At 41.6% G+C, this 1,153,433-nt stretch overlaps 3 protein-coding genes across 5 annotated transcripts; all 3 read left to right on the forward strand.

Annotated features, from left to right (window-relative positions):
• Positions 1-98,207: 98,207 nt before the first annotated feature.
• TBXT (T-box transcription factor T) lies at positions 98,208-106,612 on the forward strand (the record flags this gene model as incomplete). 3 transcript variants are annotated; one of them, XM_082855324.1, is made up of 8 exons in its annotated part: positions 98,208-98,413; positions 98,897-99,161; positions 99,920-100,054; positions 100,882-100,943; positions 101,059-101,120; positions 103,118-103,294; positions 104,332-104,461; positions 106,339-106,612. In XM_082855324.1, the coding sequence occupies 8 exons, from the start codon at positions 98,208-98,210 to the stop codon at positions 106,610-106,612; spliced, it is 1,311 nt and encodes a 436-aa protein (XP_082711450.1). The 3 variants fall into 3 exon arrangements, with proteins under 3 accessions (XP_082711450.1, XP_082711451.1, XP_082711452.1); XM_082855325.1 differs by having other exon boundaries at positions 103,121-103,294; XM_082855326.1 differs by lacking the exon at positions 103,118-103,294.
• Positions 106,613-208,253: 101,641 nt separating this feature from the next.
• On the forward strand, positions 208,254-786,024 carry PDE10A (phosphodiesterase 10A; the record flags this gene model as incomplete). The annotated part of the gene is made up of 23 exons (XM_082855961.1): positions 208,254-208,350; positions 448,596-448,730; positions 612,066-612,194; positions 676,420-676,448; positions 695,882-696,002; positions 696,491-696,540; positions 707,060-707,200; positions 709,202-709,357; positions 710,706-710,756; positions 711,562-711,620; positions 713,574-713,625; positions 721,352-721,494; positions 723,918-724,010; positions 725,367-725,553; positions 737,028-737,170; positions 739,816-739,899; positions 741,455-741,605; positions 745,032-745,187; positions 752,699-752,871; positions 777,570-777,681; positions 780,755-780,835; positions 783,290-783,378; positions 785,608-786,024. The coding sequence occupies 23 exons, from the start codon at positions 208,254-208,256 to the stop codon at positions 785,723-785,725; spliced, it is 2,550 nt and encodes an 849-aa protein (XP_082712087.1). The 3' UTR covers positions 785,726-786,024.
• A 19,279-nt stretch (positions 786,025-805,303) lies between these two features.
• Positions 805,304-828,452, forward strand: LOC309971965 (uncharacterized protein C6orf118; the record flags this gene model as incomplete). The annotated part of the gene is made up of 10 exons (XM_082855399.1): positions 805,304-805,328; positions 812,660-813,333; positions 814,445-814,567; positions 815,641-815,700; positions 818,078-818,202; positions 821,034-821,092; positions 823,983-824,164; positions 826,385-826,438; positions 826,984-827,045; positions 828,395-828,452. The coding sequence occupies 10 exons, from the start codon at positions 805,304-805,306 to the stop codon at positions 828,450-828,452; spliced, it is 1,422 nt and encodes a 473-aa protein (XP_082711525.1).
• Positions 828,453-1,153,433: the final 324,981 nt, after the last annotated feature.

Here is a 1,153,433-nt window from a genome sequence, read left to right on the forward strand (position 1 = left end):
TCTCCTCCGGCACGAGACAGGGTGTCAGTTTGCTCACAACGACACGCTTTGGGGGCGGGTGTGACACTGCACAGCTGCACGCGTGTGGTGCACGCAGAGCTGGGGAGCCCAGAGCCTTGAGCACGTCAGGGAGGCCAGTCCGCCAGGACGGAGAGGACAACGAAGGCTTCCCTGAGGAAGAGGGAGTCGAGCAGGAGAAGCCCGGTGATCTTTCCTCCCGAGCACAGAGAAGGGCGGTTGAAAACACAGAGATAAGAGAGGGCTGCGCATGGCGGGGCGGGATGGGAGCTGCTAAATGATTAGGGACCACATTAGGTCACACTAAAGCATTTGGGAGCAGCAGGCCACGGGATATTTTTTAAATGGGGCGCTGATGTGATGCGGCCATCGTCCTGGAGACATTGCTCTGAGGCCAGGCGTGGGCACTGGTTTGGAGACCAAGGGCCGGAAGTCCAGGTGGCAGGATTTGCCCAGGTGAGCAAGGCCTGAACTGAGGTGGTGTCGAGGGGATGCAGAGGGGATAACGGGTCTCAGAGGGTCCAGACGCAGAAGTGACAGAGCTGAACTGGTTGAGGGCCAAGGAGGGAGGGGCCGAGCACGGTCACCAGGCTCCCGGCTCTGATACCGCATCACCAGGGGCTGTGCGCCCGGCAGGAGCACGCCGGGGACGGTGTGTGCCTGTGAGTCAGTTTGGGCCGTGTTGCCTTCCAGATGTGTCTGAGATGTCCAACTATTTCCACCCAGTGACTGTTACATATTGAAGAGAGAGAAGGTGAGACAGTGTCTGGAGGGCGGGGTGTCTGGAGAATTCCAGTGACAGCGACAGGACAGAGGAGGGCTCTGGGGGGCTGGGGGTTCCAGGTGGGGGGCAGGGGCCGGTGTGAGGATGGAGTGAGACAGAAGTCACTGGGTGAGAGTTGGGTGTTTGGGTAACAGCATCAGATGTGAGATAGGGACCAAGAAGCGTCCACAGATGTAACTACATGCAGATCACCAGTGTCCTTGCAAGAGCCATGTCCGTGCACTGCGGGAAGGAAGACGAGACTGGGGAGGGTGGACAGATGGACAAGAGACGTGCGGCTGGAAGCAGCTGCGGGGCAGCGCTCTCAGCTTCCACTCTGCAGGGAAGGGAGCAGCTGCCGGGGTCACGGTGCGGTGTATGCCGGCTTTCTTTTCTTTTTCTTTTTTTTTAACATGGAAGAGGTTTGAGCATGTTTAAATCATGATGAAGAGAAACGCAGACAGAGAGAGGCTTACGGCGGGAGAAGACAGAGGGAGGCCCCGGGGAGGTGGGAAGCTGGGGGCACGCCCGTGAGGAGGGGGAATAACGGGAGGGAAGAGGACGCTGGAGGAGGGGCCGGGTCAAGGCGGGCGCGGCGATGGGACGGGGAGTGGAGGGCTCTGCGGGGGGCAGGCTTCTCCCTGTGAAGTAGAAACTGAGGTCGCATCATGGGGGGGGGGCGGTGCGCAGCCAGCAGTGCAGGGAGGAGAGAGGCCGCAGGAAGTGGACTTGGGAGCTGGAGACCTCGCTGGGCGGTGGGATCACGAGCCGCCGCGGCGCGGGACCCCTGCTGCGCTGCAGGCTGGCCGCGGGGAAGGTGGTCGGCGGGGTCCGCGCGCAGATGCGAGCGAGAGGACGGCGGCGGGCTGCGTCAGGGGCTCGGCCTGGCCACCGAAGGTGCGGACAGCGGCCCTGGCGCGGGCGAGCGTGGAGGGCAAAGGGCCGAAGGGCCGAGGACGGAGGCAAAGCAGGGTGCGCACGCGGCGTGGCCCGGAGCGCTGCTTCTGATGGAGGCTCTCCAGGTGACAGCGGAGGAGGGGGAGGCGGGCAAGGTGCAGGGGGACAGGGCGGGCTTTGCCGAGGCAGACGCGGACGGACGTCACCCAGATCCCCATGTGGGACGGGCTGGCCAGGAGGCCAGCAGGTGACGAGCCCGCCTGCACCGCTCACACTGAACCGCTGGCCTCTCTCTGCCTCGCTGACCAACGATGGTGCGAAGCGGGGCCCAGGGACACCAGCCGTCCACGTGCTTCTGGGGGATGTCACCCACGATGGACTCTCTTTTTTTCAGTCAACTCGTTAATTTATTTTGAGACAGTAATAAAGCCATTGCGCGTCAACATAAATTTTTTTACGGAAAAAAACCGCTATATTTTCCAAACCAAAGAAAAATGGCGTTGTTTTATGTTTCTGCAGATTTCTTTAAATGTCTGGCTTAATAGAAAACAGCCAGATTCTCATACCTGCTTCTTCGTTTGATCTGTTAGAAAATCATTTGTCATAAAGCCCCTGGAAAACTCTAATGTACACTCACGACGGGATGAGAGTGAAAGAAAGAAGAATTTCTGACCATGGAGAAAATTGGTTTGCTCTCCTGGACTACTCGGAAGGGTCTTGGGGATTCTGGCGACACTGGACCACATCCTGAGGGCTGCTGGTTCACAGTCCACTACTCTCCGTGCACTGGACTCTCTTAACAACTGAAATGCGGGGAGAGGAGACAGGTGCAGCCTCTAGAGCTAAGGGGATCCTCAAAGGAGAGGCAAGTTGAAGATAAAAATGGATTGGGGGGCTTCCCTGGTGGCGCAGTGGTTGAGAGTCCGCCTGCCGATGCAGGGGACACAGGTCTGTGCCCCGGTCCGGGAGGATCCCACATGCCGCGGAGCTGCTGGGCCCGTGAGCCATGGCCGCTGAGCCTGCGCGTCCGGAGCCTGTGCTCCGCAAAAGGAGGTCCACAGCAGTGAGAGGCCCGCGTACCGCAAAATAAATAAACAAATAAATAAATATTGGATTGGGAACTGCTTTACCCAGCAAGTGGTGAACTTCCACATCTTATCCCAAGACTCGCAGGCCACAAACAAACGACAAACAAAACAAACAGAAGCCTTAAGAAGTATTTATTAATTTAACAGGAGACGAATCTGTGATAGACTAACATCTCAGAGACATTCCTGACGTCCTTGGTTGGACTGTTAGAGGACGTCCCTGTGCCCCTCTTCACGGTCCCTCTGAGCCACGGCCAGGGCTGCACTTGTGCACTGGACGGATGCAGGATGGGGACCCTTTTGTTCTGAGCCCGTGGCCGCCCCTCTAGAAGAAGAGCCGGCCAGGGTCTCGAGGACATTCTGTGAGGCAGGGGTGGCTTTCCCAGAAGCAGCCTCCATGTGTCTCTGGCCCTTCAGGTCTCCTGTCTCCAAGGTGGCAGTGCGGCCACACAAATGGAATTGCAGTTTCCTTGATTTGGGACCTCAGTACTACTCATTTTTTTTCTCAGAGTTTAACAGTTCAGGTTTCTCCTTCCTTAAATTAGTGGCATTCATAGCACCGACCCTCAGGTCAAAATCTGACACAGAATATTCTGTGATTTTAAAAATAGCTTCCCCCAGCCAACTAGACAAAGATACCTGAATTTCAGATATGGGTACTATATTAGTTTGCTGTAACAAAGTGACACAAATTGGGTGTCTTCAACAGCAGAACTTTATCGTCTCATAATCCTGGAGAGCGAGGTGTGGGCAGGGCTGGGTCCCGCTGAGGCTGTGAAAGAGAATCTGCTCCAGGCCTCGCCCCGGCCCCGGCGATCTTCAGGGACCCTGAGCTGTAGCTGCATCTCCCCAAGTCCACCTTCACGTTCACGGCGCTCTCCCGCGTGGGTGTGTCTGTGGCCAAGTTTCTGCTGTTTATAAGGACCCCAGTCATATGTGATCAGGGCCCATCCTGCTCCAGTATGGCCTCATCCTACCTACTTACATCTCAGCCACCCTATTCCAAGTGAGGTCACCTTCTAGGTTCTGGGGGTTAAGACGTCAACATCGGAATTTTCAGTGAAGGCAAGTCAACTCGTCAGAGTTGCAGTCCAATTACTGTTGCCATCTTTCCTTTATGAACTGTAGCTTGTTTTTAGTGTAATGTGTACCCGGACCTCAGATTTTCAGAGGTTAATTCTGTCATCAGCAGCGGGCTCTGTGAGAGTTACGAAGTTAAAAAATAGATTTCAGAATGCCTTGGTCATGCTGGCTTTAGTCCTGTTTTGACCAGACCACCGTGTTCTGATGCAACACTAGGAAAGAAACGTTTGGGTTTAATGTGATGATGATTTCTTTTCGTAAACCTCTGTGACATCATTTGGAACCTTGCTGCTTGTGAAATAGAAGGTCTGGGTATATTTGTACTTTAATTATGTGTGACATTTCCCACCTGTTGTATCTTAAGAGTTTTCTTCCTCTGAAGCCCTCCCATTTCTGTTACCAGGGCGAAGCCCAACACTTGTCAGGAAGAAGTTTATGGAGATCTCAAGGACTTTAAATAATTACTTTAAAAGCACAGATTCAAGTTTGACATGAAAAGATTTCAATTATATTATGGTATTTCACGATCAAAGTTTACATACATTCCTTTAAGGTGATCAGAGTCACTGGGTTACTTGAACTTGAAGCTACTGCCTCTCATTTTCTCCTCTGACGGGATTAGGATCATCACGAGAGTGACCAGGGTTTTCATCAGCTTGTTGGGTTTTCTTTCTTCCTCTGAGCAGTGTAACACACGTTCAGCTCAAGGAACACCATGGTGCCCCTTCTGTGGGCCAGGCTGTGTTCTGGTGGTAGAGACGTAACAGGTGAACAAAACGCAAATCCCAGGTCTGGTGGGCATTGATTCTGGCAGAGGGAGACGGCCAGGAAGTCAGAAAAGTAAAACATTTATGACACTACATAAAATCTCACACAAGTAAATTATATATATAAAAATAGTTTGCTAAGATGTAATAAGCAGTATGGAGGAAAACGAAGTAGGGATGCAGATAAGGACCAGGGGTGGGGAAGGCCCAGAAAGGCGCATGCTGGGAAGGGGGCTGGAGGGGCCCACGGAGCAGACGCCACAGCATGGGCAGTGGGCGGCCGGGCTCCGTGGCCTGAGCCTGAGCTGGGGGGGTGTAGGGGCGCAGGTCACAGGGGCAGAGGAACTTCCATGGCAGCAAGCCTCAGGGAGTAAAGGGGCGACAGAGATGTGTTCTGGAAGGGCAGCGAGAGGGGCAGCCCGGGGACCATCACGGTGGGAGTGGGCTCTCAGAGCCTCTCTGGAAGAGCCCATCCCAGAAGCTCGCAGTGTTTGTCAAGCACCAGCTGAGTTTGCAACCTTGTGTGGGGAGGATGGTCCAGGGAACCGACAAAGTCACTCTGAGCAGGAGATGATCTCTTCCCATGGGAGGAGGACACACATGTACATGTCTGTGCGTGCACACACACACACACCCCACGCGCACACACACGTGCGCACACGCACACTTAGACAAGGTCAACACTGCCAACCTGGATGAGCTACAAAACCATCATGAAAGATTCGATAATGGGCCTCACGACCATTGATTATGTTTCTGATGTTTGTGAAAACATTGGAAAGGGAGGCACAGAGAAGGAAACTATGTTACGTTCCCCATTCTCGACCCAAAAGAACGCCGTAACCACAACCAGCTGTCTCACTAACTAGAGTGGCCTAATAAAAGAGACAGACGGTAACAAGCCTTAGTGACGATATGGAGAAATCGGAGCCCTTGCACGTCGCCGGTGGGAATGTAAAACGCTGCAGCCGCTTTGGAAAGCAGTTGACAGTTGCTTAAAAAGTTAAACATCAAATCACCGTGTGATCCAGAAATTCCACTTCTAAGTATTTACCCAAGATAATTGAAAATATATGTTCACGCAAAAACTCGTACATGCTTTTCGTAACAGCATTATTCTTAATAGTCAAACAGTGAACACAACCCAAATGTCCATCTAGTGATAAATGGATAATCAAAATGTGGTCTATCCCTACGATGGAATACTAGTTAGCCATAAAAAGGAATTAAGTTCTTATATATCTGCTACAACACGGATGAACCTTGGAAAAGTTTCACCTTTTGCTAAGTGAAAAACTACATCTGATTCTATTTGTATGCAATGATTCCGTTCGTATGAAGCATCCACAACAGGAAAGGCTGTTTTATTAGTCCGCTGGGGATGTGCTAACAAAAGACCAGACGGGGGCGCTGAGACACTTATTTTCTCACAGGTCTGGAGGCTGGCACTCCAGGATCAAGGTGTCAGCAGGTTTGGCTTCTCCTGAGGCTTCTCTCCTTGCTTGCAGACGGCCGTCTCCCCGCTGTGTCCTCGCATGGACTCTTCTCTGTTCACCTGCATCCTTGGGTCTCTCTGTGTCCGAATCTCTTCTTCTTAGAAGGGCAGCAGTCAGATTGGATTAGCGCCCACTCTAAGGGCCTCATTTCAACGATCCTCTCTTTAAAGGCCCATCTCCAGATACACTCACATTCCGAGGTCCTGAGGTTAGGACCCCAACATGTGAATTTGGCAGGAAGGAGGAGGGCACAGTTCAGCCCCTAACATCTTCAGAGACAGGAGAGTCTTAGTGGGTGCCAGGGGCGAGGGGGGAGGGGCAACAGGAGTGACTGCTAATGGGGAGGGGCTTCTTTTGGGGGCAATGAACATGGTCTAAAACTGGTCCTGGTGACTGTCGCACAGCCTTGTGAATTTAAAAGGGTGAGTTTTATGACATGTGGATTATATTTCTCAATTAAAAAAACAATATTCTGCTAACCTCCAGAAGAGGTTAATATAGGTGCCAGTGGGAGAAAAACAAGAGAAATAAGGACAAGATTACAAAGAAAGTGTTTCCTGTAGCTCTCCTGGGCCTCCTGCCTGTTTCCCGGTGCCTTTGCTGAGCCACCTGCTAAGGACTCCATGCTGTTGCCAGGCTCCGAATTCCAGGAAGGAAAAAAGCCAAGAAATAGAACAAAGGTTCCATGGTGGCTGAGCTCCCCGGGCCCAGCCCTGGTGACGGCTTCTGCGGGCAGAGCGGGTCTGGACTGCGGGCTGCTGTGCTTGGGAAGACATTCCCTCTGCAGCATCCCATACGCCTGGGTCTCCGCTCCTCTCCTTGTCCACAGCCTTCTTCTTTTGTAAAGATCATCATTCCTGTCCTGAGCCCATTCTGTGCCCCAGACGAGCCCGGAAGGGGGTGGTTTGCGGAGCCCTCTTCTGCTTGATAGATTCCCTGGGCCTTGGGGCAGGAGGGCCTCCCACTGGCGCTGGCGGCTGCCTCTGTCATCTGCCCGCTCATCCTTCTGGCTGTGAGTTTGCACAGACTGAACATCCCAACATTGTAGGGACCACACTTTTTAAGTGTGGGGAAAAACACAACGTGAGCCATGTCTTAGAATAGAAATTATCCTGATCCAACATTTGATACATTTTTTTAAATGTGTGACTTAATACGTCACGAATCTTGAAAGATCTAAAACAGCGAAGGGAAAGAATGTCAGCAAGAGACATTTTCATGCTGCTGAAGACAAAGAAAATACAACAGGTCCTGCCGGAGCAGGTGGTAGCCATTTGTGTCACAAGTTGAACTTGTGGTCTTTAATATTTGTCTATTTAATGTCCTCGGTCCATATGTGACAACACGGCCATGATTAGTGGCAGAAAATATCCCTGTACCTTTACACTAAAAGCCGATAATTCTGGCAAAATTAAAACTTTCTTTGAGAATATAAATTTGCACCTTCTAACCTTTCAGTAAAAGGTCACTTTACATGAATGCATGTGAAAAATTCACACAACTCTTGGTCATCCACAGTCACAAAAGAGAACATGAGTTGCAGTCAACCAATAATGTGGAAAATCCAAAGACGTCGCGTATTTTAAATTCTTTCCCTTGCTGTGTCAAGATTTGCGCTAAGTAGCAGAGGGAGCGGCGGCTCCTTGGTCCATGGCGCCCTCTGGAGGAGGAAAGGGGAAGCGACGCGAGGCGGGCGGGACGTCGAGGTGCAGCAGATGTGAGCAGGTGCGCTCCTGGGAAAGCCAGCTGTGTCCGCAGGCAGGATCTCAGGCTATACAACCGCTCGGGGGTCCTCTCAATTTCAAGTTGAGAAACTCGCATCCAGAGAAGAGGCTGTGTCCACCCTGGCTCTTTGAGGCCAGGACCCTGGAGGGGGGAGACCCTAGTCACTCCCCCCCTAACCACCGGCGCTCTAGCGGGACTTTAGGGCGCGGCAGGCAGGTCCCAGGATTGGATGGAGTGAGCCTGAGGTCATCCCGGAGCTTTCTGTGTTCTTTTTTTTTTTTTTTTTTCTTGCGGTACGCGGGCCTCTCACTGCTGTGGCCTCTCCTGTTGCGGATCACAGGCGCCGGACGCGCAGGCCCAGCGGCCATGGCTCACGGGCCCAGTCGCTCAGCGGCATGTGGGATCCTCCCGGACCAGGGCTCGAACCCGTGTCCCCTGCATCGGCAGGCAGACTCTCAACCACTGCGCCACCAGGGAAGCCCGCTTTCTGTGTTCTTTATGAGGGAGCGCCAGGGTTTGCAGCCCACGTGTGTGGGTAGTTTGGGAACCCTGGAAGATGTTCCAGAACACTGCACAGAGTGAGCCAGCAAAGGCCAGAGCGGGGCCCGGCTGAGGCTGGGGGGTGTGACTGGACGGCAGAGGTTGGAAGCTTGTTGGAGCAGGTGGTACCTGTGTTCGTGTTAACAAATTGAATTTGTGGCCTTTAATATTTCTCTAGTTGATTTCCCGGCTCACATTCTGCCCTGTGTGGCTCGGGCAGCGTTGCTTAACCCCTCTGTGCTGAAGTGTGTATGACTGGAAGTTAGGCTACTACCCACACCTATTACACATTTTGGGTTGCCCTGAGGGTTTAACGGGTTAATTTGTATAAAACACTTGGAACTGTGCCTGCGCTCGGCACACGGCTACCACGAGGAAGCTAAGGTCCGTGAAGGTGGTGATGATGAGAGTGTTTGAGCCAGTCTAGCGAGGGTTCTGGGGGCACAAAGGCGATCTTGTCACACACCGCGGAGTTCAGTAAGGACCTCCACCTCCGTCCTCACTCGGGGCCGCAGAAACGAAACCTGGGTAAAGCTGCTAGCTCCTTTGCCGTGTCTTTACCTCCAGTTGGCTAGATTAAGCAACATAAATAACTTTGCCCCTTATTATGTTGGTAGATTAAAAGATACGAACGGGAGACCCACAAATTTCGAAAAAAAGTTAAAAACGCAAAGTATCAATACTGAAAAAAGCATAGGCCCTTTCACCCTAAAGCACCACCTCCCGTGCCTGAAATTAATGAACTTACAAATGCACACGAACAGGGGCATATACACACAGACACATATGTGAGCATACGAGAGCATACACACAGACCCACACAGAGACACACACACATGAGCATACACACACAGACACACACACACAGACACACTTGAAGAATAAGAAGACAGTGAAAACAAATGACCAGACACAGAAAAGACTCAAAGGTGTAGGACAGGGGAATCATTTTGAGGTTTCAGAGTAATTAGTATCATACAAAACAAATTTACTTTTTAATACAGGGGAAAAAAACTAAAAGCCTCATCCTGTTTGAGACATTATTTCATCTAACAGAGGTGAGATCAGCAAAGATTGCTTTCAGATTAAAAACACGATTTCATTTTTAAAAGCAATACAAACAAAAGAACAGCTGCACTTACCCTTCAACCTGGCAAGCCCACTTCTGGTAATCTATCACGAAGGTATACCTGCACAAGGACAAAGTTACCAATTGCAGAGTTAGTTGTGCTAGTACAAGGCTGGAAACAACCGAAATACCCATGAATAAAGGGCTGGATTTGAAGCTACACAAGAAACAGGAAGGTCTCTGTGTACTGAAACATTAAGACCTCCAGGGTCTTGTATCAGGCGAACAAAAGCAAGAGTCAGAACAGAATAAACAGAACCTACCTCTTGTGCACTGTGGGTGGGAGATAGGATACAGGTATGTACACATATACCCAAAGAGAAACAGATGAACCACAAGCTCGCGGTTCCATGGTTACCTATGGGGACAATTCAGGGAGAACAACGATGGAATGAGAGTGAGACTTCAATCATTAATTTTCGAATCCTCCTTGATTTTAGAATCCTGTAAATGTGTCATGTAATTAACCGAAAAAAGCAAACCCTAAAATTGAAAGCCATAACTAGTGAGGCTGATTGTAAATATGTCAAATTGGTAACGTAACCACATAGAGGAAGCAATCATTTCATGGGTCCGTAAAGCATAAGATTTTTATGATTTATATTTCTGTGCATGTTTAGAGGAATACAGTCAAAGTACAAAGGGAGTTACAAAGAAATCTTAAACATCATATAGTCATTTTGTTCTTAGTCATAATATTATTATTTTGAAACTATCTTATAACTGTTATTTAAAAGAACTAACATGTTAACATAGTGGATTAAATAGATTGATTTTAGAATACCAAGCAGTCTTATATACCTGAAATAAAACTTAGCTGGTTGTGGTGCATTTTAAAAAATGTATTTGCTAAATTTTATTTGCTAATATTTTGTTACAGATTTTTGTGTCTACAGTTGACCCTTGGACAACATGGCTTTGAACTGTGTAGGTCCTTCAATGGGTGAATAGTTAAACAACCATACTGGAATATTATTCAGCAGTAAAATGGAATGAACTACGGAGACACTCAGTAATTTGGGTGAATCTCCAGAGAGTTATGCCGAGTGTGAAAAACGAGCCCCCAAATGTTACATACTCTATGATTCCATTTCTATAACTTTCTTCAAATGACAAAATTATAGAAATGGAGAACAGATTTGTGGTGGCCAGGGGTTATGGCGGGAGTGGTGGCAGGGAGGGACATAAATGTGGCTACAAAAGGGAAACACGAGTGATCATTGTGGGAATGGAAACCTTCTGTATCTTGAGTATATCGATGTCAGTATCCTGGTTGTGATAGTGAACCATAGCTTTGAAAGGCGCTATCATTGGGTGAAATTGTGACGCTATCACTGAAAGACGCTATCATTGGGTGAAATTGTGACGCTATCACTGAAAGGCTCTATCGTTGGGTGAAATTGTGACGCTATCACAGATCTTGCATCATGTGACTCTACAAATAGCTCAAAATGGAAAGTTTAATTAGAAAACAAATTATATATGTACAAATGTATCAAATATATATAAATTATGTAAGATATATATTTACATAGGAAATACTTTAAAACACTCCTGAAATACACACAATTAGATCTGAACAAATTGGAAGACATACAATATTCTTGTATAGGAAGACTCAGCAATATAAAGTTGTCAATTCTCCCAAGTTTCAAAATATTATGTAATTCCAAATAAAAACCAAAATTTTTTCCCCTGAAGGTAGATAAATTGATTATAAAGTCTACATGAAAAATAAACAAGTAAGAATAAAGAGGAAAACCTTGAAAAAGAAGAATTTAGTTTGGGGGACAGGGCTAGCCCTTCCAGACATTAAAATACACTATAAAGTCTCTATAAATAGAGCAAGGTAGGATTAGCGCATCACCGGAACAGAAGAGAAAATCAAGACGTTGACCCCTGTGCATATGGAAATTTAGGTGATACATGCATCATCTTAGATGTTAGTGGGAGAAAAGATGGGCTTTTACTAAATGATGTTCAGACACATGGATAGCCTTTGGAAAAATGTAAATTACATCCATATTATCCCTTACTGTACTCAGGATAGATTCCAGTGCTTCAGAGATTTGAATGTCAAAAGTGAAACCACTAGTACCTGAAGAAGTGATTGGTGGTATGTCATGTTATCCTAGACCTACACGTGTGTAGTGCTAAATTTTGAGGCCGATCCTACCACGGAACCTGTGTGACATTCCCATCGCTAAGAGCTGTGGATTTGACAGTCGGTTATGTGTCAACTGCATGAACTCAGCACATTTCCGTTCGCTGGTGCCCAGGCAATGAGCGTTCTCACTGTGGTTCATGGCACTGGGTATCCAACATCCTAACTCTTCAAAGAAGAAGAGACTTCACTGAGGCGAACTTCCTCAAAAGTGAAAGGATTAAGAAGGACAAAAGCAACAAGAAGTTAAGGTGCAGTTACACCTTTGATTTAAATAACATTGCTACCCCCCAACTCTGAAAGAGATAAAAAAGGTCTTGATCTGAGACAGAGTACCGCTTTTCTGGGTTGGAGTGTTCCCGAGCGTGGTGGATGACAGCCCGCCGACCACCAGGAAAAAGTGTGTCTCAGTTTTGGAGAGTGAACGTTTCTTCAAGTCCTTCCTCCTATGTTTCCCTGAGTGAGGCTAGAGAGCGATCTGGGAGGTCTTTGCTCCCTCCTGCTTTCTTTCTATCTTCCTGGGCCCAAACGTGTCATTTTTTAAGGTTAAGTCAAAGGGATAAATGTAATTCTCAAAGACGACTGTAAATTACCCACGGCAATAGATCGTGTCCTATATTATATTCTTTTTTTGACTATTTGATTATAAAATAATAAGGCTGATGTTCATGCCAGCTTAAGGGTATTAACCTTATTTCTTTATAATTAAAGCTTGTTTATATAGAACTTATCTTACCAGAAGAATCATCTATGATGTAAACTAAGATGGTAGAGACCAATTTTATTTTATTTTTTAAAAAAATCATATAATTAATCGACCTTATTGAGGTGTAATTTACACACAACAAAAATTCACCCATCTTAAGTGTACCAATGGATGACTTTTGACAACTGTATATCTCTGTGGACCTTCACCCTAATCAGGATATAGAATACCCTAACCCTAGTAAGTCCCCTGTGCTGTGGGCATTGTTTTAATGATTAATTCCTAATTCCGGAACATTTCTTTTAGCACGACCTTGAGTGCCGCAAGGACAAGCACAGACTCAGAAACGCTCTGTGTGTGAAGACGCTCCATGAGAAAATGAAGAAGCAACGGGTGCAGATGAAAACGCCTGACCTTGAATTGCAACAGGACCTTGAGAATCAGAAGAGAAAGGGATTCTGTTGCCTGTCGTGCTTTCAGGCTGGATTTGTCTGCTGCCTTTAACGTGCTTTGGGAAGCGACTTTCAGGCTTTCCATCCTTAGCACGTGCCTGGTTACATTTCATCTATTTTGTTAACATGCAAGCCCTTCCAGTTGGGTTTTATTTAGACCCATTTCCCAGATGAGAACTTGGCTGGGACAGGTTAGAGAATCGACCAGGGGCGCAGCTGGCCGGTGGCAGAGCCAGGGTTTGCTCCAGGCCCGTGACTATTCCTCACTGCCTTTGGCAGAACGAGGTCTCAACGGCTGCCGTCCACCCCGCCTACTCCCTCGTCGTCCAGGCCCGGCATCCCTGTGCCCATTCAGAGTCGAGTCCGTCTCTGAATCCCTTCTCTGTCTGAGTTTCCTTCTCAAGGCTCCCCAGACAGGTTGCCCGAACATCTCAAACACGTTCAAGCCCTAATATTTATTCCTCCGTAACGCAAGGTTCTTCTCAGCAGACTGTGTGCCCGACGGCGGGAGGCCTGGGCCTATCCGCCATCCCTCCGGTTCAAGGTGCTTTCGTCTACTTCCGGCAGCACCGCGCACACGGAACCGCTTGTGAAATTTGCCGGCCTTGGGCCTCTTGCCCATCACCAGCCCCCAAGCCCCCAAGTTCCGAGCACGTGGGGGCCTTCTCTAGAGGACGTGACGAATGCACTTTGAGCTCCATGGAGTTTACTTGGTGCAGATGAGGGACAAACCATGTAAAAATTTAAAGCAAAGATAAAAAATAAATTGGACAGTATGATGGGAGAGGATACATGCTATGAAAAAATACAGGGCAAGTTAAAGGATATTTGGGGTGCTGGGAGGGGCTGGCCAGGAGCAGCTCCTTCCCGTGTCCCCTGTGGGTATCTGGGTCCGACCACCCCAGGAGAGGAGCGGCGGGTGCGAAGGCCCTGGGGTATGTGTGGTGTGCAGGGAACAGTGAGGACACCAAAGCGTTTGGAGAGTAGAGACGCCACGGTCAGGGGACGGAGCACGGATCACGTGCCTCCAGGGCCCAGAAGGGACTCTGGCTTTGTTCCGGGTCAGACGAGGCACCACTGCAGGGTTTCTGCAGAGAGTGGTGCAGACCATTAACGAGCTCACAGTTTATTCCCGAGTTTCAGAATCCAGTCTGATGCTTCCAAGTGTTTTTGCCTCTTGCTGTCTGGGTGTCCTCAGGTGTATTTATCTGTGCTGTGTTTCCTTTGAATGCAGCACACTGAGGGCTGGAGTGTGTCTGGAACGCGCCCGTCTCCTAAGATGTGATAGCACCTTTCTTTTTTCTGCTGCGCCTCGAGGCTTCTGGGATCTTAGTTCCCCAACCAGGGATCCACCCTGGGTCCTCGGCAGTGAAAGTACCAAGTCCTAACCGCTGGACCGCCAGGGGAAGTCCCTGGCCGTGCACCTTTGTGAGGTTGTGGGGAGACATCACGTCTCAAGAGAATCCAGTGCGCGTCCCAGGCCACAAAATCCACATTTATTAACTGTGCTGGGCAGGTGGCTCTTGGGATCTGGACCCCACCCAGGGCAGTTGACAGGCCTTGGCAAACGGTGGAGGGAGAAGAGGGGCCCACAAAGAAACAAGTGGGTCATGAATGCGCTCTCTGTCATAGGCTGTATTGGGTCTCCTCAAAGAAAGGTGCTGAAGGCTTACACCCAGTAACCCAGATATAGGGTCAGGGAAGGTGTGATTAGTTAGATGAGGTCGTCCGGGAGGGGGACCCTTATCCAGTGTGATTGGCATCCCAATAAAAGGGGAAATCTGGACACAGGCCTGTGAGGACAGAGGCAGAGAGGGGAGGTACCTCCAGGGCCTGGGGTCCCTGCTGAAGACTGTCTGCACCACGGAAAGCTGGAGGGGCCAGAAGCATCCTCCTCTAGGGCCTTGGTTTCACACTTCTGGTCTCCAGGACCACGAGAGGAGCCGTTTCTGTGGTTCTAAGCCCCCGTCTCTACTGCTTTGTCAGGGTGCGCTCAGAAACCACTGCTCTCTTGAGTGGAGGGTGGATGGCCTCCTCGGGCACGTGTGTGTTTGCTGGGAAATCACACAAAACCTCGGACCTGCCCGGCAACCCCTTCTCTCTCTCTGTATCCAAACCTCATGGCTCTTCCCCGTATGCGGAGTCCCTGGGGTCACCTACCCACGGCCCCGGTCCAGGCCACGTCCCCCAGACGACGGTAGCACCTCATTACCGGCCCTGTTTCACCTCGTGCCACTGCGGTCCCATCTCTGTCGGGTAGCCACACTCTGTCTGGTCCGGGCCGCTCACCGTTCTGGCGTCCTTGCTACCTCCTGGGTCCACAGGTGGATCCCAGGGTCGGAACTTTGCCCAGACAGCCGGCTTCCTTCCCCCTCACCTTCTCATCTTTGTTCCCCTTGCTATGCCTGCGCAGCTGTCCTCCCCACGCCCCGTTCCTCTGCTTCTCCTTCTGCCCCGTAGCACCGGCCACCCTCCCAGGCCGCGTAACTGACTTAGTATGTTCCTCACTGGTTGCCCCACCTAAACTCCACTGGGGAGGAAAGGGTTTATCTGTTCGATCTGTCTTGTTCCTCAGTGCTTCCCGAAAGCCCGCAACAGTGCCTGCCACAGAGGAGGCATTTAAGAAATGTCTGTGAAGCAACGAACAGCTGCATGAATAAAACGCAGTTAGTGTTTCTCCTGTGTCTATAGCTTATAGCTCAATGTAACCTGTAGTTAAATGGCTTTTATATCCCTACCAGGGAGCAGTTCTGTACAAAGACAACTGCAAAAAAAAAAAAAAAAACCAAAAAAAAAACACAAGTGCACGACCTGAAAGCGTGGGTTTCCCTCACCTCCTCACCCACGACCTGACCCACAGGCCTCACCCTGTGGAGCTGGCTAGGCTTCCTACTGGCACCGATGAGCATAACTCCCTCATCCCGTGTGTAGTGCAAACTCCAGTTTTCTTCCCCCTTTTTAGGAACAGTGCGAGCTTGCGGGGGGCGGGGGCGGGGGCGGGGGGCGGTTTGAGAATCTAACGGATGCTGAGAGCCGTGGGTCTCCGAGTTTGGTCCCTGGACCAGCGGCCTGGGCGTCGGTGGGAAACGCCCGCCCTGACCTGCAGAATCAGAGCCTGGGGGCGAGGCGGGGACGGCAAAGGGTGGGCGGAAGCTCCAGGCGATTCTGGTGAGGCGCCGGGTTCAGAGCCCTGCTCTCGGCGAGCGAGCGGAGTGGGGCTAAACAAACACCGGCACCTGGGGACTCTGAAGGAATGCTCACACCTTCAGAAACCTCCTTGATGTGGAGGTCATACTGCAAAGCTCTTTGCTCGCCACCCAACTGGAAGGCAAACCCGGAATTCGTTCCCAGGAGCCCCCAATACCGCCCCCACCCCCACCCCCCTGACAGGCACCTTGATGGGATTTAAAAAATACACCCAAACCTTTCTGTTGACAATACTTCGTGTCAAATACCGCTGTCCTTTCGGGAGGCTCATTTGCATTCTATTAATATGTGCATAAAACGTTGTCTGGTCTCAGCCCAAATACACAGCCTGGGAAATCAAAGGGAACCTCTTCCCACCTTTTGCTGGCTTCCTCCTGAACAGTGATTTGTTCTAAAACAACTTCCTCAGGGAATTTCCTTCCCAAAGAAACTCCTCTCCATTTTAAAGGAAAATGACCCCTTATTCCCGGCTCCTTAACCAATTTCTGACAGGGAGCCCTAATGAGAGCGGGAGTTTGCAACTGGCGTTTTTCCTGCCCTCCTTTTTAAAGCCGTAGGTGAGACCCTTTAGAAAATATTCTGAGGAAATTTAGTGACTACAAAGGACTTGCATTTTGTGTGGAATTTATACGAACACCTAACTAATGCTTTTATTTTGGGGCGGGGCAAACAATTACTGAAATGCGGTAGACTTTGAACCATGTTCCTATGAGGAAGTTATAAAAAGATCTCTAACCAAATACTTATGGACATTAAAGAATAGATTTCCTACTCAGAATAACACGCCATGGTTAAAGGAGATTAAAAATGGTTCCAGAGAGTAAAAATAGAAAAAAAATCAACTTTTAATGCAAAGGCTTAAAGTGTTTAATAATGTTCAGCAAATATTGTCGGTAAAATTTCGATGCTTCCAAGAAGTTAAAATGGGGGGGGGGGGTTGGACAAAATCTTCCTGTCTCTGAGACTGATTTATTGAAGATCCTAAAGACGTTAGTGGACTTGTTTAGTTATGTCATCTTTCTCATGACCGAGGATGTGAAACTCTTAAAATTTGTACAATTGCAGAGTTAGATGGAGCTTAGAAATCATTTGGTCCAGCACTTAATTTTCCCAGTAGGAGAGTGCGGAGGGGGGTCCCTCCCAAAGTTCTTTCCACGCTCAGCCCTCTGTCTGATCCAGATGCTTCAGAAATAATTCCTTTTTTGTTACAATGTCTAACAAGTTTTTAATCACTGAAGGAATCATTTTCTTACTGGTTGGAAGTGAATGGGATGCACATTTACTGTATCAATATCTGCAATTCACCAGGATTTGGGAGAAGTGATGCTGCCCTGCTTTGCATCAATTTCATTAAGGCTCAACCCCATGAAAAGTGCCTGCACTTACTTGTAAAACCATCCCTTGGACTCTAAAGTCTGTGTTAACTGGACTCTGGAGAGGGGATCTGAATTGCAGTATCCCAAGTTCTGGGCTTTCCGCCCCGGTTTCCTGCTCTGTAAAGCGGGATATGACTGGGGGGCAGGCCTCAAGGGCTGCATCAGATGATGTCTGGGCTCCTTTGCTCCACTTTCTGAGATTCTCTTCCTATACTAAACCTTCTTGTAGCACGACTTTCCTTTGGGCACATTGTCCTTACCTGATTTTCATGGAATTTCCTCAGGCACAAAAGCTCTGTTTCAAAACACATTTTTGTAATTGACTTTTGAGGGACTGGACAGATTTAACACCAAGAAACATAATTAGAGTGAGTTTCCAACTTGGAAAATGACTCCCCGTTGTTGCCTTGTTTGTGTATTTAAGATATGATTTACATCGTACCTCGAATTTCCAGACTATATGTCTTTGGTACAATGAGTCATGTCTACAATACAAACCTATTTGAGAGGGATGTGGTGTCATTTGGCAAAAGGCAAAACAACTGCTTTTGTTTTATTTTCTATAGATAAGCTAAATATCTTGGGCTGAAATACAAAAAGGTATACTTCGTAGCACAGTGAGGTCCACAGTCATTTTCATCATCACCGCACACATAGCGCCTTATTGATGCTGGAGGAATGAACAGAAAGATGAGCGGGGGAAGGTAATGGGCTGGTACATAGGGCTTTGGAAGGAAGGAGGAAAGAGGAGGACCTTTTCAATCAGCTCAGGGAAGGACTTGTATTTTCCAGTGAGAAGCGCCAACACCCAGAGCCTGGAGTAACTTGCTCGGGACCATCTTGTCTCCCCGCCAGGGGCTCGCAGACTCACTGGGGAGTTAGTACATGGCACACGGGCAACAACAGCAAGCCATGCCTTTATTTCATTATCTACTTAATTACACTTACACCATGAATATATTCTAAGTTTTTAATGAATGTATGTTGGTTTGAATTAGTTAACATTAAAAATGGGTAATTTCCTCCATAGTATATTTTATTGATTTCTTCTTTCAGCATTTCCATTTTGAAGTTCTTCTGCCTAATTTCATTAGGATGTAATGATACCTTTTAAGGACATGTGATTTGGAGTTTTATTGTGTCACATTTGCTAAATGGCTAAATTTGAATTTGTTTTTACTCTTCGATGGTTTTGATTTTTTCCTTCATTGGAAAGATCTAGACTTCCACATTTAACCAAATCAATAGATATTAACATCAAGCAGACTGTTGAAATAGAATTAGTGGGAACTAGGGCCACACCTCACTACCCACGGCCTCTCCCACCCTCCGCCAGCCCCTCACATGTAGATTCTCTTACCATGTGTTTCAAGAGGGGCCCACGGAGGGGCTTCCTGGACGCCACCATCTTTGCTGGGAAAATTCAGCGCCCATTCTTTTTCTTTTCAAGTAGCTGTGAGCATGTATGCCACTTATTTGTCTCAAGCATAGCGTAGCGGTGGTGGCATTTGTTGTTAGGAGGATTAAGTTTCTAGAGGAGAGAGCTGGACCAATGCAAAGCAATATATTTTGGGGAGAGTTGGCGACAGGCATCAGCCCGTCGATTCTCCAGGGACTGTGATGCCAGGGCTCTTTTCAATGAGCTGGACAGTCATTCCATACACACGGCCACTGCTTTTTTTTTTTTTTAATTTTAAGCAGCTATGCTTAAATTAATTAAAATTTAATTTAAATTAATTTTAATTTTACTTTTTTAAGCAGCTATGCTGCTTGTAGCTTGAGGGATCTTAGTTCCCCAACCAGGGATCGAACCCATGCCCCCTGCAATGGAATCATGGAGCCCTAAATACTGGACCGCCAGGGAATTCCCATGGCCAGTGCTTTGAATGAAAGATACCAGCCCCGCCCTAACCCAGTCCATAGAAGAGGAGGTTTCCCAACCTCCACTCCCAGAAAAGAAGAACCTGATATAAGCTTGTCCTCTCAGAGAGTCAGTAATTCCCAAGATGAAATTGATAACTTAAAGCATATTAATATAATAAATGTGAATAATTTAGTAGGAACTGAGGCTTATGGGAAAGTGCTAGCATTTGGCAGACTTTGATAGGTTAGAAATAGCATAGCATTCATTGTTTTCAGCAAACATTTTTCAGGTGGGCATTGTTCTAGTAATAATTGTACTTGAAGACATATCAAATAGATAATAAAAATATATGTATCAGTAATGGAAAAAAGGATTATAATTAAATTATTTCTGGTACCAGAAATAATTGAATGGTTTTCAAAATAATAGAAAATTCTATTTCTTTTGCTACTTTGCATACATTAGGTGAACAACAAGTATTTGTTTTATGGGCTTTGCTTACAAAACACTGAAAAAATTGATTTTTTTTTAATCGAAACAGTGCTTTGTGTCAGGGAATCTACAATTTCCTGTGGTCTTGAACTCAGTGGAGAAGACTATGCCATGAAAAACTACATTGTAACCCAAAAAGAAAGTAATCAGACTTAAATCGAGACAATCCATTTCAATACAGTAGCATTATTATTTTCATTGCTCTCAGGAGAGTGCTTTTTGCTAGTCATGATGACATTAAATCTACCTTTATTATTTTGCACAAATGAATGCCTGAGATGTGTGCATATATATATGTTTGTGTGTCAATATATGTGTGTAACTTTTTTTTTTTTTTTTTGCGGTACGCGGGCCTCTCACTGTTGCGGCCTCTTCCGTTGTGGAGCACAGGCTCTGGACGCGCAGGCTCAGCAGCCACGGCTCACGGGCCCAGCCGCTCCGCGGCACGTGGGATCTTCCCGGACCGGGGCACAAACCCGTGTCTCCTGGATCGGCAGGCGGACTCTCAACCACTGCGCCACCAGGGAAGCCCCCCCCACATGTGTATAACTTTTAAAATCGTACTGCAAAGACAGAACAAGATCAACCCTCTCTATCACATCGTTAATCCACCCCTGAAGCATCTGTGATCTCTCTCCCACACAGGATTAACTATCCAGCACCCTGAGCCCTTCTGAACTTTACTGATTATAGGAAATAAGCTCAACGACCTTAAATAAACAAAACAGATGTCATAGAGTCCATGTACTGTATATAAATTGATATTGATAAAATTGAAAAAAATATAGTAACAACAAGCACTTCTACAGGTCAGACCACCTCTAAGTGCTTTTATGTATCAACTAACTTGGCTCTTACGAAAACCATGTCAGCTAGACACTGTTATTTTCAACTCCATTTTACAGATGAGGAAAATCGAGGTACCATGAAGTGAAGTAACTTGTTAAAGTGATGTAGCTTGTAAATGGCAGAGCTGGGATTTGAACCCAGGCAGGAGCTCTAGATTTTAAGCTCCTAAACACTATTTTAGTTGACCTTCCAGCCTTTCAAATGGCCTTTTGTATAAAGGCATTCATGTAAGCTCATGCACTTTCCTGGTAGGCAGGATAAATATTCATCAGGACTTTATGGAGACGTTTTATTTTCTGTGCAGTTGGCCAACCAAGTATCTGATTTTGTTGCTGTTGTTTATAAATATGGTCATGATACTCATAGGCTTTTAAAAATTCTTATTTCTATCCAATTCTAACAGATATGTATCTGTTTTCCAAGCCCATGACAGATTAGAAGTAGAGAATTAACATGGTAAGAGGATGCAATAAAACAGTAAGAATGACAGTCTCAGGGCAAAAAAACCAAGAGAGAAAAAGGCAGCCAGGATGGTTTGCGTAGCTCCTGAGATTGTCAGCACAGTAACGCACAGAAGAGTTATTTGTGGACCTAGGCACGTGGCTGAGTTGTGAGAAATGTTTCTCCCTGTTTGAAATCTAGCAAGGCCCTGGGCAGGCCTGGCCTGGGCCCTCACGCGCCTCACAGGCCTTTGAGGTGATGAGGAGGCAGGGACCTGAGACTCTGGGGCCCACAGGACCGCAGGGGCACCTCAAGACGAACCCTAGACTTGAAGGATTGAGCCGCCGAATGATAGACAGCAGGAAAGAACAATCGGATGTTTAAGTCATTAAAGTACCTTCCACCTTCCCTTCTCGGAACTTAGGACCGGAGCTGCCCCTTAGTTGGAGACGGCAGAGCTGTGAGCGCGTATAGGGGCAACCCTGCCCCTCCCCCTCAACCCAGTGGGGACGAGGCTTGGGGAGGGACACAATGGGCGGCACAGGGAGGGCAGCGGCCCCAGACGGGGCCAGACGGGGCAGCCGGGGGGACAAAGAGTGGCACCTCTGTCCCCAGAGCAGGAAAATAGGCCTCTGGGGACCTGGCTGGCCGTGGCAAACCAGCCACCGGAGGGGGGCGGGGTGGCAGCACACACACAGCGGGCAGGGCTTCGGGGCCGCCACGGGGACAGGCTCGTGGCTTCGGAGAAAGTGGAGAGGGTCCAGCGCCCGAGCGTCTGCGTGTCCTTGAGTGGCTCCCACTCCCTGCCTTCTCCACTCTCTGGACCAGGTTAGAAGGTGAACCTTCTACTCCCCAGTGAAGTCACGAGAGGGAAACGGCCATTATACAGTGCTAATTATCCGTATGGAATTGTGAAACAGGCCGCAGGAATCAACCGCAGAAAGAAATCCAAAGTTACATAGGCCGAATCTGTAACAAACTGGAATAATAAACCAGAGGAGGAGGGAAGGGCTACAGAATAAATGCCTTACCTTAGGTTTACTCTTCACACACCCCAGTTTCAAGCCAGGTGAACAGTACATTTTTTTTTTTTTTTTTTTAGTGGATCAATTTGTTCATCTCGATGGAGAAGTTAATTTTTGCCTATTGGATATAAATAATAGAGTCAGAGACACAGCTGTTAGATTTAACCCAATAACATTATAAAAACCTTTATACACAATGAAAAGAAACTTTATATAATAAGAAAGACACTGAAATCTAAAAATAATAAATGTGAAAACAGGATAAAAGTTTACATCCAAAATGTGTATGGATTGATACTGATAAACATATAACACACTTGGCTAATCAGATATTCAAAGAATATTAACAGTTCCACATCGACAGCAACAACGTGTGTTTACAGATTATATGAAGCCTCATGACCCCACAGTGAGGGACAGAGGGCACATGGCAGAACCAGGACTAGAACTTGGACGTGAGGGAATAGAAATAACGGACTTCTACATAAAAAAGTTCAACTCGGGCTTCTCTGGTGGCGCAGTGGTTGAGAGTCCGCCTGCCGATGCAAGGGACGCGGGTTCATGCCCCGGTCCGGGAAGATCCCACATGCCGCGGAGCGGCTGGGCCCGTGAGCCATGGCCGCTGAGCCTGCGCGTCCGGAGCCTTTGCTCCACAACCGGAGAGGCCACGACAGTGAGAGGCCCGTGTACCGCAAAAAAAAAAAAAAAAAAAAAAAAGTTCAACTCAACTGGTAAACTTAAATTAGAGTCACTTGAGTTATAACCATTTTACTATCAAAGTAGCCAGAGTAAAAATCCCCACCCTGGGCAGGCCACAGGGGACCAAGTAAGCAGAGTCCTCATTCTGGGGAGCAGTCTGGTCGTCAGATTGTGCTGGGCAACTGTCCCCACCCTCTGATGCAGCAGTCCCACCTGTGAAATGATCATCTGGGGTAGACAGAAAATATTTGTAATAGCGGCATTGGTAACAGCCGAGATAGCACTAACTCTATGTCTAATCATTGGTAAACACACGTATCACATTGCATTACATTTAGTTTTTCACATGTTTGTCTCCTGGCTAGATAAAAGTTTGAGGGTAGGGACCCTATATTGATTACTTTTGTGTCCCCAGCATTTAGCAGGAGCCAACACATAAGTAATCAAAAAATATTTATTGACTGGAAATTAGCCAAATCCAGGTAGCTAATGGGATGTAATAATGTTGCCATAATAATTATATAAAACCTACATTACTTGGAAATGCGCACACAATATAAGTAAAAAATCAAAACACCAAACTGTGCACACCAGCTCCACTCTGTAAACTACAGGTGTCGATGCCCATCACAAGAGGACGCATGGGGCAACCCAGTCAGACCAGCCTGCATTGGGGTCACCGAGAGACCTGGTTCTAGGTCAGTTTTCCCACCTATGAAACAAAATTCCATCTTGCAAGGTTGCTGTGGGTTCATATTGAGTTCAATAGATCCAGAGCACAGAACAGGGTTTGGCTTATAATATGTTCAATACACAGTTGTCGAATTAGGTAATGAAAGCAGAACCCAGCAGACTGCAGGGGACTTGGAAGGTGCTCAAAAGTGGAAATCACTTGGATTATTTTTTAGAAACATAATGTGAAGGGTTGATGATTTAGTCTTATATGTTTCTTTTTTGTAAAATTCACTATAATAATACACAGCGAAAAAGAAAAAGCCAGGGAAGGAGCTGACGCATTTTTGAAAAGAACAAATGAAAAATGAATGTAATGTTTTAAACTTTATTCAAAATCCTGTTATCTGGGTACCCTGACAATCCAGCTTATCTCAGTCCTTTAAGCCTCTGAATGGCTGAAGTTTTACTTCTTAGATTTCTGGAGTAGAAAAGGGCCTGATGAATTGTTTTTAATTTATACTATTGCCTGAAGGAATCTGATGTGGCTTATGGTAAAGACACACAAACACATATAATGATACCTTTAAAAAAATACCAAAACGAATTGAATGTTTAGGACATTATATTAAATCATCGCTCATTCCACAAATGTTTGCGTCCTCAGCCCAAGAAGTTATGACACACGTGCACGACAGCAAGCCCCCCACTGCCCTCTCCAGGGAGGTGCTCTTGCAACACTTTACATGTATCAGTTCAGCTGTCTTCACAACTGTATGGAGTGGGTTCTGCTATTCCCCTTCCCCTTCTGCAGATGAGAAAAATGGAGCACGCAGAGGTCAGGTATGTCCCGGAAACCCGGCTAGAAAGCGCGGAGCTGGGAGTTGGGCTCAGGCAGTCTGGTGAGGGAGGCCACATTCCAAAACTCAGGAGATTTCTCAGGAATTCAGCCCAGGAGGGGACAGAGGCACACTGGCAGGCGACGTGTAAAGTAGACATATGCAAATGACCTTTGCGTGGAAGTGAAGATGACCTCACAAGACCACCAGCTGATGTTACTCCGGGTACACTGCTCGCTCGTTTAAAAAGCAGCTGCATCTGTTCTTTAGTTCAGCACATTAGTCCCCTAGGGCTGCAGAACACGTGGCCGCACACTGGGCGGTTGATACAAAAGTTTAGTCCCTCACAATTCTGGCGTCCGGAAGTCTGAAATCGAGGTGTCAACCTCTCCAGATGCGGTAAAACGTATTAAAATTAAGACATTATGTTTGGGAGGAGAAGCCAAGGACGCGACTGTACAAAGTTCTGATGAGGCCTCAGAAGGACACCAAGGTCGGGGAGTCCAATCACACCAGGACCTTTTCAAGGGGTTAAGGGGGAGCCTCAGAGCCTATCAACCAATCCTGGGGCCTCTAAGGAGCTTCAGGGCATCGACCCGGGGTCATCTCAGCAGGATCCAGACAAAAAGGGGTCTTCTCAAAAAGATCTATGAGCGAGGTCTTAGTTTCATGGAGTGAGTCCCATGGGAGACACACAACGTTTCTGAGAAAATTACTTCTGCAAAAACGCTGGCAGCTTGGGCATAAAGGAATGAGGAGAGTACAAACCCCCCGAATTCCACTGTCAGGAAGCAGGCTGAGAAGGCCACTCAGCTGCACACATGTGCTACCTTTCATTTCAAAACAAAGGAAAGACTCAGAAGGTGGAACGAAGAACCCAGATGGTGAAGCCGTGAGAATTATCCTCAGGCCTTGAGGCTTAATCAAGGAACTTCCAAGCTCACCCATCTGGCTTCAGAACTGCTATAGAGCAGAGACTCCCCTTTACCTTCCTTTTTCTCCTCTTCCGAACTGAACTGCCAATAGTCCTCATCTGCTGCCTGTACATGGTACATTGGGTGAGTTGAGGACATGACTTTTCAGTTTCACAGGTCCATAGATGGGCAGAAATTGAACTTAAAGATTATTCCCAAGAGGCTTCTCTGACCTTTGACCTGATTTAAATGAGGAGATTTGGGACTCTGAGTTGATGCTATAAGAGGTAAGAATCTTGGGAACCCTGGCAGGGGCTGAATGTATTTTGCATATGACAGGGACATGAATAATAAAGACAAGAGGGTGGATGGTGGCAGACAGACTCTGAGGTGGCCCCCTGATTCTTGCCTCCTGGTACTTAATGCCTCCCCTGAGTCACAGAACAGGACCTGTGACTTGCTTCTAATCAATAGCTCACAGCAAAGGCGATGGATATCGCTCTGGTGACCATGGTACAATCTACAAGATTCCATCTTGCTAGTAAACTCACTTTCTCTCCCTTTGTGGATTCTGAAGATGTTGGTGACCATAGTCCCATAACTAAAGGAAACTGGATACTGTCAACATCTTCATGAGCAGTGGTATGCATGCTTCCCCAGTCAGACCTCCAGATGAGAACACAGCCTGGCCAACACCTTGTGAGACCAAGCAGAAGACCCCACTAATCCATCCCTGGACTTCTGACTCACAGAAACTGGGAGCTCATAAACGTGTATTGTTTGAAGCTGTTACAGCTGTGGTAATTTGTTACACAGCAACACATAATTAGTGCATGCAATTTATTCCTTTAACACAAGTAAAGGGTGTGATGCCAATAAATGGTAAAAATGTCAATGGCTCTATGATCATTAGTTTGCATCATTATTTTTATTAATCTGAGTATATCTTTAGAATATTTATAGCCCAGTTAATTTATGAAATAGATAAACGTTAAGATTTTAAGACAATCTTGCACCTAGTAGTAGTTTTTCTGTAGTTTTTGGCCCTCCAGTTTTAGTTGATAGTTTACTAGATCAAACGTAGACTCATGGGGTGTAAAAGGGTTACTTATTGTGCTTTGATCGCCTACTGTTTACCAGATAGTTCCAGGCACTTTCCAGACATGATCTTATCCTCAAAACAATCCTGGGAGAAAGATATTATTACTAAGTCTAGTTTAAAGCTGAAAAAACGGAGGGTAGGAGATGTTAAGTAACTTGCCCACAAGGGCAGAGCTTGGATTTGAGCCCAAGTTAGGTGTACCCCCAAAACTTATGTCCTTTACATACATTATGCTGTTTATTTTTTAAAATTTTAAATGTTAGAGAGGTAGAAGATTCTTTTCCCTCAGTTTTATTCATCTATTAACTTTTACCAATACATTTTTTAAAAGGAGGATCTTTAAATAGTTTTAAATTTTCATAATTGTGTTGAACACATGAGTAGTGGAAAGGCAAACACTTTCCTTTATTGTTTCAGCAACTTTTCCAAGTTCATTTTATGAAGCCAGCGTTATTTTGATACCAAAGCCAGACAAGGATGCCACAGAAAGAAAATTACAGGTCAGCATACGTGCAAAAATCCTCAACAAAATGCTAGCAAGGCAGGAGTTCCTTGGTGGCCTAGTGGTTAAGATTCTGGGCTTTCACTGCCATGGCCCAGCTTCAGTCTCTGGTCGGGGAACTGAGATCTTGCAAGACACGTGGTGAGGTCCCCCCCACCAAAAAAAAAAAAAAAACGAGCAAAGGAGAGAATATTTGCAAATCATATATCTGATAAGGGACTAATATCCAAAATATATAAAGAACTCATACAATTCAATAGTAAAACCCCCAAACAATCCAATTAAAAAATGAGCAGAAGATCTGAATGGACATTTTTCCAAAGAAGACATACACATGGCAACAGGTACAGGAAAGAATGCTCAGCATTATTAATCATGAGGGCAATGTAAATCAAAACCACAATGAGATATCGCTTTACACCTGTTAGAATGGTTATTATAAAAAAGACAAGAAATAACAAATGTTGGTAAGGATGTGGAGAAAAGGGAACCCTTGTGCACTCATGGTGGGAATGTATACTGGTGCAGTCACTATGGAAAACAGTACGAAGCTTCCTCAAAAAAATTAAAAATAAAACTATCATAGGATCCTGCAATTCCACTTCCAGGTATTTATCCAAAGAAAACAAAAACACTAACTCAAAAAGGTATCTGCACCCCCATGTCCATGCAGCGTTATTTACAATAGCCAAGACATGGAAACAACCTCAGTGTTTGTTGATGGGTGAATGGATAAAATAGATGTAGTACACATATACAATGGAGTATTATTTAGCTATCAAAAAGAATGAAAATTTACCATTTGTGACAACGTGGATGGACCTCAAGGGCATTATACTAAGTGAAATAAATTAAATGTAGAAAGATACTATATGATCTCTCTTATATGTGGAATCTAAAAAATACCCCCCCGCCCCCAATCAAGCCCATAGATACAGAGAACAGATTGGTGGGGAGTTGGAAGGTGGGAGAAATGGGTGAACTGATTTTTTTTTTTTTAGTAAAAAAAAAAAAAATGTAGCAAAGATTTAATTCAACTAATTAGTTAATAAGGGGATAAGATGTTAAGACCGATTCAAAAGAGAATCTCACATACGAAGATTTATGTAGTGGCTGGTAAACAGTGAGTTCTCATTGAGGAAGACAAACCTACAGGAACATAAAGGCACAAAAACCCAGAAGACAGTAGAATCGCCTTAGTGGGGAAATAACCACGCTGCACTGCAATTCCTTTTAGGATTATTTAGTTAGAGTGGTATGTGGTTTTAAAATAAAAAGTGATTTGTGGCTATCTCTCCTTAAACTTTACCAATGTTCATATCTTCATATGTATCTATAGATTTATGATTAAGTATCTTTTCTTCTTCCTACAAAGGGAACTTATCACATATAAAGAAACCATGAAGAATAATTCTCAAGTCTTAGGTGATGCCTAGTGAATCCTTGCTTGCGGGAGCATCTAATGCAGATTTTTCTGAAATTTACCGTAAGCACTTTCTCACTTTCTTAAAAAAATGTTTAAGGTAAACAGGCTTAAAAGGCAGGTTCTGTTGGAAGCTCCTTTGCATAGCTCTCTAGGTTTCTAAGCCCATCTCCGTGTGTGGTCTGGTGCTGAACCCGGGGAGGGAAGACCCTGTGGGTTCCCAGGGCCCAAGTACCTGGGGGCCGAGGCGGACGCGGCAGGGGTTTGACTGGGACGCCCGGGCTGACCGCGAGGTGTCGCTGCAGCAAAGACCTGGCCCATCGCCGAGGCCCGGGCTGGGCCCCACGGAGGACGCACCGGGACCGCGGGTGCCGCGCCACCTGCCCCGGCGCATCCGCCCGAGTCCGGGGAAAGAACCATCGCTCCGCAAATCAAAGCGAGCTCTAAGGCATCTTAAATAGTTCAGACGGCAGAGTTAAAGTGAGGCCGTCAATCCTTGCTTGACAAACCCCTGCTACTTGAAACAAAGTTTTAAAGAATGGTTTAAAATTTAAGGGCGCACAAAGGAACATTTGGTTATTCAAAAGGGCTGATTTTTACGAGAAACCGTTTCAAAAGACTCTCTGCAACGTGCGCTGGTACTCACATCTCCGAGTCCCTTTACCTGGGAGCTGGTGGAGGCCCCTCCCCCTCCCCGCCCCCTCCGCTGAGGTTTCCACTCGCCGCCCGGCCAGGCGTGCGAACGTGCGAGATCAAGGCATCCCAATTTTCTTTTCTTTGTCCCCCCGGGGTCCTCTTATTGGGGACGACAGTAATTGCGGCTTCTAATGGCTCGACTTGAAGGGGACAGAAGAGAGCGGCAGGTTTACGGCCGCCAGCGGGGCTCCGGGAGGATTGGGGGCCGCGGCCGCTTCCTCGACGGGCGGGGCGCGCGGCGGGCGGCGGGTCCCCGCTGCGCGCTCATTAGCGCCCACTCTGCTTAATGGCTTCCTGTGGCTGGATGTTTACTTGTCATTTGTTTTCGCCTTTGTTTCCCAGCTACTGCACCTCAGACTGACCGCGACTTCTCTTTCCTTCTCTACAGCGCGCTGCTGGAGCTGGACGGGCGCCCCAGCGCACAGCCTCCGCGCGCACAGCCGGGCGCCCCGCGGGTACACCGCGTTCCGACGCCTACCTGGTAGGACACGGGCCGGGGCTGGGCGCAAGGCTGAGAACCCCGGGACAGGCATTCACGCTCCGCAGTATTGTGTGTCCGGCCTCAAATGCGCTTCATCGTCAGAGTGACTCAGGAATTGGGGGTCCCGGGCCCCCTCAACCCTTCTGGGGCAAGGCTTTGCTCTTGGAGCCCCTCTGCCCGGGTGTTAGGTGCGAGCAACGCCGGCCCTCATCAGCCCCTCGGGGTCACGTGAAATGCTGGGAGCTGGACACTAGGAGAGACCCGACCACCACGGCCCCCAAACCCTTTACGCTCTTGGGGAGCTGTCCGTGCCAAAGCGCGGACTGGTGATGAATCTCATTCCAGACCGACACTTCATTTCGAGCAGAGTCCTGAGAACAGCCCCGGTGAAGGAGAAAGCTCTTCCCTGTAAGGGACCTACCTGGAGGGGCCACTGCCCTGAGTATCTGAGGAAGTCCAAGTTGTCCGCATAAAACAACCTCATGTATTAATAAATGAGGAATTGCTCTAGACATTAGACTGAAAAAAATTGTCTGATCGGTGCTGATGTAAGCGACACTGGCTGCCTCCAAAACTTATCCCCCAACTTGACTTGAATGGAAAATTCCACCCTCAAGTTATAAATCCTTGGGTAAATTAGAGGGTTCTTCTGGGGAGGTACTATTTTAAAGAAGTTATTTCATAAATCTAGTTATACCTCCTAAAACAGGCCTTATCAGTTTGATGTGTCCCCCAATTTCTAAGAGATGAAATGATATTTAAAAGAGGTGAGACTCCTGGTGCCTGTTTTCTATGAACTTGGCAAATACGTCATTTATCACAAGCAGCATATTCCTATGGGACAATTGGTTTACAGTGTATGGTAATTCTAGCGTCTCCGTGTCAAAGGGAGATAAAGCTAGAAATTGAATTTTAAGGGAAGGATACCTTTATCTACTTCCTCTCATTGCCCTCAAACCTACCCACCCCTTTCTCCCTTCCTTTCCTAAAGCCCTCCTCTCCCCTGTCATCCTCTCCAAAGAATTCCCCTTATATTAACTCCTAGTTACCACTACCTAGGATTAAAGAAAGAAAGGAAAACAGTTTACTATCCCTCAAATTGTTTCCTTTAGTTTTTAAATATAAATACCCCCTAGAATTAAGGGACAGAGACTTTCAAAGACGTTATTTTTTTTGGTGTCAGTTACTGTTGAAAATAACCCTTTCCTAACTAGATAGCTGCAAGTTATCCAGATGTTATCCTTTGGTGCTTAGAAATGGGATTTTACATTTCTAATTACCCACTGACATAATTTGCCATTAAAAATGTCACTTTGCTATATATATGTATCAGTATACATACATACTGTTCTTTTTGAAAATAAGATTGTAGGGTTGCAAAATGAACTGACCGCATGTGGAATCTTGAAGAACATGAACGCCAATGAGAAGTTTTGGAAGCTGATTCAGGAGGAAACTTGTGGAACAGAAACCAAACAAAAACTCCAGAATATAAAATTAAAAAGTTTGTATTTATCCTTTTTTCTTCTGAATTTGAATAATGTTTTTCACTTTTTAGCAGTTAATTCTGGGAAATAGTGCTATAATCTGCCTTCCAATTAGGTTAATATTACAGGAGAACCACTTTTTAAATACTTTAAAACTATATTTTTAAAACGATATTGATTTTTAATATAATTTCTTAAATAAGCCCTGTAATATAGTGCTTATGTGTTCGAAGTTTTGTTTAGTGTACTGACATCAGTGATAGCAATAATCATCAAAAACTGCAGTTCAGAGGGAGGACAAAACTACACGTTCTTTCCCTCAGTACATGACTTGGGCTGCTTCTCTCACCAAAGAAGAAAAATCCATTTCGCTAAAAGTGGAGCACGCGTTTCTTGCTCAGAACTGCGCACAGATGCAAATTGCCTGAGTGATGAGAAACCAGGGTTCCCAAAGCCTGCTTGAAGCTTGAGAACATGAGGTTTTCAGTAAGGCTGCAAGGAAATATGTAAGCTGACTCTTCTTTATTGAGTCATATAACGCTAGTAACATCCCACAGCATCACTTATGCTAATGGAAGCATACCTTTTCAGCAAGTACGAGGTTGCAATCATTTGGAAGTAAGTGAAACTTACTCCGGCACCTCTGGGTGGCTTGTGGCTCGTTTGGATAAACTGGTTGTTCAAATGACCTTCATGAGAACCTCACAGAGTTTGGTGGTTGAGTGCCACCTTCCCTCAGGTCTGCAGCATTCTGTGATGAAACCCTCTGGATTCTTGCATAAATATTTATTAACTGCTCACTGCGCCAGGACTGGTTTAGGCAATGTAGATACATGGGGAACACGAAAGGCTGATAGTCACTGATAGTTTTTCTATGGACAAAATGCTGAGGCAAAGTACTTTGAGGTGCGCATCACCCTTTATTAACTATGCATTCACGTTAATGTCCTGCATGAATATTCTAGTCTCTCTTCTCTAACCTACTGATAAATGGACTATTTCCTGCCATATCAGTAAACAAAGGATGTAGCTCTCTCAGGGTTACTTGACATGCTTCCTCCCAGGCTTGAAGTTCTAAAAATTCCCGCTGAATAAAACATAACTCAAGTTTTAGGCTGTGAATATTTTTTTTAATTTTATTTTTTGGTTGTGAATATTTTTTAAGTTGACACTACGTTCCGGGTTTTACAGGCAGTATTATCTTTCACATTACCCCATATATGGTTGTGTGCTGTTTCCATAAAAATGTCTAAAGAAATTTTGCTCAAACTTGCATATTTCTTAAGTAATTTGTGCATTTAATCCATTTAACATGAAATTTCCAGAGAAGATTTCAACACCGTCAGTTAGAGTGACTTTGTTTTTAGAATGGAAAAATCAAGTGCAAATTTTGGAGTGGTGTGTTGAACTCGCAGCCCTCCTGAAGGGAGGGGATGGCGTGCCAGCTTCTGGGGCAGCTCCTCTGAATAGACAGTTATGGAAAGGAGCCAGCGGTTTGATCCCGGTCAGGAAGCAAGGAGTGCGGGACCCAGCCTGGAGCTGGTCACTGTTGAATGCAGGCTTATGCGTGTTCACGCTGACCTGCCCATTTCTCTCTGTAAGCAGGACGTAGTCCTGGTAACTCAGGGTGTACCTTTTTGAGTGGACACAGAAAGCTGGGCTACCTGAACAAGGGTTTTAAATTAGAGATAGAAAGTCAAACGAAAACACCTTCCTCACTACTGAGACCGTGTATGTGTGAAGGTGAAAGATGCAAGTTGTTTTGTGTTGTGTAACAGACCAGTGTGATGAAGGGGTCCTCATTACCGCTGGGAATCTCAGTCATCGTTGGCAATCAAAGATGTCACAGTTGGGAGCTGAGGCTTAGGTGTCCACCATGAGGGAATCTGAGCACCAGGTTGGCAGCCTGTTCATAGACACTCACAAAAGAAAAATTGTACGTTTTCTAGAAAGTACAGGACTTTGATCTAAATAGGTGTCTACAAACGTTGTTTACTAAATTTTGGAATTAAAAAATAATTTATTGAAGTATACTTGATTTACAATGTCCTGTTAGTTTCAGGTGTGCAGCAAAGTGATTCAATTATACATATATGTATATATCTATTATTTTTTAGATTCTTTGCCCTTCTAGCTTATTAAAAAATATTGAGTATAGTTCCCTATGCTATACAGTAGGTCCTTAGTGTTGGAATATTTAAATAGTGTATATAAAATGTGGTGGTTTTTTTTTGTCTCTACCAAGATACGTTTCGTTTCTCTCAGAATTTTAAGAATTAAAACGCATTGATATATTTTTTGACTTTTATACAATGATAAATTTAAAAATCTACCAGCAGTTATGTTTATAAATAATAATATTAAATACTGAAATACCAGAGTAAATCTTGAATAGTTGAAAGGGCAGTAAATTTCCAGTTTTGTGCCAAAAGGAAGAACTTATTGTTCAAATGTTAAACTTGGTCTTAAATATTAAGCAGTATATGTCAATGTGAATTCATATTCTTTTCTGTTTATAAGGTAATGAAAATGTATCATATGAAATGCTACAATACACTACTACATGAGCAAATAGGGCCTTGATAATGAAATGTTCTCTTTCCAGTGTCTTCTCCTAGGAGAAGAGGAACTGGGCTATTGGTCAATGCTGACCAGAGGAAAGAGGTGAGATTTCTCTTATTGATGAAAAGTGTGTTTTCTAATACTATATTTTAATTTTCATTTGGGAATAGTTCTTTGCATGTCTACTATGTTCCAAGCTTTTTAATTGCTTAGAATTAACATATTCATTTCGGAGAAGTGGTTAGTGTAATAAGCGTTTTAAAATTCTTACTGTATGCAGAATAATGTTTTGCATCACCCAAATAGTTTCATTTGATTGATGTAAAAGAAGGAAGTCATGGTCCCTGACTCCAAAGAGACTGTAGTATGTCTGGGAGAAAAAACATACACTAAACGTGACTCAAGGAGAATGATGAAATCACCAAATAGAAACGCGTTTACAGAAAAAATAAATTATTCTCATCCTTTATTATATAAAGTCAGGGCGAAAACAAACTAAGGAGGTTTCCTATAGATAATAGGTTTCAGCACAGTCTTAAAGGATTTGCTTTTCTAGAAAGGAGAGGGCTCGTCCCGTGTGTCTCTGGTGAGTTTAGGTAGTATGGTCTCTAAGTTCCCAGCTCCACTACTACCGGACCTGAGAATGGGTTTCTTCTGATAGGATGTGTGTTTTCCATCCTTCTGCCTTTGCTGTTCTGTGCATCGCCATTCCCTCCCGAGTGGCATTTTAACTGCTATTCCAGAGCTCAGATAACATCTTCAGCAAGAAGCTAGCGTGGCCCGACTTAGAAACTGAAAGACAGGAGAATCTAGGATAGAATGTGAAATATCATGAGCTGTATTTTCATACCTGTACTTCACCGGTTGGGTTTCAAAATGAGATAATCTTTTTGAGTTGGTTCATAGTGTTGGATTTTTATTTGCATACTCAGACATAGCAGCAAGGATAGAGGGACCCCTCAGGTTTGGAGTAAGACAGTCTGGGTCTGACTCCTTGCGTTGCTCCTTTACAGGCATTCTGAGCAGGTCCTCAGACCCCTGAGTGCATCTAGGAAGTGGTGATGATCATGCCTATTTCATGAGGTTACCATGAGAAGAACCTTAGGGGCAAGTGCCCGGCACAAATTCGTTTAAAGACAAAAGTGAAGAGTGTATGCTGTTTCAAACGGATTTTACTTTGTCGTGTATGGTTTTTATCAAATTCTTTTTCTGAACAACTCGTTATGCTGTGTCCTGAACCTTTTCTTCACCAGAAAATTGTGTGGGTGTCTGTGGTACCCAAAGCCGTTGGTGGAGGGCAGGTGTTTCGGTTTGTCTCTTGTCCCTGCGGTGCGCTGGTGGGCCAGCGCACCGGTCTCTGGGCCCTCCTAGAGGAGCCCGGTAGGCCGGGCCTTCGCACCTGGGTGTCAGGAGCACAGCCTTCTCCATTGCTAGACAGGGCAGGATTTGGGGGCCGCTCTGCAGACGGTTGGAGACGGCTGAAAGTTTAATTTGCAGCCAACATTCATCTTCTGCCCTGCATTTTCTGGAAAGAAGACAAGATGCTTTCATGACTGCAGACTCAGAGCTTCCATTTAACACTTTTCAATCAAGATAAACCTTACATATTAGACTAGGAAGGGTGGTTTTCTCAAATAATGTTAGAAATGTGGAGCTTTTGAAAAAATATCATGATCCACCTGAAAGTAAGGCTTTATTGTCTCTGCAGAAATGAAGAAATTAAAAATGTTTTTGATGTTAATGATTTCTGGTCACCCCTCTGCATTCAAAGAAGAAATGAATGCAGTTTCTTTGTCCACATGTACATGCATGTGTATAGAAGTATTTATGCTGGCAACAGTGGGAAAGGTTTTGTAGGCAACTTATAAGATTTCATGGAAGTTTCAAGACAAGGATGGAAATGCCCTTTAAAAAATCCCCCCAGAAAAAAGAAAACTGGGCTGGATGGTAAGGCTCTAGAAACTTCCACACAGGAAAGACTCAAACAGGTGACCTGAGCCTGGGAAGACATGTTTAAGGAAGCATAAGTGGCCTCATACACTTGGGGTTCTCATGCAGATTTCATATTTAATTCATATTCCAATGAGCATATTTCATATGTATTTCATATTTATCTTAAGTAGCTTCAGAGACCATACTAGGACCAGTGGGAAGTAATTACAAAGAAGTAAATTCCAGTTCAATATAAGAGGAATTTTTTTAATGACTAAAGGTGTATCCTTGGTCCAGGCTGACCTTTGGTAACTTGGAAGTGTGGAAGCCTGAAGCGGACACTACCATCCCCTTTTCTCCCTAACTAACCCCCTTCACCCTGCCCACCCTGGAATTTCAGGTTTGAGATGGAGTTTCACCTAAGTGGATGCTAGGTGAATCCACCTCAGTGGATGTTTCTTCTAATTCAAAGTGTATAATCATCTAAATACAGAGAAAAAACAACTAGAAAAATAAAAACACACAATGTGGAAAACAAACACACTAAACAGAAAACCCCTGTACAGAAGACTGCATATATACACTAGTTCATAAACCAGAAACCATGATACACATGTAAGTGCTTGTTAATGTGTGATCCTACAATTAGAGTTTTCCATTTTATAGCTTTCTAGGAGATGGTAAGACTTTACATATATATATTAAAAAATAGCTGAATTTAAATAAGACTTACAGGCTTCAATCTGTGATATTTACAGTGCTATGGGAAAAGGCTTTAGAGAATGAACTAAAAATAAAAAGTATCCTACATATAATAGTATAATAAGGAGCAAAATGGTTCTTATGTTTTTTAATTAATTAATTTTAAAAATTTAATTTTTTTTATACAGCAGGTACTCATTAGTTATCTATTTTATACATATTAGTGTACATATGTCAATCCCAATCTCCCAATTTTCATCACACCACCACCACCCCCTTTCCCCCCTTGGTGACCATACGTTTGTTCTCTACATCTGTGTCTCTATTTCTGCCTTGCAAACTGGTTCTCCTGTACCATTTTTCTAGATTCCACATATATGTGTTAATATATGATATTTGTTTTTCTCTTTCTGACTTACTTCACTCTGTATGACAGTCTCTAGATGCATCCATGTCTCTACAAATGACCCAGTTTCGTTCCTTTTTATGGCTGAGTAATATTCCACTGTATATATGTACCACATCTTTTTTATCCATTCATCTGTCAATGGGCATTTAGCTTGCTTCCATGACCTGGCTATTGTAAATAGTGCTGCAATGAACAATGGGGTGCATGTGTATTTTTGAATTATGTTTTTCTCTGGGTGTATCTCCAGTAGTGGGATTGCTGGGTCATATGGTAACTCTAGTTTTACTTTTCTAAGGAACCTCCATACTGTTCTCCATAGTGGCTGTATCAATTTACATTCCCACCAACAGTGCAAGAGGGTTCTCTTTTCTCCACACCCTCTCCAGTATTTGTTGTTTGTAGATTTTCTGATGATGCCCATTCTAACTGGTGTGAGGTGATATCTCATTGTAGTTTTGATTTGCATTTCTCTAATAATTAGTGATGTTGAGCATCTTTTCATGTGCCTCTTGGCCATCTGTATGTCTTCTTTGGAGAGATATCTATTTAGGTCTTCTGCCCATTTTTGGATTGGGTTGTTGTTTTTTTAATATTGAGCTGCATGAACTGTTTATATATTTTGGAGATTAATACTTTGTCCGTTGATTCGTTTGCAAATATTTTCTCCCATCCTGAGGGTTGTCTTTTCATCTTGTTTGTAGTTTCCTTTGCTGTGCAAAAGCTTTTAAGTTTCATTAGGTCCCATTTGTTTATTTTTGTTTTTATTTCCATTATTCTAGGATGTGGCTCAAAAAAGATCTTGCTGTGATTTATGTCAAAGAGTGTTCTTCCTATGTTTTCCTCTAAGAGTTTTATAGTGTCTGGTCTTACATTTAGTCTTTAATCCATTGTGAGTTTATTTTTGTATATGGTGTTAGGGAGTGTTCTAATAAAATAAATAAAATAAAATAAAAAAATTTTATTTATAATAAATAAATAAAATAAAATAATAAAATAAATAAAATAAATAAAATAATAAAAAAAATAAAATAAATAAAATAAAACTGTCCAGTTTTCCCAGCACCACTTATTGAAGAGACTGTCTTTTCTCCATTGTATATCCTTGCCTCCTTTGTCATAGATTAGTTGACCATAGATGCATGGGTTTATCTTTGGGCTTTCTATCCTGTTCCATTGATCTATAGTTCTGTTTTTGTGCCAGTACCACACTGTCTTGATTGCTGTAGCTTTGTAGTATAGTCTAAAGTCAGCAAGTCTGTTTCCTCCAGCTCCTTTTTTTCCCCTCAAGATTACTTTGGCTATTCGGGGTCTTTTGTATCTCCATACAAATTTTAAGATTTTTTTGTTCTAGTTTGTAAAAAATGCCATTGGTAATTTGATAGGGATTGCATTGAATCTATAGATTGCTTTGGGTAGTATAGTCATTTTCACAATATTGATTCTTCCAATCCAAGAACATGGTATGTCTCTCCATCTGTTTGTGTCTTCTTTGATTTCTTCCATCAGCGTCTTATAGCTTTCTGAGTACAGGTCTTTTACCACCTTATGCAGGTTTATTCCTAGGTATTTTATTCTTTTTGTTGCAATGGTGAATGGGATTATTTCCTTAATTTCTCATTCTCTTGTTGTTAGTGTATAGGAATGCAAGAGATTTCTGTGCATTAATTTTGTATCCTGCAACTTTACCAAATTCACTGATTAGCTGTAGTCATTTTCTGGTGGCATCTTTAGGATTCTCTATGTATAGTATCATGTCATCTGCAAACAGTGACAGTTTTACTTCTTCTTTTCCAGTTTGTGTTCCTTTTATTTCTTTTTCTTCTCTGATTGCCGTGGTTAAGACCTCCAAATCTATGTTGAATAATAGTGGTAAGAGTGGACATCCTTGTCTTGTTCCTGACCTTAGAGGAAATGCTTTCAGTTTTTCACCATTGAGAATGATGTTTGCTGTGGGTTTGTCATATATGGCCTTTATTATGTTGAGGTAGGTTCCATCTATGCCCACTTTCTGGAGAGTTTTTTATCATAAATGGGTGTTGAATTTTGTCAGAAGCTTTTTCTGCATCTATTGAGACGATCATATGGGTTTTTGTTTTGTTTGTTTTATTTTGTTTTTTTGATCATATGGTTTTTATTCTTAATTTGTTAATATGGTGTATCACACTGATTGATTTGCATATATTGAAGAATCCTTGCCTTCCTGGGATAAATCCCACTTGATCATGATGTGTGATCCTTTTAATGTGTTGTTGGATTCTGTTTGCTAGTATTTTGTTGAGGATTTTTGCATCTATATTCATCAGTGATATTGGTCATTAATTTTCTTTTTTTTGTAGTATCTTTGTCTAGTTTTGGTATCAGGGTGATGGTGACCTCATAGAATGAGTTTGGGAGTGTTCCTTCCTCTGCAACTTTTTGGAAGAGTTTGAGAAGGATGGGTGTTAGCTCTTCTCTAAATGTTTGATAGAATTCACCTGTGAAGCCACATGGTCCTGGACTTTTGTTTGTTGGAAGATTTTTAATCATAGTTTCAATTTCATTACTTGTGATTGGTCTGTTCATATTTTCTATTTCTTCCTGGTTCAGTGTTAGAAGGTTATACCTTTCTAAGAATTTGTCCATTTCTTCCAGGTTGTCCATTTTATTGGCATAGAGTTGCTTGTAGTAGTCTCTAATGATGCTTTGTATTTCTGTGATGTCTTGTAATTTCTCCTTTTTTATTTCTAATTTTATTGATTTGGGTCTTCTCCTTTTTCTAGATGAGGCTGGCTAAAGGTTTATTAGTTTTGTTTATCTTCTCAAAGAACCAGCTTTTAGTTTTATTGATCTTTGCTATTGTTTTCTTTGTTTCTATTTCATTTATTTCTGCTCTGATCTTTATGATTTCTTTCCTTCTACTAACTTTGGGTTTTGTTTGTTCTTCTTTCTATAATTCCTTTAGGTGTAAGGTTAGATTTTTTATTTTGAGATTTTTCTTGTTTCTTGATGTAGGATTGTATTGCTATAAACTTCCCTCTTAGAACTGTTCTTGCTGCATCCATAGGTTTTGGATCATCGTGTTTTTGTTGTCATTTGTCTCTAGGTATTTTCTGATTTCCTCAGTGATCTCTTGGTTATTTAGTAATGTATTGTTTAGCCTCCATGTGTTTGTATTTTTTACAGATTTTTTACTGTAATTGATACCTAGTCTCATAGCTAGGTTGTGGTCGGAAAAGATGCTTGATATGATTTCAATTTTCTTAAATTTACTGAGGCTTGATTTGTGACCCAAGATGTGATCTCTCTTGGAGAGTGGTCCATATGCACTTGAGAAGAAAGTGTAATCTGCTGTTTTTGGATGGAATGTCTTATAAATGTCAATTAACTTATCTAGTCTATTGAGTCATTTAAATCTTGTGTATCCTTAGTAATTTTCTGTCTAGATGATCTGTCCATTGGTGTAAGTGAGGTGTTAAAGTTCCCCACTATTATTGTGTTACCATTGATTCCCTCTTTTATAGCTGTTAGCATTTGCTTATGTATTGAGGTACTCCTATGTTGGGTGCATATATGTTTATAATTGTTATATCTTCTTCTTGGATTGATCCCTTGATGATTATGTAGTGTCCTTCCTTGTCTCTTGTAACATTCATTTCTTTTTTTTCTTATGTATTTTTTTTTTTGGCTGCATTGGGTCTTTGTTGCTGCATGCGGGCTTTTCTCTAGTTGTGGTGACTGGGGGCCACTCTTTGTTGCAGTGTGCGTGCTTCTCATTGCGGTGGCTTCTGTTGGTGTGGAGCACGGGTTCTAGTCGTGTGGGCTTCAGTAGTTGTGGCTTGAGGGCTCTAGAGCGCAGGCTCAGTAGTTGTGGCACACGGGCTTAGCTGCTCCGCGGCATGTGGGATCCTCCTGGACCAGGGCTCAAACCCATGTCCCCTGCATTGACAGGTGGATTCTTAACCACTGTGCCACCAGGGAAGCCCCACTTTCTTTATTTTATTTATTTTTTTTTTTGTGGTATGCGGGCCTCTCACTGTTGGGGCCCCTCCCATTGTGGAGCACAGGCTCAATACACGCAGGCTCAGCGGCCATGGCTCACAGGCCCAGCTGCTCCGCGGCATGTGGGATCTTCCCAGACCGGGGCACGAACCTGTGTCCCCTGCACCAGCAGGCGGACTCTCAACCACTGCACCACCAGGGAAGCCCACATTCTTTATTTTAAAGTCTACTTTATCCGATATGAGTGTTGCTACTTCAGCTTTCTTTTGATTTCCATTTGCATGGAATATCTTTTTCCATCCCCTCACTTTCAATCTGTATGGGTCCGTGGGTCTCTTGTAGACAGCATATGCATGGGTCTTGTTTTTGTATCCATTCAGCGAGCCTGTGTCTTTTGGTTGGAGCATTTAATCCTTTCACATTTAAGGTAATTATCAATATGTACGTTCCTATTACCATTTTCTTAATTTTTTTGTGTTTGTTTTTGTAGGTCATTTTCTTCTCTTGTGTTTCCCACTTAGAGAAGTTCCTTTAGCATTTGTTGTAGAGCTGGTTCGGTGGTGCTGAATTCTCTTAGCTTTTGTTTGTCTGTAAAGCTTTTGATTTCTCTGTTGAATCTGAATGAGATCCTTGCTGGGTAGAGTAATCTTGGCTGTAGGTTCTTCCCTTTCATCACTTTAAATATATTGTGCCACTCCCTTCTGGCTTGTAGAGTTTCTGCTGAGAAATCAGCTGTTAACCTCATGGGAGTTCCCTTGTATGTTATTTGTCATTTTTCCCTTGTTGCTTTTAATAATTTTTCTTTGTCTTTAATTTTTGTCAGTTTGATTACTATGTGTCTCAACATGTTTTTCATTGGGTTTATCCTGCCTGGGACTCTCTGTGCTTCCTGGACTTGGGTGGCTATTTCCTTTCCCATGTTAGGGAAGTTTTTGACTATAATCTCTTCAAATATTTTCTCAGTTCCTTTCTCTCTCTTTTCTCCTTCTGGGACCCCTATAATGTGAATGTTGTTGTGTTTAATGTTGTCCCAGAGGTCTCTTAGGCTGTTTTCATTTCTTTTCGTTCTTTTTTCTTTATTCTGTTCCATGGCAGTGAATTCCACCATTCTGTCTTCCAGGTCACTTATCCGTTCTTCTGCCTCAGTTATTCTGCTATTGATTCCTTCCAGTGTATTTTTCGTTTCAGTTATTGTATTGTTCATCTCTGTTTGTTTGTTTTCTTTAATTCTTCTGTGTCTTTGTTAAACATTTCTTGCATCTTCTTGATCTTTGCCTCCATTCTTTTTTCGAGGTCTTGGATCATCTTCACTATCATTATTCTGAATTCTTTTTCCGGAAGGTTGCCTATCTCCACTTCATTTAGTTGTTTTTCTGGGGTTTTATCTTGTTCCTTCATCTGGTACATAGTCCTCTGCTTCTTCATTTTGTCTGTCTTTCTGTGAATGTGGTTTTTGTTCCACAGGCTGCAAAATTGTGGTTCTTCTTGCTTCTGCTGTCTGCCCTCTGGCGGATAAGTCTATCTAAGAGGCTTGTCAGTTCTTATCTTATGTTAAAGCAATAAGATATGGTCTAGGAAAATGACTACAGTAATAACACTACATATTTATTAATGTGATATTTCAAGCATTGTGCATGGATTATCCCAGTTAGACCTGCACAAATCCTGTGAAATGGTATACCTACTATTTTTTAGGAAACCCATTTTGCAGATGAGGAAATGGAAACTTAGGACAATTGATAACTCACTTGCCCAGGATAACCAGTTAGCACAGCATGGACCCTGTGTCCATGGACCCAAATCTAGCCTGTCTCCAAAGCCCATAGATGTAGCCACACAGTTGTATCACTGTTGTACTGTTCTAGGATAGAACACGAAATTACCCAATGATGTACAACAAATGCACAGAGAAGGAGCTTATGACCAATGAGCATTAGTCCACCGACTTCATTATTAACGTTAGTTAATAAAATGTATAAAGTACATTACAAGAAAAGACAGCTACAGACCAATATCTCTCATGACATAGATGCAAAAATTCTCAACATATTAGCAAATCAAATCCAAAAAAGTATAAAAAGAATTGTACACTTTGACCAAGTGGGATTTATCCCAAGTAGGCAAGGCTGGTTCAACATTTGAAAATCAACGCATGTAATTCATTAGATCAACAGACTAAAAAGAAAAATCACATGATCATGTGATCAGTATCCTGCAATTTTGTACCCTACAATTTTGCAATTTTGCTATATCCTGATTTTCCAGGATCAGTAGATGCAAAAAAAGCATTTGACAAAATCCTATGCCCATTCATGATAAAAACTCTCAGTAAACTAGAATTAGAAGAGAATTTCCTGAACTTAATAAAGACTGTCTACAAAAATCTACAGCTAAGATCATAGTTACTGGTGAAAAATCAAAACTTTCCCTGTGAGATCAGGTACAAGGCAAGGATGTCCTCTCCCACAACTGCATTTCAACATCATACTAGAAGTTTGTTTATGCAATTAGACAAGAAAAAGGAAATAAAAGGTATACAGATTGATAAGGAAGACATAACTCTGTCTTTGTTCACAGATGACATGATTGTCTATTTAGAAAATCTGAAAGAATGGGCAAACGAACAAACAAAACACCTGGAACTAATCAGCAGTTATAGCAAAACTGCAGGATACAAGGTTAATATACAAGTCAGTTGCCTTACTATATACCAGCAATGAACATGTGGTATTCGAAATTAAAAACACTGTAGCATTTACATTTGCACCACGCAAAATGAAATACTTAGGTATAACTTTAACACAATAGGGACAAGATCTATATGAGGAAAAGTACAAAGTTCTCATGAACAAAATCAAAGAACAATAAATGGAGAGACATTTCATGTTCACGGGTAGTAAGACTCAGTATTGTCAAGGTATCAGTTCTTCCCAACTTGATCTATAGATTTAGTGCAATCCCAATCAAAACCTCAGCAAGTTGTTTTGTTGATATCAACAAACTGGTTCTAAAGTTTATATAGAAAGTAAAAGACCAGAATAGTCAATACAATATTGAAGTAGAAGAACACAGTTGGAGGTTTGACACTACCCTATGAAGCTACACTAGTCAAGGCGGTGTGGTATTGGTGGAAGAATAGACAAATAGATGAATGGAATGGAATAGAGAGCCCAGAGACAGACACATAAATCTAGCTAACTGCTCTTCAGCAAAGGGATAAAGGCAATGCAGATAAGCAAAGATAGCCTTTTCAATGTTCATGCTATAACAATTGCAACATGCAACAAAGTGAACTTGGACATAGGCATTACACTTTTCACAAAAATTAACTTAAAATGGATCAGAGACCTAAATGTAAAAGGCAAAACTGTAAAACTCCTAGAAGATAACATAGGAGAAAACCTAGGTGACCTTGGTATGGTGATGACTTTTTAGATGCAACATCAAAGGCACAATCCAGGAAATAACTAATTAATAAGCTTGGCTTCACTAAAATTGAAAACTTCTGCTCTGTGAAAGGCAATGTCAAGAGAACGAGAGGGCAAGCCACAAGACTAGGAGAATATATTCGCAAAAGACAACATCTACTAAAGGAGTGTTCTACAAAAACATATAAAGAACTCTTAAAGCTCAACAATGAGAAAACAAACAACTGCATTTTAAAAACGGGCTAAAGACTGTAGTAGACTCCTCACCAAAGAAGATATACAGGTGGGAAATAAACATGTGAAGAGATGCTCCACGTCATATATCGTCAAGGAATTGCAAATTAAAACAATAATGAGATATCACTACACACCTATTAGAATAGCCAAAATCTGGAACGCTGATAACACCAAATGCCGGTGAGGATGCAGAGCAACAGGAACTCTCATTCATCACTGGTGGGAACGCAAATTGTACAGCTACTTTGGAAGACAGTTTGGTGGGTTCTTACAAAACTATACATGATCTTACCATATGACCCAGCAATCACAATCCTTGTTATTTATCCAAAGGAGTTGAAAACTATGTCCACACAAAACTCTGCACATGGATGTTTACAGCAGCTTTATTCATAATTGCCAAAACTTGGAAGCATGTCCATCAGTAGGTGACGGATAAACAAACTGTGGTACCTGCAGGCAAAGGAATATTATTCAACACCAAAAAAATAGAGCTGTCAAGCCATGAAAAGACATAGAGGAAACTTAAATGCATATTACTAAGTGAAAGAAGCCAATCTGTAAGTGTACATACTGTATGATTCCAACTGTATGACATTGTGGAAAAGGCAAAACTAGGGAGACAGTGAAAAGATCAGTGGTTGCCAGGGGTTAGGGGTCGGGAGAGATGGGTAGGCGGAGCACAGAGGATTTTTAAGGCAGTGAAAATACTCCGTATGATATTATAATGTTGAATGTATGTCATTATACATTTGTTCAAACCCATAAACCGCCAAGAGTGAACCCTAATGTAAACTACAGACTTTGCGTTGAAGTAGGTTCATCCTTGGTAACAAATATAGGTCCCTGGTGAGTGATGTTGATAAACACGAGGCTGTACCACATCTGTACCTTCCCCTCAATCACGTTGTGAACCTAAACCCACTCTAAAAAATAAAGCCTTCATTAGAAACAAAACAAAGCTATAAACCGTAGAACACAACATTTATTTGTATGCTGAAAATAAGAAGGCTTCTTCCTACATTTCCCAATTTAGAAAAATGATAGAAAGTGACTCTCAAGCCCGAAAGTCCATTTCTGATCACTGCTTTTGGCAACGTGTAAGTATTTTCCCCTGGAGCCTTTCTGCACAAGGACCCTTCAGGTGAATTTGAAGCCTGGTGGGTGCAGCTCGCACGGAGCTGTGAGAAAGCCTCCCAGCCTTTCATCTGGCCCGTGGGTCTCTGCCGGCCTCGAGCTCCTGTTTGGTTTGCCTGCACCCCGGCAAATATATCTCCGACTCAATATTGTTGCTCCAGAGCTGACCTAAGGAGGAGACTGTTCACAGAAAGGCGAGAAAAAAGCAAAGCTGAAATGAGGCAAGACCCCTCTTAACATGAAAAGGAGAAGCGCCACTTGAAATTAAATTCAAAATGAGTTTAAGGTGGTCCCTCTAGCAGTTTGTCAACAGAGAGGATAAATGAGTGTGAACAAGCCAGGCTTTAGAAGAACGACAGGGAGGAAATTAAAGAAACAGAAAATAAGAGTGGGACGTGGCCAGCCCGCGTAATTCATGCTCATATCTGTGGCCTGCAGTGTGGGCAGTTGTACCATTTTTGCCTGCGTAGTTTCATGTTTTCTTTCTAAGACCACATTGCACTGGGTTGTGGTTTCTATGGGCGAAGTGATCCAAGCGGACCTGTGAGCACGGTCGCCGGTATGAGGGGCCGGGCGATGTTTAACCAGTAAGCCTCACAGAAATCCCCGAAGGGATGCCCTTGAGATGCTGAAACCAGGTTACGTGGGTGGCAAGCAGCTTGGCCCACGTGGCCATAGGTCTCCTTTGAGAGGCCTTGTGTCACCTCCCGGAAACCCAGACACCAAGCAGCCTTGCTTTTCATAGACACGACAATTGTACTTTCTGCTGCTTGGGGGCAGCTCGGAAGGCCTGGGATGAGGCCGTCTGTCATGTTGGTGAAGTTGGGCCCCTCCGCCAGCTGCTCAGTGCCTGCATTCTGACACCTAGCCCTTGACCACGTGGGTGGACTGGCTTGGCTGGGAGTGATGTAATGTGCTTGTGTGCGCAGATGTGGGAGTATTAGCAAATCTGCTCCTTTTTATATTTGTTGGGATGGATCCTGCACCCCCATCAGAAAGCAGCAGGACCGACCCCACACCTACACGGCATCAGTAGTTTCCAAGAGCGGTCCTGACCAGAGCAACCCCAGCGGACTTTTAGAAATGCAGATTCTCAGGCGCAGAGCACACTCACTGAATTGGAAACTCTGGGCTGGGGCCAGCAGTCTGCTTTAACAAGCCCCCTCTGGTGATTCTGATGTAGGCTCGAGTGTGAGAACCAGGGCCCCGGCCAGCACGCTGCTCGGGGTGTTAACTGTCCCACCTGATTGTAGGAACGGGGTCCACTTCTGGATTTGCCAGTGGGCGCCTGCTTGCCTTTAGGCGATGCGCACCAGGGCTTGCCTCTGAAGGTGGGTCTTTTCCATTTTGCCCGCCAGCCCCAGGGGTGGGGGGGCTCTCGCTGCTGCCCCCGCCCCATGCCTTTGCTGTAGGACACCTGCACTCCAATCAGCCGTCAGGTGGCCGGGCTCTGAGGTGTTTCCTTACTGGTGGCAGCGGACTTGGCCTGTCCAGTTACCCGGCGACCAGTGGCGCGCATCGTGAGAAATTCATTGCTGGTTAAGCTGTTGCCCGCTGTGCTAACTCCGCCGACCCTGATTCATTAGCACGAGTCTGAGCCCTGGGGGCTGCAGGGGTGAGCCTGCGAGGTGCTCTCCTGCCGTGAGGAGCAGGGAGAGGAGGAGACTTCCCTGGGAGGTGAACAAGTGTGTGTGGGAATCCCGGCTCCGCACTCCCTAGAATACAGGTCCCGGGCCCTCCCAGCACAGGGCGGTGACCAAAACTGGTTCCCGGAGGAGTTTGCGTGTGCTTCCAGATCACATGAATTGCACACACCCTGAATCCTCTGCAGGCCTTCGACTTTAGTCTCACACCCTGTTATTACTGATAACAGCTGCCGACAGCCCTCCCACGTTCTACCCAGGATTCCACGCGCTTTTAGGGTACCCGCTGGGCTTTCAGCTCTTCCTCTGCTCAGTTAAGTGAGATCCGTCGTTTTGTCTCCACAGCACGAGACGCAGAACTGGCACCGGCCAGGCTCTGTGTAAACGCTGTCCCGGAGAAGAGAGGAGAATTAGCTGGAGAGAAAGCATGGGGAGGGAAGGAGAGGGGAGAGTAGAGAACGTACCACCAGATGCAGAGCAACGTGGCAGCGTTTCAGCCGTCTCTGCTGTGCGACAAAGTGCCCCCAAGCCCAGTGGCTTCAAACAACACTGGACTGTTTCCAAGCGCTGTTTGGGGCTCAAGTGGAGGGTTCTTTCATCGGTCTCCCCGAGGCTCAATCACGTGGCTGCCTCTAGCTGGGAGCTGGGTTGACTCTATTACATCTGAGATGGCTTTAGGCTTCTTTCTCTCTGTCTCTGTCTCTCTTTTTGTGCCTTTCTCTCTCTCTCTGTTATTTTCTCTCTCTGCCTCTCTCTCCCTCTGTCTTTCTCTGCCCACCCCCTTTCTCTCTCTCTCTGTTATTTTCTCTCTCTCTGTTTCTGTCTCTGCCTCTCTCTCCCTCTGTCTTTCTCTGCCCACCCCCTTTCTCTCTCTCTCTCTCTCTCTCTCTGGCAGGGCATCCATGTTTCCTAAATGGTGCCTGTCTTCTAAGAAAGAGGCAGCTGAAACTGGCTGTGCTCTTCAGGCCTGGGTTTGGAAGTCTCAGAATTTCACTCTGTCATGTTCTGTGAATCAGGAAGTCACAGGGCTGCCCAGGTGCAGAGGAGGGAAATCCATCCAACCTCTTGATGGAAGCAGCCACATGTCTGTGCAACGATGGAGAAGTTGGGGCTGCCTTCGGAGACCAGCTCCCAGGGCTGCCAGCCTGCTCCTGTGAACTCCCGGCCGAAACCCTCCCATGGCTTCACGTGTCGTAAAAGCCGAGGTCCTGCCTCGTCTGCAAGCTGACTTGTTTATTTGCTTCTTGTCTGCTGTCTGTCTTTCTTCACCTGGATACAGGTTCCTTGTGGGCAGGCATTTCTATCCATCTGTTGCCTGCTGTCCTTAATGCCCAGCGTGGTGCCGGGCACGTAGGAAGAATTCAACAAATGTTTGTTGAATGAGTAAAAAAAAGTGCACATTCGAGTAAATCCAGACAAATGTTTTTATCTAATTGCCAGATTGTATTTTTTTTTCTTGTGAGTGGCAATACTTTATTTTGGTGTAAAGACAGGAAGCTGGAAAATACACTGTATTTAAAGCTTTCTTGGGTCCCCTTCACACTGTGGAAACCCCTCCCCCCAGAGCTAATCTGTCCAAACTCAAATACTTAAAAATTACAGCAGCAAAACAAAAGCGTAGAAAACATAAAACCAGATGGAGAAGGTAGCCGGGCCAGTAGTGTCACTTGGTGTGGACGACTGAGGTGCTGAACAGGAGCTTCTGTTTTTTTCTTTTCTTTCCTCCTTTCTCTGCAGAGAGGGCATCTGAAGTGGCTGGCGCATCCAGTCGACAGTGTCATAGGTACCGCTCTCACTTCTGCGAGATGCTGCGAGTTCAGCATCTGTGAACTGGCTCTGCAGCCTTCTCTGGTCTCTAAGGAAACCCTAGAGATATTCTCAGGTGACATTGAGAGCAGATTGTATTTTATAAGCATGCCCTGAAGGATGCTGTATAAGACAATACCCCGTGGGACTTCCCTGGTGGTCCAGTGGTTAGGACTCCGCGCTTCCCCTGCAGGGGGCACAGGTTCTATCCCCGGTCAGGGAACTAAGATTGCACATGCCGCTCAAAAAAAAAGACAAGGCCCTTAACTTCTGGTTGTTGTGACATATGTGAGACAGAAAATATCATCCTGAGTCTGGCTGGGTTGAGGTTTTGAAGAAAACGTGTAACTGAGCTGAGAGCCCAGCATGACTGGAGGGGGGTCCCATGTACCCTGGCTACCGCAGTGCGCAGAACTCAGCCTGCACGGGACAGTGGGGCATCGCCTGTGCCGTCATCCACAGCGAGCAATGACACAACACCCAGGCCCGTGGGTGCTGGAAGGCAGCACCGCGTGGGACCAGACTGGGCCTGTTGCCTCCCAGGATTTATCAGAGAAGCTTCTCTTCCTGTTAAACTAGTGCTCAACCTTAGAATGATGGCTCTCGCCTTCCCTGGTATCTTGTTAATTTGTGAATTCTTATCAAGGGAATCTTTTTTTCTCCTTTTTCTGGTTGGTAAACAAAAACGTGCCAGTTTTAAGATGAAAATATGTTAATATCATATAGGAATAAAGTAGCTTTAGCTCTTCAGGGGATCTCCAGAGCTGAGTTCTTTCCTTCCGTTGCCTTTGTTTTGGGGGGAGTGGTAGTTAAGCCGCTCAGCTGAGAACCTGAGTTGAGTCTATTCACAGAGTACGATAAATGGCAAACACCAGGTTCTAATTCTCGAAGCTTCGTCCGTGACATTTTGTTCAACATTAGGGCCCTTACATTTGGGAGGACCCTTAGTTTTTACACTACAGGGAAGATACCTGCTGATGTTTTCAGACAGGATGGAGGTAACAACAAGTGATAGTAATAGTGTGTCTAGGATGATAGTAATAAGGAATTCTTTATGCTTCTAAAACACCAAGGATGTCAGAAACACGTGATAGATTCTTTTAGAAGACCTTTATCTGGCCATTCTCTACTTCTTTTTTTTTTTCACTTCTTTTAAATTGTCATTTTTACCTGTCTTTCACAATTTTGAAGCCTTTATAGTTTAGTGGTGAAGTTTTGTCAATCCACTCGGTTAGAGCACACACTCGCTCTTAGTGGATAATGTTGAAATCTGCATTTTCCTTAAATGTAAATGGAAAAAAATATTTGTTGTTGATTTATCAGGAATAATAAAACTTCTCTAACTTCAAAAATGAAAAGACAAAATGATTACCATTATGTTAAATATAGTCTAATTTGATTTGACCCAGTTTTAATGAATCTGAAATTGCAAAGTATATTAGTTCAACTTTTCTAATGATAAGTTATTTTTCTTGACAGTCTGTCCGTCCATCCTTATTTTGACCAGAGGGCTGTGCCGAAAGCATATCTAGATATTCTTAGAAGCAGTAAAATAATACGGCTTTTGGATACTTAGTTCTATGTTTTACAAATATTGTTCATCGCTAATATTCACATAAAAGAACTTCAAGAACCAGAGATAATTTTCCTCTAAAAATGGCGCGAAATAACAGTACATTTGGGGCATCTTAGTATGTGCAGGCGTTTGTTACATGTGGAGAAACCAGACAGATATAAAGACTACATTTATTTGAGAGGGGGAAAAGTTATGTCAACTACCAAATACCAAATAGACATGCGACAATATGTTTTTAACTCCAGAAATATTGAAATACATGACAATATCTCCAAATAAGAAGTGTTTTATTTTTGTGAAATGCTTTTGTGCAATGAGGTGTCTCTTCTTCAGAGCTCACCGGCTGTTGGAATTGAGGATTTATTGTTCTTTACAGACCCTGATGTCTCCCCCAGCGTCAGCACGGGAGGTATCTCAGCAGCCCCCTCCCTGGGTAAGTGACAGAAGACGCCTCAGTGCGGCCTGGAAATCTTAAGGTTATTTATCCACTTGATAACCAAACCAGGACTGAGTGTGGTGAAAAGCGGTCTTCCTCCCCAAGACGTTCACTGCACAATCTCTAAGTTTGTGGATTTGATAATTACGCTGTCCTTGTGACGGCCTTTTCTCTGTGGAGATGAAGCTGGCTGTGTATTACTGCTGTCTGTGTGCTTTGTCCTTCATTTGATCAGCATCCTTCATCTGTACTTTAATACTCACCCTAAACGGTTCTTCATTAAACGTGGAAGGAACACTTTAGAATGATTTTTGCAGATGCTGCTAAGAGGTAAAAATACAGAGCCCTTTCTGCAGCTCCTGTAATTGGACTTGTAAAGAATCTTGGAGTTCCAGGGTCCCCCAGGGTTTGGACAACCCCCTAGAATAGACAGAAGGGGGGTGTGATAGGGTTTTTTCCCCCCGTTTTTCTTGCAATTTCAGCAGGCAAATCACCCGCTGCAAAGAGTTTCCTCCTTTTTCACGTTGTAAAATAAAAGACTCTGACTGGCTTTTACAAGATAGAGGTGGTGTTGGCGTGAAAAATAAAGTTCCCTAAGAAGAGGCTGCACGCTGTCCCTTCTAGGACGAGGTGTGGACGCTGTGAGCCGCTTCCCGGTGCCTGAGCCCGAGGGGCTGAGTCGTGGGTGCTCAGGCCATAAACAGCCTTCAGGGCACTTAAAGCATCTGCATTTTGTGGGCGTCGCAGAACGCACTGGCTTTCTCACCGCCGTCTGTGCTTTGTGTCTGAGTCTCCCTTTGAACATTTGCCTTGGCTTGTAAACACTGCCATTTATTCACTTCCGGTTTCAAGTCGATGCCATTTTGCCAAATGCGCTTGCGGTCTGTCCGTTCCTAAAAAAAACCTTCATTTTTGTTCACCAGACTCGGCTTTTCTTGCTGGTTTTAGGGCCCCCCTGAGAGCGGGCACTTCCGCTGATGACGAGGGCGAGGATGGAGGCCCCTTGAGACCTCACATTCAACCCCAAAGCCCCAAGTTAGAGTGCTCTCCAACCAGCCTCAAACGCAGTTTTCTTCGTTGTTGACTCATCAGGGCTGAAGCAGGGCAGAGGAGGTAGACCCGGTGTCCCCGCCCGTCATTTACAGGGCATCTGAGAAAACGCATTGTTTCAGGGTTTGTTCCTGAGAGAAACCCACCTCCCTGCATGGGCTGCTTCCTGGAGGATTCCTCCTTCTTCTGTAGTTCGTGCTTCATCGATTTCTTCATTGTGTGAGGTGAGCAGAAATAGGTCTAAAGATGATCCTGAGCTGCAGTAGGAAGCTGCCTCTGCTTCATGTCACCCCGTTGGCTGTCTGCTCCTGGCTCTTTCTGCCTGGCCACACGGGTCTCCTGTTCTCTCAGCACAGCAGATGTCCTCTTACCCCAGGGCCTTTGCACTGAAGTTCCCTTTTCCAGGAATGACTTCCCGCAGACTTCCCCACGATACTCCCTCACTTCCTTCTGGTCTTTACTCAAAAGGCCGCACCGAAGAAACCATGTGATGTTTCCTCACTGCTTCCACGCCCTGCCCGTATTTAAATCACCTTCGCCTGCCTTGGTTTCCCTTCTCAGCACTTAACCACCATCCAACATAATACACGTTTCATTTATTTATTTTCCTTAGTGTTTTTCTCTACCGTCTACCCTCGAGCATCTTTCTCACTCTGTTACACAGTGTCTTCTGTAATCCCCAGTGTCTTAGAAAAGTGCCTGGCATTCAAGAAATACTTGATGAATAAATGAAAAGAGTCGGGAATTTTCTAAAAACTGTTATTTTCCTTGGCAATACTTTTCATTTTCTTTCATTACACGCAGTCTCTGAACCATGAACCTGGACACATGAAGACATTTAGCTGTGGACGTGGTAACTGGGCTTCCCGGCATTGGCCACGCGGCCCCTCTGTCCCTTCCACCCATCCCCCATGCTGTCCTTCTCCACCTGTCCAGACGTTTCCCTTGGCCAAGCTCGCGCCTCGCCGCAAACCCTCCCCCATGTATCCCGCTGATGACGTGCGCCCCCCTCTCCAGTTTAGCCCGCACGAGAGGCTGTGGATGCCTGGATGGGGTGGGCCGCTTCTTCTGCTCCAGCTCCTGCCCAGGGCTGCCAGGACTCCTCTGCCGGGAAGCACCCGCGGTGGGAGTCCTCATGGCTGGCCCTGTGAGCGCACAGCTCGTCTGCTTAGTCCGCGGGGTTTTAACCTCAGCCTCTCATCCCCAGGAGAGCACTCAGCATGGCACCTCGGACAAGTGTGATTGTGATGGTGCCTCGCGCTCAAAGACGGTCTACAAAAGTCACCTTCCTTTTCTAAGAACTTGTCTTTTGGTCCAAAATTCCATTTTAGGAAATCTCTTCTTCCTTTGCAATGAAGAACATGCCATGGCTTGAGAGAAGTGATCAGCCTTTATACTCTTTCATAAGCAATATTAGACCCTCTGTGAGACCTAAATGTGGGCCTTTAGAATGGAAGGAATAAGGGCTAATATATAATGAAGAAAAAATAAGGGGTGATAATCATCTCGCCAGTGCTGGCATCTGTTTCTAAAGTGTCTCACTCTCCTTTGGGAATGCACTAATTATTATTCGGCTCTGTGGATTCAATGTGGAGTGTTTTCACTCATCTTGTTTTCTTATTTAATCCGTGTATGAGACTGTGAAAGTTTTTAGGCCTGAACTAGATCTTTTTGTTTTTATCTTTATGTATCTACGTTCTAGCACAGCTGCAGGTACAGAATTAGTAGGACACAATAAATATTCAAGTATGAGGAACGAGTGAATGAATGTGTGAATGAATGAATGAGGCCTAACCCACCATACTGGGTTACGAGGATGATCTACGATAACACGTGTGGCAACATCTTACAAGTTGTCACCAGCGTCAATGACATCATGGGGCCCTTCACTGGGACCTGTAGATTCGTGGCTTCATTTCAGGGCAAGGTCAGCAACTTTTGAGACACAATCCGTACCGCTGAGAAGGTTAAAATTCTTTCTACTCAATCAGGATGCCAAGAGAGAGGTAGGAAAAATCTTCTTTTAAAGCTTACTTACTGGGCTTCCCTGGTGGCGCAGTGGTTGAGAGTCTGCCTGCCGGTGCAGGGGACACGGGTTCGTGCCCCGGTCCTGGAAGATCCCACATGCCGCGGAGCGGCTAGGCCCATGAGCCATGGCCACTGAGCCTGCACGTCCGGAGCCTGTGCTCCGCAACGGGAGAGGCCACAACAGTGAGAGGCCCGCATACTGGGAAAAAAAAAAAAAAAAGGTTACTTACTGCCTACATATAGGATTTTCTCAATTATGCCTAAGAGCACTTCACTTTTTTAGCTTTGTTGGAAAAGTTTTTAAACTGCAAAGTGCAATATTGTTGAATTATTCTGAGTCAGCCAGTCGTGGGCGCTTTTTGTTTCCGTTTTTTTTTTGCGGTACGCGGGCCTCTAGCTGTTGTGACCTCTCCCGTTGCGGAGCACAGGCTCCGGATGTGCAGGCTCAGCGGCCATGGTTCACGGGCCCAGCCGCTCTGCGGCATGTGGGATCTTCCCGGACCGGGGCACGAACCCGTGTCCCCTGCATCGGCAGGCAGACTCCCCACCACTGCGCCACCAGGGAAGCCCCAGTCGTGGGCTTTGAGCCTGGTTCTTCCAGTTGCCTGTTGCAGACCCTGGGTAAGTCCCTTCTGTCTGCTGCATCTCAGTTTTCATATCTGTAAAATGGGAGCAGTAATTCCTACCCCATTTGGTTATTAAAGAGTTCAATTAAACAAATTAAATCATACGAAGTTCTGCTCACAGACTTACCGCCCATTGACTGTGTTTGCTTCTTTTTTTATTTCTCCAACTGAGTTCAATTAAAAAAATAACAGCCCTGATAGGAGTGTGAAGTAAAGAATTGAAAACAGTGGAAAGAGAGCATTACACTGTACTGTACCTCTGCTTGTAAGTTTGTCGTCAGAATAAACTCAGTATTCAGGTGATGCTACAGCCACTTTCTCTAATTGTTTCATAAATGCAAGAAATGGTCCCACATCACATCGATCCAACGCACACTTTTATTCTTTTACAGGTAGAGCTGGGATGGGAAGGTTTAGCCGATGGGCAATAGATGGGTGCTGACAATCAAAGGTGAGGCCGGCTTTCAGTGTTTCCATATGCTTTCCTACACCAGGCTCTCCTTGCCTGAAGGGGCGCCTGGTTTCCTGCCGAGGGGAGTTAGCTGCTTGCCGGTCAAATACAGACGGCATTCTGCTCACTTCGGCGGTTTTGCTGAATAAGAAGAGTCACGTTCATGCTCCTCAAGATTTCTTTTCCTCAAATTTCTTTGGAGCATTTAAGAAAGTCGGCAAGCCTCTTTTGTCCTCAGGATTTACTCCAATAATTTTTAAATAATGACTTGTGTCTATTTTGTAGCGTTTCTCCCCTGAACTTCCAAGTTGGCAGAATCCTCTGGGCCACAAAGAAATGTGTCTCATTATATTCTATGCAAAGGGATTGAACGATAAACCCTGGGAAAGTGTGTAGCTGTAGCTGACAGGATGGCTTGCCTTTATGCAGATTTGAAAACAACATTTTTTGTCCTTAGTTTATAGCTTCAGTTGGGAATTTTACATGCAGTTGCCTAATTGTGGCAGGCAACGTGTACTTAATCAGACCCTGCTCGTCCCGCAGGTAAGTTGTCATCTATAACTCAGTGCCTGTCCCTGTTGGGTCCGGCCGGCTGTGAAATGTGGCTGCAGCCCTGGGTAGTACAAATGGCATTAATTACCTCAAACAGGCATAAGCCAAATGGAGTCATTGGTTTTAGGAACTAACCATATCCTCCACTTAGATCAAGGATCAAACTTTTATTCTGCCTACTTCCAGGAAAACACGTTTTGTTATGTTTATATTGAGCAAACATGTCATCAGTAAAACGAGGAAAGTCCCAAATAAACTTTCTTCTAATTTGATTTGCTTTCTATGCAGATGCTCTGCATATGCATAAAGAAATCCAGGCTGATGTTTTTTGCCTTAATATGGCAAAATGTATAAATTCCTCTTCACTCCCAAGTATATAAATATTAAAGTATGCTTAAAAGTAATAGAAAATGCGTAAAGCAGAAATTCTAAAAATTCCAACTTTACCATATGAGTAGTTTACCAACTGAAAAAGAGTGATGAAAAGGACAGCGTGTAAATTTATCCGTGGAAATCTAAACTGAATCTAAACTGAAAAAGAGTGATGAAAAGGACAGCATGTAAATTTATCCGTGGAAATCTAAATGGCCTCACTGTTTACTCCTGGTAGAAATCAACAATGTCTGAGATCTTGCTTAAGCCATGTAGTTTATTAGGGAGCACAGACATAATTTAGTGATTAAATAAAGACTTGGCTTCAATTATATCTGAAAAGTAGTTTTGTCCCCAGATGAAACAATCTTTGTGGTTTAACTGCGATTAGATATCATGGCTCTTAAAAATGTATATTATTCAATATATGTATTTATTTTAAGCAGGTAAAATGTCTGGGTTATAAGAGGTAGCATGGTGGAGTGGCCAGAAAGATCTTTCAGAAATCAACAGCATTTGAATACTGTTAAAATGTTTAATGTACTGATGCCTTCATTAAGAAAAATGTGACATAATCAATGGTAAACCAGGAATTCAGATAAATTTAAAATGAACCTATATTAGCACTCAAATATCTGAAACCCTGAGAACTCTAGGAACAGGAAGATGATAAGCTGGAGAAGCGTGGCCTTTCTTCTAGATGTTCTTCTAATCGAGGCCAACATTTTCTGGAAAGGACAGATGGCAGTCATCTTAGATTTTGCAGGCCACGCTCGTCTCTGTGGCGCCTTTCTTTCTCTCTTTCCTTCTCTCTTTCTTTCTCTCTTTCTCTTTCCTTCTCTCTTTCTTTCTCTCTTTCTTTTTCTTTCTTTCTTCCTTCCTTCCTTCCTTCCTTCTTTCTTTCTTTCTTTCTTTCTTTCTTTCTTTCTTTCTTTCTTTCTTTCTTTCTTTCTTTCTTTCTTTCTTTCTTTCTTTCTTTCTTTCTTTCTTTCTTTCTTTCTTTCTTTCTCTCTCTCTCTCTCTTTTCTTTCTTTCAAAAGCTCTTTAACAATCTAAAAACCACAAACTTGGCCCACAGGCTATAGCTGGCAGACTTCTGATCTAGTATGTTAACTTGGCGATTCTCCTTTCTGGGCTTAAATTATAGAACAATGAATTGAAGTATGTCTTACATCTTTTGGAATCTATAAGTACCAAAGCCACCTTCTTTATGATCTTGCATTCTTCTGTCTACTACAGGCTCTATTATGTTTCTCCTTATATGCTAGGATCCTAACCCAGTGCCTGATACATGGTAGGCTTTCAGAAAATCCTTGCCGTATGATAGCATTTCTTATTTTCATCTCATCCTACAGCATTGAAGGGTGACTTCAATTCTGAGAGATGGGTTTTTATAATCAGCCTTAATAGAAATATTTTCTTGGGCAACCCCATCCCAGCCCTACCAGCTTTCTGTAAAATTTAAGGTATGGACCCCAACAGATACAATTTATCAAAACTGTTTATCACCTCTATGAGCAATAGTTATGTATAGAGCAAACACATTAGAGAGTGAAAATCATTTAAAGGTGTAAGATAAATTCTTAGCCGCTGATTTTTAAAATGTGTTTAAGTCCATATCGTGTTTATTTGTTGGGTATCTCTGATTAAAAATAGTGTCTCTGAGGGCAAAACCAGGACTCTTTCTTTCTCTTATTTCTTTCATGCTTCTTTTTTCCTTCATTCCTCCCCTCAAAGTGGCAAAGCACTCACTACTCAGCACACAGGGGGGGCTTAATAAACGCTGCAGACCCCTTGCGCTGGCCTTCTAGACTCTCTCCAAGATGGTTCTTCTTCTTTCCATTCTCCTTTCTTTTTTTGCAAAAATGCTGCAACCACTTCTCCATTTCTTTAAAAAAGTATGTATTTCTCAATCTGTCAAATAAACACTATATGAACAATTTAAGATTGCTTTAAATAAATTTATTTTCTGTTTTTCTCCCTTTCTTAAAAAAAATATTGGCACTAAGCCATGAGGCATAATGAGCTAGGGGTTTGCAAAGTCTGATTACAATTGACTGACACGTAGTGTATAATTATTTTCTTCTATCACTAAAAGAAAAGGAAGAGGGCAAAATGTATTACATTCTTACTATTTAAAAAAAAATTTAAGTCTAGTTGACTTACAATGTGTTAATTTCTGCTGTACAGCAAAGTGATTCAGTTATACATATATATACATTCTATTTTTACATTCTTACCATTAAATACCAGCAGAGATCTGCCATCTTTGAAAACACATATGATATTTATTCATCTCTCCCAATTTAAGGAAGTAAAAGAACCTGGTCTTGTAGCTCTTAGAAGCATTTTGTTATGGTACTTGATGCTGTTTAAGACATTTTTTAAACTTGGGTTATAAATGTCAGAGTTAATTTGGCTTCCGTCCACTTCCCTCCTTCTATGGCCTGAGTTTTGGTGGACGTGAGTCCCACTAGAGCTTTCTGCTGGGAAGCCACGCAGAAGTAAGGGTCTGAGGGGGTCATGAGACTCTGGCTCCCCCCATGCCCCGGCACATGGAGCACGGAAACTTTGGGAATCATTTCAGGAGCTAAAAGCCTTGCTGGGGAGCTGAGCTGAGCTGGCATGGCTCCCAGGCAGGGAAGCTCCGTCCTCCCCAGCTCCTCTCCCGTTTCTCAGCATGGGGTGTCAGGGGAATCATTAAGGGGCATCCTGGCCTCGGCCTCCCACACCTGCCGGTCCTGGTTCCCTGCTGTAATTTTATGGGCCGTGAGGAGGCAGGTTTGACGCCACGGAACACAGTCTCTGCCAACAGCTGCAGACAAGTCAGCTCACCAGACAGTAAAATGTAAAGAGGGGGAGGGAGAGATAACCTTTGAAGTTTACAAAAAAGCATGACTTTGACCACTTCCTTTTTCCTTTTTAAATTGGTGTCCCAGGTATGTTGAGAGCAGCTATCGGCTAACTTTACAAGGAAAGAGCCACTTCCTCCCAACACTTCGGGGCTTCGTGGTTCTCAGCATTTTAACTCCAGAGCTGAGCGGCCTTCATTTCAGAGACAACGTCTGTGAGAAGCAGATGAGAAGTGTGGCGTTTTGACTGAGGTGTATATTAAAGGATGATGCACTGAAAATACACACCCACACGTATACAGAGAGCTCTCTGGATTCAAGTTTAAGGTTAAAGGGTACAAGCCATCACTGAGCCCCCTCATCTTTCCCACGTGTTTACTCTGCATTGGGCCTTCAGGCTTTTGTCCTTTAAAGGAAAAACGCTAAGAAAGGGAATTGAAACTCTGGCGCTATGTTTTCCTCTTTTCTCACATCGCAATTTTAATTTCCCTTTAATGCTTTTCCTTTCTACTTTTCTTTCAGTATTTCTCTCTCTTTGTTTAAAAAAGGAGTCTGGGATTTTCGTTGTTCTGTCACTTTTATACAGTTTAGCGTGGAATGTCCCGGAGGGTGTTTGTGTGTGTGAATCCCAGAGCACTGATCTTGGGAAGACCCTGCTGGATTGTGGGATTTGAGTCCCCAGTTTGAACCATGCACATGAGAAAAGCATAAGAGATTCCTTGCAAATTACATAACATACCTTATATTTGGCAGCACTGTGATTTCCAGACGCCACTTCATGCATTTTAACGATGCTCTTAACTTTCTGTTTAATGAAATGTAGGCAGAAGGGATCAAATTTAGACTCTTTGATGTTCAGTTCTAAAATAAGAATTAGGGTCATTATAAAAGGCTGTTTCCAGGCCAGCATAATGTTTAGAGAGAACCAAAAAAACCTCACAGTTCTCTTACGTTTTCTTCAAAACTATTAAAAGGAACATAAATGCTTGCATCCTTCTTTGTAGGGTGGGAATTAACTTAGAGACCAATCCGTGGGTCCTCACAATTCCATCACTGAAGTGCTCAGTGATGAGCACTTACAACGTAGTTGTTAGACTTCAAACCAATCCCTAACTCCCTGGGACTCCGAAAAAGTAAGGCAAGTGGTCTCGACCTCTTCTGTCTGATACCGTAGCCACTCGTCACGGGTGACAGTTTAAATTTAATGCAGTTAAGTAACATTAAAAATTTGGTCCCACAGTCGACCGGCCACATCTCAAGTGCCCAACAGCCCTGAGTGGCCAGTGGCTATTGTACCAGGCAGAGTGGGGAGGGAAAGTTCTGTGGGACAGGGCTGGCTGGTAAATGTGTGACACCGTACAACCCGAGAAACAGCACCCAGGGCAGTGCAGGCGGCTGGGCTCCAATCACAACCTTCTTACCCTCCCCTTGTCGTTGAAAGCTTGTTGAATCACTATTATGTTATTTATCACAACAGTTCTGCAGAGTCATTGATTCCTTAAACATGTGATGAGCACTTGCTGTGATCCAGGAATTGTGCCCTAGGCTGGGGACATAAGGACAAAAAGCGTCACGCTAGTGTGCTAGGTGCCTACTGCCTGCAAAAGAAGACCAGCAAATGGACAATTCCCAAATGGAGAAGCAACTCGGACGCTGTACGGAGGGAGCAGGGCGTCGTGCAGGGGATGCTTCCCAAAGGAAGCTAAGCCTCAGTGGGGGACAAAAGTTTGTGCACAAATTATTACATGAGAGCGCCATGAGGCGAAGGTTCGGAAGTGGTGTTGCTGAGTTAAGGTGCGTGATGTGTCTACAAGAACTGGTGCCTCAATTGTCTTGTTTGACAATAGAAGAGCATCAGTCTTCACACTTTGGCCAACACTGAGGCGTTTCGATATTGCAGATAAAAAATGGCTAGTTTTGCATTTCTTTTATTACCAGTGAGATAGAACACACTTGCATTATTTCACTGATACACGTTCATAGGTCACTTTCATCATCATCAGTTGGGGCGGTGTACACATATGAGTGTATTGATGGTCTGATTTCTTTTTGATTTCTACGATCTCTTCCTTGGAATATTAACCTTGTGCCTGCCGTAGAGTTGCAAAATTCGAGTTTGTCAATTCCCTTTTAATGCTTCTATGTTTTAAATTTATGGAAGCAACAGATAGTTTTAATTCTTAGGTAATTTAACAGTTTCCTTTATGCTGTATATCTCCCCAAAGCAAATATTATATAAACACTGACCTATATCGTGGTTCTGCACGTTGACGGCGGCGGGGATTCCTCTGAGGAGCTTGAAGAAACATGGATACCTGGGGCCCACCCAGCTACCCAGGGAATTCCACCTTGCAGCCACGCGTGAAAGCCATGATTCACATTTTTTTTTAATTTTTAAAATTTTTATTTATTTTCTTTTTTGGCTGCGTTGATTCTTTGCTGCTGCGTGTGGTCTTTCTCTAGTTGCGATCAGGGGCTACTCTTCGTTGCGGTGCAAGGGCTTCTCTTGCTGCAGAGCACGGGGTCTAGACTACTGACTTGTGGCACATGGGCTTAAGTTGCTCCGCGCGGCATGTGAGATCTTCTCGGACCAGGGCTCGAACCCGTGTCCCCGGCATTGGTAGGCGGATTCTCAACCTGTGCACCACCAGGGAAGCCCCATGATTCATATTTTGTAGTAGTTTTATAATTCCATATTCTACGTTTATTTGATGTGACATTATATTTTCAAAATATTTAGCCCTTTGTCTTAAAACCATTTGTTTAATAATCCAATCTTTCCCAACTTCTTTGGAATGCTATCTTTACCACAGACGACACTTTCAAAGACATTTGGGCTTTGTCTATACTTTCTATTCTGTCTGATTCCTGTGAGAGCACCTTACAGTATCCCATAGAATGAATCCTCCCTGGTTACTTTTATGGATGTGGAACTCATGTTTTAAATTTATTTATTTTATTTTTGGCTGTGTTGGGTCTTCGTTTCTGTGTGAGGGCTTTCTCCAGTTGCGGAGAGCGGGGGCCACTCTTCATCGTGGTGCGCAGGCCTCTCACTGTCACGGCCTCTCCCATTGCAGAGCACAGGCTCCAGACGCGCAGGCTCAGTAGTTGTGGCTCACGGGCTTAGTTGCTCCGCGGCATGTGGGATCTTCCCAGACCAGGGCTCAAACCCGTGTCCCCTGCATTGGCAGGCAGATTCTCAACCACTGCGCCACCAGGGAAGCCCCAGAACTCATGTTTTAAATAGCACTCATCAAGTTGGGTTGATTAAGTAGAGGGGACCTAGAAAGTCATGGTCTGAATATAATAATCGATAGAGCCATCTGGATTGGTTGGTAGTGAGTTAATATTAAAAGTTGGTTTATTCTTGGCTCATTCAATGCAAATATGTCTAAAGCTACATATGCGTAGTTCATTAACAACTTCTGACGGGGCTGAGGGCTTTTCCTTTGAGGTTGGTTCTGCTGATGAGTTTCCTGTGAATTTTCTCGCATCACCAGCAACTTCAATGCATTGTCCACGTTTTAGATTTCTGGTTATGTGATTACCTAAACACCCCTGGCATCCAACCTGACTGCAGAATCCTTTTCAGACTCTGATACAGTTTTCTCGATTGACCCAGTCCGTTGGGGTCTTCTACTGTTATCATGTCTTCTCAAAGCAGTCAGCACGGCGGTTCTTTTTGTTTAGAAATAATTCCCTCTCACAGTCATAGTTTTCCAGATTATGTAAATAGTTCACTAAATTATAAAACTCTGATTATAACTACACTTGGCTTCAGTACGAAACAAATACAGATGACTCCTGATAACTGTCACCTTGATGGTGGATAGAGCCACGTGGTCACACACGGAGGTCCTGCCACTTGGCTCAGGTGGCCCTGGTGCCTGTTAGTATATTTCAAAGGGCGCTGTGGGCTAATCTGGTTGGGGTTTCAGGGAATTTCGGGGCGCTCGTGAAGTGGGTGTAGCACGGCGTTGGGAAGCCGCGGGGGAACCCAGTGCCCCAGGGGCTGGGAGCATGGATGTTACTTCCCTCCCCCCCCCCCGCCCCCGGTCCTGTGCCCACAGGGTGAACTGCTGGGTCCTCCTGAGGGTTCAGTGTGGTAACACCAAGGGACTGTTATGGAACCAGAGCCCTGGGGACTGCCCCTCGCCTCACTCTCTCCCCGCCTCCATACCTAGTCCACCCGCAGACTTGTGTTTTATACCCCAGACTTCAATGTTGCTGAGGTCCAAGCCTTCTCTCCGTCTCCGCATCCCACGCTGGGCCTGGCCGTTGTCATCTGCACCCAGACCAATGGCCTCTGCATCCACTCTTGTCCTTGTGATGTGGATTTTCATTAGGATCGTGGCTTCGAAACGCCCAGGATCATGTCAGCCTCCTCTTCAAATATTTCAGTGCTGTCCTGGTGCTCCTAAGATAAAGACGAAAACCCTGATCTTGGTGGGCCCCATACCCTCAGTTCCCATCTCACTGGCCTTTGGGCCCTGAGCTGGATGGAGCAGCTCTTCACGGGGAGCCTTGCGCACACTTTTCCCTTCTGCTCCCTCCTCCTCCGTCTGCCTCCTTAGAAAACGCTCATCCTTCGCAGGTGGACCTCGTTCCTGGAGGAGCCCTTCCTCTGCCCATCGTCCCCCTGCTATTCCAGGTTCTCCGGTGGGGTCCCCATTCTGCTCACCCAGCTGCAGCTGCGGGTGTATTTCTGTTTGGTTAATAACATCTGAGGAGCTCCGGGCTCCTTGGGGACAGGAATCCTGGTGCTCACCAGTGGGCCCACCACGGCTGGCACAGGTCTCAGCAAACGCTCAATAAATCGTTGATGGAATATTCAGCAGAGTGGACGAGAAATGTAATAACGCCTGTAACAGAGTCTGACATGTAAGACGCACTTTTACACATATATTTCCTTTTTCCTGTCCTTTTCGTCAGTCACACAGGATCATGTTACCTATTAAACGACATATGCAGCTTTGGGCCAACTGCCTTTGATGTGGAGGGAAATGAAATGGCATCTACCTTCAAAATGATTTCTAGATCATTCGATATAAGCGAACCTGAGAAAATGTCTTAGCAGATACAAAGACAGTGCATTTTCTACAGAAAAGTGGCAGGAGGATCCTACGTTAGTACTGAGTCAACTGCTCTCCATAAACCTTCATCCTCAGTAGCAAAGCGTCACGGTTGCAGACGGTACCAAATTGCAGCTTATTTTTAATTATATTAGACTTTTTTCTCCCCTGTGGAGAGCGCGGGGAAGCCAGGCTCCCTTTGATCCCGGGTAGGTATGTTAATGTTAGAACAACAGGAAGCCCCGCCAGACCGGATTGCGTCCCACCCCCATGGCCACCTTCACCCCGCCTGCTGCCACGCCATTCATCTACTCCGCCTGATTAAGGAAACCAGCTCCAAAGGGCCCAGGTCCTCGGTCGTATGGTATCTACGTCAGCTGTATCCTTTCGCAGGAAGAAAATACTTTAAGGGAGAAAAGTTTAAGTGATTCATTGGTTAATTTGAGTCAACAGTTAGTCTAAGATGTGGAACTTTTAGTTTCTCTTTTGCAGGGTCTGCAAACCTTTCTGTAAAGGGCCGGGGCGGGGATGGGGCACGTCTCACTCTGCTGCTGGGAAGCTCTCAGCCCTGCCTCGGGCCCTCCCCGGGGGGGCGCCGCTGGAACCACACCCCGCCTCGATCCTCCACAGGCCTTCCCCAGGCCGCACACCCATCCTCCCAACTGGAAGATTCCACTGGCGGGCCACCACTCCCAGTCCCGCCCAGCTGCCTGCTGGGCTAAGTCGGATCCCGGGAGGGGTGTTGGCGACCACCCTCTTGTCTCACTGGCCCGAACTTTGTCTCACCCTCCGCCCTCTGACTTTGGCATTTACATTCCAGGCTTTAAGGGTTTTCCCACCACTTAAGTCTTCTTTTTTCTCCGTCACCTGTTCAAAGCATTCCGGTCAAAGACCACCCGATGCCACACTCTCTCCACTGTTTCCCACCTTCCCTTTCCCCCAACAGTCCAGCTGCCCGCTGAGAACACGCATGTCCCTTTGTCGGGTCCACCTGGCCTTCTCCTCACCTTGTCTTCTCCTCCTAGCTGCTTGCAAACCCCGACAGCGCAGAACACTTGTATTCCTTTTGCATCTTCCCCAGAGATGGCAGGTTCGTTAAACACTGAATGAGCGGAATAAATCACTGTTCGTGACTTCATGTGCAGGGTTTGCGGATTTGCATCCCCTGCGGTGGCCCAGGGAGGCCTGGTCACCAGCCGCCGTGGTTGCCTTTTAGGTAAGAACTACCCCGGCAGACGGAAGCATCATTCAGAAACGTAAGCCTGGGAGTCAGTGCCCTCCAAAATAGGCTGCTCAAAATTTCCCATTTAGGGGAGGGAGAAAACGTCTATCCATAATTTTTTTCTAAAAATAAAAAAGGAATTAAAGGTAACCCATTTAATATACAGGCTGACCCCGAGTTCACTGTCCCGTGTGTCAGTGGGTCACACAGCGCCAGGGCCGGGCCAGGAATTGCGGGACCTGGAGTTTATACAGTTCTGGGGACAAAAGTGGGATTTGAGGAACTCTTTACCAAAAAGAATTCATACCGGTAAGTGAAGTACCCTGAGGCCACCCAGTGCCTGGACGGTCCGTCTGAATGTACTGGTGGGCTATTGGAGGTGACACCACGTCGAAATACTTCTCTGCAGGTTGGTGAACAGCCTCTGCTCCCAGGAAATATTTCCCACGTCCCCCATTCAGGCCACAGTCCAGCAGCTGAACCCCAGGGACAGCCAGCTTCTGGTCGAACTCTTAGGTATCTGTGCAGTACCGTTTTTAAACACTTTGAATATCACCCATGGGTGTATACAATAAAGATATATTCTTAAGAGTAAATGACTTCTTAATTTAAAAATTATGGAAAATCAGTGAAAATGCAATTGCTGATGTAGTGACAGCTTTGACAGGAATTACAGAGAATGAGTCTGGGGCAAGGTTATAGATGCAGCATCATACGTGAAATTAATTCATTGCATCATTCCTAGGTAAGCTCACGCAGAACGAGTGGAATCCAGAAATGGGCAAAGAAAAGTAGGATAGCATTAATATGATTATAAAAATAAAACATAAAATAGGTCAGGATTGTTATAATGGCATGTGTCACGGCATGGGCCCTGACCGTGGCACTCTCGTACCTCACAGAGGTGGTTACTGGTTCCTTCTGAATGGAGCACTTGGAAGATTTCAATGTTTGATGAATTATATACCTTTCTCCTACACAGGGAAAGTGTTAGAAATTTGCTGACCTTTTCTGTGATAACAAATGACCGCTAGGTTGCTACCTTTTAGAGTTAAAAAGAAAAGTCTAACTAAGATCCTTCAAAGCAAAGATAAAATTATCACATTTTATTATTATTATCATTATTTTTGAAGTACGCGGGCCTCTCACTGTTGAGACCTCTCCCGTTGCGGAGCACAGGCTCCAGACGCTCAGGCTCAGCGGCCATGGCTCACGGGCCCAGCCGCTCTGCAGCACGTGGGATCTTCCCGGACCGGGGCACGATCCCGCGTCCCCTGCATCGGCAGGCGGACTCTCAACCACTGCGCCACCAGGGAAGCCCACATTTTATTATTTTTAACTGAAGTCCATAGTTTGCATCGGGGTTCACTCTTGGTGATGTATATTCTATGAGTCTTGACAAATGTGTAATGTCCTGTATCTACCACTTGAGTGTCATGCAGAGTATTTTCACTGCCCTAAAAATCCCCTGTGCTCTGCCTATTCATCCCTCCCACTGCTCAGCCCCTGGCAACTAATAATCATTTTACTGTCTCCGTTGTTTTTCCTTTTTCCTCCTGTCTTATAGTTGAAATCATACAGTGTGTAGCCTTTTCAGATTGGCTTCTTTCACTTCGTAATATGCATTTAAGGTTCCTTCATGTCTTTTCAAGGCTTGATAGCTCATTTCTTTCAGTGCTGAATCATATTCCATTGTCTGGATGGACCACACTTTATTTATCCATTCACCTACTGAAGGGCATCTTCGTTGCGTCCGAGTTTTGGCTGCTATAAACATCTGTGTGCAGGTCTTTGTGTGGACATATGTTTTCAAATCTTTTGAGTAAATACCAAGGAATATGGTTGCTAAATCATATGGTAAGAGTATGTTCAGGTTCATAAGAAGCTGAAACTGTCTTCCAAAGTGGCTGTACCATTCTGCACTCCCATCAGCAGTGAAAGGATCCTGGTCAGCATCTGGAATTGTCAGTGTTCCAGACACTGGCCATTCTCACAGATGTGTAGTGGTATCTCATTGTTGTTTTACTTTGCATTTCCCTGATGACATATGATGTGGAACATCCTTTCATATGCTTATCTGCCACCTGTATATCTTCCTTGGTGAGTTGTCTTTTAAGATCTTTGGCCCATTTTTTAATTGTATTGTTTTCTTATTGTTGAGTTTCAAGTGTTCTTCATATATTTGCAATACAAACGCTCAGATATGTTTTTGCAAGTATGTCTTCCCAGCCTCTGACTTGTCTGTTCAGTCTCGTAACAGTGTCTTTCACAGAGCAGCAGTTTTAAATTTTAATGAAGTCCAGCTTATCAATTTTTTCTTTCATGGTTTGTGCTGCTTTGAGTGTAGTATCTCAAAAACTCATTGCCAAAGCAAGGTCACCTAGATTTTCTCCTACGTTCTCTTCTGGAAGTTTTATAGTTTTGCCTTTCACTTTTAGGTCTCTGATCCATTTTGAGTTGAATTTTTGTGAAAGGTTTGAGGTCTGAATCTACATTTTTCTCCCCACATGGATGTTCAGTTGTTCCAGCATGATTTCTTTCTTTTTTTTAAAAAAACTAATTAATTTATTTTATTTTTGGCTGTGTTGGGTCTTGGTTGCTACACACGGGCTTTCTCTAGTTGCAGCAAGCGGGGGCTACTCTTCGTTGCAGTGCACGGGCTTCTCATTGCGGTGGCTTCTCTTGTTGCAGAGCACAGGCTCTAGGAGCGTGGGCTTCAGTAGTTGCAGCACGTGGGCTCAATAGCTGTGGCTCACGGGCTCTAGAGCACAGGCTCAGTAGTTGTGGCGTGCGGGCTTAGTTGCTCCGCTGCATGTGGGATCTTCCTGGACCAGGGTTCAAAGCCGTGTCCCCTGCATTGGCAGGCAGATACTTAACCACTGCGCCACCAAGGAAGCCCTAGCATGATTTCTTGAAAAGGCTGTTCTTTATCTGTTGAACAGCCTTTGCTCCTTTGTCAATGATCAGTTGCGTGGGTCTGAGTGTGTCTGTGTCCTGGCTCTTTACTCTAGTTCATTGATCCATTTGTCTGTTCATTCACCAATACCCCATTGTCTTCACTTTTGTAGCTTTACAGTAAATCTGGAAGTCGAGTAGGGTCAGCCCTCTGACTTTCTTTTTCTCCTTCACTATTGTGTTGGCTACTCTGGGTCCTTTGCCTTTTCATATAGACTTTAGAATCAGTTTGTTGATAATCACAAAATAGCTGGGTAGGGTTTTGATTGGGATTTTGTATTGAATCTATAGATCAAGTTGGGAAGAACTGATGTGTTAATGGTATTGAGTCTTCCTATCCATGAATGTGAAATATCTCTCCATTTATTTAAATCTTCAATTTCTCAGTTTTGTAGTTTCCCTCATATAGATCTTGTACATATTTTGTTAGATTTATCCCTAAGTACTTTTTTCAGTGCTAATGTATTGTGTTTTTAACTTTAAATTCCATTTGTTCACTGCTGGTATATCAGAAAGCTGACTTTTATATATTAACCTTGTATCCTATAGCTATGGTATAAATCACCTAATTCGAGGCATTTTTGGGGCTCAATTCTTGGGATTTTTTTACATAGACAGTCAGTTATGCATGAACAAAGACATTTATTTCTTCCTTCTCAACCTATATACCTTTTCTTTCCTTAATGCATTAGCTAGAATACAGTGTTCCAATACAGTGTTGGCTAGGAGTGGTGAGAGGGGAAATGCTTGCCTTTTTCCCGTTCTTAGGGGAAAAGTATCTAGTTTCTCACCATTAAGCATGAAGTTAGCTGTATGTTTTTTTTTTTTTTTTTTTGCGGTACACGGGCCTCTCACTGCTGTGGCCTCTCCCGTTGCGGAGCACAGGCTCCGGACGCGCAGGCCCAGCGGCCATGGCTCACGGGCCCAGCCGCTCCGCGGCATGTGGGATCTTCCCGGACCGGGGCACGAACCGGTGTCCCGTGCATCGGCAGGCGGACTCTCAACCACTGCGCCACCAGGGAAGGCCAGCTGTAGGGTTTTTGATGTTCTTTATGGATGAGGATGTTCCCTTCTATTCTCAGTTTGCTGAGACTCTTTAGCATGATGGCATCTATCTCATCTATTGATGTGACGTATTCATTGATTTTTGAATGATGAACCAGCCTTGCCTACTTGGGATAAATCACACTTGATCATGGGTGTATACTTTTTAAGTACACTGTTGGATTTGATTTGTTAATATTTTCTTGAGAAAGGTTTATTTTATTTTATTTTGCCTACAGTTATTAGTTTGCTCCAGCACTATTTGTGGAAAAGGCTATTCCTCCTCTATTGAATTGCTTCTGCACCTCTGTCAATTTGATAATTTCATTCTCTAGTCTGTTTCATTCATCTGTGTGTCTAACCCTTACCAATATCATACCAATATCAAATCAATCATAGTCTTGATAATTGTAGCTGTAGAGTAAGCCCTAATATTGGGAAGAGGGATTCCTCCCATTTTCTTCTTCTTTTTCATTTTTGGGCGACTGTTCTAGGGTCTCTCCCTTTCTGTATAAATCTTAGAATAAACTTGTGTAAGTTTACAGAAATTTTGCTGGACTTTTGATAGAGATTCCATTAAACCTATGGATCATTTTGTGGAGAATTGACTTCTAATACATGAGCATGACAAGTCTCTCCAACTATTTACGTCTTCTTTGATTTCTTATATCAACATTTTGTTGATTTCTATATTTGACTTCTGTTTCACTTGTCCATTTTTAAGATATATAGATATAATTAATCTTGTGTGTTTACCTTGTGTCCTGTAATCTTACTAAGCTCATTTATTAGCTCTGGGAAGTTTTTTGGTGGATTGCGCGAGATGTTCTACACAGACAACCACGGATCATCTACAATACAGACGGCTTTATTTCTTCCCCACAAATGTGTATGGCTTTATATCTTTTTATTTTTCCCTCTTATTGCACTAGAACATTCAGTGCCAGATTGAACAAGAGGGGTGAGCACAGGCATCCTTGCCTCATTTCCAGTCTTAAAGGAAAATAATTCAGTCTTTAACCTTTAATTGTGATATTGGCTGTGGGCTTTTTGTAGATACTCTGTATGAGGCTGAGGAAGTTCCCCTCTATTCCCAGTTTGCTGAGAGATTTTATATCACTGGGTATAGAATTTGTTCAAATCCTGTGTCTGTATCAATTGATTTCTTAGCCTGTTGATATAGTGGTTTACGTTGACTGATTTTTGAACATTGAACCAGCTTTGCATGTCTGGAAATTTTACTTTTTCATGGTATATTAATTTTTTTATACATTGCTAGATTGGATTTGCTAATATTTTGTCGAGAATTTTTGAGTCGATGTTCATGAGAGAGATTGCTCTGTACATGTTTTTGGAGGGAGGCTGTCTTTCTCTGCTTTTGCTGTCAGGGTAATATTAACCTCATAAAATGAGTTGGCAAACATTCCTTCCTCATCTATTTTCTGGAAGAGATCGTATAAAATTTTGTGTTAATTCTCACTTAAATGTTAGATAAAATTATCTTGTGACACTATGTGGGTCTGGGGATTTATAAATTCGCTTTCTTTAACGGTTTTGAGACTTCTAAGGCTACTAAGGTTATCTTTCTCATCTTGCCTGAGTTTTGGTACTTTGTGGGTTTTGAGAAATGATCCGTTTCTTCTACGTTGTCAAATTTATGCGTATAAATTTTACGGTATTCCCTTACTATCGTTTTGATGGCTGAAGGATCTGTGGTGATATTTCCTGTTTCATTCCTGATGCAGTGATTTATGTCTTTTTATTTTTGTCAGTATTGCTAGAGGTTTACAGATTTTATTGAGTTTTCTTAAAGAGCTACCTTTTGTTTCATTGATTTTTTTTCTATTGTTTTCCTATTTTCAATTTTATTGAGTTACACTATTATCTTCATTATTGCCTTCCTTCTGCTTGCTTTGGGTTTCTTTTGCTTTTCTTTTTCTAGTTCTGTGAGGTAAGAACTTAGAACATCATTTTGAGATTTTTCCTTTCTATGTATGCATTTAGTGTTATAAATTTCCCTCTTCGCTGCATCTCACAAATTTTGATATGTTGTGCTTTCATTTTCATTCAGTTCAATTTATTTTAAAATTTCCTTTGAGACTTCCTCTTGGACCCATGGATTATTTAGGAGTGTTGGCTACTCTCCATGTTTGAAGATTTTCCTTTTGTCTTTCTGTCATCAATTTCTAGCACGACTCCATCTGTCATTGATTTCTACTATGACTCCATTATGATCAGAGAACAAACTCTGTATGATTTCAGTTTTTTTTTTTAATTTGCTAAATTAAAAAAAAATTATCCAGGATATGGTCTGTCTTGGTGAGTGTTCCATGGGTGCTTAAAAGGAATGTGCATTCTGCTGTTCTTGGGTGATGTTGTTTTATGCCATTGCTCAGTTCTTCTGTATTCTTGCTGGTTTTCTGTTTAGAGGTTCTATCAATTGCTAACAGAGGGGTCATGAAGCCCCTAACTGTAAATGTGGATTTCTCCTTTTCTTCTTTAAGTCCTTTCAGTGTTTTCTTCGTGTTTTTGAAGTTCTGTTGTTTGGTGCATACATATTTAGGATTGCTATACCTTTTTGGTGAATTGATTCTTTACTCACTGTGCAATGTCTCTCTGTCCCTAGTGATTTCTTCGCTCTGAAGTCTACTTAATCTGATATAATATAGACATTCCTTTTTTGATTTTGCAATTATATATCTTTTTTCATCCTTTTACTTTCAAACTACTTCTGTACTTAAATTTGAAGTGAGTTTTGTGAAGACAGTGTATATTTGGGTTGTGTGTTTCTATCCATTCTGCCACCCTCTGTTGTCTAATTGGTGTATTTAGACCCTTTACATTTAGAGCAATTATTGAAACTTAGGGCTTATGTCTGGCATTTCAATTTTTGTTTTGTTTCTTCTGTTTCTCATTCCTCTGTTTCTCTTTTCTTGCTTTCTTGTGGATTACCTCAGCATATTTTAGAATAGCACTTTTATTTATTTATAATGTTTTTGATCATATCATTCTATATAGCTTCCTTAGTGGTTGTTCTAGATATTACAACATATATAAGTAACTCATCACAGCCTCCTTATATCAACATCTTACTACTTTGAGTGAAGTATTGAATGTTTACTCCCACTTGGGTACCTTTAACCCTTTTCTACTTTTTAAATAAAATTGTCTTAAGTATTTCCTCTATACACATGGAGCACTACATCCGGTAGTGTTAAGTGTTATAATGTTTGCTTCAACCATCAAATCTAATTTAAGAATCTCATGAGAAGGATAGTCTATGATTTTTACCTCTATTTTTACCCAGTGAATTAAACTGCTAGAGTTGCCACAGCAAAATTCCACAGATGGGGTAGCTTAAACCACAGAAGTTTATGTCTCACAGTTCTGGAGGCTGGAAGTCCAAGGTCAAAGTGCCAGCATGGTTGGGTTCCTGGTGAGAGATCTCTTCCTGTCCTACAAAGGGCTTCCCTCTCCCTGGGTCCTCACATGGTCCTTCCTTTGTGTGAGAGCACCCCTGGTGTCTCTTCCTCCTCCTATTGGTCCTATTGGGTTAGGGCCCCACCCTGGTCCTATTGGGTTAGGGCCCCACCCTTACGTAACCTTACTTACTATTTTAAAAGCTCTATCTCCAAATATATTACATTGAGGGTTAAGGCTTCAACATAAGGACTTGGGGGGAACATAATTCAGTCCATAACACTCAACCATTTCTTTCCCTTTCTGAAAAAAATATTGAACATCTCAAGAATTTGTGTGTCATCTTGTGCAGGGGCCATGCTAATCTTCTCTGCATTGTTTCGTTTTAGTATATGTATTGCCAAAGTGATCCTTCCAATAGTTTTTTGAATACTTAAATAATTCTTGTTAATTGAGTCTGTTTCTCACCATAGAATCTGTTTCTCACATAGATGTTTTTATCTTTATAATATATTGAATAGATTCATTTTCAAAAGCAAGTTAACATCCGCTTGTCTTTGTTGACTAAATTTCTACATGTCCTTAAAACATTATAACTTTACCAGTGTATTGGAGCAACTGGTGAAATTTAGGATGTAAATTAGATAATAGCGTTATAGCAATATTCAGTTCTTAAATTTGGTCATTTTACTGAGGTTATATAAGAGAATGACGTTTTTATTGGGAAATATATGATGAAATATTTAGGAGTAAATGGTCATTATGTCTGTAACTTTCTCTTAAATGGTGAACTAATAATAATAATAGTATAATTATATGTATATGTACATACATGTATACATATAAAAACATATGTAAAGAGAGAGAAAGGGAGACATAAAACATGCATTTTATGTGACACAAAATGAAGTATGTTTACAATTGATACATCTAGCTGAAGGACTTATGGGAGTTCATTGTATGATTCTTGTACCCTTGTATAAGTTTGAAATTTTTTCAAATTAAACAGTTAGAAAAACCTTAGCGTTAAAAAGATAATTCCCTCTCAACTTTACCTGGGGATATCATAGATTCCAAGATAAAAATAGCCTTAGTTCTATTTTTCTTCAGTATATTAGCATTACTAGTAAAGATAGAATGAAAACAAAACGACAGTGCTAACTGCAAGTATAATCAATAGTCAGTATGTGTTTCCAAGCACAGAAAATAGTTCAACAGAATTTGGCATTTTTGATTCCCTTGGACGGTCCAGTGATATTGTTTAAGATGTGCAGAACCTGTGGGAAACCATCCTCTTCATAAGCCAGTTGACAAGCTTGTTCTGAATTAGAAATCATTTGAGACAGAAACCGTAGGCAAATGAGTTCTCTGCAGCTGAAGACTGGAAGAAATCCAACTAAGCTCTTATACGGATATGGCAGCAGATTGGATGGTACTCTGATTAAAGTGGGTAAGCCCATGAAACATTTGTGAACAAGAGCAAGTTTCTGGAAATGGAGGTGACTGATTTGATCCCTTCAGTGCAGGCAAAATTTCAAAATGGGTTGAGAAAATGAATACAGGTCATAAAGGGGAAGCACGTTAAGTGACCTAAGATCTAGACTGCAATATCTAGACATATTTGAGAATGTTTATAAACTCTGAGATACAAAAAATTCTAGACTAAAACAAGGAAATAAAATATTTGAAAACCTTTACTTTTCTTTTGCCTGGAGGACTGGAAGGATAGGCCTACTGGGGTGGGAGAGACTAGATGCTTTCTGGCAAATACACTGATCCCGAGGCTAGACAGAGCATACATTTGGCTCCAGGAATTTGGGCCAGTTTGAGAGGGAAGGGACTGAGCAAAACCAGACAGGCTGACCTGGTCCTGGGTCCCAGGTGCAGCGGGTTAGCACAAGAGGATCTCAACTAACCAGTTTCCCTGAGCATCTCCTGTACTATGAAGTTTTCTTCATCTGGGTACCTTGTACCCCAGAGCAATACCAGGGTACTCTTAGTAAGGAAGAAAATGGGTGACAGGTGTTGGGTGGGCAGCCAGCAGTGAGGCCACCAAGCGAGAGTCCTGGCCACCCGCCGGGCCCGGCAGTGACTCCACACTGACACCGGGCAGATGGCCGTGAGGCGCCTGCACCTGGTGCTCGGAATGCTTGTAGAACCAGCAATGAGAGGAACCAAAACCAATAAGCAGGAAATCGTCAATACTGTTATAGATCTGATACACTGCATTCATACTTAGCCAGCAAGCAAGAGACCAAACACAGCCGCTGTCGTTCTGCAGAAGACGCAGTGACACCATCATAATTCAGAGAGATAGGTTCCGGCATCATGAAACCAGAGAGAAGATGCACACATCTTAAAACCGGGGATGAGAAGTTATTACTGAAATTTGGGTCTTGGCCACCCTGGGCTGCATTTGGAATCTTAGCCTTAAATTACAGGGGACCTTGCCCCTTGGCCTGGTACAAAACGGTGAGGCAAGTTTCCCACTTTGTACATTGTGGTGGAAATTGGAGGGACACAGCTCAGCTGACAGTGTTAATAAACTGCGGCATTGAAGGTTATTTGTAAAAAGATAATCTCACATTTCCCTCTAGGGGCTTCCTTCTCGGAGCGGAGGGAAAAGTGTGAACAGCGAGAAACTGCAGACAAGTGACCCCGAGGCCCAGAGAAGGTGAGTTGTGTGCGTGTGTGTCCTTCACTCTCTGCTGGACCCCTCCACACTCCCCGCCCACCCCCTGCCCCGCCGCCCTCCCTCCCATCCGCCTCCTTCCACACTGGGCCCCATGTGGATTCAGCTGCTTCAGCCTGAGAGGAGGCCTGAGGTGGTAGTGGAGAAGAAGAAAAGGAAGGTCACAGGCAAATGCTTTTCTTTATCATGAGAGTACCCACAAAGCCTGGCTGAGGGCTGAGCAAAGGTTCCCGTCCTATAGGTGTTCCTAGGGGACTATCTCTACTGATCTGGAGCCTCAGACTCAAAGCCAGACACATTGGCTCAGTTTCCCAAAAGCATGTTGAGGTCACGTTAGGATAACCCGAGCCATATTTGAGCTTCTTAGCGAGCATGTGAATTCTTGAAACTTGTGGAATTTAATGAACAAACTTTCTTCCAAAGGCTTACTGTCATGGATTATGAAAGCTAGCATTGGACTCTGTTTAATTCATTTACAGGCTATAGGTTAAGGGTGTAGCCTCCAGAATTCCCCTAAACTCAGAAAAGGGTCAAAGACCCCACACCTATAATATGCACTGTTATATGCACAGATGTGCAAACTTACAAGCACACAGGTGCGTCTCTTGTCTGTCCAATGAGGGAGTTTGAGAAGATGATCTTCATAGAGACTCATTCAGACTGTAAAATGCCATGATATACATGTCTAGAAATCTAGGGACCAGATACCACCACCCCAGTGGGACAAGTAAACTGGAAACACACACACACACTTACTAATGCCTTTCATGTGTAAAACGAATCTTGTCCTATCGCTAGTATAGTCTAGCTTTACATCTGATTCTTTAAGCAAAGACTATAATGGTGGGTCGTAGGCACATGCTCTGGGGCTGTCTGAAAGATGGACCCATCTCTTTCCTTATTTCCGGTTTCTCTTCCTGAGTCATCCTTGGCTGAACGAGTGTCCCCCAAATGTGCTGGACCCCAGTGGTCACTGGGGGCCCCTGGTAGAACGTGCAGTTCTAGGCCTTTGCCTGAAGACTCTGATTTAGTTGGTCTGTGTTGGGACCCAGGAATCTATATTGTTATCAAGCTTCTCAGTGAATTCCTGTGACGATTAGACAAACTTGAGAAATCCTGAATCAATGCACCTGGCTGTGACCACTGGTGCTGATTCGATCCGGCAGACGTGAAATTAATGGATGTTTCATGATCACAGAGCTCCTTCCTTGGAGCATTGAATGAGAATGAGTTCTGAGTTATCCATGAAGTTTCCTCACCAAGGTCTTAGGGTTTGAAAATGCAACACTATGCCATTGATTTCTGAGTCCTTACATTCTTCTGCCTTGCTGGTCCTACTTGTTTCTTGGTTTATTTTCATCTGTTTGGAATTTTCTCTAACCTGAAATTCTATCCCATGGGACTACTCTAGCTTTCCAGCTATTTCTATGTTGTTTTTAAATACTGCACTTGATACCACCCTTAATTATGCTATGCTAAATAATATCTTTTTGTGTGTACCAATCTTAGCCTGGGGATCTAGATGTCTGTCAGATGTTTTTGCTGTCCAATGGCATCAGTGTTATCTTGCCAACTAATTTATACTGGAAGGCCAAGGCAGAGAAGTCTAAGTATTCATAGCATACCGAGAATATTTTGACGTGCGTCCAAAAGCATTATAAATGTAAAGTATGGAGAATAACTACTGGGTTCACTCATCATAAGAAACAACGTTACCGAGTCCAAGCTGTACTGCTCTGCACGACAGGCCAATAAATTGAGAGGCGAGTTGTTGGGACAAGGAACAGCGACTTTATTCAGGAAGCCAGCAGACGGAGAAGGTGGTGGACTCGTGTCCCAAAGAACCATGTTACCTGAGTTAGAATTCCGGCTTCTTTTATACTAAAAGGGGAGGGAGTAAAGTCAAATACTTCCTGGTTCTGGTCCACCTCAGGAGGGAATGTGTTGATTTCTTCCTTCCTGCAGTCATTCACAGATGGGCCTGGTCATAATGTTTCCTGTGAGCTAAACAAGGTATTTTAGCTTAATGCTCATGACCTGCAAGGCAGGGCTCCCAAAGATGGGCCATTATGTATAATTTAAGCTTATTGGCAACATCGCTTTAGTGATTAACTTGTAATAGAAGACAAGGGTCCTTCCCTATCGCAACAATGCAGGGCACACTGACTGTGTGTAATACGTGAATCTTTGCATTAGAAATATAAAGAGGGGGATAAGTGCCCTTTTAGACAGTCTTAAAGTCTAGCCTTGGAGGTAAGACATGAACATAAAAAATAAAACATTTCTTTCAGAACAAGACTATGTGTAAATCAGATGAGAAGGATTCTCGAAGTAAAAGGTATCTTGATCACTTACATCAAATGTATTCTACTTCCCTTGCTAACATGCAGTTCTCCAGGAGGTAGGTCCCTTTCTAACACATGCATGAATGCCTATTCTGAATACCTTTTGCACAGTCATATTCATGGTGTTTTCACAGGTATATGAAAGAACTGTCACTCCACAATATGGTTTCAGTACTATTTCCCAGTAAAAGAAGCGTCATAAATAATCCATAAGAAAGTAACCAGCATAGTGTAAATCTGAAAAGTAAACAGAAGTAACCCCTGTCCTTTGAGGTTGCCGGGACTGTAGCGGGGGAGGGTAGAGAGGAGAGAAAGGGATGGCTATCTTGGAGGATCATGTAACAGCTCCCTTGGGACTGCAAATTGTTAAAGCCTCTTAACTCATGCAGATCTAAAATCAGCGTTGCTCCCACCAAACACGCAAGATTCCAGAATAGAGCCGAGTCCAGCCAATGCACCAGGGGCTCAAGGGTGTAGCCCTCGGCGAGCAAGGCGCCCCAGCTGGGCACGGGGTGGGTGCAAAGTCTACATGTGCACGACTGCGTGATTGGTGGGTAAGGTGAAAAAGCAAACGTCGAAAAGACACATACTGTGATAATGGCAGCGAGGCATAGAGACTGAGAAGTTTTGAAAACCTCTGTGTCATCCCCCCGATGCCTCGCCTGCCGGGTCCCCGAGTCCCCCAGCGCAGGCGCCCACACGTGGCGCGGCGTCTGGTGTCGCAGGAGCAGCTGTGACGTGGAAGGGCACTCGGGCGGGAGCGCTAGCCCACCTGGTCAGGGCCGGGCAGTCAGTCTGGCCCGGGTCCCCATGCGTGTGTGTGCACAGCCCCTCACCTGAGTGGCGCTGGTCCCCCTCTGCCCTAAGACCGCACTCCTGAGGACGCAGCGTGCAAGGGGCACACAGGGCAGAGCCTGGTCACGGCCCGAGCGAGCGGCAGGGCTGGAACCTGGATCATCGGCCGAAGCCTGGCTGTCTCCAGCTACCCCCGCAAGCAAGCAGAGCACTGGGCTGCCTGGTGGGAGGGCCTGGGGGGATGCGGCCGCAGCAGCTGAGGAGACACCTCCTTTTCTCCTTAAAGCCAATGGGATCGAGGCCACCTCGGAATCAGGATGAATTAGGATGATGGCAGCCAACCCTCAAACTGCCGCCTTTTCCAACAAAGAATTCCAAAGCTGCTTCAGAGGTGTTCACCTCTTCCTGGATGTGCAACAGGGAGAAGGGGCGTTTCCGCAGAGATCCCGTTCCTTGGGTCAGAGCTTTGCTCAAATTGAAGGTCCTCTTCCCTTCCCCAGAAGCTGCACCCTAAGCAGGCTGCAGCCCGAGACCACCTCCAGGAGGTTTCCCATGAAGCAATTTCACAGACGTCCAGCTGGAAGGATCCTGCAGATTCTTGGGCAATGGAGTGACTTTCTGGTCATTTGCAGAGAAAAGTGTCTCCCTCTTTTAGTGGCCAATTCAGACCCCCGCTATTAGCATTTGAATCAGGCAGCCGTGCTGTTTTGATTGAAAAGAGAAACCCAGCCTTTGTTGTTGCAATTCAGGGGCGTAAGTAATTTTCTACCCTCCTTTAATCAGGGCAAATAGTTGGGGAAATGGCAATATATGGGAAAAGTGTGGTCTGGCCTCGGAAATGCAAACGCAGCTCCTGTCCCTCCCGCAAGTGACAGCTCCCAGGAGATCAGAGCCTCCCTTGGCCGGCTGTCCTGCCCATAAGAATTTGGCTGAATGTCTTCAGAATATTCTCTTTCTTTGGGTTAAACCAACTCCAATAATTACAGAAACGCAGCAAGACATGATTGAATCATGGGCGGTCAAGGTCTCCTCTTCAGTCCGCTGATCCATTTCCTGCACACAAGGAGAGAAGCGGGGAGCTCCATGGCGGGTACCAATGTGACACCAACGCTCTCTTAGAAGCCAAGGCCCCAGCTCCTGGGAGCACTTTGTAATATTTAATCTGTGCACTTGGGAGACACCCTGTTCACTTTTCTAACGAATAAGAACTGCAAAATTTCAAATTTAAAAAGATTGCAAGACCAGGTTTTCAAAACCTTCATATGCCTCATTGTTCCTTTATTTTGCTCACATATTCCCATATTGTGTACATGGAAATGTGAAGATTTCAGATTCTTAGAAGCGCAGACGACTAAGGACAGCCCATCTGGGGAAAAAAAGGTCCTTGCAAAGTTGATGAGTTTGCAGCCAAACTCAGAGCCAAGGTTAGCAGGACTCCTTACTTCTGCACCCAGATACTGCAGCAAAGGCCACCACCCTTGTAGGAAGCTCCTGGCGGCCCTCGGGGCCTGCAGCTCCTGGGCTGCACGCATGACAGGCTTGGCCATAGCCCCACTGAGCATCCGGCAAAGTTGCCTGTAAAACACCAGAGGTCGTGTGGCCTGAGGCCCAGCCCAAGGGAGGGGCCCAGGACCCCTGGCCTGGGCTCCAGTTGGGGGGACCAACACAGGCAGCGATTCCGAAGCTGCCCGGCTCCGCTCTGCGTGGCTCCGCTCTGCGTGTTCGGAGACGCAAGGAGATGCTTCTCCCCTCCTCTACCCAAGACCCGGCTCGCAATTAGGAGAAACTGCTCCCGGCATCACAGTGGGCCTTCAGAGGGTATCCGTGCAAACCAAAGCACGTTTTGTCGACTCTTCTAGCTAAAACATTTGCTAGCTTCCTTTACTGCTCCACCTGCCTTTGGATGCAGGCGAAGTCCCTCGTCTGAGACTGGGTTGACTCACTGCCTTTACCTCCCCTTCTTGCCCACAAATCCATCACCCCTTCCAGGAAGCCTTCCAGGATGCATTCCCTCCACTCATTAGCTCCTCCTAAGCTGGGGCTGAAATTGCCCTTCTTCCACTTACATTCTTTAGCTGTTTGAGCTCTGTAAGAGCCTCAAAGGCAGGTACCGCGTCTTCTAATTATTGTGTGTCCTCCCATAAGCCTGAGTACTTTCCCAAGGAAAGCAATTTGTCAAACAGCTGTTCCCCAGGAGGGATAAAAGGCTGTGTTTGTTTCTGCCTTGGTGTTTGCTGTATCGTGTGTACAGAGGCAGACGGCAGGCAGGGCGTTCAGGCATCTGTCTCATTCCAGTGTGAGGGGCACCCGTGCCGAGGGAGCCTGACTTGCCCCCCACTGCTGGCGCCCCCCAAGCCTTGCCGTGCGCCCACCTCGCCAGAGCTCGCCCGCGGGGCAGGCGGTCGCCCTGTACTTTGCTTCAGCTGTTCTGGCCTCACCAGGAGAAGCAACGCAGAAAGAGAGGATGAAGCCCCGGGGCCTAGCCTAGGGCCACCACTGGGAGCTGTGACACTGGGCACTTGTCTCACCAGCTCTAGGGTCTGTGTCCTCACAAATCAACCGGTGACGACAACCGTTACACCGCGTTCTCTAGAGCTGCTGTGAGCACGAGGTGAGAGCGTGTGGGGCCTGCAGCTGCCACTGCGGAGGGACATGTCCTTGTCACCATCCCTGTGGGGTCCGAAACTGTGGCCCCAAGGGTAACCCTTGGGTCCTGGCCTCCTGAAGGGGCTTCCCCATGAGACCGCGGCCTCCTGGCCTCTGTCCCCATCTTCCCAATCCTCCCAGGATGCAGGCAAGGGAGGGAAGGCACAGCCTGGTGACAAATATTGCATCTGTTATTAGCATTGAGAGGGAGGCGGCAGCTAGTGAGGCCGATGGTGTTACAGGCACCGGGCAAGCACCTCTTGTACGTGTGTCCCTTTGTCCCTCTCTGAGTCACTGGTGTTGCAGACCAGGAAGCAGGCTCAGGGGCTCGTGAGTGCTCTCGTGTCCACAGCAGTGAGCAGCCCGCCCAGGCGGGGGGACAGGCGGGAGAACTGAATCCTCACCCCCTTCCGGGAGGCACCCCTCCAGCCATGCGCTCTCCTTCAGCCCCAGACTTCCCGGGTTTAGGCCCAGTTTGTGCCAGGCGTGATTACTGATGCTCTAGAGGAATAAGAGGAAAGCGCAGTTTCTTGGGCTATAATAATGGGTGGATTCAATATGCTTCACACAGAATCCATATAACTGTCCACACGTGAATGCACACTGCATGGGGTCGGGAAATGCTTTCTTCCCCCCCAACCCCGTCGTTTGCTGTTGCTTCTTTCAGGATGGGTATGAGCCAGCGGCTTCCAGCGAGGAAAAATATTGAGGCATCCTAATAACAGCACTGTGTGTTCAAGGCGTGCTGAGCCTGACAGCTTGCTTCTGTGTTTGCTTTTCTCTGTTTGGTGCTACCTTGAGCAGACTGCTGGAGAGGAGCGGCCAGTTTGCAGATGTGGACCCAGAGGGCAGAGCTGGCGGTGTGGTCAGTGTTGTCTTGGTCTGGAAGCTGCACAGTGAGGCTCTGTCTTAGATCTGGGGTGGGGGGCGTGGGAAGGGGCGGCCACAGCACAGTACCCTCCTGGCTGCGTGTCAGCAGACTGTGTGGTGAAAGTCCTGACACATCCAGGGGGGCTGCCTGGAAGCAGTGGCCACCATTTATAACTAAGCATGAAAGCACGTCCATGTGTACTGAACTGTGTTTTCATTCTGGGTCTTGATGTGGTGACCAGAGGACAGAGACATTAGTTTGGTCTTAGAGACATAAAAATCTAATCTTGAGTCTAATTTACAAACAAAATGAAACCAAGCAGTGCCCGCCTTTCTGTGGTCTGATTTTCCTACCACTTTTCTCCATGGACTTGTACAGCCCAGCGAAGCTGCCCCTCGGTAGGCGATCACAGACGGGATGAACCCTGACTTGAATGGTGTTTCTTAGCAATAAGGTCCTATCTTCTAAAATATCAGGTAGTATACAATGAAAATTTGAAATATGAATAAATACACATTTTAGTGATTGTTGTTAGTCCAACTTTACCAAATTCTGTTTTAAAAATTATTTCTCACATTTTGAATGTAATGAAAACAATAACCACAGAAATCATGTTTGCTTCCGATAGCCGGGTCCCGTGTCCCCCAGGGCACACAGGCAGAGTGGGGTGCGGCCCCCAGGGAGGTGGCCAGAGGGCTCCCGTCGGGCTGGTCACCAGCCCAAAGCACAGCCTCCCCTCAACTTCCTGGGCTTCCCACAGCCCAGCCAGTGGGAAAAAGGATTCCAATCAGAAAACAAGAAGACACCAAGCGGCCCTGGGTGGCATGTGAGTAGTCTAGAAAAACACCAGAAATGAGAAATATTTGAAAAAAAACAAAAAAAAGAACAAAAAAGCCCTGCTGTTTTTGAGAAGAATTTGGTGGAGAGAGGGGAAGGGAACTGAGGGGTTCTGGTTTAATGTGGCTCCTCCTTAATGTTATTTTATTTTTAATTTTGGCTGTGCCACACGGCCTGCAGGATCTTAGTTCCCCCACCAGGCATCAAGCCCGGGCCCACAGCAGTAAAAGCCTGGAGTCCTAAGCACTGGACCGCCGGGGACGTCCCTGTGTGGCTCCTGCTTTCGATCTCAACCCAAATATCACTTCCTCCAGGAAGCCTTCCGGGATGCCGTAGGGCAGCAGGGGACACGCACTGCCCTCCCGTGGCCCTCACCCTTCCCATCTGGTGTTTTCCTCCTCTCATCACCGTGGAGGGATGGATGCTGGCTTGTCCATCTGCTCCCCTCCTTTCTCCCTCCCCCCCCCCACACCATGTTGGCAACCCAGCGAGGCGGCAAGGGCTGTCTTGGTCCCTGCAGGGTCTCCTGCTTCTGGAACAGTAACTGGCCCACAGAGGAAATCAATTAATTTTTCCTAAATGAGTGAGTAAATGAGCTCCTTCTGGCTCAGTTATCCATCTATAAAATCTGTGTAATGCCCACCCCCCCACTTCTCGCTCGGAGGCAGGATGGCGCCGCAGGCCGGCAGGACACGCCTGGTTCAGCTCCTGCCTGACCCTTTCTACCCATGTGACCTTAGTGAGGCCCGGCCTTGGTGTCCTGGTTTCGTGCGGTGGGTACAAGGATACCTACTCCAGGGTTGCTGTGAGGATGAACTCAGCAAGGTAGTTAAGGTGCTTACATAACGCCCGGTTCATGGTACAAGCTCTTTGACTGTCCAGTACGTTGTACAAGATGGGTTGCATCTATTCAGGTGGTGGTGGTGGTGATGTTTCTAGTGTACGATGGTGCACGTCCTCCATGCCAGGTACAGCCTTTCCCAACAACCTCGTAAATAACCGGAAGGGGAGGCTTGGGCTGCCCGCTGGGGCCCCATGGGTGAGCCGGCCTCCGACTAGAAGCCCAATTGCAGCCTGGTCGCTGATGGTGGCCGATCGCATCTGTGAGTCCAGATCGACGTTAGTCCCGTTTGACGTGGCAGGCACGGGAAAGCCTTCAAGACAAGACCCTGGGATTCAGTCTCTTACTACTTTGCTCTCTGGTCAACTCCCCTTGTCTTTTGGGGTCCTTATCAGACGGAGTGAAATGAACAGAGTTCAAATTTTAATTAAGGGACCTTGCACTGTAAAGAGCCCCCATCAGTCAGAGGCCGAGGCCTTGCAGAGAGGTCGGGAAAGCCAGGATTCTGGGCGCGCCTGAGAAAGCCGGCCCGCTGCTGGTGAGGTGTTGGAAGCTCCCCTCCAGTCCAGGCCGAGCCTGCCTCTGCCCTCCGAAAACGTCAAGGATGCCTTGCTTCTGGGCATGCAGGTGCAGACCCATCACTGAAGACAGGACAGGGTCATCTGCTACCAATTGTCCTGTAGGCTCTGTCTCCTGGGGAAGCCTTCAAATTCTATCCGTTTATAGGTGTTTTACAGATACTGACTTCCAGTCAGCACATAACAGCAGATTTGGATTCATCAGTCATTAGTTTGTTTGGATTTTCATGCAAGTTGCGGCAGAGATGATTTTTTTTCCTACACACACAGATACACATACACACGTACACATACACACCCTTATTAGTAACTATTTGTTTTTATTTCTCTGATAACTGATTTTGGTGAAGATTGATTAATTCGTCTTGCTAGAAACAGATGCTGTTTTATCTATTTAGCCAGTACCTGTGGTTCTCAAATCATCTTCCCAGGCAGGGTTGTTGAGTATGAAATGCTAATCCAAATTTTATATGCTTTTCCCCCAAAATTTTGGAGAACGTTTCCATAATTTCCCCAGTGGTCAAAATTTCCAATTTGAGATATAAGAGCTTTGTGAATTTACATGATCAGGAAAGAAAGTAGGAATATTGGCAAGGGTGGATAGATACACAATGAGAAAATTTACAGGTAAAACAGTCTTGAGAGAACCACTGAATTGGTGAATCTATTGTCAAACTTAGAGTAGACCAGGGTGCTTAACATAAAATTCAGAAACTTTGGGGGTGTAACCCCCTTAAAATATGTTGTATATGATTATGTACATATGATTTTCTTGGAGACAGGATTCATAGTGTGTGTGTGTTTTAAATTAAGTTTTTAAGGAGGTCTGTGATCCAAAAAAAGTTAAATGTCATGAAGTTTTATCCAACCAAGTGGATAAAACCTTTTATTTGCAGAAAAAATTGTACATTGGTATAGTAACCATTGTTAATACTGGTACTGCCACCATTTAAAGAGTTTATGTATAGAAAAAATGATTTAAATACAATTTCTTTTCCAGTTTTGTTGAGAAATAATTGACATGCATCACTGTATAGGTTTAAGGTGTACAGAATGATGGTTTGATTTATGTATATTGTGAAATGTTTACCACAGTAGGTTTAGTTAACATTCATCATCTGATATAAATACAATAAAAAGAAAAGAAAAAAAATCTCTTGTTACGAGAACTCTTAAGATCTACTCTCTTAACAATTTTCCTAAGTATCACTACAACTTTCTTATATACCACACACAGCAGTGTTAGCTATAGTCATCATGTTATACATTACATTCCTAGTGCTTATTTATCTTATAACTGGGAGTTTGTAACTTTTGATCAATTTCTTCTAATTCTCCCTTTCCCGAAGTCTTGCCTCTGGTTCCACATATAAGTGAGATCACACAGTATCTGTCTCTCTGTCGGACTGACTTCACGTAGCATCATGCCTTCGAGGTGCATCCATGTTAAGATTTTTTTCTACGTTTTTTACTAGGAGTTTCATGGTTTCAGATCTTACATGTAAGTCTTTAATCCATTTCAATTTGATATTTGTGAGTGATGTAAGAGAGATATCAAGTTTTACTCTTTAAATATGAATATCCAATTTTTCCCAGCACCCTTTATTGAAGAGACTGTTTTTCCATTGAGTATTCTCAGCTTCATTGTCAAATATTAGTTGTCCGTATATGCTTGGGTTTATTTCTGGATTCTTGGTTCTGTTCCATTGGTCTATTTATCTGTTTTTAATGTCAGTACCATACTGTTTTCATCACTATAGCTTTACAGTATAGCTTGAAACCAGCAAGTTTTATGCCTCTTTCTTTGTTCTTCTTTGTTCTTCTTTCTCAGAATTTCTTTGGCTATCTTGGGTCTTTTGTGTTTCCGTATAAATTTTATGAGTTTTTTTCTACTTCTGCAAAAAATGTCACTGGAATCTTGATAGGGATTGTGTTGAATCTATAGATGACCTTTGGTAATATTAACATTTTAACAATATTAATTCTTTCAGTCCATGAACATGGGATACCTTTGCATTTATTTGTGCCTTCTAAGTTTTCTTTCATTAACGTCTTATAGTTTTCAGAGTAGATATCTTTCATCTTCTTGGTTAAATTTATTCCTAAGTACTTAATTGTTTTTGATGTTATTGTAAATGGGATTGATTTCTTTTCTTTTCTTTTTTTTTTTGTGGTACACGGGCCTCTCACTGCTGTGGCCTCTCCTGTTGCGGAGCACAGTCTCCGTATGCGCAGGCTCAGTGGCCATGGCTCATGGGCCCAGCCACTCCGCGGCATGTGGGATCCTCCCGGACCAGGGCACGAACCCGTGTCCCCTGCATCGGCAGGCAGACTTTCAACCACTGCGCCACCAGGGAAGCCCTGATTTCTTTTTCAGAAGATTCATTGTTAGTAAATACAATCTTTAAGAGAAGGCTCTGTCTCTTTCCTTTAGGATTAACCTCCCAGAACATGTGAGGGGTGAGCCTACTTCTCCGGGGATGACCACAGTACCCAGGACCACAGTACCCTTGACCCTGGAACAAGCAATTCAGATACACCATGTTGTGGTTGGCTCCTGTCTTTTCTCTGCCCAGAGACTTAGAGGATGTAGTTCCCCAGGAGATCAAAGAACAAGTCAGAGAGGGATTAAAAGCAGGAGATGCCAGAGGATGAGAGACTGTGGTTGGAGCAGGACACTGAGCTTAAGATTTGAGTCAGCGCAGCACTGGACAATGCCCAAGGGCAAGAGTGTGAGCTCCTGCCCTTGGCGGAGTGGGGGTGAAGATCACTGAGATTTCAGGGATGCTGAATTAGATGGCTCAGCAGCCTGAAGAGATGGAAAACCCAGGATAATGGCAGGGGGAAAGTGAAGGGGCATGAATTGTTTCCCAGTTCCTTAGTGAATAAGAGCCAACAGCCAAGAACTGCAGTGGGGGTGGCACATCTCCAAGGCACTTTGCCTTCAGAGTTCGTACATGTAGTTTTTTCCCTTTTTTGCTTCTAGGAGGCTAAGACAGCAAGTCAATACTGGATTAAGTATGCAGATTGAGAATGAGACTGTAGTATCCTACCTAGAAGAAAAGGATGAAGACATGCTGAAACTCCCAAAGAAATAATTAAATGGCAGATTTCCTTTTCTTTAATTCAAAGTTATGAAAACAATGATGGTACCATCAAGTAAATAATAATATATTTATTATGAATGTGACATTTCCACGGAGAAACCCAGAACCATGAATAAGAACCAGTAAAAATAAGAATCAGCAGAATTAGATTCACACAAATAAATCAAGATAATGGAAGTTATCAGATGTGGAAACTAGAATAAGTGTGATTGATACAGTTAAATAACTTTCACAAACAAATTTAAATTATGAGTAAAGAGTAGGAGACTATGAAAATGAATCAAATTTGTTTGAAAAAGGAAGAAATAGAATTTTTAGGGTGGAAACAATAATAAATAAAAATATGTAACAAGTGGGTTAAAGAGTAGATTAGACATATATATGAAGATAGAATTAATGAATTATGTAGATCAACAGAAATTATCCAAAATACAGCACAGAGAAACAAAATGGCAGTAGAACATATAACAGAGGGTTAAGGGACATACAGGCCAGAGTAAGAAAGTCCAACATACGTTTCATCACAGTTCCGGTGGAAGTAATCAAGAAGATGGGGAAGAAGCAACATCTGAAGAAAAAAGTCTAAAATTCCAGAATTGACGAAAGACACCAATCCTTAGATTTATGGATTCCAAAGAACCACAAGAGCACTAGATAAAAAAACAACAGGGCTTCCGAAGTGGTGGCGCAGTGGTTGAGGGTCCGCCTGCCAATGCAGGGGACACGGGCTCATGCCCCAGTCCGGGAAGATCCCACATGCCGCGGAGCGGCTGGGCCCGTGAGCCATGGCCGCTGAGCCTGCGCGTCCGGAGCCTGTGCTCCGCAACGGGAGAGGCCACAACAGTGAGAGGCCCGCGTACCGCAAACAACAACAACAACAACAACAACAAAGACCACCAAATGTAAAGTGAAGTTCTTTAAAGAAGCCAGAGAGAAAGGACAGATCACTCACAAAGAAATAACAATTAGAAATACAGAGGACATCTCAATAGCAACAGTGGACAAATCATTTTAGTAAGAAGAAATAGAAAAATCCAAATAGTCCTACAATTATTAAATAAATTGAATCCATAATTTGAAAACCCTCCCACAAAGAAAATAAGAAAATTCTAGGCCCATATGGTTTCACTAGTGAATTTCATCCAAATATTTAGGGGAAAAATAATGTCACCTTTTCTAAGTAAACTCCCCAGAAAATGGAAAAAGAGGGCGCGTCGTCCATTTCTTTTTGCGATACCTGCATAGCCTAGAGGGAAAAAAACAGGCTAATCTCACTCAAGAATGTAGTTGCAAAAATTTTAAACAAAATATTAACAAATTGAGCCCAGTAATATATTGTTTATTTCAGTAATTTCTGCTCATAATGAAAGTGACAGCAAATTATAAATAAGAGGGAAATTCCTTAATCTGTTAGTATATTTTAAAAAAAATTGTAAATAAATAATGTACTTAATGGTGAAATGTTGAAACTGTTCCTTTTGAATTTGGGAACGACAGAAAGATGCCTGTTTATTCCTATTTCTCTTCAAGCTTGGACTGGAAGTTTGACCAGTATAATAAGAAAGAAAGAAAAAGAAAAGCCATAAAGTTCATAAAAGATATAAAACTGTATTTTTTAATAGAAAAACACCAACAGAGAAAAGCAAGAAAGTAATTATTATAATTTTCCGGAAAATGTTTAACTTTAAAGGGGAGGTTGGGGCCTGTGATTGGGAAGCGAACCCTCTGGGGTGCTGCGAATGGGCTCTTTCTTGATCTGGGTGGGGATTACTAAGTGTTTGTATTATAATGAGGTGTTATATGAGATTTTGTAATAAGATGAAAGTGTTTACATAAATATTATTTAAAATGTGTAATTTTATAAAATAATTTGTAAAATATTCCATTTACAATAGCAGTAAAAATTAATTATCTAAGATTAAAATTGGGGAAAAAAATGTGTAAACCCTTTATGAAAAAAATTATAAAACATTACTGCGAGACACTTAAAAAGACCTAAATAAAAGGAGTGTCATGCTCATGGAGAGAAATACTATATATTTCAAAGATGTCAGTTCTCCCCAATCGGATCTTTAGAGTTAATGCAATTTCAATAATTTTTCATGTGATTTGACAAGCTAATTCTTACGTTATGTAGAAGAGCAGCCAGTTGTAACAGACAAGACACACTGGAAACAGAAAATAGTAAGGGCTGGGGCTTGTCCTACATGTCAGGCCCTAACTTAAAGCCATAGAACAATTAAAGTAGTGCTTCATTGGCACCAGCATAGATAAAACCATCCATCAATGAATTAGAATAGGGAGCCCATAATCCGAGGGCCCAGAACCAGATGCAGAACAGAAACTATTTATGGCAGACTTATTGCCGATCTTTAGTGAAACAATGGATGATTTAATAAGCGGTGCTCAGACAATTGATTTTCCACATTGAAAGGGGATCTCTATCTCATCTTATGCACAGAAGTCAATTCTGAGTGGTTTAAAGTCCTCAACTAAAAAGGCAGGGCTATACAGCTTTCCAAATATGAGAGACTATCTTGGGAGTTGGAATGGCTCTCTTAAACAAAGGCACAAAAACCATAGAGTGGAAAGGAAAAGTGTGACACTTTGACCATATTAAAACTGAGAATTCCTGTTGGCAAAAGGGTATCATCAAGGACATGAAAGACTCGTCATTAAGGGAGAGAATGTTTTACTATTTATAAAATAGCCAAATGATTAGTATTAGCGTTACAAAAAAACCCTCCTGTAATTGAATTAAAAAAAATTCAATGGACAAATTCCATACGCTATCACGTATATGCTATCTAAAATATGACACAAATGAACTTATTTACAAAACGGAAACAGACTGACAGATAAAGAAAACAAACTTACGGTTACCAAAGGGGAAAGGGGGTGGGGGAGGGGTAAATTAGGAGTTTGGGATTAACAAATACAAACTACTATATATGAAACAGATAAACAACAAGGACTTACTCTATAGCACAGGGAACTGTGTTCAATATCCTATAATAAACCACAATGGGAAAGAATATGAAAAAGTTATATATATGTATATATACATATATATACATATATTATATATACATATATTATATACATATATACATATATTATATATATGTATAACTGAATCACAGAAACGAGCTCAACATTGAAAATCACCTATAGTTCAATTAAAAGAAAAGAAAAAGATTCAAGAAGATGCTCAAAATCCTTAGAAATCTGGGAAGTGCCTTTTGAAACCATGACATTCTTTTTTATACCCTTCAGATTGGAAAAATTGTAAAATTCGACAATATCAAGTGTTGGCCAGGATGCAAAGAAAGAAGAACCTTACTCACTGCAGGTGGCGTATAAAACTGGTGCAACATCTTTTGGAAAACAATTCAGCAAATTCTATAAATACAGAAGGTGGACCTTACCCAGAAATTCCCTTTCTAGGGTTACAGCTCATCTATGGGAACTCTTACTCACGGGCATCACAAGATGTATAAATTTATAGCTGTATTCAAACCTCAGCAGATAACACTGTACAAGTTCCCACAACGTTCCAGGTTTTTCTTTCCGTGCCTTTATTTATTTATTTGGCTGCGCGGCATGTGGGATCTTAGTTCCCTGACCAGGGATCGAACCCCAGACCCCTGCATTCGAGACATGAAGTCTTAACCACTGGACCGGCGGGGAAGTCCCTTTCTCAGTGCCTTTAACCTCATCAATTCCTCTAGCACCCAAAGGAAGTAGCTACAATAGTAGAGTGGTCTTTTTTTTAAAAGCCAGCCTCTGAGGTTAATGATGATCTTGAAAGTTATACAAGTTGACAAAAAGTGAATCAGGCAAAGTCCAAGAACACAATTTGAGTCTTCCTACTTACTTCTCTTCTGGAATTACTGTAGTCCACTAGTATAGCTTGGAGTTACAGTTCCACATGAACTCTGTGACCCTGGGGAGACTTCTTCACCTCTCTGATCTACATTTTATTTTATTATGAAAATTTTTAAAAGAAGGAGGATAATAATTCTGTCTTGCATAAGGTGCTTCGGAAGCACGATTAGGATGATGTATTCAGGCTTAAGCACTATTTAGCCTTTGCTTTTCTCTCTAATTACCAGCATCTCCGGCTGGATTGTGAGTTGTTTAAGGATGAGATGTTTTCCTCCTCCAGTTCCTATTATATTGTCATCCTTCGTATTATGAAACTGTTTTTTCAGATTTTTCAAAGTATTTAAGCCAACCAGTTCCCCTCCCCAAACCACACACACACACACACACGCACACACGCACACGCACGCACACGCACGCACACGCACGCACACTCACACACACACGCACACACACGCCACATTCCATTTATAAATAGTTTTTTGAATGTGGTGGGTAGAAGAGAGATAAACACATTTGTTTCCACTTGCCATACATTTAACCTAGTTTGGTGGAAACAAGATGAGTTTAAAGTAAGAAAAACCAGAAGTCCAGCTGCTCTCCATTTTTCCCTCTCTCTGGAGCCTTAGTTTCCTGAATATAAAAGAGGACCTCTCACCACCTTGCAAAGCTGATGTCTGGCTGATAACATATGCGGGACTCCTCGCATATAATAGACCCGCGGTGAATGTTACTTCCTCCTGCCTGTGTTCTCGGGCTGGGACACTTGGACCCTGGAAGCTGTGTGAGTTGAGGTTGTAGAACGTGCTAATCCTAATTTCCAAATGGGTTTTCCCCCTCAGCGGCTTCTTTTCAGCTGGCAAGGTCCCCGTGGTGGGAACCATTGACTGGGGCCCTTTTCTCACCGACATGCCAAGCCCTCCCCTTTGTCCCGTTTTTTTACTATCAGTCTGGTACTTGATATGGAGGGAGGATGCATCTTAGCTCCCCCTTCTTGTCGTACCAGCCCCCAGCTCTCCCTCGGGGCGCCCCCCATGGACACCCTCCGGCTCTCTGTTCTCACCCCAGCTGCGGCCGCCTGCCCCTCCAAACGCTCTTGCAGAGTTCTGCTCAGGGCTCCGTCTGTCTTCCCGTCTTTCCCCCTCCTCCAGATAGGCCTTCCCCAAATATCCTTACAACATCTCTCCTTCTCCCTTGTTTTCGTCTTGGTCTATGGTATTTATGGGAATTTCTACAAGAAGTCTCTAAAAGTGCCCCCAGAGTTTCTAGGATACAGTGCAGACCTTTCTAGAGTTCTTCCTATCTAGTCCATGAAGATCCCAGAATCCCACCGTCTCAAAAGCCTGCCCAGTGCCCCACCCCCATACCTGCCTGCTGACCTCTGCCCTCCGGCGTCCTCTTCCCAAACCACAGGGCACCTAGCACACCGGCCTCACCTTAAGCTTTCCCGCCAGACTTGGCCCTCCTGTCTTAACGTCCCCTTTGTTCTTATTAAATAGGTGATTGGGTCTTTGGAGTCTCCACTGTCATTAAAAGACCAGTCTCTCTTAGTTGACCTCAGCTTTGCTCCAGAATCAAGGCACTAAAACCCCACTGCATGCAGCCTCCCTCAGGTCTCTGCTCCAATTCAACATCTGGCCCCACTGCATACTGCTTTTTCCATAGAAAGAGCAGTCTCCCTCCCACTCCTGGGCCTGGGACCTTGCCCTCTCCCTGCTGCTTCCTCTAGGAAGGCTCAGGCTCCTGAATCTCTGGGCTCAGAGCCTGCTGTACCAGGCCCTCTCACAGCAGCGATCACAGCCTGGCCTCATTTGGGACATAATGTCGGCCTTTCCTGTTGCATAGTTGCACTGGGAACCTCAGAGCTGGTCCAGCACAAGTAGTGTACACCACTCATTCCCAAATCCGTTCGTGTCCAGCATTCTTTCCTATAAGAGAATTGGTTTGGGACTTCAGATTTAATTCAGTGCCAAAGGAGGATTTTCTAAAATACGGTATAGAGAAAGGAGAAATGCCATTTTATAAGGTCACCGATTAAATGATTGGGTAATGATTTCTTGAGTAACTTTTTACCCGAAAGGATGTTCCTACTGCTTCACCCTCATGGCTGCCCTTGGAAGAGCTGATTTCTTTTCATTCTTGGGTCTCGTTTTGTACACGACTCCGCAGGGGACCCTGCTTTACCGTCTTCAGGACGCTGGGCGATTCAAGTCAGTGAGTAGTGACTCAAGAAAGGCCGCTCTGGATCCCGTGGCTCTTGCATTTTCCTGAATGTTAAGGGTTCATGTGTCGCCCACGTGTTGTTAAAATGCCCCCTAGCAGGTCTCCAGGGAGGCTTGAGAGTGGCTGGGCCCGTGAGCCATGGCCGCTGAGCCTGCGCGTCCGGAGCCTGTGCTCTGCAACGGGAGAGGCCACAGCAGTGAGAGGCCCGCGTACCACACAAAAAAAAATAAAATAAAATAAACAACAACAAAAAGCCCATGCTGGCAGCATCCCAATTTTGCCAGTCTAGGCACTCAACAGCAGGAGTCCAGTGCTGGTTCGAGTGAGTAAGACAGACCCTACCCTGCACCTCGCCTGCCCCACAGTGTGGCTGAGGGGTCCCTGGGGCAGCCGGCAGGCTGGGGCACCCCGTCCCAACGGAGGAGAAAGAAAAGAGCAGGGAGCCAAGTGTGAAGGGTGAGGGGCAGTGGGGTTATTCCTAGAACTCAGAGGAGAAGCAGCCTCTGGAAATAATGAATGGCAGGAAGCAAAAGATGAATTCAGAAAACTGTTTGGCCTTTTCCGTGAGACACAAAAGCATGGCTTCTAAGAAACAGCGCCTCAAGGAGCGAGGAGACTGTGATGCAAGGCAGAGGCGAGGGACTTGGGGGATCAGGACTGTCAGAAAACCGAGGCGACATCAGAAAAAGAAACTGTTCATTGGAGGCAGTAAAAACCAAAAGTGACGGAGAAAAGCAAACTGACAGAGTGGTGTGGGAAAAACATTTCACAAGCCGCTTAATACATGCAGAAGAGGCTAAGGGATGAAACAGTGGAGAAGCCGAGAACAGGCAAGAAATCTGATTTGGAAACACAGATAAGGTGGAAACAGAGGGACTGAAATTGTTACCACAACGCAGGCCAGAGCTGAAGAGATGGCTGAAAGGGCTTTCCCGGCCTTCCTGGAAAAACGGGAGAAAGACATTCCACCCTGAAGACAAACTATGAACTACGAGGCCTGAGAAACTCAAGAACCCAGGAGAACAAGCTACCCGCCACAGAAGGGACCATAGTCCAGCCACCTACAGATTTCTCTTCTGCTGCCTGGGATTCCAGGACGGAGGCAACTGCGCTGGAGTTTTACGGAGAAAAGTCACAATCCCAGGCGTTCAGCCTCACCAGGCTTGTTTGTTTGTTTTTGGTGTGTGAACGCCCATCAGGAAACCGTACACTGTCATCTGTGACAAAGCTTTGTGGCAGAGAAAGTATAGCCAGGATGGATTTGGTCTGGAAGCACTTCCTCGGGCTAATAATCCAACTCCACACCTGCCAGGGCCACACCCTCCAGTGCACTTCCGGAGAGAGGTCTGGAAGCTCAAAATGAGAGCCCCACTGCCCTCTTCCTGGGGCTGCAGTGACGGGTCAGCCAGGTCCAGGGCTGGGACACTACTGGGAAAGGCTTTGAGAAACAAGTCTTTGCTCTCTTCCACAAACCAGAGATGCCCCAGACAACCCAGTGGCCTTTGAAAACTTTCAATGCTATGGAGTCTAAAGAATTATACTGTGCAACTTTAAAAACCATAACAAAATTCATCGGGTTTCTTTCAGTGGGATAGACAGAAAACCCACTAGTGACAGAAAAGATTTGCTATCAAGCGCCCTTTATATGTTGTCTTAAATTTAGGACGCAAATGCTTTTGTTAAGTCCGCTTAACCAGGATGGAAGAAGGGCTCACCAGAAGAACAGAATGAAAAAAAGAAGTTGAGGAAAACACACCCACACATGCAGTGATCAGCGCTTGAGGTTTGCATTTTCGCACGCGCGCGCACACGCACACACACACGAGCACACACACATCATGTATGTACAGATATGTACATTCATCATGTGTACAGTATATTCTACAGGGAGCACAAATTATCTAATCAAAAATCAATTTATTTTTTAAGGAAGAAGAAAAAATAAAAGAAGGAGACTGGAGGGCATGGCGGGGGCCCCACAGCGCTGTCCCTGCCCTGACTGCCCTTGAGCCTGTTACAGCACCATTGATACCCGCTCCCACAAGACAAATGGTTTTGTTGCTTGAGAGGAGGGTGGGTCTGGGGAAAACCGCCTCTCTGGGAAATGAGGGGTGTGTGTGTGTGTGTGTGTATGTGCTTTTTTGTAAAATGTTTCCTAAGTTATTGGTGGAGCCTAAGACCTTCACTTATTTTTCTGGACCGGCTGGCTAGACTTCCCAACGGGAAAAAGACCTTGGGAAAGAAACATCTGGGGAGCCCTGGCCCCTCCTCCCCCCAAGGAAGCACCTTGTTATTAACCGGGAATTCTTTATAGCTGGGCGGGAGGAAGTTTTTGGCTGTAAACTGTCATGCACGGCAGCCTTCATTGAAAGGACCCGGAGAGCGAAGACGCTGATCCTGAGAACCAAGAAACAAAGATGCAGAAAATCAGGCACAGAGGAGAAAGGAAAAATACTAGGCGGTGACAGTCCGGAGACCTCCGCAGCTACGGCGCAGCCCCTAAGCCCCCGCGTCTCGCCCAGCTGCGCGCTGAGCTTCCCGCGCGCCGCTCTGGAACCCTGGACCTTCCTTCTGGAGGGAAGAAATGTCGCTGCTCACGTTTGAGAGCTAACATTCTTTTCTGCCGGGGCTTTATTCTTATTTGTCCGTGCCCCCTCCCGTTTGTGGAGCCGAATTGAAATCGGAACCACAGTTACCGGAGCGACCTGGTAAACCCGCGGGTCCTCACCCGCGCTTCCAGACTTTGGGAAAATCGACCCCGAAGCATCAGCGCCAGGAGAGCTCCCGCCTCAGGGGTCAAGGAGTGTCCTAAGCTTCGCTCCCGGCCGGGGGTTTTAGAGACCCTCAACTGCCTGGTACCCACGCTTCTTCCCCCTCCACCTCACACCCACCCCCCTTTATTCTAAGTGCGCAGGCTCGGGAGGTCTCAACCGCACAGATGACCTTTAGACATCTTTAATTTCTCCGGAAAGCCCCCCAAAGCCTATGGGCCGAAGAGCCTGGTGGAAGGCGACTCAGCAGGGTCCGGGTGCCGGGAGCAAATGAGGTCCTTTTGCTGCCTCTTTCCAGAAGGAAACTTTCCCCCTCGGGTCAGCTCCCTGGGCATTTCCTTGCATCCTAGACAACAACAACAAAAAAACTGAGAAATGCGACAGTGGCGGGATGCGCCGGGCCTCGCGACTCCGCAGGCCCCATCTGGAGAGGGGCGGAAAGGTAGCCGGGGGAGCGCGCTCACCCCTCCCCAGGGGGCTGCGGGCGCGCGGTCCCCCGGCATTCTCGACCCCGGAGAGAGCCCGGCCCCGCGCGGGGCAGGGTTAGCGCGGGGCGCAGATTCCACGACCTCCCCGCAGAGCCAGCCCCCTTGCTAAGGCGCAGGGTTGTTCGGAATGGGTGCCCCGCCGATGCGTGGCTTTTCCCAGAGGGCGTGAGGTGGGGTGAGCGCCGAGCAGACGCGGGGAACCGAGGCTGGGACCACGCGCCCTCTTTACCGAGGCGCGCAGACCGCGTCCCGACGCTGAGCATCTGCTGCCGTCCCCCTTCCTGGGCTCCCGTTTTAGGAGGAATGTTATTGTCTGAAGAGACCCTATTGAACTATTTCCTGCTCTTTGTCACCTTTCCTTCGCTCTCCTTGCGGAGGTTCTCCCCGAAAGGTGATAAACCACTCGAGCCGCGCATGGCCGGGCGCTGCGGCCGGCCGGGTGGGGAGACGCCCCTGGAACCCGGCTCGCCAGGAACGCCTGGCCCGCCCCCTCCTACTCTCACCTTCCGCAAAAGCAGAGACCAGAACCCACAGAAGTGGAGCCACCTCTCGGGTTACACTCAGTGCGCGCACAGACCTCGTCCTCAAAGTCCTGCTTGGATAAGGGGGGAGCGAGGAAACATCCCCCAAGGGGTCGTTTGGTTGATTTCGGCCTATCATCTCCCTCTCGGGGCGCTGGATGGGCCCGTGGGCAGAGACTCCGATCGTGGGCCCTCCCTTTCCAGACAGGCGAGGGCTGCGGAGAACAGGAGACGCCGGGTGGGCTGATCCATGGTCGTGGGTGTTAGCGGAGTCACCTGAAGCGCCGCGGGCCGAGGGACGTGTCGGGACGGGACCGGGCTCGGTGGCGGGCTGAGCCTTCGGAGGAGCGGAGACCAGCCCGACCCGGGCTAGGCACAGGGCGCGCCCTTAAGCGTGGCTGTGCGCGATGGTCACCGGCGAGGGACGGACACAGGCTCGGGCGCAGGTGAGAGCCGCGGTGCGACTCCAGGCTGGCACACCTGCGGGGTCCCGGGTGCGCTGAGAGAGAGAGAGAGAGAGAGGGAGAGGGAGAGGGAGAGAGAAATTGGAGGGCCCCGCGCGCGAGAGCTGGGGAGCTTCGCGGGCAGCCGGGCAACTCCTCGGCGAGGTGCGTGCGGGGCGAGCTCGGGAGCCCTGCCCGTCCATCCCCACCCCGTCCGTCCCCCATCCCCAGCCGGCCTTCGGGGCCAGCCCGGCCGCTTTGATGGAGGTGCAAACATTTGGAGGAGGGCGGAGGTGTAGGCGCTGGGCCGGGGTTCGCGGGGCCTGGCTCCGGATTTACAGAAGGCAGGCGCGGGAGCCCATTGTTGGCCCCCCGCCTCCGCGGCGCGCCCGGCTGAGTCTGATATGGCCGCTCGCGGCCAATGGGCAGCGGCCCTGGCACTTCAAAGGGCGCGCGGCCCAATCCGCCGCGCCCCCTCGGCGGCTCCCGAGGCTCTATTTATGCCGAGGGGCGATTTTCTCTCCCCGGAGACCTCCTCTAGTAGCTCCTTGCGGGAGTTCAAGTGGAATAACCTTCCCCCCACCCCTTTCCCCCGCCCCTCCCCCCCGGATCTCTATCCTCGCCCTCCTCCCAGGTCTGTGCTGGCACCCGGGCGCCTCGCAGGTCTTGGCCCGAGCGGCCCCTCTTCCTGGAAGAGCGGCCGCCTACTGGGGCGAAGGTGGCTCTCGGGTAGCAAGTCGGGGCTTCGGGGGGCGGTGGGGAGGGGCAGGCGGGAGGATGAGCTCCCCCGGCACCGACGGCGCGGGGAAGAGCCTGCAGTACCGAGTGGACCACCTGCTGAGCGCCGTGGAGAGCGAGCTGCAGGCGGGCAGCGAGAAGGGCGACCCCACGGAACGCGAGCTGCGCGTGGGCCTGGAGGAGAGCGAGCTGTGGCTGCGCTTCAAGGAGCTCACCAACGAGATGATCGTGACCAAGAACGGCAGGTAGGCGCGCACCAACCCGGCGTGTGCCACGCGCTCGGGCGGGCCGGGCAGCCGGGCTGCAAAGTTCCTTACCTTCCAACACTTTCTCCCGGTCTTTTTGCTCATTTCCGCTCAGACTGGGGAACAGACCCTTGTGGCCCTTAATTGTCCCTCTGGGACTTCTTCGCGTAATCCTCACTTCTGGGCACGAGGGTCTCCCGGGGGGCTCCCTCGAGCCGCGCCTCGCCCACGCTTGCCCCGCGGGCTGGACCCGGCTGCTGCAACCCTCTGCCAGGTCCCCTCCAGCCCTGCCTCTGGAGGCCGGGTGGGGGGTAGTGAGGAGGGTTCCTGTGGATCTAGGAGAGTCCTGGGAAGGGGGCGCTCGGGCGTCCCCTTTGTTAGTTCCCAAGGGGGCTCCTCTTTGCTCCAAATGCAGATGCCCCTGGCTTCTTCGTTCTAACGGGTCAGATCCGGGGTCCTCCAGCTGCGCTCCTTCCTTTCCAGGAGGATGTTCCCGGTGCTGAAGGTGAACGTGTCTGGCCTGGACCCCAACGCCATGTACTCCTTCCTGCTGGACTTCGTGGCGGCCGACAACCACCGCTGGAAGTACGTGAACGGGGAGTGGGTGCCAGGGGGCAAGCCTGAGCCGCAGGCGCCCAGCTGCGTCTACATCCATCCCGACTCGCCCAACTTCGGGGCGCACTGGATGAAGGCGCCGGTCTCCTTCAGCAAAGTCAAGCTCACCAACAAGCTCAATGGAGGGGGCCAGGTAGGTGTGATGGGGTGCGGGGACGGGGCGGCGGACGACGCGAGGAGGGGCCCCCGAGACTCTGCACCTTGTCCCCGGGGAGCCTTGGAAGGGCGCTGCGCGCACGGAGGTGACATCTGCCTTCCTCGGTTCAGCCTGCAGTGTTGTTTATAGTAAACTGACGACGGTAACACCAAGGCCTGGAGAGCGGGGAGAGGGCGCAAAGTCTCCCCTTTGAACACTCAGGCAGATCTCAAGTTTGGGGGAAATTTTGCGTCCTAGCCCTCAACTTTCCTAGGGGTAGAGAAAATACCAGTCTTGATGGTAAACGGTCGCTTTAGCGCTGAATACGTCCACATATTTACTGCGTGGAGTCTGAACAAACTTGTAAATCTGTCCTTTTCTACAGAACGTCTTTACTTGGGGATTGTTACTGGGAGACCCGGTGTTCCCGTAAGCTGTGATCTCGCTCAGGCATTTAAAGCTGTCTGCAGCTGCCCTGGAAGCCTTAGAACTTTCTACCAGGTCAAAGCATTTCGTGATGGGCATTCATTGCCTTTAATGGTGTGCAGCATCTCACATTCCTTTTCCAAACTAGTGGTGAGAGCAGCACCTAATGGGAAACCTACCAACTTCAACAGGAAAGACGTTTTCCTGCGAGCTGCAGGGTTCTCTGCATCTTGGATGTATTTTTCTCCTCCTCAGCAGGACACATGGATGTTTTCTCGTCTTAACGGTAGGACTTTGATGATCACCATTCCCGTGTTTATGTCTCTCAGATCATGTTGAACTCCTTACATAAGTATGAGCCTCGAATCCACATCGTGAGAGTCGGGGGTCCGCAGCGCATGATCACCAGTCACTGCTTCCCGGAGACGCAGTTCATAGCGGTGACCGCTTATCAGAACGAAGAGGTGAGAGGGGCGCGGGCAGCCATCGGTCTGGCGAAGGCTCTGCTGGAGGTTCCCGGGAATGCCAGGAGCCTGTGTGATGATTGTACTTTTAGACTGATAATTAGTGCCCTTTCAAGTAATTTACCGTAACTATAAAATTGGAACAGCGGGAGAAAAGTTTTAAAATAAGTACTCATTCAAGCACGTTCCCCTTTAGTTTTCCATAAAAGTGTCCACTACTAAAGGCTCAAAATGAAAAGATGAATAAAACATTTAGGTTAAAGGACTGTAAGAATTTAAGGACAGGACTTCAGAGAAAGGGGCGGGGGGCCTCTCCTTACTCTGGGAATCTTCCTAAAAGGGTTGGGGGCATCCCTCCAAATCTGTGGTGTGAGGAGTCACCTAGATACAGAATACAGTTTAGTGCCTGTAAATTCATATCTAAGTCTGACCCCAAAGTGCAGGCGGTTTGTGATTAGCTGGTCAAGGTGTCGGTGGGTGTTGACTGCCAGCTAGAACCAGTCACTATTCCCAAGCAGACCCGGGTTATGTTCTGAGCCCTGTTTGTCTGGTTGATACACACAGCATATTGTCAAAAGGAGGTTAAACGTATTGTGAATTCCACTCGGAAAGTCAGCCTCTAAAAGCTTTCCATGACTGTGCTCTTCTTTATAAAATATGCTGATTCCTCGGCTACTTCAGATCCAAATAGAAAGCTATACCAGGAAATAATCTGATTGCATTTGAATGTTTAGCGGGGGCGCTGGGGGTCCCTGATTTCTTGGGGCCCAATTAAATCCTCTGGCGAATGAGCAACCTACTAGTAAACGCAACTTCTTGTTTTTCAGATCACAGCTCTTAAAATTAAATACAATCCATTTGCAAAAGCTTTCCTTGATGCAAAGGAAAGGTGAGAGAATTCTAAGTATACCCTTTGAGCAAAGAAGTGTGCAGAAAGCTGAACTATTGCTGCAAATACTGTGTCTGAATGTCCTCCTTGACAATTCGCTGCACTTCTTTGGCAGAAGCCATCACAAGGACGTGATGGAAGACCCCGGAGACAGCCAGCAGTCTGGGCACTCCCCATGTACGGTTTGTTGCGCTCTGGCCAGATGTGCCTTGTTTCGGGGGCTAGCCTGCTGGGAGCTGGGGGCTGGGGATGGAGCAGACAGGGCTTCTGGGTGCGCTTGGGGAGTACATTGCCCTTTGCTGTGCGAGGCACCTGGCCCTGTGTGTTGATGCTGTTACGACTGGTCCTCAACCTACTGGCCCTCAGCCTCTGCTCCATCTGGGCTTGCGGATGCTCCCCCAGCCCACAGGACTCCTGACAGAGAAGCCTGGGGAGAAGTTACTGGGGTTCTTCTGCTGTGCTTCAAGGCAGCTCCAACCATGGCCTCGATGGGTGTTTACACCCTGCTGTGTTGGGCAAGAGGAGAGCCCGGCTCGTATCCGCTTTGAGATGGCTTCTCTTTTTGTTAATGACTGAAAACTGGAGGACCGTGTTTGGGACGATGCTTGTGATCACGTGTGGTTTTCCCCTTAGCCTGCTTCGGTTCTGGGAATGGCCCATCAGCTCATGCTGGAAGCAGTGGAGCGTAGGATGGGAAAGTCTGCTTTAAGTCTAGCTTCCTTTAGGAGTTCCATGAGCCAGCGAAGTGACGCAGGTCTGCAGCAGAGTCCGTTAGGAGGAAGGGCTGTGTCTAGCCCTCCTCTCCACGCAGGGAGGGGACCCTGAGAGAGGAAAGTTAGTGTTTGCTGCCCACTTCAGGAGTCTGGACAAACCAGCGTGGCACCCTCCTCAAACTGTGTGTGTTTCTTTCTTTTTCTATTTCTTTTTCTTTCTTCCTTCCTCCCTGTCTCCCTGTCTCCCTGTCTCCCTCCTCCCTCCCTCCCTCCCTGTCTCCCTCCCCCCTCCCTCCCCCTCCCTCCCTCCCTCCCTGTCTCCCTCCCTCCCTTCCTCCCTCCCTCCCTCCCTCCCTCCCTGTCTCACTGTCTCCCTGTCTCCCTCCCTCCCTGTCTCCCTCCCTCCCTCCCTCCCTCCCTCCCTCTCTGTCTCCCTCCCTCTCTGTCTCCCTCCCTCCCTTCCTCCCTCCCTCCCTTCCTCCCTCCCTCCCTCCCTCCCTCCCTTCTTGTCATCTTATGGACTAATTTAGCAAACAGCTCTCCTAAGTGGCTCATGGGCTGCCGAGTCATAGAGCAGAATATGAACAATGGCTTTGGCAAGTGATGGAGCCCAAACTTTGTGGCCACATCTGGACCTTCCCGTCATTTGAATGTTGTCTTGGGAATTGGAGCCAGAGTTGTCGTCCTCCTAGTGGTTGTTTTTCTGATTTCTTTTTTAAAGTTAAAAAGGAAATGGAGAAGAAATTGGCGTTTTAAAGGAGGGCAGGGCAATGTTGGAACAATTTTCTGATTGATGTGTAAGGCGGGGAGAGTGTGGGCCTAAAGCAGAAGAAAGGTGAGCGGAACATGGGTGCCCCTCCAGCCAGGACAGTAGCCCCTCTGTGCTACGGTGTGGGGTGGGACGAGGGGGACGAGGGCCTCCACTGCACGGCTCGCCCTGTGTGTCCTGAATGCGCCTGGCTCTGAGTCTGGATTCTGTCTTTTTTTACATTATATTCAAGCTCAGAAGGTAGGCCCTGAAAGCTAACCTGCCTGGGGGAACGGAACATCCCGTAAGAGGCCGGGAGGATTCTGGGGGTGTTTAGGAGGCTTCAGGCTTGGCTGAGGTCGGGGTCAGTCTCCCAGGGTTTCGGCTGTCCTGTGGGTTTAGAAGCCTTGGCCAGCCTGAGGCACCTGAAGACTCCGCTGGGTCCTCGGTGTTCCCGAATCCTGAGCAAAAGATCTGCCACTTCCTGGCCTCTGCCCTCCCGTCTTTTGGTAGTTTTTGTTTGTTTGTGTGTTTTGGGGTTTTGGGGGGCCATGCCGCTCAGCCTGTGGGATCTTAGTTCCCTGACCAGGGTGAACCTGGTCCTGGGCGGTGAGTTCGGAGCCCTCACCGCTGGACCTCTGGGGGCTTCCCCTCCTGTCCTTTAAATAATGGAAGTGGTGAAAAGTCAGGCACTCAGCATTCTTCTCTCACAGCAGGGGGGTGGTTGATCCCTGGAGCCAGCACCCTGTGTCCACCTGCCACCCCTCACCCTCAGTTCGGAGGCCCCGTCTCTCTTCCCTCCACGCACGGCTGTGAGAGGTACCCGGCCCTGAGGAACCGCCGCCCAGCCCCCTACCCCAGCCCTTACGCGCATCGGAACAATTCTCCAAGTAAGTCCTGAGCGGAAGCAGGCCGGGCTTTGGGGGTGGCCGGAAGGCCCTGGAAAGGGAAAGGCAGTCCGCAGGGCTCCAGAGGGGCCTTCTTTTCATGTCCGTGTCGCCGCTGGCTCGGCCCCAGAGGCGCCCAGTCCGGGGGCCTTCGGGGCCGAGTGTGGCCGTTGTTGCACCAGCGCTTACTCCAGGACCGTGGGCCCATGTCTGGGCGCCCAGGCTTGGATAGTTCATGAACCCTTCGAAAGTGATGATGTCGGGCCAGCCACGCACTCGAGTTACTAGCTTGACTGACACACGTGTTTCTCCACGTATGGTACCCGGGTCAGCAGCCCCAGTATCATCTGAAAAGCCCCCAGGTTCACAGAATCAGAAGCTCTGGGGGCGGGCCCAGCACTTTGTGGTTTAACAAGCCCCTAGGCGACCCTGGTGCAGGCTTGAGTCCTGTGATCCGCGGGCCAGACCGTGAAGATCCTTGGACCTAATTCTCTCGAACACCATGGATACCCAGACTTCATTTTGTCTGGCTCCAAAAGGAGGGAAGAAGTGAATGAACACCATAAAACAATGAAGCAATTAAAGCTGATTTGAAATGAAAGGAGCTTATTTGGGAAGGAAATAGTTGTCCAGCCAGAGGCTAGAAGATCATATTTTAAATTTTGCCTGGTTTCTAAAGTCCTTTTAATTCTTAAGAAATAATCCTTTGGGGAAAAGGCAGGTTAAAATTGCATTGATTTTATGTTTAAAGGTAATTAATCCTCAATCATGTGATTGTAGGATTCCATTTCTACAGGGCAGCTGTTGAGCTAATGATAAAGAAAAAGCCTGGGGACTGGAATATATTCAAATATATACATTGGACAATAAGTGTTAGCCTCTGATGACCAATTTAGCAGGCTAGCGGACTGTTTTCTCTACTTAATATCGCACACATTTTGTTTTCAACGTTGGGTAGCTCCAGCTATTGGGAGTATTTCAATGCACTTTGTCACTCTTGGAAGATCCCATCAGTAATGACACTTTCTTACGTCCCGTAGCGTATTCTGACAGTTCATCTGCGTGTTTGTCCATGCTCCCATCCCACGACAATTGGTCCAGCCTCGGAATGCCTGCCCACACCAGCATGCTCCCCATGAGTCCGAATGCTGGTTCTCCTACGGGCTCCAGGTAACGTATGTCTGGGGAATGATGCAAACTGTCCTGGGAGTGCCTGTGACTTCATGCCGTCTCATTCACTGGCCTCTCTTCTGCCCTTCACTTATGGGTGTTGGGTTTTTGTTTATAACTTCACCGTTTAGCCAGGTGTGTCCGGGGACTCCAGATTACATGAATGCTGTGAGTTCCTGCTTCAGCCTGTCCTCTGGGAAGACCAGTTGCTCCCTCAGGCTGGATGGGAGCTGGGCTGTGACGCAAGGGAACCAGGACCCCTATCCTGGCTTTGCTGTTTACTAGTTCTTGTGATGGACAAGTCTCCTGAGCCTTGTTTCTTCAAGAAAAGGGCACTAGATAACCCCAGCCTCAGCCTGTCTTTACAGGGTTATTGGGGTCAGTAGGTGAATTTTGCAGAAATGTTTCCAGAACCTTTTTTGACAGGCGGATTTAAATTAAGGAAGTAACTTTGTTGGATTTCTGTGGATATAGAATCAATGTTCTTAACGTATGTGCTGGGTAACTTGTAAAGAATGATGACTATTTTCTTAACTCGAAAATTATATAGAGGGAGACTGGCTTAAAGAAATCGAGCTGGTCGGTAAATGTACTGCGTTTCTTCATAGGATTATTACAATAGAGAACTAAAATAACAAAACTAGAGGTCAGTCCACATTTTCTAATGAGGAAATGGACTCAAAGATATTAAATGATTGGACAAGTTGGCTTACAGCAGACGGAGTCTGTAGACAAGGCATCTTGACCTCAAAAGCAGAACAGTTTCTGTGTATAGATTATCGCTATTTGCCTAAGATCTTAATTCTTTATTTTTAGGAAACAATTCCTTTAAAATAAGAATCTAATTGTCTACTGTTAAAAGTAAAGCAAGCAATACCTAATCCGCGGGCTCTTCCAAGGCTCTGAAGGCATCTAGAAAACTGCTGGATGATCTGTAGGTTACAAAGGCCCCCCCCCCCCAGCCCCGAGGATGTTAGAGGTTGTCAATGTATCTCGGAGCCTTGTTTCTCTGCATCTGTAAAATGGGGATGGTAACCTACCTCACTTAACTCGGGCCTGTTTGCACGTTCAAATGCATCTGAAGTGCAGGACATGGCTTGGTGAACTGTATAGCCCACGACAGCGTATAGTCTCATTATTCATTTATAAAAGGATTCTACTATAAGAGAGAGACATTTTCCTGAAACAAAATTGTAGCCTAGTGTCATGCTACTCAAGCCTGTGGTCCCAGACTGGGGGGTTTAATACCCATTTCCAATTCCTTCTTTCAGAGATGGGGAAACAGAGCCTCAGAGGTGGTCGCAGAACAAGGCTAACGTGATAAAGCTATTTAATTGGGGTTTGCTTCCGGGTCTCACTGCTGGTGCACTTCCTGCCGTGGGTCAGGCTAACTAACGCGTGCTGAGATGTGCTGCCCATACGGCAGCCACTGGCTTCTCACCCCCCCCACTCGGTGTTAGAGAAGCCTGTCGTCCCCCTCGAAGGAATCCCTGCAGGGTGGGGGGCGTGCTAGTTAACGGATACTTAGACACATCCTCTGAAACATCTGATTCAGTATATCTGAGAATTTTGGATTCTGAACATGAGCAAAGCTGGAGTGTTTTGCTCTGCCAGGAGTTATGTCTACGTCAGCAGCCTTTTTAACTATTGATTTTGTCCTAATGATTTTGTTCATTGTTAATACGTGAGACAGTAACTTCTATGCACGTCAGAGCGTGGTTTAGTAACACAGAGGAAGGGGCCCATTTGAAAGAAAGCTGTCATGTAACCCACTTATCAGGAGTGGGATTTGGGTGGCTTGTTTTCCCCTCCTGCAGCTGACCTGGAGCCCCTTCCCAGGTCTCTGACTTGTCTGTTTTTCCATTCTTCCATTTCAGTCAGTACCCCAGCCTGTGGTCGGTGAGCGGCGGCACCATCACCCCCGGTGCCCAGGCGGCAGGGATATCCAACGGGCTGGGAGCCCAGTTCTTTCGAGGTTCTTCTGCTCACTCTGCCTCTCTCGCCCATCCAGTCTCCGCTCCCTCCTCCTCGGGATCCCCACTGTACGAAGGGGCCTCCTCGGCCACAGATATTGCCGACAGCCAGTACGATGCCTCCGCCCAGGCCCGCCTCCTAGCCTCATGGACGCCCGTGTCGCCTCCGTCCATGTGAGCTGGAGCCTGTGTCTTAAAGATGCAAGGACTTTCTCGTGGCAGCAAGTCTTGGTTTGATTGGTAGGCTCATGGGGAGGGGGAGGGGATAAGGCCTTAAAATACATAAGAGGAGAACACACGTTCGTTCGAGAGCCGCACTGGCACCACCTTTGCTCATCCTCGGTGGCGGCAGTGCCGTCCTGGGTCCTTGTGTGCTGCAGGTGAATTCAAGCGTGCAAGCAATGCAGCTGGCCTAACTCGCCGTGATTCACAGTAAAAATGACTTGCTAGCATGCGGAAACTTTGTTTCTCGTAGGGCACGTAGGTGACTGGCACATCCATATGTAAGCTCCACTGGTCCTACTCTAGTGAGATAAAAAGCACACTTTTAATTCTCTTCCTTGTTGCTTTCAAGTAGCCTTCAGGTCCCCCTTGCGGCAGGGGTCGCAGTTGGAGCTGAGCTGTGAAAGACAGAATTAAATCATAGTTGAGGACGGCAGATTGTAGTTAAAGTGGAAATGTCCAGCTCTGCCCGCTAGCATGTGTTTATTCTATGCATATGTAGCTAATCTCTTGTACTGTTAAACCTACCACTGTTTATATTTTTCTCCTGATAATGTAGCCAAAGACAATCAGCAGAAGGCATTTTCTGCAAAATAAAGGCGATGTGCAAATTTGGTTGGTCTAGTTATTGTTCAAACTTCTCCTCTTTCGGAATGAGATTTTGCTGTTCGTTATAGCTGGTGGTTAAGACTGTCCTGGAGAAGTGCTTTCAATCTGTTCCAGACTTTAATATTTGACCTAATCAGTTGCAGGACTGGAAGTGAAATTTGCATGTATTTATTTACTCAAGGCTAATTGCCACAAAATGCAAACAATGTTAAAAGATTTTCCAGAGAGTTAAATAGTCAGCACTGAATCATGAATATGGTAATGGCAGAATGTAGGACATACAGATGCCATAAAGATTAATATGGGATGTCTACCCCATTCAAGCAAAAATACATAAAATGAATTGACAAAATGTTACAGTTTATAAATGTAAGGTGTAGTTGCCGCAGTCATTTAAACAATATGACCCTTGTAAATATCTTTCCTGCAGGTAAGATTTCCCAGCAGGGAGCCAGAACCGCTTGTGCTAGACTGGGGCAATTTCTCCATCTAGTGGCAGAATCCTTCCTTTAATCCTACTGGTTAAAGCTTGATATTCTGAACCTCTGCTTTCTAACTTAGAATGTAAGTGTAAAGGGCTGTATTTTTACTGTGTGTGTGCCTGCTTTCCAAGTGGGACGTGCTTCTTGTAAACTGTTTGCCGCTTAAAGTTTTTCTGGGTTTTATTCCTACTAGGTTTTATTGCAACTCATGTAGAAATACCCCAGATCAGAAGACTTATTAATATAAAAGTATTGGAAGAATATTTTTAAAAAAACCAGTGCCCAAGTAGGACTGGGAAGTAAACTGGCCTCAGTGGTCTGGCCCCAGGCGTAAAGTCTACTGGAGAAGGGTGAGGGGCCTTAGGGAAGGAGGTGAGGGGTGGATGGTACACAATGCGATCCCGGGATCCTGCAGTGCAGGTGTTCCCCAGGAAGCTTGTCTGTCTCCTCCATCACCCTGACTGCTCTCTGAAGGCTGGGACTATATTCCAAGGACCTTCCCCAACCCCTGTCCCTTCCCGGGCCTTACAGAGCACTAATGAGCAATGACTGACCTGTAGACCAAGAGGAGCCTGGGTCCACTGAGACTCGGACGCTGCGCCTTCTTGAGGAGCTGTTCCCAGGAGCACCGCCGGGGGACGTGGCCCTGCCCCACACTGGGGGCTGCGGGGAGACGGAGTCACACAGTCCTGACCCCAGGGACCTTCTACTTAGGGCTTTGACATGGTTGAGTTTCTAAAGGTGACCCAGAGTTCAAATTCAAGGAGTTCCTATTTTAATATACCAAATAGCATCTTTTCAGCTACGCAGTGGGGCAGTGGCACCCGCATAGCACCAGGAGCCTGCAACTTGGTACAAAAGGCCTGGATATGAGTGTCCATTTGCCTCCCTTGCTGTGGGACCCCAGGAAAGTTAGTTACCACTCCAGAATTTCAAGTTCCTTATCTGTCAAGGTGGAGAAAGAAAAAACTGGGTGGTGTTAAAATGGATCTGTTTTATCCTGAGCACACATCAGGGCCTCAGTTTGTCCCATCGGCCAATTGAAAAATGCTGTGAAATCGATACAAGAAGAGACTTAACCTATAAGATACCAGGAATTTTCATCAACAGCATACAAAGGAAAAGGATTGTGTCACACAAGAGGAGGGAAAGAGGCCACCAGGGAAAGGAGAAGTAGAAGTTATTGGAATGACAGCATCTGAAGAGGATTTCACGTTGTTGGGAGGGGTGCTGCATCTGAGCCTGGGTGACAGCAGAGACAGCAGATGGCCACAAATAGATAGAGGACAGCTTACCCCCCTTTTATCCTTCCCTGCATTTTAACCTGTAATTACTGTCTACCACGGACGGACAGAAGACCTGTGTTAGCAAACATTATTCTTAAAATAAAATTTGGCTTTAAAAACAAGAAAGGGGACTTCCCTTGTGGCGCGGTGGTTAAGAATCCGCCTGCCAATGCAGGGGACACGGGTTCGATCCCTGCTCGGGGAAGATCCCACATGCCGCAGAGCGACCAAGCCCATGCGCCATAACTACTGAGCCTGCGCTCTAGAGCCCGCAAGCCACAGCTGAGCTGGTGTGCCACAACTACCGAAGCCCATGCGCTTACAGCCCGTGCTCCGCAACGAAGAGTAGCCCCCCGCTCACTGCAACTAGAGAAAGCCTGCGTGCAGCGACAAAGACCCAGTGCAGCCCAAAATAAATAAAATATTTATTAAAAAAATAAACATAAAAACAAGAAAGCACTGTAATTACAAAGACATTTATTAATGCGAATAGCAAAATCCCTTAGAAAACCAAAAATACAAATAAAGCAAAACAAAACCTACAGCTGGACACTTCCATGTGAGAAGGTGCGATGTCCCATGTGTGAATGCACGGGAAGGGGCCCTGTAAGACGTCCGATCCATGGTATAAGGGCTGCAAAGGAGCACCCACACCTGTTTCCTCTGCAGCGCGTCTTTCTCTGGTGAATGTTTGTATGGACACATTTCCCCAGATCCTCAATCCTATATTTCCTCTTTCCTAAAGCTGGTCTGCTTGAGAAGGGCCTTGAGGTGGAGGGTCCCCCTTCCCAACCTTTCACTACTGCCCTTTTTCCACTTAGAAGAAAGGTTTACGGCCCACTCACCAGGATCTTCATTGACTCAGGTGTAAAAACCTCCGGACATCAAACGAAAAGACAGTTGTTCAATTCTAAGTCCTCATAAAGGTTCCCAAACTCCCTTCCCCAGTAGATCCCACTAACGATCCACATGGTAGAGGGTGCTCGCTTCCCGCACCCAAACGCACATCACTTCTGGCTCCCAGCTTTAAAGTCCCGGGAGAGGATAACAGCTGTCATTTTGGTGCTTATTATGTGCCTACCCCTGTTCTAAGTGCATTGCTTGTGTCACTTTGACCTCCTAAGAAACCTCTCCTCCTTTCACAGAAGAGCAGGTGGAGGTACAGAGAAGTATAATGTCTTGTCCAGGGTCAGGTCGTACAGCCAACGAGCGGAGGGTGAGAGACGCTCCCGGGAAACCTGAGCGTGGAGCCCCTGCGTGCTCCCCGTGTGCTTGGCCCAGCAACGGGAGTCAGGCGCGCTTCCCTGGTCTGATCACGTGGGACCACGGAGGGTCGAGGGGGTGCACGGAGGTGCCTGCCACAGTACTAGGAGAAAGGTCTGGTGAGCTGCTAGGATCCCAAGAGGCATCTGATACCTTGATGACGGCGTGCAACGGAGACGTGGCTTACCCTGCCTTACAAGGACCTGAGACTGGATGAGCTGTAGGTGGGGCTAGGGCGCAGCGACCGAGATGCCGAGGTGTGAATGGACCGTGAAAGAGTAAGAGCTGCCCGTGGGCCTGCAGAGCATCCACAGCGAGTTAGTGGGTCACCCGAACCTCCACGCGCTGCTGTTGCCCAGCCCACCCCCGGCCCTCCCTCCCTCCCTTCACAAGTCTGTGCTGAACACACCTTATGTGCCAGGCCTGGGCATGGCTGTCGGAGGTGGTGAGGGAGTTTGTTACTTTACCCAAAATTGTGAAGATATCCTCCAAGTTTTCTAGAATTTGTGTGGTTCTTAGTTTTGTACTTAGGTTTGCTCTGTACCACACATTTTTTTTTTCTGAGTGTGGAATGAGGTAGGGGGTTACTTTTCATTTTTTTTCCATGGAGATGTCTAGTTGTTCCACCTACGGTTGTTAAAAAAAAATGTTCCCTTCTACATTGGTTAACGAGTAACTGGCCATACAGGTATGGGTCTATGCTTGACTTTCTATCCTGTTCCAGTGATCTGTTTTCCTATCTTTATACCAGTGTTTCACTGTCTCGCTTTTTAATTAATTAATTAATTAATTATTTTTTGGCTGCGTTGGGTCTTTGTTGCTGCGCATGGGTTTTCTCTAGTTGCGGCAAGCGGGGGCTACTCTTTGCTGTGGTGCGCGGCCTTCTTATTGCGGTGACTTCGTTTGTTGCAGAGCACGGGCTCTAGGCGTGGGGGCTTCAGTAGTTGTGGTACGTGGGCTCAGTAGTTGTGGCTCGCGGGCTCTAGAGCGCAGGCTCAGTAGTTGTGGCGCACGGGCATAGTTGCTCCGCGGCATGTGGGATCTTCCCGGACCAGGGCTTGAGCCCATGTCCTCTGCAATGGCAGGCGGATTCTCAACCACTGCGCCACCAGGGAAGCCCCTCACCACCTTGTTTTATAATAATTCTTGAATTTAAAGAGTGTAAGCTCTCCAACTTTATTCTTCTTTATCACTTTATAATATATATATATACACATACATATATATATCTCTTACAAATGGTTATTATTTTTGGTTTAAACCATCAATGTATGATGTAATATTTACCCCTTCTGGTAATCTTCACCTTTTCCTTCAGATCTGGAGTTCCATCTGGGAAATTTCTATTAGCATTTCTCATAGGATGGGTTTGCTGGAAAGGAATCCTTTCAGTTTTGGTCAGTGACTACCTTTAGTTCACTTTCAATTTGAATAATATTTTTACCAGGTATAGAATTCTAGTTTGTTTGTTTATATACTGTGGGTGTTCTTTGGTCATTCCCTTGTCTTCTGGCCTCCACTTTTTCTGGTGAGAAGCTGGACGTCATTCACATCACTATTATATATTGTGCTATACCTATACCTTTTTTCTCTGATGCTTTTAAGGTCTGTTATTTATCTTTTGTTTTCAGCAGTTTTACTATGATGTTCCTAAGTTTATTTTTCTATGCATTAATCCTGCTTAGGGTTTGCTGAGGATTTTGTATCTACGAGTTAGTGTTTTTCACCAATTTTGGAAAGTTCTTAGCTATTGTCCCTTGATAGGTTTCCTCTGTTGCATTATCTCCTCTTCCTCTGGGACTCCAATTATTTGCATGTTTGATGTTGTCCCACAAATATTGTTTGCTCCTGCCTGATTTTCCTCTACTTTTTTCTCTTTTTATTCAGTTAGGATGCTTTTCATTGACCTGTCTTCGATTCACTGATTCTTTCTTTTGCAGCATCCAATCTACTATTAAACTTATCTAATGAATTCTCTATTATTAATTGTTTTGTTTCTAACATCTAGCATTCTAGATACTGGTTCTAATTTCTAGTGTTCATGTGTCTGCTGAGTTTAGCTGTCTCTTATACATGCTATCTTTTTCCACTGGATTCCTTAGCATTTTTAACATAACCATTTAAAAGTCTCTGAAAAAAAAATAAATAAAAGTCTCTGACTCTTAAAAACTCTCTAAAACTTCTGAGATTATTGACAATTTCCTTTTTTAAAAAACATGGGTCTCTTTTCCTTACTTTTTCACGTGTCTTGTAATTTTCCATTTTCTGCTGGATATTTTTGTAGAAAAGAATAGTAGAGACTAAAGTAAATAATATTTACCTCCAGACAGAGGCAAGATCTTATTTGGTCAGGCTGAAGTGAGGGGATAAGCCAGTCTGATCTGTCATTCAGTGCAGTGTGGGTTTTGTTGCCGTCTCACTTTGATTCAGTTCACTGCTGGCTTACGTATTTTGATGGACGGGTCAGCAGAGCCTGGGATTTGAACACTGGCGTGGTTCCAGGGGCTGTCTCAGCTGTTTCACATCTGAGCTGTGGCCCTGCAGTCTTGAAAGTCTCAGGACACCTAAGAAGGGACGCTCGCAGCTCTCTTGTGCACCTCTGGCCTTCTGAAAGGGATTCCCTGTAGCTAGGTGAGACCCACCTGACTGGACTCACTCTCAGCTCTCATTCCCTGGTCAGCTTTTGCTCTCAGCACCCAGTGAAGTGCTCAGTGGAGGCCTATGGAGAACGGCTGGCAGTTGGGAGCAGAATTGATTCAAGACTCCGGCTACTCAGGATTCTACGTAGCCCATCCAGCTCACGTGCAGATGTAAAAAATTTGACTATTTCTTCTTACCTTCAGCCATGGTAGATTCATCCTAGTGTTGCCATTCTGTCACGGATGCGAGCATTCTTGGGTGTCTTCCCTTCTGTGAATGGCTTGTCACTTTCTAGACTTTAGTTCATTTGCATATCTTTGTGTCCTCAGAAATCTGAACAAATTTTGTGATTTTGTTGCTTATCTCCTTTTTCTTATTAAGTTAAAATCAGTGGTCTCAGGCAACTTGTTTTTTATTCAAAACAGAAGCAAAAACTCCTCTGATGTGTCAATGTGTTATTCCCCTATCAAATGCTTTCCTTTTCCTTTCCTCTGACTTTTTTTTTTTTTTTTTAGATTTAAATGTCTAGGTATTGAGCTGGTTACATTTTCATTGCTCATCTTTACATAAAATGAGATTTTTTTCCTGGCCAGCTATTGAAAGGAAAGTATAAGACCATGCTTTACACTAGCAGGAATTTCCCTTGTTCCCCAGATGTGTGTGTGTACACGTGTGTGTGTGTGTGCATGTGTGTGTATGAGCATGCATGTCTCTAATGGAGATAGGTGAAAAAATGTACTGTGCTTATGACGTGGTGTCACTCTTCTGTCTCTATGACACACTTATTCCTTCCGATATAACCTGTCTCTGGATATCCTCACTTCCAATTTAACTTCTTGATTTTTAAAGTCCTAATGATCATAATTTAAGTCTGAAGTTCTTGAGCACTTCTTTTTGAAGCATATAATTTAGCATGTAATTAAATGTATAGTAATTTGTATCGCAGTCTGACTTTCATGGGTTACGTTAACCATGTTATCTGAGTTTCTGGGGCTTCATCCGAGTAATAACCCAGCTACTATTGACTCTCATTCTCAGGCGCTGAGGTAGTGTTCTGGATTCCTTAAGATTTCCCTCTCATAATTTTGCAAGGCCTTGGGGCAGTGCTGTTTCTCCACTGAACGGTGTCGCCAGAGCTGGCTTTAGCCCATATGGAATCCTTGTCACATCAGAGTGAAGACCTGCTCTGGACTGATGCAGCCATGTTGGGTGGGCAGCATGGGGTGCAAGCTGGCTTTCGGCCACAACTCTTCTCTCCCTGGTGCACTCAGACAGACACATCCTGCACTGTTATATACAGTACCTGCCTCACCTGGAGACTCCTGTAGTTTTAAAAATCTGAATGTGCGGCCAGATTATTACATCAAATATTATTACATCAAATATTATTACATCAAATATTACATTATTACATCAAATATTACATCTCTGGCTGAACACCGAAGGCTTTCACTGAAGCTGTCCTTGCCTGGAGGCCGCCAGATTTGCCTTGGAACCCTTGCGGTGCCAAAGGTAAAAGATGACTGGCATATGTGGGGAAAGCGTGCCCCTCTCACTTTTGTATTTCACTCTGTAACAGGAGCTCCAAATTTTTTTTTTGTTTGTCCCTTAGGGATTAATAGAATTTTTAGTGAAATGTTTTCCTTTTTTCTAATTCGAAAAACCCTTACAACTGTCTTCTGCCTAAAGAGACATTCACTACAGCACACAAAATGACAGTTAACACCTTGTTCCTGGGTCAAGCCCATCACACCGGGCTCTTCGGCCGTCGTAGAAATCAGCTTCTACCAGATCTTTGGCTAAACAGGTGCAGGTATGTGTGCATGCAGTTAGGTACAACTTAGTGCCCCAACACTGGGCCGTGCAGCAGTATCGCTCCAAAATCCGCTGAAAACAGGTTGCATGTAGGGGGCCCATACCTACGTGCCTTTCACTCCTGATCCTTCCTTGCAGCCCACCAGAATTCTAAGTCCACGTGGCTCAACGAATATTTTTACTTGATTTAATGTGTATGGGATCTGAGGCTCTGATTAGAATTTATTTATACCCAAGAGGGGTATGAGTTTTGCAAAAACCACATGGCCCCAAATAGTCCTGGGTCAAGTTGGGCCTTCTTTTTGCATCACATAATGAGAAACTGGCGAGGGGTAGTCCAGGATTTACGATAAGGCTTCATGTTGCTGACAGGAGCCCAGATTCTTTTCTCTGCTCCGCAGTCTTTGCCACGTTGAATTTAACCCTTATGTTTTTGCCTTGTTCGGGGGGCTGCTACATTTCCAGGCTTCCAGTGCGGGAGGCTGAGAAAAGCTCTACAGACAGCTTTTATAATCTCTGTGGTAACAACAAAGAAAGTAAGAGGGCTGAGTAAGCTAAGAAGATGTGCAGATTCCTGAAGCTTCTCTAGGAGATGGAGCTTCCAATATGACACGGGTGTTGAAATGTTGACAAGTGATGGCGGTGGCCAAGGGAGTATCTTTCGGGTCCTTCACGAATGATACCACCATCTATATAACCTTTTGTCCAGCTCCTTCTCAGATGGTACTACATATTGTAGCTTCATCCTCGTCCCTTTTCATTGCTTTGAATTTATGCCTAATTTTCTAGAAGCAAGAATTCTGCCTTATTTTCTACTTAGTAATGTTGCTTAATAATATACTAGAAGACAGACCAAAAATGGTTTGAAAAATTACAAGAAGTGTAGAACAGATTTCTTTCATGACCTTGCTCTTCAAATAATCTCCTCCCGCCCAGATAGGGCTTCCAGAGTACTTCTGACTATATCACGTTCTTTTAGGCAACTTCCCTCAGAACGTGGACATACCATTTCTACGGCAATACTTGGACATGCTATTTTCCTGTCAAAGACCAAGATTTTGTTAAAATCACTTTTGTTGATTCATTTTACAGAGACAAGAAAGCACTCCCCCGACACAGAGCTACGACGTCTCTCTGGTAGGAATCGGGGCTGCCCTGAGGCCAGCACACGCGGGGACAGGGGGTGCGTAGCTCCGATCTCCCACTGCAGGCTGCATCTCCGTCCAAGTTTTGTGTGTGTGCTCTGCTCTTAGAGGCCCAGTGTGTAAATGAATGCCATTCCTCACCTATGTAGGAGAATTTTCTCATCAGGAAAAACACATAGTTCAGACAGCGTTGAGGAAAATTCCTTGGGTTTGAGTGATTGATGGAAGGTGGGCTGAAAACCAGGAGGTGGTGCGTATTCCAGTTAAATGGTACATGTTTTTGAAGAAAGTGGCACAACTTCAGAGTGTCTAAAGGGCTCGTTTTTGACACAGATAACTAGCTATAGTTGAACCATGACTTATATCTGACTTTTTAAATAAAGTGTCTCATAAAAACAATTGGCATTCGTGTGACTTGTTTTTAACACGTATTTTCATATTAGGGGAAATGAATACCCTGAGGAACATACCCAGAGAACAGTATTTCGTGAACTAAGAGTGTTTCTGAGATGCTTTACATTGTTATTCGATATATTGAGATGAGATTAAAGAAAGAGCACGCAAATTATTTTAGAATTAGAAATAACCTAGTTTTGCTGTTTTCAAAAGAATGCTACTATGTTGAGAGTATTCAAAAGCAAGAAGGGACTGCATTTTTAAGAATCTTGTATTAGAAACATTGTAAGCACTCATGAAATATGAATTATTTGTTTGCAAGTTTTAGTTTACTGTACTACCAGAAATAAACTGTTTTGTTTTGCTACTTAATTCTGGGCTTCAATTTTTGGTTTTGAAAATGTGTCCACTATATCTGTGTAAGTTTTGCAAGGAATAGATGAGCATAATGGCCTTAGTCTTAATGAATAGTTTCGTGTATCTTGTTTCATTCCTGCATGAAGACTGTTATGGAGAAGAACACTGAGTACAGTAAGATAAATTCTATTTTCGAATGGTTATTCCCCTCATGTCTTCTACCTTGGTCGGAATTAGCTGCTTTCCATAACATGGATGGTTTTTCCCTCTGTTCTTCCCTTACTAACTTCTCACCTTCTGCTCCTTTCATAGCATCTCTTCCATAGTTTAATTTTCCGTTTCTATTACAGACATTGACCTTTCAAAAAGTCAGACAGAACCTTGAAAAAGCATGGTCATCATAGCTCACAGACTCACTCACTCTGTAGACTCACTTACTCTGTGCAGGAATTATACCTAATAATGTGTTCTTATTTTCTCTCCACACTAACCCGTTGGGGCAAGCGCCGTTCTGCAGTTTATACGGCAGAGCCCTGGGACCTCAGAGTACAGCACATTCCCAAATTCAGATGTGAACTACAGAAAACCAGAGGAGGACAAAGGGAAAGCAACATGTCAGTCTTATGCTGGACAGTGAAATGCCCTGCCATAGCTATCTGTCACCACAACAACTTTGATGGGGTAGGGCTTACATAACTACTTTTATAACCTTACCGCATCTTGGAGTTTTCAGACGCTAGGCCAAGCTTACTTACTTAACGGGTCGCTGAAAGTGAAACCCAGGTCTGTGTCTGTCTCTAAAGCCCGTGAACTTTCCACTACTTCTTGCCCAGGATGCTTGCAGGGACAAGATAGTTACCATGGGACGTGGTCCCTCTCACCTAATGTAACTAAGTTAAACTTAGATTGTTGGATTAGTCATTTTAAAAGTCATTCTACATAACTCTTTTTTTTTTTGTTTTAAAGACTCATCATCCTTTTTTATTTTATTTTATTTTATTTATTTATCTATTTATGGCTGTGTTGGGTCTTCGTTTCTGTGCGAGGGCTTTCTCCAGCTGTGGCAAGCGGGGGCCACTCTTCATCGCGGTGCGCGGGTCTCTCACTATCGCGGCCTCTCTTGCTGCGGAGCACAGGCTCCAGACGCGCAGGCTCAGTAATTGTGGCTCCCGGGCCCAGCCGCTCCGCGGCATGTGGGATCCTCCCAGACCAGGGCCCGAACCTCTGTACCCTGCATCGGCAGGCAGACTTCCAACCACTGCACCACCAGGGAAGCCTCCTACATAACTCTTTAAAGTATAACAGTGTATGCTTCAAACGGGATGACACTTGGCTCAATTGTTCAAAATTTCTTACCGTCTAAGTTTAAAGTATTATTGTGAAATCTGTTTAGTTCTTTTCTTTATCGTGGTAAATTAATGCCATGGGTAATGCATTTGAAAACAAGTTCCAGTGAATAACATTGAACGTCACAGAAAAGATTTAAAAAATCCTGAAGATGTGATGGAAACATATTTACTGAGATGGTTTTCTAGCTTCCTGTAGGTATAAAGCCACAGGGATTTTTACCCCTGGTGTCCATGTGTTCTTGGGCGAGGTGATCAGCACAGGAAAGTGACTGCACGAGCCAGAGTGGTGGCTGAGTTACCTTCTGTGGATGACGAGGTGGCCAGGGTGCCTAATTGTTGCTTTCTGTCCCGCTAACTGAAAGTTGGGGGTGGGCATAAGATTCTCCCAGGGCGCATCTGGCACTGGTGTGGATATTTTCTTCATGTCATGGCGACGACTCATGAAAAAGTTTCTGATGCAATTTTTAGGAAGAGAACATGTTGAGTTGGAATTCTTTTTTTTTAAATTTTTTAAATTTTATTTTTTTATACAGCAGGTTCTCGTTAGTTACCTATTTGAGTTAGAATTCTTTAAGATGGATTTCTCATTTGTTTCCAAAACACCTTTTAGGCCCTATAACTTTTAATTAGATGTGGCTGGCAGTGTAGAGTCGTCCTTCTGCGTGTGGGTGGGGTGGCAGTGGATCAAAAACGTCAAGGGGAGGAGGGTGATATACGACTCTGCCTATTGCAGTCCTGACTGTGAGAATATTCCCTCCAGACGAGGCAGACAGAGCCCATGTGTGTTCTTGAACACATGGTTACTCAGGAGGGTAAACAGCTCTGACTGCAGGGCTCCTCGGGCTGGTTGAGTGACTTGCAGAGGTAACTGTGCGCAAGTTAATAGTGGGCCCTTGTTCTGGAGGCTTTACTAGGTTGAAGGAAAGTCTTACAGTTCTGAATCCAAGGACAGTGGGGGCAGAGGCGCAGTGGGAGGGAGATGAGCTGGGGCCTGGGGCATGGAGAGAGAAGGACCGCCAGCACCCGGGGCTGAGACCTGGCCTTTGCCTGACTTTCGGTCCTAAGGGTAAACGTTGCGACATGCAGCATTGCCCTCAACATTTCACATATCTTACCGTACTTGGCCGAAGCCAAATAGCATAGCTGTTGTGAATGTGGGTAGTAATTGGTGGGGATTGAATCCACGCTCGTCCAGCTCCACAGCTGGTGATTTTCTGTGACTCTAGGTGGTCTCTCTGTCAAGTGCAAAGCACGGGGCAGATAGGAAGTAATAATATGAAGCTCACAGTGCCATGGGACAGACATGAATTGAACTTCAGTGACTACATGCTGAGCCGCTCTGCTCACCCTCCGCACAGCCCACCACTGCTACCGCCTGACCTGCTCCTTCTTGGTCCTGCTGGCTCTCCCACAAGCCCCTCACAGACTGACCCCTTCAGAACTCTCTCCCGCCCCCCGTCACTCCAACAGTAATTTGACTTCCTTACTTTACCTCTTATGTAAAGACTTTTTTTTCCTTTGAGTAAAACTACCAGGATCAGAGACTCTTGTCCTGTGTGTCTGACCTGCAGAAACATTTCGTTTGGTCACCTAGTTTTAAAAATAATTTGAATTTAAATGCCTTTTCCAGGTAGGTCCCATCAATGCCTGTTATTCTGTTCTGCTTTTTTACTTAATTAGCTGTATCTTCCCGGTTCTTGCAAACACTGAATTGAGACTTTTATATACAGTGTCATCTGTGGAAAAGAAAAAGTCATTGTCTCACTTCAGACGGTGGTCCCATTTCTCAGGCGAGACCATTACCAGCTTCTCGCTCAGTTGTACTTCATTTTCGGTGGTTTTTTTATTCTTTTCAGTATTGCATATGTTAGGTTTTGCCCTTTGATTCGATTTGAGAGTCTATATTTTACAAATGAGATTAATCAAATGAAACTAATCTCATTTTATCCTCATTGTTATGGAGGATGTTTTTAGTATTTTGTCATGATTTTTACGTTACATTTACTATTTTTATTGCTTATTTAAAACATGTTTTCCTCTAAATCGATCTGTGTTTGTTTTTGTGGTTGTTTTGTTTTACTTGTGTACTACTAGTAAGCTGGACATTTGTATTTTGTTCTAGCAGTTACTTTTTTTTTTCTTTTTTGGTACGTGGGCCTCTCACTGTTGTGGTCTCTCCCGTTGCGGAGCACAGGCTCCGGACGCGCAGGCTCAGCGGCCATGGCTCACGGGCCCAGCCGCTCCGCGGCATGTGGGATCTTCCCGGACCGGGGCACGAACCCGTGTCCCCTGCATCGGCAGGTGGACTCTCAACCACTGTGCCACCAGGGAAGCCCTAGCAGTTACTTTTATTACTATCCATTTATACTTCCTGTTCTATCCTTTTATATTTAAGTGACAATTTGGCTTGGTAGAAAATTTATCGGTCACATTCTTTCTTAGAAAACCTGCAGATAGTTTTCCCCAGATGGATGGAACGTTTCTCGGAATTACTCTGGAGCCAGTCTGATACTTTCCTCTGACAGGTGACTTAGTCTTTTTTGTCTGGATGTTTAAAGGTTTCTTCTTTACGTTGCTTTTCAGTCACTTGTGAAATGTTCGGTGTCTGTTTTTCAGTGGCTGCTGTGGACTTTTCAACCTAAAGAATATATTTTAAAAATTTCTTCTAACTTGTCGTGTATTTCTGTATAATTTATAGCTTGATACTTGTCCTGTTCTTTTGGTTCCCTGTTTTGGGGCTATGTGTTATACATTTGTCAGGCATTATATGCATGTCATTTGCACTCATCACTTTTACCTTGACTTCTTTGAATCGTTATTCATTCCCACTCTATTCCGCTTGCTTCTGAATTGTGTCCTAAACCTCACTCCTGTGTCTTAAGCAGTTTTCCGTCCGCTGCCATCCCCATCTGAATTTCTGTGTGTATTACAGACACACTGACTGTAGTTCCAGCAGTCTCTTTGACCTTAGATGGGAGCCTTGTGACAACAATGATAGAGAAGAAATCTAGAAGGACCTGGGCCTCTAAGACATCATGGACCTTCAGTACAAGCCTTGAATTGCCTCCCTCAAGATTTATACGTTAGAGAAAATTAAACTTCAATCTTTTCAATCTACTGTAATTTGAGTTTTCTATTTTATCTAGTAAAACTTGTCTCTTACCTGATATGACATGGATGCATTACAAATTACCTAATTATGGACATTTATCTTATCTGTAATATCTTGCTGCAAAACATTGCTGAGAAAAATAAAAGAAGATCTAGGTAAATGGAGAGATACACTATGTTAACGGCTTAGATTAGAAGCCGATATTGTTAAGATGCTGGTTCTCCTTAATTTGATCTATAGATTCAAGGCAAAATTTCAATTAAATCCCAGCAGGCCTTTTTTGTTAGGTGTTGAAAAGCTAATTGTAAATTTTAAGTGGAAATGAAAATGACCTAATATAGTCAAAGTAACATTGAAAAAGGACAAAATCCTAAATGATTTCAAGACATATCATAAAACTACATTAATCAAAGCTGTGTGTTACTGGCATAAAGATAAAAAAGATAAATTAAATAAAAACTACAAAAATAGATCCACATATCTATAATCAGTTGACAAATGTGCAACCGCAATTCAAGGATAATCTATCTCCTCAACAAATGGTCCTGGGGCAATTGGTGGCCATATAAAAACAAAAACAAAAGTGTAAACACCTACTTCTCACCATTTAAAGCATCAACTTGAAATAGGCCCCAGGCCCAAATGCAACAGATAAAACCATAAAACTTGTAGAAGAAAACAGAGGAGACAAGCTTAGTGACCTTGAGTTTGGCAAAAATTTGAAGAAATTTAAACCCCAATGCCACAAATTGTAAAAGACAAAAAAATCAATAAGTTTGACTTCCTCAAAGTGAAAATGTTTTCTGTTTAAAATACCAATACATTGTTATGAAAATGAAAAAGCAAGTCACAGCCTGGGAGAAAATATATATCCAGCAAAGGACTTGTACATATACAGACCTCTTACTGCTAAATTATATGAAAACAAACAACTCATTTATAATGGACAGAAGATTTGGACGGACACTTCACAAAATAAGATATATAGATAAAAAATAAAAATGAAAATACACTGTATATAATTATTATGGAAATGCAAATTGAAACTACAATGAGAAACCACCACACACCTGCTATCATGGCTAAAATTTAAAAGACTGACTGTAATAAGTATTGACAAAGATTTGGGAACTCTCACACACTGGTGGTAGCAATGTAAAAGTGTACACCTACTCTGGAAAATGTTTGGTAGTTTCTTTAAAAATTAAAGACATATCTATATGTGGTCCAGCTTTTCCACTCCTAGATATTTGTCCAAGAGAAATGGAAATTTTGTTCCACAGAAATACTGGTGTACAATGTTTACAGAAGCTTTATTTGTACTACCTAGCAACTGAAAACAGCCCCAATGTCCATCAACAGGTGAATGGATAAGCATATTTTGGGTGTATCCACACAATGGAATACTACTCAGTAATAGCAAAGAATAAACTATCTATACATGAAATAACACCGAAGAATCTAAGTATAATTATGTTGCATAAAAGCAGACAGACAACAAAAAGGACAAAGTATATTTTTCCATTTATATAAAATTATATAAAATACAGTTACAGAGAACACATCTGTGGTTGCTGCAGGGTGGAAGTTGGGAGGGAGAGATGGCTCACAAAGAGGAAATGGTTGGGTGTAATGGACATGCTCATGACCTTGATCGTGGTGATGACCTCACAGGAGCACACACACGTCACAGCTCATCAAACTGCACAAATTGAACACGTACAGCTTATTATATGTTACTTATATACCAGTAAAGCTGTACAAATTTGAAACGAAAAGAGCTTTCAGATGTGCAGTGGAAGGGTTTGGGAGTGCACAGAGCAGAGGAGAGGGTCTGGGTGAGGACGATCTGGGTGACAGAGTGACTTGGTGTGACAATCTCTTGGAGGAGTCAGCTCAAGCTGGACGGTCCTGGGGATACTGGCCACACCTTTGTCCTGCAGAGGCTGGTGTGGCCCCCCCCAGGATGCAGGAGGGCAAAGCCTCCGCAGGGCACTGCTCTCAGGCAGGAAGGGGGCTCTGGGACCTGGGGTGGTGTGGGTGCAGGCAGGCGGCTTGGCCTACCTGGGGCAGCGGTCAAGGAGGTGATCATGTGATGGTCACTTTACATACCACATACATAGTCATATACATATATACATGCTCATTTAGGCATACACACATATCCATGCACATAGGTACATATTCATATAGGCTCACATGCACACATATATTCATATAATGTACATATACTTATCTTATACATATACATAATGTACATGTTAATACACACATTCATAAACATATATACATACCCACACACACATATATTTTAATTTTTATTTTGTTTTACTTTTTCCCAACCAAAAGCTTTATTTCGGCAAGGGTGAAATTAAAAGGAAAATAGCGATAAAGGTGCTTTAACTGTGAATAGTGTATACAAGTGCACAAAGAATAACACAAAGAATAAAATGTTTCTTGCTATTTTAAAAGTTCATCTGTCAGGAAAACCCAGTTAGGAAAAACTTAATCATTGCATTTTTAATCTTTATTACAATTAATGGAGTGGTTCTCTCCTCATTCTGCCATTCTGAGCAAGATACATTTCGGAGATAGGAGGGAATTTGCACAGTAAAATTCATAATTAATACTACGTAATTAATGATGAACACACGCAGCCCTGATCGCTCCCTTGCCCGAGTCTAGAAGGGGGAGGGACTTCCTCGGCAGCAGTCCTGTGAGCCTGGCGCCGTGCCCTTGATCCTCGACCTTGTATGGCCGGCCTGGCTCGGCCGAGCTGATGAGGCTCACTGCCCACAAAGGACCCTCCTTAGCCGGCTGCGGGCTGAGCCTTCCCCATGCTCCCGGCACTCCCGTTGTCCCCACGCCTCCAGACGGCCCGTCCCCTCCACTGCAGACCTGGCATCTGTCACGTACACCGTCCTCCGAGCCGTGACTCAGCTTCTGTACGTGCCCCACGGTGCCCCTTGGAATTCGGGGGTGACACCTTGCCAGGGTATCCCACGCGCTCTCACTGCGGCGCTGCTCAGATGGACGGGACAAGAAGCTTATGTGTCTGAGAAGCAGGTTGGCTTCATGGAGACGTGCACAAACAAACTGTTATGTGTTGTTTCTAAGTTGTTTGCCCTCCTCCAGGCCTACGAGACCTTGGGGTGATGGGAGGGGAAGTCGGCTGTTTCGGGAACTTGCTGATTTTCACACAGCTGTCATACTCTGGGAACAGTTTTTACCTGGGGGAGGGGGCAGAAAGTTGATCCCAGTAACTGGAAAAATGACGCATCACTCTCTCGCAGGCTTCCCAGTTGCAGCCTCGCAGCAGCAGGGACAGAGCTGTGCTCGGTGGGTGACACTCCCAAGTCTCCCACCTGCTGCAGGAATCCTGGCTCCCCTGCTCCCATATTCCCTCACCTCCAAGGAAGCACTGTGGAGGGAAGTCTCAGCCCAGCGTGCCCCCGGCCCCGGCCCCGGGCAGTCATCACCTGTCACTGCTCTGGCCCCGGGACCGAGTACTGTCACCACCATCACCACGCCCTGTCCTCCATAAAGTGATGCTGGTGGAAACGCAGCCACCCGAGAACTCTGTGTGGTGTCAGAAGGGATGTTGCCTCCCCTGCTGCCCCAAGGCACTTGCACTCCAGCCCCAAGAGGGAGATTTCCCTGGAAGAGTGAACAAGATTCGATGCAGCTGAGGCGCCAGGGGCAGGGCGACGGCGGGGCGAGGGGGTAAGCGTGTTGCTCAGCTAGGTCAGTTTGCCCCACATGCAGCAAAGCCAACACTGAGATGCAGAGGTTTGCTGCAGAAAAAGTGTTGAAACTCGAGGCAACCATACGAGGAGATGGGAGAACAAATCTCAATTCACTTTCCCCCAAGCTCCCCGGGCCTCAGACCACCCTTTTTCTTTTTCCCATAAGTATCCGGAGCCCTTTGCCTTCAGGAGGAATACTTGAGATTTGCCCAGATGCAACCGCGCTACAGACTTCTTCATGGGTTGCGTGCTCAGAAAATGGCAGCGTTAACCAGCTCTGAGGGTGGATTTTCTGGCTCTCTGACATCAAATGGTCACCTGTCAGACACTCGCATGTGCCCAGTTGGAGGGTCGATGGGTCCCAACCAGTCTTAACCAGCTTGAACTGGAACTGGACACAGCTGACTCCAAGTTCCAGAAAAATAACTCAAGCAAACATCTTAACGTTTAGGCTACATGCCTCTTGGAGGACATGCAAGTTTTTGTGAAAACACAGAGAGCTCAATCAGTGAAGGCAGGTTCATTATTTATTAAACCAATTACAGTTTAATGGATCTAACTGATGACTACCCTGACTTTCAAGAGTGACACCCAGGTCAGTTACGAGGGAGAAGGGAAATGATGGCAGGATTAGGGGAGGTAGTGAACACTGGGGGAGAGCACATCAGGTGGGAAACAGACAAGTGAAGACATATCGTTTGATGCAGCTGTGAGGTTTACACATGGATTTGTCAAATACCATTTTAGGAAGTCTGAGCTGGGTATATAAATCTGGGAGTTGCTGTGCACGGGTGGATCATGAAGTCAAAGAATGGATGAGTTTCTTAGCAGACTTTGAGGTGAGGCACAGAAGAGGGTTCTGCATGGAAATCGGAGGGACTTTTTTTTTTTTTTGACCAAATCGTGTGGCTTGCCGGATCTTAGTTCCCTGACCAGGGATTGAACCCTGGCCACGGCAGTGAGAGAACGCCGTGGAGTCCTAACCACTGAACCGCCAGGGAATTCCCCAAGGAGGGACTGTCATTTACAGATCAGAAAGGACAAGGCGCTGGCAAAGACCACAGGATGGTGACATGGAAGGACTAAAACAGCACTGATGGACTGACAGATGAGGGAAGAGAACTTCAACGGGGACTTAAGCCCTGCCCGGTATGATGAGGACTAAAATGTGGAAGCAAATCCTAAGAACCAGGTTTAAAAGAAGAATTGCTAGAAAAACAGCTCAATTTTCCTCCTGTTTATTCTTATCCGTCTGCAAATCTGCCGTGGCTATTCACCTTGCTCTCTGCAGTGTTTTATTGGATGCTCGATAGCAGTACCCAGGATCAGGATGCCATATGAACCTTGTGTGTCTGGTCCAGGGTCCATCCCGCCCCGGAGGCCAAGAAGCAGTTAGTAAAAGCCAAGAGGAAGCTGAGATGACTCCTCGTAGCTGTCCCTCAGGGTTGAAAAAAATACGAAGGCAGTCTGGCGGTTTGAGGGATTTGGGTTCACTACTGTTTCTTTCCTCTCGTTTTGGCTCAATTCACATCTACTCCTGCCGGTAAGAAAGCATAAAAGCTGGGAAGATTTTGCTTGTGTCACACAAAGATTAAAGCAAGAAGCAAATAATGGTCTCCATAGGAATCTAGAGAAGTAGGAAACGTCTGGGGGAAAAATGGTGCACGGTTGCTAGGGACTGGCTACTGTTCTCTGTCGAAGCTGTGAGTTATCAATTCCGACAAAAATAGCTCACAGGAGCCTGCTGAGCCTGGGCAGAGAAGCTCACTGCACCCTCCTGGATGGGCAGATGGCATCTCTCTGTGAACCAAGACAGCTCTAGGCACGGAAATCATGGTTTTTGAAGGATTTTCCCTCCTCCATCTGATTCCCCTTTCTTGCATCGCAGGGACACAGGGCATCCCACAGAAACACTCTTTTCCTTGGAGACAACCTGCAGTGGAGAAAAAAGTACCACCGCGAAGCAAAGGTATTTGCTGACCCTGTCAAGTTTTTCAAACCGGAAGCTTGAATCCTGGATCCTGTGGGAAGTTCCCAGGACATTCGTGGACTCATGACGTTGATTGCAACCATTTTTGTATTGTCCTTTTTCTGTGCACTTTCTTTTTCTTTTTAAAATTTTTATCGGAGTACAATTGCTTTACAATGTTGTATTAGTTTCTACTGTACAGCAAAGTGAATCAGCTATACGTATACATATATCCCCTCTTTTTTGGATTTTCTTCCCATTTAAGTCACCACAGAACATTGAGTTCCCTGTGCTATACAGCAGGTTCTCATTTGTTGTCTATTTTATACATAGTATCAATAGTGTATATATGTCAATCCCCATTTCCCAATTCATCCCACCCCACCCCTTTCCCCCTTGGTATCCATATGTTTGTTCTCTGCATCTATCTCTATTCCTGCTTTGTAAGTAAGGTCATCTATACCAATTTTTGTGCACTTTCCTTTTAATAATTTGTTATAAAAACATATACAAAAATTTCAAAGAATAATGCAATTAGCACCTAATATCTATCATGCAAAATAAAGTCACCTCTCTAAACATCTTTCTGATCGTATTCTCCACAATCCTGACTGCAGGGAACTGTTCTGAATTGGGTTCATTTCCAAACAAACACCTATTTTTTGGCTATTATGAATAATGCTACTATAAACATTTATATATGTTTTGTGTAGACATATGTTTTCATTTCTCTTGAGTATATTCCTAGGAGTAGTATTGCTGGGCCATACGGTCACACTATATTTAATGTTTATTTAATTGAAATATAGTTGATGTTATAAGTGTACTACATATTGCTTTGACATTTGCATACATTAAGAAATGATTACCAAGTCTAGTAACCATCTGTCCCCAACCAAGTTATTACAATATTATTGACCATCTTCCTTATGCTGTATATTACATTCCCACGGCTTATTTATTTTAGTTTGTTATTATTTTAATTTTTATTTATTTTGGCTGTGTTGGGTCTTCATTGCTGCGCGTGGATTTTCTCTAGTTGCGGTTAGCGCGGGCTGCTCTTTGTTGCGGTGTGCGGGCCTCTCATTGCGGTGGCTTCTCTTGTTGCAGAGCACGGGCTCTAGGCGCATGGGCTCAGTAGTTGTGGTGCACGGACTTAGTTGCTCCATGGCATGTGGGATGTTCCCGGACCAGGGCTCGAACCTGTGTCCCCTACATTGGCAGGCTGATAATTAACCACTGCGCCACCAGGGAAGCCCTGGCTTATTTATTTTAAAGCTGGAGGTTTGAACGTCTGAATCTCCTTTACCTATTTTGCCCAACACCACCCCCGCTCCCAGCACCCACTGTTTGTCTTCTATTTCTAGTCATCTGTTTTCATTTCATTTGCTTGCTTTGGTTTTTGACTTCCACATATAAGCGAGGTCGTGTGGTATTTTCTAGAACATATGGCAGTTTGTTATTTGTTGTCTTTCTGTTGATAATCATTCTGACAGGTGTGACGTGGTATCTCATTGTGGTTTTGATTTGCGTTCCCCTGATGATTATTGACGTTGAGTACCTTTTCATGTGTCTGTTGGCCATCTGTATGTCTTTTTTGGAACAATGTCTATTTAGGTCCTCCACCCATTTTTAATTTTTTTTTTTTGATGTGCAGTAGTAAGAATTCTTTGTATATTTTAGAAATTAACCCTTATTAGATATATCATTTGCAAATATCTTCTCCCATTCAGTAGGCTGTCTTTTTGTTTTGTTGCTACTTTCCTTCACTGTGTAAAAGATTTTTAGTTTGATGTAGTCCCATTTGTTTATTTTTGCTTTTGTTCCTCTTGCCTGAGGAGGCAAACGCAAAATATATTACTAAGACCAATGTGACAGAGTATACTGCTTATGTTTTCCTTTAGAAGTTTTATGGTTTCATGTAAGTCTTTAATGGTCTTACATTTAAGTCTTTAATCCATTTTGACTTTATTTTAGTATATGGTGTGAGAAAGTAGTCCAGTTTGATTCTTTCGCATGTAGCTGTCCAGTTTCCCAGCACTGTACTGAAGAAGCTGTCATTCTCCATTGTATATTCTTATCTCCTTTGTCATAAATTAATTGACCATTTAAGTGTGGGTTTATTTCTGGGCTCCATATTCTTTTCCATGGATCTGTGTGTGTGTTTTTGTGCCGGTACCATACTGTTTTGATTATTGTACCTTTGTAGTATAGTCTGAAGTCAGGGAGTGTGATTCCTCCAACTCTGTTTGTCTCTCTCAAGATTGTTTTGGCTATTCAGGGTATTCTGTGTTTCTATACAAATTTAAAAATTATATGTTTTAGTTCTGAGAAAAATGTCATTGGTGTTTTGATAGCAATTGCATTGAATCTGTGGATTGCCCTGGGTAGTATGGTAATTTGAGCAATATTAATTCTTTCAACTCATGAGCATGGTATATCTTCCCATTTGTTTGTATCATCTTGAATTTCATTCATCCATCAGTGTCTTATAGTTTTCTGAGTACAAGTTTTTTACTTCCTTGGTTAGATTTATTCTTAGGTATTTTATTGTTTTTGATGAAACTGTAAGTGGGAATCTTTTCTTTTATTTTCTTTTTTTCTCTTTGGCCATGCTGTGTGGCTTGTGGGATCTTTAGTTCCCTGACCAGGGATTGAACCCAGGCCCTCAGCAGTGAAAATGCAGAGTCCCAACCACTGGACCACCAGGGAATTCCAAGTGGGATTGTTTTCTTAATTTCTCTTTCTTATAGTTCATTGTGAGTGCATAGATATGCAACAGATTTCTGTGTATTAATTTTGTATATTGTAACTTTGCTGATTCATTTATTAGTTCTAATAGTTTTCTGGTGACATCTTTAGGATTTTCTCTATATAGAATCATGTCATCTGCAAACAGTGACAGTTTTACTTCTTCCTTTCCAATTTAGATTTCTTTTATTTCTTTTTCTTCTCTGATTGCTGTGGTTAGGGCTTCCAATACTACGTTGAATAAAAGTGGTAAGAGTGGACATCTTTGTCTTATTCCTGATCTTAGAGGAAATGCTTTCAGCTTTTTACCATTGAGTATGTTGTTAGCTGTGTGTCTGTTATATATGGCTTTTATTGATGTATGCTCCCTATATACCTACATTCTTGAGAGTTTTTATCATAAATAAATGTTGAGTTTTGTCAAAATCTTTTTCTGCATCTACTGGGATGATCATATAATTTTTATTCTTCAATTTGTTACTGTGTTGTATCATGTCGATGGATTTGTGGATATTGAATCATCCTTGGGATAAATCCCATTTGATCACGGTGTATGATCCTTTTAATGTATAGTCGGATTCAGCTTGCTAATATTTTGCTGTGGAATTTTGTACCTATGCTCATCAGTGATATTGGCCTGTAATATTTTTTGTACTGTCTTTTTCTGGTTTTGGTATCAGGATGATGCTGGTCTGAAAGAATGAGTTTGGAAATGTTCCTTTGCAACTTTTTGGAATAGTTCATGAAGGATATACTAACTCTTATTTAAATATTTGGTATAATTCACGTTTGAAGCCATCTGCTCCTGGACTTTTGTTTGTTAGTAATTTTTAAAATTACTGATTCAATTTTGTTACTGGTAATTTGTCTGTTCATATTTTCTATTCTTCCTGATTCAGTCTTGTGAGATTGTATATTTCTAAGAAATTATCCATTTCTTCTAGGTTGTCCATTTAATTGACATATAATTTTTCATGGTAATCTTTTATGATTTTTTGGATTTCAGTTGTGTTGGCTGTAATTTCTCCTCTTTCATTTCTGATTTTATTTATTTGAGACCTCTTTTTTTCTTGATGAGTCTGGCTAAAGGTTTATCAATTTTGTTTATCTTTTTAAAAAAAGTTCTTAGCTTTGTTGATCTTTTCTACTGTTTTTCTACTCTTTATTTCATTTATTTCTGCTCTGATACTTTTTATTTTAGGCTTAGTTTGTTCTTCTTTTTCTAGTTTTTTTTTTAGATGTAAGGTTACATTGTTTATTTAAGATTGTTCTTGTTTCCTGTGGCAGACTTGTATCGCTAAACTTTCCTTTTAGAACTGCTTTTGCTGTGTCCCACAGATTTTGGATCATTGTGTTTCCATTTTCATTTGTCCCCAAGTATTTTTTGATTTCCTCTTAGATTTCTTCAGTGACCCATTTGTTGTTTAGTAGCGTATTCTTTAGCTTCCATGTGTCTGTGGGTTTTTTTCTTGTAGTTAACTTCTATTCTCATACTGTTGTGGTCAGAAAAATGCTTGATATTATTTCAATTTTCTTAAATGTACTGAGGCTTGTTTTGTGGCCTAGCATGTGATCTATCCTGGAGAATGTTCCATGTGCACTTGAAAAGAATGTGTATTCTGCTGCTTTTGGATGGAATGCTCCATATGTTTCTATTAACTCCATCTGGTCTAATGTGTCTACTGTTTCTTCATGGATATCCTGTCTGGATGATTTGTCCATTGATGTAAGTGAGGTGTTAAAGCCCCCTACTATTATTGTGTTACTGTCAATTTCTCTCTAATGTCTGTTAATATTTGCTTTATGTATTTAGGTGCTCCTATGTTGAGTGCATATGTTTACAATTGTTATATCTTCTTCTTGGATTGATCTCTTGATCATTATGTAATGTCTTTCTTGTCTCTTGTAACAGTCTTTATTTTAAAGTCAATTTTGTCTGATATAAGTATTGCTACGCCAGCTTTCTTCTGATTTCCATTTGCATGGAATACCTTTTTCCATCCCCTCACTTTCAGTCTGTATGTGTTTTTAGATCCGAAGTGAATCTCTTTTAGGCAGCATACAGATGGATTTTGTTTTTAAATCCATTCAACCACGCTCTATATATTTTTTCCTTTTTAACATATTTATTGGAGTATAATTGCTTTACAATGTTGTATGAGTTTCTGCTGTATAACAAAGTGAATCAACTATATGTATATATATATCCCCATATCCCCTCCCTCTTGCGTTTCCCTCCCACCCTCCCTATCCCACCCCTCTAAGTGATCACAAAGCACCGAGTTGATCTCCCTGTGCTATGCAGCTGCTTCCCACTAGCTATCTATTTTACCTTTTGTAGTGTATATATGTCCATGCCACTCTCTCACTTCGTCCCAGCTTACCCTTCCCCCTCCCCACGTCCTCAAGTCCATTCTCTATGTCTGCATCTTTATTCCTGTCCTGACCCTAGGTTCTTCAGAACCTTTTTTTTTTTAGATTCCATATATATATTTGTTAGCATATGGTATTTGTTTTTCTCTTTCTGACTTACTTCACTTTGTATGGCAGACTCTAGGTCCATTCACCTCACTACAAATAACTCAATTTCAGTTCTTTTTACGGCTGAGTAATATTCCATTGTATATATGTACCACATCTTCTTTATCCATTCATCTGTCAATGGACACTTAGGTTGCTTCCATGTCCTGGCTATTGTAAATAGAGCTACAGTGAGCATTTTGGTACATGACTCTTTTTGAATTATGGTTTTCTCAGGGTATATGTCCAGTAGTGGGATTGCTGGGTCATATGGTAGTTCTGTTTTTAGTTTTTTAAGGAACCTCCATACTGTTCTCCATAGTGGCTGTATCAATTTACGTTCCCACCAATGGTGCAAGAGGGTTCCCTTTTCTCCACATCCTCTCCAGCATTTATTGTTTGTAGGTTTTTTGTTGATGGCCATTCTGACTGGTGTGAGGTGATACCTCATTGTAGTTTTGATTTGCGTTTCTCTAATGATTAGTGATGTTGAGCATCCTTTCATGTGTTTGTTGGTAATCTATACATCTTCTTTGGAGAAATGTCTATTTAGATCTTCTGCCCATGTTTGGATTGGGTTATTTGTTTTTTTGATATTGAGCTGCATGAACATTTCTTGTAAAGGCAGTTTAGTGGTGCTGAACTCTTTTAGCTTTTGCTTGTCTGTAACTCGTTATCTCTCCTTCAAATCTGAATGATAGCTTTGCAGGATGGAGGTATAGAGGGTGCAATAGGTCTTCAAGTCTGTGGGACAATATAACTCTAGGTCAAATGCGAAAAGTTAGGTATGTATATTTTAATCCATAGAACAGCCACTATAAACACAAGGAATATAGCTGAAAAGACCATAGATAAATTAAAATAAAATAGAAAAAAAATCATATTTTCCAAAAGAAAGGAGAATCAGAGGAACAAAACAAGAAAATAATAATAAAATGGAAGACAAAGACCCCACTATTTCAATGCTTACATTAAATGTTGATGGTCTAAACATGGTAATTAAAAGCCAGAGATTGTCAGAGCAAACTATATGCTGGCGACAAGAGACATACTTTAAATATAAAGACAAAGATAGCTTGAAAGAAATGGAACAAAAAGCATACACCACGAGCAAGAATAAGTACGATATAAGAAAGCTTGAGTGGTTGTTGTAATAGCAGAGTATTACCAGAGACATTTTATTATCATAATAATAAAAAGTAACCATTCGTCAGGAAGACTTAGCAATTAAATATGTATATATGCTTAACAACAGAGCGTCAGACACATAAAGCAAAAATGGACAGAACTGGGACATATAGACAATTCTGCAATTATGGCTAAGAGTTATTATGCTTCTTTCTGCAACTGGTAGAACAGACTGACAAAAAATTAGTAAAGACACAGATGATTGAACAATACTATCTACCACCTTTATCTAATTGATATCTAGAGAATACTGCATTGAATAAGTGCAGAATACAAATTCTTTACCAGTGCACATAATACATTCACTAAGATAGGCAATATGTTGGCACATAAAGCAAGTCTCAATAAATTGAAAAAGATCAAAATCTTGCAAAATGTATTTCTGAACACAATGGAATTTGGTTATAAATCACTAACAATAGGGCTTCCCCAGTGGCGCAGTGGTTAAGAGTCCGCCTGCCGATGCAGGGGACACGGGTTCGTGCCCTGGTCTGGGAAGATCCCACATGCTGCGGAGTGGCTGGGCCCGTGAGCCATGGCCGCTGAGCCTGCGCCTCCGGAGCCTGTGCTCCGCAACGGGAGAGGCCACAGCAGTGAGAGGCCCGCGTACCGCAAAAAAAAAAAAAAAATCACTAACAATAAAATATCTAGAAAACACCCCCCACAAATATCTAAACAATACAGTTCTAAATAATTCATGGGCCAAAGACAAAATCAAGGGGAAATTAGAAACCATTTTGAAGTGCATGACAACAAAAGAAAGAAGCTTATATCTGTGAATGCTTAAATGAGGAGTCTGAGCTTGGGGTGTCTGAGGTCAATGGGTGAGATATGGAATTAGCGGCCATTAGCATGCAGGTGTAATGGGCCAACACACACTTCCCAAGGAGAAAGGCAGAGGCCTCACATGGACCTTAGCGAACACTGACTCTAAGGGATGTGCACAGACACAGACAGAAAGGGAGGTAAGAGAGAAGCAGGTGAGCATAGGAGATCTGATTAGCTTCTGACCTAGTTCCACCAGCCCATGGGCCAGCACAACAAGAATTATCCTCATCTGGAAAACAGCTGTGAAAATGCAGTTCGGCTGTGTCTTCCGCTGCAATAGCCTAAAAGGCCACACGATGGCGGAACAACATCGGCAGTGCTTCCCAGGGCCCAGTGTCATAAAATGCTTGTGTGTTAGCGCACCCTCTTCTGTTGTGTGACCACACACTCAACCACTTACTACGTCGCTTATTGTTCTGACAAGTATTTATGGAGTTGTTGCTATGTGTTAGGTACAAGCCCTACTACTGAGAGCAAGACAGTTTACTCCCCACGTGTGGGATTGGGGTGCAGACAAAAAACCGTAAGCCAAACAGGATAATTTCAGAGAGCAGTAGATGTCTGAGAATAATAGAAATCCACCTTCTGGACAGCAAGTAGTGCTGGTGGAGAAGCAGAGCTGTAGGTGAGACTTGGCTATCACTGTATGGTCAGGACCTGCCGGTCACACACTGACGCACAAATGTCCGGGACAAGCAACACACACACATCTGACCATCGAGGCTCATACTCACCTTTACTGCTCTTGTCACCCTTCAACACTGAGATAAACAGCTTTTATTTTGCCTAGCTGTGGTTTGACTTTCCTTCTGATGTACGGATCCAGTTTACCTGTCTGTCTATCTATCTATCTACCTACCTATCATCTATCCATCTTCTATCCATCTGTCTGTTCCCGTCTGCCCATCCATCCATCCCTCCATCCATCCATTTAGGGCCCCATTCCACTATCGACCCCCCCCCGACCACACACACTTTAGATGCCACTTACATCTTCTTGGGGAGCGTCCCTCTATGTGCTGCACAGATCCTCTCAGGCAAGCAAAATTCAGAGTTTAAATCTACATAAATTGGGACAGGCTCAGTGACAGGAGAGTGGAGAATAAGAAATCATATCTTGGGTTGCAGTTGAAGAAACTTGGGCTGTTATCTAGAGAAAAGAAATCTCAGAGTTTCGGGGCAAAGTCAGGGCAAGGTGAGAGCCTTCCAGACCTGGAGTGATTGTGTGAAGGGCAGGGATGGGGTTTGCCCTTGGTGACCTCAAGCGCAGAAGTGAAAACGGCTGTCAGAAGCCGGTTTTGATGGGATACGTGGTAGATCTCTCCACAGTGTTCGGTAGGCAGGGTGCACTGCCCTGCATGCGGACATTTAGAGAGGGATATGGGGGGCGGGAGAGGTTAAACAGTGGATGGCAGTTCAACCAGGTAACTTTTGAGATGTCTTATCATCCTGAAATTATCTGATTTTTAAGAGAAAATAAACAAGTCAGGAGTCACTAGAAAGAGGAGTCAGGAAAAGCAGTCAGACAAGATGACAAAGTTGGAGAAAAGCAAGAAGGTACAAGACGGGGTCAGGAAGCCAAGGGGAGGGGCTTACACATATGTACTAGTAGCCAGATTGCAAGGGGCCAAAGAGAGGGGCCGACGCAGGGGCTAAAGAGCAGACAACATCTTATAAACGTGTGCCCTGCGGGGACACGTTAGGCCTGGAGCTGGAGGGAAGGCAGGAAGGAGAAAGGGGTTTTTGTCTCTTGGTCTGTTTGTTTAAGGATTTTGTGAGCGGAGGGGATTTACCAGCAGAGAAGATGGACAGGGAACCGCTGAAGACAAGTGATCATGGAAATACTCAGTTTATCAAGGAAGAGACCTGTTGGTGTTATGGGGTATTCTTGGCAAAGGTCAGTGCTGTCTGTGAGGTCACCACGGTAAGACAGTGTGAGAAAGGCGGCCAGGAAGCACGGCAAGAGGAAGGACTAGGGATTGAAAACAGAAACGAACCTGGATTTGAACCCTAGCTCAACCTCTTCAAATGTTGGGATCTTGGGCGAGTCATGTAACTAGAGCAATCTTGGGTTCCCATCAGGTAATATTCAAACGATTGCTATGATTTATTGAATGTTTATTGAGACCCAGCCCTATGCCAAGTGAGCGCTCCCCACGTGTCAGCTCACGGAATTCTTAACACTGCGCGTCTGGTAAAATGATTTCCCGAGGTCGCAAAGCTGACCCCAAGCACTATGGGATATGGGGCCTCCCTAGCTGTCTGCCTCACAGTTGTTCTAAGGGTTAAAAAAATCTTTAATATTCAGAGTAGTTGTGATTATTGTGGTGGGATAAATATGTTTTATTTTATATTACTTATTGTTTCTTATATTACTATATAGCCCAGTGTTTTCTTTTTTTTGCGGTACGCGGGCCTCTCACTGCTGTGGCCTCTCCCGTTGCGGAGCACAGGCTCCGGACGCGCAGGCTCAGCGGCCATGGCTCACGGGCCCAGCCACTCCGCGGCATGTGGGATCCTCCCAGACCGGGGCACGAACCCGTGTCCCCTGCATCGGCAGGCGGACTCTCAACCACTGCGCCACCAGGGAGGCCCTGTTACATCTTTTTGAAGGCCCTTGAAAAGATCCTGCTGCTTGTTAACAGTTTACCAGCTGGAACCACACTGACTTGGTCCACACACAAGCATCGTGCAAAGTGCCGGGGAAACACGGGGTCTCAAGCTCCCCAATCCAGGGCTCTGCCTGTTTACCTTTTCTCACAGTGAAACATACTCTTATGGTTCCGGTGTTTCCTCCAGTGCTGTCTTAGAGGGATGGCAATAGCTAGGTATCTGTCAAGAAAATAAATAGTGAGTAGTTTATTGCTTTAAAATATGCAACCAAAGCAAAGAGTATAAAATGCAATCTTAAGATGAGTAGGTAACTTAAGATGTGTTTCACAACCTGATAAGTGCTATAGTTATTAAAAAATGTTATGCTACAGTGCTTTTATGCACTTTTTCAAACATATTTTTTGAGCCCATAATGTGTGTCAGTGGCCTTGCTACATGACAAGGGTAGAATGATGAGCAGATAAAATGGTGTATGTCTTCACGAAGCTTGAAGTCCAGTGGGGCAGGCCATATTGGTCACATAATCAATCAACACAGTGTCACACTTTAACGGTGACAAGTGACATGGAGAAGAATGCCCAGGTCAGTGATGGCTTCAGAGTGAGGTGTGACCTCATCCAGGAGACCAAGCACTCAGGGAACCAGTAAGTGAACTAAAATCTGTTGGATGAGCACAGCTGATTCTTTTAGAAGCTCTGAACCTCATTTTAGGGCTGATTTCGCTCGTTTATTCCCCACTGGTCTTTTGCAGATTACGATTTGCGATCTTGAAGGAAGGGGAGTAAAAACCAGAATTCATCCAGGTCGTTGAATTTCCCTAAAATTGCCAACCTTCCCTCCAGTTTCCCATAGAACTTGCCCTTCCTCCACATGTTTAGAGAGTGCTTTATAAAAATCGTACTGTCTTTTTAACGCAATGTAAACAACTATATTGCCAATTATATAGATAGCACATCTATATGAAGAAAATTCAAATGAAACAGAAAATTAAAAAGAATAAATTAAAAATCATTTAAAAACTCGTAGCCACTAAGATTTCAGTAAACTTTCTTTCCAGATCTGTCTCTGTACAAGAACAGACATGCTATATTTTTAAACTTTATTGAAGAAAACTGACAGACACAATTTTATACATGTAGTGTACAATATGATGATTTGATATACATACACAATGTAGAATGCGTACCTAGATCAATGCGTACCTAGACAATTCACACATACATCACCTCACATAGTCAGCTGTGTGTGTGTGTGTGTGTGTGAATGCTTAAGATCTACTCCCAGCCGCTGTCAAATCTGTAATACAGAATTATTAACCATAGTCACTAGGCTGTACATTGGATCCTCAGAACTTATTCTTGTAACTGAACAATTATATCCTTTGAGCTACATCACCCAATTTCCCCTCCCCCAGCCCCTGCTAACCACCATTCTATTCTGTTTCTATGAAATTTTATTTTTTTAGTTTCCACATATAACTGATACCACCCAGTATTTGCCTTTCCCTGTCTGGCTTATTTCACTGAGCGTAATGTCCTTGTTGTTGTTGGAAATGGCAGAATTTCCTTTTTTTTTTTAAATTCCAGTGTGTGTGTGTGTGTGTGTGTGTGTGTGTGTGTGTGTAAATATATTAAATTTTCTTTATCCAGTCATCCATTGAAAGACATTTAGATTGTTTCTGTGTCTTGCCTATTGTGAATAATGCTGCAGTAAACATGGGATTCCAGATGTATCTTTGAGATCCTGATTTCACTTCTTTCAGATTTATACCCAGAAGTGGAACTGCTGGATCCTATGATAATTCTAGTTTTTATTTTTTGAGGGCCTCCATACTGTTTTCCATAGTGGCTGCGCCAATGTACATTCCCACCAGTAGTGCACAAGAGCGTTCCCTTTTCCAGCACTTGTTATCACCAGCACTTGTTATCTCTTGTCTTTTCGATGATGGCCATTTCAACAGGTGTGAGGTGATACCTCACTGTGTTCTGATTTGCATTTCCCTGGTGGTTAGTGGGGTTATGCACCTTCTCATGTACTTGCCGGCCGTCTGCATGTCTTCTTTGGAAATGTAGGTATGGACGTGTTGATATCAATTGTGGCTCCGTGCTGGGCAGCCTTCTTTGTGGTACAACACGCCAGGTCGGTGTTACAGATGGGTGTCACTCTCTCCATGGCTGTGTCGTGGTCACGGGCAGGGAGGCAGTCCCACACTGAGGACATGAATTCACTGACCCTTTGCCGCATACGAGGGCTGCATTTCTCAAGATGCCTTCTCACCCTCCGGGAGGTTAAAAATCTGGTGCCCTGGGACCTTCTTATTCCTGGTAACTCATTTTTCTCATCCCTTCTCTCTCTAAGGTACTGCAGATAAAGAATTTCACTGAGAGGAATCATGGGAGAAAAAGAGGAGACTTGGGTGAGGACACCCCAGCAGGATGAGGACGGCGCTGGTAGGAATCCTGCAGGCTGGCCGGCTTCCCTCATTGGAGCGCACAGCAGCCCTGGGGCTCCAGGTAGAACACGAAAGCCCACACTATCGCTGCCTTTCGCTGCAACATAGACTTGGTAAGTTGTATCTTTCCATTGCAGTAAAATGATTGGTTTTGTAGAAAGGCGTTGCACGGGTAATTCGGTTTTAAGAGAAAGTGGGTGAAGACGGACGGGGTTTGCTGGCTTGTACTCTGTTAGCCTGCGGGACGTGCCTTCACGTGTGAGAAATCACATTCCCTTTGCTTTAGGAGGAAGCTTTTAGCCAGGGTTTTTTTAACAGGATCCCATCCAGGTTCCAGTGCTAACTCTGCAGCACACTTGGTCAGAATAAAATGGGGTATTTCCCTCCCACTCACGTGTTACTAGTTAAGAGCAGTCCTATAGATGTCATTAGTTTTGTTTCTTTTTTAAAAATTTTTGTGTTATATTGGAGTATAGTTGATTCACAATGCTGTGTTAGTTTCAGGTGTACAGCAAAGTGGTTCAGTCATATATATACATGTATCTATTATTTTTCAGATTCTTTTTCCATGTAGGTTATTACAGAGTATTGAGTCTAGATCCCTGTGCTATACATTCGGTCCTTGTTGATTATCTATCGTATATAGTAGTGTGTATATGTTAATCCCAACCTCTTAATTTATCCCTGCCCCCCCTTCCCCTTTGGTAACCATAAATTTGTTTTCTAAGTCTGTGAGTCTTTCTGTCTTGTAACAAAGGTCACTTGTACCATTTTTCTAGATTCCACATATAAGTGATATCATATGATATTTGTCTTTCTCTGTCTGACTTACTTCACTTAGATAAGTTTGGTTTCTGATTTATAGAAAACTTCCCTTCTGGGGAGTGCAAATGTGTTTTCTGTTTATCCTCTTAAACTCTCCTGAGAGAGGTTTGGTGATTTCCGACGCAGGGAGGTGAGCTCAGAGCCCAAGGTCCCAGTGACGCACGGCACCCTCTGTGGCATCCCTTGAAGTTGGTTGATAATAGGAGTCACGTAAAGCCTCCCAGGTTTGGAACTCTTTGGTCTTTTTTTTAAACTTTTATTTTATTAAAAATTTTGCACAAGGTAAAATTCACCTGTTTTTTTTGGGGGGTACTGTCCTATGGGTTTTCACACATAATGATGCCTGTCACCACGACACAGACAGGATACAGAGCAATTCTCACACCCATGAATTCTCTCCCACTGCCCCTAATCGCTGGCAATCCCTGACTTGTTCTCTGACCCTAGGGTTTTGCCTTTTCCCAAGAGTCGTATGAATGGAACGGTGGGGTGTGTGTGACACGGCTCCTCCTGTTCTCAGCAGAATACTCTTGAGGCAGGACTGTGCCATTCTCTGTATCAACAGCTCATTCATTTTTACCACTGAGTGGTGTCCTTGGCGTGGCCGGACCACAGTGTGTTCACCCATTCATCCACTGAAGGCCATTTGTGTTGCTTCCAGTTTCTGGTGATTATGAATAGTAGTGCTATAATTATTCATGTATAAATTTTAGGTTTTTGATAAGGTTTTTGTTTCTCCAGGAGAGATACCTAAGACAGTATACGTGGGCAGAGTTCATAGGTTGTGCTAAGTATAGATAAGTAGTTAGTAGCATGAGAGTGTTAAATAGCAAATAGACAGCTAATATTCATGAGTAGCCTGGGTACTGAATATTCATAATACATCAAACATACAAAGGTCTTAAATATTCATAATATCCTGAACCATTATATGCAGAATATGCGTGATGCTGAATGCCTATGTCACTAAATACTTAACACTAAATGTACATGAGCACTTAATATTAATGAGCCCACGTATCAGTGATTCCATGTGCTCTCTTCCCAAGAAGCACAATTAAACCCATAGCTGTTCCTTAGGCTAACTGGTAAATCACAGCCAGGCATACTGGCCCCGAACTTACCTAATGGCCTGAGGCACCTTCTTAGTGTGGGCTCCCTTGCTCAAAATTCAACTCTGGTCCTTATAATGGCATCATTGGTGGGAAAATCTGACGCAGCAGAGTGGGCGGAAGGGGGAGAGAGAGAGATGTACAGAAATACAGATGATAGACAGATAGATAGACAGATAAACGGGACGGAGGGAGAGAGAGAGAGATAGACAAAGAGACGTATAGCTATAGAGATGATAGATAAACGGGATGGGGGGAGAGAGAGAGAGATAGACAGAGAGACGTATAGTTATACAGATGATGGATAAACGGGACGGAGGGAGAGAGAGAGAGATAGAGAGACGTACAGTTATACAGATGATGGATAAACGGGATGGGGGGAGAGAGACAGACAGAGAGACAAACAGGAGAGAGACAGAGAGCACCGCGTGCCCAGGTTTCAGGCGGTGCGACCCGCCTGCTTGCACCTCATCCTAACTAATGCTAACTCTCCCCATCTCTTTCCATTTACTTCGTGCCCTGTGTTTGTAACTGATGTTAGTAACCTGTGTGACTTGAGCATTTTATTCTGCCCGTGACCTCCGGTATAGCTTACCCAGTAGTGTGCCTGGAGGCTGCCATTGCATCCAGGTGATTTCCTACATGACCTGCTCTCTGGGGGTGGGGTGGTCAGCTGTCTTCCCCTCTGTTGCATCCCTAGCAGAGTTGTAAGAGTCATTGTGGTTGAATCCCCAGCAAATAGCCATTCTCCCCCCAAATACTGAGCATGAGCTGGTGGTGGCAGTCTCGTGCTCTTTAGGGATGGGCTGTCGCCCCAAGGAGACGGGAGTCTGCTCGATTGCTTTGGGAAAGGTATCTCTGTTCTCAGGAAAGACACGCGCTCCTTCGCTTTCCAGGGTTGCCGTGGCGAGATCTGACCCGTGGAACTGCCTTGGTCATTTTGTGACCAAGCTAAGAAGAAAGCCAATAGCAAGGTGTAATAGAAAAATTTTGCACCGGACACTTGTGAAAAACAGCAAGACAGATTTTATTTGAGCTCCTGACTTTAGTACAGAACTGAGCTCAGCTCTGAATGCAGCAAAGACAACTGGGGACTGATAGCCTAAGAGCAGAGTGAGGGGCTCCGTGGATGGGAATTTACTAAGAGGAGCTTGACTAGACATCAAGGTGGGGATTCTCAATAAACTGACTTAGCAGGAGTCTTTGATAAAATTGGGTTCAGCAGGCCAAGGGCAGGCAGGCCATAGACAAGGCTGGTCAAGACGAGAGCTCAGAGGAGACTGACCGCAACTGGTCGAGGAGAGGGTCTTTGTCAAAGGACAGCAGAGTGGAAAGATCTTTCCATCTGGGACCTTGGGTCTCAGACGACATCCCTAAGAGATTGTGGGCTAATCCCAGTGTACAATTAACCTCTGGTGTTCTTGTCATATGAGATTATAAATTCCTTATATTTTAAGTCACCTTGAGTCATGTTATTGTTATTATTATTTTGGTTGTAGTTTTGTTTGTTACTTGTAGCCAGAAACATCCTAACTGATAAAACGCGGCTTGCCACAGAGTAGGTTGTTAAATATAATTTGGGGTGAATAAAAGAATTCTCCCACATAAATGGCGTGGGTACTTAAAATTAATTTGCTGAAGAGAATTTTTAAAAATCAGCATGTGTATTCTTGTAAAACATTTCAGTGACTTTCATTATTATGGGATTAGACATCTTATATATTAAAATTTTACCAGTATATAGGCATAGAAGGTGAAGACCTAATATACTTACTGAAATTGTTTTACAAAGTATTTTCCAATAACATGGTTTAATTTGATTTGCCTGCTCCTGAAGTATGCAGCATGAGTTTTATTATTAAAAATAATGATTTTCACTCACTCTTCAAATATTTATTAAGTGCTTGCTGTACATGCACGTGTTGTGCTGGGTGCTGGGATGGAAGGTTGAATTGGACAGTCTGACCCAATGCTCATGGCATGTGCTCTAGAGCAAACTGACATGGTTCTCATAATGGTATGTGTGGGCGGGGGTCATGGAATAACTTCACGTGGTGTGATATTTCATTAAGACATAAAGCATGAGAATATGACTAGTCACACAAATAGTTTAGTTGCAAGGATTCCAGAGAGAGGAAACACAGTGCAAAGAGCCCTTGAGGAAAAATACAATTTGGCGTATTCTAGGAAGTGATGAAATTCCACGTGAGTGAGCGAGAGAGAGAGCAAATCAGGGAGAGGGTGGAGAGATGGGTCAGGGCTTATCCAATAGGCAGGGTCTTAAAGGCCATGATAAACAATTTAGGGGAAAGAGATGGGCTGGTGGGGGAGGGGAGCACAGTGAACTCAGAGGACATGTTAGGGGCGGGCAGCCCTCCGTGTGAAAGATGAAAGCCCAGGTTGTAGGGCCTGGAGAGGGATGAGAGGTGGACCGGCATTCATTCTGGGAGTTGGTGTGCCTGGGTTTGCTGGGAATTGGGTGTGAACACGAAGAGAAAGGGGCGGGGAACTGAGCTGTTTCTGTCTGTTTCTGTCTTGAGTAACTGGATGAACAAAGACCCTACTGACTGAGCTGGGGGGACTGGGTGTTGGGTGCATATTTTAGGGGAGAAATCCAAAGAGTTTCCTTTCAGACACCTGAGTTTGAGATGCCTGTGATTCCTATTGGGTAATCAAGTTTGAAGCTTAGAAGAAAGTGTGGACTAGAGATGAACGTTTAGAGTCTCCAGCATGCAAATGGTAATTGAATTTCTGGGACAGATGAGAAGAAGGCTTAGAATCAGGCAACATTTAGGGTTCAGGAAGGGGAGCAGAAGCCCGCCAAGGAGAGAGCGATGGAGCTGCTGTGCAGGTGGGGCATCCCAGGGGAGAGCCAGAGGGAAGAGGTCAAGGGAGGAGGGGTTTCCAGCTGGTGTCAGCTGGGAAGATGCTCCTCCAGGTAAGATCAGGACAAAAACATAACAAGATGGAAGGTGTGGTGAAGACTGCGAGAACCAGGTCCGGGCATGTTGGGCATGGAAGCTAGACCCAAGAGAGACCAAGGGTACATGGCCCAGAGTGTGCAGACAGAGTGTAGACAGAGTGTGTAGACAAACCCATGGAAAGATTGTCCATGAGGAAAGCAGGAGTGGGCTGTCAAATGAAGCAACAGCGTTTAGAATGTGCTGTCCTGGAGAATGACTGTGTCCTGATGGGAATCGTCCAGTGGAAACAGAGAAACTGCTAATGTGGGACGTCCCTGGGATATGCCTGTGCCGGGGCCCAGGCCACGGATGCGATGTGCTGGGTCCCTGTTGACAGCCAGCATGATAAGTCTCAAAGCCATGCTGATCGGCCCCTGATAATCCCACTTGCAGGTGAAGAAAACAAACTCGCAAAGAGATTAGTGAATCTACCCCAAGTTATGCAGTAGCGGGACTCAGAACTGGTTTGCTCAGCCTGGTCTTGGTCTCTCCGCTCGTGGTTCCTGCAGTGACAAGTTTACTTATGAACAGTCAGCCACAGAGCTTCCCTTGAACCTTCTCAGGTGAGAAACCTTCTCTGCCTGGGCCTGGGCCCTGCTCCCCCCGAGCCACAGGCAGACGCGCTGGGTGGGGACACTGCTGTCATCGTGCGAGGCCATCGGGAAGGGGGCAGACCACGTAAGGAGGTCCCACCCAGACCTCACCTTGGTCACACTGTCCTCCGGACTGTGGAATGAAGGAGGTCTGCATATTCTGGGGGGGATCCTGAGGGGAGCTGGAAGATCCTGAACGCGAACCTTTGGCAGACTGAAAGTAGTCTTCGTTATTTGAGATCAGAATGCGTGGAATATTCAACTGGAATAAATGAACAAATAATAAATGGAATCCATTTATTCAACTGGAATAGCTTCAAAATATGACCAACGATCAAAGTGAATGCCTTGAAAACTCCGCTGGTAATACTTTTCCAAGCCCACAGCTACTCTGATTTAATTCTAAGGTACTTAAAAGTAAATCCATGATTAGCCTTGTGTGTGTGTGATTTTTGGGGTGGCCTTTGGAAAACAAATCTGGACTCAAGATTCCTTCCTCCCTCCCTGCCCCCTTCCTCCCTCCATCCCTCCCTTCCTCCGTCCCTCCCTCTTTCCCTCCTTTCCTTTCCTCCATTCCTCCCTCCCTTCCGTCCTTCCCATCCCCATTTCTCTGGGAAGCTAAAGAGCTACTTGGGAAACTGGACCTTGGAAAGCTGACTCTATAATTTATCTTTTCCATCTCTACCCCTCTCTTGGTCCATCACATTTTTTCTGAGTCTGTGTTTGTCATGATAAGACATTCAAATGAAAAAGGATGATTCCAGATCGTTGTCAAATAAAAATCGTCAAATTCACACTAAGTCTTATTCTGTGTTCCCTCTCAGTGTTTGGAGACGGTGAGGAGGGGTCCCCGAGGCTGGCACTCCTGTGGGTGACAGAGGAGCAAAGCTCCAGGTGGAGGCTTTTGGCTGCCAAGTCCTGTCTGTTGTATGTCCGTCTGGATCAAACCATTTACTAAAATTTTTGGATGTTACCTGAGATTTTCCAAAAGGCAGTTGACTTTGCTCATGTTATGAATTAAATTTCCAAAGTGGGAATGTGTGTCTCCTGCCATTGGCTCAGTTCTTTCAAACTCAAAGAACTAGAATCATTGTTAGTCTGCCCATGTAAATTTTTTTTAAATATTTATTTATTGCCCATGTAACTTTTTATAGCAGGGCTTTTATTTCACACACAACCACGCGGGCTGAAAACATGATTAGAATCAGTTTCAATTTAAAACGGAAGTGAGAAATGAAGGCCTCTCATCTCAGATGGGGGGCTGGCCTGAGGTCTAGGTGAGGTCACAGACAGTCATTTTTCACTCAAATTTAAACCGGAAATTGTGTCATCTAAGTCGGCATCTGTAGGACGCATTTGCACTAAACTATGAAAAACACACTTTGGTGTTGTCAACAAATGTTTCCACGTGGCTAGGTTTTCTGCGTTCAGAGTTTGAAAAATAATTGGGCAGAAACCTTGGTGATCTGAATACGCCGAGTCTAACACGTACATTAACTATGACCAGCCTCTTCTGTCCTTCCTGGACACACGTGCACACTCACACATGCACACACACACACGCCCCTGGGGCAGTCCAGTTAGGCTTGTTTAACAATTACTTCCACGTCCTGAGGAGCAATGCCCTGTATGTTTGGCCCTGGGGTAGAATAGACCTTTGGAATCCTGGCTCCCCCTCTTGGCGAGAAACTTCCAGATCCTTCCTGATTCTTCATGTGTTTAACTACAAGCTGGGGATCGTATCTCCTCCCCCTAGACTATTGTGAAGGCTGTTTGATAGGCACCAGGCCCTTCTTCCCCACTGAACCTCCTCTGAGTTTTGGGGGTGCCCCACTGCAGGGATGGACTTGGCCACGGTTCCTCAAATATCCACCTCCCCGGGTCCGAGGGGTGGCGCGGGCACATCCCAGAACTCTTCAGATCTCAACCCTGCTACGCAGTTAGGATCCACTCCTCCAAGCCCAGTACATTTGTCTTCATTCAGACCGATAGGATGGCTAAAAGTCAACTAGGTGGTACCTCGGAGATAACACTCTGTGTTTCCTTTCCTCCTGGTCACACTGCTGGACCAGGGTCGCTGAGTTAAGGAGCCACGTGCCTGAGTTCTCCCCGATGGGTGGGGTGACGTCCACACTCCAGCCTGGTCCCCACTCTGCCAGCCCCCCGCTCTTGCCCATCTGTCACCTGAAGGCAGAGGACCCAGGGCCCCTGGGGTTCCAGGGGAGGGAGGAGCCGTGAGCCACCAGACGGAAGACCCTGGGCCCTGGAGGGACCACGTGCAGCCCCCAGTGCCTCGCCAACCAGGGCTGGATGTGACGCGGCAGTGACACGGGTCAGACTACCGGGGCCGTTATTTTCTGAATCAAAGGCGAGGATTTACAATCTCACTGAAACGTGTGCTAAAAGGAGCAATGAGGTAAAGCTTTGAAATTAGGACTCTTCTGGGAAATCCGGGAATATGAATAACGTTCCTTTTCTCAGCCCTAACTAACTGAACGTCAGCCAGAGGCATGAACTGGATGGTGCACTGAGAAACTTCCACGGCTCCTCCTTGCCGTCCCATCTTATCTCTAATAAAAGAATTTGCTGCGGTTTGACTCTTGAGAGTCATTTTGGCACTTGCATATTTCACTTTAAAATATATTCACTGTTCTTTCTTCCCATCTGGGAATGGCCGTTGCTGCCCCATCACCCTGCTGTTCACCGGGTGGGCCCCAGATGAAGAGAATCAGCATCTCCCGGGGGCCGGTGGGAAATTCCGAATCTCTGTTCTCACCCCAGACATGCCAGATCAGATCCTGCATTTTAACAAGATACTCAGGTGATTTACATGCACATTAAATTTAATGTTTTTTCCTCTCTCTCACAACACTCCATAATGTGGTATCTGGTCACCCGTTTTGTGAACTAAGAAATTGAAGCACTTAGAAAATGTATTTCTTCCCAAGAACCTTATTCCTAGAATCAGAGTAGTTTTTTTTTTTTTAATTAAGAAAACACGGAAGCTGTTTTATTAGACTGTAAGGTCGACATAGATTTAAACCAACCCTCACCGTACATTCAAGTATGAGAGTGATGGACGGACACTATATAAGGCTGACATACAAGCCCAAGAGTTGTAGGCACCAAAGGCCTTTGCTTTTTATTCCGAGCCTTACCATCACCTCGCTGTCTTTTCTCTGACTCACTGTAGCTCCGACCTACCTGGAGCCCAGAATAAGTTGATTTGTGCTTCTTTCCATGAGAGCGCAGAACAGTCTGGAAACTGCAAAGCTGGCCACTGATGACCTGAAATGTGGCCACTGTCACAGCCCCTGCCTTGCACGCTCCCTGTCCAGTGGGTGCTGGTGCCCATACTTCCCAAGAGCTTGGCCCCAGAGCAGGTTACCCCTTCCCACCCATGCTGGGGACAGAAATGGCTTTTCTCTGCCTCAACTCTCCTGGAAAGAAAAGGTGATCAAGTGATTCAAACCATAGCAGATGTCCACCTCTATGCTGGCCCTGAAAAGGGATTTGGAGGCTTGCAAAATGACCAGTCATGTGCCATGACTGATTTGAGGGAAGTTGGGTTGTTTATTTTGCCAAGTGGAGGTTCTACCCACGTTTCTGGAAAAATCTAATAGCTGTGTCTCTTAAAACATAGGGCCTCCTGCTTCTACACAAAAGGGGTGAGTCAGCACTTTACCAACCGTCATAGCTATGGGCAACCTTTCAAAGCTTTGGAGAGGCAGTCGATTTGTAATATTGATTCCAAAACTCAGATTTTTTATTCCTAAGCTGTTTCAAGAGTCAACAAAATTGGCCAGAGGAGGCTGCTAGCTGCAATATGCTTAAAGATATTTAAGGGTTTCATCTTCTGTTAAGAAAATCAGACACCAAAGAGAGAAAAAGGGAAAGATAGAAGGTTGGCAAAGACATGTCATTTGAGGTCCTTAATTTTATAAGAGCATGTAAGAGGAGACCTTGGGTAATAGAAGTTCCATAACAAACATGATATCACTTATATTTTTACCTCTTTCCAGAACTAACATTTATAATAATACTCTGTGTGTGTGTGTATATCCCCTAAAAATGCAGAAATTGATCTCTCATTTTAAAGTAATTCTGCAAGTTTGCCTGTCTAATCGGTAAGCAGTAAATCCTGGATAAGTACTTGTTGTTTTAAAGGTGTATGGTTTTGATAATTCAAAAAGACACATGTATCCCAATGTTCATTGCAGCACTATTTACAATAGCCAGTTCATGGAAACAACCTAAATGTCCAGCAACAGATGAATGGATAAAGAAGATGTGGTACATATATACAATGGAATATTACTCAGTCATAAAAAGGAACGAAATTGGGTCATTTGTAGAGAGGTGGATGGACCTAGAGTCTGTCATACAGGGTGAAGTAAGTCAGAAAGAGAAAAACAAATATTGTGTATTAACATATACATGTGGAATCTAGAAAAATGGTACGGATGAACCTATTTTCAGGGCAGGAATAGAGATGTAGACATAGAGAACGGACATGTGGACACAGCGATGGGGAGGATGAATTGGGAGATTGGGATTGACATATACACACTATCATAAAACAGGTAGCTAGTGGGAACCTGCTATATAGCGCAGGGAGCTCAGCTCAGCGTGCTGTGGTGACCTAGATGATTGGGATGGGGGGTGGGTGGGAGGGATGTCCAAGACGGAGGGGATATATGTATACATATAGCTGATTCACTTCATTGTACAGCAGAAACTAACACAACATTGAAAGTAATTATACTCCAATAAAAAAAAGTATATGATTTTGAAAGATCTAACGCTCTCCCCAGTAGCTCAAAAAATATAAATGCTTATTAACACTTAGATTTTTAAATGCTTGATATAGATAAAAACTACCCCTTACTTAAAAAAGAAGAAGTCAGATGGGTGTGTTACTCTATTGCTACTCAGCAGTTTTAAATCTAATTTTCCGTTTCATTAAAGAGAATATGCTACAATTCAAAATAAAATTTTTTATTGATGTTGAAATCTGAGGGTAAATTTTTAGTAGAAACAGCAACTCAAGCACTTTTGTATTGATGCAAACAGAAGGGATCTTTGCCATGTTAAAGCTACCAGAATTTAAAATCCTTAGATTAATCTTTATTATTTTGGAGACTAACTTATTCACAATTAAAATGCAATTGCCTGCAGGAGATATAGCTACTTGGTAAAGAACTCCACACATAAGGAACTTGTCTGGTATATTTGTCAAGGCTTCACCTTTTAGCTGGTGCCTTGAAATCTGCACTGCCCATCACTCTAAATATGTTTGTAAAAGTTTCAGCCAACAGCAGGGCATGGGCGTTCACTCATGGGCTGTTTAAAAACCAACAATCCACACAAAGAACTCCACTCCCGACAACGGGGTATGATGTTTCCCAAGGGAATTACGTTCAAATACGACTTCTGTGCATTTCAGGACTCAAAATTAACTTTTCTCCTTTTCATGTCTTTACATATTTTTCTCTACTCTTTTCTTGGTGTGTTTTTCTATTTAAACATTTTGATCCTTTTAGGTAACAGGTGTCAGTCCCTGTGAAACCGGCCCTGCCATAATTTGGAGGGTTGTGTTTTAAATGTGTTGTTAGGATTCCAAATTATAAAACAGTAATAAAAAACACCCATTAAAAAAGTTTACACGCTCTTTTAAAAAAGTATAAAACCACATTGATGAGTAACATTAATTCATTTACGAATTTGAAATATTTTGCATCTTACCACATGCCAGGAGCTGTTCTAGGGGGGATTGGCCTAAGGACAAATACCCAGTTTACCCTTAAAGATGTCACATATCCAGAAACGGTAAACACTAAAACCACCAGATAGCAAAAGAGTCATTAAGAAGAGTTTACTGTGCACGTAAGCACAGTTTGCAAACTAGGAGCTTTCAAACCCCAGACTGATGGGACACTCAGAGGCATGACAGCACAGGGCGGCTTATGAAGAGAAAAGGTGGAAGTTGTTTACCCTTTACAGTGACTGGTTACTACAATGGGCAGGGGATTCGTTAAAAGTGATTACCTTATACCACTTTAAGAAGATAACCTAAGTTTCTTTTATGAGTATCAGAGACACTCATAAGAAATAACCTAAGTTTAGTTTTGCTTACGTTCATGAAACAAGTTAGGTTTAGCTTTGCTTACCTGGCCTGCTTGGTTGTCTGCTTGGGAGGGTTTTAAGCCTGGGCTCCCTTTTATTTTATTTTAATGGGGTTTATGCTCTATTGGAGAGACGGGCTTGTGAATAAAGTTGATGTCTGTGAACAGCGCTGTGCTGGGGGTGTGGACCTGGTCATTCTGCTTAGAGCTGACTTGCTTCTTGGGGGAAGAAGACGAAATAGCAAATGCATGGGTGTTTCCCACACATTTTGTCTTTGCACTGTGCCAGGCACTTGAACTTTTACAATCTGATTTTAGTTTGAACAATCTTGGGAGGTGGATACTATTTTCATCGCTATTTACAGATATGGGCAAAGATGGTACTGAAGGGACACAACATCATTTAACTAGTAGATGCTAAGTGCCAAGTCCTGACCTGAATGCCAAAGTCAAAATTATTTTAAAAAATGTTTAAGGCGTATTCATTTCTTTTTTCTTTTTGCGTATTCATTTCTCTTATAGAAGCAAAGATGTTCATGAAAAGATTCAGAAAAGCATAAGGAAGAAAAAAAATAATCTAAGTTTCCACCAAACTATTTTCTTGCGTAACTTTAATGTTTATATGTTTTATATACATAACTTTTTAATTCTGACAGCCACGTGGTCCACTTGCATTCAAAGAAGCACAGTCTAGCAATGAGTACAGTAATTTGAAAGGAAATCCATTCTTTAAAAGTCTTCCTTGAAGCCCGTGTAGAGAGGTCATGGCAACACCGGCCCCTCCCACAAGACCTCTTTCATTGTCAATTCTTGTTAAATGCTGTTGAGGTGCACGTGTGTGTTCTATAAAGGCAAGTAAAATAGTCAAACTTTATTGTGTGTGACCTTGGGGAGGTCTCAGAACTTGTCTACTTGTCAGTTTCCTCATCTGGAGGGGGTCTACTGACGATTAACGAGACAAGTTATGAATAATGCCTGACACAGGGTGGAGATTCAATGTATATTGTTCTATTCCTGGTTTCCCTTCACTCTTTCTTTCCAATGGTTTTTCATGCTGGATTATTGCACAGTACATGGATGAAAAATAGTGTAGGTCACAATCCCTCCACAACACTCTAGTTAGGGAGAAAACATATATACAAGAGTTAAGAAGTAATACGTAACTATCTATGATTACAAAAGAAGTATAATGACCATTTCTCCATTCATAGAAGGTCCTGACATGCTCATCCCTTTTGCAGTAATTCACTTAATTCCTGCTCTGATGGGGCAATTGCGTGCTCTAAGAATCCAAGAATCTTAATTGGAATTGAAGGTTGTACTGGGTTGAAAAGTGTCCTGAATTATGAATGCCTAGAACCTCAGAATGGGAACTTATCTGAAATAGGGTCTTCACAGATGTAATTAGTCAAGCGAAGGTGAGGTCATGCTGAAATAGGATGAGCCCTAATCCAACGATGTCCTTATATGAAGAGGTATATTCGCACATAGATACACAGAGAGGGGAAGACCGCGTGAAGACACAGAAACACACAGGGACGACACGTGACAACGGATGTAGAGATTGGAGTTATGTCCTCACGGGCCATGGAACGCCCAGGATTGCTGGCACCTGCTGGAAGAAGCTGGAAGAAGCTGGAAGGATCTATCCCTAGAGCCTTCAGAGAGAGCAGGGTCATGCCGACATCTTGATTTTGGACTTGCAGCCTCCAGAACCATGAAAGAACAGGTAACTGTGGTTCTAAGTCACCCGGGCTGTGGCACTTTGTTGGGGCGGCCCTGGGAAACAGGTGCTGAGGGCCTCCAGCCGGTTCCCGCCCGTCTGCAGCTCCCTCACCCCGTCCTCCTCTTCGCCTTGTGGCCGAGCTTTTCTCCATCTGGATGGAGTTTCTCTTCCTACGCTCTCTTCCATCCACATCTCTAGCTCTTCTATGTATTTAGAGGCTCTTCACTAAACCCGCTAAATGCAAGGGCTTTAGAGCAGCTATTTCAAAATCAAGTCCCTAATTTTGGGCAGATACGTGTCTTTTGTGAGGGTTGTTTTACACAGTTCTTTACTGAAAGGACTTCCTGGCTCTGTAACCACAAATAACTGTGTTGTCCTTCAGCATGTCACTAGTGTCCAGGCAACAGCCTACACAGCCCTTTGATTTATTGAGTCAATCAGGAAGTAACAAGGCTTAACAGTAGATGGTTGATTGCTTTTTTGGATTTGGGGAGGAGGTGGTCTTCGTGGGTATTTGGATATACGTGCTTTACATTTTCCCCAGTGTGGAGCTCTTTTAGTAATCTAATGCCATTTGGCAAACTAGCCCAAAACTCAGCGGCTGAAACCAGTAACCGATGGTTTGCATAGGACCCTTCAATCTGGACTGGGCTCAGCTCAGCTGTTCTTCTGCTCATCCTACTTGGTATCATTCGTGTGGCTGCAGGATGACTCCACTCACATAGCTGGTGCTTCTGCTGGAACGGCGGTTTCAGCTGGCAGCTGGCCCAGCCTCTTTCTCTCTGTGCGTGGTCTCTCCAGCAGGGTAGCCATCCTTCTTTCCATGGTGTCAGACTTTGGTTACATCTCAGTGAGCAACTGATAAGGGTCACGTGGTTGTACCCCTGGCTACTCTGTATCCTTCGCAGTGCTTGTTTGCTCTTCTGGTCGTAAGACAAACTGCATAGAAGCCTTGAACAAAGTCTTCATTACAACCAGTTCTTGAACCCAGCCTAGACTTTGTGGGATGGTCTCATTTAAGCTGAAATCGCCTTGGCCATTCTCTGTGTTGTAATCAACCCACAATTGCTTTCTGAGGAAAACTTTGAATCCATCTTTAGATACTGCTTCAGAGCTCCTCCCTATGAGGGGGAGTTGGTCCTCATAGGACCAACTGAATGGTCCAGGGATGGTACCCATCCTGCATATTGACTAGAGGGTACGCAGTCCATCAATTTCCCCTGCCAGACCTTCAGAGAGCTGTGGGCTTGGGTTGCATTATTTTGACCCCCAAAAGAATGTCTTTTACCCAGTTATGCTTTGGTTGCTGTGCCTTAAGTCTACATTAGGGAGAGCTGTTTTCCTTTCAAGCTTTTCTTAATGTACAGAAGTTGTCAAGGATACTGTTCAGTACATCACAAAGAATCATCCCATGTTGGGGCTCAGTTAGGTTAACTTGTGTTTCTCTGGAACAACTAATTTTTAAAAATTTTGTTTGTGCTGTCAGTTAGGCAATTGATTGTATTTTCCTCTTTTCATTGGTTGATTGGAAGTATGGAACCAAATTTTCAAGTGTTCAGCAACTTATGATACCTTTTTTGTGTACTGACCCTGCTTCCACCTTTATTTTGTTTTCTCTCCTATTGTCTCATGTCCCCAAATTCTTATTATTTATTTCCAATTATATAGATATTGTTCTTTATCTTTTTATTCTCATGACTTCTGGTACGGTTTCTTGGGCATGGTAAGTACTTTATGATACATTTTCATTGCCTGTCTTCTGCCAGGCATACTCTCCTCTTACTTAGCTGCCTAGAAAATCTCGAATTACTTTCCATGTTTTAGTTCAACAATGGTAGATAAGCTTTGTGAAGTTTTCACAACTCTTTCAGGAAGAGTTAGGTACTCATTTTCCTATGTAACATGTATTTCATCCCTCACCTCCCAGCCCGGAGGTCTGACCAGAGTGTTATTGCATCACAAATACATACATATATATATATATATATATATATATATATATATTATTTTTTTTTTTTTTTCTTGGCGTGGGGGCACTCGGGATCTTAGTTCCCTGACCAGGGATTGAACCCGGGCCCTCAGCAATGAAAGCGTGGAGTCCTAACCACTGGACAGCCAGGGAAATCCTGCATCACAAATATTGTTGGGAATTCCCTGGTGGTCCAGTGGTTAGGACACCACGCTTCTAACGCAGGGGGCACAGGTTCAATCCCTGGTCAAGGAACTAAGATCCCGCATGCCATGCAGTGTTGCCAAAACAACAACAACAACAAAAAACAACAGGGGCTTCCCTGGTGGTGCAGTGGTTGAGAGTCCATCTGCCGATGCAGGGGACACGGGTTCGTGCCCCTGTCCGGGAAGATCCCACATGCCGCGGAGCGGCTGGGCCCGTGAGCCATGGCCGCTGAGCCTGCGCGTCCGGAGCCTGTGCTCCGCAACGGGAGAGGCCACAGCAGTGAGAGGCCCGCGTACCCCCCCAAAAAACCCCCCAATATTGTTGAATGATTGATGGAGCGATCATAGTTTTTGCTGGGTGTAGCTCAGACGTGATCTACTTCTCACATAACTGAGGAGTGCAGGGGTTCTTTTTTCAGTGATGACAGCTGTTAACCCTCCCCTTCTATCCCCACCAACAGCCCCCAGCAGCCCCACCAAGACGGTACCAGAGAAATTCCTATGTCCACATCTGTATTAACACACATCAAACGGAAGCCTCAAGAAGCCAGTTATGGCTCAGTGCTATTTGCTTTGTACCCCTAAAACTTTGAGCTAAACTAAAAGTGTATCCATTATAATAGGAAGTAATGACTATTATAATGTAACTTTTGGTAAAATGTGCTTAGATTTCCGGTTCGATAAGTTGCTCTCGGCTGTGTGCAGGCTTTCAGTGCAGTAATAATTTGATAGCCATGAGTTCCCTGAGAGCTTCAACAGTTGGTTCTTTATCCCTTCTCATGTGTAATGCCGAAATTGTAGAATGCATGATATTTTTAAACTAGTTATTTCTACATGGTACTGAAATATATCATAGCCAGGCTACAGGCTGTGAGCTGAGACCATTCACACCTCCCACATTTAGCATTTTCTTGTGTTCCCATAAAGAACTGGTTTTCAAATATAGGAGGAAAAGAAATCCATGAAATCGGAAATATTTACAAAATTCGGAGGTACATATGATTCTGGTTATTTTAACTACAGAAGTTTTGTTCAGGAGAAATCTGTGGAAAAAAATGTTTGATGGTTGAAATCTTTAGCATTCACATATTTATGCATTCATGATTTTAAGAAATACCCTCAGTTTCACAATACTTAATAGTGCCAGATGGATGCTTATTAGAAATTGTTTAAGAATATATGGTCTGAGATAATTTTCTATAAAAAGGGGGAAAAACCCAAAGAAATGGCTTATTTTTTGAATAGTAGCAATTGTTGGAATGTTTAGTTTGTGTCGAGATGCTGAAAATTTTGTGTTTTCTATAGCTCTAGAAGAGTATATAAAATAGCCATGTAGGTAGCCACTATTTTATCATCAATAATGTGGGGAAATTGCAAAGGAGTTTTATTATGTGGTAGAAAGAGGACTGGGTGGGCAGTTGGGGACATGGGTTTAACCCGACGTTGACCACTGCCCTTTGAGATGTGACAAAATGGGCTCCAGACACTCCCTTCTCTGATGATCCGTTGATTCCATCAGCGGAGGTGACTCCCTGAGTTCATTTTTAATTTAGAGATTTGAGTGGGCATTTCCTCAGCTTTAGGTGCTGGTACCAATGGTTCTTGCTTAACAAAGAAAGGTGCAAATCGAGGAGGGACAGCCCATGGGTCTGTGGGCATCGCCACCTGCAGCCCTGGCCACTCAGGCCCTTCAGTCAAGGGGTCACAGAGACGTGCCCCTAGAGCGATGTTCCAGGACCTGGTGACCTTGCGTCTGTTAGAGCCGCCCATCAGAGACCAGCTTGACAAGCCAATTCTCACCTGAATGAAAGGAAACTGCACCAGTGTGTGCTGAAACGTGTTCTGGGTTTAAAGTGCCACCTGGACGACAGCAGACATCTCTCAATTTCTAGACCAAGATAGGGAAAAAGCAGAAAACTCAAAAGACCTCTGACTGGAAGATTTTTGGTCAAATTCTTTTCCGGGGACTTATGAACCCTGTAATTGATGGCTTTGCTTCCCTTTCTTGAGGGAATAAAATGGAATTTAAAAACTATATCCATTAAGGCAGTTAGACCACGATCTGAGTGTTCTCCCTGAGACAATAACTTATACGCAATGCAACAAGGGAAGAAAACGTGTACTCTTGGCAAAATTCTGGTGAGAAGCCTGCTGTTGTCCAGAAAGTCGGCTTGCTTGCCGACTGTGTTTCAGCTGGATGGGGCGGGGGTGGGGGCGGGGGGGCGGCGGGAGCTCCCCTCAGTGCCTGACCGTCACCCCAGCCCACTGCTTCTGCCCCAGGGGGCACAGAGCCCAGCCCTCTGAACAGTTACTTGATGGTCTCCCGAGGTGCTGGCTGTGTACAGGAGCCACTGCCCAGTTTTCTGCCCCCTGGAGCGGATTCTGTGGGTGCTGCTACATGTGGGGTGCTGCTTCGGTGAAGTTGCCCCTGGAGAGATTCCTGATCAGTGGGGCTGAGTCTAACCCTAAAGACAGAAGGCAGCTGGAAAACAATGATGGTACCGACCTGAAGGTGGTGGGCGAGATGGTCAGATGGTGCAATTGACTATAAAGGGCCCCGTGCACGAAGCGAACCCGTGAAAGCCTGAAGGAGATCAACAAAGAGCAAATGCCAGCTGGATCAGACCAGCCAAGCAAAGAAAAATAGAGGACGCACTGCGTTTCACACCAGACAAAGGTATCTAGTCAATAAACTAACTAACAAGAAGCCCCCCAAGCCCAGACAAACAGAAACCTTGTTATTTTATCCAGAGCTGGGAAAGCCCGGACCATAGTATATGGCCTACTGGGACACCACAAGTTGTTGTACCATCTTCTCACTGTGACAGTTTTTCCTAGTCTTTGATTGTCTCCAACACCTACCCCATGATTTGACTCGACATAAAATAATTGGTGTGTATGTCCTCAAGTATAAAGCTCTCTTTTTATCCCTTAAATTGTCAACTGTATGTTTTGATCAACAGCACCTATAAATGAGGTGAGGGGAAAAATTGGTTCTCCGAAAATACGCTCTTTTCTTCAATAGTGACATGCTTATTCAAATTTTTAATGTTTTTATGTCAGCAAGTTATTTTCATCTCAGTGTTTAATGATAAACACAAATAAAAACGCTTTATACATTCCTTGCTGGATTTTGCTTTTAATTTTTTAATATATTCCTGTCAATTGTAGGGCATTCTCTGTCTTTGAATAGGACTAAATTATCCTAACAAAGCTGAGACTGAATAAATTCTCCTTCAAGTCAAGCATCTTGTTGAAAAATTGTACAGGCCACACATTCTTTAAAAAATCAAGTTCATGAAAGACAAAGAAAATCAAGGAGATGTTCCAGGTTAAAGGAGGCTAAATAGACGAGACAAGCAGACGTGGCACGGGATCCGGGACTGGAGTCCAAACCAGCACTTTGTCTCCTTGTTTGTTTCTCCATCAGCAGCATTAGTGGGACACTTGGAAAAATTTGGAAAAGGTCTGGAGATTAGATGTTAGTCTGTACCAAGTTTACCTCCTGATTTTAATCATTGCACTCTGATTAGATAGAGCAAGCACTGGTTTCCAAGAAATGCACACTGGGGCTTCCCTGGTGGCGCAGGGGTTGAGAGTCCACCTCCCGACGCAGGGGACGCAGGTTCGTGCCCCGGCCCGGGAAGATCCCACATGCCGCAGAGCGGCTGGGCCCGTGAGCCATGGCCACTGAGCCTGCGCATCCGGAGCCTGTGCTCCGCAACGGGAGAGGCCACAGCAGTGAGAGGCCCGTGTAGCGCAAAAAAAAAAAAAAAAAGAAAAAAGAAAAAAAAAAGAAATGCACACTGGAGTATTCATGGGTAAAGGTGGCATTATGTCTGTGGCAGTGTGTTTGTGATGGTGGCAGGTGGAGTTCTAAAGATAAGGACCACCAAGAAAATAAGAGAAAAGATGCAAATGCGTGATGTTAAGACTGAGGGTTGCTATGCAATCATACGTAAAGAAGAGATCAAGAACATTATAAACATGTACTCTGCACAATTCTATAATGATAAACTGGAAAATTTAGTCAGAATATCAAGTCAAATTCTCAAGAATCAGAAATTGCACTCATGGACTTCCCTGGTGGCTCAGTGGTTCAGAATCTGCCTGCCAATGCAGGGGACATGGGTTCGAGCCCTGGTCGGGGAAGATCCCACATGCCGCGGAGCAACTAAGCCCGTGCGCCACCACTACCGAGCCTGCGCTCTAAAGCCCACGAGCCACAACTACTGAGCCCACGTGCCACAACTACTTAGGCCCACGCGCCTAGAGCCTGTGCTCCGCAACAAGAGAAGCCACCGCAATGAGAAGCCCGCGCACCGCAACGAAGAGTAGACCCCGCTCACCGCAACTAGAGAAAGCCGGCGTGCAGCAACGAAGACCCAACGCAGCCAAAAATAAATAAATAAAATAAATAAATTTAAGAAAAGTAATTGCACTCATTATTAAGCTTTACTAGTGATTCAAAATGTACAGGTGACCATGAGACACCGGTGAGTCTCTAAGTGGCAATTTGCTTAGAATGAGGGAAGGCAGGTAGATTTCACTAGGGCTTTTGGCTAGAAAAGAGGCAATCCACGACAGCTGCCTAAATCTGATCAGTTCAGTTCAAGCTCTGCACCAGGCAGTGTGACTCATAGAGGAACATAAAGAAGAGGGTGGTATGTGGGGGGAGAGGGATAGAACCCTACAGACAGATTATACAAGAGATAAGTGGTCCACTGAATCCCTTGACCAGGGCCTCTGAAATTGTTTTAATCATACTTTCAGCTGGCACCCAATTCACACACATAAATATAACACTTAAAAAAATCTCCCTCCTCACCAAAACGCTAAATCCCAGATGGCTTTATTGATAAGTTCTCTAAACCTTCAATGAACAATTAATTCCTACTTTATAATGTTATTTCCTGCCAAAGTTAAACTGACAAAAAATTGCACTTTTCATTCTATAGCTAGAAAAGGACAATTCAAGAGAAGAAAATTATAAGTCTAGTTTATTTTGAACACAGTTGTAGATATCTTAAACAAGATACAGCTAAGAAAATTCAACAGCATATTAAAAAAGACACAATAATTAAATGACATTTTCACGAATGCAAGATGGTTCACCATCAGGGAACATGTCAGTGGAACTCACCACACTAACTAAGACTCAAGTGTAAAACACATGATTATCTGAGTTGATGTAGAAAACGTTCTTGGTAAATTTGACACACATTTGTAGTGAAAACTGTTAACAAACTAGAAATAGAAAGAGATTTCTTCAACATGTTAAAGTTATATACCTTGAAAGTTATAGCATACTTTAAACTTATGAAGGTCATTTTAATATTTCCTCCAAAATTGTGAGCAAGAAAAAGACGTCCATCACTACCCCTATTATTTAACATTTTTACTTAAGCTCCTGACCAACGTTATAAGGAAAGAAAAAGAAATAAGGATTGGAAGGAAGAGATAAAGCTGTTGTTATTTGAAGATGATATAATCATTTATCCCCCCCAAATCCAACTATTAAAACTAGGAAAATAATTCACCAACATTTTCAGATACAAGACTTGTGAAATCTTAGCATCTCTCTACAATGACAATACTAACTGAAAAATATAATAAAAATACTATTCCAAATAGTAGTCAGAACTCTAGAGTACATAGGAATGAATCATTAATGCATAGAAATGTTATGGAAAAAATATTAAATGTTAATGAATGACATAACATGCAATGGAGAAATGGGGAGACAATCCGTACTCTTGGACAAGACCTATTAATGTTATAAAGATGCTAGTTTTCCCCAAGTTAAAGTACGAATCCAAGACAATTCCACCAAAAAGTTCCACTCAAATTTTTTCAAGGGATGCAAAAACATTACTGTGAAATTTGTATGAAAGAATAAAGGTCCATAAAGGTAAGTAAAACTTGAAAAAAAAGTACAAATAGGGGAGACCTGCCTCACCATATATTAAGACATACTACAGTGTTAAGATCCTAAAAAATATGGGACTTCCCTGGTAGTCCAGTAGTAAAGAATCCGCCTTCCAATGCAGGGGACACGGATTGGATCAGGCAGCTAAGATCCCACATGCCGCAGGGCAACTAAGCCCGTGCGCCACAACTACTGAGCCTGTGCGCCTCAACAAGAGAGCCCGCATGCTGCAAACTACAGATCAAAGTCTACTCTTCTTACTGCGTTGAAATCTTTAATAATTTGAGGACAGCTATGATTTCTTTTTAAGCTGAACGTTACCAGTTACTTGAGCCTTGCCCAGTCAACAACGATTCTGTTATTCCCTGCCCTCACCCCAGGACTCGGGCTGCTCATAATGGAGTTTATGCAAGTTTGCCAACATCCCCTGAGAAAGGTGCCCGCAGACCCCACTGCAGATCTGGGTGGAACAGCCACAGCAGGATTAACATCTCCTTTCCTTCTGGAAATACTTTTAATGTAGCCCAAGAGCACAGTCAAACTTGGGTTTTTGGTCAGTGGATTATGCCAAAGTTGCCCCTGGAATTCTAGAGTTTCTTAATCCCCAAATTTCTTAATTATAAACTGATGTTAAGTTGTGCTGTCCTGGTGCAGAATTCAAACGCAAGACTTGATATGGTGCTTATTAAGTTTCATTTTTTGGGATTTAGACCAATATGTCAGACTGCCAAGGTTTCTACTTTTTGTTTTATTTGGTTTTGAAGCCAACCTACACATTTTACTATCCATGAGAGCTTTCCATATTGAATAAATGCTACACGCAGCTCATTTTATTCCAAGACTGGTTTCTAAGACTGTAGACCGTATTAAAAGCTTTGTGGCGTTCCACTGGAAACCTCCTTCCATATGGCGCTATTCCATTAACCAGTGCACCAAACTTGCTATGTATCCACCAATCTGTACGGTCGTCCAACCTTTATAGAGATGGTTTCCATTAATGAACGAGGACAATGCATTCAAAAGTACCAAATGTACTGGGAAGTGAATTTCATGATTGTTAATGTGATTTTTATTATACCTGAAAGTAATTTTCTTTCTGTAGGAGAGTATGTCTGAAATTATAATGGAAATTAATGAGAAATGTGACTCAGTGTATAAGCTTTCACTGACACTTTCTGGAAAAGCCATGTAAAGATGTACAGACGAGATGTGGATGAGTAGAGGAGCTGCTAGACACCGTAGAGCTGTTTCTTCAAAAAGATTTCAATGGAAGTCAGATTCAAAGAGCCCGAGAATGAACAGAAGGATCTAGAAAGAGGAGTTATCCATACATTCAGGCAGGTCTGAAGTGAGTAACAGGGAAGCTGGTTTACTACTCCTAACCTGTTCAGCCTGATAAACATTGTTCAAATTAATGCTCTACTTTATTTAAAGGAACAACAGGAGGAAAAAGAAGGCTGATTAAAGTCACAGATTTTAAAGGAACAAAGGTTTGGGGTGACAGTCCTCAGAAGTTGGGAACAAAATGGGCTGAAATCTTAGAAGAGGTGAGACTAAGGGTGAGCTCATAATTAAACAGGGATGAGACGGAGACAGAGAAAACCAGGGAAGATAGCAATTGTACTGTCCGTCTTAAAAACTGATCAGGACATGCCTGGAAGTTTCCCAGAATAGGGTGAGTGGGGGGAGGGAGGAACACGGAGGGAGAGAATGCACGCTGTGGAACTGTCCCTGAGAATATGGGCGAGAGAATTCCCAGGGACAATGGCGCCATGTTGCCTGCTATGCAGCAGCAACGCTGAGGACTCAGGGACCCTGGGCTCGCCGGTCAGCCAGGTAGCTGTCCATAGGACTCCTTCACTCTTCCTCTTCCTGTTTCTGTTTTTGGATCTTAGGCACTCATGGCCCCTAATTAAACTAGACAGCCAACGTAGCGGGGGAAATGTCAGATTAAAGCAAATGCTAGAATAAATGAGATTCTTTAAGGAAACATTTCCTATTTATATCATGAACTGTGTTAGTTTGGGGTCCCCCCACTCAATTATACACTAAACTCTCATGCGTTTTGTTGTGTGATTTTTCTATTTGATTTATTTGCACACTATAGCGACAAAGAGGTATACTGTTCAACAAGCCTAACCAAGGAGACTATTGGTCTTCACACACAAAGTGAGAAAAATACATTCGTAGACCCTAGCAAGCGAGTGACGAGAACTGGAACATCAGTTGCCATAATCCTCCGCTTTGCACTGCTCGACAGCTCTTCTCTGCAAAACTCTTCATCCTCCTTTCAGATAGAAAACCTAAAACCTTTAAAGGACGGGTTCGGGTATTCTTTAAAAATGACCATTAATACCTTGAGAAATAATATGGCCAACTAAAAGTGTCATGAATTGTTACTATTCACACTTAATTCCCATCTTTTTCACTGACCTATTCACAGGTTGAGAGTAAGACTGAAGGGTCTAGAAAGGTCACAGATCTCCTTGTTGAGGAAATTGTAGGAGATGAATTTGAACACCGAGAAGCAAAAGTTAGCTGATAGGACTGGGCAGAAAGAGAAGCGCATGGGAGGAGGTGGAGTGGGGGCTTCTTCCAGGCTGGGCTCTGCCAATGACGTCAGCAGCCGTGAGCTTCCCCAGCTCGACCAGCTGGGCCGCCCAACTGTGCAGGCCGTGGGGTTGGCGTTAAAATATTTGGATACGGCCGAGGAGTGTGAACAGACTCTTAGAATCACAGACTGTTTTTAGCAGAAGCCCTGGAGATGCAATTCCTAGGAGAAAGGATGTTGTCCTGAATTCATTTTTGTCAGTTATATAAATCAAACGATTCTTAATTTCCAATCAGATTTGAATTTAGGAGTGAGGTCTAGGAGTTAAAACCTTTTTTTTTTTAATATTTATTTATTTATCTTTGACTGCATTGGGTCTTCATTGCTGTGCGTGGGCTTTCTCTAGTTGCAGCGAGCAGTGGCTTCTCTTGTTGTGGAGCACGGGCTCTAGAGCGCAGGCTCAGTCGTTGTGGTGCACGGATTAGTTGCTCCGCGGCTTGTGGGATCTTCCCAGACCAGGGCTCGAACCCGTGTTCCCTGCATTGGCAGGCGGATTCTTAACCACGGTGCCACCAGGGAAGCCCCTAGGAGTTAAAACCTTTTGAAAACAAATCATTTTGGAAGTTCTTGTTTCAGGGCTCAACTATGTGACCTTCCATTACGTGCATGAGAATGTTTTTAAAAATGTGGGTAGCATTTGGAGAGAAAGCTAGTCAAGCTCAGTGAGCCCGGGTCTCCATGTCAGCGGCTGACGGAGCGAACAGTTACTGAGCGCCGCCTGTGTTGAAGGCACCCAGCGTATATCCGTGAACAGCAAGCAGAACTCCTGCGCCCCCTGGGATGGAGAGCCCTAGTGGAGGGAAAGAATAACAGAAAAGAATAACATGAATAGGTGAACTGCTTCGTATGCTGTAAGGTGGAAATACTACGAACGACAGAGCCGAGTCAGGGGGTTTGGAAGAGGTGCTGGTGAGGGCTGGGATTAGAACGATAGAGTGTGGGCCTCACTGCTGGACAGTTATTTGGGCAGCAGTTTGGAGAGGGTGACAGAGTGAACCACGCAGGTGTCTGGGGAAGGTGTTCCAGGTAAAGGCCCCCGGGTCGGACCACACGCAGTAGCACTGGGAGATGTGTCCACGGAGGGGTCGGGGGACCTAAGGGGCTTCGCCATTGTAAAGTCTCAGCCTTTGACTCAATGGAATGGAGCTCCGCAGAGGGTTTTGAGCCGAAGAGTGATATTATCTCATTTACATTGTTGAAGCATCACTTTGGTGGAAGTCTGCCGCACACCAAAGCAGCAGCAGTGAAAGGGGAAGAAGAGTCCAGGTTCCGGATACACTGCATTTTGGAGGGGGAGCAAACCGGAAGAGGTGGAGGGATGGGTGTGGGAAGCGAGAGGGAAAGATGAGTCAAGACTAGCTCAACGTGTTCGGCCTCGGCTCCTGGAGAGAAGGCGTTTCCATCAGCAGAGCTGGCGCTGCAGTGCGATTCTGTCACCCGCTCTGCATCAAGCATGGTGCCACATGCCAGCTGAAGCAGGAGCTACGTCAGTATTTTTCCATCTCAGGACATGACCAATTACAACTCAGCGATTCTCAACTAGAATTTTAAAACTTCAGATCGAATGCTGTGGTGGGTACTCAGATGCCCCATGACGTGCCTGGGAGTGCCCTCAGCTCAGAGCTGCCTTCCTCACCGGGTGATACCTGTGACCACAGGGACCACCTTGCTTAAGGAGGAGCACGTGGCCAGGGCCTGGCTGATGGGGGCACGGAGTCTGAGCTCTTGACTTCACCTGGGTAAGCAGGAAGGATCCACCTAGTGCCAGGGCTCCCTGCGGGATCGGCCGAGGCCCCGGGGGAGAAGAGCTCCATCTTCTATTCTGGGAACTAGACGGATATCAAGGGTCAAAGCCTAGTGAAGTCCAACTGAGGATACGCTGGGCTCGCCAGGAGCATAGAGGGGGTGTAGGTGGATGGGGAGGGGCGCTAGGATCTGAAGATCTCTGCTGGCAAGGTCCTGGGGCATAGGCAGAGCAGGGAGAGGTCTGGAACACCAAGGAGGCTCTCTGGGGCTTTCCTTTCCACAGGACATACAAGATGATGACCCAGGGCAGTAGCTGAGGTCTCCAGGTAAAGTGTAGGTCACCTCACACAGCAGGGCATGTCGTAGGCTATGAAACATCCCCATTTTATGCCCAGAGGATTGTATTGCCTATGTGACATTTTCCAGCGAACTATGGGCCATAAACCCACAGATTTTAGGCTTGTTTACCACAGGTTTACATTCAGCTAAAAACATTCAACAGTTAATGACTCCTCTAGAAAATGCCATTTGTCATGAGGTCCAGTTATCAGCGTGTTCAAAAAGAGATCAGACTGGGTCACCTAACTTTTTCCTTTTCTTTTAGTGTCTCCCTGCTAATTGCCTGCTGTACCTGGAGCGCTTTGCAGTGACATAAGGTGTAACACCCTGGCAAGGACCCCAGAGGAGAGTGGAAACATACAGCTAGACTGACCTGGAATTTTGGAAAAGTGATGGATTTTTCTATTAAGTGAAGCAGGAATGCCAGAACTGCCATGGTAGATGATGGAGGGAGGGATCTTAGAAAAATGGTCACGAGTGGCTATCCAACCGAAGTCCAGAGCGCCCACAAGCTGCCTATGTTTTGTGCAATGTCCAGAGGACACCCATTCACTATGTAAACACAGGAAGTGCTGGGAACTTCCAATTCTAACTCAGATGGAGTAATAGGAATTGGACTTACCTTCTCAACTAAAACAACTATAAAACCAGACAAAGTGTAAAACAGGGTTTACAGATATTGGACAGTAGGCAGCGCAGGAGTGAGAGCCCCGGGGAAAGGAGACAAATGAGGCTCCAGCGGGAATTGACTTCCTTGCTCTTTCCGTCTTCTAAAGCCACATTCTTTGCATTACTTGACTCATGACCCCTCCCTACATCTACAGGACCAGCAGTGTATCACCTTCAAATCAACCTCTGCCTCCCGGTCACAGGGTTCTTGTGATTACGTTTTAGACCCATCAAGATAATCCAGGATAAGATCCTTAACTTAATCCCATATGCAAAGTTCCTATCACCATATAAGGTAACATTCACAGATTGCAGGACTTGGATTTCTTTGGGGGCCATTATTCAGCTTACAACGACCATCCAGATTGAGAGCATTGACCTTTGTAGTAGACTCTGTCCAACAACAGCAGTTTTTCAAGTACAAATAAAACATTTATCAAAAAAGACTATATTCTGGGCCATAAAGCAAGTTTAAATAGATTTAAGAGAACTGAGAGCACAAAAGCATATTCTCCTTTCACAACAGCAAAATACCAGAAATTAATAACAAATTATATTGAAAATATCCAAATATTTGGAGACAGAACAACACATTCTAAATAACCTTGGATAAAAGAAGAAATCACAAAGAAAGTTTGAAAATACTTTAAATTGTATAAAAATGAAAGTACAACATGCCAACGTTTGTGGCATTCACATAAAACTGTGCTTACAGAGTAATTTTTTAGCATTAAATGCTTATATTAGCAAAGAAGAAAGGTCTTAAATCAATCCTAAGCTTCAACTCTAAGAAATTAGGAAAGAAGACAAGTTAAACCTAAGCAAGAAGAATGAAGAAAATGTTAAAGAGAATAGATCAGTGAAATAGAAAACCAGTAAAGAAAACCAGTGAAGCCAGAACTGTGTTATTTGAAAAGGTTGATGAAATTACTAAACTACAGTATAATCAGACTGATTAGAATAAAGTAAAGAAGACAAAGTTGACCAAAATCAGATATGAGAGAAGGTCATCACTACAGAGCCTACAGGCATTGAGGGCATAATAAGGGAAGTACTTTATTTCATAGGAACTAATATGTCAACTTACATGAAATAGATTCCTTACAGACAGGAGCTACGAAAGTCACTCAAGAAGAAATTGATAACCTGAATAGCTCTATAACTATAAAGTAATTAAATTCTAGTTAAAAATATTCCCACAAAAACACCCCAAACAAGCAAAACCCTCCAGGCTCAGGTAGCTTCACTGGTGAATTCTATGATACTCTTAAGGAAGAAATAGTACCAGTTGTACACAAATTCTTCCCGAACATGGTAGGAGTTGAGACACTTCCTAACTCCACTTAGGAGGCCAATATGACCCTGACACTGAAAGCAGATCAATATACCTCATGATCAGAGACCTTAACCAAATGAATGCTGCCTGTTAAAAATATAATACATCATAAATGGGTGGGTATGATTTCATGAAAGTAAGGTTGATTTAACGTTTGAGAACTAATTAATATAATTCACCGTATCAAAGGACTAAAAAAACCCACCATATGATCATCTTAATAAATTCAAAAAAGATGTTTACAAAATTTAATATTCATTTTTAGTAAATAAAATTCTTGGAAAACTAGGCCTATACATTAATTTTATCACATGATAAAGCACAGCGATAAAAAACCTACAGTAGCCAACATTGTACGTGATGGTGAAAGACTGAATGCTTTCCCCCTAAGATCTGAAACAAGGCAAGAAGACTCACTCTAGCCACTTCTATTCGACATGATTTTCGAGGTCCTACACAGGCAAGGAAAAGAAAAAAAGAAGCATATAGATTGGAGAGGAAAAATTAAAGCTGGCTTTCTTCACAGACTACACGATTGTCTACAGAGAAAAATCCCCAAGAAACTATGACAAAGCTACTAGAACTAATTATTTTAGTAAGGCTGCAGGTTACATGAGCAATACACAGAAATTAACTATATTTCTGTATGCTAGAAATGACTGATTGGAAATTAGAATTTAAGTGTGAGCCTTTACATGAGCATCAAAAGGTGAAATACTTAGGGATAAATTTAACAAAATGTGTCCAAAACCTCTATACTGTAAACTAAAAAAAAAAAAAGTTGAAAAAAATTAAAGACCAAACAAGTGTAGAGAGATTCCATATTCACGGAACAGAGGAATCAATGTTGCTACGATGCTTCCTTTCCCAAAACTGACCTATGCTTTCAATGCAATCCCAGTCAAAACCCAGCAGGTGTTTTGGTAGAAATCAACAAGCTGATGCTAGACTTTATTGACAAATGCAAAGGACCTGGAAAATCCAAGATAGTTTTTAAAAATTATGACAAAGTTGGAGGACTTACGTTGCTGATTTCAGGGTTATTACAAACACATTGTGGTATACGTATGTAGTAGAATTCTATCAGGCAGGATAAAGGAGCAAATCACTCCACCCGAACATGGCTGAACCCCCAAATCATGAAATTAAGCCAAGGAAACCAACCATGAAAGGCCATATACTGTTTGAGTCATCTCTATGAAATTCTAGAAAAAGCTGAACTGTGGTGACAGAGACCACATTGGTGGTCTGGGGGAGTTGGCATAGGGGTATGGGAACTATTTGAGGTAGTAAAAAATGCTAATCATGATAAAAATCCATGAATTCTACACTTGAAACTGTTGAATTTCATTGTGTGTAAGTTACACCCCAATGGAGTTGATTTAAAAAATAAGGAATGCCCTCGTAAGAGGAGCACCAGTGCTACTGCAAGTCTCTACCCTAATCAGTGACCCCTAAGTGGTGCTATGTCCCCAGCAGCTATGCTCTCTGGGGCTGGGGACAGGGCAGGAAGGACAGTGGTCCCACCACCATCTTGAATGATCCCAATCTCTCAGTGGAACGTGTTTGCGACGTTCTACAAGTCCTGGTTCCCAGAGGGCAGACATTTCTGAATTCCCATCTGGGGACACTATGAGAGTCCTATGAAAATTCAAGCTGTGACTGTCACCCAGGTGTTTCAGGGTCCTGGTACCAAGAAAGCAGCAGGCAAGGAAAGAGGAGCTGAGCTGGCCTCTGGGAATTGACGGATCTTCGGGAAGAACGAGGCTGTGGCTTCACATGGGGAGGGAAAGAGTGTATTTGTCGTTCAGAGGAGCCACTCGTGCTCCTATGCTCAGCTTTTAAATTGAAAAAGATTAATCTCAAACTTACAAAAAAGTTGCAATTCAGAAAATACACAGGATGGTTTTTTACCTGCATCTATTGAGAGTAATTTGCCAAATTGATGCCCTGTTACCCCCTAATACTTTAGTGTGTATTTCCTAAATATAAGGGTATTTTCCCACATACCCACAATACAGCCATTTAAAAAAATTAAAGTATAGTTGATTTATAACATTGTGCTAGTTTCTGGTGCGCAGCAAAGTGATTCAGTTATACATACCTACATATATTCTTTTTCATATTCTTTTACATTGTAGTTTATTACAAGATATTGAGTAGAGTTCCCTGTGCTAGACAGTAAGTCCTTATTGTTTATCTATCAATATTTTACATATAGTAGTTTGTATCTGCTAATTCCAAACCCCTAATTTATCCTGCCCCCCTTCCCCTTTGGTAACCATAAGTTTGTTTTCTACGTCTGTGAGTCTGTTTTCTATTTCGTAAATAAAAACAGTGACACACGCCTTCTACCCGATCTGCAGACTTCAGTCAAGTTCCACCAGGGCAAGCTTATTGGTGACAGTTGCAGCCCTCGTGAGGTGGCATTTTAGTGGCAGATTCAGAGCCAACGATGCAGCTGTGGTGCAGGCTTGGGGACCACAGCTGAGGGCTGTTAGCTCCCTGACCCTCGGATCAATCACTTCATTTTTGATCTTCCTTCCCTCTCCTCCCTTTCCCTCTCTCAGCATTTCCAGCGCTGTGGAACGAAATTCCTCTAAGCTTGAAATACCTACAGCAGCTTCTGTTGTCTCGAACGGATCCTGGCTGATACGCAGATTTAAAGGATAAAAGAAAAAAGGTTTGGCTGCAAACCTTGGTGATACTCACGAGACCCTACAAAGTCCAGGGCTCCGTGGATCCTTTCATCTGTCCCCGTGGTTTTCATTAGGTTTACCCGTGAAGATCTCAGTTCTCTTCCGCTCCCAGCCACTTTCCCACCCACTTTGAACTTAGCAGTGACCATGTCACTTGCTTTGACAAGAGCCATGTGCCACTTCAAGGAAGAAGCCTGAAGAGTCACTGCAGATCCTCCACGGCCCTTTTCCTCGCCCGGCTACGGTGCAAGCACATGCTAAGTTCGGTCCCCGCTGAGCTAGTTCCTAAGTGACCACAGTGAGTAAAGACCTGCCACCTACACACAGTGAACAAGAAGCATGAGCAGGAAATACATATTGCTGTTCCAAGCCACTTCGAAACAGGAGCTGTTTATCACTGCAGCATAACCAAGACCACTGACGCACACAGTCAGGCTGCCCCTGACCTTTCCCGAGGGCTGCTCCTGACGAGAGCACTAATGTTTGGACTGGGCTGCAGAAATCGGCGCAGGGTTTGGTGAGGTATCCTTGATTGAAGAGTGGAATTCCCACCTCCTAGAGGTTTGTCTCCCTCTCTACATTTCTGGCCTCCACACTGGCATAAGGAAACTGTACCATCGAGGACGCCTTCTCGGGGTAATGGATTTCCCTGAGGCCAGAGAGGCCTCCCCTTGGCACATGGCAGGCTTGCTTCTTTGTTGTTGTTTGACTTTTGTTTTTTACCACAGAAGAGCTTTTGTTACTTATTTTGAGTGATTTTAAATTTTAAATAAAGAATTCAACATTCAGGAATGCATCATGACATAAAATAATCAATGACCGATCATTCAAGTCTCCTCCTTAATGACTATACATGTTTACTCTGGCCTCATAAAGATGATGAGTTTGACGGACTCTAGTTAAGATCATCTTTGAGGAGACAGAGGGGCGTGTGTCCTGTTGGTTACAACAAGCTCTTTCCAATCCCAGGGGTCTGTGGATCCTGAAATCCCTGTGACACTGCTTCCCCCATTCTTCCTGCCACTAACCCCTACTCAGATAAAACCTTCTGTCTTAGACAACTTAAATAAGCCCGCATTCACTTTAAGTTCTCCTATGGTATTTTTTCTTCTTAATCTCAACAAACTGGCCATTGTTTATTTCCCTTCACGGTGACGTGTTTAATGTCTATATCCACACTAGATTGTAAAGACCAAGAAGAGAGGGACCAGGACAGCAGAAAATAGTTCACCATGGTGTCTTCATCACCGAGAGCACTCCCTGGCACACAGTAATTGCTCAACCTGTATTTTGTTGAATAATTTAGCTGATTAATGAAAAGGCAGGACATACTCATTCCCTTGTGCCTCTGTTCATCACTTAGCATTGCAATACAACTTAGCGGCTGTGTGGCTTTGGATGAGTTATATAACCTCTCTGAGCCTAGGTTTCCTCCTCTGTAAGATGGGAATAATAATAATACCTACCTCTAATTGGCTTTTTTTTTCCTGCCCAGCATATGAACACACATCCTTTTGGATAGTAATGGCTTATATTATGAGTCTCGGTGGAGGCAACCCGCCTCCCCCCAGAAAAGCCCTCAACCCTGGCAGCAAAGACAAGAGCACATAACCTAAGCCCACCAATCAGATGCTCTCGGCCAAGCTGCTGAATCCCGAGGGAGGGTCACAAAGACGGAAGGTGGGTCAGGATGGACAGCAGAAGGGGGTCTTAAGCGGACCTACTTCTTGGAGGTGACATTGGCCCCATCCCCGGACCTCGACTGGTTTCTGCTCATTGAGCCTTTTTTCCCAGTCTTCTCATAGCTTTTATGAAATACACAATATGCATCCGAAGTATTCCCTTTCTGTACGTTAGGCACTTGATTTTCATGAGTAACGGCCAGGACCCCTGACCATGTGAGACTTGTGAGGGTTCCATTACACGATCATGCCAGGAGCACCGTAACTTGGTGTCTGATAAATGCTCGGTACATGTTAGCTTCTGTGTTATCCACCGGCTGCTCTGCCTAGAAATCCCTCCCAGACACCCAGTGAACAAAGAGGAAAGCCCTGCATGTACTGTCTCACTTTTAATTATACAAATGGGACAAAATGGCACGGCTGAGGGTGTTTACCTGCAGAGCCACAGTAAACATTCCATTTTCCACGTGTCTATTTACGCAATCAATACAGTCATTCAGTAAGTATTTACAGATGTCTTCTATGTGTGATGCCCCATGCTACTAGTCAATGGGAAGCAAAGCAAACAAGAAAGAATAAAAAGAAGAAAAGGAAAGAAAGACAAAGAACTGCTGGGGATGGTGACCCGTGACACATCTGGGAGAGGTCTGTAGCACCTGAATGGATTCTGGTGACGTCCACCCCGGGCAGCAGCCTCATTAGCTGATGACATCTGGTCTGGGAAACAAAGCTCTCGGCCCAGAATCACCTCTGGAGGAGGCTGGCGTCCACACGAGCACAGGGTGCTGCTTCCTTACTTTGCACAGCTGGAGAACGCAGTCATGCAGCCCACTTCCTCCTGGAGATGTAGCGAAGAAAAATACGATCATAAACAGGTAGTTGCTCAAAAGTTCTCAGAGGAGAGTTATTCTAGGTTGCATATGATTATCATTGTTACTAATATTAAAAATAACGATGTACAGTTATGATATAAAGATAGACATTTTTGTCCTAACTTCAAATTACTCATTCCTAATTCTCTGGCTAATGATGAAGAAAACGTTTCTTTCCTCTCTAAACAAAATTCAGTGGACACACACACACAAAATGCCTTGCCATTTTATGGTAAATCTTTAAAAGATAGTTTTATTTAAAGCCCTTTGCTTTTGGGAAACTGAGGAGGAAGTATGTTATAGGTTATTTTCTCTCCTGAGAAAAATAAGATCTTCAAAGGTAGTTTCCAGTTTACATTTCAGCATTTAACTGAATTCCAACAGAAATACAGCTAATATCACTCCAGGTGTCACCGGCCAGGACTCTGCCCAGCGTCTGAGACCTGATTCCCAGGACAAAGCCACGGTTTTACTTTATCTAAGTCGAGGAAGAAATACAATCTTAAAGGAGGGAAGAACTTTAAATATGATCTGGCCCAGCTGCTTCACTTTACAGGTGGTGAACACAACGCCCAAAGATAGGAAGCAACCCCCCCGACCAGTCCCCAAGTAACAGCCGAGGCCGCTCTCCGCTCCTCCTCCGCTCGTGCTCCGTCACCTCCTGGTTCCGACTTCTGTTCCTTCTCGTTCACATCTCCTTCCCCTCAGGTGGGGCCGGTTGCACCAGAGGAACTTCCTGTGGAAAACGTGCACGGGTTGGGGGTTTATTCCGTGTCCTCTTCTCAGCAGCTGGCGTTAGCCTTGTTGCTAACGCAGTGTCCTAAACCAGTCTCCTCATTTATCAGATTAGCTTCCCTAGTCTTTTTTTCTCAATGCACCAAAGCAAGTGACAGGGCTTTGATTCCCTGGCTAGTCCCTGGTTTGCCTCCTCTGAGGAACGCCACTGACCTAAGTGGGTGGAAAATTGCTACCCCGTTGTCCATCACGCATTAGACAAAGATCATGACACCTGGAACCATTGCTTAATTTCCACTTATTGATACTTCTAAGACAACACAAGGGTCCCTCACGTGTTTAGCTGCTTTAGGAAGACGACCTGTACAGTCATCAGTCTTCCTGAAGTAGTCTGATCGGAAACAATTTGAAAGGGACTACCTCCACTTCGGCCGTTTCACCAGAGGTGGAAATTCCAGGACCACCCTTACACGGCGCTCAGAAAAAAAATTCTCTGCACCTTTCACCAAAAAGTCCTCTGCTACACGTTTACTGTCAGCAGGTTTTCCAGGATGCTCTCTGCCTTTGATGCTAAGCTCCCCTGGCTGAAGAGCCAGCTCCATAAACTCACTGGGGAACGTGTCCTCCGCGTACACCAGAAACCAAGCATCCCTAAACGTGGGAGTGAAGGAAGGAGGAAAATAAGTTGGATTAGTTTCTGGTAAGGATATTATTCCTGGGGACAGAATATATGCGAACATCCAAATCATGAGTTTGCTTTTATCTGTGACAGCTGTGTGTGCTATAATACACAATAAACATTTGATCTTCTGGTCCCCGGCACACAGCTCCAATAAGCCTTCGGATTCCCCGAGTGCTGAGTGCCTCATGTGTGCTAGGGAGATGTGCCTCGGCCCTTAGATAGCTTCAGGATGGAGCTGGTTGCCAGAAAGACCACAATTAGAGGGCTGGAACCTTCAGACCCACACCCCCCTCACCTCCAGGGAGGGGAGAGCGGCTGGAGATTGAGTTAATCACCAACGGAGAGTGATTTAATGAACCACACCTACATAGTGAAACCTCCACTAAAAAAACCCTAAACAACGGGGTTTGGAGAGATTCTGAGCATATTCTTGTGCTGGGAGGGCGGTGCTTGCAGCTCCACCAAAGCTCCTGTGTTGGGGCCCTTCTGCACCTTGTCCTATGTAGCTCTTCATCTGGTCATTCCTCTGTATCCCTTATAACAAACCAATGGTAGTAAGTAACCGTCTTCTTGAGTTCTGTGAGCCATTCCAGTAAATAACCGAACCTGAGGAGGGAGCAATGGGAACCTCCTGATTTATGGCCTGATGGTCAGAAGGGGGACCAGTCTTGTGGGGCCGAGCCAGTAACTTAGGAGCTCTGCAGGAACGCCAGGTGGTTAGTGCCAGAACTGATGTGACTTGTAGGACACCCAGTTAGTGTGCAGAGAGAATTTGTTGGTATAAAAAAGAAACCTATACATTTGGGGTCAGAGGGTTGTGAGTGAACACAGCTCACGCCATATGCAGCATGTAGCCTAGATATTCCACGCTTAGATGTCTGCTCTAGAGGTAACTTCCGTGCAGGATATAGAACGCTGCTGAGGTCAACCTCATCTTATTAATAAGAGAAAACTAGATAATCTACAAATCATAACTGTTCGTCACGCTGAGTTTGCAAGGCAACCACATCACCTGAATTCCACAGACAAACACTTCCAAGGAACGATGGGCACATGGACGGCTTTGCTTTAGGAGAGCAGGGGAGAAAGATGGTTTCGAGACAAGGGGGAGGAGAAATCACCTAGATGTCGCCAAAGTGCTAAAAGCCAAGGGTAGCCAGTGGGCAGCGTGGAACAGCTGGGAGTTTCCAGGCGCAAAGGTGCCTGTGCTCACTGAGCAACCCTTTGGCTGGGCCTCCCCTTCTGCCCGGCAGGCAGGGGAAGAGCAGCCGGTGCTGAGGGAGAGGCGCACAGCTCTGCCCACTTCCCGGATCCTTTTCTCTCAAAAACAAAAGTCTCAAGTCGCAGGAAGAGAAGCGGAAAACTCTGTCAGCTCCAGGACACAAGCGAAGATCTGTGACAGCCAGGGAAGGGAGAAGAGACGTTTTCTACTCCTGGATAAGGGGCAACCCTAGGAAACGAATGCATGTGGCAAAGTGTCAGGCACCTAGTAGATCTGCAATAAACTAGGTAAATAGCTGGTGTTCTCCCACGTTCAGAGGCGATTTCTGAAGCCTGTGCCACAGGGAATCTTTGACGTAAAGTTCTTACGTTGTACAGGCAATTCCATATGACTTTCAAATGTAAGCGTGAGATGTTTTTGTCTCCTGAGGATGCCGTGGTGCTTTTCAGTTTTCTAGTACTACTTTTTGATCTAATTGTTAGTGAATATGTTCCTTTCTCTCAGACTATAAAGAGCTGAAAAAGAGGGAGGAATGAGTGTAATGTCTATTTCAGTCAAGGACAGAAATATACACAGCAATAGCTCTGCTGGTGTATTTGATTGACTCATATAACAACCTTAGGGAACTCAAGACAATTCTCTAGAAAGAGGACTTTGAAATACTGAAACCAGAATGTCCACAGGTCCTGGATCGAGCAGTGAAGCCAGGACCCCACATGCCAAGCAGACCCCCGTAGCCAGCACCCACGCTCCACACCACACGGCCGCTGCACCCTCTGTTTCTCTCGGGCCTTATTCTGCAATAGCTGGTTCTTAAAAACTGGTCTAAACACTGAATATAAAAGAACCCACTAATCTAAAGAAATAGAAGGAAACTGTGTCAATCAGAGCAAATCCTTAAGATTCTAAATTCTCCAAGGACCCTAAAACATCCCCAGAAGGGACAGTGTCACGAAGCCAAGAAACTCGGACTGAACAGACCTTCCTTTGAGCAAAACTTATCCAGTGGATGCAGTTTGTTTGTTTCCTTCTCATCTCTTCTTACAAAATTGAATGTGTATATTTGCACACTTCTGTGAAGGAGAATAGGAATATAAAATACGACTTCCTTTGTTTTCAAAAAGATTGATGATTTCCTGCTCTGAATATTTTTTTCTAGGTCGAGTAGGAAAACCAAGAGGTTTTGGAAGTCAAGAGTTGCTAAATTTCATAAAGTTTAAATTCTTAAAATTCTGTTTTCAACCAAAAATGTAAAGCATTTTGAGATACATTTATTAATTCTAACTTTATTCTTAATAAACCATTGTTTCATATTTAATGAATCATTTGATTAAAAATCAAGAAGGGTCTGTATCTACCTGTTATCTTTCAGAGGACTGAACTGTGAAAATGAGTTATTGATCTGGAAAACAATAATATTCGATCCATACCTCACACCATAAACAAAAATCTAATCCAGATGGATTAAGAACTTAAACGTCAAAAGCAAAACTTTAAAACTGTCCCTGTCATTTGCCTGCTTTTTCTCAGGTCAATTCCCTCCTCCTTCCAAGTTCCTCTTTTTTGTTCCTCGAGGCCGAGGGATGTTTGCGAACGTTTGATGCGGTTGGTCTCTGGGCTGTCTTATGCTCCTAAATATCTTTTCAACTCTTTCGCCATCTTTGTAAGGAGTTCCCCATTTAACATGCCCTCTCTTGAGCTACCTGACAGGCACTCCTTTATACTGACTCCACCTGGCTGACTGACACAAGCTCTAAAAAGAAAAAATAAGAGACTATCATTATTCTATGATGTTGAAACAGGACTTTTGTTTACCAAATGAGACCTTAAAGAAGGTGAAAGTGAGCTAAAAACTGGGAGAATATATTTGTAAAGTGTAACCAACAGAGAACTGATATAAAGAGTATTTAATAACTCATACTAATCAATAAAAAAATGCAAAACCCAACAGGTAAATGGGTAAAAATACAGAAGCAGACACACAGAGGCTAACAGTCATGTGAAGAGCTGCTCCGTGTCACTATCATCAGGGAAATGCAAATCAAGGTCATAGTAAGAGATCTTTTTATATCCACGTGATTGACAGCATCAATCAGATGATCAGTTCAATAGACACTTATATCTTGCTCATGAGAGTGTGCATTTGGAAAACAGTTTGCCTACCCCAGCGATTTCACACATGTTCTCTAATTGCCAGGAATTTCTTGTTTCATTTTCCCCTGGGATAAATCTGGCATGTGCACTGAAAACTTCCTGAAGTTTAGATCTCTAATTTGGTATAATTTAGAAAACATATACCTTCTGGGCTTTCGGCTGTCTGATTTCCTGTGGAACATTCAGAATAATGATATTAACAAACTTGAAGTAAGATTCAAAATTGTGTGACACTTGGAGAAAAGCAAATTCCTACTGCAAGGTGTTATTGTTGTTACTTTAGTTGTTATCGTTATGTTTTCTGACGTGTTGTAAGTTTTGTCCTTTGGGAATCTTGCAAAGTTTCAAATCCTTTTGGAATGATCTTAAAGATCTAAGTATGACAAAAGTGCTTTGGTTGCTTGAAGAGAAGGAAGACAGATATTTTTAGATATTGATGGAGAATTTGGAAAGTATGTCTTGAGAAGTCTTCCCAAACATCATGAAAGAGACCTTGTCACTAGACAAGGAGGTCGGTGGACAGGTGGTCCACACGCCTCCTAGCCTAGTAAGCCGGAGTCCATGCACTTGAACTGGAGAGCAATGGATCCCAAGCAGACAATGGGCTTTCCCAAATAAGGCAACCTCTTGGGCTGTAGCCAATCAATGGTTTCCTTGCTTTGCTTCTGCAACTTCTCTCTAAAAACCTCCCCCCTGGCTCCTGTCAGTAGAGGCTCCTGACCACTTTCTGTTTGGTGCTGCCCATGTGGATTGATGTTTGCTCAAATAAACCCTTAAAACTTGAACGTAACTCAATTTGCCTTTTTACAGGCCTTTCTTTGTCACGTTTGAGAGATGTTAGAAAACTTTAAAACGCTTTTCATCATTGTGGCTGTGTGGCTGTTGCTTCTTGGAGTGAGTCCTGCACCAAGGTGGCTGCAGGCAGGGTAAGCCTGAGCTACGGATCCACACGAGAGAGAATCAGAGCTGACCCAGCACTGGGGACCTGCTGCCAACGGATGGAATCGAGTGTGGTCAGATGTTGAACTTAGCAGACAGGCCTTCGAAGCAACACTGTAAATAAATATGTTCAAAGTACTCAAGGGGAAGTTTATACTATTAACAGGAATTTGACAAACTAAAGTATAATGAATGGTTGAACACCAGCTGTGGATTCTGATGTTTCCTTCTTGAAGGTACTATTGCTGGGGTCTTTATTGTAGCTTGTCTAGACTAACTCTGTGGAATCCGTTTTCCCCATGGTGTCTTGGCTGAGTTTTTTATTCTTGTTTTCGTTTTTAAGTGTGGTGCCCCAGGGGTCATCAACGTGGAGCTCAGTGGTCAGCCGATGACCACTGAGCTCCGACAGCCGAGCCAGTAGGGCTTCCACTATCTGCCAGTAGATGGGAGTGTGATGTGGAAAGCACATTCAGGTCTGTCCTGGCTCTAACCTTCAGTGGGCGCCTTTGCGTCTCCTCTGTGTGTCTGTGTAGGGTCACGGTCAGCTGCTAGCTAGCTTGGGTCTCTCCAGGCTCCCCCATGGAACTCATTTCCTGGATCACCCTGCTAATTTCCTGGCTAGTCTGCTTGTCTGTTGCTTGTCCCTGTCAGGACTACAGCCTCAGGCTAGCTGACCAATGCTCCTCCCAATGTGTTTGCCACTAAGATCTCCACTGTTACTGACAATACCACTGGGGGTAGGGTTGTTGTTTGCTTGTGTTTTGCACTCCACCCCAAATCAAGTGAGTCTCCTTTAGCAGCAAAGATGCTGGCTTCCATGGCCTGCCCCAAATTGGTACAACTGCCTCACTGATACAGTGGAGAGGGATGGGGTCAACCACAGGCACAGACCCTTCGGTCTCCCACTGCTATTATCTGAGCTTCTCTAGGCTTTCACGAATTACCACTTCTCAATTTGTTATATGTTTTTGGTCAATTTTTAGAACCATGAAGTTGTTTTCTTTGTTGTTGTTGTTTGTTTGTTTGTTTTTTGCGGTACACGGGCCTCTCACTGTTGTGGCCTCTCCCATTGCGGAGCACAGGCTCTGGACGCGCAGGCTCAGTGGCCATGGCTCACGGGCCCAGCCGCTCCGCGGCATGTGGGATCCTCCCGGACCGGGGCACGAACCCGTGTCCCCTGCATCGGCAGGCGGACTCTCAACCACTGCGCCACCAGGGAAGCCCTGAAGTTGTTTTTTAACATAATTGTGTCCAGTGTTATTTTTAATTTGTGGGGAGAGAATTTACCAAGCTCTTCACTCTACCATATTAGAAGTCCTGTCCCTTTACTACTTTCCTTAAGCTGGAAGTTAGATCATTGATTTGAAACACTTCTTTCTTAATATAAGCATTTGATGCTATAAACTTTCCTTTAAGCACTGCTTTGCCTGCATCCCACAAATTTTGATAGACTGTTTTTTATTTTTATCCAAATCAAAATATTTTCTAATTTCTCTTTTGATTTCTTCTTTGAAACATTGCATATTTAGAAGAGTGTTGTTCAATTTCCAATATTTGGGGATTTGCCACATATATTTCTGTCATTGACTTCTAATTTAATTTTATTTTTTTCAGAGAATATACTTTGTATGATTTCAATCCTTTTATTATGGATACTTATTTTTTGGCCTGAATGTGGTCTGTCTCGGTAAATGTTCCACATTCACCTGAAATGAATGTGCATTTTGCAGTTTTCTGCAGATGTCAGTTGAGACAAGTTGATGTTAGTGCTTGTTAAGACTCCTATGTCTTTGTTAATCTTCTGTCTCCTTGTTTTTTCAGTTATTGAGAGAAGGAGATTGCAAGCTCCAATGATAATTACAGATTTGTCCATTTTTCCTTTCAGTTTAATTTTACTTTAAATATTTTGAGGATATGTTATTAAGTGCAAACCAATTTAGCACTATGTCCTCATGATGAATTGACCCTCTTGTCATTACAAAATGTCCTTCTTTATCCTTGGTAATATTCTTGGTTCTGAAATCTACTTTGCCTACTGTTAATCTTGCCACTTCAGCATTCTTTTGATTGGTGTTCTAATAATATATGTTTTTCCAATATTTTACTATTAGCCTCTCAGTGTCTTTATATATATATATCTTTACCTTTTAATTGAACTGTTTAGACCAGATGACGTGAACTGTGACCCCTGTCCCAAACCCCACCACCTGGATTTGTAAATAAATATTGTTGGATCACAGCCACACCCATTCATTTGTGGAAAGTCGCTGATTTCTTGTTGCAAGAGCAGAGTTATGTATTTGCAGCAGAGATCATATTGCGGGCACAAGTGTCAAATGTTTACCATCTGGCCCTTGGCAGAAATCCCTGGTTTAGACCATTTACATGTACTGTGATTGTCAATATGTTTAAATCTATTATCTTGCTTTTGTTTTTGATTTGTTCCATCTATTATTTGTCTATCTTCCTCTTTTCCTGTTTTCTTTTGTATTGACAGTTTTTACAATTCAATTGTATTGCCCTAATCGGTTTATTAGTTGTTATTTCTTTTGTGTGTATACGGTTGTCCTGGAGTCTCCTGTTTATCTTAAATTGATCAAATCTACCTTCAGGTAACATTTATACTACTTACTGTATAATATCGTGCATATTGGAAGGAACTTATGATTGCTTACTTCCTTTTCCCAATCCTTGTCCCCTTTGCTTCTGTTCTGATACATTTTACTTCTTCATGAGTTATAAACCCTAGAATATATTTTTATTCTTTTTACGTTAAGCAATTAATACCTTTTAAGTTAATTTTTAAAATGGGAATTATGTTTTGTTTAACTTTTTAGACTTCTGGGTTGAAAAGTAATCTCATCTCATTTTCCTGCTGTGATCTTTGACAAATCTTGATGACATTTCAAATTCAAAATCCACAAATGAAAATTGAGTGTCAGTAATATTCAGTCGCTTTCTGGGTGTTTCCACATGTGATGTCTCACTCAATCCTCCTGTGAGGATCATACCATTATTCATATTTTATAAATGAGGAGATGAAGGATCAAAGAATTAAGCAACTTATAACATCAATCTCAGAAAGGCACAGATATTTGAAAACTTATCAGGAAGAAGAAACCTACTAATCATTATCACTGTCAATTTTAGTGATTCTTAGAGGTAATGCTTTGAAAATTCAACCTTCAGTTGCGAAATGTGGGTTCTGAGTTTTTCCCTACTTACAAGCTAACATGTCAGCCTGCCCAGACCATGGGCGTTGGTCAACGCGAAGGTGGTTTCTCACTCTCAGCTTTAGCTACAGACCCCCAAACCCCACCCCCATTAGGCAAAACCCAAAGAGGACATTTTAATGTGCAGTCGCTTGTAGTCCAGGAGAAGAACCCTGACTTAGGAAATGTAAAGCGTATGTAATGGGCAAGGGTGCCATTCGCCGGGAAGGGGACATTATCTTTTTTACACTGGATGCTAAGCATGTCTGCTCTTTGCCGGGGATGAAGATTCTAGCTTTGTTTCCCAAGGCTGTTCACACACAAACATCCTTGAAAAGCTGTCCAAAACAAACGCAGTCAGTGCCTCCTGTGCAAGACATTCAGAGACACAAAAGACCCACAGGGAACTGTCTATCAACATTCAGCTCTTAAAAAATTTAAGGGATCTCAGGCATTAATGTTTTTCATTATTCTAGCTTCAGGGCCATTCTCTATGTGTACATGCTGGATCATTTACATCTTGTAGGCATCCATCTTATGGTCTGAACGGTTAAGGAAAGCATCCATATGGGTTGGGTGTTATGTTTTATTTCTAGATTTGTTACAGTTACTTGCTTCTGTAAAACTCTGTCCTTCTGAGTTGAAATTGATTTTGAATTAGCCTTCAGTAAGTTACATTTTCAAGACAAGAATGCCATGGCATTTTAGAAAGTGGACTCACAGTTGGCCTGGACCTAAACTTCAACAATGATGTGATTACATGGGACACCCAGCGGTGAGTGATAGAGGTGAGATGAAACTCCAGGCCACTCAAGTCAGCCCACAGCTCTTATTGTTGCACTCCCCTGCCAATCTCAGGCGTGTCAACAGAAGATAATTTGTTGCTATTTGATAGTAACAGTCACTGGGCTTATTATCTTCACCAAAGTGGGGTACAGTGTTAGTAATCATCAGATATCAGATGAGTAAAGACAGCTAAAGTATAAATTCTAGATTTTTCTAACCTTAAATATACAACTTGATGTCGACATCAATGAGATTAATATGATAAGAGGTGAACCTTCGCGTTTCATCTTGTTACTCAGGCATGCTTGTGTTATCTGTAAAAAACAGACCTGCATTTTGAGTTACTATATATGAAATAATCAGCATTGAATACAACCCTAGCATTTTACTATAATTTGGAAAATGCATGAGACCAATACCCTCTTTGCTTTTCTTGGTCTTTCTCTGAGAGTGTCTGGAGAAACCACATGTAGCCTACAATATATTCAGTAGTTTGATACACAAATAATTCCTATCACACAAGACTGTTCATTTTAGGTGATAACTGTATACTAAAATGTCTTAACTGTTCATCTACTAAGGTTTTCATCTACTATGATTTTTGTAGCTAATGGAACAGGCTAAATATAAAAGAAAATGTTTACAAGATCTATTATTTTTCCCCTCACACGTGGAAAAATTTAGAACCAGGTCATTCATGAAACTTGACTCATATATACCTCCATGCAGACGTCAATAAAGGCCTAACACCCACCCTTTCTCAACTTAGCCCTTGTGATTAGAGACGATCTCTGTCACGTGCTCACCGTCTGCCCTGTAGGCAATCTGACAGGTGCAGACGTGTGTAAAGTGAAAAGGACACACACACACATCACACACACGATCTTCTTACCCCAAAGCACCCACAATTAACACTGGATGTGTTAGACGAATTGTTCTTTCTGGTGAAAAGCATAAGAGGGAGAAAGAGGAGGGGACCTAATCATGTCACCTCCCGAACCAGAGCAAGGAATCCAATCGAATGGGCTTTCTTTTCATTTTTTTACTTTTCTTTTTATTTATTTATCTTGGCTGCGTTGCTGTGCGTGGACTTTCTCTGGAGCGGGGGCTACTCTTCCTTGCGGTGTGCGCTTCTCATTGTGGTGGTTTCTCTTGTTGCGGAGCACGGGCTCTAGGTGTGCGGGCTCAGTAGTTGTGGCTTGCGGGTTCGGTAGTTGTGGCGGACGGGCTTAGTTGCTCTGCGGCACGTGGGATCTTCCCAGACCAGGCCTCGAACCCCTGTCTGCTGCATTGGCAGGAGGATTCCCTGCGCCATCAGGGAAGTCCTCGGACTTTCTCATTGTTGGCTTGAGTAGCTGCCTCTGTCTGAGGAACCGACCCGAAGGCTGCCAGGACTTCACTTGCAGGAGAGATTGAGGAGTCTCCCCAGAGAGGCGGCCTTGGTCCTTAGTCCTTACCAGCCATAGGAGGTGTGGGAACAGGGGAGATCCTGAGAGCATTGTCACTTGGATAAATGCGGCCCATTTCCCCCACCACCAGGATGTCATCTGCCAATAGGCTGGGGATGACGGAAAAACCAGAACAGATATTTCACAAAAACTCTGCGTGACCGCTGTGGCAAAGAGCCCCGCTTTGCAAAGTTTGTGATGGAAGGAAAGCGTGTCTCTGCAGGCCAGGCTCTGCAGCTGTGGTTTCCAGTGTGAGCGGCCCTGAGCACCAGTGCTGGGTGGGTGGGTGCGTAAGTGAGTGGGGAAAACACCCCGAGATCCTTGAGCCCAGAGGATGCGAGGAAGGGTCCGCAGATGCTTGTTGCTGCGTGACAGTTAGAGCCAATGACACTTCAGTTAAAATTCAGTGTGTCCCAGTCTTGGCCGCAACTGGAGTCCCTGGGAAGTTTCTGGAAATGACCTCTGTCTGGGGGGTGGATCCTGGAAATCCGTGGTGGTGGGAAGATCCCTGTTGCTGACGCGCTGGGAACCAGAGCTCTGCGCGCAGTGTGGTCCCGAGGCCGGCAGCAAGGAGAGCAGGAGCTGGGGGCATCCCAGCCCGCCCTCCGGGGCTCTGCCGCTATGAAAGTCCACTGAGAGTGGCTGGAAGCTGCCCCCTCGGGAGAACTGCCCTGCGAGGTTGGGGAGCTCTCTGCCTCCAGAGCCCCAGAGCCCCCTGGGCTCCGGTGGAAGCTGGCCTCCCCCTGAGAGCACAGCTTGGTTTCACTCTTCCCGGCCCTCTCCTCCTTTCCTCCTCCTGACAGCTGCTCTGGGAACTCAATCGCTACTGAGACAGGAGCCCAGCGTAAGACAAGAGGCGACACCCGGAGCTGGTGAGAGAGGCAGAAGCTGCGGGCCAGCCCAGACCTGCCCGGCAGACTCCACACACGAGCAGGATGGATGCCCAACGTGACTGGCCTGCTGCATCCTGGAGGGGCAGGTGACAAACTCACCTGCCCTGCCCATGCACCCAGTTCTCTGGTGAGCTCTCCTTAATGGAAGCGGAAACTTTAAAGAAAAGAATAGTCTAAACAGACAGCCAGAAGCCGGTATGTGAAGGGAAAGACCATTTTATGTTAGGCGTGGTGGGCGCAGAGGCCCTACTGTACTAGGGTTTTTGAAATTTTTAAGAACTACAGAGGGAAAAATATTGTCTGCAATTTGTGGTGGGAAAAACACAGAAAATTTGAACTAAATGTTTAACTAAATGTCCACAGAATATAACATTACACCAGCTGGTCTCCTGCAATGTAGCTAAACCCATATATATTTAATGTTGGATGTGAAGTTTTCATCTGTTTGCTCTGTAGTGGCTTGGGACCCCTGCAATGAAGGATGCCCGAAGGTATAAAAGGTATAAAAAAAACCATAAAAAATGACTCTGAAAAGAGGAGCCCCTGGTAGCTTTCCCTGGAGGGGTGGCGGGCTGACTCAGCTCTCCCCAAACACACCCGTGGGCCGCCCTCCTCCCACTGCCTCTGGGCTCAGATTCCAGGACTTGGAGGCTGAGCGGAGGCAGGGCCAGAAAGAGGCCCCACGTGGAGGTGGGCGCTGGGCCATTCAGTGCCTCCTACTTGCCTCCTGACCTCCAGAGCCCAGTGTAAGGTGGAGAACCAGGATAAGGGTGGGGATGAGGGCCAGGGTTCTCTGTGTCTGGTTTCTGGCTTTTTCTGTCGATTTGAGCACACTGCCCACAGACCAGCACCTACCTTCTCTTCCATTAAACAGGAATTTTAATGTAATCTGAGTTTGGGATGGTTTCTGCCCAGCTCCCACCATCCCCGCCAGCACTCCCTGGCTGGGGGAAGGACCGTTATGGCCACGGGGGAACAACTTGTCACTTGGCAAGACTTTTAGAGCTTGGTGTCTTGAGCGTCACATTTCTTCTTTTTTAGGAATCGGTTTATTAAGTGGACTTTAACTTTGTTAAAGTATAATTTGCACACACTGAAACACACCCCATTTAAGTGTGCAGTTTGATTAGTTCTGACAAATGTATACAACAGTATAACTGCCACCATAATCTAGTTATAGAATATTTCCATTACCCCCAAAAGTTCTCTCTGCAATAAATCAGTCCTCCACTTCCAGGCAAGCCCTGATCTGCCTGCGGTAGTTGGACTTCTCCTCTCTAAAATTTCAGATAAACGGACAAAAGTCTCTATTTATCAGATAAATATGTAATGTATTAAAATAACATGATGACTGTAGATAACATTGCTGCATGTTATATAGGAGAATTGTTAAGAGAGTAGGTCCTAAGAGTTTCATCACAATGAAAAAAGCATTTTCCCTCCTGTTTTTGTATTTATAAGAGATGATGGATATTAACTAAACTTACTTTGGTAATCAGTTCAAAATATATGTAAGTTGAGTCATTATGTCACACGCCTTAAACTTTTACAGTGATGTGTGTCAATGATGTCTCAGCAAACCTGGAAGAAAACAAACGGACAAAAGTCAATTCCAAGACCATGTGGAAACAATGATGAGAGGCGACATCTTTGCCTTATTTCTAATCTTAGTAGGAGAGCTTCAAGTTTCTCACGAATAAGTATGATTTTAGCCGTACATTTAAAAAAAATCAACCGTGGACTGTACTTTGTTCTTCGGAAGGTTCTTGTTTTGTTTGTTTGTTGATAATTAGCTAACCTGGAACTGTACTGAAATGCCGTTTTTGCCCTGTGCATCCGCTGATATCTCAGATAAATTCTTTTTTAATCTGGCACTTGGAGCACTTACTATATGTGATAAGGTTCATCTATTGACTGTAACCAAAAAGTTTATAAAAATCTAAAAATAAGCTTTTATTTTCTCTTATAACTTTTATTTTTAGAATCACTTTAATTCTTAAACTTAATTTTAAAATTTACAGTTTGACATTATTATCTAAATTAGAGAAGTAAATTTATCCCTGCAGTGTTCCTTAGGGTACCTCTTCCCAGCTCTAGGATTCTGTGGAAGACAGCTAGAAATCACTGGCCTGGCTGGACTTCACCTGTGAGTTATTTCTATAGACTAACACACAACGTAGTCGCACATGAGTCTTTACACGACATGGCACACATCAGGATGAAATAAAAGATCCAGCCACTCATCTGGTTAATTTGTGCTCAGCACACAGATGGTCATTCCTGCTTCCCCAGATCTCGCCAACTGGAGAAGGACTGGAGGGGCAAGGGCGGAGACGGGTTAAGCTGTGGGCGCTGAGCCTGCACCCAGAGTCACTAGGGCCCAAAGACCCACAGGTCCCCTCTCTTCCTCTCTTCCCCTGGCGTGGGCTCTGCTGTGCCCAAGTCCTCCCGGGTGTCTGAGAAGCCAGCCTCACTGTCGGCGGGTCTGCCCCTTCATGGCCCCATCAGTACCCGCCCCAGGATCAGGTATCCCTGTAGCTGCAAGCTGGTTTTTGTTGAGGCTGCTAATGCCATCAGGCTTGAAGCACTGTAACCCAGACTGTGTGAGAACTCCCGACTTAGTCCCTCTGTTTCTCTTAGTTTCGTCTTTTGAGAAACTCAGGACTAGTTCCTCATGGACTGAGTTAGTTGCCATCCAAATGGTGCAACCCCCAAACATCAGTTGTGTGTTGAATCATGGCCTCTGAAAAGTTATGCTGAAGCCCTAACCCCCGTACTTGTGACTGCGACCTTATATGGAAATAGTGTCTTTGCAGCCGTAATCAAGTTAAGATGAAGTCTCTTGGGTGAGTCCCAATCCAATATGACTGGTGTCCTTATAAGAAGAGCAGAGGACGCACAGAGAGCAGGCCATGTGACCACAGAGGCAGGGATTAGAAGCTGGAAGAGGCCAGCAAGCATCTACCCAATCTCAGAGGGAACACGGCCCTGCCCACACCTTGATCTCGAACTTCCAGCCTCCAGAACTGTGAGACCATACACTTGTTTCCTCCCAAGTGTGGCCCTCTCTTACAGCAGCCCTGGGAAGCTGATCAATGCTCATTTGCTGTCATCTGTTAATGGTTCCCAAGATAGACACCAAACACCTTGGCTTTCCTTCTGCACAATGATTTCCCCACCTTCCTGTCTCCACCTCTGGAAACTTCCTCAAGGTTCCAGGAAACATCTGCTGCCCCTACTTATTCAAGAGCATTAACCCTGTAATTAATCCACGCATACCCAGGACCAATGACCAGTTCTCAGAGTAGTCGCTGTGATCCTTCCAGAAAGTCCCCCGTGTGCCCGCATAGACAGCGTTCCCACTGCTGTTACCTTACAACCTGTAAGAGCTACGCAAATATTAATTATGGTTCATCTGTGACCATTTGTGCTCAGTTCATATCTCCCATTACCTTTACACAATGAAATACATTAGAAAGCAAATGTAATCACACTTAAGTGGTGAAGCCCCTCAAAAATAATTGAGAAGAATAACACGTAAGGATTGACAACACATCAAAAAATTTTTTCCACATAGTTTTAAACACTGATATACAAAGAAAAGAGAAACAGTACCACCAAGAGATTTCTTTCTTCTCGGGAAGAAGTACTGACACAATTCCACAGAACTCAATTTGACACTCCATTTAACAAGAACATTTTCAGGCGTGAAATCTCTCTCTAATCTTACCGTGTCAATCTTTCACACAGGAAAAAGCATTTTTAAAACACAATCCTAAAGTCCCTTAATATTTCCTTTTCTCCCCCTCCTCCTTTCAACTAATAAAATTAAAATATACCAAGAGTACGTAGCTAAAGCCACGGTAAGGTGGAGGATTTCGTAGCCAGCGGCGCATGTGTATTGCTGCAGTGGCTGGGACCTGCAGTCACTTTGATGGCAGCGGAACAAAGCACGAGGTGCAGACGTCAGCGGAGCTACAGCCCACTTCTAACGCGCAGATTACATATCTTGCTCCTGTGTTCCCTCCCTCCACACACCGCGGAGTGTGATAAAAATGAAGATGTAGAGTGTGTACTGAAATATCTAAAGGATACGTATGCACTGAAAAATAAATTATAGGCAGTACACGTTTTCTATACAGGACTACTGTTTGCTTTTGTGAGTGTGTATGCGCAAAGGATGCGCTTACAAACGCGTGCGCACACACACACGCAGACACTGTACAGTCCTCCAGAAGGGACAGGATGGGAGATGGCGCATTTAACATCTCGCTGTAGAACGTACATAGCACAGTCCTCATTTTGGCTTTCCCTCCCCTAAGGGCAGTGCTGCAAACGATGTCTGTTTACTGTGCGTCCCCCGGGTGCCGTGGCGCAAACCGCACCAAGGCGCCCTGCTCGCTCGCCCTCCATTTCTTAGTCTCCGCTACAGCGTGAGGAGGCCTTGCAGCTCGGCGCCGATTCGGTGGGTCTCTCCACCCGGTGGCCGCTTCTGCCCGGCCCCTTAGAGCAGGGTGTGTCCGAGTCTCCAGGGCTGGGATTCTAGCTGCGCACGGGACGCTCTCGGGAACCGCATGGGCGGAGCCAGCCGCTAGCAGGCACCTCCCATCCCATCCGCTCCTTGGTGGATGTCAGTGGCAGGACCCGCTCCTCCGCCCTTACCAGGCGGATTTCCTCCCCTCAAAACAGATCCTACTCCTCTTTCTCCTCTCTGGCAACCATTTACGTCTGTATCTTCACGTATTTGCAGAATGTATCATTTCTCTCCTTTGGATGCAAAAAGTAAGCGAATAATTTTCTGGTGGCATTCGTTATGTCTGCTGCTCGAATTGTGTATCTAAATCGTTTTGCAGTAGGACCAAATTTAACTTATTTTGTGCAGTATGCAAGCTGCCTATTGGTATCTTCCATTGAAGTCCATCAATCCACAAGTTAAGATAGGTTTTATATTTATTGCACCTAACCTACTTTTGCAGTGCATAGATATTATTCACATCAGAATATGGGCTTAAACACTGAAATGATGGAGGTTATATTTGAAAGTGTCCTAAGGCTACAATGTCTTCATGGCAATTTCTTCTTTTGTTGTGCACCCCAAATTTCTGGGTACCACATTCAATGCAAAATATGTCATCCTGGGGGGCTTCCCTGGTGGCTCAGTGGTTGAGAGTCCGCCTGCCAATGCAGGGGACACGGGTTCGTGCCCCAGTCCGGGAAGATCCCACATGCCGCGGAGCGGCTGGGCCCGTGAGCCATGGCCGCTGAGTCTCCGCGTCCGGAGCCTGTGCTCCGCAGGGGGAGAGGCCACAACTGTGAGAGGCCCGCGTAGCGCAAAAAAAAAAAAAACAGATGTCATCCTGGGCATCTGTGGGTTACATCCGAATGACGCAAACGAAGCTGTAAGTACTCCTTTTTCTTTTCCTGGTGTCCTTCCTTCAGCTGCTCCTGAGTCCTCTGTAGGTGGCTCTCTCCTCAGTGTTTTTGTTTCCCTCTCTGCTGGCTGCAGTGAAACACTGTGGGGAATCAAGGAGTTGCTGTGATCCCTCTTTCAAAACCCGCCTCCCTTAGCTGGCAAGAGTTGACTTATTAACTCCTATGAAGGAAGTTCACACACATGCAGAGAGCTGGTCCTGCTGTAAAAATGCAAGGAGAAAGAGAAGGCATCCACCTGGGCTGAAGTGAAGTCTGAAGCCATCCACCTGGGCACAGCAGTGACCAGAGGCAAGCAGACAAGCCTCTCCCTTGTTGCAGTCTCCGGCTGGGACCGCTGCAGTTTTAAGATGAGAAACGTCTGGAATTGGAAAGAACAGACACAACCACTCTGCTCCTGGTTGTTATTTATGGCCATTGAAGGAATTTGGAGGAATGGAGGCCACAGGTTGAGGGAAAGAGAGTTAAAATTATTATGAATTTACAACAAATCAGGCCACACTCTTTATAGCTATTTTATTCCAAGGCCGCTGCGCTCTGATGCTCACTTTTAGTTGAAGGCAGTTTGCTCTTCATTCTGAGCGGGTAGATGTGGCCCAGGGAAGACCCAGGAGACAGAGCGGTTCTATCAGGGAAGCTCCTGGAGACCTGCTTAAGGAGTGCCCAGATCACCTGCTTGCAGAGGCTCTTGGGTTCTTTGTGGATGACAGGCCTGAATAGATGGAGATTCTCCTAAGGGTGGCTTCCAGAGGTGGAGCTCAGTTCTGCATCTGGTCCACGTCTGAAAGCCAGCCGGGATATCCCCCCTGAGGGTCCCTTCCCCCACTAGCTTGGTCCCTGGGCCTGCCTGTGAAGTTGCTGGGCTTCTACCTGTGGTCGACCCTACAATGGAAATACCAAAGGGGCTCCTGGGACTATCCCCCTGGGGATTAACCTGGCCTCCCACCTTCCAGCGCTCACAGGGGCTCCCCAACTGTCTTGTTTGCCTCCAGGCCTTGATCAGATACATCAGTGCCTATTTATCTATTAGAAATCTGCGTGCACCGGGCATTAGCATGCAGCAGCATGCAGGATTCCTGCCGCTCCAGACTGCTGCTGCTGCTGACGTCTTTGCTCCCTGATTTGCATTCATAGCTGGTGTTCTGTTTTGTGTCAATAACACACCCACACAAAAGAAGCCGGGTAGGAGAAGCTACCGACTCTGCACCAACAGCTCCCACCGACACGACGTTTAGCAGCGGTTTGGACTAGTGGTCGGTGGGTCTGAGCCCCCCATTTGCCTGCAAATCCTGTTTTTACTCTGTTCTTGTGTGTGTGGTACACGCAGGACCCACAGCCCTGCAAAGGCTCTTCCACTGATGGCGAGGGCCGGCTCCACCGCGGTCCCCGGCACCCCAGCCGTGCTGGGTGCAGAGCTGCGGTCCTCACCACGCACAGATGAAATATTTAAAGCTTTTTCTATAAAGGAGGAAAGGCAGCTCCGCCCCTCTTTGCGCGGGGGGGCGGAGGAGGGGCGCTAAGCACGTGCCAGGCGTGATGGTCCCAGCGGTTTGATTTATGAGTCTGATAATAAAAATCCCATTAGGCTCCTCTCATTGAGAAAAAGGAGCAGGAGAAAAAAAAGCTGTGTGTGTCACCAAGCGGCATTGACGCAGGCAGCTTTGACGGCAGCAGCCGCGAGCGGGGGACGCGGGGATGGGGGCTCAGGGGGCCCGCGAGGGGCGCGCGAGGGCCGGCTTCCTGGGCGCCGCGGCCCGGCTGCCCCGGGTCCGCGGCCGACCCCCCCTGGCGCTCCCCCGTGCGCCGCTGCTCCCCCTCTGTCGCCCCCGCGTCCCCTGCAGCACGCCCCCGCCTTCTCTGCTGCGCCTCCCCTTCTGTAGACCTGCATCTCCTGCGGGCCCTTCCCCTCTGTGCCCCCCGCGCCCGCCTCTGCCGCACCACCCCGAGATCTGCCAACCGCCCCATATCCACACCTGCTCTGCAGCCCCCCAAGCCACGCTGCCGACCCCCGAGCGTCCCCAGCGCCGTTCCCCCTTGCCTGGGAGAGTGCTGGATGGAGAGGGAGGGGTACGGGCCTGGAGGCCGCAGGTCGCAGCCCTCAGGGGAAGGGAGCTAAGGTTGGAGACAGGGAGGCACCGCATTTCCCATGTGATCCAACGGGATGCCTAAGCCCGGGGGTTCCTGCCGCCGGAAGCCCCTGCAGACCCGCACACCCCCAGACATCGCCTCCAGCCCCTCTCCGGCAAGCCCACTGGGCATGGCCTGAAACCTACTGGGGTCAGGGTTATTTATTTTTTTTAACCTCTTTATTGGAGTATAATTGCTTTACAGTGGTGTGTTAATTTCTACTGTATAACAAAGTGAATCAGCTATACATATACATATATTCCCATATCCCCTCCCTCTTGTGTCTCCCTCCTACCCTCCCTATCCCACCCCTCTAGATGGACACAAAGCACTGAGCTGATCTCCCTGTGCTATGAGTCAGGGTTATTTTTATGTTAAAAAAAATTCTTCAGGATAAGAAAAAAGATGAGTGATGCTGTGCTCTGAGTGTGCCTGTTGGATCCAGGGCCCTGCTATCATCCAGGCGTGTTTCTCGTGCAAAGCTCTGGAGCTGAGCCTCCTCTGCTGGGGCCACGTGGGGACAGCCCAGAAGAAGGGTGTTGGTGGGGGAGGGTCAGATGCAGCTGTTGTGGCCTGCAGGTAAACGCCTCTCTATTACAAGGGGCAAAGTTCTGACTGAAGGGAAACATCTGAATTTCCAAATCAATGGGTTTCCGTACACTCTCCACAACAGAATGGCTGGCCAGGTTTATTTACCCTTCTCACAGTGTGCTAGAAAGTCCATCATCTACGACTGACCTCGGCAGCTACAAGTTAGCCTCAGCCGTAAATTCTGACATCTCTACTCTCATATCCACTTGGTGTGGTAGATATATTACTCGTGATGTCCTCGTGGCATGGAACTTTCCAACTCAGCTGTAGCAGGCAGCAGCCTCGCTGGTGGAGAGAGATTCTGAGAAGCCCTCTTGTTAGAATTCCCTTCTCATCCCCAGCAAATCCTAAGTATACCTTAGAATTCAATACACGAAAGTCTGATACTTGTACACCAATATTCAAAGCAGTGTTATACACAACAGCCAAAGGGTGGAAACAACCCAAATGTTCATCTGTTGATGAAGTGAAAAACAAAATGTGGCCTATCCGTGCCGTGGAATGTCATTCAGCCATAAAAAGGAACAAATTTCCAACACGTGCTACAACATGGATGAACTTGAGGACAATATGGTTAAGTGAAGTAAGCCAGGCATAAAAGGACAAATACTGTATACGTCCACTTATATGAGGTCCCTAGAGTAGGCGGATTCATGGAGACAGAAAGTAGAAGGGTGGGTGCCAAGGGCTGGGGAGCGGGGGATGGGGACTTATTGTCTAATGGGGACAGAGCCGCTGCTTGGGAGGATGAAAAAGTTGGGATGATGGGGACAGTTGCACAACATTGTGAAAGTGACCAACGTCACTCAACTGTGCACTCACAGACTGCTATGTTATGTACATATTTCACCATAATAAACAAACGAGCAAACACCAGCGTCTTCTAGAGATGCTACTTCCCCCGGGTTTCCTCCTCAAACTGTCGATTCTAAGGACGGCACCCCTCAGGCAGGGCACCCGAGTTGCAAACACCAGCTTTAAATGTACCTTCTGTTGCCTTAGAACCCACATGAGGTAAGATACTAAAAGTCACTAAGGGCTTTCTAGGCCTTTTATGTCGATTTGAGAATGTTCCAGAGTGGACTAAATCCTTACACCCTCTGGATCTTCCCTGTGATAGTGCCCCGCCCCCAAGGCTACTGCAGACATCCATTAACGGAATGGATCCGGGGGAAGAAAAGTAATTTCCACTTTTTTGGTTACTGCTAACCTAAGTGCACTAGTGTCTTACGGCTACGGTAAGATGGACTCAAATCTGGTGGCTTAAGGCAACATAAATTGGCCATCTTCCGATACTGGAGCCAGAGATCCAGCCCCGGTCTCACTGGGCTAAATTCAAGGTGTGGGCAGGGCTGCGTTCTTCCTGGGGCTTCCAGGGCAGAGTCCGGTCCTTGCCTCCCCCGCATTCCTCTGCTCCTGGCCCCTTGCACTGTCTTCACTGGCAGCCACGCTCCATTTGCTCCATCCCCTTCTGCCCACGGCTGGGAAAGGTGATGAAATTGAGCTGGGACCACGTGGGTGATCTCAAGGTCCACGCCCCAATCACACAGCAGAGTCTTCTTTGCCATGTCAGGTGCCACAGTCCCAGGTTCTGGGGTCTAGGGTATGGACGTCTTTGGGGCCGTGGTTCTGCCCGACACACCAAGGCTCCTGTGAGGGCTCCTGACTCTATATTAAGGAATATTGCCCTAGGTGAACTCAGCGGCACCCAGCAGTTTGCTCACAGCTCAACACTCAGGAGAGAAATTAAGTGACGCTCTCCTGTGCGCTTGATATTTCAGTGGCTTTGTCCCTGCTTTAGAGCCCTGGGAGTCCTCCTGGCGCAATTGTGGTGCCCTGGAATGAGTGGTGGGTGTTGACTGGGAGCTCATCTTTGCAGCTGAGACCCCAGGCGCCAGTCACCCACCCTGTGTTCAGCTTCCTGGGGGGTTGGGCAACACAGGTCCCCAGGCGTGGACTCCGTGGAGAGGGAAGGTGGATGCAGGGCACCACCGGTGACTTGTCTCAAGTCACCGAGGGTCTTGCGTCGGTGGGGCTCAGGCTTGTTTATTACTGGCCTGTCACCTTCTTAAAACTCTTAGTGTTTTTGAACAAGAATCCCCGCATCTTCGTTTGCGTGGGGCCCAGCAAATTGTGTAGCCAGCAGTGGGTGGCTGGGACACGCTGCCCGCCGGGGGTCCCACGGCCGGTCCTTCCAGCTGAGCCCCGCTCGTCACCCTGAGCACTGCGCTGCCCTTGCTGCCCTGAGCGCAGGCGTGCCTGGATATTGACGAGGCTGGCTGTCCGGTTCCTGCCGTGGGTGCCGCATGGGGTCCAGGATGGGGCAGGCCTGCTGCCCTTCGGCACTTAGTAGTCAGAGAGAAGCGCTCTGCTGCTGTAACGGGTGACCTGACCATGAAGCCACTCGAGGCTAAGACGAGGGTCACGGTCCTGAGGCTGGCAGCTACTCTTTGTTTCGGTGCGCGGGCTTCTCATTGCAGTGGCTTCTCTTGTTGCAGAGCACGGGCTATAGGTGAGCAGGCTTCAGTAATTATGGTGTGGGCTCAGTAGTTGTGGCTCATGGGCTCTAGAGCACAGGCTCAGTAGTTGTGGCACACGGACTTAGTTGCTCCACAGCAAGTGGGATCTTCCCGGACCAGGGCTTGAACCTGCGTGTCCCCTGCATTGGCAGGCGGATTCTTTCTTTCTTTCTTTTTTTTTTTACAGTCTTTCTTTGCTAGCCAACTAAGCTCAAAATAATTATCCTAGACCTTAGGGAAAGACAAAGGATAAGAACCTAAGTACTTTCCACTGGACCAAAGGTGGCTGGTCCTGCACTTTCTGGTAGAAAAATGATCTTAGACCTTCAGGAACTGTATCGGCCTCTTTGTTAAAAGTTCCATTTTCAAATAACTTATTTCTTGGTGAAGACCTTTAAAGAGGGGGCGTGGCATTCTTCTCAAGTCTCTGAGTCCTCTCACTGCTGGCTTAACACAGCCTCCTTGAGGAATCTGCATGCTTTGGGACCGGAAAGAATATTACAGGCGAAGAGGTCAACCCTTTTATTGTATAAAGATGGAAGATATGGTCCAGACAGATGGAATAGCATTTCTAGATTCAAACGGTGTGTTAACTGTAGTGGGGATGAAAATGAACAAAAAATGCAAATTTCTTAAATTTCAGTTAAATGTTCTTTCCCCTCATTCTCTTAGAAGTGAGATGTTTCAAAGACTGTGGACGTATAGAAACGATAGATAGATAAACAGATGGCACTTTGTCATTTATGTCTATAAATGACACACACATTTGATCCTTAAACCAAACTAGTATGTAGTCGGGGAACATATTGTTTTATCCCCATTTTACAGATAAGGAAATAGAGTCTTAGTGACATCAAGTGACTTCCCCAAATTCACAGAGCAAGAACTTGACAGAATTGAGAACACAAATCATGCCTGTTTCCAAGTGATTTTTTCCAGTATATTTATTACATAATATAGAGGGACACAAGGTTCAAAATATATGTGCTCCTAACAATGAAATATCAGAAAGAGAAATTAAGGAAACAATCCCATTTACCATTGCACTGAAAAGAATAAAATGCCTAGGAATAAACCTACCTAGGGCAGCAGAAGACTTGTACTCCAAAAACTATAAGACACTGATGAAAAAAATTGAAGATGACACAAACAGATGGAAAACTATACCATGTTCTTGGATTGGAAGAATCAATATTGTTAAAATGACCGTATTACCCAAGGAAGTCTACACATTCAAGGCAATCCCTATCAAATTACCAATAGCAGTTTTCACAGAACTAGAACAAAAAATTTTTAAATTTGCATGGAAACACAAAAGACCTGGAATAGCCAGAACAATTTTGAGAAAGAAGAATGGAGCTGGGGGAATCATGCTCCCTAACTTCAGACTATGCCACAAAGCTATAGTAATCAAAACAGTGTGGTACTGGCACAAAAACAGAAATATATATCAATAGAACAGGAGAGAAATACCAGAAATAAACCCACACACTATAGTCAATTAATCTATGACAAAGGAGGAAAGAACATACAATGGAGAAAAGGCAGTCTCTTCAATAAGTTGTGCTAGGAAAACTGGACAGCTACATGTAAAAGAATGAAATTAGAACATTCTCTAACACCATATACAAAAATTAACTCAAAATGGATTAAAGACCTAAGTGTAAGACAGGATACTATAAAGCTCCTAGAGGAAAACATAGGCAGAATACTTTTTTTTTTTTTCAGTACGCAGGCCTCTCACTGTTGTGTCCTCTCCCATTGCGGAGCACAGGCTCCTGACGCGCAGGCTCAGCGGCCATGGCTCACGGGCTCAGCCGCTCCGTGGCATGTGGGATCTTCCCGGACCGGGGCACGAACCTGTGTCCCCTGCATCGGCAGGTGGACTCTCAACCACTGCGCCACCAGAGAAGCCCAGCAGAATACTTTTTGACATACATCGCAGCAATATTTTTTGGATCCATCTCCTAGAATAATAGAAATAAAAACAAAAAATAAACAAATAGAACCTAATCAAACTTAAAAGTTTTTGCACAGCAAAGGAAAACCATAAACAAAACAAAAATACAACTTATGGAATGGGAGAAAATATTTGCAATTGATGGTACTGACAAGGGATTAATTTCCAAAATATACAAACAGCTCATACAGCTTAAAAAACAAACAAAAAACCACAACTCAATCAAAAAATGGGCAGAAGACCTAAATAGACATTTCTCCAAAGAAGACATACAGAGTGTCAGCAAGCACACGAAAAGACGCCCAACATGGCTAATTATTAGAGAAACGCAAATCAGAAATACCATGATGTATCACCTCACACCAGTCAGAATGGCCATCATTAAGAAGTCTATAAATAATAAATGCTAGAGAGGGTGTGGAGAAAAGGGAACCCTCCTGCACTGTTGGTGGGAATGTAAATTGGTGCAGCCACTATGGAGAACACTATGGATGTTCCTTAAAAACATAAAAATAGAGTTACCATATGATCCATCACTCCCACTCCTGGGCATATATCCATAGAAAACTCTAATTCAAAAAGATACATGAGACCCAATATTCATAGCAGCACTATATACAATAGCCAAGACATGGAAGCAACCGAAATGTCCATCAACAGGTGAATAGATAAAGATGTGGTACATATATTCAATGGAATATTACTCAGCCATAAGAAAGAATGAAATAATGCCATTTGCAGCAACATGGAAGGACCTAGAGATTATCATACTAAGTGAAGTAAGTCAGTTAGAGAAAGACAAATGTCACATATCACTAATATGTGGAATCTAAAAAAATGATACAAAAGAACTTATTTACAAAACAGAAATAGATTCACAGACATAGAAAACAAACTTATGGTTACCAATGGGGAAAGCAGGGGGTGGTGGAGACAAATTAGGAGTTTGGGATTAACATATACACACTACTATATATAAAGTAGATAAACGACAAAGACCTCCTGTATAACTCAGGGAACTCAATATCTTGTAATAATCTATATGGGAAAAGAATCTGAAAAAGAATATATATATGTGTATAACTGAATCACTCTGCTGTACACCTGAAACTAATACAACATTGTAAATTAACTATACTTCAATTTAAAAAATGGTTAAAAATGTATGTGCTCAGTTTAGTAGACGAGTCATAGAAAAATATGTTTATATTATATCCTGATAAGTTCATCACACCCCAAGTTGCCTGAGGATAAAGCAGTCCCTAGACCCTAATCTTTCCAGTTCAGTGAAAAAAATTACTTCCTTAAAACATTTTTTTTCATTAATATAGATCTGTTTACACTTGGGAAATTTTATTTGTTTTTCTTTTAAAAAGAAAATGACTGGTGGATTGTAAACTGATGTAAACCCTTTGAAGAGAGTTCGACAATATCTAACAAGACTATGTATTTCTTTTTCTTTAATTAATTAATTTTATTTTTGGCTGCGTTGGGTCTTCGTTGCTGCGCATGGGTTTTCTCTAGTTGCAGCGAGTTGGGGCTACTCTTCTTTGCGGTGCATGGGCTTCTCATTGCAGTGGTTTCTCTTGTTGCAGAGCAAAGGCTCTAGGCGTGCAGGCTTCAGTAGTTGTGGCACGTGGGCTCAGTAGTTGTGGCTCATGAGCTCTAGAGCGCAAGCTCAGTAGTTGCAGCACACGGGCTTAGCTGCTCCGCAGCACGTGGGCTCTTCCTGGACCAGGGCTCAAACTCACGTCCCCTGCATTGGCAGGCAGATTCTTAACCACTGCGCCACCAGGGAAGCCCCTAACAAGCCTACGTTTAAATTTACTTTGCAGCCCAGCAATCCACTTCAAGGAATTTACCCTGAAGTTATACCTTCCATAGTATGAAAATGTAAAAACAGAAAGTAAGTTATTGCACTTACTTGTAATTGTAAAGTATTGGAGATTGCCTAATTGTCCAAGCATAGGACATGCACACAGTAGAGCTGCTGTTAAAAACTGAGGAAGATACTGAAAAACAGTAGGGAGTGATTTCCAGGAGATGTTACTAATCCCAAACAGGAAATTGCAAAAGAGCATATAGAGTATAAGTTTTGTGGAGAAAATAAGAAAACAAACACATCTGCCACCTTTACAAAAGGAAACAGTTGAGACAAACCAGAAAACAGTGAAATTGGTTTCTAGCCAGGCCTGGGGGTGGTGAGGGGAGATGGAATGGAAGGAATTTAGAAGGAGGGGCCCTCTCTCTGTGCATTTAAAGTAGAGTTTTGACTTTCAGAAGCATATTCAAAACTACATGCTCAGAGAATAAAATTAAATCGATAAGAACAGGAAGGGGAAACCCCTGAACCTGAAAGGGCAACGCAACAAAGGAATCCTGTCATCCTTCAAAGGAAAGGAAACGGAAAGTAAATGCAGAAGACAGAACAAACTGAGAACTTCTGAGCAAAGTGTAGTTTGTAGATCACCTGGATTTTGTACGGTACGATGTGGTGAGAGGTGCTGGGGTGAGAATGCAAAACTAATCTTGACCTCCTTTAGTTGTTTCTGTTGCAGGGGTGAGGGCAAAGCAATTATGAAACTTTCAGACACACTATGGCATTGAGCAAGTAATGAAATACGTTGATGTGGTTCGAGTGGGGTCAGGAGGGCTCTCACTGTGCTAAAGGGACATACACAGATGCCATGAGAAGGCAAGAAAGACCCCTGAAATAGGTAAATGCATGTATATGTGCACACATGTTTGCCTATGTATGTGTGCATGTGCCTATATTTGTGTGTGTGTGTGTGCGCTCACTAATTGCCTAGATCTGTCTGCTGCAAGGGTCAAGAAGAAAGGACACCCCACTAGCAGTGAGCAACCTTGGTACCCAGATCTTGGTCTCTAATACCACTACAAGGACCAGCGTTCCTTGGAGGAATGGCTGATTCCAGGCTGGGGCAAGGAAGGTACAAGATGGGTCTGTAACATTTTACTGTGCCAAAAGCAGGGAAAAGCTCAGAAAATGACAGGGCATTTCGTGTGGGGAGGAGCCAGCTTACGGGGCTCTCACTGGTCCTTTTTTTTTTTTTGCGGTACGCGGGCCTCTCACTGTTGTGGCCTCTCCCGTTGCAGAGCACAGGCTCTGGACACGCAGGCTCAGCGGCCACGGCTCACGGGCCCAGCCGCTCCGCAGCACGTAGGATCCTCCCGGACCGGGGCACGAACCCATGTCCCCTGCATCGACAGGCGGACTCTCAACCACTGCGCCACCAGGGAAGCCCTCACTGGTCCTTTTATGGACCAAATATGAGGAAACTAAGTGCATGCAAAGATGAATTATAAATCATCAGGCCTAGGACTCTGTGTCCTGAACACTTTAATACTTGCAACATCACTAATACGCAGATACATAAAGTAGTGAATGAGGGAAGAGGGAGGGTTCTTTCCCACACCACCGCTGATGAGTGAAAGTGGAGGGTGTGCTGGGTTCCAACGCTAAAGAAGCAGGAGTGGACCAAGTTGGAACCCTCAGCTGAAGCCGATTTGGGGCGGAATATTAGCCAGATCTTCACGTGTCTCTGCACAGACTACTTATTAGTTGCAAGTGAAACAGAAAGAGTGATTACACAGTGGAGACATCAAACAAGAACCTCATCAGGATTCAGACACCCAGTGAGAACTGGGTGGACGTCAGAGCCTCCAACATGCTATTCTGAAAAAGACACAGCCTCCTCTCTGTAGTGTTCCAGCTGAGAACGCATAACCTGAATCCAGTCCTGATGAAACATCTAACTAACTCACACTGAGAAATGGCTTATTCAGAAATGGGGGGAGGGGATATCTATAGTCTTCCAAAATGTCTGTGTCATAAAAGACAAAGAACGGTTCAGGAAAGTTCCAGATTGAGAGCATCTGAGAATAGAGCAATTAAATGAAATCCTTGCCCCTAGACTGCATTCTGCTCTGAAGGGGAGGACGTGTCTAAAAGACATTGGATCAATGGAAAAAACTGGAATATGGATGGAGATGAGATAAAAGTACTTTATCAGTAATGTTCATTGACTGAAGTTGACTACAGTGCTGTGTTTATATAAGAAAATATTCTTATTTTTAGGAAATACACACTGAAGTATTTGGGTGGTAATGGACCAAGAGGTACAACTCACTCTTAACAGATTAGAAAAGTAGAGAGCGTGCAAGTGACAAGGAACATGGAGGTAAGAGTTCACAGGAGGAGAGTCTGAGTAACAGGTGCATGGAGGTGCCTTGTACCATTTTTATTCTCGCACGTTTTCTGTAAATTTGAAGTTATTTCCAAGTAAAAGTCTAAAAAACGTGAATGATGAAATTTAAATAGATGAAATATTTAGGATAATTAAGTCACGCTACTTATGGAACAGATATGACGTAACTAAAATTTCTGCATTTATATGCTCGGTTTCAAAATCTGAACACAATCTGTAGCTATACTGTCCTTCCTTTAAAAAAAAGAGCCTACTCAGAGCTCCACTACTGTCTGGCTGTGTTACATTATTTACCCTCATTTTCCTCATTTACAGCACAGCATGTTGGGGCTAGGGGATTAGTCTCATTAGTTAATTGAATGTTCCTTCCAGCTCTGCAAATCAGTGATTAGACTCTATTTAACCCATTCACAGTGTTAAATAAGCTACTTTCAGACTTTCCACATCTGCAATACCCGTTTGAAAATCATTTCCAACAACTTAGAAATTCTTCCAGGCACAGAGATGCTTGTGCTCAGCTGGTTGCACCAGAGATCCCACCCGTGTTCGCCAAGCAGGCCACTTTGTCAGGAAGCCTACCCTGATTTTGCTTGTCTTCCCCAGACTGTCCTTGGAGGTGGTGAGAAATAACGCTCCATTATCCAAAGATCTCACTTCTTCTCAGAATGAGAAGAACCTGGAAATGCTCTTCCAAGAACCAGGGGAATGGAAAGTCTCCGTGGGACGCAGCTCCACTTGCAAGCTGAGCCTCCCAGGGGTCAGGAGAAGCCCCAGGCTCCCTCAGAGCCTTTTATTCTCATGGCTCTCCTCAGGGTGTCCGGAGGAGAACAGTCATTTTGGAAGCAGAAATGTGGAGGGCGCCCCGAGGAAGCCAGGTCACCGTTGGGACGTCCTGACGGCAGTCTCGACGGGAGTCCCCCTCAGAGCCCATTAGCTGGCCGGCACCACCGGTTCATCACCCCTTTCCACAGCTTGGACGAAGTGGCCTTGAAGCCCATAGAGTGTCCTGTAATCTGATGTGTTCGTGGGAAGGGGTGGCCGGGATAAAGGAAGAGGGAAGCCCAGCCCTCACAGACTCACCTCCCTGGGATGAACGAGGCGGCCTGGCTTATACACCCGTGTCCCGTGAGTCTTCACCCGAGAGCCTCCAACCCCCATCTGCTCCGACTGGCAGGTAACGTGGGGTTTCCAGGTGTGCAAGGTGGGTGACAGATCTTAAAGGGAACTTATCTGTAGCATCCAGCGGAGCCAACCTGTCGGCCCCTTGCCGTCAATCTCCCTGGACTCTCAGCACAGTTGGGGTGAATTTTCAGATCCTACTTCAGAAGATGGGCCACCACGTATGCATCCTAGAACCACTTCCGTCTTCCTCACCTCCTACATCCTCTCACGCACGCTGCCAGCTCTGCCCACTCCTTCAACTCCGGATCTGTGAAACAGCCTCTCAGCTGCTCTCCCTGTCTCTGGTCCCAGCCCCTCTCCACCGCTCCTCAGTTGTCTTCCTGACATAAATAGGACTTTATTTCATTCCTTTCTGAAAACCCATCCAGGCCTTCAGAATACACCTCCAGCTCCTCAGCGGGGCCTGAGCCTGGGGCACTGGGCCTTCCGAACCACCGCTGGCTCCTGCCTCTGGCCCCGGCCGGCCTCCTGGGTGGGGCTCCGCCTGCAAGGGCACCTCCTGCACAGCACACAGCCCGGGGCCCCTTCTGTGCCCCTTCCCCTCCCCCATCAGAGAGCCTGCGGGGAGATCTGGGCCTTCAAGCTTTGGCCCCTAGAGCTCAGTGGCTGCTGAATGAATATGATGTTTGGCACATAGAGTGGATGTCCTACAGTTTCAGGATATTTACTTGCTGGGTGAGAAGGGGTGTGAACACTAAAACAGGGCTGAAGGGGCTTCCCTGGTGGCGCAGTGGTTGAGAGTCCGCCTGCCGATGCAGGGGACACGGTTTCATGCCCCGGTCCGGGAAGATCCCACATGCCGCGGAGCGGCTGGGCCCGTGAGCCATGGCCGCTGAGCCTGCGCGTCCGGAGCCTGTGCTCCGCAATGGGAGAGGCCACAACAGTGAGGGGCCCGCGTACCGCAAACAAACAAAAAACAACAACAAAAAAACAGGGCTGAAGGGAAGGATTGTGGTCTCTGAGGACCCAGGGCAGCTCAGCTCCCCTTTACCTCCTTGTGGCCCATGGCAGGCTTAAGGCTTGGACAGGAAAGAAAAGGCCAACAGGGAGAAAAGAAAAGAGAAGGAAGCAATGGAATAAGAAAGTGAGTGGGGAGAGAATGGAGCCACCCAGAGGCCTAACAGTGGCCTCGGGCGGGGCTCCCACACTCTCAGATGGGGAGTTTACTTGGGGACCACTGTGGTGGAGAAATGCCCCCGGACAGTCTCTACACTCACCTGCTTCTATTTGTCACCAAACAAATCCAGCATCTCCTGAATGTGTGGTGAGGCGAGGAACTTCGTGAGTCTAATGCAATTCTAAGCCAAAGCAAAACTCCGTGTCCTCGTGAAGCTAGCATTTCAGTGGGGAGATAGAATAAACAAGGCAAACGAGTAAGCCAGAAGGAACACCAAGAGGAAAGTGAAGCAAGGATGGGGGACAGGAAGAGAGTTGAAGTTTTAAGTGAGGTGTCCTCTGGAGGCTTCTCCGAGGAGGCCCCAGAGTAAGTGTGAGAAAGAGGAAGAGAGCTAGTCCTGTGTATCTTTAGCAGAAGAAGGTCTGGAGAGGATCCGCGGACGCAGAGTTCTGAACGGGTTCTGTAAACGGCCAGTGGGGCTGGGGACCAGGGAGTGGGGCTGAAATGTCTGTTGACGGAGGTGGGGAACACTGTGGGCAGAGCAGGTTTGGGGTGAGGGCAATATCAAGAGCCCACTTTGCCCCCCTAAGTTTCGGATGCCTTCTAGACACCCAGGCGGAGGTGCTAGCGAGACATGAGTCTAACATTTGGGGGGGAGGTCTGAGCTGAATATATAAATGCAAAGTCTTCAGCGCTGAGACAGGACTTAAAACCAGGAGGCGGAGTGAGACCACCAAGGGGGCAGGTGGTGAGAGAAGGTAAGGGGGCCGTGGGCCACTCCAACGTCAAGAAGTTGGGGGGATGCAGATTCATCAAAGGTAACCCAGAGGGAATGGCCAGAAAGGTAGGATGGAAACCAGGGAGTGTGCTGTCTTGAAAGCCAAGTGAAGGGTGTGTCCATTGGAGGAGGGAACCGTAGACTCTGACCCACTCGGCCGGGAAGTCAGGCGAGGGGAAGGCTAAGAACTGACCTTTGCACTGAGCGGCCGGGGGTGGCCGCTGACCTGGGGGAGAGCGGGCTTTTGCTGAGTCGCTGAGCTAGAACATCTTAAGACGGTCTTGTAGGCCTAGGTTCAAGAGCCAATGAGACGAGAGAAACCAGAGACAAGAGTCTAGGGCAACTGCTGGGAGCTGTTTGTTGTAAAGGGGAGAGAAAGCGGTGGGAAGAGCAGAGAAGATGTGGTCACCTCTAGCAGCGAGAGGGGCTGCGGCCAGGGCCCAGGTGGAGGGATGGCCTTTACGGGGGTGGGGAGCAGGCGCACGGGGAGAAGGCCCCCTGAGCGGCAGCTTCTCAAACAGCCTGGGCCAAACCGGGCTCTGAAGAGCTCTGCGGGTCGGTCTCCACGCTCCTGGGCTTCTGCTGTCACCCAGACCGCGCGCGCGGGTCCTGGGGTAGCAAAGGCGCTCTCGGATTCCCTCGGCCACACTGTGCTCTGGGTCCCATGGAAGCTTTCGTGCGCGTCCATCAAGCTCCAGCGGGGAGCAGGGCGCCTCAGAACTCCATCCTGCGGGATCCTGAGAGAGAAACGGGGGCAGCGCCCAAACGGGGGCGCCGCGTCCCGCTCCGGGCCGGCGCGGGCCTCGCCATCCCTCAGCTCCCAGCAGCAGCACGCGGGAGACGCGCGCCCACGACCCCTGCGAGCGGGGCTCTGGTGGGGCACCCGCCCTGCGATCCTCCGCAACCCCACGCCGCGCCATGGGGTTCGGGAGCGGAGAGCGCGCCGGCTTGTGCAGCCAAGGGTGCGCACAGCGAGGTGACACCCTCGGCCCCAGCCACTGCCCTGCGCCACATGGCCGCTCCCCGGGACCGCCGCCGCGTGGCCCAGGCTGCGTCCGCGTCCCGGCTCTCCATGGTGCTGGGGCCGAGCTCAGCTCGATTCTGCGGTTTGCGTTCCAGCAGGGGCAGAAAAGAACTCCGGGGCTGGAGGAGCCAGAGGGGGCAGGCCCTGGGTCTCTTAAGGATGGTCGTTTGGGGTCCTCCCACCCGCCCCTAGGCGAGGGAGCAAGTTCCCGCGTGGGAGGAGCGCCTCCCGCGAGGGCGACACCCTGCCCACCCAGTGGTCCCCGCGCGCGGTCGTCCATCCATTCACTGCGGCTCCTGGAGCCGAGCGGCGGCCCCAAGACTCAAACCGAATCTATGAATGGGAAGAGGGAAGAGAAGCAACGTCCGTTTCCACTCCCTGCTTCCCCGCCCCCTCCGCGCCTCCCTCCCGGCCGAGCGAGTCCAGCGCGAAGTGACAGGGGCAGGGGCGGGGGCACCGCGGGGGCTGCAGCGGAGGGGTCGAGTCTGGCTGGAGACAGCGCTATTTATAAACTCTGGAGCTCCAGGATAAAGAGGGCAGAGCGGAGTCCCCTCCTCCTCGAGCCCCGGAGCCTCGCCGGGCCCCTCCCCAGCGACTTTGATTTCATTACTCCCCCTCCTCCCCCCGCGGGCGGGCTGGCAGGTGCGGGGGTGGGAGCCGTCTCCGCCCGAGCAGCTTTGCCAAAGGTCCGGCTGCTGACGTCGGAGCGCCCGCTCCTGTCAATGAACGGCAGCGGCAGCCTGGGGACTGTCTGGCAACGAGGCTACAGACGTCATCGCCTCCTGTTGGACGCGGGTGGGGGGGGGGGAGGGGGGGTGTCCGAGCAGCAGCTCCGGCTTAAAGGAAAACTCTCCAAGTTCCAGGCAGCCAGGGAGAGTCGTTCCCGAGAGCACATGCGCCCCAAAGCCCGGTGCGCGCGGGCAGACAGGCTGGCACACTCACGCGCACACACTCAAACACACACGCACACTCGCACTTAGGTTCTCTGTAGGTGTGTGGGTCCAAAGTTGCGGCCGCGGGAGGATGAGCTGAAATGGACCGGTCTTACTTGGCGCCTAGAGCGCTCAGCGCGGCTTTCCCGGAGACCCCCAGATGGACAAGAGGGATAGAGGAATGCCACACACCGCTTAGAGTTGTCTGCTCCTTTTCAGGGGAGATCAGCGCGAAAGGCAGACTGCCCCACGCCTCTGGAATATGCCTGCCGAGTGGAGCAGAAGCGAGTGTTCTTGGAGAGGTCATGAACTTGGGCCACCTGGGCTCACTGGCAACTTGTTGTGCGCAGTTCTCAATGGAGCCCTGGACCCACGGGCCTCCGGGCCCGCCCGCTTTTTTTTTTTTCCTCTTTGCTTTTTCTCTCTTTTTCCAGTGTGTGAACTTGAAGCGGAAAGCAGACAGGCGCTTCGCATACTTCGGCGGTGAGTGGACTGTTCCTTGTACCTGTTATTTAACCCTTGAGAGTCCAGAAAGACTCCAATCCAACCATTTAAAAAGTTACCATCGTTTCCCTCCATCCTTTTCGGCAATAAGAAAGTGTGTGTGTGTGTGTGTGTGTGTGTGTGTGTGTGTGTGTGTGTGTGTGTTGTTTGGGGACATGACTGTTTTGGAAGAGGGGTGATGAGTGGAGGTGAGAAAAAAGAGACCTGAGTGGATAAAACCAGAAGACTCAGGGGTGGCAGAGGAGGTGAGAGGGAGGGCAGCCGAGCCCAGCGCCTGAGCGATTGCCTCCGGCTACTGCTTCTTGGACCGAGTTTCCAGCTCCAAGTTCCCTGCAAGGCTGCCCTCCAGCTGCAAACGGCCGCCTCCGCAAGGCTAGACCCAAGGGGGCCTTGGGAGGAGGCCCCCACCCTCCTGCCTCCTTTCTGGGCCTCCTTCCTCAGTTCTGAATGGGGACAAGACCCCTCCCCCTCCCCTTTCTGCCTCGGGCCTCTGTTGCCTCTCTCCTTGGTCCTCCCTGCACCTCCCCCAACCCCTTTTGCAAAAGCTCAAATGATGTCACAGAGGAGGAGGGGGTCCTGTGCCCCTAGCACCTGAAGGCATCACTATATTGCATCCTGCAGCATTTTGTTTTCTTCATTCTACCCAATTTTCCTTGTAATCCACTGAAAATATTCCCTTCCAAACACCACTAACACCCTCCCCCCTCCCAACACCTCCCTGCCTAGGACACCAGTCCTTTACAGACAGGGCTAGAAGTCCCCATACCCAGCACCCACGCCATCCCCCTCCTAAATTAGAAAGGAATCAGCTGAGCACCCAAAGAGCCTCTCCTCCCTGGTGTTTTGGTCTCTTTTTCCCTCTGGGCTTACCCTTCTAGTGGAAGGAAAAAGAAGAAGGAGGAAGGAGAGAGGGAGAGAGGGAGAGGGAGAGAGAGGGAGAGAGAGAGAGCAGAGAGCCCCCTAGACGGAGGACTGCTGCTGAACTGATTGTAGGCTCTCTGCGCCGCCTGCCCGCCTGGTTCCTGCTTCCCCAAAGTGCCTTCCCTCCTTCAGCAGCAATTCCTCTCCAGCCATCTCCCTCCCCGGCCTCTCCTCCCCACCTCTTTCGCCCGTCTCTCTCCCCTCCACCTAACCCCACCTTCACTCTCCTCTCCGAGGGGGGAGGCTGGGGGTGCGGAAAGAACACCCCAAAGCCCCAGCCCCGGCAGAGATGTCGAAGAAACGCAAAGCCCTGGAGGGTGGAGGACAGTCGGGGCTCCCAGAGGAGGAGCCCACTGCCTGCTTTGAGGGCGGCAGCCAGGAGGAAGGTAGGGAGAGCCGGGCTGGAGGAAAGGAAAGGAGCCTGCAGGGAAGGTCTGGGAGTTGAGATGCTCTGCAGGAATGCTCCAGCCGGTGCTCGGCAGCTCCCTGTGTCAAGGCAACTTGAGTAGACTTTTCTCCCCACAAATGGGATTTTACATGTGCCTCCAGGAAATGGGGGGCGGGGGAGTGGGAATGTGCTGATTAGGCTGACATTGAAGACCCAAATTTGGGTGAACTTGAAACTCTGTGTGGAGAAGGGGAGGGTGGGGTGGAGTGGGAGAGGAGGCTGGAAGAGGCTGGGTATGGATTGGGGATGGCTGGCAATTTCCCATCCTCTGCCTTGCTGTCACATACATGGGGGTGTCCTGTGGTTCTGTGGCCTGTACTGACGTCTGTGCAGGACACCTGGGTCTGCAGAGTGGGTGCTGGTGCTGTCCCCTCATGTGTGTTGCTGGCAAGGGGCGTCAGGAGGGCTGCTGCTTCTCCCAGGCTTCTCCAGTCCAGGGATGCTCAGGGTTGCGTCATGTTGAATCCCCATCTGCTCAGGCGGCCCTTTGCATCCTCCCGAAGTTGGAGGTGAGGCTTGAGGCAGATCTAATGGTGGACTGATCTCGAGGGGAGATGCTGTGCTGCAAGCATCTGGGGACTCCTTTCCCTAGAATCAAACCAACGAAAAAGTGAGGATGGGAAATTTCCTATGGAAGCAAAAGTAATTCTTGGATATCTGATTGCCACATAAGAGCAACCCAGTCAGACACCTTTTATTTCACTTACAGTATTCTGAATTTGGTTGAAAGTAGGCCCCAATGAACCAGTCAAGTTCTTTTCTGGACTGTAGTTTAAACACAAAGGAAATATGAACCAGATGCAAATGTTTTGTTATCGGTTAAGCTGTGGAAGGGGAGGTGAAAGGGCCTGTGGGGGAAAGGTCTGAACCCAGGCAGGGAGAGGAGCTGTGTTTTGGGGTCGCTCTTCTTTTCGGAGGGGAGCCCTGTGGCCTGGTCGGTGGCAGGGGCTGGTCGGAGCACCAGGGGACTGGGCGTGTACCTCCAAAATGGAGTCCATGGCTTTTCTCCTTTGACGTCATAAGAAATACGACGTCACCAAAGTCCTTCCTGCTCGTGAGACATGAATCTCTGTGTCCCCTTGCAACCCTTTGCATGGCTTGCGTGCGTTTTAAAGCAAAGGGTGTGGTTCTGGCCCTCCCTGGCCAGTGGGATTTAATAGAAGCAGGTGAGGGCGAGGCCTCCCACTCGCCGCAGGAGCGGTTGCATCTCCGTGTCTGCCCATGTTTTGACTTTCTTTGCTCAGTTGTGATCTTAGAGCAAAAGTTAGTGCAGCTTTTCAATTAATTTTACTGAAAAAAATGGCGTTTGGTAGGACATTCAAATATGGCAATGATTCTATCTGAATGGCATTTTGGTGTTTTTCCATCTTTGGGGAGAACAATTCGGTATCACCAGGGGTGTCTGACAAATTCATCGGCTCTATACTCAGCATTCAGTTTTGACCCGAGGTTACTCTCAAAGGTGCCTACTATCTATGTTCCTTTGGTTAAGCAGCTAGTGAAGTCTATGGGAACTGACATGATTATCCTGGTATATAACAACCTTGGATACATTTTATGCCATTTTCTAATAATTAGTGAATGCATGGCTGGCATGTATAAAAGCAATAAGAATTGTATTTTAACAAACATTTATCGTCCTTTTGGTGGAAACGTGTGGTATTAGAATTCAAAAAGCTGTGTTCTGGAGGTCCTGTACTAACAGTAGTAGCAAAATTCGCACATTCCCTAGTGTGATAGGACCCGGCCGAGAATATTTTGTAAGTCGTAACAGGCAATATTAAGTATTTGTATCTATGTTATTCAGAGATTATCATAATTTTGAAGTGACTTATGGTACAGATTGGTTTTGTTAGAGCTTAAAAATGTCTACTGATTTTACTGTATCCTTTGCATTTGGCAAATAAAAATGCTACTAGATAATTGCCTATGAATATGTAACTGTAGAAACCATTAAGTGTGTGAATACTCAAGTACCATAGGATTGTGAATGCATTTCCTTGAGAAATGGTAGTCATGGCACTCACCGAACGTGATGGAAACACATCTCTACATATGTGGGAGGGTGTATGGCTGTGGGTACTTTGACCATGGAAGATGGGGAGGCCAGGTGTAAACTAGTGTTTGAGTGACGGGTGGTGATGCACCTGCAACAAAATATACAAGGACACTTACACGTGGTCAAGGACCTGGATCTTATCACGTCTCCAACTCAAGGCTGTGTCTTTCCTTTGAGTCTCTCAGCCAAACTTTACAATATGCACACACTGAACAGGAGAGAAAAGCATTTACATCAGTCTCGCTGACCTTGTATATCAGAAGGGGTTTCTTTTGAGCTCCAGCAACTTGGAAGGCCAACGTGTTTGTTCATTTCAACCACTGAAAGCACATTATAGCATCTATTAGATCAAGGCAATTGGAAATTAAGTTTCATTGGGAGTCATTGATTTTAAGACCGTCTGTCTGTCAGCAGGTTGGCTTGGTCTGAAGTTTTAAACAGCCAGTAAGCATGCAGGCTGCCTGGAGGGAGTGGAGTGGGAACTTTGAACAGAAGAACGGAAACCATTGCCCCTATTCATGCCCTCACCTGCCACCAATCTGTGCCCCAGTCACGAGGGTAGGTGTCCACTCAGGCCCTAGGTGGCTATTTCCTGAAGCGGCTCCTGTCCTGTTAATCATTTCTCTTTAAGAGATTCCTTATGAGATGAAGGTAAGATGGTGAACGGGTTGTTGTGAACACACACGGATGGTTTCCTTTTTCTCCCTGACTTATTTGCTCAGCTGCGGCAAAGGGACAGTGAAGTGTCCTGTCCTAGTTTGGCTGCACGTTTATTTGGAAGGTCCGCTGAAGTTATCTGACGTGTGTGCGTATGTGTAAAGTCACGATCGGGACCAGGATATGGTCCTCTTGTGGGCCCCAGCTGGCTCTGTGTCCACCGTGTGTTCAGACTCTACTGATGGGAGATATTTGCATAACATGTTAAACATACGAAGATTTTGTCTTTACAACTTAGAGAGATCTGGTGTGCAAACGGACAATGCCGGCCACAATTTTCGCTTTGCTTTGCATCTACTGTCTTTCATGGCTTTGAACTTAGACATGAGAGTGTGTTACAGCATTCATCTGGCTGTGAAGGTGATGGGTATGTATGTCGAAGACCATGTGGGAAGAGGCTCTGATGGAAACACTGAATAATTATAATTATTGATCTTATCCCATAGGAAGATACTTCTATTTTTTCATTCTCTTCACATTCCCTTCATATTGGTCCCTTTTCAAGGAATTGTTATCTACTTAGATACTTTGGTCTAATCACATGATGTTGCATTAGTTACTCTACACTGAAATATAACATTAAAGCCTATTTTCCAACACTCACCCTCTAGTTAGAAACCTGTTCTCTCAGCCCCTGTGGGCTCTTCCTAGGCTCTCGGAAACCCATTTCTGTTCTCCCCCTTCCCCACCCACGCCCTAACAGTTCTGCATTGTTTTGTCTTCTGACTTTAATTCTCATTTCTTTTAAGATGATTTTTGGATATAAAATGATGTCAAATGTTTATTATTACATTCAGTTAATCTCATGAGTGTTTTAAAAGTAAGTATTTTCTATCTTTGATGAGCTTGGTTAAGATCCTATCCAGCCCAGTCTTCTGGTTTCCTGTCACTCTGGGGTGTAAAGTCACCCGAAGGGGGCCTCTGCAGTGAAGGAGGTCAGGGGAGGTTTGAACAGAACCCATGACCTGCTCATGTTTTATACTCCTCAGGTTTCTTGAGCCACAGTGAGACTGTCTATGGGTAGCTATTCCTTCATCTGACGAGGTAATGTCTGAAGTAAACATTGGTTTCTTAAAATTGTGTTCCTGTTTGACGTCACACTGGCTTTTGGGTTTTGTGGCTTCCCTGTATTATCCACAGGCCACTGGCTTTGGGGGCATCCGGAAACAGGGGCAGGGGAAGTCTTAGCAACTCCGTACCTCTAAAACCAGTTAAAGCTGAACATCTAGATTGTTGACTGCCCTACGTCTACATGACCCCCTAAAACCAGTTGAAATGATTTTTTCCAAACAGATTAATTGTTTTAGAATAGTTGATCAGATTTTTAATTATTACAAGAAAAATCTCTTAAAGGGTTATTTATAATCATTCATATGAAAGAGTGGGCTTGACCCCGGAAGAAAATCTTGACCCCTGAAGAAAATCTCACAAGCACACATTCCACAGAAGCTTGATGGCGAAGAGCGTTACAGTTCAGATGTTCTTCAGTTCTCACCTTAGTTTCTCTGGCTCCCACCAGAAGGGCCATTTTGCCCTCCAGTGTGCCCAAGATGGTTGGCGGGGAGAGGGGAGTTTGGGGGAAAAGAAGGACAAGAATACAGAGTAGCATCCGGGGGTGAGTCCTCACACGTGGACCAGAAAGGAAGTCCCATTAGTCTAAAGACATGCCTGTTGCCGGGTTCCTCATCTGTAACATCAGAAGGTTGAATCCGATGACCTGGATGGTGACATTTTTAAGACTTTGAATAGGATTGTGTGAAGAAGCAGGTAAACCATAACCGACTCCAAACGAAATGGTAACTCGCAAAGGAAGTAGATAAGCAGCAGTTCTTGCTGATGTGAAAGGCTGGGGAAGTCACTTAACATCCGCACAATTTGGACAGGCTGGTGGCTGGGGCAATGCTTTCTCTCCATTCTTTCCAGAACTACCAGACACTCTGAGCATGGTGGGGTGTTCACTGAGGGTACCTTCTGATCTATGGTTTAGAAGCAACTCTTTAGATTGAAAGCAGTTTTGTTTATACTCTGATTTGCTAGCCCCTTCCCTGCCCCCCACAAACACCCACCTTCCCCCTTCCCACCAGTGCAGAAACAGGATTGCAAATAAACAGAGGTAAGAGCTCTGTGGAGATGTTTCCTTCAAGTGCTTCCGTGACGGGACTTAACCGTGCAAATGGAATCTTGTCTTCTTAGGTAAGCTGAAGTTATCTTCACTTTCTTGGCTGGAGGAGCAGCATTGTTTAGTATAAGAACTGCTCAACTGGGATATGAGATTCTTGTTAAAAGCTCTTTAACTTTCTGTCCTCTTCCTTGATGAATACAATGTGGCAATCACAATGATCAACATCATCATATTATATATATACACACACACATATATTATACACATACACGCACATATACACACATGCACATGGTAAAAAGTGTAAATATCACGGCAGGACTTACAGAAAAGATGCAAAATATGTCCCCCTCCAACCCCATTCACCTTTCCCAAAGGTCACCCACGTTACAAGGTTCTTATGACACCAACCAGAAATGTTCTGTGTGTATACAGTCGTCCCTCAAAATCCTCAAGGGATTGGTTCCAGGACCCACTGTTGGATACAAAAACCCAAGGATTCTCAAGTCCCATGGTCAGCCCTCCCTATCTTTGGTTCTGCATATGCAGATTCACCCAACTGTGGATCGTGTAGCACTATATGTATTTATTGGAAAAAAATCTGTGTAGAAGTGAACTTGTGCGGTCGCTCAAGGGTCAGCTGTGCAGGAGTGCATACGTGATATCCCTTTCTTACATAAACACGAGCATCCTCCACCTACTTTTCTGCTGTACCTTTCTTTATTCACTTACTTATGTATTGGAAATTTACCAGCATATATAGATCTACTTGATTTTTATTGTCTGTATAGTATTCCACGGCACAATGTAACATAACTGATAATTCTTATGGAATTAATCTTTTTATACATAATGCTATAATAAGCAACCACGCAGTATTTTTTTGAGCACGTGTATCAATCTATCTGTTGGTGAATTTCCAGATAGAGAAGTTGAATCAAAAAAGATGACGACAATTGAAACTCCACCAAGGGCCTATTTGCCCACACCTGCCCCAATTTTCTTTTGCAGTGATCTACTAGCACTATGGACACTACACTTTGGGGACCTAAAAATGGAGTGATTAGCAAATGTAAGCAAACTTCTCAAATCAGTGGGATAGAATATTTGAAGTCTCAGAAGTACTAGATGTAGGGCAACCGTAGCACCATGCACTTTAGGATTTATGGGACAGTTTTTCTTCTCCAACTCTCTGCTTAGAGCAGATGTGGATACGATATTGCGTTCTGTCCACGTCAGTTACTATAAATAGGCACAGGTTTGTGACTTTGCTATAAATTTATGTAATAACAGAGAAAGAATTATGTTATTTAACATATGTATTATTATTAAATAGGATACGAATACACCTTCTGGGGAGCCCATGAAAATTATGATTGGTATAAGTATGACTCTTAAATTCTCACGTAACTGTAATGGTATGTCTGGGTTTTCTGACTTTTATACATTTTGTATACTTAGATTCTTAAATATTGACAGAATGTAAACTCACAAAGGGCAGAGGGGAATGTCTTAACTGGTGTGTTAAGACACTGAGCTTCATCTAGAACTGATAATTCCTGTCTTAGTCTGTTTTATCCCTGTTTTATCTGTTTTATCCCTGCCCCTAATACAATGCCTGTACATATTCTGCGCTCAATAATTTCTTCTTGAGTGAAATGACCAATGTTTCTGTAACTAAGACATCTTAAAGTATTGAGTATTCCATTTAATAGTGACCATAATAATTATACTTGTAAATGGATAGAGATAAGAAGGAATATTTATATTGAGCCGTAAAAATCTTTCATTTGTGAAAGAACACTGGCTTTGAGATTAAGCATGCACAGATGATTAAGACATAGCATCACGTATTTACAAAAATTGTTTTCCTTAGGACTAAATTGATTTTAAGGTATTAGTGCCTGGTACTCATGTGAGAGGACAGTAGGCTCATCTTCCCTCCTCCCACTTTTTATTTTGAAAAGTATTCCATCTACAGAAAAGCTACAGGATGTGTACAGTGCGTGCTGAGGTCCTCTTCACCTAAATCACCAATGTGACAATGTGATACAGAATCTGACTCCATTTCTGATGGTTGGCTGCTGACAGCTTTCAGATCCCACCACCCAGCTTCCTGTCTGCTCCAAACCTGGGCAGGCTGATGCAACAGCCCACGTGGTCCTTCCATTGGTGCCAGTGGGAACTCAGTCCACGTGAGCCCTGACTCCTACGTGAGAATCTCCCAGAACCGCCTGTAACCACAGTGAAACCTGCACCTGTTGGCTCTCAAGCCATTTCCAGACATGCTTGGGAGTCTGCACTTCTCCCCTAGCAAAGCCTCGTTATGAAGCAATAAACTTTCCCACACCCTCTTGGTGCATGTGTGGGACCACCAGTCTCGACATTCGAACCAAATTTTGGGTTGAGGTGGGTCCATCTCACACCAAGTGATGGGGACAAACGTTTGGCTACGTTTTCTCCTCTTCCTCCCCCTCCTCCTCCTCTTCTTTCTCTCACAACGATTATTATTTTTGGCTGAACCACTTGAGAGTTATCTGTAGACATTATGATGATCTAGAGAGTTCAGATTTATTTTCTAAGAGCAAGACGTTCTCCTAAAGGACCACAGTCCAGCAACCACACCAAGAACACTTAATGTTGATATAATATTATCTAGTGGGAGCACATGTTCACATTTCCCCAGTAATAGCCCGTTTTTTCCCCCTCAATCTAGGATCCAATCAAGAACCACACATGGCATTTAGTTGTCACATTTCCTTTAATCTAGAAATGCTCCCTGATGTTGACATGTTTGAAGGGTCCAGGTCAATAATCTTTTAGAAATTCCCTGTTTGGATTCATCTGATGTTCCCGAATGATCAGATTCAGGTTAAACATTTTGGACAAGGATACTATCCAGGTGACATCGGGTCACATCAGAGGACACATGATGTCATTAGCGATGTTAAGCTTCATCACTTGGTTAAGGTTGTGTCTGCCAGACTTCTTGCTCTATTGCAAAGACAGGTAGAAACATATTCTGATAATTTACTACTTATGCCATGACAAAAAGCTCTTTCTGAAAGTATAAAATGTTGAACACTCAAATCTGCAGTACAAGTCAATTCATAACTATATAAATTTGGATTTTGCTTACATACCTATATATATATATTAAATGAATTATAACATTTTCAGAAAGTTCACTTTCTTAGGTGAACAGCTTAATTAATGTTAACATATATCCATACCCAGATGAAGATGCAGGACATTTCCTGCATTCTAGAAAGCTCCTTGTGCTCTGTCCCAATAAAACCCCTACTCACTATTCTGAACTCTATTGCCATTAATTGGTTTTCCTTGCTTTGGGACTCACATATGTGGAATCAAACAGCACACAGCCTTGTGTCTGGGTTCTTTTCTTCAACATTATGTCTGTGGGATTCACCTACGTTGTTACAGTTGTTTGTTCTTTTTGAGTGCTAAGTAATATGGTATTAATAGTCTACAATCTACTTGTCCTTTGTCCTACTGATGGGTATTTGGGTTATTTCAATTTAGGGGTCATCACAAATAAAACTGACATGAAACAACTTGTGTGCATGCCTTTTGGTGGACATAATAAAACTCATTTGTTTTAAATATATATCCTACACACTCATTTTTGTAATAATTTGTGGAATGTTCTTTAGCAGTCATTGGAGCCCATCAATGAAGATGTATGGTTTTCTATAAACATGTCTGAATATTATAAACCTTATATTCATGAGAAAAATCCCTGATGCATTCCAAGCCCTTTAACATGGCAACATTTGCAATCCAGATGTAGGATCTTGATAAATGAACTTGTTCTTAATAGTAAAAGTCTATACATAATTTTGATTCACAAATATTTGTTATTCTTCTCTACCATGGATGTTGACTTTGATTCTTATTCATTTTTAAATATATTTTAAAATATTTATTTATTTATTTATCTTTGGTTGCGTTGGGTCTTCGTTGCTGCGTGCGGTCTTTCTCTAGTTGTGGCGAGCGGGGGCTACTCTTTGTTGTGGTGCGCAGGCTTCTCATGGCGGTGGCTTCTCTTGTTGCAGAGCATGGGCTCCAGGCACGCAAGCTCAGTAGTTGCGGCACGCGGCCTTCAGCAGTTGTGGCTCGCGGGCTCTAGAGCACAGGCTCAGTAGTTGTGGCACACGGGCTTAGTTGCTCCACGGCATGTGGGATCTTCCTGGACCGGGGCTCAAACCTGTGTCCCCTGCATAGGCAGGCGGATTCTTAACCACTGTACCACCAGAGACGCCCTGATTCTTGTTCATTTAAGAAGTATATTGTGCTTGCTTTGCTGGCTCTGAAGGAGGAGGTATTGAGAAGGAAGATGAAATATCCACCAGGTATAGAATCTTGAGGTGAAGTTGCTCATAAGGAAGATCTTTTACTTCTGTTTGGGAAAAGCTTACCCAACTTAGGAATCTCTGCCTAGGAAGGTCCATAACTTCGTTTCAAGAAGGGAAGTATAATCAGGAGGCTTAGTTTTCTTTTCTGGACCACCCTTGAGTGCTGCCATGATGTTGGTTTTTGCCTCTTTCCATTTTTCTACATCAAGACAGTCACTTGCCTGTCTTATCTGGGGCTTCCCTGGGCTAACTGTGAAGGAGAAGGAAAAAGGGACAGATGTGACTTTATGCCACCCCCTGACCTGCAATAATAGAACCCATGTTTACATAACAGGTGCTGTAGCTGGTGGAGGACTTGCAGTCATCCTAACATTTAGCTCCAGAGTATCTCTCAGGAAGGGAACGATCTTGGTTTGGAAAAATGCTTTGGTGCACACCAACTGTAGAAGGTGAGACCCTGGGGCCTCAGGGGCAAGGGCTTTGGTTGCTCCCGCAAAAGGGAGAGTCCCTGAGTGTAAAGAAAAAGAGAATGTGAGAGAGAACAGAAAGGAGGAGCTGTGGGGGCCAACTCAGAGGAGGACCCCTACTAGTGGTGCGGTTGACAGGGAATCAGAGCCCAGGAGTGACGGATGGTGACTGCATGTTAATTTGGTAGGTGGTGCAGGCTGTGCTCCTCTGTGTGTCCTGAATTCTTTGATAAGCCTACCAACTTCTTCAACATCTCATTTGTAAATGGAAACCAGTGCAGGGCCTGAGTCTCATGTCTGGGTTGACGTGGAGCAGACCTGAGTGTGTGGAAGTAGCAGCAGCCAGACACAGGTGAGCCCATGGGGTCTTAAGTCCTAGAATATTTTTAGGGCTGTTGGTAGGGCTTTGAGTATCTCCAGGCTATAATACGCTATTCAGGGCAAATCTCTCAATCCCAAGCCCTGACTTTGAGCTGTATTTGGCCACATGTTCCCTCTAACTTGAAGTTAATTGGAACATTTTGGTTGTTGTTACAGCTTAGTCTCCTGTTCTTAATACAGTATCACCTCTGGCTTGACATCCAGCAAAAGATTGCACGGCATTGTTAAAACCCTGGTTTCACTTAGACCCAGTGGATTTTGATGACCCAGTTTAAAATCACTGGGATTGGATAAAAACCAGCTGCCTATTATAAGTGATTAAAGGGATAACTAACACATACAAATAACAATAACTTGTAGAGCAGTAGGAGTTTCATTTAACTTCGTTATGAATGTCCAAAGTAAATATAGGGAAAAATAATTTGTTGTAACATACAAGAAAAATCCATTATCAACTGATAGCATGTTAATTTAATCCATCCCTCTCTCTACCTAATATTAAGCTCTTTTCCTGCCCATTCCCTTTAGTTTTTGTTGTTCAGCCTCTCTGATTGTCAGATTTGAGGTCATTGTCATTTGACGGTCTCAAGTGCAAAAGAATTGCAAAGTGGAACTGAAATGTTGCAGTGACAGGATTTCATGAAATCCGTGAGAGTGGTGTTGGGAACAGCTCCATTTCTGTGCTAAGTCATTGAACATGAGTTAGACTTTCATCTGAAGAAAGAAAACCAGCAAGGATTACTCAGTGTCCCCACTACAATATATTTCTATCCCATTCTGTTTTCTTTTGTCAAACATCTTCTGGGTAAGCGCTTGACCTGTGCTCTCTGCTGGCCACACAGGGTCCTGGAAGCTTGGGTCACTGTGGGGTTGTGATGTTTCACTCGTAGGACAAAAATGCTATCTGAGATTTTCTTATTGTGCTTACTTTTTTTATAGTCTGCCTCTCCCTGTGAGAATGTGTTCTCCGTAAAGACAGAAACCTCTTTGGCCATTTTTTCCAGTTAGAGTAAAGCCTGGCAAATATTAAGTGCTCTGTAAATATCGTTGAATAAATGTATGAATGAACAATGGAATTCCCTTTTTAGTAGAACTTTTCTGTAGACTTAGGATGCCCAGAAGGTAGTGTAGAAAAGGGCTAAGGGGGACTTTTAGAAGAGCCCCCTAGAGGGACTCTCTGCCCCCAGCTCTCCTGCTTCAGCCCATCTGTGCCGAGGTCCCTGTCAGTTACAAGTGGCAAAATCCAAAGGGAACAAATCTCAGTGGAAGCCGGTTTTCAGGGAGTCCCTGGGGGAGAGTCAAAGATGGAGCAGTGGGACCTCCAGGGCTCCTTTGCCTGCATGCCCACCCCCAAGGTAACAAGGCAAATGGCAGCTCCAGGTCAGACCTTAGGACCCCAGAGCAGAGAGGAAAGAAAACCTTGACCCTGCTGGCCTGGCCCAAGTATCCCAAAGACAGAATTTCTCGTTCTGACAGACGGGGCAGAGGCCACTTCTCAAAGAAAGTACGTGCATCAGACACAGCAACGCTACCCCTCCAACAAGTGCAGGCAGCCTGTTGCTGGCCCTTCTCCTACAGGGAAGTCTCCAGCTCTCCTTTTATTCTCTTATAAAGTACTAACGCTCTCCTTGGGCGTAAGGGTCTGTCGCACTGTAGTCCTGAAGAGATGGCACTGAGATAATGGATGTGCCAATGCGTGGTCAACTAAAAGTAGCCACACAAAGGGAAAGCCCTAACATCTTGTGTGCTTCTCCCACCCCTCCCCTTACAGGACCCTCCCGTTCAGCTAAACTGATACTTTCTTTCTAGGAGCGCTTATGAAGTTTCCTCTTCCCAGGACTCTGCTCATCACTCAGTCTCTCTTCGTAGAACCTTTCCACATCCTTGGAGGCCCCTTGGAACGTCTACCCTCTCCATGAGGCCGCGGTCATCTCCACGAGAAGGATGGGGGTGTCTTTCCTCCTGGGTCTGGGGCTCTGGGTGGCCTTAGGCGCTCACCACATTCTGTGTGGCATGAGGGTCATTTCCATAGTTCTGGGATCCCCGTTGGCCTGAAAGATTCTAGAGAAAAGGGGCTGTTTCATATGCATTCGTGTAGTCATTCCAATAAAAGTTATCACTCCATGCATAAAAGTAGAGGGAAGAGATGAAGAAAGAAAACCGCATATATTTGCCTTGATAAGCTCTGCATTAATTACTAGTGATAGTCTGTATATGGTGTGGGAAAGCAATTTTTAAATTACTACAAACTTTTTTTTAACATCTTTATTGGAGTATAATTGCTTTACAATGGTGTGTTAGTTTCTGCTTTATAACAAAGTGAATCAGCTATACGTGCACATATATCCCCATATCTCCTCCCTCTTGCATTTCCTTCCCACCCTCCCTATCCCACCCCTCTAGGTGGTCACAAAGCACTGAGCTGATCTCCCTGTGCTATGCAGCTGCTTCCCACTAGCTATCTATTTTACGATTGGTAGTGTATATATGTCCATACCACTCTCTCACTTTGTGCCGGCTTACCCTTCCCCCTCCCCGTGTCCTCAAGTCCATTCTCTATGTCTGCATCTTTATTCCTGTCCTGCCCCTAGGTTCTTCAGAACCATTTATTTTAGATTCCATATATATGTGTTAGCATATGGTATTTGTTTTTCTCTTTCTGACTTACTTCACTCTGTATGACAGACATGCACATATAGTCACCTTATCTTTGATAAAGGAGGCAAGAATATACAGTGGAGAAAAGACAGCCTCTTCAGTAAGTGGTGCTGGGAAAACTGGACAGCTACATGTAAAAGAATGAAATTAGAACACTTCCTTACATCATACACAAAAATAAACTCAAAATGGATTAAAGACCTAAATGTAAGGCCAGACACTATTAAACTCTTAGAGCAAAACATAGGCAGGACACTCCATGACATAAATCACAGCAAGATCCTTTCTGACCCACCTCCTAGAGAAATGGAAATAAAAACAAAAATAAACAAATGGGAGGTAATGAAACTTCAAAGCTTTTGCACAGCAAAGGAAACCATAAACAAGACGAAAAGACAACCCTCAGAATGGGAGAATATATTTGCCAATGAAGCAACTGGCAGGATTAATCTCCAAAGTATACAAGCAGCTCATGCAGCTCAATATCAAAATAACAAACAACCCAATCCAAAAATGGGCAGAAGACCTAAATAGACATTTCTCCAAAGAAGATACAAAATTACTACAAACTTTTGTAGCATTATTCAGTAATGTAGTGGACTGATTCAAGTGGTATTTTTCAGACAGTAGAAAGTATAAGGGTAAAACTTCTTTGCTCCAATGACTGGTTACAGGGTGGCTAATTTCATAAGCAAAAATGCTTAAGTTTTGACAAGAAATTCTGTCATGTTATTGAAGAAGGAAATTGCCCAGATATCCAAGAAGCTGAATTGTGATAAAGAAAAATAAAAAGAAACTTACCTGGAGAACGGTTACTCTATTTATAAATTAAGACTCGTAATGCCCAGTCATTCCACATTTATTTCGATATTTTTGTAAAGGTCCTGCCTTCACCCATCCTTGGATGGTGGTCTCGACAAGCTAACGATGTTGTTAGTCCATGTTTATCTTCCAGGGGCACCTCACTGTACCACGTACATCTTTATTTTTTTATTTATTTATTTTTTATGAGGTACGCGGGCCTCTCACTGTTGTGGCCCCTCCCGCCGCGGAGCACAGGCTCCGGACGCGCAGGCCCAACGGCCATGGCTCACGGCCCAGCCGCTCCGCGGCATGTGGGATCCTCCCGGACCGGGGCACGAACCCGTGTCCCCTGCATCGGCAGGCGGACTCTCAACCACTGCGCCACCAGGGAAGCCCCCACGTACATCTTTAGACTGCCAAGGACTGTTGAAGGTTTCTTCAGTACGTTTGTTTTTTAAAAAGACTTCAAGTTTTTGTTAACATAATGCCCTTCTTAGTCAACTTCAACTAACCTCAATAAACCCTCCTCGTTATCTTTCACTCACAAACCATCCGCGGGGATCCTCAGAGCCCTCGATTCCATAACATTTTGGAATGGTCTCAACCAGTGCTTTTTGGATTGTGGGTAGCAACCTCTTTGTGAGTCATGAAATCTATTTTTAGTAAACCCAAATTGTATTTCTAAAAACTGAATAGAATGGGGGAAAGGGGGAAGGGGATGGGAGGAGGGCGGAGGGGAAAGGATGGGGGAAGAGAGGGGAGGAAAAGGGAGGGGGGAGGGAAGGGGATAAGGGGGAAGACAAGGGGTGGAGAGCGTGAGGGTGAGTCCCACAAGCGGCAATTATTATTTAGTGACTTGTGTGTGTGCTCATTTGGTCCTATTGTAAAAATAAATTTCATATTGTGAGTTGAAAAAGTAACAAAACCCTGGTCTAGACCACATTTTACAGACATCTTCATGACAACGGACAGCCCACAACACCAGAATTTTTATGGCCCCTTGGTGAAAAATAATAAATAAATAATTTAAATGAATTCATGCAAATTTCTTTGGATTCAGGACCATCTGAAGAGGGCTCTGAACTGCCTGTGTTAACTGGAAGTGAAACCCATTAACATAGTGGCACCTACGGGGCCTCAGTCCCAGGTGGTTTATCACATCCCTGCTCTGGTAGCTGCAGTCCTGTCTCTGCTTTACTGTCAGCTAACACTCCTGTGTGAGCCTTGCCTCCTCAGCTAGATTGGAGACATTGTCAAGTCATGATCAAGTCTTCATTCCAGTTATTCTTCCAGTAATGAGCACGGAGTAGCTGTTCAACAAATGATTTTATGTTAATGAATGAGAACCTGCAACACACCTGAGAAGTGTGTCCCCAAGAAGAGGCGGAAGGTGAGGGGGAAGGAGAACAGGAGGACAGGGGAGAAGGTCCATATTTGGGTGCTCCTGTTGGGGCAGATAAGAAGGCAGTGCAGGGAGCCTGGGACCAGCTTGGAGGAAACAATGCAAACCCCTCCGGGTCTTTGCTTTGCCGGGTAGCAATCCCCGCCAGTAACTCGAATCCTTGTTTCCCAGTGACTCCACCTAGTGGGTAGAACAAAATGTGCTCCACCTTCCACCATAGAATGAAAGGCACACTTTCCTTTCTAAAATCATTTTCCCGTTCTTGAAAACTTTTCATGCCTAATCCGCCATCTTTATGTGCTTGGGGAGTAGTTATCTGCCTGTGCTTTTTAAAGTTACGTTCTTCTAGGCTTGTTTGATAGAACGTACCTTTCCACTTCACGCCCTCACAGGGGGTGGACTTAGCCTCTGTTATTTATGCCTTGATTGCTACTTTGTCTAGTCTCACTTGTTATTTTATACTTTAAAATGTTTAAATTTACATCAGAGTCAACGTGATGGGTACATATACTTCTTTAGTTTTCTTCTTTCAGTGTGAAATCTTTCTACTCTAGATTTGATAGGTAAAGAGGTAAAATAATGAGATAAATAAATAAAAGCTCTGTGGCTGCCTACATGCCAATTTGCAAAAAATAATGCCAAATTATCTCTGGAAACGTCTGGAGCAGCTGTGGTTGTCAGTATTGCTTCGCCCCCCAGGTCTGATGATTTAAACTTTCCATTTCTCTTTGTAAAAATTAGAGAAAATAACTGACTATAGTTTTACTCCCCTTCCTCCCATCATCAGTAAAATATATGTAAAACTTGGTTCTTAGTTGGTGAAACACCATTTACAGTTTGGGTCTGAGTTGGGGTCAAGGGAGAAAGAAAAGAAAAGGAAAACTTCACAGTCACACAATCACATGTTTACTGTGTGCAAAGCAGCGGAGAATTGCAATGAGTGATGGGCCAGAGTTTATTTTCTCAGCCCCAAGGAATTTTCAATCTTTATGGAAGACAAGCCCGTGTTACAAGAGCCATTAAGTGAGCGACTTCATGGAAGTCATTCAAAGGGTTACAGAGGTTTCTGAGAGGGGCTGATCCATTTCTCCCAGCCTTGGGCAAGTTGAATCGTGGACGGCCTTGATGTGCTCATTGGGTAGTGATGAACCATTCCTCGTGTTTAAGCACATCGGATCTTCCAACCAGAGTCTATGTCTGTGCAATTTCTTTCTTTATTTAAAAGCGATTTCTTTTTTAACAACTTTCAGTAGATTCAGTGAGGGGTCAATGCATGTTTTCCTCAATGCATTGTCTTTGCTGTAAATTTCATTCACTTATTCTTGAATAAAAACAAATGCATTGGTAAAAATTCAAAAGGTACAAAAGCCATATAATGAAAAATGTCTTTTCTGTGTTACTTAGTCCTGCTTCAAAGTTTTCTTCATATAGACATTGCCAATTCCTCTAAGTTCATTCTTAGGTATGTTTATCCTTTGTTCTGAATTGCCCTTATAAATGTAATCATTTCTTGCACTAAATATTTTGGAGTAGTTCCTTATATATGGTGAATGCTATGGATATTTTTATAAACTGATTTTTAAATTTTGAAATAATCTCAAACTTACAGAAAAGTTTGAAGCCCAATAGGAAGATATTTTATTCCCTGAACCATTACCCTGTGCAAGTTCTACAAACTAGGACATTCTCTTACATGAACACTGATACATCTCTACCTTCTAATCTTCCACTCCTTCATGTTTTGTCAGTTGTTCTAATAACGTCCTTAATTATGAAAGGATCGGGTCCAGAGCCACACATGGCATTTGTCACTTTGGTCTCCTTCAGTCTGGAGAAATTTCTCAGTCTTTCATGGAGTTTCATGACCTTTGTGGTTTTGAAAATTATGAGCAAGTTATTTCGTAGCAAGTATCTTGGGGGGGGGGAGAAGAATGTCTTAGAAATGATGCTGTGCTCTTCTTATGCACCTTAACAGGTGGCCCACGAATTGAATTTGTCCCATTAGTGAAGATGTCCACTTCGACCACTCAATCAACTGATTATGGGAGTGTCCTCCAATTTTCTCCATTGTAAGTTACATTTTCCCCCCTCGTGAGTTAGTAAGGAATTTGTGGGAAGGTACTTTGATCCATGTAAATGTCCTTTTCCTTTTCAAACTTTCAGTTATTAATTTGCTGATTTACATAAGTTTGTTTTTTTACTAATAAGTTGTATGAGCTGTTTGTGTATTTTGGAAATTAAGCCCTTGTCAGTCGCATCATTTGCAAATATTTTCTCACAGTCCGTAGGTTGTCTTTTCGTTTTGTTGATGGTTTCCTTTGCTGTGCAAAAGCTTATAAGTTTGATTAGGTCCCATTTGTTTATTTTTGCTTTTATTTCTATTCCCTTGGGAGGCTGACCTAAGAAAACAGGTACAATTTGTGGATTTACATGAGTTTGGACCCTTGCTTTCCTGTTTTATTCAGCGGGTTACAATACATTACTACCACTGTTCATTTTGAAGCTCAAGTAGTCCCAGATTTGGCTGGTGGAAGCCCCTTCAAGGTGGCTTCTGTATCTTTTGACATATTTATCTCTACCTCAGTCTTGATCTCTATATCTATCTATGCTGAGAGACCAAGGGATGCACACATATATAAACGCACTTACATCTGTACTTTTTCTGTACTTGTCTATATTCAAAATATGGAGTTCTTGCCAACATCTTCATTCCAATCCACTGTCACAAGGTTCATTCTAAGTGCTCCTTTTCCAAATTTGCATCTTTCTTCTCTGATAAAGGGAAGGAACCTGGCTATATCTGCACCTGTAGCCAGTGCCCCATAACTGCGCTGCCCCTCCCCTGCGTGGCGCTCCCCTCATCCATCCAGCCCTGACTCCCAGATCTTGGCGCCACAACTTCTCCCCACCCTTGGCTTTGGCGAGGCTGCTTGTCTTGTTGGCCCCTGTCTCATAGCTTTGGGACTGAATTGTTCAGGAAAGTATAGGGTAGAGGAAGCAGAAGAGAAAGAGGAGGAGGGGTGAAGGACATTTGAATGCTGTCTTTGTACTCATCTACTTTACTGACCCTTACGTCCTTTATATTTGTCCTTCAGATTAGTTTTCCAAGTACCTCAGGTGGTCAGTTACAAGAAATGGTAATTTTACTTCCCCTTTCCAAACTGTGTACCTCCTTCTTCTCATCTGATTGTACGGCTTAACACTTCCAGGAAGTCATTAACATGAACGATGATAAAGACGCTATGGGAATGCTTCTTTCATTTCCCCACTTATCATATTACTTACTGGCTTTTGGGTAGAGACAGTTAAATCCATCAGGGTGATCTTTCTTAAATGCAAACCTGATCACATCACACCCCTGTATCAAACCTTTAGACACATTGACAGATGAATAAAGAAGATGTGGTACATATATACAATGGAATGTTACTGAGCCATAAAGAGAATGAAATAATGCTATTTGCAGCAATATGGATGGACCTGGACATTATACTAAGTGAAATAAGTCAGACAGAGAAAGAAAAATGTCATATGATATCACTTGTATGTGGAATCTAAAAAACAAATGATACAAATGAACTTATTTACAAAGCAGAAATAGACTCAAAGATGTAGAAAACAAGCTTATGGTTACCAAACGGGAAGGGGGAGGGATAAATTAGGAGTTTGGGATTAACATATACATTCTAATGTATATAAAATAGATAAACAACAAGGTCCTACTGTATAGCACAGGGAACTATACTCAATATCTTGTAATAACCTATAAGGGAAAAGAACCTGAAAAAGAATATATATATATGAATCATTTTGATGTACATCTGAAACTAACACAACATTGTTATTCAACTATATTTCAATAAAAATTTTAAAAAACAAACAAAAAACTATTTAGACAGATTCCCATTGATCTTAAAACTCCCAATGAGGTCAGATGCGCTGCGTCTCCAGCCTTGCCTCTGGTCTTTTATTTTTATGTTAAGATATTTATTTATTTATTTATTTTTGGCTGTGTCGGGTCTTACTTGTTGCATGCGGGATCTTTTGTTGTGGTGCGCGGGTTCCCGACCAGGGATCAAACTCGTGTTCCCTGCATTGGAAGGTGGATTCTTAACCACTGGACCACTAGGGAAATCCCCCGTCTTTTATCAATAGCTTTCTTTTTAGTAACTTTCTTTTTAAAAGAGTGGACATTGAATATAGAATTTTTTTATCAAACTACTTTCTAGCTCCTATAGGTATAATCATATGATTTTTCACTTTTGATCTATTAATTATTTTCAGAACATTTTAAACTCCTCATTCACAAAAAGCTCCCGATTAGATACAACTGAGGTTTCCCATGTCATTTGGTCAGGATAGGTGACAAAGAATGCCATGGGACTGAGTCTATTTCCTTCTCCTCCCTTCTCTCTCTCTGTCTCTCTCTGTCTCTCTCTCAGTTGTGACAACTCACCATGGTTAACATCTTAGAGGTGCATGCCCGATTCTGCTCCTTCTTGACTGAAACATAATCAATGTCTTATGTCTTTGGCCCATTTTCTAGAAATGCATTTGGGTACGGGACTCCCATGGTGACAGTGGGTCACTGTGATGGGCCTTACTGAGCAGTTTGGCATGTTGCTAAGGCTTTCTGCTTGTGCTTCACCACTGTGTTTGACCCCACACCGCACAGCCCAATAGGCTTGGATCCGGGTGCCGTACAAAATACAACCATGGCTGTGCATTTGTTGTATTGAAGCCTGACTTTATGCAGGTGCACCCTGTACCCCCCACTAATATCGAGCTTCTTGGCGAGTCATCTTCGCTCGCCTGCTTCTCCAATACCTTCCTCAGAGCTGATACCCACTGTCCCTCCTCCATCGTTTCCACTGGGACAAGGACATTGCTGCAGATCAACTCCCTTGATTTCAACCTTTTGTGTCACTTTCCTATAATTTTTGAATGACTATCAACATCTTTTACCTGCATTGTCTCCTAATCTTGGATTTCTCTATTGGATGCTGTAGCTGATATCCGCCTGCACCGGGATTCCTGTATGTGTATTTAATATTGACATCTACATTCCGTGTTTGAGAAAGGTTAGCAAGAGTATAATTTTGAGGAACGCTGTTGTGAAACCTAGGAGGAGACGGAGTTTGTGGGGAAAACAGCTACCCACCTACTCACACATTTAATGAAGCAGGGGAATCACACCATCTCTGTACAAATGCATAAAAAAAGATTAGAGCCTGGGAAGATAATACCTGAGCAATCGCTGGGCTGTCTCTCAGGCAAAGTTGGAATTCAGTCCGAGAATTAAAGATAGACATGTAGGGGACTTCTCTGGTGGCGCAGTGGTTAAGAACTTGCCTGCCAATGCAGGGGACATGGGTTCGAGCCCTGGTCCGGGAAGATCCCACATGCCGCGGAGCAACTAAGCCCATGCTCCACAACTACTGAGCCTGCGCTCCAGAGCCCGCAAGCCACAACTCCTGAAGCCCACGCGCCACAACTACTGAGCCCGTGCGCCTAGAGCCCGTGCTCCGCAACAAGAGAAGCCACCGCAATGAGAAGCCCGTGCAGCGCAACAAAGAGTAACCCCTGCTCGCCGCCACTAGAGAAAGCCCCGTGCGCAGCAGTGAAGACCCAACACAGCCCAAAATAAGTAAATTAAATTAATTAATTAAAAAAAAAAAAGATAGACATGTTACATCCAGGAAAATGCCCCGGACATTTCTTTCTCATGTACAGATGTCATTTCTTAATTTAAATGACCTTTTTCCTCATATTTGTTTTAAACTGTTTTTCAATCATTCAGGAAAGAAGATTAGTAGTGATGGAGTTCAAAACTTATGGCAGCAAAATAATTTCTTTTTGTTTGTTTGAGTCAACACTCCTTTTCTCTCCATCCTGCAGCTTGTGACACAGCCATCGGAGGGAGATTCGAAGTCCAGAGCATCTCTGAGCCTCAGCCAGGCCCTCGGTGATTAGTGAGCACTTTATGATCCTGACTGTGTCCCTCTTGCTCGTTCAGTTCTAGAAACCATGGGGCCCATTTCTTATCTCCTCTGAAGACTATAGAGGGTTTTACGGCGACTCTAGTGCACGGGCCTCACCGCCTTTCTCTTCTCCTTCCTCCTCATTCTCCGCCGTTCCGTCTTTCTCATCTATTTATTTTATTTTCTTTTGCTCTGGTGGTTGGGTGTATATTTGTAAGCTGTGTGAAATCCCTTTTGGCATAAAATCAGGAGAACGTGAGTAACTATAATGAAACAAATAGATACATTATTATGTAGCACCTGGCACACACTTTACCTAATTCCTGCACCGTGAGGCCAGGGACATGACTGTTATCCTCCCATCTTCCCCTGGCTACAATGCCTTGCGAAATCGTACCAAAGACTTAATAAATGTCTGGTAAGTTGTAGAGAATTGTTTCTGAGTCCATGTGGCAAAGCAGGGGACTTTCTGCCGGCTGACGGCAGAAAAAGTGAGTGGGATTCCAATACCAGTTACGTTTGAGCATCTTCGGTGTGCTGGCCTGTGTGTGCGTGTGGTGGGGGGGCAGTGTGCCAGCCCCCGGGGGCCCAAAGCCCCGTGGTGTCCCAGACATAGGGAAGTATGCAGACGGCAACGGGAAACACAGCGAGGGCACAAAATGCAAGGGAGAGGATGGCCAGGGCGGGTGATGTTAACTCCCACGGGTCTCCCGCCTCTGTCTGAATGCCGTCTCCGTGAAAAACACAGGAAACCAGGGTCCACAGCCGAGTGAAAATAACCCACAGCGACGCCGACTTTCTCAAGCCTCCATGTTGCAGCACACGGAAGAGGGAACTCTTCGGCTCTTCCTGCAGATGGTGTAATTCCCCATCCCCTACCTCTTCCCCACCGGACGCACATCTGGTTCTGAGAAGTGAGGTGTCATAGAAGTTCAAATGTCTTAGATCTCTTGGAAGATAAAGACCCATCTTTGTAGCTCTCTGGTCTGATGGACTAAGCCGTGATGTCGGTGTTCAACCATGTTTTCTGAGGACCTCTATCTCCCTAAACTCATATATCCGATGGCATGAAGCAGGGTTGGTGAGTCGTAACAGATAATATGGTTTCCTGAACATTTGGTGTAGTTAAGGCCAAACCCCAGGGACTCAGGGGCCACGGCCGCATCCTCTTCCTCGGCCCGTCCTGAGCGGCTAAGGCGGCTGCTCGGCCCCGACACTGACCCCACCGCCTTCCGACGGAGCCCCAGCTGCACGCTGGGCTGTGGACCACATCACAGAGTCAGCCCGGGGCTCCAGATTAGAGTCCAAGGCCAAGCTCAGACTGGCCCTGGCCCAGACACTTCTCCGTGGAGACGCACACCTGGGAGTCAAGAGCACAAACACCAGTCCGCACCAGGTTCTATTTTCTAAGCAGCATGACGTGCAGCCGTGTGTTAAGTGACGGAGAAATAGGCAGGTGAGGCCTTGCTAGCGAAGTCCTGGGTGGGAGCGCAGTGTCCCGGTGGTCACACCCCAGGGAAAGGTTAGGGTCTAGACTGCAAAACCCTCCTGTCCTTTTCGGACAGGGCTGTGGGTTCTGCCTCCAGAGCTCCTCGCGCCCCATAGTCCCAAGTTCAATGCCATGCTGCGTCTATACCTGGGTTTACACTCCAGACTCAGGCGAAGTCTGGTTTATCTTGTGTGTGCTCAGATCAGCTTTTCCTACCGAGCTCTCCACGAGGGCACGGCCACACCCTTCACCGTGTCACCCACCAAAAACCTGGGTCGTCCCTTTCCTTGACAGTTGTGTGGGCCCTGCCCCTGTATCATCTCTCTCCTCTGGGTGCTGACATCTTCCCCGTGCCCAGGCCCCAGCTCGGTCCCTCACCGTGTCACTCGAGCTCAGGCTCACGTGCTTCCCATACCATCTCTGCGCTTCTGCTAGAGAGCTTTCTAAAATAGAACACGTCCACAGGATGCCCTGCTAAACACCAGTGGGGGGTCTTCAGGGTCAAGTTTGGCAAAGGGGTCCTTCATTTGTGCTCCCCCCACTCCACCCTCTTGGGCCCACTTGTGCTTCCCACCTCTGGGCCCTGGTACCACCCTCCTCTGCACTTTCCGTCTCCTCATCTGCGCGGTGAGCTTCTCTCCTTAGTAACCACGGTGGCTTCTCCTCGTGAAGTGCTCCTTGATTTTCTCGCAGAGGTGCCTCACCCTTTTCGCCATCATCACTATACCTGACACTCTTCTAATGATTGCCTGCGTTCACCTGTGTGCCCGGAACAAAGTGTTTGTTTAAGAAGTACTTTGGCTGTTACTGCGTTCACACATCTGCCTAGTAATTACTTGTTTCCATGGCTGTGTCCCCTTCAAGTCTGGGCACTGCTCGGTAACAGGGGCTGGGCTTATAAAGTTGGATATCCCGTGGGCCTTGTGCCGCAGCTGGCGTGTCGCCAGGGCTCTGTACATCTTTGATGACGACGGGAGAGGAATCACTAGTCTCGTGGTAAGTTCCATTAGCGTCACTCAACTGAAATTGGTTGGGTGTTTTTAAAAACTACGAATATTTCAGAGGTATTATGTCCAGATCTTCTCTCTGCCTTTCAAAAAGGAAAGTGGTAAACTGGTAACGGTATAAAAAGAATAGATAAGCCAGTGATCAGAGGACAGAGAATTTTGGTCCCACGAGAAGAGAAAGAAGTAGCTCAGCTGTGTGTTCCTTGCCCTCCTGGGTTATACCTCTTTCCTCTCTGAAACAAGGAGTTGTGTGCTGTCGGGGCCACTCCCAGGTCGGAGGGACCCTGATTCTAAGCGCAGCCGGCGGCTTCCAGAGGACAGGACACAGGAGTTTCTGTGGGTGAACTTGGACAGGTTGTTCCCTGTCGCTGCAGGTCTGATAATGAGGAAGTGGGTTACATTTACAGGGAGGGTTTATAGATAAAAGGAAGCATTTCTTGGCAATAACAGAGAGAAAATAATGAGGTAGCTTTGCCCGTAGATTTCAAAGAGGTGACTGCCTTGAATTGCTTGGGGTTTCACCTGCTGGGAATCCAGGTAACTACGGTGTGGCCGACACCTTGGCTGTCCCTGCTCTGCCTTCCTTCCAACTCGGTGACCTGCTGTGACCCAGCGGTTCGAATCCAGAGTTAAACGCACAGCACCTGCCCTCAGAGTGCAGCCTGTGAGGTGCCCGCACGGCCCTTGCTGAGAGAGGGCAGAGGGGCTTTACTGTGGCCCCGGTGGGCGAGGAGGTGATGTCTGGACTGGGTGAAGAAGTGCAGGGCAGTCACCATGTTTGGAAAATGAGGAGGGGATATCTAGACCGAGAGGGAAGCCTGGAAGCAGGAGAGCAGGTTGGACGCGCCTTCCAGCGAGGCCGAGGGACATCTCTGCGCTTGTCACCCAGGGCTCTGGCTCCATCACTGATGCTCCCTGGGCCGCTTTCTTTCTCGGTAAAACCACTAGTCCGTTTTCACGCTGGATGCTTTCAATGAAACGTTCACCACGGTCGCTGGGGCTGGCTTTATCCTCCCATTTTAGACGAGGAAATTGTGACCCAGAGATGTTAGGTCACTAGTGAGAGGTCACACAGCAAGGAGGACGTAGAGCCGGGCTTTGAACCCGGAACCGTTTGGCTCTTGCTATTTTTTAAAGCACCGACTCGTCCTCCGTGAACATGATGACCATACACACTAGGCCTGCGTGTGTACCAAGGAGAGGATGTCTGGGGAAGTACCTGGAAACCTGTGAGGTACTTTTCAAATGTAAGGTCTTAGGAACGGAGGCAGATTTACTTTACAGCCAGAGATTTTGTGCTGCCCTGGACTCTAGTATTAAGAATACTTTCCCTCTTTCCTTGTGTGAGTGTGTATGTCAGCATGTGTGTGAGTTCGTGTGTGTGTGTGTGTGTGTGTGTGTGTGTGTGTGTGTGAGAGAGAGAGGAGGGGGAGTAGGAAACCACGCAAATCTTGATCAATTACTTCAGAACGTTCATTTAAAGGGCGGAAAGGTTGGTTGCATTCTTGTCAACAGCTGAAAAATTTCCATTCCTGGTGCTTCTCTGTATTTGTCAGATCGGGTGGCTAGAGCAGCAATCACAGCTTGGTTGTATGTGTGTGTGTATGTGCGTGCACGGGGCCACATGTGCTTATTTTATATTTTAACTCGCGAAATAATCAGGTTCAATGTACAGAACCAGCAATGCTACGGGGCACAGTGGACAGCTATTGCTGGTCACATACGTGCCTCTGGTACATGTGCAAAGGCTTGTCCACAAGCAGATGGACTTTGTTCCCCTAGGGAGGGTGACTGTGGTGCCGATAGTCAGTGACTGGGGCATCTTGCTCTAGTCTCATGACCCTGAATTCATACAGATGATAATGAAGACAGTTGATCTTTTGCCTTTATTGGCTAGTGTAGGACTAGTTGTGATAGCATCCACTGCCCGTCTGGGAGCCCCCGCTCTGACCGTTGTCTTCCAGACACTTTACAAACCACTTGCGGCTGACATCCTGTAGCAGGTGGCCAGAGTCTGGAACAACTTGGACCTCATCACATCTTGCTTTAGGGCCCAATGGAAAACATCTTTCTTCATGATGTTGTCGGACTGTTCCTTCCCACCTGAATTGTATGGCGCAGCAAAGCTGAACGTAGCCAAGCAATGAAGAGTGAGTCAGGGGTGGGCGTCCACGCTCCCGCCTGCGGATGTGACAAGCGGGAACGCAGCCCGGATGCCCGGGAGCCTCTCGCCTGTTGGTGGCCCCTGTCCGAGCAGACGCCCAGCTGGCCAGTGGTGTGGCTCCTGACATCTTTCATCGCAGGTTAAAGGTCTTCCCCAAGGGATACACCAACTCCTGATCAGTTTTCCTTGTGATGGTTGGCGTTGGCACAGGTGGTCTTGCCCAGTGGACAGGCTGGGGGCGAATGAACTGGGTTCAAATCTCCAGTGCCTCCCATCCACTATGAAACCTCGGGCAACATAAGTTCTAAGCCTCGGTTTCCTCATGTTTCTGTATCTCCAGGGCTGTTGTGGGAACGATCCTGGAGCACGGGGTCATTGTAAGGATTTGCAATCACATGTGTGAAATGCCTCGGGTAGGGCTTGGTAGCGGCAGTCAGATGACATAAAGTGACAGTACGGTAATGTCCAAGGGTCCAGGCATGAATGTTGGCTGACATCTTGGGCCAACGTCCTTCCTTCACTGCCCACAAACGACCTGTTCACCACAGATAGAGAAGGTGCAGGGGGATTTCTGGAAAGGGCTTCGTGGGGCTCTGTGCTCTGCAGGAGGGCACGTCTTGCTTGAGGACCTGCTGAAACCTTGGGTCTGGTGCAACCTGAGCCCAAGCCTTGCCATCCGGGCCAAGGAGCCTGTGCAGAGCCCGGGAAGCCCACTGGAGCGAGGGCTCTGGTGGACAGACCGCCTTCTAGCGGCTCCCAGGCAGGTCCAGGGGCCTCTCCAACCAGACCCGGGGGAGTGGAGGGCTGTTGACCAGGCCCTGGCATCCGCCCAGCCCGCAGGTAAGGCTCTGATACCGTGGGAAGGCAGCCACGTCCTGCCCGCCTTGCCCCGTTTGTTCGTTGTGATGAGGTGCCCCCTCATGTTCGTGTAGCCCGTTGGGGTGTGCACAGCTTTCTCCTGACTCTGCAAGGTGGGCCTCGCTCCTTGTCAACCAGGGCGGGAGCCCATCTTACAAAGAAGGAAGGCAGCAGGCCGGCCTGCAGTCACCCGGCTTGTGACCTGGTGCTCAGGACCCAGGGCGGGGCCGCCTCCACGCCCAGCTTAGCGCTCTCTCTGGGCACTCACGTTCCGTGGGTGTCAATGTTTGAATGAGAACTTTTTTTTTTTTTTTGGCCGAGCTGCAAGGCTTGTAGGATCTTAGTTCCCCAATCAGGGATCGAACCCGGGCCCTCAGCAGTGAAAGCGTGGAGTCCTAACCACAGGACTGCCAGGGAATTCCCAGTGATAACTTTTAGATGAGTAAACTTTGGTGGCTCTCAGCAAATGCATCCACATGGATCTCCGCTGCCCCTAGCCTGGACCACACGCCCCGTCTGCAGACACTGGCCCCCGGCTGGCCCTGGCTCTGACCCAGCCCAGCTCTTCCGTTGCCACCCCCTGGCAGTGCCTCTTCTGTCTTCCTCCTTCTACCCCACAGACACATTGAAAGCAAGGGGGCAAATTCCAAAGACTCATACCTCATGCCCGCCCGTCTTCACGCTGAGCCTTCCCCTCCTGGGGCATCAGACATGAGCTTCTGTCTCGTCTTCTGCTGTCACTGTGTCCTCCTCCTTCCCTCCCTGCCTGGACTCCACCTGTCCTCTGCACACACCTCTGCCTTCCCAGCATCCAGGGGCCACTGGTTGCTCCTTTTCACTCAGATCTTCATTTTCACCTCATCTGCTGACTCGCTCCCCCTCGTGTAGAAATCTGCTGGATCGTCACCTTGTTCTGAACAGCCTCACTGGATTTCCAGCTGCTCCCCACCTCTCCTTTCATGACAACTAGCTTCTCTTGGTCCTTAATGTTCTGGAATTGAGTGACGGCATGTCTCGGTGTGGGCTTAACATTTGATCCAGGATGGAATTCAGTGGAAAATAACCTTCGCATTCGAGGGCTTTCCTTTCTCAGCTCTAGACGGTGTATCGCTATTTGTTTGCACGCTGTGTCTCTCCCATTCTCTGTTTTCTCCTCCTAGAACTCCTTCCTGCTGGTCCTCTGCATCCCTCACGTGTATTTATACTTTCCATTTCTTTATGGTGTGTTTTTGGAACACATTGCACTTTGCTCTGGGAGAGCTGCTTTGCAATAATTCCCATCACATTATTTTGGGCTTTGTATGCTATTAAGCCCTTATTAAATTTTTTCATTTGAAGAATTCTATTTTCCTTTCCCGTAGTCTTCGTGGATTCTTGTTTCTTTCACCTGTTCTCGTTCGATTACCCCTTTTCGTGGCTTTGGAGATGCGGTCCTTGCCGTCTAAGCATTCAGACTTACAGAGCAGCCCGGTTTTAACTTTGGGTGGTGTTCACTCTACCCTGTGTGTTGGGCTCGTTGCCGCTCTCTCATCTCAAGGGCTGTGCTTTCTTGCTAGACTGTCCCTTGCTTCTGTACATGGCAGGCTGACTGCTGGGGAGTGGGCTGAGGTAGCAGGAGTGACCTCACGAGCGTATATCCTTGCTGATTTTAGGAGCTCTGCTGCCTTGTAGGGAACCTTGGCTGCCAAACTTTTGGGATCACTGCTTCCGGTTGTCCCCTTGGTTGTCCATCCCTGGGCCTGGCCTGTCTGCCAGGAGGCCGACAGCTGGGGAGGGAGGGAGCTGGGGAGAAGGGGCCCCCCGAGCAGCACGAATTACTTCCAGGGAGTCCTCTTCTCTCACAGCTTTCATTACCCTCTTCGTGTTCTTTTCTCTAAAAAATAGAGGATCTGGATGAAATATTACCCAGGGAATCAATTTTCTAGGCTGATTGCCACAAATCTTCCAAAGATAGCCAGTCTCTCAATGTGAATGAGGAAACTAGACATAAATTATCGTGTTTCTTTCTAGAATGGTATGTAATATGTTTCGTAGGGACGGCAGTGGATAAATGGCTCATTATATTTTTATGGCAAAACACTGTTTTTTCTTCACAAAATTATTAGAGACAGAGGGCAAAGCCAAGCACTTTGCAATGGCCCCTCTCCCATCCTCCCACCCGCACTCCTCCCCGCTCGAGGGAAGACTGTTTCTTGCTCGGCAATACGGAAACCATTGGTTGGAGGAACATTTTTTAGGAATGTCCTCACCTTGGCTTCCCACTCCACGAAGCATACTGCAAATTTACACTCTGTTCTCCACGGGCCATGCCTGCCAAGAGCAGCCTGCTAGAGGTGTTGGGCCTGAAGCTCTGCGATGCTTCCAGAAGTAACTCTGACACGTCACCACTCCACATGTGGCCCGACCCGGCTGCCGGTCTAACTTGCGGAGCCTGGCCCAAGAGTGCCTGTGGCTGAAGACTGCGTTTCTACCTTTTCCTTTCAGCCCTCCCGTGAAGGCTATCACCTCTCATTTCTCCAGAAAAAGTGACGAGAGAGGCATCAGGAAACAAAGCCCTATTCATATGTGTAGGGAGCTGAAACTTTTTCAATCATAGGCCAAAGGGATAATTATCGGTCAATACTTCTTTCCGCAGAACAAAAGTTTCTTCTGGCTTTTCCCGTTCACTCTGGGCCACTGTGTCCTTCGCTTGTGTGCACGTGAATGTCCAGCCCTTCCGCTCTGGGCAGGTCCTGCTGTCTTTGGTGACGTGAGGCCGAGGGATACGATGCTGGGAGATCCTGGCTTGAAGACGCACATGCAGCCTATGGTCCTGGAGGGGCCGGGTCTCTGTTCATTAAACCAGCGAATCCTCCTTTTTGCTTCTTTTGCAAGTGAGAAACTCTCCATGTGAGTTCTGATCTGGGAAGGGTCAGAAATACAAGTTTCAATGCTTTTCTACTGAGCTGCCCCAAAGCTAGGCTAACGTGAGCTGAGTCGGGCCTGTGGTGTCAGACTTGGACTCCGGTCCCCTGCCTGGCCCTGAGCACTGCAGTGTCTCCAGGGTGATGTGGGCCTGGACTCCTTCAAACAAAACTATTTCAAACCAAGATAGAACCAATCTGTTTAAAAGACAGTTCCTGCTTCTGTGTTATTATCTGTCTCTGAACATGTTTTCCTCCTTCAAAAGCCTTTAAGCTCTGGGCTGGGGGCTGTATCTTGCGCAGGTTCCTCATTTTATCCTCCCAAAGCCCAAGCACAGCGCCCTGGGCACCGGAAGCCCTTAACTAATAGGGGGTCCTAGAGCCCACTGGGCTCTGGAGTCCAATTGCCTGAACGTCATTCATGTGAAGAGCTTGGCACAGTGACGGCCAGAGGGGGCACCCGGAAAATGTTAGTTTCCATTATTAGTAGGGATGGATGTTCCTTGAATGAGTCCTTAAGCAGTTTTTCAGGGAAAGGTGTTAGAGAGAACGCTCCCACCCCCGACATCTGACAGCGTCCTGAGTGCATCCTGCCCACTGCACGATGTCTGCACCTCGAGCTGTTTTGGCAAATGCCCCCCTCCCGCACGGCAGGGCTGGGCAGCTGTGGGACTTGCTCCCGGTCCAGCCGCATGGCTGACGGTGACTTATCATCAAACTCCGGGCCGCCCATCACTCCATCAAATGCTCCGCGAGGGCAGAGGTTGAATCATGACGCATGCAGTTAATCCCTCTTGAGGAAAAGATACATTTGAAAACGCACCACCCTATGTCTACGGCAGAATCTTAAGATCCTTCTCACCCTTTGATTCGATGACACGGTTGAATTCTGAACCACAGCAGACATGACTTCTCCTGTGCTCAGTGGACAGAGAACGATGTAAAGAGAAAATCCTATAATTCACTGCTTTCTTGGACGAACAGTTATGTTTTGAAAATCAAGCGAGAACCGCAAGAAGATGTGGAATCTGGTGAGCTGGGCCACAGTTTAAATAGAAAGTTTTAAAATATTCCTCACACGTGGATGAAGGGTTAGTTTCTCCACTCACAGAAACAAAAAGGATCCTGCAAGTGAGCATCATAGGATTTGCAGTTCTGCACGTGCTGACACTCCACAAAAATTGCTTTTCTTGTACGACTTTCATCATTCTTGTTAGGTTTGTAGAGACATCAGTAAAATTTGGAGCTGGGTAGAACCACTTGACAGAATTAAATCACAGGAAACCACAGAATTAAGTCACCCAAGCAGAGGTTTTAGAAAAGGACTAAGTGAAATGGAGAGAAGCTGCCAGGGGTATTGAGTCCTTCTCTTGACTCTTAAAAACAAATGTGGAGAGGGCTTCCCTGGTGGCGCAGTGGTTGGGAGTCCGCCTGCCGATGCAGGGGACGTGGGTTCGTGCCCCGGTCCGGGAAGATCCCACATGCTGCGGAGCGGCTGGGCCCGTGAGCCATGGCCGCTGAGCCTGCGCGTCCGGAGCCTGTGCTCCGCAACGGGAGAGGCCACAACAGGGAGAGGCCCACGTACCGCAAAAAAAAAAAAAAAAAAAAAAAAAAAACGTGGAGAAACAATAGCAATTTAGGTATTTCTCATGCTAATGCAGTATTGCTCCCTCCAGCCTAGATTTGCCTGTGTATTAGTCCTGTGCTTACACAAGTTAAGGAGAGATTGCTGGAAATAAGAGGCTACTATTATGAAACAATTAAATAAATACCTAATAGTATTGGACATTTTAAAGCTGGAAAGACCTCCGACAATTTTTTTAGTCTCTCTCCCTATCTTCTGTTCAGTTTATGAATATGCCCATTTTATAAATGTGACAGTTGAGGCCCAAAAGATTAAGGAATATGCTCAGAAATCGTAACAAAGGAGTATAAACAATACGCACTTCTCTATGTAGCTTTAGAATTTTTCATATGAATGAAAGCGTATACTGTTATGTAAGCTACCAACATACAGCTCAGGGATTGGCAGCTTCCATTTTTATTTGTTGTCGTACCTTGTTTGCACTACACGTTATTACTCTACCAGGTTATTGAGGTTTTTTTAGGATACAGAGTCTTTAAATTCTCTGGTCTTCTGTAGTTATTTTTCCTTGTCCATATTTTAAAAACACGTCTATACTGAGAAATGACTCTTGAACTCACATTTAAAATGCTTTAATATGTGTCTTATATTAGAGTTTTCTAATGTGGATTAGTGTTTGGTTTTCTATGCTTTGTGCATTGAAATCCTGGATTTTTATGAGAAGAAGAACACAGTACAGGCAGAGGGAACAGCATGAGTGGAGGCTCAGGGGCAGGGCGCGTAGCCAGACTGGGGATGGAGAGATGGAGACAGATTGTAAAGATGCTGGACGTCAGGCCAGGGCATCAGGACTGCACCTGGCAGGCGGTGGGGAGGCAGCAAAGGTGTGTGAGCAGGTGAGGGACCGATTTGTTTTGTGTTTCAGGAAAGCTCTGCTCGAAACCCTGGGAGAAATGAATTGAATGTGGGGGGACTGGCAGAGGGAGACAATTCTGAAGTCATCACAAAGATCTAAGGGAGGGATAATGACGCCTAAATCAAAGCAATGGAAGTGGCAAATAAATGAGAAATGCCATGAAAGTGAACTTTTTGCCTCTTCTATGCTCTCTGTGCTTCCAGCCCTACGTTCAGAGACTGATCTTCAACATCAGAAGGTGGGAAACTTGGGTCTTGTACACGCCATGCGACTAGTCAAACAGGAGGTTGGTTTGTCCTGGCATGTTCAGTGCACGTATTGCTGAGCAGTGATGGAAAACGGGACTGTGGTAGCCACCAGGAGATGTCATGGAGCACGGCAGCCCGTCTGAGCATCTCTTTCCAACCAGGTCTCCCCACGAGCAGCAGGGAGATCCTTGGGGGCTGCGAGGTGCTTAGACGGAGCCCAGCTGGAGCTGTGTTGAGCGTGTTTGCAGCTGTTGTTGGCTATTTATTCACCTGTGGGGTGAGCCAGTCTGATAACCAGTCCCCTTGTCCTTCCCCCTGATCTCCTCTACCACAGAGCTGTGAAGAACTGAATGCTTGCCTCGGAGCCTCCCCTGGGTCCAAACGTGGCCATGGGATGCTGCCTGGCCAGTGAGATGCAAACCAAAGAAACCCACGTAGAAGCTGCAGGGACACCGGGTGCTTCCTTGTAAAGGCCATGCTGGCGCCGCCCCTTCCTGTCTGTCCGGCTCGAATGCTGCCGCACCCACCCGGCAACCATGAGCTGACAGGGACGAAGGTGGCAGAGATGGTGTCAACACTGACGGTGGGAGGGAGGACATGGGGAGACCAGGGATCTGAGGACGGCACCGGCGGCTGCCGCCCTCCCCTCCTCTTATCTCAGAGAAACAAAGCCCGGTTGTGCAGGCTCTGAGAGCTGGGTTTTCTGTTGCTTCAGAGTGTGCTCCTACCTGACGCACAGTGGCTTTTCTCCTTCCTTGGGAGCCAAAGGCTTCCTAACGGGTAGATGTTAAGCCCTGAATATCTAGAAGCAAATCAAGCGTCCCTGTGGATGTGGACGTTCTATAAAATATGCTTCAACTGTTAAATTACCACTGCTTTTGGCTCCAGGTTTGCTAACACAATCTTAATAACATCAGTAATCACAATAGTAGTAATGTCGGACGTGGCATCTGCTGTAATACTTTTATTTTTAAAAATTGAACTCAAAAATTTCCTTCTCTCCATACAAAAACCTGCACATGGGTGTTTTTAGTGGTTTTATTTACAACAGCCAGAAACACTACAGAAGCAACCGGGATGTCCTTCAGTAGGTGATAGATAAATAAACTGTGGTGCTTCCAGACAGTAGAATATTATTCAGCACTAAAAATAAATGAGCCCTCAAGTCAGGAGAAGACATGGAGGAACCTTAAATGCATATGACTCAGTGAAAGAAGCCAAGACGAAAAGACTACATACTGTATGCCATCAACCGTATGACACTGCGGAAAAGGCAAAACTGTGGACGCAGCACAAAGATCAGTGGTTGCCAGGGGTTAAGAGGGAGGGAGGGACGGACAGAGGGAACATAGGATTTTGAGGGCAGTAAAACCACTCTGTATGTGGTTTTACTATATACGATACTGTAATGGTGGATACGTGACATACGCATTGGATAAAGCCCATAGAATGTTCAACGCCAAGAGTGACCCCCAATGGACCTAAGTTAATAATAATGTATTAATATTGGTTCAGCAACTGTAACACATGTGCCACATCAATGCCAAGTGTTAATAATAGGGAACCCAAGTCCAGGGCAGGAGGGGATGTATGGGAACTCTCTGCACTTCCTGCCCAATTTTCTGTAAACCTAAAACTGCTCCAAAAAAAGTGTATTAATTTAAGAAAATAATAAACTGCTAACAAAGAAACAAATTTCCCTTTCCTACCTCTTGAAGAAGTATTCTGGAAATTAATATTTCATCATTGAATGTTGTAAGGGATAAGTTGGGAGAGCTATGAAGTAAGTGGTTTAAAAGCACTTCTGTGAGAACAGAGAGAAGAAAGGCTCAAAGTCGCAGAGCAAAGCCATGGAGTCAAGCCTAGCATGTAAAGTTCAGTTAGACGGCTTCCCTGGTGGCACAGTGGTTGGGAGTCTGCCTGCCGATGCAGGAGACGCGGGTTCGTGCCCCGGTCCGGGAGGATCCCGCGTACCGCGGAGCGGCTTGGCCCGTGAGCCATGGCCACTGAGCCTGCGCGTCTGGAGCCTGTGCTCCGCAACGGGAGAGGCCACAACAATGAGAGGCCGGCGTACCGCAAAAAAAAAAAAAAAAAAAAGTTCAGTTAGAAAGTTTCAGTGAACGCCAAAATGGTAGCTCAGCAGCAACTTCAAAAAGATAGATTTTTCATTTTTCGGGTCTCTCTGTTTCGGTTCATAATTTCCCCTAATGCTGGATTTGAAATATAATATTGAGGCGGCCAGGAGAGAGGCTGCTCGGCTGTTTCAAAGTTAGGAGAGGTGTTGGGAAACACACAACTCTGGGTTAGGAATGTGCTGTGGCCACTTTTTGCTCTTATAAAAATAAGTGGCCAAGGAAACACACAGAAAAGTTTTCCTTAGCGAAGTGAGTGGAGCCGCGTTTTTGGGCCTCGTGGCCTTGGGGGACCCGGGCGAGATCGTTCAAGGCAGCCGCAGACCCAAGTCCACACCGGGCTGTCCTGCTGGGGTGGGGTTAGATGGGTGTGGCTTCCTGCCGCTCCCAAAGCCCTTAGGCTTCTGGTGACTTTTCCCTATTTCCTCAAGAAGACAGAATGAAAATCTAAGGCAAAAATGTCGCAGGTTTTATTGTCATAATAATATTGAAGGACAAGCTCGATAGAGGTGGCAAGTTTCAGGGGAGGTGGGAAGTGTAGGTAAAACTGAGGAGCTGTATGATTTCCCAGTGTTTTCCCCACATACTATAAGACATAAGCAGTTCATGTCACACACTCATTACCGTGATTCCAACATGGAATTCCGGCAAAATCTCATCATGATTGGGTGAACCCGGCTGCCCCAGATGCTGTGCTGTTGTGCTCATTGAGAGACACGGAATTTATTAAAGTTGGGGAGACAGGATATGCACAAGTGAAACACTAAAAATGGTGCCAGGAAGCCCATGGCAGGGGCAGTGATGGCCAAGTGGGGAGACCAAGCGGGATAGTGGCTGAGAGGGGGGTTCTGGAGCCGGAAAGCCAACTGTGAATCCCGGCTGGGAAAATCATTCAATTTCTCTGTGCCTCACTGCTTCGTCTAAGAAATGGAGGATACCAGTCCTCACTTCAGAAGGTTACTGGGAAAAGGAAATAATACACGTCGGGAAGTACTTGACACACTGCTGGGAGCAGTACATTGCTGATGAAGGTTAACTCTTTATTATAAATTATTAGCGCAAGTGTGTGATAAAATGCCAATTGAGGAGTTTTGACTCTCTGGCTAGAACAGTGCCTGGCACATTGTAGCTCTGCGCTAAAAGTTTGTTGAATGAGTAAATGGATCAAGCATCCTTTATTAAAGGAAAGCAAGGTCCCCACTTGCATGGAGAAGGCAATGGCTTGATCTGGATCTGAAAGACTCAGAGTTGTGGAGAGTTGGAAATTAAACCAGAAGAAACAGCAGGTGGAGGACACTGCTGAAGGGGGTGATCAGACCTCTGTAAATGGAAGAAGTGGTGTTGGGAGGAGACCAAACCAAAAAGGAGGATCGGAGCCATTGAAGAGGACCTTGAACCTGAGGGTGAGGAGTTGGAATTTCACATCATTCACATATGGGTGAGGTTCCAGGAAGAGTAATCTAGCATCGCTCATGGAACCAACTGGAAGGGCAGCCAACTGCTGGTGGGAACCAAGCAAGCAGAGGTACTTCAGCGGTGAGATACCGAAGATGTGAACCAGGGCGGCAGCCAATAGCTCAGAGAGTGTCCCGAGGAGGGGGTCTCAGTCTGGACAGGACCAAGTTTGATCTAGCTATTCATCCTAAATTGAAGTTCTGCGAAGCCTCAAAGGGAAAAAGAGTACAAAGGTAATACCCTACTAGAAGACATAAAATAAATTCAGAAACAGAGTCAGCATATTGACGTTTGTTCCGTTGCTTGTGATCTAATTTGTTACTTTACAGAGCTGGTGAGTCTAGTATGATTCTGTGTCAGTTCAGAAGTGGTTTTTCAGACCCTTCGCCAGCTGATGGGACACCACGAAACAGTGAGTGTCGCTTATGTCGGTCTTGAGAAAGGCCTGTAGGGCTTTGGTCCCTCCTCTAAACTGACCTTTAGAACTTGAAGGCATATACAATGATGTGACATGTTCGAGCCAGAGATAACCCACATCTTACATCATTCGAACTTATATGAGCAAATAATGTACAAAGAAATCAGTAACTTTCCAAAAAGGACACAAATACTTTCTCAAATCTGGATAAGAGACCAGATCTCCCAACTTGTACTCCAGTTTTACATTATTTCATTGAATTTTTGCCATTGGTTTCGTTTACTGTGTGGTCTGCTTCACGTCCGAGGATTTAACTAGATCAGGCTGTGAATCACCCTTTAATATGGATTTCCCGTTTTGCAGTGCTTTGGACTTCCCAGGTTCAGCTGAAGACTGGTACGGTTTAAATTTGTTCTCATGACCACTTCCAGGCTGGCTGCCGTCTTCCTGACTCAAAAGGCCCCTTTTTGCATTCCAGATGGATCTGCTCTTCCTAGGTACTGGGAGTCTTCATGAATGCCCACTTGCAGAAAGATCTCTCTCTGCGTGCAAAAAAAGAAGGCGCTAAGCGGAAGGAACCACCCGTGGGAAGGCTTTGAAGAACCACAGCTTTTGCCAGGATGTCCTTTCCAGGGCAGTAACAAATGCAAAACAGGTAGGCGATGCTCCCACCTTAAGACAAAATTGCCAGAAAGCAAGCTCATTTCTCATCCTCTCGACAGAAAGCATAAGATAAAGGCTGCAGAAGCGCTCGGTGTGCAAACTGAAAATGGTAAAAAGACTATAAACCACGTGACTGTGAGTGAATCATGTTGGATTAAAAACTTAACATCAAACCACATAAGCCTGTTAAAACAGTTAGCGAAGATTGGACTTTTGTGTATGTAAGGATAACTGTTGAAGCATTCTCTGGGCTCTCCTACTCAGATCATAGAGCACGTTTTAAATTCTGGAAATTGGCCATATTTTATAAGTCAGTCTAACTTCACTTTTTAGGGGAGATAATATAACAATAAGGAAGTCCAGCTTAACAGCGATAAAGGAAAAACAAGAGATTGGACTAGATTCGTGCAAAATAATATTTTTTAAAGAAATCTCTTACACCAACATTCTTATTCTTCCTCATATTTTAGCCCTTATTATTATTCTATGATTATATAATATTTTTATTTTCCCATTTTTTTCCCCTAAGTCATTTTTACTTCCTATCAACAACAAAATAACAGCCAGAATGGTGTTGGAACTCAACAGATAACTACAAAAAAGAGAAATTTTATAACATCCGACTTTCTCAGCATTCATATAGGGTTATTTTGGTAAAAATAGTTTTTTTATCAATTTTCTTAAGGACTGGACTGTTCATCATACTTTGATATTCAAATCATGTTGTTTGAGGACCCTACCCCATCGCCATCCTTGTTGATTCTCTCTTCCCCCATCTGGTCTGACTGTCAGCTTCCACCCTGTCCATGGAGCGTATGGTTAGGGCACATCTCTCACATGACTCACAGGCTTCCTGAAATCTTCCAGCTCTTGAAAGAATTGCAGTTTCGTTTTGCAATCCATTGGCATTGAATTCTGTCTTAACGTATCCATTAGCAAAAGTAGCAAAGACTGACAAGCAAAGGTATTGATGAGATGGTCTGGGATACACGTTCCTGTGGAGTGGGGAAGGCTTGAGTGAGGACTCCATTCCTTAGGGATTCAATTCCTTCGGGAAAATGTGTTACAAGGACTTCTGCTTTCCTACCCAACCTTGTAACTAGGGGATCAGATACCAATTTATTTTCACAACAATACTTCAAGCAAGGTATTATTATCCCCACTCTACAGATGAAAAAACTTGAAGCTGGGAAAGTTCATTGATCTGCACGAGGTCCCGCAGCTCATAAGCTGGTAGCCTGTGGAGCGTGGATGTGGATCCAAACGGGGATGACTCCAAGGCCAGCTCGCCAAGGCCAGGGAGAAGGGGAGGAGCACTGCTCCCTATCCAGAAGCAGAGGAGTGCAGCCCAGTCTTCCCAGGCGGTGAATCCATCAGTGTAGACACCACAGATGGGGCTTCCACTGGGCCTTCCTCAATTCCTCTCACCCTGTGAGGGTAGAAGGAGGGCAGGGGCGGTGTGGCTCCCAGCTCCCGCAAAGGAGAGGCACAGGGGGGTCTGACCCTCAGGCAGTGGTCCTCGAAGTCTGCCCCAGCAGCATCAGTGTCGCCTGGGAATGATAGAGATGTAAATTCTGAGTCCCACGGCGCAAACACACTCCCACTGGTGGGTTTCAGTTACCACTGGGACGTCACTAATGCAGAGTTGGGGAGAGATATACACACACAACCAGCTCTTCCAAGGGGAGTGGGCAGTTACTTCTGCTATCACGTGATGTCTGCATTCCTCAGATTCAACCCATTGGCAAAATTGTGCATTAAAAACCACGGGACTCAGAGTAAAATGCAGTCAGGGCCACAACACTCAAGAATTTGTAGTGACACTTAATAGAAAGATAGTAACTCAATAAAAATGGCAGCACAGTTTGTCCATGCTGACTGGTTAAGAAATGTGTGGAGGCTGTGACAAATGTGTCACTTCGGAAAGGTCACCTTGATAAAGTCTGAAGTTTGCTTGTGGAAGTGAGTGCTTACAGTGCTGGGGCCCCGCCATGCCCAGCACCCTGTCTGCAAGGGGAAGAGAAAAAGAGAGGGGGAGAGAGAAAAAAGATCCCAAGAGCAAAAGAACAGGAAACAGAGGGAAAAATACAAAATAGGGGAGAGTACAGGGGAAATTGAGAACAGGGAGGACCGAGGGGGAAGGAGTGCAGCTGATGTTACACAGAAGTAACATCAGGAGGGTCTTCTGAAACCAGACAGAAAGGGTCCCACCAGCTGCGGTGGGTGTGGCTCGTCGTCCTGGTGACCCGAGCGCGTGTGCCATTTGTGTGCTCCTGCTTCTGTCACCTGGGTTCTCAGGGATGAAACGCACGTGAGCAAACTGAAATTCACGTTTCGCTCAAGTTGTTTCCTAATGTATATCCATCATGCTGGGACAAATCCTCAAGCGTCAGAGCAAGCATCCGAGCAGAACTGGCTGCATTTACACCCTGGAAATGGGCAAACCCTTCAAGTCAGGGCTGCCCCCGCGCCCGCCCCGCCCCGTGCACCTGTTAAATCCTTACCAACACACTGCTGGTTGTAAAACACTGAATGGAATAGTTGGTATGTACTAAGTGCCTAATAAGTGCCTAAGAATGAATGTACTTTTCCCCAGGCGGAAGGCAAGTGGGATTCACAAAACAAACTGAAACTAGAAAGTAGACCAGGCAAAGCAGGTGCCCCAGAACTGGAGCAGAGTAGCCAGCACAGATGTGTGGGGTCCCGCTGCAGACAGAGAGGAAAATAGTAACTTCCAGATCACATCTGCTCTACCATCCCCTGCAGATGCAAAGAGACACTAAAGAAAATGTGTCACAAATTTTTAGCATCTTTTGTAATTATTTTCAAGGTGGAAACAAAACAGGGAATGATAATAAGCTCCAGTGAGACTTTAATTATTTTGTGAAGATATTTTTTTTATCATAAATTGGCATTTTAAACTCTCCTGCCAACTCCCAGTGCATACATGGTTTACTACGCTTGCTTGTTGGCAAGCCCAAATGGGATATTTAATAAATGACTCAGCAGTATACATTTATCGAACAAGATTTTATGAGGAAAAACAAAATGTACGTGTTTTTAGGGTGCTTGCCATCAAGCATGAGCAGTAACATCTAACTCATAAATCATCGTGCAAACAGCATGGCAAGATGAATGCTACATGGATGCAGAAGAGAACAAAGACCACGTGAGTTGGAAGAGAATCCCTCTGCCTGGCGTCTCCAAGAAGTCATCACATATGGTGCGGTATTTGAGTCTGGCCTCGAGAAGAGGGGAAATTGCAGGTGGAAGACAGACTCTGGGTGGAAGGGCAGCAAAGCCTGGAGCATTTTCAAAGGACTGGAATAAGTTTGGTTTGGGTAGACAGTTTATGAAGGGGTATCTCTGTACCTCTTGCAAGACAGTACCTTCATGGCTGTAGAAATGGGGAGACTTCTGTTGGTTTCAGGCAGACTTGTCACACTTTCCTTATTACAGGTTTACTGTTAATGAATTATTAATAGCTCTCATTTACCGATCATCATTCTGAGTGATCATTTTCTCACTCAATCTTTACAACAACCCTATGAAGTCGGTAATATAACTATCCCTCTTTTAGATGAGGAAACTGAGGCAGGAAGAGTTTAAGTAACTTGCCAGAAATCACACAGCTACTGAGTTTCAGATTTGGGTGCAAATCCCAGTCGGGGCTCCTAACCTTCCCACTCTACTGCCTGCAGGCAGTCCTCAAGTTGATGGTGGATGAGGTTTCTTGAAAAGACACTATGAAGATGAAGCAATTTAAGTTCTGTGTTTTTCATAGAACACATGTTTTCATAGAAAAAAATGAGCTATTATTGCATCAAAATTTGGAGAAAATTAGCTTTATTCCTTTATTTCATCAATGACAAAGGTTATGGAATTGTGCACATCGTTAGCTCATTCCCAGTAACTAATCACGTTTCACTTCATTCAAGACCTTTTAAAAAATGGAAGCTACGGGCTGAGGGTGGAATGGCTCAGAGCTCTAGGGAGAACCCGCAGGGAGGCACAGGCCAGACAAGGGTCCTCAAGAAAGAGGATCAGAGCCTGGAAAGGATTGCTCTGTGGGCCATGTCTGCAGAAAGTGACGAAGTGAATCCTGGAACCATACACCCAAATGTATCAGTGCCGTAAGTGAGAGTGGGACCACCAGTCCTGCAGATTCATCACGATGGAAAACCGCACCAGAGCCTCACATGAACTTTCCAAGAGCAAATGTATAAGAGGCAGGGCTGCTCTTTCCAGTTGGTTCCACCTTCCAATAGGAAATGGATTTGGTCACTTTTCCCTGATTATGCTTTCTCCTTGGCCTGGTTGTAGGCAAGCAGCTGCCAGTACGTCTGTGTGCTCCCTGGATTAGCTTCCACTGCATGTGTTTTAATACAGTCTTCCTTTTTCCACATTGATTCAGGCCAACCCTGTCTGCAAAGACTCAGTCTAATAAAAGCTTGAGTCTGGGTGCTACAGACAGGAAATGTGCTAAAGATGCCACAATATATGGCTGAAAGAGCCTTTATTCTGAATGTGAAGGAGACACCTGGTAAATCCTCTTGAATAAAAAAACAGCTGGCGCCCATGTGCTCAGCTTCAGGTGTCTCCAGCTTAAAGGTGGGTTGTCATCGCTGTGAGGTTTACCAGTTGCCTCCACTGTGCAGATGTGGGATTGTTGAGAGCTGAGGATCCTATGACCTCCTCACTCCCAGGGCCTCAGTCCCAGGGCCCAAGAACTGGAGGTGGTTGGTACTTGGAGTAATCAACATATTCAGTGGCAAAGGATGCTTCCATTGTTGGAGCTGATTCTGTCTGGTTCTCCATGGAGGTCTTATGGCTCCTGTGAGGAGTAAAGAGGGTTTTGGAGCTAGGCAGACTTGGGCTACCATCTGGTCCTGAGTTATGTGAGCTTAAGCAAGTGACTTAACTTCAAGGAGGACCATTTTTCCCACCTAGTCTCCCTCTGAAGATTATTATGAAGACAAGATAATACGTGTAATATTTCAAACATTATCTACACAAAGTATAGATAGAATTTATTTTACAGGAATGAAAATACCAGAAGAAAACAAATGATAAAATGTAAACAATTCATCTGTTTCATTTCTTCTTTTTAAAAATTGAATATAGAAATTTATTATATGTATTTACACAGATATTTTTATACATGCAAAAATATGGGATCTCGGGCTTCCCTAGTGGCGCAGTGATTCAGAGTCCGCCTGCCGATGCAGGGGAAACGGGTTCGTGCCCTGGTCCAGGAAGATCCCACATGCTTGGGTACCGCAAAAAAAAAAAAAAAAAAAAAAAAGGGATCTCATAATGCTGTTTGTTGATTTATAGATGTAAATATATACACATATACATGTACAGGTATCCTTCACTATATGAAATCTCATTATCTGACTTGTTATCTGAACTCAAGAAGAGGATTTGGAAAGAAAGGGATATTGGTATACAGTACACACAGCTTTTAGGTTATACATGTTTTGTATGCCTTGGCTCAAGTGACAGTACTTCCTAGAAATATCACTAAGTAAACTGATATACTCTAATTAATTCTTCATACTGGCTGCATAATATTCTGTAGATGTACTATATTCTAGTCATTTTCCTATCAATGGTCATTTACTTTGCTTCCAGTTATCTGAGGCTGTATACAATGCTGCAATTAATATTCTTGTATATACATCCAATGTGCTGAAGATTTTACTTCTCCAAATAAAATTTCATTTCCAATCTCTAAACAGAATTTTCTCTCCCATTTTATCCAGTGTGCCCTTCCACACACATGCAGATCAGTTAACCTGTTATTGTTATACCCTGATTACTTCCAGACTTTATTTCTTGAGTACGTGCTTTCAAGAGATTCAGAGACAAGTGTTTTGGAAAACATCAGGGCTCCCCACCCTGAAGAAAGGCCCCGGCAGGTTCCCTGAACTGAAATAGTAGCCCAGGGAGGAGGGCTCCATCATCCAATGAGCACTAGGGCCCAGGGTGTCCTCACCTCAAACTCTTCCAAGCTTAGTAACATTTTAGCCTAAAGTCATCTTTCTGGCGTGGTTTCATTCAAAAATATATAGCATTTCAATAAAATAGGTAAATTATATACAGAATAGCTATTTTAATGAAAACAGAATAGCTATTTTAATGAAAACAGCAAGAGATATGGGTTGATGTCCTCTCTATTGGAGTTGAAGACTTAACCATATTTCTACAATTTATTCAGGGGTGCCCATAACTACCAATACATTCTATACCATAGTTTTATGAAACCGTGTTAGCTTTTGATGACCAGCTGTTCTGGTTATGTCATCAGGTTGTTCTGATTTTGAGCTGGTTTCATCTGGGTGTTTTACCTCGAGTTACCGACGTGTTCATGGTTGTGCTTCAAGGGTGCCAAAGCTCTTGACTCAGTTTGCAAATCTTCTTGACTTACTGGGGAGGCGAGAATGCAGTATATTTAGACTTTTGATATTTATAGACCAGTGTTTGACTTCTAAAGTCTTTATGGAGAGAGACTAAGAGGGAAAGAATGACTTATGATCCATCTATGGCATAGGATCTGTGCATATGTCTGGATTTTTAAACATTTATTATCTGACTTCATACAGCAGAAGCTGGTTTACAGTGTCCTGAATTTAAGACTTGAGAGGTAAGAATCTCTGAAATTGTCAAGACTATTGTTATTAGCACTTATGAAAAGGCCAGTTTGGCTTAGTGCAAGTAAATTATTAGTTATATCCTGTTTAGACAACTTGGGTAATTTTATTTTTAAATTGTGAATTGCTGCTCTTGACGACAAGCTTTGTGTAACTGACAGCAGCTTATTCTCAGCTGGTTTTTACCTGTTTGTCAAAATGACTATTCACTATTCTTTCATTGAATAATTACTGTTGACTCTCCGTTCATTCAACAAATATTTATCGAATCCTACTGTGTGCCAAGCACTGTAGAACCTGTAACAACGTCTTAACATATACTCTTCCAATACATAAACTCTTCCAATAGATAAATAAATAAATTCCAATAGGTATTTCTTTCATAAGTTGTAAAGAATTGTTCAAAACTAAATGTATTACCTTCTCTTCCCAATTCCTCCTCTTCACTCCCTGCCCCATCTGCTTTTTTTTTCTTCTTAAAATTATTACCATCCTCCAAAATTTATGAGCTGAAAACCTCGAATCTTTCCTGATTTCTTTCTCTCACTACCTATATCCAAATAATTACCAGACCCTCTATTTTTCCGCCTTAGAAAGATCTCTCAAAAATATCCCCTATAGTAAAAATTTTAAAATCTTCCTAAAAATTAAAAAAAATATATCCCTTCTCCTCAAGTTCCATGATCCTTGCCTTAGTTTAGACCAGAATCATATCCTGCCTGGGCTTTCTTGCCAACAATCTCCTCCCTTAGAAGTCCATCTCCTCTTGGGACTTCCCTGGTGGTCCAGTGATAAAGAATCTGCTTTCCAATGCAGGGAACACGGGTTTGATCCCTGGTAGGGGAACTAAGATCCTACATGCCGCAGAGCAACTAAGCCTGCGTGGCACAACTACAGAGCCCACGTGTCCTGGAGCCTGCGTGTCACAACTAGAGAGAGAAAACCCGCACACCACAACTAGAGAGAAGCCCAAGTGCTGCAACGAAGAGACTGCGTGCCATAACGAAAGATCCCTGTGCCACAACTAAGAACCGACACAGCCAAAAAAATAAGGAAAATAAGTAAATATTAAAAAAAAAAGAAGTTCATCTCCTCTCTACTGTCAAAATAGTTCCAAATTCAAATTTGATCCTGTCTTTCTCCTGGTTAAAACCAACAGTGGCTGCCCATTGGCTGTAAGATAAAGTCAGATCTCCTCTGGGTGCACGCGATGGCCTTTGTCGCCTAGCCCCGCTTTTCCAGAAACCTTCTACATCCTTCACACGCACACATACCTTCAGTGCTTTGGTGTCTCTGGAACTTTGCCCACACTTCTTCTTCCTTTGGAACCACTTCCTCCCATCCTTCCCCTCTTCCCTGCTCTACCTATAATCTTCTCATTCTTCAAGGAAGCAACCCAAACGTGGCCTCACTGGCCAAGTCTTCCCTGCCCTCTCTTGCTGGTGGTGGGCTTCTCCTTTCTGGAGCGACCACCTTCACATCTCTGGGGCCCTTTTCACGTGTTGGTTTACACCTCTGCACCCACCACCAGATCGTGTACTTCTTCAGGGAAGGAGCGACATCTTATCCATGTTTGTAGCTTCGTGGAAGCAGTGTCTCACACATAGGAATCTTTCTGGGCCCTGAATTTGCCACCTTCTTGCATGCTTTACGTTGAGGAAGTCACTTGGTTACATGTTTTCCCCTTTAATGTAATGGAGGTATACTGCCTGTTATAGATCACATGGGGTTATATGAAACGTGATGAATGCAATAATTTGTATAAAAGTGTTGCTCAAACTGAATTTTTTATCCAAAAGTAAGGTATTATTATTATTATTGCTGTTGTTGGCGTTTTATCCTATTTACGGTTTTGTTACTGAAAGTCGGGTCCAGCTGCTGGCCACTCGAAAACCAATACTTGAGAGGTAAGATTGGTGGAAAGGGAAGTTTGCTTTATTCCGGAGGCTGGCAACTGGGGCAGAGGGTGGACTCGTGTCCAAAGTCTGACTCCCCACTGACCATCAGTGGGCAAGAGCTTTTAAAGGGAAATTTGAGGGGTGTATAGGAGGGGGGAGGGGGCCCCATGCAGAAACAGCACAGTCAGCTCTGACAGTCATTTTGAAATTGTCATGCTCATCTTGATTGTATTAAGTACAGTTAGTCTTCAGTTCCAGGGTTGGTTTTTTCCCATTTCTTTGAGGCCGGTTCTCAGAATTGTGGCAGTTTTTGTCGTGGCTACCATCTGCTCATCATGTAGTTAACTTCTTCCACCTGGTGGGGGTTTCAGTATCTATAAGACAGCTCACAGGATGGGGCTCAGTATATTATCTATAGCCCTCGAGGAGGAGCTCAAGGTCCTTGACTTTGCTTAATGACTCAACTATTATTATTTTGTGTTCTTTGACTGCTTTACTTTGCTTCTGTATTTTCTCACTTCTCTGATTAAACTTATTCTTTGACTAGAGTTTTTCTACAGACAAAAGGCGGGCGGAGGACATGGGGGGAGAAGTACCATAAGGTTCTGCTCCTTTCAATATTTTTTCATGATTTTCTTTAAAAAATTTTCTATTTTTTTTATTGAAGTATAGTTTATTTACAATGTGTTAATTTCTGCTGTACAGCAAAGTGATTCAGTTATATATATATTCTTTTTTCATATTTTTTTCCATTATGGTTTATCCCAGGATATTGAATATAGTTCCCTGTGCTGTACAGTAGGACCTTGTTGTTTATCCATCATGATTTTCTAATAGCAAACTCAAGGCATGCGCCCACCTCCCTGCTTACAGGAGGGCTGCTACATTGAGGGCGTGTCAAGGTCACTCCTATTGGAATGCTTCTGATGGTACCTCACAGGAATGTCCTCACAGGAATGTTCCACAAGAAATGTGGAACTTATCCCGAATACCAGGGCAAGTGCAACAGTATTCGCTGGATAAATACCAACTCTGCCCTTCCCAGAAACAAGCAAACGTGAGGTGGGAGGAGGCATTTGCCCCATCCTTCATCCTTCCTGGTTTCCACGCACTTTCCAGCCACCATGCAATCTAATCTACAGATGAGGAAGCTTTACAAACGTCTCATTTTCTTTCATTTTGTTCCCTACACCAATCCCTACACTAATAGTCAGTTATTGGATGCCTACAAACAGCAAGGCTGTGGCTGGAATTAATTTCTTGGTGAGCAACTACTGTGTGCATGGACTTAAGGCACAGGGTTTAAGGCCGTCCTCCCAACAGCCCTAAGGAGGGAGGGATTATTTCCCTGGTAGGCAAGAAATCAGGAGCTCAAAGAGGCAGTCCCTTGCGGAAGGACACAGCTTCTCATGGGAGAAGTCTGGCAGCACGTAGAGCTCTGTGGCTTCCCGTGCCCTCTCCCCACTGTTTAATTCCTCTTCTGTCATCGCAGCAGACAGGAGGGAAGCTTCTCAGTCACAAGGTCCAAAGCTCTCACTTTTCCAACCCCCAATACCGCTTTTGGGCGTTCGGTGTTCAGCGTCTGAGTAATTGCTTATCCCTCTTTTTTTAAAAAAAACAAAATTCAAGTGTAGTTGATTTACAATGTCACATTAGTTTCAGGTGTACAGCACAGTGATTCAGTTATATGTGTATATATATATATATATTTTCAAATTATTTTCCCTTTTAGGTTATTACAAAACATTGGCTCTAGTTCTCTGTGCTGTATAGTAAATAGGTCATTGTTGGTTAGAAAACAAAGTTATGGTTCCCAAAGGGGAAAGGGGGGTGGGTGGGATAAATCAGGATGTTGGGATTAACATATACACACATACGCATTCCTCTTTGAGGTCACAGCATCTACCATAGTCCCTAACACTTAGAAGAAGGTGCCCGACAAATGTCTGTTACTGCGAATGTAGGGGAGCCAGCGACACCGGGACCTCGAGGCCAACCCTGGGTGCCGGCACCACTAGCTTTCAAAGATGAAGACAGCTCGCCTCCTTTCCCTGCAGAGTGAGTGCCCAGCAAGAGATTTCCCCCTTGGCTCCGTCATTGTCACTCTTAAGACACTTCTTTCCTTTAGTTCTAGCAAGGCTTAAGGGCCCCTCTAGATCAAGAGTGAGGGGTTGAGCAGTTCACAGCCCTGTGCTCTGCAGTTAGATGGAGGGTGTCCGAGCACTTGCTGGCCTGACTGCTCGCTAATTCTGCAGAGGCTTCCAGAAGGTTCTGTGGCAACCACATACAAGCCCACTCTTCTCTTGGGCTCTGTTTTGTTCCTCAAACCCTATTTTAGTCTCATCCTTCAGTAAATCTGCTCATAGGGTAAATAAAAATGATTCTCCTGCAGAGAACTTTGAGATCTCATTTCTGACTCAGATGAAGACCCTTGAACACGTGTCTGTGAGATACCCACAAATGTCCAGTGCTTTTCCCCTTTTCTACCTAAGTCTGAGCCTTAATATACTTACTTTTGATATATAATGTATACAATATATATAATTATGTATTAATATTATATATAAATATTAACTATATAGCGTACCTTTTAAATATTACATATAATTTGTGTATATATGTATTTATTACTTAAAATACAATTAATTTATATTGTTCTCCTTAATAATATGAATGAAAGAAAAGTGAGAAAATACAGACATAACTAAAAGAAGATGCAAGGCCTCTTGAATTCCACCCACAGACCAACACATAGAATAACTGTGTACGTTCTTCAAACTTTCTGCATATAGTCATTTACACATTTATATTTTTTCCAAAAATAATGTTTTATTGTGGTTACTATTTATAAACTGCCTTTAAAAAACTTACTGTATTATAATTATCTTTCCATATCACTAACATATTTTTATGTTATCATTTTAATATATACATGTGAATAATTTAACCAATCTTCCGTTGTTGGCTTTTAGGCCATTTGTAACAATAATTGTTATAGCCCAATCTTTAACTGCATCCTTAAGTACTTTCTTTGGCTGAATTACTGGTAGTTTAAGAGCTGGCCTAAACTTTTTGAAGGATCTTAGTATCCTTCCAATAAGTTTGTTCTATAGCTATAGTAGCTGGAGGAAAATCCAGCAACCTTTCTCCCTCCCTGAGCAGGCCCTGGTGTGCAACTGCAAAATCTGTAGAAGTGCAACCTATTTCTATTAGAAAATTAAATCCTTTTTGACATGAAGTAGAATATGCTTATTGGGAAAACAATGATTTGCAGTAGCTCTGAGGTTTAAAGAGTTTGCAGTGACCTGTGAAGTCATCTGAGGATAAGGACAGCCGAGTCTGCCCGAGGGTCCTGGAGGTTTGGCGCTAGGTGGGCTGACGTGTAATGTCTGATCCTCCTCGGGTGGGACGCTGTGCTCTAATGATCCAGGGCTGGAAGTCTGGCTTGTTTTGTCTCTCCTGTTGTCCAGTGCAGGGACCTGCAGGGGGAGTGTGAACACAGGTGTGTCCAATCTCACAATCAGGATTGCTCAGTTAACTGCAAACTGGGATTTTTAAACGTCAACTGAATGTTTTTGACTTTTCCATTTAAACTGGAACATTTGCGTTGGAGAAGAATTTAGACATTGATACAAACACTATGAAAGAAATCAAAATAGCAGTGCTTTCTCAATACTAAAGGACACAAGCGCATTTAATTCTAGGTGAATGTGGTTAAAGGGTGTCTTTTGCTAGATTAGAAGGGATGGATTTAGTGCCAAGCAAGAGCTACATGACTTCTAAGCACAACTGGCTCTGTCAAAACCTCTGGTCTTGTCTTGCCCTGGAGCCTCACCTGCATGTGAAATCAAGGACCACACGTCAGCAAGTGCAGCTGATCCTTCACTCACCTCACTCTGCCAGGGGGCGCTTCAGGTGGAAACCTCAGGCAGAATGCATCTGCGAAACTAATGTCCCGGGATCGTCTCTGCACACTGGCCAAGAAATCATATTTTTAAAACCTTTTATTTCGAGATAAATGTGGATTTTCATGCATTTGTAAAAAATAATACAGAGAGGTCCCCTATACCCCTTATCCAGTCTTTCCAGTGGTAGCAATTTGCATAACTGTGGAACAGTATCACAGCAGAAATCAACATTATATAAGCAAACCATCTTACTCAGCTTTCACAGGTTTTACTTTCACTTGTTTGGGTATTTAGTTCCATGCGATTTTAACCTATGAGTAGAATTGTTTGACCACCATCATAATCAGTGTGCACAGCAGCTCCGTCACAAGGATCTCCCCCTTTAAGAGAGACAGCTCCCTCCCTTTCTCGCTCTGACAACTGCTAATCTGTTCTCTATCTCTATAGCTTCGTCATTTCGAGAGCGTTATATAAATGGAATCTTATCCTACACAGTCTTCTGAAACTAGCTCTTTTCGCTCAGCACAGTATCTGGAGACTCATCCACGTGTGTCTGTTGCTGCGTAGTGTCCGTGGCAGGGAGGGACCACAGTTTGTCTCACCCACTGGAGGACATCTGAGTTCTTTCCAGTATTTTTATTGGACATCTGAGCACAGGTTTTTGTAAGAACATAAGTCTTTGTTTTGTTGGGATAAATATTCAGGAGCAACATTGCTGGGTCATATGATAAATGAATGTTTAGCTTTGAAAGAAACTGCCGAACTGTTTTCTAGAGTGGCTGCACCGTTTTGCATTCCCACCAGCAATGTAACAATGATCTAGTTTCTCTGCATCCATGCCAGCATTTGGTGTTATCACTAGTTTCTAAGATCTTACCCATCTGATAGGTGTGTAATGATAGCTCGTGGTGGTTTTCATTTGCATTTCCCTCATCGTTAATGATGCTGACGATCTTTTCATGGGATTATAAACTCCATTATCAGCACACATTGCACTTTCGTGCAGTGCTTCTTTCCCAGCAATATAAAAAGAAGCAGCTAGTTTGTGGCGTCATAATTAGGGTAGAAGCAGTGTTTGCTCGTGTAATTTGTCTGCTACCACCTCCCCAAGCCTTGAGGTAACATCCTGGTTTTTTTTTTTCTCCTTTTTGGGGAGATGTTCCCTGTTTCAGTGGGTTAGGGTATTTTCACAGTTTGCTCCCTGTGAATTGTCTCCTTTACCTGTGTAGACATGAGGGCTTGTGCATAAGGTCCGGCCCCAGAGTTTGGACTACAGGCCTCTGGGATGCTGGTTTCCCGCCTGGGGCTGTGAGGCGTGACTCGCGGGGGAGGGAGGCTGGTTCTGATGTCCTCCAGGCGAAGGCCTCCACTCTTGGCACAGAACCAGTGACTCAACCTTTTGCTACCCATTCACAAGACTGGACCCAACGTTTCCAAGGTGGAGAACACTTCTGTGGGCCGATCTACCTCCCCCTTGGCAATGCCGCGTCGGCACACTTACCTTCCTGACTCTGAGTCAATGCGGGGCTCACGGGAGGGGTCAGAGTCGGTTCAGCTTAACCCTCACATTCTCATAAACTCTCCCGTGCTTTTTCACAAGGCCACCCGAGGGGGTTTGGCTATTCTTGAAAATTGGTGTCATTGCTTGATCAGTTGGAGAGCACGTATATTGTCCTAGTTTAAAAAAAAGAGAGAAAAATGGGTCACTCCCAATCTGCATTTCTAACTATCAAATATTGAAGACACCCTTCCTTTACTGTTTTACTTTTTAATTTTAAGACATGCAAACTCAGCTGAGTAGCCCTGGCGGGACTCATGTACTCTGACCCTCACCTGTGTTTGCACCACGTGGTTTAAGAGGGGCTGGTGACAAGGGAAGGTCCGACCACTCATCAGCCATCGGGAGGCTGGATCACATTGTTCCTGCTGCTTTGGAATCAGGATGGTCCTAACAGTAGAAAGTCTGTTTCTGCGATAACACTGATTTCATCTTCCATGTGTATGTTTTTTCTGGTTGGCAATCAGGCTTTTGCCCTCACAAGAGTAGGATTAGAACATAGCATTTGCTTTCACTGTTACAAAGGTGATGTCATAGAAAATTGAGAAATGATAGTTTCATTACCTGTATCTTCGTGGGTTTATATATTCCAAGGGCAGAAAGTAAATATCAGTGATATTTTTCTGTGTAGATGATGTGACTCTCACCTCAGACAAATTGAGGGCATAAACACTCCAAGGTTTAATTCTTCTTTCTATACATGTAAATATACAAATGGAAAATAATATAGTTGTTCCAACTTCATGGCATCAAACGCTTAGCACAATTAAGCAAAATTCTCCACCATTTTGAAAGAAATTCTTTTAACAGCAACTTTTCTCACCCTGGCTCCCTCTTTCTAGCTACCCCAACTCCAACAGCCCAGTTCCCGGCACCACTGCTGCTTGTGCTGACTCCACACTGCTACTCACCAGCTCAGATCCCCGTGTCCATCACTGTGTCATGCCCTCACTCGCACCCTTGACCTCCCTGCCCCCCTCCTGCCTCACTTTAGCAGGACCTCGAGCGTGTTGAAGTCCATCTCTCTGTCTCCACCCGAACAGCTGAAGGTGGCTGGAGAAAACACACACACACGCACCACACAACTACACACACCACACACACCACACAGCCACACACACACCCAACACACAATCACACACACACAACAGACACACAAGCACACTACACACACAACACACACCCGCACTCTACACACACCCAACACACAATCACACCACACACATAACACACACACACCACACAACATACAATTGCACAGCACATCATGCACACAACTCCTGGGGCAGAGGAGGAACCAGCAAGGAGCCTGAGGAGACCACTGAGTTTGCAGAAAACCCAGCAGAGTGTGGTGTCCTGGGACCAGGGGAAGAAAGCATCCTGCGACGGGAAGGAGGACCGAGGGCTGGTCAGCTGGCACATGCGCCGGTGGACCAGGGAGTCTGAGGACCGGGAATTCACCACCAGGGCCAGCAACACAGGGTCGGGTGCTGCCTCTGACAGAGCCGGTCCATGAGGAGGTGGGCTGAGCGTCTGATGGGAGCGGAGCCCGAGAAGGAAGCGATGGGGAGAGACTCAGGCACAGACAAGTCATCAAAGGAGTTTGCACAAGAAGAGAATAGGCGGTCCGGGGGCATGGGGATCTTACCCAGACTCCTGGCATTCAGTTATATCTGCTACCAACAATGGCCAGAATCATGTCTCTAGTCCTGACTTCTCTGTCCCAATGTCCAGACTGTCCACCTGCCCGATGTCTCCACCTGGATGTCCAGCAGAGACCTCAGACCTAATTCCGAGCCCCTGATGCCTCCCCAGACTCCCTTACCCTTCTGCCTCTCTTATTTCAGCAATTCCGTGCTTTCCCTTGCTCAGGCCAAAACCCTTGACATTATCTTCGATTCCTTTCTTTGTCTCACATCCCACACCCGATCCCCTCAGAAAATCCTGGGGACTCAGCCTTCAGAAGCATCTGGAATCCTGCCCCTCCCTACTCACTGCTGCTTCCCGCCCCGCCCACTGCCTCTGGTACCTGACCTGCTGCCCCTAAGCCTGCCTCTCTTCTTCTACCTTGCTTCTCTACTATCTAATCTCAAGCCTGTGTCAACCTAGGTCTGTCTCAGGCCTCAGCTCCAAGCTTGCCAATCCTCCCAATCGCACTTAAAGTAGAAGCCCAAGTCCTCGGAAAGGCCAACAAGGCCGGCCTTGCCCTGGCCTGGCCCCCCCCTCTGAACTAACCCCCGGCTCACTCTGCTACGGCCAACTGGTCTGCAAGCTGACCTTTGGGCACACGGAGCCCTCTCTTGTCTTAGGGCCATTGCACTGGATATTCCCTCCGCCTGGAGCATTCTTTCCCCAGGAATCCCAAGTATCGTTCCCTCGCCCCCTTCAGACCTGTGCTTTCTTTATGAGACTTAGGCCAACCGCACTGTTCATATTTCAGCTGAGCCGCAGCCCCCTGGTCTTCCTCACCGGCTCTTCCATCCACAGCACTGTCACCTTCTAACACAGCCAGTGAGGTTTAAATTTACTGTGTTATTCCTGTCATCTGACCTCACCCTCAGCTTCTAGAATGTAAGCTCCCTGAGGGCAGGGATCATATGGTCTTTGTTCCCTGGTTTATCCCTATGTGCTTAATAAATGAACCACCCCCAGGGCCAGGTAGCTCTCTCTCTGCTCTGTAAATGGACCATTTAAAGAGCAACATGCATCCAGCTTTAAGTCTGTTTTCACGCACAGCCCGTTGGCAGCTTAGACCTGCTTACCTTGGCTCTTACCTCTCAGCTGTTGGCGATGTTCCAGAATGGTAGCGAGGTGTGCGGGCAGGAGCTGGGGAAGCCTACCTGGGGACCCATGATCCCGAGAATGCGATCTCCGTCCTCGTGGAGAGATGGCTGCCCAGGCAGCACCCCTTAGCACCAACAGGCCCACACTTGCCCCCTGCCCGCGGGAGCTGGTTTCCAGTGCCTGACAGCCCACGTCAGAAGGTACAGGCCTTCGCTCAAGGCCAAGGGTGGTGACAAAACGAGCCTTCAGGTTATTCTGTGAGCATATATATACGGGTTCTTTCTCCAAGCAGACTTGGATCACATAGAGGTTGGAGAAGATGCTGTGGTGTCTTGAAAACGAATTTATTTTACTAATATTGGTTGAGCACGGACTGGCACTCCCCAAATGATGGGGATGCGGTAGTGTAAGATAAAACCCCTGACCCATGGAATGGAACATTCTAGTGGGTTATGCCATGTGAAACAAGTAAGTCAACAAACACAAATAATAACCTTTTAGATAATGATAGAAAAAGGGAGGTGAGGGAGTACCCAGGGGTTATGGGCACAGGGTGGAAACATCAAAAACTGTTTTTCAATCAGTTTCAAAATATAACAAAGGCTGATCATGCCCATTGCTGACTTTGATTTTTGTCCTGGGATTTATAGTAAGCAGGTATAGGAGAGTGTGTGCGTGTGTGTGTGTGCGTGTGTGTGTGTGAGAGAGAGAGAGAGAGAGAGAGAGAGAGAGAGAGGGAGGGAGAGCCTACACTTAGAAGATAAGCATTCGATAGTCAATCAGTATAATTACACCAGGGTTAGAAGACCAGTGGCGTTGTTCTTAAAGAGCAGAGTCCTTGTACAATCTCCCTCCAGATCAACAGAGTGCCGCGCGCATAGAAGGTTGTCAGTAAGAATTTGGAAGGAAGGAATGGGTGCAAAAATGCATGGGGGCAGGTAGGTAACAAAGCATTTACTGCGAAGCAGAAAGTAGGTATATGAATGTGCTTGATGCTGCTTTAGTGTAGATCAGGAAACTTTCTCTGTAAAAGGCCAGCAGTAAATATTTTAGGTTTTATGGGCCATATGGTCTCCATTGCAGCTACTCAACTCTGCCGTTGTAGCCTGAAAGCCGCCGCAGACAACTGTAACCAGTGAGTGTGGCCGCACCCCTGAAAAACTGTTCACCGAACAGGCAGAGTGCGAGCAGCAGTGTGTTTAGATTACTGTCGTTTTCTAGGGTGATTAAAGCGTATCTAATGATGCGTGATGTTAGAAGCCAGACCTATAGAGACTCAGAGACTCCAAGGCATGCAGAGAACGGGTCCAGAGAAGTATCCTTTTTACCATGAGCTTTCTGAAAGTTACCAATAGCTGGGTTTCTGCCTTGGTCAGACTTTGATTGGAGCAGTAGATTTGCTTTCATCTGCACAATAAAGTGCAAGGATCAGATTGAAGAGCCACTGACGGATCATAGTTGTAAAAATAGGATTGTAAGGATAGCTTTGGATGGGTGGCCCGGGCTAGCAAACTGCAGTCGGCGGTCAGCCAATCCAGCCAGCGGCCTGTTTCTGTCGAGCCCCCAAACGATGAACGGCTTCTGCATTCTCAAAGGGTTGTAAATCGGAGGAGAAAGAGAAAGACGAGGAAGGGGTGGGGGGGGACGAGGAATAAGAGGAAGAGAACACGGAGTGAGAGACTCCCGGTGCCCCTGGAAGCCTAAACTTGATCTTTGGCCCTTGCAGAGGAAGCTGGCCGCCCTCTGACTAGAGAGTAGGAAGACCAGGTTGGCAGAAGACACTGGTCTGTGGAAGGACTAAGCACCGTCTGTTAACAGGAAATGCCAAAGGGTGCCTGGGTGGGCAGGGCTCTGAGCAGCTTCACCCCTATCGGAGCACATGCCCCTGAGATGCCCGCACTCCCCATGCCCGGGTATAGCATCCAGTGCGGCTGCCCGGCTGCCCTGCCCGAGGGATGGTGCGTGTTCACATGCTGGGTGGACAGACGTCACTGTTGGAAAGGGAACGGGCACAGGGACAAAACTCTGGCTCTGATTTCCTCTCTAAAGAACTTGGTCAATCAGAGATGGCAGGCGTCAGATCTCTGTGCTTCCTGACAGAGCATAAGGAAGAGAAAGTTTTCAGCATTAAGATGGGCTTCTAGGGAGGGAACTCCCTTATTTTCCCATGTTTATTCAAGAATAGAGTCAGGTTTTTAAACCTTGACAATTTGCCATGTCTGTGGCTACAAAACACTTCCCAGGAGAATGTGATTTGCATTCATGCTTCTGTTGTTTGGTAGGAGCCAGAGTTTCTGTCATCTGTCGTTGAAAACAGCTCTCTGTAACTTATCACGAGGTTGCAAACACGTCCCTGGAGAGAATTTGAGTCCGTGTCACTTGTATTATTCCTTCCCAGATGCCCTCACTGCCACCCCTGAGGGAGGCTTCGCGTGGGAAAGCCTGGGAGGAGGTGTGGTCTTTGCTCAGGAGTGCTTCTGGAAACAAGAGCGTAGCCAACTAGGTTTAAAAAATGTAAACTAACATGCTTTATGTTTTATTGTAGGTAACATATTCAAATGGAATATTTAAATCCATTTTCAAATGCAGGTAGTTTAAGTGCAAAAATCAGTTTGTCATTCAAGCAATTCTATGAGAAAAAGTTGTAAATCTCAGCTGAACTGTTGGCAAGTAAAATAGTTATTGTTTGGAAAGAAGAATTTCTGGCCTTCCTTCTGGAGTCAGATAATGGGGTTTACAATCACTTAAGTATCAGTGACATTAAACCTCAATTCAATAGAGATTGACTGTGGTCCGAGGTATATTTCTGAATGAAAATAAGCCAAAGCATTCGATTCACTTGTTTTAAACCTGGAAATGCATATCGCATTTTAATTATCCATGTCTTCCAACACTATTTGTAACTTGAGATTATACAACCCATGGGCAGGGGCAGGGCGTATGTGGGAACTCTGTACTTCCTGCTCAAGTTTTCTGTGAACTTAAATCTCTCATTTTAAAAAGTTTACTGAAGAAAAACTAGATACATGTTTGATCCCACCTTCAAAGAGTTCTGTATGAGACCCTCGTGGTTAAAAATTCCTACAGCTTCTAATATGCGGAATTCAAATTTACTTTATTCAGTCTATATTTTCTTACATCACCCTGGGATTGTTGGATTACAAAGTTATTTTCCTTTTTGGAGCATTAAGTGAATTAATTTCAGTGGGCTTTCTGTATTTACTGAGCATTTATTGGGGGATGGTGAGAATGAGGCCCAACCCCCAGAGGGATAGGGAGCCGGGTCCCTCACTCGGAAGCAGATGGTTGGGTGCCTCAGTGAGAAAACACAAGCTGGAAGGCATAGCGTACTAAGAGACAGATCACAGACTTCAGACCATGTAGTTTCCCCTTCAGGTGGAAATTAAATGTACACATAGATTTATAATAGTGGAAGCCAAAATCTTATTCCTAAATTTGCTCCAATTCTGCCTTAGAACTAAGCATTAGATTTCAGCATCTCCCAGGTACGGAGATTGTGCCAGGATGTGTAGCAGACACTCTTTGCAGCCATTCTCTCTCCCTACTTCTTTGCCGCTGGCAGAATCTCCCTTTGTCCCTGTTTTTACCTCCCGAGTGTCCTGGGATTGTGGCCGCCTCCTAGTCCAGGGCTGAATTGTAATTGACTTAAGACAATCATGGTAATTCAGTTACCCCTGTTAGTGGTAGTTTAGCATGGGCCATGTAACCCAGTCCTACCCTCTGTGGCAGGAGATAGTTGCTGGGAAAATGGTTTTTTCCTAGAATAAAATGAAGTTTGGGGTGGGAGCCATGACCCTCTTCTTCCCTGGGATGAGTGCAGGGATGGGAGTTACTGCTGCCATCTTGCTGCAGTAGAAGGAAATCCAAACAGATTTCAACAAAGCTTTGACTTTGAGCTGCTGAGTTAGCCAACCTCGGAACCACCCAACCCTGAGACTTACGTGAAATACTAAATTCCAACTATTTAAACTATTTTTCATGCAATATTCTGCTCCCTGTAACTGAGAATGTCTTATCAACACCAAACTTGGACAAGAGAGATGACTCTTTGAAGATCCCCATATGGTAAAGACAGAAGTGGTGGTGTCAGTTAACAGAGGACATTGTTTTAACTTATTATAACGACAGTACGGTTGGTCCACATCCCACAGAGCAAGTTAATATTTAATTTGTCTGACAACCACTCAGAAGAGACAGAATTGTTAATAATTGAAGACCAAAAGGAATCCATTTTTTGTTTTGTTTTCTTATTTCTACAATCTTTTAACCCAGAGCCACACAGCATCACTCTCAATATAGACGAGTTTAGTGCACATACAGATCTAACACAAAGCAGGAGAAAGAGGCAGCAGAAGGAAAGCACTGGTGTCTTGTTTTCTTTTCTCTTTGTCGTTAGCTTTGGCTGTTCTGTTGTCCTGTAAGATGAAGCCAACAAGAAGGCTTGGCCTTAAATTCCAGTTTTGAATCTGAGTACTTACTGACCCAGTTATAGCAAAAAAAAACATGTGGAAATCAAACTTGGAATTAGGTCATGGAGCCTCATGACGCTTGACAGATATTTTATGTTTTTGTTACTGGCAGATTTTGCAGAAACATGTTTAGATCAACAGATTGCAAAGTAGAAACTGGCATTAATTCCCACAATTGCTGACAATATATTTTTAAAGAATATTTAAAGCAGAATCATTATACATTCCCAAATTAATGTTCCCATAGCAATGCCACCTTGTGCAAAAGTCATTACGCATTGATTGTTATAGTTTACATCTTAAACTGGACTAAGCATTACCTTCACACCAAAATGTCTTTTACTTGTGGACTCATACATTTTAATTCCAGGATCGTCTCAGACTTTGGATTGTTTCAGAAGTACAATAAAAAAATAGGAACTAAAAACAACGGTCATCAGCATGTCAAAGGTGCTCCGATCTTTGAGCCGCGGTGTTTGAGCAGACTGAGTGATGTATTGAAGAAACAAGCTGGAGAAGCTTTGAAGTATGTGCGTGGCCATGACCTAGGCTTGTAGCAATAATCTTGGCTTTTAGGAAAGCAACATCAGAGCACATTGGACCATGGGGTCCACTGATGCAGCATTGTGCTATCTGATTTGATGTGCAATGCCCTGGGGCCTCACCGTGCAGGAGCCTTTGAGGGCTGGCCAGGTCACTGGAAACAGGAATCGCCAAAGAGGTAGCAGTGCTCTGTCGTAGGCAGGGGAAGTGTCTTACACCTTCCTCGGTTCTGTTGTCTTGCTGCTTCTCTGCTGTAGAGAAAACATGGCCTGAAGTGTGACAAGCTGCAGCTGGGGTGGGAAGGCCCACCCTCCTTCTTTAGCCTGCTGTGATCTGTAACTCTTCACTCTAGCCTTCACATGGAATATATGGTCTATATCAGGTTTTAGGATTTCATTATATTTTCTTGTCTTATTCTCAAATTATTTCTCATCCTATTTTATAATTTTCTTAAAATTCACTGTGTTTTGTTTTTTCTAATCATTACAATTTGAGAGAAGAAACCCTGTCTTCTCTCTCAGCCTCAGCCTTACACTTGTCAAACCTAACGTTTGGCTGGCCTGAGAGGCTGGGCCTCATCCTCTAAGCCTGGTTCTCACACTTCTGGTTGAACATGAGCAGTTATAGCACACATTTTCCTTTTGCAGAAGAAAGTTGGCTTTGGACGTACTCTGCAATTGTACATTTTCAACTAAGAGCTCCATGCTGATGGTTAAAAGCCCCCTTTGGGTGAATTATAAAGTACTTAAATTATATTTGATTATTTTGGAAGAAAAATATGCAACAGGACAGTGTTTCTGTGCCTTGAAATCAGGACTGACATTCTGTTCTCTAAATTTCACTTTTTCTCTAGAAGCATCCTGACCACATCTGTCATTCAAACAAACCAGTTGTGAGACGAATTGGAAAAGAACATGGAATCCTTTTCCAAGTCTAGGTTTCTGGTCCTAAATGCACTTTGAAATAGTCCCCACTCGTATAACTATCTCTTCCACACATGTGCGTGTAGGATAACTTCCTGTATGAGATTACATACTCATGGAACTATTAATAGAATGAAACCAAGATGGGTGTATCTTCCTACATGTTGGCTAATATCACTTGGTTTGAGAAAGGAGAAACTGGCCTTGGGTGGTTCATGTATCTCATCAACTTTTTCCAGAGTGGCTCCTACTGCTGAGCTGGTGACAGTATCACTGGACATCTTCCATTTCACCCTCTCCCTTATGCCTTCGTGCAGCTGCAGCATATTCCCCCAAGATGCTGTGCCTTCCTTCTGGCATCTGTTCTGCAGCTGGGAGAAATCTCCATGGGATAACATGAAGGGCAACTTGCTTAGTGTTGTAAACCCCTTGAAGATGAAAGATGCTTTAACAGGTCAAATCCTGGAATCATGTTTATGAAATTGTCCTCATAACTCTTCACGAAGCTGCACTTGGTACGTTGACCGTCTAAGGCTTGGAGGCAACTTTGAGATGTGGGGACACTCAGGAGGAAATGTCTGTTTGTTTTCCAAGTTAGTTTAGCTCACTGGTGACATCATAAGATCACTGTCACCTAGGCAATGGAACATGTTGCTATGGGAACCTCAAAACTGATAACACTGCTTTAAAATGTTGACAGTTGGAAAAGCCTCCTTTTTTTCCTATGCTCACGTCAATAGAGATGCATGTATTGGTGGGGTGTTTTGTTTAAAACATTAACATTTAAAGTTTGTTAATATAAACTATTTGGAGACAAATAATTTGTGACACTTAAAATATTTAGAATATTGAAAATTTGAGAAAAGTATTATCATCTAGCTGCATTAAAAGTAGCTCTTGTGGGCTTCCCTGGTGGCGCAGTGGTTGAGAGTCCGCCTGCCGATGCAGGGGACGCGGGTTTGTGACCCGGTCCAGGAGGATCCCACATGCCGCGGAGCGGCTGGGCCCGTGAGCTGTGGCCGCTGGGCCTGCGCGTCCGGAGCCTGTGCTCCGCAACAGGAGAGGCCGCAGCAGTGAGAGGCCCGCATACCGCAAAAAACAAACAAACAAACAAACAAAAAAGAAGCTCTTGTGTGCTGGAACTGTCACAGGCTTGATGAAGTCAGAGTTGTTATAAGGAAGATATAAAATCTCCCTGCAAAACTAAGAGAAACACAGACATGGTACTTCTCACTCACGTCTTATCCTGGATTTGGGCCACCAATGAGTGATTTATGCACAGACTCCTGATGCATTTCTTTTAGATTTCACTTCCCATCTCCTGAGATTTCCAGGTTTCACAATATAGTTTACTGAATCATGACAGTCTCCTTTCATGAAACCATGACCATACATGCCATATCTTCCCATGCATGTTTATGTAGTCACATGTACATGCATATGTGCATATCTATGTATGAGTGCATGTATATGTACATACATATAGTCAATTCTCCTTGTCATGGTAGTTCTGTTCTGTAGTCACCACAAACATGGAAGCAGTGAACACTGAACCATTGCTTCCAGGGGAAATACAGGTTTAGGTTCCTGCCAGCCTCTGGTCACAATTTATGTTCACTTATAAATACAAAACCTTATTTCATGTGTGTTTCTGTTTAAAGACACCTTATTTAATATACACTGTCGTTTCGTTGACACTGAACTCATAGTCAAATGCAGTGTAACTCATGCCTGAACAGTTTATCTAACAAATGTATTTTCCCCATAAATCACTACACAGCACTTCAGCATTGGACTTGGGAGCCGTTCTAAACAGTGAAATTGCACACACACACACAGAACACAAAAATATGGAAAATGTGGCACTAAACAGACTCCAGAAGGGGTACTTATTTACAGTACAAGCTGAAACAAGAAGGCAGAGTGTGACCTCGTTCAACCTCAGCTGGGAAAGCATGCATCAATCAGGAGACTCAAATTTCTCTCCTCTCTGCATGTGTCCACAAATGAGCAAAAGCGCCACAAGTGCTGACTTGGGGTAACAAATAAATTCTAGCGAGTAGGTGAATTCACTCGCAGATATGGAATCCGTGACTGATGAGGACCGACTGTGTGTGAATAGATATAACGTCTTCACACCCGCTGGAAGATCCAGTGGTGAACCATGCGGAAGCAAGGGCAGACCTCTCCCAGAGAGAAGATACTGCTCACTTCCTGTCCCTTGAGAGCTTCCTCTAAGCACCTGGAGATGATCCCCGCTCCCCCCGCCCCGGGCTCTTCAAACACTGGCTTTTACCCTCCTCACGTGGCACTGACCATGCACGTTGGTGTGATGCTTTCTCCAGGTGTGTGACCTGCCATCCCTTCTAGGCTGTGCAGATTTGGAGGGTGGGCCAGGGTCCCATGTCCCATGCAGTTCTCTGCTCCTGGTGGAGAACGTTTGCAATACAGGAACGCTGGTGCCAGGGCACCAGAGGTGGGCGAGGCCTCATTTGAAAGGATGTTATAGGCCTGGACTCTCCTTTCCACGGTTTATTCATCTCTTTACTGACTGCCCCGGTCACAGTGCCGATGAAAGCATCATGACTTAGTCCGGAGACTATGCCAGGTCTTGCTTGTACAAGCAGATGGGAGCTGGTCTTCAAGTCCTCATCTGTAGAACAAGATCATTTGTTTAGGGAAAGTCTATGATTCTAAAGTCCTTTTTGGGGAAAAAAACCTTAAATTATGTAATTTTGAGAAACTCAGAGTTATGTAACAAGGTCCTTGCATGCCATTTTAGGAGCCCTGTTCTTTGCGAAAGTGTTCACGGAATAATGCAACAGGTACCTTTTATGTTTTCCATGAGTAAGTTGACTCATTTGAATAAAAAAGAAGGATTTGTTGATGGCTTTTGTTGATGTTTTGGGTTTCTAGAGTTATGAGAATTTTTGAGTTGTAATAGCATCACAATTCTTAAAAATCCTTTAATAGCATCAAGATGAGATAGGCTGTTCTGTTTTGTTTTTTAGTGATTGACTGGTAGCACCACTCTGGAGCATGTGCTGCACACAGGGCTCTCTGGCGGTTACTGTAATTATACCGGTTCTAGTCCTTACAGTAGGCCTGCAAGGTGCACATCAGGATTCCCATTTTTCAGATGATGAAACCAAGGCTCTGAATAGCTAGGATGTCTTATCAGCAATTCAAATCCAAGTGTCCTTATCCCAAAATCTACATTCTTTTCCTTGGGCTTTCCAAAGTGTAACACTGTAAATGCATGTTAGGTTTTATTTGCAAAATTTGGAAATTATTTTTTGCAATTTTTAACTGCAGTGTAGTTATAGGATCTTCTAGTATATGCGAATAAAGAAATTGAGGAAGTAAATTCGTTTTACTAGGAACTAAAGCTTTATCTCTTTTGAAGAACCAAACTAGACTTTTTAAAAAACCCAAGATGGGGGCTTCCCTGGTGGCGCAGTGGTTGAGAGTCCGCCTGCCGATGCAGGGGACACGGGTTCGTGCCCCGGTCCGGGAAGAGCCCACATGCCGTGGAGCGGCTGGGCCCGTGAGCCATGGCCGCTGAGCCTGCGCATCCGGAGCCTGTGCCCCGCAACGGGAGAGGCCACAACAGTGAGAGGCCCGCGTACCGCAAAAACAAACAAACAAACAAACAAAAAAAAAACCCAAGATGTTATTAAAAGAAACTTTCAAATACAGTTTTAATTCTGGCAGTATTGTTTTAAGCTGGTAGACACTACGTACGTCGGTTGCTTTGTGAATCTTCCAAATAGAAAGCACTGTACTTAGCAAATTTGTCAGCAATTTATTTAGATGCCATCTGACTATCTGATGAGCAATCAAAATATTCCCATCTGTTCGTCCGGGAGAGTCTGAATGTAAACATGTCATCCCTTCAGCTCCCGGGCACTGTCTCTGACTTCCTGAGTCTTCTGCCCAAGTAGATTACCTTGTCACCAACACCCCACTCATTAGAGGTTCAGCACATCCTTGAGTAATGCCCACTCTTGGTCACCTTGGATTGGGTCTCAATCCAAGATGGGATTGTCCTATCACGTCACATCACATCACTTCATATCACATCACATCATATCATATCACTCCACGTCACATCACACTGCATCACTTCACATCACATCACATCTTTCACTCAACGTGTGTTTGTGGAGCATCTAGCCCGTGCCAGACACTATTCAAGACACTGGGGACACAATAAAGAGAAAACTAGAGTAAAATCCCTGCCTGAGGCTCACACTCTAGTGGAGAAAAGAGAAAATAAACACGTACCTTTTTAAAACAGTGATCAGTACCAAGAAGAAAATAAAGCAGGGAGAGGAGCTATTAAGTGCGTGTGTTTGGGGTAGCATGGGGAGCAAGTGTTCAAAATGGGGTCTGGCGGGGGCACGCTGTGTGGACCCCTAGCCGAGGAATGCTGCAGCGGGCAGCAGCCAGTCAGGGGAGAGTCCTGAGGGATGAGCTGGGGACGCCTGGAAGGCGTCTGTGAGGCTCCTGACTGTGGAGGCGATGCCTCCCTCAGAGCAGCAACGGCCGTGGTGGGGGGGTGTCTGGGGCACTGGGCACACCGTGAAGCCATCAGGCACCAGGACTGCGGGGGGCTCGTGTGGTGGTGAGAGGGGGCGGGTCAGGAGGACTCCGGGATTGAAGTCCTGGGCAACGAGGAGAAAGGATCTCCCATTGACAACATGGGAAGCCTGGAGGAAGTGTGTCAGGGGTGCAGGTTGGAGCACAGCTGGGCTTGCAGTGGGATGTCCGGGTCTGGGGTTCAGGGTTGAGGCTCAGGTGGAAAATTAAACATGGAGTCACCGGCACCGATGCTATTTGAAGCCAGGGGACAGGGAGGGGTCGAGACAGGAAAGGGAAGCGGTTCCAGGGTCAGGGCCCTGAGTTTACGAGCTCTGATGACAGGGGGGCAGCAGGAAGGGATTAGGACAGGGGTGGACGCAGGGGAGGAGGAATAACAGGAGAGCAGCCCGTCCCGGACTTCGAGTGAGCAAAGCCCTTCAACCGCGTGTGCTGAGCTGTGCCCACTGCTGCTGGACCCTGGTGGGATGGGGACCGGGTGTCCATGGTGGACCTGGCAGCGTGGGGACGGGGGAGGGACTAGAGGGAAGAGAGGACGCCTGAGAGGCCGAGGCCCTGAGGGCACAGGAAGCCCGGCGACCAGTGAGGGAGGCCACGCACGCTGGAGGGGGGAGAGGACGGGACGGAGGAGGTCTGGAGGAGGGCAGAAGTGTGGGGCGCTGTGAGCAGTGGGACCCCCCTCCCCCTGGGGCTGGTGACCCACAGTGAGGCCCGTCCAGCAGCACCACACATAAGCCGTGACCACTGAGAGCAGAGCCAGGGATGGGCCCGGGGGGCTGGACACGCGCGGCTGCCAGCCGTGGTCAGTCACAGGGACCGGGTGGAAGTGTCGCGTTACCTGACACTTTCCAGTCAGGCCCCAACCAGGGTCCTCCTGCCTGGTGTCGCTTGCGCCAATGGGAGATGGAGTCCGGTTCCGAAGGAAAGGCGAGCTTTAACCTTTGATCAAACAAGAGAGAGGCCCCAGCTCTAGAGCACACGCTTCCCGACAGGCCCGGGGCAGGGCCGCTTTATAGGGACCCAGTCAGCGGGGAGGGGCGGGGCGGGGCGGGGCTCTCGAGGGGCGGGGCTCTCGAGGGGCGGGGCCGCCGCTCGCCCCCAGATCCAGTGCGCAGCCTCTCTGCACACTGCCCGCCGCCATCTTGAGTTGCCGTGTTGGCCGCCTCTGCGCGCCCTTCGGGGCTGAGGGGCGGCGTCCCGGGAGGAGCTCACGTCTGAAGGGCCCGGAGAGAGGCCTCTCACAGTGCGCGGTGCCCTGTGAGCAAGTGACAGAAGACTAAGCACAAAGGAAAAAGAAAAAAAGGTTAGATTCTATTTTATTATCCAGATTCTGGTTTTATTTCCCGGGACGTGTTAATGGGCTTCTCCGGTGACGGTTGGGCGGCTGAGGAGAGGAAGGCAGCCCGAGGTGGACAGAGGAGACCCTGGTGTCGGGAGGGCCGCGGCGGGCAGGGGGTGGCGCCGGCGGGAGGCGGGGCGGGGGCCCGGCGGTGAGGTGTTGCGGACGGCGGGGGCCGGGCGGGGTGGTCGTGAGGGCCGCAAGGCGGCGGGAGGAGAAGGCGCGGCCTGAGCAGCCCTCGCTGACAGGGCCGTCGCCACAGCGCAGGGATCTGGACAGGGGTCGTGTTTGAAGGAGGAAACCCTTCAGGAGCGCGGGGGGACTGCCTGGGGGTCGTTGGGAGAGAGCTAGCGTTGGCTCGAAGAAGGGGGTCGGCGCTGCCTTGTATAAAGTAGGTAAACGGCAGGGACCTGCCGAATGGCGCAGGGAGCTCAGTGTCCTGTAGGGACCGGTGATGGGACAGAATCGGAAGAAGAACATATGTGTGTATCGCTGAATCCCTTTGCGGTGCGCCTGGAACTAACACAGCATGGCAGATCAAGTAGAGTCCAATTTAAAAAGAAAGTTATTCGGGGGAGGACAGGAGCGGAGCGATCCGTGCATTGACCGTGCTGTGGTGACAGTCGCCGACTTCCAGCTCCCTGTGCGCTGGGCTCTGCTTTCCTCCCGTCCATGACGCGAATGCATCTGACCCTCGACCCCGAGGTGACTGGTCGATGCTACAGTGCGCAGATGCAAGAGGCTGCGACTCGCTTTAACCGGGAGCCTCCCCGCGCGGGGTCCCCAGGGTCTCAGCCCCGGGATGCCAAGGGCAGCCAGCCACGGGGGCACCGACTCTCCCAAAAGCCCTGGCGTGAGAGGAGCTGGGGCATCCAACCCCTTCCTGACTCCCCCGGGGCGGGGCGGAACCCCAGGTGGATGGTGGGGCCCCCCAGATGGGAGTTTCATCCCAAGGTCCAGCAGCAGAGGAGAGAGAGGAGACACAGGGAGGCTTCTAAGAGGAGGCACTCGGGGCTGTGCCCGCTGGAGGGTTCCCTCTGCCTGGAGCACCACCACCTGCACCCACTTGCGCTTCATAGAGCAGGTGGGACCCCCGTCTTGGAGAATGCTGGTCGGGGGCAAAGCATCGGCGTCTTCCTTTGGCCTCTGCCCATTGACCTTGGGGGTCTTGTTGTCCAGCCTGTGGCCAGGTGTGGGCTTGGCTGGCCTTCTCAAGTGAGGTCTTGGAATGGCAGGAGAGTTGCACCACGAGCTCCTGGGTGGATTCCATCCTTCAGGGCCAAGGCCCAGCCTTGGGAGCCTGGTGCAGGCCCAGAGGAGCAATTGGTGGGGTTCTCGGGTCAGCCTGCACCAGCTTGCACCTGGAACCCAGGAGGTGGCCAGTTATAGATGCCTTTTCAATGTTGCTCCCGACACCTCTGTAAAGTGTCAAGCCACCGCTTCAGTTAATTTTATCTTGAAGCCATTTTCTGTTTTATTTCCTATTTGCCCGAAGGGATGGTATCCTTGCCCAGCAGACAGCAGCCGACACGGTGAGCAGTCGTAAAAATTTATTATAACTTTGTAAAATTTCTCATTCAACTGCCTCCCATCGTCAACTCAAGACCTATTCATGGAGTAATTAAAATCCTACAATAACTGAAAAGCATCTTTCCTCCTGTCCTCTTTCTCTCTGTGTGGCTGGTCCTGACCAGAGGGCCTTAGTGAGAGTGCCTTCTGGTAAAGTCAGGACCTTCTTCAGAACCTGCAACAAAATTCGTTTTCCCTGGAACAGATGTGGATCCTTCTGCTGCTTCCAAATTCCAACACAACTCTGTGACTTTTGTGTTCCATTTTCTTGACACTCCAATGAATTATCGAGATAAAGCTTTGTATCAAGATAGAGAAGCCAGCTTTCTCCAGACCCTCATTTCTGCATGGAAACCACGACCCCAAATCCCCAATGCATCTATTTGGTCAGCTTACAATCCAAACAGCTATTGTCCTAAGGAAGTGCAGAGTTTGCAGGATCTGGTAACTCTCCTACAGTTTACACCTGCTCTGTTGTCACCAGTTACAGATTACAGCAGATGGCCTGTGGTATGTAGAGGAAGGTGGTAGAGGGGAAATCAGAAGAGAGAAAAGAGCAGCGCTCTGGTTCAGTTTCACCAAGCTGCTGTTAAAAGCATACAGTTTATCAAGACTCTAGCTTGGAAAATCCCTGCTCAATTCAAAGCCATCTCCCGTCAGTAGATTGTGACACTGGAGTTTCCAGGTACTCAGATAACATCTTCTGTCTACCCTTAGGCAGACTGCCTTTCACCGTGAAAAATTGCATCTTAAACCCCACTGTCAGCTAACAAGTGTGTAACGTGCATTGGCAGCACCTCCAAGTTTCACTGGAATTTCTCATCTGTTTATCATGTGCAGGCTGTGCGTCAAAACTTCCTAATTCCCCTTGCCTCTTTGCAAGGGTTTCTGGACCCCAGCTGGCAATGGAATCCACATTTGTAATAAGCAACTCCCAAGGAAAATTAAGCGCTCTGCTTTCCTTATGATCATTGCTCTTTTCCCTGTATTTCTTCAAAATGGCCCAAGACATTTTAAGTCTGCCATGTGGCTGCTGTCTTTGACTTCTGCTCAGAAAACAGTGCCTCCTGGTTTCCTCATCTGCTGCAAATGGAGAATCTACCTTTTCCCCTCCCATTTCTTAACCCGAGCTGTGAAGCTGTTGCTAACAGTGATTTGTTAGTCCGTGCTCTCTGGGGTCCAGGGAGAGCCCTGCAGGTGCTAAATGCTCCACCTGAGAAAGGCCAAACCAAACCAAACACCATGGCTTTACCCAGTTTTTCAAGTCCGGTGGCAGAATAGCTCCCACAGGAAACAGAACCTCCCATCAACAGCTTCAGTCTATCCGCCTTGTCTTCTCCCAGTAATTTTCATGAAGATTGCCTGGGCCTGCAAACATCATCTTACTTTTCACATGGTTCTTGTTCCTCCTCTCCCAGGTATTTAAGAGGCTTCCTCCTCTTGTTAGAACAAAACTTGTGGGAAAGTTGACCCTAGTCTTCTGAGGGTTCCTCGTGCTGTCCCCAAACCTGACAGGTACTTTTGTTAGTTTGTTAGTTTAAGTGGCAGAACTGAAGACCTTCCTCTAACCAGCCGACTGGTTTTCCCTCTGCCTCTGAGCAAGCTTCATTCTGGAGTCAGAGATTTCCAGGCACAGCCTGGTAGTTCACTAACCTCTTGATTTAGAACCCTTCACCAGGCTTTTCCTTCACCTCCGCCAGAAGATGAGCCTTAGCCATGGATGAGGACGTCTGTGCCTCGCTGGTAGCACCACTGTTTTCCTGGGCTGGAGCCTACATCCTGGACCCATGACCATGCTTACTGTCCAGGCTTAATAGCAAACGTGTGTTACTGGTTGAGAAACGGGATGAAGAAGAAGGAAAGAAGCGGAGGTAAGGAACCGAGTCTCACTGACAATCCGTAAGCCACAACGTCAGAGCTGTGTGGTGGAAGTTTAGTAGAACAAATATTTGGATGGCTGGCTGAAGAATCATAAAATACCTCTGGTGCATCAGGACTTTACCAGCACTAGTTTCCAGACCCTTCTTTGCTAAATAAAGTAAATGTGTTTACTTGCACTCTAAGCTACTGTGTGACTTGGTCAAATCACTTCACCTCTTCCAGCCATAGTTTCTTCACTGTAAACTGAGAGGATGGGGGAACCCGAGTGGTTCCTGGAGCATCCTGGTCCTGAGGGAGGAAATCTAATATTTGTGGAGCATAAATACTCTTCTTTACCAATCACGGAGCATGTTTGCAGGGGCTGCAAGACAGTGTTGCTGCCTTTCAGGACCCTCTTGTCTGATGGGAAATGTGTGATGGGCTCTTTCTGAACTCCCTGACCAACCCCTCCCCGTGATTAAATAAATTCCAAAACTATTTTAAGAGATCTCAAAAAGACCGAGATGAAAGTATTTGTACTTTAGATGTCCCCAAAATGATTCATTTATTGGTTGATGAATTAAAAAAATGTGTGACCGGATTTATTCTGAGATCACAACTCCTTTCTTATGAAATGTTTGCGCAGCTAGAACCCATCTCTTCATTATCCTCTGGGACTTGGGTAAGAACCTCATTTGGAAGTCATTGCCAGTGCGGTGTGTGCCTGGGTCTAAGGATTGCAGACAATGGGGATTGTTCCGGGTGCGTGCGGCCTGAGCTTGGCCAAGTGTCTGAGTCCTTCTGGTCCTGGTTCATACAACTCAACTGGATTACCCACCGTCACATAGTCTACTGAAATGTTTCACCCACATACAGTGTGTCGGCAGCAGTCCAGTGGGGCCTGGGACAGCTCACTACGGAGTGGGGAGGGGTGGGAGAGGAGGCGGAGGGGTCCAGAACAGGCCTCTTCAGGGGAGCACAAGGAAGGTATCTCTGTCACCACTGACCACCTCACGGCACTGTCGGACTTTCTGAGGGAGGGAGGGGGTGGTATGGAAAAATAGCAAACTCAGGATGTGATATACACGTTTATGTTTTAGACTTTTTACACGTATAGCCATGACATTGACAATTGATAAAATGTGTTAATAAAATTAATAAGTATTGGCAAGATTCATATGTTTCTTAAAGGGAGATTAACACATGTAACTGTTAAGGACTGAGTTGCTTGGGAATAACAATTTAATTCTGTCTAGTACTTAAAACAGCCTCTCTGCATAGATAACATGAGTACAAAGTAATATCATTTCTTTACAAATATTCTAAAATTTAGTCTTTTCAACATTTCAAATGATTCTCCTCTATTGGCTGAAATTAGTAAGGTTTTATTATGAAATTATTATTACTCTCGAAAAGTAAAAGAATTTTGTAGTGAAAACATTCAGCTTTGGGTAAAAGGCACAACATTCCTCACAAACATCAACATCATGGTAGTTTGGAAATTGGGTGGTGGTGGCGTTTCCTTTTATACAGTAAGTAGACACATTCTATTACACAAAAGCTCATAAGGATGGTGAATAAAATAATGAAAGATGTGAAACATTTGTATCTAAAGAGGATGAAAGAATTTAGCCACATACGTGAAAGAAGAGCTAAAATAGCATACAAAACCACAAACCCATTAATTAATTAGTGACATAAATTATTCTATGGTGGTCATCATTCCGTGGAAGTCTTTGAATGGGACAGATTTCGTGCTGATGGAAAAGGGGGAAAAGATAGTACATGACTCGTGGGGTTAAATTCTTTTGGGGTGAGATTCCATGGTTATACACAAATGAAGTACTAAGTGAAAAAAAGTAAGTGAAATTAATGGAAATTTAAACACTCATTTAGAGAAAAGGTAAAGTAAAAAAATAACACCTCTTTTACTTACATTTACATTTGTTTGTTTAATAATCTAGAGTATAGGAGGTCCTTGCCATCCAAGGAAACTTGGAACCTGAGAAAGTCCCCTTAGAGAGATTCTCCAAAATCAGGGACCAAAATGATGTCATAAATAGGTAAAAATATTGAGTGGAATTACATTTTGAAAAATTAAAGCAAGTCATTATATCTTACATCATTAGGTATTAATTTCAATTATGAGTTACTTCTTAGTTTTCCTTACTCTTGGCCAGTGACCTCCCTTCATAGTTTACTGCAAAAATAGAATCCATCATAGAGACTTCCTTATCTTTTTCCTGACTTGCGTACATCCACACCCCTAGAGGTCCCTTTGTTCCCTTCTGTTAAGACAGGTGAGATCCCCTTGCCCCTCCTCTGGTGTTCAGGACCCCACCCCCCTCTCTCTTCTCAAGACTTTGTCTTGCAATTCCTCTCTTCTTTTTTTTTTTTTTTTTAATTCCTCTCTTCTTTACCACCAGTGATTCCCTGGACTTGATCATTCCCTTCAGCATAGAACATGCTCTTGTATCTTTCATCTTTAATCAGACAACCCTCCTGAATCCCATAATCACCTCCAGCTACTTACTTCCTCCTTCTCTGCTCCCCCTTGGAAGCAGACGTTTCCGTCCCCACTTTCTCAGCCTGGATTGTCTCCTAGCCTGTTACATCAGCTTTCATCTCTGGACTCCGAGGAGTCTGTCCTTATTAAGCTCCCTAGTGACTGCATCTTCCAAGTCCAGGGCTCACACCTCTGTCCTCTTGACTCCTCAGCAGCATTTCAACATCGTTGACCACTTCCTCTTCTTTGAAGTGTGCTCTTCTCTTGGCTTCTGTGACATCTCACCTCCTATTTTCTAGCTGTTGTTCTCAGTCTTCTCTCTTTGCCAGGTGTTGGAGTACCCAGCCTTTATCTGTATCTACACTCTCTCCCTAAGTGATCTCATCCAAAATGACGGTTTTAAATATTATCTTTATGAAAGTAATTTCCAAAATTTTACCTGCACCTTTCATCTTTTCAGTGAGTATCAGACTATAACATGCAAAGTTTTCTGGGCCTCTCCACATGGATGTCTAATTGAAATCTCACACTTAACATGTCCAAAGGAGAATTCTCACTTTGTACTCCAATTGCTTTTTTTCTCTTCCAGGCTTATACATCTCAGTAAATGGCATGAACCTCCAACCAAAGCTAGTAGCCATCTTTGATCTCTCTCCTTCCTTTACCTGTGACATTCAAACCTTAAAGAAGTCCTAATGTCTTTACTGCCAGAATCAATCCTAAATCCACCCACTGCTCCCCAGCTCCACTACTGAAAGCCTTGTCCAACTTCTGTCTGAAGTAGCCTTCCTTCTGGTTTCTGTCCTTTTCTCTTGTCCTACCACAGTGTAGTCAGAGCAGTCAATTTTTGGAAACGGAAACCATATAAAACTCAATTGATTAATATTCTCCAATGGGATCCCAATGCACAAGAATGAATATTCAAACTCTTTACCTTACTACTTCTTATAAAATTCTATAAAAGCTAGACCACATCTAGTTCATCAGCATCCTATGACTCTCCTTCACCCTACCTCAATTTTACTTAGGAAGTAAAGCAGCAGGACTTGGTAATGATTTAAATATAGGACATGAGGAAAGAGTGTCAAAATGACCTATGTTTCTGCTTTGCTCAATTCGATAGGGTACTAGTGACCTTGACACTTGTTGCTGTAGGAAACAGGCCACCAAAAAAAGGCTGAAATACAAAAGAATTTTATTTCTTGTTCACATGACAGTGTGTTCCTGATACAGGCAGGTTTCTGCCACTCAGAGATTCAGGGACCTAGGCCCCCTTCATCCCAGCCTGCCACCCCCAGGAACCCATATATCTGCACTCAGACTGTGTAAGGAGAAAAAGTGTGGAGAAAGCACATCTGTTTGTACGTTTTGGTCCAGAAAGGACACTTGGTGCTTCCACTCACCTGCCATTGGCAAGGGCCGTCCGTGAGGCCGTCTCTGGATGCAGAGTAAGGCTGGGAAATATCCCTGGTGGGAAGCCACTTTCTAGAACTCTCTTCTGTGGATGGAGGACACAAATTCCAGTGGTCATGTAGCCAACTCTGCCACAGATAACTGTCTCTGGCAGGGAACACAGACTACCGCGGAGAGCAAGTTCTGTGAGGGAGCATCACACTTTCACATGATATCAAGCAAAGTACAAGAAAAAGAACATACTTCAAGGTGAGCTATCTATGCATATGATGCCAAAACCCACCAATCAGTTTGGATAAAAATCAGTTAGTCAACTGATAGTTTGAGACTTTGAAGCCAGAAACACAAATCTAAGGAAAATACTCATTTCCCAGAAGCTGTTTAACTTCTTACGTATTTCAGCATCACATACGTTCAGCCACTGAAGCCCAGATTCAAATCATGACATACATTCTGTGGATCTCTGATGAGATGGGGTGGGTTTCCCTGAATAAAGATTCTGGAAAGACCATGAGCTTATGAGACAGAAGTGTAATTTGCATATGTGGCCAATGCACTTACTGAAAAAAAAAAGACTCATCTTTGTTTTATTCAGTTTGGAAATATTGACGACTGTTTTCTACAGCTCACACAAATGATGTAAGAAGAAGGATGACCGATTGTTAATAACAGACTGAGACTGTTTGGAAAGCAACTTTGACTACAGAATGTACAAATATCTGTAAATACTCAGACTTCAACAATGAATATCAGATCAGCTAAACCTTTGCACAATTTTTTTTTTTTTTCCGGTACACGGGCCTCTCACTGTTGTGGCCTCTCCCGTTGCGGAGCACAGGCTCCAGATGCGCAGACTCAGTGGCCATGGCTCACGGGCCCAGCCACTCTGCGGCATGTGGGACCCTCCCGGACCGGGGCACGAACCTGTGTCCCCTGCATCGGCAGGTGGACTCTCAACCACTGCGCCACCAGGGAAGCCCCCTTTGCACAATTTTATGTGACAGGACTGTGCTTGGCCTTGAGAACAAAGAAACAAGAGAAACACGTCCCCTCTGGGGAGTCACACCATATGGCAGAGAGGTAGCAAGAAAAGTTGATTATCTTAATGCCCTCTGATTATTTCTAAGGCTGAGTAGGAAAACTCCAGCAGGGCACCACAGTGCAGAAAGGGGAGGACCCCTGGCAGAGGGGGTTTCTAGGTTGAGTCTTAAAGGAACAGCTGAGAGAGTCAGGAGGCCGTTCCAAGCAGAGAAGAGAGCCAAAATCAGGACACAGCTGCACAAATCAGTGTGCAGGGCCATTCTGCACTGGTGGAGGGTGGACAGCAAAGGGTGTGGTGTGGGGAGGGGTGAGGGGGGTGGAGGTAGGCTGTGCAGGCCCGTAGTTTTGCTGAGGACCTTGGGCTTTTACTGTGCATGGGAGCCACTGGATGGGAGCCACTGGATGTCTTACAACAGAGGAGGATATGATCATTTGTTATATTTTAGATGAATTGCTCTGCATGGGAGTGCGTGAGAGCCACTGGATGTCTTACAACAGAGGAGGATATGATCATTTGTTATATTTTAGATGAATTGCTCTGCAAAGTGAATTTGAAGAGATACCTGGTATGGAGTCACGAATAACAGGAAAGAAAGCCCGTCCTTTCCTGTTTGGTGTGGAGGTCCATTCGTTCGTGCATGCATCAGTTCATCCAACTAGTATTTAGGGAACATCAGTGTCATGATGGGCACCTGGCTAGGTGCTGGAGATGTGACAGAAAATGATAACAGGGCCCCATCCCTATGGAGAAGGTGCTTCCAACTGGGCGAATGTTTCCCTTGTGGAATCACCAAAACCTGTCCATCATGAATTAGATTGACAGTTCAGTATGTGTGCAGGTGTGGACCACACTGGGGCTTTAACCCTCTAGATCTCACACTCCCACTCTGGGCTTCCCACTGTGTTGTCAACCACGCCCAATGACAGTGATCTGAAACACGATCTCTCTGCCAAGTAAGAGAGGGCCTGTGTCTGGCTTTAATCATTAGCTTGCTCAAAACTTTAACCAGACTCTGTGCCAATATTGTGGTTAGTCCAGGGAATATCGAATATTTATTCCATGTAATATTTGCTGTGCTATCTGGTAACCAACTGTGTGTATGAAAAGTGCTGAAGAAAGGTGAAGTCTGCAGTTTTGCTTTGCAGATCAGTGACTGAATTGGCCTTGAGAATGGAGTTTGGAAGGAGGGTTAAACTTTATCACTCATTTGTCCTGTACTCTTTTTTCTGTTACTAATCAGTACTCACCGGGCTTGTAAGGTCTTCAGCTTCAGCCCCTCGTCCTTTCCTGTTAGGTGTGTGTGTGCAGGAGAGAGAGGTGACTTCATGCTCCGTGGTTGGATGTCTTTACTCTTGAGTGCTACGTGGAAAGACCCCCATGTGTCTCTGAAAACCTCCCTGTGGCTCCCACCAGCCTGAGGCTGGGGTGGCAGGCCCCCGGGTTTGGCCCAGGTGGTCGGTCGGCATCTGCAGCAGGCCTGTAGGAGTCCTGCTTCCCTCCCTCATGGCATCACAGTCCCCTTTGCTCTCGCCAGCATGACTCATCAGATTGTTCTGACCAATCAGCCCTTCCAGATTAATTACCCAAGGGGCCAATGAAAAATTAGTGTATGGGGAGATTCAAAAAGAAATAGGAAAAAACCAGGTTGCTGAGCAACCCGACTGCCTAAGCAGAGGGAGATGCTATTTTTACACTGAGAAGGTGGCTGCAGTTGATTTGGTAGCAAACTCCTGGACTCAGTGGATCGACCTCCTGAAGACCTTGGAATGAGCCGCACAGCCTGGCAAACATGCACTGGTGCCCTCCTGTAGGTCTCTGTTGAAGTGGGGCCTCTTCAGAAAGGACTCCACGTTAATTACATCCCTCAGAGTGCCCTGTGCCTTTTCTGCATGGCACGTGTCGAAATTTGTAACCACAAAGGTATTTTTCTGTTTTTATAAAACATCCCTCTATGCACTGGACTGGAAGCTGGCCCAGGGCAGGTGCAGGGCCTACTTCTGTTTCACACTGTTTATCTCCAGCACATATTACATCGGCTGGTTCACAGTGGGTCTCAATCTTTGTAGAATGAACTAATGGACAAGTGAAAATTAAACTGATATTAGTGTATTGGATCTGATCACCATTAAATGTCATCTCTAGTCAAAAAGTGGGGGAGGATCAAGACCTCAGAGGGTTTTTTTCAAGTTGCTAACAGAAGTATTTTTCAGCAATAAAGTACCTCCATTCTGGCAGCTGAGTGCTGTCCCCTAAGTTAGCCAGCATGCTTGCACTCATGGCACAGATCTGTGGGTCCCCGTGCTACGTGACCGTGCCTGCAGGCCGCCTGCACAGAACAGCAGGGCAGTGACGGCCCAGGGGTGCCCACCACTGCGGGGGAGTAGCAGTGTGGGCCAGGGAGCCCTCTGGATCAGTTGACTTCAGAGAGGAGACCTAAGAAGTGATGGAGTGCTGGGTGTGGCAGACACAGCCAACCACGCTCGCCTCCTGGATCTCCTTCTCCTTTCCCAGCACCAAATGCTGCAAGGCCCCCTCCCAGCCCTGTCCTCTCGTGGATCTTCTCTCTCTCCGCCTCTCTTCACACACCTGTCTCTCCAGGTGGTTTCACTCAGGCTTACGTTTTTAAATCCGATCCACACACAAATATCTCCCAAATGTATATCATCCTCTGGAACTCTCCTCAGAACTTTGGCTTATAAATTCAACTGCCAGAAGCCCTGACCAAACATTAACTCTTTCTGCCTTATGCTTCCAAACCCAGAGGGCTCATCCTTTCTCTAGGCAGTTTGTTTAATTCTTGGACACTTGGGGTTGGGAGGAGGTTCATTTTGCTTCTCTGAGTTCCTTTCAGTTCTGGAACCACAAAAATAAAAAAATGCCCACATTCGTGCCCAACTGATGGTTAAACATCTCAAGGTAGCTATTATGTGTCTTTTTCGTCGTCTCCTCTGTACACATTCTCATATGTTTCCAGGCTTTTAATAAATATTTGCTACATGTGTGTTATGTGTAAAGCACGGTACCGGGTGCTTTGGTTACTGAAACGATGGCCATGGAGTCCGTCCTCTGCATCTCACGGCTCTGTAGGGACAACTGGGTGTGTCCTATATCAGCTAGGACACGGCGAGTGTGCTGCAGCAGAGACCCCAAATGCAAGGGCTCCGATCTGATGAGGTGCTGCTTTTGGGGGGTCTGGGCGGTGGTGTCTGTGTGGCTTTATGGAGGAAGCACATGGGAGCAGGAGTGTGGAAGGTCAGCAGGACTTAGACATGTGGGGCTGGGGAGGCTGAGAGACCGTGTGGGCGAAGCCAGGAGGGACTGGCAGGACCTGTGCAGGGGCCAGGAGGAGCTCGCTTTTGTGCGGTGAGGACCCTACACAGAGGGGTGTCTTAGTTCCCTGGCCGCTGTAATGAAGTGTCACAAACCGGGCAGCGTAAACAACAGAATTTTATTGTCTCACAGCCCTGGAGGCCAGAAGTCTTAAGATTCAGGTGTGGGCAGAGCCCTGCTGCCTCTGAAGACTCTCGGGGAGGATCCTTCCTCACCTCTTGGCAGCTGCCAGTGGTTCCAGGTGTCCCTGGGCTCCTGGCAGCATCACTCTGATCCCTGCCTCTGTCTTCACACAGCCACCTTCCCTCTGTGCTTGTGTGTCTCTGTTTTCTCCTCTTCTAAGGACACCAGTCATGTTGGATTGGGCCCGCCCTAGTGGAGAATGACCTTATTTTAACTTGACTGCATCTGTGAAGACCCTATTTCCAAATGAAGTCGCATTCATCCATGGGAACTGAGGGGTAGGATAGGACTCCAACATGTCTTTTAGGAGGACACAATTCAACCCACAACAAGTGGAGAGTGGAAGTTAGGTAGGAGGGTGGTCTCGAACCTATACTTCTCTGAAATCCAAGCTAAGGAGTTCAGACTTTATTCCTTAGGTCACTGACTCTAAGTCCGAGCTATTCATCAGAAACAGCTGGAAATCTTTTTAACATGCAGATGTCTAGATTCTGCGTCAGAATCCCCCAGATATGAAACTTTTAAAGCTCCCCGGGTGTTTTTGATACTTAACCAGGCTTAGAGCCACTCATCTGGCTGACGAGGACCAGTTGAAGGGTTTTTCTTCTTACGATGTCGATTTTAGGACACTTCAAAGTCTGGAACAGCCACGTATAAGTGTCTTCTAGTGTTTCCATCTTAAAATGTGGCCCTCCAAATTGAACATAATCCTCCCGATGTTGTGTGGCCAGCCTGAGCACAGCGGAACCATCACTTATTTTGTTCTGTTTATTCTTCCTCTGGATGTGGTACTGATGGTGGTCCCTTTCACAGTAGGCCGATCTGCACTTGGCTGCATGTAGAGTTTGTGGTCTGTTGAGACTCTTCCCATGTCTTTTCCACACGAACAGCTATAAATCTAGGTTTTCCCTATCCAGTACCTGTGCAATTGATTTTTGGATCCTAGATGCAGGCCTTGACATGTATCTCTGTTTAATTTCATCTTGTGGTTTCAGTCAAGTGTTCTAGCCTGTTGGGGCCTTTGTAGTTCGAGTCTGTCATTTATCATGTGAGCCACATCTCGTAAGTCTGTCATCTGCAGATTTGATAAACATGTCTTTTCTGGCCTGGCCCAAATTTTGCTACAAAACAGGTTAAACATGTCACAGAGAGAGAGACATATGATATTCCTCCAGAGACGGACCTCCACTGGCAAATACCCTTTCGGTACATAGTTCCTAAATCAGCTGTCGTATTGAACCAACTCTTAGTTAGTCAAGCCATATTTTATTCTCAGAGAATTCTTTGAAACTTCTGTCATCCAGGAGGTGCTGCAAATGTATAATTAGTCCCTGAAGTACAAGTCAAGAAGACGAAAGAGTGCCAGGCAAGGTTGACCAGGGCCATGCATACATCAGTTGGGCTCCACCGAGAAAACTCAAGCCACAAAGAATTTTTATTGTCACCTTTGAACCGAAAGCAGTCAATGAGTCAACCAAGCACCAAGTGGCTATATGCTGAGAAACAAATTCAGAGTCCATATAGCACAACTTTTGAAGCTAGAAGCTAGAGCATGGTATTCAGGTTGCTGCAATTCCAAACCCTATTTAAGTTAGAAAAAAATACTTGGATTGTGCAACTGCACATAGAGATCCTTTACTGAACTCCTACTGTACAGTTGTCACGGTGCTGCATGCTCTGGAGTATATTAACATGTGGATTCCTGGGACAAGAGAAGGACATGAAGGAAGGCGGGATGGGGCTGTTACCTGTGATCTGGCTGCCCAGCTGTATGGACACATAAAGTGAGGAGTTCAGGCTCCTGAGAAGGATGGATCTGGTTCAAACACTAGCACCGCAGTTGATTGCTGTGTGACCTCTGTCAAGATCATTAACTTCTCTGAGTCTCATTCTGGCCATCAGTTAAGTGTTGACCATAACAGAAGCCAAACTAACAAGGTTGTGAAGATGAAATGAGATGTGTGGAAAGAGTCTGACTTAGGAGCAGGCCCAGCACTTAGTGGTCAAAAACGTCGACTTCTCTGAAGGTTTGACAAGTAAAGGTAATACGTGATCCTGAGCCAGTAAAAGGACATTAGTGGGAGAATTGGCAAATTTTGAATAGTGACTCAGGAGTTAAGGTAGTTGTATCAGTGTTGACTTCCTGATCTTGATCATTGTACTGTGGCTGTGTAAGATTTGGGGAGGCGGAAGGACTTTATGTTCTTTCTGCAACCCTTTGCAAGTGAATGGCTATTTCAAAATGAAGTTAAAGAAAGGTAAACGTCAACCCTTTTAACATGTGTGTCTTCTCTACTCTATAAGCGTCTTCTACCTAAGTGGAGAGACTGGTATAAAATGAGACTATTATAGAACAACACATGGTTGTTACAGATGATTCATTGCAGGTAAAAAAAGAGAGTATAACGCACAAGCAAGAGCCCTGTGTTGTGTGTCTGGAGATTCTTCCCAAGTTCATGGTCAGCCTTCCCTTGGACAGAATCATTGCCCTGCAGTGGGGACAGGTCTTCAGGTTGGACATGATGGAGATGCAGTGCAATTCCCCTGGGTTATTTCTGGGAAGGGTGAGGCTGGACACTCACAAAAGGGTGCCCTGTGAGCGGCTAGAGGTGCCAGGCAGGGCTGCACCTCTCAAAGGCCTCACCTCCTGACACCATCAGGGGGACACAGAGCTGAGTGACGACAAACACCTGCATCCTTTGATGCCTTTGAGCCCCCAGATCCATCCACACCTGAAGCTCTGATATGAACTTATCATTGACATGAGCCTGTACATCTCAAAAGAGGTACAAAGACAGAACATAGAAAAAGAAAACTACTTTAAATGTTGAACTGCCATAATGTAATGCTACTCTCATACTGTTTGCAAGAGTCCTTCCAAACATTCTTAAAATGAGATAGAAAATCAAAACCCATTACGGAACACAATGAATGACACATTTTCAGAACATTAAAAGGGGCTGAAAATACTATCCATGGCTGTCAGCCGCTAGTCTTAGAACATGTTCAAGGTTTGCTACTTTAAAAAACCAATCTACTAGAAAGAAAATGGTGGTGGAGGGGAGGAGAGTTTCCTGTTTTCTTCTAAAATTCAAAGGGGTTAAGATAGTCTGGGACAGGGGATGGTGAATAAAACTGAAACATTGTTTAGACCTGCCTGCTGGTACCAGATGCAGATCCCTTCAGAAATATACAAATTAGTTCCCTTGTTTCTTTCTCAATTTGAAAATAAGGACAGCTCTTCAGCTTTTTTTTTAAAATAAATTTATTTTATTTATTTATTTTTGGCTGCATTGGGTCTTCGTTGCTGCCTGTGGGCTTTCTCTAGTTGTGGTGAGTGGGGACTACTCTTCGTTGCGGTGCATGGGCTTCTCATTGCGGTGGCTTCCTCTTGTTGTGGACCACGGGCTCTAGGTGTGTGGGCTTCAGTAGTTGCGGCACACGGGCTCAGTAGTTGTGGCTCGTGGGCTCTAGAGCACAGGCTCTGCAGTTGTGGCACATGGGCTTAGTTGCTCCGCAGCATGTGGGATCTTCCTGGATCAGGGCTCTAACCCATGCCCCCTGCATTGGCAGGTGGATTCTTAACCACTGCACCACCAGGGAAGCCCAGCTCTTCAGCTTTAGATGGCGTTATTTCTAAAATAACAGGGATCTAATGTCATTATGTCATGACTCACACCCCATGTATCCTTTTAACTGTCTCACGGGTAGGGGGAGGGGTGCTATCTCATCCTCTGACTTTCTAGCTGCTTCTCAGAGCATGGCAGGAAGGTTCCCTCTACACCCAGGGACACTCTGGAGACCATGGCAGCATATATAGAGGAAAAGGAGTAACCTGTTATTGTGTTTGTTCTTAAAGCAATTCATAAGCTTGTTTTTGAGGGCAGTTTCAGGTTCACAGCAAAACTGAGCAGAAGGTAGAGAGTTCCCGTTGAACCCACACACACACAGCCTCCTCCACTGCCTGTTGTATTTGGTACAATCAGTGAACATGCATGACACGTCATTAATGGTGGTTTTAATGTTTTTGTATAAGGAGAGTGAAGAAAAGTGGTTCCTGACAAAACTCATTAACTTCTCATGAGGTCTAAACATAGTACAGTCAAAAATTGAGGATTTAAAACATGACTTAGATAGCTGAAGCCATCAGCACGAGGCCATTGATCTGTTATTGGTCATTTCTCACTCCCTCCCCCATCTGTCTATCTAGTTTTCCTGCCTGAAAAGTAAGTGTCATCGACAAGCAGCCAGGCCACCTTCCTGTCTTATTTTCCTCAGGGGTCATGTTTTCCAGGGTTTGCTGCCGTCCACTGGAAACAAGAAACAGCAAGCTCTGCTGGGTTAAAAGTCCGTGAGATGATTTTTTATTTGCAAAATAACACAGAGCCCCTCTTGTTTCCTTGTAAATGATTCCTTAAATTACATTTAGCTAAGGTCACTGCGAGACCGTGGTTTGAACTTGCCGTCTGAAGGAGTCATCACCCTGCATTGGGCTGGCCACCATCTCTTAGGGTATCCATGGTCCCAAAGTGATCTCAGAGAGACAGCAGTGAGCGGTCTTGAAGAAAGATCTCAGTTCCCTGCCCAGGAATTGGACCTGGGTAGCCTGGATGAAAACCAGGAATCCTAGCTGCTAGACCACCAGGGGCTAGAGGCTAGAGGCAGAGTTTCCCTGGCTCTTGCTCTGTTTGAAAGGAAGAATGTTTCAAGGAGGCAAAAACTGTAAAAATAGGTACAGAGTTTATTATTAGCGACACAGTGCAACGTATGGGAGAGCACACAGAGAAGCAGTTTATTGATTTAAGTCAGAAGCTAGCCAGAAATACACAACCAGAGAGAAAGGGTGTGGGCATCCTCTCTAATGAGGAGCACAGTGAAGAGGTGATTGAAATCACTTACGTAGGACGGTCCTTCCGGGCTTTGTTTACCTTTGGCCAATTATCTTGTTTCATTTTTCATACCTGATTGGTCCTAGGACCCTCCCCAAGATGTGTGTGCAACTTTTTGCTAAGATGGATCCCACTGCAGAGGCCTTTGGGGTGCACGTCCACACTGATTATGGGGTGGTGCCCCCTCCCTTTTTGACCCCCAAGGAGCCTTCCTGCACATGTGCAGATGGGGAAGTTTTCCTTGACCTCAGGAGTGGTCATCTTATCTCTTTACTTCAGCACAGCTCAGCTTCTGCCACTAGCTTTGTCTTTGGAGTGTCTGAGTGAGAACGAAGCTTCAATTTCAGTCCACTTGACAAACACCAGCTGTCCAGCCCAAGGGCCCATCTATCTCCTACCTCATCAGCACAGAGCAAGTGCTCAGGAAATGCTGGTAGGGGCCCATCTCTTAGGGTGTCCTTGGATTCTCAGCACCCAGCACAGAGCCAGCGCTTGGGAGTGCCTGTGGGGAGGGAGAGAATGATTAAATGAGTGAAAGAAATCATAAGCCTCCGGGTCCCCTGTGAGGAAAGATTCCTGGGCCATTGGTCTGGGTGGTCCGTAGAGTTTCTCGATACCAGATAGTGTTCTGATTGGAGGACGCTGGGTGGGGAAAGGAAGAGAATTTCTGAGATCCTCTCCTGCACTGCGAACAGGAGAAGCCCAGGGAAGTGCCGGTTTTATCCGGGTCTCCTAGTGTGTGCCTTGATGGGTTAGCAGCTCAAAAGGTACCTCGTGAACTAGGCCTCTCCCTCCAGGCTTGCTGGCCCCCCAGTCCCCACAGAAGAGGCAAACCAGGGTATCCACAACTGTTTGTTTTTCTTCTGTGGCGACCAGTATATTAATATTTTACCAAGAAATGGGAATGTCCCTGCTCAGGGATGTGCTGCACATGACCGAACACATTAGGAGACAACTACCAAGAGTGTGCTTTTGGATAAATAGCAGTTTGTGCAAACAATTATCTGGGACTTCTCTCTGGTCCCTGTAACCCGTACTTCTCAGTAAGCAGTGTTGCCCAGTGACATGCATCATGGATCATGCGTTCTCTGCAGGGGAGATGTCAATCCCAAAGGGACAAGAGCTACTAGATATTACCATGGCTTGTGGAACCCTTCCCCACAAAATCTCATTCCTTACCATTTCACCTCTCTTGTTGGGTTTTCTTGGGTATCACACAGGCAGCATTGACCCTGAATTCATGGAAGATACATAAAATGTTTGCAAGGTCAGGGTTCTGAAACTGTGGTAAAACGAGTTGTCTGTGATGGGAGGACTTTTGCTTTATTGCTTGATCTCTGCCATGTTTATAATGTGGATGTTGTAATCATATATTCTACCTGAGGTTTTTTGTATTTCCTAAACCTGAGGATTGATGCCTTTCAAGTACTCAACTAGTTTGTCTTTAAATAGTGTTCCTCTCCTTCGGGAACTCCAATTAAATGTATGTTAGAGCTTGCTTTCTATCCTCCACAACTTTTTTTTTCCATATTGCAGTCCTTTTAATTACCTTATCTGTAATATAATTCATAGGTGACTGTGCAGAAATCAAGGCACCTTCAAAGAGAAGGAGAAACTTGCTTGAAACTTCATATGAAACTTGCTCTTTTGAATCGGTCCAGGACTCCATCGAAGCCTTGTGATAATTTCATATAAATCCTGGTGTTCCATATCTGTATCTTTGAGCCTGTATGTACCATTAACACACTACATTTCAGAGACATCAGAGGCTCATCTAATTTGTATCACCGAATTATAATCATCAGCAGCGCATCATACTGATTTTTAAAAATTCCAATGGAAGCTTGTCATAAAGACATTCACAGAGTTCTCATGTAATCATCTCAAAAGGGCTCTGATGGGGGCAAAAAACCACATTCCTGAGTTAAAACCTTCTGGTTTCTTGCAGTCAGATCCCGCTATGGATATTTAGGTTTTGAAACTGCCTTTTGGCAGGATTCGGCAGTCTTGTAGCGTCTTGAGTTACCCCACCATGGACATTAACAATCACAGCTCGTCACCATTTGAACAGCCAATGTATTTGTTTACAGATTCTCCTTTGTTTAATTTGGGCAAATAAAATAGTTCTACAAATTTTGATTTCATAAATATTACTATTCTTCTCATTGGTACAGTCATGGGCTTTCCTAATCATTCATTCACTGCTGTTGTGTTTGGTGCTGTAAAAAGTGAGCCAGAGGGGCCTTTATCCTCACACTGCTTCTAAGAGAGGAAATTGTGATGTGGTTAGAGAGAGGATTAATACAGCCGTAAAGGAGACACACAGCCTCCCATTCCTGTGAGATTAACTGTGGTCATGCCCACGTGGGGGCTACAGACTCTAGTCTTCTTCTGACTGGCTTGGAGGTTGCGCGGGGTTGAAAGTCAGGAACTAGTAACTCTTTCTTGATGTGTGGGTGCCCTGGGGCATCTGTAACAAAGCACCACAACTTGGTAACTTACAAATCAGACGTTTATGCACTCACAGCCCTGGAGGCCACAAGTCCAAAATCAAGGTGTCATAGGGCCACACTCCCTCCGAAGGCTGCAGGGGATGATCCTTCCTGCCTCTTCCAGGTCCTGGTGGCACCGGGTGTTCCTGGGCTTGTGGCTGCATCCCTCCACTCTCTTCCTCCGTCCTCACACAGCCCTCTTTCCTGTGTGTCTGACACTCAAGTCCCCCTCCATAACTTTGAAGTTGCCTTGTAATGGTCTTCAGCTGATTGTTGGTGCTACCAATCTGGCAATGCTTTAAAACAATTTTCTTTTTATTGGAGTGTAGTTGCTTTACAATGTTGTGTTAGTTTCTGCTGTACAATGAAGTGAATCAGTTATATGTATACATATATCCCCTCGTTTTGTGTCTCCCTCCCCCCCCCATCCCACCCATCTAGGTCATCACCGAGCACCGAGCTGAGTTCCCTGTGCTGTGCCGCAGGTTCCCCCTCGCTATCTGTTTTACACGTGGTAGTGTATTTATGTCAAACCTAATTTCCCAATTCATGCCACCCTCCCCTTACCCCGCTGTGTCCACATGTCCATTCTCTATGTCTACGTCTCTCTTCTTGCCCTGAAACTAGGTTCATCTGTACCATTTTTCTAGATTCCACATACATGCATTAATATACAATATTTGTAAAACAATTTTCTTGTTTAGCTTGTGCTCATAGCGTAAATTTGAACCCCAAATCAGGTCAGCTCATGATTACAGAGTTTCACTGGTTGCGTATCTTCCCCTCAAGGAACCGAGGCCACCACGAAGTGTTCCCATTTGTGATCATTTGCGGGTCTGATTTTCATCTTGTTCAGCCTCACTGAGCATCTTCTGGGCTCTGGGTTTATGTGGGGGCCTCATACCTCCACTCACTTCGCGTGGGTGAGCCCAAGGCCTGTCTCCGTACTTCCTGGGCGGTCACTAAACCCTCAGCAGTAGCAGACACTGTTAGGGCTGCTCCAGCTCCAGGGCTCCAGGGGCAGCTGGGGTCCACACTCCTGCCTAGGATTTCACTCGTGAACTCAGCTATGCACATACAAGGATTTTAAAAACATTTTATCTAACACTTTTAGTTTGTGACAAGAGCGTTTTCAGGCTGTCTACACTATAATTATTGACAGAGATGAATGCGATTTTATTGTCTTTACAGTTTCCTTGGCACAGTGTGTATAGCTCATCATAGGCTTCCAATAAATATGTGAGGAGATGATTAAACACACACGTAAAGTTACATGAAATACATAAAATCTCGTAGTTAAACTTAGTAATTTCTATCATTCCTCTATATAGATACAGATACATTTGTGCCCCCTTATCCGTGGTTTCACTTTTTGAGGTTTCAGTTACCCACGGTCAACCTTGATGCAGACATATTAAATGGAAAATTCCAGAAATAAACGATTCATAAGTTTTGAATCATCTGAGGAGCCTGATGGAACGTTTTCTCTCCATACCCCTCGGGACGTGACTCATCCCTTCGTCTGGCGCGTCCCGCCTGTTAGTCACTCAGCAGCCCTCAGTCATCAGGTGGACTGTTGAGATATCACAGTGCTGGTGTTCAGGTGACCCTGTTTACTTAATAATGGCCCCAAAGTGCCAGAGGAGTGATGCTGGCAATTCGGAAGTAAAGTGCTTCCTTTAAAAAGCGTAAAGGTAAAAAGTTCTTCACTTCATAAGGAAAGAAAAATAATCATATGCGGAGGTTGCTAAGATCTATGGTAAAAATGAATCTTCTATCTGTGAAATTGTGAAGAAGGGAAAAGAAATCTGTACCAGTTTTGCTGTCACACCTCAAACTGCAAAAGTTATGGCGACAGTCCATGATAAGTGCTTCGTTAAGATGAAAAAGGCATTAAATTTGTATAACAAGATATTTTGAAAGAGAGACCACATTCACATAACTTTCATTACAGCATATTGTAATAGTTATTCTGTTTTATTATTAGTTGTTGTTAATCTCTTACTGTCCCTAATTTATAAATTAGATAGGTATGTATGTACAGGAAAAGACATTGTATATATGGGGTCCGGTACTACCTTGGGTTTCAAGGATCCACTGGGGTCTTGGAACGTATCTGTATAGATGTAGATGTAGACGTAGAAACAGGTAGATATCAGACCAAAGGACATGATAGGTTAGTTCGCTTAGTCCTTCTGTCCTCCCTCTCAGCACACACACGCATCCGTATATCTGCATACACAGCACACGCCAGGGCTAAGAGCTCAGCAGAACACAACCACTCACCTGGCATTTCCCTGGGCTGCAGGCACACGATGTGAGAGAAGGGCGAATTGGGACAACCCAAGGAGGCTGTCACCAACCACCCCATGCGATCCTACCTCCACAATTTGAAGCTAGTCTCCAGTCCCTCCAAGGGGCTTCCAGGAGATTCCGAGAGGCCACCCTCCCCCAAAGCCCACCGTCAAAACCACCACACACACAGGTTTGCACCTGTTATTTGTGGGCCCCGGTTCTTAATAACCAGACTGTGATCTTTACCTTTCTTTGCTGCAGCTCCCACCTTATGTTCACCTACGTTCACCTATGGATTTTTAAAAGAGATATTAACATGCAATTTGGAATCTTAGTAAGTCTGGAAAATCACAACATACACACCTAAAACTTCCAGTTCTCAGGCTGGCTTGGCTTCTTTATTTGGTATACACTTCCATCTAGTGGTGAGCCACTGTGTAGACGTGCAGCTTACAGCCTCTGTTGTGTAGTCCCCGCAGAGCTGTGTGATTATACCCCACACAACGGCATGTATAAACCTTGTAATTTCGACGCCGTATCTGGCACCGTCTTCCCTCCCTCTGTGTGTGTATCCTTCCCCTGTGTTCTTCGCTGTGTTCTTTCCAGTTATCCCCAGAGACCCCACCGCTGAACACGTTTGCAGTAATTTTCTTAAACAAAACCTCCCCTCGGGACCAAGAAGTTCAGTCAGGGAGACCCGGGATTGGAGCGGGTCCGGCAACGCAGGGGGTGCGGCCTCTCTTTGGGGTCTGGACCGTTCAGCCCGCGTCACACATCCTGAGTGTGGATCGGGGATGAAGCGCCACGTCGGCTATTTAACTTCCCACCTAGATTAACCCTTGCCACGTGCTGAACGCACTGAGCACTGCACTCACCTGCCCCATGTTCCACCAGGGCCCCCAGAGGGTCGATGGCAACACAGAACGTTCCAAACCACAGCCCCGTGGCTCTGGGTCCCACCCACCTTTCCTTCCTCTCGGCCAGTTGACCTCTGGGTGAGGGAGGTGGAGGCTCCCAGCAGCCCCTCCCAAGCCGCCTGGCCCTGCGTTGCTCTCCGCTGTTCCCCAAACCTAAATGGACTCGCGGGTGGACTCAGCAGTGGGACTTGCTAGGCACGAGCACTTGACATGTGCCTGTCCCAGGCCTGAATGCGCTTCACCTCGACCTACTAGTAGCTACCTGGATGCTTGGTTCTGCAGTTCACCTGGCATTCGTGATTGATGTCACGGGCTCGTTCAACCAAGACTAACGTTGTGCCGTTATATGCTGCATATGGTGGGGGCATCTGGTCGGGGTGAGGGGCACGAATGCCCCTTAGCACAGCCGTAGTCTAGCGGACGAGTCAGACACGTCCGCAAATACGCGTAGTAAAACCAGAGACGCTCCGTGAGAGATCTGTCAGGGGACCATTGGAATCAGGGTTCCTTCTCTGACACGGTCAGCGATATAGCAGGGGCAGAAGTCGGCCATGTATGCCAGTTTATTCAGTGCTGGAGTCGTGTCGCCAAGATCAGTGGTGTTTTGGCCGAAGAGCTTGTTCCTACCTGAGGGGTCTCAGGAATCAGGGGACGAGATGGAGCCAAGAGGTGAGTGTGGGAACGGGTGCTGGGGGCGCGGCCCTGCTGCAGGTCCACCGCAAGCCGTGCGGCAGCCCTTCTGCCCGGGAGCTGTATTTTGCATGTGGTACAGATAATATCACTGGGCAGCATTTTTCCACATGACTTGTATTTTTGCAACAGTGAGGAAAATTGTGAAGATGTGTGATGGAGTCGGGGGCAGTTGAATAGTCAGGGAGAGAAAAAAGAATAATTCACTACGGCTGTTTGGACTAATATGATCGTTATTTCCCCCACGATGTATATTTAGTCAAGTGCATTTCCCCTGGAAATTGCTTGTTGCCCTGTCCTCAGCTAGGAAACTATTTCTAAAAGGTGTTTTACCGTTTAGAGAGTGTTTACTGTTTAGAGAGTGTTTTACCGTATTGCCGGATGGAGTTTAGATGTTATTTATTTAAACATTTCTGGTTTGGAAGTGTTGATTTTTTTTGAAATTAGTTGCGATTTTTCCATTCCTAGTAGCCAGAGCATTGCTCAACATTCTGGTTGAGAAGTGAAGAAGGTACAGTGCCCTGGACAAGCCTAGAAGCCATCCAGGCATCTTGGCATTTTCTTAATGTACAACCGATTTTAAGTCTTTTAAAACTCTGGTTGTTTGCTCTTTTTCTTTTTTGTTTAAAAAAATGTGGCTTACATGGTTTAAAGAACAAAAAGAAAGGCTTATGAAACTACACAGAAGGCTTCTTGAACCTCAAAAGCTCTTACGAAATGACAAAATGATGAGTTAAGTGTGAATGGATGAGGAACACACGGATTAAATTTCCCTTGAGATGCACATGGATTTAAGAATTAGAAGGAAAAATTTCCTGGCAAAAAGTGCTTGGCCCAGAAAGTTCGATAAATGACTTGTAGTATTTTGCTGAACCTACCCACCTGCTAGCTGAGCCTGTTCCCAATGAAAAGTCTTCACGTGGTATGATTTTATGATTGGAAACTGAAACACTTAATACCAGAGAAAGATGGCATCACTACCCATCAGCAGGCCTTGGCCCAGCTGCGACAGAGAAGCTTGAGGTAGGAGCAGAGGAACATAGGAGACTTTCAGAAATGTCAGAGGACTCAATGGGTAGAAATATGCGTGGTCAGGAAAACGTTAGGAATCTTGTTGGAAATGGAGGTGTCCAGGACGAGCTGAGAAGACAGTTCTCTGCATCCAGCAGAGACCCCAACACCTTCTCATTTTGAACTCTAAAAAACAGATACATCCTTCCAGGAGCAGGGGCATCTGTCCACATAGACTAAAACCCCACTTCTGGTACCAGTTCTGTATCAGTCTGGGTCTAATCAGGCAAGAGAAACCACACAGTAAATTGAGCAGGGGAAATTTAGGCCAGAGCAACACTTTCAAAGATCTAATTCAGTTCATTGTTGAGCTGGAACTGTGAAGAAAATACATTGTATTGATCCTACACTTACTTCCAAAGGAGGAGTCCCAGGGGTTTAGCGGCCCAAGGATGCCGTATGGCATACGGTGCTTAGGGGCTGCCCCCACAGTCATCAGTCACTAGAATAAGACCTTTGGATGTTACCTCCCTTCTGTCTTGAGTGTAAAATGGGACTAATGATCATACCCCCTTGACTGCAGTGTTGTGACAGTGTATTTGAAGTGCTCAGAAGGGTGCCTGGTACCGTAACTGCTTAGTAAATGTCACTACTACTACTTTTTCTCAGTTTCTAGCATGTTTCTGACTGAACCAGGAACCTGCCTCCTTGAGGATGGGACCAGCCAGGGCTGACTTTATCTGCACACAGGGTCCCTGCTTCCCGCCTTATATAACCTGCGATGACAGAAGGATTTAAAAGTGTTTTCCCCACCCTCCTGCCCACCATTAAAATTTCTTTACTCTTTACTTCTAAGTCTTGCCTTTTTCACTGTGTTTTTCAGAGGCAAATACTAAAAATATTTTAAAAGTAGAAATGATTTTATTCTTTAAAATGAAAATAAAATGCAAACACCCTTCTGGGGAGCACACCTCGAGTTACTTGTTCCACACTTACTCCTCGGTGTGGATTATTATGTTTGAAGGCCTTCCACTGCATTGTGAAGCAAAACATGGGCTCAGACATCTGTGTGGAGAGGGTGCTGGTGGAGGAGGGGTCTTATAAAGACAGGTATGGAGGATACGCACGAGTAGTAATATATATATATATTTTTTTAAATTTTTATTTATTTAATTTTATTTTTGGCTGTGTTGGGTCTTCGTTTCTGTGCGAGGGCTTTCTCTAGTTGCGGCGAGCGGGGTCCACTCTTCATCGTGGTGCGCGGGCCTCTCACTGTCGCGGCCTCTCTTGTGCGGAGCACAAGCTCCAGACGCGCTGGAGTAGTTGTGGCTCACGGGCTCTAGAGCACAGGCTCAGTAGTTGTGGCGCACGGGCTTAGTTGCTCCGCGGCATGTGGGATCCTCCCAGACCAGGGCTCGAACCCGTGTCCCCTGCATTGGCAGGCAGATTCTCAACCACTGCGCCACCAGGGAAGCCCCATGAGTAGTAATATTAATTCACAGTTTTGTTAAGGATTGGCTCTGGGAAAGCCGCTCAAGCGATGATAATATTGTTTAGCTGTTTGAGTGGAGAAGGCACACAGAGTATGTCAGCATTTTACTTTGTTTCCTCAAATAATATCACTAGGAAAGGTAAAGAATTCCGAAGATTCAGCACTATTGTTATTTTCAAAAGAACAATTGAAAAAAAAAACAACTATCTACAGCAAAGGACGTGACCTGGGTTTTGTCCTTACTGCCTGTTCACATGGGCGTGAGTCTGAATGAATCAATATGGTGCCCAAGCTGACCTGCGAAGGGCCCAGAGAAGACCTCAGACTGGACACCAAACTGGAAGCAGCCTCAGATTTGAACATTGAACTTGGTTTGGGAAATTACTGATCATGACAGATTTCCTGTAGAACTGAGGCACATTTACATGGAACACATGGAGTTTCTTTGCCTGAGGTTTTTGGGGTTTTAAACAATTCTGCCCTTCTATGTAGGATTCATTTTATATATAATTCAGGTATTACTTAGATTTCTCTGCCTATTGAGTTCAGAACCCAAGTGAAGGTCCTGACCTACCCTCCCGTTTCCTTCACCCTCCCCACAGTGATCGCCCCCAACCCCCATTCTTGGGTCTTTGCAAAAACTGGGCTGGTAATGCTGCAGCCACATGCACACCTGGCTCTCACCTGCCACTTTCTGTAGAAATCCAGTCACACGTGCATCTCCAAATAGACCACCTTCCACCTGCTGGAAAGGCAACCACAGCTCCATCCACATGGCCCCTCAGGAGGTGAGTCCAGCCCCCTCCCCTCCTTGGCGTAAAGCAACCCCACCGGCCCCTCCTCCCCACCCAGTCTTGCATGTTGGAACCCTTGTGAACCAAACTGTCTTCACCTCATATACACATAATCCATAAGTTTGGAAGTAAAACTAGCTATAGTATCAGATCACATCAGTTAATGTAAACCAAGGATAAGCAGTGCAGTGAATATTTTCAAACATGATTTCTTCCCATCCTTTTCCCCAGAGAAGGGAGAAGGAAACCATGCAGAGTGTCACATGACTTAAAGAAAAACGGATAGACATTTATTCGAACTCTGGCTTCACCTCCTGCAACCTCTTAGCCTGGGCCTGGGTTACTTAAGCCTGAATTACTTAACTTGTCTGACCTTAAATTTTCTCATCTGTAAATGGGGGACACATTTCTACCTCATAAGCTTATTGTTAGGATTAAACAATATGCTATGTGCCACGTATTCAGCTCATAAGTGAAAACACCATAGATAACAGTAGAAATACTAGTATCCTTTTTGCCTGAGGGATTTCTCCAAAGATGACTCTTGATCCAGCTGTTTTTGTAAAGATCTGTTCCTTCCTGTGGTCAGGCCTCACAGGAACCCACAGTGTGTGCCAAAAGCCGTCTAGGAGACGAGGATGCCAACAGGCTGAGACCCGCCCATACACTGGGCGGGGCTGCGTCCTGTGCCTTCTCAGGGACAGCTGAAAACAACAGCTCTAATGTTGCACTGGGTCTGCTTTGCCTCTGAGAGGCATCTGGGAGAGTCTGGGAGGTTTGCTTGACGTTTCAGAAACACACACTGTGGGTCCAGCGTGTGGCCAAGTGGCCTCCTGCTGCAGTGTCCATGCAGCTGCTCCACTCAGCCCCTAAGGCCTCCTGATTCTCAGCTGGTTTGATACTTACAACCTCCATGGTGTGGGGAAAATATTGGTCTATGTTTCCTACACCTGCCATGACCAAAGACCGCTCATTGGGTGGCGTAAAACAACAGAAATCTGTTCTCCCCAGGTTCTGGAGGCTGGAAGTCTGAAATCAAAGTGTGGGCCGGGCCATGCTCCCTCTGAAGGGGAGGGTCTTTCCTCGTCCTTCTACCTTCTGGGGTTGCTGGCAGGCCTTTAGCTTGCAGCTGCATCACTCCGATCTCTGCGTCTGTCTTCATGTGGCCTTCCTGTAAGGACACTAGTTATCGTGGGATGTAGGACTCAGTCGAATCCAATATGACCTCAGTTTAATTATATATGCAAAGTCTCTATTTCCAAATAAGGTCCCATTCACAGGTTCTGGGTGGACATGAATTTTGAGGGGACTCTATCCAGCCCAGTCCGGTTGGGAAATACATCACAGCACGATTATCTCTGTTATGATCCACGAATCCCATAAGTATCAACAGATGGAGAAAGAAAGTATTACTTTCTGGAAAAATGAAAATAGTTCCACTGTATGATCCAACAGTCCCACTTCTGGGTATTTATCCAAAAGAATTAAAATCAGTATCTCAAGGAGGTATCTGCACTCCTATGTTCACTGCAGCATCATCCACAACAGTGAAGGAAAGAACCCAAGTGTCCACTGACAGATGAATGGATAAAGTGTGGTATATACATACAGTGGGATATTATTCAGCCCTAAACAAGAAGGCAGTTCTGCCATTTGCAGCAACATGTATGGACCTAGAGGACGTTATGTTAAGTGAATAAACACAGAGTGAAATAAGTCACTAAAGACAAATACTGCATGATTCCACTTATATAAAGTATCTAAAACAGTCAAACTCATGGAAGCAGAGAGTAGAATGGTGGGTGCTGGTGGCTGGGGGAGGGGATGTGGAGAGTTGTGGTCCAGTGGGTATAAATTTCAGTTATGCCAGATGGAAGATTTCTAGAGATCTGCTTTGCAGCAAAGTGCCTATAGTTAAAGTACTGTGCTGTACACTTCAGAATGTGTTGGGGGTAGATCTAATGTCGTGTTCCTACCACACACACCCCCCCACACACACAACAACAGAGACACAAGGAAACTCTGGGAGGTATTGGTTCTGTTACCTTGGTTGTAAGGATGGTATCACAGGTGTTTGCATTTGTCCAAATTATACTTATTAAAAATGTGTAGTTCTTGGCATATCAGTTACACCTCAATAAAGCAGTTTTTTTAAAAAAAGAAAAGCTCCAGAATTAGGAATGATTTCTAGAAGTTTCCGTAGGAGGATTTCCTTCCTTTTCCTCGTGGGAGGAGGATGGCCCAGGACTTTTGCTGCCAGGGGTGATGTGCCCCCTGCAAGGCATGGATGCTGTGAGCTGTGTGGGACTTGAAACAACTCCAGTGAATCAACAAATACGGCTCAGGGATGTGTGAATCCCAAGTCCTGTTAACGCTTGAAAACTTTTTAGACCTTCCACCTAAAAATCACATTCATAATTAAAAATAAATTGCTCAACCCAAATAGACCCAAGGTTCATCTCTCAGTCTCTAAGTTATCAAATAATCTGACAAAGATAGGCAGAGATGGTTCCTAAAGTTGACAAAAGGATTAGGACGAAGGATGGATGAGCTTCATCACCCTGTTATTTAATTCCAAGCCTTCCAGGGTTAAGCAGAAACTTACCCACTTAGAAAACCCTCGGTATCTGAAATACTTGAGCTGACAAGGGGGTCCATCCCAGTGAGCTACTGTGCATCTTGGCCAGAGTTTTGACCAGGACTTGAACCCCAGAAGGACCAGCACTCCTTACAGCAAACATGACCTTTCAGCCACCTGCCCAGCCAGCCAACGTTTCATTAAGGTTTCCATTCCTCCCACAATCCCCGGACTCTCCTAAGGGGGCAGGGAGGAGAAGAATACCTCTTGTGAGGCTTTTCACTATTGCACAACCTTTCGTTCCAGCCTTGTCTCCCTGAGCGCATACCAAGTGCAGGGAAAGGTGAGTCCTTTTCTAGTAACTGGTCCCCACCGTGAAAGCTGCATCCCATGGAGGCTGTGGAGGGGACCCTAGGGGGGAGGGGAAGTGATCAAAGGGCCACTGACGACAAGGAACCCTGAGAGGAAATTGCTTATTTGCAGCCCCATTCTTGCCTGTGCAACGTGGTTTCAACAGCTTTGCGTGCGTGTGTGTGTGTGTGTGTGTGTGTGTGTGTGTGAAGAATGATCGTGTTTCTCAGAGCAACAAAACCAGATTAGGACAATCCATTCTGCGGACCTCTTGCCAAGTTGGAGAGGGTCAGTCTGTGTCACTGGAGTGGGGTCTGAGGCGCCGCCTGCTTTGTGCCTGAAAAGACGAGCGCATGGCAGGTCTGTAAGGTGGGTGGGGCCGGCAGCCCCACAACTCCCACAGATGCCGCTTTTTCGAGCTGCATGTCTCCTGTATACACACAGACCTGTTGGTACTGGTTTTGGAAGCAGGGAGGGAGGAGGAGAGCAGAATGGAAGGCATCTTTGTCGCAAGCCTCTTGCTCAGTATTTTAAAAATGTCTGTGAATACTGCTGTGTAATTGAGGTGCTGTGGCTTTGAAATTAGTAAGGCACAATGCAGCCTTCTCATGCTCAGGATGCTAGACTGGGGGCCTTTAAACACTTTGGTAAATTATACATAATAAAAATTTACCATTAATAACACACATCATTGTGCAGCCATCGCCACTGTCCATCTCCAGGACTGGATTTGGCCTAGACTTTGATGGTAGAGGTTCCAGACTTCCCAGCAATAGGAACTCTGAGTGTATTCTCTCTGGATGGATACTCCATAGACAGGTGAGAGAAGAATTCACATATAAAAGGACTGAAAGGGAAGCTCGGTTGCTGGCAGCTGCCTTCCTTCCGCCTGTGATTCCTGCCCTTCTTAGTGGAGGCACTTCGCTTTCCCAGGAGGCTCCTGAAGTTCGCAGTGATGCCCCTCGGTCTATGCGGCCAAGTCTCCCGGTGGCAGCCACTACGGTGAAAGCAAAAGGCCTGCTGGTTACTGCTCCAGTTCTCGAGTTCTTGCGAAAGGAGGCATGTGTGATAACTGAATAGAGAGAGTTACCAAATAAACATGCTGTTTTTATGAGCTTAGACACATGATTTCACATTAGTAAAACATTGCCTGCACTGCAGTGGTCCCCAGCCTTTTTGGCACCAGGGATGGGTTTCATGGAAGACAGTTCTTCCACGGGCAGGGTTGGGGCTCATGGTTCAGGCGGTGATGCGAGCGATGGGGAAGCAGCAGGTGAAGCTTTGCTCGCTCGCCGCTCACCTCCTGCCGTAAGGCCCGGTCCCTAAAAGGCTGCAGACCGATGCTGGTCCTCGGCGTGGGGGTCGGGGACCCCTGGCCTACAGTATTTAAAAACGGTCCCTCGATTTCCCTCCACTTCCCTTGTAAGTTGTAAGTGTTGAAACAGCTCAAACTCACAGGCAGCATAAACCGGGGGAGGACCCCTGGATGCGCCCATTCAAGGTGGAGAGAGGAAGGCTTTAGCAATCTTGGTAAGGCTGGTTCTTGCTGGATCTGCAGTCCAAACTGAGGACTGGCTTACAGGTTAGGGATCTGTGGATGCCCCCCTGCATTACCAGATAAACATGGATGGCCACTCCACCACCCCTAACAAACCAAAGGGTGACGATGAAGTTTAAGCCACAGCAGTTTATAATGAGGAAGCCAGGAGTATGGTGAGCAAAAAAGCTTGCTGAACTCAGGACAACACCAAGGAATGCACTGATGACAAAGTGTCCTGCCAGAAAATGCGCAGGTGCTGCTTCCCGTGTGCACAGAGCGCTGGCTCCAGGAATCCTGAATCAGCCTCAACAAATTCAGTCGCACACACAACTTAATTCACAAATCCCACATTTTCATAACCCCTTAATAATGGCTAAAATGCTTTTAGCAGCATGCAAACGGAAACCCCATGACTTGTGTGCCAGGGGGCCATAACAGACTGAGTTTGGGAGCCGTTTGTGTCCCCTCCAGAGGAGCTGCGGGCCTCACTTTGAGGAGTCTTGCTCCAGGGGTCCAGGGTCTCTGCTGCGTCTGTTGTCTTTTGGGTTTTGATGACTTAGCTTTCAACACTCAGAAGCTTACCCTGAGTTTGCTCACAGCAGTGGAGCACACGCTTTATTGCTCAGGAAGCCTGATGGCTCAGTGAAGCGCAGTGAATATTTACTTTGGGGGCAAAACACTAGAAAACAGGCTTCAGGTCCCTGGGAAGAAGGGGTACTGAGTCCCTTTGGACAATATATAAACCAGATAAACGCCTCCATCTACCTGTTAACATTGGCGCAAAGCTCAGAGCTTAACCTGAGGTGAAATACACCAGCTGCCTGATGTGACACAATTTAGCACATTTATTTCCTTTCTCTTCTTGTCTTGGCATTTTCTTATTTATAGTTCCTCTGCTGCTGACTTTTAAATTTTTAAATATTTAAATTTTTGTATATTTATATTTTACAATTACTTCATTGTATGGGAGTTAGTCGTAAATCACCTCACCACCATCAATAAACAAAATGAACACATACATACTATAGTAGCTCTGAAAACAAAATACAGGGACTTCCCTGGTGGCGCAGTGGGTAAGAATCTGCCTGCCAATGCAGGGGACACGGGTTCGAGCCCTGGTCCGGGAAGATCCCACATGCCGCGGAGCAACCAAGCCCGTGCGCCACAACTACTGAGCCTGCGCTCTAGAGCCCGGGAGCCACAACTACTGAAGCCTGCGCACCTAGAGCCCGTGCTCCGCAACAAGAGAAGCCACCGTAATGAGAAGCCTGCGCACCGCAACAAAGAGTAGCCCCTGCTCACCACAACTAGAGAAAGCCCGCACGCAGCTATGAAGACCCAATGCAGCCAAAAAAAAAAAAAAAAAACCTGCTTAAAAAACAAAATACGGATACCAACACACTATAAATATGCAGGAGTTTAGGGCAAGGTACTTCCAGAGTCCAAAAATAAAGGGAACCTTTGTGAATGCAGTTACTGAAGATACACTTGAAGTGTGAATGAAGAGGTGACCTAAGGACCCCAACCAAGAGGTCAGGACGTGAGCGGACTGGACGTATGGTTGTGTGAGGCTACAGAGGGTCATGAAGCAAGGATGCTGCGTGTCTGAAGGGAAGCGTTTCCACCAGGGGCTGGGCTGTGGGCAGGCAGAGGGCTGGGTGCCCACTCTGTTGCCATAAAGTGGCCTGTCACTATGGACCCCAAACTACACCTTCACTTTTCCAAACCATCCCCTGCACAGCAGCTGGAGTGACCCTTTGCAGAAGAAAACCTAATCTTGGGCACCTGCTTCAAAGACTTCAAAGACTTCCTCTTGCCCTTAAGGTTTGTCATCAGAAGTTGTGAAAGACTTTGACAGAATCACATGCTATTGTATTATACAAGGGAAAATCCTCAACAGAATTAAAAGGCGAATAACCAACTAGGGAAATGTGTTCACTATAAACAGAACAAAGGGTTTATGTGGAAGAGCTCTTACACTGTGATCTCTCCACCCACTCCCCTCAGGAATGGACAAAGGACAGGAACAGAGCCAGGAGACGAAATATTGACTAAAACAACCAATAAGGGTTCAGCATCATTAGTCAAGGACTGAAACGTGAAAGAACCAGCTTTCCCACCCAGCAAATTAGTGATTCAGACTGAGATGTGAACTTTCTTATGCTGCTGGTGGGGATAAAACTTTCACCTTCCTTGGCAAGTATCGAGAGCCTTAAGGATATTTATTCATTTCAATCCACTAATTCTATTTCTGGGAATCTAGCCAAAAAATAGGAATGTGGACAAATATTTAAGTCTAAATTTGTTCATGCAGTATTATATTATAATAGCAAAAAATTAAACGTCCAAAAACTGGGAAATAAAGTATGATAGAATATTATGTGACCATAAAATGCCAAATGAAGGAATCTCAGTAAAAGAAAAATGTTCATAAAAGAATGTTGTGCGGAAGAAAAAAACTCAGCCCACACCACCATCTGTACAGCATGGTCCAAGTAAAACCGTTAATGGGGATCATCTAGCAGTTGTGACATAGATTTATCATTTTACTTTTAAACTATATGTTGGTATGTTTTTAGTGTTCTTTAACATGTGTGCTTTGCTTTTTAAACTGGAACAAAAATCAGTAAAAGCTGCAAATATTTTGAACGTAAAGGGATGCTGTGGGGATGTAGATAGCAGTGCCCTGAGTGGTGCTGAGGCAGCAGAGCTGACATTGCCTGGTCACGTGAACATAGGGAGATGAGAGGGTCGGTGTCAGGTGGAGAGAAACTCAAGGTCCTCACATGGCTGATTGGGTGACACCAACAACCCAGAGGAACAACAATTCAGCAGATGTTTTGAGGGGACTGAATAGAGTAAGATCAGTTTGGGAAATGCTGGATTTGAGGCCCCCAGTGAGGCATGGGCAGGTGGTGGCAGGTGTGAACGCATCTCCCAGGTATGACGCACACCTGGAAGAGAACGCAGATGCGTGGGGTGACGAGGACCCAGGGCTGCAGCCCCTAGAGAAGGCTGCCTGGAGGGAGTGGGATTTGATCCTAGTTGCAGGCTGGAGAAAGGGGAGCCTTCCAGGGAGGAATGAGGGACATAGTCAAAGGAGGAGATCAAGGTGTTTCCACAAAATATCAAAGTCGGGTGAAGGTCTCATTAGAGAGTAGAAAATATGGAAAATTCACCTGCGTCAAGATTTCAGAGGGCTCAAATATCAGAAGTGACTGACAGCCTGGCACTCATTAGGAGCTCTGTTCAGTGCCGTGCACTCCTGCCCTTGCAAAGTCTCGACAGGGCAGCCACAAAGCAGGCTAGATGACGCCCTTATGAAGTGACTTAGTGCATGCTTCTGCTCGTGCTATTATTCCCTTATCAGTCTTATACCTGAAACATGTACATTTGTAATACTCTATTTTCATTTATGTCTAATGAATGAAAGCAAATAAAACATCTTTTTCCGTTTTTAAAACTAGTAACTAGAAAACCTATTGAGAAGTCCTGCTTTCATTAACTTTGCAGCAAGGAGACCCCTCTCCTTTATGTGCTGGAAGGGTTTGGACCTGGATTGATGTGTCACCGTGGGGTTTTGCAGGGTATCGGTGCCGCAAGCTTCACTGAGCTTATAGTAAGGGCAAGGGACCTGCGCAGGCTGCCTTTTCTGCGTGATCCCCGCCTCCCTCCTAGAGAGGACCCGCCTTTCCCGCCTGCACAGTGAGGGCTGACACTGCTCTCACCTGGGCTCCAGGAGTGAGCCCCTCCCCCCTTATCTAAAGCCCACCAGTGCCCTTCATTTCTTTGACCACAGCGATTGGCTCAGGTGGGCGGGAAAGTCACCGAGATGGGAGGGAACGATGAGGGACGACTGTGTTTTCCTTCACGACAAGTGGGGGTACTTTAGGTGATGTGCGAGACGTCACTAGGATAAGAGGAATGCATTTAGACCCACACAGGTTCAGTAGTGGCCTCCAGTGGGACAAAGGCTGTCCTCAGACCACACAGCCAAGGGCACCAGGGACCATCACCACTGCTCACAGAGCTGGAACCCAAACCCCGGGCGTTCAGTCGAGACGGGGCTGGGAGCCAGACCTCTGCCCTGGGTCTGGGTCTCAGCATCAAAGGAGAAATTGCGTTTGCTGAGGGAAACTCCCAGTGCAGGAAGCAAATGAGGTCAAATCCTTCGTAGGCTGGAAAATGGAGAGTTTTCCACCATTATTGGGCAAGGTTGCTCCTTGGCCTTAGGCCTGCCTGAGGGGGAAGCAGAGGCCCTTGGGGGAGGGGGAGTGTCCTCCAGGGATGCCCGCGGGGGTGTTTCTGCCTTCAGATTAAGGCCTCACTTTGAACTGCATGCTCAGGAAAGATTACATCAAAATGATCTCTTTTGCTTAAAATCTCTTCAACCACCAATTCTTTGAACTCCTTAAATGGTGAGTTCTCAACACATCCCCAAACAAGAATAATATTCCTGGAGTGTTTCTGGGAATGAGAAGAAAGCCCTGACAGCAGAGAGGAGGCTTGGGCTAGCTTGCTTTCTGGCTCGCACCGTCACTTGCTCTCCAGGGAGGGTCAGTTAACCTCTGTCTCTGTTCTGTTGAACATCTGCAAAATGGTGATAATTTATCGCTTCGTATTATAAATTCAGAGCTTGAAAGGCAGTAGTTTTCTTAAATTCATCCCTCCCCTCAAGAGAGAGCAAACATCTGCTGATCTCATTTTTAAAACACATTTGTTTTAACAGCTAGTGTTTACTTTAGGTTTTAAAAGAACTTTCCTTAACTTAGAAAACCCCCCACCAATTTGGGATTAAACTAATGAATATTCTTGCTATCAAGAGACCATCTTGATAGATGTATGTTTAGAGGAGATGTGAAGGATGTGTTTTAAAACTTAGATGCAAAAATAACTGTCCCCCTTAATTTGGATGATGAAAATAAGGTGGGCTTTTCTCTTTTTATTTTGCTCATCAATCCACTGAAACATATACTATGAAGCGAAAGGGTAAATACCTAAAAATAATCCAGTATTCTTCACTACTGGATTTTTCTTTTTAAAAATGATCATTTAAGAATTCAAAGTGTGTGTGTGTTTTGACTGTTAAGTATTATGATGAAAATTCTGCTTCCATAAATGGAAAACATAATACAAATATAGGTTCCTATTATTACCAGCCTTCCCCAAGGGACTGAGGCTGAAGCTTTGTTCTCTGAGCCCCAGCAAACAGCATTTTGTGAGAAAATGAGGCATAAATGGTATCATTGCAACAGCAAACTGGTCAGAAAATATGAACAGCCGGAGCTGCTCACTGGGCAGGGGACAGTGGGGAGGATTACTAAAAGATTGATAAAAATTGCAGCAATAATCATACCTCACATATAAGACTTCAGATTTTACAGCTCACATAGTGTTGCATTTTCTCATTTTGTCTTCATCCCAACCCTGAGTTACAAATGCGGAGAATGAGATTCAAAGTTGGGAGCTATAGCTAATGAACCTACTTGCTTTTGGGGAAAATGCACAGTCTTTTCCTTGGTAGCAAACTTACCCACATAGTGAAAGAATTTATTTTGCATTAGGAAAAGTGACCAGGGTGCCTTACCTTGGTTCTCAGATCTGAGGTTCAATTCCTGAGACACTCTAACTATGGTGTGAATTTGTTCTGTGAATTCATTTCTTCTTTTGTGCAAGATAAGGAAGATGTTATTACTAGGTTTGTTCAAATTAATGTTATCAATGGTCATTCGTTGACTACAAAATAATTTTTTTTTTTTTTTTTTTTTTTTGCGGTACGCGGGCCTCTCACTGTTGTGGCCTCTCCCGTTGTGGAGCACAGGCTCCGGACACACAGGCTCAGTGGCCATGGCTCACGGACCCAGCCGCTCCGCGGCATGTGGGATCTTCCCAGACCGGGACACGAACCCGTGTCCCCTGCATCGGCAGGTGGACTCTCAACCACTGCGCCACCAAGGAAGCCCACAAAATAATTTTAAAATCAATGTACTTTATGTAAATTATGGTGCCGAATGTTTAAAAGCATGTGTATTTATGTGTTCTCTTAATATTATTTTGCAAAAGTCTGCACAGTCCACAGTATTAGCAATTGAAATTAGGAAGTAGAGGGAAAACTTAAAACATATCTCCAATCCACTAAAAAAATTCCATCAGATTCTCAGCGGTGTATCTGTGGGTCAGTATGACGCACTTCGTCCCCACTGGGACATTCAAACTTCCTCCCAGTAGCAGACCCCAAATTCCCAAAGGCAACTTATAACCCTGTTTGCTTCCTCACCTCCCCAGAGCTCAAAAGTAGATAAGTAATTTAGCCCAAGCAAGGACACTGGTCAGGGTCAGTAGGGACATTGGTTATTATTAAACTGGTAATCAGTTTCCTAGAGAGGAACAGGAAGTGGAAAAAAATGTATTTGAAACAAAGAACTGTGCACAGTTTTTAAGAGTAACACAAAAAGACAAGCGATGCAATCATTAAGAAATGCTTAGGGGACCGACAGTTGGTGTAGGTTGGGATCGGCTGCCATGGGTCCAGACCTCACACTTTATTTAGTAGATAAATCGGTATCTTCTCTAATTCTTCCAAAATGATTGGTGTCTGACATCCTCGTGTATGGATCTCAGTATTATGAGGGTAACGTTAGGAGAAGAGGTAGTTACCCTCTGTCTTTTCTCCCTGAGTCAATGGCAGAGTTACAACAATCGGACTACAGTACAAGCAACCAGCTTGTTTAACTAAAGCCTGTAATAACTGAGAACACCACATGGGTTACATTTCTCTGTCATCTGTCACGACCAGTTCTGTTGGGTGGTAGACTTAATGCCTGGTATACAGTAGGTGTCCAGTAGTTTATATTATTGCTCAGCTTCATGCAGGGATATTTGGTAGCCATTAGGGGTGATCTAAGTACTTCACAGGGCTGATTTAAGAACTCATGGGGGAGATTTAAGTACTTCACCTTACTAGCCTCCAAAGAATTAAAATCGTAAATACCCGTTGATCAACACAGGCTGAAGCCATTTACATTAGAAGTTTACTCAGGAAAACACTCAAGTCCTAGAAACTGGCACAAACCCTAATTTTCAGTCCTTCCTGAGAATACACATTTTGTTCTTTTCTTCTGTCATCACTAGAACCAAGATAATTCCCTGTGATTTGGCAGGGGGTTGATTTCTGATCTATTTTCTTCTGCTGTTTTCTTTTGTTTTAACTCAGAGATATTTAAGCCTACCAAATGTTTTATAACTGCTCAGACTGCTTCCTTTATTGGCTTTTAAGAGCAGGGTTTGGACTTCGGAGAAATTAAGTGACTGGTTTACGGTCAAATAGCTGTAAAGGGCAGGGCGGGAATTGGAACAGGATATTCCTGATAACTAGCCCCGGACTCTTTCTACAACAACATACTTGCATAAAGTGGCTTTTGAAGAAGCTTTTATGGATAACGTGAGATGGGCCTTTGGGTTTGGCAGCCACAGTCAGAATTTTAAATGACTCTCAAATATTTGAAAGTTGTTGAGGAACTCTTGAGGTAATTAATGCCACAAACATTTATTATGTGTCTGATACATGCTGAGCACTAACAAGGAGATGCACTGGGGCTTCCAGGCAAACTAAACACAGCGCCTCCCCCAGGGTCAGGAGACCAGCACACAGAGGGGCAGGGAGGGGGTCTGCCTAGGAATAAATACGTATGTTCAATAAAAAGGCAAAAACAACCTGTGATGAACCCACTACCTCATCGTAGATATTGTCAAATGAGGAAGGAAAGGAATATCTAAACATTACTTATTTCAGATGCTGGTATGTTTAAAATAAGCGAGCATGTCATTCTCATTTGAAGACTAGTTCATCTCTATTTATTAAAAGAAAACCTAATTTAATGAATTAAGCACCTAAACTAAAACTTCAAACGGGCCAACTCTTAGGCACTTGAGAAGACAAACAAAAATGGGGGAAATATTTTTTGGAATGTCTTTTCATTCTGACTAATCCTATCTGAAAACTGAAAAACACAGAAATTGGGATAGCAAAGTAAGTGAAGCTGTCGTTCCCAAATATTTCCTGTTAGATTTTTTCTCTCCCCAAAGTTACAGCCACCTCTGCACGAGATACTACTTACTTGGGATCCTCAATAGTTAAGAACCAACCGCCTCCCAGTTCTAAGAGCGGCTGCCAAACCTCTGTGCGTCACGGAGCAGAAAGGCTGCGAATGATCATAACGTCCCAGGGAGAAGAGTTCGGAGACTCAGCTCAGAGCTGCGATCTCTCTGCCGGCCTTGCAGAATTCAGTTTGAGTTTGCTTTGCTGTGAGGTTCGGCTGCAGTCCCAGGCCAGGAAGAGGGCCAAGGGGGGCACAGTTGTAAGAAAGAAGAGAATTCTAAAACTCCCCATCCGCGCACTCTCTGACCAGTGCACGCTGACCGTCAATTTGGCGTATATAATCTAATCCTGCCGATTTGACATTTAGAGTTGAAGTACCAGCATTTAGAACGAGGGAGGCCTGGATTCTCTAGTAAGCACGCCTGATGTTTTCAGTTCAAGGAAAATAATTTTTAAGTGATTACTTTTGTTTCTTCCTCAAGGCACTCTGCTTTCAAAATGAATAACTGTTCTGACCTACACGTGGCTCTCAAAATCTAGGACTGGTTGACAAGCCCCGTCATTTAGGCTCCTTTCAGAAACGATGCGTTTCTGCCTGATCTGCTTTTGCCCTCACTGTGAATTCCAGGACCTGTTCGCTGAGGGTGCCCCCACCTTCCCTCACTCCCCAGTCCCTCCGAGCGCGGCAGCTGCGGTCACATATTCTCTCAGTCGGCCTCCTCCAGGCCTTGGTACACCACGCCCTACTCGTGCGGTCACTCTTGCAGATTAGTGACCAGGCCCAGAGGCTACTTGGCCATCAGTTGCCCCTGCAGTCCTCTTCTCACCTCCAAATTATCCTAATGTGATTCTTTAAAGAAAATCACTTTTGAAATTAGAATCCTTTCAATGAAGGGATTGAAAGTTCTATCCACCCTGTCTTTTCACACTAAGATTAATAAAGTTAACTATAATAATATTTCACACAACATTGTAAATCAACTTAACAATAAAAAAATAATACCTCACATTCTCCGAGAGTTTTCTGTTTGCCAGGCACTGAGCTAAATCCTTCACACAGGATCACGTTTGGTCTTCACACAGCAACCTTCTGTGGAAGGCAGGGTTATCATCCCTATTTCATGGAAGCAGGGCAACTAAAGCTCAGAGAAACCAAATCATTTGCCTGAAAGCACACACTTGGTAAGTGGTAGAGCCGGGCTTCAGAATTCTTTCCACAGAAAAGGTTCTACTGCACCTTCTCTTGCACAGAGGGAACCTGGTTGATAACGGGAAGATTCCATCAGTTACCGTTTCGCTGTTTACTGCACAATAAATCCGCTAAATGTTTTAGAATGAGAGTAGAAACCAAACCAGAGATGCCCCCATTCAGACGTGTACAGCAGGAATCCACAGCCTAGTGTCTGTCTTTGGTGAGATTTTCCTGCTGTGATCACCGGACTTCAGGAGTCATCCATGGTCATGAAGCCACGTTCAATGGAAGAGTCAGATCATCCGAAAGCAAGCTATTGCCAAGGGATTTTTTTCGGCGGAAACTGCTATTGGTAAGGTCAGCAAATAAGCAAAGCCAATTCAGGAGCAGCAGCCACTTCCTGTCACCCAGTTGGTCACCCCATCGCTCAGGATGACATTCCTAAAATACTGAGGTGCTTCCAGGGTAAAGGACAAGGAACACATGTAACATATTCAGAAATCTTGAATAAATGGTGAGACTTGTTTTTTCCTAGTTTTAAAACATGTTGCGGTAGACAGAGTAATGGCTTCCCAAGACATTCTCTTCCTAATCCCCTGAACCTGTGCATGTGGTACCTTACACGGCAACAGGGAGGCTGCAGACGTGGTCCTAGATGATCCACGTGGGTCCAGTGTAGTCACAAGGGACCTTGTAAGAGGGAGGAGGGCCAGAGTCGCAGAAGGCAACGTGATGACAGAGACAGAGGTTGGAGTCACGTGCTTTGAAGATGGAGAAAGGGGCCGTGGGCCAAGGAGTGAGGGCGCCTCCAGAAGGTGGAAAAGGCCTGGAAACAGATTCTCCCCTAGAGACTCCAGAGGGAATGCAGGCCGGCAACACCTGATTTTACCCCCCTACTACACAGTTTGAATTTCTCACCTCCAGAACTATGAAGATAATAAATGTGTGTTGTTTTAAGCTACCAGTAACCTGTTAGAGCAGCAGTAGGAAGCTCATATGATGTCAGCTTGTAATTTAGGGGTGAGATCGACCTGGGCACCACGCCTCTCAGTCGTGTACAGGTGTGGAGGCACCTGGGTAACCAGGAACATAAACGTGCATTGTATACAACTAGACTCAGACATAGATTATCATGCTAGGTACTTAAAGGTATTATTTATTCATCCAAGGTTACAAATTATTAATTTAATTTTATCTTTAAAATGGCGAATTTTTTGAAAATTGCTAATGGAGCACAAGCCGCCGAAGTTTCAAGCCTTAGCTTCGCTGTGGTTGGAGCAGCCCTGGAGGGTCAGCAAGACCCCTGGCGGCAGAGGAAGCCTCCACCCCAGGGTGGGACCGAGGGTCCCGGCTGGCTGTCCACCCAAGCCCAGCTCGGGCTCCGGACAGGCGCCACACCGTGAGATGTACGCCTGACGCCGCCTCGCCGTGCCCTTGCCTGCAAGTCCGCGTCCCGCAGACGGGCTGCCCCCTGGCACGCACAAGCCCCCAGAGGAGCCTGCACTCGAGGGCAAGGGGCCAGGAGAGGGGCGCCCAGTGGTGCTTCGCCGGGGCTTCCCGCAGTAACTTGCGCGATGCCCCCTTTTCATGGCTTCTCCTTCCCTTTTCCGCATGTCCCGACCCGCGCCCCTGCTCCCTGGGCTCTCTTTCCAAGTAAACAAGCAGCACCAAGTCGCCGGGTCGGGCACTCCTGTCATCTGAGGCCAAACCGAGGCAGTCCTCCGCACGACTTCAGCTGGACCTCCAGGCAGGTGGCAGGTTCTCAGCCCAGCCTCCCTGCCTGCGTCCCTGCCGCCCACTCACCGGTTGCCCCGGTGACCCTGACTCCACGGCACACAGAGCGAAGTGCTGCAGTCCTCAGGCTGGGAAGGACCTCACAGCTCTGAGGGCATTCGGACCTCTGCGCGTCCATCTGCACGTCTGCCCTCCACACAATCTGTCTCCTTATTCACGGCTTCTGCTTGCTCAGCCTCAAGACCTAGACTCGCCTCGGGCCCCAGCTTGTCCTGAGAGCGTGTTTCCAAATTAGCGTTTCCTGAGTGTGGGGTCTGTGAGTCATCTGCGGTCTCTGGCCTTCTTCCAAGTGGCTCGGTGGTTTCAGAACACAGGTAGTAAAGCTTCCGGGGTCACAGACATTTTACAATTTGAAATGTAAGGCTGATTATCTTATTCACAGGAATCCAGTTACATTCTGAATTATTGTTGCATTCCTAAAGTTATAGGAGTGCAACAAGAATTACATTCATTGGTTTGATAAAACATGGTTGACAAAGTGAAGTTTTTTACATCATTTCTTTTCTATGTTCTATCACTTATTATGTCATTGGCATTGCTGTTTCTTTGTACATTGCTAATTCACAAAAAATGAATTATGGCACAAACTTGATATCTTGCCACAGTGTAAGCAGTCTTAACATCTATGTGAACACTGCAGTTCCAAGTAATTTCCTGAGTGGAAATAATGGAGTGAGTATGACTCCAATGTGAAAATGAACGGAATCTGCACACAGGATGGTTTTGGACAAGTAGGTAAAAACAGACATGTTTGGAGAGCAAATATAATAGTAAATTTCCGAACTTGGGCTTTCTTCATGACTCATTAATTCCTAGTCCTTAATATATTTCTATCATGAAATTTTATCAGCTCTGTGACACCATCAAACACTTTATGTCATTTTCATCCAAACACGGTACCTCTTCAGATAAAGCAAATGAGCACTCAGAGAACGATGCTTTGTGAAAAGATCATTTTTACACTAGAGGAAAAGAAGTTGCTAGAACTACAGAGGTGTCACTCAGAGTCATCCTAGGCAGGGGCTACAGGTGGCAGTACTGCAGACGACTTAGTGACAGCCGCCGCCACCGTAATGACAGGGCTATATTCAGAGGAGAAGCAAAACAAGCTACTGGAAGAAATCTTTGTCAGACGGCACCGTGGGTGTCGCACAACATCAAGGGCAGGGAAAGTGGAAAAGGAGGTGTCGTCGTGGGGCGTCTGGTGGAGTCACTGATGTGCAGAGAATAAGCCGGCTCACACCCAAGGACAGTGTGTGCCGCCACCCCTGTTCTTTTGTAGTTGCATGCCTGCGTCTTAGGAAAAAAGGTTCTGAAGTTAATTCATGAGCCGCGAGCTGTGCTGTAACGTGGGAAAAGTGCATGACCAAGGCCCAGCTCTGGTGCAGAGAGGATTTGCCACAGAATCAGCAGCTGCAACTGCATCCCCCTGCCTGCTTCGCACAGAGCAGGGTTGGGGGGCAGGGAGAATAGCTGGAGTTCATCCAGGTGATTCCCTCCCTGGCCAGCCTGCAGAGGGAACAGCACAGATATCAGACGTGGTCAGGTAATAGCCCGGAGAGGGCACCTCCTCAGCACTGTCCGTGAGGAAGGGCGGCCAGGCTCCCCACACTGATGTGTGCAGACCATCAGTGGGAGGCGGATCCTAGGAGCATTTTAAAGGGGAAGAGGTTTAAATATTGTTTTCATGACACAGGTAATGTGCACTTCTGTGATTTCAAGTGGTTTATCTCAGTAATACATTCAGTATCTTGAGTGGCTTAAACCTGCTAAGGATGACACAACATGGCTTTTCACGTTGGGGCCCAGGCATCAGCTTTTTAAGAAGGCCAGCCACCAGAGAGGAGGTGATTTCCTTCCTCATCAAAACAGGGCAAAGTGAGTATCTTTTTTTTTTCTTTTTTTGTGGTACACGGGTCTCTCACTGTTGTGGCCTCTCCCGCTGCGGAGCACAGGCTCCGGATGTGCAGGCCCAGCGGCCATGGCTCACGGGCCCAGCCGCTCCGCGGCATGTGGGATCCTCCCGGACCGGGGCATGAACCTGCGTCCCCTGCATCGGCAGGCGGACTCTCAACCACTGCGCCACCAGGGAAGCCCAAAGTGAGTATCTTTTTAAACCATATCCACATGCTGTAATAAGCTTCAGGTACACTTTGCAAAGTCAGATGAGGAATCACTTGGCCAGTTTCCGAGCTGAATCACCCAACTTCCAGTTCTCAGTCATGATCTGCTCCTTTAGCACAAGAAGATGCGTGGTCCTGGTCCAAGCTCGCCATCTGCAACCATCCTAGAGCACTTTCCAGCACTGCTGCCACTACCAGAACCCTACCAGTGAGGCCTGACTTTCCATTTCAGTAGAAGTCGGGGAAGAGGAAAGGGGTCATCGTGAGGACTGGTCTGCGGCTGGCGTCACCCACCGCCGGGCTGCCTGTGGACGCTCTGGGGAAATGTGGTCTCATCATTACTTTTATCAGTAGGAAACCACTATTCCTCAAGTGGGGTTATAGATGTATTTTAAACGTGAGGCTTTATTATTCTTGTTTCCAGAATACAATCAGAACATCTCTGATTTAAGGCTTTTGTTCATGTGATTTGTCAAAGTGGAATACACCAGCCTCCCATCTGTGCCTGATAGAATCACAACAATTCCGTGAAGCCAGCTCAGATTCTGCCTCCTGACTGATAATGCCCCCGACCCTCAGCACCCAGAGCGGCCCACCCAGAGGGTCCACAACGGCCCACCTAATGCTGGCACTGCTGGGCAGTACTGGGCTGTGAAGTTCCAGCAGGGCTGGAAATGCACCTTATTAACCTTTGACCTTTCCCAAAGGCTGGCACAGTGTCCAGCACATCGCAAGTGCTCAGTTAACGTATGACATACGTCCATTTATAAGAGTATATGGTGGGTAACTGATCAGGAATGGCCAGCGAGCCTTTATCAAGTGGGCAGAACCCCTGGGGGACATTCAGAACCATACATCTGACGGAACCAAGCTGATTCTTGCTAAATAAAAAATAGTTCAGTTGCTTTTCTCTGTTTTGTGACGGATTGTCAATGTAAATTTATCCCAAACCTGAATAACGCTTAGAAGAGTTTTAATACTCGCAAGGCATGATCATAACCTCCCTTGAATGTGTGATAATGGTAATTATTAGGGTAAAGATATAGGTAGAAAGCTGTCTTCTATGTGTAAATGAAAGTTTTCTTTCCATAGTCTGTTTTCTCTTACTTGAATCTACCTGTTCACTTTCTTTCTCTCCCTTTACACACAGACACACACACACACACACACACACACACACACACACACACACACACACACACACACACGGCTCCCAAGAGCAGTAGGACTGACTAATCAAAATATTTGCTTAATCCAAATCACAATGGCTCACGAAGATAAACAAGTAGACGACTTTTGGTTTATGCTTAAAGTTACCTAATGAGGTGCCTGGATGTCACCAAATATTTTTAATCATTTGAATTCTGACATCATAACCTTGACCTAATAAACATTTTAATTATTGAAAAGTAAATTATTAAAAGTAAATAAAGTATGTAGTTGATAAAACTTGAGTACCTTGAACCTGCTGCTTAAGGGGATACTTGACAGAAGGAGCCCGGACCATTAGAGAACTGCTAGGTCAGTCATTTCCCAGGCTGACCAGCAGAGGGCACCCACCCCCAGGCGCCGGCGTTTCCAGGCTCCACCAAACCCAACGAAGAGAGCTGATTCCACTATGAGTCAGTTTTATTTTGAGAACACATCGTATTTACAGGAAGAATACAACTAAAGTTAATTGATTTTACTATGGTTTTACAGTATGTGAGGCGTATAACAGACTTCTCAGCTATTAACGATAAGAAACTGACTAATTCCTAGGGACTAAGAGGCATATTCTCCTCTGCAGATGTGACCCATGGACTACCCACCCACCCCCCGCCGGGGGTCCCAACACACTTTCGGGGGCGGAGGTCAACGTCTTCTCCTGACAATGCGAAGACATTATTCGATCTTTTAGTAGGTTGACATTTGCTCTGAGAGGTGGATGGAGCTGCTGCTGCCCCGGCATGAATCAGGGTCTTCACCACTCTGCTCTCATTGTAAAAAATAGAAAACCGAAAGCTTCACTTAAGAATGCCCTTGAGGGGCTTCCCTGGTGGTGCAATGGTTGGGAGTCCGCCTGCCGATGCAGGAGACACGGGTTCGTGCCCCGGTCCGGGAGGATCCCACATGCCGCGGAGCGGCTGGGCCCGTGAGCCATGGCCGCTAGGCCTGCGCGTCCGGAGCCTGTGCTCCGCAGCGGGAGAGGCCACAACAGTGAGAGGCCCGCGTACCACAAAAAAAAAAAAAAAAAGAATGCCCTTGAGGAAGCAGAAAAAATAATAAGTTTTGTTAAACTTTGATGCTTACTGAGGACTCCAGAGAACTTTTGTGTGAATTTTATCTATTGATACTAATGTATAACCATAGTCGAAATTAATGCTGTGAAAACCATATATGAACTTATTTAAAAGAACAGAATAAAGCCATTATATGTAGTATAAACAACAACATATTGCCATGAAAAACAACTGTTTTCAAAAACAGAAAATAATTAGAGTGGCATTGGTTTACATTTTGCAAATCTCTTTAATGGCTGGCTTAATAGAAGACAGTGGATCTTCAGAAATGCCTCTGCAGTCAGTCTGCTGAGATGCTGCTTGGATTGAGGTATATATGAAAGAGGTCCCAAACCAGAGAGCCTGAGAACAGTTGGTGTGGACCACAGTAAGGGCGGTGGAGTGGAAGGAGAGGATGGCCCGCTCTACCTGAAGACACAGGAAAGCTGGGACTCGAGAGATGATGTGAGCTTGTTACTGGGTGTTGGCACCAAAGGGAGTGAGTGGATGGGAATCCCGAGTCAGAACTGAAACAAACGATGGAAATCCAGACCCCCAAACCCCACAGAGGCTGGGAGAAGAACAAGCCTAGCTAGGAAGCTGAGCAGGTAGGGGCCACAGGGGTCAACCACCAACAGGGAAACAAGGCCTGCAGCAGTTTGCTGGGGTCATGACAAAATACTACTGACGGGGCTTAAGCAGCATGGATTCATCCTCTCACAGTCTGGAGACTGGAAGTTCGAGATCCAGGTGTCGGCCCAGGTGGTTCCTTCTGGGGCTGTGAGAACCTTTCCCAGGTGCCCTCCCGGCCTCTGGTGGCTGCTGGTAATACTGGGTGTTGTTGGCTCCTAGAAACATCACCACCATCTCTGCCGTCATCTTCACATGGCATTCTTTCTGTGTGTGTGCTGTGTCCAAATTTCCCTTTTTTATAAGGACAGAAGTGACATTGGATTAGGGTCCACTCACCTCGAGTTAGACCTCATCTTAACTAATTACACCTGCAATGACTCCTTTTCAAATAAGGCCACATTCTAGGAACTGGGAGTTAGAACTTCAGTATATGGATGTGGGAACACAGTTCACCGCACCACAAGGCCTGAAGGAGTCTTCTGACCCGAGCTGTTGCCTAATTCCGTGTGCTTGGCCATTGGTGTGGATGTGCAAGGAGCAGTTGGAGAGACTTAACCGGAGCAAAATCGAGGAAGGAATCATTTCCGAGGTCTCCACACAGCACGCAGCAGAGGCGTCCCACCCCTTCGTCCACCGCTCCCGCCCTCACATGATGCACTGGACCGTCCACGACCTTCACCTAGAAGTGCGTTCGGCAGGTCTGAGCAGAGGGCGTGGCTGCGTGGGAGCTGGGAGAACCCGGCGGACGCAGGTGGACGCTGCCACTGGTTTTCTTTCCTCGTCAGAGAAAAGTCCCGCCGCTGAGGTAGTGGGGAGTGATGTTCCCATCAGACCACTGCCACACCTGGGCACATCTGGCCCAATCACTCGGGGCTGAGCAGTTTTAAAACCCAGGTGACTCTTGAACAGGGAGGGGTTAGGGGCGCCCACCTTCCTCGCAATTGAAAATCCAGGCATAACTTACGTGGCCCCTGCCTCCGTATGCGCGGTTCTGCATCCGCAGATGCAACAGCCGGGCCCGTGTAGGACTGCAGCAGTTACACTGAAAACGCCCATGTGTAAGTGGACTGGAGAAGTTCAAACGCGGCTGATTCAAGGGTCAGCTGTATTTTAATTAGTTGTCAGTAGTTCCAAGCCAAGAGGTTTTATGTAAGTATCTAGACTTCCTGACTGAAAAATCGGGAGCTCTGGCTGCAACTAGCTTGACTCATCCAGAGGTTGGGGGCCCCTGACTCTCACAGCCCCCCTTCTTCTTGGTTCTCTGGCTCTAAGGTCGTGTGAGGTGGCTTCTCCCACAGTGGAATGTGAAAGACCTGGTGTTGGGTTGGGCGGGGGTGGATGGGGCATGTTTGTGTCAAAATTGGAAAATGCTGGGCCGGGAGGAGCACGGGTTCGAGAACAGGGAGAGAACAGGTCTCTGTGAAGGAACTGTTACCTTGGGGTGGCTCCCGACCTGCTCCCCTCGTCCTCAGGGGAAAAGCCAAGGTCCTACAGAGGCCCTCGCGGTGGATCCCACCCCCCCTGCATCCCTCTGGGCTCATCTCCTGCCCCCTTCAGCGCCCAGCCTGCTTCCTGTCCCTGGGCACACCGCCTGCTTCTTGGCAGCCCCACCCCGAGTCCTTAGGGCCTCTGTTCATAGGTCACCTTCTCTAGAAGACCTTCCCCCATGACCCAATTTCACGTTCTCCTCCTCAGCCCACAGACAGGCCTGATGTCCTAACCCCCCTGCGGGACACACCCTCCCAGTTGTCCCACATGGAAGCTGCTCAGGAACAGGGCATGTGGCCCACGTTGTTGGCTGTTGTAGTGCCAGAGCACGAACCGTTCCGGCAGGCAGGAGGTGCTCAGTAAGTACACGTCAAACGAATCAGTCTGGGCAGGAGTGAGCTGTCCTGCAGGTTGCTTTGTCTCTGTGGTGCATTTATGTCCCAAACTTGCACTTGAGAAAGAAGGAATAAAATGTCATACGGACATTTAATCAGCAGGTCTGGATGACACTCAAGAGGCAATGTGTTGTTGACTGGTGGAATAAACAAAAATCAAGAGAAATGCTTCAGTAATTGGTACTTCATCTCTTCTGAAAGGTCCACAAGACTTTAACAAACTTGACCTACACCACTGAAAAACAAATTTGGATTGAATATAATTTGTCACCAGAAGACCCAGGGAAATGAAATGAAGATTGAGATTCAGGCAAGTTTGTTTAGGTTCAGAGAAATATGACAATTCACACCTCAATGCTTCAGGTTTAAGTTAACTTTGTTCTCTCGATAAATGAAAAAAATCATCTTTTCTCCCTTAACTGCTGCCAGCTGACCCCCCGCCCCCGCCCAAACTAAACCAAAAACCCGTGGGCTTACAGTATGGGAGTCAGCTTGCTTCAAAGCAAGACTCTCTATCAGAAGTGTTGTCAAGGCAGGTCTGTGTTTCTGAAGAAGTCAGCTAATTTGCATTTGAGTGTTCTCAAACTTTTAAGATTCCTGCCCCTTTGTTTGGTCGCAATTTATCTTCCTACTGATTTTTCATATGCCTTACTAACTTGTTCATGATCTTCCATCAGATTGCTTTTATATAAGGCAGGGACTTTGCCATACTTTTGTGCTGTCCTAAGTGTTATTTGTATTGTGTATTGTAACGATGCCAGAGAAACGTTCTTAACGGTGATAAAAATCTAGCTAATAAATCAGAAGCCATCGACCTCTGATAATTTATAGCCACTTGCGTCAGCTTAATTACACCTACTGTGTCAGCGTAAAGAACAGCTATGCTGGGCTTCCCTGGTGGCGCAGTGGTTGAGAGTCCGCCTGCCGATGCAGGGGACACGGGTTCGTGGCCCGGTCCGGGAAGATCCTACATGCCGCGGAGCGGCTGGACCCGTGAGCCATGGCTGCTGAGCCTGCGCATCCGGAGCCTGTGCTCCGCAACGGGAGAGGCCACGACAGCGAGAGGCCCGGGTACCGCAAAACAAAAACAAAAACAAAAAAAACAGCTATGCTCTCATATGGTGATCCCAACTATCACTGCATGTACTGAGGGCTTCAGCAGTGGGGTGCGGCGTTTCTCGAGTTCCTTGCTCATGCGTTGCCGTTGTGTTTTGTGTAAATCCTAAAGGGCAGGAAGTTGAATGTTAGCATATCTGGCTTTACCTGCAGTGATTTATATGTAGAATAAGAAACTAATTACTTATTTGGGAAGATGCTGTCAAAACAAGGAGTACTGCCATTGGATGCACCTATTCCAAATGCCATGGTATGTCCAACCCGTACCTGGTTGGGAAAGTCATTCAGAAAGAGCAACACCACTACTAACTGGAGGAGCCGCAGGCCTGCTCTCGAAGCCTAAGTACTAGTTTTTAATAGGACAGAGCGTTCAGGCTGCAGGATTTTCTTCCCAGGGACAGGAAGAAAGGAAGGAATGCATAGTTTTGCTTTACTCCCGCAGGGCTTCTGGCATTCACTTCTCATCCAATTTTGCTTTTATTTGGTTTCCAAATTGTCCATCTAGATTGCTCGTTTCCTCCTTCCACAAACTGCTTAAAGGAGGAACAGCTCTCTTTTTTGGAGTTCCTCAGGGAACTGTCTGTCCCTAGGGTTTGAACTGAAACTAGGCTCAGCCCGAGTTGGGGCTTGACAGTGGATTGACAGTGATGGTGAGAGGCGCGGGGGCGGGGGCACCAGAAAGGAGGAGCCCCTGGCGCCTGAAGGAATGAAGCAGTTATTGACATCCACCTTGTCCCCTGGGCCGCTTCGCACCTGCCCTGATGCCAGGTGATGGGTTGTCAGAGCCGTCTGGGTAATTTGCCACTCGGGAGGATTTGTAACTGCATCAGTCCTCAGTGCTTCAGACAGAGGCGGATGGAATGATAGTTCTGGGCTTCTGTCAAAATTTGGCCGAGCTTCCTAATCTACAAACCGTGGGGCATGGCTCTGGACCCTAGTTCCGCAGGGCATGGCTCTCCCTGAGCTTCTGCAGCGATGATAGCATTTACTGTAAGTCCCATCTGCTCGGGGCGCCAACAGCTCATGGCCAGAAAGGCACAAAGTGCCCATTCTCTGTTAGATGCCGAAAGATGACAAAGATTGACTACATACGAGCTAGCATGTGTTCTGGAAATTGCCCTGAAGGATCTACCCTCCCCCAGATTTACTTTCCCAACTCAGACACCTCTTTGTGTTTCTTTACTCACTGTTAGAATCACTGCATTCTACAGACAGCCATAGTAGGGAATTTTTTTTTTTTTGCATTGAGATATTCCTGTTTAACTAATTAATGAAAGTCTGGCGTTCTCATACCTAGTCTTTGGTCACATTTACTGTCTTCTTATCAAACACACCAAAGAGAATATAATGAATCACTTACGTATTTAGCAGACGTTGGCAGATTCATGCACCTTCGGAAGTTGTATGTCAAACGGTACAATTTAATCTTGTTTCGTATGTTTGGTTGATTCCAGAGAGCTTTAAAATTTCCCTTATGAGGTTTAAGAGCACATAAATAATGACCACCAGCAGCCTTAAAGTTTTAGAGAGAAACACACCCCTTGTTGAACTGACCATAGCTGTCTGAACCTACTTATTAGATCCTGACCGTTCTGATCAGCTCTAGCAGTATTTTTCCAAATAAGTGGGTTAAATGTTTTGCTCCAGCAATGATGTGCATGAGCCCGGTAAGAGATACATCGTTCCTGATACGTGTCTCTGCTTTCTTCATGGGTAAGATCAACCACACGGGTGTCGGGGGGATGGTTCCGATGCCTGGTGTTAAACACCGACTTCCCACATTTCATTGCCCTTGGTTTTCAGTATCTCAACTTTATTTCTTCCCAATCCTTTCTCATGGTCACTCAAATTTTCTCTTTTTTTTTTTCATGAGTCTGTGGTTTGCCAAGGGCCCTCCCATAAGGTGCCTCTTTTAGAATTCCATTAATATAGCCATCATAACCTTGACTTTTGTCGTTTTGGTATAATTTGTAGAAAAACATATGCTATCTTTTCTGTCAGTTTAGACTGGACTGCCTTCTGTGATAAATTTCAAATATAAAAAAAAATTGTTACTAAGTCTACATCACATCAGATATTTAAGTTTGTACCTCCAGCTTTTGTATCTCAAGTTCACTGGAACCTTTGAATCAGACCCTGTGATATTTAAACCATTTCTCGTCACACGCTTTATCTCAGAAGGTTTGTTTGCAGCATCACACAGCGACTCTCAGTACAGCCCACCAAGTAGGTTACAAGAATGCTTTAAATCGGCAGAAGTTGTTAGGTTCAGAATGATATTGTCTGTTCATGTTTCATTAACTCTTAAGCTGTTCTGATATAAAAAAAAAAACATAACAGTTGATACTTCCATAAATGTTAAGGTAAGAAAATACAGCACACTGTCCAAAAAGTGCATCCAGGGTGAATTGATGAGAATCACCTCTTGTGTTTTTTTTGTTTTGAAAAAGAAGTGTGTTGGCCACAATCCAGGCACATCCCCTGGGGAGTGGGACCACGAGTCCTCATTTTAACAAGATCCTAGGCAGTTTTCATAGTGTCGTTTGAGGCTCCCTACTCTACCCAAGACGCCGGTCTTATTCTACTGTTATTGCTTCAATATAATTCTTTCAACCTCCTTAAATTATGACTAAAGAGTAAAAACAAGAATTGGGGATATTCCTGGAAGATAGAATGAAATTTATTAGGTCAAATGAACAGGGTTTAAAAGCTATCTCTATCCTGCCCTATGGTTTTTAAACATATTGAACTTTTAAGTTAACTTTTATGTAAAGAACTTCAAATTCTAGCCTTATGATAACTCATAAGACATTTCCAAGCTCAGGTTCGATTAGAGGGTGTTAGATATCACAGGTTCCTTTTAGAAAATGGATAACAGAGTGACTTGGAGCACCTTAGTTGCCCCCTGTTAAATCTCACTGGGGAGCGATTTGCATATTATGCAACACGCTCCTCTGAGCGTCTTCACGATGAGCTTTTCACAAGAGAGGCTGCCTAGAGCTGCTCACAGAACCTCAGTCTGGACCCAGGACGCGTCAGCTTTCCTGCATTCTCCCCGCTGTGCTTTCTGTGTTCTGAGGCCCTTTGACCTCGGTATGAATGACCTTCAACTCCACAGCTCGAACTCGGCCCCTCCCACGTTCCAGGCCCTGGTACATATGACTATTTTCCGCAGGAATGACCTAGTTGGCGAAAATCAAAGCCACACTAAAACGAAGCTCTGCTCTTGTCCCCTCCTGTGCTGTGACCCCCACAAGCCTCCCCTCTGCTTCTGACCTGACGCTCCCGTTTCAGGACCTTCTAGGCAGCTCGCCCTGGAGGCCTGGGGGCCTCCCCTTGTGGTGTTCAGAGCTGCCTCTGACCCGCATCCTCTGCCCTCCGAGGGTGGGGCAGGGCCCCATCTCTCCTATCTCTCTCTTTGGTATCTCTTTATGGATTTAGCTCAGTGCTTCCAGGACAGGTCTCTTTAAGCACCGGTTTGACCGTCCACTCTCCTCCTAAGACTGTCAGGGAGCACCCTGCCCTGCGGGGATAAAGCTCAGGTGTTTATTCTGCTCCCTCCCCCCGCCCCCTGCACTCCCCATGCCTGCCACACTGACATCCCCATTCCTGAAGAGAATCCTCTCCATGCGTCGCTTTGCCTTCTCTAGATGCCAGTCGTGGCTCTTACACCTCGGGCAGATGCTACTCTGGGCTGGGCTTCCATCCTGTCCGGGATCTTCTCCATCTTCCCAGGGCCTTCTCTTGTGCCCACAGTGGTCTCTTCGTGCCACAAATTCCTTTAGCTTATCCTGTCCACCTGCCTCATTTAGCATGGGTTTTTTTAAAAGTCTGTGCGGGAGCCTGTCTTTTCACCCGAACTCAAAGGGGTGCTTCTACGGGGTGGGCCCTGACCCATCTTGTCTCCCACACAGGTCAGGTGCAGTGGGGACTTGTGTTTTTGTGTGTGTGTGTACACGTGCCATGCCTTATCCCACGCCATATATCTACATGTTAAAGGCACTGCAGAGTGCCTTGCATGGGACGGAGCAGTAAACAGTAAACAGCTCTGAATAAATGAGTGACTTAGCTCTCCCAGGCTGGTAACCAGCCACTTCATCTTAGCGTTTCAGTGGCCATAGCAGAGCAGGGCTTCAGTTCACGTTTGTCGAGGGAAGACGAACACGTCTCTGCTTTCAAAGATCTCACCCATCTTCACAGCAACCTTTCAGGTAGACAAGCAGACGTGACCCAGCTTCATTGGGGAAGCAGCCCAGCTTCAGAGAAGTGGAATGAACTGTGGGAGGTTAGCCAGTGGCCAATAAATGTCACAGTGAGAACGAGAGAAGGTGGGCATTCTAACTGCGTGAGATCATGTCCGACCTCGGAGGCTGAATCTTGCCTCCTCCACCGCTAGCTTGCTGTGCGACCCTGGTTACTTCACCTCTCTGTGCTGTGAGAGAATGATGAGGATGAAAAGAAATGATCCTGCAGGGTGCTTTGTGTTGTCCTTGGTGCCCAGTACATGCTGGATGCAGTTGAGTTAACCTCAGTAAAGTTAAAATCAGAATCATCAACTGTCCCATACCGTCTACCAGGAGAAGGCCTTGATGAATTTCCAAAGTAAACTTGCATTCACTCTGTTATTCATTTTAACTCACTTGGAGAGTTAAAGTAGGTGGAGGCAAGGGAGTTGGATTTAAATATGAATGCCTACGTTTCTTCAGCATGTGCAAAGATTTAACCACCAAGCTCCTCGCAATAGTAATTACAGAACTGTGGAGGGATTCTAATGGGTACATTTGTGGCACTAAGTGGCTCATTTAATGGAAGTCATGCAGTTACATCACCAGGCTGGGTGAAAATAGAGAGATCAACGTTGTCATCTCTGCCTCTGAATTACCCGGCTTTGTCTGGCTGATTGATTGTGACAATCTTAACATTTTTAAAAATGTGTAACATTATCTTTCAAGTTTTTAATATGTCAAAGGCAAGCACATTAAGATTTGGTTTAGATTAAGTTATCAAGTGCGTATCATTTCAAGAGGAATAGGGCCATTGTTGTACTGCGGTGGCCAAAATGTTCGTTTGGGTTTTTTTTGTAACATCTTACTTTTTAAAGCACATCTATAAAATCTTTTGCAAATTGTTCATATATTTTTTTCTATCTTTCCTCCTGTCCTGTCACTTTTTCTAATGTATCTACATGAAAGTGAGAAATACTGTGAAGCTGCAATAGAATCGTGTAGCAATTCAGGTTGAACAAAAGTCACAGCAAAGATGCAGGACTCTGGGCATAACTTACATCATATTCATAATTAAAATATTTTTTGTTTTCCATTCCAGTTACTTTCACATTAAAGTAAGCAGGGATGTAGTTACCTCTTCCTTCGACAAATATGAACTGAAGCCCTGCTCTGCTATGGCCACTGAAACACTAAGATGAAGCGGTTGGTTATCAGCCTGTGAGAGCTAAGTCACTCGTTTATTCACAGCTCTTTACTGTTTACTGCTCCGTCCCATGCAAGGCACTCTGCAGATGTCTCTCTCCCTCTGGGCCGTTCTCCCTCCGCACCAGAGGGAGGAGGACCCCAGCAAGTGCCCAGCAACCACAGGGACAGCTCAGATCACCGGGTGCCCAGAGTGGAGGTGTAGACCTACTCACCGCACTGTCGTGTGGTTCAAAGGGCAGGTAGCTGGGGTCACCTTCTGCAGTGAATACTCTAGTACATTCTGCTCGGAAGCAGCAAAGAGATGTCCACATGCTCAGGCTGGGCTGAGGTCCACCAAGGACTCTCAGAAGTCAGCAGTAACAATAACCAGCCCTGGCCAGCATTGGCCGAGCCCTCTGGGGCAGTGGGTGAAGAGGGTTGAGCATCAGGGGCTCTTTGGAGGGTCTGCCTTGTTCCCTGCTCTGCACTTAGTCAATGTAGAGGTTTTCACTAGAGAGCCAGAAAACAAAGTGAGGCTGGGTCTTGCAATGGTGACAAGCTAAAAGGAAATTGAGATCCAAAAGTAAATGAGAGAAACGGCTATTCAAAATCCTGAAATTAACTGATGGACACTTACTGTTTGCAGAATACCGAACCGAGATGCTAAGTCTACAAATGCGAATAAAACCTGGTGGTTTTAAATACAGTCAAATATAACTGAATTTTGAATACCCTGGTAAGGAAGAGTATAGACAGAGATTATCCAAATTAAGTTCTAGAAAGGCGGTCTCTAAAATAGGGTGCTCTTGTTGAATTTTGTATTTTAGTGTATACTTTATAATGCACATGGTATGTTAGTGTATTGATCCTTTCCTCTGTGTATAATTTGGTAAAAAGTAGACCAGAAATAGGAGTGTATTAAACTTCTTTTGCTGATAGGAATGGGCAATCAAAGTCATTAGAGTACTCTGCCTTAGAATATACTGGAAACACAAATGGGCACCCCTAAGACTCACAGACCCTCCTTTGTGTCTTCCCACATCCCTCTCCTACAGTTTCAGTAACTTGTGAGAATGTGTAATTAATGAAGTGAGCCAGCACCTTCATCTGGCTCAGTCGTGCTCAACTGCTGTACTTCTGTGGACACCTGCTTTTCTGATATGTTAATGACTACAAGTGATTGTTGAGGGAAGAGTAAGCAAATAGTATTTCAGGGAAAGAAGGATCAGCTCTAGAATGGTGCCAAAGGAAATTCCTGCTAAGTAAGATAAAAAACCCATGCCTTTCAATGCTCCTTTGTTGCTGAAAGGTGGTTCTTAGGCTACAGACAACACAACCAAGGATGCCCAGTCTGACTGGAGGCATCTGTGAGAGGTTGCTGGGAGATGAGGATGGAGATGAGGGAGGAGATGAGGAGGGAGAGGAGGATGAAGGAGAGAAAGGAAAGAATGGAGAGGAGGATGGAGAGAAGGATGAAGGTGAGGATGGAGAGAATGGAGAGGAGGGTGGAGAGGAGGATGGAGAGGAAAAGGGAGAAGCTTGGAGAAGCAGAGGCTGAGAGCCCATATGGATCTGCACTGTGGACTTAGCAGGGAGGACCTTCTCAACTTTGCAGAATCGTTCAACCCTATGAATTGGAGACTGGAAGTACCCCGGAGTCATAGAGATCTTGCGTTGTTAGTCGACCTATTGAGAACAGGGCTGGAATAAAAGAAATCTAATTTACATTTTTATGTAAGTTTCTCTCTCTTTTTTTTTTTTTTTTTGCAGTCTCTTATACTCAAAAAGTCTTGACCACTTCTTGAAGGGAAAATTGGCAATTGTAGTCGATTTCTCATTAAAAGTTTGAGATAAATATGATAGTTCTTAAAAATCCTCTTTATAATTTATTGCACAGCTATGGTGATTATAATTCTTTGAGATCCTCTGCTGAAAGGCACTATTTAAAGCATAAAGTACTTTTGAATATTAACTCATTAATCCTAACGACACCCTTGTGGGGAAGGTAGGTGGCAAAATGACTCACCAATAAGTCAGTGGTAGAGTTTGGCATGTGGAAGAAGAGTTTCTAGACTTTTTAGAAGGGCTTTTTTTCACCAAATTAGTCCTGTCAACTCGGAAGGAGTTCGCAGGTGGGAAACCCGCGGACAACCCCGGATGTCACATATTTTCATTCAGTCCGCATACTAGTCAGGGCTCTCGTTTGCACAAACCAGCTCAGAATCAGGGAAGGAACCTATTGGAAGGACATCCCCTGGCTCAGAGTATCATGAGGCGTCTCAGGAACCAGGCCCAGGTCATGGACAGAGGCAGGACCAGTCTGGACCATGGGCACCTTGGATGGTGTGCAGTAAATCCTAGACCCTTGGGTTTTCTGCATCAGTCATCCAAAGTCCTAGAAGAAACATCCAATTGACTGAGTTTACATAATACTGGGTTCTGGATAACAAAGAAGCAAAGCAACAAAAGATATTTGAAAAGGGTTAACCACCCCCCATGTGCTGGGAGAAGTTCAGAGCCTGTGGTTACAAGGTCCATAACAGGAGTGAGAGACAGAATCCTGGGTTGGGAGGGGTCAAGGTGGGCTTCCTGGAGGAGGTGAGATCTTACATGGATCTTGAAGGACACGTGACCATTTACCATGCAGGAGAGGAGGGAGATGCTGAAGGAATTCCTTCAGGCCCAAGAAATGGCAAGGTCAATGGCACAGATATAAAGGGGAACAGGTGAGCTTTGCTTTGTGACTGATTTGTGATTCATAGAATAGGTGGCAGGAGAAGGTGGAAGAGGTGAGCTGTGCTGGAGACCTTGGACTTTTCCTGGGAATTAACGGAGTATGGCAGTAAGAATTTGATGGCATTTCTTAACGAGGACCACGTGGGGAAGCCTGGGGTACTGGTCGACCACTGCTTCTTCAGGTTCATCATGTTCTGGCTGGGTTTTGAGCCTTTGCATGTGCTGTTCCTTCCTGCTGAGACACCCTTCCCTCATTGTGCCTGGCTTCTCTACATCTGCTCTGCAGGAGGGGAGGGGATAGAGCAGCCTTATGGCTAGACATCAAGCCATGAGTTGGAAGCTGTGGACAAGAATGTACATCTTCTTTCTGCCCAGTGTAATGCTGAGCTACTAGCACAGACTTAATGAATGTTCTTCAGATGAAGGAATGAATATTCCCACAATATGAAGTTGAAAGAAGAGGAGAACCATCATTTTAAGAGCAAATTCACAGTCTCTTTACTCAACTTAATAACTGAATTTTGAACGCCGGCGGCTCTTTTCTTTAACCTTGACTTGAGCAAAATATCAACGTTAAATCTCAAGTGTTTTGTCAACTAAATATTCAGCCCTGCAGTGACTTGCATTCCCTGCTTTGGGGTACATAACCAGAAGCGAAATTACTGGTTCATGTCGTAATTTTATGTTTAATTTCTTAAGGAACCACCATACTATTTTCCACTGTGGCTGCACCATTTTACATTCCCACCAGCTACACACAGAGGTTCCAATTTCTCCATGTTCTCAGCAACACGTTTTTCTTTTCTTTTTTTAAAAAAACAGTGGCCCTCCTAATGGGTGTGAAGTGTTATCTCATTGTGTTGGTTAACCTCCTAAATGCTTCTCAGCTCCATCCCGTCTCTCCATTCTCCTCCGCGTCATCTGGTTCACTTGAATTGTTACAGCTGTTCCCTGCAGGATACTTTGCCTGCAGTCTTATCCCCTCCCCAGCTCTGACGTCTGCACAGTGGCGGGATGCTGGCCCTGGGGATGGGGTGGGGCGTGCACAACCTGCCGGCCTTTGCTGCCCTGCCCCCTACGCTGCAGCCTCCAAGCCTCAGCTGCCCAAAGCAGTCTGGGCTCGCCTGGATCCTTACACCGACCAAGTCACGATCTTAACGATCGCTTGTCAGTGACTCATGGGCCACAGAGGTGTGAGGCAACAAATAGGTTTTGTCACTTTTCTGTCCCCCGAGCCTCACACAGTCCCAGGCACTAAGTAAATGCTTCGCAGGTGTTTGTTGATTCACCGAGAGAAAGAGTAAGTTCACTGCTCTTCCTGACTCCATAAAGCTCGTCCCTGTCGTCGCCGGTCCCCTCTCATAGACGGCTCTCCTCTCTCATCCCTTTGACTTTCTCCCAAGCTGCACCTCCTCCACAGAGCCTAGCCTTCTCTGCTCCAAATTCATCTCCTCCTCCTTTGAAGAGCATTGAATCCACTCTACAGTTTACAGAGAAGAGCACAGAGGCCAGAGCACTTGTGTGAAAGGCCCATGTCCACTCACTGGCACCATCTGGTCTGGCACCAGGTCTGCCAGCCCAGAGCTGGTCCTCAGCATCTCCCCTGCCCCGTTCTCCTCCTGCCTTGGAATTTCACCGCCTGGAACCTGGCTCTAGCACTGTTCTGCCCAACGCCGGCGGAGGTCTTTGTCATATGCTAATGCTCCAGCCCCAATCTGGGCAGCTGGTAGTTTGGTATCTGATGGATTTACACAGCACTTAGTGGAGTCGGGGAGATGCTGATTCTCTATAAATAAATACAGTGTATCCCTGTATTCAGATCGAACTTTGAGCTGCACTCCATTCACTGAATGTTGCAAAGCATAAGTCATTTGGAAGTATGTTTCATGAGCATTTTTCTGTCACTCATGATAGGACAGTGTTAAATCACTTATATTCATTTACTCATTCCTTGGACAGACCATTACGGAGCACTTCTACGCCATGCCCCTCCCATGCAGGAGCTTGGGTTCCTCTGCGCGCAAAAGCAACCGCAGCTCCTGCCTGTGGGGCAGGGGGAGGGGTGCGAATAAGCATCTCACCAGTGAGTGTGCAGAGGGGGCTGACACGAGGTCAGGGAAGGCTTCCCTGAGGAGGGGCACCCGAGTGAGCCCTGGCGGTGGTGGTGGTGTGGCTCGTGTGGCAGCTGACGGGGCCGGGGCGGCCAGGGCACAGGTGGGGGACCGTGGGACGAGACCTCAGGCCTCGGCACTTAGGACATTAATCCTGAGCAGAAAAGCCAAGGGGAACCCTGGACAGCATTTTCAGCCCGGGGGGCCGTGACAGGCAGGTCTCCCTTCCAGCTGCAGCTCAGAGAGCAGCTTGGAGGGAATTAGTGGCCCTGGAGACGTCTGGAAAAGATGTGACAGTGATTGGACCAGGCTAGTGCCGGGGGTCAGAAGGATCTGAGACATTTAGGGGGTGGAACCAACAGAAGTCAGAGTGGAGGGCCGGGTGACACAGAGAAGGTCCAGCTTGTCCAAGTGGACGGAGGCCCGCGGGAGAGGGGACATTGGAGGGTGCGCGGTAGGCACTGGGCTTGGTCTCCTTGAACCTGAGGTGCCTTTGAGACGTCCTGGGGAGACACCAGGTGCACATGGGGTGAGGGATGGCCTTCAGAGGAGGGGTCTGGACTCCGCTGGAATGAGGCTGGGAGGAGCTGGGACTGAGCGCAGAGGTGACCCAGCGGCCCTGGGAAGAGGATGGAGAACAGGCGACCTGGGAGTAGCGGGAGGGGGTGTTCACGAGGCTGCGGGGGGTCACCTGAGAGGCCTGCTGAGAGGAGGACTTGACATGTCCCTTACATTTAGGAGCAAGAGCTGAGTCCGTGGAGGGAGGGGGCAGAGCCAGACGACTGTGGGTCAGATCATGCGTGGAAAGTGGGGGAGTGGCCAGTGGCTGGGACACATCTCTGTGGACTCAGGGTGACAGGGAAGAGGGACTAGGGGGCAGGCTGGAGGGAGAGCCAGGTTCCAGGAGGCTCCCGCTGGCGTGTACGAAAGAGCTTGAACGAATCGAGAGCTCTCAGCAGGAAGAGCCACTGCAGAAGGCGCTGCCTGTAGGTCAGAGGCAGGGCAACTGCTGGGGTCGGGTTCGGGGCAGGTGAGAAGCAGGAGGGCCAGGCCACAGAGATTAGCCTGAAATAAGACAAACGCTCTATCCTCTAATTTAATAGAAGGGAGGAAAAAAGATGGGGATAGACATGCAAGGTGGCATGACCTAGTAGACCGAGAGGGAAGATGTGAGAAGGATGGAGAAAGTTGGATTTGCAGACAGTGAACCAGCAGGCCAGAAACTGCAGTTAAATGCCAGGTGGTTTGCGGGCCTGTTTGAAGTCGTGATCGTAAGTAAGGGCTGACACCAGGGTCCCATTGTGTGTCTTGAAATCAGCCCGAAGCAGCCCCCCATGATGCTCCAGAGAAAGAAGATATTGGGCTTTTTTTCTGAGTAGAGGTTTTTCCAGATGATGTGCAGAAATGGGGAGGGGTGGCGTTGAATGTCCCCGTCATGGATCCAACCTGAGTAAGAAGGAAAGTAAGGAAGAGGGAGGGTCTATGGAGTATGACAAAGTGAGAAAATAGACCAACTCCCATGGTTCCTGGGGAGATGACACTGCACAGGGGCTGGTGTTGGGGCCAGAGTCTTAGCTGACCAGCCCCTGATGACAGAGCTCAAGCAACACTTCTCCGCAGCTACCTCAGTTCTTCTGAGCAGACCTGTCCCGGGCTTTGCTGACCAAATGGCTGCAGAAGCTCCAGCCCTCACAGCCACTAGTGCAGAGTCTGGTGCCCATCATCAAACCAAGTCCAGAGCCCAGGACGCTGTCATGTTCCTCCTAATACAGCGGCCCCCAGGAAGCAGCCCCCCACCAGCGTGCACGGCCCCGTGGGGTCCTGTCTCACAGGTGGCTTTCCCTGGAGGACGGGGGCACGTTGTGAGTATCTACCGTGTGCCGGGGCCTTTCGCACAGCTGGCATTGTGGCCCACTTGACTAGCAGTATGATCCCTGACGTGCAGATGAGGAGACAGAGGACAGTCAGGAGACCTGCCTGACCTCACACAGGTGGCAGAAACATCACTGGAATCAGGACTCAGCCCTTCTGAAGCCGCCGAGTGCACACTCCTGGTGCCACTCGTCACCCAAAGCAGCCACAGATTCCTGAGAAACACTGACTGGATGAAAACCAACTGCCCAGGGCTGGGGGAGGAGAAACTGGGGAGTGACGGCAGCTGGGCTTGGGGTTTCTTTGGGGCTGATGGAAGCGTGCTGCAATCAGTGGTGACAGTTGCACAATCTTGTGACTATCCTAAAACCACGGAATTGTACACTTTAAAGTGGTGAATTTCTTGGTGTGTGAATTATATCTCAATAAAAAAGTGGAAAAGTACTATGTCAAAAGTTATCTTACATAAAGAATACCAAAGGTCAAAAAAAAATCTTAGAAAACCCTTGTTTATATCCATCATTTCATGGCTTAGCTTCCCTTCATCCAATAGGCATTCCATTAATGTGGGCTTTTTAGTAACTACAGAAAATGATGAATGGGAAGGTATGGTTTTAAAGTTATTCCCCCAAAGGGTTTCAGTGAGGTCATAAATCATGGGAAGGGAACAGAATGGTTTTATGATGTTTCTCGAACCCCACGATTACAGGAGGGTGAGGTCATCCACTCACTCTTGCAGTCCTCGGGCACAGGAAGGCACCTCAGCTTCCACTCAGAGCTCCTGGCTCGGTTAAGCTTTTACAGATGAAGAGGTGTAAGCCACGCCCAAATCAGCAGATTTCCTAGGGGGACCTCAGGACTCCTTGAGTTAAACATTATTCACGACCGGTGAGGTAACTGGGTGGGTCTGTTTTCTAAAATAACCTCTGGCAGCAAATGTTTACTTACATTTTCAAAGGAAAAACTTGAGCAAAAGACGACATAGTAGGAAGTAGGGAAAATAATAAAAAGGGAAAAGATTACCAGGTAAGAAAACAGACCACCACTTCAACTCTGTGGCCGTACGTGACTCTGCAGATAACAGCGTTTCAGAATTGCAGCGTGAAGTGTGCTGGTTATGTTCTTAGTAAGCATTAAAATCTCATCCGTCCGTCCAGTATTTCATTTCTCCAGGCCTTCAGATTCCTTGTTTGGAGTTTTCATTACTCTGAAGCTCTGGGAGGATGAGTTTCCATGCTCCTCTCTGGCCTTCCCAAGCCCCACTCTCTAGACGCTCCCAGGAGGCAGTGGCTTCCTAAGGATCCAGCAACTCTGAAGACCCCGCTTTTCCTCTTAGGCCTGGGATATGGGTGACGGTAGACAGTCACCATCCTGTGGCATGATTCTCTCAATGACCCATCTGGAAATAAACCTAGTCCAAAGGGTGCTGTCCGCACGGGATCCACTTTAAACTGATACAAAGAATGACCAGCAGCAGAAAGACACGGTTGCAGAAGCACGACAACGTAGCGTGAGCATCTGTCCGCAGTCATAGAGATCAAAGGGCTGATCGTGTATTTCCAGCAGCTATGAAAGACCCTGGAGAGGCGATAAACCAACCTCACGACTGGTCAGAACTTTATGAAATGAATACAGTGGGTGTGAGATTCTTGACATTTGGAAGACAGTGCTCTAAAGTTCCTCAGAAACTAGTGAGACCTGGAGTGGGGATACGGTCTAGTAGGATCCTGGTTAATCCACTGCAGTATGACCCCCGGCTCAGAATCGGAAGGCCTGGGCAGGCAGCAAAGAGGGGAAGACATTTAGACTGGGCAAATGGTTTGAGCGATGTCACAGAGCTGATGCTTTCCCTGATAGGGACAAGATCACGATTCAGAAGAGAAAAATTTTGGGGTGTGAGAGTCACTTGTCCAGACCCTGGGGATGGCACGGCCTTAGGCTGAACCGCATGGAATCACTAATATTTGACTATTTTTTGACCTACAAAAATGGCAATTTCATATTCAGTTCAAATGATTATGTCCAACGGGCCAAAGAGTTGGGTTTTATTTATTTATTTATTTTCTTTCGGTGAGGAGGGAGCTATTGAAGGTTTTCATTCTTTGGAGTCATCAAGAAGTTTTTGCCCTTGGGAAGTTACCTTAGGAAAATCTCTCTCTACCTGGTCTACCCTTCCTTCTTCCTGTTCATTCCTGCTCTTACCTGCGGACACTCTCCTCCTCCTTCTCTTCCCCTTCCCCTCCTGTACACACCTGCCTGCTGCCATTTGCCTCCTGAGCAGACAGCTGTCTCCCCAGGTGCTCTCTGCTCCAGGTGCATGGGCTGATGCACCCGGGTGGCTGCAGTCTTGCAGAGACCTCTCACACTGGTTCAGTAAGCTGAGAGCAAAGAAGCCCTCACTGGAAGCCTGGTGGGAGGCCAGCCCCAGATTCCTTACCTAGTAAGGCTTCTCCAAGGCTCTACGGTGTCCAAGCGCTTAGACCAGCGGGGGAAGAAGAAAGGTGATCTCAGTGGAATCCCAGCTACCCTGTCTTTGCCTTTGCTGCAGGAGCGGATGTGCCTTTGAGGCACAATGTCTTAGAGAGAAAGGAGATCAGGATACAAAGGGAAATTGCCGGATGGTGACCGGTGGGGTGGGACCAGGGCATCCTAGACTAGGCACATCTGCAAGGCTCTGTTCTTATAAAGGGATATCCTGGGGCATCCGGGAGAGGAAGCACAGAGAAAAATGAGAGTCAAAAAATAGTTTCAGCCTCATGATTTGCTAAAATAGAGCTTGAGGTCTCGGGATGGCGGTGGAGTCATCTACCCGCCCGTTACGTTGAAACGACCTGCTTAACTGCTGACACATGCTGGAATCTTTGAGGCTGAGGACATTCCTCCCCGACCCTGGGGCTCACTCCATTTCCTGCCCACCCACCCCTGCCCCCTGGAATTCTGTCTGCAGCCCATACGTATGGTTCTGGCACAGCCTTGTCTGGTATCCGTGTGCCCTCTTGGCTCGTGTGCTTTGAGCCCTGGATCCACCGTCATAGCCCTGACCTTGCACGTGGGTTCAAAAGGGACCGAAGTATTAGTGCTTCCTGCCTCCCGGGCACTGGGTTGGAGTTTGCACTGGTCAGGGTCAGACCCCACTCCAGGCGACGCTTCCCTGCCGGGAGGGAGCCTGGCTGGCAGGGCTCCTCTCCACACTCCGTGGACCTCGACACACCCACCCTCTCTGCACACGAGTCCTGGGGGACAGCAGCTGGATTTCTCTCCCCTGCAGCCTCCAGGGCAGGGCCAGGGTCAGGCCAGGTGGTGTTCAGGGAGTAAGGGGTGCTGTGCTCTCAGGAACGGTTCTGAGGCTCAGCGGGGAGCCACCTGCCCATGGCGGCGTAGTTTGTGGAAAGTAGCAGAGCTGGACTCGGGATGTGTGACGGCGAGGTCCCTGCCCACCGAGAGGCTCCCTCTCCACCGTTCTCGCGTTTGTTCCCTGAACTGGCCAGACGGGGCTCTGACTGCAGCGGCAGCCGGGAAGGATGACGAGGCACCCGACCCACCCAGGCACTCGACCACCAGGCAGTGGGGCTTCCGGAGCTGCGGGACTTTGGCGCATCTTCTGCAGCGCCTGGGGCTGCTGGGAGCTGCTCGGGGAGGAGCCGTGACCCTCGGTTAGGAGGTCTGGCCTCCGCCCTGGCGGGGAACCGAGAGCTGCGCGTTGGTTGTGCTTCTCCCCGTGTCTGGGCAGGAGCTCCCACCCCACCGGCGACAGGGCCTGGGTTTCACCTGCGTGCCAGGCCCAGGCTGCTGCTGTGGCCCCGCAGGTCAGGTGCTCTGTGGAGTCACACGGGGGCTCACACAGGCATCCGGAGCCCCTGGAAAGTGGGCCCACTGCCTACGGTGCTCTGCATCCAGTGGTGTGTTTCCTGCTCTCTCTCCAGCCACTCCGGGGCAAAACTGCCCGCTCTGATCCCTCTCCAGACTGGGCCCCTGGTGCTTGCAGGACAGGTTGTCTGCCCCTTAGGTTGGACTAAAGAGCATGATCTTGGCAGGACAGCCTCAGCATCTTACGTCCAGTTTAAGCCCTTGGGCTAATTGCGCACCCATCTGTGAGCCCTCAGCTCCCAGTTGGGGGCCCCGCCTGTGTCTACATCTTTCCTGGGATAATGAACTGTTAGCTTGGCTCCCTGGGATCTGACACCGGACCTTCACCGGCTCTTACCTGGAATGGAAATCAGAACCTTCACAGGGCTGGCCTTTTTGTCCATTGCCAGTTGATACCTGTGCCATGAAAGGAGATGAAGAACGCTTCTAGGACTCTGGCCGGCTCAGGTCAGCACCAGGGCAGCTGTTCCCTTGGCACCTCTGCCCCCCACATGCCAGGTGACCAAGTCGACACATGAGGCAGGGCGCTGCCTGCCCTCTAGCCTAGGGGTCCCCGCAGTTGGGCAGCTCTGCTTGTCTTGGGCAAACCTCATCAAGTGAAAGCCCCTCAGGTCCCAGAAGGAAGTAGCAGTGGGGCAGCTCCCGCCCTTCCTGCAGCCCCTCCTCCTGGCTCCCGCCCCCTCCTCTCTGTCCAACGGAAGGAACGTGTGATTATCTGTGACAGGAACCAAGGATTTCCCATTTGGCTTAAGAAATACATGTATATCTCTTTTAAAAGAAAATCGTACACTTTCCAAGTGTGGAAGTTGAAGGTCCTTGAAAACACCTTCACTTTCTTAAAGTTCCATGGTTTTCCATCATAAAACAAAACAAGCATGGTTCTGTGATGTGTCTTCTGATGTCCTGTTGGCCTGGCATTAGATGTCTTTGTGTGTTTTTTTTAATTGTTTCCTAGCTTTTTTCTTTAAGCAAAAAAAAAAAAAAAAAAAAAAAACAACAACAACAACAACAAAAACCAGAACAAAACAATGTGGTATCTTGACAAGGGAAGAGATAGAGAAATTTGTGAGGTACAAAAGAAGCAGAGTACAAAGTGCCAATAAGTATCTTAGAAACCAGTAAAAAAAAAAAAAAAAAAAAAAAAGATTTTTAGTAAAAAAAAAAAGATTCCTGCAATTTTTAAATACACAGAAACTTATAAAATAGTAAAGGTAAATTTAAGTTAGAATTCCTATCCTGGGCAATTGTTTCTTACCAGAAGGGACTGACTTCTCGCTTGAGAGATATGAATCTGTTTTTAAAAAGTTACATAGGCTATTTATGTAGATAAAATGTCATCTGGTTGCCAGTTAGGATCAGTGACTGGACATTCTCAGAGAACAGGAAAGGTGCTTTTCTATGACTCCTTCTCGAAGTTCAGAGTTGGTTATTTAGGTTTGAATAGAAAAGTGGATGTTAAAGATCTGACAGCTTCATCCTGCTAAGAATGAACACTTTAAAGTTAGCGTCTGGATTTCGTGAGAATCATCCATTTGTGTCAGTTTGACCCTGTAGGAATGGGTATATTATTGGCACAAGGGACGGAGAACTGAAGTTTGATCAGCTCTTCATTTGCTTTAGTCGTCTCAGCTGCTCAGACCATGCTTCACAGAGGGGACTGGACGTCTCTGTTTTATCGTCCGCACAGAAGGATGGGTCATTAGAAGCTGGTCTGACTCCCTAGGACACTGAGTTCCAGTATCACAGGGACAATTCATGGGCTGCACAGAGGGAGGCCCCCGTCCACTCCTGAGCATGTGGAGAAGCCACATGTGACGGTTACACGGCTTACCATGGCTTCGTAACGTGGTGTGTGGAGAGATCTGTGCTGACGTCCACCTGAATTATTTTTGGAAAGGACCAGAAAGCTGGCTTTTGAATGTATTCTAGATGAGAGCATTGCTCATTATTTACTGTGGAGGGCTGTTACTATTTTTGCTTGTTTCTCCAATGTTTAGGTAGCATGGCTCCCACTCCAGGGAGAGGGGTGGGTGGCAGGGTGAGATTCTGTCTGGAGACCAAGTTAGAGCCGGAGGAGCCTTCACAGAGGAGTCCCCAAAGTATTTCCTACCGAAAACAGTACAAGCAAGGCGACAAAGTGATGATTCTGTTTGCATTATAACTTGTCAGTAAATTTTACTTCTAGACCTCCAGTCTGAAAAAGCATTTCTGACCCACAAAATGCTCACCAGTTTTCCAGCTCTATGCAAGATACTGAATCTCCACGTCTCATCAACTTAGCTGTTAAGTAAGATTTCCAGAATATTTGCAGGGGTGGGGTCTGGAGTTTCAGCTTACTACCAGGTCTGCCAGGGAAGCAGACCCTACATTTAAATTTTTGTGTTTCCCTTCACCTCTGCAGAATTTCTTCCATGAGCGTAGTTACCTGTTAATGGAGCAAGGATTGCTTTTTGCTTTTTTTTTAATGCTGTTGCCCTGAGCCCTGGGACGAAGAGTGAGGGTTTCTGCTCACTCTGGCTGAGAGGTTGCAGCACCCACAAATGCCCAATGAGGGTGACCTTTCTTTTGCTGGAGAAAAAGGAAACACCTCCTACATGGTAGATACCAACATAAAAAGGGATCAGGTCGGCCAACAAAGGCAGCATTTGGGAAAAATAAATGTTCAGAAGCCTTACAGTAGGATCTCTCTCCATCAGATGAAACTCATAGTTCAGCTTTGATTTTGATCACAATCCTGACTGGGGAAAAAAAGTGAATATTCTGCTCTCACAGAGTAAGCAAGCCGGGCTGCTTTGTGAGTCTGCAGCTGATTGCAGGGATCAAATTTCACACTCGGTGTTTCTGACAGTGAAAACACGCCCCTGCCTGGGACAGTAGGACTCTTAGGAAATCATCACAGAAGGGAGCCTGTGAGTGTTTCAAGCAGGAAGGACAAGACAGGCAGCCAAGGTTGGAACCAATTAACGCCCACTCGAGGATATCACTTCACTTAGAGAGTAAATGCAGCCTAGGAGCGCCTAACTTTGCACGCTGGAGCATAGTACTCGCTTTTACAGCGGGACTGCCTGTCTGACAAAACCACCAGCCCCTCAAGGGGGCTTGACTGGGGGAGCAGTGATACCAGGGGGCCGCTGTGCCCTGTGAGCGGGCTCTTGATGGTGCCGCAGAGCTCCAACGGGCCTGTCCCAGCCACAGGGACGGTGGGCGGGCCTCAACATCCTGGGAATGACAGGACGCTTTTCCTGCCCCGTTTCTCCTTCTGGCCTTTTCTCTTCAGGTGAGGGCCTCACCACTTCATCTTCCTTCCCTCCTCATCCCTGGCCCCCCACCCAGACCAGCGCTAACCCAGTTAAAATCCATCAGAGGCAGGGTCTTCAGTATCTGCTGTTTTCACAATACCTCCTAGACTGGCTAACTTGAACTCATTAACATTGATGCGTTGCCCTAAATAAGCCTTTGCCTCCTTAAGAGTGAAAGCATTTTTCTTTGTTAAACAAATGTCAGGTATTACTAAGTAAGGAGATGCTTGTGGGAGGGAGCTGGACTCCTTACCCAGCCCTGAATAGGAAACTGACCCAGCGTTAAGGCTGTGGGCACTCCCTGCCCCCGCCGCCAGCCTCCTTCCCTTAGGACACTGGTTATTGCTGCTGAAGGGTTAGTTCCAGCTTTGACAAGTCTGGTTAAAAGATGCAGCTCTGGGCTTCCCTGGTGGCGCAGTGGTTGAGAGTCCACCTGCCGATGCAGGGGACGCGGGTTCGTGCCCCGGTCTGGGAAGATCCCACATGCTGCGGAGCGGCTGGGTCCGTGAGCCATGGCCGCTGAGCCTGCGCGTCCGGAGCCTGTGCTCCGCAACGGGAGAGGCCACGACAGTGAGAGGCCCGCGTACCGCAAAAAAAAAAAAAAAAAAGATGCAGCTCTAAGGAACAGACAAAACTGCATTCAGATTCTCAAACTGAAGTATTTCTGGCTGTGCAATCTTGTACATTTTACCTCAGAGCTTCAATCTCTTTACAAAATGGGAGTATTAACATTATATATAATTATAATTATATATGTAATTATGTGTGCACATACTTATAAATGTCAGATACATATATATATATATATTTTTTACCTGTTTCACATTTTTTTAAACCTTCCTTAATAGTCCCCAGATAGCATACTTATTTTTCAGACCTAACTTGCTCTCACGTTGGTATGGAATGATTTTCATGCCCTAGGCTTTGAAATTCTTCCCCACAAGGAGTTTACCTGTTTATATTCCATACCTACTGCAGAGTCCAGCCCATAATAGTAGGTATTCAATAAATTAAATAATGATGCTGCTTCTAATTACATTTGTAAGGAAGGAGTATGCCTTAGAACAAATCATTTTCTCTAGATAGAATTGTTTCTTTCTTGTTAGAGTTCCACTTCTTAAGCCTGATTTTGATCTTTTCTCTTCTGCAGAAGGTTGGTTCCAGCAGGCTCTGAGTCACTGGGGGAGTTTTCTGGCATTGAAATAAGATCTGTATCTTCCTGTGTTAGTCTGGACCAGATTCCTTACTTTTGGGAGTTAATGGGCAATCATTTTTTCTCATTAACCTTTAAAATGCATTAGAAAGAAAAATAGGCTTAAAGCCATGTATCAAAATAAGTAATGTGTGTTTAATAATATCATCTCAATTTTTAGCAACCACTGAAATACTGTTGTAATTTGGATCCACTTAGTGACGGAAAATCCGTTCCTAAATTTAAATGTTTCTGTGGGTTGTTGGCTTTAGTGGTCGTTGCGTCTTGGGGGAGGTGGCATGGGAAGCGCGGCCGAGCGTTTCCGTGGGTTGGAGAGAAATGTTCACCGTTCGCGTGGAGCGTGGGGTGCAGGTCTGACGTCACTAGCAGAGCCCCCGCCGCTGCTCTGTGTGTTTTGACTGCCTGACGAGTGCGGGGCTGAGACATGGGCGCGGCCATTGCCGTCATTCCTGCGTTTGTCCTGGCCGGTCTGGCCTGGCGCGGGGACGCGGTGACCTTGGCCGCGGTGGAACGTGCGCGCCCAGCCGGCCCTGCGCCTGTGGGACGCGCCGGTCCGGTCTGGACGCACGCAGTCCCTGCGCCCTGCCGGGCCGGGCCGCCTAGGGCTCTGTCCGGCCCGGCCGTCGGGCCACCTCCTGGGCAGGCAGACGACCCGGAGGCAGGTGGCGCCGCCCCAGGCGGGACGGGCGGCCCCCTCCCGGCCCCTCCGACGCCCAGACTCCCCCCCGTCCTTCCCCGCTCTGTGTCCTCTCTGTCCGCGCTCCCTGCCTTTCCCCTCCCAGTCACTTCCCGCTGCGCGCCCCCTCGGTGCCCCCGACCCCCACCTCCCCGACAGGGTTTACTCGCGACCTTCGCTCCCTGCGGAGCCCACTCAGCACGTGACGTCGCGCCGGCGCTCACCCCGCAGGCCGGTGCGCTGGACCGAGGAGCACCATCCGTCCTGCGCCTGCGTGCAGCTCTGGGCTTGGTACCTGGGGGTCTACAGCAGCGTGTTTTGTTTTGGAAGAAGAGAGAAGGCCAGGACATTTCATCAGCTCTGTGCATAAAGAAATCCAATTTCGGGAAAACACTGGGAGGAAGACCTGAAACTTCAAAGGCTGACACAAAGGAAAACCATTCTTTTGTAATTTTGTGCTAATAGGGAGTTAGGTGTGTGGGGTTCATTTCTAAGAAGCTTGAGAATTCTTTTTCTTTTGAAACTGCATTTTGATCAAAATTATGGCTGTAATATTTTAGAATTTCTGAGGAAAAAGGGAGTTTCTTGATACTAATTTTTAAGGCCTGGCCTCATGAGAAAATCATGAAGGCGGTGAGGTATGATAAAAAGAGGGTTGGAGTGGCTGGGGCTGCCGTCTCTCGGGGTTTGAGGTTTAACTCGGGCGATTGGAAGGCGATTCTTCCGTGTGGTGGGTGGAGAGCCTGCCCCCCCGCCCCAGACTCAGGGGCAGCCACTCCTGCGGGGTCCTGAGAGCAGGCACCGTCGTGGAGGCTTCCCAGGCACGGGGACCACGGGCCAAAGCTCCTAGCTGGAGGCCAGCTAACCAGCGGGAGGTCGACCAGGGCAGATCCCGGGTCTTGCTGTTTTCCTTGTGGGCCTCGGCTGGCTTTCCGGCAGTTTGTGTTTTTCTGTCTTGACTCTGTGGCCGACCAGATGGCCTGAGGAACCCAGGTGGAATCTTCTTTAGACTGCATGTAAGGGCTGGGCTCCAGAGTCCCCGGCTTCAGGTTTCCCTTCCTCAAGTGTCAGGGAGCTGCAGTGTGGCTGGACTGTTCTCAGTTGGCCTCAGTTGGGGTTTGGGGACCCCACAGCTTGAGGCCCATGGCATGATGGACGGTGGCCCATGCCCGCAGATCACTCGTCCTCCTTGTGTTGCTAAGAACCGCTTCGCCTGAGACAGGGGAAAGGGCTCCTAGGTCTCCAGGGATCTGTCTCCGTGCTGGCCATCCATGCCCCCCCCGGCAGTGACGGGGAAGTCAGTTCACACGCTGCGACAGCGGTTCTACCTGGGGTGGGGTCGCCCATCTCCCACCACCTGGTGGAGCCACCTCGGGCTAGTGACTCCAGGCTGACCCTGGTTTCAGGCGAACAAGTGGGTGTCTGACACCTGCTGGCGCACAGGGCCTGTGCTGGGCTCCTTCTTCCTCCTATGCCCAGTAGCCACGCCACTGGGGCAGACGGGCGTCAGGACACGGCCCAGCTATCTGCTGTGCGGCCCTGGGACGATGGCGGGCAACCGGAGCTGCCCTGAGTCGCCCCCAAGCGGGCCTGGCCTCCCAGTGTGGGTGGGCGCGAATCCGGAGCTCTGTGAATTGACGAGAGCAGGCGTGGATGAGAAGGCTGCTTGAGCGTCCTCGCCGATACTGTTTCACTCAGTACGGTCAAGAGGAACGTTTCTCCATCGGGCCCAGCTGCCTTCCTAAGACGTCAGAAACTTAAGGAGAAGCTTCCGCATCTGATTGGCTGACCCAGCTGCCCGCACACAGGCGCTGAGCCCTGCTCTGTGAACACGTGGGGTTTTAGGGGTGCGGCGATAAACACAGGAAACAAGGCCCCTGCTCTCCAGAGCTCACAGCGAGGGAGACAAGCAGTAGAACTCTGAACAAGTAACCAAGTGGTGTACTGTCAGTGCTAGTCGGTGTTGACAGAAACCAGGAGTGAAGGGCCGGGTAGGGATGGGGTGTGTGTATGAGCTGGGGTTGTTTGTGAGGAGTGTTTTCGGTAGGGGACCCTGGAACAGAGATCTGCACAGTCCTGGCACCGCCTGGAGGAAGAGTGTCGGGGCAGAAGGAACAGCAAACACAAAGGCTCCAAGCCGGAAGCAAGGACGCCACTGTGTCCGAGTGTCGCGGGGTCAGGAGGCCTGGGCTGCCTGTTGGGCTGAGGGGGGTAGAGCAGGGAGGAGCCCCTGCAGCGGTCTGGACTGGAGGAGGTGGGCCTGGCCCAGGCTGGGGGGACGTGATGAGAGTTGCTCAGACTGGAGCCGTGTTTTTAAAGTGGTTTTAGTTTGTCACAGGAACGTGCATGTTAGCACATAGACACCATCTCCAGGCATCGACATGCACCTTCTGGCAGTGACGTGAACAACTGAGAGCTGGAATGGTATTACTTTGCCTTTGTAAAGAGTGGAGCTGCCGCATAAAAATGTGACCTGCCCAGGTCTCCGTGGTTTTCCCTCCTCGTACAAGGCTCTCTCACTTCCATGAGCCTGACAGATTGACCCAGATATGTCATTGTTCTGAGAGCATCCATCGAGGGGCAAATTTGAAGAAATGTCTAAATAATGCAGTAAACAACTCTGTGATTCCATAGATTTAAGATAAATAGTTTAAGACAAATGAATGCAACTGTTCAAAAAATTCAGTGGGTGAGAATAAAATGGAAATCAATTTTTTGCAAGAAATAAAAGATAATAGATTGTCCTGAAAAAAAAATCAAGACATAAAGCTGCTGAAAAACTCCTTCCAAGAAACATAAAGAAGGCACCAAATACTTTGTGATGTTGACGTGTTAAAAAAGGTCTTTGAACCAGGTTATGATCTGCAAATACAAATAGCAGTACGTCCTTTGTTCTGAGGTGAGGATTGAGGTAAAGTGACTTGCATGAAGTCGGGAGCCTAGGTATTTGGTAAATAAGATGAATAAGCCCTTGCAAGATCCGGACAAGAAGATTATGATGAGATAAACATAGATTGTGAGGAAAGTGCATTTTCAATGGTTGTCCATATGAATTACATAACAATTATGTAATTTTTGCCCAAAGCAAAAGATTCTCAAATCCATATTACCCCCATCAAAAGCTCATTCATAATTTGGTCATGCTATCTGATATTTTGAGATTGATTCTTTTTGCAAGCAATTTTTTTCTTTTGGTTTCATCTGTCACCCCCCTGGGGAAAGACTCAGACTTTTTGAAAATTAAATAACTATCAAAACTTAAATTTTACTGAAAATAATTAGTCATAGGAGAGGAGGGCTACGATTTCCAAATACCCGCTGTGTGCCAGGCCCTCTCTGTCTTCTCAAGTAGCCTCCCAGCAATCCTATAAGGAAGCACTTGAGTCACCAGGAGATTAGATAACTTTCTAAGGATTGCAAGGCACTTAAACAGCAGAAACATAGATTTAACCCAGGCATTTCTAAATTCAAAATCCACGGGACTTTGAAACAGCAAAAAACTTTCAGGCAGCAGTAAAAAGGATCGTCATCAGTGAATCAGGGCATATTGGAACGTGTACATGTCATTTAAGCATATATATTTAAGTTTGAGGATGTGAGATTAAAAGGGAAAGTTTTTGCCAAGTTCAGATGCTTCAAACTCAGAACACCATCGGACTTGCTTAGGCTTAAAGTTGACCTTTCTGAAGTCATCTCTTTGCGTGAACAGTGATTTCCTAACCCTACCTCCCATCCTTCAGGGCTAGAGTGTCATCACTTCTAATCACAAGGTGAAGACAGTCCAGTAGCTCACTCAAGTCAGGTAGCTGACTCCGATCTTTCTATTCTGTCAAAAAAAAAAATATATATATATAGACAAGCTGGAACACATTAGCATAACTTAAACTTGTCTTCTATATTTAAATAATGCCATCTCCTATGTTCTTTTGCAATATCATAATTATCAGTAATTAAAATGTTAAATGCTTCATCATCAAAGTGGTTTCCATTTTTTTCTCCAGGCTGTCAAGACAATGATTTTTCACTTTAGTTCTGGAAGGGGAACAGGGAAGGAAAGGGCTTGTTGAGGAGAAGCAGGTAGGGAAATTGAATGTGAGGGCGGAGCTCTGAGAGGCTACTTCAACATCACTGAAGCACTGTTAGCCTGGGTCAGGAATCCGGCTCAGGATCTGCTGTTAGAATCTAAAGCTTATGCGTCTGAAATTAGTTGCTTCTGCTCTGTGTCCTTCCTTTCAATTCTGGGAATGCATCGAGCAGGGAGCAGCCACTCAATCTTTTATTTGCTGAATAGCACTAACTATGAGCGACCACCTGCCCCATCACAGCTGACTCCCAACTGTTTCGTTCTTTCTATCACTAGTAATTTACATTTTTGAGGAAGAGAGAGGATTGGGAAGTTTTTTATGAGTTTGGAAGACAGATCATAGATCAAGCTGTCTAAGTCCACACTAACCACTCACTCTTTCACCAACTATTTATTGAGCACTTACTATCTGCCAGGCTCTCTTCTAGGTCTTTCCACTGAGCATATAAGTGGTTTGTGCCATGCTATAAATAGTGCACTTAGAATGTGTAATACTGAGCTCCTGATTTATTTTTTTGAGAACAAATTGGGAAGCATGACAATAGCCTTCCTTGGGGTTTTCATTTTGCTTTTGGTTTCTGCAATGGAAAAGGAGTGCTTGCCTTCATTCCAGGTATACATCTGCTTCTCTGCTAGAACAGACTTATTGCAAACTCATTAAAAAGGAAGAAGTCCTGCTCTGTAGTGGAGTGATGGGAAAGCCGATGAACAAAAAGTTATTCTGGATGGTTTACATATTCACCAGTTGCTGAAGGCTGAATGAGACATTGGATCTCTAAAAAAAAAAAAAATAGTTTTCAATGCTACATTTATTTATTCGACAATTATTGATCACCTACTCTGTGCCTTGCACTTTGCATGTTGTTCCTGCTATGCTGTCAAATAAGACCCCCTTCCTGAGGGGGCTTACATTTGGGGGTGAGGGTTGGACAAATAGAAAAGAAGCACTAATCCAGAGGAAGAATATTACAGGTCACCATCCCTGGTACCACCTTGGTTACTAATTAAAGTTCAATAGAATCGATGGAACAAGAAGTTCCGTTTCAAATTATCTCACTGTAGTTTTGTTAAATGTGGTCAAATACTTGTGTCTTGTATGAGTATGTTTACAGTCATCTTGGGGCAGCTGGCTTTGTTGCAGAAACTAATAATTTAATAAACCTCCTGGAAGTTGAGTGAAAGATTTAGGAATTACTGTAAGACTGAGATTTATTTTCTGGGTGTTGATTTCTAATATGCATAGTTATAAATTAATTTTCTCTTCAATACTAAAGTATTCTTTCCCCTTTAAAAAGCTGATTCTAAGATTCTGTTCTATATAAAATCCACTTATACGATATTTTCTTGAGCTATAAGTTTTGAGCATAATGCTATCTTCAGGCATTGTATAGTCTTAGCTACTTTTCAATTATCAAAAGCATGAATAGATTTGTCATGCCATATGTGATTAATATTTGGTTTTAATTGGTTGAGTTGATTAGCACTTAATAAATAGCTTTTAGCCATCATCGAAGTTAAAATGTTGACAGTGCCATTAATTTGATTTACATCTAATGGAATAATATTCTAATGTGTATTGATTCCAGATTACGGAATAGCCTGTCAAATTTATTTTCTCCACTCACCAAATCATAGTATTTTCCCCAATTTTAAAGCCACTGAATGTTACTGCAATGAATATGCAGTATATTATGACTAGTAAAGAGATTGCTTTGGACAATATGCAGTGTAGTTATGAAAGTATGTTTTCAGGGAGAGTTCATCTGCGAGTGTGATTGATTAGTGAAAGAACTGAGGTTCATTAATATGTCATTTTGCTTCCTTTATGTTAAATCGTAATTTACGTTTTGCTTTTACTGAAGTAAGCTCTTGTGCAAATGCAACATTCCATGAATTTCAGCCTGCAGGAGGGAAGTGTCCTGGGAGCCCTGTGGTTCTGATGGGGCCCCTGTTGGGTGGTGTCTTCTCTCCGGGATGCTCTGAGCCACAGGACTGTTTTTTTTTGCGGTACACGGGCCTCTCACTGTTGTGGCCTCTCTCGTTGCGGAGCACAGGCTCCGGACACGCAGGCTCAGCAGCCATGGCTCATAGGCCCAGCTGCTCCGTGGCATGTGGGATCTTCCCGGACCGGGGCATGAACCCGTGTCCCTTGCATCGGCAGGCGGACCCTCAACCACTGCGCCACCAGGGAAGCCCGCACAGGGCTGTTTTTTATACTCCTTTAAATAAACTAGAGATCAAGGTTCACATTTAATTATAGAGCTGATAACACTCACTTGTTAGAGAAATATAGACCTCAGGAAGTATGGGGAGAGAGGAGAGGAAACAACTGATTATTTATGATGAACTTTTGAAGTGATCCTGGTGATTTGTGGCAAAAGCTTACAAAAGATTTCCTGTAATAATGCATATGCACTATAGGAGATTTTTGAAGTAAAAATTAAAATAAAAATTCCTAATCCTACATCAGTGATAATAATCCTGTTAGAACCTTTTGCTACAGATTTTTGTGGTATATATATATATATATATATATATATATATATTTGTATATATATGTATATATATATATAACAAAAATAAATCATACATGCCCTTATAATCTATTTTTTATTTAATATAGCAAACATTCTTCTACACCATTTTTAATGGTTGTATTTGTAATAATAGACATATATTTTGCCAAATATAATTTGTAAGATTTAAAAGATACTTTATTTAAAAAATTCCCTCCTGAATTTTATATTATTAACTTGTGTTTGGGGAGTTACAAAAAAGATTTTTTAAAATAGTGCCTTGGGTTACTGAATAAAGTATTAACCAAACAGGTTGAATAACACTGAGACAACCTAGCAAACATCTCTGAAATTATTCCAGCCTATCATCTATCCATCTATTCACTTAAAGAAACTTTTCTTTTTTTTGTTTTTTAAATTGAAGTATAGTTGATTTACAGTGTGTTCATTTCAGGTGTACAGCAAAGTGATTCATATATATGTGTGTGTGTGTGTGTGTGTGTGTGTGTGTGTGTGTGTGTGTGTGTGTGTGTGTGTGTGTGTGTGTATATATATATATATTCTTTTTCAGGTTCTTTTCCATTACAGGTTATTACAAGATATTGAATGTGGTTCCCTGTGCTATACAGTAGATCCTTGTTGTTTATCTATTTTATATATAGTAGTATGTATCTCTTAATCCCAAACTCCTAATTTATCCCTCTCCCCATCCTTTCTTCTTTGGTATAACCATAAGTTTGTTTTCTATGTCTGTGAGTCAATTTCTGTTTTGTAAATAAATTCATTTTTATCATTTTATTAGATTCCACATATAAGTGATATAATATGACACTCGTCTTTCTCTGTCTGACTTACTTCACTTAGTGTGATCATCTCTAAGTCCATCAGTGTTGCTGCAAATGGCATTATTTCATTCTTTTTTATGGCTGAGTAATATTGCATTGGAGATATATATATATATATATATATATACCACATCTTCTTTATTCATTCCTCTGTTGATGGACACTTAGGTTCCTTCCCGTTTTTGCTATTGTAAATAGCGCTGCTATGAACATTGAGGTCCATATATCTTTTTGAATTATAGTTTTCATCTTTTTCTGGATATATGCCCAGGAGTGGGGTTGCTGGATCATATGGTAATTCTATTTTTAGTTTTTTAAGGAACCTCCTTGCTGTTCTCCATAGTGGCTGTATCTAATTTACATTCCCACCAGCAGTGTAGGAGGGTTCCCTTTTCTCCACACTGCCTCCAGTGTTTATTGTTTGTAGACTTTTTGATGATGACCATTCTGACTGATGTGAGGTGATATCTCATTGTGGTTTTGATTTTCATTTCTCTAAAAATTAGAGATGTTGAACATCTTTTCATGTGCCTCTTGGCATGTGTATGTCTTCTTTGGAGAAATGTCTATCTAGGTCTTTTGCCCATTTTTTGATTAGGTTGTTTTTTTTTATATTAAGCTCTATGAGCTGTTTGTATATTTTGGAAATTAATCCCTTGTTGGTAGTATTATTTGCAAATATTTTCTCCCATTCCGTAGGTTGTCTTCTCATTTTGTTCATGGTTTCCTTTGCTGTGCAAAAGCTTTTGAGTTTAACTAGGTCCCGTTTGTTTATTTTTGCTTTTATTTCAATTACTCTGGGAGACAAACACAAAAATGTATTGCTGTGATTTACATCAGAGTGTTCTGCCTACATTTTCCTCTAGGAGTTTTATAGTATCCAGCCTTACATTTAGGTCTTTAATCCATTTTGAGTTTATTTTTGTGTGTGGTGTTAGAGAATGTTCTAATTTCATTCTTTTACATGTGGCTGTCCAGTTTTCCCAGCACTACTTATTGAAGAGACTGTCCTTTCACCATTGTATATTCTTGCCTCCTTTGTTGTAGATTGATTCACTGTAAGTGGGTGGGTTTATTTCTGGGCTCTCTATCCTGTTACATTGATCTTTGTATCTGATTTTATGCCAGTACCATACTGTTTTGATTACTGTAGCTTTGTAGTATAGTCTGGAGTCAGGGAGCATGATTCCTTCAGCTCCATTCTTCTTTCTCAAGATTGTTTTGGCTGTTCCGGGTCTTTCATGTTTCCATACAAATTTTAAAATTATTTGTTCTTGTTCTGTGAAAAATGCCATTGGTAATTTGATGGGGATTGCATTGAATTTGTGGATTGCCTTTGGTAGTATGGTTATTTAACAATAATGATTATTCCAATCCAAGAACACAGTATATTAAAAGAAACCTTTCTTGAACTCCACCTGTGTGGCAGAATGTGTGTTGGGTACTGGGGATGTGGGAAGGGCGATTTGAGAGGCTTACCTGGATGAGCCCTCAGCTGGGGCAAAAAGCCTATATTGCAAAGCCACTGAAATGCAATATAGTAAGAGTGTCAGTAAAGGTTTGGGCCAAATACTATGAAAACCAGAGGAGGAGCAGTGGGATTTGCCTGATGGGGTTCAGGACAAACTGGAGTGGGGATCAAGGCACTGGATGAGGCCTGGAGGATGAGTGGATGACCACTCTTTGGAGAACTAAGGAGAATAACTGCAACCTACAGTCAGATGGGGATGTGCACAAGATGTAAGAATGTCTCTGAGAGGAGCTCTGCTTGTGGCAGTGTTGAGGGTGGATGCAGGTGATGGAAACAAGAGGCAAGAGAAACACGGATGGTGCCACTGATGAGGAGCTGAATTTCACAGCAGAAGTGGCATTTTTAAAGAAGCAAGAAGTGCTTAGGATAGAAAAACTGAGACCGGCAACTGACAAAATGTGGGCGGTGAGAGGAGGAGTTGAAAAATCGCAGCAAGGTGTGCGGATGGGGTGCACACAGGGTGAAAAGGAGTACAGGTGATGGAACAGGTTTAAGAAAGAAGATGAACTTGGCTTTGGAAATGCTGAGTTCGAGTTGCCTGCAGGATGTCACACAGCCAGTGGAGAGGCAGAACTCAAGCTTAGATGGAAGCTTCATAAATGTACTTAGGGAAATGCATATATTTTTCAGCTACACATTAAGCTTCTTGTTCAGCCCCTTACATTTCATATATATTTAATTGACATTTTAAAACCTAGAAGTAAAGAAATCATGAAAAGTTTCAAGAGTTTAGCTGGATTTGAAACTCAACATCTGCTAAACATAAGTTAATACTGTCCAACAGAACTGACGTAAAAACAGGAGTTTGTCTTCTATTTATCACTTTGAAAGACGTTTTCACCATTAGTATCCAAATAAATTATTGAGAACATTTAGCAACCATTTTTGGAAGCCCTTCAGATTTTGCTGCTCATTATTAAGAGAACAGGCTCATATGAAATCTGCTCTGAGTCTGAAACCATCATTCATACAATAATATGATTCTTTCTTTAAAGTCTATGAATCTCATTTTTACATTTCCCATAGGCAAACTGATTTGATAGGACCACATCACACCTCTAAACTAAAGGCTAGCCATAGTTAACAAATTTATACATTTTTTCTTCATAAATTAGCTTACATCCTGCTTTTAGTGTTGTGTTTGGCCACCCTTACCCAGGGATTGAAAAATACTTGAACTTAAAGACTTTAACTGACTTTCTTTACAATTCCCCAAAGACATGCATTTTTCTTTCATTGCCATTACATCCAAGGAGCACAAAGGAAGCAAACCTAGGCAGCCTAGACTAGCAAATGAGTAACGTTATTTTAAGTTTCTTTTGCTCTTTCTCCTTCTTCATCATTTCCCCCTTTTGGTTCTTATTTAGAGAGGACTCTGGGAGAAAAGGTGGTTGTATATGGGAGGAGGCAATGGAATGAGGGTGGGGATGGGGAAGAAGTGACAGCTGAGTGCGCCGACAAAAGCTTACAAATGAGTGAGAGAGACCACAAAAGGCAGAGTCTCATCCCTCCATTAGCCAGTGACGGCCTCTTTGCAACTGAGTTTCCCGTCTGTAAAATGGGCTAAGAATGCCTACCTCTGAGAGCAGGTGTGAGAAACGAATGCCATTTATGTGTGATGTGTTCGTGTCAGTACCTGGCGAATGATCGACAGCAGGGAAGCATTATCCTAGGAAGTGGAACAAATAGGATTGGATAGGCTTGCTCTACCCTTCATTCTGCAAACGTTGGAATTCTATGGCACGTTTTAATTTCATGTGTACAGTCTCATTTGCCACCAGATCCCTGTGAGATAAACAGCAGAGCATATATTATTCTACAGATCAGGAAATTAAAGCTGAGTTTAAGCTGTTTTTTTCTAAACTCACTGGCAAAGTCAAAACTTGAACCCAGTTACCCTATTTCCAAATCCAGTGTTCCTTGCTCTGATCTCTCTCTCCTGTCTCCATTCCTATGAGGTGGCAGGGACTGGGGAGGGTTCTGTAGAACAGTAGCTCTTGCTTGCTTGATTCACTTTACACCTATGGCCCCCATACATGATACTGCGTGTCCGCTGCTCAACCTGACATTCAAGACCATCTTCAATCTGACCTTAATATTCAGCATATCATAAGCATATCTCTAGCTTATCACATCCATGGGTGGGGGGCAGTATCTGTGGACTGGCTGCCCCCTCCAGTTGTCTCTTCTTCTGGGGAGTATCCTCCCCCATCCCACTGCCTTTCCCTCACTGCAGAGCAGCAGGCTGCAATCCACACATGACCCTGCCATTCCCCGTGCCTCAGTCCAGGGGTGAGGCCCTGACCCACTGGGCCAGTGAATAACCTCTTCAGTGGCTGGAGCAGTGAGATCTGATCTCTATAGCTGCCAGTAGCCCTGTTCTCTTCCATATGAAACACTCCGGTCTGCTGTGGGAAGCAGGGTGCAAACATCGAGCAGAGCAACGGAGGAGCAAGAGGTGGGAAGAGCATTTTGAGAGTTTCTGAGTTCTGATTTCCAGGTATTTGCCCTTCCTGTAGCTTGGGTATTGAGTTTTCCCTCTAGGTTTCTTGTCTTCTTTTTTTCTGTGACACTGGCTTATGCTGTGTTCCTACCATTTGCAACCAGAACTATCTTAACTGCTCCAGCATCGTTTCTCTCCAGCTTCTCACCACTCTGTAATACCCCATGTCCATCATTCCTTCTTAGGGGCTTCCTCCTATCTGCACTCTGCTTCCTATGCCCCACGCCGAGTGCATCTCCACCAGGAAGAAAGCTTGCAGTCCCGTTTCCTCCGTGAATTCTTCCCCGGGGCTGTGCTTCCCTCTCTTTCTCTCTCTCTGCTTGCGGAACACCCACGGCGCTCTGCACCATAGTTTGGTGTTGGCTTCTAGTCAAAGCCTTACCAATAGATTTTGTGCTGCTTGCAATTATTTGACTGTTTTGTGTGTATCTATTTAATAAACACTTACATAGTACCTAATACTTACCAGGCAGTGTTCTAAGAACTTTTCAAACATGAATTCATTTAACCCTCGTAACATTCCTACTACTGTCCCCATTGTACAGAGAAAACCCTGAAGCAGACCCCGAGTTCCCATGGCCAGCGAGTGGAAGCCATGCACGTCAAGCAGGCTCTCCCCCGAGCGCCTGCTCCTGACTACTTCTGAGCTGCTTCTCTCTCACCAGCTGGAAGCCTTCATAAGCTTCGTGACTGTATCAGCTCCTTTAATAATATCCCCTATGGGAACTAGCAGAGGGAGGATGTAGGAAATGACTGATAGATAAATATTAAACTGAAGCCTTCCTCATGTTTCTTTATCAGGGGCTGACTCTCCTCTGGGAACAGGCAGCTTTGGGAGGGCTGAACCTGGAGGGACGAGGCAGGGAGGGGAGTGTGGTGTATGAGGCAACTCAGCTGAATGAGCCCCGGATGGGGTGCCTGATGCCTCAGCTGGACCATCCTTCATACCCTGTGGACCAGAGCTACCCCCTCCCCCACCACACCAGGTCTACGGTGAAAGGGAACAGAATGGGCTAGTAGGAACAACTATATATATACCCTTTTTAAAGTACAATATTTCTATCGTTCTGTGAGCAAAGGAAATAAAATTGGAAGTTGGAAAGCCAAATATAGTCCTCAAAGACGACCAATCTCTAGATGACATCACACAGCCAGGACCTCAGCACCTTTCTTGAGCTTTGCCCTCTTTCCGGTACCTCTCCCCAAGCCTATGCACATCTGCCTCTTCACTCAAGTTCAACACTGTCATGATATCCATGCCCCAAGCTGGGTGACTCAGCTCCTGACTTCTCCCTCCCACCGATCCCTCTCCCATCAGACATGATTGATCTTGCATTCTTTCCTCTCTGGGCATTTTCCTTAACAGCAGTGTCACTGATGAGTTAATTGATTGCTAAACTATTCTCCTTGACCTCTGCCAAATGTGAGGTCTAGATTTTCCTAACAAGAGTTCAAAACCCAGCTAAAATGCCTACCCCCTTAAGAATAAAGACACCCTGCCCTGCATGACTTGGGGCAAAACAGCAGGGGAGGGATTCTTTTGCTGTTGTCAAGTGATGGACTCACTCAGCCACTGATATTTATGGAGCACTCATTGCTGAAGGAGCTGGGCACTGGAGTGTACAATGACGAGAAAGATTCATTCCCTGCCTATTTTATCTGTTTCTGCATGTAACGTTGACCTTGACCGTGTTTATTCTTTTGTTTGAACAGGAAACTGGAGATAAAATCATATGCATTTTTTTTTACTCTCAATCTCCTTTCAGAATCATAGGTGCACACAGAGAGTCCATTTTCACTGTATGATTCTTTCATCTTTCTGGTGCCAAGGATCATCTGCAGAAATAGCTCAATGAACCTCAATATTTGATTTGTCAGTTGCCCTATAATACCAGACTTACTGGGCACAGCAGAGGAGCACAACTGATGCCTACCTAGCCTTGCACACGCAACAGGAGGAATTAAAGATCCTTGTATACTTTCTGTTTGTCATGGGCCGTCTTATTGTTTGCCCAGCTATAATCATTTTCCACATGGGTTTGGCTCTTTTCTTAGGGTTTTTTTGTTTTTGTTCTTTGTTTATAGCAAAAGAACACCAAGCTGAGGAATATGACTATATGAACAGTTTTCTAGAAATTCTATATTTTGATTTCTACTGTATTGTATTCCTACGTACATAAGGAAGTAGGAATTTTTAAATCATATTAAGTGAATCAGAATGTAAAGAATATGGAAATCATGGAGGAAACTGTTGTAAAATACTTTATCAAAAATAAATATGACTCCCTGTTTTTCTCCATTGGTCCAATAATTTAACATTAGGATGAAATCTTTTCAAAAATGTATGAATCATTTTATAGGCTTTAATCTATTATTTCATTTGCTATTCATAATAATCCTGCATGGAAGGCAAGGCTGGGGTCATTTCGTCCCATTACATGGTCAGTGGAGGGGGGTTTGAAGCTGCTGGGTGGCCTGAGAAGCCGGGTGGGTAACAAGCAGTACAGTGAGAACCCTGGTAGCCTGACCACCCATGTGGTGTTCTTTCCAACCCTGGATCAGGTTCCCAGTGCTGCAAGCCCACAATCCCATACCCAAAACCCTCAGGGTCCAATGTAGTTCCAAATTCAGAATTTTTTAGATTTTTAAAAGGCAATAAATATACCACATCTTTCATAACACCCTTGGCACCCTCGTATCAATTTAGGTCAATTTGCTAGAGCCACCAACCTCAGAGAGCATGTGGTCGTTTCAGATTGGCTTCTTTCACTTTAGAAATAGGCATTTGAGGCTCCTCCATGTCCTTTCTTGGCTTGATAGCTTCTTTCTTTTTAGAGCTAAATAATATTCCTTTTGTCTGGATGTATCACAGTTTATTTATCCATTTACCTACTGAAGGACATCTTGGTTGCTTCCAAATTTTGTCCATTATGAATAAAGCTGCTATAAAAGTGCAGGTTTTTGTGTGAACATAAATTTTCAACTCATTTGGGTAAATACCAAAGAGTGTGATTGCCACAGTGTATAGTAAGCTTATGTTTAGTTTTGTAAGAAACTGTCACACTGTTTTCCAAAGCAGCTGTACTGTTTTGCATGCCCACCAGCAGTGAATGAGAGTTCCTGTTGCTCCACGTCTTCGCCGGCATTTGGTGTTGTCGATGTTCTTGATTTTGCTTATTCTAATAGACGTGTAGTGACATACTTATCATCTCATTGCATTAATTTGTGTTTTTGTAATGACATGTAATATTGAACAAGTTTTTATATGCTTATTTTCAATCTGTATATCTTCCCTGGAGAGTTGTCTGTTCAATTCTTTTGTCTATTTTTAAATTGGCTTCTTTGTTTTCTTATTGCCGAGTTTTAAGTGCTCTTTGTATATTTTGGGAAAAGTCCTTTATCAGATATGTGTTTTGTGAATATTTTCTCCCATTCCGTGACTTGTCTTCTCATTCTCTTGACATTGTTTTTCACAGAGCAGAAGTTTTTAATTTTAATGAAATCCAGCCTTTCAGTTATTTGTCTCATGGAACGTGTCTTTGGTGTTGCATCTAAAAAGTCATCCTCAAACTGTAGGTCACGTAGGTTTTCTCCTATGTTTATCTTCTGGAATTTTTACGTTTTGCATTTTACCTTTAGGTTTGTCACCCATTTTGAGTTAATTTTTGTGAAGGGTGTAAGGTCTCTAAGTTTGTTTGTTGTTATTTTTGCATGTGAATTTCCAGGTGTTCTACCACCATTTATTGAAAAGAATATTTTTGCTCCATTGTGCTGCCTTTACTTCTTTGTCAAAGATCAGTTGACTGTAGTTATGTGAGTCTATTTCTGGGCTCTCAGTTCTGTTCCATTAATCAATTTGTCTATTATTTCACCAATAACTCACTGTCTTAATTACTGTAGATTTATAATGTCTTGAATTCAGGTTGTGTCATTTCTCCAACTTTGTTCTTCTTCAGTATTATGTTGGGTCTTTTGCCTCTCTATTATAGAGTCAATTTTCTGGTATCCATAAAATAACTTGATGGAATTTTTATTGGGATTGTATGGAATCTGTAGATCAATTTGGGAAGAATTGATATCTTGACAATATTGAGTCTTCTTATTCATGAACATGGAATATCTCTCCATTTATTTTTTCTTTGATTTCGTTCATCAGTTTTGTAGCTTTCCTCATATAGATCTTGTACATATTTTGTCAGATATACCTAAGTATTTCATGTGGGCATCAATTTAAAGTTACATTTATATAGGATATCCTTAGAGCAAGCTTAACCTTGTAGCGTATTTGTGAACTAATCTTAGTAAAAACTTATTTAACCTCTGTCAGATTCAATTTCTTCTTTGCAAGGCAAAAATCATCATGCCGTCTTTGCAGGTTGTTATGTACAGAGTAGAAATGAATATAAAGACTAAGTGATCAATACATTGTACCATAGTAGGTAGCAATATTTGGAGAAAATATATAGTTTCAAACATTCCTGTTTTTAACTACTGATCTCCAACTTATATTTCACTAATCATTAATTATGATATTGTTATCTTAAACTTTATTAAAGCAACTGTTGAAAAAGCCCCTGTTCACATTAAACATAGCTCGGCTGATCGGTCAGCTATAATCTTGCACTCCATGAACAGTACTGGTGGTGTGAAAAAAAGCCAGTTTTCTTATTTCACCTAGAGTTGTAGGAGGACACTTTCTTTCTTTTTTTTTTTTTTTCTTCAGGATCCTCAATGTTTCTTGCTTGACTACTAATCAATTGTGTTGAACTTATTAAAAATATTTTTTTCTTTAAAACACTGAACCTGGAAATTAGAAATAGCATACTTTGTGTGCACAATATATTATTATCGTCTGAAAAATATTTGTCTGCTACCTACCGCATACATAATACAGTATCTGAGTGGATAGAAAGTAAGTAGATGACAGAAAATGTGTTTGCAGCTTTCCTGTCTCCCGAAAGAACTTGAAGTTGTTTACAATAAAAACGTTGTCTCATTAAGATCAAAGACCGGGGAGTTCCCTGGTGATCCAGTGGGAAAGAATCTGCCTTCCAGCGCAGGCGAGGAGGTGATCCCTGGTCAGGAACTAAGATCCCAGATGCCGAGGGGCAACTCAGCCTGCATGCCACAACTATTGAGCCCGGTTGCCTCACCTAGAGAGCCCGCAGCCGCAAACTACAGAACCCACGCTCTCTGGAGCCCACGCACCACAACTAGAGAAGACAAAACCCACAGGCGGCAACTAGAAAGGAGCCCGCGTGCCACAAGAAGAGCCTGTGCGCCGCAACAAAAAAAAGATCCCACATGCCACAACGAAGATCCCGGGCGCTGCAACTAAGACCTGACGCAGCCAAAAAAAAAAACCAAAAAACAAAAAAACATCGAAGACCATGAGCATAAGACAAAATTAAATGAACAACTCCATGGAAGTGGTAAAGGGAGCAGTTTGTCAACACATTTCAATTCGGAACGGATGTTGCCTCTGAGCGCACACTCTGACCCGAAGGTCCCAGCAGCTGAGCAGAGAGCTAAGTGCAGTGAACGTCAACTCCCTGCTGTTGTCAGCAGGCAGCCTGTGAGAAGGCAGGAGACACTTCATGCCCTGGGGAGTCAGACTCCAGCCTACTGCGTACCCCGGACCCAGACGGGAGACGGAAACGGCCAAGGAGAGGGAGACCACAGAGATGGAGCCCAGGAAATGAACCGGGTTGGGAGATTTCATTAAGCAGCCCTTCTAGAATGACTTGTTTATTTAGGTGAGGGCCTGGGGACAGAAAACGTACTTCCTGGGATTCTAGACAGGCCAGCTTGGCCTCAGTGGAGATTAGTGACGAAGTGAAAGGAAGGGTTGAAAAGACAATTTGAGTGCGATTGTCAGTGACCCCTGAGTCCAGCCTAAGCAGCTTGGACTATAGCTTCTGGGCCGTTCTGTGCTGGCTTTTTTTCCTTTTAACCAGAAAAATGTTAAATGAAAATATCTTAAAAAGATTAATCTAGGAGTAGTTCCAGGATGGTGTTAGGAAAGGCACTGGGCCAGACAGCCTGGCTATGGTCGGACAGAGAGAAGGAGGTGAGCCGTGAGAGACATTTCAGAGGAAAGAAGCCATGGGGGGACAGTTACAGGGCAGAAGAAGCCAGAAAGGTGAGGGGCACACAGCAGGCTGTACTTCTGCCAAACAAGTTTTTTGAGGAAGGGAAAGAGTTTTGTTTTAAAGAGGTTGACTTTGAAAGGATGGTGGTCAACCCTCCAGCAGACAGAGGCAGAATGCAGGTGTTCAGGGCCGCGCACAGCGATGGATAGTATAGTTTAGGAATTATCCACGTGGACATGATAGTTGGTCAATGACAGTTAAGCATTCTGAAGAAGTAACTCTGGACTGAATAAAAGGGCAAACGCAAGACTTTGGGGCACAAGTAGCCATCAAGACCACCAGGAGAAGATGCCCGTAAGGGAAGGGGGAAAACTCATTCCCACGTCCCCCAGTAAAAGAAAGGCAATGGTCATAAAATAGTCAATGAGTTATCACACCTCAAAATACTTAATCAGATCCGAATAAACTTTGGGCATTTTTCTTGGACAAAGTTGAAAGAAGGAATGTCAGTGGACAGTCAGATGCTGGTTCCAGAGCAAGGCTGTGCTCTCTGCTAGTCTGTCAGAATTTAACGTTTTCTTGTAGGTCAAGAGGGAGTAATTCCTGTTCACCTCTCCTGAACCACCTGCCCTGCCGAATGTGAGGCCAGAAAGTGTGGATGTAGAAATCCTCATCCTCGGGGCAGGCTGCTAGACGCGCCTTTGGTCCAGAGGGGAGTCTTCAGAGAGACATGGGAAGGCTGCCTGCCAAGCCTCTTACAGGTCCCGCCAGCAGATTCCATCACGTTGCACAGACAGTGAATTTATTTATCATCTAGGGGGGAAAATCAAGTCTGTTTTCTGCGGGGAGGTATTTTTGTATTTTCGGCTGACTTGGGGAATTCATTTCACAGGTTGCATCAGTAGTTCTTTCTGTGGAGTCCCCTGCTCCCTGCACCCCATTACAGGCTTGATCCCAGCATGCATGCTAGCATTTCACCTGCTGATAGAGCCCTGTAGAAAACATGTGGTTCAGCCTTGTCTTCTACAAATATTAAAAAGTAGACCCTAGGCATCATTGTTTATTTGTTAGGTTTGTCCACTAAGTACCCAACATGCTTGCTGGGAGCCAGACGTGGTGCTGGGCCAGTCAGAAAACTCAAGAGTGCTTGCTGGTCTGTGAAGACGGAGTGATTGAATTCCTCCTGCAGTGTGAGTGTGAGGGGCCTTTGGGAGAATCGCTAAGGGGAGAGCAGGCAAGTGGTCTGGGGTGGTGGGTGGGTGTTGCTACGGAGATGCTCCTGCAGGGGGCTCGGCAGCAGCTCAGAGCTCAGGGGCGTGGGCTGTGAAGTCAGTAGGAGATGGAGAAGGTCAAAGGCCGGTGAAGGAAGAGCCTTGCTTCCTAAAGGAGGGCAGTTGAACTTGACCCTGAAAGCTACAGGGAATTACAAAAGGGGGTTAAGTGTGAGAGCAGCAGGTTGGGGGTGGGTTGGATGGGGTGGGGCTAGGGCACAGCAGAGGCACTCAGGGCCGCGCCGTAAGCCCAGGGCTGCAGGGGATAAAGGGTCCCTGACATTTCAGATTGCCTCTTCCGGGAGGAGCAAAGCTTCGCTTTCTCAGTGGAACGGCACATGTTAGAGCCTCCCGGTTCAGAGCATGTGGTTCTCTGCTACATGAATTGTATACACTTACACTTTAGTCCCGTGGCAAATAATACTTAGGGTGAAATAATTTGTTTCAGAAGTCTGTAGTGTGCTAAAACTGAGGATGATTTGCTGACAGGAGTTACTTACCTCCTTAACTGTGCCCGGTGTTGGCAAAACGTTTGATGTAGAACGCTCTAATTATATTTAATGTCCACATTGCCAGTATTATGTCAGAGGATATTAGCAAGCAACGATGCCTTTTACTTCACATGAAAGAAAATCACAGCCTGTCCTTTTAATACACAGCCTCCATCATTTTAAATGGAGAAGAGTGCTTTCAACTCAGCTGGATTTAAAGGATACTTTCCACGTTGACACGTGCAAAGGCCATAGTGTAAATCAATTGACATAGTGATGGCTTCATGTTTTGATTGCCCTCGGCAAGTAAATATGAAAGGGATCTTTGCCAGGAAATTTGAGTACCTGTATTTATCTAGACTTGTACATAACAGCCAGAACAAGAGACAAGGTAAGCTATGAGAAGTAACAGAGATAAATGCTTCCTGAGAGTGAGCTAGAAAGGGAACCTGGAATGATTTGGCAACACAACTACAGAGCAAGAGATGAAAAAGTAAACAAAGGCAGTGAAGGTGAGGCAATCGAAATCTGACTGTGCACAGAAGGCTCCCTCGGCCTTCATTGAAGGGCTTCACAGATGGCTTTCAAAAATATGAATCCTTTTCTTTATGTTGTGACCTTCTTCCTCTCTTAGTCCTGAAGAAATTCTCAGTTCTCTACATACTGGCACATTGGAGTTAGTGGCAGGAAAAAATGTGAATGTGGTTTGACAGACACATGTGGAAACTGGCACCAGGCACACCTAACTCCAAAAACAGTCGAACTCAAGCCACACTGAAAATGTGACCATCGCTGACTCCCACTGACCGGGGCGGGGGGAGACCTCCTGTGCGACGAGCCATCCGCCAGCAGTGCAATAGCTTTTGTGTCTTCAGCTCGAATCTGAATTTCTAAGAGGATTTTGGGAACTTAACGCACGATCTTTTCAAATTTCTAAAAGCTCTGAATAACTAGAGGTTGACGTTGAACTTGCCTCTTCTTCTTTCCAACTTAATGGTCAACGTTTCCCTGACCATACCACTCATTTGACCTCATGCCATCATGGTCCCCAGTCTCCCTTAAGTCTTGGGCCCAGGTCTGCTCTGCAAACTTCCTTTTCTACTGTACGCCCGATCGATCTGCTGTTGTCGCTGCTTTCCTGCCAAGAGAACAGGTTGTAATCCAGGCCTGCTGTGCTGTGCGCAGGGCAGGAAGGCAGCTGATGGGAGTGAAATAAGGAGTGATGTGTGGAACTCAGGACTTAACACTAATTTTGTACAAATGGGGAGAGGCTCAGGGAGAGGCAGAAAGTGATTGCCTCTGTTTACTAAGTGAAGATCCCAACAGATGAATCAACTTCCTGTACTGTCAACACACATCCTACTAGTATCAAAAAAGGGCAATATGCATGCATGTCCCACATCTGTATATTTAACTTATGAATAATGCGGACTTTTTTTCTTTTTGAGAGAGAGGATCAAACACACACTTTAATAGCCGACTGAAGGACTGTCTTTCCCCTTCCTCATCTCAAGTTTTCTCTTACGTTCGGACAGCCGTACGACTGAAGCTGCAAGAGTATACGCTGGTCCTAAAGAACTCTTTGTGATGGAAAGACTGGAAACTTGCAAAATATATTGGAAAATGGGCCTCACTGTGGTATATGGTAGACCATGCAGCGTGTAGTTATTAAGTGCAAAGAAATAAGGTTGTAAGGGGACAGTTTAAGCACTTCAGTTGTAAGGATTTCTGTTGTTTTATAATCAACACGCCTTTTAAATTTACTAAATAAAACCCAATATGTAAAGCAGTTGATTCTGGTTCTGAAGGTGCATTTGCCGTCAGCGCATGAGGTCCTAGCAGGCTGAGGCTCCCAGTTTCTAAAGGAAGGCCCTGGAGACAGGGAGCCCCACTGAGGAGAATCCCCACTACGTAAACAGTGGAGTCTGGGTTGTGTCGGGAAGCACGTAGAAGAGTACATCTCAGGATGGAGACAAGTTTGTAAACAGGAAGTGAGCCGTAGGGTAATGAAGACCCCCAGTTCCAGGAGGACCTGGAGCAGGCTGGGTGGCAGAGTGTGAAACAGGTAAGGACGAGTGGGTACTGGGCGCTGAGACCCACATTCATGTGCCGCATGGGCAAGAAGCACGGGGCCCTTGGACACAGGTGCTCCTCTAACATCAAGTGACACCCAGATCCTATGTAGGAATCCCTTATCATTTGTGGTTTTGCCATAGTTATGCACCCAAGACTAGAAACTCATCTTCTACAAAAGAAGACAATATTTACTGCTCCTGACTCCAGTAGACTTATGGGTATGTCTGTGAGGTCGTTTACAGAATTGCCTGTTTAAACTCTGGTGCTGGAATGCACAGAGAGGAGGGCAAGCCCAGAAAAAGACGTTCTTATTCATCTGATCCTTTTGTAAGAGGCCAAGCAGTTACACAATCATTTTGACAAGTCTTTAACTCTTTAACAGGGGATCATGGAAATGCTCAAGACATTAAATTTCAATCCAACAGTGGCTGAATCAGATGCAGTCTCTGCTTAATAAACAATTTGGGAGGAAAGTCAGCCTCAGTCAGAACACCTCAACCATGTTTCAGGAGAGAGGTTACTTACTGGGGTCAGCTTTTAGTCATTGAAAAATCTGTTTTATTTTGGAAGTAGGTGCCTCTGGAAATCTGATTTGCTTTTCATAAAAATATCCTCGATGCTATTTTTATTATTTATCTCTGACCCATTATTTTTTATGACCCTCTGTGTCGAGTGGCCTGGGTTTTGCCAGCCGTGGAACATTTCAAAAAGTAACCCCTGGGGGTGGCGAAGGATGGCCATCTGTAGATGATGTGCAAAGTCTGCAGCCTGGCAGAAATTGACTAATTAATTAGGCCCACACTGACGTTTATATTCTAAAACTAAAAGTGTTTATTTTAGTAATATTTGCTGACCACTGAAGAGATTTGAAGACCTAAAAGAAATCCTAAAATTTATTTTCAGGTCAAAAGAGTGAACACAAGTATGCTGCTCAAATTTCCAAGTTTACTAAACGTGGTTCCCAAATCCAGCGGCGCTGGGTGAGAAGGGTCACTAGGCTGCTGGACTGACGGTGGACGTAAACATGGTTCCCAAATCCAGCGGCGCTGGGTGAGAAGGGTCACTAGGCTGCTGGACTGACAGTGGACGTGCTGACATCAGCACACGCTAATCTCCCAGTATGTGCCTACAATGAAGGGTGGCCTCCGAGATTAAGGGTGGGCACAGAGCTGCAGAAGAGCCTCTGTGTGGGCATCGAGAAGAGCAGGGCCCTGGGGAGATGAACCATACCTCTCCTTATACATTGCTGTCCCCTTTCTCTACCCGTGGCCCTGGGAAGGGATCAGACAGCCCCAGGAGACACCCTGACAGTGGAACAGGCAGACAGGCTTATCCTTTCACAGACCTTTGGATGTGTTAATGCAACGGCCCCATCAGATGAACGAAAACAACTGCAATGACTGAAGAAGGGTCAGGGCTTCCACGCTGGACAGACCAAAGCAGTCGGTGCTTTGCTCCGGAGAGGACAAGCGGGCGGGGGAATTAACAAGATTGTAAAGCAACCCAGGCTGTAAGAGGTGGATCGTGGGTTTTCTTTTTCATCACATCCCAGCATTCTGGAAGTAGGCTGATACCTCTTAAGTTGGAAACAATTTCATTCATTTTTTTCCGATGGTAAATGTATGAGGCCAGTTGTTGCATGGATTCCAGAAGAAGTCGAGGAATGTGGATGTTTGAGATTTCCTGCTGTTTAAGGAACCTCTTTGTCAGGCTGTCAGCCAGGGCCCCACAGAATGCCTTGGGGTTGAAGGGAGCAGAGGAAGAGGTAACACTACTGATCATGATACGTATTACTGGAGATACGCTTTTCCACTTGACCCTTACAAGAAGCCTAAGCTATACAAGATTATTATTATTCTTTGGTTAAGGGACTAGGCTAAGAGAGATTAAATCATGGAGCATTCTCTGCAGAGCTCAGGAACTGGGGCCAGCGTCCTGACCCAGAGTGGTGACTGTGAGCCCAGCCTCTCCGCTGTCTGGTCCCTACAGAAAGCTGGGTCCCAGGTCCTTACTTCCTGTGTGTTGCTTTGCAGACTCTCCCAAGTTTCAATCAATTCTTTAAATGTTTAATGATGATAAAGGTGGCACATTCCAAAAAGGACAAAATTAACTTTGCCATGTAACACCTAACTCAATAAGAATAATATAAAGACATATTGGTCACTTGCCCTGAGAGGAGACAGCCAGAAGGGGACGGCCCTGATGCGATTTCTGTTTCAGACCATCTAGGACCCCTTCTCTTCCCTCCTGTCACCTTAAAAAATAGCTAAATATACTTGTAAATAGAGTTAAAAGAGATTCAGGGCTGGGGAGGTGGTTGGTGTGAGGACTGGGGAGGAAGGGACCGGGTTTGGAAATGGGGAGCGAACCCTTAGGAAAGGGGGTGACCCAGATACCCAAGGACAGGACCTACCCCTCTGATACCTTCCATGGGGTGGGGGAGTGCGTCTCTTACCCCCCACTGGGAGCCTTCCCGCTTGCAAACATTCATCTACGAGCGCGGGCCAAGGAGATGCCCTCGTGGGGGGTGGCTCGGGCTGAGTCTGGTCCCTGGGGCCTTGCACCAGGTGAAGGTGGCCCAGGCCATCACAGTCGCTGCGCCACGCGCTTCCCCTTGGAACTTTCTCCTCTGGGACAGATGGGTCTTCCTCGCCCTGGGACCTGGGCGCACTGGAGGTGCTCTGCGGTTCGAAGCTCTCTCCCGCTTTAAAAGGCAAGACAGGTTTCCGCACCTGGCCCTCAGCTGTCTCTGCAGCCAGAGCCCCCAGCCCTTGGCTGCACGCCCTGCCCTCGTCCAGCACCCTCAGTGCAGGGCTGTTCCCCTAACGCCGCTGCACTGAGACTGCTCGGATCTCACCTGACATCTCTCCTACGAGCGCCCCGCAGTGCTCAGGGCTCCCTCCTCCCTCACCCTCCTGTCCCTCACTTAGGCACCCCGCCCCACACCCCCAGCTGCACACCCCAAGTTCTCAGTAGCTTCTTGGTCATTCAGAGGAAATCGACCTTGGCCACACGGCCAAGGACCCCATCTTCCCCGGCACGCTTCCTTGTGCTGGGCTCCGTCGTTTGATTCCCCTTCTGCCGGGTGCATCAGCCCTCACCACCACCCAGCCTTTGATAAAACAACGTGAACATTCCTGTCTTCTTTGTCAGCATAGGGACCAAAAACCAAACAAAACAAAATAACTGAAAGCAAATGAATGACTGAAAGTGGGAAAATTATAATATCAGGATGGAATTTGAAGCACATTCCTGTAGCAGCTGTCAACATTTTAACGTGGATTTAGAAGAAAATATTACAGTGTGAGGATGTTTGAATATAGAATGAGTCATTGTTTTGATAAAATATTTTCCATTTAATATTCCCTATCAATCTGCCCTATCAACTCACCCTCCAAACACACCTATTTCCTGAGTTTTTAGTATTTCATTTTTTAAACCAATGTTTTTACTCATAAAGTAAAATTCAGTTGAAGGATACTTCAGTTGGTTAAACATAGGCTTGTTTTCTGTATTTCATTTTTTTAATTGAAGTACAGTTGATTTACAATGTTGTGTTAATTTCAGGTGTACAGCAAAGTGACTCCATTATATATATATGTGTATATATATATACGCATATATATATGTATTCTTTTTCAAATTCTTTTCCCTTATAGGTTATCACAAAATATTGAGCATATTTCCCTGTGCTCTACAGTAGATCCTTGTTGGTTATGTATCTTATACATAGTGGTCTGTTTTTTAACCCCGAACTCCTAATTTATCCCTCCCCTCCCCCCGCCCCCTGCCTTTCCTCACTGGTAACCATAAGTTTGTTCCCTATTTCATTTATTTATTTATTTGGCTGTGTCGGGTCCTAGATGTGGCTTGCGGGATCCTCGTTGCAGCACGCGGGAACTTTCGTTATGGTGCACGGGCTTCTCTCTAATTCTGGCACGTGGGCTTAGTTGCCCTGCGGCAGGTGGGATCCTAGTTCCCCGACCAGGAATGGAACCCACGTCCCTTGCATTGGAAGGCAGATTCTTTTTTTTTTTTTTTTTTTTTTTGCAGTATGCTCACTGCTGTGGCCTCTCCCGTTGCGGAGCACAGGCTCCGGACGCGCAGGCTCAGCGGCCATGGCTCACAGGCCCAGCCGCTCTGCGGCATGTGGGATCTTCCCGGACCGGGGCACGAACCCTTGTCCCCTGCATCGGCAGGCGGACTCTCAACCACTGCGCCACCAGGGAAGCCTCTGGAAGGCAGATTCTTAACCACTGGACCACCAGGGAAGTCCCTCCTATTTCATTTTTTTAAGTTCTTCTTCAAAGTCGTCTACTGTTGCATTCTTGGTGTCAAAAACAATGGTTCTTTCATTTAGAAAAGGAGAGAAAAGCAGAGGCCATGGGTGTCACACGTGAGGCAGATGGGGTGCGCTTAGACAGCCCAGCTCATTCCTGTGCCAGTGTAGGGGGTGTAGGGGAGGGAAGTTCAAGTTGCCTCCTCCTGCCTAGGCCGGGTAGGAAGGGGAATCCCCTCAGGCTAATAACTGCACCTGCATGCATGGAGCAGTGTGTGGAGGCAGGGAGATGGCATCTTGTGAATGGAATGTGCAGCACAGGCAGCCCATGAAGACGTCCTGTGAACATTTTATATACAATGTCCATTTTTAGCGATTCACCGCATGAACTCTCTCATAATTTTGCACATTATTTACTCATTCAAAGATTTATTAAATTCCTACTTTGTTCCAGCGTAGGTTGCGTGCTGAGCATTTAAAGGTGAACAAGACTCATTTCTACATTCATAAAGCTTCTTGTCTAGTACAGAGACATAGACATGAAAATAGTTTTAAAGATATTTTTAATTTTTTTCTTTCTCACAGCCGCCCTCCTGTATTTAGGTGTGGATGTGATTAGTACTGGTTCCGTAGGGACACAGAGACATGATGGTGAAGTTAGTTATATGACTTTGGAGCTGGGCCAGAAATACATGTCTGAAGGCCCTTACACATAAGAAAGAGTTGAAATCATGGGAAGAGTTGAGATGACCCAGCGAGAATATGTGTAATGACAAGAGAACAGAGCAAGGGTGTAATTTCAGAGATGTTAAGTGCCTGAATGATGAATTTTGGGAGGTTACCAGTTTATATTGAGATGACTCAACTGGTAAGACGGGCTGAACTATAAAAAATATGCCCCTTGGTACCACTAACTGTTGGTTTCAAAAGATGGAATATTATCAAGTTCAATCATTCCTTCCATCTATGACTCAAGCAAGTTGTAAGTATCTGTCATATCTTCAACGTCATGCCAGACACAGTGGTTATCTCCACCATAAAACCAAGCCCTGCCCTCTTGAGATTTATAATTTATTTGCCAAAATAAATCTAACCTGAAACAACTGAAAAATTCTATGGGATGCTGTAACGAGGGTCGCCGTAAGCAGGTGGACGATACGCTGAACAGAATTAACTGAAAACCGTGAAATCAGGAATGGCTTTACAGAGAAATTGGGATGAACGGGGTCAGGTGAAGTAGGTAGAACTTGGACAGGGAGAGGGGATTCCAGGTAGAACATGCTGGATCAAATCCCTTTTTAAATTGTATTGAGGTAACATTGATTTAGAACATTATATAAGTTCCATGTGTGTGGCATTATATTTCTACGTCTGTATACAACACAGCATGCTCACCAACAGGCTCCACCATCACCATACAGTTAATCCCCTTTACCTGTTTCACCCTCCCCTCCTCTTCTGCCCCTCTGGTAACCACTACTCTGTTCTCTGTATCTGCGTGTCTATGTTGGTTTGTTCACTTATTTTGTTTCTGTTTGTTTATTAGTTTGTATATTCCACGTACAAGTGTACAGTATTTGTCTTTCTCCATCTGACTTAAATAACTTAGCACAATACCCTCATGGTACATCCATGTTGTCACAAGTGGCAAGATTTCATCTTTTCTGAGTAGTATTCCATTGCATATATATGTACCACATCTTCTTTATCCATTCATCTGTTGATGGGCACTTAGGTTGTTTCCCTGTCTTGGCTGTTGTAAATAGAGCTGCAGTGAACATGGGGGTGCATGTATCTTTTCAGATTAGTGTTTTTGTATTCTTTGAATAAATACCCAAAAGTGGGGTACCTGGATCATATGGTAGTTCTATTCTTAAATTTTTGAGGAGTCTCCATAGTGTGGATTAAACTCTTGAGCCAAAGCACAAGGATGGTGGTGGAGGGTAAAGACACCTGCCTTGCAGTCTCACACACGTGAAACCTACCTGAAAGCCGGTGTCTTTGAAGCTAAGCTTTAGGGCATAGGCCTCATCCACACAGGCCCCTTCTAAGGCTTGTTACCTAATTTTGGAGTCATAATTCTGTAATGTTTTTCTTAAGGACTATCCCCATGATTCTGTAAGCTCCAGGCCTGACCAACCTGGATAGATCCCTGGTCACACCTTTGTGGGAGCCCTTCCCAAGGCTCCCAATTCAGATCGTCCTTTATGTGTTTCCATGCCAGCCTCTCCTAGCAGGAAAGCTTTTCACTTCATCATCTGAGTATCACTGTAGGGGCCTGGTAGAAAGTTCACTTAATAGGTATTTCAGTCCAGATGACCCTAGAGCCAGGTCCAAGTTGTGAAGTGTTGAAAGTGATGGTGGCTATATTAGTACCTCCTCAGCTTGGGGATCAGAGCTGATGGAGTAGGCAGGGGGGAACCATTTTGAATTGCTGGGTGTGGAGTGGAAGTCGTGTGGGAAGAAAATGAACCCCACAGCAGGATGCAGATGGCAGGGCGATGAGAGAATCAAGGGCAGGGGAGGAGAGGCTCAACCTGAGCGCTGGCAGAGGTTGTCCCGGGGTATCTGGCACTGTTTATAACTTTTGGACTCTGGTAGTACAGATCTTTTTGTTCAGCATAATTATCAGTGACCATGAGACTCACCTTCATCCGTCCCTTCTCTGCATGCCCTTTTCCACTGTTGGTACCGTAACTGCCCACTTTAGTGCCTACTGGGTCACCTGTAGGAGAGGCCGTCTTATTTAAGACCCTAAAAGACCATTGATAGAATGCCGAAACCAGAAATAACTGTCCTTTAGACAGGCTTTCATTTTGATCTTTAACGGGGGAACATGAAAGGCTTAAAGATTCAACCCTAGAAACATTTTTCCCATGGCTCTATGACAAAATATATATCAAGAATTATCTAGTAGAAACATAGTGTTGATCTGGCTTGAAAATGAGTTTAAACTTGTGACTGCTTGAATCTTTGAATCAGGACAATTAATATGTCCTAGTAATTTAGCAATTTCTTTATATCCAAACAAAATATCGCCTTAGAGTTCCTTAGCCAAGCCAAAGTGAAACGATGAATGTAAAAAGAGGGGAGGGGGATGCAGTTGAAATGCCATTCACTTTGATGAAGCTGATGTGCTCAGGCTCCACTCTAGCCCCCTGCATGAGGAAGGTCTCTGCAGAAAGAGACAGCGGGTTTAAGGATTCCAGAGGACAGTTCAGGAAGCAGTGATGATGCAGAGATCTGAGCTGACCAGCTGACTGCTAAAAACTCCTGCCTTTACAATGAGCCCCTGATCTGGTGTGATGGCTGTAGCTCTAGACCAGGATCCAGGACAGGGAGACTCATCCCAGCTCCATCACGAGAGCCATTTCACCTCTTGGTAGCCGGTTGACTCATCATTGCCGTAAGAGCAGTAGTGACTCCCCTCTCTGCGTCCTCTCAGGCTGCTGCTGCCACACAAGTGGATTTAACTTGGTGCTGCAATCTGCAGATGTGGAGGACCCGCAAAACTAACCACTGCACCCATTGCTCTGGGGCTACTGGATGGGACATGTGTTTCAGCTGTGCCTTGATCACTAATTGACAGTTTGACCAGGGACAAGTCCCTGCGCTTCCCTGAAGCACATCAAGCTACCACCAGGTACACAGACCATAACCCGCATCTTAAGTGGCAGGTGGAGTTGCAGCACACAGGTCACTCCTTGCTGCTGGGATTCTGGCAGAGGCTCCGAGGCCCTGCTGGCCACACTGTGTGGGGTTTCCTTTGTGGCCAGAGGGGCTTTCACTCCAGAACCCTGCGGGCAGCACGGCTCCTTCCTGTAGGTGCCCCCAGATTTTTGGCCCCCGCCTGTCTGTATCCACCTCCCATGGCAGGGTTTCCAACCCATAGGGTGCAATTCCCCAGTTTCCTTACACCTTTACCAGCAGACCGTCTCCAGGCTCCTGTGACATGACGCAGTCCATTATGAGAAGATGGAGCCTGGCTTAGGCAGGTCTCAGCCCCTGACAAGTCGCAGAAAAGACAGTATAAGCTTTCTTTTCTCCTGCTCTCGTTCACGGCGGCTCCCAGGATGATACCATCCTGCCTGGGGAATCGCGTGAGTAACTTGCGTTTAAAAATGTTCCTTAGCCTAGTTTTACAGAGCTATTAATCCTGGATTCTGAGTACATCTGCTCAGAAAGAAAGCCCCAGGGAGCTCACTCTCACACAAGGAACGACTGAAATCTGCTCCTGGAAAAGCATAAATTCCAAGACCTCCCTCCGCCTTTGTCTTTAATACGTGCTCTCACAAGAACTAAGGCGAGTAGCCCGACGGACGGCCCAGGGGAACTGCAGGCCACACCACCAGCGAGGCGAGCTGGTTACCGAAAGGAGGCATGGGCTGCAGGCCAGGAACAAACGCCTGCGCTTCGGAGGGTCCACGCCTGAGGGTTCGGTACTGATGCTCCCAAGTTAGGACCTGTTTAGTAAGGACAGTAATATCCGTGGAAGAGGGGCAGAGACATTAGGCCAGTGCTAACCTCATCTGACACAAGTCTAAAAAGAAAAGCACCATCAATTTCTGAAGATCGTTAAAGATTAAGTGGAAAAATCTCCTAGTTAAGAAGACCGTAGGGGAAAAGTAAAATCTGGTGTGAAGTGTGCACACTGATGCCCACCGCACACTTACTGAATGGATGAAGTAATTAACAGAGGGGTGCAACACTGCTCTGTGGACTGAAACCCAAAACAAAGCGTGTTTCGAAGCCGCTTCTAGGGAAGAACATAGCTGCTATCTGCCTTTTCAGTGAGAGGAGGAAAATGAGGTGACGTAAGCTGTCACCAAGAAGCAGGACAGAGATTTGCCCTTAAAAATATATTTAAAAAATTTTAAAATAAAAGGGGGAGAGATAATTAGGAGTTCGGGATTAACATATATACACTACTGTATATAAAATAGGTAAACAACAAGGACAGGGAACTACATTCAATATCTTGTAATAACCTATAATAGTGAGGAATATGAAAAAGAATATATATATATATAAAATATATATTTATAAATATATAAAACTGAATCGGGGAATTCCCTGGCAGTCCAGTGGTTAGGACTGCTGTGCTTCCGCTGCAGTGGGCATGGGTTCTATCCCTGGTCAGGGAACAAAGATCCCATATGCCACACGGCAAGGCCAAAGGAAAACAAAAACAAAAACTAAAACAAAAAAACTGAATCACTTTGCTTTATGCCCCAAACTAACAACATTGTAAATTAACTATACTTCAATTTTTTAAAATGGTTAAAAACAAGTTTTGAAAAGGAAGTTATCTCTAACCTCTGCTCTTCTGTGTAGGTTAGAAATCCTACCCAGGTAGTCATTAGTTTTGTAAGATTTTAAACCCACCAAAACATATAAACAAAAAGCCCTGGAAGCTGGCAGAGGTGGGGTGACCGGTGAAAGCACAGATCTACCCTGATTTTCTGTCCACGGCATCTTCTCTTTCACAGATTTTCATTCACTGCAGAAGCTAGATTAGAGCTCTAAATCGGAGACAGGGTTTGCAGGCTGCCAAGGGAATTCCAGTTCTGCGGTCTTTTTTTTTTTTTTGCCAAAATTTAAATTGGACCATTAATGTTCCCATGGAGCCTCTTTTCACTAATTTTGTATCATTAATAATCATATCCTCACTGAAATTAATTCAGCAACTCTTAGATGCTACTGGTTTAAATATAACTTTGATGATCAATGTCATTAAAATATTATATTTCCATGTGAAGATTTTCAGCTTTTCCCATGAATGATGAGGCAGCTTCACATGTCGTGGTGGATCCCAGGCTCCTCTTTCCCAGCCACAGGCCCGCTCTGAGCCACCACTTAGAGAGATGACTGCTATTTGCAGACTTTGGACAGTGGTGTGGGTTCTGCAAACACATGAGTGGAATCTGTCTTCTTGTGAGGTCGGGGAGCGGCCAAAATGGCCAAGTTCTGACACACATGGGACAGAATGCCTTAACTCTGGGACCCACTGGATCAAACATCAAACATTCAAAAGTCTCTACTGACTTTGTACCTTGTTTCCCCATAATTACTCTGTTATAGTTTTTATCCTGAGTTTTCTGTTACAAGGACCTGATTTCACAAAATCTACCTTATTCACTTTTCATTAGCAAATAGGCAGAACACAGTCAGGAACTTTACTGCGTATTTACAATTGTTCACGAAGATTATATTTTTGAGAAATGTAATGTTAATAAAATCTGAAACTTTAAAGCTACCTAAGCACGGACATTTAAAAATTTTCCAGCTAAGGGCTTCCCTGGTGGCGCAGTGGTTGAGAGTCCGCCTGCCAATGCAGGGGACACGGGTTCGTGCCCCAGTCCGGGAAGATCCCACATGCCGCGGAGCGGCTAGGCCCGTGCACCACAACTACTGAGTCTGCGCGTCTGGAGCCTGTGCTCCGCAACGGGAGAGGCTGCGACAGTGAAAGGCCCACGCACCGCCGCGATGAAGAGTGGCCCCCGCTCGCCGCAACTGGAGAAAGCCCTCGCACAGAAACGAAGACCCAACACAGCCAAAAATAAAAATAAATAAATTTAAAAAAAAATTTTCCAGCTAAGCACGGACATTTTAAAATTGTATATTTTTGAGTATGTATGAAAGAGTAACAGGATGTCTGCCCCACTGCAGGGCTTCAAGAGCTATTTCTTCAACTGGATGGACGCAAAAGACAAAAATACTAACTCTATAAGCATCTCACTTCAAGCTTTGCCCAGTAATGGAATCCGACCTGAATTTACTGACACCCTCACCTACCTAGTCTGCTGTATTCTCAGAATAATTAGATTATATAGTATCACATAAAGTAGAGAAAACAGAATACACAGAAAACCATAACGAGTGAGCAAACTGCTCTGCTCGAAACCAAAAGCATTTGGTGTGTAAACGTTATGTTTGTCTTTCAAGGTCAAAGATTAAGAATATCTTCCAAATATACATATTTTCATTTTAAAACTGACTGCAATGCTTTAGTCATTTGCTAAATTTTCAGACTGTAATACTCTTGAACTTATGATCATATTAAAATTTGCTCCATAAAAAAGAATAATTACTATGAATGATTGTAAAATATTGAGTAAATAAAACATCTTCAAACGATGGTAATACTTAGAAGAAAGAGAGAATATACACTGCTCCCCCTTTGGATGTGACTGTCACCCCCAAGTCGTCATTCTGACCATTGTAAATTACAGGGAAAGGATTTACCCTGTCTTTATAGGAGGGACTGTAGTTTACCCTGGATAACGAGGAAAAGCTCTCTATTATGAAAAATGCAAGCTCTTATAAATGTAGGATAAACGATAGATTTAGAAAATAACTATTTCGCAACCCCCAAGGAAGTAATAAATCTAACAAGGATCAAAAATGGGTTCAAAACAATTAGAGGAAAGCTGCTGAAGGACAAGATATTCTCTAGGCACACCATAAAATAATCACTCCACAAATTACTTATTAATTGCAAATAGTAGAACCAAACCCATACAATGGGGGATCCCATGATCACGACTTAACCAGGTCATGAGACAGAGCATCGTGACAGTGTGAAGTGGACAGTATCACCTAGGAGGTGTCCTTGCCTGAACAGTTCACTCGATCAAGCCCTCAGACCAAGGTCACCTCTCACCTATTTGCACCTATTTCCTATTTCCTGCCTGGTATCCAGGTACAATTATTAATAAGGGCGCTTTTTACTCTCATAGGTATTCCAGTTAGGAGGATAAGTTATATGGTTACCCTGTTTAAATCTAACTTCTAGTAAACAGGAAATACAAGTTAAAGAAGAAGCAGTTAAATGGCACTATGAGGAAACGATCAGTAAAATCCAGAAAGTGGAACATTCTACAAAAGAATTGGCCTGGTTTCTTCACAGCTTCAATGTTGTGAAAATGAGGGGAGTGTAGGGAACCAGGGCACAAGGCTTTACTGATGAAAGGCACTCAGGACTCATAACAACCAAAATGCAATGCATGAACCTTGATTGGATCTGGGTTTGGAATAACAAAAAATAAAAGTTGCTATAGAAGACATTAAGGAATAATTGGGGAGATTTGATTTTAGATATTCGAGAATAATAATTACTATTATTTTGTGAAATTTATGTGAAAGGGAGATAGTATTGGCTACTATGTTGGAAACTCACTAGTTGACTCTCACACATAACCATATGGTTGTATATATACCACTCAGGACTGCTGGACATACTACTACTTGGCTCTACCATTCTGGGGAAAACTCCATTGGCCCAGATGGGTAAGCAAATGGCTAACGAGACTGACAAAATGTCCTCTCCAATTTTTGGATGAGTTGAGAGGTATTTCAATGCAATCTAGTTATAGAATATTCCTGGTCAAGAGTTCTTTTTTGACTGTGTTGAATTCACCAACTTTTTATGAGCAAGGGCTCCAGATGAACATTGAGAACGTAAAAGCTAAGGAACACCAAAACCCAAAAAACGAAATACATAGTGTAGCTGCGGGGCCGATCCAGAGGACACTGTGAATGAGTGTCGGGAGTGGAGGACTACAAGACAGTATTCTTTTTGACCTCAGTTGTGTACCCAGGTCACGATAAGTAAGGACATTCCCCACACAGGAGAGGAATGAATGTCAGAGACGCAGTCTGCTGAACTCAGCTGACTGCATCGGTCCATTTTCACCCCTGGAAGCCCCCCGCCCCCTGCGATGTTCCATGAAGACCCCTGAGTGGCCAGCACAGCCCATACTGGGCGCCGCTGTATGGCAGCCGATGAGGGTCATGGGCAGTAAAATCACTGCTGGAAATGCATTTCTTTAGACAGCTTAATGGCCAAGTGAATGTGCAAAGGACAGAAGGGTTAGAGAATTTCCAGAGGGAAGAACAAAAGAAAAGTGGAGGGGAGCAAACAGAGAGACGAGGGCGTCGGCAGCCACCCTCCAGAGGGGGTGCCTTGCGTCAGGCTCTTCAGAACCACCTCCAGGAAAGTCAGTTCAGGCACCTCGAGATGACAGGAACAATAGCTGGCAGAGTGGGGTACGGAGATGCAGAAAAATTAACTCCCTTTTTGACATCGAAATGACAGTTCTGTTTTGACAGAGCTCTAAAATAAGCTCATGTCACATAAGGTTTTCTTTTATAATAGAGTATCTATATAACTTTAATTTTTTCTATTATAGGATTGTGTGCGGCTCAAAACAATAGGCAAATTCATGTTTATTCATTAATAATTTTGTAGACCATTTTCATTAGCACTGTAAGTTCCTTATTCCAGAAAGTTTCACTCACTCCCAATTATTTATGCAATTCAATGATAAAACCATTACTTCACTTTAGACCTGCCCTTTAAAGCGCAATGATGTCTGGCAGAAATCAATTCTCAGAGGATCTTATTGTTTCAGTATTAGGTTGCCTTTTGGCTAAATGAGAAATTCATTCTTGTGAGTGCTTGAGTGTGTGTGTGAGCAAGTGTGAATGTGCACGAGTGTGGGTGTGTGTGCATGTTTGAAGGTGAGGGTGAGTTGTGGGTGTGAGTGTGCAGAGTGGAATTGCATTAACATAAGCGAGACCCTGGGTTGTGGAGGCAGCTCAGGCTTGGGATCCTGACTCTGCCACTTACCAGCTTTGAGTCACTGGGCAGGTTTTAATTTTTGTGAGGCTCTGTTTTTGGATCTGTAAAACAAAAATTATACCTATTTTACACACGATTTTTTGGAGGTAAAATGGGGTGATATGAGTAAGATGTCAATTCCAGTACCTGGCCCATAATAAACACTTAATAAATTCAAATTACTGTTATTTTGTGCATATTTCTTTTTCATTAGATGTAGAAATCTTTCGAACAGGTCTTTATTCTCTTGTAACATTGGAGAGCTATAAACAGAAGTTAAAATGCAAAATGCCAGCCTTTGGCCCACGTATCTAAATGCCTATCCTTAGCTCTGTTTGCAAGTCGGTGGAGCCATTGGCTAGCTCAGAAGCAGCTGCCCACTTTCCTTAAAATCACGAGTAATGGGGTGTGTATCCCTGATGGGGTGGGTAGGCAGGGACACCCAAGGAGGAGATCCAGCAGCAGGCCTGATGAGAGCAGCTTTCACGTGGTACTAATGATCTGTAGTTGCTTAAACTGCTGTGAGTCTCAGTCTTCTCATTGGTAAAGCTCATCAGGTAGGATGGTGGGGATCCCCTCAGCTGATGGAGAGCAGTCCCTGCTGCTGGGTGAACTCCAGGGCACCATGGCTGATCTCACCCCCATGCTATAGTGTGCTGTAGCTGAGAGGAATAGCAAGGGGAAAAAACTGTCCTCTTGTCAAAAAACCTTGCATTACATTTCTTTATTTCTGATGACGGGATTTTTGAGTCTGTAAAATGGAATTTTATCGTCTTCATAGTGAATGATTCCTTTTCTTATAAGGCCTGTGCCTTGTGATAGTTCTTAGTCATTAAATTATTGTAAAAAGATGACATTGATTTTTTGAACTATCAGCCATGTGGGCCCAGCCCTAAAATAGATTATTCCTGTTGGTGCCCCTACTTTTTGTATAGATTTTATTTTTTAGGGTAGTTAATAGGTTTACGGAAAAGTTGAGCAAAAAGAACAGAGCATTCCTTATATCCCCTCTTCTTCTCTTCTACTCCTTCCCTGCAAAGGTTTCCCTTATTACTAACATCTTGCTTTAGTGGGGCATATGCGGTACAATTGATGAGCCAATATTGATACATTATTACTAATTGAAGTCTATAGTTTACATTGGGGGGGTCACTCTTGATGTTGTACATTCTATGGGTTTTGCCAAATGCAAATGGTAGGTAATGCCATGTACCTACCATTACGATATAAAAGAGCATAGTTTTACTGCCCTAAAAATCCTCTGTTGCCCACCTACTCACCCCTTCCTCCTCCCTGGCAGCCATGATCTTCGCATTGTCTCCACAGTTTTGCCTTTTCCAGAACGTCTTGTAGTTGGAATCATACAGTATGTAGCTTTTATGGGTTGGCTTCTTTCACTCAGTAATACGCACTTAAAGTTTCTCCCTGTCGTTTTATAGTTTGATAGCTCTTTTCTTTTTAGTGCTGAATAATATTCCATTGTCTGCATGTACTAGTTTACATCCTGGTTGGTTCGTGGTTTTGGCAATTATTAATAAAGCTGCTATAAATATCCATATGCAGGTTTTTGTGTGAACCTAAGTTTTCAGCTCATTTGGGTAAATACCAAAGAGTTAGATTGCTAGATCTTATAGTAAGATTATGTTTAATTTTGTAAGAAACTGTCAAGCTGTCTACCAAAATAGCTGCACCATTTTGCATTCCCAATGTGATGAATGAGAGTTCCTGTTGCTCCACATCCTTGCCAGCATTTGGTATTGTCAGTGTTCTGGATTTTGGTTATTCTAATAGATGTGTAGCGACACAGTTATCATCTCATTGTTTTAATTTGCTTTTCCCTAATGACATATGATATTGAACATGTTTCACATGTTTATTTTCAATCTGTATATATTTTTTATTGAGGTATATTTGATTTACCATATTATATTAGTTTCAGGTGTATAACATAGCAATTCAAAAGTTTTATAGATTATACTCCATTAACAGTTATTATAAAATATTGGCTGTATTTACTATGCTGTATGATATATCCTTGTAGCTTATTTACTTGATACATAGTAGTTTGTACCTCTTAATTCTCTTACTAATCTTTCCCCTCCCCTTTTCCCTCTCCCCACTGGTAACCACTAGTTTGTTCTCTATATCTGTGAGTTCTGTTTCTTTTTTGTTATATTTGGTAGTTTGTTTTATTTTTTAGATTCCACATTTAAGTGATAACATAGAGTATTTGTCTTTCTCTCTCTGACTTATTTTACTAGTCATAATAACCTCCAGGTCCATCCATGTTGTTACAAAGACCAAATTTTCATTCATTTTATGGCTGAATAGTAGTCCATTGTATATCTATACCACATCTTCTTTATCCATTCATCTGTTAGAGGACACTTAGATTGCTTCCATATCTTGACTATTGTAAATAATGTTGCTATGAACATGAGGTACATGTGTCCTTTCAAACTGGTGTTCTCATTTTCTTTGAATTTACACCCAGGAGTGGAATTGCTGGATCATATGGTAGTTCTATTTATAGTTTTTTTTTTTTTAAAGAATTTTTTGAGGAAACTCCATGCTGTTTTCCACAGTGGCTGTACCAATTTACATTCCCACCAACAGTGTATGAGGGTTCCCTTTTCTCCACATCCTCGCCAACATTTATTATTTTTGGTCTTTTTGACAATAGGCATTCTGACTGGTGTGAGCTGATATCTCATTATAGTTTTGACTTGCAGTTCTCTGATGATTAGCAACGTTGAGCATCTTTTCCTGGACCTGTTGACCATCTGTATGTCTTCTTTGGAAAAATGTCTATTCAAGTTTTCTGCCCATTTTTCAATCAGCTTGTATGTTTTTTAGATATTGACTTGTATGAGCAATTTATATATTTTGGATATTAACCCCTTATCAGTCATGTCATTTCCAAATATTGTCTCCCATTCACTAGGTTGTATTTTCTTTTTTTGATGGTTCCCTTTTCTGTGCAAAAGTTTTTGAGTTTAATTAGGTTCCATTTATTGATTGTTGCTTTTATTTCCTTTACTTTAGGAGATGGATCAAAAAAGTATTGCTTCCATTTACGTCAAAGAGTGTTCTGCCTATGTTTCCCTCTAGGGGTTTTATAGTATCTGGTCTTATATTTAGGTCTTTAGTCCATTTTGAGTTTATTTTGGTATATGGTGTGAGAAAATGTTCTAATTTCATTCTTTTACATGTAGTTGTTCAGTTTTCCCAGCACCACTTATTGAAGAAACTGTGTTTTTTCCATTGTATATTCTTGCCTCCTTTGCTGTAGATTAATTGATCATTAGTGTGTGGGTTTATTTCTGGACTCTCTATCCTGTTCCATTGATCTATGTGTTTTTGTGCCAGTACCATACTGTTTTGATCACTGTAGCTTTGTAGTATAGTCTGAAGTCAGGGAGTGTGTTTCAGCTCCGTTTTTCTTTCTCAAGATTGTTTTGGCTATTCAGGGTCTTTTGTATTTCCATATAAATTTTAGAATTATTTGTTTTAGTTCTGTGAAGAATACGTTTGCTATTTTGATAAAGATTGAATTGAATCTGCCTTGGGTAGTATGGTTATTTTAACAATATTAATTTCTCTAATCCATGAACACAGTTTATCTTTCCACCTGTTTGTGTCATCTTCAATTTCTTTCGTTAGTGGCTTATAGTTTCCTGAGTACAGGTCTTTTATCTCCTTAGGTAGGTTTATTGCTAGCTATGTTATTCTTTTCAGTGTGATTGTAAATGGGATTGTTTCCTTAATTTGTCTTTCTGATAGTTCATTGTTAGGGTATAGAAGTGCAACAGATTTATGTATATTAATTTTGTATGCTACAATGTTACTGAATTCATGGATGAGCTCTAGCAGTCTTTTGCTGGCATCTTTAGGATTTTTTATATGTAGTATCATGTCATCTGCAAACAGTGATAGTTTTATTTCTTTCTTTCCAATTTGAACTCCTTTTATTTCTTTTTCTTGTCTTGTTGCTGTGGCTAGGACTTACAATATTATGATGAATAAAAGTGTTGAGAGTGGACATTGTTATCTTGCTCCTGATCTTAGAGGAGAACCTTTCAGCTTTTTACCACTGAATATGATATTTGTGGGCTTATCATATATGGTCTTTATTTTGTTGTATCCCTCTATACCCACTTTCTGGAGAGCTTTTATCACAAATGGATGTTGAATTTTGTCAAAAGCTTTTTTTGCATCTTTGGAGATGGTCATATGTTTTATATTCTGCAGTTTGTTACTGTGGTGTATCACATTGGTTGATTTGCAGTTACTCAACTATCCTGGCATCCCTGGGATAAATCTCACTTGATCATGGTGTGTAATCCTTTTAATATATTGTTAGATTTGGTTTGCTAATATTTTGTTGAGGATTTTTGCATCTATGTTCATCAGTGATATTGGCCTGTAATTTTCTTTATTTGTGATATCTTCGTCTGGTTTTGCCTCATAGAATGAGTTCATAAGCATTCCTTCCTCTGCAATTTTTTGGAGTAGTTTGAAAAGGACAGGTGTTAACTCTTCTCTAAATGTTTGGTAGAATTCACCTGTGAAGCCATCTGGTCCTGGACTTTTGCTTGTTGGGAGTTCTTTTTTATTACTTATTCAATTTTATTACTTATAATATGTCTATTCATACTTTTTTATTTCTCACTGGTGAGTCCTGGGAGATTGTACATTTCTAGGAATTTGTCCATTTTTTCTAGGCTGTCCATTTTACTGTCATAAAGCTGTTCATAGTAATCTCTTATGATCCTTTGCATTTATGTGGCATCTGTTGCACTTCTCTTTTTTTCATTTCTGACTTTATGGGGTTTGGCCCTCTCTCTTTTTTTCTTGATGAGTCTGGCTAAGGTTTATCAAGTTTGTTTATCTTTCCAAAGAACCAGCTCTTAGTTTCATTGATATTTTCTATTTTATTTAGTCTTTATTTTTTTTCTGCTCTGATCTTTATGATTTCTTTCCTTCAACTACCTTTGGGTTTTGTTTGTTCTTATTTTTATAGTTCCTTTAGGTGTAAGTTTAGGTTGTTTATTTGAGGTTTTTCTTGTTTCCTGATGTAAGCTTATATTGCTATAAATTTCCCTCTTAGAACTGCTTTTGCTGTGTCCCATAGATTTTAGATTATTATGTTTTTGTTTTCATTTGTCTCAAGGTATTTTCTGATTTCCTGGTGGGTGGGGCTGTGTTAGTTAGTTAGTTGCTAGTTAGTTGCTTGGCCTGAGGAATTTCAGTATGGTGCCTATAGGCTGTTGGGCCAGGGTGGGGCTGGGTCCTGAAGCTCATAAGCTAGAAGGAGGATTCCACAATGGTGCCCACCAGCACCAGTGTCCACGTGGTAGAAGGAGCTCCCCAAATGGCTGCCACTAGTGTCTGTGTCCCCTGGGTGAGCTGCAGTTGTCTCTTGCTTCTCTGGGAAACTCTCCAAAGTCAGCAGATAGGTCTGACCAAAGGTTCTTTCAAATTACTCATTCTGCCCTGGGTTCCAGAGCATGTGAGATTTTGTGTGTGCCCTTTAGGAGTGGAGTCTCTATTTCCTCAAGCCCTCTGGGACTCCCAAAGTAAGCCTCACTGACCTTCAAATACAAAGGTTCTGGGGACTTGTCTTCCCAGGGCAGTACTCGCAGGCTGGGGAGCCTGATGTGGGGTTCAGACCCCTCACTCCTTGGGGAGAACCTCTGCAATTGTAATTATTCTCCCGTTTGTGGGTCACCCACCTGGGGTAATGGGTCTTGACTATAGTGTGACTCCACCCCTCCTACCTGTCTTGTTGTGGTTCCTTCTTTGTATCTTCTGTTGTAGAAGATCTTTTCTGGGAGATTCTGTTTTTTTCATGGATAGTTTTCTGTAAATGGTTGTAATTTTGGTGTGCCCATGAAAGGAGGTGAGCTCAGAGTCTCCCTACTCTGCCATTTTGGGAGCGCCCACAACTCAGTCTGTACACCTTGTCTGGTGAGTTGTCTGTTCAGTCCTTCTGCCTATCTTTAAACTGTGTTGTCTGTTTTCTTATTGTTGAATTTTAAGTGTTCTCTGTATATTTTGGACAGATATGTGTGTTAATATTTTTTCTCAGTCTGTGACTTGTCTTCTCCTTGTCTTTACATTGTCTTTCACAGAGCAGAAGTTTTTAGTTTTAATGAAGTTCAGCCTATTAGTTATTCCTTTCATGGATCATGTCTTTGGTATTGTATCTAAAAAATCATCCTCAAACCACAGGCCACCTAGCTTTTCTCCAATGTTATCTCCTAGAAGTTTTCTAGTTTTGCATTTTAACTTTAGTTCTGTGATCCGTTTTGAGTTAATTTTTGTGAAGGATATAAGGTCAACATCTAGATTCATATTTTTGCATGTGGAAATCCACTTATTCCAGCCCCATTTTTGAAAAGACTGTCCTTTTCCCGTTGAACTGCCTTTATTCCTTTGTCAAAGATCAATCAACTCTATTTGTGTGGGTCTATTTCTGGGCTCTCTATTCTGCTCCACTGATCTATATTTGTCTGTTCTTTTGCCGATACCACACCATCTTGATTATTGGATCTTTATAGTGGGTCTTGAAGTTGGCTGGTCACTGTTCTTTGTTCTTCTTCATCAATATTGTATTGGTGCTCAGGCTCATCACTCTCACACAGCTCTTGTCTCCCTGGATTCTTAGTTAGTTCCACCTCTGTCTGTTTGGCTGAGGCTTAATCCAAGCCCTAATTAATAAGGGATACCCCACTTCCTGTCCAAAGCCAATCCCTTCCCCTACGTGCCTGAGTATTTCTCTTCCAGTCCTGGAAGGATGTTGTTTTGACACCAGTGTCTTTTCCCAATCATATCAAGCCCCCTACTCTATGGATGCCTTTGCATATAGGTGGGTCTCCATTGTCTAAAAGGAAACACATTTTCATTGATTTTACTTCTCTGTCTGTGCCTATGAACAAGCAAGGTCCCTGAGCTCAAGGAACCAACATTCTAGTTAGGGATTGGAGTCAGTAAACAAAAAACTAACAACATGCATCTGGAAGTAGTAAGTGTCAGGAAGCAACATTACCATGGAAGGGCTATGCTACTGTACAGAGAGTAGTCAGGGAAAGCACCATTTGAAGAGACAGTCAGGTCAACGAGGAAGTAAGCCCAGTGGACATCTGGGGGCAAGTGCTCCAGGCAGAAGGAGCAGCAAGTACAAGAGAACGTGCTGTGTGTACCCAGAGGTGAGCATGGAGGCCAGAGTGGCTGGAGTGCAGCAAGCAAGAGAAGTGTGGAGGGGGCAGCAGGGAGCCAGACGGGACAGGACCCTGTCGACCAGAACCAAGGCTTGGACTGTATTCTGGGTGTTGGAGAAAAGCCATTGCAGGGTTAGTGCAGAGGGGCGACATGATAAAACCTGTATTTTAAAAATATTATTAAAGATATTGTTTAGATAATAGCACACGGGAAGGCAAGGAAAAAGCAGGGCGACCTCTAAGGAGGTTATTATAAAGATTCAGGTGATAGAGGATGCATTTTTAATCCATTTTGCAGGCAGAGCCAATCAGATCTGTTGCTAGATCAGAAGGGTGAATAAAGGGAGAAGAGTCAAGGCTGACCTGAAGGTTCTGGCCTGAGCCACTGGAAGGATGGAGTTTCCATCTACTGAACTGGAGCAGAGGAGGAGGTTTGCCTGGGATCGTCAGGAGGTCATTTTGGATGGTGTTAATCTCATATGAATGTTTCATCAAAGTGGAAAAGGTGTGAGAGGTTGGATACTTGAGCCTGCAGTTCAAGGAGAAGTCTGGGCTGGAGATGTAAACTCGGGTGTGGTCAGCATGGAGACAGCATTTAAGGCCGAATGCCAGTGGGGTCCCTGAGATGGAGAATCAAGTAGAGAAGAGCAGTGGCCCCAGCACTGAACCCTGTGGAATTTGGGGCAATGAAAGGAATCCAGCAGTGGAGACTGGGGGGAAAGGTGCCAGTTCCTAAGAAGAGCCAGGGAGAGTGGCATCCTGGAAGCAAACAAACATCTCAGGGAGAGAGTATGTCACTACCAGGGGCTCCTGAGTGGCGCAGGATGAGCGCTGATGACTTGCTATTGGAAGGGGCTACAAGGGAGACCTGGACAAGGGTGTTTCACCGGGGTGGGGGCAGTGCCGATGCACGTTTGCTCCTCTCTGCACCCTTTTAGGAGATGCCCTCTCTCCCCTTGATCTAACAAGAGGCAGAACACAAGGGGCAACTTCAGTGACATCTTTCTGTCTGACTGAGGAATTCATATTAGAGGTTGGAACCCTGCTCTGAATGGTTGGTGATTCCTAAAAGTGGTCACATTTGTCTTCAAGGGATTAGGGCAGATGGGGAGGGGACAGCATTCCAGGCCTGAGAAACACCGCATGCCGGGTCTGGGCACATGGAAGAAGGCGGCTCTTCTGTGGCACTGACGGCGGTGTTGGAGGGCAGGAGACGAGCCCACCTTCAGCAGACAGGCAGGGCTACATGGTGAGGGCTATGTTGTCAGGCCTGTAACAGCAGGAAATCATTGAGGGTTTGTACCCCATGATGGGAGTGTTAGACCTGTGCCCCGCAGAGCTGGCTGCAGAACCCCACGCAGGGGGGAGAGTGAGAGTTAGATGAGCTCCAAAGTACGAAGTCTCTGAAAACACATATTTCACTGGAGTGTGGTTGAAGAGATTCTGCTCACCATGTCCCTGCAAGGGAGAGAAGAAAGGATACCTTTCCTAAACTTTGAGTGTGGACTGGGGAGAAAACACTATCATGTCACAGTGAAGAGACCCTCAGTATGGCAGCGTGAACTGGAGCAAAGCTGGGAGGGATGCGGGCCTGCAGAGCTGTAGAACTGCTCATCCTTAGGTAGAGGTTAGCGGTGTGGGGACCTTGTGACATCACAGCCCCAGTGGGTGCATTAAATGTAAACAGCCTCCCTCAACTCTCACAAGGTATCGTATGACCATTTAACAGATGGGGAGACTGGGGCTGTGACAACTGCACAAGGTGTTTAGCGCCACATAACTTGTAGAAAGCAAAGCAGAGTCTCTTTGAAGTTTATAAGGAGGTTGAATTATCCCACTAAGTTTTAAGTCTTGGATTTTAAATGGATGGTAATCCATCCTTCTTCTTCTGGCATTAGGGCTTATTATAATAGAAGACCTGTGAGACTTTCAGAGGTTAAAGGGTAACATTTGCTTCAGGTCTTCCCGCAGGTACCAATCCACCAGGAATTCTCCCTGGTACTGAAAAGTCCCAGCCCCAACTCTACCTGACCTCGTTTGAACTTGTCCAAATGGGACTAAAGCAATTATATACCAACAGTCACCTTTACTTATCTTCATCCCATCTTGTCTGTACAGTTTCCACCTAAATCCTGTTACAGTCATCGCCACTCAAACCCAATCTACCTTGTCTATCCCAATATTCATCATTTTCCCACCCTCTGACCAGCTAACTTGGTCTGTGTGAGAAAAAAACAAAAAGAAAATTACTGGGGACATTGGAACTTCACTAGAAGGTTGCTATTTGGATGGTGATTTTCAAGTGCACATTTAAATAAGAGATTTAGCATCTCTTGCTATTTTTTACATTTAACTCCTATTAAAAATAGAAACAATACCTTTCATTTCATCTTTTGTTCTATATTATTCCATATTGGAAGATGAAAGTTTGAATTATTTAATTTTATTCAATTTATATCAATTCTTAATTTCCTTACCTTTGTAGAAAGGGCTAAAAATTGAAAAGAAAAGAAAGGATTTAATTGTCAAATAGAAAGACCAGTAGAGTAAGCACACAAGCAGGAAGTTAATGAAGAAAAGTAGAAAGGAGAGGGCAAACACCCACAAGGTGGACATGGGAGTGGGTTGTTTGATAAACAGTCCTGAGGGCCAATAAAGTTAGTTTTACACCACACTGAAGTAGGCGCATTACTAGTCAGATGAGCTACAGACACACTTTCGTACCTGCATTGCCTTCTCTCACTTTCTCCTGCCACCAGTTCATTCACTTCATATCATCAACCTGGGTTGCTCCTGGCTTTCAAGTTAACTAGCAGGTGGAACTTGACAAGTCGCTTAACTCTTCTGTTCTACTTCCCTCTTCTCTAAAATGAATGGGGTGTAATTAGATGGACTCTCTTCCATCACTCCTGGTTCTCAAACAGTGTTTTTTCAGACTCTTTAAACTGACCTAGCAACAGCCAGTTAAAAGTTTGTAGAGCAACGATTCTATGACACTTTAGTACTGAGTGTGAGATTTCTCTAAACCAATAGTCTTGCCATGCCCTGATGCTTTCCTTCTGTGCTTCTGGGAAAGAAATCTTCCTTCTTGAAAAGAATCTTCTTCTTCTCTTCTATGATCAATGCCCATCACTCCTCTAGAAACCAGGCTTAAAAAAGAATTATCAAACTACTAAAAAGCCTCAGTCTGAAAAGGTGACCTCTTTTTTATTGTACACATAGCTGTTTCTTAATATTATTCATTCATTCTGTAGAAATGGTATGAATGAGTAAAACTGTGCCACATTACATGCTATGGTAGAGGATAAAAATCTAAACTATCTGTTCCTGACCTTTAAAAAGAATATACCCTAGTAGGACTGATAGGACACACATTAAAAAATCATAGTAAAGTTATGACTGTGATAGTAACTTACATTATATTCTGTAACAGCCCCCTGGGTCTGTGCAGCTGGACGGTTATGATAAGATGCTCTCCTGTAGAGTTTTCTTATCTCCAGTTAAGCAGATACTCACCAAGCCCTTGCTAACTGAATACTTTATTTCAGATTGCCAGGTAGCCATAAAATGGTTACTGCCTTCAAGGACTACATAATTTTTTAGAGTATGTAAGTCATTTACTCATCAATTTATAAGGCAAGAAAGTGTGTGTGAAACATCAGAGAGTATTACAAAGTAGGTGTTTAAAACCTGCAGTAATATGAAAATAACATACTAAAATCTATATTTATATAGGTCATTTTGTTCTTTTCTTTGTATTCAGCAGCATTTAAAAATTGTACATAATTTACTTTGGAAATTTGACTACATGATTTACTGTTCCACACAACGGGTATCAATTAGGTCATGAGGCATCTGTAGAGGCAGTAAAGATGTCACTGGGCACACAGTAAGATGTGGTTCTCGATGTTCTTCTGAATAGGCGTCTTAGTTTCAGAATTAGTTTATGATGGATACTACGTTATATGTGGACCCAGGGGAAATATGATGGATTGAGTTAGCAGAGTTCCAAGTTCCACAGGAAATGACAGGGGAGGGTTGGGTAATTGAGTCCAGTGTTCATCTCTGAAAGGTCAAATGAAACACAGTGAAACCATATTGATCTTTAACTTTGAGTGTAATGCTTGGACACATCAGAGCTGCCACTGGGCTCAATCTATTTTTTGGGCAGTTTGTAATACACTTAATCAGATTTCCCACACCTGGTCCCCACTCTAGACCCTCTGACTAGGTTATAGAGTGATTTTCAGTTAGGGTGACCAAATCAATTTCTGTGACTTGAGATGAGATAAGGTGGTGTGTCTATGGCAATGCCTGTGAGGCAGACTTAAATTAGTAATATGATTTCTCTGAAGCAATAAATCAAATTCATGGGGAGGATGACAGTGAAATCCCGGAGGCCAATTAACTTGTCAGTGATTCACATGACTTTAGTCCTTTTACTGAGCTATATGCTAACTTCGTGATTAAATTTTGAATTATTAAGAAACTTTTGATTTAAGGACTTCAAGGTGAACATACTTTAATTAGAACTTTCAGATTACACTTAGTTTAGACAGCAGATCAACTACCTTTATTCCCACATTCCTGCATATTTCTCCCTTCTGGGGACTTTCTTGCTCTTAATTTGGGACAATGTATTAGTTGCTATGGCTGATGTAACAGATAACCAAAAATGTAGTGGACTAAGACGACGAGAACTTATTATCTTACAGTTCTGTGAGTTAACCAGCTCAGCGCCGGTCCCACTGGGCTAAATCAAGGTGTTCGTAGGCCTCTTCCTCCATCTTCAAAGCCCACAACATCTGGTCGAGTTTTTCTCATGGAATGTCACCCTGACCTCCTCTTCCATAGTCAAATCTCCCACTGTTTCTCCTTCTATCTTTGCCTTCCACTTTAAAGGTCCCCTGCGATTACACTGCACCCACCTGATAAATCCAGGATGATGTCCCCATCTCAAGATCTGTAACTTAATTACATCTTCAGAGGCCCTTTTGCAACATAAGGTAACATTCACAGTTTCCAGAAATTAGGACATGGACTTCATTTGGGAGGGGTCCTTATCCTGCTGACCATAAGCTCTCACCTTAATGTGATGGTTAGTGTGTGTGTACTTCATCTTCTCTACTACATAAACCCCTGAAAGGATGATAATATTATTGTCTTTGCATCTCTGTGAATTCTTTTTGGTTCATTCTGCACTGATACCCAGGCTTGGGGCTGAATGCACCAAATAAGGAATAGCAAAGCATCACCCAGAGTTGTACCTGCCCATGGTCAGACACCAAACAAATACAGAAAGTTCAACAACAAGCAAATGCTAAGTAGAGCACAGTCAGTATCAGATATTACAGCAGAAGAGTTGAGAGTCAGAGACCTCTGGCAAATTCAGACCAACAGACGACACCAATGCAGGAAGGTGAAGCTCGGTACTGTGCCTCGTGCACGTAACCTCAGTAGTTATTTATTATGAGGATTTGGTGACTATGAAGAGTGCAGAGATGGTCCGAATAAATTCTCATAGATGATGCTGTCCTCTGGCGTGGACGTTGCTAACCAGGGATCTGCCTTCCTGGGCTTGTCAATTTGCTCTCCATCCTCCTGAGAACCCAGTGTCGGATGGTATTTGCTGGGCATCTGCAGAACTGTGCTATTTTACTTTACCATTTTCCATTTATAACTTTCACAGACTTTTTTTTTTTTTCTGTAACGCAGGCTCTAATGTATTATCTGGAAAGTGCAGCATTTCAAATTAATCACATTAGGGGGTTATTAACTGTTCTCTTACGATACACCCTTTCTGGTTTGGTACGAAGGTAATTGTTACAAACCCATTTTTGTCACTGTACTAGATTCAGCGTCTCTATTATTTTCCATATTGGGATTCATTAAGCAGGAAACTTCAATTACGTTTTGAAAGAAAATGACTGGCCTTTCTGAATATTAAAAACTATTTTATTGCATTTTCACCCTGAATGTTGAGGCAAAAGAAAGTTACTAGACATTATTATTTTTATTATTTGTCGTCGTTTTTGCTTTCTTTACAAGGCTTTTTTTTTTCTCCTTTGAGATTATAGTGAACATGGTCCCACCACAAGTAAAGTGAGAAGTAGGACAGAGAACGCTCTGAAGGCTGGTTTGGTCATCTGAGAGCATTAAAACTGGAATGCTCGGAATAAGATTGTTTTTCTGTTTTTGTTTTTGTATTTTTATTATTTGTCAAGTTTCAGTTTCCTTAGACAAACTCAAGGCACTTTGCAATTGGATTCAAACTTGTACCACTTAGAGATACAAATGTGAATAATCTGAGAAGGGAAAAATTGAATATAAGGAGAGGACATAAAAGGCAATAAAACATTCAGACTTGAGGCAAGACAGGCATCTGTCCTGAGAAAGGGAACTTATTCCAAGTAGCATGGACTCTCTTATACAAGATAAATTTAAAATTCCAAATCCTTTCTGTGTAACAGCTGCTTTGATGTATTTGAATAGCAACATCTGTGTTCTCTTTGCTTTGGCGTTGGTTGATTGATTGTCTTTCCCGATGCAAAAACGGAGATTTTCCTGGTTTTTGAGTGCCGAGTAATTTTGGACTGTATCCTGCATAATGCTTCCCATGTCTTGGGCCAATGGGAGGATAGAAAGAGAAAAGGGCAGTGGGAGTCTCTGCCCCACTCTCGGATCACAGCTCCACGGTGGGTAGAGGTGGTGAGCAGCTGTAGAGGACTTTCCCCTGAGCTGACGGCAGGGTTGAGGGAGGATCATTTAGAAGAATGGAGACCTAGAAAGTCTTGTAGACTGAAAAGAATGAGCCAGAGGAAGAGAGGTGTTGACATGAGAGGGAGAGGATTATGGAAGGAGCAGTTTCAGAAGAGGTGGTAGAGAAGTTCTGGAATAATTTGAAGTTCCACACATTCACCATGATATGTTTCTCTTATTTCCTTTGCTCGTGTTTTTCGTTCTCTATAAAATAGACTCTTCCTCTTTGCTCTGCCAGATCCCACTCACCTCCAGGAAGTTGTCACTGAGCACCTCCTCCCCCAGCCCTGAAGAGGTTAGGTGTCCTTCCCAGGTGTGCCCTTTAATAGAATGCTTCTCTGTCTTTGAACTCACCAGAGCAGTTTATAGTTGTCTGTCTGTGTTCCTGCATGCCCCACTTACCTGTGAGCCCCTGTGGGCAAGAATCATGTCTTATTCAGTTGTATGTCAACATCACTCTCTCTCTCTCTCTCCATATATATATATATATATATACACACACACACACACACACACACACACACACACACACACACACACACACACACACACACATGTAGAGCACACATTTAAATTTTTCCGAAGTATAAAAAGGCTAAAACTTAGGAAAATTTGAGAATATCCATACTAAGTCTCTCTGCTTCTGTCTTCTCCTGGTGAATTACAGCGACGTCCAAATAGATCCAACAAGTTCAGAAGTTGGTACAGTCATTGGCCATTTTTGCTCATTTCTGTGAAGTCAAGCTACTGCAGTAAAATGTACAAGGCAAATGAACGTTTATAAATATAATAGAATTGCTTTCACTCTAACTCCTTACAAAACACAGAATTTTTAACATACATATAATAATTATTAGCAGTAATTGACCTTAACAATGGCATTACTCACTTTAAATTAACTTTTGTGAACTCTCTCAAGTTCACATATATATATGTTTGTTGACTGAATACAAGAGCAGATTTTGTAGGTGTGAGACTATATGAAGTAGCAGGTGAGATGGTTGTGGTGAATTGAGAATGTGGTGAGTTCTGAATGCTGGGGTTGAAGTTTCCTCAAGTGCTTATAAGGTCTTCCAAGGCAGTATATTGCAGGATCAAGATGAAGGTCACATGAGTTCTTAAAAATCATTTATTCAGAGTTAGAGCATGTGATGATTCATTAATGGGTAAGTGAAATGATACTGAGGGCCAGAAAGATGTCAGCAAAAAGGGTGGAGTGGAAAAGTGCAAGGAGGGCCCTGACCTCATCCTGGAGGTCGGTGGGAACATGGCAGGACATTGTGGGGAGCGTCACAGATGATGAAGAGAATGGAAGAGGTGTGGTGAGATCAGAATGCTATATGAGAGGTTATGTGGAGTGAGGGTGGTGTGGAACGGCCCTGTTACATAAGCTTTTCATCCTTTAAGAGACAAGCAGGGCATGATGTATGCTCTGTGACTGTGTGTGGACTGGTGCAGGGCATAGGCAGCAGTGAATTGGAAGGTGGCAAATGGTCCTTTCTCAGCAAATCAGAGAAGGAGGGGGAAGTGGGAGAAGCAGCTTGCTGTGGCCACGTGGGAAGGTAGGAGGTGAAAGACAGCTGCAAGACAGGAACCCATACTGCATCATGACAGTTGAAAGTGAATTCAGATCTGCTAGGGGTCCAGGGATGTGTCCAGTGGCTTTAGAGGCGGTCCGAAAGTCCATCAACAGGAGGATGGAGGAATAAAAATTGTTTTATTCGCAAAGTGGAACGTTAGACAAAAGTGAAAATGGCTATGTCCTCTACACTCTATAAAGTGGATGAATCTTAGAAACAGAATGCTAAGTGAAAACTAGCATATTGTGAATATGGTGACATTGTTTGTTGAAACCCCAAACCAAACAAAGCTAAACAATGGATCATTCAAGAAGTACATATATATGTGATAAAAATGGTTTCTTTTAAAAAAATATGTATTTATTTATTTATTTTGGCTGTGCCAAGTCTTAGTTGTGGCATGTGGGATCTAGTTCCCCAACTAGGGATCGAACCCAGGTCCCCTGCATTGGGAGTGTGGAGTCTTACCTACTGGACCACCAGTGGAGTCCCAAAATGCTTTCTTTAAAAGGAGGTAATGATTGACCCAAATTTCAGAAAATGAGGCCCTCTGGGGAGAAGTTGGAGATGGAGCAGGGAGGAGCAGGCTAGCGCGGCAATGAGAAACCTTGTTCCCGTTCTGCGTTTGATGACTGACTCACAGTGGTCCATTTATTCTCATGCTTCATAACTTACTGCTGTGTTTTATACAGATATTCTTTTGTGTGCATTAAATATTAAATAACAATAAATGCAGATGTCCCAGGGGAAGAGACCCTTTCCATCTTATCCTTCTTCTGAGTGGTTTTGCACGTCTGGTACTTCCCCTAGACTAGGGATGGTAACAGGAGAGCACCTGCCTGTATTTAACAGAAAGTTCACCAGATTTACGTTCCTGCTTAGAATGACTCAGAATCATAGTTTATCCTTCCTAGAGGTACACTGTCGTTGATCGCAAAGATGAGGCTCTGGCTGTATTCTCATGGGTTAAATCAGGGGTTCCCAACCCCTGTTAGGGACCGGGCTGCACAGCAGGAGGTGAGCGGTGGACGAGGGAGCGAAGCTTTATCTGTCGCTCCCCATGGCTCGCATGACCACCTGAACCATCGCCCCCAATCTGTGGAAAATTGTTTTCCACGAAATGGGTCCCTGGTGCCAAAAAAGGGTGGGGACCACTGGGTTAAATGATCAGTGCCTTGGTCACAACCATTCCTTAGAAAAGAGTCATATGTGAAAACTATGATAGTAGCAGAGAGAAACCGCTCATTTCTCAGGAGAAAAATCAGTCCACTGCATCCCTTGAAGACCCATGATGTTTGTCCCGTCTCCCTCTATGCCTCCTCAAATAAATTACATTCTAGGAAAGCAGCTTTCCTGCTACTCCAACGCAACCTTGAGTCCACTCTCCGACCCGGTGGCCGCCCCATCTGCAGTGCCAGCCTGCCTCCGTCCCACCCGCACACGCCAGTCCTAGGGAGGGAAGCCGAGGTTCAGCTGCAACTAACACTGGACCCAACACTGCTCTTCAGGAAACTGGAGAGCACCAGATACCAACATTGATTCGTGTTTTGAAGATAACAGCGGAGCAGGATCCAGATTCTCTTTCCCTTACCTCCCTACTTCATACCCACTGCTCCTTATTTTTAATTTTTATTTTTTTTAACAAGAGAAAAAACTTATTTGTATGCATTTGGAGCTTGCAAAAGAAGTAGCTCTTTTTTTTTCCACACACACACACACACACACACACAGACACACACACACTGTATTTTATTTTTATTTATTTATTTATTTTTTTGCATTACGCGGGCCTCTCACTGTTGTGGCCTCTCCCGTTGCGGAGCACAGGCTCTGGACGCGCAGGCTCAGCGGCCATGGCTCACGGGCCCAGCCGCTCCGCGGCATGTGGGATCTTCCCGGACCGGGGCACGAACCCGTGTCCGCTGCATCGGCAGACGGACTCTCAACCACTGCACCACCAGGGAAGCCCTGTATTTTATTTTTACAAGAGGTAAATAAACTGACACCAGGCATTGTAAATGGATGACCACAACAAAAGCAACGATTGCAATTACCAAACACGAAACACACTCACACTATGTCATAATATTGACATTCAGTCCAGGAATCCTCCACTGCAACAGCTCCTTTACTTTGCTGTGAAAATTGACTTGTATGCTTTTTTGCTTCTGAGTCCTTGTGGGATATTTTTTTTTTTCAAACAAAAATTTTTATTCAAAAATTATAATCATCCTCATCAGTTCACTCAGTCCCATTCCTTATTTTTAAAGTGAAGAGAATGAGAGGAAAAAACCCACACATACATATGATTAATTTTGTTATATGCATCCTTACGTGGAGGGAAAAATCTTGCTGGAAAAACAGCCAGGAGACTTAAGTCCTGCTGCTGATTTGAACAAGCCTTAGGTAGTTGTTCACCCTCTCTGAACCTCAGTTTCCCTGTCTCTAAATGGAATGGTACGTGCCCTGCTAACCCCCCTCCACTCTGCTGACTTGCCTGTGAGTTTCTCAGGGATCAGGGACACGGCCTCCTAAACGTTTTCAGAGCTGAATACAAGGCCCTCGTGGGATGGAAAGGAGGAGGGAGGGAAGGAGAGGGAAGGGGAAGGAGGGAGGAGGGCAGTTCAACCACAGACCGTGAAGAATAGTGCATGGAAAGGCTTTGTGAACTTGAGAGAGTTCACAAAAGTTAATTTAAAGTAAGTAATGCCATTGTTAAGGTCAATTACTGCTAATAATTATATGTATATAAAAAATTCCCTGTTTTGTAAGGAGTTAGAGTGAAAACAATTCTTTTATATTTATAAACATTCATTTGCCTTGTATATTTTACTGCAGTCTTTTGAATTCATAGAAATGAGCAGAAATGACCAGTGACTGTACCAACTTCTGAACTTGTTGGATCTATTTGGACGTCACTATAATCCACCAGGAGAAGAGGGAAGCAGAGAGACTGCGTATGCATGGTCTCACATTTTCTTACTTTTTAGCCATTTTATACTTTAGAAAAATTTAAATGTGTGTTATTATATATATGCATAATTAGTAAGAAAAAGCCACTTGGTTTATAAAATTAACAGGACTCATTCTGAAAATGAGTTTATTTTAATTAGTGTGGATTTCACAGCTACAAAACTTTGATGAGAAACAGTTTGAGTATTTTCTTCTCATCAAGTAGAAGGTTTTGAAAATAGTTAATAAATAAAAGCACCTCAATACTATTGGCAAATCTCTCTGATTTCTTCTCAAATATACCAATGTGGTAAAATTATTTGAAGACATTGGCAATGTGAAAGCTGATTAAATTTATTATTCAAGTGAATTTTATAAGAATATGAAACCATCCCTTTCTGGAAGTAATACTAATATTGGCCATTTTTTTCTAGCTGAAAATTAAGTATAAGTCTTAAAATCTAATCCTAGTTGAAAGTTGAATATGAATTAATTTTGTATTTTTGCTAACTATGAGCTTTACAGGCATACTTTAATAACTAACCTTAAAAGGTAAACCAAAATGCTTAAAATTGCTTCGACAAAATGATTTGTTTTTGATCAGTTTCATTCTTTCTATTAATCAGTAGCAGAGTAATAAAATATGGGCAGTCAACATTAGGACTTTTTTCTAATATCCCCAAAGTAAGATTTTATTTTCCCATTAAAGGTGCAAACAGTATGTTATTTTTTCCTCAAGGAATTAGGTTTTACGTCCTCAGAGTAGTGGGTACGTTTCATGAATAGGGGAGGTGGTGAGTCACAGGAAGCAGGCTTGTTTTCAGCTGATGATCTTTTAAAAGTTCATAAACAGCAAATATTCTTCCTGTTGCCAAAATAATGGATGATTTAAAAGTCAGGGTGTTAAATGGTTGCCAAGGAAGTGTTAACGATGGATGGTATTGTGCCGCCAAAGTGGTTGTTATGGCCACTCTACATGTTAGGAAAACGTCAGCTGTTCTGCAGAGGTTGGAGTTCTACCTGGCATCCTCTCCACGGCAGTGATTACCATGCTTGTTGTAGCAACAAGCCAATTCTGAAATGGTTTTGAATGGTTTGCTCTTGTTTTCCCCATTGACTGTGTTGTTGATAATATTACTGAGATAAACTAGAAAAAACTTTCCACTTGGCCTGCTGGAAGTATCCACATTTGTATTTAGTAGAATGTGGATTGTTTCCAAAGACCACCAATAAGCAGCATCACCTTCCACATCACTCAGCCTCACACCATTTCACAGGCTGCTTGTGGTTTGTCTTAATTTTTCTTTTCTAAATAATGATACGGAAAGGTGCCAAAAGTAAAGTACCTAGCCCCTGACTGTCCTCAAAATCATGGCCATTCTGTGTCATGCCCAAAGAGGGTTCTTTCATGCTTATTTTTTTAGAACAATTAAAGCAACAAAAAACTAAAAAAAGAAAATTAAAGAAAGTAATAAAACAGAGCTGTATTTCAGCCATCCAGAATTGTGTTATAATTTTGTCACAATAGTTCCAAGTAATGATCTTTTCCTTTCAAATAAAGAAAAAAGAAACAATCTTTTTCTTTCAAGTAAAGGAAAGATTATCAGTAACATTGGAATTTCTTTCTTTTTTAAAAATTAATTTATTTATTTATTTTACTTTTGGCTGCGTTGGGTCTTCGTTGCTGTGCGTGGGCTTGTCTCTCGTTGCACCGAGCGGGGGCTACTCTTCGTTGTGGTGCACGGGCTTCTCATTGCGGTGGCTTCTCTTGTTGCGGAGCATGGGCTCTAGGCGCTCAGGCTTCAGTAGTTGTGGCATGCGGGCTCAGTAGTTGTGGCTCACGGGCTTAGTTGCTCCGTGGCATGTGGGATCTTCCTGGACCACGACTCGAACCCGTGTCCCCTGCATTGGCAGGCGGCTTCTCAACCACTGTGCCACCAGGGAAGCCCGGAATTTCTTTCTGATCCTGAGGCCCAGCCCTCTCCTGACTCTCCAGAGCAATGACTATTAGGAATTTGGTATGTTATTTTCCAGGCCATTCTATTAAACTGTTACATACATATTCAAGAACATATATTATGTGGTCGTTCTACGTGTGTTTTAAAAATACACCTAAAAATGCATATTTATTTCTATATGTCCCTGCAATTTGCTTTCTCCCCTCAGCATTCTCTTAAAAGAGATATTTCTAATTTCTAGTGTTGCAAATCTATTCCTAAGAACCTTGCTATTTAATAGTTATTTTTAGAGTGAAATTGAGATGAAAAGAAAGCACAAAATTAAAGATAATCGCGTCCATGTCACATCCATCTACCTTCACACTTGAAGTTCTTTCACTTTACATTGACTTCTTACTTTACTTTTTTCTTTCTATCTGGCTTTCAGAGGGAGAGAGTGTTTAAATTTAAAAGGTCTCCATTTATTGGGGGTTCTTGAAGAGACTGGTTACATGTAAGTGAATTTCTCAGACAATTGAAATGCCAGATCTTTTTTTGATGGTAGTCTTTCTGAAATAATGTCTTAAACAATCTCAGCCTTAAAAATAAAAACAAAAAACAAACATAAAACCCCTGAAACATGTTGAACATGCTTGTTGAATCATATGATTTAAGATTTTCCAGGATTGGGCTTCCCTGGTGGCGCAGTGGTTGAGAGTCCGCCTGCCGATGCTAGGGCACATGGGTTCGTGCCCGGGTCTGGGAAGATCCCACATGCCGCGGAGCGGCTGGGCCCGTGAGCCATGGCCGCTGAGCCTGCGCGTCCGGAGCCTGTGCTCCGCAACGGGAGAGGCCACAACAGTGAGAGGCCCGCGTACAGAAACAAAAACAAAAACAAACAAAAAAAAAATTTCCAGGGTTGAGAGCTGTTTTTCCCTGTTGTGCTGATGGCCCCATGTGATTTTTTTTCTTATATCTAGATTTTATGGTGTTTCTGTCTGTTTACTTATTGTCACACTGACAAAGTCACTTTTTGCTCTCATCCTTGGTTAAGATTCTGGAAACCCTCTCCTTCCTTCTCTTTCCTGCTTCTTAATAGGCCGTTACTTGGAAATTTTGACCATAAACTATTAAACCGAAACTAGCCTTCTATCAGTGGGGAACTCATTTAATGCCTAAATTTGAGTCAGTGGCCTCTTTTCTGTCTTATTTTTGGTTCTTGGCTGTGTCCTGGTCAAAGTTACTAAAGTTGAAGATCTGAACTTTTCTCTGTAGGAAGAAAAAATAAATATTTGAAAATTAGAAGTGTTTTCTGTTTTTTAAGCTAATACTTCTATTTGAGAATATGAAAAAAGTAATGAAGCGATAGGGAACAAGTTGTCATTGCAAAATATAAGAACAGCTTTTCAAATATTGTCTCTCCTAGCAACGCGAGGCAAACTTTATGCTGAACATTATTTCGATGTGGAAACTTCTAAGAGGACCCGTAATGTCAACATGCATTTCTCAAATAAGTAAAAAAGAAATATTTTCAAGAAAAAAAGTGATTATTTCTTCTGCCAAGGATGGAAGAGACCAGTTATGCATGTGCATATTTTAAAAATAATAATTTGTGCTATTTGAATAGAAATAAGTAAAAGCTCATTAACTTGAACCTGAAGTAATAAAAAAACAAAGATTCAGAGGGATGTGTGCTTTCACAGATCATTTTGCCTATTAAAAAGTGATTTGGCCCAGGGAAATGATAAAAATGAGTTTGTTGAAAGAATCAGGTTTCTAGGGATGAAGAACTCGCTTTACTGATTTCTGTGAAAATGATGGTTGGTTCACAGGCAATTCCGGGAATGTGTGTGCTTTGCAGGGCTGGGGGCTGTGCGTCCATGTCACAGTGCATGCCTCCGAATATCCCAGCCCTGCTGCTTCTGCAATAGACTGTCCTTCAGACTTTTCACTCTGTCCAAGTCTTTGCTCCCCGTCAAAATCAACAAGCACAATCTTTCCTCAGTTATTATAGGAAAAAAAAGGGGGTCAGAGCCCTTGTGCCCCTCTCCTCCTACCCCCCCCCACTTGTTTTCCCAACTAGACTCATTTGGAGAGTAAAGTACTAATTAATATTGCAATAAGAAGTGGTCATAATCACTAGATCATAGAGTTAGAAAGGGAACCTAGAGGTCACCCAGCCTCCCATGTTTATAGATGAGGTGATGAGACCCGGTGAAGGAAAGCAGCCCTGCGAGGTCCAGCTGCTCACCACGCAAAGCGGGTCCCCCTCAGGCAAGAACCAGCGTTTCAGAAGGACTGAATGGAAATTGGCAGAGGAGGGTCCCGGATGCCGCAGTGAGAACTTTGGATGTGATGCGATGTGATGTTAAAATAGATACTAGGAAGCAGCAGGGTTTTGAAAGAGGAGTTAAAGGTTAAAGGGTTGGGTTTCTTCCTTCTCTTTCTTAGGGCTTTACTATAGGTGAAAGGTGGATATGAAAATGTTGAGGAACCTTAAAGGAGCATTTAGTTTAATTATGCTGCATAATAACCGAAGTGCATCCTATTTGAACATGAAAAATAATCCCTGTAAAATAGTTGGTAGTTTCCTTGTCAGACTTTTTCAAATCACACAATGCTTTATTCTTTGTCTTGCCAATGGGACTAAAAGCAGTTTGTGTTTGTTTAAATAAGATATTATCAGAGTTAAACATCATTTCAGTTTCCCAGAAATATGAATATTTAAGGTGGATCTTTTAAAGAAATATTTTCAAACACAGTAGAATATATATGGTGGCGTGAATGTTAAACTTCTGGTGGGGGAGCAAGGCGACTTCTGAAAATAAACCCAGCAGCCCTCCCCTGACGTCAGTCAGAACCCACCAGCTACACGTTCCCAGCGGGTGCACCAGCCCCAGTCCCTCAGCCAGTCAGATGGACGCAGTCCACAGTCCAGTTCCACTACAAGTGACCAAGTGTGGCTGTCGTTGGGCCCCTCGTGCTGTTCTAGTGCAGGCAAGGTTACACAGTCCACGAACTTCCCAGGACTGCCACCAGCTTACAACCTAGGGCCTAATGAGGTAGGAGAGAGAAGCAGGGCTTTAAAATTTGTCCTTTTGCTTTGTTTGCTTCTTTTCTTTCTTTCTTCCTTCCTTTCTTCCTTCCTTCCTTCCTTCCTTCCTTCCTTCCTTCCTTCCTTCCTTCCTTCCTTCCTTCCTTTTTTTTTAAGTGGAGATTTGGTAGAGGTGAGATCAGGATCTTGAAATTATATTATTTGCCATTGTCACAAATGTATTATTTGTTTTATTTACAGAATTCTTGAGGAACATAAGCTTTGAGGGAGTAAGTTTTATTTCCCGTTTATTTCATGGGAGTGAGCAGAAATCTCTCCCTGGTCACTTCACCCGTATCGGAATCTGGTTGTTGGATCTGTGAAATCGGGCTTATGCTGATGAGCCTGGAAGCATTAAAAGTGCGGGTTATAATGGAACCACTCACAAGCCTGTGGGGCTAATAGCAAAATGGAGCTGTGCGAACACTAACAGCTGTGAGAGGCTTTGCAGTGTGGTTTAGCAGTCGGTGTCCTGTGTGATGAGATGCAGCCCTGCCAGAACTGGTTCCTGGGCCCCCGGGGCTCTGCAGACACAACACAATGAAGCTGGTTCAGCTCCGGCGGATTTTTATACTCGCTTATTCCATAGCGACCCCCTAGAGGCTCTCGGGCTCTCCTCACCATTTAATAAATACAGAGGCTGCAAATATCTAGGGTCCTGTCATTCAGTCACAGATTGTACTGGGCACGACAGGTAAAAATATTAACAAAACAGGAGCCCTGCCCTGGAAAACTCAATCTATCAATCAAATTCTACCAACTGCAGTGGGTCACGTTAGGAGCATGAATGAGCGTGTGCCTGGCAGGGAACGGGGACTGCAGGCCAGAGGGACCGGCAGCAGGATGAATGGGGAGGAAATTCGAGGCAGAGGCATGGACTGGGCACATTAGCAGCAGCGATGGGTGCGCCCGGGAAGGATCAGCCAGGGGTCCCAGTGCTGTGCTCCTGAACTTTGCATTTTCTCCTGCAGGTGATGTCGTGACATCACATGGTTAGAGAATGAAGTGACACACCTGTGTTTTAGAGCCCTCACTGTGCGGGGACATGGAGGATGGTGTAGAGTCCAGCTTGAAGGCTAATAAATATTTTTAGAGCAGAGGTGATGAAACCCAAGCCTGAGATGACACCCCTCTTGCCCACTCCCGGGAGCATGGGCTGTGTGTTGTATGAACAGGAGGGGAAGTAGGAGTCCAAAGTGACTCCATTGTTTCTAGGGTGGAAATTCAGAGCACATCTTCAAGCTTGTGAAACTTACCTAACTTCTTGAAATAAAAGACTGCCTATTGTATATGACTGTCTGCACAGAGAACATTCTGGAAGGATAAAGGGGGAAATTTTTTTTTTAATAAGCAACTATTTTATTTTTATTTTTGGCTGTGTTGGGTCTTCATTTCTGTGCAAGGGCTTTCTCTAGTTGCAGCAAGTGGGGACCACTCTTCATCGCGGTGTGCGGGCCTCTCACTGTCGTGGCCTCTCGTTGCAGAGCACAGGCTACAGACACGCAGGCTCAGTAGTTGTGGCTTACGGGCCTAGTAGCTCCGCAGCATGTGGGACCTTCCCAGACCAGGGCTCGAACCCGTATCCCCTGCATTGGCAGGCAGATTCTCAACCAACTGTGCCACCAGGGAAGCCTGGAAATATTGTTTTATCTAGGCAGTGGATATGGGGATTGGGGGTTGGCAGGGAGACTGGCATTTCCCATTTAACACCTTTCTGCATGTTTGCTTTCTACATTTCAGAGCATATTATTTGGCAGTTCTTAAGTCCCTGAGCACTGCCTGTGGACCCTCACCAGACTCTGTTCTAGTCCTGAGAAGAAAGGACCTACCTTTTTTTTTTTTTCAATGCTTCTGCATTAGGTTGCCTTTGTTTGTTTGTTTTCATTTGGTAATATTTCTATTGCAATGTTCACTCCTCTGTGTGTTACTCAGGAATAGAAATGGAGACTAGGACCGCCTGGAGGGGTGGGATAGGGAGGGTGGGAGGGAGGGAGACGCAAGAGGGAAGAGATATGGGAACATATGTATATGTATAACTGATTCACTTTGTTATAAAGCAGAAACTAACACACCATTGTAAAGCAATTATACTCCAATAAAGATGTAAACAAACAAAAAAAGAAATGGAGACTAGGATCTTACCAGGACTCTTCTTTTAAAAAATTGACATATAATTCACATATAACATATTAGTTTCAGACATATAATTTACATATAACATACTGGTTCAATAGCCAGGACTCCTTTTTGAGTAAAGAAATTGTTTTCTCTAGATGTTAATATATCTGTCAATATTTTCTGGAATTACATTATAAGAAAAAATCAAAATCACATAGTAGATTAAGGATGATCTCTTTATCTACAAGGAATTATGTCTATAGAGTTCTTTCCAATTCTCAAGATAGTATGTTGCATAAGTAATTTATTTTTGTATTATACACACAAACTCATGAAGACTGAAGTGTTAAGTAAGTGAGCAAGATAGTTTTTAGAACAGAGCACTGAGGCCCCTTTCTCTTCCCCGGTCCATGTTATAAGATGCTTTATACTCTTTGTCTAGATATCAGACACTGTACTGTTTCTTTGCTCACAGACAAACTTGCTAATGTTCTACATTTCTATCTGAATGTGATTATGTGCTTTCCAAGATTTTCACAGGGCATAAAAAAAACTATTAGCAATTAAACTTTTGCTTAATTTTAGTTACATGCTTGGCAGCGTATAGGATATATTCAGCCAGAAGTCTGCATATATTCTTTTCTTTGGCAGAGAGAGAGGAAATGAGTCTTGAGAGATGCATCACTATTTAAATTAACCAATACAGATTACCACAGGAGCTAGATCTCAACTTTTTCCTTTTTCTGAAATAGCTTACACTTTCAGTAGACAGCCTCATCTACTCTAAAACGTATTTGTTTTTTTAAGCAGATTATAGCTACCAGATGATAAAGGTGTGGCATCGGCAGGGCAGCCACCAACTACCTGTGGTTATTTAAATTTAACTTAACTAAAATTAGATAACATTAAACATTTAATTCCTCAGCCAGCCTAGCCACACTTCAAGCACTGAATAGCCACAGACGACCACCGTGTGGGACAGCACAGATATAGAATATTCCAGCATCTCTGAAAGTTCTATTGGACAGCACTAATCTAGAGTAAGCATATGTCATAAACAGAGTCAAAAATGGAAAAGCTTCTGTAATGATTTGTGTAACGGAGGAAAAGATGCAGTTTCATGTGTATTCTTTTTTTTTTAACTTTTAAAATTTTATTTTTGGCTGCGTTGGGTTTTTTGTTGCTGCGCTCGGGCTTTCTCTAATTGCTCTTCGTTGCGCTGCGCGGGCTTCTCATTGTGGTGGCTTCTGTTGCGGAGCACGGGCTCTAGGCGTGCAGGCTTCAGTAGTTGCAGCACAGAGGCTCAGTAGTTGTGGCTCGTGGGCTCTAGAGTGCAGGCTCAGTAATTGTGGCGCATGGGCTTAATTGCTCTGCGGCACGTGGGATCTTCCCGGACCAGGACTCAAACCCGTGTCCCCTGCATTGGCAGGCAGATTTCTTAACCACTGCACCACCAGGGAAGTCCTTCATGTATATTCTTTACAGAGTGGAATATAAAGTGCACATCAGTACTTCACAGTTTACTGTGTTCTGTTTTCACTTAGCGTGTAACATGTTTGAGTTTGTGGAGCTCCATGCTTGGCGTGTTTTATTTGCCTTTTTAGACAAAAGGAGGAAAGTATGAGAATAATAAGGTTAATGACGGTCACAGTGTTTCTCTGGTTTAATACAGCAAGATCTGATTCAAGTTCAGACACAGCGCTCCTTTGGGTGGAGTTAGGACATTAACTGACCTTAACTGCCATTGAAGGAAAAATGATTTAAGAGGCCAATCTTGATTTCCTACCTTTTCTTCCTAGTATTCTTTGGATTTCTAACCCTAGGTTATCATAATTTTTATATGTATCATATATATGTATATATATATTTGACCCTTGAACGACACAAGTTTGAACTGGGTGGTTCCGCTTATGTGTGGATTTTTTTCAGTAGTAAATACTACAGTACTGTGTGATCTGCAGTTGGTTGAATCCACGGATGCAGAACTGTGGATACGGAGGAACCACATATTGAGAGGGCTGATGATAAGTTATACTCAGATTTTCAACTATGTAGAGGGTCAGTACCCCTATCACCAGAGTTGTTCAAGGGTCAGTTCTTTCTCTCTATATATGATATGTTGAGCTTCCAAAGCGCTTAGAAATGTTACAGGATAGGATTCTTTCTATAGGTGTTCTAATGCTATTAATGATGTTGGGTAATTTTCTGTTTCCCTGTAAATATGGAAAAGTTTAAGAGCAACGTGAAGGACATTTAAAGTAAATTACTACCTTACACTATATACAAAAATTAACTCAAAAGAGATCAAAGGCCTATATGTAAAAGCTAAAACTGTAAAACTCTTAGAAGAAAACATAAATCGTTATGATCTTAGATAGGCAATGGTTTCTTACATATGACACTTAAAGCACAAGCAACAAAAGAAAAAAATAAATTGTACTTCATCAACATGAAAAACTTTTGTGCTTCAAAGAACACTATCAAGAAAGTGAACAGACCAACCTGCAGGATGGGTGAACATGTTTGCAAATCTTGTACCTGGTAAGGAACTAGTGTTCAGAGTATACAAAGAACTTTTGCAACTCAACAAATAACCCAATTTTAAAATGGGTAAAGGATTTGAATAGATATGACTCTAAAGAAGATATACAAATGGTCAGATAGCACATGGAAACATGCTCAACATCATTAGTCACAGGGAAATGCAAATCAAAATCACAATGAGATACCCCTTCACAACCACTACGATGACTAAAATAAAAAACAAAAACATCAACTGTAGACAAGGACAGGGGGAATTAGAACCCTGTGCATTGCTGGTGGGAATCTTAAAATGGTGCAGCCACTGTGGAAGAGAGTTTGGCAGCTCCTCGAAAAGTGAAACGTAGAGATATTATACAACCCAGCAATTCTACTACTAAGTATATACCCAAGATAATTGAAAGTGTATAGTCACACAAAAAACTTGTATTTGAATGTTCAAAGGAGCAATATAATAATAGCCCCGAAGTGGAAACAACCCAAATGTCCATCAACTGATGGATAGAAAAACAAAATAAGGCATATCTCTACCATGGAATATTATTCAGCCATGAAAAGAATGAAGTACTAATACACAATCACAGAGGACCACATATTGTATGATTCCATGTATATGAAATATCCAGCGTAAGCAAATCCACAGAGATGGAAAGAAGGCTAGTGTTTGCCAGGAGCTGGGGCACGGAAGGAATGGGGGTGACTTCTAGAGGGGATGGAGTTTCCCTTGGGGGTTATGAAATGTTCTTTAATTAGATGGTGGTGATGGTCGTGGAGGCTTGTTATCTACAAGCCATTGAATTGTGCATTTCTTCTTTTGCCACGCTACGTGGCTTGTGGGATCTTGTTTCCCCAACCAGGGATCAAACCTGGGCCCCCGGCAGTGAAAACATGGCGTCCTAACCACTGGACCACCAGGGAATTCCCGAACTGTGCACTTTTAAAGGATAAATTTTATGGTATATGTATTATATCTCAAGAAAATTTTTTAAAATAAGTGTGTAATTCTTGGTGTCTCTTTTTAACACTTAGTGTGACAATATGTAAGTTTTTTCAGTGCCCTCTGACCCAGTCTTTTAGGGAACGTGAGTGGGGGGGAAAACTCGATAAGAGCAAGTGTCAGTGTGAATGATAATAGCAAAAGCAAGTCCATGTTTTTATGTAGAAACATAAGAAAGCAGCTCTTTTCACTTCAGCTAAAAGTATAAATTATAAGTGGAGTGTGTTATTTGTAAGCGAGAAAATTTAATTATAAAACAATGAAGAGTTTGAAAGACTCAAGTAGTTAGCATCTTTTTTAGTCAAAATTGCATGTTATGTAATCTTTCAACGGCTATATAAAAAGAGCTCTGAACCACATAGGATTTTCACACGTCTCTAAAGTTTTAAATAAATGGAATGATTCTGAGTGCACTGGCAAACTATTAAACACATTTATTTCCACTTATTTGTCACTGTCTTTGCATTTATATTTAAATCTCTGAAGCGCCTGCTTCTCTCAGGAAGGGGGAGCAGAATCGTTGCAGAGCTGCAGGTCTGGCGGCTCTGTTTCCTGGGTTATATAAAATCCCAGCCCGGACAAACTGCCTGCAGGAAGTGTTTGCCATGTGACAAATGAACAATAAAAGTAAGGGCATAAAAAATTTAAAAATTCAGCTAGTTTACAGAAGAAAACGATTGCATGGAGAATTGACCTTAATCTGCAAAAGGCTTCAGACTATCTGCTAAGGTTTCCAGTTCATTCTCTAAACTTTATACAGAGTTTTTCAACTGGGCACTGAACCGCGGTCTCTATGCCAAATTGTGAGGACAAGACGAATTGAACATTAAACTTCTTGCTAAGGCCTTAGAAGCAATGTGTAACTAAATAATATAATCATATGTAAGAACGAATCTTTCCAAACTAAAAAAAGCTAGCTCTTTGTAGGCTAAAGGTTTTATTTCAAGGAAGTATTGGTGACTGTCCTACCACACATGGGGTGTGCAAAAGCAGCCAGAAATACACCCCTTTCTCCTGGGTCCTGTCATCGTAACCCGTCAAGGACTGCTACTCACTGCTTTCACGAGCACACATCTCTTTACGTTTCTCTCAGTATTATTCTGGAGACAGTTGCCCAGAGGACAGTGGAAGTGGAGTGAGTTAGGTGGGGGAAAGGCAGCAGTATTTATGGTGACATAAGAAAAAAGAGTGTAGCAAAATTTTTGTGGAGGTATACTTACTTGATTCGTAATCATTATGTATTTGTGTTCTAACTCACTTAATTTGTAAAGATCTGCTGTATGAGTGTAAGATATAATTACAGAACAAGTCTACAAAATTAGAAATTACCCCCCTTTTCTCTTCCCCACTCTCACCATCATTTTTTTTCCCTTAATGTTTCTGAAATCTGAAGATCTGGTGACCACTGACAGAGTAAGTTGTAATGAACCTTTAAAAAGGCATTACTTAAAAAGACCATTCAGTGGATTTCCATTAAAAATAACTAGAGAGAGGATCACTTACTAGGCATACAGTTACTTCTTATTGTAGGAGGTAGTTCTAGCCATACAATAGGATGTACTTTAAACTATTCATTTTATAATTTACATCTCAGTTTCCCTAGAAAGGGATGTTTCTTTAACTACTATATATTAATTATAGCAGATATAATAAATACTCATTTAAAAGATTGTAATATATTTTAATTATTTGCGTCAAAACACTAAGCGTTTTGTATTTCTAATAACCGAGACTGCTTTTTCTAATCTGCTGTTTTTAAGCATCTGTTGGTGACCTGATGTCTTAACCTCATGTAGATCATCTTAAATTTAAAGAAAAAGCCATGCTCATATGTTAAGCAAAACTGAGGGGCAATTTAAAAGGTCTTTGCAAAATTGTGATGGATCCAGCAGAGGGATTGCAGATGACCAGGTGATAGAACTTTCAAGGGAAACTGAGATGTAAATTATAAAATGATTATATCTTGTGTGGCTAAGAGGGAAAAGCAAAGCCTTTTCTCTCTGTCCTTGAGAGAAAAGCAAAGCTCCACGTCCTAGGCACCACGGACTGATGATTTGGATCCCCAGACGGGCAGGTCCTGGCTTTACCGATCCTGTGTCTGGACAGGAACTTGAATACTACGGGAATCAGCTTTCTGTGCTCAGGTCCTGAGAGTAAGTGGTAGAAGGACAATTGTTGGGGACGTGCTCCAGGCACCTCAGCGCCCACGTTTTTGCTACTGCGCTGGGCTTGTTCAGAACCACTGAGTGAGCAGTCTCACTGTGAGTCGTGTGACCAGGTGAGGTGATCGCTGGGCTCTCTGCCGTGACCCCAGGGAGCTGCACCTGGCGTGAGACAGAGGTCTTCTGTCCTGCCTCTTCCAAATGCGGTGTGCTTTCCTCTTTCCTGTCTCTTCTTCCACAAACCTCCCTCACCCCAATTTTTTCCCTTTACTGTCTTTTGAAATATTAAACCCTATCGTTCCTTGGTTTAAATCACTGTTTATCAGCCATTCTTCCAAATTACTAGGTGAAGAACACCTTTGAAGCTTATTTGATAATGAAGACTAGACACCCTGCTTTTTTTGGGGGGGGGGCCTCTCACTGTTGTGGCCTCTCCCACTGCGGAGCACAGGCTCCGGACGCGCAGGCTCAGTGGACATGGCTCACGGGCCCAGCCGCTCCGCGGCATGTGGGATCTTCCCGGACCGGGGCACGAACCCGCAGCCCCTGCATCGGCAGGCGGACTCTCAACCACTGCGCCACCAGGGAAGCCCGACCCCCTGCTTTATGTGCTATATTTCAAGGAAAAGAGTGATTCTAACAGCAATGTCTTTGAGTGATGGTAGAGTGACATTTATAGAGAGAAGTCTGATGAGAAAGACTTGTTTAAACACATAGAGCTTTTTCTTCAGACGCCCGGCTGTGTGATCGTTTCCAAGGCCTTACTTCCCCAGGGCAACTGTTTATTTTACAAGTCTTATAAGTAAGTTTAATTAAGCACTTTAAAGTTGATAACTTGTAATTATTATTTTACAACATGGTGAGAGCCAGGCCCCTGTTATCATGAAATAATAATTGCTACTAAGTGATTTCATTAAGAGTGCTGTTTTTCATGAGAATGCATACACAGAAAGATTCAGGACTCTGACTCTCCTGCCAATCACAGGTCCATGTCACATCAATGCCATTTGGTTTACTGTGAATGCAGGACACAAGCACCTCTTCAGAGAAGTTCAATAGAAAAAGAGAAGTATTTTTAGGAATTTATTTCTGCTTTGCCCTGTCCTCAATGGAATCACATCCAGAGTGGAGGGTGGGGAGGTCAGGGGATGGCTGTGTCTTTTTGCTTGTTGTTTAATATATAAGATAGACGCAGAACACTTCCAAGACATAGATTTGGACTTTTTCTTCTAACACTCCTAACTTACGGATTAACATTAAAACTGACAAAAACCACACAAGTATTTTCAAGTGAGATTTTTGTGTGTGTGTGTGTGTGTATGGGTCTTTATTTTTTTAATTTTTAGCTTTATTGTAATACAATCGATAAGCAAAATCGTAAAATATTTAAAGTGTACATCATGGTACACATATTAGAAAATGATTTGTAAGAAAAAATCAGGAGAATTTTTTTTAACTAAGTGGCTATTGATACATACTGTTTTATAGAAACACATAGTACAGCTCCCACATCCCTCACTGACTTAGAAATAGAAACACTGACACTGATTGTCAGATGCCCACTGTTCTCAAAGACCAAAGACACTGACACTCATGGCTCTCTGCCACAGTGCAGCTTGGATGTATAATTTACGTCGCTTTCAAAACCTTTTTTTCTCTCCTGAAACTGGTTCTCATTAATAATGGCTCTAAGGAAACAAGCCTTCTAATATGGCTGTGAATTTCAATTGCCTATAATACTGGTCACAAACTGCCCAATGGTTTTATTTGGACATGGTTAGTCTTTATGGAACTTCAAATATTGTTCACATATTCGAAGAACTAAAGCAGGTCTGTCTATATAAACTCTTTTACTACTTGGGGGTTTTGTTCAATTTTAAACATGAACATTCATTACTGAAACAAAAATTGACTTTTTGTAATGTTTCTAGATGAAATTCAAGGTACAGGCCATCTGAGAGAAGCTTGTTTGTTGTGCCACAGAAATCCTAATTCTAGGTTGATTAAATGATTTGATGTAAGATAGGAGTTCAGATGGGAGTGATATATTTCTATTTTTGACCCCAAAAGGGTGACCAGCTATGTGCTTTCCATGTTTTATCTAATTAATTCTTAAAACAACACAATGAAGAAGGTCTCATTGTTATTGCCATTCTGCAGATGAAGAAACTGAAGCTTTAGGAGGTAACTGACTTGTGCAAGTCCACATTGTAAGTGGTGTGGAGTTGCAGCTCTCTGAATCCAAAATCCATGTGCTTAGCCACCAAAAATGATAATAAAAAGACACACACAACATATGTATATAAAGTATGTTTTGGTTGTCCATACCTATAAGGACTGTTATGTTAAAATTTAAATATTTTTTTTTCCAAAAACTACTTCTAAATCAGTGTTTGTCTCCAATAGCACACTGATTAGTATTAGTGGTATTAGTATCCCTAGTACTGGGTCTTCATTCCTCCATACCAGGAAAATGATTTGTTCTAGTTTGCTCTCCGGGGAGATGTCTCCAATCTGTTTTTCAAAAACATTGGAGGTTCAGTTGCACAGTCACTTATCAAGCGGTGTGTTCCTGCCACTGCATTACAAGTGAGCAAAGCTCTAGTGCCTTTGGCAGCCTGGCACGTACCTTAATTGCGTCTCTCACTAGTTGGACGTATTTGAACTTTACTAAATGATGAAAATGAAGCAAATGATTGTAGAAGAATTATTGTCTATGTTTTCTTATATCTAGTTAATTGTAACTATGCTTACTTATCTCAACATGGAAAAAACTGTGTAACCATTAACATTTCAAAGTACCACAGCATTGTAAACGCTGAGGAATTCTTTACTACTGTGAACTAGATGAGATTCTGTCACTGAAAGGAAGCTATCCAAAACTTTAATGAGCCTATAATAAATTATTGAAATTCATTTAGCTTAAATTTAAGCAAATTTGCATCCGTGGTGGGGCAAAAAACTAAACACTAAGATTAAAATTATGGCTATCCTTTAAGAAATAAGACCTGTGAGTTCTGACGCTGTTATTTAAATCGAAAACAAAGTTGTACACTTGGCCTAGGTAAAGGAAAGCTGTTCATGTGAGCCTTCTCTATGTGAAATAAAATTCCTCTTTTAGAAGTTGTCTGATGAGATACCATCAGGTGCCCCTCCCGTCAGGAGTTTGGCCCTCTCACCTTGTTAGTGGCTAAACTACCTGAATAGAGTCCAAAGGTGGACACTGCCCATCTGCCTACCCTAGACGGTGGTGAAGTGCATTCCTTCACCTTAACCTACCAACTCCCAGGGAATTGATGCCTAAATTTGACTTGTTAAAGATGCAATATAAGATAGCACTGACTTACTGAATACATTTCCGACAACTCTGATTTGTTTCGGTTACCTAAAATTCAGGTAATCTAGTTTCATGTATTGCTCACAAAAACATTTCATTGATAATCAATTTAAAGGCTATGAAAATTTCTCTCAAATGCTAACAATATACTGTAATAATGCTGACCTAGTTTAGTAAACTATGAGTTACATGTTTCAAATAGTTCTTAGTTATACATGGATACACACATTTAATGTGCGTATGTGTTATATAGGAAATGAACAGGCATTTCCTAATGTGATATAATTTTGGTATTGACTTTCTCGCAAGAATGAAAGAAAAGGGCTTCCCTGGTGGCGCAGTGGTTGAGACTCTGCCTGCCAATGCAGGGGACACGGGTTTGAGCCCTGGTCTGGGAAGATCCCACGTGCCGCGGAGCTACTAGGCCCGTAAGCAACAACTACTGAGCCTGTGCGTCTGGAGCCTGTGCTCCGCAACGCGAGGCCGCGACAAGTGAGAGGCCCACGTACCACGATGAAGAGTGGCCGCCGCTTGCTGCAACTAGAGGAAGCCCTCGCACAGAAATGAAGACCCAACACAGCCAAAAAAAAAAAAAAGTGAAAGAAAAGCATCAGAGGATACATAACTCTAGATAATGTACTTCATATTTTAAGTAGCATCTCTTCAAAGGCCATTTCCTTACAGATATTGACATTAGAACTGATATGCTCCGAGGCCCTTCAGTGTTCTAACCTGAAGGGACGAGTATTTGAGAATTTTAAATACTCCTGCCGGGTTGATGTGTTAATTATGACTCTTTTGGGTACAAACGACAGAGCCAGTTACACTGGTTATCCGTTGCTGTGTAACAAAAGTGCCCAAGTCCTGGTAGTTTAAGGGACACACACTTCCTGTCTCTGGGCTCCAGCGGGGGAGGAGTTGGGGTGCAGCTCAGCGGGTCCCTCTGGCTCTGGGCCTCTTGCACCTCTCATCCCACCGTTCACTGCCAGGCTGGCCTCTCCCCAGGGCAGTGCCCAGTGCAGAAGCTCGTGCAGAGCCGCAAGGAGACGGGAGGACAGGCTGAACTCAGCCCCCAGCGGCCATCCAGACCTCTGCTGTGTTCCAGCCATCAGAAGCGAGTCACGGGTCCAGCCCACCCTCGAGGGGAGGGGCGACACAAGTGTGACCCCCAGGAGGCGGGCACCACTGGAGCCACCATGGGAATGTGTTAAGCAGATAGAGGGCCCCTCATGGTATCTGGGCCTGAAAGCAACACCACCTTCCTGGGCGGAGAGCCACGGAAGAGTGGCTTCCTGTGAGCGAGCACCCAGTGCCCTGTGGACACGGACGGCGCCCACCAGGCACCCCCGTGGGCGGCGGCCCGCCCCCCGGTGGGGCGCCCCAGGCCATGTGACACCCGAAGGGGGGGGTCAGCTCAGAGCCCCAGTTTGGTTTCCAGCAGCAGCTGGACAGAGCACGATGTCTGTGTGCTCCTGGGAGTTTGTGTACCGGGAGACATTTGCGAAATAAAACGAACATCTGCGCCTGAGACAGGAGCCGAGAGACGCGCCTGAAACGGAACTGAAGGAAACCGGAAGCCCTCACCCACGCCGGGCAGGCGCGACCGGAAGCGGAAGGCAAGGTGAGCCCCCGTCCCTCCGCCCTGTCTGCCTGTCGGCCGAGCCGAGGGCTGAGTCAGCCACCTGGGACCCTGTGCGCGGAGAGGGAAGCGCCGGCGGCCACCTCGGGCCCAGGGGCGGACACGGAGCCTCGCGAGGCCGCCGCAGCCCCTCCGAGCTCCTTGCACCTCTCCTCCAGCCGGCCTCCTCCTCCCCCGACTGTGGCCCCTAAGAGTCCAGGAAGGTTCCTCGGCACTCCAGTCCTTTCTTGCTTTTCACTTGACCGTGTTTTACCACTTTGATTTGGGGAATTGAATTCAGATAATTCCCACTAATCGTTCCAGCGCGCTCACCACTCCTCCGTATCTCTGTGACCTGCGGCTCTCATCCAGCACCTCCTCACGTCAGCATCTTTCCAGTGAACAAGAGCCGGTTCCGTCCCCTTCCTCCTCTGCACGGTCCCCCTGCAGCCCCCCGCCCACCCTGGGCCTTCGTCGTGTCAAGGCTTCTCTCCCTTCAGATGGCAGCTGGAGAAACCTGTCAGTCAGCCAGGACCAGGAAGCGGCACGCCAGCAACCCCACGTCTCGGCTTCTGCCCCTAAACCCGGCCCATGAGTTATTCCAGGACACTTCAGGAAATGTGAGTGCCTAATAAATGCCAGTCCTGAGTAAGTCAGTCAGGGTTTGAGTTGGAAGCCTGAGACATTTCGGATTCAGTAGGTGGCGTTTCTCTCTGCCCACTTAGTAACAGAAAAGGTAAATGCTAAAAAGCAGAAATCTGAAGAGCAGATGTTTTTCACACACCGGAAAAAGTGTAAAGAAACTAAATCTGATAGGTGGCCGGAATTAGTTTGTAAGTGTACCAGTAGGGAAGTGGGTAAAAAGGTGCACCCAGCTGGAAAGATTTGAGGTCTGACCAATACTTTAGGAGCTCTTAGTTGCCTATTTTGGATTTGTTGTTTCTTAATAATTTCTTTACTGGAAGAAATAGTCCGTGGATGATGATGGTGGTGATATCGTCGATAAAGATCATGGTGATGATGGTGATGAGGGTGGTGGTGACGGTGGTGATGGTGAAGATGGTAGCAATGGTGTTTGGTGATGGTGATGATGATAGCTATGTCTAAACTGAGCACTTGGTACGTGCCAGATTCAGTTCTCATGTGCATTAACTCTAATGTGCATTAACTCAATTCTCATAGCAGCTTTACAAGGTTGGTACTAATATTATCCTCACTTTACCTATGAGGAAACTGAGGCAGAGAGGGGCTAAGTAACTTGCCCAAAGCACACAGTGGTAATGGCATATATTAGAAGTCCTAACCTGAAGTCTATGAATTGAGCTACACTCTGCTGCCTCTCCAGCGGGTCCCTCAGGATAATGTAATTCTGTTTCCTAATCATAGTGCCTCTTCACAGGTGGATCTAGTCACACACACACACACACACACACACACACACACACACGCCCATCCCAGAAGTGCAGTGGGCACTCAGATTTCAACACTGGGCTTCTGGAACCTCTGTGCAGACTTCCATGGCAGTCCAGTGGTTAAGACTCTGCGCTTCCACTGGGAACTAAGATCCTGCCTGCTGCACTGCCCCCCCCCCCCAAAAAAGTCATCTTCACTTGAACCTCTGTGCACTTCTGTACATCTGTTTTCTGCTGTGAGGTTTGCCTCTTTCCAGATAACTGCCCCTCATCTTTGCCTTTGTAGAACTGTTGGTAGTTGTTACTGTGAACAGTTTGCTGCTACAACCCACATATTTAACTACTTCCTTTGGCACAGGCAAGAAAACATAAATATTTCTGTCATGTCCTTGACTTTGAAATAACAGCGGTGGTATTAGCGGAACCAGAGGCTGAAATACACTGGAAGGAAAATATTTGAAAGGGGAAAAAATACAATCCTTACAGTTCCAGCAGGGAGAGAGTATGCATTCATGCTACAAAGTTAGAAACCACATGACGAAGTAAGAGTACCAGAACCCACACTACACTCTCCTTTTTCTTTAAAGCCTTAGGTAGCTTAGCACTTAATATTTTCTAATGGTTTGTGTATCCATTTTCAGGGCAAGAGCCATCGCAACACTTCTGTGTTCCAAGTACCTAACCACTATAAATAGTATAAGTGGAATTGACAACTGAATGCTAGTGGGCCTTTTTGGAGCCAAAAGATCCATGTTTAAGAACGAGGCCCTAGAGTATTTTCCCTGAGTGTCTGGCATTTCTTTTGCTCATTTTCCATTGGGTTTTTGATGTCTTCCCTAACAGATTTCTGGTTCTTTAATATTGCTGGATACTTATCCTTTCCTATTTATATTTATATTCATAAGTATCTTCTTGCTGTTTATGTCTATTTTGTTTTAATTATTTATTGTTCCTTTTGATGAACAGTAGTTTTTAATTTTAAAGTTCTCACTTTTGTAACCATTCTTTTTATGATTTGTTCTTATAGAACCTAGAGGTACCCTCCCAAATTTTCTTCTAAGTGTTTTGAAGTTGTCTTTTTATATTAAGGGCTTTTTCCTATCTGAACTGTTTTTTGTATGGGGTGCAAGGTAGGAAGCTGATTTTATTCAATATGAAAAACCAGTTGTCCAAGCACTGTTTATTTTAAAATGTATTGTACATTTGTCATATTTTAATTTTCATTGATGTATGAGTCTGTTTCTAGGTTCTGTCTCTTATTCCTTGGTCTGTTTGTCATTTCTGCACAATTATCTTATTGTCTGATTCACCGTAGATTAAAATAAATCTTGATGTCTGGTATGGCAAGTGCCCCAACTTCTCCTTCCTCAAAATGATCTTGGCTGGTTTTGACCGTTTGTTCTTCCACAGTAATTTTAGAACATCTTCTTGAAAAGCCCAGTTGAGAATCAGGTTGCATGGAACTTTCAGATTAGCTTGGGAAGAACTGATGTCTTTATGATGATGAGCTCTCCCACTGCATGACTGTGCTATCACTCCATATATTTAGGCCTTTCAAAAATGTTTTTGAATAATGTGATCATAGTTTTCAGCTTAAAGATAATTAACACCTTTTATTAGATTTAGTACGGTTACTCTGTAGCTGTAGTTGCTATCAAAACAGCATATTATTTAAATTACATTTTCTAAATAGCTGTTACTAGCTATAGGGAAGCTTTTGGTCTTTTATTCAACACACTTGAATTCATCCTAACAATTTGTCTTTCTGTTTCCTGAGGCTCTATATAGTTAGCAGTATGATCTGTAAATATGACAGTTTTATGTCTCTCTTTCCAGTAATTCAAATGACTTCTTTTGCTTCTGTCCGTGACTGTATTGAGTATTGACAGTGCTAGTGGCCGTCTGTGTGGTGTTTCTGAGATTAAATGAAATGCCAGGAAAGGACATAGGAAAAAAATTGTAAACCAGTCCCTCCTGTGAATATATAAGCAATAATTCTTTTAAAAAAAAGGACATAGGAAAAAAATTGTAAACCAGTCCCTCCTGTGAATATATAAGCAATAATTCTTTTAAAAAAATAGTATATTGAACCTGACTGAAGTTTTAAAAAATTATGACCAAGTTGCATGGACAGTTTCACATTGTTAAGCTGATGAATGTTGATGTAATCTATCACACCCATCGAGTGAAGGAGAAAAGCCCTGTGATCGTCTCAATGGCTGCAAGAAAGGATTCAGCAAATTTTATTTACTGCTTATTAAAAAAAAAAAAAAAAAACCTTAGAAAATCTAATTTTTCACAACCACTTCAAGCAGTCACGATCATGCCTCGGTTCTTATGCATAGTTATTTTCAACATATTAACTATTCTAAATATTGTCCTGAAATCAAGCTAAATGGTCAGAAAGTTGGCTTTCTGACCCCCGTGTAACTTTGTTTCTTTTATGGATTTGCACTCTTGAGTTGTGTGATCGCTGTGCTTTGGGAGGATGCTTGTCATCCTGTGTGCTTTAGAGATGTTAGTGTAAGTTTGAGTTTTGAGCACAACTCTCCAGTCCTATCCATTTTCTTCTAGCAAATGGTCTTTTTTCAATCATGTGCATGCTGTGAGCTTGGTGTACATTTTCCTCATGACCTCATTCGCCTGGGAGCTCAAACATATGCTGGTCCTATAGCCACTTTCTTAGAAAGTAGAGCAAATAATTTGATGTTGTGGGCCCTGGATTTTATTTAATGTTCTTAAATTTACTTCCTGAGGTCTCAGTTTCTTCTCTATTAATTTATCCTGACCTCTTTTACCGGGTACTTTTTAAAAGGCGTGTTTATAAAACAACATTTAGAAAATAAATCTGAGGCGAGTCACCTAATTAGTACGTTCATCCTGTTCTTGTCCTTCTCTCAACCAGATGTTTAGTGTCTGGATCACTCCTTTTGTGCTTATGACTTTCTGCCTTGACTTTCAATGTTTCCTGGCCTCCTAAACAAATTGCAAAATACTTGAGTGCAAGGTTCAGTTCTAATATGTCTTTCCCACGCCTTGGAGCCAAGAGGCATGTACCAAGCACTGAGTTAGAAGCATATGAGTGCCTGCCCTGATCTTATGCTAGACTGTGTAGAAGTGATTGCAGAGAGGTTTACGTGTAATAAGACAACAGCTTCAAAGTTGTAAAAGTGTTTATTAGCGATTAGAGAAAGGTAAGGTCAATGTTGGTTGTAATCAATAAGCCACGCCTGAGTTTTAACGTTATTTGACTAAATTTTATGTGATGCATTAAACACATTTATGGTGAAGTAGTGGTTTACTGGGAATGAACTAAGTTTTCTAATCATATTTGGGTCAGGAGTTTATTTTTAAGTCAAGAAAATTATAAAAATATTATTTTGATTAGTTTTAAAAGGATATGTGTTAACTCTTCAAAACTGTTAATTTTCTGCTAATGGAAGCACTTTAAGGGATTGAAAATTAAAAGCTCAAAGACCTGAATTTTGTACCATGAAAACCAGTACAACTAAAGTACAACTAAAAGTGAAGAAAAAATCATGGACAAACATCTGTAATAAATGTGATGGTCAAGGGTCAATATATACAGCACATTATACAAGTAGCAGAAAGTAAAGAGTGTGTGTAAATGTGTAAAGAAAGTTCAAAGACACTTTATGTAAAGAAACCGTGACATGAACTTTCCCACAACTCTAAGTGCCTGATGTCAAGAGATTATTTTCATTGAACTCACTGGGAAAAATGATTAAATTAGCTTGTATCTAAATAAAAGGGAATTAAAATACCAATGAGCTACAATTTTAATCCTGTAAAACTAGCAAAAGCTATTCTAAAAATGAAATTGAATGTGGGAGAGTCTGCAAGGAAATAGGTATCCTGAAAAATTACCAATAATATTGTAAATCAGAATAATACTTTTAAGTGAAAACATTTGTACACTTTAGGCCAGGAATCTCACTACTAGAAACTTATCAAAAATAAATAACTTAACTATTAAAAAGGCAATACTGGTCCACAATCCCTTATCCAAACCCTGGGCCACATGTGTTTCACAATTCAGGCTATTTTTTTTTTTTTTTTTAAAGATGATATGATGTATCTACTGTCATGACACCACAAGGGTCTGAGGTGACACCTTATATTGAAACACACTGATATCTCTCCTGTGGAACATGTAAGCAAGATAATGACTCGCAATGAATTTTGAGTTTAAACTTAAGGGAAAATAATAAATTTTGCTTTCAAACTTGTTAAAAAAATTTAGGTTTTAGTGCTTTTTTATTTCATAAATATGTGTAAGACTTCATCTCAAAAAGATATTAATACCAGTATTATTTCTGTCACAAACAATATAAACAAACTACGAAACAATTTAAAATGAATATTATGGAAAGTCTTAAGCAAATGTTGGTGGCGTAACTCAGTGAAAAACTAGGAAGACTAAAATTAAAATTAAGGTAACTATGTACCAATATGCAAAACTGGTTTAAAAATGTTTAAAAATTGGCTCCGTCTTTACTATGAGATCTTTAATTATTGTAGACATGAAAATGCAAGCTTGCCTGCGTCATCTGTTCCAATGTGTTTGCTCCATAAGGATTGGATGAATTTGGAATTCTTTTTTCTGTAGACATCACTACTTATAAACATGGATTATGTCAGAAATTTGTAAAGAATCTAGGGTCTTATATTATTTCTGCTGTTTTCCTAGAGGGACTGTAAAGCCACTTATTTAAAATATGCGTTTCAAATAGATTAGCCTGAACCCTCCATTTTACCCTAAAGGCAATATTGGGAGGCGATAAATCACTATCCAAAAGTCACAATCAACTCTCTGGTTGTACATTCCCCGTGCATTCCATTTTCCCGTGCGTGGATAAACATAGGTGATACCACCTATTCAGTTTGTCCATGTCCTAGATGGAATGTTCACTAAAATAAAAATAAAGTTGGCCTGATCACATGGAACCTCTATTTTCTCATCTCTAAAATGAGGATAGTACCACTTACTAATGTTCTTGTGGAAGATTAAGTCGGGAGCCAGAACATCTCCTTTAGAATCCTGGCTTTTCACTTGCTTAGCTCTGTGATGGATGCTGATTCAGTAAGTGGCCTATGTTGTGCTGTTTACTGTATTGAAACAATACAGTAAACTGGAGGGTCTGCAGTATGACAATGTCTACACGACCTGCAGGAGCACATTGATCCGGTTTATGAAGTAAGAAATCGAGACTCATGAACACCGACTGAAATAACTCAGATCTCTCCTAGAGCTCCTTCCTTGACGCTGCAGGCAGAGGGTAGAAGTGTGGACAGCCTTGTATGAAAATTAAAGACGAGCAGGAGAGGTACTTTCAAAGTAGTCCTCAGAGTAGAACTTGAGAAATGTGGTCTAGTTAGTAGGATCGTGCCAAAGCTAACTTCTTAATTTTGATAAAGGTGCCGTGGTAACGTGAGGTGTTAACAGCAGAGGCTACAGGTGACAGCATAGGGTAACACTGGGCGCTATTTCTGCAGTTCTTCTATATGTCTAGAATTACTGCAAAATGAAAAAAGTTTTAAAAAGTGACATATCCGGGAACATTTATGAAATAGGTCCACTAGAATATCGTGGACTTTAGTCCTGGTGCCTAGGTAGTAATTAGCACATCATAGGCACACAGTTACTATTAAAAGAATGAATGACTCACTCATTCCAGTAATAATGAATGACAGCTAAGATACAGGCTCATCATTAGGCTCTGAAACAGCTTACTGGCAGCTTTTTTTCCCTCTATAAAAAGATAAGGGAACATCAGGGCAGGCATTAATTGAACACCTCCTTGCAAGTGTTGGTTACAGGGTAAATTATCTAGTTCATTCTTGGTTAACCCAAGCAGGCAGTGGCTGAGTTTCAGTTTTCTGTCCGTGAACTAGGAAGGTAAGCCTGTACTTCCATGGTGGGTCATGGTATGTGTGTCAGGAGGTGGGACAGCACAGAGAAGAGGGACAGACAGTGCTGGAAACAGGATATCTAGGAGCCAGTCATCCGCACAAGGGTTCCTGTCCAGAGCACTGTCTTACTGACCTGATTGCAGGCCAGTGGCCGGAGATCGAAGTCTAGTCTGCTGTGGTCATCATTGTTAGATACACATCAATCTCATTTTCTCATAAGTGTGTCTAAACATCGTAGTCCGCAGCCAGAGGCAGGGTGCAGTGGTCTTGCTGCTGTGTGGGGGCCCCTTGACGTGGCCTATAGATGTGGCTGTGGAGGGCGTGTTCTGGAGTCCGACGGGCTGGGTTTGGCTCGGGCTGCCTCTCTCATGGGCAGATTGCTTAATTTTGCACTTCATTCTTCAAAAGTGACAGCGGGTAAATGCTAGTGCCCCATCTGAGTGATTGCTGTCGTAATGATGAAGAGATTTTGGAGATGGAAAGGACTGGAACGGAGAGGCACTTGATATCATCTGTCATTAGGGGGACCGCCTTCAGTTCTGATGGGGAGACCGAGGGAAGGTGCAGTAGCGCAGAGTTTGAAGGCATGCAGGCTGGTCTAAAGTTAGGTTTTGACATTTCTCTGAGCCTTTGTTTTATCTTCTCTAAAACTGAAGGAAATGATATTTACAAGGTCAGTGTGGCAATTAAATAAGGTAGTGCATAACGGGTCCTTAGGCATCAGGAGATGCTCCTTGCCGTGACGACTGCCCTGACCTGTACCAAACACACGTGGCTTAGTTTAAATCCCTCTGCTCTTTCACACCTCGCTGCCAACATTTAATTGCAGTATGCGTTTTATGGTCTCAATATGTCATCTTTGCAAATGAAATATCAGAAAAATGGAAGTAAAATCTCTAGAGAAAACCCTTTTGCCTATAGTTTGTGGTCTTGTAAATTTAGAAATCATGCTCTGCAGATTTTCGTTTAAAAGTAAATCATGAAAGATATAAATAAATCTTCCCGTGTACCCATAATCAATCCCATTTCCTTCCTACCCTCTCCGTAAGAATCCACTCACCTAAACTTAGCAGCTTTTGTTCACGTGCGCATTTTAAAACTTCTACTGCATGTAAGTAGATTCCTATATAATACATAGTATTGCTGTGCTTACTTTTAATGTTATAAAATGACATCCTTTTAAAAAAAAATGTATTGTCCATGGGGTAAAGTTGCTAGGTGGTATGATACACCTATACTCAACTTTACTGCTTACTGTCAAATCCCTCTTGAAATTAACTGTGTCAGTATTAAACTTCCATCAACAGTTTTGGATGATCTAGATCTCTGTCAGCATTTGGACTTGTAGCATTTTTTAGTTGTTACCCATCTAGGAAATGTAGAATGCTACATAAGCGTAGAATGGTTTTGTTTTAACCACTGCCAGCAATAATAATAATGGCAATGACAGTGAAGCTGGGTCACGGTCTCTTTCTCAGACGCGCCTGTGTGTCTGCCGTCTCCCTTGGATTTGCTCACACAGTTGCTGCTGTCATTCTGGCCACCACGTCCTTCTGAGTGCAGTTTCCACCTCCTGAGAGACATTCTGAGCTCGAAGCTGCAAACTCCCTTAGTCCTTGTATTCCTGGAGTAGTCTTTATTTTGCCCATACTCTAATAGATTGAGTAAAAAATTCCTGTTAATGTTTATTTTTCATCAGCAGTTTGAAGATACTATTTAAATATTTTCTGATCTGTGAAGAAGTCCCTGTAGCCCCATTTCATTCCTTCACAGGTCAAATGACTTTCTTCTCTGGCTATTTCAATTTTTTTCCATTGTCTTGCGGTGTTGTGTAACTTCACTAATAAGAAATACGTGATGGTTAATTTTATGTGTCAACTTGACGGGACCATGGGATGCCCAGATATTTGGTCAAAGATGATTCTGAGTGTTTCTGTCAGGGTACTTTTGGATGGGATTAGCCTTTCACTTGGTAGACTGAGTAAACCAGCTTGCCCTTCATAACATGGCTGGGGCTCATCATCCAGTTGGCTGAAGCCCTGACTTGAACGAAAGACTGACCCTCCCTGAGTAAGAGAGCATTCTGCCAGGTGGCCTCGGAGCTGGAACGTCAGCTCCTCCCGCTTCTACAGCAGCTTCCAGCCCTCACACGCAAACTGGGACAGACCATGATTACGTGAGCCAATTCCATATAATAAATCTCTTTATATGTATTATTGGTTCTGTTTCTCTGGAGATCCGTTGCTAGTACAGAATGAAGTTAAATACCAAGCACGTGGGTATTGGTCCTGCCCAGAACTGTCATACTTCTCGTCTGAGGGTTCTTGACTTTGAACACTCTTGAGAATTCTCTACCGTTATCTCTGAGAACATCTTCTCTGTCATCTTCTTTATTTTCTCCTTCTGGTGCTCCGACTAGGAATGTGCTGGAAGTTTTCCTTCTATGTGCCTGGTCTCTTACGGTTCCTTTCATGTTTCCTAGCTCTTTAGTCCAGCTGTGTGCTAGGTAATCCTCAGTTCCACCTTCTGGTTCACCAGTTCTCTCTCATTAACTTCATCCAGTATGCTGTTTATTTCTTTTGTTTGTTTTCAGTGACTATGTTTTTATTTCCAGAGGCTATGATCTGGTTCTTTTTCAAATCTGCCTCTTTCTTCATAACACGTTTTTCTTTGTAGTTCTCAATCCTTTTCTGTCTAAGAATTTCAAGTAGACCTATAATTTTTTTCTTGTTCTAGTTTCTGAAATTTTGGGAATGCTTGTCTTTGCGTTTGCTGTATGTGCAAAACCTCTCCTGTGTGTATTTTCCCTCCCGTTTCGACATCTTTTTCTGTGGGAAGCATGTGTGCCTTAGGTGGTAGCCATGTCCCTCCAGATGGGTTTTATTGTGTTTTTGGCAGGTGGCCAAGGAGTATCACTCCCCCCGTGAACCATCCTTGGCTTTTTTTACCCCGGGGGTGGGTTCCCACACACACGCAGACACAGAATAAGTCTAGATTCTGACTCCCTGCAGCTATCACGTTTTTATTCCTCAGAGACCTTTCTTTTCACCGAGACCAGGGAGATATGCGCTCTTTGTAGCCTCTCCCTTCCAGTGAATAGATCTTTCTTGTTTCCTTTTGCCATGGCGACGTAGCCTCTGAAGAGTCCCACTTCTAAGCTGATGTCTCAGCTTCATTTCCCCAACTTGCATGGACCCCAAGCCTCATGCCGTATCCATGAGCAAGAAGTGAAAGTTGCCTGTGCACTTGGGTGTTGCATTTCGGATCCTCCACGTGACCCGTGACTGTAGGTGCTGTGATTGACAACAAGGCATCGCTTCGTTCCCCTCCTGACCAGATTGTCATTTTACGGTGCATCTGTACAACAATTTTTCATATACGGAGCTTTCTTGACTTCACTGAAAGCTCTGTGCAGGAAGAAGAGATTGTGAAGTACAGAAAGTAACGAGAAAGTGGCATTCTATCTTTTGAGATAGGAGAACAGCTTAATTTTCTCCTGTCAAACAACTGGGTGTTTTAATAATCCCAACCTTTTAAAGTCTCAGACTTTTAAGTTTCCTTACATCTTTGACATGATTTCTCTTTGCAATTCCACCCACACCTTATGAGCATAATAATGTGCTAACGCTCTATTCTTCTACTGTGCTTTTTATTCAGAGAATTCCAAGCACTTCATAGACGTTGCCATTTATCCCGACAACACCTTTGCACGCTGTGGAAGCTAGTTGGTTAGTAGAAAAGTCTGTTTAGTGGAAAATGAGGACCAGGTAGCCCAAGTGCGACAACATTGAAAACAAAATACCATATTATCCCATGAATAAGTTCACACAGGTGCAACTAGAAACATAGGAAGAGTCTTCCCCCACTTTCCCAGCTCAAGGAAGCTGTTACTAACCTAAAACAATGTACAAGAAAATACATCACCCTCCTGGATACTCTTCAAAGAAGAGGTTTAATATGATAGCTTCTTGCTAGCTTACGTTTTATGTCTCGGGTCTTTATGGGACATATGCCTGGTGAGGTTTTTCAGCAAGACGAGAGCAGGGCTTACTAGGATAATTGTAGCGGGAAAGAAACCAGCACATCTGTAGCACTGACTGACAAGCTGAAGGGCACAGAGGGCGTGCTATTTCTGGAACAGTGCAGGCTTCATTGGCAATAAGAACCCATGGAACTTGGAGCAGGTGGTAGTCAGTCATCCAGACAGTCAACTGGCATCCCAGAGAACTGTCACTGGGAACCAGGGACCTAAGAACTAAAATACCAACGGACTCCTGTAAGACAGTTGTCAAAAGATGAAAGGCTGCCAGGATATCATTTGGAGTTGGCTTAAAACTGTGAAAGACCTGTGGAGTAAAGTAGGGGTTAGGGGCACGAAATAACAGAAGGGCTAAGGCTTTTGCTGTCAGAAAGCTGGTCTTGTTGCTTCAACTGAGTAAACTCTTATCTTCATGTTTCCTGAAAGCTACAGCAAAAAGAGAACAGGATGAGTTAATTCATTCAAAATGAGAGGGTACTCACTATGCGGTCCATCCTGCAGTAGGGCTGGTGCAGCTGTAACTTTCTAATAAAAAAACACTAATTTCCCTGCCAGAAAAGTTAATTTTGTGAGCTTCACATAAAGGGATCTGAAAACCATGGGCGTGTCTTCAGTAGTGGTTTTACCCAATGTATAGAGATATCTTTATTGTCTACTTCTTACCTTGACCCCTGATACCAGGTGAAAACAAAATACTGAGTTTTCTGCAGATCTAATTTCTTGTAAAGGTGATAACTCTTTTTGAGCACTTACTACATACTAGGCACAGTGCTAAGTGTTTTAATGCCTGAACTCATACAGTCCTCACAATAACACAGTGTAGTGTGTCCATCTTGCAGATAAAGAAACTGAGGCACAGGAAGGTTAGATAACTCACCCATTGCCACACTATTGAAAGTGGCAGAGTTAGGGTTCAGACCGAAGTCTTGGCTTTAGAGGGTGGGCGTTTTAGTGCTCTGCAGTGTTTCCTGGACCAGTAAAGCTTGCATAGAGCTTAGAGAATTATCCCTGAGACACACTCAAACTTTGATCCCACGTGACATTTTTATTGGTTTGCTGTTACTGTTTTAAACTAACTATTAGGTTTTCTCTTTATCAAATTAATACTTATTGATGGGAGCAGTTCATTTTTCCACTCTTCCAGTTACTGATGCAAACCCTGGAGTCATTCTTCTCTCTGCTAATTCCCCTCCAGCCAGGCTGGTCTTTGCTATTCCTCCAACACCCAGGCAGACTCTGGCCTCAGGACCTTACACCTGATATTCTGCCCTGCACCCTGCTCCAGAAATATTCACAAACCTCCCTCCTTCAATCCCTTCATCTCTGCTCAAATGCCCACCTGGCGAAGGAGGGTCCAGATACCTCCCCTAAGCTGCAGGCCCCTTCCCAGCATGGCTCTCCTCCATAGCACCTGCCACCATATCACACCCTGCCTGCCTGGCTCTGTTCCTCTACTGTCTGTCTCTCCCAGGGGCTGAGTTTTGCCTGTCATGTTCTCTGTCACGTCTCCAGGATCCACAGGACCATGGTTCCATCTGGGGATGCGGGGCCATAAGGAGGGGACCCCAGCAGTTTCTGGAGTGTGGTGGTATTGTGTCGCTGGCTTGAGTACATGAGTTCTGAATTATTTGCTCACGTTTTTGTGTGCATGCTATAGTTCGGATAATGCAGAAGACACTCTGGGGTCAGAGGAAGTGATGTATTTGACAGGGGGACCTGAGAATACAGAAGGACTTCAGAGCAAATGTGGTTTTTGGGTTTAGCCTTGTAGAATAAGTGGAACACTCTGGTAGAAATAGAGGAGGGCTGTGCAGGTGCTAAAAAGGAGTGATTTCCATTCAGCTTTGTCTTTGCTTGGTCTCAGGATTCCCTACCCTTTTCTTTTTTTTTTTTTAACCCAGTCTTGAGTTTTGAGTGGGCTTGGGGTTGTTTTTTTTTTTTTTTTGGTCATCTTTTAATTGGAGTGCATCTTCTAATAATTTTTTCAAAAAACGTATACAGGTGTCATATTTATTGAAAATATACACACATAATAAGAGATATATATATATATATGTCTATCAGTTGCCTTCAAAACACAGCTTGACTGTATAGCTCATTCTATCACAAACAACAGAAATTGCCCCACAGTCTCCAGCTTGTGATGTTATCTAGAAGTCTGAAGCTGGTCTAGTTTGCCCTTAAAATAACTGTAGACTTTCTTCTGCCTGGTAATCCACTGCAGGTATGGTTATCTGAGAACAGATATGAACACTTTCAATATTTGCTCTCCCCTTTACAATTTCTTCAAAATGCCCACCTCTGAGATACTCACCACTGTAGACCTTGCTGAGCATATGGTTTTGAACTGCTTAAATCAGAGGTTTATTAAGACTCTGATTCTGTTAATACAGTGATCACCAGGAACTTTGGACCCATGTGGCTGGGCGCCACGGCTATCCATTGAGTACCCCCATTAGGTGAGTATTGGGTTACTGCCCCCCAGTGGTAGGAGCAGGTGGTGATTATTTATTATTTTGTTATTATCTTTGTCTCCTAACACAATCCTTTTTTAAAAATAGATTTCCAACTCTCCATATTTGAAAAGCCTGCTTTAAGTAATTTATACAAATATTATACTGTTTTATCTCTTCATGTCTGTAAGTTAGAAGGTAAAATCAGGATGGAAAAAATCGGTTATATTTTGGGTATTTTCCATCTGAAGAAGGTTGATATTCAGTTTTACTGAAATTAAATTTTCACTGGAAAGCTTTAAATACATCCATTTGTTCCTGATCTCTCTTTAATTAGCTTCATTCCAAATGACAGGTCTTCATCTTTTATGATCAATGTTTATAACTCTTACATAATATAAATTAGGCAGTAAAGAAAGCAGAGTCTCAAAAACTAAGGAGTCAGAGACCAGTCACGCCCCACACATGTTGATCTGTTTGGTCTAAGAAGTGGTCTGAGTCTCCTTCGGGGATGTCATTGCCTTTAGATGTTGCACACAGTCTCTCCCAGGTCAAGGCCACCGTTCTCTGTTTTTATTCCAGGGTATTTTACAGTTTTATGTATCTTACCTTCACTCTGGATGGCTTAAAATGCATTTTTGCCTAAATATGTTGTCCTTGCAGCATCCCTCTTTTTTTACCGTTCCAGCTTTTCCAGCGTTCTCACAGTCATTAGCGTATTACATGTTGGGGGCAGTTTTTCTGCGTGGTGAAAACTGGTGTGTTGGAATTGTGAATGGATTCTTTGTCTTCAAACCATCACATTTCTCAATATGCGTATTGTTTCTGGCAAACTCCAAGTGGAAGCAGGAAAGCTAATCTTTGTGCTGGGTCAGTGCCATGCACCCACACATCACCTCTGAAGGGAGGGGTGAACCCAGCTTACGTTTGTGCCCTCTTCTCCCGGCACGTGTGTAGATCTGTGAGTTTCTTCTTGTGCCCCAGAAGCTGCTCCAAAGGTGCTTAGAAGAATAGCTGGATAAAGTGCAAGTGGTGGTGTGGACTCTGGTGGGAAGCAAGCACGAAAGAGTGCCGGCTGCTCTGAGGGCTCCCGCTGGGGGATGACCTTTATTTCTGGGTGCTGGGCGTCAGAAGAAACCCTGCCCAAGCAGTGTTCCTGGGAACTGCCCTATCTCGTCACTGTCTTATCCCCTGAAAAATGTATGTGTTAGGGGTAGGCGGGGATTCCTTGAACTGTTGGATTTTTGCCTAGTTTTCTGCTGAAGACTAAGGCCTAGTTGTCTGAGAAGAAAAAATGTAAAATCCCTTTCGGTTTTTCTCCCCCTCATCTCATTTTTGCAAACGTACAAAGCAGCTTTGAAATTTGGTCTTTTCGGCAGCATAAGATGAAAAGCAGCTGGACAAAATAAAATGTCTTCATTTTTCTTTGGAAACATGGATTATTCAGGTTATGTTTCATTAAATAAACAAACAGACTAAGATTTTTCCTTGCAGTGATCAAGTGACTGGACAAGAAAGCAAATGATTTATTCATTTCTTTTATAATTTTTGATCTCCTGGCCCTCTTCCTCCTATCTGTTCCCTTCAAATTTCCATAAACATTTTGAATTCTTGAGTGTACCACTGTGGCTTCAGCCTTAGGAAAATAACCAGTGAGCTGGCCCACTCAGGAGACACTCCCAGGGCTATCTGTTAGTTAGGGGCCGGCTTTCTGGTAGTGATTCCTTCCTGGACCCTGAACTCGGTTCAGGGAGAGGAAGGAAGAGGAATATAGGCGTGGAGAATTGTCTTTTTAGAACATCCCTGGGCCCCTGGAAAGGCCCCTCGTCTTCAGCAGGCATGCGTTGCACACGCTTCACCGGGGGTGGTCTGGGTTCTCTGACAAGCTCTGTGTGCTGACCTCTGATGTGAGCTCCTGAGATGGAATCATGACACAAAGGTAAGTAAAATTTGGCTGCGCCGTTAGTACGTGGTTTGGAGGAGGAAACTAGTGTCAATTCTCAAGAACTCTCCTCTGTATTAGTCACTGGTCTCCTGTGGTCAGTGCTTGTGTCTGAGGTCAGCCCTCAGCTCATGCACGGTGGGGTCCAGTGTGTCGTCATCACAGCTGGGGAAGCGTTTCCTGTCCAGCACGGGGCCCACAGCGCAGACTCTGGCGCGGAGGCAGGGTGGATGTGGAAGGGCAGACATGCCTCAGCGCTCTCTCCTGCTGTGCTCAGAAGAACCCTTTCCCTTGGGCTATCTGTTGACACAGTGGTGTATCGCATTTTATTCTCACTAGACTTGCCCATCTGTCCTTGGGGTGCTTTCTGTTTTGTTGGTTTGGAGCACGTTTGGGCTTCTCTGTAATCTCCAGTTTGGTCACGAATGAAGTGGAGCGCTTTTCCCAAAGGGGAGTTTCAGCTTGTTTTCCTTTCATAGGCAACTGTGCTTATAAAATACTGTGCTGTGTGTTCAGCTCAGCAGGGGACGTCCTGTGCTAGCCTATGTCCTGATGTCTGGAGGGCCGGGTTTGCCCAGGGAAGCTGATTCTAAGGCTGTGTGGGATCTAACCACTGGATACCCCCAGCCCCACTCTTACAAGCAAATCAGCAAAGATTACTGGCCCAGAGTCCTTCTAACTTGCAACCACTGGGCTTTTGCAACACCCCGCCCGCCACCTCTCTCCCCATGCTTAGCTCCGTGGTCATCGCTTCAAGTTTTTGCTGACAATGCTTAACTTATATTATCTGGGAACTCATTTATCTTGCTTATCACCAATGTAAAATTTTGAATATTTTCATCTAACTGTTGAGGATAATTCTTTTCTCCAGGAAAAAATTTCTTTGTTTCCTCATTTTTTTTTTCCCAACATGATAGTGTTTTCCAGTTCTATAAAATATTTATCAATTTATATATTTGATTGCTTCAGGGAATAGAGGATTGCTGGACTTCCTTTATCTTCCTCCCTCTTTCCCTCCAAGGGCTGGAGCGTTGCAGGGCGTGAACATTCTTGTGGGATGAGTTGCCTTTGTTCATTGAAACCCTGGAAATTTGTCCTGTAAGTGATGTGACTCCTTGGTTCTTCCTTCCCCTGCCTTGCATGTGTACTGAAGCACAATATATTATATACTTGGGGCTTCCCTGGTGGCACAGAGGTTAAGAATCCGCCTGCCAGTGCAGGGGACACGGGTTCAAGCCCTGGTCTGGGAAGATCCCACATGCCGCGGAGCAACTAAGCCCATGCGCCACAACTACTGAGCCTGCGCTCTAGAGCCTGCAGGCCACAACTACCGAGCCCACGTGCCACAACTCCTAGAGCCAGCACGCCTAGAACCTGTGCTCCACAACAAGAGAAGCCAGCAAAAACACAACACAACCAAAAATAAAATAAATAAATAAATTTAAAAAATTCTCTTAAAAAAATATATATATTATATACTTGTCTATATTAAATCAAGTAGAAATAGAGCTGTTACTCGTAAGACCATATTCTCTTAGCAGGGAGTGTGAGCCTCTGAAGAAGACAGAGTGTGCTGATGTAACTCAACTTCTGTAGCTTGCGCCAGGTAGACAGGATCCTTCAAAACCATTGCGCTCACAGCCAGGTCCTTCACCAGACAGATAGAGAAACTGCCACATTGAATTTTGCAGACGATGACATGGAGCTGCAGATGACACATCAGACACATGTTGATGGTCAATTGTGGCAGAAAGAGTGTGTCTGTATGGGAAGCAACAAAAGAAGAACATGGAGGCAGAAAGGTGGTGGCAGGGGATGCCTTCAGTCAAACACTAAGAGGAAGGGATAAGTAAACATGGTTGGTTTTTCCAGTCACTACTGAAAAGCAATGGCAACGTTAAGAAGAATGAGCGTCGAGAAGCAGCCGCACGCTTTAGGGTAAACTGTAACCAGTTCCTCACACCACACCTGACTGCACGAGTCTCGTGGATACCACAGGAAATGATCTTAAATGAACAACCTACAACGGCTCGGTCTTCTCCGTCCCTGAAGAGGGAACCTGCATCTGCCGTGTTGAGAAAGGCGCCACTGGAATCTGATGTTGTCCCCGTGACTGACCAGCAGTCTCCTGACTTCCACGTGTTTAACCTGCTTACTGCGCCCTGTTGTTTTCACTCTGCATTTCCTTCTACCTAATCGCTGGTAATACAAGTAAACCTCATTTGATTATAGCCGTTTCCCAGTAAATGTGGAAATTTGAACAGACTTCCGTTAATTTCCCTTGTAAGTATAGCTTAGAGGAATTATAAGGACCTGGTAGGCGTGATAAAAGAAACTTTGAAATTACACTTGGCATATTCAAAGGCTAAATGACTAGATGGATCTCACGAAGATATCAAAAAGAAACACTACTATATCAGGTTTGTAAAGACAAGATTACAAGCCTGATTTTTAGCTGGTCTTTTTCTAACAGTCTAGTTGTTTACCTATTTGTCTATCAGAATGATGGTAATAGGAATAATAATTTAATTTTGCATTTGTATAGCTCTTCTAATTTTCTCGCCATACTTTTCACATCTGTGACACTCTTGGTCTCAAAAGGGCCCTGAGGAGAGCAGGAAAGATTTCATTAGCTCATTTTATAGATGAAAAATCTGAGCCCCTGGGATATTAGACTTAGAGACTTCTAGTGTCTTTTTCAATTCCAACATCATAATGCTATGAGTTTAAATAAAACTCCAATTTTGCATAGTGAGTATATGGGGAAGTCTGCCAGCGTCTTCCTAGTGTGACCCTGTGTATGCACACAATAAAGGTCATTTTATATGTAGTGGTTTGCTGAATAATCTTCAAAGTTTTATTTTTGATGAACTAACTACATGCTACAAACTTTAAGCCTGTAGCATACACGGAGAAGCCTGAATAGTCCTGATTCTGGAATAGCTTTTACATGGTTCACGGCATGCATTTCTCAGTGAAATAAAGTTTCTTTTTTTTTCAGCATCTCTCAGAGGAATTTTATTATCTGAATAAAATTCACAGACTGACCTCCAAGGGAAAATAAAAAAATAATCAGACCCTTATTTTATTCCTTGTTTGTTCATATACCTTCAAAACTGGCTTAAAAATGTTTAATCAATTTGAGGCAGCTAATCAGAAACAGCATCTGTGTTGTCAACGAAGCTCAAAATGAGATAGTTAAAATTCAGGTCCTACCTTACTTCTGGAAGAGGCTTGAAGTCATGTACTCATTTCCCTGCTGTTTCTAAAATGTAGAATCTAACGTATGGAATTGTTAACAACTATAGCAAAATATGCGGTATTTTGATCACTGGGAGATTCAGAATCTGCACAGCCCACCGGGGGCTTTGGAGGGCAATGGACACAACTTGGATTTCCAGCTGCACTGTTTCCACCTGTGCCCTTGTGAGCACATCCCTCCGCTGAGTGTGAGCACGTGGAATTTCATGGGGAAGGGGACAACGAATGCTCACTCTTTTTGCAGGATATGTCGTGTCATAAATGAAAGGACTCAGAGATCTTTACATACTAGATAGTAAGCACTCACCCCCATCTCCTGAGAAAGCAAAGGAGAGAGAAAGCAAGGGGAGAGGTGGACAGAGGAGAAATTGGGGTTTGTCTAGAGTGAATCTCGGGAATTGTGATTGCCGTCCAGGTCAGAGTTCCACAGCCTCGCTTGCTGGGGACACTCACCTCCGCTGAACCGCCACAGCCCATGCGATGGTGGCTCTGGCCACATCTGCTCTGAAGTCATAGCTGTGTATTACCCCCTGCCCTGGCTGGATTGTATGTAACTCCAGATAGGAGGCGGACGGCTAAGCATTCACGTTATTGTCTGAAGCAGAGGGTGACGGGACTGTGTTCATGTTTTGTTTATATTGGATTGAGAGGAATTATTGTGTCGAGGTCAAGCAAAAATGCTGTCCAAATTAAGCTTCTAGGTGGAAAATATAGATTTATTTATTTGGGAACAAATTTCATGAAAGGATTCATAAGGTCAGTGGGCCACATTGTTTTACCTGTGGAGGTGTGACATGATGTGAACTGATTTATCAGCTCAGCAGAAGTAGAGACCCTGAACTTTGTATATACCAGACTTTGCAGGTGTCTTACCTTACCTGGCATTGTTCTGGCATGAATATGAGTAAAAATGAACCCTCTAACGCTTGTGTCATAGTTATAAACCAGTCGGGCAGGATTAGGTTGAAGGGAGCCACAGATAATGGTAAATGGATAAAGGTAGCAAGGAACCCATCATATTTGCTTTATATCACAGCACTGGATATGCCTTGGAAAGAGATTTCCATAAAGTTCATCCAATCTCAAGATGAGGTTAATCTGGTAGAATTACCTGACGTAATCACGTAAATAATTCCTGACAACTCAAAAAATTGCGGGGAAATATATTTGATGAAATATATAAATTTGTGGTTTAACGCCCATGTAAGAAATCACCTTGGAATCCCTAGGTTTAGAAGGAGTGTAATGCCATGAGAACTGTAATTTAAGCACCAACAATTTGTAGCTTGACGTGACGAGATTGTACTCAGTAGTCCTCAGGAAATTTTTAACGGCTTTGGTAATTTTATTAGTCTCAGCCTCTCGTAATTTATATATTAGTATCTTTTTGTATAGACTCTACTCGCTGTATGTTATTTAAAACAATCAGTGAATTAATTAAGAGAAGGAGTGCAAACATGTATGAGATGGGTGATATTTGTGGACCAGTGAGTCTACAGATGGGGCTCGCACGCTTACTGGGTGTGAAGTGTGGGAATGAATGTGGTAGAGGAGGTCAGTGAATGTCCTTCTTGTTCTGTTTATTTTTCCTGCAAAGAAGCTGTTTACCGGCAAAAGCATCTGGATTCTGTGGCTTGTTAATTCACTGTGGACCCCTGACGGTGTCTGGAACCACTTATGATGTCAGTGTGTAAGTGGCATTTAGAGTAAGGGCAGGAATGAAGGGTGACAGAGAAGCCTCCCCAGAGCAGCTGAGAAGTTCAGATCTACCATTCTTAGAAAATTCTCTTGGGTTTTAATTCATGCCCCAAAGTATCATTTACTTGGAAGCACATAAAAAGCAATACAGTGTTTTCAAGTTAAGAAGTAATGAATTGGATTGGGGATGAAATCATTTCTCACCAACCACTTAAATCAAATATTTTTGAAGTGTACTTTCTAGCTCAAGGTTCAGAGGAAGTGATAAAATGCATTAAATCATAAACCCTTCACACTAGAACTTGGTCTCAGCCAACAGGGCAGAAAAGCCATATGACTTTGCCCCCCGTTCCCCCCGACAGGGGCCCACTTCTAATCCCAACAGTGCAAGGCAACCCATTTTATTTTTGAATATCTCAATTTGAATTAGAAAGTCCTTTATAATGAGTCAGTCTCTCTCTCCATTTAACTTTTTTTAATCCTCTACATTTAAAAATGTCTAATGTATTGCTGTTCTGTATGATGTTCTAAATTTTTTTTTTTTTTTTTGTGGTACGCGGGCCTCTCACTGTTGTGGCCTCTCCCGTTGTGGAGCACAGGCTCCGAACGCGCAGGCTCAGCGGCCATGGCTCACGGGCTTAGGTGCTCCACGGCATGTGGGATCCTCCCGGACCGGGGCACAAACCCGTGTCCCCTGCATCGGCAGGCGGACTCTCAACCACTGCGCCACCAGGGAAGCCCCTGTTCTAAATTTTTAAGACTACAGACCGTCCCCACATTATGATGGTTTGGCTTACCATTTTTCAACTTTACAGTCATGTGAAAGCAATACGCATTCAGTAGAAACAGTACTCTGAATTTTGAATTTTCATCTTTTCCAGGCTAGTGACATGTGGTATCATCTTCTCTCATGATGCTGGGCAGTGTCAGTGAGCTGCAGCTCCCAGTCAGCCCCGAGATCATGAGGGTAAACAACCAGGACACTTAACAACCATTCTGATTTTCACTTTCAGTACAGTATTCAATAAATTACATGAGATATTCAACACTTACTATAAAACAGGCTTTGTGTTAGGTGATTTTGTCCGACTGCAGGCTAATGTAGGTGTTCTGAGTACATTTAAGGCAGGCCTGGCTAAGCCACGATGTTCAGTGGGTTAGGTGTATTAAATATATTCTCGAATTAATGGTACTGTCAGATGATGATGGGCTTATCAGGTCGTGGCCCCTTCGTAAGTTAAGGAAGGTCTGTGGTTACAGATACCCATACTCTCCATGTGATTGTATTTGCCAGTTTCAAGACTCTGCATAAACACAACCAGTGACCTCCTTAGACCTTGGAGCTGAGAACGATACTGCGTAAGTGGCCTGGCCAGAGCAGAGGGTTGGTTGCGACAGTCTTCCGTTTCTTGAGACTGGACTTGCATTTATTCATCCTAAAATTGTATTACAACTCCCTACCTCTAACCAGTCACATCATATCACCTACTGATTTTCTGTGATGGAAGTGAGGACTAACTCTCCTGACACTCACTCCTGCCATGCACCCTCATGAGCTCAGTGTGTTGAGATCTCAGTTATTGGCTAACGTGGTGGCATTTGCGTTATTTGGTCCATGTAAATATTCCTCATGCCTGAGCCCAATAGGGTACCTGGATTCCGTTTCTTCTCTTGCATCACTTTTATTTTCCCTTCAATTAGTATTAACTTTGTTTTATGGGTGCTTTGTGTTTTAGCTATATCTTAGTTTGGATTTTTTTTTTTTCCAGATGCTCTAACAGATTTGTCACAGCTAACAATACAGTTTCCAAATGTATTCCAAACATGTTTAAAGCACGGTACTAGCTCGGTGGTCTTTTCCCTTGGAGCACTCCCCCACCACCTTTAGCTCTGACCCACCGGAAGGGCTACATGTGTTGCATGCCTGCTGCCCTGTGAGCCCCTATCATCGTCAACCTGGGACAGACCTTGGGAGCTCCCACTGTCTCGTGTTTCTCTTTTCCTTGGTGTGCTCCCTCACTTTGTCAGATCCCATCGTCTAGTGACTTTCTGACCAAGGGTACCTGGGAGATAAACGTTTTGAGACTGTGTATGTCTAAAGATACCTTTTTTCCTCCCTCCATGATATTTTCAACGGATACGGAATTCCAGGTTGAAACTCCTTTTTCATCTGAGCTCTGGACACTTCACTCCACTGTCTTCTAGTGTCCAGTAATGCTCTTGAGGAAGAGAACACCATCCTCCTTCCCTTTCCTTTGTTTGTGGCCCCTTTCCTTCTCTGGGAGCTCTTGGGCTCTGTTCTGGATCTCCACTGATAATAAATTTCACAATGATGTGTCTTGGTCTCTTTAAATTTATTGTTCCAGGCATGTGATGTACCATACAGTACAGAGAGTATGCTTCAGCCCTCGGTTATTTTCCTGTATTATTTCTTTGATAATTTCTTCTGTTGTTGTTCTTTCTGTGTTGAATGAATCCTTATATTTTCTTATCTTTTCTCTTCTTTCGCTATTTTTGTATTTTTGCTCTACTTTCTGAGAGAGTTCTTCAGTTTTATCCCTGAAATTCTCCACTGATTTGTACCATTTTTAATATTCTATTTTTAAAAACTCCCTTCTCTAGTTGTTCCTTTTATAGCATTCGTCTTACCATGAATGTAATATATTTTCTTCTCTCTCTGAGAATATTATAGTGTTAAGAACTATTTTCCTCCCTGTGTGGTCTCTTTCCAAGGTTCTTTAAACTGTTTATTATTTTAGCCTCAGTCCTCTGTGTTGGAAGCTTTCCTTGATTATCATATTATCCTTCATCATCCTTTCCTACTGAAGAGTGAGGCGCTGAAAGCCAACAGGAAGCTCCAGCGAAGTGGGGAGGAGAGTCAGCGATCTTGGTCTGGTGAGCTTGCTGTAGAGTGACTGCCTAGGGACACCCTCACAAACGTCAGAATGTGTAGGTCTTTTCCTTGGTACCGTTCGGTTTCTTCAGGGAAAAGTGTTCCCGTGTCTTGTCGGGGCAGGGGTGGGGCAGGAGGATACCCCTGGAAGCGTGCACTCCAGCAGCAGGATGGGGGGAGGCAGTTGGGGCAGTGGTGGGCACCTTAGAGTCTGAAACACTGAAATGCTGACTCTCCCTGTGTTCCTGTCGGTCTAGAGCTTCAGCTCTGCCCTCCTGCATGTACAGTGTTCTGAGTCCTCTATCCAGTCAGTGTGTCTGAGTTTAGAGTCTCTCTGGTTTAGTTTGTCCCAAGAATAAATCCTCTGTTTCTTCTAGGGATGGGGGAGAGTACCTGAGGGGCTAGACTCCCAATGTAAGGCTTTCAGTCCAACCCCCCTTGTTTAAATCAATGTCTCAATTCTTAGAAATATGTCCTTATCACAGCTTCCATCTGAAAATTATGGAAAATTCACAGCAGGACCTAAAAATCTTGCTGTGATCCCGCTGGCTTGGCATTGGGAGTGGGAAAGATGCTGGCCACGCACGGAGAATGATTATAGAATGTGTGAGAGTCAGGGTGAGAACCTTAAGGAAGAGCTTCACTGAGCACGCGGGAGGTGGAGCTGGGCCTGAGCAGTGGCAGTTAAAGCATCTGGCGGACCCGGGATAAATATGCTGAATCCCCAGGACAGAGAGCAAGAACACTTGTTACTGTAAGTGTAACACAGACAGGTTTACCTTCATACGTCTGTGTTAAGGAATTTCCTCCAAGGGTTTATTTACTTTCAGTGCTTGGTTTGTCAGGACGTGTACTGAAATTGGAACTATACAGAGAAGGTGAGCATGGCCCGTGTGCAAGGGTGACAAGTAAATTTGTGCCATATTTTCCATTTTCAAAGAAATTAACTCAGAGTTGACCAAATACCTAAACATATGAGCTAAAACTATAAAACTCTTAAGAAAAAATAAAGGAGAAGAGCTCTATGACATTGGATTTACAGTGATTTCCTGGGCATGACACCAAAAGCATGGACAACAATGACAAAAAGAAAGGGATAACTTGGACTTCATCAAAATTTAAAACTTTTAATTTGGGGCACAATAAAAAAGAGTGAAAAGGCAGCCCACAGAATGGGACAAAATATTTGCAAATCATATATCTGATAACGGATTGCTATCCAAATTGTGAAAAGCACTCCTACAACTCAACAACAACAACAAAACACAACCTGATTAAAAAATGGGCAAAAGACTTGGATAGACATTTCTCCAGAGAAGATATACAGATGTCCAGTAAGCACATGAAAAGGTGCTTAACATCACTGAGCATTAGAGAGATGCAAATCAAAACCACAATGAGATACCACTTCACATCCCTTAGGATGGCTGTTATAAAAAAAAAAAGGGGTGGGGGAAACAAAATAACAAGTGCTGGTGAGGATATGGAAATATTGGACCCTTGTGCATTGTTGATGGGAATGTAAAAATGATGCAGAAGCTGTGGAAAATAGTATAGTGATTCCTCAAAAAATTAAATATATAATTATCATATGATCCAGCTATTTCACTTCTGGAAATATACCCAAAAGACATGAAAGCAGGAGTTCAAAAAGATAGTTGTACATCCATATTCACAGTAGCATTATTCACAATTGCCAAAAGGTGGAAGCAACCCAAGTGTCCATCCAGAGACGAATGGATAACAGAATTTGGTATATCCACATAGTGGAATATTATTCAGCCTTAAGGAGGTAGGGAATTCTGACACATAACTACAACATGGATGAACCCTGGGCATTATGTTAAGTGAAATAAACAAGTTACAAAAAGACAAATACTGTATGATTCCACTTATGTAAAGTTCCTAAAGTAGTCAGATTCACAGGGATGGAAAGTGGAATGGGGGTTTCCAGGGCTCGGGGTGGAAAGAATGGGGAAATAGTTTTTAATGGGTACAGAGTTTTAGTTTGGGAAGTGAAAAGACTTGGAGATGGCTTGTGGTAATGTCTGCACAACGGTGCGAATGTACTTAATGCCACAGAACCAAACACTTTAAAAAGGTTGAAATGGTAAAATTTTATGGCAAAATGTTATGCATATGTACCACGATATGAAAACATTTTAAATCAGGAATAGCCATTAAAAAGAAAAGATTTGTGTTCACAGATATTTCATCTCACTCAAACGTTCAAAACCATCCTTTTTTTTTTTTTCTTTTGGCTGCTTTGGGTCTTCATTGTTTCGCACGGGCTTTCTTTAGTTGCTGCGAGCGGGGGCTGCTCTCCGTTGCGGTGCACAGGCTTCTTTTTTAATTTTATTTATTATTATTTTTTAAACATCTTTATTGGTGTATAATTGCTTTACAATGGTGTGTTAGTTTCAGACGTAGAGAATGGACTTGAGGACACGGGGAGGGGGAAGGGTAAGCTGGGACAAAGTGAGAGAGTGGCATGGACTTACACGTACTACCAAATGTAAAATAGATAGCTAGTGGGAATCAGGTGCGCAGGCTTCTCATTGCGGTGGCTTCTCTTGTGGAGCACGGGCTCTAGGCGTGCGGGCTTCAGTAGTTGCCGCACGCGGGCTCAGAAGTTGTAGTGCACAGGCTTAGTTTCTCCGCGGCATGTGGGATCTTTCCGGACCGGGGATTGAACCCGTGTCCCCTGCGTTGGCAGGTGGATTCTTAACCACTGCACCACCAAAACCATCGTAGTGCTTCCTCTCTCTTACTTTTCTTCATGACAGAATTCTCTTTGTTTTCACCCATTGTCCCCTTTTTCCTAAATGCAAGGAAAAGAACTGTCTTCCCTCCTTCCCTGAGGAAGGAAAAGAACTGTCTTCCCTCCTTCCCTCCTTCTTACTCCTTCATCCAGTTCCCTCACACAGCGACCAGGCTCTGAACCCTGGTTGCTTGTCCATAAACGTGAGACCCTGTCACCATCAGCTTCTTATTCCCTCACTAAAGCCGAGCTCATTAGCCTAAGAGAATGTCCTCCTGCCGCACGCTCTCCATGCCGGCCACCACCCTGTGCCCTCAGCTCCACGTCTCCAAGTGTTGCACTCTTCTCAAGACGGTTCTCCACCACACCTCCACTCCCTTCCGGAGCACCACTGAAACGGTTCCTCAGGCCTAATCCTCTGAAACCTGCTTACAGCAAATGATAGCATTGCCTCCACAATCCTCCTAAAAGGTCAGGTGCTCACTCGATATCAGATCCTGCGCACGAGAACTGCCCCTCGGCGGTCCCTGTGGCTCACGCTCTATCCTGAAGCACCCTCTCTCTCTGCTTTGCCCTGCAGTGTGCATGAGCTCATTGAGAAAATAAAAGAAAATGAAGGAGCCGCTATAAAAAAAAAACCATACTGTGAATTTCACAAACTGAATCAATTGTAAAGAATTTGTGAATTTTACAGTTGTGGAAACTTACAACCCAGGCCTTGGTGCCCAACTGTCAGAAGGACTCCCTGACTCTTGGTAAGTGCAGGACACAGGGCTGGCACCGGGGCACCTGGGGCTTCATCAGTCTGGACGAGAGAACACATAGTGTTCTCTTTCTGTGGTCTTCCTGTTAGAACTCTGCTGTTTGTGCCGTTTGTCCTCAGTGGGTGAAGTTACTCTGTGGCCTAGGGCCTAAGCGGGAGGCCTTCTGTGGTCAAGGAGCCTGCATTTCACGTTACATTGACTCCCAGCAATGGTTTATAGAAGAAAGGGAATCCCGACTGCTCTGGTGGAACAGAATCAGGCTGGGGAGAAAGCGGTTTGCCGTAGTAACCTGAGTGGATCCGTAGCGGAGGACACAGATGCTGGGAAATGAGGTTTGAGCCTCACACTTTTGAGAACGCAGTTAGAGCAATTTGGTCACCCTCTGTTTTCTGTCAGGCAGCTTCATCTCGTCTTCTTTCCTGGACCTTGGTCCACCTGATTGGTCCTCCATACCACCAACCCCTCACACTCTGAAAGAGGCTTAGTGTGTGTACGAGAGTGTGCATACGTGTGCATGTGTGTGCATGTGTGTGTGTGTGTGTGTGTTCCCTCTTTTCACCTCTCCCCCTCCTTCCTTCCTTCACTCCCTTGGAATCTGTTACTCGCCGACAAGTCCCTTCCTTCAGGAAAACGTGGTCTCCTCGGTGGCCCCGAAACACAGCATTCCTGGAATCTGCTGAATGGTTTCTTTGGGGAGAAAATGTCTAAACTCGAGATCGACTCAGACTCAGATGATGTTTCTCAGCGCGTGTGCGGCTTCTGCTGGCGGAATTTCCAGTCTGTGTGCAGCATATCATCTAGGATTAATGTTTTTCACCTTATTATTAAAAATCGTTAAATCCTGGTTTTCATCTGTGTAAAGATGTGGTTGCTTATCTCAGAAACGTTTGTAATCTCTATGTCCCCAAGCCTCACCAGTTTTGAGTGTGAATAAGGGCCCAGTACCGGTTATGGCTCGTGAGCGCACACGGGTGTCACCAGCTCCCAGCCCCAGCGCTTGCCGAGGTGCCGTTTTACTCCGTCTCATTCTCTCCCTGGTGCCCGCTGTCCTCAGGGCTGCCAGCCTCTGCTGCGCGTGTGTGCCTGGGCTCCTGCCAAGGGCCCATCATCCTGCTGGTCCGGCCCCAGAGCTCCCAGTTCACACAGGTCTCTGCTCAGCTGAGCTGTGCAGGGAAGAGCAGTCGCCCCTGGTGTTCTGCTGGCCTACTTGCTGGGCCGGGGAGTGCCTGGACCCCCAGCGCGGCTCCCTGGGTGTTCACACACACACTTTCTTCTTTGCGCATCACTTTGTACGCAGAACAGTGACTCCCTACAGCCTTAGATCCTGGGCTCAATCCAGCTAGTCACAGCGGATCCTATTTCATTAATGTGTGAATTAATGGAGTTCTCTCAGGGCCCCCGGAGGTCCCCTTTGTGATTCAATTCCTGTTTTCCCTGGTGTGACAACCAGCCTGTTTGTGCCGGTAACGCAGTGCTGGACATGATCTCAGTTCCACGCAGGGAGGGTCCAGGTCAGTGCAGGGAGGTGTCACCTGCCCCACCTGCCCCGGCTTTTCAGGGGGAGCGACCCTCCTACCAACCTTTAATGTCTGTCCTTCTTCTGCAGTCTTCATGGTTGAGTTTCAGTTCGTATCTATTCCTCTTATTTTAGAAAGAAATTTTGGCCCTGGTCTTTTAGACACAGTTATCATTAGAACGTCCTAAAATTTTAAAGGAATATGTGATCTGCCACACAGGGGCTGGAGGCTAGAGGGGTCAGGAAAAGCAAACCTGTGGATGCCTCCACCTCCAGCCCCGCCCGGCCTGGTGGTTCCTGGCACTCCTGCCTCAAGGACTCTTGGCACATTGGGGGTGGCCTGAAGTAGGCAATATCCGTGGCCCGCCATCAAGCCCACAGCTCGACTTTGATATGAGGCATGTCATGTGACTGGACCGATACTGCACGGGAAATATCGAAACCGAGACGAGACTACTAGTCATCCAACTCCAGCATTCTCCGTGTTGTGCTTTTGTTTCCACACAACTCTAATTACTCAAAATGTTATGCCGATGGTTTCACGGGTGCATACGTAGATCACAATTTATCCGAGTGCTCTATTTAAACATGGGCAGTTTAGGTGTCAATTATACCTTCGTTAAGCTGTCTTAAAATAATTCATATGTTATGGGACATTTTAATCCGAAATATTTATTACATATCAAAAGTCATCCTCTCACCAATAAAGCATCCTAGAATCTGTACATAGGACTTAGAAATTATTTGTAATCTGTTGTTGTATGATTTTTCACTTCAGACATGTGACCTCAGCTTTCTTGTTAGTTATTTACACATCAAAGGTAAGAATAGCAACACAGAGACCCATGAACACTAGTTAATAGTTGCACGCACACAGATGTACCTGGCAGTCCTGGTTCTACCCCACTGCCCCACCCTGCTGTTACTGGCGTGGAGAGGGCTGGATTAAACTTTTCAAAGCACTGATGTTTGGCGTGGTTCTGGTCTTATTTGCTCTGATGCCCTTTGTCTTCAGCCGCCTCTGCTCCTTTCCTCAGTCCTTGCCTTTTTTCCCGACACACAGTGCCCAGCTCTTCTGCCCATGATGTTCGGTGGTCCCCACCCCAAGAATCTTCCTTAATGACAGCAAACCTCATGACCCTGTGGAAAGAGACCAGGCTGAGCCCGACATCGCCCCGTGACACACTTCTGAATCGAACCCCCTGTGTCTATAGCACCCCAGCACACTGCCATTCTCCCAGTGAGAACAAGTACACCACACGCTGCACGTGTGTTCAGTAACTGGGAAGCTTCTCCCAGCCGTTGCCCCTCAGCTGGCCAGATCAGCCCTGCTGGTGTGAACCAGCATCTGGGTGCTTTAGGCGCAGGAGGTGTGCTGGGAAGGTGTGGTCCCCCAGAGTCGGGACACAGAGGGCGCTCTTCATTGCTCCCTCGTGGTTTTACTGCAGCACTGGGCCCTTGAGGGCGAGGCTCTAGGAAAGTGGTCTCCAGCCCTTGTTAACCACGATGGCGTTCACTGGCACAGCTCTGTCCTTTGGAAGGGTATCCAAGGCCCTGGGCAGTTCCCACTGGATCATGGGAACTCTGTCCCCATCCCTTCCTCTCTAGAAAGCTCTTCAGATTGCACACGAGAGAGATGAATCTACTCATTCTAATTTATTTTCAAGAAAAAGTGAAACCTTTATTATTAAAAATCACATTTACTATTACAAGTTACTTTCAAGAGCAGAAGAGCTGAAGTTGCAAACTGACCCAAGCCACTTAGGTATTTTCGAAACCAGGTTCTTAATGGAAGATGCCCGTGGGCCCCAGTAGTTAGAGCTGGGTGAAGGGTACAGGGTGCCTTTCCTATCTCCCCACTCCCCAGGTACTTGTGGATGAAGTAAATCTCAGACCAAATCCTGCAACTGAGATGAACCTTTGTCAGGGAATGGGCCCAGGGACACACAAAGGCAAACCATTTACCTGTGATTGGAGACTTCCCAGGAGAGCCCCACTCCTGGTGGTCAGTGCTCTGCCCACTGTCATCTTGGGCGTTCTGCTGGCCTCTCATGAGGTGTTCACTCAGGAAAGGTCGGTACTGTTCTGGCAGCAGCATTCAGCTAACCTTTGAGTCCCACCAGATGTTAGATCCCTCCACTTGCGGCTCCCAGAACTGGAAAGAATTGCTGGAGTCTTTTACCTTCTTCATATCACCGTGCAGAACCCACATCTTCTAACCAGTTCATCCTTCTTGAATTCCCCTCATTTCACCGCTGAAATGCCATATCTATGCCCGTCATTCTGATGACAAACCCTCCAGTATGGCCAGCAGTAAAGACAGGTGAAGAATCTATAGTGGCCACCTGCGGAGTGTGAGATTGCGATGCTGCTTTCACATGTGGAACGCTTCTGAAGTGCGTCACTGATCAGGTGCTCAGATGCTAACTGCCTACCCCAAGGATGTAGATTAACACTGGCTAACGACTCGACATCACGCTGTCTGTACTAAAGGCTGTTAGAGTGAATTACAGATAATATAACACCAACATCACTGTGTCACAAGAATGCGTCTGAGACCCAGGCCTGAGGAAGGAACAACACAATTCCTGGGTTCTGAAAGAGGTTTGTGGCTAAGCTGAACATAGGTCAGCGCTGCACTGAACAAGCATGTTAGTCTAGCCCTTCACCCTCCACCTTCCCTCTCGCCCTCATCTCATCTCCTGACGCACCAAGACGCACATACACTCACATTCCCTACATTTCGGGTCCTGTCGGAGGTGCTAGACAGTGCAGGCTGACCTGATACCCCTTATGAAAACCTGCCAAACTGAGTCTCACTCTTAAAGCCACCTGCAAACAGCTAACTCTCAGAGTCCACTGTACATGACCAGAAGCAGGATGTTCTAGCCAGTGTAAGTTTCTGACCACAACAGCTCTGAAGCCACAGTTTGGCGCTTGTGTGTGTGTGTGTGTGTGTGTGTGTGTGTGTGTGTGTGTGCGCGCGCGCGCCTGTATTGAGGGGCAGTTGCAGCCCTGGTCACACTGTGTAAATGACCTTCCTGGGATTGGAGACTTCCTAGGAGAGCCCCACTCCTGATTGTGACAGTACATTTCACTAGTAGTTGACATTAACACCATACCCTGTTGTTCTCTCCAGCCAGCTGCCTCCCCTTCACACTTAAAAGTGGGAGCAAAGGACCCGCTTTGCTGACACTGAGAAGCAGGCCAGACACCCAGGAGCAGATGCGCAATGACCCAGCAGAAGGCAGCCTGGACTCTTGTGATGCAACAGGTACAAGGAAAGCCCCGCTGTGACGTTCCCCCTCCCTTAAGACTGTCTCTACCTTCCCTGATGATCCCTCTTCATCTGAGCAGGGGCTTCGTGGACAGTGGCCAAAAAAACTGTCTGTGATCGGGAAAGATATGGGGATTCTCCATGTTAGAATAGTTGCCAGGAACACGGAGGCAGTCTTGCATGAGTTTTCTAAAACACCTGTGTGGCTTTTTTCTCTTTCACTTATTTCTCCTATGTTTGAAGGTTTATTTGCCCAGTATACTTGCTCTTTACCTCTCTGTTTTGCGAGTCGAATCAGGCATCTTCTTGGTTGAGTAGACAGTGAGATGTCTGATGCTTGTGCTGAGGGGACCAACAACAGTCATGAGAAGGTGCGCGGCATGTGGGCGTACTGCGATAGTCGCGCTCTCCTAGAGAGATGCCAGTAAACAGCTGAGAAGTGAGCCCAGCAGCCTCCGGAATGCGGGAAGAGGAGACGCCACCAACAGCGGCTGAGAGGAGCAGGGAGGCCAGGCATATGGTGGCCCAGAGGCCAAGAGGAGGAAGCATTTCAAGGAGAAAGCAAGCAACGGTGACAGAGGCCCCAGGAAGTTAATGGTGGACTTGGCAGTGTGGATTCCAGGCGGACCTTGGGGAGAGCTGTTCCGTGCAGGGACAGGAGGAAGGCCTGAGGTCCCAGGGCAGGACGGGGGGAGCGGGACGGGAGGCAGCCAGTGTGGGAAGCTCTTACAATGGGTTTTGTTTTATAGAACAGGGAAGTAGGATGATAAGCTGGCAGGGGAGGTAGGGATCAAAAAGGTTTGTTTATTTTGTGTGTGTTTTTTTTTTTTTAAACATGGGGCAGGGCAGATTGATTGAACCCTATCAGTAGCAAATGCGATCATCCTACAGCCAGGTGGAGACTTTCTCCTACCTGTAGAAGTCTCCAAAGCAAAATCAGTACCTTTTCAGCCTTATCGTAAGAAAAAGACTGCTTATCCCTCCAGTCAAGAGACCTTAAAGCAAAAACAATGCCAGGAAGCTGTAGATAGACAGACAGACAGACAGACAGGCACACACACACACACACACACACACACACACACACACACACACACACGCAAATTCAATTCCAATGTCAAATTCATTTCCAGTGGGGAAACCAATAACAGCATCTTTACATTTTTGGGTAGCCACTTGCCCTATGTGGCTACTGTAATTTAAATTCGTCAAAATTCAGTGAAATTAAAAACTCAGTTTCTCAGTCAAACCACCACATTTCAAGGGCTCAATAGCCATGGTGGTGAGTGGCTACTTAGGGAAGAGCATAGAAGTGGACTATTTCCTAGTCACATTCTGTTGGATAGGCTGCTGCGAATCCTAAGGGAAAGAATGTTCTTAAAGAAAGACTGGCCTAGAAGAAGAGGAAATATTTGTTGGAGAAGGGAGCAAAGCAAACTGAGAAGGGATTTGTCAATCCTGAATAAAATGTAAGAAAAACATAATGAAAGCAAGGCCATGCATTTGAAGAATTAGGAGACATGAAATCATAGGTTGCTCATGAGAACTGAAGAGGTGAGCACCAAATCGACAGCTACTAATCAGAGTTTATTGTAAGAGAAAGAAATCGAATGCAGAAACATCAGTAAAAATATAGTAAAGGCAGCTCCAACAATTATATTTCAGTTTTTTATTTGTAATTCAATTTTTTGCAACTCAGAACAGGATTCCCTTGAAACTGAGATAGTTTAATAATTCACAGAGGAGGTTTCTGCCCCCCGCCCACCACGGTGTCCTTGAACGCTGGGCTTCTTAGCACATTCAGGTGTGACTTCTGAGGCTTAGAGAGGCTAGTTTCCTAAAAGATGGAAGGACACGTAGGAGGTGGACCTTTGAGTCCTGGCTCAGTGCTGTCTCTGGGATCTCGGTGGGCAGGGGCCCTGGCTAGAGTCTGGGCACCCTGAGACTTGGTTCTGAGCAGAGATGAGGGGTTCATGCCAGCCCCGTTTTGGAGCAGAATCAGGGCTAGGGGAGCCACTGTGCAGCCTGGAGCAACCTGGCTCAGGGTCCAGGGACCAAAACGTGGTGTCTGATCATGATTGCTATTAGCACCATTTCAGCTACATTTGGGGTCAAATAGGATTTCCTGGGCTTCCCCCTAGTAATTCCCATAATTTTAAGACTACTATTTTCATGGAGAAATATTTTGTGTTTTAAACAACTGACTTGAAATAAACTTCTGGATCTCAACTTTTATATGTTAACATTACTAGTTAGGAATACAGCATTAGCATTTTTCAAAGACTTAAGCAAATTCTGAACTACTTACTTGATAGGGATAGCGCTGGGGTTGAGGCTAAGAATAGTGTTTCATCTTTTGAAAAATCTGCTTTCCTTGAATGAAATCATGTAAAACTGTTACTCATAAGCCTTTTTCTCCCTACAGTCTAAATGGTAGATGAAAATAGGATTTTAATATCTCTTAATATTGGTTTCCAAAGGATCCTTTTATCGGGTAATGAGAACTAATTATCCGCCAAAGTTTCTTGCCCTTTTTGTCTTGGCTACCAGGAAGCTCCTAGAAACACGAATTGATTTAATCACAGTCTTTGAAGTTTTCATGAGGAAGGTTTAACACTGAGGCCAAAGAGAGTTATTGGAATTGAGTGAGAGAACAGGATGGGGGAAAGGAACAGTGACTCTGGAGTCTGACTCTGGTTCAAGCTCTGTCCTTAGCTAAGAAGGACCCGAAACTCAACTTTATCAGTTACCCTACATAAATAACTATTTCTGTTGGGTAATTGACTATTATCATAAGTATTTATCAGAACACTAATTTATTTTATTTATTTATTTTTGGCTGCATTGGGTCTTTGTTGCTGCATGTGGGCTTTCTCTAGTTGCAGTGAGCGGGGACTACTCTTCTTTTTGGTGCATAGGCTTCTCATTGCGGTGGCTTCTCTTGTTGTGGATCACGGGCTCTAAGCGTGTGGGCTTCTGGAGTTGTAGCACGCGGGCTCAGTATTTGTGGCTCATGGGCTCTAGAGCGCAGGCCCAGTAGTTGTGGCGCACGGGCTTAGTTGCTCTGCGGCATGTGGGATCTTCGTGGACCAGGGCTCAAACCCGTGTCCCCTGCATTGGCAGGTGGATTCTTAACCGCTGTGCCACCCGGGAAGCCAAGAACACTAATTTATTGACTTATAATGTCAATGATCTCTTTGTGGTAACCAGAATGTTCCTGTTTGTAATCCATGGAAACCTCTTTCCTGATATATCGAGATATCTAGGAAGCCAAAATACTAATTAGCAGTTTGCTTAGGATTAAGGCAAAGGGAAATAATATCTTGAGGGATGTTTCATCCAAACCATAGTAATATCATTGCAGTACTGTTGCTGCCCAGTTGAGAACATTTTTCTGGTGACAGGGATGCTTTTGCCTCTCAGGCTTTATCTTTTCCCTTCTCTACAAAGCTAAGCACTACTAAAATGTGCTTTTCTGACACCACTACACCATGTCAGCTGTCCCTCCACATTTTTCAGATGTGTTTCTATCTCCAGTGTTGTTAGAGTGCTGTACTAGGAGGATGGCTGTCCCACTGGGAAGACGATCATTCCCAATACCTCCATGTTCCTGGAGGGGCGTGGCCCTGTCCACGCTTCCTTCTCTCTGGCAGTGCCTGTGTCATTATTGTAATCCATCAGAACTCCTTTTTCTGGGGGGGGGGGGAGGGAATTCACATTTTACATGCAAATAAATAAAATTTTCAATATTTAAATGAATGGTTCATCATTAGCAAATGATTGCTTTAGTTATTGTCTTAATAACCCATAGGCAATTGTAATATTTTTAACGTTATGGCATCTTTTTAAAAAACAGACTCCGTATTTCACCTTTTATCAAAATTATCTAGTACCTAAAATTATAATAGCCATCTTATATATCAAAAATCGGTAACCAAAAGCTGTGTATGAATAATTTTCCCGCTGAAGGTCTGCTTATTGTCAGTCGTCTTTGAGGCCATGCGAGTCTGTAACAACAGAGACCGTCTGCACAAATGCTTGAATTCCCGGCATCTTCCTTGCCACCCCAAGAAGTAGTTTTTAAAGACTATTCTGGCTTTGGCACCATGCTAGGTGCTATGGGGAACATAGCCTAAAACAATCTCTGTACTTTAAAAGGTTTTACGTTACAAATCCTTACAAGAATTCCTGAGTCCCGTCCTCATGGAACTATCTTGGGAGCTGTGGGTGTTCCCAGGAATCTGGGTGGTTGACAGGTAGGTGGAGCATTGAGAACTGGAGTGCTGGGTGCCGGTGATGCAGGAGCAGCCACCAGCTATAGCATCAAGGTTTGTTGTGCTTTGCCCATGAGGACAGTAAGGTCTGCAGTGAAAAAGGGATGACCGCTGAAAGGAGATGATGTAAAGGGCAGAGACAGGAAAGAGGAGAATGAGGGGAAGTCACGGATGTATGCTATAATTGTATATTTGGTTACGGGCTATTATCAATTGATGATGGAATTCATTTGTTATATCTTTCTATACTATGGCTTTTTTTTCCCCTTGACCAAAAGCATGAGATGATCAAATGTATAACAGGAAAGATGTGTTGGTTTATCTGTTTGGTTTTGCATCTGTTCGTGTGTTTATTTTAATCTCTCACTGTTCTCCAGATCTACAAAAAGGGATATTTTCTGTTCAGTGAAGCCTGTTCACAAAATCTAATCATCACGGCTTTTTGCTGTTGATCAAATCCCATTGATTTTTTCCCCCTCTTAATGGTCAATACATTGGTGAATTTGCAGGTGTGATGGTAAGGACAGAAATGCCTCTGAGGAGTGTTAGTGGCGACAGATAGGACGTATGTAAACTCTGTGTGAACTCTTCTTGGAAAGGACACTGTGCAGAGAAAGCCAAGGTTGCAGGGAAGTTTTAGCATCCCTAGCGTTTCTGCTGTCAGCTCTCCTCGAAGTTATCTCAGCCACACCCCGTCCCCTGGCAGGCAGGCAATGGTGGTGCTGGTTGACTCATAATTTAAGTGGGTACTCCTAGGTCTCTCCTCCCTTTCTTTCCTGATCTCCATGCTACTCTCCCTTTCCTTGAAGGAGCGCACACAGGTCCCTCCAAAGCTGTTGGCACTGTGCGCATCTGTTCGTCTGGTGGTAGGTATTGTTCAACACCCACAGCGTTTGCTGGCCCAGAGCCTGAGAACTCGAGCCCGTTCCCAAACGTATATAGAATTTCTCTGTTAGGGACAACATATTGTGTGTGACACTGCTGCAGCTGAGTTTACTCCCTCCTTGGTGAACATGTGTGAATATGTTTGGGTGTATGTGCAGCAGCATTGAAAAATGTGTGGGGAAAGAAAAGGCTAGAAGCTGTGTTTTCCATGACTTGACTACTCTGGTAGCCTGTTGTTCCACCCCTTCTTCCTGGTGATCTGACTTTGTGACTCGCGAAGTCACATCCTTACTGCCGAGGGACTAGCTACCTCCCCTTCTTAGAGAATCTCAGGGGATGTGAAAACGGGAGAGACAGGCTGGCTGGTCCCTGGTTGGCTTCTCAGCCCCGCACCATCCCGTAGCCATTGGTGAGGGTCGGAGGCGAGCGGCACCCGCTGTTGGGAAGGAGTGATGGTTAGGAGGTGCCGAAGAGGCAGGATGGAGACGGGGGGCTAGGAGGTCCCAAAGAAGGTCAGGTCACATTTTCTTGCTTTTGGCCTAAGCCCAGGATTTACAGAGCTGAAGAGCAAGGTACACGGTCGTTGGAGTAATTCAGCAAATTGGACAGAGTTTCTGAGCTTTCAGATGCATAATGTTTCTCATTTTGTTCTCAAAAGAGAGCATCAGATCAATCTCCATGTTGCTTTAACTTCACATCTACAACAACTTTTGAACTTACTTTTGAAAGCCTTGAGCTGATAGTCTCTGCTCTGCTTTGTGTTTCTTTGGAACTCACGGAGGGGGAATGTGAATTCACGGCAAGAGTGAGCACAGAAGGAACCCAGTTGTGTCTTATCCTTGTGTTCTCTGTATGGCTTTGCCCACAAAACCCTCTTATGGCTCTAAAACTTGGCAAAGTGACACCCGTGTTTTTGTCCCACTTGCCATCCCTGGATGCGGCTAAAGCAACAGCTGCATCAGCTCAACATCCCAACCACAGAACTCCTCCGCGACGTCACTTCTTAAGAGGCTTGGAACGCACACCGGGTATCAGACAATGTGACTGCAGAGCCTCTGCCACTCTAACAGAAGTAGGGAGTGCCTGCAGTTTTGTCTTATTAAAAATAATTGTTTGCAAGTTTACAAACAACTCCAGAATCTGACCTTTGCAACACAACACAGTCTTCCCTTCTCCAAAGTGAGTTGTTTTTGAGTTAGTGAGATGTGTGCACTTCACCTCTAAGAGACACTCTCTAGTTCTTGTTCAGACGTATTTCAGATTGCATAGCAAGGTGAAGAGCGTTCTGGTGGCCAGAAATCGCTGCAGTGGGTTCTCGTTGGTCTGCTCATTTTCAGTATGTGACCTTTCCCAGAGCGAGTCCTGGTTCTGAGAGGTTTAATCTTGTGTAATAAGAATATCAGAGACCCTGTGTGCATTTGGTTCCAGCAGATTAGATAGTGAGGGCGCATTATTGTAACAAGCCGCGCTCCCCCCTCAGATGACGTGGGAAGTCCAGCGATCGCGGGCCAAAGGCCAGCTGCCAGCTCGGCTTACTCAGTGCAGAACCGAGCCTGCCCTTGTCCTCTTCTGCTTCTCGCTCCTTTGAATTGTGTAACGCTTGTCAGCTTAGCACATTTGTGAGTGTGCCACGTGCTGTCACTCTCCCGCGGCGGGTTGGTTGATCTTAACGGTCTACTTCTTGACACTCAAATAGGTTTCTGAACGTTTCCTGTACGTGCGTGTGTGCCCCAGATGGCAGCGTTGGCCCATTTCAGTGTGTGATTGCTGCTCTCCAGGTTGTGGAGGGATGCTGCTGGCCCATGTGCCCGAGATTAGAATCAAGCCCTTAGGGTCGGCTGTGAGGTCCTTACTCAGGCAAAAAGCCCATTGACGTCAGCAACCGGGGAACGTGGTCTGGTTTCATTATAAGTTAAAAGTGTTCGCCATCAGAAGGAAATAGAGAAAGGGCAGGGTGTTTTTAGAAAATTAGTTTTAAAAAATGAACCTGTTCTCTGCTTTGTGTGGTTTTTCCTTTGCAATTTACTGCACACAGAGTTTATCCTTAAGCAGACTCTGTGTCTCAGGGCATGTTCTGAACTCACACAACCCTGACCCTGACTGTGAGGTGGCTCCATCCATCAAGGGCTCAAACATTGTTTGCCTCTTGAAGGAAGGATAGACATACTCTAACATAGCTGGGGTGGCCCTGCTACCTCCTGACCGCCCCTCTGACACCCGAGGCTGCAGCACCCAGGCCCAGACTGCCCGAGGGTTCCCTTGCACATCTCCTTTGTAGCACGTGAGGGTCCCTCCACATGTCTAATTTCTCCTCCCTCAGTTTATCAGACAGTCATTCCTCAGGACTCATCTCAAGCCCATGAAGTCTTCCCCCATCCCTACCCCCACTCCACACACACACATTCTCCAGGAGGACGAAAGCTGATGTCTTCCCCTCCGGGTACCAGCACATCTTTTTCTTACATCTCTTGGTATTGTGCAAATACTTCCATCAGCCCCCTCTCCAGACTGACTTTCCTGATGGCGGAAACCATCTTATGTACTTCTGTATCCCCAGCACCTACTGCAGTGTTGGAACATGTTAGAAATTCAGCAAAACAATTTTTGTGGAATCAAAGAAAGCGGCATCATCCAAGCTGGGATTGGCACAGAGCTGCCAAGTGGTCAGACCCCTCCTGAAAGAGTACAAAGGACAGCAACGGTGGCCCATTCTGCTTGTGGTTTTTCGGTTCTGAACACACCCAGAGGACAAAGGAAACGCACCTGTGGAAGGTGTGGAGTCATTGGAGACCAAGTTGGGGCGTTTGCCTGAGCAGTGCTGGACAGGTGGCCCTTCTGTAAGCTTTCCTTTTTCCCAGGAATTCACGCCCGGGCATCTGAAGTCAGGGCATTTTATTTGAACAAAATATCTCTCTTTCTGTCTATCAGTAGAACCATGGGGTGTTTTGTAACTGATTTGTTTATTCTAAATATGCAAGGCATTTAACTGACGTACTATTACCTATGAGGCACAAAAGAATCTGATATTACAAATAGGACCTCTGTCTTTGTTCTCCTAATTATTATACTGACAGAAGGCAGGTATCAGACATAAGTTGAATATCCTACAATTTCCCAACCAGTGCGGCCAACGAACCTGCGTAAATAAACCCTTCAAATGTCTCACTTTTTCTCATTGGTGCTACCTATAAAATCATCTGCATGACAGCTTTATCCTCTAAGAGAAAAAAATCATGTGAACATTAAATTGTACCTTTTTCTTCAGAGGTTCTCCTAAGGATACAAGAAACCTAGTAAGTTGCATAATGTATATGTGGTTTTGACATCAGAGATAAGCTGATGGTGAAATACTTCCAGTGACGGTATACTTGGCAAATACTCTTACCACTGGCACTTAGAAGATGAGATTTCATTCCAATCATGGTAAACTCTGAGCATTATCTTTATAAATAAAGTAGGTATAAAACTGCTTAGGATAAACCATGTAATCTGCAGCAAAAGTTAATTTAAATTCAAATCTGACTTTCTAATTCTCTTCAGTTCCCAATCTACACAATATATTGGGTAATGAATGACATTTTAATCCCCCCCCCCACCCAGTTCTCTAACATCTGTATGATGTTACCTGCAAAGAGTAAAGGAAAGGACATGCTGTGTATGTGCTAATGTTGGGAGATGCTAAGAGAGGTGATATTTAAAAATAAAAAAGCTTTCTTGAGGTATAATTTGCCCATTTGAAGCGTGCAGTTAGATGGTTTGGGGCATATTCATAGATATGTGCGACCGTCACCACAGTCAATTTTGGAACATCTTCATTACTTCAGAAGGAAACTGCATGCCCTTTAACTCTCACTCCCTAACCCTGGCCCCATCACCCCCCCCCACGTCCAGAAGCAGCCGCAGATCTACTGTCTGTCTCCATAGATCATCCTGTTCTGGACTTTCAAAGGAAAGGAATCACATAGTATATGGTCTTTTGCAACTGGCTTCTTTCACTCAGTGTAATGTTTTCGAGGTTTATCCATGTTGTAGCATGTGTCAGTGCTTCACTCCTTTTTATGGACAAATAATATTCTGTTTGATGGATATACCACATTTTGTCTCTCCACTCATCAATTGATGGACATTTGGGTTATTTTCACCTTTTGGCTATTGTAAATAATGCTGTTATAAACATTTGAGCTTTGTTGATTTTCTCTGTTGGTTTTCTGTTCTTCGTTTCATTAATTTCCACTCTAATCTTTATAATTTCCTTCCTTCTGCTTGCTTTACGTTTAGTTTGCTCTTTCCAGTGTCTTAAGATTGGAAGGGTAGGTTACTGATTCGCAGTCTTTCTGCTTTATTGATTGTAGGCGTTTACAGCTATACATTTTCACCTAAGCACTGCTTTAGCTGCATCCCATAAGGTTTTTTTTTTTCTTTTTTCTTTTGCGGTACGCGGGCCTCTCACTGTTGTGGTCTCTCCCGTTGCGGAGCACAGGCTCTGGACGCACAGGCTCAGCGGCCATGGCCCATGGGCCCAACCGCTCTGTGGCATGTGGAATCCCCCCCAGACCGGGGCACGAACCCATGTCCACTGCATCAGCAGGCGGACCCTCAACCACTGTGCCACCAGGGAAGCCCATCCCATAAGTTTTGATATGTTATGTCTTCATTTCATTTATCTCAGAGTATTTTCTGATTTCCTTTTTAGTTCTTCTTTGACCCCTTGGTTGTGTAAGAGTGTTGCTTAATTTTCATCTATTTGTGAGTTCTCCAAACTTCTCCATGTTGTTGATTTAAAATTTTATTCCATTGTGGCCAGAGAACATACTTTCTATTATTTTTATCTTTTTAAATTTGTTCTTTTATGGTCTAGCATATGGTCTATCCTGGAGAATGTTCTATGTGCTCTTGAGAAGAATGTGTTCTGCTGTTAGGTGGCGTGTTCTGTAGATTGAGTTGGTTTATGGTGTTATTCATGTCTTATGTTTCCTTGTTGATGCTCTGTCTCATTATATCCATTATGGAAATTGGGGTATTGAAGTCTCTAACTATTATTGTTGAATTGTCCTTTTCTCTCTTCAGTTCCATCAGTTTTTGCTTCATATATTTTGGTGCTATGTTATTAGGTGCATATATCTTTGTAATTGTTATATCTTCCTGATGGATTAACCTTTTTATCATTATGAAATATCACTATTTATCTCTAGTAACATTTTTTTTTTTTTGTTTTAAAGCCTATTTTGTTTGGATATTAGTCTAGTCACTGTGCCTTTCCTGTGGGTGCTTTTTGCCTTATATATCTTTTTCATCCTTTTACTTTAAACCTATTTATATCTTTGACTTTAAAGTGTATCTTCAGTAGACAACAAATAGTTTTCTTAATCCATTCTGACAGTCTCTGCCTTTTAATTGGATTGTTTAATCCATTTACATTTAATGTTATTATTAATATAGTTGGATTTAAAAAATTATTTTATATTGGAGTACAGTTGATTAACAGTGTTGTGTTAGTTATAGTTGGATTTAATTCTGCCATTCTACTTTTGTTTCTATGTAGCTCATGTCTCTTTTGTTTCTCTATTTTTCCTTGACTGCTTTCTTTGACATTGCATAATATTTTCTGAAGCAGCATTTTAATTTCATTAATAATTTTTTCATTCTATTTTTCCTTTCTGAGTTCAAACCCCTCACTCTTTCTACTATATCAAGCCACTTCTCACATTTATGATTACAAGTAGTGTTCCCTCCATATGGCCCCAGTTCAGGTTGCCTGCCTTCTCCTTAGGTAGTAGCCCTTACTAGGGTTATTTATCCCAGTTTTCATTTTTTATAACACTGGGGAAAGGACTAGAATTTAAGGATTAACCTAAGTGTTTCAGTCGAGACAGGAGATTGCTAGCTAGAGCCAAGGGGCCTCCTGCTGTGACTGTTCAACCAAAGGTGCCTTAAGCAACTAGTAATTGTTACTGAATGATCTCCCTGATGTTTAGGTGAGGCATTCATAACACCTAAAATTCAGTTAGGGGGAATTCCCTGGCAGTCCAGTGGTTAGGACTCCACATTTCCACTGCAGGAGGCACAGGTTTGATCCCTGATCAGTGAAGTAAGATCCCTCAAACTGTGTGGTGTGGCCAGAAAAAAAAAAAAAAAAAAAAGTTAAAATTTAGTTAGGTACTAAGGAAATATTGGATTTTTTTTTTTTAATAATAGGAAATTGGGATGTTTAAGGAAAAGGAAGGATTCACTTCATGAGTTTAATTCTACAAAGCCAAGCCCTGAGGAATAAAATAATTCTCCGAGGTGCTTATTATTATGAAGGTTGATAGGAACCAATACTCACTACTCTCAGCAGGAATGGTAACTGAGTAAGACTGGAATGTTTTCTTTTTATCTTTACCCTGTAGTCACAATTAATTTTTTTTATTATGGTAAAATATCCATAACATAAATGTTACCATTTTAATCATCTGAATATTATTCCATTGTATGTATATACCACAATTTGTTGATCCATTCATCCACCAGCAAACATTTGGTTGCTTCCACCTTTTGGCTGTTGTGAATAATACTGCTAGGAATATGAGAGCACAAGTATGTTTCAGTCCCTGCTTTCACTTCTTTTGGGTATAAACACAGAGGTAGAACTGCTTAAAGTTTTGAGAAGTTGCCATGCCATTTTGCATAGTAGCTGCATCATTTTACATTTCCATCAGCCATTAACAAAGGTTCCAGTTTCTCCACATCCTTGTCATATAACATTTGTTATTTTCTTTTTGTTGTTGTTTACTTTAGTTTTTTGATAATAGCCATCCTAGTGGCTGTGTAAATTGGTCACTGTATTTTTGAGTTACTTTTTAGTGGTTGCTCTAAGGCTTACCATATACATCTTATTAGAAGCAGCTTCAAATTTATACTAGCTTAAGTCCAGTGATATACAGAAATGTTACTCCTATATAGCTCTATTCCTTCCCCCCTTTTGATGGTATTATTATTATACATATTAGATTTATTATAATACAAGCCCAACAATATGTTCTTATAATTATTAATTTACGATCTGTCATCATTTCCTTAGCAATTATAGCTTTGCCCCCACCCACTTCCTTTGTGCTGTATTGGCAAGTACATTATAGTTCTGTCACATTTTTTATGTTACAGGACCCAAAATATATATCTATTATTTTATATAGTTGCTATTTTAGTGAGTTAAGAATCAGAAAAAATATGCATTTATAGTGTCTTTTATAATTATTTCTACTGGTCGTCCTTACGTGGATTAGAATTATAGTCTTTAGGCTGAAGAATTCCTTTAGTGTTTCTCATAAAGCAGGTCTGCGAGCAATGAATTATCTCAGTTTTTGCTTTGGGAAAATTCTTGATTTTCCCTTTGCTTTTGAAGTCTATTTTTGCTGGGTATAGAATTCTTTGTTGACAGGTTTCTTCCCCTTTGAGCACTTTGAGTGTGTTATTTGGCTGCCTTCTGGACTCCATTGTTCCTTCTGAGAAGTCAGCTTTTAATCTTTCGGTGTTCCCTTTTATGCACTTCATTTTTCTCTTGCTTTTTTCAAGGTTTTCTCCTGTCTTTGACATTCGGTATTTTTGCTGTGATGTGTCTATTTGTGGGTCTTTTTGAGTTCATCAGATTTGAAGTTCATCAAGCTTCCTAGGTGTGTAGGTTATGGTTATAGTTTTTCGGTAAATTGGAGGCATTTTGGCCGTTATTTATTTGAATATTTTTTCTTCTCTTTTCTCTCCATCCTTCTGGTACTTACATTATGTGTGTTGGTGTGCTTAATGGTACCCCACTTTTCTATGAGGCTCTGTTCGTTTTTCCTTTTCTTTTTTCTCTCTGTTCTTCAGCTTGTATAATCTCTATCAGACTATCTTCAAGTTTGCTAATTCTTTCTTCTGCCAGTTTATATCTACTGTTGAGCTCCTCTAGTTGATGTTTTTATTGTACTTTTTGACTCCACAATTTCTACCTGGTTCTTTTTCATAAATTTCTCTCTCTTTTCTGACATTGTGTATTTGATGTGACATTGTCATTATGCCTTCCTTTACGTCTTTAATCATGGTTTTCTTTAGTTCTGTGAGCAAATATATAATGACTACTTTGATATCTCCTATTAAATCTGACATCTGGTTGCTCTCACAGGCAGTTTCTGTTATCCGTTTATTTTTTACTTTCCCTTCCTCCCCCACCCACTTCCCCAGTGTGTGGGTCATACCTTCCTGTTTCTTTACATGTCTCATAATTTTTTGTTGGAAACTGGACATTTCAGATAATATATTGTAACCACTCTGGCTACTTACTGGTCCTCCCTCTGCCCAGGGCTTGCTGTTGTATTTGTTTGCTTATTTGTTTAGTTATTGCTGGATTATTTTAGTGAAGCCTATTCTCTCTCTCTCTCTCTCTCTCTCTCTCTCACACACACACACACACACACATGCACACATGCAACACACGTAGCATAACCCTATGACTTGCTTCTCAGCACACACACACACGCAACACACACACGTGCACACACACACACACGCAGCATAACCCCCTGACATTGCTCCTTAGCACACACACGCACACACACACACATGCACACATGCACACACGCAGCATAACCCTCTGACATTGCGCCTCCACTGGAGGCACAGCTCTTCTGGTGTGCCCACAGTCGCGCTGGGTGACAGTGGTACTGGTGGGGCTCTCTTCCTGCTTTCCTTAACTAAACAGTTGTTTAACTCCACTAATTGTGTTGCTGGCTGATTGCTCAGTTGCTTTCAACAATGCCTACGGATAGACTGATTTACAAACTGATCTGATCAAATTCTGGCTCCTTTGAAGGAAAAGTTTCTGAGGTCATGTTTGATATTCTAACCCTAGGAGGGCTCCCACCAGCGATCTTATCCCCCAGTTCTCGAAAGCAGGCAAGCCAGCCTACAGCCTAGACTGTCTCTTCCTTAAAACCACAAATCTCCTCGCAGTTGCCTTTTGCCACACCTCCATTTTTCTTGAGAGCGTCCTCAATCTTAAACTTCTCCAGTGAAAGCAGTTCCTTCCTCTTCCCAAGAGATGGGAGCCGTTTTACAGCCTGCTTCTGCCCCCAGGCCAAATCTCTGAACCCGGGCTCTGGGGCTGAGAGCGGGGACATTGGCTAGCTTCTCTGTGTGTGACACTTCTGCTCTAGGGGCTGAGTGCTTGTAGGGGAGGAGAGGTAGACAGCAGCCTGGGGTCTTCTTAGCTCACCTCTCCTGGCATGGAACCTCCACCTCGCAGCTGGAGGAAGGGTGACTGAGGCCCGGTATTCTGAGCATGCCATGTCCAAGGGAGAGCCTCCATTCCATGAATGGAGTCTGGGCTGAAGAAGGAAGCCTCACCTTTCCACTGTACTCACCGGGACTTGGCCTTAGCCACAGGGAGCTGGGGCAGGATAGGAAACACTGAAGTCGTCTCCCCTCCACCCCTGGGCCCCTGGGAGCTGGGGGAGAGGGAGCCCTGCCACCTTGACTGCAGCTCCCTGAAATGGAGTCTCCACCTCGCTGAGCTGGAGGGAGAGAGTGAAGATGCAGTCTCAGCTCAAGTATCACAGACTCTCTCCGTTCTTAACAAATTTCTGTAGATTTTCTTGAATAGATATTTCTTAATTTGTTGTATGCTCTTAGGATCATTTGTAGAGGCTTTAAGTATATGCTTTTTCGGGTTTTTTTTTTTCACAGTTTTCACCAGTTTCATTGGGGAGGGAGCCCACAGAGCTCTTCACACTGCCAAGCTGAAAGTTGATCTCTAAATGATGCACCCTTAGTATTATGCATACTGTTTTTCTTAGGGGAAAAAAACCCTCATTTGTATCTCTATATAGAAACATTGTTCACTTCAGGGGAAAATGTGTTACAGAAATGGGGCTGAAAAATAAACATCACTTTCCACTGACTTCATTTTCAAATAAGAGATTTATTCTTAGGGAGAAAAAAGTCCCATAATTAATTGAATGAAAGACTATGGCAAATACAGGGGAAAGCTACCAACTGGTTACAATTGTGTTTTTAGGGAGTTAACATTCTCCACGAGTAGGTTTTTGTTTCATTTTGGAGCCTGATTTTGTTCTGATTTTGTGTCTTGTCTTTACTGTCAGTGCTCCCTTCTCATCCACCCTGTGTCCCAGACAGCTAAAAAGCAACAAATCAAAACCTTACCGGGTGATACTTTGACTCAGAGAAGCTTCTAGCTCAACAGGCACTTACAGACCATGGACTGCACTCTCCTCTTTTCTCATAAGTGAGGAAATGCAGTCCTCAGGGGTAAGAAGCCCCTTGCAGCCATCATCCCTGCGTCCAGAGCCCTGGTCTCCCAGACCCCCTGCTGCTTGCTACCCCACCTGTTGCTGTTACAGGACACTCTGGGGATAGAGTCGAAGGGCGGTGAATCCCAACCTCCAGCATTACGTGACTCACCAGTTTTGTTTATAGATCTGACCTCCACTCCATGTGATAGCAGATTACTCCTGACTTCTCCCACTGCCACTCTGACCCCTTCATTCCCAGCATGCCGATGGAGGGGGCTCCATCACATGGCCTTGTAGCCGCTACAGTGAAACATGGTGCACAGTGACCTGAAAAGTGATTCGTTATAAGGCTGAGGCTAATGTCAAAAAGTTAAAGAATTTCCTACTTCCCTGATTTTGTAAGTTTGTCTCTGTATTTAATTAACTTGTAACGAGATATACCTGTGCACTGCCCACAAAGGCAGGAAGCCTGTTACGTGATGAGCCACCTTTCCTTCTGGTTTATGTTACATTTACAGTGCCTTGAATTATGTACACATTATCTAATATTGTTGTGCACAGATGTTGTGTGGTTTTGTGAGATGTTTCAACCTGGATCCATTAAAAGTAAAATATTTACTTCAAACTAGATTTATGAAATTCAGAATACATTTTAGAAAAATAATAAGTTGATTTCACATAACTGTATTAGCTAGCAGGAAAGAAAAACTTTAAAAAACTTTTATGAGCATTATGGGAACAGCAAGCATTATTTGAAACCCGAAAACTGCTCAGCAAGGCCCTGTGAATGTATTAGTTTGCCTTCTTGCCCGAAGTTAATTGGCTCCACAAAAAAATTAATTCCTGAGATCAATTTTGTTGGTGCCAACATGTGGGGAATACAAGGCTGTCCTTTCAGATTGGTGAGAATGATTCAAACAAATCAGATTCTTAAAACCAATACTATGTGACTTAGAGAACTTACAGGTTTTTAAATAATAGTCAGAAGAGAAGCCACGATGGTGATGTGGAGTATTATACTTGGCTGCTGTGTATATTCTAAAAACGTCACTGTGATTTTAAATGTTTCACTTAACTCACGATTTCACACAATATTCTCCAGAATGAGAATCTGAACTAACTGTTGCATAGATGCCCAGAGTGAAACTCAACTCACTAAAGCCAGTGTTTCTAAATCCCCGATTCATAGATTCAACACTTAAAACAAATTAGGGGGCGTAATGATTTTTTTAAAAAATTAAAATGTGACACCTAGAACTGGTACATCTTTTAGGCCATTGATGGTTATCTAGACCTATTCCATCCTCTCTGTGACGTTAACAAGATAAGAGAGGAACCAGTTTCCTGCAAACTATAAATATACTGCAGGCTTATCTCTGCAGCACAGCCACTATGGATTTAGTTGGAACCTAGAAATAAAACGCAGTACTCCACCGCTTCTGGTTGTATTAGACAACACTGTTTTATTCTGTTAGAAAAGGAAAGATTGAAAGTATGTGATCAAAAGTGCTCTGGTAATTTCTAAATATGAATTTTCTCCCAAATGCAAAATCTGTTTAAGATTTGCAGGATTTGTTTGTGTGCTGTATGTGTTACTGCGAAGAAAATGCTTTCTGGACTAAGGGTTTAAAGAAAAACGCTTCTCTAGATATGCTTAACTCCTGGAAGTTTTAGCCAAAAGGCAGAGGGAAGGACAAGCAGAAGAGAGAGGGCAGCGGGATCCTGTTGATAGTGGTCATGAAGTGTGGCCCCTGGGGACAGACAGGATTCCCGAGCCAGCGACCCAGAAGCCTGAGCCCATCACTGCCCAAGGGAGCAGTGGTCTTTGTAATGCGAAATTAGAGGGAGCAGTGGTCTTTGTAATGCGAAATTATCATGATACAGGGCACACCAAAGGCCCAGTCATAATCTTGTCCTCATTCACAGATGCCCAAAAGAGGTGGGAGTGCCTTTTCCTCTTCAAAGCACAATGGTCTGCTACAAAGTTCTGCCCTAAAATACAGGCTAGGTAAGCCCTTTGTCCCACCCGCTTTCAGCATAACCGTGGATCGGAATATAAGGAGAACTTGGCAGGTGCTCTCCCAGCATCAAGCACCTTTACGATCTCACAACACTCTATGAGGCTGGGATTCATGATCAGCTGTCCGTAAAGGCAGATAGATCTGGGGTTGGAGCTGGGTATGAACCTGCGTCGAAATCCCCCTCGCTGTCACAACTCATCACCTCCCTGCACTTTTGCATGAGTGGAGTCTGGTGAACACAGCACTGTACTGCTCTAGACTATATTGGTCTATATTTGAGGGTTAGTCCTGCCACTAGTGAGGTACTTTTAACAATTATATCTTTTAACTTATAATTGCCGAGCAAAGGGCACCTATTCAAGGGATGGTTCATTGTAAGGTGGTTCATTTCTTCACTTAAAGAAAGGGATGATGTAAGCTGCCTGCTTGTCAGTTCATTCGGTGTACAGTCAAAAAGTGTAAGGGATATAATCAAAATCCATTAATTCAGTAAGCACTTAATGAGTGCTTATTTCAAAAGTGTAAGATAAAATGGTAATAAACAGGACCAATGCAGAGTTTAGAGCCCAGTGTTGGCAAGATGAAGAGCCGGGAGCTTGGGCTCCTTGGGGAGCTGAGCTGCGCAGCTCAGGGAGGGGAGACAGCCCCCGCTGGGACTCCTGATGGGCGCCTGGGGGCTCCGGGAGGCCTCCTGAGCACACCTGGGCTGCGGCAGCAGGAGCTGGCCCTAAGGAAAGGAGGAGACTTGAGGAAGGGCACCCAGGGAGCTGGAGGCTGTTCTGTACCTTCAAGCATCTGTAGGTGGTGGCAGATGAGGCCGGAAAGCCCCTTGAAGACCCCACGGGCACGCCAACAAGTTTGGACTCGTCCCCAAGGACCAAGGGGGTGGCCAGATCAGATTTGCCATTTCTGGAGCTCACTCTGGCTTTATAAGGAAATGAATTGAGGAGGGCAGAGCCAGGAAGACCAGAAAGCAGGCGGGCTGGAGTGATGGCAATCTGTACAAACATTTGATGTGAGAACTTGTGGAGAAGCATGCCAGAAGAACAGCGGCTGAGCAGCCCAAAGCCAGAGACTGTTCATTTTCTATTGGGATGAGACCATGTACAAGATTGGAAACTGTCGACTGAAAAAAAAATGCACAACCTAAAAGTTGAGAATCATCTTTTATTTGGCAAACAAAACTGAGGATTTAAGCCAGGAAGACAGCCTCTCCGATAGCTCTGAGGGACTGCTCCAAAGAGCTATGGGGGGAGCCAGGATATATAGGAGTTTTGCAACAAAGACCAGGTAGTCAGAACATCAAGAGAGTACTGTTAAGCAAAGAAAATCAGACATCTCAAGGTAAGGAATTTAGCGCTTTTCTGTATATGGGAAGATGCAAGAGTCTGGGCTTCTTGAAATCATTCCTTTGACACGCACCTTAGCTCTCTAGGGCCGGCATCCTGTTCTCTCCCATCCTGGTCCCCTCAGGGTGCACCCTTGGGGGCTGATGCTGTGGCGGAGGGCTTGGCAGAGGGCAGATCGTTTGTCTCCATCCTGAGCTCCCGCAGGGCTCATCTTGGGCTGCAGCAGTGGCTGAGGGCTTGATGGCCTCAGCATCCTTTGTTTGTTGATAGGCAGGGAAATTCGAGTGGTCCCTGCAGAGCAGCCCCGGGGGTCTTGGGCTGAGACTATTTGACACTGAATTGAAATAGGAGATGGCCTGTGGAGGAAGAAGCGTGAGCTTTGGCTTGAGACGGAACTGGATTCAAATCTGAACTCGGGCAGTTCTGCTGTGAGACCAACAGAGAGCCACAGGGTCTCCCAAGTGCAGGCACTCAACATTCCATAGTTAACATGCTCAGCAAATGAGACCACGCACGGCATATAAAGTACCTGGTTGGCAAAAAAAAAGCAAAATAAGCTCTATTACTTACTAGGGAAAGACACAGCTGCCCGTGATGCCTGCCGAAGACCTGCGTTTACCCACATGTTGGCGAAGCCCGAACTCGCACCAGAGAGCGGCGTTCTGTGATCAGTCACCTTTTTTCGGGGACACGCTGGTGCCGGGCTCTCTAGAGACAGGGCCTCATTTAACCTTCGCAGCAGCACTGGGGCTCCTGTTGCCCCGTCTGTCTTGAAGGCACTCGAGCTGAACTGCCCCACAGGCTGTGTGGGTTTTGTCCACATTTAAACCCAGGTCTGAGAGATTCTAATGCTTAGATTAATTCTACATGAATTCCATGCATAAGTTTTCTGTACTTCTGCTTACATCCCATACACATCCTGCATAAGCAGTGCCAGTAGGGGATGTTTTTTTAGTCTTCATTTCTGGTCTTTTGTTTAACGCATGACAGATTTTTTAAAAATTAATTTTATGACTTTAAATAAAAAACATAAAAAGGGGTATTTGGGGAAGTCTCACTCTTAACCCTGCTCCCTTTCACCACTCCCATCTGTTCCTAAACCCATGCGTGTGCACACATGTGCACACGCACAGTGCAAAGCGTGGGGGGAGAGAGGGAGAGAGGGAGAAGGAGAGGAGAGAGCCACTTCTGTTCATTTCTGCAACAGCTTTCCAGAGTTTCTTTAAACAATACGTGCAAATATGATTATATATTATTTTTCTCTCTTATACAAAAGGTAGCATTCCGTATTCACTGATCTTCATCATGTTTTCCTTAATGTGTCCTGGAGATCTTTCTAGATCAGTATATATTCCATTCCCCTGCTTGGCTGCCCCAGTGGTTATCTGATTAGAATATTACTATTTAAGAGCATTCAGACGATGCCCTGCCGGCCCACAGAGGCTGCTCTTAGCTGGGCTTCCTGCCTTAATTTCTAGTTGAGGGAAATCCCGCTAGTTGCCAGCTACCTATTCTGAGGCTTCATCAACTGTGCCATTAAACCACTGAATACTGGTCCATATTAGAGGGGGCTGAGATAAACCTGTGGATTTGAGATCCATTGGAATTAATGCTCAAGTTAATTCCTCAGTTTGCATTTTCTTTCCCTTGACATTTCTTCAAAGGCATGTAAACCTATTCTGTTTAGGTTTTTCAAGTGCATCACTAGGGGAGAGTTGCAGAAGTTAGACATAAGTCCCACTCTTGTGAGAAGATGTATACCCATACATGGTACCTGCTGTGTGTTTTCAGAGTCTCAGGTGAAACCACACCAGCAGTCTGCATTTGTGGGACCCACTAGCTGGCCCGGGCTGGTGGCTCAGGGCGGGATCTGTGGACTCGGTCAGTCCCAGCTCAAATCTCTGCTCAGCCACTTACCGGCTGTGACTGCGGTGAGCTCGTCACCTCTGTCCACCTCAGCCTGCTAGTCTTCACCTCATGAGGCTGCTGAATTGTGAAGAGTGACTATTTGGGAAACACTTAATGTCTGGCAAGAGTGAATCCTGCCTATAGCATTTGCTTAAATAATTAAAACCTCTCAGGGAACCTCAACCTCTGTATCTAAGGCTGCCCATCTGAGTGTGGAGCCAGCAACAATATTTCATGGAAGCATTGTGAGACAAAACATAAAGAAATGACTTAGAAAAGACAAAGCCTGATACATTATACAAATGTTAGTGCATCTCTGCAGTTTATACTTGGAGACAGAGTCATTTTAACGTCGGCCCCTCGGTATCACTACCAAACTAATGAACATGATTGAAAACTGCATCCTGCTAATGGAACTAGTGGGAAAGTTAAGCTGGTCGATGATATTTAAAGTAGTCTCACTGAGTGAAAACTTTTATTTCATGAACTTCTCGATTTTGCAGTTCTTCTCTTCTTAAGAGAGTGAAATACAAGGTATTGATGCTCATCTTTAATTTAAAGAACCGCTTTAGGTTCCCCTAGTTTGGCAACTTTGATCCATAGTTAAGACATCTTCATAAGGGACGTGGAAATACAGCTTCCTCACAAAGAGCATGCCTTGGCCGGAGCAGCAGCCTGCCTGTGGGCATCGTGTGGGAACTTGCAGGGCGGGATAGGTGCTTTAAAGTGGCTGCAGGATGGGGTAGAGTGTAGGCGCGCTGGGGGGTGGACAGAAAGGAAGGCAGGTGCTGGGGAACAGCCATGCTCTGACTTGTTTTTGCTAAAACTTTGAATAGAGAGAACTTTGAAAGTCATTTAAAGAACTGTTGTTTTTGTTCTAGTGTTATTTATGTCACTCTCCTTAACATCAGACTGTTGTACATTTTCCAAAACGTTCCTGAAGCACGCATAATAGCATTCAGTGGAGAAGGTGGCTCTGCAGAGCGTTTAGGTAAGAGCTCACGCCCGGCTGGGCTGCGGAGGTCCCGTCCCATGAGAATGCTAATGCCCACGAGAGCCAGCAGACGAGTGTGTGATACCCGTGCTCATATCTGTGCCCTGGTCTGAATGGCAAGCCTCCATTCAGACACTGCGTCCACTGCGTCTCTGAGGGTTTTCTAAAAAGCACTTACAGAAACGTGTTGGAAACAAAAGGACAGATACAAATACAGCTTACGATTTGATTGGAAAAAAGGCTATTGTTCTTCCTACCACATGCATATATTACAGACCTTCGTGTTAGACATGTTGTACTCTGCCCTCTCTATGTGTCATTCTAAATGCTGACGCTGCAAGAATTCAGTACTCACCCTAATGTTTAAAATAGGGCCAATAAGCCAGAGTCTGGGAGTAGAGCGTGGCCACGGCTCTGCCCTGAGCAGCAACAAAATGAGGGGCTCACCTGAAGGTAGGAGAGGCCTCATGTAGCAAGCATGGCGGCCAAGATGGGAAACAGCAGACATGCAAGGAGAGCCAGACTCATGGGGAAATCAAATCCGGAAACGTTGCTGTCATCGTTCCCCAGGCACCGTGCCCAACATGAAAGACCCAAGAGTTTGTGGCTTGAGACTCTAAACACATCTTACGTTGGGACCCCCGAGGGCTCCTCGTGGGACGATGAGTGGTGCCTCATCAGACAAGTGTGACTGCAAAGCTAGTTCACAGGGGCCTTAGTAAGCAACGTGTGTGTGTGCATGTGTGCACGTGTGCATGTGTGTTTGTGCGTGTGTGCACTTTTTGTTATTTTTTTAATCTTTACCTGACTTTTCCTTTGGGATGCCTGCTGTCTGGGCTGTTTCCTAGAAGGCTGTGTTGGTGATGCCCCACCCGAAGGTCTTCAGTGTGTCCTGAATCACATTCTGTCTTGTTCATGCTGCATCTATCCACCTGTCACCTGAGATCTGCGTCACTACTCAGTAATCAGTCCCTTTCAGAAAACTACCCCCCTCATCCCGAGTTATTGTCTATACATCTTCCTGTCATCCATTCATTCAGCACATGTTTTAGTGAATACGTGCTGTGTGCCAGGAGCTGTGCTAAGTGTCAGATACAGTGATCCACACAGACCTGGTCCCTGCCCAACGTTTGCATTCTAGCGGGGGTAGGTGAGGGGTGAGGAGAGACCCAGGTCAGAGGGCGCCCCGCCCAGACCTGAAGGTGCAGGTGCAGCTCGCCAGAAGCAGGGACGCACCAGCTGACATTAGCCAGATTCTGGACTGTCGCTGTTGATCTTCATGTTCCCAGGTGATGGTAAATAGGGTGTCTACATAAATTGGGCTGTTTTAATAATTGGGGGAAAATCAGCCAGTCAAAAACTAGATCAAGGACAACTTAGCACGATCTCATCATGGCCATTGGAAACAGATTTTCCGGAAGGACACCCACTGTTCTGTGAGTGATTATACACTCCTCTGATGGCAATAAATGATTTCAGAAAAATTAAACTCCTTATCATTAATACACATGGACGGGTCATCAAGTTGGTTTAGGCGGTCGCTTACTTATCTACGCTTCTCACCCTCTCCAGTGGCTCTGTTAGGGCAGAGCACGTAGTGGCGGCCAGTGCCTTTGTCAAACCCACCCATTTGGTCTACAGCTGCTGTTGACTCTGCAAAGGTCACACCTTTGCTAAGCTGATGCAGCTCAGAGTTGATTCTGAGTAAACGACAAATGTATTTCAAAACACTCATAGATGTTGCCTATATCCGTCCACAGTTTGCTGTTTTTAGAAGAAGGAGAGAAGTATATGTAATCACCATAGATTCCTTTATAGTTTTAAGGAAGTAGTAGTGGTACGCTGGCCCAGCATCCTCAGTGTCACCTGGGGACTTATTAGAAATGCATGTCCTCAGCCCCATGCCAGACCTGAATCAGAAGCTCTGGGCCAGGGCAGTCTGTTTTGCAGAGATCCTCCAGATGATTCTCAACCTCTGCTTTAAGGGAAAACGCACACATACACACACATTTCCAAAACAATTATTATTATTGTTATTTTTTGTGGTACGCGGGCCTCTCACTGCCGTGGCCTCTCCCGCTGTGGAGCACAGGCTCCGGGCGCACAGGCTCAGCGGCCATGGCTCATGGGCCCAGCCGCTCCGTGGAATGTGGGATCCTCCCGGACCGGGGCACGAACCCGTGTCCCCTGCACCGGCAGGTGGACTCTCAACCACTGCGCCACCAGGGAAGCCCTAAATTGGCTTTTAAATAGAGCTAAAATACCACACCCCTCTTCTCTTCTCCCTTCACCTGGCGTACATTTTGGTCTCCCGACCTGTTGCGGTTGTTGCAGAATTCAGCTGAGATGATTGATAGGACAGCCCCTTATTCTGAACACCCCAGGCCACGGTTACCTGACGTGACCACATGCCACACACGTAAAAAATACTATCAAAATACCCTTGGGAAAATTCAGGAGTCCCAAACTGATCCTTTCAATGGGATTTTTTCCTGGACAACCTCCCATCTTCTTTCATCTTCTAATGTACTCCTTAACATAAAAGAATCTGGAAAAGTCTGTCTGACTGCTTTAAAAAGCTGACTGCTTTCTTCTCTTTCTAGAAGAAAACAGACCAGATCCTTGGGGATGACAGTTGATTTGGTGGCTGTTGCTAGGGTAAAATTTCTGCCACGTGTAAATAAGAATGTGATGCTAATTTATCATTCAAAGAGAATTTTTTTCTTTTTTGGTAAGGGCTAATGTGCAAAACCTGTTAGTACAAAGGGAGAAAGAGACAGAGAAGCTGAGTGTTGGCGGAGGAGGGTTGTGATCTAGTGAGTTGGCAGCGAAAGGGTTTGAGATTAAAGCAGCAAAGGACGCTGGCGGGCGCTGGGGGCTGGGGTTTGGCACCGAACACGTAGCACGAGAGAAAACTGTTGCCATGAGGCAAGCAGAATAGGAAAGGGAGACAATTTTTACTAACTTTATTTTGGAATCCAAATAAAATGGTTATGAGGATTTGCGCTTTCACACTTCCAGTTTAAATTTAAAAAAGAAATCCCAAAAGGTTATTGCTACGTAAGAGATAATACAGATGCATTTCCCAGAAATACAGAAGACCAAGGTCTGAATACAGGCTTAACAACAGGGAAGGAATCATGGGGCAGTGTTCTCCAGAGAAACAGAACCTAAAGCGTTGGATGGGGGGGAGGGGAGAGACAGAGACAGACAGACAGACAGGGAGGAGAGCCAAAGTCTACCTGTGTAAATGTTAATCTCATCTAAAAGATGCCTTCCCTGCACATGCAGACCAAACATGGGCACCATGGCGAGGAGAATTGATGTATAAAGTAAACCATTGCAGGAAGGAAGAGCGTCGATAATTTAAGCAAGATTTTGTACTTTTTCTCTGAAAGTTGTTATCAAAACAGTCCCATTTCTTGGGAATGAGTTAGTGCCCGTCCTGCGGGAGGAGATGGCCCTTGGGGCCGCCAGTCGCCTTCCGCGCTCTTTGCACGTCTTCTTTCACCCACTTCTGAGGTTACAGGCCCATCCTGACACACAGGGAAGGAAGCACAAATGGGGACTGTCACCTTGTCAGGCTCCTAGCACCTCCATCCTTCCAGAGCAATTCAGGAAAAAAAAAATACGTGAAATGTGGATGATTTTTTTAAAAACAAAAGTCAGATCATGTGAGTCCACCAGTTCCCCCATTTCAGGAAGGAGGAAAACCAGGGTCAGTGGCCTAAACAGCTCCCACGAGTGAGTCACCATTCCCTTTCTGCCTCCTGGCCACGGCCGCCCCTCCCCCCTCAGATCTGCTCCAGGCTCCTTTTTGAGAAGCCACACACGGGTCCTCGTGGGGCCTTCACACAGACTGTCCCCTGGAGCACTCTTCCTCCCACACGCCACAGGGTCACCCTCATCTCCTCAGGTCTTGGCTCACAAACCAGCCTCTTAGTGAGCCCCGCCCAGCCACTGCTGGAAATCTGCCAGCACCTCGACCCAACTCACTGTACCCGCCCCACCTGCCACATTACACAGTCGCCTTATTCGTGTTATCTGTGGCTCTGTGTTCTCCATTCTGGAGTATAGGCTTCATAAGGGCAGCGGTTTGTATCTGTTTGGTCCACTCATGTATCCCAAGTGCCTGGAATAAGGCCTGGCACGTAGCAGACACCCAGTTAATTTTTGTCGACTGAACACGTGAGCGATTTCCTAGTGTGCCGCAAGAGTTGGTGGTCAGCTGCCGCTAAATGCCTCACTCAGCATTTCTGGGTTTTCCTCATTGGCCTGATTGAGGCAATCTTGGGAAGGGATGGGAGTCCTTTCCACTTTGCGAATATCCTCTGGGGGCATCCGTGCATATGGGCACGCCAAGAGTATGTGTACATCTGATTTTAAATGGTCTTATTTCAGCTAAATACAGAATGTAAATCATCCAAGGAAAATTTGAATTAAATATATTAAAGACTTCTCTCTCCTTCTCAGTACACAGAAAATACTTAGAGAATTATGTACTTTACTCTTATCAAATAAAAATAAATCCTTACTTTAGACCCAGGCATAGGTAAGCACTGGTAATGACTTGCCAGCATGCAGTCTAATATTTTTTTTATATATATATATATATTTTTTTGCGGTACGCCAGCCTCAGTGTTGTGGCCTCTCCCGTTGCGGAGCACAGGCTCCGGACGCGCAGGCTCAGCGGCCATGGCTCACGGGCCCAGCCGCTCCGCGGCATGTGGGATCCTCCTGGACCGGGGCACGATCCCACGTCCCCTGCATCGGCAGGCGGACTCCCAACCACTGCGCCACCAGGGAAGCCCCATGCAGTCTAATTTTATTTACACTTTCCAGTGACTCAATGTGAAGTTCTGTGGTTTGGTCTCTTTGCTTCAGAAGTGTCTTCCAAAACAAAAACAAGCAAACAAAGCAGATACTTAAATCTCAAGCTTTCAAACGCATATAAAAAATGGCCTATTTGCAGAAGAGCAAATTCACATTAAAAATATAGCCATCATTTCAGAGCAGACAGAGATGTAGAGAAAACCCTGGACTATCAGATTATCTTGATGTCTTCACCTCTCTTCTTATCACCAAGATGGCTTATTCTAAAAACTCCAGCTTGAAAACTTTGCTCCCTTTTTCCAGAAGAAAAGGCCCTGGTTGCAGGGGGTTGCTGTGTGCTGTGGGCATCTGAATGGAGAGCGCTGAAACTCAGAGAGGAGGCCGAGGGCTGAGTGGGTAAGGAAAAGGCACTTGGAATGGAACCACCTTTCTCCGAGCTTCGAGAATTGGCGATGGGAGATGCCCACAAAACACATGAAGCATCCGTACCTGGAAGCCGGTGTTGAAAGTTAGTGTTACAGTGTTCACAGACTGTTGGCTGCACTCTGCTCTGTGGTCTCGTTTGGAAGAGCAATCTCTGGGCACTTTGAGTCCCGGTGGCTTCTGCCCTTCTTTTGTGAGAGGGTCAGTGGTTTTCTTTGGCCTGGTTAGGCCCTCAAGAATCATCAGTTAGGCTAGCTCATTAGCTAAAAACACAGTTCAGTCTGAGTTGTCTCATTTTATGGCCCTAAGTAGCAGGCCTCAGGCATGGGGCACTGGCTCTGTGTCAGGCATCTGTCTAACAGCCTCCATGCACTTTCTCTCTGAGTCCCCACAGTTACGTCTAAAATGACTTGAAAGAGCTGCCAGGGTGTGGCAGACCCAGGATTCAGAACCAGGCTGCTCTGACTTCACAGACCCATTTCTTTTTTCCCTTCTTTTTCCTTAGTAGTATTTCTGTCTGTTGAGTGCTTAGGACATGCCAGGCACCATGTGAGGCATTTCACACACATAGTCTTCCATAATTCTCACAGCAACTTTAGGAGGTGAATGCTATTATTGTTCCCACTCTCAGGATAGAAAACGACGCTCAGAGAAGTTCTGTATTTTGTCCAGAGACACACACCTGGAAGGCGGAGTAAGCAAGGTTTGAACCTGGGCAATTTGTCTCCTCAACAAAGACACGAGTCTGCAAAGCTCAGATTCTCCTTCCCCACCAGAGCTTTATAAAGGTTGAGTATATACATGGACACAAAGAACACTTTAATTTAAATGTAAAATTAGAGATTTTACAGGCCACATACTTTCACTATGGCCAAAAAAAGATTAAAAATGATAATAATGTGACTGAACATACTCTTTACTACTTGGAAATTGATAAGCATACTCCTGTATAACCCGTCTGTCAAAGAGGATATTAAAACCGAAATTAGGAATCTAGAAACATATGAAAGGGGGAATATTTTATTTTGAAGACTATGGGATCCCCAAAAGTTCAATGTATGGAAGGAAATGCCTTCAATATGAAAGAAAAAAGACTAAAAGGAGCTGAGAACACATCATAACAAAGTAGAAAACAGACAAAAAATGAAAGCGCAAAGAGAGAATTCAGAACAGCTGAAACTAATAACATATAAGAGAAAGTTCAAGTAAATACGGAAGCTGAGTCTTTGAAGCTGGAAGTGGCTGAGGTGGCCTGAGTTGTGGGCGGGGCCTCAGCATCTCTGAGGGGCCCTCTTGCCGCCATAGTATGGGAGCTCCTGCTCTTTGAGGACCTTAGCCCCTGTCTTTCCAGAACTGACAAAGAAGCTGCATTGGTCTAATAGAGCCAAACCTGCTATGGCATGAAAGGAAACAATTAAAAGTATTTGACGGCTCTGCTTTTCTTAGTTTGGAATAGTGCGCCTCACAGTGGGGTTACAGGTTCCTGACATGTGATGCTGGCTTTTGTAAATCAGATTCCACTTAAATGCACTTGGGAAGTTTGCACACAATAGGGAATCTGCGTTCCGTTCACCTGTAATGGTGCATGTCCTCTTCCCTTCCCTCAGCCTCCTTTGTCTACTGATAAAGTTATATGTTCTTCAGAGGTGTGCTGTGCTTGCTGACTGCTTATTCAGCAGATAGGCCATGATTTATAGACCCTCTTTAAATTCTTTGCCACTCAAAGCTCATGTATCACCACTGATTTGGGCTTTTTGGAGGCAAGCTTTTGGATTTGTCTGTTATTACAAACTTTCTATTTGTATTTTGTGATTATGAGTCTACACTTTTACTTTCCAGTTAAGATCTGCCCTACCAAATAGACTTCACAAACCGTTCCCCCATCCAGCCTGTACTGCCACAGTAACAATGTCACAGTGCAATTACCATCACAGGAGTTGTGATGGTAATTCTTCTACCCTATTATGTTTTAAAATAAGATGTGACTTATAAAACAAATGAAAGATTTGAAAATTAAATTTTTTTCACTAATTATGCTTTCTTCAGTTATACTGTGTTCAGTAGCTGTATTCTGGATGAATTCACCTAGAAATGACAGTTCTGGGACATGTGAAGTGTTTGGTTCCAGATTTAATTGCCGTGAGCAGTGTGGGCCCACTGCTGTTACCTTATTTTAATCTGCTGTAGAAGGAAGTGGGGAAGGACTCTTTTATACCCAACAAAGACTGGCAACTCCAGTAGCCACAGTGAAGTGCTGGAGTTATGTTAAAAGGCTTTGGTCGAGCTAGAAGCCTTTGCTTTGTAGGACCGTTGACCCAGGAGAGATATATGAGTAATGCATACTTGTATGCAGTTAATGAGTTTCTGATAAACTTTGTGGAAGTACTCTTTTTTAAAAAATTTTTTTAACATCTTTATTGGAGTATAATTGCTTTACAATGGTGTGTTAGTTTCTGCTTTACAACAAAGTGAATCAGCTATACATATACATATATCCCCATATCTCTTCCCTCTTGCGTCTCCCTCCCTCCCACCCTCCCTATCCCACCCCTCTAGGTGGTCACAAAGCATCAAGCTGATCACTACCAAATGTAAAACCGAAAGCTAGTGGGAAGCAGCCGCATAGCACGGGAAGATCAGCTTGGAAATATTCTTTTTTATAATTAGAATCAAGTTCTAAATGCACGATTCAAAGGGGGTACTTTGAATCATAGATCTATCACTTTGTATTGCTCTCTCTTCTGAAAACTTATTTATATTGGATTTGTTTAAATCAGAGTTCCAAACACAAAATCAGACTTCACCTGTATTTTATGGTTACTTAAGAAATAAGATTTGACTGCAAACAGATGGGTCGATTTTCATAGCATGTGTACTAACCCAGCTATAAAGTCGGCCTATGTAATGCTAAGCTTGCTTTTATATCAGAAGAGCATTTTAATTGAGCCCTCTTGAAAGTGGTCTCACCTTAATATATACAAAAGTTTGGAAATACTGAATGCAGACATCCTGCCTTGGAGAGTAAAGCGCACATTACATACCTAAAGGGGAAATCAAAAGGCCTGATTTGCTTTCTGTAGCTACTTTTCATCAGGTTTATAATTCGTGTGCAAAATCTACAAATGGACCTAAATCCCAGCCCATAAAAGCCACCTCTGAGGACTGTTACGCGCAGTTATGGGAGGTAAATTAACTGTCTTTGAGGGCAGTCACGGTGAACACACTCATGGAGAGACACAGAAAATAGTCACGTCAAGGGGGCAGAATGAGCAACCCGTTCTCTCCTGGGCTGACTTAACTCACAAGTGCTGTGTGGATGGCGCATGATCAGTTCCTGAGTTAAGTGGGCGGGAGTACCTGGGCTGCGTCGACGCTCTTCAGGGTTAGACATACTCTGTGATCACTCCTGGGGTATCATGCTCATTGTCTCCCGAAAAAATTAAATTACCAAGTTTGCCAGGCTTGGGAAACGAGGGTCGGGGAAATTTAATCAACATAGTTAAAAAACAAAGCAAAACAAAACACAAAACAAAACAAAAGCCAGAAGAGGGTTTCACTGTAGCCTATCATTGGGTGATATTCACGAAAACAAATAGACTTTGGGAATTTATAGCAAAGATCATCTGCTCTTTATTCTTTAAAAATAGTGAACTTCTTTTTGCCCAAAAGGGTGATTTAACATTGATACATTGAAAACCTATGAAATCCATCTCTTTACTATTGTAGCGTAATGTGAAAGGTAGGCCATGGGTATACAGTATCCGCGTGTTAAGACTCCAGCAGTTAGCAAGAAGGCAGGGGAACATGGTCAACAGAGACACCACGCCGCTATCAGATAATATGATCAAGGTCTCCTTCATGGTGGGACCCTACCGTAATTCATCTAAAGGGGCCCTGCCGCATGAAACTTCTCCGTTTGTTTGCATACATTTGTCTCCGTTCTTGTTCCTCATGTAACGCGTGTATAGTGTCGGCAGTTTGGGGTATGCTAAGACCCCAGGGATTGTAGGCCCTCTCTATCACCTGTAACCTGGGCAGCTTCCCCAGAAATGTTGCCACCGCTTTTAGGTAACTCCAGAAACAAGGAATAAGGCAGTCATAGGAAACACTCATGTTTAAATTAAGGTGACTATATCACCATTTATTTGTCAGTTATATAAGATTGTCAGGTAAAAGTCACAGTCATTTAAAACTTGGTTTTAATTGTTCAGTTTCATTTTTTTAACCAAGTAGAATTTTTCAGAATGCATGTTAACATTTCTAAACGTTTGTTATCAAATGAGTTGAATCTGGGTTAATAATGTTCCACTATCTTTCTCAGTGCACCTGTGGTAAGGACTTTACACTATGGATGGGAAAACAGCAGCTGAATGGTAACTATGGTATAAATGCCTTAAAGCCACCCTTTGTTTTCTGTATTTCACTCAAACGCATTTTTTGCTGACTCATATTAAGAAGTGTATTAGGTCTGCACACCGTATATGTCAGCCTGTACACCATCTGTGGCTCACGAGGCTCATGTCCGGACCAGAGGTCCACCCTCACACCCTTTGGAAGGAGAAGATGGGCAAAGTCTACACAGAACGTGCCACGTTACTTGCCCCTCTGAAGCTCTCTGTGTCTGATTCCCCACGAGCCACCCGAACCATCCGTGTGTGGCAGGATTGTCTTCCTGGCCCCTGCCAGGTGGTACAGCTTTAGCAAATGCAGCTTCCAGATGTTCCCTTCCTGCCCTGTTCAACCACAGGTGTACAGACTTGGGCTTGGGCCAGCTGGGTCCTTTAAAAAAAGGACCAGCGTAACATGGAAAGCAAAGCTAACAGATTATTTAACGCCACTTAAACTTGGTGTGCTCTTCTGTAAAGATGGCATTTGCCTTGTGGGCCATAGTCATGTCGCTCAGCTGGAAGCTCTCAGGGCGCAGCAAACTGAAGAAAAGTAAAACGGAGATTTATTACGGAGATTTCCAGTCAGGAGGATACGTGGCTTTTTAGTATATTTTTTCAGCTAGGGTTGATAATGCTAAATAGTTGGGTTTTGTTGCTGATAGCAGTGATGGTGGGTTATTTGAGTAGGGCAAGCGTCCTTACAAAGGACTGTTTTTTAAAATATTTATATGGCCGAGCTGGGTCCTAGTTGCGGCACGCGGAATCTTCGTTGTGGCATGCAGGGTCTTTAGTTGTGGCATGTGAGATCTAATTCCCTGACCAGGGATCGAGCCCAGACCCCCGCATTGGGAGCACGGAGTCTTAGCCACTGGACCGCCAGGGAAGTCCCCCGTAGGACTATTTTGAACACCAGTAGGCAGAGTATGGATTAACGTGCCAGGAGCACAAGACTCCTGGGTGGAGACTTCTGGAAATTCCCTGTGGAAATCTCTTCCTGTGGAAATTTCTCCCTCTCCTGGAGGGAGAAAGAGGGAATTTTCACACACACCGTTGCAGAAATCTAACTGGAGACCGGGGATCAGTGAAGGGGCAGATTTGAACTCAGGGGACCTCCAGGTGCTTGGCCAGCACTCTCCTGTCCTCTGTCTGAAACAAGGAAATCCTGCCACGTCACTGCTCACAGGTCAGGAGCTAATGTGAATGCGGATGAGCTCCCTGGGGAGGAAAGCCCACTTTTTGACATTGCTTTTGTTGATGACTGCAGTATGAATTAGTGCAGAAGATAAAACAAAGTTACTAACCTGCCCCCCCCACTCTCACCCAAACAAAAGGAATGTGTCCAGAGGTTATGGAAGATACATTGTCTCAGCTTCCCCCTTCTTCAGCCACAGGTCTCTGGCTTTGGGTCAAGTCACATAGACAACAAGTGTGGCTGAAAACCAAGGCTGCTTACCTTTTGGCTTCTGTTTTTTTCTGTGATAAGAGTCCTTTCAGAATTCTAGTGATCGTTCACAACGTGTCGCTTTTCCAGACTCCGGATGGTGTGTGTGTCAACAAGGAGGGATGACTTAGTCTGGACAAGGACCGTCTGTATCATAAAACCCCAATCCTGAGAACAGTCTGGGCGCCGTGTGTCTAACGTGCGTAGCGCGCGTCAGCAGCCCAGGGCGCTGGACGGCTGCATGAGCCTCTCGCTCCATCTCCTTTTTCCTTTGGGCACTTTTGTAAGAGGAGCTCCGGGAAAAACCTGTCTTTGTAATAAGTCAAGGCCTGACGTCAGAACAACTCAGCCGTGTGAATGAACGTGGCCTCTGCTGTATGCCCTTAAATGCCCATCCGATACTGGTCCAGATCAGAACCCTTGTGCCCCAGGCCATGCCATGGTTTCTCTTGTTTGGTTTTGAGATGAACAGAAAGGAATCACATTCTCTGGATTAAGTGAGCCATTTTGATCCTAATTTTTGAGACAAATCCGTAAGAGTCAACAGTTTTGCTTTTTCCCCATAACTGCATCATAAACCCCTTGTATAAATGTCAAGGCACATTGTAAGAATATGGCTGTTAAAATAATGTTTGCAAGGAAAGGATTCCCAAACCACAGATGAAGACCTGCTTATTTCAAATGACTTTAACAATGCACAATTCGAATATCACATGATAATTTGTGTGGGCGCTAAGGTACTCATCATGGGGGGACAGACTTAGTAGGAATTTTGACAACCTTTTATGAAACTCTCTGCTCGTTGTATGTCAGGTGGTCATAGGGGTCAGAGAATCTAAGCCATTCCCTAGCTCATCCTTTTATCCCTGATGCCCCCATGGTCACGTTCTACTTAAGTGCTTTAAATTGACTTGGCTCTCTTAAAGAAGTATTTCTTTCGTTTAGGCCTTTTATGTATATAATTATATATAAATATATGTAATCTCTCATTCAGCTTCTGTGTGACTCTTAAGACAGCCTCAAAGGAAATTGATTATTGGACTTGTGAAAGTTTGGTGATGGTGTTGATTATTTAACCAGAACTCACTGTTGTGTTCTACTTTGTGTGTTTTTGAGAAGTGAAAACTGCTTCAGCATTCTACAAATCTCAATGGGTTTCTGAAGTGGTTCGATATTTTTTTAAATGGCAACATTTTCAAAATTTAGTTCTGTGTCATAACACAGTAGTGCTATATAAGAAAGTAAATGCTCACAGGGTTATCACAGGAACTTTGTATTGATCATATAACTTAAGCAGGCCTTTTAACTGCAGTCTCTAGGGTCTAGATATTCACAGCCATTAAGCGGAGCTTATTTTCATGAGGGAATTAAGTGTTTTGCTCTTGATTAATGAAAATGTCTACTTGATCTTGTTATTCATCAAGAGACACACTTACCCCCTTTTCAGAAGGTATGGATACCTAAGGAGATTTATTTGGAATATTAATGTTTTAACAATTGGCCTGTTATCAAAAACATTCCCTCATTGAAAATTAAACACTATTTTGGCGTTTTTTAATGAAAAATAATATAGTGTTAGTTGTTTAATAACATAAAGCAGTACTAAAATTGTAGTTTTCTAGTTAATTTGTTTGGATTCATAAAAATAATTCAATCAAAACTGCAGATTTAGGAATATGAGGGCTGAAGAAGTTGTTTTCATCAACTCTGGTCTATTTTCAAGGCAGTCCCATTCAGTGTATTGACTTTATGATAATATTTTTCTTACTAAAATTATAATGCCCTTTTTAAAAAATAGGCCTGACTACAACAGTACTGTAAGAATGGATCTGTCACTTTAGTCAAGATTTGTTAACAACGATGCTAATAGAAACTTGTAATCAGTTGGCATGCAGGTGACAGGTAGGGGAGCGAACACTGAGTGCCTCTTGTGTGCTGGCCTTTATGAAAGGTTATGAGTGGCAAGAGAAGCGTGACTTCCAATATCAGGCTGTTTAAAATAAAATTGTCAGTGCAGATTATACGTGCATTAAATTTCTTAAGAGGTTTAGTGCAACACATTCATATATGCAGATAAAATGCATTAGTTCTAGGAGTCTGGACAGCAAAGCTATGATGGATTGCGGATGAGAAAAATTAAAGGAGGCTTTGAGAAAGAAAAACGTAGAACTAGTAGTGAGGGATTTGGGGGACTGGGGAGGGCATGGATTAGTCCCTGGCAGCCGAACTCCACTTTTAACATGCCAGACAAGGAATAAGTTATCTTATTAGAATGCAGAGAGTTTGTGTGATATGATATATGTTGATAATTGACTAGCAATTAAATGGAAAAGTCTGACACATGTTTCCATTGAGCTTGGGAGCAAAAGACATTTGCTTATGAATTATTTTGTTCTGATAGCTGTGTATTTTAAATAAGTCACAAAAATTAAAATCAAAGTAAAAAGAATGTCTTTTTATAGACCGTATCTATATAAATAGAGGAGTTTAACGTTTAATCAATCTTTGTCTTATATCTTTATAAAGGTTACTAGCATTTTAAAAGTGAAAACAGATTATTCAAACATCAGTTAGCACTGTAAAATTTACAGCTGTAAGCACTAATGTTAAAAGTTGTAAACTAAAATCAATTAAGACGCAGGCCCACATATTGACCAAAGAGTTCATAAAATATTAATTATATTTATTGTAAACCTAACTCTTAGGCTATTAAAAGGGGTTCATGGTTCAATTATCATAAATAAATTTTATAATTTTATGAGAAAACCAACATTTTAACATTTCTTGTTCTCTTCCTTGACCCATATTGTAAAATGTTTTTAAGAACATATCTTTCAAATTAGATAATAATTAGGCAGATATTGTTTCCTCTATATATGAATTATTATGCATAAAATACTAAAATTAATATAGAATTAAAGTAATTGAAAAATAACAGCATATGGAAGAATACTTCGAGAATTTAAATATACTTATAGTTGCATAGGTCACTAATATAAGGTTTCATTACCGATATCAATTTCTTCCTTGATCATTTTCCTTGCTAAAGGGCAGAGACAGATGCTTTACATTCTTTTAAAATGCTGAACTACTAGTAATGATCATCATAATTTTGGCATCTTTCCTGGTGTTAGCCTCCCTCTTAATATTCTTTTAGTTTTTATTCTTTGCAGTGCGGGCTGGCGTTTCTTCAACTGAGAATGAGGAAGATTGTTCATTTCACAGAGGGTGCACAGTCGTGGTGTGACCTTCTGCCATTGCTCTTCTTTTGCTGGAGTTACAGCTAATAATTTCAGTTGTGCTTAAGCTGTGTTGTAATCTGATAACATTTTGACATATAGCTAAATTGCTAATTTTATGGGGGCTATCAGAATGCAGAGTGCACTTAACTGTGAGCCAGCGTGTTTATTCCTAAAAGGCTTGGAGTAACAAATGTTTAGTGACAGTCTTCTTCTGACATATCACTAAGGAAGCTCAAAGCAAAGGAAAAGAATCCCCAAGAAACACATTCTACAGGTGTTGGCAACACCTGAACACAGGGGTGAGTGACAGCGCCTTTATGTCTATGTGTTTGTAATTTACATCTTGACTACACAATATTTCATGAAGAAAGGAACTGTGGCTGGGCGCCTGTTAGACTTATATTAACAGAAGTGGACTTCAGCATTAAGTAGGGAGAACACTTAACAGATAGATGTAACCTATAATCAGTAAACTCCTCATCGTGTTTCTTTTCCGTTGTCAGGCTTTGTCGTTTTTAATTTGTCCAGGAAATGTGTGCCTTCCAGCAATCATTTGGAGAAAAGAAGGAAGAAAAATAGAAAGAGGTTGATTCCAAAAAAGGGTTACTGAAAATTCTAAAGTTTGCGTCCTGGTTTAACAAAGACCCGGAGAACAAATATTTGATGTTTTCCATCCCGCGCCCTGCACCCTGCGCTCCTACGGCTTAATTCAAGTTAAAGGCAAATTTTCTTGTAACAGGAAAGTCACTTTAATGACTCCAGAAAGGCAACTAAAGAAACTTAAACGACAAGTAGAAACATTTTGCCTGTAAAAGAACGAACGGTAAACACTCCAAGGAGAAATACGTCCTCCCCAAACCTGCGGGCAGCCCAGGACACCCTCCCCGCGGGGCCGAGTGCTTAGCCCGCGCGAATTGCCAACTCTCAGGAAAGTAACAGGTGTCAGAGCTGCGCGGCCCAGAAACGTCAGCCTGGAGGCTGCAGCAGCAGACCAGGCAGCACGGCTCGGTCGTTGTCGTTTCTTCTTCGCCGGAAAAAAATTGCAAATGCCACGGGCAAAATCCCCCCTCAGTAAGGTAAGAACCACCAGAATCTTTTGCTTCTTCCGCAAAGTTACGAATTCCGATCCAGTGAGTGCCAGGGTCGGCGCGCGTTAACAAGCGACGGTCCGAGTCCGCCCCGCAGTCGCGGAAACGCCCGGGTACTTTGGAGAGGGAGGGGAGCCGCACAGCCTCCCAGGCGCCCCACCGGCCCAGTTTGGTGCAAATACCAGTATGCCCTTTTCCACTGTGGGTGTCTGGATGGGAGTGGGGAAAAGCAGACCAGGGAAGAATCTGGAGTACGTTTCAAAATAAAAACACCAGACTACTGGACGGAGGGAAGAAAAAGTTGAGGGCGAGAAAAGACCCCCCAGGCCAAGCGCACACTGGGGGCCCCGGGCCCTGCGTCACCGGAGCGGCTGCACCGCCGCGCACGCCTAGCGCTCAGGTGACCGCCTTGACCTTCGCGGAAGCTGGGCATCGGCGCGCGTGCTGCAGTCCTGGGAAGGTGACCTAGTCCAGGGAGTCTGGACAGCCCGTCCCACCGTGGGTCAGCAGGCCCGCCGCCCCGGCTCAGACCCGGAGCGCTGCGGTGGCCCCGCTGCGCGCGCCTGCCGGACACCGACACCAGCGCATCCGTGCGTGCAGCGCTCCAACTTTCCTAACTTCTGGCAGCCGCTCCTGGTTCTGAGCTTCCATTGGGCGGCACAGTTCTCTTCAGTAGCAACCGTGTGGATTGGGGCTGGGGAAGGAGAGACGGGCCGTTGTCCAAGAAAGCCAAAGGTGAGGACGCGGTCCTGAAGGCTTTGGAGTGATGGTCTCCTAGTTTTTAACCAAGGGCAGCCATAGTTTGCCCTTTCCATTCTCTAACGTGGCCGGGGCAAGCTGGGTTGTGCACACAAAGTTCGCTATAAAGTGAGTATTGGAAAGGGAGTACTGGGGACGAACCAGGTTTCTAAACCTTAGCTTATTGGAAACAGTATGCTTTGAAGGGAACTCCAACCAAATGTCTTGAGTTTGCACTCTCCTGGGAGCTCTGAGCACAGCTCAGTTGGAGCTGCTGCCCCGCCATCAGTAGGGCTCCCGGGCTCGGGCACGGAACAGGCCGACGTGGCTCGCCCAGCACTGCACAGCTGGAGCGGCTGCAGGGCGGCGGGTACCGAATGCGGAACACTAGTATTTGAGAACGCCTCGCAGAGACGCAGCGTTTCTCGGTCCTCCCTCCCGGGCCTGGGGCGCACTGTTAGCAGAGAGCCGCCGGGGTGCGGGGCCTGGCGCGTTGAGGCCGAGAAGCTGCGGGGCGCGCTACGTGGGCGCGGGCGGTGGCGGCGTGGGGAGCGCCAGCTCCGCCAGTGGGCGTCTTCTGCAGCCGCTGCCGCCTCCACGGGCAGCGGCACTGCGGCGCTTCTCTCCGCTGCTTTCGAGCAGTCGCGGAGGCTCCGCCAGCGGAGCGCGCACACACCACGCCACGCTTGCTCGGCAGCCCCTCGCCCCGGCCCGGAGCACGCCTCAGGTCCTCCCACGCCCAGGGCGGAACACGACGTGAAGACCGGGCCGAGAGGGAGAGAAGGGCTAGATTGACTGTCGGGCCGAGTGGCCTCGGAGGGCTGGTTCTGAGGGGGCGGAGCCCGCCGAGTCCCGGCCCGCCGCGCGCCCCTCCTGCCCGCGGCCGGCCCTCACCGGCGGCCCGAGGAGGAGGGCCATGGTCGGCCCCGTGGAGCCGCTCGTTCCCCGCCCCCAGGCCCCCCTGCCCGCGGCCGGGGACGAGCCCGGCCCCGGCAAACTCCGGCCGGATCCCGGGGGCAGCGCAGCCGGCGGGGGGAGCGCAGCGGTCCAGGGCCCGGCCCCCGAGTAGCCTGGTCGCGGCCGGGCCGAGCGCGCCTTGTCCCCGCGCCCTCCCCCCTCTTCCGCAGGCCGCGCCAACCCCGCGGGGGGCCCCGGCGCCCTGCCTGCGCGCGGCGGCTGGGTCGCAGCCCGCGCTCCCTCCGCGCCAGCCTTCTCCTCCCCTGTCCGCTCCTCCACTCCATCTTCCTTTTACTTCTGGCCGCCGCCCCCTCCGCCCCCTCCTTCTCTTCTCCCCTCCTCATCTGCCTTTCACTTCCCCGTGCGTCTCCCAGGAAGGGAGGGCGCGGCGGCGGCGGCGGCGATGCTGGCGGCGGCGGAGGAGGAGGACAAGAGGCAGCTCCCTTGAGCGTCCCCCCCGGCAGCAGTCACCGCGGCGGCGGGCGGCGGCGGCTCTTCCTCTCCCCTGCGCTCCAGGGCTTGCTGCTGCCAGCTCGCGCCGGGCCCCGGCCGCCGCCGCCGCCCCGGCTCCCGCTCGGCCCGGCGGTCCTCCGCGCGGGCTCCCACAGCTTCCCGGGCGCCGGCGGGGGCTGCCCCGGCCCCGGCCCCGGTCCCAGCCTCGGCGGCGGCGGCCGAACTCCGCGGTGGCCGCGAGGCGCCGGCGCCGCCCTCGCCGCCGCGTCCCCGCTGCTTTTCGGTTCCGACATGGAAGATGGACCTTCTAATAATGCGAGCTGCTTCCGAAGGCTGACGGAGTGTTTCCTGAGCCCCAGTAAGTGCCTGGCTCCACCTTCCCCGCGGTGGGCGGCCGGCAGGGTGCGTGTGCCCGGAGAGTTTGGCGGCCCGCGGGCTTCTCTGGAGGGGCGGGGGGCTCGGCCAGCGGCGGGACACCGGGGTTTCCCAGGCTCCGCGTGCGTGCGGGAGAAGGGTGACCGGGAGAGCGGCGGGAGCCGAGCGTTTACAACAGGACCTGCTGCCCGCCTCGGGGTCCCGGTGCTGTTTCTGGCCACGCTTGCCCAGCACGTCTTTATACTCTCAACTCTGTGGCCACTGACGCCAGGCTCCTCTCTTTAGCCTGCGGCCACTAGGCTGGAGTCGAGGCGCTTCTTTCCGCTTGGGGTCCCGCCCGCTGCGTCCCCAGGCTAGGGGAGGGCAGGCCAGGGCCCCGGGACCCCGCGCTCCCAAACGTGAAGGCACTCGCGGTTCCCCGGGCTGGGTGTCGGAGCCTGGACGCTCTACCCCCGGTCCCCGCAGTGACCCTGTTCCAGAGCGTGGACTAGCCGCGTGGAAGTGGGTGCGCCTCCGCCGAGAGTCCACTTTCTTTAGATCCTGGGGGTTAGCTGGTGGTCGGGATGGTAAGGGGAAGGACAATGGGGCGTGAGGGTGGAGGAGAAAGGTGCCGCCGGTTCGGACTCCCGGTCCCCCCCAGCCCCCACCCCGGGATCACGGCCACTCCGCCTCCCCAGCCCCGGGATCGGGGCTGAGAGCGCGCTGGAGCAGGGGTGGCAGAAGGCGTGTCACGGGGGAGGGGGACAAGACTGAGCAGAATCGTCAAGGCAGATATTTGCTAGAAGGCAGGAGGCGGGAGATGTTAAGGGAAGAGGCGCCGGGTGCACAGAGGAGGGGGTCGCCGTTGTCTTGGATGGAGGGCGAGCGAGGTGAGGACCGGAGACCTGGGGCGGGGCGGGGAGGGAGGTCGCGCCCGCGGAACACCGGGCGACTCCGGCGCCAGCCGGGGCGGGCGCGGCCCCTCGAGGCCCTAGGCGCGGGGCTCCGGCGCCACCGTCCACCGCGTGCGCACCCGAGCCTTTGTCTGCTTCTCGCCGGGGAACCGCGTTTCCGCGGCGCCTTCTCCAGGCAGACTCTTCCAGGGTTGCTGTTGCGGCTTCCGTCTCCCATCTGCCGCTCACTCCCCAGTCCCGGCTGGCCCGCGCCTCCTGGGTACCCGGGGTCTAACCCCTCCTCGCGGCCGGAACTTGTCTGGGCTCACCGCCCGCAGGGCGCCTTTGGGGTGCAGCCCCTGGGCGTGCGAGCGTGTGCTGTGCTGCCTGGCACCCCCACCCCCTCCCCGCCCAGCCCCGCCCCGCCTCGAGATCCCGCCTCCCTGGCGAGGTTCAGTCCGAGGGGGCCGCGTGGTCCAGCGGCCTCTCGCTTGCTGGCTGTGTGGAGCCGCTGGCGGCTGTCTCTGCTCATATCTGCCGGTGGACCCGATAGGACATCGGGGCGTGGGCCCTGGACTCGCAGCTGACTCCGCCATCCTGTAGCCTCCCGTAGTCTGACCCGCACAGCAGCTCCCAGGGGTCTGCCTCCCTTGGGCCCCACCTGCGGGTGTTGATTAATTCAGAGATGTTGCGGTTCAGGGAGGACATGGACTGGGCAAGAGTGGCCTCGCCAGCTGCCCTTGGATGTGTTAGGAATGGACATTTTTATTTGCTGAAACAGAGCCTAGTGGCCGTGAACTGAATGAAGGTTGCGGGAGGGGACGGAGCTCCCATCCAGCTCTGACTTGTGTTGGGTTAGTCTGGGGCCTGGAATTGGGGCTCCTGTCTTCCCCCCTTCTCCTGCACTAGTGATTTCCTTCTGTAAAAAATAAACATCTACTCTTTACAGTTGGCAGCTGGTGGGGTAGGAGGAGTGAGGGTGTGCGGGTCAGAGGCTGCCACATCTTGCATAGGAACGTTTTGGTAAGAAGGCTGTGCTAGGGAGACCAGCTGTGCAGGGGTTTTCCTAAAACGAAGTTTCTGTTTGTATGTTGTTACTGCTGTTTGTCTAGGGTGGGGCAGATTGTGAGGGATACTGGGGAGAAGAATAAAGATGAACAGCTCAGGTGGGATGGAGATGTCCTAGGGGAATCCCTAGCAGGCTTTCCTTTTGGAGAGACAGAGGACCCGGAGAAGAGGGCCATCTGACCCCATTTCCCACCGCCCTCACCCCTGTGGGGAGTTCCCACAGGGAGAAGCCCAGTGAATATAGACTCAAGAGTTGTTGGGTTTTTTTGTTTGTCTTTTTCTCTAACTAAGTCACAGAGAGGTAGCTTGGGGTTTGAATAGGAACCAGAGGTTATAAAAATCTTCTTTGGGATGTTACTAAGGTAGTAAATACTAAGGTTCTTTTAAGCAAAATCTATTATTAGACCCACCTCACTGCAAAAGTGGAAAAAGGCTAGATGGCGACTTTAAGGACCATTGCCAGTTTCTGCTCTGACCCTGTATCCTTCACGTTGGGGGACTCTGTTTGTGCCTGTTGCTGCGTGACAAGCCACATTTGTGTGAATGACTGAAGTACCTGAAGCTTGGCAGACTTTTTTGATATTTGTCAAAAAAAATGAGTCTTTTTGAGAAAACTTTGGAATTCTGGAATTCTGGAAGAATGCCCAAGTGTATACAGATGTGTCGTGATTGGTGCATGTTTATTTCTTTTTTTTTCCTTTCAGTTTGATCTCCTCTAGGTCTAACAAGCAAGTTGTCATGTAAAGGCTGCTGGGTCCAACTGTTGTTTGTAGGAATGCCTGCTTTTTATCAGCATCAGAGAGCAAATTGTGTTTTAAAAGTATAATATCCTAGTTCCATTCCTGTCCATTTTGGCTCACACAGATTTACTGGTTCGCTCAGTAACGCACGGAGCAAACACTTACTAAGAGCTACTGCCACTTGCCAGGCGCTGCCCTAGCCGGGCTGAGGTCTAAGAGGACGTCACCCACCAGGAGAAGAGAGCTCCTAGAAGCAGGTGCAGCATTGATGCCCAGTGCTAGAAGGGTCAGTGGTCATTCTACATCCCTATCAGGGTGTTGCTGACTTCACCTCATCTGCCGTCTACCTTTCTTTGCTGACCTCTAAGCTTGTCCTCAGGCACTGGGCTCGAGCACTTTACTGCTCTGAGAGTTGTTGCTGGTTGGAATAGAAAGCAAGCCTCGTGCAGGGAGAGCCCAAATCCTCCCAGAGCGAACTGAGAAGTCCACTTGGCAGCGGTGTGTGTGTGTGTGTGTGTGTGTGTGTGTGTGTGTGTGTGTGTACGCATGCACATACACACAGGAAAGGAAATCCAAGAAGTTGTGCTTCGATAGGCCCTTAGGAGCTGCATTCAGTCTTCTGGAGGAAAGAGCTTACCTTGAGTACACTTGGTGCCGTGGCGGGAAGTGCAGGAAATATACCTGGCGGGCAAGGACTTTACCAGTCGAGTTGGGAACCCTGCCTTAAGGACTTCCAGAAGTTAAATGAAGGTCATTGTCTTTCTGTCCCTCTCACGCATGCTCCCACCGCTCTGCTACTGTGTGTTTCACCAGTTGGCTGCTCCGAATGATGCAGAGTGCTGTAGAAAGGAAAACTCTTGGTCAATGAGAGATCAGAGACCGCAAGCAAAACGAGCTAGGAGACATTTGTTAGTGCAGGTGGGAAATATTCAATACTTCTTCACACAATTTGTATATTTCTCAAATATTCCGAACAGAAAATGTGTATGTGTTTAGGAATCCTAGACATTAAATATACTCCGCATCCATCACCGACCACTGTTGCTCTGTTTCTTGAGACTTAAGATACTGTGTGGCCAACACTTGAGCAAATTGAGCAAATGTGTCTACCGCATGGAAGCTGCCCTGGACTTCACGTTGAACCTGTTTTTATGGACCTGTTGAGACTGGGACTGCAGAGGGGTGCAACGCCAACAACACAGCAACCAAACTGGGTATAACTCAACTAATAGCTAACTAACAGGTAATTATTGAGGACCTATTCAGTGCAAATCATTTTAGGGAGATGCAGATAATAAGAACTAGTCCCTTAAAGGACCTGAAATATAGATGGGATACCTACCAAGATAACCAGCAAAGGAAGGCTGTGAACTCTTCCTGCCAGGCCAGGGTGCAGGTCAGGAAATGACCAGGCGTAGTGGAGGTGCCTACGTGTGTTTTGGCTGGAGTGATCAGGGCTTAAATCCAAAGGGCAAACTGTTGAAAGCGGGTGGAACTATTTAGATTCATTCATTTTAATTTCATGAAATTCCTCTTCTAATTTCAAAAAGCTTCCATGAACAAAGATAATCCCTAAAAATTTAAATGAGCAATGGTGGAAACAGTAGAAGGTGGTGCCTTCTACAGTGTCAACCTGATGTATTAGCTTTAGGTAATTTCTGCATCTAAAACTTTTTCTACCCCATTAAGAAAAATGAATGCAGTGCGATAGATAAATAAGTGATGGTAACGGTAACGTAGTGTGGTGACTGTAGTTACTAAGACTGTATTGCATATTTGAAAGTGGCTAAGAGAGTAGATCTTAAAAGTCCTCATCTCACACACACACACACACACACACACACATAATGCAGCGTGCTAGATGATTATGAGATTTCGTTTACGATAAAGCAGGTTAAACTTGGTGTGGTGAACATTTTACCAGTTAATACATTGTTAGTTTTTGTTTGTTTAAAAGCAGCTCATGAGGTCCCAGGAGGAAAGAAACTATAATTTTCATGAGAAAGGAGTATTTCTGTCTTAAAAGGAGAACTCTTAGTTTTAATTCAAAACATTTTAATTTCCTTTTAAAATGTAAATCACGTTCCTTCAGCTGATCTATGTCTGTCTAAGGGAAAACTCCACAGTGATAGAATCGCTCAAATCTTACAAATGAGGCAGAGGACACCTAGCACTCTGTTTTTATTTGTAGCATTTACCACTTTCTGGAGTTCTCGTGCTCATTTACTGGCCCACTTGTTTATCTGCCTGTCTTCCCTGTGCAGAAGGCAAGCTTGGTGCCAGCCTGAGGGCAGTAGCTTGTCTTCCTTGGTTACATCCCTGAGCCTGTAAAGGTGGCGGACACATATATGGAGGGAGCTCAGATACTTGTGTTGAAAATTCAAAGATGAGCGGAAATGAATGACAGCGTGGTGTCTGCCTTCAAGGAGCTCAGAAGTTGAAGCCACTCATCGAAAGCGTCCTTGGTCTTGGCCCTTGTCCTGAGGAGCCAGAATTCCACCGTGGGTGAGAAACAGCCAGTGTGGTAAGGGCGCACGGCCGAGCACAGAGACACGCCAGCTGACAAGCAGGTTCCCGGTGGAGGCGGTGCAGACGCTCCAGGACCCGGAGCTGAGCCCCGTCTCCTCCGAGGGCTCCAGAAAGGTTCCAGAGGAGATGCGCTGGGTCTTGCGGTGGAGGGTGCTTCCAGCCAGGGCTGGGGGGAGCCGGGCTCTGGGGAAAGCCTTTCTGGCCAGGGGAGGCACATCGGAGGCTGCTCTCAGGAGGCAGGTGGGGCGAGGCCTGGGGAGGGAGGCTGGCGAGGCTGAGAGGATTCTTCTGGACTCACGCCGAGGGCCTCACAGTTACCCTTTGAAGGACTCTACAGAAGAGGTAAGGTAGGAAGGCAGGAAGCCCACCTTCCGTGGGGGAGCTGGGCTCGTGGGCGACGGAGACAGAGGGCTCGGGCCTGTGGCGGACACCCGCAGGTGAGAAGAGGTGGGCCTGTGCCAGCCAGCCAGCACGGGGAAGGCGGCCCGAGGCAGGGAGGACGGCGGGCGGCCAGGTGAGGTGAGGGCGGAGGGCCGCTCGGTTCCTGACGGGGGGCTTGGGCTGCGTGCGGTGGCTGGGTCCTGAGAAAAGAGGGGTCGGCGCTGAGCCCCTACCCTGGGCCGAGCGTCGTCGGTGCCTACGTGCCATGGTGGAGACGCTGAGCGATCAGGCGTACAGCCGTCAGGAGGATCCAGTGCCGTGAGGGTGGGCGGGTTTGAGCGGTCGTGAGGGTCTCTCTGGGTAGAGGAGGTTAAACTGCAGGTGTTAGAGAAGGAGCGTCCCAGGCCGAAGGAGACCCAAGGCAGCGAGCGAGGGCCTGATGCTGGGGCTCTGACCCAGGGGAACACCGTACCTGTGGAACGAAGACCACGAGTGCCTCGGGCCAGGTTAGCGCTTTGTAAAATGTGCACTTTACTCCCCGCGCAAGGGGCAGGTCCTGGAAGGTTCTAAGCAGGTGGCTGATGTGTGATTTGTGATCTCAGAAGTTCATTCTGGCTGCAGTGTGGTGAGTGAATCTAGGGTCTGAGGTGGAAACGGAGGACCCGAAGGCCACCACGGTAGCCAGGACAAGAGACACTGGTGGCTTGGACTAGGGCGGTGGTGACGGAAGTGGAATCCGCCGAACCCCATACCTTCGGGAGGTGTTCGAACGTGTCAGACAAGCGAGCGGGTCAACTGCTTGGAATCAGGGGCAGCAAGGACCAAGAACAGGGCCCAGGCTTTAGCTGGAGCACAGGCTGCAAGGTGGAACCGCGCCCAGCGCGGGGGGGCTGGCGAGGGGGCCGCCAGGGGCCAGGCGTCCCGCTCGGCTGTGGCAAGTCTGAGATGCGTGCTGCACGGTTTAGTGGAGGTGGTAAGAAGGCAGTTGGGTCAGTCAGTCTGGAAATCAGAGGGTTGATAGACCAAGACCGGAGAGTAAAGGCTATAGTCATGGTGTCTAAAACCCTGGGGCTGTGTCCCCCACTGAGAGTCTGCAGATGCTCCACGTGACCGGGAGGGCTTCGATGGAGTTGGCCAAGAAGCAGTCGTGTGGTGCGGTGTAGGTGCTCCCCAATCTGATGAGTGACAGGAGGGAACCCTGCAGAGGGAGCTGATGAGCTTTGTGACTCTCCAGGTGGGCGTTGGAGCCATGGTTCTGAATGGGAACCTGAAGTAAACAGGGGGAGTGAGAGAAGGGCAGGAGTCAGAGCTGGCAGAAGAGGAGGAGCCGTGGAAGCCCTGAGACGGAGTGCAAGAGCACGGAGGTGAAACGGGCCAGGATGAACGTGCCGTGCAATTTGGAAGAAGAACCTCGAGACAGAGGCAGCCAGGGTGCCACCAGTGACCTCTGTCCAGGGCTTCCGACTGGAGTGGCGGAGGCGGAGAGCTATCTTCAGGGGCCGAGGAGCCGGCGGGGACGCATCTGTGTGGCACTGTAGTCCTCAGAGAAGGAAAGGGGAGACGTCACCCCGTATCTACAGGGAGAGAAGAGCTGGCTTTTCCCCACGTAGGACTGGCTGGAGAGTGTTTATTTGTTGAGGAAAAGGAGTTTGAAGAGTAGGAAAAAAGAGAACAGAATAGAACCTTAGAGAAGCTGGGAGGAAATGGAATGTAGTGGGCACGAGAAGGCTTGGCACAGCAAGGGGACCTTGTCCTCAGAGAGAACGGTGGGAAGAGCAGGTGTGGGTGCTGAGAAGGGTTTGGGTGGAGAGAGGGAACGGGGAGAATTACAGCACCTTCACAGGATGCTCTCTTCCCACTTCCCTGACTGGACAACCTTGTGGGCATCTGGGAGTGAGTGGAGTGGGAGGGCCAGCCCCGAGGGGGATGAGCTGCCCGGGGCCACGCAGGAGTCGAGAGCACGACCGAGGGTCCTGTCCAGGCTGGAGAGGATGGGCTAGTGACTGGATGGTTAGCTGGGGGATGGGAATGAGTGAGAACTTTTTTTTTTTCTTTGCAGTATGCGGGCCTCTCACTGTTGTGGCCTCTCCCGTTTTGGAGCACAGGCTCCGGACGTGCAGGCTCAGCGGCTGTGGCTCACGGGCCCAGCCGCTCCGCGGCATGTGGGATCTTCCTGGACCCGGGGCATGAACCCGTGTCCCCTGCATCAGCAGGCAGACTTTCAACCACTGTGCCACCAGGGAAGCCCGATTGAGAACTTTTTAGAAGGGAGCTGATCTAATTGAAGGAACAGTTGAGGAAGACTTATCCATCAGTGGTGTGTAGAGAGGCTTGTGTGAGAGGGGACTGGCACAGAGCCTGTGCACACACAGAGTACGCTGAACACTTACTTGTAAGCTCTCAGTACACATCTTGGTGAAAAGGGCCCAGTGGGATGAAATCTGAGAGGTGTCTTGAGGGAGAAGGAGTGTTTGGTATGTGGAGCTGAGCAAGGCCCTGGACAGAGGCAGGAGGGTAGGAACTTACAGTCCGAATCCAGGAAACAGGAAGTGGGATGATTTGATGGTGGTGAGGGCTTCCCGCAGAAGAGAAGCGAAGGTAAAGCTGGTAGGATGGAGCAAGGAAAGACTGTCAGGTCCTCCCCGGAGGTCATTTGAATGTGTCACCGGGGAAGGGGTGGGAGGTGCCGAGGAGCACAGTGTTATCAGATGGTGTAGCACACATGTTTATCGCGGGTCTGCTGTGTACCACTTGCTGTCGTAATCACCAGTAGTGGATATGTCCAGACCCATCCTTGCCTTCAAGGAGGGATGCGGACAAGATAAAAGGCCATCACGGACCGCGGATGGAGGAGTGCGTCGGTGTGAAGAACACTCTTTAATGGCATCCGCCGCCCACTGTCCACAGGGCCATTTGCTTGACATCCTGAGCTTCGGGCCCAGGTCATGACGTCTCCTGCGACAGGGCTTCCTCCCCGATGCCAGCTGCGGGGACCCCTGGAGTCCTGCCCCGCTCCCCAGCGTGCTCGCCGGCCCCGTCCGTGTCTCCCTAATGCCCGGCGCTTGTACTCATCCACGCTTGCGGGTGCTCCTTGGGGGCAGGCAGCATGTTTTATTCTTTTTCTTAACCTCAGTGCCTAGCACAGTGCAAAGCACAGCAAGTCTAATGTATGAGTAAGTGAAGGTGTTTAAACGGGAGAAAACGATCAAAGCGGTCCTTTAAAAATGTTAGTTTTTGCGAAGGAAGGGAATAATAAAATAAGTAGTGTGGTTGATACATTTTGCTAGCATAACTTGAAATTCCACTTGATTCTTTTTTCTTTTTCATGTGATCCAAGTACACTGTTTGGCACCAGTGACCAGGGCTTCCGGGTTACTGAGAGCACAGCGTGTTTGTCCGCCTGAGCTGCTGCATGGGGAGCGCCAGGGGCGGCACCAGGAGACGATGGGAGGAGTGGGGCATAAGTGTGTAGAGCATTTTGGATGCCTCAGCTTTAGTTCCTGAGGCGGTGATAAAGAACTTTCTACTTTGACGAAAATATTTTCTACACTAGGAACGAGAAAGTGTTGCTTGTGAAGTGCTGAAACAATGCCATGTGTTTGGATGTGATGAATTATTTAAAAGAATACAAGCATATTTGAACTTGTAAGTTGGTAAGTACTCTGTAAGGAGCAATTTTGCATGAAGAGCAGGTGACTGCTGGAGCAAAGCACCATGAGTGTATGGTGTTCAAGTTTACTTCTCTATGCGTGACGCAACTGTGTGCTTCTGTATTGGAGTTTTAGCAGCTTCCAAAATAAACATCTAAAATGATATCCAGAAGGGCTTGATTACTATGGTTTTCTAGATTTGGTAATTATATATTTATCTTTGCTATTAGGATTACATACATTTTCACATTTTCTTTTTCTCCCAGGACCAGAAGTTTACTTTGAAAAACATTCTTGTGTCCTCAGTCATCACGCCTTTTTAGGATATTACTCTTTGTGTCTCATGATTAAATATGTCATCTAATTATTTTTTTAATAAAACTGCAGTGATTAAAACAATGTGGTACTGGCATGTGAATAGACCAGTACAACAGAATAGAAAGGCCTTAGAACAGAGCCAGACTCATAAAGGAATTTAATATATTTTAAAAGTGTCATCTCATATAGGAGGAGTAGACATAGACTACTGAATAAATGATTTGGGGACAACCAGGTAGTCATCAGGAAAAAAAATAAAATTAGAGCATACCTTTTACTGTACCTCCAGGATAAATTCCATATGGATCATATATTTAAATATATATTTAAAGATATACCATAGATGCTGGCACAAAAACAGAAAGATAGATCAATGGAACAGGATAGAAAGCCCAGAGATAAACCCACGCACATATGGTCACCTTATCTTTGATAAAGGAGGCAGGGATGTACAGTGGAGAAAGGACAGCCTCTTCAATAAGTGGTGCTGGGAAAACTGGACAGGTACATGTAAAAGAATGACATTAGAACACTCCCTCACACCATACACAAAAATAAACTCAAAATGGATTAAAGACCTAAATGTAAGGCCAGACACTACCAAACTCTTAGAGGAAAACATAGGCAGAACACTCTATGACATAAATCACAGCAAGATCCTTTTTGACCCACCGCCTAGAGTAATGGAAATAAAAACAAAAATAAACAAATGGGACCTAACGAAACTTAAAAGCTTTTGCACAGCAAAGGAAACCATAAACAAGACGAAAAGACAACCCTCAGAATGGGAGAAAATATTTGCAAATGAAGCAACTGACAAAGGTTTAATCTCCAAAATTTACAAGCAGCTCATGCAGCTCAATATCAAAAAAACAACCCAGTCCAAAAATGGGCAGAAGACCTAAATAGACATTTCTCCAAAGAAGACATACAGATGGCCAACAAACACATGAAAGAATGCTCAACATCATTAGTCATTAGAGAAATGCAAATCAAAACTACAATGAGATATCATCTCACACCGGTCAGAATAGCCATCATCAAAAAATCTACAAACAATAAATGCTGGAGAGAGTGTGGAGAAAAGGGAACCCTCTTGCACTGTTGGTGGGAACGTAAATTGATACCGCCACTATGGAGAACAGTATGGAGGTTCCTTAAAAAACTAAAAATAGAACTACCATACGACTCAGCAATCCCACTACAGGGCATATATCCTGAGAAAACCATAATTCAAAAAGAGTCATGTACCACAATGTTCATTGCAGCTCTATTTACAATAGCCAGGCCATGGAAGCAACCTAAGTGTCCATCAACAGATGAACGGATAAAGAAGATGTGGCACATATATACAATGGAATATTACTCAGCCATAAAAAGAAACGAAATTGAGTTATTTGTAATGAGGTGGATGGGCCTACAGTCTGTCATACAGAGTGAAGTAAGTCCAAAAGAGAAAAACAAATACCGTAGGCTAACACATATATATGGAATCTAAGAAAAGAAAAAGTAATGAAGAATCTAGGGGTAAGACGGGAATAAAGACACAGACCTACTAGAGAATGGACTTGAGGATACAGGGAGGGGGAAGGGTAAGCTGGGACGAAGTGAGAGAGTGGCACGGACATATATACACTACCAAGTGTAAAATAGATAGTGGGAAGCAGCCGCATAGCACAGGGAGATCAGCTCGGTGGTTTGTGACCACATAGAGGGGTGGGATAGGGAGGGTGGGAGGGAGGGAGACGCAAGAGGGAAGAGATATGGGAACATATGTATAACTGATTCACTTTGTTATAAAGCAGAAACTAACACACCATTGTAAAGCAATTATACTCCAATAAAGATGTAAAAAAAAATAAAAAAAAATAATGTACCATAGAAGGAAGAAAAATGAGGAAATTCCTTTGTAGCCTTGGAGTAGGAAGAGCCTTTAAATGTGACTCAAAATCTGGAAGTAAATAAAGAAAAGATGGAGAAGTGAGTCTACATTAGCAAAAACACCTTGATGGCCCTAAATACCATAAGCAAAAATCACAATATATTCCTGCACATCTCCCATGCGGTGACGCCCTCTGACTTCCTGTGCTGTCCCTATCCTGCTTCCTACAGGACAGCTAGGGCTCCAGCAGCACCAAACTGTTCTTAACCGTCAGCTCTAGAAAAAAACTAATATCCCACATCACAGCATAGGGCCAACCTTCCTAACATGTGAAGAGCTCCTAGAAATGCTTAAGGAAAAGAACAACCCAATTAAAAATTAGTCGAAGGATATGAACAAAAAGATGCTCAACCTCATTCATGATAAGATAAATGCCATTTAAAATCACACTGAGGTACCGTTTTCTCCTGTCGGGTTTGCAGAAATTAATAAATTTTATAACACACTATTGGCAATTTTATGAGGGAGCAGGTACTGCCAGGCATTCCTGGTGGGAGCACCCACTGGTACAGCCCTGGAAGTGGGCAATTTGGCAGCAGCGATCAGTATTAAAGATGCATGTACCCATTGAATCAATAATTCTACTTCTGGGAGTTTATCATTCAGATAGACTCACACTGGGAGTTTATCATTCAGATAGACTCAGATAGACTCAGATGGTTTAACAAGGTATTAATATGTTGCAGCATTGGTTGAAGAGAACGTTTGAAGAAAGCACCTGAAGGCCTACCTGTAGGGGCCTGGCTAAATAAAATCTGTAGCAGTGAAACAAAGGTACTAAAGCTCTTCCAGATACATTGCTACATGAAAAAAGCAAAGTGTAAAGCAATGCACACATGTACACACACACTTTTGTGTTAGAAAGGACAATAAAAGTGTATACCTGTGTGTGTCTGTGTTGCATAAAGAAACGGGGCAGAAACTCAGGGAAGTGCGCACAGCACTTTCTCTGCAGGACTGGTGGAGATGGCGGGAGTGGGAACTGAGGGGCTGGGAACAGGATTTGTAGGGAGACTTCAGTGTATACCTTTTATATTTTTTGATTTTTGAATAACAATTTATTACCCATTCAAAAATTAAATTTAAAAATAAGTACGATTTTACTGCGATGCCGTTTAACTAATTGTAGTCGTCCTACTTTGTGGTTGACGTTATCCTTTTTTTTTTTATTGTCCTCCTATTGAGATCATAGTTGATTTTTCAGCCCCTGAAGTTTGTTCACTTGATTTCTGCCTTTCTCTAGCCTCCCACTTACTTCTCCTACACAAGATCTCAAAATGTCAAACCATGAATATTAAAAAAAAAAGTCACATGCATCAATACCTCTCATACTTACCAACTCCTTTTCTACGTCATGCACAGATTTGAAAATGGAAAAAAAAATCACTTCTATTTTAATGTAATTTCTGACTCTGATAGAGTCTATGGATTCACATTTAAGATATGAACTATTGTTTACACTGTTGGAGAGCTGCCCAGCCAGCTTCATCTGGTAGAAATCACTACATTTTGGCAAGAAACTGAACGTCTTCCCTGTGAAAACGTGGGTTTTACATCTTAGCGCTTCTTAAGTGAGTGGAAATGTAGCTTCGAGTTGTCTTGCAACTTAATAATACCCCTCAGCAGGGGCCACAGCAGTTCATTCTAATTTATTCTCGTTACAGTGATTGGGTTTTTCCTTTTGAGCAGGGACAGTGTGAACTCATGCATTCATTCCTCAGCAGACATGTATGTGCCGAGCCGCTGTGGGAGCCGTCTGGCGGGACCCAATGGAAGCCTGCCCTTGACCTCAGAGACCTCGCTGAGCTGAGCCCTCCTTCTGGCTGTGCCTTTGTGGTGGAAACATTCTTTAGATCCTCACGTTTGATCTATGCTCTGATTTTATTTTGGGTTTAAAGTTAATATTCACCATTTCTCTCAGTATCTAAGTGGGTTTCTTTCTAACCTCCTTAGTTATCAACGCTGCTGATTTTCCTGTGTTCTGCGTATAATGTTGACATTTTTCTTTGTCTTATCGCTTAGTATTATTTCCTCCTGTAGTCCACCCATTGGTTTTATTTTAGCTGCTACTTCCTTCCTAGTTACTGGATTTTGTGCAAACCCTTTTCTAACCTTAAATGTCAGCCTTCCACTACCCTAACCAAGTTCTCTGACCCACATATTCATGCTTCCGGGGTCTTGACACAGTTAATCCATGCTACACATCCTAGCCTTGGGGATGCAGACATTGTCAGCTTGCTCAGACTTAAGCCTCTTTCTTGAAGGCACGGTTTCCCCATAGTAGCCAGGTTTTCAGGGAAAGCCCTGATGATTATTGCTCTTTTTTCCTGGAGTGAGGCATGTGCATCAGGTGTGTTTGGAGGGGGGTGGAATCCTAGTCCTTTGCTGAGCACTGCAGATACTTTCAGAGGATTTTCAGGTCGCTGGGAATGCTTCTATGTTAAAGGTTATTATTATTATTATTTTTCTTTGCGGTACGCCTCTCACTCTTGTGGCCCCTCCCGTTGCGGAGCACAGGCCCCAGATGCGCAGGCTCAGCGGCCATGGCTCATGGGCCCAGCCGCTCCGCGGCATGTGGGATCTTCCCGGACCGGGGCACGAACCCATGTCCCCTGCATCGGCAGGCGGACTCTCAACCACTGTGCCACCAGAGAAGCCCTAAAGGTTATTTATTAACGTTAACGCTCTAGTTTAATTGCATTTCTCCTAAGATCCTACCATAGCTGTAGAGTTTTGGCACCTATGTGTCTTGTAACTGTTCTGTTCTTTTTGTCAAATGGGCCATCATTAGGAAATTTGTCATTTTTTTTCCTAAGTGATTTTTGGACTCTTTTTGTTCTGTGTTGGCATATTTTTTTTTTAATGTATCCTGGCCAGATTTTCAAGATTCCAGATTATTACGGCTTCTTGTATCTGGGTTATGGTCTGGTGAGAAGTACCCCATATTGCTATTACAGCAAGGTACCAGGGTGTGGGACGACACAGTCTTTTTGCAGATGTCATTATGAGACAGAGATCTGCCCTGGGGAGGGGGTGTGTGTGGAGAGAGATACAAACAGTTCATACTCTTGTTCATTTTTTCTTTCTTTGTTGATACACTGCTGGCCCTGGTCAGTATTTCCTAGCGTGGTGGGACTGGCGACTTCTCAGTAAGGAAAAGCAGAGAGTCTGGGGTGTTGAGAAATGGGTCTGTGTCGCTGTTTGTTAAGCAGATGCCGAGGACACAGCATAACATGGTGCTTGTGGAGTTAGGCAAGCCCACGTTGGAGCGAAGATGAAATGAGATGATGTGTGTCCATTGTTGGCAATAGCGCCTTGAACAGGGTTAGTGCCAGAGTACACTCGCTGTCCTGACGTCCCTGGGCTCTGAGCTAACCCTGTGAGACAGGCTTTGCTGGGAGGGAAGCACGGCAGCCCTGCGAGGGCATCATTTGGCCAGGGAGATGGTCAAGTGGCAAAGGGAAATGAAGAAAAAGGCTGCCTAAGGCATCCGATTGGCTGGGAAAGGTGTTTCTTTGTCGTTACAGGAAGTACAGCTTCTGGAAACACTGATACCAGGAAATGGCTGGAGCCTTAGAGCAATTCCAGTTTCTTGGCAAGGAGTTAAAGGAAAGTGTGTTGAAAATAAAAGGGAAGAATTTTTGGAAAGAGAAAGAACTGAAAAACAGTGATTGTCATTAGAATTCTTGCATTTAGGGGAATCTATTATTTGAACGGCTAATCTAATCATTTTCCCCGTTTGTGGAGCCTCTGCAGTTGCAACATCTTTGACCTCCATTTTCTCGTGTCCCTGAACTGTTCACTCTCACTTGGCCTGACTAAAGAGGGACGTTTCTGTGGGGCCTCCCTGCTGCTTCAGTTGAGTGGGAAAGTGCAGCAGCCCCGGACGCAGGGACAGGCCTCACGTGAGGCATGTGCCGGCCCAGGATGCAGCTCCCACGTCTGGGCCTGTATCCAGAGGACAGGATAGATTAGATTTGGGTTGTACGTATACTGTTTACTTTGCACCTGGCTCTTTATACGCTTCAGACTTCTGTAGAGTTTTGGTCTATATTCTTAGTTAACTACGTGAATGGTCTTAGCTAGTCCTATGTATGTGTTACATTTTTCTTCTGTAATTTAATAGGCTCTGACTTGGAGAAAGGTGAGAAAGTGCCCATGAACAGTTACCTCCTTAAGGGTGAATTTTGAGGCTGTACTTGGAACTATTTTAAAAAAACATTCTACATCTGGTTTACATTTATCTGAAACGAAACTGTCAACGAGTTATCTCATTTTCATTGAAAACTTTACAAATAATTTGAGGAATTACACTTTTATCTGTTATGATCTTTTGGAATTCTTTAATACTATGTAGTAGACATGTATATTTAAAAAAAATACTGAATTGGCTTCTGCTTTACCGCAGAGAATAGTTCATAAAAATTAAAAGAAATTCCAGACGGGCATTCAGCGGTGCGGCCGTGGCAAAGGCTCCTTCCCCATCGTTCTGGTCTTTGTATGGAGACCTGGGTGATTACTGTCGTGATGCCGAAATTGCTCACCTGTTCATCTGTCTTTCCTTGACACTGTGAGCTTGAAGTTTGCTGTCTTTATATCTCAGATGACCAGCGGAGTCTTCAGTAGGAATCATTCACTAAGTGTGTATTGAATGAGTGAAGGATTTCCGAGAAGCAGGAGGGTGCACTGGAAACATGTACTTTGGAAAAAGAGTTGGGTTCAGATCTCAGCTCTGCTTAACTTCTGAGCTAAGCTCTGCTTATCTGTAAAATGGGTGGTCAATACATGTTAGCTTCCCTTCAGTACTTTTCCCCAAAGAAGAAAGAGCAGACCTAAGCCATAACACTTTGGAATTTTCTTGGATTGTAACAAGTTTAGGTTTGTAATGTTTTCATTTTGATTTTATGTTAAGTATCAGAGGCTCAGCTTGGTTCTTTTGCATTAAGAGAGACAAGAAAATGCAGAGCAGTTTTCAGAATTCCTTAAAATATTGCCTCTGATTCTTAAAAGAGTCTGTGACTTGGCGGAAAGGTCTGCAAGGAAGCGTCAGGGCTGGGGCTGCAGGGCCTCCACCTGCCTCAGAGCTGGTCCTGGGGGCCCGCGTGGCCTCTCCCTGAGTAGGCTGGCGCAGGGTCCGGGATTTGGCCTGAAAACCCCGTGGTCGCCATTGCTGGGCGATTTTGCCTCTTTTATTCTCCTTTCTTACCTTATGTAAGGCCGTCGTCCTCAAGTGGGAGAGTCTGTGAAAGCGTTTGTGGTTGGTTTGGTAGCGGCTTCTGGTGGAGTCCAGTGATTGGCTGAAGCCAGTGGGAGGTTGAGGGGCTCCCAGCTGGCCACTCCTGTAGGTTTTCCAGAGTAGAGTGTGGTTGCATTGCTGTGAAATCACCCTGCACTCACACCTCTGACTCCAGTGGTTCTCTTAATTACTACGTTTCCCTTGAAGAAAGATTTCGAAGAGCTCTAGTTTTGTTTTGTTTTTTTTAACATCTTTATTGGAGTATAATTGCTTTACAATGGTGTGTTAGTTTCTGCTTCATAACAAAGTGAATCAGTTATACATATACATATGTCCCCACATCTCTTCCCTCTTGCGTCTCCCTCCCTCCCACCCTCCCTATCCCACCCCTCTAGGTGGTCACTAAGCATCAAGCTGATCTCCCTGTGCTATGCGGCTGCTTCCCACTAGCTATCTACCTTACGTTTGGTAGTGTATATATGTCCATGCCACTCTCTCGCTTTGTCCCAGCTTACCCTTTCCCCTCCCCAGATGGGAATAAAGACACAGACCTACTAGAGCATGGACTTGAAGAGCTCTAGTTTCTTTTTTTTTTACATCTTTATTGGCGTATAATTGCTTTACAATGGTGTGTTAGTTTCTGCTTTATAACAAAGTGAATCAGCTATATACATATACATATATCCCCATATCCCCTCCCTCTTGCGTCTCCCTCCTACCCTCCCTATCCCACCCCTCTAGGTGGTCACAAAGCACCGAGCTATCTCCCTGTTCTATGCGGCTGCTTCCCACTAGCTACACAGACCTACTAGAGCATGGACTTGAGGATATGGGGTATGCGTAATTTCTTTTGGCAGAATGCTTTAAATTTTTTGTACAGTTGAACTGGCTTGGAGAGATGATATTGATATATCCTTTTTTTGGGGATAACTAGATTAATTTACACAGAGGCCAATGACCTAGTACTCAGAATGGCCAATTTGTCAAGAAACCCCTGTTGTCACATACATACATGCCCGTCTTTCTTTTTTTCTTAATGTATTGATTACGGATCCTAGGGAAGATTTGGATATGCAGCCTGACTTATTATTTAGATATGTTAGGGAAATTTTTCCAGGGTTTACATACTGAATGCATGCTAAATATATTTGTATAATAATATATATACATTACATGTGATAAACTGTTATTATTATTACAGTGCACGTGTAATAGTGATGAATGAATTATGTAATGGCTACGTTAAAGGAGAAGCCTGAGGGGAAACCACTGGGCCTGTCTTCACATGTGTGATGCCCAGGGGTCAAGGCAGCCTGTAGGGATGCTGGAAATGCCCTCGCTCAGGGGAGATGACAGGAGGACCCCAGGGCTCTCTCGAAATGGTGGGAATTCCTCATCAGCTGTCTTCAAACTGGTATACCCACTTCCAAGAGGGGACTTGGGCAAAGGTTTTAAGAACTTAAGAAAAGGATTTAAAGAAATCAATTGCTATGTCCTCAGTGTTCATATAGACTCTTGAAAAATGAATTTGCTTCCCTTGCACGATTGCGCTTCTCCCACTTGCAAAAGAAGAAAGGCTTCCCACTTTCCTATCCAGAGTCTCACCGTGGCTTGTTGCCCCGGGGTGTAGACGTGGGTCCTGAACCATCTGAGAAGGCTCTGCTCTGAGGGAGAAGGCTCTGCTCTGAGGGAGGAGGCTCTGCTCTGAGAGAGGGTCCGGGGAGAGTGAAGGGAGCAGAGCTCCTGTGGACGTGGAGACTCTGCTTCTCACGTTAACTGATCACTACCGAGCTCCTTGTGTGTCTCCATCCGTCCTCCGTCTTCGAATTCTAACACAGAAGTGAGATGCAAGTTAGAATGTGTATCTAGATGATAAAATAATTCTTTCAGACCGAAATTAGGTCTGACTTAGTTATTTCTTGGCATGGCTTTCCAGTACGGCTGTGTGGTGGACAGACTCCATAGACTGAATGAACTATTCCTCAGCTCCAAGGTTTTGATAGAAATACATGTAAGACATATTTATTGTAAAAAAAGAAAAAAAAGAAACATGTATCATTCACATCTATTTAAACCTGTGATAAAAACTCTTATGTGTCAAGCTAAGAATGCGTGAGGGGGTACAGTTTCTTCTGGAAGTAAAATACGCCGCAGAGGAGTGAGTAGATGTGAAAGGTGCCCTTGACCTGAACTGACGTGCTGCACGTGGGTGAATTACCTGGGCCGTGGTGTCCTCCACCTAAGAGTACCTGAAAGCCCTAAAAGGTGGAGGGAAAGCCAAAGGGGTAAAGATGACAGGTGGGGATTATGCTTGAGGTTTGGCTGACAGATGTCGTCTTCAAGACCAGAGAGGACCCCAGAATTGTCTTCCTACTGTCAACCAGCTCCTACCCCTGGTGTCATGACCAGGGGGACTGTTTGGGATTGCTTTGCAGAGCTCGCCCTCTGGATATCTCTGTGGTGCACTAAGTTTATTTGAAATTCCGCGTTGATGCACTTCAGTCCAGTGAGTGTCTTTTGAGGGCTGCATGTTGTCCATACAGAGGTGAGGAAAGCTGGCAGCATCCACAGCCCCGTGGCCCGTGGTCCAGCAGTCCAGGCAGACCTACACCAGCATGCTGGACCCGTGTGCCCAGGGGCTGAGCTAGACTGCGCCTTTGACCCCCTGGGGAAGAGACAGAGAGAAGGAAGAGGCTGATGAGCCGGTGTGGATGCTTTCAGGAGGAGGGAGGGGAGTGCAGGTGCCCTGCAGGAGGAGCAGTGGGTGCAGAGACCTGGCGAGAAGGCGCTTGTCGCCCAGGTGCACCTGTCTGGAGCTGGTGTCTTGGGGCCGTCTCGTCACCGTCACAGTGACACGCTGCAGTCCCCACAGAGTGAATAGATGGATCACACGTGCGTTTGTGACAGCACCTCCCTGATGGATGAGGAAACCAAATTCACGGGAGGCCACGCCCTTAAAATGGGGGTTGACGGCCGGAGGGCAGATGCGGCCAGCAGTGCTGCCACAGCCGCCTGTGGAGGCCTCCAGTGACCTGGAGAGTTCCAGGGATAACAGCGCTTTACAGACCTGGAGGCGTTTTCAGTTTGTTCAATCGTTTTATATTCATGATCTCACATGGTTTTTTTGTTGTTGTTATTTTTTTGAAGTATAACTGACTTACAATATTATGTTAGTTTCAGGTGTATAACAGTGATTCAATATTTTTATACATTATGAAATGATCAACTCAATAAGTCTAGTTACCATCTGTCACCATACAACGTCATTACAGTATTATTGACTATATTCCCTAGGCTGTACATTTTGTCCCGGTGACTTACTTATTTTATAACTGGAAGTTTGCTCTTTTGGTTCTTAAAATAGTCCCAAGAGGACAAATTGTAAGCAAAGAGAGGCTCAGAGGTGCAGACCTGGGCCCCAGCGCTGTAGACACAGCGAGCCTTGCTGCATGCTGGCTTCTGTACCTGGATGTACTTGTGCATGGTGACCTCCTTGTGCGTTACCACCCTGAAATGGACTGCCTCTGCCTCCGTGATCCAGCCTTTCTGGGAGGGGAACCTTTTTCAGATTACTCATGTGTAACTTTTAAAGCATCTACTTTTCATAATTTATTTTACATAGAAATCTTCCAAAAATGTGTGTTGCCTTTCTTACCTTATTAGATGTATGTTGTTAATCTAATATTTTCCCTTTTATCCTGTGAGCATCAATTACTGTTCTTTTATAATACAGGAGTGCCTTAAAGAACTCTTAAGGTTTATGGGTCTATAGGCTGCTTTAATTAATAATCTCAGACAACTGTGCATTTTTATTTATCTTTCTTGCAACTTCTAAGGTTTTTCTTCCCCTTTTTTTTCTCTATGGATCCACGGGCATCAGCCATAGAGGCTCTCCTGTCCTCCCGTCCCTAGGCAGCTTGCTTTCCATCTCCTCTGGTCAGGAAAAGCAGACATCACATTTGTGTGCAGGTTACTAGCCCTAAATATGGGAACTGCAGGCCTGCCTGTGGATGGAGTGCACCCACTGCTTGGTGATGTCACTCCTGACAGCGTGGAGAATGGTCACTGGAGTAGTGACCTTGGATGAGTGACACTGACTATGTGTGCATTTTCAGTATTTCCCGAGAGCCTGCTGGGCAAAGTAACAATCAGGATAAAGTTATTGTACTTATTGGGTGAATTATGTTGTTCTCTGCCAAACTTATAAACTATTTCTAATAAGTAATTTTTATTAAAAATGTATAGACCATTATTTACACAATCCAGGTTTGATCTAAATTTGGATCTTACAGAAACAACATTGCATAGTTTATCAAAACTTTATTTTATACATCTGACATCCAGATGAGACTCTGGTGTAGTTTCAGTCCTTTGTGACAAGAACTTTTGGAAGAGAGGAAGAGGGAGAGCCTCACAGCAGTCACTAATAGTTAATAGTAATGTATAGGTTATTACATGGAAGTTCTCCTTAATTTTTACTAGTTTTTGTGTTCTTTACATTTTCTTTGTGCTAAAGTAATTAACCGCTTTTCTCGCCATTTTGGAATCAAGTGAGTAAGCTTGTTTAAATTTCACAGTACAATTTGTTGATAAGTAACGTGAAATTTTTACTTTTAAACCTTTACAAACCAAGAATAGCATAGTTGTACTTGTTTAATATGTGTTTACTGAGTAAATGATGTATTATGGTTGGTGATTTGAAAAAGGTGTAAAATCTTAATATTACATATAAAATAATACAGAAACAGAAAGGCATGTGACTTTTAAAAGATTTAAAAGAAAATGGTATATGAAAGCCATCAGAACTTTTATGATTTGAAATATCTTAGCCGTTTAAAAGCATTTTCAACATCTAGAAATTTCACATTGTCTGCATGTCTTGTATCCTAATGGAAAAGAGTGACATGCATGCAATTTAAAGAACTTTGCTCCATTTGGTGTTACATAGGTTATTTTTTGTCTCCCTTCATTATCTTTTATTAATCGCAGTTGACAATTGTAATAGGTATGACTTCCTATAAGAAATAAAATTAGTTTCTGAGTTTTCAGTTGTACAAACTAAGGTAATGAATGAAAAGTCATAATAGCAGCAAGTCAATAAAATACAGGTATCAGAGTGTAATGTAAAGAATGCACGCCTTGGAATCAAATGGCCGGAGTTTGAATATGGAATAGTTTAAACACTGGTCCCTCCACCTGCTGGTTATGGATGGCTGGGCAAACCACTTCATTTCTGAGGGTTGTCCCCAATCTGGAAAACGGTGGCAATCTTACTATCTGCCCCTCCGTCTCCTTCCTCCCTTTTTGGTCAGGATAAAGATGAAATAATGAATGTGAAAGTGCTTTGTAAACTGTACAATTCACCACAAATGTGATGCATCCTTAGGGTATTGTTACAAAACCCGGGGAACAGAGAATATATAGTTAATAGTTCTAACTGTCATATAATGGTTGAGTGGCAGTTTTGTGCTCTAGGCCCTCAGAGACCAGCCCCCCCTCAGTACAGTAGTTAATTTGCCATTGTTGTTCACAGGCTCTATTTTAGATTGCTAGGTGGGCAACTAAATACATACCTTGTACAGTGTGGGTGACTTAACCTTGGGATGATGAACTTAACTTTTACCAGTATGACTAGTATATATTTAAACGATCAAGTTTTAAGATTTTATAGTATATGCTTTTTAAAAATCTTACTCTCTTTGCATTTATCTGTGTAGTTATGTTAACAGCATAGAATATACAGTGTAAGTGTTCTATCCCAAACGCCAGTGCAGATGAGGTGATCTGAGCAGAGGAATAGGATTATGTGTATCCTTTCAGAATGCAACACAACAGTGCAGTAATTGGTAAACGAAAATTAAATTATTTTTCTTTTAATGATAGGTTTTCTTTGATATCAAAATAACTGAGCCCTTCCTTCCTTCTACCCTCCCTCCTTCCCTCCCTCCTTCCCTCCTTTCCTTCCTTCCTTTTTGTTAAAATTTCTTTGCATTTAGTTTTGACTCCTACTGTGCTTACTCTGAATTGTAAAGTGGAAATAAAAGGGAAGGGTGGATGTGCTGCATATTAGAATCATTTCCAAATGGAAAAGGTTAAAATAATTTCCTTTCTTTCGTCCTTCCTTCCTTCCTTCCTTCCTTCCTTCCTTTCTTTCTTTTGGCAAAAAGTAGGAGGCTTTACTCTGAGGCATTGCACAAAAGGCATGATCTTAGAATCTGATTAGATATCCATTTTGAGTTGGACCTTTTCCCTCAGCATAAAGAAATCCTGACCCATTTTTAGAAGCGAAGTTATTGACAGCATTTACTAACAGCAAGTACTGGATGGAGGAAATGAGGACCTATGGGAAAGTGGGATTATGGAGAATAATTGCTAAAAAGCATTTTCTTACTTCAAGAGGTAGAAAAGGCACATTTTTAGAAATTATTTTTTGGCTGTAGGGAATTCAAGCCAGAGTTTGCCTTCTGCTTTGGCACCCTGCCTTTACTGTAAATATCATTGCCCAGGGAATTCAGTGAGAACTCTCGAAAGGCTTTACTGCGAATCTGGGAGGATCTCCCGCCTGTGCCTGGGAGCTGCACACTCAGGTCTGGGGGTGCCTGGCCCTTGCTCTTCTTCTCCGCATGTTTGGATAAGAAGAAATAAGAAGAAGTTTGTAGTACTGGGGCAAAGCCTCTTACACACCATTAAAAATGCGGCCTTTGTGTTTGTGGTCCTGTGATGCTGCTTGACACACAGCAGGTGCTCCAAAGAGTACTTACCGAATATTGACTGGAGGTAGCATCTGCTTTCTCATGGCAGATACGGGTACTTTTCCAAAGCCTGTGTGTGTACGTCACTGCCATCTACCATAAAGCTTAGTTTTGGGGACGGAACAGATTGCACCCAGTCTTTCATGGTCAAGTACAGTCGGTGCATGTCAGAGATAGATTTATCTGGTCATAAACACACCTCGAAGCCTGGGCGGGACTGGGTGGGTGGAAGATGTGGGCAGTGGCTGGAGGAATGGAAGCCCGGGGGAGGCAGGGGGCCACTCTTTTGCCGGTTCTCTCTGTGTCAGCTGTGTTCCTGCCCTTGGCGTTCGTACTTGCACTTTGGTTCAGGTGGGGAAGTGCCTCAGCCCTGACCTGTCACTTACTGTCTGTGAGCAGTTAGTTGTATAACTTCTTTTTGCCCCATTTATCTCATTTATAATATCGAATGCAAAGAAGTACCTTGTTCTTAAATTGAACTACTTAAATAATTGGAGTCAGGGCAATGCACTGAATACATATCAGCTATTATTTCCTTTATTGAGGATTTTCAGGTTAATTATCTCAAGTGTGATCATAGCCATCTTGCTAGAGAGGCAAGCTATTGTTTTGCAGATCATAAAATTGGTTTTGAGGTGTCAGGTGGCTTGGTGACAGTCACTCAGCCTGAGTGGAGGTTTTGACATTGCCACGCCCTCCCCGTAGCCTGCCCTGCCTTCCTCCCCGGGGTGAAGGGTGTCTGGGCCCGGGGCTGGTTTGGGAAGCAGGGCTTCTGTACACTAGATGGAATCATGCCTGATTAAAGCAAGCGAATGGGTGGCATCAGAAGAAGCTGATTTCTATACCTCCAGTTAATTTTTCACATCTGTTTTCATGTGGGTGCATAAACAGCCTGTCCAGTTTTTGTAGAATAATTGCTTGTGTAGCAGACGTCTCTGCTTGAATAGTGAGTGTTGCATTTACTGTGGGAAGTAGACGGGAACAGACAGCTGCCGTTCCTGGGATTCACTTGAGCCCACGGTACGTCTGGAATGTGAGGTTTCCTGTCAGGGCTGCTTTTGCCTGCATTCTTCCTGTGAAGATTTACCAAAAAGCTGTAAATTGTAATCAGATTAGGGTGCTTCTTTTTGACGATGAATTTTTTTTTTAACATCTTTACTGGAGTATAATTGTTTTCAATGTTCGACGATGGATGTTTAATCCTCAAAGTTATATATCAATGGAAAGACTATAGATACATAAATGTAACTTATCAAATTATATTCCCATAGTTTCACCCTCAATTTTGCCCCTCAAAATAATTGTTAGAACTTTGTTTTGAGGTGTGTGTGTGTGTGTGTTTGTGTAGTGTGTCAAAATTTTCTTTGTACGGAGCCAATGAACTGGCTTGTATGTTTGTTAATACGACAAAATGTATGGGGGCAAGCATATGGGATTTATTTCCCAGGATTCTAACCCACGGATAGAAATATGGGATTCTTTTGATAATATGCATCACATGTCCCAGGTGAACAAGAGATTTTTTATTTACCACATGAATGTAAATGTCTACCTATAGATAGAATTATGCATTTGAAATTTGTAGAAAAAATAAAGGACAAACACTAAGGGACTTCCTAGAGGGCATGGGAGCAGCTTGCATTACATCGAGACACTTAACAATAATGATAAGCCTTAGCTTGTGATATTTGCAGTTATTGCGAATGTTACTGTTTGAAACACTGCAGCCAGGCAGATTACTGTAATTATATAGCATTTAATATTTTTCTGTTAAGAAAGTAGAATCTTTGGTTCTTATTAAAATACGATATTCCTGCCTCTTTAGTTTTTGTTCTAATTACTCCTCAGATGGTTATTAAAAGGTATCTTCTTCGTTGAATGCCCCAAATTATATATCTCAGCAAAGACTATGGTCTTTAACACTTTTTATTTGAACAGACCTATGCATTTATTTGAACGTAATTTAAACTGTTCGCTCGGAGAAGTATTTCCAAATCTCTGAAAAGATGTTACAAAATGCATACGTAGGAAAATGTTTAGACTTGTCACAAATCCCTTTTAAAGTAAGTTAAAATAGATATAAATGTACTCTAACTAAAGCATCCACTTGTTTTATTGTATGGCATAATTCTGAATCTGGTATGATACTTGCCACGGACAGTGGTTTCCTAAGTTAATTGTCTGTAAATACAGACCTAAGACGTTTTGCAAGTTTCTTTACCCACTAACTGATTTAATGGACTGACTGTGATGGTACACTCAGAAAGAAGCTGTATATTACTGAACTCCCTGGCTTCCCAAAGACAACGACCACGCACACACACATGCACCGTTTGACTTGGTACCGATCTGTGATGGTGTGCTTATGCCAGGACTAAACTCGTGCCTACGTTCAGCCTCGTAACCTGATAAATAATTACCCCTACTCCTCACAAATGGTAATAACGCGTAAGATCCCTTTGTGGATATTCCCTGTTCTGATGCCTTTTATAAACCCGTTCCCTGTGCTCGGCACGTGCCCGCAACACTCGTTTCTCCTGGGGTCTTCCTTGCCTGTTTGTCCCTCTGATGCTGCCACCAGCTGGGGGTGGGGCCGCGGCTGCCTCTCGGTAACGGTGAGGTGGCCTCTGGGAGGAGTGCGGCGTGGCTGCTCCAGTTTAGTGAAAATATCTCCTCTCCCCTCTCAGCCCTTAATGAGGTGCACGAGTCTTCGTTTCACAGACCACAGCCTGGAGGAGCTTTGGTCCAGCCACTTCTCGGGAAATGCAGTAGGTCAGTGATTGCCGCATAAAAGCTGGAGTTAGGACAGGCCGGAGGCCTGTGCTGCACGTGGACTCTGGACCGTGTCCCATTGGACCCGTCAGTGTGAACACGGCTCTGTAGGGGGACGTTACACTGAGGTTGTGTCTGCAGAAAGTTTGCTGCGAAAGACCAGCAGCTGGGGGACGTGTTCATTCTTTTAGTACCGGGAATATTGTTCTGTTTTTCCAGAACAAGTGGTCTGCTTTTATTCTGTGGATGCCGAGTTGTGTAAATGAGCAGTTTGCGTTTTCACCTTGACTGCTGAAAGTTTGCAGGCAAATTTGTGGCTTATCTTATCTGTAGTGTGTGTCGCTTTCTGTGGGATGTGTTTTGTCTTATCCACATTTGTGCTATTTTATTTCCCTATTTATGCTTTCTTTTTCATTTTTGTTTAATGTGTGTTATCTTGATTTTTCACTACTCTTGATGTATACTTGCAATACATACTCTGGAACAAGGCGAGGTAAATAATCTTCATTTATTCATTATTTAGTACAGTCTTGAGATGGTAGGGTGTATTATCTTTGTTTTACATAAGAGGAACCAGCAGTTTTAAGGTCACACAGCTAATAACGTGAGTGGCAGGATTCAGGTTCAGCTGTAGGTCCCTTTCCTGGAAAAGCCAAGCTCATTCCACCAACCATGCTGTGTTCTCTCTCAGGAAAACCAACAACTACAATGTGACAACTTGTGACACTCCACAAACACAAATGAACTTTGCCTGGGGAGCTGCAAATACATCCACGCCCCAAGCCAAGCACATCCAGATTGTCCAGGCTGACCCCGTAGGGTTCTCAAAGCGCGTGGGCCCTACCCCACACCTGCATCGGAAGCTCAGACAGAGCAGGGGGCCCAGCACCAGCTGATGCACTCTTTACTTTGAAAAGCACTCAGTATTATTTTTTAGAGAAAAAAAATTGTTTCCTTAAATAACGGGCGCTTCAAGTCCGTGTACATTTGAATTCAATTTTTAAGGATTCAGTTTTTAGACACCGCTTCCATAACATATATGTTGGGTGAAAAGAGTAAGTTTTAGAAATAAAAATGATCTGTACTATTCCTGTTCCTCAATACTCCTCCAAACTACCGGTCCCTGTTTCCTTTGGAGAAGTGAACGCAGGGTTTTTTTTTTTTTTTTTTTTTTCCGGTACGTGGGTCTCTCACTGTGTGGTCTCTCCCGTTGCGGAGCACAGGCTCCGGACGCGCAGGCTCAGCGGCCATGGCTCACGGGCCCAGCCGCTCCGCGGCATGTGGGATCTTCCCGGACCGGGGCACGAACCCGTGTCCCCTGCATCGGCAGGCGGACTCTCAACCACTGCGCCACCAGGGAAGCCCGAACGCAGGGTTTTTAAATGTTTACTTGTTGTTTTCTTTTCTTAATGATTCCATCCTTTCTCTTTTCCAAGGGGAGTTTTTCAGTGTTTTTTCCAGCCTGCCATTCTGTAACTATAGAGAAAAAGCTAACCTATCAGTAAAGATTTTATAATATGTTTACAAAGGACATCCCACCTGAAGATATTGAGGAGAATCCTTTGCACTCAGCCCTTTGGTTGCAATGCTCACTGACATCAGTACGTGCTCTCGTGGGCTCTTTCCTTCCCCTGCCACGAGGAGCCCCACAGCTTTAATTTTCTTGCACATCACTGATCCCCTTTCTGCACAAAGGAAACCGGGCCCCCATGTTCCTGAAGCGTGTGCTCCTGTGAGCGTGCGACGCCCTCATCGTGGAGAGGCAGCTTCTGAGCTAGATTTCAGGGGCATTAACTTAATGGAGGGGGTGCCTTATTATTCATTATTACGGGCCTTATGATTACTTTCTCCCTGGCGTTTTGTTTGGATGTAGAGAAGTAACCCTACGTCTCACAAGTGCATAAACCACGGGCATTGACTTCAGTGTGCAGTGTTAACATCAGACTGAGATAAAAAGCTGCGTTTTTCTATACAATGACTTTCTTTATTCTCTGAAGTGAGCATGGTACCCTCTTTACAGAAATTGTGAAATAATCTCTTCTGCATTGATTGACTGAAAAACGCACAAGGTGATGGTGATGTTTTAATCATGCAGCCCCCGGATCTCGGATGGAAGGAAGCCCTGTGCCTTCAAGCTACAGCTGGGAGCCCATCTTGGCAAATCTGAGTAATTCCTGGGTGTGTAACACTAAAGAGCAAAACAGATGTTGTAGAAGCATGTCAGTCAAGATGTCCTGGAGCTGGCGTCCTGTAAGCCCTCCAGGTCTCTTTCTAGTTGGAGTTTATGTGCCTGAAGGAACCCTCATTCCCATGTTTGTGACTAAAGTTATTGCATGCAGCCAGCCTCTTAGGCTCTGGTGTGTCTGACTTGTGCAAGGACAGCCTTCCCCACGCCACTTCATCCCCAAGGGTTGTAGAATCTGGGCAGAAATTCTCCCCCCGCCCCGAGATTTACCGGGATACTGGGACCCAAGTCATAGGAAGTCCGTCTTTTTTTGTTCTTAATTTGAAATCACAAGATACGGCGATTGTGATGAACCCTTATCTCACAGCTTCTTGGAGCTGATAAGAATCAGAGCAGAGTTCAGTTTTCTTTAACAGTCTCATTATCAAAACAGTGCATTTCATGATGGTTCTCTGAAGTGTTAGAAGTTCGTTCAAATTACAGTGTAAGAAATTTCTCAGGGGAGAGAGGCAGCCCACTGTTCTCTGTCCTCAAGGGCCTTCTGTGTAGCTGTTATCTGACATTTTGCCATCAGTCTCCTATCTGAGCTTTCTTATGAGCTTTAAACTCAAACTGGAATTCCATTTCGTTTGATTCTAAAGCAGCATAGCTTCTGTGGCTTCCTGCTTAGCGAGGGATGGCATTCACCCCCAGGCCTCTGTAATCTCAGCCTCTTAATATCCTTTTTTATTTTTAAAAATCTTTAGTTGTGTCACTATCCCCTTGAGTATTAGGTACTGTCTCTTGGTGGTGGCTGTTTATAGTCTAAGGGTATAAGGATATTTTTGTTAAACTTAGGTTTTATGTAAGATATAATTTTTTTTTTTTTTGTGGTACGCGGGCCTCTCACTGTTGTGGCCTCTCCCGTTGTGGAGCACAGGCTCCGGACGTGCAGGCTCAGCGGCCATGGTTCACGGGACCAACCGCTCCGCGGCATGTGGGATCTTCCCGGACTGGGGCACGAACCCGTGTCCCCTGCATCGGCAGGCGGACTCTCAACCACTGCACCACCAGGGAAGCCCATAAGATATAATTTCTGAATGACATTTGTAAGACATTTGCAACCTCCATAGGCTACTGGTTTGGGGGATGGTGTTCCTTTCTCCCCTCTTTACTCTTGGTAATTACTAACAGTTCTTATTTCTACGTATAATGTTTTGTTTATCCATGGTTTTGTAACAGTAAATTTAATCTTGTAATAAAAAACATGGAGAAAGGTATTTAAGACACATAATTAGTGGCATACTGTAATTAATAAATCTGTAGTGAAACAGATAATGCAGCATTCATTTTTGGAAGGAAATTATTGATGACAGTTTACTTTTGTCCAAATTGTCTCATTCAAACAGTCCTAAGGGGACTGACTTTTTTTTCCCCACCCCTGCTCCCAGGTGGACGCTAAGGATGATGTGTACATTTATGACATGTCAGATGGTTAAGTTGAAATTAAACCCTCCTTTATTCGATCAAAAGAGAATAGTTAGGTGGCCTCATACATACTGCACAGGAAAACAGTAATTCCAGTTATTTTGACACTTATTTTATTGTTAAAACAAAATTCATTGCACTGGGGCAGTTTGCAGGAGAGCTAGACAGAGCTTTAGGCTTGGGTCAGTGAGAACTGAGGAGCTGTCCCTTGGGTTCTGTCTCTCCAAGATTTCCTTCATTCTTCACACTTTCTACCCAGAAAACTTAATGTGTGTACAGAGTCTCAGACTTAGGTCTTTTTCTAGGCTGTCAGCGTCATACTTTCTGTGAGATTGCTTCAGCTTTTCCCCATCTGTATGTAAAACATCAAGGTTGTCAAGTGTACATTTCTCTAATAATTTACAGTAGAAATAGTCTTCGTTTCCAAATATGCTCTGAAATGTGTCCTACCAGTGTTAATTGTGGTGGTCAGAATCCAGATGTTCTAGTGTGTAATGCAGAGTAAGAAATAGGACAAAGAATGAAAAGGAAAAACTTCCTTCAAAAACAATCTATATGGGAAATGGATTCTAGATATGACACTAAAAGTACAAGCAACGGGGCTTCCCTGGTGGCGCAGTGGTTGAGAGTCCGCCTGCCGATGCAGAGGACACGGGTTCGTGCCCCGGTCCGGGAAGATCCCACATGCCACGGAGCGGCTAGGCCCGTGAGCCATGGCCGCTGGGCCTGCACGTCCGGAGCCTGTGCTCCGCAGCGGGAGAGGCCACAACAGTGAGAGGCCCGCGTACTGCAAAAAAAAAAAGTACAAGCAACGTAATAAAAAAAAGATAAATTGGACTTCCTCAAAATTCAGAACTTTGGGGTATTAGGGGACACTGTCAAGAAAGTGAAAAGACAGTTGATGGAGTGAGAGAAAATAATTTGAAATCATGTGTTCGATAAAGGTTTAATAGCCAGAATATATAAAGGACTCCTACAACTGAAGGATAAAAGATAACTCAGCTAAAAGATGGTCAAGGGACTTCCCTGGTGGCGCAGTGGTTGGGAGTCCACCTGCCGATGCAGGAGACACGGGTTCCATCCCTGATGCGGAGGAACTAAGCCCGTGTGCCACAACTACTGAGCCCACGAGCCACAACTACTGAGCCCACATGCCACAACTACTGAAGCCTGCGTGCTAGGGCTTGTGCTCTGCAACAAGAGAAGCCACTGCCATGAGAAGCCCGTGTACTGCAACAAAGAGTAGCCCCCGCTCGCCACAACTAGAGAAAGCCCACACGCAGCAACGAAGACCCAACACAGCCAAAAATAAATAAAAGTAAAAAAAAAGATGGCCAAAGGACTTGAGTAGATATTTCTCCAAAGAAGATATACAGATGGCCAGTAAGCATATGAAAAGATGTTGAGCATCATTAGCCATTAGGGAAATGCAAATAGGGGTGGGATAAGGAGGGTGGGAGGGGGACGCGAGAGGGAGGGGATATGGGGATATACATATGCATATGGCTGATTCACTTTGTTATACAGCAGCAACTAACACAACACTGTAAAGCGATTATGCTCCAATAAAGATGTTAAAAAAATGCAATGAAATACCATTTCACTCCTAATATTGTACAATAGGTGTAATTTAAAAATGGAAAGTTATTGTTGGTGAGCATGTGGTGACATGTGGGCCCTCCTGCACTGCTGATGGGAATGTAAGACGGGGCAGCCACGAGGGAACAGTGTGGTGGTCCCTCGGAAAGCTAAGCACAGAATTACCGTATGACCCAGCAAGTCCGCTCTTAGGTATACGTCCAAAGGAACTGTAATCAGGGATGCAAACAAATACTTGTATGATAATGTTCATTGCAGCACTATTCACAACAGCCAAAGGATGGAAACATCCCAAATGTCCATCGACAGATGAATGGATAAACAAAATGTGGTGTATACATACAATGGAATGTTATTCAGTCTTCAGAAGAAAGGAGAGTCTGACACATGCTGCAACATCGATAACTATTTATTTATTTTACTTTTTATCTTTTTTGCAACATGGATAAATCTTGAAGACATTATGTCAGATACAAAAGGATAAACGTTGTGTGGTTCCACTTACATGAACTATCTAGCATAGGCAAACTTATCAAGACAGAAAGTAAAATGGAGGTACCAGGGGCTGGGGGGAGCAGAGAATGGGGATTTACTGCTTAATGGTTACGGAGTTTCTGTTTGGGGTGTTAACAGTTTTTGGAACTAGATAATGGTGATGGTTGTGTAACATTGTGAATGTCATTACTGCCACTGAATTGTACTCTTAAAGAAGGTTAAAGTGGCAAATTTTATGCTGCATATTTAATAGTAGTGTGTATATTTAATAGTAGTGTGTGTATATCCTAATTTATCTTCCCCACCCCGTCCGCCCGTCATCCCCTCTGGTAACCATAAGTTTGTTTTCCACGTCTCATATGATATTTGTCTTTCTCTGTCTGACTTACTTCACTTAGTATGATAATCTCTAGGTCCATTCATGTTGCTGCAAATGGCATTATTTCATTTTTTTTATGGCTGAGTAATATTCCGCTGTGTATATATACCACGTCTTCTTTATCCTTTATTTAAGACATGGAAGCTACCTAAGTTCCCCGTGACAGATGAATGGATAAAGAATATGTTCGCATATTTTTTTTAACCACAATTTAAAAAATGTTATGTACCAAAACCATTGAATTGAACACTTTAAATGGGTTAATTGTATGTTATGTGAATTATATCTCAAGCTAGCTGTTAAAAAAAACCCCAAATAATACTAACATTTCAAGGGACCTAGTTGACTTTGTGACATTTAACGGTGAAGGAAAATTCCCCGTATCCTGATGTCTGTCATGGAAAGCTTGACCGCATTGATCCTACTTCTCTGCTTCCACACTCAGCCCTGCTTCCTGGGCCGTACAAGTGGAGGGAAGCTTTTGCTGAATGTTCATGCAGACACATGAAGGGCCGCAAACGTCTACCGGGAGAAATTTCAATTCCATTCAAACATGCCTCCCTTGATAGTTTATTTAAGAGAGAGCGGGAGGGAGGGAGAGTAAAAGAGAGAGAGAGAGAGGAGTCTGTGTCGCTATACATTAAATTTCATGGAATAATCACAGTCCATTTCCTACATAACTACAGTCCTTACATACATTTAAATCAGTGTCGAAATAGCCCTGCTTGGATTCTCTGGTTTTGTACTGAAGTTAAGAAGATTTCAAGGAACTTGAAGTGTTGTTTGATGAGGGTTTCACGTTTGATTTTTCCTAATTGTGGATGAGTTCTTTATATTGACAATGGTGTTTAATTGGAACCAAAATGAAATCAGTACAGTAAAAATGGTTTAATATGATAACAGTTTATTCTTGTTCGTTTTTAAATTGCAAGCAGTTGCTAATCCTGAGCTGGTTAAAATTCTCTAGTGAGCATTAATTAAAAAAAATCTCGTAACTCAAACTAGGCAACTTGAAGGTAGTTTTTAATATTAATGTATACACGCTACTATATATAAAAAAATAACCAACAAAAACCTACTATATAGCACAGGGAACTATACTCAATATTTTGTAATAACGTGTAAGGGAAAAGAATCTGAGAAAACAGATATATAAATATAACTGAATCACTTTGCTGTACACCTGAAATTAACACAACAGTGTAAATCCACTGTACGTCAATAAAAAAATTATTCATGCTTTACTTAGAAAGTTTATAAACTAATTTATATCTAATTAAGAAAATACAAAGTTTGGATTTGAAAATGTCATTCAAGTGACTTGTTTTGTGGCTTTCTGAATTCAGTATTATGATATTTAAAGACTCCAGGTCAGGGCAAACGGTTTTCTATGGGACCTTAGCTGTATGCTGTTAGGATCACCCCTCACTGTGGCACACAGCCTTCTGGGATTCTCCTTTCTGGAGGCATCTAAGGAGAACGTAGGATCCATTCCGTAACTGCTTGCTGGAAGTCCGGTAGACTTGGTGCCCTGCCTTGGAGTTCGCTGCTGCTTAGCCTACAGCTCTGTCTTATCTGCTCACGCACTCACTGCACAGCTTAACTTCTCCAACTCTTAGGAACCCTTCAGAAGTTTTTTTTCAGCGCTTAGTCATCACATCCTCCCACACTCTCTGCCCACTTGCACATCAGAAATACTGAAACAGTGTCAAGTCATTCATCTCTGTATTAAAAAAACAACCAGCACCGCGAAAATCTGGGTATCAGGGATTCTGACAACTGTGATGAAAGTCTGGGCTTTTTAAACACATACGTCCGCTGCCCTCAGTTAAGTAAGGGGCCTTTTCACTCTCTAGATTTTTTTTTTTTCAATCCAGCACTTGGATTATTCAGAGCATTACAGTGCTTTTTACTGTGAGGGAAACATGCAATAGTGAAATCCTGGTTATCAGTCATTCTGGAGGTTTAGACCAGCTTAGTGAATTAGTGAATTTCACCACCCCTTGAAGCACCCCACTTGAAAAACTTACCGTTTTGGATGGGAATGTTTTAAATTTTGCTTAAAAGTTCTGACTTCCAAATCAGAGCAAACTGATACCACTGACTTCCAAATCAGAGCAAACTGATACCACTGAGCGTTTTCTTGATAGAAATAATAGAAATAACAGAAATCAGTGCATCCTTACTCTGTGTCAGGCACTGTGCTTAGCGTTTTGCCTGGATTGTTTTATTTGCACCTCAGTCCGTCCCTGTGAGGTAGTGGTGATATCCTCATTGAATATATAAGGAAAATAAATGTCAGAGGGATTAGGTAGCTTGGCCTGTGAGCACAGAGAGTTTCAAAACCCAGGCAGGCTGATCCCAGAGTGGCACTGTTCTCTTAATTTTTTCATGCTTGAACACTATCACTTCACACTAGTCTCTTAAATTCCGATGGTTTAAGATTTTTATCATTTACAGCTGTTTGTGTTTGTTACGCTGCTGTACCGTGGCACTGGTTTATAATCCACATAAGCAAGGTTTAAGATTATGTATAAAGCAAGAATAAACCACTTTCAAGTAAAAGATTGAGAGGAAACCTTATTAGTAAATTGCAGTCATTGAAATCTGGAGAATTTGTCTTCCCAAGCTACCATTCCTTTTTCCTTTAAGTAACTTTAAAATATATTAATACATTTGTACCATTAAAAAAGTTTCTGTTTCAAACGTGCTTCCCTTGATGACATTTCTGGCAGCTCCTTTTTGAGGGTGTTTAGGTTGCTCTGGTTTCTTTTCTCTCCCTCTTCCCATTTCCCTGCTTTCTTCCCTCCCTCTTGGTCTTCCTGCAGTTCTTGTTTCATAGGTTAAAAGGCATAGGACGTGATAGAGTCCCTTGGCATCTAAGTTGATTGTAAAGAAATTTTTTTTTTTTCCGCCGTGCCCTGCGTCTTGTTCGGCAGTGAAAGCGCAGAGTCCTAACCACTGGACCGCCAGGGGATTCCCCAAATTTCTTCCGTTTACCGGGTTTCTTTCTCACCTGAACTTTTCAACGGAAGGTGTTTTCTGTTGGCTCCACTGTGTGTGTGTGTGCGTGTGCGTGTGTGTGTGTGCGCGTGCGTGTGTGTGCACGCACGCACATGTGCATGTTTTACCATAAGGCTTTTATTAGGTATTTTAGGGTGAAGAGAAAGTGTATTAGTCATGGTTTTCCAGGAAAACAGAACCAATCCCAATTAGAACCAGTTGCAGCTGACCTAAAACGAATGCTATTCATGACCTCTCAGTTGTGTTAGAAAATTCCACTTAAAACTATGAGCAATCTTAGAGGCTCTTATTCTTCGGAATAGTCTAAAACAAAAAACCAAACCAAACCAAAGTATCCACCCACCAAATCACAGAAGTGGTACCCGCAACAAACAAGCAAACAAAAAAGAACCAGTTGTGTGTGTGTGTGTGTGTGTGTGTTTGTGTGTGTGTGTGAGTGTGGAGAGAGAGAGATTGATTGATTGATTGATTGATTTTAAGGAGCTGGCTCACATAATTATGGAGGCTGCAACTCTGAAATCTGTATGGCAGGCTGGAAGTTCAGGTAAGAGTTGGTGTTGCAGTCTTGAGTCTGAATTCTTCAGGGCAGCAGGCTGGAAATTCAGGTTGGGTTTCTGTGTTGCAGTCTTGAGGAGAATTCCTTCTTCTTGGGAGAAACCTCAGTCTTTGCTCTTAAGGCCTTCGACTGATTGAGTGAGGCCCACCACGTTATGGAGGGTGACCTGCTTTACTCATAGGGGCCTGATTTAATCACATCTGAGAAAAGACTTCCATAGCGACATCGAGTCTGGTTTGACCAAACACTTGGGTACCATGGCCTAGCCAAGTTAACATGTAAAATGAACCATCACAGGAAGAAAGGAAACAGTTTTGGACAATTATCTATGTGTTAGAAGCCTTAGGTATGATAGAAAATGAGGGGAGAAGCCTCTTGGTATCGGGGATTTTGTCTTCTGTATCAGTCTCTTATAATCCTTTACTGACAATTTAGATCTTATGCAACCTGTTAGAGACCCTGATCTGAGGGGTAAAAGGCCTTTTCAGTCCCAGAAAGAGTCAGTTTTGACTTTCCGAATTTTATATTGTGAGCGTTATAGGCAAGTCATACTGTAAGAAGCGTAGTCATTTTTAAGCTTAAATTTGGTTATGTGATGCTTTCCTGAACGTCAGTTCCAGTTTTTAAATTTTTTAGTTCTCTAAATGTTATGAATGATATCTTTAAAATATGCAGTTTGCTTCACCGTGTAGTTTTCATCACAACAGTTAGATTTGATCAGGGTCTTCAAATTTTTTTTTTTCTCAGATTGTTTCAGGACGATATATGGAATAAGAATTGGAGGTAAGAATCAAAGTGTGAGCAGTTGTACCTTTCTCTGCCCTTCTTGTCCTGATACAGCATCTGCTCTGGAACCAAAAATTGAGTCCGAGAGGTCTGGGCTCTTCCATGAAGCCGCCAGCATGTGAGGTAGCGTTCTTCCTTCCTCATCCTTTGCCTTTGGCCACCCCGCTTCACACCGTATCCATTCCTTTACTTGGACATTTGCTCTCTTCCTTTGGCCTTAAGTAGCTCTGCTCAGCATTTCGCCAGGTCCTGGGCTGCTGCTAGCCTAGGGAACAGTCAGGTTTTCCACAGCTACCTGGTCACAGACCCTCAGGGATGCTCTGTGGCATCAGTAAGCACAAAGCTAGTAGGCAGCTGCTCTAGCTTCGACATGTCACGAGGTATTTCATTTGGACACTGACGAGATGCATCCGCTCTTCCATTTCTGCTGCCCTTCGTCACCTCCCCACGTTTAGGCACTGCTGGGATGGGGTGGCGGCAGGAGTGGAGACATGAAAGAAAACAAAAAACCCTGCTTTACTTGGTGTCTTTATTCTGTGAGCACAGAGATTGGTCCTTGGTATAAAAAAAAGTAACATGACCCAGAGTATTGAGTGGCCTGTCGATTTTTTTATTAGATGGAGGGTAGGAATTGGTAGGAAAATAATACAATTAATGGAGGCGAGTAAAGGGATACGAGTAGGGAAAGGTTAAAATGTATTCTCAGCTTCTTTGGAACAGATTCTTCAGTTTAGAAATTATTAGAATTCTGCCTTACCGTTGGTTGAGACCTTGAAAGTTAGTGCAAGGGTAGCTAAGAGTCAGTTATTACAAGCTCAGAGTGGCTGGGCGCTTATGAAATGTATCATCTCGTGTAATCTCCACTGCCACCCTATACGTAATCCAGGGATTACAGATACTGCAGCATGCTCAGGGAGTTTAGGTAACTTATTCAGGGTGCTCTGTGGTGAGTTAGAACCCGGCTGATCTGGCTGTCAAGATGACACCCTTGATCATTACCCCGCATGTCTTTCTCATGCTGGCCAGGGGCTGAGCCCGGCCATACTCTTAGGGCTCTTTGGTTGCCTACGAACACTGCTTTTTTCTTTTTTAATGCTCACCCAACACCCTTCATCCTTCACATCGTGTTGGAGGGTTTTGTGCTTTTTGCTGTGAGCTCTCATGTGAACATGGCTATGACAGGAGGAGGGGAAGCCGGTACAGGTCATCACCGTCTGGCCCGGGGGGCGTCGGGTGATGGGTGAGGGGCAGAGCTGACATTTTTGTGTATCAGTACAAACTGCCCTTGCTGGAGGCCTGAAAAAAAATCGGAGGGGGCACCAGAACCCCCTCTTTGTGACTGTGCGGAAAAGGACTATGTAATTCTTGGATTCTCTAGTTCAAGTGACTGTTTTCTCCCTCTGTGTCTTTGGTCCTTCCTTCACATAGACCACTTTCTCCTGGAGGATGTGAGCCATGTGCATGCGAATTGCAGCCAGCTTTATGCTTGGTGTTGAGATGGGCCCGCTGTGGTGTGAGGAGACCAGGACTGACATAGGTGGCCAACACAGGCCACCTCCGGAAAATCCTCACATGCCTTTTCTATGTTTGCAGAATGGGTGGATTTCATGTGTGATGTAGTGTCCAGGTTTCAGGGTTTCAGATCCAAGAATTGCTATCAGAGTGAATTTTGCTCCTGTTTCTCTTTTGCTTGTGCAATCTGCAAGTTAAAGGTCAGTTATACTAACGTAAAGTAAAGAAAAAAACCCAATTACTAGACAATTATATTAGTCCAAGTGATTTACCAAGTAAAACAGTAGCAAATACACATTTAAACAATACGTATTATGTATCTATATTATGTATCTATACGTATTATGTATCTATACGTATTATGTATCTATACTTATGTATCTATATCTATACTATATCTATTATGTATCTATATCTATAAGTATAGATACAGATACAGATAGATAAGTATAGATAAGTATAAGTATATCTATAAGTATATATATCTATATCTATAAGTATAAGTATATCTATAAGTATAAGTATATCTATAAGTATAGATAAGTATAGATACAGGTACAGATACCTATACCTGTTCACAATACATATTATATAGCTATACTTACATGTCTATACCTGTACACAATACATATTATATAGCGATACTTACATATCTACACCTGTACACAACCCATATTATATAGCAATACTTACATATCTATACCTGTGCACAATACATATTATGTAGCTGTACTTACATATCTGTACCTGTGCACAATACATATTATATAGTGATACTTACATATCTATACCTGTGCACAATACATATTATATAGCTATACTTACATGTCTATACCTGTACACAATACATATTATATAGCGATACTTACGTATCTATACCTGTACACAACCCATATTATATAGCAGTACTTACATATCTATACCTGTGCACAATACATATTATGTAGCTGTACTTACATATCTATACCTGTGCACAATACATATTATATAGCGATACTTACATATCTATACCTGTGCACAATACATATTATATAGCTATACTTACATGTCTATACCTGTACACAACCCATATTATATAGCTATACTTACGTATCTATACCTGTACACAACACATTATATATCTATACTTACATATCTATACCTGTACACAACACATATTATATATCTATACTTACGTATCTATACCTGTACACAACACATATTATATAGCTATACTTACGTATCTATACCTGTACACAACACATATTATATAGCTATACTTACGTATCTATACCTGTACACAACACATATTACATATCTATACTTACGTATCTATACCTGTACACAACACATATTACATATCTATACTTACGTATCTATACCTGTACACAACACATATTATATATCTATACTTACATATCTATACCTGTACACAACACATATTATATAGCTATACTTACGTATCTATACCTGTACACAACACATATTATATAGCTATACTTACGTATCTATACCTGTACACAACACATATTATATAGCTATACTTACGTATCTATACCTGTACACAACACATATTATATAGCTATACTTACGTATCTATACCTGTACACAACACATATTATATAGCTATACTTACGTATCTATACCTGTACACACCACATATTATATAGCTATACTTACGTATCTATACCTGTACACAACACATATTATATAGCTATACTTACGTATCTATACCTGTACACACCACATATTATATAGCTATACTTACGTATCTATACCTGTACACAATACATATTATATATCTATACTTATATATCTATACCTGTACACAGATTATTTTTGCTCTCAAAAAAGTAGGGTCACTATATTCTTCTCTGAGGATGTCATTGGTCAGTTTTCTAATCTTTAATGCGTGCAGTTTATTTTGGAGATAAAGCACCTTAGTTGCTGTGTGATTATTCCTCTGTGCTTCACTACTGAGAATTGTGTGAATAGCGTGGATCCTTAAAGCTGAAGCCCAGTGGGGTTTATTCTGCTCATGAGATTGATTTTGTGTTTGCTTGACCTTTATTTTGGCTAAATCTCATGCTGCAGTTGCAACTATGCCCGTTAGGCCGGTCTGCTGCCTGGTCCTGCTTGGCCTGGGAGTTTCCCGGTTTCAGTACAAAATGTCTCATGTCCTGGGAAACCCCTCAGTCCCAGGCAAGCCGAGAGGGTTGCTTACCCTAGGGCCAGACTTTCCGAGGAGCACATTGCTGCAAATGCCTGGCCACCTCCTGGCCCTACCTTAGTGCTGACAGTTGGTAGCTGATCACCTGTAACAGCTCATTTTAAGTTGTTCGTGCAGAGTTGAAAGGTGTGGCCCTGCTGTAGATATTGTAACCCCTAAAGCTGACCCCTTCCTGATTTCTAGGCACTGCTTTGTTGGGTATTTTGCCTTTGCAAGGGGTCAACTTGCCTGTGTCGGAGTCAGAGGACAGGAAGGAACCCTGCCCCCTTTAGAAATGGGCTTCACCCTTTTAGGCTTGCCCTGTTCATTCTCCCAGAGGTTCTCCTGACATTTCAGGACTTAAGGATGTAAACGTAACCACACTCGAGAAAGCCTCTTGCACTTGAGAGAATGTCAATCCTATGTCCTTACGAGTATCTCTCGTACCAAGATATATTTTCTTGAAGTTGTGCTCTTAGTTTTGATTCTAGGCATCTAACACAGGAATAGTATTGACTAATTCTGCAAAGATTCAGGAGATGTCTGCCAGTATAATTAAATAAAATATTTATTTTAAATAAAATTTATTGAAAAAATGGTCTGTTGCATATTTGTATTGCTTTCAATTTTTGTGTGTGTGTGAAGATGCTGGAGATGTACAATATGTGTGCCTTTTTCTCTTCCGTTTAGAAATCAACTCTTTTATTTGTGTAGGAAACTGTAGTGCACATTAACTTGTTGGATTCAGGAGAAACTGATTGTAATAAGTTGTCTATTAACAAAATAATTCATTGTGCTAGAAGGAAGCTAGTCTTTTTGAAATTCAGTGGCTGTGTAATAATTTGCTAATAGGATATTAATTTGACATCCAAGCCAAGTGCACGTAATAATGATATTGGCTTTGCCTGTATATGGTAATATCTTGTTATAATATCTTGTTATGTATCTCATTACATATATATATGTGTATATATATGTTATATATATGTGTGTGTGTGTGTGTGTGTGTATATATATGACATACACATCATGAAAATATCACAAAGAAACTTTAGAAAAGGCCACAAAAGATCTATCCCCTTTAGGCTGTCTGCCTAAAGAAAACGTTTCCCTAAAGGAGTGAAAGCTACTTGGGGAAAAACTGGAATTATTCTTTAAAAAGTGTTTACTGCGGCTGCCAAGGATCAGTTACTTCATGAACTCATGGGACGTGTGCTGAAGGTTGCTCCCCGGGACTTTGTGCTGTTTCCTTGCTAAATATGGTTTGGGATGTTTGCCCCTTCAAACTAGGCTTTGTGCTAAAGAGAGCACTTATTTTCAGAATAATTTGATAAATTGGTTCCTGAGAGGTTTCTGGGTGAGGAAAGTAGAAAATACCGCAGCCACTGCTTACCTGGATTTCTGGTAACTTGCGTTCCTGTCACGTGGGTAAGGCCAAACGGGGGACTAAAACACAGCTGACCTGGGAAATGTCTTCTCTTCAGTTGGAAAGAATAACAGAGGAAATTAAGTTTAAGTAACTTACTAGAAAGTCAGTATTTTCAAACTGCAAATCAGGTATAAAGCAAAAGGAAGAAAACTCAAGTTTGTGGACAAAAATCAGGGTTTTAAAATATCTAATGTGAATCAATGAAAACAGATTTTGCTTTATTTCCCTCCGTTTTGGTCTTCAGGGTGTGATTCATGCATTCCCCTGCAGTGCTGCAAACACAGCAAGGACGCAGGGTTAGATCACAGGAACCGGAAAATGAAAGTGACCATAAACGGGTAACGGTGTGTAAGCGGGTCCTGAGTGAGGCGCTGAGAGACAGTAGCATAACTGTGAAAAGACATTTGAATTTTATTAAAATCAACTGAGTAGTAACCTAATAAAATGAATCAAAGCTGAATGAGTAAGCGTTATGCATAAAGTATTTCTTTGCAAAAAGGAGTTTTAAGATAGAACTTTTGATATCCATCATATTTAAAAGAACCTCAGACTCACACATCTAATGCTTTATCATTGTTTTGTTTTAAATATTTCTTTTAAGAAAGCAGCAAAGCGATAATATCTCATTGCTTTCATCATAGCCTCATAATCTTCACCTTTCGCTTCTGTTCGTCACTCGTGGAAGAAATCCAGGCTTACCTTTATCACTTTGGTATCAGAAACATTCCAGAGTTTGTTGAGAGTATCTGAATAAAAAGCTTTTTTGGAAGCCTGGCATTTAAAATGATAGGTTTTACATAATTATTATGACTTTAATTAGCTACCTTATCAAATTTGTTTTATCTTAACATAATGAAGGGAATTTATTTATTTTATGTGCGTGTTTGTAAGTTCGGTGCAATGAGTTTATACCACTTTGCTTAGATTCTTATTTTGTCACACCCCTTACAGTGAACAGCTCCCTCATCCAGTCCTTATTTCTGTTTGATCAGTCACTGCACCTGCATAGGGATTTTAACGTATTTTCTCTGTTTTACTTCATTTAATCAGTTATTCAGATGTTTACTGGCTGCCTCTTGTGCAACAAGAACTCTGCTAGGTGCTGGGAATACATCAGTGAACAAAATAAAAAGTAGTCCCTGTTTCGAAAGAGGCCCAGGGGAGAACAGCTACCGCAGGCTGGGCGCACTGGGACGCTTCACTGGAACCAGGCACATCCTGATACGTGGGCGTAAAAGATACGTGGGCCTTAGGCAGATGGGGGTGGAGGTGGGGGGTGCGTTCGGTGTGTGGGGGAGCCAGTTTACAGCCAGGCCACGGGTCAGGCTCCCGTGGTATGTCCCAGTGTCCTGGGGTCGCTGTCCCTGCGCTTACAGTAGGGAGGTGGGAGGATGAGGGGAAGCGGAAGAGGTGATTTGGGGTGGGATTTAGGGAGGCTTTCTGAGCCACAACCACAGTTTTGATTTTATCTTCAAGTCACGAGGACTGGCTGAAGACTCTTAAGGAGGGAGTGTGAGGAATAAGGTCGAATGAACATCGACAAGGACAACTTTGGCATTTTTGGCCACTGGTTTGGAGGGGCACGAGTTAAAGCAGAGAGGAGGCAGCAGAGTGTTTAAGACCCAGTCACAGGCAAAAGGGGTGGAAATAATGGAAATATCTGAGAGGTGTTTGATGGCATCAGCACAGCTTGGAGCTGTGGTGTCCTGTGGCAGAGAGGGGAGGATGGCGGGGGCCCTGGCGGACCTCCAGGTGTCAGATCTGGGCGGCGAGGAAGGGGTCCCAGGAGGAGGGTCGGCTTGGGGAGTGAGAGGAAGAGCTTCGCTTTGGCCAGCTGAGTCTCAGGTACCTGTTGGCTGGACAAGTGGAGAGCGCGGGCTGGTGTTAGCAGTTCGAGCACGGGTCTGAGGTTGAAGAGAGAGCAGTCAGTTGTGAATGAGAATATTGCTGTATCTTTAACTTTTATGCTGCCTTTGGAAGAGGAGCTCTGCAACAGATTGACTCAGGTAATTTCACACTGAGTTGTAACTAATAAGTTCCACGACCTCTGCTTTACAGTTCTGTGGGCTTCCTCAGTATCCACGAATAGGCAGTTTATTGACTGCAATCAAATAAGTATTTGGTTCATCGTCTGCTGGGTTATGGAGTGAGACATGTTAAGAAAAATATCGAGACACACACAAGGAATGTATAACATCACTCTTCAGAAGGCAGCGTCTGTTGGGAAAATAACATTACCGGCTATTACACCACCTGATGCAAGGAACAGAAACAAAGGGAGACATTTGGGTTTCAATTTAAGGTATGAACGTAGGAAAGAACTCTAGTAAATATAAAAGAGGAGCTATCTCCTAAATAAAAATATTCTTTTCTGTTGGAGTTTTAAAACATTTTATGTGTCAAGTTTGAATGCGGTTTCCTCTTTACACATTGCTTCTGGTTACAGGTGTAATAAAGGATTTCGCTAGTTTCCACGTCATTCTGTTTGAATTTCTGCCCTGTTGATTAAAATGGTTTTTGATGTGTGGAAGCCTAGATATTTTTATGGTTATTCACGAAAGAAGTGTAGTGAGGTGAGAGTCTCTTGCTGGAAAAGATGTTTTCTGGGCTATTTTAGTACCATTTCTCATAGTCTACTTCAGTTTGCATTCTTGGCATTAGATAAAACCATATAGCTTTGTTTCTCACACCACTTTCTAATGTGAAGACTGTTTCAAAAGTGTATGCAGATAAGGAGAGTGTACCTGATGTTTGCTTACATGTGTTGGGTTGGGGAGAGGAATGAAAAGACCCTTCCCTAGGGTTGCCCTACTTTGGAGCAATACAAGAATAACAAATGCTTCCCATCAGAAAATTACTGTCTGTTCTCTGAGCGACATAAATCTCATTTGGTCTACCTTTAGATTTATAATAGGTAATTTAGCATGCATATTCTTGTGTTGATATTTTTTCATAATGATGTTGTTCAGTATATGATGTTTCGAAACCCTAAATGAGCTGAGTTGTCTTCTGCGTGTGGACAACGTATGTTTTCAGTACCAAGGAGAAGAGGACACATGGGTGCGTGAAAGAAGTGGGGGAAGATTGTATCCCATCTTGGCGACCGGCGGAAGTTGTCTGCAGTAGTTACTGATGACAGTGTTAATTTTCAAACGGAATTTGGCAGGTCTTCATAGGCTGGGAAAGAGAGCTGATTTTTGAATGAAGGACACAAAATATGCTAAACAGTACACGATCTTTGTTTTACTTATGGTTGCATAAAACAAACACAACTTGTTTAATCCAAACATTGTGGCCGGCTTTCTTAGAGAAAATTGTATTAATATTTATGGGGAATTTTCTGCATGTTGCTTTCAAGGGAATGAAAATGTGTGACGGCTGCACTGATAAAGAGATAGGTTTGCAGGTAATTGCTCAGAGAGTAGGTAAGTTTTAGAGAGAGTATTCCGTGGACAGTAGTAACTATGGCTCACCTGTCAGCTTTCGGTCACAGCCCCTGCACGCCTGCTGGGTTAGAAGGCATGCGTCTCGGGGCTGGACCTCACAGCGTCCCGTCATCCGGTGCAGGGACTCGACCACGGCAAGGCTCATCAGAGACCTTCCTCGGGTCTGGGAGGGGCCGCTGAGGGGAGGGCTTCTCTTATTCTGCTGAGGCTGGTAAGCAGGGGTGGATTTGCGTGCACTCGTGTGGAGGAAGCTTGTGCTTCAGTCAGGATGGGCTAGGTTAAAACGCAGTAACAAGTGGCCTGGAAACCTCAGTGGCTCCACAGAATGGTAGCGTATTTCTTTTTCACACACAGTTTTCCGCAGGCCCAGATGACAGCTTCAGAGCTCCATGCTCTTTGCTTGCTTGCTTGTTTGCTGAGCTAGTATGAACTGGGATTTCGTCTCTTGCAGTTGAAAGGGTCTTTTGAGAAACATACTGGGATTTTGTCCAGTGGAAAGGAACACCACCTTAGGAGAGAGAGATAAGCGGAGCCAATGGTTAGGAATGGCATTAGGATTCACTGTAACATAGGTATGGGCCCTCAGCTGCTTCCACTGGAAGACTCTTAAGTTAAAACTTAGACTAATAGTTTTCCTTATTTTATGAAGGGAAAGCTGAGGTGAAGTGACTTGGGCCTCCTGTTAAAGGTCAAATAGGAATGTAAGGACTGGGGCTTAAACCAGAAAAAGGGTTTCTGACTCCACATGCAGTGATTTGTCAATGCTTTACAATCTCTGTCTCACAAATAAAGGTAGAGAAGTTTTGAGGGCCTCGCTCATAAAGTATCTAAAGAAAAGGCAAGTGTATATGAGGTTAGCACACACAGTAGGCGCGTTGCCCACAGGTTGGGAATTGTATTTAAAAATCCTGTAAGTCATCATTGATGGCAGCAGAAGCACCGCTTGAACTGGAAGAACTTTTTCTAGAATAACAGAGGGTGACTCTTTGCCGGGACAAGCGTTTTGGCATCATCTCATAACACAGAGTTCATGTTGGGGTCTGTGCTCTGTAAACTCAGCTGACACCAGAGACCCTGGAACTCAATTGGCGGTGAGTTCCACATGCCTGAGCTCCCTTCACTCCGCACCCGCCCAGCTCCAGTCTGAGTCGGCATTTGAATAATTACATTAGAGCTTTGCCGTCCACACCCCATCAAAGCCTGGGACGGGCGGTGCCAACTTCGCCTCGTTCTTCCAGCGAGGGGAAGCCGCTCCTCGTGGAGATGGCTGTGCACTGTAGGTCTTTCAGGTCCTGTGGTTCATGAATTTCCGAATTTCACTTTCTTTCTCCATCTAAGTGGGGAAAATACTTTGAAAAAGTTGTTTTTCTATTTCCAAGTTGTGAAGCAAGAAAATAGGTAAAACATGAGTATAATTATGACGAGGTAACAACAGAATAAATATACTTCCTCTTGGAATATGCAGAGCCCTGCATTCAATTGCAGATACTATCATGCCAGTCTCCTCAGTCCCCACCACTCGTATGACCACTGACATAGCGTAGAAGCCCTTTGCAGTCTGACTCAACCTGCCTTCCTCAGCCCAGGCTCCCGCAGGGTCTCCACACACTGCGTGTTCCAGCCACACCACGCGGCAGGTGCTTGTCTCCCAGCCTGACTTACTGTCTGCTCTCTGCCGACCTTTGTACGTTCTTGTCCTGGTGCCTCCCCTGAGCCTTTCTCCCACTTGCTGTACCTGGTACGCTTACTGCTCCAAGAAACGCTCTTCTGTTCCCACTGTAGTCACTGGTGATGTGGGGTTTCTGGGTTTGCCCCTGGTTATGAGGTAAGATTGCATTTCCCCATCCCCTTCAACCTTGTAATCATGAGACTTGCCATGGCCAATAAAATGTGGAAGGAAGCGAGCTGTGTTACTTAACAGTGGACGTCTTTGATAGCCGGTGCACAGTTTACCATGTTGCCTTCCCCCGCCAGGGTAGGTAGGGATGTTCTAGACGCTCATCTTGAGTGGCTGAGTGAGAGCAAAGTAGGGGTGAATCCCCAGAACTTCAGTGGGCAAGTATAGTGAGTGAAAAGAAATCCCTGGTGTTTCAGTTACCAAGATTCTGGAAGAGTTTGTTACTTCAGTGATATTTAGCTCTTACTGACTGATGCATGCCCCCTGTAATGAGCTTCCCTTTCCTCGAGGTTATTGTAACTGCTGGTGGCATTTTTTGAGAATTTACTGTGTCTCATGCTCTGTGCAAGGTGCTTCGTGTTATCTCACTGAATCTTCTCAGTAGCCCTACAGGAAGTTCTTTTTATCACTATCGCACTTTTAGGGAAACTGAGGCTTGGAGATGTCATATAATTTGTTCAGGGTCATGCCGTGTGTCCCTGGAGCCTGTGCTTCCAATGACTGCTCTCCCTGACCCCCTGGGCCGCAGTATCCTGCAAGTATCCCTGAGCTCCTGTTGTGGGCCCAGCTCTGTACTAGGTCTGAGGATGAAAATGTGAATCAGAAATAGTCTCTGGGGCTTCCCTGGTGGCGCAGTGGTTGGGAGTCCGCCTGCCGATGCAGGGGACACGGGTTCGTGCCCCGGTCTGGGAAGATCCCACATGCCACGGAGCGGCTGGGCCCGTGAGCCATGGCTGCTGAGCCTGCGCGTCCGGAGCCTGTGCTCCGCAACGGGAGAGGCCACAGCAGTGAGAGGCCCGCGTACCACAAAACAAAACAAGACAAAACAAAAAAAGTCTGTGTCCATGAGAAGATTAGGATCGTACAGGGAGAGAGGGACCTGTGAGTACCATGAAGTCTTAAAAGTAATGCAGCATAGTGGGTACTCAAAGATTTGGAATCAAAACCTGTCCGCTGCTGTATGGTCTTGGGCAAGTCCTCATCCTCACCCCCACCCCCACTTCCTGACTTCTATTCTGTCATTCCTAAAATGGGGGAAGTTTCAAAATTTTATAAGCTATAAAATTCAGAAGCCCATCTACCTCAAAAATAGCATTCGCATGAACAGATCAAATATTTAAAGTCCCTGGCACTTGGCAGCCTACAATACCTGGTAGTTCCCAGTTGATCTTGTTGTTTCAGTAGAAGATTCAGGAGAACATGAGGAAGGAGCCCTCCATCTGAGAGAAAAGGAGCCGGAGAGTTTCATGGAGGAGGTGACGCTGGGCTTGAAAGGCTCTTGAACAGAAGTGCACGTTACTTACAGGAGGTGGGAAAGGGAAGCACGTTCCAGGCTAAGTGGAATAGCATGAACTAAGTCATGAAACATTCAGGGAACTGCAAGAAATGTATTATTAGAAAAATGCAGAGCACAGTGGAGGAAATGGCGAGAGATGACGTTCTGCCAGGTGTCCTGGGCCGACCGAGTTGCTTCAGCTCTGTTGCTCAGGCCTTAAGGAACCATTGGGAGGGATAAATCTGCGCTGTGGCTTTTTTTTGTTTTTCGAAGTGTGGATTCAGGAAGCAACGTCAAAGATGGATTGGAGGGGGTCACAGATGAAGGAAAGGAAGCCAATTAGTAGACTGCTGGAGAGGGAGAGATGATAAAGTCTTAAATTAAGGCAGAGGGGATGGAATGGAGAGATTAGATACAAAGCAACATTAAAGAATGAAAGTTGAGAGACATATTCCTTTATACAATTTCAGGAGTGAGGGCAAGAAAGGAGCCCAGGAGAGCTCCCGAGTTTCGGATTTGGTGACTTAGATGTTTGTAATAAAGACTGGGAATGCAGAAAGAGTTCTGTTTTTTAACTAGCAAATTTTCTTTTTTGTATAGGGATTATTCACTTTAAAAAATAAAACAACGTGAAAAATGTTCAATGTAAAGGAGGAATTCTACACCCCATATGTGATGACCCTGTTAGTTTTCCCCATTTGTTTAAAGCCACATGTCTGTGTAATGATCATCTTAAAAATAGTACCTTTTGCAGGTTTCTTTTGTCATTTAATAGCACGGGATGAGCAGCTTTCCACTTAAGTACATAGAGATGGATCTATTTTATTTACTAGTGTAAAAGGATAAGTTGTATTTCATTCCATTTATAATGTTTCTGTTTACTTCTTTATATTTGCTTTTACAGGTAATGCTATAAAGGATACTCGTGTATCTATCTAAAAATTGTGATAAAGTTTATGAAAAAGAAGATGTCCCCTGCATCGGCTGGTAGGAGGGACTCTAATTCTTAAATTCAGTGGTAGGGAAAACCCTCCCTGTTTGTCATATATTCTTTTTTTTTTCTGCTAATCTCAATAATATTTTCTTTATGTACGTGTCTTGACTGTTGTACTTTCCATGTATCCTAGAAGGAGCACACGGTGTAAAAATCGGCTTAAACAAGTAGAAATACTCTCAGTTTGGATGATAATTTGTGTGTTTTTATTACCCGCTTTAGCTAATTGGGGGATAGTATTCCATTGTTTGCTTATACCACCTTTTGTTTTTTTCATTCCACAGTGTATAAACATTTACGTTATTACCAACTCTTTGTTATTTATTTATTTTTTTTTAAAAAAAGCTATTTCGGAAACAACACATCCAACACTGAACTTGCCCTGTTTCACTAGTTAGTTTAGTACCAGTTCTGTTTGCAGGTGTCAATGTGCCAATGACTTCTCCTTGCTTGGAGGCATGCTTCCCACCTGACCCCATCCTTACTGGTACACTGTCCTCCCGGACCCTCTGCAAAGGCCTTTCCTCTGAACAGTGTAGGGAGGGGCTTAGCGTCCGAATGCATAAGAAGAGGACACTATGTCTTCAGGACTGTGTGCTGGCAGGAAGACCTCTCTCTCTTACCCGAAAGCCTTCCTACTGTGGACACAACATGGGGTATTAGAAGTGTCATTTTTGCTACTGTTACTTCTCTGATTACGTTTTAACTGTTTCCTGCTAACAACATGTGGGTTACAACTGCCTTGGGTCTTATGTCACTAAAGTACAATGCTAAATTATCGTAAATGTCAGTGAGTTTTTAAAGGGTTGCCATGGAGTATAATCCCATGAACCTTTTGGTGCATTAATTTTCCCTCAGTCTGATTGCACAGCAGAATCCTGTGGGAGAGTCAACGTTCCTGTCCTAGACTTATTCATGCAGACTCTTCAGACAACACAATTTTTTTTTTTTTTTTTTTTGCGGTACGCGGGCCTCTCACTGCTGTGGCCTCTCCCGTTGCGGCGCACAGGCTCTGGACGCGCAGTCCCAGTGGCCATGGCTCACGGGCCCAGCCGCTCCGCAGCATGTGGGATCTTCCCAGACCGGGGCACGAACCCGTGTCCCCTGCATCGGCAGGCGGACTCTCAACCACTGCGCCACCAGGGAAGCCCCAGACAACACATTTTTTAAAAAGATGCTCATGTGTTACCAAAGCTGGTTCATGGGAGATCTGAAAAGGAGGCATATCATTAGTAACTATCATATATATATATATTTTTTTAACATAATTCCTCCGTCATTTTGTTTGTTTATTTTTGGCTGTGTTGGGTCTTCGTTTCTGTGCGAGGGCTTTCTGTAGTTGTGGCAAGCAGGGGCCACTCTTCATCGCGGTGCGCAGCCCTCTCACTATCACGGCCTCTCTTGTTGCGGAGCACAGGCTCCAGACGCGCAGACTCAGTAATTGTGGCTCACGGGCCCAGCCGCTCCGCGGCATGTGGGATCTTCCCAGACCAGGGCTCGAACCCGTGTCCCCTGCATTGGCAGGCAGATTCTCAACCACTGCGCCACCATGGAAGCCCAGTAACTATCATATTATATAAATATTTTTTCTAACATGAAATTTGTTTTTAACTTATTTCCTTTCTTTTGAAAGTTAACCTAATTTTGTTTTCATATTGGAGAAAAAACGACTTGCAATGCCACATAAATAAATATAATATGAACTAGTTTAGACTTCATATTATCTTTTAATTAGCGCCTCATACCTGTATAAGACATAATTCAGGAGCACTGGAGTTTTGTGAGGTTGAACTTTATACCGTATGGGTGCCTATTGATGAAGAAAAACACAAATGTCTCACTTTTGCAAATTTCACAAAAATATGTGATCATGTGAAATTTTGCAAATTTCACAAAACCTTATCATTAGGGTCTTTCCCGGGAAGCTGGAGAGACCTGTCCAAGTGCTAGGCCTTGAAACTTAGCTTTTTGGTAAATCATCCTCTACCCCAAAATATTGTTCCTGGTCAGTTTCCACGGTGGCTGAAGTTGCATGTCTGGGGGGGCACTCCAGTGGTACATTGCTTTTTCTGGAATTCTTCCAGTAAAATTGAAACTTCTGAGAGAAACTGAAGCAGTTAAGCCACAGAGACCAGTAGGTTTATTCTCCAGGCCCGACTCCCATGGGCCGTAGCCAAATCCTGGAGTGTTTTGTTGAGGAAGGGTGTGATATAGATTGGGGTGGTGGGAGGGGGAGGGGGAGTTGTCTGTAGGATGGGGGGAGGGGGAGGGAGACCCGGGGTGGGTCAGCAGGACTTGTTTTCTGTCCCTGCAGTTTGTTACCATTGCCTGACACCTTAGCATGAGTTACTTTATGGATTTATGATATTACTTTTCCCTGTCCTTGTAAAAGCCTGTGGAGAATGCTGGGGCCTAGAGAGTAGTGAAGAAGGACGAGGGCAGTGGATCTGGAGGAAAAGGGCTGGATGAAAAGTAAAAACTCAGACCCAGAGACAAACTTGTTTTATCAACCTGTTTAGCTCGGTAGATCCTGATCTCAAGTGTTTGTTTGTAAAAATATTGATTAGAAAAACAATTTTCTCCTTTGTTTCTGACATCTATCATATAACAATAATTATTGCAACCAGGATAGAGTTGGGTTAAATGCTGTAGTAGTGGGTATGGGACCCTTTATATTTGAAGACTTTGAGAAGAGACAGTATAATCATAAACTCTCAATAACTCAGACAGACGTGAGAGACCCTACCTATTATTTAACTCAACTAAGAGCAAATAAGTAAAAATATCAGGAAATAGCCTGCCTGACTACTCTCTGAAAAATTTTAGAAGGACTAAGAAGTTGTCTGTTCGCAAGTTCCTTTTTCTTTTTAATATTTATTTATTTATTTATTATTTATTTATTTTTGTCTGCGTTGGGTCTTCGTGGCTGTGCACGAGCTTTCTCTAGTTGCGGCGAGTGGTGACTACTCTTCATTGCGGTGGCTTCTCTTGTTGCGGAACACGGGCTCTAGGCGCGCGGGCTTCAGTAGTTGTGGTGCATGGGCTCAGTAGTTGTGGCACTCAGGCTCAGTAGTTGTGGCCCACGGGCTTAGTTGCTCCACGGCATGTGGGATCTTCCTGGACCAGGGCTCGAACCCGTGTTCCCTGCATTGGCAGGCAGGTTCTTAACCACTGTGCCACCAGGGAAGTCCCTGTTAGCAAGTTCTTAATGTAAAAATGTCAGGGGATGAGGCATCCAGAGACTAGGAAGTCTTGAAAGCAGGTATTCTTGTGAAGTGAATTTGAAGGACGGGGCAACTGGACATAAGTATTGGAGTCTATCAACTTTTGTGTGTTGGTGTCTTCATCTCTACCTCCTAGAGAAGTTGTAACCATGACATGTTGTAATGCCACTAGTCACATGAAACATTACATAGAACGTAGCAGGCACTCAATAAATGTTAGCAAATCGTGTGTAATAAATTATGTGTGATAAGAACTGTTTGCAAAGCAGAATGCTAGGGGGAGGGATAAATTGGGAGATTGGGCTTAACACACACACACTACTATATATAAAATATGTAACTAATAAGAGCCTACTGTATAGCACAGGGAACTCTATGCAATGCCTTGTGATGACCTACATGGGAAAAGAATCTAAAAACGAGTGGATATGTGGCTATGTATGACTGATTCACTTTGCTGTACACCTGAAACTAACACAATATTGTAAATCAACTATACGCGCATAAAAAATTAAGAAAAAACAATGCTCATATTATCGCATTTGAGTAGGTAGAGAAAAAAATATTGAAGTCATACTTAATCTAAATCTTTGAGCACTAGATTCGGCTAATATTGCTTTCAGCAGCAGGTATGTTTTAAGAATTAATTCCTTATTTGTGAGGCCAGACTGGAGTGGACAGAGAAGAAACAATGTTGCAAGTACCAATTTGTGATTGCGCTTGCTATAATCCTGGCAGAGAAGTTAAAGGCAGTTAATAGGCCCTGTGGGAATGTCTGTGGGCAAATGCTTTTCTGTGTCCTTGCTTAAATAGCCTCAAGACCTTGATGGAGTATACCCTGTGGGAGTGAAAGGTGTGGTGAGGGAAGATATGGATATAAATCTGCCAGGGTCAGCTAGAAAACCCAGTGAGGAAAAAGCTAATACAAGGGGAGGTGCACCAGCTGAGCTGGCGTGCAAGGCAGAGGGGAGGGAGGGGCCTCCGTGACAGGAGCCCAGGAAGCGGGACTTGCTACGCTGTCCCCGGAAGGGCACAGTAGAGCAGTTTAGCTGGGCCCGTGTGTCCACACACACACGCACTCGCACAGTTTGGTTCCTTGAACAGAAGCACAGACCCTCAAAAGGCAACCAACCCACTTTCCCATCAGAGTAAGTTTTACACTGATCTGAAAACTCTTAATGACCAGGGCTCTTGTCCTCCTTAGTCAATAGGAATCAATCAGAAGCCAGACAAGAAATCCAGGCAAGGCTTTCCTGGGGCCCCTGCTGCAGCAGGGGGCAGCGAGAACGAAAAACACGTTCCCTGGCTTGCTCGCTTGCCGAGGGCAGGGGCGGTGAGCTGGGGGTAGGGGGGGTCCGGGGCTCGGCAGGAGGGGTGGCTTAGGCGCTTCGCCCACCCCTTTGGTGGTGGTGTGTCCAGGGGGCGTGCGCAGTGCCCTGCTTCTGCTCCCAGCTCTTCAGAAGTGGCAGTTGGGCTTTTTGGTCTCTTTGTATCTTGTGGTCCATAATTTGCCCCGACTGCGCAGGGACGCAGTTGTTGTTAGTCCCTTATAGTTTTTTTTGTTTTTTTTTTTTGTATTTTGTTGCTGGAGGAGACGTTTGTCCGGGTGCAGGCACTGCAGCAAAGGGGCCCAGGTCCTAGGTCCTAGCCTGTCTCAAAGCCAACTTTCCCAAGAACTCATTCCCTGCCATTTCCTACCAATCGGCCTTTAGAACTGTGTGCTGGCTGGCCTCGCGCTCCCTACCAAGTGGTGAGCACCTCGGAAAAGCTCAGGGCCCCTTGGCCATTCGTCGCCATCCTGGAGTGCTGAAAACCCCACGAGGCTTCCCTGGAACCCCCTGAGAAGTGAAGATGATCGATTGTAAGGTGTCAGATTCTCCCTGGGGTGGGAAGTGTTGGTGGAGAGAGACTCAAGCCTCTGGCTGGGGAGAGGTAAGTGAGGTGTGGTGAGGTGAAGGTTCCGGGCTTGAACTGTGATGTCAGCGGCCCCGGAGGGAAGAAGCTTGTACTCAGCCCACGGCAGTTGGAATCTGTTGGAGGGCGGTTGGCCAATCCTTGGCCTGAGAGACTTGGGCAGCAGGAGACCCCGGCGGTGCATCGACTTTCACTCCAGGTGCAGAGGAAGTAATCTGAGGACTCGTGCAAGTCCCTCTTCCCAGGACGGCCTGCAAGCCTGATTCCAACCCCAGGAGTCAGGCTGCCCCAGAGGCCGAAGAGGCCAGCTTAGCAGCTCTGTGCTGTTGGCCAGAGAAGCACTCCTGCGCCCGCCCCCGCCCCCCAGTGGCTGATGGCTAACTGGGTGATGGCAAGATTCTATGGTGAGGTGGAGCCTTGTTCAGCCCTTACTGTGTACCGGTGTGCCGAGCCTGTTTAGAAACCCTTGGGTTCTCTGAAGTAGCTGTTTTGTGGTATCATAATGTAATGGGGACACCTAGCATTTTCCTAATTAATGTAGGTTAAGTGATAGGAGCAGTGGCTTCAAGGGTTCCTCTGACTTTTCATTATTCTAAAAGGCCAGGAGAGAGACAGATGAGAAAACAAAACCAAAAACTGACATTAACACAGTTTATCAGAGAGAAGCTTGGAAAGAGGTAGAGCGGAAAAAAGGGGAAAACTGTAGAGGCACTGTGCATTTGTGGAACAGAGAGAAATTCAACCCCGTTGCAAGGGAGTGAGTGAAACTGAGCAAGGGCTGCACATAAAGACTTGTTTGCCTTACGGACGCGAGGGCTGACATTTTGCAACTGCTTCTTTCCGTTTGCTTGTTTTAGTATGCTTTTGTTTTCAGCAGAGCATTTATTACTCGGCAGAAACACCGGCAGGAAGGCAGGAGTTGGCATAAAATTCATTATGATGATGTGTATTCTTTACAATTCATCCATAATTGTCCTATAATATGGCATTTCTAAGATTACCAGAGTGAAATAGAGATTAGAATGTCTGGATTAGAGTTCGGGTTAATCTGGACGTACTTTATGGTAGGGCTGTTTCTCACCTCTTTTGAAGTGTTGGAGAGGCACATTTGGGTAGGGTAGAACATGCATGGGAAGGAGAACATTCCGTAAGAGACAGCTGGAGAGCTCTTCCAGAGACAAGAGGGGATGGGGTGATGCAAAGGTTGTTGTGATGTACTGATCTGGTCACTTTGTTTTACATAAGCTAAGGTCCAAAGCCACACTCCTAGCTGAGAGCGAAAGCAAGTTTCTAACTCCTAATCCAGGGTAAGTAGTTTAAAGTTCTCCTTATTTATTTGACAAAGGATATAGGGATAAGGGTTTTTTTTCTTTGAAAATTGATTTGTGATTCTACTCACTGTATGAGCTTAATGGAAAATAGAAGAACCTCAGGAACCATTTATTGAGCAGTTATCGTGTTCTAGGCAGTATATTGAGAATTTTACCTGCATTATTTTTATTAGTCTTTACAGTAATTCTTATAAGACTGGTACTGTTATTATCACTGTTTTACAGATATGAACCTTAGGGTAAGTCCATTGTCCTACATCACACAGTAGGGACCATACCATCTGTACCCTGATTATAAATGAAGGGAAGGACTTCCTTTTTCGTGATGTGGAACAACTTCTGTACCAATGACTTAAGTGTGGAAGACTGTAAGCAGTTTTGCCAAAAAGTATTTTTTTTCATTTATTTTTTCTGTTTCAAAAGATAATTTGACAATAAGTTGCCACTGCATTTGCGTGTAACTCTTAAAAGTTATATTTTTAAGGTCTCTTTCATATCGTTAGTCTTCTGGGGCTCTCTCCAAGATCTGGAAATAGGGAGAACAGAAATTAAATATCAGTAGTAAAGTTTACTTTCAAACTGTTACAACAACTAATTTTACCATTCTCAGATGCAGTGAAAGAACTGCCAAGATGCATGTCGGTATTTTCAGATCTAACCAGCAAATGGACAGGCTTGGAGGTTCTCCTCAACACAAAATAAGTGGGAAAAAAGTCTTGTTAAATTAGACTATGAGTGGTTTGTTGGTCTGATTCATGGCCTTGAGTAAGCCAGGAGGCCAGGGACCAAACTGTTACTTATGCTGGTGAAGTTCTTGTTGTCATAAGTGTTTGGTTCATAGGAGACATCTATTTCACTCTTCCATGTGGGTCGCACACAGCAGATCTTAGTTGCCCTTTCTCTTCTTTTCCATTATACTAGCCTTGCAGTCTTTTTTCTGTTAGCTTCTAATTACATTCCATTATATATAAAAATGGGACTTCAAGGCATATGAGGGACACAACTAGACTGTAAGTAAACCTACTGTCATTTAATTTTTTCCTTGTCTACTTTAGTTTGACATTGCTAAGATCCATCCACAGCTACTAAGCAATCTGGAAAATAATTAACTGGAACAAGTAATACAGACATTCTGTTTCTAAAGTGGATTTGTTTCTGTCCTACAAAACTTTCCCAAGTCTTTGTTTATGCGCTACCTTTGGACTTGATGGACTTCTTCTTCCTATTAATTACAGTAGTCACATTAAATATCATATACTGTTGTGTAGTCAACACAGATAACCTAAGGGAGAAAACATTTTTGTGGCTAAAACTTGAGTTCTGTGTAGGAAAATGCTTGGGTAAAAATACAACCAAAAGCTCATTGGCTTACTTTTCTACATATAGTTTGTTTTAAGAATTAAGATAACTTCATGATTAGTTCAACATTAAAAACCGATTAGAAGAAAGTGGCTTAAAAAAAACACAACCCACAAGGGTAATTTTCTTTCTTTTTCTTTTTTAGTTATTTCTGAGATACACATTTTAAAGTAATAACTAGAATTATGACTTATAACATTATACCAGAACATATAAGAGTTTTAGAAATTTCATGTAATGTCTGAAACATTTATATTAACATATTTCCATACAAATAACCCAAAGAAAGTTTAGTATTAGTTGTTTTGTTTGTTTGTTTGTTTTTTTATACTGCAGCTTCTTATTAGTCATCAATTTTATACACAACAGTGTATACATGTCAATCCCAATCGCCCAATTCAGCACATCACCATCCCCATCCCACTGCGGTTTCCCCCCCTCAGTGTCCATATGTTTGTTCTCTACATCTGTGTCTCAACTTCTGCCCTGAAAACCAGTTCATCTGTACCATTTTTCTAGGTTCCACATACATGCATTAATATACGATATTTGTTTTTCTCTTTCTGACTTACTTCACTCTGTATGACAGTCTCTAGATCCATCCACGTCTCAACAAATGACTCAATTTCGTTCCTTTTTATGGCTGAGTAATATTCCATTGTATATATGTACCACAACTTCTTTATCCATTCGTCTGTCGATGGGCATTTAGGTTGCTTCCATGACCTGGCTATTGTAAATAGTGCTGCAATGAACATTGGGGTGCATGTGTCTTTTTGAATTATGGTTTTCCCTGGGTATGTGCCCACTAGTGGGATTGCTGGATCATATGGTAATTCTATTTTTAGTTTTTTAAGGAACCTCCATACTGTTCTCCATAGTGGCTGTACCAATTTACATTCCCACCAACAGTGCAAGAGGGTTCCCCTTTACTCCACACCCGCTCCAGCATTTGTTGTTTGTCGATTTTCTGATGATGCCCATTCTAACTGGTGTGAGGTGATACCTCATTGTAGTTTTGATTTGCATTTCTCTAATAATTAGTGATGTTGAGCAGCTTTTCATGTGCTTCTTGGCCATCTGTATGTCTTCTTTGGAGAAATGTCTATTTAGGTCTTCTGCCCATTTTTGGATTAGGTTGTTTATTTATTTAATATTGAACTGCATGAGCTGTTTATATAGTTTGGAGATTAATCCTTTGTCCGTTGATTCATTTGCAAATATTTTCTCCCATTCTGAGGGTTGTCTTTTCGTCTTGTTTATGGTTTCCTTTGCTGTGCAAAAGCTTTGAAGTTTCATTAGGTCCCATTTGTTTATTTTTGTTTTTATTTCCATTACTCTAGGAGGTGGGTCAAAAAGGAACTTGCTGTGATTTATGTCAAAGAGTGTTCTTCCTATGTTTTCCTCTAAGAGTTTTATAGTGTCCGGTCTTACATTTAGGTCTCGAATCCATTTTGAGTTTATTTTTGTGGATGGTGTTAGGGAGTGTTCTAATTTCATTCTTTTACATGTAGCTGTCCAGTTTTCCCAGCACCACTTATTGAAGAGACTGTCTTTTCTCCGTTGTATATCCTTGCCTCCTTTATCATAGATTAGTTGACCATAGGTGCGTGGGTTTATCTCTGGGCTTTCTATCTTGTTCCATTGATCTATGTTTCTGTTTTTGTGCCAGTACCATATTGTCTCGATTATACTGTAGCTTTGTAGTATAGTCTGAAGTCAGGGAGTCTGATTCCTCCAGCTCCAGTTTTTTCCCTCAAGACTGTTTTGGCTATTCGGGGTCTTTGGTGTCTCCATACAAATTTTAAGATGATTTGTTCTAGTTCCATAAAAAATGCCATTGATAATTTGATAGGGATTGTATTGAATCTGTAGATTGCTTTGGGTAGTATAGTCATTTTCACAATGTTGATTCTTCCAATCCAAGAACATGGTATATCTCTCCATCTGTTGGTATCATCTTTAATTTCTTTCATCAGTGTCTTATAGTTTTCTGCATACAGGTCTTTTGTCTCCCTAGGTAGGTTTATTCCTAGGTATTTTATTCTTTTTGTTGCAATGGTAAATGGGAGTGTTTCCATAATTTCTCTTTCAGATTTTTCATCATTAGTGTATAGGAATGCAAGAGATTTCTGTGCATTAATTTTGTATCCTGCAACTTTACCAAATTCATTGATTAGCTCTAGTAGTTTTCTGGTGGCTTTTTTAGGATTCTCTATGTATAGTATCATGTCATCTGCCGACAGTGACAGTTTTACTTCTTCTTTTCCAATTCGTATTCCTGTTATTTCTTTTTCTTCTCTGATTGCCGTGGCTAAGACTTACAAAACTACGTTGAATAATAGTGGTGAGAGTGGTCATCCTTGTCCCATTCCTGATCTTAGAGGAAATGCTTTCAGTTTTTCACCATTGAGAAGGATGTTTGCTGTGGGTTTGTCATATATGGCCTTTATTATGTTGAGGTAGGTTCCCTCTATGGCCACTTTCTGGAGAGTTTTTATCATAGATGGGTGTTGAATTTTGTCAAAAGCTTTTTCTGCATCTATTGAGATGATCATATGGTTTTTTATTCTTCAATTTATTAATATGGTGTATCACATTGATTGATTTGCATATATTGAAGAATCCTTGCATCCCTGGGATAAATCCCACTTGATCGTTTCGTATGATCCTTTTAATGTGTTGTTTGATTCTGTTTGCTCGTATTTTGTTGAGGAGTTTTGCATCTGTATTCATCAGTGATATTGGTCTGTAATTCTCTTTTTTTGTAGTATCTTTGTCTGGTTTTGGTATCAGGGTGATGGTGGCCTCATAGAATGAGTTTGGGAGTGGTCCTTCCTCTGCAGTTTTTTGGAAGAGTTTGAGAAGGATGGGTGTTAGCTCTTCTCTAAATGTTTGATAGAATTCACCTGTGAAGCCATCTGGTCCTAGGCTTTTGTTTGTTGGAAGATTTTTAATCACAGTTTCAATTTCATTACTTGTGATTGGTCTGTTCATATTTACTGTTTCTTCCTGGTTCAGTCTTGGAACACTATACCTTTCTAAGAATTTGTCCATTTCTTCCAGGTTGTCCATTTTATTGGCATACAGTTGCTTGTAGTAGTCTCTTAGGATGCTTTGTATTTCTGCAGTGTCTGTTTTAACTTCTCCTTTTTCATTTCTAAATTTATTGATTTGAGTCCTCTCCCTCTTTTTCTTGATGAGTCTGGCTAATGGTTTATCAATTTTGATTATTTTCTCAAAGAACCAGCTTTTAGTTTTATTGATCTTTGCTATCATTTTCTTTGTTTCTATTTCATTTATTTCTGCTCTGATCTTTATGATTTCTTTACTTCTGTTTACTTTGGGTTTTGTTTGTTCTTCTTTCTCTAGTTCTTTAGGTGTAAGGTTAGATTGTTTACTCAAGATTTTTCTTGTTTCTTGAGGTAGGCTTTTATAGCTATAAACTTCCGTGTTAGAACTGCTTTTGCTGCATCCCATAGGTTTTGGATCATCATGTTTTCATTGTCATTTGTCTCTAGGTATTTTTTGATTTCCTCTTTGATTTCTTCAGTGATCTCTTGGTTATTTAGTAACGTATTGTGTAGCCTCCATGTGTTTGTGTTTTTACGTTTTTTTCCCTGTAATTCATTTCTAATCTCATAGTATTGTGGTCAGAGAAGATGCTTGATATGATTTCAATTTTCTTAAATTTACTGAGGCTTGATTTGTGACCCAAGATGTGATCTATCCTGGAGAATGTTCCATGCGCACTTGAGAAGAAAGTGTAATCTGCTGTTTTTAGATGGAATGTCCTATAAATATCAATTAAATCTGTCTGGTCTATTGTGTCATTTAAAGCTTCTGTTTCCTTATTTATTTTCATTTGGATGATCTGTCCATTGGTGTAAGTGAGGTGTTAAAGTCCCCCACTATTTTTGTGTTACTGTCAGTTTCCTCTTTTATAGCTGTTAGCAGTTGCCTCATGTATTGAGGTGCTCCTATGTTGCATGCATATATATTTACAGTTGTTATATCTTCTTCTTGGATTGATCCCTTGATCATTATGTAGTGTCCTTCCTTGTCTCTTGTAACATTCTTTATTTTAAAGTCTATTTTATCTGATATGAGTATAGCTACTCCAGCTTTCTTTTGATTTCCATTTGCATGGAATATCTTTTCCCATCCCCTCACTTTCAGTCTGTATGTGTCCCTAGGTCTGAAGTGGTTCTCTTGTAGACAGCATATGTATGGGTCTTGTTTTTGTATCCATTCAGCAAGCCTGTGTCTTTTGGTTGGAACATTTAATCCATTCACGTTTAAGGTAATTATTGATATATATGTTCCTATGACCATTTTCTTAATTGTTTCGGGTTTGTTTTTGTAGGTCCTTTTCTTCTCTTGTGTTTCCCACTTAGAGAAGTTCCTTTAGCATTTGTTGTAGAGCTGGTTTGATGGTGCTGAATTCTCTTAGCTTTTGCTTGACTGTAAAGCTTTTGATTTCTCCATTGAATCTGAATGAGATCCTTGCCGAGTAGAGTAATCTTGGTTGTAGTTTCTTCCCTTTCATCACTTTAAGTATATCATGACACTTCCTTCTGGCTTGTAGAGTTTCTGCTGAGAAATCAGCTGTTAACCTTATGGGAGTTCCCTTGTATGTTATTTGTTGGTTTTCCCGTGCTGCTTTCAATAATTTTTCTTTGTCTTTAATTTTTGCCAGTTTGATTACTATGTGTCTCGGCATGTTTCTCCTTGGGTTTATCCTGTATGAGACTTGCTGCGCTTCCTGGACTTGTGTGGCTATTTCCTTTCCCACGTTAGGGAAGTTTTCGACTATAATCTCTTGAAATATTTTCTCGGGTTCTTTCTCTCTCTCTTCTCCTTCTGGGACCCCTATAATGCGAATGCTGTTGCCTTTAATGTTGTCCCAGAGGCCTCATAGGCTGTCTTCATTTCTTTTCATTCTTTTTTCTTTATTCTGTTCTGCAGCAGTGCATTCCACCATTCTGTCTTCCAGGTCACTTATCCGTTCCTCTGCCTCAGTTATTCTGCTACTGATTCCTTCTAGCGTATTTTTCATTTCAGTTATTGTATTGTTCATCTCTGTTTGTTCTTTAATTCTTCTAGGTCTTTGTTAAACATTCCTTGCATCTTCTCGATCTTTGCCTCCATTCTTTTTCCGAGGTCCTGGATCATCTTCAGTATCATTATTGTGAAGTCTTTTTCTGGAAGGTTGCCTATCTCCACTTCATTCAGTTGTTTTTCTGGGGTGTTATCTTGTTCCTACATCTGGTACACAGCCCTGTGCCTTTTCATCTTGTCTATCTTCCTATGAATGTGGTTTTAGTTCCACAGGCTGCAGGATTGTAGTTCTTCTTGCTTCTGCTGTCTGCCCTCTGGTGGATGTGGCTATCTAAGAGTCTTGATGGGAGGGACTGGTGGTGGGTAGAGCTGACTGTTGCTCTCAAGGCTAATTTTCTTAATCCCTGATTGTATGTATGGGTTTGTCATATATTTATCTATTTGATATTCATTTACACAACAGATATTAGGAGCCTACTGTTTTAGGAATTGGGAATATAGCAGTGAACAGATTAGAAAAAAAAACACCTCTGTGCTCCTGGATACCTACATGATGGGGGTGGGCGGGTAGACAGAAATAAACAAGTGAAATATATAGAGTGTCCGGTTGGTGATAAGCGCTACAGAGAAAACTACAGCAGTGAGGGGGGATATAGTGTGGTTATAATTTTAGTTGATCTAGGCAGGGAAGGCTGCACCAAGAAGGTAAAACCTCAGCAAAGATTTCAAGCAGGTGAGCCAAGCAGATTGCTGGTGGCAAGGTTTTCAAGCAGAGGGAACAACCAGCAAGGCACAACCCTGATTGGAGAGCATGGCTGGCATATTTAAAGGCTTTGCAGGGAGGCCAGTGTGAGTAGAGGAGAAAAGCAAAGATGGTGGAGGGTGCGCAGGCCCCCATTAAGGGTTTTGTCTGTTCTCTGCGTAAGATAGGGAGCCATTAAAGGATTTTAAGCAGAGGAGCGATCGGACTTAATAAAATCACCCTGGTTGCTGCTTTGGGAACAGGCTCTAAGGAGAAGAAGGGTGGAGCCAGGGAGACAGGTTAGGAAGCCAGTGGGCAATCCAGGCAAAGGATGATGGTGGCCGGGCCACAGCAGAGGCAGTGGACTGGATGAAAAATGGCAGGTTGTGGGTACTTTAAAGGTACAGCTAACAGGATTTCCCAATGGATTTGGACGTGGGGTGGGAGGGAAAGGCATGAATGATGGTGCCAAAGTTTTGGCCAAGTTTCTTGGCCAAAGTTTTGGAAGAATGGGGGATCAGATTGGTGGGAAAATCAGGTGTTTGGTTTCGGGCATGTTAAGTAGAGCTACTGAGCAGGCTTTTGGCTAAGTTATGACAGAAGTCTGGGTGTTAAAACTTGATTAAAATGGGCATTGATTTTCATTTGAGGCTGTTGTAATGGACCACAGGCAAGCATTTCATGGATATTTCTCATGGTTAATTTTATTCAGTCATTTAAATTGGCTAGAACAATAAAATAATAATAATCTTTTAATTTTGGTTGTTCCATGGGCTCATCTTTATTAACTTTGCAGGCATCCATCCCTGTAATAATTGTAATAATTTTCTTGACTATAATACAGCCAAAGACATCTAGCCATCTTTACTGTAACCGTGCTGTGACACAGCTTTGGTGGTGGTGGGGTATTCTAGCTTGAATTTCCTAAGGACTAACATAGAGACAAGTAGGTTAGGAAGAGGAAGGACTGAGGCTGGGGCAGGTAGGCTCCAGGGCTGGCCCTGAAGGGGTGGGCTGCTATTTAAGGGAGCAGTCTGCAATCCGCTGCACGTAGACTTTAGAACCAGTGGTGGTTGAGGTTGCCTGGCTCCTGTACTCAGAATAATCTGGGTTTGAGAATCAGGTGCACTTGGTTTAAATTTCAGCTTTGGCAATCACTAGATACTTGACTTTGAGAAAGTTATCAAATTTCTCCGAATTACGGTTTCTTTATCAGCGGATTGGAGATAACCCTAATTGCGTGATCTGGATCTTGTTTACCATACCAGCTTTATCTCCTGCCACCCCTGTATGTGTGACTTCTCTTTCAAATGATGCAGGAGAGTATATGGTTCTCTGGCTTAGCACAAGTTCTTATTGCATCCCATAATGTCAGTTCTATTTTTGGAGATCCTAAATTTGCTCACTAGGTTCAGATGGTGTCCACCAGATGTCTCTACTATAAAGGTATCTTTTCTCCTTTGTAATGAGTAATCTGTGGAATGATACTTTGAGATGGTGTGAATATCATGTTTCTAACACCCTTTCATTCAGTGGTTTTAGCATTCATTGATTATCTTTGCTTGAATCGTTCCTCTGGGGCTTACAGAATGATGATTTTGAAGAATTGTATTTGTTGTACATTTAAACCTCGAATTATCCTTATAGGCTAGGTGAGCTCCCCTCACCACCCACCCCCAATCCCCTGCTCTCTCTTTTTTTTTTCTTGTTGTTGTTTTGCTTTGCTTTGTGTATCATCATGGATTCCTTTTATACTCAGTGTTATGATAATACATTCCAACATTTATTCTTTTTATATTTAATATGTTGCAATACATTGCTGTATTTATTATTTCTGATCCTCAAATTGCCCCGTATTTGGGCAGTATCAATTCTCTCAAAACTTTTCCTCAGCCCATTTAACATGTCTCCATTAGCCTTAGACACTTACTTGCCCTTCCAGCACAAAATTTTCCATAATTATTTTATACTTTCCTATCTCAGACCTGGCATTAGCCATTTCTCCAAGGAGCCCCAGTCCTGTTTAATGGGGAATGGTAGTTAGTAGCCAAGCCCTGAGCGCCAAGTGTGCTCACTGCAACTTGGGTGTTATTCATTCTAGGCCCTTTCAGTGGGTAAAACTAGAAGTTTATACTGCGAGCTCCAATGCAAATCCAATACCACAGGGTTCTTCCTCACTACGAAAGGCAGTTAAAAAAATTATATCAACTAATCAGCATAGAAAGCAATTATTAGAAAGTCGATGTATTACAGGTTAGTGTGACTCAATAAGAATCTCATCTTGTGGTACAAGTATTAATATTGATGATTTAGCTCACTTAGAATAATGTCTTTTGTGGGCTATGGTAGAACAAGAAATCCGAGGAAAATTTTTGTTGTCTTTGGAATCTTGACTTGATAACTCTTTGCATCCCTAACTTATTCAGAATGACTACATGATGCATAATATTAGTGTCTTTACAAGTTGGATAGTTTAGGAGTACATTTACCGTTTTAACATTTCTTAAATTATAGCATAAATATATTTATTAAAACATAAATGTTTACTAAGACTTTGAAGAAATTGAAATGTGACTAATGTAATGTCTTAATATTCGCTGTAGATTTTGTTGATGTGATAGGCAACATATGAATTTTGACTTTTCAAGTTTCGTACCCCATATTTGTGCTGCTTTTGTTCATTTTAGAATATAGAATCATATCATCAACGCTCCTAATTAGAATATTTTTAAAAATTAATTTAAAAAATAGAGGTAGTATTGGTTTATAACATTATGTAAATTCCATGTGTGCAACATTGTATTTATACTTCCATATACCCTACAGCATGCTCACCACCACAAGGTTAGTTTCCATCCATCACATACAGTTGACCCCCTTTATCTGTTTCACCCTCCTCCCTGCCCCTTTCCCTCTGGTAACCACTACTGTATTCTCTGTATGTGTTTGTTTTTGTTTGATTTGTTCATTTATTTTGTTTGTTTTTTATATTCCACATGAGTGAAATCATACAATATTTGTCTTTCTCCATCTGACTTATTTCACTTAGCATAATACCCTCAAGGTCCATCCATGTTGTTGCAAATGGCAAGATTTCATCTTTTTTATGGCAGACTAGTATTCTAGTGTATTTATATATATGTATCATAACTTTTTAATCCATTTATTCATTGATGGGCACTTAGGTTGTTTCCATACTTGGCTATTGTAAATAATGATGAGATGAACATAGGTGTGTGTATATCTTTTTAAATGAGTGTCTTCATATTCTTTTTTTTTTTTTTTGGATATTCTTTGGATAAATACCCAAAAAGTAGGGTTGCTGGATCATATGATAGTTTTATTATTAATTTTTTGAGGAATCTCGATGCTGTTTCCATAGTGGCTGTACAAGTTTACATTCCCACCAACAGCATATAAGGGTTCCCTTTTCACCACATTCTTGCCAACACTTGATATTTCTTGCCTTTTTAATAATAGCCATTCTAACAGTTGTGAAGTGCTATCTCATTATGGTTTGGATTTGCATTTCCTTAATAATTAGTGACATTGAACATCTTTTCATGTGCCTGTTGGCCATCTGTATGTCTTCCTTGGGAAAATGTCTCTTCAGCTCCTCTGCCCATTTTAAATTGGATTGTTTGTTATTTTGTTGTTGAGCTGTATGAGTTCTTTATATATTTTGGATATGAATCCCTTATCAGATATATCATTTGCAACTATCTTCTCCCATTCTTGGTTGTCTTTTCATTTTGTTGATGGTTTCCTTTGCCGTACAGAAGCTTTTTAGTTTGATGTAGTCCCTTTTGTTTATTTTTGCTTTTGTTTCCCTTGCCTGAGGAGTCATATCTGGAAAGATATTGCCAAGACTGAAGTCAAAGAGTGCATGTCTTATGTGTTCTTCTAGGAGTTTAAAGGTTTCAGGTTTTCCATTCAAGTGTTTAATCCATTTTGGGTTGACTTTTGTATATAGTGTGAGATGGTGGTCTAGCTTCATTTTTTTGCATGTGGCTATCCATTTTTCCAAATACCATTTATTGAACAAACTATCCTTTACCCATTATATGTCCTTTGCTCCTTTGTTGACTTGTAATTGTCCACATATGTGTGGGTTTATTTCTGCACTCTCAATTCTGTTTCATTGATTTATGTATCTTTTTCTGCTAGTACCATGCTGTTTTGATTTGTAATATAGTTTGAAGTCAGGAAGTGTGATATCTCCAGCTTTGTAAAACTTTTTTCTCAGGATTGCTTTGACTATTCAGTGTCTTTTGTGGTTCCATATAAATTTTAGAATTTTTTGTTCTATTTCTATAAAAAATGTCCTTGAGATTTTGATCAGAGCTGCATTGAATCTGTAGATCGCTTTAGGTAATATGGACATTTTAACAATGCTAATTCTTCCAATATCTGAGCACAGATCCTTACATTTATTTGTGACTTCTTCAATTTCTGTCAACAGTGTCTTATAGTTTTCAGTATACAGACCGTTCACCTCTTTGGTTAAACTTATTCCTAGGTATTCTTTTTGTTTTGATTGTAAATGGGATTGTTTTCTTAATTGCTAGCTCATTGTTAGCATATAGAAATGCAACAGAATATTGTATGTTGATTTTGTACCTTGAAACTTTACTGCATTAATTTATTATCTCTAATAGTTTTTTGGTGGAGTCTTTAGGGTTGTCTATATATAAACATGTCATCTGCAGATAGTGACAGTTTTACTCCCTCCTTTCTAATTTGGATACCTTTTATTTCTTTTTCTTGCCTAATTGCTCTGGTTAGGACTTCTAATACTGTGTTTAATAAGAGTGGCAAGTGGGCCTCCTTGTCTTGTTCCTGACTTTAGAGGAATAGCTTTCAGTTTTTCATCATTGAGTATGATGTTAGCTGTGGGTCTATCACATATGACCTTTGTACATTCCTTCTATACCCACTTTATTGAGAATTTTTTTAAAAAATCATAAACGGGCGTTGAATCTTGTCAAATGCTTTTTCTGCATCGATTGAGATGATTGTATAGTTCTTAGCCTTCATTTCGTTAATGTGATGTATCATGTTGATTGGCTTGTGGATGTCGAACCATCCTTTCATCCCTGGCATAAATCCTGCTGATCTTGGCGTATGATCACTTTAAAGTATTGGTCTATCTGATTTGTTGAGGATTTTTGCGTCTATATTCATCAGAGATACTGATCTTTAATTTTCTTTTCTTGCATTGTCTTTTTCTGATTTTGGTGTCAGGGTGATGTTGGCCTTGTAAAATGAGTTAGGAAACGTTCCCTCCTCTTTAATTTCTTGGAAGAGTTTGAGAAGGGCAAGTATTAAATCTTCTTTGATTTAATGTTTGGTAGAATTCACCTGTGAAGCCATCTGGTCGTGGACATTTTTGTTTTGGGGAGCTTTTTGATTACTGTTTCAATCTCTGTACTAGTGATTAGTCTGTTTAGAGTTTCTCTGTCTTCATAATTCAGTCATGGGAGGCTGTATGATTCTAAGAATTTGTCCATATCTTCTGGGTTGTACAATTTGTTGGCGTATGGTGGTTCATAAGATTTTCTTATAATCCTTTGTATTTCTGTAGTATCTGTTGTTAGTTCTCCTCTTTCATTTTTGATTTTATTTAGTAGAGCCTTCTCACTTAGTGAGCCTAGCTAAAACTTTGTTAATTTTATCTTTTCAAAGAACCCAGCTCTTAGTTTTTTTTATTGGTTTTCCCTGTTGTCTTTATAGTCTCTATTTCACTTATTTACATTCTGATATTTATTATTTCCTTCCTTCTACTAACTTTGGGCTTCACTTCTTCTTTTTCTGGTTCCTTTAGGTGTAAGGTTAGATTGTTTATTTGAGATTTTTCTTGTTTCTTGAAATAGGCTTGTATTGCTATAAATTTCCCTCTTAGTATCAGTTTTGCTAATTAGAACATTTTAAACTATATATATATATATATATATATATATATATACACATATATATAAAAGAACATTTTAAACTATATATGACTATGAAACGATTTGAATTAAAACTGATTATGTTGCAATGAGTGTTTATTATGCTAGTATGGCATTTTGTCTACTTATATTTTGAAATATTTGATATTTTTGTTATGAACACATAATACAATCTTTTAAATGAAAAACATTGCTGAATGACTGGGTCAGCTTTGTGGATTAAGTTCTTTTCTTTCTTCTGGCAAATAGCATAAAATCCATTGAAGGCAATCTCAGGTAGGTTATATTCTTAATTTATGTCATGCTAATATATATTCAGCTGCCACTTAACGATTTTTGATCTTTCGAAGAGCCATTTAAGCTCTTTGTTTGCATGTCCCAAGTGTGAGGTGAACTTGACATTGCGTTTTGACCAGGATCGAGGAGCAGGGCAGGACTAGGTGAGTAATACTTATAACGGTTCAAATTTCTGGGAACCCATTCCATGCTGCCGCAGTTCTTGCTATCGGAAAACCTGGTCTTTGAATAAGAGGCAGCAGCCAGAACTGACAGGTTTACTGTGGTAGAGTAGAGCAAAGAAAAATAAATAACTTCTATATTGACACCAACTACAGTTGCACCAGTTGTATTTCTCTTTTTTTTTAATGTTTTATTTATTTATTTCCTTTATTTTTTTGGCTGCATTGGCTCTTAGTTGTGGCACGCGGGATCTTTATTGAGGCATGCGGGATTTTTCACTGTGGCGCACAGGCTCCTCGTTGTGGTGTGCAGTCTTCTCTCTAGTTGTGGCATGCAGGTTTTCTCTCTCTGGTTGTGGTGTGCGGGCTCCAGGGCATGAGGGCTCTGTGGTTTGAGGCATGCAGGCTCTCTTGTTGAGGTGTGCGAGTTCAGTTAGTTGTGGTGCGCGGGCTTAGTTGCCCCGTGGTGTATGGGATCTTAGTTCCCTGACCAGGGATCAAACCCACATCCTCTGCATTGGAAGGTGGATTCTTTACCTTTGGACCACCAGGGAAGGCCCTGCACCAGTTGTATTTCAAGTACAAAACTTAAACTTCATCCCAGGTTCTGCCTTCAAAGAATAACAAACAAAGGTTGACTGAAAATACTTGTCAGGGAAAATGCTTGAAATCTATTCAGCTGTTTTGGGGGTTATGAAAGAGAAACCTCCTTTTTGTTGGCTGTCAGGAATCACAGACAGGAAGGTTGCAATGTGATTCCCTTTTTGACCATGCTATCTAATTTACAGTGAATTATGCACAGTTAAAACCTTTCCCCTTTCACTCCACCCTCTGCTCTTACTTCTCTTCCCAATGAAAATACCTCTTTTGTTGCTTTACTGCTTTTGTAATCCAGATGACTAATAAGATTCAATGGGAAAGTATCCAGGAAAAACAACTCTGTCTCATCTTCTTACTTAGTTTGGTCTAAACAATTTGTTAATTGAAGGGAAATAACTCTACAAATTTATAATTTCATCCTGATTGTTGTAATTTTGAGTTAAATGTCGACACTATTTAAAATTATATTTCTTTAACTTAAGTCATTTTTCAGCATCTGTCCAAACACTGAAATGTATGCATTTTCTTTTGAAGAAAAAAGGGCTTCCCTGGTGGCACAGTGGTTGAGAGTCCGTCTGCCGATGCAGGGGACGCGGGTTCGTGCCCTGGTCCGGGAAGATCCCACATGCCACGGAGTGGCTGGGCCCGTGAGCCATGGCCGCTGAGCCTGCGCGTCCGGAGCCTGTGCTCTGCAACGGGAGAAGCCACAACAGTGAGAGGCCCACGTACCGCAAAAAAAAAAAAAAAAAAGAAGAGAAAAGAAGGCTGCAGTATTGCAACTGTTGCATCGTAAGCCCTCAAAAGGTGTTTGGGTAAATATTAAAAGCATAGAAAACTCTATATGTTTGCATTATAGTTCAGTTTAATTCAAGAAGTATTTCTGCCCTTGGAATTAAGAGTGTGACTCTGGAGGCAGACCCCTGGATTTTAACCCCAGCTTTGCCACTGACTCGCTGTGTGACCAGCTCTTCAGCCTTCCTCTGCTTCCGTTTCCTCTGCTTCGTGTTTTCTCATCTGTAAAATGGAGGGAATAGCAATTCTCATCTGAAAGAATTGTTGTGAAGAATAAATGAGTTAATATGTATAAAACAATACAGTGCTTAGTCCATGGTTAATGCTTAATAAATGTCAGCCATTATCATTATTATGACTACTTTCCTGTAAATCACTATTACCTGACTCTTAATTAGTAAACTTGCAGGAAAAAAAGCCCAATCCAAGATTTTCTTAAAATAAATACTGGTGTTATTTTATATGAAAACCAATTATTAAAGATTATTTAGTCATTATTCTTCTATCTGAACCTCATCTAGTCTTTATAAACATCCCTGAAACATATTCACTAATTATCCAAAAATTTATCTTATCCTCAGATATATACAACTGAAAATCCAAATTCTTCAATTAACTTTCAGAAGAAACGTTATACTTTTTTATTTTTGTCTTAAAAAAAGAAATAATACAGTATGCATATTTAAGCTAAACATTTTGCCTTTTGAAGTGTTTTTCATTAACTTAACACTCTTTAAATTTTCTTTAAATTAAACTTAACACTTTTAAATTTTAAATAAAACTCAAAATTTTTAATATACTGTATGGATGGACGTTTTGAAAACCTATTCCCTCAATTTCTAGTTTGTTATTGAACTTTCAAGTCATACCACATTGCAGTTAAGTTAGTTAGCCTGAGCATATAGTCTAAGACTTTCTGTTTCCAAATTCACAGTTTTTCTCATCCATCTACTTGGCTTTCCATCGGTCCATTCATCCATCCATCCATTCTCCATCCAGTAACAAAAATTTTCTGTGTTCGGCACTTTTGTGTGTCTGTGGATAAATGTAATTAGTTTAGAACATGAGAATAAAATGAACACCCATGCAGTAACAAACCACTGTAAGAAATACTAACTCGATTTTTAAAGTTAAAAGGTTGTAATGTTCACTTTTTACAGTTTTTGATTGTTTTACTTACACCTAAGATAAGGAAATAAAACATTTTTCTTAATTATAAACCAATGTATTTAATTAATTTACTTATAGTTATATACTTTTATAGTTTTTTCTTTTTTTAAACAAATTATTTTTATACAATTTTTAATTAATTTTTCTTGGAGTATAGTTGCTTTACAATGTTATGTTACTTTCTACTGTACAGCAAAGTGAATCAGCTATACGTATACATATATTCCATCTTTTTTTGATATCCTTCCCATTTAGGTCACCAGAGAGCACTGAGTAAAGTCCCCTGAGCTATACAGTAGGTTCTCACTAGTTATCTATTTTATACATAGTATCAATAGTGTATATATGTCAATCCCAATCTCCCAGTTCCTCCCATCCCCCTTCCCCCTTGGTGTCCATACATTTGTTCTCTGTGTCTGTCTCTATTTCTGCTTTGCAAGTAAGATCGCCTATACCATTTTTCTAGATTCCACATATATACGTTAATCTATGATATTTGGTTTTTTCTTTCTGACTTACTTCATGCTGTATGAGTCTATAGGTCCATCCATGTCTGTACAAATGACCCAGTTTTGTTCCTTTTTATGGCTAATATTCCATTGTGTATATATATATATATATATATATATATATATACACCACATCTTCTTTATCCATTCCTCTGTTGATGGACGTTTAGGTTGCTTCCATGTCCTGGCTATTGTAAATAGTGCTGCAGTGAACACTGGGGTGCATGTGTCTTTTTGAATTATGGTTTTCTCAGGGTATATGCCCAGTAGTGGGATTGCTGAGTTGTATGGTAGTTCTATTTTTAGTTTTTTAAGGAACCTCCATACTGTTCTCCATAGTGGCTGTATCAATTTACATTCCCACCAACAGTGCAAGAGGGTTCCCTTTTCTCCACACCCTCTCCAGGATTTATTGTTTGTAGATTTTTTGATGATGGCCATTCTGATGGGTGTGAGGTGATACCTCATTGTAGTTTTGATTTGAATTTCCCTAATAATTAGTGATATTGATCATCTTTTCATGTGTTTGTTGGCCATCTGTATGTCTTCTTTGGAGAAATGTCTATTTAGGTCTTCTACCTATTTTTTGATTGGGTTGTTTTTTTTTTGATATTGGGCTGCATGAACTGTTTGTATATCTTAGACATTAATCCTCTGTCAGTTGCTTCATTTGCAAATATTTTCTCCCATTCTGAGGGTTGTCTTATTGTCTTGTTTATGGTTCTTTGCTGTGCAAAAGCTTTTAAGTTTCATTAGGTCCCATTTGTTTATTTTTGTTTTTATTCTCATTACTCTGGGAGGTGGGTCAAAAAGGACCTTGCTGCAATTTATGTCAAAGAGTGTTCTGCCAATGTTTTCCTCTAAGAGTTTTATAGTGTCTGGCCTTACATTCAGGACTTTAATTCATTTTGAGTTTATTTTTGTGTATGGTGTTAGGGAGTGTTCTAATTTCATTCTTTTATATGTAGCTGTCCTGTTTTCCCAGCATCACATATTGAAGAGGCTGTCTTTTCTCTATTGTGTATTCTTGCCTCCTTTTTCATAGATTGGGTGATCATAGGTGCGTGGGTTTATCTCTGGGATTTCTATCCTGTTCCGTTGATCTATATTTCTGTTTTTATCCCAGTACCATACTGTCTTGATTACTGTAGCTTTGTAGTATATTCTGAAGTCAGGGAGCCTGATTCCTTCAGCTCCGTTTTTCTTAAGATTGCTTTGTGGTGGTGGGAAGTCTTTGTTGTTTCAGGGTTAGCGGAAGCCTAAGCATATTGGAAATTGATAGAAGGGGATAAAGAGAGTTTGAAGACAGGAGATGTAGAAGGGAGATGCTTGAGTGAGCAAGGCAAAGGAGTAATGAAGAACCAAGAGGGATACCTAGCTGAGTTAAGAACAGAAGGTAGAGAGAAATGTTGAATAGGAAAAGTGAAGGATGCTCTCAGGAGGAAGAAAAAAAGGTCAAGTCACATGCCAGGGAGATAATTATGTGTCTGGATGTTAAGAGTAATGTAGCAGTCTTGGTTCAGCTGCTTTGGGATCAAGATAGGGAGTCATCTTGGGGGAAATACAAAGTATTGGCATGACTGTGCATTTTTCTCTAAACAATTAGAAATACCAGTGAAAGGAATTGGATGGTGGGTTTGCCTAGTGTTGGGGATATGCAAGGGATTCTGTGGTGGTAGTTAAGCCATCATTGCAGTAATTGGCCAAGGTTTCCAGACTCAATAGTGAGACAAAATTAATTCTAATGGCAGAGAAACCAGGTGAACAGGAGCCAAAGTGTACAGTTGAGGGCAAAGACCAGGCTCAACAGGAATGAAAGAACAAGGCATAAGGATAGGAAAAGGTGGATCAGTCTGCTAGGGCTGCTATAACAGATTACTATAGACTGTGTGGCTTAAACCGCAGACATTTATTTCTCACTGTTCTGGAGGCTGAGAAGTCCAAGATCCAGGTGCTGGCTTGTTCAGTTCCTGGTGAGAGCTCTTTTCCTGGCTTGCAGATGGCCCTCTTCTTGCTGCATCCTCACAGCAAGAGAGACTTGGCATCTCTTAAGGACACTAATCCCGTCAGGAGGGCCCCACTCCCATAACCTAATTACTTCCCAAAGGCTCCAGCTCCAAATACCATCACACTGGGGGTTTAAACTTCAGTGTAGAATTTTGCGGGGTTACAGTTCAGTCTGTAACAGAAGGTGTGGTCAGACAGGAATTTTGTCATGGGGGAGCGAGAACAACCTTTCAATCCATGATTTATGACCTCCAACCCATATAGAGGAGTATTTGGGTGCAAATTAATTATTTATTCTAATTTAACCAGTAAGCTTGAAGGAATAATAAGCAGTGGATTTACTGTAATTTTATGTCTATAGTTTTATTAGCTGTATAACCCGGATGACGACGTAGTTTGTGATGTGTAGTATTTTGAGATATAAATCATCATGTAAAGGTACTATCATTTTTTTATAGCGAACCATTTAACATATAAGCCGAGTTGAGAATAGTAAATAAAAATTTGTTTTGCACATTCAAAATACAAGTGTTTATTACATTGACAGAATTAAGTTTTACTTAGCAAGTATGATCTTTCCCAAATATTTAAAATTTGTTTTAAAGTGATTTTAAAATAAATTACAGTTTTTTAAAAAATTAATTTTTAGGTAGTTTTTATAAGTCAGTTTATCTCTGCAGGAGACTCTCAGTCCTGGTTTGAGTGACGTGACTGAGCTGCACCCGGGTGGTTGAGTGTATCTCTCTGCCTCTCAGATCTTGTGTTTAAGAGTTGTGAACATGGGCGAACACTTGAAAACAGTTTAAATCTCAGTCCCAACCCCCAAATGACTGTTTTAATGGAACTAGTATAAGAGTTACATGTACATTTTCTAACAAATTGCTTTTTCTTTTACTCTTCTAAGTGGAATATAACAGAATCATTCTTCTGGAACTGTAACTTTGACATACATTTGCGTAAGTAGGAGGAGAGGTGGTCGTCATATAGCTAGAGAGCCTTTTTAAAAGAACTCTCTTTCTCTTAAGGTTGAGTTTGAGGGCAGAAACTTTCATTATAACTAACGTATCACGTTGGACTGTTTTTTGTTGTTGTTAATAAGTGGCTAAAACCTGCTTAGCTCACAACTGTAACCTATACCCTCACAGTTATACACCTTCCTTCCCCCCAGGTTCGCACAGTAACGGTGGAAGTGCCAGACACTGTAAACTGATAAGATAAGCAGCACATGGTCCACTGCCATGAGCCAGGGGTCCCTGCTGGGCTGGCTGACGCACACAGCCCTCCCCTGATGTCAGACAGCTGATAAGTAGCGCCTTGGCTCCTTTCCCGCATTTTGTGCCAGAGGGAGAAAAGGCTCTTTGTCTGAAAAATCAGCTCTATTGAAGTTTTTTTTTTTTTTTTTTTTTTAACATGTTATTGCTTTGCTTGACTGTAGGCCAGATTCCTGTCTGTTTAAACCATTTAATATTATTTCTGAGTTGTTTGGCAGAAATGTTGGTCAGCAAAAATATGTTTAACTCATTATGCATGATTTCTGTGATATATTTGTTACCACTTACAAGGCGTCGCATTTGTTTTTGTATTTTTTTGTGAAAAAATAAGTGTGGCAAATTAGATGATACCTGGGTATCACCCCAGGTATCTTAATAAATCTATGAGGAGGGGGAAAAAAAACAAGTATCGACTAGGATCAATTCAGCAGCCCTTAACATCTGACAGGCCATTCATCTCAACACACTTATTGGTGTTTATACTGAAATAGGAGAAACATTAGTTTCATGGGATTGAACCATTAAAACTGGTGATAATCTACTGGTGTGTACACCAAACATATTCTCTCTCCTGATTAAAAACATCCAGATATCAGACCACAATCTCGAGCCAAATTATCATCACAGTGATAAGGTCTGAGCTTTATATTATCCGGTAAAATGTCTGCTTGACTATATTAATGGCTCATTATGAAATCCTTGAGAATAAAGAGAGCTTCAAATCTGTAATTTTATGACTGCCTTGTTAAAAAGGGGAGCCCAAGGTGCCTACAGCAAATTGAACGAATGGTCTGCAAACCTAAACATCCTAGCACATTTTATGTCAAAATTATTAATTATTAATTCAGAGATCAGCTCAGGTTAGTGAAATTCAGATTTTTCATTATCATCTAGATTTTCTGTTTCAGAATACATGCTTTTGAATAAAGTTAGCGTGAGAACTCTAGATTACATTGGTAAGCATGTACATCCAATTGGAATAATGGAGAAGGGTAAAATATGTTGAAAATGAAAAAGCTGTGAAGAATGACTGTTTAATGTCTATGTTTTTGTCACTCAGGAAGCTGAAAAAAAGTGTTTTGGGAATGTATAAATGCCACTGAATTCCTAAAGTTTTATTTTGAAGCTGTGATATTCTACTGCGGCCACTTTTCTGATGACAGTGTTGTGTCTTCTGCTAATTAATACATAAACTAATGTTTTATATGTATGTGCTAGCAGTAGCTAACAATTTCTGAGCACAATTTTAAAACATTTTCATCTCATATCCTCCCTTAATCCTTAAAACAATCCTATGAGGTATAGATACTATTTTTGTCTCCATTTTACAGATGAGGAAATTGAGGCACAAAAAGGCTAAATAACTTGTCAGTAACTCAGTAAGTGGGAGAGCTCAGAGAAGGACGCTGATAGTCTTTCTTTAACACACAGATTAAACGGTGTCACAGTGACCAGAAAAATAATGCACCTTTTCTTTGGCTGCCAACTTAACTATCATTATAAGTGATTAAGTATTGAGGAAGGGAACTGGAACTTTAGAGATAATAGGTGACATTTATGAAACTTCCAAGAAAACAGATATGTGTGCATTGGGTTGGCCAAAAAATTCATTCAGGTTTTTCCACAAGATGTTACAGAAAAACCCGAACGAACTTTGGGCCAACCCAATATTTAAATTTTTCTCTAATATAAATGAACACAGTTCTCTTACTTCTGTGCAGCAAGTTTAAATTAGTGTGCAGAACTTAGATGTTTATATTCCTAATTGTGGCATTTCTTAGTCACCAGGGAGAAACTGGGTCATTAATTATTATTATTACTTTTTAATTTCTTAAATTATTTTTTAATCATTTTTTAAATTGAAGTATAGTTAATTTACAATGTTGTGTTAGTTTCAGGTGTACAGCAAAGTGATTCGATTATACATATACATGTATCCACTCTTTTTTAGATTCGTTTCCCATAAAAGATTGTGACTTACTTCACTTAGTGTGATAATGTTTAGGTCCATCCATGTTGCTGCAAATGGCATTCTTTCTGTCTTTTTTTATGGCTAATATTCCATCGTGTGTGTGTGTGTGTCTGTGTGTGTGTGCGCGCGTGCATGCACACATACATACCACATCTTCTTTATCTGTTCATCTGTTGATGGACACTTAGGTTGTTGTAAATAGTGCTTCTATGAACATTGGGGTGCATGTATCTTTTCTAATTAAAGTTTTCTCAGGGTATATGCCCAGGAGTGGGATTGCAGGATCACATGGTAGCTCTGTTTTTAGTTTTGAAGGAACCTCCATACTGTTCTCCATAGTGGCTGTCTCAATTTACATTCCCACCAACAGTGCAGGAGGGTTCCTTTTTCTCCACATCCTCTCCAGCATTTATTTATTTATTATTATTATTTTTTGCGGTACACGGGCCTCTCACTGTTGTGGCCTCTCCTGTTGCAGAGCACAGGCTCTGGACGTGCAGGCTTAGCGGCCATGGCTCACGGGCCTAGCCACTCCGCGGCACGTGGGATCTTCCCGGACAGGGGCACGAACCCATGTCCCTTGCATCGGCAGGCGGACTCTCAACAACTGCGCCACCAGGGAAGCCCTCCAGCATTTATTATTTGTAGACTTTTTAATGATAGCCATTCTTACTGGTGTGAGGTGATAGCTTATTGTACTTTTGATTTGCATTTCTCTAATTATTAGCGGTATTAAGCATCTTTCCATGTGCCTGTTGGCCATCTGCATGTCTTCTTTGGAGAAATGTCTGTTTAGATCTTCTGCCCATTTTTTGATTGGGTTGCTTGTTTATATATATATATATAAATATATATAAAAATATGTATATAAATATATATTTACATATGTGTATATATACATATATATATATATATATATATATATATATATATAAAGCTGTATGAGCAGTTTGTATATTTTGGAAATTAATCCCTTGTCAGTAGCATCATTTGCAAATAGTTTCTCCCAGTCTGTAGGTTGTCTTTTCATTTTGTTTATGGTTTCCTTTGCTGTGCAAAAGCTTTTATGTTTCATTAGGTCCCATTTGTTTATTTTTGTTTTTATTTCCCTTACACTAGGAGACAAATCCAAAAAAATGTTGCTGCGATTTATGTCAAAGGGTGTTCTGCCTATGTTTTCCTCTAGGAGTTTTACAGTGTCCAGTCTTACATTTAGGTTTTTAACGCTTTTTGAGTTAATTTTTATATATGGTGTTAGAGAATGTTCTAATTTTCTTTATTTTACATGTAGCTGTCCAGTTTTCCCAGCACCACTTATTGAAGAGACTGTTTTTCTCCATCGTATATTCTTGCCTCCTTTGTTGTGGATTAATTGACCATAGGTGTGTGGGTTTATCTCTGGGCTGTCTATCCCATTACATTGATCTATAAGTCTGTATTCGTGCCAGTACCATACTGTTTTGATTACTGTAGCTTTTTAGTGTAGTCTGAAGTCAGGGAGCATGATTCCTTCAACTTTGTTTTGGCCTTACTTTCCCTCAGAGATAACATTATCCACAGCAGTGATATTGACTCTTAAACATAGGAAGTTTTTAATATCTCAGTGCCAATTATAAATAGTGTGTGATTTCTTGTTCCATTCTATTGGCAGGACTTGATTCCTTAGATTTCCCAACATAATTTCATGGCATGTGCTGTTTCAGTATATTCATATTTATCAGCAAAAAGCTAGTAGAATAAACAAAGAAGGTAACCTGCTTGCTAGGTGGGCAAGGCAGAGGGCTTAGTTCCCACAGACTCAGGTTGTTAGCTTGATGGCTAACAAACAGCCTGGGTCATGACATGCACAGCTTTTCCTGCCCTGGTGGATTCAGTGTCATATGGGTATGTTTTAGATGGGATCAAAATAATGAAATTACTAGAAGTAAAGGGAACATCTCATTATGATAGTGATTTCATTCATTTATTCCTTCAATTCTAAGACATTTATCAAATGGCTACGATGTGAAAATGAGTTGAATCTCTTTATTTGTGGATTCTGCATTTGCAAATTTGCCTACTCACTAAAATTTATTTGTAGCTCCAAAGTACTCACAGTGCTTTCATGTTACTCATGGGCATGTGTACACATAGAGCAGTGGAAAATATGAGTCATCCTACACACACGTTCTCAGCTGAGGTCAAACAGTGCCATACTCTACCTTACTGTTTCAGCTCTCACCCTGTAAACAAAAGTCCTTTCCGTGGTATATTTAGTGCCACGTTTTCCCCATTTTTGTGCTTTTTATTGGTGACTTCACTGTTAAAAATGGCTTCCGACTAGAGCACTGAAGTGCTGTTTAGGCTTCTTAGGCACAAGCTGGCTGTGATGGGCCTTATTATGGAGAAAATACAGGTGTCAGATAAGCTTCATTCAGGAATGAGTTACAGTGCTGTTGGCTGTAAGTTTAATGTTAACTAATCAACAGTATATGCTAAATGAGGTATACTTATTATATATTTAAGGTATCTTTAAATAGAAACACACATAAAACAAGGCTATATATTGATCGGTTGGTGAAAATGTTGTGACAGAAGTTTATAGGAACCAAACCCTCTATTTCTCCAAGGGCAGTGTCTCAGTATTCACTAATTTAGTGTTTGCTTTGGATTAATAGAATATAACTACTGCTACTAACAAGAGTCAACAGTATTTACAGGCTCTGGGAATAAGAAGATAAATAAGTTATGGTTTCTGTCTTCAAAGATCATGCTAATGGTGGAGAGGGTCTTAAGTTAAAGTTTAGAAAATTGATGTACCGAAGATCCCATATAGCATTGGTCTTTTCAGCAAAGACTTTGAAGACTTTTGGGGGATGGGATGCTAATTTATTAACTTTATTAAAGGGAATTGAGTTATTCCTGTTTTAAAATTAAGTAGTACTTGAGTATATTGGTTTTGACTTGGAAAACATTTATCTTAAAATATAATTTTTTGATATTAAAATAATGAATAATAAATAATGAATTAATAAAGTAAAATAATGAATTGCTGTAATTTCAAATATGTATTGTTTGCAAGTGTATAGTAAATCACATTATTATATGCATTGCGTTAGTTCTTAGTCGGAACTCTCCCATTTATCTTGATTGTTCTCCTAGTGAATGCAACTAAATTTAAGCATTAGGAAGACTGTAGTTATGCATTTGCATGGCTCAGATATCAGATCAGATTAATAGTCTTTTTTTGCATGTTTATTATTGGACACAATATTTATGCATTTATTAGAAAGATTCATTCTGCCTTTAAAAACAGTTTTAGAAATAAGATTGTCAGAAAGGAGAATGTATTGGTTTGCGAGGGCTGCCATAAGGACATCAGTCACATTGGATTCTCCATCTGTCCTTCTACATTTGATTACTTCCCATTGTTTTTCAGCATGTAAAATGCAGGTCTGAGTTAGTGACTGTCCATTTTATTTCTTGAGCCAAACTGCCTCTGAGAATACTCTCCCGGTGGTACTTCTCTCTGCTCTATTTAACATTAATTCTGTAAGGAAATGTGGGCCAAAAAATATGAAACCAATAGTAAAGCAATTACACTCCAATAAAGATGTTAAGAAAAACAAATAGATAACAAGCAAGGAACTGCCGTATAGCACAGGGAACTCTACTCAGTACTCTGTAATGACCTATATGGGAAAAGAATCTAAGAAAGAGTGGATATATGTGTATATATAACTGATTCTCTTTGCTGTACAGCAGAAACTAACACAACATTGTAAATCAACTGTACTCCAATAAAAATGAATTAAAAAAAAAAGACCAATAGTATCTCCAGGGACGAGTCAGCATCAGCAATAAAGATTGCCCACAAATGAGTGCAGTTTAGTTCAGCTCTTAGAAGAAAACTACTTGCACTTGTGTTTCAGGTTTGTGCTTCCAGCTTGGCAGGTCTAACTGTACTCTTTCTTTCATGGGGCACCACTATAGTAGGAAACAAGGTTTTGGTAAGAGACTGCAAATTTGCCTCCCTTTATGCAGATGTGTTCTTTTCCATAAAACAGTTATTAAGCATAAACCATATGCAGAGCGAGCCAACCTTTAACAGAGATTTGCAGATTTGATTTGGTATTTAAGGTAAACGTAGACGTTGAATTCTTTTGTAAAGCAAAGGAACCTTTTGTGAAGCACATAATAACTCATCCTTTTAGGAAATTTAGATGTTTTACACCCTGGATTTACTTAAGGTTGTGCATGAGAGGTGTGTGTAGGTTTTCTAAAGATCCTTCACTCTGTAAGGTAAACCCAGATATTGTTTGACTGAAGGCATAAATCTGAAAAAGAAGGTGGGGCAAGGTAGCCTAGGTGATGTTACACAGTGCTGACGGTTTACTTTTTTTAAGAAAATGCAATGATCATAAAACCGCATAAGGCAGGTGTTATTACTTCTATCAGACAGAAGATAAAACTGAGGCCCAGGGAGATTAAATAATTTATCCAAAATCACACAGTTAACCAATGTTAGAGCCACTTTTGGGGTCCATGTCTGCCTGACTCCAAATCCTTACTTTTTCCCTAATCAGTCATCGGTGTTTTATTTTTACTGCTCCTGGGAACAAAAGCCAGGACATGTGAACTGGAACATAGAGCCAAGCTACTTTACAGAGCAGTGGCTCTGGGGGGCTGCAGGAGAGCATGGTGGGTTGAATGGTCCCTCCCCCCGACCCCCACAGAACCTGTGAACGTTACCTTATTTGGAAAAAAAAGTCTTGCAGATGTAACTAAACTAAGGATCTCGAGATGTGTTCGTCCTGGATTACTTGGATGGGCACTGAATCCAATGACAAGTGTCTTTACAGGAGAGACGGGGAGGGAGATCACACAGCCAAAGAGGAAGCGGGAGCCTGCCCAGGAGGCCTCAGGGCATAGTCACCGTCCCTCGTCCCTCGGCCAGAGTGAGGTCCGCCCGCTCCGCCCCGCGCTGCCCCCAGAACTGTGAGAAAATGAATTTCTGTTGCTTTAAGTCGCCCGGTTTGGTTTGTGGTGATTTGTTATAGTAGCCACAGAAAACTAATGCAAAGAGTAATCTCTTATTCTGAAACACCCCTGAGATGGGTGTGAAAGCCTGGCTTGAGTCTCCACTCTGCTAATGGTCAGTCAGTCGTATATTCTTGGGCAGATTACTTAGCCTTGTTTCCGGTTTTGCATCATAAAAGGGGATGAGAATAATAGCCCTAGCTCCCTCAAGCCTTTTGTTAGAATCACATGAGACAATGTACTAGGTGATCTATAAAGGTTTAAAGAAATTATGATGATGTACATCACTTTATAGAAATCAAAAGCGTTATTTGTCTTACGTGTCAATCACTTAAAAATAGTAATGTCAAAATCAATTTTTAAGTAGGTTGGCAAAGTTGGAGCATGTCTTTTGAATACTAATACAGTCTAAGAACACTCTTGCAAGAGAAGAAAACACAATAAATTTACTTCTCTATGTGGAACCCAGGACAGAGGATGGCAACTGAATGGACTGTCAGTTAGTTTCTGCTGTGCATTTTAATAGCCTAAATTAAGGGAAAGAGATCTTGAATAAGCAGGAAAACAAAAAGTCCTCAGAGCAGTGCTGTCCAATAGAAATGTAATGCAAACCACATATGTAAGTTAAAATTTCCTAGTGGCCACTTAAAACACATGCACCCCAATGTTCATCGCAGCACCATTTACAATAGACAGGACATGGAAGCAACCTAAATGTCTATCAACAGAGGAATGGCTAAAGATTTGGTACATATATAGAGTGGAATATTACTGAGCCATAAAAAGGAATGAAATTGGGTCATTTGTAGAGACGTGGATGGACCTAGAGAGTGTCAGACAGAGGTAAATAAGTCAGACAGAGAAAAACAAATGTTGTATAATAACGCATATATATGTGGAATCTAGAAAAATGGTATAGATGGTCTTAGTTGCAAAGCAGAAATAGAGACACAGACGTAGGGAACAAAAAGGTATGGACACCAAGGGGAAAGGGCTGGGGTGGGAGGAAGTGGGAGACTGGGATTGACACATATACACTACTGGTACTCTGTATAAAATGGACAACTGATGGGAACGCACTGTATAGCACAGGGAACTCACCCGATGCACTGTGGTAACCTAAATGGGAGGGAAGTCCCAAAGGGAGGGGATATCTGTACGTGTAGGGCTGATTCATTTTGTTGTGCAGTGGAGGCTAATACAACATTGTAAAGCAACCATACTCCAATAAAAATTAATTAAAACAAATTTCCTAGTGACCCCTTTAAAAAAGTAAACAGCCGAAATTAATTTTAATAATACATCTAATCTAACCCAGTAAGTCATCCAGTTATTTAATATTTTTCACTGTTACAGTCTCACTGTTGGCTTTGAAATCCATATATATTTTACACTTACAGCACATCTCCCTTTTGGAGAAGCAGCTTTTCAGGCGCTCAGTAGCCACACGTGGCTAATAGCTACTGTGTTGGACAAGCACAGCCCTATAGACTTTGTGACAGAAGAATGTGTTTCTAATTCTTACCCCAGAAAATGTCAAGTTTCTGGGGGTATAGGAGGCACTTGGTGAATGTTTGTTGAGTGATCTAATAAGCACCTGTGTATTCTTATAGAGCCTTTATTTTTTATCTTCAGAGGAAATTATACCTATTAATTACTTAGTTCTTTTACTAACCCTAACCTTTAATGAGCTCCTGTTATGTCGTAGGCATTCTACTTAGAGCAGAGGATCCAAAGGTAATAAGTTAGAGTGTCTTGACTTTCAGAGAGATTAGAATCTTGAGGTCAAAACAGATAAATCGATCATTAACAAGGTAAAGTGAAAGACGGAAGCTGATGTCGTAGAACTTTGGATTTGGATTCAGCAAGACTTGGATTTGGATCTTAGTTTTGGTACTTTTTAGCCTTGTGACCCCAGATTATTTATCTCTTGAACCCCCTCTATTCTTATTGAGAAAAGGCTGATAAATGCCAGGCACTTATTAGTAAGCCCTTAATAAATGATAATTTTTTAAAAAGTATTTTAAAAGTACCTTTCAAGCCAGCTAGTTTCCTGATCTGTTGAGGGTGTAGGGAGAGATTGGGGCAGGTTTCACTTAGGAGAGGCGCAGACGCTCGTGTGGAGATGGAAAGGCAGTGCTTGCAATGCGGTCAGCCACCTGAAGGCCTGAGGAGAACTGGTTAAAGACATGACAGTTTTTCTAAGTAGCTTTTAACCCCGGGCTGTATAGTTTTCATAGTTTTGTAAACCCGGGTTCGAATGTCATTTCTACCACTTGCTAGTTCGCAGTAATTTAACCTCTCTGAATTTTGGCTTCCTTGACTGAAAAATGAGGATAATCTTACCAAAGCCCTTACCGTGCCCCCTTCCTTAGGATACCCACCTTTCCGACTTCTTACAGACAGTAATTGAAAAACAGTTTATAAATGGAATCACGCAGTATTTACGCTTTTGTCTTTCGCTGCTTTTGTTCAGCGTTCTGTCTGTGCACTTCACCCACACTGTTGCACGCAGCTGTAACAAGTTCTTATTGTTATATGGTATTCCGTTGTGTGAATATACAGCTTTCTTTTCTATTCCGTTGACGAACGTTTTGGTCTTTCCAGGTTTGGGCTCTCAGAAAGAGTGCTTCCTTGAATATTCTAGTACTGTGTGTGGCTTTTTTTTTTTTTAATTTATTTTTCTTTTGCGGTACGCGGGCCTCTCACTGTTGCGGCCTCTCCCGTTGCGGAGCACAGGCTCCGGACACGCAGGCCCAGCGGCCATGGCTCACGGGCCCAGCCGCTCCGCGGCACGTGGGATCTTCCCGGACCGGGGCACGAACCCGTGTCCCCTGCATCGGCAGGCGGACTCTCAACCACTGCGCCGCCAAGGAAGCCACCTGTGTGTGGCTTTGATGGTCAGAAGTATGCAGTGCTGTCAGTGGGGATTGCTGGGACATAGGAGTTGCATATGTTCAGTTTCACTAGATGCTGCCCAACACTTTTCCAGCGTGATCACGCCGATTTATCCTCCCGCCAGCAGCATATGGGAATGAGGGTGGAATTTTGATTTGCTCGTTTTGCCAGCGCTTACTCACTAAAGCTGGGATTGTTTTTTACAAGTGTGATTAGGATCCTGTCACTCCCATGCTTCAGTAAGCCCTTTAGTAGCTGTCTTTGCCTTCAGGACAAAACAGTTTATGGCTTACCAGGCCTGTTGTTATCTGACCCTGGCTTTGCTCTACACATTTATCTCTAGAATCTTCTCTTGGCATTGTACTTCTCAGCCGGAGTTAGTTGCAATATCCCCCCTCCCCCCGCCACCCGCCACCCCGCCACCCCGCCACCCCACTCCCAAACACACACACTCATTTCCGGACTTCGACCCATGCTGTTCCCTTTGCCAGAAGGCCTTCCCTCTCCCCCTTGGCTAACCCTCGTTAGTCCTTCAGTGCCCAGTTTAGATATCACCTCTGGTCCCCCTGTCAACGGACTTTTCATATAGATGTTTGTGACTCCCTCACTAAATTTGGAAATGACAAGCGAAAAAAAGCAAAAACAGAAACAAAACAACAACAACAACAACAAAAAAGGGAGACTGTACTATTGTTTGATTTCAAGACGGACCCACTGGGTTTTAATTCTGCCTTTGCCCTTTACTAATTAGACCTTGGACAAATATTTTATTCTGACTCTCAGTTTTCTGATGTGTGATATGGAGGAGAAAGAGGGGGAAGAGGAAGGGGAAAGAGGACAGAGTGGGGAAGATGGGAGAGAGGGAGGACGAGGTTTAGATGTTGGGAAGTTTGCAGTAGGGAAGAGCACTTAGAACCTGGCGCCTCGAAAGTGCTACGTAAATGTTAACTATTATCATTTGCTAACACTGAAGTGCTTTTGCACTTTTACTCGCTAATACAGGCGGTTCCAGACCGTACAGTTTATTTTTTGAGATCATGATCTGCTCTGCTTCCTCTGGAGCTAGGGACCAGGTTCCAACACTGAGAATGTGGCTGCTGTCTTCAATACCACTGCTCAGCAAGGGAGTGGATGGGACAATGGCAAGTAGAAATGCACAAAGCCCTTCTGTTTTTAAGTTGCATTTTTCTGGATTTAATGTATTTTGGTTGCTGTAAACATCTGACTGTTTTCCAAAATTCTGACAGAGTTGATTCTGACAGTTTTTGCTCTATGGAGGGTCAGGCCTTTTGAACTCCCTACTTTGCCATTTTTGTTAAGGTCACTCCATCTATAAAAAACTTACAGCTAATATTATACTTTATGATGAGAAAGTTGTTATTTTATAACTAAGATGAGGTACAAGGCAAGGATGTCCCGTTTTGCTGAAACCATGCGCCTCATATTGGGACTTGAACCCACACAGCGGGGACTCGAACCCAGCCAAAACCCATGGTCTTCCAACTGAGATCACATACCTGGTTTGAGGACTTCATGAAGCTCAGGTTCTTGATGTCTAATTGCAGAAAGAATTCAGTGAGAGTCAAGGTGATACGTAAGAAGTGGATTTGTTTAGAGAGAAACACACTCCACAGACAGAGTGTGGGCCATCTCAGAAGGTGAGAGAGGCACCAAGGTATGGGGGTTGTCAGTTTATATAGGGCTGGGTAATTTCACAGGCTAATGAGGGGGAGGAGTATTCCCGCTATTTCTGGAAGGGGCGGGGATTTCCAGGAACTGGACCACCGCCCACTCTTTGATGCTTACTGTTGGCCTTGGAACTGTCATGGAGCCTGTGGCTGTGTCATTTAGCTTGCTGGTGTGTTACAGGGAGCGTATACTGGGGCTCAAGGTTTAGTGGAACGCAACTTGGACCCATTTGGTTCTAATCAGTTTATGTCATGTCCTCAGGCTGTGTCATTCTTTCAAAGGTTGTGCCCTGCCCCCTTCCCTCCTGTTTGATCACCACTCCTTTTCAACCTTGTACTGAAAGACCTAGTTAATGCAATAAGACAAGAAAAGGAAAACAAGGTATCCAGACTGGGAGGGAAAAAAATAAGTCTTTTTTCACAGATGTTGTGATTGTCAGTGTAGAAAATCTGAAAGAATCAACAACAAAAAAACTCCTGGAACTAATAAGCGATTATAGCAAGGCTTCAGGATATAAAGTTATTATGCAAAAGTTAGTTGCTTTCCTCCGTACCAGCCATGAACAAGTGGAAATTGAAATTAAAAACACAATACCATTTACATTAGCACCTCCAAAAATGGAATACTTAGATATCAACCTAAGAAGATGTACACAAAATGTATCTGAGGAAAACTGCAAAACTGAGTGAAATCAAAGGAGAACTAAATAAACAGGATGTTCCATATTCATACATAACAAGACTCAATATTGGCAAGATGTCATTTCTTTCCAACTTTATCTATAGGTTCAGTGCAGTCCTAATCAAAATTTCAGCAAGTTACTTTGTGGATATCGACAAACTGATTTTAAAGTTTACACGGTGTAGCAAATGACTCGGAATAGCCAACACAACATTGAAGGAGAAGAACAGAGTTGGAGGATTGTCATCAACTGACACCTTGACTTAACTATAAAAGTACCGTAATCAAGAGAGTGAGGTACTGGTGAAAAAAATAGACAAATAGATCCGCGGAACAATACAGAGCCCAGAAATAGATTCACATAAATATAATCAACTCATATCTGACGAAGGAGCAAAGGCACTACAGTGGAGCAAAGAGAGTCTCTTCAGCAGAGGGTGCTTGAACAATTGGACATCCACAAGCAGAAAAAGAAATCTATTTACAGACCATAAACCTTTCACCAAAAAGTAACTGAAACTGAATAGTAGACCTACATGTGAAATGCAGAACTATAAAACTCCTAGAAGATAACATAGAAAAAGTCTAGATGACCTTGGGTGTGGGCGATAATTTTCTAGATACAGCCTCAAAGGCACAATCCATTAAAGAAAAATTGAGAAGGTGGGCGTCACTAAAACTAAACATTTTTGTTCTGTGAAAGACAATGTCAGGATAATGAGAAGGCAAGCTACAGACTGGTAGAAAATATTTGCAAAACACACATCTGATGCAGCACTATTATCCGTAATATACAAAAAGCTTTTAAGCCTCAACAGTAAGAAAACAAATAACCTGATGGCCAGCAACCTTAACAAGCACCTCACAAGAGAAGATATATATATATATGGGTGGCAAATAAACATATGAAAAGATGTTCCAAATCATTTGTCGTCAGGAAAATACAAATGAAAACAACAGTGAGTTACCACTACACCCCTATTTGAATAACCAAAATCTAGGGCACTGACGATACCAACTGCTGGTGAAGATGTGGAGCGACGGGAGCTCTCATTCACTGCTGTTGGGAATGCAAAGTGCTGCAGCTACTTTGGAAGACGGTTTGGTGACTTTTTACACAATGAAACATCTTACCACACAGCCCAGCAGTTGTGTTCTTTTACCCAAATGAGTTGAAAACTTATGTCCACCCCAAAACTTACACGTGTATGTTTATAGCAGGTTTATGTATAATTGTCAATCCTGGAAGCAACCAAGATGTCCTTTGGTAGGTGAATGGATACATAAACTGTGGTAAATCCACATAGTGGAGTATTATCCATTACCGGGAAGAAGTGAGCTACCAAAGCCGTGATAAGACGTGGAGGAACGTTACATGTAAAAGTAAAAGAAGTAAGTAAAAGAAGCCCGTCTGGAAAGGTTAGATACTGTATGATTTTTAACTACATGACGTTCTGGAAAAGGCAAAACTATGGAGACAGTAAAAAAAATCAGGGGTTGCCAGGGGTTGAGGTGGGGGAGGGATGAACAGGCTGAGCACGGTGGGGGGGATTGTTAGGGCAGTGGAAGTACTGTGTATGGTACAGTAATGGTGGACACATGTCATTTCACATTTGTCCAAACCCACGGAAAGTACACCAAGTGAAGCCTAATGTCAACTGTGGACTCTGGGTGATTCCGACGTGTCAGCGTAGGTTTATAGACTGTAACAAATGAACCACTCTGGTGGGGATGTTGGTAGTGGGGGAGATCACACGCACGTGGGGGGCAGGTGACATATAGGAAATCCTTGTACCTTCCTCTCAGTTTTGCCGTGAAACCTAAAACTGTTCTAAGAAGTTGTCTTTAAAAATTGCGTTGAGTGTTTTGAGCTTATTCTCTTAGACTTGAATATATTGCAGTAAGCGTCACTGTAATTATTTTCCCCTAAGCACTCATATTAGCTAAGGGATGTGAAAATGTACTATTTTTAAAGACACCCTTGACCCTGTTAAAAATATTTCCTCTGCAATTTTTTGGACTAAAAATTTGTAAGAACCTAGCAGCGTGTTATAGTGGCAGAGACAGGAAACGTCTTTTATCACCAATAACAGTTTGGAATTCAGCATGCCATTTGAAAGCCACTGAAAGATTTTAAAAGGGCCAGGGGGATTTTTTTTTTCTTTTTAATGAAAAAAAAGCAGAGACTTAGAATTCTTTGGGAGAGATGGGATTGGGTTGGCCAAAACGTTCTTTCGGTTTTTTCCGTAAGACGGCTCTAGCAGCACTTAGTTGTCTTTAACTTCATTTGAAACAGTTTTGTTAGAGTGTATGTGACAGCTGTCACATCAGCATGCATTTAAAAAAGACTTACCAAAATTGGTGAATTTTTGTGTAGCCATTTTAAAATTGAAGGTGGAAGAAAAAAAGCAACATTTTCGGCATATTATGCTTTATCATTCCAAGAACGGTAAAAATGCAACCAAAACGAGCTTTGTGCAGCATTTGGAGAAGGTGCTGTGACTGATCAAACGTGTCAAAAGTGGTTTGTGAAGTTTCGTGCTGGAGATTTCTCACTGGACGATGCTCCACAGTCGGGGAGACCAGTTGAAGTTGACAGTGATCAAATAGAGACATTAATTGAGAGCAATCAACTAACGTTGATTGTGGTATAACCACCACACGGGAGGTAGGCGACATACTCAAAATACCCAAATCAAGCGTTGGAAATCATTTGCACCAGCTTGGTTATGATGCTTTGATGTATGGGTTCCACCTAAATTAAGCGAAAAAAACCTTGACCGTATTTCCACATGCGATTCTCTACTTAAACGTAATGAAAACATTCCGTTCTTAAAACACCTTGTGACGGGCGATGAAAAGTGGATACTGTACAATAATGTGGAACAGAAGGGGTCATGGGGCAAGTGAGATGAAGCACCACCAACCACACCAAAGGCCGGTCTTCATCCTAAGAAGGTGATGTTGTGTATATGGTGGGATTGGAAGGGAGTCCTCTATAATGAGCTCCTTCCGGAAAACCAAACAAACAGTTCATTCCAACCAGTACTGTTCCCAATTAGACCAACTGAAAGCAGCACTTGACGAAAAGCGTCCAGAATTAGTCAACAGAAAATGCATAATCTTCCATCAGGATAAAGCAAGACCCCATGTTTCTTTGATGACTAGGCAAAAACTGTTACAGCCTGGCTGGGAAGTTCTGATTCACCCGCCATATTCACCAGACCTTGCACCTTCAAATTTCCATTCATTTAGGTCTTTACAAACTTCTCTTAATGGAAAAAGTTTCAGTTCCCTGGAAGACTGTAAAAGGCACCTGGAACAGTTCTTTGCTAAAAAAGATAAAAAATTTCGGGAAGATGGAATTATGAAGTTGCCTGAAAAATGGCAGGAGGTAGTGGAACAAAGGGGTGAAGATGTTGTTCAAGAAAGTTCTTGGTGAACATGAAAAGTGTGTCTTTTATTTTTACTTAAAAACCGAAGGCACTTTTTGGCCAACCCAGCATTACAGTAAGATGTGGGACGTTCAGCTTTTACTATTCTAGTGCACCTGTTTGGTCACGTAGCTTGGCCTTCCCCTTATTGGTGATCTCCCAAATTCCTTCCAGTTCTAAGACTTCAGTTTTATATTCCATGTTGATTCTTAGCAGTAATACTTTTATGTCTTATTGAGAAGTGGAATTATGCTAATAAAATATTCTCAGAATTTTTTAATATATTTTCCTTTTTAAAACTTGGAAATAGGATTGATTCAATAAAATGATTCTTGTTACTAAAAATTTTTATCTGTATTCTTGTATGTCTTTATTACATGCTTTGCATATTTCCCCTGGAATATTGTTATAAATTTCATTTCTTGAAGGAAATTCCTATCTTCTCAATGTATACCACAGTGTCAACTCTCCTCTTGTTTTAATATGCTATGATGATAATGTTATAATTTTTGACATACTTTGGGAAAATTTTTGTTATAAGCCTAAATGTAGCTGTCATTACCCAGTCTTTTGCTTCCCTTTTTAAGTTAAAGTTGTTGGAGAGGAACAGCTAATTTTTCTCTCCCATGAAGAAGCCCTGATTTATCTATTGAGTTTCTATTTGATAAGTGTGGGATAAAATGTTTATATTAAAGTAAGGTATATTAGGTGTCAAATACACTCCTAGTCTGTCAGTTACTTAATAGTTACTGATGAGTATATATCAGAAAATGAGAGAGACTCTATATGGAACTTAATCTTGCATTCATTAAGTAAATAATTAGAAATGATGACCTAACAAATTAGAAGTATGCAATACACTGTGAAGGTGAAGGGTCGAATGCTTCTTGGGGGGGCAATGGCTCACTGCAAAGAGTTCCTGGACCCAGTTCCAACTTGGTATGTGTGTAGGCTTCCCAACACCAACAAGCAATTCTCCGACACCGGCAGTGTGTCTGAGAATTTAGCTCAATTTTGACACTTATCTACCCAGAAATAGAATCAGATTCCACAGGTAAAGGGCTTAGTGCCACAAGACCTCCCCTCCACTTCAGACGCCAGTCCCAAGCCCGGGTGGTTACCTCCGCTTTGACCTACCGGATACAAACTGGAGGTTTCGAGGACCTTCTCCTACTCAGAATGACAGTCACATGTCCAGGTTGTTAACCTGTACTTCTGACTGACTGGCTATAAATCAGAGGTTCCCAGAACCCCCTCCTCTGGTTTGATTAATTTGCTAGAAGGGCTCATCGAACTCAGAAAGACCATTTTACTCTCACTAGATTACTGATTTATTATAAAAGGATACAAACCAATGGCCAGATGAAGAGATGTATAGGGCAAGGGCCTGAACAAAGGAGCTTATGTCCTTGTAGGGCATGGGACCCGGCCGCTGGTACGGTTCGCCGTCATGAAGCTCTCAGAAAGGGCACAAAAGCCATCTCTTCTGGATTTTTACGGAGGCCTCATTACGTGACTGAATCATTGGCCAATGGCAGTGGATTCAACCGCCAGCCCTTCTCCCTCCCCCAGAAATCAGGCGGTGGGACTGAAAGTTCCAACCCTCTTATCACATGGTTGGTTCTCCTGGGAACCAGCCCTCACCCTTGGGTGGGACCCAAAGGCCACCTTCCCTGAAGCCTTCTCAGGGACTGAGGACAAGAGACTGAATATTATTACATTGCTCTTATCACTCAGGAAATTCCAAGGGTTTTGGGAGCTATGAGCCAGGAACTGTGGATGAAGACCAAGTATATATTTTTTCTATAAATTGAAGTATAACACTCACTAAGTTTTTGGACTAGGCAAGGAGAAAAATCTATCTATAGTAGGTCTGTCTAGCCCACATGGGTGTGGAATATGCCAGGGCAGGTGGCCGCCGGTGATGTTCTCTACGATTACGTCTGAATGAGTTTGAGGAAAGATTTTTGAAATAAATTTATTTGAGTGATCTCTGTTTTTCAGGAAGATGTTCCTAGTCCAAACATTTTATTGCTGTTTGGTCAGGAGTGTCGAGGGGTCTTGTCTGTCCTTGTTCGCCCTCTTGCGTTTATGTGCGCTTGGGGATGAGAAGCAGGCCTGCAGAGGCTTGGCGGCCTTGCTTCACTCAGCTGCCAGCTCTTTGTGTGGTCAGAGGCACAAACACCAGCCCTGTGCTTCTTGCTTCTCTCCACAGCCCTGCTCTGGAGAACAATCTTGGACTTCTCAGGAAACCTTTGCTCAGAAATCCACTATTTAACAGTCTTCACTGTAAATACTTGTTCTGAAGTATAGGGGTTTGAGTTGAGGATTTTTTGTTCTGGGATTTTGGGGGAGAAAAATTTCAGACCGAGGGTTTTGTGGCTAAGAGATTTTTAAATTTCTTCTGCAGAATCTCAAAGAATAGTCCCTTCCCTTTGAATGCTGTGTGTTTCTGGAGAGAAGGCTGGCCTATGTGGTTGAGGGGGAGGGAGAAGAGTGGGGGGAAGAGGACGGGAAGGTATAGATGTGTATATTCCTTCATCTGTCTCATCATCACAACTACCGTTTCTTTGAGCCAAGTTTTATGTCTTTTCCATACGTCAATTTTAACTCTCATCAGAGCCATGAGATGGGTGTATAATTATTACTCATAGATCAGAAAACAGGTCAGAAAGCCTCCCTAACTTGCTAAGTCATTCTGCCTATTAGTGGCAGAACCAAGATTTTGAAATGATTTTTGTCTGATAAACATGCACATATATACCTTTTAAAGATATTTATGTATTTATGTATATATTTATATGTACACAGATATAAAATTAGTATATTAGATATAAAATTAGTATACACTACTGGCATACTCATTTGAACTTTTTGGAATAAGAAAAGCACCTTATGGCAAGCCCCCTTTTATTCTCCCCCATCCCCCGAAGTAAGGCATATTACCTTTCGTAAAAAACAGTATCACATTTTAACTGATGTATTTTGAATTATTGGCAACGGCTGCACCTTTAGTATTATATTTCCTGTGATAACAGACTTGCACTGATTTGTAAATAATAGCATTCATTTGCAAGGTGGTTTGCAAATGTAGAGTATCTCCTCGATCTTGGGTTAGATTGAAGATAAACTGGCCCAACTGGGGAAGAGACCTTGGTCTGTTGTACAGTGGTACAGCTGAGAAATGAGAACTACATCATAATGGTATAATTTACTCAAAACATAGAGCACAGTAGTTTCATTATTTTATCATTATGTCTTTAATGTGGTCTGAATTGTGGTTTCTTACGAGCTTTCTACCCAAGTGTCAGAGGAAAGGTGAAAGCATACCTGCTTGGGCTGTGTCTGTAGTTTGGTTACTTCCTTACTTCCCCAACTCCCAACCCCAAATAGATGTTGGCACTCGGAATTCCTCATCTTTACCTTTTGTATCCCCACCCAGAACACCTTCTTCTGCCCCGCCGGAGACTCTTGTATCCTATTTTGAGAATCACAGACTTCTCCAGTTTCTAAATGTGAAACAAAACCAATTTGCCTGTTGAAGTTTGGGTTGGATTCTTTAGCCTTAAGGCTGCTTCTTATTATTAGTTCAAAGAAATGACGGATAATCAGCTTGTAAGGTATTTTAGCTGAAACAGGGGAAAATCCATTCATTCAGCAAACATTTGAGCACCTCTCTTTTTACACACCACATACCGTTCCAGGTGTTGTATATAGAAGTGAGTCAAACCCACAAAATGTCTGTTCTCCTGAAGCGGATGTTACAGTCGGGGTTGACGGAGAACAGATAATCCTGTAAATAATTCAGACAGTTTCCAGCAGCGTCAAGGGCTAGAAAGGATGTAAAAGCAGCTAGAGTATCGAGAATGACTGTGGAGTGTGGTGGGACCTGCCTCAGCGGGTAGGCAGGTCAGGCTGCTCTGAGAAGCACACTTGAGCGGAGACCTGAGAATTGGAAAGGAAGTTGTTAAATCTAGAGAAAGGGAGTGGAAGGAAAAGAGAGCAGAAAGCTCACAGGCCCTCAGGTGTGAACCGCCTGCCTGGACTTGGGTACCTGAAGAGCAGGGGGAGGGGTAGGTAAGCTGACCAATTTAACAGAGCTCGTATGAATACACTAGAATGAATAAATACGTAATAAGAAAATACGTTCTTATGCACTTTTTAGCCTCTTCAGATCTTAAAGGAAATGTTTGATGAATGTAGTGATCATAAATAAACTTTATAGTTTCAAAACCGTCTGGACGATAAGAATTCGTACATGAATATATTATTGGTTCTTTGGTACAGAGATCCTGTTTAATTTCCTCCCAAGAGAGTTCTGCATACAGTTAAGAACCTTTCCTATGGAAAGTATAGTTTTTTAGTTTCCTAGGCAACACACAAGGATCTACAGTATTATAGCGTAGTGATTGAGAAGTGAACACTGTGGGATCAGGATAAACCACCTAGTAGCTATGTGACTTAACCTCTCTCTGCCTCAGTCTTCCTATCTGTAGAATGGGAATAAGTAGTAGTTGTGCCTGTAATGATTGCATAAAGTGCAGAGTACCATGCCTTCACATTGGAACAGTCAACAAAAGTTTTAATTGTAATTTTAGGATGGGATATAGTTGACACTAAAATAATTTACACAGAGGCTGCAAGTTGGCTGGCTCATTACTCTCTCCGACTCTTAGATGTTTATCCTGCTCCTTGTCTGTCTCCCTTTTAATTTTGTTCCTTCCCTGCCCCTCCTCTTTGCTACTTGTTAAGACTTCATTAGGGATTCAATAAACTTGGTTCAGTGCTGTTCAGCTTGGGGTCCTAATAATCCGCAGTTACACTGCAACTCGGTGCAGTTTTTTCTAGTCAGCAGTACGTTCTGAATTAGAGCTGGGGTGGCAGGGGTGGCGCGTTTTCTCTCATTCATCTTCTCTTTGCTGTGGTTATTGGGCATCCCCTCTCATCTGGAGGTGGGCGCCCACTCCGGGGGTGAGTTGATGCTTCCGGGGAATGTGAGGGTTTTGCCGAGGGGGAGCAAATCCTGGCAGTGGTCGGAGCAGCTGTTTACCGCGCAGGAGATGAAAGTGGACATCCGTACTCATTTCTCCTTGTTCATGCTGACATGGATACTTTTGGGTGCCCCTTGTTCCCTAACACACTTGGGAAATAAAAGCACATTGCTTATGTTTGTTTATCTACAGTGCCCCAGGAAATTAGCGTCTAGATCTCATTACTAAATACACATATATCGTATTAGTAGACTTCCCTTTTATTTTGTTTTGGGATATTTAATTTCCGTACACCATGCTTTTAAGCACTGAAATGATCCTGATTGGAGTATTTTATACACTTGTCTTTATAAAGTCCAAATTATATGAGGAGAGACACCGTATTCTGATGAATTAAAAGTAAAGTCCTGGATTTCTGAAATGTACCTTAACATGCATTTCAAATTTACTTTTTTCCCCAGTGTGTGGTTTACAGATGCAGAGAGATGGAGATAACATCAAACCATTATCATACAATGAAAGAAAATAGACGTCTTTCAAAGAACTTTCAGCTAATACAATGTTCAAATGTTTAAAAAAATTAAAAAGACAAATCAGTCTTCTGTGAGGATGGGCTTTAATTGACTTTTCCTGGTTTGCTGATTGCATTGCACAGAAAATGGTTTCCTTGGTTAAAAAAGTCAATCTAAAAATCTCAGCTCAGTGGAGGAACCAAATATGGTGTATGAACTTTAGGACATTATTGAAGCAAAAGGATTAGATTCTACTTTAGATGATGGGACCACAGAACTCCTTGAGAATCTGATGAAAGCATGTTGAGCCTTCCCCAGGAAAATGTACATATGTTCAGGAATGCAAAATGCCACAGTTAACCTCAGGGAGGTATCTGGATATATGAATATGTGAATTTGGGGGACTACAATTCAACATATAACGTTCCCTAAGTGATTTTTAATTGCCATAATTTCAAAGGCCTTCTGTTTCAGATGGTTACTAGAAGTCCTAAAGTCCAGTTGCCAAGATACTTAAATCAGTGTTATATCAACATCTCCAGCCACACTTAGCACATCTCCATCAGTTATCCAGGCTGTACTTTTCAGAGTCTCAGTGTTCTCCATCTTCTTAATTTTCTTCCCTCCCTTCCTTTCTTTCTTTTGCTTACATTCTTCTTAAACTTCCACATGTGGGAAAGCTTCTAGTATCAATTCAGGAGACACTTATTGAAACCAGGATTTCTCAACCTCAACACTATTGATACTTTGTGCGGGGGGTTCTTTGTTATGGGGCTGTCCTGGGCACTGCAGGCTGTTTAACAACATCCCTGGCCTCTACCCACTAGATGCCAGTACAACTCCTCTTTCTTCCCCCTCCTCCCCAACTGTGACAGAACGTCTCCAGACACATTGCTAGATGTCCTCCTGGGGACAAGGTTGCCTCCTGCTGCGAACCGCTGATTTACACTTTACTGTGTGCCAGGCCAAGCACCGGGGGATCCGAAGATTTGACTCTGACAACTCCCGTCCTCAGGTGACTCAGGTCACCGACACTGGTTACACACGTAGGCCGTGCAGGGCAGCAGAGAACAGCGTATCAAGGCAACTCGTAGTCAGATTGTGCCAGGGGTGAGGAGGGAGTAGAACAATCTGGGAATCTAGAAGCTAAATTAAAAAATCAGCAGCTTTTTCACACGTATCTTGAAGAAATCTTAGCTGTTGTTTCTAATCGTTAGGAATTATCTCTGATATTCTCTAGACTTTTTTCATCTTTTGTCTTAAATTGCACTTTAAAAAGTATTTATCTGAAAGCTGTGTTGAAGAAGAGCTAATACCAGTGCCTGTGCTTTCATGTAAGATAGTTGGAGAATTGAGACCTTTCATTGATTTAAGAAGATCAAATTCATTCCTTTTCTTCATGGATATAAATTTAATAACTGACTATATTCTGTTTCTTTGTGATAGTACACCCTACATTTGAATGTAAATGTACATTTTGTTTCTAGCTTTTGAAATATTTTAAACATTATAATTGTTTTGGTTATTAAAATCATAAACAGCTATAGTGAGTTCAGTGAAATAATGATGGCCATGCTGACTTAGTCATTTCTACGGCCAAGGAGCAGCTTTGAGAGAGCACAGTTGCTTTTCCTGACAGTCCAAAGAGGGAGGTCATGTCACCGTTGTTTTGTTGTATTTTTTAGTGCAATTACATTAGGAAATCAATTTTAATTTTGGAAATCATTTTATCTGATATTATTCAATTGCATTATAATATTTAAATCATTTAAATTTCCAATGGAATTTTGAAACAATACACAGTGGCACTAAAAAGTAACAAAAATGACTTCATACATGACTCATGAAAACTAATTTTAATACTTCATAAAATTTCGTATGTTGAGGGAGGGATTTTCTGGGTTTAAATATAGAATTGAAGTTAATATGGTTAATCTTTTATGAGTTCATGTTGGTGATTATTGGCCTAATTTCTTTTATCAGTGGTCAACATAATGTTTTAGGGGAATCAAGACCTTACTATCTGAAGGTATTAAAAGCTCTTTCAGCATTGCAAGTCAGAGGCATTTTGACCTTAATTGCCCTAAAGGGTCCTACCGATTTTTGCTTGCTCTGTTCTTGAAAACAGGGAAGGTATCAAAATATTTATATAAGCAACCTACAGAACAGAGGGGCATGGTGTCATATGTGTTTGTAGATGGGCTCAAAATTTTGTTATCTGGATAAAGTCTGGTTGAGCAACGAAGCCAGGATTTGGAGACAGAGGATAAAGAAATAATCTTTTCAAAACTGTAGTCTTGGGTGAACTCCTTTGTTCTATGATGCCTCTTAGATTTTTTAAAAAATGGTCCTTCTGGAAGACAAAAACTGAGAGCTTTTATTTCTTACAGAGTTTTTGGCTTTGTTTTTCTTTTAACTTCCTGGAAGAAAAATTGCTCACGGTTTCTCCCTCCACGAAGGATATGCATCTTTTTTCTATTTTAAGAGATATCATAAAGACCGTATCGTGCAGTAGAGTAAGGTGTATTTTTAGTATTTCTTTCCTCCAAATGCATTTCTCTAACTTGTCAAAGAGCAACTTGTCAGCTTTTTTAGATTTCATTTTTATCCCCAGAAATATTCGTTGTTTGGAGGTCAAATTTATTTCTCAAATAAAAATGCACTGACTTAAAAAAAAATGTTTCGTTTATCTCTCTGACAGGATTTGGTAAATAATGGTTATAATTTGGTAACTATTAAAAAATAATGCTAGCATTCTATGACTCCATAGTTCTTTAGATTATGCAAAAATATGTCATTTTCTTACGAATAAAATACATAAGTTAAATGAAATTTGATGATCTGCAGCAATTGCAGTTATTTCAATTTATAGTTAAAGATATGTGTCATAATTCTTCTTCTCAGAGATTTACTTCTAAAACACCTGAAACACATTAATTTAGTATGCCTGAAAAAAGCACAGTGCCACTCTTTTACAGCAATAAATGGTATGCTTTTGTTATCATTTTCTTTTTCAGATGTTTTCTTTCAGACTCTTCTGCCCAAATTCCAGACTCTTACGGGATTTTAAACAAGTCTTTATTTGAACTGTACACTTATTGATATAAAAATCAGCTTACTGGGTTTTTTTAATGAGGAGTTGTCAAAAGACATACACATGCATTCTTTCAACAGATAATTTGTTGGGTATTTACTATATGCCTGGCACCATTCTAGGCTAGGAATAAAGTAGTGAAGAAAAGAAAACTGGCCTATAAACTATATATACCAAAGGGAAAAATAAAGTAGAGAAGAGGCTCTTTATGTGTTTGTTTTGAATGGCAGAATTGGCAGTTTCAGAAAAGATACCAGGGAAGCCTCACTGAGAAATGACAACTTCAGTGGGTTAAAGCCTGGAGGAGGTGAGGGACCGGTCCTTGGGAAAACTGCGTTAAGAGCGTCCCACAGGTCAGAGACCTTCAAGATGGTGGAGGAGTAAGACATGGAGATCACCTTCCTCCCCACAGATGCATCAGAAATACATCTACATGTGGAAAAACTCCTACAGAACACCTATTGAATGCTGGCAGAAGACCTCAGACTTCCCAAAAGGCAAGAAACTCCCCCACGTACCTGGCCGTGTGGCTGACAAGGTCTTGGTGCTCCGGCCAGGTGTCAGGCCTGTGCCTCCGAGGTGGGACAGCTGAGTTCAGGACATTGGTCCACCAGAGACCTCCCGGCCCCACGTAATATCAAATGGCGAAAGCTCTCCCAGAGATCTCCATGTAAACGCTAAGACCCAGCTCCAGCCAACGACCAGCAAGCTACAGTGCTGTACACCCTATGCCAAACAACTAGCAAGACAGGAACACAACCCCACCTGTTAGCAGAGAGGCTGCCTAAAATCATAATAAGGTCACAGACACCCCAAAACACACCCCTGGACACGGTCCTGCCCACCAGACAAGATCCAGCCTCATCCACCAAAACACAGGCACCAGTCCCATCCACCAGGAAGCCTACATGACACACTGAACCAACCTTAGCCACTGTGGGACAGACACCAAAAACAATGGGAACTACGAAGCTGTAACCTGCGAAGAGGAGACCCCCAAACGCAGTAAGGTAAGCCAAATAAGAAGACAGAGAAACACACTGCAGATGAGGGAGCAAAGTGAAAACCCACCAGACCAAACAAATGAAGAGGAAATAGGCAGTCTACCTGAAAAAGAATTCAGAGTAATGATAGTAAAGATGATCCAAAATCTTGGAAATAGAAAGGAGAAAATAAAGAAACGTTTAACAAGGACCTAGAAGAACTAAAGAACAAAAAAACAATGATGAACAACACAATAAATGAAATTTAAAATTCTCTGGAAGGAATCAGTAGCAGAATAACTGAGGCAGAAGAATGGATAAGTGAACTGGAAGATAAAATAGTGGAAATAGGTACTGAAGAGCAGAATAAAGAAAAAAGAATGAAAAGAATTGAGGACAGTCTCAGACACTCTGGGACACCATTAACGGCACCAACATTCAAGTTATAGGGGTCCCAGAAGAAGAAGAGAAAAAGAAAGGGACTGAGAAAATATGTGAAGAGATTATAGTTGAAAACTTCCCTAATATGGGAAAGGAAATAGTCAGTCAAGTCCAGGAAGCACAGAGAGTCCCATACAGGATAAATCCAAAGAGAAACACACCAAGACACATATAAATCAAACTATCAAAAATTAAATACAAAGAAAAAACATTAAAAGAAGCAAGGGAAAAACAACAAATAACATACAAGGGAATCCCCATAAGGTTAACAGCTGATCTTTCAGCAGAAACTCTGCAGGCCAGAAGGGATTGGCAGGACATCTTTAAAGTGATGAAAGGGAAAAACCTACAACCAAGATTACTCTACCCGGCAAGAATCCCATTCAGATTTGATGGAGAAATTAAAATCTTTACAGACAAGCAAAAGCTAAGAGAATTCAGCAACACCAGACCAGCTCTACAACAAATGCTAGAGGAACTTCTCTAGGCAGGAAACACAAGAGAAGGAAAAGACCTACAATAAAAAACCCAAAACAATTCAGAAAATGGTAATAGGAACACACATATCGATAACTACCTTAAATGTAAATGGATTAAATGCTCCAACCAAAAGACATAGACTGGCTGAATGGTTACGAAAACCAGACCCCTATATATGCTGTCTGCAAGAGACCTGCTTCAGACCTAGGGACACATACAGACTGAAAGTGAGTGGATGCAAAAAGATATTCTATGCAAATGGAAATCAAAAGAACGCTGGAGTAGCAATTCTCATATCAGACTAAAAGGTGGTTCATTGCGAAGATAATCAAAATTGGTAAACCATTAGCCAGACTCATCAAGAGAAAAAGGGAGAAGACTCAAATCAAAAGAACTGGAAATGAAAAAGAAGTAAAAACTGACCCTGCAGAAATACAAAGGATCATGAGAGACGACTACAAGCAACTATATGCCAATAAAATGGACAACCTGGAAGAAATGGACAAATCCTTAGAAAAGCACAACCTTCCAAGGCTGAACCAGGAAGAAACAGAAACTATAAACAGACCAATCACAGGCACTGAAATTGAGACTGTGATTAAAAATCTCCCAGCAAACAAAAGCCCAGGACCAGATGGCTTCACCGGCAAATTCTATCAAACATTTAGAGAAGATATAATCACCCATCCTTCTCAAACTCTTCCAAAATATAGCAGAGGGAGGAACACTCCCAAACTCATTCTATAAGGCCACCCTTGCCCTGATACCAAAACCAGACAAAGATGTCACAAAGAAAGAAAACTACAGGCCAATATCACAGATGAACGTAGATGCAAAAATCCTGAACAAAATACTAGCAAACAGTATCCAACAGCACATTAAAAGGGTCATACACCATGATCAAGTGGGGTTTATCCCAGGAATGCAAGGATTTTTCAATATACACAAATCAATCAATGTGATAAACCATATTAACAAACTGAAGGAGAAAAACCATATGATCATTTCAATAGATGAAGGAAAAGCTTTTGACAAAATTCAACACCCATTTATGATAAAAACCCTCCAGAAAGTAGGCATAGAGGGAACTTACCTCAACATAATAAAGGCCAAATATGACAAACCTACATCCAACATCATTCTCAATGGTGAAAAACTGAAACCATTTCCTTTAAGATCAGGAACAAGACAAGGTTGTCCACTCTCACCACTCTTATTCAACATAGTTTTGGAAGTTTTAGGCATAGCAATCAGAGAAGAAAAGGAAAAAGAAGGAATCCAAATCGGGAAAGAAGAAGTAAAGCTGTCACTGTTTGCAGATGACATGATACTGTACATAGAGAATTCTAAAGATGCTACTGGAAGACTACTAGAGCTAATCAGTGAATTTGGTAAAGTAGCAGGATACAAAATTAATGCACTGAAATCTCTTGCATTTCTATACACTAATGATGAAAAATCTGAAAGAGAAATTAAGGAAACAATCCCATTTACCACTGCAACAAGAAGAATAAAATACCTAGGAATAAAGCTACCTAAGGAGACAAAAGACCTGTATGCAGAAAACTATAAGACACTGATGAAAGAAATTAAGGATGATACAAACAGATGGAGAGATATACCATGTTCTTGGATTGGAAGAATCAACATTGTGAAAATGACTCTCCTACCCAAAGCAATCTACAGATTCAATGCAATCCCTATCAAACTACCAATGGAATTTTTCACAGAATTAGAATAAAAAATTCCACAATCTGTATGGAAACACAAAAGTCCCCGAATAGCCAAAGCAATCCTGAGAAAGCAAAATGGAGCTGGAGGAATCAGGCTCCCTGACTTCAGACTATACTACAAAGCTACAGTAATCAAGACAGTATGGTACTGGCACAAAAACAGAAATATAGATCAATGGAACAGGATAGAAAGCCCAGAGATTAACCCACACACATATGGTCACCTTATCCTTGATAAAGGAGGCAAGAATATACAATGGAGAAAAGACAGCCTCTTCAATAAGTGGTGCTGGGAAAACTGGTCAGCTACATGTAAAAGAAGGAAATTAGGACACTCCCTAACACCATACACAAAAATAAACTCAAAATGGATCAAAGACCTAAATGTAAGGCCAGACACTATAAAACTCTTAGAGGAAAATGTAGGAAGAACACTCTGTGACATCCATCACAGCAAGATCCTTTTTGACCCACCTCCTACAGAAATGGAAATAAAAACAAAATAAACAAATGGGACCTAATGAAACTTCAAAGCTTTTGTACAGCAAAGGAAACCATAAACAAGACGAAAAGACAACCCTCAGAATGGGAGAAAATATTTGCAAACGAAGCAACTGATGGAGGATTAATCTCCAAAATTTACAAGCAGCTCATGCAGCTCAATATCAAAATAACAAACAACCCAATCCAAAAATGGGCAGAAGACCTAAATAGACATTTCTCCACAGAAGACATACATATTGCCAACAAACACATGAAAGCATGCTCAACATCACTAATCATTAGAGAAATGCAAATCAAAACTACAATAAGGTATCACCTCACACTGGTCAGAACGGCCATCATCAAAAAATCTGCAAACAATAAATGCTGGAGAGGGTGTGGAGAAAAGAGAACCCTCTTTCACTGTTGGTGGGAATGTACATCGATACAGCCACTATGGAGAACAGTATGGAAGTTCCTTAAAAAACTAAAAATAGAACTACCACACGAGCCAGCAATCCCACTACAGGGCATATACCCTGATAAAACTATAATTCAAAAAGAATCATGTACTACAATGTTCACTGCAGCACTATTTACAATAGCCAGGACATAGAAGCAACCTAAGTGTCCATCGACAGATGAATGGATAAAGAAGATGTGGCACATATATACAATGGAATATTACTCAGCCACAAAAAGAAATGAAATTGAGTTATCTGTAGTCAGGTGGATGGACCTAGAGCCTGTCATACAGAGTGCAGTAAGTCTGAAAGAGAAAAACAAATCCCGTATGCTAACACATATATATGGAATATAACAAAAAAAAAAAAAAAAAAAGGAAAGAAAAAAATGGTTCTGAAGAACCTAGGGCCAGGACAGGAATAAAGACACAGATATAGAGAATGGACTTGAGGACACAGGGAGGGGGAAGGGTAAGCTGGAACGAAGTAAGAGAGTGGCACGGACATATATACACTATCAAATTTAAAATAGATAGCTAGTGGGAAGCAGCTGCATAGCACAGGGAGATCAGCTCAGTGCTTTGTGACCACCTAGAGGGGTGGGATAGGGAGGGTGGGAGGGAGACACAAGAGGGAGGAGATGTGGGGATATATATGTATGTATATGTTTATGTATAGGTGATTCACTTTGTTATATAGCAGAAACTAACACACCATTTTAAAGCAATTTTACTCCAATAAAGATGTTTTAAGAAAAGAGCTTCCCAGGCAAGGACCCAACATGCAAATGCCCTGAGGCAGCGTTCTTAGTACCTCTGACCAAGTGCCTGGAGTGAAGTAAAGAGAGGGAAAATAGAGAAGTGAGGGGTCAAGGGGGTCATTTGGGGGAGGGACTATTATTTTGAAGATACGGGAAGCCATTTGAGCCAAGTGACGTGATCTGACATATCAGTATTTTCACAGCATTGCTTTGTTGCTGTGTATAGAATAGAAAGAAGGAAGGCAAGGGTAATAGCAGGGAAACCATTTAGGTTTCAGGAAACTACTGAAATGTGTGGGTGAGTGAGCTCGTGGCTAGAACCTGGACAGCAAGAGTAAAGGTATTGAGTGGTTGGATTCTCGATTTAGAGCCCACTGGACTTAGTGACAGAGAGGGGAGTTAAGGCTGACTAGAGAGATTTTGGCCTGAGAAAGTCAGAGAATGGAGTTTTCATTTATAGAGATGATGGAAACCGTCAAGGAGAAGGTTTTGGAAAAGTCTTATTTTGGAAATATGTGGATTAAACAATTTTAGGTAGAATGTTGTAACATGGGTGTACTATTAATTTGTTTTTAAGACATACTATTGTAACTTTATAGTCAGTGTCAAACTTAGGTATATAAGTCTTATCTTTTTTCCATTTTCAAGATTGTTCTGGTTATTCTAGGTCTTTTGAATCCATAGCAATTTCTTATAAAAAGCTGTAGATCAGTTTGGAGAGAATAAATACCTTAATGATACCAAGGCTTGTCATCAGTATATATAGTATATCTCTCTATTTAAGTGTTCTTTAATTTGTATTTGCTGTGTTTCTAGTTTTCACTGTATGGATCTTAAATTTATTTTGTTAAAGTTGTTTCTACATGTTTTATTCTTTATGATGCTATTGTTTTAGTTCATTTTTCAATTACTTCCTACTAGTGTTTAGAAAAATAATTGACTTTTACATATTTATTTGTATCCTGTGACCCTGCTAAATATGCTTATTTGTTCTAGTAGTTTCATGTAGATACTTGAGGATTTTCTACCTACAAGGTTATGTGTGTTTTTTGTGAATAAAGACAGCTTTCCCTCTTCCTTTCTAATGTGTATGCTTTCACTTTTTTTCTTGAGTCATTACATTTTTTTTCTTGCGTTAGTATACTGACTGGAACCTTCAGTACAATGTTGAATAGAAGTGGTGAGAGCAGACATCTTTGCCTTGTTCCTTGTCTTAGGAAAGCATTCAGTTTTTTACCATGAACTATGGCTTTTGCTATAGGTTTTTTATAGGTGCCTTTTATCTGGTTGAGGAAATCTCTTTCTGTTTCTATATCATGAGTGGATGTTGGATTTTGTCATGTAACTTCACCTGTATCGATTTAGGTGATTGTATGATTTTTGTATCATAACTTTATTGTTATGAGTATTAACTTGCTATGTTATGTTAATTTATTTTTGGATGTTATACAAACCTTACATTCCTAGGATAAGACCCTCTTGATTGTATATTCCTTTATATATATTGTTGGGTTTAATTTGCTAATATAAGTATTTTTAAATTTATTTATTTTATTTATTGTTTATTTTGGCTGCGTTGGGTCTTCGTTGCTGCACGCAGGCTTTCTCTAGTTGGCGGCGAGTGGGGGCTGCTCTTCATTGCAGTGCACCGGCTTCTCATTGCCGTGGCTTCCCTTGTAGCGGAGCATGGGCTCTAGGCGTGTGGGCTTCAGTAGTTGTGGCTTGCAGGCTCTAGAGCGCAGGATCAGTAGTTGTGGCACACGGGCTTAGTTGCTCCACGGCATGTGGGATCTTCCCGGATCAGGGCTCGAACCCGTGTCCCTTGCCTTGGCAGGCGGATTCTTAACCACTGCGCCATCAGGGAAGCCCTTATTTGCTAATATTTTTTTAAGGATTTTTGCTCTGCATTCATGAGGCATATTTATGTTTGGTATGAGGGTAAAATAAAATGCCTCATAACAGGAGTTGGGAAATCTTCCCTCTTGGCTTTGTGTGGGATTGGTATTATTTTCTTCTTAAATATTTTAGATAATTCACCAGTGGAACCATATGCTTTTTAAAAAAATTTATTCTCAGTAATTTGCTAACTGTTTAACTTTTCACAGGTTTATCCTCCCGTGGGCTATTCCTTATGTACCTGCTGTGTCTGCTAATTGAGCCTTTGATATGAACACCTTTTAACCACTTATCCTCACTCAGTTAGGTATTTAACCCCCTTTCTAACTTAAATTTATGATATTTGTCCACTTTTTGCATTCATTGTTATTTTAAAATTCAAGAAAATTTAAGAAACCTTTTTGAATAATATTATACCACAAATTGAACTAATTTAAGATACTTGGATTGGGAATCTCTGCTGCTGTGGACTGAATTATGTTTCCCCAAAATTCATATGTTGAAGCCCTAATCTTTACTGGGACTGTATTTACAGTAAGGACATAATTCAGGTTAAATGAGGTTATAAGAGTGGGCCCCTAATCCCATGGGATTAGTGTCCCTATAAGAGGAGATACCAGATAACTACTGTTCTCTCTCCACCATGTGAGGGTGGCCTCTCCAGAAAACCAAACTCTGATGGAACCTTGACCTTGGGCTCCCCAGTCTCTAGAACTGTGAGAAAATAAACTTCTGTATTTAAGCTGCCCAGTCTGTGATATTTTGTTGTGACAGCCCAAGCTGACTAATACATCTCCTTTATGCTGTTACTTTTGGAATGTGTTTTCCTAATTGTGCTGTCATGTAACTGAATACCTGATAGGGTCTTCTGCATGGGCTTTTCAGGAATCCTGGATTGAATGCTTGTTATGGTCTGCTGGGAGTGTTACAGTAGCTAGTTTTGTGAATGCTAGTTTTCACAAACTATAACCTGTCAGGAATGTTCCACCACCTGTTGGTGTGTTCCCTCAGAATCATGTACATATTCCTCAGAACCGTTAGTGTCTTTCAGTGCTAACGTGAGCTTGGGAAAGTAGAGATTTACTTTTCCAAGTTTGAACTTCCATTAAACAAAAAATTTTTTAAACTTTAACAGCAGTTGGCAGTTATGCTTTTTGTTAAACTGTATACGGGTCCCGTAGTTTGGGAACTGTATTATATTCCTTTTTACTTTTAAGTGGATTCATGTTAAAAATAATCCAACTTTCAAAGGAGTATTTACTATTTTTGCATAACAAATGCCACAAATTTAGTGATTTAAAACAATGCCCATTTATCAGCTCACGGTTCTGTGGACCAACAGTCTGGTGTTGTGTGACTTTTTTTTTTGTTTAGGGTATCACAAGGCTAAAATTAAGGTGTTCACCTTACTGAGTTCTCATCTGGAGGCTCTGGGGAAAGTTCAGCTTCCTAAACTCGATCTCGTCATTGGCAGAAGGCAGTTCCTGTGGCAGTAGGACCAAGGTCCCCTTTCCTTGCTGGGCCCCCAGAGTTTGACTGCATTCCTTGACGCATGGCCCTCTGTCTTCAAGGCGGCAGTGGAGCTCTGAATCTTTCTTGTGCTTGAATCTAGAACTTCCCTTTCTGCCACCAGCAGAGAAAATTATTTGTTCTTCAAGGGTTCGTGTGATTAGGTCAGACCCAACTGGATAATCTTCCTATTTTAAGGCCAATCTACAATGTAACATAATCTAATCATGAGAGTAAAATCCATCATTTTCTGTCCTGCAAATTATGCAGGGTGTGTACACCAGAGGAAAATCTTATGGGCATCTTAGAATTGTGCCTGTCACAAAAGGGTTTTCTGTAAGTGAATACGTTTGTGATTTTGAATCTTGATGATTTGAATAAAGAGGGACTGATCAAAGTATTTACTATGCAATCCAACTGACAAAAACCTATACATACGTGTTTTACGTTTTTCTAGAATGACTTAATCTTTCTAATGAGACAGTGTATAATACAATTTCCCTCCATGATTTAAAAAATAGTATAGGGATGGGAATGAGCATTTTCTTTTGCTATGTATGACGCAGTGCAGTATTCCTGAGAAATCTAGTCCATTTGTAAATCTGTCATCAATATGAGTGACTTCCAAAGTGTACACCTCTTAGCTTCTACTTCCTTCTTCTGAGCTGCAGATTTATATTTCCTACTGCTTACTGGAAATCACCATATAGGTAATCTGATAGGCAACTGCATTTCAGCAGATCTCAACCAAAACCATTTTCTTTTCCATGCATCTTTCACTAACTCCTGTATCTCCTATGACTGTCCGTTACCTAAGCTAGAAATGGTGGAGTCACCTTCGATGTATCCTACTGCTTCATTGTCTTTTTAATTTGTCACTAGTTCGTGTTGGCTGGCCTTACCCAGGATTAAAGAGAATTTTAAAACTTTATAAGGGTAAGGATATTGTTTGTTTATTGTATATCAACCACATAGATATGCTGGCTCATAATAGGCTCTCAATGAACACTTATTGAGCGAATAAATGAATCTCAGTGTTTAGAACTAATCATGTCAGCCAAACTCTGTGTTCAGTTAATGTACCTTACCAGCCTTGCAGCGTGGTTATCTGTCTGACTACCCCTCTTTCTACTCCTTTCTGAAGTCGCTCAGAGTTCACTTAGAGATTTGTCTTCAGCTGACTCTACCCCCTCCGCACGCTGTGAGCTGTGCTTATAGACTGGCCCATGGCGTCCACACCGCTCTGGCTCTCTCCAGCATCTAATTGGCTTAACCCGGGCTTTGGCATCCATCCCTGTGTGGTCCTGCCTTCCTGGAAGCTCTCGAATCAGACCTGCCTCGGTCCCTTTGAGTTTAGTGTTCAAATACGCATTCTGGTTAATGCGGTGGCTAGCGAGACAATTCATGGGTTTGATAGTTCTCAGTTTAAGCACTCATGGGCATGTACAAAATGTGTTACTATTCTGAAACACACCTAGATGAGATGGTCTTTAGGTAAATAAAGGTTTTGTGAAGTCAGATTACATTTAAACAGTAGCATGATTAGATACCTGTAAAAATCTTAAATCTCCTAATATTTCTTGATATAAAGGTGCCCACTGTTTTGATGAAGGTGGATACTTATTCATTAATCACTTATTGTGTGTTCAGATCTTTGCATGTATTGTGTCCTTGTGGAGTAGGTACTGTTATTGGGCTCATCTTTCGTTTGTGAGGCCAACAAGGCTTAGCAGTTTTGCTTAAGGAACATAAGCCTGTGCTTCAGCGTACATCTGGTGACTCAGAACCTGGAGGACCAAGGCATGCTGTCTCCCACAGGTTACTGTACATTTACAGGTGAACCTGAGTTAAACGGGTGAGCGTCTTAAACCCTTTGTGCTACAAGGTGTGTGCCTGAACGACTGCCTCTGTTGTAGGCTTCTCTTTGCTGGTGTTGTTTTCTGAGTCGGGAGAAGGGTAAAGGTTGGTGTCTTAAGCCTTCCTCGTGGTTCTACTCCAAAATCATTGTTTTCCTCTATGTCTTATCACTTTGAGCAGCTGCAGTTTTTATTTGGCTTTCTCAGTTAAAGAAACTTTCATCGATATCCTCAGCCAAGGGAAAACATAATTTCCTTTTGGTTTAGAAATACAGCAGTGTGGGATTTGCCTTCTGATAAATGCAAATTACGAACAATGGAAACGATGTCTTCTTTGCAGCCAAGGCACCCTTCAGGCTGTTAATTCACTTGAAATGAGCTATCAATTAGGTAGGTCAAAATCCCAGCAGTATGTTCAATTAAGGTTCATTAATTGACTCCTTTTTAGGGCATAGGCAAATCTTCTTTCAGTAAGAAGGTACTTGGGTAGGAGGGAATTATTCAGGTTATATAGATAGACAGATAGAAGGCAAGAATAATGATTACGAGGCATTTAAATATTTTTTTAGCTTTATTGAGGTATTATTGACTTACATGTATCTGTAAGGTATACAACGTGATGACTTCAGATATGTATTTATTGAGAAATGATTACCACGATAAGGTTAGTTAACACCTCTATCCCCTCACATAATTACCTTTTTGTGTGTGTGTGATAACTTTTAAGATCTACTCTCAACAACTTTTAAGTATATAATACGGTGTTGTTAATTACAGTCACAACACTGTATATTGGATCCCCAGAATTTATTCACTAACTCATCTTATATTTGGACCCCGTTGACCAATATCTCTCATATCCCTGACCCGCGAGCTCTTAGCAACAACCAATACTCTCTCTTTGAGTCTGGCTTTTTTAGATTCCACATACAAATGAAATCATACAGTATTTGTCTTTCTCTGTCTTATTTAACTTAGCATAATGCCTTCAAGGTCCATCCATGTTGTCACAAAAGGCAGGATTTCTTTCCTTTTTATGGCTGAATAATATTCCTCTGTGTGTGTGTGTGTGTGTGTGTGTGTGTGTGTGTGTGTGTGTGTGTGTATCACATCTTCTTTATCCATTCATCTGTTGATGGACACTTACGGTTGTTTCCATGACTTGGCTATTATGAATAGTGCTGCAAAGAAGATGGTGGTACAGATAGATCTCTTCAAGATAGCATTTATTTCCTTCAGATATATACCCAGAAGTAGGACTGCTGGATCATATATTAGTTCTATTTTTAATTTTTTGAGGAAACTTCACACTGTTTTCCGTAATGGCTGCACCAATTTACATTCCCACCAACAGTGCACAAGTGTTCCCTTTTCGCCAGCACTTTTCATCTCTTGTCATTTTGATGATAGCTATACTAACAGGTGTGAGGTGATACTTCACTGTAGTTTTCATTTTCATTTCCCTGATGATTAGTGATATTTAGTACCTTTTTATGTACTCATCTACTGACCATTTGTATGTTTCCCTTGGAAAAATGACTATTCAAGTCCTTTGCTCCTTTTTTAATTGGATTTGTTTTTGCTATTGAGTTGTATGAATTTCTTATATATTTTGGATATTAACCATTTATCAGAGAGTTTACAAATATTTTCTCCAATTCCGCAATTTCTCCAATTCTGTGGGTTACCTTTTTATTTTGCTGATTGTTTCTGCTGTGCAGAAGCTTTTCAGTTGGATGTAGTCCCACTATTTTATTTTTGCCTCTATTGCTTGTGCTTTTGGTGTCATATCCAGAATAACTTTGCCAACAACAATGTCAAGAAGCTTTCTTTTCCCTATGTGTTCTTCTAGATGTTTTATGGTTTCAGGTCTTACATTTAAGTCTTTAATGTATTTTGATGAGTTAATTTTTGTGGGTGGTATAAGTTAGGGGTCCACTTTCATTCTTCTGTGTGTGGTCATCCAGTTTTCCCAACCCTGTTTATTGAAGAGACTGTCTTTTCCCCATTGAGTCTTCTAGACTCCCTTGTCAAATATTAGCTGACTGTATATTTGAAGGTTTATATCTGGGCTGTCAATTCTGTTCCATTGGTCCGTGTATGTGTTTTTATGTCAGTACCATACTGTTTTGATTAGTACAACTTTGTAATAAAGTTTGAAATCAGGGATAGTGGTGTCTCTAGCTTTGCTGTTCTTTCTCAGGATTGCTTTGGCTCATTGGGAGTGGGTCCTATGAATTTTAGAGTTTTCTTTTATTTCTGTGAAAAATGACATGGCATTTGCTTTTATTTTCCTCCTTGGTTAAAAAAAGAATGATATCACTGGCTATGGGGTTTGACAGAACTCCAAAACAGCATCTCATCTATTTGTTTTTATTATAACTTTGGAGCTATTTTAATGATATTGAAAACCATTTACATCTCTCACATTTTAACCTTTATTCATTGCATATAAAGGACTTTGCCTTTCTAAATAAAGAAGCCAAAATGGAAATTAACTTTAGAGCCCATTAAACCCTTCCTTTATTTGATAAATGGCAAGAAGGAACTGCTGTATAAATCCTTATGTTTATAAACTCACGTACACCAGCCCATTGTGGGGTAGAACTTTGATGTAAAGATTTCATACTATAGTATACACAGGGATCTGTTTCCAGAATTGGAGCTACATTATAGGTGGATTGAAGGGTGTCAGAATTAGAAAAGCATATTCAAGAAGTAAAGAAATTCTTGTTTTTCAGAAAACTTCATATAGACATTCAAACCGTTTGGATGGAAAAATAAACGTGAAAGTAGTGTAAAAGAAAGCAACGAATCTCATCTGGTCTCAGGGAGGACTGGGAACTTGAGTGGGAGCTGTGGGCTACTGAGAGGTGGGGTCCATTGCTTGGACACTTGCTTTCCGGCCTGGGTGCCTCTGTGATCTTGCAGGGCTGGGCACAGTTTGCAGCAGCACATCTGCACATCTGTGAAATCACGTGAGAAAAATGATGACTCATGGATTAGTTCACTAATTGATGATGGTCCCTGTGTTGGGGATTCCCAGGACTACTTCTGAGTTTGGTGATTTGCTAGGAGGACTCCAGAACACATAGTCATGCTTATGGTTAAGGTTTCTTATAGCAAAAGTGCCAAATCAGCAAAGGGGAATGGTGCACAGGGTGAAGACGGGGGTGGGGGGGATCGGGCACGAGCTTTCAAGAATACTCTCCCAGGGGAGCCACACAGGACTCGGATAATTCTTCCAGCAACGACTGTGACAACACGTATGACGTGCTGTCTACTAGGGAAACTCATTAGAGACTCAGTACCCAGAGTTCCTGCTGGGGGCTCCTCCCATAGGCACCCTCTGCCTGTCACTGTCCAGAATTGCAGCCTCCCAGAAGGAGAGCAGGTGTTTGGCATAAATCATACTGTTCGCACAAGCAGGCTAGGCCCAGCGGCCGCTGGAAACACTCTCAGGGCCGAGTTCCCAGGTGCCAGCCTTGCAAGCAGCCTCTCAGGACAGTTTCAGGCCCGCTGTCAAGTCTCTTCTGCACGGAGCCAGGGACTGTGCTCCGTGGACAGTGGAGAATGAGACAGATCAGCTGTCCTCATGGAGCTTATAGTCTACCAGGAGAGGCTGACGTTTAATAAGAGAACAATAGGGCTTCCCTGGTGGCGCAGTGGTTGAGAGTCCGCCTGCCGATGCAGGGGACGCGGGTTCGTGCCCCGGTCCAGGAGGATCCCACATGCCGCGGAGCGGCTGGGCCCGTGAGCCATGGCCGCTGAGCCTGCGCGTCCGGAGCCTGTGCTCCGCAACGGAAGAGGCCACAACAGTGAGAGGCCCGCGTACCGAAAAAAAAAAAAAGAGAACAATAAATAAATAGGGACTTCAGCTTGGGGTGAGTGATTTGGAGTATGAGAGAATCACGGAAAGGGCAGTGAATGTAGAGTGTGTGGTCAGGGAAGTTGCCTCTGAGGAAGTTGCTTTGAAATTGGTGAGACGTCTCGCTTAGCCAGGTGAAGAGTGGGCAGACATCAGCAGAGACCACAGATCCACAGATGGGGAAGGGCTTGGCGCATTTGAGGAAACAGAGGAAGCATGGGGGAAAGTGGGATCTCAAATTAGACTTATTTTCAGGGCTGGCCTGTGGTTCCAGGTGGTTTCTGCTCCAAAGATTTCTTCCTGCCTTCTTATCAAAGTCTGAGGTTTGGCAGTCAGATTTCTCAGTTTATAATTTGAAGTAAAATGTGTAATATCACTCCAGACTGGGAGGCAGCACTGATCAGTAGCAATCCCGTTAAGGTATGATAAGCTCAGATGGAGAAAGTGTTAAAAACAAGAGGCAATTTGCCTTTAAGAGGTAAGCTCTTGGGCTTGTAGCTTTGTTCCAACCTTAATTACTGCTTTTGTGGTGAAGAGAAAACTAATTCAATTACTTCTCTGTGCTCATTTTCCTTTTTTATACTTTGAAGATTAGGATTTATTTTTCAACCAATATTTATGATCATTTACTATGTGCCAGATACATGATGCTCTGGGGCTTCAGTGAACTAATACATGCCACCGTTGTAGCATAGAATCATATGCAGAGAGAGCGTTGAAGTGAGGCCAGCCGTGATTAACGAAGGCTCTTAGCTGGTTTATCCTTTTGTGAGGGAAGGAGATTAAGTGGTTGGAGCAGAGGTGAAGTGAGATCAATAACCAGTAGGGAGAAGGTGTACAAAGTTTGTGTTGGGGAATAAACACAGAAGGTCATGCTTAGAAGCATACACATGCAACCCAGGAGAACGCTTACCTGCAGCTGTGTGAACACACACACACACACGCACAGACAACTTCGCAAAGTGTTGCCGTTGAGCACCGTGACTGTCCGCCACTGCTTAGTATGACATGAGATATCTTGTTTTAACTTGACAGATTTTGTTATTAAGGCACGAAAATGATTACTGTACATTTAGAATATTTGCTCTTTAAGACATGTATTTTGGAATTGTCTTTTGAAGCTAATGAGAATTATTTTTGCAGTAAATTGTTATATACGCCTCTCTCCTGGATAGTGTGAGAATGTGATGACACCTCAGACTGTAAGGTGGAGTCCACTGGATTCCCCTCTCCTGAACCTCCAGACCCAGTTACAGAAGCTTTTATATCCTAAAAATTTCTGCCTGATATTGAAGTACAATTTGGTTTCCTAAAATGTTAATTCTAGTTTTGTCCCCTGGGTTCATACATGGAAAACAAAAAACAGCAAAGAAAAACCAATCCAAATTTCTTAACCTTTTTTACTTAACAGCATTCAGATTAAGCAGTAATAGTGTCCACCAGGGATCTTGTGTTCTCCCAACTAAGCATTTGTAGTCATTCCCTGACTCCTCACGTGACATGCATTTCAGCCCCCTCACAGTTCAGGTTATTCTTTGACAATTGAGCTAATATAGCACAATATTTAATAGCATGAGAGGTTTGGTTTTGGTTTGGTTTGTTTTTTTTTGGTTGTTGTTTTTTTTTTTTTGGTGGTATGTGGGCCTCTCACTGCTGTGGCCTCTCCCGTTGCGGAGCACAGGCTCCGGACGTGCAGGCTCAGCAGCCATGGCTCACGGGCCCAGCTGCTCCGCGACATGTGGGATCTTCCCGGACCGGGGCACGAACCCATGTCCCCTGCATCGGCAGGCGGACTCCCAACCACTGCGCCACCAGGGAAGCCCTGGTTGTTTATTTTTAATCGAATGCTATCTTACGGTTGAATTACGACTTTAAGAATCTGAAAATTATTTACTTATTCTTCACGCCTGGAGTAAACATAGGGAAATTATAAAATTGAGACAATTATTGTGATCAATCAGAGAAAGCACTATTAGTAGTGTATACCTTAGAATTTTAAAGTATACAGTTTCTTCTAGTCTAGCCGAGATGAGCTACAGTGAGATAATGGGGCAGGAGAAGACTTGATGATAAGACCCCTAATCTGAGAGGAAAGAATTCTTTTAAGATTGAGAAGACCTGAGTTAGGGTAACATAAGGGCACTGTGGAATGGGGCTCAGGAACCACAGCTCAGGAACAGGAGTGGGCGGTGGGAGGTGCTGGGCTCCTGCCGTATGATTTTGACTGCTTTTTAAGAAAAGAATACAGACATGTACTGGGATTTTTCTCCACAAATTAAGATAGCAGAATTAATACTTGAAAAATTGTGCTTTTTCTTATTTCTAACAACAGATCCTTTAGTACTTATAATTAATTTAAAAGTATCCCTCTGAGTGAGAAAAACAATAGTTCTTTAGCCTCTGATTTGAAAGGGATTTTCTAATTTTTTATGAATATAAAGATGGTAAGATTTCAGAAATAAAAAGTTCTTCAGCATGTAGATACCCACTTTTAGAATAATAATTTGTTATAAAGACACATTTACAGGTATATCTGGTGAACCTAAATGTGTATCCAGTTGGTGACAAAATCAGAGAGAAGAATATTCCAAGTGACTTTAAAATATAGTAATTTGTACATTTCTAGTGAGATATATACTAAAGGAGAAAAAAACCCACCTTATCTGTTTACAGCACTCATACTGTTACATGTGTATTGTATGATAAAACAAATGAGTAGTTATGTAATCTAGTCCGTCATTCCTGGAACTGAAACACCACTGCCCACCAAAAGGAACCAGAGATCCTAAGGAAAATTGTCTGTATCCATATCTGGGGCAGAAAATGTACGAGCTGAACCTGAAACACCCTATCCTCGCAGATTGTAAGGAAGCCGTCAAGAGCTGCTAGATTCTTGTCACAGTGACTTGGGAAGCAGCTTGAAGAGGCTCCTTCCACTGGCCAAAAGATGGGACAGTTTGAGTACCAGCAAGGAAAATAATTACAATGGAAGAAACAGATCAAATTTGTTCAAATCTATGGGTTCATAGTAGTAATATTTTTAGTTCATCACTTACAGGAGAATGCTACTGAACCAACTCATTGTGAAAACTGGTAAATAAAGTGGAACAAATTTATCCTGTCTTATCTCAATGAACTAACCAAATACTAGATGAGGTGAAGTTTCTCTTTGTATTATTTCAGCTAGTACATGGAAAAGGCATTATAGAATTAGGAAACCACCATTTTCAAGGCATAATGAATCAATAGCTCGTAGATCATCAGTGCTGCTAATGTCACAAAGAGAGACAGCCAGATGGTGTCAACCTTTTGACAGAAGAATACAATGCCGCTTGTAAAAATTGACTACTCACCTCCATGTTGAACCTCAATCTGCTGAGGTCTCTAGATCTAATTTCAGTTTTCAGGAAATGCAGAGGGAAGATGAACATGCTAAACAACACAACAGGGGTACGGTCAGAAAACTCCGAACTCTAGAAAACCATAGAACAAAAGTTCTGTTTTCTTCAGTAATAAATACATGGGGAAAACAAAAAAGATAGAGGGGGAACCTATAGGATAAAGAAACCTATGAAAATACTGAACAACTATAACTGCAGCATGTAGACCTACCTGGGTCGAGGTTTATGCAAACAACCTGGTCAAAAAATATCTAGAAAAATGGTACAGGTGAACCTATTTTCAGGGCAGGAATAGAGAGGCAGGCATAGAGAATGGATGTGTGGATGTGGGGCGGGGAAGAGAGGGTGGGATTAACTGGTAGATTGGGATTGACATATGTGCACTGCCATGTATAAAACAGATAGCTAGGGGGAACCTGCTGTATGGCACGGGGAGCTCAGCTCGGTGCTCTGTGGTGACCTAGATGGGTGGGATGCGGGGGAGGGGTGAGAGGGACCTACAGGAGGGAGGGGATGTATGTATACATACGGCTGATTCACTTCGTTATGCAACAGAAACTAACACAACATTGTAAAGCAACTATACCCCAATTAAAAAAATATATTGAGAATTAGAAACTCAAACACTTGGATATTTGATGGTTTTAAAAATGATTATTAATTTGTCTTTATATGTGATAATAGCATCTTATAATCTGTATGCAGGCAAAATATTGCATAGATGAGAGAATGTAGTTCATTAGTGGAAATGAAGTATTTTTAAATATATTGGTTCAAATGTTCATGTTACCTTGGAATAGACATTAGTATCTATCTGTGTGATTCACTGTGTGGATTATTGGTGGCAAATTTTTGATCACTGGATGCTAGTGTGTTATAATGACAGCTGTGGTCTGATCCCACTGCTCTCATTGGGTTTGTTTCAAAGAAACACTAACCAAGTCTTTTATTGACATAAACAAAATGTACAGGCCATGGGAAGCTATGGAAACATTAAACCAAAGTCAGACAAAAACAAAAGAAGAATGATTTCATCATCCATACATCTGCCATTTTCCAGGAGTGTGGATAATTATTTCAGTGTCTTATATTCTGGGTTGGTCCTGTGTTGGCCCAAAGGTCCTTTGCAAAATTGCATGTTAATAGGAAGTAAAAATGGATAAAATATTAGAAAAAAGTGCTTTTGTTGGCTAAGAAAGTTGAGCATACTTTAAACGATAAAACAAAAAATGGACATTTTAGAAAGTTTGGAGTTTTAATGCTAAAGAAATGAAAAGTTACAAACCTGTGATTTGATTCTTTGGAAAATCCAAGAATTGGCTTTCATCCAGGTGAAAAATGACTTTTTGGTACTATCGATACTAGTAAATGTACTCAGCAAAAATGCTGTATGTGGATTCGCTCATTGAATTATTATGACACTGTGAGATAGATATTATTGTTCTCATTCCTATTCAAATACCATTCCCATACAAATAAGAAGCCAGGCTGAGAGAGTTTAGGTGCTTTGACCAGGCTCAGGCCCAGGTGAATAGGTGAAATGAGGAAACTAACTTCTGCTTTTTATCACTTTTAATCACCAAGACATAATGACTCCCCCTGCCATTCTCATGTTGAAGGCGGTAGTTATTTTCATGAAATGTGAATGGTAACTTGGGGAGAAAAATTGTAATTAAGTATTTTGAGACATTGGAGCTATCAAGCTATGTAATAACATTTGCACTCTAAAAGGATTTTACAACCAAAATGGTCTATTTTCCATCCCATTCTCTCCTACATACTTAAATCCAGGATTTGATTAATTTCTTTAGAAGTTTACTTAGACATCACAGCTCATTTATGACTCAATTGATCTTTAAAAAACATTTTGAGTAATTTATACAAAATAAGTGTCATGGAGTGGGGAGTTATGCTGCACCTTCTTGAGGGCAGAGTATCTGCATAAATTATTTGGAATTCTTCTGTGTGGAAGATTTGTCTACTCTCCTCTGTTTGTTCATTTATTTATTCAGTCATTTATTTATATCAGTATGAACTCATGGATTCCCTTAGTCCACTCAGACTGCTATAACAAAATACCACAGACTGGGTGGCTTACAAAAAACAGAAATCTATTTTTCACAGTTCTGGAGGCTGGGAAGTCCAAGGCCATGGTGCACCTTGGTTGAGTGAGGACCCTCTTCCGAATCACAGAGTTCCTGTGTTCCCGCATGGTGGAAAGGGGCTTGGGATCTCTTCGGATCCACTTCTATAAGGCACTAATGCCATTCATGGGGGTTCCACCCTTTGCCTCTCACACTTGGCAACCAGTGATCTTTTTACTATCTTTTTCTATAATTTTGCCTTTTCCAGAATGTTGCATCATTAGAATTATACAACATGCAGCCTTTTCAGACTAGCTTTTTGTACTTGGTAATATGCATTTAAGGCTAATCCATGTCTTTTCATGGCTTGCTATGATTTCTCCTCGTTGCTAAAGAATATTTAATTATATGGTTATGGCACAACTGATGTATCCAACTTGCCTTCTTTAAACCTTTTTAATTTTTTAAAATTTTATTTATTTAAAAAATTTTATTGGGGTATAGTTGATTTACAATGTTGTATTGGTTTCTGTTGTACAGCAAAGTGAATCAGTTATACATACACATACATCCACTCTTTTTTAGATTCTTTTCCCATACAGGTCATTACAGAGTATTGAGTAGAGTTCCCTGTGCTCTACAGCAGGTTCTTATTAGTTATCTATTTTCTGTATAGTAGTATAGTGTGTATATGTCAATCCCAGTCTCTCAATTTATCCCTCCCCCCCTTTCCCCCCTGGTAACCACTTTTGCAGGACATCTTAGGTATTTCCAATTTTGGTTGATTATGAGTAAAGCTGCTGTAAACATTCACATGCAGGCTTTGTGTGGGTTAATCAGTGGGGTAAATACTTGGTAGTGTGACTGCTGGGTCATATGGTAAGATTATATTTAGCTTGGTAAGAGACTGCCAGTCTTCCAAAGTGACCACCATTTTGCATTCGTACCAGCACTGAAGGAGAATTTTTGTTACTCCTCATTCTTGCTGAAACTGATAGTAGGTTTTTTGGATTTTAACCATTCTCATAGGTATGTAGTGGAATCTCATTTTTGTTTAACTTCAACTCACAAATGATCATCTTTGCATATTCTTATTTGCCATATCTATAGCTTCTTTTGCAAAGTGTCTATTCAGCTCTTTGACTCATTTTTAATTGCGTTTTTTTCTTGTTGAGTTTTTTTTTTTTTTTTTTTTGTGGTACGCGGGCCTCTCGCTGCTGTGGCCTCTCCCGCTGCGGAGCACAGGCTCCGGACGCGCAGGCTCAGCGGCCATGGCTCACGGACCCAGCCGCTCCGCGGCATGTGGGATCTTCCCGGACCGGGGCACGAACCCGCGTCCCCTGTATCGGCAGGCGGACTCTCAACCACTGCGCCACCTGGGAAGCCCTCTTGTTGAGTTTTAAGCATTCTTTGTATATTTTAGATACGGTTCCTTTATCTGATATGTAATTTGGCAAATAGGACTTGTATAATATGCACTAAGATGAAATGAAATGACAGTGAGTCAATTATGCCTTTATATTTTCAGCCTGGGTTTCTGGAAAAAACGGAGAGTAATAGTAACAGAAAACAGAAAGTTGAGAGTTAAAATCACTTTGGGAATAAGTGGGAAGGAGATGACTCATGTAGTTTTGAGTCAAGATGGAGCTTGAGGTGATGGAAGAATTTCCAAACTAGAGATTAAAAATATAATAAGATTTTGCTGTCATCATCATAGATTATTGTAGAGAAAGCAGAAGTAAAGAGCAAATAGAAGTTAGGATAAGAACCATATTGTGTCACAAAAGTGATAGAAGGAAGTCTTAAGAAGGAATCAAACGTTGAATATGTACCACTATGACGGACATAATGAAAGTATGAAAATTGCTTTGTCTTCTTGAGGTCAAGTCAGCTGTCAGCTTACTTCTATATTCTGTGCCTTTTGTATCTGGGGACCCGAACTTGCTTTGTCAAGAGAGCTCTCTCTCTTACTTTAATGAGTCTCTTATCTTTAGCACCTTGTAGAATTTCTCAAATTGAATTTTACGTCACTGAGGCTATTTTGCAGGGTGAACGTGGGCTGGATCTTGTTTGTTTTTTTTTTTATCTAATACAACAACATAATTATATATATATTATATATATATGAGAGATCTGTATATCTATATAGTTTAAATTGATTTTTAAAATACTGAATTCATTGAAATAAATCAGTTGCCTTCTCAATAATACCGGTCTGTTGTAGAATCATACAGTTGTGGCTTTAGTCCCCAGCAGAATTAATTAATATGTATAAATTCTGTGCCTTGTCTGTGCTAGAAACATGCAGCCTATTCCCTGAAGTCATAAAGACATACTTGCCTTTTCTCTTTTCTGCATCGAAAAGTACAACTTTCCATTGTCTTTTTCACCTAACCATCCTTAAGGATGGTAATTTATTGAATAATTCACAGAGAGTGTACAGTAGTACAAATAATTACAGTCACTGAGTAATAATTATTGATAGCCTATTTGTGATTTTGAGTTGTTTAGTGAAATGGCGTACCAACATGAAGCATCAATTTGAAAACATGTAATTTTATATTTTTTTAAGTGAAGATATGTGAAAGTTCTTTGCTTGAAAATTCTGTGTATATTCAGCCGTTATTATTAGACTATGAAAATTATTTCAGTGAAACTGACTACATATATTGAATATCAATGAAAAAATGTCGAGTATTTTGAACTGAACATTAGTTTTATCATTGGATTTAGTGACCCTGAGAAAAAGGAGAATTTGTGTTGTAAACAGTAAAAGATAAGAACTTATTCATTAAGCATGTTTTTTAGCACCTAAATTGTACCAGTGCTTTATTCTCCCATTTGATACTGTTGCTAGAGCTTCACTTACCTTAAGTCTTAAATCTATGATAATTACTTACAAAAAAGTGGAAGCACTTTGCAAGGCTTAACCGAACAGCAGTGGAATACAGCATCAGTTCAGATGTGACACTGAAATTTACTGCTGCAAAACAGCTGTGTAACATGATGCAATATCTATAGTTTAAAATTGCTAAAGTTCTAACTTTACTTTTTTCCCCTTACTTTTTCATAGTGGTAAAATATAAATAACACACAATTTGTCATTTTAACCATATCAAGGATATAATCCAATGGCACCAATTATACTCACTATGTGTGCAACCATCACTCCTGTCTACTTCTCAAACTTTGTCTTTACCCAAAGCAGAAATTCTGTACCCGTTAAGCAAATAATTCCTCATTCTCCTCTCCCTCGGCCCCTGGATGCCCCTAGTCTACTTTGTCTCTATGAATTTACCTGTTCTAGATATTTCATATAAGTGGAATCATATAATGTTTGCCCTTTGTGTCTAGCTTATTTTATTTACTATATCATTCTTAAGGTTCCTCCATGTTGTAACAGAACTTCATTCCTTCTTATGGATGAATAATAGTCCATTGTATGTATATGCATCTTTTAGAAATATTTCTATGCTAAATCAATCTGCATAAATGTCATTTTTCTATATCTTTGATGTAAATGAAGATTTCGTATTGACTAATTTTATTCTTTTCAATTCTTTTACAGGTTTGACAGATGAAAAAGTGAAGGCATATCTTTCTCTTCACCCCCAGGTATTAGATGAATTTGTATCTGAAAGTGTTAGTGCAGAGACTGTAGAAAAATGGCTGAAGAGGAAAAACAACAAACCAGAAGGTAAGATCTCATTCAGATTGAATGTGGATTATTTTCTATTTTATAGTGACAAAAAAGGTATTTAATACATGCTAGAAAGTAAAATATTAGTAGTTTAATTCTGTAAGAATTTTATTCTGTTTAAAAAGATAACTTAAAATAAGTTAGAATGAGGGGAAACAAATACAAAAGGATGATCTTTAAGAAAATGCCTGGCAAAGAATTGAAAATTTATTTAGATATGACCACATTGAAAAATGCAAAAGTCAATATTAGACTTGATTTTATTTAATGGTTATTACTGATTATAAAAATATTCTTTATATATTTCAAAAATAGAGTTATATTATTATATTTTGCAAAATGAATTATTCAAACAATTTTTGTATGTGCACAGTAGGAAAAGAACTCTTGACTTGCATTAGACATTTTATTTACACTCATAAACTTAAAATGTGGTTATATTTATGGAAAAAAGAAAGGTGGACTCAAAAGGAATGTGAAATCAAATAAATTTCCCCCCAAATTGAATCTATGTTAATATATTAGATTTGGTTATTCTGGTATAATTTTAATTTTGGATTTAAATGAATTTATATTTGGCCAGTCATGACTTCTCATTTCTATGAGTGTTGCTTTTATAGTGGAAATTAAAATTTATATATGATTCTAACTACATGGAGAAGTTTTATATTAAAAAAAAAATTTACTATTTTTCTGGAAATTTTTTTTATGTAAAAAAATGCTACATTTAAAGTTCAAAAATGACCATTATTAAAATATTATGCTGTAAGACCTATGCTAATAGTGTGCTGCCTGGAGCTGATTTTCCTCACTCTACATATGAAAGTTTCTATAATTTTCTCACATAATTTTTATAATAAAAAAGAGGTGGATGTTTTTAAAAAGAGAGTTTTTGGTATTGAAACACAAAGTTGTTTTTAAAGTGTCCATGGGTAGGTGTGAATGTGTATGCATGTATGTGTGGATTGAGAGGGAGGGAAAAAGGGAGAGAGGGAGAGAGAGAGAGAGAGAGAGAGAGAGAGAGAGAGAGAGAGAGAAATATACCTAAATCAGAGACGCATATTCTTTTCAAAAGGATCATGGCATTAATAGTAAGAACAAAGCTTGACATGGCATGTTTCATCTATTACAAACCTTACACATTTCGAAACAGTTCTAGATGTCTGAAACTTTCAGAAGTGTGACTGAGTTGTACTTAAGGCAACCTGCTGTATAATGGTGGACAGTAATATAATGCAAACATATATGCTGCCAACATTGTTAATCAACTACGCTCCCATATAAAATGAAAAGTTAAAAATATATATTATGTCTCTGAGATATGAAATTGAGCGTAGGTCTTAGAAAATGAAAAGAATTGCATGCTGTTTTAGTGTTACAGTGATAGTTAACTTTTAAAGTTTTATGAATATTTGAATGTCATTTCACATCTCCCGAATCTGTTTTCTATATTAGTTAACCAAATAATACTTTAAACCTCTTAATACATATACTCAAGAGTTAAATGATTATTAAGAATAGCAATGTGTAACTGAAACAATACTCAGTTATGCTGGAAGAAAAACTTGTCCTTATAAGGAGATGATTTTGACAGTGACCCTGTGCCGGGCTAGAGACTGTTGATGCCACTGAGAATGTGAATGAATCGTCCACTCGGGGCTCACTGTCTAGTGGTGGGGAAAGGCATAGAAGTAACCACAGCACAGAATGCATCAGAAGTAAAAAAGGATGCAAGCAGTTTGCAGTGGAAGGGCATTAAAAGGAATCTTTAATTCTACTGCTGCGGTCCAGTAAGACCCTTTTTACCTCCTCTTCCAAGGAGTTTATCACAAAAATGTATCTCATTACATCTGCTTTATATCCAGTGAGATTCTGTAGCATGGCCCCTGCAGACAGCTTAAAGGCAAGGGTTAGCACTAAACTTGTGTGAGTAGCATGGAAAAAGCATTGCCCAGTCTTCTTTGCGATGCAGAAAGCCAGTTAAATATGTTTATTTCATTTATATAGTCATGGATTAAAGTAGTGGTTCTTTGAACCATCTCCTTTCTTTTCCCTCACCCCGCCCTTCTCATTATTATCCCTTCATTGAAAATGTCTTGAGGAAGAAAATTTTTGTCAGGAGGATTTTTTTTTTTTTTTTTGCGGTATGCGGGCCTCTCACTGTTGTGGCCTCTCCCGTTGCGGAGCACAGGCTCCGGACGCGCAGGCCCAGCGGCCATGGCCCACGGGTGCAGCTGCTCCACGGCACGTGGGATCTTCCCGGACCGGGGCACGAACCCGTGTCCCCTGCATCGGCAGGCGGACTCTCAACCACTGCACCACCAGGGAAGCCCAAGGTCAGGAGGATTTTTAGGGAGTGTTTCTATTTCCAATGTGTGGACCCAGGAACAGAAAGTGTGACAGCTAGAAGGTCTTGGAGAATATTTTGTTGAAAATGAGAAAAGCCCATCCAAATTATTTCATTTTATGTCAGTTTAGTCAAAGAAAATGAAGTAAGGAAAACTGCCGGAATAAGTAATTTGCACAACACTTTGTACATTATAAGTACTCAATAAATATTTATTTAATTTATTTTTTTAAACACTGATAAACCAGCCTCGTATGGAAATGATCTACATTATGGGGACAGAAAATCGTGTAAAGGCATATTCTGCTTAGAGAAAGATCCTATATGAAAATTCAAATTTTTAAACAAATGAATAAAGGGGTGATTATTTAAATTACAAAATTATATTTGCCTTTAAAATGGTCAGCTTTCAGACTGCTTGCACGTATTTCTTAATGATGACTGTGCTATCCAAAAAGCTAGTTTTTCTTCAATCATTTAGCATTTTATTCAGCACCTACTGTTTGCTTGGTGCTCAGAAGGCAAAACTTAAAAAATAGAGAACGCATGACATTTTATTTAAACTATGGTAATATTTATAACGGACTAATATTGTGTGACCGTAGAGCAGTTGTAATTTTCAAGACAGCTCACATATATTGACCCTTTACATCTGGTTGAATTAATGAAGGTTAAGTAAGCTCATGTTCATTTGGCAGATGTTGGAACTGTGCAAGGGAAGCTAAAGGGTCACTAACGGTCCAGTGTTTATCACAAGACTGTGTCTCATTACATCTGCTTTATATTCAGTGAGATTCTGTAGCATAGCCCCTGCAGACTGTTTAAAGGCAAGGGTTAGCACTAAACTTACGTGAGTGGCACGGAAAAAGCATTGCCCAGTCTATCACGTGCACCTGTAAATGTCAAGTAATTAACAGTGAAAATGTTAGTGCTGTCAGCTGCCTTCAATATTTACAAGAATGGTTTCTTTTTTTACCCAAAGAATATAGTTACATTTTTTCACCTCTCCATGATTCTGGAGATGGGATTTAATTTTCTTTCAAATAAAACTGTTAGATATTTCATACTGAGAATTAGTGGGATTTAATTTATGCCCTCCAAACCTATTATATACAACCTAATATGTGGATTAAGTAGAATTTGCCCTACTTGGTATATAACATAGTTTCTATGCTAGTGTATATAATGTAGCAGGATAGTAAGTTAACAGAGCATGAATTTGCCAAAGCGTACAATGTTAGAAGACTTCAGTTAGTAAGACTGATCAGTGATGTGTTAACTATCAGGACATACCAGGAATAAGAAGAAACACATAATTGAAATAGTTTACTTGGTACTTCATTTGGGGCACTTTCTCTCTTTTCCTTAAAATTACGTTGTCTCAAATGGTGAAATTACATTTTCACATAGAACTTTCATATTCTTTTTTATAATGGAAAACAGAAAATGTGTTGAGTGTTGGCATGCCTTAATCTAAATTACAAATAAACGTGAGTTCACCATCTGGTAACTAGAAGGGGGATAAAGTTAATATTAATTCATTTGTAAAGAGTTACTTGATGTATTGCGTTAATTCTGTTAATTGTACATCTTACTGTTAAAGGTGTATCTTTAATATATTCTTTCTGAGAGTGTTTGGGCTCCTTAGCAATCCAATCAAATTGATTGGGATTTTGATAATTTCAAAAGATTAAGTCAGGGCTTCCCTGGTGGCGTAGTGGTTGAGAGTCCGCCTGCCGATGCAGGGGACACGGGTTCGTGCCCCAGTCCGGGAGGATCCCACATGCCATGGAGCAACTAGGCCCGTGAGCCATGGCTGCTGAGCCTGCGAGTCCAGAGCCTGTGCTCCGCAACGAGAGAGGCCACAGCAGTGAGAGGCCCGCGCACCGCAAAAAAAAAAAAAAGATTAAGTCAGATCATCACAAATATTTTTAGTGATTATGAAACTAATTCAAATAAATTTAATAGCTTTGTTATAGACTAGATTGATTTCTGAAGCAATTTTTATATTATCTGTAAAGATCCTATCGGTGGTAGCTATTATTCTTTCATTCAACATTGTTACTACATTTCCTAAATAAAAATTTTGTTTGCAAGGGATTCTAACTAATGAAAATGTTATGAGCTAATGGAGTTTTGAAAATACTTTGTTTTTGTTTCTTTTTATAAAAATTGTATTTGTTAATTGCACATATTATAGATAAAGATGTGTAATAGAAGTCATTGCATCTATTTAATATAATTTTTTCGGCATTTAAAATTTTGTTTCATATAACGCAGATTTTTAAAAATAAAATAAAAAACCTGTGAAAGATAAGTGATATAACCATTTCTGTGTGTGTGTGTGTGTATGTGTGTGTGTGTGTGTGTGTGTGTGTGTGTGTGTGTGTGTGTTTTAATCTACCCCTTAAAAGCTTCCTGAAGATTTAACATTGGTCTGGATTATTTGACCAAAGGTTGAATAATCATTTTTAGAAACATTCATTTGAGTGGTGAGTTGTAGCTGGAATGTGACCAGGTACTACTCATTTCTCTAACTACTTTTTCAGCATGCCAGTTGACAAAGATCTGTGTAGTACCTACTATGGGAGTGTAGTTGGAAAACAAGGAATATAAATTTGATTCCCTCAAGGTCACTTTCTGATAGAGGAAAACAGATAATAAACACATAAGCTAAGAATAAGATTTATTTCAGTATTTGTTGACTGTTGTATATTTGAAATCATCTAGCATAAGGTCTAGCAAATAGAAATTTTTAGGAGAATTAGATTTGTCTGAGATTTTAAAATCCACATTGTTCGCTTTTGGATAGACAGAGCCTATGTTTCATATTAAGCGTGTGTGCCTGTCCATCTGTCCTGTCCTGGGCTCTTTGTAAGTCACAGGAGCACTGTTTCTCTGTTTACTGCCCTTAGGGACTCATAATCTTGTGGTGTGGAAAGAAGATATGAAACTATGAGAGTATAGCAACTGAGGGTGTATAATCAAGTGTTAAATTGTGTGGTATAGTTTATCAAGACAACACTTGTGAGAACTGGGGTCATTAACAGGTATGAAAATTGAGAAGGCTTTTTGTAGGAATTGGTTTTTGATTTAGGCAACTTGTTCCCCAGATCACCGCCAGCATCACTTGGGAACTAGTTAGGAATGCCATAGGTTGGGTCTTAGCCCAGACCTCCTGAATCAGAAACTCCTGTGGTTGGACCAGCAATCTGTGTTTTAACAAGTGCCCACCGTGGTCCCCGGCCCCAGCCCTGGCCCCGGCCCCAGCCCCCATCCCCGGCCCCCGGCCCCGGTAATTCTGATGCAAGCTAACACTTGAGAACCACAGCCTTGGGCACTGGGGTGGGGACCTGTGGAGGAGTAAGTGTGGTGCTGCTGGCGAGCAACAGGAGAAAAGGCAGGACTGCAGGACTTGCTGGGATTTCCTTCTGGGAGAGGCTGAAGAGGGAGGATTTGTCACAAAATTCTGGGTAGAAGCAAGTTGATAGAAAGCAGTAGGGTGGTCGAAAGCAAGTTGGCTAAAACAGCTCAAATAGAAGTTTGGTTAAAGAGAATACGTTCAGTCACTCTTCTTTTCTTTTTAGAAAAGTTTCTGGATTTTTGTTTGTTTGCTTTTGTAGTGCTGGCAGTTTTGTTATGCTGTGGAGTCACTTGGTATAGATTTTACATCTGGAAAATATTTTTTCTTATTCTAAGAATGGGAGAAGTTGCTGTTAAAATTTGTGTCTTTCTACTCTCATTTTATTTTAGCTATTTATTCATGTCCTGCATTGACTGTAATAGGAAAAGCAGAAATAATGTAAAAATCCAAAATAGGTGTTTATTTGATAGCTTTGCTAAAGTACGGTGCGTTGCAGAGCTACGTATATTATCACGTTTTTGCAAGATAATAATCACACATAAATGCATAGACAAAGGGCTAGTAAAATATATGTCATTGTGGTTGTTTTTGGGGATTTATAGGTGTGTTTATATCCTTATATGTGTTGCTGTTATAATAAGAAATAATTAGAAGAAATATTAAAAGAAAGTTTTTAGAGTTTTTCTTATATGGAGGGTTTTGCCCCAAATTTCAGTACTTCTAATTCAGTTTAAACCAGTTATCCACTGCTTGTTTGGCTACTTTTCTGTTGCAAGGGATAATAAACATTTATTCTATATTTACTAATCCCTTTATTATTGGCTTTTCCTCCCCCTCCCCCATGTGTTATCTTCGGTGACATAGATTATCACATAGGAAGTTGGTGGCTGAAATGGGGTCTAGCAAAGCACACAGCTTAGTTTTTTCCCAGAGTCATCATTTTGGGTTTACAAATTATTTTACTCAAATTTACCAAATATCTTCTGTATGTTTAGCATTTGCTAATAAGCATCAGACATGAATTCAGTTGTAATGGGATTTGCTGTCTAAAGGGGGCAAAAAATATTAAGTAATTTGACCATAATTATTTATATCAGTTATATAAGTTTTTTCCTTGTGATGAGAACTTTTAGGATCTACTCTCTTAGCAGCTTTCAAATACCATGCAGCCGTGGTAACTCTAGTCATCATGCTGTACGTTGAATCCTCAGTATTTACTTATCACATAACTTGAAGTTTGTACCTTTTGATCACTTTCATTCAATCTCCTCATCCTAAATCAGTTTACAAAGTGTTAAGGTTGAAAGCTTTTTCCTGAAGGTCAGGCACAAGACAAGCTTGTCCACTCTCACCACTTCTGTTCAACATGGTACTGGAAGTCCTGGACAGAACAATAAGGCAAGAAAAAGATATAAAAAGCATCAGAATTGGAAAGGAGGATGTAAAAGGGTCTCTATTTGCAGATTACATGATTTTATATATAGAAAATACTAAAGACACTGCCAAAAAGTTGTTAGATCTAATCAGCTAATTCAGGAAAATTGAAGAACACAAAAATCAGTAGTGTTTCTATACACTAACAGTGTATTATTTGAAAAAGAATAAAACAATCTCATTTACAATAGCATCAAAAACAATAAAATTCTTAGGAATACATTTCACCAAGGAGGTGAAATACCTCTACTCTGCAAGACACTGATGAAAGAAATCAAAGAAGACACAAGTAAACTGAAAGGTATACTGTGTTCATGGATTGGAAGAATTAATATTGTTAAAATGTCCATACTACCCAAAACCATCTGTAGATTTAACGCAATCCCTATCAAGATTCCAGCGGCAATTTTTTTATAGAAGTAGAAAAAAAATCCTAAAATTTACATGAAACTATAAAAGACCCTAAATAGCCAAAGAATACTGAGAAAGAACAAAGTGGTAGGTATCACACTTTATGATTTCAAGGTATAGTACTTAAAACAGTATGGTACTATATGAAAAAAGACAAATAGATCAATGGAATAGAATCAAGAGCCCAGAAATACACCCAAACATGTCAACTAATACTTGACCATGGAGCCAAGAATACTAAAAGGAGAAAAGACAGTCTTCAGTAAATGGTGCTGGGAAGATTGAATTTTCACATGTAGAAGAATGAAACTTAGACCCCTATCTTATACCATTCACAAAGATTAACATAAAATGGATCAAAGACTTAAATGTAAGACCTGAAACCATGAAACTCCTAGACAAAAACAAAGGAAAAATAGCTTCTTGACATTGGTGTTGGCAATGATGTTCTAGATATGACATCTCCAAACGCAAGCAACAAAAACAAAACTAAGCAAGTGAGACTACATGGAGCTAAAAGCTTCTGCACAACAAAAGAAACAATGAATAAAATGAAAAGCCATCCTATAGAATGGGGAAAAATTTGCAAACAATCTCATAAGAAATTAATACATCAAAATAAGTAAGGAACCCATTCAATTCAATAGCAACAACAGTAAAAGAAAAAAAATAATCCAATTTAAAAATGGGCAAAGGACCTGAATAGACATTTTTCCAAAAGAGATATGGGAATAGCCAACAGTTACATGAAAAGATGTTCAACTTCTGGAATCATTAGGGAAATGCAAATCAAAACCACTTCACCCCTGTTAGAGTGGCCATCATCAAAAACACAAGAGCTTTGGGACTTCCCTGGTGGTCCAGTGATTAAGACTCCATGCTTCCACTGCAGGGGCATGGGTTCGATACCTGGCCAGGGAACTAAGATCCCGCATGCCACGTGGTGTGGCCGAAAAAAAAAGGCCAAGAGCTAACAAATGCTGGCAAGGATGTGGAGAAAAGGGTATCCTAGTGCACTGTTGGTAGGAGTCTAAATTGGTACAGTCACTGTGGAAAACAGTATGGAGTTCCTTAAAAAAATAAAAATACTATTATCATAGGATCCAGCAATTGCACTCTTGGGAATATATCTGAAGGAAATGAAAACACTCTGTCAAAGAGATATCTGCACCCCAATGTTTTCCTGCAGCACTATTTGCAATAGCCAAGACATGGAAGCAACCTAAGTGTCCACTGATGAACAAATAAAGAAGTTGTGGTATATATATTACAACGGAATATTATTCAGTTATTTAAAAAAAGGGGAAATCCTGCCACTTGTGACAACATGGATGGACTTTGAGGGTATTTTGCTAAGTCAGAGAAAGACAAATGCTGTAAGATCTCACTTTTTTTTAATGTTGAATCAAAAAAAAATAACTGAAAAGGAGACCAGATTTGTGGTTACTAGAGGTTGGGGGTGGGGTGATGCGAGGGGGGATTTGGATGAAGGTGGTTAAAAGGCACACATTTCCAATTATAAGATAATTAATACTAGGAATGTAATGTAAAACATGATGACTATAGTTAACCCTGGTATGTGATACACCAGCTGTTAAGAGAGTAGACTGTAACGTAAGAGTTCTCACACAAGGAAAAATTTTTTTTTCTTTTTTTCTTTTTTTAAATTTGTATCTATATAAGATGATGGATAGAAACTAAACTTACTGTGGTAACCATTTCACAATATATGTAAGTCAAATCTTTATGCTGTATACCCTGAACTTGTATAGTGCTGTATGTCAATTATATCTCGGTAAAACTAGAAAAAAAATCTTGTAAAAATGTGCTAAAAAGGAAGGTTGGTGTTTAAGCTCAGGCCTGAAGGATGAATTTGCTATTTTTTTGGCTGCACTGGGTCTTTGTTACTGCATGCGGGCTTTCTCTAGTTGCGGCGAGTGGGGGCTACTCTTCGTTGCAGTGCGCGGGCTTCTCGTTGCAGTGGCTTCTCTTGTTGTGGAGCACGGGCTCTAGGCACATGGACTTCAGTAGTTGTGGTGCGTGGGCTTCAGTTGTTGTGGCTCGCGGCTCTAGAGCGCAGGCTCAGTAGTTGCGGCACAGGGGCTTAGTTGCTCCGCAGCATGTGGGAATCTTCCCGGACCAGGGCTCGAACCCGTGTCCCCTGCATTGGCAGGCAGATTCTTAACCACTGTGCCACCAGGGAAGTCCAGAATTTGCAATTCTATTAGAGGAGAGGGAGAAAGAGTTGGAGGACTCCAAAGGTGGAAGGGGTTTTGTTGGAGAATTGTGGAGGAGGAGGATGTGGGTGTGAGCAGAGAATGATCCTACAAGACTGTTCAGGTCATATTTAAGGGCTTTGGATTTTATCTTGAGAGTAACATGAAGGTATCGAAAGATTTGAAGGAAGTCTGATAAGACATATTTTGAATGGATTTTCACAATCTATAATATCTTGTTTGGTATGAAAAAGAATCAATGCAGTGAAGTTTCAGCCTCTGGTCAGTTGTCATCTTCCCAGAACTCATCAGCACATCTGTCTGATGGTTTGTTGTGTCAGTATCAGTTGATAACTTACTTGCAGATATCTTAATGCAGTAGCTCAGTATTTTGAAATGGAAGCCAAAAGTGTGTATCTCTAACGTTTATGAAATATCAAGGAATAAAGTTTTGCTGGGAACTTTTTATAGAACCTGTATGACTAATATTTTCAAGTGGAGTAAATAAATGTTCACGTTGGTTTTGGCACGATTTAAAACCTAATGGTAAAACATTGAATGTATTTGGGGAAAAGTGAACATTGAGTGAACAAGATTCAGGAAGAGAGAAAGCACTCATTTCTTTAATCTGTATAAATCACGAAACATTATCAAGAATGACTCATAAAGCACAGAACATTGAGAAGAGACACAACAAAGCAAGAATGGTTCTCAAACTTCCAAAACAATTGAACAGAAAATGATAAAAATGATGAAAGGAATGATTTATCTTGGAGTAATTTTATAAACAAATGTAATCAACAAATGAACCATTAATACTAGGGATGTTTTAGAAATTAATCTCAGACTAAGGATTTTAAAAGTCAAGGGTCCTTAGAGTAATCAGAGTTGAAACTCCTTATTTTGGAATTTATGTGATGTTCTTCACTTAAAGAGTTTACCTGAAATACATATAAACAAGCGTATTTATTTTCCTAATTATATATGTATGAGATTTATTTGAGATGGACTTATTAGTAATATTTCTCACAGCCTTGAAATTGTTTTTAGACATCAATGGAGGCACTCAGATTTCAGTGTGGCTTATAATGGTCCTTATACTGTAGTGCCTATTCAGCTTTCTATACATTCTTTTACTGTGGGGCTAAGAAAATTAAGTTCTAGACTGAGTCCTATTAGAACTTTCTTCATAAATTTTTTATATGAAAGTATAATACAAAGAAACTTAAAATGTGTTAATTTATTGGCGATTTCTAAGATACGTGACTTCAGTTCTTTTTCTGTGTTTGATACTCTGAGGAGGAAATTAGAAGTGACTTTAGAAGCAAAATACTTTTTCTGATATTTTTTCACATAAAAAGACTTATGCATTCCCCATACACATTTAAAAATGGAACATGTAGCATATATTTAAATTATTTTTGTTTTAAGAGTTGCAAATCCATTTCTTAGAACAGTATCCTGTTATGCAGAATTCTTGCTCTAAATATTCATTGAAGGAAGGAATTCACTTAAGTTAAATATGGACATGCAAAGTTTCAGTAAAACTGGGGATTACTAATATAAATCAATCCAAGCTTTATGAAATGAAATTAGTGCCTGGCTAGTAAACACTTACAGAAAGAATGAATAAGTGAATGTAGTGAAGCCCATAAGATTACAGAAATTCCCTATACTGTTTTGTAAAAAGAAAATTTTAAAAACTGGCTTTTATGCTATTAAGGAAAAACAACAATAACAATACTCTAACAGGAAAGAGCAGGTATAGGAGATGCTCCTATGGATAAAAAATATATATATTAACTTACTCAAATAGTAAAAACAAGCAGAGATCTCAGTAAAGTTATAAATTGTGTAAAAAATGAATTTTTTCAAATGATAATGGCAAATAATAATGTGGTACTTATTTGCCAACTACTATTTTAAGTGCTTTAGATAAATTAATTCAGCTAATCCTTACAACAATATTATGAGAAGGATATTATCACCATCTCCAACTTACAGATGAGGAAACTGAAATAGATCTGTAAAGCATCAGAGCTGGGATATGAACACAAGTATTGAAAGCAGGGCCTGGGGCTTCCCTGGTGGCACAGTGGTTAAGAATCCACCTGCCAGTGCAGGGGACATGGGTTCAATCCCAGGTCTGGGAAGATCCCACCTGCCACGGAGCAACTGAGCCCGTGCACCACAACTACTGAGACTGCACTCTAGAGCCCGCGAGCCCCAACTACTGAAGCCCGCGTGCCACAACTACTGAAGCCCGCGTGTCACAACTACTGATGTTCACACACCTAGAGCCCGTGCTCTGCAACAAGAGAAGTCACCGCAATGAGAAGCCCGCGCATTTCAAAGAAGAGTAGCCCCCGCTCACTGCAACTAGAGAAAGCCTGAGTGCAGCAACGCAGCCATAAATAAATAAATAAATTTATAAAAAAAAGAAAGAAAGAAAGCAGGGCTTGGAAGATATATTTATACACATATGTGCATCATAACATGATTAGCAATGGCCAATGGTGGAAGCAGCCCTAATGTCCATTGATGGATGAGTGGATAAGCAAAATGTGGTCTGTCCATACAGTGGAATATCATTCAGCCTTAAAAAGGCAGGGAATTCTGACACATGCTACAACACAGATGAACCTTGAGGACATGATCCCATCACAAAAGGACAAATACTGTGTGTTTCTACTAATACGAGGCACCCAGAGTAGACAGATTCTTAGAGACAGAAAGTCTCTAAGGTGGTTGCCAGGGGCTGGGGGAGGGAGGGATGGGGAATCAGTGTTTAACGGGTACAGAGTTTCAGTTTTGCAAGATGAAAAAGTTCTGGAGGTTGATTGCACAATAACGTAAATATAGTAAACACCACTGAACTGCATGCTTGGAAGTGGTTAAAATGGTAAATTTTATGTTGTGTATTTTATCAAAAAGTTTTTACTTAAAAATTAAAAAAAAATTCCAATCAACTATCACATCATTTAGGAAGCCTTTGGGGGACACTCCCAGGTTGATTTAGATGGGCCAATTGCTTCCCATGGCACCCCGGCTTGCTCTCCTGGCTCTGGGATACTGTGCATAGGAGTAAGTCCATGGTTTGTGAGGCTTGAGAGAGAGAGACCCTCTTGAAGAAAATCTGGTATAAAAGCAAGTATTTCTTTTCTTTTTTTAATTTTAATTTTATTGGAGTATAGTTGATTTACAATGTAGTGTTAGTTTCAGGTGTACATCAAAGTGATTCAGTTATGCATATACATATATTCATTCTTTTTTAGATTCTTTTCCCATATAGGTTATCACAGAATATTGAGTAGAATTCCCTATGCTATACAGTAGGTCCTTGTTAGTTATCTACTTTATATATAGTAGTGTGTATATGTTAATCCCAAACTCCTGATTTATCCCTCCCCATTCCATGTTTCCCCCTTTTATAACCATTAGTTTGTTTCTGATATCTGTAAGTCTGTTTCTGTTTTGTAAATACGTTTACTTGTATCATTTTAAAAAATTAGATTCCACATATTCATATGATATTTTTCTTTGTCTGACTTACTTCACTTACTATGGTAATCTCTAGGTTCATCCGAAAGTGAATATTTCTTTGGACTGGGAAAATAAATGACCTTAAATTAAGAATTTTTAAAAGCTAAAAAATCTATGAACATTACACAAATCCAGAAAATTAACATAATACTGTATTAACTTTAGTTATTTCCACTTTTGAGGAATTGTGAATAATATTAATGCAATTTTAAATAACTCCCTAGAAGAACAGTTTCATGGGAAATGCTGGGTCATGTTGCTTTCACTGGAGTGTTTTTATTTGTTGACTTATGTTTTGGTCTTTCTGATGAGAGTTTAATCTTATCTCTTGGATAGGGATCTTTGAGTCTTCTGAGTCCATTTAAGGCATCGTAAGATGTGTTTAGATGTGTAAAAAATATCATCTGTTTCATACTTATCCTACTTAGCTTCGATTTCTTAGAGATTTATTTTATTTACTAGGTTTCTAATTGTAAGAAGGAATCATTTGGTGGCAGAACTTTCCAGGATTGGCTAAGCCTCTAATCTCTTATGCAATGTTTGACATAATGGGCAATATTAAATGTTCACTTAATGAATAAGAGATTGAATAAGTGAATGAATAATTCACAAGCACTCTAATGTGTACAATGAAATTAGTTTTGATTCATGGTAAGATAGTGATATAAGGTTATTATCTTAGCTCGTATATTAAAAATCAGCATTTTGTATTACTTTGAACTGGAATCTTTAGAGTAATTTATATATTGCTTACCACAGAGAATGAGTCACTTGTTAGTGCCCAAGGACACATTGTCTAAAGGTAGCTGTTATTTTATTCTACTATGTCCTTGTAGTTGTCGAACATGATAAAAAGGGAATAATTATATATGCAATTCTAAGTGAAATATGATATTTTAAATATTTTTCAATTGCTGTTTTCCTTTAATGATTTAATTTGGATACATGATAGAGGGGAAGGGTGTGACCAATTTATTCTAAAGCCCCAGAAGCTCTCATAGGTCTCATGTTAACCTCACTTTTCCATTCATTAATGAAAAATTACTTTTGGAAATGTAAAAGTTGCTTATAATTTGTTCTTGCTTTTTTTTTTTTTTTTTTTTTTTTGCGGTACGCGGGCTTCTCACTGTTGTGGCCTCGCCCGTTGCGGAGCACAGGCTCCGGATGCGCAGGCTCAGCGGCCATGGCTCACGGGCCCAGCCGCTCCGCGGCATGTGGGATCTTCCCGGACCGGGGCATGAACCTGTGTCCCCTGCATCAGCAGGCGGACTCTCAACCACTGCGCCACCAGGGAAGCCCTGTTCTTGCGTTCTTAACATGCAAAGTGGTGTCAGACTACTAAGTGCTTTTACACTGTCATCAGAAATAGTGCCAGCAAGTAAGGTTTCATGTGTGATGTGGTAGTAGAAGGTTCTTTGATCTGGATCAATAAAAACAGGTGAGGGACAGCCTGTTTTGGATGTGTGTAGATCTTTGGGAATAATGTAACTCAATAAAGCAATCATTAATTTGACAGTTTAGGAGTTTTATATTTTTGAATATCAGGGTTAGAATAGGGAAGCAGTATGGTGGTTATAGGTAATTACGGTCAGAAAATATAATTAAAATTGCTGTATTCAGACAGTTTGCTGTAATTCTGCTGTTTCTCTGGACTGTTTGTAACATTAGAATAATCCTATATTTACCTTCTGATTCTTACTATGCTTTCATGCTTCCTGAGACAGTAAATTGAGTTGTAAAAAGTTAATTTGACTGAACGTATACATCTGTGATGCTGTTGGGAGTATATTTTAAAAAGAAAACCTAATAGGGATACCATCATTTGGTTGTTAACTCTATAACTTATTTCTGGAGAAGTTCGAGAATTAACTTAATTTCAATATTATTGTAATTACACTGTAATTATACTCTTATTTCTTGGTAATAGCACACAGGTAGACTCAGTTTCACATACAAAAATACTAATCTGTTACTTCCTAACTGCCGCTCCAGCATGGTGGGCTTCCATAAGTATTTGTCGCACCATCTGCAGGAGGTGTAGCTTAGGTTAGCTATCAGTTTATACAGTTACGTGGTTATTGTATTTGTTATCCACTCATTCATTTGTTCACTCATATATTTACTACATGCTAGTCAAAGAAGTTCTAACTAAATCAAGTGATTCGGTGTATGATTAGGCCGTCTGGTCTGCCAGCCCAACAATGTTAGATGAAAAGTTGGAGAATATTACCTTTTGTAATTTATTGTCATTTAAAATATATTTATCCTTTCCTTATTTTCTTAGCAAAAAAAAAAAAAAAAATACACAGGCGGGTTCTCCTCATTCTAGTAGATGTTCTACTGCAACCAAATTTTGGAAATGCATGTTTGTTAATGAAATTAAATTTGTTTCACTTTTAAAGTCAAGTGCTGAAATTAATTTCATAATATTTTCCTCTCTTTTTGATAGATGCAGTTGAGGTTCTGTTACATTTAATTATCAAATAAGATTTAAATCCTGGGATATATTTATTTAACATAGGTTAAATTAGCTTTGCCCAAGAAGAACCTGATTTCTACTACCAGATAATTAAAAAAACTGGAAACAATAGTTTCCATAAGTTTAGAAGGGTGGCTTAAACTGATGTTGAGGATTCCCATTTCATTGTGTTTGAATTTATGTACACAAGTACTTCATGACTTAATGGACATGTAATTCCTTCATAGCAAACTTAACGGACATGTAATTACTTTGTAGCAACAGATGTGCTGGGCCTATTTTAACAGGAATTTTTAACTTGAAAGCATCTGTTTAATCCTAACTTTAGAAATAGGGAGAATTTTGAAGATGAGAGGAATACGGGTAGAGCACAATTTTGGGGGGCCAGTGGATATTGGGAGTCAGTTATGGACATGTTAAGTTTGAGATGTTTATTAGACATAAAAATATAGGGTCAGATAGGCAGTTGGATATTTGAGTCTGAAATTCAGAGTACGCTTAGGGCTGAAGAAATGAATTTGAAATCATGAGCATATAGACAGCATTTAGAGCCACGAGACTATATGAGTAAGTGTAGACAGAGGTTCAAGGACTAGGCGCCCTGTAGAATTTCAACATAGGAGTTTGAGGAAAAGGATCTAGCAAGAGAAACAGAAGGGAAGTAAGTGTTCAGTGAGCTAGGAAGACAACTGAGAGAGTGTGGTGTCCTGGGAGCCAAGGGCAGAAAACCTATGGGATGGAGTGAACAGCCGTGTCAGACGCTGCTGGTGAATCAAGTGAGATGAGGATGAAGAAATGATCATTTACTATAGCAATGAGGAAGTATTAGTGATTTGGCTAAGCGCGGTTTTGGTGGCGTGGTACAGTTGATTGGGGTGGGATTAAGAGAGAGTGGGAGGAGAGGGCTTGGAGGTGAAGTGTATATACAAGTCTTTTTTTTTAACATCTTTATTGGAGTATAATTGCTTTACAGTGTTGTGTCAGTTTCAGCTGTATAACAAAGTGAATCAGCTATACATACACATATATCCCCATATCCCCTCCCTCTTGCATCTCCCTCCCACCCTCCCTATTCCCACCCCTCTAGATGGTCACAGAGCACCAAGCTGATCTCCCTGTGCTATGCGGTTGCTTCCCACTAGCTATCTATTTTACATTTGGTAGTGTATATATGTCAATGTTACTCTCTCACTTCGTCCCAGCTTACCCTTCCCACTCCCCGTGTCCTCAGGTCCATTCTCTATGTCCGCGTCTTTATTCCTGTCCTGCCCCTAGGTTCATCAGAACCATTTCTTTTTTTTTTAGATTCCATATATATGTGTTAGCATACGGTATTTGTTTTGCTTTATTTACTTACTTCGCTCTGTATGACAGTCTCTAGGTCCATCCACCTCACTACAGATAACTCCATTTCTTTCTATGGCTGAGTAAGATTACATTGTATATATGTGCCACACCTTCTTTATCCATTCATCTGTCGATGGACCACTTAGGTTGCTTCCGTGTCCTGGCTATTGTAAATAGAGTTGCAATGAACAGGCTGTTCATTGTGGTACATGTCTCTATTTTAATTATGATTTTCTCAGGGTGTATGCCCAGTAATGGGATTGCTGGGTCATATAGTAGTCCTAGTTTTAGTTTTGTAAGGAAGTTCCATACTTTTCTCCATATTGGCTGTATCAATTTACATTCCCACCAACAGTGAAAGAGGGTTCCCTTTTCTCCACACCCTCTCCAGCATTTATTGTTTGTAGATTTTTTGATGATGGCCATTCTGACCAGTGTGAGGTGATACCTTATTGTAGTTTTGATTTGCATTTCTCTATTTATTGGTGATGTTGAGCATCCTTTCACGTGGTTGTTGACAGTCTGTATATCTCCTTTGGAGAAATGTCTGTTTAGATCTTCTGCCCATTTATTGGATTGGTTTGTTTGTTTGTTTTTTTTTTGATATTGAGCTGCATGAGCTGCTTGTAAATTTTGGAGATTAATCCTTCGTCAGTTGCTTCGTTTGCAAATATTTTCTCCCATTCTGAGGGCTGTCTTTTCGTCTTTTTATGGTTTCCTTAGCTGTGCAAAAGCTTTGAAGTTTCATTAGGTCCCATTTGTTTATTTTTGTTTTTATCTCCATTTCTCCAGGAGGTGGGTCAAAAAGGATCTTGCTGTGATTTATGTCAAAGAGTGTTCTTCCTGTGTTTTCCTCTAAGAGTTTTATAGTGTCTGGCCTTACATTTAGGTCTTTAATCCATTTTGAATTTGTTTTTGTGTATGGTGTTAGGAAGTGTTCTAATTTCATTCTTTTACATGTAGTTGTCCAGTTTTCCCAGCACCACTTATTGAAGAGACTGTCTTTTCTCCATTGTATATTCTTGCCTCCTTTATCAAAGATAAGGTGACCACATGTGCATGGGTTTATCTCTGGGCTTTCTGTCCTGTTCCATTGATCTATTTTTCTGTTTTTGTGCCAGTACCATACTGTCTTGATTACTGTAGCTTTGTAGTATAGTCTGAAGTCAGGGAGCCTGATTCCTCCAGTTCCGTTTTTGTTTCTCAAGATTACTTTGGCCATTCGGGTTCTTTTGTGCTTCCAAACAAATAGTGAAATTTTTTGTTCTAGTTCTGTGAAAAATGCCATTGGTAGTTTGATAGGGATTGCATTGAATCTGTAGGTTGCATTGGGTAGTAGAGTCATTTTCACAATGTTGATTCTTCCAATCCAAGAACATGGTATATTTCTCCATCTGTTTGTATCGTCTTTAATTTCTTTCATCAGTGTCTTATTGTTTTCTGCATACCGGTCTTTTGTCTCCCTAGGTAGGTTTATTCCTAGGTATTTTATTCTTTTTGTTGCATTGGTAAATGAGTGTTTCCTTAATTTCTCTTTCTGATTTTTCATCCTTAGTATATAGGAATGCAAGAGATTTCTGTGCATTAACTTTGTATCCTGCTATTTTACCAATTCACTGATTAGCTCTAGTAGTTTTCTGGTAGCATCTTTAGGATTCTCTCTATATAGTATCATGTGATCTGCAAGCAGTGACAGTTTTACTTCTTCTTTTCTGATTTGAATTCCTTTTATTTCTTTGTCTTCTCTGTTGCTGTGGCTAAAACTTCCAAAACTATGTTGAATACTAGTGGTGAGAGTGGGCAACCTTGTCTTGTTCATGATCTTAGTGGAAATGTTTTCAGTTTTTCACCATTGAGAATGTTGTGGGCTGTGGGTTTGTCATATATTACCTTTATTACGTTGAGATAAGTTCCCTCTATCCCTACTTTCTGGAGAGTTTTTATCATAAATCCGTGCTGAATTTCATCGAAAGCTTTTTCTGCATCTATTGAGATTATCATTTGGTTTTATCTTTCAGATTGTTAATATGGTGTATCTAATTGATTGATTTGCATATGTTGAAGAATCCTTGCATTCCTGGGATAAACCCCACTTGATCATGGTCTATGATCCTTTTAATGTGCTGTTGGATTATGTTTGCTAGTATTTTGTTGAGGATTTTTGCATCTATGCTCATCAGTGATATTGGCCTGTAATTTTCTTTTTTTGTGACATCTTTGTCTTGTTTTGGTATCAGGGTGATGGTGTCCTCGTAGAACGAGTTTGAGAGTGTTCCTCCCTCTGCTATATTTTGGAAGAGTTTGAGAAGAATAGGTGTTAGCTCTTCTCTAAATGTTTGATGGAATTCGCCTGTGAATCCATTTAGTCCTGTGCTTTTGTTTGTTGGAAGATTTTTAATCACAATTTCAATTTCAGTGCTTGTGATTGGTCTGTTTATATTTTCTATTTCTTCCTGGTTCAGTCTCGAAAGGTTCTGCTTTTCTAAGAATTTGTCTATTTCTTCCAGGTTGTCCATTTTATTGGGATATAGTTGCTTGTAGTAATCCCTCATGATTCTTTGTATTTCTATATTGTCAGTTGTTCCTTCTCCATTTTCGTTTCTAATTCTATTGATTTGAGTCTTCTCCCTTTTTTTCTTGATGAGTCTGGCTAGTGGTTTATCCATTTTGTTTATCTTCTCAATGAACCAGCTTTCAGTTTTATTGATCTTTGCTATTGTTTCCTTCATTTCTTTTTCATTTATTTCTGATCTGATCTTTATGATTTCTTTCCTTCTGCTACCGTTGGGGTTTTTTGTTCTTCTTTCTCTAATTGCTTTAGGGTTAAGGTTAGGTTGTTTATTTGAGATGTTTCTTGTTTCTTGAAGTAGGATTGCATTGCTATAATCTTCCTTCCTAGAACTGCTTTTGCTGCATCCCATAGGTTTTGGGTCATCGTGTTTTCACTGTCATGTGTTTCTGTATTTTTTGATTTCCTCTTTGATTTCTTCAGTGATGTCTTGGTTATTTAGCCTCCATGTGTTTGTATTTTTTTACAGTTTTTTTCCTGTAATTGCTATCTAGTCTCATAGTGTTGTGGTTGGAAAGGATACTTGATACGATTTCAATTTTCTTAAATTTACCAAGGCTTAATTTGTGACCCAAGATATGATTTATCCTGGAGAACGTTCCATGAACACTTGAGAAGAAAGTGTATTCTGTTATTTTGGGCTGGAATGTCCTATAAATATCAATTAAGTCCATCTTGTTTAACATATTGTTTACAGCTTGTGTTTCCTTATTTATTTTCATTTTGGGTGACCTGTCCATTGGTGGAAGTGGGGTGTTACAGTCCCATTCTATTATTGTGTTACTGTTGATTTCCCCTTTATGGCTGTTTGCATTTGCCTTATATCTTGAGGTTCTCCTATGTTGGGTGCATAAACATTTTCAGTTGTTATATCTTCTTCTTGGATTGATCCCTTGATCACTATGTAGTGTCCTTCTTTGTCTCTTGTAATACTCTTTATTTTAAAGTCTTTTTTGTCTGATATGAGAATTGCTACTCCAGCTTTCTTTTGATTTCCATTTGCATGGAATATCTTTTTCCATCCCCTCACTGTCAGTCCGTATGTGTCCCTAGGTCTGAAGCGGGTCTCTTGCCGACAGCATATATACTGGTCTTGCTTTTGTATCCATTCATCCAGTCTATGTCTTTTGGTTGGAGCATTTAATCCTTTTACATTTAAGGAGTTATCGATATGTGTGTTTCTATTACCATTTTCTGAATTGTTTTGGGTTTGTTGTTGTAGGTCTTTTCCTTCTCTTGTGTTTCCTGCCTGGAGAAGTTCCTTTAGCATTTGTTGTAGAGCTGGTTTGGTAGTCCTGAATTCTCTTAGCTTTTGCTTCTCTGTAAAGGTTTTAATTTCTCCATCAAATCTGAATGAGATCCTTGCTGGGTAGAGTAATCTTGGTTATAGATTTTTCTCCTTCATTACTTTAAATATGTCCTGCCAATCCCTTCTGGCTTGCAGAGTTTCTGCTGAAAGATCAGCTGTTAACCTTATGGGGATTCCCTTGTATGTTATTTGTTGCTTTTCCCTTGCTGCTTTTAATATTTTTTCTTTGTATTCAATTTTTGACAGTTTGATTAATACGTGTCTTGGTGTGGTTCTCCTTGGATTTATCCTGTATGGGCCTCTCTGTGCTTCCTGGACTTGATTATTTTCTTTCCCATATTAGGGAAGTTTTCATCTATAATCTCTTCAAATATTTTCTCAGTCCCTTCCTTTTTCTCTTCTTCTTCTTCTAATTGGAATGTTAGTGTGTTTAATGTTGTCCCAGAGGTCTCTGAGACTGTCCTCAATTCTTTTCATTCTTTTCTCTTTATTCTGCTATGTGGTAGTTATTTCCACTATTTTATCTTCCAGGTCACTTATCCATTCTTCTGCCTCAGTTATTCTACTATTGATTCCTTTTAGAGAATTTTTAATTTCATTTATTTTGTTGTTCATCATTATTTGTTTGCTCTGTAGTTCTTCTAGTTTCTTGTTAAAAGTTTCTTGTATTTTCTCCATTCTACTTCCAAGATTTTGGATCATCTTTACTATTAGTACTCTGAATACTTTTTCAGGTAGACTGCCTACTTCGTCTTCATTTGTTTGGTCTGGTGGGTTTTGACCCTGCTCTTTTATCTGCTGTGTGTTTCTTTGCCATCTCATTTTGCTTAACTTACTGTGTTTGGGGTCTCCTTTTTGCAGGCTGCAGGTTTGTAGTTCCCGTTGTTTATGGTGTCTGCCCCCAGTAGCTAAGGTTGGTTCAGTGCATTGTGTAGGCTTCCTGGTGGCGGGGATTGGCGCCTGTATTCTGGTGGGTGGGGCTGGATCTTGTCTTTCTGGTGGGCAGGGCTACATCTGATGGTGTGTTTTGGGGTGTCTGTGAACTTAGTGTAATTTTAGGCGGTCTCTGTGCTAATGGGTGGGGTTGTGTTCCTGTCGTGCTAGTTGTTTGGCTTGGGGCGTCCAGCCCTGGAGCTTGCTGGCCGTTGGGGGGAGCTGGGTCTTAGCATTTAGATGGAGAACTCTGGGAGAGCTGTTGCCAACTGATATTACATGGGGCCGTGAGGTCTCTGATGGTCCAGTGTCTGCAGTTGGCCCTCCCATCTCTGAGGCTCAGGCCTGACACCAGGCCAGAGTACCGAGACCCTGTCAGCCACACGGCTCAGAAGAAAAGGGAGAAAAAAGAAAGAAAAACAAACAAATTAATTAAATAATTCATATAAAATATTATTAAAATAAAAAATAATAAAAAAGAGAGCAAGCAAACCAATAAAGAAATCCACCAATGACAACAAGTGCTAAAACTGTACTAAGATATGTATAAAAATCAGAAACAGATCAGTCACAGACAGCAAACCTCAAGTCTACAGTTGCTCTCAACATCCACCACCTCAGTTTTGCATTGATTCGTTGTCTCTTCAGGTATTCCACAGATGCAGTGTTCTTCAGGTTGATTGTGGGGATTTAATCCACTGCTCCTGAGGCTGAACAGAGAAATTTCCCTTTCTCTTCTTTGTTCTTCCCTTTCTCTTCTTTGTTCGCACTCCTTCAGTTTTGGATTTGGGCCTGCCTCTGGGTGTAGGTCGCCTGAGGACGTCTGTTCTTCGCCAAGACAGGATGGGGTTAAAGCAGCAGCTGATTAGGGAGCTTGGCTCATTCAGGCCGGGTGGAGGGAGGGGCACGGTAGTCATAATTGGAATGCAGGGTGAGCCTGCGTTGGCAGAGGCCAGCATGACATTGCAACAGGCTGAGGTGTGCCGTGTGTTCTCCCAGGGAACTTGTCCGTGATTCACGGGACCCTGGCAGTGGCAGGCTGCACAGGTTCCTGTGGAGGTGTGGATAGTGATCTGTGCTTGCATACAGGATTCTTGGTGGCTGCAACAGCTGCATTAGCGTTTAATGCCCGTCTCTGTTGACTGAGCTGATAGCCGTGGCTTGTGCCCGTCGCTGGAGCTCGTTTAGGCGGTGCTCTGAATCCCCTCTCATCATGCACCCCAAAACAATGGTCTCTTGCCTCTTAGGCAGGTTCAGACTTTTTTCCGGACTCCCTCCCAGCTAGCTGTGGCACACTAGCCCCCTACAGGCTGTGTTCATGCAGCCAACCCCAGTCCTCTCCCTGGGGTCTGACCTCCGAAGCCCAAGCCTCAGCTTCCAGCCCCGCCCGCCCCAGCAGGTGAGCAGACAAGGCTCTCAGGCTGGTGAGTGCGGGTCAGCGCCGATCCTCTGTGTGGGAATCTCTCCGCTTTGCCCTCTGCACCCCTTTTGCTGCACTCTCCTCTGTGGCTCCGAAGCTCCCCCCTCCGCCACCCGCAGTCCTCGCCCGCGAAGGGGCTCCTAGTGTGTGGAAACCTTTCCTCCTTCACAGCTCCCTCCCACTGGTGCAGGTCCTGTCCCTATTCTTTTGTCTCTGTTTTTCCCTTTTTCTTTTGCCCTACCCAGGTATGTGGGGAGTTTCTTGCTTTTGGGGAAGTCTGAGGTCTTCTGCCAGCGTTCAGTAGCTGTTCTGTAGGAGTTGTTCCACATGTAGATGTATTTTTGATGTATTTGTGGGGAGGAAGGTGATCTCCATGTCTTACTCCTCCACTGTCTTGAAGGCCTACCCTGTATATACAAGTCTTAAGGCTTGTTGTGAAGGGGAAGAGAGAGGGCATGGTATCTGAAGGGTGTGATGGCCTTTCTTTTTTTTTTTTTTAACATGGATGCATGGGTTTTGTACTGACAGTATTCCCAGGGCAGGTAAGTTCATTACCCACTGGGTAGGATACACCGCAGTATCTACCACAGAAACCAAGTGCAAGAAGGTCAGAATGGTTTAGAATTCACATTTCAACCCGTCTGTAAGAAACCATTATATGCCAAGTGGTGGTTTCATTTCAAAGCAGAATATGTACAGTTTTCTGAAAAGTCTATGAAATACTCCTCCCTTCTCTAACTACATACGTATCTTTATGAGTTCAGATTTTCTTTGATTACTTCAACCATAATAACATGCCACAAAAAATTAGGTTCAAGAGTCATTTTAAAAAGAATCTAGCCTTTTAAATTAGGCAGACTTTACAAGGATTTATAAAAATGTAAAAATATACCCCACTTCCCAGTAAAATTTTCTTTGTTTTGGAAAATAGTAGTTATTTTGTAAAAATTTGTATGCGTGTTATGTGTAATGGGATTATTATTATTATTTTAAAAGTAATAAATACACATTTAAAATGCCTGTTTTTATTTCTACTACAGCAAATATCAGTACTTATAAAAGACATAAATTAAAAGCTCTCTGGGATCCTCATTAATTTTTGAGTGTGAAGGAATGTAAGATTAAAAACTGAGAACCACTTCAATGTAAGAATCTCCCAGATTTCCCATGGCTGGCTTTTAATGAAAGACTAAAATCTTTTAAGAAATATGGTCTAAAAAAAGAATTCTAAATACTCTGTGTAAGTACTTTATGCAGTAGAGTTGTTCATAATGTATACATTCATTTAATTTCTTCAATTCTATAATATATTAACATTATTTTCTGATACTGTTGAGCATATAAAATATGATGTATTTGTCTTACTAATAGCTAGGGCTTTTGTTAATTAAAAGGCAATTCAATACATTGTGACATTTTTTATTTGCTCAAATTCATTAGCATTCCCATCTTAACTAGAATATTTAGATTTTACATATTAGAAGCAAATCTAGAGTGTGGAAGTAAAGGGAGAAGGAACTTTTGGGACAAGTATTGTACTTAGAAGCATATAAGTTCTAGCATTTGTTTTCATAAAACATAAAAAAAATCACTGTGCAATCACTATACAATTAGTATCAGTCATGTAACTGGTAGTGTTGTATACTTACTGCCTTTTAATGAAAATATTCTAGTCTATAAAATACTTAATATGCTTCTTAAAAGTCTTGTGCCAATAAATGACCTGCCTCTCATGTAATCTTTTTTTTCCAATTTTTAAAATAGTGGTAAAATACATATAAAATTTACCATCTGAACCATTTTTTTAAATTTTTTATTTTTGCGGTACGCGGGCCTCTCACTGCTGTGGCCTCTCCCGTTGCGGAGCGCAGGCTCCGGACGCGCAGGCTCAGCGGCCATGGCTCACGGGCCCAGCCACTCCGCGGCATGTGGGATCTTCCCAGACCGGGGCACGAACCCGTGTCCCCTGCATCGGCAGGCGGACTCTCAACCACTGCGCCACCAGGGAAGCCCATCTGAACCATTTTTAAGTATACAGATCATTGATATTAAATGCATTCATAATGTTATGCTACCATCACCACCATCCATCTCCAGAACTCTTTTCTATACCCATTAAGCAATAACTCCCATTCCCCACTTCCCTGTTGCTCCCAGAAATCACCATCCTACTTTCTATCATTTTGACTAAGTATCTCATATAAGTGGAATCATACAGCATTTTATTTGTAACTGGCTTATTTGATTTAGCATAATCTTCTGAAGGTTCATCCATGTTTTAACATATATCAGAATTTCCTCCCTTATTAAAGTTGAAAAATGTTCCTGTACATATACACTACATTTTGCTTATCCGTTCATATGTTGATGAACACTTGGATTGCTTCCATGTTTAGCTGTTGTGAATAAGGCTGCTATGAACATGGGTATACAGATGTCTCTTCAAGCTCCTGCTTTCGATTCTTTTGGGAATATACTCAGAAGTGGAATTGCTGGATCATATAGCAATTCTATTTTTAATTGAGGAACCACCATATAGTTTTTCATGGTAACAACACCATTTTACATTTTCACCAGCAGTGCACAAGGTGCCAGTTTCCATATCCTCACTGACACTTTTTTTAATATTTTTGATAATAACCATCCTAATGGGTGTGAGGTGGTATCTTGTAATTTTGATTTGCATTTCCCTAATAATTAGTGATGTTGAGCATCTTTTCATGTGTTCATTCACCAGTTTCCTATCTTCTTTGGAGAAGTGTCTATTCAAGTCCTTTGCTCATTTTTAAATCTGGTTGCTTATTTGTTTCTGAGTTTTAGGAGTTCTTCATATATTCTGGTTGTTAATCCCTTATCAGATGTGTTATTCAAAAATATTTTCTTCAGTTCTGTAGGTTGCCTTTTTAATCTGTTGATAGTGTCTTTTGATGAACAAATTTTTACGCAGTCCAATATTTCAATTTTTTCTTTTGTTGTCTATGCCTTTGGTGTTGTGTCCAAGAAATCACTGATAAATCTAATATCATGAAGATTTTGCCCATTATTTTCTTTTAAGAGTTTCATAGTTTTAGCTCTTACATTAAGGTCTTTGATCCATATTGAGTTAATTTTTCTATATGATGGTATGTAAGGCTCCAACTTCATTACTTTGCATGTGGATATTCAGTTTTCCCAGCACCATTTGTTGAAAAGGCTGTCCTTGCATCATTGAATGGTCTTAGCACCCTTGTCAAATTATTTGACCGTATATGTAAAAGTTTATTTCTGAGTTCTCTATTTTATTCCACTGACCTACATGCCTGTCTTTATGCCAGCACCACACTGGTTTAATTACTGTAGTTGTAAAAGCAGAAAGTGTGAATCCTCCAGCTTTGTTCTTTTTGAAGATTGTTTTGGATTTTCGGGGTCCCTTGAGATTTCATATGAACTTTAGGATAGGTTTTCCTGTTTGTTCACAAGTCATCTTTGGGATTTTGATATGGACTGTATTGAATCTGTAGATTGCTTTGGGTAGTATTGACATTGTAGCAATTTTAAGTCTTCCAATCCATGAAAGCGAAATGTGTTTCCATTTATGTCTGCTTTAATTTATTTCATCAATGTTGTGTAGTTTTTATGTACAAGTCTTTCACTTCCTTTGTTAAATTACTTCCTAAGTATTTTATTCTTTTTGATGCTAGTGTAAATGGAATTGTTTTCTTAGTTTCATTTTTGGATTGTTCATTGTTAGTGCATAGAAATTCAGTTGATTTTTGTGTGTTGACTTTGTATCCTGCTACTTTACATTTATTAATTCTAATAGTGTGTGTGTGTGTGTAATCTTTAGGGTTTTTTGCATATGAGATCATGTACAAACAGAGATCTTTTTACTACTTCTTTCCAACTTGGATGCCTTTTGTTTCTTTTTCTTGCCAAATTTTGCTGGCTAGAACTTCCTGTACTATGTTGAATAAAAGTGTTGAAAGTTGGCATTCTTAAATTTTTTTTAAAATTAATTAATTAATTTATGGCTGTGTTGGGTCTTCGTTTCTGTGCGAGGGCTTTCTCTAGTTGTGGCAAGCGGGATCCACTCTTCATTGCTGTGCGCGGGCCTCTCACTATCGCTGCCTCTCTTGTTCTCTGTGGAGCACAGGCTCCAGACGTGCAGGCTCAGTAATTGTGGCTCACGGGCCCAGTTGCTCTGCGGCATGTGGGATCTTCCCAGACCAGGGCTCGAACCCGTGTCCCCTGCATTGGCAGGCAGATTCTCAACCACTGCGCCACCAGGGAAGCCTGAAAGTTGGCATTCTTAAAGGAAAGGCGTCTCTTTTTTATTATTGAGCATAATGTTTGCTGTGGGTTTTTCATATATGGGGTTTAATTTTGTTGAGGTAGTTTCTTTCTGTTCTAGTTGAGTGTTTTTATCATGAAAGGGTGTTGAATTTCGTTAAATGCATTTTTTTGATTCAATTGACATGATCGTGTTTTTTTTTTTTTCCTTCTTTCTATTAATTTGGCATATTACACGGATAGATTTTTGTATGTTGATCCGTTCTTGCATTCCAGGAATAAATCTCACTTGATCATGGTGTATAATCCTTTTAATATGATACTAAATTGAGTTTGCTGGTATTTTTTGAGGTTTTGCATCAGTATTCATAGGAGATAGTGTTCTGCAGTTTTCTTTTCTTGTAGCTTCTTTGTCTGCCATTGGTGTCAGGGTAATGCTGGCCACAAGCAGAAAGTTAGGAAATGTTTTCTCCTCTTAAGCGTTTTGGAAAAGTTTGAAAAGGATTGGTGTTAACTCTTCTTTAAATGTTTGGTAGAATCCACTAGTGAAGCCATTAGGTCCAGGGTTTTTCTTGGTCAGGAGTTTTTTTATTATTATTATTGATTCAATCTCCTACTAGTTACAGGTCTCTTCAGATTTTCTTTTTCTTCACAATTTAGTCTTGGTGTGTTTTGTGTTTCTAGGAATTTTCCATTTCATCCAGTTCATTCAGTTCGTTGATGTGCAGTTGTTCATAGTACTCTCTTATAGTCCTTTTTATTTCTGTAGAATCAGTAGTAATATCCCTGGTTTTGTTTTAGTAATTGGAGTCTTCTTTTTTTTTCCTTAGTCCATCTATCTAGGGTTTGTCAATTTTGTTGACCCTTTCAAAGAATCAACTTCTGATTTCACTGATTTTCTATATTGTTCTCTAGTCTTTATTTCATTTAGCTCTGCTCTAATCTTTTTTTATATCCTGCCTTCTGCTGGATTGGGGCTTATTCTTTTCCTAGTTGCTTTAGTTCTAAAATTAAGTTGTTGTTCTGAGATCTTCCTTATTTTTTAAATAAGCATTTATAGTTATAAATTTTCTCCTTAGCAGTACTTTCACTGTGTCCCATACATAAGGTTTGGTATGTTGTGGGTTTTTTTTTTTCATGCATCTTTAAGTGTTTTATAATTTCTATTGTGATTTCTTTTATGAGCCATTAGTGTTTAAGAATGTGTTGTTTAATTTCCATAACTTTGTGAACTATCCAGCTTCTCTTTTGTTATTGATTTCTAACTTCATCTCATTGTGGTTGGAGAATATGCTTTGTATCTATCTTTTTGGTATATTGAGACTTAATCTGTGGACCATCGTATGGTCTGTCTTGTGAAATGTCCCATGTCCCATTGAGAAGAATGTGTATACTGTTATTGTTGGGTAGAGCGTTCTGTATATATCTGTTACATTTAGTTGGTTTATTATGTTATTCAAATCCCCTATTTCCTTGCTTATCTTCTGTCTGATTGGTTTGTCCACTATTGGGAGTGGGGTATTAAAGTTTTGAACTATTATTGTGGAACTGCCTAGTTCCCTCTTTGATTCTGTTAATTTTTGCTTCATATGTTTTCATGACCTTTTATTAGTGTGTAAATGTTTGTAATTGTTATATCTTTTTGCTGTTTTAAATATTTTATTAACATATAATGCTCTTCTTTGTTTTTTATAAACTTTTTTGACTTAAAGTCTATTTTATCTGATATTAGTATAACCACCCTTGCTTTCTTTTGGTTATTTGCATGGAATATATCTTTCTGACCTTTTATTTTCAATTTATGTGTCTTTGGATCTAAAGTGAGTTTTTTATAGATAACATGTATTTGTATCATGTTTTTTTTTAACCTATCCTTTAAATCTCTGTCTTTTGATTAGAGAATTAAAATCATTTACATGTAAAATAATAACTGATAAGGAAGAACTTACTTCTATTTTGCTATTTGTTTTTCCACATGTCATATATATTTTTCCCTTATCTCCTGCTTTTTTGTTGTCTTTTGTGTTTGTTTAATTTCTTTTTGTGACCCATTTAAATCCCTTCTCATTTCCTTTTGTGTATATTCTTTAGCTATTTTCTTTCTAGCTATTACTACGCAGATTACATTTCACATTCTAGAGTTATAACACTTGAATTTATACCAGCTAAACTTAAATACAATACACAAACTTTACTCCATTAAGCTCTATCTCCACCCCTTCTAGTTGTTTGTCATAAAATTACTTCTTTATACATTGTGTACCCCAAAACATATGCTAATAATTATCTTAAATGCATCCGTCTCTCAATTATGTAAAAAACAAAATGTGGAGTTACAAACAAAAGTTACACTAATACTAACTTGTAAACTAGTTTTAAAAAAAACATTTTAGCCTCAAATCATGTAGAAAACAAAAAGTGGAGTTTCAAACAGTTAAAATAATACCAGCTTTTATAGTTTCATGCCTGTTTTACTGAGATATTCATTTTTTTCATGTGACTTTGAGTTACTATATGATGTCTTTTTATTTCAACTTGCAGAACTCCCTTTCTTGAAGAGCAGAGCTAATGGTCATAAATTCCCTTTTGTATCTGAGAATGTCTTAATCTCTCTTTCATTTTTGAAGTATAATTTTTACTGATATAGGATTCTTGGTTGATAATTTTTTTCTTTCAAAACTTTAAATATGTTGGCCCACTGCCTTCTGGCCTCCAAATTTTCTGATGAGAAATCTGTGGATAATCTTACTGAAGATCCCTTGTGTGTGAAGAATTGCTTCCCTTTGGCTGCTTTCAAGTTTCTTTGTTTTTTAAAAGTTTGATTATAATACATCTTGTATGGGTCTCTTTGAGTACACCTTACTTGGAATTTGTTAACCTTCTTGGATGTTTATATTTATGTCTTTCATTAACTTTGGGAAGTTTTCAGAGATTTCTTTAAATATTCTCTACACCTTGTTTTCCTCTTCCAGGACTCCCACAATGCATGTGTTTGTTCGTTTAGTGGTGTTCCACAGGTCCCTTAGGCTCTGTTTACTTTGAGTGTGTTTAAACAGTCTTTTAAAGTCTTTGTCTATTGATCTTCCATTAGTTCATTTTTAGGGAGAGTTTGTGTTGATCTGTTTTTTCCTTTGAATGGACCATACTTTACTGTTTCTGTGTGTGCCTTGATTTTTTTTGTTGTTTAAAATTGTATATTTGAATGAAATACATAACTCTGGAAGCCAGATTCTCCCCCTTCTCTAGGATTTGTGATTTTTGTTAGTTTGTTTTTCAGTTGCTGCAAGCTATCTCTGTTCTGAGGATCAGCCTAAGGTGTAAGCTCAAAATGTTCTTGGGTCTTTTCTGAGCCTCTTTCTTTACCTGAGCATGCATGGTATATGCAGTTGTTTTTGAATGTTTTTAATGTCTTTAATGCTTGGCTCACAAGGGGAGGGGAAAAAGAGAACTGGCCTTTTAAGTCCCCTGATAGTCTCTCTAGCCAGAAGAGAGGGCCTTGCAACAGTTGGGGGAAGTGTAACAACAATGGATGCCCACTGTTTTGCCAGCACCTCTGAAATCAGAAACAGCAATCAATGACCAGATTGTGGGCCCTTGATATCTGGAGGAGAAGGTCATTTTTGCTCACGCTGACTCCCGCAAGCTGTGTGCAAACTGCTACAGGAACACTGCACAGCTGCCTGCCATGGGAGTAGGGGGAAGGTAGCTGGTACTGTGCTAAGAGCCAACATCGACCAAAATTAACTGTAATTTACGATCCAAGCTTTCCCTAGAAGTTACAAACCTTCAATAGACTCCAGACTTTCAAAATAATTACATCCAACAGACTCTGCCAGTGCAGTTGTTGTCTAGAGGGGGAGACTAATTTTCAGAATTCTCTCTCTCCCTTCATGCAAATCTTGTAATATGATGTATTTTTCCCATTAGTTTGTATTTCCTTGTTTTTAAGATGTAATTTTTACCCCAACTCCTCATTCATTAAAAATTCTTTGACACAATAAAATGAAGTAGCATCAGTTGTATTGTATATTCTAAATTTAAAAATTTTATCCGTAGTGCTAATTTTTATTGCTTTGAAAGACAGTTTACAACAAAACTAGATCTTTAATACTTTGCTACGTAATCTGATTTTATAGTGCTTACTTTTCCTTTAAGTGAGCTGTTCCCCTCAATTAAAATTCTGATGTTTGGACCCTTATGAACTGTACCACCATTTCCCAAACCTCTTCAAAGTAAATCTGTGAAACAGATTTTTTAGAAAATAATTGTGAAGTGTTTCATACATGTAGCTTTAGGTCCATACAAATTACAGAAATAACTTATTGAGCATTTACATAATGTGTTGAAAAAACAAAGTTTTACATGACAACAAAATTAATGACAAATATAAATGAAAGAACCAGCAGTATGTTGGAGTGGCTTGTATTGGCTCAGCCAGTTGATACATTTTCAGGAATTTTATGATCCAGATGATATCAAAGTTGGTAGCTTGAACTCAGCCATGGTGGAAGTATTCACACCACAGCAATCAACAAATGCTATCAATACAAATCAGAGTTTTGCTTCTTTTCCTTTGATAGAGCTGGTAAACGTTTACTTACAGAGCAGTGAATTCCTCCCATCCTAGTCCATGGCAAGCTACCAACGTGAGGCCACCAAACACGGAATTAAGAAGAGAGAAGCAGTAGCACAACATTATATAGTATTTCTATCATACAGATACAGTAGATCTCAAGGGTATAGATAACAGTAAAATGTCATAAAATAATTAGAGAATGATGAGTTTTCAATATTTATTACCTTTAAAATATATTCTGTTTAACTTTAAGTTTATATAATTAAGTTTTTAATAATGGCTATTTTAACAACCATCTTGACAAATTCTTGAAAGTTTAATAATTGGTTCTTTCGAGCCCATGCAAGCTGGTTTCAGCACACGATAGGACTATTTATACCACAGAGACTGGAAAATGCTATAAATCAAAGCATACTTTCCCCAAGGAGTGATTTGTTAAACACTTACCAGCTCACCACTGGAGATAAACCCTACAGTGATTCAGAGGTCTGCCTAAAATCAGCAAAAATTTTTAGGGGTTCAGTGATCCTGGGTCATTGCCTGCAAAGTAATATGGAAATTGCTACATCTTGCACCTCCCATTACAAAACAGTTAGCATACTCCTGGTAGTCTGTTCAGGTCTGGAGGAAGCATATTCCACACCTGAGAACACTCTCCACCCTATATGCTGGATAGCACAAAAGGCTGGGCTTCGACTGGGACCCAGAACAAGCTCAGTCTGCCTGTAACAGATCCAGGCCATGATGCAAATGACTCTGCTTCTGGTGCCATATGACCCAACGTATCCTGTGATGTAAGATGTATCAGTGACGAGAGGGACTGGGTTACACAAAGGGGTATGGAGGTTATGCTTGGTCCTGAGGTCATGCACTTGGGCACCTATTTGTGACACTTGCCTTCTAGTGACGTTAGATGGGCAGGTTCCACAGCAGTGGCCTGCTTCATTAAGAACATCCCTGGGACTTCCCTGGTGGCGCAGTGGTTGAGAATCTTCCTGCTAATGCAGGGGACACGGGTTCGAGCCCTGGTCTGGGAGGATCCCACATGCCGTGGAGTAACTGGGCCCGTGAGCCACAGCTACTGAGCCTGCGCGTCTGGAGCCTATGCTCCGCAACAAGAGAGGCCGCGATAGTGAGAGGCCCGCGCACCGCGATGAAGAGTGGCCCCTGCTTGCCACAACTAGAGAAAGCCCTCACACAGAAACGAAGGCCCACCACGGCCGTAAATAAATAAATAAATAAATAAATTTTAAAGTAAGCTCTCTAGGAGTAGTTTCTCTAAAAAAAAAAAAGAACATCCTTAAATTAAACTGACGTTTTTTTCTACAAGTGTGGGAGAGCCTTAAAAAAGTTATTCAACACTTAGCATATTTTGTTACCATTTGTGCTTGTTGCCTAATATTACACAAAATACTTATATTTTTTGCTACTGTATGGCATAGAAAAAAATTACAGTGACTACTAGCACAATTTGGAGTCATTGCCATGATTTGTGCTATAGCCACAGGCTGTTTTAGCAGAACAAATGTCAACACAGTTGTTCCAGGATAAACTGTGATACTTGGAAAAGTTAGCTCTTTGAATATTTCAGCACCGCTTGTATTTGTTATCCAATATTCATATAAAAGGTCTTTGATGATTCTTATGTTCTGATTTTAGACAAATGTAAGGAAAACAATGACACCAGCCCCATCTATAGGTTCATTCATTGTAAGGCAAAATTACAGCTTCGAAGATACTAATTCAATCTTTATGTTTGCAACTAAGTCTTTAATGAGTTACCTTATCACTGGAAACATGACAACACTGTGGATTCTTTTGCTGACTTTTCATGCAGCTCAGCAGTGTCAGCTGTGCATTTGTGTGTGCCTCTCTGGTCAATACAATAACAGTAACTTACCCTGAAGCCAGTGGTTTTGACATTTCTAGTTTGAAAAGCTATTCCAAACAATTTTGGGCTTTTAAAGAGTGCATCATGTCTACATTTAAAGTGTTCAGTTCTATTTTCTTTATACACTGAATGATTGGTCTCAAAATAACCTTGCAACTTAACTGGTACCGCAGTACTATTTGAAAATGTTCTGTTGCATAAGACAGGATAAGGTAAATCTTTAAAGCCAGGATAAGGTAAATTATTAAAGCCAAGAGAGTGATCTTTTATCATATTTTTGTTTCTTATTTACGGTTTCACCCTGTTTCTTTGGAGTAGATTACTCCCTTCCATGAGTCAGAGAATCTTCTGATAGGTCCGTTTCATCTTTTTCAATATCTTTAGACATAAATAGTGCAGCTGTAGGTTGAGAAAATGAGTTTACTATGCCCCCCTTTTAAAGCCAATGATCTATCCTTAAATATAAGAAAATATACTATATATGAATTTTATATTTAAGATAAAATAATTAAAATATTAAATTATAAATAATAATAGTTTTGGATGAAGTGTACTTTTTCTGTGTGTATGTAGATACAAAGAAAACTTGGGAATTCAAATAACTATTTATTGGATGTTAATGAAGTTGCAGAGACTGTAGCAGGTGTGACCAAAGGTAGCAAATAAAAGCACTGTGAAAGGATTGAGAACATGAATTAGCCTCTGAATACTGATATGCTAAAGCTATGACCTTAAAACATTGTAGAAAATATTAGGGTACAAAGGATGCATTCCATGAATCATGAGAGGACATATAGCCTCTGAAAAGTACAGTGTACGCTTGTGAGAAAAAGGTGAATAACATTTTAGTGTGATTATGAAAATATCAATAGTTTTTACCTGTGAGCCCTCTGAATTTTCTTGGGAGGCCAGAGGTCTCTGAAGTACATGTTGATAATTGCTGCTACTCAGTGAAGATGATGAATTTGAATGCAAAGCTAGACTTCCAGCTATGGCTGAGTGAAGAAAGCAGCAAATTCTCTTCTCAAAAAGCAATTATAAAATGGACAGTCATGGACCAAGCCAGACATTTTAGTCTCTGGATATCAGTCAAAGGCATACGACAATTCGAGAGGCATTTATGATGTGTAAACTGGGACATTCAGGTAAGAACTGTGGGTATTCGTCATGTTATGGCCTGGAGCTTCTTCCATTACTCCCTGTCCCCTTGGTTGGAGCAGAGGTTCTGACAACTTCTCTGCCACAGGTGAAAGGGCTCACTCAACTTGGAGGCCATCCCGTCTCCCCCACTCACTGGAATTTTGGGGGCCAGTGAGTGACGGAGGGTTGGTAAACAGCCGAGCTGTGCCAGCCGGAGACTTCAGTCAAGATTGAGGCAAACATGCTCCTGGCTGAGGACATGCACACGTTCCTGGAGAAGCCCCTTGTCTCTTCACAGCTTCTGCTGGTCACCCTTGGAAGGGGCCCAAACAACATAAAACTCAAGCAGACCGGAAAACGGTTTGAATTTTGGATTTGATCCCCTTCTGATGAACAGACCCATCAGCAGTTGATGGAGGAGAAAAAACTTCATGTCAGAAATTAGACGACTTGAATGAAACAGATTCCTGGAAAAATCAAATCACCAAAACTGAGGCAACAACAAATAGAAAATCTGAACAGGTCTTCAGTGATTAAACATATTCCCACAACCCAAAGCTTGTTTCCAGATCACTGTACTGATGGGTTGTATCAAATATTTTAAATGGAATCATACCAATCCTTCACAAACTCTTTCAGAAAACAGAGGAGGGGGAAAAGCTTCCCAACTCATTCTATGAGTGACTTATTAACCTGATACGGAAACCAGACTAAAACAGCACAAGAAAAGTATAGATCAAGTCCCTCCTGAACATAGATGCAATAATCCCTAAATAAAATTAGGGAACCAAATCCAGTAAGATATAAAAAAGATGGTATAGTATGACCCAGTACAAATACCAGTTGGGTTTAATATCAATAAATCAATTATTTAAATTTATTAAAGTTAAAAAAATGATCAGCTTAATACAGAAAAAGCATTTGACAGAATCCAACATCCATTCATGATAAAAACTCTCAGAGAAGTAGGAGAAGGGAACTGTTAACTTGAGCAATGAGAAACAAAAAGTATCCAGATTTAAGTGGAAAAACTAAATCTGTCTTTTTTCCACAGATACATGGTTCTGTATGTAGAAAATTTCAAATATTCCACAAAAAACTACTAAAACTAATGAATGAGTGAGCAAGGTCTTGGGATTCAAGGGCCAATATACAGAAAAAAGTCAGTATACAAAAATCAATTCCATTTCTATCTACTAGAAAGGAACAATTGTAGATAAATTAAGAAAATAATTTCATTCATAATAGAATCAAAAATTAAAAGCTTGGAATAAATTTAGCAAAAGAAATGCAGAATTCATATACTGAAATCTATAAATCATTCTGAGAGAAATGAAAGAAAAGTCTAAATAAATGGAGACAGATTTTATGTTCATGGGTTGGAAGATTCAATATTGTCAAGATGACAGTTCTCTCCAAATTGATCTATAAATTCAATGTAATACCTATCAAAATCCAGGAGGTCTTTTTTGCACAAATTGAGCAGCTGATTATAAAATGTAAAGGACCTACAAAGAGCCATAATCATTTTGAAAGTGAAGTTTAGTATTGAGGAGTCACATTACTTGATTTCAAGACTTACTACACAAATGATATTTCAGACCCTTTGTTACTGCCATAAAGACAGGCATATACATCAATGCAACAGAATTCAGAGTCCAGAAAAAAATCCCTACCTGGTCAAATGATTTTCGACAAAGGTGGCAAAACAGTTCTTTGGGAGAAAGGCTAGTTTTTATAGAACAATTGGGTGTCCACATGCAAAATAAAAAAATGCCCTTTCCTCATATTGTAAACTACAATTAATTTAATATTGATATTGTATCTATTTGTAAGAGCTAAAATTCTGAAATTTCTGGGAAAAAATATTCATGATGTTGGGTGAGGCAAAGAGTTATTTTATACAATACCTAAAGCATGATCTGTAAAATAAAAAAAAATTTTTTGAAAAATAGACTTCATTAAAGACTAGTATCTAGAATATATAAAGAATTCTTAAACTCAATAAGAAAATAAATAACGCAATTTAAAAATAGACAACAAATTTGAATATGCATTATCCCAGAGGAGATATGCAAATGACCAGTAAAGGCTGCTCAACATCATTAATTATTAGGGAAATGCAATGAGATACTGTTCTACGCTCACTAAATACATTAAAACAGGCAGACAACGTCCAGTGTTGATGAGCACATGGATAAACTGGAATCTGTACGATTCACTTTTGGAAAAATAAAATGGTAACAGCGCTTTGGAAAGCTGTTGGTCAGTTTCTTAAAAGGTTTAATTTACCTCATTACTCATCAAATCCACTCCTAAGTGTCTATCCAAGAGAAAGGAAAGTGTGTCCATACAAAAGATACGTATACAATTGCTCATAGGCGCATTGTTCAGAATAGCTCCAAACTGAAAACAATTAAAATGTCCATCAGCTAGGTAAATGGATAAAAACAAATGTGATATATCCATATAATGGAATACTATTTGACGATAAAGAGAAATGAAGTACTGATGCATATTCTAACATCGATGAACCTCAAAATATCGTGCTTAGTGAAAGAAGCCAGATGCAACTAGCTCCATTTTATGTGATTCCATTTATATGAAATATCCAGAAAAGGCAAATCTGTGAAGACAGAAGGCACATCACTAATGTGGCTGGGCTACGGATGGGAGCAGAGATTAAATGTAAATGGGCATGAGGGAACTTTCTGGGGGATGGAGTGTTCTAACCTGGATTGTTGAGAGGGTTTCACGCCTCTCTAAATCGACTGGAATCACTGAATTGTATACTTACATTGGGTGAATTTTATGGTATGTAAATTCGACTTCAATAAAACTGCTAATGAAAAAACAATATCAATGCACACTTCTTAAGAGTGGCTACAATTAAACACACCGACCGTATTGTTACAAACATTTCTTAGAGAAAATGTGGGCTAAATTCTCTCACAAATCTACATTTTAAGATGTAGCTTTACAGCACGACCACTTTAGGCGTGTTGGGAGGAAAGGTGAGGTCAGCTGTGCCATGCCTGCGTCAGGGTCTTACCAGCTCTGGCAGCCTGGCTCCCACTCAGCTCCATCCTTCGTCTTCCAGAAGATCCACTTAGTTCTCTCAGTGTGTCTGTACCCTGTCCCCAGCCCATGTGAATAGATTCAGTGGGGTTAAACACCTGTGCTTGTCCTATGGGGAGAGCAGAAGTTTGGGTCCATTCAGAGGCTCTCTCTGATGGCAGCAGCCTCAGCGGTTTATCTACTTGCACAGGTGGTCATATCCTGCCTCATTCAAACTGCTGGCTTCCTTGACTCCTTCAAAGACGTTAGATCCTTGGCTCTCCAGCCTTGTACTTCCCTACTAAACCGCCTGTGGTTGCAGCCCTGCCAGAACCCCGTTTCTTCAGGGCTTGTCACTACCCTGCATCCCTTGCTTGTTCAAATCCTTGAAATGACATTGCCTTTTATTGGGAACTCTCACTGTCTTTCCCCTTTGAAACGTGAGTCCACTCCAGAGTTTCCCTGGATCTGATCCCCTTTTGATTCCTGAACACTGTCTGTGAACTGGGCTGAATCTAGAATTTTTACAATTAGACTGTCCCACTCCTCTCCCCTTTGTTCACACATACCCAGAGATAAATGCAGGTGTCTGGAATATCCTAATCACTTGCCAAGAGATGGCCTCTTTTTGGCAGTTGGAACACGTAGCTACGGAGTCTGGTGACCCAGATGACAGTCTAGACCGGCAGTAATAGGAGAGACTCTAGTATTGATTGATTTCAGTCAACAGATAGATAAGGAACAACTAGTCCATGTGCAGGCAGGAAACTAGGCACGGGAGGTACAGCACTGAATAGAGTAGAGACAGCTGTTTGTGTCATGGAACTTAGTTTATTTTAGCAAGGAAAGGGATGATTTAACATGCAGACAGATGGAGTAATGGAGAGTGAGGAGGGTCGTGATGGGGAACTCTGGATGGGCACTGGGGTCAGGGCAGTCTTTCAGCAGGTAGGGAGGCTCTGGTTTCATAAGATTGGACTACATGCTCTCCAAGGTACTGTTTAGCCACAAAATTTTACATTTTGTGAATTTTTAAAAGGAAAATGTCTAGCTAGGTATTCAAATACTGTTGATTTAAACCAACCATCCTACTGAGGAAAGGCTTTGCTTTTAAAACACTTAAAAAACCAGCAATGATGCCATTTGAAACCAAAGATTTAGGTCTTAACTTTATTAGCACGAAAAATATACACATATACACACAGGAGTGCATGCAAGATTGTTTCCTTTAGTATTGTATATGATACTGGGAACCTTTCCGTGTGTGTGTGTGTGTGTGTGTGGTGTGTGTATGATTAGTTCAATCAAATAATATAATTTGGCCAATTGACTTCTACGTAGTTATATGCAACATAGCATATACTCTGTGGAGCAAAACTGCACAGCATGGTCATAACGTGTTGGTTATACGTATATTTACTTACATATAAAGATGTTAATAACATAATTTGGCCAACTTACTTCTACTTAGTTATATACAATGTAGCATACGCTGTGGAGCCTAATACTATGCAGCATAGTCATAATGTGATGGTTATACCTATATTTACTTACATATAAAATGTTAATATTATATATTATAGTTTATAAAACCATTTTAAAGATAGTTTAGGTAGAATGACACTATTTTATGAAATGTGAATTATATTTACAGTGTATTTAGGCATAGAAAAAATACAGGAGACACCTAAAATTTTAATGATGTTTAATTCTGATTTTTGTATGGTATTAAGTGATTTAAATATTGTTTTCATTTATTCATATTTTGTAGTCTTTCTCTGCCCTTTACATATTTATATAGTAAAAATGAAATAATAAAATTTACATTTATGAACATGACTGGAAGCCATTGTAATATTATGATTTGATTTCTTCAGATATTTGCAATGTACTCATCACAATCTTACAGACATAAAAATAATATATACGCCTAGGAAAAGTTGTTTGAACCATTCCAAATAGATGTTGAACTACTGGACTATAGAAACATAATTTTACCCATTGACTTTTTTATTTTGTTTTTTTTCTTTTTTTGTTGTCTTTTTTTCTTTTTTCATTTTTTTCTCCTTTTTACCCATTAACTTTTTCTTTTACTTTGTTTAATTTATAATGTTTTCTTTTGTTGTATTTCTTATTTTCAGAAATAATTTATGTATTTAGACATTTTTGCTGCGAACATTCAGGTTACTGAATCTCTTAGCATTATAATGACAGATCAATAAGGAGATATAATTTATTTTTACAAGGATCATAAAAGTAAAAATAATTGAAACAATTTTTGAAAAGTTTTATCCAACATGTATTAGGTAGGCAAGTTAGAAATGATAAAAGAAAGGGTGTTTCTGGGGAGGAGGACATTTGTTTCTCTAGAGATCACATGAAAAACTGGGGTGTATGATAGAAGGAACAATAGGCTGTGAGAATTCCTGGTTTCTTTTTTTTTTTTTTTTTATCTTTATTGGAATATAATTGCTTTACAATGGTGTGTTAGTTTCTGCTTTATAGCAAAGTGAATCAGCTATACATATACATATATCCCCATATCCCCTCCCTCTTGCATCTCCCTCCCTCCCCCCTCCCTATCCCACCCCTCTAGGTGGTCACAAAGCACCGAGCTGATCTCCCTGTGCTAGGCGGCTGCCTCCCACTAGCTATCTATTTTACGTTTGGTAGTGTATATATGTCCATGCCACTTTCTCACTTTGTCCCAGCTTACCCTTCCCCCTCCCTGTGTCCTCAAGTCCATTCTCTAGTAGGTCTGTGTCTTTAGAGAATTCCTGGTTTCTTATCTTAAATGTGTTTAAAGGGTCTGGGCTGGCCTTGCTGACGATTGTCCATGGGTTTCTCACTGCCTTTGCCATTATGATGATGGTCTTTTTTTAGAAGAGTTTGTGCTTCCATAGTCTGTTATTTCTCCCATTGCCCCTTTGTCCTCCAAACCACTGCAAGCCACACACTTATTTTTCTGCATTCATTCAGTAGCCACTTTTAAGTATCTACCATTAACTGGGAGATGGGGTGACCTTCCCGCCAGGGATGGTCAAGTCCCACATTATCTTTTAAGAAGCTTTAGGTGCTATAGATCACTCTAAAGTAAAATAAGGTAGACTGAAACTGTCTAAATTGTCACCTCAAAGAAATTTAGAAATAGGAGATAGTTTTGTTAAAAGCATAGTTTAGTCTACTGATCTATATTTAGTTTCTCCTCCTTTGTCTAAGGATTTAATGATTGAAGACAACTAGAAGATTTAAAGAAATGATTGTGCTGCTAGCCATTCATTCACTCATGGAGGATAACAATGGAATAAAAAAGAATAATAATCTAACAGGAAAAAAAATCTTTTCATTTCCTCCTAAGATCCTGGGGAGATGTTGTTTTATATGTATTTGATATACTTGTCTACAAATATCAGGGTTTAGTATTTTCCTATCTCACAGTATTAAAATAAAACCACCTATCGAAACCTTTTGTGATTTTTTTCTTCTTCCTATAACATTAGTGAACATCATATTTTCTTTCTAAGGTGGTAAGAAGAAAATTATCATAATATTAGTTGCCATTTTGGCCTCAAACCTCCAGGTTATTTTTATATTAATATCTGTGTTCCCATTTCCACAGCCTTGAACCTTCTGAAGTGGATGGTTAGGTGGGCTTATATTTTGAAATGTTCATTTGATTTGTTTACTCATTTTTTTTTTTTAAACATCTTTATTGGAGTATAATTGCTTTACAATGGTATGTTAGTTTCAGCTTCACAACAAAATGAATCAGTTATATATATACATATATTCCCATATCTCTTCCCGCTTGCGTCTCCCTCCCTCAACATTTTATGAAAATAGTTTCTGGTAAATTAGAAGAGCTCATGATGTCACATATGAATGAATTCTTTGACCTATATCAGACAGTTGTTTAAATTTTTTTAAATTTATTTTTTATTTATTTATTTTTTGCGGTACGCGGGCCTCTCACTGTTTTGGCCTCTCCCGTTGCGGAGCACAGGCTCCAGACGTGCAGGCTCCGGACACACAGGCTCAGAGGCCGTGGCTCACGGGCCTAGCCGCTCCGCGGCATGTGGGATCTTCCCGGACCAGGGCACGAACCCGTGTCCCCTGCATCGGCAGGCGGACTCTCAACCACTGCGCCACCAGGGAAGCCCTAAATTTTATATTCAGTATAATAGTGGCTTCAGGTCTATTATACAAGGTATTGATTTTATTTATACTTTTGGTGCTGTGGTAGATATGAAATTATTAAATCTGTTCATTCACTGACTGAAGAAATTATATCTTTTGATATTTTCAGGCTGAGAACATAGTGGGCATTGAATAAATATTTATTCATAATCATCACTAATAAATGTATTTACTGTATACTCATGGATAAATATGATCAAGTAGTTATATATCCAATCATTCATTTAACAGATATTTACTGAATTGTCTACTTCGTGTCAGAAATAGTTCTAGGCACTGAAAATATAGAATTCTACAAGAGATATCTTTGCCCTCATTAAACTTTCACTGTAGTGTGAGTAGAGGGAAGACAGACAATATAATAGTAAATTAGCACTTTTTATATTATGTTTGAGGTATGAAGAAAACAAAAGCCAGGGTAAGGGACAGATGAGAGGCTGTAATCTCTATCGGGTATTCACAGACATAGAGCTCACTTTGTTGACTAAGGTGGAAATGCCTAGGCACGTGGGACTTCCGTATAATGGGAAATCCCAATGAACATTATTTTAGCACTAAAATAGAAACACATTTAAGTGTATGCCATAAGAAATGAAAGAGATAAAATGCTAAAATTTCAACCCAAGGGAAATATTTGGGGAGTTGAAGCTTGTGTACCCAGAATTTATGTAAATCTTGTTGTGTACCTGAAATTAGATTTAAAACATGATTATCTAGGCCAAGTGCCTCATACCTGAACCCCCTATGCCTATTTTATTTGAATATATTTCTTTTTATAGATCATTCTCAGACCTATGATTAGGAATCTTCTTTTTTCTTTTTAATTGTGGCATAAAACAAAAAGGAAATAACAGGAAAGAGAATCACATAAATAGTGGTTTTCATGCTGTGTTCCTTAGAATTATGTACTTCTACAGAAGTGCTTCAGAGGCTCCAGAAATGTTTCATTCAAATTTATTTTAATATTTAAAACTATAATAAAATAGTAGGCATGTTTAAATGTACCAAGTTTTAATCTATTGGAGACCACCAGGAGAATAACTTTGTGTTGTTGGTTCAACTTATTTTTAAGAACTCAGATAAAACTTATAGCAACCTATCTGTATATTTGTTTGAACTTCTTGTAAATGTGTCATATTAGTCAAGTTTTGGCTCTGTGCTCTCAGCTTTTTAAAAAATAATAGTTCCGTGCATATTTAATCACAAGAACATATACAGGAGTTGGCTTATTGTGTGTTTGGGTGTTTCTTGTTATAAGAAATTTGTATTTGTGTTTGTTATATATTTAGTGATTTAACATTGAAAGAAAAATTTGTAAATATATCTCTTTTAAGCTTCTGAGTCTTTTTTTTTGTTTGTTTTCTTAGATTTAAAAAAGAAATTTTTGGCTGCGTTGGGTCTTCGTTGCTGCGCGCAGGCTTTTCTCTAGTTGCGGAGAGCAGGGGGGCTACTCTTCGTTGCGGCGTGCGGGCTTCTCATTGCAGTGGCTTCTCTTGTTGCAGAGCACAGGCTCTAGGCACGTGGGCTTCAGTAGTTGTGGCTCGCTGGCTCTAGAGTGCAGGCTCAGTAGTTGTGGCTCACGGGCTTAGTTGCTCCGTAGCATGTGGGATCTTCCCATACCAGGGATCGAACCTGTGTCCCCTGCATTGGCAGGCGGATTCTTAACCACTGCGCCACCAGGGAAGTCCCCTGAGTCATTTTAATCAAGAGACTTTTGAATTTGTAAAGCAGTCTATAAAACAAACAAGCAAACAACAAATGCTCTAAAGCAATATCTTTTATATCTTGTTACTTATGTGAACTGTTATGGGTCTCCAACAAAAATTCAGAAATGAATCTGATCGTCAGACTGATGAAGACTACAGATGTCCTTTTTTTCTGAACTGGTTTTAACATTTTTCTCCATAACTGTTTGAAAGCAATTGAACTAAGATTTTCCCCAGGAATGGGAAATAATAATTTTAATACTACCATGAGAAGAAATAATGATTCCAGGGCACCAACCAGTAAGGCCAGCATCCCTATATCATCATTTAAACGAGTGTCTTCTGGGAAAACGGGCAGAATCATTCTAAAATACTCTTAACATGAGAAATAACATATACTTGTTAATTTCCTAGTTACCAAAGGGCCAGATTAAAAAGATTTGTTGCAGTCAAGGGATTTTTCAGGGTTATAATATCGCCCATCAAACATCAAAACGTGAGATGCCCAAGACTCTGAAAAAATTCGATAACTTTCAGTTTTACATGCAGTAGTGAGTCCCTGGGAAGTCAGTAGATGTCCTTGACACTGTGCTATGGTTGGTTTCTGCTGCTCCAGGCATTTTGCTGAACACTGTTTTTACCTTTATCGGCATGCAGTCATAAACAGTGCCAGGGAATGTTGAAATAAGTACGTGAACTTATTTGGTCTTGTTTACAGTAAGAATTCAGAAAACATGGGACTCATGAATAGAATGAATGCTTATTGTTTTTATGTGTTTAAATAATTGAATATGGTTGTTTTAAAAATTAGAGTAGAATAAATTTGGAGCAAAAACCAAAAATAAAAAAAAAAGACTACAGATGTCCTCCATGAACGTCTGTTTCAAAATTTTAGGTTAATCAAATAGCTTCTTTGTTCTCATTTGTTGACCTTGTAATGTGATATATAATAATTTTTAACTCTGACAATAAATTTTTACTAACAAAATACATGTCAGTTAAGGTTTGGTTATAGATAATAGAAACCAATCTAATTTAGCTTAAAGGGAAAGAAATGTATTGGGCAACTTAAAAAGCATTGGAAGGGCAGGAGGGGTCAACTCTAGGTGGAGTTACCAAGACTGCCAGTCCCAGAATTTCACTTCCTCAGCTGGGACAGGAAAAATTGCTCCCTTGGCTCCAGGAAGCCCAGAGAGGCAGGAATCTGGTGGCTGTGGATCCACGCTGTCCCTGCTTTCATGCTCCCACTTCACCCCATTCTGAACTCAGTCTCCCATTAGCAGTACATCTGATTAGATGCAAGGAAATCTGACAATGTGCTTTTTCACTTTCCAGCCTGTGCAAAACAGGAAGGAGCTTTCAATGGAGGTTGGAATTATATCTGCCGCTATATTTCTTTTAATCTATTTAATGTATTGGGTTATTCCATATAAGACTTTATTTGGAAATAAAAACCTGCCCTGTTAGAAAAAGTTTGGAAACTAGTGATACAAGCACCAAAATTTAGATTGTGATATTCAGTACCAAACACTGTAGATCTTCTGATAACAAGTGGATGGCTCTGCCTGTCTGTAAGCACGTTGACTTGAAGCCCCTAGCATCTGCTGTCATGGCTGCACCTGTGCTCCAGAACCATAGCCAGTGTGTTTAGAGACCTCAAGTTTATTGGGATCATAATAGAGATGAAGAATATTCAATAATTTATCTCAAATAATGCTGTAATTTGTTTTTAAATTCTAGGTATTTAATACTATAGCTATGTTTGGTTATTTTTTATAGTGTTAATAGAAAGTCATCGGGCTTCCCTAATGGTGCAGTGGTTAAGAATCCGCCTGCCAATGCACAGGTTCTTCCCAGGTCCGGGAAGATCCCACATGCCGCAGAGCAACTAAGCCCGTGCTCCACAACTACTGAGCCTGTGCTCTAGAGCCCACGAGCCACAACTACTGAAACCCACATGCCACAACTACTGAAGCCCGCGCGCCTAGAGCCCGCGCTTCACAACAGGAGAAGCCACCGCGATAAGAAGGCGGCGCATCGCATCAAAGAGTAGCCCCTGCTCGCCGCAACTGGAGAAAGCCCCCACGCAGCAACGAAGACCCAACGCAGCCAAAACTAAAAATAAATAAAATAATAAATTTATTTTAAAAAAAGACATCATAGTGTTGGTCTCTAATGCATTTTTCTATTTTGTGGTTTTTTATTGAAGTATAGTTGCTGTACAATATTGTATCAGTTGCAGGTGTTCAATATAGTGATTCACAATTTTTAAAGGTTATACTCCATTTATAGTTGTTATAAAATATTGGCTCTATTCCCCGTGTTGCACAGTATATCCTTGTAGCTTATTTTATACCTCATAGTTTCTACCTCTAATGCATTTTAATTTAGGAATGTGACCTCTTGTCTCTGCTTAGTGGTTATCTTCTCGAACTTCCAAAATAATATTCTAAAAAAATTATTTCTCCCTGGGCTATACTTGTTCTACTGATCTCTACTCCATAGGATTCTGGAATTATTCTGTTACCAGTTCTTTTATCAATTTCCAGAGAACTACAGACACAGCATTTTTTAATTCAACAGTCTTTTCTGCAAATAAATGTTTGATTCACTTTTATAATTGATTATTATTAATGGATGCTGAAGAATAATGAACTTCATAACAATATTTTAGCCTTCCTTGTAGAAGTACAGCAGCAGGATTGCTTTGGATGTGCAGAAGAAGATGTAATTTTGTTTTCTTTATCTGATTTTATGCTGCTTATGGATAACATTTCCTACTGGTAGAAAACATATAATCTCAGCGATTGAAGGTCTCAGTTACTTCTGCTCTAAAGCCTACTTTTTTTGCGTTAACTTGGTCTCTTTTGGAACTTGGTATTCTCCATACTTAGTCTTAGCTAAGTACCTAGGACTCGCATTCAGAAGGTGTCAGACTGTTGTCCGAAGTGGCTGTGTGAGAGTTCCAGTTTGGGACAGCTTCTTCCTAAATTTTCTTTCTTCTCTCTGACAGTTGGGCACGTAGGGAAACTAGGAAACGAGGCAGTGACGGTGAGCAGCCTTTGGCCCTTTAACACCGTCCTCCTGGGCTCTGTTGAGCTCACTGCTCAGGCTGCTCAGGCTAGCATGATGCAGGGCCTGTTAATTCCCGGGGAAGCGGGACAGGGCTTCAGCCGCCTGCCAGCCCTCCGCGTGGACTCCTGCTGCTGCCGTCAGGCCCCGAAACCCACACCGAGTTCCCAGCGACCCATGGCTGGAGCGGCTTTGCCCTCCCCGTGGGAGTCCCTCGGCTTGCTGCCTGTGCCCTCGCGTTCTCCAGTGCAGCTGCTGAACGCCTGCAGGGTGCTTTGAGGCGGGCTTGAGGGAAAGGAATGATGCGGGTCAGGTTGCGAGGTTCGCAGTCAATATGGAGGAGTAACTTGGAGGCTGGGGACGGTGGGAGAATGGAGGGAATGCAGGACACGTTAACGTTCCCTCCCCGCCCCCAGTGCCCCCAGCCAGCACTGAAGTGTAGGGCCGGAAGATGTTCTAGACAAGACGGTATCCTGGATGGTCCTGGCGTCCGCTGCACGAGGAGCTAAAGCCTAGGGCGAGTCATGCTTTCCTGTTCAATCAGCTTTATTAAGGCAGGATTACATACAATAAATCTGACCAATTTTAAGTATGCAGGTCAGTGAGTTTTCGGGAATGTATTGTGTCATGTAACCATCAGCACATCAGCATTGCTGTCACCCCAGAAAGTCCCATGTGCCTCTTTGCAGCCGAGCTCCCCTGCCTCATCCCTCTCTAGTCTCTGGCAGCCTCTCAGCTGCCTTTGTCCTGTTTACGGAGTTTCACGTGAATGGAATCATACAATAGGCAGTATTCGCGTCTGGTTTCTCTCACTTGGCGTAATGCTTTTCAGACTCGTGTCTGTGGTGTGTATCAGTGCTCTGTTCATTTCTGCTGCTCAGTAATATTCCTTTATTTGGATGTATGACACTTTTAGCAATTTATAAATTTCCAGTTACTTCACATTCTTTCCTTTTAACTTTACCAACCTAATGGGTAGTGATGGTATCTCATTGTAGTTGTAGTTTGCATTTCCCAAACAACTAAAGATGGTGAGCATTTTTTTTTTTTCAGTGAGCTTACTTGCCATTTCTATGTCTTCTTTTGTGAAGCATCTATTCAAATATTTTGCCCATTTTAAAATTGGGGATATTTGTCATCTTAATATTGAGTTGTAATATTACTTTGTATACTCTGGACACAAGTCCTTTATTAGATATATAATATTATGTATCTCCCAGACTGTGGCTGTTCTTTTTTTTTTCCCAACAGTGTCTTTTGAAGAGCCAACGTGTTTAATTCTGATAAAGTCTGTTTTATCAATTTTTTCTTTTATGATTTTTTTCCCTAATCCAAGAAATAAATTAACTCAAGATTTTCTTTCATGTTTTATAGTTTTCACTCTTTTGTATATGTTATTTCAAATTCGTTCAAGTTAATTTTCCTATGTGGTGTGAGATAAGGGTCAAGAGTTTTTGTTTTGTTTTTCTATATGAATATCCATTTATTACAGCAACATTTGTTAAAAAAGATTATTTTTTCTCCAGTGAATAAAACTTTGGAAGCTTTGTTGAAAAATCGCATATATCCATATGTTTATTTCTGGATTCTCTATTTTGGTTCATTATCTACATATCTGTCATTAGGTTGTTTCCATCACACTATTTTATTTTTGTTTCCAGCTTTATTGAGGTATAATTGACAAAATTGTATGTACTTAAAGGGCACAACATCAACATCACTACTCTTCAGGGAAGTACAAATAGAAGCCTATTAGGGAGTCTGTTACCAAAAGACAAGAGATAAATGCCAGTGAGGATGTGGAGAAAAGCACTATGCAGTTGTGATTAATACAACTTTATGGGAAGCCTTAGAACGCAGTGTAGCTTCTACAACTTCCTTATTTTTCAAAATTGACTTGGCTTCTTTGGGTCATTTGCCTTATCATGTAACAGGGTATCTTTCTCTATTTAGGAATTAAATTTCTCTGATCTTGCATCTTGTGACCTTACTGCATTCACTTATTTATTCTAGTAGTGGTTTTTTGGTGTGTTTTGTTTTGTTTTGCAGATTCCTTAGGACTGTCTACCTAGGTTATCATGTCATCTGTGAATAAAGACTTTTTTTTTCCTTTCAGATCTGTATACCATATATAATATTTATATTATATGTAATATAAATTATATAACACACACTTTTTTGTCTTATTTTTCTGGCTAGAACCTTCAGTACAATGCCTAATATGGGTGGTGAGAGAAGATATTCTTGCCTTCCTCCCCATCTTAAGGAGGAAGCATTTGGTCTTTCACCATTAGGTACGATGGTACCTGTAGATTTTTCACAGATTCTCTTTATCAGGTTAAAGAAATCCGCTTAAATCCCTAATCTGCAGTGAGCATTTATCCTGAAAGAGCACTGATTTTTTTTCAAATATTTTATCTCTGAGATCACAGTCTTTTCGCTGCCTAGTGGCCACTGTCTAAAAACCTTCGTTTCATGCATTTTGTCTGGTTTTCTAGTTGTTGATGATTGGAAGGTCATTTCTGTTTCAGTTAATCCTTCATGAGCAAACGTGGAATATTATTTTAATACTATAACTAATGTCACCCATATCAAACTTCAGACAAAGTGAAAATGAATGTTCAGTGATTCATTGCTATAAACTGCTGTTACTTTTAAATTAAGTAAAATGTCTTAATACGGAATTATTGACAAGTCATTACTTCTTAACTGATACCAGAAATGTTGAAGAAATAGGGTTGTGGTAACAAGAAAGAGTCAATATGCTAAAAATTGTAGACAATTAAATTCTTTGTTCAGTTCTAGTATTTTTTTGTTAGTGTCTCAAAAACATGAAGTATTTGCCTTGTTTCTTTGTTTTATTCCTTTGGTTGGTATCAATAATAAATAAAATGTATGTCCAATATAAACGTACATATTCCTAGAGAATAAGCAATTTTCAGGCAGAGCTGTACTTCGTATAGGGCCATCCTCACCCCCATGGTTCAGCTGCCCACTCCCCTGCTAAGACCCCTTTGCTCCCACTGGCCTGAGCAGACTCTGTCCCTGAGGGTGTTTCCCTTCTTGGCCTGTCAACTGGTCTGAAGCAGAAAGAGAACTGCTCACAAACGTCAGCTTTCTGCAGATTTTTTTTTTTTTTTTAGCAAAATGAGACTCTTTAAAAGTTTTACCGTTTTCAGTGTCACAGAAACAAAAAAGAGAGCCAGTGTTCCAAACTTTGTCTATCGCACACTTGAAATATACTGCAGAATAAATAGAGTGAATATGAAGTAACTTCAGAGAAAAATAATAAAGGCCCTACTTTAATTTTTCCTCTGAACAGTTTTAGATTAGAACTTCCAAGATGTATAGATTAAGTTAGCAGTAATTAGGCTATAACAGACAATAGTAACAAAAACATCTTCAATCAAAAGTAAAGTAAAAGATTTGCACAGAACTAAAGACTTTTGTATCACAATTTCCAATTTATTTTATTTATCTTATTCATGTTATTACAATTCAAAATGATATGATTGAGTCAGTAAAATTTAAACCTTTTACTGAGTTCTTAATGTTTATCATCTATTTAGGCCCAGGATCATCTCCTGTTTTCATATCGGTTAAGTTCTCTGGCTAGAGGCTCTTCAGTGGGGCTAATGGCAAACTCTGGGAGGGCTTACGCCAAGGAGTACTTCCCAGAACTTTTGCTCCCAGTGTCCTTGTCCCCATGGTGAGACACAGCCATCTCCCGCCTCTACAGGAGACCCTCCAGCACTAGCAGCCATGTTGCTGACAGGATTTCGGTGCTCCAGCTGGGTGTCAGGCCTGAACCTCTGAGGTGGGAGAGCCAAGTTCAGGACATTGGACCACCAGAGACCTCCCGGTCCCATGTAATATCAATGAGCCAGAGCTCTCCCAAGGATCTCCATCTCAACGCTAAGACCCAGCTCCACTCAACGACCAGCAAGCTACAGTGCTGGACACCCTATGCCAAACAACTAGCAAGACAGGAACACAACCCCACCTGTTAGCAGAGAGGCTGCCTAAAATCATAATAAGTTCACAGACAGCCCAAAACACACCACTGGACGCGGTCTTGCCCACCAGAAAGACAAGATCCAGCCTCATCCACCAGAACACAGGCACTAGTCCCCTCCACCAGGAAGCCTACACAATGCACTTAACCAACCTTAGCCACTGGGGGCAGACACTAAAAACAACTGGAACTATGAACCAGCAGCCTGCGAAAAGGAGACCCCAAACACAGTAAGTTAAGCAAAATGAGAAGACAGAGAAACACACAGCAGATGAAGGAGCAAGGTAAAAACCCACCAGACGAAACAAATGAAGAGAAAATAAGCAGTCTACCTGAAAAAGAATTCAGAGTACTCATAATAAAGGTGATCCAAAATCTTGGAAATAGAAAGGAGAAAATACAAGAAACATTTAACAAGGACCCAGAAGAACTAAAGAACAAACAAATAATGATGAACAACACAATAAATGAAATTAAATTATTCTCTGGAAGGAATCAATAGCAGAATAACTGAGGCAGAAGAATAGATAAGTGACCTGGAAGATAAAATAGCGGAAATAAGTACCGCAGAGCAGAATAAAGAAAAAAGAATGAAAAGAATTGAGGACAGTCTCAGAGACCTCTGGGACAACATTAACCTCACCAACATTCCAATTATAGGGGTCCCAGAAGAAGAAGAGAAAAAGAAAGGGACTGAGAAAATATGTGAAGAGATTATAGATGAAAACGTCCCTAATATGGAAAAGGAAATAGTCAATCAAGTCCAGGAAGCACAGAGAGTCCCATACAGGATAAATCCAAGGAGAACCACACCAACACACATATTAATCAAACTATCAAAAATTAAATACAAAGAAAAAATATTAAAAGCAGCAAGGGAAAAACAACAAATAACATACAAGGGAATCCCCTTAAGGTTAACAGCTGATCTTTCAGCAGAAACTCTGCAAGCCAGAAGGGAGTGGCAGGACATATTTAAAGTGATGAAAGGGAAAAACCTACAACCAAGATTACTCTACCCAGCAAGGATCTCATTCAGATTCAACAGAGAAATTAAAACCTTTATAGACAAGCAAAAGCTAAGAGAATTCAGGACCACCAAACCAGCTCTACAACAAATGCTAAAGAAACTTCTCTAGGCAGGAAACACAAGAGAAGGAAAAAAACTACAATAACAAATCCTAAACAATTAAGAAAATGGTAATAGGAACACACATATCGATAACTACCTTAAATGTAAATGGATTAAATGCTCCAACCAAAAGACATAGACTGGATGAATGGATACAAAAACAAGACCTGTATATATGCTGTCTACAAGAGACCCACTTCAGACCTAGGGACACACACAGACTGAAAGTGAGGGGATGAAAAAAGATATTCCATGCAAATGGAAATCAAAAGAAAGCTGGAGTAGCAATTCTCATATCAGACAAAAAAGACTTTAAAATAAAGACTATTACAAGAGACAAAGAAGGACACTACATAGTGATCAAGGGATCAATCCAAGAAGAAGATATAACAACTGTAAATATTTATTCACCCAACATAGGAGAACCTCAATACATGAGGCAAAACCTAACAGCCATAAAAGGGGAAATCGACAGTAACACAATCTTAGTAGGGGACGTTAACATCCCACTTTCACCAATGAACAGATCATCCAAAATGAAAATAAATAAGGAAACACAAGCTGTAAACAGTGTGTTAAACAAGATGGACTTAATTGATATTTATAGGACATTCCAGCCTAAAACAACAGAATACACTTTCTTCTCAAGTGCTCATGGAACATTCTCCAGGATAGATCATACCTTGGGTCACAAATCAAGCCTTGGTAAATTTAGGAAAATTGAAATTGTATCATGTATCTTTTCTGACCACAATGCTATGAGACAAGATATCAATTACAGGAAAAAATCTGTAAGAAATAAAAACACATGGAGCCTAAACAATTCACTACTAAATGACCAAGAGATCACTGAAGATATCAAAGAGGAAATCAGAAAACTACCTAGAAACAAATGGCAATGAAAACGCGATGACCCAAAACCTATGGGATGCAGCAAAAGCAGTTCTAAGAAGGAAGATTATAGCAATGCAATCCTACCTCAAGAAACAAGAAAAATCTCAAACAACCTAACCTTACACCTAAAGCAATTAGAGAAAGAAGAACAAAAATACCCCATGGTTAGCTGAAGGGAAGAAATCATAAAGATCAGATCAGAAATAAATGAAAAAGAAATGAAGGAAAAGCTAGCAGAGATCAATAAAACTAAAAGGTGGATCTTTGAGAAGACAAACAAAGTTGGTAAACCATTAGCCAGATTCATCAAGAGAAAAAAGGAGAAGACTCAAATCAATAGAATTAGAAACAAAAACGGAGAAGTAACAAATGACCCTGCAGAAATACAAAGGATCATGAGAGATTACTACAAGCAACTATGTGCCAATAAAATTGACAACCTGGAAGAAATGGGCAAATTCTTAGAAAAGCACAACCTTCCGAGACTGAACCAGGGAGAAATAGAAAATATAAACAGACCAATCACAGGCACTGAAATTGAAGCTGTGATTAAAAATCTTCCAACAAACAAAAGCCCAGGACCAAATGGCTTCACAGGCGAATTCTATCAAACATTTAGAGACGAGCTAACACCTTTCCTTCTCTAACTCTTCCAAAATATAGCAGAGGGAGGACCACTCCCAAACTCATTCTACGAGGCCACCATCACCCTAATACCAAAACCAGACAAAGATGTCACAGAAAACAGAAAACTACAGGCCAATATCACTGATGAACACAGATGCAAAAATCCTCAACAAAATACTAGCAAACAGGATCCAACAGCACATTAAAAGGATCATAAATCATGATAGTGGGGATTATCCCAGGAATGCAAGGATTCTTCAATATACGCAAATCAATCAATGTGATAAACCATATTAACAAATTGAAGGACAAAAACCATATGATCATCTCAATAGATGAAGAAAAAGCTTTTGACAAAATTCAACACCCATTTATGATAAAAACCCTCCAGAAAGTAGGCATAGAGGGAACTTACCTCAACATAATAAAGGCCATATATGACAAACCCACAGCCCACATTATTCTCAATGGTGAAAAACTGAAACCATTTCCACTAAGATCAGGAACAAGGCAAGGTTGCCCACTCTCACTGCTATTATTCAACATAGTTTTGGAAGTTTTAACCACAGCAATCAGGGAAATAAATAAAAGGAATCCAAATCAGAAAAGAGGAAGTAAAACTGTCACCGTTTGAAGATGACATGATACTATACATAGAGAATCCTAAAGATGCTACCAAAAAACTCCTAGAGCTAATCAATGAATTTGGTAAAGTAACAGGATACAAAGTTAATGCACAGAAATCTCTTGCATTCCTGTACACTAATGATGAAAAATCTGAAAGAGAAATTAAGGAAACACTCTCATTTACCATTGCAAAAAAAAGAATAAAATACCTAGGAATAAAGCTACCTAAGGAGACAAAAGACCTGTATGCAGAAAACTATAAGACACTGATGAAAGAAATTAAGGATGATACCAACAGATGGAGAGATACACCATGTTCTTGGATTGGAAGAACTGACATTGTGAAAATGACTCTACTACCCAAAGCAATCTACAGATTCAGTGCAAGTCCTATCAAACTACCAATGGCATTTTTCACAGAACTAGAACAAAAAATTTCACTATCTGTACGGTAACACAAAAGACCCCAAATAGCCAATGCAATCTTGAGAAATTAAAATGGAGCTGGAGGAATCAGGCTCCTTGACTTCAGACTATACTACAAAATGACAGTAATAAAGACAGTATGGTACTGGCACAAAAACAGAAGTATAGATCAATGGAACAGGATAGAAAGCCCAGAGATAAACCACACACATATGGTCACCTTATCTTTGATAAAGGAGGCAAGAATATGCAATGGAGAAAAGACAGCCTCTTCAATAAGTGGTTCAGGGAAAACTGGACAGCTACATGTAAAAGAATGAAATTAGAACACTCCCTAACACCATACACAAAAATAAACTCAAAATGGATTAACGGCCTAAATGTAAGGCCAGGCACTATAAAACTCTTAGAGGAAAACATAGGCAGAACACTCTATGACATAAATCACAGCAAGATCCTTTTTGACCCACCTCCTATAGAAATGGAAATAAAAACAAAAATAAACAAATGGGACCTAATGAAACTTCAAAGCTTTTGCACAGCAAAGGAAACCATAAACAAGACGAATAGAAAACTCTGAGAATGGGGGAAAATATTTGCAAACGAAGCAACTGACGAAGGATTAATCTCCAAAATTTACAAGCAGCTCATGCAGTTCAATATCAAGAAAACAAACAACTGAATCCAAAAATGGGCTGAAAACCTATATAGACATTTCTCCAAAGAAGATATACAGATGGCCAAGAAGCACATGAAAAGCTACTCAACATCACTAATCATTAGAGAAATGCTAATCAAAACTAAAATGAGGTACCACCTCACACCCATCAGAATGGCCATCATAAAAAAATCTACAAACAATAAATTCTGGAGAGGGTGTGAAGAAAAGGGAACCCTCTTGCACTGTTGGTGGGAATGTAAATTGATACAGCCACTATGGAGAACAGTATGGGGGTTCCTTAAAAAACTACAAATAGAACTACCATATGACCCAGCAATCCCACTACTGGGCATATACCCTGAGAAAACCATAATTCAAAAAGAGTCATGTACCAAAATGTTCATTGCAGCTGTATTTACAATAGCCAGGACATGGAAGCCACCTAAGTGTCCATCGATAGATGAATGGATAAAGAAGATGTGGCACATATATACAATGGAATATTACTCAGCCATAAAAAGAAACTAAATTGAGTTCTTTGTATTGAGGCAGATGGACCTAGAGACTGTCATACAGAGTGAAGTAAGTCAGAAAGAGAAAAACAAATACCGTATGCTAACACATATATATGGAACCTAAAAAAAAAAGAAAACTGGTTTTGAAGAACCTAGGGGCAGGACAGGAATAAAGATGCATACGTAGAGAATGAGCTTGAGGACACAGGGATGGGGAAGGGTAAGCTGGGACGAAGTGAGAGAGTGGCATGGACATATATACACTACCAAATGTAAAACAGATAGCTAGTGGGAAGCAGCCGCATAGCATAGGGAGATCAGCTCGGTGCTTTCTGACCCCCGAGAGTGGTGGGATAGTGAGTGCGGGAGGGAGACACAAGGAGGAGGAAATATGGGGATATATGTATATGTATAGCTGATTCACTTTGTTATACAGCATAAACTAACACACCATTGTAGAGCAATTATACTACAATAAAGATGTTAAAAGGAAAAAAAGATCTCTGTTGACATAGCAGTGTGTGATGTCCAAATTTCATGGAATCTTGTATGCTCCAGAGAATTTGTGAAATCTAGAGGTGATCAATACATTCTGGGATTTTTTTCCCCCATCCTCAGAAAACTCCTAGACCATGTAGACTTTGATGCTAAGCCCTTTTTTGTTGATTATTTTTATAAATATGATAGGAAAGCTTTGGATTTCTCATATCCCCACATCCTCAATATTGAAGCATCATTATAAAGATATGTTTTAAAAGGCACAAAATATTGTAAGAGTTTTAGGAAGCCTCAATAATTTTTATTTATAATTTTTACCTATCTATTATAATAAATTTTTAAGTTCCTTAGCTGTTTCTAAATAGTTACTTGAAACTATGAATTTTGGAAGACATTATTGAATATAAAACTTCCCATGCTAAAAGGTGACTAATTCTCCAAATGTTAACGGAGTTTACATTTAATTACTTTGGTTTCTTCTGTCAGAATGATAGAATTGCTTCTCTATTTCAACAGCTCACATGTTATCAATTGAGAAACTAAGATCAGCTCTGCATTTGCCTCTGGGAGAGATGTTGCTCAGGTTGCTAACGGTGAACCTTACAGTGAGTTACAGTTGTCACGAACATGATACCAAAGCAGAGTTCAAAGACACAGAATCCACACAGCTCCAGGACATTTAGAAATAGCTAAGTTCTATAACGCAATATATAGAAATGGAGAGAAACATAGTAAGTGAATGTTTAATGATACCTAATGATTGTTTAATGATAACTTTGCTTCTATATATATATATATATATATATTTATATTTATAGGTATAAGGAAGGTACTTTGTAAGTTATTACATTATATACAGAAGACCACCTGCGATTCACACAATGCCTTTTTAAACCATCACTTTTCATTTATAGAATTGGAAAGCTTCATGGACTAACTCTCACTAGGAATGGTCTCCTTCTGTTTATATAGAAATAAATGCAAAGAATAGACTACGATGGGGTGTGCTAGAAAATGTGATTCTGTAAGTTACTGAAAATCGTTACAGTCCTTCAGGGAAAAAAATAATTTTTCCTGTTTTGTGATATAGCTTGTAAACTTATTATTTCCTCCCCCCCCCTTTTTGACCAAGACTACAATAAGTATATAGTTCTTTATACTGTCCAGTTATTTAGTGATTTGTAGATTATTTCATGTTTCCTCATCAGTAACTGCAAAATAGAGGGTTTATTGGCAAAAATCAATCCATCTGGTACTTCAGGTCTTGATTACATGTCTCATATTCTTCCATAAATTCCTGGTTTTTAGCGTTAGAAAATTGAAGTAAGAAGCATAACAGAAGTGAAGTGATTTGAGCACTATGTTTAATAGTTAGGCCACGAGATTTTAAAACGTTGGCAGAGGTAACAATCTCCTAATGTTTTACCACGAGGTTGCTGTCTGTATGCAAAAGAATCATTATATCTTAATCATTTAAGAATCATTTTTTGAGATGCCTCCACCCCCCAGTAATGTAAAAGAAATATTAGATGTGGCCTGTTGTCTCCAAGAACTTGTATTCAGTGAAGAAGTTAAGTCATTCGTATGTATATAGTTATCCACACAAAGCAGAATGTAGTCAATGCCAGGTTGAATGCGGAGAAAGAAAAGTGCAATTTATTGAGAGCCCGCTCTGTGCAAAAACTGTATGTACATCATCTCCCCTGATCCCAGCACCTCCTGAAGCGACCTCATTTTATACATGTGAGATTACCAAGTTTGGAAGGTCAAGGAGCCCATGTATGGTCTGTAAGTGAAGCTGAGAGTTGAAAACAGATCTCTTTGGACTCTAAGCCTATCTTCTCTTTTAATGTAGCAGTCTGCTCTCCTCGCAGGAAAGGAGTGTGTGAGAATTCTGAGGGAAGACATACAGTGGGCCTATGTGCTTTTGAGAGGGCCTCAGAGACAAGATACAAATTGAGCTGAGTCTTGAAAGACTTCAATGTGTGGGAAGAGGGAGGAATCAACTTTGAGGAAACAGCAGGCACCCTCATGCCTCAGTGCCTTTGCTCAGGCCGATCCCTCCGCATGGAATGCTTTTCCCTTTTCCTCAGCTGCTTCTATAGCCCATCCCCTGGAGGAGGTCTTCTCTAACCACACTTTCATCTGCAGCCTGCCCCCAGCCACTCCCCCCTTGCTTTCTGATCCTTCTTAACCTGGTCTACTTTGTTACCACTTCCAGCTTGCTGTATAATTTAGTCATTTATCATGTTTATGGCCCATCTCCTGCCTTTAGAATGAAGCTTCAGGAGGACAGGGATTACTGTCTTTTTTTGTTCTCAGATATATTGTAGGCACCGAGGATAGTGCCAGGAACTTAGTTATTGAGTAGGTGCTCAAAAAATACTTGTTGTTGGAAGGTATGAAGATTTTGGGTTAAGAGTGAGCAAAGCATATTTGGGGCTCTAGTAAGACCAGTTGTTGAGTCCTGTTGTTACAGATTCCAGTTGGAAAAATAGAACCAAATTGTGAGGACTTGAATCCTAAGCAAAGGGATTCGTTTATTTTTGGTAGGAATCGGAGAGCTTCCTGAAGATTTTATTTTAAATAATGATGTATTGATTTAATGATATAAAAGTAATATCCTATTAACATTTTATTACATTTCCTTCATTTCCTTTCCTCATTTCCTTTTGAGGGCTTTCTGTTTCACCTGGTAAAATTGGCTTAATCAATAGGGAAATAAACTGTCTCACATATGAAGAAGCTTTTAGGTAAGGCAGTCTTCAAGGCTGGCTGATTAAATTGGTTAGAAATGTCTCCAGAGATCCGGCTTTTCTCTCTTTCCTCTCCCCCAGCTGCCCTCTCCTTCTGCCCAATGCTCTGTGCCCGCCTCCCCTTCTCCTCTGTTGCCCTTGCTGGGTTATCGTTTGGGGTTGACTCCTCTCATGACTACAAGGTGTCTCCTGCCACCAACTAGGGCCAAAGGCTGCCTTTTTGTTTGCTCTCAAAGCCATGGAATTGAAGTCCTCCCCTTTGGTACGATTGAGCCAACTGAGACATTTATTCAGTATCTGGCACGTATTAGACATCTGATAGATATTTGTGGATTGAGTCGTTAAGACTGCATTGTTAGAAGACACATGGCTGTCTCTAGACAAGCTCCATAGCTGTGCCAGAAATGGCTGGAGGAGGCTGAATGGAGCCGCACCAGCTCCTAAGAGATGGAGGTTTGTATAAACGATGGCTGGTTTATTCATTTTCATGGGAAATACATATTTCCCACAAGGAGAAGACGAGTATGCTCCATTTACATTATCTGCAGAGACTGCAAGGCAAAGTGAGATGGATAATCTTGAAGGACTGAGGTGCAGTGACATCTTTGCAACGATCCCCAAGTTCTCTATCCTGTGGTCCCCATTTCTCCTCTCTGGATACATAGTATCAATGCGTGACTTCTTAGACTTCTCTTCTTATACTACAGGATGAGCACTGAAAGCCGAGAACTTAACCGTGGAAGATTTAGTCAAAATAACTGTATATTGTACTTCAAGGAAATGATAATCGATCCAAAAAGTTTTCTTTTTAACAATATTAAAACACATTTATACGTGTATAAATTATACACGACCATAATTGTTTTCATTTCAGACTTGTAACATGATATACTGAAGAAAACATAATTTGTAATTGAAACCAATTTGTGTGTCTATGTATATAATTTATAAAACGTGTATGTGTTTACATACACTTATAGATTAAATACATATACATATATTTTCACTTAACCAAATCATGGACAATTTTTCATGTCAATAAATAAACATAAACATTCATCATCATTTTTAGCAGCTGCAGTCTTGGGTTATATTGAATCTGTTTTCTTTATTGTAAAAAAATATATATTCTTTTTCAGTAGGAAGATTTTAAAAGATCAACAAAGAATAAAATTACTTAAGGATCATAAGAATCAATCAAAACTCTTTAATGCTTGGTTTTAAGTGGATCTTTTTTAGATCTATAATAATTTATTAAACTTATTTTGTTATTCTATTTGTTATTTTTCTTTATCACATTTTGTTTTTCTTTAATGGTATTCACTTTTGTCTATAGTTTCTATGGCTCAAATAGTAAGAAAATTTAATAATTTCTTATTGATTCTAAAGAATATGAGTTTTAGTGGAATTTTTGTCTACTCTGTATTTCTGGAGCTCTTACTTTAAGGCTAAACACCAGAGTAAAGACGAATATTAGAAGCAGACACAGAACTTTAAATCAGTCATCATAATGTAAATCCCTTTAAGTTCTGCTTATAAATTTGGATTCATTCCTGAAATCCCATTTCATATAAGAAATATCAAAATTGATCACAAAAAACAACGTACAAATATGTGCACAGTTATAAGGATTTATAAAATATTCCAAATTAAGTACTTGCTGAAAGGTGTACTTACTAAGAAATCCTCCAGGAGATTTTTTGTTGCATGAGCTATTCTTCCTAAGGCTTTAAAAAATTATTAAAATGATGCTTACATTGAAGACGGTTTCTTTTTTTAAAAAAAAATAAATTTCTCTTTAACAAGCATCAATATTCCCTTTCTGAAATTATTTAAAATTTTTTCCTGTTTATTCTTCCCACTAGAATTTAAGCTTCTTGAGAACAGGGTTAATTAAATGCCTGGCACATAATGGATCCGTAGTACACATTTCTTGAATAAACAAATGTTTACAGAACCCTAAAGCCACACAAAAATTAGTGTCTGCTGTTGCTCACATCTTTGTTGCTAATCTGATGCTCATGAAGGACTCAAACTCTCCCATCCACGGCAATTCCCTTCTTTTCCATGATTGCCTGTCCCTTCGCTTTTAAGTGAGCTTCATTCCTGAACCATGTGAAATGCCACTCAGACAGTTTAGCTGGGAGTACGTGTTGGAAGTGTACAGAGACGTTCCAGAGTTGTGGGTTCTTAGGAATCATTCTAAGTTGTGGTCTCTTAACCTTACACTGAAAATGTTTTTGTGGAAAAGAATATTTTTCAGTATCAAATTATATTGATAGGATGTTGTCTCACTTCAGGCTTATAAGGTGGCAGAAGAAGTCAGACACCTTGCCAAAAAGTGAGACAGCAAGTGACTGGCCACGTGGGCTTCTGACCACAGTGCACGCTCTGAGCCACTAGCCGTGCCACCTCTGCCATGCGGTCATCCTGTCCTCTCCACTGTGGACGAGAAAGTGAATGGGTTGTCTGCAACATGCTGAAACTTGCCTTGGGCAAGAGAGTTCGACAAAATGAAAATTCCAAGTATAGGAAATAGGAAGGAAGCTTCCCTTATCCTAACAAATTCACTGGACCCATTAATTTCCTCAGCGAAAAGACCATGTTCCCTAAATGTAATGGACTTGACATTCATTTAACAAAAATTGTTTGGCTTCTAAGTTGGAGGAAGAGATAGATGATTTATTTCTAAATCTGTACATAAGGTGAAGAATCCAGAAATAAGTTATAGGTAGCATTTTTCTTTCAAATACTTTGTCCATAAAGCAAGAAAAAAATTGGTTTTTATAAATACTTATCAGTAGAGTTTCTTATGCACACTCAAGTTTGAGAAGCACTACGCAAAACTAGAGGAAAAAACAAAGGGGACGTTTATGTACAGATGTCTGGACATTCGAGCTCTTCTTCCTTTGAACTAACTTTCAGATCGTACCGATGACTGGAGAGTGGAAGGTGGCAAAGGGTGACAGCTTGAAAACTCCATTCAGCCCCACAGTAAACTTGTTCACACAGCTGCTGCCTTCCTTTGCACGTTTTAATCAACCTTGAATTTTCAACCCTGTTCATTGAATTTCTTAGATAAAAATTAAAAAGAATTTAAAACATATATGCCTCTACAACTTTATAATCTGTTAATAAATTTGTCGTGATGATTAAATCAAAGAGTCCCATCTTCAGAGAGGTTTAGAAAAGAATAAGAGGTTAGGAGTTAAAGAATAAATGAAAATGTTTCTATGATGTGACTTCAGTGTATAAGATAAAATAAATGTTTTTCCTATAACATGGTTACATTCTTAGGGAAATCAGAGGCAATGCTCAAACCGTTGTGGAACAATTATAAGAAAAATATATAAGCAAGTATGTATTAATACGGTAATACAAAAAAATAGGACCTGCTTGTTGAACGCTTACTATCTGATAGTCCCAAGCTTGCGAATTTTGAAAAGGTTCCCAGGAAAAGGCAACATGCAGCAAGTTTTGAAGTCTAATTTACTTTAAATTATGAAGCATCCAAGGGGCATGATAGATGCGATATTTTTGAAAGATAAACTGGGTGTGTGTGTGTGTGTTTGTGTGTGTGTGTGTGTGTGTGTAGGCATGATTGCCAGGGCAGATGTTGGATTCAGGGATCAGCTTAAAGGTTACTGGTTGATAGGTGATTTGGAACTAGACTTAATGTTATTTGTGGAAATGGATGGTAAGCAGTAAATCTGAGAAAGATAAGAAAAAAGAGGAAACAAAAGGACTCAGTGGTTTAGTTAATAAGAATATTGAAGGAGAAAGAAGAATCACAGCCCTGTCTGGGCTTATGAACTTCGTCAGTGTTGAGATAGGTTAGGCTGTGCTTTTATGTAGAATACATTAGAAATCTGCTGTGTTAAGTGTGTGCTGGTGGTGGTAGTTAGAGAGGGTTTGGTTGCTAAACAAGGCACAAGACAGCAACAGCATGAAATTAAAGGCTGCCTCCCTGTGAGCGGTCTGCAGAGGCCCAGCTCCAGTCACCCTTCCTCTGGAAGGGCCATATCAACACCTTTTCTCTGGGTCAGAGCCAGTTACTGGGCATGGGATACTCTTAACCAGTGGACCTAAAGTGGAGTCTTGGACAGTTTGTTTCTTGTACCCTGCTGGTGGACACAGGCATATTCTTGCCCTGTAGCCAGATTCGTGGCGAGAGCCCTTCAGAGGGCCTCAGCTAGACCAGGTCAGTCCATGAGTCTGATTTTACTAGTGAAGAATGCTGACATGCTGGTACAACCCCCCCGCCCCCGCCAACTCCTGGGATCCGTGGTACAAAGCAGCACTATTAATAGGTGTGTTTCACGCCTTAACCAGGGAGCCATGCAGGCACATGTCTTATTTCAGCAAATTAGAAATGCTGGAAATAACCCTCACAGCACAAGTGTCAATGACCATTTGAGATATTCATGTGGGTTGTGTCATTTAGAATATTGCAAATATTACAAACCCTTTCTAGGTACGTGTATTTGATAAACACCACAGTGTAGCCATATTTGCAGGTACTACCATTTTAGAATCTCTAAAAAGGTAATCTTGAAAATGACTGGCAAACTGTTGTGTTATTTCATTTCCCTCCAAAATTAATACATACATCTAGCTTTAAACTTACTGTTTAACTTTTATAGAGTTTTAAAACCAAATTCCTAGATTTCACAAGCGGAGGCATTGCAAATAGCCTTCTAGTTTATTGAGCGGGAATGACATGTTCTGTATTTCAGAAACTACTCAGACTTTCTAATTGTATTTTTTCTCCCTCCCTTCTCCATCCCCCAGATGAATCATCTCCTAAAGAAGTCAGCAGGGTAAGTAACGTGAATATCATTTTTGATACCACAATATAGGAAATAAATTCTTTTGTATATTTTCAGTGCTCTAACGTGTTTAAGTGTTAGAAGAATAATTACAAAAAGTGAGTGCCCTCTCCAGCGTATCACTCATCAGTATGGAGTAAAGCCAGTGAGGAGAGAGGTGTGAAATTGGAGGCCTCAAACTGAATACAGCTAACAGATGCGTTCCATTTGGCCTGCCCATGCTTATGGAGTTTTCTGAATTTTTTGCCAACATTTAGATGTTGAGAGAGTGCATATTAAGATTGGATTTCTGGCTTCTCTTGAAAAACCATAAGACAGGGCAGCACTGACACCGAGTTCCCATGTGGCAACGGTCTGCTCAGGCCGCTTCCTCACCATCCCCCGCTCAGTGGCTTTGCACGTGTGCTACCGGGCTAACCCTGCCTTTAAGTTCATGCACCTTCTTTCTGGGAGAACAAAAGGTGACTACTCGTGAGCTGGAGACGTGATGTTCTTCGGTACTTTTAGAAATACTAAATGCATCGTTCTCACGTTCAAGAGAAACACTTAGTGTTAAAGTTATGAGACTTAAATTTAAAAGCTTATGGGAAATGAGTATCGAGAGCATTTTAGCATGCCACGTTTAATGCTACAAAATTATAATTCTGTAATTACATATGAAAAAGAATCTTAACTGTATATCCTGTTTACAGATAAAGATCTTAAAATGTGGATTCAATGTTGAAAATAATCAGAATTGTATCTGATGCAACCTTATGTAAGAGATCACTCTTTATCATAAGATATAAACTGAAGTACTTTTATCAGGATCACATATATAGATCTATTCCTTTATTTTTAATTATCTGTAGAAAGGAATCTTTAAAATGACAAGGACCATTGTTGGAGGCTGGGCAGAATTTCTTCTGTCCCTAGCAACCTAACAGGCTCTTAAGGGTTCTGTAAGTCTCAGGGTTTTCCTGGGTACATGCACTATTAACTTCACGTTTACAGGGTTCACACCTGGAAAGTTCCCAAGACTGAGTGCTTCGAGGTATATCAGGGGACAGAGGGATCAGCCTGGAATTTTACAGCTACTGAGCGCAGCAGAAATGGCTGAAAAGCCATGTTTGAGGATAAAAGAATATTCTCACAAGTGGACCTGGGCCGTCATAAGATACTGGGGTGTCGATATTGGCAAAGCTACTATCTCAGATCTCTGAGATAGTACCAGGTGTCTATAAAACCAGGACAGTAGGAAAAAAACTACAACTTACTCATCAATATTCTTGTTTTAGAATAACTTTAGTTTATAGGGAACCCCTAACCTCAATTTAACCTTTATAGCCTTCAGAAGATTTTAGACATTGTTGTTGTTTTTGAGAGAAGTGGGAAAAGAGATGCCCAAAAAGGTGGTTTCAACCCACCCCGTGTTTTCCTTACACCCTGTTCTGCTCACAGCAAAGACCAGAGCTGCCCTTCTGATACCTTGCTTATTTCAATATATTAACTCTATCCACCTGTTTGGTGGAACTCGCCCTTCACCTCCAGGGTCCCCCAGTTTAAAGATTTTGTACCATACTGTCTGTCATAACTGATTTTGTTACTGCAGCTCACTCTTTCAATTATAAGCCAGGTTCTATTTGGGGAGAACAGCTATATAGACAAGGAGTAGACTTTTTAATTGAATGCATTTCTATATATTTTAGTTATGCAAAATATCGCCACAAGACATCTTGGATTCAGATTGCCACCTACTTCTTACTATGCCAGTGCCTTCCTCCGGGTGAAGAGAGAAGAGATGCAGACAATACCACACACTATCTTTAAGCCCATTAGAAATGATGATAAACTATACATAGTCATTTTTTCTTTGCTATTATTTTATAAAATTCTTTTACTTTATACCAAATTTGGAGAAAATGCAATTGCAGGTGAGAAATGATAATTATATGAACAGATAACCTAGAATAGTATCAGTTGCCAGGATCTTTAAAAGTTGTTTTTTTTTTTTTTTTCTGAATATACCCCAGATCTTGGTCAGTTCTGATACATAGAATTTGCATTATAAAATAGTATACCAATGTTTTAAGTTAAAATTAAGCTTTAGAAATCCTAGTGCAAACCTTTGGTAACTGGTGACTGGCCACAGGGCACATCCATTGTCAAAAGCATGCTCTTGAGTGACGCAGATTCTTACCCCTCCAGGCAGTTCCGGTTATTGTGACATACTTTCTCACTTAGCGCCAAACAACCTCTCTTTAATTGCCATCTACTAGTATTGTTTTGACTTTTGTAGCAGCTCAAAAAAGGCTATACCCCCTACTCCATACAGAGCTCTTTAATTAGAGGGATTGTGTTCTGTCTTTCCCAGTGAGACACACTCACTTAAAATAATTTTTTTTCCCGTGGGCCTCCTAAGGGTCTGGGTTGACATTCTCTGGACAAAGTATGCATTATTAATATAATTTTTAGAAGGTTGAGGCAATGCCATGACATTATAGACCAATTGTGGCTTGACCCTGATAAGACGAGGTAGGCCAGGTAGCCCTCGGACACTATGTATCTGTAATAGGGTTTAGGGAGAATTCGCTTTTCCAAGAAACTATAGGACATTTCTGGTTATTGATCCAGAAATGGAAGATGTTTTTTCCATGAAGTCAAGTCAGATCTATGAGTCTGAAGCCCTTTCTCCGTCCCCTCTTTCTTCCTCTCTTTCTCCTTCCATCCCTCCCTCTCTCCGTGTCTTCCTCCTTACCTGCTATTCCATAGACAAATATTTCTTGGGCATTTATATGCCAGGCACTGTTCTAGGTTTTAGGGATACAGTGCAGAACAGTATTCCAGTTATCATAGTATGGAAGGTGGTGGTGGAGACAGTTGCAAGTTGTTTTTTTTTTAATTTTTATATATCAGGCAGTGATAAATATTATGATAAGTACATAGAAGAATAAAGCAGAATGAGCTGATAGAGAGTGATGGTGGATTAGGAGTGGTCTTAACTGTAGAGACAAAGCCAGGACAGAGGATGTGGTGCTAGGGGTGTGAGTGTGCAGCCAGGGATGGCTTATCAGGGTAACTGAGGAAATATTATGGGAGATGAAGGAGGGAACCATGCTGAGAACTGCGGGAAGAGCACTCCAGGCAGATGGCACAGCAAGTGCAAGGGCCCAGAGGCAGGAAGGTTCACGTTACAGAAGGAGGTCATGTGGGCCAGAACTGAATGAGTGCAGGAAAGAGCCCTGGTCAGAGAGGTTGAGGCAGGAGGGGGTCTAGAGGGATGTGGTAGCTGTCATATCTGTGTCATTTGTTTTCATCTAGTCAGCGAAGTTAATCTTTTATTTTACTATTATTGTTGTTGTTGTTGTTAAGTGGTTCCAGCTTCTGACAGGAAAAGAGAGAGAAAACAAGATAAGAAGAGTGTTTGGGTCCTGAGTGCTAGAATATGAGAAGTTTAGCCAGGTCTAGAATTCGTGGGTGCTGTCTTTGTCGCTTAAAATGCTGTAGATATGTTTCATTATATTCTAATTTTTATACAGCAGTTTTAGTCTTATGAAATATGTCCTGAGGAAAAACACTGATTCAAGGCTACTTGGTCAAAGGACACAAATATTTTATGACAATTAATATACATTGTTAAGTTGGTTTATCAAATTATTGTTCCAACTTAAGGTTTCATTTTAACCCAATTTGATTAGCAATTATATCTCTTCTTGTGTAAATGGCATGCCATTATTTTAATATTTTTTTAAAGCAAATAAACATATTGCCATATGTTAACTATGTTTCTTTTTGTGTGAATTGCATCTCTATGTCTTTTGCGTGTGATACATTCAGAAGAACTTCTCTGGTATAGTGTAAATCACACTTAGATTTGAATTTCTACTTTGCCACTCTTCATCTGGGTGACCTTTTAAAAAAATAACTTTTAAAAGGCTCAAATGTAAAATGGGGACAAAATCTACCAAACCTAAGGTGTGCAATAGGATGAAAATTTATATTCTTATATTCATTTCTAGAACACCAAAAATAAACTTTTTAAAAGCAGAGGGAATTAATGAAAAGAAATTAATGGCCCACAATTTAAAATACAGGCTTGATTAATAATGGAAAAGATATTTTCTTAAATAGATCAATAAAATAGGCTGTGTTTGGCAATCTATTCAAGAAATAAGAAAATAACAAATATTAAGGAATGCGAAAGGAAAGATAACTATAGTACAGGCAACAGGGTGATTATTACTAATTTAATAAGGAATAGTAGATACTAATGCATTTGAAAAATTAGATGTAATGGGAAATTTTAAGGAAATTATAAATTATTAAAATTGATTGAAAAAGAGTTAAGAAACCTAAATATATTGTTAACCAACGAAAAAAAACTGAAAAGTTATTAAAAGACCCCCCTAAAATGGCACGATACCCAAAAGCTCTTACTGGATAATTCCACCAAACATAAAAAAGGAGAAAATTCCTACATAATATAAAGTATGTATTTCCAAAGCTAAGAAAATAACTTATCTCACTCAAGACCGAATTTTATTCCTAAAACAAAAATTAGAGCATTATACAAAATAGAAAAAGTATTGACCAGTTTTACTAGTGCAAACGTAAGTGCAGAAATCTTAATAAATTCGGCAGGACTTTCATTGCCGAGGGTGGTGGCAGGTAGAGGCTAGTGCGGTCATCCTGGTGAGAGATGAAGATGGCTTGTCCCCGGCTGATGAGGATGGAGGTGGGGAGAAGTGTTTGGATTTGGTAGACTGAATTCTACGTATATTTGGAAAGTAGAGTGAACAAGAACTGCCGATTAATCAGACGTCTGGTATAAAAAGAGACAAAAAAGAGCAATGATCGCATCGAGGTTTTGCCTGAGCAGATGGAAGGGTGAGTTGCTATTACTTAGATGGGAGTGTTTGCCAGAGGGGCAGGTCAAGGTGTGTGTGGAGGAGGGGGAAACAGAGACCACTACTGGGTGCTTAGTCTTAGATGTGCTAAGTCTGAGATACTCGTAGATTTCTAAATAGAGATGTTAAGTAGTTGGCTGGATATTTAAGTCTGGAGTATAGGGAAATGATCTGGATTAGAGATAGAACTCTGAGAAGTCTTAGTAATATGGGCGAGTTGAGAATCATCAGCATGTAGGGTGGTATGTGGAGTGGTGAGGCTAGATGAGATCACCTAGGAAGTGCTTGTGGTTTGAGAAGAGGATAAAAACCAAAGGCCAGCCCCGGCACAGAACATTTAGAAGCCTGGGATGGGAGGAGGACCTACAGAGACTGAAGAGAGGTGTCCAAGGGGCAAGAGGAGGACCAGGGGTGTGTGCATCCTGGCAAGGAGGAGAAATTATGTCAAGACAGAGAGAATGATCACCGGTGTGTTAAATGCTGCCTGTATTTCAAGGGTAATGAAGCCTGAGAGTTGACAACTGGATTTGGCAAAGTGGAGTCATTGGTGACTTAAGTAAGAGCTGTTTCACTGGACATATTAGGTTGAGTTTGAGAGAGAGAGAGAGGGAGAGAGAGAGAGAGAGAGAGAGAGAGAGAGAGAGAGAGAGAGAGAGAGAGAGGAGAGGGAGAAGGAGAGGGAGGGAGAGGGAGAGGAAGAAGAGAAATTGTAGGCAGCAAATACAGACAATTGTTTTACGGAGTCTTGCCTTAAAAGAGAGAAGAGAAATAGGGTGGTAGCTAAATAGGGAGCTGAGATATTTCTCTTGAGATATAATTGACACATAATCTTTCGTTAGTTTCAGGTATACAACATAATGATTCAATATATGTGCATAGTGTGAAATTATCCTCACAATAGGTCTAGTTAACATCCACCACCACACATAGTTATAAATGTCTTTTTCCTTGTGGTGAGAACTGTAAGATTTACTCCCTTTAGCAAGTTTCAAATATCCAATACAGTCTTATTAATTATAGTCACGATGCTGTGCACTATATCCCCAGAACTTACTTATTTTATAACTGAATGTTTGTATCTTTTGACCACTTTCCACTCTCCACCCCTGAGATATTTTCTTTTTAAAATGTTTGGTTTGTCTTTTTAAAAATGGGCTAAATGACAACAGAAATATACTAACGGAAATAATACAGTCGAGAGAGAAAGCGTGATGATCTGGGACAGGGGGCAAGTTGGCTGCCGCACAGCCCTTGAGTGCTCAAGGGGCCTCACCCACCTTCGGCAGCCTCCCCAGGACACATCAAGTCTTCTCCTTCGCAACTAATCCCATCTACTCACTTTCAATTTCTTTTTATACTATATCAGTCTTAAAAAGAATTTTTAATTGGTTATCAGAAAACAAATATGACCAAAGAAACAAAATAGGGGAAGAAACAGAAGAGGAGAAATAAAAATTGGAATAGTCAGTACTTTTCTATGAATAAGCAGGCTGTTAACTTCCAGTTACGTGAAACTGAACCAAAGTAGGTTGCTTCACTTGTGTAAAGTTGACCTTAAAAATAAAAGACAGTTATTTTACCAGCAAGGTATCTTTTTTTCAGGAGTAGCAGAGCATTGCAGTTTGGGATAAGAATGTTATAGCAAAGACTGTAAGCAAGTCCAGACAAGGAAGAGGAATGGCCTTTTACAGAGGAAAAGGGGAAGTTTGGAGGGGCTCTTAATAAGCAAGGAGTCCACTGGAGGAAACTGGGAGTTCAGAGTGTAGTGTCTTTTCATTGGCTGAGCTGTGACAGTCCCTTGTTGGCTGGGCTGTGCCTGGGCGGGGTGAAGATGTTCTTTTCTTCTACTGGGTAGTTAGGTAGTAAGCAGCCTTCTCCCAGTTGGAGATGCAAGGTAGTCTCTTCCTGTTTGGGGTCTGCATGAGAGTTCCCCCTTCTGCCCTTAACTGATTCCAATTTAAATAAGGTTTCCTTTATTTATTTTTACATGTCTTAGGGAAGGATACCAATCAATTATTCTTAAGGACAAAGTTTTTATTATCATTACTAAATTTCATAAAAGTACAAATCTGTTTATATAATCTTATATCCATCTTTAGTAAGTTTCAAAGACATACTATTAAAATGTGGTTCGCTGTTCAGTAAGTGAAGGTGATATACAAAGAGCGAGAGTAGGTAGACACATGGCAGAATTATCTGGAGTAATGTTTCATGTTACCTGTACCCCGCCGCCAGTTGATAATCACGGGGCTCATGTGCTGTGGCCCAAGGACAGAAGTTAGAATGTGTGGAGAAGCAGACAGAAAGCATGTCTTCTAAAATCTCCCTATATATAATTTACTTTAATCAGGATTTGGCTAAGAGGTGGGGTTTGGACAGTTGAATAGGATACTTAGAAACAAGGCCCTCGAGGACAGGCAGGTCACCGTCCCATCGATTATCAGCATATCTGTAGGACGGAGAAGCCAGAGCGGGCAGAGATGTAGCGTTCCTATCAGGTAAAGTGAAATTCTGGCATTTTGAATTTTAAATATCAAAGAGCGCAACAAGTATTTCTCACCCTGATGGAAAATCACCCACTTTCCTGAGGAATACTGGCTGGAAGCCTGCAAGCAGGGTCTGTGTTTTCCATATCACACAGGTCAAAATAGCTTCAGGCACTCCAACTTGAGTTTTGTGGAAACCCAAAAGAAAATGTCTCATAAAGCATGGCATTGTTTGTTTTAGCTAAATTTCATTTCACAGGCTTTGCCGCTAGTTATTAACTATAGCCATAGAAACCCGTGTGGAGTATCAGTTCTAAGCACCTCGGTTTCCTGAGAGAACTAGTTGCAAAATATTTCCCTATGTAACTGAATGCATCCATCTGCTCTACGAAAATATTTCATTCTATTTACATACTGGAAAACGGTGGTCAAAGATAGTGATTTTTGTTTGCTTGTACTAAGGATGAAACCCATAATCTTAACAATAAATTAAACATACCAATCATCTGTCTATTAAAGTTTGTTCCTGATCAATGATAATAAAATGATATGAGTGATGTATAGAAGAATACAGATCCTATTAATCATGACGGTGGTGATTAAAAACAATATCAAACCATTATGATAATTCCTTTAAAAAATGGGAACTGAACACATTCTTCTTTCACAAGATTTTAAATTATTACCTGTTTTTTAAGACCCTTCTTGGCAACCACAACTTTATTTTAGAATATAGATGCTGAAAAGTGTTAACAATGGAGAAACAGTATTAAGCTGTTTGGTCTTAGTAGAGTTTGGTCTTGGCCACAGAACCAAAGGCTAATTAAAGGCCATTGTTTTGTGCACATTTCCTTATTGAATGAAAAACGAAAATAGTAATGATCCAGCCAAAGAGTAGTTGTGCATAAAATCCAGTTTTTCCTAGATCGCAGTTTATTACATTAAAGGTGGCAACAAAGTCATAAATATGTCTCATTTTTGCCATAGATATTATCACAAGCTGATATTTTCTTGTTTATCACTTTCTCCTCACTGGGATTTAAATTCCGTGAGCGTTAGAGCCTTATCTGATACTTACAATAGTGCTTGACACGTTGGTGAATAAATATTTGTTTAAAAAGACTTATTGACTTACTGACATTCAGAAGTATACCTACTAGGTAAAGCCCTTAGATACATCTTTTGTTTCTCTAACCTTCTCTTTATTCATCTTCTCCTGATAACTTAATTTGTTTTCTATTAGCAGTCTTAAGTGATTTGAATCTATTTTACTTGAGTGATTTGAAACTATTTTATCTTGAGTGATTTGAAACTATTTTATCTCCTGGAGTCATTCTTCCTAAATTAAATTTTTATTATGAAAAGCCCTTTCATCTCATGGACCTTTTTGCCCTAAATTAAATTAGTTAATAATAGTCCTTTGAAAACTTAAGTGTTCTTTAGGAATATTAGTTTTTATTATTTCTGTCCTTGGGTTGAGCTGATGATGTGTTTTCAAAAGAATGCCTCACTCATTTATAGACTCTCAGCCTGCTTGCTTTCGCCGCTTTTAACGTGAATTTACTGTCTTTCGTAAGTGTAAGCTGTGATCATTCTGTCCTCATGTCCTGCTCGTTGCTCTCCTGCTTTCCTCCTGTTTTCTCCATCCTTTGCAACTTTTCGTAAGATGCTTCCTCTGAACTAGCGCCACGTGTAGCCTTCCCTCTGCACTCAGTTATGTGGCAGGACAAGCGAGGCAGCTTCCTCTTAGTGTTAGGATGGGCTCAGGATGAATATCTACTAATCCCTTGCTTGCTGTTGAGGACTTTTAAAATAAGCATTTGCAAAAGGGTCAGTAGCACCCTCTTTCCTAGCCCTGTTCTCTTTTTCTCCCACGATGCCTTTGAGGCCACAGGTTTTCTCAACTGTTCATTGCGATTGCTCATCCTTAGAGTAGTCAGAATTCTTCTGCCTATGGTGTTTGTGTGAAGTAAATGACCTATATTTATAACTTATTTTCCTCTAAAATACTCAAATCATTTTGATAACTTGATCTTTAATATATAACATTGAAAAATGTTTGCCACTTTCTTGTCAAGTTAAACATGCATTTACTTTTTGACCCAGGAATATCCCTGTCATGTATTTGCCTAGTATAATTTTGTTTCTGTTTCTTTCTGCAAATTAAGTATTACTTTTTAAAAAATTTATTTTTTATTGAAGTATAGTTGCTATGCAATATTATATAAGTTACAGGTATACAGTTTAGTGATTAACAATTTTTAAAGGTGATACTTCATTTATAGTTATTATAAAATATTGGCTATATTCTCCATGTTGTACAACATATTCTTGTAGCCTATTTTATATGTAATATAATAGCTTGTACCTCTTAATCCTCTACCCCTGTATTGCCCTTCCCCACTTCCCTCTCCCCACTGGTGACCATTAATTTGTACTCTATATCTGTGAGTCTGCTTCTTTTTCATTTTATTCACTAGTTGTATCTTTTATATTCCACATATGATATCATACAGTATTTGTCTTTCTATTTCTTATTTCACTTAACATAATGCTCTCCAAGTCCATCCATGTTGCTGCAAATTGGAAAATTCACTTCTTTTTTACCGCTGAGTAGTACTCCATTGTATATATATAACACATCTTCTTTGTCCATTCATCTGTTGATGGACACTTAGGTTGCTTCGATATCTTGGCAATTGTAAATAATGCTGCTATGAACACTGGAGTACATGTATCTTTTTGAATTAGTGTTTTTGGGTTTTTTTGGATATATACCCAGGGATGGAATTGCTGAGTCATAAGGTAGTTTTATTTTTAGTTTTTTGAGAAACCTCCATACTGTTTTCCACAGTGGCTGCACCAATTTACATTCCCACCAGCAGTGCACAAGAGTTCGCTTTTCAACAACATGTGTTATTTGTGATTTTTGATGATAGCCATTCTGATAAGTGTGAGGTAATATCTCACTGTGGTTTTGATTTGCATTTTCCTGATGATTAGTGATGTTGAGCATCTTTTCATGTGCCTCTTGGCCATCTGCATTTCCTCTTTAGAAAAGTGTCTATTCACTTCTTCTGCCCAATTTTTAATCAGTTGTTTTTTTTCATGTTGAGTTGTATGAGCTGTTTATGTATGTTGGATGTTAACCCCTTATCAGTCATATCATTTGAAAATATCTTCTCCCATTCAGTAAGTTGTCTTTTTGTTCTGTCAATGATATCCTTTGCTGTGCGAAGGCTTTTAAGTTTAATTAGGTCCCATTTATTTATTTTTGCCTTTGTTTCCTTTGCTCTAAGAGATCCAAAAAATATTGCTGTGATTTATGTAAGAGTGTTCTGCCTATGTTTTCCTCTAGGTGTTTTCTGGTATCTGGTCTTACATTTAGGTCTTTAATCCATTTTGAGTTTATTTTTGTGTATAGTGTTAGAGAATGTTCTGATTTCATCCTTTTACATGTAGCTGTCCAGTTTTCCCGACACCACTTACTGAAGAGACTGTCTTTGCTCCATTGTATATTCTTGCCTCCTTTGTCATAGATTAATTACCCATATAAGTGTGGGTTCATTTCTGGGCTCTCTATTCTGTTTCATTGATCTTTGTGTCTGTTTTTGTGCCAGTATCATACTGTTTTGATTACTGTGGCTTTGTAGTATAGTCTGAAGTGGGGAAACATTACTCCTCCAGCCCTGTTCTTTTTCTCAAGATTGTTTTGTCTATTCGAGGTCTTTTGTGTTTCCATACAAATTTTTAAACTATTTGTTCTAGTTCTGTGAAAAATGCCATTGGTATTTTGATAGGGATTGCACTGAATCTGTAGATTGCCTTGGGACGTATGTCATTTTAACATTATTGATTCTTCCAATCCAAGAACACTGTTTATCTTTCCAAATGTCTGTGTCTTCTTAAATTTCTTTCGTCAGTGTCTTATAGTTTTCCAAGTACAGGTCTTTTGCCTTCTTAGATAGGTTTATTCCTAGGTATTTTATTCTTTTTGATGTGGTGGTAAATGAGATTGTTTCCTTAATTTCTCTTTCTGATAGTTCATTGTTAGTGTATAGAAATGCAACAGATTTCTGTATGTTAATTTTGTATCCTGCAACTTTACCAAATTCATCGATGAGCTCTAGTACTTTTCTGATGGTGTCTTTAGGGTTCTCTATGTATAGTATCATGTCATCTGCAAACAGTGACAGTTTTACTTTTTCCTTTTCAATTTGTATTCCTTTTATTTCTTTTTCTTCTCTGACTGCTGTGGTTAGGACTTCCAAAAGCATGTTGAATAAAAGTGGCGAGAGTGGACATCCTTGTCTTGTTCCTGATCTTAGAGGAAATGCTTTCAGCTTTTCATCATTGAGTATGATGTTAGCTGTTGGTTTGTTACATGTGGCCTTTATTCTAATATAATTGAAAACCTGTGTTCACAAAATGACTTCTGCAAGAATGTTCATAACAGCTTTATTCCCAACATTCCAAAGCTGGAAACAAAAACATCCCAGATATCCAACAATAGTAGAACAGATAAACAATTTGTGGTATATTTATACCACAGATGCTACCAGAAATAGAAAGGAACAAGCTACCAGAACACACACCAACATGGATGAATATCAATAATACTATGTTGAACAAATAAAACAAGATTCAAAATAGTTCATGTTGTGTGATTCCATTTCCATAAAATTCTTAAAAAAGGCACCACTCTAGTGGGAAGATGGTTAATTAAGAAGGACCATGGGAGGGACTTTATAGAAAGATGAAATGTTCTATACCTTTATTATTATTGCTGAGATGTTTATTATTTATTTTAAAAATTACATTTATTTAAAAAATTATTTTCCTTTTCTTTTTTTGACAAATAATAATTGTATATGTCTAAAGTATACAGGGTGATGATTTGATATATGTTGTAACATGATTACCACAATAAAGTTAATTAATACAGTCATCACTCACATAATTACTTTTTTCTTTTTTTGTGTGTGGTGAGAATGCTGAAGATCTACTCTTAGCATATTTCAGATATGCAATACAGTATTCAGGTCTTACATTTAAGTCTTTATTTCTAGTTGATTTTTGTGTATGGCATATGATAAGGGTCCAATTTCATTCTCTTGTATGTGAATATCCAGTTTTCCCATCAACATTTATTGAAGTGACTGTCCTTTCAATGCTGTGTATTCTTGTTGCCCTTGTTAAAGAGTAGTTGACCTTATATGCATGGGTTTATTTCTGGGCTCTCTATTCTGTTCCATTTGGTAAGTGTCTGTTTTTATGACAGTACCATACTGTTTTGATTACTATAGCTTTATAATATAGTTTGAAACCAGGACGTGTGATGCTTCCACCTTTTTTCTTCTTTCTCAAGATTGCTTTTGCTATTCAGGGCCTCTTATGGTTCCATACAATCTCAGGATTGTTTATTCTATTTCTAGGAAAAATGCCACTGGAATTTTGATAAGGATTGCATTGAATCTGTAGATCACTTTGGATACCACTGACATTTTAACAATATTAATTCTTCAAATTCATGAGTATGGGTGTATCTTTTCATTTATTTGTGCTTTCTTGTATTTCATTCATCAATGTTTTATAATTTTTAGCATACAGATCTTTTACCACCTTGGTTAAATTTATTCTTAAGTATTTTATTCTTTTTCATGCTATTGTAAATGAGATTGTTATTTTAATTGCTTTTTCAGATAGTCTGTGAATAGAAATGCAACTAATTCCTGTATGGTGATTTTGTGTGTCTTATTTAGTGTATATGTTACAAGAATGTATCTGTTTGTCAAAACTTAATGAATTGTACATTTCATTTTTGTATATTTTAGTATTTCTTACATTTACCTAAAAATCTAAAACATATTGACAACTAGTTAGTAGGTTTGCTATTTTCAGTGACATGGCTTAACAATTCCGAAACTACTTCCGTATGTTCTAGGCTTGAGAAAATATGTAAATATGTTATAGTCATTGGCAGTAAGATATTTCATTGTTGGGTGAGGAATTACAGATATAGAAATGGGGAATATTAGAATGTGTACACTGTGGTGTTTGGTTGAAATTGAAAGTATCAGTAAGAGCTCATAGTTTTTAATCTTTTACTCTACATGTATTTATAAATAAATAAGTAAAGAATTACGTATTTGTATATATGTATATATATATTTACATAAAGTCCTCTCATATATATATATTATATTTGTGTTGATAAGAAGCCTAGAAGCAATGACAGCAGTGGGCACATATAGCTCCAGCTCTTAGATCTTAAATGTCATTTGCCACTAAAAGGATCTAGGACTTCTTTTAAGAAACAGAAATGGCTGGTTCAAGCGCTAGCAAAATATTTGATGAGAAAGTAAGAAAGTCTTGAAAGCATCATGAAAATTTGTCAAAAGGGCATAGGAGATATCTTAAAGGGCTTCCCATTGGTCAAATCTGGGACAATTTGAGCATTAAAATGCATGTATAACAGTATTAATTAATATTAATTACACATGTTGAATAAAATAAGCATCTGTGAGTCCAGGCTCATGTAAATGAATGAATGAGGGAAAACAGAAAGCTCTTCTTCCCAGTAGAATGCCAAATAGCAAATGTAGGATGGTTGATCGTATTCTAGCTTCATCACCTCATTGTATTGTTGCCAAAAACACAGAACCTGAATCTAATCTTGAGAAAATATCAGACAAATCAAAATTGGCCCATATTCTTCAAAAACATCAAGTTCAAGAAAGGCTTGAACACAGAAAGGCTGTGGAATTGTTCCACATTAAAGTATACCAAAAAGACACGACAGCTAGATGCCATACATGATCTGGAGTTCAAACCTGGACCACTGAGCGGGGGATAATTATAAAGACATTATTGGGACAAGGTATGAAATTTGAATGTGAATTTTTTAAATTTTAATTTAATTAATTAATTTTTTATACAGCAGGTTCTTATTAGTCATCTATTTTATACATATTAGTGTATACACGTCAATCCAAATCTCCCAGTTCATCCCCCCCCCCAATTTCCCCCCTTGGTGTCCACATGTTTGTTCTCTATGAATGTGAATTTTTAATTAGCTAATATTATTGTAGCAATGTTAATTTTTCTGATTATGATAACTGCATTGTAACTATGTCTCTCACATTCAGTGTACAAATTCAGTGTATTCTCTTAATATTCTTTTTCTTAGGAAGTATATACTGAAGGTTTGGGTAAAAGGAGCATACCAACTTGTTCTCAAATATTCAGAAAAAAATATTTATTACTGTTGTGTGTATATATGTGTGTGTGTATAGATAGATAGAAAAGACGGAGCAAGAGAGAGAAAGAAGAAGGAGAAGGAGAAAAAGAAGGAGGAGAAGGAGAAGGAAGGAGGGAGGAAGGAAGGAAGGGAAAGAATTTACCAAGAGGATAAGGCAAATATGACAAAATGTAAATAATTGTTGGTATGCAGGAGTTTCATGTACTAGTCTTGTAGTTTTCTGTAGGTTTGAAATTACATCGAAACAAAAAGTTTTTTTTTTTTTTAAAAAAAAGGTAAATTTAAAAAGAAACAGGAAAAATCTAAAGAATGATGATGAGAAGATATTATTCAAACATTGAGCTTCATACTGGAAACTAAGAGCTCATCTTCCATGCTTTTAAGTATTTATCCAACTTAACACCCATGTCACTCTGTTTCCTAGTGTGTTTGTTACAGTGCTTCGAGATATGTCAGTAACCCCTCACGGAGTCATGGGCTCTTGGGGCCAGCAGGCATCACAGACTTCATCTTGTTCTCTCTGCCGTTCCATTCTTGAATTGCCTCTAAACTCTTGTGGTCGTCTTCCAATCTGTGTTTAAACGCCTAATTCACTTCAGCAAGTCTGAGGACATTTACTCTTCTGGTGAGGCCAGGTCTCAGCTTTCTATCTGAACCAAGAGTTAATACTTCTCCATTCATTACCACTGTGTCTCATAAAATACTATTTCCCTCTGGGTGAAAGAGTGGCCGTTCCCCTGCTTCCCAAACTGTGTTCCAAATGCCGTTAGGCACCACAACAAACCCACAGGGATGATTTAGGACATACTAATGGGATTTAGGACATCCCATTGTTTCATGGGAAACAATACCATCTGTCAGAGCTTGCTGGAGCTCACAGTTTCAGTAGTAACCTGACATAGTTCCCAGTTTTAATGTTAGGTCACTACAGTCCTGTCAATGAAGTCATATCTCTGCAAATCCATTGTTTTAGTGGTTGCTCTAATGAAAAGCAAGTACTGCATGAAAACCAGCATGGAACAGAAAATGAGGTTGGCCATGTCCAGTTTGATTCTAAGGTTTATACCGCCCAACTCATTGTACCTTAGAGTTCTAACTCAGCTTGATTGAGGAATGTCTCAGTGATACTCAGTATATACTTTATATGGGTTCTTTTAATAAAGGCAGTGGTGAAAGGACTTTGTGAAGTTAAAAATGCTGTGCCAACACAAGTTCTTAACAACTTCATGAATATACTATCGTAATTTTCTATTAGTCAAGACATGGAATTGAAAGTTTATTCAACTGAATGGAATTGATCCCTTAGTAAACTTTCTTCATCATGTTGTTTCCGTAAGAGAAGTGCGTTTTTGGATGTTCATCTCCACTTGTTGCGTCTTCCTTCCCTCTCGTGTTAGGGCTCATGACCAGCAAGATGGCCATAAGGCTAAGAACCAAATAATAATTATTCCTGTTATTCACATTTATATATAATTTAAAATTTTCAATATATTATGGTTTGAATGATCCACTAACTATGGAGGTACGTCTTTAATATTTTAGAGGTAATATTACATTTGTATAGTTTAGTAATCATAATTAAACATTTTTCTCTTATGAGATTTATGCAATTGTCATTGCTTATCAAAGCAAACAGGGTGTACTAACCCATCTGTTAGGTTCAAGATTAGAATTTGAAGTTTAATATAAACAACAACAAAATCGAGGTCATAGATCATCACAGAAGGTTACTGTTGAAAGGTATTTTAAAGACAATATATTTCAATCTTCTTGTTACACAAAAGAAAAAAATGAAGCCCAGAGACTTGAAAGGAAATCTCATGATAAACTGTCCATAACCCCAAATGTCTTCTTGTTCTCACTTGTGTGTGACAACCCATTTCCTGTCCAAAAGAGATGGAGAACAGCTGGTCATTAATGTCAGCGCTGCATTCTGGTCATTTTAAAGGGCCTATTCTCAGAATTACATTGTCAGAGAAAAGGGTCAGTCTGTATATCATTTTTATAGGGACTCCTCTATTGAGTGACTAAACACCCACCTTAAAACTAGCTAAAGTATCCCTTCCCCACCAAAAAGAGGGTATATTCGAAGAATGGATTGATTCATGAAAAAGAAATGCCTAGGGATAGAATTTTAGGCTTGAAGGCTTTTGCATGGCTGGGTCTGAGGGTTCAAAGTCTGTCATTAAGACTCAGTCTCTATCTCTTGGCTTCAGTCTCAGATAAGCTCTTTCCCAGGACTTTGGGGTGGGGGGGTGGGGTTATAGAATGAGTGGTTCTGATGAGCGGTAAGGAAGAAAGGGTATATTAGAGTAGAATATTTTCTCTGGAGTTCTTCAGAACTTGGAATAGCTCAAATAGGATCCTTTTACAGATGATAAGAAACAACAAAAGCTTTTGCGACCCCACGCAATGCTGTCACGTTTTGTAGGCATCGGAATTTCAAGTGTTCTTGATTCTTATGCACATTTTCACTATCACTCTGCTAATTTCCCCTTCGCCCAGTGCACAGTTACCCAGCTTAAAGACAGCAGACCTCTTTGGGGAATGTAGGAAGAAGCACTGTAAAGTTGGGGCTGTGAATCAAAATCCTTCCTCAAGGGGACCTGGTCTCCCCTGGCTTTATTCAAGAAGTTCTGTGAAGTGGCTCAAATCTGGAATTCATGGAGGTACCTGACTTCCTGCTGTGGTAATTAAGTCCGATTTTTGTTCGCTTAACCCAGAACTTCTCTCTCCAGACAAATGAAAAAATAGTAGGTCGCCCTGTCTATTTCAGTTCCAGGAACACTGATCGAGTGCTTGATCCAATGTCGAAGAGCTCTGCTGGCCAGGTCATTCTGATAGCAGCTTCAGTTTTGTCCGTTTTGCTAACAATACCTTATCTCTGGAGATTATGTGCTGCCTCTTGTCCCCTCGACGCCAAGATCCCATCTTCTCAGTGAAGCAGGGGACCCTGTTGGAGGCGGTGGTGCCCCTAGTCATCCGAGGCTCACACCGCGGAGCTCTTCACACAGGCCAGGCGGTGTGGCCTCGGGATGCATTTTTCATGGCCTTGATGAAGGGAGTGCCCATGGGATATAGCTAGGGGATGGGTAAACGGGTCGTACAGGACAAATCCCCTCTAGCATTCCAGTGTTGCCAAGGTTGGAATATATACCAGGGAAGTTCTGGTTTTCAGCCTCATTTAATGTCAGCCATTTTGGGGAATAGGTTTTAGCCAAGCAAGCGCTGGCGCACTGAAGCCAGTACTTCTGCTTTTTGCACCCATATAAAGTTGCCTTCCACCATCATCTTTATTCTAGCGTGTTCCAGCACCTGCGAATAGCACCAGCCTATGCCATTCTCCTCTGTTTCCGAGGTTTCTATACATCAGCTAAATCTAATCCATTCCCTTCGGTGTGTACTCATCTCTTGACAAGTCATCCTTGATACTTGATTTTCTGGGTAATAGGTCAGAAGCCAAGAGAGGTGGTGGATGATGGGCAGACTTCAGCCCTTACGGGTTCTAAGTTTCATTGGAGTCTGTCCCCATATCTCATGTCACTGAACCTTCCCTTCCCTGACCATCCTATTTAAATGGTAGTCCTCTCCCTCCAAAGGCATTTACTGTCAGCCGTCCCAGCTCTCCTTTCTGCACCGTGACCACTGCCTTCCTTCACACCGTGTAGATTACTTATTCTCTTCCAACGGGAATGTAAGTTCCTTGAGGACTGGAACTTTATTTTGTTCATGCTCTAGCATCTTTTGTTTCTAGAAGTGTTCCTACGTATAGTAGGTTGTCAGGATTGGCTGCGCATGTCTGTGGAATGATTGACTGACTGGTTCAGCCATTCTTTATTCATTTCACAGGTGTTTACTGAGTACAGTGCTCAACAGTAACAGGAAGCAATAGGCCTGCTGAGAGGGAGAGAGAGAGAGAGAGGGCGAGAGAGAGAGACAGAGAGAGAGAGAGAGAGAGAGGTGGCTTGAGACGGATTCCGAGGCAGAAAATAACCACATCTTGCAGTGCGAAGGCCACGCTGGGAGGAGGCTGTTGTTCTAAGTACAGTGGGAAAAACCCCAAGAGTGTTTTGAGCCACAGAATTTTATTTTATTTTAAAGTTCGCCATGGTTGATGTTAGGAGAAGAGGCTTTAGGAAGGCAAGCTGTGTAACAGGGAAGCTCCCTAGAAGACTGTTTTCAGCCCTTTGAAGAAGACACAGTGCTGGCTATAGCAGTTTCGCTTCCACCTTCTTCCCAGACCTGCTGTTGTTCTGCACCGCGGTGCAGCCTAGGGCCACGGGCTTGCAGCGGGGCGGCTGCTACTACGGCGGCGGCTCCTGAGCTCGTTCTAGTGGCAGAGTTGAGGTCAGACTAGAGTGGTCGCCACGTGGACCCAAGTGAGTGGAGAGTAATAGACTTTGTTTCACCCGGTGCGATGCACGGGGGGGCTTTTCTAGCTTATTAGGATGTTTCATTCAGTTAGCGAACTTTCGAACTGTTTTTACTGATCTAGTTGCCTGATACATCATATATCAATATAAAACTTCAGAAACAAAATTGTAATTTGTAACATTCGATGTTTTAGCATAAATAAGCATGCATGGAGTCTATAGATAATTCTGAGTAAGTTGTAGCAATTTTAATTTTCAATCTGTGTTTATAGTAGATCATAATATTTAAATCATGCTCTATAAAAGCATAATGAATAGCTATTACATAACATAAAGCCATATATATTAATAGTATGTTTTACAAACTAAGGAATTTTTATTTTATTATATTTAATTATGTCTTTTCTTTTATTCATAGTATCAAGATACAAATATGCAGGGAGTTGTATACGAACTAAACAGCTATATAGAACAACGGTTGGATACAGGAGGAGACAACCAACTACTCCTCTATGAATTGAGTAGCATCATTAAAATTGGTAAGAAATGTTTTATATTCCTCCTAGTAGAAAAATTAAACCGAAGATAAAGTTAAATTATGTTCTCTTCACTGATGATATATAAGCATATGTACATCGTTCTTTCCGGTTGATGCCTATATTATTGGTTATCCAGTATTATGAATATCCCTTTGTCTAGTTTTAAATACTTTAAAAATTAAATGTAAGTCTCAAATTTAAAAGATATTTTCTAATGGTTCTGATATTCACATTTTGACAGATGTATTATTAATAGTACATTGCTGTATGCATTTGAGGGTGTCACATCTTAAAAATTGCAATAGCTAATATTCTAATTATGTGATTCAGTAAAGCCATAAATTATTTTGTTCAGTTTACTGCATGACCATTAATTTTGCTAACAAATCCATTCAAAAGACTCATATTTGAGGTCTCACTTTAGAGAATTCACGCATGTTATATTCTTCCATTGAGATTAGTTTCTTCCTTTTTTATTACTTTGGCAGCCACAAAAGCTGATGGATTTGCACTGTATTTCCTTGGAGAGTGTAATAATGTAAGTATCTAAATTTAGATATAGGTGCTCTAGATAAGAGAATGTTATAAGCTTCTTTAAAAAGATAAACTATTATGTTACAAACAACTTAATAGATGTATCATAATTAAGTACCTTAAAACTCATTTTGTATTTTGTTTCTATATGTGGTTATTACCAGTTGGGAATTTTGCCAACATGGTGACATTTAGGCATAAAATCATATATTTTTTATTGTTTTGGTTTTGGTTTGTGGTATCCTATTTTCTGAATGGCGTTTCTAGACTTACTGTTTGGTATAGAAGTTCTTTCCTCACTGTGGGCTGGGATGTCAGGGACAGTCTATGCCTTTTTCACACATAATCCGCAGTAGAAGGAAATGAGAGCAGAAGTTTTATGTGAATATTTTAGATAGTTTTTAAGATGACTCTCAAAGTGCAGGGATGGAGTTGCTAGGTATAGATTCCTGAGCTGTGGCGGCCGTGGCTCAGACTGTTTGGTGGCATGGGGCTGCCCAGGGGTGCCTGGTCCAGCCTTTGGTGCGCCAGGCAGACCCTGTGTTTCTGGTTTGACTCACTGCAAGCACAGTCCACTGTCAAGTGCAGCTTGCATAGGCACTTTCAAAAGTATTTCAAGGCATTCCATTACTGGCATCTGAGTTTTATTATGGTATTAACACATACGTAACATTTTAGAAAAATGCTCTGAACCAATAACACCTATATTCATAGCCGAAATATATAAGACTCCATTACAAGGTTATTTTGCAAACTTTTACTGTGTATTTCTTGTGCGTTTGGTATTGTTATTTGAGATTTGGGATGTATTTTTGCAATGTGATATTTGTTTTTGTGAGTAATCAAAACTCACAAAATATATAGTATAATATATAATATTTATATTATATAAAATGCTAGTAGGAATAGAGACACAGTAGTCTGAGATTTTTAATAGTATTCATGTGCAAAGCACGGCAGTAGTTGCACAAAAAGTATTTATTGGCTGAACGACTTAGCTCATAACTGATCCTCTCCATTTGCACGGCCCTCGTTTCCCCTTGTGTTGTGATAATCTATGTTACAAGATTAAAAGCTCTTAGGACAAGGACCTTTCCTTATTCATTTCTGTATTCACCTAGCATCTCTCCTAGTGCCTTTCGCATAAACAGTCAACAAGAGGGTTTAGTAAATTGAATTATTCACAATTACTCCCACTTGTAAATACTTTATGTTTTACATACCGGTAGTATTTTAGAATGGCTAAGCTACTGAAATAGCAAACAGATCTCTTTCCTCTTCATTCCAAAAATTTGTTTCTAAAATTTGAGATTTTTACTTAAAAACCAAAACTTCCTTTCAGAAAATTATTATATAATTTGCCGTAATTTTTATGATTTCTGGTATGTTTATTATCATGTAACTGTGATAGTCCGCATCTCATTACTCCTTCCCCGACATCTCCAGACAAACCCACAGGGGTTGGCCATGGCAGCCGTGTTTGTTTCATGTGACCCCTGACCTTCAATCACAGCTCTTTGTGACCCAAACGGGGACCAGTCAGATTCTCTACTGAAACCTGGATCGTGGACTCAGCATTCTAGCTGTTTACCTGAAAAGAAATGATATGAACCCTAGGCCGAGGCTGCCACGGTGGGTCGGCCCTCTTCTGCTCCACGTGAAGGAGGATGGGGAGAATGGGGAGACGGTGTTTGCAGAGGTCGAAAAGCGGCGGGCGCCTTGAGTCCTGGGTCTGCAGTGTGGGCACCTCCAACGGTGCTTGGCTCTTGGAGCCTGGATTTAGACTCCCAAACCCCATGCTGTTAATCACTTGGCTATACTTTTCACTTCGTTGTTTGCATACTTCTGCGTGATTATGATTTAGAAAACACTTTTGTATCTATAAAATCCAAAATGTAATTCTCTGTATATCAATTCTAATTCTTTCACTTTTACTTATCATTCCCTTTTGTGGCTTAATTGAGGGGGGATGCCAAGTCTTTTCAGGCTTTAGTTGGCTTCTTATTCTAAACCCCTCAGGTCAGTTAATATACTCTATGTGGTTCTCTCTAGGGTCATTACTCCTTTCTCTCCCGCATCTCAGGGGCCAAGTGTATCCTGTTTAACCGTATGACCCTAGGAGCAGCAGGGTACATAGCAAAACTGTAGCTTTTTCTGACCTTCCTAAGTCAAATTCCACTCTGCTATGCTTTCTTTCTTTCTTTTTTTTTTTTTTTTTTTTTTTGTGGTACGTGGGCCTGCGGGCCTCTCACTGTTGTGGGCTCTCCCGCTGCGGAGCACAGGCTCCGGACGCGCAGGCTCAGCGGCCATGGCTCACGGGCCCAACCGCTCCGCGGCGTGTGGGATCTTCCCGGACCGGGGCACGAACCCGTGTCCCCTGCATCGGCAGGCGGACTCTCAACCACTGCGCCACCAGGGAAGCCCCCGCTATGCTTTCTTAATGTCATATACTTCTCCTTCATAGAATTTAGCTGAACCTGTAATTACATATTTATCTGTGATGTGTTCGGTTATTTGCTTATCTGGCTTTCTCACTAGAATATAAGCCTCACGAAAGCAGAGACCTTGTCTCCCTGGGAGGATAATTTTAGGGGAGAATGACTGTGTTCTGTTCACTGTATTTTTCCTTTTATGCATTCCACATAGGTAGAGAGGCCCTCGTTACTTCCTTAACCCAGTGGTTTCTCTGGATAGGAAGAAGACATACTGTCTGAAGTCTGAAGTTCACTGAGGTGTTTCTTTAGATGTATCTACCTAATTACCAGTTTCTTTGCTCTTCATTTCTTCTTATATCTCAGGTCTGACATAAGGAATCAGTTTTTTTCTGTCTCGGAGAACTTCCCTGAGTGAGAATCTGCTGATGTGAAAGAAACTCTCTCATTTTTGTGTGTCTGAATATATCTTTCTTTCACTGCTTTCTTGAAAGATATTTTTGCTGGATGGAGAATTCAGGTTGATAAATATTATCTCTCCATATATTGACTATAATTAGTTACATTTTGGTGTTTTTTAGATTTGTCTCAGTCCTTCACTTTTCTTTGTCCCCTGGACATATTTTCAAGTTTATCTTTTATTTCTTGAAATATGACTAACTATACCTCTCTTGTATTGTTTCATATTCTTTCTGAAATTAGTTTCTTGGCTTTTGTTTCATCTGCCTTTCATCGATGGTGACTTATATGCTCATGCCTTTTATTTATTAACCATAAATCATATTCCTTTGGCCCTTTTAAATGGATATTCTTGAGGCTATTGAAATATTCCTGTTATATTTCTAGAGATTGGATATGTATTTGTTTTTGTCAATCACCTAAGGCAGTATCAATTCAGGACAATTTTAATCAAATGATCTAGTTGACATTTTTTTTCAGACTACTGAGTGGTACAGATTCAAGCCTCAAATCCACACGATGTGCAGTTATTATTTTTCAGAGGAGATTTTTATTTTCCCTCCAGCAATAAATCCAAGATAATCTGGTTTCCTTGTAATCCCCTTGCAGCTGTAAGTATATTCACCCTTCAAACTAAGATGAGCCCATAGCCCTTTGCTGGTCCTGGCCCCATCCATGCAGCTGAAAATCCACATAAAACTTTACAGTCGGCCCTCAGTATCCACGGGTCCACATCTGCAGACTCAAATCAGCCACAGATGTGTATACTACCACGGCATTTATTGAAATAAATTAACGGATCCGCACAGTTCAAACCCATGTTGTTCAAGCGTCAACTCTATATCTAGGCTTTAGTTGATGCTCTCAAGAAAAAGACAGTTTGGGATTTGCTTACCTCACAGGGTTCCTTTATCTGCTTCCTTTTAGATTTCTGTGGATTCCTCCATTCTTCTCAGCCCAGCAATGCATTATAAAATATTTGTGAAATATACTTTATCCAGCTTTTAAATAATTTTAAAATTGTTTTTTTCAGGAATGTCAAATTATCTAATCTGCCATATTGCTTGCAACAGATGTTGACATACTTCTAAAATGTAAGCTAACCATATTAAATAAAATAAAACATTTTTTTTTAACAATGAGCAGATACATGTATATTTTCTTATATTTCTTCCTTTGTACGTGAAAGGTAGCATATTATAGATATTTATCAATGTTTTTAAAAATTGTCTCTGGATTTTGAATCATAGTTAGAAAGTGTTTCTTAATAACTCACTTTCAAAACAAAATATATATACTTTAGTGACAAAATTATAATAATGCAACCCAAATGGACTGAGATAAAATTTTTAGTCTATATGAATAAATACCAAGGATTAAGACAGACATGGCAGGGACTATAACATTCTTAAACTTATAAAAGTATTAATATCTTTTTTCGTAAATGAGAATCAGTAGAAAAAATTTAATTTCTGAAATTGATGCATTGAGGAATATAATTTAAATAATATTTAAATACATCAAAAGTTATACTAGGAGAATTTAAAAGCCACATTCATATTACCAGAGATGAAAAACTTAAAGAAAACATAGAAAGTTTAGGAGATGATAGAAAACAACCTAAGTGGTATTAAAGCACTAAAAATAAAGCATAAAATATGATTATCACAATCATTTTGAAGATAATTTAAAAGATAGTAAAACAATAGAGTGAAAATGACAAATTATGAGAGGATACTTACATTAATAAGTGTGAAAATCTAGATAAAATGGACAGTTCTTGAGGAAAATATAAATTGCTCCATTTAATGCAAATGATGATAGAAAACTAATAGACCAGTAAATGGAAGAAATTGAAAGCAGTGTTGAAATAATGTGTTTTAAAAAGCTGGTAGGACATTTATTTAACACTGTTTCTTGAGCCCCAGCCTTGGTCAGGCAGTCGCTAGCCGTGGGGCACATTGATGAACCAGAATCGTTTCCTGTACTTCTGTACTCACTCCACTGGGGACAGCCCTTCAGGAGAGAGAATTCCTGTGCTGTCTACACTGTCTCAGAGCTTGGGAAGAGAAGGCAAGTTTCCCAGTTAGCAGCTTAGTTTTCCAAAGAATTTTGATTCTGGAGTTGGATTGTGTGAGTTCCAATTCACCACTTTGGGACTTTGACAAGAGTCTTAAACTTTCTAAGTCTGAATTTAACCTCCATTGGTTAAATGTTACATCATGCATGTTACTTAACAGACCATTTCAGACACCTGCCATATACCCAAAACTGTGCCAAATTGCTGAGCATACAAAGATAAATAAAAAATCATTCCTGTCCTCAAAGAATGTACAACCAGTCGGAGAAATCAAGAAATCCACAGTTAATCACAGCACAGGACCTTACGTGCGAACAGAGAGGAACCAAGGTGTTGATGGGGCTGCCAGGGGTGCTGGGGTTGGTGACCCTGAAAAGAGCTTGGACGATGAGCCCTCTGGTGGAGCAGGGCTTAGGAGGCCTCTTCCTTAATAGACAAGAAGGGACAGTAAAGGAAGAAGCAATTTGTGAGAAATCTGGAGCTGGGAAAGGAAGCCTTTTGTGTTCTACCAATACCAGTGTCTGACACATAACATATACAAGATGCTCTTGAAATGTTTGTTGGGCAAAACTGATTTTTCCATGATTAAGATTTTGCTTAATTCACTTTTTAATGTTTCTACAGGTTTTCTCTTTCACACCTAGTCACATACTCCACTTACTATGTAACATTTTTTATAATGTCATTACTATAGTTTTTCTTGTGTTGCCTGTAATTAGTGGTTTGTGAAAGCTGGAAACCTAGTGATCTCTAATTATACGTCAAACTTTATAATTCATAAAGTAAGTTCATAGATAGCGTTTGTGTATTAGCTTAGAAACCAGTTTACAGCCAGTAGTTTAGAGTAACTGTGTGACTTTGTTCAATGCACAATGACTCTAGTAGGTTTATTTCTAAGAATTATGCTAACGAAGTTAGGCATGTGGTTCAAGGTCCAGTGTACGTGGGGTTCCTGGCTCACGCCCTCTGCCCGGATCTACATTCATCTACTCTCCAGTGCCATCTAGTGTCTATAAGAAAAATAACTTAATGGTAAGCCTAAATAATGTCTTTTCTTCTTAAAAAGTGGTTCCAAAATTTAACTGGTTGTGAGTTGAAGCCTTAACATGCAAGTGAAGTTTCACGAATCAAGTGATCTTTGAATCGTTCATGGAAAGAAAGATGAGAGCCACTGTTTACTAAGTGCAGTAGACTTCTCTCTTTAGTTGATGTCAGTGAGTCAGAGTTTCCCAATTCATCAAAAAATCCTGGTTTTTAAGAAATAATGTGTGATAATCTATTTTATGGCTCTTTTCCCACCAAATCTATTTCTCAAAATTAGATTTGTTAACTAATTTGAATGCTTTTTAATCCTTCGTTGAGCCAACTTATTCATTATGACTACCGTTACCAATCTTCTCTAGTTTAAATTATTTAACTTTAGAAATACTTATGAAAATGTACTGTTATCACAAAAATATTGGGTAGTTCATAATGAGTTTCTTTGAAATATTGAAAGAGCTAATTCATCCCCTACTACTGCACGGCCTCGCCTCTGGATTGATTTCTAGCTCTTAGGCCAGTGTCCTTGCTGGTGTTGGGAGGGGAAAGGCCTAACAACAGTCAAGCCACCTGCAGAGCTGTCAGGTGGGAATGAAGGTGCAGAGCATCAGTGGGCAGGTGCACGCCCTGAATGCAGTGATGCTCTTCTCTGGAAAGGGTAGAGGTGGCTGAGGTTTGAAACTTTGAACCTTTTCCTTGTTTTTAGTTTTCGTGTAGTTTTCATCTCTAGCCTCTAAAAAATGTTTGTGTTAATAAAAGTTTTCATAGATTCATACAACATTAAAGCAGAAATTAATTTTAGAGACTCATTTCAATGCTGGATGTTATAGATTGTAAATGTATGCATAATAGTCTTAATACGTTTAAAATGTTATATAGTGATGTTTGATGAAAGTTTTCATTCATCCACCTATGAAAATAAATAGTGAGTATAATCTTTTTCATCATATTAATCTGAACATCCCAGTCAAATTCTTATGTCAAAATTCATAATGATTGGCATGGAGGAGTGGAAGGTACAGACCACTGGGTGTAAGATAGGCTTCCGAGGATGTATTCTACAATACGGGAAATATAGCCAATATTTTGTAGTAACTTTAAATGGAATGTAACCTTTAAGCATTGTATTAAAAATTTTTTTAAATACGTCTTTAAAAATTCATCATGATTGATTTTGAAAAATAAAGCCCTTACTTCATTTTTAGGTTTCTTTAGAACTTATTTACACCCATCAATTGTTAATGCATTAATGCAGGCCCTTCACCAATGAAAAATGCAAAATATGTCTTATAAATTACGATTATTTTGAAACATGAAGAACCCAAGCAAGACTCGCCTTGCCAGATCACAACATGTACTATAAACTTACAGTAATTAAAATAGTGTGCCAGGCAAATAAACCAAGTGGTACAAGATTGAGAGTTCAGAAGCAGACCCAAGTGTACTTGGGGATTTAGTATATGATGAAAGTGTCAGTTCAGCCAGTGCGAAAAAGAAGACTGTTCGATACACAACTATCTGTTCGATTATTTCTGTGGAGTGAATAAAGGTATATTTAATAAACTTTTCTCCATTCCTGAATACATGTAAAATTTAGCCTCTAATTTGGAGGTTCGTTATCGACATTGTCTGTTTGCAGTAATAGCTGCCCGTCAGCCTGTTCCACTACAAAGATCATACAGAATATGCTATTGCAGAGCACACAGTTCAAACCAGTGATTGACCTTTAATCAGAAATGGAGGTCACGGACAGAGCTGTTGCACAGGTGAATCATATGGAGTTAAAAAAAAATGCCACCCAAAAAGAGTAGGAAACTACTAAGTGCACAGAGGAGAGAAATTGAAGCTGTAAAAACATCAAAAAACAGGTGTCTGTCTAGGTTGGTCCTCATTTTCCCTTCCTGTCTGAGCTTTTGGCCTTCATATGACAACTTATTCAAAATTTTGTTAGCACTTGCCCTCAGCTCTCATTTGTAAACATTTCTGTTTGGTAAGTATGAACAAAAATCATAACCTAATTAGTAAAACAAGCATAAAGTTCCCACTGTAAAAAATTATTTATTTTTTTTGATAATTATTTTCCACAAGGAGTTTTCTACATCAATCAAGTAATTGGAAGATTTCTAAATCATTTATTTTCAGCAAATCTAGTATGTAAAATAGCTTTCCATATACCCAAGGTGCAGTATTTGCTTGTCTGTTTCTTGTGCATCATATAGAAAGCCTACACAGAGGCAATAAATGTTTTATATTAAATAAATGACCTAATAACCTAGGAATGTGTATGTGTAAGCTATTTTTTCATATTGAATTATGAAGCTAAATGAAGATATTATTATGAAGATATTATGAAGATACTATTAAATCCAGCCTTAAAGGGCATATAGCAAAGTCATCCAAAAGAGATATCTGTTGTATATCTTCAAACAACAAACAAATAAAGTCAACAACTATTTTTAAAAAATCCAAAGCTTCTGTCGGGAGCTTGCTTTAGAGTTTACTTTCTATTGCTGTCATGGGAAGTTCTTTAAGACTTAACTGAACGATTCAGGTCAATTTAAGTTCATTTCCTGCAGTTCTGACTCTGGTTGAGTAAAGAAACATTACTCAGCATCCTTCTTACGATTAACTTTGTCATAGTTTGGAAAAATCATTGTCAATTCTGACTTTTATTCAGGCTAAATATACCATGTCCTTTAACATTTTTTCTTGCAGTCATCTCTCTTCCTGTTCTTGGATCATTTCGCTACTCTCTCTCAATCTTAAGAAGGGGTGACACACTGAATTGTATTGCCACATAGATACTAAATCTAATGAAAGTCTTACTTCGTTTATGTCATATGTATATTGGTGCATTATAGTAACTATAAAAACAGTGACTTATTTCTAGCCTCTTTAAAAATAAAGTGCATTTGTCATTTATCATCTTACGTGTAGCTGAATTGTAAAAATCTTTTTAAAGTGTGTAACTTGTATTTAAACATTTTAAGCTTAATCCTTTTTAAAAGATGCATTCAAAAAGCATTTTTCACAGGCATAATAGTAAATTGCTGCTTAAACACAATCCTAACTAATGTAGATATATTAATGAATAAAAATATTTTGAACTTAACTTGTAATCTTTAGATAATGACGACTTACTTACAGCAGATGGGGTGAGAGCCAAGGCTCTTTTCCTCCTCTCTGCTCCCAGTGACTGCAGTAGCTCAAGTTTATAGGGTTCACTCTCCTGTGACTGTAAGATTTTACTTGAAGAAAGGGCTCTTCGACATTACGAAGCTTGAAAACCACGTTGTCTAAAAAGTGATAACCACATCCAACTCATTGTCCTCACCTGGACCTAGCTTAGTGCTAGCAAAGCATTAATAGGAGCATCTTTAGCTTCAGAGGATTGCCTAATACTCACTGCTTCAAAAGGGCATCATCCTTAAGTCACAGCACTCCAATTAAAAATAAAATAAAAGTATAGTGTTGGGGGCTTCCCTGGTGGCGCAGTGGTTGAGAGTCCGCCTGCCGATGCAGGGGACACGGGTTCGTGCCCCGGTCCTGGAGGATCCCACATACCGCGGAGGGGCTGAGCCCGTGAGCCATGGCTGCTGAGCCTGCGCGTCCGGAGCCTGTGCTCCGCAACGGGAGAGGCCACAACAGTGAGAGGCCCGCGTACGGCAAAAAAATGTATAGTGTTGGGAGAATTTAGCAAAACTTTAATACTTTTCAAATTGAGTAGATAATCATAATACAGTTATGTCAAAATATTGCTCCCCATGCCCAGATGACTTGTTTGGATGAGCAATTCTTATTTAGTAGAAATTTATTTTAAAATATAATTTGGTTTAGTCAAAATAACAGATCATATTTGTAAAAACATTTCTTTTAAAATAGTTTCAAATGTTACCCTCCCACCTAGTCTTTTGAGACGGAAAGATACACCCAGCTTTGTCCTTTCTTTTTTTTTTTTTTGGTGTGTGTGTGCAGAGAAGAGCAGAAATTTTACCAAGAGTATTCTGAATCTGTAATTTTATGGGCAGGTCAGTTTTAGGAATGGAGTGGTTGAGTATTAAAAATAGAAATAATGTTCTGAAAAAGATTTTTAATGAAAATGAAAAAATATAACCAAATCACGTTGACCTGTAGTTACAGAGCCATGTGGCAAGTCTGTAGGGCGGTGGGGTGCAGTGTGTCTGTTTCTCGTGTGATAGTTTCTTGAGCCCAAGGACAGCTTACATTTTGTTTTCATTTTATTATTTTCTGTGGATAAAAATCGGAGGCTATTTTAAGAGATTTTCTGCACCTAGACATTTGTGTGAGTCCTGTATCTAGCCTGTGTGCGTAGGACATGTGAAAGAGAATTTCACCTCAGATGCTCAGTTTGGTCACGCAAAGCACCTTTCCTCATCTTATGTCTCTACTTTTCCTTGGCTCACAGATTTCTCGCGATTGTTAAGTAATCTTTTCGTCCTGTGCCAAAGACTTTCCTAAGTCTATAAAACATATTCCTTTTTTCTTCCTAGAGCCTTTGTGTGTTTACCCCACCTGGAATCAAGGAAGGAAAACCCAGGCTCATCCCTGCTGGGCCCATCGCCCAGGGCACCACCACCTCTGCCTATGTGGCCAAGTCCAGAAAAACGTTGCTAGTAGAAGACATCCTTGGGGTAAGTGGCTTTTTACCCTTTGTGACATTCGTAACCTGAAGTATTTAATTAAGAAAGATAACATATACTCTTGACGTTTTAATTTAAGCCATTTTATAACAGCTTTAAAGCAAGATACAGATCAATAAATGCATTTGTATGTAAACTAATTCTTTGTACTCCAAGAATTATATCTTACATACCCCTAAGATTTAGATTTGAGTAGTTGTTCTTTCAACATTTGCCAGTATAGTTAAGCATAAAAGTGTATACTCATGGTCATATAGACTAGATGATTACTGTTTTATGTTTCATATCCTAGCAGGATATATGTGAATGAGTCAGCTATTGCTGTGTGACAAACTACCCCAGATTTTAGTGGGGTCATACAGCCACCACTCACTGTCTCTGGATTGGGCCATTCTGCTGATCTGGGCTATCTTTGACTGGGCTTGCTTATTTGTCTGAGATCAACTGGCCATCACTTAGGAGCTGGCCAGTCTTAGGTGGCCTTCGATCTCTGTGTGTGTCTCACCACCCCATCCAGTAAGGCTAGCGTCATGTTCTTATGATGGTGGCAGGTGTCAGAGAGAAGAAGTGGACACACGCAAGTGACTTTTCAAGCCTCTGCTTACATCAAATTCACTGCCCTCAGGTTAGCCAAGCAAATCTCATGGGAGGCCCAGACTGAGTGTAGGAGGGTCTGACCAAGGCCATGGGTACAGAGAACAGGACAAAAGAGATCCCTCAGAGCAGTCTGCCACAGTGCATATGTACACTGTGATGAAATGTCACTGCATGAGCTCAGACTTTGAAACTGACAAGCATACAAACAAGTATATAGGTGTCATGAATTTGCTCTGAAAAAGTACTAAATTGGAGTCACAAAATCTAGATATTAATTTTGTTTTTGCCACTAGTTATCTGTATAGCCTTGAACAAATCAGGTTACTAGTTACTTTATCAAAAATAAGAAAAGAAAAAGTGCTAAAAATAAATGTTTCACAGTATAATGTATATAGACAACAATATTGTATTATAATCATCAAACTTGCTAAGAGACTAGATCTTAATTATTCTCACCACAAAAAAGAAGAGATAATTATGTGGCTTGATAGAGGTATTAACAGTGCTACAGTGGCAACCATATTACAATATATAAACGTATCAACATGTTGTATACCTTAAACTTCCACAGTGTTGTGTGCCAAATATACTTCATTTCTAAGAAGTAAACGTAAAAAGTAGATACTGTATAAGTTGTCATTTCAAAATGTTCTATTGTATGTATATGCAAGCTTTCAAAATATCTGTAAATTACAAAGTATAGATTTATACCAGTCTATTCATGAAAAGCTTCCTGTAGACCACAGAAATTGAATACATAGAATTGACGTTTTGATATTAATTCATTTGAGTTTCTTGTGTTCCTTTGAGCGATTTTGCTAAGCTAGAAAGTTAAGTCAAAGAGCCGATTCATTTCTTATGATAGGTAATTGGTAATTATTGGATGATTTGAATATCTAATATGGGCCTTTGAGGTTCAGTTACAATGACTTTCATTAACATATGCTTTTGTGTTATTCTAACCTTAAAAACAGAAGGGAAGAAATTTTATACGTGTAATTTCCTTCCTATGGCATTTACATTTGGAGTGATTTTCACTTGTGACCTTATACCGTAAATCCCTTAGTTCTGGTACATACCAGGTGAGGAATAAATGAATGTTAACCGTCATAATTACTTTTATTACTGCATGAAGTTATGTATATTCATTCACTAATTAAATTCTACTGTACAGTGATAAAGAAACATTAAATCCATATTTGGGTATAAGTTCCTCGTCGCTAAAGATAAGCATTTTCTCAAGCAGTGTTTATAGTGGCCATGATCATTTGGTTGTCCTTTGAAAAGGACTGCTCATTACTGATGACGAGTATAAGGAATTTTCTGATAGAATCATAACTTGATGATTCCATTACTTTCACTGAGTTTATATCTTTTACCCTTCTGTTTTTTTAGGATGAACGATTTCCAAGAGGTACCGGACTGGAATCAGGGACGCGTATCCAGTCTGTTCTGTGTTTGCCAATTGTCACGGCGATCGGGGATTTGATCGGCATCCTTGAGCTGTACCGGCACTGGGGCAAGGAAGCCTTCTGTCTGAGTCATCAGGAGGTGAGGCCTGGACACTGCCTGTGAGGACTTTTAGTTGCACCTAGTTCGCTGAAGGTGCTCATTAATATTGTTCCGTTCATAAATGATGAATATTTCATGAGGGAATATTTAAAGCCGTAATTTGCTTAATAATATTTTGATACTACTACTAACGATTTTTTAAAACATTTTTTTTGTCTTGCAGTTGTTTAGAGAGGAAACTCACTCAATATAGCGATATAGAAATTTATAGTAAGTTATTTTAGTAAGGATCCATTTTAACAATAAAAATAAAATACCATATTGTGAATCAAATGAAGTAGTAGGATGGCTTTGGAGAGTTTTCACATTCTAGTTGACCCCTTAAAAATGTCCTCTTCCTAGAGTATGTCCTGAATAGAAGTAACAGCATCAAATCCATTTGGGAAACAATAACTTCCGTTCACTGTTCCCTGAACCGGAACGGCTCAGTCCTACTAAAACCAAACAGTACATGATCTATCTGTCAGACGAGGTGTTCACCCAGGTCCCTCCGTGGCCACTTACCAAGATGACCCGTCTTCCGCTGCTCCAGCCCCTTCCCTGCCTGCAGCCATGCTGGGCCCTCTCCTGCACACAGCCTGCACCTCTGTTTTCCCTCCCCTTGCACTGCGCTTGTCCTGTACCCAGCCCCAGCTGCCTCCTTCAGGAATGTGCTCTAAGGTCACCCTCTCTGATCAGGCTTCACTGAACACCGCACACAGACGTGAGCGGCTCCTGTCCCTCTGTCGTGCCTCTTCTCCGCTATAGCCGCGTCACCAGCCAGTACAACGTGCGCTTCGCTTTATTTTCTTTCTCGCCCTTCTCTCTTCCTGCGCAGCAGCTGTGAGCTGTTCTGTTGTTCACGCTGTATCTCCAGCATCTAGAACAGCGCCTGGTACCTAGCAGGCACCCAATAAATATCTGTTAGATGGATGAAAAATCAAAGAAGTGGAATAGCTAGACGTTTGAGCGCTTGTCAGTGAAGTCTGGGAAACACTTCCTCATTCTAAAGTGGTCATTAGAGGCCTTTTTAATAGTATTTTGGTTGAATTGAAAAATAATTATTTTATGTTAAAATCATTGGATGACAGCTCTCTTAACCAATTTATCTTCCTTTTTAACCCGAAGTAGGAGGGACAAGAGAGCATTAAACTCAATAATAAAGAAGTGGGAAATATAAAAGAGAAACTATATATATTTGACTATTCACATTTGGCAAAATATTCAAAAATGCAATGATCTTACAAAATTGTTCATATATGTTTATGCTAGAGTCCTTCGCTGGGATGTCTGCATGTGACTGATAAAAACTTGCTTCATACTCTTCTTTTTTTTTTTTTTTTTTTAGGTTGCAACAGCAAATCTTGCCTGGGCTTCAGTAGCCATACATCAGGTTCAGGTGTGTCTTTGGGATGTTTTCACAGGGGCTTCCTAGGAGAAAAGGGTGTTTGGAGTGCAGCATTGGGGAACGGAATGGAGGTTAACAAGTAACCCAGTGCTTTGTTTTTGGATATTAGGTATTTTGTTGTTTCTAAAATGTTTGATCTATTCGCTTATATTTACTTACTCCCTGCCTTAAATATTTTCCAATTAATTATTTTTATATATTTACTATAATGTTAAATTATTTATGTTCCCTATCATGGTTTTTGTTTTCCACTGAAAGCCCAGGAATGACCTCCTCCTGGCAGTAACACTGATATTTTTATAACTCCATTTCCTAAATTAAAACATCCACTAAACTATTATATGAAAACATTAATCTTAAACATTAATTGTTATTTAAGATACCTGATTCTCTTGAAAATGTGATCGAATTTAAAAGATCACAAACTGCATGGAGTTTTCCCGAGAACTAGAACTAGAACTAGGAACATGGCAGCAATAGAATTCTATTTTGTATCTTCCACTTTTTCTCGTTTTGTTCCTTTAAGTCCATTTCAGCAAACTCAGGTTGATGAGGAACTGTCTGATAGGGAGAAAATGTATATATATTTCAGGATAATGGTATGAGAAGCAAGGGCTTCCTGGACCTGACAGTATTGAATGTAGGTAGGATATGCACCCAAGTACAATTTTAAAAGCATTGAAGTAGTGATTGTGTTATGCCTTTTTAAATAAATAAGGTAAATAGTATTCTGGAATTTTTATTCTTAAATAAGCAGAACTCCCTTAAAATTAACAGCCATTATTTTGTATGGCAGGTATGCAGAGGTCTTGCCAAACAGACTGAATTGAACGACTTTCTACTCGACGTATCAAAGTAAGTGTTCATTTCTAGGGATGTGGTAGCTCTTATTGATCAACAGTTTAGATTAAGTGCAGGCTCTGACAGTGATAGATTACTATCTAGTGCAGTCAGTAACAGAAGACCAATCTTTATTAGGCGAGTGGTAAGGTAAGTATGGTCGTTCGTATTTTGGATCGTAGAGTTACATCCTCATCCACGTTCACTTTACAAGTGAAGGATCGCAGATGTATATGTGATGATTTTAATTTACAAGTTGGTATATATTTTCTAAACAGACTCACTAGAAGGTGTTAGAGACTATCTAGAGAGATGCACTACGTATTGATATTTCTATTTTCATAGGAGAAAACTGACAGCAGTAGAAGGAGAGGAAATGTCCTAGTATATTATTTTCTAAATAGTCCTCTCTGGCCTTTTCAACAAATGTCAGTACATTAAAACAGACTCTTAATATTATCATTTTAATTATCTCATGTATAGTAGCTCAGATATCATTCTCCAGAAAATGCTCCATTTCCCTGAAGTTTGACCTAGAAAAACTCCCTTGAGCTGGCAGTGGAAGCAATTACTGATATTTATTAAATTTCAGGTTCACAGTGGGTTTGCTTGCTACAGGGAAGATCTCGTATCTCTCTGCCCCATCTGCTTAATTGTTGAAATCTAAAACGCCCCAGGACATGGTAACTTCAGGTCCCATCCTCTGACAAGTTAACTCAAGGTGTGACGTACCTGTGCCTCCAAGGCCTCCAACACAACTCTGACTGTGTTCTCACTCACATGTCACCCTGGCACACTTCATAACCAACTCATCACCAAGTCTAGTAATCCTCATCACTAATGATTCTGAAGTTGCTGCTTTGTGCTTTGGAATATAAAATTAGAGAGGTATGGGACTGAGGGAGTGCTCTATTGATCCCTTAGGCCAACTATCTTCTTTGAGATGGAATTAAACAGTATCTCTGGGACACATGATATTACGACTTCAGAAACACCTAGGAAGGGAAGCTGTGCACGTTCTCGTACTAATGTATTTGAATACTTTGCAGGTCTCCCAAAGTCCAATTAAAACCCTCATGTGACACCTTAAATCTGTTCCCCAGTGGGAAACCCATTTGCTTCCCCCTGTTGCTTGCAGGATATTCCTCAGTGGATGGTGTAACGAAGCGTATTGGTAGCTTCAAGCCAGATGATTTCTCTTCTAAAAAAAAGGCATTGGTTATTGCTATAACTTACCTTAATCCTGAATACATTACTAAATTCTCACAAAACTAAACTGAAAGCGGTACCTTGCCAATCGGGTCTATATTAAGAGTATTTCTTTATAGATTCCCTGTAACACGTGCCTGTTGATTCCTCTGTTTCTCTGGTCTACATTTTAATGTATGTACCATATGCCTCCCAAATATTTACTTGCAGTTCAAAATGATGAATATATATTTTACTCGTGTAAAGTGGTCGGGTCCTTGCCATTATTTGTATTCTGATACCTCTTCTCAAATGAATTGCCTTGCTTTCTTAGTACAGTTAAACTACATTTTAACTTTTGAGTTTTTCCAGTGGTAATTTACATTTTTAGCATATTAATGAGATTTAGCAAATTTAAATATTTTTATTTTAGATCAAAGTAATTTATGAGGTATTAAGTTTGATGAAACCAATTTTATTTCTTCATAGTTTAAGTTAAATGCCCCAAACTTTCTCCCTACCTTGAATACTTACTGATAAAATAATTACTTAATGCAGCCTCCGGAATTATAGAGTCCTTATACTAAAGTCAACGATAAACTTTCATTTCTCTCTTTACAATAATATTATTGGTTGTTTCCACAAAAGGACAAAAATCAAACAACATATACCTTTATGTTTTCTATTTGAATGTAGACAAAATTGGGAAATGTATTCAAAGTTTAACATGTTCTTTGTTCTAATAACATTACTTAAAGGTTTTATCTTCCTTTTTTTCAGAACGTATTTTGATAACATAGTTGCAATAGATTCTCTACTTGAACACATAATGGTAGGTTGCCTTCTGTTTGGAAAATGACTTGATTTCATCCTGAGATTCATGTCCTAATATGTGGTGGAACGTTTTATTGTACGGGACACACATGCTCTTTTAAATATGATGAAAGGGTGGTGCTTAGTGATCTGGAGGTGTCACCTTGATTTATTTGTCACTTCTGTTAATTTTGGAGGGGTTTTGAATAGTGTTTTGAAAAATACCTCAGAGTTTTTGATTATTTAGTGGAGAGCTAATTTGGAAAAACGTTTAGTTTCTTTTTATGATTTCTTCAGAATACCTTTTGCATATAGGTTATGTTAGGAATTTCCAGTGGATTCTTCCTGATCTTGAGGTTCATTCTACTTAGTTTTAGTCTTAATTATTTCTCTCTTCTAGAAGACTCACAGGCAACTGTGGTTGAAAGCCATAGGAAATAGAATTTTTTTCCGCCACGTGTAGTGTTGCTGCTTTAGTGCTCTGGAGAGACTCCACTGAGGAAGTGGCTTCTAGTAGTCGAAGTGATGTGCATGTGTACCCGTGGGTGCCAGGCTGGCTTGCGCGGTGCTGTTCGTGCCCTGTTGTCTATTTTGATAAATATTCTTTCTCCTTCCCATCTTCCTGGTCTTTCTGAAAATATAGTAATCCTGTGCAACAAGGGTTTTTTTCACCTCCAGTTTTCTGATGTGCACTGATCAATTTCTCTTTGATACCATGGCAGGCCAGGTATGGAGTGTAATATGCTCAGTGTCTTGTAGAAACAGACAGTTTACTGAGGGTAATATTAGGGGTTATTACTTTTACACATTCTTTCTGTAATTAATTACATTGATGATTTTACAGTTGACCCTTGAACTGCATGGGTTTGAATGGGTCCACTTATGCATGGACTTTTGTCAGTACTAAATACTATAGTACTACACGATCTGCGGTTGTGGAATTTGCAGATGTGGAACCGTGGATACGGAGGAACTGCGTATGTGGAGGGCGATGTAAGTTATATAGGGGTTTTTGACTGTGTAGAGGGTCGGTGCCCCAACCCCTGCCATGTTCAAGGTTCAGCTGTATTTGGACAAAAAAAGAGAAAAATTGATTGCACAGTAAAAATAATAACTCTTTGGTTGTGACACAATTTAAGGAATCTGTAAAGCAATGAAAAGTATTAAGAAGAATATGAAAATATGTAGATATAATATGGATCAACATAGAGCTTGTACAAGGAGTATTGACCAGTTCTTGTATTATTAATATTATACTTTAAGAAACAGTTTTATTGAGATATAATTCCTGTATGATACAATTAATCCATTTAAAGTGTTTAAATCAGTGGTTTTTAGTATATTCACAGACATTTGCAACCATCACCAGTCAATTTTAGGACATTTTCATTACGTCAGAAGGAAACTTCATACCATGTTAGCTGCCGCCTCTCTATCACCACATTTTGGCTAATGCAAATAGTGCTCTTTTGAACATTTGGGTACAATTTTCCGTTCTGATACCTGTTTTCAGTTGTTTTAGGTAAGAGTGGATTTGCTAGGTCATATGGTTACTCTGTGGTTAACTTTTTGAGGAACAGCCAAACTGTTTCCATGGCACTTGTATCATTTTACATTCCTGCCAGCACACGGGTTCCAGTTTCTCCACGTTCTCACTAGCACTGGTTATTATTTTACTTTTTGATTATTGCCATCATAGTAGATGTGAAGTGCTATCTCAATGTGGTTTTTTTTGTTTTGTTTCGTTTTGCGGTTCGCGGGCCTCTCACTGCTGTGGCCTCTCCCGTTGCGGAGCACAGGCTCCGGACGTGCAAGCTCAGCGGCCGTGGCGCACGGGCCCAGCCGCTCCGCGGCATGTGGGATCCTCCCGGACCGGGGCACGAACCCGTGTCCCCTGCATCGGCAGGCGGACTCCCAACCACTGCGCCACCAGGGAAGCCCCTCAATGCGGTTTTGACTATAGCCTGGTAACTAATGATGTTGAACATCTTGTCATGTGATGAAAGATTCAGATTCATTGGCTGCTTTTTACTTTAATTTTTAGTGTTATGTTCTAAGATTTCATCAAGTATTATAGATACCACTCCCTTATGTGATGTATCATTGGCAGACATTTTCTCCCGTCTGTGTATTATCTTTTCACTCTCTTGATAGTATCTTTTGAAGCACAAAAGGTTTTAACTTTGATGAGGTCTAATTTATCTTTTGTTGCTCAGGCTTATGGTGTCATATCTAAGAATTCATTGCCAAATCAGATATTATGAAAATTGACTCCGATATTTTCTTCTAAGAGTTTTATAGCTTTAGCTTTTACATTTAAGGTTTTGACTTATGTTAGTTAATTTTTGTTTATGGGGTAAGGGTCCAACTTCATTTTTTTTGCATGTAGCTATCCAGTTTTACCAGTACCATTTGTTGAAAAGACTGTTATTTCCCCTTTGAATGTGGTCTTGTTAGAATCAGGTGAGCGTAGACACATGGGTTTCTTTTTAGGGTCTCAGTCCTATTCAGTTGATCTATGTGTCTAGCTTAATGACAGTACCACCATGTCTTGATTACTGCTGCTTTATAAAAAGTTTTGAAATCAGGAAGTGTGAGTCCTACAAATTTGTTCTCCATGTTCAATTATTTTGTTGGCTGTTTTGGGCCCCTTGCAATTCCATATAAATTTTAGAAAGCAACTTGTCAGTTTCTACAAATAATTCAGATGGGATTCTGTAGGGATTTTGTTGACTCTGTAGATCAATTTGGGGAGTATTGCCATCTTAATAATATTAAGACTTCCAGTACATCAGCATGAGATGTTTTCCATTTATTTAGCTCTTCTTAATCTTTTCAACACTGTTCTGTAATTTTCAGAGTACAAACATTGCTCTTCTTTTGGTAAAGTTATTCCTAGGTATTTTATCTTTTAGTGATATTAGAAATGAAATCGTGTTCTTAATTTTATTTTCACATTTTTCATTGAAAATATATAGAAATGAAATTGTTTTTTATATTTTGATCCTGTATCCTGCAACCTTGATGAAGTCATTACTTCCATTAGTTTCCTAGTGGATTATTCAGGGTTTTCTATCTGCAAGATCATGTCATCCGTAATGAGTTATAGTTTTAGTTCCTCCTTTCTAATCTGTATACCTATTTTTTTTTCTCCCTTGCATAATTGTTCTGGCTAGATCCTCCAGTACAATACTGAATTAGGGGATGGTGAGTGTGGGCATCCTTGTCTTATTCCTGATCTTAGAGGAGAAGCATCCATTCTCCAGTCTTTCACCATTAAGTAGATGGATTAGTTGTGGACTGTTCATAGGTGGCCTTGATCAGGGTGAGGAAGTTCCCTTGTATTCCTAGTTTTTTGAGTATTGTAAATATTAATTGGACGTTGGATTTTGTCAACATCCATTTTCTCTGCATTTATTAAGATGATCATGTGTTTTTAAATTTTTAGTCTATTGCATTCCTGTGATGTATTCCTCTTCATCATGGTGTATGATTTATATTGGAACTACCTTAATTTAATAAAATCTTAAGTAGAGTTGATACCTTTAGCATATGTAGTCTTCTTATACAACAACATTGTCTTATTTTCAATTAAAAATCTCTCTAGATTGAATGTGTTGACTTCGATTCCCCATATTTGCTAAGCTGTTTTTTTTCAGTTTACAGTCTTGGATTTTCAGGAAAGAAAATCGTTTATAATGATAGAATGAGAGCAGTGGTTCTACTTTTCCAATGCTTACACTATTTCTTTTTTGTTTTTTAATGTATTCGCTAGGACCTAAGAACACTGTTGAAAGGAACCAGTGAGAGTGGATATAGTTTTCCTAATGTGCATACTGTTCCTCAGTGGGGGGTGATATGGACATTTTAGGCAGACCCTCTCCTCCTTACACAGTACTGGCCTGAGCATTGCAGGTGTTCAGCATCTTTAACCTCTGAGAACTAAATGCCAAGAGCTACTCATCACCAGCTGGTCCACCAGAAATAGAAATGCCTTCACCGTTTTCACATTCTCCGTGGAGAGGTGGTTCATCGGCTAGTTGAAAATGAATGAATGAGACTTTCCAATTAATTTTTATAAATTTATGGACACTTTAAATATTCTTCTGTTCTGTACTTACATTCCCTTCCTCATCTGTAATTCATTTAAGGAATATTTTCTCCCACCCTCCCTCTCTCTCTCTCAAATCAGACTCGCCTTGATCTTGTTTGTTCATTTGGACTCTTTGGTGTAAAAGCCAAAAGACGTCAACTACCTAACTCACATTAGTTTGAGAGAATAAAAGGAGGGATTTCTTGGCCCTTATCACTGAAAACCTTGAAATTTCAGACTTCTGTAATTGCCGGACCTGGGGCCTCAAATTATGTTTTCAGGAATATGTCCTTCTCTGTCTGTCCAGCTCACGTATGTGTGGTCCATGATAAAACACAGCATAATTTTACTTCTTCCTTTTTTTGCATTTTAATCTTACATATTTTTGGGGCACAACCAGATATTTTAAGTCTTCTTTTAATTCGCTTTTTTATATTACACCTGCAACTCCTTACATATCATTTCCTAGTGTATTTTACAGCTTCATTATAGTTTTAGTGGGTTCTTCGCTCATCACCTTGTCTTGTACCCCAGGTCTTCCCATGCTTTCCTGAATTTATCTATTTGTTTATTTTTGCTCGAGCTCATCTGTGTGCTTGAGAAATGTCTTTATTTTGCCTTATGACTGAATGCTAGTTTGACTTGGTAAAGAATTTTAAGTTTACGACAAGTTTTCCTCAGAAATTTGAAGATATATTTCCACTGAATTTTAAATCCTCTGTTGCTGTCAAAAATTATCTTCCGCTTGTAAGTAAACCTGTGTGCATGTGTGCGTGTGTGTGTGCGTGTGTGCATGTGTGTGTCTGTGCGTGTGTGAGAGAGAATGTGTGTAGGAGCGGGAATGGCTTTTAGAATGACCTTCTGAGGCTTGGAGTTCATCAATATTACCAAAATATGCCTAGGATTTCTTTATTAACTCTTTTCCAGTATGTGAGTGTCATTTCAAACTGGAAGTTTAATATTCGGGGAGAATGAAAAAGTAAACGTGTTTAGAGTCACTCATCTGAAAACAGAAGTCTTTCTTATTGCATGTAATTGTTTTCAGTTGATTTTCTTGACTTTTCAACATACTCAGTAACATTGTCACCTAACAGTAAAACTTTTGTCTCTTCAAATATGTATACTCATGCGTTTTTTACCTAATTGTGTGTTAATACTTATAACATGTCTTTGTCTTGTTCATAACTTTAATGTCTTAATTGGTTAATTCTGGTATTTTGTCATTTTGTATGATGAGGACTGATATTGTCACATATTATCAGGATGTGTATACATACTGATATATACACATGTACGTATATATTTTTTCTTCTCTTCCCATTTCACTAAAACTTTATCATGAATAATTACTGAATTTCATTACATATATTTTTTGACAGCCATAAAGACAATCATATGATTTTTCTCCTTTGTTTTATTGCTTTATGAGCTATAACAATAGACTTTACAATACTGGACAGTTATGAATAGAGTGTAATTTTAAAATATGGAAATTTTAAAATATTTATTCCTGTTTGACTTGCTAATATGTGTATTTATAATTTTCCTTCTGTTTCCAAGGTAAATTGGTCTGTGATTTTCTTTTTTATAGTATCTTTGTCAATTTTTAGTATCAGTGACATAGCAGGGGTTGTAAAAATAACTGGAGAAGTTTTGTTCTGTCTGAACTTACAACGATTTAAATTAGATGGGACTTTATTCGTGAAGACTCTTAAGTAACTCGTATTTGAAATCATTTGGGCCTGCTGCCTTTTATGGGAATAAATTATTTTTACAGTATTTCAATTGTCTTTATGATTCTGATTCCATTCAGATTTTTCAACTCCTTCTAAATTCATTTCCTTTTTCTAGAAAATTGTCCATTTCATCCAGATTTTTATAACTATTGACCTAAATATGTGCCCAAGTATCAAGCAAACAGCATGCCCACTAAGGATGCAGATGTCACTGTAGATAGTTTATTATGACTTAATAACTCAAGATCGCGTGAGTGTGCAGAATAAACGGGTGATGGTTCTGGGATCGCCAGCAGTGACACCCATAGCTCCCTTCCCACCGTCACGTTGTCCCTCCTCCTCAAGTATTTATTGAGAGCTCTTATATGTTCTAACCTAAGGGCTGGCAAATTCTTTTAAGGGCCAGTAGTAAAGTTTTATGCTTCGTGGGCCGTCCTGTGTTGCAACTACTCAACGCTGCTGTTGTAGCAACTGTGAACCATGCCTAAAGGAATGCACGTGGCTCCGTCGCGGTGAAACTTTATTTACAAACACAGGCAATGGGGTGGATTTAAATGGCCTGTGGACTTTAGCCGTCCTCTGCTCTAGGCCTGGTTCTGGGCGTTTGGGATACCGTGGGGGAAAGGAAGCAGTTTCCAATGATGAGGTCCTCATCTGTCAGCTTGTGGCCAAGACAGGTCACCTGGAAATTCTGACACTCATAATGCCCCGTACTTGGTCCACGGCGTACAAGGCACAGCCAGTGTTTGCTGAGTGAACGAGTACAGCTTATAATAGCAGGAAAGACGAAGATACAATATGAGAATGAACCGGGGTACCTAACCCACTCTGATTTCTTTTTATTTAATCTATAAGGTATTTTTACATGAGGTTATATGTTTTCCTCTGACCACAAGGTGGCCTATGTCCCTTTTGCGTAGACTTTGTGATGGCTCTTTTTCTCTGAGAAGTAATTCTTTTTCTCTGAGCAATAATTTCACGTCTATCATCTTGACGTTGCCAGAATTCTGAATATGGGTAAATACAATTTTTTGTGACATAACTGTAATCCCAGCCCACTGGGGACAGGGAGAAATGTTAAGCATTAAAGACTTACTTGTTGAAGGGAATTGATGAACAAATGCATGACAATATGAATCCACAATTTTCCATTCAGAAATGGTAAGTCATGTTTGATAATAAGAGCATAGGCCATGGAAACAGCTAGTATGAGTTCCAATACCAGATCCGTTTACTAGCCACGTGATAGCGGACAAGTTAAGTTACCTCTCTGTGCCTCAGTTTTTCTAATGTGTAGAAAGGAGGTTAAGTTTCCCCTGAATTAATATTGTTATTGTGAGGATGAAGTGAATTAATGCACATAAGTCTGTAAAAACTATCTGGCACGTAGTAAACACTTACTAATGGTTACACATTATTGTTAGTGCAGCAAATAAAATGCAGCTGATGTAAATATGAACACTGTGTGTCTTATTGGACACACATTTCATACTTTTTACAACTGGTATATTGTAAACGCCAGCCAGTCAGAATGGATGCTGGCCTGAGAGCTGACAGAGGCTCAGACTAGGGCATCAGGGAGCCCTGAGAAGCTCTGGAAAAGTAGCCAGGGTGGCAGACAGGTTCTCAGGGAGAAAGGCCAGTAGCTGCTTTCCAGCCCACCCAGGAGTGCTGTAACATTCCAACATCTGCCCCCACAGCATGGGTGGAGAGCGGCTGCCAGTGTCGGCACCTTGACAGTGACAGAGAGTATTATTTTTTGTATTTATATGCCTACGTCTATTTAATTATAATGCTAATTTCCTACCCAGTTACAGTATAAACTAGCTGAAATTAATACTTATTTCTGATAAAGTTTACCTGTAAACTCTGTGAATCTCTCATCGGCTTACTCTTGTTTTCTCCTCTCCCTTTAGATATATGCAAAAAACCTGGTGAATGCCGATCGTTGTGCGCTTTTCCAGGTAGACCATAAGAGCAAGGAGTTATATTCGGACCTTTTTGATATCGGAGAGGAAAAGGAAGGAAAACCTGTCTTCAAGAAGACCAAAGAAATAAGGTACAGCTGGAAGTAGCGTGTCGGTCGCTGTGCTGGCGGCTGTGCAGGTGCTCTGTTACCCACTTGTCTGTGCCTATTCACAGGTGTGCTGACAGTACTTGTCATACTGTGATATCATTCCCACCAGGACCCGCCTCCTGAAGGTAGTGCTTCTGGGAATGACCTTGCAGTGCCAGCGAAACCGCGCCTAGGAAGCTTTAGCGTCACTCCTGGAAATGCCGTCTTCCGGAGGCGGTCCTTTTGGAAATCATGTTGGAAAAACTTACTAGTGCTGCCAGGTAGGTAAAGGTGCACCCTACCTGGAGTCTGCAAGGTTTCCTGTGTCTAGGAGCAGGTGTACTTAAACAATCCGGACCCCACCCTTCCCAGCTCATAGCGCTGTCTCAGAGTCCAGACCATAGTGGAAATTGACCTGGTATACTTGGTAACTTCAGCACATTATTCTATACCCAACAGTTGGCTTAATCGATCACAGAGAACACTTTTGTTGCATCTTGAAACTGCAGCCTTCTTCGTTCTTTAAGTGGCAGCTGTTGTCAGTTAGGTGAACAGAATGGAGTTTGGCTGGTAGAGGTGCGGAGGCTCAGTCCTATGACAGTCTGGGCACCTGCAAGGGGTACTGTCACAGAACCGCTAAGAATCAAGCATAACTTTCAGAAATGGTATTTTTTAAAGATATTTGCATTTCTTTTGCTTTATATTGATATATATCGTTTAACTACTTTTCCGCATAGTACTCTAAAGTACCTTGGTAGTTACAACTTGCTAGTAAAATGCTGTTCCTTATTTATAAGAATTGCTATTCACTTGGGCCGTCTGTCATACAAGGAAACATGGAATGTGGTCTGCACTGGGCCTCACTACTGCCCACCACTGGGTGCTTCCCATTCTATCGTCCTGGGGTAATAGAACCTATATTCCATACTCACATAACTCTGACTTACAGGCACCGTTTAGGTTTTTTAAGAAGTGTTTTAGTTTTAGTTTGTTTGTTTAGAGCTCAGTAGATCAGTCTGGATATAGTCATTTAGGTAAAGTCATTTCTCTTGCTGAAGGTTTGAGTGTTCCATAACAGTGCTGGCATCGATCTCATTTTGAAGACATTAACTTGGGAGCCTGTATTTACAAGTGTGGGAAAAACAAGTGAGGGGGATATGGTTGGCTGTAGCTCTCTCGGCTGACCAAGCGATGCCAGCCATTTATGGGAGGACTGGCCCCTCAGTTATGGCTTCCACTGACCCGAGATAGCAAACCACACCGAGCTACTCCTAGACCAAGAAAATAAGCATAAACCATGAAGTGGATTCTGCTGCTCTGCTCAAGGCACTCTAATTTGTTGTAGTCATGTTGTTCAAAGCATAAGAAAACCGGGGCGAAAACAACCTCGCATTTTATGCTGTGCAAGGTTGGGTTCACTTTTTGGTGTTTTAAGAAAGTTAGTTCTCTTTGGTGTCAATTCTCCTTTGAATTTTCCTTAGGGAAATCCTTAGGGTGGAGCTTTATTTCAATAATGATTATTTTCTATAATGCTGAAAATGTAATATTATGGAAGTAATTTTTGAGCTATTGAAATATGTAGATATTGTGATTGTAATCATCTTAACTAAATTTTGAATGAATCCGTGTTTGATTATAATATCGTAATGAGAAAACTATAAATATAGGAATATTTTTTAACATCTTTATTGGAGTATAATTGCTTTACAGTGTTGTCTTAGAGTATATTTATGTGTAAAAATGCTGATATTAGATATCAAAACGTTTAAGTGTAGTGAGATAATGCCTGTATTCTGGCTGTTTTTAAATTTAACAAATTAGAGGAGTAAAAATACTACAAGTTGCAAATTGTGTTATTTTGGTATGGTACTTGTATTGCGAATGCCTTAAAATTCAAGTCCTGTATCTCGAAGATCGCAGATAACCTGTGGTTTTGGTTACATGGGTGGTGGAACGTACCCTGGCATTGACCTGCATTCTTGTTTTTATTGTGTCACTAATATTTTAAGAGTGTTGGCAAGTTATCGAACCCATATGGGTCTCAGTTCACAGTGAGAATTAATTAAGAAAATTTATGTTGAAGCATCTTGTAAATTATAAGGTATTTTGCAAATATAAAAGATTATTATTGGTCAGTGCAGGAGAATGCTAGTTAATTTTTCAATTTCAGCTTGTGATTCAGTATAATTTAAGACATCGTGAATTATATCTTAAAACAAGGTTCTCAAGTGGTTACTCTGCAATGTTTTCATGCTTTACCTTTATGTATTTTATAATAATATGATTTAGAGTATGTAAATGTAAAACTAATACAAGCATTGAAAGTAAAACCATCTGTTTTATTCAGTATTTGGTGGTACTGAAATATCTCAAATTATTTTACATCTGTATTTTAATTAGCATGTTCCTCTTTTTTGTATGTGCAGATTTTCAATTGAGAAAGGAATTGCTGGTCAAGTAGCAAGAACAGGGGAAGTCTTGAACATTCCAGATGCCTATGCTGACCCACGCTTTAACAGGTAAGAACGGGTTTGTGTCCTCCGTCGGTTTCTCCTTCCGGGTCCCGCTTGGCCGAAGCCTCTGAGGTAGAGCCCTAGTTCTTCGTGTCCCAACTCAATTTTTTTTTCCCCGCTTGGTGCTGTTATACTGTCTTTGAACCAGCTTATTATCAGTAGTCAGTGTTTTCGGGTATTTATCAATATAAAACGATGGATTCTAAACCATTAATTATCTCCAGCTTCAGGGGTTTGAAATGTTATAAAAATAACTAAAAAGCAAGAGTTTAAATTTATAAAGTTACTTTTCTTCATTGTAGTGTCATCATTTTGTCCTGAGCATATTCTTTATCAAACAATACCTTCAAAGGCTGTAACACATAGTGATAAAAGTACTTGTTTTGAATCCTGGTTCTGTCCTTTATTGGCTCTAGAATGACCTGGAGTAAGTTACTTAATCTGGAGCCTCAGTTGTTTTCTCATCTTTAAAATGGGCACAGTAATACCTATTTTGTAGGGTTTTTTTTTTTTAAGATTAAGATTTTAAGATTTTTAAAATATTCATAAAAGGTCTGGCAACTTTATGTGACCCAAAGTAGGAACTCAATAAGTTGCAGCCTTTGTTGGATATTATTGAAGTGGATATTAGGATTGCTTATAAAGATTTTTTATTTTGTTCTGAGTGTCTTTGGAGAACTAGAAACCAGTTTATATAGTTCGATTTTAATAAATGTCTCAAAATTGAAATCCCAAGGTTGACGCCCTGACCACTGAAAGTAATGGCTCACATGTCTTGGCAGCAGTGCTCTGTGCATTCAGACGCTGGGCTTCCTTCAAGAGACAATTAAATACCATAGGCAACAGGAGGCTTTTCAGGCGTCTGATTGATTAATGTCAGATATTCATGACTCGCATGTAAACACAGCTGTATCCCCGTAATAGATTTTATCAATACGTGAAGAGTATGCTGAAAATCTCAGGTTTTTTCTTAAAGGAACAAACTTGCTATTAAAGTACTTAAATATTGAAAATATTTACGTATCCTTATATAAAGCCTTTATGTAAAAATGTATTAAGAACCTGAAATGTATTAAGAACCTGAAAAGGCAAGCGACAGATTGTGAGAAAATATTTGCAAAATATATACGACTGTTCTGAAAAACTCTCTTGAAAACGGAACAAGTTCATTCGAATATTTTTGAGAAGGTTTTAATAAAACACTTGCAGATGTCACGTTGTCTTTGAATGTAGACGCTAACAGTTCCATTACAGTTAGTTGTAAGAGAAGCAAAACTGAGTTGAGATTTACGATAGAACGTGTGGTTTATTTTCTTCTGCCTGTTCTTTCTTCTGTCGTCTTGCTCCTTGGCTCTCGCGCAGAGAGGTGGACCTGTACACAGGCTACACGACCCGGAACATCCTGTGCATGCCCATCGTGAGTCGGGGCAGCGTGATAGGCGTGGTGCAGATGGTGAACAAAATCAGCGGTAGTGCCTTCTCTAAGACGGACGAAAACAACTTCAAAATGTTTGCTGTCTTTTGTGCTTTAGCCTTACACTGTGCCAATGTAAGTAATACTTTTTAAACACCTTTTTTACTACTCAATATTACATTTTATAACCTTTTAAATAAAGGTTTTTTTTTTTCTTCCCCCACTTCTTTTAGAAACCCCAAACAGCGATTCCTGGTTGTGCATGTTTTAGGAAATACCTTAAAATGCCTTGGAAGAAAAAAAATCTCCTAATTTTTACACTTATTTCAGTGTGTGAATTTGTTAGAAAGAAAAATGAAGTTAACCTAAGGGTAAAACGTTCGAATGTAAGGTTTACATTTCCTGATAATCTACTGATGTGCATGGGAGGGTTATCCAAACCCTTAGCGTTTGTCACTTGTACCGCACTTGAGACTCTTGTACACAAAAAGAGAGTCATGACTCATGTCTTACCACGAGCCCGGAAAGTTTCCTTTGTGAGGAACAGTGAGGCGGCCACTCAGCACATTTGTCAGATGGCTTGTAGATGTTAACTCATTGAATCCTCACAACAGCCCAACCCTGGTTACTGAATAAGGAGGTGAGGCCCCATTTATTTTACGAAGTCTCACTTTAAAACAGTTGAACGTATCATCTTTCTTTTAAATTTTTATATTTTAAATGAATTAAACATTTAGTATTCTATAAACTCTAGTAATCCTCTAATGACATCACTGGAATTTTGAAGTTAAGGAAAATTTTAGTAACCTTTTATAAAGCCGAATCAACATCAATGGGAATTATCACCTTAGTAGTTTAGAGAAACTGTCTTTTCGGAAATAGGACGGAATTCCATAGGAACAAGCACATAACTAATGGAAACAGTTAAAAGAGAAACAAAAACGGCAAAAAAAAAAAAAATACTCTGGTGACTAGGGCTAACTGTTTACAATGCGATTAGTGCTGTTTAGTAAGAGCACCCGTCCCCTCTCTGCATCACCCGGGCCCTCGCGTGGGGATGTTTATTGTTACTCGGCCCATCGGAAATAAACTAGTGCAGTTGTCAGATACTTCTTACTTCAAACATTTTCTGTACCTATGTGTCTCCTCGTAAATAAAATATTGACAGTATACTTTTTTTTTTTTTTTTTTTTGCTGCACCACTCAACTTTTGGGATGTTAGTTTCCTGACCAGAGATTGAACCCGGGCCCTTGGCAGTGAATACGTGGAGTCCTAACCACTGGACTGCCAGGGAATTCCCTACATTTGTTCTGTTTAGTTTAAAAGTTTCAGAGAATGTAATTTCCAGTATATTCTAAGTATTGATTTTCATCACTTTTAAATGTATTCGATGGACTCTATGTATTAGAACAGCTTGACATTTATTATATTTTTTAAGTCCACTTAAAAAACATACTGACTAGCTCTTACGACTGAAAAATTTAGCGTCATTCTTTTCTCTCTTTAAACGTGTGTTTCTATTATGCCACAAAAGTTTATTCTAATCTAATATATTTTATGCTTTATTTTGTTAATTACCCTAGGATAATAGTCTAAAACAAACATGTATAAGAAGGATTACACATTAATTTTGACCTATAGTATTATGTCATTATTACTATATATGTGATCAAAGCAACCATGTTACTAAATTTTGATAATTATCAAAAATGAAAAGTAGACATTATTGGAAACTGTTGTTTCTTAATGAGATGGCTGTGGCTTAGAACAAAAATAGTTAATGTACCCATTCTTAAATTTTACCTATCATTAGAATGAAACTAGGCTTGCCATAAATTTTTTACACTTTTTATTTTGAAATAATCTCAGACAGAAAGCAAAGTTACAAAAATAATACAAAGGATTTCCTTATACCTTTACCCATGTTCCCCCAAATGTTAATATATTAAATGTTAATATATTAGCATTTTTGCTTTGATATTCTTTCTTTCTCCTTCGCTCTCCTTCATTCATAGGTATCATGTTTTCTCTGATACATTTGAGAGTATGTTTCAGACAATATGTCTCATAACCCCTAAATGCTTCAGTTTGTATTTTTTACAAACAAGGACATCTTCTTTTTCTACTGCATAATTAAAAATAAAGAAATTCACCTCGGTACTGTATGAGTTTGTTAGGACCGCCATAACAAATACCACAGACTGGGTGGCTCAAAGGACAGAACATTATTTGTCCACAGTTCAGGGGACGGGAAGGTAAAGGCGAGGGTGCTGGCAGGTTCGGTTTCTTTGGAGGCCTCTCTCCGTGGCTTAGGGACGCCTTCCTCATCCTTCTGTCTTCACGTGGTCTTTTCCCTGTGCAAGTCTCTGTTCCACTCTCCTCTTCTTACAAGAACACAAGTCATGTTGGGTTAGGGCCCACCCTAGCGACCTCATTTTACCTTAATCACTGCTTTGAAGTCCCCATCTCTAAGCACAGTCACATCTAAGGTACTGGGGAGTAGGGTTGCAGCATATGAATTTGGGGGGGACACGATTCAGCCCCTAACAGGTACTGTACTGTTGTCTAATCTGCAGACCCGTTTAATCTCCTTTAATCTGGAGCCCTACCTTACTCTGTCTTTCATGAGTTGGGCATTTTTGAAGTGTATGGGCTGGTGTTTTGCAGAGTGTTTCTTCTTGCGGCTTTGTCTGGCATTTCCTCATGACTGCATCAAGGTTACCGTTTGACAGGACTATCGCAGATACTGTGTTCTCGTGGCAGCCGCTGCGGGAAGGCTCGTGGCCCATTGCTGGTGATGTTGACCTTTACTACTCTGTTACGGAGGCATCTGCCTGGTTTCTTCACTGAAACGTCCTTGCCCCCCTTTTCACTATTTTAGAAGAGAGTTTACCCATAAGCCTCGATATCCTTTGTGCTCTCTCTCCCTGTCTGCATATCAATACCTCCGTGAAACGCCAGGGAATGCCTTGCAGCCATTTCATTTCCATCTTTGGAACTTTGTTCTTTGACGTTCTTTCACTACTCAGCGTCAGTTTTATTTGTCCTGTCGCTTTTATTTTGAGGGAAGCCGTAAGAATTGTGCTCGTTTTGGGTAGATGGGACAGGAGGAGTTTTATTATGCCAATTACTCTTAATCTGAACACCACCTGAGCTGAGAGGCCGAAAAGTACTGACAATTCTATCATCAAAAATTATTTTCAATGATTTATCAGCTGAAAATTTATTTAGGTCCACCTTCAGTGTCTTATGAAAGCTTTAGAAACCACTTTTAGACCTTATTAACACCAGTATTTTAATTTTTAAATTATCTCTTTGCTTTAAGAGGTTTTTGTATTCGTGCAATTTGAGAAAGGGGTGATTTGAAATGGGATGTGGGAAAAGGTCATTTTTAGGTAAATGTACATGTGAAAGTTAAGGCGGTGGAAATTGATCCTCTTATAATCTATCCGTGTCTTCATGTATCCCTTGAAGAATTACTGTGCACTTCCCAGAATACATAAATGTCAGTTTCAGTACTATGGAATTGATTCAGCTGTGCTGTGAGACGAGCTAGTCCAGTGGGTTCAAAGCTCTTCTGAACGCTGATTGTTGCATCATGAAACCTGGACTCAGTCACGATTAAATGATTATACCAAGCTGAATACCAAACTGAATCAAGAAAAATAACACTCCTTCTGAAAAGTCATGAATAAGTTAACAGGCATTCTATCTTTACGTTGATTATTTAGGGTAAAGTTCGTGGAGTTCGTCTGTAGTGAAACAGACTTGTAATTTTTTTTTTTTTTTTTTTTGCGATACCCGGGCCTCTCACTGTTGTGGCCTCTCCCGTTGCAGAGCACAGGCTCCAGACGTGCAGGCTCAGCGGCCATGGCTCACGGGCCCAGCCGCTCCGCGGCATGTGGGATCCTCCCGGACCGGGGCACGAACCCGTGTCCCCTGCATCGGCAGGCGGACTCTCAACCACTGCGCCACCAGGGAAGCCCTGTAATTTTTATAAACACTTTGAAACTCACCAAAATTATTTCTGCTCTCCAACAATGACAGGTAGTGTATGTGCCACGGTTGTAGTAAGTCTTCGCCCGCTGGCAGGCTCCGGATGTAAAACTCTCCCAGGTTGAGCAGACCCAGGGCTGGTTGCCTTGAAGGTGCATGTTGAAATCCAAGTAATGCAGCTTCAGCTCTCTGTGGATTTAATTACCACTTCTTTTAACTGCAATATTTCTTCTCCTCATGAAAGCTTAAAAAAATTCTATAGTTTTTGACAGTTTCTCCAACTCAAAAAGAGTTAACAGCCTCTGATGCTGCAGCTTCAGGGTACCTCTTCTTCTTGCTTCCCTTCCCTGGCCTTCCAGTCTGGGGTTATTTCTGTTCCCATTCAGAAAAAAGACCAATTTACATACGCTCTTTAAAGTAATACTCGCTTTGTTGAAGCAAGCATCCTTCTAAAGGAGAAACAAAAGCAAACAGCTCCCAATTTCTGTCAGTTTCAATAAGCCAGCAGTTGGTTTCCTTACAAGAGTTTCTCAGCGCTTTCTTCAGCGGAGGATGTCAGATCGTAGACCTCTAGGGTAAAGGCCAAGACCTGGATTCCTGTCCTCACTCGGGCGCTTACAGGGTGTTTCTTTGAGCAAGTCTGCTTCGCAGTTTTGAACATTCTTTTCCCCAAGCATCTTATGAAGCTTCGTTAAAAACAACAACTTGTATTAGCATTGTCCCAAGCAATTAATCGTATCCATGGCTGCCTGCTTTCCCTCAATGCTCTACTTGTTTCTAGAGAATGTACATGAATATTTGTTTAGATCGCAAATATGAAGAAGCGTTGTGCAGTGTGAAGTGTCTTGTAATCGCTGGCTACTGAGTCAGACTAAACAGGTTGGTCCTGGGAAATTCAAAATATTTCTGCTCCCGAACAGATTATTATATCCTTAACAGGAGCATTTTACCACATGTAAAAGGCTTCTAATACTGAACGTGATCATGTAAGAGCATCTCTGACTGTTCAGCTCAGTGGTCTTGTTTGAGTGAAAGGCCTGTCCTGGAGGCATATGTCTTTATTCTTCTTTAGTTCATCTGTAGATCTCTTAGGTTACACCCCTTTTATTGGATTAAAGGGGCACGTCTCTGACTGGCAACATCTCCATTTTATTTTTGACAGATAATTGATAGTACTGTCAATGGAACGGTAACCCTTAAAAAGAGTGAAAGAGATTTTTAAAACTAAAAGAGCCAATTAATTTACTCATACATGTGATTTTAAAGAAATAATTTGATATGATGCAAAAAGCTAACAGGATAGTAAATACCTGTTATATCTTTTGCCTAGAAAAAAGGAGTCCTTTAAAAGCAGATTAGCTGTGTACCTTTTGAATCGAGAGACATTTAACATTAAAGGAAGGTGGAAAAAATCGTTATTAAGATGAAACCAATTGGCTAGGAACAGATTTAATAAATGGTCCAAACTTTATTCATTCCTGAATTCAACCACCAAGTACTGCGTGTCTTTTCTCTACCAGAAGGTGACTATTAAGGTGACTGTAATATAAGAAGTCCTCTTAATCGATGTAACACTGACTCTGGGACAGGCACTATTGTGGACACTTGACGTATAAAAACTCGCTTCATTAGTCCCCCAGCAATCCTGAGGGAGTATCATTAGCTCCACTTGACAGGAGGAAGAATGGACACGTAGCGTTTAAGTGAGTTGTGGAAGGTCTCACAGCAAGTGTGTGACAGAGCCAGGCTCTGAAGGTGTGTAAGCCTGGCTCTGCAGCCCTGGCTGTGCTCTCCTTCACTTGTCGTTAAGAAAGGCAGCATTGTAAACACTTCTACCTAGGATTTGGTCAAGGAAGAAATGTCATTTGCATTTGGTGCTGTGGTTTCCATAAACTAGAATAACCACGCAGGCAAAGGAAGCCACGCATCAAATGGTGTATCTTGTCAACAGGATACTTTTAATCACTCAATTCTTTTCTTCAGCTCAGTTCTTAGGGGGCGCGAATCTGTTGATGTTTCCTTGTGTTGGTCTCTTCTTTCTTGGATTCATTCATTCATTCATTCATGTACTTATTTACTTGATCTTCACTTATTTACTCAAGTTGATCCGGAATTACTTGCCCTGCGGGAGACTTACGTGGCCTTCTCTCTTCAGAGTCCTCGGTTCAGTAACTGGCCTCAGCAGCCACAGCGAGGTCTCTCGTCCCACACGGGCCTTCAAGTCCCGGACCACGACGCACAGCCTGTGCTGGGTCTGGTGTTTCTCTCACGCCCTGCAGCCCTGTTTCATGCCGCTAAGTACATAGCACAGGGTTTCTTGCTCGTGCCCGTGCGGAGTGTGCCTTTCATTTTAGGTTTATTTAGGGGACCAAATTAATTTTATTAACGATATCATTTAATACTGTTGACAAACATCATATTGGAAATTTGTACTCTAGCAAATACTTTGTCAATTAGGTTGGAAATGTGAATTGTGTAGAAAGGGGAAAAGAGTGCACAGTTTATAACAGCAGAAGTTAAGTTACTGTTATCTTGTGGATTGCCCATACCCAGTGGTATGCTGGTAAGGCCTGCTCTCTACCCAAGAAGAGGCCTTATTTGTAGCGTTCCCCAGTTTCTGTGGAGTGCGGGCTCCCACTACGGACTCTCTCAAGCTCCCACATAACGTACTGAGTGCAGACTTGCGTGGCGATGTGCACAGTCGGCACTTGCAAGACAGCACAGATGCCCCTGCCACTCAAGAATCCTTCACCAGACTAACATCAAGGAGCCAAATGGAGTGGCAGCAGTGCTGGTGTCATCAGAGATGAGCAGATGCTAGCTGCCAACAGCACTGAGAGCTTAACGGCACTTGACCGAGTTTGCTCTCAGTTCCTTAAGTGTGTTACTGCACTGAACCTTCACATTCTTCCTGGCTTGGGTACTGCAGTGTCCACAGTCTGTACCTGGGGGACTGAGGCGCAGAGAATTAGGTAACTTACTTAAAGGTGTACCGTTAGTGAAAGTCGGAGAGGAGATTCAACCCAGGCAGGTGATCCGGAGTCTGGTTCTTAGTTGCTTTACCTTTAAGTGATTCCAGGCCTGTCGTGACGTGAATAATATTAGGGCATCCTCCAGACACCACCATGTCTACTCAGAGTGATGATGATTGTAGAAATAGGCACAAGCGAAACATTCTGAAGCATCAGTAGGTATTCTTGGATGCCAATATTTATAAAATTATAAGTGGTGGCATTTTTACCATGTGGTAGAAATATGCTAGGTTATACTCCTGTTTCCAGGTCCTCTTTCTTCTGTCTTTTGTGACTTTTCCATATCCTAGAGCCTAAGATTGAAGCACCATCAGAATAAATGGCAGCCACCTCTCCTCGCGGTCTCTTCCGGCTGGACAGGGAGCCCAAGATGAACTACTCAGCTGTCATAGGCAGTTCATGCAAAATCAGCTTAGGCAGCATGGTTCTCTACTTCATTCATAATTTGCAGTAGGCGGCTTCCCTGGTGGCGCAGTGGTTGAGAGTCCGCCTGCCGATGCAGGGGACGCGGGTTCGTGCCCCGGTCCGGGAAGATCCCACATGCCGCGGAGCGGCTGGGCCCGTGAGCCGTGGCCGCTGAGCCTGCGCGTCCGGAGCCTGTGCTCCGCAACGGGAGAGGCCGCAGCAGTGAGAGGCCCGTGTACTGCAAAAAAATAAAAATAAAAAAATAAAGAAAAGTAATTTGCAGTAGGATGAATACGGTAAAATCATTTACTAATAATATTACATTATATTATTTTCTGCTATTCATATTGAAGGTCATGTAGAAAATGGGGACCAAAGTAGCTATAAAATTTGCCAAAACTAATTATTTTTTGCCGTAAAGTTAAAAGTCACGTTACTTCCCTACACTGAACACAAAATAGAATAAAAATAAAATAAATAAATCTAAATTGAATAATTTATATATTTGTAAACATTATAAATTTATTCAAACTTTAAATATAAGTTTATAAATAAAAATAATAAATAAAAATATAGCTTATTCTAATTGGAGGTCATAAGCTTGTAAAATGATAAATGACAGTATTTTTGTGAGAGTTACGTGAAGTAGTGCGTGCACAGCACTTAGAACGCTGCCTGCCACAGAGTTAGTGCCCACTAGTATTCACGACTGTAACAGCAGTATTATTTTGCTGCCTAACGTATAATAGCTACTTTTACTAGCACCTCCCCCTCCATAGAATTACACTGAATAACAGGTAATACCGAATCACGGTAAATACTGAGTAAATCCTGTTGACTGTTCACCCTCCTACAAGAACCTACAGTATCATCTCGAGTGGAAGGCAAGTGACAGTCCATTGAGGGGTAGGAGGGAAATGTGAGAACTTCTTTTAGGTAAATGGTATTAAAGAAACTACAGTTTCTTGATTGGTCATACACGGATGTAGCTTTCATCCAGTTCATGCGTCAGGTGGTTGTGTCTTGTCCAGAGTGTGGAGTCCCCTGTGACAGAGTGGGACTTCTACAAGGAGGAAGAGGTGACAGTGGTGTCCAGCCTGCACTTTTAAGCCCCATCCTGGCTTTTCCTCAACCATATCAGGGGGACAGCTTTGCAATGTACATTCATTTCCATTGTGCCACCAAGGATTTGCTGCTATGAGGCAAAGTACTTGGAATAGTTATTAAATTCACTGATTATTTACACATATTTCTTTCACAAAAAGGTAACTCCAAATTGCTGATCTTTTCTGATGACAAATGGCAATGTTTTGTTACTTAGAAGACATGTTCAAAGAAATAAGCGTTTAATCTGAACTTTCAAATTGCAAGTAACATTAACACTGAAAAAGAAGATAACTGCTTTTCCAAATAAACTCATGCCACAGAGTACTTTGAAAACGGATGTTTTCATCACCATCATGTGACTTTTTTGCTGAAATTTATGTGTCACATATACAAATTATCACATACCTTTACAAAGACTGGGAGCAAACTTTTTAAAAAAACTTTACTGGGGTTTATAAATATACAGTGAACTGCATGCGTTTAGAGCATACGGTTTGACAGGTGTGTATGCACACAGCCCAGTGCAAGCATCACCACATCAAGATGGCAGATGTACCCATCACCCCCTCGAGCTTCTGTGGCCCCTTTGTGATCCCTCCCATGGGACCCTCCCCATCTTCATCCCCCAGTTTCAAGTAACCACTGACCTACTTTCTATAACTTACTTTGCATTTTCTAGAACTATTTTTTTATAATTGGAATCATAAAATCTGTGTTCCTTTTTACCTGGCTTCTTTCACTTAGCACAGATTCATCCATGACATTGTGTGTGTACATAGTTCATTCTTTTTCATTACTGAGTATTCCATTGAATGGATATGAGCTGTTTATGTAGTCACCTGTTGATGGGCATTTGAGCTATTTCATTTTGGGCTGTTACAAATAAAGTTGCACATGTCTTTGCGTGGGCACACGCTTTAATTTCCCTTGAGTAAATCCCCAGAACGGTGGGGTCATCCGGTGAGGGGATGTTTAAGAGACTGCCAAACCGTTTTCCAAAGTGGTTGTACATTCCCACTATCATTGTGTGTGTTCCAGTTTCTCCACATTTGCCATCTCCATGTCTTCTTTGGTGAAGGGTCTTCTCAAATCGTTTGCCTATTTTTTGTTTGTGATTGTCTGTTTTTTTTTAAATTGAGCTTTAATAGTTCTTTTATATATTCTAGATACAACTCATCTATCACGTTGCTTATTTGCAAATATTTGCTCCCAGTGTTTGGCTTGTCATTCTCTTAACAGTTTCTTTCTTATTTTGAAGAAGTCTAATTTATGATTTGTTCTTTTTATGATCATGCTTTCAGCATTGTATCAAAGAAATATTTGCCTAACCTAAGCCCACAAAGATTTTCTCCTATGGTGTCTTCTAGAAGTTCTATAGTTTTACATTTTGAGTAAATTTCTGTGTATGGTACAAGGGAAGGATCAACATTTGTTTGTTTATTTGGCCCACCGGTGCCCACTGATCCAGATCCCTTTGTTGTGTAGACTTCTTTCGCCACTAACTCGCCTCTGCACCCTCGTTGACAACCAACCGACCATATACGCTTAGGAGTATGAGGTTCTCCTGATGAACTGACCCCTTTATCATTTTGAAATGACCTTCTTTATCCCTGGTAATAGTCTTTCTCTGAAATCTACTTTATTTGATACAAGTACAGCCATTCCCACTTTCTCTAGACTGGTGTTAAATATCTTTTTCAGCCTTTTACTTTTACCCTATTTGAGTCTTTATATTTAAAGTAGGATTCCTGTAAACAGCGTGAGTTGGGGTTTTGCAGTTCTGTTCAATCAGATAACCTTTTCTTTTTAATGGGGATATTTAGACCAGGCGCATTTTATGTTTAGGTATAAGTCCATCAACTTGTTATTTGTTTTGTTTGTTCCATCTGTTTTTTATTTCCTTTTCCCTCTCTGTCTTCAAAAGTTGAATTTTTTAAAAAATTTATTTTATGAAACAGCTTTTAATTTATTAACATCTTCCCCATGAATGATTTCATTGAGTGTCATTGGTTTTGAACCTGATTGATAATATATAAAGATGCAACTGATTAGTTTGCAAGATTAACTGATTTACATCAGGGAAAATGGAAATTTGTCTGAATTTCAGTCAAAAGTGTTAGTCATTAGGGAGCAAAACTGTAAGTGTGATAGTTAAGAACAGTCAATACTACCTTTATTCCATCTGGATCCGCATACTTTTTGGCATATTCTTCTCCAATAGTACAACTGTTTCTAAGTATTAAACTTGACGCCACCATCTCACAAAGTAGTAAAGAAAAAAACTTGACAGTTGATAACATACAATTACAGTGCTTCATTTCAAAATATATAATTGTTTAGTATGAACGAAAAGAGTCTTGTTTACTAAGTAAATAAAATAAAATATTTTAAAAATATGTACTTTTTATCTTTTTAAATTTCTATTTTAGCTTGTTTCATAATATAAACAATATATTAGCACAGTGCATGTGCATATAATTGCTGAAGGAGTATACGTTTATTATGCATGCATCTTTAAATTTATCTTACCAGTAAAGAACTTTACAATCGAACATTTTTCAAACTCCCTGGACTAGAGGACTTTGAGATCACCAAGAATTAAGCTAAATATTTTTAAAAGGAGACATAGAAAAAAATACCTTAACTCTTGTCTCATTTAGTCTCTGTCTCAGTCCGTTTGTGCTGCTGTAACAAAATACATGGACCAGGTGGCTTATAAACAGCAGACATTTATTTCTCTCCATTCTGGAGGCCGGGAGTCCGAGAATAAGGTACCAGGTAATCTCTCTACCCAGAGATAACGTCCAGCAAAAAGACATTTGTTACGGAATTTAATAAGTCTTTTAAAAAGGAGATATAATTTTTTTAAAAACTATTTGTATCTTCAAAGTCACATGTGTCATGGATATCTTCAGTGTATATGGAAATATATATATAGTAATAGTAGTCAATGGAAAGTAATAGTGAATCCAATTATAGTTCTGATTTTTTTATACCAAATTCTGAACTTTAATGACAAAACTACTTTAAACATTCTTTATTTTTTCTCTGTTGGATTTGCTTTCCAGATGTATCATAGAATTCGTCATTCGGAGTGCATTTACCGGGTCACCATGGAGAAGCTGTCCTATCATAGCATTTGTACTTCAGAGGAATGGCAAGGCCTCATGCATTTCAACCTTCCCGCCCGTCTTTGCAAAGAAATTGAACTGTGAGAGTTTTGTCTTGTCAGTTTCTTCAGGAACAGATTTTTAATTTGATTGAATTTAAAGTGAAATGGGTTCTAGAATTAGAATCATAAATACCATATTACATGTGTGGTTTCTTGTGTTGCCATTTTCCCCTTGGAAGGAAGGAAAGGCCAGATCTCTTTATCTTTAAAAAGAAAAAGTCTGAACACCATTTTGAAATGATTTAACCTAAATGTTAGCTTTTCTCTTTAGTCTTTTGCACACTTTACACTATGTAATATTTAATATTCAAAATGACATTTAATATCAGATAGCTGAAAGTTTTCATTTCCATATAATTTTAAATTTACAAATTAAATCTGAGAATTTAGTAATAAATAGTTCAACTTTCACACTTTGTTTCTAATCCTATGCTAATGTATTTGTTACTGGTGGTAGGACCTGCCCATTAGAAGTACAAGCCAACACTATATAACTACATAAAAAACCTTCAGAAGTGATCCAGAGCTGATATTTGTTTATACTTGGAAACAGAGTATTCTTAAATTAATTAAACAAGGAGGCCGTTAGACTGATGTGACTTTAATGCCCTGGCGGCCTAGTAAACGAACCTGTAAATCTAAACCTGTAAATGCCTCAAGGTTATGAGATGGAAATGCTAAGGACAGCCAGTTCTGAACAGCCAACTAGGCTTTAAGCTGTAGCCAATCAAATACTTTCTTTTCTTTGCATCTTCTCTTTAGATGTGTTTCCATGGCTCCTGTCACCAAAGCACTCAACCGCTTTAAGTTGGTGGTGCTCTATTCAAATGGGTTTTTGCTCAAATAAACTCTTAAGATTTTTAATACGCCTCAGTTTATCTTTTAACAGTATATGTATTATATAGTGTGTGTGTGTGTGTGTGTGTGTGTGTGTGTGTGTGTGTATATATATATATATATATATGTATATATATGTAGCTAGTTCCTGGCACAGAGCTCCTTTTACTCTTATAATTCCCTGAGTGATCTGGGTGAGAGAGGCATCTTTTGTTACTCATATTAAACCTCTTTCAGCCACCCTGAGTTTTTGAGTGGCTCTCGGAGGATGACGGCCAGTTGCCAGAGAAACCAGCCTATGATTAGAGGGTTGGAAGTCAGCCTTACCCTTGGACTCCTTTCCAGGGAGAACTGGGGATTAAGCTAATCACCAGTGATCCGTGATTTAGTCAACCGTACCCATGTACTGGAACCTCCAAAAAACCCTAACCAAGGGGTTTGGCGAGTTTCCAGGTTGGTGAAGGCATCAGGCGCTATAAAGGGGGTGCCCCCAGAGAGGCATGGGAGCTCCGCAGCCCTCCCCCCTACCTTGCCCTCCCCCCTACCTTACCCTCCCCCTACCTTACCCTCCCCCCTACCTTGCCCTCCCCCTACCTTACCCTCCCCCTACCTTACCCTCCCCCCTACCTTACCCTCCCCCCTACCTTACCCTCCCCCCTACCTTACCCTCCCCCTACCTTACCCTCCTCCTACCTTACCCTCCCCCCTACCTTGCCCTCCCCCTACCTTACCCTCCCCCTACCTTACCCTCCCCCTACCTTGCCCTCCCCCTACCTTACCCTCCCCCCTACCTTACCCTCCCCCTACCTTACCCTCCCCCTACCTTGCCCTCCCCCTACCTTACCCTCCCCCCTACCTTACCCTCCCCCTACCTTATCCTCCCCCTACCTTGCCCTCCCCTACCTTACCCTCCCCTACCTTACCCTCCCCCACCTTACCCTCCCCCCTACCTTACCCTCCCCCCTACCTTACCCTGTGCCTCTCTTTCGCTTGGCTCTTCCTGTGTTGTATCCCTCATAGTAAACCGGTGAGAGTAAACGCAGTGTCTCCCTGAGTTCTGGAGCTGTCCTAGCGCATCATCTGACCTGAGGAGGGGTTGTGGGAACAGCCGATGGATTAGAAGTGTGGGTGGCCTGGGCTTGTGATTGACGTTTCAAGTGGGGGCAGCCTGTGGGCCTGCGCCCCTAACCTCTGGGGTCTGCGTTAACTCCAGGTAATGACAGAATTGAACTGAGTTGCAGGAAGTCAGCCGGCGTCTGCAGAGAACCGGAGAATTGCTTGGTGTGGAAAACTCACACATTTGGTGTCAGAAGTGCTGTAACGAGAGGAAAATGGTCTCTTTTAATACTTTCCCGTTCTGCTTATTTGGGTTAAATGTTTGTAACCAAATTAGCACATGAAAGATAGGTAATAACTTCGGATGTTAATATTTATGAAACTTTTCTCTGGATTAAAATAGGAAATAGACTAATTTTCATCTCAGAAAATTTCAGATGAGCTCCTCCCCCGTATCTGTGAGCTGTGTAGGGCTCATAATATAATTATTTTGGACTTTGTCATTGCTCTGATAACAAACACAATGTTCCTTTTTACAGATTGCTTAATAAAGAATTAAGCAATGGCTTAGATCTTGGACCAAGTTCCTGAGGGAATGTGTGGAATTTCCTCCTGGAAACCTTTGAATACAACAGAGATGTGACTGAGAGAGGCAGGAAGAGGGGGCCGAACTCCTAGTATTTTTTTTAGTCTCTTGATAGGCAAAAAGTTAAATTACTCCCTTTACTTGTTATTATGTTTATCCTAATTAATTACATTTACTCATGACCTGTGCTTTCTGTTTATTTCAGGTTCCACTTTGACATCGGTCCCTTTGAAAACATGTGGCCTGGAATTTTCGTCTACATGGTCCACCAGTCCTGTGGGACAGCCTGGTATGTGTGACCCACACACTTGCTTTAAAATTCTCCTCCCCTACCTAAATGCCTCGCCACTTTTTTGGTTGATAATTACCTTAAATATGCCACATAGAAATTGTTTTTCTAGATATTTAAATTAAAAAAGGCTAAGATTATTGGACAAATATGCAGCCTTTTTAGATTCCCTCAGAGGCTGCCTTGGTTAACAACCAGGTCTAACCAGGTGATCAGAAGGATATAGGTGGAGCTAAAAGAGACAGAGATTACTTCTCAACATAATTGCATACTGTTTTTAGGTGTGTTTTGGAATATACATACACATTTAACATCGACCTTCACCTTTAACTTCTATATATCAGTTAAAACAAGTGTGAAAGAAACAGGTCTCCTAATTCAAAGTCTAGTCCTTTGTTAGTAGTGAAGTTATGTTGCCCTTTCCTTGCAAATCTCTCTCCTCTCCTTGTGGCCTGTCCCAGAGGCCTTTCATGACTTTGTATCTGTTTTTTTTTTTTTTTTACAGCTTAAACACATACTTAAAATGCAAGGAATAATTTTCTTTTTCTCTTTTTTTACTAATTTAGTCATTAAGTGGCTTATAGAGGCTCTTAGCATCTCTAGAACTAAATTGTCACTTGTTTCCTATTGAATTCTGTGTTTTCTCTTATTTCCACCAGTGACTTTTATAAATTATTGTCTCAAAAGGATGTACACAGGGTAACTAATGCCACTTATTTCTTAGATAGCAATTGAGAGTTTGTCCAGTTGAAACTCTTAAAATCACATACCTCACACTTCAGGGACATTTGAACATTTTCAGTGGAGAAAGATAAAGGTTATATGTATTTAGAGGTTTTATGGACTCTCGTCTCTTCGGTATTTCGGGGACCCCTGTTTCATATTGATATGCCTTTGTCTTAAGCTGCCTTAAATCCACTGAGAGAGTTGGTGGGGCTTTAAATACGTGTAAACACATGATACACATAAAAATTTATAACCATATTGTATGATAAAATACGTCATATTCTTTCATGGACTGCGTCAAGATTTGGATATAGCCATCTGCTACCACCGCTTAATAATTTGAGTGTCCCATGGTAATTTGGATTCCTCTTGAAAGGATAATCACTCACCTAGGAAATTCTTATAGTATGCATGGTCGCAGCTTGTGAATCTGAACATGCTTTCTGGAAGAACTTAGCTAAAAATACCCTTGAACAGGATGATGATATGCTGTTGTCTGCTGAGCACGATGGGATGCAGGAGGTGCTTGAAAGCTAGGGAAGAGGTGGCGGGTGTTCCTGATGGGTAACGGCAAGCTGATTCTGGGATTTGCTCCCCCGTGGGCCCGTTACCGTGTCAGAGCACGAGCCACCAAAGAGTCTGCCTCTCTCACCCGGCTGGAGAAGCAGTGAGGAGGTTGGGGAGTGAGGCCCCCGTGCCCCTGCATCCCGTCCCCGCGGAAGTGTTCACCCGTGCAAGCGCGTACAGGACAGACGTGCACATCTAGTGGTCTCCTGGAACGTACTGGTTCTTTACCAGTTTCTGTCATGACAATTTCTTTTCCGCACAGCTTTGAGCTTGAAAAGTTGTGTCGTTTTATCATGTCTGTGAAGAAAAACTATCGTCGGGTCCCTTACCACAACTGGAAGCACGCAGTCACGGTGGCACACTGCATGTACGCCATACTCCAGAACAACCACGGGCTCTTCACCGAACTCGAGGTGGGTGTGCACACGCTTTCTCTCTCCCGCTTCAAATAACCTGAGTGGGTTGAAGTACTCTATGTCTGGAGTACGTTTATGAAATAGTTAGGCGACTCTATGTCATTCCAGGACAAATTTTGGTTCCGTAAATTCACAGAAGCACACTTTTTAAATTGTCGTACCCAAGCATTTTCCCTATTATTTTGTATAAGGAAGGTAGATACAGAAATTCCAACTTCATCAAAATATCCCTCAAGGAAACACTCCTTTTTGTAGTCTTTCTTCCCTATTAAAGCTGAATTCTTCTGAAAGGATGTAAACAAAGTGAATTGTTCTCTTTGCCCTTATGCCCTGGATGATGGAGACATATCCTACCCATCTGAGAACCCAGAGCATTAAATACAATTAAAACATAAATGCTTATCTGACCTTCTCTAGCATAAGGGAACAGGGGCTCGGCAATGTTCCATTGATTCACCGGACTTTACGGACTTGGAGTTGGTGACGCACTCAGAGAAGATTTGGGGACACCTAGTCCATTCGTGCACTGCTGTCGAGCCCCCTCCTTGAATGCCCAGCCCACATTTGGTAATGGGGCGCCTTCGCCCCAGCTGTGCTCCTCCCAGGCGGGACCTTCCTGATGGCCTCACTGCCCTCTCTCCACAAGGTCCCAGCAGCCCTATGAAAGCCCTAACTCGAATCCACCCTTCTCTCCTCCTGCTTCAGGACACGTGAAGAAAGGGAGCTGTGTCTCTGTGATAAAGAAATTGTGCTTCTCCCAAGGTCATGTCCACCAACACTAGAACCCTGAGGTCCAGTCCTGTCCTTTCCATCCTGTCAGACCAAATTCACAATTTGGGTGGGAAACTTGAAAGATGCATTTTAGAAAAAAAATGCTATTGTAAAGAGTCAAAACGTTCCTTTTTTTCTTAATAATCTTTAGATGGGGCTTAGCCTAATAAATTATTTATCACACACACACGATGAAATTTTTTCTTTTTTAATATAAATTTTTCTAAACAATTTTCCATTTCATTGAACCCCACATTTTTGAAAATTTCAGTATTTCTCCATTCACTTCCTTTTAAGAAAGCAATTTTATTATCTTTTCTGCCAAAAGTTAGCCTGTAAGCTTGAGAATTATAGAAATTATTCTTTTGGATTATATTAAAATTTATATTCAAAAATGGGAAAATTTTAAGACAAATGAGATAAGTTTTGTTACTACATATTGACTTCCATTTAAGTTTCTAGAATTATATCATTCTGTTTCTCCAGAAACTTCAGGTCTTTTGGCTAAAAATAACCCCCAAATAACATACATAAGTATTTAAAATATATTTTGTAAGGTGCATATGTAATCTCTAGTAGAGCTTTAGAAATGACCATTTGATGTTTTTAAAGGAAAAGTTAACAAAGGTAGTTCTTTACTTTGTAAGTTATTTTCAGATGCTTGATGCTGGCATACACTTGACAAAACTATTGAACATCAATACAAATAAAATCGGTTAAAAGGAATTAGAAAGCTTTTATCTATTGTACCAGGTTTTACAACCTTGAGATTTCTTACCAGATTCATTATGGCTGACGTTGCAGCATAAAATATGGGAACAGCCCCCAAACCAAACGACCCCCAGAACATACACAGTTCAGTGTCTTAAGACCTCCGAACACTTAGGGTTGGTCCCCTGCCTACCGCATAGTTTAGGGGTGCGGGTGCCCGGGGCGACCTCCCCGCCCATTAGGTGGCAGGAGAAACCAGCGCGGCTCGGCGAGACTAAGGCAGCAGCAGGGCGCAGGCGCAGTGCTCCGGTGGGGCTTTGTGCAGGCGCCGCGGCCGGTGGCGCCGCGCACTCCGGCTTCACGCCCTCCTCGATGCTGCCCGGGCTCCTGTCCAGAGCCGCCCTGCCAGTTGCCCTGGTCTCAGAGGTCCCTGCCCTCGCGGTTCTTCCCTCCCCCGCCCCCCGCTCCGTTAACTCGCTCCCTCCGCGCTGGGTCCTCCGCAGGCTCTGCATCCCGTGCAGGTCGCAGGCTGTGACCTCCACCTCACTGCACCCTCTGGCTCTGCCTCTCCGCTCGGCTCCCTCCGGATTTCTAGGCTCTTCTTTGCCGCCGGCCCCTGGTGGAGCCCTTGTGCTGGCCGCCTGCAATTCCTCTCCTCCCCTTTTCTCTGAAACCAGCTCCGTCACCCCCCAGAAAATGCTCTGGTCCAGGGGCCGTGCGGGTCCAAGGGTCAGGGCTCAGTTTTCCTCTTTGCGTCGCTGTCCTCACGTGGCTTCCAGGACCCCCAGCACCCTCGGTTCCCGAGCGCTCCTCCAGCCCGCTCCCCTTTCAACTTTCCCTTCTCAGTGAAGACCCCGTCCATCAGCGTCTAAGGCTGATGACCTGGCCCTCAGGCTTGGCTTCCCCTCCCCCGCTCGCCGTCCTGCCCTCCTTTCTTCTCATGCCCAGCCTGCCAGAAAGCTCTGTTGATTCTGCCTGCAGAATCTTCCAGACTTTAGTCATGTCTCCTAAGCCTGCGTTGCTAGCGTCCTGGTCTAAGCTTCTGTTATGTTTTGCCTGAGTCACGACGAAAGCCTCCCCCAGTTGTCTCCCACCCTCCTGGAGTCTGTTCTCAATACAGTGGCCAGCGTGGGGATCTTTAAAGAGCGTCAGCTAGATGATGTCACTGCTCTGCTGAAAACCCCGCCATCGGTCCCTGGATCACAGATAATACAAGATCTTTACCCTCCCCTCCCCTGCCCTGCCCTCAGGTTCCTCTCTGTCCTCTCCCCGCAGCCCCTGCAGTGGTCAGTCCTGGTCATGTGACTCTGGTCCTGTGACTCGCAGGCAGGCTCCCCTGCCAGGATGTGCGCTGGCTGAGAGCCCCGCCCCCGCCCCCGCCCCCACCCCCGGGAGCCACCTGCGTCTCCCCTTCACCTGCACCTCTGCCTCTCTGAGGCCCATCCTGACTGCTGTACATCACAGCCACCCGCCTCTCACCTGTCCCCTTCAGCCTGCTCTTCCTTTTATCTTTTTGTATACAATTTGCCATTTTTCACATGCTGTATGATTTACTTGCTATATGCCTCATTTATGATAGCAGTAACATCGTTAGAATTTAATATTGAATAGATTTTTAAGTGAAGAACTGATACTGTCCTCTCCTTTTGCAGACTTGCTTTATCTGTGATTCTTTGGAACATTTGCTTTAATTTGATACCACCTACCCTTTTTACCAGAGTCGATCAGGAAAACTCAAGGATAATTTGATTGTTAAGTTCCTAAGCAGAAAGACAAAGAAACTGCTTAAAAAAGAAGTTAGATTATCTGTTACTTCAGGCATTCATGAGCATGTTGGCTGCATCAGTGACAGAAGTCAGTGTGATAAGAATACTAACCGTAACTTTCCTCATGTCCCATTTCTTTGTTTTGAACATCTGTGCACTGTGGTTTCTCCTTAAGCGCAAGGGACTGCTAATTGCGTGTCTGTGCCACGACCTGGACCACAGGGGCTTCAGTAACAGCTACCTGCAGAAATTCGACCACCCCCTCGCGGCCCTATACTCCACGTCGACCATGGAACAGCATCACTTCTCCCAGACCGTTTCCATCCTTCAGGTGAGGCGCCCAGGGCCACGTGCCTGACCGCTGCCCCGTGTGTGCGTCGTCTTGTCAGAGAGACCCACGGTTTATACATAAAAGAGGGATATTCTTCTGGCTTTCTTTAGAAACAGCAGCTACATCTTATCGTAAAACCTTTTTTAAAAGATTTATATATTTTTTGCAATCACATTTGATTTTTAAGTACGTTATACCCTAAGGCAAAGTTTGTTTCACGTAGTTAATTTAATCTACATGGCTCATCATGTTCTTGAACCAGAATGTGTTGAACAACGAATCTTGAACGTTAGGCAAACAAGATTTTAAGTGCATTGAAGTTCTTTTATTTTTTCTTTTGTGTGTTTTTAAATCGAGTTTTCTTGCTTTTAAGATGTCCTTAGTGACTGAGCTGGATGCTGACTGGTCTCCCTTCCCTGTGAGATACGTACGCTCCTTCTTCACTTCAAACCTTTTTCTCAAAGTCATCTTAACTACGTAACTATCGCCTCGTAATGCTTTGACTCCTCTCACAGACAATTTTTAAAATGTGATCTCTGTTTGACTTAAGAATAGTGGACCCCGTTTCTTCCTCTCACTGTCAGCACCTCAAAATAGGAAGAGAAATCTTATTAGATCTTTTGATTACGTGTCTACGGGAAGGATTTGGAATTTTCAAGGTTGGGACGCAAAGCCCTGGCAGGACCTCAGCAGCGCCTGGCTGTGGGCGACTTGCGAAGCAGAAAGGTGTCTGCCACTTGGTGCAGTTTTCCTTTCTTGTGTAGCCCAGCCCTCCCCTGACCACCCAGGGCTCTTTTCCTCTCCGTAGCTTCTCCTAGTGGTGCCTCATGGTCTCAGCTGTCCCGGTGATTGGTAGTACTGCACACTCAGATCTTTTCAAAACCCAGCAACATGTACGTGGTCAGGCCCCTTTTCCTCAGGGCTGAGAAGGTAAATGGTGAGCTTACTGAAGTGCAGGTGCTCTTCTGATGACCTGCGGGGTAGAGCGAAAGGTCTGTCAGATACGGAGTCATATCCGGCAGGTGGCTGAATGTCCCCCTTGCTCCCGGGCTGGTTCTATCCCTGAAAGCAATAGGTAGTCACCATTCCCGATGTTCCCTTGGCACCAATACTTCATTTTTTAAATGATGTATGTTATGTACGTTTGGCTGATAGATACATACATACATACATACATACCTAGAAATTTAGGCAGGATAAAAGATGTGTGTGGATATATGTATATTTGTATGTGTGTATAATATAGATGCATGTCCCTATATATGTGTGTGTACAATAGGTGTATATACACACACATATGTATTAACACACACGTGCATTAGAACACGCTTTTTGTAAATAGACATTTATAAAACTTTATGACAGTTTATATCTGCTTTCCCCTTAGGCTATTTATTTGCCCAGGAAAAAGGGTCTATGCCAGAAAGGACATCAGGACGCCTTCATTTAGAAATAATTAGGCCTCCTGGGCCCCATGTGCATCCTGTGTCCTAAATGAATTCATACATGTGACTGTGACAGCATTTCTGGCAACTTAATCTGCAAATGAATTTTAATAGCCTTCCTGAAGTTCCCTCAGAAAACCTATTTTAAATATAAGAGAATTTACAGAGGCCAGGGTTGCAAGGTACATCGCTGCTGGATGGAATAAGATATAAACTGTGTGATACAGCAGTGATACAAAGCAGAAGGGGTGGAGAGGGTCTGACCCAGCCAAGGAAGACTTCTGGCAGGAAGACTTACTCCGTTTGCCGCCGTTGACAGTGGAGGTGGCACAGAGCAGTTTGTCGCATTTTCAGCAAACCCTCAGCCACGTGGGGGCTCTGTGTTACATGATGCGGTGTTCCTAGAATGACCAGAGCACCATCACGGGGACTCAGGCAGTGAATTAAGTTCAGGCACGCTGCTGGCATCCACAGAGTTGTTGGAGGGTAGTTCGATTCCGAGTATTAGAGAAGGCATTTCAGTCACTGGTGGGGGGAACATAAGGGCACCTTTGTTCTTGTGTCTTTAGAGAGGTGAGGTTCTCAGCAGACGAACGGGATGGGAAGCCGGCTAGAAGAACCGTCATGGCCACAGGTTCAGCCCACCAGTTAAAATCTGAATCTGTATCCTGGCTTGACCAACACCTCCTGTGTGAGCTGTGACAGGGAGAAACATAGGGGGCATAAACTCGCCCCATCTTCATGGGCAGGAGCATGGCGGAGGGCCCCTTCATTTTCTGGAAATCTCTAGAATCTGCTGATCGTACATGCTCACGATAGCTCCTCTGAGTTTTGCTTCTCAGATCCATCTCACTGCCTCGTGAAATTCGTTTCAGTAGCGAACATATTTATTCACTGCCTCGCAGCTGCCAGCCCATGTTTCAGGCCCGGGGGGACAGTGATAGCAAAAGCACAGATGCCTGTTGCGTCCACAGCTCCGCCCTCAAGCGGCTCTTCTTGCCGCTCCACCTGGCCGGCCTCCTGGGGTCCCAGCCATCCTAACAGGCTGTGGCTCTCACGCCTGTGTGTCAGCCTGGGGCACCGTAAGGTTCTGTTTCCAAACGCTTGAACTGTGTTTGGCGTTCAGTGTGGCCACAATCGTGCTGAGTTACTTTACAGCTCCCGTGATGGTGCCTCACTCACCCCACGGGCCAGTGACCCTGTTAGAGTCCTTCCCCCTCACCCTGCCCCCAGCTCCAGTCACCAAGCCCTGCCAGTTTGAAGTTTTGTCAGGACACCTCCAGACTTGACCAATTAAGGTGATATCCTTGGCCGAGAGTAAAATTTAATTTCAACATCCAGTCACTGAATTATCAGACAGAACAATATGTCATTACGTCACACGGAGCCCTCTGATAGGTCTGTCCGCCCAGCGGTCAGGGTAGGGAAGGGTTTCTCCTTCGGCGTCCTCATCTCCGCAGGCAGCCTTCAGCGCTCTGGCTGCACAGAGGATCGCAGTCCCGAACTATTCATCCTTTGGCAACGTGGCCAAAGAGGAGATAAAAAAATTCACCACGATGGTTAGAGATGGTTCCCCACGAGGCCTCCTCAAAGCTGTGTGTGTGTGGCTCTGTGTGTGTGTGTCTACAGACCACAGTCTCGTTAACCCGGATGCTGACTTTCAGTGTTGTTGCCACAATTACTTATGGGATAATCTGGGCGACTGGGGAAGCGTGGGGAAGAGGCCCCCTGTGTGACCACAGCAACCTCAGCAAACAGAAAGGGGAAGTATATTTAAAAGCTAACCTCAGTCCTTCACACACTAGCACAGAACTATTCACGGTACAGCACGGCAGGAGGGGTGTATGTTCGTTCACACTTGCCTTCACTTCCATCACAGGGAGAAAGATGCAGTGGGCAGTTCCCACCCTCCCCACCCGCCCCCGCCCCGAGTGGGCAGTGGGAGGAGACTAAGTCAGGAATGAAGTAAGGAGAAGTGTGAAAGCATCTAGAGGAAAGATAGGCTCAGATTCTTAACTTTTGCTGAGCTGCCCCTTGTCTCAACATTGGGTCTCAGGACTGTTTTCCCGGTGACTGGGGCCAGGGGCTGTGTACAGGCCGTGAGGGGCATTCATAGGAGACAGAGTTCCCATTTGGCGCCTGTAGTGGGTGCTGAACTGGCCCCTCTGAGCGTACAGTCTCCTACATGTCCATCAAGGACCTTTCCCGAGTGACATCCCAAATTCCGCCTTCATTAGACGTTGTCTGTTTGACTGACTTTTCCCCCAGTTTTTTTTTTTTTTTTCTTTTTCTTTTGCGGTACGTGGGCCTCTCACTGTTGTGGCCTCTCCCGTTGCGGAGCACAGGCTCCGGATGCGCAGGCTCAGCGGCCATGGCTCACGGGCCCAGCCGCTCCGCGGCATGTGGGATCCTCCCAGACCGGGGCACGAACCCGTGTCCCCTGCATCGGCAGGCGGACTCTCAACCACTGTGCCACCAGGGAAGCCCCTTTTTCCCCCATATTGATCACCACTTCCCCAAACTTGTGGTTCTCAAATTTATCTTCCAAATATATGTCTGAACATGTTATTGTCCTTTTTTTTTTTTTTTTTTTTTTTTTTGCGGTACGCAGGCCTCTCACTGTTGTGGCCTCTCCCACTGCGGAGCACAGGCTCCGGACGCGCAGGCTCAGCGGCCATGGCTCACGGGCCCAGCCGCTCCGCGGCATGTGGGATCTTCCCGGACCGGGGCATGAAACCGTGTCCCCTGCATCGGCAGGCGGACTCTCAACCACTGCACCACCAGGGAAGCCCTGCATCCGGGCCTTTTTAAAAAACTTTTACTTTAGTTCTTACCATTTCTGTATTAAATTTGCCTCAGCTGCACGGAAGTGTCTGTGCTTCCAGCGAACATTCAGGGTCTCATGCCTCCTCTGTTCCTCCACCGGTCCTTCAGAATTCATGTCGCCACCGAGAAGAGCGTCCCATGTGCTCCCATGGTCTTCACTGACCTCATTCGTGGGGACCATGCTACTCTATTTTTTGTGTACCACTGAACAGCGAACGCCTTAAAAAAAATGAACTTACGTTGTTTAAGACCTTGGATATAGTAGCTACTAATATCCTTACCCAAAGTGAGACGCTACAGACTGAATATCTGCTCAATGAGACACACATTCCTCATTTTGTGGTGGGAAAGATACAGCTATGGCAAGAAAGCAGTGCTCTAACAGTGAATCAGAACGCTGAGAATCCTTAGACCCATCATGTTTGAGAGTTAGGAGGGACCTTAAGGACCATCCGCCTTAAAGACCTTAAAGTGTGTCCCCGATAAGTCTCTCAGCATCAGGACCGTTTCAGCGTTGTTTCTATTCTCTCGTACATATCTCACAAATCTCAGCTGCTTAAGCAGCTGAGCCTTTACAAACAGAGCCCACTCGTAAGCTTTCACAGACGTAAGAATTATATGCTCCTTACCTATCTTGGGACTTTAGAAACATTGCTGGGTATAAAATGCTTGTTATTTTATGCTTGATTGATACAACATGGGATCAACTGCCTTGAATTAATATAAACTTTAAACAGCGTAACCTGGAATATTAGTTATAATAAACTAATCAGTTGGTATATAAAAGCATCTTATTATTTTGTGAGGTTTTATTAGGTTGTTAACTAATGTGAAATTGGAGCTTTCAAAGCATTTTCAGCGTTTATCTGCTGTGCTTGGTTGCTGTATCTCCCTTATTGTCTTTTGTTTTGGTAGGAGCAAAGTGTTGATAAATATATACTATATTCTCTTGAAAGGAAGGGGCCATCTATTGTTTTTTTTTAATCACTTATTCCCTTTACTCTTGTAAAATGTTGAAGGAAGTAGTCCAGCTGTTCATCATAAAGGTTCACTGCTGAACTTTTCCACCTAGTTTCCCTTTAATATCGAAAAGTAAAGTAAAAAAAGAAATAATGAATCTGAAATAGCCAGCAGAATATACAGATCCTTTAAAATGGGTCTTACTTTGTCTTAGGTCATGGACACTTTTGAGAATCTGATGAAAACATGTGTTTATGGATGCCACACTCAACGTACTATATACAGTTGTAGTGAGTTCATTGCTCTGTGGTCCCCAAGAGAATTTATAGAACCCAGGCTAAGAAGTCCCTATTCTAGAGAGGTTAAAACGTAAAATCCAACAGTATGTGAGAATATTTTATGTGCTATAATTTAATAGTTTGTTGGTGATAGAGAGAGTAAATCATATAAATATAGATCACACGTGATTCCTCTTCCGACGACCTGCCAAGAGCAGATGTGTGCGTGAGTACCAGCCAAACACATCCAATGTGGAACATGTGTATGAGGGGGGAGCCCAGGTCACAGAGCATTAAGTGCTGAAGCAGAGGCCAGCTGCTTTACTTGAGTTATGATCAAAGCAAAGCAGCTTTCTTAGCACAAGTCAGAGTCAAGATTTCTTTCTTGTAACTTTGTACAATACAAGTTTAGAGTTGAGGTTGAAAGGGGCTTGGAAGTTAATTACCTTCCCAGTGACTAAATCCCCGCCCCTTGTCTCCCATCAGTTACTAACCAGCCTGTGTTTTAAATGTTTCCACAAACAGCATCCCATGCATAGTTCACCTGGTAACTCTGAACATTTAGATGGTTCTTCCTTGTGTTGAGCTGAAGTCCTGTCCTTATCATGTCCACCTCTTTGGCCCTATTGTATTTATGAAGGCTGCTTCAAGTGAGATTACATTACTAAAAATTACTGAAATAACCAGTTTATATAAGTACTGCAGTTTTTCTTTAGTCAAATAAAAATGTTGTTAATGCTTCAGCAAATACTTCATTTCAATTAGATATCAAAGATTCATTTAAATTTTATAATTTGAAAGTGCAATCGTGTGTTTGAAAGTGCTTTATAACCTTAGAGCATTCTACAAACATGTCCTTACTATTATCATTGTCTGAAAAAGAACCAACTAGAACTAACTCCATTTATCATAGGATAATTTAAATATAAATATAATACCTTAAAAGTAAATAATACAGGAAGATTCTGATAACCGAAAATAAATGTGGCACATACAACCTTATTTCAGAGTAATAGGAAGCAGACGATATCTTAGTGAGATGTCTGATTTTGTAAAGAAATATACTTTAATAATTTGAAGTTTGTCATGTAATTTATCAGTCAATATATGTAGCTTAAGACAAGCGGGAACGATTGAAAATCAGTTTATAGTACAACTGTGTTGACTAATGAATCATTAAAAAATAATTGATGAACCCACAAATTGAATATCTACCTTTTTTTGTTTGAACAAAAATGACCCGTTTTAACCTCAACTACAAATAAAACTTAAAATCCTGAGGAAGAAATTATTGTAAAAAGTTTTTAAAAGATTCATATACAGAAGAATAATTATGAGAAAACAGAATTCAAATGACCAGTGTTTGGTCTTGTTTAGGGTGATGATCTGCTGGGTCCCTCTCCCATGAGGACAGAAGACAGGATGGCCTTACGGTTTTTGCACCTCAGGGATTTGTGCTTTATGTAAAAGCATTCTTGCCTGTAGGGAGAGTTTTTAATTTGCCTAAATTTTATGTTCAGGTCCTGGGACATTTTCTTCTATGATACAGAGAAAATAGTTTATTAATCATGAGGCTTGCGGAAGTGGACAAATATATAGATGACTTTTTAAGCCCATTAATTTCCAGTAGAATGTGAAACTTACCGAAGTTCTTAAGTAGTTTAAAAGGAAAAGTCTTTTACTTAAATATTTTGCATATTCCAGTCCTTTAATTCCTTACTAGAAATATCCCAAAACTAGGTGTATATTTAAATCACTGGGATTTTATGGTGGGAAATGTTACGTAGTTTAAATAGTTCATTGAAGTGGTAGCTTCATTGTTGTATCGTGAAGAGAAACCAAAACATTAATTTCATTAGTCATTTCAAACTATCCTTTTGTTCCCCCAAAACCTGTCCTGACCAAATGCCATTGACTGACTGTTGTTTCAAGTAACTGAAAATGTCATTAGATTGGAGCTTGTGCTTGTTATTGGTGGTGTTTATTTGTATTTTTTCCCTAGTTGGAGGGGCACAATATCTTCTCCACCCTGAGCTCCAGCGAATATGAACAGGTGCTTGAGATCATCCGCAAAGCCATCATTGCCACAGACCTTGCGTTATACTTTGGAAACAGGAAACAGTTGGAAGAGATGTACCAGACCGGATCGCTAAACCTTAATAATCAATCACATAGGTAAAAATAATTTTTGAAAGTTTAGTAGCCCAGGAAGTGTTATTTGGAATAAATTTATATTTAAAAACAAAAGTGTAATTTGGCATAAATTTATATTTGAAAAAAGAAATGTAAAAAGAATTTATGTGGTTTTTTTTTGTTTGTTTTATGTGCACTTTATATTTACTTTGGATATTTCGTTTTGACAAGATTGCTGACGATGTATTGTGAAGGTCACTAAAATATGAATTAGAATTTAAACTGGTCACATAGGAATGGGTACTTTTAAAGGGAAGTCATTTTCCAAGACGCCTCTCCTTGAATTTATCACAGTCCAGCGTTTGGTCATTGACCTCACAGACTCAAAAGCAAATGAAAATGGATTCATCAGAATCCAGATCTTATTAACCAAGCCAATGCGATTGATCTATAAAACCTGAATTCCATTTTATTGATCTGCAAGCATACATTCTAGTTATAAGCATCAGAATATTGGCATTCAGCGTGGTCACAATCCTTCAGGAAGCCAAGTGGCAGTCCAAAGTTGGTCTGAACGTGGGGTCAGAACAGAGAGAATGAGATTCCTTAAATGTTCTAATGCATCAGGCTAAGGCAGTTTGATTCCTTTTTTTCTGAACAGGCGTGACTTGCCCGCTGGGTTCAGAAATGTATCACGTGTTTTCATCGTGCACCTGTCCACCCATCTGTCCATTAGAGCTCAGTCCACTGGCTAAAACCCCTCTTGGCCTTGCCGGTGTGTAGGTGGTTACCACCAGCTTTTCTTTGTAGGACTTTCCTTTTGCCGTTTCCATGTCTGACTAGGTCCATCTTAAGTGATGCCGTCTTTATCTTTAGATTTGGGGAACGCTTGTTTATTGGTTCATCCTAGTCTTGGTGAAGTTGAATCTATTCTTTTTTGCTCGGATGCTTTGAGTACCTCCTCTGTGATCCATTAAGGTACTGATCATAACATTTCTTTCTAGAGAAATCCGCTTTCAGTTCTTAGAAGCAGTTCACTCAGGTACCCCAAACACAACACATTAGGTCTACCAATGACTAGAGACAGATACATAATAAATAAAGTTGACCTCTTCAAGAATATGATCATCAGAGTTTTTATGGGGAACCTTCTTTGAGGAAAAAAATATACATCTTAATTTTACAGAGGGCAGTCTGGACACATTGCCAGCACCCTCCCAGGGTTGGCAGAAGGGTCAGTGTCATGCAGGACAACACACCCTCTTCTGCCTGCAGCCCAAGGGATGCGTGTGATTTAAAGTCTTCATGTCTGTAGAAACGGGAGTTTGTCCACGGTTCTCTTTCTTATGGCAATGGTAAGACTGGAGAAATATGCGCTGGGTTAAGGTATCCTTTGGCTTGCTGAAAACTATGTGTATACACTGTTTTTAAGTTATAAATAAGAGTCATGTAAGTAGTAACAAGTTTCTTGCATATGATTTTAGCAAAATGATTACAATAGTAATATTCTTATAAAATAGAAAATTTAAAAATCTAATTGCAAGTAATATTATACTTGGTGCTTAATGCATATGTACATGTTAGTGGTGTATACTGTATAGTTACGATGATTAAATCATTTTAAAGGTGTTGCATATTTGTTTTAAGAATTCAAAGAGTGCAGGTATATACAAGAAAAACAATAATAGAGTCGTCCGTGGGTGTTCGTTCCCGGAGCCCCTGCAGGTACCAGAATACGGGTATTACGTCCCTTGTATAAAATGGCCCTGGACGATGAATAGGGTCACTCTTCCGTCTGCACAGAGCGGATGAGAGACCCGGGGGTCCGCTGGGTCCTGTTCTGCAGAACCAATAGAACCATGCATTCTCCTCTGTTTATTCTAAGCTGTTTATATGCACAAACATACATCTTTAAACAAAAACATGATTACAGGCCTTCCTCGGTATCCACAGAGAATGCGTTCCAGGACACCACCCGCATAACAAAATCAGTGGATGTTCAAGTCCCTAAATCCCTTCGTCGGCCCTTGGCCCTCGTATCCGTAGGTTCCGCCTGTACAGATTCAAGCAACATAGTACAGGATCCGAGGTCGGTTGACTCTGCGGATGCAGGACCCACAGATGAGCAGGGCCGACGGTATACCAGATGCTTGCCTATTTTTAAGAGTTATGTGACATCACGTAGTATGGAGGACTAGCTAAAGGCTCACTAAACCTTCCTCCTATTGATAAGATGTTTCTAGAATTTTGCACCATAAATAATTCTGCAATAACCTCTTATAAAGTCATCTACTGTCCTTTAAAAATATATATCACATTGCATACGGTGCTAGAAATGTAGATACATGTTAAATTTTCTAAAAGGACGGTAGAAATTCACACTTCTCCTCACATAGGGTGAAAACTGTCTCTCTTTAAGTATGCCATTCTCTGACAACTCCCTGCATTAAAGATCTTTTCATGTTTGTTGACTTTGTTCCTACTTCTGTTTGTTCACAACTTTTGTGTAATTTTTGTTGAATTCTTTACTTTTTTTATAAATCAGTTTGCATTCTATATTTTTGTTAAGGATGTTAACATTTTCTCTGTTATATGTTACAAACATTTTCTTAGGTGCTTTTCAAAAGTTTTATTTAGATTTTATTTTAAATACAAAGAAATTTAATTTCATGAAGCCAAATCTTTCATTTGTTTTTATCAAATCTGGTTTCCTGTCTTGCTTATGAAGACCTCCCCTATCCTCAAAGTAATATAAATTGTACTTAAAATTTTCTTTGCATATTAATGCTTCTGGAGTTATACTTTTTATGAACATAACTTTATTTCTTCCTGATGGGTTGAATCAATACCATTTAATTAACAATCTATTTTCTTCCACTGAATTGAATTGAAGTTTCATATAAACTCAAATACTTCTTTGGACTCCTTAAGCCATGTAATTGTTAATTATCTAATCCTCGACTGTGATCATACTGTTTTGATTATTGTAACTATGTTGAAATTTATCATACATACCTGGTAAAATAATCTTCATCTTTCATTTACTTTCCGAAAACTTCATGGAAATTGTTACTTAGTAAATGCATTTTTTACATTTTTATAAGGAAAATTTCAAACTTAAGAAAAGTAGAAATTATACTAAAATGTATACTCATACCCACATTCAAGGATTATTAACATTTTAACATATTTTTTGCCTTTATTTTTTGACTGTGCCACTTCCTTGTAGATTATAGACATCATGACCCTTTATTTCCTTCATAGTGAATACTTAAAAAAGAAAAAGAATATTTTATCGTGTTTGTTTTCAATTAAAAATATCCACATTGGGATTTTGATTGCAGTTACATCGCATTTATTTCTTCACTTGTAAATGAGAGTGTATTGGCTTCTCATCCAAAAGCATTGACATGACTTTTTAGTTTTGGATAACATTTTATATAGTTTATTTACACAGATCCTATCTTTTTTTAGTTAAATTATACTGGTCACGTTATAAATGTTATCACTTGTGAATGTGTTTTTTCCAGTTTTTAATGGAAATACAATTTCCAGTATAAAAAAGTTATGAATTTTTATATATTTCTCAATTTTGCTTCATGTTTTTAGAAAATTTGTTATTAGGTGCTTATACATTTGTGTATTTGTTATGTCTTCTCTATGATTTATCCTCTTGTCACTATGAAATTCTCTTTTTATTCTGTTAATACTTCTTGCCTTAAAGTTTTCTGTGTCTAATAGCCACACCAGCTTTCTTATGCTTACTTATTGGCATGTCATATTCTTCTCCAATCCTTTACTGTTACCCTATCTGCATCCTTATATTTTAAATGTGTCTTGTAATCAGCAGTAGTTGAGACTTTCAGTGGCTGCTTCCTTTAGGACTGTCAGTTCGTTTGCCTTTAATGTAATTATATTTATGTTTGTCTCATTTCTTGTTTGTTTTCTCTTTAACCCTTTGTTCTTTGTCCTTCCTTTCCTGTCTTCACTGGAGTTAATGAAATGTTTCCTTTGTTGCTGTGTTCTATATCTTCTATTCGTTTTTATTGTTACGCTTGTATGTTTTCAAGTGGTTGCTCTTGAGTTTACATGAATCTGCATTTTTCAGTCCACCTTGAATTAATATTACTCCATTTCTGTACAATGTAACAACCTTAAAAAGACAGAATCCGGTTATGCCCAGTTTTGTCTTTTATGCTGTTGTTGTTAAATATTATACTGCTACATATGTTGTATACACCACCAAGGTTGCTAATACTTTAAATTAAATAGTTAATAGATTATTAAAGAATTTTTTACAAAGAAAAAGATAATCTGTCATATTTTCTCATATGTATACCATTTCCAGTGCTTTGCATTCATTTGTGTAGATCCAGATTTCCGTCTGGTAATTATTTTACCTCAGTCCAGACAGCAGATTCTTTCAGCCTTAGTGTATCGCCTTTATTTTGGCTTCACTTTTCCAAGATATTTTTGCTGGATTTAGGATTTTGAGTTGACAGGCTTTCTTTCAGCATTTTTAAAATGTTATTCGGTTGTCTTCTGACCTCCATCTTTTTCTTTTTTCCCTGATGAGAAGTCAGCAGTCATGCTTATTGTTATTCTCCTGTATGTAGCGTGTCTTTTTATTTAAGATGTTCTCTGTATCCTTGGTTTTTCAGCACTCTGTTTATAATGTGCCTCAGTGTCCCCTTGTACTTGTCCTTCCTGAGTTCCTCTGAGGTTTCTGGGTCTCTGGGCTGCTGATTACAGGAAAACATAGTAAAGTTTTAACCATTTTTCTTCAAATATTTTTTTCCGTCAACCCATCATTTTTCTTCTGCAACTCTAATTACACATGTGATAGATCACTTAATACTGTCTTACAGGTTATTAGGGCTCTGAACTGTTTTTTCAGTCATTTTTCCTCCCTGGGCCTCCCTGGGTAATTTGGTATGATTCGCCTTTAATTTCAATGATCCTTTCTAATGTTCTCTCCAATCTGTTGTCCATTCCATCCAGTGATTTATTTTGTATATTGTGTTTGTCAGTTCTGAGATTTATTTGGGGTTCATTTTTATAGCTTCTATGTCTCTTTTAAAATTCCTGTCTCTTCACCCGTTGTATCCAAGTATATATTTTCCTGAGATTCTTTAGTATATCTATCAGTTACTTAACAATGCTTGTCTTCATTTCCACTAACTGAGTCCTCTGTGGGTCTTTTTCTGTTGACTTTTTTTTTTTTTCTGAGTCATGGAACACATTTTTCTTTTTCTTTAGATGTCTAGTAATTTTTTAATTTATATGCTACGTTGTGGATAATATGTATTCTCTGTTATCTTTCTGGATCCTGTTATCCTTCTCTGAAGATAATTGACTTTTATTCTAGTGGCCAGTTAAATTTCTCATGGATTATCCTAAATTTATGGATATGTGCCTTAAGCATTTTTTGTGTGGTTCTGTTTCTGTTTTGGCCTTGGTCCTTAGGTCCAGGCAAGGATTTGAGGGGAATATGATTGCATATTTGGGGACTATCGCCTTTGTGGCTCTCTCCTTTCCAGGATTTTTCTCCTCAAATTCCATGTGCTCTGACAGCCCAGATGCTAACCTCTCCACCATACTGTGACTTTTTGGGGGCCTCTAAATGTCTCATACCCCAACTGAGCCATAATCTTAGCAGAAAAGCTAATAAATGTGGATTATGCCCAAAGGTTTTGAACTCCTTTCAGTTTCTGCCTGCTTTTACGTACTCAATTGCCTTCAATGAGTTGTTTTTAAATTTTGTTCAGAATTTATTCCGTCATGACTAGAACTCTAAAAATGTGTTTTCTAGCAATTTTATTATGTTTTCTGTGTCAGTTGAAAATATTAATCTCTTGGATTTTCTAGGCATACTTTCACATCATCTACAGTTAAATATCATTCGTTCCACTTTTCTGATATTGATACCTATTTTGCTTTCTCATCTGACTGTATAATTAGAACCTACAAAACAGTATTGGATTATGGTGAAAAAGCAAGTATATCTAATATGTGTTTGATTTTAATTGTAGTGATTTTAGATTTTAATTTTTTATGTGATTTTTTTGGTAAATTATTTTCATCTGGTATGAGTTTTTTTCTTCATTTCTTGTTTATATTACTTTTTATTAGGAATTTTATCAAATTCATATTCAGATTTCAGTGATAATATGATTTTCCTAATTTCTGTGTTATTGATTTCTTATGTTATTAATAGATTTTTAAATTTCCTAATTTTGTGCTACCACTGAGTTCCTTGTACTCTAGTTTCCCATGGAATTACTTTTTTAATATACTAAGGAAATCAATTTTTGCTTTTTTGCTTTTTTAGCAAGTTTATGTTGAATCCATTAATTGACATGTAGTTGTTTTTCTGTATGGTATCATAATTTGCTATTAAGATTATGATAGTTACGAAATTAAATTTCTCTCTGGTCTAGAAGGGTTTAAATAACTAAAGATATCCATTTGGGGAAGCTTAAATTATATTTATTTGTAAAACCATTACAGTCTGGCACATTTTTTTAATGGAAGATCTTTAACAAACATTTTAATGTCTTTTGTGGTTTGAGGTAATTGTTTTGGTTTTTCCATTTTATTTCACCTCTTGGTCAACTTATTTTGCTAGAAAATCATTTTTCCTTTAGACTTTCAAATTCACATAAAATATTTACACAAATTATTCTCACTTAAAATTTATTTATCTTACTATATCTGTAGTTATCTAATTTTCAATATTTTTATTTCTCCCTTTGTTTCTTAATCAAATTTGTCCTTTCATTTTAATTATTCCTTTTTTACAAACTTCTTAAAAATTTATCATTTCTTTCTTGTGTGTTTGCTCTTTCATTATTTTTTTTTTTTTTCGGTACGCGGGCCTCTCACTGCTGCAGCCCCTCCCGCCACGGAGCACAGGCTCCGGACGCTCAGGCCCAGTGGCCACGGCCCACGGGGTCCATCCTCTCCGCAGCATGCAGGATCCTCCCAGACCGGGGCATGAACCCGCGTCCCCTGCGTCGGCAGGTGGACTCCCAACCACTGCACCACCAGGGAAGCCCTCTTTCATTCATTTTAACTTTTATTTTTATACCTTCTTTGTACCTTAGTTGTTCCTTTTCTTATTTCTCAAATTTCATAACAAAACATATATATATATTATCATCTGACTACTAATTGAACTGTACCCTGCAAGTTTTTGATGAAGCATTATTCTTTTTCTTAGTTTTTAGATAATTTTCATTTCTGTTTCCATTTCCTCATTGATGTAGAGATTAATTTAAAAGAGTTTCCTAATTTCCAAGTACTTTGGGTATTTGCTTACTTTTTGTTTTGTTTCTAAGGGTGCTACTTTGGATCCTTAGAAAAGGATCCAAAAGAGAATATGACATATGAATTCTCATATATATCTCCTAATTTTTTATAAGATAAACGAGTGATTAAAGCAAAAATAATAATTGTACTAAGGTGAGGTTTATAGCATATGTAGAGATTAAATATATGAAAACAATCGCACAAAGAATGAGGGGCACCTAAAATTATAGCGTTATAAGGTTCTTATGTTTGTGAAGGGTGAGAGTGAAGTGCTAAGTGGAACAATATTAAATTTATGTGTGTGTTATAAGTATGTATATTGTAATGTATAGAAACCATGAAAAAATAAAAGTATAGCTTTTTTTAAAGAAAGGAAAAACGAATAATAAAAAGTACATTTTATTAGCCCACAATGCAGCAAACGGAAAGCAAATATGAAGACAGTAGACTTGAACCCAATCAAACTAACAATTAAACGTAAATGGATTAATACCTCAATTGAAAACCAAAAATTATCAGACTTGATAGAATAACAAGACTTAATTATATGTTATATAAGAAATACACACTCTAAATAGGAAGACTCAGATAGGTTGAAAGTAAAATGATGAGAGAAGATATACCATGCAGACACCTTAAAAAAGCTGCGTGGCTGTAGTAGTATCAAACGAAGTCGTTTTGAAGGCAGAATACTGTGAGCCAGTAAGAGGGATAATTCACCATGACAGAAGGGTCAACGCATAGAGAGAAATGACACTGCAAAATGTGCGCGCGCACCTAATTAACAGAGCTGCAAAACACATGAAGGAAAATCTCACAGAACAGAAAAGGAAACTAAACAAAACCATAGTTCAAGAGTTTCACATTTTTCTTTAAGTAATTTATAGAGCAAGTACATAAAAATCTAAGGCAAAGGAAAAATCAACACTGTCAACATAACCTATTTTATATACACTGAACACTAAAAAATGACTACACATTCTTTTCAACTGCACATGGAATATTTATAAGATAGACTGTGTGCTGGTACCTAAAATAAATCTCAATAAATTTCAAAAGATCGGATTCATAGAATATTTTTTATTGTGATGGAAATAAAAATCACAATAACCTATGTAGAAAAGCCCTACGTATGTGGAAATTAAACAACACACCTCTAAATAACGCATGTGTCAAAGAAGACATAACAAAGGAAATACGAGAATATTTCAAACTGAATGATAGGGAAAACAAACTATCACAATTTGTAGGATTCAGCTAGAAGTTTATTTTTAAATGCCTGTGTTAGTCAGTGTGTTAAGATGACACCTTAAGCAGCTAGAAAAAGAAGAGTAAATTAAACCCTAACTTGAAATGAATAATCAAGAGAGGAGCAGAGCAATAAAATGGAGAGCAGCAAACAACAGAGAAAACCAATGATGCCAATAGTCGGTGCCTTGAAAATATTACTAAAATGTATAAACCCCCAGCAAGACTAAGTAAGGAAAAAGGAGAAAATACCGATCACCAATACTAAGAGTAACAGAGAGGATATTGTTGCAGAATATGGGCAAAAAGAGGCAGTAAGAGATTATTATAAATAATTTTATGCTAATTTGAAAAACTTAAAAATGGAATAATTCCTTGAAAATTACAACTTACTGTACATGAACCAAGATGAAACAGAAAATCTGAATATCCCCTTAAAGAAATTCTATCCTTAAACAGAAAATTCTCCAGGACCTCATGGTTTCACTTGTGAATTCTATCAGACGTTTATGGAAGAAATAATATCAATCTTACACAAAATGTTACTGAAAATGAGACTACTACTTACCACTTTATTTTATGAAGCCCGAATAGTACTGATACCAAAAGCTGATGAACACATTACAAAAACAGTAAATTAAAGATCTATATTGATTGACATGTATGCACTGCTATACTTAAAAGAAAATGCCTTTCCATGAAAAAATAAAGATCTATATTCCTTATGGACATAGATCCAATTCATGACAAAGTATAACAAATTCAGTCACATATTCAAAAGACAATATAACGAATGGATTTTATCTCAGGGATAGAAAAGTGGTTTAACTATTTGCTAATTAATATAATTCACAGTAATGGAACAAAGAAGAAACACCATATGATCATAGCCAGTGCATTATACTGAAAATAAGTAAATAAATCAACAAATAAAGTTAGAAAGGAAAAAGTAAATCTGTCTTTATTTTTAAATCACATGCCATCTACTAAAAAATTCCTCAGGAATCTCCAAAAACATCTACTAGAATTAATAAGTGACTTTAGCAAGTTCACAGGATACATTTAAAAATTAATTTAGTTTATATATGAATATTAATTGGAAATTCAAATTAAAGCAATTCCATTTGCAATGTCATTTAAGAAATAAATTTAACAAATGATATAAAGTCTCTTAAAAAATAAATTTAACAAATGATATAAAATCATTTAAAAATAAATTTAGCAAATGATAAAATACATGACATTTCCTGAGAGAAATAAAGAATACTAAACGACTGGAGAGATGTTTCTGATTATGAAATTGCAACACTCAATATTGCTATCGATTCTCTACAAACATTCCTCCAAAACTGCAATTCTAGTCAGAATATCCACAGGCTACTTTTTGTAGAAAGTGACAAACTGACCTCAAATTTATCTAGAAATACAAAAGACCTAGAATAGTCAAGGCAATTTTGACAAAGCAGAGACAGATTGGAGGACTTATACTATCTGATTTCAAGACTTACTATAAAATAACAGTAATCAAGACTGGGTGTACTGGTGTTAGGGTAGACAAATTGGGACAGATTACAGAAGACCCATTCTATGTAGCCTGTTGATTTTCATCCAAGGGGCCAAGATAATTCAACTAGGGAAAGGATAGTCATTTCAACATTGCTTTTTAATTACGGAGGTTTCAGATGGATGATAGACTTAAATGTAGAAGCTAAAATTATAACATTTTTAGAACAAAACATAGGAGAAAGTCTTCATGATCTTGCATAGGCAAAGATTCCTTAGCACACAAAAAGCATTAACCTTCAGAGATGTCCATCAAAGGGTACAAACTCTCAGTTATGAGATTAATAAGTTCTGGGGATCTAAGGTACAGCATGGCGATTACAGTTAGTAACACTGTACTGTACACTTGAAATTTGCTAAGTGGATCCTAAGTGTTCTCACCACACACACACACACACACACACAAAAGGTAACTGTGTAAGGTAATGGATGTGTTAATTAAATTGTGGTAATCATTTAACAATATATACATATATCAAATAATCACGTGTACAACCTAAATATATACAACTGTTTTTGGTCAGTCATGCCTCAATAAAGCTGGAAAAAACAAAACAGAAAAGCACTAACCTTCAAAGAAACAAACAAATGATAGATCGTCTTCATCATATTAAAAACTTATGATTTTCAAAACAGCTTTTAAGGAAATGAAAAGACAAGCCACAGAATGTGAGAAAATATTCTCAATATTTGTGTTTGATAGCAGTCTTATATAACTCTTACAACTCAATAATAAGACAAATAATCCAAGTAGAAATTACATGAAAAAATTTCCTTTTCAATTTATTTAAGAAAAATTTGACTTACTTTAAAGGAGATTAAGTATGTTAGTACAGATGCTGTCAAGTGAAATACAGTATGTGAAGTGTACTGTCTGACATGTGAGCGTATTGTGTCAGAGGCTCTTGAGGGATCGGCCAGTCAGTAATGGGAGAAGGGAGCAGAGACACCAAGGGAGACACCCAATTCCACAGCTACAGATTCGGTACCTTTCAGTGCCAAGACTAGGGCGAGCGCTGGGTGTGCAGCAAAGAGCCAGACATCCCCTGGCCCTGCTGTCCTGGTCCTTCCAGTCTAACAGGGAGGTGGATGCGTCAACTAAATAACTCTACAACACATTAAAATAAACTTGTGTTCTAGAAAACTCTTATGGGATGAATTGTGTCACCCCACAGAATCATAAGTTGAAGTCCAGATTCCCAGAATGCGACAGTATTTGGAGATAGGGCCTTTATAGAGGTGATTAAGGTAAAATGAGGCCATGTGGGTGGGCCGTAACCCAACATGACTGATATCCTTGGAAGAAATTTGGACAGAGATGTGTCAGTGGGGAGACCATGTGAAGACACAGGGAGAAGATGGCCATCTGCCAGCCAACAAGAGGAGCCTGGAAAAGATCCTTCCCTCATGGCCCTCAGAAGGAACCAACCCTGCCAACACCTTGATTTGGACTTCTGGCCTCTAAAACCGTGAGACAATAAATTTCTGTCATTTAAGCCACCCAGTTTGTGGTACTTTGTTACGGCAACCCTAGCAAACTAATACAGAAGCTTAAGTGAGTTTTTGTCTTCTGCAATCAAAGAGCCCAACTGACCCTGGGAGCAAATAGTCTTGAGTTTGGGAAGGCACGAGCCTGGCCAGGCCTAGAGACTTCACGGGGCTTCCTGGGGGTGGGGTGGCCCCCGCTGTGCGCCTTTTTGTCTTCATTGTCACCCCCATCCCCACTGCTTCCTCACCCCGGCCCACAATCCCTCCAGACACTCATCTCCCGCCCTGGGTGGGGAGTAAGCCGGTAAGGAGACTCCTGCCTCACCCCTGCCCGGTCCTGGCCTCCCTGATGTTCTAACCCTGATCAGCTGTCACAGTCCTGCGGGAAGGGCTGGATTCACTGCCAGGAAGAGAAACTCCAGGGATCCCACTTTCTGCTTCTGGGGATAAACGGGTGGAGTGAGATTCTCCAGCCCTGACTAACGCGAGGTTTCATGGAGAAGGGAAGTTGAGAGAGTCGTAATGACCGTACTGAAGAGCAGTTGAGCTCCCCCACTGCAGCATTACCCGGAATCACAACCTGCATGATTTGATTCTGTTTGCAGTCACAGCTGCCGTGAACTAACACCCAAGCCATCGGAGCAGGGTGAGTTCAGTTTGTTTGGTAGGATATGCTGTCTGAACCCATCTGGGCCTGGTGATTTCTGTTTTGGAAGGTTATTAATTATTGACTAAATTTCTTAAATAGATACAGACCTGTTTGGATTGTCTATTTCTTCTTGTGTAAGTTTTGGAAGATTGCATCCTTTAAGAAATTGATTCATATTATCTAGGTGACCAAAGTTGTGGGCGTAGAGTTGTTTGTAGTACTCCTTAATTATCCTTTGAATGTCCATGAGATCTGTAGTGACGTCCCCTTTTTCATTTCTGATATTAGTCATTTGTATTCTCTTTTTTCCTTAGTTAGACTGGCAACAGGCTTATTGCTTTTACGGATCTTTTCAGAGTCAGCTTTTAGTTTGGTTTATTTTCTCTGTTGATTGCTGTTTTCAATTTCATTGATTTCTGCTCTAATTCTTACCGTTTCTTTTCGTCTGCATATTTGGATTTAACGTGTTCTTCTTTTTCTAGTTTCCTGAAGTGGAAACTTAGATTTTTAATTTTACATCTTTCTTCTTTTCTCTTATATGCATTTAATGCTGTAAATTTCCTTCTAAACACTGCTTTCACTACATTCCACAGATTTTGTTAAGCTGTGTCCTCATTTATGTTTAGTTATAAATATTTTTAAATTTCTCTTGTCTCTTCTATGACCTGTGTGTTATTCAGAAGTGTTTTTTAATCTCTAAGTATTTGAGGGTTTTCCAGCTATTTTTCTGTTATTGATATCTAGTTAATTTCTTTGTTATCTAAGAGCATACATTGTATGATTTCTGTTCTTTTAAGTTTGTTAAAAAGTGTATTTTATGGTCTGGAACATGGTCTGTCTTGGTGAATGTTCCATTTGAGTTTGGAAAGAATGTGTCTTCTGCTGTTGCTGGATGAAGCAACCTACAGATGTCAGTTGTATCATTGATGAAATTATTGGATTCAAATATGTCCTGATTTTCTGCCTGCTGGACCTATCCAGTTCTCACAGAGGTGTGTTGAAGTCTGCAACTATAGTAGTGGAGCTGATATACTTTTCCTGGAACTTTGATCAGTTTTTGCCTCACCTATTTTGATGCTCTGTCGCTAGGGGAATACAGGTTGAGGACAATTATACCTTCCTGGAGAATCGATCCCTTTATTCTTATGAGATGTTCCTCTTTATTGCGGATACCTATCCTTGCTCTGAAGTCTGTTCTGTCTGAAATTAATCTGGCTGCTCCCATTTTCTTGTGAATAATGTTAGCCTGGTATATCATTCTCCACCCATTTACTTTTAGTCTATATGTGTGTTTATAGTTAAAGCGTGTTTCTTATAAACAACAAATATTCAGGCCTTATTTTCTGATCCACTCTGATAATCTCTTTTAATTGGTGTATTTAGATCATTGACATTTAAAGTGATTTTTGATTACTTTACTGTTACTGTTTTCTATCCTTCGCACTTGTTCTTTGTTCCCAATTTTGTCTTCCACTTTTTTCCTGCCTTTCACACAAAGGCTTGGACGCAGATATTCACGGCAGCATTATTCATCATATATCTAAACCAGAAGCAGCCCAAAGGTCCAACAGCAGTGAATGGATAGACAGTTTCTGGCACTTACTCAGTGGAATACTGTACTGTTCAGCAATAAAAGAAATTAGAAACTACAGATTCATGCAACATCATGAAGAAATCACACAGTCATTATGCTGAACAAAACAGTGCCTACTCTATGAAAACATTTTTACCAAATTCTAGAATAGGCCAAACAAATCAATAGTGTTAGTGATTGCGGTAGAATTCAGGCTGGCAGGTGTTGGTGTTGGATAAGGGATATTGAACAGGAAAGGGCAGAAGGTGTGTCTGGGTCATGAAAATGTTCCCTGTCATCACTGGTCTGGTGGTTGGACTGTATACATTTTCGTACTCACTGAACTATATCTTTCAAATTCATGCATTTAATTCCATGTAAGTTACACCTAAGTTAAAGTATGAGCAACAAAAATGTACAATCTAGAAGTATGATTCTGTGATAAAATATGCTACACTTTCGTTTCAAGTGTTTTGTTCTTAAACAAGGTAGAGTATGTCAATTATATCAGTAGGCCTTTAAATGAAATCTTTAAAATAAATAGAATGGTCCTTAATTCACCAAATCTCATTTCTGTGAGGTGATTAGGAGTTGATGAGCTCATAGAAGCAGTTCACAGAATTCTGCATGGTACTGAGCAGCTTTTAATCTATTTTAGTATTATTAGTGAATTCAGTATTCATGCATTGGACACGGCTTTGTTGGCCTTTCATAGATTTTCTTGTGAGGATTCCATAATGATGTATGTAAGAAATTGCATAATTTGAGCCATTCTGCGTTATCCTAGGAAATGGTAGACATGGAGTTCAGCCACGGGGGCATTTTACAAAGGCTCAGGGCTGCCCTCGCTGTGGGAAATGTTTATCTTCTGCTTTCTATTTTCTAGAACCTTTACTACACTTGAGTTAACACAGACATCATTCCCCCTGTGACTAGGGTACGTATTCCACCACCTCTGTCATAGACACAGGTTCGCTTCAGATGTTCTGTACATGGCATCGTCTATAACTTGACAGCTGTTTCTCCAGTGAGAGCTGCAGTTTGCGGAAATAGCTCCACTGAGCACTGTACGAAGTGGACAGATATCGTCTCCACATTAGGCTGGTTTTTACATCTAGCTCCTTGTTTTCTTGCTCTAGCAATTTCTGCTCGAAAGAAACATGGCGAGGGCTCTCTTTCCTGACTCTGCTGGCGCATTCACGGGGCAGGTGCCTCCAGGGCTGGCTGGTCCACATTCACGGTGGCCGGGGGTTCTCTGCGTGTGGTTTGAAAAGGATGCTTCTCCAAAGCTGTTTTCTATCTGTTAGTTAATGTGCAGTCTATAAGCTGGAAATATACTTTTGAATAAAGTTTATTATGTTATTTTACTGTCTATCTTTGCTTAACAGTGTGGTACCCTTCTTTGATCGTGAATTCTTGTTCTCTTTCGGGACCCTGTTCCAGCAGCACTTTCTGGTGCAGGCGTTTACTTCAGCCCACTGATGTTCTTCTCCTCTTACGTGAATATCCAACTTAGTTTAGTTTGTTTTATACCTTTAATTAATTATTTATCTGGTATTCGACGTTTTGTAGTTTAATATATGATTATATTTCTTAGAAGATAATTGTTAAGAGATAGTAATTGTAATTGCTCCAATAGATAGTTAATAAATGACAGACATGGCCTCTCCCTTTATACCTGGAATTAATACTAAAACACAAAAGATGCTACCATTGGTCTGAGGACATCAATGGCAGACTTTGGCCAAGAGTGAAGTAACCTAATATCTAGAGAAGTGCAGCCTTTATTTAAATTAAGAATCACTGTATTTCTAAACCATAAGCAGAGAGATTAACATAGTACTTACAAGAGCGTTTTATTTAGTTACATGTGCATATCCATGTTAAGCCTGAAAATGTTTAGATGGATATTTTTTCTTCCCTACCAATTATTTGGTAAAAATTAATATTTAAGATTAATATTTTTCGTAACAATTCTCAAAGTACTGATATTATCTTTATTTATTTTGTGATATTTTTGCGTTAAAATCAGGGTGACCAGACTCCCTAGTTGGTCCGGATCATTCTCAATTAATACCTGTTGTCCTGATATAATTAATATTAGTGCTCACTTTCACTCTCAAAACTCTCTTGTCTCAGACATAAATTATCATGGCATAATGTCCCGTTGAGCATAATCAGAGGACAGACTGTCACGTGACGGGAGTAATTACATTCCAGGCCTTTGTCCACTTGTTGGGCCCAGAGCTACGGGCAACTGTGACGCCGCTGAGCATGTAGGAGGGTCAGTATTGGTCGAGCAAACAAATAATCCAAAATGACGAAAAATGAAGAGTGTAGGTTTCATAATGTGATCTTGTATTCTTATTATATCTTCAGTGGCATTTTGTGTCCTGGTAATTTACCAGTATTTTACATGTCCTGATGAAGCTGGAAATCTGCCCTTCCTGGCATCCAGTCCTTTCTGAAGAAGGACAATATCATGTCAGATATCTCAACTCTCTGGGGTTTTTTCCACAAGTATTCTCTAGAGCATGACAGATAATCATTTTATATCAAAAGGTATAGTGTATTCTGAATGAAGCCAGCCGGCCACATGTGCATTAAGTGTTTTATCAGTTAGGAAGGCGTTTAGTTTGCAAAAGATAAATCCTAATGACTAGTGTCTCAGAATATAAGGTTTTATTTTTTATCCTATTGTATAGAGTCTGAAGATAGGTAGTCGCTGGCTTAAGTTCAGCTGCCCAGTGACGCTTTCGGGAACCCAGGCTCTTTGTGCTTTTCTGCTCCCTCGTCCTTGGCGTGTTGGCCTCTTATTGGTCTCTTACTTTTGGGTCAGCTGGACTTTACACAGATCATTCTCTCATTTTATGGCTCTCTCAGTCTTTGTTCCACTCGATCTGGAGCTGAATGTCACGTGATCTCTTCATCATTGCTGGGAGTCCTAATATTCTGACACTTCTTCCCTACCTTTTGTCCTTACCACTGGTCCTTGCCACCTGCCCTTGACATTTACTATTATGACTATTTTAAATTAAATTTTTATTTTATATTGGAGTATAGTTGATTTACAATGTTATGCTAGTTTCAGGTGTGCAGCAAAGTGGTTCAGTTAGACATATACACATATCCATTCTTTTTCAGATTCTTTTTCTCATATAGGTTATTACAGAGTATTATATTGAGTATAGCTCCCCGTGCTATACAGTAAATCCTTGTTGATTATTTTATATATAGTAGTGTATATATGTTAACCCCAAATTCCTAATTTATCCCTCTCCCCCTTAACTTGACATGCCCTTAACATTGACTATTATGTCTTGTATGAACTTGACATTGTAGCCACAACTGTGCTTGAAAATATTAGGTAATTTCCTTATTTTCTATTTTGAAAATGAAGCAACCAGAGACCAGATATGTATGAAAGTCATTGCCATGTGTCTTTCAAAATCAGATGAGTGACTCACTTTTATATTAGACATACATACAGTTTTATTTTCACAAATATCTCACATTTAGTAATGAGTATGTTCTTTAAACTTTTTAAATAACAGAGCCTGCCAAGTGATTTTAGGGCCCCAGAAATGAATTATTAGATCAGTTTAAATCTAATTTATAAAAGGGGACTTGCTAGTGACATAAAAGATGGAGAGGAGGAGAAATAAAGTGCACCAAAAAGAGAAACAGAAATTGTAAACTAATTTATTCCTTCACTGAAAATGTCCTTCAATACTCTTTCCCTAACCACAGTCAAACCACAGTTAACCACAACTAAAATGAATGTCACATTCGGAAACCAGCTTTGGACTCGAGGCAAAGGGTAGCTTAGTTTTTCTCTGAAACAGCTAGCTGTCCCCTTTTGACAAAAACTGAAGAGAACATCCATAGAAATCAGGGCACTATTCTTGAATGACAGCATCTTTCTTAATGGAGGAAAACATACAGTCTTACCTAAGGACCACTTAACAAACATTATAAAAGATCAAATGTTTTTTAAGTTATGAAATCAAGTTCAAGTATCCTTTTAAATGTTAAATGACAAATATATGAGTTAGTAGTAGCTTTTATAATTTTTATTTCCATGTATTTCATGTTGGAATTGCCTTCCTCAAACATGTATTTTAAAAATCAACTAAGTGCAGAATTTTATCCTTAAAAGCTTTCGGAAATATATGAATGAAAATGTTTATTCTCTTAATCTCAGGGAATATTTGTACCCTTCAAAGACATTCCTTTGCCACCATTCTTCCGAAGTCTTTCCTTAATTTAGATTTAGGCACACATCAAAGAAAGGGTACCTTAAACACCTGACCAATTCTTTAAACAATTCAGAAACAGAGCTAGAAAAGATGGACACTTTCACACGGCTACTGCTCTGTACTTTGTTCGTGTGGTTTCCTTTATTCTTAGACCGTAATGCAGTTTCCTGTAGCATTGTGTCAACGTGACACCAGTGATGTGTCTTTACCTGCAGTAGTAAATGTACGAGGGCCTCGTTCTGCTAGGTGTGTGTTTTATGTTTCAGCCGAGGAACTTGAAATGTAGGGAAACTACTTTCTAGCGTGAAATCACTGATGTCTTCACTTGATTTAAAGTAATACAGAGTTGCCCGTGTTAGGAGGTCAGAGTCATCAACTCTGGGACTAACACAAGGATTGTGTTAGGCAAAGAAATTTTAAGTTAGAGTAAGTTTTTAATAACGGCAAATCCCTCTGTGAGACACATTTGCTCAAGACTGATTCTGCATTGACAGATAATTTCGTTTTCTCTCTTCCTAATGGTGTTTTTCAAAAAGCACCACAGGGTTCCACAAAAATAAGAATTGAGAACTTAAAGTTTACTGAGTGAGATCATCACTATATCATGCTGATGTTTATATTAAAGAGCTATTGTTTGTGTCTTTGGAAGCAGTAAGATTCTGAAATCTTATCTATGATTTTGGTTCTGCACCTGTTCAAATAATATTCTCAGAATCTACAGCATCCTTAGTCCAGTTTAATGTCTAATAAATTAACAAAATAGGTCATATTATGAGAGAAGTACAGTAGTTTTTATAGACATGATTTAAGTTAGTACAGTGATTTAAAAGTCCTTGAGGATAAGTTTTAAAACAAGAAAAAAAATCATTAAAATGATAATTTTAGGGAAAACGGATTTAACCTAGTCTCTTTTCCCATGCTGTGTATGACCTAATTTTAAAATAAAGGGATTAAAATAAGGCTAGATGACAGTTTCTAAGGAAAACATCCACTTGTATACCCCCAAGCACTTGCTTTTTTTTTTTTTTTTTACATCTTTATGGGAGTATAATTGCTTTACAATGGTGTGTTAGTTACTGCTTTATAACAAAGTGAATCAGTTATCCATATACATATGTTCCCATATCTCTTCCCTCTTGCATCTCCCTCCCTCCCACCCTCCCTATCCCACCTCTCCAGGCGGTCACAAAGCACCGAGCCGATATTCCTGTGCCATGCGGCTGCTTCCCACTAGCTATCTACCTTACGTTTGTTAGTGTATATATGTCCATGACTCTCTCTCGCCCTGTCACAGCTCACCCTTCCCCCTCCCCATAGCCTCAAGTCCGTTCTCCAGTAGGTCTGTGTCTTTATTCCTGTCTTACCCCTAGGTTCTTCATGACATTACTTTTTCTTAAATTCCATATATATGTGTTAGCATACAGTATTTGTCTTTCTCTTTCTGACTTACTTTACTCTGTATGACAGACTCTAGGTCTATCCACCTCATTACAAATAGTTCAATTTCGTTTCTTTTTATGGCTGAGTAATATTCCATTGTATATATGTGCCACGTCTTCTTTATCCATTCATCCGATGATGGACACTTAGGTTGTTTCCATCCCCGGGCTATTGTAAATAGAGCTGCAGTGAACATTTTGGTACATGACTCTTTTTGAATTATGGTTTTCTCAGGGTATATGCCCAGGAGTGGGATTGCTGGGTCATATGGTAGTTCTATTTGTAGTTTTTTAAGGAACCTCCATACTGTTCTCCACAGTGGCTGTATCAATTTACATTCCCACCAACAGTGCAAGAGGGTTCCCTTTTCTCCACACCCTCTCCAGCATTTATTGTTTCTAGATTTTTTGATGACGGCCATTCTGACTGGTGTGAGATGGTATCTCATTGTAGTTTTGATTTACATTTCTCTAATGATTAATGAAGTTGAGCATTCTTTCATGTGTCTGTTGGCAATCTGTATATCTTCTTTGGAGAAATGTTTATTTAGGTCTTCTGCCCATTTTTGGACTGGGTTGTTTGTTTTTTTGTTATTGAGCTGCATGAGCTGCTTGTAAATCTTGGAGATTAATCCTTTGTCGGTTGCTTCATTTGCACATATTTTCTCCCGTTATGCGGGTTGTCTTTTGGGCTTGTTTATGGTTTCCTTTTTATTTAACCACTTGGTGCCACTTTACTGACCTGCTCTCACAGTTACAATTAAGACGCCTCCTGATAGAAGTCTGGTCTTTGAGCAGCTTTTTCTATATGCACACTCTAAGATAAGCAGGACGTGCATTTGTTTTCTTTTTTTTTCTGTTGTTTTGGTGACAGTCTTGTGCTGGGTCCCCAAAGCCTAATGGCATAGATTTTCTTAGATTAGTAGAAATGTTGGCTTTAAATTCATTTTTCTATTTCTGTGCAATTTAATATTTAAATGGTTCAAATTTCAAATGTATTTTTCCGTGTGAACAACAGCTTTTTAGCTCCCCCTCTGGGCTACTCCCATGTGCTGGGCGGCCTCCTTTTGGCCCCCAGATCCACTAAGCTTGTCTTCCACTTTGACCCCCAGGGGCAAGTCACTCAGCTCCCTTCCCCTCCCTCCAGCTTCCATCTGGATTCAGCCACGAGTGGCATTGACCAGAGATCAGAGGGCAGGAGGAGAGAAGAGTTGGTGTGTTCATTCCCCTCGCTTCTTCCTTGTGGGTCCCCGGTTTAACAGCGCGTCTGGGGGCAAGACCTCAGGCCCTTGCTAGCTGTCCTTCGTCCCTCCAGGCCCAGGGTGGGAACCTGCCCACTATCACTGGCCCTCAGTGCCTTACTATTCCTTGGTTTCCCTCCAGGCCATGTGAATAGTCCCTTCAGTCAATCCTCCAATTCTCCTGGGTGTGTCTTCTGTTTCAGGTCAGAATCCTGGCTGATATAACCTTGTATTGAAGCAGGTATTAAAGTTACTGTGTTTTACAACTGGACTATGTTTCTAAATTCTTCTCCCACTTAAAGACTTAGTTGGTATGTGGGAGGTTGCAATGAGGTCAGAGCCTAGTAAACAGTGAGGGTAGAGAATCAGAGGTACTGAGTATTACATTTCCAGCTCACTGTGGAAATCCAGCCAGCCTTTCAGTCTTTTTGAATTCCAGTTATTCACACAGTGAGTAATTGTAATAATAATCGTATGAGAATTCATTCTTTGTTTATCTTCACAGTGCAACCTGAAATCTTTTGTAAAGTTGCTTATATGTTTCATCTGCGTAGTTCTACTTCTTTTCCAATAGGACATCGTATCCTCGGCTAACTAACTTTACAGAGTCTGTGGCATGGGATGAGGGGGCAGTGGGGGAGAGCTGGGGCTTCCTTTTTGGCCACCAGTAACTCCCCTGAAATCCTGCAGGCTGTGTGGTTTCTTTTCTCTCCCTTTTGTAAAGTTCAGTGATTCTGTGATCGTGGGATGTGGGAAGAGAATTTTAAAATAGACTGGCACTGGGAAGGTGGACGTACGCACTGGCGAGAGGCGCTCACTTTCAGGTGAGCCTCTGCTCACCTGTGACAGGTCCTGTGTTTTAAGTTGCTCTACCCGGTCTGGGATGATGCTGGGGGGAAAGACAGGGAGAGAGATGTCTCTTATTGTAACTCCTGTGGATGTTAACGTATTTCAACTTGGCTCTGCCTCTAACGACTAGAACCCTCCTACTTTCTTTGTCTCCACTACTGTCACCTTAATTCAAGCTGCCGTCCTTGTGCATCTGGACTGCTGTGTGTTCTCCTAAACGGCCTCTCAGCAACCTCCCTCCCCCTACAATGCTACAGTTCATCCTCCTCTGGGCAGAGCTGAGGGATCTTTTTAAAAGTGTGTCATGTCGCTCTTCTACTCCCAGCTGCCAGCATCTCACCGTCAGACTTGGTCCTGTCTTGTCTGGAGACTTAGCAACGGCCTGGCACCTCCTCGCTCCTGAGTTTCTGCCAGACTGGCTTTCTCACTGTTCCTCCAGCACACCTCACCTATTCCCATGTTAGGACTTGTATGCACACTGCCGCCTCTACTGGACTCTCTCTCTCATCTTCATATTTTTGCCTCTCTCAAAATATTTATTTGTTTGTCTGTTTGCACTGGGCCTTAGTTGCGGCACGTAGCCTCCTTAGATGCGGCATGTGAACTCTTAGTTGCGGCATGCATGTGGAATCTAGTTCCCCGACCAGGGATCAAACCCGGGCCCGCTGTATTGGGAGCATGGAGTCTTATCTTCCCTGCACCACCAGGGAAGTCCCCTAAAATATTTTTTATATAGACTTGTTGAGTGAAAATCTTTACCTTATTTTTTACTTCTCCCCGTTGGAACATTAGTTCTACAAGAGCAGTGCGTATTTTGTTTATTATTTTCGCCATGCCTGATACATACAGGCATTCAAAACTTTTTGGAATAAATGAATGTAGTCAACCCCCCCCCCCCAAGAAATTACCCCCGTAGGAACCATCTGTGATAGAGGCGTTGTGTTGTGCTCTTACTGCGGTGCTCTTAGTCAGGGGGCGTTGCAAGATCATACCAAGAGCACAGTTGGCATAAACTCCATCCCTTTCACAGTTGGTTATTGGAATGCATTATGAATTCGGTCTCTATACCATTAGGTCTATATTCCACTCAGAGAAAGAAATAAAGCAATTCCAATTCAGGCTAATATTTCCGGAAAACCATGACCATCTAGCTGATTTGTCATGGAGAGTAAAAAATGAGTAATTTTTATTTACTAAAGGCATTTAGTACAAATCTTCTTATCTGTCTTATTTTTTACTTGTTTGGTTAACAGTAAAATACTCTTAAATTGTTTTGTCTAAGTAATTTTGATAGCGAAATCTAAAGGATGACTAGATTATAAACTTTTCAACCCTAGTAGTAGCAATGCTGCCACAGAATCATATCCAGTGAGAAAGTTGGCTTCACATGCTTTCCACTGCCCAGTTCTATTAACATTTTTTCATAGATTTATGAGATAAGAAATCTTTTTTGAGATAAAGCTTATTACAATATTTAGCCAAAAGAAATAAATGCTGATTTTTTTGTGTGAATGTAGGTTGAATGAGATTGAATTATTTCTATCTCATGAAATAATTATTTGTTAACAAAATAATAGGTTTTTTTTTCATGTTCTATTTCTGTTTAAATGAATTTATCTGTTGAGAAAACAGATAATATACTTGTTGCTTTAGAAGCCCAAATCCAGAAATAAATATTCTTCTTTTAAACCACCAAGTGCTTAGGAAACTACCTCATCAAGAAACCATAGGGTTTCCTGATCATTTTAAGGGATTTGCATCTTCACATGGCATCTGTTTTGGGGTCACAGGATGGGTACATGTAAGTCCCATTGATGTTTTTAAAGTTATCTAGGCTTCCCTGGTAGAGACATGATACCCTTTTCACATGTGTCCTTAATGAAAAGTAAAGTTGTAGAAGATACCATTTAATTAGGCTAATGGGCTAAACGAAATTGGCTGATGGGAAATGAAAGAACCTTAAGAGTGATTGGCATCAAAGGAACCTGCTTTAGGGAACACCACTAAATCAGAGACTCTGCCCACGCGACAGACAGATGCTCTTACTAGGCTGTGGGCCTGGTGGGCAGGCTCAGGACCCAGGGAGTACTGTGCCCACAGATGGGGATTGTCTGTGCACCTCCAGGAAATAAGGTGGCCTTGAGTAGCAGTGGAGTCCTCAGACGCATTAGAATTTAGGTAGGAGCTGGAATTATGACACCTTCTCACTTGTTATGTGGTTTTGTGTCTTTCTCGATAATTTTCCTTTTATTATTATGTAATTTGCTTTGTAAAAGTTAATGTCAGTAATATTAAAAGCTCTTAATAACTTGTACTTAGTGCCACCATTAAGTGTAGACTTCATTTAGGGTGACCTCATGTCACTAGACCAGATGCATTAAAATTATAGGGGATATGTCTGTTTGAATTCTTTTAAGCAATTTTTATCTTTCTCCAAGAGGAAATATTAAGCCAAACCATATTTAGAATAAAAAATCAGACCTAGAACACATAGTTGTGAGTGCAAAGCAATTGAAAAGAAAACTCCTTTCAGTTGGAACGTTGGAGCTTGTAAAGTGTTTGGAGACATCACATTTCTCTGCAGGTGGGGAGATGGGAGAGAATTCTGGGAATCTGCATCTACTCTGGCCTTGTCTTGAGCCAGTTATACCTTGAAGAAATCATTTCATTTATTTGCACCTCAGATTTTCCTTATATAAAATGAAAGGATTGGGACTTTTTTCTTCACAGTTTCTTCTCACTCTAAATTTCCAGAATTCCACAGAAGTCAAAATCTGGTTTGGGGCAGTAGAATACAGCAGGGGATTTAGATGGTATCAGGGCCACGCCCACATAATATTTTATTTCAACAGTAACAACCAGGCAGCAGGAACACAGGATACACTCTTCGTGGAACTAGGGACAGAGTGACTGATGTTCTTACAATTAAAGCCACACTGTTCTTTCATTCTTTATTTTCTTGCCTGTTAGCTGTATCTGCTCTGTAACGCTGTCGTTCCCCCATCATGAAGCGATGCCCACTTTGGGCCTCACTCACTCCTGAAAATACAGAAGTCTTTCCAGTTGTTCTTATAAATTTGCAAATGCTGCAGTGACCAGTTTTATATTATTGTGTTCTAGAGACCGTGTCATTGGTTTGATGATGACTGCCTGTGATCTTTGTTCTGTGACAAAGCTGTGGCCAGTAACAAAATTGACAGCAAATGATATATACGCAGAATTCTGGGCTGAGGTACGTCCTTGATTTTTATATGAACATAGATAATCTCAAGAAATGAGAAACAATTGGGAAGAAATTAAATATAAGGATAATTTAGTCACAGTATCTTAGTTGCTCATGTTTATGTTTACTTAAAAAACTATTGTTTAGCATTTATACAGGTATGAAGTAAGAACAGTCATTCTGTTACATCTGACTTGAATATGTATGTAAACTCTCTGATCTCCACTGAAATAGTTCAGGAACTGATGCCCTGAACAGTAGTGCAACAGTTTTCCTTATTTAATAGCCAATCTTTTGTCATCCATCCAATAAACTGTATTAGGCCATCTCCTTTATGGCAGCCACTGGAAAACGTACTCACGTTTTCCCACATATCGAGGGACCCACGATATCACGGGCTGTATGTGCCTACAGCTAGAAATTCGAGAGACTAATCACGTTGTACCGTAGAAACTGAGATGATGTAAATGTACCAAATGGTCAATTCAGCTGAAATTATGAGTTCTGTAGAATATGTGGGATGTTAATCCATGAATTCCTGACATGTGAAACAACCATGTGAATTACTTTCATGAATACCTTTTCTAGACTGAATTATCCAAATTATCAGAAACATGTGTTTACTCCTTGATTTGCCATGAGTAAGTAGAATATAATTCTCTTATTCAAATGAATCCACAAATACTTAGATCCCTGCATGTTCAAAGATTATGGAAAAAAACTGTAAAGTATTTGTACACCTCATTTGTTCTGAAGAAGTAAAAGTAAATTTGGAGGACAAAAAGTTCTGTAGTTGATGGTTCAGACCATAAATCTCATCCATGTAGAAGAGTGGATGTAAAAAGTAAAAAACAGTGAATCATTCAGCTAACGATTAGTAGAAATAGTCTATAATGTTGATCTGTCTTATAATTGTAAAGCCAAAGAATTTTTGTTGGGTGAAGACCATGGGCCTTGAGTTGAATATACTCATGGTGTTATTTCTCAAATACACAATGCATACATTGTGTAGGCATCCTCTTGCATGGTTTTTTTTTTTTTTCTTTATTTTATTGTGTGTGTGTCAAAATCTAGTTACTATCAGACTCAGGAAGATTGTTTTTAGATGTACATGTCTGAGCTGTAATGTTTGACTTTATTATCACAGTCAACTTAATTTGCATGTGTGTCTAAAAGTAGTAACCTAGAATTAATTCTATAAACACCACATAAGAAAACTTGTCTGAAGCTAGCTTATTGTTTTGCAAATACTTTTATTTATTTAACTGTGACATACTTCATACCATAACAACTATATCTGTATTCTAAAATACGAATCGAAATGTGAGAGACGTGTAGACTTTTTCCCTTTCTATTCCCCGTTGGTTAAACAGTCCACAGGGAGCGATTAGCTGCCAGTATCCTCATAGATGACGTCTGCAGGGAGCTCCCGGGGTGGAAACAGAAACGTAATCACCCAGTCTTGCCAGTTGATCTCCTAGACGTTCATAAAGTCCACGCTTCTCACCTCAGCCCCGCACTCTCTCCCACTTCTTCAGAGCTTCACCAGATCCCGCCTGGGTTACTGCAACATCTAACTGGGTTCCTTGCCTTTATCTTTTAAAATCAGTGTAGCAGTGATTAAGAGTATAGCCTCTGGTGTCATGTTGCTTGAGATGAAATCCTTGCCTTAGTACTGAGATTGAGCCCTCAGGCCAGTTCTCTGACTCATCTCTCTGCTTCGGTGACCATGCTTGCCGGTTCAGGACGACTTTAATTCTGTTTATGTCAGTACCACACCTCCCGTCTTCCGTCTCTCCACACTGATATGATAAAGATGAAAATCACACGCTCGATGCAGCAAGCCCTCTGCCTCTCCAGGCTCTCCCACATTTCAGCCCCTCTGTCCTCTGTGTCTCTGACCGTGCTGTGCAGTTTCATCTGCCTGGGGCTCCCTCCGTCACCCCTGCATCCCCTCACCCCTGAGCCCCAGACACCCCTGTGCTCCTGCACACACGGTCCATGGTGTCCCGTTGTTTTCCTCGTCAGCATCAATCCTTATTCGGGTACATATTCAAATCACTGCTTATTTTAAATCTTTTTATATGTTGGGCTTGTGAAATCCTTGAGCAAGGGGCCTAGTTATTTTCATTCACTTAGGACATAAAAGAAAAAAAGCTTGAGAACTACTGCTGTTCATATTTAAAGCAACAACACTAGAGCAAACTCTATACTTCAAGTGCCTTTAGTAGTCAAGGCAAGTGTCTTTGTCCTGTACACAAACATTCTTAACAAGGGTTATAGTAATTTGTCTCTAGACCTTATCTTAGCACATTCAGGGTGGTTTTAGTTGTTCTGTGCTTTGGATTTCTGAAAACAAGCATAATTAAAATAAAATAATTAAGAAATGTGAGGGAAGAGTGTGAGGTATTCAGGAAAAATTTTAACAATCTTTAACCTTAAAAAATAAATAAAAACAGTAAGATAATTTTTAAAATCTATAAAACGGGGATAATAATATCTAACTCATAGTATTTCATGAAGATTAAGTGAAATAATAGTACAAGTTGCCTAACCCAGAGCCTGCGATATCGTACATCTTTAATAAACATCTATAATTTTTAACCTCTGTGCTGATGTCTAGCCAGTTATACTGTATCTTTACTGACACGTTTTAGTAGACTATTGTTTATTATTGATGTATCAATATTCCTCTTTAAAGCCTAGCTCCACCCGGTGCATTGCATGTGAAAAGTCATCTGAAGAAGTGAGATAAAGACCTTGCGGTTATCTCACATTTTGTTCTTGTGTTCCACCTCACACATTTATCTCCTCTTATTACTAACTTTCACTAACTTCTACAAAATGAAACCAGAAGAGATGGCTAGGTTTCTGGTAATTCAGTACAGGAGAGGAATATCAGGATAAAACCCTGCAATAATACGTTACATGTTTTATTATTCTGACATTTGTTTGGGTCATTAAGCAGCAACATTATTCATTTTGAAGAGAATTAACGAACAAAGGGAACCACTCATTAATACCAAAGTTTTATAGCAGTTTATAAAATTGAGAGAGCCTCGTTTTCCCCTGTTTCTCCCAGGGTGATGAAATGAAGAAGCTGGGAATACAGCCTATTCCCATGATGGACAGAGACAAGAAGGACGAAGTCCCACAAGGCCAGGTATGAATTGTGTTGTAAAGTCCAATCGTTTACAGTGGCCATAACAGCGGATATGAATAAAAAGCATATGCAGTCTTATAGGACCTGGAACCACCTGAAATCTCCATTTAGACGGACTTGGAGCATAGTAAGACCACGAATGGGAAATCCTAGTTGCATTTAAAGGATTCACAGCTAGCCTTGTCATCATCACCTCGTCTACGGATGAAATTGCAGTCAGTTGCAGGCTTTCTTTTCTTACTTGAAATAGAGGGGATGGATGAATTTGAATTGTTGATATTTTTAACAAGCAGAAAATATTTTGTCATCAAATGTACAAAGATATTTTTTGGAGAATAACATTATAGATTTTGATTAGGTCCACTTTTCCTAACAAATAATGCATATATTTTAGTACATTTTGAGTTTTGTCTTACCATAAACTGGCACTAATTGTTCTCTTTTCAGGTCTTACTACATAATTTATGTTAATTTTTTATGTTTCGAGAGCTCTTGTGCCTTGTTAGTTTTGCATGTGTGCGTGTGTGGTGTGATATTTTCCTTTTATTATGGTCCTTTTAAACTCTCAATCTTCTAACATCATAATAAGGATGTTAGTTATGGACAAATAATATAAAATTCAGTTTAGAAAACATTTCAGAAAATTCACAAGATGAAGGTTTTGGATAAGTTCTCAAATTTTCCTACTTTATTTATTTAAAGTTAAGTTATTAACTCTTAATACAAAAGTTTAAGCTTGTCCACAGCTCTTGGAGGGCACAGCCCAGCAAGAGGTGGCGTGATTTTCTCGCCATCATTGCCTCTGGGGAGCAGTTTACTTGTTCGTATCCTTAACCAGTTCTTCTAGCAGGAGGCCCACTTTCCATCTCTGCTGACTGTGTACTGACATACCTACCATGCATGTTGCAGTTTAGTTTTATTTTAACATTGTGTGTGGAACTTTCCCGTGTAGGTGATCACAGTGATTATCCTTTCCTGTCTTGTGCCTGCTTTTCATGTCACGTTGTAAAAGTCCTGTCCCACCCTGAGATTATATAAACATTTGCCTATATTTTCTTCAGTTATTTTTTTATTTCATCACTTTATATTTCATTTGTTAATTCGTTTGGAATTTATCTTGTTATATGGATAAGATAGGGAGTTGATGACGTTAGCTTTTCCTTGTAAACAGTTGAGCACTCATCCCTATAGCGTGCATAAGAGAACTGAAGATGTCGCCAGGGAATGAACTTTGTTCTCATGTTACTTCATTAAGAGTAGTAAGTTTCTGCCAAAATCCCAGATCCATTTATAGTATTAGAGAATTGTAAATACAATATTTCTGTGATCAGCTAGTATTTTACCAAATATATTGCTTCCGACTTGAGATTACTATGAAATTATTCTTTGCCATAAAGATAAAAGACTCTCCTTCCCAATAATTAGTCTCTCTCTCGAGACCTTCTGCACCATGGCATCTGCTAAATATTGACATAAGAAAGTCTGTGCATGAACTGTAAAGTTAAAAATGGAAATGCATTTATTCTAGCAAGATGACTATGACGATAGACTTTACAACAGGAGAAAGCAGAAAGGAACCAAGTATATTTGACTCTTCTATATTCCCTGGTGTGTCTCACCGAAATTCAGTTAAGAAACTGGTAAGCCATGGTTTGCCGGTCACTTGATCTAAGGAGCCAGTTTTATCTTGTACATGTTGTCAACCATTAGGGCAGTTATTTGTAGCCAGACAGTCTGTGTTGTCTGGTTAATCATCCAGCAGCTCTTTTCCATGTGGCCTTCAAAGGCCAGTTGGGGCCCTCATCACTTATGTATGTGCACAGTGGCCCAGAATAATTCCTAATAAAATCTTTAATATATTTTTAAAAGTATCACAGATTAAAAACTTTAAATGCCGACATATCGAGAGAGCTGTTACCTGAGAGGGCTATGATAAAGTCAGTGAGATTTGTCGTAGGTCAAAAAAAGGGAGGGAGGAGATGAAGAAAATTTCAGTAAACCCAGTGAGGTACCAAAGCTAAGAGTAACAATGAGACACCCAACAGTGGGTGATTCCTGAGTATTAAGTTGGTGAAGAGTCACCCATGTAGAGGAATAGCAGATTTGACTTTGAAATGCTTAACACTTAAAGTACTAAATTTGACCAGAGATAAAAATAGGACCTGAATTATAACTGATCTGTAAAGAGAATCCCATTGAATATTGTACTTGGGTTTTAGATTAACTTCTTTTTATGTTTTAAATTTTTATGTTTTACTTTGTGAATGTATTTCAATGAATTTTTAACTGTAATCTACAGTAGTGTTCCTTGAGCCAAAGATTACTTAGCAAAACCAGAATATTTAGTTTTTTAGGTAGGCTTGAGAAGTAGAAAATTCACTTGAGGAATATAGCGCTCCTAGAATTGCTAATGTGCAGTTGTGTTTCTTCTCCGTGGTTTTTGTGCTGAGGCAGCTTGGATTCTACAATGCCGTGGCCATTCCCTGCTACACCACTCTCACCCAGATCCTCCCGCCCACAGAGCCTCTCCTGAAAGCCTGCAGGTATGCACAGTAGTTCAACCTGGGATGCTATTTTTTAAAAGATAAGAATGTATAGGATTTTATCTCCAAGTATATATGTGTCTTCACTACAGTTTACAATAAATGGGCTGTGTGTTTGCCTATGTAACAAGTATACATCAAGAGTATTTATTCATAAAAAGTTTTGAAGTTTTGTTTGTTCGTTTTTATGACTCAGAGGTCCCCGCCCAATGCTGTTTTGAAGGAGACAATAATGTCTTTTCTGGGCTGCTGGTTTGGAAAGGGACCCAGTTTAAATCACACAGTTTATCATTTGAATGGAAGAGATAGAATCTTGAATGGCATCTTCTTTAAGTTTCATTTTCTTCCCAAAAGAAATGCAAGCCGTCAACAGTTGATCAGAACAGATTTCTCTGTGTCCTCTCATCATCTTTCTGGAGGGCTAAACTCAGCTAAGAACATTGGAAATTTTTTAAGATGTTCATCTTACTTTGAAAGGAAATTCCTTTGGGGAAGGTGAACGGTGATGAACATTGGCTGTGTGGGTTGATTCTCTGCAGGGGAATTGGTTTCAACACGATTTTTCTAACCACTCAGCCAGAACCACACTGAGGGGCTGGAGTGGATGCACCGTTGAGGGGAGGAAAACAGACATGTGACGAGATATTTGTAAACAAAATCCGAGGATTTAGTGTGCTCCCATTCTCTGCTGTGGAAACTTATCTGATGAACTCATTCTTTAAGGAAAACAAACTAACAAGCAAGAAAATTTTTAAAAGATCCTGCTTTTTCCTTTTTAAGTGATTCTCTTTCTTCTCTGCTCCTGTGGAGATGAACAGAACATCCCAGTGTATTTTGTTGCACCATCACTGACCTTAATCAGTAGCTAGTTTCTGAAAATATTATCTTATTGCCTAAGGGCTCAGCCATGTGGACAGTTTGGAGTGTGAGTGAGTATTCATTCTTGATGGAGTCAGGTTGGAAAAATGTATGTCCCACCAAAGCGAAAAGAGAGTGTCAATTGAAATCCAAGCAGCATGTTGTAAAAAAAAAAAAAAAAAAAAAAATAGATGCAGGCATTACTCAGAAGTTCTTTCTGTCCAAAAATTCTCTGTATTTGCGCGAAATATTTAGAACCAGCAGAATGAACACTTGCTATTATTATCAAGCTCTGGGATTGTTATTCAGCTGTCTCAGCAGTTTTCATGCCTTCTTGCTACTGTGGACTTGGCTAAACCGCATAATCCCTTAAAGGCCATTTCAATACGATTAAAACTTGAAAAATTCATCATGTATCATTGTATCCAAGGAAACACAACAAAGTTAGTGGGTGTTTTTTTCCCAATATATAAAAAAATCTCTTCAGGTTCTGGGAAAATGATACCTGATGACACAGGACAAAAGCTAAAGTGTTACATTTTTCAGGTTATATTTTAGGGGTTTCTTTTGTCCAAAGGTATCTTAGCAGGTCTTCTTTGCATGAATTTTGTGTTTGCTAATGATAAGGTTCCCTTCTGATTTTGACTTTGCGTGTGAGAAAGCAAGGTGCAAGGTGGGGAGATGTCAAGGAGGCCTCTGCGAGGTTAGCCGGGCCAGCAGGGTGGTGGTCAGGCAGCCGGAGTTCTCACACCATCGGAGGAGAGGAAGATGCTGCAGCCCTTGAGCTGCAGATACTGAGATGGGAAGATAGGAGGTGGGGGAGTGAGGCTGTGTTTGAGACTAGAGGCCACCGGAGCACAAATACAACCTCGTAACGAGGAACTTTCAAAAGTTTGTAGCAGGTATAACTTATGGTGCCTTTCTAATACATGACACACATGTGGGGTGAAGGGGATGGAGCCGCCCCGGGGGGACACACGCTTCCCCCCATGGGGTGGGAAGGCCTGGCCGGAGGTGTCGTTGGTGGATGAACTTGCGGCTCCGGGCCCCCTTCCACCCTTTCCTCCCATCCCGCGTGTCCTCGGTGGTCACCCGTTGGCTCAGTCCCCTTTCCAGTGAATCGCAACTAAGAAACGAGCTGGTGGGACGGGGCTTTGGTGGTTGAGGCTCCTCTGAGGAGACTGAGCAGTGGTGCCAAGTCGGGGGACGGGCTGGGAGCCTGCAAGCTGGTTATAGTCAAGGTCACCAGAGTCAAAACGACACCCAAAGCCATCAGGCTGAGTTATGCCACAGGATGGTGTAGATGATTGTTGGGACAGAGTCCAGAAATCCTTTCTGAAACAGCCCCTGTCGCTGCGTCTCTTATTCCAGGAATAACCTGAGCCAGTGGGAGAAGGTGATTCGAGGGGAGGAGAGTGCCGTGTGGATCTCGAACCCGCCGGCGGCCCAGGGGACCTCGGAGAAGCTGCCCGTGAAGATCGATGACTGATGGCCGCCCCCGAGCCCTCCCACCTGAAGATGTTCATCTTGCTTCTTTGACTTTTCTTCCTTTTATTTTTGTGGGGGGAACCTACACCTGGTAACTGGGATGCAGACCTCTTCAAGAAGGTACCATCAAGTAAACACATCCAGCAGACGGCTCCCTGCCAGGCTCCTCTGTACTGCGTCACAGACGGTGATCAGCCAGGACCAGAAATCCGCAGCCCCAGTGACTCCTTGTGAACTGGCCTTTTCTAATGGGCTAATATAGCTGAGGCCTTAATGGAAACGGACAATTGTTCGGAAGGGGGTACTTTTCCACTGTATCTTCCCAGTGAGGGTTAAAACGGTACTATTAGGATATTGTACTTTGGCTTTAACACCAGTGTTGCTTTGATGTTGTTGGTTATAAATAGGAACTTTTACGTGTTACTCTTGTGGATGTTCATGTGTGACCTACTTGTAATTAGCGTGAATCATAGCAGACAGCCTCAGACACGTGGCATCGAGGTTACAGAGTTAAGAAGCGCTTTTCTGCAATCAGTGATGGAAAATCCATCCTTCTTCAGAGCCTCATGAACTAGAAGTTAGGTGGACTTAAAGCGTGTTCTGTAAGCTTATACTACAGGGCTTAGATGAATACATTTAACGCTAAAGGAAGCAGACTTTCTATCCCCTTGAGACGAGATGCAGGTATACATCATACTAAATCTCAGAAATCCAAGTATCAATTCCAAAAATGTCAGAGAATATTTTTTCTTGATTTTTTTCTTTATTGTAGTCTTGGCAAATTTCCTAAACCCTTTACATAAAGAACAAAATAAAAGCAAGGCATACAATTTTTTTTCAGCGGACACACGTCTTACGGATGTCAAATGTGAATTTTTAACAATGATTCTTTGATGTTTTCACTCGATGTCATTGCAAAATCTTAAACTCACATTCCAAGTGAAAGGGTTGTTCTACAAATTATTTAATGAGAAAACCATACATTTCTCCTAAAGTCAATTAAACCATAACATCTAAGCCTCCTGGAGTCTCCACTGCGAGCCGCACATTCAGCTCCTGTTCGTACTCCCCTCGTGCTCGTGCGCTCTCGACGGTCTTTCGTAAGCTCTCTGCCCTCGGCAGCTGCCTCGGGGCCCATCTCTGTTCTCTTTGCTCTGCTCAAGGTCAGATATCTACAGAGACACCTGCGTCTGCAGAGTCTCTCCCGTATCAGTTTTGGTAGGCTCATATTACTCTACAATGTAAATGTTTTGAAAAAATATACAAAATTAATAGTCTGGACCCCCTCCTACAAGGATTATAAACCAGTCACTTCTGGTGCATATTTAATGCTTTACAGATTTTTAGCACAATGACATGGTAACCTCCGAAGCTGTGCAAGTCCTGACCTGAAGGAATTAGAGTCTCAGAAGCGCTAGGCTGAGCCATAACAAATGGCTTATCCGCGATCCTCGAAGCAGGAAACTGGAATATTACTTTCAACAAAATAAATTTTTAAAAATATTCTTCTCCATATCCAATACTATACACATTGTTGTTCATATGAGCTTGGTTTTTGCAAAAATGATGAAATCAGGTGTTTCTATAATATGGTTTGTTTGTGTTGCAGCAGAGTTAGCTATACATAAACATAGTTCTTATTTTAAAATTAACACTGTGTGTTCAGTTTCCTTATGGGCTTCTGAAAGTTGCCATCTTCCTTACATGGAGCTCCATTTGCTATTATAATTATACAATACGAGGTAAAATGAAATAACAAAAGAGAGAGAATACCACCGTGGCTAGATACACACACACACACGGATGTATGTAGCTGTGCACACATAGACATTCATGTAGGTACACACATGTATGTAGATACACACACATGTGTGAGAGAGAGAAAGGGAGAGAGAGGCAAACACATCTTTGAAAAGTAAAAATCAGCCCCATTCTTCAAAAAGTGATTTTTCATGTTGGAAAATGTATGTGGTTTGATATAGGGCTGACTAGAAAGAGTCCTTTCTCATGTTAATGTATTCACAGAACCGAATTCTAAAAAGTTGCATACACCCAAACTTTCTACAGCCAAATGTATGAAACTGGACCCATGAGATTCAACTTTAATCCCAAAAGTTACTTAGGTCATCTAACTGAACCTGGAGACTGAATTGCAAGGGGAAAGGAAATATCATTGCAGACTATTGTTTCATTAAAAGGATTTTAAAAGAGTGCATGAATTCTGCTTCTTGAAACAGACAACAGTCACGGGGGAGGAAATGCTATGGCTGTTTGCATTTTTAAGGTTGCTGTTCTGACATGATTATTAGAGAAAAGTATCTTATTTTGGCATACCCAGGTGTATCCATTGTGTGACCTGTACTTTGAACAGTAGTTTCCCAAAGAAACGTGTATGGAGTTATCGGTTGGTTGATTTCTTGTGAAATAGTCATAATAGAAGCAAAGTTTGAACAAAGGACTGTATTCTAATGTAAACTGTTACTATTACTTTTACCATGTGTAAGATTGACTTAGGAATCATAGATTTACCTAAAATGAAAGGGCCTCAGATGCAGTGATATTTAGTTAACAATCTGTTTTGGAAAACACACAGTTAGGAGTATTTTGTATCTCGGCGGATTTATTTAGCAGACACGCTTTTGAGTTCTGTTTCGTCTTTTCCCCAGATTTTTTCTTTAAAGGGCAGATGGTTTTTATGGCCAAAAGTTTTGGTGAGTTTCTCATTAAAGTGGTATTTTATATTGGGCCAAAGTTTCCCTGTTCAGTATAAATTTGGTAATCAGCTGTGAGTATATGTAGAATATTTGATTTGCAAAATTTTTTATTGGTTGTGCTGATTTATAATAGATACAGTTTTATCATCAAATGCAATTATTCCATTCAGAGATAGTGAATATATTTTTTAACTAGAAATTTTCTTGGAAATGCATGCTAACAACGTGAACTATTGAACTTGGGCAGCGGAATAAAATTCTAAAAAATGCAAGTATCTGATTAATTACTAGTTGTGATTTAATGAAATAGAAAATCTTAAATGCAATTAATGTGGAAAGGAATTCTAAAAAATGACCCTTTTTTTTTTTTTTTTTTTTGCGGTATGCGGGCCTCTCACTGCCACAGCCTCTCCTGTTGCGGAGCACAGGCTCCAGATGCGCAGGCCCAGCGGCCATGGCTCACGGGCACAGCCGCTCCACGGCATGTGGGATCTTCCCAGACCGGGGCACGAACCCGTGTCCCCCGCATCGGCAGGCGGACTCTCAACCACTGCGCCACCAGGGAAGCCCAAAAATGACCCTTTTACTAGGGCAGGAATTGTGATCCATTTCCCAGCTTTAGTTATTTCTGAGAAGCACGTGAGAAACCAATGTTGGAAGAGAGACCAGGTTTTGAATTGTCACACACCGTTGTCCTCCAGCCTGACTCTTCTTTCAATGGAAAAGCATCTGTGCAGACAATCACGGTACTGCTCGGGGTGACTTGTTCTCACAGCAGCAGAAACAGAGCTAATTCAGAACTAGATCCGCTCAGTGTAGGTTTCCTCTCTTTAGCATGCTTTTATGCAGTCACCCGCAGTGAATTTTGCTTTCTTGGTATATTCAAGCACAGTAGCTATGTTTGTACATGATACACATAGATGCATAAATCCTTAGCTTCCTGGATTGCTTAATAGATTTAGTTTTGAGTATTATGTTGCTGGTCTTTTAACCCAGAGTAGGGTTTGAGTTTTAATAGGACTAAGTGATTCACCACACCTCGGCCTGTGCCTTTATTTTAAACTCTGTAATCTTACCTCTTCATTCATATATTCATTGTTTTGCTTTCTTGCTTAACTATAATTAACAGCATTTCAAGGGACACATCCATGGTTAATTTTATCAAGTGGAATGAGTTAGGATCATTCTCTCCTTATCAGATTTCTATCCCTTATTTTATTTCATTCACAGTCACCCTTGCGACCATAACCGATGAACTGTTCAGATTCAGTCTTTTTTGCAAGAACTTCCAAGAACTGTGACACTGATTATGATGTGATTTTGTTGGGTTTTTCAGGTACACATGCATGATTTAGATTTTGAAAATCACTTCTATCTTTGTATATTTCAAATGTATTTGCTTTCTACACTTGGCTGATTTTATTCAGGATTTAATTCTTTAAAAACATATTCATTTAGTCACCTTAGTGTATCCCTTCTATTGCAAGTATTAATCTGATTTTAAAATCACTGTAAAATGTAAATTAGCCGAGTATGCTGTCAGTGATGGTTTCCCCAGGCTTGTCTGTAGTGCATGGCTAGTATATTTTTACCTTTGCATTAAGTATTTATCCTGATACACATTTTGCCAATTTCTTTAAGCACTTAAGTTTAAATTAATGATACCCAATGCAGTGCTTACACTTTTTGTTTTTTGTCTTTTTTTTTTTTTTTTACTGGATATTTTGGTTGTCTGAAGCACTAGATACATTTATGTGATGATAAGAATAGAAAAAAAGGAAGAAAACAGTTTTGATGCTGTTCTGGTTCTAAATTGAAAAGATGGGACAAAGTGAAAGACAAGAAACACGTTTGAAATCCAAAGAAGTATTACTACCTTCACCCGAACTCTAAGCTTTTCCCTTCTCTGACTGACAGTGGAAGGTCCTGCAGAGCTGACCGCCCTGAGAGGGTGCAGACCTGCATGTACCTCTGCTGGGCACGGGTTAGCGTTACCCCAGGACCCAGGCCGAAACTTCCAGCCAGATCACTCTTGCCAATTAGGGTAGTCGGTTTCCACGCGTCAAGTTTCAGCTAGTACTTTTGAGGAACCGTACATTCACTGAAGCTTAAGTGGAAAGGTTTTATTCCTATTGCAGGATAAGTTTTAAAAGTGTGTTATCCAGTACCCTAGTCCACCTAAAATATCACCCTATCCTGGGCATTGCAGCTTTTGTTTTTTCTTTAGTTCCCAGTCCTGTGCCGTATCTCAAATATACTGTGTAAACTACATATGGGAACACTCTTCTCCATATGACCTGTTGTGTGGTGTATGCCCTTTATATTCACTTAGTGTGCACACTGAGAGTAGATGTCGTTGTAGAAGGTGTTTCTATACCACACCCCCCACCTGTTCACCAGAACCCACCCAGTGACCCACTGGAAAAAGTGTGCGTGCCCAGAACACTGTGAAACAGTTACCAAAATTTGTAGAAATGCAGCATCTTGACTCTTTCTGAAAAGAAGGGGTGACTTTTTTTTTTTTTACAAGTCCTTATGAACAAAGGAGATCCTCTATCCCTGCCTAGCCAAGGCAACTAAGAGTTTGCTGGTGATAATCTCCTTGCTGACCAGAAGCTGCTGGAGTGGAATACAGGTTACAAGCTGTCAAAAATACAATGCTCGTAATAAGCTGATTCGTAGAGTCAATGGATCTGTATCCAAAGTTTTAATGGGTTCACTTTTGGAAGGAGAAGGAATTTTGAGTTAACAATGTCCAACTTCATTACAGTTAATAAGTTATAAATTTAAAAATATTTTATATGTATGACATATAAAAACTTTGTAAAATGCACAAGTGCAATAATTTAAAGAGGTCTTAATTTTGCATTTATAAATTATAAATATTGTACATGTGTGTAATTTTTTCATGTATTCATTTGCAGTCTTTGTATTTAAAAGAAACCTTTACTGTCATGTTTGTATAATATAACAATAATCACTGATTATAACCTAGGCAAGTTGTAAATAAATTCATAATTCAAACAGCCAGTATATATGCATATATGGGTGTTACTTTGCAAAATCTTTGTTTTACTTACATGCTTAGAGCAGCAAGAAACCTTTGTTGATATGTAATTATACATTTAAAGTATATATATATGTATGATACATGAAATATATGTAGAGATGTTCATAATTTTAATGGCTATCCTTCGGTGTGAATAATTGAATACAAGAGTTTTTAAAATATCACCTTTCACGTTTATCATTTGTTCTCACGTGTGGGGAAGGTAAGAGATATTTGCAGCTTCATAAAAGTTCATGTGCAAACACTCCAAGCCTTGTCTGCAGAGGAGAGACCAAGTTCACACTGGAGCAACGTGGTATGTTTGCTTCAGCCATTTTCTAGCAGAAAGGATGAGACAACATAAAACGTTAACGTTTACACGATGATTTGTATTAACTCCACTGTGTCATTTTAAAAGTGAAAAGACTCTTTGGGAAAAGTGTGGTCTTTTAGAAAGACTGCTTCATGTTACAAAACTCATGAGCCCCACTGCCAAGGCTGGTTCCTGAAACAGCTTCCCCACTGGCAGGGCTCCCAGGACCAGTCCAAGCCCACATGGCTTAAGAGTGGGAAGGACTCCACGGGGCGGGCGTGTTTACACTAAGCGCTGGGATTCTCTCTGCTAGGAAAAAAAAGATGTTCTCAGCTCAACTCACAGTATCCTCATGGCTTCATCTTTAAAACTCCGCTTACAGTAATGGTGTTTATTTGGCACTCTCTGCTTGCCATCAGGGGGGCAGGGAAATGATAAATATTTAAGACCAGAATGTTAAAGCTGAATGGCATCCCAAGACCCTCTCTAACCAAAAACATCTTAGAGCTACATTTGGGAGTGAATGAAATAAATGTTTCCTGGAATAAAGACTTGTTGCATTGTTAAACATGGGTGTCCACGGCCTTGTTCCTTGTGAAGTAGACGAACGTAGAAAGACCTTAAAATGGAATTCTGCACACCAAACTCTTACCGATGGACTGCTCTCCGAGTGCACAGCACTGTGCATGTTGTAGACAAGATTTTTGTTAAATATTCATTTCCTGTGAAACTGTATCAAATGTTTACTGTGTTAAAAATAAATTTCATGAGCTAATATCTCCAGAAACTTATTTGGTAATCGAGCGTGCAGATTGGTTCTCTGTAAGGCTGATCTGAATTTGAACCCTTATCTTTATTACACAGGTTTGACTTTTCCCTCAGACTTACCATAACCAAGAGCTATTTCCACACCAAAGGAACCCTAAAAACACAACACTATTAAGCAAACATTTTTTCGGCAAGTGTGTCGGGCGCCTGATGTTCCGGGAAGTGCAGGGAGGGGCGGCTGGGAGTCAAGGGCAGGACGCAAGTCTTCCTTCCCCGAGGCCTTCTGTCACCTTACTGTGACTTGCTGTGCCCTTGTCCCCTCCTGTGATGACTGTTTTCAGAGGCCCAGTTCTGGGAGAGACAAAAGGGAAACGATGTATTTTTTGACCTGAGAATCTCACGTATTTAACAAGACAGTTTTTTAAATCTTCCAGATAATACACGAATGATGCTGTTTGCAAGAGGACACGGAGCCTGATAAATCAGAAACCTCTCCACCCTCCCCACGGCCCTCTCCCACCGTCACGTGAAAGGGAGCCGTTGAGATTTGTCCTCGGTTGATGTTGAGGGGAGAAAGAAAGGGACTAGAAAATAAAACCAGGCATTTATCTGAAACACCAACTTCCAAATGCTTATTTGGTAGCGGTATACATTTCGATAATGTCGGCCTTGTTGATGTCCGTGTCATTAATTAGGTAGAATTCTTGCTCAGATGATATTTTTAGAATAGGGTAAATGCTCAGTCATCAACAAAAGAGTCAAACATTTTAACACACAGAATGACTAAGATACAGTGTTATATTAATGTAGGTTAAGAAAATAACACTTACCTGCTTAACTTGGCAGTGACTAAAGAAGCCATGCATCAACATACCTGTTTCCTAAGCCTTCCTGGTAAACTGAATTCTGTCCTTGTGAAACTATGACTGTCAGAGTTTGGACTTGAGGGTCACTGGTTTGACCTTCCACCAGCAACTCGAGGTCACTTACTCGCCGCCTCTGGTAGATGGTCCTCCAAGTGGACACCGCTTCAGGGGTGGAGAACACGTTCCCATAATGCAAACCAGACCATTGCCTGACAGCTCCGGCTGCCAGAGAGCTTTTGCTAAAGTTGTCCTGAAATCTGTAGCTTGATGATTTTTCTTCCGAGACGCTAGTTCTGTACTTGCAGCGACACAGATACCTCCACTTCCTCTTTCATCGGACCGCCTTTCAGTTACCTATCTGGATGCTATCTGGCCTCCTGCGCTTAAGCTAGTCTCCTTTAAAACAGTGTAACTTGGCTCAGGGGCCCGTGCAATCCTTGACATCCTCCCCATAGGAATTTGCCAGTGGCCTTCCGCTGGGCCTGTACTTACTAGAGAACCAACTGTCGGGGTCATCAGCTGGCACTCTGGGTGCATCTCCTGCACCTCCCGTCTCCGTGGCTCTGTCATCCCAAGGCGCACCTGTTCTTGGCTCTCCCCACATGTCCTCTCACGAACACGCCCCATAATGATCTCTCTCTCTCGGGATCACCTCCGTCTGGCTTCTGCTGAGTGCATCCTTAGAGGCACGAGTGTTCCCTCGTCTGTTCAAGAACCTCTGTTCCTCTCGCTCAGTGATCTGCTCCCTCCTGACTGTGCTCACTCGGGACAGGGACGCACCCCAAGCCCGGACGGAAATAACAGAGGTTAACATATATTGAGCACTTACTATGTGTCTGGCCCTCTAGGTACTACTTGGATCAACTGAGTATTCGACAATTCTATAAATTATGCATGCTGTTGCCCCCATTTAAAGGTGAGGAAAATGAAACCCAAGGAAGTTAAGTAGCTGGTGAAAGAGAAAGCAGGCTGGGCTCGTCCAGGGCCAGAGACCCACCCGCAAGCACCCTGCCGTCCTGGGTGAGCCTGGCTTCACTGCCTGCCGGTCAAGGGCGCCTCTTGACTAACGTAGACACATGGAACCTTGGAGGCGCCCGTGAAGACCGGCCCCAGAGCACTTGGTGCTTTATAAGCAAGCCTCCTTCCCTGCCCTCCCTCGGTGAGGACCTGAACGGGGACTCCAAGGGGAGAAACCGCACTCAGCTGTCGAGCTGCAAAATCACACGGGGAAACTCAGATGAAGTCTTAAGAGAAACGCTTCTATGGGTGTTTATAAGCTGACAGTCCGGCTGAAAAGAGTTGTCCCCAGACCATTCTGTCCCGGTACTGAGGGTCGCATGGACCCGGGGAGGACAGACTGTGGAGAAGAAAGCTGTCGAGCTGTCAGCGTGCCGTCTCCACCAGGTGAGAACCGTGCAGGTGGGGAATTCACCCCCCGGACCTGTTCTGTGGAATCTGGTCAACTGGATCCTGGCGCCTACTTTTTTCCTAGAGCTTGGAGAGTGGGTGCAGGTCGCAGCTGAAGCCTCAATCAGCCTGCGGGGCGGGCTGCCTGGGCCGCCGGGTGAACACAGCCCACGTCCTGCTCTGGGGGTCACAGCCCTGCTCTGGTGGGGGGGTCACGGCCCCGCTCTGGGGGAAGGGTCACGGCCCCGCTCTGGGGGGTCACGGCCCCGCTCTGGGAAGAGGGTCACAGCCCCGTTCTGAGGGTCACAGCCCTGCTCTGGGGAGGTCACAGCGCCGCTCTGGGGGTCACGGCCCCGCTCTGGGGGGAGGGTCACAGCCCCACTCTAGGGGTCACAGCCCCGCTCTGGGGGTGTCACAGCCCTGCGGACCTCCTTCCTGTGACGGCAGCATGTGCTGAGTGGTTAGGGGGTAAAGGGGAGGGAAACTGCCTCCGAGAAACCAGCCAGAGGAGCACAGATGGGCAAGGACCAGGCAGGAGGGAGCAGCCATAGCTCCCCCCTCGCCCCCCAGCCAGGCTACAACCCAGCACAGCCGCTCCTGAACCCGCATGACAGCACCCACCCCGTTACCCCGGCCCCCCTGCAGCCACACCCAGAATTCAGGTGGAATGGAGCAGGGAGACAGGCTTTTAATTTGACTGATTTAAAACCCAAGGGACTTCAGGACACAGTAAGTTTACTACAACTGACCCCATCATGCCTGAATTCAGTTTCCACATTGGACAAATTAGGAAAGCCAGGCAAATTAAATACAGTTCTAGAAAACTAGTTACATTTTTTTTTTCACTGAATTCAGGGCCAGTGCAATGTGTCTTTGCTATCTTGATATAGCTTATTCTGGGTTTCAAATTCTTCGTTCCAATAGTTTAGAGATTTATTTAACTTCTACTTTGCCAGCATTGGCCTGAGAGTGACGTGGAATTTACTAGAGTGAACACGTGCGTCTGTGCGTCACAGTGTTGACGAATCATAATGCGGTGCTGTCACCAAGGCGAAGTTTCCTCACTAGGGGAAGCGTTAAAATTCCCTTTGTAAAAGTTGCTTCTCTTTCAGAATAAAAGTGCTACTTTTACTCAATATCCTATTAACATTCACGGTCCAACTGAGTCAGCCCAGGAATATGAGTCAGGGTTCCCCAGAGAAGCAGAGCCAATGGGCTATACACCTGCACGTGTCTGTACGTACGTACGAATGTCTATATATATCCCGCTGGCTCTGTTTCTGTGTAGGACCCTAACACACACACACACACACACACACACAAACACACACACACACACACACACACAGGCGTTTATTACGAAGGACTGGCTCACGCAATTACGGAGGCTGACGAGCCCCACCATCTGCCGCCTGCAAGCTGGGGACCCAGGGGAGCTGGTGGCTTAGCTTCTAAATTCTAGTCTGAGTCCTACGACCTCAGAGCCAGGAGCAGCGATGGTGTCAGTCTCATTGCAGGGGCAGGAGAAGACCAGCGTCCGGGCTCAGGGTCAGGCAGAGGGAGCAGCCCCACCACCCCTGCCTTCTGTCTATTCCGGCCCCCAGCAGCTTGGATGGGGCCACCTCCACTAGGGAAGGTGATCCGCTTGATGCTGTACCGATTCCAATGCTCACCTGATCCAGCGACAGCCTCCCAGATGCGCCGAGACTTCCGTTCAGCCGAATATCTGGTCCCCGCGGTTCAGGCATTGACACGTAACATGGACCCTCACATGGACCCTCACATGGACCCTCACAGCACGACGGTGCTTTCTTCTATCAATCAGGGCGCTGACTGTTATTTGTAAATCGTTCTCCAGCTCACAAAGTCCTCCTCGGATCTCTGCTCTTTATGTGTGTGCTGCCTTTTGTTTTGGCCCTTTTGCCTCCTTCCAATGTGCGCTGCAGAATCCAGCTGCACGCTGCCCTGCTCCGGAGGCTTTGGCCAGTGGTACTGCCACTCGGGCGCTCGAACAGCTCTGCTGTCATTTCCCCGGCTGTGGTGAATTCTGACCGCGAGTCTGGCTCTGTTCCAGGCACTGGGCATCCAGCCACGAATGAAAACAAGAGAAACACTGCTTTCAAGGAGTGTACATGCAAGTGTGGAAAGACGGATGAGAAGAGAGCAAGCCAGACAGTACATAACGTGTCAAATGGGGACAGCTGTGAGGAAGAAAAGCAGGGCGGGGGGTGAGGGGCAGGGGTGCATATCTCTAATGAGGTGGCATTTTAGCAGATTCCTGATCAAGTGACCTTGGGGTAGGTAACAGTTGCTTGGATATGACACAAAAACTATCAGCGATAAAACAAATAGATCAACCAGACTTCACTAACATTAAAAATATTTGTGCTTCAAAGGACAAAAAGTGAACAAAGTGAAAAGACAACCCCCTAAAATGGAAGAAAATATTTACACATCATAGATGCGATAAGGGACTTGTGTCCAAAATATATAAAAAACTCTTTCAACAATAAAACAACAATCCAATTTCAAAATAGAAAAGGATTTGAATAGGTGTTTCTCCAAAGAAGATATATAAATGGCCGATAAGCACATACAAAGTTGTTCTACGTCATTCGTTGTTCGGGAAATACAAACCAAAGCACAATAGTGTACCGGGTCACTGCTACTGCAATGGCTAAAACCAAAAAGACAGACAATAACAAGTGTTTGGCAAAGATGTAGAGAAACTGCAGCTATCACACGTTGCTTATGGGATTGTAAGATGGTGTGGCCACTTCGGAAAACAGTTTGGCCATTCCTCAACATGTTCAACTTAGAGTTTCCATATAACCCAGCTATTCCTCCCCTAGTTACATATTCAAGAAAAATAAAAACGTATTCATACAATACCTTGTACACAAATGTTCACAGCAGCATTACTCATAATATTGAAAAAGTGGAAACAAACCCAATGTCTGTTAACTGGTGAGTGTATACTCAAAGGTGGTCCATCCACCCAATGGAAAATTATTGAGTCATGAAAAGGGATGAAGCACTGAGATCTGCTAAAACGTGGGTGAAACCTTGAAAACATTATGTTCAGTGAAAGAAGCCAGTCATAAAAGACCACACGCAGTATGATTTCATTTATATAAAATGTTCAGAGGAGGTGAATTCATAGAGACAGAAAACTAGATCAGTGGTTACCAGGGGCTGGGGGACATGAAGATGAGGAATGATGCCAGTGTGTAGAGGGTTCCTTTCTGTGATGACGAAAAAAACTGTCCTCAAAATAGACAGTGGTGATGGCCGCACGATTTTGTGAACAAACTGTAAACCACTGAAGTGTGAATGTAGCACTGACCACTGAATAGACGCTTCAAAAGAGTGAATCTTATGGTATGTTCATTATATTTCAATAAAACTTATGGAAAAGAATGTGTAATTGATTATGTTACGTTGGATACACTACAAAGAAAAACCTACAAGTCCAGAATGCTCCTCAAAACAAAAAAGAAGGAATAAACCCCATAGGCAGTTTTGGAGGTGACCACAATACCAACTCCTTTCTTGAAAAGAGGCAATTAAAGGTAAGAATAAAATACTTCCCTCTTTAGGAGATGAGATTCCAAACTGATGAGGGAAAGCCCTTTTTACAGAATTGCATCTCATCAGTGTGGATGACGTGAAAGTGGAAATAACCATTGGCAACCCCTCGGAGCTAATTGATTTGGGCGAGGAATATCCCCGGATGCGAAAGATTCTTGGAAGCCGGGCGGCTTCATGACCTCAAATCATTACCTCGCAGCATCCCTGCTGATCACAAAGGGAAAACGCATCACCACAGTAACAAGATACTGTGTTCGCCCCTCCAGATGCAGCGATCAGAATTTACATTACTCATAGTGGAAAGTACAGATCACCACCCGTGAAGGACTCTTACTTACCAAGATGTTTTGACTTAAATATACTTGGGCCTTCGACTCACTTCCACTTTGTAGGTGATATAAGGCAGGCAGCACAAAACAACCACAGCACAAAAGAAAGAACCAGGCACACCTCAAAGTAGACAGTGCATGAGACAACTGGCCTGGTCTTCTCAAAGGGCCACTGTCATTAAAAACATGGAAAAGTGTGACCGTTTTAGGTGAAAAAAGCACAACTCTGCGACTATATTAGAAAGCATCAAATTGTAAACATTAAACGGGTGAATTGTACACTATGTAAATTATATACCAAAGCTGTTTAAAGAAAGAGGCAGCAACTAAATGTATGGGTTCTTGTTTGAAAATACAGCTAGGAATGATATTTTGTGGATGATTAAGGAAGGCCTGAATATCGGGCTAGGTATCAGCAGACAGAAAGCAAAGACTTACTTTTCTTCAGTGTGATAGTGTCCTGTGGTTATGGAGGAGAAGGCGGGTGCTGTAGTATTTAGGGCTAAAGACTTGTGATGTCTACCACCGATTCTCAAAAATGTCAGCAAAAATGATGGGGGGAGAGATAAAGTGAATAAGTCAAAATGTTAATATTTGAATCCGGGTGGTTGTTTAGTCTACTGTTGGTTTTTTGAAAGAATAGTACATGGTACATTTAGTGGGCATGAGTTTTACTCTACAGTATAGGTGTATAAAAGTGATAATTTTCAAAACTCAGATCTGACTGATCATTCCCCTTCCCGCCAGCTGGTGGGAACCTCACCCCATTTATCACGGGCGACCTCCTCAATGTCGTGTGAGAGCCCCCAGCTCTGGGTGCAGGGCGCCTCTCTGCTGGGCTCCACACTGGGTCCCGAGGACGTGCCCTTGTCCAGGGCAGCTGGAGAGCAGGATTGGTGCAAGGCCCTTCTGAGATGGGGTCCGCCCTGGATATCTGGGGGTCCACTCTGATGTCCTGCTCTTCGGACGCTATGAGAGACGAGTGCCACTGGAGGAGCCCCACCTACTTCTCCTCTCGAGGCCTTGGACCCTCCTGTCTCTGTTCTACTACCCACTCCATCCCCACCCCACAAAGGCTCTTTTCTTTTCTTTTCGCCTGAGCACACTTCCTCCAATGAAATGAGTTTCCAAAACACACACTAAAAACAAGAAAGGAGAGTCACTCCATACAAGGTCAGCTCTCTGCCTGCATCATAAACCTCCCCAAGAACTGAGAAATCTGGAGGACAGAGCACAGATTCTATGGCTGTAAATTCCCCTGCAAGGCCCCCAATCCCACCACCAAAACCAGAGAAACAGCTGTGGGTGCCACTCCGTTTAAGGAAAAAGATGTTTTACGAAGGAAGTTCATTTAGCATTTCTCAAAGCATGTTGCACAGAGTGGAACCTTGAAGAAAAAAAGGTCTGTGATGAAATAACTTTGGGGGCTGCTGGAAGGATAGAATGGGTGAAGACACTCCCACTCCCGCAGATGCTGAGTGTAAACCCTTCTCAGCCTTGGCTCAGACTATCCGTCAGGTGCACCTTGCGCAGGATGGAGAAGGTGGCAAACAGGCACAGGGTGGTCCAGGGCCCCATCACTTGGCCAGGAGCCGGGAGCTCTGTGCCCTGCCAGGAGGGCTGGTGACAGCCTGGATTCCTGGCTGCAGAGTCGCACCTGGAACCAGACTCCATCTCAACTTTAAAATATCACTTAGACGTATTTTTCTTATATTGATGTAAACTCTGGCTTGATTTCTTATGAGAGTAACAGTGTTCCCCCACTTTTCTCTGTCACATTGCTGGGAAAAGGCCCATTGGACGAACAGAAGGAAGAGCCCTCCTCTTCTGCACCCGATCTGCCTTCCCCAGGAGACCTTCTCACTCGCTCTCAAAACCCAGGGGACTCTGATAGATTCCTAAGGCTTGTCAACCGGGCAAAAGCGACCGGTTGCCAGCGGTGCAATCACCACCGTCTCTGGGTTTGTTTTGGGGACCCCACAGGCCGCCATGATTGTTTTTAAAGGTGAGCAACCCTTTATCCCGATGAAAAACCAGCGATGCAAAGGGTGAGCCAGAAACAGGCCATGTAGGGACGTCCGGGTGGTTTGTCTCCTGTAGCGACAGGGACTGTCTTCCTCCGGCTCTGCCTGCGTCCCTTGGGGGGGTCCTTGTACCTTTCAGACATGTACTGGACGGTGGAATTGAATGCCCCCCGTCAGTAGGTTCTCAACCTTCCCTTCTCCCTGGCCCTTTCCTTAGCCATGCTCACATCTCTCCAGTCGTACAACATCAAACAAACAAAGCCCATCACACCCCAGGGCAGCACCATCTACAGCGCCTGCTCTGGCTCCCACCATCCCTCTGCTGTCCCGACAGAGACTTGGGTTGGGAGCCTGGGTTTCACCTCTACCTGGATGGAGCCTCACCTCCCGTTCCGCCTCCGACGCCAGAAGCCTCTTCCTCTGGCTCTGGGTGTGGCAGGCGGGGTCTCAGGCCAAGCGTCACCTCCTCTGGGGACAGATTCCTTGGCCAAGAGGAAGTGAGGCTGCAGGTGGAAGGAAGACTGCTGGGCAGCTGACCTTAGCCAGAGGTCATGGCCTGCGCTGTCCCCTGAGCCCAGGGTCACAACGGTCCTTCTAAGGGGGAGGGGGAGGCAGGGATCTGTGATGTGATGTGAGGAAGACTCGACCAGCCTTTGACCATCAGGCATTTTTTTTTTTTTTTTTTTTTGCGGTACGCGGGCCTCTCGCTGCTGTGGCCTCTCCCGTTGTGGAGCACAGGCTCTGGACGCACAGGCTCAGCGTCCATGGCTCACGGGCCCAGCCGCTCCGCGGCATGTGGGATCCTCCCGGACCGGGGCACGAACCTGCATCCCCTGCATCGGCAGGCGGACTCTCAACCACTGCGCCACCAGGCAAGCCCCATCAGGCACTTTTAAAAATAATTTTCCTCCAGCTATACTGAGATATAATGGACATTTAGCACTGTGTACGTTTAAGGTGTACAGCACATTTCCAACCTTTTGGGGTCTTGTAGTGACTTTGCCCTCAAATACCACTTAAAAATAAAGTGATGCTGCAGAAAAGCACTGTTAGGGCAGAGTCGAGGCTGCACGTGAGAAGGTGTGAGCTGCGTGGAGACAGGACTGTTATGGGTCACCCGGGCAGCTGCCCCGCTGCATCTTCCCACCTCAGCAGGTAGTCCACTGCGCTGCCTGCGATGTTCTCTGACTACCACCTGTCCCGTCAACAGTAGCTATAAAAAGAAGCGCAACTGAGTTATTTGTAGTGAGGTGGATGGACCTAGATAGAGTCTGTCATACAGAGTGAAGTGAGTCAGAAAGAGAAAAACACCATATGCTAACACATATATACAGAATCTAAAAAAAAGGTTCTGAAGAACCCAGGGGCAGGACAGGAATAAAGACACAGACGTAGAGAATGCACTTGAGGACACGGGGCGGGGGAAGGGTAAGCTGGGACGAAGTGAGAGAGTGGCCTGGACATATACACACTACCAAATGTAAAATAGCTAGCTAGTGGGAAGCAGCCACATAGTACAGGGAGATCAGCTCGGTGCTTTGTGACCACCTAGAGGGGTGGGATAGGGAGGGAGGGAGGGAGACACAAGAGGGAGGAGATATGGGGATATATGTATACGTATAGCTGATTCACTTTGTTATACAGCAGAAACTAACACACCATTGTAAAGCAATTATACTCCAATAAAGAGGTTAAAAAAGTAATAAAAAATGCGAGGGCGTCTTTGCCTTAGAAAGAAGTGGAGTCACAGCAAAGGTTTGCTTTTATATATATTTAAGATTGGAAAAAACGAGAGCACATTTGTTTTCCCGATGGAAATGTTCCATCAGGTGGAGGGAGGGAGGGAGAAGGAGAGAAGGGCAGGGGCGGAGGGGAAGACCCACAGGTGGGGTGCGGACCCCGAAAAGGCAAGCAGGCAAGGCAGCGCAAAACCCCGCTGTGGGCCTTTGATGGGCGAGACTTTCTTTCCTCCACGTCCGGAGGGGGTGGGATCGGGGTGGACTTGCAGCCAGCCCTCCTTTCAGTGTGTGGACCTGGAAATGCCAGTCTTGACTCTTACTACTGCCCTGTCACCGTCTACAATACAGCATCAGAGTTATGCTTCTCAAACGGAAACCTGTGCTCACCTCTCTACTGTGTAAACTCTTCCAACAACTCCTTGTCATCTACGGGACCAAACTGAATTTCCCTCGTGACGCTGCCCCGTGCACCCGGCAGCTCTCAGCATCCCTACATTTCCGCATCTTCCCCACTCGGGCTGGCATGTAATTTCCGTCTCACCTCAGGTTCCCTCTACGCATCTCTGTTTCACGACTCCAGAGCTGAGGTCACAAAGATGTTTAAAAAGTCGATTCAACTTTGCCCATTTCTGCTGAATGAATTCTAATAACGGAAAATGTTTACTTTTTCCAAGCCATTGGCTGTTCTGACCCACCCGAGGCTCTCCTCCCGCCCCCGGCGCTTCAGTCTGGGGTCCTCGACCACTCCCTCCTCTGCGCCTTTTCCTCTGGTCTCCGCAACGCTCAGATCGCCGCGTGCGTACCCTAAGCTGTCTGTCTCTTCTCCACTCCGCATTTTCAGGGGATAAATCGTGCATCTCTGCAGTCTTGGCAAAGTGACAAGAGCAGACAATATTCTTTTTCTTTCTGGACCCGGAGCAGGATGGAGGATGCGGGGACACGAGCTGGGACTGCTGCATCTCACCTGCGTTCCGTCGTGTTTTAAGATGTGCTCCAGCGCCACCTAGAGCTGAAACACAAAATAGACCATCCATCCCGGTAGAAATAACTCCAAGGTGAGCCATTGTTGATTCCTACACAGATGTCTGGCCTCCAGGAAGACGCCTGTGGTTCTGGCAGATCGGTTCGTTGCGCCCATAACGTACTACTTAAATACATTTCTGCTTCAGACACTTCGTTGAAATATTTAGCAATCGGAGAGCCTCAGGTGGGCTTCTAAGGCTTGCTATTGATTTGACCAACGACTCCCTGAACTGTAGTGTGTAAGGGGTAGGTTAATTTACTTTATGTGTGTCCATAAGACTTGACTTGGGAGACACTTAGGTCTTGGGGACAAATGTATCATTTTCTTTCTGATCTAAACCAAGACTGTGCTGTCCACGAAGAACGAGTCCTGACTGAACCTGGAGGCCGCCCACCAGCCGGGGCTGACACCCCCCAGCTGTCTCTACCACGGCCTCAGAGCCCTGTTGCTTCAGCCTGCCTGTGGGGCGGAGTGGGGACACCTCTGCCACCTGACTGCCTGCCCCTACAGGGTGGAAAAGGTGGGGTGCTCTGTCTACAAAAATAATCGGCCATTTTACTAAACCACTAAGCAGTTCTGAGCAGAAGAGCTCACTGTTCCATCTCCAGTAGTTGGTAACATGGCAACCTGGATTGCCACACGTTTGCTCTTAATTTATAATTAATTGAAGACGGGAACTTTCCTCTCCTGGGTCAATGCTTAGCTAGCCTCGTGTAATGTGGGCATTTCCTGCCAGCATTTCTCATTATGTTCGGATGCCTAAATACTGTGAACGTTGGAGAGAGAAGATCAGTAAACATTTTCGTTATCTTTTTCCAGGTTAAATTCAAATACACCAGATTAGGGAGCCGTCTGAGCCTGCTAGGGTCATGACAACTTCATGGTTTCAGAAAGGCTCACATTTAAAGTGTCCGGCCAGCATCAGTGGAAAGAAAAGAAAACTACGATGTGCCTGAATCTTTCACAGGCACTGACTTCATCCTCCCAATTCTGTAAGGTCAGATTTGTCACCTTTGTCATCTGGAGCTGGTGAGTCGTGCGGGCTGCTCAGCGTGACGTCTCCCGAGAATAGAGGAGCCAGCATTCCACTGCACTGAATTCCCTCTGCCTGGAAGAAATTTAAATCGAATACAGTGTTTAAAGATAAGAATCTTAAGAGGGTTTTAGAGTTTCCTCCCTTGACATATGGGGTAGCCTGAGGAAAAAGCACCGACTTTGCAGCCAGACGTGAATTTACATGCTTTTGTTCCCTGCTAACTGATCAACGGCAGGTTACTTCACCTCACGTGATCTCAATTCCCTACTAGGAGCTTCAGGATAATAACACTAAAATGACTAAATGATCATTAGAGACTGGCACCTACTATGCACTAGAACTCCAGGTACAGTTGGTTGGGTCGTGCACTGTACAATCTGTACATCTCCATAGAGGATGCCCAACGAAAGGCCACTTACCTTTGGCTTCCTGGGCTTTGGAAAGGAATTAAAGGGTGCAAGGGCATTTTGATGTTTTTCAAATCACAAAAAGGAAATTTTAAAAAGGAATTTTAAAAAGGAAAACAGGCAAGCAAACCTAGTACTCCCTGTTCAAGAAGGCCAGAGGCATATGAGGAGGTCAGAGGAGAGATCCCTTGGCAGGGGGCTGTGTACCCTGGTTGCCCGGCAACAGAGGAGCCCTGGGGGAGGGACTTGGAATGTTTGTCTGTCTCCAGGGCAACTCCCAGCCTCAGCAGCTGCAGTGGGAAGGTGGTGATGATGGCTGAGGATTCGAAGCCTGAATGTAAGTGGACATTGAGTGTTTGGTGTTTGGTGTTTGATGTTTGATTGCCTAGGAACCCAGCTTCTCTAACCCAGTGTGAAGAATCAAAACCTTTCTTGTGGCTGCAACTCAGCTCCTGGATCACCAGGGTTTAGGACTGGATTTGGGGATTGGAAACTTCTCAGAAAATCCAATAATAAAAGGCAGAGAAAGAGGTTGGATGTGTGTGTGTGTGTGTGTGTGTGTGTGTGTGTGTGTGTGTGTGTCTTCTGGGAGGAGGGAGGATGGGGGACATTTCTAGATGCTGTTAGTATGTTCTTTTTTAAAAAACCACATTTCAGGATTTTTTTTAGCACACGGCCCTTCCACAGTCTCGCTAAACAACCACAAAGCACAGGAGCTCCACACCGCTGCGTGCAAAGTGCTTCCCCATCTCTGATTTAGATTCATCTCTCTGGAGGCTGGGTTACTGTGATTTTACAAATGGGGGGCAGACTTCGCCCTGGGTCTTCGGACTCTGAAGCCCTTGCTTTCTCATCACACAGCGTGCATGAAAATGCTGATGATTCAGATGAATTTGGGACAGAGAGAAAACTTGTTGGATTGAAGCAGTCTGAATTATAAAATATTTTAATGGGATTTTATTACTTCCAAGTGCATTTGTACTGGCCTCTGTGCATTGGTTAGTGGGCAGGTGAGACCATGCGCTGTGGAAGCAGCTTTCCGGGAGCCGTGCACACCTGATTAACCACCTGTGTCTCAGTGTCCACATCTGCAAAAGGGGATGGTAAGAGCACCTATCTCCTGGGGCCGTGGTGAGGACTAAATGAGCTAGTGCATGTAAAGTGCTTAGGAAACCAAATGTAAGTACTCGTTAAATTTGCTATTACTATTACCGTTTCTTCAACAAGGTAATGAGTCTAGTTCAAGGGTGGCTGGACCATATTTCTTTTTTTTAAATTAATTCATTATTTATATTTTAATTTTTTTAACATCTTTATTGGAGTATAATTGCTTTACAATGGTGCGCCAGTTTCTGCTTTATAACCAAGTGAATCAGCTATACATATACATATATCCCCATATCTCCTCCCTCTTGCGTCTCCCTCCCACCTTCCCTATCCCACCCCTTTAGGTGGTCACAAAGCACCGAGCTCATCTCCCTTTGCTATGTGGCTGCTTCCCACTAGCTCTCTATTTTACATTTGGTAGTGCATATATGTCCATGCCACTCTCTCACTTCATCCCAGCTTACCCTTCCCCCTCCCCATATCCTCAAGTCCATTCTCTATGTCTGCGTCTTTATTCCTGTCCTGCCCCTAAGTTCTTCAGAAGTGGGCCATATTTCTGAACGTCCTCAAATGTCTCATGGAGACTTTCAGCCAGAACGCGAGCTTCCCTCACATGCACACTGGGATTGGTCTCAGGGATATGGCCCAGTCAACGCACTGCAGGAATCGCCCAACTTAACAAATAAAGGCGAACAGCAGCTGGTGTGAGTGCAAAAGAGTCTTGGAAATGTTCGCTGCTTAAAACGTGATTTTGTAAGTTCTTTGACTATTTCTTCTGCGTGCAATTACTGAACATACTAATTGCGTTTAAGAAAAACCCTCTTCTTTATAAAGAATATAAACGATCGTGTCAGTCCCCTCCCTGGGCGAGTGTTCTCAACACTAGGAGTGAGAAGAATTTCTAATTGTCCTACTTTAGCTCTTGTCAAGCTCCTGTCTGCTTCCAGGTGTGTTGCCTCCGTCGTACCGATCATTCAGACAGCTCTGCACAAAATACCTGTTTCTTTGTGTCCCGTGAGGGTGTCCATGTTGTTCCCGGGAGGGGTGGGCGGGAAGGAGGTGGGCGCCCAGAGTAGAGCTCATGAGGTTGAGACAGAACATCCAAGCCCACTTTGCCGGAACATCTGTGTTAACGTCCCTGACTCTCAGGAACTGCCCTACAGAATTAAGTTCATAAAGTAACTTCATTTCACGTGTAAAGGTACAACTCGGTGGTTGGACGTAGAAAGGCATCTCACCTTATTTTTGTATTTCCTAATAAGTACATAATCTGTAAATTAAAAGTAGGAAGAAAAATTAGTTGCCAGGCAAACCCCTACCAGGTAAAGTGGGTAGAAGGCCAGAGTCGGTGTTCGGTGCCAGTGAGGCTGAGATGCCCGCATTCCAGCCGTGGGAAGTGCAATGGACAGTGGTGGCAATTCTTCGGTCGGTCAGCCCTGGAGGTCATCCTTTCTTTAATAGGCAAGTAAAGAAGCTGAAGTCGCTCTTCTCCATAAGGTTGGGAGGTGTCATTGCTTTCTTCCGTTTGGGGTCCCTGGGGCACGGAGATGGTGGGCTCTGGGTGGTCACCCGTCACCTCTTCTTGCAATGCCTGCTGTCCTTGAAATGCCAGTTCTGTCTAGGGATCTTGCCGCCCCTTCTGCTGGCCGCTAGCTTCCGCCACCCTGTCATCACTGTCCCACCCTTCCTATCACAGATCAACTAAGCCTACATCCCACTCACTGTCCCAATGTATTAGTTTTCTGCTGCTCCTATAACGGATTACCACAGCTTAAAGCAACACAAATTTATTATCTCCGTTCTGTGGGGCAGAAATCTGGGTGAGCTCAGGTAGCCTCTGTTCAGGGTCTCACTGGGCTGAAATCAAGGTGCAGACTGGGCTGCCTTCCTTTCTGGAGGCTCCAGGGCACAAACTCCTTCCAGGATCATCAGGTCATTGGCAGAATCCTGCTCCTTGAGGTTGTAGGACTGAAGTCCCATTCCCTTGCCGGCTGTCAGCAGGGTCCACTCCCAGCTCCTAGGGGCCTCTCTCTAGTCCCTGCATCTGGACCCTCCACCTCACAGCTCCCAATGGTCCTGAATCCTTCTCAGGCTTAGAATCACAGAACTCTGACTTCCCCTTCTGCCACCTCTCCCCTCTGACTTCAGCCAGGGAAAGTTCTCTGCTTTTAGGGATTTATTAGACTGGACCCAGATAATTCAGAAAAATCTCTTTATTTTAAGGTCATAACTTTAATTAAATCTGCAAAGTCCTTTTGTCAGGAGCATGGCTTAGGAGGTGGACATCTTTGAGGCACCATTACTCTGCCTTCCACTCTCAACCAACTTAAGAAAGATAATTGACATAAGATCTCTTTTTCCTTTCTCAGTCAACACTGTAATGTGTTCTTCTTCCACAGCACCTGTATTCTCCCTTATCACAGGTGTTCATATCTTCTTCCTTATTGGACTTTAAGATTCCTGGTGGGACATTTGCTTTATCCCCTAAGAGAGAGCGCACAGTGTGCGGTACAGAATAAAATTTTAAATTATTATTTAAAATTCTGAAAACATTACTTCCTTTCCACATTCATTCATTAAACTAAACAATTACCCCTGATCTTTTCCCAAAGATGCTAGTGTGAATACAACATAGTTATTTCCCTTGAGGAAATTTAAGAGTCATAGCAGAAGTGTATGGGAACAGTCCCAATGCCGTCTGCTGGGTTCAGGAAAGAAAGATGACAATCTTGAGAGGAGTTTTTAAATATCCTCCAGGTGGATAAGGTGGGGCAGAGCAAAATAGCCAGAAGGAGAGGGTCCACATGGATGGAAAGATGCCCCTCGTAGGCTCTGTTAGGAGTTGGTAGGGGCCACAGAACACAGGGAGGGACCAGGTTGTCTGAAGCCTGGCACCCCACCTGGCCTGGCCTGTTCTCTGAATTCTTGCTAATAACACATTCCAGGATATTTGCTGACTTCAGGATGGAAGTGGGGGAGACAGAGCACAGAAAACACAGGTGGTGTAGGATGTTCTGGAAAGAGACCAACGAGATTTCCATGGGTTGCCAGGGTTCCCAGAGTTCAGATAACACAGGGCAGTGATTTCTAATAATTTTGATGTTAAAGACCTGTTGCTTCTATTCTGAAAAAGGTGAGTTACTGAAAAACAACACCCCGTGTTTAAAAATATCAAATGCTAATAATGGTTGAAATATCTGTTAATTCAAATCTAGTCCCCCAAACCTATTACTGTATCTGCCTTATCCGTATCTATTCAAGAAGTGGGTTTGGTTCTACTTAAAGCAAATTTATTCCTTGATCATTTTGTAAAGAATCACATTTTCCATGAACCCTTTCAATTTTTTTCCCCTGGTTGTCAGCTTGAGATGGCAGGATACGCAAATCACAATGTTTACAGTTAGAAAAATCATTAAAATATTCATTGCTGAGATGGGACCCTTGGTACTTATCATAAGATCTTGGCAGAGAGAAACGGAATCTGGATTCTCCAAGTCTAGTGACACAAGTCTTCCTGCAAACTAAGGAAAACAAATTCTAAGTAGGAAACTGATTTTACTAAGTAATTTGCTGGTGGCTCTAACTCATTTTTGGAAATAGAATAAACAAAGGAAAACACAATTAAGTCATCTCCTCCCATTTTCCAAAAAGAGTGGGTCTAATGTGTGTGATGGTGAATTTTAGGCGTCAGCTTAGGTGGGGCTACAGTGCTGGATATTTGGTCAAACATGCTGGATGTTTCTGTTGAAGATGTTTTTGGATGAGATGAACGTTTAAGTAAGGAGCCTTTGAATAAAACAAATTCCCCTCCATAGTGTGGGTGGGCCTCATCTAATCAGTTGAAGATCTTAATAGACCAAACACTGACCTCCCGCAAGCAAGAGAAAATCCTCCAGCAGGAGGTATTTGTACGTGTACTCTGTCTCCAGCCTGCTACCTACCCTGCAGATTTTGGACTCTCCAGACTGCATAACTGTGTGAGCCAATTCCTTACAACAAATCTCTGTCTCTATATATTCATCCTGCTGGTTCTGTTTCTCTGGAGAAGCCCAACTGATGCCATGTTTTTTTAGAGCTTTCTTTACGTGTTGGTGTGTTTGATGAATTATGATTATCTGTCTTGAAAACTTGTTCTATTAATGTTTTAATATTTCCTTGATACAAATGAACTTATTTACAAAACAGAAACAGGCTTGGATTGACAGGTACACACTGCTATCTTTAAAGTGGATAACTGTATAGCTCAGGGAACTCGGCTCAATATTATGTAACCTAAATGGGAAAAGAATTTGAAAAAGAATAGATACATGTGTATGTATATGTATACCTGAATCACTTTGCTGTACACCTGAAACTGTCACAACATTGTTAATCAACTATATTCCAGTATAAAATAAAAGGTTAAAAAGAAAAAAGGAATTCTGGCTGAAAAAAAATTTTTTAACATTTCTTAATTGGTTTCTTTGAAGTACTAAACTACTTAGCAAGGAAATTCTCAAGGATCCCATTGCTAGAAGTGTTTGCTCCAGGATCCAACCACACAGGAGGGAAAGGATGATTCTTTTCCACCTGGGACAGTGCAGAGGGAGCCTGGGCTCTGGGCTTGGGGTGGGCAGAGCCCTGGGGTGGCCTGAGTTCCCTTCCCCCTGCTGTACGTGCCCAGCACAGATCCCAGGACCGAACATGAGGCGAGCGCTCCAGTTGCCCTGCGTCCCATGGCACCAGTGACCTCATGGCAGGGAGAGTGCAGGGTGGGCCTGACCTGATCACATGAGGTCAGTCACAGGGGAGGAATCAGAGGTCGAGGCCTAGGGAAGCATGCAGAGTGCCCTTGCTGGCTCAGGGATGAAGGTGGCCCGTGTGGCCAGGAAGGTGGGTGGCCCCAGGAGCCAAGAGTGACCCCCACCAAAGGCCAACTAGGAGGTGGGGACCTCTGTCCAACACCTGCAAGAAACTGTCTTCTGTCACAACAGGACTGAGCCCAGGGTCAGATTTCCCCTCAAAGCCTCCAAGGACCCAGCTAGGCCCGCACCCTGATATCCTCATTGTGATCCTGGCGTGGAGAGCTCAGCCCGCGGGCTGAAGTGCTGACCATGGAGTAGTGAGCTAGTCTGGGGGTGTGAAGCTTCTGGACGTAGGGGGTTTCGCCACGCAGCACGAGTCGCTGTTACCGCTCCTCATACCCTCTGGGCCCTCATTTCTTCTCTCAGGTGGCAATGGAGACAATGACATGTCCTGATTTATGGTCCTGCTTTCAGACGTGGATTGGCCAGAGGAAGGGGTTTGGTGTGGGTCCCAGAAAGCCCTGCCCTGGCCCCCTTTGCTTGCCCTTGTGGAATGAGGGAAGAACCCAACAGTTAGGGTAAAGTTGCTGCATTCAGAAATCAATGCGGCCACTTGTCAGGTGCCGGGACTTGATCACAAAACTCCCCTCAGCTTCCCTGTCACCAAAGGGGCCTAGTTACAGGCGGGCCTGTCGCGTGGATTGAGGGGGTGTGGCAGGTGTGGATGTAGGTGAATCCTAGGCCTCTGAGAGCTCAGGCCAGGCCCTCGAGGGCCCCGATGGGCCTGGTTCACTGCCTTGTTCCCAGGGCCCCTCCCAGCTCGGGTAACAAGGCAGTGATACGATGACGTCTGCTGGCTGATTCCTCCAGCGTTGTCTGGGAAGGTCGTGCACCAGGCCTGCCGCTCCGTGAGCATCTCAGCGACAGCCCAGGAAGAAAGCCCTCCCCCGTGTCTCGTTGGAGTCTGGGCCTACCCCTGTCCTACCAGAAGTGTTGAGAAGGTGTTCCCTGGACAGCAGTCCTTTGATAGAACTAGGTGGCCTTTACGGAGTATCTACTCCAGCCATGTGCTCGTTTGCCGAAAGCAGCTCCATTTGGTTGGCAGGCGGCCCTTCAGAGGAGGACGGCTCTCCTCATCGTGCAGAGGACGGGGCTGCTTCAGAGAGGTTATGTAAGGTCTTTGCGCTCACACAGTTAGGAACTGATTCAGAAGGCCGGCGTTTCCCAGTGCCCAGACGGCCTCCTACTTCCAGGACCCTTTGTGGAGGGAGCTGGGCCCCTGTCAACACAGCCACAGGTTTCACTCTGTGGCTTGTTTCCTTCCTACATGGGGCGGGGGATGTGTGATCACCTCATCAGTCACGGATCCGTTTGCTCAGGGACTCCTGAGATGTTCAGTTTTAAGGGAGAAAGAGAAACACCTTTATTTATTCCCTAGCATAGCTGTCTTTCAGCGTCATTAAGAATTATGACCATGCCTTTAGATTTTTCTCCTAGAGCCTTTGCTAAGAGAGTAAGAAATTCCCTGTCGGATCAGAATCCCCTTTTCCTTCCTCCTGGCTTTGCAGGTCCTGGGCTTTCTGAGGGCGGCTGCCCATCACGTGCCCTGGTTCACCCTTCGTCTCCAGTCAGACTGGCCTGTACTCTCTCCTCTCTGTATATGTGGGTCCTGCTCTGGGAGAGGTATATCCCAGCTCAGCCAATGCACACAGCCCTCTTACAGCCTCTTTGTGGAGCTACAGTGATATTTAACGTTCTTCTTGTCTTTCCTGACCAGTTTACCTAAGGTGGAAACACTGTGAGACACCAGGTATTAAGACTCTGTGCAGTCTAAGGACACTTCTGAACAAACTCCAGAAGGACCACAGAGATGATGTCTACAGGTACACCTCCGGACACCTGAACCCCAGCAAGCTCTACAGGCCTCTGGAGACAATCTTGCATCACTGGCCCAATGCCAACAGGCCCAAGGAGGCAAACGTCTTGGGAGGAGAAAAGCCATCTGACAAGAAGACTAAAAAGATGAAAGGTGCTTTAGCTTATTTTGCCATCAACACAGCTGTGGGCCCAAACGATGCCGAGAACACACCGCTCTTCAGGTATTTGAACCCTCTGACACGTGGTTCCCACGCTTCGGAGGAGGATTTGATTCCAAAGAAGGGTTTGAGAGAGGAAGCTGCCCCCGAACGGCCAGAGAGAGAAGAGCTAAGATGGCCCAAGATGAAGGTTCTGAAGTACAAAGAAGTGAAGTCCAGCCGTGAGTGTGCGATGTGGCCCCCAGGCAGGGACGAGTTCCAGTACCTCAGCTCACACTTGGCTGGCATAACAAAAGCAGACAAGTACAGGAAGTTCTTGAGTTTCCAGAAACAAGTTCTTGCAAAGCAAGATGTCTTCAAGAGGGACTTCACTGGGAGCAAGGTGGCGACGTGCCATGAAAAGAAGTTGGAGCAGGTAAGGAGGGCAGTTCTGCGATGCTATCGGTACCGGTGCCAGTCCGGGGAGTCTAAAGAGTGTGGGCGGGGCTTCCCTGGTGGCGCAGTGGCTGAGAATCTGCCTGCCAATTCAAGGGACACGGGTCCGTGCCCTGGTCTGGGAGGATCCCACATGTCGCGGAGCAACTAAGCCCGTGAGCCACAGCTACTGAGCCTGCGCGCCTGGAGCCTGTGCTCCGCAACAAGAGAGGCCGCGACAGTGAGAGGCCCGCGCACCGCGATGAAGAGGGGCGCCCGCTCGCCGCAACTAGAGAAAGCCCTCGCACAGAAACGAAGACCCAACACAGCAAAAATAAATAAATAAATATAAATAAATAAATAAATAAATAAATAAAGATTGTGGGCGGAGGCTGGCTCTCCGACACCTCACTTACTTTCCCAGGTAGGCTGGAAAAGGGCTGAGAATATCCCATGCGATGTAGATGGTAACAGGGTGAAATCAAAGAAGGTTAAGTTTGGAAAGTGGTGCCTTGGAGGCGATGTCGTCATGGAGAGTAATGGATGCTGCAGAGCAGCTACAGTCAAGCAAGTGCCCCTGCGACAGCAGAAGCACCTGAGGAAGAGGTTGGCCTAACTCACTATGGAAGAGTGTGAAGAGAGGGCGAGGAGAGAGTTGAGGATGCAGGTGAAATCCACATAGGAGCCAAGCAGTCTTTAGAAGGTAGTTTGGCGTCGTGGGACATGCTGCCGTGAGCGACCGAGGGCTGAGAGTGCAACTTAGTGATGGGAAGGGTGAGGATGCAGGGAAGAGTACATGTGAAATAACCAGTGATGAGATGTTTGGCTGAGAGGACTGATAGAAAGAGAAGGACCTTGAGGACACTGCAGAGGCAGAGAGTGAATCCCTGATTCACAGGATGCAAGGGAACAAATAAAGAAAAATCAGGCAAACATAGGTTCTCAGCCCCAGGTGGCTTGGCACTCAGCTCTGCTGAGACCCAACGCTGGGGGGCGGGACCTGTGCCCCCTGATAGAAAGCCCCGTGGGGTGTCTGATTCCTCAACCTGAGAAAGTAATCAGAAAGGAAAACGAAGGCATCCTGAAACGGACTGGTTCTCTTTTTCCTCCAGAAGCTCCAGAAAATATGTGTCTGTGACCCTGAAGAGTTCAACAGACTACAGGTCTTTGGAGAAGTCTTTGAAGATATTTGCAATAGTTCTTTGATATTTGGTGATATCTTGAAAGAAATTAAGGTAAGAGAAACACGCTTTTCCCAGATAACAATTGAGAGCCGTGCATGATTTTTTGCACACATGAGCTCAGGCCTCACAGAAATTCTGCCGAGTATCATGGTGTCCATTCTACACATGAGGAGAATCATTCACGGAGACTTGAAGGAATCTGCCTACAGACACATGAGTCATAAATGGGTCACGTGAGATAAACACCCAGCTAGCTCACTCCTGAAGCCCATATATATATATACTAAAGCTTCCTAATTGTAGATAAACTCTTATAAACTGCACATATGCAACAAGAAACTTCTATGGTTATGCATGTATAATTTTATATGAATCTTTAAGGAGTTTTAAGTTTGTTGTGATTTCATGGTGAAAGTGACCATCATATCATAGCTGAGTTGGAATTAGGTTGCTTGTGGAATCTGCTATTGTCCAAGTCCCCAAAACAGCCAAGGCTTAAAAGAGGGTCTTCCCTCCAGAGAACATCTCCATCTCTGGAAGGTCAGTAGGACCCAAATCCACGGAGCATCCTAGTGGCAGGAGGTCATATGTTGTACATGTGTCAAGGTATTTTGTGATTCTATCCTGAAGTCCTCAATAGTTAATATTCAAATATGCTTTAAAGATGGTGAGATTTTGTACATTTTAGTATGTATACTATTTAATGTACTGCGGGAGCATTCTTACTTTTTTTTTTTTTTTTTTTTTTTGCGGTACGCAGGCCTCTCACTGTTGTGGCCTCTCCCCTTGCGGAGCACAGGCTCCGGACGCGCAGGCTCAGTGGCCATGGCTCACGGGCGCAGCCGCTCCGCGGCATGTGGGATCCTCCCAGACCGGGGCACGAACCCGTGTCCCCTGCAACGGCAGGCGGACTCTCAACCACTGCGCCACCAGGGAAGCCCCTTACATTTTTTTAAATGATCTGAACTGGTATCCTTAGCCTCTATTTTATTTACATATGCAAAGAATATTACATTGTGCTGTAATCTCATAACACATTTCCAATGGATCTTTCTTTCTTCTCTCCTTTCTCCCTTGCTTCCTTTCTTCCTTCTTTCTTTTCTTCTCTTTTTTGCTTTCTATAGGATGAATATGAACTCTACATGTTATTACTTCTGAAGACCCAGCCCACAGAACAGTGTAAGGTAACAATCAATCATGCAAGTCTTAAGTAGAACCTATTTCTTCATATTTCCTGAGCCCTGGAAACCTGTCTGAATCAAAGAAGCCCCATTTGTGCCTCCATAATTTGGAACAGCTGACACTTTTAATAGGAATTGGCTTTATACTCATGAAGGACACTCCAGGTAAAGGCAACAGTGAGGGATGGGCGGGGTAGGCACACACGTTTCTTGTTTTTTGCAGTATCTCTGGCCACCAGTTCTCCATGATCTCTGCAGGCCTGTCCTCTGTAACCCAGTCCTCGCGTGTCTGCTTCTCTCAGAATCGGCCCTCTCTCTCTCCTCACTCTCTGTAGGTAGATGAGATCCCTTACACGGATGGCTCCTGGCTTTGTATGCATCTCCCCAATCTTTCCTGTGAGTTCCAGATTATAGTGTTTCCAACCAGTGTCCCCCTGGAGGTTGACACTTACGTGTCTGAGTCGGCAGGTTACAGACCTTAAAATTGGGAGATTATCTTGAATTAACTGGGTGGGCCCAATCTAATCACACGAGCCCTTAAAAGCAGAGAACTTTCCCTGGCTGAAGTCAGAGGGGAGAGGTGGCAGAAGGGGAAGTCAGAGTTCTGTGATTCTAAGCCTGAGAAGAACTCAGGACCATTGGGAGCTGTGAGGTGGAGGGTCCAGATGCAGGGACTAGAGAGAGGCCCCTAGGAGCTGAGAGTGGACCCTGCTGACAGCCGGCAAGGGAATGGGACTTCAGTCCTATAACCTCAAGGCACCGGATTCTGCCAATGAACTGAATGATCATGGAAAGAGTTTGTGCTCTGGAGCTCCAGAAAGGAAGGCAGTGCAGCCTGTACCTTGATTTCAGCCCAGTGAGACCCCGAGCAGAGTCCAAAAGCCACTCAGATTTCTGCCCTACAGAACAGAGATAATAAATTTGTGTTATGACACTAAGTTTGTGTTAATCTGTTATGACAGCAAAATGAAAGTAAGAATATGTCCCACAAACATCTCCAGTTTCCTACACTGTTGTTAAGCTGCTCTTTACTGAATATTTGCTGCCATAGTTCGTGTGTGGTCCTTGTCTCCTGATGCCTCCCGAGCTCCTTCCAAACTGCACATTCTGCATTTTCCCAATGAGGTGAAATAGTGTCTACCTGGAAGCTGGGTGACCTCTTGGCAAATAAGGTTTGTGCAGATGTAATCAAGTTCAGATGTGGTCGTTAGGGTGGGTCCTAATCCAATGACTGGTGTTCTTAGAGGAAGAGGGAAGTTTGGACACAGACACAGCATGGAAGTTGGAAGCAGAGATGGGACTCTCTGGAGTCCCAAACCGTGGAGTAGCTATAGATGTTAATGGCTTGGGAATATAGAGGGTGCTACGTTAGTAGTTACTGGAAAGCATGGACAGTTGTTATCCTCAGGGGAGAGCGAACAGCCCACATAAACTGTGGCTACCTCCTCTCACTGTGCCAACTTCCAGGGGTTCCCTCTAGGCTTAAGCCACACCTGTGGATGTTAATAAGGAAGATGGGCTACAGGAATGATGTTATCACTTACAAAACTAAGAGAATATAGCACTGTAGCTAGGATGACTTTTGACATTTTCAATAAAGTTTAAAAATTCTATCTTATAAATTGGGAAGAAGAATGCCTTACTTTGTCTATGAAAAAAAAATTCACAGCCTCATAAGGAAGTCTGTTCTAACTTAGCTCTTAATCGAAAATCACATGTTTGCATGGTGTTCTTTGTTTTGAGCTTTTCGTGCTTCAGAAAAAAGCTTTTGTTTGGCAGGAATAAGCAATGGCTCCAGCTGGGGGTCTACCCTGTTCTTTACTTATTGAGGTTAAGTCACAAAGGAACATATATGCCTATATCCCAATCAAACACCAGAATGAAAAATTCCCCAGGGTATCAAGGCACTAGATCCTTCTTTCTGCTTCTGGAAACTTGGCAGCCCATCACTTAAGAAGGCAGAGACCTTTGTTTCCCCACATTTGAGAAGCATCACTTTATATCCATATATAGCTATCGAGTTAATATCGTTTCTCACTAATTAGAAAAACAATTGCAGTGCTGATAATAATGTGCTCGAAGCACTTTATTCAGCACTTTCCTTCCCCCACACAAACCAACAGTGAAACCCCACCACTCTAAATTTCTTAGGAAGATAAAAACTTAAAATTAAAAAATATATACCTTACCCAGATCTTCACGTGGCTATCTATCTCTCCTCTGATATTCCTCCCTCCCTTCTGTCCTCCCTATTTACCTATTTTGACTAGAATTTGTATTTTGACTCAGGACATCTTGAACACACTGTATTAACAGAAAAAGGAAAATCCTCACCCTTGCTTTGTGTTTGTCTCACCTGTTACGGCCTCATTCTGCCCAGACTTTGCTGACTCACATCCAGGGGCTGGAGACGAGGAGGGTGAGGACCGCAGATGTCGGCCAGGCCAGGGAGGAGCTGAGGGCGCTCGTGATGGCCATCAAAGCAGCCCTGGACCGTAATGACAAGTGAGGGTTGATCTATGCTGGGATTACACTTATTTTACAATGTCTTAAAACCATGTGACAAGCATATTTTACACTTTTTCCTGTCTTGTTGGGTGTGGCACCCTGCCTTTATCAACACCAAGCTGGTCGCCGGGTGTCTTGCACAAACTGTCACACACGTGACTAGGATGTTCTACTAAATCTGGTGTTTCTATGAGGGGAGTTTGGGGAGGTTTCGGAAGGAATCTCAGGCCATCTTCAGTTGTCTACTGAGGATTTATTGTGGGCTGAGTATGCTGCAAATTCGAGACAGCTTTTAAGAATGCCCTAGTTATTTTTCTAACTTAGAAAATCTTTTAACCTCTGTGATTAGTCTTTCAGGGTGAAACCACAATCTGATAGGGTATAATTTTTTAAAGAATTAAAAAAAAGATGAAAGTAAATCTGACACACTCATAGTATGCTCAAGCAAACAAAACAAGAAACAAAAACCAAAAATCAAAACTCTGCCTTCAGTGTAACTAAAAGACAGAAAGTGTCCTAATTTCAAAATACCTGAAAATAGAAAATAAACATTCTGTGCCAGTGAAACATTATCTACTCTCTCTCTGCAAAACTTGGTGAAAGCAAGGTCAGTCTGGGGCAGAGAGAAGAATGGAGTTAGTAGAAATCCTAAAATTGTCTTAAAAGCACTGTGTGAGAGAGAGTGAACCACCCAAAGTGAGAATACTGCACAGGTTACTGGGAGGTCCACCAGAGCACTGACTCAAAAGAAGGGGACATAAAAGTGAGTGTGGAAGCAAGGAAACAATTCTGAGATGATGATATGGGTGAGAAGAGGGTTAAGACGAAGTGATCAGCATACTTGGAAGAGAAAAATTAGCAAGGGAGAGAAATTTAAAACCCCTTAAGAGAAGAAAATCAAAGGGCACACAACCCCTCCCACTACTGTTTTTCCGTCTTTTCAAAAAAAAAAAAAAAAAAAGGAAACAAAACAAAACAAAATAAAACCCAAACAACAAAAACAACAGTATAATTTGCTCTGACAGAAAAGTGTCTTCTTGAATTAAGAATCTCACAAATTAGGAGCCCTAACCATAAAAATGCAGAGTCTGTGTCCACACAGCTGACTCTAAAAAGAAAACAGAAAATAAGGACCCATATGATTTAGCTGATGAAAATCCCTAACATCTGACAACAACAACAAACAGCTGGAGAAGAAAACTGTGCCACAGCCCTGCAAACTAAACCAAATATTCTCAAAAGAGCATTTCAGGGTATAAAAACAACCTTGCGTCATAAACTTAAAACCTAAACACAGAAATAAACAGCAGCAAAAGAGGAGGCCATGAAACAAGATTTGACAACTGAGGAAAGACAATGAAAAAGTCAAAATTATATTATAGATCAAGACTAAACTAGGACATGTCCAGGGAGGAATTGTTTTGAATGAAAATGTAAAAAGGGGCATTAGAAAAAAGCAAGAAACAATCAAGAGAATTAAAACGTGATAAATAAAGTAAAAGAGTTGGAGAAAATGTGGTTGAAATAAAAGACAGGCAAAGAAGATCCAACTTATATGTAATGGAAGGCCCCAGGAAGAAAAACAAAGCAGTGAAATAGAAACATAAGTAAATTTAGAACTGTAACACATTAAAAGTTTTTCTTTTTTAAATTATTTTTGGCTTCATTGTGTCTTCGTTGCTGTGTGTACGCTTTCTCTAGTTGTGGTGAGCGGGGGCTACTCTTCATTGCAGTGCATGGACTTCTTATTCCGGTGGCTTCTCTTGTTGTGGAGCACTGGGTCTAGGCATGCGGGCTTTAGTAGTTGTGGCATGCAGGCTCAGTAGTTGCGGCATGTGGGCCCTAGAGCACATGGGCTCAGTAGTTGTGGTGCGTGGGCTTAGTTGCTCTGCAGCATGTGGGATCTTCCCGGACCAGGGATCGAACCTGTGTCCCCTGCATTGGCAGGCAGATTCTTAAACACTGCATCACCAGGGAAGTCTCATATAACACAGCACATCAAAAGTTTGTGGAGACTGAACCCTCTGAAATACATATTGAAAAGGTTTTCACCATTATTATTAACCCACTTAACCTTAATTTCTTAAACTTGGAGTCATAATGCTTTTCTGTTTCTTTTAGTCTGTCATAAAATGAGTTAATGCGTACGAAAATCTTAAACCATCAAGCCCCTTGTAGACAAGGCAGTGTTAAAACATTTGTGGTGCTGATGTTTTTCACCAAATCACAGGGTTTCCCTCAGTATGTGCAAGACTTATTTGATTCCTTTTTCTCTCTAAATCTATTAGAGATAGTCAGTGTAGTTTATTTTGAACGAGGAAGAAGATACAAAGAGATAACAAAGGTTTTATTTCCTCTTTTTAAAATTTCTTGTGTTTTATTTTTAGTGGATTTAATATAGTGGAATTTGTAAATTGTATCTATGGGATACAATCATAATTAACAGGGAAAATGCAACATGTATTCCAATATCAGTAGGATTTTTCCACTATTGGACTCATTGTTTCATTATTGGCTTCAGAGTGTAAAATGCTAGGTTTTTTACCCCCTTGCTTCTTAAAAATTCAAGTCACAAAGTAATATCAATAAATGCTGTAAGACCAGCTCCTTTACCAGTGACTTAGGCAATCTTGGTAAGAAAGTATTCTTCTGTTTATTGAACTTGACTGATCCAGGCACTCATACATCTTCAAATCACCTTTTTTTGTTAGAAACTAAGAAGATCTGTTCTTATTTCTCAATTTTAGGACTGTTGTATAAAATAGACAAAAGGAAAATGGTACAAACAGGGTTCTAATACATCACTATGTTTTCTCACCAAACTGTAGACTCAGAAGTGAATTGGAGCTGGAACGCATGTTGCTGCAATCCACTAAGAAGAGATCAGGTGAGTGACCGTGTGATTGATCTTCTGACGTGACTTTTGCTGTGACCTTCGGGTGAGGAATCTTCAAACCTTGTCCACTGTTCATGGTCTCTTCTGTTAGTTGTTTGAAAGGGTTTTTCAGAGAGATTATTACGTTTTATTCCCTTTTTCCCCCATCAAGTTCTTTAGAAATTCAGTAAGTTTTCATTTTATCTGAAGTGGTTTAAATGAAATACTTTAAAGACACAAGGAAGCAGTTGATTTCTTTAAGAGATTATGTCACGGCCAAGATCATTATCCCAGTTTCTGCTGCTTTGGGCACTTTGGGTTATTGAGTTTCTCTGTAACAAGAGACGACTTGTGTGCATTTCATTTTCCTCCAGGATCTTTGTGGGTTTTAGTGGAACATTGAATGAATTCAGGACCTTATGTAGCAAGAATTAGGTCAAGCTTTGACCAAGATATTTGGAATAGATTCTAGGAAAATTGACCAAATGATATAAATATGAGAGTCAGCTCCCTCGAGGAAGTGCTGAAGGACTAAACGCTGTTGATTTTAGAGAAAGTGTCTTGAAATATATAATAGTTTTTAGGGGCGGGGGGCAGACAGTGAACACATCAGCACAACCAAGTGAGATGGAAATAGAGGAAGCGGGGCCATGGCCTGTGGTTTCCAGGGTAACAGCAAGGAAGACAGCCCAGCCTGGTTTTCACAACCTTTACATCTTTATTCCTGGATCAGAGGAGTTAGCTTTTCCAGACAACAATGAGTTTCTGTCCAGGTCTGGGGTGCCCTCTCTTGCAGATGGTCCTCAACCTGCCCATCACAGCGACCCACTCACATGGCTGTCATTTGAACTGCTTTCATCTCAGCTGCTGCCTGTTCACTGGGGACAGTGACAGTGCTTCCCTCAGTCATTAGCAGGATTCAGCTTGATGACCTGTGTGAGGCAAGAGCACAGGGCCAGGGCCTGGCACAGCGGAGTTGCTCTGCCTGTCAGCTCCTTCTTGTATCATTATTACATGTGAACAGGAACACACAGTTCACAGGAAATTAATTACATTTTGTGAACATTTATGAAGTAACATAAAATAATTTAAAAATATTAAAAAAATTTAAAGATATTTAAACATAAAATATTTTAAAGATATTAAAAATTATCTCAAAATTAGATACGCAACTTAGAGTTTGATTAAATAACCAAAATAAGTTCAATTAAGTATGCCGCTCATTAATCTTTACTGTTTACATTTATGATTCACTCAAATGTCATTTTTCCTCCAGGTTTGTTCCACACTAACTCATCCTGGAATCACTTTTCTCCTCTCGGCATCTCTGAGGCTGTTCTCACAAGTCTAACCTGTTTTGAGACTGGTTTTGAGAAGAAATCTGGTGTCCTGTATTCTTCCTCCTTTATTCTTTTTCTAAAGTTTTCTCATTCGCAAGCCTTCTCCAACCATACACATTTTCTGTGGCATTCCCCCCATTTTGACACGACAGTCTTGCTCTTTAGGTAAAAAAGAGGAACAGTTGGGTCACACTCCTTTTGGCTTCTTTGCTGACAGTTAATTGTTTCAGGTGAAACCCTCAGGTTAGATCAAGGTGGGGATCAAAGACTTTATTTTGTAGTATCTCTCAGAGATCGTGTAGAGGCTTAATGACTGTTTCTGCTCTGTTAGCTCATCATGTATCAAAACTTACCTTCCCACTTTTCCCTTCTTCCAAATTTGGCAAGTTTGAGTGATGGCAATGACTTGGGTCCTGCTTACCTATGTATAAGTAGGCATGATCGCTCTTTCTGCCTTTTTTCCTGTCAAAAAGGAGTAGTCATTCTTTCTCAAAAAATTAAAACCTCCCACTCATCAGAATCTAGCTGTGCTGCTTGAAAACAAAGCAGCCTTAGCAGTGAGTTACTCTCTGTCTCCACCGCCTCTCTGTACACCTTGAATACTGATATTGATTGGAGCCCAGCATGTTTTTGGTTCAATCCACATGTCTTTGATTCTAAATCTCTTCCCTGCTAAAATACATTTTTAGGCTTAAGATCTGTATATGCCACTGCCTACTGGACATGGCACGTGAGTGTCAACTCAACAAGTCCAAGGTTGGGTTCGCTCTCTCTGAATCTTCATGTCCTTGGAAATTTCAATGAATGGCATCTCCAAACGCATGGCAGCTCAAGTCAGAACACCACTGGCAGGCGTCTTCACTCTCCTCTCTGCAACCATGTCAACAGGGCTTGTAGTAAGTGGCCGTGGCCAAGTTGGGTTTAAACCCAGCTCTTTCTTTAAAAGCCTTCAAGTCAGCTTTGACTGATTTCTTCACGCAGGTTAGAAGACCTTTCCTGATCTGCCCGCTGTTCCTTTCTAGTGTCATTTCTTCATGTCTCTCACCAGTCCTGCAGTGCCCCCAGCCTACTGTGTAACTTTCCTTTTACTGAATGTGCCAAATTCTGCCCTTCCGCCTCCTCCCCACACCCTCCCGCTTGTCTGACTGCTGTTCATCCTCCTGGTCTCAACTTAGTCACACGTCTCTGGTAAAATCATCCATCCACGCATCTTCCCCACACTGTGTTAGGCACTCAATAAATACTCATCAATTACATAAATGAATTAAAGGAGTAATCCCCCCATTCTTGGATCAGATAATTTTTTCCTTTTATCTCAGTTGCTATGCCTTTACTGCCTTTAATAGGAAAAGATTCCCAACATAGAAAAATATATAGATACCAAGGCAATGAAATACATATACTTAACTTGGATCAGATAATTTTTATGGATGTGCTTGAAGTTTCAGTTACATTATAGTTTATAACTATATGCAACATACATAATATTGTTAATACATAATGTTGTTAATAAGGACTAAGGTATTAAACATAGAATACTTTGCTTTTATAAAATATTCCAGAATCACCTGAGAAAAATGTAATGAAGGAGGAGTGCCTTACTCTTATTGAGAAGGTTGAAAAAAAGAGGTGTGAAGTGCTTAATAAATGGGATGAAATTCAAGCTCTTGAAAGAGAAATTAAAACAACTTTGGTTCATACTGGAATTTTGCATATCACCGAGAAAAAGATTAAAAGCTTAGAGGTATGCAAATTGTTTATTTGAATGTTTACATTGTTCTTTTGCTGGAAGACCTTGGCAAACACATGAAGCGTTTTGATTTTGCAATAGGGAAAAAAAAAATAACATAACATTTGGTCCAAACATATTTTCCTTTCAAAACACTTATAGCAAATGATTAGAATAATTAAGACATACAGCTAAAACAACAAAAATGAAGGTGATAAAAATTCTGTACAGCTCTGTTAAGGGTCAAATTGGATCTCTTTCAGGTCAGTTGACATCTCTTAAAACTTAACAATTTTGTATAGAAAATGTTTATCATAAAAATTACTCCCATAATTCAGTGTCTAATATATACTATGTAGTTTAATCTGAAGCCCAGAGAGGCTAAGTGACCTGCCCAACTTGACACAGAATACAGGTGGCAAAGCTGGGATTCAGTTTAATTCTTCTGGGCCCCAAAGTCCTTATACTTACTATTGAGCCACGTAGACTCCATACAAGTTGTACAGTTATGCTGGAAGATAGGATTAGTTACTGCCATTGAGGGTCTACTATATTAGACTTTATCAATTGTTGCTAACCATTTTCTTGATAAACAATAAAATATAAATTATGATCTATGTTTTGAAATGCTATGATGCCCAAATTTTTAATGTTATGACCTAATTTTTGTTTGTGCAGAACCTGACTCAATACAACTTCTACTTAAAGAATATATAAGTGATATTTGAATATTCTTTTCTTCCTGGTTATAGAGTTACATATATTTTCCCAGTACTACCTTTTTTTCTTTTTAAGTCAAATTATAAAGTGTATAGGAAGGTGGGGGTGGTCTAAACCTGTTTTGATTTCTCTCTCTCTATTTTAAAATAATCTGTTCAGATTTCCTTCTGTGTTTTCATTTAGAGTCTGCCCCTTCCTTTTTAAACTAAAATTGTCTTGAGAAGAAACACTAATTTATAGTTGAATTTTTAAACAGTGAAAACGAGTTGTAGCTTTATGTATTGTGAGCATGTTATAATGCAAAATCATGTAAACTTTTCTTTCATAATTAAGACCCCTTTTAAATGGATTGAACCTAGGAAATAGAAGATTCCTTATAATTATTCCATATCAGTAATTTATAATACTTTAAATATTTATTATTTATATTTGGCTCCTTAATTCAGATACTGGAGGGTACCATAGAATTGCATTTATTATCCTATTAAGTAACTGGTATCTGGATCTGGATTCGAAATGTTATTTCTAACCAGAAGAAAAAATAACTAAACATATCACGGATTTACAATGCACAGATATTGCTGTAAACAATACAAAAATACTATTTCATTTAGTTCCCAACAACCCTAAGAGATAGATGCTGTTAGTAACCCTCTTTTTCAGATAGGGAAACCAAGGCACAGGTATACTAAGTAACTTGATTAAGCTCACGGCATCAACTAGTAGAATTAGGATTTAAAGTCAGCCCGACTTCTTAATTTACATTATCCAGCCTCATGATGCAATTGTGAATCCTTTTCAATATGGTGGATATCTGGAAGAGCAGATATCCTTTCTTCATCATTATTTTGCTCACAGTTATCTTGGATATTGTCATTTACAGTATTAACTGATTTTTCAGTTTCAGTAATAATACTCTTGGTATTTTTATTGTGCTTCTAATGAATTAGAAATTCATTAGGGAAGAAGTGACAGCTTTACAATGTGAGCACTCCATCTAGGATCATTTTGTATTTGTTTATTTTAATGCATTGGTCTTAAATATGTTTTATTACTTTTGTTCTTGTGACGTTTTGGTATCTGTTACTATTGTGAATGGCAACTCAAAATTTTTTTCTTAACATTACAGTTTATAATCAGTTAACACTGATATTATGTGACTTATTGCTGTTTGTATTTTTACACTGTATCTGGCTATCTTAAAAATTCCATTATTAGCTCTGATAGATGAGTAACTCTTCTACTCCGGAACTTCCCTAAGCTTCTCCAGTTTTTTGCAACATCAGCTTCCACCTTCTCTAGTTTTTGACCCAGAGGGCCAGGATCTTTCTGTTTCAATAAATGTCCTTCAAGTCATGCTTTGTTTATTCATTGTTTTTAAGTGGTGTGCTGCTGAATACTTTTGAAATTAGAATAACAGCATTCACGTAATACTTTTTGTTCCATAAATGGGGAAAAATATTTAACAAATATTCTTAACCAAGTATCTTTCTTTTCAAACCATTTTTCCTTCAGACTGAAACTATAAAGTTGGAGACAGAAAATAAAATTTTAAAGAAGAAAATACAAGTAAGTTTGTGCAAATCTATGTTTTTCAATAAAAATATTCCCCCTAGTGGCTTCTCGTACTACGTCATAAACCAAATATGAAAGTATATGCATAATCTTTCTAAACGATAACTTTCTCTCATGCCAGGAATATCTCGCTATGCAGACATTAGCTTAAAACTGGACAGGTGTAAACTAATGTATTAATGAAAAGAAAAGCATTCTTTTTTTAATAGTTGAATGTGTCAATCAGAATTGACCATTTCTCTAACCCCTCTGCACATAAAAATTAATTGTAATAAGTTTATTTGGTGACAAGGAATGTAATGAACTGGCTCCCTTAATGACTTTCCAGGATAGCCCTCCGAAATGCATGGTAACAATTTGTTGTTTCGTAGATGGTAGTGCTGCCTTAATTACATATGTATTATATATAGTATGAAGTGGTATGCTATGCCTGATCTAGAAGTGGTAATGCATTTGGATGTAATCGGCAACGTCACCGCCATTACCCATGAGCAGTATCATGCATTATACATGACCAAGTGATTTCTGATTCTTGGTAGTTTATTGAAAACCATGTGAAGCGGATCATGGGGAAGAGCAAGCTGAGTGAGGGGGAGCAACAGTGAGTACTGATGCCCTGGGAAAGGAACTGTCATAATAATCTGATGTTGAAACTATCAAGATCGTCCATTTACAACTAGATTACACTGGACGGTACTTTTGAAGTGTTTGCATTCCTGAGTGTTCACTTCACACATGCATGTCACACATCCTTTCCAGTGCTTAAGAATGCTTAGTCCAAGATTTCAAGCTCCACTGTATATATTATTCAGCAATCTAGAAATAAATTCTTTGGACAAAGCTGATGGATTGAGGGTGAATCCTCATGGACAGGGATCAGGAAGGTGGGGAGGCGTGGGGCTCCGAGTGGCTTCTTTTCTCAAATTATATGGCTTTCAGTGATACTGAATCTTTGAAACAACCTATACAGGTATGATTCTGAAAATTTTAATTTAAAAATAAAATGCTGATTTGTATTATCTGTTACACACGTTTAGATTTTATAGAGTTAATTTTTGTTTGAGTTGGTACCATAGTTTAAATCTCAGGATTTGGAAAGCCTGGGAAAACCATTGATGGTTTAAATATGGAAAGAGCTTATTGTATCAACAAGTAAAAAGACGTTTAGTTGTTGGTGGCGTAGGTTCAATGAAATCATCAAGGAACCAGGGTTCTTCTCTCTTCCTTCCCTGCTTTCCTTAAGGATGGTTTTCCTCCTCAGGGCCTCAGCGTGGCTGTCTTCAGGCACTGGGTCCGTGTCCCATGTGGGAAGAAAGGGGAAAGTACAGGACAGGTGGTAAAGAGCTTCTCATTATGGGCTTATTCTATTGTATTTAGGAAGGAAAGCCCCTCCCAGGGACTTCCACCATATCTCACTGGCCAGCACCACATCCCAAGGCCACCCTTAGCTGCAAAGGAGTCAGAAAACAGAACCATTCCACTTGCCAGTTTACATGGCAGAGAGAGGAGAAAAGGTGTTAGTATGGGTGTTGACTGAGCCACACAGGTAGATCCAGGCTCTGTGAGGCCTTGTATTATCCTCAAAGGAAAAGAATATAGAAGTACAAATACAAAAGAGGGAAGATTCCTTCCATAGTCTTGGCAGTGAGAATGAACTGACCTGACGTTTAAACATCATTATCGTCAAGGTACATCTACCTCTGCTGCCACACCCTACTTAGCCTGGAAAATGTTGCAGGGGACTGTGCCCATATGTAGAGAGAGAAACTTTGCTACATTCAAGGCCAAACATCTACTACAAATATCCTTTGAAAGCAAGTGGAGGGTTGCAAAGTCTTACTCTAAGTTTTTGAGTAAATGTGTCCTAAATAGATGTTTATTTTGAAATTTTCTTTTATGCCTAATGTACGTTTTTCTAACCCATTGTACTCGTTTGTTTTGTATTTTAAGGAACTTTTGGGAATTTATTAATGAATTTGTAAAATTAAAACAGACAGATAACTCTTAAGTGACTGGAAGAATAACCCAGGAAAACTCACAGCCACCATCTACATAGTGTGGCTGTTTGCAGAGGTATAAATGAATGAAGATACATTTCATTTTGTCAGTTTTAATCTCCAATAAAATTAATGTGGTATATGTATCCTACTCAAGATATTGAAATAAGTACATGTATTCATGTGATTCGTTTTACTTTGTATACATATTCATAAAAATAGTAGTTCTTAGAGTATTTTCTGCTTCCATTCAATAACTTTCTCCAGGAAAAAATACTTCCAATTGTTTGATAGGGATAGGAAATTCAGCACTGCTACAATACAGATTAAACTTATTTCTTATTTGCCAATGCAAGTTTATGTATAAGCATTTAATAAAATGTAGTAGTCATTGAATAAATATCTGTTTAATGAAATGACACAGTGCTCTACTGCTGTTACAAAACTACCATGGGGCTTTGCACTGCACATGACAGCCTTTGGACCCGCACTTTGCCTATAACATGGTCTGAACACTCAGAGTAAATGCAAGTCCAGTTACTTTGGACAACTGTATATAGGGCTGCAGTGAAGATCAAATGTCAGTGATAGGTATAAACATGAGGGTTTTAACCCTAACTTGGAACTGTAGGGTTTGAGGTTAGAGAGAGAGAAATAGATAAGCAAGGTTTACTTTCTATGGACTGGAAGGTGTGTTCATCACAGGTCTCCTTAAGGTGTCCATCTCTTCCTAGGGCCTGATTCCCTCTGCTTTCAGAGACACACGGGTGGCAACTGAAACAGAAACATTTTACCATGTATAGAAATAAATGAGACTTTATTAATGTTTGTTGAGTTCTCTATGTACAAGTTGCTTTCTATGGGTTATTTATGTTCTTTGGAATCTCATTGAGTAGGCACCTGATATCCCATTACACAGGGGAGAGAATGAAAATGTAAAATGGTGAGTTGATTTGCTTAAAGTTCACTTAAATAATAGAACTGGGATCCAAACCCAGGTGTGGCTTTTGCTCAGTTCCTAAACTCTTATCACTGTAACGTGCCATGTCATTTTGACACATGACCAGTCAAGATACAGGGAAATGAATTTCTGCAATGTCAAAGAGTGACATAAAGACCACTAGAACTAAAAACAGACCAACACACAAAGCTGCATTTATTTGCTTGTCAAGAAAGGGAGAGTTATTCACTCAAGAGACGGGGTCAGGGAAGATCTACTTTGGAGGCAGAGAAGCTGGATGTAGAGGCAAAGCGATGTGTTATTCCATGTTATGAGGGCTACTGGATTTAGAGACCAAATGGATTTGTGGGGGAGGAGTGGAGGGGCAGGAGAATCCTTCTTTTAATTGGCCATTATTCTGGCTAATGCCACAGAAACACTGTTTTTGAAGAGATATGAGATAAACTATAACAAACCTTTGTCAAGATCAAAGTCTTGTAGCAGTCACTTTGGTATGTATATCCTTGGGACTGGTTAATTTTTCTTTTAAAAAGTCATCCTACTGTTCATCCTACTATTCATTCATTTATTCAAACAACATTCATTGCTTGTCATCCTATTATTCATTCATTTATTCAAGCAACATTCATTACATCAACATTCAGGTACATTTCAGACAATATGCTAGTTGCTGGAAGTATGGGAAAGAAGGCACAGTCCCAATCCTTAGGGAGTTTACCATTTGCTGCACAGATTTCTGAACAGAATAACAACAAAAAAGAAAGTCTGCTAAACCTAAGTGCACACAGGGACATGGATAAGCTAAGTCTTACCCACTGCTGAAGTGAGTGTAAATTGATACGAACAGGTTAGAATGTAATTAGGCCACAAGTTGTGCTGGTCAGCGAATATCTGTGTTCCTAATGTGTCCCAACCCCCCTTGCAGGAAGACCAGGTAACACGTTTGGGCCAATGTGGGAGGGTTGTGATAACATATTACAAGAAAGGTGAGCACCGGAAAGATCAACTTATTTGTAAAAATAAATAAAAAGGAATAATACAAAAGAGTCAGAAATTTGGACTTCTCACTATGAAAAAAAATGACTGCTTTGAGTCCAAAGATGTAAGAGATGAGATTATAAAATCTCTGTAACTTGATTGACCATGTGAAAATAAGGAGTAAATTACAGGTGTGGCCTTTCCACCAAAGCCCCATTGCCTCCAGGAAACTGTCCTTGAATTGCAGATTAGAGCTGGGCAGTGGGAATGAGAAAGCAAAGAAAAAGATCTGAGAGCATCTCTAAGCAAACAGTGGTCACCTGGAAGTGACTGGAAGCAAATGGAGTGGACATCTAATGAGTTTTGAGGGGAGTTTTACTGCCAAGGAAATTGGAAACCTAAGGCAAGACAGTCCATTGCTGTTCAAAATCTTGAACCATCCTTGGACCCTGAACTTCAATGAAGAGGTGAAGGAAGGAAGCTGAGAAAACGTGTATCTCCCAAGGAAGTATGTTCCGGGAAGCCCACTTCAAACGTGTCCAAGTGGGGAACAAAGGAGGGTCAAGCCAGCGACAAGGACAATGAACACAATGGCTCCATTCAGATGCAGAATCAGTACTTAAACCGAGCACTTCACCCCATGCTTCCTAGGGACCCTTACAGTATCTCTCTGCAGGCCTTCAAAACGCTGCACAGCAAGGGCTGCTATGTGTATGTTCTATTCTCACCTTTTTTTAAAAAAAATTATGTATTTTATTTATTTATTTTTGGCTGCGTTTTGTCTTTGTTGCTGCACTCGGGCTTTCTCTGGTTGCGATGTGCAGGGGCTACGCTTCGTTGTGGTGTTCAGGCTTCTCATTACGGTGGCTTCTCTTGTTGTGGAGCATGGGCTCTAGGCATGTGGGCTTCAGTAGTTGTGGCTCGCAGGCTCAGTAGTTGTGACGCACGGGCTTAGTTGCTCCGCGGCATGTGGGATCTTCCATGACCAGGGCTCAAACCCGTGTCCCCTGTGCTGGCAGGCGGATTCTTAACCACTGCGTCACCAGGGAAGCCCTATTCTCACCTTTTCTGTATGAAAACACACTTGTACGTTTATTGCAATTATTTCTGGTTATCAGCGGATGGAGAGACTGCAGGGTATCCCCCAGTGATCGTGGACTTTGAGCTGGATGCAGTGACTGGATGGGAAGTTGTCTCCCTTAGAGAGTTTGGGAGTCGCTCCATGCCAGGAGGGAAGTGAGCACAAAGATGCTGTTACTCAGAGTGTGGATTGTGACATAAACATTTCCCTGTTGCAACATCAGTAAGATGTAAGCTTTATTACAGCTATATATATTATACATGTCAATAGGTATTAGGATTAACTTGTTACTGCAGCATAACCTATCCTGATCTACCATGAAGGTTGACCCTAGGGAAGTCCCTGGCGGTCCAGTGGTTAGTACTCCACACTTTCACTGCCGAGAGCCCGGGTTTGATCCCTGGTCAGGGCACTAAGATCCCATTATCTGTGTGGCTGGCCAAAAAAAAAAAAAAGTCTGACCCTAAAGAAGAAACTCATGCACATGTACCCAAGGAAATTTCTCTCTCTCATTTGGTCTGTCTATTATCTATATATCTATCTATCTATCACCGATCTATCTATCTATCTATCTATCTATCATCTATCTATCTCTATCTATCTGTCTATCATCTGAATACCTATCTATCAATGGTCACTGTATAACTGTGATAGTGGAAAATGGAAGCAACTTAATGGTTCCTGAGTAGGGTAGTAATGGTCCTGGTGATGAAATCTTTCAATGGAACACTATAGAGCAGTTAAAAGAAATAGAGCTACATATGTTAACATTGCTAAATATCAAAAATATAATGTTAGGTGAAAAAAGCAAGTTTCAAGAGGATACATATATCGTGGTATCATTCATTAAATATAAAATTAAACAAATAAACAATTATTAAATAAAATTAAACAAACATATAATTAAACACACATTGGTATGAAGCTCACTAATTCTAGGACGTCGATTAGCTGTAGGGAAGAAAAGAGAAGGCATAGCTAGCTTTAATGGTTTAGTATATCTGTAATGTTTCATTTCTTTTAAAAAAGAAAAATTTGAAGCAGATATTCCTAGATACATTCCTAATGTATGTTTAATATTGATAGTGGGTTCACAAGCATTGATTATATTATTTTCTATACATTGCTGTACAACTATTACTCTAGCACCTAACATGTATTCAACACTCACCGTATACTAGACGCTAGTCTGTGCGCTTTACGTGTGTTCATTTAATTCTCACATGACCCCATGTGGTAGATTACAGTTATCATTCTCATTTTATAGATGGGGAATTGCTTATTTAAAATGTTTCACAATTTAAATATATTTTATAAAACGATGAGTGGAATAGCCCCGTTACGGGGCTGTGGTGTAAGTATTTGTAAATGGTATAACGAGAGTAAAAGGATGGACCCAAAGGATTCATGAGCACTACCCGTGGGAGAGAAGGGTCAGAAAGGCCTGATGGCCTTTTTGAGCCCTTTGTTACCACGAAGTTACCAGGAACAGTACCGCCCTCCCAGCCTCTTCCTGCGCCCAGTCCTGCAGCCACGATCTGGTACTCGGGATGGAGTGAGAGAGAAGTGGCCCTCACAGGCTCACACCTTCCCCCGTGGAAGATCATGAGCTGTCTTGGCCCTCAGCTGGGCTGCCCTGGGAGAAGGATGATGTGGTAAAGTCAGACTTCTCCTCTTACCCACGCGAGTGCATCCAAACTTGTATTTTTTGCTCCAAAGTTGTGCAGGACCTTCTCCTCTGGAAACCTGGACTTCACAGGCTCCCTTGACTGTAGGTGATTGTCTAAGACAGCGTTTTTCAAGGGCTCCCATGGCTGAGAGGGGCTGGTGCTGGTTCGTGGGCCCCAGCAGGGTGCACACCTGGGACCAAGGTCTGCCTGCCTATCACCAGGTGCATGCATGGGCGAGGCTGTCCCTGGGTCCCTTGACATATGGTGCTGGATCCCACAGCTTCCACAGAGGCACCTTGGTCTGTGGATGAACCATGAATTGTTGTTGTGGAGTCGGGGTGGGGGAAGAATGAGGGACATATTATTCAACAATGATGTTGACATCACTCCCTGAAGACTGGGTTGTATTGCAAATCTCACAGCATTTTGGAAAGAGTCTATTGGGTGACATAGATTTATTTATTTTTTAATTTTTTATTGGAGTATAATTGCTTTACAATGTTGTGTTAGTTTCTGCTGCACAGTGAAGTGAATCAGCCCTACGCATACACACATCCCCTCCCTCTTGGACCTCCTCCATCCCCCATCCCACCCATCTAGGCCATCACAGAGCACCGAGCTGAGCTCCCTGTGCTATGCAGCAGGTTCCCACTAGCTATCTGTTTTACACACAGTAGTGTATTTATGACATAGATTTATTTAGATAAACATTTAACTGTCCAAGTCCCAACTGTTAGGATATAGGAAGCAAGTGCAAGGTCTCCAGGGGCTTGGTGGTGCCAGGAGGGTCCATCAGAGATGCTGCAGGAATGCTTGGCTTTGAAAGGGAATGAGAATCATAGTAGAGAGAAGCCGGAGTCATAACAGAGACGTCTTAAGCATTAAGTTTGAAGAGAGGAAGGAACAGGAGAATCAGTTGCTTTCTGTGATGAAAGTGGCCACTGGAGTCCAAGGGAGTGGGTGGGGGGTATCCCAAGGGTGAGCAGGGCGTGCTGGCATTCGTGAATGGGGACCATGGGCCACGCTTTCTCTTCTACACACGAAAGCCACGTTCCCCAGTCCTCTGTCTCCTACAGGTCACCCAACAGGCAGGCTTCAATTTCCTGCAGGTGGCTTCTGCTTATGGACAGGGCATCTCAGCCTGTAGCACTCTCCACTTGTTTCTGGGCACAGGAGAAGGTGTCTCACATCTGTTTCTGAGAGGGTTCCTTTCTGGTAGGCCCTTCACCAGGCGCTGTGTCTCCCCCTGAGCTCTCCTTTCCCCCGCAGCCAGCACACCACAGCCCTCATGCAACGCGAGTTTGCGCGAGTTTGCACGGCCGAAGGGAGCTAGGAAGCACACCTCCAGCGTGCGTTATGTCCTGTGCAGTAGAAACATCCGCACAGGATTGCTTTCATGCCTTCACCACGTGAGGTGGTAAATTAACCTTCTGGGCAAAACATATTCACTATTTACTTTTCCATGAAAGGCAAAATTCTAGGCCACAGTCTGCTCGTGGGTCTAACTTGCGTATTGGAATTGACATGAATCTTGGCTTTTAATCTTGTCTGTGTAGTTGTAAACCTTTATCTTGATTGTAGAGCTAATACTACACATGCTATCATCCCAGGGATCTATCTCCCAAAGATACTCATAATATTGACTCAAGGGATGACCTTCTGGATGGCCTTCTATGTAATTGGTGCATATACATATCTCTATAATAGGCTTGTGCACTTATATTAATAATTAATGATAAATTAATTGTAACTATAAATTAATAAGTGCATACATATTTTAACAAAACTGGATCAACTTATAATAGCTTTGAAACTTGTCCTTATTTGACATTATACTAGCATCATCTTTTAAAATAAGAACATGAAAATCTGCTTTTTTGTTGAATGGCTACATCATATTCTATGGTGTGGCTATATTTTAATTGATTTAACCATTCTCTCATGGATTACTGACTCTTAGCTTGTTCTCAAAATCTTTTTGCAATGAAATGGACGTTTGCAACTGCCATGAACAACCTTTATTTGAGACGGTAGTGTTTTAAGATAAACTATTCAAAGTAGGATTTCTACGTAAAATGGTACATGCATTAATTTTTTTCTAGCTTTGTTAAAATTGGTCCAAATCGTGAAACTGTAATTTGGTTGTACCAAAATTAAACCCTCATCAACCATAGAACACCCATTTCACCTCTTTGTAACTAGCAGCTATTGGAGTTATTCTTTCTAGTTCAATCATTACTCACAATTATTTATTGAGGACATACTGTGTGCTGGGTGTTATCCTACTTGATGGAGACACAACTGTAGATGCCAAATACAAAGCCCCAGGAGTCCTGGGCTCAGGAACCCCAGTTCCTGACCAGTTCCTGACCAGTTCCTCACCAGTAAACTGGTGAATAAGTCAGATGGCAATTAGTGCTATGAGTGAAAGTAAAGCAGAGGAAAGGAGACAGGGTGTGTGGAGGCGAGTGAGGACAATGCCATTCCACATAGAGCGGTGAGGGAAGCTCTCCCTCCTATCATTATATTGGAGCAGACACCCTAAAGAAGAGAGGTGAAATCATACAAGGGTCTGGTGAAAGAGAGCACGTGCAAAGGCCCTGGAAACAGGCAGAAAGAGAGCACATGCAAAGGCCCTGGAAACAGGCAGAAAGAGAGCACGTGCAAAGGCCCTGGAAACAGAAGGACATGGGACTTCAAGGCACAGCAGGGGTGTCCATCCAGTACTGCTCGTGCTATCATCCCAAGAATAGGCTCAGCAAGGAGGGAAACGCAGCAGAAAGGAGGGAGCAAGGGAGAACGAGCAGGGAGAGATGCCCAGAGTTAGGGCAGGGCTTCTACTGTGAGGGTAATGGGCTGTCACTGGGGGTGAGAGTAGAGGAGAGAGGACCAGTCTGTCTCCTGCGTAAGGGGCTTGGATGGTGAGTTTTATGGGTCAGACTATGCGGGCCACAGTGCCCAGGGATTTAATCAAATACTCTTGCGGTGTTGGTGTAAAGCTATGTGGTAGGTGGGGTTAACATCTACCATCAGTTGACTTTAAGTACAGGTGATCACCTTCCCTAATGCCGGTGGGCCTCACCCAATCACTTGAAGGCCTTAAGGGCAAAAACAGGATTCCCTGTAAAAAAGTTCTGCCTCAAGATGGCGGCATCTGCTCCCACCTGTTTCCAATCTGCTGGCCTGTCCTATAGATTTCAAGCTTGCCAGCCTCCACATGGCATGAGCCAATTCCTTTAAAAATTCATTTTAACATGTATAGCCTACGGGTACCTTTCCCTGGATAACCATGGCTGATACGGGCCCCAGGGCAGAAACCTTCTAAACAGGGACCCCACGAGGAGAATTTTCCAGGAATACAGGCAGGAGTTGATGCTGAGCCAGCCAGGAAACTTGGGAGTGGCGAGAAGTGGTCAGATGTGCTAGAAACTGGGGGTAGAGGAAAGCAGATCTGAAGGGGAAATGGCAGGATTTGCTCATGGTTTGGCTCTAACGCTGGAGGGAGAGCAAGGAATCTAAGGCGACTTTAAGGCTTTTTGTCTGAGCAACAGGCAGGAGCTGACTGTGGGAAGCATGGGTTTGGGGGAAATGGAAAGAGTGCAGTGGGAGGGAATTATGAGTTTTTAGTTAATTTAAGATTCTCACTTGAGCTTTTAAAAATAAATTTTAGCTGGCCATTTAATGTCTTCCTATTAAAAAGATCAGGCATCTTAACATATGCATGTTAGCTATTCTTTTCCCCCTTCTCTGTATTTTTTGCATGTGGTAGATACTCAATAACTATTTTTCATTGCTTATTGGCTACTCATTTATGTCGTGCCCGATTGTTTTATGGGTTTTTCATCTGAATTCTGTGTGACTTGGCACACGGATCTTGTGTAGCATTCAGTAAGTACAAAGCATTGATTTCTGTTTGGAATAACAGCAATTGAGACAATTGGACTTCAGTTTTTAAATAATCATGAATTTATTCACCTGTCAATTGTACACAGAGTGTATTCTAACTTTTTTTTTTTTTTTTTTTTTGCGGTACGTGGGCCTCTCACTGTTGTGGCCTCTCCCGTTGTGGAGCACAGGCTCCGGACGCACAGGCTCAGCGGCCATGGCTCGGCCCAGCCGCTCCGCGGCACGTGGGATCTTCCCAGACCGGGGCACGAACCCGTGTCCCCTGAATCGGCAGGTGGACTCTCAACTACTGCGCCACCAGGAAAGCCCCAGAGTGTATTCTATTAGTACTACTTTATTTAATTAAAACCGCAAGAAAGTTGAAATTATTTTTTTAAGGCGTGTGCCTGCTTGAGTGGGGTTCTGAAGTGTGTGGATGTGTATGTTTTCACTGTAAGGGGTCAGGCTGGTTGCCCCACATGGCTGGTTGGAGCACAGCCAGCTCCATCTGGAATTTTGGGGGCCAACCTGTAAATAGGTAACAGCATTCTGAAGGAGGAGGGGGCAACGTGCAAAGTTCTCATGGTTCTCAGAGCTGATTAGAACCTCTCGAAAGCATCTGGAGAGCCCTTCTTTCAGGAAAATCACATTTTGTTCCCATTTTGCAGATGAGAATACTGAGTCTCAGCTGTAGGTGGCTGGGGGCCCAGGCACCAAGATGGTCCATCTAGGTGAATCCATGTCCTTACCTGCTTGTGGAAATCAGGTCAGATGTATCACCATGGAGGTCCACACTGTGCCTTTCGTGGACAACAGATCTCGGCTTGGGCCAGTGACTAAGAGACCTTTCCCTCTGTCCTGAGCCACAGGACACCTCCATAGCCCCCACTTCTTCCATGCAGCTTCAATTTCTGCTACTGGCCTTCATTCCAACTTGGCAGAAAACAATTTTTAAAATGATACAAATGAACTTATTTACAAAACAAAAGCAGACTTACAGATATTGAAAACAGACTTACAGTTACCAAAGGGGAAAAGTTGGGGGGGGAATATATCAGGAGTTTGGGATTAACATATACACACTACTATATATAAAATAGATAACCAACAAGGACCTACTGCAGAGCACAGAAAACTCCACTCAATAACTTGTAATAACCTATATGGGAAAATCATCTGAAAAAGAATGGATATATGTAAATATATGTCTAACTGAATCACTTTGTTGTACTCCTGAAACTGAAACAACGTTGTAAATCAACTATACGCTAATAAAATTTTTTAAAAAAGAAAGAAAACAACTAAGACCAGAAGCTATCTGATCAGAGCCATCTTTATGTCCTGCTCTTTGCTGACAAAGTCATCCATGTTCACATCCATCGTTGCCGCCTTCCTTGAATTTACCAAGTGTCGTGATCACAGCAAGAGCCCAGAGCCGGGCTCGCTGTTCTAAACAGAGGAAGGGGCTGTTATTATCCCAGCCCCGCAGATGAGGAAACCGCGGCACAGGAGGTGAAGGACTCTCCCAAGTTCACAGAACCTTGCGGCCAAGCCGTGCTGTCTGGCCCCGGGGCCCTGCTCCTAAGTGCTGCTGTGTAGCCTCTGGAGTCCAAGCTCATTCCATGTGGGAGACTTTTCTGCCCACATCCTCATCCTGCTCTTTCCTTCCCTGGCCCCTCGACTCAGTGGTGTCTTATTTCCTTATATTGTCAGATAGCCCTTTTCCATCGGTTCCTTCGCATCAGGGTAAAAATGTCTAAATCTCTCCTATTAAAAACAAAAAGAACCAGAACTTCTTGACTCGATAGTCTTCTTAGGGGAAAATCTTTGTTTCAGAGTCGAGCTTCTTAACAGACCGTTTGCCTGCACTTTGTGGGTTTGTGAGCAGACATTCTGCCCTGTGTGCCAGGGACTGCAGTTGGCTGCACACACATGAGTCAAACAGAGGGTCACTGCCTAAGCCTATGGAGCCTGAGGGTCTGTGTGGCACGACAAGGTGGCAGGTGAGCACGAGCGTGCAATTTGCTCCTAACACACATGGAAAGCCAAGTTGCTTTATTTCTAAGTCGCATTAAATTTGGCTCTGAAACCCTTATCCACCTGATAGAAAGATAGCTCATATCAATTATTAGAGTTCCTCTCTCCAGCTACTCTTTGGTGGGTTTAAAAATCTTGGGGGTAATTTCTTTTCTAAACCTTGAAAAGACAATTTAAAAATTTATTTGGAAAAGTGAAGGACCAAGAATCAAGGACATACTTTACCTGACATCAAAACTTACTATGAAGTTGATCAAGAGAGTATGGTATTGGTAAAATGACAAAAAGTAGAGACCAGAAATAGACTCGCTCATATATGGTCAGTGTTTTTGAAAAGGATGCTAGAGCAATCCCATGGTGAAGGAAAAATATCTTCAACAAATGGTGTTAGAATAACTGACTATACGTAAGGGGAAAGTGCTTTCTCAAGTTCTACTTCACACCATCCAGGAAAATCAGTTAGAGATGGGCCTACACTTGGCAATAATGCTAAACAATAAGCCACCAGAGGGAACACCAGAGAATATGTTCATGAGCTTGGGCAGCAAAGACATTCTTTTTAAGTGAGGGCACAGGAAGCATGGGAAAAAAAAGTAAAAGGCAATGTGGAATTCTGGATTGGATCCCCGAACAGGACAAAGACAGTAGTGGAAAAACTGGTGAAACTCAATCAAAGCTGGTAGTTTAGATACCAGTTGTGGACCAGTGTTAATTTCATAGTTTTCACAAATGCACTATAGTCACATAAGATATTAACATTTGGGGAATCTGGGTGAAGATTCTTAGGAACTCTCTGCACTTTTTTACACCTTTTAAGTAAATCTAAGAATGTGTTATTTTAAATGTCAGAAAGCCCAGAGGCAGGCAGTTTAGAGCTGATCCAGTGGCTCCAGTGTCCTCGGTATCCAGGTTCTGTCCATGGTTCTGCTGTCCTAGTATTTTGGTTTACTATTTAGATTTCTTCCCTCATGGTAAATTTGCCAAAGAAGAGAGGCATTTCATTTTATTCCTCGTTTTTGTATCAGGAGGAAAATCCTCCTGATTAGAGGATAATCTAATGGACCTATGTTGTATTTAGGATAATCGATGGACCTATGTTGACACATCCTCACCTTAGGGGTTCACTCTTGCTGTTGTTCATTCCATGGGTATAATGACATGCATCTACCATTATAGTATCATGTAGAGAAGTTTAACTCACTGTCCCCCAAATCCTCTGTACTCTGCCTATTCATCCACTCGCTAACCCCTGGCAACCACTGACCTTTCTACTGCTCCATAGTTTTGCCTCTTCCAAAACGTCATATAGCGGGAATCATACAGTATGTAGCTTTTTCAGATTGGCTTGTTTCACTTAGTTGTATGCATTTACGTTTCCTCTATGTCTTTTCATGGCTTGATAGCTCATTTCTTTCTTTCTTTTTTTTTTTGGAAAATTTTTTATGTAGTGCATATTTTTCTTCTGGTTTTATTATTTTTTTAATTTTAATTTTTTATTTACTTGTATTTATTTATTTTTTGGCCGCATTGGGTCTTCTTTGCTGTGCGCAGGCTTTCTCTAGTTGCAGCGAGCAAGGGCTACTCTTCGTTGTGGTGCACGGGCTTCTCATTGCCGTGGCTTCTCTTGTTGCGGAGCACGGGCTCTAGGACACACGGGCTTCAGTAGTTGTGGCATGTGAGCTCAGTAGTTATGGCTCACGGGCTCTAGAGAGCAGGCTCAGTAGTTGTGGCGCACGGGCTTAGTTGCTCCACAGCATGTGGGACCTTCCCAGACCAGGGATCGAACCCATGTCCCCTGCAGTGGCAGGCGGATTCTTAACCACTGTGACACCAGGGAAGTCCAGCTCATTTCTTTTTAATGCTGAATAATATTCCATTATCTGGAGGTATCACAGATTATTTATCCATCACCTAGTGAAGGAAATCTTGGTTGCTTCCAACTTATGGAAATTATGAATCAAGTTGTTATAAACATTCACATGCACATTTGGGTCATTTGGGAAGAGTATATTTAGTTTTGTCAGAAACTGCAAGACTCCTTCCAAAGTTGTTGCACAATTTTGCATTCCCACCAGCAAGAAATGAGAGTTCCTGTTGCTACACATCCTCATCAGCATTTGATGTTGTCAGTGTTCTGGATTTTGGCCATTCTCACATGTGTGTAGTGGTACCTCATTGTCATTTTAATTTGCATTTCCCTGATGACAAATGATGTAGAGCATCTGTTCATATGCTATTTCCCATCTCTATATCTTCTTTGATGAGGTATCTATTAAGATCTTTTGCCATTTTTTATTTGGATTGTTCATTTTCTTATTGTTTAGTTTTAAAAGTTCTTTGCATATTTTGAATAATAGTCTTCAAACTTGAATTAAAAACATTGACCAAATAAGCAGAATAAGTGAAATAGCAATAACTTTAATCAAACACCATAGTCTTTTTTTGTGAACTATTTTTATAAACTTCATTAATTTGCACTTGCAGTTAGTGAGCTCATTTAAAACCGATTTATAATATGTCTTTATCTTTATAATGTTGAATAAAGCATTCTGTTCAGAATGTTGAACATCCTAACTTGAATCTGGTCTCATATTTTAATTTGCTCTAGGTCCATTCATAAATGTAAAAATAAATTGTTAAGAGGAACATCTTTGCAAGAGTAAACTATGATTTTTCAGTCTCCATTGATGGTTATCGTGGAGACTTGATCTAAAATTATCACTTTATCATCCGAATTTGCTTAGCTTTGGCTCTCAGCTGAGCCTTCTAGTTATAATATTTAAATGGATATTATGTTTTATGTTAAATATATACAAAATCCCTTGGATCTAATTGATTCAAAATTTATGACCTTAAGAACCATTTAATTTGGTCTATGGATGTGCCGTTTCTCCCATGTTTTCTTCTTGCAACGCTTAACAGCACTTTAATTCCAAGATGAGTTTTTAAATTCTGCTATCAGTGTGTGTTGTGGATTTGTTCTTGTACCTTTCTTGCCTGGAATAGTAAGAGTCAGGGCACTCTGAAGGGTTTTCCAATGTCCTAAGGATGCAAAACTGTTCTGAGCTGCAAACAGAAAGTGAAAGAGCACTGCCTTCCAGGAAGGGAGGAAATAACTATTGATTTTAAGAGTGTCCTCATAGAGCACTCTCCAAGACTCACTCCCTCTTTACTTATAACTTCCAGTTGCTAAGCAGCGGCTCTTTTTGGATCTCAGAGTCTACTCTTATTTGCAAGGGACTCAACGGTGTGTTAACAGCGCTTCTCTGAGCATTTAACTCGTGTGCGCTCTAAGCCTCTGGAGATACCCATTTCTGACTCTTCAATAACCTTGCCCCATCAACCAGACTCTCTGTCCTTTATCGCTCCTTTCCTGGGTCTTTTCCCTTAACTTGTAAACATGGCCAAGTTATCCATGTTACAAACAAACATACAGCAAGGAAAAAGAACAAACTTCCCTTGATTTACTCTGCTGTAGTGTGGGCTGCCTACCTAGCATCTGTTACCCACTCTGCCTTCCTAAAAGAATCCGTGTTTTTCAATTGTTTTATACTTTTAATTTTTTCCCACCGTACCCACACCTCCTCCACCATAGCCCTTGTAATGTGGCAGACCAGACCTTCCTTCTACATTCAAGAGTGGATCCCAAATTCGACCGTGCCAATGGGTCTCAATTTTATCTGAACATTAGACTCCTCCGTGGGAAATTAAGAAAAAATAGGTGCCTGAGCTTCAACCTGGACTAATTAAATTGAGAGATTGGGGAGACTTGGGCATTAGAAATTTGTATAAGTTCCCCTGGTTCTTCTGACGGCTGAGCTGGTGCTTTTGACTTTATCCCTCCCCAGTATCTGGGCAGGAACTCAGGCTGAAGCCTGGTATAGGGGACTCTTACTGTCTAGGGGTCCAAGACCTACATTGGACCAATCAGATGAAAGCCAAAGATGCTACTGTGCGGTCGGGAGCAGTGTCCTCTGGCCCCCGAAGGTCAACAAGGAGGCAAGTTGCTCAGTTGCTGCTGACAACTGTCTGGCAGTGATGAAGAAAGACATCAAGAGAGCAGCATAGACACACTGAGATTGGCACAGGGAGGAGAGGGGCATGCGGACTGTGAACTGATCTGACCACAGTCTCCCGGAGGCCACCCACCTCTGCCTTCTCAGTGAGTTTTCTTATTTGAGCCACATTGACTCAGGCTCTACTTCTTGGGGCCTTCTTCACGTCATCGCTTTCCTCTCCAAAGGGTTTAGAGCCGCTGTCTTCTGACCTCCTCACATCCAGTTGAAGGGCTGGCATCAGGCGTTGATCCAGAACACCTGACACTGTTCTTGGTCCTTTTCATTGGTCCCCTGTTCATCCCGTTTCACGCTCTCTGTCACAAGCACCCATTCCTGGCCACACAGAGCATCACACCATCTCTGCTCTAATGTCACAGGGAAGGTTTCTCAGCCTAGAACAGCCTTCCCAACCTTCCTGCTACAGTAAGTAGGATGTATCTTTAAGAATCAGATGTTCACCTTGTCTAGGAAACTGTCCTAGGGGCACAAAGCCCCTCCTGTGTACACATTGTCACAGATGTGGTGATTTTCTGTTTGTAGGTCTGTGTCCCCCCACAAGAGGGGCGGCTCCTTGAGGCAAGAGCCACAAGTCATACCTGTTGCCTTCAGTATCCTCACAGCACGTAAAGCGTTTCGGTGACGTTATGGGTTGAACTGTGTTCTCCCCAAAGGTGTTGAATCCTTAATCCCCTGTCCCTCAGAACGTGAACTTATTTGGAACTAGGGTCCTTGCAGGTTATTAAGTTTAGATGAGGTCATAGGGTGGGCCCTAATCCAGTATGACTGTGTCCTTATGCAAAGGGGAATATTGGACCCAGACCCGCACACAGGGAGAGCAAAGCCAAGAAACCGCCAGGAGCTGGGAGAGCGGCCTGGAACAGAGCCTGGCTCTGCTGACACCCGGATTTTGGCTTCTGGCCTCCAGAACTGTGAGAGCATCATACACTTCTGGTGTTTAAGCCACTCAGTCTGTGGCACTTTGTGACAGCAGTCACAGGAAGCAAAGACAGAGAGGAATCCCTGCGTGTCTGCTGGGTGACTGAGTGAACGAGTGAACAGGGAAGCTAACCTTGACCACAGGAGCGAAGCTCTGACCCCCAGCGCAGGTAGAGCTTTTACTGAACGCAAGCTCTTATGCCTGACGCAGAGTGAGGCCAAACAAACTGAAGTGTGGAGTTTGAAGCAGAGAAAGGTTTATTGCAGGACCATTCAAGAACAGGGGGCCCATCCCCCCCCTCCAAACCCCTAACTCTCCAACGGGTTTCAGCAAAGCATCTTGAAAGGCCAGGTGAGGGAGGGGAGTGGTTGGTAGTTGCAAACTTCTTGAGCAGGAATCCTTTGTTTTTGCAGCTCTCCATGTAGGTCAGGTCACGCGTTCCTGTAAACCTCCAAGAAGACAAATGTTCTCTGTTCTTCAACTTTTTATCTCTGTATGAGTGAAAAGTGTGTGATCCTTAAAGATCAGAGCCTTGAGAATGAGCTATTCTGTATATTTCAGGCTATAGGCAACATTCTTAAAGCAAAGCGAAAGCAATAGAATACAAAGGTTAAAGTAAAAGACAGATCTAATATGGAGTCAGATTTGTTCTTCCCTATTACAGAGCCAAAGGGTGGGGGAGGCATGCTTAGTGCAGGGCTATGTTCTGGGGCTCAAACCTAGACGGGCCCTGCTCAAAATGGTGTAAATATTGGATGTGACTTTTTACTTGTGAATTCACACTCCTCATTTTTAGTTAAGAAAATTATCTTTTAACCTAAATTTTGTCTAGATTTCTTATTCTCTGGTCTTTTAAGAATTTATGTTAGACTTTTCTGAAATGCAAGCATCGTATAAGCAATTGCATATTTAAAATTTATTTCCAGGTAATTATTTGCTTCACTGTATCTTCCATTTCAAATTCTCTCGGTTCATTGAAAGTAATTCAGGTCTTCCCTCTCTACAGACAATGCTTTGCTAGACATTTTCCTACACTTTCAAAACAGACTGAACTCAGAGTCCTTGGCAGAAATGAGAAAATAGTGGTGAACTTCTCTTCAGGTAGTAAAGTGAAACTGACCTATTTGATTTTTCAAATCTCAAGGAATTTACACACAAATAAAGTTGATTTACACTCTTGTAAAATGGCTGAACAGGTATTATCTAGTTGTTTCAGAAATGCACGTATTAGCTTATTCTTTCTGAGAACACTACTCTTCACATTTGTACAATAAGAAGCCTATTTGGCTACTGTATTTCCGTTTCACCTGTAAGGTTTAGGGCATGAATGTTCATGTCCCCTAGTCTAAATCACATACTTTCAAGTTTCCTTGGCTTCCGCAGAACAATGGCTTTTGGAGCTAAGTTAACTCTCATTGGCATGTTATCCAGAATATTACAAAGAAGAACCCCAAGTATTTGATGGGACCTTCCTATCCCTGAACAGAGGCTAATACAGGTGACCTTTCCGTCTCTGCCCTGGCAGGGCCAGGGAGGCCAGGTGGAAGGTTACCCTTGTGTTAGTGCCTTAATGTCTTCCAGTTTCCCTCTTTCAAAACGGGAGGTGGTAATAATAACTCACGATAACTACTGTGAAGGTCAAGTCCCAGATAATTGCTTGGCAATATCAGTAATTGTGGTGAGATCCCCTTCAGAGGGAATCCCACACCCACCCCTGAGTGGGCAGCAGGTTACTGGGCACCAGTCCTCAGTGTCACAGGATGGACACCTGAGCCCCAGGAATGCCTCACTGAAAGCATATTGCATGTCTGCTGTGGGCAGCTGGGATGCTCAGGGAGCCTGTACCCAGCCCTGAATGATCCCACCCAGGAGGGCGGAAGCTGGGATATTTATCGTCAACTTCCATCGTGCGTGGGTTGAGAGTTGCTTCTGGGGGTGCATCATGACCCTGGTGCTCCTGAAGGAGCCAGCAGGCCTCTGTGGACAGAGAGAGATCTCAGGAGAGGGGCCCAGGGGTGCGTGGGAACTTCCCGCCAAGCTACAGGTGACATCCAGGGTGGGGTGAGGGGCTCTGGGAGGGCAGGGACCTTACATGATGCTACAGGGAAGGGAGAAGGCCAGGGGAAGCCGGACAGAGAGGACACGGTGCGTAACTGCAGACACGCTGAGGTGAGACATGCCGGGTAGCCCCTGGGGACTGAGAGACGCTTCAACGCCAGACTTGTGTGTCTGAGCTCTGGCCTGTAGGGTCCTCATAAAACCTCTCCTTTGGCGGTTCGAATAGATTTCTGTCACTTGCACCCAATAGCCTGATCAGAGCCCCTTTATGATTTCACAAATCCAAGCCTTGATTCATACGACTTGACTGAGTGCTATGGGGCCCCCTCTGCGGAAACAAATATTCACGAAATACTGGAATTGCCTGGAATTGCTTCCATTGTGTAGAGCTGTTTAAACTAAAACCAGTTATGATTCTTGAAAAAAGGACAAGGAGATGTTAATATGCAAAGACGTGTTTTAACGTATGTGTGGAATTCAGGTTTATATATTAGCGTCCTTGGAAAGGAGCACCCCTAGAGAAAAGTGTATTGTCTGGATCTGGTGTGGCTCGGCCTGACTTTGTCACCTGCTTGTCACGGGCTGGAAGTTCTGCGCTGCCTCGGTCACCCTATATGGAGGGTTCTTGGTGACATGTCCTCCTCCCTCTGTCAGCAAAGTTATCTTTCTGTATCCTGGGGGCGGGGGGGTCAGCCTTGAAACTATGCAAGAGGCTTCTTCTGCTTTTGGAATTTTTATTCCCCCCGTAGACACCTCCAGAAATTCTTAAATTTCTCCGAGAAAGATGACTCTTTTTTGCAGATATGATTACCTCTCTAAAGTAACATTGTTCCACATGTCTAACCTAAAGCATATTTACTGCAGTTTAAGTGAATTTTTGCTGCAGGCAGCAGGGAGAGTTAGCAATTTTGATACTATCGCTAACTTTGAAGCCGCTCCCATTTCTGTACATTTCACAGAAAATATGAAGCCCTGAACTGGAAACAGAATGAAACTTCGTGACTAACGACACAGTCCTACACATCACGCATTGCAGTTTCTGGGTAGATTTTGCTTTAGTTATGGGTGCTTGCTGACAAGAACTCAGGGCTGACCCTTACAGACTCATGCTCACGTCTGCTGGTGTTTTCAGCCTGCTCATCCAACAACTTTTATCTTCAGACTTGGTGCACATGCCTAAGCCCCTCTACTCTCAGAAAATAGGAATACTTTGCAATCTATGTAAATATGCTAATTAAACTTTGACTGAACTCTACTTATATATTGTAGATGTTGTAATGTTGTGGAGCGCAGACATGCAGATCGTCCACCTCTGCAGAATCAGGGATCGAACATCTGGGTTGGCAAAATATTGGAAAGACAGGGATAACAAACATTTCCGTTTCTAACTGTCTGTGTCCCACCACCTTTCCTCATCTGCTGTGACAAGAACTCCTCAAGAGAGCAGGGACAGACACCGAATGTCACGGGCCCTGTTGAAAATACCGCCGCTTGTTTTGCCCTCAGAGTAGATCCAGAGTCACACTGCTATCGCTTGCCAATACCACCTGGGCACCACCTTGCACTTGGCCCGGGTTATATTTTTCTGGGATTATAGTGATTGCCTCCCACTGGTCCCCCTGCTTCTCTCCTTGGTGCCCCCAGCTCAACACCCAGAGGGATGCTTCCGAAACGTGAGGCAAGCACTTACTCTGCTCACAGGCCCCCTGGCACCCAGTCCTGAAGAGTAAATTCCCAAGTGTTTAGGTGCCTGTCTGGCTCTCATGGCTCCGCCCACCACTGTTCTGCGACCCACCTCCTCCCAGCTGGTTCCAACCAGAACACTCTGGCCTCTCCCTGTGGACTGAGCCTCTGCTCAGGGTGCCCTGGTGGGGCCGTCCATGACTACCTTACTCAAAATTACAGCCCTCCATCTCCCATCCTTCATACCTGCTTAATTCTTCCCCCAGACATATATATCATGTAACACCCCAATTAATTTACTTATTGACTCTGTTTATTGCCTGCTTCCTCCCAGCCTGAATGTCAGCTCCAAAAGTTGTAGATTTAAGTGGGTTTTGTCCACTCTGTCCTCTGAGCCTAGAACAGTGATGGGCACAACGAATTTGTGACACTTTTTCTGATGCTTTATGTGTCTCGTGTACCTCAGTTCATCTAATCCTCCTTCCACCCGTAAGAGTAGGTACCCTGTTATTATCCTCACTTTATAAAGAGAAAGCGGAAGCGAGCCCTGCAGGGCCTAACAACGGACTGAGATCCTGGGGTCTGTAAGCAGGGGAGGTGCCCTGGCTCCAGAGTACGTGTTCTTTTTTAATTTTTTTTTAACTTTTTATTTTATATTGGAGTGTAGTTGATTAATGATGTTGTTTTAGTTTCAGGTATACAGCAAAGTGATTCAGGGATACATATACGTGTTCTTAAGTCTTTTATCACCACTCAGGAGCCAGGGCGGTCCACACCTCCTCAAGTTGAGTGTTTTCCCTTCAGAGCTGGGGCCCCAGCCTGGGCTCAGTTCATTGCTTTGGGTGTGTTTCGGCATCTCCATTGGTGGACATTGGTTGGTTTGCTCCAGGCACACAGATATTTAGAGATATTTAAAATAATATTTATTTTATCTACACATTTCTTAACTCCCTTCTTAACAGGAGGCTCTAAGAAGCTCTAAGTCCTGCTCTTATATCCTCGTCATGTCCTTTACTTCTCAGAAGACTTCATGGTAAGAAAACTTGACTCCTGCTTTGCCATCTGCTTTTTGTCCCATTTCTGTACCCAAACCCCAGTTTTCTCTTTTTCTAATTATCCCCAGGGGAAGACAGTGGAATTTCATATATCCTAGAGTTGTAATCCTTGCCGCTGTTGGGAAGATATTCATAAATAAATGTATGCATACTAGAATTTTGCATAAGTGCAAATATTTGGTTGTAGATAGATATTGAATATGATAGTTGAGGCATAAAGTAAGCATACATTATGAGTACAGTGGATAATCGTTAGAAAACATCAAATAGATGAAATAGTCATATTTTCATAGGAAGATTTCTAACTATGGATTATTAATTTGATCTGTTGATTGTGTTTCTCCAACAAATTCCACACTTTTTCTCTACCTTATTCTTCCATGTGCCTCATACAATGTGACCCACTTCTGCTACCTTCCTTTGTTCCTGCTTCACTTTTTCCCCCCAGAGTATTTATCACCTTCCAACATGCTATATTATTTACTTACTTATCTTTCATCCTCCTTTGCCAAAATTTAAGCTCCTTGAAGGCATGGGTATTTTTGTCTTGTTTTGTTTTGTTCACCAGTGTATCTTAAATGCCTTGAAGAGTACCTGGCATGTAGTAAGAAATTAATAAACATTTGATGAATGATTGAATTCGTTGTTAAAGGGTGCTCGATCTTTATTTATCATAACATTTTAATTTAAATTAAAGTCCTTTCTTAACCTTGACCAAACCGAAAAGATATAGACTCTGACTTATCAACCACTGTTCCTCTAACACATGGACTCAAGACTGTGCCAAAATACAGAAGCTTCGCATAAGATTTTCTGAAAGGGCTTGTTATTATTATTTTTTTAACCTAGCATAACTTAATTATAAACTCTTCTTGCAAAACACCATAATTGAATAAAATATACTGAAACGTGCAACTTGATTTTTCCTAGTAAGGCTATCAATCAAAGCAAAAGTTTTTACTGATTAAAAAATTGTATAATGTTTGCAAACTCATTGCAGAATTTTTTAGATTACTTCTTTCTGCAAGTGAAAATGAACACATATAGGATATGATTAGATAGCTAAGAAAAGATTGAATAAAGAAGGGGAAAGTATAATATAAAATACAAGACATGATATAATACAAGAACAATTTCAATTTCACTTCCAAACTGATTGATTGATGCCTCCTATGTGAGAAGCACCGTTTTAGTGCCTATGGAGAACATAAGGCAGAACGAGGTAGTCTTTTCTTTCCGCCGCTTGAATCTTGGGGGTTGAAGTGTCAAATGCATCTTATTTGAAAGGGCCAAGAGAGAAAGAGCATAAATTCAATTCTCAATATTCAATGGTTTAAGGAATTTACGGATACTTGGAAGATAATCTGGGAGCAACAATGACAATTACAGGTAATTGAAATAAGGGTAATATGGCAAAAAAAAAACCCTATCATATTTAACGTTGCATATTTTCTGACAAGAGGTCTTCTGTAATCTCCTGTATTGTTACTCTGTGTATCATGTATTTTTATCTCTGGTAGCCTTCAAGAATTTATTTTTACTTTTGACTTTTAGCAGTTTGAAGATGATATGTCAGAGTTTCTGCGTGTCTAATAATTTTTCAGTGCTGAGTATTGTAGCCTTGTAGAGACTGAGCTCGTCTATGGGCCCACGTTTCATCTATAATGCTTTGAGTATGGCACGTGAAGTCAGTCCAGTCAATATCTGAGCTGGATTTAGGTTTTATTGTTGCCCTGGTTCCACTCACTGCACCCCTAGCTTCAAATTCTGTTAGTATTGCTTTGTGTTGAAGGTGGTGGCTGGTATCCTGAGGGCTTTTCTCAGGTTCATCCTCCATCTTCAGCTCTTAATCTTTGCTGTGCTCCTGTGCCTGGGGGGCTGGGTATTAGTTTCCCAGGCCTGCTGTAACAAATTACCACAAACTTGATGGCTTTCAGCAACAGGAATGTATTCTCTCACAGTTCTTGAGGCCAGAGGGCTGAAATCAAGGTGCCAGCAGGGCCATGTTCCTTGCAGTCTTCCAGGGGAGGATCCTTCCTTGCCTCTTGCAGCTTCTGGTGGCCCCAGGTGTTCATTAGCTTGTGGCAGCATCTCTGCAATCACTGCCTCTGTTACCGAGTTCAAGCTCATACTGCTCACCGCACGACAGGCCAATAAATTGAGAGACAAATTGCTGGAGCAAGGAATAGCGACTTTATTCAGAAGGCCAGCAGACTGAGAAGATGGTGGACTCGTGTCCTAAAGAACCATCTTGCCTGGGTTTGGGTGTTCATTTCTTATATAGAACCAAGAGGGGTAGGTGAGGAGGTAAAGTAATAAAGGTGATAAGTTGTTACAAATATTTCCTGGTTCCAGCCAGACTCTGGAGGGGATGGGTTAATTTCTTCCTGCCTTCAGCCATTCACAGGTGGGCCTGGTCAGGACGTTTCTTGCCGCTAAACAAAGGTATTTTAGCTTAACTTCAGGCATGGGAGGCAGGGTTCCTGGTGATGGGCCATTATGTGTAATTTAAGTTATAGGCAACATCCCTTTAGTGATTAACTTGTAGCAAAATCAATAGACTACGAAGGTTAAAGTAAAAGAAACAGATCCAATATGGAGCCAGATTTGTTCTTCCCTGTTACACCTCTGTCTTCGTATGGCCATCTTCTGTCTGTGAATGTCTCTGCCTCACAAGGCCTTTTCCACTCTGTATGTCTGTGTTCAAATTCCTTTTATAAAGACACCAGTCATTGGATTAGAGCCAACCTGATCCAATAACCTCATTTTAACTTGATAACAAATCCAAATATTCCATTTCCAAATGAGGTCACATTCACAGGTACTAGGTGTTTGGACTGACATATAGTTTGGGGGGACACAATTCAACCCAATGCTCTCACCCCCCCCAGTGGTAGATTGTTGTCACTTGCTCCTCGGTGCTTGCTAGCCTGGTGGGGGGTACTGGGAGGGAGAATTTCTCTGTTTCCCAGTGTAGCCTCAGTCTTAGGCTCTATGTACCTGAGTCATGATTTTTTTTTTTTCAGTGATTCTGGGAAGTCTTTCTTTTCTTCCCACAGTGGTAAAAGACCTCACTGAATTGATTTAGGATCCTGGGTCCAGGAATTTTCCTTCACCTTCCCCAGGACAGAAGGCTTTTGTTCCTTTTACTCCTTCCCCAGCTGCAATGGGGCATCACGTGAGCACTGGGATTGGCCGGGTTCTAGTAGTGGCTTAAAGCTTAATTTTCAGAGGGGAGGAGTCCTTTTATCTTGTGCCTTTTCTACACTGGTAAACCATCGCCTCCCCCAGGCTGCACCAGAGCCCATAGCTCTCTCTGCCCTGCCTTTCTGGGAGGACCCAGCAGAAGTATGTAAGGATCCAGCGAGAGGGTATGACCTCCTCTTGTGTCTCTGGCTTCCAGAAGTTCTGTATTCTCAGGCTTGCCCACGCAAGCCTTTAGGAATTTCTACAATCTTTGGATCGATTCTTGGTGCCTACTCTTTCTTCCCATGCTCCGCTACAAGTGGGTCAGGTCCATCACCTCTTTCCTTGGATGGTTATGCTTTTCCGTAGATTTTAGGTTATTTGCTCTGTGACCTTAGCTCTCTGTTGGGATACCATTATTATGTTTTTGAAACTATCTAGCTTTTTCTCGTGGCTGGAGTAGGAGGAATGTTCTTCCCAGCTTTCTGACTCCCAGGCACAAGGAGAACACCTTCCTTCCCTTGTGTTTCCAATTGCAAATCTCTACTAATAGCTTCGGACATATTTTGTCAATAGAGTAATTTGTTTTTACAAACATAATCCTCATGTGTTAGAAAATCTTGAAAGGCCTTTTGAGTCATGTGAGAGTCTAATGATTATCTAGCACTGCTTTGGGATCCTATTTACTTAGAGATCTAATTTGTTGAAACTTGGTTGTACTTGCAGGATGTAGCCACGATGAACATCAAGACTCCAGACCCACTTCTCAGCTTTGTGTAAGAGCCCTTGGGAATTGAGAGGGAGGGAGATGTTACCATGGAAGCAGTCAGGCAAGGGGTCCCAGGTAACAGATCGCACTGATCTGCTCCTGAAAATCATCACTGTTGAGAACTGTAGCTTGGAGTTGCTGCTGCAGTGGCAGTTTGGGGCTTATTTGTCTGTTACCAGGTCATTATCATACCCATCCCACACCCACCCTGCCCCACGCTGCCTACTCCCCACTTCCAGCTTGATATTTTTATTCTCAAACCAAGTCATTTAAAATAGTTAAAAGTATTTTCCATTTTGCATTCCATTTACACTTATCATTTTTACCCAAGACTTTCTATGGAGACACTTGAAAACATAAAGAAACGTTTATAGTGAAAGGATGAAATATTCATTTCAGATCTCACTTTCTCTCCAGGAGTGTATGGGATACGTTTGTGACTGCCAGCTGGAGTGCCACCAGTGGAATGAATGGGTAATAGGGGTAACTATGCAGGAGAGAATAGAATAGAGGATTTCTAAAAAATTGGGTATCTGGAGGTGTTATTGAAACGTTTTTGAGCTACATGAAATATTTTATCAAAGTTTTCCCTGAAGTAATTGCTTACTTTTGAAAAGCAATGCTATTTTATTTAAATTGGCTTGAGTCTCATGGGTAAATGAAATATAGTATGCAGACATATGAAGGAATAAGGAAATTTACTGCTATTTAATTCTGTCAGGTTAGGAGTTAGAGAATTCAGCAGAAAGAAATAATAGATTTCACTCAGCAACTCATTTCAAAATTCATGGGTTCTTTACATTATTTATTTTGTAATAATAATAAAACACTTTTATTAAAAGCTTTCTATTCTATTCCAGGAAAACATAACTCTATTCCTATGGAGTTGTTCAAATATTTATTCAGCCCCTTCTATATGTTACACACTGTGATGAATAGAGCTTAGCCCCTGTCATCAAGTGGTTTAACATTTCTCATGTAACTGACAAGAGTCCAAGCTAGATTTACACACATTTTTCATTTCCTTCAGTGGATAAAAGAAAGAGTTCTTATGGCACTGTGTATTAAGTCTTATAAATGTCTTTGTGTTTTTATAATATTTTACCTGTTCAAATGGAAACTTTAGGAGTCACCAGGGTTTTTCTTCTAACCAGTTTGACTTTTGAATTCATTTGGATTGATTGAATTGACTGGTGGTTTTGGCTCTGAGAACACATAGACAAAAATCATTTTCTAGCTGATCTTTAGCTAAAAATGTCAGTCACATAAACTTCCATGTAGTTATTATTCTCTAGCTTTTTAAAATATCATTATAGACCACTTAAATTTTCTTGCCCCTATTTCCTATTGATCCATGGGATACTGAAATAGTTTCAAGGTCAATTTACTAAATTAAGTATGTTGTGCATTTCATTTGTGTCCTCTTTTTAAAGCCCTTAGAAAAATGTGAAAATATTTGCTGTGAAGTCACTGATCAGGATATGTTTGAGGGGCAACTTTAGAGTTTCATCAGTAGGGAAGGTAGGACCATGTTCACTTTTAGGGAACACCTGTAGCCTAAAGATGGAACTTGGCACCAGGAGAGTCCAAGAGGACTTTGATCCTAGTACTACCTCATTCATAAGGCATAAGTGAATTCATAAGTGCAAAAACCTTGAGATGTGGCCAGTGGCTTTCTATTATGATCAGCTTGCTAGAGGTCAAGATTTAGAGAAGGAAAGGATCCATTTCAGTGAATAAATCAGGTGATAATATTACAAGGGTCATGGCTCTTTGAGTCTAATAAAAGTAGCAGACTCTAGGAGAACTGATGCTGAAATTGCAGGCTTAATCATCTGTTCACTCTGATGGTGTATTCTGTTCCTTCGGCTTGTGGACATTCTTATACACCTTATTTCCTGGCTAGGTGAGGGCCCTTTGAATGCTCTTTCTCAGTGTGGTCCAATGACCACCTGCATCAGAATCTTCTCAGATTTTGGAAAATTTGGATTCCCTGCTCCTATTCCAACTCAGAGTCTCTAAGGGTGAGGTCTGGGAATCTGTATATTTCCTCTGCTTCTTGAGTGAAAATGTCTCCTTCATTTTGGGGGGCCTCATTTTCCAGAGTTTTAAATCAGGGGATTAGACTGGAATGTGGTTTTGAAGACCTTTCCCGTGGGATGCAGGCACAAGTCAAGGAACGCTGACAGCCCCCAGAAGCTAGAAGAGACAAAGAATGGATCTTCTCCTAAAGCCCCTGTGGGGAATATAGCCTTAGCAATACCTTGATTTCAGATGCTGGCTTCCAGAACTGTGAGAGGATAACTCTCCGTCATTTTAAACTACCAAGTCTGTGATAATTTGTTAGGGAAGCCACAGGGAGCTAATACACACATTCAGTTTTCACTGAATATCAAAAGATAACTTCCTGGGAATTTTCACTTTTATCACTTGTTGGATTATCTGGGATTAGATTTGCCTTCCTACTCTAAAAATCTAGAAACTGGGTAAAATAATGAAAGAACTGCTTACAGACATTGGGCAACAGGCGATGTAGTACTGTGTTCCCTGAGAGAAGAGAACAAATGAGGGGGCCTTAGAGCAGGAGGGAGGTCACCAGTGGGTGTTGGTAGTTGGAGAGACAAAGAGGCTGGAATTTGCAGGACAGTGGACAGAAGAGTTGTGAGCTGTGCAGAGAAAACATTCCAGAAGTCTGCTTATGTGACTCTTTGAATCTTTGTTAAGTACTTATCTGAACATCTGTACCTGCTCATGTGTACTGTACACCTGTAGTGTGTTGATGAAAAATTGATCAGTTGATCTAAGAAACCATTGGAAAATTTTATTCAAACCAAATTTGAGGACTGTAATCTGAGAAGAGCATCTCAGAAAGCTCTGAGAACTGTTCCACCCATTAGAAGTCAAGACACGGTTTATATAAGTTTTTTGAGACAGAGAGCTGTGCATCAACTGATGTACGTATTATTGACAGTTCACACAATCCAGAGCTAAGTGCCACATGGCCCCTTACGAGATCAAGAAGGAAGGTTACTTTTAAGGAGTCATCGTGTTGATGTTGGGAGAATGCTGCTGTTTATGGTTGAGCAGGTGTTCCTGCTGATGGGGGAGGTCTGGTTGATGCATAATGCAGATACACAACGTGCAGTGGAGGGAGAGGAGAGGCCAAAGGGCAGAGGAGAAATTTTTATGTTTAAATTTTTCTTGTCTTGCCATAAAATATGAACCTTATTTCACAGGTGTGATGCGTATCATTAGTAAACAGGACAACGCATCCTGAAACCGTAGAGAGATATTCCAGCATACTTGCTCTGTCAGCTAAAGTGAGGTGTCCACTGTCGGCATGGATGTGGTGCAACAGGTACAGTCATACACTGCTGGTTGGAAAATAAAATGATATAACCACCTTGGAGCAAGTTCAGGCAGCTTCTTATAAAGTTATTATACACTCACGATATGACCTTGTGGATTTACTCCAAGGCATTTCAAGAGAAATGAAAAGACTTGTGTACAAATGTTGACTGACTTATTTATAATTACCCCGAACTGAAACTACCTAGACATCCACCAGGTAAAGAATGAATAAACAAAATATGGTATATCCATACAATGGAATACTACTCAGCAAGAAAAAAGATTAAGTTCATGGTACATGCAACATGGGTAAATCTCCAAATCATTATGGTGAGTGAAAGAAGTCAGGAAGCAAAGCAAATCAAATATATTGTATGTTTCAATTTATCAAAAATTTGAAACCTGGCATAATATAAAAGAAAGCGTATCCGTGGTTAGGGCTGGTATGGGGGGCGGCAGTGTGGCAAACAGGCACGAGGGAAATTTGGGGGGTAATGGAACATAAATTTGATGAGTAACATGCTTCTCATGAATTTTTATTGAGAGTTCCAAGTAAGTGTTGAAGAGCCCATGGGGATGGTTGAAGTTGGGCTAAGTTGAAGACCCCTGCCACCCCCTCTTCTTAGTTCAGTTCTCTGGAACATTCCATCTTGGAATACGGCCACCATCCTCTCAAGAAATAAAGATCAAGTTTTGTGTGTCAATTTTGAACAGAAGATTTTCTTTGCATAATATCAACCACAAGATGGCAGAGCAGCCTGCTTTACAACATTTTAAAACGCTCCATCCAAATTCAGTTATGTTTGGCTTATTGTTATGATCCTAACAACGATTATTTGGCATTTTGGTTGGCAAACGTCCCTCCGAGGCTGCGAGAGAGGGCTATCCTTTCAACCAGGGACTCCCAGCCATACCCGGTGCATTTGAAGAGCTGTGCACAGACAGCTTCCGTTACTCTTAAATTTCTATTCCCCTCCAATGCTCAGGGAGCGCCAGTGTAGAGAGAGGCAAACCTTATCATGGCCACGCACCACTTAGCAGGCACTCCTGCTTGTTTGTGACGTCAGAGGTTTTGAGATGCATGTCATAATAATTTGATTCAATACACACTGTTATGACAAGGTCTTCAGCTGCCGGGTCAGGAGGCTGCAGTATTATTGAAACTCTGTCTTGGAATACTTCCGTCACTGGCTTGCTGTTCCCAGAGCGCTTTTTTTCACACCTGCTGCCACCGTGTAGGGGGAGGAGGGGCAGGGGAGGGAAGGAGGACGACCACAGAAGCACATTACTCCTTGGTGGGCACAGGAATAGACGCCGTCTTCTTCTTTTTTAATTTTATCGAAGTATGGCTGACTTACAAGGTTGCGGTAATTTCTGCTGTACAGCAAAGTGACTCAGTTATACATATATACATATATATATATTTTCCCATTATGGTTTATCCCTGGATATTGAATAGAGTTCCCTGTGCTCTACAGGAGCACCTTGTTGTTTATCCATTCTAGATACAGTAGTTTGCATCTGCCGACCCCAACCTCCCAATCCATCCCTCCCTCAACCCCCCCCCCTTCCTTGGCAACCACAAGTCTGCTCTCCAGGTCTGTGCAGACTCTCTTCTGTTGGCCCCTGCCGCCCAGGTGCTGGGCAGGCTACGGGCGGGGATGGCCTCTAACTTAAGACCTGAGTGAGAGAAGTTCTCTTTAATCTTCAGCCTAATTTTGAACTCTTTGGACTAATTTAATCTTTGGCCTAATTTTCAAAATATACTTGGACACTTTTCTTCTTTTATCCTCCCATGGACTCTTCGTTTCCACCTCATTAAACGCTTTCTTGGCTTTCTGACACCTTATTTACTTTTCATCATTTTCTCTGATTCCCCTCTTCACCTCTCCCCTCGTGTTCCCTGCCTCAGTGCTTTCCTGGAAAGACTTCTTTTTTTTTTTTCATTTTTGAACAATTCATTTCTCTACTTTGCCGTAAAACTTTACATTACTACAATGAAAGTATTTAGCTATAGTCAGTGAAGAATCTTAAAGACTTCACAATACACTCACATATTTAAACAGTATCATCAGATGAGAGAAGTAACAGCTGATTGATGAGCATACAAAAGGCATATTGCAGAAATGTGACTCCTTATTGCTTGTTATATTATTGTTGTAACTGGGATGTTTTGCAATTATGAATGTTTATTTGACCTTTTATATGGCTGGGAAAATATATTTATTGTTATTATTTTGATGTAGTTTACTAGTAGAGGATACCAAATGTGTAAAGTCTCACTTACTGGATTTACATGTTTACAATAATATTTTTGAAAGGAAATATAGCTTGTTCTTTATTTCTCTTTCTCTCACATATTCAAACACATGTATACATGGGGGATATGTGTTTAATTATTCAGCCAATGGAAATTATTTATCCTCACACTGATAAGATCAGCCTTGGAAAACTTAGAAATGACTAAGAATAGTAAGAATGGAGCATTTAAATGTTGTAAAGGTAGTAGCTATGGTGAGACAAAGCATAAATATCGGCAGAAAAGTATTTTAAAAATCTTTATGAAAAACCTTTGAACTTAGAAATTATACCCAAGAAAATTAGGTATAAATTTAGGTGCGGTGTAAGAGTTGTTCAAGCCTTCTTCCAAATGATTTAAAACTAATGTTTATTGCATTTAGACTGACTTTAATGAGAAAATATATTTCTTAAGTGAGAGCACATTTTTTTCTCTGATAAAGCAATATATGGAAAGTTTATTTCTCAAATGAATTTGAATATAAAACTCTAAAATTTTATTTTGGTTAATTTTTACCTAGAAGAGTTGTCTTGCAACTGATGGACAATGGATATTATACTGTGTGTTCCACAGTAAATAATAGAGGTTGGAAGAAAACGACACCTTGAGCATCTATGCAAAATAAATGACAACTTGTGATAGTAAAGCCAAAACATTATTAGAGGTTGACTATAAGATCAATCGATGAGAGAAGTCAATGAAACCATTGGAAAGAAGCTCATGAAGACATGCTTAAAGCTACTAGGTTTAAGGGAACTGAAAATTAAAACCACTGTGAGACATACCTTATAGACTATCTTACATGAAAATGAATGACCATGCAAGTGCTGACAAGGTTGTGGAGGACCTGAAACCCTCATACAGCACTGGTGTGACTGTAAAATGGTACAATCACTTTGGAAAAGGATCCAGCAGCTTCTCAAAAACTTGAACATACACCTCCCACATAACCCAGGCATCCTACTCTTAGGTATTCAGAGAAATGAAAGAACACGTCCTTGCAAACATTTGTACACACGTTCATAGCAGCTTTATTTGCAAGAGCCTCAAACTGAAGAAAACCTAAATGTCTATCCATAGATGGATGGCTAGATATATCCACACAATGGAATATTATCCAACAATAAAAAGGAATACACTATTGATATGGGCCACAAATGGATGAATCCCAAAACACGATGCTGAATGAAAGAAGCGGGAAGGATATATGGCATGGTTTCACTTTGAGATGCAAGCTCACCTATAATGACTGAAAGTGGGTTACTGGTTCTTGGGGATGGAGGTGAAATGAAAGGGGCAGGAGGGAAGGATTTCAAAGGGGCAGAAAGAAACTTTGCACATGGTTTTTATTTCATGACATTGATTACAGGATATAAACTTGTGAAAATTCTTAAATTGTACCCTTTAAATATGCACAGTGTGCTGTATATTAGATAGATATCAACAAAGCTGTTAGAAATATAAAAAAAATAATAAAGAACTAATCTACTAGAGAATATGTTCTAACCACCCCCAAATCAAATAACAATTACTTTAGAAATTTTATGGCATGATGCCTGATTTTGTTAACCTGAAGTGATTTGCTTCCTGGACGTTAGACCCACAGCCCGTTCAGTCTTAGGCTCCAGTGGCTCTGTTGCCTGCCTGTTGTTTGTGACGCATTGTCCTGACCAGCAATTGCTCATGGGCAGTGTATGTCCTGGTTGACTGCTTGTATTACTTTGTTCCTAGAACCAAGTCGGTAATTCCGAATTCTTTGCTCCTCCCTGTGTGTGCACGTGACCTTCATGGTTCTTCTATTTTCTTTATCCGGTACACACAGCTAATTTTGTTTATAGTGAATCTCAGTGATTATGTATTGTATTAATGCTCTGAGCAGCCTTGGTCACTCAGGGCAATGCTCTTCCTCTGCCACACCGTGTCCAGAGCAGCCAGCAGGCCTCCTGCAGTCTCCTGAGCTGGAGGATGACAACCTCTTACCTGCCATGTGATTCCAGACCAGCACTAACCACGTCTCCTAGGCTCTGGTCTCATGGTGCCACACCCTGTAAATCCTTACATATATAATGGAATATTACTTGGCCATAAAGGAGAAGGAAATGATGCCATTCGCAGCAACCTGGATGGACCTGGAGATTATCATGCTAAGTAAGCCAGACAGAGAAAGACAAATATTATATGATTCATTTACATATATATATATGTAATATATATAACTGATTCACTTTACTGTGCACCTAAAACTAACACAACTTTGTAAATCAACTCTACTTCAATTAAAAAAAATACTTAATCTCAAAAATAAAAAACAGCATTTGCTGTGTGGGCAGGGATATTGGGTATGGGAGTGACCACTCTGCAGTCCGTCCCGCTGGGGGTGAGGGAGCGGCGTGCTGTCTCGGCATCCAAAGTCCCCTGGAGCAGGTCTCATGGCAACGCGTGCTTGGGTCTGCGTCCCGTCCCGTGCGCTCTGAGAAGCCTTGGGGATGAGGTCCGCTGCTGGCACCTGTCAGGTGTGAGCGACTTGGGCCGCACTGCCTGTCCCTCTAGGGCCGGGGCTGCCCTGGGCTCTGAATCCGTGCGCCAACGTGAGCTACTCTGTCGCTTTGCGCTCCCCCGTGGGGGGGCGGGGGGCGTGGCAGCCCGGGGAAGCCAGGGGCCCGCAGTGGAGCCTCTGCCCGTGGTCTGCGCACCGAGTCGGGCTGACATCGCGTGGAGGGCAAGACACGATCCCTGAAGCACAGGGGCCTCCCGACCTCTGCCTCAGGGCCCCGCGAGGCTGACACCTGGGCCGCCTGCCGACGCAGAGCCTGGGGTCCCGGACACAGAGGGGCTCTGTCTGCAGTGCTGGCGGGAGATACCTAGGGGGAATGAACACATTTATTTTCTCTTGGTAATTAAAACAAAATAACCAAGCAGATCCTGTTATACTTGCTGACTTCTATTCAGATTCTATATTCAGACACTAGTATTTAACTTGCCACCCTGGCTGGCCTGTTCGTACCTGTGGAGGAGAGCCAGGCCCTGCGACAGACAGGCCGTGAACACCTGGCGGTACCTGACCAAGGTAGAGCTCATTGGAGATCCTCCACGCTGTGCCCTTCCGGAGGCTTCCAGGGGGCAGGCACTCCAGCCTGTGGCCTCACCAGAAGGCCAGCTGACCCCTCAGAAGGAGACCAGCTCTCCCCAAGCCAGATTTTAGGCAGGAAAGGCAGATGGAGCAGAAAGGTTGAAAGGTAGAGGAGAGAAAGTGACAGGATGGATCCAGTTATATTTTAAACCGGGGTCTAAATATTTCAGAATCTTAAGTGATATGAAAGTGACATAGATTTATATTCAGCGTGTAGCCTCTTGGGTACCTAGACGGAGAGGACCCGGATGTGGTGGGGAATTTTATGTCAGCTTGCCTGGGCTGTGATGCTGGTTGTTACATCACATACCATCTAGGTGGTGCTCTGAGGTTACCCCGTAGATGTGATGAACATTTGCAATCACTCTGCGTTTGGTTTAGGTAAAGCCCATTACCCTCCATCATGTGGGTGGGCCTCATCCAATCAGTTGAAGGCCTGAAGAGGCCTCCTGCAGAAGAAGGAATTTAGCCTCAAGATCCCAACGTCAGCTCTGCCTGCGTGCCCAGCCTGCCCTCCTGCCCTGTAGATTCTGGACCTGCCAGCCTCCACGATCCCCCAAGCCAATTCCTTAAAATAAGTCTCTCTCCCTCTCTCTCTCTCATTGGTTCTGTTTCTCTAGAGATACCTGACTGATACGGCATGGGAGAAAAAGGGTTTGAAGACAAAAGAGGATGTTTTCATAATTTGCTGGTATAAAATTGGCTTTTTGAGCATGAAGAGACACTTGCATCCTTTATGCTGACTCCAGGGGAAGAGACCCAGGTTGGGTCTCCACCGCCCCTCTTGCCAGCCTCTGAGCGGCTTGTGTGGGATTGCCTGTTTTTTCTGGAACTCGTGGATTCCCCTGTCGTGGCCCCAAGGCTGGTGAACCGTGGCACGTGATCCCGTAACACATGTGCCTTTGGGGCACACTCCTCCAATATTTAAAGAGTTTTCCTCACAATCCTTGGGATTAGGGTCTGCAGCAATCCCAGCTCTCACTGCAGGAGTGGATTTGCATCTTTTGGGAAACATTCCCCCCGTCGGCTGGCGGGGTCTGTTCCAAGAGTTTGTTTTGGAGGCGTGTGTGTTGAAGCTTTTCTCAAAAGGATCCAATATCATACTGACTTTTCCTGGAGGCAGGACATGGCACCAAAGGGACTCTTCTTCTGATTCCACATTAAATACAGACTTATTTCTGTTTTCTCACCGCCTGGAAAGAGCTACTCTTGGTAGTCCTGAAGCCTTCAGATTTGGTGGTATTTAGTCGTGCTGGGTCAATATTCCTCAAGTCTGATCTTTCCAGTTTCAATGTGAACTTTACACCCTCTTTTCAGCATACTTTGTTTTTCTCACAAAGGGCTAGGATTCAGCCTTTGATAAATTCTCATCTGCACAAGGGGACTCAAAGGAGAAAAAAAGCACTTGGACCCTTATAACTAATAAGGTTTTACCGTGCGATGGTTTTGAAGCTTGAAGGGTAACACGTGTGTGCGTGTGCACACACACACGTGCACTTCAAACATAAAAAGAATTTGAAATAAATCAGGCACCATGCAAAGGGATGGAACTCAGAGAAGAGGATTCTGTAAAGGCTGTGACAAGCCTTTTCTTTACTCTCTTGAGCTGATTGTGCCCCTTGACACACTGGCATCAGGAGTAGTGAAATTCTGACAGGCTAATTCGAGCTGGTGGTTCCAATGAAATGTACATAAGGCACTAGTTATATTTAATGACAATCAGGGCCATTTTTCTGTTTAAAAGCAATCCATTTATTTGGTCGCCTGTGAGTGCAGTAGCCCTTTGGAGGGACCTAGAGACTTAGACCCAGTAGGACAATGCGGGGGGAGAGACCAGAGGGCAGAGAGAAGGCCCTGGTTATTGGCTGCTTCGGGTCACCCTGCGGGCAGGGCCTGAGAAAACGCAGGATGGTGACACACGCTTGCATTTGACAGTAAAAATGGGCTTACACCTTGCCTGGGTGATTTCAGTCTTATTTCGCAAGATCTTACAGATTTTGACTAGCAGAGATTCGGATGGTGATTTTATTTGGTTATAAGTTCAGCCTGTGGCTTTAGGTAGAAAGTTAAAAGCTAATTCCACATGGATTCCAGGAAGCACTAAGTGTCACCCCAGAAAAAAATCAATAAAATGAGAAGGGGGGGCGGAATATATTTTGCCAGTAGGTGGCAGTATCGAACCAGGCAGAGCACAGCTTCCTGCTGGGTTGAGGCAGGGAGATTAGAGCTGTATAAAATTTCCCGTTAGCATAGAAGGTGAAGTCAGGGATTGTAATAAAGACCACTTTGGGTCTTTGAAAATGCCGCGTGTCAGCAGCAACCAAGACCGACCCTTTGAAAGAAAAGCCCAGGGACCGGCTCACCGAAGAGTGTACTGAAACAGTGTCCTAGTTGAAATAATGTCTGATGTCATGCGTGAAAATAGACAGATCACGGCTGTTTATTTCGACCATAAAGTGGTCACATTTCTTAGGCGTCTGGAAGTTATTTCATTTTAAAAGAGAGAGGCATATTAAAATAATTTTTATACAGCTTATTTTTCAGAAAGATAAAGAAGATATTCTAAATAATATATATCTCCTAAATCTTGCGTGTGCCCCTCAGGAACCTTAGTGCTAGAACAGCAAGGTCAAGGTAGTATGTAATTACAGTGCCAGATGGGAGACTATTTCTGCCATCCAAAATTCTAATTTAGTCCTTCTCTTCATCCAGCACTAAACTGACTCAACCTAATAGAACCACACACGGCCAACACCACCACTGCTGTGTAGCATTCTGATTTGTGCCTATCTTGTAACATTTCAGAAAAGCCACATTTTTAGATTGAATGAACATGAAATAGGAATGTTACAAGAATAACTAAGTTCCAAAGAGACTGCAGAAGATTTAAACACAGTATAAACTAGCCTGAAATGGTACTCTGACCCTATAAAACCTTACCTGGGGGAGGTGAGGTGATGTCCCGATTGGTGAGCTGTCATCCTAAGCTGCTATTTCCTTAATGTTGAGACCGCACTGTCCTAGCAAGATTTTTGTTTGTTTGTTTTGCTGAAAAATCTTTATTGAGCCAATTTATTTCCCCCTTACTGAAAGCGATCATCAGCTAAAGCTGTAGTAAAATCCCCTTCCCCCCAAATCGCTATCGTTTCTGGGCAATGAAATGGAATCAAGTCAGAGGTGTGCTGTTTTCTAAAACAGTGGTCCAGCCATGAGGACTTGGGGATCTCGCTTCCTTCCAGAGACATGTGTTAGTGCCATTTTATTAGGGAACAGTAAAGTTATGGGCAGAAATGTAAGAAATAGGGCTGAAAAATTGGTGGGAGAGAGAGCTCGGAAGAATCCAAGTGTGGTCAAGTGAAACAGTTCTGCACTGGGCAGCCCGATTTCGGGAGCCCCATATTTTGTTTGGCTTATTTTGTTCTTGCCAGAGTGAACAACTATTGATACGAACCAAGTCAGAGTCCTGCAGAGGCAACTATGGCAATTTTCCAAATGGAATTTAGGCTTGGTCAATTTCATAAACTCCGGTAGCTAAATTCTTCATTATTACTCATCTGGCCTCTCAAATTAATGCTGCTTTATTGCAGACCTCCAAATTCACTCAATCCCGATGCATACAATTACTGCTCCAGGCAAGTCTTTTACCCTCATGCTCTCCTTGTGAAAAGAGTCTGGATTTGGAGTTACAATCTCTGACTTCATTCCTGGTCTATAATTTGCTAGTTTGGGCTCCACTTCTGATCCAGACCTGGCCAGGCCTTGATGATTCACTTCAGGACCGTCCTTCCCATATTTCTGGACACACTGGGAAGGAGAGGGGTTGTCAGGCTCTCTGCTCTCCTCTGTGCTTCGAGAGGGTTATCCTATCATGATTCCTTAACAAATGCTTCCTTTTTTCGATCGTCACCATCTGATTACATTGTCCTTTTCAAGCCCTCATTGGTCCTGGTCCACTGACATTTAGCCTATCCGAACACCTTCTTTGGAGCCACAGCGAGGCTCTCTACCTTGTCATGGTAGGGACAGAGTAAAGGGACAAAGTAGGTGATTAAATAGTTAATCCCACTAACGGATCCTAAGTAAAGGAAACAGTATGGGAGACCCCTGTAACTTGATGATCACTCAAGAAAGCAGGTTTGCTTAACCACAAAACCAAGCAGGCTTGTTTAGCAACAAGACCATGCAACAGAAGCATGAGACATGCCCCCAAACAATACAACAATGGTGGCCTGAGACCCACATCCTGCCCAGTGAGCTCAGTAAGCTAATGATTCCTAGGACATGCTCTTCTGGGCACACTAAAAACAAAAATATAAGGAAAAGGTGACTTTACACTGAAATCTGAGAAGATTTACCATATTTTAGCATATGTTACCAAATTTGCTCATTTCCACGGCACCATGACAGTCCCAGTTTGACCATGTAGGGACAAGAAAACTCCCCCGCCCAACGTGGACGAGGGGCACGGGCTGATGGAAGCTCGACATCTACTCAAGAATGAGGAAGAAGGTGGTCTTCTCCCCCTCCCCACTTTCCTTTTGATTATAAAACTGTAGCCCACTAAGTTCTCAATGTGGCACTCTCTTGCCTGCCAGCTTGTATTTCTCACAAGCCTCCTATTCTAATAAACTCTTTCCTTACCTGTCACTCTGCCCCTTACTGAATTCTTTCTGCATCGAGACAGAAGAACCTATGCTCTACTAAGTACCGAGATGCGTTCTACCAGTTTTAGTCACAGGGCCAGTCGAGTGTCGGTTAAAAAACGGGTGGATGTCCTGGAACACAGCAGTTGTGACGTTCTGCTTGTGGATGTACCACAAACTCATGCTTTCTCTCTGTAGCCAGCTATCTGTCTTCCTTTCCAACCATCTTAGAGTAAGAAGGATCTCATTTCCAAGGCTAACCCTTCCAGTTGGCGTCTCTGTGTCCTTCAGGATTGTATTCTTTTAATGTTCCCTTTTGTCCCTCTTTTATCTCAATGTCCTCCCTCCCCACTGCATCTCCTCTGTACCTGCAGACATGGGTATTTCCCACAAGAATAAAAATGGGTAAACATTTCCCTGGAATACTGTCAATGATCCCCTCTCATACCCAAATCATGGCCTTTTCTCTGGAAACCACCTCCAGGAGTCAGCATCCTACCTCTGGAGTCACGCAACTGGTATCCTGATTTCTGCTTACATCCCCTCCATTCCATTCCACACATCAGCATGCGTGATTTCTTTTAAGCATAAATTCATTATGCCAATTAATGGCTTAACATACTCCAGAGTGTTCCAGTTACTCTTAGAATAAACACCAAGCTCCTTACCACATTGCCCTGGACCCATTTGCCATGGAAGCCTTGGGTTGTGACAAGCACTGTGACCTCACTTTGTGTTGCTTCATCTTGTCTGTACCCCTGCGGTCACCCCAGTCTGCTTCTACTGTCACAACGCGTTGAGTTCTTCACACCACAGAGGCTTCCCATTTGCTGTTCCCTCTCCTGGAATGTTCTCCCCCAACTCTCCTCAATCTTATAGAAATCTGCTTCTTTCTTTTCTGGCACTTAACATAATATTTAATTAGTGAACTTGTTTAGCTTCTGTCTCTTCTAGTAAAATGTAAGCCCCATGAGGGCAGGGATTATTTCTGTTTGGTTCACTCTTGTATTCCCTGCACCCACTCAGCAGGGCCTCTGGTATATTAAACACACTCAGTAAACAATTTATTGATCTAGGGAATTAACAAAGGGACGGATGAAGTAATTAACCCTGTGACCTCAACCAGCCATCTGCCATGTGGACATTTGTCCACTGAGCCCTATTACCTCTGCTGCTGTTCTGTGAATACTCATGCTTCTCCACGCCATTGATTTAATGAGAGCTAGTTCTGAAGATGCAGACCTCATTTCACCTACTCAAATTATTCCACTCTTAATCAGCTTAGTCTAAGCTCATCTTTCCCTTTTTTCTGAGTCATAGTATATTACCTTGTACTATTTAAAAAAGGTAATTTTTTCATGAAAACATGCTTTGTTCTTTTAACTGAATTATGGGCCTTGACAACAAAAAACGTGTTTAATATCTTTTCAATTTCCTAGAGTTTTTAGCACTATAATGACTGACTGCTAGACTTGAAAAGGAGGATGATGAAAGACACTTACTGAATGTTTAAGCTTTCATCAAGATGGAATAAGTCATATAAGAGTGACTTTCCTAATCTTTATATCCTTTGCTCTGAGATTTCCTTCCACTGTGATGGAAAAAAATAGAATATTTTAAAAATACTAAATAATCTGTAATATACTTCAGTAGATATAACAAAAATGGCTCAATGTAGCAGATGAAAATATAGTGTCAGCAATCCTTGTACCTTATCTTTTGAGGAGAAATTCTTCCCCTTTTCTTTTAATCTCTCAGGTAGGGTTGGAAACTACTTACCCAAGAAAATCAATGGAGAGAAGTCATTTGGGAGCCAGACTGCTGCCAGTTTTGGATCAGAAGAGGTTTTCAAGTGTTTTCAGACAGTAAGGTAGAGCATGGTCTACACACGGTGGCTGGGGTGCTTGTTTGTGTGAATATAGCAATGCTGCTACAAAATGAGTTCATCATATTGCACTCATGTAATGATGTGGATTTGGTGAGACATGCTTAAAATCAGTTCAGTGTCACTCACTGTTGGAGAAAAAAAATTCTGAAATTGATTCAAACAGCTTTGTGGTTTGGCTCTGATTCAATGGGGTAGAGTGATCTAAACCACTTGTTACCACTCTAGTACCCAGGAGGCTGTACAATGTCTTCTAAGCAATATGTACTTGAACAAGGTATCAAAGGCCAGTGCCATAAATTGAGGATTAAAAGGTAATACAGAAGGAGACATTTGGGACAAGTTAGAAATTGAAGGATAAGTATAGAAACCCTACTTGAAAAATGCCACATGATTGATTGTCACTCAGATATAAAAAAATAGCAAACAGATTCCCGGGAAAGAGTTGGGTTAAAGCCAATTAATCAAATTAGAATTGGAAGCAAAGATTAAATCAGAAGTCAGAGGAAAGTCTCAAGTGCTCATGGAACATTCTCCAGGATAGATCACATATTGGGTCACAAATCAAGCCTTGGTAAATTTAAGAAAATTGAAGTGGTATCAAGTATCTTTTCTGACCACAATGCTAAGAGACTAGATATCAATTACAGGAAAAAAAATCTGTAAAAAATACAAACACATGGAGGCAAAACAATACACTACTGAATAATGAAGAGATCACTGATGAAATCAAAGAGGAAATCAAAAAATACCTCAAACAAATGACAATGAAAACATGATGACCTAAAACCTATGGGATGCAGCAAAAGCAGTTCTAAGAGGGAAGTTTATAGCAATACAATCCTACCTCAGGAAACAAGAAACATCTCAAATAAACAACCTAACCTGACACCTAAAGCAATTAGAGAAAGAAGAAGAAGAAAAACAAACACCCCCCCACAAAGTTAGCAAAAAGAAAGAAATCATAAAGGTTAGATCAGAAATAAATGAAGGAAATGAGAGCAAAGATCAATAAAACTAAAAGCTGGTTCTTTGAGAAGATAAACAAAATTGATAAAACATTAGACAGACTTATCAAGAATAAAAGGGAGAAGACTAAAATCAATATAATTAGAAATGAAAAAGGATAAGTAACAACTGACACTGCAGAAATACAAAGGATCATGAGAGAATACTACAAGCAACTATATGCTAATAAAATGGAAAACCTGTAAGAAATGGACAAAGTCTTAGAAAAGCACAACTTTCTGAGACTGAACCAGGAAAAAATAGAAAATATAAACAGACTAATCATAAGCACTGAAATTGAAACTCTGATTAAAAATCTTCCAACAAACAAAAGCCCAGGACCAGATGGATTCAAGGACAAATTCTATCAAACATTTAGAGAAGAGCTAACATCTACCTTTCTCAAACTCTTCCAAAATATACCAGAGGGAGGAACACTCCCAAACTCATTCTACAAGGCCACCATCACCTTGATACCAAAACCAGACAAAGATGTCACAAAAAAAGAAAACAGCAGGCCAATATCCCTGATGAACATAGATGCAAAAATCCTTAAAAAAAATACTAGCAGACAGAATCCAACAGCACATTAAAAGGATCATACACTGTGATCAAGTGGGGTTTATCCCAGGAATGCAAGGATTCTTCAATATATGCAAATCAATCAATGTGATAAACCATATTAACAAATTGAAGGAGAAAAACCATATGATCATTTCAATAGATGCAGAAAAAGCTATCAACAAAATTCAACACCCATTTATGATAAAAAACCCTCCAGAAAGTAGGCATAAAGGGAACTTACCTCAACCTAATAAAGGCCATATATGATAAACCCACAGCCAACATCATTCTCTATGGTGAAAAACTGAAACCATTTCCTCTAAGATCAGGAACAAGACAAGGTTGCCCCCTCTCACCACTATTATTCAACATCGTTTTGGAAATTTTAGCCACAGCAATCAGAGGAGAAAAATAAATAAAAGGAATTCAAATCAGAAAAACAGAAGTAAAACTGTCACTGTTTGCAAATGAAATGATACTATACGTAGACAATCCTAAAGATGCTACCAGAAAACTACTAGAGCTAAACAATGAATTTGGTAAAGTAGCAGGATACAAAATTAATGCACAGAAATCTCTGGCATTCCTATACACTAATGATGAAAAATCTGAAAGAGAAATTAAGGAAACACTCTCATTTACCATTGCAACAAAAATAATAAAATACCTAGGAATAAACCTACCTAAGGAGAAAACAGACCTATATGCAGAAAACTATAAGACACTGTGAAAGAAATTAAAGATGATACAAATAGATGGAGAGATATACCATGTTCTTGGATTGGAAGAATCAACATTGTGAAAATGACTATACTACCCAAAGCAATCTACAGATTCAATGCAATCCCTATCAAACTACCAATGACATTTTTCACAGAACAAGAACAAAAAATTTCACTATTTGTTAGGAAACACAAAAGACCCCAAATAGCCAGAGCAATCTTGAGAAAGCAAAACAGAGCTGGAGGAATCAGGCTCCCAGACTTCAGACTATACTACAAAGCTACAGTAATCAAGACAGTATGGTACTGGCACAAAAACAGAAAAATAGATCAATGGAACAGGATAGAAAACCCAGAGAAAAACCCACAGACATATAGTCACCTTATCTTTGATAAAGGAGGCAAGAATACACAATGGAGAAAAGACAGCCTCTTTAATAAGTGGTGCTAGTAAAACTGGACAGCTACATGTAAAAGAATGAAATTAGAACACTCCCTGATACCATACACAAAAATAAACTCAAAATGGATTAAAGACCTAACTGTAATGCCAGACACTATAAAACTCTTAGGGGAAAACATAGGCAGAACAATCTATGACATAAATCACAGCAAGATTCTTTTTGACCCACCTCCTAGAGAAATGGAAATAAAACCAAAAATAAACAAATGGGACCTAATGAAACTTAAAAGCTTTTGCACAGCAAAGGAAACCATAAACAAGATGAAAAGACAACCCTCAGAATCAGAGAAAATATTTGCAAATGAAACAACTGACAAAGGATTAATCTCCAAAATATACAAGAAGCTCATGCAGCTCAATATCCAAAAAACAAACAACCCAATCCCAAAATGGGCAGAAGACCTAAACAGACATTTCTCCAAAAAAGATATACAGACTGCCAACAAACACATGAAAGGATGCTCAACATCACTAATCACTAGAGAAATGCAAATCAAAACTACAATGAGGTATCACCTCACAAAGGTCAGAATGGCCATCATCAAAAAATCTACAAACAATAAATGCTGGAGAGGGTGTGGAGAAAAGGGAACCCTCTTGTGCTGTTGATGGGAATGTAAATTGATACAGCCACTGTTGAGAACAGTATGGAGCTTCCTTAAAAAACTAATAGAACTACCATATGACCTACCAATCCCACTACTGGGCATATACCCTGAAAAAACCATAATTCAAAAAGAGTCATGTACCACAATGTTCATTGCAGCTCTATTTACAATAGCCAGGACATGGAAGCAACCTAAGTGTTCATTGACAGATGAATGGATAAAGAAGATGTGGCACATATATACAATGGAGTATTACTCAGCTGTAAAAAGAAATGAAATTGAATTATTTGTAGTGAGGTGGATGGACCTAGAGACTCTCATACGAGTGAAGTAAGTCAGAGAGAGAAAAACAAATACCATATGCTAACACATATAAATGGAATCTAAGGAAAAAAAAAAGGTTCTGAAGAACCTAGGGGCAGGACAGGAATAAAGACACAGACGTAGAGAATGGACTTGAGGACATGGGGAAGGGGAAGAGTAAGCTGGGACGAAGTGAGAGAGTAACATTGACCTATATATACTACCAAATGTAAAATAGATAGCTAGTGGGAAGCAGCTGCATAGCACAGGGAGATCAGCTTGGTGTTCTGTGTCCACCTAGAGGGGAGGGATAGGGAGGGTGGGAGAGAGATGCAAGGGGGAGGAGGTATGGGGATATACGTATATGTGAATGTATAGCTGATTCACTTTGTTATACAACAGAAACTAACACACCATTGTAAAGCAGTTATACTCCAATAAAGATGTTTAAAAAAAAAAAGTCAGAAGAAAGAACAAGGCAAGGAAGAATGTAGGAGAAGTTCCTGGGCCACTTGCTTCTCTCTAAGAGAAAAGAGGATACAGGAGATTGGATTGGACTCTTTTGTTGCTCTTTGACAAAACTGTTTGCCTATTGGGAGAAATCCAATTCATTCACTTGATAGAGACTGTCTAGAGCACCAGTTGGGTTCCTGGTGGTTGAGATTCATCAGTGAACAAAAAAAAAAAGATTATTGTCCTTCTGGAGTTTATATTCTAATGGAGGTGGTGGGAATGTGAAGACAGAAAGTAACAAAGACATATTTGAATATTTAATTTGTAACTTGTTAGAAGATAAGTGCTATGAGAGAAGACACATACAGGGGCTTCCCTGGTGGTACAGAGGTTAAGACTTTGCGCTTCCACTGCAGGGGGCGCAGGTTCGATCCCTGGTGAGGGAACTGAGATCCCTCAAGCTGCAGGGTGCCACCAATAAATAAATAAATAAATAAAACAGTTTTTAAAAAGAAAAAATACATACAAAGTAGGGTCAGGTGGATTTGACGTGGGAAATGAGATAGGAGTCAGGGTGATGAGTGTTTTTGTTATGAACAACTCAGCAAAATGTGCATGTGAAACTAATGTATTTTTCTCACTGTTTTTCCTTTTCAGGGTGTCAACTAGTTTGGCATGGAACATGAGCTAACGTTAGCATGATTATCAGTTTGCAGCTAATATGGGCATCTAATATGGAGAAAAAACTCTATAGCGTAAATCCATCTAGTGAAACCATGAGTTGAGTACAAAAGAAAGTGGGCAAGAAGTATGGATTAAGTGGCAAACACCATCTTCGGATGGAAATAAGTATATTATTGATTCTCCAAGTTCCTCTCCCTGGTGGGAAGCCTGGCAAAGTTGGCCTGGTGGTTATATGTCCCAGGGGACCTGGATGGGTAGGAGGAAACACCTTTGACTCTCAGCCTTATATTTATGACCTGAGGGACGTTTAATTTGGGTTAAGCTTAATGTTTGCTGACATTAATCACTTGGGGGCCTATTTCCAAATGGATTGTCAAGCAAGCTGAGTCTGAGCCTCAGCAGTGAAACTAGAGGGTAGAAAGCCAAGAACTCTCACAGGCGTGACGAGAGCAGGAGAAACAGGTGGACAGAAGGGAAACCTTGTTAACCTCAAAGACAGAGTGCATGCTCTGATTATGATTGGTATAATCGTAAAAGCTTCAGGTAGCGTAGACCCGAAGGAGAGTCTATAGCCTTCTCTGATTTATTCTGGAAGGTATATTTTTAGATACCATTGTCCATGTAATAGCTACGAACTGGCACATTTACCTGAGTAGAAGCATTTGTTTCTGATGTTACATGTAGGTGAAGAGGCTTGTGTAATTATAATATGACCTCAATATTTGGGATGGAGCAGTAATCAAGAATGGAGGTTGGATGGGTCCTAAGCAGTGACTTTACTCTGACATTGTCCTGTCCCTGGATCCTACATGGTGGAGCTCTCAGCCAGCTGTATGAAAGGCTAAGTACAAGAGAGAGAGATTATTCTACAAAGCAAGGCTCCTGGGCTTGTTCTTTTCCAGTTTTCTCTTTTTCTCCCATGACACCTGTGATGGCTAATCTTATGAGTTAACTTGACTGGGCCATGAAGTGCTAGGATATTTTGTCAAACATTATTCTGGTGGTGTCTGTGAGGACCTTTCTGGATGAGATTAACATTTGAATCTGGAGACTGAGCAAAGCATATCACCATCCCTTATGTGGGCAGCTTCATCCAATTAGCTGAATACCTGAATACAGCAAAGCACTAACTGTCCAGCCAGTAAGACGGAATTCCTCCTGCCTGACTGTCTTCAAGCTGGAACATTGTTTTTTCCTTGCCTTTAGACTGAACTGTATGATGGGGGAAAAAAAATACTCAGTTTTCTCCTACCCATGTAGGGAATAACCCAGTTCTTCCCTACCGTGTGTCTCCAGAAAACACTTCACTTCTGACACTTCTGGTTACAAAATGTATGGAGGTTTCCCCACACCAAGCAATTCTCTGCAACACCAGCTCTGTGTCCTATAATTTAACTCAATTCTGACACTACTGACTTGGACAGAGCATCAGATCCCCCAGGTTAAGGGCTCAGTCCCACAAGACTTCCTCCCCTCCTCCACCCCCACCCCCCCACTTCAGATGCTTGTCACCAGCCTAGGTTATCATCTGTGGTTCTGACCAATTGGCTACAGATCAGAGGTTCCAATGATTCCCCTCCCTGGGTTTGATTAATTTGCTAGAGCAGCTCACAGAACTCAGGGAAACACTTATTTACATTTACCCATTTATTAAAGGATATAATAAAGGATACAAATGAACTGCCAGATGAAGAAATAAATAGGGTGAGGTCTGGGAGGGCCCTGAGCACAAGAACTTCTGTCTTCATGGCGTTGGGGTACATCACCTCCCAATGCGTGGATGTATTTGCCAGCCTGGAGGCTCACCCAAGCCCATACTATTGGGGTGTTATAGAGGCTTTCTAATGCAGGCATGGTGAATTATTATCTTCATTTCCAGCCCCTTTTCCCTCTATGGAGGATGGAGGTGGGGTTGGAGCTGAAAATGCCAAGCTTCTAATTCGGACTTGGTCTTTCTGGTGACCAGCCCCCATCCAGGAGCCTACTCAGACTCACCCCATTAGTACAAAAGATGCTCCTAGTTTTCTTACCATTGAGGAACTTACAAAGATTTTTATAAGCCCCGTGTCAGGGACTGAGGGGCAGAGATTAATATATATATTTTTTCTATTATCTCACAAACTGAAACATTGGGTTTTTCCGGGTGTTGACTCTGCCAGCCCCTGGACTCGAACTACGTCATCAGGATTACCGGGAACTCCATAGTGACAAACCCTGTGGTCACCTCTCTTTTCACAGTACACTTGACTACTTAGTATTATCTGATGCAATTGACATCATTTTTTTCCCCCTAGATCAGAGGTTCTCAACTGGGGGTGATTTTTATACCCCATTTGTTAGTTGGGAATGTCTAGAGACATGTTTTGTTGTCCTGATGGAGAGGTACTATTGGCATCTAGTGGGGAGAGAACAGGAAGCCCTCACAACAAAGAATTATCCAGCCCAGCATGTCAATATGAAGTGCCAAGGTGCTGAGGTTATCTTTTATTTGTAACTGTCTGATGGTTTCAAGGAATGCTCCTGTCTCATTTGCTCTTATCATCTTCCAGATAACCTCTAAATGTTAGAATTTTATAAGCTTTGGTCCTGTACTTCATTTTCCATTTATGTTCTCTCCATGGGTAATCGAATACATTTTCCTGTTTTAAAATACTATTGGTATGCTGATTGTTCTATCTTTAAACACCCGATGGCCTCTAGACTCACATATCTAATTGCTTACTTGACATTGCCATTTGAATGAATAATGGGATCACAAACTTCATAGGTACAAAATATAATTTGAATTGCTTCACCAAACCTGTTTCTTCTCCACTTTTCCACTTCTCTGTAAAGAGTCCCATAACTTACCCAGTACATAAAGCTCTAGTGATCATGCTTGGTTCCTCTCTTTCCATAGCCCTCTATAGTTTGTACATTAGCAAGTCATATCATCTTTATTTATATTTCCTGATTTAATTGAATTTTTTCCAGCATCTCATCTAAGACATCATTAAATATTGCCTGTATTTCTTCAATTACTTCTAAATGATCACTCGGCTTCTGCTCTTGCAACTTATTACCTATGTAGGGTCCCTAAGTAATATTTCAAAACCATAAATCACCTAGCTTCTAGTGAGTTATACTGTATTTAGTAAAAAGACTACATCTCCTTACTTGGCCCACATGTCCTGAATCATTTGACTGCTGCCCATCTCTCTCATTGCACTAACTGCATCAGCAGTCGTGGTATAGATGGCAAAACAGCCCAAATACTACCTTCCCCAGATTCATGACTTACTAAAGCTTATCCCATCAAAAGATGAAGTCTATTTCTCTCCCCCATGAATCTGTGTTGGCCTTGTGATTGCCTTGATTAAATGAGTGCAGCAGAAGTGATGGTGCATCCGTTCTGAGTCCTGACATCAGAAGGCCTACTGTGCTTCTGCTAGCATCTCGAGACACTATCCAGACACCATGACAGCTGCCTGCTGGAGGATGAGAGACCACGTGGAGCAGAGACTTGCTATCGCCTTTGAGGCAGTCCAAGATCAAGAAGCCCCCAACAGACCCAACAACTGACCAGAGATCCAGCATGAGTGAGCCCCACTGAGACCAGAAACACAGTCTATCTCAACTTGCCCAAATTGCTGACTCATGGAAAAGTGAGTCACATTAATAGTTGCGGTTTTAAAGCATTAAAGTTTTTTTGGGTAATTCGATATAGAGCAACACCAGCTTTCATTCTGTTCCTCTAACCAGAAAAAATGGTTCCCTCATCTGGATGGCTCTGCACTTGCTCTTCCTTCTGCCTGGAATACTCTTCTCTTAGCTCATTTTAGTCATAGTTCTTCTGAGTCTTTGTGATCAGGAAGAAACTATTTAAAAATTTTGCATGGGTTATCTTATTTAATGCTGATGACATTATTATTTACATGTTTCCCAATAAGAAGACTGAAGTACCACAAGTAGCCTGTTAGTTTTCTCAGTGAACCAGTTGGGGAACTGGGACTCAAGTCAGGAGAATTATGATTCCAAGAGCCCATGTCATTTATTCTCCCTTTATGCATACGCAGTAAGATACTAAGAAATATTTGTTAAATAAAAAATATATGTAAGTGAATGCATAAGGCAAATGTGTGGCAGAAACACAAGAGTAGCAACCTTCTTTTGGAGACTGTGCTGGGGGACAAAATGTTTCTTAAGAACTTTTCCAATCATACATTTTTAGTATTTAAACATAAAGGGAGGGAAACTATATTAAGGAAACATTGAACATTAATGATCATAATAGGTTTATTGAATGATCTGAGTTCTGAGTACTGAATAAAGAAGCAACCTCTGTTTTGACTGCACTGCACAGCTTGCAGGATCTCAGTACCCCGACCAGGGATTGAACCCTGGCTGCAGCAGTGAAAGCCCGGAATCCTAACCTCTAGGCCACCAGGGAACTCCCCACAGCAACTTTTTCTGACTCATGTCAGAGGGCCCTCTCCCTAAGAACAAAGACTCTGGCAAACGCTCAGTTAATTTCAGATACTGATAAAGTTTCATGCACAGAAAAGACCTAAATCGAAGCTTCGGTTTCTCATTCAATTTAAACTCTCTTTTCCACAGGTCTTCTGGCCTAACCTAGAAGCTTATGTAGGAAGAAGGTGTGGTTTGCATTTTCCTCTTTCCTCCTTTTCTTCTCTTAGCCCTGGTTCTTCTGGCGCCTCCAGGGTGAGCAGAGAGAGGAGTTGTAGGAATGTAAAGGTCTTGCTTGACTGGTGTCATTGCAATCTGGTATAGTACTGATGTTTCTGCTGTGAAAATGCAGACACTTCAGTCTTGGGGTAAAGCTCACACAGCTTATTGCCATTGGTGTCACTTCTCCCTGACAAGCCATTTTTGGGACGGGCTCTTGCATGGAAGTTCATGGGCTACTTTCCATGGTGACTACTCTGGCCTGTGGAAAGCACTTGGCAGGTCACTCTCCATGTAGCTACAATTTCTCTCTCATCTATCGCAGATACCTACAGCCAAACTCTTGCTTTTGGATTTTTCTAGATAAAGGTCAATTACTCAGTCTCTATGCCTCAAACTTTATATGGTGGATGTAATGCTTCCTTTTACCTGACTTGAATTAGAGGAAATATACCCTTTCCTGGATGGGGCTATAGGACACACAGTACTCTTCAAACATTTTCCAAGGAAATCCTCCTGGTCAGTCTTCTCCCTTACTGATCAGTCTCCTGTAAGTACCTGGCCTGGGGGAGAGCTCCAAAGAGCTTTCATCGTCTTGTGTGTGACTTGTTTGTACTGACTGGTGTATCTCTTTCAAACATGGGGATACTTGAAACCTAGAGTCCTTAGCAGCAATTCTGACTGGAAAAGCCTAATTTAACATGTTTAATAACTTGGTTCCCTAAAAGGTAGCTTAGATCTGATCACTGAGCAAATCAGTGTTAGGAGAGTTTGACAGAATGGGCTGAACATGGCAGGGTTAGGCAGGGTCCTAATGAAGGATCCAGTATGTTCCCAGTAAGTTCCCAGTATGTGGGAAGAAGACTGTATGCTGGTGGAGACAAGGCAAAGAAAGCTTCTCACAGGGCACCAAGTGCGTGCCCAGAATAAAGATCATTAGTCTAGTCTTCACGACAATGTCCTGCAATATTGTTATTCTCATTTTACAGATGAAGAAACTCAACGCTAGTTATATTATTTTTACTGTTTTCTAGACAAAGGAGAGAACAAATACTTAGATTGGTAACCGATGAAAATATTATCACCCAGTAAATAGGTATTTTGCTTTCTGTGTTCAGTTTGATAAATAATTTTAATTACACTGCTTTGTTCATTATCTGCACTCTAATGAGTAAAATGATCGTTAACTTTATGTTCCATACGTTGCTTACTTTAACTTTCATGTTTCATCTCACATTGAATTCTCATCTACCAGGTGACAGATAAAGGTTTTCAGTATTGACAGGAATTGACCACTCGAGTTAATTCCCATGCTGATGTAGTTAAAAATTTACCAGTCTGGGCCATTTAAAATAAGAATGCATAGGAACAAACGAATATGCTCTCTTTTTGTCCCAATCCTCCCCCAGGTTCTTCTAAAATGACCCCACTCTTGCCAACTCTACTATCTTCTGTATTCATCTATTTCTATGGTGTTTATCTGTGGTATCTAGACTCTGAACAAATATTCATTCAGACTGAGGCAAAAACACTCAGTGTAAGATTCCAAGGGAAACCAGTCATGCACTCTTTATCTGGACACATACAGAGAATGTAAAAATAGTTGTCAAGTCCTTTTTTGTCTATGTAAGAGATAAGACACTTTTTTCTCACCTTCCAATTTATCATTGCCCGTTGGAATGTTTATCCAGTGTCAGGAAAACAACCCAAGCATCTATTTTCTACTTTAATAGCCTGCCAGACACAGGTGCCCAAATAGCTTTTATTTTGAATGATATCCTCATTCTTATTACATTTACTGTTTGTTGATCATATATCACTTGACATAACAAACTTGACTGTGTTCTTAAAATATATGACAAGACATGATAAGGGTTTAGGTTTCAGATAATTTTGACTGAGTGGTGTTGGATTCTAGCACTGCTGAACCAGACTGAGACTTTTCCTGATGGGAGAAATGTGAATACATTAGAATCAAATGTTCAGCCTTTCGTATCCGAACTAATGGGATGCAGAATTTAAACAAAAAATAATCACAACAGCACTGTCAGCATTCCTCTCGGAGAAGCAGCTGTGCTAACACACTGCCGCCCCTCTCTTCCAAAACCTGTCTACATGTAAGATGTCAAAGGGTCACATTTGCTTACAGCTGTGATTCCCTGAGATCTTTCATCAAGATAACCAGCTTCTGGGGAATGAGATCAGTGTTCATTTATCTCTGCAGAATGTTCAGTTTAGAAAAATGAAATGCCTGTATGCATTAAGATTTAAGGATACTTGAAGCCAAGCTGAAATCTCTATTAATTAATTTTTTTCCACACCATTGTCTCATCTGCTATAATAACATAAACATTAAATGCACACTAATACAGTAACACTGAAAGATAAAGGCACAGGAAATTGTTTACGGTTAGGAATAAGACAGAAATGAACTTTTATGGGGCAATTATTAATATTTCCCATGTGTATGACTTGAAGAAAAAGAAGATGATGTGTCTTGACTAAACTGTCATTGTTTGCCAGCTGCAGTTACAAAGGTCGCCATGTCAAGGTAGGGAGTGTGAAAGCCAGTTGATGTCGGCGGTGTGACACAGCTGTCTGTTAAGACTTTTCCTCAAGCGGAAGATGCCAAGGGTGAATGCTAAAATTGAAATGGCATCGAGAATATTAGGGCCACAGAATAGAATTACTTGAACTGAAAATTGACCTGATCATGAGGACAAATGCTCCCTATCTTATGAAAGCGTTTTAGGAGCTCTCCAAAAGAATTTTCTATCACGTGTGCTGACTCAAGCAGCTGCAACTTTCACCAGCTCACAAAGCTCTCCTCACCCTGAGCTGTTCTTACTGCACATAAGAATTTTGACTCAGTACCTTCATATCTTGTTTGCTTACCACCACGATCTCCATTGTTTTCAAGAACACCTTTAGGATTGAATTTCCCCATATTTTGTTCCAAATAAAGTTAGTTCAACTGGGGAGAGCTTTGGGCGCTATCTAATTATGCCTTTCCTCTTCCTCTGGACAACAATCTCTGTACGACTGCTCTGGAGCTGGGCCAAGCACAGTACCACACTTCTCTGAAACACCCTGCTTCACAAGCATGGTGCTGGGCTCGGGGGAGAGCAACTGTGGCCCTGGTATTCCTCACCTGCCGTGCTTAAGGCCGAGCTTCTGCGTTATGAGTGAGAATTGGGTGGACAAAAGAGTCTCAGATCCCTCTGTTGCCATTGTCTGGAAGAAAGGCCTCTCAACATGGACCTGGGGCTTTGGTGAAAAAACACTGGTAGCTTTTCCCTCCTGGGGAGATACAATAGCCAACCACTGGGAGCTGGGGGGAGAGGAAGCTGTGTGTCCTCTTCTGTCCCCATACATGTGGTGCTTCTGTCACTATGGGTGAAGGAAAGAGGAGGGAAGGAGGGGATCATGGCTCAAATACTACAGACTGTTTCTATTCTTATTTAGATTTCATAGATTTTCTTGACCAAATGTTTATTTGTTTGCTATATACACTTAGGACAATTTCTAGAGACTTAAAATTTTTTTTTTTAAAGAAAAGTTTCACCAATCATGCTCATTTCACAAGAGAGTGGGTCCTTGCTTATGCTACCAAACCAGAAGTCATCCTCATGTATGGTTTTTAAAATTAACGTTATTAATGTATAATTTTCTTACAATAAAAACACCCATTTTCAGTGCATCTTTTGATGAGGTTGACAAATTGATACATCTGTGTATCTACCAATACAATCAGTAGGTAGAGCATTTCTGTCACAACAAAATAGTCCCTGTGCTTCTTCCCAGGCAACTCCCCAGCAGTGACCCCAGGCAGCCACCTATCTGTTTTCTGTCTCTACAAGTTTTTCTTTTCTAGAGTTTTAAGTACATGGAGTTATATAGTATGTACACTTTTCTGTCTGCATTCTTTTACTCATCACTATAAATTTGAGGTTTATTCACGATATACCTTGTAGTAACAGTTCATTCCTTTTTATTCCTAAATTGTATTCCATGGTAGCAACGTGCCACAATTTGTTTATACATTCACTTGATGGACATTTGAGTTGTTTTGATTTTTGGTTAATTCAAATAAAGCTCTTATGAACATTCTTTGTGCAGACACATGTTAAATACCCAAGATTGACATTGTTTTCCGAAGTGACTGTAACATATTGCATTCTTGGAAGGAGTGGATCAATTTTCCTATTGCTCCACATCTTAACTCTCTGCACTTGTTTTAAAAATTTGAGTCATTCTTACAAGTTTATAGTAGTGTTAAATTGTAGTTTTAAGTTAGATTTACATAATAGCTAATGATGTTGAGCATCTTTTCATGTGCTATTTGCTATCTTTATATAGCTCTTCTTCGGTGAAGTGTCTGTTCAAATCTTTAGCTTATCTTTTTTTTTTTTTTTTTTGCGATACGTGGGCCTCTCACTATTGTGGCCTCTCCCGTTGTGGAGCACAGGCTCCATACGCACAGGCTCAGCGGCCATGGCTCATGGGCCTAGCTGCTCCGCGGCATGTGGAATCTTCCCAGACCAGGGCACGAACCCGTGTCCCCTGCATCGGCAGGCAGACTCTCAACCACTGCACCACCAGGGAAGCCCTAGCTTATCTTTTTAACTGGGTTTTAAAATTTTTTATTATAGAGTTGAAAGACAAAAATATTTTGGTTGTAAGTTCTTTATTGGATACATGCTTTGGAAATATTTTCTCCCAGCTTCTCTGTTTATTTTCTTAAAAGTGTTTATTGTTATGTCTTCTGGGAAAATTGATCCCTTTATCATTGTGTAATGTGCTTCCTTGTTCCTGATAAATTTCCTTGCTTTGAAGTCTGCTCTGTCTGAAATTGATATAGCTACTCCTGCTTCCTTTGGATCAGTGTTATCATGGTATAATTTTTTTCAACCATTTACTTTTAATCTATATATGTCTAATATTTAATTATATTATTTTCATAGGCAACATATATTTGGGTTTTATTTTTTGATTCATTCAGATAGTCTTTTAATTGGTACTTTTAAGTATTTGATGTTAAGTTGATTACTGATATAGTTGAATTAATATCTACCATACTTGTTACTGTTTTCTATTTGTTGTCTTGTTATTTGTTCCTATTTTTGTCTTCCACTTTTTATGCCTTTTGAGGTTTTAATAAACATTTTATATATGGTTCCATTTTCTCTCCTTAGCATATCTGTTATACTTTTATTTATTTATTTATTTTTAGTGGTTACTCTAGTGTTGGTAAAATACATTTACAACTAATTCAAGTTCACTTGCAAATAAAACTATATGGCCTTACAGGTAATGTGAGTATCTTATTTTTTTTCTTTTTTTTTTAAATTCTTTTTGTTATTTTGAGTATCTTATAATAACAAAATAATTGTAATTTCTCTGTACTGTCCCTTGTATCATTGCTTTCATTCATTTCAATTATACATAAGATATATACATAAGCATACATAATGGAATACAGTGTTATTATTTTGAACAAATTGTTATTGGTTAGATCAATTAATAAGAAAAATAAAAATTTTATTTTACCCCCATTTACTCCTTCATTGATGTTCTTCCTCTCTTTATGTAGATCAGAGTTTCTAAGCTGTATTATATTCCCTCTCTTTAAAGAACTTATTTTAACATCCTTTCAGTTTCTGTTTCTGAGAAAGTCTTCATTTCTCCTTCACTTTTAAAAAATTTTTATTTATTTATTTATTTATGGCTGCATTGGGTCTTCCTTGCTGCGTGTGGGCTTTCTCTAGTTGCAGTGAGCGGGAGCTGCTTTTCGTTGTGGTGCATGGGCTTCTCATTGCGGTGGCTTCTCTTGCTGCAGAGCATAGGCTCTAGGCACAGAGGCTCGGTAGTTGTGGCACGTGGGCATAGTTGCTCCATGGCATGTGGGATCTTCCTGGAGCAGGGATTGAACCCCTGTCCCCTGCATAGGCAGGTAGCTTCTTAACCACTGCACCACCAGGGAAGTCCCTTTCTTTCACTTTTGAAGGATAATTTTGAAGGGTACAGAATTTTAGGCTGGTGATTTTTTTCTCTTAGCACTTTAAATATTTCACTCCACTCCTAGCTTGCATGGTTTCTGTGAAAAGTTGATATAATTCTTATCTTTTTTCCCCTTTAGGTAAATTGGTTTTTATCCCCTCTGGCTTCTTTCAGGATTTTTTTTTTCTTTACCTTTGATTTTCTGTACTTTGAATATAATATGCCTCGGTAGATTTTTTTGGGACATTTGTTCTGCTTGGTGTTCTCTGAGCTTCCTGGCTCTGTGGTGTGGTATCTGACATTAATTTTGGGGAAATTCTCAGTCACTACTGTTTCAAATATTTTTTTCTGTTCCTTTCTCTCTTTCTTCTCATGCTATTCCCATTATGCATATGTTGCATATTTTTTAGTCATCCCGCAGTCCTTGGATATTCTGTTTTATTTTTTTCAGTCTTTGCTCTCTTCACTCTTCAGTTTTTGAGGATTCTCTTGATATGTTATCTAGCTCAGAGATTCTTTCCTCCGCTGTGTCCAGTCTGCTAATAAGCCCATGAAAGGCATGTTTTATTTCTGTGACAGTGTTTTCACCTCTAGCATTTCTTTTGGGCTCTGTCTTAGGGTTTCCATCTCTGTGTTTATATTCCGTTAGAGTCTTTGGCATGTTGATGACAGTTGTTTGGAATTCCGTATCTGATAATTCCTTTATCTTTGTCATGCCTGGTTCTGATACTTTCTCTGTCTCTTCCAACTGTATTTTCTGTCTTGTAATTTTTCCTTCATAGCTAGATATGATGCACAGGGTAAATAGGCCTTTAGTAATGTGGTGTTGAGGTTTGGGGCTGGGGAAGCATTCTATAGTCCCAGGTTATGTTGATAAAACCATGTTTACTTATGCTTATTTATGGCATTTAGAGGTGGGGATCATGAAGATTCTGGAATGATGCCCACATTTTTTGGGTGGTGCACGGCAGGGTACTTCCGTGATCATTGAAAAGGGAATTTTACAGGGAGATGCTTGTAAGAAAGGCTGTCACTTCAGTTGAGGAGGTGCTGTCTTTGAGATGCCCAGGTGCAAAAGCCTTGTAGGTATTTGGTACCCCAATAGATATCTGAGCTGGAGAAATATATTTAAAACTTATGCACCTTGGGAATGGAGAGAGAGAGAGTGATGGCTTTTGTGGAATGATGATTCCAATAAGGAAAGAAAAGTTCAGTGTTTTGCTTTGATTTTGACAGAAAATCAGCACTCCTAAGGTGAAATTCATCTTATGGTATGTAGAAAATGCTCTTTTGTTGAATCATTTGTCAGGGTAGAGCTGCTTTTTGAGGCAAATCCAATATTTATTTATTTTGTACCTTGCCTTGTTACTCAAAGCATTTCAAGTGGCTTTCAAGGGTGGATGATATGTGACAATATTAAGTGACTCGATTACAACACGAAGAGGAAGGAGGAGGAGGGAGGGAAGGATGATGAGAACAAACTGCAGACAAGGATCACGTTAAACATGTGTTACTAAGGCCTGCATGTATTCTCTGATTGAGGCCTAAGGCATTCTGGTAGTGCATGTGGCCAAGACTATTTGTATGTATTCTATACTTAGAATTGGAACTGCTCTGGGGCTAATGTCAGGTGAGAATTCAGAGAGCGTGGTAAAGAATTACACTCTATGTAACACAACGTACAAAGTCCTCAGTAATGTCTTTATGGTAGTTACTGAGTTTTATTACTGGGGGATGCTTGTCCCCCACTCATGATGTTTCCCTCCAAGTGGAGAATGCTTCATTATAGAAGCACGTCTGGCCTCTCTCCATCCTCTCATTCCCTTTGTGAGCTGTTGCAAAGCAAACCTTGGCATGAAGAGTACAGTGGCTTCACCCTCTCCTTGGGAGTAAGGTGTCTGCTGGGATACAGACTTCCCGCTACTCTGAGTTATCACCTGTTACAGGGGAATCCCTACAGCCATCAAAAATAATGGGAAATGATGCCAGCCCGCTACTGCCTATGACTGGATCTGTGAATAAATCCGAGTAATCCCACTGACTGAAAATTCTTTAATATTCGTTTACCAGTCAAAAAATAGTATGTTGGATTTCTACCTGTTTGCTTAGTTTCTATTTCTCAATTGGCTCAGCTCTCACATGGGGAAGAGATGTTTGTTTACTTACTGAAACCCTTAGAAATGCAATAATTTTCACAGTTATTTATTTTAAAGATAATCAATGTAAGCTGACATCATAAAAAGAAAATGCAACTTAGTAAGTGATTCCACAAGTGTGCAAATTTGACGTTGGTACCGTATTTTGCTGGATTTTCTAGATCTTGAAATGTATTGTAGAATATCTAGAAAACAGTAGATGGTCTGCATGACCTTGAGTTTGCTTTGTTTGCTGGAAAATAGTCAGAAGAGCAACTTGTTTGGGAATCAGGAGACCTTTATTGCAGTTTTACCTCTGCTTCTGGATTAACGGTTTTGGCAAGTCAAATGACATCTTGGGAACTCATGCTTCTGATTCTCTAAGGCTCTGCTTCCTAAACCTGCAGTTCATCACACTTTCTTGAGAGCTTATCCTGTGTTGTGACCCAAAGACTCTGGGCCATAAATTCTTGTGTGCACTACTTGAATCTGGATTTGATCAGCAGCTCAGGAAGGGAGGTTTTTCCCACTCTGAGAATCCCTGATTCCCTGAACTTTCCAACTGATGGATGACATTTTCTGTCTCATCCTTAGTATGTCACCAGTCACACCATTCCCAACATCATCGTCACATGTACATTTTTATGTAAAATGTATTCTCAATTGAGTGGTGATATGGTACCTGTAGCAGGTTGCATACAGCGGAGTGTGGCATCGTGTTCTTACAATCACCCCGAATCTGAAGACTCCAGAGGAAGCAGGGCCGGGAAACTCATCGATTTTGGGTGGTGCTGGGAGTGACGCACAACCCACGGTTTTAGTGGCTAGTTGACAGGACCTGGTTGCTGTGAACGGGACCCCCCTTGGTTCCCTTCAGATCACTCATCACTCATCTGTGCCTGGTGTTTCATGAAGGAACAAATGCTGTCCTCAGCTCGGAGCCTGGGGCCAGCCCAGTGGAACTCCAACAACGCATCCTGTCAGCCAACAACGCATCCTGCTCCTAGACATGAATAAGGAATCTTTTAGATAAACTATCTTGTCAATCTGCAGTTTGCAAATTTGCATAAATAGGAGTTTTGATGGGATGCCTTGGAGCAGCCCCACGTATGCCTTGTCAGTGTGCTGTGCTAACCCACAGAGAACTGTTAGGATATTAATAATGTCGCGGTGTGCCAAGCTCATTTCTAAACCAATGAGGCAGATCTTATGGAAATGGCAGGGTACAAGGTGGGGAGCACTACAAAGATAGAAGAAAAGGGATTCACTGGGTTTTTTTTTGTCTATAAAAGGACAAGAAATAGATTATTAATCGTTTGTTGTCAGCTTTCAGACCCCTCCACAAGGTACTGTTTGAATCACACATGATTTAGAGAGGAAATGAATTGGACAGTTTATCTAGTCAAATCTCTTCACTGCAAAAATGAGGAATATGGTCTTCAGAGATGTGAAGTGATTTTTCCAAAATAACACAACTAATTGATAATAGATCCAAAAGTATAGGATCATTTACCTTGTGAAAATAGTAACAAGATGTATTCTTCCTGTCAATTTCTGATCCTCTCTGTGGAAGTACTATTTTTTCATTTCTCAGCTGTCATATCAGACGTATATATTATCTGATGGTTTCCTAATTTAAGCAACAAATGCATTACCTTCTTGTAAATCTTTTCCCCAGCGACTTATCAAAAGTGATACTCATGCCATTGACTCAGTGGGTTTCAGAGACAGAGCAAAGATTGGTGACATGTAACCGCAAGGGACTCAAAGACAAGAAAAGTCATAATATTAAGGATCAGCCCATAGATCATTCAAATACGCATTTCTGGAAGGAAACTGGGATTATCCACTTTTAAACAGGGAACATTAGAGAAAAAAGACTGTGAAATGCTGATTGAGATTGAGTCTGGAAAGCTTGCTTTGTGCAACAAGTAGCACAATATTTAGTTGTTTCAACATAGGTAATACAGAGTAAGGTTCCAACATATTATTTAGACATTGCTAATTAAAGATGGAGGCTCTGGAGTTCAAATTAGTAGTCATTATAGAAAACAGTAGTGCCCAGAAATACATGTTCTTGTTACTCTTTTTTTCTCTTAAGGAGGTTAAATGGGTTGAAATTGGCCACAGTGAAACAGGTCATGTTACCATCTTACAATTCACATTTCATGTGTTTTCACTCATGGAGGAAGAAATAGGATATTGGTTTGGGACAGAATTTGAATAAAACTTGTGATCCTCAAACATTCATTGTTAGCCCTTGGTTACAAATTGGCGGGAAAGGGGATGTTTATACATCTCAGTGTCAGAGCAGGTACACGTTGGTGCTGCACCTGAGATGAGGTAGAATGCAGCACAGTTACCTCTCCAGGTAGCAAGTGGGATGATGACTTTTTTGTGACATTTTCAGAGGGAAAGTATTTTTTCCTTCATAGACCTTTGGTATTTACCTTTTGAATCATGCATTAAATCATCAGTATTATAGTTTTGAGAGTAACAGGGCAGGACTTCAACAAGAAAAATATTCCCTCACCCTCAAATGCATGGGCTCATTAACCCATTCATCACGTTTCTTGCACACCTGCCATTACAAGGAGCTCTGTCAGGAGCTACGGGGACTGTGAAAGTGAATAAGGTATGAATGGGCTCTACCCCCAAGATCAGAATAAGAGGTGTAGATCTCTTGCTACTTTCTCTACTCCATGTGTTTAAACATTTAGATAATGTCATAATATGCATAAAATGTATTTTCTTCCATCACACCATGGGGATTCACCTCGTAGGGTTTGTTTTTCAAATTTAACAGCTCCAGAACTTGTGAAAAAATGATGACTCCCCCCACCCAACACCCCCCTTCCCAAACGGGACACTGCTGTATGCTGTCTAGGTCACTACCTCACACAATTTCTGAGGGTCAGCGTTCTGGGAATGGCTTAGCTGGGTGCTTCTGGCTCGTAGTTTCTTGTGAGGTTGCAGCCAGTCTGTTGGCTGGGGCTTCAATCATCTGAAGACCCGATGGGGCTGGGAGATCACTGGCATGGCTGTTGGCAGGAGGCCTCAGTTGTTACCATGTGGTTTCTTTGTGGGGCTGTTCAGGACTTGGCGACTGGCTTCCTGTAGAGTGAGCAATCTGAGAGAGAAAGAGAGAGAGAGAGAGAGAGAGAGAGAGGAAGTGGAAGATGGAAGCACAGCATCTTTTACACTATCATCCCAGAGGTGACTCACCATTACTTCTGCCATTTCTATTGGTCGAATGGACCAACCCTAGCACCATGGGAGATGTGAGGTCTGGGGCCATCTTAGAGCTACCATGACTGGGAATGGACTGAATAGGATTGAAGATCCCTTTAGTCCTCCGACTATCTGATCTTTGAATTTATTTAGAGAATGAGACTCTTTTCTATTTGGCCCCATTAGATGAAAGTAAGAAAGGTTCTAATACACTTCTCCTTTGTAATAAATGGTGGATGCCAAAAATGCCTTATAATACTCCTAATGAAATAGAACATACTTTTGTAAACTTTGGTCTCTTAGTCTATGGCCCTTATAGCCCACTGAATATGCTGGAGCTTGGTAGAACTAGAGGTATTCCTCTAAGCTGGAGGCTAGGACCAGAACACCTGTGCAGAGAGGCTATGGGAGATCAGAACCCTAGTAACAACTAGACACTCACAGGGTGGTGCTGAGTCCTGGACAGTACAGACGGTGGGCAAAGCAAGTGGGAAGTCCAAGCAGGTGAGGACAGAAAGAAACTTGGACAGAGATTTACAAGTGAGTCAAGGAGCAAGTGGGTCTAAACCATGTTCCTCAGAAAACTGACTTTGACTTGTGTGGATAAGTCTGGGTGAAAATCATGGGGGTTGTTCTTTCTGTTGTTTTCCCAAAGCACCTTTTCACCTGTTCAAATAATTCCAGCCCCAGCTGGCATCCAGGCATGGTGCAAGGTTCTGTCGTGTCGCCAATATAGGGCAATTGCATCTAATGAGATGGAGGCCCATTGTAGGATAAGGTTAGTGATTATGTAAGGTTATTTTCCATCCTGAGGCTGTAAGAGGCTTACACAGCGGTGGAGATCTGCATAAATGTGATTAGCTTCAGCTAATTAGGATCCTTCTAAAGCTGAGAAATCTGGATTCCAGAAGCAGAGATGAGAACATTTGGACCACTTCACTGAATTACAAAGCAGCTTACATTTGCCTGTGGCCGGTGCTTGTTTAAATCCTCAAATAGTAAAGGCTTTAGCTGAGGATATTCAGTCTGGCCTGAACAGAGCAGCTGTCTACAAAAACCTTGGATTTATCCGATGGGGTCTCTAAGGTTTTGATTGTTGGACTATAATTGTTCAGATGGAGTCCGCCCCATCCAAACCATGTAAAAAAGGCGAGAAGGCCCACTTTCTCTTAGAACATTGAAGAAAGAAGAGCATTTATTAAGATGCAACCTGCTTTCTGGATTAAGAATGGCAGAGGTGCTTCTGTCCAGGTGTTAGATTTGCCTAAAAACCACGGCTGTCCATAACAAGTGGAGAGGTCCTGCTTTTCTTCAGGTTCTACCTGCCTTGAGGGTGATACTTACGTAGCACCAGACAATCGTCTCTTCTCATCAAGTTCAGTCGCTTTGGGGTTCTGCTGAGCTTTCTGCCATCCCTTTGTTTTGCCCGATGAGCTGAAGAGCTGCGTGTTTCAGGCCCTCACACGCTTGCAGAATATCCTCAGCTTTTGCTTAGGTATGTGTTCAAAATCCCTCTAATATGCAGCCTTAGTAACTGTTTCTGGTCTCTGTGTATTGGAATATGTGCTAGAAAGGAGAGCTGCATATCACCCCAAGAATAGCTCCTGTAGGCATGTGTCTGAAGGCCCCTCTCCGCACTGAGTTCTCTGCGGCTAAGGTGTGGACAGGGCTCTTGTGCTGATTGGGAATATGGACTGAAAAATGGGCCTTTGCTTTGAAGCACTGTGATGCTGCCTAGGTAACCCCAGTAAATACTTCCCTCCAGAAATCCTGATCCCTCCTCCAACTAGTGCAAGCAAATGTCTGCACCGTGGGCACACACACCATAGATGCAGGGTTAACTATATCCAACTTTGTTGTGTCTTAGACTACTATTAGCTTATTTGCTTAGAAGTGTAGAATAGTGGTTAAGGACTCCAGCTCTGGGGTCTCACTTCAGCTCCTGGTGTCTGAAGCTTGATTCTCCTCAATGTTTGACCTTGAGTGAATTACTTAACTTCTCTGAATGTCAGTTTCCTCATCGTCAGATATCTATCTATCTATCTATCTATCTATCTATCTATCTATCTATCTAATGTATCCTCTGTCTATCATCTTTCTCTATCTGTCTCTCTCATATCTGTGTATCTCTATTGACTGTCTATCACTACATCTATCAATCCTCTGTCTCTCTCGTATCTCTGTATCTATCTGTCATCTATCTATCTGTCATCAATCTATCAGTCTTCTATCTATCATCCACATCTATCCATACCTCACAGGTTGTTGTCAGGATTAAACAAGTTGCTTTATGCAAAGTGATTCAAACAGTGCCTGGCCCATAGGAAATATTTAATAAATGTTAGCTTTTAAAATTGTCTAGTGGCACCCCTAAAATCACCCATTTTATAACAGCCAAGTTTTTCCTTCTCCATTTTCTCACTTGCATACATGCCCTGCTGTGTTGCTTTTATCTTTAACTGTTGTGTATGTGTTCATCCCTATCTGAAGGGCATGAAAGGAAATTGGAAATGCTGTTAATTTTGACTAATAAGTAGATCTACATATTTAACAAATTTCCAACCAAAATCGTAATGCCTTTCCTTTCATAACTAGACAGCACTTTTTCTGAAGTTCCTAAAGACGAAGTGCATGAAAATAAAGATATTTTTGTAAATTAATAAGAGGGCTGCTTGCCATACAGGTGAGACATTGCATTGATGACCCAGGGTGAGGGATTGAAAGGACTCACAGACTCCACAGGGTACACAGGACAGATAAGTGAAGATAAAGGATGCAGCAAACAGGAGAAACTGCTGAAGGTCACGGTCACAGAGGGGTTCCGAAGGTCCAGGTGCAGCTACTTTCCCTCCATCCCCCTGGTCCCTTCTCACCTTCATGGATGTACTTTATGAACCACTGAGAAATATAGCTCAACATCAGAGGAAATCAGTGAAGAAAGGGTAAAGTAGTCAACAAATTATAACAGTGTGTTCTAGGCATTTGTTGTTTTTCTGGAGTCATCATTTCTATTTTATGATATAAGTGACCTTTAATTTTACTTCCTGGTAGCCCAGGGACTCTTCTGATGGTCATATTGCAGTAAGATACCAAGAATACATAAATTTCAGGGAAAATATATTATTACAGTTCTCTGTCAAATTTTCAAAACTATGCTGTCCTACATGACTTTGGTGCTATAGGTATTGGAAGTAAGACCAAAAAAATGAGAGAGAGAAAAACACCATATTTTCTGTTTTATCCTAATTTTTACTGGAAGTCTATGAAGCTTACTAAAGAATCTCTTTTTATTTTATTTTTAGATATTTTCTTTTTTTTTTTTTTTTGCGGTACGCGGGCCTCTCACTGTTGTGGCCTCTCCCGTTGCGGAGCACAGGCTCCGGCTGCGCAGGCTCAGCGGCCATGGCTCACGGGCCCAGCCGCTCCGCGGCATGTGGGATCTTCCCGGAGCAGGGCACGAACCCGTGTCCCCTGCGTTGCCAGGCAGACTCTCAACCACTGCGCCACCAGGGAAGCCCTAGATATTTTTTATTTTAATACAAGGCAGATGTCTATCTTATCATGAACTTTAACACCAGTATTCTTCCAGTTTCTTTTTTTTATACAGCAAAGTTTTGATAGGCATACTTAAAAATGTCCTTTAAAGATATACATTTAAATGTATTTATCATCTTCAAAACCTTTGTTACTATTACTTGTGCTTGTTGAGTAGGGCACTCAATTTTGTCTTCCAAGCTTGTTTCTAGGACAGGAGTTTCCTTGGAGATGGAGCATAGATATGCTGGTCATGGGAAAATTGTCTATTTTCTCATTATTATAAAATAATATATTGGCATTCTGTGTTGCAATCTGCTGGTCTGGCCTCTGGGATCCAGGTTCTTTTAATCAGTTCCCTGGGGCTTTAGTTAAATGCTCTTCGTCCTCCAGAATTGAGAATAAAGGGAGCATTTTACAGCAGATGTCAGAGACAAGCTCTTACCACACAGTGAATAGGGTGCAGTGCATTTGAAGGTTGCAATGAACAGCTTTTTACTTCTTTGGTCAGAAAACTCTAAGATTCCACAATAACTTTGTTTCTCATGTTATCATTATATCTCTGTTTATTAGTATTCTAATGACCAGTTCTCAGCCAAATACACTTGCATATTTCAACAGTCAAGATACGTTTGCAACAGAAAAAGTGGGTTTTTTTGGTGGATAAAGGCAAATGAGGACTGGAGAAGATGTCGTCAGCACAAATGTGCTCTCTTTCTGCTCTTTATGAATTAGAAAGCTTCGTCAGTGATTTCCTTTAAATTATAGGCTCCTAATCTTACCACCTAGCAGTCACATAATTACCAAGTCCTTATCTGTTGCCACTAATTTTCCATTTGTAACGTGTCCATTTTAGGATGAGAGAAGAATGGCACAAGGGATTCTCAAATAAGAAAGATAATGATAAAAACTTCAAATGTTCTGCCAAACAAGAATAAAGCCACTCTCATTTCATTTCCACACCATCTTCTTGTCTATATCACAGTCTGTCCTAAAGACTCCTGCAATGGCTGAGATATTAACAAAATATGGCTGATGTTTCAAAGTCAAGTTCAAGTTTGGCAGCGACACTGAACTTGATATAATAAAATAAAAGAATGAAGCTATTCAGTCTTAAATATTAATGGAAAGATCTGTTGGCTTCCTTCTTTTCTTGATGGTAACTTATAAGCACCTCTTGCTAATATTAATAAAACTCTTTAATTTTGCATGTATATGTAAAGTATTATTGATGTACATTTAATTATATTAATTGAGTTTTATAGATGTTTTCTATGTTAATTTCACAAAGTAAAACAGGATAACTGGAGAAGGAAAGTCATGTGATATTTAAAATATAACAAACATGGAAAAAACACTTAAGAATATTGAGACCTTAAGATGAGTTATTGTTCTGAGCCAGAACAATAGCCTGATCAGAGGTAGTGTAGGGTGACGGAAAAACACTGGGAAGGAAGTCAGGAGACCTGGGCTTATTGTGATTTTTTTTCTGACAATTTTTTAACTGTCTCATTTTCTGCATTGGGAAAATGACTGTGTTGGGTTATTAGGTCTGATGATGTCAAAACTCTCAGAGTTCAAACATTACCTGATATTTTCATTCCTCGTGTTGTCACTAAAGTATAGGGATTTTAAAAGCTTGATGAACTAAAGGTGAAGGATCACACAGAACCATTGTTTAATTTTGTCTGATGACATACTTCAGAGTAAATCATAGTCTGCTTCAGGAACTGTGCTAGGCACTTCCATTAGCTATTCTCCTAAAATAACTCTCCATTTAACAGCTGAAGAAACTAAGAGAATTTAATTGAGTTTGTTAAGGTCGCACAGGCAGTGAAGGGCAGGCAGAGTTGGGATATGACCTGATCTGCTGTCTCTGAGTACAAAGCTCTTTCCCTAAATCTCTGACTTGGCATAATATTTATATCTAGATTATGACAATATTAATTAATGTTACACTGATTTTTTTACACGTAAAATAGAAAGTGATGTGTAGTACAATTTGAAGAAATGCTGATGGAACGACTGACACTGATCATTGAAATTACCTTTTATGAAATGATTATTTTGGAAACACGTTTCATTTAAATCTGCCTAAATCTGTCTGCATTATTAACTTCTCACAATACATTAGTATAACTGATGACAGAAATAAAACGGTTTTCCAAGTTCCCCGCTCACTGGTCAGTATTTACTGACATGGCCATTATCCCAGTATAACTAATAGATGGGTTCAGAGATGAGCAACAGCCCATAGAAAAGGGAAATGGAAGTTTTATATGGGGAACAAGACTAGGGATGTCTTCCCATCCACTGATCACTGATACAGTGGATTCTTGTGACAAAATAAATTTTGTGGTTTTAAAGTGAAAAAAAAAAGAGATTTTATTACTAGCAAGAAAGGAAAATAGACACTGGGAAAGAAATTGAAGTCCCAACATATATCAAATAAGGTTCCAAAAAGACATAATAAAGTAATAGGGAAGGAAGTTTTCTGGAATTGAAAAAAAAAAGACATGAAACTTCAGTATGAAAAAGCACAATGTCTCAATAACAACAAATAAAAACACGTTTATTCATAGGCACATTGTAGGAAAACTATTATGGACCATCAAATATGAAAATAAATATCTAAACAGCTATCAAAGAGAAAAGACAGAATGTCTACCAAAAATGACAATTGAAAAGTCTACTCTGCAGGAGAAATGAACATCGCAGGACAATAAAATGCATAAGCTATAGTGTTAGGGGGATAATGGTAATGACCTGAATAGAAATCAGGAGAACTATGAAGAAAAAGACAAAAAACATGTCAGAAGTGAAAAAAAAAATTATTGGGTGGCTTAGAGTGAATCAATTGAAATATACTAAGAAACTTTGAAGAAAGGCAGAAAAACAATGAAGAAGATGAAAATGTAATAAAAGTGAAATGTTCAGAGGGAAAGAGTTTGTAATTGAATGTAGGAAAAATGGCCCCAAGTAGATATAATTGGAGTTACTGAAGAAGTAAAACAAAATAAAGGAAGAGAACCAATATTTAAAATAACAATCTAGGTAAATTTTCTGGGAAAGACTGAAGTTTATTTCTTGAAAATGGCCATTGTTTTCCCAGGAAATTGAACTGAAATCACTAAACCTGAGAGAAAGCCTATTAAAAGTATTCATTGGACCTCCTGGAAAAAAAAAAAGTTACCGATGTGGTTAAATGAATTAGGCAAACTTGAGACCAAGTAGTCCTCCAAGTATAGGCTTTGGGAAAACAGCACTGAAGGTGCGGGAACTCAGGGGACAGGGTGGACACATGGCTGCGTGAAACATCACCGAAAAGATGTCCATCATCAAGTGGGGAAGCCTTAGCAAAGAATCGATGCTGATAACTTAATCCAGTTAACTGACGAGCTAAGATTAAAACAAGAATATGTTCTGACAATGTAGAAAGAAACACGTAAATAATGGCAATTAGAGAAAGAGACAAAGGGAAATTAGAGTAAGATCATTGAAAATAGAAAATCACCGAAAATAGGTGTGAGTCAAACAATACAATTTAAGCCTCACAGACCTAATAGTGGTGGTTATGTAAGAAAACAAAAAGAGGACTCTGCGTTGTAAAAGGTATAAACATACATTTAACAGCTAGAATAAGTTTAAGCCTTTGAAAAATACCAAAGGAATTTAAAAAGTAATAACAGAGGTGACTCCCCATATAAAGAAACAATAAATATGACATAATACATACAGGTATTATAACAAAAAATTATGTGACAGATCTGAGACCAATATATCAGTCATATCAGTAAAAGGTGAATGGGCTTGACTCATCTATTAAAGCTAAAATGGGACTTCCCTGGCAGTCTGGTCCAGTGGTTAAAGACTCTACACAACCAATGCAGGAGGCATGGGTTCAATCCCTGATCAGGGAAGTTCCACAAGCCATGTAATGCGCCCCCCGCCCCCCCCAAAAAGCAAAACCATCTTCATAGTGGCAGATAAAATAAAACCCCTCTCTATGCTGTAAATAAAGACACACCCAAGGCACACTGATTCAAAAAGCTAAGAATAAAGGGATGAGGGACTGTATACCAGGCATGGAAACAATAAGAAGATTGGTGCTGCAATTCTGATTTGGGATGAAGGAGAATTCAGGCAAAAGAGCATCATATGAGGTTACTTTAAAATGCTAAGAGTAAAAATTCATAACCAAAAAATGATTATCTATGCCCCAAACAGCCACTACCTGCACAAAGCAGAAACTACAGGAGATGCAATGGGAGATACACATAAACACACTAATAGTAGAAAATTTTAACATACCACATGCTGAAAGACAGGTCAAGTGCACAGGTAAGTAAGAATATAAAGGATCTAAAAAACATCTAGAATAAAGTAGCTCTTATGTATATGTATATATACCTATGTCTCTCTATATCTTTATTTATGTATCACTACATATAAAAATATATCCTGAAAATAGAGAATATACCTTCTTCACAACTGCACATAGATCATGTACAAAAAAGTATGTAATTTTGATCATATACCAGATCATCAAGAAAGCATTCATAAGTTCTATGTAGTAAATATATTTCAAACAAAACTCTTTAATCAAAAAAAAAAAAAACCCTCCAAAATCCTAGAAATTTGAAAAGGAATTAAAAACTCCTCAAATTCCTTCTATTTGGAAATTTAAAGCCTTCTATTAAACAACTATGGGAAGAAGGGAAATATGAATTGAAATTTCAGAATTTCTGGAAAAAATAATAGGAACTTATATTACATGTCAGAATCAATGGGATACATTTAAAGCAGTGACTAGAGGAAAATATATAGCCTCAAATAGCTCTAGCAATGAAAGCAAGAGTGAAATAAATGTATTTACAATTTAAAAAGTTATTCAAAGTACAAGGTAAATAGAACAAAAGCACAATAAGAAAATAATAAAGAAAAATTAATGAGGTTTGGAACAGAAAAATATTGGATAAATCTAATAATCCAAAATGTTGGTTCTTTGCAGATATCAAAAAAAAAAAAGAAAGAAAAGAAGAAAATCCACTGAACAATTTCATCAAGGAAAATGGGAGAAAGCACATATATACAAAATATTTATTGATACAGAGGAATTTGAAACAACATAAAACACTTTTACACCGCTATGGAAATATATTTGAAAATCTCAGTGAAATGAACAGTTTCTTAGGAAAATAAAATGTATCCAAGTTAATCCCAGTAGAGACAAAAAGCTTCTATTCATTCCTATAGAAGAAATAGGAAAGTTATCAAGGCCACAAAAAGCACCAGGCCCACATGCTATCACAGGGGACTTCCACCAAATCATTACATGACCAGATAATCTCAAAGTTAAAAAAAAATCATAGAAAATGAATGAAAACGTCTAAATTCATTTTATGAAACAAGATTAACATTGACACAGATATGCCAAAAATAAAATATAGATCAATGTTGCTTATGAATATAGTGCAAAAATACTAGTCACAATATTAGTAAACAGGTTGAAAACCACGTTAAAAGTAAGTACACCATGACTAAGTAAAATGTATACTATGAATGCAAATCTGATTTAGTATTAGGAAATCTTTCTTTTTTTTTAATTTTATATTTGGCTACGTTGGGTCTTTGTTGCTGTGCACAGGTTTTCTCTAGTTGCAGCAAGCGGGGGTTACTCTTCAATGCAGTGTGAGGGCTTCTCATTGCGGTGGCTTCTCTTGTTGCAGAGCACGGGCTCTAGGTGCGCGGGCTTCAGTAGCTGTGGCTTGCGGTCTCTAGAGCACAGGCTCAGTAGTTATGGCACACGGGCCTAGTTGCTCCGTGGCATGTGGGATCTTCCTGGACCAGGGCTCGAACCCGTGTCCCCTGCATTGACAAGCAGATTCCTAACCACTGCCCCATCAGGGAAGCCCAGGAAATCTATTAATATAACTCCCCATACTAATGAATCTAAGAGGAAAAATCATGTAATTATATCCAAACGTGGTTTAAAAACTTTGAATTTGGCAAAATTCAACACCTGTCCTATTAAAGACTTTCAAGAAAATAAGTACGGATAGGTACTTTCTTAACGTCATAAGATATAAATACCTCAGTCTTAACATCAGACTATTAACGGGGAGGAAAGAGGCGTTCCCTTCGTGGTCAGGAACAAAGCAAGAATATTTAGCAGGTCATGGGAAGCCAATGCAATTAAGAAAGAGAGAACAATTAGGGACACAAGACTTAGAAGAAGAGTAAAACCACTATTAATAGCTGATATGAAAGCATGCTTGGAAAGCCCTAGAGAAACAATAACAAAACTAACTCAAACCATAAAAGGATTTATCAGGGTAGCAGAATATAAACTTTGCACACAAAAATCAATAGTCTCCATATACAGAAAAAAATAGCCAATTAGAGTAGAATGGAGGAGAAACCCCATTTATAACAGCAACAAAAAAGATAACATACTTAGGAATAAATTTAATAATTTAAATGGATTAAATCCATCTAGTAAAAGACAAGTATTCTCAGAATGGATTAAAGAAAGTCTAGGTACATGCGGTTTAGAAGAGTTACCTATGTACCTAAAATACAAGGATATAGAAGGGTTGAAAATGTAGAACGGGAAAAAGATAAACCATGGAGTTATTATCTTAAAGAAAGCTAGATTAGCTATATCAGAAAAAAAGCTATGGGGAAAAGAATTAAGGAGAATAAAGAAGGAGATTTCTTAATAATAAAAGCAATATTTCCTCAAGAAGATATAAAAATCATGTCCCTTATTCACCTAACCTCAGGGTTCCCTGTGCTCTACAGTAGGTCCTTATTAGTTATCCATTTTATATGTAGTCGTGTGTATATGTCAATCCCAATCTCCCAATTCATCACTTCCCCCTGCATTTCCCCCTTGGTGACCGTAAGTCTGATTTCGAGATCTGTGACTCAGTTTCTGTTTTGTAAAGAGGTTCAACCGTATCAATTTTTATTAGATTCCACATATAAGTGGTATCATATGATATTTGTCTTTCTCTGTCCCACACCCAGCTTATTTTTGAAGAGGTTCAGAGACGCAGCTGGGGACACTCCCCTAGAATGCAGGGTGGCTCAAGGGGCTCACATTCTTGGGATTCTCCTGCTCTGAGTTCCCCAGATTGGCCAAGAAAGCAGGCACCTCATCCTGGGGAGGTTTCTGGAATTTCCACACTGCCTTCAAGTCCCAGCTAACCACAAGACTTGAAATTGTCCCCACAGGTAATCCAGCCTGACAGTGGTCCCCAAGGAGCTGAAAGCACAGCCGGACTTGGGATGGGTTTGGAGGCTGCCAAAGGCAATCCTAAACTAAACTCCTGGCTGGACCCACAGTGGGGTAAGACACCTCAGGGACAGTGCAGTGGACATTGTTTTTATTCCCTGCTCTGAAGTTTTCTTGTTTTCTCCATGTCCTGTATCGTAAATGATGCTTTCAAGTGTTTTCTCCTGTCTCCTTTACAGATGATTTTTTTCTTGAGGATAAGCAATACCACCCGTACATTCCCACATCATACAGAGCACAGTGCCTCACGAGAGACGCACACTCGGCAAGGACTGATGGATTGACTGGATTGCCACTCCATGAGTTTTCTCATATTGTCGCTTGATCGTTCCCCTCGTATTTTAGCAAAGAAGATTACATAAAAGAGTACAGGAGATTCCAAAGCAAAGAACGTAATTGCAGCCTAGTGTGGGCAGATCTGCCACAGCTGACTAACAGGTACAGCTGTTCAGGCTTTTCTGTACTAGGCAGCTATGGCATATTTTCAAACTCAAATTATATTTGCATTTTCTTGGGTTGACATCCCAAGTTCGCCGTGTAAGGTTCACACTTAGGATAATAAAGAAAAAGAAAAAGCGAAGCTTTTACACCTTGCATTTTTTTTTAGGTCAACATCAGAAATTAGGAGGCAAAAAGGAGGTGGGGAGGAGGGAGAAATAAGAATAAAATCCTCAGCCCTGCTTTATAGAAATGTATCATACATCTCTACTGGAATATTTGACCAGAGCTGAAATGCAGCTTTTGGATTTAGCAGGAAGTTCTGCTGTCTAACCGGCAGGCAACTGGCAGCCCAGAGTCCAGAGAAGTTGCTCCTGGAGCTTCTGCTCCACAGCAGCTGGCCCTGGCTGTGACAGATATTCTCCTATCAGCTGAGAAGTGGGATTAGAGAGCAGTTAGGGTCTAGTGGAATCTAATCCAATATACTTCAAAATTTTATTTAAAATAGATATTTTATAAAAAATCATCTACTTAATTCACAACCCAGTGGTGTAGATTTCCAATTTCCAAATCCACTTGAAATCTATTTAATTCAATAAATAAGGAATCAAATAAGCCAATCGCTGTACTAGGTATGGAGGTTGCTCTGGACATGCGGCAGGTTATGCCCTCCAGGAGCACGTGATCTCGCGATTCTTCAGAAAATATTTTCCACTGTTGATTTACAGGCTGGCATATCTGAAGATGAGAAGCCGTACGGTTCTTGGAAAAGGCCTTGATTTCTATGCATCCTGGTTGAGTTCACCACTGAGCTTATCCAGGAAATATGGATTTTTCTTGGAGGGTCTTCAGTAGATACTTTTCAGAGGTGCTGAGAAGGTCATTGACGCTCTTAAGCACTTATCTTCCAGGTCTCCGTCATAGTTTGAATTCCAGGTGTTAAGGGCGACGAGCCCTTTAGAATTTCTCCTTGTGCTGTTCTTACCAGTGTTTGGCCTCCCATCTCATGGCACACACTGGAGCCATTGGGACTTCTGTCTGGTATGTTGTAATTTCAGCATAGCAGTCGCTCTAATGCTGATGTCATGTGGCTAAATGTACTTCACTATGTACCTTCTGATGGCATCCGAGCACTAAAATGCCACTCTGTGGTGTGTTCTCTTTACTTATGATATCGGTCTCAATGCTTTTGTTTTTGTAAGAAGAAAAATATTCTCCACATTTTTTTAAGAGGGAGAAAGAAAATCTCCCAGAGCAAAGACATCCCTCTCTTGAAATGCTGAGGGGCGGAAGATAGTGGTCAGAAAGCTGTCTGAGCTTTTCTCTTATAGATGGATCCCTGACTTTTCAGTATCTAAAATGCCACTCTCACGTGACAACTTTTATAAGAGGAAAGGCTATACCTTGGCAGATTACAACATGTTTTCATTCATTCACAGTGAATCTTCTGGACTCATTATTGATAAAAATGAGCTGGCCTTCCTTTAAAGAATGACTAAGTGCTCTTCATACAGATAGGATCTTTGGTCCTTTCTATTTTAGAAAAGCACATAGATAAGAGTTTTGATATTTTCTCTTGTCCTGAATGCCTTCCACAGACTGCAAAGACTACCAGTAGCCATGAAGCAGCACAGAGGATGCCAGTCGGTGTGGTGTCCGCTGCCCGCCCTCCCTGTGCTATAGGACCTGCTAAGGCCAGTGATGCGGGGTTTCTGCACCTGGCACTGGGGACTCCCACCTCCTTCTACAGGACCTGCTGCCACCTCTTTTTACACAAGGCAAGGCCACAAGGGAACCTCTTCCCCTCAGTTTGTGTCACACCCTGGTGTTTTGGGCTCCTGACCTGTCATTCATTCATGCAGCAAGTATTTATTTATGCACCTGCTCTGGCCTGGAAACCCTGCAAAGTCTTGGGATGATGCATCAGTGAAGAAATAGACAGTGATCCCTACCCTGATGGAGGTTCATATTAAAGTGGGACCAAAGCATCCCATGTGTGGAGCGGAGTCTGGAGAAGCTGATTTGGGTGAGAAATCAAAGGAAGGAAAGGGACGAGGGACCAGCAAGTCCTGGTGGAGAGCAGGGGCTGTCATTGCTGTGGCTAGAGGGGGACCACAGCCGGCCTTCCTCCCTGGCTGCCTGTCCTGCCCAGGGCTCCTTTGGTGTCACATGAACCAGGAGTAAGGACCAGAATCACTCACAGGACGGTGAGGCAAGAAGCCAAGTGTGGACGAGGAAACCATGAGCCTTTCTCCAGAGCTGTGTGAACAGACCTCCAGAGGAGCCTCTCCGTGTCTGTCGGAAGCCCTTACCCAATGCTTGGGGCTTTCTTTTCCCTTGTTGCTTAGAGTCACTTTGTACTTTATGAGTTCTCTACTCCAAAAAAGAGGGTGAATTAGTGAACTGTTAATGTTTCTTATGGCTTCAGCAAATATAAAGTCTGTATGTAATATTTCAGAGCATAAGGTATCAGGTGGATTACAAATACGGACCTTTCTAATCCATGGTCCAAATCTAGTCCGATGGTTTCTGGCCCTGGCGAAAATGTATTCTTCTGGAAAAATGTAACAGGGAAACTGGATCAAACCTGTCCGATTCCACTCTGGGCAAGTGTCTGACACACATTCAAGCTGGGTTGCCCACAATGCTCTTGTGGGCTGAACTAAAGGCCACATCTTACAGTGTGAAATACGGGGAGGACTGTCTGAAAGCGGGGAAATCTCCGAGAGACCTAATGAAAATACTTCCAGGGGCTTCCCTGGTGGCGCAGTGGTTGAGAGTCCGCCTGCCGATGCAGGGGACACGGGTTCATGCCCCGGTCGGGGAGGATCCCACATGCCGCGGAGCGGCTGGGCCCGTGAGCCATGGCCGCTGAGCCTGCGCGTCCGGAGCCTGTGCTCCGCAACGGGAGAGGCCACAGCAGTGAGAGGCCCGCATACCGCAAAAAGACAAAAAACAAGAAACCAAAAATTTCCAGTGCCCATCCTGGCCAGAAAATCTTCCATCAACTATTATTTGGGGAAGAAAAGCAACTAGACCAAGGAAGATTAAACTCATGCTCATTTGTTCTGAACTTCTTTTCAGAAGCAATTAAAAATTCAGAATCAAAATCTTCCTCTGATTACAGGACAATAAGTAGTGTATCCCTTTGTCTCCCCATCCCTTTCTAGTTTTCTCTCTCTAACATCATGGAATTGACTGATGACATTTTAAACTTAGGTGGTGATGATTCAAATTCCTTATGATGGAAGAGATAGACAAATATGCCATCGCTGGATTTTGAAGGCAAAACTGTGTGTAATTGAATATTTGCTTTCAATACATGTAACTTGAGGATCTAAAATAATTAAGTAATAATTTATTAAACACATATTCAGTCAGCGCTTATCAAATTCTTACCATGGGGGAGGTGTCCTCTGTCAGGCCCTAGGGGTTAATAAGATGACCAAGAATCTGTCCTTTTTCTTTAGAATCTTAACATCCAATCAGGGAGCCAGGCATGTCTGTAAACGATTGTATTCCAATGCAGATATACAATAAGTAAGACACAATATGATACTGAGGGTAAAGGAAGGGAGAGGTCAGTTTTATCTGTGAATACTTAAAAAAAAATCGGTGTAATAGCTTCTTAAAGAATCTAGAACTGGAGAGGTCATTTAAAAGATGCCTGGAATTCAGAAGGGGCATTCATGCAGAGGAAACAACTTGAAGAAAGACAAAGGACTGAATATATTAGGGGGAATAGAACTTCATCAATTTAGGGGGCTTTTAAACACCAGAATGAAAAGTTTGAAATAGAAAGCAACGGACTATTTTATAACAAAGGGGCGGCATTCTCTGCTCTGTATTTATGGAAACAAACCTGATGATGGTAGCTGTAAAGAGCACAGATTTGGAAGAAGCAAGATGGTAGGAGGAGAGCTATCAATTCCAGTTATGAACCTGGGCAGTGGCTGCAATAAGATAAAGGTGGATGGGAGGAAGTGGATTTAATGGTTGTTCAGAGTGGAATTAGAGAGGCATTGACGATATATCTGAGTAGGAGTAGTTTGCCACGCGTCTGTGGGGATTCTGTGATAAATTCTGTTTAGAAAATGTTGTTTCAAAGGTTTGGGAATCTTGTATCAAGATGTTAATCAGGCAAATCAAAATGTGTTTTTGGTGGTGCAGTGGTTGAGAGTCCGCCTGCTGATGCAGGGGACACATGTTCGTGCCCTGGTCCAGGAAGATCCCACATGATGCAGAGCGGCTGGGCCCGTGAGCCATGGCCGCTGAGCCTGCGTGTCCGGAGCCTGTGCTCCGCAACGGGAGAGGCTACAACAGTGAGAGGCCCGCATACCGCAAAAAAAAAAAAAAAAAAAAAAATGTGGTTTTGGAGCTCATAAGATAGATCAAAGCTGCAGACAGGGTTTTGTATTCCATCAGCTTAGTATTGCTAGTGGAAGCCATCAGAGTAGAACACATTGCCAAAGGAGAATCTGTGGAGTGAAAAGGAAAGAGAATGAATATTAAGGTAGGTAGCAGCTATAACAATGATGACAGCCACAGAAGCAACTAAATCCCTACGTCAACGGCTGTGGCAGTGAACTTCCCAGACGGCCCTGAATGATTCTCAGCTCCTGGTGTCATGTCTGTTTTTGTCAAATAATGTCCCCCCACAAAATCCTGTCCCTCTGGAACCTCAGAATGTGATATTTTCTAGAAATAAGGTTTTTGCAGATGTAATCAGGTTAAGGTGAGGTCATACTGGCTTGGGTGGGTCTGTAAATCCAATGACTGGTGTCCCTATAAGAAAAGGGAGATCTGTAGACACAGAGTGTAGAACCCCATGGGGAAATGCACACAGAGACTGGGTGATATATCTTAAGCCAACGACAGCCAAGGATTGCCAGCAACCACCAGAAGCTAAGAGAGAGGCAAGGAAGAGATTCTCCCTTCCAGAAAGAAGCAGCTCTGATGACACCTCGATTTTGGACTCCTTGCTTCCAGAGCTGTGAGAGAATGCTAGTTTAAGCCACCTGATTTGTGGTACTTCGCTACAGCAGCCCCAGGAGCTAATACAAGGTCCTGTGCTGTCCTCTCTCGCATTGGACAGGGCTGGGCTGCCTGACCCATGGGATATTGCTGGCATGACCTGTTGCTTCCACCTTGCTCTCTCTTGGAGCGCCCTCTGCGGGGAGCCGGCTGCTGTGTCTGAGGACACATAAGCAGCCCAGTGGAGAGGTCTTGGGGTGAGGAACCGCAGCCTCGGCCAGCCACCAGCACTGACTTGCTGGGTCAGATGTCGGGCCACACTGGAAGAGATGCCCCAGCCCAGTCAAGCCTTCAGACGATTGCAGCCCAGCCAGCATCTTGCCCGCAGCCTCCCAAGGGAGCCTGAAACAGACCACCTGACGAAGCTGACTGCAGATTCCTGACCCACGGAAATTGGGCAAGCTTATAAATGCTTGTTTTTTGAGCTGCTAACTTTGCAAAATGACTTTTACACACTGAAACAAATGGATTCTCATTTGGAAGGTTTTTCTTTTCCCTTCTTCATGGCTACACCTAAGGCAGGTATGGGGAGGACGCTCTCCTTAATGACTGAACATGCAGTTTGCTTTGGGCTTGTGCAACGTCTAGCTCCTCAAGGCTTTTTCAAGGCTCACCTAACAAGCATGTTTTTTTTTTTCATACCAGAATCATGGTTTCCTGGGCAACACCCTCCCCTTAGAAACCATCATGCTTCTGGCCTGTTTCTGGTCAGTTGTGTGTGGGAGAACCGTACCCAAGTTCATTCCTGGACGTGCCTTTCATCTTTTCTTCCTCCTTCCATGCTTCTTCAACCATATGAGCATCTTAAATAACAGGCTTAGGGGTGGAGCCTGGTACTGATCACAGCTCCAGGTCACTCTGTCCAACTGAGGAGTCTTATTAGCCTTTGTTGCCCAAAGCTCTAATCAATCTTATTCTCTTCTATTTGGGGCCAGAAGCACTTGGTTTTTCTTTATTTTCAGAAGTTCTGTATTTCCTTTAATTTCAGCTTGAAAACCATAAATGTTTTGCCTAAGCTTATTTCATATGTTGCTAAGGGCAGCCCAAAGCAGCTCAACACATGATGTTCTGACTCTGCTTTATTTATTTCCTGCTTATCTAACCAGAGCATATGGGTCAACTTCAGAGTTTCTAGATGTAGGGGATTCTGTGCCTTACATTTTACCCAGGGACTCAGGCTGCCAAAGCATTGCCACCTTGACATTGCCCTCCAATGTTCAGCCAGCACACATGTAAAGAAGATGGGGGATTATGCAGAGAATATCTTTATGGGTCTGACTTGGGACATATATAGGTCATTCCCACTGGCTGTATGTGAAGCTGGGAAATGTAGCCTGACTGTAGCTTAAAATACAAGAAAATAGGATTGATGGTCAGCTAGCAGTCTCTGACACAGATATGGAATCTTGTAAAATACTCTCACTTAAGGAATAATTATCAGAAGAAAGAAAAGATGAAATTGAAGATGAAGCTCTTAGAGTGGGATGAGACTCAACAGAATCCAGTGACAAATACATACATACATACATACATACATAAACAAAACAAAAAGAAACAAGGAAAGTGATAATTCTAAGGACTGAGGGTCAGGTTTTGTGTTTAAGTCTGTAAATCTCCCTTGTCACCACTTATATCTTCAGAAAAATACGCTATGCACATTACATATGTGTATGTATGTATATTTAGAAATGGGTTGAGATTAAATGTTGGGTTTATGCAGTAAATTATAGATCAGATTGCTAGTTACACATACCTAGACCATCTTTGATCTTAAAGCTACACTGGAAATATCGGGTGAAATAAAGCATACTCATATTAAAAATATGTCCACACTGGTTTCAGAACAAGTTGATTTAGTTAAATTGACCAGTTCACCAGGCTATGTGGTGGAGATGTGAAGAACGAAGTCTCTGGGTTCAGACAGATTTGGGCTAGAATTCCAGCTCTGCCTTTCTCCAGCTGTGAGGCCCCCTGGGAGCCTCAGCCTCCCATCTTTAAAATGGGAGTAGCAACCGTAGTGCTAATTTTGTACAGGCTTTGATAGGATTGGTTAAACTAATACATGGAAATCAATAAGCGTAGTTCCTAGAACAAAACAAAATATACAATAATGGTCATTTTATTCATTTTTAAAGAAAGGGTCCAAGCAGTGGGTGATTGTAGCTGGAGCACAGCCTCTAGGGGGTTGCAAAATTTCCCACCTTCCTTCTCCCATAAGGAAGTGGCATGTAAAGGAATATGGTGGAAAAATTAACCCTACTATGACTAGAACTTTTATACTTTCATAAGTAAATAGAGCTTTTGAGTGGAAAATCCAAGTGGTTCAAAGAGGTCTTTTCCATGTCCCTTTTTGATTTCTCTACCATTTAGATTTTCATCTTTTATTGTATTCCTTTTCCATGGGAGTAGTGATGAAATGTGATCCAGGATTTCCTCCAACCTGGGAGAAAATACTTCTCTCATCCCTCTTTCTACTAACTCTGAGTTATAAAGGCAGGTAGTTGCAACCCAGTGGGACCCAGGAGACAATAAGCATGAGAGAAACCTCTTAAGGTCACATTTTGTCTGGGCTTCAACCTGGGGGTAAAATTAAGATCTCTTAATCTGACTCATGTTACCACATGAGGAGAATTTACAGAGATATGTGGCTGAATTTCTAGTAATCACCGATGTGTGAATTGTTGTGGAGTGCCTTTTGTGACATGTGCCCATAGAAGACTAGCAGAGAATGAATTTTCAGAAATTCTGATTCCTGGCTCTCTTCACAGAAGAGATAGAATAATAGTGAAAAGTGAACAAATAAAATGAGTAAATAAGGCTTCCACCTTGAACTGTATTTTGTTCCCTTTCTTGTGCTATTTTAAAAATGTCTACATCCTATCTATCTATCAGTCATCATCATTTATTCACCACCTATGTATCTTTTATTTTAGTAACTGTTGGGAAATATTAATCATTTCTAACCCATACATTGGAGATTGCTTGATAAAGTACTTCTTTAAGTACTATAAATGGTCCCAGAATGTCTTCTGTACATTTTTTCATTTCATATTGAGTACATTTGCTTAGGGCAGTTTCTAAATATGATTCACTGTTGGAGTAAAGCAGTTGTTGTACCCCTTTCCTACCATTATTCAGGCTGCCCTTATGTTAACGGGTAATATGGTTATGTCTAATTCTGTGCTGTGCACTCAGTAATGTTTTGAGGTCTAAGTCACAGTTGAAAGTGAGCCCAAAATACCAGTTGTATATCAGAGCATTCATTCATTAGCTTCTTTCTCAGTAACATTTTTATGATGTTACTTGTTTCTATCCTAATTTTAAAAGAAGATTGATTTCATAGTAGTGTCTATTAGAAATAGAACAAATAAGGAAAAATTTATAAATTGTTACATAAAACAATTATTAATACATTTTATATTTCTAGTTGTTTTCTTCCATGTAAATACACATATATAAACTTATGCTTATATGGTGAAAAAATTTGCTTATACAAATGTATATGTGGAGGGCAAAATTGGAATAACTCTGTACATGATGTATTGTTCATAATAGGGTCATGAATCTTTTTTTGACTTAACATGACATAATGAGCATTCTTAAATGTTATTAAGTAATTTAGAAACATTTTCTAATAGAATTACACTTTAGATTTACAATTTAATCATTTTCTGTTATTGGTGCTTTGGTTTTCTGTTATAAATAGTGCTGTGAATGATAGTTATTATTATAGTTTCTTTATAACAAATGCTAGGAAGTAACATTACTGATTTAAAGGGTACAATCTTTAAAAAAAGTCTGCACTGTCTCGCACTCTCACCAATGATACATATTCACAAAATAACTCTTTACACTAAGTATTTACTAAGATTAGAGGTGAATATAATGCATCAGTGTTTCAACTTGTATTTCTGTAATTACTCATAAGATGGGATTTTCCCCATATTTTTATCAGGCATTTGTATTTCTTTCATGAACTGTCTTTACTTGGCCTTTGCCCACTGCATATTATGGATCTCAGAGAGATTAGATTAATAGCATCAAGAAAACAGAACGGTTCCATTATTTTCATGTGTTGATTATTGGCACAGTGTGATCTTCCTCCCTTCCCTATTGTGTTTTCTTCTCTATCATCTCTTTTGAAATATCATACTCATAGAAAACAAAAAGTAGAAAGTAGGTGGGGTGAAGGGGGGGACTGTCGGCAAAACATTGGTCACGAGTCAGGGACCACGAGGAGTGGGGTGAGGGGGAGAGCTCTGGAGCAGTGCATGCTGGGATTCATGGTGGGCTCTGTGTTTCATTGGTTGGGAGTATTGGGAGGTCCCGCTCTGGTCCAGCAGAACCCACCTGGATGAATGTCTACTGAACATGAGGATAGAGGGAAAGAAACTATGTCCATCAACTTATTCTGCACCTGAATATCCTACGAGGAATTTTGATTGTCATCCAAGTGGATGGGGAATGAGTCAAAAGCATGCACATGCCTCTCCTCTTGGTACAGAATGGTTCTGTTGAGAACCGGCCTTACTTTAACACAAATAAACAAGGGTTTTGTGGAAGACCAAAGGGGCAAGTGAATAACATCTTGAGTCATAGAGGGAACTTAGCATTCTTTTCAATTGTTTTATTACATGAATAAGAAGAAAAATGTAGAAAACTGCTAAACATTCTTAATAGGTTGTACGATAGAATGAACTCTCAAGACACAGGGGCTACTATACATTGGAAGAGAAGAAAGAGGATAAAAACTGAACAGGGGTGAATAAACATGGAGATGCATGAGTTAAGAAAGAACTGCAGTGAAATTTTTAAAAATGTAATAGTACCTTTAAGTCAATACAAAGGGTTCATTTACAAAATGATAACTGTATTTTGGAGTAATCGCTTCTCAATCTCTTTGAGAAGAGATTCATTCCTAAATCCACTAGGTATTTTTCTTTTCCTTTTTTTAAAAAAATAGACTTTATTTCTTAGACCAGTTTTAGGTTCATAGAAAAATTGAACAGAAAGTAGAGAGAGGTCCCATATGCTCCCTTCCACCACACACGCACAGCCTTCCCTCTATGGTGTTTTTCTTTTTAGTTATGAGAACTTAAAAAGATTCTAGAAGTATTGAAGAAGTATGAATCTTTTACATTCAAAGGTGCAAAAGCTTAAGTTGGCTTCCTTCTTTTCCTCTGCACCTAGTTTCAGAAGAAAACTGTGCCGTAGTCAACATTGATGAGATAAATTCTTGCTACCCAAGAAGCACATGACCAAAGAAGTTGTTTTTTACTCAGGAAGGCATTAAAGACAGTTACAGATGTACAAGAACTAGGAAAATACACTGTAAATTTGTTATTTTTATGGTAAAAAGAAACCTTGGAAACATACCAAGATGCATTGAAGCTATGACTTTAAAAGTAACATATTTGGGGCCTCCCTGGTGGCGCAGTGGTTAGGAATCCGCCTGCCAATGCAGGGGACACAGGTTCGAGCCCTGGTCCAGGAAGATCCCACAGGCCACGGAACAACTACACCCGTGCGCCAAAACTACTGAGCCTGAGCTCTAGAGCCCACGAAACACGACTACTGGGGCCTGTGTGCCTAGAGCCCGTGCTCTGTGGCAGGAGAAACCACCGCAATGAGAAGCCCATGCACCCCAACAAGGAGCAGCCCCCACTCGCTGCAACTAGACCGGGCCTGCGCACAGCCACGGAGACCCAACACAGCCAAAATAAATAAATAAATTTATTAAAAAAAAAAAAGTAACATATTCATGGCTCAAAAGGGCTTGCAAGTCTTCCCTTCCTGGATTTCACCAGAGACTCTGGAATTTAGCTGAGCTGTGTATTCTGACCGGTACTGCAGGTGGGCCCATGCTGGATTTTCCTCACTGGTTACACACCTGACTACTCTTCTCACGACGATCCCTTTTCTCAGCCATGTTCTTTCCCCCATACATGGAAACAGAATCTAACGCTCAACTTTGTGTCCACTTCTTATGATTACTCCTTTTTCTCTTTCACTACTCACCAATTTTGGTAAAATATTTCTCTAATTTGAACTCTGAGATTGGAAAATTACTTATTTAAAAAAATCTAATCTTAACTCCTGTTCAAACAATGTTGTGAAAGGCAACAAAATGGCCATTTATAAAAGAATTTGAATGGTAATTTTATTTTTTTAAACCTCCTTTTGATTGATTTATACACTGCATATGTTAAAGTTAGGAAATACAGATAAACTACTTATTAATAGATATTATTTGTTTCCAAATTGTCTTCTGTTTCTTTTCTGTCTGTAACCTATGCCTACAGCAATGCTATCATTCTAAATATATTTAAACAAGCATTCCTGGCAAAAATTCTGGAAGGAAATATTAGAAGTAATTATCTATTTAAAGCCCTAGAGGCGTTCCTTCTTTTCTTCTACACTGTGTGTTTCAAATTCACTTAGTTGTCCTGAATTTTTAATTTGGAAGAAAACAATTATTTTATTGATAAAATAAGTTATAAAAATACAATTTTAAAATGGCTTCCATACTTTAAAAAGAAAAAGAATTCACATTTTGAACCTGCGATGCAAGATATTGAGCAAGATATAGATTCAAAAGTATCATAGGGCTTCCCTGGTGGCGCAGTGGCTGAGAGTCTGCCTGCCGATGCAGGGGACGTGGGTTCGTGCCCCGGTCCGGGAAGATCCCACATGCCGCGGAGCGGCTGGGCCCGTGAGCCATGGCCGCTGAGCCTGCACGTCCGGGGCCTGTTCTCCGCAACGGGAGAGGCCACAACAGTGAGAGGCCCGCATACCACAAAAAAAAAAAAAAAAAGACAAAAGTATCATAGAGAACTTAAGTTTGCCCAACATTTCTGTCTACTCTTTTAATAGTAAAAAATAGGCAAATATTTTGAGTGAATATTTTTAAAAATTATATGTTTAAAATGTGGTACTTTACAAATTTACAATATTTTTAAATTAAAAACTCAACAACAGAATTTATTTTGAAGTGTAAATTAATATTTTAAAAATCAAGTTTGGGAAGTTTTCAGACTTTTAAAAAATATTCGATCCGCCCCTTTCTTTCTCTCTTCTCTTTCTGGGATTCTCATTATGTGTATGTCGGTACCATCAAAGTGCCGTAAGTCTCTGGGACCCTGTTCATTTTTTTAATTCATTTTTAATTTCTGTGATTTGGATTGGACCGTATTCACTGACTTAGCTTAAAGTGTACTGACTATTTCTTCTGCCAGCCCAAGTCTACTGTTAAGCCCCTCTAATGAACTTTTCAGTTCTTTCATTTTTCAACTCCTATTTAGACTTGGTAGCTTTTTCTAATTTGTATCTCTTTTTTGATATTTTCTATTTGTTTTCATATTTCCTCTAATTCTTTAGACATGGCTTCTTTCATTTTTGAACATATTTATAATAGTTCATTTAACATCTTTGTCTAGTAAGTCCAACAGGTGGGCTACCTGAGAATTTTTATTGACTTACTTTTTCCTGCACAGGGGCCATACCTTATAGCTCCTTTAAATGTCTTGTAATTTTTTTTTGTTGTTATTGAAAACTGGAATTTTAAATAACACAATGTGGCACCTCTGGAAATCATATTCTCCACCTGCAGTTTTCAGAGTTTGTTATTGTTGATTTTCTTTTCCTCTTTGTTGCTTTTCTTTAATTAGTTTCTTGAACTAATTCTGTAAAGTCTGTATTCTTTCTCATGTACAGCCACTGAAGCTCCTGACCTGCTTATCTTAGTGGTCAGGTAATGGTTGTACAGAGATTTATTCAAATACTTTGACATAATACTCCAGTGTTTGCTACTGAGCTCTGTGTTTGAGTTGGGGATCTGTCTACAATGGGTCTAGAGTTTACAACTCTGCCTCTGTCTTCCCTTCATACTTGCACAAAGTTTCAAGGTTCACCGAGATAAGTGTTTATGATCTTCTAAGGTCTTTGCTGGGAATGCATACAGCCTTGCATATGCAGGTTGACTTCTAGATTTCCAGGAATATGTTGGCATTTTTCACAGCTTCTATGGATAATTCATCCCTCAGATTTTCTTTTTAATTTTTTTGTGAGCCTCTTGTTTTATCCAGATATTATCCCTTCCTCAGGCAGCTATGATGTTAAACAGTCACCATTGGTTATTTTCAAAATATGTCTGGAGGAAAAGAGTTCAGAGCCTGTGACTTCTGAGTGAGGTTCAATAAAGAGAAGTCCAGAAAGTGGGGGGTTTCCAGGGAGCTTCCAGACAGGTCAGATTGTGACAATTCACTGAGGATGGAGCTTTGGGAGTTCCAGCCCAGTTCTCTCCCATCCAGAGGTGCCTAGACTGCTGGTCTTCAGATCTCCTGCAGTCGTGAGACTGTTGATTCTCAGGGCCCCACGAAGATGGGGTGAGGAAGATGGCAACAGAGCAGGTTAAAACACCCAAAACCTCACTGTTTTTACTGAAGTCCTGTCATTTTCCTTGAATAAACTGGATTGTTGCAAGCCTTTGTTTAATTTCCAGAGTTCTGAAAAAGATCATTTGCCATTTTTGCTAGTGTTGTCGTTGATGTTGTGGAGGAACACATTCTCATAAAGTGGTCCTTACTATTATAAGTGGTCCTTACTCTATTATTCTGGATGTTGTATACCCCTCTCCTTATTCTTCTCACCAGGAACATGGAAGACATGTCTGGGGGTGAACAGAATCTTGTTATTATGAACACAACTGTCCCACAGTAAGGATAGCAGAGCAGGAAGATAAATGGGGTCTAAGTCTTTCATGTTGTTGAACCATTGAATCAATCCTGCACTGGGATTCCATTTGTGGAAGAGGAAAAAATCCCTTATTTTTAAAATCATTGTTTGATGTCTGTTATTTTTGTTGCCATTACTAATAACTGAATGCAAGCGCAGCCTGGCTTACGGCATAGAACACTTGTTTAATGAATCATTTTTGAAAAGCGTTAGTTGATTGATAATCCCTAAGTGTAGGTTCACTAGGGAATGCTACCTGTATGGCAGTTTATGATAATTTACTGAATAGATTCATTAGATATAAATCTATTAGAGACGTTCCTTGAAGGAATTCAGTGGGCAGAGTAGACCTGGAGGAGGAAAGTGTCAAAGCATGGCATGAAGAATGGCATCGAGGCAGAGAAGTGGGAGATACAAAAGGGGATGTTGGGGAAAGGCAGGTTCCGTGGTGGGAGCTGAATTAAGAAAGTTATGCTGAAGTCAGTTGTCAGAAGGCCTTCAATGGTGTGCTAAGAAGGTGGTTTGGTCCTTCTAACATATGCAGATTTGGTGGTGGAGTCTGTCTTTTCCCAGACATTAAGAAACATTTCCTTACAGCTATCTTCAGTCTTTGCTTTAAAAGAATGAGAGTTACACACCACAGTTTCCTGCCTGCCAGGTCTCAGCGGGCATGGAGAGATAGGACCAGTCCAATTTCAATGTCATTGTCTCTTCTATAAACACATTAGCACATGATCAGCAGTAAACATGGAAAACTCATCCTACAGCTCGATAAATACCTGTTGAGAAATGCCAGCCTTCCTAGGGGCAGCTTCATCTCATAAATGGGAGCCCTAATGATAAGGACCACTCCATAAGTGCGAATTGATGGGAAAGAAAATGCATAAAATATTTAATTTAAATTCTTCCCAATCACATATTATTGTTTCACAGAATTTCTCCACAATAATAATCTTCCGTGTCACTTTGAAGCAAAGCAACTGCTTTAAAACTGTTTAACAATTTTTAGTAAAAGCTCTAACATATAGAAATGGAAAATATGGGCTTGGCTAGTCTTTCTGTCATAACTTTGGAAAACAGATCTTATGAAAAAATGACATTAACATGAAAATATCACTGCATATTAAGTTTGCTTATGATATATATGGCAGTAGTTAGTAGAAGACCCCAAAACAGAGATTATTATCAATTAACTAACCTGAGTCTATGTTTAAGCCATGGAAGGTCCTTATGAAATATTATTTTTATGCTATTAACATTCCTACCTGTAAACTTAATGAAATTGAGAATCAGTCAGGACACATTCTTTCTGATGGGAGCATACCAAACCTCTTAGTTATATATTTAAAAAGAGAAAATAATGGTTGAGAGGAATTAATCTTTTGCCTATGTGGACAGTAAGTGTTGATGTTTGCGGTTCCTTCAAAACTTGCTTTTACATCAGCTTTCGCATGTCTTCTTCAATATTTAATCAGCTCACAGCTTCACAGACCTTCATTTGCAAGCTCTAGTTGGATTGCATGACAGAAACACTTATTTCCCATGATAATCTGCCTTGTGTTCTAACCAAGAACCTTCTGAAATAATCATTTCTCTCACTAAAAAATAAAATGTTGAAAGCTCTAAGTTTCCATCACCTAGCCTCCACACATGCTGTTTCTAAGTACTTCTACTGTATTCAAAAGAGGTCTGGAAAGAATGAAGAATTAATATCTTTTTTCCATTTCAATCTGAAAAATAGTGTTTTCCTTGTGAGTAATTTTAGATAGTGCTGTCCAGTAGAACTATCTGCAGTGACCATTGAACACTTGACATGTTGTTAGTGCAACTGAGGAATTCTTACTTTTTTTTTTTTTTTTGCGGTACGCGGGCCTCTCACTGTTGTGGCCTCTCCCGTTGCGGAGCACAGGCTCCGGACGCGTAGGCTCAGCGGCCATGGCTCACGGGCCCAGCCGCTCCGCGGCATGTGGGATCTTCCCAGACTGGGGCACGAACCCGTGTCCCCTGCATCGGCAGGCGGACTCTCAACCACTGTGCCACCAGGGAAGTCCTGGATATACTTTTAAAAAATATTTGCCTCCAGCAAGTGGATTGACTTATAAATTTTTAAGCGCCTCTGAAAGAGAAAAAAATTTAATTTTGAGGAAGTTCAATTTTTAATTTTTGTTTTGTGGTTTGTGAATTTGTGTATTATCTTAGAAATTTTTAAAAAAAATTTAAATTAAAGTTTTATTAAATATACACATTAAATATGGAGAAATTGACAAAGATTTATAGGAATCATATATCTGTATCCATTAAACAAGAGAACTTCCAAGTAAACTTATAAAGGTTTATAACTTAAAAAAATAATTTTATGGTTTTAACCATTTCTCTAAATTGAAGTATAGTTAATTTACAATGTTGTGTTAGTTTCAGGTGTATAGCAAAGTGATTCAGTTATATTTATGTATTCTTTTTCAGATTCTTTTCCATTATAGGTTATTGCAAGATATTGAATATAGTTCCCTGTGCTTTAGAAATGTTTTTTTTTTTGTGGTACGCTGGCCTCTCACCGTTGTGGCCTCTCCCATTGCAAAGCACAGGCTCCGGACGCGCAGGCTCAGTGGCCATGGCTCACGGGCCCAGCCGCTCCGCGGCATGTGGGATCTTCCCGGACTGGGGCACGAACCTGTGTCCCCTGCATCGGCAAGCGGACTCTCAACCACTGCGCCACCAGGGAAGCCCTAGAAATGTATTTTTAACCCACAGTAATAAATTATTTTCATCTGTTTAGTTCTCAGAATATTATAGATTTAGCTCTGACATTTAGTGCTATGCTCTGTTTGAAATTTACTTTTGTTTGCAGTGTAAGGTGAGAATTTAAGTTTATATCTTCCCCTCTTCCTTCCTCCCTCTCTCCTTCCCTCCCTTCCTTCTGTCTTTCCTTCCTTTTTCCGCATCTATGTATCTAGATGTTTCAACACCAGCTGTTGAAAAGTTCTTCTTTTACCCATTGAATTACCTTGGCAACATTGTAAAATGTTTATTGACTGTACATGTATGACCTGTTTCTGGACTCTCTATTCTGTGTTGTTAGCTTGCATGGCCACCTCTGTATCGTGTCAAAGCTCCTCCTAAAATCAGCTGGGTGAATTATGCTGTGTGCAACTAAGAATGATGACTAGGAGGTACACTTTCCATCTAACTTAATTATAAAATTTTGCTCTGAAAAATGTGTTCATTTTGGTTTTTGAAAAGGCTGTATGACAGTATATAACTCTTGAGATATTAGAGATGCTTAATGATAAAGCTGGTTATAGGAAAGGAATTTTCTTTTTTCCACACTACACGATTTTGGAGGTGCTTATTCAGCAGCAAGGCAGGACAGTCTTTTGATTGTCCTTAGTCAAGTGGCTTACTTCCCTGCTGAGTGAGCCTTGTGAGTCACTGTTCAGTTCTACCAAATGTAAGAAATGAGATACCCCCTTGTGAATGAGAGGAAATCTGGTGTCTGCCCCCTGAAGTGGATTTGAAGCTAGTTAAACCCACATAAAAGCTTAGAAAAATAATCTTTAGATTTTTTTCACATCCTTAATTTCATTTTTACTTTAGAAAAAAACAGTAATTCTTTTGGGAGAGATGAAATTTTAGACTAAAATTAACTAGTTAAAAACAGGCAGGAAATTATGATGGCTTTTGCAGAGGATGTGTACATCGTACAGCTCTTAATTCCTTCTTTGTTTTCAGAAAACACCATGAAGCACCTGCCTCTTGGTTTCTCCAGCTCTTAGATTATTCCACGTTTCGTCTCTTACCCAGACAATTCAAATCTAGCATCCCCCATTCTCACTTTAAAGTTTCACAACACCTAGTAATTTTGGCCCTAGGGTTTAGGTAGAATCTACTATCTGGAATTTATTTTACCCCTTGACAATCTTTTATTCAGGGATACACAATATACATTTGCCTACCACATCCATCCCATTAATGTTTACACATTCATGAATGAAGAGAAAGTGGTGGGCACTTTAAAACTTAGATATGGAAGAAGGCACACATTCTGAAATTGACTTGCCTCTTATCTTGCATTTGTTTTACAAGCATATCAATCTTATCTTTCTAGCTAGATCAAAACTATTAGCAGTTCGGGCCCTGGGTCTTAACCCATTTTTCTCTTTTTTACCATTTAAGCATAGCTTTGAGCTATGCTTTGAGCTATTCAGTTGTACTGAGTAAATAACTGTTGATTGATAAGTGGAAGACATTGACGATTGTTGTAGACTTTTATAGAGAGTGGGAGGCTCATGTTCACAGAGATTGATGGAAATGGATCTGACTGGTGGCATGGGAAAAGACTGAGGGGTGAGGATCTGTGACACCAACAATGGGGTGATGGATATCACCTCCCACTGGGAAGTTTGCAGGGAGAACAATACACTCCCAAGGGGTTGAGATAAATATTCTTGTAATGAGGGCTAACTGGAGGTTGGTGAAGTTGCTAATGGAATTGTACTCTAAGGGAAGTTAGAGGAATCCAAGATATTATAATAAGGCCAAAGCCTTGAAGAGATCATAATGTTAATGATGTGTTTGGGCCCGATTCATTTTGATCCCCTCGGAAGCACCATGAACTGTGTTATCCGTTACAGGATGGACAAGTTACCTGTTCTCTCTACGTTTCAGTGTCATCTCAACTTGTTTCCTCAGCTGTAAAGCCAGGTTGAAGGTCATAGCAGTACTGACATAATAGGACTATTTTGAGGATTAAAAGGGTGGTTCACGGTAAGTGCTTAGCCTAGTGCCTGGTGCCAGGTTAAGTGTTCAAAGTATTTTAGCAATTTTGTTTTCCTGTGATGGTATCTAAACAGCTTCCATGACTCCAATCTCTGCTCCCTGCCTCTGAACAGACTTGATTTTACTATTCCCAGCTCTACAATCTTCCATGCTATCTTCTTATGTGATAAAATATAATTCTCTTATCTGAATTTCTTTCACTGTCTTTTACAATCTGGCATCTGCTCTTTCATTCCTTATTAAAACCCTCATTCACAGACCCTAGTTTCTGAACACTTTCAGAAGATGGAATATTTCATGGCAAAAATTATAGAGAGTAGATAAAGCATGACCTGACGTTTTGCTTTTTCTGGCTTTTTATCTTTAATTTCCATTTCTTCTTTCTACCTGAGCTTGAAGATCTAGCTCACTTTTAAAATCCTCCAGGAAACCTTTTTTAATTCCCTTGTCACAGCGAATCTGCCTGGATTAACCCTTACAGAATGCCTAGGATATAATTCTCTCTGCCTTTGTACTCTTAGAATTTTCATGCACTTCCACTATCACACACATTACATTTGCTGTATACTGTGGTAATTTGTAAAAATCTCCCTGAGGGAAGGGATCTAATTTTTATATGAATTTTTCTTGAAGCCCTTAGTACAGTAAAGTATGTAGCAGATCTTTATCATATCTTTGATGAGTAGGCTTAAGATAGGATAAACAAAGCATCAAGATTTCAGAATAGAGTGATGAACCAAGAATAATAAAAATTATGTGAATTTTCCTGTTACTGTACTCTCACCCACTTCGTGTAGATGGTTCAAAGTTGTCCATTTCCTAATGTATATAGTTTGCTTAAACAATAGGTCTCATCTTCATCCTTCTCTCATTCGCATCTATCAGTAGAAAGAATATATTTCTTTACACATTTTACACATATTACATTTCTTATTACATGTAAAACTCAACTACTGTTTAAATGTGCTAATGTCTCTTATTAGGAAATAAAATCTTAAGGAAATTCACCTTGAGATAAACCAAAAATGACAAATAAATCAAAATTTCTTAATAGGTCTTTCCTACACAATATTTGGTTATTGTCTGTAACATAAATTCAGTTGCATACATATCTTTGTACATTTAGAGTATTTTGGTCTTATAGCTACATGTGTATGCACACTCACACATGCACACACACATAGCCAATTCACCCAAATGTATTTATGTTGTGTCTTTATGTTGAGGGTCATTACTTTTCTTTAAAGATATTTAGGGGTTTTTTTTTGTTTGTTTGTTTTTTTACAAAAGCTTTAACTGGAGTTAGTTTCTCCAGGCGTTCCTCATGTTTTATGTTACTGGACTTTAATCTAGGACTAGGATTTTGTTGCCAGTCTTTTAGATTTAAGCATTAGTTAAGACATCTAAGAATTAGACTTCCCATGGCCCAAGAGCATATTGAGTGATGTAACTTATAGTTAAAAGAAACAAGAAAAAAGATAGTGCTGAGTAGAGCTATACCAAAGAAATGATCCATTTATTACCAACAATTAAAATAATTTAATACATTCATTTTCTTATGAAAAGGGACAAATTAAATCCTGAGTAAAATTTGAATGTTTGACTAGAAATCCATTTTGTTAAGGAAAACAATTCCTATGCCTTAAAATGATACTTTGTTAAATCCACAGTATTAAGTTGTTGTTGGTGGGAATGTGGTGAGGACCCAGGGGTTTTGTGGGTTGCGCTGAAGAAGGTAACTAGAAGAAAGCACCAAATGAGCTGAAAAATAAACCGTTCCACAAATATTGAAGCAAAGGATGGGTGACCACTGGGAGATAAACTATAAATACTTTGTTATATAGAATGTGCTTTGACTGGAGAGTGGGTTTATAAGGAATTGGCATTGGGAACACAATCTGACCTGCTAGTGGGACATTAGTCCATAGGTTCACACTGTCAATTTACTTTATTGATGTTTTCTATATTGATGATATTTGCAAATTTTATGCTTTTATAGAGCAAATGCATCTCACAACTTACAGAACTGAGTTAATTAATATATAATGTCATATTTTATGTTCTGTCATATTTTTAATAAATGCTTATAATTTTTCCACAGGTATTGGGATTTTAACTTGTTATGGTGGAAATTTGGGGATTGGAGATAATATTGTGTCCTTGGTGTTTCCCTCATTCTATCCCCCATATATAATCAGGACCATGGACAGCACACTAATGGTGATAGTTGATCTAAGGTTTCTGTTAACTTGGATATTTTAATGATTTAATGATTTTAATCTCCCTCTTCCCTAGGGAGGTTAGATCTTAGTGTATTGAACACCATGGTTTTTATGCACAAATTTCTAAAGAAATAAACTAGAAGTTGTACTGGATTAATGAAGAAAGAGTTGAATTAAGAACTTTATTTTACCACATTTCAACTGTAAGATTGTCTCTGTTTTTACTGATACCTTAGTTTATATCACTGCTCTCTTACACCTTTTATTATTGCATTCTTGAAATTCATTTTCCATGGGTACATAGAGTTTTGAGTATTTTATAAATTAATCAGGGATAGATTTCTTAGGGTTTTCCAATTTAATTATGTTTTAAAATTTATCTAGTTACTGAAAGCCATTTGACATCATATTAAACTACTTGACTCTGAAAATTGTGTTTTGGAAAAATTGAAATATTGAATGTGCAAATCTTCAAATGATCTGTAGATTTAATTCTACATTGACATTCATAAAATTAAAAAATGACAGATTTTAATCTGACTTTATTGGGTTTGACACTTCCATCCATATTCAGAGCACCCTTACCTCCAGATTCAGGAACTTAAATACCATTCCACACTGAAAAGAAGAAGGACCACTTAAATAAATGGTTGCTTCTAGGTCTGGGGAGCAGTATAAATTTTGGACATTTTGTCATTTCAGAAAGCAAGTAAATCATCAAAGACAACTAGAGGAGTCTTCTTTGAAGTTTTTCCATTGTTAGAATTAGGCTCCATGCTTGATCTTTAGCTCCATTTGCCTTTGGATTGCAAAATATGAAAATTCATTCAAATGTTTTCAAAGGAGTTCACTGACCTTCACATTATGCTCTAAATTGTGCTGAATAGATCTGTGGCTGCCATTTTCTCTCTTCAAGGAATCTATGGCCCTTAGCCGTGTTCATCCAAGTCTATAGACCTTAAAATTACCAAGTTCCCCATGTTTTTCAAATGACAGAGGTATTGCAAGAGCTAGTGTGTTTCCTTCTATATTTATCCAGATCCCATTTATCAGAGGTAGATACCTTAGCAATCACACATCTACTTGCTAAGTTCTAGCAATACTCCACCCATCACCAATCATAAAAACCTCATTGCCTTCAGGTCTGCCAGGGATCCGATTCCAGAACCTCATACCAAGGTTCTGTTTCTAGAGAAGTTGACTGTCACCAACCAACTTAAACTGAGTTCTCTAAAAGCCATCCCCAATCCAGTGTTCAGAGCATGTGGTTTACAGTATTGAGTGAATGCTCTTTGGGAAAAATCTGTAGGTTGTGAAGCAAGAGAGAGCAGGGGGAAAAGCTGAGCAAGCTGCTCTCAGGTCAAGCCTAGTGTTGGCCTGACCCACAAAGGGAGCATAATCCACACCAGGGAGTTGCTTCCCTCTGCCCACCTTAGGCTAGTGAGCCAGGCTTTCATGTCGCTATGTAGCTTGGTCATTGGCTTTAGGTCATCAGGTGTGAGATGGTGGGAGCAATTTCCCAGGCAAGGTGGCTCTGTCAGTTGTAGGTAGTTGTCCAGAGAAGGGGAACAGCTATAAGCCATCAGCATCCTTCACCCACAGTTCCTGGGGGATGTTTGTTGGACCAGTAGCGGTGACCAGGGCAGGCCAGCACAGCGTCATCCACAACCAGGTAACCAAAAGTATGGGACAGAGAGAGAAATGTGTTAAATCCAGAATGTGGGTGTATTAATTTGCTAGGGCTACATCACAAATACCCCAGGGCAGCTTAAACCACAGAATTTTATTTCCTCACCGTTTTGGAGCCTGAAAGTCTGAGATCAAGGTGAGGTATCAGCCAACTTGGTTTCTTCCGTGGCCTCTCTCCTAGGTTGTAGATGGCTGTCTTCTTCCTGTGTCCTCATGTGATCTTCCTTTTGTGCACCTGTGTCCCAATCTCCTCTTCTTATAAAGACACCAATCAGATTGGTTTATGAACCTCCCTTCCCCCAAGGACCTCCTTTTAACTTAACTACCTCTTTAAAGGTTTTATCTCCAAATACAGTGACATTGTGAGGTATAGGGGATTAGAGCTTCAATACATGAATTTTGGGGGAACACAATTCAGTCCAAACAGTGGAAAATTCATCAGGACAAATAACCTAATCTCTTCAAATAGTCCAAAAAAGAAGGGGGAAGGGAACTTGTTATAGATTAAAAGACATCAACAAAATGTAGGATATGGGTTTTCCTGGAATCTAATTCAAATAAATCAACAATAAAAAGACATTTTTGAGTGAATTAGGGAAAATCATATTCAGACTGGGTATTAAAAGATATCAACAAATACTTTTTAATTTTATTAAGTGCACTAATGGTAGTTCTGTTTTTATAAAAACGTTCTTATATGAAAACAGGTACTGAGCATATGTGGGTGAAATGATACACTGTCTGGGATTTGCTTTAAAATAGTCTGGATGTGCTCCCTCCACAAAAGAAAAGCTGAAGGTGTATTAATGAAAGAATAAAGGTAAACATTATGACATTTTTGAAACTGGGTGATTAAGCATTCATTATACCATTTTTTCTATTTTTTTTGCATTCAAAAATGTTCATTAAAATGTTAATTAAAAATAAATTAAAAATCATGTTCAAATTGTTCCATGAAAGAGACCTATTCCTTGCACGTTTAGGTCAGTAAGGTTTTCTGTTACTCTGCTAAACAGGATCCTCACCCATCTATGCTGTCAGGACACTCCTTCAGGGCAGCAGTTATATATCCTTGGGTTTTCTTTTTGCCACTATTAGACCTGTATCAGGCCTGCCCATGGCATTCCAAGTCTTGATTTTAAATATTCTTCAGACTCTGCTTCTAACTCAGCTTCTCACTTGCACTCACCACATGCTGACCATACTCCTTTCTCTCACTATATTCTCCCATGTGTTAGGGTTATCAATATATTTGCTTTATCTTCCCTATTAAAAAGGGGGTTCTCTGAGGGCAGGGAGCATGTTTTGTTTATCTTTTATATCTACAATATTTTCACAGGCTCTTGCATAAAGTAAATGCTCAATAAATATGTGAATTAGCTACAAATTAAAATGTTAAATTCTTCTTCTGCTGCTGCTTCTTATTATTATTATTTTAGTTCCTGTTAAATGTTATACATTAAAATATTTTTTTTGCATGTAATTTTTTTGTCTCACTTAATTTGGATACTTTCCCCAGGATATTTTTTTTCCGAATAATTTTGACTTCTAAATTTCTCATATTATATTTGTCAATATAGATATTAAATAGATTTAGATATAGCTATCATACAAATTTAACAGGCATAGGAAAAAAGATGGCACAAATGACAATAGAAATTCCTTCTGAATACTCTAAAAAACTCTATTATTATAAAGAGTTGTGATCTCCATACTGGTTGATGGCCAGTGTGTGAAGGGCTCATAAACATTTAACATCTACTCAAGGTCTGTACTTTAAAAAGGGCCTTCCCCACTTGACTTATTTAAAAAAAATTTTTTTTTGATGTGGATCATTTTTAAAGTCTTTATAGAATTTGTTACAATATTGTTTCTGTTTGTTTTTTTTTTAATGTTTTTGGTTTTTTGGCCCTGAGGCATGTGATCTCTTAGCTCCCCGACCAGGGATCAAACCCACATACCCTGCATTGGAAGGCGAAGTATTAACTAGTCCCCTTAGTTGGCTCTATAGAAGGTAACAATCCAAAGCTTTAAGTTTCCTACAGACTGAAAGCCAGTGAAATGCTTGGGTCTCTCTCTGTCTCTCTTTGTCTCTCGATTTCTGTCTTTCCCTCTCTGTCTTTAAATCTAGTCACAGGCAGGAGGCTTGGAACCTCAGAAGCAGGTGCTGGTGACAATTGCTCAAATATTGGCACATTGATCTGGGTTTTAATTCAGAAATGTTCTTTTCATCCCTATCATCTGCCAGATGACAGCAAACTGCCTTGCCTACAGGTGCCTGGCACCTGCAGCCATAGGGTAAGAGGCTCACAGCAGCCACCCACTGAAGTCAGCAATGGAATACTTCATCCACTTAAGGGCAGAATGCATGGTCCTGCTTGTTTGACCCTTCTCGCACACAAAAGAAAGGAGCAAACCTAGAGGCTAAAATGTCTTGATATAGTTTGCGATTTCACTTTGGAGTTTGGGGTTCCTTCCCCTGCAGATTTGGTTTTCTTCTGCTTCCAGAATCTCTCTGTTGGCAGCCTGAATATTGCTGAGCTTTCTGATAAAATTCGGGTTACAAAACTAAGTCCCAGCTGGAAGACAGACCCTTTGGCTTTTGGAGATTCCTTATTGTGACGCAGGTTTTCTTCTTTTCATGTTTTCTGTGCTTGCTCTGTTTTGACCCTTGTTTTATTTCTTTGGTGGTAGCCTGGAAAATCTAGCATGGCTAAGAAGTGTCATATTCTAGAAAGATTAATTCATAAAATAACTTGTATTGATAGGCAACCTATTGGAATGTTAAGAATCCTTAGTAAAGAAAGAATCCTGGGGATTGTTTCTGAAGTTTCAGCTGAGGAGCCCAGGATTTATATCAATGCCACTTTATTCTTATGATTTCAGCTATTTTTTTTCCTTTTAATGAAACAGGCAAACAAACCAACAATAATGCCAGCTTGGAAAAAGGGCTTAAAAATGTCATCACATAAAATGAACTTCCAGTTACCTTTGACTTGCATTTCCTTTTTTGCCGCCTAGTTTCTATTTGGATCCAATTATGCTAAAATAGCAACAACAAAAAAAAACAAAATAAAACAAAAGCAGCTTCATTATTTCCCAGCCTAGGAAACACATGAACCATATGGATCCCACACTGAAGTTCTGATATTAAATCTATGGCAGGGCATTCACTTTTTATGTCCAGAAGATCAAGCAGATGGAGAAGCCATCTTACGTGGGTGGGAGACTCCTATTTGAAGCACCGATAGCTGAAATAATAGCTAAATAAATTCAACAAAGAGGTAAACTATTTTCAGGTGCAATTTTTCTTTCCTTTTATAACTTTACCAAGTATGAAAATTCACAGAAGTAAAGACACAACAGAGAAGAAAAGCAAAAAATATAAAGTTTCTATGGAAAGTGGTGAGAAAACAGCCATGGATCAGCAGGCTATAGAAATCACAATGATTCTGGTGTGTCCATCAGAAAATGCCACAAGAAATATCCTACATTTATTCTTTCTCTTCGGTTCCAAAGGTAGAACAAGGTATTAAGAATATTAAAAAAAATGTATGTATATAGTTTGTTTTTTCCAGATTAAAAGAGGAAAGATTCATTTTCTCTTCTTCTAAAATGTAATTAAGCATACACACACACGCACATAACATCAGAGATGTGCACATACATGCACACACATCCACATGAGTACACGTGTATGCATGCACATAAGCACACACACAGATCACCAAACAGGTGCTGGTTGCAACAGCTCTCAAATGGCAGTAATGGATTGTACCAGATGGCGCAAGGTGGGAACAACTCTGCCAGTGAGTGATTTGGTTTTTTGTTCCTATTTCAGAAAGTAGAAAGTATATCAAGTGGAATGTAACTTGTTTCTATAAGAGGAATGGGTAATTCTTTTGCAGGGTCACTGATGTATGATGAAAATCGCTATACTTCATTAGACTAGCTTGTCATACACTGTTTAGTGGAAATACCTTTTCAGCTCTTTTGTCAGTTATCCTGACAGACCAGAGAGACCTCAATTTTTCAGGAAATATTCCATTTTACAATGGAAAAGGGAGTTGTAGAGTGAGAGGGAGTGAGGCATAAACACATGTGGAAAATATGTCTTCACAAGTTTCATTGGAGTATATTTCAAAATGCCTCAAAATGAAATTTAAGGCAATGTTTTCCAGAATATGATAATTCAGAAAACCCTCAAGTCTTTAGATTCTACAAGAAGGCTACACTGACCTGTTAACGTTAGAACAGTATTATTTTTATCTAACTCACTACTAATATCTGATGCTGTTGTAGTTTATTGAGCGTTATACCAGGGTAGATTGTGTATTAGCTTATAGGTTAGCCTTTTCTCAACACATTATTATTTTGCTGTTTTTGTATTTTAATTCTGGCATAGATAAGAGTAGCCATATCCCCTAGTATTAAAATGCAAACATCTATTTTTATGCAAATTTTCTCATCTAAGAGAAATTTCCCCTTGACAATGCTGGCTCATTATATATGTGGCTAATAAATAGCAATGTATGCCTGGTATTATGGAAAGGAAGTCACAGAAAGTCTTTGACCTCTGTGGACCAAAGTAGATAAAACAGGATACTGCAATTAGCAACTAATGTAAGCCCTGGAGAGGCATAAAGAATGAAAAGAGGGGTACACATTTTTCTCTGGAAGGATTTTAAGAGAACTAAAGCAAAGAAGGATATAAAAGTGGTGAGATAATGGTTTCTTTTATATGTCTACCAGGATAACAATGTCCATTGTTATCTGTGTAAAAAAAATTCATTAAACGTCTAGTGACACACCAAAGGATAATAATACTAATTCAATATTTTAGCCCAGAAATCATTTACAAAAGTTGTTAGCACCATAAAATTCACCTTGGAAAGTTAGACTCCATCAATATTTGCTAGGACAAGGATTCCAATCATTTAAAACAGGGCATTCCACTGTTTTAGGAGATGGAAGTCAAATTCTTTGTGGACTTTTGTTATATTCTCATTGTCTCTTCAAACTATAATATTGTTTATTTTTTGAATTTCAAAGAAATTAATTTAATTTAATTTTGAGGATCTTTGAAATACACAAACATGCTCTTGAAGCACCTGGCAAGAGTAGCAATGTCATAAAACCAGGCTTGGAACTGCTGGCCTATGGGAAGAAATTACACAAAGAGTTAATGGGATAAATTTCTAAGACTATGAATTTAAAGTAATAATGTTATAATTTTTCACTGCCAGATAACCAAACCCTGAAATAGTGACAAATCATAAACATACAGAATGTCTGACCACATGGGAACAAACCTAGGTGTTCATTATCCAGGGCTTGAAAGTGAACATTATACATGCCTCAGACCCCTTCACGCTGTATAGTTATCACTACCTCCCATTCTTTTCTTCCCCATGGGTAACCATGGTAACCATGACATGGGTAACCATGACATGGGTAACCATGACAACCATGACGTTGACTTCTAACATGATGGACTAGTACTACTTTTTGTTTAATCTAACACAAAAGGAATCACATACATGTATTCTTTGTATCTCATTTCTTTCCCTTACTATGATGCTTCTAGGTTTCAGTCTGGTTGTTGTGTGTCCAGGTAGTTTGTTCATTTTCATTGCTTTGTAATACTCCATTGTATTTCACAATTTCTTACTACATCTCACAATTTATTTATCATGAGAAAATACCACATAAACCCAGATTGAAGAACATTCCACATGTCTTTTCCAAGACTTTTGGTGCCCATCTATATGCATTTATGTTGGGCATACCCATTAGAGTGGAGTTGCTCTTTCTACAGTACATATGCATTCAAATTTAGAAGATAAAGCCTTAACTGTTTTCCAAAGTGGGTTCCAATTTACCGCTTGCAGAGTGTGAATGTTCCCGTTGCTCCAAATCGTTGCCTCTTGTCCTGTGAGTCTTTAATTTTAGCTATTCTGGCGAGTGTATAGAAAAATCCCATTGTGATTTTAACCAAAATTCCTTAATGACTCATGACATAAGTATGATTTCTATTTTGGGGAGGTAATTTTCTCATTGATTTATGGGAGGTGTTTTCAGATTCTGGAGACTTGTTACTACGTGGGCTACAACAGTTTCTCCAATTTTCCAGCTTACTGTTTTACCCTCTGGAAGATGTTGTTTGATGAATATAAGTTCTTAATTAAAATGTAGTCTCACTTATCAGTCTTTTTCATTATGGGGAACTTTCTGTGTTCTATTAAGAAGTAGCTGCCTACTCCATATTTAAATTTAAATTAAGTAAAATAAAGTAAAAATAAAAATTAAGTGATCCAGTTACAAGAGTCACATTTCAGGTGCTCAAAAGTGGCTAGTGGCTACCATGTTGAATGGTGCAGGTAGTAAAACATGTCCATCAGCACAGAAAGTTCTATTGGATGACACACTTCAAGGAGTGCTGTTTTTTTACCTTTCACGTTTAGAACTCCAATCCATAAGGTATAATTTTTTCGCTGTGGTATGAGGCAGATGTCATTTTACTTTTTTGCCATATTGGTATCCAATTGACCCACTACAATTTTTTTGAAAAGACGGTTCTTTCTCCACTGCTCTGTGGTACAAACTTTGTCATAACAAAGCGTCCACTTATGGGAGGTTCTGTTGGTAGACTCTTACTATTTTATTTCTATTTATGGATCCTTATGTCAATAACACACTCCTTTAATTACCATGGCTTTATGTAATTCTCAACATCCAGTAGCTTGTCTTGAAATAATCTTGGCTTTTCCCTTCTGTACAAATTTTAGAAATGTCTTCTGAATTTCTACCAAAATGTTAATTTTCTAGGAATTTTGTTAGGATTTCATGAAGTCTGTATAACCTTCTTGAGGAGTGGGATGAGGCATTCAACATGCTGAAAGAAAAAGGATTGACAGTCAAGAATTCTATATCCAGTGAAACAATAAGAAATTAAGACAATTTCAGATAAAGAAAAACTGAGAAAATTTATTACTAGCAAGGTTTCCCTATAAGAAATGCTAAAGTGAGTTCTTTAGCCTGAAATTACAGGACACTAGACAATAACTCAAATCCACATGAAGTGATAAACAGCACCAGTAAATGTACATACACATACATCATAGGTATATATAAAAGTATATACATAAAAGACTGTAAACATGATTTTTTTGTTTTAAAATATTTCTTCTCCAGTAAGACTGACAACCTTGAGCTAGACTTATTAAGAAACTAAGAGAAAAAATTCAAATGACTAAAATCACTAATAAAAGATGGGACATCACCCCTGACCTCACAGAAATAAAAAGGATTATAAGAAAATAGTATGAACAAAGCATGCTGACAAATCAGGTAACTTAGGTGAAATGTACAGATTCTTAGAAAGGCAAAGATTACTGAAACTGGTCAAAAGAAAGAGATAATTGAAAGATACTGATTACAAACAAAGAGATTGAGTTAGTAAGTAAAAATCTACAACAACAACAAAAAAACCAAGCCCAGATGACTTCATTGGTGATTTCACCAAACATTTAAAGACTTAATGCCTACCTTTCACAAACTTTACCAAAAAAGTAAACAAAGAGAGAACACTTCCCATCTCATTCTGTGAGGCTAGTATTATCCTGGTGTCAAATCCAGACAGATAATACAATAAAAGAAAACAACAGCTCAATATCACCTATAAATATAGATACAACATTCCTGAACAATATAACGCAAACAAAATCAATCAGCATATAAAATGATTATACATCATGACCAAGTGGGACTTATCATTGGATAAGAAGTTTGCTTCAATATCTGAAAATCAATGTAATAGAACAATGGACAAAACCACATGAACAACTCAATAGATACAAGAAAATCATTTGATAAGAACCTAATCTATTTTTATGATAAAAGCACTCAACGAACTAGGAATAGAGGAAACTTCCTTAACCTGGTAAAGGACATCAGGGCCAGTCCCAAAGCTAATATACTCAATTGAGAAAAACTGAATGCTTTCCCCCTAAGATCAGGAACAAGACAAGTGTGCCTGCTATCACCACTTCTATTCAACATTGCATTGAAGGTTCTATCTGGTGCAATTAAGCAAGAAAAAGAAATAGGAGGCATCAAGTTTGGAAAGGAAGATGTATGACTATCTCTATTTGCTGATTATATAATCTTGTATATGGAAAATTCTAAGGGTTCTACAATGGGAGAATGCAAGTTAAAATCACGATGTGATTGTTACCACTTCATACACACTAGGATGGCTACAGTAAAAAAAGTTAAGCAATAACAACTGTTGGCTAGGATTGAAAGAAATTCAAGCCCTCATACATTGCTGGTGGGGATGTAAAACAGTGTAGCACTTTGGAAAGCAACTTTTCAAAAGGATACATATAGAGTTACCATATGACCCTGAAATTCCATTAGTAGGTGTTGTGAAAGAAACCCAGTCACAAAAGACAACATATCTCATGATTCCACTTATGTGAAATGTCTAGAAAAGGTAAATACATAGAGAGAGAAAATAAATTGGTGGTTTCCAGGGACTGGGGCAGGAAAAGAATTGCAGAGTTACTGGTAATGGGGACAGAGGTTTTTGAGGTGATGAAAATGCTCTAAAATTAGTTATGGTGATGATTGTGCAACTTTGTGAATGTACTGAAAACCCACTAAACTCTGTATTTTAAATGGGTGCATTTTGTGATATATATAAACTATATCTCAATAAACCTGCTAAAATTTAAAAAAAGTAGAGCCTCTGGATTATGCCGCCTTCCTTCCTTTCTTTTTGATAACATATATGGAGTGTAAGTAATCACTTAAATTCTGATGAGGCTTGTTTCTAGCTTTGTTTATCTCAATTTTGCTGGTCAATTTCAGTTTTGCCCTTATTCTGAGAAGGTGGCCCTTCTGGTGTTTATTAGGACTGCTGTACCTTGGCCTGAACGCCAACATCTGTTAGCATTCTTGTGGCATTCTATTCCTCTACATCAAAAATGGCAAATGTTGTCAGTAGAAGTGCCAAGATGAATGTGAAACACCCCTCGTTGTGTTTCCCTTCGTAGAGGATCAGAGCCTCTCAATTCTTGCCTGTGTTGGCTACTCTTCAAAGTTTTTTAAAGTGTTTTTTTCTCCAATTCTCCAGACTTTATGTTTCTTTTTTCCAGCAGGAGAGATAGTAACAAACTGATGCTCTATGATGAGAACTGAATATTCCCCTATAATGACTGATTTTAGCCTAGAGAATTGCAAAACCCCCTGTAGTAGATGCCCTTTGTTTTGACACAGGAATAGCATGGACTCCCTCCGCCTAGAGGAATGTATGTTTCAGAGACTACTTGGACCTCGACTCCAACCAGGTGACTTGAGTGGGAGCTGCCAATCAGAGCACTCCACTCCTCAGGCCAGCCAATCAGAATCTTTCCCAAGTTGTAAGCCCTGTAACTAGAGAGAAGAATATTTTCCTCTCTGTGCAACTCTTTGAAAGTGTGAGTCCCGGAGGGAAAAGTTCCAGCCTTTGGGGAAAAGAAACTTGTAAAAGGAAAAGATGGAGTTGCTGTACAGAGAAGGTAAACCATGAATGAAAGAATCATAGAAATCTCTGGTTCTTAATCTTCACTAGTTACACTCTTTCCTGTGTAGGTAAACAAATACATTTATCTTATTGCTGAAGTTAGTTCATTTTTTTTCCTGTCCTAAGAAATGAGCCATTTGATCTGTGGACCACATGGTGATTTTTGTGCTTCTTTTACACAATGATTTAGGAAATTTATATGAATGTTGCTTTTCTTCCCACAGTTTGGGAATCGTCAATATAGGCGTTAGGGAGAAATAGAGTATCCTTTATCGAAAGAAATACATTCCTGGATTTATGTCTCAGAGAACTGAATTTGATCACACTTCAATAGGTGAAATAAGGAAGAGTCAGAAGTCAGCAAAAGGAATTGAAAAGCTCAAGGTAAATTAAAGGAATAACAAACTATGGAAATTGCAAAAGATATGGAAAACGAAAGAACACTTGTTAAAGAAGAATTTTGGAAAGAGAGCTGAAAGGACCTGTATACAGATGAAAAAAGAAAAATAGAATTCAAATTTTAGAAAATGCTAAGAATTGTGATAGGAAGAGTAAGATAAAGGAAGAAATCTTTTGCATGTGTTTTCTTGGGGATCAGTCATTGAAAATATTGGTGAAAATCACATTTCACCCTATTCTTACAAGATCTAAATATGGACTTAAGACACCAGAAAAATTAGAATTCATTTATTCTTTACTCTCTCCCCATTCTCATTTTTTTGATCAGTCTACTGTATTGCTTTATTTCACTATAGGTTTTGAGATATGGGGAATGTTATAGCCCCAAGCTTATCTGTAACTACAATGGATTGTTAGCGGGTTGCAAGCACTTCTGAAATAATACTGTTCCTCATGATGTGATTTTCCTTCCTCTATTTGGAAAGAGGTAGCACCTCATATTTCTGCACATCTCGGAATGAACAAATTTCATTTTTCTAATCATGGCTTAGATGATAAAAGAAAACACAATAGCATGTACCAAAGAACAAATGAAACACTTTCCTGACTGGCTCAGTGTTAGAACAATGACAAAGCTTTGACTGAAAAATAACCTAGTTTCTTATCTGTTTAACAGTAAGCAACACATTTGATTCTAATTTTGTTGTTTCTCTGTCGTCTTATCTATGTTCTAGGAAATTATATCCTAAAGTTTTATTACAATGAGAAGAAATATATCCAGGATGCATACAGTGGTACTCTTGAACATGTGACATTTAAAGGGCAATAGAATGCTAATGTGGTTAATAAAATAGAAAAATGGCTTTATAACAGGCCATGTGAGGATCCTAGCTTCTCCTTAACTTATAGACTGACTAAATTTGACAACTTAGTTTGTAAAGATCGAAATAGAGAAGCACCATGGGTTCAAAATGAAGTAACAGTAAAACAAAGACGTTTCTTACATTTCAATAAACAGGTTGTCAAGTTCTTCTTTTTTTGTAAGGCAAAATCTATTGGGAAAGGGCGGAAGAGTGTTCTTCTGTGAATGTGGTGGTCTATAATGATTTTTGAATTATTCTGGAAGGCAAGCAGTTGCAATACAAAAATAATCCTTCTTTGGTAATCGATTGCTGTACTTTCTTTTGAAAGCACAAAATTGGCTCCAGGGCTGGCATGTTACCACGTGCCAGTGAGTGAGAATATTGATAACTATAGTCTATGAACTCAGCAAGCTATCCATTGCCATTTTTGCCCTCGGTGCTTACATTTAGCATACTAAAACTAGGTCTCAGCAGCTGGTACGCCTGTGCTCAGAGCTGAAGATCAGGGAACTGGGTCTGTCAAATGTCAGTGTACTTACATGGGAATATTGAGCGAGAATATTTGAAATACGGATGCTCCAGAAGTTCTAGGACATAGAGTTACTCTAGCTAAAGCCTGTTTTAAGGAGAAAAAAATGTGTTCATTCACTCACTTGTTTATTAACTCAAGAAGCATTTTTACCCAGCAATCCCACTAGTGGGCATATGCTCAGAGAAAACCATAATTCAAAGAGTCATGTACCACAATGTTCATTGCAGCATTATTTACAATAGCCAGGCCATGGGAGCAACCTAAATGCCCATCGACAGACGAATGGATAAAGAAGATGTGGTACATATATACAATGGAATATTACTCAGCCATAAAAGGGAACGAAATTGGGTCATCTGTAGAGGTGTGGATGGATCTAGAGACTGTCATACAGAGTGAAGTAAGTCAGAAAGAGAAAAACAAATATCGTATATTAACTCATATATGTGGAACCTAGAAAAATGGTACAGATGAACCAGTTTGCAGGGAAGAAATAGGGACACAGATGTAGAGAACAAACTTATGGACACCAAGGGGGGAAATTGGCAGGTGGGTGGTGGTGGTCTGATGAATTGGGAGATTGGGATTGACCTATGTACACTAATATGTATAAAATGGATAACTAATAAGAACCTGCTGTATAAAAAAATAAATAAAATAATTTTTTTTAAAAAAGAAGCATTTTATGCCATTTAATTGTCACCAAACACCAGAAAAAGGAGTTGGGAATGAAGCCATGAACAAGAACCAGTCTCTAGAAGCTCACAGTGACTCTTAAAGGAAAAACGAGACTCAGGAGACCCTGCTGACCTGGACCTTTTGTCCCCGCTGGTTCTTCCATCTGAGGAGGACATCTGAGCATGGTCATTTGGTATGGAAGCCAGGGTCCATTGTGAAAGGTTGTAAGTGAGCCAGTGAACCTTCCAGCTTGGCAGAGCAGGGCAGGAAGAATCAAAGCCCTTCATGCAATGGCTGCCCTGGCAAGATTTCTGTTTGCTCCTGTCAGGCACTGTTGCTCCCTCTCTAACCTGCTTGCGCCTCAGGAGGCTGCCCTGCATGAGCTGAGTCAATGGCGCCCTGGCTGGGCCCTCTGGCTGTTGAGACTCACCAGGAGGAGACTGGAGCTCAGCCCCCGGGCTCCCCCGCTGTTGGCTGCATCACTGTCTGTCTGGACAGCTGTGTCGTACGGCTGCATTGGCTCTCTCCAGGTTTTGGTAGCCACTTGCTCCCTTCAGGTCCAGCTGTATCAGCCCCAGGATGCCTCACTATCTCTTGTTGATTTCTTAAAACTCCACACAGTTTTATAAATTGTCCCATTCTGGAACTTTTCTCAGTTATCCTGCTTGGATAGACCCTCTGTCTCCTACCTGGCCCTGAGTGATACATAATGGTGGATTCAGCAACAAACCAGCAACAAACTAAGAGAGATGAGACACACCCAGTGTGGCACTGGCTAATGAGGGGTCCTGTGTAGTCTCCAGGGCACTACAGAGGCACAGGCTTGGGGCGGAGTTTGGATGCAGGCTCTAGTTGGTTGCATTTCTTTTTCTTTTCTTCTTTCTTTCTTTCATTCTAATAATTGGGTTGGAAAGGTCCTTTTTAAAAAAATGTTTAAATTTTTATACAACTTTTAAAGGTTACTCTCCATTTACACTTATTACAAAATATTGGCTACATTCCCTGTGTTATACAATGTATCCTTGAGGCTAATAGTTTGTACATCCCACTCTTCCACCTTTATATTGCCCCTCCCCCTCACTGGCAACCACTAATTTGTTCTCTATATCTGTAAGTCTGCTTCTTTTTTGTTATATTCACTAGTGTGTTGTATTTTTTAGATTCCACATACAAGTGATATCATACAGTACTTGACTTTCTCTGTCTGACTTATTTCACTTAGCATAATACCTTTCAAACCCATCCACATTGCTGCAAATTTCATTCTTTTTTATGGCTGAATAGTATTCCATTGTATGCATGTTAGTTGGTCTCATTTCTACATTCATTAGGAAAAGGTGATATATAATTGATAATCCACTAAATTTTAAATTAGGAGAAAAATCATGTTAATAAAGTTTTTGCAACTAGAGAGAGCCCTTGATGTTGACTCTCTGTGAAGCCTATTGAAGACCCTCTGATAAATCAAGAGTGAAAAATCTAACCGTGTGACTGTTAGAAAAACCCAGACGTCCACTATTCTATGTTCAGTTTGAAATTAACTTTTCTATGTTCAATGAAATTTGAAAGGATGATGTAACAGTTCAAATGGGTGTGTCCAGGCCAATTTTTTTCTATTACCTCTGCAATAGGAAGTAAGTCTCTCCACAAAAAAGAGGTTTAAAGTGCTTCTCCCATCACTGTGGAGTACAGGAGACTGATACTGGCAGAGAAAAGCTGCTAGTTTGGCAGAAAACACTGGCACAAGGCAGAGAACTACATCCGCACACAATCATTTCTGTTAAGCAAAGCAGGCAGCCAGAACTGCAAATCTTGATGGTGGGAAGCAGAGTCTTTAACAACTGTTCTTTGAGGACATAGATAAAGTGAGGTTAACAGCTTGGGGCAATAAGTAATAAGAACCCTTAAGTAAGGAACAGACATGCCAGTGTAAAGAGTGCATAGAGCGAATATCCTAGCAAGGAAAGAAGAGTCGTTCACATCTCTGTTCTCTTGGAAAAACTGGTCAAGCATTAGTGAAAATGATCACAAGAAATCCCTGTATAGTATACGACTTTACATGAGTACAAGCCTGCAGTTCACATTTCTTTTTTTTTTTTAATTTATTTTTGGCAGCGTTGGGTCTTCATAGCTGCGCAAGGGCTTTCTCTAGTTGTGGCAAGCGGGGGCTACTCTTCGTTGCGGTGCGCGGGCTGAGTGAGCTGAGTACTTGTGGCTCACAGGCTTAGTTGCTCCGCGGCATGTGAGATCTTCCCAGACCAGGGCTCAAACCTGTATCCCCTGCATTGGCGGGAGGATTCTTAATCACTGCGCCACCAGGGAAGCCCCTGGCATCTCACATTGCTAATTTCGTTTTCAACTCTTCTCAATAAGTCATTTTTTCATCTTCAGAAACTTTCAAGAACTTGTCTGTATTGTTACATACACGTTTGTACCTTTCCTCTCACACCCACACCTGTGTCTAAGTTTAGAAAGGAAATGTAATAAAGCACTGCTAAGGCATGTGCTGGTTGCATAGGTATCTAGAATTGCATCCCCTACTACGGACTGCGGTCCGTACATGACTCTCCTCCCTTGTACCAGCTGCGTGGACCAGGTGTGGACAAGAACTCCATCTGGGATCATAACTTTTCTCTCTGGGGATTTAGAATTGTGACCCAGGACCATTTGCTCTGTCTCTGAGTGTGGCTGAAATTGAAAGGAGCGTGGCTAAATGGGGATGGCATGGTGCTTCCAGGGTTGAGGGGGTCACAGTCCTGCCTCTGACTCTTTCTGCCAGAGCATTAAATTGTGGCCGCCTAAGAGCCCCCAAATGCAGTGTTTTGTCCTCCTTCCCCACAACCACTGGCTGTCACATCAGCCAAGGAGAAACGGCACATTCTTGACAACGGGAGACCGGGGGGTGTGGGTGGAGAGTTGTTGTGGAGACTGTGCACAAAGGAGAAGAGGATTTTCCCTCTACACCCTGGGTAGTAAATAAACTCCAGGCTGTGGAAAGAAAACAGCTTTGGAGGACAGAGTTTGGAGAAGAAAGGAGAACTGGGAATCACTCCACCTACTTAAATCCCTTAGATTTCCCAGAGAAAAGGAGGCAAGATACAGCATCCATTAATTTAGTGAGAATAAGAGAGGAGGCATATCAGTCAGGATTAGGTTTGGCAAAAAGTAACAGGAAAAGATAATAGTGAATTAAATCGAGCAGAACTTTATTTTCTTTCATATAAAAAGTCTGGAGGTAGACTGCCTGGGGTTAGTTGGGCAGGTTTATAGTGGCAGAATCCAGGCTCCCTCTATGTGGCTGTGATGCTTAATTTCATTTGTCAACTTGGCTGGACTATGGGAACCAGTTGTTTGGTCAAACACCAGTTAGATGTGGCTGTGAAGGTATTTTTTTAGATGTGATTGATGTTTTCAATCAGTTAACTTTAAGTAAACTGTAAGTCAATTATCACCCTCCATAGTGTGATTAGGACTCATCCTGTCAGATGAAGGCCTTAGGAGCAAAGACTGAGGTTTGCCAAAGAAGAAGGAATTCTGTTTCTAGACTGCAACATAGAAATTCTGCCTGAATTTCCAGCCTTCAGACTCAAGACTGCACCATCAACACTTACCCGATTCTCCAGACTGCCAACTTGCACTATGGATGTTGGACTTGCCAACCCCACAATGGCATGAGCCAATTCCTTAGATGCTAATCCACTATTGAGAGCAGCTGATGTGAAAACCTTTCCTGCACCACTGGGGGTGAAGGCAGACATATGGTAATGGAAAGGTGCCTCCAAGGTTGGGAGGGGCACAGCTGTGCTGCTGACCCTTTCTCCCAGCTGGAGAGTGGCACATACAATAGCCAGGTGTCCCTCACAATCTGTGAAGCAAGGGGCTCCTCCCAGCATGAAAATGGAGGTACATGTTCTCTGCAACCTCACAGAGATGGGTAATGAAAATGCAAACCTGGCCCATCACCACCGTCCAAAGGAATATCCAAACATTGTCCAAGCTGGGAGAACATGTAACTCATGATTTCAACAACACACAATATTGGGAGATTCCCGGGTGGGGGGAAGAAAACCTATCCCCACTGTCCTCCCAGCCCCCTGCCTTCCATATTGTATCATGAGGATTATTCCAAAGAAGGCGAAAGGGGTTCACTCACTGAAGGATTATGGTTTAGACGAAGAGTAACTTGAAATCTTGAAGAACTTATTTGCCAAACTACACTGAGTTTTAAATCAGAAATGGCTGTTGAATGTATCTAATGTTTTCACTGTCAAGTGGAAATGGAGACTCAGATCAGTAGTAGAAATGAGGAAAATTGTGTGTTATTTTCTTTCTTTCTTTCTTTCTTGGCATGAGATGACATAACCTAAAACTAACCATTTTAAAGTGAATGGTTCAGTGGCATTTGGTACATTTACAATGTTATACAACCACCACCTCTATCTAACTCCAAAACTGACTTGCTTTTCATCACCTCACAAGGAAGCCCTGTACCCGTGAATCAGTTGCTCTTCATTTCTCCCTTCCCCTAGCCCTGATCACCATCCACCTGCATTCTCTCTGTGGATTTATCTATTCTGGATATTTCAAATAAACCTATTCATACAATATGTGAATTCTGTGTTACTTGTCCTTAAAATAATATTTTGAAATTTCATCCGCATTGTACCCTGTATCAGAACTTCTTTCCTTTCTATGGCTAGTATTTCATGGTATATATTTAGCACTATTTGTTTATTTATTCATCCATTGATGGGTATTTGAGTTTTTCCATCTTTTGGTTATGGTAATAGTGCTGCTATGAACATGCATATACATCGATTTGTTTAAGTACCTGTTTTCAATTTTGGGGGATACTTCCCATGGAGTAGAATTTCTAGGTCATAGGGTAAGTCTATGTTTAATCTTTTGAGGAACCACCAAACTTTTTTCCACATTGCTGAACCATTTTCCATTGTCAGCAGCAATATATGAGGGTTCTGTTTTTTCCACATCCTCACCAACATTTGTTATTTTCCATTTTATAAATTATAGCCATTATCGTGGGTGTGAAATGGTACTTCTTTGTATGTTTGATTTACATTACCTTAATGCCTAATGATTTTGAACATCTTTCCATGTGTGCATTAGCCATTTGTATCTTTTCTTTGATGGGATGTCTATTCAAGTCCTTTGCTCATGTTTAAATTGAGTTGTTTGTCCTTTTGTACTTTGGTTGTAAGAGTTCTTTATACATTCTGGACACGAGACCCTTATCAAGTAGATTTGTAAATATTTTCTCCCATTCTGCAGGTGCTCTTTTGTTTTATTGACAATGTCCTTTGATGCATGAAAGGTTTTGACCAGTGAAGTTCAGCTCATCTATTTTTCCGTTTGTTGCTCATGCTTTTGGTGTCATATCAAAGAATCCATTACTGATTCACTCCTGTTTTCTTCTAAGAATTTAATGGTTTCAGTTATTATATTTAGGTTGTTGATCCATTTTATGTTAATTATTGTATATGGTATGACGTGTCCAACCTCATTCTTTCGAATGTAGAAATTCAGTTGTGCTGACATCACTTAGTGAAAAGACTACTCTTCCCCAGTTGAATAGTCTTGGCACCTTGTGTAAAACCGATTGGCAGGAAAATTGTATATTTTTGATACACTCAGGGTGTGATTAAAATCTATTAATCTTTTACATTAAACCCAGGGGCTCTGAGTAAACAATATCCTAATTCTGGAGCATGAGGAGGAAGCTAGTCTGGTGTGAGAGGAGATTGAGACAAAAATACAAAAGAAAGAGATGTAAGAGATGCAGAGTGCCTGTCACTCACCAGTTTCTGCTTCCAGTCTCTGCCTGAGGTACAATGCTGTTCCTGCCCTGGGCTTCCTGGCCACACATCTATCCTTACCATAAGTTCCACTTAACTTGGAACTAACAAGATTTCCTTTTATGTAGAATTAATAAGTCTAATCAAGAAGAATCAATTTTTTCATTGTACCCAAGAAAAATGAAAAGATAACTATGTTGGAATTACTGTATTTAATCCTACCTCGGGGAGATATTTATATACAATTACATGAATATTAGAAAGGAAGAATGGCCAAAACATAATATGCCAACAATGTTAAGGCTAGAAGTGCTCTTATGAGGCCATGGAGACTCCCTCTGAGCAAACTAATCCCTATGCTCTCAGACAGGGGCTCCTAGACCCTTACTGACAGTGGACATACCTTGATCAGAACTGGCACTTGTCACAGACATTTGATGTGGAGTTGCCAGGAATCCTTGATTCCCAGGCAACCTCTCCACCTGCTGATTTTGTCCAGAATTTTTATATTCCATTTCCATCCTTTCGATTATACAGGCTTTGTTTTTGACTGAGGAGTGGTCATTAAACAATGAGTCAGACTCCATAAGTCCTATACTAAAACATTTTTTTTACTTTATTCATATTACATAGTCCTTAAAATTTTTATTCCACAAAAATTTCTCCTTTCCTTTTAATTTTTCCAACATGACCCCCTTTCCTCAAGTTTTAATATAAACATTTTATTTTGATATGAATTCGCAGTGTAAAATAATTCAAAACCTACAGAAAAGTTGTAAGAATAGGTAAATAAAACCTGTATATTCTTTATCCTTTATCCTGATTTACTAATTGTTTACATTTTGCCCCATTTGTTTCAGTGTCAACTCTCCCTCCTTCAAAGAGAGGGAGCAAGAGAGGGAGAGAGAGAAATTATATATAATAATAATAAAGTTATAATTACATGTTAAATATATTATATATATATGTATATCTTTATCTTATTTTTCTGAACCATTAGAGAGTAAATGGAAAACTTAATGCCCCTTTAAATACGTTAGAATGTATCTCCTAAGGAAAAGGACATTCTCTTAAATAACCATAGTACAATTATTATAATCAGGATACTTAATATTGATGTAATACTACTATATAATTCATGGGCTACATTGTAATTTTGTCAATTGTCCCAATAATGTCTTCAACTTTTATTCCTTGAGGAATTTTTCAAGGAGTATAAACAAAACATTCTTAAAAGATTTAATTATTTTATTTTATTTATTTATTTACTTTTGGCTGCGTTGGGTCTTCATTGCTGCATACAGGCTTTCTCTAGTTGTGGCAAGCGGGGGCTACTCTTCCTTGTGGTGCGCGGGCTTCTCATTGCGGTGGCTTCTCTTGTTGCGGAGCATGGGCTCTAGGCACACGGACTCAGTAGTTGTGGCTCGCAGGCTCTAGAAGGCAGGCTCAGTAGTTGTGGCTCACGGGCCCAGCCGCTCCGCAGCATGTGGGATCTTCCCAGACTAGTGCTCGAACCCGTGTCCCCTGCATTGGCAGGCGGATTCTTAACCACTGTGCCACCAGGGAAGTCCTCAAAGGTTTAATTTTTAAAATTTGCCTTCTCTGGCTCTTTTCCCCTCCAACTTTATGAACTCTCCTTTGCTTTTTCTGTTGATTTTCATGGCATTCAGCTTTTGCCTTTGTGGCAATGAGTTCCCAGTCAATACATCTCCCCTGATTTCCAGAGACATATATCTCTATCTGCATTTTCCAAATGTGACTTTCGTCATGTAGACCCATAGGAATTACCAAGTATTTGGCAAGAGAAGGGATGAATGAATGAATGTATTAATTCTTGTATCATGGGCTCATCGGCTTCTCCACAAACCTACCCAACTCAGAAACCTGGACAGTCATTTTGTCTCATTTCTTCCGCAAATAGTCAGTCACTCCCTATTCCCCATGATCTGTCTGAAGTATTTTTCATTTCTACGCTATGGTCTAAACCATATTCTTAACTCCTATGCTCACGTCTATTTTCTTTGGTAAGAACAGAGTTCCCATTGGTCTCCCTGATTCCAGCCTCATCCGTTCCACACCACTGACAGAATGGTCTCCATCACTTACAAATCTGATTCTTTTACTCCTTCCCTCAGTGTTTTTCATAGAGAATATTTCTCAGCAGAAAATGCATTCTCTCTATCATGGTAGAAAAGTCCTATGACTAAGTTTCTGTACTTGGCCAACTTCATCTCCATCCACCACATCTGCTCTGAGCTTTATGCCTCTGGGCCCTTGAGTCTGTAATTATTTTGTCCTGGAATGTCCTCTTTACTGTCTTGTAGAAACTTCTTCACACACGATTACTTATATTAATTTTTAAAACACAATTGCAATTTGAGTAATTACTTGCTGTAATTTGCTGCTGTTTGCCAGTTGCATTTGTATTTAGACGTCAAAATTTTTGTAAAGCTGATGTTACATTGAACCTGGTCTGGTTGTTATGAAAATAAGTTAGACTGAGAAAGATTTATACCAAGAGAAATTTGATCCCTACTATGGCCATCTGAAGGGACTATTGAGGTCCATTCCAAAACAAAGTCATGTAAATCAAAGAATCTGACAAGTGATGATGGAAAATTCAGCCAGAAAGCTAGTGTGGTGGTCTAATGGGAGGTAGGGAGAGGTCTACCTGCAGGCAGCATGAGGCATTGAGGAATCTCAGCTGAGTGATAAGTAGAAGTTTAGGTAGGTAGACAGATGGCCTAGCAATGTATGTCCTCAAACACTGGAGCTCTATCTCAGGGCAGGGGCCACGGACAGGTGGATACCAGCTAGATGCAGGAAGAGCTGTGGGTGTAGATGCTCAAAGCAAGGTGGGATCCTAGTCCCACAGGACCACATGTACTGGGAGGCTGGAGTACTGAATAAGGATTTAGGCATAAGGAAAAAGGCAGAAGCTCAGGTAGCTCAAGTGCTACCAGATCTGAGCAGGATTTAGAGGTGAGCATGATTTGGTGCTGATGCTGGACTGTTAAGCTCCTTAAATTTCTCTGAGTCAGGGATGGTGTAGAGACTGAGCTGTCTTGATCCTTCGATGCAGGACCAATGCCTGGAGTCTGATAGAGCAGGGAGTGGCCTGAGAGCATCAGGTTATGTTGACAAGTATAGATGTTTCATGAAAGCACCTACTCCTTTACCAATGAAGTCATTTGCTATTTCCCTTTCCAGTCTTAAAATCTCACCTGTACTCCAGTAGTTATTGAAATAATTGTTTGTGACTCAGTTTTATCAAATACTTTTCAAAGCAGATTGAGTCAGTATCCTGCTGATTTGAAAATGAAGGTTTTTAAAATAATCTTTGAAGAGGTTTTTAATTAAGCATGTAGTAGAGAACAAACAAGTGAAAATCTAGTGTTTCAACCAAATCTTACTGGTGTTTGTTGTTAAAATGAGACATCTCAAAGTAGCACATTTCAGAGACCTGCAGTTCTTTTAGTATCTTTAATCATTCTTTTAAAAATACTGGAAAAAGAAGAAACATGTTCCAGAAAATTAGAAAATAATGAAGACTTTGTAAAAATAGCTGCTGTTGAAATTCAGGTAAAGGTACACTTGGATAATTTAAACAAAATAAAATTAGTGGTTCCAGATGGCATTGAATGCAGTGCTGCAGCTGAACTAACTAAGAAACAAATTCAAGTACTAAAGAGTATTTTTAGAGTACAAAAGTAGAGACCCAGGAAGGTGTCAGAAGATAGGAAGTAGTATACGTCTCTTAAAACGAGAAAGAATAAGTGTGGTAATTATCCTAAATGTATAATTCTTTTTAATTTTATAGGAAATAGTAAGATAAAATAGCTCAGAAATCCAGAGTCTAATGGCGTTTTTAAAAATAAGGTTCATGGGCTTCCCTGGTGGCGCAGTGTTGAGAATCTGCCTGCTAATGCAGGGGACATGGGTTCGAGCCCTGGTTTGGGAGGATACCACATGCCATGGAGCAACTAGGCCCGTGAGCCACAACTACTGAGCCTGCGCGTCTGGAGCCTGTGCTCCGCGACAAGAGAGGCTGTGATAGTGAGAGGCCTACGCACCGCGATGAAGAGTGACCCCCGCTTGCCACAACTAGAGAAAGCCCTCGCACAGAAACGAAGACCCAACACAGCAAAAATAAATAAATAAACTAATAAACTCCTACCCCCAGCATCTTCTTTAAAAAATAAAAAAAAATAAGGTTCATCAGTTTGGAAATGTTGATGATAATTCTTTTGGCGGAAGTTCTGTTTCCCTTTCTCATTGGGTTGTGCTCTTTTGCCCATATTGGACTACCTTTCTATTCCCACTTCCTGCTTCACAATTTCTGTTCCTTTGAGTCTTGGTTGCTCAGGGCTTTTTTCCTCTCTTATTGACCTCTGTCTTGCTCCTTATGTGAGATCATTCACTCCCCTGCCATAGGACACCGTCAGGATTAAGTGAGACCAGGTGTGGGGTAGCCACCCATGATGCTCCATTGTGTGTTCACTCTCCTCCCTCTCAGCATCTTCCCTTCCCTTCCTAGCCTCACATTCTACTTCTCGGCGGTACTTACTTTGTCTACTCACTGCCCTCTGATTACGAATTCCAGTTTCCTAATTCTGTGAATTAAGTTAACCAAACATATATTGAGCGTCTGCTCTAGTGAAGACACCAGGGTGGGATGTGATTAACCTGAGGGTACCTGCTTGGCTTACTTCCACCTTCCCAGAGTCCATAGTCTCTGCTTCAACATTCCACCTACTCGTGATCCCACACTTGGAAAGCCCCTTTCCTCCTTTTCTCTGATCTTTCCCATCACTCCACCTCGGGAACCCTCCAGGGTCCTCATCACAGGACCTTTGCTTTACCTGGAGCCTCCAGAGCAGCATTTCCTGAACATGGCCTGAAAAACACTATTTCTTTGGACCTCTGATCTTTTTTTTTTTTTTTTTCATTAAAACAGGGTTATGTGGTCAGACACCTTGGGGAGTTGCTGATTTAAATGAAGTTAATCGAGTTTCTTTGCCACAGTATTTCTCAGAGCTTTGAATATCCTAATCTGCATTTGGAATCCTCAAGTAGGGGTTACACGGTGTGTACAGTTGACTTTTATATTTGAGTACAAACCTGATTTCAAGGAACGACAAATGGGACTTGTGTTCCACAAAACACACCTTGGAAAAAAACCTTATATCATCCATTCACCATACTTTAAAGCATTTGTTTCTATTAGGTTTATAAGTCCATTTCTGCAATTAAATTGACAGTTTCAAATTTTTGAAGACAGTGCTTTATGCTTCTTTGTGCCTCACAAAACGTGGCACACTGTGGCTTGTCTGCTTTACACAAGGGACAACTTCAAACAAAAAACAAACTACTGCTAGTCAAGAATTTATCATCTGCAAGGCCTGGGCAGTGCATCGTGGGGACTGTGAAGTTATGACTCATCTTGCACTTCCTTGCTTTCATAATTAACATTTTGCTTGTTTGACGCTTTAGAATTTACCTTGTACTTTTAAAGGAAGTGTTTTATTTGAGCTTTTCAACAATCCCATGATGTTGGATAAGTGTTACTCTTCCAACTTAGTGAGTAAACTGAGTTCCAGAAAAGTTCACCAACTGGAGTGATTCTTCATTAATAACCAGAGCAGCCCTGGGTGCCAGTGCCTCTGCTTTGCATGCAGGAAGCTGTCCACAGCATCAGGGAGTCCTGCGAGAGTGTTCACTGTAGGGGGTCAAGAAGTTACCCCAAACACACATAACACTAATAACTACAATATTGGCGTTTCCTGGAGGGTAGATCATAGAGGGCAACAGGCTTGCAAAAAACTTCACACAACTTTGCATAACTTTGCACAACTAACAAGTTCGATGTGGTGTGATGAGCAATTAGACAGACAGACCTTTGCCAACTATAAGTTGTGTGATTTGGGGGCAAGTTGCCATCTTTACCGGGACCTTCATGCACCAGGTAGAACCCAGTACGCTGTATGCAAATCAAGGCGTTTATTTTGTCTCTGTTGCTATGAAAACACGACCACACTTACCTGAATCACCACTTGCACTTTTTAAAGGCACCCAAATAAGGAATGCCCCTTATTTTTAAGAAGAATCAAGTTTTCTGTCCTAGAAAGAAGTCAGAAATGTTGATGAAATTATACAAAGTTATTGGAAGGGCGTGAACTGAAGAATGTGGATTGGGAGTAGTACTCATAATTCACATTTGGCAAATGATGATAAAAATAGAATAAAAATTAAATCCAAACATATGGGAGGAGGTGGCAAACTTAATATAGAAATACTATAATTAAGTAGGGGCAGTACATAAATTCAAGAAAAAGAAAGGATTATATTTACAAATGGATTAAGGCTGTGAAAAGCAAGTAACAGACTATAAAAAGTTTTGTATTCATTGAGGTAAGAATAGGTATTTTGAATTATAGAGTTTTATAAACTTTAATAACTCACTTTCATCTACTTTTATATTTTGATTTGAAAGTTTTATGAATAATCCTTATAAAATTATATTTTTAAATTTTAGGTGGGAGGTATGAAATTGTCTTTACTTTCTAAAAATTATTAGCTTTCTCAATTAGTAATGCAGAAATAATGTAGTTTTCCTGGGTAAAAGGGATATTAATGCTTAAAAATTCCAGCAAGCATCAAGATTTTAAATAGATACAAGGAAGTTTGCACATATGAAGAAAATTTTAGGTTCTTTCAATATCTTCATATTTTTGCTATCTTTGTTTAAATCATTGTGAACATAAAATTGTGTTGAAAGGAATTTTCCTCAGTTTGATAGCCTTTTCAGTTTGGGGCTTATCACTATTTTCTATAGTAATTGTTCATTAGTGGGCATCCTGTTTACTGATAATGTTTGCAGGAGAACTTTGAATTGGCTTTTAAAACAACATATGAATGACATATTACTAAAAAACATTTGGCAGTCTGTGTAGCAGACAGTGACAGCCATGCCCATTGCCGCTGGGTGTGGTTCCTGTTGATGACGTAGAAAAGGGGTTAGCAAACTACAGCCTGCAGACCAATTGGGCCTGCTGCCGATTTTTGTAAATAAAGGTGTTTTGGAACACAGCCATGCTCATCTGTTTACACATTGTCTATGACGGCTTTTTCACTGTAGTGGCAGAATTGAGTCATTGTGACAGCTGCCTCACGGCCCACAAAAACCTTTTATTCTCTGGCCCTTAACAGAAAGTTTGCTTCTCTGACATAGAGGAGGTGTGGTAGAAATTTACTAATTTTCCCTGTCCAGTACCCAAGTTTCCCTTTTCTGGTAGCAGCTCATGATTTCCCTTTGGGGAACTGACCTCCTATACTTTCGACCCTTATTCTTTGATGGATCCAATCCTGCTCCAACTCCAGGAAGGGGCACCTGGCCCATCCTTGGCCAACCAAAGTCAGGGTGATCAGTTCAAGGAAGGGTGCTTTATGTGCTTTGGGCCAACTCAGAACCTTTGATAAAGGTATTTTCTGTTAGGCAAGAGGGCTTTTTTATTCCTAAAAATTTGCTAAATTTATGGGCGATAACTCAATTTCCATGTTGAGAGAGGCTGCCTCAGAATGAGGCTAACCAAAGTACAGCTGGTCCAGCACAGAAGAGGGAAAGATAGGGACAGAAATAAAATTATAATGAACTATATCTGTATGTATACATGTCTATCTATTATCTATCGACCAAATTCAGATAACATGGCTTGTTGCCTGGAATCTAGCTGTACTGGGCCTCCCTGCAAATTTAGACCGCACTTTAAGTTGTGTTTTGGTCTCTCCCAAATAAAACATCCCAGTGAACACAGTGTATTCTCAAGTTGGGGTGGGGAGCAGGGAGTGGATAGTGCACTGAAGAAAGAATCTTCCAAAATCATGACAATAAAAGCTGTAGAAAACAGTCAAAAAGTCACGATCTGGCAGAGGAAAAATGATGTCAAGGCAGAGAGAAAATCACTTAGAGCCAGAGGCTTATTTGCCTTCCCCGATGCAAAACAATTGACGTGGGAATCGTTGGTTCATAGGAACTGGGGCGTTGGGCTCCTCTCTGAGAATGTGACAGACACGGTGAGGTTGCCAGTTGAATTCAAAAGGCCTTGAAGTAAGATTTTTAAAACAAAGCCCTCCTCAAAAACATTCCATTAAGTGACAGAGTGACCACATATTGCAGGATTCCATTTGTATGATTTGTCCTGAAAAGGCAAATTTATGGAGACAGAGGGTGGACCAGTGATTACCTGCTGTTGGAAAAGGGAATGGGAATTAGCTGGAAATGGGCATAAGAGATTTTACTGGGGAGATGGAAATGTTCTAAAACTGATTTGTGGTGATGGTTGTATCACTCAGTAAAGTTGATAAAAATCATTTGAAATGGGTGCATTTTATGATATGTAAAATATACTTCAATACACTTGTTAAAAAATAAAGAGGTACAACAGATAAAACTAAGATGAAAGTGAGATAAGTAGCAATGCTTAAAACAGAGTTTTATTTAAAAATATTGTTCCTGCTAAGTTGGTACATGGTGCTGATAATATCACTTACAACCAAATGCAGTATATATACCTTGGTTGAATCTGGTGAAGAAAGAAAAACAATTATACAAGACATTCTTGGGACAATTGGAGACATTTAAATATGGATTGGATATGATAGCATTATGGAAGTATTTATTTATTTATTTATTTTGGGGGGCTGCACCGTGCAGCTCTCGGGATCTCAGTTCCTGGACCAGAGATTGAACCTGGGCCACAGCAGTAAAAGCCTGGAATCCCAACCACTAGGCCACCAGGGAATGCCCTAGAAATATTTTTACTTTTTTAAAATCTGAGATGTGATCATTATACCCTAATTTTATGGGAGAATATTCTTTTATTTTTTTAAACATCTTTATTGGAGTAATTGCTTTACAATATTGTGTTAGTTTCTGCTGTATAACAAAGTGAATCAGCTATATGCATATGTATATCTCCATATCCCCTCCCTCTTGCATCTCCCTCCCACCGTCCCTATCCCACCACTCTAGGTGGTCACAAAGCACTGAGCTGATCTCCCTGTGCTATACAGCTGCTTCCCGCTAGCTATCTATTTTACATTTGATAGTATATATAGGTCAATGTTACCCTCTCACTTCATCCCAGCTTCCCCTTCCCTTCCCCATGTCTTCAAGTCCATTCTCTACATCTGTGTCTTTATTCCTGTCCTGCCCCTAGGTTCATCAGAACCATTTTTTTTTTTTTTAGATTCCATATATATGTGTTAACATACGGTATTTGTTTTTCTCTTTCTGGCTTACTTCACTCTATATGACAGTCTCTAGGTCCATCTATCTCACTACAAATAACTCAATTTCATTTCTTTTTACGGCTGAATAATATTCCATTGTATATATGTGCCACATCTTCTTTATCCATTCATCTGTAGGTGGACACTTAAGTTGCTTCCATGCCCTGGCTATTGTAAATAGTGCTATAAGCAACATTGTGGTACATGACTCTTTTTGAATTATGGTTTTCTCAGGGTATATGCCCAGTAGTTGGATTACTGGATTGTATGGTAGTTTTATTTTTAGTTTTTTAAGGAACCTCCATACTGTTCTCCATAGTGGCTGTATCAATTTACATTCCCACCAACAGTGCAAGAGGGTTCCCTTTTCTCCACACCTTCTCCAGCATTTATTGTTTGTAGATTTTTTGATGATGGCCATTCTGACCAGTGTGAGGTGATACCTTATTGTAGTTTTGATTTGCATTTCTCTAATGATTAGTGATGTTGAGCATCTTTTCATGTATTTGTTGGCAACCTGTATATCTTCTTTGGAGGAATGTCTATTTAGGTCTTCTGTTCAGTTTTGGGTGGGGTTGTTTGTGTTTTTTTTGGTATTGAGCTGCATGAGCTACTTGTATATTTTGGAGATTAATCCTCTGTCAGTTGCTTCGTTTGCAAATATTTTCTACGGGAGAATATTCTTATTCTTAAGAGAGCACGCTGACATATTCAGGGTAGCAGGATAATAATAATTTTAAAAGCCTGACATTTACAGTATTTCATTGTATCTAATACTCCAACTATTGTAAGATACATGATTATTATTTGTACCAGGAAAAGAGAAAAACATTTCCAGTAAAAATGATACAACACCTTCACACTAAAACAAAAGCAATCAACCAAATAAGCAAAGACAAAAAAACAATCTTCTGGACTAAAACAAGGTTTTGGAGCCACAAACCAGAGGTGCCTGAAAAACCACTGGGAAGATGCAATCTGAATCCTCCTACTTCTTTATCCATCGTGAATGAAGTAAAATACATGGAAAGCAGTAATATCTGGGCGGCTTATGAAGTTTTCAGCCCCAAATGCATTCCACTGATTTAACATTTGTTTTATGTAATGATTTATTATTGAGAATTATTATTCAATAACTTCAAGAGTGGTAGCAAAAATGTTGAGTTGCACAGCACACACTGATAAGGATGCCGGGAAATGTACAGTCAGCTCATCAGGTAAAACAGGGTAAAACAGGTAAAACAGTAAAACAGGGTAAAACAGGTAAAACAGGGTAAAACAGGTAAAACAGTAAAACAGGGACTTGGGGGGATGTGCTGGAGGGATGCACCTGACACATGCTACTCACACCACGATAAGTAGAACCTGATTTCTGATTTCTGCAAAATCTCACTCTAATGTGGACCACACTAATGAGGAAGATACCCAGGCAAGCGAGAAAGGAGAGGGATGCCATGCAGCTGAATCTTTCAGGGTCCTACTTTCACTGCCACTTAATAAGAAGGTTAGGTTAAATATAAGCAGTGAATGAATTAATACAGAAATCAACAGAAAGTTGAAAATAATGGAAGGGGAAGACGTATTAGGAAGTTGTAAAGAGAGAAACAACAGTCAAGAAAGGGATGTGTATGTCTGTGTGGGGAAGGTATTAGCTGAAGAGTGCATATTTTTAAATCTTGGAGATAAGTAAAGGAAGATACAAACAGTTTATTGATCCTGAGGAATATATATATATATATATATATATATATATATATATATAATACACACACATTCTTTACCTGGAAAACTGAACAAGGCAAAAATGAAATATGTCTGACTTTTTTGACTAAAGACAAAAAATGATATAACGTAAAAGTAGTTTGTTGTTTCTCTTCCTATTACCGATGACAATTTTAATTGAATAATTATTTATGTAATTATTGGTCTACAGTCTATTGTTCTACCAGTCTACAAACTATGTGAGAACTAAACTGTGTCTATCCCCTGTATGGTCATTTCCTTAACTCTAGCTTGTTAGATTGCTCATGCTGATTCAACAATTTCTTAATGAATGAATGGATGTAGTTTCTATCAGGTCAAAATATTTCAGAAGAATAAATGCTCCATAAAATATTAATGTAAAGATGTAAGGGAACAAAATGTAGTAGAGAAGCTAACACAGTAAATAATTTTTTTGTCAAAAGAATAAATGAGCTGGTCTGTGTGACAGGAACTAAAAAAGAAATGTAGGAAAAGGTTATTTAAAAATGTGAGTCCTCTAGAGGCTGATGGTCAGACAGTTTTTATAGGAGTTTTGGGGGATGAAGAGGATTTTGCCAGGGACTAAGGAGTGAAGTTTAACCCAGTGAAATTACTTAGATACGATCATTCCTTGAGGTTTGGAATATCATTGTGTTGGTTGACTAGAAGCAATGGCAAGTGGTTTTGCATGGGTGGGATGTGGGAAGCATGGGGGCGGGCAGGAGGTGGAAGACAGCCTGAGAAAGGGGTTATCTGGTGACCAAAGAGAGGGAGGGCAGTGGCCCCTGAGGAAGGGTCAGGCAGAGTGCAATCACCAAGACATAGTTTACCTGCCAAAATTTCTCTGAAAGTGATGGAGGGCCTTTGGAGGGTTTGGAGTAGGAAGAAATATTATTAGTTTTGTTATTTAGAAAGATGAGTGTTTTAGTAATGTGGAGAATTGGTTACATTGGAGACCAATAATCCTTTTATGAAGCAAAGTTATAAGAACTTCATATAGGACATTGGTAATAGCAATAGAAGGAACAACTTGAATAGATCTTAAAGTGACTTTGTAACCTATTGGGTATGGAGTTTGAAGGAGAAGTGAGTGTCTCAGATAATAATGCTTGCCTTTTTAGAGTTCATGGGCTTTTGAGAACTAGATTAAATGTTGACTTGGAAAATGTTATCAGCACACAAACACACACATTTTTACTGAGAGATTTGGGGGAGGATTTCAATGATCTACAATACATCCCTCTCAACACGGCCTTGCTCCACCCCTGAGGTTCATTTAAATTTAATCTCTGTTAAGAACCCCTGGTTTAGGAAAACTAGCTGAAGTGAGCCTGAGGTAGACTGCTGCACAAAGGAGTCATTACCTGACATAGGAAACAGAAACGAAAGTGAAGTTTGGAGGGGAAAGATGACATCAGTTAAAGAAATGTTGAAACCTAATAGATACTACTATTAATGTAGCTAAAAGCACAGGGTGTAAGCTAGGAAGACTATTTTGTCTGAAATAATCAGTTAATAGGTGGTATTCAAACATCAGAAATAAATAAGGAAGTCTGGGAAGAGCACCGAGAGAAAAGAGAAGTGAACAAAGGATAGAATCTTGAGGGACATAAGAGAGTTCCTTAAAATATACTGAGAATTGGGCAGATAATCAGTAATCCATGCTACTGATCTCGGAGAGGCAGCAGTGAGCAGTGGCATGAAGCAAGATCTTAATTCCTTGCCCAGGAATTGAAACTGGGTAGCCTGGATGAAAACCGGGAATCCTAGCCACTAGACCAACAGGGGCTAGAGGCTAGAAGGTATTTTTCCCTGGCTCTTGCCCCCATTGAAAAATGCATTTCTCAAGGAGGCAAAAACTGTAAAAACAGGTACAAGTTTATTATTAGAGACACAGCACAACAACAAGTGGGAGAGCACACAGAGAAATAGTTTGTTTAGTTAAGACAGAAGCAGGGCAGAGATGCACCCCTGGAGAGAAAGGGTGTGGGCGAGTGCAGTGAAGAGGAGGTTAAGTCATTTACAGGACAGTTCTTCCAGGTCTTTGTTTACCTTTGGCCAATTATCTGGTTTCTTTCTCCACACCTGACCTCCCCTAGGACCCTCCCTACCATGCTTACACAACATTTTTCCAAGATGGATTCCAGCCCAGAGGCCTATGGGGGGGATGCTTGGCATCACATATCATGGGGTGGTGCCACCCAAGGAGCCTTTCTGCACATGCGCAATGTCTCCCTTGCTCCAAGGATGGGAGATACGAGACCTGTGGATCTATTACTCAAACAAGGGTTAGCTCCTCTCTGTTCCTGCCATGACTGTTATCCTAAAGTGTCCTCAGGATACAAAAGTCCAGCTATTTACCCTGTTTCTCTTGTAATTTCTATTTCAAAGTGCAAACAGGAGGCTGGTTGTAAATATCTAGCCTGGAGCCCACCTATCTCCTGTCTCCGGAAATGCAAACAGGAGGCTGGTTGTAAGTGTCCGGCCTGAAGCCCATCTTTCTCTCTCCCCAAGAAATGTAAACAGGAGGCCAGTTGTAAATGCCTAGCCTGGAGCCCATCTATCTCCTGCCTCACTACTTAAAGAAAGATAATTTTGAGAAGAATGGGTGATCTTTTAAAAATGCCTCAAAGAGACCAAGAAGTTGAGAACTACACAGTCTCTTGGGCCTGACAAGTGGAGGCCATTGGTGGTGGTTAGTTACTAAAAGTTGTGTCATTGGTGTGGGTGGAGCTGAGCTAAGACCCAGACTGCAGTGACTTGAGGTGTGAATGGGCACAGAAAACAAGGGGAGACAACAAGTGCAGAGTCTTTTCTTTTGAAGAACTCATTTGTGAAAGGGAAGGCCAGGAGAGGTGTACTTAAAGAGAGACACAATCATTGTGGATTCATTACTAAGGTAAATTAAGACGTTCAAGGTGCATCCACTGCTTCCTGCCATGGACCCTGCCTTCAGAAGACTGGCACATGTCCCACTTCCAGACAGACCAGTAGCTGCGTAGACTCTTGAGTTGACCCAACTGACAACCACTGAAGTGAAGAGTCATACCGGATTGCATTTTGTGAGGCTTTCTACTACTGAATATGTGCTAGCAAAAGCAGAACTTCCTCTTAAATAGAATTAGTACCATGAATTCCTAAAACAAGGGGGTTATTGTTTACAGCATCATCCTGCATTCGTTATCCATCTTTCCCTCATAAATAACACATATGAGTGTTTCAGCTATGTAGTCAAAACGGTAAAAATGCTCCTTTGAAGTGGAATAATCTTTGAAATTTTTTTGTCTCACTCAGTGTGTTTAGAATGCAGTCCAAACAGAAAAGAGGTAAGATCTAAAGTTATTAGTTCTTCATTTTAATTAACATGACTTTATACGTTTTCATCTATATGAAAAATAGACCCTCGACAATTTCTTTACATATATTTTAGGAGCAAATGATAGGTTACTTTTATTATCTATGTATTCTATACTAAAATTTAAAAACTGTAGTTTTGAGTAATGCACTTAATTTCATAACATATAAGAACCTCACAACTCATACTGCTATTTGTTTCTCCAGGCTACTCAACATTTGTGTATTTCAATTATGTCTTCCTTTAATTGTCATAATAGCAGAACACTAGGCATAACTTCTTATTCCTCAATTCTTGTCTCAGGAAGTGTGCTTATTCTCTTATTAATTAATTAATTTATTCCTTATGTTGAAGCCAAATCTGGCCTCTGTACCCCGACACCGAATTAAATCTCAGAGACAAGAGTTTTGGGTGAAGTAGAAAAGAATAGCTTTATTGCTTTTACAGGCAAAGAGGGGCCACAGCAGGCTAATGTCCTCAAGACTGTGTGTCTCCACCTGGAAGGGGTAGTGAGGAGTCTTACAGTAATGGTTCAAAGAGGACGTGATCAGCTCGTGGACATTCTTCTGATTGGTTGGTGGGGAGGTAAGTGGGAGTCGGCATCATCAACCTTCTGGTTCCAACTTGTCTGGGTTCTACATGCTTGTGGGCAGCATACATTTAACTTCCCCCACGGGGTGAGGGTTTCTTTATCTGCAAAACAGCTCAAAGATATTGTTATGTGTATCCATTGAGGGGGAGCCAGGACCCTGCCCCAAGGTTGCACTATTGTTTCTATTCCCTTGTTTCCATATCTGCTCCCTTCCCTAATTAGCAACTCTTTGAACCTGCTCTGGGAACTCAGGGAAGGTCATGGAGGCTGAATGAAGCCTATTTCCTGTAATCAAGAAATGGACACAGAAAGGCTTTTGTTCCCAGGATCCCCACAAGGTCCTGCTTGGGTTTCAAGGTCAGAGTTTATTATGTGCGAGGGTACTAGAGAAATAAAGAAGGAAAAGGGAGACATGGACTCTGCTTGCATGTAGTAGCTAACCATTTTACAAATAAGTAAGTGGTGGCAGGCATAAGAGAAGAAAAGTGCAAGGTGTTTAAAAAAATTTTTTTATGGAAGTATAATTGATTTACAATATGTTAATTTCTACTCTATATCATACATAAATACACACACACACACACACATATCCTTTTTTATATTCTTTTCCGTTATGGTTTCTCATAGGATATTGAATGTAGTTCCCTAGTGCAAGGTGTTTTGACAGTGTGAGGTGGGGAGGGTCTTCTCTAGTTCTGGAGGTTTAAAGAAAGCCTTCGTGAGGAAGCAGCACTGATGCCAGTACTTGAATGAAGAGCAGGGCTTGGCCAAATGAAAAAGTGATGGAGAATATTTTAGATAGAGATGGTAGTGGTTATAGAGAACCTTGGAACATTTAGGGGATGAAAGGAAGGCAACTGTGTCAGGGGATTAAAAACATCATGGATGAAATGAAGGTGAAGGTAGTCAGGGACCGGAACATTCAGGACTTCGATACAGACAAGATGACAGGGTGTCTGGGAATGATGTCAGATTTGCCTTAAATGATCCCTCTGACTTCCAAATGGGGAAGAGAATTGGGAGTGCAGGAGTGGCTGCAGAAAACTGTTTGGGGACCATTGCAGGTATCCAAGAGAGATGGTTAGGAGGTGGAACAGAGCTGTGCAAGGGGATGACGAGAAGCTGACAGAGTGGGACAGGTTTGAGGGAAATTCTTTTGGTTATGATGAGAGGCAGACAGCTGGCAGTGGCTGCCTGGCTTCTGGCATAAGCCCCTGGGTGGATGGAGATTCCTCTACTCAGGTGAGGGGCACTGAGGGAGCAGGGGAGAGTGAGTGGGAGCCTGAGTTGTGAGAGGATAAGGTGCGAATCAATAATAATTTAAACCAGTTTTGGTTTGTATCAGAAAGCAACAGTATTATTTTATCTAATTAACAGTAACAGTTGAGCCTATGATATTATTTCCTTGATGATATTTCAGATAGCTTCAGGGTCTACTGACGTGAAGTAGATGCTGCAAACTGTACTGTGTTTTTAAAAGGCACATTTAAGACAAAAGGGGGTTATTTTCCTCTTTGGTTCTTTTTTTCCTCTATGGTATGAGATGACCTGAACTGAGAGAATAAGCAGATAAATTCAGTGATGATGATTTCTTGCTGTTCAAATGGCTCTCTGACCTGTGCCAGGGGAACACTTAGCGGTTTTGCCACAGCTCCCTCCACGGCAGTGGTCCCCAACATTTTTGGCACCAGGGACCGGTTTCATGGAAGACTATTTTTCCACGGATGGGGGGATGATGGTTCATGCAGGAATGCCAGCGATGGGGAGTTGCAGATGAAGCTTTGCTCACTTGCCCGCCACTCGCCTCCTGCTGTGGGGCTGGGTTCCTAACAGGCTGCGGACCTTACTGGTCTTCAGCCCTGGGGTTGGGGACCATTGCTCCATGGCATCCGTGATGTCAGTGAAATCCTCTCCTTAAAAAACTATTTCAAAAATGTCCACCTGTTTCAAGGGTTCCTCAGAAGAGAATATCACAATGAGGACATTCTAGGGTTAGGATAGCAATGGAGGGTGTGGGAAATTCATAGAGAATATACACAGTATTTCTACTCAAAACCAGGAAACAAGTTAAAAAATAAGAGACTTTATTGTAAAAGAAATCTTGGAGGAAGTTTTCAGGATTAGTGAAAATATAATCTAGACTCTCTTGGCTTCTAAAGTGGAGACGTTCATGTTTTTAGGGATACCAGGGATGTCCTGCAAAAGCCAGAAATGCCTTCAGAGATGCTTAGGAGGGAGCCCCTCATTCACTGCTCCAGTGCAGCATATGAACCCACGGGAGGCGTACCCAGTGCCTCTGCCCCCCTGCACACAATTTGATGCAACTCTCGGCAACTCCCACTGGTGTCAAAAAGTGGGATCCCATGTTAGAACGTATTGGCTTATATTTTCATAATTTGGAAATTGTTAAAGGTGACTCTCATTTGATTTAAATAACAAGAAAATGCCATTTCTTAAATGTTTGTGTGCACTCCTCTGCATATTGGGTGAACCTCACTACTACCGCTATGCTCCTATGTGTGAAAAAGTTCTGTTTCTGGTTGTACAGCAGCTGGCTTTAATCCAGTTAACAAAAGATATAGGAGATGTGGGCTGGCAAAGAAAAATACCTTCAAATATCTGCCAATTTTTGTGCCTTTACTTCTTTCAGGATGGGGTGCTGATTGCCTTACATCAACATAGTGCCATTAGCCAGTTGTGTCTTTTCCTTAAAACCTAATATATCTTATCCTTTCCTAGTAAAGAAAACCCTTTTTCTTTTCTTTACCAGATCAGTAAGAGTTAATACTATTATTATTTTTTTAAAAATCTGAAAATGAAATATGATCCTTAATGCTGCCTACATAAAGCTACAGCTATTTCAAAATCAGGTTTATTATCTTTCCGAAGGAGAAGAATACATTGTTTCTGCTTGGCTTGTCCAGGGAACATCTTAGACTGGGTTCTAAATGTGCTGTTTTCTGAGTTTCCTGGTAAAAAGAGATTTAAAATGAACATGACACTGATGAACTTCTGGCATTGAAATTTGTGCTCCTATACAAGGGATTTAAACATTTTGAAGATTTATGAAAGTTCATTAGGAAAAAAATGTTTTGCATGGCTCAGTAAAGATTTTTAAGATCTCTTAAAATCTTTAAATTAGCACGTATAGCTACATCATCCAGAAATTTATTTTAGGCCATTACTTACCTTCAAAAAGGGAATAGGTTTGGATGGAACAATATCTGTGACAATCAAGCACGCGAATTGCATCAGGCAGCATACTGTAGTGATTTCATTCACTCGTCCATCCATCCATCCATCCATCCATCCATCCATCCATCCATCCATTTCTTATTTTGCATATTCCACAAATATTTATTGAGAGATTTCTAAGCACTTTTTTTTTTGTTAGTTTCTGGGTGCAAAGAAAAATAAAGTACATGTTTTACTCATAGTGTTGTGGGAAGACAAACATACAAACAAACAAGTATAATGTAGTTTAATTCTAGAAAATGATGGGAAGTGCCCAAATCAGCAACATATGATCTTGAGAAGACCTTACTCTCCCTCTAGTCCTTTCTGAAAAATGACTAGAAGAAATGATCTTTTGTCCCTCTCCAAAAGTATTAAGTATCTGTTTAGGACACACCCACTTCTGTGATTATAGATCCAGGGGTAGGGGGCATTTTGTGTACACCAAACATGAAGACTGCAGCGACTTGAGGGCTTCAAATCAAATTTTAGGTTACTACTATTATCATAAATGAAAATAATAACTAAGTCGTAAAGCACTTTATGGATATAGAAAGAGATTTAACATTTAGCCTTGTAAACTCAGACCTTGTACAAAATCTATTTGTAATGGCTTATTCATGGTAATTGACATTTTCAGGCAGTGGTTTAAATTGAAGATGCATGGTGTTAGGAAACAAAACTGTCAATCTTGCCATCATAAAAGAATAAGACATTCAAAGATATGCCATTAGGAAAGAAATTATATCCCTAAAGCAAAAATCTGCAACTGTGAAATATGTTCAATCTTAGAAAACACGCTATAAAAGAAAGCAACATATTTCAAGCAGCATATTGTAACTGATGACTGTTAAAAGTGAAATGCACAGGAAAAATTTTTTTTTAGGATAAACGTATGTTATTTTTCCAGGGCAAATCATCCAGTCTTTACTGCTTCGCAGACAGTTCTGCCATTTCAGAGGCTTTGGGAAAGGATCTCATAAAAATTGATTATAAAATGGCAGTTCCATTCTAAGCCTCAAGTCTTTAGTGTTTTGTTATAAATATTTATGGTGAAGCACAATTGATTATGCTTCATAAAACAGTAATAGTTATCTACAGAAAATTCAGTCTCTGTGATTTTGTTTAACCATTGCTGATACATAAACATTGCTGGCCTATAGTAAGGCTTTATTCTTCCGGCTACAAAAATTACCCAAATTTGGAACTATAGTCAAAACTACATTCACCTAGGAAGTCACCTGAAAGAATTATGCCTTAAGTTGACAATTCAGTTGTCACATGTGAATTCTTGTAACACAAATGTCACAATTTTTTCATTTGTTTCTACATCAGATACCTCCCCCAAGGAGAGAAATATAACTCAGTTACCTTGTATTTTCTACTGCAGGAAAACTTTAATTAGGTGTAAATGAGTTTAATAAATGAATAATTAACTTCTATTGAAGTTTAAGGAGATTGCCTGATCTGGCCATTCTATTATGAATTTAATCTGGAAAAGGCTGGATAATTAGTGTTCAAGGAATTAATGCCAGAGGCTGTCCTTCTCAGTGTTCACACTGAACAAGGTTGAGTCAGCCAAAAATTTAATTCTAGAGTCAACTTCTCAGGGCTCAACAGACCATAGTGTACAATTTTATCATGAAATATAACCCAGAAGAGTTTGATTGTTCTCTTTGCTTTGGGAGGTTATCATTATGGAGTCTTGGTCATCCTTTGTGGAGCCTATTGAATACCTGCTGGTCCATGTTTCTTCGATCTATGATTTTAGAGCACACTTTCAAGTTTCATTAACAACCATTCATACATTTCTTCATCTATTTATTTGCCTTTTATTTCATACCTACGATGGCTTTGTAATGTGCTAGCTGCTGGGGATAAAAAGTTAAACCAAACCCAGTCCCAAGTCTTAGAGAACTTACAGAGAGAGAGCCAGAAAAGTACATGAACAGTTTAAATGCATTGTGACAAGTGCTGTATTAAGAGTTCTAAGTGCTAAGAAACATTGAGGATGCAAGCCCTAACTATACCTAATGAATAGTAATGAACAATCTGAGCCTTTATGAATACTTTTTCTGGCAATACTCAATCACATGGAAGGAAGAAGAGTGGGATTAAAGTTGGGGACATGCAGGGCAGTGCTGTGAATCATTGTAGAGGAGACCTGTACTTGAGATGGTGCATATGGAATCAGCACTTAGAAAATTTCACTTCTCACCTACATATTTGATCTTTTGCTCTACTTAGTTAATGTATATTAAAAATTGAGAAATTACAAGGTACAAGTTGATATAGAGGGTAAAGGTAAAAATAAAATAAGACATAGATCCTTCTTTTTTATAGTGTATAGTTTACTGTTAATAACAGAAAAATTCTATTTTGGAGATATTGAAGTATAGAATTTCTAAAAGCCCTGACTTCTAGGTACTTCAGTAGTACAACTATATGAAGCAGGTACTGTTATCCCATATCAATGTCAGGAAACTGAGCCGGGGATGGGGGAGGTATCACTTAGGGAGCTGTGTCAGAACCAGGTATGGTTTTCAAACTGGATATGCTCTGTGGAGATTCTGATTATCCACCTCCCTGCCCAGTGTGGAAGTGAAACTGAGCAGGACTCTACGGGGCCCACCCGGGTACAAACCCTTTCTGTGCCCCCCATTTCCTGTTTGTAGGAAATATGCCTCATTCAACCTCCTAGATCTTCCCTGAGTTCCAAAGGGCAGATTCACACAGTAGCTAATCAGGGAAGTGAGGGAATGCAGAAACAAAGGAGGAGCAGTCAAGAAACAATAGTGTAGCGATTAAATCAAGATCTTGGTTCCTCCGCAAGGGATATACATAACAATATTTTTGAATTCTTCTGCAGGAATTAAAGCCTCCACCCAGGTGGAAGGGGGTAACTACTTGCTGAGACCCCAGACTGGCTAAAACCAGAAGGCTGACTATTGAGAGTCCTGGAGCCCCGCCCTGTTACCTCCCCACCAACCAATCAGAAGAAAGTCATACACCCTCAGCCCTTTACCCCAAATTTTGCCTGTAAAAACTTTTCCCCCCAAACCAGCAGGAGTTCAAGGTTTTTAAGCACAAGCCACCTGTCCTCCTTACTTGGCCCTGCAATAAAATTTCTGCTCCAAACTCTGACGTTTCGGTTTGTTTGGCCTCACTGTGCCTTGGACCCACCAACTTGCATTTGGTAACAGAAGAATCATTAATAAGTCACTGCTGCTGATGAAGGAAGTCTCCCTCTAAGATATGATGTGTAGGGAAAAAATGTTGAGAACGGCTGGTTGAATCACTTTGGAATGAAACTGCTTTTGTGAAGAGTACTGTTTTATGAAAGCCACTGCCATAACTTAAATAATTGTTTTATGGAGATTAGTTGACTGTAGAAACTTAATGAAATAAAAGATATCTTAACTTTTTTCAACAATTGATTCATCTTGGGGAAATAAGACTATATTGCATTCTTCCCCTTTGAACCCTTATGAAAGGAAATATAAACATAATTGTAATGTATATAGGTGGCAGAGGGTAAGGATATGGGAAAGACAAAAACATTGAAATACTTGGGAAAAATCTCCACGATTAACTTAGATAATTATATAGGCTATGTTTCAAATAATGCTCTAGTTACACAAAAAGTAGGAATTAAATTGAAACAGATCAAAATCACAAATTATCACAGAACCTATGAAAGTTAAAGCTGGTCTAGCTCAAACAGGAGCTTTGTTAAAGATATATAATCTTTCATGTAATCATAAAGTTGCAGCAACTGGACAAGACTTTATTTAATATAACAAGTGTGCCACTGGCAAAGGGCATTTCCTGTGGCCCCAGGGGGCGAGACTTCTGGCCATGCCATTTTGGAAGTTGGGACCTTGCGTCTGTGTATATCGCTGGGGACCTCACATCTGTGGGCTCCCACATGAGCAGGGAGGCCCTGCAGGTGGGGGCATTCACCTCTGGGCCTTTTTGGGGCTGGAATCAGGGTGGGGCTGTGCCCGTGGGAATCTTCATTGCCCCTCCTTACGGAGTCAGAGGCCAGCATGACAATGATGACCCTGGGCCAGGCCAGTGACCTCTGAGGATGGGCTGTGATCTTCATCTGGGAAGAGTGGGCATAGCCAGCCCGACCCAGAGGGAGGACCTGTTCAGGGAGGTGATGCTGCACACCCACTGGATCACCAGAAGGAGCTGTGCATGGGAAAAGAGGTGCATCTCCTAAAGCACTAGTCCAGGACTTGTATCTCCCAGGTCCTGCATCAGTGACTACCTGGAGTTGCAGGGGGCCCCGCATGTCTGATGGAGTGGACAGGATGCCAGCCATGGCCATCAGCAGTCCTAGGGGCCTGGCCCTGTTGCAGTTGGACTTCCTGGACCTGGACATATCTTTTTGTTTAGCCCTCTGGTTACCAGCAGCCAAAGCTCTGCTGAGAGATGTTTACAGAAATTTGGCTACAAATGGAGGGGTGTGGGGGGCGGGGTGGACTAGGAAGGGAAAGGCTTATGCTTCAGGGCAAACCTTCACCAGCGACAGATGCAGCATTTAGAAGGAAAACCCATCAGAGGTGGACAAGGACAGGCTGATTTGTGAAGAGCTGTGGAAACCACACATCAGAGAAGCCTCTTGCGTGGAAAGGACTTCCTTGCCAGCTTTTCCAGCACCCGGTGAGGGAGTCACATGGGAGATCCACTGTGTGGTGGTCTTCCACACTGTGCGGAGGCACTGCCAGTCCAGTGAATATGTGAAAGATTCAGCTAAGTCCTCACATGTTCAGCACCAGAGGATCCACACTGGAGAAAGGCCTTATGAGTGGCCAAGGCAGAGAAATCTTTAGCTGCAATTCCAGGCTTGTTGAGTACTGGAGAACTCACACTAGAGAAAGGCCTTAGTTTTGCAATGAATGTGGGAAAGCCTTCATGTACAAATCCAGGTCAAGAAAATCTACACTGGAGAACAGCCTTATGACTGCAGCAAGTGTGGGAAATTCTTTAGCAGCTGGTCTGGCCTCCTTCAGCTGCAGAGATCACACTGGAGAAAGGCTTTATGACTGCCACAAATTTGAGAAATTCTTTAACTGCATCTGGGTCTCATTCAACGTGAGAGAATCCATGCTGGAGTAATGAGTACTTATGAATACAACAAATGTGAGAAGTTCCTCGAACGTCTCATTAAACATCGAAGGGTTCATACACGTGAGTGGCCTTGTAAGTGCTGGGAATATGGGGAAGCCTTCAGTACTGGGTTCCTCTTCCTATACCACCAAGTTCACACCAGATGAAACCTGTATGAGTACAGTGAATGTGGGATAGCGTGCAGTCAAAGTGCTACTCTGATTAGCACCAGAAATTTCACAAACTAGATAGTCCTTCCTTCCTTCCTTCCTTCTTCCTTCCTTCTTCCTTCCTTCCTTCCTTCTTTCCTCCCTCCCTCCCTGCCCCCCTTCCTCCCTTCCTTCCTTTCTTCTTTTCTTCCTTTTTTAAGGCAGTAAATGTGGGAAAACTTTTAGACCAAGATCTAAACTCTTTCAGCACCAGGAAGTTCACACAGGAGAGGGGCCTTAGTATTACAGAGAATGTGCCTTCTCCTTTCTCAAGGTAACAGTTTACAACAGAGAGCAGCTTTGAGAGTAGCCTTTATTATGGAGCTGTCAGCCAGATGTTGAACCCCATTCACCCAATCCTCCACATGGAAACGGTCCCTATGAGGGCCGGGCATGTCAGAGGCTTTCTGGAGCTGTGGTGCAGTTTTTGGCCTGTTCATGGAGTTTACTAGTTTTGTCACTATTAGCTCCTGTGGCAGAAGTCACCTTAGCTCTATCAGCTGGCAGGTTTCCAGGCTGCACTGGCCACTTCAGTGTTCTAGAGAAGACAGACTGTCCTCTCTCTCCAGTCTCTGGAGAGGATCGTGAGTAACCTGGGTTCATTTGTTGCAAGGCCTACAGGCTCAGGTAGGAGTTGTATATTATATAGGAGCCCTGGGAGTGTTAATAGGGAGTGCGTTAGGCTATACAAACTAGAAGGAAGGCACCTAGTGTGAAGGTGCATCTACAGATGCTTCCATGAACATGGCTTTGCAGGGTAAGGGTCTGCAGAAATTCCCAGGACCTGTAGACCAGTGTCTCTCCTGTGCTCAGTGTTACTGGAAGCACAAATAATCTAAAGCTTTTGTGGATTACTGTAGGCTCTATGGACTAATCATCTAAAGGCCATTGCTGTATAGGCCAGAACGTGGGGATTCAGGGAAGGTAGAACCAATAGCCCAGCGATGTGACATTTGTGACACAGCATTCTTGACGACCCAAATGGAAAGGGCTCTCATTGCTTACTTGTCTTTGTAGCCAAGGTTGAGGACAGAGATGGTGGAGTGAACATAGGGTTACCCAATCTTCTGTTATGCTAAAATAAGGGGTAAATCCAGGTTTTCCTGTGTAATAATTTTTTTAAACATTTTATTGAGATACAGTTGATACACAATAAACTGTACACACCTGATGTATGTGCAGTTTTATAAGTTTTGAAATACACATTCATGGAACAGATCATCATCATAATTGCAATGAACATATCCATCACCTCCAAAGTTACCTCATGTCCCCTTACAATCTGTCTTTTCCTTCCCTCTCAAGCTTCACCTCTCTAGAAAACCCTTGATTTATTTTCTTTTATTGAATTGTTTGCTTCTTCTAGACTTATAAAGTGCTTATTCTTTCGTGTCTGATTTCTTTCATACAGCATAATTGTTTTGAGATTCTCCCTTACAGTGTGTATGAATGGTTCATTCAATCTATTGCTGAGTAGAATTCTATAAGATGAATGTACCACAGTTAATCTATTTTTGTTAATTGACATACGAGTTTTTAGCTTTTACAAATAAACATGCTATGACCATGAACATATAAGCCTTTATAAGAAAATATACCTTTATTACTCCTGAGTTAATGCCCTTGTCAGAGAGAACATGAACGTTTAACTTTTTAAGAAACTGCCAAACTGTGTTTTAAAATGTTTGTACCATTTTTTTTCTTTTCTTTTTTTTTTTGTTTGTACCATTTTATTGGTATATTTCCAAGAGCAGTGTGGATCAGTGGCAGTTCCTAAATGTCCTAACTTAAAATTTCCATGGTAGGTGTTTTTAACTTTTTCTATTCTAGTAGGTGTGTATTAGTACCTCATTGTGGTTTTAACTAGTATTTCTCTAATGACCCATGATTTTGAGCAACTTTTCATGTATTTATTTGCAACCCACATCACTTCTTCGGTGAAATGTAAATTCAGATCTTTTGTTTATTTTTAAATGCATGTTGGTTAATAGTTCTGTTTTTATTAGGAAGAAAACAGTGAAACAGCAAAGAAATGTTGAAACTTCATTCATTTATCAATGATGTCAGTGACTTCTTTTCTGAAGGGGTAATATTTTTTGAATAGTAGATGAATATTTCATCAACTTTTTGTTCTATTCACAATGTAAAGCTACAGATGTGGTGTAATTTTAACTTTCATCTGCCTTATTAATATATTCTCTACCACTTTAAGTCTACACAGTTAATTAAGCAATAAATCAAACTCTGAAAATAATTTAAAATAAAAATTAATAAATAACATTCCATGTCAGGCATTTAACACGTATAAGTAAGCAAAGATGCATATTCGAGGATGCTTACTCTGGCATTTTTATAATGAAAATGTAGAAACAAATGTTCATTAATAGGATATAGGTTAAATATATTATAGAGGATCCACATCAGAGAATGCTCTCTAATGTGGAAGAGACTGAGGTGGGTTTGTATGTACTGCTATGAAAGGTTTCCAAGATACATTGTGGGAAATGCTATGCAGAGTATGTTCATATTTGTGTTAAAAAGCACCACATCTAGAAATGGAACTAGGTGTCACTAGGGTCAGTGAGGGTACTTTCAGTTTACATTTATACCTTCCTTTAGTAATTTACTATGGCTGGGCATTAATTTATGTTGAAAACTAAATATTTATATATGGAAATCAGTTAAGAGAAAAGAATGTATAATTTAGAACAAGGAGTGAGGTTGAAATGTAGTCATGCATGTAATTCCAAATCAACAAAGTCGATATTTTAGTGACTCATTAGACATGTTATAATAGTATGATTTAAAAAAAATAAAAAGATTTACTGTACTGTTAGTGAAATCACCAACTTGTATAGTTCTATGGAAAAGCTAAGACCTAGGAAGTCAGGAGCCCTGAACTCTAAGTGTGGTCTGGCTAGCTGAGGTGCCATCCACACATCAGGTTTAGTTTAAAAGTGCTTGGGGTGTGAGAGCAGATAAGGCCTCAAAGTTTAAAAGTGGAGCCAATTGAAGAGCAGTTAAATATGAAGACATCTCCTAAAAATTATCTACCAATCAGAATCTTTCAGGTCTTCGTGTAGGTTATTTTGTTGTGTGCTTTTGTGTTTTTGGGGGGTTTCAGGGTTTTTTTTTTTTCTTTTTGTCCTATGGAGGGGAAAAGGATCATGTTACACCTGAAAAAGCATCAGCCCTACTTATGAAAGTCCCAGAAAACAGTGAAGATTCCTGATGTCGTTCGATGTTGCATCGAACGACAATTTACTGCTCTAGTAGGCTTTTATTCAGTGATTATTGAATTGGGCAGCATCCAATCTAACAGATAGAAAGTTGCTATGGAAGAGCTGTACAAAGAGAGATTTTTACAGACCAAGGTGAGCAGGAACAAGGAAGTTATACTGGGCATTTGCTGATTGGATTACTGGATTACTCTCCTTATGTGGAGCAAAAGGAATTCTTGGAGTGGGTCAGGTAAGTTGTGCTGAGCAGGAAAGCACTTAGTTGATTTGTTGCTGTTTTGTAGGTTGCTGATTTGTTGCCCTTCCTTTTCTGGGAGAGCAAACATAGAAAACCGCTGATGTGAGGTTTAGCATGAGTGACTCCATCTTGGGCTTAATCTGGTTACTTTAAAAGGTGTGAGCCACAGGGTTCCCTGTCTATGAGTTTCCACTCTTTGAGTTTTCAAACAATCCTCTCTTCATCTAAATTCAGACTTTCCAAATATACATGTCAATGATCATGTGATCCTTTGTCATGTTTTATCACAATGTGTGTGTGCCAACACGTACATTTGTGCAGTTTCTGTTTTGTTGCACCTTAAGTGGCTTTAGATCTTTCATTTATTTGGTACTTGCTTGATTTCACTTCCAATTTCACTTAAAGATAAGATCCAGGAAGTGACATTCCAGTGGAACAGTGAAGAGGTCATTTCATGCCTTGGGTAATAGCGGCAGATTGCCTTCTCTTATCTTGCGGTCGGGCTCTGTTGGCTCATTCTGGGCTTGCAACCAGACCTGTGATGCTCGTGCTTGATGAGGCACCAGGTCCTAGAATCAGTCCTAGAATCACCAAAAGCTGATAGCCCTTTTGGTCTCTAAAATACAGTCAACCTGGTCACTCATGGTCATGAGAGGTCTAATTTTACCAAGGGAAGAGTGACCAGACTGTGTCCAGCCAAAGCTCGAAGGCTTACTGGCTCATAAATTCAAAGGCAAAATAGGACTTTATTTACCCAAACTTTGTTTCTCTGAAACATTTTAGTATCTCATCTAGTTTATGATAACGCACATTTATTGGAAAAATACCAGTGTAAACAAGATTTCTTTGTAGGTTTTTTCCCCCCAGTTATGTGCTTCCATGATGTAAACTTCAAAAATGACCAGGAACATGGGTTTCCCTGGTGGCGCAGTGGTTGAGAATCCGGCTGCCGATGCAGAGAACACGGGTTTGTGCCCCGGTCTGGGAAGATCCCACATGCCGCAGAGCGGCTGGGCCCGTGAACCATGCCACTGAGCCTGCGCATCCAGAGCCTGTGCTCCACAACGAGAGAGGCCACAACAGTGAGAGGCCCGCATACGCAAAAAAAAAAAAAAAAAAAAGACCAGGAACAAAATTATTTACATCTCTTACCCTAAACCTCATCTATACAATCATCTTTTTATATACTTAATATTTAAAAACTTTACAAATTTAAACTCAGTTTCAAAATAAATTTTACTTGCTAAATAATTTTCACAATTTCTTTTTGCAATTGTTTTAACTACAAATCTCAATTATATTCGTTACTTTCTGTTAAAAAGCCATGACAATTTTCTAAGAGAAAACATTAAGAATGAACTCCACATGGTACATAAAGTACATTTTCAAAATCCTGTGGGGCAGTTGTTGAACTTACTGTTTTACAGATTATAACACTGAGCTTTCCAGACGTTAAGTGATGTGAAGGTCATGGGGACTTGGGAAGCATACCTGAATGTTTTCCACTAAATCCCACATCATTTTTCACTCTAACACTTTGGGAAATATTCCAACTGAGAAAGTTAAGAGGCAATTCTCCTGTATAACAATATGGTTTCAGTGAAGACATATGGACTCTCAGAAACTCTAGTGAGGATCAACATTGTATTGGTTAATTATGTTACCTATGCAACTAAGATATCATTTCCTATAGAATGGGAATGTTGCGACCACTCACAAATCGTTGTATAAAGGCCTAGTTCTTTTAAAAAGGAAAGATTGAGGCAGTTTCTGCAAAAACTGCAAGAAGTAACTGAGAAGAAAAGAGAAATTACGGAATATATTAAGGTAATAATGTCCAGTGATTAGAAGGAAAATTAAGATATTGGTACAAGCAACAATAGGGAAAGCAGAGGATGAAGAAAATCTGGTGCTCAACATCACTAATCATCAGAAAAATGCATATCAAAACCCCAGTGAGGTATCACGTCACCTCGCACCTGTTAAGAGTGGCTATTATAAAAAAGACAAGACAAAAGAAGTATTGGCAAGAATGGAGAAGAGGGAACCTTTGTGCCCTGTTGGTGGGAATGTAAATTGGTGCAGCAACTATGGAAAACAGTATGGAGGCCCTTCAGAAAATTAAAGATAGAACTATGATCCAGCAGTTTCACTTCTGGGCATATATCCAAAGGAAATGAAAACAGGGTATTGAACAGATATTGAACACTCCCATGTTCATTGCTACATTATTCACAATAGCCAAGGTATGGAAACAGCCTAAATGTCTGTCAATGGATGAATGGATAAAGAAGAAGTTATATATATATTCAGCCATATTGGAATATGGAATATTATTCTGCCATAAGAAACAAGAAAATCCTGCCATTTGCTACAACATGGCTAGAACTTGAGGGCATCTTTCTGTGTGAAATAAGCCAGACCAGAAAGACACATACTGCACAGTATCATTGATATGTGGAATCTAGGAAACAAACACGTGAACAAAAAGTCAAACTTGCAGAAATAGAGTAGAAAAGGGGTTGCCAATGTCTGGGTGGTGGGTGGGAGAAATAGGGAGAGGTTGGTAAAAGGTTACAAACTTTTAGCCATAAAATGAATAAGGTCTGATGATCTAATGTATAACATGGTAACTATAGTCATAACACTGCATTGTGTAATTGAAATTTGCTAAGAGTAGAACTTAAATGTCTCACCAAAACAACATCAACAAAAACAAATATGTGAGGTGATGGATGTGTTAAAAAAAAAAAAAAGAAAGAAAGAAAAGAAAAGAGAAGAAAGCTTGATGCAGAAGGTATAGAATTAAAAGGAGTGAAGAACTAAGGAAAGTGCATAGATGAAGGAATTAGGGAAGGTCAGAAATGATCACAGCAACGCTGATACTTATAGTAATATGTGCTATAAGCCCAGTGCACAAGGGGAGAAAATAAATGGTAGCACTGAGGAGAGACAAATACCATACACCGTTGGGGCAGAGTAGTCAAAGGTCATTCTAGATAAATGTTTTACCTTAACTCTGTGGGATGTCAGCTCTCATGGTTTATCTGATGAATGAGGTTTGGGGAGGATAAAAGGATGTGATTCATTAGGGAGCAAGCAAGTACGTAAACATGAACTTGGGGATTTTGCACACTGTTGGTAGTAAGTCCTACACTCTATGATTTAGTCACATATTAAATCATTGTGTGTGTATATATATGTTTCACAATAGCCAAGATATATAGATATAGATACAGATACAGAAATATGCATACACATGTAATGAAACATTTGAGTAGTGAACTTTTTATAATGAAGTGCTTTCGGCATGGACATGTCTCTAAAAACAATGATATCTTTTCTCCAGTAAACATGGTTAAGAAATATATGTATTTCATCTTTCCAGAGTAAAAATACAAGTGGAGTGTATTCTAGACTTTTTGGGAGTTATACTCATATATAAAACAGTATTCCTTAAAAATGAGGTCTGACTATGGGAGAGGGAAAGCGGGGAGGCTAAATAAGGTCAGAAGAGTGAAATTACAATAGCAGGGAAATGAGGTTGTAGCAGAGGAGTAACAAAGAAGCATGAGGGGAAAATTGAATTAATGAACATAAATAAAAGGGGTAAGGGCAGATATGGAAATGTAGGAAGCAAAAACACGGTGGCTTCATAAAGCCCATGAGGTCAGTAAAAAGGCAAAGAAAATTTATAAGAAAAGAATGGATGAAACTTCAGAACAATCCAGGAGGAATGACATACATAAATAGGAAATAAAGTTTAGATGGGGAAACTCACGCTAAACAACACTTTACCTGGAAGCGTGACAAATCACAGTGCACAGAGAACGATGGGGTAAAATAATATTAATAACATTAAGACCATGAAATCTAAGGACAGAGACTGTGTGACTTTGAAAACAGTAAAGGATCTATATTGTTTTCCTGTCCAGATTCAACCCAAAGCCTAAGGGAATGATGTGTAATGCCAGAATGAGTAGGACTGAGTGAATTTCACTGAAGTTTTTCTATGAGGAATTTATATGTGGCTGCCATTAACTGGATGCATGGTTTCTCAGCTATGATTTTTATATTGCTTTTTGGAACAATATTATTTAGAATCACTTCTTGACTTTCATCATCTTCAAGCTTATGTATTCACTATGCTTTATATAATTTTGATAAATTGTTCTGTAATTGTTCTGTCATTTCATGTTACGTCTCCCTGAAAATATTTTAAGTTCTATGAGGTTAGGGACTTTGTCCTCTATTTTTTTTTTTTTTTGGTATGCGGGCCTCTCACTGTTGCGGCCTCTCCCGTTGTGGAGTACAGGCTCCGGACGCGCAGGCTCAGCGGCCATGGCTCACGGGCCCAGCCGCTCCGCGGCATGTGGGATCTTCCCAGACCGGGGCACGAACCCGTGTCCCCTGCATTGGCAGGCGGACTCTCAACCACTGCGCCACCAGGGAAGCCCCAGCCTTACATTTATGAGCTAAAACACACTTTGTCATGAAGTATTGTCCTTTTTATATATTTGTGGATTTGATTTGTTCATACTTGTTAAGCTTATTTTTGTGAAATTTCATCAGGGATATTAGTGCATAGTTTTCATTTCTTATAATGCCTTTATCTGGTTTGCTTTGGTTATAAAAAATGAATTGCTGTTTTTTTTGCCTCCTCTAATTTCTGAAATGATGGCAGTATTTATTTTTTAGTCTTTGAATTAATTACTCGTGATACCAGCTAAGCCTAGAATTTCCATCCTGGAAAAGTTCTCAATAATGAGTTCAATTTTTTAACATATAAAAGGCTATTAAGATTTTCTATTCATCTTTAGTCAACTTTTTAAAAGTTGTATTTTCCAAAAAGTGTCACTGTTTGACTATGTCATTAAATTTATTGGCAGAAAGCTGTTCATTTTGTTCCCACATTTACCTTTTAATGCTTGTAAGATTTGTAATGATATCTCATTTTTCATTATGATTTTAGTAGTTTATGGGCTTAAAACAACTTTTTATTTTTAATCTCTCTAGCACTGTGATTTGTTATATTTTCCAGTTGTCTGTATTCCATTTCATTCTTTCTGATCTTATTTTTATAGCTTCTTTTCTACTATTTACTTTGGATTTAATGTGTGCATCTTTCTCTAGCTTATTAAAGTGAAAACTTGAATTCTTGATTCTAAATGTTTGTTTTCTAATACAAATATTTAGAGCTATGATTTTCTCTTTAAACATTGCTCTAGAGGCATTTCACAAATAGCATGACTTTATTTGTTTTCTAATACAAATATTTAGAGCTATGACTTTCCCTCTAAACATTGCTCTAGAGGCATTTCACAAATATGACATGTTGTATTTTTTATTATTGTTTAGTTCAAAACATGTTCTAATATCCATCATGATTTCTTTGTTGATCCATAGATAATTTAGAAGTACGGTGCTAAATTTTCAAATGTTTGGCAATTTTTTAGGTATTTTTATTAATGGATCCCTAGTTTAATTTCACTCTTATCAGAAAATGTACTCTGTATGATTTCAATCATATGAATTTTATTGAGACTCTTTTTTCCTAGCTAAATATATATTCTGTCTTGGTGACCCTTTCATGCAAATTTGAAAAAAGAAATTGCTTCAGTTGTTTGGTTTAGGGATTGTTACAGAAAGACTTAAGCTTACCTCCAAGCTTTTGCCTCCTGGTATTTATGCTTTAATGTAATTCCTTATCCTTGAGGTTGGGTGGGACCTGTGACTTGCTTTTAACTAATAGAATATGACAAAGGAGAGGGTTGTTACTCTTGTGATTATGTGATTATATTATATAAGACTCTGTCTTGCAGACTCATCTTAGAGTCATTCTCTCTCTGTCTCTGTCTCTCTCGGTCTCTGTATATCTCTCCCCTTGCTGGATTTAGTAAAGCAAGCTGTCATGAATTCTTTAGCTGTCAGGGAAAGAATTCTGCCAATAACTGGAGGAAGTTTTGAGGTTGGTACTTCCCCAGGCTAGCCTCTGATGAGACTGCAGCCCTGTCAACACCTACACTGCAGCCTGATGGGACCCTGAAGCCAAGGACTCAGCTAAACCATGCGCAGGACCCTGACCCACAGAAGCCACAAGATGATAAAAGTGTGTTGTTTTAAGCCAGTAAATTTCTGGTAATATGTTACGTAGCATGCACATGTTTGCCCTACATTACAGTATTTTATCTTTAAATGTGACTTAAGATAGTTAATGCTGCTCAGATATTCCTTTCCCTTATTAATTCTTTATCTTGTCCTTTTTTCTATTACTGAGAGAGAGGTATGAAAATCTCCAACTATTACTATGGGTTTGTCTATATCTTCCTGAATGTCTGTCATATTTTTCTTTGTGTATTTTGAAGTTCTGTGCTTAGTGTGATATTCAGTTTTATATGCCAACTTGGTTAGCCTATAGTTCCAGTTATTTAATTAATACTTATCTAGGTGTTGCCTTGAAGTCTAGTTTGTCTGATATTAATAGAGGCATTCCAGTTTCATTATGCCCCCTGTTTGCATCGTATAACTTTTTTTTTTTATCATTTTGCTTCCCAGCTATCTCTAAAGGGTGTTTCTTGTAAATAGCATCTAGTTGGATTTTATATTTTTATGCACTGTAATAATTTCAGCTTCTTGTTGAAGTGTTTTGTTATACATAGTTTGTCTATGTTATACATAGACAGCAAATCTCTCCCACTGTGACAGCAGACAGGTAGCTAGGTGTGAGCAGAGACATGGGGACAGGGGACAGGTGGCAGGAAACCACTCATCTTGTAAACAGCGCGGGTCCATAGGCAGGCAAAGAAAAGCAGGAACCTCCAGACTGACAGGAAACCACACATTCTGGGAGATAAGTGCGGGAGGAACGGACAAAGAAAAGTGGGGAAAGGCGGGAATCCCCTGCGCTTGAATGTAACCTGTTGCCCATTATTCTCTCATTACAAGAAAAGTAGCCTTACAACTAAGACATACCCATCATGTACCGACACCATGACACGTCTGATCTAAGCTAAATAAGGACAAAAATCCCTCCTCCCCTCGGGAAAATGGAGCTGGGATGAAAATCAGGGAATACGACCCCCAAACTCCTTCCCCAGTGAACGTTCCACCCCTTCATTTGCATATGCCCCTCGTCACCAGCTGGCGCAAGAAACCCAGGGCGGCAGCTCCTGACCCGTTCTGCCTGCTCTCCCTCTGAGAGCATATCCTTGCTTAAATAAACTCTCACTTTGCTTTCCTAACCTCTCTGCTTCTTCTCCGAATTCTTTCCCGATGAAGAAAGAATCTTAAATTCACCGGGAACTGACATTTGCTATGCAGCATAGTTGCATCAATTGTTATCCTCCTACCTTTCTGAAGATATGAATGGTGCTTTAAAAATTCCATTTATGGTGCTTTTTATTTGTCTTTAGTGCCTTTCTTTCTCTGTTCATATCCAGAGTAAATCCCTAAAAAGCCCACTGAAAGCTCGGTGTGCCAGGCAAGCCTTGTTGAGGGGATGGCGCACATTTAGAGCCATCAGTGGCAAAGCCAATGTCTTGCTGGGTGGGCAGGGTGCGGAACACACGCTGTATGTGGGAGGGATTTGTCTGTGGCTATTAAGCTTCTCCAAAGAGGATCCTACAATATCCTGTCAGTGGGGGACATGAAACAGGCAGCTAGCCTTCTGGGAGTTTGTCAGGGAAAGATTTCTAAGTCAACACAGTCCAATTACAGAATTTAATCTCCCTGGTTTCAACCTCTCACCTCAGCCCAGGTCTCTGCCGTATCTCATTTCTCAAATCCATGTTCCGCCCCAGGTCGAGTCTTTACAGAAAAGAAACTTTCAGTCTCGTGGATTGGAGGTTGGTGGTGCTGGTGTGTGTAGAAGGAGCCGGGGTCCATCACCTCTGTGTGGACACCTTTGCCCTCCTCTGCGCTGCAGCCCACCCCCAGCTCCCTCACACCAGGGCCTTGTGCTTTCTCTGAGACATCCTGGAAGTCTCTGGAAGTTTCAGCCAGCTGCTGGTCTCCAGCCCCTCACCTGCAGACCGCCTTGCGCAAATCCAGTAGCCACTCTCTTTGTTTCTGCTCTAGTGTTCTTTGTTGCTTGGGTTCACACCTCTTTTACTCTGTTACTGTAATATTTGTAGAGCTTAGGAGGGAGAGGGGCAAATATGTGTGTTCCAGCCATTATTTTAAACTGGAGCCTAATATTTAATTTCCACCAGTGCTTTGCAGTCTTTCCCCCCCACCCCGCCCCCGTCCTCCTGATCAACATCATTACCAAAAGCACGTTGTGGCTTTGCATCATGCACTGCATTGTGCTCTAAATAGGTGCTTGTCTTATACACACTCCTAAACTGTTCTTCGGGTAGCCAGGGACCATATTTTGTAGTTTTAACTCTGCATAAAGCCTTCACTTAGCAGAGGAGCAGTAAAAAATTTGTAAACAAAGATAGTAACTTTGGTACTCTGAGTAACAACGTTGGATGACTCTGAGTGTATGCTGCCGTTCTGCAGAGAATGTTACCTTTTGAATCAAGTGCTTAAGTTCCTGTATGTTAATTGTTATATGATATACATGAGTGTACACACTCAGTTGTGTATGTATAGATATAGAAATAGATACACACATACATACAAATATGTATACGTGAGTGTGGATGTGTGTGTGTGTGTGAGAGAGAGAGAGAAAGAGAGGGAAAGAGACTGAGAAAAAGAGAGAGATACTAGTACAGGTAATATTCTAGTGATATTCTGGTTTATTCTGACTCAGTTAAATTGACTTTGATTTTAAAGCCCTAGAGTACTTACATAGATCATATGCGTGCACAATCTTATTCTTGAATATTTGAATATGACTTCATCAGAAGTTCATAAAGTTTAAAGTTTCGTTTAAGAGTGCTGGGAATGGGAGGGTTTTCTATGAATAAAATTTCATGTTTCCAAATCTCACATGGTCAGTGGGAACTTTTTTCATTGAATATATATCATCATTTTCAGTTTACTTTTCGGGAGAGGTTTTCTCCTCCTCCTTCCCTCCAGGACAATGTCTCTAGAGTTCTACAGATAGAAATCCCTTATAAAATGGTTCTTACTAGAGGTAATTTTAATTTATCCTTTATTAGTAAGCACGCAGTATTTGATCAGTACAATATAGCACAGTTAGTATATGCACAAATATCTCTTTGTGTTTATTTTCATCCAATTTGATTTCTCAAACTTCTTATGGTAAATTTATTGAAAACCTGGTCACACACAATACCTATTTCTAAATTTGTAATTCCCTAAATATCATATGACACTTAATATTTTTTGCAAGACTAAATTTTTCAGTTTTTAATATAGTAACCCATTTGAGAAGTGTTCCGCATGCAGAAACTCTCAGCCTCTCTCTGATGCTAAATGCTGTGAGACATTTTTCTGTAATCTCAGTATCAGAGGTACCATTTAGACTTGCAGAGAGGTTAATAATTATAGGGCTCTTGGGCCATGGAACCGACAGCTTCTCGTGCCCTTGAATTCTGATTTTTCTTCACCAGGACCCTACATTTTCATTAACAGCTGATGCATATTTTAAAGTTGTAAGTGAGTAGCTTCAGGCAGTTGCAGAGAAAAATGGTTCTTTTCTGATTTCATCTTGTCTTTCCGTTCATTTCTACAAAGTTTCCCCTTCAGTCTAAGCATAATTCTGCCACAGAGAAAAGCAGAGTGCAACGTGAAGTCCAACAATCACGTTCTTTTTCTAAGATGACATAGAAGCTATATTGGATTGGTTAAAAGTTTTTAGAGAAAGGTGGTTCTCAGCTGAATTATTTCACCAGTTTATGTGGACAACAAAAACTATAATTCAAGGTAAAGATGGGGAACCATTCCTATAGCATTATATGTAATCCTGTACAAACACACCCAACTTACATTCCTATCCTCAGACCCCCTTTTGCTGTATCAATTTATTCCATTTCCCTTCTGACTCACTGTTAAAATACTTTACATCTTTATTCTTTTTTTTCAGATTTTGACTTAAAGTATATAGTATTTTTCCACTTCCATTGAGAAATAATTGACATACATTAATTACAGCATAAATTTAACATTTACGGCATGATGGTTTAATTTACATATATTATGAAATGATTACCACAGTAGGCCCAGGTAATATCCATATCCTCATATAGATACAATAAAAAGAGAAGAAAAAAAAAGGAAAAAATCTCTCTTGTGATGAGAACTCATAGGATTCACTCTCTCCACAGCTTTGCTAAATATCACAGAGCAGTGTTAACTATTGTCATCATGTTGTCCATGACATCCCTAGTACTTATTTATCTTATAACTGGAGCTTTGTACCTTTTGACCACCTTTCTCTAATTTCCCCTCCCTCCACCCTGTGCCAGTGGTAACCACAAGTCTGAGCTCTTTTTCTAGGAGTTTGTTTTCTTAAATTTTTTCTGTTTGTTTTAGATTCCACATATAAATGAGATCATGCACTATTTGTCTTTCTCTGACTTCTTTCACTTTGCATAATGCTTTCAAGGTCTGTCCATCTGTCACAATGCTAAGAATTCCTCATTTTTCTATGGCTGAATAACATTCCATTGTACCTACGTACCACAACTTCTTCATTCATCCGTTGATGGGTACTTAGATTGTTTCCATGTCTTGGCTATCGTAAATAATCCTGGGGGTGCAGATATCTTTTCAAGTTAGTGTTTTTGTTTCTTTTGGGTATGTTCCCAGAAATGGAATTTTTGGTAGTTCTAATTTTTTGAAGATTCTCAATACTGATTTCCATAGTGGCTGTACCAATATACAATCCCACCAACAGTGTAGAAGGGTTCCCTTTTCTCCACATCCAAGCCAGCATTTGTTATCTCTCATCTTTTTGATAATGGCCATTCTAACAGGTGTGAGATGATATCTCATTTTGGCTTTACTTTGCATTTCCCCAATGACTATTGATGTTGAGCATTGTTTATGTACCTTTGGGCCTTCCTATGTCTTTGAAGGAATACCTGTTCAGGTCCTTTGCCCATGTTTAATTAGGTTATTTGGTGGTTTTGTTTGCTATTGAGTTGTATGGGGTTTTAAAAATATATTTGGGATATTAACCTCTTATCAGATATATAGTTTGAAAATATTTTTTCCCAGGCTGTAGGTTGTCTTTTCACTTTACTGATGTATTCTTTTGTTGTGCAGAAGCTTTCTAGTTTGATATTGTCCCACTTGTTTACTTTTGATTTTGTTGCTTGTTCTTTAGGTGTCATGTCCAAAAAAATTATAACCAAGGCCTATGTCTGGTAAGTAATCATCTGAGAACACTAAATTTAACAAAAGGTCACAGCTGCAATTTGACTGGGCATGGAGGTCTGTATAAATCAGAGAGGTAACAGAGTCTAGATTACAGAGACTTGTTGAGTGGCATTGTTATTAGCGTTGCTATATTTAGCAAATAAAAATACAGGATACCTAGGTAAATTTGAATTTCAGACAAACAACAAATAGTTGTTGAGTCCAAGTTATCCAATTTAGTATTTGGAATACTGTTACCAAAATTCAGCCTCTGTGCACCGGGGCTGGATTAAATCTTGGAGGCAGAGTTTTGAGTGAAGTAGAAAGAAATAGCTTTATTGCTTTGCCAGGCAAAGGGGGCCACCGCAGGCTAATGCCCTCAGAACTCTGCGTGCTGTCCTGGAGTGGGTAGTGAGGAGTCTTACAGTGTTCAAGGAGCAGGGCCTGATCAGCTCATGAGCATTCTTCTGATTGGTTGGAGGTGAGGTAATTGCGAGTCAGCATCATCAACCTTCTAGTTCCAACCAGTCTGGGGTCTACGTGCTTGTGGGCAGCATAGAGTTAATTTCTTCCACCTGGTGCGGGTTTCAGTATCTGCAAAACACCTCAAAGATCATGGCTCAGAATATTATCTATAGCCCTTGAGGAGGAATTAAAGGTCCTTGACTTTGTTTAATGTCTAAAGTGTTATTATTTTGTCTTGCTTGATTGTTTTCCTTCCTTTCTGCCTTTTCTGATTAAATTTATTCTTTGACTAAAGTTTTTGTATAGACAAAAGGCAGGTGGAGGATATGGGTGGGGGTCTATTCTGGGAAGGCCTCACAGGGTCCTGCTGGGTTATAATACTTACACTAAAAATGTGAATGCTAAGCATATATAATTTATGTACTCTTATACTTATCCCCTTGACTGTGACGGCTTCTTACGATGATGTTTTTATGACCTTAACAGTTTTGAATAGTACTGGTCAAATATTTTGCAGAATGTCCCCCGACTGGGCTTTGTCTCATGTTTTTCTCATGATTAGACTGGAGTTTCGTGTCTTTGGAAGGAAGACACCAGAGGCAAAGCCTCATTCTCATCACAACGTATTAGCATGCCATCACTATTGCTGTTGACCTTGATAACTTAATTGAGGTAAATTTTCTTTTAAAAGTTATAACCTATTTTAATAATTTTTTTTTTTTTTTTTTTTTTGCGGTACGCAGGCCTCTCACTGTTGTGGCCTCTCCCGCCGCGGAGCACAGGCTCCGGCCGCGCAGGCTCAGCGGCCATGGCTCACAGGCCCAGCCGGTCCGCGGCATGTGGGATCTTCCCGGGCCGCGGCACGAACCCGTGTCCCCTGAATCGGCAGGCGGACTCCCAACCACTGCACCACCAAGGAAGCCCTATTTTGATAATTTTTAAAACAAAAATTGTCCTGGCATACTGCTTTTCAAATTAATTAACATACATATTGCTTAATACCATTTATCAAAGGAGCTAGAGGCTAAAAGATCCAGAGACAGGGCAATATCCCCGGTCAGACAGATGGGAAGTCAGCCAAGAATTCAGTACCTTGGCTTCTTTTCTGCTACTCTGGGAAAAATGAAGTAACTGAGTAAAGGCCCTAGGCTGCCAGGTCCACTAGGCAGGAAATGAGGGACATGACACAAAAAGGGAGTTGGATACATATTTCTTCGGATCAGAAGGTGATCCTTGTTTATATAACCAATCAATTGTATAGATGCAGGGAGATGAGACCAAGAGATACTTCCGCTCAGCAGCAGGGGTGTGTAACTAACCATTTCTGCCTCTTTCTTACCCAGGGTAATAGATAGTCATAAAAGCTTGTGCTTATCCAGTACTACTACATGTGATTGAGAATAGACAAATGGTAACACTGGCCAGACTCTTACAGGTGCCAGTTCTATGAGTTGGTCCTCTTTCTAAATCTGAGGTCTTATATCAGGTTGTACCTTGGCTCTGTGTAAAAAAAAAAATTATGGCTAATGAAAAGAAAGGGGAGTGGTTAGTCATGGAAATGGAGTCAAGGAAATGGAGCCAATAAATGGATAATGGATAATGCAAAAAACAAAAAAAGAAAAAAAAGAAAAGAAAGAAAAAAGAATATCTAATAGTACCCAGTACTTACTGAGAGTCTGAGAGCAACAAACTGAACATATTGTTTAGCTGTATTACAGATGTCCTTAAGAGAGAAGCCAGCTGTTTGTCTGCAGAATTCCTCCTTTGTTTGAAGATGAAGGCCCAGGATGGAGTCCAGCACATTTAGGGGATGTTTCATCCAGATATGCCTTGATGATGCCAGGAACACCTTGTAGATGAACACTTACTTGGTATAATTATAACGTTACTTTGTCTTTTGGTTCCTCTTCTAAAGCTGCATCTCTTATAGAGGACCCGTCCCAGATTTAGCCATGCCTGGTGTCTCTCTGTCTCTCTCTCTCTCTCACACACACACACACACACACACACACACACGCATTACTGAAATATTTTAAAGCAAATTTCCAGTTTATTTATAATTTTGCTGCTATATGATTAGTACGTACCTCTTAAAAATATGAGCATTTTCTTACTGAGCCATAATGCTTTTATCACACTTATCAAAAATAACAATAATTCCTGGTAACATTTAGTATTCATTTCACACTTGAGTTTCTCTGATTATCTCAGAGATAGGATTTTACAATTGGTTTATTTGAAGCAGAATTCAGAAAGTTCATCCATTACATGTGTTTATTCAACCTCTTAGGTCTTTTTAAATACAATACAATCACCCCATCATTTTTGTTTTCACGCCATTGACTTGAAGTAACTGGGTCAATTACCTTGTAGAAAGTAACAGTTTCTTGATTTATTGATAACTTCATGTAGTCATTTAGCTTGATCCTCCATCTTCTGGATTGCCTGTAAGCTTAAAGCAAGCTCTAAGGGATTTGTTAGATTAAAAGTAAACTTATCAGAGGACAGACCCCCTCTTGGGTGGTGCTGTATACTTTGATAGCATCACAGTCTGCCTGGTGTCCTGCTCCTACTGATGCCAAGATGAACCACTGTGTTCGGTGGTGGCAGCCTAAACCTTCCGTGGGAAAGTTTGCCTTCTTTTATCAGGTGATCATCTTTGTCTGAATTAATTATTTTATTTAAATGTTGCAAAATGGTTAATTTTTTAAACCTTTTATTTGATACTGGAGTATAGTTGATTAACAATGTTGTGATAGTTTCAGGTGCACAGGAAAGTGACTCAGGCATACATATAGATGTATCCATTCTCTCCCAAACTCCCCTCCCATCCAGGCTGCCACATAACATTGAGCAGAGTTCCCTGTGCTATACACTAGGTCCTTGTTGGTTATCCAACAAAATGGTTATTTCTTTATTCTCTCATTTCTGTAGTTATTAGTTGGAATTTTTCTCTAAGAATATCTCTCATGAGCTAGAATTCTTTGATTACATTGAAGTACATTCCATACAAGAATGACAGAAATATGTTTAATTCATTTCCTTTATCTGGCAACTTTCAGAGTGAGAAGCTGGTGCCTCTAGCAGCACTGTGATTCCCTGCCCACATTCCCGCAGGGTTAGCATTTCAGCGCAAGCTCCTCTCAGCTCCTACCAACAGAAACTGCAGCTCTTTGCCTGACAACTTTCTCTGGTGACCAGACCTCACTTTGCCTGTAACCATAGCAGACCAGAGGGAATTAATGCTGCCAACCCCCTTCCTCCTTTCTGCTTTAACCAATACCTGACAGGAATAGGTGAAAAAAGACCCAAGATCCTTCTCTCCCAGGTGAGATATCTCTGACATGTTTGTTCTACACTGGCTTCCAGAATCCCCCATGAGGATAAAGCCCCAGTCCAGCACTGTGACAATTAGCTAATAACAAGCACTCTACACATTTTCTCAACCTTCCCTCTTTCTCCATCTTACATCCCCACGCTTTTGCTGGTGTTTCCAGGATTATTTTCCAAATCAACTGCATACACACAAATCCTTGTTCCAGGGTCTCTTTTGTGCAAGACCAAAACTAGAATGATGTCCTACTTTCTGTCAAAGGCAAACAGTGCCTTTGGTGCTTCCTCCACTGGTTTCCTTTTTTCTTCTCTCTGGCTTTTTCTCTCTTACTCCCCTTTAAGTAATAACATTCCATTTATGGATTTTATATATTCTTTGTGTTTCAGTGTATTACAGTCATTTTGAAAATACTCAAATTGTCACATTTGCAGTCATTGGCAGCCTTTTCCATGTTATGTCTTTAGTCCTTTCCTTGCACTTCTTTTTTTTTAAGATTTTATTTTCTATAGAAATTTTAGGTTCATAGCAAACTTGAGTGCAAAGTACAGGGAGTTCCCTGTCCCACCCCAGGACACACACAAACCTCCCCTGCCATCCCCAAATGGTATGTTTCTCACAAAAGATGACTCAGCATTGACACATAGTTATCACCCAAAGTCTCTGCTTTACATTAGAGCTCATTCCTTGTTTTGTACATTGTATGGGCTTGGACAAAGGTATAACAACATGTATTTACCATGATTGTATCATACAGAATAGTTTCACTGCCTTAAAACTCCTCTTCTTAGCCCCTGACAACCACTGATCGTTTTACTCTCTCCACAGTTTTGCCTTTTTCAGAACATAATGTAGTTGGAATCATATAGTAGCTAACTTTTTCGGACTAGCTTCTTTCACTTAGTCGTATACATTTAAGTCTCCTCCACATCTTTTCATGGTTTCACGGCTCATTTCTCTTAGTGTTGAAGAATATTCCACTGTCTGGATGGACCATAATTTTTTATCCATTTACCCACTGAAAAATGTTTTGGTTGCTCCAAGTTTGGGCAATTATGAATAAAGCTGTTGTAAGCATTTGTGTGCAGGTTTTTGGGTGGACACAAGTTTTCAGTTCGTGAGTAAATGCCAAGCAGCATGATTGTTGGATCGTTCGGGAAAAGTATGCTTGGTTTTGTAAGAACTGGTAGACCATCTTCCAAAGTGGCTGCACACTCCTACCATCAATGAATGATAGTTTTTATCACTCCACATCGTCTTCAACTCTTGGTGTTGTCAGTGTTCCAGATTTTGGCCCTTCTAATAGGTGTGTTGTATTATCTCATTATGTTTCAATTTGCGTTTCCCTGATGGGGAGGTGTTGTTCAGGTGTTTCACTCATTTTCAATCCAGTAGTTGTATTTTTTATTGATGAGTTTAAAATGAGTTGGAACAACTCATTTTGTCCTAACTGATGAGTTGGGACAACAGTCCTTTATCAAATGTTTCTTTTGCAAATATTATTTCCAGTTTCTGGTTTAATCTTCTCGTTCATTTTACTCACACTTTTCTCAAAGTTTTTTTTGGCAGGTTAACATACACTAAGGAAAGTGCCAGATCATAAAAATACAGCTAAATAAATGATTACGTGGTGAATGTAGCCTTCTAGTCAACACCTCAGGAGTTCTCATGGTGCCCTGTCCAAGCAACACTCTAGATAAACCCTATGCTGGGTTCTGTTACCATAAATTATTTTTTGCCTCTTTTAAAACTTCATAGAAATGGATTCATTCTGTGTCTGGCTTCTTCGGTTCAAGGGTATACTTATGAGCTTTATTTATTTTTGATGGATAGTGGTAATTCATTTATTTATTTTCATTGTTGTATTTCACTGTATTAATGTAGCACATGTTGCTTCCCATTTTTCTGTTGTACATCTAGGTTGTTTCCAGGGTTTAATTATTATGAATAAAATTGTGATGAATGATATTGGACAAAGTTTTGAGGGTATAAATAAAATTTCTTGGGTAGATACCTAAGAATGATATTACTGATAAGTCAGTAGGTATACGTTTAACTGCGAAATTGCAGTGGTGTTTTCAATTCCTGCTAGCAATGTACGAAAGTTTCTGCTTCTATACAGTAGTTTTCTTTTTTAGCCATTCTAGTGGGGTTGACATTATTCTAGACATAGTTTTTATACAGTGGGCATGGTTTGCATTTCTTTGATGACTAATGATGTTGTGTACCCTTTTATTTGCTTACTGGCAACTCATATTTCTTCTTTTGTTAAGTATTTGTTCAAATCATTTGCCAACTTTTAATTGAGTTTTTTTGGTTTTTTATTGTTGAGTTATAGAAGTTTTTAATATTCTAGATGTAGGTCATTTGTCAGATACATGGAATAAAAATATTTTCTTACAGCGAATGTCCTTCCTGTTAATTATTTACCAGTGGCTTTTATTGAGCAGATGCGTTTTAATTCTTTTTTCTTTTTAATGTTGTTGAAGTCCAATTTACAAATTTTGTTTTATGGCTATTCCTTTTTCTGTGTTTTCTAAGAAGTCTTTATCCCAAGGTACCTACCTACTACCTACCTAACTAGCTAAACTAACAATATACATAATGGACATGCTTATTTACATATTTGTATACATTACACTTAACAGTTAGTATATTAAATATTTTAAAGAACTCAGTGTGCAGTTTATGTACCATAGATTTATTTATTTTCAATGTATTTAGTTATTTTTAGTGCGTCCATCACCACAATCCAGTTCTAGAACATTTCCATCACCCCAAGACCATCTCTCAGGCCATTTTGCAGTCATTCCTACTTCCAGCACCGTGTAACTACTAATCTGCTTTCTATATCTGTGGATTTGCGTTTTTGGACATTCATATAAAGAGAATCATACAATATTGTGATAAGTAGAATTTAAAGCGCTTTTCATGACCTCTCTCCCCTGGTATTATAATGATGGACGCTGGTACTTTATATGACAAAAGAGAGATTATTCATGGGGGCCTAATCATATTAGCGTTTAAACACAGAGAGTTTTCTCTGGTTGGGAGCAGAGGGAAAGACAGAGAAGAGATTCAAAGCCCTAAGAGAATCTGATGAGCCTTTGCTGGCTTTGGAAATGGAGGAGGCCCCATGCAGGGACAGAACAGCAGCCTCTGGGAGCTGACAGCCAGCAAGGAAAGGAGGAGCTCTGTGTTACAGCAGGAAGGAGCTGGGTCCTGCCAGCAACTTGAATGAGTTTGAAACCAGATTCTTCCCCAGAGTCTCCAGATTAGTGCTCAGTCTGGCTGACACCTTGACTTCTGAGCAGAAGATCCAGCTAGCTGTGTCCAGGCCCCTAGCCCACAAGTGGAGGAGGAGTGTTGTGTCAGCTGCTGAGTGTGTGGTCACTTGTCATGTAAGAACAGAGAATGCATCACATATATAGTCCTTTGTGTCTGGTTTCTTTCACTTACATTGAGGTTCATCTATGTTGTAGCAGGTATCAACGTTTTATTCATTTTTATTTATTTTATTTAAAAATAATTTTTTTTATTTTTTGCATTACACGGGCCTCTCACTGTTGTGGCCTCTCCCGTTGCAGATCACAGGCTCCGGACGTGCAGGGCCAGTGGCCATGGCTCACGGGCCTAGCCGCTCTGCAGCATGTGGGATCTTCCCTGACCAGGGCACGAACCCGCGTCCCCTGAATCGACAGGCGGACTCAACCACTGCGCCACCAGGGAAGCCCTGTTTTATTCATTTTTAATTGCTGAGTAGAATTTAGTGCAGTTTTAAATAATTTTAATAATACTTACGTTTAAGCAGTTAAAAATAGACATAGGAAAACACTTCAGTGTATATATATTTGTAGTGTTAACACATTCTGTAAATGTTCAGAGGGGTCATATGGGTAAATTCATATTCAACAGAGTTAAATTTAGTTAGCTTTTACGTATGTAGTTTTATAGCTTTTACACTTAAATCTATGATCAAGCTCAATTTTTCTCATATATCAAAAATTATCATTTACTGGTAAATTCCTAGCCCCCTCCCCCCAAAAAAAATCACATTTAGAGGCAGTGACTGTGGCCTCTGACTTTGAAAAGTACGGGAGAATTCATTGTTAGAAATACCTATTTTACTTGACAGACTTGAATCAGGTTGACGAAATAAGATTTACTTTGTATTTTAAGGCTTCATATTTTTACATCCTTTTAATAGAAAATTTAGTTTGTTCTACAACTGTAGAGAATACAACCTAATTGTACATAAAAAAGGCACATCACTGCTCTCCACATCATGTTTATCAAATTAGTCCCTGAGACTAAAAATGAAAGGATATACAGTTTGCAGATAGAATAAGAAAATGTCTATGAAGCCATAGTGAAAAATACTGTAAGTGGTGCAAAAAAATAGGAATGTTGTTGATGTGTGGTCTATGGTCACATAAGGGTCTTGCCTGTGGTCACGACACTTTGTCTCTTTCTGCAAATGTACTTATTTCGATTATTTACACTGAGAGAAAAAATAGTGTAAATTAGAATTTGAGGCATGCTTCCCCAATTTGGACATAAAGTTGTTTCACTGCCTTTTGTTGAAGAAGCCTTTCTTTCCCTATTAATTGTTTGATTTTTTTAATTGAAAATCCGTTTTCCATTTAAATGTTAGTATAGTTGTGGACTGTTGATTCTGTTTCATAATATATTTGTCTATCCTCATTCAAATCCCACACTGTCTTGGTACCTGTCACTTTATAATGTCTTGAAATCAGTTGGTGCAAATCATTCCCTATATTGACTTCTCTAACCTATAATCATAGTACATATCTCTCTCTTTTTTTTTTTTTTTTTTTTTTTGCGGTACGCGGGCCCCTCACTGTTGCGGCCTTTCCCGCTGCGGAGCACAGGTTCCGGACGCGCAGGCTCAGCGGCCATGGCTCACGGGCCCAGCCGCTCCGCGGCATGTGGGATCCTCCCAGACCGGGGCACGAACCCGTGTCCCCTGCATCGGCAGGCAGACTCCCAACCACTGCGCCACCAGGGAAACCCATACATATCTCTCTTGATTTAGGATTTCTTTAATTTTGCACAACAAAATTTTGTAAGTTTTTCGAAGAGATCTTGAATATCTTTTGATGGATTTATTCTTAATCATTTTAAGTGTTTGGTATTATTATAAATAGTATTGCTTTTAAATTTTATTTTCCAATTGTTCACTGCTTACGTGTAAAATTACAACTGACTTTTGTATATTGATCTCGTATTTTGTTACCTTGAAAAATTCACTTACTAGTTTTGTTTTTGTTTTTTTTGTAAATTCCTTTGGATATTCTACTTATACATACACATTATCTGTGAATAAAGCCCATTTTACTTTTTCCTTTCCAATCTCTATATATTCACGATCAAGGTTATCCAAAAGTGGTATGTTTGGGTATTGGGAATAGTATTGCTGTTTGGGTTTGCCCAGAGTGGTTCTACCTCTGTCTCGGAAACTTTACAACTTTGTTTTCCCCATCCAGGACCCCTTCTATGTAAGAAGAGATATTTCAGTTTTCTATGCGACTATGCTGTCGAAGGGAGAGATTAAGTAAAATGACCAAGTCACGTGGTTATTAAATTTCTGAGCTAGGATTGGGAGATCTTTCTGATTTCAAGGCCATTTTGCTTTAGAACCATTATGAATGGTTCTAAAATCACTGAACTTGTGATTTGTCTAATAACCATTTTATAAGTTGCCTGCACAACACGCACATTTGTTGTCTTCTATATCATTGATAAAAGTTGAGAAAACAGAAAGACCTCTTATCCCACAAAATAATGCATGATATTCAACCAGCTGTAAATCCACAAATCCACCCAAGCAAATATCAACATTCCTTCATGGGTCTCATCTTTAAAAATTACTAGTAAAAGCCCTCTGACATGGATATATAATTAATGAAAGCGATACTGTATAATAAGCACTAGATGGACCCTTAAGTTCCGATTTACAGTATCAGAGCTGTGCAGGTTATGGGGCATGGAGCAATGATGTCCCCATGAGTCTGATAGGTTGTTGAGCAATCTTTGTCCCCCGATTTATTTTTTGATTTATGAAAGGGCATTTATCAAATGCCCTTTGGGTATCCACTCAGCAGTGAGCATAAATTTAAAATACAATAAATGCTTCTTCTCTGTAACTTTTTTCTAACATACTGAGAAAAGAAAATGCTACAGGGAAACAATTTAACAGAGGAAATCATATGAGCATTAGACAGTCATTAAAAGTTGTGTACTGGGAAATATAACTGGGTTTCACTGAATATTTAATCAAAATTAATTAAAAAGGAATCTCTCACAGACTCTTATTGACTCTCTCTGTGTATATCTAAATAGTGTTAGATACTGTGGCAAAACAAGACTTCACTGGTATCTCTAAATAATGTCTGCCTCACTATTGATATTATACATTTTGTTTCTGAAATATGGGGTTGAATCATATATGCATATAAAATTATACCTGATGATATAAACTCTGTGTTGTCATGAGACATGCAAATATAAAAATGTTCTTTGTGATTTCGCTTTTACATTTTTAAATTTCCATAGCAGTGACCTATAAATAGCTCTGTACTTCTGAGGTTGCACTTGACGGGGAGGGACTGGGGGATGAGAAGGGAGGGGAGAAGGATCATGAAAACATCGGCTGGACCACTGTCACTCTTCAAGGCCACAAAGAGAGTATGGTGAACCAGTGACCAGTGAGATGTTGGAAAGTGAAACGAAGTAAGAAGAGGTGTGTTAGGAGAGCTCTTGAGTGCCAAGGCTAATGCTTGGTTTCACTTATATCCAGGGTTTCCCTAAATGTAATATAAGCAATATAAATAGAGGTAGAGATGACACTGATGTAGAGAGATAGAGCTAACTAAATAATATTGTGGGTTTTCTTTTACATCTTCCAATGTCATTGACTCATAAACATTGTTTTCAGTGGCTCAAATCTAGTGAATGTACTATAATTTACTTAACCACGTTTGTGAGAATGGATTTCCACAAATAGAACTGACGTCAGAGCTTCAGCTAGAGACTCTTTATTATGGAAGCAGTAAGAATTTTTTAGAGGTCTAATGAGGGAATTGGGAAATAATCATTTGTTCATCAATTCCTAGCAAAAATAAATCATGTTTAAAGGCAGTAGCTGGTGGCCTCTGCCTCTGGAAAGTACGTGAGAATTTATTGTTAGAAATATGCATTTTATTGAAAAGAATTGGATCAGGTTGATAAGACTTATTTTATATATTAAGACTTTACATTTTTATATCATTTGAGGAAGAAATTTAGGTTTGCTCTAAGATTGTAGGCAAAAAGACACAGCACTGCTTTTTACTATCATGTTTACCAATTTAGTCCCTTGAGGCTAAAAAAATAGATATACAGTTTGCAGTAAAGAGAAAATATAATTATAAAATCATTATGAAAAAGTACTGGGAGTGAGGCAGAAAAAAAAAAGGAATGCAGTTGATGTTTAGTCTAGATTCATACAAGAGTCCTATCTGTGGTCACAACACTGTGTCTCTTTCTGAAAATGTATTTGTTTCAATTGCTTACACTGAAAGAAAAAAAAATAAATTTATTTAAGAACAGTGGTGTCTGGAGACAATTTTTGGTTTTTATAATTGGAGAGGGCTACTAATAGCATTTAGTAGGTAGGGACCAGGGATGCTGATAACAGCCTACAATGCATAGGACAGCCCACTGCAAACTGTCCCCCTCAACAAAGACATATCTCATCTGCAGTGTCCGAAGGGCTGAGGTGAGAAGTCCTGATCCAGAGGAAAATGAGCCTTTCCCTAATTTGCCTAAAGTTCTATATGGACCAGCAGTGGGCCTCTGGGTCTGGTACTGCCAACTTCATAAATAGAGTCTGAAGGATGTGTAGCGCAGCTCTAACAATTTTTAACTGTACGTCAGTACTTCGGAGCATCCTCCGATGCATAGGCCCTTTGAGCACTTCCACGACAGGCAGTAACAGGGATAAAGGCGATCTTATTTAGGCCTGCATGCGGGGAAGTGCTCTTCCTTAGTGGTTCTTACTGAGACTGCTTTAAAATATTTGGACAACTAGCACTTAACCACATAGTGTTTACTAGTCAGGTCATTTTAAGGCTAACATTTTCTTGCTGATGATATTACCGAGAAACAGCTCCATGGAGCCCATCTGCCCCTGGAAAGCATCTTGCTAAGCATACACTCCCACCTGAAGGAGATGAGTCAGTGTCTCTGTGTGAAAACAGAAATTTCTCCTGAAAATAACAGTTTGCATGGGAATGGAAATATTTCATCTCTTTGAGAGAGAAATGTTAGAAAATCAAGACAATTTACCACACATTTCTTCAATATACTTTATAAACTGAGGTTTGCCTTCCAGTTGAAGGACGAATTAATTCTAAGTTCACAGTGTGTCCAGGGACAGGAGATTCATTTCCACAAGGATTCAGTAGCCAGGTGTGAATGTGTGAGTGTATGTGTGTGTGTGAGAGAGTGTGTGTGTATGTGTGTGTGTGTGTGTGAGAGAGAGGGCACCTTTTTGTGGTTGCCTGTGTGCACACATGTGAGTGTGTAGTGTAAGAGGGTGCATCAATGTGTCTGCACACACGTGTGAACACGTGCATGCGTAGTGTTATAGACTTCTTCAGAGGGAGCAATCCTTGTATACTAAAACTGAATGCTTTGTAAAAGCCCACGTGGAGAAAATGACAGTTCGCTGACAGCAACTTCTCTGTGAGGGAGCATTTCCTTCCTTTGATACAGTACTCTATCATCTCTAGGAATTAGGATGGAACAGAATGGGTCATTGTAAAAGAGAGCACATAGACCTCTTTGATTATGATGCTTTTCCCATGGTCTTACATCTGAAGATCACTTATTAATTGTGTAGCGCTAGGTAGCTGGTAAGCTGTGTGAAAGCAAGGACCCTTCCTTTACATGTCTTTTCTTCTCTGTTTTTTCTTCCTTTGGCACCTAATACAAAAACCAGCACACAAGGGACACTTGAAATGAACTCAGCCCATATTTATTGTCTACTGTACACCAGTCGGTATGCTAAGGACTGGAGTCCCAGTGATGAAAAAGGCTGAACTGCTCTATGGCATGAGGGCCCCTAAATAAAACATGCAATATGATAACTGCTGCTACTGATATGGACAAAGTCCTGCAGAAAAAGTTAAGGCAGTTTAGAGTTAAATTTTGAGATGCAATTGGAATTTTTCTTGGAAGGGAAAGAAAGCTAAAGGGGAATTTAAGATAAGAAAGATCATAAGGTAGTTTATAGTGGCAAAAGATAATTTGCTTGTTTTGGAAGAATTTGCTTATTGTTTTGTACATATGTGTCATCAAGAAATGTTTCTTTCTTTCTCTCTATCTTTCTTCCTCTCTGTCTTAGACTGCTTGAGCTGCCATAACAAAGTATCATGGGCTGGGTGGCTTATCCAACAGAAATTTATTTCTCACAGCTCTGGAAACTGATGAGAGCGCTCTTCCTGGTGTGCAGACAGCCCCCTTCTCACTGTCTTCACATGGAAAATGAGAGAGAGAGAGAGAGAGAGAGAGAACAAGAGAGAGAAAGAGAGAGAGAGCGAGCGAGAGAGAGAGAGCTCTGGTCTCTCTCCCTCTTTTTAAAAGGGCATGAATCCATCATGGGGGCACCACCCTCATGACCTCACCTAATCCTAATTATATCCTAAAATCACCACCTCCAATTACTACCGCTGGGGAATAGGGCTTTAACATACAAATTTTAAAGGGGCACGATGTTCAGTCCATAACCTTATCTGTCTATCATTTACCAGTTTATGAATTAGCTATATATATTAGGCTGTTTGTGAGCTCATTCTGAAAACGGTAGGGAACAATTTCAGATTTTTATACAGAATGAGGAAGAATTATATGAACAGACCTGTATTTTATAAAAGATACTCTGGCGGTAGTTTGGGAGGATGGGTTGGAAGGACAGAGTTGCTCATGTAATGTGCAGGAGATGATGAGGGTCTGAGTGGCAGAGCAGCAGAGATCTGGAGGGGAGAGGATGAATAAAGGGAAAATACAGAGATAAGATGAATAAGAGCCACTGATTAAATGAATGTGGAGTGTAGAGGGAGATTGAAAAGTCATGGATATTTCTAGATACGGTAACTGTGCATCTGGTGATGTCACAACGAGACAGTGAACACAGAAGGGAATGTAAAATATTTACAGGCAGAAAAAAGACATAGCCATGGACATTACACTGTGAAAACTGAGCTCGTGAAAGAGCACGGGATTTGAAGTCAGGCAAATTTATGTGCAAACACAAGATTTCTCATCATTGGGTGAGTCACTTACCTCTTCACTCCTCTGTAAAATTGGGATAATTGGGCATTTTTCTGACCCTGTTGTAAGAATTACAATATATAGCTTATATTGTCCCTGAGTCATTTTCTTTGAAGACGCTGCGGCTGTGCCTGGAACATAATAAACAAGCAATTAATGTTATTTATTATTACATAACTTTTTTTTCACTCATCATGATAAATACATTAATAAGGAACAGGTATATTGCTCTTGCTCTATAAAAGGCAAGTTCTCATATCTTTCCAGAGAGCAATACACTGAGTTTTCAAGCAACATCCTCTGAATAAAATACTACTATTATTTTTATTTTAGAGATGAAGAAAGTGAGACAGAAAATCCAGTAAATAAGGCAGAAGAGGGGAAATCACTAAATGAGTGATTTTCACCAAGGAGTGAAATAGGAGATCAGGCAGAAGCAAAGGAAAACATGTGTCAAGTGCCTTGACAGGTGGAGGATGAAGACAGAGAAGATACCGGGCTGTGTGCTGAGAGAGGGAGTCCCATAGGGGTTGGGAAGGAAAGGCAGGCAGCGATGGGACTGAAACACCGATGGAAAGCAATGGTGTAGCAACAAACTGGGTGAAGACCAGCTTAGTAAAGAAATAAAGGAGAGAGAAAAATGAGAGCCAGACACAGAGAATGAATGTGGAGGAAATAACAAATTTTCATTTTCCTGTTTAATATCTAAGGTGATCCTGTGATGAATTCTCTTCAGTTATCTTCATTTTATAAATGAGAAAAATGAAACAAATGAGAGACAGCATCTTGCTTAGGGCAACACTGCAAATCCATTTATGGTGGAGTTTCCATTAATATACAGACATTGAGATTTCTCAGGCCACCCCACTGAGCTCCACATTTTACCACTCTGTCTTTAACTGAAGTAAAAAATAAAAACTTCACAATTTAAGGCAATTATCGCTCATTTAATGTCTGCAGAACCACTTTGTTAGCAAGGAATAGCACAGTATGTGGGCTCCGAATTCCAAAGCTATTGCTTTCAAAATATTTTCTGGATTATATCTCTACACAAACTGCTTATATTTTCTTATTTATAGATATTTCAGTTACCTCTTATTCTCTATACATTTAAACTGAAATATCGTAGAATGATAGGACTTTGGTCGTTAAATTATGACCCTTTCTGTCTTGGCGTGTACGAAGCCGCCAACATGGAAAAGCAATGTGAGGACTGCCGGCTGTTTATTTTATTTTTATTTGAGGACTGGTATTTGACTCTTGCCTGATATTTGACTCTTGCCTGAAAAGACTAAATATGAGACACTATGACTGGCCAGCTGTAGTGGGAAGGTTGAATAAGGAGGGTTGCGCTGTGAGAGAGCTACCCTTCCACCAAAGAGACATGTTTTTCAGGGCTTATATATAGACCCTATGGAAAAATCCTGCTTGTTTGTACCACCTGAGGGGCAAGAGGGTGCAAAAATTGAAGCCTGGGACAGGAGAGTCTTCAGCAGGAAAGAGCCGTCACTGAAGCTGCAGAAAGAAGGAACCTTAGGTGAACCACACAAGCTTGAAAACCAGGTTACTTCCACGCCCAGTGCGCCAGCATCAGACTACATCTGTCCTAGACAAGGAGCACGTTGCCTTCCCTCCAGCCCAGGGGTGTGATGGTGCTCAGAAAAGCTGCCTGTGTACATCTCTACTCATCTCTGTGCTCAGTGATGCGTATGCTGGTAGCATCAAATCAGCTCTCACAGGAGCCTTTCTACCAAGGACATCAGCAAGCACTATGGATCAAGATCTCTCTTATTCTTTGGAGAACTGGCTGTTGAACATTTACCAGCACCACTGCTTTAACCTCCTCTTTCCTTCACCCTGGCCATGAAGGGGTCCCTAAAAACCACAAGGTGGAGGGGGAAAGGGAAAAGGAGGGATTCTCCACACACGACTTTCAAGCCCAAAGTAGACCCAAGTTGGGGAAGGCAGAGAAACTGAACAATCAATGAACTTGGAGTTATAGACTGATTGTTGGCTAGTGAACTTAATGAAAACTAGGAGGGATCCTCAAAGACTAAGAGACCTGCCAGAATTTCTTCAGGGGCTAGAAAGTAGGAAACTGTCAGGGGGTGTATAGTGAGTACAGTAAGTGGAAAATAAGTATATTTCATATTTTTATATATTAAATGCATCTTTTTAAACTGGTTACAACTTGATGATATTTTCCCATGGCAATTGAGTCAGAGTAGTGTGGTATTTTTGTGACTTAGAAATGACATGATTAAATATCATTTTATATATCAGAGGACTACTCTTCTCCCTAGTTACTATGAAATAAATGCTCCCTATAGCTCTCATCTGAAGATTCGAAACAACCATTTCTCTAGGAGTCTGTGGTTTAAGAACCTTAAAATTAGAAGAAACCTTAAAATAGTAATATCCATGTAGGGACTAAGGCTTCTGTGTTTCATCGCTGAAAATAGCTAGAATGAGGACAAAACAGATGAGGGGTTGTGTTTCCACCCTGTATGTCAAAAGCTTCAAGGGAATGCCACTTCAATACTAACACTGAGAAAAGGTCAGAAAATCTCTAGAAGATAACCTTCCTTGAACCCATCAGAGAGCAGTCAAGTGTTCCGAAAGGTGAAGGCTGCTCAGACTGTCCAAGGAAATTAAGGGCACACGAACTGTTCTGCCTTTAGCGGAGTGCGGGAGAAGTGGGTGGCCCTTGTAAAAGAGGGTAAGAAGAAAGCAGCTAAAAAGTTTTAACAAATTCTTAAAAGCCAAGTGTTGGCCCGACAACAGCCTAAAATAACTGGGAGCTGGGATGTGAGAGGAGTCTACACTCACTTTCGCTCTTTCTTATGCTTCCACCAGGTGCTCCGGAGGAGGACAGGGCAAGGGGCTGGGGAGACTCCTCCCTGGATGGTGCGGGCATCCCAGTGATGATCAGTTGCTGCTGGGGCCAGCTAAGAAATATCACCCACCTCCTCAGACCCTTCTCTATGTGAAGTCAAAGCCTATGGTAAAGGGAGATGACCCTCCAGCTTCCAGCGCATGCAAAGACTACTGCTTCTGGAAGAGGGGTGTAAGCAAAAGGCATCTGAGAATGCTTGGTTCCTACCCCCTGAGTGCACAGGGCTTTCCGAGAATGAGAGCGGATCAGAAATGGCTTCTGAAAGCTGATGATGGAGTGGAAACACTGAGAAAATCCCTCTGTCACCTGAGCCCAACACCAAGCGCAAAGAGCAGCAGTCCCTTGCTGCAGAAACTTGAAGCCTGGGTGCAGTGTCAGTGAGGAAAGTAACCACAGAACCAAGCTCAGCTCAACCAACCAGATTGAATCAACCTTCCACACGAATGGTCTTAGAGAAGAGATGGGCCAGTTTGGGGGTATAAACAAAATTTACCTCGGTCTCTACCATTTTATTCTATACAATGTCCTATATTCAAATAAAAAGTGAGAAACACAATAAAAACAAAGATAAAAAATAAAGTGTGAGTTAAAGAAATCAACAGAACAAAATTTAGAGAAATCCAAAATGTTGGAGCCATCCAACAGGGACTTTAAAATAACTATGCTTATTATGTTAAAAGACAGAGTGGAAAGTATATAGTTCAACATGTATGACTAGATAGGGAATTTCAGTGAAAAGTTAGAGACTAAAAAATAATTAAACAGAAATACTATAAATTAAAAAATAAACAGGGGCTTCCCTGGTGGCACAGTGCTTGAGAGTCTGCCTGCCAATGCAGGGGACATGGGTTCGTGCCCCGGTCCAGGAAGATCCCACATGCCGCGGAGCGGCTGTGCCTGTGAGCCATGGCCGCTGAGCCTGCGCGTCCGGAGCCTGTGCTCCACAACAGGAGAGGCCACAACAGTGAGAGGCCCGCGTACCACAAAAAAAACAAAAACAAAAATAAAACAGTATCAGAGAAGAAAAACTTATTCCATGTACTTATCAGCAGGTTGGGCACAAAAATGGAATTAGTGAATTTGAATTAGTAACAGAAATTTTCACTCTGGATTATAGGAAAAAATAATATGAAAACATAGAGCATTCAAAGGCTGTGGGACATCAGATCGTCTAACATAATTGGAAGTGGAATTTTAGAAGGAGAGGAAAACGAGAAGTGAAGAGATAGTGAAAGTTAATGAAGAAACTAAACCACAGATCAAAGAAACTCAGAAACATCCCACATCCCCTGCAAAAAACAAAAACAAAACCCTCCACAACTAGTCACAACGTAGGAAAACTCCAGGAAACCAAAGATAAAAAGACAAAGCACTGAGGAACTTCACCTACACAAGAACAAGGAAAACTTACAGAAGTTTTCTAATGGGAAACTGTGGATAAACAAGCAGATTTGCACTACAAGAAACATTAAGAAAATTCCTCAGGTAGAGGATCATGATAGTGGATGGAAATTTGGACCCAAACAGAAATGAAAATCACTGGAAACAGTAAAAATGAGGATAAAGATAAAATATAGTTTGTGTCATTTTTAATTGCTTCAAAAGAAAATTGTTTAAAGAAAAAGAGTAACAATGTATTGCACAGTTCATGACAAGCATAGAAGTAAAATGATTAAAGCAATAGCATAAAGCAAGAGATGGGAAATATGGACGTAAAATGGTATAAAGTTCTTATGACTATATGTGAAGTGGTGTAGTATTATTTGAAGTTAGATTATGATAAATTAAGAGGTTTCTTTTAAGCCCTATATCAGCCAGTAGAGATAAAATAAAATCATAAAAATATTTGTTAACCAAAAATAAGTTAAGTAACGAGGAAAAAGTAACAAAGAATCGTGGGGAAATAGAAATAGCAAAATGGTGTGTTAGATTCCAACCATGTTAATGATTACATTAGATTTAACTGATCCCTCAGTTTTACTTCTAAGTATTTACCCGGGAGAAATGAAAACTTATATCTACACAGGGCTTGTACATGAATGTTCACAGGGTGATTGAGAAGTTCTTTATCTTAATTATAGTGTTTGTCACACAAATGTGAACACTTGTCAATTGTGTACATTTTAAATTGTAACACTTTAAAGGGGAATATTTTACTAAGTATAAAATATACTACATTAACACTCACTTAAAAATCTAGAATAGGTAAAAATATTATTTCAGAAGCTATAAAATAAAACATATCACAATTATATCAAAAATTTCAAAAAGTATTTTTAATCATTAAAATATAATTTTATTTTACTTTGGGTATCATTTATTCATGATCATGATTTGTGTATACTTGTCTATGTGTATGAGGAAATGGTGTAAATTTTAAAACAAACAATTTAATAATAGCAATATTGACTATTCCCTAGAAGTTACATATTCATCATTAAACAATCAATGCTCCTATTAGGACATATGCAGGAATAAAAAAATTTGTCACAATATTGTGACAATCTAAAATATTTTTCGTATTTCTCAAATTTCACCATTTTTTCTTTAAAATAAATGAAATGTACTTTTCCTCCTTCCCTCATAAAGCTGTTATTAAATCAATGCATTTTATAATTTATAGCATTTTAGAAATATAGAAACTAGCTAGTAATTCAAGAATAAAATGCTGCATATTGTATCTTTTAAGTGCACTTTGAATTAATTGACCAGTCTAGGAAATGCAGAATAACTAAAAATACGTTGCTATATCCATTGAGGTTTGTCCTTTTATGACCAAATTGCTATGTGATGCATCTTCTTTTTTTGTCTCAAAACATTTATTTGGATTAATTTCCCCCTCTCCTCCAATACAGTAAGCCCCTAAGATCTATAAATTGAGTTTACTTGACTTAGGTTTTACCAAACATCTGGACCACATTCTAAATATACAGGTAAGGGGTCCCAATTGGTGGGTCATGACCAGTCCCAGATCAGATTAATATTGAGTTGTCCTGGCTGTATATACAGTTGTTACATTTCAGAAAATAAACTGTCACTGACATCAGAAAGCTCAATGAAACAACTCTGGAAACAGAGAAGAGATAGTTTCAGTGTTTTTGCTTTTGGAGATTGAAATTGCCCCTGTTTTTATCATTATTAGCAGACCACATTTTCCTCCTTAGGGTTGGAGTATAATAGCAGGTTCCTTCTCTCATGAAGCCTGTCACAATGGCAGTACAATTCTATACCACAAGATACTTGCTTCTCCTTTAAAACATCCACAGATTTTATATTGCATCTTGAAAAAATAATCAGGCTTCCCTGGTGGCACAGTAGTTGGGAGTTCGCCTGCTGATGCAGGGGACACGGGTTCATGCCCCGGTCTGGGAGGATCCCACGTGCCGTGGAGTGGCTGGGCCCGTGAGCCATGGCCGCTGGGCCTGCGTGTCCGGAGCCTGTGCTCCGCGACAGGAGAGGCCGCAGCGGCGAGAGGCCCGCATACCACAAAAAAAAAAAAAAGTAATAAAACATGAGATACAGGTTTATTTTACTGGATGAAATGAGATACTTTACTCTTAGCAGTAGAAAATGACACTGATTGTAGAGGACAGATAATGTGGTAATCATCTCACCAAAAAGTGCCATTGTTCCTGGAATTTAGACTTTGAGAATCCACCCTCAGTAGGTAAGCATAACTGTTCACTCCTTAAAGCAGGCTATGCAATGATTTCCTTCCAAAAAGGACAGTATGAAAAGGAGGAAAAGAGTAACCTTACAGTGGAGTAACCTAACAAACACTACCTCAGCCAGGTGGTCAAGGTCAACATTAACAGTGATGATAGCAGGTACCCTTGATGTGATATGGTGAGCATGACTTTTATCTTTGTGATCTTCCTCCTCCAAACCCATGAGCCCAGTCTGGTGTTGAGAGAAACATCAGAGAAATCCCAGTTGAGGGACCTTCTAAAAACAGTTGATCAGGACTCTTCAAAACTGTGAAGAATATAAAAAACAAGGAAGTCTGAGAAACTGGCATAACCAAGAGTAGCCTAAGGAAAGAGGTTGACTAATTGTAATGTGGTATTCTGGATGGGATCCTGGAACAGGAAAAGGACATTGTATATAAGACTAAGGAAATCTAAATAAAGCATGGATTTTAGTTAATAATAATGTGTCAATGCTGGTTCATTGTGACAAATATACAATATTAATGTTAGATATCAATAATAGCAGAAACTGGGCATGGGGTATATGAAGATTCTCTACACGTTTTCATAATTTTCTGTAAATCTAAGATTGTTCTGAGTTAAATTTTATTTTAAAACCTTGGGGAATGCAGCTATGAAGTGTGTTACTCCTTCATTCTATTTCAGTTAATGTTGCTCTATTTGAGCATTCGGTGATGTCATTTACTAAACGGAGAATTTTATTTTATGTGTTTTAACCTAATTTGACATTTACTTGCTCAGATTCACTGTTTCCCATTAGTTGTTGGCAGGGGTTGTGCTCTCATCCATCTCACCAAATGCCTTATTTTCAGCACAATATTTAGTATGAGGAGTGAGTACCACTAATGCTTTTATTGGTTAATTTGACCTATTTAGAATCATGTCCTGTGTCAAAATGAGTCTTGGAGAAGACTGAGTAAAACTCCTTGTCACATCAAGTTGGTGACAGTTCCAGGATTAGAAGCCCTGCTTGCTGAAATTCGGATTTATTGAACTTTTCATTACAACCTAACTCACAAAGTAATAAACCCACTGGATCACATATAGTAATATACAGTTTATAATTAATACAGTTTTTCAGATAACAACAATTTGTTTCCCTGTCGATATTAACATTATCGGCTTGCTTCTAAAATAGGATTCGATCTTCTCAAAAGGAACAAATAGTCACCAAAGGAATACTGTTCTTGAATTACTGAACACCATTGAGAAATTGTCATTGCCTGGAATGTCTTCTTCTTGTTCTTTTACTTTTTAATATGGAACATCTCTTACTAAGCTTAAAATAATTTTAGTAATTATAAATTCAATGTAAATTTGAACATTTTTTGATAATATTTGACATGCAGAAATTATTTAGAGCAGAAAACCACTGGCTTGTTCTTCCTGAGTGTCAAGAATCTTTTATCTCCTGTTTGGAGATAAGTTCCTTTGCCTCAGACTTCAGAGCACTATTTGGTGAACTGGGACATTCTGTTAACATATGGTGTCCACATTTCTTAAAGGAATAAGTTTAATATTAAAAAAAGAAACAGGACTTCCCTGGTGGCACTGTGGTTAAGAATCCGCTTGTCAATGCAGGGGACATGGGTTTGAGCCCTGGTCTGGGAAGATCCCACATGCTGCAGAGCAAAAAAGCACGTGTGCCACAACTACTGAACCTGCACTCTAGAGCCTGTGAGCCACAGCTACTGAAGCCCACATGCCTAGAGCCCATGGTTCACAACAAGAGAGCCACTGCAATGAGACGCCCCCACACCACAACAAAGAGTAGACCCTGGTCACCACAACTAAAGAAAAGCCCATGAGCAACAACAAAGACCCAATGCAGCCAAAAATAAATAAATAAATAATTTTAAAAATTTAAAAAGAAATAATTTTCTCTTCACACAATGATCAGAATAAGGTAGCAATTTTCTATTATAATTAGATATAAGCAGTTTAATGACAGTTGTTATCAAATGAGCCATTAACAGTGTAGTTCCAAACATCACAAAATAGGTTCTGCTCTCAGTTGAATCTGTGGGGTAGCTATAATTTGATAAGAAACTCCAAATTAAAAAAAATATATATCCCTTTCTTCTATTTTGTATTAATTATTTTTTGTATTAATTATTTTGTATTAATTATTAATAATTATTAATTAATTATTAATTATGGAGGCTTGAAAGAGTGTAAGTTCAGTGTGGCTGAAGCATCTCATCAGAGTTGTTGGGCATCTAGAGATTTAATTGGATCTAGCCTGGAGTGGATGTTAAAATCAAAATGTTTACGGAGGACCTTCAAGATGGCGGAGGAGTAAGATGTTGAGATCACCTTCCTCCCCGCAAACACATCAAAAATACAACTACATGTGGAACAATTCCTACAAACACCTACTGAATGCTGGCAGAAGACCTCAGACTTCCCAAAAGACGCCTGAGTGTGACCTACATGCAGAGGCGGGGCCAGATCCAAAGCTGAACCCTGGGAGCTGTGTGAGCAAAGAGGAGAAAGGGAAATCCCTCCCAGCAGCCTCAGGGGCAGCAGATTAAATCCCCAAACTCAACTTGAGGTACCCTGCATCTGTGGAATACATGAATAGACAATGGATCATCCCAAAATTGAGGCAGTGGAATGTGGGAGCCACTGTAGACTTGGGATTTCCTGTATGTGACTGACTAGTTTCTGATTTTTATGTTTATCTTAGTATAGATTTTAGTGCTTGTTATCATTGGTGGATCTGGTTATTGGTTTGGTTGCTCTTTTCTTTTTTTTTATTATTACTTTCTTTATTTTTTTTTATTTTAATAAAATATTTTTTATTTGAACAACTTTATTTTATTTTTTTCTTTCTTTTTTTTTCTCCCTTTTATCTTGAGCCATGTGGCTGGCAGGGTCTTGGTGCTCTGGCTGGGTGTCAGGCCTGAGCCTCTGAGTTGAGAGAGCCTAGTTCAGGACATTGGATCACCACAGACCACCTGGGCCCATGTAATATCAATTGGTGAGAGCTATCCCACAGATCTCAGTCTCAACGCTAAGACCCAGCTCCACTCAAAACCCAGCAAGCTCCAGTGCTGTACACCGCATGCCAAACAACTAGCAAGACAGGAGCACAACCCCACCCATTAGGAGAGAGGCTGCCCAAAATCATAATAAGTTCACAGACACCCCAAATCACAGCACTGCACATGGTCTTGCCCACCAGAAAAAAAAGATCCAGTCTCATCCATCAGAACACAGCCACCAGTCCCCTTCACCAGGAAGCCTATACAACGCACTAAACCAACCTTACCCACTGGGGGCAGACACCAAAAACCATGGGAACTGCGAACATGCAGGCTGTGAAAAGGAGACCCCAAACACACTAAGTTAAGCAAAATGAGAAGACAGAGATATATGCAGCAGATGAAGGATCAAAGTAAAAACCCACCAGACCAAACAAATGAAGAGAAAATGGCAGTCTACTTGAAAAAGAATTCAGAGTAATGATAGTAAAGATGATCCAAAATCTTGGAAACAGAAGAGAAAATACAAGAAACATTTAACAAGGACCTAGAAGAACTAAAGAGCAAACAAACAATGATGAACAATACAATAAATGAAATCAAAAATTCTCTAGAAGGAATCAATAGCAGAATAGCTGAGGCAGAAGAATGGATAAGTGACCTGGAAGATAAAATAGTGGAAATAAGTACTGCAGAGCAGAATAAAGAAAAAAGAATGAAAAGAATTGAGGACAGTCTCAGAGAGCTCGGGGACAATATTAAATGCACCAAGATTCGAATTATAGGGGTCCCAGAAGAAGAAGAGGAAAAGAAACGGTCTGGGAAAATATTTGAAGAGATTAAAGTTGAAAAATACCCTAACATGGGAAAGGAAATAGTCAATCAAGTCCAGGAAGTGCAGAGAGTCCCATACAGGATTAATCCAAGGAGAAACATGTCAAGACAGATATTAATCAAACTATCAAAAATTAAATACAAGAAAAAATATTAAAAGCAGCAAGGGAAAAGCAACAAATAACATACAAGGGAATCCCCATAAGGTTAACAGCTGATCTTTCAGCAGAAACTCTGTAAGCCAGAAGGGAGTGGCAGGACATATTTAAAATGATGAAAGGGAAAAACCTACAACCAAGATTACTCTATCCAGCAAGGATAACATTCAGATTTGACAGAGAAATTAAAACCTTTACAAATAAGCAAAAGTTAAGGAATTCAGCAGCACTAAACCAGCTTTATAACAAATGCTAAAGGAACTTCTCTAGAAGGGAAACACAAGAGAAGGAAAAGATCTACAATAACAAACCTAAAACAATTAAGAAAATGGTAATAGGAACATACATATCGATAATTACCTTAAATGTAAATGGATTAAATGCTTCAACCAAAAGATATAGACAAGCTGAATGGATACAAATACAAGACCCAAATATATGCTGTCTAAAAGAGAGCCACTTCAGACCTAGGGACACATACAGACTGAAAATGGAAGGATGGAAAAAGATATTCCATGCAAATGGAAATCAAAAGAAAACTGGAGTAGCAATTCTCATATCAGACAAAATAGACTTTAAAATAAAGACTACTACAATAAAGACTTTAAAATAAAGACAAAGAAAGACACTACATAATGATCAAGGGATTAATCCAAGAAGAAGATAGAACAATTGTAAATATTTATGCATCCAACAAAGGAGCACCTCAATACATAAGGCAAATGCTAACAGTCATAAAAGGGGAAATAAAAAGTAACACAGGAATACTAGGGGACGTTAACACTCCACTTTCACCAATGGACAGATCGTTTGAAATGAAAATAAATAAGGAAACACAAGCTTTAAATGACACATTAGACCAGATGGACTTAATTGATATTTATAGGACATTCCATCCAAAAATAACAGAATACACTTTCTTCTCAACTGCTCATGGAACATTCTCCAAGACAGATTATATCCTGTGTTACAAATCAAGCCTTGGTAAATTTAAGAAAATTGAAATTTTATCAAGTATCTCTTCCGACCACAACACTAAGAACGCTAGATATTAATTACAGGAAAAAACAACTGTAAAAAATACAAACGCATGGATGCTAAACAATACACTACTAAATAACCAAGAGATCACTTAAGAAATCAAAGAGGAAATCAAAAAATATCTAGAAACAAATGACAAGGAAAACACGATGACCCAAAACCTATGGGATGCAGCAAAAGCAATTCTAAGAGGGAATTTTATAGCAATAAAATTCTACCTTAAGAAACTAGAAAAATCTCAAATAAATAACCTAAACTTACACCTAAAGCAATTAGAGAAAGAAGAACAAAAAAACCCTCAAAATTAGCAGAAGGAAAGAGATAAAAATCAGATCAGAAATAAATGAAAAAGAAATGAAGGAAAAAATAGCAAAGATCAATAAAATTAAAAGCTGGTTCTTTGAGAAGATAAACAAAATTGATAAACCTTTAGCCAGACTCATGAAGGAAAAAAGGGAAAAGACTCAATCAACAGAATTAGAAAGGAAAAAGGAGAGGGAACAACTGACACTGCAGACATACAAAGGATCATGAGAGATTACTACAAGCAACTATATGTCAATAGAATGGACAACCTAGAAGAAATGGACAAATTCTTAGAAAAGCACAACTTTCCGAGACTCAACCAGGAAGAAATAGAAAATATAAACAGAGCAATCACAAGCACTGAAATTGAGACTGTGATTAAAAATCATCCAACAAACAAAAGCCCAGGACCAGATGGCTTCACAGGCAAATTCTATCAAACATTTAGGGAATAGCTAATACCTATCCTTCTCAAACTCTTCAAAAATATAGCAGAGGGAGGAACATTCGCAAATTCATTCTACGAGGCCACCATCACCCTGATACCAAAACCAGACAAAGATGTCACAAAGGAAGAAAACTACAGGCCAATATCATTGATGAACATAGATGCAAAAGTCCTCAACAAAATACTAGCAAACACAATCCAAGAGCACATTAAAAGGATCATACACCATGATCAAGTGGGGTTTATCCCAGGAATGCAAGGATTCTTCAATATATGCAAATCAATCAATGTGATAAAACATATTAACAAATTGAAGAATAAAAAACATATGATAATTTCAATAGATGCAGAAAAAGTTTTCAACAAAATTCAACACCCATTTATGATAAAAACCCTCTAGAAAGTAGGCATAGAGGGAACTTACCTCAACATTATAAAGGCCATATATGACAAACCCACAGCCAACATCATTCTCAGTGGTGAAAAACTGAAACCATTTCCACTAAGATCAGGAACAAGGCAATGTTGCCCACTCTCACCACTATTATTCAACATAGTTTTGGAAGTTTTAGCCACAGCAATTAGAGACTAAAAAGAAGTAAAAGGAATATAAATTGGAAAAGAAATAAAACTGTCACTGTTTGCAGATGACATGATACTATACATAGAGAATCCTAATGATAATACCAGAAAACTACTAGAGCTAATCAATGAATTTGGTAAAGTAGCAGGATACAAAATTAATGCACAGAAATCTCTTGCATTCCTATACACTAATGATGAAAAATATGAAAGAGGAATTGAGGAAACACTCCCATTTACCAATGCAACAAAAAGAATAAAATACCTAGGAATAAACCTACACCTGGTGATGGGAGAATATGTGTTAGCCCCACTTTTAACCCTGGCTGAGCAGGGAGACCCAAACCACATGGAGGGCAAACTTCCATCCAACCAGCCCTTTACTATGTTTGTGCAGACCCCTCACCCCCAGCTCTAAAAGCCTGGCATAAGGAAAGATGTGCTCATGTCCACGAACTAAACAAAAATGCCTTCGTAGCTGCTGTCCTATACAACATATCCATATCACAACAGAATATCTGAGGTATGACAGAAGTCAAGAAAATACTCACTCTGAAGAGACAAAGCAGTCCTTGGATTATCAGAACTAAATATGGAATTTAAGATAACTATTATTAATATATTACAGCCATTAATGGAAAAGGTAGACAATATGCAAGAAGGGACAGATAATTTCAGGTGACTCGCAACTGTAAAAAATAATCACATGAAAATGTTATAAATGAAAAAAAAGCAGCAGAGATGAAGAATTCTTTTGTCAGTCTCAATGCAGACTCTACAAATCTAAATAAAGAACAATGATCTTATACATAAGTCAATAGAAATTACTCAAACTAAAACATACAGAGAAAAAAAGAATTAAAGAACAGAGCAGAGAGTTCTAAACCTACTGAAAATTTTCAGGAGGCCTAATGTATGTATAATTGGAATTCCAGAAGAGAGAATAGGCATAAACAAATATTAGAAGAAATAACAGACAAGGACTTGCAAAATTGTTTACAGACACAAAACCAGATAGCCAAGAACACCAGCTGGAAAAATACCACACAAACAAAAAAAAAAAACCGAACAAAACCAAACAAAAGTTAAAAATAAACAAAAACCAAAACTCCAAACTAAACAATAGAAAAGCTAAAGTAGCTATATTAATTTCCAATGAAAATGTTTACAGAATGAGTAATATTTTCAGGAGTAAAGACATACATTTTATAATGATAAAGAGGCCAACTATCCAAGATGCCATAACAATTATATAACAAATACATATATTGGTAATTTAGACAGCATTTTTATGTAATGCTTGCATAGAGCACACGTGTTTGAGTCCACATGTTGCACTCAACTCAAGCATTCTCTCATCTCTGTTCCTCAGTGTCTCTATCACTGTCACCACCAAGTTGCTGTTATCTACATCAAACTGTTATGGAAATATTTTCAACTTTATTAATTTATAAGCTACAAATTTTCTTTAGTTATTTATTCATGGTTAATTCCCATATATCTCACAATATCTTCCATTTCTTCCTGGGGTATTTTGCTCTGAGTGTTTTTAGAGAGGGTGTTTTTATTTCATGTTAATATCTAAATGATATTTAACTGGATATAAAATTCGAGTTTGCGTCACACAATATGTTTCCTTCATCTCTTTGAAAGTACCATTTAATTGTATTCCTTTAATTACTATTTCTATCGAGAAGGCTAATAAGACTTCCTTTTCAGGTGTTCAATTGTTGAAACCTTGAAAGCCTTGACATTCTCATCTTTGATGTTTCAAAATTTCATTCTCATAGGTCTAGTTTGGATTTTTAAAAATTTTTTTATTTTATTTTTTTGCAGTATGCGGGCCTCTCACTGTTGTGGCCTCTCCCACTGCAGAGCACAGGCTCCGGATGTGCAGGCTCAGCGGCCATGGCTCACGGGCCCAGCCGCTCTGCAACATGTGGGATCTTCCCGGACTGGGGCACGAACCCATGTCCCCTGCATCGGCAGGCGGACTCTCAACCGCTGCGTCACCAGGGAAGCCCTCGTGTGGATTTTTAAAACCTGTATCTCCTATACAGCTCTCTGTGCCCTCCTGTAATCTGTGGATTTTCATCTCTCTTTCATTGGGGTTTGATAAACTTTCTCATTTATCCTTTGTACTAGTATCCTATTGCTGCTGTAACACATAACAGCAAACATAGTGGCTTCAAACACAGACACACACACATACACAGACTTATTCTCTTACAGTTCTGGAGAGCAGAGTCTAAAATCAAGCTGCTACAAGTACTGTGTTCCCTCTGGAGACTTCAGGGCTTTTCCAACTTCATTCCTTGGTGTGTGGTTCCTTCTCCACCTAACTCCAACCTCTTGCTTTCATCATCACACCTACTGCTCTATACCCAGACCTCCTCAGCTTCCTTCTTGTAAGGGCATATGTGATTACATTTAAGGCATAGCCAGATAATCCAGGGTCATGATCCCATCTCAGGATCTTTAGTTTAATCACGTCTGTGAGTCTTGTCTGCCATGGAGGGTCACATTCTCAGGTTCTGGGGATTTGGACACAGCTACCTTTTGAGGGACGGTTATTCAGCCTCAACATCACTACTTTGAATAGTCGCTCCCCTTAGGTCTTTTTGTTATTTTTCCTCTACTTCTATGACACATTTTGCTAACATTTCTCTGTTTATCCATATCTTTAAACTCAAAGTATTGGCATCCAAAAACCGCTAGGTTTCTCTTACATCCTATCCTCCCAGTCTCAGGAAAATCTCTTTTTTTCTCCTCCACCTGCTTTCTAAGGAGTCCCTGAGCTCTTCTCTCAGGGATATACAGAATCATCTCTTTAAGGGACTTGGGTTTTACAGAAAGAAAAGAAAGAATAAGGAAAGAAGGAAGGAAGGGAGGAAGAAAGCCTTGCTTCCAGCTACATTGTCTTTCCTTCTTGCCATAAATATTCCCTGAGAAAGAAGCATATTGTCTGACCATCTGCTTGAAATGGAGGGAAGGAAAATAGGGAGAAAACACAAAAACAACTCACTGCAGTTGGAAGTAAAAGAGCTGAGTTTAAATCTAGGTTTGGAGCTTAATGTGTAAAGCAGAGATAGTGATGCCTACCTCACAAGGCTGTTAAAAAATAATCATTGAACCTGAAAGTGCTATGCAAATATATGTTGTTATTTTTTTATACTGTTAGGGGCAAAACAATGATTCCGTTCCTCATTCATTTTTGTTGTCTTTTTTTTTTCTGGTTGTTTTTGACTCGTGATAAAGACAACTGTGGCTGAGTGAGTGGAAAATATATTTATTCTTTTAAAATTGAGGGAAACACGGTTCAAAAGCCATATTTTAATTTTCATGAAACAGCAGTGGATTGACCTCCACTAGATTATTTTGCTGAAAAGCTATGTGAGACTAACCTCAATGAGGCAATTGATTTTCTCATAGTTCCTTATGAAGCTTGTTAGGCAGGTTTCACAGTAGAGTCCATTACTGCATGGAGAGCCATTGGCCCTTTTTATGACTGGCAATATAAAAGGTTCATTAGCTTCCCGCACTTACACCATTCAGAGAGCCAGGGCCCAGAGACCAGGGCAGGCACTGGGCAGAGGCTTTTTTCTTTCTGCTTAGTAGCACATTTTAATGGACAGTAAATCACCACCTTCACTTGTCTGCCAAGGAATCCTTTGCCAAGGAACAAACACACACACAGAGGACATTAGTGACCTGTTCGTTCCCTCCTTGGTGTGGTTATTAAAATTTCACAGTGGCAAAGGCAAGAGATGTTTAAAGAGATGTGGAGGTCATCTATCTTCCCTCCCCCACTTCATGGACATATAGCACGAACTGATCAGTGAAATTTTGCTCATTGATTTAGTGTAAATATTTTCCAACTTAAGTGTACATGTTTCTTATATTTTAAACTAGCTTTTCCTAAATAAAAGAAAACTGGGGATATATATATATACACACACACACGTATATATTATATAGAAGCATTACTAGGAAGAAAAATTTAAGAGCTGAGAAGCTCTTTTTCTTCTTAACTTGCCAACCAAATATTTGGGGGAAGTACATTTTTATTTTTTTACATCTTTATTGGAGTATAATTGTTTTACAATATTGTGTTATTTTATGCTGCATGGAAGTATAGTTTAAATTCACTAGTGACATGGAACTCTGGCCTTCCTAAATAAGAAAGTTCATAAAACACTCAGATAGATTTCAGATGGCCTGAAAATCCCAGGGACTTTGATTCCTTAACCGTTGCACTGCAGTTCAACATTTGATTCACTTTTAAAATTTAATATATAAGAAATAAATATATATTCCTTGGAAAAAATAAAACATGCAGGGTAATAAGAAACTATAAAATTTTCTAAACTATACTGTGTAGAATTTGAAACATTTCTATGCCTATACTTACTTGTATATAGAAGTTTTGTTTAAGGACTTCCCTGGTGGTGCAGTGGTTAAGAATCCACCTGCCAGTGCAGGGGACACGGGTTCGATCCCTGGTCCGGGAAAATCCCACATACCACAGAGCAACTAAGCCAGTGCACCACAACTACTGAGCGTGTGTGCCACAACTACTGAAGCCCACACCCCTAGAGCCTATGTTCTACAACAAGAGAAGCCACTGCAAGGAGAAGCCCACACATGGCAACAAAGACCCAATGCAGCCAAAAATAAATAAATAAATTTATTTTAAAAAAGTTTTGTTTATTGTTCCAAGTATACCAGGAACAGCATTTCTGATTAACGAATTTAATCTAATCATCATTCTTAATGTGCATTATTATATATTATTATTATATAAAATTATTATATATAAATATAAATTTTATATATAAAATTACATTAATTCACATGAAATTTTAATAAATGTCCTGTTATGTTCAGCTTAATTTTTTCCATCTCCTCTTCCTTTTCTTTTTCCATATAATTTTGCTATTTTAAATACGAGTAGAATAAACATCCATAAGGAAGGTATTATGGTGGAGTATGCAAGCACACGATGTGTGTAGACTGGGTTTGATTCCTGGCTTCATTCTGTAGATAGCTGTGAGAACTTGGACATGTTTCAAAACTGCTCTGAGCCTTTAGTTTCTTCATGTGCAAATGGGGATACTACCCACAGGGCTTTGTGACAATGAACTTAAATACAACTTGTGAGGTGTTTAGCACTGTTCTTCTAATGTAGTAAAAGTATTGTAAGTGGTAGCCATTAAGCATTAATTCAATGCATAATTGGGCGTTTCTCTAACTACTTCTTTGGAATAAATCCCTAGAAGTAGAACTGCTGCTTTCCTAGTAGGATTCTTACTTACGAAAATCATTTGATGTACACTTAAGTGGTCTGCCAGAAACCCTGTGCCAATTTGCACCCTAAACAGTGTGCTTACATGTAAATTTTCACTTATTCCCACAAATATTAGGTATTTTCATTGATTAAAACATTTAGTAAAAGATTGTCCATTATTAATTTCCATTTCTTTGGTTGCTAGTGAGATTGCATTTTTTAACAACACTTATGTGTGTTCTCAGCATCTGTATTTCTTCTTTAGTGATTTGTTTATTCATGAATCAGCCTGTTTTTCTAGTGATAACAATTTCTGTAAGTAGTAAGAATTGTAACCCTTTTTGTGACATAAGTTGTCATTTTTTTTTCAAATTTTCATTTACTTTTCATCCTTACTTATGTTTGTTTTTTCAGGGCTACACAGGTTTTTCAATTATTAACGTTATCAAATCTCTTAGTCTTTCTCTCTAAGATTTCTGCCTTTGGGGTCATAGTTGGAAAGTATTTCTCCATCCTCTAGTTGAAATCAGAATGCTCTCAGATTTGCTGGGTTGTTGCTTTGTTTTTATTTAGAATTGCCAGGGAACACCTGCTTTTGTGAGAAGATTCCAAAAATGTTATACACTTAAACCAACTGTGCTAAATATTGATGTGGGTCACCAAAGGTTGGAGTGGTTTTAGGGGTCAAGAATTAGTGAGAAAATGCCCAAATATCAGTGTGAATTATTGTGATTGTGACTTTTACACAGAGGCCAACGATCTCCATTATGGATGGTGTTAACACAAACATTTCCTAGAATCTGGTTGCATATATTCTATACCAGATTTTACCTAGCTGTTAATAGAACAAAAAGAGCAGGAACATTTCTTTAACCCCAAGATTATATAAATATTAATCTATATTATCTTCTAAAATGTGGTTTTTAGTATGCAATTCAATCTTTAATCATATAAATATTGTCGTGATAAAGCTAACAAGAAAAATCTATAATTTTATACATTTTTAGTTGGCTAATTGGCTCAAAATGCATTTTAAAAATATTAACCATTTATCATTGATTGAGATAGCATCTACTTGCCATTTTGTTGAATACTAAATTTTGCTTTTGTAATTGGACTTAGTGTTATTAATTAGATATTATTTTAAATTAGGTGGTCCTTAAATAAAGGAAAATACAATATTTTCCTTAGGTCAGTACTTTCTAACTTAAACTCCTCCACATATTTCAGCATTTTGCTTTTTTCCTGCAAAACGTTGTTTAATTATATGAAACTATGGATTTATGACCCCATGACTATGGAAAAACAACTTGTCTTTCTACTACAGTAGCTCATGGAGCAATGTTAAAACATTAGCACAAATAGCCACAAGGCACATTCAATTGCAAAATTATGTTAGGAAAAGTGCATTCATGTCTCCAGTTCTCTACGTCCCTCCCTCCTCCTCTCTCTTTATACGGAACTGATATGATTACAGTATAGGACTCTGTAACTTCATATTCATAGTAATTGCCAGGCACTGTTCCTCAGCCTCTATGGTCATATTGTTGTTATACCTGGGGCCACCTGATATATATTTATAGGACGAGTCTCACCTCCGTTTCAAGGATTAATTTTAACCATATGTGGAAGACATTTATTATATCTAGCCCAACAGCATACAAGTTACTTTGAGTGGAGCTGTGCCTATTTACCCAATTCTGAGAATTTCACTTCTACTTTCTTCAGCTGACTTAGAAATTTTCCTGATTGCTAAGTGCTTTTATGATTTGGCTCTACCTCCTTATAAGTAAATGCTTTCCTTCTTACTACTATCCTTCTCCCCACCCCAGACTAAATTCTGTACGAGAACCTAACCCAGCATAGGGTCCTCTGGCCAGACTTCCCTGATGCTATTGGTAGAGTCATCTGCTGCCTAACATTTATTCACTAAATATTAAATTATGTTGGAATCTTTGACACTGAGCTGGCTCCCATTACTATTTAGTTGGACTCTTTGGATAGCTGTGTTCTCAATATGACCTAGTTCCTTTCTCTTCAACTTGTGTTGTACATCAATAAATACCTCTAGTCCTTTGCTTTTGTCCCTCTTGATCTTTATTGTCCTGACATAGTTAACATTGTTCTGCCTGATTCTACATTATGATATGTCCATTTTTAACACTGCATCTTTAAATCTAGTTTTCAGTTTTGTAGATAATGTTTTTATTTCCCCCAATACAGACTAATATAATAAAAATAAAATTGCATTCCTACTGTCAGAAGGAAAGGTAAAATCTTTTAGGTAGTCTCAGAAAGTGAAGTTATGTGATTATTATGGTGTATATTTCTTTGTGATAGCATTAACTAGTGAATTTAGAATGGGCTGCAGAGCATGGTAAAATTAGAGCTAATTTCTAGATTAAAAGTGGGATTACTTGGAACTTTTTCTTTCATCTCTGACATGTAAAGAGCTTAAAAGTTGTCACTCCTATCCTTATAAAATGAAAAATCTGAACAAACTGAATAGCAAGTACTTTTCTTGGATTCCTCAGAGAACTGACATCACAAGGCAAAGTACCACCCCAAAATCCAGAGAGATAGGAAAATCCAGAGTTATAGCTGAAATATACTTACTTATCTTGAGCAGAAGCCTCTGGAGATTTGAAGTCATAGAATATTTAAGGGGGGTTGGAACTAAGAAACACTCCTGGAGTTCACAGCCCAGAGACACAAACCCAGTGAGAATCTGAGATTTATTCATAATATTATGAAATGTTTCTCCTCTCCCACATGCTATTACCACACCAACAGAGCTCCAGTTACAGCTGAAAGAGCTGCAAGGTGCAGACTGTCTCTGAGGAGAAGTATTTAGGGAACCTCCAAATTAACAAGGAGACAAAAGCAGGGACACCAGAGGAATTTGAGGACTTTGGCACCTACAACTGCAGCAAAGATGAAATAGCCAAACTCCCAGCCAGAACACAAAACTTCACCCTAATGTCCATTTACATCAGATCCTATTACCTGGTACATTGTGTCTGAATTTCAATGAAAAATTACAAAAGGTAAGGAAATATACAGTTAAGAGACAAAACACACACCAGAAGCACACACAGATATTGGAATTATTAGATAAAAAATTTTAAATAACTACTATGATTAATACATTAAGGGCTCTAATGGAAAAAGCAGACAACATGTAAGAATAACTGAGTAATATTAGCAGAAAGACAGTCTAAGGAAAAAATCAAAAGTAAATGTTAGAAAGAAAAAGTAAAAGATGGGCTCATAAGTAGATTGGTTATGGCTGAGAGAAGAATTAGTGAATTTGAAGATAAGTCAATAAAAATTTTTCAAGCAATAATGCAAATAGAGAAAATTAAAAAAAAAAAAAAAAAGAACAGAATATCTCCAAATCTGTGGGACAACTTCAAAGTGTATAACTGGTATACCAGAAGAAGAAGGGAGAACAGAGTAGAAAAAACTCTTTGAAGTAATGATGGACAAACTTTTTCCAAAATTAATAACAGACAACAAGCTATAGAACAAGGAAACTGAGAGAACAACACATAAGATAAAAATTTAATAAATTATACCTAGGCATAGCATATTCAAACTTCAGAAAACCAAAGACAAGGAAACAATATTTAAAAAGCCAGGGAAAATAAAACATCTTAAATATAAAAGAAAAAGAGTTGTCATCAGAAACTGAACAAGCAAGAAGAGACTGGAGTAAAGTATTTAGAATGTTGAAAGAAGAAAATCCCTCACCAACTCTCAATTATCTATCCAGCAAAAATTTTCTTCAGAAGTGAGAGAGAAATAAAGACTTTCTTAGATAAAAAAAATTTGAAAGAGTTCATCACCGGAGGACCTACAATGAAAGAAATGTTAAAATAATATTTTCAGGGAGAAGGAAAATAATTTCGATCATACACTTGGCTCTACATAAGGAAAGGAAAAGCATCAGGGTAGGAATAAGTAGCAGTAAAAATCTTTTATTTTTCTTATTCTTAATGATCTAATTCTAATGATCCCAAATGTTTGTTTAAGGTAATAATAGTAACAATTTATTGGTTGATTATATTATACAAAATAGGTGAAAGATTTGTACACTGAAAACTATAAAACACTGATAAACAAATTGAAGACGTCATAAACAAATAGAAAGATTTCCAATGTTCATGGATTAAAAGAATTAATATTGTCAAAATGTCCATACTACTCAAGGTGATTTATAGATTCAATGCAATCCTTATTAAAATTCCAATAGCATTTTTCTCAGAAATAGAAAAAAATCTAAAATTCATACGGAATCACAAAAACAACATAAATAGCCAAAACAGTCTTGAGAAAGAAGAACAAAGCTGGGACATCACACATTTATTTCAAAATATACTACAACAGTATAGTAATCAGACAGCATGGTACTGGTGTAACAAACATATAAGGCAATGGAACAGACTACAGAGCCCAGATATAAGTCCATGCATTTACAGTGAATTGATTTTGGACAAAGGTGTCCAGAACACATAATAGGGAAAGACAGTCTCTTCGGTAAATGGTGTTGGGAAAACTGATTTTCCACATGCAGGAGAATGAAATTGGACCCTATTCAATCCATATACAAAATCAACTAAAGATAGATGAAATAATTAAAAACCTGACACTATAAAACTATTAGAAGAAAACATAGGAACGAATTTTCATGACCTTGGCTTGGTTTTTCTTTTTGAATATGACTCCAAAAGAAGAGGGAACGAAAGCAAAAATAGAATTACATCAAACTAAAAATCTTCTGCACATCAAAGAACACAGCCAACAGAGTGTAGAGATAACCTACGAAAGGGGAGAAAATATTTTCAAACCATACATATGTTAAGAGATTAATATTCAAAATATATGAGGAACTCATACAACTCAATAGCAAAGAAACCCTATTAAAAGGTGGGTAAAGGACCTGAATAGGCATTTCTCAGAAGGAATACACACAGATGGCCAAGAGATATATGAAAAGATGCTCAACATCATTAATCATCGGAGAACTGCAAATCAAGATCACAGAGAGATATGACCATACACTATTAGAATGGCTATTTTCAAAAGGACAAAAGATAACAAACGTTGACAAGGATGTGGAGAAATGGGAACCCTTGTGCACTGTAGATGAGAATGTAAATTGGTTCAGACTCTTTGGATAACAGTATGGAGTTTCCTCAAAAAAATTAAAAATAGAGCTACCATATGATCCAGCAATCCCTCTTCTGGGTATATATCCAAAAGCAATAAAATTACTGATTCACTTTGTTATAAAGCAGAAACTAACACACCATTGTAAAGCAATTATACCCCAATAAAGATGTTAAAAAAATTACTATGTCAAAGAGATATCTGCATCACTATGTTCATTGCAGCATTGTTCACAATAGACAAAATATGGAAACAACTTGATCTATAGATTTAATGCCGTCCTAATCAAAATCCCAACAAGTGATTTTGTAGGTATCAATAAACTCATTCTAAGATATATATGGAAAGACAAAAGACATAGAATAGACAATGCAGTACTAACGAAGAATAAAGTTGGAGGATTGACACTAAGCTGATTTCAAATCTTATTATAAAGCTATAATAGTCAAGAGAGAATAGAATGGTAAACAAATAGACATATAGTTCAGTGAAATAGCATCCAGAAGTTGACAAAAATATTGCCAAGGATCAAAGGCAATTCAATGGAGAGAGGATAAACTTTTCAACAAATGGGAGTAGAACAATTCACTGTATATAAGCAAAAGCATGGACCTAGACTGCAAACCTTACAACTTTCACAAAACTAAAATTAAAATGGACCCTAGGCCAAAATGGAAAAATATAAAAGTTCTAAAAAAAAATAGGAAAAAATGTAAGAGACCTAGGTTTGGCAATGAGTTTAAGATAGAAAATCAAAAGCACAATCCATGAAAGAAAAAAATGAATAGGTTGTACCCAATTACAATGAAAAATTTACGCTTTTCGAAAGACACTCTTAAGAGAACGATACAACAAACACCGGACTGTAGAAAAAATTTGGGAAACACATATCTGATAAAGGAATTGTATTCAAATTATGCAAAGAATTCTTAAAAGGTAATGTCAAAAAACCAGAAAGATGTGAACAAAACCTCACCAAAGAATATATGAGGTGGAAGAGAAGAATGTGAAAAGATGCTCAACATCATTTATAATTAAGGAAGTGCAAATTAAAAGAAAAAATTACAAGCCATTACACATGTTTAGAATGGCTAAAATCTAAATCACTGACATTATCGAATGCTAGTGAGGATGCAGAGCATCAGGAACTCTCATATACTGCTGGTAGGAATGCAAAATTTTACCACCTCTTTGGAAGATAGTTTGATAGTTTCTACATAGCTACATGTAGCTTTATCATACAATCCAACTTTCACACTCTTAGTTACTTAACCAACAGAGTTGAAAATGTATCTCTACACTAAGATGTACACATGGATGTTTATATCAGCATTTTTTTGTAATCACCAAAAACTGAAAGCAAACAAAATGTCCTTCAATAGAAGAATTCATAAGCAAACTGTGGTGCATCCATACGATAAAATATTATTCAGTAATTAAAAAAATAAGCTATCAAGCTATGAATAGACATGAGTGGAGCTTAATACATATTTCTAAGTGAAAAAAGCCAGTCTGAAAAGGCTACTCACAGTGTGACTCCACTTCTATGAAATTCTGGAAAAAAAAAGATCAGTGGGTGCCAGGAACTTGGGGGCCAGTGGAAGGGTGTTAAAGAGATGAAGCGTAGGGGATCTCTTTATGATATTGTAAGGATAGACACACACAACTATAAATTACATTGAACTTTACAGCACAAAGAATGAAATTAATGTATGTAAATTTTAAAAGAATCCTTTATGAGGTGGGAAGATTCTAGGACGGAATGCAGACAAATGAATGTGACAAAACAATCTAACTGTATTACGAATGTATCATATAACATCTCTGAAGGGGTGAGTGAAAGGGTGCTGACCTGAGTTCTGTTAGAAATGAGAAGAGTCTGTAAGGTTAAAAACAAAAGCAACTACACATAGGGACTGCATACCAGATAATAAAACTGTTTCCCACAGGTTAACAATTCTGATACAGTTATACAGGTACAATGAATTAGGTAATAGGTAACTAGGTGGCAGAAGGTGAGAGCCAGGTTTCTCACAGCTAGGGAAGGAGGTTACAGATAAGCAAAGGACCTCACATTTCTGGATTTCAAAACATATTACAAAGCTACAGTAATCAAAAGAGTATGGTGCTGACATAAAGACAGATGTATTGACCAATGGAACAGAATAAAGAACCCAGAAATGAATCCTTGTGGATAAGGTCAAATGATCTTTGACAAGAGTGCCAAGACTACACAATAGAGAAAGAGTAGTCTCTTCAACAAATGTGTTTTTAAAACTGGACATGCAAGTGTAAAAGCATGAAGTTAGATCCTTATCTATGTAAAAATATTAACTCAAAACTAATTAAAGACAAATGCAAGTCTTGAAACTAAAATTGCTAGAAGAAAACATCATGATATTAGATTTGGCAATGATTTCTTAGAAATGATACTAAAGCACAGAAAATAAAAGGAGATATAGACTAATGGGACTACCTCAAACTTCATGGCAAAGAAGACAATAGAGTAAAACGGCAACCTATGGAATAGGAAAGAATATTTGTAAACTGTATAGCTGATAAGAGGTAATATCCAAAATATATAAGAACTTCTACAACTCAACAAGAAAAGTAATGTGATTAAAAAATGGGCAAATGACTTGAATAGCTATTTCTCTAAATATGACATACAAATATCCAAAAGACAAGTGAAAATATTCTTAACATCACTAATCATTAGAGAAATGCAAATCAAAACCACGATATATCACCTCATGCCCATTAGAATGGCTACTGAACAAAAAAGAAAAAAAGAAGTAACAAATATTGGCAACAATGTGCAGAAATTGGAATCTACTCCCTGTGCACTCTTGCAAGCAATGTAAACTGGTGCAGCCACTAAGGAAATAGTACGGAGATTCCTCAGAAAATTGAAAAATAAAACCATCATGTGACCCAACAAACCACTGCTGGATATATATCCAAAATAGTTGAAATGAGGATCTTGAAGAGATATTTTCACAAATATATTTATTGCCTCATTATTTAAAATTACCAAGAGGTAGGAGAAACCCAGATGTTCACTGATGAATGAATGAATAAACAGAGTGTAGTATATACATAAAGTGGAATATTTAAAAAAAAGGAAATCCCATCATATGCTACAAAATGGATGAAACTTGAGGAACTTATGTTAAGTAAAATAAACTAGTCACAAAAGATGAATATTGCATGATTCCATTTACATCTGGTATCTGGTCAAGTTAGAAATCAGAAGTAGAATGCTGGGTGCCCAGGGGAGGGGGAGGAAGAGAAGAGTCATTCAATGGTTACAGTTTCAGTTTTGCAAGATAAAGAAAGTTCTAGAGTTCTATTACACAGCAATACACATATAGTTAACACTACTGTGCTGTACACTTAAATATTGTTAAGATGGTAAATTTGATGTTGCAGGCGTTTAACAATAAAAGAAACTACAAAAGAATTTACATTTGTTTAAAGCTTGTTATTACAGCAAACTTTGTTATTATGGTAATTCTTTCTCTGTTGAGATTTTATCTTTGCAATAAAATATCTTATAAAAATACATTTTTAATAAAGTATTGGGAAATTAAACTTCATTTTCTTTATTTGATCAACAAAATGTGATGTGTTCCAAACATATTATTTTTAAAAATATCAATACTATGCTGCCTAGAAGAAACTCATTGTAGGAAAAATAATATTTTGAAAAGTTGAAAATTAGAGATGAAAAAGATATGATAGGAAAATAGTAAGCAAAAGAAAGTTATTATAGCAATATTACTATTATAAAGAATATTACTTAATGCAAAACTACCCTGAACAAGGATAGAGGCACTTCATACTGGTAACAATAAATTCTCAACCAAGTACAGATATCATCATGAAGTTGTATACATTAATCAAAAGAATTTTAAATACATGAAACAAACAATTACATAAAAAAAACCTTACAAACCAGGGACCTAATAACTTACTTATTAACTTTCTCTCAATAACTCATAGTTTGAGTTTTCAAGTCAGCTGTGGAGGAATAAGTTTCTTGTAGCAGCGACTGTCCAGCGATGGAAGCATCGAGGGTGACTGGTTGGCAGCTGGTTCCTCACTCAGGGGTCAGTGACATTTTGGTGGTTTCATGGTGTTTGACCAAGCCCAGTTTGCCAAGTTTCCTGTTAATTTTGGAAGATACCTGGTGTTTCTCAATAGACTCTTTTATTGCCTGAGATAAATCAGCAAATAAACAAAAGGAATAAGTGGATAGATATGTGAATAGACATAAAATAGTAGACTAACAATAATCATGGATAAAGAATATTTGAACAAATAGACATACTTTATCATATATCTATATAAATACATTTACAGATTTACCATTTACACAAAAATTAAGAATATGTATTATGTTTAAGAGCACATGGAATACCTAGCAAGAATAAATGTGAAAAGACTCATAATCCCAATATGAGGAACATGAAGAGGATATAATTACAGATTCTATAGACATCAAAAAGATCTTAAGATGATATCATGTGCAATTATGTCAATAAATTTGAAAGCTTAAAAGAGATGGACAAATACATAGATTTGGTTGGCTTTACTGGTAAATGTTTATCCTCTCTGACTCAATAGTTATTGGTTAAATGGATGCTAATCGCATTAAAATAGCCTCTGCACTATATCTTCTTAGCACTGTGAGGTATTAGAAGCCTTCTTGTGCTTTATTAGATTTGTAGGAATTTCTCTAAATTTTTTGTTGTAGTTTTCTTTTTTAATGTGGAAACCTATTTTCTACATGTAAGAAGCTGATTATTATTCACATGAAATACTTTTGTGTATCAATTGATATTATTACCTGGAATCAATGTGTTTGATTACAAAAAATTAGCACCTAATACATAAAATAAAAATTTTAATGGACACAGATATAAGCCGTTTAAGGACAAATTTCTTCTCTGTGGGGAAATACCACGTATCCTTTTCCTCATGGATGCTGGCTCATGTATCTCTCAGTATGGCGCCATTGCAGCAGTTAAAATGTGTACTCACAGATGTGCCCAATAAGAGAGGTTGTCATCCACAGGCACTTTGTAAAGTCGGTTACGGAAACAATGGGGAGTAACTACTCTGGAACTTGGGAAGCAGCAGGTTTTGATTTTCAACTGAACTACTGTCTTCTTTTCTAGGGTTTTCTTTTCCTCTTCCTCCTGTGATTCAATTATGCTTTTCATCTGGGTTGCATGCAATGTGATTGTACCCTTCTAGATTATTGAGTTTTATGAGATGGAGTAAGTTTCATGGTGCCCTTTGGACCCCACACTGGATTTACGTTGCTTTCTTATTTGAGAACTGTTGCTGTATGACATTTCCATTCATTCCCTGGAATTGTAAGTCAGGCAAGCTCAGGTGCATGGGGCTGTGGATCACTGCTACCCTGTGTGCTAACAGATCGAAAAAGGCACAAGGGCTGTCTTTTACAAATGAAAATGAAATGCAGAATTCTTAGCTTATGAATGCTTTCCTAATACTTTTCTGATCAACAAAATTGGACTTTTCATGGGAAGTCATGGTTGTTTCCAAAAGTTTTTGGCAAATATTAGCAAAGCAATTTAACAGTTTCCCATGAAACTTGAGAAAAGTGGATGATTCCCTTACTTCTTCTCCAGTATCTTCAACATCAACTCCTGTCCTTTCGGGAAACAATGGGAACTAACTTATTAAAATAATGTTTTAAATTCTCATTTCTACTATTCTTTCTCTGAATCCACAAATACACGCATGCACATCCTGTGTGTGTGTGTGTAAGAATATGTATAGGTAAAAAAATAACAAATGAACACCAAAATGTGAAATATTCCATAAATTTGCATCATCCTTGAGCATAGGCCTTATTAATTTTCTCTGTGTGGCTACAATTTCAGTGGCCCACATCACATATTATGAAATAGTATCTTTCTGAAGGATACTTGATGGTCTTTAACTCTTTTACTATCATAAACTATAATTTAAATAAATCAATATTCATAGACTATGCTGCACGTTTAGAATATTATGAATAGGATACATTTATTATAGAATGCTTGTGTTGCAGAGTGCCTGAAATGTATGTTTTGGTTGATATTGCCAAATTGTGTGCTCTAAAGTCTGTCTCAATTTAATCTCTCACCCATCCATTTATGGGAGTGTCTACTCTGTAATGATAAATATTCAGATAAGTTCGGGCATTTAAAAAATAAACTGGTGGCACTTATTTGAGATGCCATTGACTCTACATTTATTGGTAAATAAATATTGTTATGATATACAATCTACATACTTGAGTTTTTTAATATTTATTTCAACATCATTTTGGGGGTTTTAATAAATTTTCTAACTGGTTATTGCTGATATTTAGAAAAATGATCATTGAAATATAATTGTAGAATTTGACACCTTTCTGCTGCCATCCACTGCATAAATGTTTATGTGTGAAACCTCATTGGATACTGTGACCTTCATTATTAAATGATGCGTCCCTTGATCTCATTTAACACATTCTCCCTGTGGAAAGTCTACTCAGCTTTCTTTTTGTGAACATTTTTCCTGGAGATTTTCTGCTCATTTTTTGTGGGGGAGGACAGGGTTCCACTTTTTGTGTTTGACATATAATAAAATTGCATTTCTTAACTAAGTCTTTGAGTTACTTTATTTTGATAAATGGATTTATTCTGTATTGGACTTAATTCTGAGATCCTGAATTTGTTGTGTTTTTTTATTACCTTATATTTAATTAGATTGTATATTTAATAAGATTCAACACACTCCACAAATGAACCCTGGTTTTCCGCATAAGGTCCTGGTGAATTAGAAACATTAATGCTAGCATTTGAAAAACTGATTCTCTACTTTCCTGCAGTAGTACCCGTGCTATGTGTCTAGTAAGCTTGGAAATTCAAGAAGCAATAATTCAACCCCCTAAAATATGGGTAGCACCCGGCTTTGCCAAATAAGCACTGCTTGCGTTTATTGGTTTTTAGTCTTAGGTCCTTATCTATTAAATTTAAAACTTGGGAAGAAAAAGAGGTCAGTTGAGTGGCTTGACTGTTCTTTCCACATCAAAGTATGTTACTAGGCCTACATTAAAAGTGGAAAATCACATTCTGAAATCCATTTCCAAGATTGTTAATTTTATATGCTGCTAATCACGCTGAAAACTCCAAAGGAACAATTATGAATAATGGCCAAATATTAGTTACTGAGACTAGAACAGAAATGAAAAAAAGTCTGTTTATTCCATCAGTAATTTGTGGTGCTTCTGGCAACTGATAGAAATTTCTTGTTATGAAACACTAATTAGTTTGTCAGCTAGTTTACTTTATGGACTGGCTAGATGTTCTTTTTTTTCTCATAAATATTTTATTACTTCGGTTAAGTAAATAAGGGTTCTTAAATAGCTTGTGTTTTGCTGTGTATCTTATCTATGAATTTCAATGAACTTGGCGTGGCTCTCTTGCTGGGAATCCATTTGTGAAAACCCCAGGCTGCACTTGGGAGATGGCTTATGGGTCTCCAAAGCCCCTTGTACCTCTGTCATCCCAAGTGCCTGCCAGTGAAGCTTGAAACCCCAGGAAGTCGGGCCTCCTGTGGATGCAGCTGGAATGAGAGCCTGTGATCTGATGGAACCACCCTGGAAACTGTGTGCAGAGGAAGCTTTCTCAATGTTCCAGGCATGGAAACAGACCTTGGGAAGAGCTCCTGTTGCCAAGGAGCCACATAGCTCATCATCTCTCGTTGCAGAGATATCAGCACATGCCCCATGCCCCATGCTGAGTCCCCTCAGTACTCGCTTTTGATTAATCTCCCCTTCTCTTATTTAAATTTGGTGATTGAATTTGAGAGAATTAAAATGGATTCTACAGATAAATATCACTACTGGAACAGAGTACGTGGAGGAAAAAGACCTCATGTTACTGAAAAGACACATTTGAGACAGGGCAAAAATGCTGCGCTTGACCGTGAAGAGCAAAACCTTCTTGTAGATTATTGTACCTGTAACTGGAAAAACAAGCATTTTGAAGTCTTATTTGTGTTTGTGTATGTATGTATGCATGTGTGTATGTATGTATGCATGTTTGTGTGTATGTGCATATGTATGTGTTACTTTTATTCATCCCCTTCAGAGTGGCTTCATTTTCCCCCTCAATATTTCTTTTCTTTTGGAAAATTTACAACATTTACAGTGCTATGATAACTGTACCATCATTCCCTATAGCTCCAGCTTAAAAGGTGCACAGGGTCAGTTCATTTGTAATTGAATCACCAGAGTGGTATTTTGTTGTTGTTGTTATATTAAATTTGCAATCAGAATAAAAACTCTACATCTGGTTTTCACATACAACAGCTCTATTGAATGGCATGCACTTGAATTTTATGTAGCAAGGGTATTTGAACAGTTAATTTTCAAGTGTATCTTCTTTTGAATGTTTTGTTTCAAGAAAGAGTGCTTAAAGCTTTTTGGACTTCAGTTTTTGATGTAACTGTAGCCTTCTTTATGGGAAACCATAAGCAACGTGGTAGTAGCAGGTTCCCCAGTGGGGTCTCTCGCCACCTGCAGATGGCTGCTTTATCACATTAAAGGCTTGGATGTAGGACTCTCGTGTTCTCAGATATATTGCATAGGCAGCATTTTCTAGAGCACTGTACAGTAGAAACTAGAAAAGGCAGTATATTTCCCTAATGTCTGTCTGGTTATATCACTTCTGTATTATTGTTGAAAGTTTTTTTTTATGATGTATGAAGCTCATAATATTTATAGATAAATAAGTACAGTTATATTATTGTTGTGGTAATGCCTATTTTCATTTGGAAATATCAACAGTTAAGTATGCACATGAGGGAAGACTTTTGGTTTACTGCAGGGTTCAGTCCTAGTTTTTACTTTTATTCTTAAAACATTAGGATTTGATCTCAATTTTATGGACCTAAGCCCTGAGATTTGCAGAAGTGGACAGATAGTTTATATTTATATATTGCAAATTCTTACACAACTCAGCATTGATGTCATATTATATTTTATAAATGATAAAAGCTCTGTACAAAGGTGGAAAAACAGTGGGCTTGGATTGCCCTTTCCATTACTGAGCCATGTCATGCTGGTTTCTTCCCTTTCTCTGGATTTATTTCCTCATCCTAGAATAATGGCATCTGAGTAGCTGTCTTATCAGCTTCATTGTTAGTTATCTGCACCCTTCATTTTTGTGAATAGAGATCCATCTCATTTTTTACATTAGACATCTAATAACAAATATGAAATTATAAAATACTAAAATATAGTTAACACCACAATGACATTAAATATATTTTAAAACTTCTTTCAAAATTCTAATAAAGGTGGCCCATAGGCAATAGGAATCCAATAACTGAGGTCGACCAACTTATAAGAGATCATTCCCAGTAAAAAAAAGTTGAACATGTGTATTAATAGAACTGACCTATTTATATACACACATTTCTATTTTTATTGATGTATGTGAATACTTAAAGTGAAAAAATGTTCTACATTTGGAATGAAATTTTTGAAAAATGTCACTGTTTTTAACCATAGCCAGTTGGAAAACTCACTCCTGTGAATAATTGTAAACCTTGCATATGTGTTTATCCTGAGACTTTTTTTTTTTTTTTTTTTGCGGTACGCGGGTCTCTCACTGTTGTGGCCTCTCCCGTTGCGGAGCACAGGCTCCGGACGCGCAGGTTCAGCGGCCATGGCTAGCGGGCCCAGCCGCTCTGCGGCATGTGGGATCTTCCCGGACCGGGGCACGAACCCGTGTCCCCTGCATCGGCAGGAGGACTCTCAACCACTGCGCCACCAGGGAAGCCCTATCCTGAGACTATTTTTAGTTTCTCTCTCGTTATACCTTTGTTAAAATTTTGTAGGTAATTTTTAATTGAATTATAACAATGGTAGTGGCACTCTTCTGAGTTTATATTTTTGCTATGCATTTTCAAACATCTGGGCAGTGAGTAGCTATTTATTTTGTTTCCCACTGATTCTATATAAATATTCAATAAGGAATAATTTTATTTACCAGCTATGGAACTATTTATTCTACAGCAACATTTTTCTTTGGTTTTTACCTAATTTTCATCTTGTAAAAATCTGACTTCTGACGTTTTTTGGCACCTATTTTTTCATAATCATTTAGGAAAACCTGAAAATTCCTTTAAAATACGGAAGCTCTAATCCAGAAGGAATGAATGAATTCCCAGGTGAACTGATGTCCTGTTGCCTCAACTTATTAAAAAAGACGGATTTTTAAATAAACATGAGAAATTGTTAAACAGTTGTTGCCTTCTAGATACGCAATTGCTATATTGTTATTCAAGGATGCTATGTGCATCCACTCACGTTACTGCCATTGTTTAGGCCATGTGTATAACACCTCCAAAATTTTCTTTGGAGACTGGAGCTTAGGCATCTGAACATTTTAAGTGGTAGTAAACTCTTGTCTTGCATGTGTATGTATGTGTGTGTGTGCATGTGTGTTAACTCTTGTTATCCAGAGTAAAAAAGTGCTTCGTGCTCAACCTGTAAAATGCTATTTGGGATTGGAAATGAGATGTGCTTATAAAATAATGAACTTTATTTCATCTGTGTCTTGTAAACTGTTTCTTAAGTCAGTTCTCTGAGAAATGTAATACAACCTCTTTGAACAATAGCAGCTTCATTGTGACAAGTGCATAGCCTTTTGTAATGAATGGTTTACATGGAGTTCTAAATGATAAAACATCGATTCAGGTTGGCTTAATTAAAAACAAAATCCGTTAGATTAAATGACCAAAGGGACTGTCTCCAGGCACGGCTTGACCCAGAGATTCCAATGTTACCTGCTCTTGTTTCTACCTCCTGGCCTACCTCAATTTTATTGACTTTGGTTTCTGACTCCGTTTAAGCCCCCCAGCCAAAAGTTCAAGTTGGACGAAATAGAGTTTGCTTCTTCCTGGCTGCTTTAAAAAAAAATCCCGAGATTTACTCTTTGAGGATCAAATTGGATTGATGGGGGGTAGAATTGCACTATTTGATACTATCTGGTCCATGTATCTATCACTAAATCTACTGGAAGGGAGGAGTTTGACGTGTTATTGGCTAGACCTGAACTACATTTTCCATCCCTAGGCTGGTGTTGGAGCCCTAATCCAGTGCCTGCAGTAGGCAAACAGGACTCTTACTTGGTCCCTCTAAGCAAAATCACTGTTAACCTAATTAAGAAAAATAGATGTTGGCTTGGTTGGAACAAACGAATGGCCAGAAGGTGATGCATCTGAAGCCAAATGTTTGGACTTCTATTGCCAGAGAATGGCTTTCCAGTATTGTACAGTTAACTAATAATATAAAAATTTACATATGAAGGTCTGTAAGAAAAAGTTAGATTTAAAATTAGTTTTATTAAAAGTAATAAAGAAATACATGGATTCAAATTCATGCTTATATTAAATTTTATTATTTCCTCTCCATTCATCATACCCTGCAGAAAAAACGACAGGTAAGGGGCTGGCCTTATTATTATTATTTTTTTCAGGAAAACTGTACATACCTACTTAGGCACAGCTGAGTGTTTAGAGACTTTTCCCAGAATGATTTGAAAATTAAATAGTCTAATTTCTTTATTATCATTAATTTAGTTAAAATCTGTAGGTTATCCATATATTATCATGCATTTGTCTTGAAGTTTTCACTCTTTTGGACTTTCTCTTATAATCAACTTGTTCTTGTCCTTTTATCTGATAAAAGATAGGTTAATACTCAGAAAGTTTTTCACTATTATATAAGTGACAATTTAGTGTCCATTTCCTTTTTCCATACTGTACATTTAGATTAATTCACAAAGCATCCCTTTTCTGAGGGATAGTAGCTACTCACTATTTCTCTCTTTCCATTATAAAGTAATATAATACTACTTATTTTTTAATTTCCTGTTTCGTCATTACATTCAACCCATTATCTCATGAAGGTGCTCTGAGAGGATAGAGAGAATGGAATAGTAGGGATAAAAGAGGAAAACTTGGCCTTGCTTACCAGCGAAGTTTTGGGAGGACTGATTGATGGAGTTTTGCATTATTGGTACTTGTGTTTTGCAGCACTGGTGCTGTTTTTTATGACCTAGACATACAACACTTACGCGAATTGAAAGTCAGTTTTAGAGGGAAAAGAAAAATAATAGAGAAAAGGATATACATTTTTAAATTGAATTGAAGACATGTCATTTGTTGCCTAATTTACGATTCACAAAGATACTTAAAAAATTCCTGAAAATGCTCATATCCGATAGTCCTTGGTCTTCCAGTGTCTTGCCTCCAAACCTAGCAAGTCTTCATTGTTTATGCCTTAACTTTTCTTAGTGTTATCTTTGGTTGCAGCATTTGCCTCATTGCATCTGACTTATATAGTCATACATGTGCCCTGTTTGACTCTGAGCTCCATGACAGCAGGCATTCGGTATCACTGATTTTATATACCAAATTTCAGCTACTCAGGGTAGCCATTCAAAAGTGTACAGAATTTCTTATCAATGTGCCATTTCCAGAATCACTGTTTTTCTATGCTTCCAGCCACCCACGTATCCTCCTGAAAAACAGTGAGTAAGTAAGATGCTTCCTAAATCAGTGGACAATTAAAGTCAAGTTACAAAGGGCATTATATGTAACATGAAGAGTTCTTTCACTTATTTTTCAAAGGAATTAACAACCATCTATAGTGTTTATAATGGTAAAAAATTAGAAACACACAAAAGCAGAGAGAAAGTTACTGCATACTTATCACACAGCTTCAAAACCTATCAACTCATGATTAACCTTGTTTTATCTACACAGAACAGCACACACACACATTTTCTCCATCTCTAAGATTATTTAAGGCAAAGGCAAAATGTAAATTTATTTCATCCATAAATATTTCAGTGTGTACCTCTAAAAAATAAGGATTCTGAAAGAATATAACAATACCATTATCTCACTAAAACAATGAAAGTAAATTTTAATATTAATAACCATCTAGTCTACGTTCACTTGTCTCATAATTTTAAAATTTATTTTTGGAATTGGCATCAAAATAACATTCACACATTGACATTAGTGGATGTGATTCTTTGTGTTTTTTTTTTTTTTTTCCAGTACGCAGGCCTCTCACTGTTGTGGCCTCTCCCATTGCGGAGCACAGGCTCAGGACGCACAGGCTCAGCGGCCATGGCTCACGGGCCCAGCCGCTCTGCGGCATGTGGGATCTTCCCAGACCGGGGCACGAACCCGTGTCCCCTGCATCGGCAGGGGGACTCTCAACCACTGCGCCACCAGGGAAGCCCTGGAAGTGATTCTTAAACCTCTTTTAATCTACATGTACACCTTAAAATTCTGTTAATCCAATCATTATGTATTTATTCATTCTTCATTAATTAGCTGGGACACTATCAGGAAAACATTCTCATCATATTTGGTTATGCTGAGATAAAGCCCACAAAAGAAAGACAAGGTAAAGGCTTGACTGTTTTTTTTTTAACTGAAGTCTAGTTGATTTACAATGCTGTGTCAATCTCTGCTGTACAGCAGAGTTACTCAGTTATAAATATATATATATATATACATATATATTCTCTTTTTATTCTTTTCCATTATGGTTTATCACAGGATATTGAGTATAGTTCTCTGTGCTATACATCAAGACCTTGTTGTTTATCTAAAGGTTTGACTTTTTTCAGCTTTTTAAAAATTTAGTTTTCAAAATAATGAGTATGTTCTCTAGCATCCTTAAAAGGTAACCAAAAATCTTATTTGTTCATTTATTTTAGTATTTTTAAGAATGAAGAGATTTAAACATTGTTGTATTAAATCCACTGTGGTTTATTATACTTATTGATATTCAGATTTTGATCATTTTTTTTGGCCAGTAAGAGCCTCTTCAATTTGGCCACTGGGTCCTTTTATAAAATTTTATTTTATGGAAATATAAAATTCATCTATCATTCAGTGTATAGCTCACTGAATTTTCACAAATTTAGAACACCCAGATCAGGGACTAGATGGTTACCAGAAATTAAGTGGGGAGGGTGGCTGGAGATACTATTTCTGCTGATTTTACGAAACCGTTTCCATTCATCACAAAGGGGGAATATGCAAAAAATCTCTTGAGAACAGACTGGTTAACTCTGCTTGGCAGAATTGGGAGTCCAGGGTCTTCCTTCCATCAGAGCAATCTGGTACTGGAATGTGTTGGCAGATTCTTAAAAGAACTCCAGGACCTGAGACAATTAATATTTGCAGATGATGAGCAATTTTTATGGAAGAAGTTCTTTCACAACTTATTTTTATTGGAAGAGTCCCGCCTTACATAATCTATTCTTGACAAAATTTCTCTTCTTATATATGGGTCATATCTCTGTATTCTAATCTGCACATGATTTTCCAGTTATGTATTTCAGGGAATGAATCTTCATTTACCTAATCAGCTAAGGAATTTTCAAATAGGAGTGTAAGTTGAGGTAAAAAGTGGGAAATCAATATTTATTAAATACTATCATGTGTCAGGTACTGCCTTTGGTACTTTATATAAGTATCACAACTAATCTTTACCAGAAGCCCCTAGGGAAGTAATAGTCTCCATTTTATAAATAAAAAAACGGAGGCTTTGAAAAGAGTAAAGTGGGACTTCCCTGGTGGTACAGTGGTTAGGAGTCCTCCTGCCAATGCGGGGGACATGGGTTCAATCCCTGATCTGGGAAGATCCCACATGCCGTGGAGCAACTAAGCCCATGCGCCACAACTACTGAGCCTGCGAGCCACAACTACTGAAGTCTGCAGGCTTAGAGCCCATGCTTGGCAACAAGAGAAGCCACCGCGATGAGAAGCCCACGCACCGCAACGAAGAGTAGCCTCTGCTCGCCACAACTAGAGAAAGCCCGCGAGCAGAAAGACAACAACAACAACAACAACAACAAAACACAGCCAAAAATAAATAAAAATAAATACATTAAAAAAAAAAAGTAAAGTGACTCATTCAAGAGCACACAATTGGCAAGTGGTTGATCCTAGAACTAAAATCCTTTCTTCTATAACACACATTTTCCCTCTTCAGTCTCAGGCTGCAAGGGGAGACACTGTAGTAATAACCTTTTAAAGTGGACTGGAAACTTGCTCCAAAGTGTTCTGGTATATCTCATTGGTAAAAATCAATGTGTCCACAAGAGTCAAGTCTATTAAAGTTATGATGGTAAATTTACTTTATTGGTATTAATTATGGTACTAAATTTACAATACCCTATCCCAAGGAATCAGTGCTTGCCTGTATCTACACAGAGTCCTGAAGACATAGGAGAGACACAGAGATACCCTGTACAATGCTTAGTCTACACTTACACTGCCTACAGGGTAATCATCACAAAGGGCTGTGAGGCTCATCCCATTAAAAGTGAAGTCACAGAACCAATGCCAAGAAAGGTCCAGGAGGATGTTCCCATGTGGCATGGACAATTGGTCTGCGGGAAGGCTGTTTCTCCTGGGGTTACTTGGCAAAAGAATCATTGGAAACATTTTCTCATGCGTAATCTGGCTTTGAATTTTGACTATACCCCGGGAGTTTCACTGAGGATATATGGGGAAGTGAGTAACAATTACTCTCTATTTTTGTTGTGGGACCACCTGTTACCCCCATCCAGAGGCAGCTCTATCAGATAATAGTAAAATTATCAATGGAGGATATACACTGGTGGTTGAGATAACTGTCAGAAGACAAGCATATTATGTATGCCAAAGGCGACTGTAATTCCATATTCTTTGTGGCATCAGTTCATGCGTGTAGTTTGCATCCCACAGTGATTTTGCCAGGACTGCTTTTCATATTAGTAAAGCACTGTTAGGTTGAGGATTTTATCATCCATTGATAATTTTATTGTTAACCAATAAAATGTAGTTTTTAATAATTAAGACTAAGAAATTGGTCAGAAACAAAATTTTGAACTGAGTGTCTGTTCCATGAGGTTAATTCATGGGTTCTTGCCGACCAAAAATCAGAATGTAACAGAGAAGTCCTTTGAAGCACGTGACAGAAAGAGAGCTTCTCTTCTCAGTTTTAACCGTTGAAGAAAACTTCTCCAGAACACACACACCAGCCTAAATGTAGCTCAGGCGTCTGGCTACTTCCTAAGAGAACAGCTGCTGCTGTGTCTCACTCTCCAGGGACAGAGAGCTAATACCTCGCTCACTCCTTCTGGTCTGTTGTAATTCGGTAACTGAAAATCAGTTCATCCACGAGGAAATGAAATTGATGGAACATTATCTCTTAGATCCAAATGATCTTCTTGTTTTCATCCTTTAAAGATAATCTCTGTCATCATTGCATATCCTTGCAGAGTATGTTCAAAGTAAGAGATGGTACCAGATAATCTAGGCAATTTGTAGTTGGATTATCATAGGTTTAGCAGACAGTACAGCAGTACAAAACAGTTTCACTGGGCTTGAATGCATGATACAGACTTTGACAACTTTATCTTTCATTTATTCCCATAGGAAAGCTAGAATTTGGGCATTTGAACAGGGAAGAGTCTATAAACTTACCACCCTCTGTCTCTTCTGAGTGCCAGTGATCTTTCAGGAAATTAGGAGATAGATTATCCCCTTTCTTCACTCTATATCAAAACTTTGTCTCAAGAAAGAGTTGTAGATTAATTGAGAGGTGTGAATGACTGAAAGTTATATTACACTTTCGAAAACTGTTTTCCTTTTGGTAGGTAAAATAACTTTAATCTAAAAATAAATATTTCCTGAAGAACTTTAGGAAAAGCCTGTCCTGCCAAGGACACAATTTAGTAAATAAGTCCACTCCCAATAACATACACTCATTCTGGTATCGGTCTATGCAAGATAAACTTTACCGATGTTTTTGACTTTTGCAATGGATTTTCTATTTCCCTGTAACCTTGGTTTAACTCTAGGAAAATACAGATCATTCTCTATTGATTTATGAATAGGAATGATAGTTCCAGGTATGGGTCATTAATTTTGGTCACTCAGTCAGTAACAAAAAAATCATATTGAATAATGATCTCAAATCAAAACACAAGTGTTTGGTTCTTGGTATCCTTGTTTTAGGTTTTTCCATATTGCTAATTTAATGATTGACATCAACCTACCAGTATTCATTTAACAAGCCTCAGACTTAAATCATGTGATTGGGAAGACAGCCCCCCAATAGGAAACTTGGTTCCCTTGTGATGTGATAGATATGAAATATTATATTATTGGAGGCATAGAGAAAGGTGTATACCTTTACCTTACCTGTTTCCCTGCGTCATCAAATGACTTCAAAAGCTCTTTGGTCGTTTTTAGTTTGAAACAATAATTGGCCCATTGCATCTGTGATTCCTCCTCTTAAAACACACTCCCTCCTTCTTGTCTGACAGGATTCTCTTCTGTCCTTCTGGTCTTAGCTAAAAATACCATTCTCTCCCTAATATAGGCACTTTTCACCATATTTTTTGTTTTCATTTATTCATAACAGTATAGTCCTATCTGAATTTATGTTATTTTTGTTTTCTTGTTTATTGTCTGTATAGCCCCATTTGAATGCAAACTCCATGAGAATAGGGTTCTCTTCTCCCTTATTCACTGAGGTGTGCACAGGGTCTAGATGAGATCAGGCAAATAACTGGTATTCCACAAATATATGGATGGAAGGATGGATAGATGGATGGGCGTGGTTGGGTTCCTATTACCTTATGTGCCTGGATTAAAAAAATAATACACTTTATTTATTTATTTTTTTACAGTAGCTTTAGGTTTACAGAAAAATTGGACAGAAAGAATAACGTTCCCATATACTCCCTTTCCCCCTGCCCTCAGGTTCCTATTATTAACATCTTGCACGTCTGTTATGATTGATGAACCAACACTGATACATTATTATTGACTAAAGTCCATAGTTGGCATTAGGGTTGACTCTTTGTGTTGTGCAGGTCTATGGGTTTCTCCAAATGCACAGTGCCATGTATGCACCATTACAGCATCGTACAGAATACTTTCACTGCCTTAAAAAGTCTGTGCTCCATCTCTCCATCCCTCGCTCCCCTCCCTCAACTTTGGGCAACCAGTGTTATTTTTATCGCCCCCATAGCTTTAACTTTTCCAGAATGTCATATAATTGGAATCATAGTTATACAGCCTTTATTAGATATGGTTTTTGCTAATATTGTCTCCTAATCTGTGGCTTGTCTTTTCATTCTCTTAGCAATATATTTTGCAGGACAGAAGTTTTAAATTTTAATGAAGTCCAACTTATCAATATTTCTTTTGTAGATCATGCTTTTGGTGTTGTATATAAAAACTCATTGTCAAACTCAAAGCCATCAATATTTTTCGATGTTATTTTCCAGGAGTGTTATATTTTTATGTTTTACGTTTAAGTCTATGGTCCTTTCTGAGTCAATTTTTGTGAAAAGTGTAAAGTCAGGGTCTAGATTCATTTTTTTTCCATGTGGATGCCCTGTTGTTTCAACACTATTTGTTGAAAGACTGTCCTTTCTCCAGAGAACTTCTATTGCTCCTTAGTCAGAGAGCAGTTGACTATATTTATGTGGAACTATTTCTTTGTTTCTTTTTTTGACATCCACTCTTTTTCTGCCTTCTCTGATTTTAACTGAGTATTTTATATGATTTATTTTTCTCTGTTCTATTAGCATGTCAGTTATACTTCCTTTTTAACTTTTTTAGTGGTCACCTTAGTGTTTCTAATACACAGTTACAACTAATCCAAGTCACTTTCAAATAACACTATATTGCTTCATGTTTAGTGCAAGTACCTTATAACAGAGCTCTCCTAATTCCTCCCTCCCACCCCATATTATATTTCATTTCACTTATCCACAAGCTACAGTCACTGAATACATTGTTGCTATTATTATTAGAAAAAACTGTTCTGTTCAATAAATGAAGAATAAGAAATAAAATATTTTAACTTCATTTATTCCTTATCTAATGCTCTTTCTTTTTAAATGTAGATCTGAGTTTTGAACCTGTAATTTTTTTTTGTCTAAAAAACTTCTTTTCACTTTTCTTACAAGGTAGGTCTACTGGAGGTATATTCCCTCAATTTTTGTTTTCCTGAGAAAGTCTTTATTTCTCATTCACTTTTAAATTATAATTTCACTGGATACAGTGAAATTTTGGTTTTTTTCTTTCAACATTTAAAATATTACACTCAACTCCCTTCTTGCTTGCATGGTTTCTGAAGAGGACTCCAATGTAATTCTTATCCTTGTTCCTCTACAAATAAAGGTTTTTTTTCCCCTCTGCCTTCTTTCAGAATTTTTCTCCTTGTCTTAATTTTTGGCAGTTGGAATATATGTCTAGGTGTAGGTTTTTGGTATTCATCTTGCTAGGTGTTCTATGAGCTTCCTAGAACTGTGGGTTGGTGTCTGTCATTAATTTTGCAAAATCCTTAGCCATTATTACTTCAAATATTTCTTCTTTTCCTTTCTTGCTTTCTTTTTTGGTATTCTTATTATGTGTGCCTTACATCTTTTGTAATTGGCTCACACTTCTTGGATATTCTGTTCCATATTTCTCATTCTTTTATCCCTTTGCATTTCAGTTGGGAGGTTTCTACTGACACATCTTCAAGGTCACTGATTCTTTGGCCAAGCCCAGTCTATTAATAAGGCCATCAAAGGCAATCTTCATTTCTGTTACATTGTTTTTCATTTCTAGCATTCCCTTTTGTTTCTCTCTAGAGTTTCCATCTCCTTGCTTGTATTGCCCATATGTTCTTTCATGTTGTTAACTTTTTCATTAGAAGCCTTAGCATATTAATCATAGTTATTTTGAATTCCATGTCTGATCATTCCCAAATCTTTGTGATATCTGAGTATGGTTCTAATTCTTGGTTTGTCTCTTCATACTTTGTTTTTTCCTTTTTGGCATGCCTTGTGACTTTTTTGTTGAAGGAGGACAAATACATTAGGCAAAAGAACGAAGGAAGACAATCCTTTGGTGTGAGGTTTTATGTTTATCTGGTTGGAAGTTAGGCTGTGTTTAATGTTTGCATTAGCTGTGGGTTCCTCTCTGAGGTTAAAATTTCCCGTAGTGTCCTTGCTTTGTTTCCCCTATTTTCTCTAGGTGTCCCTAGAACCTGTGAAGTAGGATCTGGGGCTTGCAGTTCTTTTAGCAGCAATCTCCTGTTACTATGTTGAAGCTTTATTGATGCAGAGGTAAAAGGTTGGCAGAGGAAGAATTCTATGGTCCTAAGATTAAGTCCCGGTCTCTTAGTGGGCCTTAGTTGGGTATTTCCCTTCCCCCAGATCAGACAGTTTTCAGAAAAACCCCAATAAGCTAGGTTCTAGTAAAATCATCTCCCTTGAGGGCAGACCTTGTGAAGGAAAACAGACAGCTCTGAACTTATTCCAAAGCTGTCACTTTTCCTCACCCTCTGTAGGAAGTACTAGGGACTTTTCCTCAGATCTTCATTCTGAGACCATTGGAAGCTCCTGGTAAAACTCAAGAATGTGTGAGGATCTTCAAGTCTGAGGTCTTTAACTGTCAGGCTGCTTTACACGAAGGCTCCAGCATTTCATCAATTACAGTTTAAAGTATTTCTACTTTAAATGTTTAAGCAGCTTCAGCTATGGATTTCTGTCCAGGGAAACCATAATTCTCTGTATTTGCCTGTCTGTCCCTCCAGTTTTCAAGGCAGTGATGACCGCAATTCTCTGATGAATATTTAAAAAGTTGTTAATTTTCATTTTCTTCAGCTTTTTTTCTTGTTATGGGGATGGGAATGATGACTTCCAAGCTCTGTACATGTCAGACCAGAAACCACTCAAACACTCGGCAAGGATTTTTTATGAGAATTAGTTAAGTACCAGGAATAATTGTCATTTCATTTTATTATGGTAGATGGATGGAAGGAATCAGGGTGAGTATAGAAGTAATATCTATGTATGGATTGAAGCCATATCTCATGTTTTCCTTTGACATGTTTAACTTGTGCTGAAAATTATGAACTACAGATCTGGAAATATGACTGTTTAATTTTCAGTTATATGTCTAAATTCATGAATTGAAATTAGATTGTATTTATATATATGTAATATAGACATATGCTATATTCATATATATTAATATTTATATATTTAATGTATTTTATTTATTTATATTTAATTTCATATATATTTATGTATACAATATTTACCACCTTCTGTAAGAGAAAAAGGAATTAAAGGAGCTATAAGTCAACAAACCTATTAAATATACTGGGTTGAACAAGACAAGTCTGAAGCTCAGTTTCAGCCCCTCAATCCAACATGTCTATTAGTCAATGACCATTTTGTAGAAGTGGCCTAACTTGATGGATAAGAGCACATGCTTTGGATTCAGACAAACCGGGAACAAGTTTCACAACCACACCTGTGAACTGAGCTTTGGGCCTCAGTTCCTCATTTATTCAATAGTAATATTAATAGCATTTACCACATATGATGCATTATTGTGAATAAGTGCACACGGGTAACCTGGAGCCTAATATGTTGTGAATACATGTTTTTATTATTGATGTTTTGTCATCAATGGCATTATAGCCATTACCATGCGTATTGTTTTTACTGCTCCTTGACAGTTTTGTCACTTTTTGTTCAACTTTAAAGGAATTAAAAAACACAGTTGAGCACATAACTTAGGTGTGTATCCCACAACCTCCTGGTTTCAACACTCTTCTGTTTCCCAAAAACTCTAAGATGAATATCTCCAGCCCAGAACTTTTTTCCAGGCTCTGGAGCCATATTCCCAACTTTCTGTTGTTTTTCTCTATCTAGGAAATTAGAGAAAACAAACTCAATAGCTCATTTTCCCTAGAAATCATTTTTGACACATTAAATTAGCAAAGATTTTAAAATATAGTGAAGGTTGATAAAGAACCATGAGTTAGTACTTCTATATATTGCTATGAGAGTTCAAATTCCGTTGTGAGAGCATTTTAGTTGTGTGTAACAAGATGATTTAGATGTTCTTAACTTTTATGTCAATATTTCTACTGCTGGGAGTCTAGCCTAGAAGAATACTTTAAAATGTGACAAATATTGCTCTAAATTTTAATTATTTTACCTCTATTTATAATGGAAAAATTGGGAAGAATCTGTAGGTCCAATTATTGGGTAATGGTTATATATATTTTCATAGTATAGGAAATAGCTAGACAATGGTAAATGAAAAGTAGTCAACATAATCCATCTATATTAATGTTTCCAAATAAATGTATGTATGCACAGTCAACGCATTCATGAGGAAAAACCTGAAGTAAAGACTTAAGTTGTTAACTACGTTATAGCTTGAAATGAGGATGTTGTCAACTGTGATTTTCTTCTTTATGGGTTTCTCTAATTTCACATTTTATAATTCTGATAAATTAAATATTCTTAGAATACCATAGAAGAAGGGATAGCCTCATAGTTTCGAACCACTCTGTTTTATAAAGACTGTCTGCTCTCTTGATACTTTTGTTCAGACGTGAACAGCTGGAGGTTCGAGCAGTGTACCTTGTGATTTGTCTGTGGTATATTTTTAGAGTTATTATTTTAATGCTTATTTAGTGTCTCCCATACCTCAGGCACAATAGTACAAATTATAGCTCTCATTTCTAGTGAGAAGAGTGAAAAATGGTCTGAGAAAAATGAGAGGGAAAGAGGATAGTGTGGGCTGAGCTCCTGGGTGGCTATGCTCAATTTTCTTGTAGGCTTCTTCTCTGGGGCTCTTATACCACACTTGGAATGTGCATGGAGACGGTCGTTCTCCCGCCATGCCTCTGCAGTTCCTGGAGTTTTCCTAGAAAAGCAAGAAGGAGCAGAACAGGGTGATCTGGCGTTGAGCGGGATGGGGGTGTGCCCGATGCTGCCAGGAGCCCATGAAGAGAGGGAGAGGGCAGAGGGGACCCAGACCGGCATTTTATTTGCATTGCTCTCTCTGGATCTAGACACATCGCTGTTTTTCTTTTGCCAGTGAGGAAAGGAGGCTCTGAGAAGCTGACCAGTAGGTGGCATGCTCTGCTTTGTCGGGATAATACAGGGATCTTGTCTCCACTCACCCCACCCTCATTAGAGTGAGTGTGGGCTGCACCCGGGAGCTCACAGGGGGCCAGCTGGTCTCGGAGGGAGAGAACTCAGGAGGCCTGTGGATCAGTCTTCTTTTCCTGCAATACCACAAGTCATGGGCTTCTTGCAGCTGTGATATTCCACTGGCTGGTCCCCTTCTTTCCCTGCAGTTGGGGTCTCTACACTGTTGCCAGAAAGCAGCCCTGAGCCTGCTTTTACCTTGCACAAAAAAACACCAGTGGCTGAGAGTCTGAAATCTAACCCAGCCTGGCGTTCACATCTCTCCACATCTGTCCTCAAGCAGCCTTTCTGACTTTCTTTCTCACTGTTCTCCCGCGAGCACCCTCGAGACCAGTCCAGGGACGCCAGCATCACCCTCCTCTTCCCAACGTCACTTGTGCCCCTACCTCTGGGGACCCTGCTCCGGTTCCGCCTGAACGCTCACCCATACACGGCACATCTTTCAGGAAATAGCAGCAGTGTCGTTTCTCCCCAGCTGGGAAATAGTTTTTCCGTTACTTATGCTCTCAAAACATCTAATTTACATGCTTTTGACTGCGCTAGTCCCTTTCTTTATGGTGGTGCGATGGGGACAGCTTGACAAAGCACAGTGGTTTCTGAGCCCTCTGACTGCTTGCCGACCTTGTCACCCATCCCATATGAACCTAAGCCGAGCCCTTCAACTGCCCTCAGCCTCTGATTCCTCATCTGCAAAATGGGGAGATCGCTGGATGGGTGTTAGGAACACAGTGATACAGCCTTGTACCTGCCACGTGGCAGGTGCTCCCAAATGTAAGTTAAGGAACTGCTACAATGTTGATCAGCTGCACTATTAAGTGCTTTCTGTGTATTAGATCATCTCATCTTTATAACTTTCCCATGAGAGGGCGTATCGTCATCAAGATGATGAAACTGGGGCACAGAGAGATTAAAGGACTCACCCACGCTCACGTGGCAATGAGGGCAGGGCAGCACCCATTCCCTCATGGTTGGTGGTGGAACCTGCACTTCTAACCTTGCCCGAATGGGGCTCTCTTGCATCCCTGCCTGCCCCAAGCCACCTTTAACCAGGTAGCCCCAGGACAAGGGAGGGGCCAGAGATTCGTTTCATCCCTTTAGGCAGCAACGCTGGGGACATAAAGAAAAGTGAGCCTGTTATCTTCAGAATGTGGAGACAGCGTGGTGGAGTTTTTCTGCAGCCAAAATGGTCCATATCTGAGTAGAGATGGGGAACAGGGCCATTGCCAGCCTCGCCCTGTCTGTTTGCAAACAGATCAAAGCCACGTAGCACTGTGACCCTCCACCTTCATCACAGCGTCCACTCCACAAATGTGCAGCTGTGTTAGTCGCCGCATTGTTCTATCACAAGAGGGTAGCATGGTGACTAAGTCCTGGCCCTTTAACCAAATTTTCCTCTTTAACTCTTCAGCTGGGATGAAGCTCAGTGAGTCCATCATATCCGTAATTCATTCTACACAGCACTGCCTTGGTGGGCTGCTCTGGCCACCTGGATCTCCTCCGTGTTTTCCCATCCTCGCTAATGACCAGGCATCTCCATGAGTCTTGTTACTCAGCCCCATGGGATGTTTAATAATCAGGTCTTATCCCTTTTCTTATGCAGAAGACATATCACCAATGTAACATTTTTATGACATTTATTTTAGAAATGAATTTATTTTGCTATGTTTTATTTAATCCATTTTATCAGGATGACAGGAAAGAATACATTTATTCTGTTCTAATATAAATATTCATCGGCCAATAATCCAGGGAATTACACACCAAGACAGAGAAACTAGGTAAAGAAGTGTGCCGGCTAAATATATTACTGGAGTTGTGCATAACTGGAAAGGAGAAAGATGTACCTTCAGGTGTTTATAAACTTTTAAAACATTATTTCCCAGAGGAGCCCTTACTGCCAGCTTCTCTTTTACACAGAGAAAAGCAGTGTTGTATCCCAGAGCCCTTTAGGGTTAGTTTTCTCAGCTCTCCCCATTGGGTGGTAACATTAAAATATCTATGTGCTCCACTGAAAGACCTCAAATATATCCTTTCCCCCTCCTACCACAGCTGTGAATGCAGCTCGGGAAACTGTAGGAATTGCAGCTTCCCCCCATTGTAATTAGTCTACTGCGCTCCAACCTTCCCGAGGTTTTCCATGCTCTTTACAGATGCCTTGTTTCCATTTCTCACGCAGTGAGATCAAGCAACACGCCCCCAAAGGGCTGTGATCCCAGCTCCTGGTCTCAGCATCCTGGGCGTTCCTCCAGGGATCCCACCTAAGGCAGTGAAATTGCTCAAGGCAGCGCTAATTAATTTCTCCCTGCTTATCCTGCACTCCCCTCTCAGGATATGTGGTCTCGGAATCGACTTCCTGGTCTTGTACTTTGTCACAATCCAAATTAGCTTAATGCATGACAGAAATCTCATCTCGACCTGACCTAGAGGTAGCAGCCAGACTCTAGGGAGACATCAAATACCGAGTCAGTTTGAAAAAAAAAGAAAAGAAAAGAAATACTGCATCGAATTTATTTTCAGCACCTTTGAGACTGGAAAGGGAGAGAGAGAAGTAGCGCTTCACTGCTGGATGAAGGTATGTGAGCATGCTCACAGAGTTATTGAATGTATTTTTTGGACTTTAGCCAAATTTTGGCAAAACGCAAAGTGTTCATTGATTGACTGCATGGTGGCAGAGAATATCATAAAGTAACAACTTAAGTCATTAATCAAATTTATCTCCAGTTCGCTCTTTTAGTTCTACGTTGCTCTCATGTGTATATTATTTAAATTTATTAAATGAAGCGCCAGGAGACATTCAACACATCACACACCCGTTGGGTCACAATGTCTTCCCCAGCGTTTCTGCCGGTCTTCGGCATGCCTGTTTCCGGAAATGAATCAGAACACCGAGAGAGGGCTAGTTGACACGTCTGCGAGGCTGAAGGTGAGCTGTGTGACCTGCAAGGAGAGCTGCTCTCTTAATGAGAAAACGGCCAAACGATCCTGTGCGGACGCGTGGGCTCGGGTCTCCTCGACGCCAGCAGGTGGCAGCAGAGCCTGGGCGTCCGCCTGGCCCTGGGCTTTGGCTGCTGTAAACGCCCTCCTCCGTTTCCATTCATCTTCACTTGTCAGATTCTTCATAAATGCTTTCTGTAGACTGACCCTGAAATTGCATCATTTAATCCATAATCTTATATTGACAACATTTCTCCCTTTTACCGCTTATCAATGACATTAATTCAGAAAAAGCAGGGACCACCGATAGCTTTGGGCAGCCCTCTGCAAAAAGGAGATATTCATTAAAGGCAGACGCAGCGCAGGGACTGCCAACTTGCTTGAGATAAAGAAGTGGATTGGAAGGGAAAAGGGGAAGCACGCCGGAAAAATAATAGGCACTTTGTACTTCTTCCCTTCCTTTGCTTTTCTCTAATGCGTTTTAGTTGGCATTCAAAACATAGATTTTTGGTTGAAGATGCATTTGCTTAGATGTCCAGCTGAATATTTTCCTACGTTTAATAAAACCCTATCTGATGTAATGTTTTAATATGCCTTTCCCCAGGATATACAATCAGAAATCGGTGTCTAGGACTGAGTCTCATATGGTAAAAATAAGCCCTGAAATACCCCAGTCCCTTTTAGTGAAGTCTTCGTGGTCTCATGATTGCACAGAAGAGACGTTTCTCAGAAGAGATAAGATGTTATCAAAGTGAAGGCTACTGGCATACCATGGGTTTAATTATCAGCGTTAAACTGATGAGTGGAAGGAGGGGGGAAAAGACAGGTTTATTATTTTTTTCCTCAAACTCTCTAAATTTCCGGAAGCATAAAATAATATTTTGATTATTAGGAAGATTGTCATGCTCTCCCGAGACTCTAGATGGTGCTGCAGAATCACCCTGTACCTTCTGTACACCGTTTATTACAGTTCTTCTTTTTATCCACTTTTTTGGGCGTCCAGGGGTACTTACGTCAGAAAATATACTGAAAAGAGCACATATTTTTTTTAAAAAAAGGCAATGTTGTAAAATAAATCACTGAGAAATCTGCAGCATTGGAGGTGATGAACTAGATGTGCATACATGTGTTTAATTCCAGGCCCCATAGTTAGAATAATTTTCAGCTGAGTCAAAACGTTTTAGAAGTATTTACTGGTATTATGATGCAGCATTAATGAATTACGCTAAATTGAAATGAGTTTTTCATGAAACTTACCAGCAAGTAAAAGGAGGCAGAGTTTGTGGTGATGTAGGTGCCATGTGCCTTTTTGCTCTGAGCTAACCCTCTGGGTGAGGGTGTCGTGTAGTTATACATCTGCATGTGTGCTGTAATTTCCTTTTAGTGAAGAAGCAGGTCTTTGCACAGGGCAATGCCTGTGGTTCAAACACAGGCGCACACACACAGCCTACACACACCTGGACCAGGTTTCCTCAAACGGCAATGCCATATGTACTGTTTAGAAAGCATACTGTTGCCTTTACAGAGAACAAAGTAGTTACTTTTGCCTTATTGAGAACAAAGTAGTTACTGTTACCTTTACAAAGTAGTTAAAAACATCTTTCTTCCAGTTGAGGTATGGTGAGCCGAGGAAAAAGAAAGCAGGACAAAACTAAAAAGAGAGTAAGGCATGACTATTTACAGAAAATTTCATGTGACTATTTACAGAGATATTCAGGCAGAAAGCAGTTCCTTGCCATAAATTACGTGGCAGTGGCCCCTGGGAGAGGGTCTTCCTTCTTCAATCCTGTGTTTGCTGTTGGGTAAGCTGTTGCCATTAACCTTTTCAGGGTATCCTGAGCAGGTCTTTGAGATGCACTGTGTAAATTCATTTTCCACGCTCTTGATTTCATTATTTCTAACCCACCTCCCTTCCGTTCACCCTCCACCAACAGCAAGTTTTACCTTCATTATCTCCAACACTTTCTTTAAATTCAGTCCCCCACTTTCCCATCATGGAATAATCCTCTTCTTTTCAAAACACACACACAACACAAACGGTCACTGAACGTACACTGTGTACCAGATCCTGTCATGTAAACTCTTCATCCCATGACCTAACTTTAATCCGTACATCATTCTTCCCCAGGAGGTATCATCCCCACTTTATCAATGAAGATAGTGAGTTTCTGAAAGGCTAAGCACCTTGCCAAGGACTCCAAGTCTCACTTCCTGACAATAGCAAACGTTTATCTCCTGCTCACATGGTACACGTGGCAGCTGTGGATCAGCTACAAACACAGACGCCCTCTCGGTGCTGCTCCAGGTCCCTCATCCTGGGGACCAGTCTGGACATCGGGGCTGCTGGTGCCCGTGAAGCTCCTGTCAGGTGTGGCACATGTCCTGTCCACTCACGTCCCATTCGCTGACCTAAGCCTGTGTCCTGCAGTCACAGAACTGAGGAAGAGGGCGTATAGCGAGTGATGGCGAAACACGAGGAGACTTGATTGAGAACAATAAGACAACATACCCCATGCGTGTGATTGCCCTGCAGCGCTGCCTGTCACATGAGTCCCGCTTGGGCCGGACGCCCTCTGAGACCAGCGTCTGCAACTTTATCAGACAGAGCAATGCCCTGCTCATAGGAAAAATTGTTCAAGTGCTTATTGAACTGAACGGAACCGAACGAGATATATATATATATATATAAAATTTATTTTTTTTTGGCTGCCCTGGGTCTTCGTTGCTGCACACGGGTTTTCTCTGGTTGCGGCGAGTGGGGGCTGCTCTTCGTTGCGGTGAGCAGGCTTCTCATTGCGGTGGCTTCTCCTGTTGCAGAGCACGGGCTCTAGGCGCGCGGACTTCAGTAGCTGTAGCTCACGGGCTCAGTAGTTGTGGCTCGCGGGCTTAGTTGCTCCGCGGCACGTGGGATCTTCCTGGACCAGGGCTCGAGCCCGTGTCCCCTGCTTTGGCAGGCGGATTCTTAACCATTGCACCACCAGGGAAGCCCCCCGAACGATATTTAATTAAGGAAAGTATACAATGAGAGAAGCCAATGGTCATGGAGATGACATAAAGATCCAGCTCAGCTTCTCCACTCAGCAGCCCTGTGTTTTGTGGATGCTGCTTAATACATGCACCTCACTCTCCTTGTCTGGTAAAAAAAAAGTAGCAAAGCCTGTCTTCGAGAGTCGGTGCAAAGATGAAAAGCAATGCCTACAATGCCCTGTGTACTTAGGAAGCCTTGAGCACATTTTGCTAGGCTATCATGTTCCGTCCATCGAGAAGAATGTGATGGGCAGCTCGGTACAGGGTGGCTGCTTTGAAAATCCAAGTCTTCACCTCTGTGAATGTATCACTGCCATTGGCTCTAAAGTTAGGAAGCACAGAGTTCGGTATATGGAATGTCAGCTATCAGATTATATGGCTGCAACGTACATGCAGACTATGTATATATCCATGTATCAGAGAACTTATAGAAAAGATTGTCCCAAATGAAGAAAAATGTGTATTTCTTTTCATCCTGTAATAGAACATTAATGGAACACTGACATAAACACAAGGCGTTTGGGAAAAGATGGGTAGGATCTCCTAGAAATAACAACATCCAATAGTTACAATGTGGTAAGAGCGCCATCAAAAGGGGAAATGAAGCCATTTGCCATGAATGCTTCTTTTTCCTCCTGGAAACCTGGTTTTCTTCCATGGAGCAATGCATGTTCCAAGCCTGTGCAGCCTACTGTAACAGATTGCTTTGCATTCATGTATGTTACCAGTTGTCAAGAGACCTGTGTTTGGTTTGAGATAAAGTTTCTTTCATTATTTTAAAAATTTTATTGTAAGACATATATACAGAACAATGCACAGAATAATAGAATACTACCTTCAGAAATTAAATATTATCAGTATGACCAAAATCCCCTTCCCCAAGTATATACCTTTCCAATGATACTCTCCAATCTCTTGTTCCTGAGAAAAATAACTTTGAATTTGGTGTTTATCATACCTACACTTTTATAGTTTTATTTTAAAAATGCATGTATCATTAAACAGTGTAAGATATAGTCATATATTTTATGTATTACATAATTGATATTATTAGGTCAGATAAATCCACGTTGATGTACGAGGCTGTCGTTCTTATATTTTCACTGTGGTGTAGTATTCCATTTTGTGAAAATATTATGAAATGTGTACTCATTCTTTCGGTAGTGGATATTTTTGTCATTTCCATGGGAAAAATATAGACAATGAGCATTCATTGTGTATGCCCATTTGTGAATATGTATTTCTCTGTAGTATTAAGATTAAGGAATAGATTTGCTGAGCTATATGGTATTTGTTTCTTCAGCTTAATATTGCCAATTAATTTCCAGTGTAATTGTATAAAGTTGTATGTTGCTTTCCATTCTTGATAACATTTAACATTTTAATTTGTGAGAAATGAATTATTGTATTTAAAAATACTTTTGATATTGACATTTTTTGTAGGTTTACTTCATATTTGGGTTGGTTTCCTTTCCTATGGTCTGCCTGTTTATCTTTTCTACCCAGTTTTTATTGTGTTGTTTATCTTTTCTTATTGGCCTGTTATGCTGCTGTTTACAATATAGAATCCAGTGTGTTTTGTCAGTTACATGCATTGTAAATGTCTTCTCCAAAAATGAATGCCATCTTTTCACTTTCTTATGGTGTATTTTGATACAAAACTTTATAGTATTCATGAAGCTGAATTTATCAGTCTCTGTTGTGTCATATTTAACAAATAATTCCCAAAATTATAAAGACATCTTCTATAGTTCCTTCCAATGTTTTAAAGTTTTTTTTTTAAGTATTTAATCTTTTGTGTAGGGTGTTATATACAAATCCATTTTACTCTTTCCCACTGTACAATAGACAATTATCTTAGCATTGTAATGGACACATTTGCATACCGATCTGTAATTCTATTTCTGTGTGAATTTTTCACGTTCATAACTTTATAGAATCTTGATATCTGGTAGGGCAAAATCTCTCACATTTTTCTTCTTGAGAATATTTTTGACTATTCTGAACTATTTTTTGTTCTGTGTACATTTCAGACTCTGCTTGATAAGATCCATGATATGTTTGTAGATATTTTTCATTTTCTATGTAAAAATTATAAAATCAGGGAATGTGACAGTCCCTATAACTCTTGTTTCTTTTTCTTGCTTTTGTGTGCCAAATAGGATTTCAGTAAAATGTTGAATAAAATTGGTGCTAGCATATACTATTGTCCTCTCCCTGGTCTTAGAGGAATTGTTTCAGACTTTTCACAGCCATGCATCTTCTTTACTGGAGGCTGTTTGTATTTTTGTAGTTAGTTTTCTTAATGTTAAAGGATATGGATTCACTTCTAGCTTGATAAGGTAGTTATTACGAGTGAATGATGAATTTTATCCAATGCTATTCATTTACGAATTACATTAATTGACTTTCTAATTAGAAACAAACATTGAATTTCTGACTTTTCTAATTTGAGCATAATACGTTTTTTCATATATTCCTAAATTAGATTATATAACATTATATTAGGAGTTTTGCATTTATTATAATGATTCTGGTTATGATTTAATTTCCCACATCTTTCTCTCCATACTAGATTTAGTATTATAGTTTTTCTAACCTCACAAATTGGAAATTATTTTCTCATTTTTTTTCCCTAGAAGGGCTTGTATACATCAGAATCAATTTTGTCTTGAATGTTTAGTAAATTCTGTTAAACAGTATGGGTTTGGCGTTTCATTTGTGAGAAGAATTTAAATTATTTAATTGAAATTGCTTAGGGTTATAGGACTATTTGGTTTTCTATATCTTCTTGAATAATTTTGGAAAGTTGTATTACTGCAGAAATTTGCTCCTTTCACCTAAGCTTTCAAATTCATTGATATAAACTTGTGAATGATATGCTCTATTAGCATTTTAATGTCTACAACACCTATTGGATTGACCTCTTTTTATTCCTTAATGTTATTTTTTTTTCTCTCTCTCTCTCTGTCCTTCATATCTTAGAGACATATTGGTTCAAATGCCACTTTATAACTTTGTTGATCATTTCTATTCAATACTTATTTTTCTCTTATTAATAATCTCCTTTTATCCTTATTATTTTCTTCCTTTAATTTTTAAAAATTTATTTCATTGGTTACTTCCCATTCTGACTTCTTAAGCAGATTAATTTTCAGTCATGACTGCAGCTAAAACAGTAATCTGAGGTAAATCTCTAGCCTTAAGTATGTATGGGTATATATTTATTTTAACCTAATGTACATCTTTAATCTATGAGTTATACAAATTGTTTATCAGTTGCCAGAGGTTTGTTTCTTTCTCTAGTTAGGTTTTTAGATTTTGATCTACCTTAATTGCACTCGGGTTGAAGACTGAATTTTTAGTATGTTATTCCTTTGAAATCAGTTGTCACTTGGCTCATAGATTTTTATATGGTTAATTTTCTAAAATTCTCAGTGTGGCTTTTAAAAAATATGGTTCTTGCTGTTCTTAGTTCAAGCTTGTTCATTGCTTAATCTTATTTTTTCACCCTTATCTATTTTAGAATAAGATGCTAAATTATCTCATGTTTTGGAGGACTTACCAATTTCTCCTTGGAGCCCTATTCATTTCTCCATTATTTATTTTGAGGTATGTTAAGGAGTGAATTCATGCTTAGAAATTTTTGTTTTTCCTGGTGAATTAACTATTTATATCATTATATAATTATCCTTTCTTGTAGAGTTGAATGCCATTCCTTAACATTTCTATTAACTTTAGAACTTTACGAGGTAAAGTTCTTGACCAATGCATACTGTTTCATACTTTTACTTTAATATTGTCTAGTTCCTTATGTTTTAGATCTGTCTCTTACAAACAGCATAGAATTTTAGAACTGTAAAATTTGATTACATAACTTCTATCTCCTAACTGGAGTACTCAGTCCCTTTTTCGTTGTGTTTAGTCAGTTATTTGGATTTACTTTACTGTTTTGTGTTTTCTATTCACCCTCTTCACCTTCCCTGTGATACTTTTCCTTGTACATAGGCAGTTTGTGGAAGCGAGATGCAGCTCAACAATGTTGTGCTTAGCATCTGGCTGTGGTGTGGGACCCAGGTCACTGGCATGGTAGCCCTATGAGTTTTAGTAATGTGTGTGGCTTCTCTGTGGCCACGTTTCTTCATCTGCTAAATGTGAGTGTGACTATCTCGTAGGGTGGTTACGAGTACTAAACAAAATACATTGTGGAAACTGGCTCATACATTTCCAGTCAGACAGCAGATGTCCTTTGATGAAATTCACCTCTTCCACTCCATCCGTGGTGACTTGGAAGGCATGTCGGCAGAGCGAACAATAAAACTATGTTGTGGCCGAACAAACAATCCTGTTCTGCATAGATCCTACTCTTCCTAATGATAACAATACTAATAATAATATGAAGAAGTTAAGTGAGCACTTAGTATGTGACACTTGTGCACTTAATTCTTGCAAGAAGACCTTTTTATTTTCACCTATATTTTCTTTTTCAAAAATCTCTTCTGCTAAAACCTTAGACTCACGTGATTTGTTTTGTCTGGAAGCCCAGGCCCTTAGGAAGGTTTAGCACCTTCATGTAATCTGATTACCCACATCCAAAGTCACAGCCCATTGGTGAGCTGGGGAGCAGGATTCAGTGTCCTTGTGCAGCAGCTGGAAGTCACTGGTGTAACTCACATGCACTTGCCTTGGGATTAGGTGATTATCCGCCAAGGATGTTTTTCCCTGAACCTGCCATGGCGTCATAATGCTCCCCTGGGAAGTGCGGAGTCAATCATAGTGCATTAGGACCGCTGTTTCTCCTCCCCCGGCTACGGTTAACGCCTTTCTTCAGCCAGGGAACTGCTAAGTGGAGAAAGGACAGCATTTCTGTTTTCAGACTTCAGACCAACTAGAGCCCCTGATGTGTGTGGAAATGAAAGAGGCTATCATTTGACACCTCCAGGATGCACTGATCACCTGTGCTGTGAACAGAGCCAGCATGTCTTTCCGCTCTTGGCTAAAGACATGAAATAGCATGTGAAGATTTGTACAAGTAATAGAATTCACTTGTAGTCGCTCTTCTGAGCAGTAATTTCCTCAATCAGATCTCCTTTGTGGGATTAAAAAATGAAATAAATACGGACTGATTTGTCTGATGTCAGTGAAGAAAGTCTAAAACCGGTAACTAGTCTGCAGATATGAGAGAGAAATCTCAACAGCCCAATAAATTCTGTGCTTCATTATTTGTTATTCATCACATGAAAAACACAAATGAAAAGACCTGACCTTTTCCAGGCAGTAGCACTGCTCTGACAATAGTCAATAATAACAGCTAATAGATGTGCAATTTAAGATCTGCCGTATGATGATACATTTGTAAACACATTTTTTTTCCTACAGCGATGTGAGGAACAATCTACTGTCAGCAGATATAAAAATAAAATATCTCCTTCCTGCTGTTGTTATCCTTCTCCTATAATCAGAATTCGTGGGAGATTCATCCAGGGAGAGTGGAGGCCCAGGATTGGTGAGGAGGGAGCAGGGAGAGGGGACGGAATACAGGCGCTTTGCACTCTTGGTGCCCAAGCCTTTTGGCAACGGAAAGTCTGTGCTTCCAAAAACGTTATATTGACTTCTCCTTGGAAAGCGGTATCTATGTTTGCCAGGAAGGGGATGTAAAAAAATACATGCAAATTGGGAGAAAGGGCATAGGTAATGGTGATGTTGTTAGAAATCTAGTCTGTAGACAGTCACTTTCAAGTCAAAGACATTATATCTCAGTTTATAATAATTATTCGTTATGTGTCCTACTTTTAAGCAATTCTTCACTGTCCCTTCGTAGACACATGCATTGAAAATACTCGATAAGAAATAAAGTACCAATTTTTGTCGTTCGAAAGATGTGAATTTTTTCAGCTCACTAATTTCTCCCTGGATATAAATTGGCAGTCCCTGTTCTGGTACCTGCACATCTGGTACTTCATCAGGAAACTTGCCAAAACCATCAGAAATGCTTAACACAGGGTTTAGGCCAAATGCATGCTATCAATTCAGATAGCAACATGGAAAAATAAAAGGGAAAGAATGGTGCTAAACTGAATCAGAAATTTAATTATCCTTCTGTACATCTACACACAAACACATACACACACACCTCACTAGAAGCTTTAAAATGAAATAAAATCAAACGGTGCTCATCTCCACTCCTGAGCTCCACACCATGCCCCACTCCTATGCTCCCAAACACACAGGTGTGATGCAGACACTGGCAGGGCCCGGGCTGTAGATCAAGATGAATCCACCCTGGCCCTTCACTGAAAGAATCACTGCCTAGTGGGAGAGACAGACAAACAAATAGAAAAGTATCCTAGCTCGTCAAGTAGACATCTCTAGGATCTGTGGATGAGGAAAGTATTACAAACAAGGCATCTATTGAGCTGAGCCTTGTCTGCATTCTGCCAGAGAAGATGCTATAGTCTGAAAAGACACACGGGCTTGGAGAAGCAGCCAGGGTAGGTGAGGAAACCGGAAATCATCCACTACGTCTGAGCTCACACAAGGCACTGGATGTAGCAGCAGAGGGGCGCAGCAGGTAAATCCAGGAGCTCCACATACCCACGTGAGGCACTTGATCTTTATTCCACAGTGAAAGGCTTTTGACTTGCTTGGTTTTTCTGGTTTTTTTGGAGTAACCTCCAGTTACTGACAATGGCGATATACTGGAGAATGTATGATTTATCACTTCCCTTTCTTTTCTGCCTCCTTCTTCCTCTCCCCTCCTGGCTTGATTGGGATGATCTCCAAAATAAAGCATCTACTCTGAAATGATTCTCTTAGTGTCTCCCTCGGGGAACTGAATCTATAACAGTAAAGAAGGCAGTGAGGGAACTTCTAAGATAAATTTTAAAGAGAAAGAATCCTGGGGACACAGCTGACGCTTGGCTTCATAGATTAAAGTCAAATGGAGGGATTATGATGAAATCTAGGCTTCTGGTTTGGGTCACTGGGGAAATGGCATTGCCAGACATCAAGAATGGCCCATCAGAGGAACAGCAAGGTTGAAAAGGAAAGCTAGCCATTTAATTTTGGGATTTGTGGAATCTGAGGAGCCCTGGAGATATCCACAGTTGACATTCATAGCTAGCTGTATAAAACCAAGGCTTAAAGGGAATTCTGAACTAAAAGTTGATATTTCTGAGCCATTAGTATGAAGTTGAAGCCATGGAGGAGAGGCTTCCGGGGTCATGGAAGAGAACCGGGGGCCCTGGTGTTAAAGGGAGAAAAACAATGTTCCCCACAGCAAGAAAGAGGAGAAACGCCACTGTGGCTGAGTAACTTGGACATAACCACATCACAGAAGCCTAATGCAAAGGGACTGCAAGAGGAAGGGGGAGACTATGTTCAAAATGTCCTTGATAGTCAATGAAAATGAGGAGGAAAGGACTGTGGCCCCGAGGTAGACCTGGGAGGATGCTGACAGAAGCTTTATTGGAGGAGGTAGAAGTGAAGATTTAGCCAGTGGTGTAGCTGCGGCGGCAGTGCTCGGGTGTGGGCACTTGCAAATATTTTACACCAGGAGGGCACAGGTTCAGACAAATCTCAATAGGTGCCGGCGGTGACTCTGGAGCAGGATTCTAGAGAAAAGACGCTGGACCAAGAGCTTCCTTTCCTATTGCTGGATTGTGGAGCAATCTGTGTTCAGGAAGAGGAAGGCCAGCGTGGCAGGAAAGGTGAGGGCTCAGGGCAACAATTATTTATCATTGGAACCATACCAAATCATACCTGACTCTCAGTCCTGTATGTCCTTGCACTTACATGTGAACCTTACATGTACATAATTTAAAAAATAATCTGGACCACACAGCAGCAGAACTGCCTGGGTGCAGGCGGCTGTTCCGTCCTGGGAGTGTGGTTGCTTGTGCAGCCTTGAGAAGAGTTGCTGATGGCAGGTTTATAGAGTCAGGGCAGGGCTGTTGATGGGGTCTCCAGAGAAGGAAAACTTGCAGAAAAGGGAAAGGAAGGCTAGGATACAAAGGTACACTCGGCAGAGACACAAATGAGTCAATGCTCATACAAATGAGGCAAGTCCTAGTATGAAATCAGACCACTCTTGGGAATCAGGATATCTATGTACTGTGTACCATGTACCTGACACGAAGGACTTGGTGAAACTTAGGTTCTTCTAGGCTCTTTTCTGGGGATGGAGGAGATATTTGACACCTCCTCCACCCCAGGCCTATACCTTAAATTCTAGAAAAAGGTATGGATGCAAATCTTTGGTCAGTTGTCCATTGTTCTGGCCTTGATGAAGTGAGCAAACTCAGTCTCCCTGAGTCACGGTGGTTGGCTAGGCCATCGTGGTCCCTGTAGAGAGGCTGCGTTCCCAGGCGGGCTGTGGTTTGTCTCTTCTAGTCAGGGAGAGTCTTGGCTGGCAGTTCAGCTCTCAGGAAGGTTAGTGGGTACAGGACGGATTGCCTGCTCCAAGGTGCACAGGTAAATATTGGGAATACTTGAGATCCACAGGAAAATTCTAGGTGCTCAAATTTTCTGGGGACATTTACGAAATTCACTTGTCCTTCTGGGAAATGGATTGAGCAGCTGCCATGTTCTTCTCCAGGAAAGGGCATTTGTACCCTGGAACGGAAGCGCTGACATTTTTCAGCTCACAGCCACATTTGGCAGCAATATTAATTTCTGTTCTTACAGTTGCAGCTGTGAACAACTAAAAAAGGTCATTTTTCTATACTTGAAATATAGAACACATCTTAATTTTCCAGTAGATTAACTTAATGATCAAAACTGGAAAAGAAAAGAAAACACTGTTTTGGGAGGCGAGTAGGAAGACAGCCATTTCCTTACCCTGAATCTTCTTAGTTGACACAGTTTTCACCCTGCAGACATTCCATGGTCCTCACTTGATATCTATATTTAGACTTTGTATTTTACTACCTGTCTGAGATGATTCAGAATCACTTTGCAGTTGCCTACCCCAGTGAGCAGGTAGAGGGCTGCAGAACACAGCGCTTGTGACAAGGACAGAAACACTGGGTCCACAACACGTCTAGACGTGTATACTATATACATACACTATGGAGTATATCCCTAAGTATATCCCATATACACTCTAGATGTAGGAGTATATCCCTAAACATAGTCCCTAACACTTGTTGTCACTTTTGCCTTTAAATCACTAGAGGCCTTATTTCCTTGACAGTCATACCACAGTCTGGGCTACTTGAATGACTTGAAACACTTTTGCTGACCTCTTTCACTTCAGTGAACTCCTTCAGTTTTCTGAGGTGCTCATAACATACACCCCATTCCCAATCACGATTCTGAGAATGATGAAAAATTATGTAACTATTTTGCTCAAGTTCACCACAAAATATCCTTATTTAACTTCAGCTGAATAATCTAATCACTTGGCAAACCTGTTACTCATTTGGGGAGCTCAACCCAATGGTTGAAAATATTTATTGAGTACTGAGGTTATCTCAGCTACTGCAGATGAAAATAAGCAGTAAAAATAAGAATAAAAGAGGTGGCATAAGGACAGTGTCTATAAAAGAGGCAGTGGCATGAATGGGATCTTTGATCATGATATTGAAAAGTTAGGCAAAAAGAGCAGTGGTTCGGAAAACCAGGAGATAGTCATGTGAAGGAGGACAGTAGCTACTGTCCTTTGAAAACCCTTTTTTGCCCCTGCATTCTGTCTGAACTACTCCTATCTTCCTTATTTTAGGCTCCTTTTGACTTATAACATGACTGGCACGAGGCTGATACCATGACACCTGCATTTAGTTTACCTGATTCTTTATTAAGATCACAGAGAGAATGGAGAAAAAAAAAAGACTTTCTATCAAAGCCAAAAATGAAGAGCAATCACTGGGTTTACGTATGGGTTCCCCTTTTCATGTACAGATATTTTGTGTTTGTTCTTCTCTTTGGCTTTCTAAATACTTACCACTTTTTCTCTCTCTCACCTTTCCCCAAATGCTGGCGTTACATTAGGAAATTTTTTTCTTCATTAAGATTGCCTCATTTATTACTATACTTTACATGCCACTCAACGTTCTGTAACTAAGATGTGCATATTCTCTTCAGTTTACAACTGAACTCCACAAAGAAAATAAATCAAGCGCTAAAATTGCCTTCTTTGTGACTGCAGGTACGCCAGCATTTGGATTATAAATTCTTTTACAGTTCTTTTGTTTGTTTGTCAGTTTTGACAAAAGAAATCCTTATGGGATTCTGACTGAGTTTGCATTGATTCTGTTCATCATTTTGGGAAGAACTGACATCTTAACAATACGGAGTCTTCCAGACCACAGACATGGAATATTTTATTTAGGTCTTTTAGAGATTTCTCTCAGCCAGGTTTTATAGTTTCCAGTGTTCAGGCCTTTCATGTTTTTTTTAGTTAAAATTATTGCTTATTATTTTATATGTTCATACAATATTTTATTTATTTAAATTTCCATTTGCTAATTGCTAGTCTATAGAAATACATTGATTTTTATGTGAATTTTCTACTCTGCCACTTAGTAAACTCACTTACTAGATCCAGTACTTTCTTTGTAGATTCTATCAGATTGCCTGTGTGGTGGTCTTGTCATCTATGAATGAAGATTGTTCTTCTTTTCTGCTGTGAAGCCCTTTACTTCTTTTTCTTGCCTGATTGCAGTGACCAGAACCTCAGCACAACATGGAAGGGAAGTTGCCAGAGAAACCCCCTTGTCGGTCTTTCAACACTGAGTATGATTAGCTCAGGCTTTTTGTTGATTTCCTTTATCAGGTTGAGGAAGTTCCCTTCTTTCCTATTCTGCTGAGAGTACTTACCAGGAAAGGATGCTGTATTTTCATCATATACCTTTACTGTACCTACTGAAGAATTGTGTGATTTTTCTTTTTTAGTTTTTAATATGTTGATATATTAATTGATTTCTGAATATTAAAGCAACTGCATTCTTGTGATGAACGCTGCTTAGTTAAGATGTATTTTTTGTTTTACATACCATTGGGTTCATTTACTAAAGATGTGTTAAGAATTGTTGTTTCTGTTCTGAGGGATATTTGACCGCAGTTGTCTTGTCTTGATGTCTTTTGCTGGTTTTGGTGTTAGGTATCTGTTTTTGGCCTCAAGGATTTGGGAGGAATTTCTTCCTCTTTAATTTTCCTGAATAGTTCATGTGGAATATATTCTCTTATTAGGTGCATAAATATTTAGGACTGTCATATCTTTTTTCATAATTGACTCCTTTATTGTTATAAAATGACCTTCCATCTTCCTGGTAATAGTCTTTAATCTGAAATACTTATCTGGTATTAATATAGCCAGTCAGATTTCTTTTTGACTGGGGTTAGCCTGACATGTCTTCTTCCATCCTTTCCTTTTAACTAGTTTTTATTTATATTTAAAATGCATTTATTGTAAGCAACATATCATTGGGTCTTAATTTTTCATCCAATGTGATACTCTCTGCTTCGTAATTGGAATACTTATACCATTATATTTTTTGTGACTATTATATAGTAACAGTTAATCCTATCATTTTTCTGCTTTTAATTTATCCTATTTTTTTTTCATTTTCTTCCTTTCTCTCTTCTTTTGGTTTGAGTACGTCTATGATTCCGCTTTATCTCTTTGATGGTGTAATAGCTAAGAGTCCTTGTTTTCTTATTTTACTCATCACTATAGTGTTTATAACATGTCTGAAAATATCTTGATTTTCACTTTGTTTTCTCTAGGTTTCTGGGGTGACAGATTTCTCTTCCAGTACTGCAGAGGTGACACCCTATTCTCTTCTCACTTGCATTGTTTCCAGTGAGAAATTGCCTGTAATCCTTAATTTTGTTGCTCTCCACAAATATCTCCTTTAATATTTTATCTGTTCATTTTAATCATTTTGGATGATTCTTTCCTCATCGTGAGACAGTTTTTCATGCACGTGCACTGATTACACTCAGTCAAATATTTGGGGGGAACCCTGGGGGATCTCCAGGTGTCTTTCTCTCTCCTTGTCCCTCTCCCTGATCTCTCCATGGCTCTGTTCTCTCTGTCTCTGTCTGTCTCGCTCTTTCTCACTCTCTCTGTCCCTCTTAGTCTCCCGTCTCTAATATTTAGTCCATTAAACTCCGGTGCTTGCCTCCCAAAGCTTCTGCTCTGTCACTTCATTGTGGAATCCATTGGATTCTGCTTGGGTTCCCTTCCCTGTGTTGTGCCCTGCAAACATTTTAAGGCATTAAACTGTGGTGGTTATAGGGTTCACCTCATTTGTTTCCCATCTATTTCAGATATATATATCTCACCAGTAATATCTGTGGTGAAAAAACTACTGGAATTCTATTCATTTGGTAATTTTACTCACATTATTTGCTGGATTATTGACACTTGTACAATTGAGAAGTATATCATAAAGACTTGCCTGGCAGAATGTCAGCTCCCGAAGACCAGGGATAGTACTTCAAACACCTCTCTGTTTTATGTGGTCCCTGGCATAGAGTAGTGGTCCAATGCATTTAAGTTAAGTGAATGAGTAAACACGTATGTAAGAGTTTGTTGGTCATTCTCACTGCCAAGGTACCTATCTGGATTGCCCCTAGAATCCACCTTGTATTTTGTGATGAGCTCTCAGTTATCTCAAATCATGTTGTAAACAATAGCATGAGTTTTACTGGAGCAAAGCTGAAACTGTCTTATAGCCAAGACAACACCCTAAAGTTTGTTAGGCACAAACTTTACCAAACTTTGGACCTACCATAATAAACTGGGAATGAAAAAAAAATTTTTAAGTGTAAAAATAATTTCTGTATATACAGCAAGCAAAATATTAATCTCTTTAATATTTTAAACAGCTCATAAATCAATGAGAAAACTAAATACACATTGATAGAAACAGTGGCTTAAGGATATAAATAATCATTTCTCTGTAGAAGAAATAAAAAAACTGTTGAGTGTATGCAAACATTGTTGATGTTCACTACCATATAGATGACAAGTCAAATTGAGAATGATAACAAAAATGATAATACACATTATTGATGACGGTGAAGTGAAAAATGCAATGTTACAAATTTCTAGGAAGAGAGCAAATTGATGTAAACTTTCTGGAGAATAATTTGGTAATATTGATTAACATTTTCTACCAGGCAACTCTATATAATGACAGCCTGAAGAAATAGTTAGATATATTTTTAGATTTTGAATGTTATTTATTATACCAGAATATTGACATAACCATAGTGTCTATTAAGAGGAATTTAAAAAAATAACAGCACACTTACTTATGGAATATTACATGGTGAGTTAAACTGTTGTAGAGTAGTATTTCATAACCTGCACTTTTTCTAAATAAAAGGCACATTGCAAAACATTGTATACTGTAGGATCTTTTTCTAAAAAAAAAAAATCAAATAATAAATAGGAAAAGGACTTGGCATATTATAATAAATTGCAGAGGAAAAGTCTTGTTGTTGGAATTGTGGGTGGTTTTTATTTTCTTACTATTGTCTTTCTGTATGTTCTCATTTTTATGGTGTAAGTGAATTAATTTTGTATTGGGAAAACAATCACAAGTAAAAACAAATAAAGACTGGAACAGGATAGAGCTTGAGGCTATAATATCTTCTTTGATAGTGGTCTCACCAACTGAAATAGCAAGAAAGCCACCTGGAGCTGTGAATTTGAAAACATATGCACTAAAAACTTAAATCTTTTTCAAGCTCTCTTCAGTTTCAGTTGATAACTTATTGCTATCTAAGTTAGATAACTAAGGAATTTCTCCCCAGTTATGGGTTAAATAATTTGCTTATTTCAATCAGAATGTAAACGATTAACTCATTCATTCAACATATAACTAATGATCATTGAGTTTCTGCTATTGTATTAGGCATATGGGACATTTGTGATAAATATAACTGGATGCCTGCCTTCCGAATGCTTGGCATTTGTATATCATCACAAATCATTTTCATGTGTCTTGACTACCCATCAAAACCATAGTTTAAATCGTGATTAATTTAGCAAGTTAACCTCAAAATTGTCCTAATAATTAGCTGCATTATTGCATTCAATGTACTGTTTCTTACCTTGGTAACAACTTTTTAAGGTAGATCTTCTAAAAAACTATTGATGAATGGGTATCCATGATACGTGCAATTAAACTATTATAGATCTTCCTATCTAATGCAGAGGAAACTTTACAGGACACCTGCATTACCCTTAATTCTTTCCTCTTATATACTGCTTGCAATGATCTTCACATTTTCCATGTTTATAATTGGGAGTAAATTTTCAAAAATTATAGAATAAGAATAATCAATATTGAAGAAATGAAATTGAAGCTATTGTTTTTATACAGAAGGGGTCACATTATTCATAAACAGATCACAGGAGATATAATACATCACCTGGGTAATGTGCAGGAGGGAAAAATTACATGAGACATTGATGGAAACACAGGAATTACACTATTAGCCAAACTCCTTCCTGGGTAGGAAATATAAAGTTCCTCTTATACTCCCTGTTATCTTTCTGCATCTCCAAAAGCCTCCTCTCTGGTTTACATAGTGATGTGAAAATGTCTGTAATATACCCAGAAGTCTGATGCAAGTATACGAGATCAAAGATTTACTTTCCGAAGCCAAGAAATAAAATGAGAGGAATATTTCTGAATTTCCTGTTTAACCAAAGCAGCTAAATGTGATTATGGCCAAAGGCTGTCTTCCTCTCTTTTCATATTTAAGAGATTTAAGTCACCGTCTCTCTCATCACAGCACTGAGTACTGCAATAGACTTTTCTGAAAGAGGATAAAAAAATTTCCCCTATATTTTTTATGATAAAAATTTAGTGCAAAATAGAACTAGAAGTGTTTTTCAAGCTTCCTGGAGAAGTTCATGCTCTGCAAAAGGGAAGTAATTTGACATGACAGTGACATATTCTCGTAGAGAAAATAATTAAATCCTACTGTCTTCTGCATTGGAGACAGTCTGTAGATCTACTAGTCTTTATCTAAATGCAGTCCACCAAATACGCTAATGAATTCTTGATGCTAATTTAACATTAAGAAACCCACTGTTTGACTTCATATGATCACAACTTCTGAACTAGTTTGAGACAAACCTCTCTAACATTATTGTCTTTTGGGTATGAAGGAAAACTTTACTGACCACTCTGAGTTTGTTGAAAAGGTGGTTCAGATTTGAGAAACAGATATACTGGGCTTCTCAATTAGAAATGAAATGAACAGTAGACGTCTTGCTTCCACTCTTCATGCCTCCACTATAATCTGTATGTGCCATTCAGTTACTTCTCGTTATAAACTCTTTGTCGTGTGACTTCCTTGCTGAGAAATATGTTCAAGGTTCTCCATTTGTCAGTACCATGGCTAAACGTGGGTTGCAAGGACAAGATGCTTGACAGGGGGATGAGGCCAATGTTGGAGACAGATTGGGCAGAGATGGAAGAAACTTATAGCCAAATCAGGGTAGACAATTAGGAGTCCTTGAGCTTTGAAAGCGATGAAGTCAAAGTAAAGCAGAGCAATGAGTCAAAAGCAAGGCCAGCAACCAAGAGGCAATTAAACAGCACAAGCCATGGAGCCAAAGTCCGGAAGCACACAGTCCTCAGAGCCATAGCTTAGATAGAGAAGAAAGAGCACCTGAGAATTACATTGACAGTCAAGGACCAAAGAGTCTGGAAGCACCAGGGACAACACAAAGCAGTGAATTGAATGTCCAGGGAAGTAATTCTACCATCCCTGGGGTCAGACGAATTGTGAGATTAGTGAACAAAATTGTATCCCATCTCATCTTAGTCTTATGTCATTTTCTTAAAGGAGAGATAAAAATGTCCAGTTACATCAGGAATTCAGTATAGTGTTATGTCCACCCGCGTTCAGTAAAGTGATTATGATAATCATCACGAACCTAAGGAGAGGGAAGACCAGTTTTTCACACTAATGGTATCCCATATCATATTCATCTGACATGGAAAGGGTATTAGATACTTCGATATAAGATATTGTATATGATATTGTATTGTATGCATTGTATATCTTATATCTTATTGATATAAGATATTGTATAAGATATTGTATTTGTACTATAAGCCTAAAGCCTTTTAATATATGAAATAAATATATAGAGACATATTGAATTAAAATGTTTGCATTTAAACAAGGAGTCTTTTATGAGAGTTGGGGGAGAAATTTAAGAGACATAATTGGGTAATAATGCCTATACAGTCTGGGCATGGAGAGATAAGAGAAACATTCTTACACAGATGAGATCTATTCAATTTATTTTCCTTTCTTTTCTAATGAATAATTTTCCCACTTGTTATAAATGCCAGTTTCAAGGGGAACAAATACTGGTTTATAAAGAAAAGTGACCACCACATGTTTCTCTCTGTAAAAATTGTTTCGAAGAAGTATTTATGGGTAAAACCTGCATTTTAAGCTAAATAAAATGTGTTTTCTCTTGTACGGTAAACTTGTTTCATATTAACTATTGTTTAAACTGACTGGAGGTTGGAAATAAATTTGTCCTCCATAAAATGGTCTAATAGCAGTGTTTAAATTATTACTCTTAGCTTACTCTCCTAAGCAGCTTTTGTTTCCAAGGGATGTATCAAGTATTGTAGCTGAAGGGGTCAATGGCTCCCATCATCTCTTCTGCACTTTGCTGTTCGGAGCAGAGTTTCAGGTGCACATGGCATAATTTATTTTCATTTGCATCATGGTTAGTTGTATAGGTTGCCTGAAGTTTTCACCCAAGTCGATCTTTAAAGCAATCAAATGTGGTAAGATCCAGATGTGTCTGATAGGACCCTGCAAGATTCCAAAAGCACAACTGGTTTCTCTCAGTGGACAAAAAGTGTTTGCCTTGAAGCTGTTTCAGTTTTTCTGGTGAGCATCAGTGATGAAGATTAAAAGGAGCAATGAATTTTTGAGTGAGAGGAGAGAAGAGCACAAGTGTGCTTACTGATCTCTTCATACAGCAATTCAATCTTGCTTTACTCTCTTGTAAATTCACCTGAGCTGTCTCATAGATGTTCACTGTGACAGAAAATTTAACCTCTTTATTTTTTTAGACAGCAAAGGCAGCAGCTCTACCGTTGTTGATCTTAGATTATAAACTTCTCAAGGGCATGGCTCTGTTACTTTAATTCACCTCACATCAAGCGTAGCGCTGTTATGGAGAAAACGCCACTCTCCATCCTTTCTCTGGGTGACTTTTTAACCACTGTTACTCATTACGCATACATTCCTTTTCTTGTTTGAGGTTCAGACTGGGGTGATACCTCTTTTATTCCCTGGAATATCACCACCAAGATGGTTGCTTCTCTAAGTAGCTGTGTATATAACCGATTTGCCAACATACTATATTCTTGCATTTCTAGAACATTGTCTCAGAACTTTCTCCTGAATGCATGACCCTCTTACCACCTAATGGTCTTTACGCTTGAAGCTGAATTAATTCAAACAGGCTAGTACGATCCTGGGATGTCTTATATACCTGTGCCTTTGTATTCAAAGGTGCTAACAATGACGTCATCTGGATCAGGATTCTTAGGAACTTGATGGAGGGGCTTCTGTGTCGCCCTTGGATTGTCATAGAACAGGTTTTTGGGTGGCACCATCCCAGTTTGCAACTCAGCCTTTAGATTTATTGATCCATCTGAAGGCTTTTCTTTAAAAGAGCAATTTTCCCGTTAAATCTGCTAACCAGAATGCTTTGAGTTCTGGGACAGCTTCCTAGCCCTCCACAGCCTTGCCGCTCAGAGTCTGGTCCATGGTGTAGCATCATCAGCATCACCTGGGAGATTGTCTGAGACGCAGAAATCCAGGCCTCCAGGATCACTCCAGACCTACCACATCGGAATCCGCATTACAAGATCTGCAGGGGTATCTATGCATGTTAAATTGAGAAGCACGACTTGATACTCGGTCATATTTTCTGGGATTGTGACTTAGTGACTCCTTTTGGTTTTGCTCCTAGGGATCGGCTACCCTGCTTCAACAGGGCCTTGCCGAGGTGACTATTGGGATCCACTTTGAGCTGCTGAAAGGTCCAGTAAGAATACTTTGTGGAAAACATGTCTTCAGCACCAGAGGACTTCCCACATCTCAGAGCTTTGCTAAGGGTGATTTTGTCCTGTAGCTACTTTATATCAACTGCCACTGCTTTTCTATTTATCTAGTTCCTAACACAGTATGATAGATAAGAGGCTTTATTCACCTAAAGTCTTCATATAACTACCAGTGATGAAAGAGACCTAAGATGTGTGTGCCTGAGCACAAGTCTACTGCTTTGACATCTCCATGTCCTGATGCTTTAAATTAATGTGAAGTTGCTTTAAACTTCGGAGTAGGGTGTTAAAAAACTTTTATTCAAAATTAGTATATACACTATTAAAAATGTCAGACAAATGTGCTGAACATTAAAGTGACTTTATAATTAAGTGGGCTCTTGGGGAAACATCTGGATGAAGGTGAGGGGGTAACACTGTACCCTTGACCTCCCCTTGTTCTACCCATATGAAGTACTTACCCATATAGAATATTAAGCCTTCCTAGAGTAGAGTAGAATACCCCTGTTAGGCAAGAATGACAATTACTCATCCACTATTAATACTGCACACTATTTTCATTCGAACAATGGTTTTGCAATGTCCCAACCACAGGTTCCTAAATGCTCCATTTTCAGGATCATGTGTGCATAGAACAGAGTATAATCACATTGATCCCACCATGGAATGCACTTATCAGCTTTACCTTGGAATCATCTCTAAGCAATAGTACGCAATTACCAAAAAAAGCATCAAAATATTAAGTCTGGTGTGTTGACAAGTCTGTCCAGAACTCTGTCACATAGGATAATCTTTAACTTGCTTTGTTTGGAGTCTAGTTGGATGGTCTGGTGATTTCTCTCCTTCCCAAAGATAAATGATCTAATTTCCTATCTTTTATTTTTAAAGAGTTTGGCTTTATGCAAAGACCTGCCTAAGATACAGAGGTTTAAGACATCTTGCAGTGTCATTTAATCCATGAGTGGAGTCTCAAGCCCTTTCACACAATCATCATGAACTCTCAAATGATCTTAAGCCACTCGTTGTTAGTGGGTATTTTCTCATATGTTCTGTGACACGATGATCATTTAACCATGGCTATTTCTGGATGACTCTCTTCCATATTGTTGGTACTGCCTGTAGAACTGTACACTGATAGCTTTTCTCAGATGTCTGAACATGTGCTCTGACATCTGGTTCTAGGTTTCTTGCTTCCTCATGGGCATGGAGAGCTGACAAGAAAAACACTGATTTACACAGTAGCATTTTTTAATCTTGGGTACCTATGGCCTGCAGCCAGGTGTATATATATATCTGAACATAGATTGGATTTTTTTTTAATTGGAGTATAATTGCTTTACAATGTTGTTCAGTTTCTGCTGTATAATGAAATGGATCAGCTGTATGTATACATATATCCCCTCCCTCTTGGACCTCCTCCATCCCCCATCCCACCCATCTAGGTCACCACAGAGCACTGAGCTGAGCTCCCTGTGCTATTCAGCAGGTTCCCACTAGCTATCTCTTTTACACATGGTAGTGTATGGGGAATAGCATTTTTGCATTTCAGGTAGGAAATAGCACAGGTGACCATTCTGGGGGAGAGAGAGAGAGAGAGAAAGAGAGAGAGAGAGAGAGAGAGAGAGAGAGAGAGAGAGAGAGAGGGAATATGAGAAGCATCAGAAGAGGTTGACCAGGTTGTAAGGACTTAGATTATATAAAGCCTTGTAGATGTTAGTAGGATTTCAGATTGTATCCTAAGTGTGGTTTTAGGCTGAAGAAATTTTATATTACACTTATTATGATTTGCCAATTATAGGGATCATTCTGACTGCTTCACAGAGGATGGATTAGTCAGGAACAAGGATGGAATAGGGGGCCAGTTAAATGACTATTGCATTAGTCCATCAAGGAGTTGATTCTGTCTTGTTAGCTGTTATAAAGCCATGAGGATAGATTCCAGTTACATTTTAGAGGTAGTCATGAAAGACTTGCCTTGAGGGGGAGAGTGAGGGAGACAGAGGTTCCAGTAATGATTTCTGCTGGAAATACTATTAAAGTAGCAGATTAGCAATTGATAGTTAAATTGTGAGGATTTGGTTGCTTTTTATGATACCTGTGACATCGCTGGAAACATGTAAGCAAGTTGGTAGATTTGGAATTGTGAGGGGGAGGTGCCTGTTTAGATTCATCAGGGTGCAAGATATCATGCCACATAAGATGATGTATCAGGACTGAGCTCAAATTCCAGAATCTAGATACAAGCCAGAGGAAGAGGGACGTTGAAAAGAGAACGAAAGTGAGTTAGCACTAAAGACTGAAAAAGAGTGGCTGCAGAGGAATAAGGAACACCTGTTCTGTGGCATCCTAAGTGTCAAGAGAAAAGAGTGTTTCCAGAAAGAAGTAGTGGCAGTCAGATAAGTACTGAAAACTGTCCACTGGATTCATCCACATAAAGTCACTAGAGGCTTTACCCAGAGTAGTTTCTGTTGGGTGCATGTCCACTGAAGTGGGTGGAAAAGCCACCGGACTTTGAAGAGCAAAGGCAGGATTTCACACATGCATTTTTATTTTCTAAATATTAATAACTTGGACTGGTGCAATTATTCAAGGCTCTAGTTGTTGTGGCTTGCATAGGAATTTCCAGTTCCTTATTTGAAAATTTCAGCAGATGTTCCTTAAACCCTAGCATTTCTGGTGAAACTCTTTTTTAATATAAATTTATTATTTTATTTTATTCATTTTTGGCTGCGTAGGGTCTTCGTTGCTGCCCGCGGACTTTCTGTAGTTGCAGTGAGTAGGGGCTACTCTTCGTTACAGTGCGCGGGCTTCTCATTGTGGTGGCTTCTTTTGTTGTGGAGCACGGGCTCTAGGCGTGCGGGCTTCAGTAGTTGTGGCTCGTGGGCTCTAGAGCGCAGGCTCAGTAGTTGTGGCGCATGGGCTTAGTTGCTCTGCAGCATGTGGGATCTTTCCCGACCAGGGCTCGAACCCGTGTCCCCTGCATTAGTGGGCGGATTCTTAACCACCGCGCCACCAGGAAAACCCAGGGAAGCCCTCTGGTGAAACTCTTAACAGTAATAACATCATTAGAAAGGGGGCAGAGGTCTCTTTGCTGCACCCCTGACAGATAGCGTTTGCAGGATGTCTTCATTGAAACCTCCCAGGGATGTGGCTATTGGTCTCCTGAGCCTTGGGTCTCACGGAGCATGCTGTTAGTTTGAGCTGGGAAGCCCAGTATAATTTTTGCTAACAAAGAACATCAAGATATTAAACTGACATTCCTTTCTTCTCTTCATTTAACTCTCAATCTCAACCTCAAATGCAAATTATCAGGTACAACTTAATAATGCTAAATGTGTTAATCATTGTCTAATTGGCAATAGTCATTGAGTAAAATAATACATTTAAATTGTCTGGCACATGGTTGTTGCTTAATAAATAGAATCCCTTAGTGATATTACTACTGGAAAATGAGGTAAAAATAAAACCCTCATTTAATTATATGCAGAAAAGAAGATAAACTTGTTTTTTCTGCTTATCATTTGTGCGAGTAGTTTCATAAAATCTGAAAGAATAAACTTGTCCCATGCCTGTTCTCTTATATCATTGAACAAGGCTGATCCATGATCCTAGCAGAGATGCATCTACACCTGTAAGCCCCTCACCAGTGACAGAGGTAGCGCAGAACAGATTCAAGGAGTTTTGGGTGATATTTGGAAATAACCAGAACTGGCCTATGTGCTACTTGTGTTAACATTCTCAGGTCAAAGCTTTGAAAACACCTTTGAGGTTGCCCTACAGTGATTATGTCCTCTCCTCTGTACACAACGCAACAGTGAATGTTAGAAGTTTATTTAGTTTCTGGAACGTTTGGACTCAAGAGCTCAGTATTTACAGAATTCAGTACAACTATTCCTTCTTGATTCCAAGTATGTTTGAAGCAGTTGTATTATTGCAAATATGGCACATTTACCTTCTCAGCTATTAAGCTAAGGCTTTAAGCCAATTTAGAAAACAGAGCACACAGAAAATTAAATCAGCTAAATCAATTTATCCTTAGATGCATTCTATAAGAAGCATTTTAAACTCTCAAAAGGAATCTCATGTTAAATAAAAAACGTGAACCCAGGTCAAATTTGGGAGTCACAGCACATTTCACAAAGGACATCATTTTTTTTAATAATGAATACTGTAATTATATTTATTGCGTGCTTATTCCATGCATGGCTTTTTATCGAATGATAATATGTACTGTATTATTTATTTTGTCCAACGATCCTATAAGGCAAAACTATGTTTATGTCCAATTCACATATGAGAAAAAATAAAATGCAACCTGCCCACTTTCACAGAACAGGTAAATAGCATAACTAGAGTTTCAATCACGTCTGCCTACTCCAGGGACTATACGCTACCCTCTGCATTACATTGCCACTCAAATATTTATTCTTAAAATTTTTTATATCCCATAATTTTAACTTCTAGGTGTTAATACTATGGAAATAGCTAGAGATGCATTCCAGTAATTATCTTTAAGCATGTTTGGTCTCACTTTTTAAAATAACAAAATATTAAAAGTCATTCAAGCATATGAAAAAAAGATAATTGATTAAGTAAATAATAAAGAGCCATATTATTTTATTTTATGGAGCCAATATAATTAACTTTTAAAATTTTGTCAAAAATACTTCAATAAAATGCCAGTGAAACCATGAAGAATATAACTACTACCTGTTATACAAAGCATATACAAATTTTGATACATGTGCACACAAAATTATTTCAACACAAATAAAATGTAAACATTGATTGTTATTAGATTGGGGCATTATGACATTTTTTCCCTTGTCTCCTTTTACTTTTTGTACTTTCAAATTTTCTACAATGATTATATATTGCTTTTAAAAGGAGACCAGCATTAAACTAAAAAATAGATGTGATCTTTTTTTTGTATCTATTGCTTAAAGTTAATGAAAGAATCATTATACAAGTTTTTCCTTTAGGACAGAAATATAGTCACTCATTCAAATAGGGCCCCAAGGTCCCTGGATTTTATCAAACTGAAACTCCTTCCTGGTTTCATCCGAGTCCAGTTTGACCCAATATGGCTCTGCCTTCCCCTCGGTGCTCCTGAACCTCTGGGCTAGACTGTCACGAAGGGTCAGTAAACTCACATGGTCTGGGCTTGCACTTCTAACTTCTTCATTCCGGCATCTGATTTCTTTATTTTTAACAAGTGCCGTAGCAACTACTGCCTTTGTAAGAGTGTCTCAGGGTACAAATCAAATTCAATAACTTTTAAGTCAGACAAGGTGAAATGTTCTGTCAGACTCGACCACTGTGAACTTTCAAAGACCCAACACTAGTAAGGGAAAGAGAGGGATATTGATTACATCCTCCTTACTTGGGAGATTGGTCTTCGTGAAGCAAACACAGGAGGGAACCAGTGAAAATTTAGCTGAGGTTCCTGACCAGTAATTCTTGGCAACTAATTCTTGGCAACTAATAGGTTCTTTGGGGACATCCTTTGCTTCCCTTGCTCCTGTAGCATATTTGTCCCAATTTTAAGTGCTGTAAGCTGTCTTAGTTTGGTTCAGTGTAAATACTGAGCTTTATTTAACCAAACACAGAAATGACACACATAAGAACCTATATAAAAAAGACCTGAAGAAGTCGACTTTGGGGAAAACTCAAAGAAAACCTGCTTGCCAGGGAAAAGAGCAGAGCACTTCACCTGCGTTCTCCCAGTTGATTATAAATCAACCTCATTGATCTCTATTTACTATTTACCATGGACCAGGCACCATACCAGCAGCTGCAGGAACAAAATGCTGCCTTCAAGGAGCCCTTAGACACTTCCTTTCCATGAACTGGAGTCTGGGAGCTATTTTTGCAAAATTTTAAAGTGTCAAACAGTCATCAAGAGTTGTGCCTCTCAAGGTGGTATATACATTCTTGCAGGCATACAAAATATATAGACACCCAGCAATGTCCATCTGTGGTGATGTAGACAACGCCGCTTTCTCATGTGATTCCTTTTCTGTTTCTGCCATCTCCATTCCCCTAGTGCCTTAGTTCACACCCTTCCCCTCAAAAAAAGAAAAAGAACAAGAAAAAAAGCTGGTCTACTCAGTAATGTCCTAATTACTCTCCTTTCTCCAGCTGTGTTCCCTCTAATAAATGCTTCATCATGATGTCAGATTTTTTGCTAATACATTGGATCTTGAATATTCCTACATGAAAACATCAGATAACTTCCCACTGTCCAGAGCACGGACAAACTAACTTCCATATTTCTTTAAATACATGCATGTAATTGTGTGTGTGTGTGTGTGTATGCACATTCACATATGCACACTTGAACAGTGTTCATTCTATATGTAAAATTTTGATCATAAGTTAATATTTTGAATTTAATAATCTTTAAATATATAAGATTTTTGAACCAACGTGTGATATTCTATGTATAACTGTATTATGATATATTTACTCAACTTACTATCATTGGGCATCTAGTTTATTGATTTTAAATATTGTAAATAATGAGAAATAAATGTCATTATATTAAAACATAGAAATAATATAGAAATCTTACTTTAAATCTCTTGTCATTTACCAGGATAGAATCAATGGAACAAGTAAAATAATTATTTTGGGTTGACTCTGAGTTTGTCAGTATACATCTTTTCTAAGTCAACGTTTAATGATAAATGTGTAGCGCTTTTCCCTTGGAAGCTCTGACTCTGGAAATCAACAGAGAAGCAATTACTTTCAAGTATAAAAACACATGCCTTTGAGAATGGGTGGGGGAAGAATCCTGCAGATTTTAGCATTTCATACAAAATCTTGAGGTGATATTAAATGCTCATTTGTCTACCTGTAGCGGATAATGTGATAAATTCTCAAATTGCTTTTTAAAGGCAAATCACAGAATAAGAATTTTGAGTATGTTATATCCTCAAATTATTTCTTTTTAGGGAAACCACAAAATAAGCATTTTTGGTGTAGGAAGGGTCTTCATAATACTTACATAATACTCACTTTTGCTACCTATGAAAACAGTATGCTAGTACTACTGCAGTGTTGCAAGTATCCACTGAAACGGCATATCTGGAAGGAGCTGGTATGGAGTAGATCACGGTACACAGTAAATGCATACTGAATTTCCATTTTCTCTCTCCTTTCTCTTTTTTCCTCCCCAGTCCACTAAGGGAACGATTCAGAGAATTGTGTCTTTAGTTTCTAGATTCTAGTCTGGTCTATCTTCCAGATGAACCACAAAAAGATAATAAATGAAATCCTGAGAGGGAATTAATGATAAAAATTCATTTCTATCTGTATGCATCAACTTGGTCTTTTATTTTCTACTGTACACTGCAGCAAAAGAAAATTCATTGAGTAGTTGCTACGTTGTAGAAGACTCTGAGGCTAAGTCTAAGCTTTTTAGTATAATCTAGTATCAGTCAAGTAAGTGGAACAGAACATACGATTCTAAAGTATATTCTTCCTGAGAAGTTAGTTGCACACCTGCCACCTGCTTGCTGATGAAAGTGGGGACTATATTCTGTGCCAAGTGCAGCATATTGAACAGGCACAGGAGTAAGGACAGATTTGCTGAGACGGAGCTGTTGACACATGAATCCTTGGGAAAGGAAAGTTAGCAAGTGCCCTGTGTGAATGGTTAAACATAGTTATTTCTTTAGTTAGTTGCAGGAAAGAAATGATAATATGCTTATTTTTGTGGGTTTCTAGATATTGGAAAATTTACATATTGCATTGAACTTATTTTACTAAGTTTTTTGCTTTAAAGTTTAGCTTTGCAATAAGGAAAAATGTGTCCACTACAAATCTTGAAAATCTCTCTTGCTTTTGTAATTTATCTTAAGCACTTTACTTTTGGGGGCTTATTTTTTGCTTTTTCATAAGAGTAAAAATTTAAAAAAAAATGACTCAAAACCTTGTCTGTTCTCCTGGAAGGAAAAATAAAAATGAACAGCAGAGGCACAGATTAGATTTTTATCCCATTTGTCCAGAGACCATAAATGAGATAACTTTTCAAATATGTGTGGCTTTTCTCAGTGACATATTTGTTCTCCACAATGTACAGACTCCTAGACAATGGACTTCAAAAAATGTTACACTTTTCTAAGCATGTTGTGTACACGCTTGGCAGTAAAAATCATTTGGTATTTTTTACTACATTTCATTTCACATGTGCATCAGCACATTAACACGTACATAAATATAGCTCTATATTCTAGCTCATAAAGATGAAATCATTACCTGGGATTGTGTTTACAGCTCCATTGTCAACTAAGGCATCTGTTGCTAAATGGTGGTGCCTTTAATTATAGTCATTACTGCCTGTCAATGAAAATTCAGGTACTTAAATTTAACAAGGAAGTTAACTACAGACTTTAGTAAATTTTCTAGTAGGGGGCCAAACTCAGTAAACAGTTTTGTGTTTACTGGCAGCTTTTTGTGATATGGCAGCTCTGGAAAATATACATGTTGCCAATAGCCTGTGTCCTGTGGGTGTGAACAGTGATCTTGGTCAACAGGTGGGAGCAAACTCTCGACAGCCACAAACTTGTCCCAGTTTGACACCCTCAGTACTGCCCAGCAAGTTACTGTGTCCCTTAGTTGTCCATGAGATGACTCTGACACTCTCTCCTCCTAGGACTTTAACCCTAAGCTTCTTCAGGCCACCACCTGGAAGGTGATCACACCTCATTCTTCAAAAGGAAAGTAGAGACAAGTACACCCAAACTCCCCTTACCCAAATCTACCAGCTTCAGTGTATCTGCTCTCCATCCTCTGCCTTTACTCCTGTCACAAAAGAAAGAGCATCTTCATGTTTCTGTGAAGCAGTGTTTCTCATTTATTCAAGTACCCTTTTTAGACCAGTTTTCCTAATTGTAACACAACAAACACACTATATATCTGCCTATAAACTGCACAGTATCTATGCTTTAGGCAAAAAGAATAAGATATTTTGCCCCCTTGGGAGCATTTTTCAGCCTATTGGTGATAATATTGATTGACAATGCATGTTCTAAAGCACAACCATCTATATGTGCTGTAACAGCACATAGCATGTGTGTGTGTGTGTGTGTGTGTGTGTGTGTGTGTGTGTGTGTGTGTAGGGGAAAGGGTAAGTAATTGAACAACCAGATAAAGTCATCTCAAATCTAGAAGAGAGGGCTACCCTGGTGGCACAGTGGTTGAGAGTCTGCCTGCCGATGCAGGGGACACGGGTTCGTGCCCTGGTCCGGGAAGATCCCACATGCCGCGGAGCGGCTGGGCCCGTGAGCCATGGCCGCTGAGCCTGTGCGTCCGGAGCCTGTGCTCCACAATGGGAGAGGCCACAGCAGTGAGAGGCCCACGTAATGCAAAAAAAAAAAAAAAATCTAAAAGAGAATTTATTATTGACTCATATCTTCAAAATTCAAGTGAGAACAAATTTCATGAAAGGTGTTATCTGAGCTTCTGCTCCATTTCTTTGTGAGTTCCTTGAGTCAGTGCTCCTCTCTTAAACTCTGATTTTGGTTGCCTCATCCTAGGAAGGCTTCCTTCATGACTACAAAGTGGCTGTCTATAGCAACGTGGGATACCCACTTCTTTGCTCACTTTCAAATTTGTGCCTTCCCCATTAATCATTCAAACCTGACCGATTAACTCTGGGATTATTATGTAGCTCTTGAAGCAACGAATGTTATCAGAAAAATGCCAATGTTTAGGCCTGGGCTTCCTGAAATATCACCATGAAATTGGTCAATGGGTTTCTTCTACATAGCTTAGACTCTAAAGCTCCATCTTGAATCAGGAAGTAAGGCCAATGCCAAGCAAACTCCATTGTTCCTCTACAACGGGCCAGGGAAAAAGTAATCTTTTGAGAGATTATTAATGTCCATTTCATGATTCCATGATGTCAGTTGGTCCAGGGTTTTACTACTGCAGTTATTTCTTCAGTCTTATAATCATCAATTATTCCTCTCTAGTATATCAATCAAACGAAAATGCAAATAAATATAACCCAGTATCTCCCACTTTCAAATAAATCTTTTGATAAAATGTATCCTCCAGCCACAGTCCTATTGCTTCTCTTCCAGATGATAAAACTTAGTGAGTGTATTATTTCTGCTCACTGTCATCATTCCCATAATTACATTTCTCATTAATCCATTATAGTTGAGTATCTTTTAAAGTATGAAAATTGTTATTGTCAATGCCTTTAATGCCATCTATTGTGAGTTTATGTGTCAACTTGACTGGGTCGTGGGGTGCCCAGATTAAGTGTTATTTCTGGATGTGCCTGTGAGGGTGTTTCTGGTTGAGATTAGCATTTGAATCAGTGGATTTAGTATTAGATTGCCCTCCTTAGTGTGGGTGGTAAGCATCCACTCTGTTGAGAGCCTAAATTGAACAAAAAGCAGAGGAAGGGAGGATTCTTCCCTTCCTGCCACCCTACCTTCCTGCCACCCTACCTTCCTGCCATCCTACCTTCCTGCCTGCCTGTTGAGCTGGGATATCTGTCTTCTGCTCTTGGACTGGGATTTACACCACTGACTCCTTGGTTCTCAGGCATTTTGACTCAGACTGGAATTACACCACCAGCTTTGTTGAGTTTACTGCTTGTTGATGGCAGATCATGGCACTTCTCAGACTCCATAATCCATGAACCAATTCCTCATAGTAAAGGGAAAGAGAAGAGAGCAAGAGTGAGAATAAGAGAGAGAGAGAGAGAGACGGGGAGAAGGGAGAGAGAGAGGAAGAGTCTGTTGTTTCTGTTTCTCTGGGGAAATCTGATGAATACATACATTTTGCAAAATCCAATTTTCACTTCACTCTCTATTTCACATGATTTCTCAGCAGCATTTGAACTGGTTGATTCATCCTTTCTTCTTGAAACACATCACCTCTCTTGACCTTACACATTTTTTGTTTTCCACCTACTAAGTATAACATTTTGCATTCCCATTGGCAATGCATTAGACTTTTATTTGCTTTTATCAGTACTTGGTTTAATCAGTTTTTTATTTGTCATTCTATTGGATATTTAGTGGTTTCTTATTGTTTTAATTTGCATTTCCATAATAACTAAAGATGTAGGACACTTTTTAATGTATTTATTATGCATCCATCTGTCATCTTTGTTGAAGTGTCTATTCAAATATTTGGAGCACTTTTTAAATTGAGTTGTTTGCTCATTATTATGTTATATATATATATATATATATATATATATATATATATATATATATATATATATATATATATGGTGCCGTGCTTAAGAAATCTTTGCTTAACCAAATGTCATAAAGATTTTCTTCTATACTTTCTTCTAGAAAAGTTTGACATTTAGATTTATGATTCATTTTGAGTTAATTTTTGTAGAATGTAAGATATGGGGCAAGGATTTTTCTTTTCCTTATAGATATCCAATCAATGTAGCACCATTTTTGAAAGGAACTATCCTTTTTCCATTGAATTGCCTTAGCATCTTTGTCTAACATCAACTGGAGCTCTACATGGTTCTATTTCTGGGCTTTCTCTCCTGTCCCATTGAACCCACATGTAAATACTTTCTTCAGATATACTGTGTGTTACATATTTTAGCTTTATAATATTTAAATCGGATGGTGTAAGTAATCAAACTTTCTTCTTCTTTTACAGAATTGGTTATTCTAGTTTCTTTTTACTTCTGTATAAATATTAGAATATTTTTGGTAATTTCTATAAAAATTTCTACTAATATTTGTCTCAAAACGAGTTGAATCTGTAGATAAGTTTTTGAAGAATTGATAGTTATAATACTGAATCTTTTAATCAATTACTGTGATATATCTCTCCACTTATTTAGATCTTCTTTGATTTATTTCACCAGTGTTTTGTAGTTTTCAGTATATAAATTTTTCATACATTTTGAAAGATTTACACAAAATGATTTTATGATGTTTGGACTATTTTAAATGACAATTTACAATTTTTAATTTGAAATTGCTTGTTGCTACTATGATTTTTGAAAATTTACCTTATGATCTGTGTGATCCTAAACTCACTTCTTAATTTTAGTAGTTTCTTTGTGATTCTTTGTGAATATTAACAATCATTTTGTCTGCAAATAAGACATTTTTATTTCTTTCTTTCCAATCAGCATGCCTTTTGTTTCTTCTTTTTGACTTATTGCACTGCCTAGCACTTCCGATAATTTGTTAAATAGGATTTGTAAGTGGACAACCTTGCTTGTTTCACATCTTAGGGGTAAAGCATTCAGTGTTTACCATTACACATAATGTATCTGTAGGATTTTTATAGAGTACTCTTATAAGGTTGAGAAATTCCCTTCCTATTCCTAGTTTGCTGAGAATTTTAATCATTAATATAAAAGAACAGAGGAAAATGGCTAAGATGGAGCTGAGAGGTACTCCAAGAGTGAGAGGCAGGGAGGAGAAGATGCAACAAAGGTATCTGCAGGATGCAGGAGCAGCATCTGAAGTAAATGTTGTTAGTGAATCCCAAAGAAATGTGTTAAAAGAGGTTGAGTGAGATGAAAAGTGGCACTGAATTTTGCAACATGGAGGTTATTTTTAACCTTGGAAAGAGCAATTTTAGTGGAGTGGTAGGAATGGGAGGAAGTTTCAAGTGTTACAAGAGTGAATGAAAGGTGTAAAGTAGACAACTACAGGCTCTTTTCATCTCTCTTTTCAGTAAAGGGGGTAGAGCAGTGGGGAGATTTCTTTTGAGAGAAATGAACATAAGAGCAGATTTCTTATGTTAACATACTACAGCATGCTTTTTGGCCAAAGGACATGATCTGAGAAAGAATGTGAAATCGATGATAAAAGAAGGAATAGTAATAACTTTAGATGCAAATTCATGAATAAAGAGACAGTGAATGGGGTTCAAATCAAAGTTAGGAGGACTTGGTCTTTAAAAAAAGCAGGGACAATACTTCTCGTTCAATATATGTGACAAAGCATTGCTCCTTTTTTTAAAAAAATTAATTTATTTATTTTTGGCTGAGTTGGGTCTTCATTGCTGCACGCGGGCTTTCCATGGGCTTCTCATTGTGGTGGCTTCTCTTGCTGTGGAGCATGGGCTCTAGGAGCACAGGCTTCAGTAGTTGTGGCACACGGGCTCAATAGTTGTGGCTCATGGGCTCTAGAGTACAGGCTCAGTAGTTGTGGCGCATGGGCTTAGTGGCTCTGCGGCATGTGGGATCTTCCTGGACCACGGATTGAACCTGTGTCCCCTGCATTGGCAGGCAGATTCTTAACCACTGCACCACCAGGGAAGTCCCAATTAACTCTCTAATTATACTAAAGAGTGCAAAAATGTGTACTTTGAAGTGAAATGCTGTGTAATAGAAATGATCTTAGTTGTCAGAAGGAAGACCGTGAGGAAACCCATATGGTCTAGAAAGAGGGGACCTTTTATATACTGTGGCAAAACACGGTAAAATGTTGCCTATGAAAACTTGAAAAGCAACCTACATGCCTACTGTAGTGTAGTCTAGGGGAATGATTGGCAAGAGTCAAAATATTGTAAAATTTAATTTTACTTTCTGCTTTTAGCAAGACATCAAAAGAACGAGCTGAGCTTAGGCGAAAATTGCTTGAGAGAATAAGTAAAATAAAGTTAGCCCCAAATATTGAGATTTTGAAGGGTTTGAAAATTCAGCTGCTTCCTGATCCCTATGAGAAGAGACAAAAATGAAAGAAAAAAACTTGGGGACAACAAATGTTCGTTAAGATTTATAACTTATTCATAGAGATTCATCCCTGAGAGTTTTCCCCTGTTTTATGTCTAATTTTCAGATAGTCTCATGATAATTGATATCAAATTAAGAGAGAAAGTCTTGGGACCAAGGGAAAAAAAAGTCAGGCTTGAAAGTTATGTCTAGCTGGGGAAAAAATGTTGTGATTACTGGCACATGTAGCTGACTGGAGGCAAGTAAATCAGGAACCTATTAAATTTTAAAATAAATTATAGTGTTGAGAAGTGTAAAGCAATGCTTGGGCCTCCAAAGTACATCAAGATAAGGCCTGTGGAGGATTTGTAGTACCAAGAAAGGCCATAATCAGAAGTGCCCATCAGATTTGCCGTGGAGAATGAAGAGAAGATAGAATCCCTGGAATGAGCTGAACAGCAGAGGAAAATGCACAAAGAACATAGTAGAAAGTGGGTGGCTGGACAATTGGTTTTCGGTGACTAACCATCTTGATTTGCCTGGCACTTTCTTAGTTCCAGGGAAACCAGAATGGTTGGTCACCCTGTGATTGTTCTACAAATGAATTTTTCCAGGTGAATCATATGGTAAAATAATGGGACAAAGTAGTTGGCGATAGAAGTGAAAGTATGGTTGGTGATTCCAAGCCAGCTGGGGAGGGAAGGATGGTAAGCAGGGGGACAGTAGAAAGAATAAGGGACCAGAGGTCAAGATGAAGCCTGGACTTAGCCACAGAGGAAGTAAAATGCAAATATGATGGCAGAAGAGGTTGCCATCTAAGCCAGGATGTCTTCACCCATGTAGAGCATGCAAATTAAGTTATTTTAACTGATACCAGAATTTCTCTTAGCAAGACAACTGAATTCAATTGTGGAAATACTTTGATAAGCCACATTGTGTGTGAAAGTGATAATTATTGTTATGTGTGCATTTATGTATTAGCCTTCCTGTATTATTTATGTTTTTCTTAGTTTTTTGGATATCATATGCTAATTTGACTCATAAAAGGCAATACATTTCATTTTTATACCACTTAAGTGGTGACTCGAAATTTATAGCTACAAGTAAAGGATATTCCAAATAATCATTCACTGAAGTAGAAGTAATGTTCGCTAATTTAGTGGCAAATGTTCAAGAGTAAAGAGCACACACACCTTTTTTTACACACTCTGTATTGATGCAAAAAGCTTTAAAGCACAGTATAAGAATTCATGAATAAGTACGTTGAGGAAAGATGCCAAGTTCTTATAAATCACTTATTTGTTTAACTCCAGGGTCTAATTTATATTGAGACCCTAATGCGGCAAAAGCCTTGGTGGGACAGTGTACGAAAAAGTATGCATTTCATCCTGGTTAATATCCTGGCTTCAGTCCCGCCATCACTCTCCATTGATACTAAACTAGAAGACACCAAATGGGTTTTATTTACAAGAGATGTTCTTTCCTAAACAATGTGGGTGGGTTGGGAAGAGTTAGCACGGAAAGATAGAAGAGAAAGCAGAAGTGATTTTGGTTTCATTTTACTGTATTTATTTACTGTATAACTGATCTTGATAAGTTTGGATGAAGGCATGAGAATATGGAGGGTGAAGTTTAATTCAATTCAAGGTGTATAAAGTGCAAGAGTACAAATAATGTGCAAAGAATCAGTCTTACTGGTGGGATGAGGGGACAAACTTGGAGCTAAATTACATGCTTTAGGCTCCTTCACATTTGTATAGGACAGAAATAATCAGTTCCTATTGACAAGAGACATTCCAGGCTGTTTACAAATGAGCACTCATTCACTCTCAGATTCGTGGTTATCTGTGTGGTGATGCAATTGTAAAACTTTTGTACATACCATATTGCAAGCATCAAGTTTGAATTAAGGAATTTTTCTGATCGTTTGAATCTCAGTAAACAAAAAGAATCTAGCTAAACAAGTTACTTTTTTTGAGATACACTTTAATGAATTGTATAAAAATGATTTCGAGCAGTCAATTAAGAACAAGCTTAACTGGTACAACTCTCCTCATAGGAGAGAGAACAGCTGGAAAGATAAAGTGCTGTAGGATCGCAAATGGTTACTATACATCATGGATGCACCCTTGTGATGACTGAACGAACTCATAAAGAACACTCAAGGTACCGTTTAACTGGCTCCTCGTCCCTTTTATTCATTGTTTAGAGGCACTGAAGTCCATCAAGGTAAATCCATGGCTGGCAGTTACCAGGAGAAAATAGCAGTGTTATGCGTCAGGGTCTTGATTAAATGAATCAGCTAGCTTGAGACCCTGCAGAATCTGGAGGAATAGAGCAGAAGTCTCATTAAGCATAACAGGTGAGCAATCATGTGATTGTGGACTTCATTACCCTCCATCATTTGCCTGTATTTTCACAGAGGGCATAGGTTATTAGATGACTGTCAAGGGAAATAGGACTTACTAGGAAGGGGAATCTATCTTATTGCATATTATTATTATTTGGCTTTGATTAGCCCAATCTGAGTACCCACAATTACTAGAAATGCTACAGATGAACCTTAGCAGGGTACAAAATAGGAAGTTATGGGCAATATAATGGACGCTGTCTTCTGAATTCCTCACAAAGATCTGGGGAAGATGTCTCCCTTCAAACTAATGGAAAAAAATGTTCTGTTGTTGTTGTTATTGTTGTTGCAGTGGTAGTTGTGTTGTTGTTAAAAGGACCCCATGAGGAATCAGATAACAAAATATCTTAGGCCCTGCTATGTCTGCAAACACCCACTCTTTATTTATTTATTTTATTTTACTTTCTTTATTGGAGTATAATTGATTTACAATGTTATGTTAGTTTCAGGTGTACAGCAAAGTGAATCAGTTATATGTATACATATGTCCACGCTTTTTTAGATTGTTTTCCTATGTAGGCCATTACAGAGTATTGAGTAGATTTCCCTGTGCTCTATGGTAGGTCTGTGTTGGTTATCTATTTTATATATAGTAGTAAAAACACCCCCTTTTGAATCTGTCCTTGTTTGCCTCTACACAGAAACCATTTGCCTTCCTGCTTTATAAAGAGGCAAGAGGCTTTGGACTCAGAGCTCAACAGACATTAATTGGCTACATTAAAAGGCATTGGGAAACCTCTAAAGACAAATGACAAGATCCTGCCTTAAAGAGATCAACAGTACACCAGGGGCTTCCCTGGTGGCGCAGTGGTTGAGAGTCCACCTGCCAATGCAGGGGACATGGTTTGTGCCCTGGTCCGGGAAGATCACACATGCTGCAGAGAAGCTAGGCCATGGCTGCTGAGCCTGCACATCCGGAACCTGTGCTCCACAACAGTGAGACACCTGAGTACCACAAAAAAACAAACAAACAAACAAAAAAAACAGTACACCAGGTTTTGTGCAATTTCTGTCTAAAGTAACATAATAAATTTCCAATAGGTGTTTTGTTGCATTAGCTTTACCAGTCAGTTTATCCTTGTTTTTTCATTGCTTACTTCACCAGCTGAGATGACAGCATCACCAAGGGCAGCTTATGAATATATGAGACACACAGATACAAGGCATAGCTTGGCTCACATGAAGAGAAAGGTCAAGAAGGCTGGGAAAGACACACCCACAAAGCCCAGGTACAAAAGACCTATTGACGAGAGGCATGAGAGTAGATTATTTCACACAACCATCTCTACCACTGCCAAATGTGGATTTTATCATAACTATAATCGATTTGTGAATGGGTTTAGGATAAAACGTGGCCAGCCTATAAGAACAGATGGAGATTTAAGCAGACAGAAAGAAACTACAAGAAAGAGGTAAAAAAAATCAGAAATTAAAAACAATACAGTTAGAGAAATGAAGAATGTCTTAGATGGATACATCAGTCGACACAACACAGCTAAGCAAAAATTCAGTGAATGTGAAGAGAGATCGAAAGAAATTACATAAATTGAAACACATCATGAATAAAAGAATAAAGTGAAAATAAAACAATGCAGGACTTCCCTGGTGGTGCAGTGGTTGAGGGTCCGCCTGCCGATGCAGGGGACACAGGTTCGTGCCCCGGTCCGGGAGGGTCCCACATGCCGCGGAGCGGCTGGGCCCGTGAGCCATGGCCGCTGAGCCTGCGCGTCCGGAGTCTGTGCTCTGCAACAGGAGAGACCACAGTGGTGAGAGGCCCGCGTACCGAAAAAAAAAAAAAAAACAATGCAGAATATCCAAGGACTGTAGAACAATATCAAATGGTCTAACATATATGTAATTGCAATCCTAGAAAAAGAAGGGAAAGTATATGAAACAAAGGAAATTTTTGAAGAGATAATGGTTGTAGTTTTTGAAAAATAATGAAAGATAACAAAAAATGGAAATCTAATAAATTCAGTGATATCCAAATAGGATAACTACCAATAAAAATAAACATATTCAAAACACAGAAAACTAATGAAAAAGAAAAAAAATCTTGAATGCAGCCAGGTTGGGGGAATAAAACATTATGGAAAACCAGCCATAGATTCAACCAACTGTGGATTGAAATGTAGAACCCATAGATATGAAGGCCAGCTGTACTGCACCATTTTCTATAAGGAACTTGAGTATGTGTGGATTTTGGTATCCATGGGGGTTCCTGGAACTAATTCCCTGTGGATTCCAAGGGAGGATTGTGCACACAAAAGAGCAAAGGTAAAGACTTTGCCCTGTCTCATCAAAAACTGTGCAAACCATATGACAATTGTTGTTAAAGAGGTAAAAGGAAAAAAAAAACAACAACAAAACACTTCATAGACCCTAATTCTATACCGAACGATTGTTTTCAAAAATAAATATGAAATAAAAAATTTTCAGGGACTTCCCTGATGGCACAGTGGTTAAGAATCTGCCTGTCAATGCAGGGGACACAGGTTCGATCCCTGGTCCAGGAAGGTCCTACATGCTGCAGAGCAACTAAGCCCGTGCGCCATAACTACTGAGCCTGCACTCTTAAGCCCGTGCTCCACAACAAGAGAACCCACTGCAATGAGAAGCCCACACACTGCAATGAAGAGTAGCCCCTGCTCTCTGAAACTAGAGAAAGCCTGCACGCAGCAACAAAGACCCAATGCGGCCAAAAAAAAAAAAAATTCAGATAAACTAAACAAATTTTTTTCAAAAATAAATGTGAAGGAAAGACATTTTCAGATAAATGAAGAGTTAGGAACCCCATTTACTAAAAGAACTGTGAAAGGAAGTTCTCGTGGCAGAAGAAATACAATACCAGTCAGGAAGGGGGTATATGCAAAAATAAATGAAGACCTCTTGAAATGATAAATATGAAAGTAAATATAAACATTTTTTCTTATTTAAATGCTTAAATAATTGATTGTCTACAGCAAAAATATTAACAATAAACTTTGAAGTTACTAGCATTATAAAGGTAAAATGTATGACAAAAATAGCATAAATGAGAAAAGATAAGTATACTGCTTTAAGTTTCTTAAACTATATAAATTGGATAATGTTTTATGGATATAAACCATGATAACATAAAATATATTTTAAAACCTTATGATAACTCAAATAATATTAGAAAATGAGGCATAACTTATAAACAGATTATTAAGATACAATGGAAATAAAAACTATTCAACTGAACCAAAAGCAATCAGAAAAAGAGAAATAAATAAAAGAAAGGAGCAGGGAGAAATAACTAATAAGATGGTAGATATAGATGTATTGATAATTACGTGCAAGCAGTCAGATTTTACAAAAACTAATGCTGAAGCAATTGGGCAAACTTACAAAAGAATAACCACCACCTTACACCATCTACAAAAATTAACTCAAAATAGATTATCGACCTAAATGTAAAACTTAAAGCATAAGAATTTTAGAAGAAGAAGAAGAAGAAAAAAAAATAGTACCAAATCTTTGCAATACTGACTTAGGTAAAGATGTTTTTTAAGTAGTGTAAGCCATAAAATACAAGTTTTGAGTTTTATCAGAAAAGGGGCAACTTAATCATCTTATTTATCAATTTGGAATCTAATTTATAATCTCCATGAGGGCAGGCTGGGATGGTTCATTACTCATCAATATATCTCCCATTGTGTGTGCCATTTAGTATACTCCCTTTGTCATTTTTTGAGGAATAAAAATGAAATCAGGAATCATGACTTCAGAATGTTCAAAATCTGTAGGTTTTGGAAGCTGTTCAAAATGAAGAATTCAAAGTGCTTTAATCATGTCTCATTGGAGCAGCATCTCACTTGGTAAGTTTTGAGCCTCCCAAGGGGATTCCTTAACCATTAGCGCGACCATTTGTCATGCTATGTATGTATAGCTCTGGTCAACTTTTTAAGCCATTTTTCTGTCATATGAATTATAATAGCTGACATTTATTGAGTGCTTATTTTTCACTAGGAAATCTTTGACATATGTCACCATTATATTCTCAATTAATGTTTACAATAATCCTATAAGTGACATCTTACTAGTGTCCTGATTTACAGATTAGGCAATGGTGGTACAAATATATTAAGTAACTAGTCTAGGGTAATGGAAGCAGCAAGTAGTGGAACCAGTGACTCTACCATGCATCCTGAGATGATGCTAGACACAGTTCATGCCATTTGCAAGGTACCTGTGGGGAGAAAATCAAAACTCACAAACCCTGCAAAATAAGATTTCCACCTACTGACAGTGGCTTGCATACTAGATAATCTAGACACTGTTATCTTTCCAGTTATATTTTGCAAACAATTATATAGGGCAATATGAATCTGTGACGGTCATGTTTGTTGTTTTCAACTGGGGTAGGAAAATGGAAGGTTTAGAGATTCTAAAGTGGAAAGAGTAGAGTGTTGAGACCAGGAGAGCAATTTAAGATCAAACTGTCCTGTCATGGTCATCATGACCTCATGATCATGTACAGACCATTAGGGTTAAGTGTTGAGGGATGTGGTTACATCGTCAGGAGTGAGGATGCAGAGGAGAGTTCTGGAGGGCTTAGCTAACGTGAAATCTCAGTTACCTCTCCAAGCCATCCTAAATAAACACACAATCTAAGAAACACATGCTATGCAGCTTCAAGAAAAGTTCTACCAACAAGGAATCCTCCACCAGGACCCCTTTACTTAGGAATTTAGGAGCCACTGATGAGCAATATGGAAAATGTGTGACAATATCCCTGGTTTTCACACCTCATCCATCCATCCCTTCCCCTCTCAATGCACGTGAATGTGTGCGCACACACACAACACACCTTGTGCAGAGAACAATGTGATATCACCAGATAGAAGAACTAGGAATATATCAACATTTCTAGGGAACCTCAGTCTGTTCCAGCCCTTAGGAAAAATCTTGACTTGCAACCTGACAAATTTCACATGTGAAAAATTTACTTCAAAGCACACACAAATAGTATTTTATGATTGTTTTATATTTAATATTGCTGCTGTTCTATGAAGGCTGAGTTGGACTCACCCATGTTTTCATTTAACACACATACAATTACCATTACTAGAAACTTATATAGAAGCGACAATTCCTATCTGCCCCGGCCCCACATTTTTATACACACTGTTAAAATCTCTTACTTTACCAATTATGTTTCTCTGAGCCTGGTTACTCTGGCATCATTTATGTCACATTAGTGCCCGTGAAGGTCAGTCTCCATGCTGTCAGGTGGCATTAGAGTGACTCCCAATTTCATTTCTATATAGAGTCGTCCCGAGGTCCCTGTCATTAGACATATTTGCTAGTGGAGCTTCCAGTTGGGTACATCGGGATTTATGTCACCATGACAGGTCACTGAGACTTGCCGGTACCATGCTGACACTAGCCTTGCATTTTGCTTTTTACATTTGTTTTAACCTTAATGAAGCTTTGTGCTGGAAGATAGACCGGCAATAGCAATGAAGAATGAGTCATTACTGTCCTCTGCATCCAGAAAGAAATGTCAGTTCTGCAGCTCAATCTTCATTGCTTTTTATATCAGAGTGCCAGGTGGATTTTAAATTTCTTTAAAATACTCTTACTTATCAAGGCTGCATTCCAGTATCCCTTCTTCCTCAAAATCCACCGTCATTTTCCTTTTCCTTCCCTTCTATTCAGATAAAATAAAAAAAGCCATCATTTCAAAAGTATTTGTGCTGAATTTTTGTTTTGTTTTCCCAGGAAATCAGAAAAAATGTAACTGTGCATACATGGAGACATTTTGACATACAGTGATAGTTATGAGACTCATTATTCATCGTTATTCTTTAGGGAAAATACAGGAAATAATGTAGAAGAAATTAAAGCACATTGAGTTGTAAGAGTTTACATATTTCAGATGTATGCTTATTGACACAGGTGTTCTTTTAAAGAATTTCTTGGGAAAAAGAAAAACAGTTTCTATGGCAACCACATCACATTTAAGACCAAAAAGAATTGACTTCAACTTAAATTGGATAGTTTCAACTTGTGTTTAGATAATTCAAACAAATTGCAACAAATATAATCTGTGCCAACACTCTAATATTCAGTTCTTATCTTTGTTTTTTGTAACACGTCTAAGTATGCCTCTCTGACTTAATGAAGGCTCAAAGTGTAGAATTCTAGATTGGCAGGGTTTTTCTTTTTTTTTTCCCCTTTCAAGGACTACCTGAAATGACAGTCAACCATGAAGGCACAGGGATATACATTTCCTCACACTTGGCAACGATGGTATAAAACTATAAATTTTACCAGTCTCGCCAGTGGAAATATTAACTCTGGTTTAGTTTGTATATTCTGTAATACCAGTCAAGTTCAATAACTTTTCTTTATTACAGCACACCTTGGAGATATTGTAGGTTCAGTTCCAAATTATAAAGTGAATATCACAACAAAGGGAGTCACACGATTTTTTTGGTTTCCCAGTGCATATAAAAGTTATGTTTACACTTCACTGTTCTCTATTAAGTGTGCAATAACATTGTGTCTTAAAAAATGTTCATACTTTAATTAAAAATACTTTATTTCTAAAAATGCTAACCGTCACCTGACAACACAGGGGTGCCACAAAACTTTAATTTGTAAAAAACACACTATCTATGAAGCACAAAAAAGTAAAGCACAATAAAACAAGGTATGCCTATATTATCAAGTATTTTATTTAATTATTGTTATATTCCTTCTTTTAAGGAAAAGTTTAACAATGTGTTTTTTAAATTTTTATTTTATATTATAGTTGATTTACAATGTTGTGTTAGTTTCAGGTATACAGAAAAGTGGTTCATTTATACATATACATATGTTCATTCTTTTTCAGATTCTTTTCTCATATAGGTTATTACAGAATATTGAATAGAGTTCCCTGTGCTATACCGTAGGTCCTTGTTGATTATGTACTTTATATATAGTAGTGTGTATATGTTAATCCCAAGTTCTTTTTTTATTTAGGGGCATTGTTATTTTTTAAATTAATTCTTAATTATTTTTTACCATATTCTTCCTTTGTTATATACGCAGAAAATATTTCTGCAGGTCTTTATCCTTTAACTTTGTTTTTAAGTACATATAGAATTATTTCCTTTTGCTGAAGCGCATCTATCAATGTTTGCTAGGCTTTGGTTTAGGGTTTTCTCTATGACCCCTTTCCTCCCTGTCTTAGTTCAGGCTGCTATAACAGAAAACCACGACAGGGTGGCTTAAGAACAACAGAAATTTATTTCTCACAATTCTGGAGGCTGGACGTCCCAGATGATGGTGCATGATCAGGTTCTGATGAAGACCCTCTTCTGGGTTGCAGACGTCTCATTTTCACATGGTGGAAGTTCTATGAGGTTAAGTTCTATGAGGTTTAAGTTCTATGAGGTTAGGGACTTTGTCCTCTATTTTTTTTTTTTTTTGATACGCGGGCCTCTCACTGTTGCGGCCTCTCCCGTTGTGGAGCACAGGCTCCGGACGCGCAGGCTCAGCGGCCATGGCTCACGGGCCCAGCCGCTCCGCGGCATGTGGGATCTTCCCAGACCGGGGCATGAACCTGTGTCCCCTGCATTAGGCAGGCGGACTCTCAACCACTGCGCCACCAGGGAAGCCCTAGATGACTTTTTTGCATCCTTTCGGTCTTTAAGTTTCAGCACTTCAGAGATATGCTCCCTAGTCAAAGCCCCACACTCAGTGCAAATTAGGTTTCTGTGTTGTATTTTTAATAGTACCCACGACCTCCCTTACAAGCCTCTAATGCTTCAAAGGCAGTTCTGTCTGGTGTTCTCACCATGGTAGAGTCTGGATGCAGTAGAAATGTGGACACTGGTTGCATTAAAGATGTGATTAGATTCATTCTTCTGCTCCTCTTCCCCTATGTCAGGAAATAACTTCTCCAGATCAGCATCAAGAAGGATACACATGAGGCACAGTCCTGCCACAAAATTTCTGTATGGTGCCCTAAGACCTCCTGATATATTTGATTATGAAGCTCTTTATCTGATGGAGTCTTTTTATATGACTATCCTCATAGCCTTGTCTACCCTTTAGCTGTGGCTGATCCAGATAAAGGATATTAGTAGGATGCTGTTATGATAGTTTTTTTAAAAATGTATTTTCCACATTGCATTACTTTTTCAGGAAGAATGTGAGTTGGATTTCAGTATCATGCTTCAGTGTTATTTAGCAAAAACAATTGCTCAAAGATAATGACCTATGGATTCTATTTTCCAAGTTTTAAGTACTCAAGATATTGGAATTAGCAACACAAGATGTTAAAGTTCCACTACAGACTGAACTGTGTCCCCTTCAAATTTATGTGTTGAAGCCCTGAGCCCCAATATGACTCTATTTGGAGATGAGGCTTTTAGGGTGTAATTAAGCTTCAATGAGGTCATAAGGGAAAGGTCTTAAACTTATAAGATTGGTGACCTTGTAAGAAGAGGGAGAAAAAGAAATCTCTTTCTCTCTTTAAGAACATGCAACAAGAAAGGGCCATGTGAGGACACAGTGAAATCACAGCCATATTCAGGACAGAAAAAAAGACATTCCTCACCAGAAACCAACCTTGAGTAATCCTGATGTGGGACTTCTGGCCTTCACAACTGTGAGGAATACATTTCTTGTTATTTAAGCCGCCTAGTCTACAGTAATTTGTTATGGCAGCCTGAGCTGACAAATACAGGTACGCATCTTAGCTATGCTCCATGAGTTAAAAGAAAACATACTTGAAATGAATAAAAGTAAAGAAAATCCCAGAAGAGAAATGATAACTATAAAAATGAGTCAAATAGAAAGGAGCCCAATATTAGAATAGAGATGGTGGAGAAAAGAGCTAAAGGTGCTTCAGTAGGAATTGTTCATTCACGAGAGCAGAAAATGAATAGAATAAAAAGAATAAAATGAGCAAAATCCCAGGCATTCATCAAAAGTTCTGAGATATGTCTATCTGCAGTACCAGAAAGAGGGGATAGTGGGCAGACCAAATAAGAGTAAGATTCTCGACGGCCAAACATTTACCAAATTTGTTAAAAACATAAATTTAAGTAACTAAGCCCTGAGCAGGTTAAATTCAAAGAAGCCCCCTCTAGGCATATCATAACCAAACTGCTGAAAAGCAAAGATAGAGAAAAATTATCTTGAAAGCAGTTAGAGAAATGGTACATGTCACACAGAAGGACAATGATTTGAAGGCTGCAGATTTCTCAACAGGAAGTTCAGAGACTAGAAGATAGTGGGGAAAAAAAGCACCTCAAAACAAACAAACAAATGAAAAAATAGGAATTGTCAGGCCACTAATTTCATATCTAGCAGAAATTAAGAGAAAAATTCAGATTAAGGAAAATTAATAGAATGTATTACCAGCAGTTTGTTTAACAAGAAAAGCTAAAAGAAGTTCTTTGGGGAATTAGTACTGATGGAAACTTGGACGAACATTCAGGAATGAAGAAAGTGCATTGGAAATGAAGATGACCTACTCAATACATTCACATGCACCCGTGCACACACACGTGCATACATACACACACGTGCGTGCACACAAAATATGCACACAAGAAAAATAACCGCATGGACATTCCATCCACTTTTCACAAGCAAACCTACGTAACTACTGGACATTTTCCCCAAGGCATTTCCACCATGCCATAGTCGTTGCATCTTCAGAAGTGTCAGTATCTGCCATAAACAACTTTCTCAGCCTTATTCTCTGGGATTTAGTCTCAGACACTAGTTCACACCCCACCCAAGTCCAGCAAATGTGTACAAATATCCATGATAAGGAGTCAAGATCCCACTTCCCTCCTTCCCAAATGTTCTTTGGCTTCCATATAAGTGCAAATAGATGCAAATTATTAGAAGTCACATCTGTCTTCACCCACCGATTTCTTCTTAGACACCAAGCCTTAGACTAAGGGTTGCAAAGCAAATCTGCAGGCCAAAGCTCACCCACCACCTGTTTTTGTAAATAAAGTTTCACTGGAACACAGCCTCATTATTTGATTTAAATATTGTCTATGGATGTTTTACTGTCCAACAGCAGAGTTGATTGTGACAGACACTATATGGTCCCCAAAGCCTGAAACATATTATTTGGTCCTCCTTTATTAAAATTTGGTCATCTGGTCAAAGAAAAATATATATTTGGTATTATCTTACAAAACCAAAAGGTAGATACCTTTTCTATATCTAGATATTAAAAGGAACATTGTAGTGATATCTCCAGGAAAATAAAAAGTCATCCTTAATATAAATAAACCTATTAACTTTTACAAATGGAAAACTATTGGCAGTTTTCCTAACTCCAGATTAAAAAGGGAAACATTAGACCTGCTCTCAAGTCCATAAATTTTTGTTGGGCATTCCATTATAATCACATACATATGCACTTACACAAAACAATAAAGCACCCAAAAACAACAAACAAAAAATAAAGGCAAAATTTAGAAATTTCTAAATAAATGAAAACCAAGAGAATTTGTTTAGTAGACGTTGCAGCCGAAGAAATAATAAAAGAAATTCTTCAGGAAGAAATGGAACATGAAAATGCAGAAAGTAGTAACTAAGGAAAGGTTATACGTGGGGTAAATCTGTTAGGTAGTTAGTCAGACGTGAGCAGGTCCCGCCCCATCCTGGATGGGGTCATCTTTCTCTCTACCTTGCTCCCCTCCACACACTAGTGATCAGAACATGCCCAGAAATCCTCCGTTTTTGTGATCAAGGACTGCTAAGTTTCCAGCCTTATCAGGAACAAACAAGATACAATCTAACGGCACAGGCTGGCGCAGGCGCACGAAGACCTAAAAGGTGACCCAAAGTAACTCGGGGCTCATTATGCCGTATTTGTAATAAATTAGCATTCCGGTTTTTGCCGCCCCCCACGCCCACCGTGGGTTTTCCTTGGGTGCTTATGGGTAAGTGCCTGCACATTAGGAGAAAAGTTATATAACCTAAAGCTGTCAATCAACTTGTCAATCAAATGACACAGGACACAGGAAGGGACTTTCTACCACCTTGAAAAACCAACCCTACCCCATTGTGGGGCAGTTTCTGGTTTCCAGACAGCCCACTCCCCTTCTCTCTCTCTTGGGGGGTGTACTTTCGCTTTGCTTAATAAAACTCTTGCTACTATGTTTCTTGATTGAATTCTTTCTGGGGGACAAGGAACCAGGAAATTGCCGTTTTGGCGGTAATAAATATAAATGAATATTGGCTATATAAAACATTAGTAATAATTTTAGGTTGTATTTAAAATATATGGAATTAAAGACAAAATTAAAAGAACAGGAAACAGTTAAAATTTTTTAAAGTTCCTGCCCTGAAAGAATTTATACATGTTAGCTGTTACTAACTGATGGATGCTAATAAGGTAATCAATGAAATAAAGGGTAGAATGAATGATAAAAATAAATATTTTATTATACAAAAGAAAGCAAGGAAGGAGAAAAATGAATATAAAAACAGAAGATACACATTTAAATGAAGTGTCGATAATGTAAATTTAGAAGCAAATGGATTAAGTACTTAAGTTAAAATGCAAAGATTATCAGACTCTATTAAAAATACCCTAATCAATATTGCTTACAAGAGATAGTCTTAAGTATACACATTACATAAAACTTGGCAGTAAGAAAAAATAAACAAATCAAACATTATCTCAAAGAAATCTGATATAGCTTAACAATATCAAAGTAGACATTAAGGTAAGAATTAGTAGACGATAAAGAAGGACATTTTCTAATGTTATGTATCAACTTACTGAGAAAATACAGCAATTATGAATTTGGATGGACCTAAAAATATAGCTTTAAAATGTGATATAATGATTAATAGAACTGAGAGGAAAGGGAAAAAAAGAAAAACATAGCCAAATTCGAATCCTCTAATGTACCTTTCTTAGTAATCCAACAGAACAAAGAAATTAAACAAAATCAGTAAGGCTGTGAAAGATCCAAACAGGATCAATTCATTTGACCCAATTGGCATATAGATAACATTGGCATAGAAGTAATTATTTGCTGGACTATACAACCTGTCTGTCATCCTAAGAGTGGAAATCATCCAGTGTATGCTATGAGATATGGAGAAGTTAATCTAGAAATCAATAAGAAGTAGGTAAGTAGAAAGTCTCTAAATCATAGAGAACTAATTAGTGTACTTTTAAATAACTCATGAGTCAAAAAAGAAGTGACAAAGGAAATGAGAAAGTATTTTGAACTGGAAGATGATTAAATATGACATATTCAAATATAACATATACACTTCCATCTGTAAGTCTGTAATTTGTGGAAATTTTCCTGTGTATATTACACTTCAATCAAGAGGTTCATTTAAAACAAACATGACTATAGTAGATGTAAGACCAGTTAAGATGTTAAGATATTATTTTATTAGTCCAGGTCAGAAATGATGATGTTTCAAAACAAGGTGGTAACTCTGAAAGTGGTGATATACAGAAAGGATCTGAATAGGTATTCTTGAAACAAAGGACTTGTGTCCAAAATATACAAAGCACCCCTAAAACTTAGTCAAATAATGTGTTAAATGGGTACATAATATTTTGTTAGTGAAGAATTTAAGAGATTCTGAAAAACTCCAGAAGGATGTAATAAGACTAGATAACTGGACAGCTTGGAGGCAAATTAAATGTAATATACACACTGGAGGATAGAATACATTTTAAGAAATATTTCAATATAAATCTACTATCAATTTTGTAATGATAGTAGTTGCTGGGAAAAATAAATATTGAAGATATTCTTGTACTTAGTTCATTTACAACATCTCATTTAGAACATTATTGAGTACTCACTATGTTCTTTACATTCTATATACACCACCTCACATTCCAAAATTATATAGAAGGATCAAGGGCAACAATAACCAAGACACCCCTGAAGAAGAACAAGACAGGATTTATCTTATATGTTAAGTATATTATATATATTAAGTATATACTATATATACTGGTTGTAAAGCTGTATTACATTTTTTGGATGGTACCGATTTAGGGATTGTTAAGTAGATCCACAGAAAAGAAAATAGAAGTCCAGAAACAGATCCATATGTATATGAAAACCCGAAATAAAGCAGAGCTGTCATTTCCTATCCATGGGGAAAATCATCAATACATAGTCCAGGGAAAGCAGTCAGTGATCCACGTGAGAAACAAGAAACAGATCTCTATTTTAATTGATAAACAACACTTTATTCCATGTGACTAGTGAAATTTGAATACAATGCTTACTTTAGTTATTAGGCTTGCGTTGACATCAATGTCCTGCTGTTTCTAATTATACTATGGATATGTAAGACAGTAACATTAGAAGAAGCTGGAAAAAGGCAGTGAGTTTTCTGTACTATTTTCGTAGCTGTTCTATATACCTACAATTCTTTCAAAATAAGAAATAAAAAAAAAGTACAAATAATATATGGTCAATAAACAACTGGATTCCATAGGAATCATGAATTTAAATGTGAATAACAGAACATAATATTTTTTAAAACAATGTAGGAGAAAATCTTTATGGTGGGGTGTACTTTCTTATTTATATATCTGTCTAACTATCTATCTATCTATTTATTTATTTATGGCTGCGTTGGGCCTTTGTTGCTGTGCGCGGACTTTCTCTAGTTGCGGCGAGCAGGGGCTACTCTTTATTGCGGTGGTCAGGCTTCTCATTGCGGTGGCTTCTCTTGTTGCAGAGCATGGGCTCTAGGTGTGCAGGCTTCAGTAGTTGTGGCACATGGGCTCAGTAGTTGTGGGGCATGGGCTTAGTTGCTCCACAGCATGTGAGATCTTCCCACACCAGGGATCGAATCTGTGTCCCCTGCATTGGCAGGCGGATTCTTAACCACTGCGCCACCAGGGAAGTTCCAGGATGGACTTTCTTAAATAAGACTTAATGAATGCAAACCATAAATAAATATATTGATAATTCCAACTACATTAAAACAAGAATTTCTACACATCGCAATTTTTTTCCTCATTGCCACAATAATTTTAAGGCAAAGAAAATCAGTAGGTCAATACCTGTTGATATCAGATTGTTACTAAGATTTGGAAATCAGATTTAATCTTAGGTCTGCCTAATTCCAAATTTCTTGCTCTAATAATCAGTGTTATAATCTTTTCCTTCCCTGAAATGATTATGTTAAGCAATAATATAATCAGCCTGCCATCTTAAAAAATACATGGATAATATAATGTACATTCACACATGAGTAAACAAAAACCAAATACTCCATCTTTAAAATCAGTGAAAAATGAAAAGAATGTAATTTATAATAAAATTATATGTATTTTATTATGTAAATGATTAGAGGACAAATACAATAGATCATGACATAGTTGGATGCTTGCATCCACTTAAATTTATATTCAAGAGAGCACAAAAATTAATTAGTGTTACCCTTTCTCTTTATTTTTGACATTTTGAAATAAGGCAAAAATAAGACTCATATAATAAATTCATTGTGCATATTACAGTTACAAATACAGATTGATACATGTGTTGGATGGGTAACATATACCACAAGAGGTGTGGCTGTTGGTATGTTGATTTTCTAGAGTTGGAAACAACTTTTTGGAAAATGTCTGAACAAAAGAGTACAAATTTCCTCATCTTACATAATAATTGTTTCTGGATAACTCCATGGATATTAAAGCTCAGAAATACTTTATGTTTCAAAAGAGTAGTAGCTTTAGGCTCAGACATTCATCGTCCTAAAGGGGTCTTAGTGGGGTACTTGATTGTCAAGTAGGAAGGACTTTGAACGACTTTTTAGTGTCCAGGGCTGTCCTATGAATTTTAGTATGTCTAACCCATATGGGTCCAACCCACTAAAACTCAGTACATTGCTACACTTTTTGGCAACACGAAACAACTCACATATTTCCAAATAATTTTGAGGACCCTGTTGAGAGCTGATGTCTAACTTACACTCAACTTCAGGTTATTTTAATTAAGTCTGGCAATATTATATTTAATAGAAACAATCAAATAATAGTTCCTTATGTTTGTTTGCTCTTCCACTTTCAAAGGACTTTCTAACTCTTCTTCTCAAAATCTGTAAAAGGTAGCCATCTCTACTTTTCAGATACATTTAACTTAAAAGGTTTTAGTGATTTGTTCCAAGTCAAACAGCCAGTGGGTAGAAGTATGGGTCTCTATTCAGCTGCAAGTTCAACCCTCTAAGCCCTTGACGTGGAGTGGATCTTTACCACATTAGGACATATGCCATGTTCTTGGCTGAAGGCAGCAAGGGAAAGCACAGCAGTTTGCTCTGGGTCTTCGCTGCCACCTTCCCTGGATGCTGCCCCATGTTTCCCAGGGCAGCAATTGTTCTCCCCAGGCTGTGCTTCACTGTGCAGCCAGCCTGTCTCTGAGATGTGCACCCAGCATTTCTTGAAGCCTGTGTGGTATATTAAGAGACTGTGTTCACTGTTGAAGGCAGCCATCTGTTACAAAGTGCTGACACATTTGTTCTGATAGCAGCACTGGGAGGAAATCTAACAGAGCAGCAGTGGGGTGGTGAGGACAGAAGGCAGCTGACGGCCCCGAGTCCCAGAAGGACAGGATGGATGTCTCTATGGAGACTGAGAAAGACCAAAAAACTCTCATGCCAACAATCCAGTTGTGACACCTGAGATACCAGCCAAAGCACAAAGTGTAAACAACTTTCTCTGTCTCTCTCCTAAGGAGAGTGTAGGGAATGCGATGCAAGCATTTGCAAACTCATCTGTCCCTTTTGGAATAAACAACTCTGATGTAAAAAGACTATGTGTATCAAATTCTTTGATTAGAGACCCACTTTCTTTTAGGCATAAGATAAGAACTAACTTGTTCTCTGCTTCTTGACAGCATGACGGTGCAGCAGGTGAGAATTTACACATTAGGGATACCCTGACAGGCTTTCATAGGCGGGAGCTCTCAGGCAGGCACATTAAGGGGGTGTGGTAGGCAGAATAATGGCCCCCTTAAAAATGTCCCCATCGGAGTCCCTGGAACCTGTGAATTTGCTATGTTCTATGGTAAAGTGAGTTAAGATTGCAGATGAAATTTAATTTGCTAGTAACTTAACTTTGAAATGGGGAGATTATCCTGGATTATCCGGGTAGACCCGATGTAATCTCATAGGTCCTTATAAGTGAAAGAAGGAGGCAGAAGTGTGTCAGGATGATGCATTGGGAGACTCAACCAGCCCCTGGAGGCTTGGAAGTTGGAAGGGGGCCACACGGGATGCTGACAGCCTCTAGAAGCTGGAAAAAGCTAGAAAATAGATTCAGTCCTAGAGCATCCAGAAAGACATAGAGCCCTGCTGAGACCTTGGTTTTAGCCCAGTGAGAGCCATTTCAGTCTTCTGATCCCTAGAATAGTATGATAATAATATTGTGTTTTTTTTTTAACCAGTCACTAAGAATAATTTATTACAGCAGCAACAGGAAACTCATATAGGGTCACATAGCTGCTGTTGCCTTTTACTTTTTTGCATGATGGCAGACTCAGAGCTGCAGGTTGATAAATTTAGCAGCAGTGACTTAGTGGTGAGAGAGAAAGATATTTCATGGCTGCATGTGTTTGCCTCATATGTTGAATTCTATCATAATTTGAGCTCTCCCAATTTAGAGGCAATAGGGAGTATAATCAAACAAGTTCCTCCTTGGGAATAGTTCCAGTGCTCTGGTGAGAGGAAATTACAGATGATGTCCAGGCAAATTAACTTTGGCTACAGGAAGAAGAGTTTTGCATCACACATTGTGCTACTCATTTGTCAAAGGTATAGTCATTTTGAGAAGAGAAGATCAGAAGAATAATGCTTTAAAGAGACATATAAGTGAACGAAAGACAGCCAAGGCCAGCTAATGACCTTTGTTTTCTTCATATATTTAGCAAACATTTTAGGAGCTGTGCTGAGTGTGGAGATGATAAAAAGATGACCAAACTTAGCTTGTGTTCTCCAGAAGTTAATTGTCTAGTGAAGGAGGCGATTTTATGGATGATTAAAACACAGCCTGGCAAATGCCTCCCCAAGGCATGAATAGGATGCAGGGGAACGAGGAGCTGGAATTGGAGTGTAGCTGGGAGGGGATAAGCGGCAACACTTCACAATATGGTCTTCTTGCCTGTGTGCCCTCCTGGTGTCCATGAATACCCGATTCTTGCAAACAGTGGCATATTACTCTGCTTTAATTATTTGCTAGTCCTTGAGGAAAAGGGCTGTCTTTCTTTCTTGTTTGAATTCCTAGCAACTACTTCAGGCTGTGTCCATTCCGACAATGCTGAATTAAGTCACTCACTTGCTGGGTGAGTGAATGAATGACTGAGTGAATGAGACGGTGAAGGAGCGAATCAGGTGACATTTGACCTGATGGACCTTGAACTACAAGTGAACGATTGTTGGGCTGGGGCAAAATATCTTCTAGGTAAAACAAACAGTATCGTATTGTTTGGATTCAGATTCCAAAGACATACCTCAACACTGCATTATTCTTACATATAAATGCCACCTAAATCTAGGTGCTGTCAAACCTGGGAATAATAGACCAGCCCTGGTGTCCAAGGAGGTGACTGCTTTCTCCCAATAGATAGTCACAGTAGCTCGTTCAAATGACTTAGAAAGTGAACTTTGATATCAAGCCTTCAGGAAATGGAATATGGAAAAGTATTCCTTTGTCTCTGGACTCAGAAAAGCCCTGTTACCTTCATCATCCTGCTGTGTCCCTTCAGCCACTCCCTGTTCTACATTTCCTGGATTTTTCCCTTTGCTCGCATTAACTCTGGCTAAAACCCAAATCCCTCCAAGGTCCAGAACGAAAGAGCTAAATTTATGTATTTGCCTGCTTCTAAAGAGCCAAGAGTCTCTAAAATAATTAGAACCAGGCTGACCACAAATTATTCTGATTACTTCCAGAATTCACATCCGTAGTGTGTTGTATGTTTGTTTAGTTTGTTGTATTCATTTGTTTGTTTTCCAATCTTTTCAAGGTACAAGAAAGGCTAAAAGGATCAAAGATTGGAGCGGGCATAGAGGTGAGGTGTTTATTACCCAGGTCTCATCAGAGAAGAAAAGTTTGGAGCCAGTTGGTTCTTGCAGAAAAAGTCATGACCAAACATATGAACAGTTTTCCCACTAATAACTGGAAGTTGAACGAAATTTCGTTAAAATATTTATAGAACGAAGTTATTTAGATTGCATTTTTGGTAGTAACATACTGTGGACACTAAATGAGATTTATGATGATAGCTAAATATAAGAAGTGTTTCAGATGGTTTAACAAAGTAAATTTTGAAATTTTAATTAATAACTAGCATATATATACGGCTCTTAAATATGAGTTTTGCATATATTTTATTGGAGAACATTTCTGCAGTTTATGAATCTTATTAGGAACTTGAAATTGATACTTGTTAGATTTGCATATAGCCAAACAACATACTTCACTTATCTCTTGGACTTCCTTATGTATAATATTAGTCACTGATTTACAAATTGGCAGAATCGTCAGTCCTAGAGTTATAAAAATGCAATTTTATGTCCTGCTAGTTATTTTCATATAAATACTTGAGTACATTTAGGTCTTACATCGGAGTCTCTCTATTGATAACACAATAGAATTTGCTAGAAACAACATTAAAATATATAAGATCTCAGTATTTACACCATATTGTATGAGTGCTTTTTCAGCCAAGTGGTAAATGTTGTGACATAAATTTGGAGCTGGTATTAATTTCTTAAATGTGTTATATCCATTATTATGGATGATTTTATAGAAATATATAAAGTAATGTATATATTTTAATAGGTTAATATTTTTTAAAAGACAATGCCAAAGTTTCAGGAGAGAGGGGTTATGGTATTAGTAGCTTAGCTTTACATATGAAAACACTGAGACTGGTTAAGCAAATAAGCTACCTGTTAAATAGAACAGAATTGAATCAAGCTTCAGATTTTCAGCTATGCTATTTATGATATATGCACATCCAGTACAGACTGAATTAAACAAGGGAAAGTTACTCAGAATATCTTAATACAGTGTCCAAATATCCAAGAAGAAATACGAAAGTGTCAGAGGAAGAAACACTATAAATATCCCCATAAAACTCATGAAATTTACCATACAAATTTTGAAATATACCAGAATTATATTTTTAAGCAATGTAAAAATTGTAAATTTTTCTCTGAGATTGCAAATCAGAAATCAAATTATCTCATGGAAAATCTTGATGCTATTATGTTCATATTTTCCATGCTATACTTCCTCTCTCTCTCTCAGTATGAATGGGAGATTGGAGTCAATGACATAATTCTCCCAGTAATAAAGTTTTTTGATACTACGGTTTTAAAGCAGCTACAAAGTTATGCTTCTATTTTTTTTTTCTTTCAGACGTTTAACAAATGACCTAAGAAATTTAAAACATATTTCAAGGAAGCTCCAACAACTAACATTCTTGAGAAACCAGGCTTCAAGGTCCCATCAAGCTCAAGTTTCTAAAGGTAAGTGTCCCTTTTAACCTTTCTTTTTTTTACTACAGGACTTGAATATGTCTGGATGTGACCTTAAGTTTCTTGAGAAGTTCTATCAGAGTCACACATGAAGCTTAATAGCAAATGGCAACAGGCGATCAATAATGAGGAGGTCCTGAAGCAATGAAGCCAAGCATCCTGATACAGGCTTGTCTTCAGGATGAATGACATGACAGCATGACATTTGAGCAGCTCCTGAGCGTCTCAGATGAAGGAGGGTCACCTCAGGAAGCATGAGTTGAAAGCAAGCACAGTGACACATAGAATCAAGTCTTCAGACAGAGTTGTAGCAGCAGGCATGAATCAGTGTGCCAGGCAGCAACATGAGATGGAATAATTCGTTTTGGGCAAGAAAGGTGGTCATCTAAGATGCAGAATCCTAAAAAAATGACAGGTCTCACAGCTGAGGCTACCACTGTGCTCCAAAGAATATACATCTGCTCTATTAAACAGCTGCTGTGCATGCTCTCAGTAGTGACATTTTTTAAAGCACTCAGTGAAGGACTAATCTTTGAGATGGCAGCTTCTGGGTAGTTGTCAATACAATGGACACAATGTCACTGCAAAAATTTTGATAAGAATAATTTGTTTATTAAGGAATTTAAATTGCCCTTCCAGTATCTTAGCTCCTGTTGCTCTGTGGTAGGGTAAAAAATTAAGAAAAGGAAAATGAAATTATAGATGAGTATAAGCAAGGCCAAAAGACAAAGGTCTATGCACTTCACAATCAGAATAGTCCTTAAGATATAAGGTTGACCAATAGTACCATGGAGATGTGACAAAATAAATGTCGCTTATTATACAATATAATAGAAAATAGTTAACATTTCAGTGGATACAAGGTTTCAAATTCAAGGCCTCTTTGACACATCTTCACTACCATATATAACATTGGAAATATATCATGACACAAAAAAAGTCCCCTGGGAAAAAGACTTCAATGGGAGAAAAACATTTTGAGTATAACATATCCATCAACATTTTCAAACTATTGGAAAATTCAACCAAAATCAGATTCATCTTTTAATGAAATATTTTTAAACACAGGTCATATGCAAGGACTGAACTAAGTATTGTTGAAGTAATGATAGAAAATGTCTAAAATCCTGTCCCTAAGGAAAATGAGGCAGTGGCATCTTTCCATCCTATGGAGCAGATGGTCAAAAACAGCAATAATGAAAATACATTATAAATACTATTAGTTAATGTATTAATAATGATATAAAGAACCAGATAAGAGAAATGCCTTTTACTGTTTGGGAGAAGATAAGTCTTAGGGAACTTTCTATAAGAGATGTAAAAGCTTAGTCTTGACTAACAGAAAACAGTTGGCCATTTGGAAAAAAATTGAGAAGAATTGATTAAGAAAAAGTCCTGGAAGAGATACTAACTTATTAATTTTCAGTTGGCTTGAGAAATGTGATGTTATTACTATTCTTTTCAAATATTTTAGTCTTAGTACTCATTTACACTCTTAAAACTTATTGAGCACATTAAGAAGTTTCTGTTTATGTGGGTTAAATTTGTCAATATTTACTGAATTAGAAATTAAAACAGAAAATTTAAAATATATTTATTAATCAATTTAAGCATAATTTACTCATTGTCTTAGAACATAAACAACATATTTTATACAAATTACTACATTTTTCAAAACAAAAACATGCAGTTAAGGAGTGGCATTAATTTACTGTTGATATCTATTAATATCTGGCATAATAGAAGACAGATGGATTTATATCTGCTTCTGTACTCAATCCATTGCAATATGCAGTTTTAGTTGAAGTTTATAAGTAAAGTTTCGTCTTGCACAGATATGTCACTCAAAAAGGTAGGGGTATTTTAGTAGCGTTTCTGGATAATAGTGACCATTCCTCTTTAATATTATACCCAAATTCAACAAATGATAGTTTCTCAAAATTTAGTTGCAGTGTAGACTCTCAAACCATAACCTTTTGGTTTATTATTCTATGTTATACTGGTTTATATTGCACTTTCAATGGATCTTTTACCAAATGTGATTTTGGTCATCTAGAAAATACTGTTTTATTGAGTTATGCATATCTTTCAAATATTGGCTCATTTTAGTGTACAATATTTTTTTAAAAATCACATTTGTTAATATCACCGCAAATCTTATCAGAAAACTCTACAGATACTTGGAAGTTTTTAAGTTCATGTTGCTGGATACTTGTTTTCCACAAATCTAAATTTCACTTGAAAGCTCTAAGATTATTTTATGTTTTAAAATATATAATGTATAAATTATTTTATATTTTAAATTTTTCTTATTTTTTTTGATGAACACATCCAAACGTTTCTGTCTTAGCATATTTCCAATAGTCAATATGGTATTTTTAGCCATCATCATCTTGTGCATGAGCAGCAGTGAAGTTGGGTGCTCACTTCATTCTTCTTTCCCGACAGGGAGAGTATCTCCCTCCTTGCATGGTGGACAGGTGGCAGAGGTAATGTGAAACTGAACTGCCTACCCTCTTCATTGTGTCTTTTCTTATTTCTGTGCCCCACCCAGGTGCTGCAGTCTCTCACCTGGAATCCTTAGCTCTTGTGAAGGTATTTTCCTGTGTAGATGTTCAAACTGATGTGTTTGTAAGGGGAAAAGCAGTAGAATCTCTTATCTTGCCATCTTGCTAACGTCATTTTCAAATTTTATTGTCAGCAATAACTACTGTCAGTTATTTTTCCTTTAAGCAATGGCTTTGATGCTAATTTCAAGAAATTGTCAATCAAATATCATATGATATTGCTTATATGCGGAATCTAAAAAAAATGATACAAATGATCTTATTTACAAAACAGAAACAGACTCACAGACTTAGAGAACGAACTTGTCATTACCAGGGGGAAAGGGCGGGGAACGGGGAGGGATAGATTGGGAGTTTGGGGTTGACATGTACACACTGCTATATTTAAAACGGATAACCAACAAGGACCTACTGTATAGAACAAGGAACTTGGCTCAATATTCTATAATAACCTCAATGGGAAAAGAACTTGAAAAAGAATGGATACTTGTATGGGTATAACTTTTCTTTACACCTGTAACTAACAAGTCATTGTTAATCAACTATACTTCATTATAAAATAAAAATTTTTTTTAAGTGATGTTAAAAAAAAGAAAAGTAAAATGGTATTTCATGAAAAAGCAGCTGGTTCAGCTTGCAGCTCAAACTATTCCATGTTTTTCCTAGAGATAGCCATCAGAAATCATTTATACATATCAATACTTCCCATTTCATTAAACTATGTTAAAAAGATGTGAACCCAAGGGTTGTGATTTTTATAAATTCATACATTTTTACCTTTTTATCAGGAATATTATTTAGATTATTTTTCCTCCCTCTCACTGTGGGTGTTTGGCCATGGAGAATCTACTGACTTGTTCCGTCCAGTTTGGTGCCACTGTCTTGATACAAAGGAGCCAGCAGATTTACATACAATTGCTTCTGCAACATGTTAGTATTATTATAAAAGTAGATTTAACTCATGGGCCCCTGAGCATGGTTCCCCAAATTCCACAGGATCTGTGAAGGAAGGTGATGAGCTATCACTCCCCAGACTGTTTTGTGTTGACCTTAAAAAAGGTAGATTATCTGGGTGTGGCTTGTCTGATCACGGGGGTCCTTAAAAGCATAGAATTTTCTCTGGCAGAAGAGGCTACTGGAAGTTAAAGAGCTTAGAAGTATTATACAAGAAAGATGTGACGCACTGCTGCCAGCTTGGAAGAAAGAGGTGACCATGTGCCACAGAATACAGGCAGCAACTCGAAGCTGCTAGAACTAATTAGAAGCTGAGAACAATGCCTGCAAGGAAATGAGACTTCAGTCCTGAAACTGTGTGAAACTCAATTCTGACAACCACCTGAACAGGCCGAAAGTGGCTTTCCCCTGGAACCTCCAGGAAGGAACATCACCCTGCTGACACCTTGCTGGTGGCCTTGTGAGACCTGAAGAGAATCCAGTCACATGTCTGGACTCATGACCCAGGGAAATTGTGAGACAATAAAACTGCACTGTTTTAAGCCTGTAATGTTGTGGTATTTGTTCCACGTGAATATAAAATTCAGAAACAGAAATTAATACACCATGAAAATCCTCAGGGACTCTCAGGGGACCATAGACTATATTTTGAGAATTACTGATTTAAGAAATAGTTTGGTACACTTCAGTCGGAACCTATGCTGTTGATACATCTTATATATTCATACATTATCTTTTGACACCACAGACATCTTTCACAAGCTGAATTCAGGTTTTCTTGGATCCACTGAATGAAGTCTTGGCATTTTGAGATCACAAACCTGTCGTCCATAGTCAAATTAAGCCCACAGACATGTTTCGTTTGACCCACATGCATTAGACCACACAGTCCTTTAAATTAGGTGTCAGTATTTAAACATCAATGAATATAAAAATCCAGACTTCCGGCCTCTTTGCAAATTCACAAGGCGTGGTAAGGTAAGCCCTCATTGCTTCAAGGCGGCATCCAGCTGAAGTTCGTTTGAAGTTGTCCCTTTAGTTCGGGAATGTTCTTTTCAACTAATCCCAGGCCCCACCATTTAATTGGGTGTTCTCAATTCCCTCATCAAAGTCACCTTCCTGGTGCCTGAAGCCAGCAGCTCAGCATAAGTAGTGGGACGCAGACTGAGCAGAGTTCCAGAAGATTTTCTTTCAGGCTTCTCTCCCCCTTTTCTTTTTTCCTTCTATCTCCCTGGGGCATTGTTTGTTGGCCTTAGACCATGCTCCAGCAGGCTGGACAGCTGCTTCACTTAATGAGGGCTGATTTTCCCAGAGAGGGAAGGAGAAAAGCAAGAGAAGCATCCCAGATGAGAGAGAAGGTTATCTTAACTCTGCTGCAGATTCTCCTGGCATTTTAATGCTGATGAAGCAGGTATGATTTGGGAAAGGATGCCTATAAGATTCACAATTACAGACTTTGTAATATATTGATATTTTACTCTTTTTGGAACAGAAAGCCATTTTCAGTGTATAAAACTATTGGGAGACTTGTGGACATTTCCAGGCATTAGGAATGACCGTGCGAGAGCGGGGCTCTTAGCTGTCCCTTGGTCTCAGTGACCATCTTGTTTACAGGGGGCCTAGAGCTGTCAGCTTTTACCAGCAACATATCCTTGTGGTCAGTCAAGATCCAGCTGCTCTTTCCAAGGGAAAATTCATAAAATCATTTTAAGATAAACTTGTCAAACCAGACCTTTTTTTAAAAAAATTGTGTGTTTTAATTAAATTATATTAGGTAAACAGAAAGGTACACAAATCGTAATTATACAGTTCAATAATTATCCATGAATGGATACACCCATGAGCCATGATCCACTTCCTTGTAATTTTGACCAGCTTTAAGATATTTCTTTGTGAAATGTATTCTTTTGATTTGAGTCCATGGTTATAATTCTATTCCTCATGTTGCAGAAACAGGATTTCCAGTGGATCAGAAAACAATTGTTTTTTTCTCCCCACTGAGCATTCAAACCACTTTGTGGGAAAAGTTTTTCTCCTACACATAAATGAAATTTAAGCTAGGTATAAAAATAACTTTCAATTAACTTTTTTTTTTTTCCTGCGGTACGCGGGCCTCTCACTGCTGTGGCCTCTCCCATTGCAGAGCACAGGCTCCGGATGCGCAGGCTCAGTGGCCATGGCTCACGGGCCCAGCCGCTCCGCGGCATGTGGGATCTTCCCGGACCGGGGCATGAACCCGTGTCCCCTGCATCGGCAGGCAGACTCTCAACCACTGCGCCACCAGGGAAGTCCCCAATTAACTTTTTTAGTGATGAAAATTTTCCAATCATTTTCATTCTTCCACAAATGGTCTCAGTTCCATAATTTTCCATATTTAAAATATCTAATTTTAGGAGGAAAAAGGAAACATTCCAAATTATTTGGAAGTTATATCTATTGGCTTGGGCTTGCTTGAAGGTAGGAAACTTGCTGTTGAGGAAGGGGTGACATGGCCTGCCTTCCCACCCAATTTATGACTGTTTTCTGATTCTTCTCAGTATATAGGCAGGGGATATTTTATTTTTGCTGGGACCGTCCTGAGAACTCCAGGGACTTCGTTATTACTCAAGGTGTCTCTGTCTACATTTGACATATGATCAACTACTCAAATTCTTGTAACGTATTAGTGAGTTTTTCAGGTGTCCTCCCCAGGTTATGAAGCTCTCACCTTCAGCGTCCTTCACCCAGACAACTTGTGTCTCTGTTTTCTTCAGCCTCTGTGGTTCACCCATCACCTGGGATCATCTTTCCATTCCCAGCATTTCACCTGGGCGAGGTCTAAGGTTAATGAAAGGGAAGTTCTCACTCACTTGGCTCACACCTGGTGAACAGGAAGTGCTAACAAATGTGTTGCTCCACTATGGTCAGGAACATTCCATGCACTCATGCAGCTCCATCCTTAAGGCACATGGGTTCCCACCCCTCTGCCCCTTCACACGTCTCAGCTAGAAGCCAGACACCAGCAGACACATCCACCTCTCCACTGGTTTCCCTGAATTCCCTCTTCATACTTTTTGGCAGGACATACTCCTTGCTGAGGGGCCTGGAGAGAAAAAAAGAATATGCGGTTTCACTGGAGCTGAAGAAAATGGCATGGTCAGGGATAAAGTCCACATGGGAGGTCAGTAGATACCTGCTTCTGAGTTGGTCTGATCTATAAATCAGCACTGCCCAAGTATTATTTAAACTGCAGTGCCAACTAACTACATTATTCAATCAATGTCTCTTAGTTCACAATTATGTACCATGAGTGGTTTGTTTTTCAAATGCTGTGTATAAATCCACAGATACTAAGTGCATTTTCAAAAGAAAGCCAATTCAAAGGAATATACAAGAAACAACAAAAATTTAGGTAATAAAAGGAAGACTTTACAAAAATATTATTTGAGATTTCGTGGCATAAACTGAGGTGCCAGAAATTGGAAAAACTAAGCTTGAATATCATTAGAAAATTATCAGCTTGAATAAAAGGCAGATTACAAACTGGGAAAAATATTTATAACATGACAGGGAAAAGATTAATATTTTTATTATTTGAAAACCCCCAAGAAATCAGTAGAAAAAGACAGTGGCTCCATTAAAACTGGCAAAAGATATGGACAAGTAACACATACATTACTATGATGAAGCCCAAACTTGTTAATTATCTAAGAAGTGCAAATATAAAAAAAATGGGCAGTCATTTTCTATCTTTCAAACTGGCAGTGGTAAATGGTAATGCATAGTGTTGGCAAAGGTTCAAGATAATCTCAGGCAAAGCTGATAGAAAGGATAAAAGGTCATACATCTGAATTTGGCAAAGTATATGAAAACGCTTAAATTATGCATACCCTTTCATCCATCAATCTCTAGACGGAAATTTAAATCAAGGCAAACAAAAGCTGTGTGCCAAGATTAGCTACAAGAATGAACAGCGTTGCTTCTAATAGTGACAACTTTGGAAACAAAATTAAATGTAAAACACCAGCTCAGAAGTTGAATAACTTCAAGCTTCCTTATAATGGTATATCCTTTTATCCACTAAACCACACGTATCAAATTGAACAAAAAAATACTTTCATAATTTATATTCATTCAACATCTGCTTTGTGTCAGGCTCTTTCCTAGGTACCCATGGCAAAGCAATGACTAGACAGGTAAAGTCCTTAATCTCACAGAATTTATCTTCTAGTGAGGTCAAGATAATTTCAGGTAATAAATGCTTTGATTAAAGTAAAGCAGGTTAATGCAACAGAGCAAAACAGATTAGGAAGCAGTATACACAGCAAGGTCCCATTTTAAGGGATAATTATACACACATAAAAACTTTATGCACATATAATAGATTCTTTACTTTTATTTTTTTGTTTCCTATAATTTAAAAATAAATATATATCCTTTTCTTTATAAGGAAAGTTTCTTTTAAAATTTAATCTGAGCAGTAGAAATATTTTAAATCATTTTCATCTATTCCTTATTTATATCATTTTAATGTTCTCTAACTATTATAATTTCATATATCTATTAATTATTATAAATTAAAACTCAGGTTTTATAATAAAAAGTGATCTAAATCATGTTTGGATAAGCTGTGTCTCTGTTCTCTTTTATCCAATTTAGGAAATATTTATTAGGACACTACGCACATTTTTATACCCACTCACAAAAATAATTTTGCAGCAATACATAAGTGTGATTGTATGCATGTATGTGTGTTCCTTTCTTAATAAAGTCTATTTTCCTTCTTATTGTTGTTTTCTGTTTATTTTGCAGGCACCTTCTATCTTCCTCTTTACTAGCACATGGTGACCATATATTAACAACCAGAATGCATCAGTCTATCTTTTCCTTTCTCTCAACAGCAGGATCATATAATACTGGAAAGATGAGCAAGCACCATGTGGAAGTGTAGGGTGACCCTTAAACACCTGGGGCTGGAGATTCTAGAGGAATTCTTGAGCTTCCCGTTCTTCAGATTGGCAATTCTGAGAGACCTGCTCTATGATTTTCAGTGGTCCCAGCAGAAATATGCTGTTACCTACAGCAGATATGGCTTCTTGATATTACAGCCCTGCACAGGTGTTCCTCATACTCTCTTTTCTCACTCCTACTTGGGCACCAACTCCCACAAAACTAAGTTCATCCAAGTCCTTGTCCCAGGCTCGGATTAAAGTAAGCTGCCTGATGTATATACATGGGGTTGTGGGTTTTGTTGTTGTTTGTTTTATAAAACTGAGCTATGGTATAGAAAATGTTGGCAGCATGATTCTCTCATTTATTATTTTTATGAAAATTCCTCCTAAAATGTTATTGCATATGCATGTATCTCTCTCATGTTTACCCTTTCCTTCCCTCCTTGCCTCCCTACTTCAGGATGTGTGTACACATTACAGGATACATGTGTGTGTGTGTGTGTGTGTGTGTGTATAATTTTGTTTGTTTGCTTATCCTTTTCCCATTTCCAATAAAGCTGGAAGGAACCTCTGTATTTCTAGTACTTGATTTCTAGGGGTTAAACTGAAGAGTGAAATTTCTTTGTCCAAAGATATGTAAATATTCTTCTTTAAGATTTTAATAGGTGTTGCCATATTTTCTTAAAAAATAGGTAGTATCAGTTTCCATTTTCATCAGAAATGCTATAAAGTATCCTTTACCACACATACCTTCTGGAAACAGGTTTCATATCTTACATGATGTTAGTGTACCATAAAGTGACATTATTGTTACTTTTATTTACATTTGTCTACTAGTGAATTTGATCACTTCGTATGTTTCATAGCCTTTAAAGTTGCACCTCTGTTAATTATTATATTTAATTTTCTTTACATTATTTGTTCCCTCCTGCAAATACTTAGTATCTCATTTTATATTATAATCAGTTATGCATGACCATTTGCATAATAAAATTTTTCCACTCACATGTTTGTCTACTGGCATTTTCATGGTAACTTTTGCTACACAAAGTTTTGAACTTTTCTATAATCCAATATGCTATTTTTTATTTAAAAATATCTGGATTTTATCTGTAGTCTGCTTGGTTTTCTGTTGGCATTAGCACTTGGCCATCTAAAGTTTATTTTCATTCGTCGTCCAAGATATGTGTGAGTGTAGAGTCCCTTATTTTTGTCTTCTAGATAGACAGTCAACTGTGGCAATACCGTTTGTTAAAGGACCCATTGATTTTTTTATTGGATTGTGCTAACACCTGTTTCTATGTTCTGATACCTACTTTTATTTCAGTGATTTATTTTTCTAATTTCATATTTCAGTGATGATCAGTTAGCTTATGGTGAGCTACAAACATCCCCCAAATGTCAATGTTTTAAACCAAAAAACATTTATCTCTTGTTCATTCTGCATGTCCAGTGCAGTTATTCCAAGATCCGTGATAAAGCAGCCGTCACTCACACACACTTCCACTATTTCACAGCAAAGACAAGGGAGATACGACCAAGCATTCACATGTGAGGCCCTGAAGAAAGAGGACTATTGGGGCTCACACTGGTCTCTGTAGGCAGTGAGGCAACCTATAAATATCCTTACTTTAGTGCAATTGCTATATTGTATCCTTTTCCTGAAGTAAACTTGATTCCCTGACTTTGTCATCTGGGGTCCCCTGAGTCTTCTTCAGCAAACAAAATCGAACACTATCTAACTGAAGCCATTAGTGTTTTATCTATCTCATTAAAAGATATATAAAGCAAAAATGGTAACACTTTTTTGTTCAGTTTATAATGTATATAGGTATAGCAAATACGACAATAAGTACTTAAGGCTGGAGTGTTAAATAAAAATACACTGGACAGAAGTTTCCTTAAATAATTAAATAATAATTCTAAGTCTACTGTGATAAATTAAAGATGTATATTGTAATCCCTAGAGAAACTACTAAAAATAATTCAAAAATAATTCAAGAAATATAGCTAAAAAGTCAGTAGAGGGAGTAAAACTGAATCATAAAAACATTTACTTGACAAAAAACAATGAAGGAAAGGAGGGAAATAATGAAACAGAAGAGGAAAATAGTCAACAGTTAGTAAAATGGCATACTTAAATACAACCATATTAATAACAGTGTTAAATAGACTGAATAATCCAGTCAGGACAGAGATTATCAGGCTGTTTGAAAAAAAAAACGAATTCTATTCCACGAGAGAAACACTTAAAACACACAAACATAAATAGTTTTAAAATATAATGTTAGAAAAATATACCCAGGAAACAAACAATGTGAGAAAGGAGGAGAGACTATAATAATAAAAGACAAAATAAACTTCGAGACAGGAGTATTACTAGAAGAAAAAAGAGAAGGAGAAAAAGAGAGCTCAAAATGATAAATAATGATCAATAGGCATAAGTATAATTATTATAGCAAAAACTGACAGAATTTAAGGGCGATATAGACAAATCCACAAGCATAGTTGGAAATATTAACAAATATAGTTGGAGATATTAATGCACCTTTGTCTGTAACTTATTGGATAATTAAAGAGAAATAGGGACTTCCTTGGTGGTCCAGTGGTTAACACTTCGGCTTCCATATCAGGGGGCACGGGTTCAATCCCTGGTTGGGGAGCTAAGATCCCACATGCCTCATGGCCAAAAAACCAAAACATACAAAAAAAAAAGAAAAAAAAAAGAAGCAATATTGTAATAGATTCAATAAAGACTTTAAAAATGGTCCACATCCAAAAATTCTTTAAAAAAAAAAAGAAAGAGAAATAATTCGGAATATAGTAGTTCTGAAGGGGCACCTTAACCGAACTGACATTTCTGTAACTGCTCGGTCAACAACAGCAAAACGCATTATTCTGTGTGTCACAGTGAAACCTCATCAGTGTATGAAAATGTTACTGCCATTCCTCTTGACGTTTCCTCTTCTGGGTTCACAAACCATTGTTACTTTTGCTCCATTGTTTGTTTTCATGTTTGCTTTTCTTGGCTAGCATCTTCTTTCAAGCAGTTTTCTGTGAGCAATATACTCTAAAGTTTGCACACCCTTAAGTTAACTTTTGTCTTTCTATTCTGACAACTGCACATGTGATCATTTGTGCATATGTTTTTTTCTCTTTGCTTCCAGTGCTGCAAAGGAAAAGTTTGATTTTTTTTTTAATCCCGTAGGAAACTAGACTTTCAGTTAAAAACTTTTAAGATTTTCCCTGTATCCTCAAAATTAAAGATTTTTACCCCTCCTTGGTTTGGTCTGCAGATCCCTTTTTCAATCTTCTCTGGAGTTTGGTGCTCCGTTCCAACCTTCAGGCTCAGCTCATCCTTTCTATAACACCTTCCCTTCTCATCATCATTTGTCTAATTAACTATTATCAAGAATCAATTAATTATTACTGAGATTACTTAGTCTATAGTCTCCCTCTAAAGTTCCTATTATGAATGTTTTATTCATCCTAATCTACCTTCCACTGTTCTTATATTTCCTTCAGGATGTCCGTTCTCTTCCATTTTTGCACTATGTTTTGAAAGTTCCTGTACTTGCTTTTGTGGACCATGATCTCAATAATGATTATGTTTTTCTTCAGAGCAGCTAATGCATTTTATAGTAGAAAAGCTTGTGCCTTCTATATTACTGCAGAAAGACTTGCGCGTCTGTGAGTGGTACATTTCAAACCCCTAACATTCTCTCTCTCTCTCAATTTTGTGAGTCTCATCTGTGTCCTTTGCCAGGCCAGTATCCTGTTTTCTGCCAGGTCTCCCTCTCTCTAGATATTTGGCCACTCAGCCTACCCTAGCTGGTTATGTGGGTTATTTGTTTTGCAGGGAGCTGGAAGGTTACATTGCCTCTCCCATCCTCTTTGTAACTATGGCACAGAGCTGAGAGAAGGCCAGTTGAATGCTGAGGATTCAGAGAAGCTGTTTTGTTTGTTCTCTGGCCCCACTCTCTAGGGAATAGAAGACTCAACCCCTTTGTGAGCTCTCTCTTGGCTTTTGGGGAGTTAATGTAACATTAATCAGTACATGATGGAAGGGTGACTTTGACCATATCTTTAGGCTGTTTCTGAGCTCTTTCTTGGCCAATGTTTTGGGTTTTTTTTCCTCTGGTTTATCCAAAGGGATGAAAGCCTGGAGCACATACTTGTTCTCTCCGCAAAGAACCCCTGAATTAACCCCTGCTCACTTCCATCCAGTTGCAAGGCAGCTCCCTGTTCAGGAAGGACCTTCTCCAGACTCATGTTCCCACAGAGCCATTCCTCTAAGTGACATGCTCCACAGTCATGTGATTCACACGTCTTTCCACCCAGCCCTTTTGGACACTATGTCATCTTGAAATTGAGGTTACAATAGATTTATGAAAAATTCAGAACCATGAGAGGTGACCCCCCAGCACAAAACCTATAGGTAATCCTTTAGAATCTTGTGACTCTTCAAAGTACACATGAAAAAGATAAACCTTTTGTTTTTCTTGATCAGAAGTGAGAAGATAATGAGAGAGAAATGGAAGAGCTTTTTAGAGTCAACAAAACACAACTTCACATTATGGCAAAACCATGGAACATGGGGAAATTGCAGCACTCATTACATGAGCTGGGCAGGTAACTGCATTCAGAAATGTAGTTGCAGTTTTTTTAAGAAAAAGTGCCAGGACAACTTTGAAATGTACCAGTTACAGAGCCACAGCCATTAAATTGTGAGTTTAATAAGAACCATAAATAAAAAAGATATTGAAAGAAAAATTAATATATATTTTTGGTTTTAGAAATGATGGAATATATTTAAATAATAAATAAAATCAGCTAGCATTTTCTACAAGCTTTGCCAGTTAATTATACAATTCTAGTGAACTAAAGAAAAATATGTATTTTCCATGTAAGATATTAAAATGACCTCAGACAATTTACCTATTGTAATAACTATTCTAATCAGGTTCCTCACCTGGAATATAACAGAATGTAATTCATTAACAAGAAATTACTTTCTCTTTATTCAAATTTTTATTTGTATCACTGACTATTGAAGTCTTTCTATAGAAACACCTTGCCTAAAGATTCATAGGGCGCGCACACACACACACACACACACACACACACACACACACAAAGCCTACATTGTTGCTGCTCTTCCTGTAGAAAAATTTCTAGGGAAGTGCCAAGCTGACATGAGTGTAGAAAGAATTATAGCAGGTGTAATACAAGGCCATTTAAATAAATGGTATTGATCTCCACTTATCGTAAGCTGAAAAGCCCAAGAGTCGTTGACATTCTGGCTATTGGCTTTTTTTCTCTCAAAATCTGTTCTAGAAGATAGCAATTTGTTGTGACAACCTGCTCTATTCATCAGGACTGGAAAGAATCAGGCATTTGTCAATATGCATGCTGAGCAGTGTGTTCAATGCAGGTGGCATACTGTGGCTGAGGAATAGCTTGCAAAAGCAACTACTTGATGCACCACGTACACTGCAGCGTTTATACCTTTGTATAGAAAACGCAAAATGCAAGAAGCAGCTGTGCTCTTTCCTGAATGCATGTATATCCATGTTCTTCAATACATTAAATGCTGTGTTGTACTTTAGGAAACATGAAATGTAAATGGCAGTAGAATGCAGGCACATTAATTCAAACAATTTTACCTTAATTATAACGAGTTGCCGAATTTTATCTAGATACAAGTTCGATGAGTCCATATAGTCTATGTTATTCTGAAATAAACAATCTCAGTGAATTAACCACAGAAAGAAGGGTTTCTCTCCCAGAGATAGTTTGCTCTAGGTCTGTGTAAATCTCCAAGGCAGTTGACACCGTGTGTTAGCTTGATATTCGAGGCCACTACTATTAGGACTTACTGATAGGCTCCCCCACGGCAGTAAGCGCTTCTACGATCACTGCCCCATGGGAAGACCCACCTGGAGAGGGCACAGTGGTTAGTAGGAATATGCAGCTGGGAGGGACGCAGGACACTTCTCATCTGCCAGGACAAGTCAGGTGATGAGGCTACTCGATATAGGTCATCAGTAGCTGCCTACTTTCTTTGCGTCTCATCTGAGTTGTTCCATCTCTCAAGTTCACCAACAGCCATGCCCCATGGCCTTCAACACCATAACAAATAATGTTATCTTTTATTCTGGTTTTGCTAAGAACTTGGCACTGTGCTCACCACTCTGGGTACATCACCTTCCTTAGCCCTTAATAAATCTAAGAGCCAGTGTACTGCCCTGAGACAATCCCCATTATACAGAGAGAAGCTTTCAGATCACAGAATGCAGGCAGTCAGGAGTCAAACCCACTTCTTTTTCTGATCCTGAAGCTGATTTCCATGCTACTGTCTCACATTGGGACTTGTTTGCATTTGCCAATTCCTGTCCCAGTTTTTTTTTTTAATTTCAAAAGCTTCCATAATAAAGTGCTTACGAAATGATATTTTAAAATAAAGAGTGGGGAAGGAAGGGTTAGAAGCTGGTCTGAAACCCATCCTTTCTATCAGGGAACAAACAGGGTGAGAGGGCAAAAGAAAGTGACTAGATCTCTTTTTAAACATGCTAATCTGAATTCCTGATAGTACTTACTAGTGACAGAAAAGGAAGAGTCCTCGTCTATAGAATGCTTTTAGCAGGTTATATCAAGCCTACCTATATTGGTTTCCTATGGTAAACCAATTTTATGGATTATGGATGGAATTTATGAGGCATGGCCCACCTAAAATATCAATGACAGTATGTATTTATGAGGGCAGAAAATGGAGCACCTTTGTGTAGGTGACATCTCATCTAACATCATTTAGAGATCTCATGTCTTCAGTCTTGGTCAGGAACATCCTGATGCAGCAAGGCCTGACCTGGGAGCTGCTGAGAGACTGTGCTTCAGGGTATCTCAAGGCTGTTTCCATCCTTTGATTTATAGGGACGTCTGCACCACTTAAGATTTCCAGTTCTTGTGTGTCTCATTTGGCCATATGACATGTTCCGTTATCCGAATGTCTAACCAATTTTATAACCTGATATATATTATTAATGCTTAGGAAATGGGAGTTATTTCCCTGCTTGGGAACTACCTAAAGGTGAAAAACAAGCCTTTTTGGATTCCTGAACAGGGCAGCCCAGGAATCTGCGGGATGCCACCAGCCAGGACTCAGCTGCCCTATGAGGGACATAAAGCTTAAGGAAAGCTAAACATTGAATATCTGGAGTCAGAAGATTTGCTTATGTTCTAGGCCAAGGCAATACATTAAAAAAAATCACTTTTATTTCTGGTAAGTGGGAATAATAATACTTGCCTCACAGCGTTCAGATCTTTGAAACCTCTAAATGGTCCTGGGCTTGGGCTGTCTTCGGGTTCACTTCTGTTCTCAGGCATGTGCAGGATATTGATTCCATTCGTGCGATGGACATAGTTGATAAAAGGAGTTCCAAAGAACAGGCCAAGCACTATTCCCACACCCATTGCTGGAGAGCCTTGTTCCTCAGCCGTGATGTGGGTGTGGGGTGGCCAGCCCCGCCCCCCACCCCCACCCCCGACTCCCACACGCTCCTCATTGGCTGAGCCCACCTGTGGCCTCAGGCCCACCCACCTGGCCATTCACAGCCCCGGAGCACACTGGGTGGCGCGCTGGGCTCATCACCAGCTCGCAGCACTCTCTCTCCCCCGTCTCTTCCTCTTCAATTTTTCTGCATTCTCCATCCCTGGTAAAGCCCTGACACGTAAAAGATACAAGGAGAGTATTACAATTGTTAGCAATATGTTCAACACATCAAAATGTTCCTTTAGGGACTTCCCTGGAGGTCCAGTGCTTATGACCTCGCCTCCCAATGCAAGGGATGCCGGTTCAATCCCTAGTCAGGGAGCTAAGATCCCACATGCCTCGTGGCCAAAAATAACCGAAACAGAAAACAGAAGCGATATTGTAACAAATTCAATAAAGACTTTAAAAAATAAAATGGTCCACATCAAAAAAATCTTAAAAAAAAAAAAGTCCATTTACTCATTCTGTGGATGAAGACAAGCCATTCTTAATTCTTAAAAACAAGATGCCTGTTTCCTCGTCCTGTAAGGAAGGGCACAGCTTCTCCTCCGCCTTCTCCCCCATCCCACAGACTGTGTGCTAGCAAAAAGTAATAAATCAGCATTTAGTTCTCAACCTCTCTCACCATTAGATAGCTCTTTGAGAGGTTGCCATTCTTCATTTACCCAAACAACAATACCACATTTTTCGAAATGATTTTAGACAACTAGCAGGCAGAAACAACATTTTGCACAACCTAATTTTCTACCAATTTCTACCAATATGCAGGCCTTGAACACAGGAAATAATCTTCATGGCGTCCCACTAGGTACAGAGAAAACTTCTAGTTGAATAACATATGCATCACACTTTACAGCAAATAGTTTTCGCAGCCAAGACCTGGAAGGTATTGAAAGTTATGCTGGAAAGTAAGTTTTCCATGGTCAAATAGTTTGGAGAGGCTAAATATTTATAAAGTTACAGTTTCATTATAGTTGTAATACTAACAGGGCATTAAAGTGTTGAGGTTGCATGAAACACACCTTTTCAGTTTTAACCTACATTGTTCTACATATTTGAATCTTGACCACTTTTTTTTTTTTTAATCAGGGACCAGTGAATGCTTTCCTTAAAGGACCAGAAAATAAATGTTTTAGGTTTTGCTGGGGAAACAAAACATGAGACTGTGGTGTAGGTGCTTATTTAACATTTAAAATATAACCATTTGAAAATGTAAAAGGCATGTTTCACTCTTGAGTCCTAAAAAAAGAGGCGGCCGGCTAAACTGGGCACACAGGCCATAGTTCTCCAGCCTCTAATGTGGAGACTGTGTGCTGATACAGTGTAGCAGTTTTGGGACATGCACACCAAGAGACTTGCAAAGTGTACCTTCAGTCATGAAACTTTAGGATTTAGTTCAAATATTGCTCAAGTGTTAGGAAAGTGCTTGCACATGTAATTGATTCTAATTTTTATGATTGTTCATTCCACCTATACTCAGAAAAAATGACATGAACATTTCTCTACTTTCTTAAAATTACCTACTGTTTTTCAAATTATAAAAGGATTACAAACAAAATAATAAAAAAGGAAACAAATTCACAACTCAGAGATAAATATCCTTAACAATGTGTTATATTTCTTTTGAAGCTTTCTAGTTCATATCTTAAATGCTAATATAGATTCTTTCGACAGTGAGGGTACCTGAGGGTTTCGATTTGTAATAACTGGGAGAATGGTCTAAGTACAGCTTAGAAGGTACTGCAATTTAGATCCAGTAAGGTGGGCTTGCCCTGTAATGTACCAGTGATTTTCTTCTCAATTTAATTGATTGTTTCACAAGTTTTTATTTTTTTTCTCTAAATTTCTGTTAATCAAATGAGATGTGGGCCAGACAAACTAATGAGCAGACACCCGTGTTCAGGGTGAAATCTCTTTTTATGAAGCATAACAGTATCGGTTAAATTAAATACTCCCAGTGCAAGATGTCATAGCTTGTGCTCTGTGTGAACTGAAATATGCTCTCAACAGGAAGAATTTCCAGCAAAGCAGCTGGTCACCCAGTCACGATCATGCTTAGATTGTAAGGGAGAAGCCTTGTCTCGTTTCTTTTTCGTGAGTTAAAACTGAATTAAACAAACAATAGAGTTCACTGTCATGGTTACCTGTTGCTAAGATCTTTGTTTCAATGCATTTTGCTTTTTGTTAAATGCATTTTGCTTCATCAGAGCCAACTCTTTCACGGTGAGATTCTGCACACTCACAGAAGTGCCTTCTGAAGGATTTTACTAATATGTTATGAAAATTGCTAATATATACTGGGTTTCTCAGATTCATCATCTATTTGCATAGTCACTTCAGTGCCTGTTGAGTACAGTAAAGACTGAATTCCTGGCTGCTTGACAGGACAGGGTCAGCTGGTGATTTTTATACCCGTTGGTCTAAACATGGACCATTTAAAAGCTCTCTACATAAATTTCCCTGAGCGCTCAAAAATGAGGGAATAGTGCCAAATGGAAGAGAGACCAAATACTGCCAAGAAGCTAAAACAGACGAGGCTGCCAACAATATATTAAGCACAAATAACAAAGAAATATGGTGCCTTGCTCCGTCCTGCCAGCGTCAAGCCAGCTCCCAAATTTCTGTCAAATTCTAATGTTGGCAAAGAGGAAAAGTCACATAGAACAGATTGAAAAGACCCTATTCACCAGTCCACATTTCAGTAAAACAAAGTGAAAGTTAAGTAGGTCTGACAGAAAATAGTTTAGAAGAAGAATTCCAGTTATAAACAAGGAACGGGAGAGAGAAAAAAAACAAGACAAGAACATTCAGAGAAGTCCAGAGGCATCTGGTGTGAGGTTCTTGGGTTTTCTGTTACCACATTTCCTAGCACTGACAGTTTAAATTCAGTGTCTAAGTAAGAGAGGATGTTGTACAAGGAAAGTTTAGTTTTTTAGCTCTAAGGAGCATAGGGCTGTCTCCATCAAATGGAATCAGCCTCAGAGGTGATTGGACGGGGAAGAGTGATGCGGGGCCATAGGCTGCTGCAGACGCTGTTGCTTCCCGCAGCGAGAGGGTGCGTTACCAGTTCAATCAGACACGGCTTGAGTGCTCTCTGGTGTATGGATCTTAACAAAATCACATGTCCAGGCTCTAGTTCATTTTCAGCTTTCATGCAGCATTCACATTAAAGGAAAATGACACCGCGTTTCTGTCAAAGCAGTGACTGAAGAACTGGAAAGAAAAGTGGCCTTATGTACTCTTAAAAGATGGGCTAATGGCTTAAGAAAGTAGCAGTTTGAAATTTCTCCGTGTTTCCTTTGAATACTGATAACTGTACTGAAACATTAACTTCCATTTGATGGCCAGTCACGAGGATACAGGTGTGCCAAAACGGTCCTGGTGGTACTGGATGCGTCTCATGCATGTTCTATGGTGAGATTCTTAGGACCCAGGTCCTGGTTTCTGCATCCAGACTCAATATATCCAATATTTTGATAATTTGACCAAGATTGGCTAAGAAGACTGACCACTGCACAGAAAAAACATTTATAGGTTTAGATTGAAGTTGGTTAAGATTTCATGTATCATCTACTATTTACCTGTGCAATTTATAACTTCATTTAAGTTGTTTCTCTTTCAATGTCCTTGACTGTTACGGACGGAATGTTTGTGTTCCCCCAAATTCATATGTTAAAATATAACCCCCTATGTGATGATACTTGGAGGTGGGGCCTGTAGGAGGTGCTTAGGTCATGAGGGTGGAGCCCTCATGAATGGGATTAGTGTCCTTATAAAAGAGACCCTGCACAGCTTCCTCACCCCTTCGGCCTTGTGAAGACATGGAGAGAAAACTGCCACCTATGAACCAGAAAGCAGGCCCTCACCAGACAACAGATCTGCAGGTACCCTGGCCTTAGACTTCCAGCCCCCAGAACTTTGAAAAATAAATTTCTGTGGCTTATAAGCTACCCAGTCTATGGTGTTTTGTTAGAGCAGCCCAAATGGACTAAGACATTGATTGAATATTTTTGAACTTCTCTGTTGCTATCCTTATGTTAAAGTTCTTGAATGTTTTAGGAAAATAGACATTTGAGAACATGGAAAAAACACAAAGACCCTGAGCAAAACACTGAGGACATGTGAGATAATGCCAGCCAGTGACTGACAGACTGGAGACACCTGCTAGGTACCACTAAACTAACTCACTGAGAAAGTCGGGGCCACTCCATGTGAACACCTTCAACTTCTCAGGGCCCGAGAAACATCACTTAAGCCACATCCACCCACGGCTACCCTTTTTCCATGCCTGTGGTCTAGAATCGCCTATCCTCTCCTGATGTCTCCCTGGTCCTATATCACCTACTCTTCTTTGGGATGCTGCTCCAAGAAGTACGACCTTTCATGACGTGTCTTTAGCTTCTTCCCATCACTGAACCATCCCATGTGGCTTAAGAACTTCTTTATTACCAATTCCAAGCATTCTCTTTAGTCTGCACTTCATCCGCTCTGTCTTTCGCATATGCCACAGCTGACCAATCCCCTTTACAGCCGTCTTGCCCTCTGTGTCCCTTAGATTTTCTTCTACTCTGGCCAGTTTCCCTCCAGCTGTCTCTTTTCCTCCTTGTCTTTTTCCTTTACTTCCTTCATCCTCATGAAAAATGTTGTCTGAAGTCCTTTTCTTTTCATTCTATTCACTACCGATGCTGCTGCACCTGTATCTACAAAGCATAACATTATAGACAGTCTTCAAGCTATGAAGGGTGAGACCAAAAGTGATCATAATTAGACTGTTGTGACCCAATTTTCCTGCCCATGAGAATTACGTAATAGAACTTTGTTCATTAGTTATATTGCTGAGGACATGGTGACAATGAAACATGCAACAGGACTGATACAATTGTCATATACAAAGATGGTTTATAGCTTAAAATACTATCTCTAAGTTATGTTATACAAGTATGAGTTATGTCAATATTATAACAGGTTTCAGTGTTGAAAATATATATACACAGCATATTAAAATGTTGTAAATCAGGCAATAACATAGCTATAATAAATATTAACCAAAATATGTAACATAGAATTGTCCTTAATTCTCAAAATTTAGATGATGTTTTAGGAAGATTGTAGTTAAATAACATCTAAATATAGGCAACATAACTTCAAATTCTGCTCACTTTTTATTTTGAAAATGTAACAAGTGGTCACACAATATTATTTATTGGAGAATATATGTACAATATATATGATAAAGTATTGGTAGTATTCATTTATAAAGGTTGCTTGCAAGTTAATTAATAAATAAAACCATAAGAAAACTTGAATAGGTAGTTCATAGAAAAAGAAACATAGATAGTCAGTGAATGTAGAAAGAATCTCCATCACAGGGGTAATTGAGGAGATGTCGTCTAAAAACAATGAGATTATTAATATGTGAGCATGGAAAGATGCTTGGAAACAGTGATGTGTAAAGCAGCATATATAGTGTGGTGATGCACCAGAGAAATCTGGCCCTGCAATTATTCTTTTAAATATATTTCCTCAGGAAAATATAAGTGTGTGCAAAGATGCCTATACTAAGGATGCTTACTGCAGCATTATTTGAAATGAAAACAAAGTTGGCATTCAATCATGATAGTTTTTGAAACATTAGGCAGCTACTGAAAGTGTTGTAGGAGAACATGGTACGGAAACATGTTAATAATGAACACCTATGCGAAAAAAATGTTTCCAAGCTCTCTGCAATGGGCTTTTATTATTTATAAAATTAGAAAGTTATTTAATATTCCATTGATTTTAGAACTCTATCAAAATTTAGCATGTCCTCAACATACCATTTTCACTAATGAACTAGGTATCGCATACAAAGTGCCTTCCTATAAGAATTTAGGCAATGAATTGTAGCTCATATGAATAATAATAATAATAATATTCAAAATAATGGTTTGATCAACATTTTTTTTCTTATAAATTTAGTTTATTTTGTGCAAATGTTTGGAAAAAGAATGAGATTATCTTCACAGAGGAGTCTTGGATACTATTAAACACTATTTAATGTTGGCTATTTTTCTCAGTCAGTTACAAAGTTTTCTTAATCCAAGTAGCTATTTGAAATTTTACCTACTTTTAATGCTCTCAGCTTTTATTTGATTGACAGTTATTGGGATACTCTGCAATTCACTGAAAAAAATCCCACAACAATGATCATTTCATTCATTTGAACTTACTTGATGCTTTCTTTAGGTTGCATAGAATTACTGTGACAGGAAGAAGCATTGTCCTAATGAAGCATGTGTGTTATGTTTTATATATTTGAATATTAATGGAATGGGCAGACATAATTAACAAGTCTGAAATATAAATACTAATAACCCTTTTAGTAAATAAAATGTTAATTAAAGATTGGATGGGTGAAATTAGACATGTGATAGATATGTAAGAGATGGGATGTATAAAAAGATTAATAGATATAAATATATTTAAATATGAATATAATAATAAATAATGAATTAATAGTAATATCTTTAAAAGTAATATTTCCATCATGTCAAAATGTGAAATAGGTAAATATAAGAACAATTCTGTTAAATCCAATTTGATATAACACATCAGGTGATTAGAAAGTGCTAATATAAATTAAAGTTTATACTAGGATCAGGACCAAGATGCACATGTATCTTTACCATGATTGACTATAGATTTATACACCTGTTATGCTTCAGGCTCTCTCTTCACACATACACACACACACACACACACACACACACACACACACACACAAGCATGCTTCTTGTGAAAACTCTATTGTTTGTCCAGTAAACTGAGGCTTAGATTAAGGGACTGAACCAAAATCATACAGCAAGTGAAAGAGTTGCTACATAAACCTAGTAATTACATAACACATTTATCTGTTATTTTGGAATTGTGCTGAGAATACAGAAGGCACTCAAGAAATATTTGTTGAAAGTATAAAAACAAGATTGCTAATTTTAATTTGCCCTTATTTGGCTTATTGGGGTTGTTGGAAAGCTATGTGTTTGCTTAAGATACTAGGAGCCTTAAGTACTAGTGAATAAAACTCTTTAAGGCTGAATGCTCTATACTTCATTTCTCATTTTCCCATCTGGCCCTGGGGAACTAAAACATTAATTATAAATATCCCTGATTTATGTACTTTTGGTTCCCAAAGATAGAATAATGACTCTTCCTTGTGAATCATGATTTGGGTTATAAATACAGTTCTCATACCTCCCTCCAAATTTACCAAAAAAAATCACTCAGAGATGGCAATTTCTTCCATAAATAATTTTGAATATTTAAGCAAAAATAAGCCCAAGATTGTATAAATATTATCAGTAGTTGAATTACATGAAAAGCATTTGACAAACCATTGATGTTTTCATTCTTAATTTTGAGAAAAAAATATCTTAACATTTGAAAAATAAAGAACCCAAGGAATATCAACAAGGCTCAATTTAGATTTTCTAAAGTTATAACATTTGCTCAGATTGACTGAAAGATAATTTGGGGAATGTAAAATGAGGATAGATATCCAGAAAGTATAGCATGCAGAATATTAAAAATGTTCTTTTTCTTGCTTGACCCAAGATCTAGTGTTGGCAATTGACATTGTGATTTAGAAATAACTCTGGTTCTGAGAGCTGTCACTTCACAAATATATCACCAAGAGTATGCAATGCACACATGATTTGTTGTTTTCAGGTATCCATATAGAATAGTGAATAGAAAGATACCAGTCTACAATAGTTTAAGTTGATTGGTTTTGCTGGCAGATGTCAGAGAACATCATTGCTCTTTATAAGGTTGGCTTAATTGGTTTTCTCCTGGAATACATAGGCAATATTCTCTTAATCTGTTCCACACAGGGTAGTTAAAATCAAAACCTCTAAATTATTGCCTAATTGTTAGTATTTTTAAAATAATGGTTATATTCTGGGATTGGTTTATGATAAAACACTTGTTTGTCCTTTGCATGGAGATTAATGGAGGCCCGAAAAGGTCATTTTTACTATTTTCAAGCATTAACCACTTGTTGTAGTGAGAGTTCACCGATCTGAAAAATCAAATACTGTAATAGGAAACAGCATTTAATGAGAATATTCTTCTCTTTGGAGAATCCTTTTGTTGTCATGTTATATATAGCAGAAAGGTCATATGTTGGATTTCAGTAAGTATTACAAATCTCAGTGATTTGTAAAGGGGATATCCCCAAAATACAATCAGTCAGATCTCAGTGAGATTTATTTTAGTTGCTTTGAGAAAACAGGGATCAAAATCTCTGTTTAATATAGCTTTAATATTTTGGTTCTGTAACTAGAAAATTAATAAACAATGTTTGCCAAAGGACTTTGAGCTGTGATTTTTGTGATTATGGTTTAAATAGTAAGAAAAATTTAGGTGAGAGAAGAACAAGTTAATATATTTTAAAATTGTGTTTGGAAAGCGTCAGTCCCTAAAATAGCCTCTCCTCAGTTCTCATTAAAATGTGGATGAAGATACAAAACCAAATGGGAACTCAGAACACTGCAAACATAGACCAACCATAACATGTAACCAGAATCTAGGAGGAACTTCCTGTAACCTGAATAAAGCTAGGCTGTCTTGTAACCTGCCTCAAAACAGCAGCATATTCAAAAGAAAATCAGTATACACACAATAGTTGCATACACAATAAAAGAATTAAACAACAACTTAACCGTTTATTGCTGCTCTACAAAGAAGGGACAAAACAAAATCGTAATTCATGACTTACAACAAAATGACCTAAAAATCATCTTTCTTCAACTGAATCTCTCTGAATCCCGACAAAAGCTGCTCAAGACTTTCATCCTCAGAAAAACCTGCAGTCCACTCAGCCCAGGCAAACCCATACTCTCATTTTTGCCTTTCAGGCATGGTCTCTGTGACTGCCATTAGATTGAAGGCTGATTCGGGGCCTTTAAGATGTAAACCAATCTAGCCTTTCTTGGTTATTTAAAGTTTGTTCCTTACCCTATAACTCACGTTCAAACAAGGATTATGGATTAAACAAATAAACATAATCATAGTTTCTAAGAAAGCAGGCAGAGAGATATTTCTATCCTTATACAATTCCATTGGACATTACTGGGTTGAAAAATTTCAGTGACTTACCCATGCGTAGCCTTATGAAACAGATAAACCACACTCAACTTCAAGAAGAAAATATAGGTGAACAAAATATTGCATGATTTAGAAAGTAAACCACTGAAACTTTTTACTCCTTTTAGAATTTATTCATGGGAAATGATGAAGCATGTCTTACAAGATACTACTCATATCATAATAAATCATCTGCATTTGCCAAATGTATTACAGGCTTAAAATATTAATTTTATGTGCCATCCTTACAGGTTGTCCTATTTACTGGTCATTCAGTATAGCAATGTCCTTTTAATCACACATGAGCAGAACACTAACATTTGTTTTCCTGGAGCATGACCATTTTTGAGACCTTCATAATTTAAGTCTTCATTGATAATCTAATTATGTATGTAGATAATTTTCTAAAAAGACATGTGCTTTTACCATTCGCTCAGGAAGCGCTTATTCATTTATTAGATTTCTCTTATGCAGTATGTAGTATTATGTAGCTGGATCCTAAATTAAAATGTTATGATGTACAAGTTTTCTTCCATATATTTTTTTCATTTTTTCCTATTGTTTCATGTGTATGTATATGTAAGAATTATACATGTGTGTATATGTATGTATCTTTTTTAATTTTGGAAATTGTTAACCATATATAAAAATAAAGAGGATAAATAATTAATTTATATGTATCCAATACTTAAATTTAACAATTATCAACACTTTGCTCTTCTGTTTTTTAAACCACCCTCTAAATTTCTTTTTGCTAGAATATTTTAAAGAAATTTAAAAGCTATGTAATTGCATTTTGGAGTACCATAGCATACATCTCTAATAGGTAAGATTTTTTTTTTTTTTTTTTTTTTTGCGGTACACGGGCCTCTCACTGTTGTGGCCTCTCCCGTTGTGGAGCACAGGCTCTGGACGCGCAGGCTCAGCGGCCATGGCTCATGGGCCCAGCCGCTTCGCGGCATGTGGGATCTTCCCGGACCGGGGCATGAACCTGTGTCCCCTGCATCAGCAGGCGGACTCTCAACCACTGCGCCACCAGGGGAGCCCCGGTAAGATTTTTAATAGGCAAGATTTAATAGCTAAGATTTTTTAAAAACTCAAAATTATTATCATATCTAACAAATTTAAATTCTCTTTTATCAGAATCTACCATGTAAAACTATCCAATTGTCTCAAAATATAATTTTATAGTTGTTTCATTTGATCAGGATACAAGTAATTTTACTCACTGAGTTTGGATAATAGTTCTCTTAATGTTGCACACAAAACACAAAAGATTGGTGTTTTTTACTTAGTATTGCACTACAAATGTTTGACTTTCCTGCTTTTGATGATCTTAAATTACTCACAGATATATCAGTCAGATTTTGCGACATAACAAAATCAATATAACATTTATTTAAGTAATAATACTGCATGGCAAGTATAGGCCAGAAGTTCAGTAGGCGGCTCAGCTAGGGACTAATTGGTTCAAAGTGGTCTTACTCACATGTATGGCAATTTTATCTAGTACAAGCATTGGCAACATTTATCTCCAAGGGGCAGTAAATATTTTATGTTTTGAGGACCATACAATCTATGGAAATTATTGAACTCTGTCATTGTAGCTCAAAAGCAGCCAGAAATAGTATGTAAGTAAATGAACATGGCTGTGTTCTGATAAAACTTTATCTATGAAAAGTGGCTGTGGTTTGCCAGCCCCTACTCAAGTGGAAAAGAAGGAAAACATGAACAGGTGCTAATTTGCAACAAAAACAGAGATGCAAACTATAATAAATAACCTGATAGAACACAGTAACGTACATTAAAAAATGCATTGCTTTGCTTAGTATTAAAGTTGATAAATGTAGCAAATAATTAGTAATTAGAGGATAAGGTGATAGAAATTACATAATTTAAAGACAAAGAAAAAATAAACTAAAAATTAAAAGTAGAGAAGAGTATAGAAGATGTGTGGAATGATGCAGAAGAGAAATCCTAGAAGGAGAAATCCTAGAAGGATAAATCCCAGAGAGAATGAAGCAGAAGAAATATGTGAAGAAATAATTGCTGAGAAGTTTTATCAAAATGAAAGATATCAAACCACACACCCAAGAATCTCACATAACACAAGCAGGAAAATAAAATAAAATATTCACATGTGTAAAATGTTAAAGGCAGCCAGTGAAAAGACACATTATATATAGAGTTAAAAGATGGGAATTACAGCAGACTGCTAATTAGAAACTATATAAGCCAGGGAACATGGAGTATCGTTTTTTAAATGCTGAAAGAAAAAACTTTCAATCCAGAATTCTATATCCAGGAAAAACATGTTTTAGAAATGAAGGGAGAATTAAAAATTCAAAAAATCAAAATCAGAGATAATTAATACTAGTGAACTTTTACTAGAAGAATTGATAAAGGAAGTTCTTCAGGTCAAAGGACTGTATCAGACAAACACATGAATTACAATAAGAATGAGCTGAAAAATACAAGTGCAGTTGACCCTTGAACAACACGGATTTGAACTGCATGGGTTCACTCGTAGGTGGAATTGTCTTCAATAAATATGCACTACAGTACTATACAATCTGTCATTGGTTGAATCTGTGAATGTGAGACCTTGAAGATGGAAGGCCAACTGTAAAGTTGTACATGGACTTTTGACTCTGTGAAGTGTTGGAGCCCCTAACCCTCATGTTCAAGGGTCAATGTAATTATAAAACTCGCTTTCTATTGTTATTAATCAATCTAAATGATAAATGACTATAGAACAAAAATAGTATTAACATATTGTTGGTTTTATACAAAATAAAATGTATGGACACAATAGCACGATGCTTGAGAAGTTGGAATTACATTCTTATTTTCATACACTATATAGGAACAGTATAGTGTTACTTGAAGTCAGATTGTGATTACTTACAGATCTGTATTATAAACCCTAATATAATCACTAAAATTTTTTAAGAGCAGTGTAAGAAATAAGCCACAGTGATGATAAAATGGAATCATTTTAAAAAATTATATAATCCAAAAGGAAGTATGAAAGAAGAAAAGAACCAGTAGAAAATATTACCTAGCAACATGATAGATTTTAATCCAAGCATGCCAATACTCACATTAAATATAAATTATCTAAACACACTAAATAAAAAGAAAGAAATCAGATTTTCTATAAAGTAAGACACAACTGTATGTTTTTTATAAGAAATCTACCTTAAATCAATAAGTAAATAAATATCCATTTAATTATAGATTCAGAATAAAAGAGTGGAGAAAGATATTCCACTTTTAGAATACCCCAAAGATATTGGGGTACATGTATCTTTTTGAATTAGTGTTTTTTGCTTTTTTGGGATACCAGGAGTGGTATATATCACCATAATTGATCTATAAGTTCCTTTAGTCTCAACCAAAATTGAAGCAAAATTTTTTAAAGAAATTGACATGATGATACTGAAATTGTTACAAAGATGGAAAAGCAATATATTAGCAAGGATGGTCTTGAAGAATAAATCTGGAAAACATAACACTCCAAAAATCAAGACCTATCATAAAGCTATGTGATTAATAGTGTACAGTGGGTAATGGGTGTTGCTTTTTAACTGTACTCTTTCATGAAAAAAAAAGTGTTTGGAATCTTATCTCAAACAATACACTATTTAATTCAAATTTAAATGTGATATTTAAAATAAAAAAATATTTTAGCAGAAAACATAAGAGAACATCATCATGACCTTGGAACCGGGGCAGATTTCTTAAAGGAATATGAAAAGCACTTACCATAAAAGGGAAAAAATAAACTGAGATATACTGAAAAATTATCAAAAGAAATTAAGATATTGAAAAGGCATCCATTACAGGGGAGAAAATATTTTCAATATGTACAAGCAACAAGGGACTCATTACTAGCATACATAAAGAATTCTTCCAAATAAGTAAGGATAAGATGAACAGTCCAATAGAAAGACAGGCAAATTATTTTCATAATAATATTAACATATTTTTCTTTTCTCTCTCATTTTCTTGTTACTGTGCAGTGTACAAAGTTTATTGAAACTACTATTGACTTTAGGTTATATATCCATATCACAGTTATTTGGGGAGGAAACTAAAATATTCCTCCCCTTTCCCAAAACATATCTGTGTGAGGCAAGATTTTATTTAATATGTTTGTTAACCCAAGCAGTATATTACAATATACTGAATGCAGAAGCAGCTATGAGAACCCAGCTGTCTTCTTTCAAGAGAGAAATTAAAGACATTTTCAAAAATGTAAAACAATGCCCCCTTCTCAGTAATATTTTGTTTTGGGGAACAATTAGGTGTCAGAAAACATTATTTTTGTCAACATACAATGGATCTATTGTTATTTTTAAAAGACTAAATACATATTTAATTTTTTCGGTTTTAAATTTTGAAATGATAAAGTCAATTGATATTTCTTACATAAATGGAAGTTCTTAGTGGACTCAATACATTTTAATAACACTGTTCCAGAGATCAGAATTACTGAGAACTAATGACACAGGTCGTAACAACATAAGATATTTAGTAAAAACACAAACAAACTGTAAACTGCCCGGGCTTTGCAACTTCCATAGTTGTGAGCAGGAAAAGTTACTTCTCTGTGAATGTTTTCTTACCTTTTATGTGTGGAAAGTAATCATATCTATTTTGTTAGTTTGTCGTTATGATGAGATGAAGAAACATATTTGACCTTGGCATATCAAAAGCCCTCATTTTGTATCTTTAATAATAATTAATTGTTTTAAGATTAGGAAATATTTAAAATTCATTTTACTTTATATGTATGAAATAATATTTGTTAAAATAAGAATCATGAAAATACAGAGAGAGAGAGAAAGAGAGGGAAAGAAAGATAAAAAGAGGAAAAGGTTAAACTCTTGATTTCTAATCTTAAAATGATCACTAAGAATATGCTATTTTATTTCAATTTGAATTGATTGCCTTAATCAAAACATTTTGGTATCCATAGAAGGAAGTCTCAGTAGGTTTACTTTATTGGTAATATGGAAATCCAACGTAGTTTTTCTTTCTTTCTTTTTTTTTTTTTTGCGGTATGTGAGCCTCTCACTGTTGTGGCCTCTCCCGTTGCGGAGCACAGGTTCCGGACGCGCAGGCTCAGCGGCCATGGCTCACGGGCCCAGCTGCTCCGTGGCATGTGGGATCTTCCCGGACTGGGGCACGAACCCGTGTCCCCTGCATCGGCAGGCGGACTCTCAACCACTGCGCCACCAGGGAAGCCCCAACGTAGTTTTTCTTTAACCAAAGCTCCTGGTCAAGTGACTACATTCAACGTCTAATATCATGTTACTAATATAAATATCATAGTCAAAATGCTGCAGATATTATGTAGGACAAAAGGATTCTCATATAAAATGCCATATAACAAATAAACTTAAATGCCTTGAGCAATAAAGCAATAAATATGTAACTGAGTATCATGTTTTTACCTTGATTTGAAGAGAGCTTTACTCAATATTCTGACTAAATGCAAGAATATCCTTTTCAGTTTCAAGTAGGAAATTAATCAGGCATCTAACTTTCATTTTACTTGGTGATGGTCTCTAAAAATCTGAAGTCTTTTTAAAAGGCTCCTCTTTTAAAAAAATTCTTCTATACTGGAAGGCTGTGCTAGGTAATTCTTTAATATTCCTAGTTTTCCAGATCTACGATTCTTCTGCCCTTTGTTTCCAGAAATAAATATAGATTTTTTTTTTACCAAAACTCTTTTGACATCTTAGCTTTCATAAACTAATCCACTCAGCCAATATTCCTTTTCAATTATCCAATGGCTGCTAAAATGTCTTGTTCAATTTTTCATTTAATTTTGAAACTGCCATTGAATGTATGTTATAATTAAAATAAAACACAACGTTATTAAAATTGAGCTGGAATTGTGTTTCCCTTGATATACTCTGTGCAACAGTCTTTGAAACAGGCTGACTCAATAGCATGTTCAAAGACAGAGTTTGTCCAGTAAGCATCCTGTAAAAATGACAGGTCTAAAACATAAAAGTATTCAAGGTAAACCAAAAAAAAAAAGAAGACGAAAAATAAAAAAAAGAAGAGGGAGATAGAGAAGGAGAGAGAGAGAGTTGTGAAGAGGGTTTCCTGATAAATAATTCAAACGTATTCTGTCCAAATACTTTTGTGAAATGGAAATTGGTTTTGTGTGAGTGTTTTAAGTTTATTTGGTAAGGAAAATGATGAACTTTGAATTGCCTTTTTCATTATTAATTTGGCGGTTTATGTTAGTAGAGCACTTACAGGTTATGACAAGCTACTTTCTTGCTTTGAACTTCACAGCACCCCTGGGAGGGTCTTTGGACAGGAACTATTTGCACTTGAGGAAACAGGCAGAAAATTCTGTTAAATTGCCCTAATTCGTCCACATGTTGAATTGAACCAGGTCTTTTTTCTCTGAGTATTGTTTCTTTCTTTCTCATTAGGATTCCTCTCTGTCTCCATAGGGAGAAAAAAATAAAGGAAACAAGGCACTATCCACCCATAAGCTTGCCTGGACATTCAGTAAGATACACTTGTTACAGGGTAGCGACCACATTATTTATATCTGCTCAAATATACACTCCAACAATGTCAGCATTACAACAAAGGTAGACGTAGTTTTAGGGTCCTTCAACAAGATATTGTGTTAGATTGTGAAGTTTTCCTGGAAAACCCTGGTACTTATATAAATTGAGTAAAATTTATGTATGTAAATATTTGTGGATATGATAATTTTAAGCTTTTAGTAATAATTATTTTTTCTCCTTTTTTTTAAAAAAAATATTTTATTGTATAGTTGATTTACAATGTGTTAATTTCTTCTGTACAGAAAAGTGATTCAGTTATACATATATATATATATTCTTTTCATTAATTTACAAATCCTCAAATGACATGCACCTGCTCTATAGTAAATACTTACAGATGCAGATAGATAACTAAGGTAGTGTTGTGCAGTGGTGTACATTTGTGTATTTGAGTGGTACATGTGGTATTTACTTCACTTTTGTGCTGTCATTGCAATAATATTTCCTGATTTCTATTATTTTTATGAATCCCTACCACAACCTGCTTCATAAGGTGTTCACTTCTGCTTATGTAAATACATATGACACAGGACAATGTTATAAAATTTAAATCTCATGGGTGGAGAGAGCAAGAAAGCAGGACTAAGGAACCGTGGAAGGAAGATTAATAGATAATCAACAAGGACCTACCGCATAGCACAGGGAACTCTGCTCAGTACTCTGTAATAACCTGAACAGGAAAAGAGTTTGAAAAACAATAGATATATGTATATGTGTAACTGAATCACTTCACTGTACACCAGAAACTAACACAACATTGTAAATCAACTGTAGTCCAATGTAAAATAAAATTTAAAAAAAAAAAAGGGAAGAAAAAGTCAGAGAAAATTTAAGCTGTTCATGACCTTTTTCTGCCCTGCTCCTGCAACTGCATTCTCTGCTCCAGGCTTTCGGGGGAGAGGGGCAGAAATTTGGTTTCAGATATTTATGGACTATCACCAAGTAATACGAAGATCAGACGCCTGGTAAATTGGGCTCATGGGCTAAATGCTCACGTGTGGACAGGAGAAAGTCCATCCTGTTTCGAAGGGATCAGAGTTCAGCCAGCACTTTGGGTGTCCACACCTCCTCCTATCCCTGGCAGGCTTTGGACATGGAGAGTGCACTAAAGACATTGTCCCGGCCCAGAATCAACACTTAAAATATTATTTCAGATGTCTATTCCCAAACACTCATCTGCTCTTCAAGTTTATGTCAGCCTGCGCGCCCATCAGTGGAGAAAGTGAGAAAAATAAACAAATAAACAATAATAAAGGCAGCAACATGGAATGAACAAGCATCTGGTCAGCGTTTCCTGTTTCGGAGCTTTGCAGTCATTCATTTTTCTGTCACTCTTTTTATATCCAGAAGCCGAGGGACTGCTAAGTTTTAGAGCTTATTTTCCATCTGCTGCTGCTTCTGTCTCATGTACAACAGCTTATCAGTAGATGCGTGAGATTCTACCCAGTTCTGATATTAGTAACGATGGGAGAGGAGTGAGGACAGAATGGCATCCCCGCCGTGACTCCCTCCCACCTCCCATCAGGGGCACTAAGTGAAATACCCTATGTTAACAAGAAAGGGTATTTCTTTCTATTCAACTTGAACAATTGTTCAACTTGAACAATTGTATTCAACCACTGACAAAAAATTTATTTTCATTTTAAAAGCATTAATAACCTGGAATTACCTGAAATAACCATGGTAACATGTTCTGAAGTAATATATGTTGTTTATATAATCATAGAAATGGTAGTAAGAAATGGAAATTAACTTATCTCAGCGTCTTACCTTGACAGTAATATAATGTGTTTTCACAAAACACAATTTTGGCTATAGTGGCAATCAAGAAGTTATCCAAAAATAATTTAAAGCTTTCCAGAAGGCATCAGTTATTATTTAATTGTTAAGGTAATTTCTTACTAATAATTTTCTGGATATGATGACACATGAACATGAGTTAAAATGTAAAATTTAATACCAACTACACACACCAAAAAAATGGGAGCAAATTTTAAATGAAGGAAAACCAGATACTTCTGAAAGTTACTGGTACAAAGAGTGCTCTGATGAACCAAATTTGGAACAATTGCTTACATGAAATGAAATAGTTTCAGTTTTCTTCTTCTTTGAACAATATTCAGTATTTCTGTTTTTTATATATATTTATAAATCTGCAATTATGCCATATTTGTATTGTGTGAGCCATCAAATCAAAGCTGTCTTATCAGATCTCTGGTCACTTAAATTAACGCTGAGTGAGGTAGGCTGGGGTCAGGCCCACGTACCCTCCTACCCAGCACTGCCAGTGGACGCTGGTGGGTCATTTGATTTCTCTAAGTCCACTGAGTCCTGAATAATACTCTGGGTCTGTGGAATACCTGACTCTACCACACTGTCAATTCCCAAATCACATCATAGAATTCACAGATATTCCCCATTTATTTTGACTGTTTAGATTCTCTGATTATTCATTTTTAGAGAAGTTCTCGGCAATGTCCTAGCACAAATAAAGTCCCACAACCTTTGATTCAATACCATTAAAAATGAAATCCATTCTTTTAGACCGTATTTAACAATTTTATTGCGGCATAATTCACATATCATAAAATTCACTCACTGAGTGTAGAATTCAGTGGGGTTTTTTTGTGTATTAGCAGAGTTGTGCAACCATGACAATATGTTAGTTCTAGTACATTTTTGTCCCCCCCACGAGTAAACCCTTACTCATTAGCAGTCACTTCCCATTCCCTTTTCTCCCCCGACAGGCTAGGCAACAACTAATCAGTTTTCTGCTATCCCAGTGAGGAAGCAAATATAGAAAAAATTTGCAATTGGAGAATTTAAATAAACGGCATATGGAAGCTCTTTAAACCATTCTTGCAAATTTTCTATAAGTTTTAAATTATTTCAACACAACGAAAAGCCTTTTCTTCACCCTCCTTCTTTTCTTTTCTTCCTTTATCTGTTTAAAAATGATGCATTTCCAGGGACCTCTTATGCAATGGCGATTATTTTGAAAGTTTTATATATATATATATATACATATAAAATATATTATGATATAATAGAACATGAAGTCCTTAATTGATATTGTAGATCAAATAAGGCCACAATGTTTTGCACCACTCCCTTTAAGAAGTAGGGTCCGTCACTGTCCATTAGATCTGTGATTTACTCTGATGAACAGAATGTGGCAGAAGTTAAGTTTTGGAAGTTTCAGAGTCCAGGACTCAAGAGCCCTCGCAGCTTCTGTCTTCAATCTCTTAGAATGCTCCTGCTGCCACGTGGAGAAGCCCGGGCTTCACTGCTGAATAATAGCAAGAGAGAGAGAGAAAGATAGGTCCAGGCAACAGCCAGCTCCAACAGCAGGCCTGTGAGGCTGTCATAGAACCGCAATCACAGCTGAGCTACCAGCTGACACAGCCCTGTCAGTGAGCCCAGCAAGGCCAGCAGAAAGCTTATTCTTGTTTGAGCCAATAGGTTTCAGGCTGGTTTCTCATTTAGCAGTAGGTCACAGTACACCATGGCTGTCTGCTTTCACATGTATATGTTGATTCCTCAGCTAGTCTTCTCCCTATTCATGCTTTTCTTGAACACTTTACATTTCTCTGTCCCTAAAACACAACCACTGATGGCCGTTTTCAAGCCCTCTTCCTGACCTCTCTAAGGAAGAAAGTGTGTCTTAGATGGCTTCTGTGACAAAAACTCTAGGGAAAAGCAATTCTATCTTTAATAAGATTTGAAAGTCTAGAAGAGGGAAGGCAGTGTGTCAGCAGGGCCGAGAGGATCGCTGGTTTCTCATATTGTAGTTGCTCCTTAGGGACAAGTTATTCCTGCAGATTTAGCCCTAAAATTCATTGACCCTTAACACCAAAACAGGCCCTGGCTTGCTGTAAGCTGTAAATAGATATTTGTTAAATGAATCAGTAAATGACCCCACAGTACTAGCTAAATCTTTGGATGGGTGAGGCCCTCAAAATCTGAAGTCTGATTCTGTGTCTCACGAAGACTCTGGATTTTGAGAACTGGCCCCTTTTGGCTACTTTTCCTATATTTATATTATACTGCACATACATATGCATATATATATTCAAATATTTAAAAGCTTTTGAGATTCAGGAATTTCACTGTATCTTTACCACTCTTTTGGTTCAGTTCTTTACAAAAGCATAATGCATCTAACTTGGATATTAGACTGCCAACATGCCTAATTACCCAATACTGTGACAAACCTATAAATGCAGAGACAATATAATACTTTAAACTTTCATCTCAACATGGTTGAAAACTTTATCTACCACAAAAATAAAAACAAATGCAATGAAAATCTGGAGTTGGTGGTGCACTCTGTTTATGGATTATCTATGAAGGTAGTAGATAGAGACTATTATGAAAATAATTGGGGCAGGGGAACTGGTTTCCCAGTCAGCTGTTCTTTCCTGTTATTTTAGTATCTGTATGCATAGCACTTCTGCCTGCTAGTTGACTATGACAAATCCATGCTCAATAATGAACTGAATTGTCTGTTGCCTTATTTTATGAATCAATAATTTAAATCTTGCATTTTCCTTTTTCTACTTATCAGACTAAATATTATACAGTTGTTTTTTTTCAGTTGATTTAGGGTAAAAAATAAACAGAAAATAAATCCTTGTAACTGGCTCTTTCTAGTGGTTCCCCTGCTGCCCCACAGCAGTGGGCTGGGCTTACCAGCTGCCACAATGAAGCCTCGGACCACCCATGGGGATCAGGAAGCCCTCTGAGACTCTGTTATTTTTCAGGATAAATTCTATACAAAGATAGAGACAAAGAGAAGACTTACACTGCATGCATTTAATGCTCTTTATCTCCTTCACAGTCATAAACAAGAGCAAGAAACAGGTCCTACTAAAAGTAGAGAAGACAGATATTAAACAAAATTAGGCACAGGGCCAGTAGCCATGCTAAAAACAAAAGACTTTCTGTTTCTGGGCATAATTCAGAAATCATTATTATAAGATTACGAAGGTAACACAGTCCAAAAGCCCATTAACTATGTTAGTGTTTTTTCCTCTAATTTCCATACTCACCTTGGTTTCAGGGAAATAAGGTGACCTCGATATATACTTATTTATTGAATACATACAGACAGTTCAGAAACTTATTAAAATAATAGGTATTTAAAAGACAATACTGAATAACAATGATAGCCCCTCAAATAATTGGCTAATCAATCATATTTGTGTTAATCGTTTAACTGAAAAATTTTAGATAATTTCCAAAGATCTCAAACTCAAGACTTAGGCCCCAGGATTTTTTTTTTCTTAGATGAAGCCTGCTGCGTAATAGCTGATATTTACATGATGAGTCTGCATAGCTTGTGAATGGTTTTCCTCACTACTTCAGTGAATGCTTATTCTTCATCAGGAACCATGTCCAGTGCCACCAATTGAAATAAAACACTCAACAGTAGTTTCAACAGCAGAATAAAGGGGTATCTTAGTCTGCTCAGGCTGTCAACACAAAATACCATATACTGGGTGGTTTAGACAACAGAAATTTATTTCTCACAGTTCTGGAGGTCAGAAGCCCAAGATCAAGATTTCGGTTGAGTTCCTATCTGGTAAGGTCTTTCTCCTCAGCTTGCAGAAAGCTGTCTTCTCACCAAGTTCTCACATGGCCTGTCCTCTGTGCATAAGCACAAGGATAGGGAGAAGAGAGAGGGTGAGAGAAGAGGGGGGGAAAGAGTGCTCTTTGGTGTCACTGCTTATAAGGACCCCAATCCCTTTGGATCAGGACCCCAACCTTATGACCTCATGAAATTTTAATTACTTCCTTAAAGACCCCATCTCCAAATACAACACATGGAGCTTAAGGTTTTAACATGAGAATTTTGAAGGGGCACACAGGAGCATACAACCTGTAACAAGGGGAGAGAGGAAAGAACTGATGAGCCTGAAGATAGAACATTAGGAATTATCCAGTCTGAGCAACTGAGAGAAAACAGCTAAAAAAGGAACGCCACATCGACGACCCATAGGCCTATAACAAAACATACATACATGTCATCAAAATTACAGGAATAGAAGAGAAAGTGGGAGGGGCTGAAAAATACTTTAAAAATAATGGCAGAAAACTTCTCAAATATAGTGAAAAACATAAAACTTCAGATTCATATTCAGATTCAAGAAGCTAAGTGAAACCCAAACAGGACAAGCCCAAAGAAATCCACACTGATGTTTATTATAGTCAAATATCTGAAACTAAAGACAAACATCTTGAAATCAGTGAGTGAGAAACAGCACTTTATCTACAGGGGAAACAAATCAAATGACAGTGGACTTCTCACCAAAAACAGTAAAGACCAAAAGAAAGCAGCATAATAGTTTTCAAATGCTGAGAGAAAAGAACTATTAATCCAGAGCTCTACACTTAGTAGAAATGTCCTTAAGGAATGAAGGGGAAATGAAGACATTGTCAGATGAAAGAACATAAAGAGAACTTTTTTTTTTGTCAGAAGAGCTGACGTAAAAGGAGAGCTAAAAGAAATTCCTAAATATAAGTAAAAGATTTAAAAAATACTTAGAACATCAGGAAGGAAAAAGAACACATTAAACCCAAAATATGGGGATATATGTTATCTAATGATGAAAGAGTCAATCAACCAAGAATATATAGTAATCCTAAACATGTATGCACCAGACAACAGAGCTGCAAAATATGTAAAGCAAAAACTGATTGTACTGCAAAAAAAAAAAAAGACAAATCCACAAATACCCGCTCATGATAAAAGCCCTTAGAAAAATAAGAAAAGAGGAAAATTCTTCAACTTAATAAAGATATTTGCAAAACCAATATAGTTGATATTATACTTAATTATAAAACCTTGAATTCTTTTCTCTTAAGATCTGGAAGAAGACACAGATCCCTGCTAGTACTACTATCATTCAAAATACTACCATTTTAGCCAGAAATTCTAGCCAGTACAAAACAGTAAGAAAAATAAGTAAAAGGCATAGCAGATCTTAAAGGAGGAAATAAAACTTCCTATTTTCAGATTACATGATTATCTTTGTTGAATAAACCCAATAAGTCTACAAAAACATGACTAGAACTAAAACAGACTTTAGCACGGCTGTGGGATACAATATAAGCATTCAAAATTCAGTTGTATTTTTATATACTAGCAATGAGCATGTAGACTTAAATTTAAAATATAATACCATTGATGATCATTTATAAAATGAAATAATTAAGTGTAAATCTAATGAATGTATAGGACTTGTAGGCTAAATACTATACAACACTAATTAAATAAATCAAATATCTAAATAACTGGAGGGACACATTGTGCTCATTGGTTGGAAAACTCACATAATGAAGGTAACAATTTTCCTGAAATTGAAATATAGGTTTAACACATTTCTTTCAAAATACTAGCAAAATATTGTGTCGTTATAGACAAGATTATTCTAAAATTTATATAGAAAGTTGAAAAAACTAGAATATCTGTGGGACAATGTTAAAACAATACTGAGAGGGAAATTTATGATATTAAATGCATATATTAGGAAAGAAGAAAAGTCTTAAGTTAATAATCTAAACTAAAACTATTAAAAAGAAGAATAAAGAGGAGGAATTACTCTACCTAATTTCAAGACTTATTATAGAGCCTCTATAGTCAAGCTGTGTGGTGTTGATGAAGGAATAGATACATAGACCAATGGAACAGAATAAAGAGTTTGGAAACAGAGCCACATAAATATGCCCTGCTGACTTTTTATAAAGGTACAAACATATTTCAATGGATGAAATATAGACTTCCAATAAATTATGTTGGATATCTATGGGCAAAACAACAAACAAACAAAAATAAATAAAACAGAACCTCAACCAAAATCTCACACCTCATATAAAATATTAGTTCAAAAATAGATTTTGAGCTTCAGTGTAACAATATAATTAGAAATTAGACAAAAGACACAACCAGACATTTTACCCAGGAGGATATACAGAAGGCAAATAAGCACATAAAAATTGTTCAATGTCATTAGCCATTAATGGAGTGCAAATTGAAACCATAATTAGATGTTGCTCCACACCTATAAGAATGACTACAATAAAAAATAATGACAACACCAAATATTGGCATGGGTGTGAGGAAGTGGATTACTCAGATATTGGTGGTGGGAATGTAAACGATACAGTCACTGTGAACATCTGTTTATAATACTGCCTCACAATAACACTTCTGGGCATTAACCCTAAAAACACATTCACACAAAGCCTGTACATGAATGATATAGCAACTTTATTCATAGTAGCCCCAAACTGGAAACAACTGAGATGTCCTTCAATAGGTGAACTGTTAAATGAACTGTGATACAACCATATCATGGAATACTACTCAGCAATAAAAAGAAAAAAATAAGACTATTGATATACACAACAACATGGGTGAATCTCCTTGCTGAGTGAAAAAGCAAATCCCCAAGTCAGTATACATTATGATTCTGTTTATATAACATTCCTTAAACGACAGAATTATACAAAGAATATTCGTGGCTGCCAAGGGTAAAAGAGGAGACGGAAGGGTGGGAAAACGGTGGACGTAGCTACAAATGGGCAACATGAAGCCTCCCTGAGGTGATGGAAATGTTCTGTGTCTTGACTTTAACAGTGTCAGTTTTCTGGTTGTGATATTGACCAGCCACCTCATGCTCAACAGGAGGGAATCCTGCCGCCATGTCCACTCACTGGCTCTTGTCCTTAATGACCCTTTGCTGGAAACCTCAGTTTCTTCCCATGTGGACTCTTCTCTGGCAGCCCACAAAGTAGGTGTTTCCTCCTAGAGCAAGTGAGAGAAAGAGTGATAAAGTTTACCAGAGAAGGAAGCCACAGTCCCCTTGGAATCTAATCTTGAAGGGACTCCCATCACTTTCACTAATTTCTATTTGTTAGAAAAGAGTCATGAGGTCCATTCTACACTAAAGAAGGAGGAAATTACATAAAATCATGAGTGCCAGTAGGCAGGTATCATCTGGAGCTATTTTTAGTGGCTGCCTTTCACAGTCAGCTCCAGGGGACTAATACTTCATCTTGTGTGTTACTGAGTTCCCCGTCCCTAAATGGAGGCAAGCACAAGGGAGCCACTGAAGTATTCCTGGGATGGGTGAACAGGCAAATGAATAAGTTGATAACCTGGAAAATTTACAGTATAATTATGTGTACTAAACCAATGACCTTGACATTATGATACAATGCTATCTCTATGAATAATCAGTAACTTGAGGCAATTAGTGGTACAAGTTTCTTCGGCAGACTTTACTTTTCAGAAACCAAGGGTTTCACTCCAGCTGAATTCATGAGTGGATGTGCTGAATTCTGTTCATTTCACTTTTTAAGTAATGAAATTAAATACATTTTTTTCATTAAATCATTACATGGCGGCTCATGCTTTTATGAGGAGAGGAACAACAGGAAGATTCCTTTCATAGTCTTGGAATGGGAGATTTAACTTTGATAATTCCTCCAGCATTTTATAAACTGCTAGTATTTATGTAGTAATGAAAATATATAAATCCACATATATTTCACTACGGGAGAAATAAATGAAGCCCAGTCCTGGGAGGCTTGTCTTTAATCATGAAATGTGCAACATTTGGCTGTAGTGAATTAGCCATTTGTCTCACTAATGTAAATCCTCAAGAGCACTGAGGGCCCAGCAGAAAAGTCCACAGCGTACATGCCCTCCAGGGTCCTGAGAATGAGTTATGTGTAGACACAAAAAGATCCCAGTGTGTCGATGCCAGATCATATTCATGTCAGCAAAGTCCTAACTTACATGATTCTCTTTATCCCCCAAAGCCCCACGAATAAATCCATCAGAAACACTGCACATTTCAGCCATGGGACACCACATAAGAGACAATAAGCTTTCATTGTCTTGTGATTTACCTTCAGGTTCTGTTACAGGCATTGTCGATGGAGACATTTGTTCTGGTTTCAGAGACCCGTGTGGTTCTTAGCCTGTTTTCTGCATGTGTGTCTAGTTTCCTCACATTGAGTTTTATTGTCTAAGGTGGCAAGAGAAAAAACAGTCAATATCAGAAAATTCAGAAATGCAAACAATTAAACAGCCCTTGGGGATTATTTCTATCATAAATGTGGCCATTTTGATTAACTTGGTCCATCTGTCATTACTGCAAACAATTCCTCAAAGCAGGCCAGTCCTACATAAATGCCATCAGTAGTTGAGACAGCCTAGCTGAAGAGACAGCAGTAGCATTAATCTTTGCAGCTGTGCATTACTCATGCTAGTTTACTATTCTAATCTTGTAGGTTTTAAAAAAATCACATCCTCAACAGATAGGGTAATATTTTCAGATCAATTTAACCAGATTTACTCTCTGATCCCATCACTCAGCCAATACAGATAGGGGATGGTTACCAGCTGTATTAAATCTCGCTTTACCTTTAATTTTGTTACTCAAAAATTTTTCATCTATTTTTCTTACATTTCAAAATGATGCCATTATTTAAAATATTATCCTACTTAAAAAATAGTAAGAGTAGAGTTGTGTTTAAGGGAAGTCACTTAAGGATTTTAAGTACAATTACATAGAAATTTTGAGTACAATTACACAGAAATGAGAATGTGGATTCACTTTCTTTGTTAATTTTGATATTATAAAAATGAAAACATGACCTTTAGGGCTTCACCTCAGAAGAAATGCTGAAATTCTAATACATTAAATATTTATATTAAAAAATGAAAACCAGAGATAAATATAAAACTGTAGGAGATCATATATCTGATCTTGAAATCAAAGTCACTTTCCAAACCTGAATCAACAGGAAATACAAGAGAAGAAAATAAACAGTAAATGTGAATTTGAATTTGAAGATGTTAAAATAATCACAGACGTAATTTTAAAAGTTCAAATAAGAAAAATAATTACAACAAATATAAACGAGGAGGGTTACATTTACAGTACTAAATATTTACAATAATAAAGTATTGTAGAAAGAGTCCATATAAGTGATAAGAAAAATACTAAAATTTAGTGGAAAGATGATTACAACAGGACTATTAGAGAAGAGGAATTACAGATGATTAATAAAGTGATTTACATTGTTTAGCTTAATAATTAAAGTAAAATTAAAACAAAAATATCACTTTCTTGCTTGAGAGAGCAGTAAAATTTTTTAATGGTAATTCCCAATTTCAGAAAGGTTGGAATAAAATGAGCCCTCTCATATACTTTTTGAAAAATCAGACATTTGGGGGATGTTCTCTCTTTTTCTTTCTTAAAATGTTTATTACCTCTTAGGAAGAAATCTAAGTAAAACTTGATGTAGGCAAAGATTTTGATTAAGGATGTTCATCCAAAATTATACATAATACTAAAAGTTTAGAAACAAAATAGAATACCCATGGATAGTCAAACTGTCAAATTATCAAATGTTCACTTCACAGCAAAATGATCAAATTATGAAATATTATTAATATCCTAACTCATATTTTCAAAGATAATTTAGACACATATGAAACTGATTGATACATGAAAAAGAACATGATAATCATATCCATATACAAATGTGTAAAAACTGTATAAAACTAAATTATGTATACATATAAATAATAAAATAGTGTTTATATTATATAACAATGTAAATATATATAATGCCAGCATAATTATATATAATATATATTAATAACTTATTTTATATATATATAAATAATATATAATGGAAGGAAATGAGCTAAATGTTAACTGTGATTAATAAATTTGATAATACTTTTCCATCTTATTTGCTTATCTATCTTCAGTTGTTCTACAATTACATAATAGTTTTGTGTAAAAAATTAAAGAAAAAGGTGTAAATTTAAAGAAAAACAAGTTTGCTTTATAAAGACACTGTTTTCCTATATTTCCTTTAATTTCCTATTTTATATATGCTTATGTGATGCCCTCTGACAACTAGGCAGGCACATCTCTAGCAATCAGGTCCAGGAGTCTGAACCTAGAGCCTTGTATGATCACTTGATAAGACAAAAGAAACTAGGGAAAGGCTCTTTGCAAATGGTACTGGGTATGACTGGTCTCAGCTCTTCCTTAAATGTCATGCTTTTCTTATGACATTTTGCACTCAGATACAACTCACCAACATACCTGTAGTACACCAATATTTTTTCAGCTTGTAAGCCACTCTCAATATTCTTTGCCGCTGTCTGTTGCACGTTCCCTGTGAGATGACACATCAGGATCAGAGGGGGTCTTGTCTGCAGTGCACTTCACTGAATTCACCCTGGAATTGATCTGCACTCGGAAGGTTTGAATAATAACAAAAGCAGTGATGATTTTTCTGAATAAGTTCCAGTCGCCCAAGAAGGGCTGCGCATTGCATTTAATTGGTTCCTGGCATATATTGCTTAGGGACAGAGAGTATTGTTTAAAAAGGTATCCATAAATCCTGTTGTGAGCTATTTATAATAGAATTTTGTTCTTTTCATTAAATATAAAATGTCCACCCCTTTAGTGAATGGCAGTGAGCAAAGGCACTCGGAACTTTCAGCAGTAGAAAATACGGTTGGATGCTTGAAGAAGTTCGAATTCTAGGAAGACAGACAAGTCAGAAGTACACTTCAATTTAAAGCTCCTTTCTCCTGGCTAGGTATCCATATCCTGACAATAGAAAGGAGACAAACTGACACACTGGGCTGGAGTTTCCACAAGAGATGGTCAGGCTGCTGGGCCATTGGTGGCTGACCTACCCCTGCGACAGCCGGCTCCCATGGTGTCCTGTCAATCTCTTTGTGTGTTTTAGGAGGTTCCTGGTCGGGGTCTGGGGAGTGACACTCAACCAGCACCGACGGCACAAATGCACAGGCTCAGCTGTCCACGGAGAGATAAAGAAACATTGGAATATATTCTCTGCCTTTGGGAGTTTATTATCGTATTGGAAGAACCTCAAAAGTAAAAAGATTTTGTAACTTTTACTTTATTTTCATTTCCAGCTTGCTCTTACAAAGCAGGACATTGTGTGATGCTGGATTATTTACTGTTGCTCCTGGAAAGGAGTAACTATTAGTCGTTTTCTTATTTCATGACAGATTTCTTACTCTTATGAAGTTGCTAATATAAATATTTTGAGATTAAGAAGTTGACATTTAATTACACATTTACATACTGCTTGTACAACTAATTACATGAGATTAAGATGAGGCCAGGCTCAGACACCCAGATGACTTGTCACAGACTAAGAACCAGGTGGGAGGGGGGCAACCACGGTCTCAGGACGAGGACAGCAGTGGCAGGAGAGCAGTGGGCGAGAGAGATGCCCAGGCCGTTCAGGAGTCGGCAGGGTGTGGCCACTGTTCTCCTCCAATGGCTCATGGTCCTGCTTATTACACAATCCAGGTCTTAAGTCTTTCTTAGTATTCTGTAAGCCAGTCAACTCTTAAACGTTTATGCTAAATGACAGCATTATAATGACCTGATGTCATGTTTCTGGGACAGATCACAGTGAACCTGCCCCATTAAAGAGGCAGAAATAGCAGGGCCGGGGCAGTGAGGAAGTGACTCTTGGGGACCTTAACTCTAATTCGAGCACATTTTGCAAGAGCTTGCATATTCTCTTTAGTCCATTTCAACTTCAAAATAATAGGGTTCTAAAATTATAATTATATAAGTATAGCATGAGGCCTCAGTCAGAAATTTTAGCACAAACACTTCACCGACAGCCTCAGTATGGTAACATTGATCTCTTTCTTCTCTCAGCAGTGGTAACAGGTTGTTTTCAACCCTCACAAGGTAACCTTCCTAGTTATGTTGTAGATCCTTTAACAGTAAAAATGGTATCCTATTTTGGTCATAGTTCCTTCAGGGTGTATATTAGTTTCCAAGGGCTGCTGAAACAACATGCCACAATCTGGATGGTTTAAAACAACAGAAATGTATTCCAGCACAGTTCTGGAGGCCAGGAGGCCCAGCTCAAGTTGCCGGCAGGGCCGGGCTCCCTCTAAGGCTCTGAGTGGAATGCTCTGTTGCCTCTTTCTAGCCGCTGGTGGTGGCCATGGTCCCTGGTGTTTGCTTGGTGCTGTATCACTCTAATCTCTGCCACTGTGGTCACGTGACTCCCTACCTGTGTGTCTTTCTGTGTCTCTTCTCTTCTTGTAAGAACACCCATCCATCATATTGTATCAGGGCCCATTCACCCCCAGCATGATCTCATCCTAACTCAGCTACATCTTCAAAGACCCTGTCTTCCCATAAGGTCACCTTCCCTGGTACTAGGGATTAGGGGTTTAGCGTATCTTTTGGGGGAAACAATTTAACCTATAAAAGTGCCTAACCCAGTGAAGATACATATACTGTTTTGAGTGCATATTAATTATGTTTCTTGTCTCCTAATTTCCCTCTGCTCACAAATAAATCAGCATCGTGGGATTTCTTCCCTCTCCTACCTTCTTCAGTTGTGTGCTTCCAACTCTGCATATCTAACTTGGGAATTCAAACACTTTTCCCACCTGAAATAACCCCTTCTTCTTCATACTCAAGAAAAAGCTAAAGATGTTTTTGCAACTAGTTGCATCTCCCTGTCCCCTCCACCACCAGGAAGAAACACTGCATCTCTACTCTTGGCATCATTTCTCGATTCATACCTCCTCCTCTTCACGGTCTAGAAATAGAACCGCGCAAACAAGGGACATGCATGTCGTGTCTTATGTCTCCTGGACCAGTTGGTTCATTTCTTTCTCTCCTCTTCTAGCTCCTCTAAATCCATCACCTTCCCTCACCAGGCTAGAGAGAAAACTTCTGGAGAGGAGTTGAAATGAACACAGTGATAGGAAGAGAAAAACATGATGCTTTAATTCTGCCAAGGAATCACTGTTCCCGTAATGAATCCCCCTCTTAGTCAAGTGCTGATGTGAAGCTCCCGGAGGCAGGAATTCACCGCAGCCCAACTCACAGTTCTGCCCCTCAGGCTGCAGACAGAGATGTGTTTGATTTGTGTGTTTGCTGAAGCTGAATAACAGGCAGGATCTTTTCTTTATCCTCTGAATAGACACCAAGGAATCCACTCACTTGGAGAAGGAGAAAATTCCACCCTGTTAACAAGTTTCATTTTCCCTCATACCCCTCCTCTTTCTTCAGCCTCCGAGGTGCTATTTGGAAGGGCAAATAAATCATCATCTGGGAAGCTTTCCAAAAAAAGAAAGAAGGAAAAGATAATAAGCCATATTAGGCTAGCCACATTAACAAGCAAACTGCTTTTCCTCTCCTTAACCACACAGTGTCTGTGGTGAGGTGAGACTAAGCAGTATTTTCTAGTTTCTCATAGAGGATTAGGTCTCTAGTCTGTGCATTTTCTTGCGTCTGATTTCCCGTGTGTTCCCACCACTGGCTGTGTGTGTAGCTAAAGATCTAATTCATTTGCTGCACTAACAGGGAGTGAACGTGAGTGATGGGAGGGTCTCCCCAGGTGCCATGCATTTCTGCCTCTTAGATTATTTGCTCGAAGTAAAAACGGCATGGTCATCTCCACTCCCCACGCTCAAGAGTAGCTAGTGACACATTTCATGGCTCAACTCCAGTCCTAAATGTGCTAATAAATAACTGTACAAGTAACTAAAAGTCTTTGGAAAAGTTTCAGAACAGAGTCCCTGTGAACTACTGCTGTAAGACTTGTGGCATTCCTATCACTCAGTGTTTACTCTGTGCCAGACACAGTACAAACAATTGACAGCTGCTACCCCCTTTGATCTTTAGCAAATGTCCATAAAAGTGGGACTGGAGAACGAATTATGAATTAGAAAGATTAATCAATTTGCTCAAAAAACACAGAGCTAAGACATGGGAAACTTGAGATTCAAAATTTGGCCTCAGACTCAAATATCCTGAAAAGAATCCCTTTGAGATATAGCAATAATTTGGACTTGGGTAGGTCATTCCATAATCTGTAGTGCTGGAGGTAATGGGGAGCCTGAGAATAGGAAAATACACTTATATTTGAGTGACAGCTTCACTTATCAGTTACAAATGGATGTTCAATGGGCTTTTGATAATTGACCTCCCTCAGAGCAAAAAGCGGAAGTAGAAAAAAATTGTCCATTACCTGAAATGGGTCTTTTTTACTAGATGCAGATGGAGAGTTTGGGATGACCTGAAGATCACTTATTTTGTGTGTATTTGAAAATAAAATGGCATCTTTGTCTAGAGCTGAGAGTGTGGGAATCATAGCATGTTGCCCGAAGAGTTGTTCTAAAATTTTAGGGCTGGAACGAGATAGGATGACAACTGAAACATGATCTGTGAGCTTGGAAAGTAGTTATGGGATACGAAACCTGTACTTTGAAAGCTTGACTGGTTTTATATTTCCTGTCTTTTCTTTGCTGTTTCCCCTTTATTCTCTCTCTCGGAGTTAGTTAAAAATCTTTTGGAAGATTCTACCTGTCTCAAATATTCTAAAGGGGACTGTTAAGAGGGTGTCTGGCTATATTTAGGAAGGAGTTTTTCTTTTTTAAAACAACTGTAGTACTGGTATTTTCTTGTTTGTTTGTTTGCTTTGTAAAATAACACCTATTTCCATACTAAAATGTAATTAATACATGTTTTTTCAGGCAAAAAAAATAAGATAAAAGTAATATATATAATCCTTCCATTTCTGAAGAGCCTTTGTGAATATTGTGATATATATTCTTCCAGGATCGTATGCATATAAGTCTGAGTGTACATGTTTATGTAGATAGAATGGTAGCCTGAAAACAGATTGAATCATACTGCACAAATTTTTGTGACCACTTTTTCCTAAATATATTTCAGAAAATTAATTTCAATAGCCACAGAGAGGTTAATCCTGTGGATATAATCTATTTTATTTACCTGCTTCATCACCTTTTCCAATCTAACTTTAAAAGTAACACTGTAAGGAACATAAATACATTTCTGAATATATTTCTTTTATATTTTAAATAGATTATTAAAAATTTTCCCTGAACCTCCTAGAATTCTCATTATTGTGATATCTAAGAAAACATCTTTTTAAAATGTGTGTAATTTTGTCCTTATATTTTCAATGTTCCCCTTTCTCCATATAGAGAAGCACATTAACTTGTCTCATTATAACTCGTCTCATTATATGCCTTGTTTAGTGCAGTAATTAACACATCTGTTAACATGGTTAAGAGTTGAAGAAAATTGTTAGAGACTGTCGAAAAGTGTAGTCACTGTTAATAGTTACCAACTGTTCATAATGCATTTAGCTTAATTTGTATGGAAAAATGGTGGGTGCAACAGCACTTGCCAAGATGAAATTCTGCCAATAGTAATGATCTTTTTGGCTCAAGACCTGTGATCGATTTCTACCTTGGGTCAGCTAAGACTTCTCCCGGTGCTTTAGTTTTTGATGGTTAGCTCCATCATGGGGGCTTTCAGCTTTCCTCTGGAACATCTGGCACCAGCTACTGTCACATACAGAACTCCCGACTCAATGGACCATTAGTTTTTGTACAGAAATATGTGTGAATTTAGAAAAGGCGCTTATGAGTGTTTATAATGGAGGCCATGTGTTATCAACTGGAGAGTGGGGAGAAATTGGTTTTGTTCAGATCATTATCATTCCCCACATGGAAACCTCTGTCCTAAAATAAACCAAGCACACATATTGGGGCTGGGTGGCTAAGGGGTCATCAGAGATCTCTACCAGATTCCTCTGAAGTGGACACCATCACTAGGCATCATCAGGCGAGAATTCCCTATCCCTCAGGCGTTCTACACCCTGAGAGGAAGCAGACTTCACTGACAGCAGAGAAAGAAGCTGCTTCTTGGAACAAACTTAGGAGTGCCGAGAAACTCCCTCTGACCGCAGTAATTCCTCCTTGCTCCCTTTAGCAACTCATTCTCAGCATCAAATTATTTTCCAACTTCAGCAGTCCTTTGCTCATGTGTTAAATAGTAATGCCCTTGGGAAAAGTCACTTCTAACTTAATGATGACGATTTATACTGAATAAAATTAGTTTATAAGATTTCTTGAGAAACAACAACTCTATGTGTGTGCAGTCGAATTTACGAAAATGAGTGGAAATTCATTGCATTTTGATAGAATAGATGAAATAGGGGCAGAGCAGTTGCAACAGAGCACGTGTCCTACAGTCTGGGAAGCCGGAATGGGCTGGTCATGCAGCTGAGAGCCTAGGGGTCCGAAGAGCACTGGGGATCTGGTGTCAGAGTACCATGATTTCTGAAGAATAGCAGGGCCTACTTTATAATTATTTTCCTTTGGAAATTTGCTCCTATCCTCACCCTCCCTTGTTATCCTTTCCCTCCAATTTGCTCCTCAGCACATGCCTTTATTATAAGATATTACATCGTCCTAAGTTTCTTTTTTCTTTTTTACTTCCATATCTAGGTTTCCTACATTCTACTGCTCTTAAAGAAAAAAAAAAACTGTGTATTTTTCTGTCTTCATATTCTCAGTGCCCTTAATAGTAATTAATACACGGCAGAAGCTTTTCAAAAAAAGGAAGGAAGGGTTTTTAAAGTAGCGTATGCTGGTTTGCTACTAAAAACATGGTCACATATCTTTTCATACACTGACACCTTTACAGCAAAGAGATAGTATAGGTGAACTGGCAGTAATGCATGTATTGTCTGGTGAAAGAAACGGATCCCTGGAATTTCAGAAGCATACAACAGAGATTCCTTGGACCTGTTGGCTGTTGTATGACGAACCCATAAATTAATAGGACAATGGGGATAAAAGAGAATGGTCTCTTTTGCTCCCTTCTATGGATAGAGGACTCAACAAGGCCGGGCATTGTTCTACCAATAGTCATTGAGTACATGGTACAAGCAGGAACCACTCCTCCCCATTCTGGGGTTACAGTACTGAACAAGACACAGTGTCAGTCTTCCTGGAGCTGCCATTCCCTCAGAAGATAAGCAACCTTAAAGGTAAACTATAGTCTGCACAAATCTCCCAAAGAGTGGACTCCCCAAAGCTCATCTCAGGTGTGGCTGTGGAGAATAATGGATGAGGGAAAACATTCCAAAGGATGTAATCAGGAACTAAGAAAGACGAGGAAGAAGGGCTGCTGCTCTGAGAGAGCAGAGTAGGGACAAGTTGAGACTCAAAGAACTGAATCCACTGTGAGGTAAGAGTTTGCATAATCCCTGGGCAGAAGGACCTGAAGCTGCTGTAGCCTAGGACTGACAAGGGTTCCATTGCCTGCCTTCTGAGTGCAGATTTTGCTGAGGTTACCTTTTCCTACTCCCCTTTTCTATTGGTATACATGACAGTTTACATACTTTTTATTATACAGACACTGTATCACAGGGATCCACACCCAGATCTGATGAAGATGACTGAGCATCTCTCAGACATCCTGAAACTTGAATAATATGCAAAGTCATTTGGTTGGCACCTTGGGCTTCTGTCTTTTGGGGAGACACTGTGTATAAGAGATATACACAGGAATGTTCCGGTGGCCAAGAGGAAGGCAGGTTGCAGTGAAATGGACTTGGTGCCACAAGAAACTATGGTTTCTTCTTCATTGGGAACAGAAGCTCTAAATTTTAGCTGAACACAAGACCCCCTTGAAAACATACCACATTCCTTAGGATTTCTTGCAGTGAGATGTGACCCCGCTCCTAAGATGAGGATAGTATCCTGTGTTAAAGATGAACACTTAGACCCTTCTGGCTTTTAAGAGAAGAGATTTATCCAGAGCACTCTCCTGGCTTCTCTCTGTCTCCTTGAGAGGTGGGGAGGCGTAACCCATCAGTACGTTTGGGCGGAATAACTGCACATGCTTGGCTTAACCCCACCATCCTTCCTGTTTGGAATAAGTTGCTCACACACAGGGATAATGACCACTGCTCCTCTGTGGGGCTCTGCCTCTGGTCCAAGGTCAAGGTCCATGATCACCTGATCAACATATATTTGAGTTTCACTTTGTAGCTCCTTTAATTTTTTTCTCAAGTTATTCCAAACCTTAGTTTTCTCTGAGACCTTCAAAGCACGAGAAACTTCTGGCATGTGTCCCTAAAGACCAGGAGGGGAATTTGTACATTTCTCCATCTCTCCTTTCTTCAAAAGGCTAGAATGGATATTGAATGGCTGGGGTTGATTAAACTGTTTTGACCCATGAGACATTGGACAAGGCTGGAGCTTTGAAGGGCAGCAACGTGGATAGTTAATAGGGAGCAGTCATGCCGCCCTGACTCCTCATGTTTTCATGAGGCAGAAGAACTTTTATTTTGTTTTAGTCAATGTTGTTTTGATTTTTGTCTCATTTAGAAATGAACCCAAGCCTGAAACAAGCAAAAAGTTTAGTGCTGGATACATTAATATTGAGATTACTATTATAAACCAAGAGGAGGTATTGAGTAGAGAGCTGGAAATAGGAAATTCAGGGGAGAGTTCTGGGCTGGAGTGTACCTTTGGGTTTTCCAGCACACAGATGGCATTTAAAACCATGATAATGAATGGTAGCATCTTGGGGGTGAGCACAGAGAGAGAAGAAGCCTGAAGACAGAGTCCTGAGGTAACCCAATGTTTAAGTATAGAGCAATGAGGAGAGCCTACGAAAGCAGATGAAGACATGACTCGTTTACATAAACAGTAAAAACATGGCCTTTCACTTTTTTCAGAAATTCATTTTTAGCCACCCTCACTGCCTATAATATTTTGTTTTGTTTAACTTTACCTAATTTTTAAAAACTCTGATTTATGCCTATCCTTATTCCAAGAAGAACCAGGTAGTTGCTGTTTATCTATTAATAAATCCATCCTATGTTTGAAAAGTTTGTCAGTTTGTTGCTGAGATTTATATTATTTTGGCTTCTGAAGGCGACTGTAGAGAACAGGATGTACTTCGTTAAGTTAAAGGCATATGGCTCAGAAAAATCAATTTTGTGTATGTTATCCCCTCCAAAGAAGTTCTCATAGGTTTGGAGATAGGCACATGAATGTGTATAGCGGCATTGTTTATGATGTAGAGGAATACCAGGCAATCTGGGTTTTCTGAACTGAGGAGGGGTATGTAAATGTGGGTGCATATTATGATGTACTAAGTGAGAGTTAACATCAAAAGACTAGATGTACGCAGTGCATCATGGATAGAAAATATGCTCTTCATGATAGTTACCAACCCGGAAAACTAACTGGTCCTCAAATATATAACTCAGCAGAACATAAGCTTATCTTTGCTCACATAATGCTGTTGAGTAGTACCAAGCCCAGGGTTGGGGGAAGGAAAAGGACAGGAAAAGCTCTTTTCCAAACAGGCATTTTGAATTTCAGACACAGGGAAGCTCTGCCACCTTTGATATATGGCTTCCAAGGCCAACGTCTTTTTCTCTTCTTTGTCTACAGGAAGAGCAAAGCATGGAATACTCCAATACAGAAAAGGTCCAGGTAGAAGAGGAAAAGGTTGTGATGCAAAGGTCTGCCACAACCTGTCAATTATTTATTGGATATAGTACCAAAACCAAGGACAACAAAAGCAAACACAGACAACTGGGATTACACCAAAAGAAAAAGCTTCTGTACAGCCAAGGAAACAATCGACAAAATTAAAAGGCAGACTAAGAAATGGAGAAAAATCTTTGCAAATCATATATCTGATAAAGTGTGAATATCCAAAATATATGTGGAATTCCTATAATTCACTATCAAAAATCCAAAATAACCACATTAAATAATGGACAAAGTACTTGAACAGATATTTCTCCTAAAAAAGACATACAAGTGACTAAAGGTACATGAAAAAATCCTCAATATCACTAATCATCAGGGAAATGCAAATCAAAACCACAAAGAGATATCACCCTATACCTAGAATGGCTTTTATCAAAAAGACAAAAGATAACAAGTGTTGATGAGAATGTGGAGAAAAGGGAATCTTTGTGCACTCTTGGTGGAAATGTAAATTGGCACAGTCATTATGGAGAATAGTATAGTGACTTCTCAAAAAATTAAAAATGGAACTACCGGTTGATCCAGCAATCCATCACTTCTCGGTACATACCCACCCAAATTGAAGTCAGGATCTCGAAGATATATCATTGCAGCATTATTTACAATAGCCAAGGCATGGAAACAACATAAATGTCCCTCAACAAATGAACAGATAAAGAAAATGTGGTATATACACACAATAGAATATTATTCAGCCTGAAAAATAAAACCCTGTCATTTACTACAAACATGTTCAAACTTGGAAGACATTATGCTAAGTGAGATAAGGGAGCCACAGAAGAGCAAATACTACGTGAACCCACTTACATCAGGAATCTGAAACCATCAAATTCACAGAAGCAGAATGTAGAATGGTGGTTACTAGGCATGGCAGGGGGTGGATATCAGGGATATGTTGGTCAAAGGCTGCATAGTTTCATGACGCAAGATGAATAAGTTCTAGAGACCAATATAGCATGGTGTACAAAGATGACAACACGGTACACTTAAAAATTTGGTAAGAGGGTATATCTTATGTTAAATGTGTTTTTTTTAAAGAGTTTTGAAGGAAAATAATTTTACTTTGATAGAATCAAATTCCTATGTTATTTTTTGTTGTGTTTTAAAATTTTTTTAAAGGAGGTGTAAGTG

Source organism: Leucopleurus acutus, assembly GCF_964270905.1.
Source record: "Leucopleurus acutus genome assembly, chromosome: 15".
NCBI lineage: Eukaryota > Metazoa > Chordata > Mammalia > Artiodactyla > Delphinidae > Leucopleurus > Leucopleurus acutus.